Below are 1153433 nucleotides of genomic sequence, written 5' to 3'. Positions count from 1 at the left end.
AATTTAAATTGCTTATCTTCCCTGACAACTCTTTGAAGTATTAGAGGCAGTTTTGAGTCACCTCCACCCACTTTATATGCAATACAGATTGTAAGCCCTGCAAGGCCACTGAAGTTTCAGAAGTGACAGGAATTGACCACTCCATAAGTGATCTGACTGTATATTTTTTCCACTATTCAAGCATAAGAAAGAGAAATCAAATTCACTTAAGCAAATTTCTTTTTCATTTTGTTCTTGCTTCTGCCTCCCATCACTTTTGAGAACGAGTGATTTAACTGCTCCAGCACAGAAAGGAACTCGGGTGATAAAGGTAAGGACAAAAGGCTCTGACAAATGCCACCATTCCAGATTGAGAAAACACATACCAAATTAAACCAAGAAGAATAATAATAATCTGTCTTCAATAAACATCCTCAGCTTCAGAAATACTTGTTTAGAGCAAGGAATGTGAAAGGATTCTAACTAAAAAAGCATGACGTTACCAATGGCTGATATATATATACTATTTTCCGTAACCTACTAGAAGATTTTTGGTTGAGTTCATGAGGAACACCTCTGAAAAACATTTTTTTTTTTGGTCATTAGCATAGCATATGTTAACTTATTTTTTTTCGTAAAGCTTATAACTTACCTTTTTCCAGATTCACATAGTACTTACAGTTACCATAAACACAGTATGATTTCATAGTTTTGTGTAACTAGTACAAAACCGCCCCAAACAAACCGACAAAACACACCTAAAACAGTATAAATAATTTAATACTTCACACAATACATATTGAACTTTATACTTGCAAAGAACTTAATCTGTCATGACAGCAAGTGCATTTTCAGGGAATTCAGTAATTTTAATGGGAGTTCAGGGTACTTATTACACTGCAGAATAGAACCAAACTAAATGTGACTACCTAGTTTTCCCATCTTTATTTTCACTACATTAACTAATAAATGTTTATGACAATTTTCACTGGAACAAAGTCCGTCAATAATTAAAGAAGAAATTAAGAGTTACTTGTAAAATGAACGAATTCCTTCTTCCCCAGAAGAGTTTTCCTCCATCTCCCCATACAAAAGCTGGCATATCACAAAGTGACAGACAAATTTTATGAGGATTGATTCATGCCAGTCTCTGCAGAGTAATTAAATTCAATAAAGGCCTGTCAATATCATTTGGTATCAGTTGTCACTTTATATCATGTCTAAATGGTACAGGTGCACATGGATGGACACAAAACACAAGGACAAAAGGTGCTATTCAGCTAGGAGAGGGAACTGATAAGTAACCACCTCACCTTAGAAACAGTTGTGAACACTCAAATCAGCCCTAAAAGCCATTTCTCAGACGGTTGCCAAAAGCACAAATACTTCCAAAATGAGAAGCTATAACTCATTATTCTCTTTTCAAAGGACATGCATCCCACACTCACCTGCCTGCAGATCCAAACCTTATAGCTCTTCAGGCATTGGAAGATGATGAGGGAGACAGAAGACACGTAGAAGGAGTAACTGCTGTCTTTTCCCTGAACTCAGGCCTAATGTAAACATCTACATGATGGGAGCCATAGGCCTGAAGTCACACTACAGACTTTAGGCCCACTATCCAATCTCCTGGATGAAGTGTTTAAAATAAGAAGACTATAGGTGAAAAGAACCCAAATCAACAATCTCTTCAAAACTGTATTTTGAAAGCAACAAGAACATTACCTTTGCATCATATTCTCTTAGGGATCTTATAAACACTTACATCAAGAGTAATCAATGCTGCAGGCCTCTAGTAGCAGAAATCAATTTGCTTTCACCCCAGCAAGAACACCAAGCAGAAGGAGAAACTAAACCCCATCTCCAGCCTTTGCTTTGTAGCACTTCCCCATTAACTAATTTCAGGTAGCTGGAACAACAGACTTTTCTTGGGAAAGCTGCCTATGAAAGTGCTTTGCCCTTCCCCTGAAATATAATATGCACCCTGCCTGATTAATACAGCTGGACCAGAAATTGATGAGGTGCTTCTCCATTAAAACTGCATGGCCTAGTGGGAAGCATCTGCCCTTTAAACAGCTGAGAAGCATTCAGTTAAATGAGCAGAAGAAACTACAGCTGCAGGCAGGAAGGCTTATGCACGGATGTTATGAGAAGAGAGGGCTGATTAACTTAAAAAAACCCCAAAAAAGTCCTTGCATGTGAAAAGTTAGTAGGCCGTCTAGGACAAATTGACTTGATTCTTTACTAAAATAGCAAGTACCCAAGAATGATGTTGAGGTTTTTGTTACATTTGAACTTTCAGAGCAAGAAGGGTGGGTGCCGATAAAGGACAGCTGATAGCTCAGAGGCTTTGGTAAGCAGAATACAGGTCAAAAGAAAAGGTGAGACTAAGCTTCAGTGGTGGCTCTGTTAAATTTGGTGGAAGTTGAGGAGCTGAGTTTTTTTCACAAGCTGTTAAATAGCTCACTTTTACTAATTGTCAGGACAGACAGAAGCTAAAGACTCTTAAAATTCTGCTGCTGAGTGCCTAATTCTTATGTCCTTTTTTTCCTCTTTCCCACTTCAGAACAGATCTTCTGACCAAACTGTGATTGGGCCCAGATGCACAATTGGAATTGGAATTACTTTATTATGCACAATATTCATCTCATAATGAACCATTACTCACCATTTTATATTCTCATATTCCTATCAATGATCTAGAAAAGAAAGGTTTATCTACATCATGTCCATTTCATTCAGGATGTAGCTCTCAAGCTTTAATCTGCAGATCACTGGAGGCACAGAGAGAATTTCTTTGTTTTTTTAAGGAAATCATTGGTCTGTATATAGTGAAGTTTTTTTAGGAGTCATGATTCAGTAATGACTTTTAGAAGTTTTTAGGTGATTTCATGACCAATTAAACTGAAATCCCCATACAGTTTCTTTTTTCCTGTGCTTGGAATATGAGCTCCACATCTGTTGCTGGTAACTTTAGAGTATTTATTCAGCTGTGACTGCAATTTACAGACAGTAGCAAATAAAATAGCAGAGACTAAAGTCAAATGAAGAAGACAGGTTTGGACCACGAGATTTCCAGCCAATGGAGGGATTTATTATTAGTAAATACAAAGCCAGGAAAATGAAAGAACACATACAGAAAGAGGCAAGAAACAAAGCAGCATCATACTTGCTGTAAATTCAAAATTTGCAAGGGAATATTTACCTGTTTTCCTTTGTTTTATGTCAGAAAGTTTTCAAAATCCAACACAACTTTAAAAAAATAAGTAAAGATTCTTCTGCTTTTTATAAAACCTATGGGGGGCAAAATCTACCTAAAGTCTTGATGCCTTCATTATGGTATTATCTATTCTAAGAACCTTCTCAATTATCATTATGATCATCATTAGCATGTTTTATAGCATGTTCATTTGTTTTTCCTCCTTTTGGAATGTTAATCAAAGATTAAATTTACTGTAAATCAATAAAAACCCATTTTCCTCATTTTACATTTAATCACACAGTGTTGTAGTTTGTAATAAATTAAATACGAAGATACTGAGTCATTGTTGACAGTTCTTTCAAGAATAATGTGAAAAACTTTGAAGTTTATAGAGCTATTACTTTAAGCATAACCTACAGTTACTTTTAAAATTTATTAACTAGTGTCTTTTAAAAAATCTATAATTTCTGCCTCCCCAACTTAATAATACATTTGCAAACTTAAGAAGCAGTGCACTAGAAAGTTTGTTCTTGTAACCACACAAATATACTTAAAGACCTCCAAACTGAAATGTGAAAGCTAGTTCTTGAACAGCTCCATTTACTAGGGTAAAGGAAAAAAAAGCATTAAAAATCACTTTATTACCAATGTCATTTCAGTTACTCTTCTGGCTGCATTGTTAGAAATATTTCATATATTTTTCTTTAATCCATGATCCTACACTTGAAAAATTTCCTGAAACCAAAATATTGTGAACACTCCTCAAATTGGATGGAAATTCTGGGCTCTCACGCCTGCAGACATTTAGCTGGAATGTGCATAGAAACATCTTGCATCCACCTTAAATAGTATTGCCATTCTTGTCAACTGTTGTCAGCTATACTACTTCAATACTGCTGTTCTTTCCTCCTCATACTGTTTCCATGCTCCAGGATGAGGTCCCTCCCACAGGATACATTCCTTCATGAACTTCTCTGTGAGTCTTTTCCGTGGGCTGCTGTTCTTCAAGAACTGTTCTGGTGTGGATCACCTCCAAAGGGTACAGTCCTTCAGGAACAGGCTGCTCTAACGTGGTTCCTCCATGAGCCACAGTTCCTGCCAGAAAACCTGCTTCTGTGTGGGCCCCTCTCCTGCTAGGAGCATGCATGGGCTGCAGCTTCCTCCAGGGCTGGATATCTGCTCTACAGTGGTCCTCTTCAGTGGCTGCAGAAAATAACTGCTCCAGCATGGGGTCCTCCAGGGCTGTAGGGGACACCCTGCTTAGGTGCTTTCACCACCTCCTCTCCCTCCTCCTCTCACCTCAGGGTTTGAAGGGCTGTTTCTCACAGTTTTCCCCTCACTTCTCAGTGATGGGCAGTGCTTTGCCCTTTCTTACCCAGGCTTTCCCTGGGGCACAGCCATCATGGCTGAGGGACTCAGCTGTGCCCTGTGGTGGCTCTGTTGGAGCCGGCTGGAACCAGATGTGTCTGGGATGCAGAAAGCATGTAAAAGAAAAAGACATTTTAGCCAACTTCCATTCTACGGTCCTTGCATACACAAAATTCTGAGGTTCAACTTTCAGGCTTTTAATAAAATAGTTGAATGTCATCAAGGTAGATATTTTCCTGGTAGTATGAAAAATTATAAAATAACTGTACTTTTATTGCATTGCTTTTTGTCCAGTTTCATTTTTGATTACAATTACTTCCTCTTTGCTACAGTCTAACTCCAAATTACAATGCAGCTTTAGCTAAGAAATTGGAAATCAATTCCTAAAACCTTATATTGATGACAAATAAATGATAGGCAAGTCATAACAGAACAACCTGAAACACTTTTGGACAGAAAATCAATGGAAGTGTTCATGCACATACCAATGGAAAGTCAGCTATATTCTAGGCTTCCTGAATCATATGGAAATTCTTATTCCAGAGACCAGAATAATTTGTGCAGAGAATATTTATGGTATTCCTAATATGTGGATCAAATTCTATAAATACGTGTGATAACCTTGACTCAGATACCTAGCTCTTTTCTGTACTAAAAAAATCAGAAAACATAGACCTGAGAAAATCATGTGTAAATATTTGTTATCTTCTATAATTTGCATATGATAATATGTTGATAGGCAGCCCTATGGACTGTGTTAGAAGACAATTCCATTCCATTCCATTCCATTCCTATTTTCATAGAATCAGAAAGATGATGGGAAATATTTCCATCATCGATCTGCTGAAAATACCAAAGTAAATGCTACCCCCAGGTTTTACTCATTCCCAGATATCCAAGCTGCAAATGAGAAGTTAATCTACATGAGAATATAGAAGTTGGACCTTGAGAAGTGAGAGCTTTATGTAAATTCAGAACTGTAGCTGGAGTTGAGTATTTGGTAAATTTAAATCTAAAATGAGAATTATGTAGGGGAAAAAAAAAGGAAAAATGTGATTGTTATAATCCTTTTTTCTTGCCTTAGAAAGAGGTTTGGAAATATAAGAATAAAAGAATGAGATAGAAGGAAAAGCCAATGTTTCCTTTTGAAAAAACCTAATAGAGACAAAATCTTAGCCATTGTGTATAAATACCATATTTGACCAGATCTGTACAAACCCTTTTGTTTACCAGTAATGGAACAACACGTAGAAGGAAAGGTTTCCACAGCCAACCGGCTAATTTGAGTGATCTGAAGACTTCATATAATGCAGCTTGCGTTTCTTCATACTTCAGCATCTTACAATTTCTCAGTGAATGCACTAAGAAGAGTGCAAAAGACAAGACAGAAGCAGACATGACAATGTTCTCTGGCAAAGGAACAAAGGAGTACAATTAGGTAGGATTCAGAGACTGTTAGTAGAGGCAGCAAGGTAAATTAGTAGCGTGAAAAGATGATCTGTTATTCCTTAGTGAACAGTGCTGCAATTATTTTCTCTCTCTTTATGGCAGGTCTCGCCCCCACCCCCCTCTTTGTAATTTTGCCATAGTATTAACTGAGTGAAAGCTCTGTCAAGGGTAGACCTAATTGGGCTGGTGCACTTCTATCTTATATTTTGCAGACAGAAATATGCTTGCATTCACTGCGCATTACGTGTATGGTGACTCTGAGCTGTCCAGAATCTGTAGGTCTCATTAGTAGAGTAATAGTAGATGCTGCCCCACCTGGACATTGCAGTCAAATTGATTCTATAGCTCACATAAAGACGTGCTGGAGCACAGGAAGATCACATGTATTTCTCTTTTTCTATTCAGACAAAACTTGCAGGCAGAAAAAGATGATTAACCTTATTATTTCATTAGCCTTACATTTAAAATATAAGATGGAAATGTGAGGAATGCACATTGCTAGGTGATATTTTCTCTTTTTCTATGAAGTTCAGTACCTTGTGACCTTTCATGTGACAATGCAAATCACTAGGAAAATCCTTGCGTATGTTACTAGCTGCAAGTTTCAGTATAAACAGTAATAAGTATTAGGGTGTAGCAGAGGAAAGAAAAGAAAAATAAAAAGGTGGGAAGTAAATTTTTAAATATCTTTGGATGAAAAATACAAGTCACTACAAGATGCTAAAACTAATGGGTTCCATTTAACTTGAGATAGCTGAGTGAGCCTGCTGCCTGATAGCCATCAGCGAGTCTAGGCTGACAATTCCTAGTTTGAGAAAACCATCTAGTAAGCACTGTAGAAGCAAAACTGAATGCCTTGAAGCATTTGGAGCATATAGGCAGTAGCAAGTAAGAGGCAAAACTACAGTTTGGGAAATAGATAACATTTCAAACCTAATGATTTAGACTGAGTGGTTCATTTCTCTACATCCTTCAGCTTTGTAGAAATGCCATCACAGCCTTTCCTCCAGAAATTCTGAAAAAGAGTAAAGAAGTCTAAATCCTGTATCCTGTAATCATACTGAGAAATACTGTACTCAGGGAATAACTCATGGAATTAGACACTCAGTGGGAATCAGAACAGCAAATCTGACCTAAAGACAACATTGAAACTGAACACATCTCTTAACTCTATCAGAAGGAAAGTCAAAGTATCATATATTTATCAATGATTTTTAATGAGACAGAGAAGTATCTTACTTTGTGAGAAGCACTATAATCTTCAGTGAGTAACTCATGATGAGTAAGATAATAGAATATGGTTTATACGAATTATTTTTTACTGATATATTAAAGGGATGGTATAAGATCCCTCTATCAAACTGCACATACATATCTCTATTATCTATTTTCAGCATATTTGTGTTTCTTAAGAGATTATCACGTGTAATACCTCACAGTTCCAAGGATTCAAAACATAAATCCCCTGAAAATTGCAAAAAAAATACAATTTCTTATTGTTAGATGGTTTTGGGTTTTGTTTTGTTTGTTTCATTTTGTTTTGTGTTGTGGTGCTGGTTTTTTTTCTGTTTTTGTTTGTTGGTTTTTTGGGTTTTTTGTGATGAGAGCTTTGCAAGGAGAAGAGGCAATGCTTTCAAAATGATGGTAGCACCCAGGCTAAAGCTGGCAAAGAAAAATCTTTCTGAAATGGTTTAGAAATAGAAAAAAATTGCTCTCTCTATATATAAAGTTTTTGAGTTTCTCAATATATAAATTTACCTAACTAAAATTAAATTATAAAATGCTGTCAGGATTCTTTCATTAGTGATATCATACATGTTAGATGTTAAGTAAAATATATTATATGGTTTGTTGGTGGGTTTTTTGTTGGTGGGGGTTTTTGTTTGTTTGTTTGTTTTTGTTTTATTTGTGGGGGGTTTTGTTGTTTTTGTTTGTTTTGTTTTGTTTTTTGTGTGTGGATGAACTCCCTTTCATAACTTCCATACACTGCAACAAGAGTTCTCCTCAAAATCTTTTTCTGGGTAAAAAAGAAGACACCATATACAAGAAAATGACAATTTACAGTTGTTCCAAACAATATTTTCACAATCCAGTTGTCCAAATAATTAACTAGTACAGAAAAAAACCTCATCGGTAAGTCTAGTAAAATTTTCATGTAAACCTTTCTCATATTTACCCCTTTCTTCTGGTGCTAGATTAACCTTTCCCACATGCCTCAGGGTCCTAAGTTTCAGTCTTCCTCAATGAGACTGGGAAAGGGAGGGACTTAAAACAGTTTGTCATCAGCATCCTGAGGTCCTTTCTGGAAGGAATACGATCTCCATAGTGGCAGTTTCTTCAACCTTTGGTCCACTTGGATGTGTTTTAAAGTGTTTTCTGAGTGCTTCAGTACAAAGCCTACAGCCTTTTACTACTAATAGCAAAATTGTATCTATTGGGCTATACAGGCACTATAGTTATGATATTCTGAAGAAGACTGAATTAATATAAAATACAAGATGGTTTAACGTAAGTGCCATCTATAGCAGATGTTGAAGAGAAGAAGATGCTTTATAGTCCAAGACCTCCCACAGCTTTTCCCATTACTCCTCATGGGAATTAAGTTGTCCCTCGGGTTGCCCTATTAGGGCAGAGCACATCCTCATCTGTGCTTCACAGCAGGCCATCAGTGCCATTTTCCAGATTTGTCTGATGTTAAGGAGAGGAAAGAGATGAAGAAATAAAAACGTCTTGCTTGCTTGCTTGCTTGCTTTCTTGCTTGCTTTTTTGCTTTCTCTCTTTCTCGCTTTCTCTCTCACTTTCTCTCCCGCTTTCTGTCTCTCTTTCTCTCTCTCTCTCTTTCTCTCTCTCTTTTTCCATTTCTTCCTTCCTTCCCTCCTTCCCTCCTTCCTTCCTTCCTCTTTTTTCTTTGGAGACTACAGTTCAGCCATGGTACATTTATTGGATTCTGATTTAGGTGTCTCAGTAACATGATGGCCCATTCATAAAACTGGATCAAAAGGCAGACTTGTTGATTCAGTCCATCCTGATTAAAATTTACTTCCAGCTGCTTCTGATTTGCAAATTCATCTGTGCTATTTGGTCTGTCTTCCAGACCAGGGCAGAATGCATTGAATAAAATGAATTTTAATGCGTATGTTTTGAGTATCCATCTACACTTCACCCCCCATTAAAGTTCACTTTATTTATTGTCTTTCATCTAGTTTTTCCTCCATGTAATAGCAATCATATTCAAGTGAATGTGGTTCCTTTTTGTAAGTTTTTCAAAGGCATGATCGTACTTTACTGAAATGCAAATGTATCTACTGCATATCCTTCATTCACTAATTTTGTAAGTAAGTCTATCAAAAAAGCAATCAAGTTTGAGTGGCATGATGTATTTTTTTTCTTTCTTTTTTGTTTATACTCATTCTGATTTTAAAAAATTAATGGATTTCATTACAGCACCAAGATAATTCAATATAATGAAACGAGTACCCTATAATAATGAAATACAGAATAAATACAAAATGTAAGAATTGGAACTTCATCTAAAAGTTGTGGATAGCATTCAAATATTTCATTATACTAGGTACACATTTGTTTAGGAAAACAAACTAAATAATGTCATATATAAAGAAATTACTTAATAACAAAGATGTACTGAGCTGATGGTTGCATTTTATTCTCATGGTGTTGTTATTCTGTTCTCCCATTCTAAGCCTGTGAGTTATAACCCTTTTGAACGGACACTATTCTGACATTGCCATATGACAAATAAAAGGGTTGTCCAGGCAAAATGGATGTGATCTATGCATTTTGTAAAATCTTTTGATATTTGTTCTGTTACTTTTAGGTGTTTGGCACCACAAAGATTTTAAAATCAGGAGTAACCCATAATTCAGTCTTGCAATGAATAAGGCATTTGCTAAAAATCATAGATTCATAGAATCATAATCATAGAATGTCCTGAGTTGGAAGGCACCCGCAAGGATCACCAAGTCCGACTCCTGTCCCTGCATATGACAACCCCACAGTTCACACCATGTGTCTGAGGGCGTTGTCCAGTCTGTTCTTGAACACTGTCAGGTTTGGGGTGGTGACTGCCTCCCTGGGGAGCCTGTTCCAGTGCTCCACCACCCTCTGGGGGAAGAACCTATTCCTAATGTCCAACCTAAACCTCCCCTGGCACATCTTCCTGCCATTCCCTTGGGTTCTATCATTGGTCACTAAAGAGAAGAGTTTGGTGCCTGCCCCTCCTCCTCCCCTTTTGAGGAAGCTGTAGTCTGCGATGAGGTCTCCTCTTAGTCTCCTCTTCTTCAAGCTGAGCAAACCAAGTGACTTTAGCCGCTCTTCATACAGCTATATATTCTGTATAAAGCAAGCCATAGTTTTTTTTGAACAATTTCTGCAGACAAATAACTGTTCTTCTCTCCATATAACTGGAAGTTACAAAGTTCAATAACTTGCAGGTGAACTAGGGTATATATTTTCAACACATACACAATCTTAATTGTAAAACAACAGATTAATTACTCCTTTGGTAATCTGCTTCTCTGGAATATAACCTTCATTTTGTAAACCTGAAAATTATCACCAATATGATTGTTTTCAAACTTCAATTTTCAGCTATGGTTCTTCGTTTTTCACTCTGTCAATTTATATAACCTCCAGAGGTGAATATCTTATTCCATGATGCATGTTTATAATCCATGATCAACTCCTCCCTTAACTTTCTCTGCACTAAGAACGAACTACTGAAATCTTTTGGTACGAGGTAAATTTTCCAAACCTTACCTAAAGTTCTTTTGAGCATTTTCCTCTCTTTGACAGTGCTTTTTAACTCAAGGACTTCACCAATTCTCATGTATTTTCCTGGCCAGGTACTGAAGCCTGGGCTGGTTGTTTGAAACAACTGCTGGAATAGCTGGTGTTATTACATGAAGCTTTGACTGTATGAATTGCTTCAGAGGGCTGCTACTTACTGTCACATACACTGCAGCATCTGAAACACAAATGTGAATGTTCTTGGAGCATCTTTTCTCCTCATATGAGATGCTGAGCTGAAAAGCGATCTTTGGATTTATCTTTTGCTTGATTGAAGAAGACTGGTTGGAAGACAGAATTGTGTAGGAGATAAAATGGAAAAAAAGTATTAGTAATTTGCGGTTGTCATCCATAGCAACAAGATGAGCTGACAGTGCCAGGGCTGCAACTGATCTCTCCTTTCATTGATGAGTGGTAACAGCGCTGCTTAAATGTCAGGCATAATGATCATCGAACAATGCATTAACGCTGCCTTAGTATCTACTGCCTCAACTTTGCAATTTCAGGTAGGCATCTCCGTACTGGTTACACTTCATGATTCTCTACAGAAAGGAAAACAGGGAGGTAACTGTTGCATACTAGGAGTTTCTGTAGTAATTTAACATGTGGAAAAGTTTATAATAGAGTTTGAGTGTGCTTTTCTGCTTTGGATTAAAACTTGGGATCTGTTCTTGTAATAGCCCTTAGTGGATCAGGCTTTGAGGAAAGTATAGAAAGAACCATTGTTGCTCCCAGCTTGCAAAGGACATCCTATGAAAGACTGAATACTGCAGTTTAATTTTTATTTATTTATTTTCTTTACAAGGAAAGCCACTTATCTGAATTCTTGAATAGTGCATGTAATATTTATTAGGACTGCACCAGAAAAAAAGGAAATCAGACTGTAAGAACAGAAAAGCTTAGCTGCAAAATCCAGTGTAAGTACATTAACCACCTCAGCAGTCTTGAGTAAATCTTTTTTATTTGAAAATATCTAAATGAGGCTTTCACGTATACATCTTGGTTTAGATTTTTTTCTTCAACAGATTGTAGAATAGTACAGGTTTCAAATAGAGATAAACCACTCCTTTTTTGGCCTTTGAATAGAAACACTGTTCCACCATGGATGGAAGACGACTGTTGAATTGCTCCACCTAACAACAATAAACTCAAGCCTTAATCTGAGAGTTCTTCTGAGAAAAAAATGGGAGACTAGACTTCTGTAATGCAGGAGGTTGGACTCCATAACCTTGAGATCCCTTCTAGCCTAAATTATTGTATGATTCTATAAAAAAACCATAAGGCAGCATTTGTCACTAGCTAGACTAGGCGAGTGTACTCATGGACATAGGCACTGAATATTATACAGTTACTTGCTTTATATTTTGAAATACTCGTGATTCAAATTAAAACATAGAGGCTGATTTTTATTTTAAAATAAATTCTGCCTTTAGGACCCTGAATTTGCATATATAGAAAACTGGATGTACTCAAATATTATATATACAGGGTTTCATTTTCTTTTCCTGTATGAAAGTAAACACCAAAAGCTCTGTAAGGTTGAATTACACCACTGTGGAAAAGGTCTTCAAAGCAACAGTGATGGTGTTTACATTTACTTAGCCCATATGTTCCTCACATGAGATTCAGGGCCCTATTTCTTCCTTTAAACCAAAGCAAAGTAGAACGGGAATGGAAGTCTCAAAATCTCATCGATTTTTAAGACCATAGTAAAGGAGACGGTAGGGAAGCACCTTGTAATTGTTACAAGTCACTTAATCGAACAATCGAACTATGGTGTTCCTTTGTTTAAATGTGTTCATTAGCCAAGTGCCTTGGATAAGCAAAGTATATATGTAGCAGCCCTGCTGGGAATGGCAGTCTGGCCCCACTCCAGTAGGAGGGATGTCAGTGCTTTTCCAATGCCGTGAGTTCCAAAAAATATAAAACACTGGAAGCTTTCCTTAAGAGTTGGGTTTTATTAATTAACAGCAGGTGACTGTGGAAGTTTGGACTAGCAGATCTTCCTTTATAAAAGAAAACATTGATGAAGATATAATGCAGTTCACTAGACAGCAAAGGTTGTTTCTATATATCAATATAATAATTGCAAGTATAACCACTAATGTTTACGGGGCCACCAGGGAGTACCGGAGGCCACATGCAGCTATGGGAACCTGCAGCACTCACCATCCCTGCTGGACCCCAAACCCCGCCTGGCCACTGTTTATTTTTCTTGGTCACCTGCATTTGCCATGCCCAGCAGACCAAAAGCCAGTAAAGGCTAAAGGTCCTTTTGCAGTTGACTTGAACTTGGTTGGTTCGGGGCACGTCTCAGGAGTTACTGGGAACCTATCACTCCCTGGAGTACTACTGTACCACATAACAGAAAACTGTATTTCAGGCTGTGCGTACATACCTCTAGGAGCCTGCTGTATGTAACTTCAGAGCTGGGCCGCAAGTCTGCAGGTGACCCTCTGCTTGGCTTTGCCATTGCAGCTCTGCCACAGCAGCTGGATTGCATAGGCCTGTTTAAGGTAGAATCCATGCTTTTCTACCAAATTTCTCGCTTGCAATGCTGCTGAGCTCACCTACCCTCTCTGTCAGGATGCTGCACAGTTTGGGTGGGAGGAGAATCTGCTGTCAAACACAGACTCGGGATTACAGTATAGATCTTCCCATGGGGTTCAGGGTCTGCACCAAAAGGAAGCGACTTACTTCCAAAGGTAGTACAAAATCCCTGCTCTTCAGAACAGAGACAAAGGAAAAAAAGAGCAAAAAGTAAACACACACACGCACTATTCTTCACAAGCTTCGTGTAGGTCTCTTCCAACACAGGACATTCTGTGATTCTATTGTATGATAAGATTTTTTTGTGGTAAGGTAGCATCTTGCTCTGTGTCTATTTATTCTAATGTTTTCAAATGTTGCTTGTCATCAAGGAATTTGAGACGTACTGTATTTTTTTAAATTATTGTTCACTTATATTTTTGAATAACATTAAGTAAAACAGTATTGCAGGTAAACAGCAAGTACAAAACATATAAAAGAATATTGAAATATTAACTCTCTTAGCTTTTTGCATTCCTCCTTTTAACTAAAATCTGGAATTTGGTTTGGATTTGTACTATAGTTTGGTTCTTAAGACTAGACGATAAATAGTCCTTACAATCTATAAATAGAGTACTTCCTGAATACACTATACTGACAAAAGACAAAGACAGGTGCGGTGATTGAGAACAACACATACAGAGATGCAGACAGAGACGAACAGACACAGAATTCTTGTTAGCAGTGAGAGCAGAGCCACGCAGAGATGAGCCGAGCTGAGCCGAGCCGAGCTGAGCCTTCTTTAATTAGCTTTTCTCAATTTATAGCTTTACAGATAAGAACCTGGACCAAGAGGTTGAACTGGATGTTTTTTTCAAAAAATGTTATTCCAAACACACAGGCCCAGGCCCAACATTCCCACATCATACATACTGGGGCAGTGTTCCAACCCAAGATATCATTCTCACTGGCCTGGGCTATCAATCCTTACGCTCATGAAAAACATACTTCTGTACAACCCGTCCAAGGCCCTTTATGTTTTAACTAATTGCTATGATTTAATCATGTTAGTATTATTTCTTCTTTGACCATCCAGATGGTCGTGTTAGTATTGATCTTCCTTTATCATCCAAGTAGCTGGAACCACATGTCCTGATGTTCCCACAGACAGGATTTGAATTTGTGTGGGAATCTTTGTGGCAAGCAGCAAGTTCCCTACAACCACAGACAGTTAAAATAAAAAAATAATAACCCTACATTATTCTAAACTACAAAGCAATATGAAAAGCATGAAACTCAATCTCGTATTGACCTGAAGAGTTTTAAATATGTTCAAAATTTAACTCTCAGCTGGATCTTAATTAACAATTCTGTTTTTTCCTTTGCATGGAAAACAGAATTTCCGTACACTCCATCTTCAAATAAATGAACAGCCAGTACTATATATTTCTCATTTAAATATCAAATAAATGGTTTTATTTTCAAAGTACTGAGACACTACATTTTGAGACCTTTGAAAATCCTTGCTATACTGAAGGCTGCTTAGCACAGAGCTCTTGAAAAATCCATTTGTAATTTTGAGTGCTGAACCTTTGAAAAATCAATCATTGTGCAATTCTGGAAATAAAGGTCATGATAGACAATAAGTCTCAAAAAAACCCCCACTCTGTATGTTAAATATACAATCATCAGTGAGTTAAAATGCAAAAGCAACAGCTTCTCCTTTCTTATCTTAAAACTGGGAAATCTTATATTGCAAGTAAAAAAAAGGTAGTAAAATATAATGGACTGAAATAAATGCTGCAGCTATTCTAGTCACTAATTAACCTTGTCTCACTTGATAACAAGCTCAAGAACATTTCTTTCTTTCCTGTACACATACACATCAAAATTACGCAGTAGAGAGTTTGAATGAGTTTGGGCTAATTTTGCAAGTTCATTATATCCCAGATTGAAAGGTCTTTTCTTGAAAAATAAAAGGAAATAATGTCAAATTAGGGGTTATATTTCCTTCATCATGTGTTTTTTTTAACATAGCATTTTTAGAATTACTCCTTAGTGTTTCTTAAGGATGCATGCTAAGTAACCAGAGTGTCATGTGCATTAACTAGTCCAAGATGTACCTCACAAAATGCATGCCACTGGCTTGAACCTTTCATTTCAGTGTACATTTCTGCTCAGATATATGAAAAGCAAGTATGCAAAGTAAAAGCCCCTTTTCCAAGGCCGCTATTAGACTGAAATTTTGCTTTGCTCCAAATACGTCAGAAAGAGATGATGATAAGACTTGTCTTAGTACTCATGCCCATCTACCCCTAACTTTGAATATATAAGTACAGAATATAAATGTGTTGAACTAAAAATTATCTTGCTACAATCAAAATTTAGCTGCCATATATATTCTGAAGATATCGAAGGGTGTGAGGCATTGAAAAAAACTGTATAAAACCTCATTTCAAATTCTATTCTTAAACTTTTCAGGATCAAGTTATAATTTGTCAAAATTATTTTAATTAAAGAAATTCACAAATTAATTCCTGTAATTATTACTAGTTCTGTAAATTGTTTAGAAGCTTTAATTATGAACATTCAATATTCAAAATTCAAGCTGAATTGTGATTAAATATAGTTCTATTTCTGCTCCTCTGATGGATGAAAATAACACTTGGAATTAAGGATTTTAAAGTATTAAGAATACACATGCACGACAGTTAAAAATTCTCAAGTTGCCTAATTTTTACATAAAATTCACAGTTTCTCTTTGTTTAACACCCTGTTACAGCTAGGGAATACTGATGACAGAGGGCAAAACCTGAAGAAATTTGGAAAAAAAGAGAAATGAAAGTGAAGGCAAGAGGTTTTAAGACTGAAAACTAAATACATGTTTCATGTGTACATGCGAGTTTGTCTTTTTTATGTATTAGTGTTTCAGTAGATATGCACAAAGAAAGGCCTAGTTGTTGACATAAATTTGACCAGATGTTAACTATTTATTTATTTATTTATCTATCTATATATTTATTGCTATTATGTAAGCGCTTTCTGGCTATAATTTTTTTCATCATTTCCTTTACATTTCATAGAGATTTGTCCCAGGTTTGTGACATATGGCAATGGGCTGAGGTGGTGAAACTTTATACAGAACACAGAAAGAAAAGGTCTAGATACTACATTTTCTAGCACTGCAGTGGCATTGATGCAGTGTCAAGCTCGATGTGGTAACGCAGATTACCTGCTTCCCTCTGATCAGTTGCTGTAATGGAGGTTGTGGAGTGAGAAAGTACTCTCCTGGTAAAACCTATGGAGCAGCAGCCAGAAAAGTCTATGATTTACACTGACACACTCCTGCCAAACAACTTTAGAAAAGTTCAACTAGAAACCAATTGCACTATTCTCGTAAAAAAAAAAAAAAAAAAAAAAGACCCATTGAAGCTTGTAATATTCTTTAGGGAAATGAAATCCCTTTACTTCCCTACTGTGTGTATGAATCAAGACAATGCAGTTCACTAAGGAATGTCCAATTACACGGGCACCTTTGCCCTTTTTGAGTCTATATTCTAGAAAAAGACAGGGACACAGGCAGAAAAAGGAAGACTCAATACCATCTCATTCATGGTAGTTTTCTGTATTTCATTTCCCAACTAATTAACCTTTTACTGCAGAAAAAGTTCTACACTAAGAGGCACAGTGTAACAATCAAACAACTCACCATTACTGAAAGCCTGTTTACAATTTAAAGTATTTTCATTCTTTAGAAAAAACATTCCTAAGTTCCACAAAAATATTTCTGTATACTACATTCCCTCATCACCTAAACAATTCATACACGTATGCAGAATTTAAACTTAAAATTATTTTTATTTCAGTTTCTAGTTTTCAATGTAAAAAAATTTTTGTCTCTATGTTATATCAAAATATAATATTTTTCATATTAAAATTCATGAACCATATATGAAGGGAGTTTATTACGTTCAGACTTATTATACATATTTAACTATACACACATAATCTGGTAGGTTTCCTTTTAAAGAAATAGTACATAAAATGTATAGAAAGCATATGTACACATATAGGGTCTACCTCTGTATGCACCCACTCACACCAGTGCCCACACCTTGTTTATATATACATGCACATATCTGTATATTTATTACAAGTATGTATATCTCTGTGTAAAATTATATGTGAGAACACATATACATGTAAACAGATACGTAGATATGCATGGTTTTTCATTCACTGAACAAAGTGAATGAGATGAAGTAGAATGTCTATCTCAGTCACGGGCTGCCTAGAAGGCTTTGTACATGGTCATCATCTCTGCATTACCAGAACACTTGGACGGTTGACTCCAAATAAAACTTAAAGAACATATAAGAAAAGTCACTCTCAGAACTAGCTCTTTCTCAACATACTTCTGAAGTGGCCACTTGCTGAAAGAGAAATGTCTCCTTGGTGAGATGCTTTACTGTTGCTTTCATTTACCTGACAATCTATTTCGAAGACTTTCACAGGGATAGATATTCAAAAACTCCTTAACATGAATATACTTCATTTAAAATCAGTCAGCTAAAAACCTATAAAATGCATCATTTTAATAGTTAAAAAAATCATAGTCACTATTATACAAGAAGTTGGTATAAGCAGATATGATTATTACATGGATAACAAGTTATGGTTGAAAGATTCCAATAGAGTCATTATGCTGAAAACTTTTCTGGAAATAGTTCTCTTTTTTTTTTTTTTCTTCCCCCACATTTCTGCATTTTTAGAAATAATACTTCTTTTCCACATTTCACAAGTTACATCTAACAGACAAGCATATTTGTGTGCAAATTTCAAAATGATTGAAATTGCCACTTCACAGCCAAATAACCCTATTAATGGCAAGTGCTTTAACGAATTGTTCCTGATACCCTTTTTGCTACACTCACAAAGCCAAGCTCCTGGGTGCATCACAATGCCCATTTCACTGCTGCAAAGGACACAGCCTGCATGCAGCCAGTTTATATACAAAGGAAGACAGCTTGCACTCGCTGACACTGTTATTATACAATACATATATCATCATCTGTAGATACGTTTCTCAACTCATGCTAGAGTCACAAGAAGGACTTTGCTGACTTTGGGAGCTGAATCAGGTCTACAGTGCCCTTCAGGCAATAAAGACATGGGCTGAGCAGTTTTATACAGAGGGACAGCTTTAAAGACGGGCAGTTCTCTATAAAACCTCTTTCCTTATGCAAGGGTTCAGGACTATCATTAAACATTGTGAGGCAAAAACTTGGAGGTCAGAACAGGCACACAAAAGGTGCAGCAGCATTAAGGCTGTCAGGCACAGTGTGAAACTGTATTGACCATTCTCTAGCTGACAGCTACGCTATGAGGAAAACAAAAATACGAATTCTGTAGCCCTTGTGTTTTGCCAATATGGTAGGGTAACACACAATATGGTAGGGTAACATCATAACAGCACTAATTGGAGTAAGAAGATACTCTTCATCGTGTTATTTGTCCTTCTTCACCATTGACAAGATCACATATCTAGTAGAAACTCCCTGATAATTCATTCAGTTCCTTGTTACTGCCTAGGAATCTCCTCTAAATTCGCTTTATGACTCAGTAGTTTTTCACTTTATGGTTTACATTCAGAATACCAAAAGATGTGAACCCCATAGTTGGAAGATGGGGCACTTCTACTCCATCTTGCAAGCAGTGGAGCTCTTTCAGTATCTAATGAAACCAGTAGAGACTTCAGCATCTTTCAGGATCTAGCTCTGTCATTTCTTATTGAAGAAAATGAGATATAAGGCTACCGTAAGAAAATAATTGATGTTATTCCTCTAGAAATCTCTGAAAGGATACTGAGGGAATACACTGATCTTGGAATCTCAGTCTGCTACACTGAAACTTCATAAGTGCAAGAGTTTATACCAGTACAGTCAGTTGCCAGGTATTATTGGCAATCTAGGTTTTTAAATAACTGATACTTAATGAATGTTAATGAAGACAAGATGATTCTTCTTCTATTAGAGGCCTCTGAAATCTAGTTTGGAAAGACATCAGAAGGGTAAGTTTTATTTGAAAAAATACAAAATCTGTGAGATTAGCTTCTAAATTATTGTGTTCTAACTTATTTTAATTGATTCTCTTATTCAGACTTGTTTGAAGTTTGACATCAGAGCCCCAGGGGAAACAATCATGGATTTAAGTACCAGTTTGGCCTGTGTGCTGCTGCACAAAATCTTCACTTGTCTTGAAATACATATATTAGGCCCAGAATCCTGATTATAAAGTAAAAAAAAGTCTGGTTGGTGCCATGAACATATTGCATTAATTAATGAACAATTTTCAAATTATAATCTGAAATGCATGAGTGTATATATTAATAGACTAATGTTTCTCTTGAGAAGAAAGATTTGCCTGGATAAATGTGTTCTATATAGTTGGCTTTCTTGCTGCCCCTAGGAGACAACATGCTCAACAATATCAAAGGATTACAAAATAACTTTCAAAGTACAGTGGACTTGTAAATATTATACTCAGTAGTAATTACAAACTTAATCTATCTTTTGTTCATTTTTGGCAACACAGTTTGGAACACATCCAAAACGGTAAAGCAGCTGTGTACAGATAATTTCTGGAACCTTAAGCTTCAAAATTTCTACTTTGCCTCATGAGTAATGGGGGACTCTTCTGGTTTTGAGAAGCCCCAAAATCCTATTTCATGTCAGTACATAAGACAGGAAGAAAGATTTTTTTTTTTTTCAGCTCTTCAGAACATTCTGTCTGATAGAGATATCATGAATTATCTGGTTTTATGATGGACCAGAACAAACATTTTTAATATGTTGGAGTTTCTAATGGAATAGAGATTTGATTAGTTCTACTTGGATAGAGTTGTGATGATTTAAAATTGGATTACTTATGATTATGAAAGTCTATGCTGACAAAGGGACATCCCAACATCTAGTTTAAAATCTCTGCCTTCACACTAGAATAAAGTGAGAAAATACAGATTCTGGAAAATCAAATTGTACCACTGAAACAAAAACATTCTGGAAGGAAAAATATTTCTGAAAATATTTAATCTTAGCCAGGTATGCTGCAATAAAGTAGGCTTTATGACTGAGATATGTTTGAAAGGATGTTCACATGGTATCTAGGTGTTGATTAATGAATGAATTAGAAATTTCTGAATAAAACTTGTTAGGGAATTCATATACCAGGACTTCTTGGATTGAAAAACAAAAAAAAGAAACAAACAAACAAACACTTCTGGATAATACATTTATCTTCTATCTTCCCTAAATGATGGGGCACATCTCTCCTAATAGGGGAAATTTCATATTATAAAAGGCTGTGTGATCATGTGTTTTAATCACTTCAAGGGAACACAAGATCTGAGTCAGCTTTCTGCTGCATTTAGAGAAGTGAAAGGAATGTAAAAATGTAAAGAAGAAAAACCATTTCCTTCCCCTGTCCTTTTGTACCTGAAACTTACTACATCATTTTGATGTCTGCTGGAAGTTCACCGACTTAACTAGACTCAAGCCTTACCCAGTAAAGTCTGATACCAATGAGAAAAATGACCAATTATTTACAAGAACTGGATTGAACCTTTAGCTGTTCACTAGGGAAAAACACTTGTGCTATTCATGAATGATGCTTAGAAGAGCACATTTTCATAAGTCTGGCTAGTACAAGTAGAACCAGCTAGTAAAATCTCTTTGTAGTTAAAGCAGAAATGGAGAAAAGCAATGAAAACAGAAGGAAGATGAGGAAGAACATAAGGTGAAAAGGTCAGGAGCTAGTGCTTGGAAGTCAGTTTTCCGTAGAATTTCTAGATAATGTTAACATAGAAGGAAAGAGGCTGGTAAATGTAGAGGAAAAAGCAAAAATGAAATAACAGTCCTTAAACAACTTTAATAAAATATGTGTTTTGCCTACCTACAGCTTCTGGAATTGTTTGCCACCTCGAAATTCTACAGCACCTTAAACCTCAGATATGAGCATTAATGTTTAGGAAGATTATAGCTCTCTCTCAAAGGCTTGGTTATATAATTATATGAATTGCAAATATGCAGCACTCCTATGCAATGTTCCTTGTACTGTGTATTTGTGGAATTAAAATTTCGGCCTATGTTCAGATCAGACTTTCAGTCCAAGGCTCTGGAGAGAAAATTCACCCTGTGCTGCATCTATATTTGAAGATAGATAGTGGAAACAGAGTCAGATTTGAAAATATCTAACAAATGCCTGTATCCATTTCCTCTATTGCCAGCTTTGTGCATTTCCTTGGAAATTCCGTACTGTGGAGACAGCAAGGGAGGGCGGTCTGGGGACACAGAGGAAATGATGCAAAGAACAGCCACTGGGAAAGCCTGCAAGCCTATAACTCACCTGCAAAAACTACCTGTTCTATCACACCCTTGGGGTTTTGGTAGATGATTAATAACACTGGAAAAATCCTAAGCAAAGCTGACTCTATAAGACTCCATAAAAGTTGCACACTTGAAAAGTATTCACAGTTTGTGGAAGGTCAGGCCTTTCTAATTATATCTTGTCATCAAAGTTTCTCAAATTTTCTGTCAAAATGCTTGGAATTTTTTTCCTTGTTTGTGTCTAATTCTGTTTGGAGTAGAGGATCATCTAGAAAGCATTTTTCCTATTGAGCATCCTCCCAAAAAATTGCTTTGAGCCCTGGAAAGGTCACCTATAAGATCACAGAAATATAAACAGGTCAGAAAATTACTGGATTTTTTAAATTTACACTAATATTGACTTTTAACACATATTTTAAGGTTGAAAGAATTTAGTGAGTAGATATAAATTAAAATGAAATGTTCTGATAATTATTTTTAAACTGCAACATACATCTTACTGATCATCACTCTAAATTAAGTAATTCTAGACACAGTAATACCTGTCCACAGGTCTATGTGCAAATCCACCCAATATTTTAATACCTCAGTTTTTAAAGTAAATATAGGTCTTATTTCATTGGAAAGAGGAATAAAATTGACTTAAATAATTAGAAATATTTCTAACTGTCAAGTCTAGATAGAATCCAGTTTGCAACAGCTTCATCAAATAATTTAGAACCTGCTTAATAATAAAGAGACTTGGGGCAATTACAGTGTATTCAGATCTGGCCCAATGTGTGTGATTATCCTGTAGCTGCTCCCTTTTCCAAACTGATGGAGTATCTTGACATTTCCCTTTAGTAATAAGTAACTAGAATTATAAGGTCCTGTGCCCAACAGTTCTAATTTCAATCTGTTTTAAAAACAGTTTAGCAAACTTCCACTCCAACAGAGCCATGGAGAGATTTAATTATATATATATATACTAAATTAGACTTGTTCATCCATTAGGAATAGAAGAACATGTGTGTCAGATGACTGCAAATTTTCTAGTGAAGCCAGCAAATCCTGTAGGATAAAGTCATGTCAGCTTTTTAATGAGAGAAACAGCCCTGTCAAGGCTCTTTCACCTCCAGGGAAACAGAATGCTAACATAGTACCTATTCTTCTTATGAATAGTTATCAAGTTTAAATTTCTTTAACCTCAATGAAATCACATTGAGTTCATTATAATCTCATTTCCTGATCCAGAACCACTTAACTTATACTAATGCTGATACCATGCATATACTTAATCATGTCTACATTTTTCTTCTATGGGAAAACCAAAGGATGATCTGCAATTGTAAGTTGCATATCAAATACAAATCCTTTATGTTATATTGCTTTTTTTAAACTATATTTTTTCAAACCATACAATTTTAATAACTACTTAAGCAAAATTGTTTTGTTGCTGAAACCTGGTGGCTCATAATTTTTCCCATAGCTTTTCCTCCACATGCATTATGCTGTGTATATCTGAAAAAAGTTTTTCATATAGTTATGTAGGTTGCACAAAAATCTCAGCACCTAAATCCTTGATGAATGCAGCACTGAACAGATTGTAAAGGAAATGATATGGTGATGCATATGGAATTTCTTTATAGAAGATTTCTCCTACATAGTGAACCTTAATAAAAATATTGCAAGACATTAATTATTTAGGAATGTTTTTTCAAGCATAGGCATTATAAAAACAGTTTTCTGTTTTGTAGCTTTCCCAGATATGCTTTTTCATCAGTAACAAACATTCCACCCTTAATCACTGGTGTGAATTTTTTTGCATTTCTTTTTCTGTTGAATGTACTTCTGGAAAAAAAAAAAAAAAACAGGGCTGGATTCTGATCTGATTTAAGCTAGAAGTTTCTAGAGAAATCCCACTAAAATCAATGGAATTTTTCAACATGTGTCTGGAAGTCAATCTGCTTATTTCAGACCCTCCCACCTTATTTCATGTGGTTTGCTTTTCATAGAATCATAGAATCATTTCGGTTGGAAGAGACTCTCAGGATCATCGAGTCCAACTCTAACCTAACTCTAGTAATAAACCACGTCCCCAAGAACCTCATCTATACATCTTTTAAGCGCCTCTAGGAATGGTGACTCCACCACTTCCCTGGGCAGCCCGTTCCAATGCCTGACAACCCTTTCCGTAAAGAATGCTTTCCTAATATCCAATCGGAACCTCCCCTGGCACAACTTGAGGCCTTTTCCTCTTGTCCTATCACTTGCTACTTGGGAGAAGAGACCAACACCCTCCATGCTACAACCTCCTTTCAGGGAGTTGTAGACAGCAATAAGGTCTCCCCTCAGCCTCCTTTTCTCCAGGCTAAACAGCCCCAGTTCCCCCAGTCTCTCCTCATCAGACTTGTGCTCCAGGCCCTTCACCAGCTTCGTTGCCTCCTCTGCACTCTTTCTAGTACCTCAATGTCTTTTTTATGATGAGGGGCCCAAAACTGAACACAGAATTCAAAGTGGGGCTTCACCAGTGCCGAGTATTGTGGCATGATCACTTCCCTAGTCCTGCTGGCCACACTATTCCTGATACAAGCCAGGATGCTGTTGGCCTTTTTGGCCACCTGGGCACACTGCTGGCTCATATTCAGCTGGCTGTCAATCAACACCCCCAGATCCCTCTCTGCTAGGCAGCTTTCCAGCCACTCTTCCCCGAACCCGTAGCACTGCCTGGGGTTGTTATTACCCAAGCACAGGACCTGGCACTTGGCCTTGTTAAACCTCATACAATTGGTCTCAGCCCAACGATCCAGCTGGTCCAGACCTCTCTGTATGGCCTTCTTACCCTCCAGCAAATCAACACTCCCACCCAATTTGGTGTCATCTGCAGACTTACTAAGGGTGCACTCAATCCCTTCATCCACATCATTGATAAAGAGATTAAACAGAACTGGCCCCAATACTGAGCCCTGGGAAACACTACTCCTGACTGGCCACCAACTGGATTTGACTCCATTCACCACAACTCTTTGGGCCTGGCCCTCCAGCCAGTTCTTTACCCATCACAGAGTACACCCATGCAGGCCATGAGCTGCCAGCTTCTCCAGGAGAATGCTGTGGGATACAGTGTCAAAGGCTTTACTGAAGTCTAAGTACACAACATCTACAGCTTTTCCCTCATCTACTAGGTGGGTCACCTTGTCATAGAAGAAGATCAGGTGGGTCAAACAGGACCTGCCTTTCATAAACCCATGTTGACTGGCCCTGATCACTTGGTTTTCTTGTATGTGCTGTGTGAGGTCATTCAGGATGATCTGCTCCATGACCTTCCCTGGCATCAAGGCTAGACTGACAGACCTGTAGTTCCCTGGATTTTGTTTTGTTTTTGATAAATAACTTGATTATGTCTGTTGTAATAACAAACATCTGAACTAGCTTTCATAAAATTATTTGAAATACTGCTGCTGTTCATTGAGTAGCAATGTGTACCTCTGCCTTAAAATTCATGGTAAAGTACTTCACGTTAAACTTCACACTGCTCTGGCCTAAACTGTTACTTCTACCCACTGTACACAGTGTAAAGGTAGCACAGGTAGCTCTTCATTGTATTGCAGTCACTACGGTGTAGACACAACCTGTGACAGGTTTCCTGATTTTGATCTTGTCATACGAAACGGCAGAAGCTGCTTAAATCTTCTCAAGATTTCCAGAAATCTGTGTAGGATATTTCTCATACATACCATCATGTGGGTGTTTACTTAGCATGACATAGCTTCAAACCATCATTGCCTTTTATCCCCTACGCAGTCTGAAGGCGTTAAACAATGCCTTCCTGATTCAAATGTGAGAAAAGAGGGACTTATCTAACTGTATTCTCCAAGTCTTTAGCTACAGATCAATCACCCCAGTAAAGTAGCAACTACATTATTCTGATAACTATACTTTATTTTTTCCCTACAACAAAGGAAAGAAACTTCCAGCTACACATATTAATGCAAGGAGTAATTCTACAAAGACAGGTACTTTTAAGATCTGAGTCTGATCTCATGTTCATTTTATCCTGCGGTAGTCTGAATGTTTGTTTTAAATGACTTTTCCAAAATTAAATCAAAGACCAGCTAATCTGCTTCTTTTTTTTGTTATAAAATAATTATTGCAAATAAAAGTCATATTGGGTTACATGAGATTAAAGCTCTGTAACTGTTTTCTTTCTCCCTTGCTTGGGATTGGTGTCCAGTTGTGAACCTCATCATGAAGTACCCACCCTGCACCTGTACTGCTGTGGTGCCTGGGGATCTGCCCATGAGGGGAGAACAGCCTAAGGCACAGATTGCATACTCTTGCTCCTATCCCAAGAGCTTAAATTCATACACAGACTTCCTAAAATCCTTTCCATTAGCTTACAACTTAATATAAGTTGCACATTTTTTATATTTGAATACATGTACATATATGCATACCTAAATGTGTGCTTGTAAAATGTTATACTATGTGCTAGCCCTTAGAACACCTTTCTTACATACGAGTTATATCCTGCTTGAAATCTTCCTTGGAAATGCTTAGATTCATCATATTATGAAAGTGCATGGTTTTGTCAGTACGCATAGACTTCTGGCTGTATATTAATTTTGCTGCAAAATGAACTGAGATGATAAGCTTCCAGCAACTCAGTCCAACTCAATTATCTGCATCCTTCCAGGTGAAGACATCAGGACTTCATGCCATTTTTGTCATTCCACTATTTCACAGCTCAAACTTCTACTGGAGCCAAAGTAATCTGAAATTTAAAATGTTTGTTAAACTTTCCATCCATCTGCAGCCAATATGGCAGCTGCTTTACTGGATCGAGGGCAATTTGCCTTCTTGGAAATTAACTTTGGGGAAATTAACCAATTCTTGTACACCAAAACTTGTTTTAAGCATGAACAAGAAAGGCTTAAGTGTTGATTCATGCACACCTGGCCCAAGTAATGCAATGCCACGTCCCTCTCGCCTTTACTTAAAGACCACACTTCTGAAGAGATAATTTCATTCTCTGAAAAGTAGCTTTGTACTTTAGCTGTATTTCCCTTGAGGCTGCCTCCAGGAGGCAAAAATAATCTGATGAGCAGACTTTCCAACTCTAAATCAAACGACTGGAGAATGAGAGGGCATCTGTTGTGAAGTCAACTTTCTTCAAGTGTTTTTCCTCTGATGTTGGTTCTACTAGAGCTTTCTGCCTTGGGATATGCTGACAGAAGCTGACAGATGTAAGAATGGAATACTAAAATAAACTCTAATGGCCCAAATTTCAGCTTACACTCATTACTTATTCATAAAAGTTTTTCATGATTGTAAGTTTTTAACCACTGTGTTAACAATATCAAGTAAAATCTAACTTACCATGCATAATGACACATACACATTATTTTACACAGACATCTTCTTTTAGAAAAAAACAATGTTAACAAAGTGGTGCAGGCATCACCTTTTGTAATTTAAAACAACCCTATGATTTCTTAAGAGTGTGAACTTTCTAAGGGCAGTGTTTAAGGTGATCCACCCCACATTTTACATAGCTTCTGTCAAACTATACCTTTAGACACCTTGCATGTGACAAATGTAACAGGTGCATTTTCTGCTTTGTGGCTGCTTTAAAAAAAAATTGAGATGAGCCTCTATTTAGAAGTTTATTTCCCTGATGAGACAGTAATTTCCTTCATCAGTCCTCCATTCTTCCTTTTCTTTGTATATACCATTCTCTTATAGTGAAATATCCTTCCAGATCCACACAATATTTCAGTGTCAAACATAACAATTTTCACCATAATTCATTGGATACATAGCTTATTTATATCTTTGAAAGGTACATTCTATAAGAGACATAATGAGAGAAAAAAAACCACCAACAAAACAAATTAAAAAATACTTTTTGCATAAGGACAATTAAAATAATTCTGAAGGATCCATCTATTTTTGCATTCAATGCCCCACATTATCTCTACTTTAAAAGATATAAAACATCAAGTTTTATTTCCAAACACACTCTCCATTTTCTCAACTAGATAATAATCTTGTTGCTGGTATGTCTAGTTGGAGATTGAAGACTGACATTCAGGATTCACAATCAATCATCCAGTAAATCTGAGGAGATGACATAAGATAAATTTTCATCTCATTTTCACTTCTTTTTATTCATATTTTCTTGGCTTTATTGCGGTTTGTATGTATCATAGAATTCAATAATTGGAGAAATGTATTAGTACTGTTTCTATGAATTAGATACCAGAGGTCACTAGACCAAAAAAGAGTTTTTGTTTATGATAATTACTAGCTTTCATTCAAATGTGATTGTAATTTATGGAATAATATCTTAGTTATGTGATTTATTGATCAAAGATGTCTTCCTAGAAGGGCAAAATATTCAATACGCTTCAGCACCTAGGTGCTATAGTCACTACAATACATCACAAATTAATGTTTCTGGGTCTCATTTGTTCCAAACGTTAGTAATAAATAAACATTAGGCCAAGCTTACGGTGTCCCTATAATAAGCAAATGTGATTTAGGAGGATAAATTTGAACCTTTCAGCCCTTCAGCCTGTCAAAATTCGTGATCCCAACTAGTATTCATTATGTCCTAATGCTCTTTTTATTATACTTATTCCTTTGAAAGATACTGAGATTTCAGTGGTAACAGCACCCCAGTAAGCCTGTCACTGCAGCTGCTCTTGTCATAAACAGTCACAGCATTTACACATTGGTACCTTTAGGCAAGAATCTAAGTGCACTTATCAGCATTTCCTAATGCACTTATGTTTGTAAGACAAAGTAGGAACTTCAAGAATCATTGTAAAGAGTGCTTCAAAGATTACAGGAAGCTTGATTGTCACTTTAGAAAATTATGAACCCTTTAGAATATACAGGTCACGTGAGAAATTCTTTGAGCTAACAAAAGTCTTTAAGAGCCTGGTTATACTACATAATGCTAATCAATTAATTCTTAACAACCACAGACAAAACCCAGCTCAACTCTGGCAGGTGCAAAGGTGGTAGGAAAGTATGAGTTTTACTGAGGGGCCCTTCTGGCATACAGGGTCAGGCGGAAAAAGAAGAAAACATTGTAGGAAAGAGAGAAGAGGTGATGTGGGCACCTTAGGTGGGATAGAAAGCAAACAAAATGATCAGAGATGAGTGTCAGGGAACTAGTTTGGACACAAGGGAATGCTATTATAGTAGGGAAAAAAAGTGTTATGGTGGAGGAACTTAATGAGTTAGTAAGGCAGTTTATTTGGCAGCTGATTTTTGGAAGGTTAGAGGTAAAGTGATAATGACTCAAGGGAGAAGGGGAACAATGATGTTTATAATAGTCAGGAAGAAAAATAATAAAGATCCTGGAAAGATTTTCTGTGGAGTGGTCAGATATGGACAGGAAGATACAGAGATTGTCTCACATGTTACATCCAGAGTAAGACCAAAAGATGCTGAAAATGGCTTACAAAGAAGTCAGAAAGGAACAAGGCATGCAAAAGTTGAGACTTTTTTTTAATTTAAGTTTTGGCTAAACTAAATGAAAAAATCAATAATCGATGTAATAGGATTATTGTTAGTAATCAGGAACGTGAAGGGCTGGGAGTCATGCTCTTGAGCACTGCAAATGGCAAGAGACAGTGTCTGCCCTGAGAGAACATATTATTTGCGTAGAGAATGAGTGACACACAGGAGCAATAATCATCTCAATTTTGTAGACAGGGAAACTAAACCCCTATCAGCCATCTATTGGCAAATCGCATCAAACATTGAAATCTTTTTTTTGTTTCTATTAAATTCCAGTATGCATTGGTAAGCTCTGCTGAACTGCATGAAAAGAGTAGAAACTTTGATGTGCAACCTTGTCTAACAGAAGCACAGATACGGAGCTAAGGACTATCTTTCTTTCAGTGCTTGTCATTGTGGGGCAACTCTTCCAAAGATACAGAAAAAAATTAAATTGCAAGACCTTTTCAGCAACAATGACCCTGCAAGAACACTTATTTTTGAAGGCAAGTAGCTGCTAGTAGCTAAACTTAATACAGTTACAAAATTGGTAGTTACAGTAGGAAAAATTTTACTCCCATTGTAACAGTAAAAATTTCACTCCTACCTTGAAACAGGAATGTCTGCATGGAAGATGTATTATTGAATAGCTATTCCATATCGACTGCTTCCATAATCCTAGGTAGTTCAATAATTGCAGTCTATGCATGTTGTAACTAAGAGAGGGGACAGTCTTTCAGTGTTTGCAGTCAAGGAATTAAAGCAGAAAAGAACAAAATATTTCTTATGAGTTTGTATGTGAAGGTTACCCAAGTCTAAAACATATAGCTAAAAATAAATGTATTTATTCAGATATCAAGCAATTTTAGACCTCAAGTAATCATTCTTTATAATAGAATCTCCTTTAAACTGGAGTGCTGCCCTACTTCATCATTTTATGGTGTTAACATCAAAACTGACACTCTAGCTAATCTTTGTTGGAAATGTAGGAGATTTGTGAGATTTGTATTTGAAAGCAGAAGATTTTAAATGAAGCACTTAATCAAATAATTTTTAGTTAACGTTAATGATCCTTTCTGTTAATACTTTTTTAATCTGTTGTACCAAATGTAAATATATATAAGAAACTATTTAAAATTGGCATTCTGAAAGACAGAATTTCAATATTTAGTAATGAAACAATATAGCTGCAACAAATATGCATTCTCAACTTTCTGATCGTGTACCACTATATAAATATTCTGAGATTATTGTACTGCTCCATTAAATGTGCACTGAAGGACTTTGGTCAAATCCATATTCTAGCGTAATGAAGCTTTAGGCTACTGTCCAGTATCATTAAGAAATAAAATCACCAATTTATAGTGATTGTCTGTGCTCACGTATTTTAGATATATTTTCTATTCTCTGGGAAATCTCATGTTTTCTAGATAACAGATGCCACTTGAGCAATGAAATATTTAAGACAACAAATCTTTTTCTACTCAGGACAGAAATTGTTGTCATTTACAGAAGCTGTAAGCATTTGACATCAAAAGCTTTTATTAATAAGAGTGGGTTGGAATTGTGTGATTGTTCATTATTTGTGAACTTGACAACGGTGTGTTTGGAATTTGAAAAACACAGAAGCAGTTGATTTGTTTGGATTGTCTTATAATCTTAGCCTTTATATAGTCTTTAGGTCTCTAAAACTGATAAAAAAATTATACTGGTAAGACGCCAGCTTGGCATTCAGCAGACCTACATTTATTTTCTTAGTTACAATTTCCTTCTGCATCCACGGGAAAGTCATTTAGGGCAAAATCCCGATTTCACTGAAATCAATGGCAAACCTTCATTCACCTACTGAAGTCCAAACTCAATTTACATTTGTCATTTGTTTTTTGTCAGTAACATAGAAACAGAATCTTATATGCTTTCTCTTTTCTAATTAAGTTGTAAGAACTTTAGTGCATGGACTGTCTTTTGGACATAATACATACTTAAGTATTTTAAATACAATTTTTTACTTCTTTTTTGTTGTTTTTTTTTTTTAAGCTCCTTGATTTGTACATTTTTCAGAACAAAGATGAAGACTATAGATCTAACTATACAGGTATATACAGGATATACAACATTCATTTTCCACACACAGGATTTGATGTGTATATTCCCAGATGTTCATATGTATTAAGAGTATCCAGTCGTATGTATGCAGACCCTCACTTGAACTTTTAAGGCATACTGAAATATGAAGGTGCAAACAAGCCTGAACTCATCTGCCTACATTCTGACCTGGCCAGAAATGAGGTGCCTCCACTGCTCAGAACAGAGTGCTGAATAAGGCTGCAGTTCACACAGACAAATATACTGTGCATTTCATTTACAGCTCTATGTTTCCTGATTCAGCTTTGCCCTTCCTCCAGTTACATCCGCCTATCTCTAAATCCATTCTTGTAGTCATGAGCTTCAGCCGTACTGTAAATTATAATAATCACTTCTGTTTGCATACTTCAATATACCCAGACTTTAGGGATCACGTTTTTTATGTAACATTATTAAAAAATAACATCCATTTATTGCATTTTCCTGTGCAATGATAAGGAACCTTTTTGCAACAGTTTGAATTGAGAATTAGATTAAATATTACAGTGTAATTTTTGTATATACTCAATATTATTTCATTCTAGACATATTTACCATGAAATGTTTAATGACATTCATTTTAATTTTCAATATTTTTTTCATTACCAAAATTAGGGATCAGTCTTTTGTTGCCTTACCTCCTTTAAGAAAAGAGTAGATGGGTAAGGACTGCAGGACTGATTTCTTCCACAGTGAAGCAGAGAATATTTTATTTAATTATATTCACAGGTTTGAGGAAGTAAAACATAATGACCACAGAAACACTCTGTGGTTTTAATGTATGACATCTATCTAATACTCTGAAGAAAATTATACTATATTCTATATATTTAAATGTGCTTCTTCAATAAGATTGCTGTTTTGTTGTTCTAAATCTTGAAAAATCACTGGAAGTATGTTCACAAAACCCATTAACAAATAAGTTTTGTGCTCACACTTCCTGAACACTGTTTTGAAAATTGATCCCTAAGGGCCTAATTAGCTATTATGCACTTTTCCTACTGAAAAAGGAAAAGGAGCTTTTATGCTTCAAATAACTTAGCAGCCAAAATCTTCCAGAAGTTGTAATCTCTCTTATTCAGTATTTCACCTCAGAATTGGGCAAATCCCATGGGGCTCGATCCCAGCATCCGGTGAAAGGACCACACAGATTCACCCCACCAGATATCAGTATTTGCCATCTGCATAAAAAGCTGTACATTTAGCATGTCTTAATCCTGCCAGATGCTAGGTCCTTTAAACTTATGTTGAAATTAAAGATGAAAAAGAAGAACCTGGACCCTTCAAAAGAATGAAATGAAAGTGTAGATGCTTGTGTAGCACTCTAGAATAAAAGATGACAATGAATATGAGGAGTATGGAGAAAACTTGTGGTATGATAATAATGACTTTAAAGTCTCACTTTAAGACCTCCATGATGGCAGGAATGGGCATCTTAATTATTTTCATTTCTCAAGTATGCTACTAATTTGTCCACACCATTTAGCAAGTGAGTGCTCAGCTTCACATAAAACATAGAAGAACAAGGCATGTCCCTCACCAAAATGTTTCTGACTGTGGGACTTCTATTACTCAAAATGCTTGGGACAATACTTTTCTTGATCTTCAGTATCTGCTTACTCCCACCAGCTTGCACTTTCACATTGTCCTGTCAGACGATGCAGTGACATCCACGATTGCTTTCCACAAATATTAAAATTCTTACCCTTCATAACTACCATCTACACCCTTGCAGGTGAAATTTTCAAATTAAAATTTCTCGTAAATCAGTGATCTTCATAAAAGTGAATTTTACCAAGAGACACAGCCTAGGAAACCAATTATCTGTTTGACAAATGTTGGGCTTCAGGATGTTTACTCCCTGCTCAAAACAAAACAAAACAAAACACAACCAAACAAAAAAAAGGTATTAAAAAACAAGAATGAGTTTAATATAGTGCTTAATTCTGATATTATACTTTTCAGAAAACAAAGAAACAGTAAATTTTCATTGTGATTCAGACTCCTCAAAGGTTACCGGAGTATTTTAAAATTACTGTAGAATTAAAATAATTAACAAGTTGTTCTTGATGACGAAAATATAAGTTAATATGTTCCATTCTGGAAAAGATTAAATTAAATGTTTTGGCATAATGATGTTTAAAAAAAATCTGAAAACAGAATCTGCCGAAATTAATATCATTCTTAAAAATGTTTCTTTTCAACAAGTCATCATTTTGTATATAAAAAAATCTTTTGAGAAACTTTCAGTTTTTGAAGCACATCTAGTGTGATACTCAGGAAGATGATCTCCTAGATATATCTGAAGGTGAAAAGGTGTTCCCTGTTAGAAGATGGATTCAAGAAATGTTATATTACAGTTTAAAAAAACTGTATAAAACAAAGCAGACTTGTGTTTTGAAGACTAAACTTGTGTGTTGACCAAAAAGTTGACCATCAGAATTTTAGAGAAAGAGAAACATAAAAGTAACTATTCTGAGTGGTTTAACTAGAAAGTCAACAGCAGTTGAAGTAGTAGATGGATTGTAGGTTTTAGAGTGTGGCACTGTGGTTAAACAAAAGGTTTGTCAAATACACAGTCTTAATGACAGCTAAAGACATTCAATCATTAATTACTGTTAATAGTAACGTAAATGTTCAAAGAATGAATGGCACTGGGTGTTTTTTCCATAATCACACGCAATATAAGACCTAAGATTAGCATTGAAGTAGCATAACCATGTCACTACAGAATGCAAATGAGTTACACGTGATCATACAAGTATGAGTTCCTCACTTTAGCCATCTCATCACAATTTATTTTTTTTATTAAATCACGTTAAAAAGAAGAACAGCCATTCTGAGTCCGAGTATTTTTGAATTAGGTTAAAAGTCTACAGCAAAACAGCATTGAAGCATAATTCATTACCAATTCATTTCCATTATTGACTCATCCATAATAGATATAAATCTGGTATTTTGGAATACTGATTTCAAAAGGGACCCTGTGTTCATTTGTAAAACACTTAGAAAAAAAAAATCTGTGCTAAAGACATATTTTCTCTTGGTTTCCTGATAATTAATGTTTCTTCTACATATCACCCAAGCTAAATTTGTCACTTGGTATTTCCACTGATTTCAGCATAGTTCAGGCATGATGAACTTCAGCATTTTTTTCAATAATTTTATTTTAATGCCAATGCTCTATGATATTATTACTGTGGAAAGTACCAAGCAAAGCAGACTGAGAGATAACACAACCATAGTGTGGAAGCATGTGTTATAAGCATTGAAGAGGTAAAGGGCATTCTGGTTTTCCTGATAGAAATCCATTTCACATAAAATACACAGAATAGCATTTTACTAGACCTTACGTATTTTTCAATTTAATTTCAGATTCTAACTTCACATTTGATATTCTCCTAGCTAGTAAGGGTTTTAAATAACTTGCAATTATTTTGTATTTTGCAATTATAATAAGGTTGAACAATTATACAGAGAGATTATTTGCCATTTATTTCTAATTTGATACTTTCTCAAAAGCATGAAACCCAAATAAAATCTTTGCAATTCTAAAAGAATGGGAAAGGGTGCAAAAAGCTATTTATAAGTAGGTAAAAATGGTCAGTCTATTATCAACCTTCTATCAGTTTATGAAAGTGAGTGTGGATCATGGAAATCTATACTGACATAAAACAGTGAGAAGCTGAGTAAATGTCAGCAGTATATACTAATAAAAATAAATTAGAAAAAAAATTCTAAAGAATGGATCTCACGCGATATCTCAGAACTGTTGCTATTTTGAGGGATGAGAAGCAAAGATTTTAATTATGGGCTGTTTCCAGGGTGCTCCAATCTCTGAAGTAACAGAAACTGGCTCCAAATTTAGGGTCCCTTAGACTTGCAGAAAGTCAGCCTTCCACTTTCCACTCACGTCATTCAACATGAGCAGGTCTTTTCACATTTTCCTGCCACCAGCTGCCACCCATGTAAATCTCACGCTCCCTCTGCATTTGTGCAAAAAGTAGCTGCCAAATTAATGTAACTACAACTTTGCTTAAGTCCAGCTGAGAGGAGGACAGCCAGTGGCAGAGAAAGGTGTCAGTGGCTGCAAGTGGCTGCAGGGGTGGCAGCTGCTGCTTGAACTTCTCTGTTCTCCACTTCTTCCCTCGTTTCTAAAACAAAGAGGATAACTGTTTGACATAACTTATTAATAGAAGACAAAAGGGAAGTCATTTATATCTGTGATGGGACAGTACATGGGCAGTTACCAAAGGACGGGCACAGTTAGTTAGAATTCACCATAGAGTTCTCAGAGTTCGAAGCTATGGGCAGGAAAGAAGAAAAAGATCAATCTCATTTCATTCAATATTTGTAAATCCACCACTGTAAAGACCTCTACTTTTAATCAAGCATATGTGTATTGGGTGTCAGTGTCAAGGTTTTGTTGGCAGGAGTGGTGCAGAGGTGGCCTGTGTGAGAAGACGCCAGGGGCTGCCCTGTGCTGAACACAATCGGTTCCACAATAGACTGGACACATCTGACAAAACATACTTAAGAAAGGGCAAAATGCTGCCTGGTGTGTGAGGAGTGAGGAAAAGTACAAGAAACAACCCTTTGAGCAGCAAAGTGAGAGAAGGAGAGGAAGGAGATGGTCCAGATGTTGGAGCAGATGTCCCTCCAGTGGAGCAGGTAGATGTTCTCTGAAGGAACTGTGGCCCATGGAGAGCTCTCACTGGAGAAGAAATGGGAAGGACCCATGCTGGATCAGAAGAAAAGTGTGAAGAGGAAGAAGCAGCAGAGAAGAGCTGTTATGGACTGAACACAGCCCCCATTCCCCATTCAAACCGCTGCAGGAGAGTCCGTAGAGGTGTTGGGAAGGCAGGAGTGAAGTTGAACCTAGGAAAAAGGTGTGGAGGGAAAGAATTCACAGGGTTTTTTTGTCAGTGTTTCTCACCATCTAGATCTATATTGTGATTTTTTTTTTATACATACGTGCAACCATTTGTAGAGAAATTGTAGCTTAAAATATCTTTTGGACAGTATTTGCAATAGCATGAGTAACTTGAGATAAACATGGAGCAGTTATCTTTAAGATCTTAACAGTTTTGTCTACCATGACTAAACAGTATTTCCTTAGATTTACAGTATTTCAAAAATACCATATTACTACCTAAAACTTTGGATAGTTGCCCCATCTTATTGCTGTAGCAATCTGGATAAATGAATAATGAACCTGCCCCTTATTGATTAAATAAAATGTGTTTAGGAATGAAAATGAAGTACTAAGGTAGCTTTTTAAAAAAAACCATCTGTCTGTTTTCAATATATCTCAGTAGTACCAAGCTTCTAGCTGTGAAATATACCCAATAGGCTGTAACTTAGGTAAGAAAACGGCAGTCCATTCTCTTTTCTAATTTTTCCCACCATTCAAATTGCATTTTGAAAATTCTAATGGATAGAACATAAAGCCTAAAAGGCATACTGAATTATCTGGGCTTACAGGATATAGGAAACAGATTTGCAGCTTTCTAATGAAGTAATGCAGTTTACCTTCAGGAGAAACCCACCTCTAAACAAAGTAGGGCCACTATGGTGAAACAGTCAGCAAGTAAAATTTTACTAGAGAGACATCTGATATTGTGGGCTGCTGGTCTGGGGTAATGAAGGTTTTTTGGTGGGGTTTGTGGTTTTTGTCATACATTTAGCTGGGAATGTCATATGTTTAGCGTAGATTGCACATTGTGCAAAGAACTAGGGTACTGTAAAGAAAGGTAAATTCAGTAGCATATTTTATGAATATATATTTTCTTACTCCAAGTATCGTAGTTATGAGGACTCATTATTACAGATTATATGAGATCCAGAACCTAAATTATAGAGGAAAGTATACATTTGAACAAATTAGTTTTACTTCTAGAAAAATTTAATCTGTATTCAAATTATGCACTTATACAGGTATACATCATCTCCAAGGCCTCAGAAACTGATTCAGGTACTTGTTAAACAATAAGCATAATTGGTAGCTTTCACTGTTTCCTTTAGCATTTTCAAATAAACTACTTGACAAACAAACAAACAAAAAAATGCAGGGCTGTTAACATCTTGACCTGCTCAGCAATTGTTTGTGCTCCCTAAAATCAGGATGCAATATGAGCTATCAGAAGATCACACTGTTCTCCTGTTATCCTTTTACTGTTGCAAGAAAATGTGCCAAATGCTTCATTCCAGAGTTGTCATCCAAAGTGAGACAAAGTCTTTGATACATGACATCTGGCTTCCTGCCTCTTTTCCTATGCTTTCTGAATAGTAGATGGACCTCTGTGCAGAGGTATGTCTAAGGCATTAGATCAAGCAACACTTGTTTAGAAATTATGCATTGATTAGCACATGTCCTCCAAAACTGAAGCTGAAGAAGCCTCCTGTGGAGCAGAGGGGATATTATTTGTAGTTCTAGACCTGAGCATTAATCACAACAAAGACAGACACACAAGCGAACCCTATACATTTAAATGATTCAAAGCTATCAAACTGGGCTTGTAACACTATGTTTTTACTATGGCTATCCATGCTTTCCCTCATATAGTTTGTCACACTTGCAGGCTTGTTTTGTCTTTGAATACAAGTCCTTGCCAACAGTAATGGGTTTTCCCCATGTGATTGTGCAGCACCTCCCACCAGGAATTTTTAATACTGACTGTGCAGGTGGGTCGCCACATGTAAATTTGGTTTATATAGCACAACAGGATGTAGGAAATGAGAATAAAAGCAGCGAACATCATCAGTAAAGGTAATCTGAAAGCTCATAAAATAATTCCAAACAAAATTTTTGTTATAAAAATTCACATTTTGATAGAACATTTTTTTCTCACTAAATATTCCTTAAATTCAGATGAAAACAGACTATTTTTTCCCCAAAATGTCCATTAAAATAAAAATCACTGAGTGAAAGCAAGTACAAATGGAATTGTTTGAGTAGCTGCAGACAGCCATCCTTGCTTTTTAATACACATGAACAAGTATATACCTCATGCACTTGAGAATGATACAGAAAGGAAGTATCAAACACTTAATGTGGTTTGGTAACTTGGAAATATAGAATCTCACAAATGTAACTATCTATTAATAATGTACATTTTTCTTGAATACTGTGCATAGTAAATCCACTAAAGTGCCACCAGAATTAGTTCTCAGTCCCTGGGAAAACTGTCAGTTTGGATGCTGAAGGACTGAGTGATTGAGGGGATCAGTAACCACAAAAAAACAACCAAAACCAGTCTATTTGACTATTCTGAACATCAGATAAGGTGAATAAACGGTCTTAGCACAGTTCTCAAGGTGCAGGGGCCCGTGCCATAAACTGTTAGCATTAATTGATACTGTTTCTGGTAGTGCCAACAGAAAGGTCATGCTCTGGGAATACTACCAGATCAGAAGCACATCACAGAAGCCTCAGGTTTATAGGGATCCAGATTTTGCTATGTCCTGTTCGAGCAACAGATTTTATTCTCAAAGGCTGTTAATTTGGAACTTTCTTTGAGGACTAAAACTTAAAAATATTTGCTAGTGTCTTTTACCTATAAATCTAAAAATAGAAATTTGGAAGGAAAAAAAGTCATTAAAATTTATTTTTGGCTTCTTCTGTTAAAGGAAAGTATTACCAACAGAGAGTGGGAGGAGGATGAGTAATCCTGGCTCCTCTTCTATATTTCAACTCCATATGTCCCTTCTTGTTTGCCTAGCTGTCACATTAAATTTAGGAATTTACTGTTTTCACAGGTATACACCAACAGTATATGTACAGCACAGTATATCCCAACTATTGAATTGTGTGAGCAACATAAACAAAAGGTCAGGTTCTTCACTGGTGCCCTTGAATGCAACCTGTCATGCCCTTGGAAATCTGAATTCCACTCACCACCAAATTTCAAGTCACAGGAACATTGGTCGTTTACTACATTAATTTAGGACAAGATTATTTTGTTTTTCTCGGTATTTCCCCCAAAAAGGGCAGCCTGGAAGTGGTGCCTGCTGGAACTGGATATAGATTTCGGGATCCCTCCTGCTGTCCCTGGGGGAGGCTGCAGCCTGCGCACACGTGAACGTTCACGTACCCTCTGTGTGGACAGCAGCTCCGAGCCGTGGAGTAGCCCCCCTTCATAAAACAATTGACTCTGCCTCTTCATCTTTCCTCCCCAGAGCTGCCATCCTGGAGAAGGGAAGCCCACCAGACCCTGGCAAGAGAACAGACACAGCTTGATCTGGGCATAAGGAAGGAAAAGAAATGCCAGGATAAAGGATGCTCTTCTGTTTGGATTGGAAGGTAAGCGACTGCACTCACTGCTCAGCCCAGCCCAGCCCTCCCACCAGCAGTGGTGGCAGCAGCAGCGAGAAGCATGACTTGTGCCTGTGCAGCCAGGAATTTTAATGTAAAGATTGCAAAGCTTTATCAAGCCTCCTTTTCAATATGTCATAGGTTTTCCCTCTGGGCCTACTGAACATCACATCAAATCTATGCATTCACGGGAAATCATGTCCTCGAGGAGGAGGAAACTATTGCATTTGGTCCTTTCCGCTGCTGAAAAATATATGTGGCCTGCTGAGAAGGCTCCTCTGCCCTATTCCTGAGGCAAGGACAGTACCTGAAGCTGGTACCTCCAGAAATGTTTATGCGAGACACAGGTTAGACATGAGGAGCATTCAAGAAAACGCTTCTGAGAGGAGAAGGCAAACTAGATGGTAATTCTGAACAACCCATTGTTTAGGTTCTCCTGTATAAAGTAGGTATTGAACTAAAATCTGATAACAGCACTGTGACATGGATATTAAAAGATACTTTCTTGCAAAAAAGGAGCAGGTGGTAACCTATATGACATAAGGTTGTTTATTAGCTTTGAATGGCCACGTGAATTGTTCATAAATGATCTTCAGATGCTGTCATTAAAAAATTCAGAGGACAGTGCTTGGAAAAGTGAGTACTTTTGAAAAGATAATTAATATATTTTATACACTATCTGCTGATAATTATTTTCCAAACTTCAGAGGCATTAAAATGTTAATTAATCTTAGAATGGTTTTAAATGTAAATGAGCATTTTTCAGTCCATTTCTTCTGTTCTCTTAAAAAAAAAAAAAAAGTAGAAGTTGACAAATTGAAACCAGCATTTCCACCAAACAAGCAGTTCCTTCTACCTCTGCCCATAGCTAATTTATTGACAACTTTCATTCTACTTTTCCATTTTATTTTATGCTAAATTAGTTCCAGTGCATGACACAGCCATCAAATGTCTGTACTCCTGCACACAAATGGAGAAGTGACATGTATTGCACCTTAAATGGCAGTGATGCATCAACACCACGTGGCACTCAAGCATTACAATCAAATACTAACTTGATTAAAGAGACCATTATCCATGTGCCATATCTCCAGTGAGGCTAATTGACAATATCTTCCCTACTCAAAAAAAATTAAAAAAAAAAAATAAAATAAAATAAAATAAAAAAAAATTGCTTTAAGAACCAGTGAGAAAGGACAGAGCCAGAATATAAACTTTCTAGTATGGGAAGAATCAATAAGCAACAGCATGACAGAAGCACTGCTTTAGTTTAAATATGCCCAGCTTCCTTAATCCATATCATGAAGATTTCATCGTGTAGCCTTCAACAGCCAGAATCATGGAGTAATTTATCCTGCTTTTGTAGACAGCACTAAGCCTATGCTGTCAGGCTTTATCCAATGAAAAATAAGGTCTTTGACTTATGGGTTTTTTGTTGGTGTGTTTGTTCTTTTTTTTTTTTCCCTCTTTCCTTATTTTAATTTGGGATCATATAATAGTTTCCTAATATTTTAAAAGTCTGCAGCTTAATACACACCAGCATCAGTTTTTACAGGGGATATGCGTATGTCTGCATGTGAAGTTATGTCCTATACATCAATTATAGCTTCAGACTGCTTTGTTTTACGGTAATAATCATAACTGCTATAACTACAAGGACAAGAAATTTTCTACTAAAATAAATGCACTCTACTATAAATGCCAGTGTCACACTAGCAAGGTCTGCATAAAATACAAAACTGCTGACAAGAAGGGTTAAGCAACCAAAGTATATCAGTGCTAACTCTCAATATAATTGTTTAAATATCAGCTGAACCTTAGAGGACTACCTTTCCAAATCTTAAAACTAAACATGATTAATAGAAGAAAAGTTAAATATCAATCTCTAGACACAGCATAATATTTTAAAAGGCTGTGTTTAGAGATAATTAACTAAGGATCCATTTGAGAAAGGTTATAAGACTCAAGTAGCACAGTCAACATTTTGAATGTTATTAATCCTAATATTTTAAGCTATTTAAACATTTAGATCTTATTTAATACCTTCTTTTCTATGTGATTTGCCATATTAACACAGTCATTTGACAACAATTTTACACAATTGATATAAATTATGTGTCAATGGCCGATTAAACTCTTCTTTCAACTATGTGATTAAAGCCAAAAATTAACAGAAAACCTCCCCAAATACCTTAGAAACCAAAGCCTGATATTCTCAAGGTATCCCTGAACCATGTAACAGTGTTCCAGAGTCCTAACAGGTATTTGCTAATACCTGAGTGTGATTTGTAACTAAGCCTGTCAACATAAATACACAGGCATGAATGCACATATACATACCCATAACGTTAAAAGCATTATGAGCTTACAATATTAATTATTTTAAAATCACATTTGTGCAATCTGAATTTAGTCCTCATGCTTATGATACTCTCTTTAACAGTATGGTCATGAGCATTAGAAGCTAACAAGTCCCCTACCTTCTCAATCAATGCACAGCTTGGATGGAAATAATTTATAAAAAGCTTTTCAATTTTTTTTTAAATTTCTCTTTATTTTCTATGTGTAGTTCCACATAGTATTAGTGGTATGCTTTTCAAACACTGTTCTAAAAACAGAAATGTAATTCACACATTTCTACTATGTGGTGGCTTCCCCAGTACCTATTTATTTTCCCAACCTTTCACCCCTCTAAAATGATTTGGATGTATTTGTTATATACCTTTTAAAGAGGGGATGCTGGATCACAGGGAGTTTAAGGTCAAAAATATCAAGTGATTTTGCATGCCAAGTGTGAGAGGTAGCTAGTATCTGATTTTTCATCATCCCTAGCATTAGATAGCACTTTTCATGTTTAAAGCACAGCTTTATTGAGTACAATTTTAGCTCTGATTTGTAAAGAGTTCTGCACAGAAGACACCAGAAAAATGAAAAACCTTGTAAACAAGCAAAAAAAGTTGGGTTGAAGTGACTTGACAGCATGAAATAACATTCCATATCATACATAGGAATAGACTCTGGTTTCCTGAGGCAAGATCCAGCTGCGTTCATAGTCAGATCTTTCTTTACTTTCCTGCAATCTCTTGCCTCATTCAAAACTCCCCAGCAATGATGCATAAAAAGTCCCAGGATGAGTAATGGCCTTCTTGCCTTGATTAACCGAGTTCCACCCTGAGCACTGACAGGGATGGGATCCTGAGAAAAAGTCTGAATGTGATCACTGACTTTTGTGTGGATCAACATACCTAGGCACAAGAAATAAGTCAAGAATCTGTTCCACCAAAACAACTTAGCTGGCTTGCAGCCTTGACACCTCAGACATACACAAATTTCTTGCTCTTCTCATAAACCCTGCAGTCCTTCCCCTTATCCACTGTTACCAGTAGAAGATGCGACCTAGATGGGAAAAGACTAGCAAGTGTTGGGTAATTCAGATCACCAAATTGTGTAAAATAAAGTGGTTTTAAAGAGATTACTCATTGTACGTGTTATGGCTGGCACTAAGAAACAGCATTCAGAGAAAACAAAGTGTGTGGAAGTGAAACAGATGTAGCAAGGCTTTACCAGTATTTTGGGGAATATCAAGAGAAATGGTTCGAAGTTATCATACAGTTATATTAACAAGACTTAAGAAAGCAAATAGATGCCCCCTAAAATGGCCAGAATCCTCCAAAACCTGAAGGTAAAGAGAGTAAAATGAGGATAGGGGAAGAAACAGACTAGCAGTCTATATTAGAGATTTTACTATGAAAATTCTAATGTCCCTAGAACCTTACAATCAAATCAAAGTGCCAAAAAATTATGTAGAAAAGATACCACACAGTTGCACTTCTCAAAAAGTCCGTAAGACAGACCTTATCAATATGTCATAGTAAATATAGAGGAAATGTGAGGTCTGAATTAAAACTCTTAACGTGGTGCATGATGCAGAGCAAATGGTGATGAATCATGGTTAAATAAAAATAAAATGAAAATGCAAATGTAAGCTAGTAGGCATGTACTTTATAGGAAAAAAAAAAAAAAGAAAAAAGCCTTCCATGATCTCTTTTTGCAATTCACAGGAAAACAAGTGCAAAGTAGTTGAACCATGAAACTTTGCCTTGATTAATCAACAGGAGAAAGATCTTTCTTACTTAAATACACCCTGTATTCCTACAATCTGCTTAGTTAGAGCTTCTAACCAGACAATGAGCTTAATTTGAACAAACTGTAGAGTCCTCATTTTTTTTTTAATTGGATTGCAGGTAGCTATGGGAAGAGATTCTCTAGGTGAGAATCAGAAGGTTCTTGGTTTTAGGTTCAATTACTTTTCAGAAGTATAGGTCAAACCTCTCCAATTCTTTTTATTCCTTTGCTTGCCTGCCATGCAAACATAAAGTATCGAGGTAAGACAGAAAGTTTACCATTCACCTGAATACAAAGCCTAGGTGCCTTTCAAGTAAATAATCAAACCAGGATGTCTAATCTCTCTTCTGGACACCTGCAAAAGTGTGAACCTAAGGCATTTCATAACACTAAATGCACTACAATGCACCAGTTCATCTGATAGACAAAAATGCAGGCTTCTGTCAATTCTCTCTGTATATAATGCAGGAGGCAGGAAAACTAAGATTTGAAAATGGGAACAAAGAAGAATGATGTATTCAAACGCCAATGCAGTATTTTTTAAGTGCCTTAGAAGCTAAATCTGTGCAAAGCACAAGTCTTCATGGAATATGTCCCAGTATTGAGCTTGGTATTGCTTTCACGAAGTCAAAGCTATCTCTTTATTTATTAGGAGTGATGGATCTCCTCCAGAGCATAGCTTCAGAATAACAAGTGAAAAAAAATTGCTTAAAGAGTCTTCACCACTTATAACTACAACTGAGCATCTAATTCATTTAGATGATATTAGAAATTACATTGGGGCTTTTGCCTACAAAACTTTACGAATTTCACTGGTTTTGACTTCAGGAAGCCTTGAATATACAGTGTGATACATCCTCAAGGAGCAGTCATGATGAAACAAGGTTTTTGCAGTTTCAAGTAACTGGATTCTCTTGTTGTTTCTGTGTACAAAGTTGTTTCCAAAAGTCACATCATGCTGATTTGTGCCTAAATACAAAAATTCCCAAGTAGTTGTCTGAGAGAATATGCAGATTAGAAAACTATACCCAGTGTCACTGAACCAGAGGTTTTCAAGACATTCAGTTTATCTTCATTCCTTGACTCAGCAAAGGAAAAATGGGCCTTATCTGTAGCCACTTAGGGATCTCCATTTGTCTTCCAAATCTTATGTCCCTCTCTCTCCTGAGAGGCAGAATGATCCTGAAATCCCAGAGGACCAATAGGTATCTTTGATCTTTTTTCTTCTTCCTCAAATCTGAGTAACTCTTTTCTTCTAGGGATACAGCCTTAGTTTTCTTGAACATATAGGTGAATGAATTAAGAGGGAGGGAGATATCTGTAAATACTATTTAAAGCTGAAAAAAAAGTGCGAGAAATTCTCATTCTCGCCTTTCTACCTCAGGTTCACTATTCCTGGGCACTTTGCCAATATGCAGGACTACACTTACATGTGATGTAGTCTTGTGTTTCAAACAGAATCAAAGCATCTGGTGTTGGCTATCCAGAACCACTCTTCATAATTAGTTTCATTAGTTTAATATTTTATACCAGTATATATTTCATGTGTCTTAGCCTACTAATCCACCATTATGTTCCGTGATGTTACTTAGCTGTATTTGTCATTCAACCATTTACTATAAATGAAGGACCCCAGTTTAATAAAACAACAACAATAAAAAAAAAATTAAAATAGTGTCAACAGCCTTTGCCTGATGGAGACGAAGGAATGTAGACTGACCATGTGACATAATAAAACCTTAGGGATTAATGATGATGTATATCATTTTCATGCTTCTGAGAGTACTGACACTGTGGTGTTACTCATTGATAATGACCCATCTTTCCAGCATCTGCACCTCACTACCGTGGAATATTTCTCAACATCAGCTTTTCCCACTAACTGGAACAACATTTTTTTTTTTTTTCCCCAGTTTTCTCTGTTTATTTTCAAAGTTGCAAACATTTTGGAGACTGCTGAACACATCTTTCTTTGGCCAGCAGTTTCAGCATATTGACCAATATTCCTTTGGCTTCATGTCTGAATGTATCACAGCTTTCATTTTACACTTGATGTGCTACGAGTCTCCCTCTGCATATGTGACCATGTGGGGTTTGATGATAGCACTTTACCAATTACTGCTCACAGCTGCAGATCTTTCCCAATGGCATTTTCTTGATGCATAGCATTTTATGCTCTTTTTCAGGGTATGCCTCATACTGGTTATGTTGCAAACATGTTATTGGAATAACTAACTGGCATGACATCCCAATTTTGTTTAATATTTCTGCAGATTCTTGCCAGTTGCATGTCTTTTTTTATTTATAGCAATAGCAACATATGTCCTAAAGGTCAAGAAGAGAAAAACAGGCATGATATGTAAGCAATACCTGTCTGATGAACTGGAATTGCCAGTATTGCCTTTGTAGTGAAGCATCATTGAAAGGGGTAGAAGAGCCTCAGCTATCCGAATTTACCACCTGCTATTTTAACAGTCATCTGAAAGGATTCTCCAAAGCCACTAGATTAAGTGTATGGTGGAATTTCAGGAGCTGGCCTTGTCTGCTTTCTGTCAAAGAACTGAAAATATTTGAGGACCTTAAGGGCAGATCTTCAGTGCTTGTGAAGAGGTAGCACTTCTCAGCCTGTACCCAGCTTAGCTCTTTTCTCAGTCCTCCTTTGCTCCTCTTTGTGCCAGAGACATTAGTTCTTTGCCTCACATCTGGATTGCATAGAGATCTTGACGTGCTGCTTCTGAGCAGATTTATGTTAGCTGTTTCCAGCCATTTCTTTAGAGGATAGCTGGAGGTTTGACACAAGGGACATAACATATGTTGTCCCTGGCTTTCCAGCATACCTCTGAACAAGAAAGGTAAAGCTATAACCTTGTATCTGTTTATTCTCCTTCTAATAGCCAGTTATCCTTACATGTTTACACATGCAAAGCCCATGTCTTCTTCTGCCAGAAGAATAGTAATTTTGTCTATGCCTCAAAGCAGGTGTAGAGGCATTTATTGAAGAGCTCTCTGAATCTGCATGGTGAAAGAGCACAGATGAAATACATGTGAGTGATCTGAATTTTCATAATGAAGCAAAAAGAGTGCAGTTGTAATGTAAAGCATCAATTTGCAAAAAAAAAAAAAAAAGAAACCCCATTGTTAGAGAAAATATGGATATGCAAAAATAAATTTGACAAGAAGTTTTATTTTGTCAGTTACAGAAGGCCATTGACAGATTATGCTATGGGAGAAAATGCTTCACTAATGCAGTTAATGTGGCATTATCCCAGATGTATCTAAATTGCTTTCATTATTCTACACCACAAAATGCTCCTATTTTGCTGTGTTCTTGTCTGTTTGGGTTTTGCTTAACTGGCAGTCTGAAAGACCAAGAAATACAAATGAAATTCTCAAACACATGTAGATGTTATATAAGCAGGTGTCTCCATCTTCTTTTGCTAACAAATGAGAATATTTTTACATCGGCTGGATTTGAAGAACCATTTAGATAGTTATTTGCATTCCATTCAAGGTAGCTAGTAGTTCTTATTATTCATTATCTGAGTATTTCTAAGTCTAAGATGCATATTTTACAGTATCAAGGGAAATAATGAGCTTCTATGAATCCCTTTTTAAGTACATTACACAAGTTCAAATACATATAACCTATTGTGGAATAAAAATTTTCTGTCCCATTTTGTTTCAACTCTGGTGCTTCCTTTTAAATTTTCATAGCAATTCGGTTTCAGCTGAAGCTGTTGTGTTCAAATATACTGCAGGGGGTGGTACAAAAGCTTTAAGAGACATAGGGTAGAAAGAAAAAGTTATAGCTCAGAAAACAAGTATCAGCATCAGTTCTTCAGCCTCTTGATACTGAATGGCTGAGGTGTCTGTTCAAAGAGCATATTGCAAATCCTTTCTGCTTGCAAGCTCTTTTAGCCTCTAATAATAAATTTACTCTGGGTCTGGAGCAATGGAAGGACACAGATAGAATGTCAAATTTGGTCTTTACAAATGCTCATAAGCAATATTTTGCAAAATTGTGTGACTCCAGATCACTCAGTGACCTTTTCATTGCCTGGCTCCAGAGATGCACAAAATACTTCTGCAAGTAAACTGCCAGCTGAGACGGGAGTTACTGGTGGTAGAAGTGTTTCCTCTTTTCCCTGTCTGCCCAGTTGCTCTGCATGCAGCTCTGGCAGCTGGAAAGCAAAACTGAAAATGGCTCAGTGTCTGCATTGGTGAAACAGAGACGCTCTGCTAGTACCTCTTCATAGAGACAAATGGGAAAAGAGGTAGCAAGAGACATAGTCGCAGATACAATGGCAGCCCATACTGACAGCTGAAGAGTGAGGAAGAGTAACACAAACTTTTACCCTTTATGTCTCAAAACCTCATATAGGCATTTATAGATGATATAGTGGTTAGTATTCTCCCCAGATAATAAATAATCTATCATATAATTCCTTATCATCCCAGACAGCAGATTTTACTAATTTTGAAATCTTCTTTACCTGCGGAATCATTGGCTTTTCCTTTCTCCTTCAGATAATAACATTTACCAGCAAAACCCCACGGTTTCCTTTATCCCTTTGGTCTTAATCTCACAGCACATCAACTATAATTTGTGACAAAGCAAGTATTTCTCCAAGGTGTTTCTCAGTTCTCTACCCTAGAAACAAACTCAAATTCCCTAATGCTGCTGAAAGGTCTTCCCCAAGTTTTGAAAAAAAAAAAAAAAAAATCCTTCCTGATGCCAGAGCATGAAAGTCACAACATCAGCAGAAAAAAAAATAAAAAAGAGCCCATAACAATCATAAAACAGACCTGCAGGAGAAGAACTGCAAAAGAAAAAAAGCCAGGCAGCACTACTTAAATTAGACAAAGGGCAGAAAGAGGTCGCCCATTCTAACTCTTTAGCCCTATATCTCAATGCCTTATGTCATGTTTCTGACATGATCACATTCCCTGCCCACTAAAAAAGAAAAGTTGAAAGAGAGATCAATATTGTTAGTGGTGGGTGTCTTCCTATTCTAATTCAGGAAATTGAACTGGAACAATTTAAAATATCAATTCTTATGTTAAAAATTGAAATAGCTGTGAGGTATTTCGCAAGTGGCAGTAGCAATGCTGGATGGAGAGGTCTCTAAAAGCATCTGCAAGCCATGGATAAATAAAATGTTAGCACTTAAACTGTGTCCTTGATCTCAATTGCCAGGTCATTAGAGTTTTGTGGCCTCAAAGCCATTTTGCACTTTATGATTTTTTTTTTTTTTAAACTCAGTTATTTAGAAATGGCTATTGGCCCATAAATTTTCAGAATCTTAAACCAAATGGAAGGATTCTGAAAATACTAATAAAATAATATATTTAGCATTCAAGGCATATAAAGAAAGATTTCTTTGTTCCTTTCTCTTTTAGAAAACATTCTGACCTATGCAATTAATTTCTATGGTAAATCCATGTGCAACCGATGTATAATCTCTGTAGTAACAGGGATTTGTACAGTGAAACACAACTCTATCTGAAAGGGTTTATTCTTTCCAAGCTATGAGCATGTCATAGTAAAGCTCTGGTTTTTTATGACACTAGATGATAATTTAAACTTGTAGATATTGTCACTTTCACTTCCAGAAAAAAACATATTTTTTATTTTTAGATCTTTATGCCCATCTAACTAGAAAATCCCCAAATGTTTATTACGGCAGAAAGTAAATACTTTTGAAAATCATTCAGAGAATTGAAGAGCAAAAAGCTTGTAACTGAACAAAGTTATTCAAACCTACCTACCAAAATGAAATTATTATAATGTCCCAATGCTGAAAGCTGGTAAGTATATGCTTAATGAGAGATTTGTATTAGTTTGCTGGTCTGAATTTGACCCACAGTCTAATTTGATCATCCTCCACCTTTTGTTACAGGAAATTTATTAGTGTAGGATGAAGGGGTATTAAATATTGACATTTATTCCTCTGGAGGTCTGGGATCCATTTTAAAAGACCCTGACTACTGATATTATTAGTGGATTAATTGCTTCTACTGAATCTGTTCTTGGACAATTATGTAGGATTGCCTCTCTGAAGTCTGTAACGAAAGTAGTGCTGAAACTCCACTACTGCAAAAAGCATTTCACCAGTTTTGCCCCAAAAGTTTGAGTATTTTTAACTGAAGGAGAAGATTTTTAAGGATGACTTTTAAATTTAGGCAATTTTATATTGCATCTATAAAGAAATATTTTGAAACTAAACCAAGCAATTTAAAGCTTACTATCAGTGTTACTTGATTTATTTCAGGTGTTGCATACACACATACACAAGTATATATTATGGATTATATGAGATACTATGTATATTTATGAATATTATGTATATTTATTGGAAGCAATACAATAATTTTTTTCTAGTTACAAAAAAAATCTGAATTCTTATGAAATGAACCGTCTTATAATTACTTATCAAAACTCATAGAGATTATTTCTAGTAGGAGGATACCTACAGCGAACATAGCATGGCCCAGCAATATATACTCTTTATAATGTGATAGTTCACTCCATTAACATGTCAGAAGTAGATGAATCATAGGTCTATAATTACACTATTGAAGAAAACCAGAAACAGGTAGATCATACATGCCTCAAAGTCTCCATCTTTTAAAACAGAATAAAAAAAAAAAGGAAGAGAAGGGAAGGGAAATTTCAGGATATAGTAAGATCAGAGTCTGTTAGGTACAAGATAATCTTAATGTGCAAATATTCACAGCTGAAAGTAATTGAACAAAGACAAGTATTCACCATTGTTCCATCTTGGACCCCAGAATCACCATAATGCTAGGTACTGTGCTATTAAAATAAAATAAAAATATTTTTTAAACGCATCTAAGCAAATCCTTTATAAACAATTTTCATTTGAAAAAGGGCATATAAACAAACACCAAGAAAACTGCTTCTAAGCCAGAAATTATAAAACTGCAGTCTTGATTCCTAAATATCTATGTTGTGCAACCATATAGTTTAGCAGTTTAGTGCTGCTTAAGTTTGGTACTAATTACCAGAAACTCCTGAATCAGGGCCTCTTTAAGGATAATATATATGAATAAAAAAGAAACCACCATTAGATAAATAGGTATTCCTAAAAAGAAGGAAAACAAGTACAGAAATAACACTGTAAGAAGATGTAGAAAAAATGATGGAGAATTTTAAAAATATGCTAAGGACAAATTCAGCAAAAAAATCTTTATGCTATGTTTGGAATTAACCACCAACAAAATGTTTCGCAGAATTGCTCCCCTGAAGCTGAAAAATGACTTCACATTCAACAAAAAAAAAAAGTTTAAAATAAGAGAAAAATCAATACTGGATAGTACAGGAACAATAACTTGAAAATAGGACTATCTCTTATGTTAAGAAACCTCTATAGAGCTCTGGAGGAATAAAGAAGCTTTAGTTCTAGTAAGGATAAAGCTTTTTAAGAAAACTGATGGCTGAGGAAATGCAGGAAAGTTGTTCCACTCCCCCACTCCTCACCCCTCCAAACCCAACCAAACAAAATAAATCCTGATAAAGTGTAATATTTAAAAGGGGTATTTACAGACCAGAAAAGAGAACACAGCTCATATCTTACATGTGACAGATTCTCCAGCAGATATTTCTGCATTTCCTGTACATCCTCTAAATGTGGCAGCTGGGTTGGAAAAAATAGCATTAGGAAACTTTGCTGGCTTTTGTAAAACTTGGCACAAATATAAGTGACTTTGAACACAACATATGACAAATAAATTCCTCAAGCAAGCAAAACACAGGCACCAGGATTATCCACTTAAAGTTTTAGGACATCTTTACAGTTTTTATGGTTTAACCCCAGCAGGCAGCTCAGCACCACCCAGCAGCTCACTCACTCCTGGTGGGATGGAGGAGAGAATCAGAAGGGTAAAAGCGAGAAGACTCATGAGTGCAGTTCATTAGGTAAAGCAAAAGCTGCTTCATTCACTGCTTCCCATGGGCAGGCAGGTGTTGAGCCATGCCCAGGACAGCCAGGCTCCTTCACACATAATGGTTACTCGGGAAGACAAACACCATAACTCTGAATGTTCCCCTTTCTTCTTCCCCCAGCTGTAATTGCTGAGCATGATGCCACATGGTGTGAAGCATCCCTTCACTCAGTTGGGGACAACTATCCCAGCTGTGTCCCCTCCCAATTTCTTTTGCACCCCCAGGCCACTTGCTGGTGGGGCAGGGTGAGGAGCACAAAAGGCCTTGGCTCTGTGTGAGCACTGCTCAGCAGTAACTGAAACATCCCTGTGTTATCAACACTGCTTTCAGCACAAATACAGAACATAGCACCATACCAGCTACTATGAAGAAACTTATCTCTGTCCCAGAAAAAATCAGTACAATTGTACATTTCAAATTCAAGTGTCACTTCAAATTCATTTTCTTTAGATTCTCTGTTGTGCCATAATACATCTTGACAAAACAATCTGAAGTATTTCATAAATGACAGGGTATATATGACAAATCACTGGTCAGTCAGGAGAATCTAAATGCTATTTCCAGAATTATAGAAATATGTTGTTTAAAATAATTCATTTGGGTCATTCCTGTTAAAGACACTCTCCTGACTAAGAATCAGAACCAGTGAAGCACAAACCTGCATAACTAAGTTGGGTGTGTTGGCTGAATATTCAACTAGAGAAGTGACCGTTCAAAAGTGCACTAATAGAAGTAATAAATACATGACAACTCTGCAAAGAGCCACACATATAGATGGTGGTTAATAATCGTATAGCACAAAATACAGAAATATATAACATAACAAGATGACTAGTCATTTTTTTCATCACATCGATAAAACTAATTCATATTTTGCAGGCTATTCTTAGCTGAATTTTGGATGTGTGGTTAAAAGAAATCAACAAACATGAGAAGAAATAATGGAAATTGCTACAACAGAATAAATTAGTAATATGTCTTTGACAAATAGGTGTCCCCGGAAGCTTGGTCTTTTCTCATTCCCCTCCTCAGAAAGACTTCTTCTGGTAACAGTCTATGGATTTTATCATGGAGCAAAATAGAAACTCTGAAAAATTGTTCAATTTCAAAGCGAAAGAGAGCCTTTCTGAAGTTTTCCTTTTTAATCATCCTATTACGTGTTACAGAGGACACACTTTTCCTCTGTTAAACTTTATGGGATGCTGATAGATTAAAAAACTGCAGTAGAAAGAGTTGTGCAAAGAGCACTGCACTTGCTTCCCTGCACCTAGACTTTAAGGTTGCCATTTGGCTTGGCTGAAGAACCACTCCTGTAAACAGATCATATCAACACCAGCACTGGTTTTCAGCATAAGCCATGTGGGCAGCTGCTGAGAGCCCCCCCCGAGACTGGGAAGGGTGGCAAAAATCGCAATTTTAAGACCCTCTCGGTCTGATGCTGACTAGTGCCAAGTGCCCAGCTCAGTGGTGGCCACAGGATGGATCCCCAGCACTCTCTTTCCCAGCAGGTCAGGGACAAAAGAGGGAATAAAACCTTGAACTCAGTAACGCCTGACTCTAGGTCATTCTGGCAAAGAGCAGGGGCAAGAACAATGGGATCGGGTGCTTGGCAGGTATTTTAGGACACTACCTTAAAAAAAAGTGCATGGGGAAGTTATCTTGTCTACATAACAAAATTAGTTGTCTGTCCTTCTCCAAATATTTCATCTTGGTCATTGGGGCAACAAAGCCAGTTTAGCCTAAGCCACTGACAAATTCAAAGACAATCTTCACAAAAAAACAACACCTGCGTGGAGCCCCTTGAAATCCATACATGGATGGCATCCATGTTTTGCAGATTAAAAAAATCCAGTGTAACTGCCCAACTCTTTTCAGATTATGACGATTCATGTATCTACATAGGAGCTATGTATCTGTGTCTGAGAATTTGAACCTAAGCCATTCATAACACCAACAAATCTGTTGTAAACTAGGGCAAGTAAGAATTGTGCAATGCGTGGGCAAAGATTATTCTCTAATAAGTTAAATAAATATTATTGTTAATTAATATTAATACACATCCTGATCATATATGGGGTTTTTGCAAGAAATAAATGTACAGCCAGCTATCAAACAATTGAAAAATTATGTATATATATGTGAAATTTTATTTTATTTTATTTTATTTTATTTAAAAAAAGGACAATGGCAAACAAAAATAGTGAGCAGGTTACACTGCCAGCAGTCTCACATCCGGGTGATTAGAAGGTCAATATGTCTGTAACAACAAAAAAATACGTATTGTGAGAAATTATAGAAGGTATGTTGTCCTGTCAGACCCCTTCACGCAGTGAAAGGTCACTGATCCCGCTGTGGAAAAAAGCTGACAATTTCTGTATAAGGCTGACTGACAGCACATATGCTGTCGGGCGTCATGGCTAGTGTCAAAAGATCAGTGGCAAACCAAACAGCTTTAGCACTATGATTTTAGAGCCAAGAGCAAAGTCATGGGCAACTTTCATGGGAAATGGCATTGGAAACTTCTCATTATATATTAATAACTCTTAATAACCCTTGCTATTAACTGTGTTAATAACCCTTTCTGGGACAATGGACAGGGTTTGTTTCTGGTACACAGTTTAATCCTACGTCTTTCAGTGTAAAAATCTAGGGCTGTTAGAGTAGTTTACATAGGACAACTGGAAGAGAAAACAATAGATGTGAGCAACATGTAGTGTCATGAAGAACCATATCATGTTCCTTTTTACCTCACTTTTCTATGGGGTTTGGGTGGAGGGATTTGATTTCACCCATAAATCTCAGAAGAATTTGCTCTCTCAAGCACAAAAGTCCTGATTCTGTTTTGATGTACAATAAGCTACATGAGCAGCAACTCCACCGGTGTAAAATAGGTGTAAGGAGAATCAGATCCCTACCCTGCAGCTGTTCATGCCACTTGGATAAAACATGGTTCGTAATACTCTTTGTACCTGTGGAGCAGTCTCACAAGCACAGTACCTTGTTACTGTCCTTGAGAAATGTTGCAGAACTCCATCAGGCTTATTTAAACAATGCATAAGTCCTTAAGCAGAACTCAATTGCTGTTCAAGTGGAAGAATAGGTAATTGGACAACACTCATCACTTTTGGAATAAATGATATTAGGCGCCAGATCTGAAAAGCAAACCTTTGGGTTATAAAACAGAAGGGAGATTAATTTATTGAAAGACACTCGCAAAATTTCCACTAGCCGTGGTATTAGCTAGGCTGGAAATAATGAAATAAAAACTTTGCACTGTATTTCAGAAGTAAAAGAGGAAGTGCATGTACATTTTGCATTTTAAGTTATCTTGACTGCTTTCAAACTAGAAATGGAACCATGGTTAGAAGTTTCTTAAATTATTGTGTCCAAAATGTTTCATCCCTATGTAACTTTTATCAAGCTATGACCCAGAAGAAGCATTAATATGAAGTTTTATGAGTGCAGATGGGAAACTGAAAACACTATTCACTAATTTTATTCTATCTTAAATTAATCTCTAGGTACTTTCAATAGTAACTTTTTCATAAGTATGGTTAAAATGTTTCAAAGTTATTTGGACATTTGATTGTCAAAAGAAGCAATAACAAGTGAGGATTCCTAAACTGCTTGTAAATGAAAGATATAAAGTTATAAGAGAAATGTTGTCTAGATTTCTGTAGTTTAATCCATGGTTACTAAAATATAAAGAACATATTATTATTGTTTCTTGTAAATGTACTAAAACTGAAATACTCATCAAATCCCCCAAAATCTGGAATATAGTACATGAAGTAACCTGAAGATCACATCTTAAAACACAGAAGTAAAATATTTCAGAGGAATAACTCAGTTATGGTTGATGAAAAATCGTGATCTGCAGAAAGTCATAGCTAATTTTTGTGAATATAAGATTCTGTATAAAGACAATAAGAATGTTGATTCAATCAAAGCATAATTACACTGGCCCCATAATCAGGTGTATTTATACCTGCACTGTTTTTTCAGAAAGAATGCAGGTGCTGAGGGAACTAATATATTTTTTAATGAATTCATAGTCATAATGTAGCCATGTTGCAAAGATTATATTCTGTTTGTATATACATATAACTGTCAAAATTGATATATCTATATAAATGGTTGATACATATGGCTGATGTATTTTTTTATTTAAATAATAATTACACTGATTAACTAAACAAAATATAAAAGCTACATGTAATTTAAATGTATACATTTTACAACATTCAAATTACGAGCATAGAAATACAAGGCCAAATGTTTGGGGGAAAAAAAGTGTGAATTTAGCAGATTTTAATTTTGAAGTAATTTTTTTTTTTCTGTGTTGCTTAAGTTGCTATACTTTGTATGGTATAGTGAAATATTCATTGCCTGTACCGAGGACTGGATATGCCCTTGGAATCTACTTATTTGAATACTTACCTAGGATGAGGGAAAGTGGGGTTCCAACTCCTGCACTAATGAATGTTCATGTTCTATATTCAATAATAATTGTATAAAACACATAAATATTCATTGGCATTGAGACTCTCTCCCCTTGTAGATGAACATTCACATTCTCATTTGAGTATCATGCTATGTTTTCTTGTCAGTGTGTGATTTGACATGGTGGATTCTCTAGTGACTAAGTTTAAGAGGTCGCAGCTTTGGCTACTCCGTAGTTTACCACTTATATAAATCGGGCTTTGTCAAAAGAGAATATGCACACATGTACACTTTTTCTGCATACTTTTTCAGCTATTCCATCCCAGAAGGATATTGTACTATCAATATCCTGTTGATCCTACAGTACTTTGGGTAGTTAAAGTACAGATCAAATTATCATCATCATGGCCTCAAGTTGTGCCAGAGGAGGTTTAGATTGGATATTAGGAAAAAAATTCTTCACAGAAAGGATTGTCAGGCATTGGAACAGGCTGCTGATGGAAGTGGTAAAGTCACCATACTTGCAGATGTTTGAAAGTTTTTTAGATGAGGTTCTTAGGGACATGGTTTATTGCTAGAGTTAGGTTATGGTTGGACTCAACAATCCTGAGGGTCTCTTCCAATCAAAACAATTCTGTGATTCTATAAGAGAGATCCAAATAAAGAAAAAGAAGGGACATAAGAGAAAATGTGTTCCTATGAGTGAGATGAAGACCAAATCAGAGTGTTCGCAGTCACTAAATATATCTTGTCTTCAATGTATTTTCCACTGGAGGCAGCTCATTTTGTGAGCTGCAAGAAAATTAATCTCCTGAACTAACAACTGGAGGTAAAATTGAAGTTAAAATTCCCAGCTTCTTCTTTGTTTACAAAGTATTTTTCCCTAAACATGTACAAAGCAAGTTTCAACTTTGCTTTTACCCTTTTCAGAAGAGAGATTTCTGAATAGCATGTCAACTTCAGCAACAGGGTCAATAACATTGTCGTAATGATCAATCCTGGTGTCTCACTTCTTTCTATTCTTTTTTTTTTTTTTTTTTATTCAGCATTGTCACTCTCCACCCATTACATTTTCCACAAAAATAATTTGCTGACTCTAGCAAGAATCACAAAGAATAATTTTGCACAGTCTATCAGTACAGTTCCTAAGAGATGATGCAAAGCCTATGGAAAACAGTGTATTTGCCCTTCATGTTCAGTTCATTTTAGCCTATTTTCAAACCTCTTGAGGATCCTGTGTTAGAGTTACTCTCTTAACTGATATCAGCTAGGTGTGCTTCTTTTGTTTAATCTGTTCTTAATCTCTGCTACCAACTGAGAAGTGCTCTGTAGTTATTTGGGAATAGCAAGTTTGAAAGAGGGATGGAGAGGTTAATTATGACAGCATACTTAATATTGTTCCCATTGAAGTAAATGGCAGTTTTGTCATTTTATGTAATAGAAGCAGGATTACACTGATTATAATTTTATAATCTCCTCATTAGAGCAGCACAACAACAACTCCATTAAAACATATTGCTTAACATTATATCCCCTGCTGATAGAATCCATAAAATAGAACTTTAAGTGTTCAAATCATGAGATACGTAACATGATGTTACATCATGTAATAGCTGTGCTTTTTTGGAGCTATTATAATCATCCTCATTAGGTAAAATTCACTCTTTTTCATATTTCAATCTCATAAAATCACATCATACCACAAACCTTTTCTAAAATATACTGAGTGGAATGTCTAGATTGATTTTTACCCTTTCTAATGCAGAAGTTTCAGCTTAATAAGAGAAGAAAGAGCTCAGCATTAAATTTGCACACATGGGGATAAACAGACCACTGAAAAGCAGAGTCTTCTAACCCACTACTGTTTATTCTATTTTTTTTCTTTAATTCCCCACTATTTTACCCCATGATCACACATAAATAAATAAAGAAGTGCATGTATTATCATGGTGTTTGAAAAACTATCATCCTTCCAAGTCTAATCTTTGGATTGCTCATCCACGTGGAGGCCCTTAATGCCCTTCCAAAGTACTGCAGAGATGCACTTTCTGGATTACATATTTTAGGGGGTACATTTTCACCAAAGTTATTTCACCAAAGTTAACAAAGCAAACTCAGCAGAAAATTTGATGACAGATTCTAAACACCTGTGTGTCCAGATATGGAACTAGGTCAGCACTAGAACTTACATTAAGAACAAAATGAACGAGCAAAACCAAAACAAAATAAAGAGTCTGCAAACCTCATTTAATTATTTCTGCTATCAAACTGATGCCATATGTAGAACAGCCTTTTTCGCATTTTTTTAAGCCAAAAAGACACTGTAGAAGGATTATTAATAGAGGGACCAGTCTATCCACGGTAATTTCACTTCCATGCAAATTTTCCAAGATCCATATATTTGGAAGGAATCACATCTAGTGTGCTGTCCAACCACAACCATGTTAAGATTTCTCCTGTTCAGTCCTTCACAATAATTCATTAACATGGACACTTTTCTTTACACAGGTTTTTTTACCTCTTAAGAAAAGGTAGCAATAGCAACTTTTACAGTTTGCCTGCTAATTTGAACTAATCACTTTTATTCTTTCTTTTCAGAATCACAAGTTTTTACTAATGAGGCAGGGAATTTGAAAGTACAAATTGTCAGGAGTTTTGTAGACAGACACTATTTAATTATTTCTTCTAGCTTTCCTTCAAGCTGCTAACCTATGACTGATTTTTATCTTCACTGTTACTATGAAGTTGATGAAGAGGTGTATATTCACAAGCTAGCATGCCCGTGTAAAAAGATTCGGCATGTATTATATGCTCATAATTACACTTTGGCTCACAAATCCAGAAGTTTCTATGAGCTGCTTAAATGTACATATATCTTCAAGTAGATAGTGATGCACCAACGTTAGAGATGACTTTTTGGGCACCTTATTTCAGAGGTATCTCTCATGAAGAAAAAAGTTAAGCAGAACTGAGCATATTAAATAATGAGATGAAAATTTTAATGTCATATCATATCAATATTCACATTAATTTATCACCTTGAAGGATCCTTAAAAGTTTAAAAAAATTGTCAGTCTCTTCAAATATTCTTTATTTCTACACTACAGGTTTCTTTAGTATTGTCACAACCTATTGAACGGATACTCTTCTGGGCTAGATGTGGCTCAGCTTTGGCAACAGAAGACAAAATTCTAGCTAGTGAAGTGATCTGTAAATATGCTCATATACATGCATATTATATATATAAAATCGTACACTGGAGCTATATATGTTGAGGATATATCAGTCCATTAGCACACATTTTTAAGAATATCCATAGGTATTCAGACTGAAAATACTTGAACCAAATTTTCAGAGAAATCAGCCTCTTTCAGTACTTGTACAGAATAACTAATGTCCAGCTGTGTACCTTCCTGGTCACACTGGACATAGAGCAGGTTTCTGTAGAACTCTTCTTCAGCTGGGGCCCACTGCACAGGCAGGGGCAGAAACAGGAGAAAACCTGAGAAGCTTTTAAAATTACACTAGAGTAAGATATGGTTTTTTGTTGGTCAAGAAGCAATTTCATCTCTAAGTTTGCAGTTCCTAATTTTTTTTTGTTATTTAAATTTAGTTTAAAAAAGTGAAAACTACTAATAGTGATTGTAACGGGACCATATGCTAGATTAGAAAGGAAATAAAATGGATAATTCTATCACTATGCCTGAAATTCACTGACTGTTTCAAATTCACTTTTGTAACATGCAAGATGTTAAACTCATATCCTATATGTCAGTACTGCAATCTTTAAATACCATATTTTCATACTTATACATAGCACAAAGCAATGGAATAAATTTTGCAGTGCTTTATCCACAGAAACAAGCAAACTACAGTGTTGAATCAGAGATTTTTTTTTCTGTCTGTTTACTTTACAAAATGAGTACGGTTGAAGAATATTGGGTTGTGGTGAAACTTTAATGATGAAAGGGGTAGTTGGGAATTGAATGGCCATAATTTCTCCCTATAAAACTATGAATCCTACAATTAAGTACGCCTGGAAAGCTACAGTTCCTTAGGAACCTTATAACAACCCAGGAATGTGGAACAAAGTAACATCTTCCTCTGCACTGCCAAAACATGCAATTCTCAGTACTTAGAAATTAACAAATCTCTTTATTGTTAATGGCACAAAAGGAACTAAAAAGCCTGCAAGGACGTGGGCAGGAAGAACATCAACAGCCCTGCTTTCAGGTCAGTGCTTAGAAGAAGCAAATTGCTGTATTATAGAGGTTACTTTCCTTTTGGAATTAAAAGGTGAGTCAGGTTTTAGTGAAAGCTGAACATTTAGATAATGGGGAAAGCTGGTAAGGCAGCCCTGTGGCATTGCTGTTACTGGAACTCATCCATTCATCCTTTAAATCCCCACCCTAAAGAAGTTACTTACCAGTAATCTCATAAATTCTGTCATACTACAATACATTAAATTGGTGTCTTACTACAGCTCCCCAACAATCAATTTAAATACCTCTCTGAGACAAAAAAACTTCCGTGCTCAGAGTCAGGCATATGTTGAAGTCTTCTTTAATGAAGATTTCTTTAATGAAATGTTCTTAAAGTACCAGGGAAGAGTAAAAGTATGAAAAGCAAATAACATCATAGCTTGGTCACACTTTGAGAATAGAAAACAAAGTCCCAGTTCTTGTGTTGAGTCATGGAAAAAAGGTCTTGGACTTAAATCCTTGACGTTCATGGTATTATAATATTCATGTCATGATGTCATGGTGACATTAGCTGTTCCAGAACAGTTTTGAAGCTTTACTTATTTTCCTTAGCTTGGAGAAGTGAAGTCACTACTGAAAATTTTTTGTTAGTTTCATGGAATTACAGGGAGACTAAACAGACAAGTAGAGTTGTGAAAAATCCTAATAATCTGTCCTTAAAATGTTATCCATGGCGGCTATCAACATTTTACTCCTGTGAGTATTGCTCTCAGGGTATTTTCTGCCTGTCCAATTATAGTTGTGTATCTTTATTTAAGATTCATCTTGAACATCTGATGTTATTTATATGTTTTTAAAAGAAGACTACTGCAAATGGAAAAGCTCCTTTTAAATACTTCCTGTTATCCATCACTTTTCCCCATGAGTGTCAGTGTGTTCTTGTGGTGGGTTTTAAATCTAAAATGTATAAGTGTTGAAAGGCAAATTTATGTGCATTCATAATACTGAGCAGTTTATAATTAGATTTTAAAAAGGCAACTGATAAAACATGTCTACTTTCTCTGCCATTGCCGATATTTGAATCGGCACATGGAATTTAAAGTGGATCATTACTTTCTCAGGATTTTACACATTAGCTATGGCTATGGCATTACTCCAGTACTTCTTGCTTGTTCAGATGTAAAATATTTTTGAGTTGTACATATAAGAAAAATTTTGTTCGTCACATTTTTCTTACCTTAACAGAAGAGGACAAAGTCTTACATCACCAAAGCAATGTGTTAATTTGTATGTTGTACTTATCTGTCTTTCAGTGGGTTTCTAATACTAGCCATGACACATCATTTTTAGAGAGCCAACCATCTGTAGTCAGTAAACATCTGCAAACTATTCACAGATTTTAAAAAGCAGGCCATTTGTAAGTATTGCTTTATAACATTTTATGCCACCATTTATTTAAAAGCTCCTCAATGTGAATAAAAAACATTAGTGGTCTTCAGAAATCCACAACCCCAAATGACAACTCTTTAAAATATTTACAAAATAAACTATATTTCAGTATACAAAGAGTCAATGACTTTTGAGACTCTTTAAATATTTCTTTTCTTTTTTATGTCATTTCAGGCTAGAATTTTCCTCTGATTACAAGAAGTAAACCTCGTTTCAATTTAAAAAATTCAAACCCAAGAAACCAAACTTACACAAATGGTTCATTGTTTGTGAGCACTTGAATTTTAATAATAATCAATTTAGCTAAGCTAAAACAACATGCTATATTTTTAAGATCTTGTCTTTGATAAATATTATCATTTTCACTGTAATCCTTCAGAGACTTGTACCCATCTTCAAATTTTGTAAATATGAAATATACTACCGAAATAATTAGAAACAGTAACAGGATTACTAAAAGATCTCTATATATCTTTTCAAGACAAAGTATTCAAAGACATTGCTACACTCAAAAATATAGCATCTTAAAATTTAAATGTCTTTCTATGTGTTTTATTAGTACAAAGCCACATTTTCTAACCCATTGCTGGAGATGCATATAAATGCCTTAAATAACTTGTCTGAGCAACCTAGGGTTCTTCTTTCTCTGAGACTCTCTAAAAAGGGAGTCTCCATCTTGGCTGGAAGGCCACAAAATTTTGCATGAATTGTGCCATGTGGTGAAAAGTTTTATTGTTTTTTAATTATACGTAGATATTTTTTACAATATGAAAAGTGGGAGAACAGGATACAGAAATCTTTCCACCTGATACAGTCCTCAAAATAGCATATAAAAGAAAAAAAAAGAAAAAAAAATATAATAAAACCCCTGAACTCCTTCAGGTTTAATCATATATGTGCTACACGGAGGGGTTTTCTTTAATAGGTTTTCTTTTCAGTATGTGGCATTGAATAATACTTACCACTATTTAAAAGCCTAAGCAGTGTGAAAACTGTTGAAAAAAGCTAATACACAAGGCTAACCAAACTGGTAGGCTGTGATGATTTAAACTACCGTTAGGGAAGAAAAATTCTCGGCTTAAGAAGCGTACTTTATAAATACCGTACATTCTTTCCAGGCGGCTTCATTCCTTTTAACTAAGAAATGCTACAGACCTTGTGCACACCTTATGCTGAATTGGATCCACCTGTAACAGACACATTTAACTTGCACTGCATACACTACACTTGTCATTGCTAAAAATATCAAAATTGATTTTGATATTATAAACTAAGTAGTATTTGGTATGGACAGTACTGGCTGAGAGATCAGTCTGTCATGCTGAGCCAGCAAGGGTCCCAGACCAGGTGAAGCCTCTCCAGCATTTCCAGCTGCCATAGGAGCACTGCAGGTAATACTGTGAGGAACATCCAAAATAGTCACCCTGCATGATACAGAATGTATTTTGCTCTTCCTCAGAACCACTGCTCCTACCCGTGCTACAGACTGGAATCCAAAATGTCCTCGTCTTGCTCTTCTGAACTTTAGGTGAAGGCTTGAACTATTCTGAGGAATTAAAGATTACATATCACTCTTTTCTTACTCGGGATATGATTGCATGTGTCTTTACTGAAACATTATTAATACTTAATCATGCCTCCCTAAAAGCTTGTCAGTATAACCCCCATCTTAATCTGTCTTTGTGAATTCTATTGTATTTCATTGGTGGCTGAATGATCTTGTATAAAAAGGTCAAAATCATTGGTTTGAAATCTCCTGTAAAATGCCATTTAAACATCAGTGATGATTCAATTATCTTGTTGTGAATGGTGTGCCTTAAAACAAAACAAAAAAGTGCAAAGTCTTTCAATATTAGATGTTGACAACTCTACCAAGTACTGCATATATAGTAGCAATAGAAATTAAAAAGCAGATACCCTCCCACAATGAAATTCCCCCCAACTTACTTCAAAATTACATGGTTGATGAAAGTACAGCAAGTTCTAATTTCTAGAGGGAATAATGACTTGTAGTTGCAGTAATTTAAGGAATAATGTACCCCAACTGTACTTAATAAGGCTGTAATTCCATCAAAGGCTTCCAGGGACATCATAAACCATGATAGTGAAACTCAAGTGGTTTCCTCATGTCACCAGAAGGCTGAGATGGAATTATAGTCTTAATTTATATTCATTTGGAAGGAGCCTTATTTAATATTGCACATTGATCGTGATTAATGCCTTTGGAACTGCCAAAAACTATTAGCTGTGTTCATGGCCTTTTGAAGCCACCAAAAGTCAATTATGCCACTGACTAGTGATTCCCAGAAGTTATTTTTTTCTTTTTTTTTAAGAGTTATAGTTCTGCCAGCACAAACTTGTATAACTATGCTAAAGTTATCATCAATTTGATAATATATTTTTATCACTTTTCTCCTTCATACTGAGTGAAAATGGGAAGTTTCTTCTGTCTAAGTGCATAGCTCTTTATTTATAGAAGTTCATTGCAAATTAAGGGGAAAATTAATTGGAAGCATTTGGTTAACTTAATCATTGAACATCACTGAATGAATATGGTTTTATTAAAGGGATTTTTCAGTTAAATGCCAATAATTTGTCCACATCATATGTGAGTTAACTGTACAGGGAGAAGCTTTATTAAAAGAAAGGAATTCTTTCAGGTGAAAGGTAATCTGTTTTAAAAGGAAGGATTATATGGAATACCCTAGAGAGACCACAGACAAAAGGCTTTTGACATGGTGGAAAAAAAAAAATCTAGTTCTTAAATAAGTTGTGGATCAAAGTTACTCAAGGTAAAATAATGTTAAAAAAATCTCTGGTTACTCAAAGAGTTGTCTCTTCCTCTCCTACGCTACAAAGTAGGATTCAGTTATGAGCATAAGAACGTAAGAAATTCCAGCGGTCCACCTAACCCAATACTCACTCACTAACAAAGAAGAAAGCGAATGAGTGTTAGGAAGTGTTAGGGAGCCTGACCAATTTCTGTGGAAGTTAGAGGGTACATTACTCCGTATTTCCTACAGTATCCAATTATGGACATATTATCCTTTAATTTTCTAATCACTTTTTGGACTCGATGATACTGTCTGCCTTCATAGCCTCCTAGGACTGAAGTCCTAGTGTCATTGCTTAAAGGACTGCTATTGAAAAATGTGTTTTAGTGTCATGTCCTGGTGGCTTCTGAATATCCCTACATGCCTAAACATGGGCATTTAGCATCACTGGGTTGCTTTATGCTGTACCGTCTAGCCTCAGGCTTCCTCTCTTGAAGGCTCCCCATAGGTTGAGTGTGGATATTTGCCAAACTCCTGCACATTTCTTACGTATCATAGGGGATCGTAATACAGTAGGAGATGCCTGTATTTAGTTAATGGCACTAAGCCAAAATGTTTACATGTGTCAGACAGCCTGCCACAAAATATATTTCCTTCGAGATGACATTGTGTCAATTCTTGAAATTTCTAGTGCTGAGCAGCTGATTTGATTTATACTTTTGAAGAGAAAATATATCATCAGTATAATCCCATCTCCACTTTATGAAAATATATTCCAAGTAGAAGATTATAATTTGTTGAGAACAGATACAGATAGAAGTAAATCACATACAAGCCCTATTGAAAGTCTTTTGGTCCATTTCTAAGATGGTGGTAGTGCAATATGGTCTTTAAAGCCAAAAACATGATAACATAGTACTCAGTTACATGGCACTTTCGAGCAAGATAAATATATATTCTACAACAAAAACTGAAAAAACACCATCAAAATGTAATGAAAAAGAAATGCGGTGTTGTCTGCTTCGAGCATACCAATCCCATTTCGCTTTTGGAAGGAGATATTCTTGAGCCCAGGACCCGATTCAAAAGGCTACCTTTGAAGAACCACTCAATAACAACCAGAATATCCTTGCATGGACCAGCAAAAGTCAATCTAGGTGGCAGGTTTTCACATGATATGTGAAGATAATATCCCTTGGCATGTGATGTTTTGAATGCTGAGAGCTTACAAGTCTTTAAAGGGTGTTGGAACAAATCAAAGGAAGAAAAATTCAAGCAGGGTACTTAATTCTGGCTGAGAATGTCCCAGAGTCAACAACTTTTGGAGGCTGAGCAAAAATTTTCAGGTTTAATACTGTAGGGCTATCTTGCTTTCACAGTCCTCCCTAGGCATCTGGTTTTGAACAAAGTCATATGCACTTTTCATCTGAAACAACCCAGCAGAGCTGCTGCTAGTGTCCCCTCCCCACAACAAATGCTAAATCTCAGCTTTGCTTCACAAGACTGATTCAAAGTCTTTCAGTTTCTACATGTAAATATTGCAATTAATGTCAAATTTCTCATATGTGTCATCCTTCTTTGGAGTCCAGTACAACTCTTAACATTCCCGGTACTCCTTTGCTACCATTTTATAAGTAATCATCTCTGCCAGGCTTTTCTGAAAAAATAATCAAATTCATTAAAAATTCAAATCCCTCAAAACCAGTCCATGTCAAATATAAAGCTGGCCTCTGAATTTTTTTTTTATTATTAACAGCCAATGCTTTGACAGAAACACTATTTGAACTTGCTCGGGTTGCCTTCCATGATTAGAGTTTCAACACTGAAGAAGCTTTCAACTGCTCCAATCACCAGGACATTTAAAAAAAATAACCGCCTCTTTAAACTCTCGATACTATGTGGTCTTAAGCTGTACTCCATGAAAAGGGGTCCTCAGAAGTTACCTACTTCATTCTGTACTTCAGTTCCTATTGTTGTTGAATGAAAAATGCAAAAATGCATTTTTTTAAATATTTCTAAATGTTTTTTTCTCCAAAATGAAGACATGTGAGCCTAGAATTCTAGATACACAGGTACTATCACAAGCAATCCCCAAAAGCTGTATCTACTCAAAAGAAGTGTTCTCGTATATAGATAGTTTGCAAGTACAATGCTTTTATGATCGATGGGTGAAAACCAGCAATGAGTTCTGGAACTCTAAAATGTATATAACATTTTAAGATATTTATATCCAACTGGTTATAAAGAGAAACCCTTTTTTCTCCATGAGGACAACAAAGCATTGGAGCACATTGCCGTGGGACATTGTGCAGGCAGCTTCTCTGGAGGTTTTCAAGATCTGACTGGATCAAGCCCTCAGCAACTTAGATTGACCTTGAAGCTGACCTGACATGAGCACAAGGTTGGACAAGGGACTTCCTGAGGTCCTTTTATCCTGTGATATCATGTTTGTGTGTCTCAGACAGCCGTAAATAAATTTAAAAAATAATCATAAAAGAAAATATAGAACATGCAATTCCAAACGTCTATTACTCAACTGTCGTCAGATGCAATTTTTTTTCTTTGTTGAGAACAAAACAGAGAGTGGCTTTGGAAAATTATTGCAGCATTGTATTCCATTTACCTAGACATTGCCTTCGCCAACAATTGGTTTCTACTAACTTCTCTGCTGTACATCAATGTTGACAAGGTTAAATACATAGCTCTGTTTCATCTATGATATCTTGATATTTTAGGCATCATTTATCATGGATTAATAGCCAAAATATTAATGACACTATTGGTAAAAAGTTTTCCCTCCCTTTAATGTGAAATATGAATGTCTTGATATTGTCCTCGAGGCTTGAGAATCAATAAGAATAAAACAATATTTTCAGGTGGTAGCACTTTGGATTATCTTTTTCTGTGGGACAAAGGCTTCCCCCCCATTTTTTACTACCTTAAAAAATAAAATAAATAAATAAAGGAATTATTTATTGCCAACATGGACAAATTGTAGGAAAAGTGTAAAAAGTATTAAAGTATAAAATTGGCTCACAAGTTCATTTTGCACAGAAGGACTCTCCTTATAATAAGAAGACTATTTCCAGTAAACAGGAGTCTTTTCTCATTGTAGAACTAGCTGAGATTTATAGGTCAAAACAAAGGCATTTTAAATCAGTACTGATTCTTATTCCCTCCACAGAAATCCATCTATGAAATGTGTGCAATGGGAGGTACACATGAGCTAGGGAAAGAGGTTATTTGTATGTATGTGTATATATATAAATATATAAATGTGAATACATATATATATATGTATAGCTATATAAATACAGCTACACAGAGTAAGGGGCAGAAAGCATTTCTGAGTCTTCTCTAAGTTCATTTTTGTAGACTGAAGCCCTGGCAATAATCTTAGTTACAACAAAGCAGAATGCAGTGGCATTCTGTGTGATGGGAGAGACCATAGGTTTTATGGAGATACATGTTAAATCATTGGTGCAGAGGATTCACAAGAAAAATGAATAGTGGCATGGCAGAACATCTTTTTTATCACCTGTTTTAATAAAAGTTTTCAAGAGTTCTAGTTAATTGATCTCTGGAGAATACACAGTAAATTATTTTATACTTCTCGTATATTTCAACTTAATTGAGCATAAATTGAGTGAAAATGCTTTTCCTATCTCACAGTCTGCTATTTGTCTCAGAAGACCACCACCACAGATGTAGTATCTTTATATCTCCCCAACAGTTCACTGTTCTCAGGGCATTGTCAGAACCTGTTCATACAGATACAGATTTTTCTCAATTAATTAGTGAATTCAATCCACAATGGATACTGCTGGCATCTCCTGTACTTTATGTGGCTCTCTAACTCAACAGAACTCTGTGTATTACCTGTTAACAGATACGCGTCTCATACAGGTCTTTAGTCCATCTTTAAAAATATTGGTAGGACAGCTATAAGACCAACTGAGTGAACAAAACTGTCATTAACATTCCCAAAGACAGAGTTGACTGAAAGGCTTAAGGAGATGTACTGTTTCATTTAGAAATATGTGAAAATACAATTCAGTAAACTCTTCCTGCAACATATTAATAGATATGTCATTTTTTTATCAGGGTTACAGATTTGAGATGACAATTATTCAAAAGGAGTCTGAATGCCTCAGATACATACTCCCCAGCAAAATCTACAGATTATTGAGAAACAGATCTTTTTTGATTCTTTTTTTTTTAAGCCTATCCTTTTCAATTGAAACAGCTCTCTATTTTTCTGCAAGTGCTTTCTAGAGTACCTGGGAATTTCTTTTCCCTGGACTCTAAGTGTAATGAAGCCTGAGGTGTCCAAGGAGGTGTCAGTACAGAATATATAAAGCACAATTTTGGATGTAGCTCTCTATGCTGTGAAGCTTCTTTATTTGTGGTCCTACACAAGCAATTGCCTTTTTTTTTTTTTTTTTTATTCTCAATTGTGAGATAAGGAGTTCTGCAGGCTTCGTTTTACTTATATACAGTGCGATTGTCTTTCTGAATAATTTTTACACCTTAGTCTCTGTGTGTGATAAATTGTTGCCTTTTATCATGTAACTGCTCTAGGATTTAAAACCTCTTATTTTATGGCTGAAGATTTCTAGATATTATTAATTTTGTCTTTAGTTTGTTGACATTAATTTTCTGATAAGGTTTCTAGTGTTTGAAAGAATGCAGGTATCAGATTCACGAAAAAATATTTTCATCCTCTAAAACTGTTCAGTATAAGCTAGTGCCTTATGGCATAATGACCGTATGTTTGAATTCTTTCCATTTTTTTTTTTTCCTTATCTTACCTTTTCCCTCTTGCTATAGCCTAGTACTTTCAACTCAGAATATAATCCTCATATAATTTCACTCCAGATTTGAATTCAATGTGTGGACATATCTATTCGTAAAGAAAGCAAACTTGCATACCTTTCACATTGAACTTTATAAAGGCTTCTTATTGACACTGTCATTAAGCATTAGGAAATAAGTTTTATGTAAGGTTTTCTTCGTTGACGCTCCTTGAGCAAAATCTTGCCAAATGTTTATTTCTTTACCTGCTCCACAGAAGCAAGATTTCTGATAATTGGAGTCTGATTCAGAACATTCATTGAGCCCTTTTCTTTGTTGTAGTATACAGCCTCAGTTTTTAGCATTCCAAAAAAAGCTGATACATATGTGACACATACAAAAGAAAGAGAAACAACAGAATATGTCTTTTTCCTCCACCCCATCCAAACCCAATTATGTTTCATTCCAGTTTATTTGTTGTTGATTTTTTTTTTTCAGTTAAGTAACCCCTAGCCTCTATCTTTCCCCTACTGTGCAGGAAACACAGTAGTTACAAATGCGGACCCATGCTAGCCAGGAAAGAAAGTAAAAGAGAAAGGCAGATGATAAATGATCCTTCTACCAATGTCCAGACTGAGATTAAATGCAGTATCACCCATTCACAGAAAAAAATAAAATAAAGTTGATGATTTTCTACAAACCTTCCCAACTCCCACAGTTTTCAGTGAAACTGTTGCCCTTGTCAGATTCATTGTTAGGAGCACTGAATATTTGCTCAGCTGTGGAAATCTGGAGTAAAAAAATTGTAGGTTCAATGAAATGACATTTTCCAATTAAACCATGTTTTGCTGGAAGTTCCCCAAGCTCTACCAAACACTATAGTTATACATCCTATGCAAACTAGAGATTTGCATCATTTTTGCATGACAGATTTTTGAATACATAAGACTTGGGAGAACAAAGCTTTGCAAGGTGAATATTACAAAATGCCCAGTGCTTTTTCTTTCTCCCACAGGCTTTTCTGCAGGCACAGGTAATAGGGACATTAGTTATTACATTGGCACTGGGTCGATTTCTCTACTATTTTCAAACAGCTTAATTAAAGTACATTTATATACCAACTAAATTGAAAGTAACTTGAGTCAGAGAAAACTTCAGCACCCATTTTTTAATAAATGTTCCTGACCTTATGTCCTTCAATCTCTTTCAATAACTGTCTCTTGGAAGGTGCAAATATCTGCATTTTGGTTTTTTGTTTGTTTTGTTTTTCTAAAACAAAGCAAATAAATTATAAAAATCCTGTGGGTTTTTTGTTGGTGGTGTTTTGGTTTGGGGTTTTTTTGTTTGTTTGTTTAAGGTGGAACTTCATTTTCCAAAATTCTGTATTATGATTGTAAATAAGCTCAAAAGGAGAAGTTATTCTACGCAGTTATCATTCATAAAGAATGAAAAGTAAAAGAAAATACCCTCTTGAGATAAAGAACAGAATGGCTGCTTATCATGTAGTTCACAGGCTGACATGTGCAAAGGCACCAATATTGGATACCTCAATCTACTTTTTAGCTTGAATGAAATACAGGTAAACAAAGAAACCATTTTAATCCTCAGCCTCTCGCTTTCTTTTGGGGCAGATGTTCACACAATTGCAAGTGCATCTTCTATATACATTTCAACCAATGACAGAAAACCCAAGTTACTGCTGGTATGCAAAATCCTTATTAGCCACAATTACACAAAACTTTGTCATATATGTTTGTGCTGTTCAGGGCTCAAAACTGAAGTATTAGGGCTCACCCATACGGTCAAGTTACATTGCTGTCTCCTTTGTGTATGGTCTTAACCAGAAACAAAATGAGACCATATAGTGTGGCTCAATCTTTTCTCACAGTTCCATGCTTGTAAATAATGTTTTAATGTGAAGATGCATGTAGCTATTTGGAAGCTTCAGGAACGAGGGGTACACTCTAACATTCAGAAGAACATTCAATTCTACAGGTCTGGTTTTATATATTTTCTTAGGTTTGTTTTGGTTTGGTTGTCTTTTTCCCTTCAATCTGGTAAATTCCATGAAACTCTGTCACTGATAAATCATAAATATGGTGTTTCTGTGAAGCTAATATCCAGAATTGGTTTATTCTATTGTATACCAAAAGACTGTCATAGAATATTCTAGCATAAAACAAATTGGTTCATATGTTATGATTGATTTTTAGTCATAGTTCTTCATTGATTTCAGGGGGGAGTTCTCATTAAGCATCCCTGGCATGAAATGGCCGCTTGTATTAGAAGTTTGTTGTTTTTTAAAAAAAAAACACAGTTGGTAAAAATGATCAAAATAAGCATCAAGAACTTTGCTCCATATTGTGAGCAATTGCAATAACAAAGTTATCTATCCTGTAACAAAGAATAATTGCAGCATGAAAACCAACTTCTTTTGTTTTGTTTTATTATGTTTTTTTAATAAACATTACTCCTCAGGAGCTAAAACTAGACAGATTAAGCCATATGAATTGGGAATACTTTCTGTAGAACCAAAAAATAAAATCTTCACAACCTGGTGTTTCTCACTGTAGGAACCATCTTGTGGAGGGAAATTGTTTTCCCTATGTTAGCGTAAAAAGCAGATTTTCTGTCCTTGAATAGGAAAAATATTCACAGGATGTAAAAAGTACACAGGCCTAGGTATATCTGCCTTTCACAGCTCTAGCAGAAAAAATATAGACAGATGAGTCAGGGTAATGTTTGGGGCTTTTTTTTATATCCATTTTTGGATGCTCATTCACTAAAGATGTAGTGGAGGGAGAATTTTAAGCTCTGATGTCAAGAAACACACTCCTTTCTTAGAAAAAAAACAATGTGCACTCTTTAGAATTTGTATATGAGTATCCCTTATGCTGTATTACCAAAAAACACATACAACATACTTTATCACTTTTATCACTGTCCTATTTTCTGAGCAGTTTGTAATACTTAAAGGATATATTCACTCACATGCAGCAAGTTATTATCTGTCCCCACTTTCTAGATAACAAGAAGGATTAAAGTAGGGCATACAAGAAATTCGTGAAAGGGAATGGCATCAAACTTAAGAAGCCTTCCCACTTCTCATGCCATAGGTTTAAACACTGAGGAATGCTTTTTGCCCATTAGCAATTAAAATGTTTATATAATTCCTCATTCTCTTATTTCCTCTCTAACTCAACAATTTAGTCAGTAAAACACCTGATCTGGCTGGTGGTTCCAGCTGCAGGACTTTACGAGCTCCTTTTCTCTATCAGCAGGGCTTAGAGAAGCTTCTTTTCTTAGTTAGTCAAGCATCATTGATAGGGAAATCATGTCAGTTCTGGCTGCCTTTGCTCCAGTGTATATTTGATCTGAACATCTTTTCTCTTGATCCTTCACTTTTGCTACTAAGTGCCCTGCTTTTGCAGCAAGCTTGTTCTAGCCCTGGTTTCCATTAGTCATGTTGAGATCTGAGGTTGTTATTCAGTCTTCATATGCTGGAATTCACTCCTGTGAAAGAACTGGCCTCATTGTCTCACTTCTGTGCTGCAGAGTTTATTTCTTTAATGATCTGATCATCGTGCACTTTCCTTTCTGCCTTTTTGAAGACTGAACTGGAGCTTCACTGCTGGCTGTTTGAGGAGAGAAAGATGAGCCTGCTGCTTCTCAATGGAATCAGGTGAGGACGGCACCTCTGTTAGGAAAACAGGTTTCTCTTCCTGAAACATTATTCTTTAGTCCTCGCTTTTATCCTGAGTGCATTCATTCCAGCTTTCCCGCTTTGCAGAGACAAAGTTTTCATGGGAATTGTTGCAAAAGAATGATAAGGCATTGCTCTTTTAGCTAATCAGCTGCCTTTGACACCGTCTTTCTAGAAAACTCAAAAACATTAAAGTCCCTTTATCCCTAGATTTTCTTCAATATTGCTTATAGAATTAGCAATTTGAAATGTAAGAAAGAACATCAACAGTCTTAATATCCACCTGGCTTCCTATGAGACAAAGGTATGCAGCACAGGGGAATATGCCAGGCTATCTCATTCTTGAAGATTAGCAGCAAAACTAGAGTCACTGGAAAGTTTTAGAAATCTATAAAGAAATATGAAAGATGATTTAAGTAATGTTCCAAGGAACTAAGTTTTGGATTTTTCAAAGGTTTTGGCAAGTGTTTTGTGCTTGGTTCAACTTCTGTTTTCCTTTTTGTATTATACTATCAAAGAAAGTCAGTTCCACAATATCTTATTCACTCTCTTGGTCTGTCTCTGGCTTTCATACTCTCATTGTAGAGTTAGCTTTAATAACTCAGAGCTTTCCCCAAATTCAAAGTTTTATTGTTTCTTCTAGGTTTGCTGATCCAGAAAAATTCTAGAAGAGCAAGTAATATGAACAAAGCCAGCATTTAGACTACAGGAAAATGTGAAGATCCCTAAACAGAAATGCAATCAAGGACAGATGCATTAGAAAGGAATAATGAGAAAGGAATTGTTGGAAAAAAGGATATCCAAAAGAGTTAAGGCCTGCAAATACATTACAGGAAGGGATATCTTTGGAAAGGTTTCTTCCCTGCACACCCCAGCCCACGCTTTTGTTTAATGCAGCAAAATGGAGTGTATTAATCAAACACACATGAACCTTTCTTAAAAATATCTGTGAACAAGCAGAAAAGTCTTTCAATAAGGTTTATGTTCTTGTGGTATAGATATAGTATTAAAAATCTCTTCCTAAAACCCATAATTTCTGCTTCAGTGATAAGGGTGACACTGATGTCTTCAATTTTGCTGTTCACATGTTCAGGTGGTTTCAGAGCTTTCCACCCATTTGACTTCTTTCAAGTTACCTTTGATTTTGTTTAAAGAGGCAAGAAGAAAATGGGAATTTCTTACAGATTTAGTTACAGAGAATATAACCCTTCATCATCTTAAGCAGGCTACTCAGTCCGGTTAAAGAATGTTGTTGTTTTTTCAGTGTTTGTGCAACTACAGTAGATCTGACCTTAAACCAATTTAAATGAAAGACATCTATTGAATCCATGGGCTTTGGGGCATAAACCAGTCAGCCTTTCACTGACTCACTAAAATGCTGTAGTCAGATAGATGATTCATGTTTCCTTTCAATGCCCTGGACTTTAATGTAGTTATTCAAGGAGTTAGTAATCACAGGGCCAGTATTTTATAAGCTATGAATGTTATAAGAATGCAGATATATCAACTCAGTAATGTTCCTTTTGAACGGAATGACATTTTACCAGTGCAATTCAGCTTCAAAACAGAAATGAATGAAAAAAAATACAAAAAGACAACATAAAATCTGTGTTAAATTTGCAGTACGAAACTCGAACCTGCAAGTATTCAAAACTGTTGACATTAGGAAAACAAGCCAGGGAGATAAGGTGCTAGTTTGCAACCACAGATAACAAAAAATTAAAGGGACTTAAATAGAGAAGAAATCTATGGATCAGGGGGTTTATTACATTGATACCATTGACATTACCATTAGGCTTCACTAGAAGCACTAGCTAGATTTGTATGAAGTGGCAGCAGATTTGGTAAATGTGGCTGCAGATTATTTCGAATAAGGTATACAAATAAGAAAAAAACCCACCATGCACCACATCAAACACCAGGATGGAAATCCCAACTGTTTAAAAAGCTCTCATTAATTTCAAGAAAGAAAAAATGGATAATTTATCTGGTTATCATTGTATGAGGGCATGGACCAGTGAAGAAACACAGACATGTACTTGCTGAATACTGATTTGTCACTTTCCCATCAGTTTACTAGAAAGCAGAAGAGAAAAAGAAAAAGAAATTAATATATTTTTCTAGTTATTTTTCATTAATATTCTTGTATGTATTCATTAACTAAATTTAGTAAATAATGCAAAATCTAATATAAAAATAAATATTTCCTTCATTCAAGTAAGGGCAATATATTTTAGCATATGGATCCTTTTTTTCAGCCTGAATCAGTGCTTATCAGGCACCATCAATGACCACCGCTATCACAAAGTAGTTACTTAAACAGGTGGCATTCAAGAGTTTTCTGTTCCTAACTAAATCCTAACGTTGAAAATATTAGTGGAGTCACGTAACATGTGTGATAACAATTGCCCTGAGAATCATTACAGGACCCATTAAGGTCCTTCCTCTTCTGCCTGGCTTGGTAGAATTTCAGTAGAGTCCACTTACATTTTGTAGTGAGAGAAGAAAGTTGAGTTACAGCAGCAGATAAGCAAGTCTTCATGTTTCTAGACCAAACTTGCTTCCTTCCTTGCTAGACAGCTAATGTGAAGAATGATTGCCATCTATAAAGCCTCTAATCTGCCCCACCAAGATAAATAGAATGGGGACCAACCACAATTTTCAAGATACCCTTCAGACTGTATCATCCGTGGTCAAATTACCTGTTTTCACCAGATTAAACTACACTTTAGTGTATTTCTGAAAGGATGTGATAGAAACACACTGTATAGCCAGAATGCTAGTGACTGGTATTTTCAGCTTATATAAAGTAAATCTTTAACCTGACATTTTTTGTCAATCAGAGGAAGGAAAAGAACCAAGAAAAACAGGTCTGCAATATATCAGAAGGTGATCCCAAGAGTGAGAAATATTAGTAGAAAAAGACTATTTGCCTTAATTTCTTAGATATATACAAGTAGTATTGCTAGAGGAAAATTTCACGCCCCTGTGGAGAAACCCAAGTGGAAAATTCATGTCACAATTAGCAGCAGAGATACTGTGAATTGCTTTGTAACTACTGATAAAGTGCAACTGCTTGAGTTGCAGCAAAGGGAAGTACACTTGGGTATACCATTCTTACTTTGGGGAAAAAAAAAAAAGATAAAAGTTTTTTTTTTCATTCTACTTTCCTTGGAAATGTTGGAAAAAATTTTGCAACCCCACCCTGATTTTTCTGGGTTGTGTGACAGGATCAGTTCCAGGTATCTCTTGTTTCAAGGCTACTAAGGGATGACTTGGCTTCATGTATCACTGACATGCAGTTGACAATCATTCTTATTTCCTGCTTTTAAGCAAATAACATCACTGAAAACCAAATCCGTCCTTAGTGATAGGTGTGTGTGACTGTATTCCTCTCATTCCTCATCACTCACATTGGTACTATTGGAACTATGCTCTCAAGTCCCACACAGAATTTTCAGCCAAAGTTCTTTCTCAGGAAGGAAGAGGGAGAAGGAAGGGGTTGACATATTCCAAGATCTCACTTGAAGAAGGAGTCAGGGTATAGTTAGGGTATGGAGCTGGACCTGGAGGCTCAGAAACATATGGATGGCCAGTTCAGATATAGTCCCAGTCTCGAGGACAGTGACCAGAGCATTGTAAATTCCTTGATTCTTAAAATTTTTTTTTTTAATATTTTTTTTGGTGGTGAGGAATTGAAGAACAAAAAGAGGCAGTAACTAGTTAAAGTGTACACATTAAAATCAAAATATTAACCTTCCAAGTTCTAGAAGTCCAATGCCATCCTGTTGATTTCCCCTATAATATGCAAGAGCATGGCACTGTCCATGATAAATTATAACTTGGTGTTCTCCACAGGACCTCACTGGCAGATGCACTGTCTCTTCACCACCGGTCAGCGTGAGAATCACAGTGCTTCGAGAGGCCAGCTATGTGAGTCAAGTTTTGGTAGACCTCTAATGAGATCTGTATTGTCTACCTGAAACTCAAGTCAACATGGAGCACTTTCACCAACACATCCTAGCTGCATAAGTAGGAAAAATCCAAAGGGAGAACATCCTCAGTGGTAGCTCCCAACCCTTGGACTTGTTCCACTGACAACCTGCCGGAGCCCTAAAAGGCAGCAGACTGTGTCTCTGCCATGGTCAGACAGCAAGAGTCTGAAGTCACCAATCATCACAGGGAGCCATATGCCCTTGTACTGAAGGAGAAGGATCAGAGGAACTTTGTTTCAAGGAGAGAGAGTAAGGATTTTTTTTTCTTTCTTTTTTTTAATAGACAGAGACCATGCTTGCATGATTCAGTGTTTTTTTGTTACTTTGAACTAAGAAGAGTTTCTATTCAGTAAAAGTAACCTTAGACTAAAATGGCCGAAATGGTTTTATATGAGTAGATACCTGGCAGCTTTGCTTTGTAGTAGCCTATGCAAAGACTATGGAGGTCAGAGGACAGAAAGAATATTAACAGGGAATTTAATAATTTTATGAGTTTTATAGAAGGGCTTGGGCTGTAACGATAGTATGCCCTGTGCTATACAGTATCTACTGAAAGTCATAGTTAATGGTTAAGAGTAGATGATATTTAGCATTTATAGCACTCCACAGCTTCAAAGAACTAGGCAAACTTTAATTAATCCTCAGGATTTTAAGATCTCTATTTAGATAGGAAGATACCTCTTAGAAAGTTCTGTATAACACAGATGATTACATCTACTTACAAAATGGGACAAACAACAGCAATAATATCACTGCCTTCGTGAATTAGTTAAACACCATTATCCCTCTTCTGCTGATGGAAAAGCTGAGGTTTAACTATCAGAAAATTTCTGTGAGGCATGTCAATGACAGAGCTGAAATTAAATTTTAGGAATGGACCATCTTTTGACTCTTATTTTCTGCCTGCCAAGTAAAAAGACTTTAAAAGACTTAAAGACTTTAGAAAGTCTTTCCTTATTATCCATATTCTCAACTTTTCAAATACAGTGAACATATATGGCTGCAATAAAATCTGATGTGATGCGGAGATGTCCACCAGAGTCTGCAGAGATCCTGTAATAACATTGATCCCACTTCGGAGTTAACTCAGGGGCCTAACGATAATTAAAAATGTCAACATCATTAGATATTTCATTTTTCAAACATGAATGAAGAGGCTGAGTCACATATTTGCATAATTTACATAACAGCCATCTCATTTTGGTGATTGAATTGATGACACCTGGGATGTCTAAGCTTTTGAGTGTTTTCTCTCTGGTTCACAAAGAGTCAGACCCAGAGAAATTTTCAGATCCTATCAATGTATTGAAGCTCCACTATGGGTATTCAAATACAAAAATCTGAGAAAATACAAATAATTCTTATTGTGGTTATTACATCTTTTTTTTTTAAGTGTGATGGCAGCTGTTATGAATGGAACACAGAGAGCTGTTCTCATCTTATTGCTCTCACCTGACTCCTGCTAGGAAGATAAATGGCAAGGTTGTCAGTCAAAAATGTTTAAATACTAAGTTTTCTCTCTCAAGCGGGACTAAATAGTATTGCAGCATTGCATCAATTATCTTATTAAAGCCTAGCTTTTATGAACAGTAAATTGGGTTTTCAAAAATGAACTCCTGAGTTCAACAGAAACAGACTATCATTAAGAGTGCAGCGCAGTAACTTCCTGTTTTACTTTATTAAATCACTAATCTGCAGAAAAATGTTCCCTTAGTAAACCATAAATAGCCAAGTAATACAGCCAAGATGACTCTTCATGGTGCAGGTAACTCATTTAACTCTATTTTAAACCTTTTAGCATATAATTTAAAATGGTCAGTTTTAAAAGGTTTGCATTATAAACGTGTTTCTGGTGTTGGCATCTGTGGTTTTATTGGTTTTGCTGGGGTGTTTTTCACTTTTTTTCCTTTTTTTTTAATGAATATTACAATATGTAGACCTAGAATTTGTTATTAGTTGGTAAATTATTTTGCTACAGTAGCTGTAAAAAATTACAAGCCAAAATGGCCTAGGATAAAATCTTTACTCATGGGAAATGCAGCTTTCATGGGACAAGAGAGGAAGTCTTCTCATGAATTAATAAATAGCTTAAATAATAAGATTAAGTGATCAGCTTCAACAAAAGTAGAGGTTTAACAGTGAAGTCCCTCAGGGAGCTTTATTGGGATATCTACTGCTCAGTACAAATGATCTAGAAAAGGGAATAATGAAGTGACTAAGTGTTCTGATGACACAAAATTCTTCAAAATACTAACGATGAAAACTGACTGCTAAGAGGTGCAGCAGATTTCATGGTACTGATCAACTATGGGACAAGGAGAAAATTAACATTACTGTTGATAAATGTAAGGTAATGTATACAGGGGGAAAAGCTCTTTATTAGAAATACACAGTGAGAGTCACTAAACAAGCTGTTCTCATTTAGAAGAGGTATTTGTCATTATCCGTAATCCTAGGAAAGCATTACTACCCCAATACTCAGTGACAGTCAAAGGCTAAGTAGAATGATAGAAGTGCAGTCATGGCATAGTCGCGTCTGGAATTACCAACTCTTTCCAGTCTCCTCAACTGAAAAACAAGACAAGGGATGGGTAAAGAAAAGCAAAGGCATGGATTGCTTTCAATAATAAACAGATTCTGATGCATTGGCTTGGCAAAGTGAACACTTAGGTGTTTAAATTCATGAAGAGAAAAAAATGATTATTTATGTTTTTTCTTGACAGAATTAAAAAACATTAAGTTAGTGGACAGAAGCGTTAAAACAAAAGTACATATCTATTAATATCTTCTGGAGTTCATGTTGTGCAGTTCATTGCCATACACTGCTTTGGATCTGAAATGGGTTTGAAACCAGACTAGCCTGCATCATATCACTCTCTACAACTACCTGAAAGGAGGTCATAGTATGGAGGGTGTTGGTCTCTTCTCTCAAGTAGTAAGTGACAGGATGAGAGGAAATGGCCTCAAGTTGCACCAGGGAAGGTTCATATTGGATATTAGGAAAAAATTCTTCATGGAAAGGATTGCGAAGCACTGGAACAGGCTGCCCAGGAAAGTGGTGGAGTCACCATCCCTAGAGATGTTTAAAAGGCATTTAGATGAGGTTCTTAGGGACATGGTTTAGTGCTAGAGTTAGGTTATGGTTGGACTCAATGATCTTGAGGGTCTCTTCCAACCAAAATGATTCTATGGAAAAGAGGTCCTGACAGGCTACTCTTACAATGCTAAATTACAGCCTCTAGCTCAGACGCAGGGTGAGGAAAGGCAGAAGAAAAATCTGGAGAGGTGCCACTCTTTCCTTTCTCATACATCAGAAGCAGAAAGATTAGCTAGATGAAGGTTTCAGACAAAGTGTTTTTATGATCTTGGAGGGGTTATTTCTTGTTGACTTCTGCTTCTCATCTTCGAAATGAGGCTAAAAATACATACCACCCTTACTTTGGATGCATGTTATGATTTGAGATTTTCCCATAATGTCCTCAAAGACGCTTAAGGTACACAGGTTGCAGGCTCTAGTTTTGATTGCAAAAACACTCTGACGTTTGCTTACGATTAAATGATTTAAAATATCTTCTAAATAATGTGGAGGAAGTTTCATCTAGTTATAGTGACTTCTGAAGAGGAATGACATTGGGTGGAAATTGTGTTGGCATGTTCATTCTATACTTCATTATCTGTATTTATTGAATGGAGGGCTGTTAATATCCTCTTTGAGCCATCCTCTGGCTATATATGCAGAAAGCTATAAAATCGCAATTCAATCACATGATGATATAGATGGTAGCATTCTGCTATTCCAAGGAGAATTTAACTCAAGTGTTTTTCAGACTCCAAATTCCCTGTCCTTAGCAGAGATGTAATTGATCCTGAACACACAATCTCAGACACTGTTGGCTGCTGGAGCAATTGTAGCATTTTCTGCTGCCTCTTTCTGCAGCACTTGCTCAAATAGTAAGTCTGTCTTGAGTGCTCTTTTCTGACTTGCCCGCTAATGACAGAGGTGGAGAAAGATGTCATAGTGTCTATTACTTTGCATACAAGAATCACTTTCAAGTGAGTGGTGCCTTGACCTGTGAAAGTAAGATGTCCGTATTTCCTGTAAAAAGTGATTACTGCAATCTTGCTCACATGCATTCATCTCTGTTAAACATTCTGCTTGTTCTGGAATTTACTCTCTAGCAGCTTTAAGGCCATTGAACAAAGCATTTTCCTAATATATCATAACTGCACAAACACCTGTGCAGAGCAACCTTGCACTGAGATACTCAAAATTTTTTCAGGGGTTCAACGATGCCCAACACTCTTCAGCTTTGATTTGATGGTCTAATGGCTGGGTATAGGGTAGAATGAAGTACAGATGGGAATTCAAGATCAAAGGCTTTTAAAGAAAAGTGCCTGGATATACTTGCAGCAAATTATTGATTTTGATATAGTTGTACAACACGCTTTGCAACATAAAACTGCTTATCTTCACTGTAAGGGCAAAACAAGAACTATACATTGGGTCATTTGCAGCTCTTCACTTCAGAACAGGTTACATAAAAAAATCTTAATGGATTATTTGTTTGACTCAATATATAAATGCCACCTTGCACAGTACTATGTACAAAGTGTATTTTTAGAGATGTCGTTTCCTTTTGTAGATTTCTCACCTGGCTTTTGGAACTCATAGAATCCTACTTAGAGTCATACAAACTTTAAAGTCTCCAAATCTCAAAGCTATTCTTTACTAAACATCTTCTTAATAGCACACTCTTTTTGAAGTCATCTTTTCAAATCTAAATATCCAGCACTGGATTTGAAAGTTCATCACAGTGATTTTTCAGAACGTCTTTAATGATACACTCTGTCTTCAGCCACAAAATGGAGTTGATTTTTAGATAGGCAGTAACTCTTTCCCCGCCTCTGAACTTCTTTCTAAAACTTGCAAAGATTTTCAATGGCTTAACGAATTAGTACATTCTCAATTTTTCTCACATCAATCATCATCACAGACAATTTAAACACTTTAAAAGATATTAATATGGGAGATCTCTTTCCTTCACTGCAGTTTACAACATTTTTTTAGTTTGGTTCAAACTGCCTGAAAATCTAACTCTACTAATAAGTTTATACATTGGAATTATTTAAAGAGCTAGATCTTTCAATTTAGCATCTATGTCATTTTTTTTCAGAACAATGTTATTACTGGGAGACAGAACCTTTAAAATTCCTACAACATTAAAAACTAAAATCTAGTGCAATGACATATAGTTACTGACTTGGACTTGGAGTGGAATTGGAAAGATTCCACTTTCTTACAAGTGTTATGAAACACAGCCGGAGTTATATTTCTACATTCAATCATGTTAAATTTTGTGTGAGAATACGGATACATAATTATGAGAGAAATCATAGGAATGGTCAAAGAAGTCAGACCATCATGCCTTGAATTGTCTAGCCAGAGGTGGCTACAAGTGGATTCCTCCAGAATAAGAGGCCAAAAACTGAGTGGTACTTTTCCAGGTTACTCGTACAACCTCCAACACCACCAAGAATCCCTAATGCTGAGGTAGTCCCTTTGCGCTTAGCAGCTTCAATTTAATTTTTCTCCCCCAAAATTTGTCCAGTTTCTTTTTACCTCCATGTAAACATTTAGCATTCAGTTTTAGAAAAATATGTGTATTTACAAAGATTAGAGATTTGCCTTAATTTTCCATGTCTTGGTTTTTAATCTGTTTAGTAAACAATCTGCCTACTATGAAGCATGGAGATAGAGAATATTGTTACAAAAACCTGAGCTGTTAAACCATGAGTCTGACAAGGGATTAATTCCTAAAAATATTGCCTGAGGGTTGCAGAGGATTTTAACAGTTGGGAATTAAAGGATGATGGAGTGTTTGCAGCTCAGCCATGATGTACTTCACCCCAGGATGTGACTTGCACAGAATAAACAGCAGACAGTGAAGAGTGATACTAAGCTAAAACAAAAGACATTTCTTTCTTTAAAAATGTTCATAATGTTTTCTTCTAGATCTTCAGATCTCTAAGTAAGTTAACTTTCCATTGAAGTTAGCAAGATATAAGCAAAATAGTTCCTTCACATACCCAATGTATTTAATTAAGATAGATTTTGTTCATATAGATGGAGGAAATGGAGAAGGCACTTTTCTCCCATTTTCCTATGTATTTTCACAATTCCTTTCAATTTTGGTATCCTCTCATGCATTCAGTTTTACTCTTCTCTGTATACTTTACTCTGCATTAAATCATTCAGTGTCTGTTTTAGACAACTATATAGACACCACCTCCTCTATAATATCTTTCATAATTTTCAAAAACGTTTTCTGGAAACTTTAAATTTTATCAGTAGAGCTGCTTAAAAGTTATCACCATTTTTTTAGTAAAAACATTGATAAAAGGTTACTAAGGTCTAGCATTTATCCTCAGACACCACATATTTCCCACTTTTTTCAGTTGTAATTTGTTTGCACACATAGTGCATTACCCCTTTCTTCCTCTGTGTGTATATACACACACCTATTCAAAGTCTGAGATAAATAACATCAATAACAGTGGTATTCAGCAAGACCAAGTAATGCTCAATAGTGGAATTTGGTTTATATTTTTTGAATATGCAAGTATGCAGCCAAAAGACATTATGTTTTCAAATGTAGATTTGCAGAGCACAAAATTACTATGCACTAGAAATGTTATGGCATTGACCTATCAATTATATTCTTTAGAAACTAATGTAGGAGTTACTGAATTTATATGACGTTTAACTTTTCTGAAATATGTTTTGTTTACCTGTTTTTCATTTCATATTAGCTACTTAGCAGCATTAACTGATTCTCTCCAAGGCAAAATAGATTTTTCTAGATGATCATTATGAAGCATCCTCTTAGATGTGCATTCTCAGACTACCCTGTGAGTATAAATTTTAAAACACTCCTAGGCAATATTATTTACATTTCTAAATACACACATACACATTCGCATGTGTACTTGGAACTGTTGATTCACTTGAGATTTAATCAGGTTTTGTAACCATTCCATTATTAACTTTACACCAACAATTCTAGTGAGAAGTTCTTTATTTCTTGATAGTCCAAGTTCTTCTTCAAAAGCAACTGTAAAAACTAATTCAGTCACTTAGACTTGTTAGAATCCTAATTTTTTTTCATTTTTTTCAATCATTGATGGATGGATGGATGTAGCTACTATATTTTTGTAAGGGTTTGGGTTATATACAACCCTATGGTCAACTTCATATGCATACCTATATATATATATATATATACACACACATACACACATATAAATAAGCAGCTTAAATATTTTTCTTCCTACTCTTATGCTCTTGCTGGCTCTGGAAATATGTGTAAAGTTTACTTCCCAACATGTCCATGTCCAGTTCACTCAGACCTCTGAGCAATCCATCACAAAGCCAAACTGGCCATTTCTCCCAGTCATAGTATATAGTCTGGCTTAGCTGTCTTATACCAGCACATACCTAAAATGTTTGAATAAAATCATAAGATAATTACACTTGGCAGAAATCAATAGGAAATTTACATCGTCACATCTCTAGTATGTATATAACTTTTATTTCTTTTATTCTTCTTGGACACTAATATCCTAAAAAATTTTCAAGAATTGTTTAAATGAATGTACATAATTTGCATAATTTGATTCCTCACTTTATTTTTGTTCAATTTGAGTTTCCTTCATATGGAAAATACATTTTTCTTCTGGTAGAATTCTAATTTATGTGCTCTATTTCCAGTTTCACATTACCATGTAGTTAAGTTATCTACATCTAAGAACTGCTACTTGCATTAGTACATCTTTTTTCCTGTAAGTTCCAAACTTTTTTGAACATAATTCTTCTTGCAGAGTTGTTCTTCCTCTCAGGTTGCTACTAGGTGACTCTCAAACCAGATATTTGATAAAGTTCAAAGAATCTACACATGGTGTAAAAGACTTAATGAAAAGTATTTAATCTAGAATTCTGCATTCAGGACTGGAAATATACTTCAGTCATATAACTTGTGAAGTGAGATATTTTCAATACTATTAAGTCATTTTCTTTGTTTATTTGACCTGCACTGTGAATTGATCTTGTCAGTATCAGCAGTATATGCTTACATATTACACTAAGGAGGCAACACTTCTTTACAATAGTAAAACTTTCATTTTGGAGGGGGTTGGAAGGCAATTCTTGAGACAGACTTCTGCCATTTAGAGAAATAAAAAATAACTGAGAAAATAATGTGGGGAAAAAAAAATCAATCTATACAATGACATGAAGAGCTCCTGTATTCCTAAATTGTAGATCATAATCATTAAAATAAGTATTACTTTATTTTTTATTAATTAGTTAATAATTCAAGAGCAATTAACAACTATTTTAAGTAATTATCCTTAGTAATTCAATTATTAAATATTTATGTAAATGTGTTTTGTTTCTTTTCCAAACCCTCGCTAGACTGTATTGCAATGGAATAACTGCTTCCAAGGAAGCAGATGAACAAAATACAAGTTCGAAATCCAACAAGATGACTGTGAGGAAACATCAAACAGATACTGTATGTTTGCATTTCTTAATTTCTAAAAGAGTTTAGCTTTTGGGTTTTTAAAAATTATTCTGAAACAGCTAATTAATCTGCACTGTTTTTCACTCATTGATGTCAAAACTACAAGGAAAATATAATTCCCTTTCTAGAAGGAAGGAAAATGTGGGATGCTGTAGGAAGGATTTGCTGAACATCACCCTAGCTCAAGAGGAGAAACAACCCAATATGACCCTGAGTGCTAGTTCAGAATTTAGTATTTTAAACTATATTGCCTCTTCCAGTAAAGTACTATTTTCTTTTCTGTGGACAATTTGTTATTTAGGAATTACATTATATCTAACTGAACTGTGGCCATGCTTCAAATTAAACATTATTTAAAAGAGATTATGTTGTACTGAAAGGAGCTTAAAATACAATTTTTACTTTTGTCATTATTGGAGGTTTTGGGTTTGTTTTCCTTGTTGTTTTTGGGTTTTTGTTTTTTTCATCTATAGGTCTAAAAATTCATTAGAAACAAACATGGGCTTAAGTCACTAAGGTGATTTAAGTCACTACCAGGGTTCTGCAGGCATCCATCTTAGGGCCAGTACTTTTTAATATCTTCATAAATGACTTGGATGCAGGACTTGATGGAATACTAAGTTTGTTGATGACACAAAATTGGGAGGGGCTGTTAACACTCTCATAGGCAAAGAGGCCCTGCAGAGGGATCTGGACAAGCTGGAGAACTGGGAAATCACCAACTGCAAAGTTTAACAATGGCAGGTGTTGAATTTTACACCTCGGACACGGCAACCCAGGCTGTACATACAGACTAGGGAATGAGATGCTGGAGAGCTGCTCTGCAGAGAGGGATCTGGGGGTTCTGGTCAATGGTGAGTTGAACATGAGCCAACAGTGTCCCTGGCAGCCAAGAGGGCCAACCGTGTCCTGGGTGCATCCAGCACAGCATGGCCAGCCGGGCAGGGAGGGGATTGTCCCGCTCTGCTCTGCACTGGTGCGGCCTCACCTGCAGCACTGTGTGCAGTTCTGGGTGCCACAGGATAAAAAAAAGCTATAAAGCTACTAGAGAGTGTCCAGAGGAGGGCCACAAAGTTGGTGAAGTGTTTAGAGCAGGAGCCATATGAGGAATGGCTGAAGTAACTTGGTTTGTTCAGCCTGGAGGAGACTGAGGGAAGACCTCACGGCAGCCTACGTCTTCCTCATGAGGGAAGGAGGAGGGGCAGGCCCTGATCTCTTCTCTCTGATGACCAACAACAGAACCCGAGGGAATGGCAGGAAGATGTGCCAGAGGAGGTTTAGGTTGGACATTAGGAAAAGGTTCTTCACCTAGAAGGTGGTGGAGCACTGGAACAGGCTCCCCAGGGAGGCAATCACGGCCCCAAGCCTGACAGTGTTCAAAAAGCAATTGGACAACACCCTCGGGCACATGGTGTGAATTTTGAGGTTGTCATATGCAGGGACAGGAGTTGGGCTTGATGATCCTTCTGGGTCCCTTCCAACTCAGGACATTCTATGATTCTGTAAGGTATATCTGCTTACGGATATGGTAAATGGAAAGCTATACAAACTGGAAATTATGATGCATATGCTTCTAGCCAATGACATTAAAATATCTTATGAATAAATGGTATCTTTAGCAGTCACTAAGGGGTAGATCTTGGATACAGGAATCTAAGTAAAACTTAATGAGAAAAGTTATTCATGTGGCTCATACCCCTGTATTTAAGCATTAGTTAAAATAAATTTGTTTAAAATTCTTCACTAAATGACCTATACATAGCACAGTTTGGTGCACTCTGCTTCTGTGATCAAGAAGGTGAAAAATTATTAGAAACTGAATTATATAAAGCAACTAGTCCTGTCTTTCCTTTAACTGTAAGCAAAATAACAGCCATTACCTTCCTTCATTAACACATTAATATTATTTACTATTTCTATGTATCACTACACAAAAACATTGGTTGTTTTATGTTGTTTTGTTAGTGCAATGTTTATTTTCTGTATCTTGAGTTACAATATCTGAATTTATATTGGCAGTACATTGTATTTAATCTATGCAATAAAGGCACTTTATTGAAAGCATACATAAACTTTATTTCTTTTGTTGGTCATGGGTTTAGAAATAGTTGAGATAAAACTTGTAACCTGAATTTTAGTTGTGTATGCATAATCCTTCCATTACTCTCCTTTCTATTATATGTCTACATTTTCAATTGTTCAATTTACTACAAGAGACAGATGGGCTCAGACAATGCTAACGTAGAAAGAAAGGAAGAAAACTGAAATTAATTAAACAGTTCATTGTCTACTAGTTATTAAGTAACCACAAATGCACATGCTTTATTTCAAAGCAAATCTTTAGATTATTTGCAAAATGTTACAATTATTCAATAGTATGAAATTAACCCAGAAGGAATCAAGATGCAGTTTAGCCTATGAAGATTTAAACTATTCACACTGCTAAATAAATCTGTGTTTATAGTCAACACTTCTGAAATTCTCTTGCTGAAGTTCATAAGAAATCACAGGATGAAAATGTAAACCCTCAGATGTGTCAAAAATTCTCTAAGCAGTGCTGTAATGTTGGATTGCATTTTCAAACTAAGCTTGTTTGTTTAGCCCTTATAATAGCTAGATCTATGTAATTTCATAGAAGTAAAATACATGAGAATTTTTCAGTTAGGCAGTTTGATTCATACAGTAGAAGCATTTACTTCCACTGAAATACATTGACCCTCAGCATTTTAGCTTCTTTAATATTTTTGCTAATTCAGGAATCAGCTATTACACAATTTTTCAGTTTTGATTAAGATTTTCAAAGCTGCTGAGGGGATTTAGTCACATTCAGATCCCTTCCATTAAGAAGACAAATGTGTGAAGTCCCTTAAATAGCATTAAAAAAGTATATATATGCATACAGTAGTCCAAACAAAAAAAATTAGAGACAGACTATCACATTCTCATATGCATTTTTATGCATAAGTGTATGTATATTTGTACACACACATTCCTCTTCTATGCAGTTGTGTTTATTTTATGATATCAAGGATTACTTACTACCTACTATAACATAGTTATTCATTCCTGAATAGTTTGGTTATTTTTCAACTAAACTTTTAAATAGTATGCATTGACAGCAAACATAAATGGTTATTGTATTATTGAAGTAAGGTCCAGCTTCTGAATTTTGAAGTGAAAAAAAAATTGAACTCTTTCTAATAAAGACATGAACTGGAGTTTACAAAAATCAGCAGCAGTTTTACTGCTGGGTGTGTAGCTGTGAGGCCTCAGGTACTACTATTTTAACAATTGCACTTTGAAAGTACTGATGTGTGAATTACTTTGAACAGATCATTATTGTAACAAAGTGGAGTTTGACTATGGTGGATAAGTGGCATCTGTAACAAAAATCAATAAGAACACAGTGAATTTCATCTTACATGATTTATTTTTGCAGTATAGTCAGAAACGGTTTAAACACTATGGTTTCCAGAAAAGCTGCTAACAGTAAGGACAACTAGCTATGCTGCCATGAACATATAGTACGTATATTTGACTCTCCAACTCAAAAGGAATTAAGCTAATGAATTAGTCTAGGTGGGGAAAGATTAAATGAGACTAAATGAAGAGAATAAACAGAAAATTAGTGGGACTTGAAATCTGCTATGGCAGAATAAAAAAAAGACTGATGAAATATATATAATTTACATAAGTGGCATATACTCTCTATATACATAAATCATTTATGTTTACAGTTATAGCATTAAAATTTAATATAGAGTTAAAATATTTTACTTATTCTTTAAATATTTACACCGGTAAAATACAAATCTAATTCCTCACTAGGATAAAAATCAAGACATTTTCATAAAAAATTTGCAGAGAATCCCATCGTAGATTAGCTTCAAATTTAGGATATGCAAACATATAGAAAATAAACAGTGACATTCATCTCCCCCAACTTTAACCATCAAAATGAGATATTTAATCTAAGGTACTTGGCCAGATTTTCAGTCTTCAACAGAAAGATAGTGTGTTTGCACAATTCTCCCCACCCTTCAGACTGGAGAACCACCTCTGTCCCTTGATTAATAAAGGATCATAAACTTAGACATTTCACCTCTTACATAAGCTTCACTTCTTCAGGTTTCTTATTTCAATTTTTCTTTATCATGATTTGCAGAGACATTCCTCAAATATTACTGGATTTTGTAGGCCATTAAAAATACTGTCTCCAGGAAAATGGCTTCTGAACTCCTTTCAGATAAGCCAGAGAGATCAATGATTTCTACTGTAAATATGGACTGTGCTACTGGATCCTCAGTTTTATACATTCAGTTCTCATTTTCCATGTTTTCGTTGATGAGCCAAGAGTCAGCATGTTAGTCAGAATATTAAGTTACTTTACATACACGGTTTTGAAATATCTGGAAGTACAACCATAAACTGATGTTATACAGAAATTTGGATAATTTTTTGGGGGGTGGAGGGGGTTGGTTTGTTTTCCTGTTTGTTTTTAAAGCTGGCCATTAACAAAATTGTAGGGCAAATTTACTCAACCTGGAATTAGTGTGAAGGAATAGAACTTGTGTGGACTCAAAACCAGATCTTCTTATTTGCTTTTGAATATGCACTGAGTTAAACTGAAAGTAGAAGGCAGATGATAACATGTCCTTGGTATCATTCAACAACCTTATTACCGGACTGTAGTACATTAAGATAAAAAAAGGCAAACAAAACCAAGAGACATGACAGCCAGCTTTTTTTCTAATAGCGATCTTTTTTCCTCTTTGGGCCAATTGCCCTTTCTTCTACTCTCTGTCCTTCCCCAAAAGATGTACTATGAAAAAGATCACAATACTATAATTTTATTCCAAGTATGCCTTTTTTTCTTTTTTTTTTTTTTTTAGCACTTCTATGTGGTTAGCCTAAGGGATGTTTTCACACATGCCATGAAAGGCAAATCAAATCCTGCAAGGACAATAACAAAAATACTGCAAATTTTGAGGATGCCATTTCCTTCATCTTGAAAGACAAATGTCTTACTCAAATACCAGCCATGTATCCATGACTTGAATTCATGTGGGTACTTACAACACCCTGCAAAGCCCCACAAAATTCGTTTTAAAATCTGGTAATGCTGCTATGCTAAATGGTAGCACTGCAGTTCTTTGTCATATCATTTGCATCACCCAATCACTTACAAGTAGTAGAAAGAAAACAAAAGAACCTCAGAAGTCTTAGGCTGCCTACATGCTAAACCCACATATTTTTTTATAAAATGAATGCATATTTTATTACCCCATGCTACAGCAAATGTGATTTCACATGTGTAACTCTGATTCTCAGTTTTTCTTACTTAAAAATGAAGGATATATATAATTTATTTCCTCTACTGAGTAACTGTTTAAAAAAAATAGTATTTCTGTTAATCTGAGCCTTTGTCTAGCTGTCTACTTATTTATTTATGGAAGAATTCTTAGTCATGTCATTGCTTCATTCTCTAGCTGGATTTACAATTTGTTTACAAATTTGTATTTGTGGTAGAAGCAAGAAAACACTTAAAAGAAAACCAATAGCAATAGATATGTCTTCCACAACTATCAAGTTGTCAAAAATTTGTAAAGCTATGTAAATCTCAAGAAGTGTACACTTTTTACTGTCAAAGCCATTAGAATACATCCTGCTTTCAAGCAGATTTTGGGTTGTGGGTTTGGGTTGTTTGTTTGCTTGGGGTTTTGTTGGGTTTTTTTTATTTTAAGCATGACTTTTCGCCTTTGGTTGAAGATTTGAGCTCCTTTTCAAAAAATACGTGGCTAGTGTAGAAAACAGCCTCTAATCCTCTGAATTTAGGATCCTTTATGTTGGGGTCCAGTCCAGGAAGCCCTGAGTCAGAGGGATTCTTTGATATTGCCTGCAGTGAGATCAAGACACAAAGAAGGTCAGATGCCTCTTAACTCGGGAACTTTACTGAACGTTAGTAGAGAAAGTAGCGACAGGACAGGCGGGAAATGAGAAGATCAGGAAAGTAGGAAACTTGGCAAATAGTTGGGACAGGTTGGTGAGAGGAAAGTTACCACCATGGACCCAGGGGCCTATCAGCGGCTCTGCAGGGATGCAGCTTATCTGTCGCTCCTGAGGTGCCACCCCTGGCGTCCCTGGGCGGCGCGCACATGGTGCCAGTCAGCGCTGGGGGTCTCAGGGGACACGCGCACCTGTCGTGCGGCCTTCCTATACTACCTGGTTCATGCCTTTTTGCACACGCGCCCCATCTTGGTCCCCGTGCGCCGGTCCCCTGCCACACCCTGCATACTTTGGCGGGGGTAGGTGATTTGTCCTCAGCCAGGCAAGTCTGTCATTGCCTGTCACTGGGCAGGGTCCCTGCAGAACCAGCCACCTGTAGCCGGGCGAAGTTCTCACAGCTGAGAAGGTTCTCCGGCTCCTGTGACTTGTCACTGGGCAGGTTCCTGGGGAGTGTTGTCATCACTTGCGGCAGAGGAGGGAGCGAGCAAACTTCGAGACAACTTAAAATATGCTCCCTGACGCCTTGAAATGAAGGAATAAGAACTGGGTATAGAAATACCCTTGTTTTTCCTATACTTCAGCCCAAAAATTCTATAGCAGTGTGACTACATCTGTTTTTCATGACTGAATCTATTTGCAATGAGGTGCATACTGAAATACTCTCGCATTACTCCAGTGAAAAGAGAATTGACAGTTCAAGATGTGCCCGGAATTTAGAATTCTTACCCTTTTGGAAACAGAGAAGTCAATCCATTAAATGAAGAGAACAAAGCTTGGTATGATGACTAATCACATCTTATGCAACTTTGATAAATTTGATAGATGTACATGTTTCTAAAATTAAGCTTCCTGTTCATTATCCAATACACTATGGCTTTACAGTTATGGGGGAGCATGAAGAAAGAAATAATTATTGCTGGCTCTGGGTAAGCACATCGAAAAATACCACTCCATGAAGAAAGCACAATGTCAGAACACAAAACTACTTATAACTAGAAGAATAGTAGCAGATTTGTCCAGGTTAATTGCTAGCAAACTGGGTTACTTCTAGGGTTCTTTTCATGCAACGGCTTAATTCCCTGCCTCGAGCAGATACAGAAGCCTTCAGAGAGCATCACATAAATGAGTGGCTAATGCAGTAAGTAAATGCCCAAGATGGTTGAAGTTTTTAAAGCAATGAAAACTTTGCAGTAGTAAGTCACGAAGTTCAGATGATCTATGACTCATTTTAGCATCTGTATTAGGGTTGGAGGAGGCTTGTTCAATTATTAGGAACAGAAAGTTGGAGTGCATCTGTCAACTAGCAAAAGTAATGTGGGTGCTAGTCCTTGTAACCAGATATGCCCAGAATTCCTTATAGCTGAAAATATACTTTTCATTATAGAATTAAAAAAATGCTAAAACAATGAAGCTCAAAAGAGGTGGTCTTTCTCCCTAAAACTATTAGACAAATTTCACCTTCAGAAATAGTTACCAAAATAAGAGAACCCTCATGAGATTTAAAAATTATTAGAAGATTATTATTCTATCAGTGTTCAACTTTGGAATATTGAATTCTGTTTTGAATACTTGCTATGGAGAAGAAAGTGCTGTCGATACTGTAGAAGTACAAGCCTGTAGGAAATGACACAAACTACTGAACTGCATAATCTTAGATATAAACATATAAATTATAATAAGTTCTGAAAGATAAAAGCTGAGGGAATCTGTATAAAAGGAAAAAAATAGAAACAATTAAATTAACACAATAAAAAAAACTTCATATAAATGAGAAAATTTTTTGAGTTAATATTAATGCAGAAGTCTTAGGCTTAGTTGCACTACTCTTAAAAGAAGCTTATAAGAACTTTCAGGCTCAACAATGATCATAACCCATTTACAGAAACTGCTATCCTGTTCTTATGTACTAATTTTAGCTGCTGTAAAGAACCAGCTACATAGGAACACACTGGGTATAAATTCTCCATTAATTCCATACCTCAAAGCTGGAACCAGATTCATGCTACTCTTCTGCCTTTTGTTTCCATTGAGTGGAAAGGCAAACTACAGTAGCCACACTGCGAGATTCTTTTGCTGTCTGCACAAAAATCACTTAAAGTAGTAAAGTACTGAAGTGCTTTGCCGTCTCTTGCCATATACCCTAAACGACTAAAGTTCCTTTCTTAAAAGCTGCAATCATAGCTATACTCTGACCTTGGAAATCGTATGAATAAAACACCCATTAAAAACCGACCTTCCTATGTGTGGCATTCACTTCTATGGTGATCTTGCTATAATACTGGAACTGATGAAGTTGTTCTGACTTCAGATTCCCAGTCCTGTGAATAGTCCACTTCTTGTGAGCAATTATAAAAACTTTTATTATGAATGAAAATATTTGTAATGTAGACTTAATGTTGGCATTACATTTCTGTTAGGAACAGTCTTCAAAAGACATCCCTTTTTAGAAAAACTAGCATACAAAAAGCACAGAAAAAGGTTTTACTGTTTTAAGTCAAATTGCTACCAAAGTGCTGAAAGCTAGCTACTATAATGAATTCCCATCTATATCCATGCTGACATTTTTTAAATCAGATGCCACAATTTCACCTAAAAAAAACCCAACGTATTATTCATTAACCTAGGTATCAACCAGCAATAACTTCAGAAGAAAAATTAGCAGCTTCAGTAGAACTCTGTCAGCATTTGAGCTATCAGTTATCCTTGTGATAGAGGGAGGAAAAAAATTATTGATAGACATTCTGGCTAACCATGAAGCAATTTGATCTAACAGAGGAGTGCTTGGGTACAACAGAAGAACAATTCCATTCATCCTGCTAATAGAAACAGACTAGATTTTCATCCATATCTGTGGTAAGGGCATGAAATAGATGAAAAAAAAAAATCTTATAGAAGGTCAGAGTCATGAACAGAGAATGAAGCAAAAACCCTGTATTCAGAAAGTTGAGGATTTCTGTAATAATGAAAAACTGGCATCTAGACTAGGGCTATGAGAGACAAAAGGTTTTGTGTGGGCAGGAAATAAAAGTGAAATAAAAGGCCTGAAGACGAAAGTTTGCTGAATACTGATTTAAGAGAAATCAGTCACTTCCATTGTTACCTTACCTCAAGGCTGTCATCTACCTGCAAAACATATAGCATTTACCTAAGTGAGAATGTTTACCACAGAAACCATTAATTCAGAAATTCTCTTAGAAAAACAGGGATCCAGTAGTCAGCTGTTTCTAGAAACTAGTTATACTTTTCTCACATAACATAAGAGAAGCTTCTACTGCTGGCTAGGTAATTTCTTCCTAAGTTTTCAGAAAACTCCAACTGTAATATTAGTGTGACTGAGTCCTCTTGAGAAAATGTGTGGTATCTCACCGGTCAGTAAGAAAAAATGGTAACAGAACAAAATCTAAACTAATACAGGAAAAAAATCCAGAGTGAGCTTTGAATGATGGGGATTGATGGATGCTACACTGAGAGGAGAAAAAGAAAAGGACTTGGGTAAGAACAAAGTGGAATAATACAGAATTAGGTGATAGAAAAGACAGAAGTGAATAGAACATACTTATTTTGTTGAAAGGGAGCTAAAGATGTTTTATCCACAATGAGTAGACAAGATGCAGCAAAAGGGAATGAAGAGCATATGGAAGCTCTGGATAAGGAATTGAAACAAAAGTTGTGAAAAGAAAGAAATACATCTTTCGTTGCATATTTTTTCCCTCAAATACGAAGTCCTGAATTAAAGACGAACAGTATTTCAATACTAAAATTAATCACAATTGAGGTGAAGAGAAGGGAAGTACAGTAGATTTGGACTATATTTTGGTTGAGAGATAAGAAAAAGAACCTAAAACAAACAGCTCTGATTCAGCAAAGCTGGTAGGCAGGCATTTATTAAATTCCTTCTGAATCCAAGAAAACTCTTCCATATGTATTTGTAACTGCTGTATAATTTGTGTATGATATCACATACTCCATGAAGTTCAGAATGGAGTTTGAGTTCTTAATTGACATAGACACTCAAACAACCCTTTGATGTTTTTGATATTTCTGGGTTTATGATGATGCTTACTAAAATTAGAGAATTGAGAAAAATCTTAGAAGGATAGTTATGAGAAAACGGAATTTCATTTGTCCTGTACAACATGAACAGAAGGGCCAACTTTGCTTATAATGCATAACTAAACAATATTTAAATAACGACATTATATCATGTTTCCAATCCATGATTGCACTTGAACGTTTTGACCCTTGAACATGTCTTGGACCAATATTACACAATTTGAATTTTACCTGATATCTGGGGAAAAAAAAAAAAAGTATATGCAGGATAACAGAATAAGGAAAGGAGAAGAAAAGGTACAATAAGTGAACTCAAAGCTCAGTCATTGACAAAATTGACCATATTAAGTACTTGGAATAAAACTCTTAAGAAAATCTACAACTACACGTTGAGTTCCAAAAGCCTGGATTTGCAACTGGGTCTAGAGCAAGTGCTTTCAAAATGACAGCATTATCCAACAAATAACACAGAAGACTCATGGCAACTTTATTCTAAATAATGCATAGAATATGCTGTCTTGCGCAAGCTATCTGATAACTGTTAGAGTATGATCACGTGATTACTTTTTAATAGTGCCAGTATTGATTTCTGCCATTTTGTTTCACTTTTAATGAATTTGAACTGCAATAAGAAAATATATTTCTCACTGAGGTTGAGCTGAGGACAATGCTCTTTTAAATAGCCAGGTAGGAGAGGGTCAGCCTATAAACTGATATAGTCCACCTAACAGGGGGACTGGCTACTCAAACACACGTCAAAAGCAGTAATCAGAAGAACAAGTATCAGCTACTGTCAGTAAACCACCAATCCTAAATAAGTCTCCATTAAACATGCTGGGTCAAAGTTTAGACCTGGTCAAAGAGTACTAATCAGAAAAAATGGCATTCACTATTAATTTAGATTTCAATAAGTAAAGGACTTACACAGCTCAGTAACATATGAAGATTTATGAAAATTAGGATTGGGACACAAAAGATTTAATTTACTGTGTAGAACGTATGTCATATTCTTTCCAATGCATATCATCTCCAAATCTGGAAACTGGGGGAATTCATATGCATAAATAGTGGTGATTTTTTTTTTCCACTTCAATTTATAAATAAGTAAATACTTCTGCCTCAAAAGAAATAGAATAGAAAGGATTAGGTGGACTAACAGAATAGAATAAAAAAATTAAGGAGACATCTACAGTATATATCAAATGTAAAACATGCAGCTAAATCATAAAGTCAGAAACACACTCCAGCTTAATGTTATTTGACAAGTTGTCTGTCCAAGACAGCCTCAAATGAGTTTGACAGAGACTCGGGAAAAGCCTTCCTAACTGTTTTAGAACCATATCTACATCTGACAACCCAGAACCTTGTCCAGAATTGGTTCCAACAAACCCCTATGACATTCTAATGAGTATTAATTTGCTATACTGGGACATCTGTAATCAGGGACTTACCCTGTATTCACAAAAGTTGGGATAAATGCATTAAACACTCTAAGCTAATACACATAACTTCAGCATGTTAAATCCTTGGGTGGAAGCTTTCACTAGAAAATAATTTAGTTCATGATGCAAGTGTTTATTCATTTGTCTTAACTTTTCCACATATTTCAGATTCTACTTCTTATTGAAAAGAGGAAAAAAAAAAAATCTCTATTATCATAAACAGATTTTTAAGGCAGAGTAGTCTAAATATTTCCATTCATGAAGAAAAAAATTGTAAAGATTAGTGTTTGTAACTCAATTTTGTGAAATACATAAAATTATTTATGTCACACAGGTGATGTTTTCATTACCAATTATGACTGTTCTACACACTTAGTGGAGTCAGTTACTAGCAAGTATTCTAGCTCTAAACCAGAGATTTCCTTACCTGATGTTCATATTTAATTTCTTAGCTAAATTGTATAAATTAGGAAAAAAGGATAAATGAACCAAAACCATTTTATAATGGATCTTCCATAAGTTTAACAAAAAAAAAAAAAAAAGAAGCTTCTCAGCTATTAAAAACCATTGGTTAAGACTTCCCATCTGAGAGAATTATTTCACAGCTTGGTAATGCATGAAGTATGAACCCAAACTTAAACATATATACCTTGATTCACATGTACTTAAAGCAACCAAAGTAAGCATAGTAACCACTAAGCTGGAAGTTATTCCTATAACTATCTTTATTTCACCTTCTTTATTACTGTACCACAAAGCAGCCATGTCTAGTGCCTTGCATTTTTAAGCAGAGAAAATGTTCTTTCTCCAAGGCCACTAGTCCTCACGCGTTCTCATGCAACCTTTGCTATGCATATGACTAGTATCCTCTCAAACTAGTTCTTAAAAGTTGGAGTGTAATGCAGAAAGTGAAAGGGTCAATGAAAATCTTATGTCAGATTTATTAAGCCCATCTAGGGCATATAGCATTTCAAAAAATGTTTTTAACTTTCAAGCTGTAACGTGTGTTCCAGATTTTCAAAAAATATAGGAACTGTGAAACTGAAATCACTACATTTATAAATTCATTTGATATAACTACCAGAATAACGGTCTTGAAACAGTTATCTTAATTTTTTTATACAATTTCTGAACATTTTGTCCATGTAAGTCAACAAAATTTGGTTTAGGAAGATAAAATAAATATCCATACACACACTTAAAAAAAAAAAAAAAAATCAATGGAAACTTAAGCCTTGACGTTATTTTACTCAATTATTTCAGATGGAATCTGCAGATGCGTTTAAAAAAAAAATCACATCTAAGGATAAAAGGCATTAGGCAGTTTTTAGTAATACAGCTTTTTTATGCTGAACGTATGTTCTTCTCTGAAGTGAAATTCTTTCAGACTTTTACAGAAGTTCATCCATTTTCCAAACACTTTGGTAGATAAAAGCCTAGCTGTCACATGAAAACATTTGAGGGTAGCAGAGAGGAAACATCCTTTATTCTTCACACTCTATTTGTGAATGATGCTGATACATTAAATACTTGACAAAATAAACAGAAGGCAGAAGAAAAGAGGGGAAAAGAAAGAAGGAAAGTAAAATCCTATGAAGCCCTAATGTTTAAAGGCCATAAATCTCTTCCAAAAATCCATTGATTCTATACAAAACTCATCACATGCCTCTCCACCACCGCTGGACTGATTTAAGAGTTAGCTAACAGCTCAATATTTCCTCCTACCAGTGCAGATTCTTAGGTTGTAAAAATTCTTAACTTCCTTGAAGTCATTAGATACGTCATGTTTAAAACCCACTGTAAACCGAACTATTAGTCTTCCATATAACAGTTGCAATAGCTGACATAGTCACATCACTGTAATTGTAATGGCAAACGGGCCATAGGTCACTAATGCCTTTGAGTTTGTTCACCATATTAATACATTGAACAAACTTGTACTAACTAATCAAACAAAACTCTTATATTATATGAGCACAGGTCACATCTTCTATTTTCGAGTGCTAGCATTTCTGTAGTTTGAGTCTTAAGCCAATGAAGATAAGAGCAAAGAGGCAAAGTCTGATAAGTTGCAAGTCTTGCAATATGTGGGTTTTTAGTTTCAAGCCATTTTTAAGAGACCTAATTTCTTCCAGAATTCACTCTTTACTCAAAATGTCTCGCCTCTTCCATTGCACTAGCTTAAATGCGAGTTGCACTAGGTACGTAGAACCATAAAATCATTTGAGTTGGAAGGGATCTTTAAAGGTCATCTAGTCCAACGTCTCTGCAATAAGCAGGGAGATCTTCAACCAGATCAGGTTGCTCAGAGCCCCATCCAGCCTGGCCTTCAATGTTTCCAGGGAGGGGACATCTACCACCTCTCTGGGCAATGTGATTAAGAGACCAGCAGTAGTGGACCTCAGGGAAGATATCCACCCTCTCAGTTCCTGTTTAATTAAAAGTCAAACAAAAAATTATGAGGAGTCTGTGCCAATTCCTAGGTTTTCAAAACTGACATTTTCCAAGTTCTTTACAGAGTCATGAGTGTAAAATAGAGACCAACAATTACAAGTCAAATTTTTGCTGCAGTACATTAAACAGCAGTCAGACTACCAAGGAAGGCCCACAGCTACTCAAGCATGAGTGTCATGGTGTTGAATCTCTGATTAGACTAGAGGAATCAAACATTTTACATGACTAATATTTACAAGTGTTTGAAATCAGAAAGTGGGTATATGTAAAAAATTGTTGTTCTGTAATGTTGTATCCAGGATGTGCAGTAACATTAAAACAGATTCATGCTTTTCTTCTTACAAAAGGGAGCAAGGGCAATAGCGTCTAAAAATTCTAATTGTAAGACAGGTATCTTCTATAGTAAATAATCATATACTGTCTAAGAGCTACAGTAAATTAGATTTACAAAGTACTTGGTACAAGAGGTTTTTTGTACAAGCAAAAATATTTTGATAAATGGAGTGTAAAATGTAAATTACTTGTGCTCAAAATGCACAGTCTGTTCACTTGTTTAGTTTCAGATGCTTCTGAAGAGTAAATGTATATTTAGGCAAAAATTAAACGCACAAAAAATCCATTGGGAACACTGCAGAAAGAAAACAAGCTGGAGAGATTACAACACTTTGCTTTAAAAGGGTTCTGCCTTTGCATTTGGGATTCAAAATGGCCTAATTTTAGTCTTTATAGAATGATATTGACAGGGCTTACTGAAAATGATACCTTACAGAAAAATATCTATGCTAATAATATTGATGATGGGTAAGATTTCCTTAAATTATTTTGAATAATGTTAAGTACCATAGATAAGAGCAATATTTAGTTTAGGTTCCTTACATCAAGGTCCATTTTGGTCATTAGAAGAAATGTTTTGTTGTCAATTGTGTTTTAGAAGAGAAAGAAAATATTTTTTTTCTGACACAACAGTTCTGCTTTCTTCCCTGATAGTTTATATATAAAGTACCTCAACTGCTGCTGCATGCATGCTGAGTTAGACCAGGCATTTGACAGAACTTAAGGAAACTGTGTTATGGCTGACATACAGCTGCACTGGTTTTCTTCCTTTGAAGGAATGGGGGTGTGTCTCAATTTATAAAACACATCTAAGCATCACTTAAATATGATTTTATTTACAGAACTGTGAAGTCTCAGTTGTGACAGTACTGTCTCCCCTAACCCATTATTGTTCCTCAGTCCAGGTGGCCTGAGGAATTAGTTTTATCTCCAAAATCTGTTCATCTGTTTTTCCTGATATTGCCATCTCTGGTCCTGTACATCCTTTGTGCTGTTGAAAAATTTGTACACTGACATTGCCTGGAACTAAGGTTACTTTATTTTGAAGTATGAACAATAAAGCTTATGATTTCTCAAAGGTCTTGTTACTTATTATTTTGCATTTAACTGTACCTGAAGCAGTCTCAGTATGGACCATATTGTATGGACTCTGCATAGGCACACCGGTGAAAGACCACCCATTGCTGAAAACAGATTTTCCACAAATTAGACAAGTGACGCAAAGACATATATGCCATGAATATGAACTTGAAATCAAGTTCACTGAAGACATCACTGAGCTAGCAGAGGCCAAAACCACACCAGTCCATTTGTGCCATGGCATTCAACTTCTTATGGATATTGATATTTCTAGCCGTGACTACAGTAGGAGCACCACCCAAGGTCTGTCTACATGCATCCGGTTGAAGAAGTGCTAGACCTGGCACTTAAACTCAAGACTCCAAGTTTAGTTCATTAACGCAGTATTTTTTCAAGTTTCTTTTTAGGAATTGCAGGTTTAATATCACCTTCCCCTGGTATTTTAGCCAGTAGACATACCAACAAGTGTCTATAAGACAGCTCAGCATTCCAGTACAATGCTAGTTCATCTGTCATTAAATCCACCCAACTCAACCATATGGACTGAAATTTCTCATGCTAGTGTCAGCTTCAGACTGTGGATTTTTAGAAAATGTAATTAAAAGCAGTTTCACAATTTATCAGAAAAGAAACCAAGTCTTTTACTTACATCAAGTAATTCACTATCTGTTCATCTTCCCTGCAAATTCAGTGAAAGTCAAAGCATTTCCACACTGTGGAGACAGACCCTATAGTTTGGAGCAATTGAATGGAAAAACGTGATTTGCACCAAGTCCATTTACTCAAACATTTTACCAGACCAAAGAGCCTTTCTGAAGCAAATTTCCTAATCACACAAGGCACGTACTTGTGTCACTCCATGGAGAGGTCTAGGAATGAACAAACTGGATTCCTTCCAGACAAAAATAAATTTGAAGATGTGCTCCAGGAATACATTAAATATGCTCCAAAAGTTAATGGATTCTCAGTATATAATCCTGACTAGAGCCGGTTTGAAGTAAAACTCCTGAAACTGAAATAATACAGTAATTAGATACAACTCACCAACAAAAACGCCTTCATCACTCTGTGCTACTTGTGATCAAGTGTTTGCTTTTAGTACTCACAAACTTTTTTTCTAGTTTATCAACATAAACTGGCTGAGAACAGCATCTGAAGACAGCTAGAGCCAGTAAAGACTGTAGAGAAGGAAAGCAACATGTTGTGACAAATAGCATCATGGGGTTCTTCCTGCCCTTACATCCATGGCAAGTCAAAATGCAGAAATTCACAATGAGAAGAGGGAAGTACCCTCTTTCCTGTTCTCCATAATGTGCTAATGATGCTGAGAAGGTAGGAAAGAAATACCATAACTTCAGTGAGGGCCATCACAGCAAAGGAGAAACCATTTTTTGCTTTGTAATCCTACAGGAAGTTTTATGTGTCTTCAAAGAAGCTACTCCTTTCAGAGCATGGCAAAATGCAACCAAACACAGAACCAAAAAAAACCTGTTATTGCCCAAATCATGAAGTTTTGTTTTGATTTAGCCAGAGACCATTTTAACCAAAACTGTATTTTCATAGTTTCTGCTACATCAGCACCACACGCTAAACTCTGAGAAAAAAAACAAAAGGTAGGATTTAGTCAAGGTTGTCCAACCGGCTCACTAACTGAGCTGAGGATTTTGCAGGGTAAAGACGATCCCCGAAGAAGAAGGTTACCACTGAAGAACTGTATCCAAAACTAATATGAATCAGAAAAACAAATTTTGATTATGTAGGAAGACTCGATTCTGGCTTGTAATATTTCATAAGAATTTTAAATATACACTTCTTTAAATGTATCTGGCCAGTCCATGGAAAACCCCTTGCTGGCTTCTCAAAAGTCTTCCCAGACAATTGCTTTTTTCTTAGTTTGAAGAAATAAAATAACACCTTTCTCAGATACTTAGATATTTTAAACCTCTGTTGCACCTTGTTTTAAAGGGTCTTAAGGGTGTCTTTTTTTTTTTTTTTTAAATATTGCCAGATATTTCATAGGACTGCTTTTAAATTTCCACTGTTGTAAAGATCTTTACAATATTCAGCATTTCTCAGTACAGACCCTATACTGAGGCCAGCTGAAACTGTCAACCCAACATTTAGCCTTACTAAAAAGTCTTTTGTACTTTTGCATCATAGTAAAAAAATCGATGAGTTTATTAATACTTAGTTCACATTGCCAATGTCAGCAATTAGACTATTTGCATTTTTTATTTGAACACCCAAATGAAAGATACTATATATTTACACATTTCTTAATTTGCAATAGGTTTTCTTCTTCCCTTTCTCCTATCAGCTTGCTTCTTAAGGAAGAGAGAATGGATGAGTAAATTAAAAGCCCACAGGGGGAGAAAATACATCCATGTGAGGAATCAATCAGATTTTCACATCTGTCAAAGAAGTTGACAGGACTTTTAACACATTTGTTCATTATGAATACAAATCACTTTTACCACCCAAAAATAAGAAAAAGAGGGGGGAAAAAAGCCCTATAAGCTGTTTTCTGACAGTCAGGCTTTCAAAAATATGAAGCGATAACAACTTTGAGAAGTGAGAAGATGATTTGGAAACAAAAATAAACAGATCAGTTTGAGGAACTTTTACATAAAATATTCAATTCTGAAAAAAAATAAAATGTCATTTATTACTTGAACTGGAAAAAGGAAAAATATCCAGAAACTATTTTCTGATTCTCTCAGTAAACCTTGAAACAATCACAGAAATAGTCACCGAAACAAACCTATTTAAGTACAACAGATAAAACATTCCTACCTCTAATTAGAAGGAAAACATAATTGTCTTTCTTTTCATGTACTAGTAAGACATAGTCATCCGAATTAATAATCACATAACAATTCTGAACACCTACCAGTTTAAAATCAAGAAACATCCATGTTGTTTACATTTAAAAGACCTCTACTTTTTATGTTACTGCATATCTAAAAGAACAGCTGCAAGTTATCTCCTCTGTATTTGTTACAAACTGAAGCATCACATGCTCTGGATTAACCTGAATGAATTGCACACAGGTGTGAAAAATCGACCTCAGGACAAAGGGAACCTCATACTCCTAACATACAAAATGTCAAGTCTCAGCTTGCTTCTCATCTCCATGTCTTATTTTCCCTTCTTATTTTTACTAAAGACTACCGTGAACTATTTTTTTTTTACAGTTTATACATCTGAGATAAGAGATGTTTATATGAAGTTAAAATACATATTTGTATATAGTTATGTATTGTATATACATGATATATATAATATATAGTTACATGTTTGTATATTTTACACATAAATACATATATATATAAAGTATATAATATATAAAATCTGATTGATTGTGGAAAAAAAAACAGGTGGAAAAGCTCTTACAATGTCTTAACACAATTATGAAGCTTTTTCACAGCAGTGTTTTTGTAGCTCTTTTGGTCTAATATTACACAAGTCAAGGTTTATAGAGTCATGTGATTTTTTTTTTTTCGCTTGACCAATTAACATTTTTAGTAAATAAAAATAAACAGGCTTCCAGTTGCAATATTTTTACACTCTTTTCCTACATGTAACATTTAAGGAAGAAGCTTCAAAATATGAAGAAATTTCAAGCAGTTACTCTGTTATTCAAACAAAATTTTTATCCCCGTTAAGAAAAACAGACAGAACATTGACATTCAAAACAGTCAGGGCTGAGATTGCTAAAATTTGTCATGAATTTAATAAGGAGATGGTGATTTTTAATATTCAATAGAATTAGATGTCTTAGCATAGAAGAGGTTTTCTCTGTTTTTTACCAAAACAAGCTGAAGGAGGAGGAACTTAAAATAGAGTGGTTTCACATGAAGTGGGCTTTAGTTACTTTTTCAATATAATTCTTAAATAGTAAGTAAACACTATGAACCAAAGACATACAATAATAAAAAATATGTAGTTTTAAAAGCCATTAGAATTTTTATGATCTGCTCTGGTCGATTAATAACATTATGAACACAACAAAACCCCATCTCTCAGAACCCAAAATTCAGTACCCATATACAGAACATAATTTCTGGCAGAATTTATATATCCTGGTTAAAAACTGGAGTCAATAAAATATCTATATAATTGCTATCTATGCCTAAGGACAAGCAGATTCAACTAGGCACCTCAATTTATTTTAGTTCCTCAGAGACCTACCAACCTGTAGAGCCTTGACCAAACTAAACAATTCATACCCTGTTATAGGTCTCTAATTAGATTTTCTTCTATTTGGATGTATTTTAGAGGTACTGGATAAAATGAATAATGAAGTCTTGATAAAGCCACTGGAAATCATCTTTTTCACTCAAGCTTCTTTATGGTCAACACAAAGGACCTTTCTTCTTTTCTGTTCTCTGATAAAACCCCGAGTCCTGTGGTGTTTGTTTTTAAGTAAAATATTTAAAAGGTAGGAGTTCCCAAATACTTTATCACTTACTTGATGCTTTCTCTTCAGTGGAGAGTGAATCATCGTCTTCTCATCTTAAAAGAATAAATCCAGCTCTATTTGTAAATAAAAGAATTTCAGTCTTACCCTCCAGAAGGGGATTTGGACCATAAGCCTGTAGAGGAAGGAGCCTCGAGGAGGGAGAAATTTATTCATAAGTGACTTCTCTTCTTTTTTTTTTTTTCAATGTTTGTCATTGGCTAGCTCATTAACTGGCTTTCTCCACTGTAAACATAATCAGAGAGTCATAGTTTTGCATCTAACTCTTCATGCAGTCTCCATAGGAGCCAAGCTATTCAGTGTCCCTTTGTAATTCGTTGCGGAACCAGGTGAAAAATGAAATTGCCTAAATAGCTGGGTTTTGGGGATGTTTTTGTTTGGTTGGTTGGTTGGTTGGTTGCCATTTTTTTTTTTCTTTCCAGGGCTGAAATGGGTCTCTAGTTATGCACACTGCAAGAAGTTTGAAAACAAGAAAGTTCATGTAAAAACTACTTCCTCTCTTCTATCTCTATTTTCCCCTTCTAATAATGCTCCTAATACAACCGCTCTGTAGAGTTCCTTTTCCTATCACTTTTCTTGGACTGCCTGTACTGTTACAAATGGAATCCCAAACACGGAAAATGAGAAGTCAAATAATATCTTCACTGGATGGTGGTAAGTTCCTGGAAGTTGTTATTCCTGCTGCTGATGCTAGAGGGGTACTAGGAAAGGAAATGAGAAATAGCTGCTGCTGTAGTCATTACAGCTGTAGGCACCACTACTTTCTCCTCCATACATCATTTTTAGCTTATATTCCAACTCACCATTCTCAGAACAGCTGCTGTTTCTATCCAGGATTTGATCTCTTTACCAACAATATATTGTCTAAGATTCTTGTCATTTTCGCTATGTTCCTATCACACCTCATTTTACTTGGCCTACTTTTTCTTCCACTCAGTAGTCGGGCAGACTTCTTCTCTCCTTTGTAATCTTTTCTTTGAGGAACTTAATGAATTGCAGCTCTTTCAAACCTTTTCTAACATCTGAAATTTCTCTTGCAACATTTGACCTTGAAGGAGTGAATACTTTTCACTTCTACTGAAAAAAACAGACTTTCGCATGTTGCAAAGATGGTTATAACAAGATGATGTTTGATTGTTTGATTTAATCCTTTTTTCTAATAAGCAACAAAAATGGGAAGATGGTCTTTTCACACAACCTGAGCAGTCAAAGAAGAGCAATAAGCCACAGTGGAAAAGACCAGAGAAGGCACGTGACATCTAATCAAAACCAAAGCCAACTAAAACACAGGTCTCCAGTAAATTTTTAAGCAGTAAAATAAAGTTGAGTGAATCACACATTTAAATGGATACTCACAATGGTCTTAGGAAACACACATCGAGCTTTTTGTAGACAGCATGGCAAAGGAGACATTCGTGGAGTTTGCTGATGTTTATGAAGGTAGTGTGCTGCACTTGAGGGGAATCATGACAAATGTTATGAAAGCATTTGTTTGGAGGCTTATCAGGGGGGAAATGGTAACTAGCATCCTTTAGCAGTTGGGACAAAAAGGAGATTTCTCAGAACTAGAAAACAAGTTCATAAGAAGAGAAGAAACAGTCTTAAGAGTCTTGAAAGTAGAATCAAAACACAGTATCTGACATGTTAAAAAGGGGGAGCTACTGGAGAGCTGTAAAGATTGTGACAACTAATCCAGTCAAAATGACAAAGCAGGAAAGCGACCCTTGCTGCAGAATTCAGGGTGAAAGTGAGCAAGGCAAGAATGCCCTTTGCAGGGTCAAAAAGAACATAATTATTAAATACTAAGATCATTTACACTGGTTTAGTGTATACTTCTGTTACTGTGTAAGCAGTAGCTGTTAGCTGAATTGAAAATTCGCTCTTATGAGTGCTTGTAAACTGAGAGTTTAAAGTCAGTGGCAAAAAAATTATATCCCTAGCTTCTGTGTTTGGCTTCACTCCACTTGCATAACAGACACAGCTCTCTTTGCCTGTCACTGCATACTCCTCCACATACTCATGCTTTAATACAAGTGCATTAAACTCACATAGCTGATGTACTGTAAAGTTATCTTTCGTTACTCATGTATCTACCCACTCCTCAGCTTTCTGCCTTCCTGGGTGGCATGGACAAATAAGTCATTCTCTCAGCAATTAGGATCATGCAGTCTTCCATTTTCTTTGGCTGCTATTTTTCACTTATGTTCTAAAAAAAGGTATTGGCCTTTTTTCCACAAGGGTAGTTAGGTTTATGTTTATGCATGAGTCTGTACATACCCACATATGCTGAGCTAAAAAAGTTAACTCGCTAGTTGTCATTTCCTAATTGAAGTATAGCAAGTACCACTAGAATCTAACATCAGAAAACAGAATATGTCTTAAATAAATACATGTATGTAAAGAGAATAAAAAAATAGAGACAGAGAGGTAGGAAGGCAATAGCTATCCCATTCCATTAACCTACTCAAGACTTCTGATATTTTTTCTGTAACACAAGTATTTAAAACTTCTAACATTTTTTCTTAAATTACAATGGTATGGAGAGGCCCACTCTGCAAATTGCCAAGAAATATCAAATATTTATCGGTGAACTGGAAGACATTTCTTCAGTCCATTTCCTGACTCACTAGGAGTGAAATCAATGCTTAACCTTCATAAAAATATTAGCACTGAAGCTACAAAACAAAATAAAAAGTATTTGGCTTAAAGATTCCAAGCCAAAATGGTGAATTAAGAGAGGGGAAAAAGGGAAAAAAATATTCTCAGCAACATTATGCACACTATGGAATCCACCTGAAATGTATGAAATTGAGGTCCAGTTCCAGTTTTGAATCAGAATGAAGAACTTGGTGTTTGTTTTTCTTTTTTCCCCCCAAATCTTATAACAGTGCATCTAGTTAGACTTTGAAATTTGTCCAGATCAATCAATCATAGAATCATAGAATACCAGGTTGGAAGGGACCTCAAGAATCATCTGGTCCAACCTTCCTTGGCAAAAACACAATCTAGACAAGATGGCCTAGAACCATGTCCAGATGAATCTTGAAACCGTCCAGTGTTGGAGAATCCACTACTTCCCTGGGGAGATTATTCCAAGGGCTGATTGTTCTCATTTGGAAAAATTTCCCTCTTGTGTCCAATTGGAATTCCCCCCAGGAGTAACTTGTACCCATTACCCCTCATCTTTTCATGTGACTCCTTGTAGAAACGGAGTCTCCATCTTCTTTGTAGCCACTCTTCAAATACTGGAACATAGTGATGAGGTCTCCCCTAAACCTTCTCCTCTCAAGGCTGAATAAATCCAGTTCTCTCAGCATTTCCTTCTATGATAGCTTCCCAGTCCTTTGATTGCCTTTGTGGCCCTTTCTCGACCCTCTCCAGCCTGCACACATCTTTTTGTACAGCAGGGACCAAAACAGAACACAGTATTCCAGATGTGGCCTGACCAGTGCTGAGTAGAGTGGGATAATGACTTCTTTGGCTCTGCTGGTGATGCCTTTGGTGCAGCCCAACATCCTGTTGGCCACCTTTGCTGCAGCAGCAGCACATCGTTCACTCATATTGAGCTTCTGGTCCTCTAGGACCCCCAGGTCCCTTTCCATAGAGCTGCTCCCCAGCTGGGTAGATCCCAGCCGGTGCTGCAAGACAAGAAAAAGAATTCAGGTAGTTCTGTTGTAGAAAACCTCTTAACCTTGGCAGTATAATGTCCACCTGAATTTTCAAGGACCATGTTACTATTCCGAACACTTGCTCAGTTCTGCAATATGTCTGTCTCTACTTCTCTTCTGTTTTAAGCAGAAATTTTATCTTGAACGTAAGAAACCCTCGCACCTCCCATTTCATCATTACCAATATTTTTCCACAAAAAGAGTTTTGCATTCATTAAATGGCATTTTCCTATAAGAAGAAAAAAATCACTGTGAAAAAAAAAAATCAACAAGTCTTTATGAAGAATATTTCCAAGCAAACTGAGAAAATAAGAAGTGTGGTTGTAAGGTAGATCTGACTTTTGAAACTATGGTTATTTGTGTGCTTTTTGCTTACATACGATTTACAATACCCATTCTTCAGTATTTTTGATGCATAGTAGCAAATTACGTATTTCATCTATTAAGGCAACCACTAGAAATGTGAGGTATTGTGTGCACTGTGAAACAAAATGTAACTATTGTGTCATACTACAATGTTTTTTATTGGAAACTTTCTATACTGTATAAAAAACCCCACTTTATACCAAAACCTCTGGTAAAAGTATTTTAGTGAATCAAGTCTTGCATGCTTATCCACATGGAAAACATTTAGGGTCTAGATTTAGGGATTAATTTTTTTAACCAGACTTACAAAGATTAATACAAACAATTGCAATTTACAGCTGCTATCTCCACATCAGTTACCAAGATCACTGACTAACTCCTGCTTGTATACAAAGAGACATTATGTCCAATGATCCTTATAGTTTCAATTTTATAATAGCTCAAGAACTAAAAAAATGTGGTTTGGTGGCTATAGTACTCTGGAGTGTAGAGCAAAGTTCCAGCAGGATGGTGCTTTCCTGCTCCCCTCACCCAGCTGTTTTTCTCAGAGTCTGCCCCAGAAATCAGTCCCTGCTTCAAGAACAACTCTTATCTCCCCACCCCCACGCCAGTGCTCCTTACCCATTCTTTCTTTCCTTTTCTCTGTCCTTTTTTCTCTGAATCTTTAAATTATTTTCTTGAAAATGAAGGAGTTTCAAGGAAGGGCCGTGAAAGCATATTCCCATACGCAAGGTTTGTCAATAACCTGGTGAATAGCACAGTCTATGGTAAGAGATTTAAGTGGGCAAACATTCAGGAAATTGTGGAAAAGCATTCAGGCATCCCACTGGTATTAAGGATGAAGAGAAAGGGTCAGAAACAAGTATCACCTACTCTTCTAGCCATGTTTTTTAACAAACACGACAGCTGCCATGCTGTTTTGTGAGAGCTGTGCTCTTGTGATATGTTTTACATGCTCTGAGTACACCTGCAGAATTAGTTCCCTTAGGGGGAATCTCATGCAGGAAATGCAATTTTATTGATTCTCGTGATGCTTGAGTGTGAGACAGCAGTCTGCCTCAGCTGAACATTTGATTCCCTAGGCTCAGATATTTCTGAGATACTATCTTTACATCTCATGCAAAAAGAAAAGAGTAGGAGCTTGGGCCACCTTACAGGTTAAATCCCAAAACACTTAACTTCCACTTCTGAATGTATCAGTCTAGATGCACAAAAGTCCCTTAATAAGTTGAATCCAGAAACTAAGAATAGGGATTTAACACAACTAATGACTGTGTGACAGAAGGTAGATGACAGCTTGCTTGAAGACAAGAGGAACTGTAGAGCTGTGCAGGGGATGTTTGTTTAAAGCACTGCTCTGTGCTGACTCCTCCAGGGCCACATGGAAGTGGTCGAGAGGGGCAGAAGCAAGTCAGGGGCCATAATCTTCTCCAGGAGTGAACAGAAAGGTATGACTGCACCCTCTGGGAAGTGGGGGAAGAATGGGGATGGGGAAGGATACAAAAAAGAATTATGTTTTTCTTGTCTCCATTTATTCCACCTTGCTCCCTGTTTCATGGTAATGTATTTGTGCGTTGCCACCTTTGTATCATGACTGTCATCACGGAGTAATGTTTCCTGAAGGTGAAATGTATATCCAGGTCATCTTTGAAACTCCAGTGATTTCAGTAGTATGTGTTTAAATGGCACAACACACAGAAAATTATTTGCAGTCTCTTCATCCAACATATATCTGCCCTGTAAACAGAAACCACAAATGCCTGTGTGTTTTGAGAAATCAGAACAAAAAGTTCTTCTGGACTCTTCTCTTTTAAAGTACGAATCTTCCAGTAAAAATTGACTTTCATATCAGATACTCAGCCATTTCTCAGAGCTTAACTATCCTCATAAAAAAGGTAGGAATTGACTATTAGAGTAAAAAATTGTAGATGCTGGAGGACAGAGCATACAAGAGGCAAAACTTAGCTTTTATTGTGAGGGCTAGCTACACCAAGGATTTGTTATTAGGACACACTAAGAAACTTAAGAAATCTCATTCTAGGGTCAAGCATTAAACCAAAAAAGTAAAAAACTATCCCCTAGATATCCATATATTGCATCTCTCATTGAAGAAGATGAATAGAAATCATTCCCTAACTATGTCATGTTCTATTTCCTCCTTGGTCAGCTGGAGGAACAGGTGGGTTATACAGCAGACCTCAGATCGTCAGCATGAATCTTTCCCCCATTTTGATCGTATAAAGGATGAGGACTTCACATTTCTCAGTTGGCAACAAAAAGTAGAACTGCTGCTAAACAAGATAGCGTTCCTAGAAAGCCTAATCTGTTTTCTTATGTCTCAGCACAAAATGGCAGAAGCATGTGTATGAAATGTTGCTGCATAAGCTAATGTAAAATACGTGATACAAGAAAAAAGGAAAATTGTTGGGGAGGGGTGTTGTGTACTGGCTAGATGAGTTCTCTGATGAACAGGTATTACAAACATGCAATGCAGTCGTACTTTTAAGTGTTTCATTGCTTGTATATTTTTGGTTTATCATTTGAGTTGGAATATTTAAAATGTAGGAAATAAAACCCTGAGGGTCTCTATTCACTATCCACAAACAATATTTCACACAAGAATAGGAATGCCTACTGCTAAAGCTGACCTGAATGATGATACTTGAAATGCTTTATTTTTTTTTTTATTATTAACCTTAAGCCATGTAGGCCAAATAAGTAAGAAATAACAACTCATTATTTTTCTGTAAATCATGCATTCCTAACATATCAGTTAAACAACTTTCTTCATTATGCATGAAGTGAAATATCTCTTCATAAATTTTAGTATCATCATATTCTATTTTATTGTTGGCAAATTTGTACTGTACCACAATAAAATCAATAAATGCAACAATAAAATCATGCATCACCATCTGTGTGTTCCAAACAATTTTATAGTAGATTTACAGCCTGGATCCTGCTTTGAGGAATTTCTCTGAAATATCCAATCATTCTACAGGTGTGTTATAATAAATTATTATTATATGTATATATATTATGCATTAATATGTTATACATGCATATTATGCATGTATATACTATACATTATATACTATGTTATACATTAGTTAAGCATTATACATAATAGATCTATGCTTCTGTCTTTTTTAGATATAAAAACACAGAATTATTATTTTCTTTTTGACTTCTAGCCATATTTTCAAGATTTAATAAATTGCTCTATTGATGATCTAAGTTTTATCTGTCTGCTCAGTGGACAGACCTCACCCAAGGTGGATTGATGATGGCAGAGCAGTGGATGTGGTCTACCTTGACTTCAGTAAAGCATTTGACACCGTCTCCCACAGCAGTCTCACGGCTAAACTGAGGAAGTGTGGACTGGATGATCGGGTAGTGAGGTGGACTGCAAACTGGCTGAAGGAGAGAAGCCAGAGAGTCGTGATCAATGGGGCAGAGTCTAGTTGGAGGCCTGTATCTAGTGAAGTGCCTCAAGGGTCAGTTCTGGGACCAATACTATTCAATATATTCATCAATGACTTGGATGAGGGAATTGAGTGTACTATCAGCAAGTTTGCTGATGACACCAAACTGGGAGGAGTGGCTGACAAGCCAGAAGGCTGTGCTGCCATCCAGCGAGATCTGGACAGGCTGGAGAGTTGGGCAGGGAAAGATTTAATGAAATATAAGCAGGGCAAGTGTAGAGTCTTACATCTGGGCAGAAACAACCCCAGGTTCCAGTATAAGTTGGGGAATGACCTATTAGAGAGCAGTGTAGGGGAAAGGGACCTGGGGGTCCTGGTGGACAGCAGGATGACCATGAGCCAGCACTGTGTCCTTGTGGCCAAGAAGGCCAATGGCATCCTGGGGTGTTTTAGAAGAGGGGTGGTTAGTAGGTCGAGAGAGGTTCTCCTTCCCCTCTACTCTGCCCTGGTGAGACCTCATCTGGAATATTGTGTCCAGTTCTTGGCCCCTCAGTTCAAGAAGGACAGGGAACTGCTGGAGAGAGTCCAGCGCAGGGCAACAAAGATGATGAAGGGAGTGGAGCATCTCCCTTATGAGGAAAGGCTGAGGGAGCTGGGTCTCTTTAGCTTGGAGAAGTGGAGACTGAGGGGTGACCTCATTAATATTTATAAACATATAAAGGGTGAATGCCACGAGGATGGAGCCAGGCTCTTCTCAGTGGCAACCAACAGTAAGACAAGGGGTAATGGCTTCAAGTTGGAACACAGGAGGTTCCACTTAAATTTGAGAAGAAACTTCTTCTCAGTGAGGGTGACAGAACACTGGAACAGGCTGCTCAGGGGGGTTGTGGAGTCTCCTTCTCTGGAGACATTCAAAACCTGCCTGGATGCTTTCCTGTGTACCCTCACCCAGGTGTTCCTGCTCTGGCAGGGGGATTGGACTAGATGATCTTTTGAGGTCCCTTCTGATCCCTAACTTTCTGTGATTCTGTGATTCTGTGATTTAAAAAACTATACCTATTACATGAGCCATTATAAAAATGCCAGTTAACAAGGTATTTTAATATGGTAATTGAAACTGCTTTAACGATTGCAGGAAGAGATGGCTAAAAAATACATACATTAGGAGGGTAAAGTACTTATTTTCCACATTTTTGTGCATTAAATTTTGTCTTACAATGCTAAAATAAAATAGATAAGCAGCTTCAGCTTAGTGTACCTCTTAGAAAAATCTTGATGGAAATGTCTTTTCCATGGAATATAATTTCTGTCAGTGTCAGATCTCATAGAAAACAGATCTGCATAGACTAACAAATTCAGAAAATGGAGTTGGTTTTATATTGGGATGTTGTGAATTCAGCTACTTTTCCTTTCCAGATCCTGGAAGTGAACTTGCCATTCAAACATAATGTTTCAGTTCAGAGGCATTATTGTTTACTCTTTCCATGATCCAAAATGGAATATTTTTGCATTGCTTTCAAAATTGCTTTGCTAAATGCCTATTGTATTTTTATTTTGTTTTAAGTGTCCTGGGATATAATAAGTTGATTTTTAGTACAAAAATAGCCGTATGTTATGTCCTTATTATATTTGACAAAATGGAAATGCACACCTCAGCTAACATAGTGCTTGGCCTGTAAGATGCTCTCTCTTCTGTGTCATTTGCTCTGGTGTGTGGTGAATCGGAGTGTCTCCAAAAGAAAAAAGAGGAGTCATGTGCTGTCACATCATCTTTTATCTTGGCTTTGAAGATTTTATACCTGGCATGCTACACAAGAAGCATCTACCATTTGAATGCGAGCATGTTGATATAATAACTAGCATGGTACATTTCAGTCTTAATTGGAGAAACTACATAGCACATGTTTAACTCATACCTAATTAAACAGAAATTCAATTCCTGGGGTGAGAAAATTATGTAAATTTACTGGATAGGACAAATAATATAAGGATTATAACCTCTTCAGTAGCATGATCTAATATTGCAGACACATTACCAATTCACATTACATCTCCATGACTGAGCAGAGAAAACATGCAAAATTAAATGTAATTTTAATTTCCCTGGATTTATGATCAATATATCAATTATCATTATATAAATGTTATTTTCTCTTACTATACACTCCGAAGTTTATCCAGAAATTATTTTAATAACTGTCATGAATAAGCCTTAATCAGCGTTTTAGCATCAAGTTATCACAAATCTGTTTGTATTTTTACCAAGTGTTAAAGAAGTGATTGCAATCAACTTTGTATCTAAAATGGCTACTGAGGTAAAAATAGTCTTATCTATTGAGGGGGTTATTTCATTAACTGGAATCATTGAGCTAATTACAGCAACTTTTGGAACATACTTTCTTTCAACTTGGGAGTTTTCTGTCATCTCAAAGGGAAATAAACTCCCTTTGGGCATTAAACTGTATTTGCATTGGTATAAATGTGTTTACAAAGAAAATGTAAGACACTTCCTAGCCTCTATTGCAATAAAACATCATATAACACTTTATGTGCCATGTTTTGAAATACAGACATAAGTACTGATTGTATTACTTTTTATGAATATTTGACAAGCAATCTTTAAAAGAAAATGGTAAATGGTATAAATAGTAGCATGTAATCCTAAAAGCCTTTTATCAAAAGGGAGTGGGACCACTGAGATTATCTTTTGCAAAACCATAAAAAAGCCCAATTTTTTTTCTTTTATATTTATTAAGTAGCTCTATTTCAAGTAAGAGTACTTGCAAAAATTCAAGCAGGTATTACTTTGGATAATTCAGAGAAAAAAATGTATTTGGGGAATATGTTACCAGAAGCCATAAACAATCTGTAAAACCATGTTTTTTTCAGCTGTGTTTCAATTAAAAAGTTTTTACTTTAAAAGACCCATATGATTCATTATATTACAGAAAATAACTTATTTTAAAGGCACTGTAGAGCATCCATTTCTTTGTCATTAAGGGATTTTTTTAATCTTTGGAAGTTATTTTGGTTATTGCAAATTCATGTTTTCTCTTAATGGTGCAAAAATTACAAATACTTAAATATTCAAAGATAGAATAAATGTCTCAAGTGGTGCATTAGAAACATTTTGTATGTAAATTTAGATAACTAGTAATAGTATCTTAATATCAGTGCTATACAAACAATAAAATATTTTATATTCCAATATATAGGACAGTGGCCACATAACAACTGGTTATAAGTTTAAAGAAGCCATTTGACTATGAAGTGTTTATCTTAATTATGGAGTTACTTAGGTATTTAGAAATGTGTTAGTAGTTCAGCACCAAAGCAAAAAGAACAGAGGACAACAATCTAAAAATTGTGAAGGAAAAAATGGCCTTCCTGAATGACTATGAACAGTTTGTAACCTGTTTTATAAAAAAAATTCAAAAATTCTGGTTTCAGACCAGGTAAACTTTTTAAATGTATAAACAGTTTATTGAGTTCTGAAAAAAATTAAAGACTTGCCTCAGTAAATGTGCTTAACAAGGTAATAAATCAAACTGTAACTATTAAATATATTTCTACAGTTCCATCCCCAAAAGGAAAAGGAATACTAATGGTTTGCCTATTCATGAGCTAAGTATACTTGTAATAACGTATCACAGAACTACTGAGCCAATGGAAGCATCGCAGCTGCTCACACTTGAGCCTCAGATTATAGAATTAAAAAAAAAAAAATCCTCTGCAAAACTGACAAATCGGAAGAAGAATCAGAAGAAGACTCTACAGTACTGGCTCACAGCAGCTCTGCACCCTTCCTTTCAGCTCAAACTCTGCAGGCTCACATCTAAGTGGTAGCAAGACACCAGCAACGTTTCTTTCAGCATTGCTCTGCATTCGTCTTCAAAGGCATGAATGAGCAAGAGGGCTGGGTTAATCTCAGATACTTGTTATTCAGGAGCACTGATTGTTTACAATATATTACAAACAATTAAAGATGTTTCAGATATTAGAGCAAATGGTGTTTAGGTACTTTTCTTTCAGACAACAAATTCTTTAGATCATACGCCACACTTTCATTTTTTTATTGCGTTTTCCTTTTTTGTGCTTTGTTGTTGGTTTTGGTTTTTGGTTTTGTTTTGGTTTGGAGTTTTTTTGGTTGGTTGGTTGTTTTTTTTTTCTTTTTTAGTTTGCTCCTTTCAAAACTAATCTGAGACAATTTCTTAGTGGCCTTCAGGAAACATGTATTAAACAAGTTTTTTTCATAATTTTTTCATGTATTTATTTTTTCATGGTCTGCTTTGTTAAGTGAGGAGGAGCATTAGTGGTTTTCTGGACTAAAACAGTGTCATTTTATGCAAAAACAATATCCTTCCCACCTAGCAGATGAGGTTCTTAGGGACAAGGTTTAGAGGTAGACTTGGCAGTGTTAGGTGAACAGTTGGACTCAATGATCTTAAGAGTCTTTTCCAACCAAGATGATCCTATGATTCTATGAATAGCCCTAACACAGTACACACCAACAGAATCTCAAGGGCTCAATGGCAGTAAACCCCAAATCTGTTCCAAACCTTTCTAAGAATTTTCTTAAGAATCATGCCAAAGTTATACAACAATGGCAAATTATAAATACCATAGAAAAGCACATAACTTGCATAATTAATTGCATGAGGCATTAGTATCTTATAGATTCAGCATTAACTTTGTTCATAATAAAAAATTGTCAGATTTCACTTTACAACAGTAAAAAAATCACATTGTCTACAGCATCCACTGGTGAAATAAAAATTATTAAAACACAGCTAAAGAAATGGGATTTCATTTCTTCTTATAATAAATTTAATGGAAAATTGAAATTGTTATGATTAGAAATTTAAGATGAAAATTGTGTCTTAAAATACAGTGCCAAATTACAAATCTTTAAGTTACATTATCTTTGCAAGGATACATAATTAATCTTGTTAAACCATGAGAAATGGTTGAACTTAATTACATTTTAAGGCTATTTTCTATTCAATAACTGCTTGTTGCAAATATACACCTTTAATGATTTCTTTTAATTGACTGGTCTAAGTACTTTATTTGGTTAGAGCGGACCTGATAAGATTGCTCAGTAGCCCACTTATACATTTTTTAGGTTATTCATTATAAACTGAAAAGAATGCTCCAAGCATTAAACAAAGCCCTTTTGGCCATGAATAATTTGTGCTAAACTGTCTAAGGCATAAGACAAGACACATCACTTTTGGAGAATAATATTCTTTAAATTTAATTTACTTACAAAGGAGACATTTTACTCAATGTATTATTGCCTTTAAAGATCCATGGTGATAAAGAAATGTGCAGTTATGTGAAGAAACCATTTATTCCTTGTATTCCTTATTACTCTCATTTTTTCTTTTTTTTTTTTTTACAGGAAGACGTTACAGCTGTTTTGCTTATCTTCAATTAGATTGTTCCCTAAGACAAGGAACATTGATCTAATGTGAATAAAATACCAAGAGTCATCCTTTGTGTGATTAGAGAACATTATTGTTAATATTTGCCCTACCTACCTGTAATGGATTTGACAATATATCCATTACCTCTTTGCAACTTACTGTTCAGTGTTCTTATTTTTGTCTGCAGCAACACAAAACATGAGTACTGCAATATTTAATTCATATTTCAAAGAGAGGAATCCTTCAAACAGGTTCAGTGAATTTCATATAACTTGCAGGAGGTAGTATCACCATTGGAAAAGACCAATGTGTTAGCAGCTGCTGTAGTCAGCATATAAGAAGAATTTTATGAGCTCTTTCTAGGCAACAGAAGAGTCAAATCTGCATCCTGAGAAACTGGATTACATTGTGCTCTATTGCCACAGCTCACACACGAGGATCCTGTAGGAGGCAGTTTTTCACAGGGATGCTGCTTTTTTGTAATGAAATCCTATTACTGTATCTTTGTGAACATTTTGCTGATGAGAATATGTATATTGTATATTGCGATGGTTAATTTAATAGGTTTTTTTAGTGTAGTTTACTTTCAATACCTCAATAACGTACATAGCTGGAATATTACTTTAACTTATTTAATTAATTATGTCCCAATACAGGTAATGTCAAAAAAGGGTCTAGGACTTGTTTTCCTGAAAAGAATTATTTCCTCAGCTTCTTCATTAGTGTAAAACAGCAAGGTTTGCTAATTCAAATATGGTAGAATTAATTTAGAAAATGTGGAGTGCACTGGGTTTGGGTCAACCCACACCCATCTACAAGAAGGGCCAGAAAGAAGGACCTCGGTGCTGGGCAAAGTCATGGAGCAGATGATCTTGAGTAACATCACACGATATATACAAAACCATGCAATCAGGCACAGTCAACATGAAAGGCAGGTCCTGTTTGGCCAACCTGATCTCCTTCTACAACAAGGTGACCCATCTAGTAGATGAGGGAAATGCTGTGGAAGTTGTGTACTTAGACTTCAGTCAAGCCTTTGACACTGTCTCCCACAGCATTCTCCTGGAGAAGCTGGCAGCTCACGGCCTGCATGGGTGTACTCAGCGATGGGTAAAGAACTGGCTGGAGGGCTGGTCCCAAAGACTTATGGTGAACGGAGACAAATCCAGTTGGCAGCCGGTCACAAGTCGTGTTCCCCAGGGCTCAGTGTTTGGACCAGTTCTGTTTAATCTCTTTATCAATGATCTGGATGAGGGGATTGAGTGCACCCTTAGTAGTTTTACAGATGATACCAAATCGGGTGCGAGTGTTGATCTGCTGGAGGGCAGGAAGGCCATACAGAGGGATCTGGACTGGCTGGATCATTGGGATCAGGCCAATCGTATGAGGTTTAACAAGGCCAACTGTCAGGTCCTGCACCTCGGTCATAACAACCCCAGGCAAGGCTACAGGGGAAAAGTGGCTGGTAAACTGCCTGGCAGAAAAGGATCTGGGAGTCTTGATCGACAGCTCTCTGAATATGAGCCAGCAGTGTGTCCCGGTGGCCAAAAAGGCCAACAGCATCCTGGCTTGTATCAGGAATAGTGTGGCCAGCAGGACTAGAGAAGTGATTGTGCCACCATACTCAGCACTGGTGAGGTCCCACCTTGAATCCTGTGTTCAGTTTTGGGCTCCTCATCATAAGAAGGACATGGAAGTACTAGAGAGAGTGCAAAGGAGGCGACGAAGCTGGTGAGGGGTCTGGAGCACAAGTCCGATAAGGAGCAGCTGAGGGAACTGGGACTGTTTAGCCTGGAGAAAAGGAGGCTGAGGGGAGACCTTATTGCTGTCCACAACTACCTGAAAGGAGGTTGTAGCATGGAGCGTGTTGGTCTTTTCTCCCAAGTAGCAAGTGATAGTAGCAGGAGGAAATGGCCTCAAGTTGTGCCAGGGGAGGTTTAGATTGGATATTAGGAAAAAATTATTCACAGAAAGGGTTGTCAGGCATTGGAAGAGGCTGCTCAGGGAAGTAGTGGTTGGAGGTGTTTAAAAGGTGTTTAGACAAGGTTCTTAGGGACATGATCTAATGCTAGAGTTAGGTTAGGTTATGGTTGGACTCGATTATTCTGAGGGTCTCTTCCAACTGAAATGATTCTATGATTCTATGATTCTATTAGTCTATTATTCTAATCTACGATTCTATGGATCTTGTCTGAATTAACGTTATTCTCCAATTTGTCCCAATTTCTGTATTTTCTTAAATTTCTAGAGAGGTCAGACTGCACTTGCTGTACTGCAAAGTGTATATCACAAAAATACCTGAGATTATAGGAAATATAAGAATATTCCCAACAAAATATACTGATATTTCTTGTGCCAAATAATCACCTAAAGAACTTCCCGGCAAAATATGTAAAGGGATGTCAGAAAATTAGTGTCCACATCCCATTAAGATTCTCCATTTGAGAGTCCCATCTTCAAAAGTCCTATCTATGTATCATCTTAGAAGAAAAAGCAATAAACTCAACATTGACATCAAAATGAGAGGAGAAGAGCTTGAAATAATGAACTTACAAACACTCTTGATCAACCAAATGGGATCTTTGTACTGTCACCTGCAGAAACAGAATGGCAAAAAAATAGTCTAGCCAAAAATAATAGGTAAAAAATAAGAAAAGATGCTCCTACATGAAGTTGAAAAAAAAAAAACCTGTCTGAGTCAAATTTCAGGAGAGATGCTCCGAAACAACCAAGCCAAGACCTAACCTAGACAGGTACCTATATTTACTTGTCACAGCAATGTCACTGGTTTTTTATCAGAATTTTTCCAGAGCACTATATACCAGCTCAACTTAGTTAATGCCGAACCTTGATTTTTCTTCCTTGGAAATTAATAGAAAGTAATGAAAAAAATATCCATGGATTTAGAATGACAAGCAGCAGGTATTTCACTATTAGTTGATGGAAAAGCATAACCAGTACTTCCTTTGAAGGAAGTTGAATCCATAGAACAGCTGCCCAAGGTGCTAGACACTTTGCAGGGTGAGTGTCCCAAGGAGGGGGCTCATGCCAATTGCTTAGCTGGGGGGAGGTCCCTGCTTTCCATTTCTGTATGTGCAACCCAGTTCCCAATGCCTGCATGTCTGTTTTGACACTCTGTAGAAAAAGACCAAGAAATATTGATACTATTATACATGTATTGTAAAACAAGTTTAATTTACTGTCTTTAAAAGGTCACTAAATTTAGTGTTCATTACATGTAATCTGTCCTGTGCAAAAACAAATTAACTCCAAAATTCAAATCCCCCAATATTAATTGATGCTTGTGTTTACTGCAATAAATTGTTCATAATTGTAGATCACTGATAAGCAAAAGAAAAAAAAAAAAGAAAATACAGACAATTTTCAGATCAAGAATTTTCCTCATGTTTGTTCCCTTAATGCTTATATATATATATGGTGTTGTAGGCGAGTTCTTAAAATGTATCAGAATTATTTTTTCACATTTTTTTAAATGGTCTCCATGCTTGAAATGCCATATTCCAAATATTTTGCCTGAATTATGAATAAAATAAAAGAGAACAGAGCACAGCCATCTATTATAACTGCAATGTGACAAGTTAAAAATGTGTGATAACTAGTGGTGACAATCAATACCTTAAAATTTGGTTTTACTATATTTTAACAGTACAAACATGAGAATTTCACTATGTGTGAAAACTAAAATGAGTTTCAAAACCATATTTGATTCTTTTAACATTAAAATGAAGTTTATTGTTGTTCGAAGTATCTGTGTGATCTTGAACAACTGATGACAATTATTTAAAAACAAGCAAAAAAAATTGCAAGTGAGAAAAAGATGGCAAAACATTTGCAAAATATTAAGCATTGTTTAAAGACTTGAAAGTTCAAAAGCAAAACAAAATTGTACTGAAAATGGCTAAGAGTAAATAAAAAATAAAGCCAAAAGTAAATACATAAAATTGCTTAGTTTTACAGTAAAGATTAAAAAATAAAACCAGCAACAAACATAAGAATTTATGTTGGGAAAAGGTACTGAGGGAAATAAATCACTTTTAGGAAACCTTCTGTAGCCAAAGACCTACTAGAAAGCATAGTAAATAATGGACAAAATCAGCAATACTTTTAAAGTATCAAATGTTGAACTGCTTGCTTTTAATTTCATGTTGAAAGAATAAAACAATCTAGAAAAAAAATCCTTTTGAGATCCTTTTGAGAAATCCACTCATTTATGTCAATTCTTGTCTTAATCGTCCTTTTGAAGTATTCTTTTCACCTTCTGCTCACAGAGAAGTGTTATCACATTCCTAATAATCTATCCCTAAAACATCTTTATTTTTTAAGTAGAGGAACTGGAAATGAATACAACATCACGTCTACATACCATGAGTGCATGACAGAATTATAATATGAATTGCTATTTTCTATGCTATTTTTTAAAGCATTCTGATGTTCTCGTATTTATTTTGATTCATGTTGTATCATCACCATACACAACGAGAGCTTTTTACTGAACCTAATGCAATGATTCCCCTATCTTTTTCTTAGATTTTGCTTTCTCTTCAGCGGCCCCAAGCTATTTTTGTAATACAAAAAATATTTCTGCCGTTGGGTATTTCCATGCATTTATCAAAAGCAAATTGATTATTTTTCACTTAATATTTCAGCTATGTTTGTTAGATTCCTCTAAGTGCTCAAAATTTGTTCTCGTTTCACTTATTTAAAATTTTATCACATTTTCTTTGAATTACGTTCCAGATCTTGTAAAATCTATTGAATTACATAAAATTTAAAATATTGGGTCATCTTCCATCATTCTTACACCATCTTATAGAAAACCAAAACCAAAACCAAAACCAAAACCAAACAAACAAAAAGCACCAAAAAACACCTCACTTTTTTATTACTTCACTTTGTATATTACAGGAGGTTTTTTAGCTCTTAAATATACATTGTCTCTTATTTAAAGAATAAAGGCCTGATCTCACACCTACATAATTTTATGCCTATTTATGTCAAAATGACATATTCACAATACAGAACATTTAAAACAGCCTTTGAAGGATAAGAAGCTAAGTTTCCATAATAGCCTTTTGTGAAGAATTTTGCCAGAGAGTTTTTCATCCACATGAATTACTATTAATACCTTTGAATACACCAATTAACTTTCCTGTTGATACAATCACAATATTGTAGTATGTTGAGGGTACTTTTCACTTTTAGGTAGGAATATTGATTCAGTCCTATGAAATTCTTCTAGATCAATTTCAACTCATTTTTTTTTTACCAGTAAGTAATTCTATGCCTCATTTGAGGATAAATAGGCTGAAGTTGCCCGAGCACCAAGCATGGCAATAAATTGGAACTATTAATGATATAACTATTTTCTTTAGATCTTACTGAAGCATTTTATTCTGATACAAAGTATTGAAAACTCTGGCTGGAAGGGTGACCTTCTTGCAAAGACAAGATTTAGCGCACGTGGTAGGGGTAACATACACATCTGGGTGCAGAGAAGGAGTTTTCACAGTATTGAATAGGAGCTTTACAGTCTGCATTTACATTTACATAAGAGCAAGCATTTTGCTTGATTTTTGGGTTTTGTTTAGGTATTTCACCTGTTCTGAACAAATCTTATTCGCAATTACTGATGTAGACCAAGGACACAGTTTGCTAGCCAATTTAGCAGCCAGCTGCCAATGAAATAAAATGTGTCATCCAAAAAACCTACAGAAAGATATTTTGAAAAAAAACAAACCAAAACAAAACAACAACAACAACAAAACCACAAAAAAAACCCCAACCAAACAAAAACAAACAAACAAACAAAACAACAACAACAAAACCACACCATTAATTATTTTCTCCTGGTTTACTATCTTGACAGCAGGCTCTGAAGGCTGATGCTGTCAGAGCACAGGGAGAGGTACAATTGCATGGCCAGAGGTGAGGAGTGAGGAGCAGGATCACTCCTTCTGGCAGCTGTTAGCCACTAGCTTAGCTGTGACATCAAACAGCACCATAAATTAATTCCAATAATGAATCATTTTGCCTTTCAGATTGATTTTCTTTCACTTCCATCTGGAAAACCTTTTATTTTATGCAAAAAGGTGTTAAATGCTACTAAATTTAATCACACTTGTAGATTTTCCATCACTATGAAATGGTATGGAATAAGCACCTATACAGGATGTAAGGAAGTGGAGATTTAAATTCAGTCATAAGTATATGTGAACAGAATGTATCTTGCATTCGTGACTACAGCTTATGTTTACAAAACGTCCAACTTTTTCAAATATGCCAAAGTTAAATAGTTTCTTTCACTCATATGAAAAGCTCTTTTAAAATAAAGTTCTTTTTTAAAAATGCAAGCAATTCTTAAGTATTTACTGCAACATATTTTCATATTCAGGAGTCACAACTTTTTCTGCTTTTATCTGACTCTTGATATTGACTATTGCTTCAGTTCTGCCTTGCTGCAATTATTATGGATGACAACTGTGTAAGGATTGTTTAGACTGAAGGCATTGGACTAGACACGTCCGTTGTTTTGATATGTTACCTTGGAAGAAAAAGAGACATACATTGCTTTCTTACTGAAATTCTGAACTATTGCAATAAGTATTTCATTAACATTTGTGGGGGACTACGGTGGGTCCATGGATTCCCTGACGGAGGGCATGGGAACAGAGATTAGTCTTGAAGATATTAAGGTGTACCCTTGAGAAAGAAGGGAGTAGAGGGGTATCCGGAGATATTAAGGTGTACCCGTGAGAAAGAAGGGAGTAAGAGAGTAACATTGACGACAGCAAAATTAGCCAATGACATGTTACTATTGCAGCCTGTAACCAATAGCAAAAAGACACATGAGCTGGCGAAGACTATATAAAAAGTTGTATGTGGCAATAAATGGAGATTGCTGTTTGTCCTTAAGAACTTGATCTATGCCGTTTGTCCATCTCAACCACGACAAACATTACAGCTGCATTTGTCGTATTCAATTGCAGACTCTTTTGCCTCGTATTTCCTCCAATGGTTACATTCCATATCAGATAAATGAAATAAAATTGAGCCAAAAAAATAGTCGAGAAATTAAATTATAGCAAGGAATAGTTAAATGGTTGTATTTAAACTACTAAAGGCTTAGAAACATTGTTAACTTATTCTTTTCTGTTGACATTTCTGAGTAAATGTTTTTTTGGTTTCCTCTGAAACTGAATTTTTTTTCATTCACTGAGCTGACAGCTCACTGATGCAGGTCCCACTTGCACAACATGTATAACTAGTCAAGTCCCATATTTACGTTCAAAGAACTTTAGGTTCATCTGTCTTTGATGATATCAGAATTCAGTTAGGACACACTTACGACTTCCTAATTTATTTTCCAAATAATTTATTTTAATATGTTTTTATGTTGTTGTTTATTTTATTTTATTTACTTTATTTTGATATATTTGTAAACTAAGATAGCACAAATCACAAATATGCACTACTATAAAAAATTAGAAGGAAACAGTGCAGAATATGTTACAGAATGCTTTTTTCTAGCTTGTATCAGAAATCCATATCAAAGTGTTATATTCCATTCCAAACAAAATATTGTACAGGCAATGTGGCTGAATGACAATGCTAAAAAAACCTAATATTTTAAAACAAAGAAGGAAAAACCCTACAGATATTATTCAGTGCAATGTTGTGGAATTGCAAATGTATTTGCAAAAATCTCCATGATTTTGATTACCTGCAATTTGCAAATTAAATAAAATGCGGAAGTTGTGAAATAGATAACTTGTATACACTGCTATCTCAGCTCTGATTATAACTTTGCATCAAAAATAGATTAATTGATTGGTCTTCTTCTATAATGTTAGTCTTGTTTATCAGTTCCATAGAAATACACTGTGCTATATCATAAAGATCAAACATATAGTGATGAAGAGGAACATATGAACTTAGCAACAAAAAAAATGGAAATGCCAGGAATTCTACATGTGACTTGGTATCTCTCATTAGACATACAGAAAGACAGAAAACTGCTGTGTACAAGCACAAAGATCAAGGTATAGGAAATGTTTGATACTGATATGTGAGAACTATTAGCAAATTGTGTAACAGCCTTCTTCTGTCACTGCTTTACAAAAGAGGAGCCGCTCTTGCTGTGATGTACCCATCTGCACAGGCATAACCCCCAGTTCTATGCAGTCAGTCCAATCTCATTTAAACCATAGACATGACACTTGGATTTGCAAGACAGAGCTCTACCATCTAGCACATTTACTTTAAGAACACATTTAGCCTTGTTTTCAGAAAGTCCCCAAGCAACACAATGATTTTCAGTATATTTTCAAACACTGGTACAAAATTTGTTGGTTTTCATGTTCCGTGTAGCATAGAATAAAGGATGTTTCTCAAAAGGGACTTGCCTGTTGAGCTGTTATCTGTCATAACAAGGCTGAAACATGAGTCTGGATATGACACACTTTTCTCCTCCGACATTACACAGAAAACACTCAAGGTTCCACATACCCATCTGCGGTTGATTCCAGACCAGAGGCCCTGATTCTTCTTGGCTATATTGCTATAGTTTTTCCCACATACAGTTGCTCAAAAGTTCATTACATTAAGGGAAAGGAAGCAGTAGTAGTGATAGGGTCAAATTTTATTATAGTATAACCACTGAAATGTAAAATGCATTTCCCTTTCTGTAATATTGTCTAAAGACAGACACATCTGAGAATAGAATTAAACTCCAAAAAGAACTGGAGATGGAGTTAGTTCTCAGTTATCTTCTTATAAGAACTGCTAGGGTAAATGATTTTCCAGAACATTCATATGAGAAAGGTGTGAAAGAACATTATAAATTTCTAAAAACTAACAGATAGTAACATTCTACGGCAGATACATTGTACCTAGCAGCAATTATTTTAAACTCTGAATCAGTTCATATGATGAACCTAGTCACAAAACTGTTTTATTTCTTTAATTAAAACAAATAAACCAGACCATATATACAGTGTGGAATGCTATATTCTACAAACCAGGTACTTTGAAAATGTGTTAGATTTCAAAAGCGATAACCAGTTCGACACAATTTTACGACTTCAAAAATTACAACAAAAATGGTTGACAAAAAAGCGTCTAATACAATCTTTTTGTGCATAAACAGTTAAATGGTGAGTAGAATTAATCCAGCAAATTTATATTCATAAATAATGGTGAAGGTGACAATGAAAGATTATGCCCAGTTGCACCTGCCCAGATTTCAAAATGGACATTGAAAACATGGAATGTGTCACACAAATAACAAGTAAAAAAAGGCATGTATTTGAAAGCTCAGTCTCATATATTTATATGAAAGACAACAGTGACAACAGTATTGAAAGACTGGTGGTTGATCATAAATGCTTCCTGAGGAAAAAAGGTAGATAAAAATGAGGTTTTTTACTCTAGTGAAGAATCATGCCAAGTATCTGTGGTTGGATACTAGGGTTTGATGCATTTAAGTAAGGATTTACACACATACAATTGACGGTGAAGTAGTTATGCATCAGAATAAGCTACTATGCAAAATTATGGATTTTCCTTGTCATGATGATTTCCAATCAGGTCTAAAAACCCTTCCGGAAAACCTGGTTTTGTTGTGTACAATTTATTTAACCTAATATAGGAGGTATTGCATAAAAACAGATGGCTTTATCGTGCAGAATGTCACGTTAAATAACCTAATAAATCTGTGTAGTCTCCATTTGTATGAATTCAAAACAAAAAGAACAAAAGGACCAAACGCTCCTGTATCAGGGAATCCTGTCATTGACACTGAGAAAGCAGTGCTGTTTACCTTAATATTAAAATTCTTTGTTTGGCTAATTGCTTTTCATATCAGAGTAAGATAACCAGAAGTCCAGTTGCGAAGAAATAGCAGCCTTGAAGACAAAGAACATGGAGGTGGTATTTGAATTTCTTATGTGTTTTGGTGCTTTTTAAATTATTTTTTATTTTATTTTGTAGTCAGATTTCCTAAAGGAAATCTAGAACAAAAACAAATACACCAAGTCACCGAAGGAAGTCAGACAAGAAGTTCAAGATAGGCCTAGGCTGAAGCTAGAAAGCAGCGATGGGCAAGTCTTGTATACTCAAGGGGTATAAAAGGTGGTGAAAGCAATAGGTTAATATACTCTGAGCTTCCTGGTTTTTCATGGTTGAACAAGAAAAAATTAGACACATGCATGTTTACATGCTTACATTACATGCTTATGTGCTACCTTATAAACAGTTTAGCACCTATTGCCCTTACATTTATTCTTAGCTTAAGTAACACTGGGCATGTACTTTACACGTATCCTTTGAGGAGCTTTCTTCACATGTGAACACTGCAAAATAGTTAATTCTCCCACATATGATAGCTATAGTTGTCATCAGTGGCAATTAATAACACCACCAAGATAAACTGAAATAAAGAAAAAGATTTGAGGAAAAGTAGAAAACGAGACTGAGGTGGAGAGGGATTTTAGCTTAGGCAAAGACACAGAAAAAATATTATCTCATAAATATATGGATACAAGAACAAAGAAAAGAAACTGATAAGGAAAAAAGTAATTAAGTGTTTAAAATACCATGTAAGGTGGTACACTGTATACATTGTATATATTATTTCTAATAGGAAATTAGCAAAAAAATTTTGTTTAAAAAAAAAAGGATCAAGCTCCTTCTGAAATCAGTTCAAAAAGAAAAGCAAGAGGAAAAAAACCCCTTACAGACAGATGTTTTAATTAGTCTATAAAACCATTTATTTTATTGCTTTCAATATAGTCAGTAAAAGACAATATCCCACTTTATGACTTCTGGTAAAATCGTGTCACATTTTGGACCTTTTTTTTTTTATATTATGTCCTGCATTGTTCCGCTTAAAACAAAAGGTGCAACTGTTGAGTTTCATTTCCTAGTTTAAATTTATCTTCATTTGTTTGGAGAAAGATGGTAGCACAAACTTATGCAAGAAAAATAGATTAAAATTAGAACTGCCCTCTCCCTAGCTCTGTATTACATCTGAAAACATATCCTTTAGTAACTTGTGCAAACAGGTCTAATACACCTCTCTGTGGTTGTTTCAGGCAGGCTTTATATTTTTCACAGACTAAAATAACTGATGTTCTTGTGGAAACTTCTGTCTTTCAAATCAATATTTCTCTTTCTGCATTCTAACACTTTTCAAAGAATCAGATATTGCTCATGTTACTTATTTTAATAAAGAGGATATAAGAGCTATCTAAAAAAGCATACTTCAGTCCTCTGTTGGAAGTATGACTGTTATGATCTCCTCTGACAAGATGTATCATAATTCTGTTAAAACCCCATGTGATTTACATCGAGTTTCTAGCATTAAACTTGCCTTTTGCTTCATTTCCAATCCTATATCTTTTGCCAGTCACCATGATTTAAATTGATCAGTTAGATCTTTTTTTATGGGAGCAGGATAGGAAGGTTAATGACACATGGAGTTTCATTCTTTCAGGTATTACCCTAGGTACCAAACCTGAATTCTGAAAGCTCATAAGTGTATGCTTGAATCCATTCCTATGCAGAACATTAAGCAAATGCTTTAAGACTTGTTCAAAACTGGAATGTTTTCACGTATCAGTGCCTGGTCCATTTATTGTACAGGGAAGGGTGTTATATACAAGGGAAAATCTTAGACATGCCATATTGACTCAAAAATATGGTATGTCTGCAAAGAAGCCTCCCAATGCTCTGCAACCAGCAACCTAAAGATGATGAAGACTTTTAAAGAGTAAAGAATCTCAAATCAGATATTGTTTACTGTTGTTATCAGAAAGATCCTATGCTACTAAGTTATTTATTTGTGGGTAAACAGATAAACAGGGTTTTTTTAGTTGAATTATATACCTTGAGTTATAGTTGTAGTCTTCCACTTCAAGGTCTAACAAAATCCATCATCATGACCCTTCTCTCTTAACCTTTCTGTTCTGCCAAAAGTCAAAGTAAATTTCAGTAAGACTAATTAAGGTTAAAGTTGGAAACTCTCCTGATACGCAGGACACAAGTTACGACTCTGCTTATACTTTACTTTTTTGTTTTTTTCAGTTTAAAATACTACTTCTCTGTGCTCACAGCTCCTGGGAGTGGACTATCAGAATACCCCACGAAGGCCACACTGAAAGAAAGGAGTCAGTTTTCAGAAGCTATTTACTGCGGACATATCACAAAGTAATAGGCAGTATTACAGTTATGAGACTGTAGATACAGTAGCTTATTTTTGCAGAAAAGCATTTGTCACTTTTTCTTCCAATAAATATTAGAGGGCTACTAAAACAGGCTGCATTTCGACTTTACTATGTCATTCTACTATGTGCTGTGCTTTAACAGTATAGTACAGGTAGCACGAAGATATACGCAGTTTTAGAAATAGATTTTATTTTAAGCCAGCAATCTTCAACGTCTTTATACATGACTTAGACTCAGGACTTGAGGGATCACTTAGTAACTTTGCTGATGACACAGAACTGGGGGGAGCTGTCGACACTCTTGAGGGGAGAGAGGCCCTGCAGAGGGATCTGGACAAATTGGAGAACTGGACAATCACCAGCCACATGAAGTTCAACAAGGGCAAGTGCCAGATTTTGCACCTGGGACACAGCAACCCGGCTGTGCATACAGACTGGGGGACAACATGCTGGAAAGCAGCTCCATGGAGAGGAATCTGGGGGTTCTGGTTTGACAGCAAGTTGAACATAAGCCAACAGTGTCCCTGACAGGCAAGAGGGCCAACTGTGTCCTGGGGTGCATATCAAGCACAGCATCGCCAGCCGGGCGAGGGAGGTGATTGTCTCACTCCGCTCTGCACTGGTGCGGCCTCACCTGGAGCACTGTGTGCAGTTCTGGGCGCCACAGGATAAAAAGGATATAAAGCTACTGGAGAGTGTCCAGAAGAGGGCTACAAAGTTGGTGAAGGGCTTGGAGGGGAAGCCATATGAGGAGCAGCTAAAGTAACTTGGTTTGCTCAGCTTGAAGAAGAGAAGACTGAGGGGAGACCTCATTGCGGTCTACAGCTTCCTCACAAGGGGAGGAGGAAGGGCAGGCACCAAACTCTTCTCTTTAGTGACCAATGACAGAAACCGAGGGAATGTCAGGAAGATGTGCCAGGGGACGTTTAGGTTGGACATTAGGAAAAGGTTCTTCACTCAGAGGGTGGTGGAGCACTGGAACAGGCTCCCCAGGGAAGCAGTCATGGCCCCAAGCCTGGCAGTATTCAAGAAGAGACTGGACAATGCCCTCAGACACATGGTGTGAATTTTGGGGTTGTCGTATGCAGAGACAGGAGTCGGACTCGATGATCCTTGTGGGTCCCATCCAACTCAGGACATTCTATGATTCTATGATTAATATTGCTTTAAGTAGGCTAAATATTTTATAACGTGTTTACAGTCTTGTAAAGGTAATTGCAAACTGTATTTTTAAATATTTATCAAGATCTAGATTCACTGCTACTCTGAGGCTTTTCAGAGTTTTGGGGAAAGATATACAACCTGTAAAGATTTCAAAAATTTGTTCAAAATGCATGGAGTTTATCTATATCATATATATTCATCCCTAATCTTTACAGAGATTTTTATTAATATTAGTCTGAGACACTTGTTTTTCACTTCTTAATTAATTGATATTCCCTTATGTCTTCATCTTAGTAATCATAGAATAATTTTTCTCCATTTTAGATGCCAGCTATCTGGTCTTCTATAATCTCTGGAAACATGGTAGTTTCAAAATTACCCAGATATTCTAGTAGTACCTTTGTTCTTTTGATCAGCTGCATGGGAAGATTTGTGCTTTGCTCTTCCTACAACTTGCAGTACTTACGAGGAAGAAAAATCTCTCATATGACTGTATAAACACTCAATTCAGAAGAAGTCTGACATATATGCTCACATTCACCCTGTTCAGGACAGCGTTCATTTACATACTATCTGATTTCAGTGCTTTCTGAATTGATGGATGTGTAAGTGCTCTCCTGAGCAAAGATACCTGGCTGATCTGGCATAAAATGGAACTGATATGCTGTCCATATTCCAAATTCATGATATATTATCTGTCATCACTAATTTCCTGAGGGCCAGAGTTAGAACCAGGCCTTTTACGTGGTGCCATTCTTAAAAATCATGCTGTGCTACTTAAGAAAATGAAGAATAACATTAATTTTGATAGTACATAAGAACTGAAAGACTGATTCTAGTTTTCATTGTCTAAACTCATTGAATGCATGGGTGTAAATTTGTACAGCAGTATATTAGAAATGTCTGTGTAGGAATCCTGTTATTACTTAACACCCACATATCTTGTAAACTAATAATGGGATTTGTGTTGAATCTTCTGTACACTGTTCAGAAAATTTACCCTACATCTTCTGCTTTACCCTTTAAAAATTTAATCAAGCATCTGCCATTTCATATCCTTCTCAAAACCCTTTATTTTGCTGTGTAGAGTCTAGATTATGCCATGGTTATTAGGAGGAACAGGTTGCATCCCAGATTAGTTTCCCTCAGTATGAATAAACTCTCAGTTAAAGTCTGAAAATAAAATAGACACTGTGTGTGTACGTATGTGTTTAAGGGGGCACAGGAAAAGTAGGAGAGAAGGGAAGGAGATAAAAAAGGTAAACTTTTTCCTGTGACTCCTCATCTTTGTTGTTGTTGTTGTTGTTTAGTTTTGGTTTTACCTTTTTTTTTTTTTTTTTTTTTTTGCATGTGTATGTATGAGCATCATCAGAACCTGGATTAAAACTTTTTTTCCAGATAGCCAGTCTGAATATACTTAATCATATGACTAAACTTTACCCAGATGAGTAATATGAGGTGATCTCTTCAATAGTCTAGGGGCTCTTCATGTCTCCCTTCTAAAATACTCTGCACATTTTTATGTGGCAAGTGTGCCTGGGTTCACACGGCTGCAGAGACTTTCATTCCTATCATGCTGGATGTAGCCATGATGGGTCTAGCCACGATGGGTCTAGCCACAAACCTTCTCCATGTGAATTTTCAGTGTTCTCAAAACAGAAGTAATTTAAGAAAGGGCTTCCACTTTTCTACACACTATACAGAGAATGCAGGAAAATTATCTGCTGAAAACCAGGATGATAATTTAGAAGTCAACGAATGAGACTTAAGTAGAAGCAGATGTATTACTATGGTGGGTGACATGATCCAGAGAGATGAACAAACACCTGCTACCCACCTCGGAGCATATTGTTAAACTTAATTAGTCAATGTTGAAAAGCACTTTAAAATCCACTGAAAAAAGGGCAAGTATTATTAATTTTTATTCTAATTATCATAATTATCTCTATTATTGTTATGTGAGATGCACTGTGTGAGAAGGTACGAGGTTCAATGAGTGCTGTTGCTAGAAGACACAAAATATTTATTTTAGAATTCTCTAAATTATAGCCATGTCTATGTTGTCAATTTGGCTAATGTCTCTTTTTAGTCTTTGGTCCCACTTCTCTGATATTCCACATTGCATGCATGCTATTTTGGTCCTGGGCTGTCATTTGGAGAGAGCTTTTAGATCGTTCTGAGAAGAAACTTTACTAAGACCAAGGTTACCTCACGTTTTGCTCCATGCAGACAGTGTGTATATGACCATAAAAGGAAATGAATCCTACACTTTGGGACAGTCCTTCAAAAGCAGCACTGCAATTCAGTGTGATTGCAGACACCCGTTCCTCTCCCTGGGCAACACACCTTGCGTTCTTTGTACTGTGTTACAAAACCATGATCCTACTGCAACTGGCAGTCATTAGTTCAGGTCTTCTGGTTCACTGAAAAAGGGGGCAAAAAATGTCTTACCATCACAGAAGAGATCCTTGAAGCCAGAAGAGACCTGGACACTGGAGTCCATTTGTGTGGGGAAAGTGGAGGCCCCAGGAGCTTTGTGTTTGGCACAATCAAACCTCTGCTTCACAGAAAACAGCTGGACTGGCTGATGCAGCAGGGTAGGAACGTATTGCCAGCCATGTCAACTCAAACACCAAATCTCCCTGAAGACTAGCTTGTTAATGACGATTGCCAGCTAGAGGTCTAGTGCAGCTTGGCATACATGACCAGAGCAGGACCTTTGGGACCATCACAAGAAAGCAGCTGTGGCAAATGCTCAGCTTTCCTTCTGTCTGACTGAGAATAGAAAGCAAGGAGGAAAGGGGGCAGGGGTTGTAGACTGTGTTTGGGTACAGACAAAGTATGACAGGGAGTAAACTAAAACAAGCAGGACACAAGCTACACAGAGGAACAACAACTTCTGTATCTGTCAGCCTCTCACCACCAGCTCACCTGAGTATATATCCAGAGAAAAGGTTTGCATGACAAAAAGCTACATGACAGTTCAGGTTTTTGGCTGGCCAAGAACAGAAAGGAAGACTGATAAACCAGAGCTATACACATTTATGACCATCAAGACCAGACAAACATCTACAAATGGTGTATAAACATAAGCTGCCAGGTATCACCTCTACATGGGTCAGAGAAGTACTGCTTTCACAGTGGCACTCTGCTCCTCAGATGGAAAAAAAAAACCAAAAATCATTCACTTTCACTGAAAGGACTGCAGCTGTCAGAGATACTTGCTTACTAGCTTTCCAGAGCACCATTCAGGTAAAGAAGCAATCACATGCCTTATATGTCCTTCATTCTCTCTCTCTGCATTTCCTCATGATGATACATCCACTATGGGCTTATCAAGGTACCACTTTCTGGCACCTCTTCTCTGTCCACCAGCCTAGGTAGCATCTAATTGAGGTGTAGCTACTCCCCTGTGGTTATCTCGTGCTGTGTTTTTTCCCCTCAGAGTTTGGGAATGATTGATACAGCCACAGGACAAGAAACTCTGATCTGCTGGGATTGTAAAAAATAGGTTTTTGAAGGAGCCAGGGCAGCCACTTGTTCCATCCATGACTTTTCTATGGCAGTCTCTGACATCTTGCTTGATCCAATGTGAGACCTTGTAGCTAGGGTATTTGATCTGTTTATAGGGAATGCCACTCATAGATGTGAATCCCATTGACGACCACAGCTCTCAAAAGCCCTGAAAGGCATCTGGAGAAATTGCTGATAAAGACTTCTCATGGGCTAACAATCTGGTGAAGCCTTTCAGATCTCAATTGCGATCAGACCTGTGGTGGAATGATTTCACAGTAGCCAGTAAAAGCCGTGCCCAACAAGTCTCAGACGTTCAGCAGTAACCATTTTTTTAGCTAGTATTTGGGCCCAGAGATGGATACACTCCATCTTGCTTGTGATGCTAATCCTGGCAGAATGCCTTAAATGTGATTCTCTGCATTTAAAAGTTGCACAGAGAACCTCTTTTCCCCTAAGTGCTATAATCACAAAAATGTCCATGTTTCAGGGTCTTGCAAGTGGGATTTCTTCTCATTTTGTAAGGTCTCCAGAGCAGAGGAGGAAGCAGCACACCTAGTGATGTGGTCATGATAATAACCTGTCCACTTGAGCAACAGCAGGGAAAAAAAAAATGTAACATGCAAACACAGTACTCTAAACAAAACATGTTTGGGAAGGGTACAGACTTCTGTTATATATCCTGATAATATAGAGTGGGACAGTGAAGAGAATGACCAACATGGTGTGCAAGTTATCTTACACAGGATTTTCCCTAGTTAGCTGCAAGGGTTGTGAAGTAGGTGCTGAGCCAACTAGGATTAAGCAGTAGAAGTGAGTCCAACCTGTCAGAGGATTTGTCTTGAGCACTGAGAGTATAAGATGTTTCCTATCTATCACTACAGCAAGAAATATCTCTGTTGTATAAATCCCTCTGGCCTGAATCTTCTTAAATATCATTGGTTTTCTCCTCCTCCAATGTCTTTATTCTGTAAGATTTTAATAGTATTTGATAGCATCATCAAATAATCAAACTTTTCCAATTGGTTAGCAGATCATAAGTCCTGGCATTTCATGACTCATGCATATAGTTTACTATAAAATACAAATGACAGTAATTCAAAAACATTCCATATGTTTTCTTAAAATACCACAAAAATACTTCTCTGTGTTTGTTACTGGGCTAGTTAATGAACAGCAATATATATATGCACTATATATATACACACACACACATTGTGGGAACATCTACCACAGATATATCACAGGAAATGTTATGTACCCACTGTACCTAAATAGAGCGATTGTTGAAGCCTACCTGCCATTTTCTCCCCCGACTTGAATAAATAAAAATAGCAGATGCATCTGGGAAGTTCTCCAAACTCCTGTTTTTTAAAATGTGTTCTACTGGCTCTCATTATGAATGAAGTATTCCAGAGTATCAGATCAAACGAACCATTACAGTTCAACTGTTATTTAAAATGAAGTTAAAACGAATATGTCAAGATTTTTTGATTATTCTTTTAAACAACTAACTAGTCGAGCTTACTAGCCTGACTAGCAGGCTTCTTAGAAGGCTAGTCCTTACTAGCTAAGTCCTTACTAATAGGCTTTGCACATACAATCTTATTCTTCCTAGGCACTGTGGTCATCAAAATGTTAAAGTTCCAGAGTCTTACAGTAGGATTTCCTCCTATTTGATACGGGCTTGATTTTTTGCTCCAAGTCTGATATAAAATTATGAACATCTACTTAGAAGTCAAAAAATGGCATAATTTTTAGGAGTGAAATACATAGATTCAAAATTCACTGTTGGAATAAGCTGGGGAAGTACATAGAAGTGCATTACCACCATAATATAAAATCATTAATGGTTTTAGCTTTGCCAACAATGACACAAAGCACACTGGGGTTGTGTTCCAAACATGAGTTTTCAGCTGGAAAACTCAGGAGATGAAAAATGGTAGGAAATCCTTTTACAACTCAGAGACAATCTAAGCACTATTTTAAAACTGAAAATAGAAAATGTCATTTGCATCTCTAGAGTAGAAATAACGAGATACACCTTCTTTAATGAAATATCCAGGGAGTGGGAAGTACCTTGTCCTAATGGGGTGATGATCAGTGAATTGTTTCCCTATTCCAAGTTGAGACATGTAGACAGAGCTATTCAGAAATGACAACTGTGGTTGAACATGGCCATATTAAAGGTACATTTAGTCTAGGATACTGCCTCTGGAAATGACTAATAATGATGATTTGACTAATAAAGATTATTTGAATAGAGAATAAAAACAGGATAGAGTCATATATCTTATATTGGCAGTCTCTCACCACAACTACTTGAGGCACAGGGATTTTTTTGAGCTAGAAGAGCATCTTCACTATGTGTTTTCAATTTTATGGAAGTATTTTATTTCATTACTTAATGTCATCATTTTTAAAGTGCACTTTGACATAAATAACATTCTGAGGCAGAGAGTTCTATGATATAATCTTACATTATGCAAACATGTATTTCCATTCTGGTTTAATAAAATGAGACAAATAGGAAGGATTTGTCTTTTCTCAATACTTGGATTCAGGTAAGAATGTCTATTCCCAGAGTGAAGTTTATAATAGAATAGTTCAAAATTAGGTACCAGAACTTGTCCAGACCATTCAGTTACAAATACATAACAACATAATACTTCTAGTTTCTTTTTCGGTTGTGATTATGGTATCATCTTTCCAGTAAAATTAGCCCTGTCTATACTTATGCATATTCATTACTGTGATAGATGTGTTTGAAATGTAAAGTTGGTTTTTTGGCCTCCAAACAATTAAGATTCCGTAAGATTTCCCTTTCTTATTCTGTACCTATGTAATCTATCTGATTGTAGAAACAATCTTTCAACTCTGAGGTTGCAACAACTACATATTAATTTAGCAACTGATATGTATGCATAAATATTAGTGCGATGGGTCATAGCATAATGACAAGGTATAAACAGGCTGAAGTTTGATAATACATTAAGAAATTAACAGGTTAAAAATTAGGAGTTTTTGAGAAAAGAGTTTCCAAAAACTCCATGTCTGCAACTGTCGTTATTTGAAGTACTTTCTGACAAGACAAAGTCAGTATAGATGTAACTTTGTGTAGAATATTGCCATAGTTTTAAAAAATTACAAGACTGTCATAAATTGTTTTTAGCAATATTTATATCCTCCCAGAAAAGTTCTGTAAAGAGAAACAGTTAGGTTCTTCATCTTGAAATGAGGTTTTGATAGGATAGCATTTCACAGGTGCTGGTGAAAGAAGGTGAGGAAAAGTCAGTGTGTGTCCTGACACTCTGAACTCCTCATCCTACAGACCCCATATTGGGTACTCGTTCGCCAGAGCAAGCAGTGACCTCCATTCCAAAGTCTTTTCTCATTGAGTTCTGCAGCTGCTTTTCCTCCCGGATGGAAATTTGTGAAAACCAAAAACCTCTTAGTGTTTCTGCTGCAAATGCTCCTGCTTTGTCAGTCCTCCTTTCACCCGAAAGAAAAGAGAAGATTGAAACAGCATCTCTGAGGAACTGCACCACCCCACATCTGGAGAGGTGCATAAAGAGAAGCAAGTCACTTTCATCTTTAACCATTGATATCAATGCTTGACATTGAGCGTGAAAATACACACGCAGCATTTAATGGATTTATCAATTCTTTTCCTTATTATACAGTTTAACCAATCCTAGAGTATCACTACTTTATTAGAGTTTGATTTTTACCCATCTACCTTTATGTGCCCTCACAGAGGCAAGCAAGACTACTTATAACAAAATTTCTGAGGTAAAGGTAGGAAAACCTGGTGGTAGTAAGCAGATCTGTCTACATAAACATATTCCATTAAGTCCATGATTTACTTTTGCATGACTGTGTACTCCAATTTCTTTTCTGATTCTGACTCATCTAGAAATATTTATTTTGCCTTTTTAGGTACTGATGTCATAAACTGGAACTCTAAAAAATAGCCTATAGAAAGTATGAATAAAGAAAAAATACATTATATACTTATTCCTCTGGAATCTTGAGACAAAAGGGACCTTTTTATATGAAATCAAACTGTTAATGCTTCAAATGAATTATTCCAGCTGCCTGCATTAATCTAGAAAAGGCAGTCTGTAATCCAGAATGATAAAATCCAATCCATGTTCTAAACACTGAACCAAATAATTCTATAAAATGAAAAAAAATAAACAAAGCTACTTACTCAGAGCTGATGCTCATGATGAAGTAATAGCTGTTCCTGGTGTTATAAGGTTCACAGATATTAATGTTGTCATGTCTATGAACCATTTTCAGATCCAAAGCTTTGGTGATTTAATCTCACCATACTTTTAATAAATTAATATTTTTCAAAGGTTACCATTTTTATGGTTATGTGACCTGGTTACATTTGAAAGTTAAAAAACTGCTCTTCATGAAGAATTTAGAAATCTCCTTTATAAGAATCACTGGAACTCTTGGCTTTTTCCCTATTTTTATTTGCTGCAGTGGACCACAACTACCAACTAAGGCTGTATCTACATACACAACTTGCTACTGTGGAAGGGTGCTAAAAAATGTGACCATAATGTAACAGTTATGTCCTTGGAGATTGCTTTTGTTTTGAGGTTCCTTTGGTGAGTTAATTCAGGCCACCTGGAAATAAATTTTCTAGTGCTTCCATCAGTTTTTGACATTTTATGTGTGCTGTTGTATGCCAATCCCAGAAAGTAAAGGCTGTCTCTGCCATAAAACAAGAAATGGGTTTATGTTCTTACTTGACTCAATCATCTTTCTCATCCACTACACAGTGTTGTGGATAGATTTTGATATAGCTTTGATTTAGCAGCAATTTAAAATTTGTTGAGGTAGATCATAAGTTTGATATATAATTCCCAATAGCACTTAATCGACAGCTGATTAATAAAGTGATTTAAAACAATTCAATGGGATTTGTTATAATAAGAACAGCAACTTGATTACAGATTAAAAAATGACACGGGTCACATTATACTTACAAAGGGATAAATCAGATCACATGCACATAGACATACACACTGATGTATGGATAAAAACACTTAAATATAGATTTATAAATCACACACATGCACATGTACTAATCAATGGATAATTGAATATATGTAGAGGTATACCAATAAACAAAATTTCCCTCACTTGAGTTTAGCAAATAACTCATTTTAAAGCGTTGGCATGCTGATTGCATGCTCGTTAAGTCTCAAGAGATCTATCTTCACTCACAGGTTTGCGGCCTCTGTTCATTGCGAGGTGACTCTCGGTGATGTCCCACCTCAGAGGGAGATGCGAAGTGGCAGGCCTCTGCAACTCCAAATTGCTCAACAGGCCTCACCGGATCACTATTTATAGCAGGGGTGTCGAACTCATTTTCATCAGGGGTCATGTCAGCCTTGCGGTTGCCTTCAAAGGGCCGAATGTAATTTTAGGACTCTATAAATGTAGGAGCAGTTACATTTATAGAGTCCTAAAACTATATTTGGCCCTTTGAGGGCAACCGTGAGGCGGATGTGGCCCCTGGAGAAAATGAGTTCGACACCCCTGATTTATAGAGTTGCGAGATCATCTATTATAGTCAGTGTTTTTCCATTCAAGATGCAATTAGGATGAGGTAATATTCTGGTGTTTTCCACCATTTGTCTGTGTCCAGAACTTTTCAGATTGTATAGTTCCGTATCGTCCGGCTCAGACTACAATCCAGGTAGCAGATGTGCCAGGCTGTCAGGAGTGACTGATGGTCGCTGCCCTTCCAGGCAGGAGTAGAGTCTTTTCCCACATGGCAGGAGCTCCACGAGCGTGGAGAGAGTGCCTTAATTCTCCACCTCACTGCACTTGCGTAATGGGAATTGTTCTCCTCAACATGCATGGCTTGCCCTGGTATCCAGGTGGTCCAGGTAGGACTACAACCACCACATACTGTGAAAGTACACTACAGAGTTTTTCTTATCAGCCTTTTTGGCTTGAATAAGGTTGTTATTTATAGTGCATTTCCTGTTTATTCATTACTGACATTCTTAGCCATATAGTAACCTTATGTTCTTCTTTTTTATTTTTCCCCAAGTTCTAATAATATCATAAACATGCTAGTGCCTTAAACTTATGATAAAACCATGCTATGGGGCATGCTCCTTCAAGGTACTGATCAATCATTTTGCAGTGGTTCTACAAATCTTGTTTAAGGATAATTTTTCCTTTAAAAAACTTCTACTGATGTGCCACAAAGACAGGAGGAGAGGAAGAGCAAAGGAAATGGAAATTAACAGAGTTTCAGAGGTCTTCAGAAAAAAAATCAAGTTTTGGTCACTTTTAAGAACAGACCATAGAGATGTCAGCTTAGGAGGGAAATTTTTTTGCCACCAGTTTTGGACACATTGAAAATGAGCACTGTTGTGTGCAGAGACATTGGGAGGAGGGGGGGTATTATTATTATTGTTATTGTTATCATTATTACGATTATTATAAATACATACCAAAATATATTTCTCTTTCTATGATTTAGTTTCTTGGAGAACAGTCTCAAAGTTTAGATTCAAGGGAGTTTTGCTGTTTGGTTTTTGGGGTTTTTTTGGGTTTTGGGGTTTTTTTGTTTGTTTGGTTGTTTTTTAATAAGAATTCAAAGCTGTCCATTTTCATTTGCTGGCTAATCCATTTGTCTCTCCAGAAATAGAAGCTAATATCTCTGTTGTTAGAAAAAAAAAAGGCAACTAAATCATATAAAGAACTTCACACTTCAACTTCACTCTTTCTTAAACTGTTTTTTCAGTTACATAGCTTCAAATGTAATGTAAACATAGCTCCATGACAAATCTATCAACTCCTATAATGCATTATTTGGGTCAATGTCTTGTAAGTGTAAGATGTGCGGGAAAAGGTGGGTAGTAGTTATTTCCCTCTGCATACATTACAGGTATAGAGATTAAAATAAACAGATTTCTAAGAGAGGAATTTCTTCCTAATGCCCTGTGTCCACTGATAAATATCAAAATGGACTAATGACTGGTATTGTTACTTAAACAGAACAACAGTAAGTCTTAAATAAAACCTTAAACTGAAAGTTCGGTGTGTGATAGATTACTACTACCACAATAACTACATATCAAGACTGTTCCCATGAGTAAAATATTAAACGTTATGGAAATAGAACAAATATAAAAAAAACCTTACAGGTCCCATTTTTTTCAACATGCACAGTTGAAAGGACTTTGAAATCATTAAAAATTAATTGGAGTCTGTGATAATCTTTATTATGAGGCAATGCAGGGATGCAGAATTAAAACTATTTTTTCAGGATAACTGTCATCTTCAACCATGTTGCTTTGAACCTTGAATTAAATTTTAATCTATGGTGATTAAGCTTGACACTTGACTGCCATAGTACTTGGTAAGCCATGGATCTTGCAGGTGACATCTTAACATTTTAGGTATTTTATCGGATAAAAGGGAGAGTTATTTTCCCTTCTCACATCCACTAAGTAAACAGGACAAAGAGAAAATTAACAGCTTCATGCACAAGAAGTATCTAAACTTCTAGCCTCTCCTCTATGAAACTGCATCATAATAAGAGAGCTATATTTTGTGATGCTGTTTCAGTTAAAAATAAAATTTTTGAAAATATTCCAAACTACAAGCCAAGAAAATCTTATTTGAAAGAGCAGAGGAAAGTTGAAATGAACAAAAATAAACAAAATGAGATAATATGCTATGAAAAGTATAAAATGAACTTAATAAGTATCCCTCTCTTAAAAATTATAATTAGACCCCAAAATCCTTCAAACCTTATTTAATTTGCATATCATTCATTGTCCATCTGTTGTATTTCTAATTTCTTCTTTGCCATCTGGTTTTCTAATGCTGAATCTACCACACAAATTTTCCTGCATGTAAGGACTCTAAATTGTAAATGACCGATTAAAATGTATTGTAAAATAAATACACTTATGTCTTTTTGAAGACCTAGATCACTGCTTAACACTATTTATACACCCTAAATCACCCAGTGTAGCTGATATGGTGAATAACAATTGTAAAGTTGACTCCTGAGAAGAATGGAAGTAAAGAAGGAGCTAGAGCAAAAGACACAACCAGAGAAATCGAAGGAAGGGTCTCAGGTTATAAAAACAAAAGACAAATCCCAAAGCAGTCCAGCAGAATGAAGATATTGACAAGAATACACAAGAGGGAAATTTGATAGTCCCAGAATGTGTCATGCCATGTGATAGGGGAAGCAGTAGCAGTTTTGTGCATCTTAAACAGCACTTTACTCTGCAATTGGTCCTAATAATTTTAACAGGATAGATTTCTGTTCACTGGTGTCTCATAATCTGTCCTTTGCAATGTATCTAGCAATTTTGCCTCTTCATGTGCCCCAAGACTCTTAGACTCTTCTAGTTGTTCATCTCAGCTGTTCTGATTTTTGTCTATCTGTTGCATGCCTTTCCCAATAGGCACTCCAACCCGTTCAATTAAACAGCTGCTACAAACGCTTCTATATTTGGCATAGCATGCCAACCGTTTCAAGAGGTTTACTTGAAGATCAGGTGCATCAGAATTTACATTTCTGTAAACTATGATATGAATCTGATCTTACATGATCTTTATGAGTGTGGTCCAAGAGACTGTTCTGTATTCCATGGGTTCTGAAAATATATTCTGATTTTGCCCACTATATTTTCAGGTTCATCAAAGACACAATTTCTATGAATGTACTCATCCAAAGAGGGATCGGTCATTGCAGAAGTGGCATAAAATACATTACTTGGCCAGCTGGGCATGTAAATAGGTGATGGGATAGTGGAAAAAAAAAAAAGACAGCCTGCTTTCTAGGGCTTATAACAGAAAATAAAGTTCTGAATCCAGAGCAACACAACACTACACTAGCAGTCAGTTATTTATTGTAAAAATACTTTGGAGAGTAGTAAAGGAGCATTATAAAGGTTAAATTGTCCAGAGTTTTTACAAAAAAACTTTTAAGGGAGACATTCAGAAAGAACACTCAATGTAGACATCAGCAAAGTTTTATTCAGAATTGGGCCAATTAGATAATCCAATAAATTCTGAAAAATCATTTAGGACCCAAAACCAGGGACTCTTAAAAATGTGTTAAGGAAAAAAATGCCTTTGAAGTGAGGAAAATATGACATGGGGGCCTCTGACTTATGAAATCAATTTAACCAACACATTTGTAAGAGTTTATTTCAATATTATCTACCTTATCTACCTTATCTAGATGGCTTTGAATACTCTATGATAATCTACAAAGTTACACAAAATTTGCAGGCTTAATTGTGGCAAATATGCAGTCCAGTATGAGTGACTGTAAATCTACACTGCTTTCCAGGGTGTATGGGGAGATGTTTTTCCATAGCTAAGTGTAGTCCTTTAACATCTTAATATGTGTAACATGTACATTGTTTAACCTGCTTAGAATAAAATAGCTATACTGGCCAGTCAATATGTATACAAGAGCAATGGTTTTCTCTGCTTTCTCCTTTTCTCCTTCCCTACAATAACTCTCAGTCTCTGAAGGAATTGGAGTGATATATCTTAAACTGCAAGAACAGAATTTTGCACAGGATATCTGTGGTTTACATTGCAATGTAGATGTACAGCCCACACGGATTCTGATCCAAAATCTTAATTGAATACATGAACCTAGTCAAATTCTCCCCTCAGAGGACTCCAAGTCCAATGCAACTCAAGTGGACACACATCTGGAGCCTACCAAATTTCAGATTTAAGCAAAGACATGGTTTCACAAAGTCCTTAATAAAAGTACTTGCTGGTTGTTAAATTATATACGCTTCTCAGGCATATCACAACATAAAGCAAAAAGATTCGAAATGCTCTAGAAGGAACATATTCAAGTTTCTGACTTCTACCTCTGTCACTTGAAAAGTACTAAAACCCCCCAACCTTTTCATGTTCCTCATTGCAATCACTCACTAACAAATTCCACTTAACTGTCTCAAAAATGAAGTTAAAACTTCTCATTTCAAACAATTTCCACTCCTAAAGAAATCTTTTTGACAAGTAATGCTAATTATGAAGATACTGCTTTCAGCTAGTTTTTCTCATATTACTTAACACTTTGTCAGCAATCCCTTCCTGGAGCAGAAGGTTTTTCCATATCAACTAGACTATGAAGACTCTGTTTTTAAGAGCTTTTCTTCCTCCATGATTTCTCTTGGAAAAAAAAATAAAAAATATATATATATATGTATAGCTTACAGCAATGCAGAAGTCCACACAAAATACTAAAACAGATATTTTTTTTACTAAAACTTGACAATTTTTAAATATCTTCTTTTCTGCAGATTACAAACAAGAAAGGGAGATAACATTTCAAATAGCTCCAGAAAAACAACAAATATCATATGACAACTTATATACCAATCTTAAATATTTTTTCTACAGTAATCGTCCAATGCAAGGACACTGACATCAGAAGAGATACTAATTTACACTGAAAAAACAGTCCAAGGCAGATACACTAGATGCACAATAATTCCATTTTTGAATGACAAAAAGGAAGGAAATATGTTGATATTTCTGTTTAATGAGGATATTAATTTGAATCATGACACAACAGAGTTTCCTGACTAACTGAAGCTCTGTATTTCTGGTGTCAATCCATCTAGCAGGGAAATGCATGGGAGATCTTCCCATTGTAGGGGATGAAAAAGAAAGAAGGAAATTCAAATGCCTCAATGATGCTAAGTTGTATCATTCAGTCAAAATCACAGCTGGCATTAGGAGAGTTTTTCAGAAACTTAAATCATGTTGAATTATGTTTTCACTAACATATACACCCAACTGAAAGGTTCTTCTGACAAACTGCCTAAAAAAGCTCAGAAACCTCATTATATGTTTAATTTGCCTTTTAAACTCAAGTAATTTTCCTAAGTAACTTTCCATGCAGACTGACCATGACTTACATATGCCACTGATTAGTGAATTCACTTATAAATAATAGATAAAGTGCATTAAAACATATTCTGAGAGTAAATACACATTTATACAGAAAACATTAGCTGAAAAATATTAAATACTAGTGATAAAATTTTATTTCCCTTTTTTTGAAGAATATCTAGCTCAAAGAAACTATATAGCATGACCAAGGTTTTGCTTTTGAAGGTTTGGATGGTTTTGACACTAAAGGCCAATGGCACTTGGCACATTTCATAATGAAATTCAGACCTCAAGATGATAAATCAAAGTGACATCAGAAGCAATTCATAATCCCTCTCTAGTGTCTTTTGAAATAAATTGCAGTCTCTATTGGCTACATTGATTCAGCATATGCAACTGGCTCCTTCCTATCAAAATTGTCACCAATGCTGGCTGTTAATACACACAGGTGTTTGGTGTCAGGTCAAGAGGAAGACTGCTGTATGACAAAAGTACACCCGAGGGGGTGGGTGAGGAAGTTATGTTTAAATGATTTAATTTCTTCACTACTAGAAACTTTTTCACTAGTAGAGACAGTGACGACAATGTTTTCCTAGTGTGTGGGGACCTAAAACTCTCAGATATTTTTCTTCTCCTTATGATATCCATTGCTTTTTTCCCATCAAATTTTCAATGTCTATCCCATCATTATCCTATTCACACAAAAGGCTATTAAAAAAATGTTGCCTATCCTAAAATTTAGGTGAACTTTTTGATAACCATATTACTTTGGAGGAGATCAAAATTTTACTCATATCTATCATCAAAACTCAGGAAACAGTTTTCTGCTTCCCTTGCACTATCCACAATTTCACTGTTATTGATTAGTAAGAAACCCCATGGTAAAGCATCATGTCATAAGGATACAAAGACAGCAAAACTCTAACTTCATTGTCTAGACTAGAAAATAACTAAATTTTTATGGTTTTGTGTAATTGGTTCTCACTAACAGAGTTTGCTTTAACCTGGCTTTGGTATCAAAACAGAAAGAAGTAGGAAGAATGATACTATGAAAACAGAGGAGAAAAATCAAAACATCACTAAACTCAAGATAAATAGACAATGCAGTTCAGAGCAATTTCCTGGCTAGCGGTGCTGAGGGACAAATGTCTGAATTTGGCTGATTAGAATGAAGGAAATTTGTACAAAGAACAAAATATCTAAAAGTAGAACAGATCTAAACCCAGAATTCTTTCCATTAAATTCATTTTCTGTCACCCTGTTCCAGCTTACATGCTCAGTTGATATGAAGTAAGTGGTACTATTAACTTGACTAATTTATCCTGAACGTATTCCTTCTTTCGTCTCTGTTTTCGGTTTTCCTATTAAAAGCTTTACCACACTTTTCCGCTTGACATTAGGCTTCTTTTTCTTCCCTACAGAGTTATGGAAGTTCCTTTTGTGACTGTCCTGGGTCATTGGAGGGACCAACGAGAGGAGGTGGTCTGAGTCAGGTGACCACAAATTGACCAATGGGAGTATTCCATCCCATTCATGACTTCCTGGATATAAAAGGTGGACCCGAAGGACTCTCTTGCTCTTCTGTTGGGTCCCCTGCTGCTTTGTTTCGTCTCTGTGTTTTTCTGCTGTCCCTGCAAGCTGAGGCCTCGTGACAGACTGAATCTAGTTCCAGTTGACTGCAGAGTCCTGCCAGACGAGCTGCTGGGAATTGCAAGACTGGTTCTATAATATTCGTTCTGCTTTATTTTTCTCCATGTTTATTTAGTGGCATTAGTAAAACGTTTTCAAATTTTCCAGCTTTCTTCTCTCTGTTCTTCTTTTCCTTTCCTCTCAAAATCGCCTGTCCTTAGTGAAAAAGGGGGAGGAGAGGGGGGGCGGAAAACTGGGAGGAGGGAAGAGGCTTAAGGAAAATACATCTGCCGTGGTTTTTTATTGTCTCCCTGCGATCAAACCACAACAGTGATGCACAGAGATGTTGGTATACACTTTTTAACTGTGGATCACAGAATGCAATGCTCTTAGCACATGCATTCCTTGACACTTTTCTCTTGCATGTTAATCAGAAAGTTCCCAGGGGCCATTTTTGCTATAGAATACTGAAAAGGTTACTGCTACAAGGATGAAAAAATGTAAATTATTAAATAACAGACAACATAAAGCACAGTGTTGCACGTCATGGAATAATGATCACAACTGCTGAGGAGAAACTGTGAAAAAAAAAATGTAATGAACATTTCAATACAATTTAAACTAAACAGCAGTCTTCATGATATTTATTAAAAACATATATTAAAATGGAAAACATTAATTAAAAATAAAGTATACAGTTTTCACTGGATATTGACTTTCCTTGAGTTGATTTCTCTGACTTTTAGATTTTTTTTAGTATCAACTGAAATAATAATTTAAAAAAACCTTAAATATCTCTGAAATCCAATACCTAAAAATTTTAGTATACATGTACTTTCCCACATAAAAATATGTTCAAATTCTCTTGCTACCATAATTTAGTTACGTCATGTTTCAGAGAATGCTGTGATTGCTTCAATAACGTTTTCATGGCATTGAAATAGAATCCCTATTGTACAAAAATTTGGGTTGTGCTTTCATGTGGAGTATCCAATATGAAGATAGAAAATTAGAAAACTAGTGTATTAACAAATTAACCACTTTGCAGAATGAACACAACACTAGAAGACCAAGTTCCATTCAATAATTCATTATCAATTTGGTGATCAATCATAGAAATCTTTTTGTATCACATTTTGATTTCTTTCTAGCTACATACAAGAAGAAATATTATTCTTGTCACTAGAAATATGTAAGATCAGAGTTTAGATCTGCAAGTTGTATAATAATAATTTGAGACATTACTTTAATAGAGAAAAAATACATATGTTTGCAATACTGATTAGAAAAGATGTGCTCGTGTGGAAAATTCTAGCCATCTGGAATGGCGCTAAATGAACTCTTTGCTAGGTTAGTGTTTTATTTTATTGATAGCCATAGCACTTGATTTCTATGTTTGGCATTTATTGTTCTTTGGAAATTGCTTTCCTCAGCCACTATAACACTATTATAGCAACACATTTTAACCCCACTTAAAATATATTCTCACTTGTGACTGGAAAACTTTCACAACAAAACTGAATAAATTAATCATTACAAATTTCTAAAAGTCATTAGGATTGTATTTACTCTCATTTATCAGACTTCAGTTGTCAGCTAGAAATACAGCAAACAATATTTGGCATAAAGAAAACAACTTCAAATGTTTATGTTTGGCTTAAAAATTATCTTCAGTCTGGATGACAAACTGTTAAAATGGTAAGTTGGCTAAGCTAATTGAATTTACTTGATTACAAAAAAAAAAAATCACGACAAAATGAATAGAAACACTTACATATATTTAACCTGCATTTATACTCACTATCAAAAGTTTTCCGTGTACAAGAAGAAACTATTATACTAGGGTGAAAAAAATACTGTTGAGGAAAAGTTGATAAATTACATCAAAAGAGGGAAAAATATCTTTGCTCACAAGCTAGCAAAACTTATTGACAGAGCTTTAGACTTGAAGCAGGAGGGGGGTAATGCCAGGCTTGGCCATGGCAAGCTGTGGGGTGACATGCCAAGGTTAGAGGTGCTAGCAAGGGCCCTTAGCCTGTTGCTCCGCAATGCACTGGTTACACTGCAGCATACTTTCTTTACAGGGATGAGCCAGAGACTCCTGAGGTAATAGAGGTCAACAGGAAAACTCCAGTGAAATATCTCAAAGGAATTAAGGTGTGCCCATCTAAGAAGGTGACACAGCCAACAGCCCAGCTGCAGTGCCTCTACACCAATACCTGTAGCATGGGAAACAAACACGAGGAGTTGAAAGCCACCGTGCTGCTAGAAGACTATGACCCAGTGGCCATTACTGAAACTTAGTGGGACGGATCCCATGAGTGGAGTGTGGCGCTTGATGGCTACAGCCTGTTAGAAGGGACAGGCATGGAAAGAAGGGCAGAGGGATTTTCCTCTACATCAAGAGATTGATAGAGTGAAGAGCTGTCTCTGAAGAATAGCCACTAGCAGGTTGAAAACTTATGGGTAAGAATCAGAAACCAGGGCAACTGAAGGAACCTTGTGGCTGGTGTCTCCTACAGACCACCTGGTCAAGGGGAGCCCATTGACGAAGCCCTCTCACTCCAGCTACAGGAGGCATTGTGCTCACAGGCTCTTGTCCTGCTGGGGGACTTCAACCACCCTGATACCTGCTGGAAAAGTAGCACGGTGAGGTGTAAGTAATCCAGGAGACTCCTGGAGTGCATTGAGGATAACTTCCTAAGCCAGGTAATAGACAGCCCTACCAGGGGGGATGTGATGCTGGACATGACAGTCACCAACACAAGTGAGTTAATTGGTGACATCAAGAGTGGAGGCAGCCTGGGCTGCAGTGATCATGCACTCATGGAGTTCACAGTCCTGGGAGACATGGGTCATGCAAAGAGTAAAGTCACAAACCTGAATTTTAGGAAAGCCAACTTCCAGCTGTTCAGGAAGTTAGTCAATAGGACCCCCTGGGAAACTTCCCTCAGGGACAAGGGAGCAGAAGAGAGCTGGCAGATCTTTAAGGATGCTTTCCATTGAGTGCAAGAGCTCTTGATCCAAAGGTATAAGAAATTGGGAAAGGAAGGCAAGAGACCAATGGATGAGTTAAGACCTGCTGGTCAAACTAAAGGGCAAGAAGGAAATGCACAGGCAATGGCAGCAGGGACAGGTATCCTGGAATGAATACAAGTATGCTGCCCAGTTGTGCAGGGACGGGGTAAGGAAGGCCAAGGTGCAGCTGGGGCTGAACTTGGCAACGGACGTAAAAAATAATAATAAGGGCTTCTATAGGTATGTCAGTCCGAAAAGGAAGGTCAGAGAAAGCATACTCCCCCATGATGAACATGACTGGCATAGCACCTGAACAAGCTCGAGAAGTGGTGCCATGTGAACCTGATGAGGTTCAACAATGTCAAGTGCAAGGTCCTGCACTTGGCTCAGGGCAGCCTCCAGTATCAATACAGGCTTGGGGATGAAGGGATTGAGAGCAACCCTGTGGAGAAGGACTTGGGGGTACTGGTGGATGAAAACCTGTACATGAGTCACCAATGTGCACTCACAGCCCAGAAAGCCAGCTGTATCCTGGGCTGCATCAAAAAAAGCTTGACCAACAGGTCAAGGGAGGTGACTCTACCCCACTTGGAGTACTGCATTCAGGTCTGGAGTCCTCAGTACAGGAAAGACATGGACCTGTTGGAGAGGGTCCAGAGGAGGGCAACAAAAATGATCAAAGGTGTGGAACACCTATCCTATGAAGAGAGGCTGAGGGAGGTGGGGTTGTTCAGCCTGCAGAAGAGAAGGTTCCATGGAGACCTTGTTGCAGACTTTCAACACTTAAAGGGGACCTATAAGAAAGATGAGGACAAACTTTTTAGTAGTGCCTGGAGCAAAAAGACAAGGTCGCTTCCAATCCAAACTATACTATGATTCTGTGAGAACCAAATTATGATAGACAGGACGTACACCCTTTATTTAACATGGGCAGATCTATTACTCAACACTAGAGACCAAATTACAAACTCTTAGACACTAGCGTAAAACATACATATGCAGCCAACAGAATCAAGGGAGTGACTTCTAATATGTGCTCAGTGGTATGAACAGGAGATTCAGAGTCTGATCTTAACAGGAGCTGATCTTGAGATTTGTTCCATACGCTTGACTAGAGCATATGTATCGAGATGACTATCCACATGGTCTCTGAATGGAATTGTTGATCTAACAGAATCTGATAAAACACCATGTGAATTTTGGGATCTTAAGTCAAAGAACAAATGGATATATATTCACCCTTTACTTTCTGTACACAGTACACAAACTATATTGCCTTTTTTTTTTCCTTTTTCCTTCATGCATGTGCATGAATGCTTATTTTTGGTTGTTTTGCTCTTTGCTGACTGATACAACTTTATTAGCAGCACCTTACCTAAGCACTTAATGTTAAGGAAAACATTAATTTCATTGGAACCAAATTAATATCAGCACATTTCAGCTTAAAAGTTTTATTAAGTCTTTTGTGCCTAAGTAGACAGCTTCTTCAATGCAATGGGATACCAAGTAAGGAAAAACAGAAATTAACTTCCAGTTATCTCCAGATTTGGTGCAAGATGAGTTGGAAGAGTTGGGATTTTTTTCCACACCCCCTGCCTTTTTCATTCTATTATGCAATGAATTCTGATGTCTCTAATTTTACTGCATGAAAGTGTAATAAATCAAACTTGTAGTTTGATTACAATAAACAAGTAGCTTTGAACACAATAAATTGTTTCATGATTAACAGAACTAATTCAACATGGTGTGGATTTCATCTAAATTTATGTGCCTATGACACAGGCAGCCTCATTTCAGGGTTTCACTCTAGGATCATACTCATGATGTAACCCGTTTACATACAAGTCATTTATTTAACAAGTCAGATGAAAAACAGATATGCCATTTAGAGTTACAACTTCTGTAGATTCAGGATTTAGAATAGATGATGTTCACCTTCAGTAGTTTGGCCATATTTTTAGGAAGTTTACTATAGATTACTGTTATTAAGACTTGTAATTTTCATATTTTTCTCAATTTATAGGGTAATCTTATCAAAACTGAGATTAGAAAATAGGTGACAGCCCACCTATTTAGGTTAACACATTATTTCAGGGCCTTTTTTTGCAATGTAAATCATAATAGACGTTTTGGTCCCTATTTACATTACTGTATATCTATTACAATCAATAGAAAATGCAGCTACACGGAATATCTGTTTCTACCAAGTGGGGCAGTTAATGGAGATATAAACCATTGAACTAGTCCCATTTTCTGCTTTAGTTAAACTCTATAATACAACCGGACAGATAAAATCCAATGATATAATGATACTGCAGGTTTCCAGCTGAATAATGACATATGCAATGTCTGGAGTAAAATTATGTATAAATTCTACTATGTAATACAAATACATATATGTGAATATTTAAATATATATCATGTCATAATTATATTTTTAAAGTACGACAAACCTTGTTTTGTGTTATAATAAAATTGCTTCCAGACTACCTAAATTTTTACAATTCTGCAATTAAAAGGTTTTTATTACTTTATGTATTTTTTTAAATTATATTCTGAAATTATCTAGTATTTACCTTGAGAAGTACTATAATCTGCAGTGCAGCTATGGTAATTCTATTTCCGTCACTAGATTTAAGATGAACTACTCAAATCTGTCTGGAAAAAGATCCCTCTTTGCAATGTAGTCAGTCTGCTCTTCTCCTATGCGTGCTATGAAACACCTGTTGAAATACAGTAGAAAAAGATACACATCCAACCTTTCAGGTTTTAAGTTCTTGGTCACTTTGTATTCATATTATTTGTACCTTGAATTGATCAAAAATCTATACTCGTGATAAAGTTTGGGGAGATTAATAGTTCTTCTTCAAAAAAAAATCGAACTGATTTTAAACTACTTGCTAGCTTGAGTTTGAGGTGCTAAAAACAGGGTCTAGAAACAGTCTATCATTCTTCAGTAGAAAATATCTTTGAGAATACTGTGCTTTCCCCTAAAAAATTAACTTGTCCAAATGTTATTCCTATTAGCAAAATATTTTTCATATAAATAAATATTAACTGTTGAATATGGAATTAGTTGTTTGACCCAAGATAATAAACATGTATTATCCAATGCTATTTGACACACTTTATTTTTTCCATATTTAAAACATGTAAAATAATTTCCATAGTTTTCCTTGCTTCCGAGTTGAATATTGAACATGTGCAGCAACAAAACTGAAACCCTGGCCATTTAAAAATGGAGCATATTGTAGTCAACAAGAAAAATGATATGGCTGTATTTATATGAAAGGAAAAATAGCTGTAGCAGCAAGGACTGAGGAAGAGAGCAACCTGTGCATAACCGTGAGAATGGACGACATGGTTTCTAGTCACTGGCATGAATTATCTGTCTAGCAACTGAAATCCATTTCACAGAATCACACAGAATCACAGAATGTTAGGGATTGGAAGGGACCTCAAAAGATCATCTAGTCCAATCCCCCTGCCAGACCAGAAACACTTAGGTGAGGTTACACAGGAAGGCGTCCGGGCGGGTTTTGGATATCTCCAGAGAAGAAGACTCCACAACCTCCCTGGGCAGCTTGTTCCAGTGTTCCGTCACCCTCACTGAGAAGAAGTTTCTTCTCAAATTTAAGTGGAACTTCTTGTGTTCCAGCTTGAACCCATTACCCCTTGTCTTACTGTTGGTTGTCACCGAGAAGAGCCTGGCTCCATCCTCGCAACACCCACTCTTTATATATTTATAAACATTAACGAGGTCACCCCTCAGTCTCCTCTTTTCCAAGCTAAAGAGACCCAGCTCCCTCAGCCTTTCCTCATAAGGGAGACGCTCCACTCCCTTAATCATCTTTGTTGCCCTGCGCTGGACTCTCTCCAGCAGTTCCCTGTCCTTCTTGAACTGAGGGGCCCAGAACTGGACACAATATTCCAGATGAGGTCTCACCAGGGCAGAGTAGAGGGGAAGGAGAACCTCTCTCGACCTACTAACCACCCCCCTTCTAAAACACCCCAGGATGCCATTGGCCTTCTTGGCCACAAGGGCACAGTGCTGGCTCATGGTCATCCTGCTGTCCACCAGGACCCCCAGGTCCCTTTCCCCTACACTGCTCTCTAATAGGTCATTCCCCAGCCTACACTGGAACCTGGCGTTGTTTCTGCCCAGGTGTAAGACTCTACATTTTCCCTTATTATATTTCATTAAATCTTTCCCTGCCCAACTCTCCAGCCTGTCCAGATCTTGCTGGATGGCAGCACAGCCTTCCGGTGTGTCAGCCACTCCTCCCAGTTTGGTGTCATCACCAAACTTGCTGATAGTACACTCAATTCCCTCATCCAAGTCATTGATGAATATATTGAATAATACTGGTCCCAGTACTGACCCTTGAGGCACTTCACTAGATACAGGCCTCCAACCAGACTCTGCTCCATTGACCACGACTCTCTGGCTTCTTTCCTTCAGCCAGTTTGCAGTCCACCTCACTACCCGATTGTCCAGTCCACACTTCCTCAGTTTTGCCGTGAGGATGCTGTGGGAGATGGTGTCAAATGCTTTACTGAAGTCAAGGTAGACCACATCCACTGCTCTGCCATCGTCAATCCACCTTGTTATGTCTTCATAAAAGGCTATGAGGTTGGTCAAGCACAACTTCCCCTTGGTGAAGCCATGTTGACTGCCCCTGATGACCCTCTTACCCTTGATATGTCTTCAGATGGCACCAAGGATAAGGTGTTCCATCACTTTCCCAGGGATGGAGGTGAGGCTGACCGGTCTATAGTTGCCCGGGTCTTCCTTCTTGCCCTTTTTGAAGACCGGAGTGACATTTGCTTTCCTCCAGTCCTCAGGCGCCTCTCCCATTTCCCAAGACTTGGCAAAGATGATGGAGAGTGGTCCAGCAATGACTTCAGCCAGCTCCCTCAGCACCCACGGGTGCATCTCATCTGGACCCACGGATTTATGGATGTCAAGGTTGCTTAACTGGTCCCTAACCCTGTCCTCATCAACTGAGGCAAACTCCTCCATTGCCCTGCCTTCCTCTGGGGCCTCAGGGGTACGGGGCTCCTCAGGACAGCCTCCGGCAGAGTAGACAGAGACAAAGAAGGCATTCAGTAATTCTGCCTTCTCTGTATCTTCTGTCACCAGGGCACCCACCCCATTCATCAGTGGGCCTACATTGCCTTTGGTGTTAGTTTTCTCTGCCATGTATTTGAAGAAGCTCTTTCTGTTGTCCTTGACCCCTCTCGCCAGGTTTAACTCTAAGGAGGCCTTAGCTTTCCTAGTTGCCTCCCTACATTCTTTAACAACAGCCTTATATTCTTCCCAAGCGGCCAGCCCCTCCTTCCATGATTTGTAAACTCTCCTCTTCCACTTGAGTTTGCCCAGCAGTTCTCTGTTTAACCACGCATTTGATGCATCCCAAGTAAATGCACATCACCATTAGACTGTTAGTTACCTGGTTTTCTAGCATCTTTGTTTATTTTGGATCACAAATTCCAACCTGAAGTGAAGGAGTCAAAGTTTTATTTCCTTATGGAATTTCCTTACGGTTTTGATGTCATGAATTTGCATGTTTCCCATGCAAAAATACAAGAATTAATTTTTTTTGTCAAATTGTAGGGTAAGTCCATTGCAGGACAATTTCACCAACTCTTAAAAACTGGAACCATGAAGTTTAACAAAGTTAATTCAGTTTGAAAAATAGCTATGAACTCGATTAGGGAGCCAAACTCTAGCTAGATTCTCAGTAAATCAGCACTGATGCAATGGTTTCAATTTTTATATGCTAATATAAAATAGTTGAAGCTCTGTCCTGAGATTTTGTAAATTAATGGAAGTTATCATTGGAATAGGAACATACTAGAGATTCATAATACTTAACTGGTTATAGAAAATTCTCTCTCATTTAAAGCAGATACTGTCAACTTTTCATCTCCTGTTAAAAATGAATTTTTGGTCCTTAAAAATCAATGGAAAAAGTTTTATTTAAATTAGGCAGTTGAGGAATTGGTATTTGAGTATGAAGTTGATGTGCTCCTGAGCTTCTCTGTACAAAAATTTTTGGCATCTCAGAAAAGTGTCTACACAGCATTTGAAAATACTTGAGTGGTACTCACATAGTTTTATCGTAGCTCCAAAGCTGCTTATAGCCATATGTGGGACGAAGGGCTTCTATAGCAGAGAAAAGCAACCTAATCAAGCTGACTAACAAAAACAAATGAGAAAGATTTTCAGTCTCTTTATTAATCAAACTCCTTATTGCCTGTAAATGCACCTGGAAATCCCCACAACAGGCCAGACCTCTGGGCTGGTCTCTCCCAGCTGCCTTGGCTGGGGTTTGGCCACTGGTGCAGGGCCAACCCGGCCTTGGCTTGGCATCCAGCCGCAGAGCAGGGAAACCACATGCTGAGGGGTGGTGTGGTAAAGTGGTTGGTGGAAAGGGCTGTGGGAAGCCAGGAACTGCCTTTCAGCCCCAGCCATTGCCACCTGCCCAGCCCTGGTCCCTGTTGAGCCAGGCCCAAACCCAGCCACAGCCTATCCCAGATGTTGCCTTCCTAACTGGGCCTAGGGCCTGTGGCAACACCAGGGGATGGCCAGGCTATGGCTGACCCCGGTCACTGCCTCCAGCCAAGAATGTATATGGTCGTGGGAGAGGTCAGGGCCTCAGGCCTTGCTAGGCTACCCCCTGACACATCCTTTTTTATTTCTGTATCTCTCACTCTGCTGATACCACAAATTTCAGACTACAGATATGCGATAAGAAAATAATTTGTTTATGTAGTTTTGTTTTCATTCAGTTGTTTCAACTTAAATAACAGTCGGATTTACTTCCTCAGGAGTTACAATTACTTCTAATGCCACGGGTATGAACAACTCCAATCAGTCCTTCCAGTTAGCATTTCCTTATATCTGTTAGGAAAGAATTACATTACCCATCCTATTGCCTATTCATGTAACCTTATTATTTACTTCAGAATGTTTTCAGGCTTCATTATACTTGACTAGCCTCAATAATTTAGTGTCAACTATAAATTTTGTTTCCCTGAAGTCCTTTTTTTTTTTTTACATGCCATATAATTATCTGTAGAAAATTTGACATGGAAAATATCATAACAACTGTTAGCCTTTGGACAAACAAAAGATTTGATTTACACTCACATTGTCTGGCTTCTGCTTTTCATTCGTAATTTTTAATCATTACCATTAATTTATTTCTCACTCTTTGACAATCTTCCCTGAACAGTCTCATGTAAAGAATTAACTCTGAAACAGTTAGGAAAATCAAATGAATTATTTTTTTAAGAAAGCAAATTATTATATCAATAGATTTTAAAGAGTGTATCTATATCTGAAACACAAATACAAGGCACATTTGTTACACTTTAAAGAAAGGTACCTTTACCTCTTCTTGCTCAGAAGCTGCTGCCTATTCATTCATGTATATGTGCAAGTACATGTGTATACATGCACACTATTCTGCTTTATATACTTGATCAAGATCACATAGTATTTTTTGTGTGTGAGATGAGGCATACAAGTCCCATCCCCTCTGCCAACTTTTTGTTTTAAGGTGAACCAAAAATCGTAGGCACTACTCAATGGAAACTCTTGACCATCCTCAAACTAAGGTCATGTTCTACTTATCCATATTGATATGGATTAAAATATACCTGTCCAGCAATAAACAAGATAACTTTATCTATTATATCCATACAGTAGAATGAGACACAAAGTGTGGAGGGTAATGTCCACCTCTTCATCAAGAGCTCAGAATAACATTGAACAGGAAAAAGTAAGAGGCCTCTCCTGTTTCTCTCAAAATTAGGTTCTAGGCAAAAGGGAACACAGCATATCCATGGAGTTACAAATATACTGATGGTCCAGTTAGTGCTTTAACAGTTTAATAGTCTTAACATTCTAATTAATATAAAGGAGTCTCATTGATATGACAGGCAAAATTGCTGTATGAAAACTTCCCAGTACTCCCCCTTTTTCTCTGATGTTAGGCTTGCCCCCCTCATGTGCCTCTAGCTCCTAAGGTCAACAGTTTCAATAGCTTCAATCTTTCTCAGGAAGACTGTGGAGGCCTGGGGGAATGTTAAGGCAAGGCAGCAGCTACCAGAGCACTTTACCAGGAAGAGGAAGATGTGCACGGTGGCTGAGTCTTCCTTGTCAGCATTTGATATGCTGTAGTCTATTTCTCTATGCTTTCTCATCCCAGGCTGTTCCCTCATCACTGCTCCCAGTCATAGCTGAAAGCTGTCTTGTGCCCCTCTTGTGTTCATAGGCACGTTTGTCATTCAGGAACCATCTGGGGTTGCCAGGCCCTCCCCCATGGTGGCACACACACACCCAGACTCACACAGGCTGGGCAACAGTCGCTCATCCCCTAACAGCTGTTAAAATATGATAAAAACAGTGGAGGCCATAACAAGTCTGGGCAAGGCTCGAGATCCTGTGCTGTCAGGTCAGTACAAAGCCTACAGGCTTGTACTATTGACAGCAAAAGTCATATCTACCAGACTATATTCACAAACCAATTGTTGCCTTTCTTTGCAGATAATTCCTAATAGTAGAGGAGTCAGAAGGCAGTTTGCATCCATTTCCCTAATTGTAGTACACAGGATGCATTTGGCTAGAAAGAGTTCAGATCCGAAGCAGAAGTTACTGTCAGCATTCAAAGAATGATCAACACTAGAGCAAGCCTAGTTCTTGACGTTCCAATCACAAATGGCTATTCTCACATCATGAATTTGTGACTGGTTTGCAGATGTAAAATAACAGCATGGACAGTAGCTAGGTAGTCTGAAGCAATATCTGTACCTGCCACATATGAACTCTTCCACCGAGAATCATAAATATGTCTCAAAATTGCTAGCATTACCTTCACCCAAGGGAAAAGATACAACTCAGGCTGATTAATGAACTTCATTAGCAACTGGGATCTGTCCTGCAAAAGATACTTTGAGACAAGTGAAAAAATGTCAAGTGAACCTAAAATGTTCCATCTGAATCAGCTGTGACATCTGACTATTCACCTGTAGACAGAGACATTTACTAACCACCCTTAGAAATTCAGTAACCACCATGGCATTTAATCAGCTTCTTAGGGAAGGTAGGTAATCAAACTCTCCCTTTAGGTGAATTGTGACTGGTGTAAAGATTTATCTGAAGATTCTTGCTGTCTTGAGGAGCCAAATGAGAGGATCCTATATCAGAAGATCCTGAGCCAGTTCAAAATTAAAATATTTATTTTTTGAAAAATTGAAGGACAAAGCTTACTTGAAGTAAACATCTTTCAGGCTGAGATACATACGTTAAGGATGTACGGTATTTGGTTTGTTTCCTACAAGTGTTCCATTGCCAATACAGAAAAAGCTCCTCATGTTTGGGTGGAACCTCCTGTGCTTCAGTCTGTGCCCACTGCCCCTCATCCTGTCACTGGACACCACTGAAAAGTGTCTGGTCCCATCCTCTTGACATCCACCCTTGAGATATTTATAAGCATTGATAAGATCCTCTCTCAGCCTTCTCTTCTCCAGACTGAACAGACCCAGCTGTTTGAGTCTTTCCTCATAAGAAAGATGCTTCAGACCCCTGGTCATCTTTGAAGCCCACCGCTGGACTCCCTCCAGTAGTTCCTTGTCCTTCTTAAACTGGGGAGCCCAGAACTGGATGCAGTACTCCAGATGTGGCCTAACCAGAGCAGAGTAGAGGGGGAGGACAACCTGCCTCCTTCCTAGTGAGTGTAGAGGACCTACCTTTGTCCCAGGTGGATACCATAGTCAGGCTCCTTCTGCAAGGGTGATAACCACCAATTGAGCTAATCTCTTCAGCTGGCAGAGCTTCCCTGCCTTGCCTGCATGCCCTTCCGTGTGAACTGCAGTGCTAACTGCCCCCATTTGCTCACCCTGTTCCCAGTGCTCTTGGTCACCTATGCTCCCCAGGGGCCATTTAAATCTCCTATGGCTGTTCCCGGCAACACCTCCTCCATGACAGACTCTCTCACGAGATCTACTGCTTCCCAGTGCAAATGCCACAGGAGACTTTTCCTCAGGTTTACCCGGCTCCGGGAACTCTGCTTTCCACTCCAATCTAGTGCTCAGCCAGGGGAACCATCTGATTTTGTTTATACCTCATGAGCATTGGCTAAAGTGACGAAAGTCTACTTTTGTTTACAATCATCTTAGGCCCAGAAAGAGAAAAAAATGGCTATTTTGATCAATTACATAATATGGTCAAACGAGATTTGTTATTAGTATGTGAAGAGCCATGTATGCCACCTCATACTTAGACCTTGACAAGAATGACCATTTTCACAAATATAATACTAAGCTTTGATTGGTCTCTGAGATCATTCAGCAAAACACACACACAAGTACCCACAGCACTTACACTGTAGAACTTTTCATACAAATACAAGTATCTCAGAATTTTATTTTCATTACAAAAATAATTTCTTTGGACTATTTTACTATAGCTGCATTAAGGGAGTACTTCAGACCCAATTTGAAAATAGCAGGGGTCACAGTACATTAACAAAGATCAGCCCCCATGAGATTATTATATTTTTTGCACTGCAGCCTAACAAGACATACATGAAGCTTAAATACTATTTCATAATGAAATAACAAGGTTGTGTTATTGCTGCTCAGAGGGAACACTTTGAATGTGACCAAACTGCTAATTCTACTATAACTGTCCAAAGTGCCTTAAGGGCCATTTATTAAAAAAAAAAAAAATTGTTTCTGCCACTGCATAAATCCCTAAATATACAAGGTCTTGAGGGCAGCATTTTGAAGGAGAAATATTTAAATGTCAGAAGCAGAATTTGCTTAGTAGGAGACTTTGGATTTCCATTTAGTTACAACAGAGCTACATGTGTCTGTCTCAAATTATGATAATAAGCAGTTGAAGTCAAAACTGAATATCATAAAAGATAATGTCTACACTACATCAAAACACAGTATATAGATACAGTCCATTTGGAAATCACTTTATTTATTACAGCTAGTGATAATGCCAATTGCCAAAGGAGAAGACAGGGCATTCTTTATGGAAAAACTTCATCATCTTAGTTCCATATTGCATCTAAATCATCAGATAATAAGAATCATTCCTGGAAAGTTTTAACAACAAATTAAAGTTGGGTTGTTTGTTTGTTTGTTTGTTTTTAATTGAAAGCTGAATAACTATGAGACCTGCTAGCGATCATTCTACTACTGCCAGCTGACATAATTGGTTATATTTTTAACAGAAACCTTAGTGCAGAACCAGTGTGGGCCAGATTCTGCTTTGATGTAAAGTGAATAAAATTTTTAAGTACTTGACGTAATCAATTTAATATGTGCAATCTTCATGCTAAAAAAATGCAGAATTGGGCTTTTAATTTCCATCCTTCTCTGAAGCATTTATAAAGTATGTAGTATTTAAATATTAAAAAGTCAACCTGATGATAAACATCTTGCAAGTGTCTATAAAGAAAGCAGTAAATAAAAAGCACACTTTAAATGTGAAACAGTATTACTATTCTCATGAACTATGCAGATCTGACTACACAGAAATGTTTGGCCCTGCTTCTTATTAGCAGTGTCATAGTTCTTATGCAGTAGTATAACATTATAGTAGTACTTACTGTCACTTTGTGACAAAAGAGACCCATTTTACTATATGTCGTAAATACACATGTGGAGGGACAGCACCACCTCCAAAATAGTCTCATATATTAGTAGCCAAGGTTGAAAAGTTATTATCCCAAACAATAGGAAACGTGATTGATACGGAGGAAAAAGAGGGAGAGTAAAACACAGACCAAAGCAGACTGAAGTATTTTTTGCTGTAGCATTCCTAGGGTCTGTACACCTCATACTGAGGGTGTCATAAATGCAAAGAAAATGAAGAAATATCTTTTCATTTACCAAAGATTTCTATAATCAACCATATTTGACCTTCTCCCAGCTCCTTTCCTTTTACTGCTTCATCCTACAGCAAAAAACACATTATGCTGTATTTGTGACGTAATTTTCATGTCTGCAATGCCACAGGTAGAATTACGACTTAAACAAAGGATTAAGCAGAATATAAGATGCAAGGATAGGCTGGGAGCTTTGCTGCTGGATTAAAGCACAAATCTTCAACAGTAGTGAATGGAACATAAAGGACATTTCTTTTACCATGAATGTTCTCACTCAAACTTGCTTCACTATAACAGCTCATTTGACCATTGTGACAGGCAAGTACACAAAGCTACAAATACCACAGACAGCTTGACTACACCATTGGGAAATGAGGTGGGTGTTTTTTTTTTGCTACAGTTTTTTGTCTATTTAGGAGTTTTTGGCCCACTTGGTTTCAGTAAGAGTTCCCAGAACCTGCTTTATTAGTGCCTTGAGCAGAAAAGGACAGCACAGTTCCACTTCTACTGGCATAATCTTCATATGCAAATGATTGCTGTCATATTATGCCCAAGTCTGTGTACTAAGCATTTAAAAGGAGGCTTACAGTAACAAGCTGAGCTTTTTTGCCAAGTGGGATGGTAGATGCATTGGGACAGAGATAGCAGGCTGAACATGGTGACAAAAAAATAAGAGAAAAAATACACACAGAACAATTCAGGTAAAATGCAATTATAGATTTCACAATACATGCCCTGGAGGATCCACTGGGATCCTATCCCGAAACCTTTCTGTAGTATCAAGTAAGGAAATAGAGGACATTTTATTTTCATTAAATTTAAGAGGGAAGAATAAGGTTTAAGGTAGTTGCTTGGTAAATAATTAAGACACCAAACAACTCAAGTAAGGTCATCAGAATACGGCATAAAACTCTGGCTGGTTTTCATAGAAAAATGTTAAACTAGTAAAGAAGAGTAATTTAGGCAAAAGCCACCATTACTAGGCGTAGCTGAAGTACTGTAAATTAACAACCCATGCCAACAATTTCACAGTTGGATCTCATCAAACACTCTGAAATGCTGCAGGGGGAGAAGTATTTTGTACCCTTCAACGAGTATCAAAGAAAGTAAGGCATCCCCAGACAGATACACATAGTTTAATGCTGTGAAATCAGTCTCATTTACAAGGAGGAAATCCATTGTTAGACCACTGTGATCATTTTGAAAAACTCAGCCTTGAATCTCACAGCAAGTTGTAAGGGAACTACCAGCAGAAACACCAGCCTCATTTTAAGTACCATGCGGTACACAGATAAGTAGAAAGAAAAAAGGAGAAAAAATAAGTCATCAAAACTTGAAAGTTATAGTAAAATGCAGAAGTCTACTCCTTCTAAGTAAATGCATTGCTTCTAATAGGGGAAAAAATATTGAAACGATATTTCTAAACCTATACTCCTCACAATTCAAAGAAATAAAAAACCACGAAAAGTCACAAGCAAGCATGTTTCCATGAATAGGAATACATGCTTTGCAAAAGGTTTTAGCTCTGTTATGACAGAATTGTCTCACTTCCAGATGAAGAGTTCACAGCAGTTTTCATCCAGAGAGAATCTCCAGAAGCAGTCCAAGTTATTCTTGCAAACCTTGAACCACAGGAGACTCTATAACTCTAGCTGCAATTGCTCAAAACAATAGGGCAGTTCACTGTAGCCATTTGCCTGTTATATTTTCAATCTCATTGTACACAGACACAGTATCTAGATACACAGTGCACACAGGCCTTTATTGTAGCTTCATCAAGTTCTGGCTAGCTGGGCTTAGGACTAACAAGGAAAGAATATAGCTGTACACAAGCAAGGGAAGTTGATAAAAGCCTCAGCAAGAACCACATCCCTTCCCTGGGAGCTGCTTTTAAGCTGGGGCCCTCAAGATTGGCTTCAGCTGAGATACTGGAGGTACTCAAGATACTCCAGATGTGTTGCAGTCTTGCTGTGTCCCTTCATTTCCCTGTTGATCCAGACTCTTCTCCTGACCCACAGATTGGCTTGCCCTTGGATCTGCCTTATCACTGTGATCTTGCCAACCAAGTGCTAGACTGTGTTTGACTCTGTTTACCTCTGCTGACCTGATCTTGTCCCAGCTCAGGGTCTGCAGTGGCTGGACTGTGGCCAACCCCATTACAATCCCTTGCCCAGCCCAGGTCACCTCACTGGGGGCTGCGGAACAGGGCTGTTTGGGAAGGAAGGGTACCGCGTTGCCCTGATGGCCCTAGGTCCTCAGTCTTTGCACTAAAGCCCACTACTATGCACCCTAGCACAGAGGATCAAACTCTGATCATTGTTGGAGTGTCCAAAGCAATAGATAGTTACTGCAGTATGTTTTCCTAACTTTCTGTCAAGGCAAACAAGTCACATATTCCACCATTCAGCATGCTGTACATTTCCCCTGCCCTCTTCTGTTCCTCCCATCCTCACAGTAGTACCCTTCTCAGCAGAACTGGCCCTCTTCAAGCGGGATTCCCTCATGGAGTCACTGAGATAGACTCCTGATTATGTACAAATACTGTTACATATTTGGGGTTATGTATCTCAAATACAATCTTCCCTTCTCTCTGCACTTTTTCAAGCCTAATCCAATTATGGAATGGGGCATTACACTCATCTTCTATCATGTCATTGGTCTGAAACTGCGCCTAAATGGCATTCTGCAAATTAAAAATAAGAATCTTGCAAAGATTTCAGATATATCCCTTAGGATGAAGTAAGATCTAATGTCCTGAAAGAATTATCCCTGAAATCCCAATAGGTACATATCTGCCTCATTCAGCAAATGGACTCCCAGGAAACCATTTTCCCACTTTCTTCAGCACAGAGAGAACACCACTGTCATAAAACTGTGATAAATCAGGATACTGGCCCTTTTTATACTGAACCCAAACTGCAGACCTAATAAAAGCCACACAGATATACTTGACAGGATGATAGTGAGTTAGTACACCATTCTTCCATCTCCTGAAACTTCAAGGAATGGCACAGCCTTAAGCTGCAATTGAAGTGAGGGAAGTGGATTCATCCTTGTCTACTCTAACTCACAGGATGCATTTCTCCTTGTACAGCCATTTAAGCTCCTGTATCTCCATTGACTTCAATACATTTCCGCCAGAATCACAATAGAGCAAAGCTTAGCTAACCTGTATGATTTAAGAGAAATGTCAACAAAAGTAGATATTGTAGCCAGTATATTATTAAAGAGTTCCTAAAGATAGTCCTCAAAAATGGAATGAAGTTGTTGAATTCATTATGGTGTAAACTAGAGGACATTCAGCTTGCATTAGAGTTGAATTTGACTATCAGATTTAGGTACTTATTCAAAGAAGGAAGATGTGCATTTGCTGAAAGACATTGCTTATCACTCCTCAGAAGCTAATGAGCTATGCTCGTCTTACAACTATTTAGCTGAAAGAACAACTCTATCTGTAACTTTAATAGGTATTTAAGCCTTGAATGATAAGCAACACCAGTAGCCACTATACTGCAACATTTGTTTCCACCAATTCAATGCAAATTCATTATAGCAGATCAAATAATCATAATAAATAATCATATCCACAAGCTCATATTTTAAAGCTTAAACACTTAGCTTTAAGTACGTTTTCCATTTAATACATAGGAAGAAACTGTAGGCAGATTTGATGCACTAGTTTAAGGTAACTACACACAGAAGGTCTTTGAGTGCTAACACACTATTTAAAAAACATTCTATAAGATGTAGTAAGGTAGAGTTGTGAAACAGAGCATAGGCATTTTGGTTTTCTTCTAATTAACCTTTTATGTAGGTATGTGGTTGCAAAGCTCAACATGTATAAAGAAGTTTGTGTCTAGAACAGGACAAAAAAAATGGCAGCAACATATTTATATTGTTAGAAATCAATTAGGGTGAGTTCTATGTCAAATCAGTTGAGGAAAGTACTGCAGTGCTTTTGGGGCTAATAACATTGATTAAGGGTAACCGTATCTTGTGTTTCATTGTAGAATGAGTTGTTGCTCCACACTGAATCTTTGCATGTAGTGTGAGGGATGCTGACACAATCAATAGTCTGTTCCCTGCAAAAAATAGTTCAAAGATTCTATGTGAATAACATTATCCTATCTTCTCAGAATCCTTCGCAGCATCAAGTAGAATGGTGACGGAAATGGATTCAAGCTGATTTTCATAATATTTTTTAAAAATAAATAAATAAATAAGTAAAGGGTTCAGTAAACAAGCAGGAAGCAGAGAAATTATGCACTCTTTCCTGAAACTAACTTGATTAAAGTCAATGATCTCAGATAAAATTAAGACAACTAAGCCCTAATCTCTTAGACATCTTTTTTTTTTCTAAAAGACCAAATAACTGCTGTCATCACAGGTAAAATGAGGAGGAAGGTAGACCGTTTCTTATTCATGGTTTTATTGTGGGTTTTTTTCCCTGCTGATAAAATAAATATTTGAAGGATCATAGAAAAAAAAAATCTCCTTTTGTGGTTTTTTTTAAGTTTTAGTTTTATTTGGAATAGACATGTTTGGTAGGGTTTTTTGTTGGGGTTTTTTTTTGGTTGGTTGGTTTTTTAATTGTGCAGCAACTATTGACACTGGGGTAAACAGGTGCTTTCTATAATACTCGTGTGTGTGTCTGAACTTAATTCCTTTATGAATGTACATGGGCTTATATTACATGTTTAACTAGGTCAATATTTAGTCTAAGTCTAGATCCAGATGTTGCTTTTAGTGAAAACGTTTCCCATATTCATTACTAAAACATGGCATGATTTTTTCCAGTGAATTTTTAATTTGTTTCAACAAAAAGGGCATAAAGAATCATCCACTGTAAGTTTCAAAGTTATTTAAAATATAGTATAGGGGTTTTTTAGGGTAATAGAAGGAAAGAAGAAAGGAAGGGAATTTCTACATATGGAAGATTTTTTTTTCCCTTTCTTTTGAAGTGGTCTGGGTTTTTTCATATGTCTGGGTTTTTTTGGCTCCAAAATAAATTTTTTCACATTTTCAGTTCAGCAGTAACATCAAACCAGCCACAGATATTAGTTCTTACACATACATCTTTTAAATGTGCATAGTGATGACCATCAGTAACAAATGACAATTATGTATACTGCTCAAACTATCTAAATGTGCATGTGATGAATATTGTGTTTGGGAGTTTAATTTTGTTCACAGCTACTCCTCATCTATTCCTATATATTTCTAAATTGATGGCAAGACAACCCAGAGAGAGATGCTCAGTGCGAGAAGGTTTCAGAGATCAAATGGTAGAGTAAGGTCACACCAGGATGCTTCTACCAACAAGGCCTTGAATCGGACATGAAGAGATTCTTACAAATCAAAAGGAACTTGGAACAGTTTGCTGGAGCTTGAAAATCTTCAGTTTCCTGAAAGCAAGGATACATTGTACAGGCAAAATCTGTACATAATCCATTATTACTTCAGTTTTGCGTTCCCTAATAGATTAGTGTTCCCTGTTCAGAAAGTTTGAATAGTCTACTTAATTTTATATTTAAAATTTTTTTTAAAAATAGCAACCCTTTTATCATTGGTAATTCGTCTTACTAGACATTTCTTTCTCAAAGCTTTGGCCAGCTTCGATTAAGTGATAACAGGAGTTGTAAAATCACGTAAAAAATACTCATTAACAAAACCAAACTACGCTTTCTGAATGGATGAGAAGTACTAGCACTAACACACTGTTGTTGTTGGTTTGTTTGGTTTTTTTTCAAAAAAAAAAAAAAGAAGGGAAAAAACCACTAAGCAGAACTAACACTACTTCTTTTCATACTCAGGCGACAAAAGCTGTGTCACTTCACTTTCAAAAACAAAATTACACAAGACAGCTTGAGCCGATCTAACACCTTGTCACTGCTCCCTGCTGCATGCTGTCTCTGTTTACCTTGCATTAGTTGTAACATACATCAGGTCTCTCCACAAGACAATTTCAGATGGTTTTCTGCTGGGTTAGTGCAATCAATCTCTTCAGTAATAATCTTGAGTAGAGGCTAAAAAGGGGCAGAACCACACCATGTGAAAGAGGGAGGAGGAGGAGGGGCTGCTCCTGCAGCTGTATAAGAGGAAACTTGCCCATTTGGCAGTGGTCAGTTGTGGGACTCACTCAGGGTCTCATATGATTCCACCTGGAGAGAGATCAGGTGATAATCAGTTTGACAACTTTAGTGCTGAGGATTTAACAAGCTTGAGAGAGAGTTAAAGAGATTAATGTTCATTCTGATGACAAAATATGTGTCGGATATATTATTTTACTAGTTGATCATACTGTAGAGCAGGCATGTAAAATTCATTTTCACCGGGGGCCACGTCAGCCTTGTGGTTACCTTCAAAGGGCTGAACGTAATTTTAGGACTGTATAAATGTAGGAGTAGTTATATTTATACAGTCCTAAAATGTAACTAATGTAACTATGTGTGTAACTATGTATGTAAAATGTAACTACTCCTACATTTATACAGTCCTAAAATGTAAGTAATGTAACTATGTGTGTAACTATGTACGTAAAATGTAACTACTCCTACATTTATACAGTCCTAAAATTACATTCAGCCCTTTGAAGGCAACCACGAGGCTGACGTGGCCCCCGGTGAAAATGAATTTAACACACCTGCTGTAGAGAAAGACCATACAATGTTAGGTTTGGTTGTCAAAATTTCAGAAACACCTGAAGGCTGCTGTTGGTTAGAAGTAACATGGCCCTGCTGATAAAGTATGGCTTATCTACGATCCCGTAAGTATGAAAAGTTAATTGTTATGAGTGTGGGTAGAAGTGCATTGCCGCTCCATCTGCAGCTCTCCAACAGCAAAAGCTTCCTCCATTTTGTAGACATCAGCCTTTGTCTTATGTGCATAAACAGTAGCTCAAACTGCATTCTTGCAGCACCACGACATACAAATTCTGTTGTCTCAGTTCTTACACTTCTACATGGAGACCCAGTGGAGACAGAATCACAGGAGAAATTAAAGGAAAAAAACATGCTAGTAGAAGGAAAAAAAAAATTATGAAAGGAATTACTATAGGTTGTGTAATTATGTCTAGATTTGATTTTAATTGTTAAATTGCCAACATTATTTTTAAGATTATCTAGATTTTTTGGTAAGTGAAAAGAAGAATAATTTTATAAAATGTTATTGAAATATTGTGTTTATTATTAGTGAAGTCACAGTATTATTAAAATTTCGTTGGTACAGGAAAGATGATTCCGCTGAGTTCATACAACATAATTTAAAAGCTCTTAAAAGATCCATAATGTATTTCACAGGAGTTTAGCTTCAGATTTTTAAACTGTTCTTATAGTATAGGAAAGCTGCAACAAGCAAAGATTGAAGACCATACCAAAATGGCTTTAACTGAAGAGATTAAACCACAGCTTCCTATAGTAATTTATCTCATAGCAGAAAAGGTAAGGGATAAAGGTGTACCTCTTCAGACTATGTCAGATCACGCATATCTCAAGAGTAAACCTATGTCGTAGCCCAGAGGACTGATGCAAGTTAGTATTTTCAAAAATGCAAAATAAGGTCATTCAAATGTGTGGGCATAGAGTGGGATAAAGAAGGCTAGTAACTGATGATGGGAAAGCTAACTGTAACTATGCATTTTTTTTGCTTTTGTCATGACTCTCTATTAGGATGTCTGCATACTTAAAGGAAAGCAATAGAAACAAAGGTGGACACTTTGAAAGAAAATCAGCTTCACTATGTCCTGGTTTTCTGAATCTCATTTTTATTGGAAGGGACACACGCACGACATTCTAAAAAGAAAAACAACAGCCCGAAGACTTGAATTATAGAACAAATTCTCATTTTCCTGTGCATGATGCTCTTGAACTAAAAGGAATCCAAACAGCAACCCCAGGAGAATAGTGCAGAAATATCTCAGAGGGAGAGTCACCTTTTGTGTGCAACTGTTGGGGGTACACAAAAGAGAGGCATGGAGAAATCTCAAGATTTGCTGCTTAATCAACTTTTTCTCTCCTCAGGAATCATCATATTCTAAAACCACCACATCTTTTTCAATCATCAGGTGGATGTAGCAATTGCCAAAGGCAGAGTCAGTCCCTTTTCCTTCCACTGAACTCTATAACGTGCTGCACAGTTTCCTGGCATAAAGCTGAAGAACATTCTGACATAGACATGTTTGTAAAAATGAAGCAAACCCCACTCTCCAGCTGGGAAAAACAAATTCAACATTTTCAGAATTCTAAGAAGGCTTATTTTCTCGTTTAAAGCTGTAAATAGCTAAGTACACATGCATCATGGCAAGTGGAGGCTTTTGCATTTTTTTAACAACACCTGCGAAAAGAAAGAGAAGAATGACAAACTAAAGTATGTGTGGGATGATCACGTTAGAGAAATGGGTTTACATCCACTATATGATTTGTAAGAAATGAATTCATTTTGATTTAAAGTGATAAACACTTCTTTCAAAGAAAACTGTGCCAGAAAATGTATCATTTTAGTTTTCCTGTTCTAAAGCTACTTCATACTAAACTACTTCTCTGCAAAGGTACTGCAAACAGCATTATACAGCAATCTAAATTAAAATATTTATTATATGCAAGTGATAGTTTGTGACCTACTTCTATATAGGTCTTCACTGTGTTCACCTATCACCTTAAGATATACAAAGAAGTTTTTCCTTTTATCTTTCACTGAACACACTCAAATCCAAAAAAGACTTATACAAATCAAAATGATCAAGAAATATGTTTGAAGTTCAACATTTTTAGCATCTCTGGCATAGTTTGTCCATATTAATATTAAAATGTAACAATCCCAGTGAACAACAGCACAATTTATGGAATAATTTAACTCCATAAATATTTTAGCAAACACATTATTAGCTCCTGTAAGTATGTAGCTTATCTGTGTGATCAAATTAACTCTCTAACGCACTGGAAAAATCTGTATGCTTAACCAAATGATCGGTCCAGCTTAATGATATAGTGTATATTATGAAATTAAAATCACTCTACTATGTTTGTACCTTTAAAAAAAAAAGGTAAGAACTTATTGCTGATATGCAGTTGCTTTGCTGTGTCAGTAATCTAAATTTGAAACATAAATTGTTCCAGATGTTTGGCCCACAAGTTGCTCTAAATCTTGAGAACTGAGCATTAAATATTCAGATGCTAAATTTCTAATCTATTAGACTTGGAGTCAAGAGATTCAGGTTCTGCCTGTTTCTATGCCACTTAATATGCATTCATGTTTTTGCATGTTGTTTGTCTAATTTGTTCTGTATACTTACATTATTAGGTTCATGCTGTCTCATCAGAAAGGAAACATGATGTCATCTATTATTGTTGATTCCAAGATGGATTCTATACTCAGGTGTTACACAAGCATATAAGATATGGAAAAACAAACAAACAAAACCAAATCAACAACAACAAAAACTCCAAATAAAGATATTGAAAATCTAAATTGAAGCATGATATCTGTTCAGAAATCACATTTTATTTTATGTTTATCTTTCTTCCATAACCCAACAAGAAATCAGTAATTTAAAAGACATACAAATCAACATGTTCATCTAAGGGAAGCATTAATTACCCTTTTAAAAATGTTATTTTATGTACCACCATTTAGAAGACCTGCTTCTTTCACTGAGTTCAGTCTACTGTAAGTGATGTTTCATTCATTTACTGATCTGACACATGAACAAATAGTTACTCTGATAATTACTAGGATGCTCCAAAGAGAGATCATGAATTTCAGAACAAAACAGCAGGATAAGAACATTTAAGTATCTGTCCTGCTTAATGTCCTAGGCAATACAAAGGACAGAAAACAAAAGAGAAAATTTGGATGTGTGATTTGTTGGTTTTGGCATAATGCTTTTAATTTTGCTTGTGTTCTCCTCTCTTTCCCAAAAGCTATCCTCAACTATTTAACCTCTAGAAATCCTATAATCCAGTTCTAGCCTGCTTGCTGAATGCCACAGCACAAAATCTATTAAGACCTGGAAAATCTTCTGCAGTGACAACTTTCAGAAATACATCTTCTTCAGATGAAACCTCAAGGGCAGAAATAAAATAGGCAGTTACATTGCTACCATTTCTCCAATCATCGTGGAAGATTCTGCTCACCTAATTTATACAGTCATTCCAAACCTGCCTTGACTTATTTAGCTATTACCTTTATGGAGTTTTTCTCAGAGTGTGCCTAAGAAAGGACAATTTCTGCATCTGACAACCAGTTGTTCAGCAACAGAGAACAAATGAGATGGTCTTAGTTGGCTATTGAATGAATTATCCTGGAAGGCTAGAAGGGAAGAATCATGTCTCTATCTGGTGGGGATAAACACTTCTCCCCATACATCCCAAGTGGTAGAAAAGGAGGGAGGGACTGAGGGAGGGAGTGCTGGAGCCACTGCTGCACTCATAGCTTGGAAGCGGCCATCCTAGATCTGCGATAATGAGAGGTTTTCTGAGATATTCATGACTGCTGCTTTCACCGACTACTTACAAAGCAGCATAGGCTTCCGAAACTGCTCTTTTGCTTCTGATCAGCCCTAATAGCTGTTTGCTTTTTTGTACAGCAGCTGACGGCTCACTTGATCAATCCCTTGTAGTCAAATATAATTCTGTGAATGGGATATTTCCTCAAAAGTCATGAGAAAAAATCTCAAATCATAAGCTGTTCTTCTTGGCTTTAGAGTTTCTCTTGAAGGGAAGGTTTTTCTCTGCACAGTATCTGCAGCACTTGTTACACAAACAGAAAGTCACTGATTGATAAGACTTGACTTATTAATTATGCAAAGGGACCAATTACAATATACTATTAGGATGTACCCTTGTCCCTGTAGATGTTGAGACTGGAATCACAGGAAGTCAAAGATTATGACAACTATTCTTTTGGGCTTAGATGAGGAGCTTTAAAGTTATTAAAATAAAATATGAATGGGTAGACATGCTTATAATATAATGAAATGCATTAAAATAATGCAGGAGTTCCTAAAATGTGATTCATACTTTCATATTACTAACAAAAGAAAATAACTGCTGCTGCTGGAAGGAACAGTTGACAAAAAGAGTTGGTATACAAAAGGAACCCAAATACATAGAAAATCTTCTCAACCAAGAAAGCATGCAGCTGGATTTTCGTATCAGAATATGACTACAAAGTAACATAATAGGGATGTGAAGTGTGATATAGAATACTTTGGCTTCTATTTCAAAATCTTAGAAAGGATTTCAAATACTGAAGAGATGTTTCTGAGATGAAAGAAGACTGTATTCTGGATAATGCATCAGTTTTAAAAGTTCTAGATTATTATATGTCATAATTAAAAACAAAAACAGTCCTACAGATCATCTGCCACCTAGCAATTGATTAAAATTTGGCTAATATAAACTGGTTTCTCTGTATAAAAATCTCAAGTGGGCGGAACCACAAAACAATATTGTTCCAGAGGGTACGTTCAGTCTAGATCGATGCTTTGCAACACTATGATCACCTAATGCCTGGTGTATTGCAACAGACAATATATAAAGCATGATTTACAGGGCAATCTTATCTTCATGCAATGTGTGCATTTATTAGTTTTTTAATTAATTAAGTAAAAAGCTTCTCAATATTTGTGTTTCAATGGCTCAATATGCATTTTTCTTCCTTTCTGGCTGTATTACCTTTATCTCAATGACATTTTACAGGCACACAAGTCCAAAAAGCAGATATTTCTAACCAGGAGTCTGTGGTGGACAAAAAATAGTCTCTCTCTAGAGTGAAATAGAAAATGAATGCTAGAAAGATGTGAAGGTAGCCAGAATACGGCATAAGTTTATTGGACCTAGCCATGTAATTCCTCTATCATTGATTTGGTCATACATTCCAATGACATAAATCGCTTGTGAAAGGTCCAGTATCAGCATCTATTTTAAACTGTTTTGCTCAATAGGCACATAAATGCTTTTCTGCATAGAAATCTATGCAATTTTTCATATTAACTTTTTGTCATATGCAAAGACTTGGGAGAAGCAGACTGTGTTCTGAAAATAACATTTATTTAGTACATTGTAAAAATTATTTATAAAATGAGAATGAAGGGTCTGCACTGACTAGTCTTTAAGAGGATTTATGAATACTTTCTTAAGTATTTTTCTTTCGTATTTTATGCTTGCTAACTGTAAGCTTTAGTGACCATAAATTACTCATTTAAAGGCCTTAAGGTTGCACATCCCCAGTTTTATTCTGACTTATAAGTTGATCATAATTGAATTTGAGGATTTCTGAAGAAAATGCCCTGATAAATACAGCACAATCTTTTTTTAGAAAATTATAATAGACCTAGAATATTATCTCATTTATCTTGACATTATTGTACCTTTTTTCTTTTCCCATGTATATAACAATTACATTTTGTTATTGATGCTGCTGTGAATAAGACAATAGAGTTCACTGCTGATGGTGTTGAGAGTTGGCCTGAGGTTCCCTTCTTCAGAAGGCACTATCATCTGTCCTTTTCAGAAAAAAATAAATGCTGACATTTTGTAAACAAAATCAACTGGCTAAGCTGACAGCACATACAGTGTTCTGTATTCAGAGACCCTTAAAGACTGTTATCTGATGAACATTTGTGAAAAAATAAATATTACAATGTGTAGTGTTATTTTACGATTTTAGTGAGGATATTTGCATATGGCAAAGACAGGGAGGTTTGTACACAATGTGAAGCTGACATGTTGGCATCACTAAAAAGATGTGGACTAGTCTACTTTTGAAAGGTCATTCTCCAAAGGAAATTATTTTTCTCTGTTATCTAGCATACAATTGTTTAGTTTTCAAACTTTCTGAAGGCATTCAGATTTCAGTGTAATCACAATGGTGCATTCCATTATTATAAAAAAAGATTACGAATGACCTTTCATCAGGCAAAAGACGTAGCACAACTGGCAGCTTTCTGTATTTGTTTTCAATTAGATATAAATATTCAGCAATGCTCCAATTTTCAGCTACATGCTTGCACAAAGACAGGCGTTTCAGACTATGCAGATACTAAGAAAGTTTGAATAGTAAATGAAAAATAAATCTATATGAAAAAGTAATGAGTATCTAAAGAAACAGATGAAAATTGATGGTGGCATCAGTGAGAAAATATAGTGTATTAAACAAACAAAGCATGAAAGTAAACATCTGTTTATGGTCATTGCTACTATGCATGCTCTTTTTCATAAAGAATTTTGCTATATACCTATATATTTAAGCAGGAAAAGCCAAATCTGACCAACAGATACCCTTTATTAGTGTTCCATCAAAACACAGGCTTGATTACAGTCATAGTATCTTCCACAGAGTCTCTCAGCTGCTCCTAAACCAGAGATTTGGTGAGATGTAGGCTGACTGTTATCATCTTGCCAGCTTGGTCTGGATGATTTGTGCTGGCACCCCAGGGTTTCTTTCCAATAGATACCTTCTTCTGAGAGGATAGGAAGAGAGTGGGGGAAAGAAGGTAGAGAAAATGGTGTGCACCTAACTCTTGTCACACAGGCGGCCAGTCACAGCTTCCAATTTCAGTGTATATCTGCAGGACCACAGCTGTTCCTAGTCTGCTCCAAAACTTCTCTGATAACTCCAGGTACTACTCAAAACTTCATTGAGTTTTATTACATATGTGGCTATCACTGCATCAAAGAGATGCTTTAAGAGTTTCCTAATGAAATCCTTCTGGGTCCCATCAGATTCATTTAATTCAGTAAGCAGTCTTATCTCCAATTCTCAGCCTTCTCTTCTTTATTAAAGAGTTCAGTCATAAGCAGGGTAGGGAGATTTCTTGATTATAATAATTTGGGTTAGGTTGCAGCTCCAAGCTCTTCTGCAAGAGACAGTGTACTAACTCAAAGAACAGAACATTATTACTAAATAAATCTCAGTGAAGCAGTTCTCAGGTTGAATCTTGGAGCACACGAGTCTGCACAACACAAATGATCCTATACCTACAGAACTCGTTTGACCCCGTACCCACTGAAGACCACCACTGGCCATTGCATGGCACTCTACTCATTGACTTTGGCCTTGGAAAAATGCAAAAAATGCAAAAAATGATGAGTATATTTTGTGATGTGGAAGCCAGTGTCAGTTGGGTAGTACTCATCACTGCTTCCTGGATTAATCTTGCCACACACGTATATGTTCCTTATGATAGAACCATTCATCTCAAACCATCATTCCTTATCAAATTCCAAGAAATCAAATGCGATATATTTGGAGTATTTTGCATTATTACTATCACAATACCAGTCTGCGCAGAATTATATGATTACAGCTGTGTCACAAAGCAGGAAGGAATCATCTCAGCTTGAGGGATTTGTTTTACAATAACTTCCTTTCTTTTCTGACAGATACCCAACAGAGAGGAGTTCAAATACTTTTTAAAGGATCTCTGTCAAAATAAACTGATAAAAAGCAAGACTTAGTTAGCCAATTTCCTGGATGACCTAACTTTACTTCTTCCTTTGTCAACTCTGCCTGTTTATAGAGCACTGAAAAGCAATTCTGACACTGCAGTGGAGTTCGTATTGCTAGACACATGCAAAATATGTACTTTTCCTTTGCAAGAGCATCCTACCTCCAAGGACCAGAATTCAAGCAGTTTATACAAGGCAAAATTATGAAAGTAATTTGGCCACTGCAGTATTATCCCCAATGTCAATGTCTTCATTATGTTATCATCCAGCACTTACACAAATCAATTATGATTATATCAGAAGAAGGCACAGATATCTAACTCTTAAACCAGACTTTCAAAAATTTGCTTTTTGCATGTAACTGCAGTGGATAATTTCAGAATTTGTATTCTAGTAGTTTCTGCATATACAAATTTAGTCCGTAGAAAAGAATGGCACAAAAATAACACAAATGTCTATCAAAAATTCCCAGTATCACTATCCCAGCAGTAGCCAACCAGTTTTCATGTAAAAGGAACAGCTGAAACACATACCAGATTTCACAGTCTGGCCTTCCCCAATTTGAACTTGAGATCTCTACTTCAAGCAGGCTTTTGTTTGAGATATTTTTTTAATCTAGTTAATTTATTTGGTGGAGAAAGATGGCTTGAGATTTTCAGGTTTAATAGAGCGACAGTGCTTGCAGTAGCAAGACCTTTTAGAAGGCGCCTTTGTGTTTGCTCCCAAAATGAGTCAGAGTGGATTCATGTGGGGTCCTGGCAGAGTGTGTTCCCTGGCAACTTCTCTTTAACTACAAAATAAATAAAGAAAAGAAAGTGCAGTGAAAGCCTTTCTACTTTAAAATTTCAAAATCACTTAAATGTTTTTTTTTTATTTGGTGATATTAGTCTACTTTCTATCTTTGCGCTTCATCAGCAGAGGTACTTCTTAGGCAGGATAAACAAAATAGCTTATTCAGTCATTTTTACAAGATTTGTAGAAAAGTTGTTTTGTTAAAGTTGCAGGTAATAATGAATAGACTCTGAAGTCCCCTAGAGAGAAATTCCCTGCCTTGTGCCAGACCTTTTGTACTACTGGTTTGATATTTTCTCTAGTGGCACAAAGCTGGCAGGACTGGCATGCTCACTGCCTTGGACTCTGCAGTTTGGGGCACTATAGCCAGGACAGTTTATAGCTCTGTTCTGTCAAGTCAGCATTGTTAGATTACTAACGCTATTCAGTGACGATAAGAGTGTCCTAGAAACCTCAGTAATAGTAGCTATAACATGTATGCAAATGTGATAGATACGAACGTGTTGCAGCCAGCTCTCTGCACACCCACCGACCCTTCCCAGACAAGAAGTTATCTCATGACACAGTTCCCAGTCTTACTTTCCAGTCAGGCCTCCTCACTTCTTCCCTTCTCATCCAGCTTCCCTCCTCACGGCCATATCTCTAGTTGCTAAGGTCCCATATTTTGCTGTTTATATCTTCTGGTGTAAGGGTAAATATATGCATTCAAAATAAAAATATAGCTCAAATATTTTTTGGTTTATTTTTAAAAGTGTAGCGTAAAATGCTTTTACAGTAGTATCTAACTTTGTGTGTATGTGTTAAGGCACAAAAACATCTGTCCAGAAAGTCATCAATTCTTTCTTCTTTCTGTCTTCCTTTCCTTCTGTCTTCTTTTCTTCCTTTCTTAAGTTGAACCAGAGTTTAGGAATCCAAGTCCCCAGTCAGAATTTTGAACATATGGCATACTCATATCATGACATCAAAACTATTTTTGTATCCCTGAAATTATCATGTTCAGTATCACTAATAGTAGGATTCTTAGTTAATTCCATATTGTGCTGCATCAAAATGATATTGGTAATATTATAATTTCTACTTATGCAATATTATAATTTCTACTTATATACTATTTACAAACATTCTAAAAACTTTTCCTCTTCTAATCATAATTTCTTTTCTATTAAAGTGCCAAATTTCTCTCAAAATAGATATTGTATTTGTCTTATTTTCAGAGATCAATAGTTATGTTAATTATGTTCTACACATACACACAAACATACACACACAAGGGACTTAATTACCCAATCCCTTGCAGCTATTTTACTAATTTGTGCAAAATAGGTGATACATATGAATGAACAGAAATGGCATATATGTATGCTTTTCATACAAATAGTTTTACACAAATAAAAGGAGGATCAAACCCACAACTCTTATGAAAAATGCAGGAAAATATTACCAAACACCCCCCCCCCCTTATCTTCAATGATGAGAAAGGACTCATCAGAATTATCCAACAAATGCAGTTATGACAGTAATCCTAGTCTAGACAAGGTCTTATAATTTAAAATGAGATTTTCAGAATCATCTGAGAGCTATTAGTCCTCTAGGTCTCAAGATGGAATCCCAGATGCAGTAGTTTTATGTAAGAGTGAAACACAGTGAAATAGCTTAAAGAGAGCAATTACAGAACAGAAAAAGTGGATAATACACTATTAAGTTCATGAGAAAATTTGTAAAATGAGGAAAAAAATGAAGAATTTAAAATATTATTAGAAAATTGTATTTACATAAAATCTTTGATATGCATAAAAACTTGTACCTTCATTGAAGACATTAATTAACAAGAATGAACCAAAAATTCTTAAAGGAGATTTAGTTACCTAAAAGAGATTAAAGTAAAAAGTCATCCTTATAAAGCAAGTTAAGACTAAGAAAATTTTGAAAGATATAAATTACTTCCTGTAAATGAGCGGCCACTGCCTGACAGCTTTTCTATTGTTTTCTGGTTTAAAAAACTTTACAGATTGCTCAGTTCCCCTCTAGCAGTCACAGGTAGAGAGGTCTTAGTCTCAGGATGTTTGCTAGATGCTTTTTCTTTCTACACTATTTTTAAAAAAGGCAAATATATAAACGAAAGTAGTTCCTGGAAGCTGGTATTCACATATGAAAGAAAATCTACATTCTTCCTAAAGTAAAGGACTCCATCACCGACCTCTGTTCCCGACAAGACCAACAAAGATAAAAACTACTTTACTTAAAAAGAGTATAGGCACTGAACAACATTAGAAGGACATAAAAGACGATCCAATCTACCCCGTACAAATACACGCCCAGGCTCATATGATTTAAATCTTACACATGATGAAAGAGTTATTGAAAGCCATATTAACCATGAGGTTTTCTTCAGCACCTGAGCTAAAATGTTTCAGTACAAGACACTGATGAGCTTCACAAAATTTGATAATTTTAAAACAAACTCAGACAATAAGTACTACTGGGTGAAAGTGGGTACAATAGGTAGAAAGAAGGAACAGAGGTAGAATGTGGCTACGAGTCTAGCCATGAGGCTAGCATCTCATCTTTTTGCTGCACTCATGAAAAATGTGCATAGTAGACCATTTTTTTCTGTTAGAAGATTCTTGCTGCCACCTTGCTTTATAAAAGTACATTTGTTTAGTCAGGCAGCTGACCTCAGGAGAAAGAGAAAAGGCTCATATAAATCTTCAAAAGAAGCAAATATTCGTTCTCTTATATTCCATAAAACATTTTTAATGAAATATTAAGTGGATTAACTTACTCTCAAATTATATTTTGGATAACACACTAATGTCATTTTGGGTGCCCTTCACATTACACCAGTTTATCCTGTGTCAAATATTAAAGCATTACGCATTGGTCATTTATCCCAACAATCCTCATCTATGTATCAGTTGAAGAGAATGTTATTATATTTCTCTAACCATAGCAACAGAATAACACATTCCATATCCCTTTCATTTGACTATTGAATGCTTGCACTACACTGAAAGCATTAAGCATTGCATAATAATCGTAATATCAAGATAAATATTACTAAGGTAAAGTGCATTAAAGCTGCTTCAAGGCATACTTTGCAATTTAATCTTTGTATGGAGGATCAAATGCTCAGCTCCTATAAGAGCAAAGACAAAACTGGGAAAGTTTTTGGTACCCTTAATAGAAAACACAAGTGTACCATTAGCATTATTATATGCTAATGCTAGGCATGCAAGCAGCCTAAAATTGATAGCAAGTAATATTTGAAAAAAAAAAATGTTTGTGCACCTTATTTATTTTGAACATCTGATAGTACCTGACGTATTCTGTGCAAATTTTTTGATATGTGATATGTCCCTAGAAAAGCATTAGCAAGATCAGAGCCTTAGATATTCCCTAACTTTTGGACTCAAAATAACCTGCTTCACCAAACATTTTCCAATGGCTATCCTTTCCCAAAAGAGCACGCCTTTGCATTTTAGTTAAGTTCTTATTTGGACAAAAGTACTCCTGTGTCTGAGATTTTCAATAGGGTCACTATAGTGATTGTATCATTAGCATATTATCACGTTTCCTTTCCAACACCTTTATACCTAAAAATCACAATTTTCTGATGTCAGCCCAATAGCTGCATGATGCATTGTTGAAAAATTTGATTGAGATATTTCTGTGATAGACGAAAAGCTCATGGAAATACAAAACCAACAGTTAGGAACCTGTTGAATCAGCATTTTTACACCTGGATAGAAGAGACTTGATTCACATTTTTTCTAACTAAAATTGCTGGGATCTTAGCCTACTTAGTGCAGTACAAGCTTTGAACCAAAGCAAAACCCACAAATTTAAGAGTTGCAATTATCAAATTAGCATATCATTACTAAGGTAATATTAACAAAGAAGACAGCCTTGTAAAAGTCACAATTTGTGTAACCCTATTTTTTTTTCATTGCTCATAATCAAAATCCTGTATTAAAACTTTAAAAATCTGCCACTTGTGGATCACAGCGGAGGATAAATAGCAGAGATGGGAATGCTGGTCTTTTCTACTTGTTAACCATTTCATTTTATATACTACTTCATCTTGATTCTTTTTTTTTTCCTATGAAGAGGGACAATTCTTCAAGAGTTGCTGGGCTGCTTGGATATAAAATTTCCAATTTGGTATAACTGTAAGACTATAATAAAGTCTAATAGACTCCCATACTTTTGTTAGCTAGGAACTTTGAGTGTCTGATGACATTGCTAGGTCTTTGCAAAATATATTTCTAACAAATATAAAATCCCTCTTCATGTAAATTTGTAAGAAAACAGTGCTGAGTGTTTTCCCTTAAAAGATTTGTCAGTTGCTTCAAATGTAGCCACGAGTTGTTTTTTTTAGGAATTTTGCAATACCACCAACTTCCACAGTCAGTGCTACATAGTCCTCGAATATCTTTCAAGGTCAGTTTAGAAGAAAAACTTATGATAGCCTAAAGATAACCAAATCACATTTGCCAGGCAAAAATATGTGTCCAGGACCCGCTTATTTTGGATTTCCCCAAAAGCATTGGGAATGGAATGCGGGGTTAAATGAGCCACAGACAAAGTCATACAAATAAAGAACATGTAGGATGATTTTTATCTTCAAGGTTAGCAAGTCATTTAAAGGAAGACTGATAGCCTCGTGTCTGATCATTTCCCAAAAAAGAAGTCAGATTACCAGCAAACGTGCTACATGGCCTATGACTGCTCTGCTGGTGGTAAAAACACATATAAGCATGAAGTGTTGTGCATGAATTGCCTAGCTCCTTAGCTTCAGCTAGAGATCCAAACTAATAAGGGTCCTACATTTTCTCTCGTGCCACTTCTTTTCATTATTTGAGGGATATCCTTGTCTTTTGAGTTATTAATTTTTGGCCACATAAGCATATTTCACTGTACAAGTGGAAGAGTGGAAAGGCAAACAGTCTGAATGCTGTCTCTCATACAAGTATTTTAAAGCATTCTGTACTTACTTAAGAGAATTAATCACTCAGGCACAAACCACCACATTTCTTTGCTGTATCATCTTTGTAACAGAAGAAATGGCAGGAGGGAAAGGGAAAGACAAACAAACAAACAAACAACAATAACAAAAGTTATGAGCTAGACTTCAGACAGTAATTCCATTTCAGTCCTTCTCTCATAGAGGGGGACACCAAACTCCTCTCTAAGCTCTGTCATGGCACCCTACGTTGGTGTAAATAGCTTACACATTCATTCTCTAAAAGAAAAATTAATACACATATGATTCAAATCCCTCTCCTAGGTCTTGAGAAACACGCTACCTTCTTGTAATTTTTAAAGTTTATGCTCCTTTTGGTTTTGTTGTCAAAAAGCAGTAAAAAAATAAATGAGGGTGCGATGGACACTGTAATAACAAAATACACAGAATCACAGAATCACAGAATGTTAGGGATTAGAAGGGACCTCAAAAGATCATCTAGTCCAAACTCCCTGCCAGAGCAGGAACACCTAGATGAGGTTACACAGGAAGGCGTACAGGCAGGTTTTGAATGTCTCCACAGAAGGAGACTCCACAGCCTCCCTGGGCAGCCTGTTCCAGTGCTCTGGAAGTTTCTTCTGAGTTTCTTCTCAAATTTAAGTGAAACCTCCTGTGTTTCAGTTTATACCCATTGCCCCTTGTCTTATCATTGGTTGTCACCGAGAAGAGCCGGATCCATCCTCGTGACACTCACCCTTTAGATATTTATAAACATTAATGAGGTCACCCCTCAGCTTCCTCTTCTCCAAGCTAAAGAGACCCAGCTCCCTCAGCCTTTCCTCATAAGGGAGATGCTCCACTCCCTTCATCATCTTTGTGGCCCTGCACTGGACTCTCTCCAGCAGTTCCCTGTCCTTCTTGAACTGAGGGGCCAAGAACTGGACACAATATTCCAGATGAGGTCTCACCAGGGCAGAGTAGAGGGGAAGGAGAACCTCTCTCGACCTACTAACCACTCCCCTTCTAATACACCCCAGGATGCCATTGGCCTTCTTGGCCGCAAGGGCACAGTGCTGGCTCACGGTCATCCTGCTGTCCACCAGGACCCCCAGGTCCCTTTCCCCTACACTGCTCTCTAACAGGTCGTTCCCCAACTTATACTGGAACCTGGGGTTGTTTCTGCCCAAATGTAAGACTCTACACTTGCGCTTGTTATATTTTGTTACATTTTCTCACCACCCAACTCTCCAGCCTGCCCAGATCTCACTGGATGGCAGCACAGCCTTCTGGCTTGTCAACCACTCCTCTCAGTTTGGTGTCATCAGCAAACCTGCTGACAGGATACTCTATTCCCTCATCCAAGTCATTGACGAATATATTGAATAGTACTGGTCCCAGTACTGACCCTTGAGACACTCCACTAGATACAGGCCTCCAACTAGACTCTGCCCCATTGACCACAACTCTCTGGCTTCTTTCCTTCAGCCAGTTCCCCGTCCACCTCACTACCCGATCATCCAGTCCACACTTCCTCAATGTAGCAAAGAGTTTTATTTCAGGAAGTTCTTTGGGGTGATGTTAAGGTAAACCCAGTTTCAGCTGGATTCAGCCTCCATGTCACTGATTCAAAGTATCATGTACTAGAGAATGCATATGCTAATACTTTCCTAATCTGAAAGTAAGGTTCGTAGTAAAATTGCAGAAAAGAACAGGCTGGGCAAAGCAAAACTGAATCAGACCTACGCAGATACATTCTCAGTGGACTTCTACATGAGAATGTTAAGATAATTGCAAGTACTGCCATTGCTTATTGTTGCATGTAATCATATTGAACATTTCTAACAAAAGTGCTCAACTGTTCTGAGAAGCAAATAGTATAGGTAAGTAGGTAAGTACGGGAGACAGAAATACATGGATAATTATCACCTGTCTGTTCTGAAGGTCAGTACTGGCATTTAACATAAATAATATCATATTGTTTATTAAGTAGTTGATCTAAAAAACTGATTAATATAATAAGTAGGAGAAAGGTTTAGTTGTACTTTTTTTTTTTAAGAAATTGAAATTTTTTCTGAGACTCACACTGCATTGTATTTTTATCACTAATTGGGTGAGGAAGGGCATAAGTCACACAGTTTGAAAAAGTTAACTCATTCCCTAAAAGTTTCTAAAATTCTTTATAAGTACTGCATCTCAACTCTGAACATACGAAGGTACCAATTTAAAGCTGCTTTCATGATATGTAACCCCAGCACAAAGCATAGATGTAATACTTTCTATTATTGTTTTCTATCCAATATATATAATGTGATATTAATTTCAGTAACTCATAATTTTAAAAACATAGAAACTTCAATGTATTTTATGAAATAATAGAGTAATCTGTGTTTGCTTGAGTTTTTAAAATCTTACTAGAACTTGACTCGAAAATCTATACTCCATTTAAGCATGATAGTTTTGGTGAGACTGAGGTTTTTAGAAACTAGAGTTTGGAGCCAATAACACAGCATTCTATGTCTAAAATTAAGCACATATGTCTTTCTAGGGTGAAATTCTTATGTTAAATCATAAATAAACATTTCTGAGAAGAAATACTTCAGAGATTTAGCAGATTTGAACTCTGGAAAAAGAATTAAGTTATAAATTCTCTCCTGTACAAGGGTAACTACTGTGGATATGGACTATAATCGTCTTCTCAGAGTGTTTTTGTTTATCTGTTACTTCTTTTGAAGAAGTAACTGACGGTGTGAAACGTTTTAGAGTATCCTTGGTGAGCAATTGAGCCTGCTTTGAAAGAAATTTTAGGAGGTTATGGTGTGCAGGACTCAAGGGAGTCAGAGGAGTAAGCCATCACCTGATGCAGCGACTGTAGTGAGGAGCCAAACGCCAGCAGCCGGGACCCAGCAAGGACTGACCTTCAAGAAGACTCAAGAAGGCTGGGCAGAGTTTGCTACAATGCAGAAAGCAGCAGCCCTGAAGAACTAAAACCAGGGCCAGGACCCACAAGCAGATACAGTGGGTAGGAGGAAAAGTGTGTATGAGACCGTTTTACTCTGATCTGGCTGGTTTAAGATTTAAAGGACAGGCATCCTACTTCTTTATTCTAAGAAAACCTGGCTTACTGATTTTAAAAGCTCTTCAGTCTTCCTTGGGGATGTAGGGGGTTTAGTTACACTCATCTCAAAACAGGTAAATTTACCGTCTTGTCAGGCAGTATTTTTGACAACTTTAGTTGTTTTCTTTATATAATGTTTTAGCTACACTTTCCATCTTTGTCAAGGAGACTATCCTTCGTAATATAAACCCAACAAGCAAAAAACAAGCTATTTGCCAAGATTTTCAGAAAACTGTTACAATGGTGCAAGATGGCACAGGGATACTCTTCTGTTAAATTATTAACTGCAAAAGCTTTGGGAAGAGTAGGAAGAGGGAATGTACTAATATTAAACTCTATCCATCTATGAAATTCAAACACAGATGCTGAATTTGGGCAAGACCTTTATGCAGTGTAATCAGCATAATTCTTTTGACTTCCCTCAAATTCAGCTAGCATGTACAAGTTGATTAGCTGGTTCGGTTCTCCTATTCATCATTACCTTTGCCAAGGACAGAATCTGACCATAGCCTCCACACGTTCTGTGCTGGGTTATTCCCTATGACTGGAGTATCAGGCCACGTGAACTTGTATGCTTATATATCCATCAATTTTGATGAGAAGTCAAACAGGCACAAGGGTCCATCTGCCGAAATGTCTTTCTAGGGCTGGAAGATACTGTTTGTTTATTCTTTTCAAAGTAGATGCTTATCAGACTCTACAGATGAGACTATTTTGTTTTTCAGAGCAGCCCTTGTCACATTTGTCAAAGTAACTGTCTGGTTCTTCACTCATTCATTCATCTTTTTTTCTGTTTTCCAAACTTTTCTTTCCATTGTAGCAGTTGCAGTGGATCAGAGCCATATGGCTCTGACTTTTAACTGCTGCAACAAGCTGCTCTACCACCTGGCGAAGGACTGATACAGACTCTGGTGCCTTGCTCCTTATTTCCAGAAATTCAGTATCTACTTTCACAGTGCCTAGGCTTTTCACGAATCAGTGAAAGGAAAGAATGATCTAAACCCACTTAACAGACAATATACAGATTGTTGTATTGATATATGCTGAAAAAAATGTGTCTTGGAAGACTACAATACAGGAATTAATTTCTTTTTAACATCTTAACAGTGCAAAAGTCGAGGAAATACCTAATGATGACTAGAATATGCTTTGTAGATTTTTCAATTAATCCTGCATCTAAAAGTAGATCAGTAGATATATTTGATCTTGAAATACCATATATTTCGAGAGCTCAATGGCAAGCTCTTAAAACAAAACCAAACCAAACCAAACCAAACAAACAAAAAAAATTCCATCTTCAGCTTTTGTCATCTTTCCAGGGCAGTATAATAGAATCAATGTTGATCCCTTCACCTTAGTTACCTTTCCATGCAACACGCAACAGTTTTTCTATATGGTATATCTCAAAATATTCATAAAGGTTTACACTGTTTTTCCCTTTGTCTTGTAAGTGAAATATACATGTTATTAGCATTTATACTGTAACTGAGGGGCAGTATAAAGGTCTACATAAAAAAGAATTATACTTCAAAAAAATAGAAATAAAATATGCACTGAATATCCTTACTTGAGAGTGCATTTTCCTGCATATGCAGTATTGGTAGGCTTCACAAACAAGATAAAATCTGTAAAGTTTTTTCTACGTGTATTGTATTCCCAAAGCTTCATGTTCATCAACACCAGCATTTTGTGGAACTGCATTTTCACCCTTAGAAAATCTGGCTGATTCATGATTTCATATTACACAGACTACTTGGGGGTTTTATGTTTGCAATTCACTGGTCATAACCTAAAATAACTATGTAACAATCTTGTTAATTGAAATGAAAACCACATAAAGAGGAACTTTTGGTTATCAAAGATTCAACAAAACTGTCATTTCTGGCAAGTAAGAGAAGATTGGGTGAGGACAGATCAAAGAGTAGGGGTTGAAGGCTAGGATGGAAGGATTCAATAAGACACTTTTTCACAGTAGACCATAAACCACTGACTGCATATGCTTTATAACAAGACATTAAAAAAAAAAAATGAAACGTGGGAAAGACAGAAGCACTATGGAACAGAAGGAGTGTGAGGATAAATACGGAAGGCAGGAAGGAAAGATTACAGTTTCAAGAAATGGAGAAGATTGAGTCGCCTGTCGGAAACGGAGCTGTTTATATTCTGGCATCCTGGAGAATTAACAGAACAAGGACTCTGGTATGAGCAGTTTTATATAATCGCACAAAAACCACACTACAGTGACTTTTAACATCTCTGAGGAACTGGAGATGAGTAACAGAAAACCTTGTAAAATTGGAGGGGGGATGCATGGTAAGCTAAACTTCTAAGAAAATTGGGAACCCTAATGATTCTGATTTAACAGCCCATCTTTCATTACTGCCTTGTCATGTGTTACTAAAGGCCCTTTTAAATTCCAGCTCACTGGATTTCTGCCAAGTTATAACATATTTTAAAGTGAACTTTGGTGTTAGTGAAGCTTAGCAAACTTAAAATTTAAAACCTCCTCTAAGCTACAGAGGAGCTACACTACGTGCAACTGCACAGTGAACTTCATCAGCTCAGCTCCTCATGATGTGTTGTCAAAGGACACAAGAACAGCTCAGAGTCCTTTTTTCTCTGGGTTCCAAGCTAAAAACCAATGTCTTTGTGACGCTAAATAGAAATAATTCAGTAGCACTTAGGAAGTGCAGACGTTTATCCACTAGTCTGACACCTCCTGGTCATAAATAGCCTTGACTTTCAGTCCTCATTAATTTGATGGGGTTTAGATTCTGTTCGTTTCTATTCTGCCAGAAGACAAGTTCTTTAGAACTCTATTTTAGCCTTCATCAATGCAAAATGCCTATTTTAATGATCTCCCAGTGGAATGGAGTAGGCATCATAAAAATTTTGCAGAAAATCCAGCCATTAAATTATTAACAGATTTCACATGGAACAGTGTTATCAATTACCTTGTCTGGCAGTTGTCACTGATTTCACATGAGCAGCAAATTGGAGTATTGTATCATTCTTGACTCCAATGCTTTTCATTGTTAGGGAAGATGACTCACAAGACAAAGATATCCCTCTTTTCCTCCTCTTCCAACTTCTTCCTTCCTACAGTGCCTCTCCTCTCTTTCCAGAAGACTCAGATTCCTGCAGTGTACAAATGCAGACTACTGAAAGATAAGCAGAGCCCAGAAACAAAGATTGAATATCTGACTCATTTACACTCACTCATTAGCTGTTTAATTGTTAATTTAAGAACTGCTGATGTTATTTAATTATTTGTTATTTCCATTTTGAACAAATTACTGTCACGGTTACCATGCACTTGATACACTACGCACACCTCAATTTTTGTCAATTTTCTACCACATCTTGGAAAGAACATCAATATTAATGGTCTAAAATCCCTGAATACAGAAATGCTACTCTGTTGTATTGTCTTCTAAAACCTGGTAGCTACTCCACCTGGCATATTCAGTAAAAAAATTATGCATAACAGATGCTTTTTCGAAGCCATGGAATAGGTTCCTACAAGTTTATAGACCACAGAGATTTTTGAAAATAATGGGAAAACAATGCAGTATGCCCAAACAACAGAAGAGCCTATTAGTAAAGAAGTAAATAATAACAATAAAGTACTTATAGTGAGAAAATGAATGTTCTGCCATAACTGGGCAAAGGTGGGTGATGACAAATTAATGTTGTTGCAAAGTCTCAACACTTATAGAAAGAAAAAGGTGAAGTAACACAAGTTAAGGATACAGGTGAACTGATCACTGAACTTAAATTACAACATGCATTTTTTTCTCCTTTTTTACCTATTTTAGACAAACAGATAAATGCACACTGAAAAGTGAGAAAGCATTTTAGAGGATAAAAGCTACATAATGCATGTCTAAATTTGCTGATTCAGGCAAAATATTAGGTGCTTATGCACCTCTCCAGTAAAGTAAGAGTTTGGATTTTATTTTAAGAACAGATTACTATGAGTATTTTAAAGGAGATATACATGATTTACTCCATTCAGCTACAGCTTTAAATTGTAGAATGTGAAAGCCAAATGATTTTTTAACACCTCTTTGTCACTATAGTGCTGACTTATGGTACCAAACAGACAGATGAAAAATATACACACTTGTCTGAGTCAGTGAAATAAGGATATGATAAATATCAAAAACTATTCTTTAGCAGATTAGCATAGGCATGCGTATATGGGTCTTTGATCACGAAGGAAGAGAGAAAGCTAAAAAAAAATTGATTATTAGTATGATGTTCCTATAATGATATAAGTTTCCAACCTTAAAAGTAATGAAACCGTAACACTTCAGAGATTGCTTCAAAGGGAACTTTATTCTTGTGTGTTCAATAAGAGCAGATGCAATATAGTTTTAAAATACAAGCATGTGCTCTTGCATTATCATCATAAGCAGGCATATTAAGAGACTATAAGGGGGTTTGGCCATTCAAAATGAAATAACTTGGTTACTTACGTTTCTTGCCAACCAGTGTTTTTTCCTCCACTCTCAGTACCTCATATGTTTTATTTCCCTTTCCTTATTGCTTAGACCACCAATGAAAACAAGAAGCTATCCCTTTCTGAGCTGTTTTCTCTTTGATTATGAATCTCACCTTCATACTTTGGTAAAGGAAAACCTTGACCCTCAGTTTCTGGAGTTCTCTCCCTCTTTTTCTTAGTATCATTGATGAGCTGGGAAGGCAGTTAAAAAGAAAATCCTTTTGCCCTCCCTCAGAAAGTGGGAATTTACTTCAGCACAGACAGTGTCTTACTTTTCCTTCTGAATTATTCAGCATTTTCCCTAGCTTTCCTTCATACTATAATATGTCTAAACTATGTGGTTTTTGTTCGGTTGTTTTGTTTGTTTGTTTGTTTGTTTTTTCCTAGCCTGCATTCTTGTTGCAGTGGAGCTATGACCTGGAGCTCTGGGAAGGCTAATCGCCTGAGAACAGGCCTGTCTTCTCAAACAACTTCTATAGCCTTCATTCAGGTTCAAAAAGATCCTATCACTATTTTATAGCGTGGTCATATTCACAATCTTTTCTTTTCTTCACTTAAATTTTCTTAATGCTTTCAACTCTGTTCTTTCTAGGCTCCTTTCTAAACTACCTCTCAGAAAGCCTTGGGCAGGTTTTTACTAAAGCAATCACTGGGCAACTAAGTCAACAACAATGTGCTTCATCTTCCAGGCAGTCTTGCTTCGAGCCTACTGATTACTCAGGAATTGTATGTTACAAAACATCTTGACTTTTGAGAAACCAAAAAGTGATTTGTCACATACAACATGAGGCAGGCCTCTACAGTAAGATCTAGCGTATCTGACATAGCTCTGTTTTTGAAAAGAGTAGAAAGACCTGAGCAGAACATAGAGATTAATCGTGTCATTATTTTAAGGGTGAGTGAGCAAAATCTAATATGCTTTCTACTCCGGAATATAGTTTTCTGAAGAACATTAAGTTCTGCACTAAGATTTCTACAAGGAAATGTGAGAAATTCTATCACCATTGTACCAAAACAAAGGGTTTTAATCCAAGATTCTGTTTAAAATTTTCTACAGAAAATTATCTTTTGAATACGTGTTTTCTGTCCTAAAATTATTCTGCACTATCTTCTGAACTTAGGAGGTGCCAATGTTTTGTAATTTAATCAAGCATGCTTAGTTTGGCAGAATGTTTTCATAAAGTTATAGACACCAATTGCTCAAATAATGTGTCTACAAAAACTGTTAATGGAGCTGTAGGACAGAAGAGAGGATCAGAATGATTAAAACAGCATCAGCACACAGCTGATACTAAATGAATTAACAAGACAATTGTGTTTCCTTCCAGTATCAGAAATTCTACTTTCACTTTCTCTGTTTTAAATTAAAATTCCTTATCTGTTTTTGTATGTTCATATTTCCTATCTCAGTAGAACTGCATTCTCTCTTACCAGCAGTTTGTAGTACAACAGTTTGAAGAATGTTGAGTGTGTTTAAGGAAGAGGGAATTTGCCAACTTTATAACAGTGTAAGCCTGTTTTGGCAAAGGTCCACACAAGTGGGCATGAATCTACCAACTTTGCTAAAAAAAAAAAAAAAAAGTTATCAGAGGAATCTGATATGAAAAGAATAACGTTTCTTCTTCCCTTTTTTATGAACACTCTATGAAAAGACCAAGCTGCCACCTGTGCCAGGCTATCTCCCACCTAAACAATTTGCCACCTAGGGCTAGAAAGGGGACATAATTACAGCAGAGAGGAGGGTGAGATGGAAAGGAAGATACTGCTTTGGAGCCATATAATTATGTTTTTCTCACAAGGCAAAGACCTATTAAAAAGTGAAATACACAGTACAACAGCTCTAATGAGCATTGTAATAGAGCTGAGGGACAACATACAATAATTTCTGCAGTAACCTGCATTATGTGTGAATGCAGTTAACCTTGTCTTCTTCAGATTGCTCATCCTTCATTAAAGCAGCTCCTCAATAATTTGACATACAAGATGCTTCGAAAAGATGGACCCAGTTTGAAATCACTATACCTCTGCAGCCACAAACCACACATGAAAGAAACTTTTACCACCTGAAAGGGCAGGGCATAGAGTTTCAAATTATTACTGCTGGATGCCTCTCCATGCACAAATCCCCCAGCACCAGTCAATCGCAATATACTGTTTTGAAATTGGGTCCATCTTTTTTAAACACCCTGTATATTGTTATTTGAATATTATCCCTATCAATCTTGAGTACTTATAGATGTCCCTGTGATATCTAACTGCTGTGTTCTGCACGATGTAGAAGCTGAAATTTTGTTTAAACAAGCACAGGTTTGTTTTTGAAGAAGTCCTACACTAGCACTTTTCCATCTGCACTTTATTGCAAGGGCATTTACATAATAAATCATAGAATTGTGTGATCAACTCATGGCCCACATCAAGGATACCTATGAAATGCAATCAGCTAAGATCTTATTCTGCCCTGTCTGTCAAGGCTTTTCCTTTCAGAATGTAAACGCTCACTGGTGATGGAACAGTTGATTTTCTTCCTCATTTTCTTTAATTCAATGGGACCTTTTCCCAAATATATTTATTTTCCCACAGAAAAGTAATGTTTCTGCTCCCTCCTCTTCCTATCCTAAGTATGTGCAGTATGATCGATAGATGGGATAGGATTTAGTCTACATCTAGGGATGTTTTTCAGGTACATCACCTACAAATTATCATTGCTAAAAGTGGCTAAATTATACGAAACCTGCTCCATGCTGAAAGTAATAAGAAGACATCTTTTCTTCCAGTCAAGAGCGATGTCTTAGCAAGTTGATCTGTCTAGGAAACCTCATAGACCATGCTAAGCTTCCAAAACAGATAACAGCAGACACAGATCACACATGCACAAATCCTAATCTAAATTTGCTTCTTAACAATAATCATGTTAAAGAGAACTTTCTGTAAACTATCTAGTTAGTCACCCAAGTACTGCAGTCAATACTACCTGATAGAATAGTCCACTTAAGATACATGGTGAAGTAATCGTTTGTCCCAAACAAATTAATGGAAATTAGAGGACTTCAAAATCAGTAGGAATTAGTGCTCTTACCATTTCTGTTTTGTTTCTTTCAAGTGTTGTACATTCAGTAGAAAAGGGGATTTATTTGTCTGCCTATAGCATCTGGGATCCTCAGTCTGCTGAATGACTAATGGAAGATTGATTATAGTTTGATGTACAGACTCATTACAGAGTGAAGTTTGAAAAGCACTATGATGAAAAAAAGCCAGCCAGAACAAAGACTAAAGCCAGGAAAAGAAGTTAACAAAATAACCCAAGGAATGTAATTATATGGGCACAAAAACTGGAGGTTCACAAATACAGAAATTACTTTTATGTAATGACGCTCTTTTAAAATGGTCAGATTAATCCCTGATTTCCAACTAACCACGGAGCTTTTGACATAAGCTGAGCCTGTACCAGTACAGGTGTTTCTACTTTGCCCGACAGAGGTGTAAAGTCCTAATGCTGAAAGCTCCTACATGCACAGGAGGGCCTGTTTAAGCATATCAAAGAAATTCTGCAGAAAATGTGAGCTGTACCAAAAAGAATGAGTATAAAGAAGAGTACAAATAAGAAGAAACCAGCATGTTAAATAAGTTAAGTACACTAAACTTCAGGAGATGATGACCAGAAAACTATAGAAAGGAATTTTAAAAAGTCACTCAAGATTTGCACATCTTGCATGTTCTCCTGTGTCTTTACCATTGTTTAAAGACAGAAAAGTACCAAGGGCATCACACGGTTATTTTCCCTGCTTAGCACAGTTAATTATTTAGGTCTGATACCCTTTATCATATAGATTAGCACTTTATTCTGGGAGTAGCACCTTGAAATCATAAGATGTATCAGGCACAAGTTCTCTCTCAGTAAGGGTATGGATATCAAAAAATAGCCTTTAATTAACCAACATTGAATTACTAAAGCTTTATTCTGTATTGAAGCCTACCATTTCTACAATCAGGAGAATAGATAATGAAGGAAGGGAAACTTGGTGTCTCAGAACAAACTAGCATTTGTCATGACCAATTTTTCAAAATGAATAATAAGTGCAAGCTTTGGCAAGACCGTCTGTCATTAAGTTTGCATAAAACTAAAGATTTATGAACTGGAAACCCCAGTGTAAACATTTTGTACCTATACAGATAAAACATGGATCATCACTAAACAAATTCTACAATGAAGGAGTATTTGTTAATTTGTGATGTGTTGTCTTTCTTGCAAATACAGGAATTTGTGGTTTTGTAAGTAAGTTATCTGAAATAATTTGCATATTGTGGCTACCTGTATTATCCAGAGACTTAGACTTGCTAATGCAAAAGATTCCTTTCTGTCATAAATTCCTTGGTAAAATATTGTGGAATCTATGCCTCTATTGTGTCTATTATGATGGTCTGTTTAATACAACCACATCAGTGTAACTGTAACCATTTGAAGAACTGCAGGAGATAAAATTTCACTGACTGTCCTTTATTTGCATGTTCTGAGAAGCTAATTATAGTCAAACTTTATATTAAAACTACCTGACATTTCCCACGTAAGAGTAGAAGGGTTCAGAACTCTAAACCTGCTGAAATCTGTATGATCATTCATGTGTTCACATGTTTACAAAATAATAACCTTTCTCGATCTCCCTGACCCCTCATGAATTCCCTCAAATTCAGGAAGCCTTCAAACATCATGCACTGGAAAAAAAGATTTGACAATGCGAGTCAGAGGGATGATTTTTGCCTTTTTCTGAAAGATCAGTCCAATTTTTGTCAAATTCTGAAACTTAAAAATTGCAGTTGTATAAGTGTATGCACCAGAAAGGGTCAGTGAATTATTGGAGTTCCCAAGACAGACTCTTCCATCCACAACTTTCTGAGACACACTTCCTTGCATTCAGCTAAATTAAAGAGCTTTTTCTTGGATTTGATCCTCTACCCAAGTGATTCAGATTTCCCTGGCCTTGTACTATATCTTATCCCGCAGATCTTTAGTATCTCTAAGCTTCACCATCAGGGTTGTATAGCATCATCTGGATCATTGACACAAATATCACACAGCGAGCAAGCTCTGGGCTCTATGAACCCTACTAGATACGGTCCTATACATCCTTCTCAATAGCTACATCATAGGATCTGTCAAGTCTTTAATCCATCTAACCAATTCCTTATATATATATATATATGCAAATTTCTGAACCTTAATGTCATGCAGTATCAAGTGAAATGTCTGGAGAAAATCAAATATACTACATCAACACGTTTGCTTTTATCAGTCAGACCTTTAATCTTGGTGGAAAACATATCAAACTATTCTAGCTAACAATTATAATCTATCCTCTATTTATTTTTTTTACAAACCCCGTAAATTACCTTTCCATTATTTTATGCATCAGAATAACCTTTCCTGGCTGTCTACATTCTCTTTAAGTACTCTAACAGTACTTAAGAATTCCTCTGTTTTTTTCAAAAATAGTTTAAGAAGCTGTTGATTCAGATTATTCTCTAAGTGAAACTGATATGAGCCCATTTATTTGTAATTTTTAAGTTTTTGTTCAAATCTAAACAGTTATTAGGAAAAGTTTTTAGTTGGTTCAGGAGGTAAATTTTTTAAAGTTTTGCTTCCAATGATTTTTGTTCTGTTTTCCTAAACTGAAATAGAAGCAGAAAGCTTCACTTCTGGTAACAGCTAGAAATACCCTCAAGGTTTTGGACATGGCGCAATGTTAGTCTTGAAAATTCCCTTCCAGTGCAGGGAGTGGTGCCTCCATCAGTGGCTTGCAGAGTTTCTAGGGCTACCAAACCTCTGGAAAATTAAATCTGGACCAGCAATATGGCCATTCAGCTTCCAGGAGCCCTGCCAGCATGTTTGAGCAGCATTGCACTGTGCTGTGTGCACATACCCAAAGATTAGGTCCTGAGTGCCACAGTGTCAGACCGTATTTGCATGGGTCTGAAAGGAAAATGAATGCATCGTTCTCAATCAGCCCTGAAAACCTTTTACACAATAGATAGAGAAGGTTAGGTGATTCAGAATGAGATTAGCAATAACTGGAATGTTAACAGAGTATGTCCTAGAATAAACAGAAGCGGGAAAAAATTGAGGTTTTATGCTGCCATCTTCTCTCCTCACCAACCCTATCTGAGATTCAAGCATCTAATTCCAGGTTGCAAGGAGAAGCCAGCCTCCACTTTAAGTCTGTAACTCAATTGTTGCAATATGGGTTTATAAGAAATTTCTAAAAAATTAAAGTTTTACCGCTTCTTATGGCATTACATGGGAGGAGGAAGTGGTAGCATTACTTGCCCATTTTATACTGACAACTATTTAGAATATCTTCAAGATATGGAAGACATGGTAAAACAACTGAATAAATTTTAGGCCAGATGTTCACTCTTTCATCATTTCATTACCACAAAAGATCATCATAATTTTTTATTCTATATCTTCTACCTAGTAAATCTTTCCTGTTTTTCTGCTAACCAAACCAACTTAGCAGGTAAGAATAGAAAGTGTCCTCTTCCTCCCTCCCAGGCACACAGAGAACAATATACAAACCAGTATTAAACTACTGTCTGGAAGGGAAAAATGTGAGTCTGGACACATTATTGGACACTACATCTTCCAGTGAGATTAATCTTTTACACACGTGATATTTATTCTGAGTATATCTGTCCTCTTGCAAGACACATGGAGGCAAACATCTCCTTTCAGGAGCAGGTTTAACTACTATCTAGACCATCACTAAAAAGACTGAATTCCTTTTAGAGCTGAAATTAAACTTTGCCTAAATCCCATTTTAGGTAAATAAATTGACCATGCTCTTTTGCCTCTGCAGTTTTAGTCAGTCTTCAGATTAAGCTGTGGCTTTACTTGCTTTAAAGTCAGTCCTGAAATATACAGGCTGTACTATTAACTTGTTTAAACTGGACTAGGCCAATAAGAAACAGCAGTTTACATCTGATTTCCTGATCCTATATTATCAAGAGTTCCCACATTATTAAAAATGTTATTTTATCTAAGTATAAAGTCTATTTATAGAAATAATTTACCTTGTATTCTGAAGTCCAAAGAAAGACATTACTTATGAAGCTTCAAGAATAAAGATCAGATTCATCTCAGTTGTAAATTCGTTCACAAATACATTTAGCCTGATGTGATCTGTCTCAATGGTTAGAACTTTTTAAAGAACTGCTCTGCTGTCTTCCATGTTCCCAAAGAAAAGCATTGTTTTGTGAGCAGGGGGTAGATTGCTTCCACATGGAAAAACTGGTGAAGCCTTTTTAAATTACTGTTTCACAAACTGTAGCAATTTAAAGCTAATCTCAATTATAGTACTAAGGTGTATTGCTGCACAGTGTGATAATGGTATTTTCCGTCTTAAGTGGACTTTGATTCAAACAACAGGCTCAAACGAAGAAAAGAGAAAAGGGAACCACCCATTTACTATATGCTCATTGTAAAACTCATGGAGTTTTATGATGGGGGTTGGGGTTTTGGTTGGTTAATTGGGTTTTGTTTGTTTGTGGGGGTTTTGTTTGGTTTTGTTTTAAGTAACCTAACAGGTACAAGAATGCCTGTACAGAGAGCAGGAACTTTTTTTCTTTTTTTTCAAGTTATTTACCTCTTTTCTTACCACCAATATCTTGGAGAAGAACATTTAAGATTTGAGAAAGAGATAACAGAATTTGATTGTTTTCACTAATATAGTGGTGTTGCCATACTAATTTGCAACTAGTTCATAGTCATATAAAAGCTATGAATCAGTTTATTATTTGAATAAACATTAGAAGAAATCTATTGACATCGTGACTATTGCTTCAGGGGGAGAGGTGTGTAGGCAAGTAAGAGTAAAAACAAGCCCTTGTCCTAAGCCAAATGTAGTTTCTAACTCTAACAGGTAAAGTTTTAAAATGCAGAATCCTCAAGACGACTTCAGCAGCATTTCCTCGCAAAATAAATTTTAAAATAAACAAATAAATGTTGAAAAAGCACATCTTGGAAAAAGTGCTGAAGTCCCAGATGTACTATCTGTTTACTAGAACAGAAAATGTAGGGAATATTGCTTCATTCCAGATACAGTACCCAATCCACAAATCCCTGGAGTAAGTGTCTAAATCATCTACGATGAAGAACAAGCATTCACCTATTCCTGGCCTTCTTCCTGAATGCTTTCTTTTGCAGTCACTGTCAGAGAAAGAACACTGTTCTTGACATGTCTTTGGTTTGAAAAAATTATTTCACAGAAATGTTTTAAACTGAGCATGAATCAAGGGTAAATTGGCTTTTTGACATTCAGTCATTAGAGTACTTTATACTATTCCTCCTAAGCGTTGCCAGCAAAACTTCCTTCTGTCTTTCAAAGCACCCCTGTCTTTTCACTTTAAGACAGAGCTTTTCCTACTCACAAACAGATATTTGGTGCCACCTTTTAAATCCAGTCCCAAGCAATGACGAGATAGTTTGCTTAGATCCACAGCGTCTATCTGCAACAATACCGTCATCATCAATGCTCTAATGCATTCGTAGGCTTTAAATGAGGATCATACTGTAAATGAATTAGTCAAAATTTTAAGATATTGATTTGGTTTCAGATGAGCAGCTAGCATACAAAACACACTCTTGTATCTCTATGAATGTGAGTTAAGAAAGAGAATGGAAAAAGAACATTTTCAACCAGATTAATTCTCTTGGAAACTGAAGTAGCTTCCAGCAGTCCATCAAAGGAGGTTTCTTTTTACCATGTGAGGATCCATCCCCATGAATAACACATTGAAGCTAACTAAAATGTTACAACAAGGAGAATAAATTTGCACAGAAGGGCAAATTACAGTCTGAAGAGAGAAGTAAGCCTGGTGTTCAAATTCCTCCAAAGGACCCCTATTATCTGCAATAAGAAGCTGGTCTTAAGTGACAGCACTCATTAACTTAGAAAGTCTCTGACTAAGAAACTCTTCAGAAGAACTGAAATGTATCTGGAGAGCTAGATGCAATTTCAAACAGAACTATCTATTTGGAAAAAAATATATATATTGTTTATAGGAATTGAAAGTGCTAGAAAGTCTAGCCCTAATGTGCTTTTTGGTCTGTTTTGGTGGATTGGTTGGTTTTTTTTAATACCATTGCTCTGTTTTGGGGGAAAAGCAAATGAAATATAAAGCCTCCCAACTGCATTACCCTTAATAGAGAGGCGTATAAAACTGGTATTCCTCTCTGAACTGTACATATACCTGTTGACTAGCACTGCTGGGCTGAAACTTGCATAACCATTAGATGTGGTATATGTCACCTCACCAGCTTCCCAAATATTGCAGTTAAAAAAAATCCTGTTTTACAAATTATTTAAATAACAAAAAATAAGATCTAAGACAGATGATCTAGCAAATATTGGAATTATGCATAGCGACACAGTCTCCAGAATCCTGCTTCTCTTTCTGGCTTTGCCGTGGATAACTTCATCAAGTTTTCACTTTAATTATCAGTAAAATAGGGCAGCAGGAGGCTGCATCTTCCTAATTCCTGAATTATGAGATTAGCATAGTCCATTTTCTTAACCAAAAGGATATTTGTGTAAGAGCTGGAGGGGCAGTATGCCCTTTCTGAATATTTAGCTGTGCACAGGCTATTTAGGAAGCCTGGTGGAGATTGGCAGTGTTTTCTCTGAATCTGGCATGTACCAAAGCCTTTGGTACTAGAGCAGCTCCAGTGGTGACACAAGGCTCAAACAGATCTTATCAGGCCCCTCACTATGCTCTACTGAGTGCATGTCAATGATTATTTTCAGAGGTTTATGGCTCAGCCAAATTCAGAGAAATTTTCTTAGAGACGGCAAAAGTCTCTGACCAAATGACTATTTTCCTGCCAATTTCTGGATTCCTACTGCAAAGCCAAAGAACCACACTTCAAATAAATGGTTTTACAAAAATCTGATACAGGCAAAATGGTCTGAATTGCTTAAGCTCCCTTTTTCCCTTTTTCCTTATTTTTCCTGTTTTTTAGACATAGCTGATGTGCTCTGTTCTGCAAATGAGGAAACAAATAAACGGCTTTAAGACAAAAACACATATATTAAATTTATCACAGAAACACATGCAGCTGCCTGGTGCATGATACAATTTTAAACTATAATGACACAAGATGGGCACATATTATTACATCCATTAATGAATTCCCTGAAAAAGGAAAGTGTTAAGGAGCCAAACTATTTGCAATTTTGTGTTCAGATCTGCAGAAAAAGAAAAAAAGAGTGGGAGAATTAAATTTCAGTAATTTTGGAATATTTCCTTTTCTCTTTTAAGTAGTAGCTTTCCAATTTCATTTCAAAAATTTTGAATATTTATTTTGTATTTGACCTGAAACTTTTAAAAAGGTCAAAGAATATTCAAAAATAGTGAATTATAAAAAAATAATTAATTCTTAGTTAAATTTAAGATCAAATCAAGCAAAGACAAATTTTTAACTTAAAATTTAAAAAAGCTTCAATACAGCTTCTAGTGTTTTTTTCTTAATTATTCAGATCAGCAACCAAGCTCACAATCCACTTTTCTGACACCAGTACTAATGCCTTGGGTCAGAGCCTTGGTACATATTTTCATCAGTAAAATATTATAATGTCTCAAACCTACTGAAAAGTTGGGATCCTTTCCCTGTTTCTAGACACACACATTCTCATCATTTACCTTATGCTGGTTCTGGAGTTTACCAGATGATTGTTCCACTATTCCATTCAATTCACTAAAATGGCATAAAACAAAGATAGGAGTTGGAGGGGAGGAAAAAAAAAAGTGTTTTTTTCTAGTCATTTAGTAAATCAAATCAGCTGGGGGAAAGGACCAGGCATGCTGGACCCAGTACAAGGAAAGAAAAAGGAGAATGTCAGCTTCTCCTTTGGGTAACAGTGAACTATTATTCTGGTACAAATGCATGTGAAATTGTATTCTTATAATAAAAATAATAAGGCAAAATGCTACTTCAGAAAAAATACACTAGATCAACCCAGCTCCTAGTTGCTTCATACAGATAGCTGCTATGAAAGGCAGCTGAACAACGTATATAAAGTATACCATCACAACTGCTGAGCATCCAAGTTTACTTTCTTACCAGTTTTTCTGACCTAATTCAATTATATACATTCACTTGCAGATAAGAGAGTTTATATGATAAATTATGAAATTCCAGGTGAAAACAGAATTACCTTTTGTTAAAATAAATGGTTTTCTAAAAGTATTTAGGAAAACAGTAAGCAAGTATTTATTTCTATGCTTTGCCAGAAAATACTTTCATATCTACCTAAAACATACAGGTTAGACATTATTCTAAATCATAGCTCCTAAAAAAAGTTATTATTTCTCACATTCCTATTACTGAATTTTCCCAAACTGTTATGTGGCAGGCTTCTTTACTTCAGTAGGACTTAATTTCAGAAGCTTTATTTGAAGTGGTGAATCTGAAGAATTTGAATTTGACATGAATATCAGGCCTGAAACTAGATCCAAACTATCATATGTTTATCGACCTGAACCAATAATAACAAGCATTGTGTTATGAATTTACCAGCCTCTGCAGCTTCAAATGAAAGATCATTGTGCTGAAGCTTAGATTACATATGGTAAGAACCACTATGGATGATGGATGCTTAAGTGATCACTTGCTGTTGGCCTTAGACTGTGAAGCTGCAAGAAACACTGATATGAACAAAGCTAATGTAATTTTTGCTATTTTAAGATCATTCATCTCTCTGTTGATGTGAGCAGAGATTTGATGGACACAAAAATCTCTGGCTATTTGCTCCCAAGAGGTAGATAAACTTTACTTGCAGTTCTTTATTGTCCTAAATTTTTAATCTGAGAGTAGTGGAACAGTCTGAGAATTCCTTGGAGAATAGTGATTGAAAATGAAAAAAGTGGAGCAAGTTTATTAATTGTTCAGCTGAGCTGGAATAGTTTTTGCTGTGACTGTTTTCTTACATCAAGAGTTTCCAATGAGTAGAAAAGTGACAAATGTTTAAAAGAGCTGGTTAACACTTCTTGTAATAGTTTGAAACGAAGGAATTCATCACAAAGTTTTACCCTCTTGAATTATAGCAGCATGCATTACATGTCTACTTATTGTTCATAATCCTGGCAGCTAGAGGTTCAAGGGCTGGAGGATTATCCCACTGCCCAAGTCTCAAGAGAGTTTGTTCCTTTCAGCAGCATCAGAGAACCTATGTCCAAATCCTAACTGCATTTAGGACCACAGCACGGTTATCTTCTTTCTGAGGAAAGTACAATTCTCTTACGCTCCCACAGGTGAGACACTAAGAATAGTCCCACAGCTAGTACACATCAGGCTGCAGAAGATAATCCATTTTGCAAAACACCTAAACACAGAAACTACTCAGGCTATCCCTTCTGGAAGGCAACTATGAGGAGTCCTCTGCACTTGTCAGGAAGGAGGTAGCAACCCAGACAAAGCTGCCATGGAAACATGCAGCCATCCAGACCCCAGGCTGCAGGGAATGCCAGAGTCTTTCCCTGGTATGAGATGGCAGTAGAGATAACAGCTGTGTGAAGTATGACCAGGTGGGTGACCTGCTCAGCCTGGTGGTAGAGCTGAGAGAGAAGGTAGAAAGGTTAAGAAGCATCAAAGAGTCAGAGAAATAGACAGACTGGTGGGATCATGCTCTGGCCTCCCTGAGACAGGAAAGACTACCAGTAAAAATACAAGATCAAAGGAGTCCTGTATCCTCTTCCCATCAGACTGAAGACAGTAGGTCAAGGGAAAGGAGTCAATGGAAGCAAGTCCACATGTGGGGTGGCAGGTGAAACCCCCCCTTGCCCACCTCATCCTCCCAGGTGCCTTTGTACAGAAGTTATGAGGCTCTGGAGGTAAAAGGCCAGACAATGGATGAGGAAAATTAAGATCTATGTACACCACAGGTGTTGACAGAATCAGAAAGACCTACAACCTATACCTAATACAAAGGTATTATAACCACCTCCACAAGGAAGAAAAGAAGGGGTATAATTGTAGGTGACCCCTATCTGAGGAGTACATAGGGTCCAATATGTCAGATAGACCATCCCCTTAGGGAGGTCTGCTGCCTTCCTGGGGCCTATCTTCCAAGTGGGTGGCAATAAAATTGCGACCTGTAGTCCAAGGGTGGTCAAAAGAGACTTCAGAGCCTTGGGATGGTTGGTAAGGGAATTGGCAGCACAGGCTGTTTTCTCTTCCCTCCGTCCATTTGTGGGCAGTGACATTAGAAGAAACAGACAGGTGCACTCTATGAATACATGGCTCCATGGCTGGTGTCATCACCACAGTTTTGGGTTTTTGATAATGGGATGGCCTACATGGCATCAGTTTCACTGACGTCAGATGGAGTTCACCTTTCCCAAAGGGGAAAGAGTGTCTTTGCATAAGAGCTAGCAGGGCTTGTAGACAGAGCTTTAAACTAGACATGATGGGGGAGGGGAATGATATCAGGCTTGCCCATGACAAGCTGTGGGATGAGACACTATGGGAAGAGGGGTGGAGTGCTAGTGAGAACCCTCAGCTGGTGACTCTGAGGCATGTTGGCCTCATTAGAGCACATTTGAAGTCTTATGGAGATGAGTCAGGGACTCCTGAGGTAATAGAGAACAACAGGAAAACTCTAGTGAAATACTTCAAAGAAATCAAGGTGTGTTCCTCTAATAAGGTGACGCAGCCAACAGCCCAGCTGCAGTGCCTCTACACCAATACCTATAGCATGGGAAACAAACACGAGGAGTTGAAAGCCACCATGCTGCTAGAAGACTATGACCCAGTGGCCATTACTGAAACTTGGTGGGACGGATCCCATGAGTAGAGTGCGGTGATTGATGGCTACAGGCAATTCAGAAGGGACAGGCAAGGAAGGAAGGGCAGAAGGGTTGTCCTCTACATCAAGAAATGGATAGAGTGTCTCTGAAGAATAGCCATGAGCATGTTGAAATCAGAGACCGAGGCAACAAAGGAAACCTTGTGGTTGGTGTCTCCTACAGGATGACCAATCAGGTGGAGACTATTGATGAAGCCTTCTTACTCCAGCTACAGGAGGCATTGCACTCACAGGCTCTTGTCCTGCTGGGGGACTTCAACCACCCTGATACCTGCTGGAAAAGTAGCACGGTGAGGTGTAAGTAATCCAGGAGACTCCTGGAGTGCATTGAGGATAACTTCTTAAGCCAGGTAATAGACACCCCTACGAGGGGGGATGTGATACTGGACATGACAGTCACCAACACAAGCGAGTTAATTGGTGACATCAAGATTAGAGGCAGCCTGGGCTGCAGTGATCATGCACTCATGGAGTTCACAGTCCTGGGAGACATGGGTCATGCAAAGAGTAAAGTCACAAACCTGAATTTTAGGAAAGCCAACTTCCAGCTGTTCAGGGAGTTAGTCAATAGGACCCCCTGGGAAACTTCCCTCAGGGACAAGGGAGCAGAAGAGACCTGGCAGATCTTTAAGGATGCTTTCCATTGAGTGCAAGAGCTCTTGATCCCCAGGTATAAGAAATGAGGAAAGGAAGGCAAGAGACCAATGGATGAGTCAAGACCTGCTGGTCAAACCGAAGGGCAAGAAGGAAATGCACAGGCAGTGGCGGCAGGGACAAGTATCCTGGGAAGAGTATAGGGACACTGCCTGGTTGTGTAGGGATTGGGTAAGGAAGGCTAAGGTGCAGCTGAAGCTGAACTTGGCAAAGAATGCAAAAAATAGTAATAAGGGCTTCTATAGGTATGTCAGCCAGAAAAGGAAGGTCAAAGGAAGCGTACCCGCCTGCTGAGCAAGACTGGTAAACTGGTAACGATGGATGAGGAGAAGGCTGAAGTACTCAGCAACTTCTTTGCCTCAGTCTTCACTGGCAAGCTCTCTTCCCGCACTTCTGGAGTGGAAAATGAACTGCAAGAGAGGGACTGGGTGAGCAAAGTTGTTCCCACTGTAAGTGAGGATCAGGTTCATGACCACTTAAGGAACCTGAACAAACATAAGTCCATGAGACCTGATGAGATGCATCCCAGAGGGAACGGGCTGATATAGTTACCAAACACTCTCCATGATATTTGAGAAGTCATGGCAGTGAGGTGAAGTTTATGGTGACTTGCAAAAGGGAACCACCACACCCATTTTTAAAAATATTAGAAAGGAGGACCCTGGGAACCACCAATCTGTCAGCCTCACATCTGTGCCTTGGAAGATCATGGAACAGATCCTCCTAGAAGCTATGCTAAGGCACATGGAGGACAGGGAGGTGATTCAAGACAGCCAGCATAGCTTCACCAAGGGCAAGTCTTGCCTGACCAACCTAGTGGCCTTCCATGATGGAGTAACTACATCAGTGGATAGAGGAAGGGCTACGGATGTCATCTATCTGGACTTCACTCCAAATTGAAGAGATATGGATTTGGTGGGTAGACTGTTTGGTGGATGAGGAACTGGCTGGATGGTTGCACCCAGAGAGTAGTGGTCAATGGCGCAATGTCTGGATGGACACCGGTGACAAGTGGTGTCCCTGTGAAGTCCATACTTGGACCAGTACTTGTTAGTATCTTCATCCATTACATAGACAGTGGTATCGAGTGCAACCTCAGAAAGTGCGTGGATGACACCAAGCTGAGTGGTGCAATTGACATTCCTGAGGGATGGGCTGCCACCCAGAGGTACCTCGACAAGTTTGAGAAGTGGGCCCATGGAAATCTGATGAGGTTCAACAAGGCCAAGTGCAAGGCCCTGCACCTGGGTCAGGGCAACCCCCAGTATCAATACAGGCTGGGGGATGAAGGAACTGAGAGCAGCCCTGCCAAGAAGGACTTGAGGGTACTGGTGGATGAAAACCTGGACATGAGCTGGCAATGTGCACTTGCACCCCAGAAGGCCAATCTAAGGCTGTACCAGAAGAAACGTGGCCAGCAGGTCGAGGGAGGTGATTCTGCCCCTCTATTCTGCTCTGGTGAGACCCTACCTGGAGTTCTGCATCCAGCTCTGGAGCCCTCAGTACAGGAAAGACATGGACCTGTTGGAGAGGGTCCAGAGAAGGGCCACAAAGATTATCAGAGAGCTGTAACACCTCTCCTGTGAGGACACGCTGAGAGAGTTGGAGTTGTTCAGCCTGGAGAAAAGGTAGCTCTGAGGAGACCTTATTGTGATCTTATTGTGTACTGTAAAGGAGCCTATGAGAAAGATGGGGACAGACCTTTTAGTAGGGCATGATTCTAAGGTTTTCACAGTCCTACTACAAGCAGAGGCTGTCTTTTCCCTTTTATATTCTCCAAGCAGTCTTCATTTATTATACAAATGGTTACTGAAAGTGATTTGAATGCAGAAATTTATTAACCTACATATGACTGAAAACGATACATGCGTCACTAGAAACATTCAAAAAATGTCAAAACATGTTCAGTTGCTGTTTCATAGGTGCATAAGTGTGTTTTTGATGTATATGAAATGTGAGTGATCAACCGATAATTATACGATTTGGTTTCAACATTTTTCCCTATAGAAAGTCTGTCTGTCTCGGAATGCATTAAGTTTTAATTATTGCATATAGCCTGGTGGGTTTTTTTGTACATGGTTTAATTATTTTTCATAAATTATAGGTATGATCCATGGACCAATACACTCAGAATATGAAGATACCTTTTGATGAAAGAGGAGATGTATTCGTGCTCAGTGGCAGTTCAAGTAGCTATATCAGAGTCCAGTTATTTTTGGGATTTCAAAAGCAGGTTTTGTGTGTTGGTTTAGGGAATTTTATTCAACCAAATTCTGAACACTGAGCTCTTCCATTTATCCTGTGTTTTTACCTTTTTTTTCCTATTTCTTTCTTTCTTAATCACATGGATGACATTGAAGCTGGAAGGACAGAAGACACATATAAAAACACAATAGATTACAAAGTGACTTAAACAGCTTGGAAAAAGAGCATCTGCAAGCAATGAAAAATTTGGTCCTAATAAGTGTAAAACAAACTGAGAAAAAATAGCAGAGATACTGAATGAGAGCATAGGAACAGGCTGCAGGACAAAATGGATTTTTCTTGACTTTATTTTCTTAATTCTGTTTTAGTAATGCTTTTTCATGTCATCAAACACTACATGTTCGAGGTAAAAATGGTTGGTGTTCACAGGAATTTTTGTTCTTTATTTTCTGCAAGAAGCTGCCATCAATACGGAAATAATTTAAGAGTTCACAGATTTTAATAGTGGTTGAGAACTGGAAATGAATTCTTAATGCTGAGATATCACTTGTAAGAAAACAAAAGTGCACAGTTAGGCCACTTCTATCAATGTGTTATTTATTTAAATATATATAACATTCATGACTACACTGGATTTATGCAAACGTTCAGAAGATACACATAAGAGGAGGATAGGCATTTCCAGTTTTATTCCATCTGTATATCCTAGGTCAGCAGGAGGAGTATTCAGTCCCCAAGGTCATTAATTTTGTGTCTATTATAAATCCTTGGCAGTGTTTCTGAGATTTCTGTGGTGTTACAACAAAATAAATATACTTCCAGTAGGAAATGTATTTATGCCAAATTTATTTACTTCATGTAGGTTGGTGAAAAGCCTTCTGAAGTTAGCAATGTTTTTTTCAATATTGAACTTGTGAAAGAGGTTAACGTCTTCTAGATAGTTCAATGGCATTACTCCAGTTGATCTTATATAGCAGCTGTTTAGAAGTGATTTTAATAAATTTAAACTAGTACTTTTTCCTGGCCTTTCTAACATGTACTTTATGCCACAAACACTTTTCTTAGATGTGCTCGCTTACACTCCCTCAGTCATTTAGGCTCTGAATTGTAATCCCTGGGAGTCTGGAAGTAAAGACTCTAAGGGGCCTGATAGTGGTTTCTCTTAATGCCACTTTACACCATTCTAATAGCAACAGAGTCCTAAAAATAATGTAAATATAAATTACTCCCATTTTAATGCCTTTTTATATTACCAGAGTGATGTGAAGTGCCCTTCTTATGAATGAGAATGAGACCTCAGGAGCCCGAATTGATGTAATTCACATGCTGATGGACAAAATGATAGGAACAAAGCAAGCAAAATGTAAATCTATGAGTTTACTTCAGAGCTTATTTAGTGCATCTCTTCTACTTTCCTTTGGTTCCTCGCCAAGCCACTCGCATGTCTTAGATGCCCTTATGCTTATGCACACATCAGTTTTGGAAGAAGATGAGGCCTGTGGTTGTCTGGACCTGTGGCAGTTGCACATCCTCCTGAGCCTTCAATAGGGCAGTTAATGGTTCTTTAGCACCTTTTGTGCCCCATTGTACCTGTCCCTATGTACACATCCAGGGTGGGACCAAGGTGTTGACAGTCACATCCTCCCCTGCCCTGGGCAGGGTGACTTCACCTCCACCCAGCTAGGAGGGCAGGATGGGTGGGACCCTCAGTCAATTGACAGGGTCCTCAACAAAGGAGGTGCCTAGAGAAGCCAAGAAGCTTCTGGACCATGTTGTAATGACCACAGATAGATCTGACCAGGCTAAAAAATGGGGTCCCCGCCTAAGACCCCCTTTGAGTGGTCTTCTCGGAACAGCGGGTCTATGAACTGGAGCCCTCCCCTTAGAATGGGATGCCATCTAAGGAGACTTCCCGGGACTGAGAGTGCCTCACCTTTTCCTGTGATGAGTGGTTATTTACTGGATATATCCTTGAATAAGTCCTCACGCAACCCAGGTTAGGTACCCTTGAGTGAGAGGCCTCTGGTTTTGTTTCTTGTGAGTGCGTGCACGTTGTGGATCCTCATTATTCTTATGTTGTCGTACCCCAATAATCTCCTCAACTGATATCCGAACCTGTATTTTATGTTGTCGGAGTGCTAAATAATTGTATAAACCCTATTACTAGTCAGTTTATTGGTTACACTTTTCCAGCTAGAACAAAGTCTGTTATGGAACTTACTGTCCATCTAAAACTGACTTCAGAGTGCCTCTGTGACAGGGCCTAGGGCCTTCATGCAGCTTCACTGCTTAAAAATTTCAGTGATTAAAGACCGGGCTCATCCTCCCCTGCCAGAGTCCATTATCCCAGGGGAAAAGCTGGAAAATGAGAAAATGCATTTTCTTCTGCTGCTGGAGAGTCCCAGCCCAGGCCTGCCTCCCCCACTGCGAGCCTGGGTGGTAGGTGCAGAGGTGCTGGCCTGGTGGAGGCACAAGCCTTCCCTCCGCCATTTTGCCATGGAGACAGAAGTTAAACGCAAAGCAAATAAATGTCTGGGACAGGTGTCTTCCTAAACGCAGCACAATAACAGACACCACAGCAGTAACTACCGCAGCATCAGGCATCATTTATTTCCCAAAACGCTAGAGTTCTGCATAAATGAAATAAAAATTACCTTTGAATTTGTATTTGTTGACACTTAACTCGGCAGTGACTGGTGATGGCTGTGGCCCAGCCTGGTCACCATCCCTGGCCCAGCCTGGCTCATGTTGCTGGGGGCTGCGGGATGGGGCTGCTCTGGGAGGGAGGGCAGGGCGTCCCTGTGCTCTCCTAATGGCTGCCACCTGCTCCTGGCCTGTCCTTCCTGGGACACCTTACAAGGAGAATGCCAGGACGTGAATCTTTAATTCATCTCAGCATTTTACCGCCTCAGCAACAGGGCAGCTCCTCCTAATATGCACACCACTTTGTGGGGCAGGAGTACAGCCTTACAAAATGTACTTGTTCCCCCATGGTAAAATGAAACAAGAAGAGCTTCTCGTACATAAATGAGCAGGGTCTGCTTTATCACAGCTATGATTTATCCCCTGAGGGAGAGTCACTGTTACCCCGTTTTTAACCTACTCTATTACTTTCATTGAGAGAAAAAAATTTTTTTTTGCACTATTAACAATAATACTGTGAATATTTATGTTATGATATACATTTTGCCCGTATTTTCTCGTTGTGTTTGCTTCTTCCTTAAATTTTTTAAACAGATTAGATACAAAACCTTTGGTCAAAAGTGCACGATAACAATATCAAAGGGTGCCTAATAAACTAATAAACTATAAATAAACTAATATATAATATAAATAAACTAATAAACTAACTAATAAACTATAAATGGAGAAGACAATCCAAGTATTTTAAATAATTAAGCAATTTTTCATGTAAAAGTTTCTAATATAAATAAAAGTTGCTATTAAATGTTTATTAAAGTCAAGCAGGAACTCCTGGGAAAACAGCAAATTTTGACATTTCAACAAGTAATTGAACATTTTATTTCAAATTTGAAAAACATGATACTTTTAAGTGTTGGTGAAATATCAACATGTATTTTGATTATCAAATCCACTTGTGTGGTGTAACTATACATAATTTATTATATATTAATATTAGCCATCATAATAATCCCATAAGAGATAAAAACCCAGATAAATCAATTCTGGCAAAGTAATGAACAGATACCATCACTGTTCTAATAGAATAAATAATAATATCTATTCAGTATAATTCTAGAGGAACATTGCTACTGCTGAAATAGCTTTTCACAATAATTCTGAAGCAATTATTTCAGTGCCAAAAAAACGAACCAAACAAACAAACAAACAAAACCAGTGAAAATGGCTTTAACCAACTTGGTTTCTCTTTCAGAATATATCTAAACAACAACATTGCATTGGAAACTTGAGTTCAGCTGATTATTTATCTGAATCTTTTGCAGAGTTACCATTTTTCAAGTGTGGCTGCATACTCCCAGAGCTGGCACAGCTCTGTCCCCACCCCAGCTTTCTCACCTTCCTCTGGCAGGGGTGGTCTGTGCTCCAGGTGCCATCCTGCAGTTGTGGCAGGATGGTCGGAGGAGGGGGGAAAGCAGAGTTGATGGATCCAGCTGTGGTCATCTGAGTCATGGATTACAGCTGGGGAATGCTGGTACCAGGAGAGAAAGCAGGAGCCAGGGTTGGGTGGAAGGAGATGGCTCTTTTGCTGTTCATTCTCCAGGTATCCTCTTGCAGGATGGGCCATAGCATCACGCCTGGAGAAGAGAAGGCTCCAGGGAGACCTTACTGCAGCCTTTCAGTATTATAAAGGAACCTACAAGAAAGATGGGTACAGATTTTTTAGCAGTGCCTTTTACAACAGGACAAGCACTAATGGTTTTAAATGAAAAGAGGGAGATTCAGGCTGGACATGAAGAAATTTTTTACAGTGAGGGTGGTAAACACTGGCACAGGTTGCCCAGAGAGGTGGTAGATGCCCCATCCCTGGAGACATTCAAGGCCGGGCTGAACGAAGCTCTGAGCAACCTGATCTAGGTGAAGATGTCCCTGCTTATGGCAGGGGCGGTTGGACTAGATGACGTTTTAAGGTCCCTTCCAACCCAAACTAGTATGTGATTCTATGATTCTGTGACATGATTTTACACTCAGTCATGCTAAAAAGCATATTGCTTAGTTGCAGCCATTTTACTAACAATAAAACACTTGTTCTTTTACTGCATGCTAGTTCTCTAATCCTTGTGCCATCCGTAGGTGTTATCAGTGGTGATATTTTCTTCTAATTAGTTGCTAAAACATTAGAAAGTGTAAAGCAATGAACAAATGCTTCTAGATCTTCAGTAGAAACATGCCCAACAAATTAAAATAATATTAGAAAACCTGGGGTGTAACTGAGGTCTTTTGAATACCTCATAGGCCTTGGAAAGAGCTGTCTATCTCCTTGTGACAGAAACTATTCACTGAAGATGGAAAAGTTTTAAAATTATGTGTAAAGTCTCTCGGTCTTCAGTTTCTACATCTTGAAGCAACAGCATTGATATCAGCTAGAAGGCACTCTGAAGAAATTGTGGGTTATACCTTACATAGTTAGAAAGGAGAAAGTTCAAGCTTCTAGTCTACCTAATTTCTATATGCAGAATAAAAGAAGGACATTTTTCAGATTACTTTCAAACAGGAAAAACATAAAATCAATGCTGAAATCTGGTCCTTTTTTTAATAGCATCTTGCTAATAAAATTAAGTGCTGGAGTTATTTCTATGAGATATTCTGAAAAATAAATTCTTGTTAGATATTTTCCGTAAATTGCAATGCAAAACTAAGAAAACCATGGGGTTTGTACGTGTAAGGGCTATAATTTCACTCTACATGCCATAATGGCTGCTCCATAGGAGAAGGCGAGCCAGGAGGCTGGCATGACAGCAAGGCAGGCACAGGACAGGGATCTGACCAGCAAGGGTACAGTCGAGTAACACATGAGAAAGAGGAGCAGAGGAGGTTTAGTGCCAGCACCCAGGGTTAGCCAACAGCTCAGTGCTCACCAGGCAAGACCAGGGTGATGAGGAAGGTCCCAGGTCAAGACAGGAACTTCAGCCAGTAGAACAGGGGCTATGGCCACCGCTGCTGGGTACATGGCCAGGCACGGCTGCAGTGTAGCTCAGGCAAAACCGCGGCCAAGGGCCTGAACTTCAGTGCAGCCCCCAAGGGAAATGGGACACAGCTCTCTTCCAATACTCTGAACCAGGGTTGTACAGCTACATACCAGCTCTGACCCTGGGCATAGGCAGCTAATCCCTAGGGGTATACTCAGGGTCTTGATAGGCAGTATAGATAAGACAATCCTATTTTAGGAGGGTAAAGAGCTATAGAGATGCAAACTGTGTCATATCACTTGCCTTCAAGGACAGCAACTGGTCAGTTTACCTGCTGGTACAGAATATAGATGTATTCTCCAGTAGTGGTTTGCTGAAAGACACACATACTGCAGAGCTCATGATTTGTCTGTATCACAAGCAATGCAATCTACTAATTAAAACAAGACTGTTCTAAGATTTTTGCTGCAAGTTCACTTTCACCAGTATACAGATAACCTGCCTAATCCATTGAGCAAATTTAATTTTAGCAAAAAAAAAAGGCCAAAACCTGCAAAAGAAAAAAAAAGGGGGGGAGGGGAGAATTATTTGATGGACTTCTTGCACTTTGTTGTTCATTTGTTTTTTTAAAAAAGAGATGCCTCCTAAACTGGGTGCCTTGCCATCCAGATGGACATCACTGCACTTCGCATACACTTGGCAGCTTACTTAAGGTCGCAGCTTACTTAAGGTGAAAATAGATATCTCAAGATCTCACGCACCTCAGGAGATGGATGTGTTGACAACAAGGAGATGCTGAAAGGTACAATACCTTTCCATACTTCCACAATCTGTGATTTGTGTGGTTTTTTCCTCTTTTTTTGATCTTCATTGTCACGTACCATATTGAGCAAGTTCTGCAAAAAGCAAGTGCTCATGGCTTTCAACAGCACATATCTACAATTTGTCAACATTAGCATTTCATGACTAATCTTTCCTCTGGGTTAATCTGATTAAACGGCATGTCACAGCTTCCTGTAAGTCAGCTTGCTGGTAATAGAGTCCAGCCAAGGAAGACTTCATTCCTGCAAAGCGTTCTGCATTCTGCTTCTCTTTCAGCTGAATTTGCATCATGTCATCATTGTCATCAAATCAGTTTTCTTGTCCTCTAGATAAAAGTAAACAATTTGCATAAATAATCACATAAAACTTGCTATTTTCCTCATTACTGGTGTCATAAAAGACAGTTTCAGCTTCACACAAAACATGGACTGGTTTTGAGAACAAAATTCCTTGTAATTTTCCCTGCTTTATATTTTTGTTTATTCACTGCCATATTAAAATTGCAGCTGTTCTGATGAATTTTGAGCAAATCAAGTGACCTATGTGGCAGGCAGAGTCACAGCAGTGTAGGTGATGATAATGCAGTTAATATAGGCCTTTCCAATCCACCTTTTTCTTGTTCAGTTGTTGGAATGTGGTAATGGTGATTGACTGGTCACAGCCCGTATGTGAGGTTATGAAGCAGATATCACTACTATCAGCACAATCTGTTCTCTCTCTGTTCAGCACATGCAGAAGACAGGAGGCCTCATTCCCCATATGTCCACTGAAGTCTACCAGAAGAAGAAACTTCACAGATCGAAGACATCCAGCTCCTGTTATAGAGACTTTCTCTTCTATTTTCCAGGCCTAACACAGTGCCTAAATTATGCTCAGATTTATGAAGCACCTTGCAAAATAAAAAATCACATGCATTCAATGATTATTCGTATCTTATCACATTTTTTGCAGTTTAGTATTGCTTCCAGCAATTAATTTTATGCCTTATTGCAAAGCTAAACACAGGAAGACTCTGTTCTTTAAAAGTAATTACCTCTGCAACAATTGCATGCTTCTTCAGCAAGTGAATTTTCAATTGGTACAGCAATGTTTATTGCATTAGAACCTCACTGTTTACCAGGGAGATACAGAGATATAGCTGGCTTTGGACTATTCATTACTACTCAGGCATTTCAAGTGACAACATTGACTTCCTCTGGTCACCTTTGCAATATCTGACACTTGGTTAAGACAATGTCCTTATGTGTATAGTGCATTATCCCTTTACTCCAAGTACAGTATCATTTTTTTTTAATGAGGCTTGTAATTCCTTAATTTTTAACTCTTAATGTGATTCATTAGACCCTTAAAGTACATAAATGAGAAATAGAACTTTGTAAAATTATTTTATTTCATGAAAAAAAGAATGATAATATGTTATACATATAGACAAACTAAGAAATCTCTTTAAAATGTAAGATAGAATAGAATTCTAGGAAAAAAGTTACCTCACTAATTGTTAGTGATTAATTGCTAAATTTATACCAGATTATCAGGCAAGGAACTAATTTCTTTCCTGCATTAACTATTATATAAATATATGTGTCATTTTTCCCAGTATGGGGCTGATCTCATTCTAATTCAGATCAATACTAATTTTTCAATTTAGCTCAACACGCATTAGATAAGCTTCTCTGGGAAAAGTATCTTCCCCAAGCCGATTAAAAACAGAGAGTTTCCATATAAAAAGACCTCTACATGATTTTTCCCCGTTAAAGTAACGATGCAATTGATATTTGCATGTTATGCTACAGGTCACAGTTTTAAGAGCTTGCATCCAAAGTAGCACCATCCTCCTGAGATCTATTCTGTACTTTTGCCAGGATGTTTTCTTACATTCTCTTGGTCTGAAAATACACAAAACTTCTCCAAATATGGAAATTTAGCAGCAGGAGTCCTTGTCCTAGAAGTGTCATGAAAAGGTTGTAGGGTTTTTTTATGGTAAAGTACAGTTCTGCGTCTCACTAAAGAAGACACTTCGGTATATTTCTTTATTAATTTTTAAATTATTTTAAATCAGGATGTCTTCTCTGAAGGACTCTTAGTTGAAGCTATAAATTGGGGGCTGGTTACATCTGTTAAAAAAATATCACATCACTTTCATCACCTGCATCTTTTGTAAAGCGTATTTTTAGACATTAAGAAAGAAAAGAAGTTGTCTCTATGTATCAGTCATCCCTCAACAAAATATCTTATATGTGAAATTGTATGAGAAACAGTTATAGAATCATAGAATCATAGAATGGTTTATGCAGGAAGGGACCTTTAAAGATTATCTAGTTCCAGCTTGCCTGCCATGGGCAGGGACACCTTCCACTAGACCAGGTTGCTCAAAGCCCCATCCAACCTGGCCTTGAACATGTCCAGTGATGGGGCATCCACAGCTTCTCTGGGTAACCTGTTCCAGTGCCTCACCACACTCATCATAAAAAATGCGTTCCTTATGTCTAATCTAAACCTACCCTTTCCAGTTTAAAACTGTTGCTCCTTGTCCTGTCACTACAGGTCCTGGTAAAAAGTCTCCCTCCATCTTTCTTATAAGTCCCCTTTTAGTGTTGAAATGTTACAGTAAAGTCTCCCTGGAGCCTTCTATTCTCCAGGCTAAACCACCTCAACTCCCTCAGCCTTTCCTCATAGGAGAGGTGTCCCAGCCCTATGAGCAATTACTTGTGCTTTTTCCTAAGCTTGTTAAAACGTAAATCAAAATTTAAATTGCTGTTCATCCACTCCATAGCATAGAAAATTCTGCACAAAAGAAAGGTTTGCTGTCTCTTTGGCTTGCTATGGGATCTTAATTGTAGAAACAAAACCAAAACAAAACAAAACAAATGAAAACAACTAAAATTTAAATTGTACTTTATCTCTAAAGTAAAGCTGTGCAGTTTGCTGGTTGATCTGCTGAGGTATAACTAACACTATAAATTAAGATAAACACTTTCTAAAGTTATTTTCCTCTGCCTCATTTGTATTGTTTGAAATAAATGTTAGCTACAGGAGTATCAGCGTATTTTGTGCTGCTGAACTGATCTTTAGTATATCACTTCATAAGTAACAACACATTGCTCAACAGATAGCTGGTTACATCAGCTGCTTCTAGGTTGTCAGATTTACCTAAAGGTTCTGAGATACCTGAGTTTTTTCCATCCACCTTGGTGGCATGCTAATATGCAACTATAGACCCACTCTCAGGTTACTAGCTGAGTATCACTAGCTTGTTGGTTTTGAACACAAAAGTCTAGTAAAATCACTAACCTAAAAAGAAGATGTAAGATAAATGTCAAGAGTGATAGGTGCTTCGTGACACTCGTAAAACAACATTTATAGTTGGACTGAAACAAAACATAATCTCACTCTCTCAAGCTTTAGCCTCTGAAAGCTATTTTTATCCAATACCATATTGGTAATCTGCTATTGTTTCTTGTGATTTAAAAACTAAAATGCTTCAGTATTGGAGTTCCGCTTTTTTCTGATCAGTTTCAATATAAGACTATATTGTGCTTTACTAATATACTTCTGTGTGATGTTTGCATTGTATTATATTTATTTTACTTATCGTCTTTAATATAAAGCCTTTGAAAGATGTAAACATCTTTAAATTTTCTCCTTTAAAATTTCTCCTTTAACATTGGAAGGATTTTTGGGCAGTCTGTCCAAACTCATCTAGGTCCCCAACACAGAGTCGTAGAATCATAGAATCATAGAATCATAGAATCATTTCAGTTGGAAGACATCTTCAGGATCATTGAGTCCAACCATAACCTAACTCTGTCACTAAACCATGTCCCTAAGAACCTCGTCTAAATGCCTTTTAAAAGCCTCCAGGTATGCTGACTCCACCACTTCCCTGGGCAGCCTGTTCCAATGCCTGACAACCCTTTCTGTGAAGATTTTTTTCCTAACATCCAATCTAAACCTCCCCTGGCACAATTTGAGGCCGTTTCCTCTTGTCCTATCACTTGCTACTTGAGAGAAGAGGCCAACACCCTACATGCTACAGCCTCCTTTCAGGTAGCTGTAGACAGCAATAAGGTCTCCCCTCAGCCTCCTTTTCTCCAGACTAAACAGCCCCAGCTCCCTCAACCACTCCTCATCAGGCTTGTGCTCCAGACCCCTCACCAGCCTTGTCACCCTTCTCTACGGTCTCTCTAGTACCTCAATGTCCTTCTTATGACGAGGGGCCCAAAACTGAACACAGGATTCAAGGTGGGACCTCACCAGTGCCGAGTACAGTGGTACAATCACTTCCCTGGTCCTGCTGGCCACACTATTCCTGATACAAGCCAGGATGCTGTTGGCCTTTTTGGCCACCTGGGCACACTGCTGGCTCATATTCAGCTGGCTGTCAATCAACAGTCCTTTTCCACCAGGCAGCTTTCCAGCCACCCTTCCCCGAGCCTGTAGCGCTGCCTGGGGATGTTGTGACCCAAGTGCAGGACCTGACAGTTGTCCTTGTTAAACCTCATACAATTGGCCTCAGCGCACTGACCCAGCCAGTCCAGATCCCTCTGTACGGCCTTCCTACCCTCCAGCAGATCAAGACTCCCACCCAAGTTGGTGTCATCTGCAAACTTACTGAGGGTGCAATCAATGCCCTCATCCACATCATTGATAAAGAAATTTAACAGAACTGGCCCCAATACTGACCCCTGGCGAACACCACTCATGATTGGCTGCCAACTGGATTTAGCTCCATTCACCACAAGTCTTTGGGCCCAGTCATCCTGCCAGTTTTATTCATTGCAGAGTACACCCATGCAGGCCGTGAGCTGCCAGCTTCTCCAGGAGAATGCTGTGAGATACGGTGCCAAAGGCGTTGCTGAAGTCTAAGTACAAAACATCCACAGCCTTTCCCTCACCTACTAGGTGGGTCACCTTGTTGTAGAAGGAGATCAGATTGGTCAAACAGGACCTGCCTTTCATAAACCCATGTTGACTGGGCCTGATCACATGGTCTTCTTGTATGTGCTGTGTGATGCTACTCAGGATGATCTGCTCCATGACCTTCCCCAGCACTGAGGTTAGACTGATAGGTCTGTAGTTCCCCAGATCCTCCTTCTCGCCCTTCTTGTAGATGGGCGTCACATTTGCCAACTTCCAGTCAACTGAGACCTCCCAGTTAGCCAAGATTGCTGATAGATAATGGAAAGTTGCTTAGTGATCACCTCCACCAGCTCACTCAGCATCCTTGGGTGTGTCCCATCTGGCCTCCAATAGACTTGTGGTGTCTAAGTGGTATAGCAGGTTGGTAACCATTTCCCCTTGGATTATTTGGGCTTCATTCTGTTCCATATCCCTGTCTTCTGGCTCAGGGGGCTGGGTACCTGCATCACAGCCGATCGGACTATTAAAGACTGAGGCAAAGAAGGCATTTAGTACCTCAGTCTTTCCCTCATCTTCTGTCACTATGTTTCACCCACATTGATCAGGGGATGGAGATTCTCCTTGGTCCTCCTCTTGTTGTTAATATATTTGTAGAAACATTTCTTACTGCCTTTAACAGCAGTCACCAGGCTCAGCTCTAGTTAGGCTTTGGCTTTTCTAATTTTCTCCCTGCATAACCTCACAGAATTCTTATATTCCTCTTGAGTGGCCTTCCCCTCCTTCCAAAGGTTATAGATTCTCTTCTTATTCCTAAATTCCAGCCACAGCTCTCTATTCAGCCAGGCCAACCTTCTTCCCCGCTGGCTCACCTTCTAGCACATGGAGACATGTGCTAGACCTGCTCCTCTAAAATTACCTTCGTGAAGAGAGACCAGCCTTCCTGAACTCCTTTGTCCTTCAGAACTGTCTCCCAAGAGACTCTGCCAGCCAAGTACGAAGTAGCAGTTCTGCTGACCACCTTTCTAACTTCTCCAAGAGTAGAAATCATTTCATGATCACTATACCAAAGGCAACCTCCAACCAACACGTTGTCCATGAGCCCTTCTCTATTTACAAACAACAGACCAATGGGACTCCTTCCCTAGTAGGCTCACTAACCAGCTGTGTTAGGAAGTTGTCTTCCGTGCACTGCAGAAGACTCCTAGACTGCTTCCTCTCTGCTGTGTTGTATTCCCAGCAGACATCTGGTAGATTGAAGTCACCCATAAGAACAAGGGCTAGTGATCAGGAGACTTCTCCCAGCTGCCTGCAAAATATTTCGTCTGCCTCTTCATCCTGTTTGAGTGGTCTGTAACAGACGCCCACCAGGATGTCCACCTTGTTGCCCTTCCCCTTGGTTCTCACCCATAGACACTCAACCCTATCATCACCCTCCTCAAGTTCCAGACATACCTCGAGCCCACCCTACTTTGAGTCACGAGCCTGAGCAAAGTTATTCTTGGCATATTGTACCAGTTTCTATCTGAAATAAGGGAGAAGCAAAGTTTTCTCTGAGTGATTGAAATACCATTTTCAACCTGATTCAGTAATACTGAAGCTTCTGTTCGATTTTCTCATTAGCACCCTGACTCACTGGAGTAGGTTCAGTCATTAGTTCAGGAAATAGTGAAACCAAGGATTATGGTTTTGTTTATGGATTAAGTACTCCTGTATTTTGGGTGACATGAAAAAGGCCTTTGTGAAGTTAATGATTCATCCAGTGATTTCTGAATCACAGAATACCCTAGATAAGCACCTAAGCAATGACAGTTCCAAACGATGAGAGGATATTCATTGTGTGATATACAGAACAGTAAAGAGCAGTTCAGGGGTTTATGTAGTGAGATTTCTGTTGATACTGCATCTTCAGTGCAGAAATTCAGCTTCGTAGTCTATGGCTCCTTGAAGAAGCGTATTTTATTTGGCATTCCATTTCTGCATTCAATTAACAGGCTGTTTCATCTGAAAGCCAGACAAAGCTAAGCGTTCTCTCTGGAACCTACAGGTTTGATGTGATGTATTTGATCTGACCTCCATTCCCCATGCAGCATCATCCTTCTGAGACAAAACAATCCAAAACCACATGCATGACAGAGAGACATTTCCCTTTTATAATAAAGTGCACATCTGAAATCTTGCTGAGATGCTATTTTGGCAGTGTGAAAAAAAAACCTCCACCACAACACAGTAGGCATCTCAAAGAGAATAGGGATATTGAAGGGAAGAGGAAACTGTTTGCAAAATCAATGAGACAAAAAGATAAACACTGTACTGAAGCACTGAATGTTCACTGTGTCTTATACAATTCTTTTCATATAGAAACAGAAGCTGACTTTTGATTTAACTGCTAAATTAAATAGTTCTGACTTCAAAGGAGGAGATTGAACAAACAGATGAAATCAGGTACAAAAGCATGCTCTTCACCCATAAGTAGAAAAGGAACAGAAGATTGAGGTCCCTGCCAGAGATCACGATGACCAGAACAACCCAGTTTATTAAGAACATTCTGAATTTGTAAGTACCCTAGTGTAATAGTTAATCTCATTTAAAAAGTTATTTTCTTCTTTTTTTTTAATTTTTCATAAATTAGGACAGACTCTCCCACAGCTATGAGTTCTTGTCTACTTTCAGCACAATATCTCTGTTCACTTCTCTAATTTTCCAGAAAGCATTCAACACCTAGCAGGTTATCCTCCACAAGGCTGAATGAAGAGAGTCTTGAGATGCACTCGGTGAGCTGTTACATTATCAGAATAATTACAAGAAAGTTAGCGTAAGAATCAAGTTTCTTCTATGCATGGCAGAAATAAGGGAAATTTAAATTGCCTGAGGCATTTTAGTTGCTGCAGCTGCAATGATTCTTTGATAGGAAAAAAAAAAAATATATATATAATATTTGGTAACTACTTATAAAACAATATCACACCTTCAAATTATTTTTTTATTATTATTGGACTTTTAAGGCAGGTAACAGAAAGAACTGTGGGAAAAAACAGATAAGAACTTTTTGTTTATTCTGACTTGTGGGTATATTGATTTTACTTTTATCTAAACACACGCACTTTCTTTTGAGACTAGAAAATCTTAACTTCCACATAATCTTATAAACCAAGGCAGTGATTCAAAAAGTGCTACATTTTAACACAAAATACCTTAATTCTGGGGAATGTTGGTTAGTTGGCTTTTATCTTCTAGCATCATAGCAAGCACAGAAGAATTTTTTCTCCGAAGTTTCACTGGCATCTCCATTGTATGTGTCACATCTATGCATCTTCGCGATGTGTCATCTTTCTTCTCCTTGTCACAGGTGAATAAAGGGCCTGGCCATAAACTCAACTTTAATAGTAAATATTTGTGCCAAGAATCCATGCTCTATTTTCTGAGTGCTGGAGTTACTAGTCAAAATACAGGTCTCCTGAAGAGTGATGTTGATTCTTCCTTAGCTGCATAGTATCAGTGTTGTTTGCCTGCTTGACAATATTAAGTTTTGCTCTACTTTTGTTAAAAATGAGTGAGATCAGAGGGACATTAAAAACTTTGTTGTTCTAAATTACTTCTAAAGTATTTTCAGGGAATGCTATGTGCAAGAGCCTTTGAGCAACAGAAATATATGTCATTTTAGAGTATAGAGCTCCTATGCTGAACCCGTGTTCCTTAGGTGGTAATGACATTTTACAGAAGGCAGAAAATGTTTGAGGAGATCTGTTCTAATGAGATAAGAGAAAATATGCACAAATCATTGGGAGATAATTTGTCCAGGAAAAGGAATGAGACAGAGGAGAGAACAATTCAAACCAGATACAAAATAACACAAGTAATGCATTGCCTCCAAAAGCCTTCAGAAATTAGAATTTGAGATCTTGTATCATCTCTGGGATGCAGGAGGCTGCCTGCAGCTTTTTCTCAACAGAGAACAGTTGGAGGGGATTTGATATCTCTTCTTATAAAGAAGGGATTACTACTTGGGATGGAGTTTGGCCACTAGAGAGGAAGAATGCAGTGCTTAAGTCGTCTGATCAGAAAGAGATTTATCAGTTACACTAAGAATTATTTTCAGCTGCCTTTACAAAAGTATCCAACTAAGAAGCTAGCTGACAGATTTGAGATGCATGTGTTCTGTAATAAAAACAACACATATAAGAATAATTCAGGCTTCTTTAACTCTTAATTTCTCACTAAATAGATGCAAGCATTTTTATCTTTGAGCAGTTGTTACCAACAGTAGCAATACAAACTGCTTTGAATTTGTTTTGTGTTGACCTTCTGTCAAGTCAAAACAACTCCAGTGCATCACCAGGCCTAACGTGTCCAGTGGAATTAACATACAATACCTACTCACAGCAGGTCTGAATTTGGTATATTAATTTTAATTAGAAAATAAAATGTGAAGACAGATTCTTTCTGATGTAAAGTAAACTGACCGCAGTAATTAAGAAAATTGACATCTGATGTCCCCTGTACAAGTCACAGAGGATCACAAAGATAATTCCTCCTAAAAAATAAAACAGAAGATGGTGTAATAGAATATTAGAAAGATGTAGGAAACAATAAAAGAGCACTGTGCATCCTTCCCAACAGGAAGAAGATGATTCCTGCAGATCTTCAATTATATCTCAAAACATAATTCTTCAAGAAGAAACACACTGAAAATTCCACAGAGGATGTTTCTGGCAGAAGGGATATCCAAGATCAAAGTTTTGTCATCATAACTGAGCCTAAGGACACAGATAAGAATCTGCAGGCAGCACATACTGTTAGAAACAAACCTGAAGGTACAGCAAGCCACTGTGTTTTGTTACAGGTGTTGCTTTGGTCTTTCATGTCTGGCAAAAGGAACTGGGATGCTGAGTAAATATTTGTAGATGAGAGCCATGTTTAACTATGCTGTTACTGGTCATCCTGAAAGTCCGACTGTGTTGAAAATATTTAAAATGTCTGGATGCATGTAATAGAATACATACTCCTGGAAACCAAAAATAAAAACCAGATCTAGATAGATGGCTGTTAAAATTAGCAATAGCTAGACATCTACTTTGATGATAATTAAATGTTAGATCATGAAAAAATGGTATTAGTCCCATAATTAGTTTCAACATTATACTACCAGAACAAGCAGCATTATTTAGTCAGTTATACAAACCCAAGGTTTAGTTGCAACAACACTGACCACTACTGAGATTTCCAGACATTATATAAGAGCATTATTTCTATGCTTAAGACTAAAAATGCAACTTTTTGCCTGGTTGATGACTTATGTTTTGCCTCTACCCAAATGTGAGCATTTTCACCATGTATAGTTTTGGTTTTTTCTCTGTATGGCATGTGTTTGGAATTCAGAAAAAGAAATAACAGTTTTAAAAAGAAGACAAGGCTAAGTTTGTTAATTTATGTTAGTAGCTGAGTCATGGTAAAAAGTTATGGTATCAGGGGAACTGTTGTCTTTTTTTTTTTTCAAAATTAAATTCTCACAGTAAAATGTTTTTTAATTAACATTCAAATTTTCCATCGGAGAAAGCAAGCTTAGATCTCTTCTTTTTTCGTCTTTTCCAAAGACTACAAGATTATATCCCCCTTGATACATCACAATGAAATTTTTTAAATGTCATTGGATTTTTAAAGTGTATAATTTTGTTTCTTGTGGAATTTTTTTTTTTTTTTTAAGATTTTAACTTTGGACCCTGAAGGAACCAAGACAAAGGCAGCTACGTGGAAAGTATTCATTAAGTCAAAGATTTGCAGAGGAATTTAAAGGGGCTATGCAAGTAGCTCCAAATGAAGTTAGGATTTGGAAGCGTTGGAGCTGACACCTTCCAAAGAGCCTGGGTCCAAAAGGCAATCAGGCAACATGAAGTTCCTTTCTTAAATTGTATTAATTCAAATGCAGGACAATCTCCGGAGAAGAGCAAATACTTTAAACTAATTGAATAGAGATATATCAAGGAAGGCTATTTTCAGATAGATTAATTTAGCAATATAATATCACCAGAAACACATTGGTAAATCAGTGATAATGGCAAGGCTTGCTTGGCTGTTTTCACAGTTCACTACCTTTTGTACATCTGCAATATGTCAGTCTCCTCACCAGGACAACTTTTGCCTTTCTGTACATCACTGACCAGAATTGTACCGCATATGGGATGAAAACAGTGTCTAGGAGGTGGTAAAACAAGATACTATCAAGAAACTCCAAAATGTGTTGTTACAGCTCTGCTACTAAACAAACGACATTAGCATCCAGAGTAAGAACATTATAATAGCTCTCGTGGAATCTTAAGCTACATGAAGGTTTGTTACTGTGCTGATATTATGCATCTACAGGATTTAAGCCAAATGCGGCCTTGCAGAATTTTCAGTAAAATTGCTTTAGTTTCATGCTTTCATTGTGGGATGTGAAACATTGTCTACTCAGTTGAGTAAATGTATCTTACATACCAAATAAGATCTCAACATGGGTATAAGATGGTCTTCCTGACTGGTTTTTTTTGTAAGTTTCTTTATTTCAATATTAAGACTTGTATTTCAACTACATGTAACATGTTAAAACCAATGAAATAAATGTTTGCAATAGCAGCCACAATTATAGCAATGTATTAAAAGGAGTATGCTGTTTCAGAGCAAAATCCACTGACTCTTAACAGTGTCTGGTTGACTATGCCAATTGCTGGATCAAGCTTTTACTGATACATCCTTGAATCTATCTCTCTGTAGTGCTGGATTTGTGAATCTGTGAAAATGACAATAAAATATCCAAGAACATAGTTTAGCCATTAATGACATAAATACTAACTGTCCAGAAGGGACTTTCCAGGTTGCTAGTTTATTCCAAACTAAGAGCTGGCATGAATAGCTGAAGACATGATATCTGCCATGCTGTTTCACAGATCTGATGCGTGTAAAGAGAATAATATACACTGTATGTGCCACGGTTGCATCATGAGAGTTGCAATCTTCTATACCACACCTGACAGCCTACATTCTCCTAGAATAAGGAATATATGGTCCAAAACTTATGAAAATGGCATACGTCTACACAACAGATTATAGTTGAGTGGAAAGGTACTCAAAGATCTAGAGGTAAATGTGACATTCCAACACTGTAAGCAGCCTAGCTGCAGCATTCAGTAGATCACTGTAAGTGAAGTTACCCTTTTTTTGTCATTAGACCTTTCCTCTGAAAGCCTGCAGCAAATTAAAGTGTCTTAGAGACATTTTGTTCAAAACAAAGCATTATCTCGTCACATAAAGATCCATATAATGTGAAGGCAAGAATAAAAACGTGTTTATAGGTACATAAGCTTTAATACGTATTTCTTCCTTAACTGTATTTAATGCATTCATGCTGACTTCTGAAATCAGGTTGCCTTCATTATTGGTTTGGGACTAAAGCCTAACCATTGCCATTTTTTGTGCTTCTAGGTGACAAAACTCTCTCTAGACTGCATGCATCTGGAGACTTTGCTTGAAACATCATTCAGAAATATTTTTCTAGTTTATAGGTATTTCACAGAAATGTGAATACTATTTCAAAATATTTTTTAAAATTTTGAATGATTACTGTTTTATTTATTACAACTTTTTAATAGTCTAAAGTCTTTCTACCTTTCTTATAGTCAAAAAGGCCTAATAACATTTGAGGTTTTCCATATTAACTAATAAATTCAACACATTGGCCCTGGATAACAAGCTTGGAATAAGGTAATGGTGATTATTGCCTAGCAGATGAAAATGTCACAAGCTGCCTTCAGCTAGAATAGTAAATGGCTGAACAGCCCAAGGCTCCGTTAAACAAATGACCAGCAAAATCTATCAGCACAAGTAGGTTAACTTTTATTTTCAAATACACAAGCATAGCAAAATCAAGATCAGTTGACAGGTATGCGACATTGTTTTCTTGATATCTCCAAAAGATACTATTAAAATATATTAAAAGACAGGAATACTGAAGAAGACACAAATGATTAATGTATACTCTTCAGCAACATTCAGTACCAAAAGTAAAAATTTGGAAAAAATGAAAGGGGGAATGAAATGCATTTTTGTCCAAATATCAGTCACATGCTAAGAGAAAATAAAATAACAGCTGTGCAAAGTACAGTTTATTTTTAACTTCAAGTTTGTGAAGCGGGGAGAAGATCCTACTGTGTGATAAAACTGTCTGCTAGGAAAAAGTTAACAATCGATCTGCAATAATAGTTTTCACAGTCTACAACCGAGAAACTGCCATCTCATTTGCAGGATGTGTTAAAAAATCTCATTATGTCCTTCAGACTGAAGTATAGAACTTAAAAACCAAGACTGAAATCTTTGAGCATATCAGCAAAAGGGCAGAAGGGAGAATAACATATGGACGGATGCATGGATGCATGGATTGATGGACAGATATATATATCTTTCCTTTTGGTCTTTCATATATATCCTCCTATGTCAAGTATATACTTTCAGAACAAATGGTATTTCAGTCTTCAGTCTTTGTATCCAGTTTGGAGTTCATCAGCAACTGGCTTTCACTTTAAGGGAGAGTGAAAAAATGTACAGCCACAGAGGAGAATTATGAATTTTAATTCACTGAGGGTAGTGGTCATTTTAAGATAAGCAATTTTGCATGAGCATGTATCTTGAGTTGCTCTGTGCATCTTAGTGTGCTGAAACTCTGAAACATTAGAAGGCATATGTAGTATTGCTTCTTTCATGTTGAATTACCTACCTGGATGACGACGAGCCAATTATTACTGATTTTGTTTCTTTATGTGGAAACCATAGTGTTTTTTTAAGAGAACCGCTAAATACTTAATGAGGCCAGCATATAATGTATATCGTAATATTAAGAATAGAGAAACAGAAAAATAAACTAGAAATTAAAAAAAAACCCACAACAAAAAATTTTTTTTTTAACTGGCATTGTTTGATTGAAAGACTACAACGATATTTGTAGATTATGTTTCTTCATGTGTTATTAAGGAAAATCTTTTAAACATCTCATAGAAAAATATAATGTCATGCTTCTTTCAACACCACACTAGCTCTTATACTGACTTCTTTTCTGGCCATCTACATTTCAGTTTATGCCTCTCAAGGGTGCTGCCTCAAGGTCAAAGTAGTGCAAATTCATACTCACTTCACTGCCAGTTTTGCTCTTCCAAGCAGTTTCAGAGTAAGCTCCAATTCTATTTACAATTTGTCTCTTGTGGGAAGGATGTTGGTTGTCATTTTTTTTCAGTACTGTGATGTGCTATAGATATGTGCTGTCAAGCTTCTGAGAGATTTGACGAATGAAAGCAACTGATTTCCAAACCAGACTTGGGCATTTATTACATATCAACATGAAAGTCACAGGAAAAATAAAGAAAAAAATATTTGGAAATTACAAGATGTCCCATATTTTGAATACCATCCTTCAAAAGTGCTGGAAATTCAACAGTCTTTCTGGAAAACACCGAGGTTTCACAGTGTTAGCATTAAAAATTGTGTATTTGTTTTATTTAATAGTTATTTTGGGCAGGTACTGTTTTCCTTATTGGAGGGTGGAATTTTGGGTTGGCTTTTTTCTTTGTTTGTTGTGGTTGGGTTTTTTTTAAATAAATTTTCTCAGAGCACTATTCATTTATTAGATACTTTAAACTTTTGAGCTAAAAACAGCCATAAGCATGGGGTGGTCAGTCTTTGTTTTCTACTTATGACTCCCTATCTTTCTTCCAATACAGATTCTTTCAGGCATTTTGCTCTTAAATGACCTCTCCCTGTCTTATCCCAGGAGATAGCATGAACAGAATTTCCTAATAAATGCAAAACTCACAGAAATTATGTGAATGTGGCCCAACTATTTATTCAGTCTAACAGGTAGGAAAATTGTCATTCTTTAGGATAATAAAAGCTATCTTTTTTCTTCTCTATTAGATAATGAAATGAATCCAGAAAAATCAGTATCAGGAAGGAAGCTCATGTGATATAGAGGAATACTGAGCTCAACATTACTTTTCTGCTGATTCTTTTTCATAGTGCAGCCTCGTGCTCCTTATCTCTTCTGGACAGAATTTACTCCAAATCATGTCACCTACAAACATAACAAAGGATAAGAAAAAGGACTTTTAGGTCTTGGTAGGCAGCAAGTTCAACACGAGGCAATAGCATGCCCTGGCAGGAAAAAAACCCTACAGCGCCCTAAGCTGCATTAACAGGTGCATAGCCAGTAGAGTGTTGCGTGGAAAAAAAATCCAAGCCTTTATTATGTTTAGGGAAAGAGAAAGGTTGTCAATAGCACAAAACAGTGAGTTTTACCAGCAATGTGTTTCCTCAAAAAACTTACTGAAAGTTAATCTCTCCTGTCATGTAAAGGACACATCCTATGTATCATGTCCTGCCTGGTACACTATTTTGCTTCTTTTATATGGTGCAACTTCTGTAGTAGTTGATTACATTTTGGTTCAACAGTTAAATGACAAGTCACATTTACAAGGCAATTCTCATACCTGTCCTTTACCAACTGACCAATAACAAGATCCATTATGATAAAAATGCCATCATTTCTACTCTTAGAATATGATAGACAACAAGAAGGTTCGGAGTATTGGATATTAATGATTTTTTATTTAACTAGATCAACTTGGATATAACTAGAAAATAAATTTTGAATAGGCAGAAGGTACAATAATCTGAATTTGCATAGCTATTTTTCAAAAAGCCTATAATTTATTTATTTTTCATCAATATAATACTACATAAAAATAACCTTAACTGATAACAGAAAGAAAATCTTTACTATAAGATAAAATATTCAAATAGCAATATTGTCTTCCTCTGTTTTTCAGGACTGGGTATTTCAGACAGGAAGCATGACACAGGCAGAAGGGCCTTGTCTATGAATAGCCTAATGGTGAGCTCAAGATCCATAGCTTAATCTCTTGATGAAATGTTTAGATGCGCTATGAAGTGTTCCTACCTAAAAGCTATTTTAGATCTTAAGTTAAATTCAGCCTATGAACTCCAAGTAATAAACAGGGACAACCCTTCAATCCCTAGTGGTAGCCATTTCTGGTCACCAGGGTAGTCATGACGATAGCACAGCAAACTCCCACCTCTTTAATCAAGTATAAAACTCTTAGTACTTTACAGATATAGTTTTTTGAAAAGTAAAAGTAGAGTCAGCAGTGACTGCCATTGAAATTAAGGGTGAAATATGGCAGAAAATAATCTGGCCATTATGAAACATCATAGAATCATAGAATCATTTCAGTTGGAAGAGACCCTTAAGATCATCGAGTCCAACCATAACCTAAGTCTGGCACTAAACCACATTCCTAAGAACCTCATCTATATATCTATTAAACACCTCCAGGGATGGTGAGTCCACCATTTCCCTCGGTAGCCTATCCCAGTGCTTCACAACCCTCTCTGTGAAGAAATTTTTCCTAATATCCAATCTGAACCTTCCCTGACAGCAAAGATATCTGAAAGATTGTTATGAATCAAGGCATAGTATTAAATATATATTTGGGATAAACACAGTGAAAAAAATAATTTCCATTTTAGAAATGCTAACATAAATTATTTTTCTTTTCTCTGTTGCCAATGTACAAAGCTCATTTTCTCAACCCACTATTTCCTAGTCTTGTTTTGAAGTCAGAATCTAGTCACAGTGACAATCTCACCATACATCTTTTAAAAATCCATTTTAGTAAAGGATGCTAAGCAAATACTTAGCTTGAGAAATTATTAGTACTTGTCTTCCTGAAGAAAAAGTCATATATTGGGAAATGGTTGTAAGGATTACATTCAAGAACTTCAAGACTGGCTTGTGCCTTGCAAAAAATGGTGTGTACATATGGAATTATTTAATATACAAACACCAGATTTGTATGCACAGATGCAGTTGTGTGCATATCTGCAAGCTCAGATCAGCCTTCTCTTTATGAAAAATCATCATTGTAATCTAAGCACCTGATTGAACCTTTCTCATATATATTTTTTTTAATATATATATATTTATAGTTATAGTTATATGTATAAAGTGCCTATCACCATTTCTGCCATGCAGTACTTCATTCCAGAAGTAGTTTTTATAGACTGGTGTATAGGTGTATATTGAACAGGTGTAGTGGTGCCATAAGTGCCTCTTTGTTCAGTTAGATTTCTTTCTTAGCAGTAGAGATCATTTTATGGATGCAATGTGTATTTTGCCCGCTTGAATAACTGGTAGCCTGACCTATCCTCTTATCCTAAGGAAGTGTGGAATAGAATGTTACTCCTGAAATCAGCTGTCAAGAACTCATGGCCCAGAGGACTCAAAGAAGGCTCTGCAAAGACTATCCACAAGCTATCATTTTATAGCAGTATAAGAAGATTCCTTCCAGTCCACACCATTGTATATCCTGATGCTTCTTTACCTCTCTCTTCCTTGTCAACTCAGCTATTCTGACCAATATGTGTCAGTGGGTAAAGAGAGTTGGTTTGTCCATGTGCCTAAAGGTGGGAGAAAGAAGAACTGCATGACATGTACTTATTCCTGCATGATGGGGCCCAGTGTTAAGGTAGTCTGTGCACAGCCAGGTAAAGAAGTTTCTTATTCTCCCATATCCCTTTGTGTAGACAATCAAGCCAAATCAGGAGCTAAGTCCATTTTATTTCACTTCCTAGAAAGGGAAATTTATTAGAAAACTTGGCTTGAAATATCTTTTTTTTTTCCTGTTATATTCAATTCTACAGGTTTCCCTTTTTGCTTTACCCTTGCACTTCCTTTATTTTTCAGTCTCCTAAATACTAAACGCTACACCATAACACAAAGTAAGCTATAAATGTTCCTACAGACATGCTCAGCTATTATCTCTCTAAGCTAAAAACAGATTATGCTACTAAATAAAAATAGGAAGTTGTAACAGTTTTGGGCAAGTAAAGACATGGGGCATTAAGGAAACATGATGGACAGGGATTGAACCTTGCAGCTGAATGAGCAGGATAAATGATAACAAGCTTTAGCGATAGCAAGACTAAACAACAGACTTCACTGAGTAAAAAACCCTCTGAACATTTTATGTCAGCAATGCACAAAGCCACAGAACAGATTATCCAGGAGTATAACAAAGATGAAATTAGCATTAGTATCTCCAGAGCTTACAAACAACATTAAAAAAAAAAAAATCACAGATAAGGTATTTCTGCCTGCTTATAACAAGCAATGTTAAACCATCCTTTTCTTAATTTAGAAGTTAAGATTTATTTGTAAAAGCTGTGTGGATTAAATAGAGAATCCATATCCATGGAAGTGGAAAGACTACTATGCATATGCAATTTAAAATGAGAAAGAATTTAGTTAATGAAATGGTGAGAAGAAACATCAAAGCTTATACTTGTAAGAAAGAAATATACATCAATAACTACACAGTATACCACATACGTTCAAACCATCTGAATCATATGGAATAGCCTTTGGTGGTCAACCTGTCCTTCTTTCTGGTAAGATATTTTTCAATAATAGATCCTGTTGATTCTTCTTATAACGGTATTTCAAATAAACTAACTCAAAATTAAATGAGAGCTTTAACCAGAATAGTCTTCTAATGCCTGTTTTGTGGCCCATGTTAAATCTATCTCTAAAAAAAATGTATACGAAGGCAAAACCTGTGACCAACTTGCCTCTTCCATCAACGAAGCCAAAAACTGAAGGGCAGTTTCTCTTTAGAAGTGTTCAATACTTTGGCTTCACAAGCAAAGTGCAAGTTGATTAAAACTTGACAGTTTTATATAGATAGACCATAATTCTTGGGATATAGATGGTTACTCCAGAGCAGAGCTGAAACTCACTAGTAGAACAGTGTACAAAAAAACCACAAAAAAAATCATTACTTCAGTTCTGCATACTAATTAAATAAAGAATTATGCTTTCCACAGCTGTTAGTTCAGTGTCTTTCAACAGAACAGTCAGCTCACTTCTTGTAGAGAGAAATAGCTACCTCCACAAAATACAGCATCTATTTTCAGGGAAAAATGATTCAACTATATAGAGAAATGTAACTATTTGTATTATTATTACCATAGCCCCTCAATGACAATAAACCAAGATTATTTGCAAAAGCTTGACTTTGGCTATGATTAAAAAAAACAACCAACGAACCAACCAAAAAAACCCCACCAGCTCACACACACATAAAAAATCCAGGAATCAGATAAAATTTCAGGTTGCTGTGTCTTTTAAATTAAAAACAGATTTCTTAGGTATGAGGCGCATTTAAAGTTTCGCTTTTCACTTGAGTTATTAATAAGTAAATAATATTTAAAAATAAAAGAATGATTGACACCGGAAAATGCTTCTTGCTTCATCATTCTTATTTGCTAGACTATCTCAAAATGATATGATCAAATCTTCTCTTCAGAATTTTCAGCTGACATGAGATCATGTTTGGAAATGCTTTCCATTTCAACCTTGTAAATCCAAATCAGAGAAAATATAAGGATAAAGAACATGTGAAAGTATAATAACCCTCTCAAGGCACTAAACGACAGCAGGATAAGAGGTCTCGGAACATTAACTATTTTTCTCAATTCCAACAGGTGTTTGTTGTGGGTTGGTTTTTTTTGTTTCGTTGGTTTTTAAGGAGCTTCTAAAAAGATACATATTGAGAACTTTTCTGATTGAATTTCTAGTCTTTCTTCCCCACAAAGGTCTTAACAAAGAGGAGTATTTTCTGAGATACATAAGAGGTTCAAGGGCTATACACGGAGCTATCTGTTTGGCCCTGAAGAAGTCTTACATTACTTTTCCAGAAAACCTGCTTTGTAACAGGTTTTAGCTTACCACATATTATACCTAGTCTGGAAAGACATATCTTTGTGTTAAATTTCATCCTCATTTTAGAACATAGTTCTGAACTTTCTAGTAATATACCCTCTCTATATGAAATCAACAAGCCATAGTTATCATTACTTGTAGGAGCTCCCCAGTTGTTTGTCTAAAATAAAAATTTGAAAATTATTACAGTGAGGTCATAGCTGAAGGTATGTCCACAGCAGCCAGAAAAAAAAAAAAAAAAAAAAGAAAGAAAGAAGGAGATCAAATTTAAGTGGAGTCAGCAAGTCACAGTCACAGTCTTACAGATTTAGACTGAAAAATAAGTATTAATATTAACATAGATGCTGATGGAGACTTGCACGCAATTTTGTTGTTCTTCACAGCAAAGTGGAGATTAGAACAATTCAGAGAAAGGAAAGATATAGTCACAAAATAAGGTGTATAGTTACCACTGGTTTCCTCTCATAGGTCAAATAAATCATTAGATCCTAAAATATTGTGGTGAAAAGTGATGAAGTTCAAGTGTAATGGAAAAGAAAATATAATCTCCCAAGAACCTTGCAACACAAGTTCTGAAAATCTTAACAGTGCTTAGATGCTTCGGCACTGGTTTTCATTCCCAGTACTACGAAATTATATCTAGAAACATTCTTCATATCTTTAAGATACACAGCACTATTATGTAAAGTACACCTCATTGTACTTTCTTTTACAAAATCACCAAAAAGAAATACCTTGTTAGTTGAGAAAATAAAGTCATTAGGTTTTTAAGATTTGATATCTATCAAAAAGTAAATAACTGTATTGCTGGATGGCTCCCTAAAACTATATCTGTATTGTCAGAATGGATTTAGCACAGCACCTTAACTTGGCAGCCCAAAAGAGAAGTGGCATGATAGTGAACACCTGAAAGATGCCCTAATGCAAGGTAATAGCTTGCTTTCATTCAGACCAGTTTCAGCAAAATAATAGCTGTTTCAACGTCATAAGTCATCAGGGCATGACAGTATAGGAAAAACATTTTTCTCAAAAGTTATTCATTAAAATAGATCAATATGTCTGGTTTAAAAAATTCAGGAGGTTGAATCTGAATACAAAATTCATATAAACAAGCAAGCAATCATGCACAACTGTCACGATCTACAGGGTTACCCTGTCTGTGGCTGTATAGAGATCACCACCATCCGTTCATAAGATTCTGTGATACACAAGGACACAGAAGCTTTATCCTCTAAATTTTTCTACTTTATTACAGATTACAACAAAACTATACAAATCACCAGTAGCAAGTGCACCACAAAATCACCACTAGCAAATATGATATATATATATATGCCAAGCTATTACAAATTACTATCAGCAATAACATAATATCCATAAAAGCTAAAAGGAACAACCAATACTAGAAGTAATCAATTGTATAGAAACAATCAATAATAGCAACAGTAAAATAGGTATATACCATTACAGTTTGATATAAACTTATTTTTAGCGAAACAACTTATCAACAACATAACAGCAGATATAATAGATTGCTTATATGGAGAGATATATATATATCAATATATATAAAAGATACAGCACAAATATTGCATGTATAAGATAAAGTGATATCAAGTGAATTTCAGAAGGGACCAAACCATTCCAAAGGGAACTATAAACTGGTCCCAGAGGAGAACTGAAATGTCCCAGAAGTGGGATGATAAGCTGAACTGACCCTGAAAGGAGTCCCAAAAAGGGGATCAGTAAGATAACAGAAAGAGCCTCCCGTCAGTGTGATCTGTGCCACAGAGTCTGGAGTCAGCTGGGCATCCTCAGGGAGAACCCAAGCTCTTGTAGAAAGCCCCTGCAAAGAATTCAGCCCGTTTAAGAAAAAGAAAAATACATGCAGCACAGGATGTTCTCAGAGAGAGAGGTTCCATTTATGATAAAAATTAAGTCATCTTTATAACATAAAATGTCACAGGACATACTACTTCTAGCAGACAGTAGATGTTGTTAGTTTCGATTTTTCACCTGTGACAGCCAACAGGTGATGATGTTTTCTTTCAGAGCACTTTTTTTTCTTTTTTTCCCAGACTGTTTTCCACCTTCTCAGATGATAAGTTTTTGTTTCACTTCCTTGTTTTTGCATCTTTTGGTGGTATCTCAGGGTGTCTCTGGCTTATAGGTCCACCAGTTGTACTTTGAAGATGCCATCTGCATTTTTCAAGGATGTTTCTGGTTCACAAGGTTAGTTCCTAGGCTCTAACTTCCAGGCTGGTGGGCCTTTCTCTGGCAGTACTTTTCAGCAGAAATTTCTTTTTCCCAACCGTTTTCTCCTTTTAACCAGGCCACCTTTATTGCTGCTCGTATCAACAACATATTCTTACGGGCTTAAGGGTTATTTTTGGAGTATTTTCTGCTGCCATCACTATGCAGCCCTAGCAAGGTCTGATCACCTAAGACAATCCAGAAAGACTGAGAAAGGGGACAAGGGGGTAACCAGAAAATTTTTAAAATTCAAGGTGCACAGATTAAGTAAAAGAAAGCCATTCACACACCAATGAAGCCTTTATAAGAGTTACAACGTTTTCCTTTCAGTAAGGACCTAAACCCTCAGCACCTGATTTGTACTGGATTTTCATAAAATTGGAGATCCCTCTGAATCAGGGAACAGCCTATCAGATAAAACTTGTGCCCACAGGTTTGAAGAACAAAACTTTTTTCTTTCTATAGTCAACTAAGAGTGAACAGATGTACTTTTGATGATTTGCAGACAGAATAAAAGACTAAGAAAATGGAGGAAAAATTGGTCTAACCATGCAGTCATTTACGCAAGCAAGCTATTTCCATTTAAATCAAAAAATATTGCTGACTTGAGCAAGTACTTCCTATCTACATAACAACTTGCAAAAATGGAACTGAAGTCATCCCAGTAAAGTATTACTTAAGAGTAAGGGGACAACAGATAAATAATCTTTCAATGAGATAAGCAAATTTTTAACAGAATTTTATATCTGACAATATATTAAAAGTATCACATAGAAATCCTCCTGAGGAATCCACGTTTGAAATACTCTCCAGGTGACAGGGCACTTTCTCCCTGCTTGATTTATTGTAATGTCTTGTTTTTGAATTGCAGTGTGCCTCTTTTGCCAATTTAATTACAGAACTACATTTGAAACAAACTTTTTTCTATCATGCATTCTATCTAGGATAGAATTCTATCTAGTTTTCTTGCCTTGAAAATTCTGTTTAGGAACATAGTTGGAACAAACATTTATATACATTTATAAGTTTATCTTGGCATTTGTAAGTTCACTTACTACAGAGTCTCTTATCCTACATAAAAGCCATTTGTGTTCAAACAGTTTACTGTTTAGGTGAAAATGAATGTAATTGTGGATTTTGGAAAGGATGGTGTTTCTTATTTAATAGATGGCCCACAATATTCACCTAATTAAGAGCTAGCTTTAAACAAAATAAAATTATGTTGAAACTATAGGACCTTAGGAGTTTCAGGTAGTCACATTACAATACACTAGCATCAAGCAGAGAAAGTATATTCTTGTCCCTATCTTATTTTCAGGAGGCTCAGGAAACCTGAGGGCTGCTTCTGGCAATTCACCTGGATGCCCTTTTTCCCTTTTATCAGTTCCACCATGTTTTACAAAATGTACAATGGCCTGTGGTGGCAGAAGATCACCCACAGAGTCTAAATCTGAGTCCAGCAGAATACACGTATGCAAGGCATAAATCTCAGGTGAGACAGAAAGTAACTTCAGAATCAAAAGCAGATGTGCCACATTGTGGCACTGGCATACGCTGGAGGTGTTATGGAATGATATTTGCTTGTGGGAAAACACACTGAGCCTTCCTGATTCCTGTAGCAGTTTCCAGTGCTCTTTAGATGGTAGGCTTATACTATCTCACCCTGGTAATTTAAGAAGCTCTTCCCTATATGTCAAATCAACCACAACTTCAAAGGGTAACAAGAATAAAGAACAGCCTGAAGTGGTGTCATGCACATAGGTAGCAACAGATCCGTTTTCACCTTCTTCGTTCCTGTGGGTATTCATCAGGACCAGAAACAATCTGTTTCTCAGGTTCAGCTACACATTTTTTTAAAAAACTACCTACTTAGAAATAAACCATAGCAAACTAAGTCACCATGAACTTTTTACGTCTGTTCAATAAATAATAATGAAGTGCAGGCTCATGGAATCCCCTTATTTTGCCAAGTCATTAGTTACACTGGCAAAGTCAATTCCAGGAAAAGGCAATGGTATTGGACTGAAAATTATATTTACTTTCGAGTTCTGTTACATCATTTTATTATTACAAAAGTAAGTTCTATGCTTCAGATTTCTGATGCCAAAAAGTACACATAGACAAGTGGGACAGTGAAGTGTATGTTTTTCCTTGGGAAAAGCAGGGTCTTGCTTACAATGCAGAATGAAAGCATTGAGGCGGAAATAAGACAAATATATAACACCATGAAACTTCATATTAATAAATTCAGGAGGCTTAAAAGTAAGCTAGTAAAATGTAGACACCCTAGACAATGGTGCTTTGTTAGTGAAAGTACTTGACTTAACTAACGGTGCTTCTCACATAGCAAGTCAGAGTCGTTCGTTTTGTGGTAAAACAGTCATGCATTTTTACTTGAATTTAAAAGACACAAAAAATGGATAAACAACAAACAAGTAAGAAAGCATACACAAAGCAAAGTGCAGAAAAAGAAACCAGTTAGTTGTAGCTGCTGCCACCTTATTCCAAAAATTAGTAGGTGGAATCCCATGGAAGACAGCTCTGAAGGGCTCATAAAAACTGGCAGATCTCTAAAGATTACATCTTCCAAGGACAATAGCCCATCTCAATTCTTAAGAAAACAAGTAGAGATATCAGAAAACTCAGCTAAGCATGAAGCTTAAGGCAGAGCTCCAGTGGAAAAAGGCACTATACATGAGGTGGAAACATGAACAGACTACAAACAATGGTGTTAGGAAATCCAAACCTCAGTCAGAGGTGAGAGTTGCCAATGGATATTAAGGGCAATAAGATCTTCTGCTGCTACATTCGTAGTAAAATGGTCAACAATAAAAATGAGGGAATATTTGTTAGCCTTCATTGCACTAATAAATCTTGACAGCCTTGACCATCTTCATCTGAGGTCTCTACTACACTCCACACTGCTCCAGGAGCTGCATTTCAGCTCACGTCTAGACCTTCAGTCCATGTCTGAGCTGCATCATATATATCTTATTGTCTTCACCTTTGTCTCTGGTCCTGTTTTCTGGCTGAACTTCTACATTGTAGATAGCTTGTCTCTCTGACTCCTGTCTCTTGTTCCATATCCTGCTGCTAGATGGACCCTCGACCCTGTTTGTTACGTCACCTTGTCTGGAGGCACTCAGGGTGGCCTAGCAGCAGGCTAGGAGTACCTAGGAGTGGTTACCAAGAAGATGGAGCCGGGCCCTTCAATGGCACGTGATGGAAGTACAAAAGACAACAGGAGGAAGTTGAATTTCTGGTAATATATAATTTAATGGATATTGTTAATAATTTTATTTTGTAAAAAGGTTTTTATTAACGTATTAAATAGGCATAAGAGAAAAAAACTACTTATATGACAGGAATTAGGCTATTAGTAATAAAATGCACTTTCCTTTTTCCCGTAATATGTGCTATGTATAATAAAAAATATATATAAATGTATTTTATATATTTTGATTTAATATATAATATATATCTAGATAATATATATATTATATTGACGTAGTTTCAGAATTAAAATGAGGAAATTCACTCTAAAGGAATTTATCAGTCAAAATGAGAAGCCAGCCACAACAGAACTGATACATTATTTAGGGCTATTATCTTTAGATAACAGTAACTAATATGGATTGAGATTTAGAGTTTGATTTTTAACAAAAAGAATATTGGATTACACTATTTGAACTATTCAAGGTATAGTTTCATACCACAGAAATCAACAGAAAATGTAGCACAGAAATTTTGTAAGACAGTTTATACTGGGGAAGGGGGAGGTGGGGCTAAGAAGTTAGAGACAGAAGGATTACCTATTGTGATTCCTAGATCTCTTCCTCCGAAACCCATATGTTTGACTCATTCAGTTCCCTTTTTTCCACAGAGATGACAATGGTTCCATACTATGCAAGCATATGAGACTACTAATAGCAACCATTGTTGTAACCATGCTATCAAGGCAGATGATGAGAGCCGGAGTAGGAAGAGAATAGCATTGTACATAAATCACACAAGCCTAACAGAGAAACAAAAAATGTATAGAGGAACTCGTTGCAAATCCTGTGCACTGACTTCTCCTAGAGTCTCAGCAAGGAAAGGACCAAAGCCAGGATCTTGGAACTGGTACTGATATCAGTAGAAAAGGCAAACAAGAAAGTTACAGGACAAGAAACAAGGTGCTGCAGAAGTTCCATCAATGGGGGAACAAGCTCCAAGGAGTAGCAAGAGACAAAAAAGCCACAGGAAGAAATTAAATTGTTCTATCTATAGCATGATAGCTAGAGAGTTTGACAAAGTGTTGGAAAAATAAATGTTTTCCCTAGAGCAGAAATGTCAGTGTATCCTCAACAGACCTAGCTGTGTGCCAAAAGCTTCAACAGTTCCAAGGTGTACAACAGCATCCAGTCTATCATTTCAAATATAAGAAGTGATTTTGTGTCATTGAGGCCCAGTATTATAATACAAAGGTCAAAAGATTCAAAAGAAAAGAACAACATACACTGGTGCAGGTAAGAGAGGTCTGAAAAGAAAACAATAGGAGTGAAAAGAGAAAGAAATAGCACTATATTGACTGTTATTAATTTTAAGTATGAATATGAATCATAAAGAAATGGCAAGTTAAAATTGGCAAATTCTCAATGGCAAAAGTACTCTCTAAGGCAGTAAATAGAAAGAAGGTGTATTTGTTGTGAAAGAAGTTCAGAGCCTAAATGTTAACACTGTATTGTGTCAAAAGTCAAACATCTACTTCTCAGCATGCCTTCCCTACAAGTTGAAAAGGGGAAAAGGGGAGTGCCTCAAAAAACCAGACAGCTAGGCTTGAGCCGTAGGTAGCTAACCCAGACACAAGATGTCAAGCAGCACAGGGAAGGGAAAAAAAAAAAAAGGGAAAGTAGTTTCACTTTATAAGTTTTATAGCAATGCTGCAGCTCATAAAGAAATTGACACAGAACGAATTAAAAATATACAGGTAAACAATTTCAAATTATGAATTTGTTTTAGAGAAAAACAGTGTACAAGTTATGTGAGACCACAGATAATTAATCTACTCCAGATATTAATAAAAGACTAAATATTCATGTATGCAAATGATTAATATTTAAAGGCATGTTATGATCTGCTTAATTATCATTGATTAATCAATGATAATTTGCAAGTGATTAATCAATGGATCTCTATAGAATTGAAAGAAAACATGTTCCTACCTGAAAATAAGAAGGTACATACACAAACATTCCAGAAACAACTGGCTATAAGGAAACACTGTTTGGCAAGAAATATAATTCGGTCCCAATAATCAGACAATTATGAAGACTGACATCCTTCCAGAGACCTGTACAGTTGAGAGGCTTTGGCAGAGTTGCTGCCAGAAAACGAGTCAGGGCAGAAGTTGTACAGAATTATAATATACCAATGAGCAGGTAAGAGCAGAAGAGGGGTGACGCTCACATCAGCTGAAGCTTAGTGCAGGTAAAATCTGAATCTCAAACTACATCACCCAATTAGCTGTCAACTGTATACTTGATGATACAGTACAGTAGTGTGAGTATGGCTCATTTCTCAAAAAAGACAAAAAGTGAACCATTTCCAGAATTATTTCTATTAAAAAATAAAATAAAAATAAAAGGATTTGGTTTATGCCATAATATTCACTGGAGCAGCAAACCAGTTTCAGACATTCAGAATAGGCATAGGTGCACAATTCAACAGCTTTCCGAGGCAATACAGATGGAGCTTGGCAAGAATTCTGGCACGAGGGGCCACAGGTCAGGCAAGACCAGCTGTGCACGCACAGCAGCCACAGGATGTGGGGGAGAAATGCATAATGCAAACACCATCACTGGAGGGAAAACACTGAGTATCAGAAAGGTACAGAATTTGACAAAAATTGTAGTTGCTCCGGGGAAAATACACAACCATTAGGGTGCTATACCAAACAAACTATCAGGGGAGATGGAGGTGTGGAGTGCCTTAGGGATCACTGTGGAATAAACAGCTGCCAGCTTATATTGCATCACCTCTTTCTGACCAAAAGGACCACAGAAGAAATGTTTCCTGTGCAAAGCGCAAATAAGAAGAACAGAAAGCTGAATGGGTCCAAATTGATCATCTCAGTGCTACCCATAGCAAAGAAAAATACAAGAAAGAAAACCAAATTTTTGTATATCCAAATGTCTTAATAATCTACTATTGTAGGAATACTACAGCTGCCACTAAAGGCTGGGTGATGTGACATTTAGGTTACTATACTCACTGTGTAAAGTGATCAAGTGATGCACTGGTAAATGAAAATGGATTAGAGAAGCAGCTGCCAATCTGCAACTTGTCATTTGGCAGTTGCTGATTTTAGTAAATGCCCTTTGCACCTCATCTGCAGAAGAAGGAAATTTTTTTTTTTTTATTTTACTTTTCCAGAAGAAAGCACACAAGGCGCTAGAAGTACTGCACAGCGTGGATGTCATAGATAATAAAATTCCAAAGTATAAATTTACAAGTCACCAGTATAAGAAAAAATTCATAGCACCGCCTAAAAAAAAGTTGTATTTGCAATATACAGCTGAATTTGAACCCATAAAAAAGCAAGCAGGAATCACACACTTCAAAAACACTTTAGGAAAGAGGTAGCAGGCATGAAGCAAAATCAAAGGAAAAATAATAGGTTTTCCAGTATATCCACAAATTGTTAAATATTTTGGGAGAGAGTAAAAATGACTACTGACATCAATTTGTACTTCAAGGGTAGACATTTGCCACAGCATCAATATTCATTTAAGGAAAATGCCTAGAACTTAAGCAGTTTGTGTATCCTGTGGTTTGGTAAACCTCAGTCTCTCTCCATGCATGTCCTCCTTGCCTTTTGTTACTGTTATCCCGTATGTTGTATAAAAATTAAGCATTAAATGCAGAATTAATACTTTCATCTATGCAATGCCATATCATAGACTTCAAAAAAACCAGTATACATTGGAGTAAACAAAGGAAATCCCAGAACAAGTTAGTTTTGTTAGGATCCTCCTGCATAACAGACTATTACAAACCTGTTTCCTAGGAGCTTAAAATATTGTGAAAGTCAGGAAATTTGCAGAATTAGAATTCAGATGTTATATAATTACTTTTCAGAGTTTTCGTCTCTACTGTATTTTAAATTTAACCCCTCTTCTTCTTACATATAAACAAATAGATTAATATGACAGCCTTAAAGATTTTCTAGCTTTTAAAATCCCATTAAATTAAACAATCATTTCTAATGTATATCACAGTATTAGTAACTACAGAAAAGAAATATCTGTCATTGCACAATAGATTTAAAATAATTTTGGTTGCTACAGAGATTAGTATATGCTTTCACTACTGAGCAAATCTGCCATTGAGACTAGGCTTAGAAATACATAGTTGGGAATAACAACTAAAAAAATAGTGGTTGTTAAATCCAGAAGAGAAGATTTGGAGGAAGACTTGCTTTCAAATAAAGGAATGGCACTATAGCTGGGTTCATAATCAGTCATTTTCAGGGAAACTGGGGAAGATCAATTGGAAATAATTTTCATTTACAGTAAAGATTTATATTGGATATGAGGAGGAATGTTTTCTAATATTAAATGTTGAAATACCAGAACAAGTTCATAACTTGGAAAAGAAAGGAAAAAACAAAACAAAACTCAAAACCCACAACTAACCAAAACCAAAACAAAACAAAGACACAGGGAAAGGTTAGATACATCTAATTTTTTGTCACTGAATAGACTAAGATAATCTCTTGAAGTACTTTTGGTTCCTATACTACTATGATAACTCCCAGAAGCAATTCAGGGTTGTTATATTTCCTTTTCATTTAATAATTAATATTTTCACAAGGCTTTTATTTTAATATATTTAGGCATTTGTCTCTACTACTGATGAATTTATCACTTTTTTTAGCTATATGTTCAAATAGAGATTATACTTGAGTTAAAGATACATACTTCGGTCTTTTCAGATTTTTTTATATCAGGTCACTAATGAGTGAGTAAAGCTTCTTTTAGGTTTGTGACACTTCTTTCTGGATAGCGTTTATATTTCTGAACAATTTTTTGAATTGATCCACTTCCTAGGACCTTTTGCCTCCTAACACAGTATTTGTGACTTCTTAAATGTATTTTGCATAAATCAGTAACTCACATCTCCGGGGTTTTTTTTCAGTTTTTGACACTCTAAGTTATCACTTGTCTGCTGGAACAGAGATTAAAGCTGATTTCATTGTCAGTCAAATCTTAATCTACTACTGCACTGTTGTTAACCTATGTTATAGTCTGTGTACAGATTATATCTACTCATCTTTCAGTGTTTTTATCATTCACTCAAAGTTTGAATTTATTCTAATAGTACAAACCTATATCTGGTCATAAATTCTTGATATTGCTGATCTTTGTTGTTGGCATGCCATAGTACTTTGCAGTGAATTGCGACAGAAGAGAAACTTACCAAGACAATTTTGTTTTCTCCTTTTTTTCCCTTTCATAATGCAAAACTAGTACAGACAGAGCAATTTCACTTGTATGAAGATTCTAGAGAGCAGGATGCATCCACAAAATGAAAACTTTTTAGAGTGTAATGAGTAAGACCTTAGAATATTCTCTAGAATATGATGGCCATGCAGCTGAGTGAAGGATTATCTTATTTACATATTAAGTTGAAAGTCAAAGTTAATGTTCTATGAATGCATACAATTCTTACCAATAGACCATATAGCATGCCTAGAGCAAGTACAACTGGTACACATGCAACATAAAAAGAAACATTTCATGTAATACCTAAAATTATGATAACTTCAAACAATATGTTATGGAATGAAACTACTTCAAGATTTAAGCCTAATGAAATCAAAGATACATAGGCTTAAAACTACCATTCAAGTTCTGTCAGCCATACTATTATCTTAGTTGGGTATTTTTCATGTTGAATAGATTCTACTCATAAATGTCACCACAGGGATATTTGTTCACCAGAATGTGTGTTAGTAATTTCAAACCTTTGAACAAAGGTCCCCCGTTGTGACACTTTTGCTGCCATCAGGATGTCAGTGTGTTTGGGGATTTCAGCTGCCATGGCAGCTAAAATCCTGAGCAGAAGTTAAGATTCATTTACTAGTTTTTAATAACTCTAAATTAAAAGAAAAAGAAGGCAGGGAGGGAGGGAGGGAGGAAGGGAGGAAGGAATGAGTGAGCAAAGAACTAGTTTTCGGATCCAGCAATAATTTTTTCCTTAAATTAACAGCCGTTTATCAGCAGCATATCCTGAACTCCCTTACCTCAAGTATCTTTCATTTCGAATCCAAATTACCTGGGTATCCCACCATAAACAGGAATTGTCATTCAATTAATAATAGGTGTAAAGAAGCGTAACACTGTAAAACAGTTACCACAATGCTTGATTTGTCTGATTTATTCTTGTTGTTTTCTAGTCAGTTTGGAACAATGAATGCTTTCTTTTCATTATTCTCTATTTGGAGCTATGCTTCTCATTTTCTCTCTCACATTGAGTTAGCAAAAGGTGAGAATTCACATTTGAGACAATTGAATTATCAAAAAAAATGAAACATGATTTTCAACTATAGATGAATATATTATTCCTCTTTATTCCTACCCTCCTTCCTCCTATGAATCCTTGCCAGCCCTTCTCACACAGTGACAGAACTTTCTTTTCATGATCAAAATACAACACAATGTATTATAGTATTTTTTATTTAGTGGTATTTCTAGTTACAGAAATATTTAAAATTAATAAATTAATTAATAAAACACAGAAATTCCTAATGATTTTAGACTCAGGTTTTTCACCTATTGTGAGTTTTACATTTAAAGAATTTTAACACATAAAAGTGTGATACTGGGTTTTCTGGACTTTCTTTTATTGATGGTTTCATTGGACTTACAAATTCTCTCAAAAAGATGACATTTTTGATGCAAGCGGCCCTGTAATCTGAAAATTGTCTAGTCTTACAAGTAACTTTAGTCCCTGCCTATGTGCAGTTTCACAGGGCAGGCTTCATACAAATTGGGCCCCTTCAGAATCAGTTTCCAAATTCTCAAGTCAGCCTAACTAATGATTTTAGTCTTGATCCTTTGCTGAGCTTCATGCAATTAATTCTGTGCATGTACAAATCCACAGTGGTATTAACACAGTGTTTGGGGCTGCACTTATTTTTCAACGCATTGGGTGCTACTTCCAATTAAATTCACTGGATTGAAATTAAGATGGCATTTAGGGAAGTGGTCATGGTTTTCTGTGCTTCAGTAACTAAGCTGGAAATCCTGAAAATAAAATATGGAAGGAAAACAGATGAGTGGAATGCAATGTGAGCAGCAACAGTACTCATGATCTCCTTCTTCAGTTTTTCTCTTGGTTCTACAGTGTTTTTGAACTCCCACATAATCCCTCTTTGGCTTTATTTTTTCTGCCAGCTTTCACTGACCATGACATTTTTTATCTCTTCAGTTCAGTCTCCAATTTTTGAAACAGAATATGATACTGAAAATCTAGTTTCAGTTTTAAAGGAAACAATGGAAAATGATTACTGTCTTCCCAAGACAATCTCAGTTACACCTTTAAAAGACAGCAGAGTTCCGAATTCTCTGCAAAATGTCAGAGTAGCTTTGGTTCCACTGAAAACTGTTCACAGAAGAGGTAACATTCTGTGACAGTGCCTCTCAGCACAGCTGCCAGCTTTGCAGGAAGGATTGCCAGGACTGGCTTGCTGTAAAGCTGGAGTAAAGAAACACCTAGACATCAAAAATCTAGGGGATATTTCCACTAAAATTTCTTGAAAGGGAGCCCTTCAGGTTTATCTTTGATTCTCCTGCTTTGGTTTTAGAAGTTTGAACTGTCCTCTTCAATCCTCCAGAGAGGAGCTGGAGGTCCCCTGTGCATTTCCTGAGCTTCCCCATACACAAATACACTGAAAACTCCACGTACCTAATCGTGTTGTCTGAGTCAAACACATACAATTAAAAAGTAGAAAAATGCATATTTATTACTAACTAAAAAAATACATAATAAGAATGCAGTGTGTATTTCTTAACTCCGTATCCATCACATTTGTCTTTCTGTTATCTATGTCCCCCACAATTTTTCTTAGTCTTATTTGCTCAGTCCTACATACAGGATTACAACATGAGTTGCTCTTCCTTTCTGCTTATAGGACAGGGGGACAGCTATTGCCTTTTGATCTACTTTCACCTACTGCCTCTAGTTCCCTTATTTGAAAACACAACAGAAATTAAAGCTTCCACCTGTGAGAAGCTCTAAACCTCTGTGACCAGTGTGATTGCAGTAACACGTACATAACTGCCCGTGTTATTCCCTAACTGTTGTACAGGACTATCACCTCTCCTCCACCGAATGACCACAAAACACATGCTGTTGACAACAGGCCTGTATTTAAGCATTTATGTATGAAACTACACATCTTGCAGGAGGCAAAAATACAAACAGCATTATAGCTAGTAAAAAGAGGAGTTCTTCAAGAATTTTTTTCCCCTGTTCTTTCTCTGAAACAAGTCTGTCTTGGGATATAATGGCCAGGGGCGTGAAGGCTTGTGCATGGTTGAGAAACCGAAAGCAGTTACATGAATGGATAACAGGAATCTTGCTAGCATCTTAACAAGACACGCTAGCATTTAATACCAAGAGAGCTATGATGTTATCACAAGAAATGTCAATGCTGACTTTTCATATGATGTATCTTCCAGGCAGGTAACATGTTTATATACATACTCCCACATAGTGAATACACCATGTATTTAATGCAATACTGGAATTTAACTGCACTGAGATTATATGCCAGCTTTTTAGTGATGCACAGTAACACTATGAAAGCCATCTGTTAAAGCTGTGGTAAGATTATAGGCAGTAAAACTGCTAAATGTTATTCGCCTGTCTTTTTTAGCTCTCCATTCTGTTCACTGAGACTCACTGGAGCATGTGTAGTATTCTGTAACTGATTGAAACAGGAGGTACAGTATTCAGACTAGTCTACTATCAGAGCAACCGTATTATTTTGTGATTTTTCCTGAAGTCTCAGAGCAATTGAGAATTATACTACCTGGAGGTCACTGTTACTGCTTGAATCTCCAGTGATGTCCAGCTCAGAACTTAGGAATTTACATGGTGTTACTCATTCCAAAAAAATGCTTGCTCTTGTGGTACGAAGAAAGTGGTTAGCCAGAAAAGGGGTACTGGTTAAGGTCAAGTCTTAGTTGTTTATAATATGAATTCCACTCACCTCATCAACATTTTTTTTGTAAAGGAATTCTTCTCCAGAAAGACTGATGTCACCTTCTTCAAGCAACTGCGTGCCCGTATGCTAACTCAAGCTAGCTCAATAAAATGAATCCACGTTGGAGGGAAAGCTACAACATTGTAAGAGGAAGGGCATGCACTCAAAAGCAGCATATTGTTTAGAATTTGTTCTTTTTTTTTTTCTATTTTGAAGTAGTCTAAAAGCTAGAGAATAAAAAATAGTGCAGATAAGTGGTAGATTTAAGAGTACACTGAGTGATATCCCTAAAAATCAAGGACGATTATGGAAACTGCTGAACTCTTCTCATCGAAGAAAGTTTAAAGTTGTTGGTTTTTTTTCACCAAATAAATTACAGCTGAAAAAAATTCTACCATTAAATACCCATGTTTCTGCTTGAATTCTTCTACCAGTTGTGTGAAACATTCCAGAAAAGCTAAAACCTCATTCTATTTCAAGATATCAACCAATGAAAATATGAGGTCTAATGCAGAACCCATAGTTTGTAAGTAAGATATCAAATGTTATGTTACCGGGACAAGTTGTGAAGTATAAAACCCCACACTTTGTATGTTATAATTAGAGTAAGCTATTATACACTAATGGTAAGCTTTTTTAAAAGCCTTAGTTTTCATGACTGCTAGAGCTTAAATTTAATGCAAGTCCACACAAAATGCAATGAAAGCCCCCTTTTTAATACAAATTCAAAGAAAAGGTTATTTGTATTCATCTTCCTTTTACCTATGGAAAATAACAGCACTAATACAGAATAAGAACATGGCTTCATAAACTAATTTCACGTTAGTCTAGTTACCTCTTCAGACACTGCACATCCTACCTCTGCTTCAAAAACAGCCTGCAGACATTTTGAAAAATAATATGTACTACTTTTTGCAATTAGGCCTTTGAATGGTTTTGAGACACCTTCACTGAAAAAAAAAAAAGAGCTATTTATATTTTCTGTCTATTAGAGCCCAGTAAAGGGACACCTACAAATGTGAGTCATCAAAAGAAAATATAATTTTCCAGCAAGGTCACAGGATTTTATCACAGACCTTGCCAGTCTACTGAAAATCAAAGGCCCTAATCCTTCAAATTTTAACACGTATTCTCAACTTCATTGCTGTGCATCCTATCAAAGTTAGTAACACTTCTTACAGTGGAAAGTATATATATGAACATTTACAGGATAGTTGCCTAACTATGCAGAGGGATAGCTTGTTAGATAAGGAGAGAAGGAAACAAACGCCCTTGTACTCGTACCTGGGTATCAAAAGTGGTGACATATTTTAGCAAATTCCTTGGAGAAGAGAAGTAGTTTATATATGAAGTGACAGATCTAATTTTTATAGGCTCCTTAATAAACCACCAGATCTGTATTCTGACAGCAAAAATAATAGGCTTAATACTTGCTTGAAAAGCACTTGTGTGAAATCTTGAAGTAAACACTAGCATTGAACACATTGCATATGTAACCAGAGTGGTAGGGTCTGTTTGTTCACTAAACTCCGTGGCAGATATAGCAGTGGAGATGACAGCCTTCCTGACTTTGTACAATGACATTTCTTTATGTAAGATGAATCAGATGAATTCTGAATGTTTCAATGTGAAATTAAATTCTTATATATCTTATAATTTTTGGATAAGAAAGTAGTTTAGGAATGCTGGACAACTTTAATGATTAATGGTTGCGATGCCTATATATGTACCTCTCAAGGGTAAATTTTCTGCATGGTTCATTATTAATGGAAATTGCCTGCCTAACTCCCCGTACACCATGCAGAAAATATGTTCCTTTACATCTATCATGATAGAAAATGTAGGAAAATATTTATTTCCACATTTTAAAATTATATTCAAAGTATCACTGATAAGAAGCTAATAAATATGCAAAAGAGCTGAAGAGAAAAAGAAATAAAAGTGGAAAGAGGTTCTTGTAAGATTTTATTCTTGACACAATAAGGTGATTTGCAAAAACTTAACAAAAATAGAAGCATTCTTTAAGGTTATATATTCTTATACTTTCAAAACACAGAGTGTATTTTCTTTGTTTCTCCAGTAGTAATTATATAAGGTTATATAATGCATACTATGTATTTAAAACTACTATTAGCCAAGCAAATAAAAAGTATCACAGATTACCCTTTCCCTACATTATTGAAACACATTGAGAAAACATTTCTAGAGAAAGGATGGCATAGAACCAGAGCAGTTTTTTAAAATGGGGAACTCTTTCATATTAAGGTTTAATGATGTTGACTCTTGATCAGACAGGTATCCCTTCAAGATACTGGTAAGTAACTTCACTGTTTAGTTTCTGAATAGTGCTGTTGAAGTCTAGACAAAACCTTCTCATTGCCTTACATGTGAAACTTCAGTCAAATAAAACACAGAATCATAGAACATCTCAAGTTGAAAGCGACTTATGAGGATAATCAAGTCCAAATCCCTGCTCCTCACAGAACCACCTAGAACTAAACCATGTGACTAAGAGCATCATCCAGATGCTCCTTGAACTCTGACAGGCTTTGTGCTGTGACCATTTCCCTGGGGAACCTGTAGTAAAATAAAATAAGTGTGCTCTAATTTGGAACTCAGCACTACAAATCTTTACTTCTGTGGAAAACAAAATAAATTCAAATTCCTTGTATTGGATAAACACATATACTCACTTTTCATCAGCTTTTTCTGCTCTTTTTTTTTCCCTACAGAATGAAAAATACTGTTTGAGACAACCAATATGACAGCACTAAGCAGTATGAAATTAAACAGCAGCTGCAATGCTTGTGCAAAATTTAATCTACAAAAAGTTGAAGCATTTAATCTTCCCATTTCAATTTATACCCCCAAATCTAAGCAAGGTGATTGAATGATGAGGTCTTCTTATTTTTGTGATTTTATATGGTTTTAAATGTAAAATTTTTTTCCCCCTTTCTCTTGGCTATTCCATATTACTAGTTGGGAAGTAGGAAAAGGATTAATTAAATCGGAGTTTATTGTTTTATCTAATTTTTCTATCTAGTACCACTTGACAGAACTTTGTTTGAAGGAGTTAAGAGTATGGTCTTACTGTTACAGTAATTTATTTTTCTAAATGAGAAGAGTTGGTTGACTGAGAGGCACTGTAAATATTTATGTCAGATTCTCTGCACAACCAGTCCAAACACCGAAGGCATATAGCAGCTAGCTAGAGCCTCTATTCAAACTAAAACAGTCTACATGCTGGGTTTCTGGCTGTAAGGAGCTTAACATATCAATATTTAAAACAGTCCGCAGCTAGCACACACCTGTAGCATTTTCCTTTTCTGTGAATAGATTGCAAGATTCAATACAAATAGACAAAAAATCTAAACCTATCATTTTTGTACACTGAATAGCAAATATTAGTCTCTTGCATTTTGTTTTCTGTTATTCAGTAGCTTAATAATAAAGCATATATTTCAGCAAGTTAGAGCTAAAGAATAAATTTGCATAGCTCCTAATCCATCATATTATCCCATATGGACCAGAACATCCACTCACATGGAAAAATGAAGGGGCATATCTCCACCTCAGTGGAACAGTTCATGTAAAGGCCACAGGAGTTAATGGGACCATTAAAATATTCACATCTGAACACATGCTACATCTTTTACTCATTTAGTACCTTTGAAAGATGTACTCTCCAGGAGTTGTTGCATCATGCTGAAGAGATATGAAAAGGGCACCAGGACAATGGACTTCCACAGACATCAGTAAAGCATCCTTGGCATTTCTCCAAGGCTTTTGTGCTGGTTTTGGCTCTGATAGAGTTAATTTTCTTCATAGTAGCTAGTATGAGGTTATGTTTTAGATTTGTACTGGAAACAGTGTTGATAATACAGGGAAGTTTTAGTTATCGCTGAGCAATGCTTGCATAGAGTCAAGGTCTTTTTGGCTCCTCACGTTGTCCCTCCAGTGAGTGGACTGGGGGTGCACAAGAAGTTGAGAGGGGACATGGCTGGGACAGTTGACCCTAGCTGACCAAAGGGATATTCCATACCATATGATGCCATGCTCAGCATATAAAGCTGGGGGAAGAAGAAGGAAGGGGGGGACATTTGGGGTGATGACATTTGTCTTCCCAAGTCACCATTATGCACGATGGAGCCTTGCTGTCCTGGAGATGGCTGAACACCTTCCTGCTGGGGAGAAGTCATAAAGGAATTATTTAGTTTGCTTTGCTTGTGCACACAGCTTTTGATTTACTTATTAAACTATCTGTATCTCAACCCATGAGTTTTCTCAGTTTTATAATTCTGGTTCTCTCTTCCATCCTGCTAGGGGGAATGAGCAAGCAGCTGCATGGTGCTTAGTTGCCGGCTTGGGTAAAACCACAGCAGCTTTGAATCATTAGGAAGAGAATTATTATGAAGCTAGTTCTACTGTTGTTATATTAACTGTAAACTTAATAAGCATGAAATACAAAAAAAAAGAAGCTATATTGAAAATGCTTACCTGTAGACGAGAGGTACTGGCTGTAGCACATATGGACATGGAAAGAAAAAGTAAAATATTTCAGCAAACTTTCAGTGTGAGTACATTTTCCCCTAATATAAAACATGTTTTTTGATTTTGTTAGCTTCAAGAGATCAATATAGTTAATGATACACAGCAGCTAAATTAATATCTATCGGGAAAACAGTTTGAGTTGGAAAGAAGTTACTAAAGGAGTGCCACAAGAGCATCGTAGCCTATTTTCTTCAATTGATGTAAGAATGAGATGTAAGTTGCTAAAACATAGAATCATAGAATCATAGAATCATTTCAGTTGCAAGAGAGCAAAATCTAGCACTAAACCATGTCCCTAAGAACCTCGTATAAATGCCTTTTAAAAACCTCCAGGGATGGTGACTCTAACACTTCCCTGGGCAGCCTGTTCCAATGCCTGACAACCCTTTCCATTTTCTTCCTAATATCCAATCTGAACCTTCCTGGCACAACTTGAGGCCATTTCCTCTCGTCCTATCACTTGTTACTTGGGAGAAAAGACCAACACTCTCCATGCTACAACCTCCTTTCAGGTAGCTGTAGACAGCAATAAGGTCTCCCCTCAACCTCCTTTTCTCCAGGCTAAACAGCCCCAGCTCCCTCATCTGCTCCTCAATAGACTCATGTTCCAGGCCCCTCACCAGCTTCATCACCTCATGTGCATTCCCTCTAGTACCTCAAGGTCTTTCTTGTGATGAGGGGCCCAGTTCCATCGAAGATATTTGTTAATAACAAAGCACAGAATGAAGAAAGATCAACCAACATGAAAAAATACAATATAATTCAGAAAGATTTGGGAAACCTAAAAGTAATGACTTATGTGATTCAGTGTAGAGAAGTGTAATACAACAAGCCCAGGGGAAAAAAAAAAAAAATAAAGCTAATGTGCACTCTCTAGAGTAATATGTTCCACAATAGCAAACAAGCAGAAGTTTTCATGAAGAAGTGAATAACGTTTTAAACCTTTCAGAATACTATTCCATGTGACTGAAAAAACCAAAAAACATACTGAATTGTGGAGTCCATAAATGGATGCATCAAATACAAGACAGAAGAAATTCCTCCGCAGTATTATTACAGCAAAACTGTATGTGGATATTTTGTATAGTGGTTGTCCCTTTCATCAGAACTAAGAACTTGTGAAGGAAACCACAATGATGCAGGGAATCAAAAGTATTTTCCATTTAAATAGGTGATAAAATTTAAGTCTTACTTAGGAAAAAAAAAAAAAAAAAAGAAAGCAAGAAGAGAAACACTGAAGTTCTTTGAGCCAGCTACCCTGAGGGACCTAAGTGGCATGGGGATGTTGGATTTCTACGAATTTTCTGATCTCCTATGAGATCTCCCCAAAGATACGAAGCCATTCACACTGCTACACAACAGTATTCTTGATTACATAACCTTCATGCAGAGGTCTGGTATGTTAATTGACATTTTTAAGTACCATTCTACCTTCTCCCTTTTTCTTCTTCATATGGATATACCTAAACAATTGTAACTTGAAGTTTTATGAGTCATTCCTAATAGCAATTAGTTCTGTGACTGCTAATGGCTGTTCGTAATGTTATGTCCACAAGTACTACCAGAGTAGAAGTATTCCCACTCATTTCAGATTACCTGAAACATTTTTCTCCCAAAGCATGAAACATAAACAGCTCTAGGTTACTTCATGTCCCACTTTTTGGTTAGTCTAAATCAACAGGCAGGAAATATAAACTCTTCCTTTTCTGCTTGTTCACATTTTAGGTTGCTAAGGCGCATTTCTGAAAAATTTCTTGAATTTCAAGTATCAACTAGTATAGTAGCAAAATAGATGTTTTTGCTTTTAATATTCCTCTTTCTGACACGTGACATAACATGACACTGGCTCTGATTTTTAGGCAATGCTTACTATTTGAGGAGCCCACTTCATAATCGCAGGACTCCTAAAGTTGGAAACATGCCATACCTGTTTTAGAAATGCATAATTTGCTACAGTTCATTATTCTATTTTTTTGGAAAATAGTATCTATATGAAAATCAACAGCAACTTTTATCATTAAGCACTATAAAGATTAGTTTCCTGACATGGGATTTTTAGACTACCAGAGGTCTGCTGTATCAGAATTTGAGCACAACACATTCTCTCCACATGCTGATCTCCTCAAATGGAAAGCAGAAAAATTCTCAACAAATGTAAGAGAGCAACACCATAGGAAAAAGTAATTAAATACTCAAAAGTATCACCAGATGGGAGAGAAGTTGGTAAATCCAAATGACAGCTTCATGAACAAATTCATACCAAAGCAAGAAAAGCTCGGCAATTTCAGAGAAATTTCAGGTTGTTTAAGCATGAACTTTAATGAAGTCATGTGGAAGGTGGATAAGGCATCTGTGCATTGCTGACTATATATTGCCAAGCCTTTTACAAGCGGGACAGATACTAAATGTCAGTTGTATTATACAACTGACATATTCAGGACATGCTTTAACAACACTCTTCCATAATAAAAGGTCACACAGGCATCACTTAGAAAGGGAAATTCTTCTTAAAAAAATGTAGAGAAATATCTAGTCTGTCAATACAATAGTCAAAAGACTGAATTGTACATTCCAATGTTGAAATAATGAACAGTGATAGATGCCTTATGCACCTAAGAATGCAAATGCTAAACTATTAAAACCAGAAATTTATTTCCTATAAAAATTATTTCCTTCACAAAAAGATATCATGTGCTTAAACTGATTCTTCTTGTGCATAAACTTACATGAACTGGCAGTGACACCAGTGAAATACGTGGCAATTCAATTGCTCAGATGTGTACTACCTATTTTTTGCTATTAACTACGTGTTCATTAATACTATTTGATACTGAATTTATAAATTAAAATATCTCAAGTATAATGTTATTACTTTAATGTAAGGAACATTTGTCAATCTTAACTGATATCAGTAGAAATTACATAGTAGACTCAGCTCAATATGTTTCAAGACAATGAATTTACTTCATACAGTGTATAAGCATTTTTATGTCAAAATTTATGCTTCTGGCAATTTGAAAAGTAGAAAGGAGGAGAGATAGCTATATGTACATTTAAAGGCTAGATTTTCTTAAAGAAAACTCTGTACTTTCTGAAGTAAAAGGAAAAGAAGCATTATTCGAATTATAAAAAATATTCTTAAAATTACAATCCAAGTAGATTTTGTTATATTTTTAATTTAACAAACCTTGTTTGGATTTGATAGAAAAGACACACTGGATTTGAGAAAAAAGGCTATATCATACATATCCTTATAAATGCCTGACTACTACTGAGTGTGTCTAGTTTTGTGAATGAAGTTTTAGGCAGGAAAGAGCTGTATTTACAATAAAACCAAGCTATAAATGGAACTCTCTCATTATTCATATCCCTATTATCTTCTAATAATTTTTCTTCTTATAAATACAAATTTATCTTTGCTTGTTGAGATTATCACAGAGGTTTCTTCATTAAATATAAAGGACAACAACACAAATAACTCACAGGCTTGTTAAGCTGTCCACTACAAGTTAAGTGGATGTGAATAGCTTGAGTATATGAGAATGGGGACTCGATTCAAAAGCAGGAAAGGAATATGTACCCTGTCAAGTTCTTGGCAAATTCCTAGGTCAGTGGAGTGGCAGTCTTAAACTCTGCTGTGAGGATTGCCGCAATTTCTGCAGCAATGAGAGAAAGAGGGATGAGAGACACACAAAGTGAGAAGGAGACACAATCACCACCTGAGCTACAGATCCAGTCTGATACCGTTTTCAGGAAATAAATGAGATTCCAAAGTAAAGGAACACAAAATTCTCACTGTAACTGAAAGAGGGCTTTTCTCCATTCAAAGGTAAACTGAATAAAAAGTGTTTTGTTTAAACTGCTCAGTGCCACAGTGTCAAAACTTCTGTCCCACAATGTTCAACCAGGGTTGTACCATTCTCTTCAGGAAGATGCTAAAGACAAAGACAGTACCAAGACACGTGTGTTTTTATTATAAACATTTAATACTTACGTGCTATACGTCTATCATTTGTTTGCTCTAAATTGTATTTATTGCGATTATTTTATGCTGTTCTTAGTGTTCCTGCATACTAGTCTTAATACTCCTTGCCAATTTGCAGAATTTTAACCAACTTTCCAAGATGCTCTTCTTCTGATCAAGTGACAGTTTTCTCCAAACATGATCCCAAGCAGAACTTAGTCACAACTGGGTTGTGGCAACAGAATATGTCTTTCCAAGTCACAACACAAGCAACACACTGAGAAAAGGGAACAAGCTTAGGCTACTTTCACTGAGAGAAGCAGCTAAATACTTGTTTTCCTACTGAGACTGAAATGAATTTGAACTGCTACTTGGAAAAATACAAGATTTGACAGTTTTTTTTATTTTCCTGTGTTGAAAATAGAGGGAATTTAACTCATTTACAAAGTCCCATACTCTGCAAAAAAAATCAAACATATAGAAAACAGAGATTTTTTTAAAGCAATTTTATTTAGTATAATTAACTTGGTAATCAAATGTTATAATGACTAAAAGGTTGGAAAAACAACATTAATGTTGTTCTGAGGGTCACCCAAGCAAGCCAATATTTTCTGTTTCTACAAAGCCTATGGAAGAATTATCTCACTCTTGTATGACATGCCAAACACTGTTAAAGACACAAAACATTAATACATAGGAATTTCAGGGAACTCAGGGAATGAGAGAAGTTTTTTTTTATCATCCATAAGCTAGTACGGGTTAGCATGGACCACAGCGAGTATTATCAAGTAATTCATCCTATAGAAGCACTTTTTAAATGGTAACATCCTTGTGGTGACTGTCTGTAAGCACAGAATACACATCTACAACTTTGCTACACCATATTACCAATCCATGTAGCCAGACTATGAGACTACGAAAACACTACAAAATGAAGACGAAGACTGAGAAAGAGCCATTTCATGATCACATTTGGAAGTGCAACTTACGGTCTATGATGACAAACAAAACACTTGTATTGGCACAATTCAGAGTGTCAGACACTTGATTTCTGTATCATATGCCATAATAAAAACCGTAAAACTTCAGCCTTACTCATGACTGTAACCAACAGTGAATGACTAAAGATAACAACCAGAATTTCAGCTAAGCTGACTTTATATGTTAGTTTATGTAATACAGATAAATGTGTTAGCTAAATATAAATCAATTGTTGCACAGTATCAGTCACTCGAACTTCCAATGTGTTGACTGGGACCCTTATCAGACTACTGTCAAAACGGTCATCATGAAGTCTCACATATTTTAATCTAATTAGACTGTCTAACCTCTCAAAGGAGTGATTGAGTCCAACAGTCACAGGTTAGAAAGGTTAAACAATATGAACTGCAAAACCACACACAGCAAACATTTCCCTAAAATCTCTGCAGTAAACCAGGCCAAAACATTCTAGCAAGCATAGATCTCATAAGGTCAAGTTCAAAATGCTGGAAACTCCTCTGCTTTTCTAATTTTGGTACTGTTCCAAGTGTAAAAGATTAACAAATGATGTATTCATATTAAACTATTTAAAACTGCTGGATGTGAAAACCTCCATAAAAACGTGAGATCAAAAGTTATACTTTAGTAAATATACTGCAGTGGCAGCCAGAAAATTCATGAACGTGCCTAAGCTTGCAAAGAAAACTGGACTTAGCAGCCACAGGAAAATATAGTTGTTTAGCAGTTGTTGCAGATTATTCTAGTGCCTTTAATTGCAGTGACTTTAGGGTCGTCTTGAAACAACCGAGATTTTGGTCTTGATCTGCTACTGTATTATGTCAGGCAGTTATAAGGGAAATTAAAGACAGTGGCTATACTTACTGACCTCTTGATGGGTATGGAGGAAAGGTTCATTGTTCAATTGCCATTACATTGTTCAAATTGCCATTACTATAGCTATCTTACATTGAAAAGTTTGAAATGCTCAGCAATAGTCATCTGCATGATTACTTTGGCTTCCCGACTACTTGCATAAGAATTTTTGGTAATGAAATCCCTCTGAATTCTGTGTTTGTATTAAATAACACACCACTCGCTTCCTTCTGCAAACATACGCGCATAAATCACATCACAATTAGGCTCATCTACTTCAAGCTGCGGGGACAGAAACCAAGTACTTGAACAATCAAGAAGCTGTAAAATTTCTTCTGCAGATCTGGAGTACACTCAACTACACCTGAACAAGACATAAGAAAAGTACATAATATTTTATATACAGGTAGAGTCAATAATGCCACATACTCTAACTACTGCAAACTTCAAATTGTCTCGCATACACACATAGCTAACAGCCTTGAGGTACGCTTGTACATGGGAGGCACAAAAGGAATGAATCACATCTTCCCATATTCTGTCAAATCTGGTAGTAAACTTGGTGCTCCTTTGCAATCCGTCACTACTTTTGGAAATGTTGTATGTGAAACAAATATGAAGAACAAAGAGAATCCCTACTTCTTAATTTTAATCTTCTTGAATTATCTGAAATAAAAATCAAGATTTTATTTAAGAAAGATAGGCATGTATTTCAGGATGCTATAATGATTATTAGTTTTTATATGCGGAAGCACTTTCATATATCAAGACATACTTTGGAGTATGAATATTGGAAAAGTATCCGTTCATACCTTCCGTATCCGTTCATACCTTCCGTATTACTCACGTAGCAAGTGCCCAAACAGAATGCATGAACTGAACATGAACAATGTTTCATATTTTTTCTCATCAACTTACTTTCTATATAATAAATAGATATTGTATACTGTTGAAGTGAAATATTGTAATTATTTAATTAGCCTGTTTTGCCCTCTGTAAAATGCAAAAGCTATAAATACAGAAGCAAATCAAATTGAGTTCTGCTGTAGGCAGGAAGCCCGTCTCTAGTGGATAGCCTGCTGCTCAGATATCATTTGTTAACTTCAGTCTTTATACTTTTACAGGAAAAACTAAGGGTACACATGCAGTATAGTTGTACTCAGTGATTTTCCACAGCTTGGTACTAAAACAGCATTCTGATCTTAAAAAATGACACATGGCTTAATCTAATTAGTTCAGCAAGAGAAAAATCATCTCTGTTGTAAGAGAAATATTGCATACAACTGAAAACAAGAAAAACAATTTTAAAAATGACATTGCGTATGTGTACCTACTTAACACTCTTTCCATACACAGCCTCTAGCAATGGCTGATTTTCAGTCTAACTCATTTTACTCTTATTGTCTGTCACTTAAAAAATTACTGACAATAAGTTACAACACAGTCTTGATATTGCTAAAACTCAGGAAATAACTTAGACCCATAACAAGCAAAAATCTTGCTTTTCATATCCCTATTTTAAAGTGCTGTTACTACCATCATCTAACAACTGAAGTATTAATGGCAACCAAATGCACTTGCCATGAGCCACTTTTGTGATTGTCAGAGAATGTAGATTTGCTTTAACAAGCACAAGCACCTTGAAAACCTCTTTATAGTTTCTTGTACTCCTCTCTCACAAATATTTTCCTTTATAACTTTTGTTCTCACTGCATTAGAAACTTGAGTTATGGATGCTAACACATTAAATGTCCTACATTATAATTTTACTATGGGAAAACAAATAATGCACCTCCTAATGGCTACAGATACTGCAACATATATTTTCTTTTATTCTTAACCCTATTTTCCACTTAGCAGCAAACTGTCTAACTTGATTGTCCTATACCATAATGGCAAGTGATATAATGAAACACTTTCTTTCATCATTATGTAGAACAGCATTTAAAAACATGCCACTTTCACTTCTTTGCTTGTTCATTAAATAACTTATTAACAGGGCTTGTTACACTGCAGGTCTAAACCAGAATTTCACTTCTCTGATAGACTTCATGAAAATAAGTTTAGCAAACTTATAAATTTCTGTGACACACATACATTTCAATTTGATCGCAAATAACAATGTTATGCTCAAAAACAATTATAAGTTTTACTTACAAAATAATGTAAACATTACCGTAACAATCACCTCTCACCCACTCTGAAACAAAAAGTATAGTTCAACAGAGACTGACAAATTGCTGTATTTTGCATAATTCCTTCAGGTTTTTTTCTTTCAAAATATAGTTCCACTATTTTTGTTCCAAAGACTGATGAGGTCAGTTCCATATTTTGGGCCAGTTACAAGTAGCAACGTAAGTCATTATTTACCTTAGTAATCATAATGTCTGTTTTCATTTGTGATTTATTGGCTTAACATAAGAGATTGAAACTCTTCAGGGGAAAAAAATCCTGAAACTTTCACTGACTCCATTTGTGATGATTACACTTCTGAGATTTAACAGATTTAAAAACGTTAGGCAAATATTTCAAAAGAGGAACTAAATCAAAGCTAATAAGCTAATACCAAAAGAAAGAAAAGCAAATAACTGAATTCTAATAAATGACCAAATTGATATACAAAACTGCATTAACATCACTAAAACTGAAAAATCAAAGACTCAAGAAATGCCAGAATTCAGAATTGCCTCTGCAACCTTAATTTGTCCTTGTTCTGCAGATACATTATAATGAAGTATTTAATTAAGATTAATGTCAAAGGTAACCACTAATTCCAAGTGGCCAATTTTCATTACACAGCTCTGCATGTTCCTAGTCCAGTTCACAGTGGCTTTAGGATGTCTGCAGTACTTCACATTTCTGCAGATTTGACTCTTTGGTATGAAGTTGGAAACTGAGAAAATGAGCATTAATATCAATTTATTACCATGGTAAAAACATTTGGTTTAAGTGACTTACCTAATATCACAGAGGAACTCTGTGGAATAGTAAAACATAATCTAATTCTCAAAGGTATCATTCAATTAATCGATCTTTTCCTCTTCTTTCAGTCCTCTGCCATATTGATTACACATTTTCCAATTTTTTTCGGCTAATGAGTTAGAGATTTGATCTATCAATGTCTTCCTTCTCCCCAAAACCATGAATCATCCCTAGAGCTACTCCTTCAGCTGAATGAGATGAAGGCTCTCTGTTCTGCAGAGGAGGGGTGGAACAGGACGACAGATGGACAAGGCACAGAGGACGACAAAAGATCTATCACGTAGTTCTAGTTCACCATATAAAAATAAAAAAGCAATACAAAAATTGTATAACCAACAAGTTCATTTATTTTATTATAAACATCTCATAACTGTAAGATGTTTACATACAGTATATGCATGTACTTCCCTCAAATTTATTAAAGTGAATGAAGAAAAAATATGTTATCACATTGATATCCATACAGAAGGCTTAGAGTCTTTAAATCCACCTTACAACTTTTGTTTGAGCTCATCAGTTAGCGAGTAGTACAGTAAATTACTATTACCTAGTGGAGAAAGTAATCTCATATATATTTTCCATGACTTACATATTTACTAAAAGCAGATGCATTATGGAAGTGAGATACATTGAATTTCAAGCCCTATCACACAATTTGGGTACAGACATTTCTTCTTTTGTCTTGGAACCTGAAGTTTTGTTACTCTCCTAGTCCTGCCTCACCCACCAGTAGCTACTTTCGTCATTCCTCTTTCCATTCCTCTGTCTTCTCAGAGCTCATGCTGTGCCAGTTGTACCACTTAAGCCTTGATTTTCTTTTTCCCTGCTTTATGGTTTTGTTGGGTTTTTTGTTTGTTTGTGTTTGGGGGTTTTTTGTTGTTTTTTGGTTGGTTTTTTGGTGGTTTTGTTGTTGTTGTTTTTTGTTTGTCTGTTTGGAGTTTTGTGGGGTTTTTTGTTGTTTCGTTGTTGGTTGGTTTGTTTGTTGGGGGGTTTTGTGTGGTTTTGTTTTGCTTTGTTTTTTTTCCTGTTCTCATCAGGTTTTATTGCCAGACTTCCTTTAATTGTTCTTCATCATCACTCAGTTTTCCTTTTTTACCTCTTATCTAGTCTTGTCTCACACTCCTCATCCAGTGGCTCCTTGGTCCAGTTTCTGTGCTCAAGGATTCTCAGTTCCTCTTTGAAGCTCTACTCTGTTTTCAGATTTATCTTACACTTCTTATTTCCCAAATCATCTTCTGCTGGTCCTAAACTCCTTGACTAGATTATTACACACTTCTTTCATCCTGGGGTCTCAAAAACATGTTTCCATTGCTTTGCTTTTCCTTGAAAACAATTTACCTTGCCCCAGATTTCAGCCTCAGCTTTATCCCAGCCTTTTTCATCCATTCAACATCTAGGCCTATTTTTACCCTGACCTTCCAACACACCTGTGCTTTTTCTAGAGCTAGTCTCCAAAAACATTTATCTGAATACATTTTTCCTTCCTCTCTTATCTTTTTCTCCTCCTTTTATTTTGGGCCAGGTGACATCCTTTTGATTCTACCTAGTGTCAGCAGATTAAAAGACAACACTAATCTCTGCAACGAATGACCTGGATCTATTTCCCACTTGTTAGGTACTGTGTTCTCCCAGACCACATCTGTTAGGGAAAACAAGAGTGAGGCTGCTCCCTGATAAAACTGAGCCAAGAACACAGAGATGCCCAGCCCATCAGGGCAGAGACCTCACCAGCCGCAGCCTAGTCCCATAGTACTCAAGCAAGGACAAACCTAGAGGTTATAGTAAAGTCCAGATCATAAGGCAATATAATAGTAATGAAGCAGGTCAATGATCACACTGTGAAGTCAATCTGCAGGTCAAGGTTAGGATCAGATCTAGTGATCACTAGGCAGGTTCATAAAATGAGACATGCTAAAATCAAAACACTGACTGAAATCTGAATTAAACTATTCCATGACCAGGTAAGGACTAAACTAGAAACCTACACCCTTCTAACACAACTTGGCTTAAATAGAACTTCTGGGCCCATGGCTGTGGGTGGAGACCCCAGATGAGACTGGTCAGGACCATTAAGGCTTATTAATGCCCTCAGCATCCCAGCTGGATGTCAGGGCAAAAATTGGAGTACACAATTTCTCACATTCCCTCATTTCTTGTTAAGGAGAGTTTTGGTGTGCGTGCCATGACACAATCAAGTAGGTCTTCAGTGAGGACAATCGTGGCATTAGAACTGTTTATACACAAGCTACATAGAGTCTACTCTTTCTGCTTCTAATTGTGGTAATGTTACACTGCCTGACAAGATTGCAATCTCATTCTCCTGGCTAGAAAGAGCAATAGCAATCCAGTCTGGCTGGATGGCTGTATTTCACTGATAGATCATCTAACTCTTAGGAGCATGTTGAGTAAAGATAGAATGTGTAGAAATTTTAAAGGCTATGATCTATTAAGTCAGTTGTGAGCATTTTTTAATTTCCCTGTGACTTACGCCTTGGGTTGATTTTCACAGAGACAGCAAAAGAAATACTCTCGACAGAAAGGCCCTATCAAGTCTTAAACCCCTTTTTTAAAGTATGTATTTGCTAGAATATTGTAGGAGTCTTTAGTACAGGCAAAACAATGTATTTGTTCAATTGTTTGAGTCTTACTCTGGATCAGCTAAAATACTTTGACTTGTATTTGAAAACATTTTTAATTAAGGATGCACTAATGTGAAAACCTTAGTATTAAAAAAAAAAAAAAGAAAAAAAAAAAAAAGTTGAGTCTAAATGTTTAGAGCCTCCTTTTAAATCACCAAAATGTGTGAGAAAATCATTGTTAATGTACTGGTGTCAGTAATCCAAGATGCTTTAAGAAAGTAAAATGCGTGACATTATGTTCTACAGAATGAACAGCTTCCTTCTTACTGAGTTTTTTAATATGTCTTTGACTCCTCAGCTGGATGCAGGAGAGGTTTTGTTTCAACACATCACATAATCTGTGCATAAGGAATAAAACACAAAACAATTACAAATTACAAAGCATCAGAAATAACAAAACAATAAATAATTGGATGAATACATATTTCAGATATGTTAGCTACGATGTATTCTAAACTGTATGTAAACCTGGTCATCCAAGTGTATTTAAAACACAATTAGTCTCTAATTCCATGCAATATGTTTTCATGGCAAACTGTAATGTACATTACATGTACTTATATCATAAGTAAATAGAGGTCCAAAAGGTGGTTTGGGGTAAGTAATTTCAAAATTTCTTCAAGTGGTTGCTTCTTAGTTGATGGTTAGAAAATATAGGGAAGCACACACTTTTGCTAATTATCAAACACTTAGGAGTAGGAAGAACTGACTAGTATGTACGGACCAGCATCATTTTTTTCTGTGTCTTCCTTCCACAAATTATATGGATGAGGGATCAGGTTATGAATGAGATAATTCTGCTTCCACTCACCATTGGTAATTCTCTGTTATAATTAGTTTCACAAACTTGAAGTCCACATTAGAGACTATTCAATAAGAATGGTACCAATTTAGTTTGACCTTGGTTCACTTTGCATTGGCATTGCATTGACAGTGTTTCTCCTCCAAAAGCCAGCAAAATATCTCATTTATAATTGTTTTATAAATGGGATTTCATCCCACACATATTTTGTATGTAGTAATTGCAGCATGCAATTCCTTTTACTTGGTTCATCTTACTAACAGAACAAAGTTTCACTGAATTCATAATATTGCTCTGAAACGGATACATACTGTATATTTACACACCAATATGTTTTATGGAAATGAACACGTTTCTTCTTGGAAGCACATTTTCAAACTTTAGTTGCTCTTTACTGAAGCCAATTTTTTTCAAGCAAAAAAAAGCAATGTGTTTCATGTCTATATATTTTTATTCATGACAATATATTTTCACAGTTGGATAGATTTAACTAAATTAGTAGTTACAGTATTTGTTCAAACCAATGCATTTTTGCTGGCATCTGGTAAGTAAATGTTATCCAAGTTTTTTTTTTTTTTTTAGGAATCGGCTTCAACCAAACCCACATTATTTCGAACAACAGCAACTCACCTCTACCACACAAAATTTCTAAAAGCAAACAAAACCCCAAATCTTCTGTATGGTATGTATGGTAGCTTTACCAGCTGCTGTATGGTAAAGCGGTGATATAAAACACAAGTACACAGACGTCAGTCAAGGAACCTCTGATCTTCCGGCCCCACATGGGCCCACAATGGTGCACTGGGCAGGGAAATGCATTTTCTGTGACCATATGTGTCACCTTCTGGCAAGAGACCCTACACCTCAGGAAAGCCATTCTGCCACTTGCAGGTAGGAGGGGGCAAATGAAAGAATTAAAGACTTGCTACTGCAAGAGATGGCTGTTATCCAATCAGATATTTCTTCAAGGCTAGGTGGCAGCTGCATGGGCGTTTTGTCACAACATTTTTGTATTGAGCCATGTAAATAAGTCTCACTTTCCAAATTACTGTTTTAAATGTGATCATGAGCGTTTAGCAGCATTGCAAGTTGGGAGAGAAGCTGTCTCTAACTTCTGTCACTACTAGCTTGCCTTCTCCATACCTTTCTTCCTGTGAGGCTTTTTTTGTTGTTGTTGGAACACTGCAATTTTATTTTGTCCACTTCTTCACTACTCTCTATATTATAAAAAATTTACTTAAAAATATGTATTGTAGAACATAACACAGAGTAAGTGTTTCTAGAGCTATGTTTTACAGCTTGTAATACTGGAAGTTTCTCCTTAAATCCTCTCTATATCTTCCACTGAATTCAACAGAACTACAATGTTTTGTCAACTAAATAAGCCTTCCTTGGGTATCATTTCCTCTCCCTAGTCACTGACCACTGATGCTATCAAGGAGCATCATTAAAATTATGATTATCCCTTTATATTTTGCTTGTCTTTCAAAGCTAACTCTAGAGGTAGACTGACCCAATACAACACAGACAACTCCTTACAGAGGAGCTGGAGTTTAGCTTTTCAGAGAGAAGCCCTAAGTCTTGTAAACCAGGAGAAAAAAAGTGTGCTAGCAAATTAACAGGGCGTGTAGTGGACCAGGTCATGAAACAGTAAGTGATCTGAGTGGTCTATCAGGCTGCCTGTAATTTCATCGACTATTCACTGACACCCATGAAATCTATGTTGTCTAAAAAAGGATCAACAGGAAACAACAGAGAGGAAACAACTAAGAAAGCTGGCTGCTCTGCTAGAGGAAGGGTTTGTCTTTCAGCTTCTGAGTAAACACAATCAAGAAAAAAAAATTGTGAGGTAGGTCAACGCAAGGTAGGATCCATACTGAAAGTGTAGGGGAAGCTGGACAACTTGCAATTTACCAATTCAGCAAGAAGAAAAACTTGCTGACACTTTCTAAATCCTGCTTGGAGATTAAATTATATTGCTTTGTTTAACATTAGGAATATTGGTAAGTATCACCTTGATCGATACCAGAATAACACAGAGAACTTTTTTCTGGTTCTGATAAAACATTTACCTTCTCCATCTGTTTGTCAGCATTGATCTACTGTTGATATTTTAGGGTATTACTTTTTACTCTGTTCTGCAGTGAATTTCCTGAAGACTCCCTGTTGCCCTTTTGGTCTGGAAGTAATGAGGCTTCTGGCCATCAAGTGCATGAGCTCCATTAATCAGAAGAAAATAAGTATGACATCATATCTAGCAGTTCTAATTATTTCAATAATAAATTTGTCAGATACATAGTCAGTCAAACAAATCAGGGGCTTCTGGCTGGGATTTTTTTCTGTTTTGAAAAATGGACAGAAAGCTTGCTTCAGCATATGCAGCATAAAGACCTCTTGACACTCCTCTCTACTACAAAGGTTTATTGGTGGGGTTTAAACCCTGAGTTTAATTTTCTAACACTTCGTAAAAAATTCTGCTGTGTGATGAAGAGAATAACGCTAACCCCCGCTGTGAACCTGTTTCTTATTAACATGTTTCTAGGTCATTTCAGGACCACTTGAGCCAGAAGAGAATGGTGAGAACCAGCAGTTCTGGTTGTGCTTCTGACGTGGGGTGTGATGTAATGTCCGTGTTACTGGGTTCTGGGAGGAAAATGTGAACTGCTGTTTCTAAACATGCAGATCAGCTTTTCCAAAAGTACTAATGCAGCAAAGATGTGGAAAACCTGTGATGCACAGACAGACGCTTCATTCTTACACCTTCCAGGGGACCTCTTTTCACAGTTTCTAATTGCTAAGCTGTATCTTTCCTATAATGCTTCCTGGAACAAGACTACAATCAAAAGTGTGTTTTGTCAAAAGTACTGAGCTGTTAGTTATCATAATTAATGCAAAAACACCTCAGGTTGGACTACAGCCCTAGTTTAGTGGAGGAATTAAATTATTTATCTTGTCAGGACTGCTCTTTCAATTTCTTCCCCCCACCAAAAAAATGTAAGTTTTGAGCATTTGTTGATATTTTTTGTGCTGCCTTAAAAATCACAACTCATTCCTTTTTGCAAGACTTAAAAAATATTTTGAGAAACATTTTCCATTCATTACTGCTTTATGTGTACTGGACCCTACGAACAGTGGTAAAACCTTTGCCTATTGTGTAGCAATAACAAAAATTTTTAGTAGCAATAACAAAAAAAAAAAAAGTAAAGCAAGTATCTACTCATCCACCAGAGACAGACTTCAAATGCTTCCCTGTCCTAGGGGACATTCCAGTGCAACACCTTTGATATTGTTCAAGTCATGTACATGATGTTCATTTGATACAAAATCATACAAATGATAGAACTTTAAAATGTAACTCTGTAATTTGATTCTGTGCTGTACTTGGACATCTTTTGGATATGGGGGAACTCAATATAAATTCTGATGCAGCCTCAACTGTTGCCAGGCGTAATCATTCCTTGCTAAGGAACAAAGTGGAAGATATGAGTACAGAATACATGACTTCCCAGATACCAGTCTAGTGCAAGTTCTTTAAGTTAAAGCTGACAACTGTTAGCACTTTCTTAATGATCTGAGACCATACACTCTTCAGAGAAATAAGCTTTTAAAGACCTTCCCTCTCCTATAGGTATGCAAGACCTGTGCATCACTTGTTTATCTCAGTAAAGCTCTTTGGTGTTAAATAGGACATCAAGGTGGAAATTCGGGGAGGTACTGTGCAAAACATACTACATCATGTTGGAAAGCAAATCTCAATTGGAAAAGGGTGGAACCAGAACCCGTTCACTACAAGCGTTTGGGTGCAGGGGAATATTGCTTTCTCTGAGATAAGGCAACACAATTCCTTCAAACTTAAAAATAAAGCATTCTGATTTCACTAAGAGGTTTTGGCAAAATGTGAATGATACTGTGCTAAACACCAAATATGCAAACATGAAAAAGTAGTCTGACATCTTGGATATCTTACATTCAGTGTCTTACCTTTTAGACCATAAGCAATTTGGTACTCCTAGCTGAATGCTACAAACCTTCCCAAAGAAAGCCTTCAGATAGAAAACTTTCTCCAAGCCATTCAGAGTCCAGGCAACACTACGAAATGTCCAGGAAGTTCCTTATTGCCACTGTCTGAGCACCTCACAAGAGGAGCTGGTCTTGTTGCTACTGTGGTGAAGGTGCCTATGAGTGTTTAATCCTGAAGATACAGGCGACTCAGCCGGTCTTTCTTAAAGCTGCTGCTTTCAGGGACACGGGAGGAAAAGCAGAGGCAGGAGAAGGTGCTTTACGCCTCCCTTACAGGGACCGAAGCGAACCGGCTGGGTCCCTTCCACAGCCTCTGTCCCTGGCCACACCTCGCGGGTACTTCTCCCCGGCTTTCCCTCCGGCGATGCGGAGGTGCTGGCCGGTGGCGGCCTGCGCTCACGGGGGCGGGCGGGGCGCCGGCCATGGCGCTGCGGGCCGAGCACCCCTTCTCCGTCACCCGCGAGTTACTCGCGCCACCGGGGCAGCCGCCGGGGACGCTGGGCTCATCCCAATCCCACGGCCCCGCTGCCGGTGCGCCTCGTCCTCACCCTCGCTCCTTCCCCAGCCGCGGCAGGACGAGGGGCGCCGGGCGGCGGGTAGCGCCCGTCCCTCCCGCCGCGCTTCTCTCCCTCCCGCCGCACCGCCGATCTGGCCGCGGGAGGCGGATGTCCGCGGGATGCCCCGCCTCGCTTGGAGGCCGCCCAGCGCCCCGCCGCCCTCGGAGGTTTCCCACCCCGCCATCGGAGCGCTATCTGGCGTTAACGGTCGCGCTGCAGCCGGCGCCCGGGGCGCTGAGGGCCGGGGCGCGCGGTGAGGGGACACCTGCCGCTCCTCCCCCGGGCGGGGAGCGAGGGGCCTCCCGGCGGCTGGGTCCCTGCTGCCCCGCGCCGCCAGTGTGGCAGCCGAGAGAGCCGCTCCGCCCCGCCGCCGCCGCCGCCTGCCGCGCTCTGCCCCAGGGCGGCGCCGCCTCTCCTGCGGCGCCCGCTACCGCCGCCGGCCAGCCCCGCACCTCGCCGCGTGCGCTGCCGGCCGCCACTTCAGGACTGGGTCTGGACAGCGCCCCGCCGCCCGCCCCCTCCCCCCCCCCGTCGCTCACCGCCCATTGGTTGGAGAGCCGCAGCGGAGCCGGGTCTCCCCGCGATTGGCCCGAGCCGGCTGCCACTCAGTGGCGCAGGAGGTAGGGTCTGTCACATCCCTCGCGGCTGAAGACTCGGAGAAACGCCCGTTTGTTTTGTAACCTGTCGTCTCGCGCCTCCTCTGTCACCGCCTCATTGGCAATCCGGCCGAACCCGGGGACTTTCTATTGGAGAGCCACCGATGCCAGTCACACACCCACCTGAGGGGCGTGCCGTGCCGGTGGGGGTGTGGCCAACGAGGTGGCAGGGGCGTGCCCACGGCACGGGGAGGGGCGGGGTGTGGCCGTGGGGGGCGGGGAGAGGGGCGTGTCTCCGGGCAGAAGGGGCGGGGCGAGCGGCAGGGGCGGGGCGAGGCCAGGGGAGCCTCGCAAGCGGAGATTGCCCTTGTGTCTCGAGCCGGGAAGCGGCTGGGAGCGGAGCGGAGCAGCGCAGCCTCCCCGCGCGCCGCGGCGCCAGCGCAGCCCCCCCCGCCGCCTCCGCCCGCTAGCGGGACGGGACGGGACGGGACGGGACGGGAGAGGCGAGCGAGCGAGCGAGCGAACGGACGGACACGCCGGCAGGGGCAAGGGGAGCCAGCGGGGGCACCCGGCACCGCTCCGCGGGGGAACCTGAACCTGCCCAGCAGCGGCGGTGCCAGAAGAGAGAGCCGTTCCCCCCCCCCTTCTCCTCCCTCCCCAATCCACCCCCGCGACCCTGGTCCTCCTCCTCCTCCTCCTCCTCACCCCACTGGATACAGCGAGGGAGACACTGCGGCGGAGGCGGCGGCGGCGGCGGCGGCTCCTGCGGGGGGAAGGAAGCGCCCGGAGAGCGGAGCGGCGGGAGGCTGCGGATCTGCGTGCCTGGCGCCCACCCAGCCCGAGGGGAGACCCCAGGATGCGGCTGAAGCCCGGCGCGCTCCTGCGCTTCTACAGCCTCTGCGGGATCCTCGTACAAGGTACCGCCTCCTCCCCCCCCCTGCCCCGCGCGCACGGAGGGAGGGACCCCCGGGGGGGCACCGCTGCGGCCCGGGGCATCCCCGGCCCCGCTGCCCACCCCCGCCCCTCCCCCCCCGCCGCTCGGCCTCCCCGCCACCCCGCTCCTGACCCGCTCTCCCCCTCGCCGCTCCACCGGCTCCCCCCGCCTCCGCCGCCCGCTCTTCGCCGGGTGCCCCCAGCCTCCCGTGCGGGTAGCGCTATCCAGCGCTAAAGCGCCGCACGGTTGTTAACCCTTCCTGGCCTTCCCCCCGTCAGCCTCTTCCCACCCTCGTTCGCCCTCCGCGCATCTCCCCCCCAACCCCGCCCGCCGCCGCCAGTCGCTTGCCAACCCCTGCAGCCACCCCTTCAACTCCCCGTCACCTCCCCGCTCGCCCGCCGCCAGCGTGCCCCCGAAAGTGCGAGTGCAGCCGCAGCGTGTGCGCGGCTACAACATCCCGGGGAAACGTGCGGGCTCCAGCCGTGCCTCCCCGGAGGGGAGACGGGGGGTGGACGGGAGCGGGGGGAGGGGGGCTCCATGCCTCGCTCGCGCCGCTGCCGGGAACGCGTGTCTGTAGGTGCGGTGTGAAATATAGACGTAGGGTAATCGCATGAGCCGGGAGTTCGGAAGCGGATCCCGGCACCATCCTGCTCCAGGCGGCTCATCCTGCAGCGAGTTTCCAGACTGGATGTGTTCCTGCCTCCCTCTCCCCAACCGCCGCCTTCACGCCCGCCGCACCGCCGCTCCCCTTAATTAACGTTATCCGTCCAAGTCAGATGGAGCGGCCGCCGCGGAGGGAAAACCCGCCGCACGCTGCTACCATGCCGGTGACCGCCGCGTCTGCCTGCGGGAGATCTTCCTCCAGACCTGTCGCGCTCGGGGGGAAGGAGAGCCGGCAGCCGAGCCCGCGGCGCTGCGCTGCCGCCGGGAGTTTGCCCTCTCCGCGGCGGCGGGATGGCGGCGCAGCCCCCCCAGTCCCCGCCGCTCTGCGGGGCCCGCGCGGGGTGGGGCGGGGACGGGGGGAGGTATCAGTCGGGCGCAAGGGTCAGGGAAGGCGGTCACGGCAGCGGCGGCCCCGGCGGGCGGTGTTGGGTGTAAATGGGGTCAGGGAGCCACTGCGCAGCAACTTGCTGGCGAGCGACCGGTCCTCAGGGCGGCTGCGGGGGGACGGCGGGGCGTCTCTCTCCCCTCCGCTCGTTCGACGTGCGGGGTACGCCACTTTGGGAGGGAGAAGAGACGATTAAACTAAGTGACCTTGTGAGATTATTATTTTGTCTTTTTTTTTTTTTTTTTCCGCCTCTCGCCTCCGTCGTGCCGTTTCACGTCAAGTTTAATATATCTCGCGTTTCCCCCGCCCGCGTCAAGTGTCGGGCGATCTCCGGGGGGAGTACCGCCTGGCAGCCCGTAGCGAGAGCAGAGGCAGCCGCCCGGCTGCCCGAAACACACGAGTCTCATCCGTCCGCCCCCTCAGTCCTCCATCGGCCCCAAACCTCCGAGTGCCCCCGCTCCACCTCCCGAGCGAGTTACCGGTCGCGGAGGGGAGAATGAACAGGAGGGGGAGTGCGCTTGGCAAATGCAAAGGGCAGTTTCATCGGGCAGATTATTTGTATTCTTTACCAATGTTTGAGTTGCCCTGTACGTCACTGCACAAGGAGCTGCTGTGTTGGTGCTATACAAGATTATTTATTGGGGCACGTGTGGCGGGCTGCACCTGGGGGTTGGTTTCTCTCTGCCTTTTACATTTCCCTGTGAATTGTCAATTCATTGCCCTGCAAAGGAGGTGGGGGGGGTGGGGGGGAGCGTCTGGACTGACTTTCTGTCACCAATAAAATCGGGGCTGCTGCTGGAGGGGGAGGATTTGATCTTTCCTAAGATGCAATCAGCTGCCTTCAGTGTATCGCAGTTTTGAGAGTAAACCAGTGATTAAAAGCAGTGATGCCTTTCACAGCAGTTTAGGGAGTGTGCCAGGCAAAATGTAACTCTGTGAACTGCATCAGGTAAAAAATATGTTGCAAGAAAAGGGGTGTAATACAAATCTGACTGCGACTGTGTGAAAATAACCAGATTGGGCCTGTCCTTGCAGATGGGGAAAAGCGATGCTTAACACGCTACACAGCTTGCCCTCTGTGTGTATAAAACATGTCCCTCTTTTCAGTTCCTCACACAATTATTTTTTCAGCTCCCAATTAAAACTGCAGTCAAAAATACTTGGGCTCTCTCTATACTGCACTTGAACAAAGTACTGTTCCAAGGAGGCACTTTTTTTGGGCACTTAAAAAAAAAAAAAGGAGGAGCGGGATATAAAGAACCTCTAACCCTTGGACAGGAGTGAGAGGAAATAATTTCTACTAACCTTTTGTCCTAAGGTAAAGGAGAATAGAGAAGATGAGTAAATATTTTCTAGGAGAAGATTGTCCTGAATAGTCTAACAGAATACCGCATTATTTTAGTCCACCTTATAGTGCTACTTCATAAATGTTGTTTAGTCAATTTCTGCCATTTATTTTGGCACAATTAGAAGAAACCGTTACCATATTAGACAAATTTCTTGTTGGCAGCTTTATACCTGCATTTAAAAGTAGTTTTTCCTGTTGGCTTGCTTTGCTTCCCCAAACTGTGTTGTCAAGTGGCCCAATGGATTTATTAGATTCCCCTGATTTTTCTGCTTATGGGCCATGGGATACACAGGTTTTTCGTCAGCTCTGTACATGAGTAAGATCTTTGTTCTGAGGATATGAAGCACTTCTGGGTTTTAACTGAGGATGGTTCCTTTTTGTGAAATTGAAGCTAGTTAAGTTTAAAGACAAGGTGACAAAGAGTCAAGCTGATGTGTATTTTGTATGGAAGTGTGCTTTTCTGGCATGATCTGTGGAGAGACTTGCTTAAGGAGTCTGTCCTGAGTATTGATGAAGCTGATGCATCAGCTTCATCAGGGAAGAGGACGTAGAATAATGCTTCTCAGCTTGTGCGTGGAATAGCATTAACAGCAAGCAGTCCCTTCGTAAAGAAGGCAAATAAGAAGTAAAAGAGCCCAGTGTCAACTGCATGCTGTGAAAGGGGAGCGATGGAGGTGGAAGAGGGAGTAATAACACATTGAGCTGAAAAGCGGTTTGTCAGCTGAGTTCAGGTATGATATTAGTCTGCTCTGCTCTCTCTAGCGTTTGCTGTGAAAATAGTAGGATCCCTGGTTGCTGTTGTTCTTAGCTTGTGCACTATAATGATTCTGGAGTACTTACGTGATGTCCCAAGTGGTTAAATGGTTACGTATGTTTACAGTCACTCTTACATTTTTATTTCATTCTGGTCGATTCTTTTCTGCTTCATGAATTTAGCCTTCCTTAGACAAAATTTAACAGTTGGAGGACAGCATATATATAGAATAACTTAAGTACATCATCTGAGCTGGCTTTATGCAACCTGAAAAGTGAGTTCTTTATTGCAAAGGGTTATCACGTGAGAAACTGTAATAGTAAAAATAGTTTTGTTGGATTTGTAGGATACAGATAGGGGTTAAGATTATCCTGGAATTGTAGCTGCTGTAGCCCCCTGCTGTGTGATAATGCAAATGGCACTTCATGCCTTAATGTGCTCTGCTTCTGAGAAGGCACTGGATAGTGCTGGATGTGGGAGCGAATGATCTCCTTCCAGTTCTCTGTCAACACCAAGCAAATCTTCTCAATATGGTTTCTTCAGACACTTCAAATGCTCACAACCTGTCTACTAATGAAAATAACATAGAGACACACTAATTTGTCTAAATCTGTGATCAGTGATGCAACAAATCAGTGAAGACAGATAATTGCTTATGGGTGAGACTTTTTTTTTCCCATAATCCCAGACCTATTACAAGCAGAATTAAAAAAAATAAAAAAGGGCAGATGTCTGCTTCTCAGATCATCTAAGCTGACTTAAGACGAAGTTGTCATATATGACTCAATATCTTGTGTGTCTAGATTCTGTTTTGAATTTTCAGTGGGATTTCTGTTAGCAAAAACTTGGCAGCCCAATGCTGTATGCGTAGGGATTGTCTTGACTGCTCAATGTTGTTATGCTAATACGGTGTACAGCAAGTTGAAAGCATGTTGTAATTTTGCAAGTTCTTTGTGGGTATAGGTAATTACAGAATAGAAGACAGCAGTTTTGATACAGTCTTTATCTGGAATATTTTACACACAAGTTGCAACATAAAATGTATCACTCTGCTTGATGGTGACTGTCTTTAAATGACTTCAGTCAATCTAACCAAGGTTTGGTAGGCTTATTAGCTGCTTAGTTCTCAGGTTAGTCCATATTTCATTAATTCCTTTGCTTGATTTATTTATGTATTTTTATTGATAGTCATCATATAACAGTTCATGTTCAGTTTTAGAACATGAAGTATCTAAACAATCCAAATTCTCATTGATGATCTCGCATGACTTTCCCAAGGAATACATGAATCTGGATCAGTTACTCTCATAATATTTATCACTCTTACACTCAAAATATTTATCAAGTTTCTATAATCAACAGTAAACAGTTTTGGCATTTCTCACTGAAGAAGTAACTCCATGGAAATGTTGATCAAGAGGAGCACCTCCGTTGAAAGAAATACATTTCTCTTGTCTACTTTCTTGTTAATTCTTATTTCTTAAAAAAAAAAAAAAGAAATGTAAACCTGTGAATCTCACTCTGCTTTTAAATTTACTTAATTGTCAGTTACAGTTCCATTATATGGTACTATAAATATCTTTAAGCCATATTTTTTATTATAGAAGACTTAGTTCTGATAATTAGCTTTCACATCACTCAGGCTTGATCCTACTATTGACAAAATGTGTTGAATGTGATTAGCCTTTCCACCAAAGAATTAATCTTCTAATATTGCTATGTAAATTCAAGATTGGACTTTGAGTGGTGTATTTTTGGTTTTGTTTTTTTAAAATGCATAATAAATAGTAATTAACTAACTGGTAACACCTGCATGTGTGGTGAAGACATCGATATGGACATCAGGTAGTTGTCAAGAGAATAGCAGTAAAACCAGAGTGTGGCTGTGTTAGAACAATGATTACCTCTTCATTTCATATTTAAAACTAGAAATAGAAGATGCTGTCATTGTCTTCTTAATGCCTTCTCCAAGATAAAGAAGGAATAGTTCAATTTTGGTTTAAAACATTAATCTGACGACAGGCTAATTCTGTTACACACTGTCAAAACAATGGAGGGTCTTCTCTAGAGAGAATGCCACTGATATGCTTTTTAAAATTCATGTTCCAAACAAATGTAGAATGGTAAACCTATTAGACATAGTTTAGTAGGTGTCTCCTCTGGGTTTGCATCAATATTAAGTATGATCTTAATGAGTATCTCTCTTCTTCCCAAGGAGTTTTTGAGGTGTGTTTGAAAGGAAGAAAGGCAAATACCAAATTCCAGTGACAAGGAGTAACTCGTAAAATAATGATTTCTATCAGGAAACTGCCCTTGAACACCTTCTGTTTCTATGAAATGGAAACATTTTGAAAATAATTGAGTATTTTGAAAAATGAAAATGGGTGTTTTTGCAAGGGTTCTTAATGTTGCTTTTTATTTTTTTTAATGAACTTATTTCAAGATTGCCTTTAATTTTCATTTAGGAAATGAAGGGAAACAAAGTCCAAATGTTTACAATTTCTTTTATGTTAATGCACAATAAGCTCAGGACGTGTGCTTTAAATGTCAATACATAGGACAATATCATTATAGCATTTCAAGGGGGAAAGAGGAAGAAGCAGAAAACGTTTATTTCAATGACAAAACACAGTTCTAACACTGGAGGCTGTGTATTGCATCTTCCAGTGCTCTCTTTTAATACTAACGTTTTGTGTGTAGGACTTTCTAACACGGAGAACTTAGAATAGGCAAAAAGGATTCAGTGAAGAATGTAAGTAGTTATTTTAATTGTAGATGGACTGGGAGACTCCCTGTTTCTTCCTTTAGCAATGTCTGCCTACATCCTATATCCTTCCCCTAATACCTGTAAATGTGAAAAATAAAATCATACTTGCATCCTTTGCCATCCTTTCATTTGCAAAATGGAGATCTTGGGATCTGCCTAAGCCTTTCAGGAGTGTTTTTGCTGTCTGACAGGTTTGGGATTTTTGAGGGAAAGATCATTTCTTCTTAACTATGAGTTGTGTTGTATTTACTGCTTGCCAGTATAATCAAGTGGCTCTTGGAGACTATGAATACTTTCATAGCTCTCACATTTTAAGTAGCAGCGAATCACTGTTAATATAGTTTTACATTACTATAAATTCATAAATTTAACTCCTTTCCATTTTGTAATACTCAATTTAGGATTCTCCTTTTTTTTTGTACAGAGCTGTTAAAGAATATTAACTGTCCATGGGCAGCTGCTCTTCAGTTTTAGGAAAATAATTAGTATATAGTCTGTGTTTCTCAATTTGAATGCCTAAAGCTCTTTCAGAGCTGAAGGTTTCTCTCTCTGTGTGTATATACTTATATATTAAGTTTTGTTGTCATAGAGATGTATTACTGAACTGCTCTCCAGCTTATTTTTTGGTCTGTGAATGGAGTTGGCAAGGTTTAGATTATTTGTAAAAGAGTGCATATTGTCATATATACAGTTTAGTGGTTATCTGCATAGCTTTAATATTCTCTCTATTGTCATCTTTCTGTAAACAGTTTGTTGACTACCGGTCTTTGTTGGATGGGAAAGAGTGCGAGAGAGACAGTTTTCTTATGTTAGAGGTGAAAATATTCTGGTTATATTTTAAACTTCTTATATACCACAATATTAATCAAACAATGATTCAAATAATGGCAATTCAATTGCCAAATGCTAGCTAAGTAACCTGAGTATGCTATTACATGCAAACATCATTTGTGACCATGTATGAAAATACAGTTATGCCTTTCTGGATGTCATCAATATATAATGCATTGTATTATTGCCACTTCTTCTGGCAGAAGCTGTGTAGGCCATCACAGCTATACTGACCCATCTGTCTGCATCTTAAAAACTCTGCCTTTTCAAAGTTCAACACTGGGAACTCCACAACTGCAACTGACTGACAGCTCTGAAGAGAATAAGGGCAACTTACTTCACAAGAGCAGTTGTAGTAGGCACTTTGGTATTTTCCATTTGTTGCGATATTTATCCCAAACTGACCTACATCTGCTGGATTATCAGTGTAACTTGACCTGCTTTTATTCCTGCTATGGTATAAGGCATGTGAAATGTCCTGTTCATTGGAGTAAGCGTTGCAGTTTCCTCTTAACTTTACTGTTTTTTAACTTACCTGTTGCACTTGCAGATTTCTAATAATGTTATTGATGCCTCCAGGCTTCTATAGTGTAGCCTTTTAATACTAAGAAAAATAGGTGAGATTTGGACTAATATGGAGAAAGCTATAAGTACCATCTTGTTTAATGATAATTTTCATTAATGAAACGTGATGTTTCTACCATCTAAAGGGAATCCTCTCAATTTTAAATTAAAACCAATTGTAGCAACGTTAGCAACACCCAACATGGAGGAGCTTTTCAGAACTTAAATATCTAGTCAGACAATTACTAGGACCTTACATACTAAAAGAGAGCGCATCTCATCTTTTATTCTAAAAAACAAATTAACAGTGCATTAGCTTTATAGTCTGTGCTTTCTCTAAAAGCTGGAGTCCTGAATCTGACATGTTACAGTTCTAGAACATATCTTGACTGTTGCTTACGCAAATAAAATCAAGATGATGTGTATTTGAACACAAGTAGTATATAAATAAGTATGGGCTAGCACCTTGACTATTTGCTCAGCTTCCTCAGAAGATTCTCTTTACATTATTTCGTTGTTGGTTTTTTTTTTTTTTTTTTTTTTTTTTCCTTTTTGGTCAAGTATTCGGTATATCTCTCCTCACTAAATGTAAAATATATGGATTACAAACTGCTGGTTAATGCTTCTTTTTGAAATATAAAATGCAATATGGATGCCATTCTTAGAGCAAAAAGCCTCCTTCGCTCCTTAAAGAAAGGTCCAGAGCTCACATAATGTCAGTATTTTCCCCTTAAAATAAGTTTGAATTTTAGCGTTGGATTAGACTAAAACGAAACTGTTTTCTCTTTCTTCAGTCATCTTTGTTTTGCCAATTATAACTCATTATTGCTTTGCTGTGTTCTGAATGATGAACTTTGGAGGTGGGGAAGGCATGTAGTTGATAGAAATATGTAGACCATTTGTTTTTTATTTATGGTAGATAAAAATCTCAGTGGCTTATAGACTTACTTATGGCATATTCACATATGTTTAACACACAAGACTAATGTAATTTTGAAATAGCTTGGAACATTAGATAAAAGTCTATTCACTTAAAATAATCTTTTTTGTGTAAATAATACTTGAGGGATGTGTCATTTAAAATAAGGTGATTGCAGAATTTCCCAAACTGTTTTGGGATTTTGAGAAAAATAATTATATCCGATTTTGTACAGATTTGCTTGTGTGTGTTAGAAAAGCAAGTGATACTTCTGTTCCACAAAACCACATTTTTGTCCTAATCTGATACGAAATGGAGTAACAGGAAATCTGGATAAAGAAGGCAGTAAGCATGTTCTGTAAGGGGTATTTTTAATTTACTGTGACATCTGTATTGCAGGATTTGGAAGTGCAGATGCTTTTAATGTTCATTAGATTATGCCTATTGCAAAATGAAATACATGTAATTCTCAACAGGAAAACAGAATCCAGTAGTCTATATCATTTAAAGTGAACAAATGAAAATTTGCTGTTTAATGAATTGTTAATATCATAGGCTTTTTGTCTTGTAACTGATCATTAAAAATGCTTGTCATTTGAACAACTTCTAGAAAGGAAATAACTTCAGAAAGAAATTTCAAAATTGATGACTAGCTGGTCATGGAAAAATGCAGAGTGATCTCCCTGCAGGTCTTGTCTGCCTGGAATACCTGTCAAGAAAACGAAACTGTGTTTCTTCTATTTGTCACTGCAAGGCTTGAAGTGGGGAAACAGCAACAGCCCTGCTTTGTATGCGTGAAGGGATTCCCCTTCTTAAGACAGTCAGGATAAAGGCCTCAAATTTGGATCCTTTATAATCTGTTTACATTGATGTATCAACTTTGCAACAAGTGAGCTGTGGCACGCCAACACCTTAGTGGCTTTCATGGATGATGCCTGGGTAGGTAGGTAGATGGGGGACAGGGAATGGGGCAACTGATTTTCTCTATGACTAAAACATCCCCTCCAGAGTTATCACAAAAGCCTGTGCTGTGAAAGACCCAGACACAAAGGGAGGTTAGGCTGGAACAAAACGCTCAATGACTTCAGGCTTGCAGGATCCAGCATACCTTTTCATCTTTCTCCTGCTATGACTCTCCACCTCTTCCTTCCCCCAGGAAGTGAAATGCAACAGGTGGAGGTTTTAGGGCAAGTGCGTTCTGTGGAAGCTATGAGAGGACATCTTCCTCTCTACCTTGCAGGAGAAGATACCTGGGAGGGATGTGATAGGAAGTGTAGATTTATTTATTTGCTTATTAGTTATTATTGTTTTCTTTTATTCCACCTATTTCTCTCTACCTTCCTCAAGTGTGCACTAACAGAAGTGAGGAGGGGAGCCTGTGGGCGTCAGTTCCTGGCACCAGGACCTGACTCCTGCCAAGGGCACCGAATTACAGAAGCTTTCTGGTGAGGTAGTAGTCATAAGGCTCTACTCTATTTTGTCTGTTAAGAGCCTAATTTTTTGCATTGGTACAGCATAGAAGGCTTACGGACATAGGTAAGAAGGGTCAAATATGAGAACTGAAAATACTTCAATAGCTACCATATGAAAACCAGCAATTTAGGTGAACTTCACCTTATTGATGCAAATGTGCTACATGGTATCATTTTAGTGTAGCCGCATTTTATTTCCTTGTCCTAAGTTAGATAAATCAATTATTTGATTGGAACATTTTGCCCAAATGCAGATAAAGCGCTTCGTAGGTTCAGTTAACTCCCATTTTCTCTATAATGTTACAAGTCATGCCATCGCAATGTGAAATGCAGTACTATCCAGATTAGTCACAGTATCCGTGTCACTTGTGCTTTATTTCAATTAAGAGACTTACAGAAAATATCTGGTGCCATGTATATTAGTGTAAGAAATTAGAGTTGGCTGATGGATATCAATGTCAAAACAGAAGATGTCTTTAGAAAAAAAAAGTTCCACTGCTATTACGGCCTGTTGCTGTGAACGAGATCTTAGAAAATCCAGCATGTCTAGAAAAATAGATCAATGATTCTGCATGTGTACCTGTGTGCTTATCAAACTGAGACACAGGCAGCTATGCTTGTAAAACTTAAGATGTTAAGATGTCTGTGTGGCAGGAGTAGGGGGCTTCTTAGGTGCTGCTGTGTCAAGGTAAAATTCCAGACTGTTCAAATATACATCTCTCATTCTCTATCAGGGAAATTCTTTACAGGAAAACTTCCAGTTGAACTAGCAGCTATAATATCTACCTTGTTTCTGAAAGGCTTCTACTGTTTGCAGAGTAGAAAAATAAGCTTGCATGAACTGTAATTTTTAAACCTGTTACTGAGGCTCTTGTGATGTCTGTATCATGAATATATTTTTTGCATCTGGAACATATACACATACTTTAACGTGTCAGGGGAATCAATACAAATAGAATGTTTTGTTAAATTAGAGAAATGGTCTGGCAAGTGATATTAGGGATGGATGAGCAATCCATTCAGTTTTTTCATGGTGCTTTAGAACAGTATTTGTATTATTACAAGTCTCTAGCATTCTTGCTAATGCATTTTTTTCTTCACAGAATACACTTGCAAAGTATCTACATCAGTTGCTTTAATAACTTATGACAAACTTGTTAGTATTGTTTCCTATGGAAATGTGACAGATTTCTCTGCAGAATACACAAGCATATGTGAATATAGATTACAAAAATAAATCAATGGATGATAATATTTGAAAACTTTTAAATAGAGAACTAGGTGGTGCTGTTCTTTCATCTTTGTAGTTTAGCTGAGTTCTTAAGTGTGGACTGAGAACACCAGACTACTACTTTTCAAGACAGAATTTATCGCTCTTAAATGTTTGAAGAAGTTATAGCTTCTGATTTCATTGAGAATGCTACTTTAAAAATTAATGACTGTACAACACTTTCTATTTTATGTAGAAGAACTTTGACATCCAACAAATGGTTTAGTTTTATTCAGCATGGTGAATAATTTTTTTTTTTTTAATTTCAGTTTTAATTTTTAATTTCAGTTTGAATTACTTCAGATTGAATTCTAATATTTTTTTGACTCTTTTCTTGGCTATATGTTCAGGATCATTTGGTCAGATCAGTTTAGCATGATTAGATGCATGAACCTTTGAATCCTTTTCCATTGTTGGTTTAATCATCGATAATAGCTGGAAGAAATTTTTGTAACTGTGCAGTAGCAGTATATAAACCACAGTTAATTAAGCAAGAAAATCAATTTATTAAATTTTCTTCCATTTACAAAAATACTAAGTTTTAATCACTGTCTTGTCTCAATGACATTAATGCTGTAATAAGAAATAGTGAAACTATGCTATAATGAAGTGCCTGGGATCTAGATAGATTTGTTATATCGGTGTTCAGTGTTGCAACAGAAGAATACATGTCTAAGTAGAATCCAACTTCAGTCTGTAACACTTTGGTAGAGAATGCCTCTCATTGACCACTGGTTAAACATAAATTTTGAAAGAACAGATGGAAGATAAAGAAATAAGGGGAAAATGTACTTCTGTACTGAAAGTGATGAAAATTGCTCTAGCTAGGTCAAACTTATGTCTTTAATCTAAGTAAATAATTACTTATTAAAAAAAGAATCTGTAGCTGCTAATAGTCACAAATGGGAGAGTGCAAAACCACTTCTTGCAGTTGCTCTTCCCTGTTGCTTCGAAAGTGCTGTAATATAGAGACTAATCTGAAGCAGAAAGTTCAGTTTGTACTTTTTGATTGTTCATGAATAAGCATAGAATGCTTTTACTTGACTCAGAGATTTTCTAAAATATACAAACAATACCCATAATATTGCAAATTAATATCTACCAAGTTAAAAGCAATAATTCCTTTAATGTTGATTTTTTGTGAGATTTTGGTGTCATAATGTAGTTATTGTTCCAGTGTTTGAAAAATATCAAAGCAGGTTTTGATTTATTTTTGGAAGCTGGAAAGAAATCCAAAACAACTCTACTTGACAAAGAAATCATTTTAAAAAATCCCTTTCCATTCCTGACAATCAAGTATTTTGGGCATTCAAACAAAAGGCACATTGGACTAGTATACTGCATGTGTTAATCGTCTTTGTAGAAAGTTTTTGGTGTGTACCATTAAAAACTACTAATAAAAACTCACTGCCATAGTTATTTCAGTGCTTAGCACTTACTGATTCCAGAATTGTATATCAGAGATAGAGGTTCCATTTGCGTGGGTAAGCAGACTATCTTTAAAAGAGGTATGTTAATAGTTTGCACATTTCTAACTGTAATTTGGTACAAGTGTGTAGAAGATTTCTGAATGCATCTTATAAATGGAATATTATTAAACTAGTTATCTTAAGAAGTTTCTGCTTTCTCCTACAACCTGCAGTTTTGCTTATGGATTAACGCATACTCATGAATATTTGAAGTACTGCATTTTTGCGGTATTTTGCTTGTTTCCAGGAAAGTGTGGGATCCCTGAATGAAGTGCTGCTATATGCAAGTGTCTTCCTGAATAAGTATTTGGCTGGACAGAGAGAATTTATTTTAAATGGTTACTTATTTGCAATTCTTCTGATTCAAAACAAATAAAATAAACAGTTTGTATACTGTATTCTGGAGGGGTTTGCATTGTCAATAAATAAATGAAGAACCACTTACAAGTCTTTCTGTACCAGCCCACTCCTGTCTAAATGGCTAAGTACGAACATGTGAAGGAGTGAAGTGTTAGAGTCAGAGCTACTGGTGTTTTACTGAGAGGTTTTTTTAAGTTACAGACACTATTGAAAAACCTAACTTAAGGCGGTTGCCCTGGAGGTGCCTTGTGATTTCTAACCCATTCCAGAATAATTTTTTAGAAAATGTATGTTAGTTGATCCTCAAATCTGAGGGAGAGAGAGGGTTATTATTATTTCAAACCAGAGCAAAGAAGAAATAAAGCTGATTTTCTTTATCATCTGTTCTGTGTAGATTCTGCAAAACACAACGATTCCACAAGCATCCGTAAAGCTCAGATTTTCTTTCTAAGTACATTACAGCAACACCTTTTTTTTTTTTTTTTCCCCTTCTGACTATTACCAGTATGAGGAGAGGTCTGAACTAGGTACTGAGTTTTAGGTAACTTTTCTATTTGAAATTATTGAGATTAGTACTGTAGGTGTGGGGTTATTTAGTTTCTTTTTTTCCCCTTAGCTTATATTTCGATGAATAATTTATGCATGAAGTGCAAGATAATACCACATATAAGGTTACTTTTCTAATCTAAGAAGATACTACAATGTAAAGAGTCCATACAATGTTTTGCATTTTTATTTGTGAGAAAATGGTATTTTTTTTTTCTTCATCCTTTTTTGATTGCCAAGTTCTCTTATGCTTCATATTGCATTTTCAGCTTTTATTTCCTTTTAATCTGCTCTTTCATCTCTTCTTCCTGCATTGTCTAGGTTTTAAGGTTTTTGTTCCTCTGTCAGTGTGCTGACACAAGATTTTATATTTTCAATGTATTAAATCAGTTGAAGAAGAGGAAGTCTGAATAAACAGGAAATTATCATCAGTCTCAAGCCAAAACATAAGGATTTCATCTGAAACTTCATCCCAGATTGTTCTTATGTCAGACATAAGACGAAGTAAAGGTGCATGGGATTTTTTTTTTTTTAGCTTGTTTGGATTTGGGAAGGGAGATAACACTAAACATTAATGTCTAATTGAGTAAAAAAGACAACCAAGAACATCTTAACTTCAATTGTACCTGTGGAAGGGATACAGATTGTGAGAAGGGTCCAGTAGAGAATTACCTTGTTTTTCAAAACAATATATCCCTTTTGTTGTGGCTGTACCACTTTAAGTTCTTAGATACTTTCTTTTGATGTTTGCAGAGATTTTCATTTTGTTTTCATAATTTTTCAGTTTCCACAGTTACAGTAACTGTTTACTCTCAGATGTCGTTAAAGCAAAAGTTCAGTATAACTTCAGTAGAGAATTTGACTTCAGTTTGTTTCTTCAGTACACCCTTAGACAACTCATACTTCAGAGTTCAGATTAAAATTAAACAGATATGTATAGAGAATTTAAACTCAAGGGGAAAAAAACCTGAAATCTTTATTCCAAACATGTGATTTAAAAGAAATATTTTGTATTTAGAGTAACCTGGGTACTTTCTCCTTCTTTTCCCTGATAATGGGATCTCAGAACCTTTGGGTTTCACTTTTTCAACCATGGTCCATCAATTCTAATTAAATTGAGCTCTAAGGCTGTACAGGCTTATGATAATGATACAAATGTTTTTCTGAGAGTTGTTTCATAGTGTTTGTCATGATTAATTCCTCATGAAAGCCTCTACCTGTGCATAACACTGCCAACATAAGGGAATTAAATGGAAATTACAAGATAGACACAGAATTGTGTTTGTGTACATCTGTCTATATCAAAACTGAAAGAAAAATGATCAAGATGATAGGGCAATTATTGCATGTTATCTGATGAACCTAATTCAGTTACTTAGTTGACTGTATGTAAATATTCCCAATATCTAGGACACAAGTTGTTCGGGGTTTTTTCCCAGCCACCCCTACCCTCTCCCCACCACTGAAGAGTTCTAAGTGTGTATAAAACTTTGCAGGAAACACTTAAAAAATAAATAAAATTCTGAAGTCCAACTCTTCTGCCATGAATCTAGTTATCTAAAGTAAGTCAAAGATGATTGTATCTTTTCGTCTGTGGGGGACTGTATTATTTGCAATTCTGTTCATTTTCCTTGTGAAACACATAAGCATTGGTATCAGTGCTCAGATAAAATCAAGATTTTGTTACTGCAATGGAATTACTTGTGTGTTGTCTATAATTTTTTGCAATTGCAGTTTGAATTGTAGGTATCATCTGTGTGCATGCTGTATACCTGTTTCTGAAAATTCAAAGATGCTGTCACAGTATGTGATAAATCCTTCAGTCACACAAGAATGTTGGTCTTTTTTTTTCAACTTGCCAAGTGCATAAACTATATATCTTAAGTAATTGTTGTATAGAAATGTCATACCTGTAACAGGATCATTTTATCTATGCTTATTTGTCAGCACCTGCGTCCCAGAATGGATATGTTAAATAAGTACTAGTATTTTGTGGTTTGCATTTCTGCATGCTTTTAAATTTTCTAATGACCCCAGCAAATCAAAACCTCTTCCTCCACCCCCCCAAAAAAGTCTGTTGAGATTGTGCAAGTACTAAAATATGTTGAGTAAAATGATATAATACATGAGGCTTTTAGCCACCTAAAATGTTGGCTAAACAGTGACTATTCGTCCTTTAAATGTTTTGTCTTATTGCTGGGTCTGCTGGCAAACATCTTTTAACATTTTCATTTTTGGAGCTTTCTCATCACATAATATGAGAAAAAGTTATTAAGCAAAGTAAAGTTCTTTATTCTTCAGTGACTCTTGTATTGAGCCTGTCTTATTCTACATTAAGTGTATCTGCTGAGTAGTTAAAGTTCACCAGCTTATAGCATATCTAGGTTATGAGGCTGAAAGTAGAGATCTCCAAACAAGTCTGGGAACTAGAAATATCATGGGGCTGTGGCTGAGCTGATTAGCCTTGTGTAGTTCATTTCAATACACTTTTTTTTCCTTACTCTTGGGGTTGCAAACACACACATTTAACTTTCTATTAGTACATGTCCCTCCTCAGCAAAATTTTTTAGTATCAAATCATACTATCACTGTACTAAACCAGATCTAGACATTAGTCTTGGTTTTTATTTATAATATTTGTCATAATATAAAGTGATGTATCAGAATGTTAAAAACACATGTTGAAATTCAGAGTTTTGAGTGAGATGTAGGCCAGCTTCCAAAAGTGCAGTACCCATTGTGGTCAGTGGAAGTTAATATGCAGAAGTTTGAAGAATCGGGTTGTTTTTCTAGTTTTTAACAAAGATATGTGGTGTATAGTCTGCATGTATTGAATATGCATGCATGCTTTAATAAACTTTGTATTTTTCATCATTTGATTTGCACTGCATTCAAAGTTAATTTATTAAGAGTCCATGCATGAGTTATCTTCTGATGAGAGTGGGCAAAACTAAAGATAACTTAAGTGCAACAACTGAAGTGGTCTGGAAGTGAAAAGTAAAAACCTCTCCTGAAAATGTTTATTTTTGCTCTCTGTAAATAAAAGTAATGTCCAAAATATGTACTGTTTGTTTTTAAGTGTTGATGCCATTACAACTGAATTATGGAAGACCTATTATCAGTTAGTTGAATACAAAGTTATGTTGTTCCAGGTCATCGTGGGTCACCTGGTTGATGCTGGATGTGGAAGGCTGTGTGACATTATAGCCTTTGTCCTTCTTTCATGAAACAGATGTTCTCATTGAAGAGACATAATCAATTACTATGAAATGTGTGGATGTCGGCTTGCCATTCTTCAAATGCAATCATTTTAGTTAATTTCTGTTAAATTATTGTTTGTAGCTGCAGGAGTTCATATGTTAAAGTTATGTTGAAGTTGTTCAGATAAGCTGAACAAATGGACACAAAAGTGTCTAGTATAAATATTTTCAGTACTTTTAAGCTTTAGATTTGTTTTGCAAGCATTACTAACTCTAAAAAGGGTGGTTTGAAATGGTAGCAAACATAACTGTTAGTGTGACCTCTTTTCACACAAACAACTTAAAGTTTACAACACCAGGAGGTCACTTGGAATGCCTCTAGTTTTGCACTGCATTTGGCTTAATAATTGTTTTCTCTCTTTGAGATTTTTGTTGTTAAGCAGGCAGTAATTCTCCTATAAAAGATTAGGCTATTTACTAGCAAGGTTAAAAGGCAATACTTCTAATAAAATATGATAGAATGAACTTTATGATATGTTTGAAGTACGTCCACTAAATTTTCAGCGGCAGACGTGTCGCTTTTATTATCGTCTTCCTTAGACTCACATGAGGAGAGCTGCCAAACCAGATCTTCTGAATGTACCTTGCTAATACTGAAGCTTAAAGACTAATCTTACTAATCTAAAGACCTGAGTGTGCACATATGCGTGCAGTAAGCATCTGGGGAGAAGGATAAGATTTGTAAGGCCAGAAGACACCAGTGTTGTCATGTGGAAGAGGCTTCAGATTAAATCCAAACTTGGATCCTTTTCTTTCTCCTAAACAGTACTGGTCTCAGCAGCTAGCAACAAACTATAGTTAGTTGAGCTTAATGTGAGTATCCCATTTGAACACTGCTTCCCCGATCCTTGTGAGATAAGCGCATTTTTCCTCTTTAAAATGGAAGTAAGAATCTCCTGTTCTAATGTTGACTCACTGTGATCTGACCCTCAAAACTATCAGATTCTTCTTAAACAGGATTCAAAGAATTAGGGAACTGCTGAAGGGAGACCATATCACTCTCTACAACTCCCTGAAAGGAGGTTTGTAGCATGGAGGGTGTTGGTCTCTTCTCCGGAGTAGCAAGTGATAGGACAAGAGGAAATGGCCTCAAATTGTGCCAGGGGAGGTTTAGATTGGATATTAGGAAAAAATTTTTCACAGAAAGGGTTGTCAGGCATTGGAACAGGCTGCCCTGTTCCCCACCCTGGGAAGTGGTGGAGTCAGCATCCCTGGAGGTTTTTAAAAGGCATTTATACGAGGTTCTTAGGGACATGGTTTAGTGCTAGATTTAGGTTATGGTTAGGCTCTATGATCCTGATGCTCCCTTCCAACTGAAATGATTCTATGACAAATATTCTTTCTGAACATCTGTTCAGAAGTCTGCTTCATTTCTGATAGTTAACTGGAAAAATCTAGAAATAAGCAAAAAAAGGAGTGAAAAACAATTCAGAATGATGAAATTAATGGAGTTAAGATTCATGAGAGTAATGCTGCTGTCCATGCTCTGCAAACTTCTCCTGAACTTTTCATGTTTCCTTTTTTTAAGAAGGTTGAACTTAGGACCAAGTTTCCTCAGATGATATCATGTTATCTGTAATATCTATGTAATTGTTCTCAAATTTTCCCAACTTTTGTATGAAAAAAAGTTTTTAAGGATTGGGTGCGATGAGAAAAAGTATCATAAACTCAGTTTTGCTTAGTCTTCATAAACAAAAAACCTCATGTTACTCTCCTGTCTCTCTCCTTAACCACTGTCCACCATGAACAATGAAAGTCTGTAAAGAAGACTTTGGACTGTCTTCTGCAGTGTTTTGCTAAAAACATAACCAAATGAAAACAGGCAGTTTTCATAGCTGCAGCATCTTTACTTGAAAAATAAACAACAACATATGCTGGATCAGTTACCTGAAATCCATGTGCATGTAGAAGACCAACTGAAATGGGTGTTGGCTTGAATTCATAATGACATCCTGGAAGCATTTGTAAGATCTTACGAGAGAAAAAATATTTTTGTTCATATTTTCTCTTTTCATGTAGCTGGAAATTTGGCAATGGAGTGTCTTACGCCATCTGAGGTATAAGTGTGGCTTTCATCTGAGGTCCAGCAATGCCCTGTCGCAAAACTGTTAAAGTCTTACTCTTGTAACTTTGGTTCAACTACTCTAATTTTGACATAGAACGTGAATATTTCCTGCACCTTATATTGTTGCTTCACTTGTCTTGGACAGCGCCTTGTCTTGTAAGACCTTTTTTTGTTTTATCGCAAAATACCTGATGGGTTCTGCTTTTTGGAAGAATGGCTTTGTATGTGTGTCGCAGTTCTCATTGACCACCTAGCCAAAGCACCTCCTATCCCCACCTTCCTAAGTAGTGCTAGGTATAAGGAGTGGATGTGGGTTCTTTCAGAGGTGGTTTGTTTGTTTGTTTGTTTTGTCTGTGGATTCCCTTACCAAAGTCTTTACTATATTGCCTTTTTAGTCAGGAAATGGTAAATTTGGAGAGGTAGTACTTAAGGTAACTAAGCTGCTGATTGTGCTTGCACACCTTAGAACTTTAGGAACTTTAGAAATTTTAGAATATGGCAGAAGATTTATTCATTCCCAACTCTTACACCTTCCTAACAATGCTCAACTAAACAAAACATGTTGCTGTTTCTTATGACTACTTCTCTGTCAGCTGAGGAGAGATTTGGGAGAAATACTGAGGTAGCAGGCAGGTGAACAAGAAGATGAGACTAAATATCTGTCCCTCTGCTGATCACTGCAAATGCTGGCAAATAATTGAAAATTTGAGGATAGTTAGCTAAAAAAAGGGGATGGGGGAAAAAAATAAAAAAAGGAGTAGTAGATCTGGTCAATGTCTCATAGCTTTGGTTTGATTGAATGGCATTTTTGTCTATGCCAACAAATTCCAAATCTCCAGGAAATTGTCTAGGTAGAGATAGGCACAACTGAATTGACTTTGGAAATGAAGCTTGAGCATGGAAAAAGCCCAAGTAGAGTACTATAAAAGAAGAATATTGGATCCGTAGCATATTTATTTAGTACTGCAAATGTAAATATATTTTTGGTACTTGCTGTTGTTTCTTGGCTAGATCATAGACCAAGGCCTGAAACAAGTGAACATATCCTGATGCTCAGCGTGCTCCTATTCCTTGGTAGGTGCATTCATATGATAATGTAAGATATTATGGTGAGTTAAGAAACAGGAAAATGCAGAGTTCTGAAATGGTGTGTGGAAAGAAGGAAAGAAGTAATGTACAACAATATGGCAGAAGGGAGATACGTGGAACATGATTCAAGGCATGAGGTGGGGAGTGCCTGCTGTAAGGTATAGGAAAATAACATAAGCAGTTTCCGATGGAAAAGAAATGCAAAGATCTCTGCTATGTGTATCTACTTTGGCCTCAATACACAGTTTGGTTGTAACCAAATTGAAACTTAAAAATGTTTTTGAAGTTCTTAATTAGAATTAAGAAATTATGTGTTTTGCACAAGTTTCTGCTTCATATAATTTCTGTAATAAAAGAACAAAATATTATTTCAGGTGAAACATTAAATATCAATGTATGGTTATCAACTGATTTTTTTTTTAATTTGTGCAAGTTTATGTTATCTTTTTTTTGTTTTGTTTTTTTTTGTATGAGACCTCTCAAATAATCATGATTTACTTGTTTCTGTGATTGGTTCTTCCTACATCTGATTTCAAAAGAGCAACTTGAGTGACTTCCTCAGTGCAGTTCTTATATAGTGACAAGTATCTCATACTTCTATTCCAAATGCTGGGTGCTTGACTAGCCTCAATCCAGAGAGTGAATATCCCTCTACGAACAGAGCCTCTGCTAATAGTTTTCAGAATATACATCAGCACTAATCTGCTCTTCTAAGCTGCCACATAATATAGTCCCTTTTATGAACTAAGAATTCATTTATAAATAAGATTAGGACTTTTTTGTTACTAATCCTTCCTTATTTTTAATGTCCACTGCTGCTGGATTAGTACATTTGTCATTTACAGACACTGTCACATTTGGAGCTCACACTTGTGATTTTAAATTTTTTTTTTTTTACTTTGCTTCCAAGTCTTAAGCTGTAAGCTTAAAACAGGAAACCCTATAGCATGCAAAAGGAATGATTAGCTACGATTTCTAATTTCAGACTGTTTTATTGCTCCACTGCTTTAAGTCATGAAGTTTTTTCTAGATATTAAATTGTGCTTTTTCCCTGTACTGATAGTTCTTCCAAAGGTTATCATCAGTAAACATTCTTACCTATGTGGAAATTTTACATATGAGAATGTTAAATGAAATTTGTCTAAAGATCAGTCTGAGGCTCTCCAGAAATAAGCAGAAGCTAGTAGAATTTATTTTCCATATGATATATGCAATATTTTATTTCTTGGGACAATCTGATGCTATTTGATTCCTGCTTTGTATTTGTGGTAAAAAAAGATAGTGTGTTTTGTTGTTGTTGTTTTTTTTTTTAATGTATCCAATATAGCAATTATCACATTTAAAATATTCTACAGCTTATGATGCAGAATTTGAAATTTGCTTTAGTTTTTAATCAAAATTCCATTCACATTGCATAAAAAAAATTATACAGATGGAAATATTTTTCCTTCTTCAATCTTCTTTATATATTATTTGCAAGACTTTACTTGTTGGTAGTTCTTTTTATCCTCCTTCTAAGCATGAATTTACTCTTGCCTTGATTTGTTTTTATGATTATGTTGTGGGTGTGGTTTTTTTTTTTTTTAAGCGTCCTTGTTTTCAGCAGGATTAGGTGAAAATTGATCAGAGTAGTCTCTTGATGTAGCTATCTATTCAGAAGCTTCTCCAATAGGTTTTTGGGTCTTTTTCTCTTTGATTAAGATGCTCTTTCCCAACAGACTCATGTGAAAGTGCTGAATCTAAGTATCTGCACATTTCAGTGGACTTAGTGCAGATGCTTTACTTCTTAATTTTGTCCTTCTGAGATGAAAATGCTTGATTTCAGGCTTGGTTTTGTTTATCCTCTAGTTTAACCTGAAATACGTTCTAGTCGTTCGGTCCAAGGTTATATTCTGCACTCTGATTCAGCTACTTAACACAACAATGTATAATATAACATAATCTTTTATTCTGTGATAATGGCTAGTTGATATTTTGTGGCAAAAAGTCAGAAATCCCATCTCGATCAGATTCCTTTATTCCCAATACTGGTACTGTGTGTTCTTGAATGTACATGTGGAAAGCTGAAAACTCCAGAAATGAATTAACTTCTCTAGTATCTGTCTATGGACGAAAACCACCAAGTTGTCAGTAGAGATTAAACTTAAAAAAGGAAATTCTTCTACAGGACTTCCAAAATTCTTCTGTGGGTTAAAATCACAAAAGAGAGAAAACAGATGGGATTTTATTTTTACTATTCAACTGCTTATAAACATTTACTTCTGCATTTGACTGGCGTTTTTAAATATGGGTTTTGCAGACTTGCAGGGTTTTTTTAGTGACTTTGGAATAGCACATAAAGTTACTTGACAGTAATATAAAGAAATTATTGGTTAAGATAATGTTAATATTTTTAGTAATCTGAAGCTGTTTTTCATATGGGAACATTATATTGGCATTACATTAATTCAGCAAGACTTGATTGATTAGTAGTGCGTATAGTTTTCAAATTGATTCTTGACCATTTATAGTTTATGTAAACAAAAATTTTCTAAATTTATAAAAACTCATGACAGAAATTGCATAAATGTGTGCACACATATGCATGTGCATGTGTATGTATAATTTTAAAAAAAAGTTAGGAATGTCTGGTGTATTGAATTATGCTTGAATTTTATCTTTTTCTCAGTAAGAAGGAAAATACGTCTCACCATCTTTTTTACTCATGACACTTCATGTAAAGCGACTGAGGTTGATTTTTTTTTATCTTATTCTTTTTCTCCTAAAAAGTTTACAACTGTAAAGTTTAGGGTTCATCAAGAGGTAACTTTTAGAAAACAGGTAGTGGACTTAAATAACTATACTCACATTTCTTCTATAGCTATAGATATATCATATAAGTAAGTAGGTGGGCATTAATTATGCTAATACTTTGTGCATATATATATGTAAACTCTCCTAAAATACTTTATGAACATGTTACTGAACATTTAATCTAATAGGTGTTCAGGAACAAGCTTCAGTTTCTCCTTTGCTTAGTCAAACTTCTAAAATGCTGCCTTTCCAGAGCATATTAGAGCAAATCTTTTGAAGAGTGTAGTCATAAACTACAGCATGCTTAAGGCAAGTGAGATACTAGAATGGCTGCCTTAGGAAATCTACTCATTATATAGTGTTCAGACAGATTCATATTTATCTACAAGTCAATTTAAAATTATGTTCTTTCAATAAGCACCGAGACAACGGTTAGAGAAGATTCCTCTCCATCAATAGTTTCTGAAGGAAGAAGAAAACAATAGGATCAGGTAACTGATCCATTTCCACCAGAACATTTTCCAAGATTCACTTAATTTTGGAGCAGACTAGAAAGTAATTTAAAAAGTTCAAAACTGTGATCACTTGCTGTGTTTACCACAAAGGACATCCATTCAAATCTTGCTAAATCCAGGTGTACATTTAAAAAGTTATTTAAATTATTGGACTTGGGCTGACAAATTAAAAGACTGAATCATTGTTTATTGTAAGTGTCAGTCACCAGAAAGATTACTAGCCTCCCACATTGTTTCTAAACATTTTTGCTCGGGAAAATGACAAAATTTTGCATCATTTCTGACTTTGCCAGGATGCATTTTTCTGCAACTTAAAGCTGTTAGATATGCTCCAAATACTCTGAAAATTATAGATCAATTGGATGACAGTGTTAGTCAGCATCTTAGGCTGCTGTGTCTTCCGGGAGGCTTTTTAAAGGTGATAGGCAGAGTGTGCAATGTTGCTCAGCTTTTGCATTTGGCTGTGTGCCTCAAATAAGGTTTTCATTGCAGGGTCCCTTGTATGTCAGGCAGCTCTGAGAAACGTGGAGTGACTCCGGAGGCAGCTGGATTGCTCCATCACTGAGTCCCTTTGCTTCTGCACTTGCCCATATAGATAGGGTGGAGGTGGGGAGCAGGTGGCACAGTGACCTCTGGAGAGTGGTGAAGGTTGGCAGAGGAGCCGTAAGGAAGAGAAACTGATGAGGAAACACTGTGGGGCCTGCAGGAGAGAAATGCAGAAGCCATGGTGAAGAGGGTGTGCCATCAAGACTGGATCAGAGCAATTGGGAAGAGAGGCTGCAGAAATGTGTGGTGAGGAGACAAGGGCCTGTGGAATGTGGACAAGGAGGAGAAAGCAATGGCCATGGGCCTATTTAGAGATGATGGAAGAAGCCAATCAAACCGTGTGCTCAGAACCACTTACCCTATTTGCTTTTAAGACATTTTAAGTTGTTTCTTGTGCTGCCTAGAACAGTTTTACAGCTGCCAACATTTGCAGGTTTGACAGTGTCATCAAATTCTTTTTACATATGCATCAACTTTCAAAATATTTCGTAACTACAAATGTCTGTATATACTTGTTCATTATTTCAAATTGCATTGCTTTGACTGTACCACATGTACTACAAAGAAAACCCCAACAAACTAGATGTATGGTTGAGTTTAGCCTCTTGGTTTATTAACACTCTGCTTTGACAGCATTATGGTTAACTTTGGTACCCATTACCAATACCTTAACTGATTAAGGCGTGTGCCAAATATGTATGAGTAAAAAAAGAACCAAACACCTTTCAAATGTAGATATTATTTTGAAAGACTTTAATATATTAAAGAAAACAATATTATTATTTTTATAAATATAGGTATATAAAATGTAGTAAAATAATAGTATAAATATATTTATATAAGAATCTGAGACTTTATGTTGTTCTAAATTGTGCAATAAACCTTGATTTTGTAATAGTCATCCAGCAAAGATCAGGAAGAACTGACTGAAGTCATGGCCTTCTTCCTAGGTTAAAGTCAGTCATACAGCCTGCCTATAATTTTTTTTTCCTCCTGTCTTCTGCTAAAACCATAAAATAAGAATTTTAACATTCTGTTCTTTGTTTAATCTTGGTATATTACTGATTTTGTTTTGAATATAAAACCGAATTACATTTTTCTTGCTTTTTCCTCGATTGCCCAGCATGCTAAAAGAAAGGGAAACAAGCTCTGACTTTCCCACTCATGTCTCCTTGAATCTTGTGAAGTCTCTGTGTTTATTCAATGTTTGTCTACCCATAAGCGTTCAAAAGACTCCTGTCACAGCAAGCTTTCAAGATAATAATCTAAAGGACATATTCCATTCCGGTAACACACATCAGGAATTCTCAGCTCACTCGCAGATTCTGTAATCCAGGATACCCTTAACAAATTTAGTCAGTAAAATAAGACCCCTGATCTTCACTCCTATGTCGTTATGACTTTCTTAAAAGGCAGATGCTCTGTTTGTCATGTTGGTATGTTGGCTTTTCTGTTATTGGGCTGGTATTCTTACGTGGTTATAAGATACCAGCTTTCATGACGTTACCTTTTATTTACATTTGTGCTGTGTGATTGCTTATATTTGATTCTGTTAATGATAACAGTTGATCTTAACAAGCTTTGGAACTTTTTGGACTGAGTGTATGCCTCCAGCTTCTCAGAAAAAAAGTTGAATATAAAATAAATAGCATATTTACCCTTTTAAGCATTTCTGCACTTTCTAAAAATATTTCAGTTCAATTCTGCTTCATCAGACCTTAACTAAGTCTTTTTAAGTGTTGGGGCTTAGAGGAGGTTTGCTTTTTCTTTTTTTTAATTTACTCCATCCTGGCTATGATATGTAAGATTTATGTTAGCTCATATTAACTGTGTACATAGAGCTATAATTTACAGTAGGTTAGCTTTGCTGCCTAGGCTTTCTCTGAACTCGGTGGGGAAGGAGGCTACTAACTCACAATTTCTGGATTTCAAGTGCATAAGAAAAAAGCTGTTAATTAACTTGTTTTTACATCGGAGGTATCTATGCAATCAAGAAGCTATGTCATTACTTCTCCTCACCTTGGCCGCAAGTTCATTAAGCTTGGTTCTTACATAACTTCATGTCCACAGGAATAAATTTGCATATTTCAAAAGTATTTTTGAAAAGATTGTTCTTCACAACCTGCCCAGAGATGAGTTTTCATTTTCTGACTGTGGGAGAAGAAGGAATTAATGGAGAGACAATGTAGTCACACTGGAAATGGAGAAAATGGTCATTTTCCTTCAAGTCTTTAGGGAGTTCAGAGAACTGAAAGGTGGCTGGATGTGATCAGCTGGTGAGAAGGCAACTGTATATGAGATCTGCGTTTGCTGCATAGCTGCCCATCTTGTGTAGGAGAGGCTGACTTCTTCCTCTTCCTCTGGAAATCTGAATGGTAATCAGTAGTAAGAAAATACTATGTTTTTCATATTATCCTATCTTTTAGAAAAAAATTTAAGTTCAGAAAAGGGAATAATTTATAACTTGAGTGCATGCAAGTAAAAATGAGGAAGTTGGATAATTTCAATTTTTAGAGTGGAAATAGTTTTCTGCTTCTGTTTATCTCTTTTCTCAACTTCATGTCTGGCTTACATGAGCTAAGAATGGTCTTTTGTTATCCATCCTTAGAGTTTGTCTGAAATTATTTCTCAAATTTAGAAGTTTTAAAAAAAGCCCATCCCAAAACTTAAAGCTAACCCTTCCCTCTCCCTCTTCCTTTTTGGATGTGTTAGATCTTTCAGGTGAAAGTGAAAAATAAAACCATAGGACATAGGGACATGCTTTTCTACATGTCAGAGTAAGTTAAAGCAAATTTTTTGTTTTGTTTTTGTTTTTCCCTTTGGCCAAATCATTCAAAATGGCTGGTTTCTCCCTTATCCACCAGTGGGGTATTTGGGAGGGCAGTTTAGTGGATCCTTTTGTGAATACAGGTTCTGCCTGGCTTATCAGAACTATTTTACCAGTTTTATATCTTCTTTTAGCTGCCTCAAAGTTTATGGCACACCTGTTGGACATAAACAAGCTAGCAGGTTCTCTTGGGTTATAAGAGTTGCCTGTCTGATTCAATGGCAGTTGGAAGCAGAGCCTCTTAATGCAGAGCAGGGATGTTGTGTGCAAGGAACAGATGTGGACAGCATTGTTGATACTTTTGTAATGCAATGGATATTGGGGAGTAGGGAATTTGAGTGACTTGTGACAGAGAAAAGGAAGGAGTAACAGATTCCACTTAAAGCTTGTTCTTTCAGAGTACTTGTCAAAGTCTACTGCAGGGCGACAACAAACCGTGGCAGATGCTCTCTGTTAACCCCCCACTCTGCATGCTAAGGAAAGGTGATAAGGAGGCAAAGGTAGAGAGACTTGTAAGTTGGAAAAATTTTAAATGCTTTACTAATGCTACTAACAAATAGAAGAAATATACAAAATATACAAAACCAATCTTGAATTTCCCAGGGTACCACAGAGTTGCCTGCAGGAACTGAGTTGGCGTGGCTCCAGTGGCTACAGGGCAGGCACCTGGAAGTCCTGGGTGGGACTTCACAGCAAACGGGAACTGGATTCAGGGATGCAGGGTCTGGAACCAGGCCTCAGATCACAGGCATGACAGGCAGGGTCCTCTTCAGATGCTGGCCATGGTCGAAGAAAGCGAGAACCCCATGATCTCCCACTTTTATAGGGCATATGACGTGAATGGGATGGAATACTCAGTTGGTCAGTTTTAGTCACCTGTTCTGTTCGCTTCTCCTAGTAAATACGCCCCTCTCACTTATGGGACATGCAAAATTTTATCAGTTAACCTTGGTTGCTATAGCAATAAAGATAAACATGGGCTGCTTCTGCATTCCATTGGTCTTCTTATCAATTCTGGAGCACAGCATCTCAAAAAAACATGCAGCTAAATTCAAAAACATGCAGTTACTTAGGAGGTACTTAGAAGAACTTAGCTGAAAGGAAAATTCACTAAAAGACAACTGGTCTTGTTTTTAACAAAACCAGGACAGTACTGCACCTTAAACAGCAAAAAGTATCTTCCCAAGTTCTGTTGTCAAAATCTCTAAATCAGCCATTTGCATGCATACTTGCAGATGATTACTTTTTCAGAGATCCTGTACAGAAAAAAATGAAAATATTTTATTCAGTTTCAGGGCATTAGGATTCAGCAAGTCTGTAACTTTCATGAAGCTGAAAAGCTTTTGCTATTGCTCACCAACGTAATGAACTGCACAGATTATCTTGCTGAAATTTAGCTGCAGGTTGCTGGAAATCTGAAGCCCAGCATGCCTCTTCTTCCCCATGCTGGGTCTTGCATATAGGTGTTTTGACACTGCAAGTGTCAGTGCTCCCTCTGCTACATCTGTTGTCAACTCCATGTGCCAGCATATTATTGGACTGTAGTGCAAGGCCTGGAGAGTTCTGTTTATGAAACAGCCTGATTTTGATGTTGGTGTTTGTACTTAGTTTGGAAACTCTCAAATTAATTGTTTTTGGAGAACAATATATTTTTGCACAGTGAAATTGCTACAGCAGAATAGTTTTATGTAGGGAGATACTCCATATTTATAAAGGTTAATGTGATTATACAGGGAGAATATTGTGGTTACATATTAATAGGTACAGCCAAAAGTGATAGAAACACAGAACTGTTATTAATATCTACCAATAGAATTACCATGCTTGGGGAACATGTCAGAAGTTAAGAATACGAATTCAATATTCAAGATGTGGTTATGACCACTCTGTTTTAGAGCTTAAAATTGCAAGTAAGACTTAAGCTATTTTTATCACTTCTTTGCCTATGCCTGTATCTGTATTGGTATGTTCTTTGTCAGCTTTCTCTGTTTAGAAGTAGAAAAATGATTATTTTGTTTTCTAACTGTATACAGCATATGTTTGCTGTGTAATGTGGTGGGGGACAGCAAGCTTGCCTGTGGCTTTTAGGAGCTGCAAAGCTAATTAATTTAGCTGCTCATTCTGCTCTGGCATCTCTAAGTAAACCACTTAATTTTCTGTACTTCTAGATTCTATTCATAGGTGTCAATTCACTGATGTGGTTAAAACGCGTTAACATTTGAAGTCTCGTTATTTTTTAATACAGCTACTGATTTGGAGAATCTATATGACTTAAAACGAAGTTGGTCATAAAGTTTTTCTTCGTTCTTGTCATTATTTTCAACCCATTGGAAGCATGTTAATAGTTTTACTGCAAAGGTACAGTTAGCATACATTTTCAAGGACAGTGTTGAATTGAAAAATATTCTGACAACCCTTATCCATATGTTCCTCTTTGTTCTCCTTTTAGATGTGTGCACATAGAAAGTATTTGCTGAGTTGCCTTATGTTGTAGTTTAACCCCAGCTGGCAACTAAGCCTCACCCAGCCACTCTCTCACTCCCCCAGTGAGATGGGGGAGAGAATCATAAGGGTAAACATGAGAAAACTTGTGAGTTGAGATAAAAGCAGTTTAATAAGTAAAGCAAAAGCCACATGCACGAGCAAAGCAAAACATGGAATTCACTACTTCTCACCGGCAGGAAGGTGTTCAGCCATCTCCGGGATAGCTGGGCTCTATCATGCATAACGGTTACTTGGCAAGATCACTGCCATCACTCCAAATGTCCCCCCCTTCATTCTTCTTCCCCCAGCTTTTATACTGAGCATTATGTCATATGGTATGGAATATCTCTTTGGTCAGCTGGGCTCAGCTGTCCCACCTGTCTCATCTCCTAACCTTTTATGCACTCCCCACTTTCTTGCTGGCAGGCCAGGACGAGAAGCTGAAAAATCCTTGACTGCTCAGCAATAACTAAAACATCAGTATGTTACCAACATTATTCTCATACTAAATCCAAAACGCAGCACTGTACCAGCCAAAAGGGGTAAGTGATGCATGAGGATGATGGCCGTCACATGCTTTCACTAGTGAAGTTTGGACAGTTGTGTATAACACAATGGTTTAATTCCCAAAATTTAGTAGCATAAAAATTACTTAAAAGAGTCAAGGCAGGAAGTTCTATTCTGAACTTAAAACTTGTAGCAGTTCTTCAATATATTACCTATACATTCAGTATATTGACAATGAACACTATTAGCTTTGTTATTGGGCCACTGCAGTTGTAGATGATATCATTGGACATCTAGATTCTGTATTTAAGGTTTTCAGTTGAAGCTTTCAAGATTTTCTGAGTCTTACCACCCTTAAGAAGTACTTCAATGTGCTATATGTGTGGTCATATAAAATACAAAATACAGATAAGTAAATTCAGTTAATCTAATGAAAATGTGTAACTTGTACACCTAGGATGGCTGAGATGCAGAAGTCAACATTTCAATAATGTAAAGAAATCACAGATGCCTAAAGAAATATGTCAATAATTTATTGTTGCATACTAGTAGATACACGGGTATCTTGTATTTGTGGCTGAATTTGTAAATCTTGATTCAATGAAAATGTGGCAAGAATAATTTGTGTATTCATACAAATGCAAATCTGATGCTACCAGAGTCTAGAAAATTCACTGCTTTAAGCTGGTGTGCTTGTTTCATGTACAAGCTGAAGCAAATTCTGTATTTCAGTATTTCCATTACTTTTACTGATTTTGTTTCTTTTTTTTTTTTTTTTTTTGGTGATTTAATTAGTTTCACTCTTTTGAGCAATCTCTTGTCACACAGATATAGTATTTAAGCAGATAAAAGCTAACTGAAAGGGACACTTTGCAGAATCTTACTTGAGGTTGTGTATACAAACCAGTTTCTTTGATCCACTTCACAAAAAGTTAGATCTCTCACTTCCAGTGTGTAGGCCGAGATACAAGTGGAGAAAAATAAAACTAGAAAACTGAAGTGAAACAAATAAACCTTGCATCTGAGGACTTGCCAAGTTCGAAAATATTATTTTTTTTTTCCAGACAAAACAGAAATCATGTCTTAAGGTATATTCTGAGGATGATTGATTGAGATTGTGAAATATGTCGAAAATAAAAAGTATTCCATAAAATAGTGAATCTGTTGATACTTTGGTAATTTGCTGAGAGTTCTCATAGTTGTTATATACCTCATAAAGCTGTTTCCAAATTAATTGCTGAGTGAACATTAGTTTGCTACTGTTAAAGAAGGAGAGTTCAGGTACTCTTACATACCCTACTAAAATGGAGGCAGATCTGAGTACTGATTTAGAGATCTAAACTGAGTTTAGTTTAGAAAATAAAAGGGGATTAAAACTCTGAAGAAGCAGGTACTAAATTTATTTCACCCTATAACAGAATTCTTCTGGTGGCCTATTTTGTTATTATCCATACAGCTCTACTGGAAGAATTCTACAGTAATTTTACATGTAGATACTAGATGGGTTTTGTTTTGTTGTTTTCATATTTTTATGGTGTCAGGTTTTTTGTTTGTTTCTTTAAGCACTTGGCTTTTACTGTTCTGTGCTACCCGTAGCTTGTCAGAAACATTGAGAAAACTTTTAAATTCCAACTTTTCAAAACAGAAGATCACGTTGGTGGTGTAAGTAAAGATACAGGCTCTAATCTGTACATGCTACTATCAAATTGATATCTGTCTTTGTAATCGTGTATCAATTGACCTTTCAAACTTTCAATACCATATTGACTACATAGTATTTTGAACTGCTTTCTTTCATTTACTTCTGTTTTCAATATTCCATTTAATTACTTACTCAGACTAATAAATGGTTTTGTTCTTACATGCTGAAAGTATAGTTTTACTTTAATTGCTATATCTGATTTCATATTAGTCCTCAGTATCCTAGCAACTTAATTCCTTGGTAATTTTTCTCACTCATCGTTATTACTTCTGCAGTTTGACCAACCTTTTTATTTTTTTTTTTCTTGTCTGTTGCAATGCAAATCTAAACATAGTTCTGTCTAATTTTCCAGTTACTTGTTCAATAAAATGGTGAATATCCAGTTATAGAAATGGAGTCTAGATTAGTCAAGTCTACTGAAAACAAATGCAATGTGGATCTTTTTTCTGTGTTAATGGATTTCTATTCTTATCATTTATTCAGATGAAGTAAATGTAGTTTTTTGCCCTAAAATCTCTCTTGACCCTGAAAAACTGTTCTATAATCTTTAGTGCATACAGAGTTACATTTAGCAAAATTGGCATTCACACTGGGGAGATCATCCTGACAAGTGTGTGTTTTCTTCTCCAAGGCTGTTCATTTTGGAAACTAATGGAAAGAATGCTATTATTTCTGCATATATCTGTTGTAGCAAATAGATTTCGTATATTGGATATCTAAATAGGTCTGTTGTTGGGCTACTTTTTTTTGAAGGCTTGTAATGGTTGGATGTATTTATTGTTAAAGTGAAATATAAATTTTACTTTATTTAGTATCATTTTTCTTCTGGTTAGTTCCTTTATCAAAGAGAACATTTTTGGAAGAAATTTGTTTACATTTTGAGGCCCTGAAATAGAAAACAAACATCATCCTGGATTTGAGATTAACATCAAGCTTGGAGAAAATAGAATTGGAGTGCTGTGCAGCTGGAATTATTTGAAAGTGTGCTGGGGGTGGGGAATTTAAGGACAGATGGTTTTCCATGTGAACTAGTAGGAGGATGTTAAATATGAGAGTAGTGCTGACATGTTTATGTGTATTTTTATACTGAGAAGAATTTTAAATATTTTCTGACATTACAAACTTAAACATCAAAGTAAATAAAATTAGAAAAACCAATGTATAATGCTTGGTTACTAAAGTGCTCACTAACATGTGGATCAACTTCAAGACTATAGCTTGATATACTGAATTTCACCCTTGGGATGTAAAGAACCTATTTGGAAATTACAAAGTTGACAAAGCTATTTCTGGGAATAGAGAGTGCCTACGAGTCTTGAGAATATTTTCTAAATGAAAACCAGAATGTCTTTGTGAAAAAAGTACCTTGTTAGAAAAAGAATGGGTCTAAATATCTGTTCCCACAGTGTTACCTGTCTAAGAGGCCATGAAGTCAGAAGACCTGAGAAGACTGGAGTTCTTGAGAATCCCTGTTGTCAGAAGGAGATGTGCAAAGAATCCCAACTGCACCTTCTGGCTGCTGCCGGGCGCTGGGAGTCCTTTGGGAAAACAGTAAAGCGGGTTTAAATCTGATCTCCCAAATCTGCTGTGGAAAGGATAAGCCATCATATCAGCTTGAACTCCACAATTCTGTGCTCTGCGAACTTAGAAATATGACTATAGTTTTCCTTACCTCTCTCCCCATTTTCCTGAGGTTCTGGATTTTTACCTTTGTGTGTAGTATTTTTTCATTACTTCATCTTTTCAGTTGATGGATTGAACGCTTATGCCATTTAGTGAGCAAAGTTAAATTTTTTTGAGTCTTCTCAATGGAAAACTCCTTACTAGTCCCTTATCCTTATGCTTTCAGTACAAAGAGTATTAAGAAAATGTGTAGTTATTATTAGAATTCCTAGGTAAAAAAAAAAAAAAGTTGTTTTTCATCTTAGATTAAAAATACAAGATAGTCAAAGAAAAAATAATAGTCATCAGGACATTTAATACATCCTAAATTGTTCCTTTTACTAATGAGATTTAATGTAATGCATCAATGTATTTTCCAGGCATAAATGAAGAAAAATAGAGATCAAGTTTGTTTTAATCAATTTTTATTAATTCTGCCCTGAAGCTCATCATGATTTTCAGCATGGAACACAAACATGCAGAGCAGCAGACAGAGAGGAAATCTGTCTCATTAATCTCTTTTGGATAGAGCATAGTGGAGAGTCATTTAGGATGCAGACAGGTTTTATGGATAACATGCTGTCTATATTTCCACCCAGGCCAGAAAGGCTTCCATGTCCTGGTGAAAAAGGTACCAAGCTATTAGTGCAGAGAATGCAGTCAGAGAAGGGGTGAGCAAAGTTTCCTGTCACCAGCCTGGGAGGTGGGGGAAAATGCAAAGATCTCTGGATTTTTCCTCTATGAAAATAATTATTGATAATAAACTGCTTAAATGTGTCTCATGAGAGGTGCTGGGTGCTAGTTTCAGGTTAACATCTTTAATTCACAGGAAATATGTGAAAACTGCAAGTAGTTGATTTTAAAAGGTTTTATGTTTTGGTTTTGTTTTTCCAATTTAGGATGAAACAATTTTTCCCATATTTAGTTTTAGGATTAAAAACCCTAAAATAATTGAAAAAATATTATGGAAAACACATCAATACTTGAAAAATCCAAACCAACCAACCAAAAACCACACAAAACCCCCAACCTGTAGGAGATGAAAAACTACTGATGGAATTTAATGCTGTTACATGTTTCGCATTGCTAACAGCAATCAGTATTTTAATGACTAGCAGTTGTGCGGCAGATGAGATGAATGTGATATGCTGAAGAGTGTGTAGATTTTTTTTTTTAAGGCAGTTTTCTCATAACTATCTACACTCTAGAAAGCTCCCAGTTCTTCAGCCAGGAGTTGGAATCATTCATAGACCTGACTCCAGCTCAGAGCTTCCATGTGCTCTTAGGCAGAGGCACCCAGATTTCTCTGTGGAGCCTGTGCTCCAAAGTGCATTCAGGCTCCTTATTCAAGACAAAGGACACAGGGAAACCTGGGCACAGAAATGCTGTACCCTGACCATTCACGTAGTTATAGTTGCTGACGTGATGGCAGTCTGCCCTGAAGTTGCAGACACTGGGAGTTAACCTCCTCAGGTAGTGTGCTCTGAAATATCTGATTTCGTGAAAGGTTAATCACCTCTGAGAAACTTTGATAGTATTTAGCATTTTTCAGAATTTAATTAGAAAATAACTAGCTCTATTTAAGAATCAGTTTTCAAAATGCGGCATATTACAGCCGTATAAAATGACATACTGATCTGTCTCTCCAAAGTGGAATATAATTTATGTTATATTTTTGCATGATTGTCTGAGAGAAACTAACATATGCTATAACTACAAAAAGTGTATGTTTTGTAATGGATCACAAAGATGTTTCTTGTTATTACAGAAAAGAACTGAAGTTTTTTTGTACTAGTATCCATATGATCTGTATTCCTAATGTCATTTAAAAAAAAAAAAAGTCCAAAGCCTTACTTCATTGAGTGTTAAGGTTTCTTATTTATTAACTTCAATGGTCATTCACTTTTTCTAATGATCCATATTTTAGAAGCTGGAAGAACTAAGGAGCTTTCCAAGAGAAAATGGTGTGTGGGGGGATGGGAGACCCAGCTGGACTACTCACTTGTAGTTTGGCTTGATAGATAAATAAAGTCGCTCTTAAGTATCTCTCCTCCCGGCACCTCCCTGCCTCCCCATTCTCCATTCCTTTTTTCCCCTTCCCTCTGTTTTCAGTTTATTGCTGAATTGACATGAGGGAGAAAAGAACTGAGGCCCAGTAGCAGAATAACTAGTTTGATAGAGGGCAACTGAATTCTAAAAGTAAAACTTCAGGGATCTTCATAGGGCAAAAAAGAAACTGGCATTTTTTTACTATATCTTCTGCATTACACTTGCATTTTGGCTTTTGAGACTGATCTTTTGTTCTTGTCAAGTGTATGAATTCTACGTCACTATTGTAAATGGTATTTACTGCTACCTTTACAAAAAGTTAACGTAAAAGGGAAGATGATAACCAACATCTTTTGATGTCTCACTATGTGATATTATAGAAATTCTCTACTGCCTGGGTTAGTTAAATGTCTTTCTTGGCAGATGAAAGCCACTAGGAAATTATGAGTATCCTTTTGGTTTAGCCCGCTGTGTTCTTTTTCTGGGCAAGAAACTGAAACCCAGATTCATAGAACACTGGTGTAGGAAGTAAGATATCTGAAGGATGATCTTAGTTACTTGTCTAGGAGTCTAGATATGAATGAAAATCAGTGCGTACTACATAAACTTCCAAGAGATCTCTCATCATACATGAAAAAGGACCACCACTTGAATATCTCAGCATCTCTTTCATGTCAACTCAGAAAACAGACTCCCACCTAAGTCTTCAGCGGCTGATCAATAGATAGATGTCACCTGTCTCAGCTAAGTGCTCTAACCAGAGGGCTTGGAGAATAACCGCTTCATGAATTCCCTCTCTAGTCCATCTGGTTATGAAGTGTTTGCTGCACAATATTGCAATTCTGATGGGAAAATTGTGAAGTAAAATAACTTATTTCACTTGCTAAAGAAGTTTAATATTCCCTTGATGAGACAAGATGGATTAAAACTCTTCTAGCTGGGTAGTGAGTCTGTACTTCACAATTTTTGAGTCATTATTCAAACTGCTGTGGTTCTGTGCCTCCTACTTAAATGGCAGTGGATTGGCAATATCCTGTTTCCTTCTGCTTTCCCTGATGGTTTTCTGAAAGATAAGAAAGTTCTTTCTTTTACATTTTCATTTCTAGTGATGACAGATTTCAGACCTCTTTATTTGATAATGTTAGATTCTTAAGCTACATGCTTAAACTCATATGTGTGGAATTAAATGTTCATTGTCATCCAACTTGCATGTTTTCCTGCTCAGTGTATTTAAATGGCATCCTCTGCTCTTAAATTGCTCTTTTCTGTGAATGCTCCGTACAAATTGGATCCTTACTGTTGACTTGGACTCCACACTGTTAAATAATTGCAGTGGAAATGCTGAGTGCCATTGCTTTGAAGTACCACAGTTTATCTGACTCTATTAAAGATGGCTTTTGCAAGTTTTAACGGGTTTTTTTTGGTTGTTTATTTGTTTGTTTGAAATTAAGAAGTTCTTCATAATTTCTGAAGTTTTTTGGCCTGTCTTCATAGTTTTCTCAAAATCATACAGTCTCCAGTTTTTTTTTTCTCTCCTGAAAAAGCTAATACCTGCCAAGTAAAATGGTATGATTTCTCATCGTTGCTAGAATAATGAATTGGCTCAGATTAATGCAAACCTCATGTAATGCTAGTACAATGAGAGAAAAAACAGGAGAAATGAGGAATTATAATATTAGCAGCTCTGAACGGCATTTGAAAATTCAGTCCACAGCTGGGATATGTTGTGAAAAACAAATGAATTCCTCATGTAGCCTGCCTTAATACTACAATCTTTTTCTTCTGACCACCAAAATGAATATTCCAGGCTAATGTTGCTGCATGATTAACTAATTCGAATAGAATAGTTTTGATAAATTTGCTTGTGGAGGTATTTTTAATAGGTACTAGCAGCCTAAACATAACAAAACAGTTCTAAGTGATATTTATTATCTGTGAAATTTTTCATGGTTCTATAGAATACAGGTTAGCTATCCACACTGGCTGAGCACAGTGGAAAAATGTTGAGCTGAAATTGCCTAAATGAGGGAGAAAGAGGAGTTTGCATGAACTTCCTTTGAGAGGAAGAAATTCACAGAATCATAGAATGGTTGGGGTTGGAAGGGACCTCTGGAGATCATCTAGTCCCACCCACCTGCTAAAGCAGGTTCACCTAAAGCAGATCACACAGGACTATGTCCAGGCAGGTCTTGAATGTCTCCAGAGAAGGAGACTCCACAACCTCTCTGGGCAGCCTGTTCCAGTGCTCTGGCACCCTCAAAGTAACGAAGTTTCTCCTCATATTTAGGTGGAACCTCCTATGCTTGTCTGTGCCCGTTGCCCCTCATCCTATCGTTGGGCACCATTGAAAGAAGTCTGGTCCTGTCCCCTTGACACCCGACATTGAGATATTTATGAGCATTTATAAGATTGCCTCTCAGCCTTCTCTTCTTCAGGCTGAACAGACCCAGCTCTCTCAGCCTTTCCTCATAAGAAAGACCCTCCAGAGCCCTAATCATCTTTGTAGCCTGACACTGGACTCCCTCTAGTAATTCCTTGTCCTTCTTAAACTGGGGAGCCCAGAACTGGACGCAGTACTCCAGATGTGGCCTCACCAGGGCAGAGTAGAGGGGGAGGATAACCTCCCTCCACCTGCTGGTCACACTTTTCTTAATGCACCCCAGGATACCGTTGGCTTTCTTGGCCACAAGGGCGCATTGTTGACTCATGGTCAACCTGTTGTCAAACAGAACTCCCAGGTCTTTCTCTGCAATGCTGCTTTCCAGCACGTCTGCCCCTAACCTGTACTGGTGCCTGGGATTGTTCCTCCCCAGATGCAGGACCCTACACTTGCCCTTACTGAATTTCATTAGGTTCTTCTCATCTGTGGTTATTATTTGTCCTGTTCTTACCATATCGAGTCTTTTTTAACTGACGAATACAAAAAACCCCTCTCTAGCCAAGCTATTTAGACAAAGGGAGCATTCAGTGGGTTTCTGAACTAAATCCAGAGGGCTGATTCAAGGATATTTTCATTATTTTTCTGTTTCTTATGTTTTTAGTGAAGAATATTTAATTGTCAGTACGTATTTATGTTTCAATTCAGATAATTTAACTGAATCTTGACTCTAGTCTTGTTAGGTGTTCATACTGGTGATTTTCAATAATTTGCTGAAATGGCTTTAGAATTATATTTACTTTTATCATTTTTGTTATGTAATTCCATTAGATCTTGATATATTCAGAAACCTCATAAACAATAGCTTTGTATCCCAGTTGGTTTATTAAAAATAAGTATGAATGAATATTCTGTCACCGTTCTCACATCCTTAATTCATACAACATTCTAAAACCATTCACTTTTAAAATATTTTTTAATTAGTTGGAACTTGCAAAATGTGTGTTAAGTTTATGCAGTGAAGTCTTTTATATTAGAAATGCTCTATAATTACATTTTTCCAGTCATGAAAAATGAATTAGTGCTGCATTTTATGTGATGACAAATTTTCCTGTTTGTTCTAATTTTACTGAATAGCATACTGTAGCTTCTTGGCACAGCCTAGAATAACTCTATTTAGCTATGAAAGTAGGAACTGTGCTTAATACCAGAAAAGGCCAATATTGTATGTTAACAATTAATTTACACAAAAACAAAGTAAAACAACTATGAGAAGAATGACATGGGGGAATTGGCTATGAGACACCAGTACACCAGTTTGTCTAGACAGTTGGGATCAATGAAGGTGCTTGCAATGGAGCTTTAGAGGGATTGCTAGGCAAGCGGTACAGATAATTTCTATTGTGGGAGTACTAGTATATTCCTGTCTAACTTTCTTTTGACAGTGGTGAAGTGGGAGACAGGAGACATCAGATATATTTTCTTTTTCTTCATTGCTGAGTAATCTGATTAGAGATTTAACCAAAGCTTACTTTTTTTTCTTTTCAACCTATGGGAAAGTGTTGTTTTTATTTTTTCCATTCCAGATGAAAATGGAAAATGCCTGAGAGACAAATTCTCAAAAGAAAACATACTTCAGGTCTATCAAAATACTTTCTTTTGATAAATATGCCTCCTGATATAGTGTTTTTAACCTTTATTAAAGATTGGTAATCAGGGTGCTTACAATTTGGTGTAGTTGGCTTTGTAGCCATAATTCATAGTGACGCTTCCTTGGTTCATATAAATTGTCAGATGGAATCAACCAACCATGTTCTTGCTTAACTCCAGAGAATTAGGAAACACTTCAAACAAACGAACAAACAAAAACCCTATCAAATGGGTTCACTGAATTACCGCCATTTCATGAAGCTTTCCTAAGCAGATCCTGCTAATAAATGAAAAGAAGGATTTTAGACAGGAGAGAGAGAAAGAAATAATAATGACTATTAATCTAATTCCTGAATTAGTTTACTGTTCTGGAGCTGCCTTTTAGTGCTCAAGTTAGTATCTAGTTATTTCTCTTTCTTTCTGCCATTTGTATGCAATTTGCCATCGAGCCACTGTGCTTCTTTATAGCATATATTTAAAGTTTAGAATGTTTTTATGTTGTATGTAATGTAATAAATGCATTGTTCAAACAGTACAGAATGCTTTCCATGCCTCTGTGCTTTATTTATCATGCCAGAGGAATCTCTTGTGAGTCACTTAATTCAGTGTTATTACTCATCCACTGGAAGGCTTCCTCACCTTTCAAGTCTGAATGCTGTGTGAGATGGTCAAAAGCTTTCTGAAAGTAAATGTATATTGCATTCACCACACTTCCCTTATCTGCATAGACAGTCATTTTGTCACAGAAGGAAATTAGGTTGCCTAAGCATGATTTGTTTTGTGTAAATCCACGTTGACTGCTCCTGATGGACCTTTTTTACATTTTGAATTGAATTGCAAGGATTTACAATCTATGGCTTACGACTTTCTTGTTATCTCAGGTGGTTGCCTGATTTCTTTTCAAAACAAAACAACCCCCAAACCCATAGTGATTGATTTTGGCTTTGTTTGAAAGCCTTTTGGAAATCTTTGTAAATTCCTGAGATGGAACATCATTAACCGTGTGCTTGTTGTTCCTCACAGAACTGCAATATGTTTCCATGCTTTTCTTCAAAGAAGCCATGTTGACTGTTGACTCTTCCAATATAAATCGTATTTATCCACACATTCTACTAACTCTACTCTCCATTTATGATCCCTGCTATTTTGCCCCATGCAGAGTTTAGGCATATGGACCTGCAGCTCCCTCAACAAACAATGGAACCTTTTTTTTTTTTTAAAGAAAACAACTGTTGTTTCCACTTCATAGATAGGAAGGTAAATTTAGATCCAAGTTTAAAGTGCTAGCTGTGGAGTGTTGCACAGCAAGGATTATATTGTGTTGGAGGGACAGATTCCAACCAATGTAAGGTGTGGTGGTTTTTTGTTGGTTGGTTGGTTTTTAAACTGAAAAATGTGCTCGAGGCTGCCTTGAGAGTCCATTATTAATTGTTGGTGCTGATCAGAACATTCATATATTCTTGGCTAAATATGACTCTTAAAAAGTAGTCTGCTACCTAATTTAGTAGCTTTAGGCTATTCCAACAGGCTTAAAATATAAGACAGCAAAATGGTTGCTGCAATTACCTAATCTTAGTGAACAATGGAGAAAAAAAAATCTGCTTTAAAAGGCAAAGTTCATGATCTGCTGACTATGTAGAGATCAGAAGAAGGTGGCTATGACAGACAATTCAAGCAACACAGAACACACTCATCTTCGCAGTGTAAAGCTTGTCAAAAATAATACAGCAGAAACAGTTTTGTAAATGCACTAGCTATAACAGCTGTCTCCATTATTCTAATGTGACCTCTGTGCTATTATATACCGTTTAAACTGAGTCTAAATGAATTGGATAAATAGCCAAATGATGTGAGTAATTTGAAGTTCTGTATGAGTTGCAAAAGCAGAGTCTCAGTGCAGTTAGGTGCCTGCCTCACCTAATATGAGTTTTTTTTTCCCCCCCTTTTTAAATGTATGTTTTGTTAAAAAAAATGCGTGTTTCTAGCTGAGCTTAATGGTTAGTCACTTGGGAATTCGGGCTGCTCTAGCTAATGCGAGTTCCTAGTAATAATCTGCAGGTGTTTTTTCTGCAGAATGTTAGACTAGTTGTGCCCACAACAGTAGTCAAAAAAAGATGCCAAAATAAAGTAGGAACAAGGTGAAGATCTCTGGTGAAACTTCCCTGGAATAATATCCCAATCTCTGATAAATTATGATTGAGATACTTCCTGTGTTACAGGTGATGTTTCCTCTATAATTAGGTGTTTGGTCTTGTTCAACCATCTTTATCATCTTCAACAGCGAAATATTATCAGCAAACTTGGTTACTTTCCTATTCAACTATTCTTTGAGGTAGTTTAATAATAGACCATTTAGTTCATATCTAGAGCACTTAATTGAACATCTCTGATTTCAGTGCCAATCCTTGCAGAGTTCCAACAGTGTAACTCTGCTGTAAACTATGACGATGTGCTACTGCCCCATGCCTTAGCCAGTTATTTCCTCATGCTGCATCTCGTGCCTTGCGCAGCTTTGTTTCCTGAAGCACCTTTGGAAAGGGCGTTGTTGAAAGCCTTTTACATTTCAAAGCCGACCTCGCCCCCATCCAATGCTTTTTCACACCTTGACTAGACTCCAATAACTTTGTGGGTATCAGTCCCCATTAGAAAAGTCATTTTGGTTCTTGTGCAGAATGTCAAAATATAATCCTCAAGCCTGCTAACCTGTTCTTAGTTACAGTTTCTACTTATTTGCTTAATAAATACATCAAGTTTACAGAGCTGTAAGTTTTCATAGAGTATTCAAAAAAGCTTTTAGAACTGGATGTAGCTCTATTTTGTCCTTTAACGTCATGCTGTAATTAGTAGTTCATCTATCTTATCCTTGAGTTCATTTAGAGCTCTTGGGTGAAAACCATCTGGTCCTGCTCATTTGTTAATATTCACTTTGTGTATTTGTTTCACAGCCTTCTCTGTGAAGGTTTGAGTCCAGCCCTCTGAGTTCCTTCTGCAGTGGAACATCATCATGGGAAGCTCCCTTCTCTAATGACAGTTAATGACTTATCTTCTGCGTCTGCTCTTGTACATTACTCCTCAGAAGGTGCTACATACTTCCTGGCATGTTTCATTGTGCTTGGAAAAAGATTTACTATTAATTTTGATAGCTTTTTCCATAAATGTTCTTTGATCTATCTTATGGAGTTCTTACCTTTAACCTGCCAAATTTTATGATGCTTCCTTCTTCTCATACGTGTTATACTGGAGAATGACTTGTTTCTGCTGTTGTAGTTTACCTTACTGCCTAGCATGTTTTTGTGCATTCTCAAATAAACTTTGGTAAATTATCTTAATTTGTTTTGGTCCTTTTTTTTTTTTTTTTTTTTCCCTTGTCTAGACTGTCTGCAAAGATAAACTCTTTTGGGCTTCTTTCCATCTTCTTTTTGGACAAGTATCCTTATTTTTATGGAGTACTCTTCGAAAATAAGCACAAGAGTCATAAACCCCAGGAATATTGCTAATATATGACTATGAAAGATGTATGTAAAACTTTTTTTTTTCAGTGCTAAGCATTGTAGTTCAGCTGCCTAAAGCTTGTTCAGGTATTTAAATGGCATTTTATTCCAAAATGAATTAAATCCTGTGGGATAGAAAAGTATCCATTTTAACAAATTTTGTAAAAACCGTCTTTGAATGTGTAGGTGAGTGGAATAAAAAAAACCAACCATGTGCTGAGTGTCAAGGCCCCAAAGGCACTAATAGGCCTTAATTGCCTTGATCATTGTGACCTGGGGTCCCAGTCCAGACCATCTGCCCATGAGCCCTGGAGCTCCATTTAAGCTCAGTCCAGGCACCTGTGCCTACGACTGAGCGTATCTAGCTCTGTTCCTGTTTCTGGCTGATCCTGAATTGTCAGGAGGATTCCTCAGATCAACCTTGGGTCATTCTCTTCCCTTCCCTACTGCTCACTGGGACCTGTTACTGTCACCTGTGACTCTGCTCAACCTGCTCAGATACTTCAGGGCTGTCCTCTGCTGAGGAGGCACTACTTGTGCTGGTGGTGTCCACGGCTTATTGCTTGTGGAGTAGCCCTTTTCTTGCTTTTCCCTGACAGTGAGGTTGGTGAATTTTATAGATTTAAGGGTCAAGATTCAAAGTAACTAAACCAGTATTAAAGATGCTTTTTTCTAGTTATCAAGGAAGGTGCACTGAATGGCACGTGTGGGTTGTTGTTTTTGTTTGTTGGGTTTTTTAGGTAATGATTTGGTGCATATTGCAAATATGCAGCCATGGCGTAGTGTTCTGTGTCCTGTGATCTGATTAGTCTCTCTTAGTTTCTCACCTGTAAGCTGCAGATACTGAAGCTTAGCATGCTTTTAATTCTCACTATGGAAGCTTGGTATGCAGATCTATTAGCTGTAGTATTGTTACAAATTAACTTACTATTTTTAGAAAGAAATTTAACTGAAAAGGTATCATGTATCCATTCTTTCAAGAAACACTATCAATGAGCTAATTAATTTTGGTCTCTTATTTTTCTCCCTTTTACTAACTGTTTTTACATCTTCTGGTTATTCCAGAAATGAAAAGGCTCTTCAGATAATTTGGTGAAGAATTATCTGAAGAATTTGGTGAAGATTTAGGTTTTTTGAACATCGCATTGATACCTGTGAATAGATTAGTAGTCACAGAAAAGGTTCTAGGCATTAGTGAGACATGCCCACCTGATGTGAGAAAAGCAGAAACGTGATTTGCTGAGTAGTGAGAGTAACAGGTTCAATAATGTCCACTATGGAGAAAAGGTGAGCACAGGCTCCAATACAGCCTACCTAATACCTCTGGTCATACCTAGGTGCGTTCTGACAGTGCAGTGCAAGGATGGTTTTCCTTTTTATAGAGTCACTGGCAAGGGTTTCAGTAGCTTGAAACTCAGCACTAGTATTTGTAACGGATAGTATCCGTTACGTAACTTTTTTCCCCTTGCTCAAGCAACACTGCTTTAATTATTCTGTTCTGTATATGATACTGTATTGTATAATATAGTTACATGATATATGACGGGTAGACATGAGACAGATGCTCTCTGGTTTTAAACTCAGCTGCAAGCAATGCACATTAAGCTAATGCCTCCTGTCTTTCAGCAAGAATTAAAGCTTCGGGTTCAGCGGGCAGAGCTAATGCTGTCAGCAAATAGGTTGTTCACATCTGCCCACAAAAATCCATTGCAGGCTTGACTCTTAAATTTGTTGTAAAAGTCAACAATGCGTAGTTAGTAAAAGATAATAACTTGCTGTATTGTGCAGTAATTTTAAAAAAGCGTGGGTTCTGCATTATGATCAGTGCATGCTCAGAAAATGCTAGAGTGTACAGGTGCAAAGAAAAAGTTGCTGCTGCTTAAAACATGCAAGTGTGCTGCTTTAAGCAGCTGAGATGCACAAACATATCTGTAATTGAATTAATGTAGATTTAAATAAAGACATGGAAGATAAACTGAAAGACGATGTTACTTTTGATCTGTTTCCTATATTTTTAGTGTTTAAATTGATAAAACTTTTGCCTGGATTCTCTAAGGCATAATTAGGTCTACTTCATTTCAGGAAGCATCTGCTACTTCATCTTGGTACCAAGGTTCTGTGATGCTGCTCTAGCTGCTGGCTAAATGCTCTGTCTGTGTAAACAGCATTTTACGTCTGTTACCAGTTGGGTGTGAGCATTGCTGGCGTGCCTCTTGAGCTGTGTTTGAAGAAGTTCACTCTAGAGTGAGGTTTCACAGGCAGCAGCAGGGAAGTAGTTTCTCTGGAAGAACTTTTTACAGGTTTAAGTTTGTGGGATTGGAAGCTAAAAATAACTTAATCTTTGCCTGTAAACTGAACAAGCTCCTTATGCTGTTCTTAGAGGTAATAAATCAGTTTAGGTTAGTACAGCCCTATAGAAGTACCATTTTTTTTATGGTAAATGTTGAGTTTTGAGTTTAGTTCATTGTTGATCTTTTCGAAAAGAACGAGGTTTGGAAGGATGTCAGAAAACTGCCATAAGAATTAACTATCACAGTAAAAAGAAGTTCACTTTTTTTTTTCAAAATTTTTTTCATGAGAGACAGTATTTTGCGTGAAATAGAGGAAATGAATAAATAATAAACTGGAAATAAACATACATATTCTGAAAAAAAAAATTTTAAAGCAAATATACAATAGCATTAAAACTCATTGCAACTTTAAGGAAGGTCTGTTTCTACTTGTAAAAACTCGTCTCTACAAAACCAGTTCTGCTTTTGAGTGCTTGTCTATTGCAATTCACATCCCTTACTCGCTAGGTCTTTGTCCGACCTTAAGTTGGATTACTTAAAATGGATTAGTTAGAATAGCAGACTACTTTTTTTTTTCTGTTGTTGTTTTTAAACATTTAGTCATTGGAGCTTCTCTTTGCATTGCTGTCTCTGCTGCTCAAAGTTAATCTGTACCAATTATTAAGGATTCTGTTGCCAGCTAGTGTTGCTACCAGTCATTTACCAAACTAAATTTTGATGTTCTGATAAAAGGCCAATGGAAGATTCGGAAAACTTTAGTGGAAAATGAAAGAATGACTTATTTTATTATGCACTAAGATGCAAATAACTCTCTTAATTTATATCATCAGCTCTGTTTTACTATGACTTACCCTTATTTCTTCCTCCTCACAGTTGTAGAGAAATCCTATCTCAAGGAAATCTACTTTTTTAATAATCAGAGACAAGGATTCTGAAAATATTGTATTATATTGCCAAATATTTTCACTCTACAAACTCTGTAGGTTTAAAGCAATGGTAAGTAAACTCTAGGTACAGTCTGTGCTCAATGAAGCTGTATTTGTTGTTTATATAGTTACATATGTATGTATTATTTCATATATGATTTTCTTGTGTTTCTCTAAGTTTATCAAACTTACCTCTTTAATGGTGGGTGTTTCAGTACATGTGTAATGAAACCTCGTGCAGTTTGAAACATGCAGGTGGAGGCATGCAGTAATACAGACTGCTTCATTTCTGTGGTGAGAGATATAGATCATATTTATCTCGGACCTTCAAGTGTACTAATAGTATAACTATGCAATTATGACTTACATATGTCTCTTGTTGCTCCTGAGCCTTATTTAGACACATATTTGACTTTGGTACAGGGCTGAGGTTTTTCTTATACTTAACTTTGGAATCTGGCAGCCATGAAGAAGAGTCATATGAAATAATTTCATAATTATTTGTCTCTTTTCTGTCACTGTAGTGTTGCGATATAAGTCACTGTCTTTAAAGATTATGTCTGTCTGTGTTGAGTTTAACCGAATGGTTAGTTCTTGCCTTTGGCTTGAATATTTCTCTGGAGGTCTTTAAACCTATCATTGCTTTTTGTTTCAGTAGTTTCTTGTCTTTCAAGATACTTGTTTTAGACTTGTTAGACTGTATAAGCATGATGACTGCAGTATTTGAGCATCAAATGTTGGATGAGAAAATTGACTACTTTGTATATATGCTTTAGGTTTTATATGTATTAAAATTGTCTAATTTTTGTGTTCTCGTATTCATTGGAAGACCAAATGCCATTTGAATATATACTGAATTCAAATATAACATGAAATATTGAAAAATATTTTCTATAAGGCTGCTTATTTTTTTAATTACACTCAAAAATATTTTTTTAAATCAAAATGTAGGGGTTTTTTTCCCCCTCTGAAAAATTTTTGGGTACGGCTCTGACAATGAGGCCAGAAAAAGTGTGTATGTGGTGACATGGGGTTTAGGAACTTGTAGATTAAAACTAATCATTCTGCTAGGTGGTTTTGTGTTTGGATCCCTTCCACAGTCCAGAGGCCAGCAGTAAGAGTTTAGGTGGCACAGCAGCAGGAATAAGCAATATGGGAACGTAGGGAGAGGGGTTACTTCATTCAGTTCCTTCCAGTGTTTAAGTCAATGTGAAATTACAAGGTAATGGGGATGGAGGAGTCCATCTGAAAAGGAATTATCTGCCGTCTCGATACTTTTGAAATATGATAATGGCTTACATTGCACCTTATAACTTTATTTCTCTGCTTTTGGAGATTTTTAAGAAGTACTTAATTTTTCTCTGGAAATGGCAGTTGGCAGTTTTCAACTTCAAACATCAGCTGAAGATGTTATTTCAACAGCTTATACCTTCTTGCAGTTACATTAGTTTTTCATTTGCTCAGGCATAAGTAAAGACTTGGCCATGTTCTCTTCTGATTACTGTTTTGGGCCTTTTTATTATTTCTACTTTTTTTTTTTTTTTAAACAATGCAGCCAAATTTAAATTGTAAATACTTTGGAAAACATCCAGTCGAAGCAGATGTTTCAACTGTAATCTGTTTAATTACAAAAAATACTTCAATTGATTTTAACGTTTGGGAAATCTGAAGTTTAAGTTGGCCTGATTATATTTATTTGTAAATACTTTTAAATTTAGAAAATATAAAAAGGAGACAAGTAAATAATTCTTGTTCATGGTCTATTTTGAAGAAATGCTATCATTTTTCATCACTTCAGTGAGACTAACTTGGAGGGAATGTCACATCCTTCAGTTAGTAGTTTCAGTTTATTTAATAAGAAATTACTGTATTTATACTTAAAATGTCCTGCTTCACAGGTATTGCAAGAGACTTAACTGCAAGTTAATGGGTAGATGATATACAATTGAGAAAAAGATTTTATACATGCCATTTCTAAAATTCCAGGATAAGGGTAGGATTATTCCAGTTGGAAGGGACCTTCAGAGGTTTTTAATCTATCCTGCTGCTCTTGAAGCAGGATCAACTGCAAGGTCAGACCAGGTTGCTCAGGTCTCGATCCAGTTGGGTCTTGAACACCTCCAAGGACTGAGATTACACAGGCTTTCTGGGCAATCTGCATTGCTGCCTGCCTGCCCTCATTCAAAGGCAGTTTCTCCTTACAGCCAGTCTGAACCTCCCTTCAGTTTGCACCCGTTGTCCCTTGTGCTCCCTGCACGCACCACTGAGGACCCTGTCTCCATCTCCTCGATGACCTCCCCATAGGTACTGGGAGGCTGCCGGGTCCCACGCCGTACTCTAAGCCATCTCTTCATAAGGCAGAGCAAATCCTTGTCCCTCAGCCTCCCCTTGGTGACCAAACGCTCTTGTGAACTTGCTCTAGTTGCTCAACATCTTGTTTTTAGTCCACCAATACAAGAATGCAGTTTTCTGTGTTATTTAATGACTGCTGAGGAGGATAGTCCCTTCTGTTGATCTACCACCTTGATCCAGACAAGGATACTGCTGGTCCTCTCTGCTGCCAGGGCAGGCTGCTGGCTCAGTTCATCCCACAGCCCAACGGCCTTTCCAGAGGAGTTTCTCCCCAGCCTGCACTGATATGGGGGTTAGTCTATCCCAGAGGCTGGATTTGGTAATTTGCATTGCTGAGCTCTCTGAGGTTCCTGTTGGCACATTCTTCCAGCATTTATAGGTGTCTCAGAATGGCAGCCCTGTCCTCGAGTGCACCAGTGGTACCATTGCAGTTTGGGGGTGTCATGAAACCTGACGAAAGTGCACTCCTTAACCCCCTCCAAGCCATGGATAAAGTTGTTAAACCGGCTGTATCTGATTCCTGTCCAGTAGGTATAACGAGTTTATGCAATCTGAAGAGAACTTGGAGATCACATGATGCGTAGTTTATAATGTTTTAGTTCATAGCATCAAATCAGTTGTGAAGTCTCTTCTCTTGCTAGTACAGAGTGGATTTTGTGTGTCGTTCCTCAGTATTAATGAAAGTACCCTCTTTAGGGTAAGATAAAGTATTGTCAAGGTGGTGATTCTACAAAAAGTAGTCTTAATTACTGCATTTTAAAGCCTGAAGGTTCATTATGTCATGTAAAATGAAAGAAAATCGAAAATTTTTATAAACATAGTTCATTTTGTTTTAGCGGGCTGACAATATTTCACACTTTTACTCTCTAGTTGGCAATACTTTTTTCTTGAACAGGTTAAAATTAAGCATAGACCAATTTAAATGGAAAGACCAGTATAATTTCAGTTGCTAGACTCAGGAAATAGAAGTACAGAAAATAAAACCTGAGATTCCATGTTAATGTAAAATCCAAAGAAGGTTGTCAGACCTAAATTTAACTAGTAATTCTGTTTGAAAGACTTGTTTTCATATGTAGTAACTATAAGGGTTTTTTACTAATGATTTATGCCACAGACTTTGCATGGACATTATGACCATCTCTTCTGCTTCCTGCACCCTCATCCTGTGAATGAATAGTTTTTATGCAGCCTTGTCTCATAAGTAACAAAAATCCTTGGTCATTTGGTAGTTGTAATTATCTAGATTGCTAAACAAAAGGAGAGTCTCTGGCAGTCTGTGCATGTAGATATCACCCATCCTGCCTGGGTAAGATGAAAAATCGCTTCTGTCTCTTCCCACAATTAATAGATGGAGAGGGAGGAGTGAATTTTTCTAGGAGAAGATCTAGCAAATGTGCAACAGGAAGAAAGTTATAATTAGTGCTCCAGTACGATATGCTTTAGCATCTACCAAGTCTGAAGCAGAAAAGATTAATTGCTGTAAAACTTTAGTTTCATTTATTCTACTGAGTATCCCTACCATGGTATTCAGAATGCTACAAACTGTTTTGTCTGCCACTCTGTGAAACTGGCCCATTTCAACTTAGCCATCCATGCCATTTAGGTGACAGCTGTGTAGCTGCATAGAGCTTCTGACTGGAAGGGAACACTAATGACCCAGTTTGAGCTCCCTGGTGTCACAACCCATTACAGGTTAATAATCGTATTTTAAATTCAGTGACTTGGGTTAGTCTGTATAATTCCAGTCCTTAAGTCTGTGATGTAGGCACCATCCAAAACTAGTCTTACTTTGATTTGCATCTTTTCCCTAGACCATCACAGTGTTATTTTCTGTCCAAATCTATCAGTTTGTTCAGATTATAAATCTATTAAGAGCATTTGCTTTTTTGGGCATCAGACTCATCAGTATACATTAACAAAGACAGTGCAGCAGCAGGTGCGGCCGTAGCCTGAAGAATGAACCGATGTAGATGCAAGGATGAGATGATCTCTCCTGAAGTAGGGCTGCATATGCTGCACTATGCGTTGATGATGGGGTGTTATTTCCCCAAGTCAGTCTGTGTGTTCCTTGTGCATTTTTAAATAGCTCTCCTGAGAAAAGCTTTGCCTTTTACTCTTCAGTCTATTAGTGATGATAATATTGCCTGAGTTTGGACTAAAAGCAGGACTGGAGAGCTAGAATCTGCAGGTTTTATACAACCCAAAAAGCTGTTCAGTTACTCGAAAGCAGTGTTAAATGGGGGTAGCAGCTAGGATTTTGTATTGTGTCTTACTGAACAATGGAAGGAACTGGAACATCTGGACACTTCCACGTTGTACTAATGGAGAGATAACATGCAAACTTAGGGCTGTGTTGGTGGTTTTGTTGATTTTTTTTTTTTTTTTTTAATTATTATTATTAAAAGGGATTTCAGGCTTTTCTGAAGTTATATGCTTCTATCATGGAGTCCTTGGAAAACCTAAGTTTACACATCAGACTGACGAGAACAACAGTAGCGGCTGGTTTGTGTTCTCAAAGCCAGGTGGAAAACTGATGTCCTGCTTGCTAGCAGAGTTAATGTTCTTCAAATTTTAATTAACTCATAGCTTAGAAGCCTAGGACCAACAAATACATACATCATTTAAGATGAGGTTCACATTCAGGCATCCTTAGTATTGAACTTGTGTCTATTGCTCCTTTTGCTGAAAGTCTTACTATTTTAAGTTTGTCAGATAGTCTCCTACCGTTTTTTTTCTCTAGCTGGCTGTGCTTGAAAACATCAGCCTCCCTACGTTTTTCATTCCGTTCCCTGTTTAGACTTGTGTCTTGACTGCCCTTGAAGATTTGCTGGTGAAGATACTTTTCCAGGCACAGCTGTACCCATCTTCTTGGAAATAAGCTTATGCCAGATAAAGAGTATATGTTTTGCCACTAAAACTGATTATAATAAACTGTTGACAATTTGTCTTCTAGTATCGTCTACATTGCCACTTTTGCCAACTAGTTGTATTGCATAGAGGTGTTCCTGCACTCCTATCTGTACTTGAAAAAGTCTTTAATGTTGATCTGGACTCGTGTTCCCCATGTTTCTTTCTGGCTTTCTGGCCATCTGTATTACTAACCAGAACCTTCACATGTACAGTTGATGGGAAGATTAGTATTTGTACACAAAATACTAAATAGAGCTGTAATCTTAATCAAAAGTTCAGATAGGATCTGTGGTTTGAAAAACATTTAGAGGCAGAAAATTCCTTTTGAAGATGGGAAGTGAGACTGCTGATGATTGGTTTTGAACAGGCTTAATTCAGCGGGTACACTGAAGCAATATAATCTTAATATAATGTAAGTTATAGCCCTGGTGCTGTATACTTGACCTGTGGCTGTGTTTCAGAGACTGTTTTGTAAGCACTTAGGAAAAGACAAGAGTTTTGGTTAAGTTGTTCTCTGTTCCCTACTAGAAAGTTTCACAAGCATTTCCACAAATTCTAGGTTCAAAACATACCACAGTTGCTAATGTCATGTGTGGTGGCTGTTTGCTCAGTTGTGACCAGTTGTTTTCTAAAACGTAGTAGATTGATAAAACTGCTGGAAGAAATTGTATTGGTAGAGCTGCTAGGTCTGAACATACATCAAGAAATAAGATATGTTATTTTTCTTAGCCTCTTGGTAGCTTCTGTGATTCTGTGTAGGCGAGTTCCGTGAGGGTAAGAATGATAAAGATCTGCTGTGACTATAATAATGGGGGAAGGTCTTTAAAAACAAAACGAAGTGGGGGTGGAGGAGCAGGAAGGTGTTTCCCTCCCAAAAAAACCTCAACCAACCAACCAAAAAAACCAACCAAAAAAGAAAAACCCCACAAACCCTAAAACAAACCAACAGACACTTTTGTCTGTATAAAAGGTGCTCGCAGACTCTGAACCAAAGGTGTACCTACTGTGAAAGTATGCGGTGCACACTACCTATTAGAAAATAGAATCATTATATTGGAACTCCAGATGTGAATACTTGAAGCTGTAACATGAAGGAAGATCACAAGTAGGCTCACTGTTTCCACAGTTGCTGCTTGGAAGATAAGGTGACAATATGAAGGTGGATTAATGAGGATGTGGTGTTGGTCCTCTTCTCCATTCCATCTGCCTAGTAAAACAGCTGTGTAATAGGTCACCTGACTCCATAGCAGCACTGTAGCCCCTGGTCTGCATCATGGTCATGTCTTTTCTGTATTTGTCAGCATTTCGGGAAACATCTGCTGTTCCTAAGACACTATGAAAAGTGATTTGAGTATAGCTTTGTGTAAGAAGCTGTATTGCTCATTCAAAAAAAAAAAAAGAGTAGAAATAGTGACAAATACTATGTCTGGATTTTACATACAAATTGTTGAGGTCTCTCTTTTGTATTAGCTTTTCTGAAAAGCAAAAGTCTAACCTAAAATGCAAGAAGTTGAATTATAGTTATATTTCATATTGCTTCACTTTGAAACTCAATGGAAACTGTTATAACTAGTTCTCTTTATAGGGAACCAAATAAATTCAGTGTGGTATGTGGTGCTTTTCTTTTTTCTTCCATTCATGCTGGTTTCTGCTGCTTCTGCTCTTTTTGGCAATGCCTTTTTTTACCACTCCCCCTCCTCTCCCATATAAGCAAGATTGCATTGGCTTCATCATTCTATGCAGGTGCTCTCAATGGAAGTGATGTCTGAGAAGTTGGTAAGGCAAAGGATGTCAGGGGCTTTAACTTAGCATTGCCAACGTTAGTTGCGGAACAAGTGCATTCATTGAAGCTTCAGATCTTGCTTTATAGTTTCCTTGCCTTTTCAGTTGAGTATTATTGGACAGCATGGGGGCAAAGCATATTTTAGTCCTCAGAGATACATTTTACGTAAGTTATTGATTGATATTGGGCAGTTGTTTTTGATCATGGTGAGGTCACTTGCTTCCTTTGATATAAATCCAAGAAAACCTCTTTGTCCCTTCCCTCAGTTGCTTCCCAGTGGGGAGGTTTTCATTCTTTTTATTCTTCATTGCACAACATGCAATTGGATGCATGGTTTGAGGGTTTGATTTTTTTTGCTTCTGCCAGTTCTTAAAGTGGCTTATTTCTCAGCGATTTTTGGTATGTTGAAAAAATAACATTTCCAAGGAAATTAAAAGAGCAAAAGACAGCCATGAAATGAGAATCCTGCCTCATTTGAATGCTTGTCCAGACCTAGGAGCAGTACTTGGCTGTGTGTTCATAAAAGCTCTACCTCTGCTTTTGTTGCCAGCATCTACAGAGTATGGCACTTGCATCTGTCAGCCTGCCTTGTCAGGTCTTAAGATCGCTGTCAGCAGGAGAAGGGAAAAGGCTACATGGAGTTAAAAGCTCAGTTACTAGAGTATTTAGTTCAAACAAGCCTGTGCACGTTAGAGCCACCTGCAATCCCTTTGCCTGCTTACCTTCTCGAGTCATTTGGAGAACTGAAGCTGACAGGCTGGGCACTCACTGCCATGCACGGCGGTCCTGTCTCTCTGGAAGAGTGGAGGCAGGCTGCTGTGCTTGCCTTATAAATAGCACAATCGTAGAACCTTTTAGGTTAGAAAAGGCCTTTAAGATCATAGAGTCCAACAGTGTTGCATTATATGCTTCCTCCATTGTGCTTCAGATTTAGAGGTGGCATCACCACAAAAATGTTTTCCTCATTGTGAAACAACCTAGTAATTGTTAACTACTACAGAAGCTTGGGGAGAAATAAAAAGAAGGAAAAGGGAAACAACTACCATTTTCATTATAATTTCATTGTTGTTGAGATGAGTTTTAAAACTTAGAGACAAAAGAAGAAAAATGAAGTCTAGAATGAGCTGGTGACATCAGATGTCCGACTCTTAACTGGATGTACCGGGTGCGGGTGCCCAGGTGTGGGGGCTGCTGGGCGGCCTCTGGGAGGAGAGGCCAGGGCTGCCCTGTTCCAGCCAGCTCCAACCCACCCACTGCAGGGCACAGCTGAGCCCTGTGGCCATGATGGCAGCACCTTGGGGAGTCTGTGTAAGGAGGAGCAAAACACTGCTCATAGGTGAGGGGAAAAGTGTGAGAAACAGCCCTGGGAGCCCTGAGGGGAGAAGGGGAGAAGTGGGAAGAGATGGTCCAGGCACCTGGGAAGGGATCTCCTGTGGCTCCTAGAGGCACTGTGGTGGGGCAGGTATTCCCTGGCAGCCTGTGGAGAGGACAATACTAGAGCAAATATCCACACTGTAGCCTGTGAAGAGCCCATCTTGGAGCAGATTTATCCCAAAGGACTGCAGCCCATGGGAACGACCCACACTGGAGCAGGGGAAGTGTGTGAGGAGGAGGGAGCAGCAAAGAAGAGCTAAGGACTGACCGTAAACTAATGCCATGCTACTCAGGGAGGAAGGAGATAGAGAAGCCAGGAATGAAAGAGTGAAGGTGCACAGTAGCAGAGAAGGTGTTTTAGGTTTTGTCTTTTGTTTCTTACTGTTCAACTCTATTTTAATTGGCAAGAAACTACATTAATTTTTCCCAAGTCAAGTCTGTTTTGCCTGTGATGATGATTGATAAGTGATCTCCCTGTCTTTTTCTTGATCCACAAGCTTTTCCATCTTCTCTCCCCTTTCTTCCACTGATGAGAAGTGTGAGAGCAGCTGGGCAGGTGTCTGGCAGCTGGCCAAAGTCAGCTCGTCATGTCTAGGAAGCTGAAATCCATGCGTGGTGTTGAGAATTTTCTGCACAATTGTTTAACTGACTTTCAATTATTTTTCTGCTGAAGCATTTTCAGCATTTGTGCATTCAAATGTAGCCTGCCTCTGAGGTCAGCAGAGTTTTTTGAACTTCAAATTCCTAGCTTTTGAACTATATTACTGTGATAGGTGAGTCCGAAACAGTCCTTCCATGCACATATGTAATATACATATTTTGATGTGCATTTATTTTAATTCTGAAAAAACTCTTGAGTAATACCTACTTCTTAACTAAGGCATGCAAAAGGCTATTCAGTGTTAGGGTGCTATGCCAGCTAAAGTTTGTTAAATAGAAGTGACTTGTGTGGTTTCTTAGTGAATTCAAATTAGGAAAATTAATGTTTGCCAAATGAGAGAACTTGATGGGGTAAATAGCAAGCTTCTGGAAAGATTTGAAATAAATATTATCATAAAAATATGTTGGGAATTGTCCTAGAGTGTCTCCATTTACAGAGAACAGATGGTATGGAGATTATTAATGGCACACAAAGCTTTTTTCCTCTTGGTCACGAGTTTGAACTGCTATGAGACTGGACGTGATTGAAAGTTGTGACCATCTGTCCAATGGCCTACATGAAATGAGCTAGTTGTCTAAATCCAGTTACTAAAGAGCATCACCTGCATCATCATGTAAATATCACAATTAATACCCATTTTTGTCTTTTATCAGTTGGTCTTTTGGAAAAGAAACAGCTTTTCAATAATAGGCAAAACTCCTACAGATTACATATACACTTTTGCTATAATATGAATTTGCTTCATTTTTCTCCAGATGTAATGTGACTGAAAACATTAATTCACTTAAAATATTCTAGTTTACAGGAGCTACACTGATGTCCTGGCTTATTATGTTGAAAGAGGCATTTTATTTTGATTGCCAAGAGTCTTAATCTGACTTTGATCCCATGGTTATGCCATTGCAGTACCCTTGCTGTGCTCTGTCTCCACACTCATCAAACCTTCCAAAGGCTTTAAGGCCAATTTTCTTAATTTTAAACTTATCTTTGTCTCTCATAATGATGTTACCAAACTCTTTACCCTGTTCACCTTGCAAAGCAAATGTTACTGTCTTCTTTTGAAAACTTGAATCATGTCGAACAACTAGAACCTTTTTTTGAAGCAGATGTTCATAATAAGGTCTGATTTTAAAACCTGAGGCTTTAGATTCTTTAGCTTTTAGATCACAGGCTTAATTTGCAAAGAGAGGAAAAAATGTTCATAAAAGGAAAAAAAATACTGGTTTGATAAGAAAACAAACAAACAAAAAACCTTTGCAACTCTTTTGTCTTTGTTCTACTTACTGTGTGCACTGTTGAGGAAAAATTTTCATACAGAGCTGAAAGATTTGTTAAAATACTTGACACATTTGGTTATAAACTGAGCATTTGGAAAGACATGAAATGGTGACTGCTTTCCTTTACAGGATTATAAAAACAGAACAGCTATGCTGAGGATTCCTATGCTCTGTTTGGAATGCTAATACGCATGTGAAAGGAATCATCTGCATCAGTCCTTATGTGTTATTGCTATTCATTTAGTGACCACATTTTCCTAATAGCTTACCATATAGTGAGGGAAGGAGAAGCTGCAAGGGACAGGAGGATAATCTGAATCCAGTTTATTGTAGCCAGATCCTTTTATTTCACTGAAAATATTTTCAAATGTCTGTTTTATTGCTGTTATTTATGTTAATGTGTGAAAAATACAACTGAAAGCACTAGAACTTGTCCTCAGTAACTTACTCTTCTACATTTTGATCCTGCGTAATTTGCACTTTTTTACTCTCATTTGTATTATTCTGTAAATTATGCATAGCATATTGGTTGTGACTAGATAATTTGCATGCACTTGCTTTGCATAGGTAGAAGGAATTCCAACGTAACTAGACTTCAGTCTCTGCACCCTCAATGTTTTCCCTTATTGTGAGATTAATTTGTACCACGTCCAATAAAACGTAGGTTTTTCTGTTGTGCTGAATAACACTTTAGATGATATTGTGCATTCATTGCTCACTCTGCATTATGAAGAATTGGGAGAGGTGGGGATGAACTTCCTTATGTCATTGAAACTGAAATAGTTACAGAACAAGATGTGTTTATGGTAGAAGCAAGAGATTGTTGCATGTTTCTCACTGAAAAGGTGAAATGCCTGTTTCAGACTTAACATTACTCCCCTTAAATAAGTGGGAAAAAACATCCATTGCAATCTAATGAGAGTGATAGCTTCTACAGTCTGAAAGGAAGCCCTTTTCTTTGTTTTCTCTCTGGGTCGTTAAGTCAGTTAAAAAAAAAAAAAAAAAATCCATGAAAAAGGAGTTGGCTCAAGTTACAAAGACATCCTGCTAAAACGCTGTTAGTTATATCCATCCACCAGTTCTTCTGAAAGCATTCATAATATCCAAAGTTATGGAAAGGCAAAATACCATTTATTTCACTTTAAGTAATAGCCTTTATAGCCTCAACACCATAGAAAGGAAATTAAGGAGATTAGTGGTTTTGTGGTTTGTTTTTTTTTTTTTTCTTTCCTGTGAGATTACTCATGGTCAGAGAGATGATAGCAGCTGGCATGTACTTTCCTGATGATTAATTTATTTTAGGTTTTATTCTGTCATTAAATTAACAGTGAGATTCCTTGGTAGGCATCCCTCTCTTGACTCTGGCAATACCAGTGAACTTGCCAGGAACAGGACACCTCTGCGTCCAGCCCATAGCAGCATAAACTCCGTGCTATCTGCCTAGATCTAATCTTGTTAGTACATCTAGTTTTAATCAAAGAACACCCATTCACAGATCAAGTTGAGATTCTTTTCAAAGTAATGTGTATGTTTGTTTGTTTGTAGTGCTTATTGATGAAGTTTCTGGCTCTATTAGGATAAAACTATATGTTATACTCTATAGAATACCCTTGTTATTGAAATGTTGTCACGTTATACAAATGTGAGATACTCTCTTTGAAGAAATGTAAATCTTAAAGGCCTGGTTTGTGGAAGGTAAACACAGATGCATGTGTCAGTTTTTATTTGTTTACTCCTTCTGACTAGAATGATGAAAGCAGAGGTTTCCTGTGACTATGTGTTGGAGTTCTTTAACCTGACACTGGCAAAGCTGTGTACTGGTGAGAACCAGCAGTTTGAATTTGCAGAAAGAAAATATATGTCTTTATCTAGGAATGTTTTATGAGCTTCTGAAGCAATCTTCAGCAGTGCCAGTCAGAATGCTGTTTTGGCATGCTCCGTAGTGTCTGCAGTGTTTGTGCAGTTCTGCAGCTGCTAAAATTGTCAGGCTTTAAACATAGTATATCTTTATCTACCATTGGGATTGAAATAACATGGTTTCATTTCTGCACATAGAATATTGGTCATTAATATGCAAACAGATACCCAATTATTATTTGTCCTGCTGTTTTCAATTCTGGCAGATTGTCAGTGCTGGGATTTGAAACAAGCTCCTTGGTGTGAAAGGTCTCTCTTGTTTGTGAATAGTTCTGGAGAGCTGACATGCACACTGACTTTCTAAGGCTTACTGAGTCATTAGGGAATGTTAAATGTATTGCATTTTTGTAATTTTCAGGGTGTTTAAAATGAATTTTGCTAGAGCATTTGAAATAATGGAGCTAATATCTTTCAAGATACTTGACACATTGCTATTTTTGTCAGGTAACTTATACAACTCTGCTGATACAGTTAATATAAACTAGCAGTTGTATAACTTTCACAGATAGTTGAGAAATAAGCATTTCTTTTTGGCTGGGTCTAAAAGCTACTTAACTAGCAGTAATACAAATAAATCTTTTACCATTTGTTGTGAACTGTATTTTTGGAATGACTAATATTTTAGGAGAAAAGGAATGTACAGATATTTTAATCATGCATGTTTTATATCAGCATTTGTAAAAATAACTAGGTGATGCAGGAAATACAGATGAGTAGATTAGTAAGTACTAGTGGGGAAAAAAACCCAAACCAGAAATCCAGAAATGGTCAGACTTCTGGTAAATTGCACTTCTGAAAGGTTTCTATGTATTCTGCCTCATTTCCAGCCTTGAGCAAAAATGGCTGCATATATCTTACGTCTAATACTTCATTCATTGGTTTCACTGATGTTAAAACTTCCTTTGTGCCAGCAACAGTCTTCCTGGGTCTTGGAACTAGCCTTGTACTTGTGTAAATATAGAACTAACGCTGTCCACGTTAGAGGACTTATTTAGACAAATAGAATTTTTTATTTTAAGTTCTTCAAACAACTGGTTTTTTAATATTCCTAAATTGACTTAAAACATGTGTTTGATCTTTTGGTCAAGTATAAGATCTGTAGTTAATATGAATGTATTTGTCACTTTTCTGTCATATCTCCTTCTGGAGAGAAATACAGACTTGAGAGGATTTTTAGGTTTTGGAGTGTTCTTTGCATAAATGTACAGTAAGATATGGACTTTAGTTCCTGAAGAAAATGTCACTAAAATGTATTTTATTTGGAGCAGAAGCAGATTATGGTACTGGTAGTCATTGTAAGTCTGACTTCTTTCATAAACAGAAATCCTAGAAAGATTCTTCTGAGACTAATTATTTTTGTCCTAAAATATTAGTTTCGTGGCAAAAGTTTGTCATGATTTATTACTACATTTGCACAGAAGCTCTGGAAGACATTTTATATGTTTTGAGTCCATCCTGGATCATGGCTGAGGCATCTGTCCTTGTGGTCAAGTTTGACAGAGCTTCACACTGAGATATGGAGTTGAGTGTCTTTGTACTAGCTTGCATTACTGAGGAGATGTACTTGTTGGAATTTCCCAAGTTTTTCTAAATTTGAGATCAAATACATACATAAATTTGGGGCTGAGATTTTGCTGGGTTATCTGTAGTCCTTACTGAATTAATGGGAACTTTGTTAATTTTGAACTCCATGAAAGCAGGTATTTGAGAAGGAACCATGCTGTTCAGGAAGTACTGCCAAATGTTTCTAATGTTTAATGTTAAGTAGTGTGGAGCATCAGCTGCTGTAAGAATGTATTAAGGTTACAGGCTTTCACAATTCATGATGCTGTTTATGGTCCCTAGGTAGCTCCCTGAGGAACTGTATTTTAAAGAAAAATTAAATAACGTAATTTTCTTTTCTCTTGATGACTTTGGTGGTTCTTGTTAGAGCTGTGAAATGTAACCCTCTTTTAAGAGCTGTGTGTTTGATGTTAATCTGCACAGTCTTGCTAATGGTATTTACAGCATTCCTGAAGTATAAATAGTAAGTAGATCTATTTAGCATGTTCTAGCATGTTTTTTTCCTTCTTGAAGAGACACATTTGCTAAGGTTTTCTTGGACTTCTAGTTTTGCGGTATTTTTAAAAAAGTCTACAAGAGACCATTAAAAGAGAGTACAAACAATGAGACTGTTGTATTTTAGTTCATTGACCTGAGGTGGTATTTTTTCCTCTTTTTTTTGTACTCTCTGATACTGCTGTTGTCTGAATGAGTTGAAAAATTATCTTGAAACTTGTGTGCTGCATTTGTAGGCTGAGGCAGAGGGGATTGAGTAATTTTAGGATCTATTGCTAATTTACGAACATAAAAAAGAATGTGTTGTGCTATTGCGTATAGCAGAAGCTTGAGAACTGAGGCTCAGTGCAGCAGACATCCATATTTGATGGAAGAGAATGATGGAGGTAGAAGAAATTCAGACAAAAACTGGGTAGCTGATGAAGTTTCTGTCATTCTTCACTCACAAAAACTAATTTGGCTGAATTTCAATGCGTGCGTGTTTGTGTTTTTTGGGTCTTTTTTGTGTTTTCGTTTGTTTTTTTTGTGAGTTGTTTTGGTTTTTTATTTTTTAAACAGCTGTTACTTCATAGGAGCACATCTTTGTGCTTGGATTCTCTCAAGTCAGTTTAAACCAGAGTGTTTCAGTTTAGCTCAGTCAAGAAACATATCAGCAAATTTAACCAAAAAGAAGTTTGCGCTCACTGAAACAGATTTGCGTACACTTGCATGAAAGTGATTTTTATCCTGATAAAACTCTTAAACTTCCCCACTTTTGTGATATGATGGAGAAATATTGTTCTGTAAAGCTTACAGACATGTCTATATAAGAAAAGACAAAGTGATTCTATCTTCTCTTTAAACCAGCCAAAGAACATATATTTGAGACCTCTAACAAAGAATGCCTACTTGTGTTTCTTTCTTGAAAAATTTTGATGCAAGCGATTTAAAATGGTGAATTTTTTGTGCCCTAAGCTTGTCACTATTATGCAAAAATGGTCAAATTTCATGTAATGAATTCCTTGATGGCTGGGGTGGTGAAGCTCCCATATGAGGGCTGCTTCTGAGCTTGAGGAGCAGGTGTAAGAGAGGGCTTCAGGTGCTGAGGCTCAGGTAGGAACTGCTCAAACTGGCACTGGAAACAGGAGTCTGTCTTGAAGGACACAGCTACCAAGGGAAGGACTTTATACAGACCTTGCACTTTTAATCTGACTGGCCCAGTTGCTGTGACTGCTTTGGTTAATGTGTTGTGGTTTGTTTCTTTATTGCTCTGTGTCGGGACGTGTGCCCTCCCTATGCATTCCCCGACTTTCTGAATTGTTTTAGCTGTGTACAGTTGTGGTACAGCCTTATTCAGAGGCAGCTGGGTTACTGAGATGCTTGCAACTGTATTTGCCATATAATTTCGAGATATGTATCCTTTCCAATAGTTTATCTTGCAGTAGATTATACATTAGATAAAATAAAAGGGAAGAGAATAAAGTCAAATCAAGTCTCTAGCAGAAAAGTTAGAGCCTCAGACAGGTTTTGCTAATTATCACATCTGTTCCAGAACTTCAAACATTTCTCTGTCCTGAGAGGTAACAATATTCATATACATGCCAGAAAACTGAATGATACATGATTAAAATGTGGTTTTATTGCAGCCTCCTGAAGACTGCACAAACATTTCAAGCAAGAACTAAAGTAACATAAATGAATCTGAATCTTGCTGTATCTCCAAATTTAGGGCAATGATGTCCCAGTAGTGTGGCAGACGTTTCAAAGGCACATATTCACATGCTTGCTGTCAGTTGTGACCCAGGTGGATCTGAATTTTTCTCTCTAGCTCATCAAGACATAAAGGAACTTTTCAAAAACACATCTTCCTAATTCTTGAATAAGTCGTTGCAGTAATATGAATAAAGGAAGAGGAACACTTCTTTCATTCCAGGTGTTTGGGTGTTTTATTTGTTTATTTATTTTTAGGTAACAGTATCTGGACAAATTGACTTTTCCAAATGTTAATCATGTATCTTTACATAGAATATGGTTACGTGGTTGTGATCAATGGTCCAAAAATTTTAAAAATATGTTTTCAATACTAGCGTTGGACCAAGTATAAGTATTAAGGAGGAGGAAGGGAATGAGCAAGGAAAAAATAGGAAAAATGTAAATAAATTTTTGTAATTTATCAGAAATATTTTGAAACAGCAATGAAGTGATATGAAAGAGAAGGATTGAGCAATATAGCAGTACTGTGAGTTGGGGAAGAAAATAAAGCATTCAGCATGTGATGAGTTACATTGGCTGTTTCAGAAGTACAATGTTCAAATGCCCAAGTTGCTGCTTTAATTGTTGGAAATAAGTTTTTACATGCAAAAAAACCAAATGATGCAAACTGAAATAACAAGGATCAGTACAGGAAATGTCAGGAGTTTAAAGCTATAAAGAATTTTCAAAATACAACTTTGGCATGAACTTTTCTGCAAAGAGAATATTGTTGAAGACAACAGTATGCTGAATGAGAGATTATTTTCATGAAGCAGTGGGACAGAAAATGCTCGCTGAGATCTAGACTTGTGAAAGTAAGTATCATGAATAGCATCCACCAAGACAGAGCACGTCAATTAGTAATGTAACCACTCTGAACATTAAGACTTAACAGTAGCCGTCAGTGTGGGTGCTGAAATTCTGATGGATAACTAACAGTATTTCAGCTATAGTTGTTGCCTGTACTTCTTCAGGCTCAGGGACACATTGTTTTGGTTGTTTGGGTTTTTTTACTGTAACACTGCAACAGTAGTTACAAAGCAACTGGAAATACTCAGGATAGTTGAGAAATATGGAGAAACTTCGTTTACTCCTCAGTGGTACAGATAACATCCTCTGTGTAATCTGTACATCTGTGCTGCAGGGAAAATTAGCTCAGTTGTACTGGTACGAGTGTGTCAGGCAGGTACAGTGAATACTGACAGAACTGATTCTTGGAGGCAGCCGGTGACTTGCTGCTTCATCTGAAATTTAAGTGAGTCACGCCAAGGGGAATGATGAGCATGTAGTTCTGTATAACAGAGTCTCTGATGATGGGATACAGGATACTGGAGGGCAGCTTCATGATAGCATGTGCAGTAGTGTTTTACTGAACTAAAAATGGTGAAAGAAATAAATCAGTACAGTTCCATAAAGTCAGCTTTCACAGCAAGTATTTTTTTCTTAAAATTTATCTATAGGATTTTAGACTATACTATTTAGATGATAGTTACAGACTTAATTGGTAGAAGATACAAGAAAACAGAAGACTTCTAATTTGACTATGTTTTGTCTGATCAGGCTTGTTCCCAGTATTTGGGGATGGGGAGTTCCAGGTAGTTTTTGGTAATTCGGTGAATAATGCTTCAAATGCCTCCATTATGGAATGTATCTTTCATTGACTAGAAATCTAACTTAGTTTGCAAGAATTTTTAAGATACTTTACATACAAGAAAACCTATGTAACATTTTCTGATGATTGTCGTGTGGCAAAAGTGATGGCATGTGTTAGGTTTAAAGCCAGACTCTGAGTAACAAACTAATTTGTCTCGGTTGAAAAAGGCAGGGAAGAGGTCACGCTCTTCCTTTTTTCACTTTTAAAGAAAGAAGTCATCTGTCATTAGATAATATTGGAAATGCCATAATTGGGCTACCGGGGGGCACCCTTCACGAATTAACCATATTGCTTGATATTGGATATTGAATGAGTTCAAGAAATTCCAATCAGAAAGGAAAACTTTCTTGAATTAATTAGATATTATTAGAAAATACCCACCAAAAAAAATTACTATAGTATTATACCTACACAAAATAGCTGGAACAATTGTAAGGATTGCAGAGGCTTTGCTATGAAGGAAACTAGTTTAATGTAGAGACTTTCAGCTGACTATGGAATAAAGAAAACCGGCTAGAAGATTTTACACTTGAGGCAAGTCACAGGGTTAAAATGTGAGAAGCATGCGGTAAGGTTTTCTGAGTGAAGTGAACCATTACAGCCTATTTCTGGTTTTTCTGTTTTCAAATTTTAGGGTATGATGTATCTTTTTTTGCTCATCTGCTACAAGTAGTAATGCTGATATGGATACAGTGAAGCATTAACTACTGAAAGTAGTTTTTTATCTTTAAAGTATGTGCAATTCTTACATACCCCATTTTTATGGAATCTGTGTGATCACAATACCAGCTCAAGTATGATTACTGAATTAGACATGTACTGTTACAGGTTTGTCTGAGAAATGATGACTGATCTCTCCCACTTGTGTTTTGAGGTGTCCATAAGTTTCTTTTTCTTTTATACTGAGATAATAGTGGGAACCTTTAACAGAGGCTATTTTCTGATTCTTTTTTTCCTATATTTATATATAACCTGGCAATGCAACTGGAACTAAAGGGCAGAGATGCAGTTCATCCTGTAGTCCTCCTTCAGCAACTCATTCCAGAACTTTATCAAACCAACATTGTCCTTCTATATTGACCTAGAGAAGAAGAATTCAATGATATTGCTAATATCTATGTTTGCAGCCAATTTCAAGCAATTACGATGGAGATCCACAATTAGAAAAAAGTGAACAGGCAACACAGGGGCTGTAGGAAACTTTGATTTTTCTGTTTGTTTTTTCAGTTGGCCACACTTTCTGTCTACCCACATGGATCTTTCTGAGAAGTCTTTTCTTCAGGGTAACTTCAACAGGTTGAAAAAGAATTTCCCACTTAGGAATCACTGGTTGACAGGAAACCAGTTAACATATCTTCTGTACATAAAGTATGTATAATAACAATTACATTTATTTGAATGTGTCCAAAGTAAATTGTACAGTGCAATGCTCATCAAAGCAATAAATTTGGAGTAATTTTTCTCCTGATACTAAGATGAGCTGCCTTAATTTGGAAGATGGGGAAGCAGGAACTGTTAAATAAAGCTTTCAATTTAGAGACACATTATTGTCACAGAAATCTTCCATTTTTTCCAGAGAACCTACACAATATTTCTGAAGTAGTCAGGATGACAAAAGTCTTTAGACGTATACTTCAATGTGTAAAAAGTATAGGTTTGAACTTTTGCATATTGTCAGTTGCCTAAATAATATGACATAAGGTTCCACCTGGTTGTTTGTGATTTACATCCTTGGTTCTATCTGTGATAACTTGGCAGAGGCCATACAGATAGGAAGCATGGAAGAACACGCAGTCACAAAATTAGGGCTTGTTGGGCTTTTCTTTCAGCAAACACCACATTTTAGAGTAGCCCTGTACTAATTTGAAAGGAAAGATTCTAATAGAGAAAGGAAGCAACTGACAAACCATACTTTCTTATAGGTCAGGTAGAACTATATTTTGTCTTAGATGTGTCAGACAAAACTTCTTGAGCTGAAAATTCCTTTTCTTTTTCAGATTAGGACAAGTTGTTCTGTTTGACAAGGACTTTAAGAAGCCAGCTGTTTGGTGCACAAAATGCTGGTGTTTGATTTGTAAACACTACAAAAATTGAAAATGGTTTTTGTTTGGTTGGTTTTTTTATCTTTTCATTTCTAGCTTGTGTAGAGCAGTTTGGGTTTGGAGTGGCAATTCGGTCAACATTTCACTTGAGACAGGAGCTGGTGCTGATATGCAACTTAAACTTTAGATCCTGCTTTGGATTCCTAACAGCCAAACTATAAAAGACTTGTTTGTAGGCCAGGTTTGTAAGAACATGTGACTGCATTGAATCAAGCTAGAGGACCATATAGCATTCTTCTGTCTCCAGCAGTGAACAGAGTCGTACAAGGATTTATGACACAACCCCTAAAATCTGTGTCTCTTAATTTCGTGAGCTTTTGGAGCCAGATGTGGGGTTTTACATACTTAGTTACTCTCATTGGGTAGTTATTCCATGAACTTGCCCAGTCTCCAGTGTAATTTTTACCTTTCAGTTATCTTTTTGGCAAGGAGTATGGGTTTATCACCTCTTGCCAGCAAACCACTTATTTTGTTTTAAACCTGTCTCCTACTAATTCATTTTGATAACTACTAGCTCACACATTAGAGTATACAGTGATATTTAACTGCTCTCTCTGTGCCACTGATGACTATGTAGACTTTGTAGTTGTGGCTTTTAAATGCCTAAGTTAATGCATGATTTTGTTATTGCTGTTGCTCTTTGAATTCCCCCCCCAGGCTCCTCCCTCTTTTTTTTTTTTTTTTTTTTTTTCCTCAGTATCCTTTTAGATGAGGTGGTCAGAACCTAGCACAGTATTCAAGATGCAGACAAACTGAGTTTATACTGTGGTCTAATGGTGACCTTTGTTTTGTTCTGTTGTTTTCCTAATAATCATTAGCATTCCATTAGCTTCATGCAAAAAACCCAGAGAGTAGTGGCTGGATTTTCATAGCATTATCTAGCATTACTCCAGAGCCTAACTCCTGAATGGTGATAGTCAACTTAGCCTCCACAAATGTAAAATGAAGTTAGGATTTTTGACATGTGTATTGCATAAGTTGTACTGAATTTCATATACCACTTTATTGCAAGTCATAAAGTCTCATTAAGATCATCTGAAATTCTTCACATTTGCTCACTGTACTTCCTATTAAAATTTTTTTTTTCTTTTGGTAGGTACTTTTAATACGCATCATAGTAGGAGCCTGAGCTGTATTTTATGAACTTTACTAACACAGATAAATGAAGTATCTTATACAGCAAGGAGCTGTTGCTGCTAAATGTTGCAGAAGCCCTCCTATAATCATGTGCATTGATAAGAACGCTTTCTGTAGTCTGCAAACTGAGATTCTAATTTTATCTCTGTTATGCCTTTAGGTTTTTGGATAAAGTTAAAAAAATTAAGAATTTATCTTCATTTTTTAATTTCATAATATGTTGTGATATGAATTGTGAAAGGTAAACATGGAAGGACTTTGTGTTTTATTTTCCTGCGCCTGCTTCTTTGTGGGGCTGGCTTTTTACCTGATCTGAGTGTTTAAACAGTAGTAGGATTCCTGAGAGATGCCACATTGCTTTACTGTAAAGAAACCCAACTGTATTTGAGCTGTATGTTCAAGAGAGAAAGCAATTGGACTGAAGCAGGGTTGTGTAACATATGCTTTAATATTTGAAATCAAGTTAGGTGATAGCAAAGTAGCTTAGCACAATTAATTGCCTGGACATGGGTGAAAGATGGGCCTGTTATTCCCTGGTGAAGTGGCAAATGGGGAACATAATATAGAAGGGAGCAAACTACTAGGGTTGAACCAAGAAGATTAATTGGGAGTGATAAGCTTTACGAGGAGAGGCAGGTGCAAAAGAGGTCTTAAACTGCTTGAAGAGTCTGGAAGGGAATCCAGAATTCCTGAGCCTCAGACTTCATTAGATGTTGGCAAGTAGCCATGAAATCCACTAACAGGAAATGTGTGCTCCGTTTCTCTCTCTTGCTGGTTCACACAGCTGTTGTAGGTTACAATCTTGTACCAGTTAGGAATGCCAGAATCCATGCTACTTCTTCAATTTTAATTTGCCCTGCATTCTCCCTGTGAGTGTGTATTGCCTTTAATTACATGTTCACACACTGTCTGTCACTGGATTCTTACTCAATGCATAGGATGGATGTTGTTTGGTGAATGAATGAGAGTTGTACAGATAATGAAACTGTTGTCTCTATGGTTTCTGCTGTAACTTGATGAAGAAATTGAAAGTCAGGTAGTGAGGGAAGCAGATAAATGAAAAAGAAAAATTATGGTCTTCCAATGGAAGCCATTCTAGAGTACTGAAGAATACTGTTCTCATGGCTTCTAACTTTGAAGTTGTTTAAACCACTTTTTCTATGTTTCCCCAAAGCATTGTTCATAAAAATGGCTATAAAAACTAGCCACTGTCATGACAGGTGTCTTGGAGTAGATATTCAGACACCAGCACAATAAGGGGGAAGGATGGCTTAAGTTAGCTTGCTGGAAATCTGAAGGAAAGAAAATTCTTAGAATTCGTAGCTACAGACAGCGCTGTGTTGTGCCAGGGATCACAGTCTTAAACTGTGTGACACTGAAGAATCAATATCCTATTTCACAAAGGAAGAAGGCTTAAGAAATTTCAAAACCAGACTTGTGTTACTACTTTTTTTTTCTCTCCCATAAATTTGGAGGAAGTCTAAATTTTCTCCATTTCTCTGGAAAGCGCTCAGGAAAGTGTTGTTCTAGGCTGATCTGTCTCACTCTCCTTGAGCTTGTTTTCTGTATAAATCCAGTGGAAGGAAATGGAAAACAAACTTATATCACCATCTGGTTAAGGCCATATTCACTGGGTAATTTATTTAATAGTAGAGGCTTTTTCATGGTTGTGTAGTATTTGACAGGAAATAAGCATGTCTACCAGAGAAGGGCATGAAAGGAGGATGGATGATAGAATTGACTAGTCTTGTCAGTGTTAGCAGGCTTAGGTCTGAACAGCTCAGCATTTGCATGATATAAGCAGTTATACTCATGTAAAGAAAGTAGATGCCTTAAAATCCCTTTCATGTTTAGCAGTAGTTGTGCTTTTCTGGCAAAATACTGGGTTTAGAAACCCAAAAGGCTAGGTTGCACCATTCCTTGGCTCTGCCTCTGGAGCCAAAACACTGAAGAGCCCAGGTTCATGGATTCAATTACACTGGAGCTTTCCAGCTATAAGACAAAGGTGGTCCTGACATAAAGTAATGCCTGTGCTAAATGAGGACAAAACCTCGTTCCTTATAATCCATATCTGGTAGCAGCTGAATTGAATCTAGCTGTGACTTGACTGATAGCCTAGTTCGAGAAGAAATGAAAAGAGTGGACAGTAAACTTCACATTTTGTGAAGTGGTGTGTGCTTAAACCAGTTAGTGTGTGCTGTGTTGGTGGTTGGTGTGTGTGTGTTTTGGTTTTTTTTAATGTTTTGGTTTTTTAATCAGTGTGTGGTAAAGTATCATGTTAACTAACCAGGTTGTTAGGTCTCTCTGAACTCACCTTCACAAAGGATTTTGTCTAGTTACTTCTTTTTTGATCACCAGATGTGTTTAGAGATGCTAGCATATTTGCACTCAAACACAACAACAAACATTCGGAATTCATAACTAAAAAAAAAAAAATGCAATTCAAAAAGAGATTTGCCATGAACACACAAAATAATGTTATCTCAAGTGTACGTGCCGGGGATAATTGGTCATTGTGAGGTTATAGAAATCTTAGTGGGTAACTGAAAATATCCTTTAATATTAACTGTGGTGTTTATTTTCCCCATTTCTAAAGAGATATAACAATATTTACCTAATAAATTTTTTTTTATAAAAATAAATTAGTGTTTCTAGAATGCTGAGATGCTACATTCATGAAGAAGGTGGGGAAACACGTAAGTGTTCAATTCAGAGACAGATACAGCAGTTTTTCAATAAATAATGCATAAGAAACATATTTAAGGATGAGGATAATTCAAAAGTACTAGTGAATCTTTTTTACAAAATAAACTTTAAAGATTTTTCAGTATAGTAGTGTTCTGTTTTTAATGTCATATGTAACAAATGTGAGTGTAAGCATTTTTAAGACCTGTTTCTGAAAACTGGGGCTTAAAAAGTAGAATTTGGCTATGGGTAGTTAGTTCTGGTTATATGCTATTATTAGAAAAGGAACAGTAGCAGAATGTTTTACATTCTTTTAGTGTTACTGTATTCTTTTCCTTTTTGACATAATTAAGAGCAAAAGTAACTAATACCCGTTTTCCCCTCTCCCTTGTGAAAGAAACAAACTCTGGTTGTTGTTTTGGTCTTTTTTTTTGTTTGATGTTTGGGTTTTTTTGTTTTGGTTTTTTTTTGCTTACACATCTTCATTTAAATTATTTTCTTTATATAAAATTCTCAACTATTTTTTACAGAGCTGTGGGACACAATCTTTTTCTGAATCACCATGTTCTTGATCATTGACTTCCATTTTTTCCTGCTTCTTACTGCACTCATGTTTTTCTAGAAACTCAGCTTCTGAAAAAATCTCAGGTTTCCTGAAAGATTTTATTACCAGGTAGACAATAGCAGATTAATAACAAAGGAAATAAACATTTTAAAATCCATATTCCTTTTTACACTAACTTTTATCGCTCAATTATTAAGGGTTTTAGAATTATTGAGAATGACCTTTAGCTGAGTTGCTAACCAGTTCCTATTCAGTTTTCTTCCAATTAGCTATGGGGTACTTATAACCTGATATTTTGGAGTGTGAAAATCAAACATAACCTTTCACCTTTTCTTTAAGATTTTTTTTTTTAATCATTAATGATTTCTGTCTCTTTTGAGTTGCCTTCTGAATTCAAAGTGCTAATACTGTTGTGTAGAGATGAATGAATTTCAAGAAAGTTAGTGTTAACCTGATCTTCATTAAAAGTTTGGGGAAAACGAAGAGAGTAAAAGGAGAGACTATGGTGTTTTGCTAAATGGAGTGGATTCTTGTGAAAGAGCTGTAGTTTTGCTTAGGATTCCACCCCCTTTTTTTTTTCTTCACCAAACAATAGTATGTTTACATGCTCTGTCAAATATGTGCACAGCAGATATGACTGTCCTCAGACTTTCTGTGCCTTTGCTAAAGAAGTTGTCTATGTCTGTATAAGAGTGACTTCTCGAGGATTTCTTGTATTTTACCTTTTTTTTAGCACAGTTAGTCCAGCTATGTTCAAGTAACTAGAAGATCTGGACAAAATAACGACATCATGTATGTGCAGATCACCAGTGATGCCTTTGAAGCTGGTGTCAGACATCTGCATCCTCATTAACACAACAGTCTCTGATGCAGTTCCTGGGGAGGTAGAAAGGAATGTATGTAGCTTTCCTCAGTGACATATATATTGTAGGCTCTGCTTTTCATTTAAATTTTTCTGCAGAGCTCTCCCAGAGGAAAAATACTTTGCATTTTATAGCTGTCAAAGGACTCTTCATTTAAAGATGTACTGATTTTGCACACCTTAGCTTTTTATGGGGTTTATTATTCATTCTTTATGTTAAGCTCAAAATCTAGCAATGTCCTCCCTTGGCCCATCACATCTTTTCCACAGTGAAGGGTCAGAGTCTATTTTGTTATTTCTTCTGCAGAAATAATTTGGAACCTTGTTCTTGTTATTTTGAAAGTGCTCAGCTACTGGAAGAACAAACATGGAAGATGGATATTTGGCTTGTTCAGCTGTAGAGTATGAGTAGGGGAAAAAAAGAAATTTAAAACTTTCCAAGGCCTTTTTGATCCAGCTGAAATCAAGCATTATAATAATACATTTGCCATTCTTTTTACTGCCAGACATCTAATTCAAGATATAACTGTGGCTTCTAATCTAAACTTTATCTGCTGTGAGCCACAAATCTTAATGTAATAGTAAGATCAGATCTTGATGAGGTTTTGATTTGATCACAGTAAAAGGCTGTAACTATCCATGGAAATAAACCTGTAATTTTTGACCTGAAACTTAGTTTTAACCTTTTTGCAGTACCTTCTGTGAAAGACTGAGAGTCCCACTCAGTACATTTGCCTTCCTTTGCCAAAGGCTTCTGAGACCAGGAAGTGTTGTGGAGAGCACTACACAGGAGAAAACATCTACCAACCAGTCAAGTCCAGAACTATTGGTATTCCACCTAAGAAAAAGGCTACTGTACTTAAATGCATGATAACATTTTCATTTGTGGTATCTTAAGAGCAATTAGAGCACAAAAATTGGAACTGAAGTGCTTTGTGGTTCTGAAAGAAAGATAAACATTGAGACTACATTGCTTTTTCTCTTGAATAGCAAGTAAACAGAAGGGAGGTCAAGGCAGCAAAGATGTTATCACATTTTGCACTTTAAAAGATCAGTGTAGTTACCAAGGTTTGTGGGGTTTTTTGTTTGTTTGTTTTTCTTTTTAAAATGCTAAGATTAGATTTAAGGAACAGATTTCTAAAACACTTCTTAATCTCTGCACCACAGTAGTTGTCATATCACTTTCAATTTCATAGTTTGTATTAGGACCAACAAACAATAAAACCAAATCAATTCCAATTTCAAGGTTTGGAAGACTTCTGAACTGTTAAAAACATGGATAAATGTTTCAGGCTAGCAAGAAAGAAATAACTTACAAGTTTCCATACATACTTCAAGTTTCTCAGTGTCCTATGTTGTATTAATATCTTAGTGTCTAAAAGTAAGTATTTGAGAGGAAGGTTAAATGTTCAGCAGATCCTCATATCCATGCAGCGTGTATAGAACTATCTGTATATCTTTCCTCAGCTACTTTTTTCCTTTTAATCATCAGTGTAAAGATTGATTCTGGGAAGATTTATGTACAAGACAAAATCCATAGAGCATTAAACAAAACTTTGAGGCAGACTGGTAATTTTCAGTAATCAATCTGCTTTTAAAAATAAAACTGTAACATTTCTTCTATTAACATTCTTTGTTTTGTTAGATTTTTGTCATGACCTTTATGTTTGAAAATAATTTTAATGTTCAAAATTATTTTAGTGAATCTGCAATTGAGCAAGTCAAATTTATCTCTTGTCCTGCAAATCAATTATAATGAATTACAGTCATTCAGAACCTAAAGACTGTAATAACTCTGACAGAATTATGGGCAAACTAATGGGTCATTCATTATCTGATAACTTTGCTTTCATTGAAAATGAATGTATACTCAGCTATTTTTTCTTTCTCACGCAAGAATGGCTGTTAAACTAAAAAACTTGAAAGATAGCCTGATATATTAGTCTAATACAGTTCTACCTCATACCATGTTAACAAAGATGTGTATTAGATTGGAATAATATTTTACCAGTAACAGAGCTGACCAAGTTAACTTTTATCTCAGTGGAGCACTTGTTAACACTTTATAGTTTTCTGTTCAGACAAGCTTACATAATATGGATAATATTACCTGGAGGTAAAAATCATCCAGTATTACTGTTGCCAAAGAGAGTACCTGTATCAAACAAGATTGTCACCATTTGAAGTTGTCTTCCTTACCAGAAAGCAGAATGTGTTTTTGTTTAGTAATTTCTTTGTAGGGTATATATGTGGAGGTAATAACACGTCAACAATAAAGCAGGCATCATAGAGATATTAGATGAATGGTTATTCTCCTAAGATTTGGCAAATGAAACTATCATTGTGTATGCAGACTCTCAGAAGTCCTCTTAGAACTGTAGCATGTGTTAATGTGAATATACATTTTTGAAGCACTCCGACTTCTGGTATTTTTTTTCCTTCTCTTATTTTTGTGTGATAAGCAAAACAACCTATAGCAGAGTGTCACATGGATACAAAGCTTGTATATCAGTCTGCATTTTTTATCACTTTTTTTTTTTTAAATTAGGACCATTAGCTGTTAATGATGTTTTTGGAGAAAATATATCAGGAGAATTAGAAATAAGAGGTTAGTTGCTGCTAATACTGAATAATTATTAGTTTGTCTTTCATTAAGGCATCATAAATACAATGTGTTACAGATCACTTTTTGAAATAAGGCCTTCCTTATGAAGGAGAAAAAAATCAAATGGACTAATAGTTTCAAATTTGGAAAACTCAGTCTCTAAATGAATATGAAACACCAGAATTATCTACGGTTTAATTATTTTTTGCTGATGAATAGATACTTGCAATGGTTTGCTGGTTAAATTTTACACTGGAAATTATTTTGACTGCAACATTTAGATAACTCTTCCTGCAACTGATCTGTTACAATGATGAAGCACTACTTTAGTCATCATTTAGTCATTTCAGTAATTATGGAGGATATAAAAGAACAGAAATTTAAGGCATAACACTTTTTTTTTCTTCTTTTTTTATCTCATTTAAACCCAATTAAAACTTTGGTCTTTCTGTAATGGGCCTCTTCATTTACCCTGTTTTCCGTTATTTAGGTGTTAGTTATTTGTGGGAAGGATGTTTGATTTTAAGACATTATCTTTTGTAGGTGTTTTTGTGTAGCTATGTGCCCTAGATGTGTGTTTTGTTTTAATTTAAAACTTTATGATTTAAATGGAATTTAAAAATATTGGATATGCAAAGGTATTTTTCTTAGTTTTTCTCCTAGTCCTACAATTTTCTTTTCTAACTGTAATCTCAAGAGTATAATTTTTTCCAGCCCTAACCTTTTCTTGTAGACTTAGTTTTAAAAGATGTTATTCATTAGTTAGTTGATCATAGAGACACTATAATTTTTCTTTCTTTTGTTGTTGTGGTTTTTTGTTTTGTTTTGATACTTGTTTTATCTTAGAATCATAGAATGATGTGGGTTGGAAGGGACTTTTAGAGACCATCTAGTCCAACCACCGCTGCAATAAGCAGGGATGTCTTCAATTAGATCAGGTTGCTTTTCAGTCTCTTGATTATCATTTACTTAAAGAAGCTTTGCAAAAACAAAGGAGAAAATGGTAGACCTTCAATAGTTTGATGGCTTCCCAGTCCTGTAGTTGGCTTCGAAGCACAAAGATTTTGTGAATATTATTGAGTATACTTTTGGCAGTGCTACTTCTCCAGAATTTAAATGGCTGTTTTCTTCTAAAGCTGGTGTAGTTGATTTAGCCAGCTGCTGAATGAATCCTCATCTAGTTTTCAATAGCTGTGGAAGAATCTGACTATAGTAGACAAACAACAGTAACTCATCCCTGAATGCAGAGAGGAAGATGGAGTAAAACTGCACATAATCCTTGACTGTGGAATGACATCTTCATTTTTAAGTAACTGGAGATGAAAGAAAACGTTCTTGAAATTGCTGACTGTGTAGATTAAAACTGCTTTTGGGCAAAATGGTGTCCTCGCTCTTTATAGAATCTCTTTTCACATATTGACTTGACCAAGGTGAAAGAGTGTAAATGTAGTCCATGCAGTCTTGTGGTACTCTGATGGAATGTTTCATGTCTTTCCTTCTTAAAATTCTTTGAGTATTTCTATAAACCACTGAAAATGACTGAGGGTCATTTTCTATTTAGAACCATTAACATCTTGAATCTGATCTGATCACAGAATCACAGAATGTTAGGGATTGGAAGGGACCTCGAAAGATCATCTAGTCCAATCCCCCTGCCAGAGCAGGAACACCTGGGTGAGGTTACACAGGAAGGTGTCCAGGTGGGTTTTGAATGTCTCCAGAGAAGGAGAATCCACAACCCCCCTGGGCCGCCTGTTCCAGTGTTCCATCACCCTCACTGAGAAGAAGTTTCTTCTCAAATTTAAGTGGAACCTCTTGTGTTTCAGCTTGAACCCATTACCCCTTGTCTTACTGTTGGTTGTCACCGAGAAGAGCCTGGCTCCCTTTCTATATTTATGAACATTGATGAGGTCACCCCTCTGTCCCCTCTTCTCCAGGCTAAAGAGACCCAGCTCCCTCAGCCTTTCCTCATAAGGGAGATGCTCCACTCCCTTAATCATCTTTGTGGCCCTGCGCTGGACTCTCTCCAGCAGTTCCCTGTCCTTCTTGAACTGAGGGGCCCAGAACTGGACACAATATTCCAGATGAGGTCTCACCAGGGCAGAGTAGAGGGGAGGGAGAACCTCTCTCGACCTACTAACCACCCCCCTTCTAATACACCCCAGGATGCCATTGGCCTTCTTGGCCACAAGGGCACAGTGCTGGCTCATGGCCATCCTGCTGTCCACCAGGACCCCCAGGTCCCTTTCCCCTACACTGCTCTCTAATAGGTCATTCCCCAACCTATACTGGAACCTGGGGTTGTTCCTGCCCAGATGTAAGACTCCACACTTGCCCTTGTTATATTTCATTAAATTTTTCCCTGCCCAACTCTCCAGCATGTCCAGATCTCGCTGGATGGCAGCACAGCCTTCTGGCTTGTCAGCCACTCCTCCCAGTTTGGTGTCATCAGCAAACTTGCTGATAGTACACTCAATTCCCTCATCCAAGTCATTGATGAATATATTGAATAGTATTGGTCCCAGAACTGACCCTTGAGGCACTTCACTAGATACAGGCCTCCAACTAGACTCTGCCCCATTGATCACGACTCTCTGGCTTCTCTCCTTCAGCCAGTTTGCAGTCCACCTCACTACCCGATCATCCAGTCCACACTTCCTCAGTTTTGCCGTGAGACTGCTGTGGGAGACGGTGTCAAATGCTTTACTGAAGTCAAGGTAGACTACATCCACCACTCTGCCATCGTCAATCCACCTTGTTACGTCTTCATAAAAGGCTATGAGGTTGGTTAAGCACAACTTCCCCTTGGTGAAGCCATGTTGACTGCCCCTGATGACCCTCTTATCCTTGATATGTCTTCAGATGGCACCAAGGATAAGGTGTTCCATCACTTTCCCAGGGATGGAGGTGAGGCTGACCGGTCTATAGTTGCCCGGGTCTTCCTTCTTGCCCATTTTGAAGACCGGAGTGACATTTGCTTTCCTCCAGTCCTCAGGCACCTCTCCTGTTTCCCAAGACTTGGCAAAGATGATGGAGATCGGTCCAGCAACGACTTCAGCCAGCTCCCTCAGCACCCGCGGGTGCATCCCATCTGGACCCATGGATTTACGGATGTCCGGATTGCTTAACTGGTCCCTAACCCAGTCCTCATCAACCAAGGCAAACTCCTCCATTGCCCTGCCTTCCTCTGGGGCCTCAGGGCTCCTCAGGACAGTCTCTGGCAGAGTAGACAGAGACAAAGAAGGCATTCAGTAATTCTGCCTTCTCTGTATCTTCTGTCACCAGGGCACCCACCCCATTCGTCAGTGGGCCTACGTTGCCTCTGGTGTTAGTTTTATCTGCCATGTATTTGAAGAAGCTCTTTCTGTTGTCCTTGACCACTCTTGCCAGGTTTAACTCTAAGGAGGCCTTAGCTTTCCTAGTTGCCTCCCTACATCCTTTAACAACAGCCTTATATTCTTCCCAAGTGGCCTGATGTGTGCTTTTTTCCAACCTTAGTATCAATATTTGAAAAAGATTGTTATTCAATGGTCTCTAATGCTCAGGTGATTCACAGATTAGTTTATAATGAGGAAACTAGGATCTGTGGTGTGGTTTTTTTTTTTCTGTTTGGGGTTTTTTGTTTGTTTTTTTTCTTTGTTTCCATTCTTGAGCAGTTCTTTTAATTTGCTGAGTAAAATACTTTAATGTAGGATTTCTGGTTACCGATACTTATTGTTAATGATATTTGAGATTAATTTTAGATTTCCAGTACAATAGAAACTATATACCAAGCTCAATTGCAAAATGAGTCTTCTTAAGTATCATTGGCAAATCTTTAATGTTCAAACTCAAAGACAATAAAGCATCGGCAAAAATAAGTCCTCAAATGTTATAGCAATGTGAGCCATAAGAGAAGGGAAGCTTTGTTTTCTTTTCCATCCTTCATCCACAGGAAGAATCTAATGCTGAAGACAGGTTTTTAAAAATGATGAGTAGATAAAACGAGAACAATTCTGCTACCATAGGGACAAAGAACGAGACCAAAAATCTAACAATGTATTAAAAAGGTCATGTCAGGTGTGGAAAAAATTAGGCTTGTAAAGGAAAGAAATGGCTCTTGCCAATGTGGAATCTTAGATTTTGCTGTTTAGGATTGTGCAGACTTGCCTTATCTAGTGGAAATGTTGATGAAGATGCTGCATATTTGAAAGACAGTTGAGGAATATGAAGAGATAAGTTGGCTGGGAAGAAGCAAAATTATTACTAAATGTTATGGAAGGCTCTGAAAGGAGAGAAAAATAAGGTAAAGAAGGTGCAGCAAGGTAAGAAGCCTTTATTTTGAGGGCATTTTAAGCAGAGCCAAGGATTTCTATGGATGTTACAATTGCAGATCGTGCAGGGAATAAGAGAAATAGAATAGCAGATTTAAATATTAAGGAATAGGACATAAAGTAACATAATGGTTTTGGTTTTTTTTTTTTTACTTTGATTGAAAATCTACATGGAAAGTGAAATATAAGAACATATTTGAGGGTAAGTGAAGTGCCACCAAAGATGAATTGGTTTCTACCAAAAAAAACATGTCTCTGTTGTTGAGATGTTGGGGTGGTTGAGTTTTTGTTTTCCAGTGAGTAAAGTGAGCCAATATAGGTTAAGAATAACATTGACCAGTTTTAAAGTAGAATTCAATAGTTCTCAACCATGACTTTCTGTATTAGATAAAGCTTGCTGCGCTGTAATTTCTTTTTGGTGTATCTACCTGTAAGTGATGGCAGCCGCATGGTAGTGACTATTCCAGAGGAAAAAAAACACAGGGTGGCATTGAAATTGTAGCAATCTCTTAGATTGAGTGCAAGTATCCTTAAGCCGTCAAACTATGTTGGTGAAGCAAAGCTGAAATTATTTGGAAAAAAATGTAGTCAATGTAATGGGATGTTGATAGAATTAAAGTCTAAAACCAAATAACATTAAATACTGTATTGTTTATACATGAATTCCCAGAAGGTGGATACTTTGAATATAAAATTATTTTTTTCTTTTTTAAGATTGTCATATACTACCTACTTAGTGCATCCTTGGATTTCATAAGGTTTGTTCCTGTGCGGTTACTCAGCCTTGTCCTTTGTAAATTTCTCCCTTATCCAACAAAAGGTGTAAAAGGGCTTACTTGTTCCTAAAAAAAATCTCCCTCCTCACCCCCCTTAGAAGTTGTCAGCATTCCTGTTTATAAACTGGACACTAATAAATGTGTTTTCAAATAGAACTCAATTGGATAAGGGGGTAGTAGCCTCAAAGATGTAAGCAGTGGGTGCTCAGTCAATGCCTCTACTGAAGGAGTGGCTTCAGTATGAATCCACACCTTCATACAAATCAGACAATCTAGATTAAGCAAATGCCCTAATTGTGCATCTCATTAGATGCCAGAGACTGTATTAAAAGGTAAGCAACTATAGGAATGCCCTAACTGTGTGGAAAAAAGCTTCAGCTGAAGTTCAGGATAAATTGCGACATTACTAAATAGTAATGTAACTGGATATAGGAACTGTGTGCATTTTTTAATATTTTGTTATATGTATTGATTTAAGTTCTCTGATATCTAGTAATAGAAGTGCCAGGGTGAACCCTTTGGAAAACTTCAGGCTCCAGTTTCAAATACAGAGCTTTAAGTGGAAATACCAAATTATGTGGCCTACACATTTTTATCCAACACAAGCGAATTGTAAAAAGAAAAAAGACTGACTAAAGTTCGTACACTTGGAAAAAAAAATGTTACGATATAGAAGTATCTAAAATCTGCCATAGAATGAATACGTCTTTGTTCTAAGTGACAGTAAATTTAAAAAAAGTCTATAATTTAAAAAGCCTGTTTTTATGACCTTGAGTTACAGTTTCACATATGTAAAACTGTTTCTTTGTTACTCTTTCCTTTACTCTTCCAACTTTAAAAGAAAGTTGGGTTCCTCTGAAGGATAAATGCATGGCAACGTTTGTAACAGTTTAAGTCCATTTCCCAAGTTAGAATGAAGTTGGCCCAAAATGATATAAAATAGATTACATTAGAAGTTCTTGCTATCAGTGTCTAAAGTTGACGTTGGGGCGCTCTGGGGTACAGTGGCTCAACCAGTCCTCATCCTGGCATGTTCCTGCAGGCCATATCCTGATCGCATCTTCTGACAGAGCGTGGTTGGCATCATGGTGCTCTGGTCCTTGTCTAGGGTGACAGGAAGAAAGAGGAAACACGCTTCTGCAGGGCCAGGGTCAGAACACACAGAGCAGTGTGACCCTTGGCTGTGGAAACAGAGCCAATACAAAGAACAGTTATGTGCAGACCAAAAAATGTTAGGATTTCCAGTTATTTTCATGCTTATCTTTGGTTTCACCTCTGCCTTGGTGAGACCTCATCTGGAATATTGTGTCCAGTTCTGGGCCCCTCAGTTCAAGAAGGACAGGGAACTGCTGGAGAGAGTCCAGCGCAGGGCCACAAAGATGATTAAGGGAGTGGAGCATCTCCCTTATGAGGAAAGGCTGAGGGAGCTGGGTCTCTTTAGCTTGGAGAAGAGGAGACTGAGGGGTGACCTCATAAATGTTTATAAATATATAAAGGGTGAGTGTCACAAGGATGGAGCCAGGCTCTTCTTGGTGACAACCAACAGTAAGACAAGGGGTAATGGGTTCAAGCTGGAACACAAGAGGTTCCACTTAAATTTGAGAAGAAACTTCTTCTCAGTGAGGGTGACGGAACACTGGAACAGGCTGCCCAGGGGGGTTGTGGATTCTCCTTCTCTGGAGACATTCAAAACCCGCCTGGACACCTTCCTGTGTAACCTCACCTAGGTATTCCTGCTCTGGCAGGGGGATTGGACTAGATGATCTTTTGAGGTCCCTTCCAACCCCTAACATTCTGTGATTCTGTGAAATGGCCAACGGGAAATTTAATTTCTCAGCTCCCTATGCTTTTTACAATTGCGATTTAGAGCTCTATGCTCTGTATCTCGCCTTTCCATATTACCAAACAGGAACTGATTGGCAGTAATCTAGAGTTAGAGCTGGTCATTCTGACTTCAAATTATGAAGTTCAGAGGGCTCCTTGTTGGCAGCACATGAATTTCAATGTCTGACTTGGTGAAACAGGTCAGTGGAAATGCAGCTCGAGTGCAGTGACTCTCATAAATATGGCTTCAAATACATCTTTCTGTGATGCCAAGGAAGTGAAGCTAAATGGAAATTATTTCAAATTTTTGAGAAGAACAAGAATATAAATGACCACATGGGTATAAGTATTATACATGTGCATGTGTTTATTTAATTGCTAAATTCATCCTGAGTCCTTTATTTCAAGTTTTTGGAGGAACTGGATAAAGGATCCTACATATGTGTGTGGTTGTTTCTCTACTTCTTATTATCTTTAATTTATATCCTGCTATCTATCTATAGACATAATTAGCTAGATAAACATTAAGTTAACCATATTCTCTATGGGGAGAGAAGCTAAAGTATTCCAAGCTTGAAGTATGAGGTCACTTGGTCAAATGCTGGAAGACACTCCCTAGTGGTGGTCAATGCCCTAAGACTGTCAGTGTTTAAGAGACACTTGGACAATGCCCTTATTAACAAGCTTTAACTTTTGGTCAGGCAGTTGGATTAGATGACTATTGGTAGGTCTCCTCCTACTGGAATATTCTATTCTAATTAACTTGTTATTGTCTAACTAATAGCTTGAGAATGACAATATCATGAGCTGTGAATTATGGATTACTTTTAAAAATAGAAGAGGCTGCAGAAAACAAGCTGAAATGCCTCAAAAAGTCTCAGGCTTGGTTATTTTCCTTTGTTATCTCATCTACCATATATTGATCAGATTGTAGTAGGCCACTGTAGTTGACTAAAAATGACAAACATGATGTCTTTAATGAATTGTTTTTCACTCAGAACTACTCACAGAGTGTTAATGTGACTTATGGTCACTTTTTCTTCAAGCTGTCTTTTTGCTGGAATCTAAAAATCCTTAATATCAGGTTTTCTGGGTAACAAAAGAGAAAATGAAACAGCAAATGGTAGACAATCATGATAGCAGATAGCAATTAAAAATTTTGCTTTCTACAAAGTGGAAAATAGAAAATAAGTCCAAGAACACTATAAACAAAACTGATTTTAGGGAAGAAGTACAGAACTCAATAGTAATTTTAATTATATGTATTTATCTAGTGTGCCTATTAAGTCCCACTACAAACTACAAGTATTTTAGTAATGTCTTCTGTTTAACTGTAAGCTGGTTTTACTTTTTGAGGTGGCTGTTGTTCAGTAAATCCCTTTTCATAGCATGGGCCTAATGACATTTTTTCAGACTTCTTGCAGTGTTGTTTGTTTTTCAGAAGTTTCATTTCCTCCATTTTTGGGGAGCAAAGGAGTAAAAAAATGTTGCATTTAAGATATTTTTTTATGGCTGAAAATAGCGTGACATAGTCAAACAGTGTCTTTTAAAAATTGCTTTGCTATTCTGAAGTTATTGAAAACAATATGCAGCATATCAATACTTGGTATTTCTTGTCACATGTTGAAATAAGTGTTCTTTTTGTGGATTGCAATAAAAATATGAGTTGGGGCATTCTGTAAAGATAAGAAGGAAATGTTTTTGAGCAATGATACTGCTAAGGCTTTTTTTTTTCTTTGTATAATTTCTCTGAGGTTGGGTAAAACGTCTTCATTGCAAGTTCCCCATCATTGTTATTTCATTTGGTAGGTACTGTTGTATAGAAATATTGTGTAGAGCTTGCTGTGTGGATGAATCTTTACATAAAATGTTTTAAGTTTATCATGTGGTGTTAAGAACTTCAAACTAATACTGTTTGGTCAGATCTGCTGTGAAGCAGAAACACTGATGCACCTCAGATGTGCACTTCCATGAGAATTTGGAACAATTATGCAAGCCATTGAGATCGAGATTATGCCAAAATGCTGATCATTGTAGTAAGATTGTCTTCCGATTGCTACAACATAAGCAGCTATTGTTAGTCATCCACAAAATGTGTTTAGAGAACAGAAACATGCACATTAAAACATAGCCAGCAGAGTTTATGGGTGAATGAAAACATGAAATAGGAATATTTTCACACTGTGTTATAGTGCACATTGTGGGGGTGATAACTCGCCTTTCTTCTTGACCTCTGGTTTAGGATCTGTTTGTCATGCCTAAAGTAACTCTCTTTGTTACACAGTCTATATATACATTTGGGTTAGCTTTTAAATTGCATGGTTAGTATACCAAGATCGCAAGAGTTTTCTTCGTGTCCCCTTTAAGAACTTTTCTGGTGCTCTTGCAGATTCTTCTCCTCATGAGAGCTTTAATCTGCTTGATTGTTTTGTATTACAGTAGTGCCCATATACATCTTGGTGATTTCCTCTCTTCAGATTCATTACTTAAGCGGAATTGATTTGACTGAAAGCTGATAGCCTTGTTCCTCCTCCTTTTTACTCCTTTCATGGGAGTCCAATGCTTGTAAAACCAACTATGTGTTCTGTAAATTCTGTTTTGAAAGTTCTTGATGTGAAGAATTCAAACGGAACAGTTGATAATTGTGCTGGGCTTGATGTATATAAATGGAAAGTCCATTATTTTCTTAACCAAATTTAAGTTGCCTCATAATGACAGCTTCATACAAGGCCATATTCTGTAGTGCATATCGAAAAGAGGTCTTTTCCCTCAAGAATAGTGGATGTGATATATTGGAATGGAGAGGAACATTAATGTTTTAATACTTTTCATAGTTGAAATACTATAGTCATAAATAATTTGTAGAAAATTAATGTGGTGACTGCTTTTTTTTTGTACACTAAACTTGTTTAAGAGTTGGAACATCATCCTGTGAATACAAGGAATATTGCATTCACTTTTTTTCCCCTCATCTAAATGACTTATTTAAAAAGAAAAAAAAAAAAGTCACCTACCCAAACAGCTTTTTTTTTTTTTCCTGTAGAAAGTAGAAAAAGATTCAAGGACTCATGTTGAAGAAGGGTTGCTGCTGTAGTTGGCTACATTAAACAATTTAACTGAAAGATTTTTATGTAAAAAAGCTGATGGCTTCCCCTGTGAACATTTGGTTACCTGGATGAATGCCCATTCTTTGTGCTAAAGGCTGCAAAAACTGCAAATATATTTAATTATCCATTGACAGCATCTAATGACTATGTTAATATGATTAGTTAGAATTTGGAGTTTTCAGTGAGATATTACTATTTTTTGGCAAGGTCTTTGGAACACAGTGACTTGCATGCTGTAGCTACATTTCTTTTATTTGGTTTCTTTGTGTCATTTCCTTGAAAGGTCTCTGGCATACACAAATTCAGTACTATTTGATTTTTGGCAGACTCCTTTTTCACATGCATTTTTTTTTCCTAGTTAACAGTGTGATGTGACCTTTGCTGGTTTTTCCTGCACATGGTTTTGCTGACATTGTTTGGATTTCTCATAGGTTGATTTTTTGAATCTCAAGGGTTTTGCGTAGGTAGTGATTCTCCCTGAAGTATTAGGAGAGATGTGTATTATTAGCCAACAAAGCATGTTCATCTGCAAAGTTGTGACATTTTTGCAAAGTCAGCTGCTGCAATTTTTTTTTCTTCTGACCTGTCTCTTGATCATGCTTTAAAAGAGGTTAGTCTGGTTTAACCACTGGGTAGTACTGCCTTTGTGAAACTCCCATTCTAGGTTCATATTTCAAATCGTTTAGTTGGATTTCATACAGACTTGCTTTTAAATTAACATGGAAGGACCTAGACCATTGCTTGTAGACTACAAACCATCCACATGGAGCATAAGTCCAGTGCAGAAGCTGTGCAGGCAAGGTCAGCATAACATCAGGCTGCATTTGCTGTTCCAGAGAAGCAGGCGATTAGCAGGGGCATGATCTTTCTGTCATGTGGTTCCCAGACAAGAATTCTCTTGTAGAAACGTGGTTTGGATTGTGTGATAACCAGCTACACAATGTGCCTGAAAATACATCCTTAAGAAAGAAAATCCCTGTTTCAGAAGTGACTTAGACATTTTGGTACTTCTGTGCGTACACTCATGTGTTACAGGATATTCATAATGGAGACCTTGAGCCCAGACATTATATTTCCTTTACTTCAAATGCTTGCTGCAGCTTTTACACTCTGTCCTGAATTTCTGGTTGGTTTTATGTGCAAGAGTTAAAATATTATAGGGAAAACTTGCTCGAAATAAGGGTGTCCGAGTCTGATGCATAGCGTCCCTCCTAAATTATTGTTTTTAGCTCCAAAACAACTCTTATCATCTTATCTTACAAAATACTGTTATCTCTTATTCAGAGACTTATTTCTTACACACATATCACCATTGGAAACAACTCTATGTGGCCTGTCATTAAACTACGAGGCTTGTTGTGCTCTGAACAACAACAGGTAAAGCAAGTACCAGCCATGTAGGCTGTATTTTGGTAGGGCTGTCAGCTGCTGTTGTGCTTCAAAACAGATCCCATTTCAGCAGGCAGCCCTTCTGAGAGAAATGTCATTAAAAATGAAAGTAAAATCAAGAAATCAAGTGCTTGAAGAGAAAAAAAAAATTGAAACTCTAAGCTCAATACAGTTTGTGATGAGGTTGCCCTAGAGCAGTGGAAGCAAGCCAAGCATAAAAAATTAAATGCTTATCTGCTTTTTGTCTTAGAGAAATATCTTAAAAGCTGGTGTGGCAGAAATGGGCTGCAAAATGATCCAGTCTCGCTGCTTTCTTCATAGGGTAAAGCTGCTTTCCTGAAGCTCTGTTAAATCACTTGTACCTACTACCATGTCTCATTTGACGTTTTCAATGAGTCAAGTGTATGCAGCTTCCTCGGTTATCAATCTCCCACAAATATTCACTGTGTTCGAAAGAACAATGTCTTCTGTAGAAAAAAAAAAAAAAAAGACTTTGTAGGTGGCACCATACAGACCTTAGGCTGATACTATTTAGTTACAGATAGATAGTTCTAACTAGACAAAGAACTTATGATATTTCTAGGAACTTTAGGAACATCTATCAAGCCATTTTTAATAAGTGTTAATTTATTTTTGTGGATTTTAAAAATTAATTACAACAACCAAAAGCCATAACAATCATCTAACAGTTTTGTTAAGTAGAATTAGAATATATTAATTTTATGCCCAGGTGAAAAGACTTTAAATTTCCTCTTGGTCTGAGCAAATGTAAACAAGTTTCAGATCCTTGTGACTATGACAATCTTTTCCATAAAGAAAGAATTTGAATTCTTCTGTAGTTCTGTGCCTCTGTATGTGGTAACTTTTAATGACTATTTTCTGTAATGCAGTCTTCAGACAGTATATATAAAAGATAAACAATATAGTTAAGTCATTTCTACCACTAAGCTGAATGTGTCAACTCAAATTTTGTTTTGGTGTCTTTTTTTTTTTTTTTTTTTAAGGGCACAGTTAGAAGTTTATTCTTGTTTCTGTAATGAGCTGTAGTTCATGAGAAGGAAATTAGTGCAAGAGTAATTTCCCCAGCAGATAGTCCTCCTCATGCATACAAGCTGAATGAACCTTTACGGTGCATACTTTTGCATGGTTAGCTACATGTTCCAATGTGTTTTATGCATGCTGTACTCTCATTTTAATCTGTGTCATTTGCTCAAAGAGGCATAGAGAAAACAAAGTGTAAATAAGAATACTTTTCATTGTTGAACATATTCTAAGACGTTTATTATAACACACTGCTTTAACATGTTGATATTTATCTGAGAAGCATCACATTCTTTGAAGACAAAATCGAAGGATGTTGTGGTGCTGTATTGTTCACAGAAGCATGTAAATGGTCAAAGAAAATCATAAAGATGCGTCTGTGTTGGTCTGTTGTGAGATGTAGAGGGTGCCTATAGGTTGATACTTTAAAAACCTGGGAGCAAGGAGGGAAGAAGGAAGCAGGAGTGGTGGAGAGAGAATTTTCACTGACTTGCAATGTATACAGTACTAAACCAGCAGAATATGATTTGTGGTGATCTAATTATGTCTGAAAACTCCTAGGGAGCTGAGGAGGAAGGTGCACAAAACTGTAGTGAAAAGCAGCTTTAAATGGAGATTAAAGCTGGTAAATGGAAATTCTTTGTCTCCAGTTTAGAAACTTCTGTGAATATTGGATTTTAAAATCCCATGAGAATTTGTAATAAAAATTAATTGGAAGAAGACGTCAGCTACTTCTTTTGGTAATAGTTGACTATAATCTCTACATGAACAAATGGATGTATATTGCTTCAAGCAGAGAGTACTTAGTATTGTAAAATGCCAACAACGGTGAAAATATGTAAGAATATTCCTACCTCAGTTCAGTGACTAGTGAAGAAAAAAATTATTACTGTATGAAATGTATAATAGTAGCTACTAAGATACATGCAATGCTCAGCATGAATACCAAATTGGTCACTTGCACCATAAAATTTTCTGTGCTAATCAGATTTGGACATTTTTATTTCATAAACTGGGAAAACAATCAAACAAACCCATGTCATTTCCTATTTCTAGGTAGAAACCTAATGGATATCCTTCTCTCTCTTTTTTTTTTTTTTTTTTTTTTTTTCTTAACCAGATAGGCAAGGTAACCTTTTTACTTTTGTGTGTGGGTGATTTTTTTTTTTCTTTTGGTTTTGTTTTTTAGTTTAAAATATCATACTTGCATTTTCCCAATTCCATCTATGCAGTCTGTTAGCTCCAGATTGTCTCTTGTGGCCATTCTGACACAGCTACTACAAATGACAATGAACGAGGAGAAATAACACTTCATGTCCCCTTTTTTTTTTTCATCCTGATGAAAAGTGGGCCAGGCAGTTTTAAAGTTATTTCCTAGCTGAGTTAGACTGCCCTTCTCTCACCTGCTCCCAGCCTTCGATTTTTTTTTTTTTTTTTTAAATGAACGAATAGCCTTGACATTTGTTATGTTTAAGAACTCAGTATGTTTTCTATTTGAATTTTTGTCTCTTTGAATAATGGAGTCATTCAGTGAGTTCTTTGACTTAAATATTATAGATATTGACTAAAATTAGTAGTTATTGAAAACTATTGCTTTTTAAAATTAACAGGTACTAGTATACTTCTTTTAATTTTTAAGTACCATCAATTAATGACAAACAATTTCTTGCTTGAAGAGGACTTAGAGTCTTTTAGTATTCAGATTTTGAGAAGCTGTAAAAGACCCCAGAAGCATTGTAGCAAATGTGTGAATAAACATGTGAAGTTTGAATATATGCAAGCATGGTAATGCATTTTAAATTAGCTTAATTAAATTCTGTTGTTTTATGTTCATGGGAAGGATTTGTGAACATTAATTAGTTCATTTGGAAGACAGTCATATTAGCAAATTGTTTCTTTCTTTTTAAAGGGTTAGATACAAAAGTAAAAATAGGTGAGGGAAACATAAGACTGTAGCAGTACTTTAGCAGAGCTGGTGCCAAGTACCAATTTACTGTTAGACCATATCCCTATATCTTCCCTACGCTGTGTATTGTTTTGATAATGACCTCATGACTGAAAGATTTTCATTTCTTTGTATAAGAAGTTGAAAATATAGGGTAGTTCCAATGGAGTGGAAAACATGAGCAGCATAATTCCCTCATCTGACACACATGTTATGGAACAGGTATACTGAATTCATTAAATCAGATTAATAAACAACAGGTATAAGTTTAGAAAAAAAAATAGAAGGAGGTTGTTTCTTAGCTCAGAGTTGTAGGACATTCACAGGCTGATGGAAAGAAAGGACCGCGCCTCTTGATTTCTTTCTTTCATCCTATTCTATGATCTCTTACAAGTGGGTGAGAGTTCTAGGAAAAATGAAACAGGTTACCTCATCCATTTTTGAAGGCTTATCAAAGGGTTTTAAAGGAAATATTAATATTTGTAAACATGTCTGCTATACACTTGGCAGTGTGACTTACCTAACTGCTTATGTAGTCTTTTATTGAGCCAGCATGAAGTGTTTGATTCATAAGATGCAGACTTAAGCTTGCCTTGAGCTCCAGTCAATGTATAGGTCCAGTCTAATAACCTGAGCCTTTTCAAAACCAGCTCTCATACATTCCTGCTTTGGGAGAGTTGGCGGTGACCGAGTTTTTGGATTTTGGGCAGCAGACACAGAGGCTAGGAAAATTCCCTTCATTTCTCATCATCTTTATTCCTTTTTCTTTCTTTCTGGAAAGCTGTGCTCTCAAATAGATCTCCTCCTTCCCCCCATAAATACAATATTAAGTGAATAGCACAAGTATATGCAAAAGGAATGTTGTGTTGCCCCTGTTTCTCTTACTCTTTGGCTTCTTTGATGTGGTTATTTCAGTCCAGAAAAATCAAGATTAGTCAAACAATACTATGCTTTCATATCAGATCTGTTTTAATTTTGAATATGATGTTCATCTTTCAACATTTCTTTAATAGTAATGCCAAATTGTATTTTTCTTTAAGCCTGCTGAGAGTCTCAAATTGTTTATAAACACTAGTCAAATCATTCTCCACTGTTATTAACGTTTTCCAGGTGGGGATTTTGAAACAAAGGAGAGATTAAGTGACTTGCCCAAAGTGTCAAGCTAAGTACCTACTAAGAACAAGCTCCTGTTTTAGTCACTATGTGTCCTTTCTTCATTTAATGCATATAAATACGCATTTATCACTAGAGATGAGCTAAGAAAAGTGGGAAAAAATCCTTCATACAGAAAATGGAAGGCACACATGCATTTAGCTGCTGTCAGTGCCTTAAAGAAAGGAAAGGAAGGATGAAGAGAGACAATATATGTTGAGATAGAACTAATAGCGGGTAGCATTGTTAAGCTTTTGTTTAGCTGGATTAAGAACAGCTCACATGTACAGACAGAAAGAAGGTGAATCAGCTTTCTTTCCTATGTGTTGAAGTGTCAGTGATAGGCTTGCTTTTTGGAGCTCAAACCTGCAAGTGGTGTATAGAGCCAGGGATTTCCACTGCAGCCCTGGAGAGGATTGAGGTGCTCAGACACAGGAGCAGAGCAAGGCCGCAGCCTGCGTGGTCACCTCACAGCCGTGGGCTGCTGCGGCCTGCAAGGCCGGCTCTGCAGCAGGACACGGGAGGTATCACCTGGAGACCATGTCTGGAGTTAGCATGAAAATCTCTTTAGTCTCAGTGAAGTGTCAGGCCCAAGTGTCAGATGCTAAGTTACTAAACTCGTATGTCCTCAGGACAGTGAAGTAGTGTCTGTTAATGTCTGCATATAGATGCAAGGCTGTGTGACAACTAGGGCAACCGATGGACTTTTAATTCTGCTTCACAAGGAGGAGTGTTGTACAAGATATCTGAGCTTGTGTGCTGCCTGGAGCAATCTGTCCCCTCAAGCCCCTCGGCCACTAGTGGCTCTGATGGCAGCTGGCAACAAGACTGCAATGCACTAGTTTTTTACTTTTACATGAGAAGAATTCTGTGGTAGAAGGGAGCAAAACTCAGTAATAGCTTGCAAACACACAGTGCACTGTTGTTTCACAAGCAGTCTGCACCAGTCTGTAAACTGTTCAGGCTTGGGAAGATTTTTTTTTTTCCTGGAGTCCCCGGGTGAATCAAAGTGGTGTTAACTAGTTAAGTATTAATATAAAGTATCAAGTTTTCTGTCTACTGCACAGGCAGAAAATGGAAACGGCTGGTAGCAGGTTACACGGCATCAGCAAAACAATGCTAGTGGCCAGTTAAAAGTGAATTTGACCTGGGAGTAAGGGTGGGAAAAGAGAAGGAACAGAAGTGGGAAAGGGAGAAGATAGACGGGCTGCCATGTGGTCACAGGATTCTCAGACTGAGAGGACAGGCACGTGATGGCGCCTTGCTCTGCTCTATGACCTGGCTGTGATGAAGGTGGTATTTGCCAAGTACTGAAATTTTTTTTTTCATTCTGTCATTTTGGCCTTGATAAACACCATGATGCTCTGTGGTCTGCAGGAATTTAGAGTGACAGACTTGGTGGTCCTTTCCTAGACTTTTCCTGGACTTTTAAAAATAAAAATGTCTTACATTAAATGTAAGTGTACATAAAGTTAATTAAGGGCTATAAGTGAGATTGAAGAAAAGTGCACTGCTCATCATATACAAGATTAAGTCTTAAATGTGTATGCTTTATTTGGGTAGCTGTCTGAAACAAGGTCTATTGTGGGTTTAGTGTTGCCATCTTCAACGTATGCGATAGTTCTGGATTCTTCAGAGTCACACAAGCATTCTTAAAATAGTTATCACGAAGACATAAAAACATTCTGATATTCATATGCTTTTGGGGAGACTCAACCCTTTCCTGTCGTAGCCTACTAGAAAATTCAGTAAATTTGCATCTAAAGGTTATGCATAGTACTCTCAGCTCTTCCACAGACTGTTGTTAACAATTCTTATTATAAACCAGGTTTTCCTACCTTGGGATGTATCATTCACCCAAGCTGACTGACAGCTTGCACAAGGTAGTTTCAGGTAGAATTGGGAAAAAAGCCAGGTTTCAACTTCACCATGCAGTTTTTTTGTAAAGTATGTCTATACCACACAAGGAGTGTGGTGCTCTACTACTCTTCAGCAACTACACTGCATATCAACATGTAACAGTGCTGCTGTTTTTGCGCTTACATGTAACTAGAATGACATGTTCGGTAAGCATCAGTGTCAACTTCCATTTTATAGCTTTAATATATACTATATTCTATCACGTGGTGGTTTGTTTTGTGTGGTGTTTTTTTTCTTTTTCCTTAGGTTAAAAGAACAGTTGATATTTTACTTTCTTGGGTCCTTTAGCATGAAATCCTTCAGCTATAGCCAAAATCAATTCACAGAACTTTGTAAGATGGCAAAATTGTTGTTTCACGTACTTAATTAAGGATGGGAAAACAAAAGAAGATAATAGAGCATTTAGCCACAGAGATCTAAGCAGGTTGCTACAGATCAAAGAACAGATTGTAAAATGTGGATGCTGCTGAGAGAGAGGTTCAGATAATCTAGAGAATGTAGTCAAAGGTGGCATGCAGATGACAGAATGAATGACTGAGAGGCAGATTTAGGATGGCACAAACGGAATTTGCTATTTCTCCTGGTTTGTTTCTGGCACAATGACTTGGAAAGAAATTACTGTTCCATAGGAAATTCTGCAGTTTACTTTTCACTCAACTTCAGGACAAAAGCTCTGTTTAACATAGAAATAACACCCTAGTAACTTGATTTTTGTTTTTGATGCCTTGAAGGCTTCTTGCCTAACTGATGTTTAATCATTTGTATTTGATTTTGAAAAATCAAAACATTATAGATTGAAATACAGCAAAAGTCAAATAGAAAAATATGAAAGTAAAGTTTTAGCAAAATGGAAAAATCCTAGTGAAGTGTTTCAAAACTGAGCAAGACAGAAAAGGTTTTTGAACTGTTCTGTACAAAATCAATTTTGATAAAAATACAGTTTTGATGAAAAACTGCATGTATTTTTTTACCCTTTTGAAGTCCTGCAGGCTATATCACACAGAGATGAAAATAAGGTAGTTGAAACTATTACTAGGCAAGATTAGCTAGAAAATAGTTGTAAAGGTGGTAGACTGAGGTGGCATTCTGTTTCTGCTACATTTCTATGTTGCTGCTGAGCAGCATACTACCTACTTCAAAGGGTACAGCAGTTCCTGTATGGCTCATAATACAAATTGGCTCTACATTTTTAAGGACCTGATTTACAGCGTTTAACTGGAATATTCTTATCGCAGCGAGAGATTCAATGGGTGACAATCAGGCTGCTCGTGTAGAAGTCCACAAACTTATAGTTTGTATTTATATTTGTCTAAAATTACTCAAGGTGAGTGTTGTTTGGGTTTTTGTTGTTTTTTGGTTTTGTGGTTGTTTGTTGTTTTGGTGTGTGGTTTGTTTGTTTGTTTGTTTGTTTTTTTGTTGGTGTTTTGTTTTTTTTTTTTCCTAAGCAGCTTTTTAAGGGATTAATATAAGGAGATCTCCTGCAAAGCCAACTAGAGAAATAACACAGAAAGAGTCAATTCTATGTTTGTGTACTTGCTTTTGCATAAAGTTGTACTGTCAACAAAAGCAGTAAAACAGATTTTCCAAATCTGTATAATCTCAGAGAAATGCACAAAAATCATACAATGCTGGTTATAAACTTAATGAAATAGGTGTAATATGCAAACAGGAGAAGGAATTTTTGTATACTTGCTGTGATGCTCTACAAAGTCCAGGCCAGACCAAAAGGCCCTACCTCTCATTTAAAAAACAAAAAAAACAACAAAAAAAAGTAGAAGATATCATTAGATGGCATTGAAGAAAAATGCTTCAGATTTTTTCATAAAATGCATAACTTTAAGTAGAGTTTTAGAATAGATTTTATTTTCTTGTACACATCTTTCTGTTATTATTTGCCGAGGTAACCGATGTAATACATTGAAGTGAAATAAGCCATCAGGTAACACTCTGAATGAGTACTATGTTCATCTCTCCATTCCTGTGAGGTTTCATTAGTGTTTCTGTGCTTGAATTTTTAATTATAAATTGGCTGTCATTATAACTTGTAATTTAAGAATGTCTGCTTATATATAATCAGTAATGATGTCAGATAACCTGCGTAACAGGAATCAAATACAAATGCATGACAATGGAAGTGCCCACAAATACTGGTTTCCCTGTGTCTTTGTTCTAGGTATAGGTATTCTTGTGTAGTCGAATGAACAATAGCTTCAGAGGATGTTAACTAACTGCTGGTGTAACAGTATGCCTCTTACTCTTACCCGATGAGGAAAAAATAGGTTAAGACAGAGGCTTTTTTCCTCTAATTTGAGAGTATATGTCAGTCGTTCTAAGTAATTACCATACACTTATGAAGTAGTTAATCTCCTAAGTAAGCATCAAAACACAGGAAAGGCTAATTTTATAGCCAACATTCAAATCTGCCTTAAAATAATACAAAATAGTTAATACGATACAATTCCATATCAGGTATTTAGTGGGTTTTGTTTGTTTTTTATTTTGTTTGGGTGTGTGTTGTGGATTTCTAGAGATTGTACTATTTCGCTTGGGAGGGGAGCAAAATGTATTAAGGTAATTAATCCTACGTATTTGTATTCTTCTCTGAAATTCAGTCTCTGAGTTTTTCCCACATTTCCACCCACTTAAAATAATTAACGAATTAATACATTGGCCAAAAAAAAAAAAAAAGACAGTCCCAAACCTTTACCCAGAATACATCAATGCAGTATTTCGAGTGATCTCAGAGATATCTATTTCAGGTCAAAAATAATGTCTTGCACTGGAAAGTATTTTTGTATGTTAAGAAAAAGTGTGGTAGACAACATCACAATGTGGATATTCTCTTTCAAGAAACTGTCTTTGATTTTAGTAGAGATCATACTTATTTCAGGAAGAAAATATGCATTTGAATATATATGTTAGAAGAAGTGGTGCTGTACTGTGTTTTCTCAATAATTAACCAATTTTCTCACTCTGAAGCAGAATGTGTGTTGTTCAGTGAGTAGTTATTAAATCCTTCCCAGAACACTGCTTTAAAACACTTACACTCAGTGTAGCATTCATTTGTATAGCTCTTGTTTGGTCATGGACAGTCTCTTAAAACTTAATTGCTATCAATTGATAAGAAACATTTTTGATCAGTTGTTTGATTTGTGAGAAGAAGAGACAGTGTTTATTCCTGAGTTTATTTAGATTGTATTAGGCAAATTAGGAATCTTTTCAATAGTCAGCAGTAATTTTATCTTTTAAAGTTACGGCCCATGGTTGTAGCTCCTCTGAAGAATACAGTGTATTAATCTCACTCTTTTCAACTCCTTTATTCTTCTGTGTTCAGAAATTCACTTTCTGAAACATTCAGCTAATTCTGGAGAGATATTTACTGATAATCCAAGTTGTCTTCTTAGCTGTTTCTTTTCCAATGTGGAAACCTCGGTTCTGAGCAGAAGTTTAACCTTCCATCATGGGAAATGTTAAGTGGATCAGCCACGATCTGACTTTTTTATTTTCTCAAGTAAAACCCTTAAGTAAATAACAGGAATAGTAATAATATATTGGAAAGCCCACTAATGCTTTGGATTTTCTGAACCTTAGTATTTTGAATCGCCTGGCCTTCAAAGGGTTTTTGTACTCTGTCTAGCCATTATGAAATTGAAGAGCATTTATTCTGTGTATATAATTTTGCATAGAAATACCTACCATTTTTCAGTGTGATCTTCCACACTTCTTAAGTAAATTGGGCCTGTAATTGAAGTTCTTGTTCACTTTCAATGCTGTTCTCTGTAATAGGTGAGTGGATATAAGAGGAGAAAGTATGCACTGTAAAATCTTTCACTCACTTGGTTAGGTTGTATCAAAAGGATAGTTTCTCCAATGTATCTTGAAAGTAAATAATTTTCATTTCTTAGGGTTCATTTATATTGTTTGATCCACAGCCGTGCTTGATTACCACGATGACATTAGTGTTTCCTACATGTTGCTCAATATTTTGTGTATTTTGTCTTCCATCCATTTAGCTGTTTTCTTACTAAATCCTAGAGAAAGATCAAGAAGGGAAATTAAATCATAGTTAGGGTGTGACACGTTTGTGGCCTTGTTGATGATGCTAATAAGGACGTTACGCTGTCTGAGAGTCAGACTAGTGTGTTGTGATTCTGTTGAGGTAACCCATCAGGAACGGAGGTGGTTGTACTATGAGAAGTCAGAAATAACTGCACTGTTTCCAGTTTCTACATCTGAAAGTGGCAAATACATTGTAGCTGGATCCTCATCAGGTGGGAAAGGACAATATCTCTCCTTCTGGAAAATGTGATCTTTGGAGACTCTTTGGAAGGAAGATTGGACTTTTAGAGTGTTCTTTTTGTTACATTAGCAACTGGTTTTTGTGTTAGCTACAGAAACCTTTAGTTATTTTCTCTTACTCTACTAGTATGTACTTGTCTGCCTGGAGGTTGAGGTTAACTTGATTTCTCACTTGAACTGAAAATCAATTCAACTACCCCTTAGTCATAGTGCTATAAACTACATTTGAGAAGCTGATCTACTGTTGAATTATATGTGAGTTTGTTCTGGGAATTAAGTTCTAGCTTTCTGAAATTGAGGTTTTCATAACATGATATGCTTTTGTTTGATGTGGTGTGGTTTTTTTTTCTTTTCCCCCCCCCTCCTTTCTTTTAATAGCATCTGCTTTAATGAGAAGCAGTTATAAATTACATTTTCCCCAAATGTAGGTAGGATTTTGCTTAGTTTACTGTTCTGTGTTGTGTGTTTTGGTGTGTGCGTTTCTGTATGCCCAGAATTGATCCAGATAGCTCAATGACACATTGAAGAAAATACAGAATTTGCTGGTTTTAGCCACTTTTGTGTATTTTCCTGTCTGTGATGGTGTTGTTAATGACCAAAATATCCCATTTAAATTGTGATGTCTAAATTTAAGGAAGATAAATCTAGTGATGGACCTTGTAGGTCTGTGAAGAATTAAAAAAAAAAAAAAACACCAAAAAACCAAAACACCAATGAAATGAGTGCCCAGTACCACTTTTCTGATTGCAACCACTATAGAAATCAAACTTTTTATAGTAGTCATAAGAGTGAGAACAAAACAGATTTATAATATTTGCTGCATATACTTAATTTTAAAGCAGCAAGTAGTTCCAATTATTTAAATGGGTTTACAATATTAACTAACATAAACTATCTACCATCCACCTACCATTCCAAGTAAACATTTGTAGAGACACTTTGGTATAGATACATCAAATACCACTATTAAGGACAATTATTTCTTTTTATACTTTCATGTTTTATTTTTCATTTTAATGAAAACCATAACCGTATCTCATTATGTATTTCTTTTTCAAGATAAGAGAAAGCCTCGATGAAGTAGTGTTATATGTTTTTGGCGGTGCTTTATCAGGACTTTTTGCTTGCTTTTTCATTGCCTTAGTTGAATAATCTTCAATGCAGCTGTGAAGTTCTATAAGCCTTAACAATTTTTGTGTACAAAGGTATGATTGGAAAAAAAAAACAACCCTATGAAGTAAGAATAAAAAACAAGCCAACCAACCAATATATAACTGCATATACCTGTCTGGTAGATAGATATTTTATTGACATACAACCTGTATATAGTGACTATCTGCTTTATTACATGTTGTGGATCAATAATGTTGATTGTATCCAAATACAATCTACTTAATTATCTTTTTAAGGCATACAATAAACATAGCCATTTGCTACAGAATTTTACAGTAAGTCTTCCTTTAAAAAGTTAGTTGTATGTAATACCACTTCAAACTCTCTGTACTTCATAAAGCATAAGATTTATCTTTTCAAATCTTGTAGTAAATAGAAAACAGATGTCAGTGATTACAAAGCTGCGTCTTCATTATATGTCAGGAAATGACAAAGTCCAAAAAGGCCAAATTTTAGGGGTTTATTGCACAGGAGATGTTCTGTAATTTTAATGAAGTATGTACGTGACATCTTGGTTTGAGCCTTATTGGTAGGACTGAAATAACTCAGATGGTAGGATTTTCTGAAGTCTATATGCTCTAGAGCAGTGATGTTAAATTTATTCTTTAAATTTTTGTCATGAAAAAAATAATCTCTCTTTTTTATTTTAAATAAGAACAGTATTCCCCCTTCTTCCAAATCTTAGAGCTTACTGGGACTCGGAAGCAAGAATGCCATCTAGTTAAAGCAACCTCTCTTCTGTTGAATGGTTCATATGAAGTCTGATTCTTTTGTCCCCAGTTATGAATGACAGTGACAATAGTAGTCAAGTTATGTTACCTTTTTAAAGTTTTTTTGGTTTGTTTTGGGTTTTTTTGTGTTGGTTGGTTAGTTTGTGTTGGTTTTTGTTTTTGTTTTGTTTTAAAGAATACTCAGGGCATTGTTTTATGGTTATATTAAACATTTCCTGCAGCATCCTCTTGAGCACAATGTGCAGTTCTTTTGTCTTAATTTAAAGAAAGATTTGATGACATTAGAGAAGATGGAGAGGAAATCTGGTAATATTATCAAGGGTGTGGAGCAGCTGCCAATGAAGAGAGATCAGAGGAGGCTCAGCAGTTCAGTCTGAAGAGGAGAGTGTGAGGTACTAGGGACATCTGATGAAATGAGTAGAACTGTACAAAACAGATGGAAGAAAAATAATTCTGTAGACTGGATAGCGAGCTTCTTCTGCATGTCATTACAGTCACAAGAATTTGGGCCCATTTTCAACATTTTAGTATGAATTCACAATCATATGAGAAGTGCTCTACTGGATCAAGCCAAGGGCTTACCTAACTCAGTTCTGTCAGCAGAGTGGGACACTTGAGGGAAAACACACCAACTTTGTCTCTTTCCAGAGTTCATTTCTCTTAACTGCTTAATTAAGGGTGCTAGAAGATGTACTAGAAGGTAACTCCCTGCCTACTCCTTTTGGTATCTTTCTGTACCCATTGTCCACAAATTAATCTAATCCTTTTTTGAATATACTGATACCATGTCCCACAAACATAGTGTGGCAGGATTTTCAGAATGGAGCTCAGTGTTCCTTCATTTTGAATGTTAAGCCCCATCTCAGGGTTTTAAGGAAAAATACTAGCATTTGGGACAGAGGCCTTTAAAACCAAACCAAACCTGCTGTTCATTCAGTAGGAGTCCTTCTACACGCCTTTCCCGCCTATCTTGCATAGTAAGAGTGGGTGACACCATATCTTTTGGGTTTTGCAGCGGGCATTTTTGATTTGTGTTGAGAGGTGAAATCACTTCCCCCCTCCTCTGTTCCTTCTCATAAGATGAAGCTTTGATGTGTGTGAAAGTTGGAACCCTGCGAGCTTTACTTACAAGTGTTTTACCAGTGAGGTAAACTAACCAGTGGGGAGGACTGGTCTTCATAATCCCAAACTGGAGTCTCCTTGCAGCATGATGACACTTTCCATTTGAATACCATTTGGCTAGTTTGTTTTTTGCTGAAGCCACACCTTTCATGGATAGTATTAAAACAGCAGCCCCTTTTTGCTTTCCCTTGACTGTCAATTTGATTCTAGAGGACTACAAAATCAGTACTAATTTTGGATGGATTAGTGTTGACCTGTTTTTAGTCCCTCTATCAAAGCAGAACAGAGGAGTTGCAGAAAAGGATAGAAAGAATTCTTGCTGCGATGGATTAGCAGTAGGCTATTTATTGATTGCTGTTTCCATGTGGTACCTTATTTAAGCTAAACTGCATCTATACTATTCTGTCTGTGTGTGGTGTTCACGACAATGACTGAATTGAACCATTTGCAGATACGTGGTTTGAGTTTATTAACAGTATTTTACTGAATATAAAAGGATTCCTGACACAAATGGGCTTGTTTGAGAGACTGTGTAGCTGTTTTGTTCATAGAGTACAGTACATCTTATTTGACTTTATTTCCTTTCAGTATCATTTAAAAACCTTTTCACATGTACAATAGGAACACAGCCAAATCCACACCAGATGGGAACAGTAGTTAAGTGCACTTATACTTGTTGCTGCATGCAGTACATCAAATATAACGGGAATGTAACAATATACTGTTGTACATAGTGATTTTTTTCAAGTCAACCTCTTTGATAATAATTTTTAGTGTTGTAGTTTTCATAACTTATAGTTTGCTGTACTATTCTTTTTATAAGAATATATGAAGTGTAATACTTGGTTTCCCTGAAGTTTCAGGAAATTGAAATTGTGTTGTGGGGGGGGTGTGTGTGTTGTTTTTTTGTGGGTTTTTTTGTTTGTTTTAACTTGGGCTTCTTGAATGAATGGCTTTTCCATACCTCATATTTCCAAGTGTAAGTGATAAAGAAAAAAGATTCTTTTTGAAAGATAAAAAGGAATCGTCATTACTGTGCCTTTATGAAAACTCCTGTCTCAGAAGAAAATGTGTAATTCTGAATCTGTATATATTCAAGAATTACAGAGAACTTACATATTTAATAAAATAATTTCATGGTACATCTTGTATTTCCAGAACAGGAGGCACAATACTGAAATTTTCTGGCTCGTCAATTCAGATCACTTTTAAGTTCAATTTTAAAAATGTGTCCACGTCTGAACTTCACATAGTAGGCAGATTCATCTCTTACTATTGCAGTTTAAATGTGTCACTAGGTATTTAAATAGGTTTGGCCATACCTAGTTTACAACTTAGATCAATCTTCTGTGCTCAGGTAACAGGAGTGATAGGGATTCATAATGCCAAACATGGTCTCCATCATTCTGTCAGAGCCATTGGGGAGCAGAATGGGCATAAGTATTACTTGGCAGGCATCTGCTTGCATAGATGTCACTGCAAAAGTGGAGCCATAATATTAACTGAATATTCAGCTTTTCTTTTGTTACATGGGCTTATTATTTATTTTAAGGCAAATGTGGTTCTTGGTCTGTTCTGTGTCAGGCACAGTCAATCTATTGTATGTTAGCTTAACATTTTATTCACTTAAAAACAACTCATTTGGGGGACTAGATTTTTTTTTTTTAATTAAACCATTCTAGAACAGTATCATTACAACACTAATGAGAACATTTACTTTGCATGGTTTTTTTATTTAATCTTCCTTGAATTGATTTTGAATGACTTTTCCTTGCTGCTTCATAATTAATGTTTTCTTTATGTGTTTCAGATTAAATTTTCCTTGTTTTCAGATTCTTAATTTCCTAGGAATTGGCTTCATAAAAGAGGCATTCAAGAGTGCTTCTAATTTCTTTCTTCAGATTTACCACAGGGACTCTTAATTTTGAAGGCAACTCATAAATACAAAGCAATTTATTTAAGCCTGGGTTTTAGGCCTGACTTGACGAAAAAGAGGGCTCCGCAGAAAATTAAGATTCCTTATGTCCATTCCGCCATTATGCATCCCCCTGATAGTTAACTCAAATAAAAGCCCAAGGCGTGTGTTTGAGTGTGTTAACCAGCAGGGCGGAATTCAGGCAATGTGGGTGGAAGGTAACATGCATGTGCCAGAGATCCCTGCATGGGACTCCATCCGTGGTCCTCGGAAGGGATTTTCTGCCTCTTACTGTGTCTAATCCAGGGGCATCTCTTTTCAAAGTGTATTTAAATTGTAATCTTCAAGGGAAGTGGTCAATTACAGGCAGAACTGCTCTGCTCTTTTTAACTGGAGACTGTCTCTCTGAATGCCACAGTTTTGAAGCCTAAGGGAAAAACTGTTTCATTCTAAGATAAATACTGCCAGTGTTGAGACCTTGGGTATACAATAAAGCCTTAAGGCTGGATAAGGGAAAAAAATGCACATGACAGTTAGAACCTAAAAAAATGAAAACATTGTTTGGTATTTTATCATTTTTAGTCTAATATGAAGTTAAAATACTATGAAAGCAACAAAATTACTAGACTAGGAGTATCTTAAAATATTTTATTACTAATGCAGAAACAATGCACACATGCTCAATAGGTTGTTTTGTTTTGTTTTTCTAACCCATGCAGATCTTAAGGCTAATTTTAGAGCATCCAGCTGCTAATTCTCCAGCTGATCGTATAGAGTATAATTGCACTTAAGCAGAACTTTAATAAATGCAAGGATGCTACATACAAATAAAGGAAATTCAAGTACGGCCTGCACATGTGAGAAAGTGGTTCAATCCTCATGCTGCTTTACCCCCAGGCCTTGCTATAGGAAGGACCAACAGAGGCTGCTAGTAGCCAAGTTGGTACTACTTTCCTGCCCGCCCTGTGTATTGGGTTTACATGGCAAGGTTTTGGTAGCAGGGGAGCTACAGGGGTGACTTCTTTGAGAAGATGTCAGAAGCTTCCCCCATGTCCAATAGAGTCAGTGCTAGACAGCTCTAAGACAGACCCACCGCTGGCCAAGGCCAAGCCTATCAATGACAGTGGTAGCACCTCTGTGATAATATACTTAAGAAGAGGAAAATGTTGCTATGCAACAGCAACTGCAGTGGAATAAAAGAGTGAGAATATGTGAGAGAAACAGCTCTGCAGACACCAAGGTCAGAAGGAGGGGCAGGAGGTTCTTCAGGTGCCAGAGCAGAAGTTCCCCTGCAGCCTGTGGTGCAGCCCATGATGAGGCTGGCTGTCCCCTGCAGCCCATGGAGGTCCAAGGTGGAGCACAGATCCGCCTGCAGCCAATGGAGGACCACACGCCAGAGCAGGTGGATGCCTCAAGGAGTCAGTGACCACATGGAGAGCCCATGCTGGAGCAGTCTTCTGGCAGGATCTGGGGCCCTGTGGAAAGAGCTGGAACAGGTTTGCTGGCAGGACTTGTGACCCCATGGGGGACCCATGCTGGAGCAGTTCATGAAGAAATGCAGCCCATGGGAAGGACTCAAGTCAGATAAATTTGTGGAGACCTGTCTCCTGTGGGAAGGACCCCGCGTTACAGCAGGGGAAGATTGTGAGGAAAACCCCCTGAGGAGGAAGGAGCAGCAGAAACAATGTGTGATGAACTGACCACAACCCCAATTCCCCATCCCTCTGTAGAGAAAATTGGGAAGAAGGGAGGGGTGGGGGGAAGGTGTTTTAAGATTTAGTTTTTATTTCTCATTACCCGACTCTGATTTTGATAAGTAATAAATTAAACTAATTTATCCAAGTCGAGTCTGTTTTTCCCATGATGGTAATTAGTGAGTGATCTTCCTTGACCTTATCTTGAACCGTGAACCTTTTGTTGTATTTTTCTCCCCCTGTCCATTTGAGGAGGTGGAGTGACAGAGTGGCTTGGTGGGCACCTGGCATCCAGCCAGGGTCAACCCACCACACCCCATGATGTGGACATGTGCTTCCTAGGAATTTATTTACTTTATGGTAACTACCAAATAGGTCTCAGGAATGATTTTTTAGACTCTGAGAGGCTGACAATTGTACCTATCATTTTTGTTTTCTATGGTCTCTACTTACAAGGGTTCCAGAGAATCAAGTTTAAAAAGTAATACTGATGTCAAATGTAAGCTTGATAATGCATCACTGTAGTAATGACAGTCTCTAAATTAGCCACTATTATTACTTGTGGCGGGGGGAACCCTCTTAGAGACATTATGGGTAGTCATCTGAAAAAGTTTAGCTACTATTACTGAATTTTAGAAGGAAAATGGAATCAAGAACAAGAGTGAAAATATCAGGATGTAGTTTGAAATTAATGAGACACACTATCTCAAAGTCATAAATTGAAAATAAGGAAATTACACAGCAGGCCCCTCAGTTCAAGAAGGACAGGGAACTGCTGGAGAGAGTCCAGTGCAGAGCCACGAAGATGATTAAGGGAGTGGAGCATCTCCCTTATGAGGAAAGGCTGAGGGAGCTGGGTCTCTTTAGCTTGGAGAAGAGGAGACTGAGGGGTGACCTCGTTAATGTTTATAAGTATATAAAGGGTGGGTGTCGCGAGGATGGAGCCAGGCTCTTCTAGGTGACAACCAATGATAAGAAAAGAGGCAATGGGTACGAACTGGAACACAGGAGGTTCCATTTAAATTTGAGAAGAAACTTCTTCACAGTGAGGGTGACAGAGCACTGGAACAGGCTGCCCAGGGAGGTTGTGGAGTCTCCTTCTCTGGAGACATTCAAAACCCGCCTGGACGCCTTTCTGTGTAACCTCACCTAGGTGTTCCTGCTCCAGCAGCAAGATTGGACTAGGTGATCTTCGAGGTCCCTTCCAACCCCTAACATTCTGTGATAATGAAGATGATAATTGTAGAGAGGTTTCCTTTTGAGGTAAGATTAAATATACTGTAGTGCACTGTGACCTGGAAGAGAGACAACCAAGAAGGGTGTAACATGATGTTACTGTTTAAAGCAGGGTGACAATAAAAGGAGTAATAGGTGTTCTCTATTAGCCCCTGCCCTATCCACCAATGAGAGGGAAAAGGAGAAGAAGGAAGAGAAACTTATGAGTTGGAAAATTAAAACAGCTTTACTAATAATAAGAAAAATAATGCAAAATATACAAAACCAATATGCAATCTCCCAAATGATTATGGAACCAGGTGCTGCTGGGACTGGGGTGCCAGAGGCTGCAGGGCAGACACCAGGAAGTCCTGGACTGGAGTTGACAGTAGACAGGAACTGGATTCAGAAACACACAAAGTGGACAGCAACAGGAAGAGTCCTTTTCAGATGCTGGCCATTAGCAAAGTGAATGAGACCCTTGTGACCAGTCAGCTTTAAACTGAATATGATGTGTATGGCATGGAATAACTTGTTGGTCAATTTGGGTCACCTGTTTTGTCTGTCCCTCCCTGCAAGTATGACCATTTTATGACCCCTCACTCATGGAACATCAGTGATCTATCATTGACCTTGGCTGCTATAGAAATAAGTATAAATGTGGGCCTTCTCTTCAGACTGTTTCTACTGTTAGCTCAGTAAAACTGTGAGCATCAGACGCTATCAGTTCTGGAAGCAGACACTGTCAGAAGAACAGGGAGCCAACTTCAGAAAAGTGCATTTACTTAGAAGAAACTTAAATGAAAGTAAAATTCATTAAAAGATAATTGGTTTCATGTTAACCAAAACCAGGACATGCAGTAGTATGTAACTATGAAGAACACAGAAAAGAGGAACAAATAAATGTTATTCAAAAACCAGTAACTTGGTTATAACAAAGTCTTGGGAAACTGGATTAAAGTTAAAAGGAAGTGTCCATTCACAAGCCAGATAATTGCTGTGAACTGCATGGATTCTGGATACTAGAGTTGCCCAAACATGAACTCGGAAAACTATTACACAGATTAACAGATACATCTACTGAATGACCTTTCATACCCATTACATATGTGTAACTCAAAGTAATTAAATTGCACATTGTTGGAAGTGGGGATAATGCAGAGCCCCCTGTCATTAAAATAAATAAAACCAAATGAAAACAAAACCAAAACCCCAAAAAACCCAAAACAAAACACCACGCCCCAAACCAACCAAACAACGAAACAAAAAACAAGAACAAACAAAAAACAAACCCCTATGCTTTTAGTTTATTTTTTGGCCATCAGTGGAGGCATCGCTGGGTATGTGAAGATTTGTTTTCAGCTGGTTGTATGTTCCTTGAAGAGGAAGATGAGCTTCCTAAGAAGAATAACTGTTTCTCTAAATTCCCACTTCACCTGTACTTTGACCACTCAGTATAGATTGGAAGCTGTTTAAGAGTAAAATATGTCCATTATTATATATTTGCAGATTTTGTAGAACGGTGGTGCTTGAATTTTCTGTGTAGGAAAATCAAGAAAGCCAAAGAAAACTTACTTGTTGAATTCCCAAGTCAAAAGCTCAATCTTCAGGCTTCTCTCTAGGCTGTAGTAGCATAGCTGTTCAATTTGTACTGAAGCTTTCTGTCTTCTTATCCTACTTGAACAGAACTTTTTTTTTATAGTTTCATTGCGAAGTGAATGACTTCCCATCTTTGCAGATAACTCAAAAGCCTTCTTGATATGCATTTTTACTGAAAACAAATACAAATGCTAAAAAGCCTGAAGAAGTCAGAACTTTGAGCTGCCCTGGAAAGGCATGTTGTGTTGGGAAGAGAAAAGGACAAGAAGAACCTGTGATGAAACTTTCTGCTTCCTTCCTATATTCAAGAAATCTGTGTTTAGGAGTGTCCATGTAAATAAAAGAAAGTAAACCAAATTCTATTACTAGCTAGTAATAAATGCATTAGAAAATAGACTATTTGCATCATTTGATTTTCAAATAAAAGGTATTTTCTGAAATAGAAAGACTGCTTACAAGTGCAGTGTGTGGTGGTTTGTTTGTTGTGTGGTGGTGGTGGTTGTTTTGTTTTTTCTTTTTGTTTTCTGACTCCCCATCTCTGGCCCACTGTTTGACCATTTTTCTATTGGAGATATTTTGGTCTTATCTTGAATGAAAAGAAATCATTAAATGAAGCATCTGCTGGATACATAGATTTATATTTTAGTCTTTATTAACTGTATACCAGGGAACAAATATTTCATTGTGTCCATTATTTTCCTTATGTTTTATGGAATCATTTGTATGGGAGCCTTTTATTGTTAATTTATTAGTTTAGTAATATCTTTTTATTCCGTGATTATATTAGGATGCCTCATAAAGATAACTGAAAGGTATCCCAGTGTGTTTCAAAGCAAACAAACAGAAAATTCTGTATTGGGCAACATGACTCATTTGTTTTTGAAAGCTGACCCAGAAAAATTAGTTGCTGTCAGATAGGAGTTTGCTTTTTTTTCCTGATTTGGTATAAATTTTGGTATAAAAACCTGGGGCAATCAGAAATATCAGAACACTTGAAGTTTAAATTCTACTGTTAATGTTTACAAATACTTCTGGTTTAGATAGAGAAACTCTAGTTTGGGTCTTCTAAATAATTACGTTCAAATGAGATAGAACATTGTCTTAGAATAAATAACATCTCTCTTTTTTGGGAAAAAAAAATGAAAACTATTTTAGAAAATCTATGATAGCAAACTAGAACTCTGCCAGGATGAGAAATGGGTAACTACATTGTAATTGACAGGTCAGAAAAGTACAGATCCTTAAACTGAAGTTCATAATCTTTCCTCAAAAGTAAGATTTCTATCAATATACAGATTTTGTCAGTAAAAAACTGAATAGATTAGTACTTAAAACAACACTGCTTGTAAATGTAAGTAGTTTTATGAACAAATTGTATGTCTTTTTTAAAGACATCTGAAGTAAAAAAAAATAAATTGGTAGAAATTAACATAAACAGCGTTATTCAGGTAACCTTCTGAACAGGACTGTCAGTCTTCGAAATAGTACTTAATGAGCCTTAAAAGCATTAGCTTTTCTTGTATTAGATCAATCTCCAGTACGTTTTACAGTACTTACATATCCTGAAGTTAAAAAAAAAAACAAAAAAAAAGGGCAAAATTAATTTTGTAAGGAGAGAAAACCATCATTGAAAATAAGTTTGCCTCAGAATATAAGTTTGCCATATGAAAAGAGGTGGTTGGTTTGTATACCCATGTAGTCAATAGATTTACAGTTGAAGGTTTGTATAACAAGCAGAGTAAGACTAACTGCTCTATGAAGATCACTTTTTCATAATTGTCTCTGCATCTTTCTATTCATGAAATCAGATCTTCAAAATATTTTCCTAACTGAAAGGTAAGCATGTTGTTGAAGCCCCGAGTTACCTACCGCAAGCGCTAAAAAAAAAAAAAAAAAATCGAGAGCCCTTCTGTGAAGAGACAATGTTGTTTTTCTGTGCTGGTGGGGAACACAGCTCACAGCAGAAAGAAGCTCCATTCCTGAGGGGAAACTTCCGGAATTGGCAGAAAAGAATAATCTGTAATCACTCATTTTTGAGTTATATTTTTAGATAGCTTCTAGAGAATACTGAGAAGCATTTTCCTTAATATTTAAAAATAGCTTTTCTTTTTTTCTTTAAAAATGTGCATGTTCTTTACAAGGACTTTTTTTTTTTTAAGTCAGGACATGTTTGTGAAGCTTAAAATATGAATATGAAAATATGAATGACATTTGCCCTTAGTGATAAAAGGGAGCTTAATAAAATACAGGATCATTCTAAGGCTCTTTAGCTAGCAGTATTAAAAAGAAGTAGGTGAGTGCTTTTTTAGTGTTGTATCATCTCTGGTGTTACCTTCGGTTACTCTAATAATGGTAAGAAGAAAGGAATAGAAGCATGACTTTTTGCATTATTGCCTTCGTAAGACACTCGAACTCTATTTTCTTTCTGAAAAGAAAATAAAATACCAGATGTTTTTCACTACAAATGCTTAAAAAAAATCTTGCCTTATTGTAGAAGGAAACTTGTGCAATTTAGTAAAATTGACAAGAGTGAAATAAACCTTACAGTTGAGTTCTTTTTAGAATGGAGGAAGGAATAAATTAAAAGATTTGAATATTTAACTGATTTTCAATGTTTTCAAAGTGGTAAATGCTATACCCAGTTTCAGAGAGCTTAAGGTTTCCTCGTCAGTCCTTATGACAGAACCTATATTCTAATAGGACAAATAAATCTGTATTTATAATGATTCTATTTTGGTTTTCCAATATAATAAAAATCCTATTGCTTGCATACCTACTATCTATAGCAGATGTGATGTGGTAGACTAGAGACAAATATTTTATTGCTGTTCTTTCCTGACTTTTAAGTTGATAGTTGGAAAGTAGGGAAAAAAATACATTGGCATGAGAAATTTATGTGACTGCATTTTTGTATGCCTGCAAATTCCCACATATCACTGATAAGACTGTGTTGGTATTTTTAATATTTATGCATTCCTGAAGATAGGTTAATTTTTTTTTTTTTTAGCTGATAATTTGAAAGTATTATGCATTCCTGGGTAAAAATATAATATTAATTCAGCTGAATTATATAAACTAGTATTTTGAATACATGGATACATGGTTTCAGATTTGTTATAAATTTTTAACATGATGCAATTTGCAGAAGGTAATCTGTAAAGCTTTTCTTCCAGATGATGTAAACAAAAATTATTCTTTCAAATTTAAATATTTAGCTTAACAGAAATTGCATCATTGATAGTGACAGAGGATTAAAACATTAGAGGTCAAAATCTGTCAGATCTGGTTAATCAACAGACTAATCTATTGAACCATGAACACATTTTTATTTTCCATGACAGAATCACTCATTAAAATAAACATTGCACATAAGTAGCCATGCCACTCGCATGGAAAACTGTAAAACATTTGTTCAGTATGTGGGGTTTTGTTCGTAATTGTAGTATTCAGTCAAATATCACATCAAAATATGATTCCAAAAGAAGCACTGCTCTAAAATATCTTTGATCCCATGAACATTCCCAATTGTTCACAAAAAAGCTGTAAGCTGAGGTAGCTTTCATTATATACACATATACATATAGTTATGTGTAATTTTCAAGAAAATACAGGATGCTAGACAGTAAATTAATATTAAATTTTCAATCAGTATATTTTGAAATTATAATAACCATGTTTTTATGTCCAAGATTAATGGGTATGTACAAATGCCAGTGGAAATGAGTATATTTAATTTGGCAATAAACAAGCTAAAAATTAAAGATCATATTCCCTAGTTTGCCAAGGGTAATTAAGACAATTCAGATAACACTGACTTCTTAAAAAAAAAGAAAATCACAAAACAAAAAATCCCCACAAAAACCAGAAATCAAACTCCAGAAGATATCTTATTTTGCACTGTTTAGTATATTTTTTTACTGTTAACCAAGTTGACCTAAATAAACTGGTTTGGTAAAACTACTACTCATTTAATACATTATGAAAAGTAGATTTAAAGAAAGGAATAAAAAAAGAGATCCTGGAAACAGTGTTTGTTTTTTTCTTGGTCTCTCTCACAGTCTTTGCCATTACAACATTCCAGGGCGGTTCTGAAAACAACTCCTTGTATCTCATCTTCCTCAGAAAGAACATGTGTTTGGTAGTGGAGACTCCTGAGCTACCAAGCTCTGCTTTTCTTACCTAAGCAGTTCACCCCTTTCTTTGTTGGTATTTCTGATTTTATTTCTGAAGGTCAGCTGTCCTTGTGTAGGATGTCCCAGGTCAGCTTTGGATGCTCTCTCAAAATATGTGTTTTCACTTAGTTGCTGGACAAACTGAAGCAGTGAAGCGGCCTTCAGTTTGGATGGTCTATGTGCTTCTCCTTTTTTCTTTAGAGAGAGGTGAAATTCCAGAGAATTCAGAAGTAACATGAGTGAGAGGTTTGCTTGGGAAATTGGAGAGATGTATGGAGAGGGACTTAAAAAAGTGTGAGGCCCCAGTGGAAGTAGGTGAGGAAGGCACTTTGAGGGGTAGACACTTGTGTAGGAGCAGACTTTTGGGAATGGTGAAGGGATTAATGAGGAAAAGATAAATAACTTTCAGTATGAGATATTTGGTAGTGTGGGGAACAAACATGCTTCTTTTTAGTAATTTCTAATTTGAACTCTGTTTTGGCATTCACAAGGCTGTCTTCTGTAGTCTTCCTCTCTATAAAAATGCATCCAGACAAGTAATGGTACACTTTAATGCTTTTTCAGACAAATTATTGTCTCAGAGAAGAAAGTTTCTACATCCATGAGAACAATGATTCCAAAATATGCAGAGCTATTGCTGTAGGGGAGCTTCAATTATTCTCATTTACTTTTACACATTGTTTCACTGTTGTTGGGATTCCAGGTGTCAAACTTTAACCTTCATTCAAGTCAAGGCTTTTGCAGAATCATGGCATACAGTTAGAATTGTTAAATAGAAAAGTTTTCCATAATGTACGACTACTTTTGTATTGAAAATTTTTCTTCATGGAAGGTGGGAAAAGAGCATATTTTTCAAGAGTAAACACTGTGGAATTTTTGAGATTCATTCATCATTATTATTGTTAATGTTACAGGTAGGAACCATGGTAACGATATTAAAACAGCTTTTGTAATTCTTTTGTTAAAAAATATTATTTTTTCCAATCTCAGAAGTTTGTAAGCTTTTATTTTTAAAAAGGAAAATTGTCTCTTAAGGCAAATATTAGGTGAAACCGATATGGATTTGCTTTACTACTATTTTTAATATTCCATTAGTCAAACTACTACAATGAGTCTGAGAGTATCCATTGTAATTCAGTGCTACTAGACTGTCATCTTAACAGTGGTGTATATCTGTGCACTTCTTGTTCAACTGCTTGGAGTTGTATGTTAGTCTTCTAGGATATCAGGTACATATTAAAAAAATATATATACTAAAAGAATGCTTTGGAAATTTGAAGAAACTGAAGGTATAAATAATATTGTTTAGAGAGGGTAAGAGCTTACAGAATCCCATCAAAACAAAACAAACCCAAACAACCTTTACATACAGGATCTTGTGGATCTCTTTAAAATCGGTACTGGTGAAACAAAAAGAATCCAAATGCAGAACTTGATATATCTTTAGTAATTCAACTAAAACTACAAATACAAAATGTGTTATTGGTTAAAAGATTAATCAATAGAAATATTTCAGTATCACTTACAATGTGTACTATTCCAGTGACAATGAATAAATGATTTTCTGTTATCAACAAATGTAAAAGAAATTTGCACATGGGAGTAATTAACTGTGAACGTGCTATATGATTTTAAAACAGTAAAAGTATGGTTGGCCTTGACTACTCAATGGTATAATATGATTCTGCTCAATCTGTTAATGGATTTTGCTTTTTTAACATTTTGAGTCAACCATCAAATGAATCACACATAATGAGTGTTTCCAAACCTATCAACATCAATGTTTTTAAAATAAACTGGAAAAAAAAAAGCAAGGAAACGTTCCTCTAAAACTTACTTCAAAAATCATGCTGAAGGTTTTAATTTAATGGAGAAACGTGTAACTTAAAAGAAGTTTTCAGCTTCAAATTTTTGCCCTGACACTGATGTCTCATTAGTCTGTCAGACAGAAGAATATATATTTTAGACAGCTGGGGAAAAGGTGAGAAGATCCTACTAAATCCTTTTAAGAATTTGAATTATTTTACAGGATTTTGTGTTCTGTTTTGAAAAATCAACAAATATGAGATCTGACTAGTTTAAATTTTCTCTTAGGTAAAAAATAAATAATATTTGAGTTCAAAATTATAAACTACATTTTGGGAGTAGTTTGCATTTTTTTATGAAGTGGCTTCTGTGTCACTTAGTTACTGCTATATGTAGTGATTAAATAAATCTTATCCATATCTTTAGATAAGATCTAGCTCTTGTCATTCCTGTGCAGGAATCAAAGTAATTTTATTAGTAAATTTAAAAAGCAACAAAAAAAAAACCCTCAACCAAACCAGGAGAATATTATAAAAGGAAGTGGGATTTTTTTTTTTTTTTCCAGCAGCATGAATAGGAAAGAAGTAGCAAGAAAAAGGTTGAAATGACATAATTTTAAGTTAAAAAAAAAAAATTTAAAAAAACCCCTCCAAAAACCCCATACATTTAAAAGTGCTTCAAGAGGTGGTCTTTCATATGATCGTTTTTGAGATTCATTACAGAATTATTAAAAATGTTGTCCTTGTATTAAGATAGAAGCCTTTGTGTAATTTAGTAGGAAAACAACAGGGAAGTTACTTAAGAAAATTCCATTTGAGCTTTTTTCCTTAATTGTCCTAAGGAAGTAGTTTACAGGATGTCATGATTTAAATTTAAATCTATTGTCAGATTTCATTTACAAACTTTCAGATATTAGCTTGCATGTTAAAATTGCATACTATATCTCTTTATTTTTATGCTTTTAGTAACACTGGCATATACTTGTGTTTGAAAGATCCTCTATAAGAATCTAAAGCTTACAGTATGTCAGTAATATTTTTTCCCTTTCTGTGTGAAACACACTATATGTAGTAGATTAAATGATTCATCACAGAACTTTTTTTATTTAATATTGAGAGTATGAATTTTGTTTTTAGGCATAATAATCCTTTCAATTATCTTTATCAAATCAGTATATTAATGTAGTTAAACTTCTAATTTAAAAGCAAACCGATGTGTCAACTGAACCTTGTTCTCTCGTGTTGTAGTTACCAAACTGCAAATGTATTAAATGACTGCCTACAAAATGGCATAAAGACTTTGTGATGATGATATTCATAGAGTTTAGCTTTTAAGCATGTGAAGTGCTTTGTCTGAAAAGCATAAATGCATAAAATATGTGTGCAGCATTAGCTGAAGTTTGTCATAATTCCTACGTGCTGTCTTTAACATAAAATATAACAGCAATTTCAGTAATTTATGGAGCTGTAGACAAGACCAGACATCTATATCTGGAATGTTTTGAAGAAAACAAAAGCTCTGCTCTTGTCTTTGGATGGGGAAAATTACTTTCCAATTCGAAAGTGTAGAGGAAACATTTTAAGGACATGGCATTTCTACAGTTCTTACCTTTCTGTAAATAGTAGAGAAGGAACGTATCAGTTCATACCATTAGACATGTAACTCTAAATGCACAAAACCCTCTGAAGAAGTAGAACAAACCTGTTGCACTGTAAGTCCAATTTAAAGAAAAACAGGAAAATGTGTTTAGGAAAACTAAAGCAGAAATGTAGAATTCATGAAATAGATGGGAAAATAACTTTCTGAATATCTTTGCTTCAATTTTTTCCATTTTTCTTTAATATCACTGAATTAAAAACCCAGAATATGTGTACGCCTTAATTTCAACAGTTTTCTGTGTAAAATATTGACTTCTTTTAGCACAGATTTCATCAGTCTTAGAAATAAAATTAGGTGTTTGATTATTAGCTTTAGGAGTCACAGAGTATCTTAATAGCTTAGAGAAATATTAAACGGAAAAAAAATCAAAACTGGGAATAAAAAATATTTTTAAAATCCATGTTATTGTACGTATCCTAAAATAGCTTGACCATTAAAAGGCAACAAATTCCTGTTGGTCAACTTCTATTAATTTTTTGGTATTCAGTGATTCAGATCCATTCAGTCTAAAGTTGGCCGTTCCCCTATGGCATCTATTTCTGAGACTTCTCTTTTCATATGGTGGAAAGAAATGAAAATTGGAAAGGTGGTGATTAAATTATTTTTGTACTTCATGGTTGTGGTGTTTGGGATTATTGAAAGTTGGCAGCAATGCTAGTTTTCCTAAAACTCTGGGCACTTATTAATCCAATTGATTCTTTACATTTTCTGTGTCTGTGCATTTATGCATGTATTGTGTCAGGGAATTTTCAATTCAAATTTTCAAATTTGTTGGAATTTTCAATGAATTTAGCACAGAATGAGTGTCGCTCTTACAGTAGTAGTACTTCATACGGTTCCACTAGCATGATTCAACTCTGATTTAGAGACATCTCTCCTGTATTGAGAAAATTACTGTCGTTCTGATTTTTGAAAACATTGTTTTTCTCTCTGTGTCTTTGAAATCTACATAGGCTTTTCAGAATGGAAACTTGTCACTCTTGGTTTGTATATATTTATATATGTACACACACACATATCAGCAGTCTTAAGATAGTTTTAAAGATTACTCTGTATTTCTCAAAATTATAGATTCTCAGTTCTTGAGAGATACTTTTTAGAGAGGGCAATATTATAAATTATTTTAGGGGAAATGCAGGTAACCATTACAAGTCCAAACACAAAATTAGCTAAACGGCTTTTCTTTAATATAAAACCTCATATCCTGACATCTGAAGACACAAAAGCAGTGATCATATCACATATAGAGGATCATGAACTGAAGAATTGTGGCCATGATCACGTGTACTACTGGAAAAAGTAGTACTAAAATAAAGTATTTTACTTTGTAAAAAGTATACTTTCATGTGGTGAGATTATATTGAAATATTCAAATCTATATATGACATCTCTTTGTGCTACCTTAGAGTGTTCCTTAGCACGTGATTTGCATGCAGTTCATGACATGAAAATGATATTTGAATATTCTATTTGGAGAGTGATTGCTTTTAAATTGCTAATCTAATTGTATTCTGAACAATGTCTCATAACTGCCACAGGAGTGAAATACACTTCACCACTGGCTCTCTGGTTTGTGTAAGTCATGCCTTTTTAGGTCTTAATTTTTGAGGTCTTACCTGCCTACGCATGGGAGCATGTTGTTCTCTCACACATAGGGTGGGACCCTGGGCCAGTTTCTGATGTGATAGTTCTGACGGCCTGACTTAGCTGCTGATGCTGAAGTTTTTCTTCTGTCTTGATAAAGATGTTGATATTGGAATGGTCAGTCACATCAAAGTATAATCATTTGAACAAAAACCACATGTAAGGCAATACATCAAAACTAATAGAACAAATATGCTTGTGCTGTTTTCTTGGACTTTACAATCACAGGTGCTGTGAATGTCTAGGCTTTCTCCGTGTCTACTTGCTTCTTGTCAGAGCACCACAGTGATGATGTGCTGGCCAGCTGCGCACAGTTTGTTCCTTTTTGTTGGGTTCAGAGTGCTTTTTTTGATGACTTCAGGTTTGTGCTTTGTTAGGTCTTTAGTGTAATCTTTCAGGCATGTGCTTACATATCCTTGTCTTTAGCCCTTACTTAGACTGGGGGGAAAAAGAGAGACCTCCTTTTATCAATAAACAATTTTCTCCTTGTTGGCTAGGTATTCATAAAATGGATTTATAAATCCAGGACTTTTAGAAGTTTTCCACTGATAGCAATTGAGGGAATTAGAGACCTGTTCTAATATATTTAATATTTCAGTTTTTTAGGAACTCACTCCAAAGACCTAGATTCACATTTCCCATTCTGTTTTTTCCTTGCATAGGGAAAAATGCCTGTCTAGGCACTTTTCCATCAAGGTTCTGGTCACCTTTAAGTCCCATTATGGTTCCTTAGAAACAACCAACCAACAACAACAAACCAAACCAACCAACCAAAACTAAAAAAAACCAAAACCCAAACAAAACTAAGAAAAAACCCCAAACTCACCTGAACAGAATTTATCTGCATGTTTAGAACTATTGAAATATCTTAGACAAGTTGTTAACTTTAATGAAATTCCAATGTGCCTGAAATTCTTATGACTGTTTATCAAATCATCATATTTGTGCAATAACATTAAAATAGAAGAGAATGCTAATAAACATTTACTTCACTGGGAAACCTAATGAATGTAGTAGTTCACTAGGCAGCATGTCAATTAATGGACACATTGAAGATCTGCATACCCAGCAGCAGCTTCAGAATATGAGATGAGCTGTGCTATTCTTATGCTTGCAGAGTCATGGCGCTTGGCTGTTGTGAGTTCAGCTACTGACTGAATGCACTTGAAGTCTGAGTAGTATGTCCAGAGTAATTGTTTTAAATTAATCTTATATTTTATTGACTGTATTTTGCCATTTAGTGAGGCAGCCGTCCTGCAAAGTAGCCTTTCCACATGGATATTTTAGTGATACCCTTAATCAGTTTGATGTGAAAATGCCTGAGGTTCTTGGGCCTAGAAAATCTGCTTACTGTTTTGTTCTTTTTCGATACCTTTCACAATGAGTTTTTTTCTATTCCAAAACTAAGTTTGCAAAACTGACTTCAGTCTTTTTCTTTTTTTCACTTTAACATGGCAGCAACTTGAATGTTATGTCAAGTCACATTTTATCTGTAACATATAAGCTCTTATAAGCTTTATCTCATCAGATTTAGTACAGAAGACTTTCCAAATGGATGCATGGATGTTGCAGTATAGTTTTTGAGCAGCATTTGTCAGACTTGTCATGAGGATAAAGCTTAGACTTCCATCCCTACCCTGTGTGTGCACTACTGAAAAACAAAGAAGAAAAAGAAACATTAATGGATCTAAAAGTCTCTGGTCTGAAGTCTACCAGCCCCAACCCCACAACATCTTCTCCCGCCTGAAGGAAAGTTATCAGCAGAGTAAATAAACCATGAGTAAAGGTATCCGTGAAAGAAGCAGGAAACAGTAGCAGGTTCATGCTTTTCATTGACTTTCATCTCAGGCTTCCAAGTCTTTGGTAATGCAGTCTGTGTACAAAAGATCTTGTGTGACTCCTGAAACTTTGCAGTTATTAGTCTACTAATTTTTTCTACAATAATGGCTTTTAACAGTTTATTAAAAAGTCTGGAAAAGGCACTGTACTGTTTCGATCCAGCTCAAGAAAATTGTCCCATTTTCAAAGGGAAAGTGATGTGGCAGAAATAAAATAAAACGAACCATGTATCAGACAGGATGTTTTTGTGAGAAGAGAGGAAAAAAAAAAATAGACATTTATTTAGTCCAAATACTCACTGCAGTTACTGTGGAAAAAAGAAAACTGATAGTTCTTACAGTAACTATAAGAGATAGTGTGGATAATTTTGGTGATTGTGTCAAACAAGGTTGAAACAATGACATTTACAGAAGAAAATATTAGGTTTTAGATGGTATTTAAATTTACATGGAAAGGAAGAGGAGGAAATAGAAAATGAATACTGGTTTTAAGTTATGTGTTTCAGCTGTGACAGGCAGTGGGGAGACACAAGCTCTTTCCTGAGTAGACTATTTCTCAATTCTCTTCCTCTAGTAGCTTTAGTTTATTTTCCTGGACATTCTTATTTTGTGCTTGTTTTTTCTTTTTTTTTTTTTTTTTTTATGGAGATTTTATTTCAGCCCGTGCTCTTCTTTAATGGAGTATTCATTCCTTTTGATTCAAAATATATTCAATTTGCGAATCTTTCTGCTGTTTCTGAGATGGTTGCATCTGTCTGCACTAGTGCAATTTATATGTTGTGACAAATTTGTTTTGAAAAATTCACAGGAGATGCAAGATTTATTGCTAACAACCATCATGTACAATCTGTGGTGGCTCTTAATGAAGACTCGATTTGATTTATATTTACGTTTCACTCATTAAGATCTTCAGTTGAACAACATTTTAAAAAATTATCCTGGCCAGTGATTTGGAACCAAATTTTAACAACAAGAGCATGGAGGCCTGGGGGCAAGGAGAGAAAGACGTATCCATAGGGGCTGTATCAGACATGTCAATAAGTTGGACACTAGAAAGGTACAGCAGTGCTTTAAATTGCAGAATAAGGAATGAAAGGTAAAGTGAAAGACATGAAGTGAAAACTACCTTTTTTATTAGCTTGCTTGCTAAAATATATAGAGAGTAGAAAATTAATTCCACAGAAAAGCAGGAGGGTTTTTTCTTTCCCCCCTCCCTCTCCTTTTTTCATCTTTAAATCTTGAGTGGACCCATTTAGTCATGTGTTTGCAAGACTATATAGATACCTGAAATGGTTATATGTGAAACTTCGTGAAAGCAGGGACCTTGAAATTTGACTTATGGATAGTTGGCCCATTAATGGGATAAAATCAAAACTTTGTCCAAGCTAGTCATCAATACAAGACATTTATGTAGCTAGTTTTTTTAATAACTATTATGGTCTTCCATTAAAATATTTTAATAGGTGGGAACCTTATAAAATGTTTGAAAAACAAACACAACTAGAAAAACAGCTAGCATGTCTGGGCCTGCCATGCTGTGGAAACAATCAACAAGGGAAATGAGACTGATGTACGCAAAAAGGCATCAAACCAACAGCAGTGAAAAAAACCAGGATTGGCAGCAGAATGACATGAGCAAAACAGGAACAGTGTGATGTCTGTGAAGACTTTGCTAGATTAATAATAAATAGGTATACATAAATAATTAGAGTTTTTGACAGTTTTAATGACAAGTCATCCAAGGAAAAAAAAATCTGCATATTTGGAATTGAAAAATGTCAAGTTTGAGATGACAGAGGGAAAGAGATGGTTTGGAACAGAGACTGGCAGCTTGTCCAAATATGTGTAATACTAAATACAGGTGATTATATTATTTGAAATTAAAAATAAGCTGTGATTTGGTTATTTTTAAATTGTTAGGCCTTCTCAGCTGCAAGTTTCACCAGGTGCTCGGAGCAGTTGTAACAACAAGCACGTCATGTGTTACTTAAAAATAACATTCCTAGGCATTGCTTGATATCTTTCCACCAAAGGAAAGCTGTTTTCCATGGTTAGAAGCAAATTCCTCTTTTCCCCGTGTAATTTAAGGTAGATTCTAAAACTGCGTAATTCATAAGGAACAGCTAAGATTTTAAAAGGTTGCTTTTTTGAAATTAATATATGGATGAATTAGGCAACAGCTGTATATACTGTGAATATTTTTCTTGTTGGTTGCATCTAAAGCTGGTTGAAGACATACCTCTTTTGACTTATAAACCATCTTTTTAAATACAATCTTGTTTCCCTTCATTGCACCTCATCGATCTCACTTGTCTCACTGTAGCTCAAAATACTGTGGAAATCAAGGGCAAAAATAGACACCTGTTTTTGTGTTTGTTTTTGGTTTTTTTTACAGCAATGTGTCAACACTGAATATGTATAGAAGACTTCATATATATAAAACCCCTTTGTTTTTCTCTTTTGGCCTGTACCAGTAGGATAAATTGGTCATCATTTAACACCTAATTTGAGAGAAGCCCCAGAAATCTGACAGTAAATGAAGTTATGCTGCCCTACTGGTCCAGTGTCCATGCTGTCCTAAGCCAGAAAAGACTGGTGTTGGAGCAGTGGTGGTGTTTGGAACTGAATCTGCATCTCATGACATGCAGTATTAATGCAGATCTACCATAGGGAAGTCTGCAAGTTGTGCCAGTCTTTACTGAGGCCAGCATGAGTCCAACAAACAAGAAAGAAGACATTGTTGGTGTCTGGAAGATTATCATACAGCCTAACTCGCTCTGTGTTCAGTTTTGAGCCCCTCATCATAAGAAGGACATGGAAGTACTAGAGAGAGTGCAGAGGAGGGTGATGAAGCTGGTGAGGGGCCTGGAGCACAAGTCTGATGAGGAGCGGCTGAGGGAGCTGGGGATGTTCAGCCTGGAGAAAAGGAGGCTGAGGGGAGACCTGATCGCTGGCTACAACTGCCCGAAAGGAGGTTGTAGCATGGAGGGTGTTGGTCTCTTCTCCCACGTAGCAAGTGATAGGACAAAAGGAAATGGCCTCAAGTTGTGCCAGGGGAGGTTTAGGTTGGATATTAGGAAAAAATTCTTCATGGAAATGGTTGTAAGGCATTGGAACAGGCTGCCCAGGGAAGTGGTGGAGTCACCATCCCTGGGGATGTTTGAAAGGCGTTTAGACGAGGTTCTTAGGGACATGGTTAAGTGCTAGAGTTAGGTTAGGTTATGGTTGGACTCAGTGATTTTGAAGGCCTCTTCCAACCAAAATGATTCTATGATCTCTTGTTTCAGAAGACAGTAGTAAGAGAATCTCCTTCCAAATTTATTATTAAAGTGAATATACTTTCAGGCTGTTGGCACTGAAAAGATCGAGAGGGCTTGTTAAGTTTATATTAGGATAAATAGTGAATATCTTATAAATAGTCACAAACTTCAAAAAAGTAGCTTTTAAATAAAGATAGGTCAATTCATTATCACAGTACAATGTGGTATCTCAGGATCTCATTATTTTAAGAGGCTAGTCTCAGATTTGACTGGTAGTAAGTATTAAATAAAGGTCTAATACACCATTTGCAAGCTATTTATTGGTTGTGATTTTTAGTAATGGCTTGCTGAAGCTCAGCTCAGACAAGCTTATTTAGTTGTCATACCTGTCAGGCCTCCAGTTAGCACAGGATTTGCTAAAGAAGTATGTTGCTTTAGTTATACATGTGTCAAAAAATAAACCTGTTAAAATGATACTTAAACAACCAAAACCCATATATTTTAGTGTGGTTTATTTTCATGTCTTGATTTGAATTTCTATGTGATAAATGCTAAACTTAGGAAGAAAATCTGAGCTCCCTTTTTAATCATTGTGAATTTAAATGCTGGTAACTTTCAAAAACCAGAAACCGATTAATCTGTGTGGGCATTTCGGTGTGATACTGATGTTATTGTGATTGTCACTAGGTTGAGAAAGTCTGTACAGTGATACAAATATGTTAGAAACAAATGTAGACTTTGAAGTATTAGATCTAGTACATTTTCAAGATCGCCTCTGTAGCATTGTGTGTGTGTTTTTATCTGGTTGTGTCTGAATATACATGAGCAGTTTTATACTCTTAAATTGTGCAGTATTTCTCCAAATGTATTTGACAAAAATGTGAAAGCTTTGATCCAATGCTTCAATTTTATCATACATTTGATCTTTTGATAATTGCAATTACTTTCATCTATACTCATATCCATATTGTGTATAGATGAAAGAAGCACATTGTGTTTGGAAAAGAATAACAGCACAAAAGTAGCTTTGTATCTCTGAAGAAGATTATGCAAAATGTAAGGAGCTAATGATTCACAAAATTGTATTTCTAAATAATTATGATAGCTATTAAGCAATTGCTGGAGGGAATTTTTTTATGTTTAGAAAGTGAATTACATGTAGCTCAAATACAAACCTTTCAACTTTCCGTTCATTTCAACTAGAGTTAAGTTACAGAGTTTCCGTTTTATATCTGTGTTGATTGGTCCCACCACCTTGTAAAAACTAGGTGAATAGTCCAGAGATTGTGTTAACTAAATAACGAGTTCACATTTCTTGCTCTGTCATTACACAGACACTAGGTTCTTGTTTCCTAATGTCACTGAGATGAAGATTGTCATGGCCCACAGCAGTCTCTGTCTTTTCGAATCCAATCATACATAACTCAGCCCTGCTTGAAGGGGTTTCCTCTTTTTCAGAGCAGTGGCCCATCATCTCTAGCGATGCTGTATTTCATGGATTTTGAATATCATACGAAATATGACAGTTCTTATGTTGTATGTCTTTACTGGTATTTTACTAGGTTTCTTGCATGAACGAATGAGTTAATACATCTATAATAGCAAATACCTGGTATTTACTCAGAAAAAAAAATGCAGTGTTTAATGTTTGAGAGAAAGTACTCAGTAGTTAATGAAAAAACTACATCCTTGGTACTTGTTACCATAAAATGAGTACTACAAGCAAATAAAATTAATGGTTAAGTTATGCTTGACCCAGGATGAGATGCTAAGAGATGTCATCCATTTTGGAAGAGCATTGGTGTGTGGAAAGTTGTGTGAAGAATGTCACTGCTCAGACTTTTGTGAAGGATATATGTTATCTAAACTAACCAAAATGATGTTCATTTATCTTTAAATCACTAAAGTTTTCATTAAGTTTAATTGCGCTGGAAGTTTGAAGAGTCTGTACAATGATAATTAGAAAATAAATAAATCTCTTAACAATTTTTTGCACTCATAAAGAATTCACTTCAATTAGTTAAATTATTTCTCAAATACTTAATTGACTAGAAAGTTTTCAGGAATCAACCTCTGCCATGAAAATGCAATTTTCCTGTCATTTTTCATATATAGGCAGCTGAATTCTGGATTTAGGTGTACACCCCAACCTTAATTCTAGATTTTCTATGATTGAAGCCCACATAACAGAATATTTTCTCTTTAAACTTTCACATAGATTGCCTCATCTGTTGAGTGTTTAACTTTTTTGTCTTTTTTCACTGAACAGATGTTTACAAAAAGTACCCCAGTGTTTTCATGACTGCTTGAACTGCCACTTTGCTTTATGTGATATTTAGGTTTACAGATTGCTACCTGCAAAAAACCAAACCAAAAAAAAAAAAAACCCCAACCAAACAAAACAAACCAAACTGTCTAGTTTTGACCTAAGTTACAGCAGAGAGGGAGAACTACATACCTTGCTGTGACATGTTTATGCATTGTTTTTGCTGCAAAGCTTATACCTTTCTGCTATAATTTTACTAATATTAAGACTCCTTGTCTTATCCAGCCTGGACATTAACCATTATTTTAAGACAGTGTAGTTAGCAGATGGTTAGAAGCAATAAAACCTGAAAATCATAACCTTTAAGATTATGGGATTTTTTTTAATTATTATTTTTTGCTATTAAAGCCTGAAATGTTAGTCTTTAACAACATACATATATTTACTTTTAGATGAAAGTATTCATGTAGAACTCAAAGGACCTGTATCTGTAGAATTAAATATATACATCTCCACTATTCCCTTGAAATGCTCAATAATTACTAATACTGGCCTTTTAAAATGGTTTTCATTTTCTTTTAAGAAAATAGGCATATTTGGTTTAAGCTGCTTCATGTGTCCTTTCATTTGAAAGCTAATTGCCTATCTTTGGAAGTAGAATTTATCATGATGGCAATAATAAGATTAACTCTAGAAGTCCAATTGATTGCTACTAAAATTGGAAATGAAGCTATTTAATTCCTAGGCATGTATTCCCAAGCAGACCTTGCTATTTAATGTGCATGTATCTTCCTTCAGTGAAATTAGACAAGCTAATTATAGTATTTACTTAGTAATTTACATGTAGCACACACAGGGAAGTACTAGATAGCCAAAAATACAAAGCAATTATAAATTCATTGTCATCAAGAGAAAGAGTTTGGAAATGCCAGAAGAGTGTGAAATCTCTGAGGATAACCCCAAAAGTAGGGTGTTGAGTGTCTGGAAGAAAGAGGACCAAGGGGTTTGTACAGTGAGATGAGCGTATGACAGGGAATGAGAAAACTGGAAAATGGAATGAGGTAAAAAGAACAGAGAAAAAACAGGAACAGGAAAAAGGAAACATTAGAAGAAAAACAGTTATTTTTCAGCATTTTTTGTCTTACCTGTATGTTAGTAGTACTGCATACACAGTACTGCAATACACAGAGCAGTGTGTTTGCTGAGTTTACACAGAACAACTCTATGCATAATTATAGTCTTTGAGTTAGCAGTAGCTATTGATGCTCATGTCACTTTTGAATAGTTTTCAGAGAAGTCCTAAAATGCACCTCTCCTCTCTCAAAAGTAACACTGACACACTTTTGTATTGCCAAAAAATATTTTATTGTTGGCTACTTTGTCTATTTTTCACTTCTCCAAAGAAAGAAAAAAGTAAAATCGGTGATTTGTGGCCCTTTCCCCTGCCAAAACCAAACAAACAACAACTAAAACCAACAACAACAGCAAAAGAACAAACCAAAACCAACCAACCAACACAACAAACTGAGGCACACAGAAAGATAAAAATCTAGTTTAAGAAGACTGAAGTTTACCCAACACTGTGGGACTTCCATTTCTGATCAGGGCCTTTGGAATTACAAGGTCTCTTTGCAATATGCCAATTAATAATTGTGTGGACAATTCTTTATTTCTCAGGAATTTTAATGTATAGTTATCCTATTCTACACCAATGTAATTACTGTGCCAGTATGCCAATAGCATAGTAAATTTGATTGATAATCTTTACGTTTTATGTATCTTTCGAACTGGTGGCTACACTTACTTATGTTAAGTTTTCCTGTATGACCACATATATATTTGAAAGTAACAACCTGGTGCACAATTTTTTTTTTTTAATGAGATTTAGTTCAGTTTTTCAATTCAAGTACAATTTCATTTAGTCAGGAGCAATCATGAAACAGCAATTGTTTTGGCTATCAATATTTTACAAGGCAGTCTCAAGGTCACTTTAAGCATGTAAACCATTTTACTCACTATTTTTGACTAATGACTACAATTTGCTGTCACATTAATAGTCTGACACTGGGAAGTCATAAAAACATCTCATTGGAAAATGCAGTTGCTTAGAAGGTTTTTCACTGCCACGCTGAAATAATTTGAAGCACTTGCTGAAAGAAGTTGCAGTTCTGTTGGTCTCTAAATCACACTTCTGTATAATAGCTGTTTTTAAAACAGTGATTCTTATTTAAAACAACAGAAAAAATAGTTCCTGTTAATAATATTGCAGCAACAAAACCAATATAGCATGCATTGGAACCTTGCAAACCTTCTCCTTGCTTGTGCATGGTTTTGCCACCTGCCCTTATGGAAACTGGATCTAGAGAGATGTGCTTTATGGTTTGGTTTCATAGTAGAAATTTGTTGTGTTTTGTTAAACTATACAATAATGGTAAATAAATATTTTAAATACTATTGGTATTGATTTTCAACTGCTTGCCTAGGAAAGAGCTTTGTCTGACTAGACAGTGTTTTATACAGCTGCCATGAGTTTTGTGTTTTTTAAAGTTAAGTAAGCCTTACTGGCTTAGTTTCAAAATATTACTACTTTGGAATGTAAACTGAGGGAGAAGGTGATTGTACTGGTACTGACCATATTTGAAGGACTTCTTACGTATAGTATTAAACAAGTTCTAAAAACAAAACAGGTAGTCTATGGGTATAGAGTTGCTCACATGTTATATTGGGAAAGTTTCACAGCCAGCAGCCATTGGGGGAAATAAATCCTCTCTCAGTGTGAACAGGGACAAGCTTTGTGTTTAAGTGGGTAACCTGTTAAAGTGAGATGTTCAGATCTTTCTTCCCATAAGTATTTTATTTGCTTAATGAGTCTCTCTTGGACTTTCAGCCATACATTTCTTTTACAGTCTTTTCTTAAACAATGAGACAGGGGGCACCTGATCTCAGTCTAGAACTTGCAGTCATGTACTTAGGTCCTAGAACATGAGATGTATCATATTGAACCTCAGTAGTGTAAAGATGGGCTATTACCCTGCAGGAATATTTAAAATTCTGTTATGAAGAATCTCATGTTCTTTTTAGATTGTTACAGCGCTGTTACATACTCTCAGAAAAGGGTAAAGCCTGTTCATATAAGCAGTTGTGCTCTAGAAAAAAAAAAGCATAAAAAAAGGAAACTGCTTCATCTAAAGCTTGGATGCATGTAAGAGGCTACAATGACATCTAAGAGATGCTGCAATATAAAATTTTATTGTGTTATCTACAGTAAACCTGTCTAACCTTCTAGGCGTTATAATATTTTAATTTTTTTGCTGTAGGACCTCTGTAAGAAAACTGAGGTTTTGTATGTGTACAATTAAGAATGGCATGGGTGTAACAGAAGTGGTTTTAATAGTTCTCTGCACACCACTAGAAGTGACCTTAGTTCTTGTGGATTATACAAAGCGCCCAGGTATCCTAATTAGTCATTCTGTCTGGCTTGGCACCTCACTGAGGGTTAAGCAGTCTGGGTGCAGCCCTCAGGGTACTAGAGTGAGATTGTGATTGCATCAGTGGCTGTCCATACACCAAAGTGTAGAAGTGCTTCACTGGGATCACCCTTGAGACAACAGCTGGGATGCTTTGAAGTTTTGTGAGGTATATTTCTAAGGACTGTATTTTAGATTGCTCGTGGTTATGACTGTACATATTGGTGGGGTAATGAAAGATACACAAAAATCTTAACAGAAGATGACGACTATTAGCAACATTCAAGAACCTGAGTAATTCGAAGTTCTTTCTATATGAACATTAAAAAACAAAGTCATGTCAAAAACATTATTTACATAGGCATTTTTACTATTTTAAAGCTACTATGGAAAAATCATGTTTGTAAACTTTCTTCACTCATATAGAGGACTAGCTAGTAGTTAGGTTTTTTTTCATTTATGCTCAGTTTTTAGCAACTTCCATTTTATTACATCCTTTGTAGTTTAATTCATTGGCGAAATCTCCTAAATTTAAAAAGGGCATATGCTTTCCTAAAGCTAATGCAATTTGTGTTTAATATATTACAGGAAAATATTAGCTTCCTTGGTAAAGGTGCCATTTCATTTTCTTTTTTCTTTTTCTTTTATTTTTTTTTTGTTTCCTATTAAATATTTGAGATACAAGATTTTTTTTCTTTAACAAATGTGGTTTATGCATATACATTGATGAAGAAACCATTTATTCTGAGATTCATAATTGTTTTCCATTCATACTACCCAGTAATAAATGCTGAATTCATTAAACCTTTAGGAGAGCATAACATTGTTGAAACTGATTTGGCATCACCTAAAGCGCCGTATGTTCACTATGCTATTAGAGAGAGAAAAAGACAAAAATATAAAAATATGCCAGTTCAGAAAAGTTGTCTAATTTTATCAGGAAAAATGCTGGATCTCCCACCAGGCTTCACAAGAAACCTTGAAAGTGATTACGGTAGTCACAAAAGTTAATTAGTTTTGTAACTATGTTTTGTTAAAATGTTGCTTTAGGCAGAACACAGAATCTTTATCCATTTTGGGTTTAGAAGATTTTGAGGCTCCTCTTGTGGTAGCAGAACAGTATTGTACCTGCGCTACACATGAACAAATTGGTTGAATTTTACACAAATGGAACTTTTACCTAACTGTTTTGCGATCCACCTCACTATGTGAAATATTTCTAGCTCCTTCCTTTTAACTTGGATTTAAAGATAAAATATGTTATTTCAAAAGGTTCAAGAATATAGAAGCTAATTGCCTACATTACAAATTAATACTTCCTTCTTCCTCCTCATACAAAGACTGCTTATGCATTTTCTTCTTTTTCCTAGGTGAGTAACTGAAGGTTAACAGAATTCCTGGTTGTCAAGTATGCTTAATGCTTTTCTATAGTATGCTGGGGGTAAGTAAGAAAACTATTACATATTTTTTCTTTTTTTTTTTTTTAAATGAGTGCAAAATTAAAAAAAAAAGAAAAATGGTAATAACTTCTGCAATGATGCTTTAATCAGTGTCATAATTGGCTATTCTATAAACGCTGTGCAAAAACTTGCAACAGATTTGAAAATGCATTTTATATGGAGAAGATTGGATGGTAGGTGTTATTCTGTTTTGTAGAATTTTCTGACTGTTCCGTCCTTTTGTCATTTAAATTATATATTTAGGGCAGAGTTGCAAACTTTGAGAAGTTCGTAGATGTGAAAATGCTTTGGTTTCTGAAAGAACAAGTGTACATGAAATTAGACTAAAATTCAAAGTTGTACAAATAATATTAGGAAAATACTGCACAGATTTAGAAAACTTTTGTGCTTGTGGCTACTACATTTATGAATAAATGTGTTCTATTTTGAATTTTGTTAATGGTCAACATTATGCTTTGGATTTACGTTGGTTCTACAGAAGTTGTTAAAAATTTTTTGGTGGTATAATTGTCCCTAGTTATTATTTATTCCTTAGTTGTAATTTCCATCTTTCATATGTTTGTTATAACTGGAACGAAAGACAAATATATGGGTTTTTTTTTCTGAAGAAAATGGTTCACTTATACTGCATTTACTTTTTATCAGCCACTGGGTGTATGATCAGAAAAACAAGAAGTAAAGGCTTCTGTTGTAGTCCCAACCCTACTGAAATGCAACAGTGAACACAGTTGCTTCCATTAGAAATGTCTTTCATATCAGTCAGAAATTAAAATTAGTAGAAACACAGCTGTACATAAATATATTAAAATACTTTAAACCTGTAAAAATCTCAGTTCTGACTTCACAGAAATTGGCATTTATTTAGATGCTAATTAAAATACTTTGTTAGATTAATGTTTAAAGCCTGTGGTGTTAACTTAGTCATTCTTTCTTCCTAAAGTAACGGTGTGGTGTGAACATGGATGCCTGGATTGTCAAATGCCCAGTTGGTTTAAATATCTTTAGAAGGAAGGAAATGTTGAAAATATGCCTTTAGACATTGTTCTCTCAGCTTTTCTTGGAAGCCTGATATGTGCTCTACTAGTAATGCTTTTCTGTTTTGTGTGGTTAAACTAAAAAGCATGGCTTCATTCAATGATATTTGTACAGTAATATTCACACAATGTGAAAATAGCATACTCCTAGGAAATTCAAATTTTGAGGGTTTTCTTTTTAAACCTGGAAAATTTTTTAAAAGTTCATATAAAGAATGCAGAATAGTTCCGTATGATGCACAGCATGTGCAAATAAGAATACATGAGTACAGAAATAATAATCATGCATTCAAAGCCTCAAGGTAGAAAATGTATATTAAAGATGTAGTGGACAATGCCAGCTTAGGATGTCTGCCAGTCATTTTGTTATGGTGTCCTTATTTTGGCTATACCATCGTTTGTCAAAACCTTGACTGTTACTCTGCAGTTAATTTGTTATACTTTTTCTTTAGATGTTAAAAAACCACAACCAACCAAACAAAAACCAACAACAATAACAAAACCCAACAACAACAATTAAAAAAAGCAAGACAAAACAAAACCAAAACCCTCTACAAAGACGAGGGGAAGGTTAGAAAGATATTTTGTGTATTCAAGTATGTCTCGTTCAATGTTCTGAGGTACCAAGTTAACTTTTCAAGAACTAATAAAACACACTTCAAGTTCAGATGTCTTGTGAAAACAATAACAGTTTTTCTCTCATTTGAAAACCTTGCTTTTACAAAACTTGTCCTATCAAATCTCGGACTATTTACTTCAGTTGAAAGACAGAGAATAAAGTGTTAAGCCTCAGGGAAGTGAATGGCAATCTTGCTTTTCTGGGTCAGTAACTCACCCCATATGAAATTATTCAGTGTTGTGTTATTTTCATTCAGCGACTCCTTAGATAATAGCTACAATGTGTAGACTACTGATTGAACCAAACAATTCAAATGTGACTGTAGTTTGCAGACTTCAGAGGTATTTCATATTCATTTTCAACTACCTGGATATGTAAATCTACCAAATGAAGTAAGCAAACTTCAGTTTATTATCTCTTCTCTGTAGAAGTTCTATTGTTGGCAACTATGCACAGTTTTGTCTGTCTTTATGTACAATTAAACTTAAAGCAGATTCACAAGAAGAAATATTGAGATCATGCATTTAAATACTAGGTTGGATTCTATCTAGAAACTTAGATTTGAAAAAAAGGTAGTCCAGGCAAAAAAAAAAATTATTATGGAAATCAAAACCAGTTCCTTCCTCTAGCAGTAATTTCTAACATAAAACCAGCATTTCCAAAAAACTGACATATTTATGGCAGCATTAATTAGCTATTGGAGAAGCCTCTGACAGTTTTAGAATAGTCCCACAGTATTGGAGACATGCATCTCGAGTGTAGAATAGATTGCATTCTTCTTACATGTTCTGTAGAAATAACCTGAACTGCATTTAATTAAGCTCAAAAGCAAAGAAAAAGGAAGTGAAATTTTAACTTAGAGATGTTAATAAACAGTATTAGGAACAAATCAATTTGAAAATACCCATCGTGTTTTCATTGCTACCCAATTAAGTAACTCTACTAATGTCTGAAGGGATACAGTGTGTTTTCTAAATATAGAATTCTGTACATAAGGTGAGCTATACTTTAAAATTAGAGCTGCCTTAAAAAGTTTTTACAGGAGTGATGTCTTTTGACATCTTGATTAATTACATCGGTTTTGTTTACATGCTATCTTTCTTTGACTAGGCTTGTGTTACTAACTACAGCAGCAATGGAAAAGACTTGAATTTGTAAATAGAGGAGGCATTTTATTGCACTGGTTTTTTGTTTGTTTGGTTGGGGTTTTTTTTAAAGTAAACTGTAACTTCCGTTTTTGTAGCCAGGTTGGTATTTCATTTTGGTTCACATAAAACTCGATATGAACTCTTGATTAGTTTATAGTTAAAACTGATTAGATTTTAGTCTATAAGAACAGATCAGAGTGTATCTGTCCTTCCATCCCGCTGTTCCTCCTCTCCCCCTCCTGCAGCCCATTGCAAGTGTTTCCTAGTGTTAACTGAACCATAAACTGCCTGAATCTAAAAATAACTGCTGAAAACAGGAGTATCTTCCCGAATATTTTCATAAACAGTTTTAAAATTCTGCTGACACAAAAGCAGGCATTGCACTGCCCATCAAAAAATAGAGACAATGCATTCATACTGTCTCTCCTGCAGGTACAAAATCAAGGTACAGTACAGTCTCTGAAGTGCCTCAACAATTTGAGTAGTCAGGACCACATCTAATGAAAACAGTGTGTTTAAAATATAGCTTGATAAAGCATTTTCTTTCGTCTTCAGGTAACTTTAATACTTCATTTTTTGCCCTAGTTTGAGATGAAATCTGAATTTAGTAGGCTTTTGAGCACTATGATTGTGCTTTGGTTTATTCTGGTTGAAGGCAGAATAAGCTGAAGAAACAAGTAGTCTAGTGTTTTGATAACCTGTTACTTATCCTTTTCCTCTTGGAGCTGGTGTTTTTTGTTTGTTTGTTTGTTTTTCTTCTTCCAGACAAACATGCATTCCTCATTTAAAACAAAGTCTGGTTTTTTCTGTTTAATTCCTTCACCAAATAAATATTTTAGAAATATCTGCATTGTACTTCAGAGTGAGACAGTAAAATAGAAAGTTTAACACTTTAGACTTGGTAGATTAAAGTTTCTTGTATATGGAAGTACTACTTGTGAAGCATTTTTGAGATCTCAGCAGTTACAAATAAAAACATTTTTTCAGTAATATCTGCAAATCTTGTGAAACTAAGATCAATCTGAAACTCGTCTATTTATACACTTTGTAGGGGACAGTTCATGGCACCAGTTATGGAAATATCTTTAGTGTCACTGAACAAAATCTAGCTTTTCTTCTGTAGTTTCTTTAAATGCCTTTTTTTGGGAATGTTTACATACTCAAAAGAAGGTCTGTGTAATGTGCTTAAAATCACAGATTTCGTTCCTATCAGCTGCTAGTTTATCAGCTATGGTTTTCTTTGAATTCTATATTATTACCTTGATAAATTTTCTGTATAGAATAGATAGAATCTGATATCAATGGTAATTCGTGGTGTGGATTAACACAACTCTAATTTCAGGGGCTTTTTTACAGCATTCCACTGCAAGGTGATGAGTTAGCCTCTACAATGGTATGTGGTATGGAGACCGTATTTAAATAAAGCATCCTGCCTGTTAGCATGTATGTGAAAATGACTCTGTTGGGGTTTCCTGTGCCTGTTACCTGCTGAGTAGATGACTTGAGGGCAGCCCAGGGAGGAATGGAAAACATAGAGTAGAATAGCTAAGTGTGGCAGATCAGTGTGAATAAAAAATTAGGAAGAATCATTTAGTCAAGCTGAAGATCTGAAGTGGATGCAATAGCAACTGAAAATGCATATGCATCTCCTGGCAGGCAAGGCTCAAGCCTGGAAAGCTGGGAAATCCATAATAGCAGCATCAGGAATGGGAGCAAGTGAGGCTGGAAGAGCATCAGCAGCTGGGTTAAGAACAGGAATGGGCACTGGGGCTGGATGGGGAAGGGCTGAGGGTAAAAGTGCAGAGGAAGGGTGAAGGGAGAGGATTAAGCCAAGTGGTGAGTTGTCCCATGTAAACAGAGGGTGAGGCAGTTTTATGTACCTGGTGGGCTGGAAATGCAAGCTAGCATCCTCCAGAGTGGTCTTTACCTTCCGCTGCCCTGGAAGGTTGAATCTGGCTAGCAGCATGGGATGAGCTGCAGCTTGTTGGCCAGGAAGAGGCAAAGAACTTGCACCGTTCAAGTTTAAAGAGGAACATAGTGTGGGGCTTATGATCGCTCTGCTCAAAGAGTTCATGTTTATTGCTAGCAGCTTTGCGTGTAGGTATATGACACTAAGTATTTTTCCATATCAAAGCTACAACGTAATGACAGGCTGCATTAAGCAGAGTAATTACTAAGAGAAACTTCACAAAGATTTGTTGTGTGTACAGCATATTTCTATGCAGTGAATGGAAGCTGTTGCTAGGGGCACGATGTACTTTGTCTATGATCCACAATTTAATTGAACATCTTGTTATGTTTTTGTTTTATTGCTTGCAGCACAGAAAATATGCTATGTGGCTTCCAATATAAATAAAATATATTATCCTTCATTCAGCTTGCAAGATACAGTGCTGTGCAGAAGTAAGGTGATAATAAGGAGAAAGCAGGGAGGACACAAAAGCTCACTGAGATGGTATTCACCGGGAGGTAAAACAGTGTGTTGCTGTAAAGACTCCTGACTTCATGTTAAAGGAATAAAGTAAGTAAAAATCTTTGCAGTTTTTTGACTTCAGAAGATATGCATCTTCCAGAAGACAGAAGGTAACCTGAGCTACGCCAGGAAAGGCACCTGAACAACTGAGCTGCCACAGAATATCTTGAAATGAAGTTGCTTGTTGTTCTTGGAGATAAACTCTAGTGCAGCTTGTACTATGCAGGAATCAGGATAGAATGAAAACTACTAATTTACGAAGTTACCAGTTTGGACAGCCTTTCTGGCTACCTGGGTACTCTTTTCCATGATATTCAAACATTTTTTCAGTGGAGACAAGTACAAAGCAAAATTGACTGATTTACAGAACTGTGCTAGTTAGGTACCCAGTTCAGTGATGGTGACTTGTGTGAATAAGCTAATGTTTCGTCCCACATTCCTCACTCTAGGCTCTTTCTCTTCTGCTCCGTTTTAGCTTTCATCTAGGGAAGCCCATTTTCTTCCTTCTCAACTGCTCCAACTGGACTATCTAGTTTGTTTGGTTTTTGTTTGGTTTTTGGTTTTTTTTGTTTTTGTTTTTGTTTTTTTTTTAAAGAAAGAAAGCACAAATTAATCTCTTCTGCAAGGAATGAGAGAAGATTTGTTATGGTTATTTCTCTCCAGGAATTTCTGCATCAGTCTCCTCTTTTTTGTATAAATAGTTAAAAATGTGTGAGGCCACACAGAAAGATGGATCAGATAAATAATTTAGTCATTTCTTTATTTGCACTGTATGTGGAAACTTTGAAAGAAATATTGTTTTAGGAAGTGCCAAATGCTTCAACACGAAGCAAAGAGGCTTTCTTGAGAATAGTCAGTAGTAGCAGGCAATTTGTGTATATATAGAGACCTGAGATTCAAGTGCTCCTTCTATGTTAAACAGAAAAGGAGTCAATATATGGTTCTTCTAAATGCAAGATAAGGATCATAAGCAATGTGCATGTTAATATTGGTGTGGTATAGTGTTCTCAGTGCTTTTGGCCAGAGATCGGCCAAATCTAGTTTGGATTAGAGAAATATTTTCTGAACTGTTACGTTTTCCAAAATAATATTAACAGAAGTAAATATTATTAGATTATTAGACTTTGATAAATGGTATTTCCTGTTCTTAGAGGGGTTTTTTTTCCTTTTTTTTTTTTTCTTCCTAGAAAATTCATGATTGATTCTACTTTTGTGTTTCAAAAAACTGTAGTAGAATTCTACATGGAGCTTTATCTTACTTCATAACCTACTATGCTATAGATACAGTATGTCCAGTATTGTATATCTCTTAGCTTTTTGACAGTAGAACAGTTCTCAAATATTTTTGATCATAAAAATATTTTAGATTTTTCCGTAACATTTGCAGTCACCTTTGCTGGATTTCAAAGTAAAAAACTATAAACAACTTAATTTTGTTGGGTCAATGTCATCCAAGTCTGTGATTTCTCATTCATGGTATCTTCTAACAGGCAGTTAGATAGTATCTTATCCTAAGTACCCAGTTAAAATCTGTCTAGTAAGCATGTCTGTAAAACAGTAGTCAATGAGATGAGCTTTAATTTATCATCAAATCAATGATATATTTGTATTGTAATGTAAATTACTGTTTAGATCTCAGATATAAGCTTCCAGGAAAGGAGAAAAATGAAAACCAGTATCCAATATTAAGAAAAATGAGAGGCTTACACTTTTTATTTATGTGTAACAAACCTGGTTAAGTTTCAGAGGTTGTCTCTGATACAGATATGCTTGTTCTTTGTTTTATATTTTTTTTCTTTTATTGTGCCAGGTGGTTTTACTGTCTTTTTTTTTTTTTTCCCTGTCCTACTAAACATGCTGGATGAATGGGATCGTTTCACTTATTGCTGTTTTAGGGAAGTAATAACAGGTTTCAGACATGAATGTGGTTTCTGTAATATAGTCCATTAAACAGAATGAAAACCAATGCCCTTTTTGATGATATTGTGTATGGTTTATTAGTAAAATGTTACCTTCTGATTGTGAATATATCCAGGCAAATTGTTTTGAACTCAGTCTGGTTGAATAAAAGCACTGACATGCAGTTGGATGCATTACTGAACTGAGTTCAGCTTAAGGAACTCCTGAGATTTTTATGGGAGATACATGGAAAAAGCTAAGTAAGTGACCCCATGTAGGCCTAGTCTGTTATTTTTTATGATTCTACTTTGTGTACTTAGAACTCTTACTGGTCGGAGAGGGTACATTTCTAAGTGGACTAGTATTACCCCTCCTTGTAAGGTAAATTATGCTAGTTATAGAATATTTCATTGCTCTTCATTAGACATTTACTATTTCTTTTTTTGTCCTTAAAATGAAATGATTGCCCTTGATGCAGTATTATACATTTATATAATGCAATTACACTTTCTTGTCACATGCTGTAGCTTCTTCATCCAGGGCCCATAATCTATCAATAGGGACCCTTAATGGGAAAATTATATTTGAATGAACATCTTTTTTGCTTTTGCTGTCTTTTCTTTGTGGCATGTTCTTTTCTAGCTTTCTGCTTTGCTACTTTGTACTTCATCATCTTTTAGGCTTTGTAACAATTCTCTTTCTACTATTTATTCCTCATTGTTCTTTCTGCAAATTTTAATTTTCCTTTTTCCTTTTCTCTTTTCTATACAAGTTAGCTTTATTTTCTTGACTGCTTTGTAGCTTCACTGGAGAGCAGGAAGAAGTAATTAAGACTTTGATCCTACAGTAAGCAGTTCTCTAATTCTTTGAGGGTAGAAGTGACTCAGTTCAGAATAAAGCTGTATAAAATTACACTTATTGCATGGATTAAGTAGTGCTAAAGTGTTAACCATGTTAACACTAAAAAATTAAGAAGTTAAAAGTGGTCTTAACTTGCTTAGACCAATGGCAACAGACATACATTTTAAAATTTATTTTAAATATATTTAAGCTGCAACAAAAATATTAGGACACTTGACAAGCCAAGGAAAGGTCTAATTTGAAAAGTTTGTCTTATTTCTTTTGGATGTAGCAGTCGTCATTTTCTGGTTTCGATTTTCTTTAAGATAAGAGAAGTCTTGTTTGATGGTCTTTTGGGTACAAAAAGTCAAAATGAGCTAAAAACTTTTATTACTACTGCCTCTGGTGAATAATTTTGATTTCTTGAAGGTAAAATGAGACAAATTAAGAAAAAGTAGAAAAGTAAAACTAGAAAATGTACCTCTTATTTATGCACTGACCTACTTGCAGATGTTGTTCTAGAGCAGCAAAAGCCAAGCATGTGGATTTTACTCCCTGCTAAAAGCCAAGGCACACACTTGCCAAGATCAAGCCATTTTAGGGTACAGACTCATTTTTCTCTAGCAGTAAATGTAGCTGTTTAAAATGGTTGTTACCTTACTAGTGATTACCACCTTTGCAGCTGAATTAATGGTTGTGTGAATGCTGTTCTTCAAATCACAGTATGGCTCCTCGCAAATCCAAATAACTTTGTGCTGAAATGACCAAACAGAGTCAGTAATGAGCATCGGGTGCAGTAAGTTTTCAGTCATTCCAATTAGCTGTGCCAGAATTCGTCTTTCTATGCTCTTAGTCACAATTGTGCTGGGCTTTTAGGTCATTGACTCATGACAATAATAAAAAAGATAGACAAAAATAAATAGATCAAGGAAAATCTGAGAATGGGCAGAAATGCTGGTGTCAAACTCCAGATCGTTTTCAGAACGCAGCAGAACTAAATAGAACCTTTAAGTGGTTTTACAACCTCTGTATCCCTTTCTATGGTTTGTTTGATCTGGACGAGGGCAGAAGTGCCAAAAACAAAACAATTGTTCCTTAGATCTCAAAAGCTGGGTGAATGGCAAGAAGGGTCATACTCCTCCCTAATTTTAATTCTGTTTTCATAAATGCCAGCGTGGAGTATTTTTTTCTATTTGCATCTAGTATAAAATGCCAAATTCACTGTCTGCAAAACAGCCTACCCTTTCACCCTGATTCACTATTTAGGGCACATTTTTTGCACACTTGGATCTTGGATTTCTGCTAGTATGCTGTTTTTATTGCCATCACTATTTTGTCATCTTGGACTCAGTGGTTTCAACAGATAATTTGATATATCATTATTTTTCTGATTGTTATGGAGAATTTTGAGTAATACCAGACTGAATAGTGCAGGCTAACAGTAGTACTGCCAGATCTCTGGCTCTGGAAAATGAACATCACTCTACCAGCTTTGACGACACGTGATCATACTGTGCATTTGTTTCACATGACATCCCAGTGAGAATTGATACCTTTCTCTTGCCTTCCTTTTCTTTTAAGTTAAGATTTATTCTCCAAATAAAAAAAGTCAAAGGAGACTAATGCTTTCCATGCTATAGTGAACTCTTCAAGAAGATTATTGTCTTATGCTGCAGTAATCTGCAGCACTAATCTGTTTTGAATTAGACATTCAGTAAATATTCCCTAAACCAACATCTAGTAGTTGGTAATGTCGAGATTTTTCAGCTGTGGGTGTTGTGGGGGTTTTTTTGTGTTTTGTTTGTTTGTTTTTTAAACATGTATTGAGATGTTTTTATAATAAAAGTGGACTAGTTGTAAGACATTGAATATTCTTTATATAATCAAGACATGATTCTTTCTTAAATTTTGTATGAATGTTTCCTATATATTTGCATGCTCCTATATTCTGTTCTGAATGTATAACTACCGAATCTCGCTAGCAGATACCAAACAACTTTCTGGTACCTTTTTACTTAGCAATTGCGTTAGATTTGTAAATATGAGGGAAACTGATATTCTTGATCCAGGTAATTGTCAAGTTTAAGCCTGTCCATCACTGGCAGAAAGACCTTTGGGTGTTTTTTTTTGTTTGTTTTGTTTTGACTTTTGAACACATATACATGGTACATATATATACATAATGGATTATATGAAGCATATATTTGAAGGATGCTTTTTTAGTCTCTTCTTTTACACTCCTAATTTGGTGTTCTAAACTTACACTGACAGCTACCAAAACAGCTGTCCTTCTTTTTTTTTTTTTTTTTTTTAAATAAGGGAGGAAGAGAAGGAAATTGTGTTGTTTTGCAAATTCTATATTGTAGAGATCGAAGGATTGTTTTAAATTTCTTTTGTAACTTAAACATCACGAAACTCAGCCATTGTATTTCCACTCCATCTCATTGAAGAATTGCTGTCCATTGCATGAATGGGCTTCTCAGTTTCTTAAGAAGCTGAGAATACAATTACTGACTGGCTTCAGGGAGGCTGCTTAGCAAACAGGGATTTCTGCAGTTGCTTGCAGACCTCTTTGTTTAAAATGCAGGGACAGACAAGCATGCAGTTTGACATGTCCATCTGTAATTAAAATTTTATATATGAATATATGTCATAGACCTCTTAATGAATTCAGAATAGTTTTGAATTAATCAGTGCTATTTTATACTAAAAGATGTTGCATTATTTGTAGTGCTCACAAAAGGACTTGTATGCTGGTGGCTGAAAATATGCTTCACCACTTTTTCCCTAATCATCTGAAAGAAAGTTACTTCAAAGACAGGAGATCCCTCTGATTTATAGATTCTAGATGCTTGAGGTGTCCTTTAGTATCAAGGTCCTTATAACTCAGTGGTCTGTGGTTCACTTTATCAAAAGAAAGGGGATATTAGGACCGCCTGAGGTCTGCTGACTCTGTTTTCCGAATAGGCTTTGTTACAGCATTTGGGAGATAAAATCGTTCAGAAAAACACCTCGTAAAGTGTCAGAGACACGACAAAAGGATTAATCTGAAAATTGATAGTCTGCCCCCAAGACTGATGCTTTCCCTCCCAAGATGGGAGAACAAACCAAATTAATGTTATTCTTCTGGAATAATTTATTAAAGAATAGCAAAGCTTGGGTACATAGGGAAATTAATTTTCAAGTGAGAAACTTCTCAAGTATTTGCCTCTGCTGGTTACTGAATGGTAGTTTTAAGCTCCTAAGATGTACTGTATTGTAAATAATTGTTCATAAAGAAAAGGTTATAAGAGTATAAGTAAGAATTTCCAGTAAAACCTAATAAAATGACTGACAGCATTATTTCTAAAGAATAATTAATTTTTTAGCTGAATAATTATGCCTCTACACAGATAGTATACAGGACTCTACCTGCTCTTTCACTGTTTCTTTAAGACCCATGTATCGGTGGTCTTTCTTAGTAGTTCACATTTTCATCAATACAAAAGACAAAGGAAAACTTCCAATCACCATGAGTCTATAGGAGGTGGCAAAACTTTTACGAGCAGTAGAAGTTTTGGCTGAGGGCTAGGACCTGAAGGAATTAAGGGCTCCTCCAGGGCAGGTTGACAGCTTGCAGCAGAGAGAAGTAGGCTGAGATGCAGGGGAAGGTAACTTGGAGATCAGCACCACTGGCTGACTCCCGTGTTTAGTTAAAGCATTTCTGTACCTGTACCAGGTGAAGAAGTTTTATTCCGAAAAGTCCCTGGAATACTTACAATTCCTGAATCATCTAACATTGACTTCACTCTGGTAGCCCCTTGGGGAATCTAATTGCTAGCAGCTTCTTAGAGGTCAATATTATAGATTGCTTTTTACAGAAAGATCAAGGAAAAGATCAAGCTGTACTTCTTATTTGAAGATGGGAGGGAGGAAGGACAGGTAGGAAAGGGCAGGAAGCTCAATAAGAGAATGTGATCTGCACACTGGGGCACTAAAACAACTTTTAATCATAACCTGGTATTTGATGATGGTGTTCCAGAAATAAAGCCCAAGGATGAAAACAAAGCTGAATAACTAAACAAACACTAACACCTCTAGGCGCACCAGCCCTGTTAAACAATTTCCCATGGAGGAAAAAAGTTTTGTTATAAAGAAACATTGTTATTTTTGTTTATTTTCTGAGTCCAACCTGTATTTTGAAGCTTAGTTATATATAATTTTAATTAAAATCCATTTAGATCCTGTTAGTTTTTGAGGAAGTAACTCTACTAATAAGTCCTGTGTTTGATGCGACAAATATAAGGCATATGTAGATGTACTGGCCACTTATATTGAAAATAACGATGATAGCAAAAATGAACTTAAACTTAACCTCTTTATTTATAAAATTATGAGAAATACCTTATTCTATAAATCAGACATTGAATATGTGTCTTATTTTCTTGTATTTCTTCTTTTATCTCTTTTGGATTTTTCAGGCCAGTTACTGTGTTGAGTGTTAAATAACCAATATTAGTTGAATACTTAGAGTATTAGTCAGTACTGGTAAACAGACAAAGAGAGTATGCAGCATATAGGGCCACAGAATAGTGGTTTTTGGAGATATGTTGTTCATGAGTGCCTTCGCTTCCTATTGTCTGAGGCTGTATTAAAGGGAAACAAAGTAGAAAACTGAAGCTATGAGAGAAAGCCGTTGCTCTGCAGAATCTATTGGCTGATTAGCAGATTAAGGATTTCAATTTATATAATCAAAGATCCAGAATAATCTTTTATTCATTAAAAAAAAAAAATCATTATGATACCTAAAGCCTAAGTTCTTTGAGTTATTCTTCATGACCGGGCAAGCTTTCAGTTGGATTTCTGCAGAAAATGTCTGCAGAGTACTGGAAAAATTGAGTGTCTGAACCCTGTTTTCTGTCTGAAAACTTGTAGAATGGCTTGATAGAACATAGGACAAGAGGAAGAGGCTTGCGCTACATTTTTTATAGCTTTTATAATGAGATAACGGAAGTTGATATAAATTTAGTTCACATTTAGGGAGATAATTTAATATAAAGAGATCTGTTTTATTGACCATTTAAGAAAGCACTTGGGCAACACAGCAATAAGACTGTAGAATCATAATTCTAAAAGTGTATTTTATTATCACCTAATAATTTTTATTGTCACTGCAGTTTTGAGGCAACTGCAGTGCAAATCCTGGGCCTAAATTGCCCCTGTCTGGCAGCATCTAGTCTTTTATGCCTTGTTCCTTTTTTCTGCAATCCAACCTGGAGTAATTACTGCAGCAGTTTCTCATTTGCAGAAATGAGGGGGGTAAGGGAGGCTGGAGATGGATACCAGGCTCTCACACCATTGCCTGCCTGTGGCGGCTGTTGCAATGTCTTTTCCACAGTGCCATGTCTCAATAAAACTGTCATGTATTTATAGGACCGGCAGCTCCCAAGGCGGGAAAGGAGAGGGAGGTGGGTTGGAATAGGGCATGTGGTGGTGAAGGAGAGGTAAGTGGTAGGAAAGATCCCCAGTTCTACTTTTCAGCACAGTGTTTGGTGACACCCTCGCCTTCATATTTCCTCTTCTGCTGCCCAGTGAGACCTGAAGGGGGATTAGAGCCATATCCCATGATCCCCTAGAACTTCTCCAGAAGATTTCTTGGTCATATCAAGATGCACGATTCATATTTGTGAACTACTATGAGGAAAAAAATGTAAAGTAGTATAATTTTTCAGTTTGCACAGACTTTGATTTGAGAAACTTAAATCCTCGAAGGACTCATAACGAGCAAACATGTTAAAGGTGATGAGTTTGAAAGGGTGAACAGGACGTGTAACAGGACAATACCACAGCTCATCAGGACTATTTAAAGAACTTTGTCTCCATTCAAGCCTGAATGCCAGGGGTGTAATGGGACAGTAAGGACAAAACAAGACTAAGAAAAGACCATCATTGGTACCTTGGGTCTGTGCAGAAACAGGATCCTTGCTAGGTAAATCAGAGATCACCATAGGAAGGACCAAACACCTCACTGCAGGGGAGGATCAGTTCTGCCAGAACCACCTGGGTGAAGGCAGGGAACTCCCTTTTTAATGCTGTTTTCAGTTGCTTTCCTGGATGTTTGGCAAACTTTTCTGACACAATTAGCAGTGTGTTGTTCTACTGTCTGAGGCTTGATAAAATCCTGTTTAATCGAATTAACATTTTTCTATTTGCCATTTTGTTCCAATTATCTTTGAGCAATGTGTCTTAACGCTTCTCTGTAAGACAAATATTTTGCAGGTACAGTGATCTGTCAAAAAACACTAGGATGTTATAGTATAAATTTTGTCACAGGTGCCTTACATACTGACTTAACTAGATTAGCATTTGTTGTACTGTAGTGATTTCTTTTTCTGCTTGTCCAAATAGGCTTTTATATTTTATGCATATATATTTTAACTGACACTGGATATTTACTCTGATATACATTTTAATAAAATATAGAACAATTAAAAGAAAAGGAAGTTGACACAAGGCAAAACAAGAAGTTTTAACTAGATTTTATCATTTATCATTTTTCTTTTTTATTAGAAAAAGATAGAAAACTGTATATAGTTCTAGAGTGAAGGCAGTGGAGTGTAGAACTGCATGCCCCTGTCAAATTGATAGAGTGAAGATGTTGAGGGATATAATGGAAACTTTTTATTCAGTGAAGAGTGGAATGAAAAAACTATTTCTAGTCATTCATCAGCATTGATTGCCTTCATGCTTTAGGCTTAGAACAGAACTCACACATAATATAGAGAAAGTTGAACATATATGGAGATCCACTTTCGAAAATGTAGTTAGATGAAGCTTAACCTTCGATGCAGAGAAATCATGAAAATATTTAACATGGAAATTAACTGTGGGTGATAGCTACAGTGGTGATATACAAAGGAATAAATGACAGATAGTAGCTCTGATGAAAAGCAAAAAATTTAGTGTGTAGTGGAACAAATGATCCCATGCACTACATAACATTCTACATTTCTCATTTGGCATTATTGAAAGGAAACAAAAGTAATAAAATAAACCTACACATCAGTGCAGTAGTTCGTACCCTTCTTTCTTTGGGACGCATTGGCATTCACTTAAATTTTTTTCACGCCTGACTATGTCAGTCAGAAGACACATATTCTACACCTGTTAGTACCTTGCCTCTGCAATCATCATTGCAACTATTATTATATTAAATCAATCATTTAGGAATTTTATTATGCAACCTTCTGAAGTTTTAATGTACTGTAATTTTTAAGTAGTGCCATTATGGTTGCCTGCTGGGAATTTTATGTTTAATTTTCATGATGCTTTGGTATTCGTTATTTAGAGTTTAGAGTTGTCCAGAAGACTGGCTTTTTCAAGGCTTTGTACAAGAACATAGGAACACTGAGATTAAGAGTCACAACAACTGAAAGGAAATTACATGCAAGAAAGCAGTCAGAACAGCTGCTGTTGTTACTTATACAAGAATTAGTTGTTCCTGCATCAAAAACTGCAATAAAAATAATGTAAATGCTGAGCATTTTTCTGTCTGCTTCCATTATTTTCATAATATTTAGTTGTTATTAATTGACAGTTTTTTTTATTAGCCTGGGGTCACAAATGTTCATTATAATAAAAGCAGCAGTCATCGCTATAGCTGAGAATAAATTACAATTTCTGGGAGTCACAAGTTTAGATATTCATCAGTTTCAGATTTTTTTTTCTGGAAGAAGAATGAACAAGTTAGTTGATGTGAAAGCTACCTCAGGATTATGAAAAAGAAACAAAAAAATCAAAACCACCACCACCAAAAAAGCCTGAAAACTCCACTTCATTTACCTTTTCTTACTAAGGAGTGGAGGGTAGAGGCAGGATTAGAAGACAAGATTGCAGGTAGTGGGAAGAGAGAGACAATTTTACATGAAAACTGGTTTTAAATTGAGGAGGTTGTAAACCATAAAAGAAAAAAAGCGAGACATGGGATATTTTCATCCGCTGTATTACTCTGAGGGTGAAATATCCATTGAAATAATACAGATTTCCCGATTTATTCTAGACTATTATATTTATCTTAGTGGAAAGAGTTCAGGTGGTTTCTTATGGTTTTTCTTTTCCTTTTCTCTCCGTGTTCTCTTCTTATAGGTGAAAATATTTTTTTAAAAATGTAGAAGATAAAAACATTTTCTGTAATTCGGTTTGTTAGTATGTTCATTAGTAAATCTATTTGTATGCCGTTTGCTTCAATCTGGCATTGGAAGAAGTAATCTAGAGAAGTGGATGGTCAGAGGAGTTTCATGACTGTCTTCTCTGCTTTAACCAACTACTTAATGGGAAAACATACGTTATTTGAGTCAATCAGATTTTGACAGAGTGCTCCAAAACATTGTTGCCCATCTAAAGATGAAATTGTGAGTATCCTTTTGCCTAATTTTAGGTACAGTTGCTTTTAATCCCAGCTTCAAGTCAGACAGACCTGGGCTCTGTCTCCTTTGTATACCGGTCTTTTCTGTCTTAACTGTCAATATTTATTCTTCAGCTTTGCAGCATTTGTTTTCCTGTTTTCGTGTTTTGACTTCTAGGGTTCCTTCTCTTAATTTTAATTGAAAATTATAAAGTTTCTGATAAGGTTCAGGCTAAAGCAAACAAGCACTATTTACAGTATAGCTTGTAAATGCAAATGTCATAAGGAAGAAATTTGCTGTTAAATTTTTTACAGAACTAGTTGTATTGTATTATATTATGGTAAAAAACTGTTTCCCAACATTCTTTTCATCATCTCAAAACTGAAGACAATATTTAAAGGTTGTTCTTTATACCTAAACAGAGCCAGATTTAAGCAAACAAACAAAGCCAAACCTGGTGATTTTCTTTCTATATCTTTAGGGAGTCCCAGAAAATAGAATTATTACAGTGATAGTTAAGATGATGCTGAATGCATAGATGATATGTTCTCAGGAGTTAAACTGTGGAATTTAGTGCAAGGTAATACATGCTTTGTATCATAGTGGCTAACCTGACTGGTTGTAATTCACACTAATAGGAATAAACAATTTACTATTACATTTCTTTTGTGTGAATAGAATTTGTGTATGTCCTTACATGTTTGTTTAAATTTTTCAGATCTCTTAAATCATTGCGTAGATATAACCATCGCATATAAAAAAATGTTCACTATATAGTTCCATTAGTTAGCATTTTGTTGTAGGCTAGCGTATCTGTGTATATATGTTTGTGGCTGTGTGTGGAATTAAAGAAATTAGTAGCTTAAATCTAATTAGTTACTGTTTCTAACATCTACTTGAGAAGAAATTATTGAATTATTGAAAGTGTAAAACAAGCACTGAGAAGCAGAAGCCTTTTTAGCATTGTAATGAATCATGGCTATGAGACAAAATATTTGTTGAAGATGTGATATGAATGCTAAACAAGTGTCAATGTAGTAATGGTAGCTAGTGTATTAGCCAGGAGTGTCCACTATCATTTTTTTTGTTTGTTTTTTTGTTTTGTTTAATAGCTTCTTACACACCAGATAGTTTAAATTTCAGGTGTTTTTATTGAATAGCTCCACTGAAATGTTTCGTAAAATTTCCAGCAATGATGGCAGTTATTTTGTTGAAGTACTAAGATACATTGAACGGAAGTAAAACACAATACGAAAATAATGTGAATGAGATACTTCACCTAATGTTGGCCAACTTGAAATGCAAAGAGTTAACTAACTGGAATTTGTCAGTGTGCAAGCAACAACTGAGGTGACTTGCCATTTTCAATAGCCATTCAAGAATTATTTCAGTTGCTCACAGAAACAGCTGTTTACTTTTCTGTTCTTGCTCCATACTTTCTGTTGTTAATTTTAAACACTAGATAAATCTGGAGAATATTAGAACGAAAAGCTACTGTTAGGTAAGTAAACACAAGTTAAATGAAAATGGTACATTAATCCATTTTGTGATATTGTGCTACTGGATTTGTGAAACAGGTTTGTCTTATTTTCAAGGACGATCACAAAATTGCAAGCTTGTAACATTGTTCAGAAAAGGCATCCACGTAATGAAATGAGTTTCATATTGTGAAGAAGTAAAGTGACAAAGGTTATGCAAAATCATAAAAATTCATGACTTCCAAATATTTAAATGTAAACAGCTATTCATATTAAATACTGAATCTTCTTTCCAAATCATTTCTCCCTTCTTGATTTCTTGAAAGTACTTAATTACCTGACCGAGGGGAGAGGGAGGAGAAGACTAGCTTTGGTCTTGTAGCAATAATAATAATTAGCAATGATTTTCATCATTTTAGTGACTTTCGTTGACAGACATACTGTGTTGTGATAGAGTCTGAATACAACGTATCTGTTATTTGTAATGACCAGAACAAGTATCACAGTCTTAAAGTAAACCTGAATTGGGAACCTAAATGAAATATCCTTTGCCTAGGTTTAAAAATCATTGTTGATTGAGATGGTGTGGGAGTTTTTTTGTTTTGGTTTTTGTTGGTTTTGGGTTGTGGTTTGGGTTTTTTTGTTTGTTTTGTTTTGCTGCTCACTTCATTCTTCAAAATTTGTGAACTTTGCCTGTTTGTAAGGCACGAATTGGGTGAAAAGTATATTTGTTGCCTTAGCAAATGACCTCCACTAACCAACATCTCACTTGTTTTTTTTTTACTTTGTGATTACTTGACTTATTTTGATGTTTTTTTTAAATAGGAGGTTTTTTTTCTTAGACTATCTTTTTCTACTAGGCAATCTGCTTTTATTAGACTTTAATTAATTTAGTTTTCTTTATTAGATTATCTGATTTATAGCCTGAATGTTTCACTCTCGCTAGTGAAGCTTGGGAGACAGCATGGGAAACAGCATTTTCAGCAGGCCGAAGAGATCTGTCTCTGTCTTTATCTGTCGGACTCTCCTAGGGCAGTAGATCAAAAGAAAACTGTTCATGTGAGCTTAGGGTTTGAAGAGAGCTGTCTACCTGCTAGCTAGTAAAAAACAGCAGATATAATAATTTCCTGACAAATGATGAGAAGATGGTAAGAGGAAATTATTGAAGTTCGACTCCCTGATGTTCCACGGAGTATGTTGTCAGGTCTCGTGCTACTTGTGACTTGCACAAGTCACAAGTGCAACTTACCACCATGTCTTGCTGTGCATTGAGGTACTCTTTTTGGGAGAACACCTTGTCAGCATGGTTCATATACTTGTTATTTGGAGATTAGACTAGCAGAATACCCTCTTCATAGAGCTTTAACCGTTTAACTAAATAATTGTTCTTTTTTTAAATCAATTTACATAAAGACTGATCTCCTGAAAAATTGCTGTTTTACTTATCGTGTATTTCTGGACCTCATATTATCAGAGGTGACTGAGGTACAGCCCTCTTAAAATAACTAGAAGGAGGCTGATAGCAGGATGCAATTGTGAGGGACGTCTTACTTAGAGCTTTTTCCTGTCATTACTCCATCAGCATCCACATTGGTGTTTTTTTTTTTTTTTTTAGTGTTCCGACAGCTTAACCACTCTCTCCCTTTACTTTCCCCATTGTCTTCTCCCCAGCAGATGGACATACTCTCACTACTGGTGAACAAGTGGGCTGAGAACATTCATAGTTGTAGACAAGTTGCTTTGTGTTTCCACTTGTTTAATATAGTATAGATATATTTTATGGCCTCTTTTTTTTTTTAATGGATTTGGGTAACAATATAAACTTCTGAAGAAGAGAAGGACTGGCTCCTTTCAATGGAAGGAATAGAGACTTTGGATTCATGAGGAGGGAAAACAGTGACTTTCATCTCTGCACTGTCAATCTGATTACATTTTCAGTAGGTGATGAGTGACAGTTCTTACCAGCCGATGGCTGCACGGTGACCTGTGTGAAAGCAATTGCAATCTTGTTCCATTTCATGGTCTACAGGTGTCTACACTGCAGAATAAACCAACAGAACTGACAGTAATTGGCACTGGTTTCAGAAATCTCTGCAAGAGGTCAAGGACAATCCAGCATTCTAGGACATTGCTGAGGCATTTTGGAGTCATTGTCTAAAGAAACTTTTGCTGTTTCCCCAGTTCAAGCTGCTCTGGGGATTAAAAGAGGGGTTTGGTTTCCAGGAATGTTGGTTCATAGTCTTCAGCAAGACTCTTTTCAGAAAGAAAACAGTGAATGGCAGAGGGTTGAGGGTGATCAAGATAACTGCCCTTTCCCAAGTAACAAGTGACAGGGTGAGAGAAAATGGCCTCAAGTTGCACCAGCGGAGTTTTAGATTGGATATTGGGAAAAAATTCTTCATGGAAAGGGTTGTCAGGCATTGGAACAGGCTGCCCAGGGAAGTGGTGGCGTCACCATCCCTGGAGGTGTTTAAAAGATGCGTAGATGAGGTTTAGACGTGGACTTGGCAGTGTTAGGCTAACGGTTGGACTTGATGATCTTAAAGATCTTTTCCAACCAGAACAGTTCTATGATTCGATCTAGTTATTAAAGTATTAATTCCTTTATCAAAATACCTAATGGGAATAATATCTTCCAAGTTTCTTTAAATAAAATTGGAAATTACCTTTTAATATTTGTTTTGATTTCAGTTTTAATTAAGACTAGTAAGGGGGAACAGTAGTGTATATACAAACACACATGGATTTTATGTAAACCTATTAAGCATAGCATATTGTGTGTAGTTTGTGATTTATGATAGAACGTGGTGATTAATAATTAAATGCCAATAGATCCTTAATTGCACCTTATGCTCTATAGAGCTGTGCAGTCATTTCTTTCTGTATTTACCGAAGATTCAACTATCAAAAGAACTTGTAGGTTCTGCATGAATCTGTGTATTTTGTGGGTATAAATGATTTTGGGGGTTTCATTTTTTTTTTTTGGGTGGAGGGGCTCTTGCTTTGAGTTTTAGTTCTGAAAGAAGATTTATTGTTTCTGTTTTGATTAGAGATTTTTTTATCGTTTTTCCCTCACCCTATTATCTTGCTCAGTGATAGTAAAAGAGGTGATAGCAGAAGTTTACCAGTTTCCAACTGATATTTAAATATAGCTACCTTGGAGTTCTGGCAAGGACAGCTGGAAGAGACTCAACAGGTGTCTAATGTATTGTTCTGGTATCAAATTCTTCTCTTCGGAGTTAAAGCTATTGGAGAGAAGAGTAAGGAATTTCCTCCCCTCCAGTATAAATCAAGGAGAACTAGTGAATGACTGTATGGGGGTATACAGTGGGTGGTATATACTAGCTAGCCTCTTGGAAGATAAAGGCTGGGATCATTTAGGCTGAGAACAGTCTTCTTTTTGCCACTTTTTGGGTTAGGTTTGATCCTAATGGTGACATATCTCTCTGTTCGCACAAGATGGTTAAATTCAAACCATGCAGTTGTGTGCCCATTCCTTCCTTATAGAATTTTACCCAACAAAATTCATATAGACATTTTAATAGCATCAACAAAATAAATTTATTAATTCATTTTTCACTTGTATTTTCCTTTTTAGTACCACAAATATTTAATTAGCTAGCTGTAGGTACTTTTGAAATCAAAATTTGTGCCATCTCTTAGAAATCAGAACATGCTTCTAGAAAAGAAAAAAATAATGATTATCTTTTTTGGTTTATCTTGTCTCAACAATTGTTGATCCCACAGGTTACTGTAAACTCAGCAAATGTTTTTAATACTTCCATGTTTAAGAAGTGGATTCATGTCTTTCTGCTACAGTTAGATATATTTTGTGCATTTTTCTCATTACAGAAGTATTAATTTTAATGTTTAGCAGTATAATTATGTACTTGTAAATAAAAAGATCAATACATAGTGCTAAAACATTAAGGTGTTCTCAACCAACATCTAACTCTGAAGAGAGTTTGGTGTTTAACTCCTTCACGTCCCTTGGATAAGCCTTAGTGTAACCGTGTATTAATTTGGAAGCAGAAGCTTAAAGCTTAAATTTTCTTCCTATTTCTTCCTTCTCCCAGACCTTTTCCTTCTTTTCCTTTCCACCATGTGTATATATGTGTATATATGTGTATATATATATATATTTTTTTTTTACTGGAACAGAGAAACAACACATTTTATTGGCATGCTTTTGTCACAAAATAGTCTCATAATGTGGGCTTTTACTCATTTTTAATCCCATGGCATAGGAATCTGATATTTCTTTACTAGGCTGCAGTTGAGCCAATAAAGTAATTTTAGTGCAGCTCGCGTGCTTACTTAAAATTCATGGTAAGTCAAGGAAGATATTTGTTGTTACTTTGTGCTATTTAGGATGAAAACATAATGCAAATCCTTTTCTGCATTATAGTATTCACTGAAGAATTATAAGTAGTTGTCAATGTTGTTAAATTATTGATGCATCTGACCTAAGTGATTCACATCAATGTTATATTTCATTCTGTACTTCTGTGCAGAGGAACATCTTTTTTTCATTAATGCACATCAACATGAAACCCGTAAGTGCTTTTTAAAACTATATTAATGCTGTGGTTTTGGAAGATACTTGAAGTAATGGCAGTATTTGCTCCATCCTGTCACAAACAGCTTATAAGCAAAACAAAAGAGGTGTGTGATAGAGGTAATAATGACAAGAGGAAATATTTCTCTAAGAGATCTATTTTAAGAGAGCTGAGACTCACCCTAGGGGGCAAGCAGGAAAGGAGGAATGAGTTGATGAATGGGAACGGAGATATTTCTAGAAACATAGAACAACGCTCCTAAGGCAAAATAGGTTAAGAAAATGAAACATTTGGGAAATGCGTTAGGAAAGCATGGAAAGAAATTTATTTGAGATGAAAGTCCAGAACAGTCCACGTGCAGACCATAGGTGACAATATAACATTTTAAGGACAAAGAAGAGGTTTGGGAAGCTAGGGACCAATTCCAAAGTGGATTGCATGATTTGGATCGTGGAACGCAAGATGCATTAAATAACAACATTTTAAAAAGGGAATGAATAAGATTTGGTAAAAATGTTTTACTTTAAAATAGTATATTCAGAAGTCTGTTCCAAGCCTGAATAGCTCATCCAACAAAAGAGCTTAAGTCATGTTAATTTTCTATAGGGGCTATCAAAGAAGAAAGTGATATGATCATCCTTTGATTTCTACAGTTCCAATGACCAGGGTCTCATTTGTATCTGGGTTAAAACAACGGCTTTTCACATAGGTTCAGAGCAAGGCTGATGCATGATGGACTTTGTGGTGAGATGCATTAACCTGCATGATAATGATATAAAAATAAGTTTAAGGGTAAAACAAATTTATTGCAATCCAATTCTAATTGAATCGTATTTGCAGAAATTTCAGTCACTAAATGAGAAGCACTCTTCTGAGTATAAAGTGATAAAGTGGCATAAATATTATAGATCAATAAAAAGTAATACACAATATAATGTCTAAATATGTGCTGAATGCATTGTTACCTTAAAGTGTATTAAAAGAGGGCATCGTTCTTTGTTTAAATGTTTGCCTTTTATTTCTATATTGAAAATTAAAAAGTATTTGTTTTATATTGTGGAAGCTCTTTACTCTGATACTTATTTACTCTATTTTTATTTTATTTTATTTTATTTTTTAATTTGTTGAGTGTTCCTGTATTAGGAGCTTAATTTGAGTCTTTACCAGGTTTTCCCAATCATTTTTCTGTTTCTGACCATCTTATTTGCTTCATAGTTTGTATTTCTACATATATCACCTGGAGTAAATCTAAGTGAACCCCATTTTGCTGCTTGCATGGTAGACACCTTTTGATTCTTGTTGTGTTCCTTGAATGAATTGTATGTTTTTCTCTGTTTGAATTTGGTCCTCTTTTTACTGTATCATTTATAGATGATTTGAGAAATCTTTGATCAGCATCAATTTTGTTCACTTGAGTAGGGAGCCAAAAAAGTACATAATATTTAAATGTATGTGGGATTTTTATTGATCTGTTATATATAAACTTGCTTGGCATTGTTCAGCATAGTGTACTGTGTTTTTAAGTACATGACTGTCATTGAGTGCTATGAGTCATACAGGTAGAATCCTATGTGGCGAGTTAAAACTGTATAATTTAGATGTTACATGTGGCATTTACATTTGCAGTGTTTATCCTATTGCTGGTTTAGGATAAGATGGTGAGTCTTATCAATTGTGATGCTCTTTGAGATTCTTGAGTGAAAGGTGGCTGGAGTACAAAATACTGCAAACATTCATCTTCTGTAAGACAATAGTATATGATAATCTATAAGTATGCATGAGACAAATGTGAGTTTCAGAAGCTGGAAATAATTGTTCAATTATGAATGTCTCAGTAGATAATTTAAAGGAAAACAGGTGAAATCTTTCTCCTGACACACAACTCATTTGTGATTTTAGGTAAACTACTGAGGGCCAGATTTTACAAAAGCATCAAACTCTCTTTTGGTTTTTACTTTAAAAACTTGCTTGATTTTTGTGTGTCAGTTTGCCTCTTGTGCTAGGAGCACAAAGTCATTCAAAATGTAAACACAGGGTGACTTGCCCTAGGAGTAGGGTACTTGCATATGTGTGAAAGCTCCTAATACAGGTTGAGAATACACTGATAATGTCTAGTGGAAGTTTTTGGTATTGTACTTAAGTCCATGTATGGAAGATATGAGTGGCATCCTTTCTACCCAAAGCATTAATTTTATTATAAATTATAGGAAAATAAATAGCTTGTCACATGTTGGGAAGCTGGAAATGAAGTGCTTTGAAATAAATGTCATAACACCAAGGAACAATAAATAAGAATCCAGACCTTGATCAGAGCAGAGTGGGCAAGAAAGAGGAGCAGGAACCTGTTAACTACACATCGACACACATCTGCTTAACTACGCAAGCAGAAGATTGTAGCAGACCAAGAAAGAGGCTTTTGCAATATTTATAGTTAAGAAACTAATGTTGAAATTTGGTATATTTTGAAAGTTTGAGAAAAATCCTGTTGTTACTTCCCTGAATTGCAAGGCTTTAAACAGAGTGGATTCCACCTTCTCTGAATGTACAACAAAGTCAATTATTTAGTTATTTTTTTCTACATTTTATACTGAGGGAAAATGGACTTAAGTTTTGAATGTCATCAGGTCTCTGTCTCCATTGTGACAATGGAGGACATTTTTCCTTGCTTTATTCATGTGGAAAAAAATAGTTATTGTGGAATAAGCAGGATCGAAGATTAAGACTAACGATTTTTTAACTTGGATGGTTTAATTTCCTGACAAAACATTCAATCAAGCAACTAGAAGCATTTCTTGTTAAATCTGTCTCTCATATTATGGTAGAAATTAAGTAATCAAAGTTGCAGTAGTAAATAAACAGATTTTGTTGGGTCAATTAGAGTAATCTAGCCTCTGGGTCCAGTCACCCACTGTTTCATGGTCTCTGGAGGGGGTGGGAAGGAAGGTATCCATCATTCACTTTTAGGGTTGGAGACAATACCTGTCATTTCTTGCCAAGTTTTTGCAGTTATACTGGCCTTCATTAAATGTAGCATACCTAAGGCAGGATCCTTAGGAGAAAAGCCAGATTTCTGGAATCCGTTGGCTTCTTCTCCAAGGTTTTCCTTTTAATATGATAAACCTATATGTTTGACTGTTATTTAGAATGAAATCTCACGTGAAAACTTTATGACGTCCCTCTTTTTTTTTTTATTACAGTGTGAAAGATTTCAAATTGATTTACAGCAAGAAAATAGATCTAAGCTACAGGGTTTTATTAAGTTTCTTCATACAATATTTGAAGAAAGAAGGAAAGAAAAAAATAGCCTGGAAATAATTTTGAATCGTTTGATTTTGATGCTGTTTATAAAGTTATTTTCTGCATGTGCATGGACATGTGCCTGAGTGTATATACATGCATACATATACATATTGTTTCCTGCTGCCCAAATATTAATAGCTGGCAGGCTATAGAATAAAGTATTTTTTTAAATCTCAAATAAAATGTGTCTTCAGAACATATGGAGGTGATCCTAGAGCTATTCCTTATGTAGTTTGTGCATTTATGCTGTTGACTATAGTCTCTTATGTGTAAGATAGTTACAATCTTCAGTGATGTAAGATATGTTAAAGGTTTGGGAACTAACTCTCCAAATGCAGTGGCAGTTAAACATGACATATCCTGCAGATACATTGTTCATTAGTCATTATTATTGTCAGATGTTACCATCTTTTAACTGTAGTGACACTCAACAGTCTGAAAAATGTTTTCTCTTTCTTGTTAAATTACTCAAATCAATATTTCATTATTAGTCATGCAGTGTTTTCTGGATTTCTGGACGATCGGATTTCAAGGCAGATATTGGGGTTGCGCATATATCTTTTTTTGCGTGTTTTGTTTTGCTTTTGTTTTTGGAAAGACAATCTTCTATTATTTCAGATGTTAGTATTAGCAAGATATTAAACTTCAAACTTGTATGTTCAAATATCTGCGATTTAAAGCTTTTGCGTGCGAAAATGCATGGTTGGCTTTGCTTAGCTGCGACCACCTTATTCTTCAAGAAATTTAGCATTTACTGCTTGAAACAGTATCAGAAATAAAATGTTAGAATGTTTTAAGTCTTCATCCTTATAATGATTAATTTTTATCCCTAATTTTAGTATATTTTGATGCAGAGATAAAATGTGAGCCAATGCACTGAATATGTGTGTTGAGTCAGATACATACTGGGTTTTGGTAACTTCTGTAAAAATAAACACAATTTTTAAATATGTTTTTAAAAGAGCATTGTACTATTAAATCTTAAATACTATTGCAGAAAAATCTGAGGTTATATAGATAAATGAAACTGGTTTTTCCTCAAATTCTAGTTTTCACACTATAGTCATATTTTTTTTTTTATCACTCTCTTTCGTTAAAGTTTGTTGTGATATATTTACTAGAGTGTCTTAGTGCTGACCGGTTTCATGCCCTACTTGTGAGATGATACATTTTATTGCTCTGATTGAATGTTATCAAATGTTAGCTTATGTTGAAGTGTTTCTTCTTTTAATTTCCATTTTTAATGTCAGTGTGTGATACTCTGATGGTTACAAATGGCTGTCTGTAGGAAGGAACAATGCACTTCGGTTTATTTCAAAACACGGCCCTCTAACTTCCCAATATGACTACAGTCACCCCTGCTGTGAACCACGGGTTTGGACCAGGTGACTTCTGACGGTCACTTTCAACTCAGTTCCTCTAGGATTCTAAACCTTTCCATGGTCAGATGGTTGCCAAAATTCTTAGGAAACTGAAGGTTGTTGGCACTCCTGTCAGTAAAAGCAAGGCAAATAGCTTACACTTGCAGAAGTGTTTCATCTGTTCCATGTAAGAGCTTGATTACTTTGAGCTCTAGATTTTTTCTAAACTCTATGGAATATCATACTGTTATGTGTAAAATGTTTGCACACTAGTTGCCGCAGCCTTCTTTAGATGTCTAACATTTTGACTTCCATTCTCTGATGTATTTGTCAGGACACCTCAAATATGAGGAGGGGGAATGTAGGGGCTGTTGTTTCATTGCTGTGATTTTTGTTTCATTTCTGCTTGTTTGTTGTTTAATTGCTGCGACCGTGTGTGTACTCTGAGGATAAGCCTGAAAACATGAGCTAATACATATCTTTGTGCATGTGTACGCATGCAACTCTTTTCCTCTCTGCTAATAATTCGTGAAACTTGAAACAAAATTTTCCTGGTTGAAATTTTCAGATTATTTTATGAGCTTGATATTGTAAATTTTTTCTCGTTATCTTTACTTACAGAGAGTGGTTAGTATAGCTGCTGCAATATCCTAGGCTACCTCTTAACTGATATATAAGATTTGAAATGAATGATATTCTTCATGTACTGTTTTCAAATAAAGTCCGTTGGAAGGATGATGGTCACTGGAATGTCTTTTCGATAAATAAAACTTATTGTAATGGGCGTAGAGGTCATAATGTGTGAGGTACAGTGCTATATAAATGTCTACTATTATTTTTTATTACCGCGTAATTTATAATTCCCTTGTCAGTCAGTGACCCATGTATGAACACTTCTGTATACCAGTCAAAGCAGATCTTTTCTTTCACAGAAAAAAATCAAGTCCTCATTGCATTACAATATTCTCTTACAAAAGACATTATCATGAGATAATTGATTGTGCTGGAGAGTTACAAATGTCGCAGCATGACCAAGGTCGTCTAACCCTCACCAGTGTCGGTTACCCTATGATAAGAGTGCTTTGTTTGGAAATATTGCTATTGCAAAATGGTTTAATAGTAACACAAAGAGGATGTTCAGAATTTGAAAAGGCCATATTTTGAGAGAGAAATACTTCCCAGAAGCAAAACCCATCCTGGCAGTGTAGTGGTACACTGTGGATGATAAAAATGCTAAGGGTTACAAGTCAAAGTACTCTTTACCAGGTTCATACAGTTTTCAGTATGATCTTTACTTTTAGAAACAACTTGGATTTATTAAGAACAGAAACTGTATGTCAAGGTATTTTAGATGCAGAACACAAACTTTCTAAATCTCAAATATTGAAATCCACGGTGTCGATGATTCCAATAATACTCTGATGACACTTAAGAGGTCAAAATAATTTTGTATAATTGGCAGGATTTCTGTCATCCCTGAGTAGATAATTTACTCTAAGTGTATTGTAACAGCAATTCAAGCTGCGGCAGATTCATCTCCCTCTTTATGGCAACAGAGAGCCTGATGATTGATTTTAGTTGTGGCATTAGGGTAGAGATAAAGATAAAAAGGTACATGCTTTTTCACACAAGGTTTGTCCTAGTTATGTCACAGAAAACCAGAGGAGAGGTGCTCCAATTCATTTGCTGCTTCATTCAGGAGACAATCTGTCCGCATTCCATATACTTACACTCCCAAATTAGATTATATTGAAAAGAATATCCTTCTATGTAACTAGTACTGCTGCTGCAATGAATATGTCTTTAGTAGACTCCTGATTAATGTAAAAACACATTAGCATCAAGAAGTTACTGTAGTATAGATACTGATAGATGGTACTTTTATTCCATACTTTGTGCAGTGAGTGCTTCAGCAGTTTTGAAGTTAAGTATTTATACATAATATTTGTTAGGGCACTCATTTATGCACTTAATGCTCCTACATTGATCTTACGTGTCTAGCAATTACTCATTCTCATAGACCAATGTTGAAGTTGAGTTCTGAATGCTTTTTTAGAGCATGTATTTTTCAAGTTTGAAGATCTGAAAATGGCTTCTTATGAGTACGTAATCTGCAGAAAGATCTGTGCTATTCTTGACTAACAAAACAATACAACTTTGTAGTTGTCATAAAAGAAAATGCGTAAGATTTCTGATGATCCTTTGTACATTCAGCATTAGATGTTGCAGATGGGATTGACCTCTTGGCCCATCCTGTGGAGGCCTTTCTGATTTAGTTGGTATCTCAGTGGGTGTGAGAGGGATGATGCACAAGAGGTGAATGGAACTTCCTTAAAATGATGCATGGAATTCTAGCTTGATTGTACTCATCTCAAAACTGTAGTTATAAGAGCAGGTCTCCTTGGCAATGTCTGAATAGTTGCAGATTTTTTGTCATGTATATAGCACCTTGGAAAGCTTTTTTCTCATTGTGAAAAATATGAATAATTAGATCAAGCCATGATACCAAGAAAATTATCAGACTGTGAAGCTAAGGTGTTAACCAAACACTTCTTTGCTCTTTCTCTGGTATGAAGTATTCCGTTTTCTTTATAAAGACTATTTAAGGAGTGGGGTCTCTTTGTAAGCACTACTAGAACTATTTTTTAAGAAAGTCCTTACCAGCATGCAACTTGAATTTCTATTATGAGAGATTTGGCAAAAATACTGGTTTTAAGTGGCAAAAGTGGTCTCAGAGTTAAGACCTCTTCTCTGCTGTGGGATGATTTCTGACAGGAGTGATGTTCATCATGCACGGCCAGTTAACAATGGTGGATGAGTGGTCATACAGAACCTCAGGATTACAGCAGTTATACTTACCAGGGCCTGAGACCATTAATTTTTGTGTTTGTGTTACCATCCATTCTCATTGTATCAGCCTTCATTCCTCCTCTTTTTCTAGCTTGTTTGCTGTAGTTTGAAATGATTAAGTACAATATTTTGATTAGTGAAATATTGGGAACCGGGATTAATAATGTAGGTTCTGAGCACTTGGTTCTGGAGCATGACTAGCTCGTTGGATCTCTAGTAAATTTTTTTTAAACTACTGCTTGCTAAAATACTGGGGCATATATACCTACATTGAACAATTTCTAGAGGTTTTACAGGTACTTACTTATTTTAACAATTCAAATTCTGGTCTGGAGGGGGATTATACAGCTTTATGAATACCAAAAATTGAAGCAAAGAAAGATGAAAAGACTCTAGTGTGGTTAAGGAGAAATGTAGGCTTATGCTTGAATACCGGACTGTCTTCATGCCTGAGAGAATACGGCAAGGACCATTTTGTTTTCCTCACAAGAACTGTTCACTAATTGATATTAATATTATTTCCAGATAACTGCTACATACTGTTCTGCCAACCTCACTATGACATTTTTCTGGCTTACTTTTAAGTCATTGTTAGTTGGTCATTGCAATAAACAAGATTTAATTTTATCTGAATATTTGGCACCATGAAGGGTAGCCACAGAGAAATCAAAGTTGTGTGATCATGGATAGTGGTGGTTTGTTTGTTTGTTTGTTTTTAAATACATATAGAGAGTGAATACCAATTCAAAGACTATTTTAAATCAGTTAGATTTGGAATGTGAAAGGGTCATTGTCATATGCTGATACCCACAATAGTTAAAGAAGTTACGTATAATGATAATTGGATGTCAAATGACAAGTTTGTAATGGATGTGACGGGAATTTAGAAATCACTTCACTAACAGGAGCTGTTTAGTGTTCGAAGGACTAATTGGCTTTTTTTTGTTTCTTGTAGTCTTTAATTTACTTTTGAATGCTATTTTTCCTCCTGTATCATTCTTACATAGTTATAGAGCTGTACTAATCAAATTGAATTGCCTCTTCTTATTTCTCAAATTTTAATCACAACAGAAAACTGGGATTTTTAGGTAGCTAATTATAGTAAACCCTCTTGATATTACTTGAAGTTTATTTCTTTTCATTCTCTTGTCAGGTTCAGTTCTGTTCTTTTGGCTGTTCATCCTCCTCTAAATAACTACTAGCGTGGTTGCACCAAAAGTGGTTATTTTATCCAACTTCTTGAATATGTGTTCACCTTTACTTTGACATAGTTTCAATGAGCTTTTTATTAGTTCGGGGTGAGGGTTCAGAGTCGAAGTCAAGGGCAGGGGGATGGTCTGCTGTATTGCCTCAGAACTAATACAGGGGTGATTTTTAGCTTAATGGTGGAGAATCAGACTCTCTTTACCACTTACTCTGATACAGTGAGGTGCACTTCTGTCAGATCTCTATCTAGTGAATGCAAGAGTGGTTTTTGGTTAACTCACCCTATGGCTAGTGATGCATCCCCTCACCTTTAAAGGAAGAACATGGGAGATCTAGGAATTCAGTTTACTCATCTGAGATGCTGCCTGCAAAACTGATCCTGATGCCGGCTTTACTGGTCAGGCCACAGTTTTCATTTAATGCTGGCATTTATGACCTGTTTTTCAATATTAGATCACTTAATCATGTTGAGCCTCTCTTTTCTGTTTTGCAGATAAACTTCTGGCAGTCTCATATCCGTATTAGTTACTTGTTTCCAATTTTCTACAAAACCTTTATTTGGAAAGTCTTACTCTTAGATGTTAGCTTTCCTGATGTTTTTCTTTGTAGTCAGTATAGATTTATGTCTTTAAAAACTTTAACCACGTTGGTTGAACCTTCGTTATTTTAACTTTGTCATGTTAATTTGATTTGATTATCCTAAATAATGATTCCTCTGTAAGACATTTCCTAGTCTTTTCTTGTTCTCCCGACCTACCAACATTACTAGAAGATATATCTTTACAGATTGTTCTGTTTAGTTACCATGCATGTTGACTGAGGGTTGGGGTTTTTTTAATTATTCATGGAAGTGCTTGTCTCTAGTTACTGCAAACAATGAGGGATGTAAATAAGTCTTCTGAAAGATTACCCAAGAAAACATCCGTCTTCATATGTCCACTGAAGGGGAATTTCGGTCTGTAATATTTTATGGTTCCACAGCGCTTTTCATTTCAGAGCGTTTTGCACTTTTTATCTGGAGAGTTCAATGAGAGTGCAACCATTCTTATTGCCCTCATGCTAGGAAAGCTTTAAAGTAAAGAAGGCTTTTCACAGGAACTAACAGAAAGCAATATTGCTTTTGCCCTCAGTATTGCTAAACCTTTGGCAACGAATCAACGTTTCTGAGAAGAGCTGGTAGATGTGCTTCATCTTCTGCCAGAAGACAAAGGGAAAGGGTAGAAAGTAGTCCAACAAATGAAGCTTCCTATAAAGGATGTCCACATCAAGAAGACTGGGAAGTCTCACTCCAGATGGCAGGTGGGGAGATGTCTGTGCCAAGCCATCCAGATGACTGCACGGACCCACCTTTACTGACGCCAAGTCAGTATTAGTTTTGTGGAATCAAACATGAGTTTACTCTGCAGTTCTTAAGGGACATCAGCCTTTTCCCATCAAACTTACTGGTAAACAGAGGCAACATTACTAAAATTGAGATCAAAAGTGTGAACCAGTTTCACACTGGGACCACCTCATTAAACAGTTTTCTGTAAAATATTATATCGTGATTATTTTTCATTATTTCTTCCTCCCTCAAACAGTCCTTAGTTTTGCCTTTGGCGTGCAAGTGTGTTTAAAATACATGTGACTCTGTCCATTAAGCGGCAATTAACATGCTACTTAGTCCTGTGATTCTCCTCCAAAAGATTGATACTCCCCAAAAGTTCTTTTTCCCCCATCTACTTCACTTTTGCCTATCCTAGATCTCTTCCATTCCAGTTTGAAGAGCAGCTATACTAGTGTCTTTTCTCCTTGTCATGCTGGTTTTTGATAAATCACTGTGAGCTCTGCAATTTTTTTCATGTACCTACACATTAAGATTTCAACATTATTGCTGAGTCAGAGTTGCAATTTCCAAATGGCAGGGGTCACAAAGGCTGTTAATCAAGTTTGTATCAACATCCGTGGATTTCTGCAGTCCTGTACTCTGACTCCTTGATCCATCATGCCTGACTAAAGGTGTTCTTTATGGAGAAAAATACCTCTGAATCCACTTCCTTAGCCAGTGTTTCTGCTTTCAAACACATTGGGACTACAAATGAATGTTTTTTCAGTAACTGAATTCTGCTGCTATCGTACAAGGCTTAAGGTGGAGTAAACTAGATCAGTTTACTCACCACTGTACTTCATCTACTGAAAGGCCACCATCCTTCACTGCTTTGTGGAGAAACAGAAGCTCCCATTGCAAACCTGTCACTTGGCCATTCACTTGCCATGTTTTACTAAGCTCTTGGTAAAAGGAGGAGTTACCTAAACACAGCATAGTTCATAGCCTTGAGATGATTCTTTTGCCCACGAAGTGTTTTGGAGCACGAAAAGTCTCTCAAACCCTCTTTTCTTCTTACAGTAATCTTACCCTTCCTTTTTTTCAGAGACCAAGTGAGATGGTGAAACGTTTAAAATGTTTGTAGAATGTGTCATGAGAAGCAACATTAGAAATGTTTCTCAAAACTTGAAAAAAAACTTACAACAAAATATTGTCATTCAGTAATATAAAGCAGAGGATTACAATTCTTACAGGCAGATTTTCCAGCAGTAGTAGTGTATTTGTTTTTCACATTCTTTGTTAAATTAGTGTCAGAACTATCAACTTTCTTAAATTCTTCTTTTCCAAAAATACAAGTGAGAAAATAGTCACAAAAAGCATTGCTAAATTCATATTCATTTTTATCCTAGCCGGATAACAGAAAAGGAAGGTGCTTTTTATAAAGTGATTACTCAGTAATTGATACTGTATTTTAAGAGACCAAAAACCTAACAAATATTGGAAACAAAAACACAGAATACAGGATTTTTTATATACTTCAGTGTTTATACCACAAAATTATCGTCATTTTGGCAACAAATATAATTTCAGTGAATGCTGGAAAATGTGTGTAAGATCCATTGAAACAATAGATTTTGTATTATATACATTCAAAAATACTAATCAATTTAAGCAAAGATTAGTTTCTCAAGTGAAGTTCACATTATATGGAATGAATAACCTTCAACCAAAGCAAATCCAGTCAGGCTTTAACCTGCCTCTGAGTTGTCTAGTGAGGAGGACAAGAATATAAGACAAAATCTGAGATGCAGACAAAAAGGTTCATGCAAAGTAATTGTTGTTTTGGACTGTAAATTTGAAATCATTATAACTAGGCTCAAACATATCTTATTAATCAAAATAAGAACCATTACAATCAATACATTTTTGCCGACCAGAAATAAGTTTCTTAATTTCTGTAGCATAAAAATCCATGTATTGGGATTTGACGAACGCTTGGAAAGTGTTTTCTGCATCCTGCTGGTTGTGGAAGCATTTTCCCTGCAAAAAGTTGTTGAGGTCCTTGAAGAGGTGGTAGTTGGTTGGTGAGAGGTCAGTTGAATACGGCAGATGAGGCAGTTTTCAGTGCATCTCATCGATTTGCTGAGCATATTTCTCAGATGTAATGGTTTGGCCAGGATTCAAAAAGCCCAAGTGGATCAGACTGGCAGCAGACCACCAAACAGTGACCATCACCTTTTTTTGGTGCGAGTTTGGCTCTGGGAAGTGCTTCAGAGGTTCTTCTCCATCCAGCCACTGAGCTGGTCATCGTTGGTTGTCATATAAAATCTACTTTTCATCACATGTCACAATTCGAGAAATGGTTCATTGTTGTTGAGTAGAATAAGAGAAGATGACACTTCAGAATGACAATATTTTTGATTTTTGGTCAGCTCATGAGGTACCCACTTAATGAACTTTTTCACCTTTCCAATTTGATTCAAATGCCAAATGACCATAGAATGGTTGACATCAAGTTCTTTGGCAAATTCTTGTGTAGTTGTAAGAGGATGAGCTTCAATCATTGCTCTCCATTGCTTGTTGTCACCTTCCACTGGCCAGCCACTATGCTCTTCATCTTCAAGGTTCCCATCTCCTTTGCAAAACTTCTTGACTCACCACCACACTGTATGTTCGTTAGCAGCTCCAGGGCCAAATGTGTTGTCGATGTTGCAAGTTGTCTCCGCTGCTTTACTACCCATTTTGAACTCAAATAAGAAAATCACTCGAATTTGCTCTTTGTCTAAAATCATTTCCATAGTCTAAAATAAATATAAAATAACATCAAGTAATAAATCAGTATCAAAACCAAACAAAAACCACAAACAAAAAACCCAAACACAAATAAAACCCCATAAAGGGAGGAAAGAATATTAAAATTAAGGATAATACAACCATATTTATTTAAGAAAGTGTTCCAATATCAAAGAGCAAATTTCAACAATGCAAAAACCGCAATTCGTTTTCCACCGAACTAATAACATTTAGACCATTTTAGCTGATTGAGAGAATATGGGAACCTGTTTCCTGGATTGAAATCTGCCATCAGTGAAATAAAACCCCTGCACCTACAGGAACATCCCCAGAACTGTTGGGTCACATATAACAGATATTTCTTCTGGTTCTCAAGGAACAGGGAAGTATTTTTCCACCTCAGTAGGACAGAGGTGAGCATAGCTCTTCCTTCAACTGAGACGACAATAATGAAAACTTACTGATTCAGGGATGAATAAGACTAGCAGGAAAATTAAGCATTTTCCTTTCTCCTGTGTGGGAGATTTAAAGGATTTTCTTGAAAAGAATGGACATTGTACTGAACTGAACTGAACTGCACAGGCCTGTGAGGCCTATGTGAGCAAGAAGAGAGCAAAACAGCCTACGTGCCTTACGTGACTTCAAGCAGCCTTGAGCGAGAACAAGAGGAAGAAAAAATTAGGAGTCAGCAAGTCAGCAATTTTGTAGTGAAGTAATGCTGAATGTTAGAGCTCGTGCTAACGGTTAATGTCCAATCCCTTGTTAGTTTGCGGCGCGTGAACAGTAGCTATTAACCAATGGCATGCAGCCTGTAAGCGCGTAGGCAGAGAAAAAAGATATTTAAGGAGTATTGTAACAAGTAATAAATGGCTTCAGCTGAATTCATATTGGATTGTGTGGAGTCCGTCGAAAACGTCCTCGCACTCCTGCACAAATTTCACTCTAGACAGGTTTGGTTCTCAAGGTCATGAAAAATGAATCTCAGTTTCCTTTGTCTCCCTTCTGTCCTCTGTTTGCATTTTTGTGCTTATATAACAAAAAAGAATCTGAACTTACCAGTCTTTGTGCCTGTTTTTGTTGCTTCATGTTATCTTCTAAATATTTTTTTTTTTCCCCCAGAATATTTGTAGTTTACACAAGGGGACAATTTTGTCCTTTCTCAGTGTACTGGCAAATTAAGCGTATGAGTATTCATGACTCACTGTAAGGGCCTTTAGGTTCTGAAACAAATTTGCTTTCATGTTCAATTGATTTTAGATCCTGCTGCACCCAAGGAGTAACATGGGACCTTCTAGAAAATTCTTAATATCCAATGTAAATATGAAAATAAATAACAATTGTTATTCATCTGCAATGTAGTCCAGTTAATGGTGTCAGTTCTTCAGCCTGTTTGGGACCTTTTGTTCTATAAAAGGCCTCCTGAATCAGTCTGAAAACAACAGGAGTCACTGTTGGGAGATACTCCTCCAGATTAATGCTTGTTTGTGGAAAGCAAAATTTCCACAAATTATTCTTGCTTTGACCATCCCTCACTGCTGCTGAAAAGTTGTATGCAAAGTATTTCGCAACTGTTGAAAGTAACGTGGAACAAGTCTACCTGGATTGAAGTTCATCCATAATTTAAAATTTCTTATGTCATTTCAATCATAAAGTCAAAATCAAAAAGAAACAGACTTTGGGTTTGGCTTAGGGAGCTTAAAAAGGAACAGAAAGGAATTGGGAAGTAATATCAAGATAACATTAAAGCTTTCCTTTTTTTTTTTTTTTTTTTTTACAGGAGTTGTAAGCATAGCTATAACTTTTTCACATTAATTTGAAACGTAGCTGGATTCTTTATGATTCAGATGCAGAATTTTAATTCTCATAGCTTCCAAATGGTAACATGTAGGAGTTTGGTTACCTGTATTATAATTTGCCATGGACAGCTTTTAAGAAAAAAATGTAATGAATATACATGGTTTCCTATGCAACATGTATCAATTAATGAAAATATTCTTGTGTACAGAAGCCTCACATGACCCACATGAAGGACTAACTTATCTTTTTTCTCTAATCCTGTAAATGACATATACTGGAAAAATAATATTGAGGGCTTCAGATGTCAGATTTTTTTTTTAATTTACTTTTTTTTTTTTTTTTTAAGAAAAACCCTAAAATTTACCCCATTGTATGAAACATTTTAAATCTGGAAATAATGCTGATCTTTGAGGGAAGAAAAAGTATTTTTTCACATATCTTAATTATTGAATGTTTTGATCAATATATTATCAAATGATTAAATTCTATGAATAATAACTTATAACAGCAAAGTGTTACGCGTTATGTTGGCATTCATATGCCTGCATGTAATTGACACCTAATTTCCACTCTTTTCCTTTATGCATCTCAGTTCAGAGTTTCACATATTTTCTATCAGGATAAATTGTCCAAAATAGTGATCTACAGGCTTTACTAGCTATAATTAATTTCTTATAAATTTCATGTCACTAGAATTAAATGTGGCATTTAGCATTATCTTAAAGATCTGTGTTCTTTGGATTCAAGAAATAGCATTTCCCAAATATGAACTTTTTTTTTCTTTCACAGTAGCTTAAGTGTTAAAGCCTGAAAGGATTTTAGAAAGCTGCGGTGAATGTGTTAAGACTGTTAATGAAGCCTCTGAATCTAAGGACAAAATTAGCTCTCACACCCACACTGCGAAAAGTACAGCAACTGTCTGATAGAATTGCATCATGACTTTTACCTGGGGACGCTAGTTTTATATTCACTTGAAATAATGAAATTGGAAAGACAGGTGTCCCCAAAGGACACTTTAAGGAGCTTGTACCTACCTAAATTGCTCGACAAAAATCCCTGAAATTTGAATATGAGAGCTATATAAAAATGCTTATTGAGTGTGAGCAACAGATAATACATTCTATCATGTAATATTTGCTTTTAAGTGTACAAGAATATACTGACACAGAATAACCTGAGAAAGAAAGAGTGAAAGGAACTTTTGAATACAAGGACTTTGAACTACTTAATTTCATTAAAGAGAAAGATAGGTCTGCGTATGAGCTTATGATTCATCAAAATCAAATGCTGGAGTACAAAATGGGGGCAGCTACTTGTTTCCTCCATTTCAGTGAGTGGGAAAGACGCCCGTGGCTGTAGTCATGGAGAAGAACAATCTCCAAGATCCAGAATATCCTGTTCTTCTCACTTCTCAGCCCACACAAGTTCCTTCTTTGAGGTGCAGCACAGCATCAGGCCCAGCAGATCTGTAAAGAACAAGACCAGGAGGATTGTCATTCCCTTGGCACCATGTCGCTAGTCCCCTGCTGCTGACTTCACCTATTCCTTCCCGATTTTATCTGTCTGTTTAAACTGCCTGTATCTGTGCAAGATCATGCGGACTGAATAGCACTTGGCACTATCTAGCAATGTAGGCCTGGAGTTGGCTATCAGAAAGCACTGCAGGAGGATGAAGGAGTAGGAAAGGAAGAATAAAATTCAATTCTTGTAGAGTAGTCTAATAAAAATGTTCTAGATAAGGGTACATAATGGGAAATGTACATACAAATGTGAATGGATACAACTGACAGTATAAAAGCACTAAGAACAAAGAAATACATTTGCAAATGTATTTGTACTGTACATTTTTGCAATAATGTAAACATTTTTTCTTTATCCACTTCACACAGAAATAAAGGAAGCGATCTGCAGGTCAGATGTTTAACAGCAATACAGTGATGCTCTTTGTCCAGCAGAAGCTCACAAATAAGCAGAAGTTATAAAACTATTTCTTTCACTTTTTTTAACAGAAAACTTACAAGAACGAGAATCTTAAACTGGCAGTAATTAAGAAGAACCTTAGTAGAGATTAAAAAAAGGATATTTGTAATAAGTGGCATCCCTGTTTAAGAATGTTTATGCCTCTTCAAAAAAGAATCCAGCAAAGGCACCTTATGAAAGTAAGGATTGACATTGAAATCTCCAGCCTCCGAGAGAAGCTTCGCAAGACAAAATAGAATTTCTTCATAGTGGGCTACTGAGTGTGCTGATGACTACAAGGAAGCACATCATACAGACAGGTTTAGTTAGTTCTCCATAATGTTCTCAATACTGAGTATGCTGACTCCAGTAGCAAAGAACTAAACATTTCCTTATTACGTGTACTCATCTCTCTAGCTTCCACACTATCATGCAGCAGTAAAAAACCCACTGGCTACCTCCTCCTAGAGGACGAAAACGTGGCTTTTAATAAAAAGGAGGAGAATGATTTCATGTCCATCATTCCAAGATTCTTAGGCATATCAAGATAACATTTGCCCTTTATTAAGGTCAATGTTATTAAAACTATATCACCTGTGATAGTGAAATGGAATTTTTAGGCTTGATTCTTGTAGCTCTTCTCAGAACCCTTTATAAAATTTAAATGGAAGAGTTTGGAACTACTGAATGCCATCTATTTGCATTCATCAAAATGTAGGGTGATTTTGCATCATATGATGATATAAGGACACCAAAATTTAGGAATTTATTTTGGATGAATTTTAGAAATAAGAAATCTAGTACACATGAGAATATTAAATTCTTATTCTTATGTTCTTGAAGAAGTTCCTAAATTCTGATACTGTGTTATCATCACTATTTTTTAGATGAAGAGGAGTGTTTTATAAATATGACAATATGGTGAAGTAAACTAAAAATCTTTGTAGATTCATTTTAAAGCTATGGGTTAAGACATACACAAAATCCTAGGCCTGTTACCAAATATGAATGATCAGTTTCCTGGGTTACTGAAAACAAATTTATTAATACGTAGGAGTCTTTAATGAGAAAAAATGAGAAAATGCATTTATAATCTGGCAATAAGTTAAAATACTGTAAAATAATTATTGATAAAAAGCAAAAAATTGAATAATTTGAAAATGCCTTTAAGTATGCATACAGTTCACACAGGAAGATGCATATATTAATTCCTTATTTACTATTTACTCAAAAACTGATACGGATTATAACATTTTATATTTACCTTTGAGATTTCTCTGATGAATGTTGGATCTCATTTATGTTGGAAATTGATTTGGTCTTAACCACTTTTTCATAAACTGCAGTATCCTAGAACTTAGAACATAAACTGTAATCTTACCAATTGACATACAGATTCATTTACTGATAAACTTATTTTTACTTTATGCATATAGCATAAGGCTATATTCCTTACTATTTGTTAGTTATCAGATCAATACTTAGAAAGGCGGCTTCTACTACAAAATTGCCTATTGCTTTCAAAATGCTGCAAGCTATTAAGGAAATCTAAAATACTGAGAAGAATGCAGATGTAGTGTAAAAGAAATGTATAAAACATCTAAAGGATATGATACAAGAAATACATAGGATATAGTTGTCAATGAATTTGGTAAATAATGCTTACTGCTTTAATTGATTCAAAAACCTACAAAATTTGGGGGAGGGAGTCGGTATTGGGGAAAGCATTGATGTAGTAATTTTGGATTTGTGCAAAAGGTTGGCTGTTGCCTTGCTAAGCCTTGCTTGCAAAATTAATTCAAATTGGCTTGGAGAAGAGCAGTGTCATGTAGATTAAAAGCTGGCTGAAAGACTACAAACAAAGGGTGTCTTGAGGGTACCACAGGGATCACTACTAGAACCAGTCATTTTTAACATCTTTATTAATGATCTGGGAGACAGTGTTAACAACAGGCTAATAAAATTAGCATGTGATACTGAATTGTAAGGGCATAGAAACACTTGAAAATTAAAAAAAAAAAAAAAAAAGATACAAGGTCTACAGAGAGATTAGAAACACCGGCAGAAGTACCACAGCGAGCTGCAGCTTTGAGAAGATGCAGCCCAATTAGATGTCGTGAGGAGAATTTGGAAGATGGCTGACATACTTAAAGAAACTTGGAAGTGATTATGTAGAAAAAAAGCTGAAAGTAGGAGTGATAATCCTAACAGCAAACCAAACGCGCATTGGCTGCGTAAGATGCTGGCAAAGGAGGGACAGTAGCAATGGGAGCAGACCAGGATTCCCAAGGGCTGTGGTTGGGCTTTCAACAGCTAAGTTGGAAAATGTTAAGTTCCTTAGAGCAAGTACCTGGTAAATGCTGCAGTGGCGAACAGTCATTAAATGGCAGATTAGTTGTTTATGGGTTTTATTCCTTCTCCCTAATTTCTTTGTATCTAACATGATATTCCTAAGGCCACATTGCAGCTATTAAATACAGCCATATAAGCTAATACTGAATAGGTGCATGTTACTAAATTATTATTCCTAAAGTTACCGATGGAAAATATCTGGTAGAATCTTCAATAGTGAATCAAACCACAAATAAATAATGGAAAATACAGTAGTATTGAGTACCTCTGGGAGTGAAACCAATTTAGTGCACATAAAGCAGTAAATAAACATATCCAGCTCTCAAAAATTGGATATTTCTCTAAGTGAAATATAAACACTTTCTGTATCAGAATAAAAAATGTTGACTGAGTCATGGTTACATGATATACTTACTACTAAACTCTTAAATAAATACATTATTTTTCATTAAAAATTTATTCTGATCACTTCAAAAACTAATGAACTGCTTTTGAAAATCTCAGTATGCAGTGTACAAAAATACAAGTATTTTAAATTGTATTTAAAACAATATCTCCTCCACTTGAACTGTTTTAGTGTTGAGAGGTAACTTTCTTCCTCTGGATTGCATGTGTCTAAAATTTGTATTTAGACTTTGGAAATACAACCTAATGTTTTGGAGGTTCAAGTATTATATAAGAGCATAAATTATTGTAGTTAACTAATTTATATAAACTAATCTATATATATAAACTAATTTATATATTTTAATTTACCTAATAATTTCTTCCATTTGAGAGCTTAATTTTGATTTAAATAAAGCTCTACTTTGTTTTCAGCTGGAATAGATGTAAGTAAATGCCAGCTGTTTTTATATGAAGTAAATCAGAAAGGCTTACTAACTTAAAAAAAAAAAAAATCCTTCCTTTTTAAGAGTAGATTACAGATAGAATGTAAAGCTACATGCAAGCCATGACATTTACATCTGGTTGCAGGTGTTTCTCCATTCTAACTTAAAAAAAAATATATTTATGTATGTATGTATCTCTAAAAATAGGGGTTTTTTCTAGAGGAAGAGGTCTGTAGACAGTTCCAGCATACAACAAACCTGAGTCATTAAAGCTGTGGTCTTTTCATTTTTTTTTGTAAATATACAAAATATGCTATTCTGTCTGTTTTGCTGCTGACAGGGTGGCAAATTGAATCTTTTGTCCTCTGGATGTATATTGTCATAATTGCTTACACACGCACGTTGACAACATGATTTGCTTGATGGAAGTGGCGATTCTCACTCTTCTTTTAGTTTCGTTAAAGGGTGTTTTCCAGACTGGCTATATTCTCTAAAAGAACTCCACAAAAGTATCGCTTATTTTCAGGATTCTGGAATAAATCAACACATTTTTGTTAGGAATCTATCACATAAATATTTTAGAAACTACTGATTTTTTTCTGCTATGCGAAAGAATTTTTCTGCCCAGTTGAAGTTAAAACAGAGTTGCAGCAGCAAGAATCTGTAAACTAAAGCATTATTTCTCTAGTAGTTCTCAGTGTGGTTTTCCAGCTTTATCAGCTGAAGAGAAGTAAGATTTGTTGTGGAAATATGTGAAACTTGGACAGCAGATCTTCTTTGCCAGCTGTTTATTCTTACCTATATGTTTCCAGTTGACCCACACTACTTGTTCTGGACATAGCCAAGCAGCTCACGTTGCTGGAAAAAACATTTGCATTGATTTTGAAGCCGTGCATTCAGTGAGCAAGTTTGAAGAGGCAGTGATAACTCGGGCAACATTTGCTGCATTAATTGTTTGTGAAACTAAAAGTGAATTATATTGGAAAATTGATCTGGCTGCACAGTAACCATTATTTTTTCTTAAAGCAGTTTATGTAGCAATGTTACATATGAAAAGCAGCCTCTAAGAGGAGCATCTCCTATTGTATCTCTGTTGCTTAAATGAGAAGGAACTGAAAGTCCCTCCGTCATCATGTAGCATCCCTCGAAGGTTTTTGGGAGTGTGGGGATGTAATTGAAAGGACTTTTTCTTACATGTACATTTCTGCAGAATAGACAACAGAACCTAGTGAAGAAAATGCCAGGGAAAAAGCCTTAGCGATAACTTGTTTATGAGCTACACCTCTTTGAAAATTAATAGAAGTTTCCATTTTCTATAAAATCCTGAAAATTAAATGAACACCAATTGTGAGTTTTGTTGGTTGTTGTTCCAGTTATCTGTCAGTATGCCACTGAAACCTGGCTCTGTCTGAGTGCTCTCTTTCAATAACAAAGGTTTAGGCGTTTTTGTTTAGTTTTTTCTTTTGCTTATTGATTTGCTCCAGCTGTAATCAGCACACTGAAATCTACATTTTGAGTGCTTTTTTGAAACATTTGTCAAATAGATTTTTGGCATCTGTTAATGATAAAGGTAACATTGTACAGTCCCAGACTGCAATAAAATACCTTGAGTTTTATTTGTGATTAAATAAATACAAATCTGTGTAGATATTTTTTTCCGTTTATCTTCAAACTGTAGGGCTGCTTAGTCTATGGACATATTTATTCCATTATAGTACCAGTATAAACAAATAAAAATCTGGGTATGAAATTAGATTTTGATCGGAAAACAAAGTTCTATTTAAGTATTTTTTATGTGTGTAGTATTAATAGTAGTATAAATTTACTATATTTGAGGGGACAAATGTAATAAGCATCTTAATTTCTGAAGGGTGAAATATATCTTTGTCACACCTGTAAATATAAACAAATCGAGTTCATTAAGTGAGGTTTGTAAGCCACTAGAACTCACGAGGTGACCTTGCAGGTCTTTTGCAACTTTTTAATCTTTTAAAGGTTTTAAAATATTAACTACCTAATCCTTTCAAAAGCTCACTGAGAAAAGCAATACGTACATTCACACCACTCGACTCCAGGCAGATAGAGTGAGGCTTCATTCCAGCACCCAGAAACTTTTGCCTGACTCTGGATTTAAGCGTGTACCCTCACTCCAGATTGGGCTCAGACCTGCACACACTTCAGTCCTCCTCTTTCTTCTTCTCCCGCTTTTGCTTGCTGTGGTTTTCATGAGGATCAGCCAGCCCTGAGGATGGCAAGGACCATGGAGCAGGCTCCAGAGATCAGATAAGGGAGTAGCAGTGAAATTAGGTGGTTGTTTCCTGTTTCAGCGGCGAAGAGTTTTATCAAAATATTTAAGCAAACGTGATCATTTGAGCAATCTGCTTGTCAGAAGCAGTGATTGCTCTTTCTTGAAGGCTGTATATTGCATATACTTGTTGACATACTATGGAAGTATGGCCTGTTATTAATGAAAAGACACTTGGCAGAATCAATTAACATAGACGTTTGTTTGATTCATTATTGCTGCTCTTTGTTGTTCTATCAGTTATTTGCTGAACTTGGTTGATTAGCCCATTTCCAGTGGTAAAATCTTCTGAAGACTTTCTTTAAAGCTTTCACTTTGACGTGTAAGGTTAAATTAATAAGATACACTGCTCAAATGCTCTTCAGAAAACTCCCAGCAGTGATGTAGTACATAGTTACACAAGACACATTAAACCATCTGGTTTTGCATTTAATTCACAGAGAAGTAAGCTGAACATGAGTGATGAATTGTCTCGAGAACTGATGGTAAAAATAGGATGATATCTCAGCTAAGGTGCCAGATAAAAGAAAACATGGTAAGTACAAGGCTAGCATCTCTAGAAGAGAATACCGATTGCCTAGCTTATTGCTAGAACATGCACTATCTCTTTTCTTTTTGCCCTGCAGAGAAGCAGAGACACTTCAGTTGTGGGTTGGATTTTTTGAGTTTTATATATGTGGATATTTTTTTGTTGTTATTTTTACCTGAGGTAAAATTAACTCTCAAAAGGGGAACAGAAAAAGCTGTTTTAGCTGAAATTGGTAAGAGTGTACTGCTTTAATCTTTGTTCTAATGTAAAGACTTGTCCTACAATTACACAAGTGCCAGAATGGTTTTGTATGACTTATCAATTGTGCATGAGATATGTTGATACTTTTAAAAAGTCTTTTTTACAGGTTTTGTTGTTTTATAGCATTTGGTTTAGTTGACAATAATTAGCGATTTACCACACATTGTTTGAAAGAGACTGAATAATCTTGGCTAAGAATATTGCTTATAGGATGAAGCTCCTGTGCAAATTGCTTTCTCAAACAAAAAAATGTAATCAGTTTTAAATATCTAAAACAAATTTTGTGAAATTATGTGGTGATGTGCTCACTGTATTATAAGGAAGAAAACAGAACCTTATTTGAACAAGTGGGGTATTTGAATGTTAAGAACACCTGGTGGTGAATTTTGTTATGGAGTAGCTGAGAACTTGAAGTATAATATCAGTGTTTCAAAATACAATTAACACACTGACAAGAACAGAAGGCTACATTTTAGAAAGAAACTAAGTTCTCTGAATTAAGCTCATGTTATCCACAGGCTACTCAGGCACTGATGTACAGGGGGAGGACTCGAAATTTTCTTTCATAGTCTTCAGCCTGTAGTTTGTTTGTTCCCTCCTGGATGCTGCCCCATGGGGAAACAAGTCCTGTCCCACCTTTCCCCCAGGTTCAGGAGGGGAGAGAGATGCTGCGTGAGAGGTGGCTGCTCCCAAGGGTGAGAAAAGCAAAACAGGAACAAGACACGTAAGATACTCCCAGGCTTCAAATAATGAAATGCAACACGATTTAACTTGGTGGAGAGCCAGGGCGAGACGAATACATTGTTGCTTCATTTGCACCCTGTTTGATGATGGCGGGGCTCTCACTCTCAAGGGTCACTACAGGCATAATTTTATAAGCAGTGTACAGTAAATAAGGATTAAGAGATTTTTTTTTTCCCCTGAGACTTTGTTTCATTGATTCCTTTGGTCCTATCATGCCAAACTAAAAGGTAGTTCCATAAATTTATGTCTGCTCCTCTCACATCTGTCCTGGAATAAGGCAGATATTACTCTAAATCCTAGACAAGAAACTATTCATAGCTCATTCTGACCTCCAGCAGCCTTTGAAAGAAGTATCATATTGCCCTCTCCATCCACCATGTCACTCCTTGGTGCTGCGTTTAATAACAGTAGATTCATTAGTGTCATTTTTCCCCCGTAATATTCATCAGTGAAACAATTAACACTGACTTTAAAATTGTTATAATTTTTAGGTTTTCATTAGCACCTGCTTTGACAAATAGGATCAGTTCACACCTCTGAATAGCTATGGCAGCCTGTCTGCAGCCCTCCGCAGGTGTCACTGTAAACTTAGCCAAACCTTTGAAGGTTATTGTCTCTGGCATAAGGACTAGAGAATCTGGGGTTAGTGAAGCTAAGATCTGAGAGTACAATTATGAAGGAACCTAAACTAGAAAGGATAATTATGCAGACATTTTTTGCAGCTGTGTAATTGCTTTATACAGCAGGACATGATTGTACTGCAGTAATAAATTGTAATGTTGTCCATGCCTTTTAAAATGTTATCTTTGCTTTTGCATGCAAAGAAATAACAAATAAGATGTATTCCAATTTGCAGGTAATCCAGTTAATTTAATTCTAGTTTGCATACATCACATTTGAGTTGAATTTATCACCACTACCAAAATCACCTTTTAGAAAACAAAGTCTGAATACTTTTGAATAATCCTGACAGTGGTGCAAGTGTTGCTTTTATTTGCATTTGGTCTTGTTGCCACATCTAACTTTTCCATTTTTAAAAATATTTATCCAAGAAATATTTTTTTCATCTGCAAATATTTTCCTTTTATTCCAGCAGTTTATAGAATCAATCACCAATTCACAACAAACCCTGTTTTCTTTGAGCAGTTGCTTTTAACATATTCAGAAGCAGTTCACTAACAATGTGTTAAAAGCAAAACCCCTGGAAGGTTCCATGCCACCTATGACTGCATACTTCTAGCTTTAAAAAATCACTATAATTTTAATCATTTTACTACATATTTTAGAATATTCACACAGAATACTTGTGTCATATATTCCTTTCCAAAAAATTGAAATTATTCCTTTCATTTTAATAGAGATTTCAGTATTTAACAAATGCTTTTTCAGATCAAATTACTGAATGTTAGATTCAAAGATTTTGTGCTATTCTCAAAGCTAATAAAGTTTGGAAAGAATTGAATTTAAATGTGAAAGGAAATTTCCTACTACACAAATACTGAGCTTTTACTTAAAAACTTGCTACTGGAAAAGTAAAATATGCTGAATTATCATCTGTAATTAAAAAAAAAAATCTTCCCATAATGTTTTCTTGTGTAGATTAATTAGCAAAGCAAATGTATCTCTACATTTCCCATGGCAAACTCTATCATAGAAACTAACAGGGACTTCAGTCCAAGCATTCCAGTTTCTGCTGTGAGGGGTAGATTTTTTTTTTTTATTAACATGTACAAGTCAGCACTCTTTTCTGTCCCATCAGGAGTTTCAAATAGTTAGCTAAAATTTTTCTGTTGCTGGGGTTAGAATGACCTTTTCCTTTCCTGTGGCAAGTGGTTACAATCAAACCTTTATCAGAATTAAGCAAAGGCTATGTATATTTGTTTTGCCAAATAAATAAATAAATAAATAGAAAGGGGGAAAAAAATAAAAAAAGAAAGTCTTTCCAAACAGATAAATTATTGCCTTGAGGTAAATGCAAGTTTGCTTGCTTAAATACTTAGCGTCGTATGGTAACAAATAATTACCATATCTGCAGTTGGATTGCACACAGGTTTATCATTACTTAGCTGTGAACGTGTCACTGTTTTATCTTTTTTCCTCTACCTGTGCTAAGTCTTATCTCACTCTTAAAAAACAAATTAGGCAATAATCCAACTTACATTCTGGACTTCAAAGAGGTTCTGACCTCATCTCCTTTGTATCTAATGTTCAAATGTTTTAAGCTTGCATGTTTTCACTATGCAAGTGAAAATCAAATTTCATATAAAATCATAAGACTTTGAGCCCATTCATAAAGTACTTAATGGATTTAGCAACTCAGCTCCAAAGTGACTGCCTGATACATCAACTTCCCCCTTCCTCCCTTGGTGAAGACTGAAATGCTTAGATTCAAGCCGTGGTGTGTTTTTTGTTGTTGTTGTTGTTGTTGTTGGTTTTCTTTGCTTGTTTTGTGTGCGGGGTTTTTTGTGTGGTTTTTTTTTGTTTTTTTTTTTTTTAGCAGAGTTTTAATGAAGGTAATGTCTCTTTGAGGTCTCCTGGCCTTCAGCTTCTGTCAAGGGTTAGCAGACCTTTTGTAGTCCCTCCTCTTAGCAAAGATACACTCATTTCCGAAATTGTCTGTGAATTTGTTTGCACTGCCCCAGTTGTTTTAGGAAATGTCTCATTTTTAAGAATTTTGTCTTCTCTATGGGTGAGGATCAAATCAAATTGCTACTCCACAGGTAAAATTGCCACATTCATCTACTGCTTAAACTTTGTTCAACTTTAATGCCAGGAACTCAGAACCATGAAAGAAAACAACCTCTTTGACTGTCCTCCTGTTGCCCCTAAAACCTCCTATTTATATCTCTACTTCCTACACTCTTTGAGATGCTGAATATAGAGGACTATCTTATGTAATGCTAAGAAATAAATGGTTAATTTTTTTTTTCAGTTTGTATAGTGCCTCTGTCACTGAGTAATTGAATCTGTGAATTATTCATACACTCACTAGTGACATGATGTGTGTTAGAAGTTTTCCAAGTATATGTATAAATGTTTTTTCTAGCTGTTCTGTATTCTATTAACTTCTGGTGTAGGTGATGAAATATATTTGCCTCACCGAGAAAGCAAACCAGAAAGCTAATTCTGTTTTCAGTTAACATGTGAAAGCAACACAATAATGAAACATAGAAAGGAGAAGTAAATCTAAAAACTTGATTCAAGACCAGAGAAAGTACATGAGGGAGCACAACCTCAGGTTGTAATGGGGGAAAATAAAAAGTGAGAGGATCTTGCACAAGTCACTTCATGTTCGTGGTGTTGGGGTTGCAGGATGTCGTGCAGGTCACACGTGTCGTGCAGACCACAGCCCAGCCTGGCCAGGCTCCTTGGCTCTGCGTGACTGTGGAGCCACTCCTGCTGAAGCAGTGGTTCACAATCCTGAAGTCATAGAACCACAGAATAGTCTGGGTTGCAAGGAACCTTTAAAAGTCATCGAGTCCAACCTCCCTGCAATGAGCAGGGACATCTTGAACTAGATCAGAAATGCTGATTTGGGTTCTACTTCTGTAGATAACTGTTATTTGAAAGATTGGAGATCAACTCCATTGCAGGTGCTCAGAAAGCCTCTTTTTCTCCATAATAAGACTTTATACTGGGTTTTAAAGAATCTTCTGTTTCACAGAGGAAAGAATACAGCTTTTTTGATATTAAGATTTTTGTCATCTTATATAGTTTTTTGGACAAAGTGAAAGAAAGGGACAGTTAGTAATGTGCAAGAGCAAAATGGCCTTTCTGAATTAGCAGAATTGATACTGAATACTGGAAAATGTGGAAATCTTGGTCAGAACCAGTGAAAGGCTGTCAAAGAACTGATGAGTATGCAAACTACTCGAGGGACAAAATGAATCTGGATATAGGGATTAATTCTTTAGACTAAAGAAGAGGACACGTTTTTCCAGCTCCCACTGACAGGGATCTGGATACAAATCTGTTTTGAAAAGCCTGTAAGACCAGCCCTAAGAACCAAATTATAATTTATCTTCAAGCTGTTTCACCTTCAGATTTTGCACTTGAAAGAAACTGGAAATTAAGTTATGCTAGGATTTCTTTGACAATGATTAAATAAGAGAAATACCCAGAGTAAAAACCTCTGGTCAAAAGTTATAGCTTTAGGTGAGATGTTGCACTTATATCTAAGGAAATGATGTTTGTTCTTGATAAATGTATCTGACTGCCAGCAGGCATATTTATTTATTAAGCAGTAAGTCGGAAACATTCTAAAATGGAAAAAATTATTGATTTTATCATCAATGAAATCTAAGATGTAGATGGTTGCAAAAACTGCTTTTAAACAATATTCTTGTTACTCAATGTGAAACCGAAACTTTACCAATTTTGCCATTTTCATGTATTTTTAGCCAAATAGATATTTAACAGAAGTAAGAAATTAAACAAAGAAAACTCATCCAATACCGTATTGAACACTGTTTTGCCTGTCTCCTCTGCAGCAGCTGAAGTAAAACAAATAAAGTGTTTCTGGTCACACTCAGCTTACCAAGCATAACAAACTTGAAATACAAATAAAAAAATCCTGGCGCCAGAATACCATAAACTGGGATGGTGCTTTTCTTGAGTTCTGTGACATTAATTCTAGTCCAGAAACATTGTCAGTTCACAGGTCCTTAAAATAATCTATCCACTTCCATATGGTTGTGTCTTTGACTAGATCAAACTGCATCTGCTTATGAGTTTCAGCACAGCAAAATGAATAAAAGCCCCACAAGAATTTGTTTTGGTCTTCAGCTGTGAAATATTTAAATTGTATTCTGACTTGCACCATGAGAACTGCTGGGAGCTCGGGCACTTTGATTGCAAAACTCTTGAGAGGATATCAAAGGTCAAGTAGACTGGCACCAAATTTCAAGATAATATTATAATTTAAGAGGTACTAATTTATGTAACTGTACAGACAACTTTTTTTTTTAATCAGTGGCTGTAAGAAGTGTATCAGATATTTAAAACAGAATGTGATTGACTTGACCTTATTCTGCACCTGTGGTTAAAGTAGAACTTTGTTACGTACCTTGACAGCCAGCGACTAATGGTACACACAGACTTGTCTAAATACAAGCAATCTGCCCATAATACTCAAGGCAAAGAAATTGGCACTTCACTCTCTCTGCACGTTCTTGTGACTGCTGTGCCCAAAGATCCATCAGCACTAACGCAATTATGTGGATGCCTGGAATGCTTTATGCTCAAAGTGCTTTTAATCAGCATACAAATAATGTAAATAATGCAAATGTGAACCACTTAAGAGAAGTAAGAAGCCTCACCTCATATTTTTTTCTATTCTGTGATTGTTATGCCTGAATTGATGCTGTTATATATCCATATCATACCATACCTTTTTTCTTTTCTTTTTTGAATGTTGTAAATTTGACAAGGCAACTTTGTGCACAAATTGCAAAAACAGTATGACCTCAGATAATTCATTTTCCATGAGCTGGGCTCAGTTTCTCATTTAGCCGTAAGAAATCTACTCAAAATGTGCCTTTTTTAATGTGTGTTGTACTAAATGCAAGTCTTTGATCAGACAGTACATGAATAAGGAATGTTGTTTTTCTGAATTAGGTGGAAATGAGACCTAAGGCAGCCTGCTGTCAGGATCCTAAGTACTAAATAAAATATAAACTAGTTAAACTTTGCAACCTCCAAGGACAGGCATAATTTCATATATCAAAAAAAGTCTTATATCCTGAATTAGGAGTGATTTGGTCTCTTTTCCCAAGTAACAAGTGATGAGACGAGAGCAAATGGCCTCAAGTTGCGCCAGGGGAGATTTAGATTGGATATTAGGAAAAAATTCTTCATGGAAGGGGTTGTCAGGATTTGGAACAGGCTGCCCAGGGAAGTAGTCAAGTCATCATCCCTGGAGGTGTTTAAAAGACATGTAGATGAGGTGCTTAGGGACATGGCTTAGAAGTGGACTTGACAGTGTTAGGCTAATGGTTGGACCTGATGATCTTGAAGGTCTTTTCCAACCAAAATGATTCTATAATTCTACAGTATATATTGTTAGAGCTTTAAATAAAATATTGAACTTTAAAAGTACTTAAGCCTTAGAATATAGGAAAAAATATCATTTTCTCTACTTCTCTATTAACATTTGTTCTTCAGTTATCACAATAATGTATTTTACCCTTGTATTTTGCTGACCTTCTTAAAAAAAAAATCTGGAGTTCTGCTTGTTTTCCTTCTTGGTGATGTAAAGGCATAATAAAAGAAAGTTCATTTTTTAAATTCAGTATTATTTATCTTTTATGTTCCTTTTTTCTTTTATTTCCCATAGCTTGCTACTCCAGCAAACTGTCAGAGTGGAACAGAGATGAGTCTTGAAGATGTGTTGTCCTTTCGGTCATTTGTTCACATTCTTGGGATAATTCTGACACTATTACCCTTCTCAGCTTTCTCTGGGTGTTGAGGAATCATTCATAGACTCTTCTTTGAACACATTATTTTTTCATTCTTGGCTTCTTTTATGGTCATCTGCTAACATTTTTCTTCCTTTTGTTTAATGGTCCTTATATTTCAGTTTTCTTATTTTCCAATATATCAAGTATATTTCGTGCAGCTAAATTTTGGTCATAAATACTAAGATTTTTACACTTTGTGATGTAAGTTATTCCTCAACAGTAACAAGAATAGAGCAAGACCTTTGCAACTCCCCTTGCAGTCCCTCCCTTTCCCTCCCCATATGACCACAGGCAATGACAGCATTTGTGCCAGGACATGAACCATTTTAAAAAGGCTTATGTATCCACAGTGGTGCATATGCTGTGGTTTAGAAACTCACACTCTATATCATTTTCATACTCTGCAGAGCTCTATGGGATGTTGTTTGCAAGTCACTGGCATTTACATTTTGTACAAGCCTTGTAAGCTTGGACTACACAACAGCAAAATCTAAATGAGTCCTTTTATTTTTCTCAGAGTGCTCCAGATCAGCCCTCTTTTTTTGTCTCCCACTCACTTCAGACTTACCTGCATACAGGTCTTTGGTGTCTGGATAGGCATATTGCTTAGAAAAAATAGGATGTCACTAAAATCACTCAAGAGAAATGCTCCCCTGCTTGCGTGGCACTCAGGTACCTATGCAGTGTCCTGCTGGCTGGAAACATTCTGATCTGCTCTTCACTGCTTTGTTTGTCTGGTGTAGCCTCACTGTATCTTATCTCATCATTTTTTTTACTTTAATGTGTTTTAAGTGTAGTGTATAATCTTTTTTACTGGCATTCTAGTTGTGTTCATTAAATTCTTCTTTATTAGAAATATTTCATTCTTAGTAAAAACCTTTCAAGCTGTCTCAGAACTTGGGATAAGCGTCTACAACATTTTTAGGTCCTAATTTTATTCTGTGCACTGTTTAGATAGATTATTATGCATTATACATATTTAAAATGTTGGTAAAGATATGTAATATTTGCTTGTGTTGCATTTAGATTGGATATTGGAAAAAATTTCATCATGGAAGTGGTTGTCTGGCATTGGAACAGGCTGCCCAGGGAAGTGGTTGAATCACCACCTTTGGAGGTGTTTAAAAGGCACATAGTTGAGGTTCTTAGGGACATGGTTTAGTGCAGGAGTTAGGCTAACGGTTGGACTCGATGATCTTGAGGGTCTCTTCCAACCAAAATGATTCTATTTTCAATGGTATTTCACTGAAGCCTTTTCTCATTTCAGACTGAGGCTTTTAATTGACTTTCAGCCTCCTATGAATACATTACCCATAATATTGCAACAAATGTCAACTTTAGTATTTTTATAATGACAAAGATGTTAAAAGGTTTAATCTTCACAGAAGCTTTGCTTTCTTTAATCTCGTCTTTATAAAATGTAAAAACACTTGATACAGGGCTTCATCACTTAAAGGAAAAGAAGATACCTTTGATATTAATTCATTTTCTTGTGTGGTTGTCAATAATGTCACAAAATGAATACAAATTATCTTACTATTTTTAGGGGCAACAACTTGTTATTATATTGTCTGAAACTGCTATCACAGAAATTGTATTTTATGTCAAATTGTATTACATTTGTTAAACTCTGGTAGCTTTTCCATGTATAGTGAATAAAAAATGGGTGGTTGGCAAAATGGTGACAACAGGGTTGATTGACCTTTCTGCCCATGTCTGGACTTACCTCTACTACTACTGCTTTTCTTCTTTGGAGTCCACATAGCATAGTGACAAAAGAGCATGATACAGAAGATTAAGAGACCAGAACCTCCATAGATTTTAATTAAAAACTAAAATACTGGCTTTACTCATGATTTTGAGGAAGCTAGTAAGCCTGATGTCTTTTTTCAGCACTAAAATATAAAATATTTATACTCCTCAGTCGCTGAGCAGCACTTGGAGGAGATAGTTGTTAGATAATGATTGCTAGAAGCAGCTATACAAGAAAGACCAATAAAAAATATGTGATAGAAGAAAGGGATTTGAAGCAGGAAATCAGGAAGGCTAATTATTGATAACTCTTCAAACAGACAATTTATGCAGGTATTTAAACAAACAATGTATCAGCAATTATTTATTTTTTCAAATTAGGATATGATTTTGAATAGACAATTCACTTTCATTTCTGTTTTAATTCTTTCCTAGTGTTTTAATCACAATTTCTTGTCTGTATTTTTAGTCATTTGTATGTATTGTATAGAAGTGCAAACCAAATATCTCTACATGTGTATTTAATATACGTTCATTGTTCATATCTAGTATTCATTGTGGCTAAAGTTTCACTTTTACAGTGTAGAGCAAATTTTTTTGAAACTATGAATAATCATATTCAGTACTTTGTAAATACCACAGATTTTTTCCTAGTGTTAGGGGAAAGCATTAAGAAAGTTGTCAAATAAACCTTTCCAATATTTTAAGCACTTAAATCTCACAGTCTGATCTTACAGTCATCTCAGTAGGTCAACACTGTTATTATGTAATTTTCCAAGTTCTTTTATGTGGTGCATAACTAAGCTTTCAATCTTGTAATTTTGTTAGCTTGATTATGCAAGTTATGTTTGAGAAAATGATAATGAAGAGCAAGAATGCTTGCTGTCTTTTTGCATCAACTTCTAGTTGTGAATTATTTCCTGAGAGAAAAAACATGAGGAAGAAGGGATTACTTGTGAAGTTTTCATGCTCGACTTTGGTTTTGGACCCTGGACGTATAAAAATAAGAATAGGCTGCTAGACTTTCATATATCTAGTCTTTCTTTCCATTATCATTCTTTGGGAAACTGATGTAGAAACCTCAAAGCATTAATGGTGTCTTAAGGAGGACTTTAGATCAGGAGACAAGGAAAACAATCTGGCAGAGATACTTGACATGTAGTATGAAATACCAACAAAACATCCCAGGTAGCATTGCTAACCGTTTCTTCATATTGTATTGAGACCTGGTAAAACTGCAAAAAACGATGTAGGTTTAGAGCTACATCACAGCTGTTTAGAATTTCTATTAAATTTTCAGTTGATTTGTACCTTTTTACACTTACTTAAATTGATAATACAGTGAAAGCCAAAGCAGAAGCATTGAACTCTTTTTAACACAGTGTAAAACAATAGTTTGAAGATATACAGCCTTTGCTTCTTCCTTTTAAATGGTTGCTTAAGGATGATTTTAGTCAGTACTATTTCTTTTTTTATTACTGATTGTATCAGGAAAGGAGAGATGCAATTCCTAATCGCCGTTACTAATGTCCGTATCATAAGGAAGATGTTCTGGAGAACTGCCAGCAGCTTTTTTCTTCCCATTTGTCAAAAGGATAAAGATGAGAATTAGGCAGCAGGGCAAATTTATCTAGTCTCAAGCCACAGCTCTGCATCTGAATTTTAACAGTCAGTCCTTAAGGGCAGGGTCCATATCCAACACCCCGTGTATTTCATGTGGCCTAAAGAAACACACTGTGTATGCAAAACTAAGAATTTGTTCTTAATCTTGTTAAAATCTTAAGTCTACTCAAGGAATTATTAATACTTTTAGACTGAATTATGCAACTGTTACAGCTCGTTCCCAATAATGATACAGTTAGAACTGATATAAACAAACTTCTTCTATGTTCCCCTTTCTCTGGTGTTACTTTTCTCAAAACCTTTTAAGGGCTAAGACTCATAGTAGTAGTCTTATTTAATAAAAAAGCAGGGTGGAGTTATGGTGAGCCAACAGCATTTCAAGTTCTTCACCAGAAATTGTTCATGTTAATGTTGCTCTTTTCTTTCTTTTCTTTGGTGGGAAGAGTATGATGTTGACCTAACGTGTCTCTTCCTCCACAGACAGAGTCTGCTTTGGTTCATTTTTATTGTTTTGCTAACACTGTCTATTAACCTGATCTTCGTTCACTGATAAAACCATTTATTTTCCCCAGCTCACAAGGTTACAATCCCGTAGTGGCTAGTGATTGACAGTTTCTGATTTGTGTTTGTAGCCCTGGCAGCTTTGCCATTGTCCTGTGCTCCCACTGTCAAGGGTTTTGCTATCATCTGGTGGTCGTACTTCCTGGGGACCTGTGTTTAAATCTCCTCTTTTTCTTCAAGATGTGGTTTTCTGATAGCCTAAGTAATGTCTCATTACCACAAACTAATCACACATACATCTTTGTTCTAAGACTATTAATGATTCACTTGACAAAACTAATGATCCATTAGAAGACATGCATGCATCAATTAACATGTAGACATAGTGCTCTGGTAACCATTTGCAACCCATATCTTCTAGTTACAGCAGCTGCACTGGTATGTTATCAAAAGTACTTTGAAATAACAGCTACTTAGACCTTTCCCTGTGCAGCAACATCAAATTAAGCAGCTCTTACATTTAGGAGTTAGTGCTTTTCTTCTGTCTACTTTTTCTCAGTGTAAATGCCAGCTCAGATCCATTTTCTCATCTGGTTCATTTTGCAGCCTCAATAACCAAGCCAACTTAACCAAGCGGGGGAAGGAATGATGAATTGTAGGGGTAGGAAAAAGGGACAACAGCCATTGCTCAGACCATACTGTGGTTAAAGGGAGCACACAGGCAACTACACCTTCCAACGTCCCATCTGATCTCTCAAACATGTTCTCTGGTGTTTATCAGAGCAGAGAATGAAGATGCAAGGACAGAGAAGGCAGGCACAGGAATGCAGGAAAGCCTTCTGACAGTCACAGGAAACTGTCAGCAAGAGAAAAGCAGCGAGTGACGGATGCTAAGAAAAGTTACAAGCTCTGTGAGAGGTTGGAGATGTATTGATTCAAAAGCCATGGGAAAGTTGTTTGTTTTTTTTTTTTCTTTTGGGGGTGAGGGTTGTGTTTTCTGTTGGTTTTTTTTGTTTGTTTGGTTGGTTGGTTTTTGTCTAAGTCCATGTGCGTCCTTGTACTACTAGGTAAAGCTGTACCATGTTCTATATGTATCACGTTGTCTTTCACAGTGAACCTAAAGAAAATGTGGAACAGAAATTCTTGTGTTTTATCAGAAATAAGGTCAGCACTGGTCTTGGAGGCCTGAAATAGTTCGGCTTTTGGTTTGCTTTCCTGTCAAATTTTAATAGGCAGATGCCACAGCCAGGAAATAAGCCAAGAGGCTCAGGGATTGAACAGTGGGACAGCTTAATTTAGTAATCTTGCTCACTGAAAAACAGCTTTGGAGGCATTATAGCTTCAGACTAAATTATCGGTGTACAACCTGAGCTAAGTAGCCTCTCTGGCAGCAAGGCTTACTAACCTCTCTCAGCGGCATGCGAAGATGCCGTCACACTGTGGCCTGACAGTGTCGCAGAGCTCATGTGGGACTTGATCTCGCATTGGCAGTAAGGCAAATGGACAACGCCTGCCATTCACAGAAACTTCAGCAGCTACGTGGATTAAGGCCATGCACAGCAAGGATGAGCATTGCACGGTAACAGCTCATCCCGCTTTCAGAGCTAACTGCAAAACTCCAACCAGAAGGTCTAGCTCTTTGTGTTAGGAGGCAGGAGGAAAAGAAAAATACAAAAATAGGCTTTGTTTGGTTCTGCTCTGTACTTTTCTTCCAGCTTGTGCAGGCTCAGGCCAGCACGGCTTCAATAGTTACAACTGAACTGTGTTTTCTACAAGCTTTTTACTTGTGACCAAGTGACATTTAAACGTGTGTGTCGTTTCCTCTCTTTTCTTTTCCCCCCCCAAATGAAAGTATTTTTAGCATTTTTCAATACCTGTGTAATCTGAAAACTTTTTAAAAATCTGCCTCTACATCAAAATTTTAGCTGTATGTGAGATGACTTGTTTTTAACAGACTGACTTGTGGACAGAACTGACAGCTGTGGACAGAATCACTTCTTCCCGCTCTCTGCTTTGAACCATACTTGCGCTAGTCTTTTTTTTATTTTTATTCTTTTTTCAGAAATTTTGATTAGCAGATATGAAATGGAACGTGGTATATTTTTTGTGCTCGCTCAGTATCTTTCAAGCAAGGGATTTAAAGTGCATCACACATTTGTGGCAGGACCCGTAACTGAAACTCAAATTTCCTGGCACATTTGGGGTCTAATTAGTGGCTTGGGTTTCAAGTGAATACATGTGGGTAGATCAATACACGTTTATTAATCTTTATAGAGCAAAAGAGAACTGAGCTGAGTTACATTTGCACTTGCAGAAACAGTTTCTAAATTAACTTTTATTTTTCTCAACTATCATACAACAGCCACTGAGAACAAGAGAAGCAATTGAATATGATTACCTTGTCATTGTGTTGATTATATATGATGTAAGGTTGGGATGGTAACACCACCTCATCGGTTTTGTTTTATACACAAGACTTTCAGAGAAATGAGGATTTAGTACATTTTAATTCCATCACACATGCTGAGGTTAAGCTCAGCTGGAAGAACTTTATCTCTGAAATTTCTAGTCAAGGTTTGATCACTCCATTAACTTTCAGAAACTAGAAGATTGACCTCAAATCCTCAACCTCAATACGAATTTTGCAGTGGTTAAGATTCAGTAGCAAACACTTCTCTATCTCCAGAAAAGTCTTTCTTTACATTCTTTAACGAAACTGGAAGGATGCAGTTAGCCTTGCATTACCAAATCAAACTTCACTAAAATTTAAACTTCATGACTCAGACCATCAAAATTACAGTCTTCTTGTTTTTTGACTTTACAGCATTCCTACTTTTTCTCAGTGTAAAAAAAAAATATAATTACTTGTTTACCAGTTAATGCTGCCTACCTCGATTCAGTTAATGGGAGGTAGCATCCACACTGCTATTAGTCATTAGTTTCTTGTTGAGACTGATATGCTGCTTTAAAATTTCTTCTGGCGTCTTACGATGTTCATCCTGATTAAAGATTGGGATGTTTTTGGTGAAAAAAAAAAGATCAACACAATAAATCATCCACATTAAAAAAATGTCAAAATAGATTTCTGCACATACTTTGTACTGGTATTTCTGAGCTGAACTGATTGTCAGGGGTCAGAGAAGACTATATTCAACTAGAGCTTTTTCAGACATGATAGCATGCCTCAGGATACCCATTGAGATTGAGATTTGCAGAGCGGACAGTTGGAGTTCATTTAACACTTTGGCAAATTGTTGTTACTTCAACATTGCTCCTTACAGAAAAGAAAAATTGTAGCTTGACTGAGTTGCCGGTATTTTGTAGTATTTGTTATGTAGATTTTCCCTATCCCTTAAACCTTGTTTTGCATTTTTTTCAGAATATTCCTGCTATTGCCTATTTTACCCAAAACCAAAACTTATTCTTAAAAATAGTTAGCTTACCATTGATTTTAAATGTATTTATTTTCTCTTAGTTTATCTTCTCCCTCCTTGTACAAAGCTTTTACTGAATTTTTTGGAATTGATGATCTATTACTGCTGAAAAGAAGTAGTGGTTAGCAAGATTTCTCTCCTTTATTTACTTATTGTTCTTTGGAGTAACACTGGCAGCTCTTTCATGTCATCCTCAGCAACATGCTGTAACATTTGGGATTATCAGAAATCTCTAGCTGTTAGGTAGGTGGATTCCACTTAATTACAGTGACATTTGTATTCTTAAATCACTTAGTACAGATTGCCATATTCCTGGGTGTTAACCCAAAGCAATCAGCATACCTGAAGATCATCTACTGGGCAAGAAACTGGACCTTTTCCAGCCAATTACCAAATGCTAATTAGAAGATGAAGTAGGTCAAATGAGAACGAATAACTTCTCTTGCTTGTCTTTGCTCAAATTCTTTGGGTGGGCTCCCAGGCAAGGCTTGGGAGAGATCACAGCTTCCACAGGCAGATGTTTTATGTACCCTGGCTCATTTCACTATGGCTCTTTTACACCATGTGTTTCCTCTCACTAGGGCTCCTCTAATTTTGTGTGATTGATAATGCTTCCTGAGGTCCCTTAACTCACACCTCCTTTTTATGTAGTACTGGTAATTCTGTTGGTCAGAGTGTTCCTAAATACCCCCCAAAAATATAGCAAGACTGAAAATGGTGTGGGAAGCCAAATTCAGAGCCAGTATAAAAGATTATATAAATGTTTGTGGTAGTAAATTAGAAAAGGAATATGCTTCCACAGCTAGTGGGCCATGGACATATTTTGTGAAAGCTTCTGAGCAAATCCAGTGAATAATATTCAACAGTAAAATTTGGAGCATTTAATATGAAGGTTGATAAAGAATTTGTAATAAACCTCAAAACATCTTGATGTTTACCTGTGGTCCACTGGTACAAAAAAACTTAGCTATATTTGAGGAGTGGAAGAGTGCAGAAGATGCTGAATTTCTGTAAACAAAAGAGTTTTTAAAGATCTTGTCTGAAAAGTACGATGAAAGAATTAGAGTACATTTTTAAGCTTTAGATTTCAGTTTGTGTGATTTTTATTTTCAGTACTACTAAGGTGGTTGTTATTTGCTAATTGCTACTTCCATACTGCCCATCCAATAAATAACACAATTTCTACAGCATTTTTTCTCTTTTATTTATGAAAACTATTTATAGTCCATGGAGAGGCCAAGACCTCTGCCTTCCAGAAGGAGCACACAAATGTAGAATTTTTCTTTGCTCTTCTACTGTCCTTAAACACTGATCTTATGGATTCTTTTGGGGTTTGTGCTTTAGTTTCTTTTCTTCATTTTAAATCCAGCAGTTCTAAGTAATAGAATTTAAACTTGATGAAGTTTACAGAAATATTCAAAAAGGATGGTTTTGAAGAGAAAATGGAACACCAAGAACATATTAGATAGGTTTCAAAAATTAGATTATTTGGCTTTGATTTGCTTTGAAGAGAAAGAATGACATCTGTTAACTGCCTGGAGTTAGGAGGAGATTTCCCCTTGAGGCTCTCTTATGTCTTCTGAAACACCTCTTACTGTCAATGACACAGATGGAGCATCCTATTAGAATACTTATGCTGTAATTTTTATATTTTATCTATAAAGTACAACTGTAAAGGAATCATGGCAGGGGAAACAAAGCACATCTTGAAATACAATGAGCTCATCAGTGAGTAAGCCTTTAATGAGATTAGAAACATGCATAAATATCTTCCTGAAATAAGGTCCACGGTATGAAGAGTCATGTAAAAATACATATTATTCAAATCCTTCCAGTGTGGACAGAATAAAAAATATGTTTTCATTTAGTGCTTGACATTTTATTCCTTTGCTTTTAACACTGTTGAAATCTCTCTTTATGCTTTTAAATTTGAACACTTTTTAAAGGGTGATATTTTGGAGCTATTTCAAGTCTCTGTAAAGTGGATGGGGAAATTGTTCTTCCTAGAAGTTCTGTCAAAATGTTATAGCTTTTACATCTGGAAGTCTAAATCCAAGCTTTCTGCTTTTATGATGAAAGGCAAATGAGTCATTATTCTAATTATACATTTAAAATATCAATAGAAGTACCCAGTAAGTAGCAGTAAACATCTCCATATAAATTTCCTGTTATATTGATTGTATCTCATATAATAGCACATTACCTGATTGCTGTTGATCAGCAAAATGGAATGAGATTTTATTTATTACTTTTCACTGTTGGGTCTCATCATAAATTATTATGGTGAACGTGAGAGGCAGAAAAGTGACTGCTGCGGCAGTTATGTTAATTGTTCGCAATTTTTAATATCAAAATTCTTTAAATATATATATATGGAATAACTTTAATCACCAGTTTATTATTGTACGCTCAAATGCAATAATGTTTTGATTGTTTTAGGCTTTAAAAAGAACAGTTAGTTTTGTAATTTTAACATCCTACAGCTCTACAGCTCTTTTAAATTACTGTACAGTTTAATTTTTCCTGTGCCAGGAAACAGAGATTAAGAATGAGAGCGCAGCTGCTGTGCATATGTGTTATCATTGACCCTGGTGGCACCCTACTTTTGCACCGAGGATCCCAGAGTGAAGGCCAGCGTGCTAATTTCCTACATGGACAGAGCATAAACTTACTGTGAGCTTTCTCTACTTTATTAGCAGGTTGGCTTGTGAAAGAGTTTTTGCTCCCTTGATGGGTCAATTTCTCTATTTTGCTGAACCACTTTTATGTGCCAGCTCTGTCTTTATAGTCTGCAGAGATTCTTATATTACCCTCACCTCTGTCACCCGAATGTCAACAGTCAAATTGCCAGAGTAGTCAGTCTTCCACCAATGCAAACTCAAAATATTAAGATATTTTGTCAACCTTTTGTATTTAGGTCAGATTGAAATGTCCTTTGACTGGCAAAAGGAAAATACATGACCAGGCGATGGTGAATTTGACTTGTGATTTCAGCGTTATGCACTCATCCTTGTTTGTTGTATCAAAAATCCTTCTGTGTACTGTGAATTGTCATATTAATAAAATCTCTCAGAACAGAAATCAGTGGAAAGTTCTGCACTGTCTTTTGAGCTGGTTCTTGAGGCTTCACCCTGACAGTGTGCACTAAAACTGTTACTTATGTCTCTATTGTGAGCTCTTAGGGTTTCTGCAGGCTGCTCCTCCAGCAGGCCATGCACCATTTGTTCTACTGCTGACTTACTCTTGTCCTTCACATCTTAGACATTGTTGCCAGAATCCAAAGGGACATCGTGCCCCAGCTGGGACAGGATTGTTGCTCAGATAAGTTTTCATCTCATGTCCCCATGTGGGGCGGTGTTAATGATCACCTGTCTAGTTTATCTGCAAGCATTAAAGATCTCTTAGTAGCACAGGTGTCAAACACATGGCCCTCCACCCTTTTTTATCCAACCCGGCACTTTGTTTCTAAGTGGCGCCAGTGCCAAGCTCTTTGTCCCCAGGCTCCTGTCAGCGTGCTGGTCACATGTGCAGTGTATGTGACATACATTATGCTGCAGGAGCTGCAGCTGTAGCTACAGGAGAGCGGTGAGCCTGTGTAAGAAGAGTAATATGTGACACTGATGGGGGACATGCCTTGGGGCATTGAAAGACAAGACAGACAAGAATTACGAGGTAGGGGGGTAGCAGGGGTGGGGAGGTGCTTAAAGGAGTAGTCTCAACTGGGCAACCATTTCATTTAATTTTTTAATAAATTAGCCAGATACATGAACTTTAGCAATTACATATTATTTTTAAAAAAATACCTGTAAAAAGATATTTTGTAACCAGAAGCCAGGGTCCCATTCATTAATTCAAAAATGTCCAGTAAGATGCAGAAAGAAGGCAATTTAATGATAGATGTGAAAGAGAATACATGTTTGTGTTTCGAGGAGAAAAAACAGTATGTCTTTTGTGTTGTGAGACAGTGTCGGTGCTAAAGGAGTACAAATGCACATGACCGAGTGGTAAACACAAGACCAGCAGGCCAAATCCTAAAGTTACATTTGGCCCTTTGAAGGCAGCCGCAAGGCTGATGTGGCCCCCGGTGAAAATGAGTGACTATCTTAGTATCATCTATGAGATGAGCTTGACGCCACGATGGACAATGCTGTCAAACCATAGTGTGTTGCTGTGTGCTTCACAACATATTAGAGGAGGATAAAGAACCTTTCCTCTCATGAGAGGATGGGTATTGTGGAGGACCCTCATCCAGTGACAACATTGGGCACTACATTGATGGTATGGCTCCCTGCAGGAAAGAATAGCATGGTTTCTTTGGTAACAAGATTTGTGTCTCTGCCTCACACTGAGACTTTGAAATTCCCATTGCAACCTTGAAAACTCCACTCTCAAAAAGGATGTCTCATGATTTTTCTTCGCCATCCCATTTACTCCCTGTAGATATCAGAATTCTTCTGTTGTTTAACAGTGAGCAGAAGGTTGATTGTGTTGGCAAGGTCATCTCATATTTCTCAGGATTGCTTCATAAATTCCACCTTAAGTGAAAAAAAAATTCATTCTTCTGTGCTTCGACCAGGTAACTACAATGGAAATACAGTTTTGCTGCACTTAAGGTGCTAGCTGTTATTTCTTCCATTTCCTTATCACCCTGCTTCGCTGTTCCAAAAACGTAGTCTTCAACATGCCATCCATGTGCCTATCTGTGACACTTGCCTGTAGCCTTTTTGGGACTCCCTTCATAAAGACACTATGTCAGGTCAAAGATGCTGTCTTATAGCTCCCAATACAAACCCTGCCTCCCTCTCCTGATATTTTCCATTCACTGTGTTTCAGTCTTGGCTCTTGGTCTCTGAAAGGCATCGTGAAAGCTGGTTCCCTTTAGCCTTGCCCTGATTTACGAGTTGTGGTGATCATGGTGACCCAGAGCATTCTTCAAGAAACAGATGATTTAGGTGATCAGAAGCTTTGTACTTAGTGATGTTTCCAAAGGGACTACAAAATGATATCCCAGTATTTTCTACCTGTGTTGTGCAAAGTGCTCTTGTTATTTGGATTATAGATTTGTGAAGTCAGTAAATGATAATTAGTTATGCATATATTTATAGGTAAAAATGGCATTGATAGGAGGTATTTTAACTTATTTCTAAAATGCAATAGTATATTGTAAATCCAAGATACATTTAGAGGTATTATACCATTGCCCATCTATCATTATTGTATCTGGGTGCCTCTCATGTAAAATTGATAATAATAGCAGCATCTATAGTGGATTCTGTTGTAGTTCTTTTGTTTAGAGGGAAATGTTCAGTGCAGGATTTTTGATTCATTGTAATTCATTCCTTTACACTTGCAGGAGGAGGTTGCTTTAGTGTTTTAGATTCAAGGGAATGTCAGTTTTCTTCGTACATTTTTTATAATGGAAGAAGACAACTTTACGATGTTTTCACTGAAGTTTGTCAGGCTATTTTTGCCTGGAGTCCTTCAAAAGCTTGAGGAAAGAGCTGCAGTATGTGATGCTATTATATAAACTAAACAATCAATTTCATGTCCAAAAAGGATGAGAAAGCATTAAATTCTAGACACCATATTTGTTGTGGAGTATACTATAGTCGCTAGGACTGAAGAACAAGTTTGCTAGAGAAATAGTCATTCATTGTTAGTGTATCACTTGCTTGATTGGATGGTGAAAACAAAGCAGTTCAGAGAAAGACAGATTAGCAAGACTTAATTTTTTTCCATATTACAGGAAGTGTATGCTCTAAAAATATGAGGAGGCCAGGCAAAATAAATTAATAGGAAAAAAAAATCAAGTCTTAAAGCTTCAGCAGCCAGTCCTGCATGTTTGTTTCGATCTTGGACTCTTATTCCCATCGACATTAGCATTTTGCCCTTCAGTGCAAGGCTACAGATAACATGGAAAAAATGAATGAAATTAAAATCTCTGGGAGAAAATGTTAGTTTCTGTGCAGTACAGTCAGTTGTAGCTTTGTTCAATGCCTCTCTCTGCAAACCTTCTTCTAACTATGGTGCATACATAAATGCTTTTTATTATGGTTCATATGTAGCAAATCTTATCCTTCAGACCCTAGCGTTTTGGATTCAGAAGGCAGTGGTTGAGCTCCATATATCCAGGCTTCCTTTATCTGACGCAAGAGGAAAGTGTGATTTCGTGTAAGTGCACTGAGCTGGTGGAAATGTTTGGCAGCTACTCTTCAACCCTGAGGTCGTTTGAATAAATTGTAGTTGATGGTTATGGTAAGGATTGCAAATAAGAAAATGCCGATAACAAAATGCATCAGTCAGTTGCACATTCTTTCCTCTGTGCTTGTGTTTTTTATTTGTTTTTACTTAAAATAGCTGTGACCTTCTGTTGTGTGTAATAGTGAAGCATAATTCCTATATTTTACAATGTAAGTAATATGCCTGTACCTTTCATCCAAACTAAACAAACAAACAATCACTTACGTTGAATTAGCACTTACCCTGGTGGCAGCCAAAGGTAAAGTGTAGTTTTATGTCAACTCTCTGAAATCCCTCTCTGCGTGAACAGCAGTACAAAATGGGCTGTAATGGGAATTTCTTATAAATCCCTCCCTGCAGGGATTTACATTGTCAGTAGTCTCCCACATATAATATGCCATAATTGAAAGGCAACCTCAGTCAGTTTTTTCCTCCTAATTATACAATAATATTGTTTTATGTGTCACGTAAGGTATTTTCTTGTTTTGTGTGTGTATATGTACTTCCAGCAAATCAGAAAGTGAAGGTAATTTTTTTCATCTTTTTTCTTCAAGGCTGAGTGTATTTTGTTACTTCTTAATCACTGGCTTTCATACCACTATGTTGTTTCCTGGAGTTCAGTGGGATTCTGGTGTAGTCAGAGACAGGTATAACATTAAAAACAAAGGTTGACTTAGAGGAAAATAGTCAACCATCACATAGGTAATTTTGAGTGAACTATAAGTCAAGATCTTTTATCATGCATTTATTTGTGGCGTATATTCACAGATGATAAAAGTGTCTAGAAAACTGGGTAAACCAAAATTAAAATTAAAACTATAAGAAAAGACTACGAAAGTTGGAAACCTTGGTACACTGAGGTTGTTTGTGGCAGTCACAAAGATTAAAGTCTTGGATTGGTCTATATAGGCAAAGTAATTTTGCAACTTCATTAACATGCACTGAAAATCAAATCACTGATAGGTCATGTGGCCCATGTGGTTTGTCGGCAGTCATTTCCGTAACAGATTTTTTTTTTTGTTGCTTAACCACAGGATAATGTGAAATTCAGTGAGCCTCTAAGGAGGAAGTGAATCTGAATAAAGCAATCTATATTTGTACTTCTGAGGATGAAAAACTGAGACTCACGCAGTGGGAAGCCATCCCTAACAAGCTACAGTGTCTGCAAGTGCTCAGGTTTGGGGGACAGATGTTCTACCTGTCTCACAGGAGCATGAGGTAGGGAGATGCTCCACAGCTCTAGGCAAACCCTGAGGTGCCATATGTGGCTTTACAGTTTGGCTTCGGCTGAGTAAATCCTTGCACAACAGCTGTGTTAGGAGAGGCAATGTAGACACAATTGCCATTTTAGTGCGAGTCTAATGTAGAGCAACTGAAAGAGATGGGGTAGGAGAAGAGACACAGAAGACCGAGCAGAGATCTAAAGTTTTGAGTTCATTGTTTTAAAATAACAATTACTGAGAACAAAAGGCCAGAGCTTCCATTTTCCCGTGGCTGGTCAATAAAGGGTATAGATAACAATAAAGATAATATACTTCTCAGATGTCGAGTAGTCTTTCTCTTCCTTTCTGAGATACTCATCGCCTTAGAGTTCAGTCAAGAATGTCATCTGATGAGGCAGATTGTTAGCTTTCTGCTGGATAACTCAGTGTGATCCTCTGACACAGCTGTGATTATATGATGTACAAACTGAAGGATGGTAGATGGAAACTAGGAAGGTAATACTGATTTTGTAGTTAATTTTGCTAAAACAGTCACTATCATAATATATCTAATTTTAGTATCTGCTCTTAAAAACAACAAACCAAAAACCTTAAGAAATTGGACAGGTGGCAGAAAAGAGTTACAGGATATTTCAGGAATGGAAATTTATTCGACTGTGCAGGCTAAAGAAACTCCATGCATACAGTTTATCAAGTGAGGGGATGTAACATCCCTTTTGTACCAATTGTGCTGTGTATTCTGTGACACTGTCCATATAGACTGCAGTTTTCTCCTCTGGCTCTAAGATTTTCTGAGTTTTTACTTTACTCAAAAAGACCTCATGGCAGAAAAAAGAGTTTGTATATAAATACCTAAGAGTGTACCTTGACTTCTAGGGTGAGCTTTGCCCTGTGGATGGAAATTGCCTGTTGAAGACTGAATGGAGGTGGCTGTAATTGTATTGGTGAGATAACTTAGGAGTAAGAAACATGCTTATGATTTCTGCTTTGCAGACAACATGTCAGACAGCATTCTAAATATACAGTATATATTGTATTAAAAAAAATGAACTACTTATTTTGACTTATGTCAAGACATATAAATCAACAATCAGGAAGTCAGATGTTTTCTCTTCCCAGGATAAGTAGACAGAGCTTAAAAGTGTATTGCCCATTTTCTTTTTATTTCACAATTAGTAGATTGAAGGATTGAGACTAGCAAGTTAAATAATAATAATCAGAATAAATAATAATAATCAGAAACAAACATTAAATATGAAAGTAATGTAATACAGACCAGAAGAAAGTGATATACGTGGTATATTTATGACAACATTCAAGATCTTCAGAATAATAATTCTAGGAGAAATGGAAGGCTAACAGGGGACTGGAAGTTGCAATGTTTACTCTGTCATTCCTCATCTACTTGTCTTCTGTTGAACTGTGTTGTTTACCCTTAATAGTGAAATATTTCATCTTCTGCACTTAAATGGATAGATTTTCTTAGTTTTTTTTCTTTTTTTTTCCTTAGGTTGATATTGCTCGTTTGTTGTCTTTGCATATTATATTGATTTTAATGCAACAGTCAAGAGAAATGAAATATGACTGGTTTTTTTTAACCTTTAAAAGTTCAGTTTTCTTGTCTCTTTAGATGATTCATGTTCATACCTTTCAAAAAGTCTTCCATCAGTATGGATATTACATATGCTATAATACTCTATTTAAATCCATATGCTCCTCTTCCCAACAGGAGATTATCCTAGCCTTCAGATTGCATTATTCCCCTGTCAAATATAACTACTGTTCATTACCAGAGCATCACCCCATGATGAAAATATGAGCATTGAGCAGTGAAGCATGCAGTACATTAATTCTATATTGGGAAAAACTGTAAATTTGTACTCAGTTGCATATTAGTTACAGAAATAATATATTGGTTCTAAAAGGTATTCTAAAAGTAATTGGATTTCCAGGCATTAATTAAAACAAACTTCAACACAAAACAAAAAAGTTTATAGCTCAGATAGAAACTTGTAAGGTTTAAAAGATGAGTTGGCATATCTTATGTAATTACCTCAAGATCTGTACTCCAGTGAAGGAAAACAACTTTATTTTTTCCCCCAAAGAATAAAGAAAACAGAAGTTATGGCAAGTTTTACACAGTATTTTATAATTGAGAAATAGGAGGATCTTGGTACATTTTCTACAAAATCTATCTTTTCCTTACAGATCTGTACCTGCAGCACAAGTTTTAATTCACCAGAGCATATTTCATATAAATTCATTGATCACGGGGATTACTTTAAGCACAACTTATAATGAAAATGTCATTCATAGTTTTCAAACATTGGAGTATTACATATTTTATTTTTACAATGTTATTAAACACATGCTGCAGGCAGCAACATCTTTTAAAATTCTAAAATACGCAATCACAAGGAAAAATGGGGTTTTTTAATGTCCAAATCCTTTTTTCTTAATGCCAGGAACCACCAAATCATATATGCAGGAGACCTTTCTTCCATTTCCTCCCCTCCTCGATTGCTGTTTTAGGGCCAGACCAATGTGGTGGCACGCCAGGCAGTCAGCAAGAACACAGTGGATGATGGAAAAAACCTTGAACATACCCATACCGTTGGGATGTGCAACACAGCCCAGCAGGAAAGCCATCATATGGACCCAGCTTATTAGTGCTGGCTCCCTTCCATGTCAGCAAGACCCAGGCTGGCTCCCGCTGGCTCAGCCCCCTATTCCTCAATGTTTTGGATGCAGAAGAGGCTTATTAGCTGAGGTGCCTTGCCTCACAGGGCCAGGTTTTGCCTGGGATTAAACGGAGGCTAATAGGAACCTGGGGCTCCCTGGAGTCAGCTGAAATGTTGCCATAAGCAGCTGCACTGCTGACCTGGCTCAGAAATCTTGACGTGGCTCTGCTAAAGCATCCTGCTGGACCAAAGATGCCTCTGCAAACTGCCAGGTCTAATAGCTCAGCATCTGTGGTGCAGTTAATCTACAACCCAGATAAACTATACATGGATATTTCAGAGCTGGATGTGTTTCTAAAGGAGAACTGAATGATCTCTGACTCTTTTGTGCTGTACCCTTTCTCCCTATTTGCAGTTAGCTGGTTGACTGCAAGGGCAGTGAAGGCTGAGCGGAGAGCAAGCACGCAGTGATGAGCAGGCTAGTTAACCAATTAGTTCAGAATTTCTCCAGGCCTGTCTCTAGTTGTGCGTGCTGCATGTTGCTTAGTCGTGTTTGAGGCATTTTGGAGGCCGTCTGAAATTCCTGTCTGAGCTAGATATTGTCATGGGCTGTCAGCAGAGCTCTCTGCTCCAAACTATTTGCAAATTAATAAATTAAAACTGTATTCATGTGGAATTTGCTTTCTGATACACTTTAATAATTTAATTACTTCAGTAAACCTATGACCGAGAAATTCAGCTTATCATAGATATATTAATAATCTAGCTTGTCATTTTTGCAAATTGATCAACTGTCAACTTAGGTTCTAAAATCAGGCTAAAGGAGAGTGTCAACAGAGAAAAGAGCAAATAAGAATGTTACATTACTTCAATAATGAAGAGATGGGGACATTGGACGTATTCTATTCCTTTAATAATTCGATATCTTCCTGTCATAAGGCATAATAATATAACAATATTATATATTATTATAGGCTAATAATAATAATAACTTAAAATAAGATATGTTGGAGAAGAATAAAAATGCTTATAATTATCTTTAAAAAATGGCTTCCTTTTTCAAGCACCATGAAAATCAGCTGGAACTTATTAATTAGTAAGTACAAACAATTGTTTGTACTCTCTCTCTCCTACTTCCCTTCCAGATATACTTTTCTTCTTGCCGTAGGGAACATAATCTTTAAGAGTAATTTGCTCATCTTTCTCTATCCTTTCTGTACTTGTGAGGGTTCCATGATACATGGAACATAGCCTTGATCACAGCAGATAACATTTATATTGGTGGTTTCTACTGTCTTGCTGAATCCACTGGTGGCCTGCTCTTTCAGGTTTGGACAATTTTTATTTTTTTCTGAAATTAGATATTTTATACTAAATAATACATAAAAGTAAATGGAATTAGACTTATTTTGTGAGTTAATATAAGCATTCTTCTAAGTATTGCAGTACAGTCTATATTTCTATTTCCTTGAAAGATACTTAAATTTTCAAAAGTATACCTAAAAATAGTGCCTACAAGGTATATTGAGGGAAACAAAACCATTATTTTACTTTACTGATAACCAGACTTGCTCTGTACAAAGTATTTTCTGTTTCTGGACATAGCCATGGGATTCTTACTACTGAAATTATCAATTTCAGAGAAGATGGCCAAAAAAGCAATTCAAGATTTGAGGTGTGTCTTTTTTTTTTTTTTTTAAATTAAATTTTATGATCATAGACTCCATTACAATTCTCATTAGCATATTTGCTTGTCTTTTTCTTGTGGATCCTGTAACTTCTGTCTGTCATTGCCCATGTTTTTGGAAAGAGCCCTTTGAAAAGGAGGAAGGAAAAAGTAATTTTATTTTAAAATGTCTCCTATCTTAGTAGTACTTTTTAAAAAAAAAAAAAAAAACAACTTTTTTGTTAATATCTTCTCATGTTATACATTTAATATAATGTGCAACTGCCCATTGCTACTTCACTCTCTCTTCCACTTTTTATGATCTAGTCTACTTTTGTGATGGTATATTTCTCTTCCTGCAGAACTTGTCGTGTTAAAATGCTTTCTACCAGTCACTTATCTATAGTGGGATTCTATTACAATCCAAGGGATTGCTCTTTCAAGAACCTCATTAAAGTCTGAACAAACAATATGCAATGAAAAATCCTTCCCCAAGGCACAAAGACTATATACAATACTGCATTGTAAAGCTAGCTAGGTGGGATAATATTAGACAGGTGGTAATGAAAATATCAGAAAGACTTAATAACTAAAATGTATAACAGTTAAGGTCAAGAAAGCAGCCTGTTTTCTGATTTCTAAACAGAGAACATAAACATATAAAAACTTTAATCGTAAGGCATTGATCAACGCGGGGTTTCTCATGGACTTTTCACAGATTTACTGAAAAATCTTACAATAAAGACAGTACTTTAAAGATCCCCACAAAAAATATATCAAAAGTTGATTTTTAATAGCTCGTTATTAAAGAAAAGCAGTTAAAACAAACAAATTAAAGCATGTTTATGTACCAAAGCTCGTATGTTCTAAATATATTCAAGAAATTTGCTAGTACTAATTTTACTGCCTGAGACTTGGACATAATGTGATAAGATCTTGCCAGTCGTTAATATGTGGGTAACTTCTGTTAGTTTTAAAAATATTTCTATTTAAACACATGCAGATCTTGAAATAGAGTGGTCTATAATTCAGTGTTTCATAAAATTTTGTCTGTAGCCAGGGCTTGCCTCTTTTTTCTAAATTTTTATTTTTGAACAGCTTGTCTTATGGTGGCTCAGGAGTTTGTTACTGGAGTTCTCTCGTGAGAAGGAAAGAAGTGCTTGAAAGCTCTTATTTCTGAAAGAGCGATAGGATTAGAGGGATGCTTCAGAGACAGTTAAAAAAAAAAAAAAGTGTTCTTTAAAAGAGCCTCTCTGAAAATTGTTGTATTCTCTTGGTACTGAAACTTTTAGTTGTGGGGCTCTTGACAGTTCTTTACTCTTCCGGGTGGCCAAAGTTTGGACCTGTTCAGAGCAGATAGACTTGTGAGTTGTGCAGTTTTTGCTGTTTATATTTTGGATGAAAGGCTGAGCATTTTTATTTTTGATACAGACCTCATTACAAGTATTCATTGCCTCTATCACCTCCATTTAGAATCTGCTCTTTTTTCTGTAGCTGCGTATTTCCCATAAAGACCCCAAGGGAAAGTAATCTAATTTAATAGAAACTGTCCCTGAATTAAAGCTTTAAGAAAGAGGTAATTAATGTTAGCCAAATCCATAGCTTCTAAATAAAAATATAAAGTAACTTGCTTTTGTGTGCTTTGGACAATTAGGATTTTTATTTTGGGGTATAGAGCTGTTTGTCGTCTTATCCCACTAATGTGTAATTTCTGGTTTTACTGTAAGACATTAGCAAAGGGTTCATCAATTGAGTTAATTTATCAAAACAGGAAGGTTTAGCTATTTGAGGAGTACAGAGGAGTACACACTGTCAATTAAGACAAATAGTTATTGGCTGTTGGGAAGCTCATGAACAAGTAATTATAAGAGATGTTCCCTGTTGAACTACCACACATTATTCATCAGATTTCAAGTGATGTGGATTAGGCTGATAAATTGATTTTGCATCATTTGTACCTTTCTCCACTAAGGTCACTTGGTTTTTAATTTTGTTTGGTTTAAGGGGAGGTGGCAGGGGTAGGGGGGGCAGGGGAGAGGGAAGAAGAAAAGCTTTCTTTGAAATTCATTTAAGCCATTAGTAACTGAGCTAAGAAAGTAACATACAATCAAAGTTCCTACTTAACCCTGGCTAAACGCAATTCCCTTTGCAGTGAGTGTGTACCTCAGTCACTCCAGAAGAGGTAAAAGCCCAGCAATTTTCCACGGGCTTTCAAGGGTAATCCAGTTCTTGTGAAGTTAACGCAACTGACAAGTAAAAATTTTTAGAGTGACTCAGATCTCAGAAATGTGGGCTGTTTTCCCATGTGCACAAGATTAAAAGCTGTGGGTACCCAGAGAGGCAGGAGCAGTGGGTGGAAGACTGGGCTGCCCCTGCACGACTGGGAAACACTATTTGGTTTTGGCTGCATTTTTCTCCATCTTCTGTAGACCAGAGCAAGGACTGCAGAATAATCAATAAGTAGTAGTTACACATTTCCCATTCATTACTGACCAGGTAGCTCCAGGCAGGCAGTCTAGTGAAGGCAATTCCACTGAGACAGGGACCACAAGTAGGGTACAAAGTAGGTAGTGAGTCACTTGAAATCTCTGCAGAAGAGGTTTGTTTTTGTCCACCTGCTGGTATTCGCAGATAAAAAGTGCAAATATAACTTTAAAAGTACACTATGGAGATACAAGTTCTCATACCATACTTACCAGTGTAAAAAGTCCACATTTCTACAACACTAAAATTATTTTATATCTTTAAAAAAAAGGGAGAGAGCAAAAGATTTGTATTTGGAAATACTGAAGACATACTGGTCAGAAAAATCATTAAAGGTACAAAATTGTAAAATTACTCTTCCTGTCCTCTGACACAAATAATTCATTCTATTTAGACAAAATTTGCTGGCCATATAGGGGTTGGATCCCCTTAGGATAAGAATGTCAATAAACAAGATCAATCCCTTAGAAAAGAGACTATATGATCTCATTACATGCTTTTGCTCTGGAGATGATGTCTATGTTTGTTTAGTGTTCATTTTTGTAGGTATAATTGGAAGTAAAAAACGAACTTGTGTACATTTGTGTTGTGGAATAAATATACTGAATATTAAAAATTAGAGTTTTAAAAAACAGGGGTAAAAAAAAATCAGGTAAAAGTAAATAGATACATCTGGGCCCTAATGGGTTAAAAGTAATTTCCTTTTTGTTTGCAGTTGCTTGCATGTGTTACTAAATTAAAAATTAGACACCACCACGCACTTTTTCCTTTGACTGTTCCTGTGTGCTATTTCATACCATGTCTGAACACAGCATACAGGAAAAAGAGATGTATAATTATATACTTAGGAGACAGAGAACTCTTAGGCCAGACTGGAGGCTTTTTTTCTTTATCAGTGGTTAGAGCTTTGTGGGGAAACCCAGACAGCAGATACTTCTAGTACATCTTCTGGCTTCAAAGGGCCGTATTGCAAATATATATTGGATTTTGCTTTAGTGAAGACATAGTTGTCTGTGTGAGCTGCACCATGAAGCTGAGCTCAAATTTCCCTGTCCCCTTTCTCTGCTGGTGCAGAGTGATATGAATAGTAAATGTGAGCATGGTTCAGGGGATATACGGCCAAACTGCTGGGCCTCGTTTATCTTAAACAGCCTAACAGTAATGTTAGAATTGTTACTGACTACTAACTGCTTCTCTCAATGTTATTTTCTTTAGGGTAAGTTGGTTTGTACCTGGGCAATTATGATGCCAGGTTAAACCATAGTGTCGTATTAGATGTAGATTTTGTTTCAAATGCCTGATTAGGAACACATGAGTAAGAACAAACACAAAATTCTCCTTATTCTCTTAAGTAGATAGTTTTTGTCATAAAGCTGTTTCAGGAACATTTCTCTGAACTCTATGGGCCGTATAAAACTGGATTATTTGCATGGAATACAAAATGTCTGGATTTTTCTCAATGAGGCAGAAATCCTGTAGACTGTATTGACGTGTCACCTTTGATTTAAAAGAGTGATTTTATAAAAGAAAACTTGTAGAATAATCTGTCTCTGTAGGCATATTCTTGTGTGTAATAATGCGGTACAGTATCAATATATCTGATTTCCTGGGAGGATGAGATGTGCTTTGTGTTTTGACCAATCTATAAACATACATATCTTTTCCATCTAAACTGTATTGTTTACTGTGGGAAGTTGGGTTGCATAAATTAAATATACAGTGGCTCCAACAGCATTCCAAACTGAAGCAATTTGTGGCATCTGGTTTCCTTTTGCATTTTTCTCAAAGTTGTGTTCTGATATTGCTTAGATAAACTGGTATAATTTGGTTGAGCTGTAGAAACACCTTAAACTGAAAGGTACCACACATAGGATAACTGAGAAATGAAGTGGACTGATGAGTGAGATTTGTGAGGCTAATATGTTACGTTTTCTTCACAACTTTTCAAGGACTTTTCCTATGGTTTCAGAGCCTGGACTGATCTGAGTAATGGAGAAGCTGAAATTTGAGCCTTGTTACAGAATCGTCTTTCACACTGATAATCAAGTGTAGCCGGCACCCTGACTATCCAAGAACACTGAGCCACCCTAGCCCTTTCCCTCTCCTTGTTTTGTTGAGTATATTAAAAGACAATCAAAGATTCTCAAGGTGTTATAGCAATAACTGGCCTCTGTTAACTGTAGGTATTTTCAGCTTTTGAATGGTATTAGGTATCAGGCTGCCTTTTTTTTTTTTTTTCCTCCTAAAAATGGTACCATATTGTAAAGTTAATTTGTGTGTAACTTCAGTACAACATCAGTCATCTGTTTGTTGTCTTTTTTTTTTTAATTAAAACCTAAGTCAGACAAATCTCATTAAGCGTCTTCCGTATCATTAATTTATAAAGAAAATACTGCATGTATTAAAATGTAGTTTCGGTTAATGTATAACATGACTAAAATTATTAATGACTTTTCTGATAGTCATTACTCTTCGAACTTCTTCCTTCTTTGGAAATCTACAGCAGCTGAAATGACAGAACGCTGTATAAAGATCCGATATTAAATATTACTGAGGATGCTAGACAACAATGCCAAAAACATTTGTGGAAAAAAAAAAAGTCTCTGTTTCTGCTCCAGCAAAGCAGGCAAATATCTGTACACTGCTTTCAGTGTAGTTATTTAGATGTGCATGAGAGCAGAGTGCTTTGCACTCTGGTTAAATAGGAATGCACTTACTATTTAGGAAAAACAGATGAAACTTGGACTGCAATTTATTAGAAAATATTCTGATTGAAAAGTATGCAGATGGGGGGTAAAATGATCCTTTTCTACAATATTGTCTGAACAGTTCACTCTGCAAAGCATAAATTCAGTTCAGAATGAAGCTAAAAGACACATAGTAAACCCAGGTTCTTACAGGCTGCAGTTCATTAGTAACATGTAATATCCTGTACTTTTTATGTAACCTCTTGGATTGTTCCAAATTTTTCAGTGTTACTTTTACGAGACTCAGTTCTGTAAATCTTTGTCAAGATGTTCTTATTGTTGACAGACTCCCACAGTCCAGTGGCGTCTTCTGTCTCCTGTTTGGAGATAAAACATTGCTCCAGTCGCTTGCTTGGAACAAGGAGATTGCTTGCTGCAAAACCAGGCTATCAGCATTTATTTGTATGGCATTTGTCACAGGTTTAAGACAAATGAAACACTTGAGAGGAATGAAGCTGGTTTGGTTGTTTTTTTTCATTTCTCCTAAGAGATAGGAGAATGCTTTTCTCTTTGACTCATACATATATACGCATACACACAGGCGTGTATGTGCACAATGACCATGTCAGACTTAATATTTACAAATTGACTTCCGTCTTTGGGTTTTATTGTTGGTGGATTTTACTAACTCAGAAATATTAGGCATGATGCTTTGAAGTTGGCCATGGTTTTGAAATTAATAACACATAATTTTTGGACAGGAAGTGAAGAGAGTTTATTGCTTTAATTACAGTGCAATGTTCATATTAAATATATTTATATTTTAAAATTCCAGTTTTAAGGAGATTTTAATAGAAGCTGGAGCTGATGAGGCAAAGCAATGCAAAAAGGCTGTTCCAGATGGCATATATCCAGAGGGAGACATTTGCATATTGACAACAGTGGAAATATATGAAAAGAGAAATAAGTAACGAGTATGAGACTAGTGAAGAGAATCCGAGTGAGAATAGTTCAGGACTCAATCTGTTGTTGTAAGGAAAGGAGTAGCAGTGTTCTCTACAGGCTATAATCTGATCCCAGGGAAAGATACTGAAATTGTAAGTGCTTCAGTCAAGCGATAGAGGAAGGCAAGAATGAGTCAGCAGGGCAGTTACAGATTAAATTGTATAGTGGGAGAACAAAAATTTTGCAAATACAGGAGGAAAGGGAGAAGATGATGAATTTATAATGAAGGTTAGTCTTGAGGTGGTGGCAGAAATATAAAGGTCATTTTTTATGGATTAGAAACAGAAAAGACTACATTATGTGAGGTTTTAGTTACTGTCATGGGTAATTTGGTGGACCACTGATCTAATCTGGCATAATGGTGCTGCTTCTTTGTGTCGGAGGGTATTTTTCTTCTCCAGGGAAAGCAGACTCTGTGAAGAAAAATGTTTACATTTGACTAACGGCATTTTGAATTAATTGAAAGAAATATGAAAAATACTATTTAATGTTAAAACCCTTTCCCTTTCCTTTTCAATGTTGTTTACAGTGGCAACACCAATTTTATTAATGCCTTATATACTAGCTCATGCAAAGTTTAGAACTACACATTGTGTCAAGGAAAGTAGGCTCTTTAGTTAAAAGCAAGCAGCAGCTGTTACCTTTGATTTTGGAAGGTGAATTTTCTTGCTAAATGCCTAATTATAGTGCTGTGTGTCTGCTCACCTTCAGTGCAATGCAACTTTTTTCAAACTCCTTACTTTGAAGTTTCCTTTAAATATGTTATTTAATCTTTAGCCCAGTGCTATCTGGATATTTTGGCATAGGTATTCATTGCTTCCCCATGGGCTTTTTTTTCCCTAGCTTATAGAGAGTCTGCAGTGTCATGCCGTAGGCACAGTGCACCAAGGGAGGCATTTTTTACCTCTTCAGCTATGAGCCAGCAAAGGCTCCCTGGGAGTACTCCTGAGAGCATGAAGAGTTTCATAAATTGCAGATTAATTAAAAATTACCCTGCCTGGAAATATAGATGCACTACTGTGCACTTTATAACTTCATCTGCCATCTACTACCCAACATGGCAGCATCCTTACTCCGATTGTGCAGACCAGAATATTCGCTGCTGCCTGGCTGATGGATTCTCCTTCACAATTCAAAATAAAGAGTAACCTGGAGTTTCTGTAGCCACCTTCTGGAATTAACAGAGGTTGCTGTCATTAAGCAGGAGAAGGTAGGTTTACTTCGTAACACTGCAAATTTAAAAGAATATATATACTGAATTAAAACATGCTTAGTATAACTTCAAGCTTAAAAGATAGGGGAGTTCCTTTTTATTCTGCCAGAAAGACTAACAGTTATACCTCTCATGAAGTTAAAGCAAGTCTGTTTTTATAATGAAAAGGATTATGAGATGGTAGAGGCATGGTTCAGTGGCTGTATCATTGCCATCTTATCAACTTTCTGACAGTGGTATCTATAGATCAACTGCTGATTCATTTTCCCTTATTAAAATCACATATGATGCAAAAAAGACACTGATATATACTTAAACAGTTTTTAAAATTCTGCGACTGCTCTGTCTTTGAAGTTAGAAAATGCTTTCTTTGTTTTATCCTAATTTATGGTGTAGTATATATTGTACAGTATTTCTGAATATTTTAGCACATTTTCTTCAAGGTAGTATGATAGATACGAAATGCAACATGAAGTTTAGTTGCTATAGTTTCTGCAGAGAATAAGCCATTTGAAAAACCCTTCCGAGCAGTAAGGCAATGTGCTAACTTAATATGTTGGGATTTTGAAGGGGAAAATTTTCAAGGGCGTGAAGGGAAGGGACGTGCCCAAGTGGCTCTGCAAGGGAGGGATTCTGGCTGCCCTGGGGGTGGCTGAGCTGCAGGGAACATGCTGCCCACTGCCCCTCCAGCTGAGCTCCCCAAGTCCCTCCTGGGTAGCGAGGGTGACTCAGCTCTGCTTGGGAACGCTGGGGCCACTGCTGGAGCAGACATGGTGAGCAGACAGGGAAAGAAAAAGTAAGATAAAAAACAGGAACACTACTGAAAAGAAAAAAAAAAAAAGTAGAAAAGAGAGAAAATCTCTATTTTGTGGACATTCCCTTAAATAGAGCTGTTTTCTAGAGGATGTCTTCGCTATCAAGACGTGTTGGATATGGCTTTCAGTTCACACCAATGTAAACTGAGGGGTTTAATTAAATCATTACACTTAGACCCTGCCATCTTACAGTGATGTGGGCGGGTTGGAGAAGGTCCAGACAAGGGCCGCAAAGATGTTCAAAGGACTGGGAAGCCACGGTATGAGGAAAGGCTGAGAGAATTGGGCTTGTTCAGCCTTGAGAAAAGAAAGCTTAGGGCAGACCTTATCACCATGTTCCAGTATTTAAAGGATGGCTAGAAAGAAGATGGAAACTCCCTGTTTACAAAGAGTAACATGGAACAGATATGGGGCAATGGGTACAAGTTACTCCTGGGGTGATTCCAATTGGGCACAAGAGGGAAATTTTTCACGATGAGAACAATCAACCATTGGAATAATCTCCCCAGGGAAGTGGTGGATTCCCCAACACTGGACAGTTTTAAGATTCAGCTGGACACAGTGCTGGCCCATCTTTTCTAGACTGTGATTTTGCTAAGAAAGGTTGGACCAGATGATCCTTGTGGCCCCTCCCAGCCTGGTATTCTATGTTTATACTTGATTGTACAACAAAGATGAAGCTACACTCTGAAAAGATCATGCTAATACAGGCTTGTAATTTTAATTTCTCACACGTTTTTCACTTTGTATTTCAGTAAAAATCTAATCTACCCAATCATTGCTTTAGGCTAACAGCCTGTAATACAGAATAGTGTCAAAAATGTCAAACTTAATGAAAAAAAGGGGGTCAAACATTAGTGTTCACTGAAACAATTTATTTGAATGTTTTTTTCCACCAGATCTGTGCATTCTCATTGGTGGGTTTTGTGGAATGCATATTAATCAAAGCTGAAATAAAAAGGGAAAGCTGTACCACCGTGAAACTCTTCCATGTCTGATATATGTATTAAAGCTATAAATCAATTAAATTTATTTTTAAGAAATCATCGACATATAACATAAAAGAAGAAAAGAGGTTTATGCTCTGGAGGTCAGGTATATCTTATTGGAACTTGTTGACTCTTGTACTTCAGCTTTTTAAAATGAAAAACTGAAAATTTTTGCAATCTGTTAGGCAAGGTGGTGAAATTATTTAAAATAGTTTAAAATTTCTGTCATAAAGTTAAAAGGAGATAAGGAATAGATTCTACAATATTCATGCTATTTAATTGCAACAAATAGTTTAATTACCTGACTCACTCATGTATGACAAACTCCTGAAATCTCATAGGTAATTTGATAGTACATACAAGATGAAACCACCTGCACGTCAATACTGTGGTCCATTTGCATAACTCCCTTAAACACGGAGGCATTGGAAAATCTGGGAAAATGATTTAACAAGTCTTTGTGTTCATTGCTGTCCTTCCATCTCTTCCATTAATATTTGTTTTGTTTTTCTCCTTCATGCTACAGCAGTAATGCTGATGATGCAACCCCAGACAGTCATTTCTGTGTAATAGCTTTGAGCATGAAATGCTTGATTTGCACTCCTGAGCAGCTATCACGGGCTTCATTCCCCAGGTCTCTGTGTGTGTGGAGTCATGAAAATTAGGAGTTTTCTTAAACTTTAGGGATGTGGGTAATGCACAGACTAAAAAAGGAAGAGAGTGAATGAGTAAGTCAGCCATAGAATAATTGAAGGCAGGAGTAAAAAAACTTTTTGATCAAAACAACAGGTTCATTTGATTCAGTTCTTGGGTGTGTGCTTTTATAGAAGAGAAAAATGAGCAAGAGCATAAGACAAGACAAAAACCAGATTATCCTTAGTCTATTCTACTGTATATAAGGCTGAAACAAAAATAGTACATGTTTTACACATAACACAGAAAAACTTTTGTTCCTCTGGACAAAGACTATCTGGACTCAGGACAGCTTTCTTCTTAGTTGTTTAGGTCATAAATGCAGAAGCAATGATGATTATTTGCCAATATATTGAATATACTTCTTTTGAAGACTCTTAGAAAGGTCAAGAATTATAGCATTGACTGTTCTGGTTTTGATTCCATTTAGAATTTCACAAACCTCCCCCCCCCTCCCCCCCCCCCCAATATGTGCACAACTTTAAATCCTCTTGAATGGTCTTAGCTAATATGATCAAGGTCAAGTATCTTTGAAAAAGTTCTGAAAAACTAGTATCACAAAATTAGTTTGAGGCTGAGCAATCTGAATCTTTTTGTCCCTGTAATCAAAACTACAAAGGAAAAATCCAGAAATTAAAAAAAAATATTTTGCTGTTGAAATATATAAGATTGTTTGACCTAGGTGAAAATTAATTTATCTGTGGAGAAACAAGCACCTGTTAATGTAGTGATTTTTGCTTCTGGATCAGAGACGAAGAAATAAGGCTAGATAACTAAGAGTATACTATTAAAATATATTATACTATATGCTTTTTTTCTGCTTTACTCCTATATACTGAGATATTACAAAGTACGCTATATCCCAAAAATACCCAAAACAGCATTCAACAAAAAAAATTGATTTGACCTGTTATTTTCAAATTATGTTGCCAAAAAGTTAAGGGCAGTATTCTGAAAAGCTGAAATAACTGAAAATGTACAGGATATAAATTCAACCTATGTTAGTAACTAGTGTTCTATACAAATATCAAGAATGTCAGTATCCTCTGTTTGCTGATGGCATTTCCAAATACACTTTTTTTTAATTTAACAATGACTGAAAGTTAAGTGAATTTATTCTTACTTGACTTAGAAGCAATATTCACACTTTAGTCTTGACCTTTGATTTCTGAGCTTATCGCCAGCCCCCACCCCCGTCATCTGTTCATCCCTAATTGGGAGAGTCATATAAAAGTCAATGATAAGGTTAGTCTTAACCATCTGCTGAAAGTCTCTTTTTCTGGAAATTCACACGTGCGTGCACAGAAACACACACTACAGGGTCACTGTCCTTGTATAACAAGCTACTTCGGCATATCTTAATGAACAGTATTAACTGCTTTTCCCTACAGAGATTTACTCGTGCTTAAAGTTAGATGCAAACTCAATTCATCTCTTTATGAATTCGATTCAGTAATACTGGATGTCTGCAATGAAGAGGGTTTTTTTGTTTTAAAATATGGTTACCTGCATTTTCTATATAGTTCAAAATGTTTTTATTCTGTTAAAGGGCAGACGTTTTGGCATCTAGTTGTTAAATAAATAAGTTTATGAACAGCGATGTACCAAATCAATAGACTGGTTTTCTGTTCTGGTTTGATAGATTTATTTCTACATCTTTCAGTATAGTAAATTGTTAGAGATATTACTCAGATACCACTATCTACAGTGTTGCTTATGGGAGTAACAAAATGTTGTATTCATTACAGGGGTGTCAAACTCATTTTCACTGGGGGCCACATCAGCCTCGTGGTTGCCTTCAAAGGGCCAAATGTAATTTTAGGACTATATCCCCAGTGAAAATGAGTTTGACACCCCTGCATTAGAAGTACTTAATAAATTCCTAGGTTTTCATTTGACTGCAGGGAAAACTAGTGTGACTCAGCATCTGTAGACTAGCTTTCAAACATGTGTATGTCTGTGTACCTATACATGTGAAGTCAGAAGCCTATTCCATGCAAATCTTTGAATAATTTGATTACAATATTTTAACCTATTTTCTATTACACAGTAGATAAGATCTTCTACATGAAATGCATCTTTTAAGTGAAATCGCTACACTAGACTCTATTATAGAATGTTAAAGAAAAAACGACTTAATTATTGTTGCTATATCCTGCAGCCTGTATTTTAGCTACCCTTAATCCGCTGTCATGATTTCAACATTTTTCAATTTATTTTCTTCCCCGTGTTTGTTTGTTTGTTTTTTAATCAAATGTGATCTGAAATGAAGACTCTCTTTTCCATTCAGTACTTTATAACAGTGACAAGAAAACAAAATGGGAAGGGTGAGGATGAGGTAGATGTTTTGGCTGAGCCAAAAACTGTAACAAAAAAAAGAAAAAAAAAAGAAATAAATTGCTTGAGTAAAAAATGTCATTTGATTACTCCTAAATTAAATTTTTCATTTTATATTTTGAAGAAGTATCTTCTAAAATATAAATTTAAGAAGGTTTGAAAAGGAAATTTTATTTTCCAAAAGATCTACCATTTCTACTCCGCCCCCCCCCCAATTTAAAAAACTGATTCAAAAATTTCAAAACAAAGAGTAACCTTCTGTTCATTAAGGATAACTTATCAGATTTGCTTGGAATTCTCATCAGCACTATCTTGGTCTCAGGAGCCATGCATAGTTATGACTGGATTCCTGCCTGTACAGTTTTTGAAGAGTGTTGACACTCTTCAGTTTATTCATAATCCTCTCTAGTTCTTCACTGAATTTCTTTCTGATATTGCAATGTACGTGTGATAAAACCATAGAAAAAAAACTGTTCCACTGTAGGAAAATGACGACAAAGATAAAATTCATTTGTTAAGTCTTTCACAACTGTGATCTGTGATAGCAGAACATTTAAACTGTGACATCAATAGTGTATCCAACAAAAGAACTAAACTTTCAGGAAAGGATGATCAGCAGGAATATGTTTGTAGATATTGCAATGATTCAATTGAAAAATGAAACTTAAAGAAATATATGTCCTTACACTAGGATAGCATATTTGTGCTATAACTACATTATTGTTGGGAAGAACATCTAAAATTAAGTTGACAGTTATGCAAATATTCAAAACCTGAGCTAAGAAACTAATTTTCCTCCTTAATATAAAAAAACCCAACCAAACAAAAAAAACCCCAACCCACTAAACAAAAAGAATCAAGAAAATTGGTCTTACAATTGTGTGAAGTACTAAATAAGTTTCCTTTTAAATATGAAATCAAATGAAGTTTGAGAATCTCTTCAATCATACTCGTGAAATCCCTGTTTGAAAGGCATAGATGTTTAGTATTGATGATACTGTTGAAAAATATTTTTATGAGTTAGTTTCTTGCAGAGGGCTGGGATTTATTCTTAGATTTGAAGTATGGGTTTTGGATGAAGAAGAGGGAATGTATTTTACTTTCTAAAGTATAAAACAGATATTGAAGCAGAATGTAGGCTGAGTTTTTTACATTATATGAAATAGTTTGACTTTATATATAGTCATGTCTACAAGATGCCATTTATAGCTATTTAGAAGTCACTTTATGAATACTAAAATATTGCACATAACTGCATAATTTCAAGCACAATGGCTCATAAGTGCCATGGTGTGTTCTTTTCATTATGCACGGCACATAAAATTTTGAATTATAAAATTATAATGAATACAGCCTAAGTATTAAATATACTGTTTTGGCATATTAATATTATGCTGTGGATCTATTCTGGAGGATAGCAGTTATATATTTGAATTTCTAATTCGGTTCAATGGTGATCACTGAGTGGGAGATTTTTTGAGGTGAGTATAAAATACTGCGATGCCTTTGTGTGTTCTGTGATATTGGAGACTTGGTCAAGGTTTTCTGGCACACCAGCAGGTCTGATCAGCTGAGTGATCCTCCTGCAAATGCAGAGGACTTTAGAACAGCGATGGCAGAAGATGCCTTTAAAGACAGGCTGGCTGAGAGTTGTTGTATGAAATTGCAAGCAATTTTACCACTAATTAAATCAATAATTAAATCCAGTGTTTTTGAAGTTATTTTCGCCTATTGATTTCAGGGACATTGCTCAGATAGTAAGTTCAAAAAATGCCATACTCAGGTGCCTTTCACTTCTAAAGATAAAGCACTTTTTAACTTGCAGGATTAGGGCGGAAATACCTTTCTTTTTCTCAGGTCTTCACTTGTCTTATCTAAAAGAGAAAGTGTTATGAATTATTATAACTGTGAAGAGACATAAAATTACCAGTAATTTCTCTTTTCCATTACAACCACTTTATTTACTTCCTTCAGCTGTGTTTAAAACTGAAATTTGATTTTTTGAATAATTAAAAAAACCCTAGTTCTTAAAAACTTGTATATTTTAAGTGCTTTTGGGTTTTATGCAGTATGATTCAAGATATTTTGGAAGTGGGTTTTTTTGTTGTTGTTTTTTGTTTGTTTGTTTTTACCAGAGTGCTTTCAAAAAATACATATCACACATCTAAATGCACATAATAAGTGAATGAGAAATATTTTACCTTTTTAGGGAGAATGGGCTGTGAAATATTTACAGTTAAGGTTATTATACCAGACATGCACCTTTTTTTTTTTTTTTTCAGTGTTAGCAAATATGTAATTCACTAAATAGTGCACTAAATTTTTGATGTCAGGTACTCTAAAAGGCCATACATCATTAGATTAGGTAAAATTGGCAAACTACAGGCTTCAGGCAATCTTCAGTTTGGGAAAAAAAGTTAAAATTATGAGATCTTTTCTTATCTTTCATTTGGCGGGCTTAAGGTTAGTTTGTGCCAGTATAGTTTACCTTAGTTTGGCTTTGGTGCAGACTGCAACAATGGTCATATTTATTTGAACTGTATGGTTTAACATTTTCTTCTGTGAAATTTTAACACTGAGGAGAATGATGTCCTTTACAAAGAACTAGAATGTTTCCTGAGCAGAATTATATTTTTTTTTCCTCTTTAAAGCTATCACTCTCCTGACTTAAGCAATTAGAGTAGGTATTTATAGTGTTAAAATTAGGCAAAGACATTGTCTTATAATAACATTAGAAAACCAGTTGATTTGAGTGGGAGGGGAAAAGGTCTTAGATGAAGTGAAGAAACAGGATTTTTGCCACATTCTCAATTGTATTTTTTCAGCGTCCCAAGTTTGGTATGTCATTGCTTCTTAGGTGCTACTATTTATTTATATATTATTTTATAAACATAAGGACTATAGAAAAGTTACTTAAGAAAAAAGATAAGACTTAACACATAGAAAAAACGTAACTGGACTGCAGCATGAATAAACATTTTAAGTATTCGAGCATTTTTCTGCTAGAATTATATATATATAAAGTCTGTGATTCTGTAAGACACCTATGAATGCCAGTAGACAGAACTTCATTGAATCATTCAGAGGCTGAATTTTTTTTCTTGGTAGCACCACCATGTTTTGTATGAATTCTCTTTCTCTCTGTGACCAATGCATACTGTTAACAAAGATTTTGCTAAGATAGAAAGAATAAAATGTCTTAGAAAAATACGTACAAGGTAAGGGTTATAGAGGAGCTTCAAACTCTGGGAATATTAAGGTTGAAGAAGAAATAAAAATCCTAATGAGGTTCCATCCTAATATTACCTGTCTATGAGACCTTGGTAGAACTACTGAGAAGAACTTCAAAATGAAGTTTCGGTCATATGGCTACCCTCTAATGTCCTCATTAATGAACCATTAACATTTGTGGCTTTTGCTAATTAAAGTATTGGTGCTATTTTTTTGACAAAGAAACAGTCTAGCCATTTTCTTCTGGTTTTGGATAGTTTAGAAATAGCATGTTCTAGCTCTGCTTTTCCTGTCTCTTAAGTCTACTTATCAGAAAAAAATGCAGAGCAATTTTAAATTACAAATTCTTAAAACATGTTGGGTATATTTTTTTACTCTGTTTTCTCTACTACCTGTTTCCTTTTGTTTGTTTGCTTATTCTTTTCCTCTTTCAAATCCTACAGGTCAAGCTACATTAGAATGTCTGATGTTGACTTGCTAAGAAACATCACTGAGAAAATCCTGGATGCTTGTTTGAGTCAGATTAAAGATTGTTTCAGTAGCGCTACAGTAGCCTCAGGGCAGCTCCTCCGCATGAGATATATAGGATAGCTCTTCTGAGTGCACTGCGTACTCTCATTAAACCTGCTGTGCTGACACGGTGTCATGGACAGAATCTAAATGTGGATGTGTGAGAGCCACCACAGCTGGTTTTCTGTCTGAACATTCACAATTGAGCTAACCCCCGGGTTTCTCTCCTACGCTCATGAAGAGTCTCGGTTGCATTGGCAGAGCGCTGCACAGGAGGTGTTAGGCAGTGGATTTATTAGGCAAATAGTCACTTGCTCGGGCTCCCATATGGAACAGCTTCACGTTGCGTGTTCTCTGGTTTTAGCTTACAACTTTCTTTGCCCATACATGATCAGCGTAATTGATCAGGTACCTGCTTCAGAGTTTCAAGTATCTGTTACGTGAGTTAGATATTTTAAAAACTCAGAACTAGCAGACGAACAAAATACCAAAGAAAAGTAGTCTGCTCTCTTGGTGTGAGTGCCACATCAGTAGTCATCATCATCTGGAAATGTATGGTTTCCAGATTTTGTGAAAGCATTTTTGTGTAGGGTACTAAAGTCAATACCATATGAACTGCAATAAGAGAGAAGTCTAACAGAAGGGTATACAATAATATATCTAGCTACATCAATAATACTATTTGTAAGAGAACTCATCTTAAATCTTGTTATCGATGGACTTTTGCTATGTAAAGGTTATTTCTAAAATGAAATCTCTTCGTTTTAGACAGGAATAGCCATTTTGTAGAACTAGAAGGGTATACAAAGAGTACAGTTACTTCAAAGAATAAAAAAGAGGTCCCTTTTTAGTAGCTATCCTTGTAAAATCAAACTCAGTACTTGAATGATTCTAGTTTCAAACTACACCCACCTGCCTCATCCCCTCCAATTAATAATTTTCTGGGGTGTGGGGTTTGTGGTTGGTTGGTTGTTTTTTTTTTTGGTGTGGGTATGATTATGTTTGGTTGGGTTTTGGGGAGATATTTGGGTTTCTTGAGGGGGAGGCTGTTTTTCAAACTTTAAAAATATGTCTTAGAGAGAAGTCTTGAATCAGCTTTTCATAGCAAGGAAATGTTAACCCTCTGAAAACTGGGATACATGGTAACCCCAAGTCTTTGTATAATTAAGCCAACTCTCTGATTGACATTCATATTGATGATTAATGTTTCTATTCACTAAAAAATAATTGTTACTTGTAGGAAATGGAATTTTGCCACCCACATCTCAAAATGAAGTACAATAGATATCGTAGTGGAAAGCTACATTTATTTTGCATTCCCAAATTTAACATGAAAAGTATTTATAATAGTTAAGCATCAAAATGATTACTGAAGCTGCACATTCAAATTTTGTCTTTTCTCAGTAGACTGGTATTGATGGAAAATCCCATAGATATCCATCAAAATGAAACTTTCAAGGACATAACTCATTATCAGCTAAGAGTGTTTATAGCCTTTGGATATTTTACAGTCATTTGGATCTGCAGTATTAATTCTGCATTACCCAACATCATACATATATTATTTAATATATACTAAACAGTCAGCTCTCGAAGTGAATTCTTTGTTCTCCCCAGCTCCTCATTTTCTCTGAAAACAAAGCATTGTAGAGAAAGTCTTTGAGATAAAAGAAAATAATTATTTCAGAAAACTGATGCCAGGTAGGGCCAAAAGTGTCTTCCAGCTAACAATTATTGATTAGCATTTTTCAAGTTTGATAGCTAATAGTTTAACATTATTTTTTGCCTTAATGATTTCAGTTTTTTGCACAAATCCTTTGATTTAACATGACAGCCACATTATTAATTAACAGAAATTGGAAAGAGTGACTTCAACTTACTGCTAGCTGCATAATTTATTCATTTGTATACAGTATAAATAATTCTGGGTGTATGCCAAAGAAATTAATAATCATAGGAATAATATCACTGAACTTTCATATCAAGGAGACACAGCTATACTTTATTACAACATTTGAATTAATGTGCAAATTTAACATCCTTATTCTGTGCTATGCTTATTACAAGTCAGAGAGAAACTGATTGAATTACAGAACTTGAAGCAGGAGGGTACAACTCTGAAAAAACATAAACACAACCGACCTGTTAAGGTCACATTTATTTTGTAATTTTGGAATCTGAGTAGTGGAAGGAAACCTAATATTATCATCTTTAGTTAGATGCCTGATGATTAAAAAAGAAAAACAAACAAATGTGCCAAAACACCAAACCTTCTGTGAATGGCCAATGTTTGTAGCTTATTGAGCTCCTACATCTCTCATATTTTTCTGTGTAATAGAGAAGGAAATTAATATTTTACCACATGTGCTTAGCTGATAATGATGCTAATACATTTTTCTTGTTGTTGTTATTTAACAGGGGGGAAATTAGCATCATTTTTGTGATGTTTTGCATTCTCTAATACCTGAATCTATAACACTTGGATATTCTCATGAATTCTGCTTTTTCATTTCTTCTGTCCAGATTTGAATAACTCACTTCTGAAGTACTTTGTCCATCTATCAATTAGTTCTCCAAGCAGATTATATGTAGATACAGGACATACTGAATGCAGATATCACTGAGGATTCTACTATGTACTTTATGTTAAATCATTATGTTGTGCTCATTTAGTAGGACACAGCAACTTTCCACATTCAAATTTTGTACGTTGTGCCTCTAGGCTTTCAAATACAAACACACCACAGTCCACACGATACAGTTGTAGCTCTATATTATTCATTGGAGTGGTGTTTTCTCAGCCTCAAGAAGAATGGTGACTAACAACTACCAGAGCATTCCTGTGAGTGCTATGAGTTGTTAGCAAAGAATTCAGTATATGATGCTATGTTGAAAATCTCTTTTTCAAAATTCATATGCTTATTATCTTTCCAGGTGTTATCTAATGGATAGATGGAGTTTGTATCAGGACTTCAGTTTCTATATTGAGTTTCTTAAATTCCCATTGCAAGCTATCTGTATACCGCTTTTCCTCTGAAAAAAAAAAAAAGAAAAATTTTCCCTATGTCTTCCTACTAGGTGGTTTTTCATTATTAAATGTTCTTTCTTCCATATAGTATGGCTTTTACTGGTTGGTGGGTTTTTTTGTTTGTGTTGGTTTTTTTTTTCTTTCTGTTATACCATGATTTTACTGTGTTTTTTATATGCTGTAGTTTCTCTTTATGGACTCAATACTTTTATTTCATCCATATTTAGTATTGTATTTTGACTGTGCTATTTTTCTAGTGTTAATGAAGTCCTTGCATGGAGTGTAATTGCAACAGTTTTATGTGAAGTATGTGGGTCTCCAGGAATAGCAAATACAATTACTTTGTTACTTGTCTGTCTCTTAATTTCCATCAGGCTGCCAATATAATAACTCATGCAGAGCACCAAAGCTCCAAAATGTTAAAGAAAATTTAAAAATATGAGATTGCTAATAAAGAATAGCTGTGGCTTTCTCTCTCTCTCTTTTTTTTTTTTTTTGTTAATAATTGTCATTGGAAGATACTGTGTTTAATTGTATTGGACTCTTAAAGCTATTGATACCTTTACAGGTTGAAGGAAAAAAACCAAAAGACACAAGAACACTTTAAGGTAAATTTCATTCTTGACACAGAGTCAATAAGGCTATGTAACATGTCATGTTACTGAAAGAAATGATTTAAACATTTTTATAATACTCAGACTGTTGTAGAGTCATGTCCTTATAAAGTACACAGGTGGAGGAAAAAACTGATTATAGGCATAAGGATTTAATAAATGCAATTTGGCGGGTGTTTTTGTGTTTGGTTTTGAGTTTTTGTTTGCTTTGTTTGTGTTTTTTGTTGGGGTTTTTTTTTTGGTTTTTTTCTCCTGTTCTGTGCTTATGAAAAAAAAAAATCTGACTCCCAAACAAAACAACAAAAACCACAGCCATAACAATCGGCATGAATCATACCTAACTAGGTAACTTATAAGGCTCAAAATTCAGGAACTCTGACTTCTGCTTATATCTGACAATCTGCTTGTTTCACCTCCCCCTCAAGTTCAAAGGTGTGATACAAAGGCAGATAGAAAGCCAAGAGGCATTCCAATGGCAGCAATCCATCACAGTCAGCCAAGTCAGGAGCCAGTCCAGTGCACAGGATGATGCTGTTCTGCATGACTCACTCAAACCTAACTCCTGTAAATCATGAAACAGCTATGGGACTAAAAAGACATCTAATAGACCTTTTTCTGAGTTAACCCTCATCTAGTAAGGATGACGCTTAACACTGGATGATACTTCAACTCTTACAACCTCCCTCTTATGGTAGATCTGTTTGGCTCATTCCTTCTACTAACATTATTTTATTATGATCAAGAGGATGATTTTATTTTTGGTTTGGATGAATGGCTTTGACCGAGTCTTCAGCAAAAAGGGCATAAACCTTTTCCATTGGTTTATGTTGTATTAGAATTACCCATTTTGTTCTGATTAATATTTTGAAGCTGTGACTATCAAGCCAGCAGTGTGCCCAGGTGGCCAAAAAGGCCAACAGCATCCTGGCTTGTATCAGGAATAGTGTGGCCAGCAGGACTAGGGAAGTGATTGTGCCACTGTACTCAGTGCTGGTGATGCCCCACCTTGAATCCTGTGTTCAGTTTTGGGCCCCTCATTACAATGAAGAGATTGAGGTGCTGGAGAGAGTGCAGAGGAGGGTGATGAAGCTGGTGAGGGGTCTGGAGCACAAGTTTGATGAGGAGCAGCTGAGGGAACTGGGGCTGTTCAGCCTGGAGAAAAGGAGGCTGAGGGGAGACCTTGTCACTCTCTGCAAGTACCTGAAAGGAGGGTGTAGCCTGGAGGGGGTTGGTCTCTTCTCCCAAGTAACAAGTGATAGGATGAGAGGAAATGGCCTCAGGTTGCACCAGTGGAGGTTCAGATAGGATATTAGGAAAAAATTCTTCATGGAAAGGGTTGTCAGGCATTGGAACAGGCTGCCCGGGGAAGTGGTGGTGTCACCGTCCCTGAAGATGTTTAAAAGGTGTTTAAATTAGGTTCTTAGAGACATGATTTAGTGATAGAGTTAGGTTATGGTGGGACTTGATGATCTTGAGGGTCTCTTCCTACTGAAATAATTCTGTGATTCTAAGTTTATAACTGAACATTGAAATACAGTACAGATTTTCTATCCAAGGGGAAATGGAAAGGAAATTATTTTTATTTGCTGCCTACAATATTACTTCAATCTTCTTTTAAAACCAAAATATTTAGTGTCTTACTTTAAGAGACTGTGCTTTTGAGGAACAAATGAGTTGAAATTTCACACTAAATGCTAAATGTCAAGAAAAATACCACTTGGGTAGGGAGCAAAAAATTCTTGAAGTGCTTATGAAAGCAAGTATATTGAATATAAGTAAATGCACTTTATAAGAAAAACAAAAGAATGCCCCCTCAATATACACACACAAAAACCCCACAAACAAATGTATCTCCACTTCTTAATAGAGAGATATAATAATAAAACAGGATTTTGAAATTTCTATAATGCCCAAGACAGAGGGGCTTTTTATTTTAATTTTTAGAATTTTTTATTAATTTGAGGTTTAGCTTTAATTCTCTTTTCATTTGTAAAGGACTTGAAATTATGGTGAACTTTAACTCTTCTTCAATAAGTTCTGTGATAGTTTTAGACAGGTAATCACCAGAGCAATTAGGGATGTTGTCCTGAGGCTTCTTTACTGCAGGTGCACCTATCTGATTGCTGTTTTGTAATTAGTGTATAATTCTAACCACCCATATGCATCAGATAAGTTCTATAGTGCTTCAAATAAGTGAAAACCCCTTTCGAGTTTAAATAAGTACTTAATAATTTAGGTTGCTCTGTTATTTGGTCTCAGATCTTGTTGTTGTTGTGTTATTTTGTTTGTGAAACTCAAAGCTAATGGATAATTTGTCATGCAATTGGTTAAATTGTTAGATAAAATTATTGAATAACAGCACTGATTAAAACATTGAAACTAGAATTCCTTGAAATATGCAAAAAACTTTAAATTATTACAGAGGCAATGCCAACTTTAGGATTTTTGTTTTTGAAGTCTTTGAAGTCTGACTTTGCAGAACAGATTGTGAATCCCTGGCCCATTACACACCTGCAGAGATTTTGGTGTTTTATTTCTCTTGGGTGAAACAGCAGAAGCCCAAACCATGTTAATCACTGTCAGAACCAGTTGTATAAAATGCCAAAATGCAATGAACCGGGAATTTTATAATAAATATGACAATACAGTTTAAAGTGTTGTTTTGTTAGGCTTGCAATTTGTTGTAATTTATCACTTATGATAGTACTGGAGGGGAAGAATATCTGGGACCTCCAAATGATCCTTTCACTTGGAAGAAATGAGCCTGTATTTGTATGCTGATTTAAACATGAGGGAAGAAAAAAAAAAATGAAGTGCAGCTATGAGATGTGTACCATTTGTTTTTTAAGTATGTGCAATTAAAATGCATGACAATTCTCTGTTAATATCTACTTAATACATGTATTCTGTTGGAGATAATTTAGAAGAAGTTATATCTTGTTCATAGAAAGAGGCCTACATTCTATTATCCTTCTAAATAATAGTCAGTTTTAACATATGAGAGTATTAGACTTGTATAACTGACAATATTAAAAGCTGAAAAGAGAAACAGCTCTCAGCTGAACAAAATCTACTATCATACTGCCTCGTGTGGGTGAATTATTGTATCAAGAGTTACTTCTGAATGTGGTTTTTAAGCAACTTTGCTTATTTCCAGAAGTTTTTTCAGGAAAGTAAACTTCTCTGTTTTGGCTGCTTGCAATCACTCCGCACAGGGAGTGATAGTGCTATTCTAAAACAGAATTATTTCCTATTATATTGCCATACATACAAGTACTGTTCTTATCCTCTAGACTAGTGAATTTGTAAGTTATTGCATCAATTATCCGGTGGTGACTGTTTCCTCTGAAATAGTTTTAATTGAAAATACAAAGAAATTATGGCCTGTTCTAACAGAATTTACAGATTTGGTTTCTGATCTTTTAACCTTCACGTGTTTATGCAGATGATTAACTTAAAGCACAAGAGTTAAGCTGGTTTACTCCACTGGAACCATATCTGAAATTAAACTTCTTCCCATGTCTTTGCTGTTGTCTGTTGGGTACAGATTTCCAAGGTACCTTGTAGGCAACTGTTGAAGATTCTTGCTGTGTTCCCACAGGAAATTTTCGCTGCTTCTGGTATAGTGGTAGTGGAACTGCTGACCACAGAAAAAAATGCTTCTGACTACATCTCTGTTTGTTGTTCCTCCTGTTGTGACAGCTTCTTCGATCACCTAGCTATGTTACATTCTGGCTGAATCCCTCTCATAGCTCTCGACATGATTGTAGTACCTGTGTGACAGTCACTGAACCAGGTCATTGGAAATTTAAACCCTAGGGTATGACACAATTTCAAAAGTAGTTGAAGCTCCTGCTCTTAAATAAGTAAGCATTTATGTGTTTTCTAAAGTCATTTTTAGTTGGGAATATTGAAACAATTAGAATAGGGTAAATAATGTTTTGAGGAAGAGTACATAGGATGTCTTTGGGATGGGAGCAGAAGAAGAAAAATTACCAAAAACTCAGTCCTGAAAGATGTTATCAAATTGCACAATTGTCTTGTTTGTGGTTTGTTTTGTTGTGTGTTTTTTTTTTTTTCCTAATATGATCTTCCCAATTGGTAGTAAACCAGCTGATACATTTCTCTGAAAGGCAAATAAAAAGAGGTTTTGTAAGTGTTAAAATTAACTGCTATTTTTCACGCTGGTCATTTCCACACACTGTATCCCGAATATAGCTTTGAAATGGATATAAATGACTTCTTGTATCCTGAGATGCCTAAGAAGGATATGGTCCCTTGGTAGGGTGGTGAAATAAGTGCCCATATCTATCATAATGCCCAGCGGATCTGTATTAGTAATATAGTAGGATCCATCACTGTTCAAAAACTCAGACAAGTCTTTCATATGGAGCCATAATATTATTTATGGTACTTAACTATATTTCTTGTAAGAACTCACCTGAAATCAGTGGTGCTTCATGACCATATGGATAAGAGTTTGCACTGTGAGCATTCCTGCCAAGTCCAAACTCAGAATTTTACATCAAAATCAGTGTAGGTTGAACTCTGGAGTGTGTTTTTGGCCTCACTGTATTGGATATATACAGTTTTTTCAAGTATTTCTTTGTATTAAGATAATCCCTTTGGATTACTAACAACCCTATTTTTTAATGTAACAGAATGATAAGAAATTTGTCACACTCTGTTCTTAAGAAAATTTCTCTTCATGAGAAGCTAATGTTCCTGGGCTTTGGTTTCCCAAACTTGTTTTCTTGATTTTTGCATTTTGCTAACTTCTAAGCTTCCTCAAGGGAAAGAAAAGGGTTCTTCTAGAGGAATAATTAGATTAAGTGCTTAATTTCTCTATCTTACACCCTAGAAGAACCACTCTCTCTTCACGAAGGAAAAAGCCAAGAAAGTCGCACATTAAGTAATCTTTTGCTAATGATCTACCTCTCACTTTCAAATAGAGGCACAAAAAGTTCATCCAGTTGACCCTTTTAGTCTCACTTATTATTAATATTATGGCTTTTAATAGTTTCCTTCCTTGACAGACAAGTGTTTTCTAAGCCTATAATTTATGACCAATAATATCTGAATTTGCTCAAAACGGGAGAAGGTGAATTTAGGAAGTTTTAGCGTGCACAATTCTTTACTTATTTTTCCTCCAACAGTGAGACCTACTCTTCATTCATGATCAGAGTAGTGAAAGTAAATTGCTTCACTGTTGCTTCACTGAAAGTCTTATGTCCTAACAGAATAATACGGTAGGGTAGTCAGTTACTACATGACCGTATGTTTCTGTATGACAGCTTTTTTGGTGATTTCTTCTTTAAGCCTGAGGAGATTTTGCTGTGAAGTAGGTCTCTGCTAAATGGATCAGAACTGAAACAAGTTCTCAAGATAGTGATTTTAATCTAGGTCCCTGTGTTGTTCCTGTTATCTACTTTTATCTTCCATTTTGTCAAAGATGTGGTAGTTGTTTTTTGTTGGTGTTTTTTTTTTTTTTAGTTTTGTTTTGTGTGGTTTTTTGGTGGGTTTTTTTTTTCCCCCTTTTCTGTCATATCTGTTGTTCCTGTGTGATAAGGTCTCTTATCTTTGTTTATCATTTGATGAATGAGTTCTAAAAGTCTTTTGCTTGAAAGTCAAACAACAGTCTTGTTTGAAAGTGTCTTGTCTGAAATATCATTTTGGGATCCTGCCGTTTTATTTGAATTTGGCTTTAAATGATCTCAGGAAAGAATCAGGTGTCTGTGAATACCTGACTTTAATGTCTTTCTCTGAACACTTCACCATTCATATCCATCACTTTAGTGGAGTGGAGGGGGGAGCTGTGTGTGATATGTTCATGAAGTATGCATGCAGTCTAGGAAGTACATGTTTAGACAGTATAGATGTACTCTAGAAATTATAAGCATATTAGACCCTATAACCTCTAAAAAGAAAGGGGGGATGTCCATAAGATAATGGAGTACCTAACTCAGGCCTCCTCCTCAAGAGTCTTCCTCCACTTTCCAGACGGGTCTCTCCTGACTATGGGCTACAGAAGGGGAACTGAGAGTTTCGACTCTGCAAAAGAAATCTTTCTTTAAACTGATACACCACTGGACTGTGGAACTCCTTGCCATAGAATGTTGTAGATGCCAAAAAGCTTACACAAGCTAAAAAAGAAACAGCTGGGTTAGAGATTAAAAAAATAATTTAGAGCAATTAGATGGAAAGATACCAACTCTAGCACAGGAAATCCTTCAATGACACCTTTCTGCAGGATATCAGAAAATTCTGAGAAAGCTTAATACTTGGTTTTCCTTAAGCTTCTTCTGTTTGGTATTGATACCTGGCTTTATACCTTGATCTAGCTGTTTCTACATCCTCTTATGAAAGAAATGTTACTGGCTGGTACTCTTTGTGTCTTTTGGACACTGAAGGATAAAATATTTTATACTATATTTTATTAAAAAAAGGTTAAACTCATTTTTTTGGTGGTGTTTAAACTGATATATTAATACTTTTATACTTTTTGCATATTTTGAGGATAGATCTAAATAAGTCTACTGAATGCATGGTGTTCATTCCTGCATCACATTCCGTTATATAGATTATAATTTATTAAAACACTTTTTCAATTCATTAAAACATTTTGCATACAAGGAAATGTTTCCTCTTTTTTTTTTTAAAGCTACTAGTAGGACTAGACTTCTGAAAGGAATTCAATCAGGTATAGGTAAAATAAATGTGAAACTCATGCACTGAACATGTTTTCAGCTTCTTCTGTAGATGGTTTGGTCTCATAATAATAAATTCTAGCTATTTCTTCTCTTAACACCTCTGAAGACTTCCTGTTGCAAGTTTACAATTTTAATTTCTGGTTCACATAGAAAATATTTTTTGTAATCTCAGTTGTGTATCCCTGAAATTTTGCCTATCACGAGTGTTCTGTAATGTTGATGGGACTGGGCATGCTTTATTTCCAATGATTAGGTGTGGCCAATTCATACCACTATAAAGGTTGGCTTGCATTCCCTACTTGCCAATAACAGATCAATAACAAATAATTCAAAAGTGTAAGTATTCTTTTAAAATCAATTAAGCCTTTAGGTATAAGAAGATTGCTTCTTTAAAATTCAATATATAAAATAGTTTATTTAATTTATTCTGAGTGAAGTAATACATATTAAAGAATCATCCAGCTGAAGATCAATTTGAATATATCCCTAAATATACTTGCATCTTAAGAATTCTGGCTTTTTAGTATATTAAAGTGATTATTAAAATACCATTTTTCATTTTAACCACATCTTGAATACTTTTAATGTTCAGGTTTCTCACATGCACTTGAATCTGGGGTTATATATCTAAGGGTATACTTCAGCCATGACAGAAGGACTCTAGTGCCCTTCACAGGCCACTAGCTTCTGATAATCTCATTTTATCTTCAGTGCTTGTGTACAAGAAACATCAAATAAATGTGGTGCTGTTGAGTAATGCTTTGGCTGTTGTGAAGAACTTTTTGGGCCCAGGTTGGTACCACAGCAGAAGGGAGGGGAAGGTTCCTGCATAAGGAGGGCTGAGATGTGGAGCTCTCCCGTTGCTTTTTCCGAGGTGATTTTTTAACTCAGGCGTTCTTCCTGCACTCCCAAAAGGCTTTACATACTTCACAACCCACTTTTGGAAACAGCCTGCGCAACTCTTCTGCCATAATAATGGTGGAGTGTCTGGTCACATTAATCTTACATTATTTCTCTTATTTTTCAAGAGAGCACATGAGGAGAGTGCACAAGGAGTTGTAGGCCAGGGTTGTGGTACAGACTGCCTTTTCATTGCTGTCAGCTGAAGGGAGGGTGGAAACAGATTGCCAAGGTACAGGCAGAGGCTCAGGGGAACTAAAGGGAAAAAATGTCAGTATAAAGACTTTGGACTAATTAGGTATAAGCAATGTATTTGGGTTAGGTATAGCATTATACAAGGGAGAACAGAGTTTGCGTGTGCTCACTTCTTTTTGTTCCTGCTGGTCCTTCACCATGCATTTCTGTAAGAAAAATATTATTGATGTAGTTGAATTGCAAGAACTAAGCGTATGTCCACATAGACACAGGTCACTGGTGGCAGCTCAAGTCTACCTGTTTTTTTAAAGGAGTATTAGACAGTGTACGGTACAGATAATTTCACCTAGTTCTTAGGGGAAAAATTGAAACTATCACTGTAGCTCTGTGATCAAAAAGAAATAGGAAAGTATCCAGATATGCCCTCAACACTCTTTCAAAGTAAGAAAAAAAAAAAAACAAAAACCCCACAACTTTGGGGAGAAAAAAATAATTGGAAAATGTAGACCAAAACCAAACTCTACCCATCAGTTTCTGGGTAACACAAAAGCTGAACAACATATATGGGCTATGAAATAGATGATATAAGCATCTTACAACCTTGAACTAAAAGTAGAACAAGTGAAAATCCCTACTCTGTAAATATTGAATCTTGAGTAGATAATATATTAAAGCTCTCAATCAGGGATTTTCTTTAAATGTATTTTCTCCCTTACGCCCCCTCGACACGCTATAATAATGAACGAGTTACTTAGTTAATGAAGAAAGCATCTTGTATTTAAAGATCTACATATTAATATGACCTTCCTTTGTTCATAGCTGTTAATATTTATTGCCTTTTCTTGTTGAGATTTTATTTGGTGTTCTGTGACAAACAAGAGTATGATTAGTGAAGCTGTAAAGTTTTCATGGTGGCTGCCTGTGTTCCCAAGATAGCAGCATTAGCGTCTGCAGAAGCAGTTAATGCTGTTTATCATTAGTGACAGAGGCTGGGAAGGACCTTCTGTGGCTTTTATCTTTCACCTTGCCAACAGAAGTTGATGAGCTTTGTGATTTAAATGCATAGGTGATATTGTAATATTTGTATATATTTCACATGGACAAGTGCACAAGTAAACTCATCTTGTTGATTGAGATTAATTAAAACCGTGTTAGTGTAGGACTGGACAGGCTATGAATGGACATACTAGGAAGAAAATATCGATCAGTACTTTATTTGCCTTTCTTTATGATTAAGTTAAAACTTGCAGAATTTGTACAACAGAAGTGTAGGTTAATATTTTATAACTTTTTCCACTTGACTTTTTTTAATCTGTAATTAAAGTTAATTTTAATATTTCTTTAGGAAATTTTGAATTGAGAATCTTGAACTCTACATTTTACATCTGCTATTTAGAATAAAAATGTACATGTTCATGTACATTGCATCTGCTTCATTTCCATCTTTATATAAAATGTTTCAACATTCAGTTTGTCCATTATTTAACTGTTTTAATGTGTGTATTTGGAAAACAGATGATAAACACTGTAGTTGTGCCAAAGGCTTATTGCACAACTCTACTTATGGAAAAAGTTGAAATTTTGTGTCATCTTTTACTTCTGAAACTCCATTTCAGCCTAAAGTAAACTGACTGTCTACATTTCATAAAACCTCATTTTTAAAGGAAAAGTTCTAGTGAAAATACAGCACTGTGACTAAGAAAAATGGTTGTACATTTGTATGTAAGTTAATGCAGAAGTCTTACAAATCCTTTAGCTGTTTAAAAAAAAATACTTATTTTGAGAGTAAAATCCAAAATGAGTAGTCTTTCATGACTACTGTCCAAAGGAGGTCCAGACTGCTATATTTCCTATTATCCTTACTTATATTCTGGGAAAAGTATGAGATTTTATTGTATATTTTCACTATAGAATGTCAAAAGAGAAAATATATGAAAAGCTAAGAGCCGGTGCCACAAAACCTTTCTGCACTTAATGTTATATAGAGGCAATAGTCCTATGATATCAGAATTTAATCAGCAACGTGGATATGAAGTATATGGGCCTTTCCTGTAAGCTCAGAGAATAAAAGGCCCAGGTATGAGATCCCATTTGTATGGAGTACCTTTTTTCTCATAATGGTTATCCTTTTTTTTCCAGTTGAAACTGTTTTAAAGCATTGATGATTAAGTAGTAGTTATAATTTTGTGATTATAATATTCCAGAAAATGTTCTGTGTTCTTTTTCCATAATATTTTAGACCAATAACAGATGTATTATTTAACCACATAAATAATGCATAGTTATCTACACAGTTTTGGTCTCTAGCTAGCTGTAAATGCTTTGATGGTCAAGCGGAAGGGAATAGAAGGGATGCATGAGTGTGGAGGATTTTGTGGTATATGAAGTGGCACCTATGTAACAGTGAAGATTAATTGTAAGATTTCTTGCCTGTTTGCATTATTACAATACATCTAACAGGGGTTGGGGGGAAAAAAAATAAAAAAGAAGACTTTAATTTGTTTCTTAAAATAGAAAATTTTAGGATTTATTTCTTAACTTGCTTTAATGCTGTATGCGTTTTGAGTTGGATTTGTTCCACTGAGTGATCTCTGATATTTTTTTCATCTGAATTTTTTTCAAAGGGCAAACTTTAAAGACTGAGAATTACATTTTCTTGTTGCAGCTCAGTTTTAACTAGGTGACGTATAACAAAACAATACTGCAAAAGAGAGGAGAGGATAAAATACACATATAAATACACTTGCTTATGTGATATATTATTACAGTTTTTAAAATATATATTCACTTGTTCTTATGAATACGAGAATGCTGCTTCAGTTTTAAAGGGTTAAGATTTAACATTTTAACAGCCTGTTTTATGATGATTTTCATACAACAGAAATAAGACTGAGTTGTCTTCTGGTACTGAGGTGTTTTCTTACATCAAATACCAACAGCAGAAGCAATGTAAGCCTTTCTCCTTGACATCTGTAAACCATAATCTAATCTTTACTTAGACAATATGATTCTGATGTCTTGGAACAAAAAATGTTCTCTACTTTCCTCCTTTTACTGTCAAACATCTTTGAATCTACATATTCTTCCAAGATTTACAGTATTTGTAAAACTAGCTTTTACAAGAAGCAAGAATATGTATGCAGAGGCTCATTTCCTCCAAGAATGCCACTTTGTACACTCTTTTCAGCCAGTGGGGAGATGGAAGCTTCTCCTTTTAGTTACTCAGAACATCTGAGGCCATCACCTTGATATTGTCTGGATTTTTTTTCTCTTTGAGGAAGATCATACAGGAAACCTGTCACTGTATACAAGTATGGCTGTCACAACAAAGAAGAAGAGAATCACATTTAGTATCTTAAATAGCTTAATACAGTGCATAAAGACTTATAAAATACAAGTAGAACATAAAGAATGCACTTGCAGTGTGTGCAATCTATCACTACAAATGCAATCAGAAAGAATACAAACTTTAAACCAAAGTTTCAGATGTTACCTGGAAGATTATCATCAGATGACCATTCTGTTAGGAGGGAGGTGATACAAAGCTGATTTGAACTGATAGACTAAATTGCGAAGCAGATCGTAAAGTATTTGCAAATGGGAACCTTTGCTTTAATCTACCTGTGATGCAGGAGGAACAGAATATCAAAGGAAAGCCTATTTTTATTGTCCTGTCACTAATATAAAATTGGCTTATATACAAGGCAACCAAATGTTACTAACAGTAACTTTTACTATTAGCTATTTACATCAGTTTGGGTCAGTCAGCTTTGCCTGTAGAAAGTTTGGTTTCAGTTTGGTTTTCATTTTGATTCTTTTTATTTCTGAGATTTTTTTCAGTATTTTTTGCCTAGCTGTCTTCTGCATTTCTTTTTAATCTCTTTCCAGTGTTATTTAATGCTATCTAGTAAACCAAGTAGGAATAGATTAAGAAAGTTCTATGCTACTCTATAGTTAAGACTTTTACCCTGAATCTTCTAGACAGAAGGTGAATGGGAAATCTCAGGAAGCTGCAGTTATCCTTGGTTGAGTACCTCCACTTGCAGACATGTACTGACATGGATCTAATACCTACAGCAGAAGTAATTTCTTTCCAAGTGGTAGAAGACCTTTGATCATCAAGACCACTTTGTTCAGCTTGCATAAAAAGGACGGTATTCACTGAGGATGTTTTGTTCTTTGTTGATGTAAAGAGGACTGAGGATTCCTAATGGCTAAGGATTAAAAGACTTACATTTACTTCTTGAGCTTTGCTGCCTGGAAATGAATGATTGGAGTTTGCAATTTTAGAAAAAAAAAATAGTTGAAGTGACTGAGGAAAATCGAATGTAATAAATTTGCTGCTTAACTAATGTATCTGTTTACTAACTCCATGAAAAAGTTTTCCCTGATGACTAGATCATGTGTCCATTTTCCCTAATAAGCATTGCAAACAGGATGAGATTATCACATTAACCCAGAATATAATGGCTATTATATGTTTTCCAAAAATAAAATCATTTGGGTATTAACAAGTCTTTCAGTCCATGTAGAATTTAATCATAAAGCTCCTCACAGAAGTCCTAGTCTGCAAGAATGGGCAACCTCAGGTGCTCCAATAGGAGGGGAAAGCTGGTTTTCTGGACAATAGTGAGAACTGATAAAATTCTCATTCACAAGAAAAAACCAGCATTTTCTTAGTATGATTTCTCACAAATCTTTTTAATTTAGCAGAAGATAAGAGATTCGAACCCATTTGTCGCTACATTTATCCACCAAAGATTCCAGGTACTCTACCATCCAGAGCACAGACAAAACAAAATGGGCATTACTCTCAAGCCTCAGAACTATTTTGCCTGTTGTAGCTTGGAAACACTTGATTCTGTCACTGCCAATGAACTAGATGATAATTATTTAATAAAGCATTTCCATAATTGGTTTTGTATTTCACATCCGCAACAACCTTTGTTTCTTTCACTGCTGCAGTATAAGAAACCACACGAATTGCTACTGATGAAGCACAAAAGAGGCCTTCTAAACTTTGCTTACTCATATGACTGAAGGGTTTATGGAAAAAGTTAGTAATTTGGTTTTCATTTAGAACTCTTAAATTTTTTATGTTCCATTGTTATAATATGGATTCAAGCTGTTTAATTATACAAGCCTTTTTGAATAAGTAACCTCTGCTATAATCTAACTTAATAGACTTTATGTAGTAGCTGGGAGATTCTTAGATAACAATTAGTATAGGCAATGTCAAACTTAATGGTAAGAGGAATTCATTAAGGTCAATGCTAATACTACATTAGTTATACCTGAAACTGAAGCATATGAGGAAAACATTGAGTTAGATGAAATTTTGATCTCAGTTACCACCAGTAATAAATTGATTTGAGGTAGCCACCGCAGTTTCACCAGGGGCAAGTCCTGCCTGACCAACCTAGTGGCCTTCTACAATGGAGTAACTGCATCAATGGACAAAGGAAGGGCTATGGATGTCATCTATCTGGACTTCTGTAAAGCCTTTGACATGGTCCTCCATAACATCCTTCTCTCTAAATTGGAGAAATACTAATTTGATGGATGGAATGTTTGGTGGACAAGAAACTCACTGGATGGTTGCATCCAGAGAGTAGTGGTCAATGGCACAATGTCTGGATGGACACCAGTGATGAGTCGTGTCCCTCAGGGTTCCATATTGGGACCAGTACTGTTTAATATCTTCATCAATGACATAGACAGTGGGATCAAGTGCACCCTCAGCAAGTTCGTGGATGACGCAAAGCTGAGTGGTGCAGTTGACATGCCTGAGGGCTGGGCTGCTATCCAAAGGGGTCTGGACAAGGGGGTCCATGTGAACCTCACAAGGGTCCACAAGGCCAAGTGCAAGGTCCTGCACCTGGGTCAAGGCAACCCGCAGTACCAATATAGACTGGGGGATGAAGAGATTGAGAGCAGCCCTGGGAAGAAGAACTTGGCAGTACTGGTGGATGAAAGATTGGACGTGAGCCGGCAATGTGTGCTTGCAGCCCAGAAGGCCAAACATATCTTGGGCTGCATCAAAAGGAGTGTGGCCAGCAGATCGAGGGAGGTGATTCTGTCCCTCTATTCTGCTCTGGTGAGACCCCACCTGGAGTTCTGCATCTAGATCTGGAACCCTCAGTACAGGAAAGACATGGAACTGTTGGAGAGGATCCAGAGGAGGCCATTAAAATGGTCAGAGGGGTGGAGTACCTTCCTATGAGGACAGGCTGAGAGAGTTGGGGTTGTTCAGCCTGGAGAAGAGAAGACTCAGGGAAGACCTTAATGTGGTGATGTGATGAGCATAGAGTCTTTAGCAGGGCCTGTTATGACAGGGCAGAGGGTAATGGTTTTAAACTAAAAGAGGGGAGATTCAGGCTAGACATGAGGAAGAAATTTTTTACAAGGAGGGTGGTAGAACAGTGGAACAGGTTGCCCAGAGAGGTGGTGGATACACCATCCCTGGAGACATTTCAGGCCAGACTGGATGGGGCTCTGAGCACCCTGATCTAGATGAAGATATCCCTGCTCAGTGCAGGGGGGTTGGACTAGATGACTTTGGGAGATCCCTTCCATCCCAAACTATTACATGATTGTTATTGTATGCTCAGTGCAAGCAAAATGAACAACATAAGAGTGTGGATTAAAATTAATGCAAATTAATATTTTAGCAGGCTGTAAGTTTTAATGACATTTATAGAGACCATCTTAAAAACCTAAAAATATAACCAAATCTTAATTCAACTAGGAGAAGAGCGGGAGATGATCCGTAGGCTGTTTGAAACTGATACATTCATTTAACCATTTTTAATGCAATTATGATTATAAATAGTGCTTCAAAGAGAAACTTCTAGATGGCATAAAAAAATTCTTTAAGGAGAAGGAAGTACTTGTATTTTACTTACGTAAGAGTTTTCTCTCTTTCTCCATAAATAAACCAAAGTATAGGTTATGAGGTTTTGTTTGCAATGATGTCATGTCTTCAGTGGTAAAGGCTTTGGCAGTGAATTGTAGGATGAATGTTGTTTTTCCTTTCTCATTCATTTCTCTCTGTTTTGTGAGCTCACCTGTCCTTTCTTTTCCTTTTTCAACAGGATCTAAGGCCATGCTTGAGACCTTATTGTCTTTCTTTTGAATAAACATACATGGTGCTTTTAGTGCATTTTTCTGCTGTATGAGGTGTTATAAATTACAGAGTGCTCTTCTTTAGCTTTATTAAAGAAGCCTGCTGCCATTTAAGCTAGAAGAGCTTGTACTCACTTTCCTCATTTGTTTGGATAGGTCATTGACCTGGTGTGGAACAGATGGGAAGTCAGTCAATCCCAATAAGCTAGTGTTAGTATAAATTATTTCCTACATAAAAAGCAAAAATATCCTAGTGAACAGAGAGGCAGGGAGAAGTTTATACAAACCATTTTTGGGCTAGAGTCTAAGAAACTTATTTCTTTGACAATTTTATCATGTTTTGGTTTTTATTCATGTTTTCATGGGAGCTGAATCAAGCATGTTTTTAATGGAATTGATGAGAAGGAAGGAACAGAATTGTGAGTTTGCAGATACAAATATCTTTTCCAAACTTTTTCAATGCAGGTGGGAGTGGAAAATAATGTCTCAATGAAAAAATACATCATATATGTCAGGGGTGTCAAAGTCATTTTCACTGGGGACCACATCAGCCTCGCGGTTGCCTTCAAAGGGCCAAATGTAACTTTAGGACTGTACGAATGTAACTGCTCCTAGATTTATACAGTCCTAAAATTCCTGGTATATGTGAATAAACCAAATAGTTATCAAATGTTGCTGTTTATGTTGCCTTTCTTTAAGAGGAAGCATTCTTCAGAGTGAAATAGTGTCTTATGTTTTGCTGGTTATTCTCTGCAAGATACTCTTGGAACAGTGCTGAACTTTACTTTTCTATTAAATATTTTAAACATTCTCCTTTGTGCATGGGATGAGCAGAATGCCAATTAGAAAGAGTTCTTCAGTGGGAATTTTCTTTTTTTTTTTCTCTGTCTCTTTTTGAACCTACCATTGCCTAAACTCAGCTGTTTTTTGATAAAAATACCTTTCATTAAAAAATGATTGTATAAAACTGCCAATCAACAACATTCTGATTCTGATTAAAGAATAAACCTGCTCCGTAGGTTTTTTTTCCTGTCATCTGTTTGAATGGCAGAGAATAGTAATGATGATCAATTGTAGATGCTGATTTTAGTTTTTGAAAAATTTGCTTTCAAACCAAATACCTTTTCATTTGCTAAATGTTACAATTTAAATAAAGCATTGTGTTATCAATGATTAAATTAAGTAACACAGTTTATGCTCATATTTCAGTTATATCACTTATTTGCCTTTGTCACATTAAGAAGCAAAAACTTTTCAGAACCAAATGAACCACTCGAGGATAAGAGTCCACAGAACTGGATGTAAGATGAAGACTTCTAAATGACTGAAACACTCTGGTCTATATTTAGTATGACTCTTTTTAGGCATAAGGCTGTTTTGGGAGTGGCTATAATAGGTACATTATCAAAACTAATTCTTCAATTTGTATTTTGAAAGTGAAAGAAATCTTTACTAACACACAGTTCTTCAGAAGCTGATACCAATACTTTGTTTTGATGTTTCATACAAGGAATGAATTTACCATAGAATCATAGGACAATATCAGTTGGAGGAGACCTCAAGAGGTTTCCAGTTCAACCCACTGCTCATGCAGGGTCAGCTACAGGGTCAGACTGCTCAGGGTTTTCTCCAGGTGGGACTTGAAAATTTCCCAAGCTGAAGATTGTGCAACCTCTCTGAGCAACCTGCTTCACTGCCTGGCTGTCCTCATGGGAATTTTTTTTTTTTCTTACTATCAGATGGAATTTATCAATTAAAATTGTGCTGGTGAAAACAAAACCAGGAGCTTAGGCATCTTTTTAAAAACTCATATTGGTCATGTTTCTATGTAATGTAGAAGTGAAGAATGCAGGGGTCAGTTCTGGAGGATGTATGGGTACTGTTTTAGGGGTTTTTTGCAGGTTTTTGTTTTGCTTTGTTTTTGGTTTTTAGCTGGTTATGTGTTTATATGCAAAGGCTTTATTGTACTATGCTCTTCTATCATTTGTTAAGGTTGTATAGAAAACTTATCAGGTTCAACTGTATTGACACAGACTTCCATCTGCTTAATGGGATAACATCTTGGAGTGGCTTCCACAAGTTTCTCGATGACACAAAAAGTAACTTAAATGACTCAGAAATATCTTTCAATGTATCTTATTTGAAATTATTACAGCTTAGAGCTTAAATGACTCATTAGATTTCTTAGACATTGGTCACTGCCACAGTAGAAAACTTTGATATACCCTGTGCTATGTATCAGAAACAATTATTTTAAAGACAGTAATCAGTTCAGAAATCTCAGTACATCTTAGGAAATGAGATGAAGAGGGATTACAAGGACAAAGCTCTCTAAAAGTATCTTAAAATGCATTAACGAAACTGTTTATTTGCTAAATGAGAGGGGAAGAATTTATCATGATCACATTAGACACATGAAAATTCCTTTTAATTGTTTGTGCCAATTTTTATTGACTTTGTTCATATTTTATTGTTTGTTAACACTTTGTTGTGATTTAATATTTGAAGCAGAAGACACCTCTTATCATTATAATTCGGATTTTTACTGTAGGGTATGGAGAGGCTGAAACAAAGACGGACTGTTGCAGGGTTTTTTTCTCTCCTAATAAAGGGTCATGATTTATATTTGTTGAAACCAACAGCTATAATTCTTTGAGATCAGTTCATTCATTTAAAGTCTAAACACTGTCCTAGTTTTCATGGTGATCAATTAGTTGTCCATATTGTATTTCATTTCAGTGTGCATTTTTTCTCAACTAGATTCAGATTATTTATCTTTAAAAATATTTATGCGTTTATAGCGCCTGTTGCCATGGATTTTCTGGAATGCCTATCTAAAAGCTAACCAAAATAATTTAAAACAAAATTAGGTACTAATAGTCCTTTTGAATTTGAATGTAACTGTTGAAGGGAAACTCATATTTGAAAGAGCTGTATTCAGGAGAAAAAAAATCACTTGCTGCTAAGTGAAAATAAGTGCATGGAGGTATTATATATTGCCATCAAAAAAGTCTGCTAAACTGTCCAGTAGCCCCCAAATGTGCAGGATCCTAAATATACTTGCTTTGGTAAAACCTCTAGCCAAATGTAAAAGATGCTTAGGAAAAGAGCAAAGAACCAGGGGGAAAAACCAGTCAGATTTGCATCTGTGTGTATTCTCAGATTGCTAGGACACTGCAGTTTAGGATCTTCCTGAGCTAGAGGACATTTTTCTGCTCCAAAGTCTTGGAGATATTTTTCTGCCATGAAATAAAGCTCATTCTCTTATGGAATGTTTGTATGTTGTTTTATCATCAAGAGCTGTCTATGGTAATGACTTGCAGAGTTTGGCTACGCATCGTGTAGAAAAAGGACTAGCTCTCACCCCCCATTATTTAATGATTTCATGTTATGTTTTCTCGTTTTGCATTGTGAGCAATACTGAATTGCTTACTTATTCAATAATAAAGATGATATACTCTCCCATATTTAGCACTAAAAATAATTTTTAAAAATGGAATAAAAAAGCTATGTTAAGCATACAAAGCTTTGAAATGAAAAGGCCATTATCAAATGAAGATAAGTGTAATGGAAGTAAGTTTGATGGTTTTCGAAAAACCAATTTATCTAGTTTAATATTATTATGCATTTTTTGGGACAGAAGTGATTTCAGCAAAAAAAAAATCTGCTCGACTCCAACCTGACAACTGTTATTTATATCAAAATCATACTTGTATTGAAGTGGTACAATCTCTCATTGCTCCTGGGAGAAGTGCTGCTTCAGCAGGACTAGGCAAATTAGAATTTCCATAATTTTGCAAATCACTGACTGTCCACTGTAGTGATTGTGCTTTTGTTTCTGCTTGCTCTAACTGTTGAATTAAATGCATTTTATTTTTGAGACAGGATGAGATCTTGTACCCTGTCAGTTACAGAGCTCCAGGTGACTGGTGGTAATTTCTGAAGGAATAGTAACTCGTTTGCCTTTGATCCATAACCTTTATTTCCCCAACTGCTGCAATCCTCCTAATTTCAGATCTGTATCGACCACCCGTCTCTCACAATAAAATCACAGTTTGCCTTTCCCCTGTCCAGCTACATCTGAAGTATAGGTCCTTATGTACTGTGTGAAAAATGTTCAGCAGATCTAATTTTTTTTCAGGACTTACATGGTTTTCTCTGAATGAATGCATTAGATGAAAAAGCCCTTTGAAAGACAGTGCCGTGTATTAGGAAGGAAATATATTTTTGAGAAAACATATCTTAAAAAGCAACTCCCAGAAAACAAGGAAACCCAGACCAGTCTGTATAGATACCAGCACCTTAGATGGTCACCTTCTTCTACATAAAGACTCTAGAGAAAGTGAAATCCAGGGCTGCGGGGTTGTCAGATACCTGGTATAGGCAGAATTAATACATCTCTCGTCTCATAAAGTCTTACTTTTTACAAGCTTTTCTTTAATGTTCTTCTAGGTCAGCTTGTGTCTTTTCTCAAAACTCACGAAAGTGCCCTTGAAAAGGTAACACTTCACAATGGTTTGTGTACTTGAAGCTTTTTGGATCCTTATGCTTTCACTCTCATAAAACAGTTATCAGTTTAACATATAACTTAGGAAAACAATGTTGTCTTTCAAACCCATGCTTGTCAGTTGTTTTCTGGAAAGAGGTGGTGGTGTCTTCCCAAGCAGATTGCATTCATTTTAAGAATTATAGGTATATGGTGAGCATCCCATGAGCTTTAGCAGCAGAACATATTTACACCAAAGATGTTGGTGCCTCATCATAGTCCCATTGTTATTTCACAAACTGCATCATTAAATAGTTAAATTTCAATGTTCATAATGTTATTACATACAATTTTCATATCATTTATGTTGCTGTGTAACATAACTTACAAGAATCCTATTCTCGGCATCAGTGGATATGCTTTTAACATTTCTCATAGAAGTATAAAAGTAAAATAAAAATTTAGAGACTTAGCTTCATGAAATTGTATAATGTGGTTGAAAAACCCAACAAGTACAGGAAGAAAACAGCTGCTTTTTTTTTTTTTTTTTTCTCTTTTAGTGGGTGGGAAGTTCCCAGGCATCATCTACAAATGCCGTTTGGAGAAAGAGACAGTAATGACAAAAAAACTATACTTAATATATATGTATGGTTATTACAACCTACATTTCTTAGGGTGGTATTTGTTGCTTAAACATACGTCTACCAGTTTTAAATGCAGTAGCACTTGGACTCTAGCTGCTCCTCTGGAAGGGTGAGAGCTTCCCACAGTCTCCTGTCATTGGCAGTAGAGGCCTATCACAGGCTGCTATGGGTATATCAAAGGGTAGTAGATACCTGCAGTTTAGGCAACTGAACTCCAGCTCTAGTACCACTTCAGAGCGTTCATCAGGACCAATCTCAAGAACCTGTAAAGATTTTTTTCATGTCTACGGTTACAACACAGCAAATCCCCTCCCATCCTCATTCTGTGTAGGAAACAGAATATTCCAGGAAGTTTTTCAGTTGTAACAGCTGTATCAGGTTACTTGTGTTGTACAAATTTTCATAGAGCAGAAAGAGGTTGTCATGTTTATACAGTCACTGGACCTTCTAAATTACTTGTAAATGCATGGGTTCAATTTTAGAAATGTATATAAATTTTAAATATTTCGTTCTTTATAGAATTACCTGTGTATTTATCCACTGGTTTCTATGTTAACAATTTACGAAGTACCAACCATTAGGATTAAAAACAAGGGGTAAAGGCTTAGGTATGTCTAGCTTTTATGAAGACATGTGTAGACTTTGGTATAGTCAAAATTCTGAGCTACAGTATTTGGAATTCTTTAGCAATAGGGACCACATCTGACTGACTGGGTGATTTAAAGGAATCAGTTAAGAACCGGAATTCAGCAGGTAGAACAAATTGCAATAATCTAGTGGTGGAGCAACCGTGAAAACTTGTAGTGTCAAGATTTGCTGTTGGAACAAATGTCAAAAGCAGTAATGAGAAGCTTTGTTTCATGACAACTGTTTAGCACAGAACATCAAATTTTTCGAAGCATGTCTCATTGTATAAGCTGTGATTGTCGAGTACACTTTTAGGACTTCTAAAAAAAATAACAGCTGTTGCTAGGTATGCATCCAGAAGAGGATCATAAGAACATTGAACCTGAAAAGCAGGTAGCCTTTGTTTCAAGTCTCCTTGAAAAGAAAAACAGTGCATAATTCTTGGGCGCGTTGAATCTTACATTGCTCTCCATCCGCCCTTCTCCTGAAGTCTGGTTTGTGTGAACTGCAGAAGTTCAGAAAGACCCTGCAGCTTTATGAGTTCAGAAATTTGTAAAAGCACTGCAGAATGCTTTCTCTTTCACTCACCCAGAACTTCGCAATAGTAATGCAAAGATTCTTTGAACCTCAGTACGTCAGAATTGAATTACAGTTTTGAATCAGACAGGGTTTTCTTTCCCTCTTTCCACTGTGTCACCTCACCAGTGGTTGAGGACAGAAATTACCAGCATCCTTCTGTAATTATAGCAGTGCTGTTAAGCAGGGTACTCTGAAACCCAGAGGTCTCCATTAGTCTCTAGGGACAGTGTTTATGGGAAGTTTTCACTGGCAGTATTGTCTGCATACATTAATATTCTATTCCTTTAACTTCTTCAGAAGATATGAGACTAAAACACTGAACTTCATTCATTAGTGAGAGGGGCCATGAAGCTAAATAGAAGAAATGAGTCAAAAACTGTCCCAAATTATGTCTAAACATGAAAGAATTTAGAAACAGAAAAATAGTATTAAACCAGAACTGTCTGCAATGATGTGAATTAATACGTGCTTAATTAAGATGATCATAAACAGGCAAATTCTAGTTGAATTTTCTCTTCCTTAGATTCCCCATCACTGTGACATTTCATAACATTGGGAAAGTTAAATAAAGTTTATAATCAAAGTTTGTGTAAGTGTATAAAGCTAGATCCTACAAGATTATGTGAAAGCATAGAGTTCTTGCTGTCTGGAATCCTGTTGCTCTCACTGTGACTCCATGTGACAGTAGCATATTCCCCTTTCAGGAGATGAGAGGAAATGTCTTCCGTTGTATCAAAAGAAAACATGATAATTAGCGTGATTGCTGCCACAATTTACTTTGACCCTCTAGTTGATGGCGATGAAGGCTTGTTCTCTTACAAGAGGGGATTTTGAAAGCAAGACAGGATTATTAACCTACTCGCTGCTGCTGGCTGCGTGAAGTGTGCCACCCTCCCCTGACACAACAGCTTTGAGTCCTTCTCTCATTTGGGATTCATCATCTTCAACTTTCTCCATTGCTGTACAAGGGTCCTTCCACCCTACATGAGGGTCTTGAGTATGCCGTGGAAGCTCTGCCATGGAAAACTTGTAATCCAGTAAGTTTCTCTCCTCTCAGTTGCTGTAGCGCTGGAAGGTGGCTGGGACCCTGAGCTACCACCAGGCTCTGCGCAGGCTACGCTTCCAGCATTTCTGCCGTGCTGCCAGCCTTGGCACACATCGTGCCTGTGCCTCTCGGAAACAAATCATTTTATAGATACGTTTTTGCTATCTTCAAGGGTAGCAGTCTAATTCTGTGCAACAATTGCACTCTTTACGGATTTTGCTTGCTTTGCTTTTACAGTAGGTTAGCAGAGGACATTTTGAGTTGGTTATTCTTCATGTTGCGCTGAACCAGGAAGAATTCAAAGGAAGGTAACAGTTTGCTTATGGATTTTGATTATTTCTGCAAAGCATTTGAGATGCTTCTGTTCAGAAGTTCCACTTAGCTGACCAAAAATTCTTCCACTGTGTCAGTTTTAAGGAAATAGCTTTAATATTCTGCTTATAATTGGTAATCTCTTCTGGACTTTCTTGGAAGTCTCCTCCTAACAGCTCATTTGAAGAGACCCTTACATTATGCAGGTGGTGCTTTGAAACTGAGAATAGGAAAACATTCAAATATGCTAGTTAGTGTGATAGGAATTCATTTCAATATGTCAGAAAAATAAAACTTTGAAAAGAATATATTACAAGAGGAACACTTATTAATTCACAAATTGATGAATTATTGATTATGCCTATCAGTGCAAAAAATCAAACTAAAGTTAAGGGAAAATATTATTTGAATAGCTGTGTTCATTCAAAATGAATAATAATCATGATATAAATACTTATAGAAAAGCTAAAATATTTTAAGGTAAGACAATAACACTGGTTCTGATTTGTTTTTTCTGGCAGTTGTTAAGACAGCTGTTATACATGAAAATGCGTGTTTCTCTTGAAACGGTGTGTGGATATTTGACAGGAAAAGAAGGCTTAACGTTAAGTCATGAAATACAAGAAGATGGGTGTATAAAATTAATTAAAATTGGTTCTTTCTAAACAGGCATGCATGAGAACAAAATGTGTTTGAAGCATTCAGTCCCCAAAGAATTTGGTTATGGAAAGAGGCAAGCTATGAACATTTGAAAAGTGCAATCTGAAAGTGCTTCAGCTATCCAACACAGTGTGATGATGCCTACTCAGAAGTAAAATAATTGCAGGAGGGAAACTGCACCAGTCCGAAGAAAAAAATCATAGCCTATTCTCACCTGTTATTTGAAAAAACTTCCTGAAGTTCCATCTTTTTATTTTAAACAAAGATTTTTTTTTTTTTTTTTTAGTATATCTGACACAACTACATTTTAGTTCTATATGCTAACTAGAAATGTCATTTATAATTAACATACCTAGAATAAATCCTTTTTTGGAAATCTTTAAATGCTTTTAAACATGTCAATTTGCCTTCAATGCCTTTCTAAGCAATCTCAAGTAAATTGATGTGAAAGCTTGTGAAAAAGAAAAGGCTTTATTTATTTTATCCTGTATTTATTGAATTTAATTCTATTTAAGCAGAGGCTGCTAGAGCATATGACAGTTTTAAGGGTGTGGATGTTATAACTCTCTACTCATCTGTCTGGCATAGACACACATCAAGTTATTATGCATAAAATCCATCTCTTAACTAATTAGCAGTCTCAACATGCCTTCAAAGTATAAATGAATTATTAAATGTTGGCCCAGGACTGATGAGGAATGATTGAAAAGAAAAAATTAATTCTTTAGGCATTAAGGATGAGGATCAGAAAAAAAAGGAAGATATTACTACGTTAAAAAAAAAGTATAGTTTTTTTTTTATTTGCTTGATTTCTGGCTGAAGTCTCCAAAAGCAGCAAATTACATCCATTCCTTTGACAATTCTGTCAAAAGAAAGGTAGGATTTGCCACAGAAATTAAGTTTCAGGATTCTGGGCTAATCCGGTAGCAATCAAACTCATTTTTGTATATTACATCTTTAAAAAATGAATTGGTAATTGGTGAATTTTTCAGGTACAAAAAGTCATAATGTGACCTTTATTACTTTACTTGTTCATTTATCAGGAGAAAAAAAAAAAGTAGAAAAAAACCCCCATAGCTTTGGATTTTGTCTTTGTGCTGTGCAAGGTTTTGTCCTCCGTATTTTATGTGTGTTTGGTCACAGAAGCATATTTTTCTCGATAAAATGCTGAACTCTCTAATATAAAATGCCTATTACCTTTTTATTAAATATATGGAATGAAGAACCAGGCTACGGCAATGAAACAATGTCAGAATAAATCGCGACTTCACACTGGAAGCCTGGCGGCTCACCAGAGGTCATCATTAGGACCCAATTCATCTTAAAATGCGCACCATCTTTGAAGTAATACCGCCCGACACCTGCACTTGTTCTGGTAGCTCTGATCAAAAACTGTAAATCTTTTTGTCACCATATATTGTGTGAAGCAATCAATCTCAATCCCTGGAGATGTCGACTTTGTGAAGAAACTGTGTTTTGCCAACAGTAAAGGGAGTTGTAAATCAGTTTCAAATGAATGTTTGTCTAGGGTAAAGAAAAGAGTTCACCCTATAAAATGTATCCATGCTGAAAAATGCATTGCGTAATATAATGATGTCTTAAGAGGCATAAACTTCAGCATTGTTACAATTTCAGATATTTTAAGATAAGTATACCTTAAAGTATAAGTGGCACTGCGTGTTTAGTACAGTAACTTTTTTCTTATTAGACTTGTTTGATACTTCATATTGTTTTAATCATTTTTAATACCGTCTTTAGTCTGCATCCTTGTCCTGTTTCTCAGTACTGCTGTAACATATTGTTGGCCTTAAGAGGATGCACTAGAAAAAGCACAGTTCCTCTAAAGTGAGTATTAATTTGTTATACATCTTAAGAAACACAGAACCATCAGGTTTTTTTCAACTCTTACGTATATAATCTCATAGAATAACCCAGAATGTTACAGATATTTGAATGAAAATAATTTAGAAATATTGTTATTTCCATTCTAAATATATATTTTAACAACTTTTTAAAGGTATATGAGGCTTCTAAAGAATAATGTAGTAGATGTAAGTCACTCTTATTTCTGATCAGTCCTATCAGAACCTATGTTAATCAGTAATAGTCATCAAATACCACCTAACTAGCAGAACTGTTACTTAAGAACATTTTCTTAAATAAAAATGCGGTATAACTGTCAAAACAATCTTGCTGCTGAATTTAGCTTTGAAAAATATAATTTTTTTGATTGGTTAATATTTTTTGGTCCTTTTTCCCATTTTGCTTTCTAATAAATCTAAATAATAGGTTTGTTAAGTTAAAGACTTCCAGTGCAATCTTTTTTTCAAGGTCATATATTCTGGCAAATGTTTACCTTTCTTTTATATAACTGTGAATGATAATTATTAAGCATACTGTCACATTGTGTTAGTTATGTATTTAAGACATCAAACATTTATCCAAATTTCAGGATTTTAAAAAAATAATTATATTAATTTTTTACTTTGTACTTTCTTATCCTATCAACACAGGTTTGATTACCTGGATACTATTATTTCCAGCTGGCAGAAGATTATAATTTTATCTTAATTTGACAGAAAATAGTAAACATTATCAGCTAGAAACCCTTATGTATTTTCTACCAGCAATTTAAATGAATTGCTGTCAGGAGATTTTTCTGCCCTTAAGTGAATAACTGAATACTCTGACATTCAGGAGCTTTAACCAATATTGATATCCCACTAGCCTGTTTTGTCATCCTCTGACCTAATGTCTGGAAAGAAGATACAGGAGCATAGCAATGGAGTTTTTTCCCCAATACAACAGCATAGTTGCTTGTACAGTGGAGTAGAGTATTTGGTCAGTCCTGGGCAAGTTTATAGGCAGTTATTGAATCCAGCAGCACCATATTGACACTGATCCCATTCGGTGTATAGGGTTGTGTTATCCACAATTTAACAAAATAGAACAGAGTATCTACTTTGGCCTATGGAAGTCCTTAATGTACAAACCGTAAAATCTGTACAAATGATACTGCAGAAAAGAAAGTGATGCTGTGTGTAGTTATGCCATTCACATAAACTACATATTAGAAGAAAGTAATCAACATCGGGAAAAAATGGCATAGGTAGTCCCATTTCCATAGAAAGGGTATGTTTTCACATTTTTCTTCAAAGGAATTGAATTGAGTGCTTTATATTAGTGAGCTGAGGTGTAGTGTTTGTAGGGAGGCTGGGGACAGTCACAAAATCACCCCTGTTCAAGCAGGAAAGAAGAAATGCGCATCATTTTTTATTATACAGTTCATTCAAAAATAATTTGGCTTTGGACCATTTTAGTTGTATGGGTTTTAATTTACCCTCTAAAAATAGATTCTCTAAATTGAGGGGGTTTGTTGGTTGGTTGGTTGGGGTTTTTTTTAAGGCAGAAGGTAAGCTGATCACAGAGAAGTCATATCTTGCTCTTCCACGACCAGATCAACATTACCATATTTGGGATCTTCAGGACAAAATGTAATTTCATTGTAAGTTTTAAGGTCTGAATAATTTTTCTGTAGGTAGCATAAACACCAGAAGGCAGAAAAAATTCTTTTTGAATTCTCTTAGTTTTTAATGACCAAAGGCTTGTGAAATATAAATAAAACCTCTATTTAAATTGTAGACTTTATGAGTTAGGATCAGCAATAATAATCTATTAACAGGACTAGATTATACTTACTGTTTAAGGTTTTTTGTTTGTTTTGGTTTTAATTTCATATTAGGAAGCAAAGTTCTGTAAAATCTAGAGTAGAATCTTATATTTTTATACATTTTTATTTCTGAATGTTAAACACTTTCTATTTAGGAGAATTAATTATATTACTTTCTGGCAGTTGGCTACTTTATTCCACTTTAGAGTCTTTGTCAATGGAAAGAATGCATAAATGAGACAGATAAAAACTTTATTTCAAATCCTAAACTGAATTTACATTGGATTACATTGAATTGAATTGTGCACTATATTGGAAATTAGAGAAAACATATTTTGTGTGTGAATTAAACAAACAAACAAAACAAAGGGAAAAAACCCACAAAACAGCACCAAAACCAAAACCCCAAACTCCTGTGTTAAAAACAAAGACATGATGCACATGGAACACTAAGGATACCAAGCCTTCAAATAGATTTCAGGATTCGTGTTTGTATTTTTTGATGCTGCTTCTCCTTTCTTCATGCATTTTAGGTTTTATATAATAACAAAGTACGTGAGTTTTCTTATTTGTACAGCCATGACCTGCCATGGCTGTGCAAAGAAAGGAGGACAAGGAAAGTAACCAGTAACCTGGTTTAACTGTAGACTTTGAAAGTTAGATTTTATTTAACCCATTCCTTACTCTAGCCATGGCGACCAATCATGGTAATCTTGCAGGGCTCAGCTTTGCCATGGTGGCAAACCATGGGCGCCCAGCACAGTCACAGACTACTAGGTTCATTGGGCTGAAAATATGAATGCACCTAAAGTATATCAGATTTTTAGGAGATATTGTAATAAAAACACACAGGTTAGTTTAAAAATGGAAGAGTTCGAACTTCATTAAAAGGAAAGGAAAAAAGAAAAACAAACAAAAAGAAAGCCCAAACAAACACAAACCAAAACAACCACAACAACCTTTTTAACAGGAAAACAGTAAATGATTAGGAATAAAACTCCTAATTTTTCTCTTCATCTTTCTTAGCCACAACAAAAATGATAAGGTTCAAATAAAATCTCTTGAAGGCACACAAAGACTGCTTGTTTTCCCCCACCAGCCCACACAACAAAAGTGCTACATCCTCTATGGACCAGTGATCTGCTAACCTGCGTTTACTTTCAGCAGGGAAATAAACCAACCACTTCCCCGGAACAATTTAATCATTTAACTTATTGATCTCTGTGTTCAGGCCAGGAGTAAACTAGACCCTCAGCAACTCATGATCATGTGGGAAAGGGGAGAAAAAACCAACCAAACAAAACAGACAAACCCAGCTTAAGGAAATCCTTCTTTTGCTTTGCTTAATAGTTTATCTTCGGCTTTCCTCTGTAGACTCTACCTCTGTCTACAGCCACTGCTGAATTGGTGAGGCTGGTATCAGTTTAGATCATTCAGCTGAAAGTGTGCTTCCCTAAGAAACTGTGAATTACACCAGGAAAGAGAAAGCTGCAGTAAAAGAAAAGAAAAAGAAAGATATCTGAAACAGTAAAAACAACAACAAACAACAACCCAAAACCATAACAACAGCAACAAAAACCCCTGTATGTATTTTCAGAACTTATTATATGATAATTTGTACAACAGTCACACTAAAAATGGTTAGAATCATTTCATGGCTCGTGGATATTTCACACTGGAAATAATGTAGTGTATAGGAATAGGTTTATGTGCCATAGCAGTACAACTTCTATCTTCAGTGGGAATTTATGATACAGCTGTTAAGCCTCAGACTCCTAGCAAATTTCCCTGTGAAAAAAGGATTATTTTATGCGATGGAAGTTATTTCATCCCAACACAAGCAACACTTGAGTTGGTAATTTAGTCTGTGTAGCCCGGCACAAAAGATTAAAAAATGTTTACAGTGCAATCTTATTGGAGAATTTCCATGTCTTCTCAACCAGCTGTAAAGTTTCTGGAAGCAGAGTAATGACTGGAGAGGTATCAACCCAAAGCAAAAGAAGTTTTCTGATTAATTGGTTTGTCTCAGTGTAACCATTTCAGTATAGCGGGACAAATCAAACTTGCTGCAAGAAAGAAGTTCCTCGTTTGAACCGATGCTTAATGTGATCCTACATTCAGACCATCTGTCTTATGAGTAAGATCTCCAGTGGAGCAGATTTTAAATGTACTAAGTATTTTTTTTTTATTTTTTCCAGGGATAAAAATCTGTTAAATTTCAATCTCTTAAGGCCTAATCCTCAGATGCTGTGAAATCTGTCTATTCTTTTGACTTTGGTGGAGCTATAAGGATGTACATCAGTTCAGGATCATGTTCTCTTCCCAGTCTGTATTTCTGCTAACTCAAGTGAGAAATAAATCCTCACTGAAGAGGCAAGCTATTCCCTTTTACTCCTCTCTTGATTTGGATAAGATCTGGCACTTTGAAAAATTTATTAGATTTGCAATGTTCTCTTTTTCTGTATGGCAAACAAGGCTTCATTTCACCTCTGATCTTTTTTTTTTTTTTTTTTTGTTATAAAGAATTTGTGCAAATATTACTAGATTAAATTTAACCTAAGATGAATATTTTCCAGCCAGTGTTGTCTGTTGTTAGACAACTGTTTGAAAACAGAAAAATCCTCATTCAACCTCCAATTTAGGAAATAGGAAATTGCGCGTAAAGAACTGGATCAAGCAGAAAGCCTCCTTTGACAAAAAATTATTCCTGATTGCAAGAGTCTTAGAAAAAGGTTTTCCACACTGCAAAATACATTGGCAATGAGGAATATTGTTGGTCAAAATCAAACAACAAAGTAACCTTTATAGTTCAGGAGGTAAAATTGCAGACAGTATGGTTAAATACAAAATAATCTGCTGTTTAAAGGGAGTAAGTGGTAAATGTTGATACAGTCCCCAAGAAAATAAATTTAAAAAAAAAAAAGCTTACAGAACTTTGTTTTGCAACATTTCTGTAAACTTCATTCAGTTGCTTAAAAGTAGGTATCTAATTCAATTTAAGATGCCTTAATATAGCCAAGAGATCTACTCAGGGTTGACGAACATGGCACAAGGCCTGTGGAAGGCCCAAGACTGTCTGGGTTAACAGCTGGACAGCAGGCAGGATACCCCCAAGTCTCTGCTACAGCACTAGACTTCTGTGTCTGGGCATGGGACACCTCTGCTTAGGCAACAGAACCACTCCCAGAATAACTCAACAACTGTGTCTTGGTTCCCTTTTTCCATTATTATTATTATTATTATTATTATTATTATTATTATTATTATTATTATTATTATTATTATTATTATTATTATTATTCATTACTATTATTTTCATTATAAACTTTTAAGTTGTAAATCATCACGTGAGGAGAGATCCTTTATTTAATTCTCGACAATTTAATTCCCAGAATGTTAATTTTGTGTGGTTTTCATGAGTACTGCTTTTAATATGTTATTCTAACAGTCACTTCTGTGTACTCCTAGAGTTAATTTACAAAAAGTTTTTAATGTCTTTGTGTTTCTCAGAAAACAGGGCTATAAACTCAGCTATTTTGATAAAGGAAAACACACGATGGAAAACAGTACTATCAGGACAGAAAAGCATACCAAACAGTATATCAAAATTGAATGAGCACATAATATTGCTCCCTGTGATGGGGATGTCTTATTCATTTACAAAAGCGGGATCAGTCCCTAAGTTGTGTTTTTCTGCTATCAGACAGCAGTTCAAGAATCTGTCCATGAAGATACAGCTTTTCAAGCAGTCATAATGCACTTTACAAATTCCAGTTTTGCAGGCAATTTTCAATTTGTCTTAATGACATTCATTCATTAATAGACATTGTAAAAGCTAAACTGTTGTTTTTTGTAAGTGATAGATTGAATAATATTTTCATATTACCAAATACTTTCAGTGTCTTAGAAAGCATTTCAAATGTACCTGGTAGTTAAGACATAAGAAAAGTATATATTTACATAAGAAGTGACATGCCATCTAAATTAGCTGTAGTGAAGCAAGAGCAATAAACAAAAGTAGATATTTGACTGTCAAAGCAGATGTTCAACACATGAAAACAGGGCTATTGCAAAGGGAGGTACATGAATTATAGCTGCTTGGTGACCTCTACTTGGGTTTGGACAAATATTTTGAAGGCAGTCATAATTTACATATTGAGAACTATCTGCTCCCTATAAGAGGGGTTCTGCTACTATCTAGCTATTCTTTTCTCAAAGCTTTCTAACGTATTACCCCTCTTTACAGGTAATATATTGATTACTACTCTAAATATGTTTTTCAGTTCCAGAAAGCATAATTCATATAGAAGTCTGGGCTTTTTTTTCCCCTAAAACTCCTTCACTCTGAGGCATTGCTCTCCTCCTTCTTACAACTGTCATTTGTTTCTCATGCAAAATTAAAATTTTCTTCAACTTTTCCCGTTATATTTTATTAAAATATTGATTAAATAGCCTTCACAGAAAGGCTGGTATTTCGTCTTGTAATAATTTTAAGTTTTCATGTCAAATAAGAACTTACTGCGTCCTTCCCTAGAATTTTATTATTTTCAGAAGAGAGAAACAAGATTTAAGTCTGTTTTGAAGCAACATTATGCAGTACATGCATTATGAATTTTCTATTTAAAAAAAGATAAGCCAAGTAACTAAAAAATTCCTTCTGCTTCCTTGGGTGTAAAGGAATGTGTGCATTTGTTTGTCTAGGTGCAAATATGTGTCTCCATATGAGCGACAGCATGTATGTGCCTCATTTTGGGTACTTTGTCCTGATATCCTCTGACAGTTTTACATGATGGATGCATCATGTCCAGTCGAATAACAAGTGAAGTTAATTAACCAGCTAACTATGGAGAGTAATTATAACAGTGAATAGGAAAAAAAAATAGAAGGCTATATTTTTTATTCTTTAATTACTGCTTTGCATCATTTACCATTCATCTAATACACATTTTTATTTTATATTTTAATTTCAGATGTAATGTTCCTGCAGAAAGTGTTTTCAGAGTGCCTTATGTGTAGCCATTAACGTCTCCCTGTATTTCTCTCCTTCCTGCCTGAGGAGGGAGATTCCAGGAAAATGTTTCGCTCTTAAGTTTTTCCTTACAAAAACCTTCACTCTCCTTAGTAACCAAGTGGGGAGCTTCAATTTTCAAGTCTTTCTTGCAGGTATTTTATTTTACTTTGGTTTGGTTTTATTTTATTATTTGCTGTAATATTTTCTAGATTACTTTAGAATAAATTCTCTGATAAATGAACAGTTCTCCTTATCGAAACAGAAAACATTTGAGTAGAAAAGATAATACATATAGAGAATGGAAAAAATGGGGAGAATAAACTATTGTCTCTGACACCTTCAAACACATTTAGAAAGTTCATACACAAGTCTGGAGAAGTATAGAAGAGCAGTGGGTTTTCTGAGCGTCAGTTGCAGGAAGCCACGGAGGCACACAATCAAAAAAGAATATAAACCCAAGGGAATGCCAGAGACTATCCATTCCTTGGTTATTTGTATTTCAAAAATAAATATTCCATCTGTGCTTGGCATCTTTAGTCAATTTCGTGCAAATAGCCCATGAGCAAGGGTATGCAAAAGCCTATATGTATATAAAGGCTTAGGAAAATGTGCCTCCCTCTTTTTTTTTTTTTTTTAAAATTATGTGTATTATGCATTCTGCAGAGACAAAAAATATTTGTATTTCTTTAAAATTACTTCCATTTTATTCTTGTGATACTAACAAAAACTAATTGCATTTCTTTCTACAGAAATAATAGAGAAATTTATGCAAAGCTTTCTGCCTGATGGTTCTCATAGCTCTCTTGTGATCTAGTTTTTGGATTGATAAGCAGGGCCATTCCTTAGCCTTGATTTTTTTTTTTTTTTTGATAAACTGTTACTTTCCTCTTGAGTCTTATTTTATTTTAAAAGAACATAGCCTTATCATCATCAACATACATATCAATACTCGCTCTGTCACTTTAGCCTTAGAAGCACCAGTGCCAAGGCCATGTAGTCACAAACTGAACAAATTTCTTCTGGCTTCAATTTGCATCGGAACCTTAGCTCCCCACAGAATGGAGTTACAACTGTGGTTCAAAAAATTATCTGGAAAACCAAATAAAAATGATTTTGTAGGGTTTTTCATGCTCAAAGTAGGTCTATCCAAGCTTTACTGTTGTTTACAAGTAGATTGTGTTTGTAGCTGAGGAGTCATCCTGAGCAGAAATGTTATTTGGGCATGAGGGGCAGAGGTTTCTCTCATCTATTCTGCCTGTCTGGCGAAGGGTGTAAATATGTGTCTTGTAAAGCCCCTGTTGATTACGTTTCTTTTCCTCCAGACCAAGGTGGTTGTTAGCCTTGATAACAGTTTTGTGATCTGATTTTTAGAGTTTATGTCTTCCCTTCATAACACCAACCTTTCTGTCTTTACCTTCACACACATGCATGCCCCCCCAACCTCTGGGGCTGACACAAGAAAATCCTCTTGTCACTCAAGAAATACAGTTTTCAAAAAAAGACCATCTCAGACTGTGAGGCCAGTAAAGGCCATCTGCTTCCTCAGCCAACAGAAAGGCTGTGGCAGTGATAGTGAGGAAACTTTGTTTCATGGCTGTGTCAGCCGTGACAAGGGAGGGCTTGTTGATGGTTTGACAGGTCTTGGAGTAGCTGATGTATTTGATGCAGGTCAGTTCCCAGCTTGGGCTTTGGTTTTCTCCAGAAACAGCCACTGCTTGATGGAGGAGCCTGAATGTATTCAGCTTGAGAAGAAGTCAGCCCGAACGACTTTTCAACCTAAGGGGGAAAAAAAAAAGATAGTGTTGCGAGTACTCCCAGAAGTATTCTCAATTATTTCAGAAATATCACGGAATGATAGCACTAAATGAGCTTCTGCTTTTTAAAGGCACATCAGAATTATGCTGCTACTTAAGGTATTTGGAGAATGGTTTTATTAGGTAAATTGAAAAGTAAACATAATGCTATGTGTAAACAGGGGGAAGGCTTTATCAGCTCCTTCAAGACTGAGGCAATACGTATAATAAGTTTTACCTGGGTAATTAATGCACATCATTTTTAACCATTATGGAAAATGAATTTAAGTGAGTGAATAAAGTGAATTTAAAATTATGTTTCAACAAGGTAAATGAATCAGTCTTTGTAGCCTAATGTTAGGCTTCAGATTGTTCGAGTGGTAAACAAAGTTTCCAGCTGTGGGAAGGTTTCAGTAAATACATTTTCTTTAAAGTGTAGTTCTATATGAGCTCCCAGTAAACTGTAATGAGAGCAGATTCAGTTATCAATTATAAGGACAAATTATGACCTTTATCTGTTGTCTAAATAGCAGGGGTTTTTTTAAAGTGAGCAGACCTGAAGGAAATGGGGTCAGTTTGGTGCCAGCATTCCAGTAGTGTTGCAGTCTGTCTTGCTGTGTGTAGTAGTGAGCTGAAGAGGTTAACATGAAAAACAAATTACTGTGCTTTTCTGTAGTCTTCATTAATGATGTACTTCACCAGAAAAAGGAAAAGACAACCAATGGGAATGGAACCAGCTTTGCAGGCTGAATTGGTATTCTGCTGTGCACAGTATGTTTTACTCCCTGGCAGCAAGATGACTTGTTTTTTCCAATTTTTGATGGTAAAGGGTCAGGAAATAGTATTAACTAAGGCAAGTGATTAAAAAGAATTAAATTGAAAACCTTTCTCTGCCTAGCAGAAGTCAGCTTTGAAACTAACTTATATTGCTTAAGAGTCATTTATCATTTCACTCTTAAGTGATTTCCTTCTCTCCTCCACCCCCCGATGATAAACTCCAAGTACCACACACACAAAGGATATTATTTGATCCTCAAAGTTGTGGTAGGAAGATATATTTCTTAAAGCACATTTGGGGATGTTTCAGGTACTTATTTCATATGTGCAATAAGCCTTGCTCCAGCCCTTCTAATTTTTAAAGAATGGATTTAGATATGTAAGGAATGATTTTTCTTTTCTTTTTTTCTTTTTTTCCTGAGCTCCATGTTATCGAACAAATCACTGCTCTGAAGAGTGTTTTGGGAATTCAGTATTGGCAAGTGGATACAGCAAAACAGAAGCATTGGCATTCTCGTTACTATACTGTTTCTTTTCTGACCTTAGAAAATCTACCTGACATTACTTGGTATCAGTTCTAAGTTTCCAGTGTCCCAGATCCTCCTTCATGGTGATCTTTTTAGAAATATTGTAGAAAGTTTTATCATTTAATTTTTCAGTAAATACCACTTTTTTGTTTGTCTGGTTATGGTGCAAAATCAAGTGATTTATGCTAGCTTTTTCAAACATTTCTGTTCTTGGGTAATGAACAGCAAGATTATTAAGTATTTAATTAATTTTAATGGGGCCTTTTTGAATTCTTTATTAAAGGCTGTACTTGTGTATTAATTTCACCTTTAGAAATAACAATATTCTAACTTCTCTATTTTCTAGGAAGATATTATTATAGAAATTACTTTTTTTCATTTATTTGCCATGTTTACATTCTTTGGGTCATGGAGGGAAGAAGAATGTTTTTTACCTATTCCTCGTGTTAGAATTTAGTTTTAGTATATACTGAGGTGGACAAATAATTTCCCTATCAACTCTTCTAAGTTACAATATTGAAACACCTAATTTTTTTTTTTTAAATTAAGTACTCTGTGTACCTGTGTTAATGATTTTATTTACACAAACCTCCCTCATGAACACACATTTTTGAAACAATAAAGCATGAAAGTAAGGCAAAAGGTCCCTAAAAATATGTTTAAAGAGTAAATCCTATCAGTCTTACACTTTCAAGAAGATAAAACTATAAAAAAGCACTCGTGCTATCAAATGTCGTTTTTTCTGTAACCATGGGAACTTGAAATGTGTAGTATTCTCCTTTATGCATTTGTGGAGTGTTCATTATGGACAAAGAATATATAATTAATAATGTACATTTGTTGTTATTTTAGACTAAAACATATTGTCAATGTTTTGTTCAGAACAGTCCTCAAAACATCTGCTTCCCTAGTGACTTTGTAAATCAAAATTTCTATTTATGTGGCCTAAAATGTTTTATTTTTTTAGAAGCCTGTCCACTTATTGTCGATTATAAAGATACTTTCCATTTATAAAGCATATTACCATAAAAAGTGTGAACTGTCTTACTTGCTCATCTATTTATCAATATGTTGCTGTTAAAAATTGAAAACAACTTGCAGTACATATCAAAATGCTGGTATTGTAGTTATAATATGTAGGAAAATGACTGCAAATTTTGTCCTGTATTCATGTGGAAAAGGTTAATTCCCCCTTTCCTCAAGATTTCTTTTCTTTCTGGACAGGTAATATATACCACTCTTCATCTATTTAACGTAAATACGCAATGATCATCATATTACTTTTCACTTCTTAAAGCCATTTATTTAGTATTTCCTATTTTGATTATATTTTGATACACTGTAATATCTGGAAATATTTAAATATCTTATTGCTTTTTAGCCTAATGGTTTAAAGTTAAACAGAGTTTTGAATTCAGGAAAATATAAAGTATTCTTCTCAAGTAGCAGCAGTTTATTTGTCTTTAATTTTATACACTCTCGAGTGATTGTAGCAACAAAGCAAATTTTCCTTCATAGATATCTTTCATTGTACACGCATGCGTATATGTGTGGTATGGAAACATAAAATAAATCTCCATATGATTTTTTCTTTTTTTTCCCTTCTGTTTTGTCATATGAAAACATAACTTTGTTTCACTGTCTACTCTTCGTACCTGCTACTCTCCCTTCCTCGGTGATGACATTTTATATTTCAAGAATATTGATTAAGCTCTATTCCTTTAATTCTAAGTTAAATCAAAAGTATTTGTTTATCTTAGTTATTACACAGAATTAGCTCACAGGATGGGTTAAGAGTAAATTTATTGTTTTATTCATGAAATATTTTTATATGCTTATTAAGGGAAAGGGACCTGGGGGTCCTGGTGGACAGCAGGATGACCATGAGCCAGCACTGTGCCCTTGCGGCCAAGAAGGCCAAGGCATCCTGGGGTGTATTAGAAGGGAGGTGGTTAGTAGGTCGAGAGAGGTTCTCCTTCCCCTCTACTCTGCCCTGGTGAGACCACATCTGGAATATTGTGTCCAGTTCTGGGCCCCTCAGTTCAAGAAGGACAGGGAACTGCTGGAGGGAGTCCAGCGCAGGGCCACAAAGATGATTAAGAGAGTGGAGCATCTCCCTTATGAGGAAAGGCTGAGGGAGCTGGGTCTCTTTAGCTTGGAGAAGAGGAGACTGAGGGGTGACCTCATTAATGTTTATAAATATATAAAGGGTGGGTGTCACGAGGATGGAGCCAGGCTCTTCTCGGTGACAACCAACAGTAAGACAAGGGGTAATGGGTTCAAGCTGGAACACAAGAGGTTCCACTTAAATTTGAGAAGAAACTTCTCACTGAGGATGACGGAACACTGGAACAGGCTGCCCAGGGAGGTTGTGGAGTCTCCTTCTCTGGAGACATTCAAAACCCGCCTGGACGCCTTCCTGTGTAACCTCACCTAGGTGTTCCTGCTCTGGCAGGGGGATTGGACTGGATGATCTTTTGAGGTCCCTTCCAATCCCTAACATTCTGTGATTCTGTGATTCGGTGATAAGAGGACCTGCAAAATTCAAAATCAATGACTTAAGATGCTTATTAATAGTTTCTTACTTTGCAATTTCTTTGTGGATTTTTCAAAGATAACACCTCTTTAACTAAATACTAAATTCTAATATAGCTACCATGGTAGTACAAAAAAACTTTTCAGATCTTCATCAGACTTTGTATCTCTTTTATGTTTTCTTTAAGAGATGTGATTATTTTTAGGGCCATTTTTAAATAGTAGGATTATACAATGAATTAATTTAAAAAGTCTTGTGAGTGAATGAAAGGACAGTCTACTGAAAATTAGTCAATTTTTGTGGGAGATAAGAGTAAACAGATTTTTGCTTTAACGACAATAGATCTCTCTTGGAAAAAAAGAAACAACTAGCTTTTACTGTAAGTCTGCACATTTTGTTTTCATTTATGTTTTCTTCCTAGAATGCTGTTAAGGCAGTTTTTGGCTTTTGAGGTTTATATTGTGGCTTTTGTTTTAAAACAAAAACAAACAAACCACCCAACCAGCCAACCAAACAAAAACAACAACAAGATCAACAAAGAAAACACCAAGAAAAACAGTATTAGAGAATTCTAATTTTTTGGGTTGAGTATCTTACAATGGCTAGTAGAGAAGTTTCTATGTTTAAATGTAGAAAAATTAATTTCTTCTCCCACCTGTCACTGACACAAACACAGACATTTGGCTTTCTTTGAGAAAAAGTTTTGAACTTGGAAATTATTATGATATCTTCTAACTTCTGTTTTATTACAAAATATAACATATAATTGATTCTCTATGAATACAGCATTGCAAGTAGCCCATGTCACTTTATGGGTAAGGTTCAGTGCCTCAACTCACAGACCTTAGTGATACCAATGGAAGCGTGACTCACTTTACTCAGTATTTGTACTTTGTATTCACATTCAGTGTTACTTACTAAAGAGTTCATAAGCACCTTACAGGCACAAATATATAAAGATAAAGAGATAGAGGAATTACACTTAGTTAACACTAAATTCCATTTGAATGGTTTCCATCTGTTAAAATTAGAACCAAATGGTAACATAAATTCAACAGAGTCCTTCTAGAGTATTACATCTTGCAATTTAACTATGAGATTTGTTACAACTTGCAAATGTAATTGATTTTATTTTAGTATCATGTATTAAGAGATTTCCTATTCCATTGCATTTATTAATAAGCCATTTGACAAATTTCTATTGAGAAGCTGCATCCTTTAGCCAGATGTTAGCCTCACTGTGCATGCTTAAACAAATTACGTCTAAGTAAGAAAAGCAATATAAGATTCAAAAGAGAATGCTGGACTCAAATATGCTAGATTTCCCTGTCTGTCTCTCAAGACCCTTAATGACTGTTCTCAGATGGTTAAGCCATTTCTTCTTTTTCTGTGTCACCCTGTTTAGAAAAAACAAACAAACAAACAAACAAATCACCTTGCACAGTTTATGCAGACATGCAATTTAAAATTAGGATGATATTTTCCTTATCCAACATTTTAGAATTTAATAGAATTATCTGCTGAGTGCTTTCCTGAAAAAAATTAAATTCTGGGAAGGCTTCCAGTTCTCATCACCTTTTACTTGTGGTGGCTACCTCTATTGGGAAGAAGATAACATTTCTAATTTTGCACCAGCCTTGGCAAGCTTCCATTAGTTTTAAAGTAATCATGAGATTCTTGTGGATACACAATGTAGTTTCCACTTCTCTTTGTAGTGTTTTTCTCTCTTCCTGCTTCCTTCCTTCCTTCCTTCCTTCCTTCCTTCCCTCCCTCCCTCCTTCCTTCCTTCCTTCCTTCCTGTATATGAAACAGTTTCAGTCAAAACTGCTACATAAAAATCCTCACACATTAAAATTTTCCCAGTTTCAAGAAACACATTTCCTCATTATGGAAATAAATTATTCCCTGATTATCTAAAGATAAATCTAGAGATTCCACATGTTTTCTTTGGCCATCTAACTGTATGATGAACATTTTCATCCATGAGGCACTGAGACAGATAAAATTGAAAAAAACTAAGGGTTTTTTTCAGCATATTCTTATTTATTCACTACAAACAATGCTTTCTTCTTGTGGTCAGGGATTCTTATTTTCCAGAATTTGTAATACATGTGAGTTTAGTTTCATTCATACTGCCTGTATTCTTCACCAATATTTGTTATTAATGAAAAAAAGTTACAGTAATGCCTTTCTAATGTGTACTAACTTTGTCATCAAAATTGTGATTTATACCAGACAGTGTTGAAGATACAGGAGTAGAGAAATTGTTTTTGTAATGAACTCATAGAATTTCTGTGATAAACTTGAATTTTGAATTCATGTTTTTCATTTGAAAACATTGTAATTAGAAAGTAAAAGAATGAATATTGAAGGTAACATTTGATTTTTAGTCTGTCTCTTCTCAAGCATGATCTGCATGACTTTCATACCTTCTAAGTCAGGCTGAGTTATAAAAAGGGACATGAAATAATTTCTTAGCTAATAAAATATCTTTTTTGTTGTTCTCATAACTTAAAAATTTATTGTCATTAGAGACAGAAAGGAAATTATTCCTAATCTTGAACATACTTTGACTTGAGAGCTCACAGAGACAGCCTGCATCATTTCAACATATATATATACCTACTTTCAGAGAAGCTGTTTGCTTACTTAAAAAAATATAAAATAAAATTAAAAAGTATTTATTTCAGAAGGAAGCTGGTAAATTTTGGAAAGCATCTCCATGATATCTACTTCAGACAAGATAATGTATAATGTTATTTTAGATAATTTGGGCAATTTTATTTAAATTTTATGATTCACAAATAATCACAGTTTGACACAATGTTTTTGCTGCTCCATTCTTTTCTCTTTTTAAAATTAGTTTGATGACATGGAAAGAAACGTATTCTGTTACTTTGGTGCAGAAATTGTAGCTTCAGGAAACTTCTCAAAGAAGTAGTCTGTGGCTGGAGGTGGAGGTTTTCTTCCAAAACCAGACCTGGGGCATTAAGGTGATAAAGCAGTTGAAACACAAAAGATTAAAATTACCTTAAAATTAAAGTAAACATTCAGTGTACGAAAGTTATTTTATTTAGTGTCCTGAGGGGAAAAAAAAAAAAAATATATATGCTTCTGGATGAATGTGATTGCACTTTATCACCTGCTGTTTACAAAGACAGAGTTCAACAGATAATTAACATGTAGCAGGAATATAAAATGAAGTTTTGGAGCCACATTTGAGGGGATAGGAGACTAGTTAACACAGAAGTGACAAACAAGTGGATTGTAGTTAGTTTGAAACTCTGAATGCAAACGAATTTAAGTCTCTCTAAATTTTATCAAATGAGATTCACCCACTTAATAATAGTAATAATATTTATAGTATTAGTCTCATAAAAATAATAAGGTATATTAAACTATTTTTTTTCAAGACATATCCCTCTCTGTTCCAAGTAGCTTTATTTTTACACAGTGGTGGCTGTATACTTGCACTGAGTAAAGAAAGCTCTGTCTCCTTAGAGTTGTCAGCTACTCACCTGATCTTACCAAAGAGCTTCTGTTTCATTCTTGAAACTTTTCATCATATTGAGCGCTCTTTTAATATTTAATATTGTCTTCACTTCATAAATGACCAAAACTTTTTACCTCAGTGTAGCATGGGGTCTATAAGGCAATATGGAGGTGACAAAACAAAACCACTCCCCGCCTCCCCCAAAACAAACAAAAATCCCACATAGTTAAACACTGCATTTTTATGTTACTCTTTTAGTCAGGTGGAATGCAGATCTAGTAAAATGAAATATAAGTGATTTTCTAAACTTACAGTATACAAAGAACTTCCTGCAGATAATCTCACAAATAAAGGTGATTCATGTATATTTTTGTTACACCCTTAAGAAAAAAGCATTGCACAGGCATCCTTCTTGAAGGAAAAGTGCAACACTGCTTAATGAGACTTTCAAACACAGACACAACTTTAAAATAAAATAGCCTGTTAGCATTCCCTATTTTACTTCAGAGGCAGAATAATGTTACCCGTGAAGCCATCACCAAATGCTCCTCTTCTGTTTGACAGCTGGAGATACCAGATTGTGTAGAGTTGGTGAGGTGCATTTGGGAAGGATTTGTCTGAAGGTAGTAGCCAAATTCATCATTACCAAGGGAGGCTTATACCTGGAGAAGGGAGGGAACTGGGGACAGCCCCGGCAACCTGGCAAGCGGCAGATGGGGGGAGATGGAGGGGTTGCTCAACAGCACATTGCCAGAGTGACTGCAGGAGAGGACGAAAGCAAAGGACGCACTGGGGCTGGCAGAGAATTATAGCTCAGAAAGTCACAGGAAGAAGAAACAAATACCAGTGATGGTAAAATTCCATACCCCATCAAAAGCTGGTGCAAAAAGAGCAGGTTGGCTGCTATCACTGGAAGTTCTAAATTATTCAAATGACAAAAAATTCCTCAGAAATTTGTAGTAACAAATGAAATGTTTTAACATTCCGGAATCAAATTACAGTACTTGTTTGTGGAACTGAATTACATCATATAATTTTGGTTTGGTTCAGTGTTTACATTTTTGAAGAGTTAAGTGTGTAGAAAAGACCTTTAGTCTTGCCCAGCAGACTATATAAAACCATTTTTATCTATCATTTAATGGTTTCTCTTGAAACCTAACTTATTTTCTCCTTCAAAGTCAGCTGGCGTTTTCAGTAACTCCTATTTGTAATTTTTTTCCTCTTTGAGTGATATATAAAAACTTTTTTTGAGGAGAGTTACAGGAAATTGTTTCCAATTCAGCATCCTCAGTCACATGCATGCAGTTACCTGAAATAATGTTCAGCCTCTGGCCTATTCCAGTGATTTTGTCTGCAATGGCAAATTACCTGTCATTATAGATGTCTCTCTTTTAAAATTGTCATATGAATAATTTTATTTGTGGCATTACAGAAGGACAGGTTTTAATGTGTAAGTTAAAACATAGTTTTGTCACAGATTAAAGTTTGTCACTGACATTATGCCAGATTTGATTTGTGGCTGTTTGTCTACATAATGTTCCACACTACATTATGCAGTTACTCACTTTGCAAATGGTATAAGATAAAGATAGAGCATAGCTCCTTTTGCTTCTACAAAACTTGAATATTTGCACCAAATGCAAATTGTCAACAGCTCAGCAAAAATCATTTAATGTATAATTAATTAACTGTAATTAACTGGCTACTAACCAATGATGAAAGCAAGATATCAGCTTACAATGTTCCATTTTTATTTAATACTTTAATGAACAAGCATTGTGGGTTTAGGACTCAAAATCCTTCCCTTACTTTTGGTAGCTGACAACCTAATAAGGGATTAATACTGTTGCTTCCTTTGTGCAAGAAAACAGCAGTTCCACTGGCATTTCTTTCCATGCACTTCCAATATCTGGAGCTTTTCAGATCTTGTGTGTAATGGTTTTGATGTAATTATATTCCTTTGCTCCCTGGACATGTACTCCCTTGAGAGCTAACTTCATGCAGGACTCCAACTGGCAATAGTGGAGCTGAATTAGTTAAATGGTCAAGTGAATCATCACATACTCTTGATATTCTCTGTTGACTGGCACCAAAAACTGGCACTGGCAAACAAGCTCCTGATGACAAAACATGAAATAAGAAAGTATGGAAATGTAATTATCCATTCGTGACCCTGAACTGGCTGTTCTTGTCTCTGAAGCAAGAGATCATTGCATATACATTTTCATTTGTATTGGGGTGTTTTCTGGAAGCTGCATTCATGAAATTGCAAAAAGTGCTTCAATGATCAAAGCTTTCATAGCAGCAAAAATTAGATTTGTTTACTGTGAGACAGAATGGAGACCTGTCCTTATCAGCTGAGAAACTGTGATATTTCTGAGCTCCATCTAGCAGTGGGTGGCACGGGATGAGGATATGCCTTGCAACTACGCGTCATCTCCTATAGCAGCTATTATCTCTCTGTCCTTTGCTTAAGTAGATAATTCAGCAGCAGTGATTTCTGATCTGCCAGCTATTCCTTGTAGCACTTTCTACAGCTACAGCAAGAATAAGCGGTATTGAATTGTTCCTTTGTTCTTCCTCCTGTCATACCCTCTATATCAAATGTCCAGGATGATGCCTTCTTTCCTTCCTTTGCTACTAAAGAATCTCTCCTGTGGGAGATCTTGTTTTGATTATACAGTACCTTCTTAAAGCAAGCAGCATACAAACTAAACCCCCTCCTACTATTGTTTAAAACCTGAAAGTTGTTAACAAGGTATTGCTCAGCAAGTCATCTCATCCATAAATGTTACTGGAGGACAAAATATTCTCTAGAGTCTTCTTTCCATCAGTTTGCCTTTCTACAAAATTTCATAAAAGGAAAATGAGACTTCAATAGTAGGCAAAAAAACCCCAAACAAACAAACAAACAAACAAAAAACCTTAAATGCAGCAATGTCTAGAAGTGTTTGTTTTAATTATGTGTTATCATGGAAAAATGAATAGTCCTAATGAAATTCAGGCATCCAAAATACAAAATCAGTCCCACATTGAATTTCAATTATGCCAATTCTGTTTTCAGTACCTCTGTCAAAACCCTGTAATAGAGTTTTAGGAAATCCCAGCTCTAGCAGGCTCCAGAAAGCATACACACAATTATGACAAAATTTTTGCGACCTCCTCTGACAAACCCTTTGCAGAGTGCCTGTAAAGAAGTCCCATAGTACCCTAACAGGTCATGGTGATCTAATATTGAGAGCACAAGCCACAGGCTGCACGTATCAGTTCCAGTATCAAGTGATGGGTTTCCCAACAAGATTTTAATAGTCCAAAATTCTGTCTGTTCTATCTAAGTTAAAATAGATGAAATTCCTTAAGTATCCAAATAATCAGATTACAAAAGTACTCTGGAAGTCTGAGCTTTTGCTTTACCTTCAGATCAATAGAGGAGTGACCTTGAAAGGAAATAAATCTGCTTAATCTGTCCTCAGTATTCCAGAAATACATGAAGGAATAAAATGGCTGTCAGAGTTACAAGATTCTACCAATGGCATTAAATGCATATAGAAATCTGGAAAGAAAGTTTTGCTGTTTTGCTTTACCCTGCCTCCTTCTCATTTTGAGAGAATGAGGGAGCCAGTTTTAACTTTGTTTCACTCTGCGGCATGGTTCAGAGTTGAGTTTTATTGATCATTTCAATTCCTTTACTCTGATAGTCTTGCACAATGCCTATATAATTTTTTTTAATCGGTAGTAGAAACAGTAGTATTTACAAGATTTAAATTTTAAATTTTACTCTCATGTAAATGTGAAATTATTAATATTACTTTCTCATATGTCTTTGCATAATGGGATGAATACAGAATAAGTTACGATGTGAATTTAAAGTGCAACACCTATGCTGCATTTGCAAAGTAGATTAACCCAAACCAGACAAGACACTTCTGGGTCAGAGTAAGAGCTCTGAGTCATGAGTTCTGTCAATTCCTGCTGGGCAGATGCAGAGGATCCGGATGGCATCCATGCTCTCTGTCCCTCTGCTGAAAGCTTCTGCTCCAGGAGAGCGATGATGAAATGGTGTCATTTCTACTCCAGAGCCACAATAGTATTAACAGAAACCAAACGATATTTCAGTTTATTTTAATATGTGAGACTACAAGCCACGGTGCCCAAGAGGTCTGATTCGCAATCCCTGCAGGAGATTTAGCTGCAGAGATTGAAGAAATTAAGTCCCACAAACTGTTGGTTTATTTTAGCTACCGAACTGAGGCTGGGGGGTGGGGAGCTGTGGGCAATAACTTCTTCAGCTGCAGAAAATTAATCAGGAAAGGAACATGAATCAGAGCCATAGAGCTGCTGACCTGGGAGTAAGCAAAGTGGGATTAATTTCTATCCTGGTTTATTCTGCCCTGACTTCCCATTTTACACAGTTCTCCTAACAGTCGTGACACCATTGGGCTGAATTGCCCCAGCTCCACAGCACAGAGCCACTGACTCAGGAGGCAGTAGCTTCCTCATGAAGAAAAACTTGTTTGCCTTTCACCTCTGCCACATCCCACTCGCGCAGGAGGCGGGGGACACAGCTCCTGTCAGCTTCAGTGGAAGCAGGGCAGGTGTGTAGTGAGGGAGGGACGGTATCTCTGTCCCATGGCTTGGAATGCTCTGGGCCCTCATGGAGGGACTGTGGATTTGCATGAGATTTGTAAAGGATGACTATGTTATTAACGGACTAAAGAGCTGGTTTATGCCCATTGGGTTGCGTGAGACATGCTTCTGAGAAGGACTTCAACAGAGAATCGCTAAAGAATGATCTATCGTAGAACTCTTTAAGCCTACAAAGCAATTCACTTTTATTCTGTGTGTGCATACTAAATTGTTTGTCTCAAATGTATTTATATAGGGAGAAAGTTTTGTTTTCTCACAAGAGTTTTAGAAATTAAGAGGGGTTTTTCAATTATTATTTTTCTTTCATCGTATAAAGAAAATATGAAGACAGGCAGAGTAAACCACACATCATATGGTTCTGAAGCTGAGTTTCTTATCCATATCATACAATTTTTTTTTCCATTTTTTGTTTGCATGTAATTGACTGGATCCTTGACATGGTATTAGGGAAATGTCAAAGTAGACATCTATTCTTAGTCTTTAAGTCATTATCTAACAACTTCAAAGGTTTGACAACTGCAAAGAAATGAAGCACAAACACCTAGGTATTGTTTTTGTCTTTTGATTTGTATCTACTCCATTAAATTCTATAGGCATTGACAACTGCTGAACTCGTCTTCAAAATTCTGTGAGCTTTCAGTCTTTAAGGACAGATTTATTTCATTTTCTACACTTTTTTTGTTCTGAAATCTCTTTGTCATGAAACTGTTACTGCAGTCTTAAGAATAACTATTTAAAATTAAATCTGTTGAAGGTTATTCTTCCCCTGTGTCTGTGCTGAAAGATAATGCTATGGTAACATGTCATTGATGAATTTATCGGCACTTGCTATCAATGGATTTCCAATATTAGATTTAGTTACCCAATGTGAGTACTAATAATCAGTCACAAATGGCTGGTATCATATGAAATTGATGATATAAAGAATTGATCCTGAAAACGATTTTTTTTCAACTGTATTCCAAAATGCACATAATTATACTAGCTGGGGGGGGAAAAAAAAAAAAAGTTACACTTTAATTAAAAAACATTAGAGCAGTTTCTAGACTGCTAACTGGGAATACCTTAAATTTTAAAGTGAAGAATTAATAGATATCAGTAAGCACTTCCAGAAATATCACTTACTTACCTCTCAGTGGAAGATGACTATCTGAATCTAGAAACAGGACAAAACTGCTATATTGCTGTAGCCGGTGCTGGAAGTGTGACTACTTAGTGCAAAAGTCAGTGGCTTTTTCACTCAATTTATTTGCAAAAATAGCTAAGCCAAGCTTGATACTAATGTGGTGTTCTCATGGATATGCATGTGTACATGCTGTGTGGTGTCTTCCATGATGACAAATTCATATATAAAATTGGTTTTGTTTCATACATGAAATCTAGGAGAACTTTTCCCTTTCCTTGACTTCACTGGCAGTGTGTGACCAAGCCCTCTTATACCCTAGTCTTTGTGGGGAGGGCACTAGGTAAGTGGTCTAGGAAAAAAAAAAAAAAAATATATATATATATATATTCCAGTCAAGTAATTTGGGTGGATAACATAATTGCCTGATCCCATCAGCTGAGGATACTCCATGGAAAAGAACTCCTCAGCTGATGAACAGTTAGCAGAGCTGGCAGAGAGTTTTAGGCTGAACCTTGGGGTAAGCCAGCATTCACGGAGTGGCTTAGTTTGAGTACTTTGCTTCAACTAGTGTCTGCTCTCAGGTTACCCTTCAAGGAAGGTCTGCACTGCAACACAAAAAAGACAAGGAACAACCCTAGGTCCTGGAGCCAATGGTACAAACAGGGCTACATTTATAATGGTTCAAAGTAGTTCTCTCTTAGGGCACACTGGCCATGCCCATGTTACAAGTCACTTTGCTCTGGGTCTCTTCAGCCTTTTATGGTGTCTGAGTCCACAGACATAGCTGGTTTTTTCTTGTTTAAGTTCAAACTGTGTAAAACATCAGGGCTCTTTTGCACCGACCACCTTGCTATTTTGTAATATGAATGTGAAAAGTATGTGCTGCTCTGTGCTGTAGCTGGGGTATGTCTGAGGAAGCAAAATATTCCAAGACAGTGTCGAGAGACTGTTTTGGGTGATGAGAGGCAGCTGAGTGTAATGTACTATGTCTTGAGAGCAGACCTGGGAGTATATTATGTCCAAAAATGAACCGAGGCCTTACTTTGGGAAGAGCTAGTTTGTTCACTCCAAAAGACAGTCTAGGATCAAAGTAACAAGCAATGTGGATAATCGGATGATTCAGTGCTCAGTGTTACTTCTAGACATCTTTTATGTTCAGTGTAGATGTACCTTCAGGGACATTTACAAAAACCTTAATTTAGAGGAACCCAAGGATTGCTGAAAACTGTTGATAAAACAAGCTAAAACTAGTTTGCAAGCCAAGAAACTGTGGTTGTCTTTTATTTCTTCCTATTTTAAGGGAAACTAGAGGTGGTTTGTCACTAAACAAGTATGTCGTATAATACGTGTTATTTCACAAACTTTGACCTTTATAAGCAGGCAACCACACAGCTTTCTCACTGAGTCATTCTTACAACATCCATTTCTGGAGTGAGGAATATGGTGCAGAGCAAGTAGTAAAACCAGAGACTTCTTATTCTGAAAGGGAGATGTGTGAGATGCATGTTAAGATGAGCTAAAGTAATATTTTTTTCTAGGCGATGAGAAGAAAAAAATAGCAGGAGGTGGTGTTCGCAGATGATATTTTAACTGCAAGTTCAAGAACTGTCTCTGATTTAATTTCTCCAGTTTAATTTCTCCAGCCCTGGAGATACTGTAAATCATCTTTCTCTAGTTTTGTGAATCTAGACCCTCACTGCCTTTGTCATTTTTCACATTTAATTTCATATCAACTGGAACATATTAGGAAGAGCTAAGCCTTTATTTTGGAAAGGCAGGTTAGGACGAGCAAAGAAAAAAACTGGAACTTTTAAAACTCAGTTTGATCTGGTCAGAAATTTTAATCAAACTTTTTGGTTCAATTGCAGATGAAACATCAGTAAGCAGAGACCTGCTTAAAGCTATAGTTTCAAACTGACTTGAAAGTTTCTTTTGATTTGAGACTTAGCTGTTCCTTATGAATTTGATCTGTCTGGCTTTCTAGGAGGCAGAATTGGAGCCCCTGAGGAAACACTGTAGGATGAGGTAGTAAAGTACATGATGAGTGACTGAATAATTTGTAAGTTTTGTTTGTTTGTTTGTAATAGTAATATATAAGTAAATAAAGAACAACTGAATTTCAGTGAAGCACTAACTGTATTTCAGCAGACTATCCAGCCGTAACCAGTGTAAGCATTATTGCTGATTTTTTAGGTAAAGTTTCAATGGCAGTAGATAAAAAAAGTGATGTATTTTTTTTGACCACACTTTATCTGTGATCCAGCCAAAGTGAAACAAAAGGAATGAAAAGAAAACTGTGATGTCTCTTTTTGTAAGTACTTGCATAATGAAAACACTACAAAAGAAAGAAAGACCTTTGGATTTGTCTATTTGTAAGGAAATGATCGTAATTATCCAGTTCCTTGATCTTATTCAGAATAATCTGTAAGGGCTTATTAGATTTCATGGGAGACCTTTCTGACAGTAAACTTGTATTGGATATTGAAGTGTCAACAGATCTTTGAAATGCTTCCAGTAATTTTAGACATAGATATTTCTGTGTGCATTTTATTTGATCAATTTGGGGAGGACATAATTCAAATGCAACTGAAGTGATTAGCATCTCTTTTTTTATTTTTTTGGGTGTTTTCTTTAAGCAGATATGAAATTGTAACAGTAGCTAGCTAACAGAATGAAGTCACTGGTATTTTGAGGTATAAGGAAAGTTACATAAAATATTTTAATGGTATCTTTAATTTTAGAGGAGAATCTGAGAGCTGTAAATGTACCAATCAAGCAAGAAACAGATTTAAGGATGCAAAAGTTTCTTGGAGATATAATTACATTGTTTTGCTTATTGCTTTAATTATTTTTCAATTTAATCTTTTTTAAGGTGACAAATATAGTTTGGATAATGTCATGAAATTGTAAGCAGTTACATTACTATGCCCACTTATCATGGCCTTTAAGAAGGTACCATTGTTCAGCTTTCCAGAGAGGAATTGTAAGCTGACAAGTAGAAGATCTTTCATCTGTCAAATTGAAACCTGCACCTAAAATCACTTCGATTAGAATCATAAAATCATTAGAATTAGATTGGAAAATACCTTTAAGATGATCAAGTCCAACTGTCCAATCTAACACATCCAAGTCCACCACTAAACCATGTCCCTAAAAACATAACTTGAGAAACATGAGTGTGAATAGACAAAGGTAGACCATCATGAAAGAAGTAGTAAAGCTTAAAATGACAAATATTTGAGGAGCATTCTTAACATTTTTTTTTTCAGGTAGTTAATTTGCAACTAGCCTTGCTGTCTCATCCCAAGATAAGAGATACTGTCAGATTGATTGACAGATTAAGGGCTGGTTGTTTCCAGAAGAAGAGAGAAAGAACATAGCAGTAACTTTTTAGGGGGGGACAGGTTTAGCTTAGCTGCCAGTAGCTTGGCTAGAAGGACAGACATTTCTGTGTTCATCTGGCTTGAGTTACTGCTTTCTACTTACACTTTTACCTCCCGCTTGTGTCTCAGTGCTGGGGAGATGCAGAATTTACAGGCAAGTAATAAGCAACATGCAATTGGCTCTTTAAGCAATTTTCTTCTGGCCTTTACTTTTTAGGGACCTGGGGGTCAGATACTAATACATGTCTCAGCATGTAGAAAGTACTTTGCCAATTCACACATCACTTAACAGACTATCTCTTCAATGTGAACTTTTGCTGCTGTTTCCATACTCACTTCATCTCAGACCCAAAATCCAAACTTGAAACAGGACTTATTTCAGTTCCTTTAAAACACGTAGCTTTGGACTTGTCTCTCTATCATAACAAGTTCTCAATCAAAGAATTATTTTTTCACCTTAAACAATTTTAATTTTAATTGTATATAAATATTTTCTTCTTATGGAGACTGAAAGAATAACATTAAAATTTACTGTGCTTTATTTTGGTGTTACAGGGATTCATTATAATGGACTCAACTGCCTGTAAGAATCATGAAGCAAGAGTCTTCATTAAACTGTTCAAAATATCAGCACCTATTTTAATGTTCAAAGGCCTTCTTCAGTTTTCTAGTAGAGAAGGCAACCCAATATCATTACAGGAGAGTCTAATAAATCCAGACTGGGAAGCTAAAGGGGCATCCAATTTCAGAGTCAAGGGGCTTTGACAGTGAATGCCCTTCTAGGAGGTCCCGCTTTACTAAATTGATAGAGCTCTAGCACAAATTCCTCTGCAGCACAATCACACAACAGAGAAAACGTCTCACAAGTACCCTTTTTCCAGTCATTTAAAGGTCAAAACTAACTCCTTTGATTCCATTTGAAAGCCCACAGGTGTGGTAAGTAGCTTAGGTTACAAAGTTAATGACTGATAAAGTTGATTCTGCATGACAGAAGGAATACAGAGATTTCTCAAACAAGATTTAGTTTGTTATCTCTATTCCTAGCCCTGCTGTTTTAACCTCTAGTAATTATGTGACAGCTATCTAGATTTGCTAAAAGATGTGTGGAAGTAAAACGACTTCATGCACTTAGGACTTAGGTATTGAAATGAGGCAAATGGGAGGATTAGGGAAAGAGATACCACTTTCTTTCTAGCTGTAAGTAGGTGTCATATAAAGCTGTGCAATGTAGGAAGTTTTCCTCTCCTCCATCTGGGTTTCTCTGTTCTCTCTCATTGATGGATTGCCACAGGGCCACTCAGCAGGGTTTTGTTTTAAAATTTTATTTTAAAGAAAAAAGCCATGAATCCTTGTGATTTTGTATCTGGGAAGAAAGGGGAAAGTAAAACAGAGAAGAATAAATCCTTTCATAAAAATGAAGTGATTGCCTGCTCCTGACTGTCCCAGTGACGTTGCTGGCAGACCTGGGAAGTTGACCTCTGCTGTGGTACAATGTTTGGAGCTTGGGAGCTGACAACTTCCACTCTCACTGTCGTCTGAATTGGGGGATTTTTACGATACTGGGAAATGAAATTCCTCAAAGTCTGGATAGCCATAACATCAAAGGACCAGAGAGGAAAACTGTCAGAAATGGCCCACCATTGTATTTCATTTTGACAGCTGAAATGCTTTGGCTCAGTTGTGACTGCCCTGCATGGTCTGGTGAGGAAATCATCTGGTGGAAAATTCATGACCAGTTCCAGCAGGGAGACAAACAGTTGGGGGGAGTTCCCCACTTGCAAGTAGAAGTGGTAAATCTGCAAAGTCCTTCAGCTCTCTGTGCTTAATGTAGCGCCATAGAGTCAGTCAAGAAATTTAAGGCCTCATTAAAATGCTCCCAGCTACTGATAGGCAGGAAGGGTAGAACAACTTTTCACCAAATAAGGAAGAATATCAGTTTGTTTTTTAATCTGGGTTTATGATTGAAGAGATTTGTTAAAAGCAGCCAAAAACAAAGGCAAAAAGGGGCAGAAGTTGCCTAGTGAATGAATGAAAAAAAATGAATGAAAACAGAGGAGGGGAAAAGGACTGATTGCAGGGGAAAAAAAAAAAAAAAAACAAAACGAAAGATTCAGTGAGCATAAAGGAAAGCCTAGCTGCGGTCAAGCAGGGAATCCAAGTCATGCCCTCTGGTCTGTTTGTGTTCTCCTATAAAATCCTTCTTTGGCCTTTAGAAGTGGTTAGCTTTGTATTTTCCAAAGTACTACTGCCACTAAACTGGGAACCCACACACTGAATACAGAAATTCATCCTTCTAGTAATTTTCCATTTCATTAATACTGTTTTTACGGATTCACAGACTTTCGTGTTTTCCCAAGATTATATTTTAAACTGAATTTATTTGTATTTGAACATGGCTGATTTTTTTCATCATACTCCCTTTTGTTGTTGATGATTGGACATTTGAGATTAGTAAATGGCAGTAACAGTCTCATTTTTTTTGTGTTACTGTCTTTGTTTTTTTCTTGCAATGCAATTTCATTGAGGGCACTTGCTTAGAATTGTGATCATCTTGGATGATCAATAACCAGAAGTGGTAACTGACCAAATTAACATTTAGAAAATCAAAAGACTATAAATACGCTGAAGTTTTCTTACCATGGGAAATCTTTAAACATCGTAAAATGACTCACAAAGCAACAGCCAAAGCCATCATAGTAAATTAAAATGTACCATTAACGAGAAAGTATACCCCAGAGCTGTCTGTATGGAAAATCAAGACTCTCCCAGAGTAATACTAACTACTTATATTACACTTCACATATTTCAAGCATTCAGATGTGACAACTGAGATGTTTTCACCACATTGTTTCTGAGTGTATAGATGGTGTTATCCTTATTTGAGATGCATGAGAGCTGAGAGGGAATCTGAATTTTTACAACTACCTGTTACCAGGTGTGAAGGCTTGAGAGCAATAATTCTAGTCTTTAATATATGTGATTTCCACTTTTTAAAAGAAAGTATATGTTTTGGTTTTTTTTTTTTTTTTACATTCTAAGAATCCTTCTTTGCTTCTGGAAGAGAAGTTTGAGAAATACTACAGAATAATGTATTTTCTTATATATTTCTTTCAAATAGAGATAGACGATTGAAAATATTCTGATGATGGGAACATTAGAAATGCCTTCAAGTGATGGCTAGGAATCACCTATGAAACAGAACACAGTGACCTAGCATTCTTATGTTTACACATAAATTTCTGTTGGAGATTTCAGTATAAGTAGAATAATGTGAAAGGTAAGGAGGAATTTCAATTGAAGGTAACAAAATTAGTAACTATTGGTCAAGACCACAGAGTAATGTAATTCTTCATATAGTACTCTATAGTATATGTGTGTGTATGTATGCATAATATGTTTGTGTATGCAGTATTTTATTACTGTATATAGGAAATGGATTAAAGGCTACTGCTTAGGAAAGCAAAAGTTTGGTTTTTAAAGTGATGTGAACAGTAACACGGAAGAGGGATCACTCAGCCTTTAAACAGATTTGTGCCTCTAGATTGAGCTGGAATATTCTTTCTGTTCCATTTCTGAACTAAGACAGTGGGAATGTTTCAGCTTTTTAAAATTTTCTCTCCTCCCTCCCTTATCTCTGAGTTTTTGCATTGTATGTTACAGCATCTCTAGTTAGGAAAACACTTATGTCGTCTCTATGGTCATGACAATTTTGTTTACTTGATGATTCATTGTTGCCTTTTCTTGAAGAATATCTTCAAATCTCTTATGTACCTGTGCTGGCCATTCCACATTGTCTTTTCTAAAAAATTCTGAGGTAAGAATTGAGATTTGTAAATGCTGACCTCCCATTTTCAGTTTCAAGGACTGGGATGCTATCTAAAGGCACGGTGATTAATTGAGTCAGAGGAGATTATTCTTATCTGAATATATATTTTCAAGGGAACATAAGTTTGCTTGATAGTAAAGCGTGGGAATTAAAATCAACTATTGAACCACGGAACAAGTACAGCATGAGCAAACCTCATCAACATGCTACACATCAGAGGGCACAGAGATGGCCGCTCAGTTCTTGGCTTATGCCAAGACTGCCAACAAAGGCGATAATTGTGATGGACTCCTTGATGTGAAGAACTGTCCACCAAAACCAATCAACAAGCAGCTGCCACATAGGAAGGCATTTAGATAACCAACACCTGTGGCCTTATTTAAAATTACAATTAGCTTTTTTGTCGAAGAGTGCTTACCAATTCCAAGACAGATTCACTTTCCTTTTTTTCTACAATTGCTGACAGATAGTTATATATCATGTAATTTTTCTGAAATTTGTTTTTGTTTATCAGTGCATGATATCCATTTACTAAGTCTGCTTTTGAAGGATTAAGAATCTTTTTTTCTGAATGCTGCATGTGGGTTTGATATTTCAGCAGCATCTGTGCATAATGTTAATTGACATGTACTTATACTGTTAGCTTGTTTGAATCCTTTATTTTCTCTGATCATGAAACATTCCCCCTTGTGACAGAATAGTTTCATCTCAGAGGGTTACTACACTTAAAACACAATAAATAAAATAATGAACTATAAACAGGCTATATGCTTTCTATTTTTCTCACTGCAACATCTATAAAAGCAAGAAAGATGGAAAGAGGAAAGTGGTGTTTTCTGCCCTGTGAAGTGTACCCTTTAAATAAGGGCTGAAAATGGAGGTATAGAAGCTTAAATGTCCACAATTATGACACTGAATGGGAAACAGGTGAGCTTGAGAAACTGTAATGAGGGAGTTTCACAATTAGACCAATAGACTTAGCAATATGTTTGTTTGGTTTTGAGCTGTTGTTGGGTTTGCCGTTTAATATTTAGTCCTTTATCAAGGTCCAGAGGTTTTTCTAGCAAGCAAGCATCTCTCCACATGGTAAAATTTTCTCTTAGCAGAGGAAAAACTGGAGGGGCTGTAGAAGAGCTGCATTGTCTGCTTGAATTGTTACCTGAAAGCAATAGCTAGTTTGAGGTGGAGTCTGATTTCATATTTTTTCGTGCAAGGAAGATTAATTTTAAAATACTTAAAGCAAAAACTTGGTGAGATTGCAGACACTTGAATTTTCTCAGGATTTTAAAGGCCACTTCTGTCTTCCTTTCGTTTCTATTCTCTACATTTTCTTGATTTTTTTTATCTTTCTGATTTTTCAAAACAAGTTAGAAGTTACCATTAGGGCTACCTCGGTTTGGGCAATACATAGAATTATTAGTCCTCTAGTTATATGTAATAATTGTAGGGAAAAAAAACCAAAACAACAAAAACCTGGTATATTGTTTTGCTATATCAAAGATGCTGCATTAATGGATTTTTTTAAAGACAAGCCATTGAATAAAATGGAGGGAAACTCTTCACTCTGAAATTTCTTGAGTTTCCAAAAAGTTATTTTTTTCTCATTGGATCAAATGAAGCCTCTTCAAAATCATGTGTGTGGGTGTATGTGTGGGGGATGTTGTTTCTATTTTTGGTTTGGTTTGGTACGAAGAAAGAAAAATCACCTGAAACCACCTTTCTAGAATTGGGCATTCTTACAGCAATGAGATAGCAACAAATACTCACCGAGGTTCCTGTACTAACAACGGTTTGCTGACTAGAGTGTGGGTCACTGCTTATAAATTTGAACTTTCCAATCATTTGGAGATAGTGACGTAATAGGGAAACTCTTTAGACAATTGAAGATAACAAAAAATAGAACAATTTCTATAATAAAAGTCCTGTGTAAAAAATGTGGTATTAAAACAATTCCATTAATCCAAACCTAGTAACGATATGATGCATGAAAACTTCTTTTAAAAAAGAAACTCTTATATTTTTGGAAGAAATACAAAAGAGTTTTAATGTTGTTTTTTTCTCTGTGCTCTGTCTTTGGGGAAAGACAGTAGAAAACAAACATGACAGTACATTAATTCATTGTTTCAGTAAAAGATCAGATACATTCAAAATGCACATTCGTTTTCTTTCTTTGACTTTATTGAGTGCAATAGGGGGAAAGACCAGCTTTCTGGTAATAGATGAATGTTGCAAGTACATAATAAACCCAGATCTCCAAACACATCAGTCATGTGTCATCTGAAATATGCATTGTGTCTCACATTGCAGTTTCTTCCCCAATATTCATGAAACATTCATGCTGGATATATGCAGTACGTGCCACATGGATAGATGTGACATGAAACAAAAACAATAATCAAGACTTCAGTATAAGGAGGCCAAAACAGAGGCAGAATAGCCTCCATTTCACCTTTACATATGCAATTAGAAAATAAATTGATTACAAATAAAGTATGTGAAGCTTTTCTATTTACACACTTGCAGTGCACGCACATACATACAAATACAGGCGCACAGAGTTACAGATGCACACCAGTGCTCTCTCTTCCTTCTGTTCAATCAGTCAAGTCAATGAAGGGTTGAGTGTCTAGCAACTATTTTTTTTTTTCCTACTGTAAGGGGATGACATGGCCTTCTAATCTTGGAGGAATCTTGGTTGTTAATGGTGAGTTTAGCTTCTTAAGGTCATGAAGCAGTTGGATGTAAAAGAATATCCACATGTTATTCTCACTGCTTGAATTACAACTCTCTTTTTCCTGTTCAGTTAGTCAGTCCTGTTTATTTTCCTTGGAAGCTAAAAAGAGAAATGGCTCTGTGCTATGTTTTGTCATCTCCCATAAATCCTCAGGAGGATGGAGTAATAAATTTCATTTCATAGGTAGACTGTGGAGTTTGTTGTTATTTAAAGTATTTTTATATAGCTTCATGTGTAGATGTCTGCACATCTGCAAGACCTGAAAGAATTTCCAGACTTCAAGGTCTGGTCAGGTTCCATAGATGTAGCCCAGGGGGACCTGACTCAAGCCAGAGGGATTGAAATCTTTGCAGGTGTTTTCAGTTATAAATTTCTTGGTTTGTTTTACAAAACCAGAAAATAAATCCTAACTGTGAAAAAGGGCTCTGAGTCATGGCATTTTATTATCCATAGTCATGTTGCCTTCCTTGAGTGTTCAAATATTTTTTTCTAGTCTTATCAAGTAATCCAACAACTAGAGCTCTGAGCTACTTCTGAGGTACTTGAAATGATTACATCCCATTTTAATCCTTTTTGCAGGTAAAATAGTGAAATGTGTCTGTTACAGTGATAGCTGATAGGCACAAAGCATGTCTGTCTTAAAAGAGACTTTGAAACAACCACCTAGTGACCTTACAGAAGAGAAATGCAACACATACTAAATCAAGCTTTTCTTGGTGGCATACCTCCTCTGCCACTGTACAACTTGGTTTCATTTCACCGTCATTAAGTTCACGTGCAAGAGGTCTTTTTCAATGCTCCTTTCAACAAAAACTCTTAGCTGTTGCATAAGACAAGTTTAGGAGGAGTTTGGGCCAATAGAGATCCAGTCCAGCCCTCATTAGAACCTGCCAGCCATTGATTTCTGATCCTAGGCAATGCCAGCAGCATTTGAAATAGGTGTCAGAGGAGAGGAAAGAAGGAAAGAGAAGAGGCACATGGTGATATCAGCTGGTCAGTTCACTCATGGAGGTGGTGAAATCTCCGTGGAGTAGGATGGGCTCCTGCACTTAGTTGATGTTGCTGTAAAGGATTCAGACAGGACGTTGTGCTGGGGGTGGCGATGCTCAGCCAGTCCAACACAGAGGAATCTAAAGAGGCTGGGTTGACATGGTGATGGACAGCAGAGTCCAGCAGTCAAGAAGCTGCAGCAGGTTTTTTCTCCTTGATTTGGATGTGGGTGTGGAGAGAAGAATACCTGAAACCAGCTGGTATGCTGGGACTCCCACAGTGGCTAGAGATTAGCAGGATTTTTTTTTCCCTTGTAAACTATGTATGGACTTTAGGATACCATAAGATACAGAGGGCGACCTGAGATTCTAGCTGGTTAGTTACCTGCATCATGCAGTCCTCATCCTCATAGTACCATCCTCATAGTACATGGAATAAAAAGTGTAGGCTTTAAGCACAGTATATAGTCTGATCCCCAAATGCATGTTTAATAAAAATTATGATATATTTTTCTCTACAGTGATGAATAATAAAATAACAAATAATAAAATACTTGCAAAGTGTTATTGTATCAAAATAATATTTTTCAAAGAGAAAGGTGTTATGTATGACATTTTTATATCTATTTATTTATTTAACCCAGCTACCCAAGTTTTATCCCACAGTAGACCAGCAGAAGGGATATTTGCTCATTCGTACCAGTGAATTCATAGTAAGGTACTTCCTTCTATGTCAAGAATAGTTTTCTAAATCGTGGGTGCTTGTCAGTCTTTAACTGACTTAGAGAAGGCGTTATTTTTTAAATTGCCATGTCAATTTAACTGTGACAGTAACAGAGGCAGGTACCAGCAGTTTTCTTCTGATTATGTTAAAATCTCATCTATTATTTAGTTTAAAACTGACAGCATATATTAAGGCTTAATGAAGGCTTTCAGTAATTTCAAAGACCAGATTTATCTTTGCAGATTTTGGGACGTTTCTGTCATTTATGAGTGCTATGATTTGAACAAAGGTTAATCTTGGGAGGAGTTTCTTCCAAATTATTTTAACTTTGAAATAAGGAACTTTGAATTTACAAAAAAAAAAATGTTCTTTGGAAATCAGTTACATGTAGTCTGATCTTAAAAGCAACCAGAATGATGGTTTGAGTTTGGATTTTTTTTCTTAAAGATCATATATTGAAATAACTACATACGTGAAAAGTAATAGACATTATGAAAATTAATCTTGTTCATAGTCTTTTTATAGCGCTCGTTAAAATTGACTGAATTTAAATGAATCTGTCTCCTGGAGCAAGGAGAATTTTTGAAATTCATATTTCTGAAACAGAGCTCAGAGATGAGACAGTTTCCATTTTATTTGTTGAGGTAACACTAGTTTTGTTTGCTTGGTTGGTTTCTTGTTTTTAGTGGTTTTTGGGGGGGGTTGTTTTTTAAAGGAAGAGTTGAATGATTATTCGCTCTTTATGACTTTGTATAACTTTTTCTCTGAAAACATGTGAAGCTGTTGGCTGATTTCAATCAAATTTGACAGAAAGCTAGAGGTCTCCAAGGTAATTACATTTCTTCCAATTTCATAAAGAAAGAGAGTCAGGAAAAAAGAAAGAGCTGGCTTTGAACTATCATAAATTTGCCTCAGGAACTTTTGTTTTTGTTTTGGAATGGCAATTTTAAGGAAATCAGAAGTAATTCTGTTGCAAAAAGGATGGAAATGTATACGCACATGCAAAAAAACATGGAAAATTTTATACAGTCAAGTTAAAAAAAATCAACCAATAGCCACAAAGTTTTAGGAAAGCAAGGGTTTTTTTTCATTCCACTGCATTTTCTTGTTTTAGCAGGGGCAAGGGAAAAGTTCATGGAGTTGCCATAAAACATAATTATCTCATTTTATGAGGCAGTACTTGACAGAAGAATAATTTCCATTTTTTAATAGTGGTATATTTTTTCAAATGCTCACAATTCCATATTTTTCTAATTGCCTACTTTGTACGATGACAAACATATGGATTAATCTTTAAAATTGAGCAAGAATTATGTTTCATATTTAATTTTTGCTGTCAGCTAGGGAAATGAGGAGAAACAAGTGGTTATGAATCTTTGAATAATTTTAATACATAAGCAATTCTGAGATTAATATCTCTGAAGAAGTGGAGACTCCATTCATGCTGTTCTGCCACCTCTGTTCCTGACATTAACTCTTCTTCTTTTGGAGAACAACACACAGCTTAATTTCAATCTTACAGACAGTGGAATATCACCAGAACTGACATTATATGCACAGGTTAAGTGTTGTGATTAATGTGCAGCAAGTGTGCTCCCCAAGCTTTTTTTTTTTTTTACCTTTTTTATTTTTGGTAAGCAAAGCTGAAATTCCTTGTGAGGATATATGCATTTTGTCTCTATTAATGGAAAAGCACAGTACTGTTAATAAATTGATTTTTTTCCTATATTTCCTTGCTTTTTAAGATAATTGTTATTGAAACTTTATTTTTTCTTGAGACTACAGGAAACTTACGTATCTTTTTTCTTCTCGTCGCGATTTCATTTCATTTTTGCTATTAACTAATGAAAGAATTGACCATAAAATACTTCAAATATTTGAGGTTTGAAACAGAAATAGCAGCAACCAAGAGGAGCTGAGGCTTGTGGTGTGGATCAGAACATCCACCCTGGTAAAGTAAGGTCATTTGCTATCCTGCTGGTAGCAGGTGTGTGGGACAGCAGATTGTCTGGTCTAAATGTGCTGAAATTTCTGTAAAATGCATGCAGAAACAAGGAATTTCATTCACGTAGTAAGAAAGTATCTAGGGCAGATATCGCATTTATCTATTTAATGTTATTTACAGTACATAATAAAACTCTGAAGTTATTTCATTTATTTTGTGACATGAAAGAAGCATTTAATAACTGACCTCTGCAATGGAACTTCTTCATGAAGTGCTAGCCATCTTCCAGAGCAGTCTGGCTCCAAGAAATGGGAACATCAGCTCTTCTTGCTCACAGATAGCATACACATCATACCAAGCTTCAATGAAATGGTGGCTATCTTACCCAAAGGCTTTCTTTGTTTTCTGAGCTATTAGTAGAAATGTACAGGATGTCATCTTCTGGTAGAGTCTAGTCACATCCTGATGAAATTGTCCGTAGGCAAGCTATTGCCTTGCTGGACTGTGGACAGGAGTGGAATAACTATTATTTGTAAGAAAGACAAAATTCTGACTATAATGGGGAAAGAATGTTTTTACTTACAACTTAATTTTCTGATGTGTGTTAATTATTTCAAAGTAAGTCCAGATTATGCGGAGAGCACAAACAATGGAAAACTAGCAATTTGTTAGTGAAAGGAATCAGACAGAAGTGAGCAGGTGCAGAAGTACAATTCTTACGAGACCCTATCTTTAATTATTTTTAATTCCTAATCTAAGTGACAGATTTAGTTAAAATCCTGAGAAAATTCACTCTTTAATTAGATACGTCCTTTGAGCGGGGAAGGTGATATAATGTATCCTTCAAATAAAACAAAGTGGATAATTCCTTTTTTGAATACAAATATCTGAAGTCAACCTTAATACAAGGATCGTTTATATAATATAACGTTAAAAGGAATGAAAATTAACATATGCCAAGGCTACTCCAAGGTTACAAGGCAAGCACTGGCAGCCTAGGAAACGCTGTGATCAAGATTGCCTGTGCAACACTGATTTGTCCCCTTCAGGCAGATGCACTAATACAGTCTTTAATTACCTACTCACGGACTAGTATTTCTGCACAACCTTTCACTTCTGCTGAGTACCAAATGAGGTGCTATTCAGTACTTTTTTCTAACTTCACCGTTCCTATCAGCTTGTGACTACATCTTATATTTACAGCACACAGGCCAGTCCTCACACTGAACACAGACAGAATTATTAATTTTCTCATGTGCTTTTTCCAGGTCTTTCAGCAGTTATATCTTACAATTAGATCCACAAAGGGGCTCAGGTATTTTTCTATTTAGCATTGTAATGCCTAATTTGTACCTGTCTGGCTCTCAGCTTAGATTGCACAACCCTGAGTTAAATTCCCTTTTCAGTGTGTGGATGCCTTGGGGTATTGCTGCTACAGGCTTTTGTGCAGAACGGGAAATCCTGGGCTCTGTTTAGATGTCATGAATACTTGCAGCAGTCAAAGTATGTCAGCATGAGTCTAATTTGCCCTGCCGTCATTAGATATAACTTCTGGTGCCCGACGTGGCAGTCAGGAGGCAGTCCACCACTGCACATGTTGACCATGGATGCTTGTATATACAAGGAATGCTTATACATGTCTGAACCCAAGTGCCTTCTGCTGCTCCTTGCTCATTGACAGAAAACACATCCAAGGGCAATTACCTGAAGTATTTCTTTTTCCAGGAAAGAAGGATGATTCTGTCTTCTGTTGGAGTGATAAACCCACCATCCTCTTGCTCACCTCTTACCTGCTACCTCCTAGTTAGATACTCAGACTACAGGACATGTAGGTTTACATATCACCATTTTTTGGATAAGCTTTTATATCCTCAGGTACGGTATTTTGGGGATGATCTCATAACTACCAACCAGATAATGTAAAAGTGGAGACCCTGCCAATACCTCCTCCCCGAGGCCACTGCTAAACCTGGACTGGACTGACAGTCCCTTGTAGCCTGGAGTGGAGTAGGTACAGTTGTGGGGGACGGTGATAGAGCTGTGAATGGTCATGGGGTTGTGGGCTGGGGAGTAGGGTCTGGGGGAGTCTTGGGATCAGGCCCCATGGTGCTAGGTTTGGGGGCAACCACTGGTTCCCAGCTGCAGAGCTGATCAGCTGGCAGGGCAGTGCCCTCAGCCAGCACAGCCCTGTCCCATGGCAGCCAGCGAGGTGAGTCAGGCAGGACTGGTGATGGCACCCATGTTCAGCCAAGGGTCCTGATCATCTGCTGTGGCTGCAGGGACCAGGAAAGCTGGGTTGTGTTGATGTCCAGCTCAGTAGGACTCATGGCCAGGCACCAGCAGGACTGTGGTGCAACAGCAGCATAGCTCAGGCAGGGATCCTGGGACTGATGTGATACCCGGTGTAAAAGCAGCTCCCATGGGAAGTGGGGGCAGCCCCAGCTGTGGTTTCTTCTCGCTTTATTCACAGTGGCTGTCTTCAAGGTCGCCGTCTGTGCTCTGACCTGGCCCAGAGCCTGACTGGCCAAAGCCCCAGGAGGCAGGGTGCACTCCAGGTCCTGACAGCCTGCTCCCTTCCCATTGTAAAACTTCAAAGTGCCAGAAAGAGGGAAAGGAGAGAGCATGAACACCTCAAAGCTTGTGTGGAAGCAGACCTGAGCTTTCCTGTTGCAAGAGGATTTTGTTGTAAAATAGCCGTCTGTTTATCTATCTAAGCCTTAACGATTGATAAATCACTGACAAATTCAACTTTAAAACACCATTGTGATTGCAAGCCATTTTACTATTATTCTTAAGTTGTATAGGGCAAATTCGGGCGTGATAATGTAAGTTCAACAATTTAAATCTATCGGTTGGGTCTTCGGTTTGACACACCTAGGGCATGGTTGTGTAGGGGTTTATGTGCTGGTAACAGCATTCCCTCTGTTTCTATTGCTGTTGTGTATGCTCTGTGTCTGCAGGTTGTGACCCAGATGTCTCCAATTAATTGTCCCCAAATAAGGAACAAGCAATTAGTAGCCATGAGGAGGAATTTGATTTAACATTTTTTGATTACCGAGTGTAAGTAGAATAGACTCTGCTGGTTTCTTCTGTAAGATTATTTTCCTATGGTGTCGTCTTTTTCCTCCTCACTAGACAGCTATGAGCTCCCATACCAGATGCCTTGTGGATGGTACAGAACAGTTTCTCTCAGGTGGCCGTCCTTCTATAAATGGGCCAGCATCCCACAGAGGGAATGGATGACATGAACAGAGACTGTTCATCTCTCAAGAGAGCTGAACCATGTTTGTACAAATGAACTTAATGCTAATGTTTAAACTAGCAACCTCATGTTCTTTAAAAATAGTTGTTTTACATAACAGTAAGTGATGTCTTCGGTGTATATCATTGTTAATCTGTAACTGTTTCAATATTTATATCCTTTTGGGGTACAGTGGTATAAATAGATATATATACATAGAGAGAGACATAAAGGAACAAAAAAGTTTCAAAGGTGCAGATGGTGGATTTGGCCTGCACATTCACTCATTGCCAGGATTTACACACGTAACCTGCATTCTACAGGCCAAAAACTTAACTGCTGGGACCTACAGCTCTGTCGAGCACTGTCTGTAAAAGTCTGTGATGATGTGAAAACAAGGGTTTTCAGAGGGGTTAAGATGTTAATTATATTACAATGAGAAGGGAGAATGAGAGAATTGGAAGTGTCCTAGGTATGTGTAATGACTAAGTAATGGGAAAGACTGAGATGCATTAATATTAAACCTTCACTACATAACTCATCCATATTGGACACAGCTGTCGATAAAATATGCCCTTACTCTTGACAAGTAGCTCCTGTGTTTTGCTTGTAGATTAGCTTGCAGCCCTGCTCTGTATTCTTTATCTTCATCACTGCACCAGTCCTTTAATTAGGCAGTGAAATCTTCTGCATAGTGATTAGGAAATCACAGTTAAGAAGGTGTTACAAAGAGGCTCTGGAAGCTGCTCAAAATAGCTTTCAGCTTTGGAAATTCCTCCATCTACTGTGGGAAGAAAATTTGTGTAGGATTCAGAAGAGCATGAAAACTAACCTTTGCTCACTTGATGTAGAAAATTGTTAGCCTTTAGTGTAAGAATACTGTGCTTAATAAAAATTAGTCTGCAAGTGAGTAGCTAGCAGCTGTTCCCTCTTGTCACCTGGCATGCAGAATTTATACTGAGATCACCTACAGAAATTAAAAGACATGTTCAACAGCTTCATGTTGATGAAGATTTTTGATTTCAAGAGAAATTATGTGACATTCAATCCAAATGTATTCAGAACTTCAGCTACTGACAATTGAATAAAGTCTAGATTTGTTCTTCATAGCACTGCTTTTTGTAATGCACTCTATCCCACTGTTGGTTTGTTTTGTTTTTTCGCCTTTGGAAACATAGGTACTTCACTTCCTGGCAATCAGCTAGTATTAACTTTTTAATTTCCCAGCCTCAGTCATTGACTGTTGCACGTGGAAGTATACTCATGTACAGTGAAGCAGAGTAGAACATAACATTAGTATTGTCAAAAAAAAAAGAAAAAAGGCCTTTTTCCTTGAGCTTCATGCTTCCAATATTTATACAGAAGTCACATTTAGTGCTTGTACTGAAATACAGCTAACTGAATCTGGAAACTGTTGTGCCTGTTACCTGCAAAAAAGGGGCAAAATCTGGGTTTTTTTATATGCTACATTATTACTGTACTACCTAGATACAGACCGAATTATAAACAGAGAGAACAAGGAGGTTTTGGGCTAGAGAAACTGGCTCAGGACAGCCCAGTGGGCTCATTCATTTCATCCTTCCTGCTGACTGCAATGTGCTTTGTAGCCATGTGAGAAGTAAAGGCTTCCTAACCTTACTGTGTGGAGGCAGAAGAAGATGGAGATCATCTGCTGAGGAGGACATTGATGTTCTTGCTATAGATATATGTGGAGAAAAGGAGGAAGCCACCATTCTTCAAAGCATCTCCTATCTTGTTTTGCTACATGTTTGTATATCTATAGGTTTCTTACCTTTGTCAGAAGTGTCTACTTCTCAAAGCAAGGTGGCTTTTTTTGTGAAAAAAAAGACCTACAAAACTTAATCTTGGTGTAAAATTTTGAGTTGATTGTGTAAATCAAACAAAAGATATTGAACAAAGAGAGTCCTTTGTGCCTGTGTGCTTTTTTTGTCAGTAATGTTTATCCCCCGTAATTCTAGCCTACTAATTTTTTAAAGAATGAGATATCCAGAATCACTTGAGTCAAACTTCCTTTTTTTTTTTCCCTTTTCACAAGTAACTAAATGAAATGTTTGAAATTATCAACATTAAACTATAGGTTTATTTCAGTGAGTGAGCAGTATGCTGGAGAATCTTTATTCACAGCATGCACAGGATTAGTCCTCGTGAATACAGGTTGTCTTCTTCCGTTAATGTGGTTGCATAAGTGATCTAGTGACTATGGCTCTTTTTTTTTCTTACGTGTATGAATATTTTATGTATCTGAATTATCTGCTGTTATTATTTAGATGAAACAATTTGGAGATTTCTTCATAGTGTCTAGATAGTAGAAGAGGTCAGAAGGGTCTTTACGGCTGGATGAATGAATAGAACCTTTACTGCTGCATGCAGAGTTCATCCTGTTGTGAGTTGGGTTGGGGAGACTTGGGCTGGATTTCTTTTTTTAATTTTTTCTTCTTTTTAAATTTTTCCTTTCTACTTTCTTTTGATATAATGCTATGAAATGCAGAGGGATATAGTTTAAAAATATTAGGGATGTAGGCAATTTAAATCGTAACTTCTTTCTTACTGCAGTGGTAAAGAGTTCTCTTTATTGCAGAGAACATATGTGATCTGCATTACTTGTTTATTACTGGAAAAAACTTAGAGTGTTTTTAAATGAATAACTGTACAGAGAGTTATAAATATTGTGTGTGCAGGATTGACTCTCTACTCATGTCTATTCTTTCTGTGTTTTCCAGAATGTGGTATGTGTTATTAGGGCAGGATTTAGATGTGAAAATTCTTAGTCTTTCAGCAATAGTATTTTTATGTAGCCACAGACCTCTCTTTTTAATGTACTGTATCTGCTGCAAAATGTATTTGTCCTGGAGACTGTGAATAAAGTACAAAAGAAATCACTGGAATGGGTGATGAGAAGGGTCTCAGGCTGGCTTGAGATTATTGGAACACTAGTCTTTTTACTTGCTCATAATCTGTGTTAGTGTACCTTAAATCAGAAAATAACATATTTCCACGCTAAAGTGCATGTATAGGATTAGAGAATTCTGGGATTAAATGTACTTGTCACTTAAAAATGTTTTAAGTTCCTTACACATTAAACGGGGAAGTTGGACAATACAGAGTTGGACAAAGTTGGACAAAGCAAGCAACATGCCATACGATAAAATATACCTCAGTCAGTGAGTAACACTGAAATTTCTGTGTGTTGAAGAGAAGAACATGAGAAAGAGGTGAGGGGAATAGGAAAAAAGGACGATGAAGAAGATTCTGATATTTTTCTTCCTTCTCGGCATAAGTGTCAACTTGTAGATTTGCAGTTCATCGTTAAAGGCTGCTGTTTGACTCAGATATCTTGGTAATGCACTTGAGCAGAAGGAGTGGACTTTTCTTGCAAGGCAGCAGAAGTATTAGTAACCTTTTCTGAGTGGGACTAGGGCACAGTTTAACTTGCTTGGGGGCATCTGCACAGAGCTCCCAGGCTCAGGGTTTTTAGGGGTCTAGGTTGGGTTTCACACCATTGCTGCTGGAGTCAGCTGTTGAGCAGTCAGGAGAGAGCTGCCTGGGGCCGGGCTGACAAGGAGAGGAGAGGAAAGAAGAGAAGAAATCATATTAAGGTGCTGCTACAAAATGACTGGTATTTTCCTATGTATACTGCTCAATTGCAGACTGCAGTTCTGTTCCTCCTCCGACTCCTTGCTTTTGAATCCTCTCTCTCATTTCAGAGGATGAATGGACATTTTTGCATTAAGTATTTCACAACATGAGTATTTGCAAGCAGGTTATAGATTCAAATGAGTAGCCTAACCTCAACCTGCAGGCTAGGTAGCTAAGCGAGCCTGGGATTGGGTGTTTCTGCTACTGAATCTGGACCACTCTGCAGCAAGTTTTATCGGGTGAGAGGGAGAACAGGGAGCATTCGCTTCTGGAATCTGCTGTGAATTAGGCGCCTTTGGGAGTGACAGGAATCCTAATGTATGTTTATGTTTATTTTGCATCAAGGTGTTTTCGAGTAACAACACTGACAAGCAGGATCCAGACCATAGGACACTTTTCACTTCTCACTGAGCAACACAGGCACATGTCTACATGATACGCAGATTTTTTGGTGTAACTTTCAAGTCATTAAGCTATAGCTGAAATGAAAAAGAAGTTAACCTATAATAGCCTTTCACTGGATCCAGCATAGCATGATCTTGATTTTAGTTTGCTCATCAGTGCATTGTTGCCATTTTAAAGTAACTAACTTTGACAACTTTTTAATTCTCATTTACTACCTGCTAGATAAAACAAACATGGAGGAAATGAACAAATGTCCAATTTTTCCAATCCATTTTTTTTCTCTCTCTCCTTTCCTTTCTTTCTTACTTTTTTTTTTCTTAAATATAAGTTTGTGTGATGCCAGTAGAGGGAATTGGGAAGGTTGCCATTCTTTCATTTCTTGCCGTTTTATATAATTTTGATTATTCATTCCCTGCATTGTTAGGTAAGCTGCATTTCATAAGAAGTACTCATCACTATCATTTTCTGGAGAACATGTCATTTTTTGGTTCAGAAATGCTACTTGTAAAATATATAACAATAAATAGATCCCAAGAGTTAGAAGGTAAACATTTATAGTTAGGCTTCTAAATAATAGTGATTTTAAGGTAACAAACTGCATCCTCCAGAAAATTTTGATTTCTGATATTAACGGCATTTATTTAACATAGTGCGCATTGTACAAAACTTCAAAAACTCTTAACAAAATAAAAAAAATCTGAGTTTTCAGTCTAGAACTCATAGCAGTTCCTTTGACTTTTTCTCCCAGGTTATCTAGAACGTGTGACAAGTCTACCTTTCTCTTTTTTTTTTTTTTTTTAACCTCTTCACCAGGAATGTTAAACACCTGAAAAAAATTTGAGTGTGCACATAGAGACACAAAGAAAGTTCTATCCATTCTTTTACAACTTGAAAACATAAAATGTTGAAATGTAATGGCTTGGCCAAGAACTGGTTTCTCATGCTTACATTTTGAGATGGTAGTTTCTTTGTGAAAAGGGGACACTCGGTGCCAAACTTTCTCAAAGCATGGTTGTGTCTATGTGATATGCTGCAGGCAGTTTAAGGCAAACAAGGCATGCTAATTCTGCGTGCACTTTATGAGAATGCTTAGAAGTATTTCCATTGGAATTATACATTGCTTGGATAACCTGGGAGTAACTTTTTCCGTGCCTGCTTTACTTTAGGGGAACATTAGAAAACAAACAAGGGAGTAATTAATTGCATTTCTTTGCTTCATTAATTTCACTTTGTGTCCTACATTGAAAATGGTAGTGGTGGCGTACCCTTGTACCAGTTAGACATATGTATTAACATAAATAAAACTGTGAAAAGTTCAGTATTCCTGAAGAATCTTCCCCACACTCTCACTGAATGAATATACTGGATTTTCTTAGACACAAATTTCACACTGACATAATCACAAAAGTGCTCTAGGGCTGTGCTTTTTCCACTTTTCCCTTCAACATTGTTCCATTTGAAGCATCTCCCACATGCCGTTTGCCTTAGTAGGTATGTGTGGTGGGGGGTATATTCTCATCTTCCTTTTAAGACACACACTCTGCCTTGATGACACTAGTCCAGTTGATCACAGTTCTAAGACAGCTTAATAAAATCATTTTTTGATGACTCATTCAACTTGTTAAGACTCAGTCCTTCTTATATAATAAAATCACATTGTATACAATCAATCTTTCATGAAAAAGATTCAGCAATGTTGTTGTTCTTATCTGCAGCAGTATTTTGTTTTAAAATTTAAGCATCTTTTTGAACATGCTATATGAAACTCTAAAATAATTAATACATCTTAAATAATTAGGCTTTGGCAAAGCTGAAATTCTCACAATGACAGACAAATAACTTCATTTACACTATTTAAATTTATTTAATTATAACATTGTCAGCTGCACTGCCAAGTTATAAAACAGTGTGTGAAAATGTTTTTTGGCTGTATGGCCTCTAGCATGTAACACTGGAAAATTGATTTGGAACTCGATGAGTTAAGACTTTTTGCCTGAAGGCACAACTATTAGTTTTTCCTTTCATGTGCCTCTAGGGGTATGTACACCATACCTGTCAAGTAATCTGCTGCTCCTTTCTTTACTAATGGCTGTAGTACACAACTGAGTTTGCTCTTTTTTGTTTCCAATAGTTATTAATTATCCAGCTTTTTTTATTTAGTTTTAATCTTCCAGTTATTCAAGTAAAGTAATTATAAATCTTTCATCTCTGCATGTCCTGATGAAGTACACCCACTAGAAAAAAACTGCTGTATTTCTTCAGAAAAAGAAGAAAACTAATTAAAAATATATATATATTTAATGTGATGTGACAGTCACTGCTTTTTTCCATAGCTATATAGCTCTTCTAGATAACAAATCTACATGGTCTACTCATTCATTGGGCCACAGTACACGGAGTTTCTAACACTGCAGGATGCATTGAATGGCTTAATAGCTTCTGGAGAATGCTTAGGGGCACTTTCAGTAGTTCCATTGAAAAAAAAAAAAAAAAGAAGTTTAAAGCAAACTACACTCCACACTTCAGTTTGAACCCTCAGTTATTCCTTCACTTTGAATGTAAGCATATTTTGAAAGCCTGAAGTTGGACAGCAGAGATTTTTCTGGATCAACTAAAAAGCATTGGTGATAAAGCCAAGTGATTGTGGTGGAATTATTTTCGACAGATCATGAGAAAGCTGTGTAAATTAAGGTAAAAAGAGAGGGTGGAGGAGGAGAATGGATGATATCACAACTGTGCTTAGTCCTAGTTTTTAGAGCACGGTTAAATGAACTGGCAGAACAAGCCACTAAAATAGCATCCTTTTAACTCCTTGTCCTAAATCTGGAGGTGAAGATGTTACATAAATGAGTAGAATAGATAATTTCTTTACATATTCTTAGCAAAGTGCTCTTGACAATTAAGACTGGAACTAAGTACAGCTGAAATTTTAAATATTCATGTACATTCAATGGCTTGGTCATTATTCTTATAGCAATGATTTAACCCTTGGAACTTCAGATACCTTTGGCATTTCCATTCCCAGCAAACAACAGCACAGTCGACTTCCACTGCAAAATACTTGCGTGCCAGAGACAGAATTTATTAGGATGAAGACATAAGTACCTGGAGGTCACTTTCTAGGCTTTTTAGGCAGGTGAAAACTTCTCTGCCCACTGAGATATAAAAACACAAGCCTAAGTTCTTTTGCTCCCCCAGCTCTTCTCCTTCCCTGCACCCCCCAAGTACTGTTTTCCCATTAAGCACTGCAGAAGGAATTAGGATATTTTTCTGAAAACTAATATGAACAGCAAAAAATGGGTGAAAAAAAAAACCCAAACCAAACAACAAAACAACTTTCAAGAACGGTTTAGTTCCTTTGAGCTTCTTTCAAGGCTGTACAGAAATACCCAAGTAACTTCTGGTACTGGGAAAGGCATAGCTCCAACTAAATCAGACCAGAAACTTTTATGGTTTGTGAGGGAAAATAACACTCAGCTATTAGGTGGTAGTTCTGTCTATGGCATGCTGGAGGCTTTGTGCTGCCAGTTATTATTTCTGAAACCTGGCAACTGTTGTCATAACCTCAACTATTACCACCACCAGCAGTTTCCCATTATCAAGAAGGCTAGAACAGAGATAAACAAGAACTGAAACAAATATTTGCTCTCAGTAGTCACTACAGTTGTTATCAATTTTGCTCTGCCAGCACATAAATCCAAATCAAAGTACTTAGTTATGCAGATGTACTTACAGAAGTGATATTTAAAGTGTGTGCCTTAAGAACAAATTTTTAATACTGGAGAGAGGAGAAGAGAGGAGAATAAATTCACTGTGCTGTAATTTTATCCCCAAAATAATTATACTTCTTTAAAGGACTGTTATGGTATACCATGGTGGCATTACGTGTGCATTCCAAAGATGTGGAGATGCAGTGTTTAAACAGAAAATTAATATTGATAACTGTAAAATACAAAAATCGCATCCTATGTTCACAAGAACACAACTCTGCAATCTGGAGGAGAAAAAAAAGAGAGGAGAGACAAGATTTTTAAGTCTGGTCCAGTGAAAATGAAAATTCAGCTGCTAAACTTGGAAAAAAGGGAAGTTGTTAGCAAAGGCTATATATCTAAAACTAGGACTGGTAGAGAAGTGGTAGAGTAAATGAGAACATAATCTTTAACCAGCAGCTGGGAAAGACAGTCCTGGAAGAGTTTTAACATATTATGAGAAAAACGAATCCTGATGATTCTTATTATAAATAGCAGTCTTTTAAGAAGGATGCGGAAGAGATACAAAGACTAGATAATCTCTTCATTTTTGGTGAAGGAAGAAAGGCAGACAAGTAATGCAGTTTCATTATGTAATGCTGAAATATTTTGTATTCCAAAAGGAAAAGGATGCTAGTGACTGTGTAAGTAAAACTATACAGGGTATTTTCTTAAAGCTGTCTTGAGATAGAGATTGGTCACGCAGTTGTGGAGCCAATGTTTCTCTCTCACCTTTGTTACTGTGCTGGTGATGCTTTGCTCTGTGAATTCAGTCTAAGAAGATCTTGTGGTCTCTTGTCTGGAAACAGACAGAGATCTTGCTCTCTCTTCTGCACACTCGTTTGATCCACCTCCGTATGAGTTCGTCCAGCTTCTCGACTCACCGCCTGTGTCTGAAAGAACTCCCCCTAATTGGCGATTAGCTTGCATCTATCAATCTTATTGTTAGGAGGACTGACAGTTGAGACAGATGTCCGAGCTTATTCAATTAAACCTCCAGTTGCATCCATTGCCAACCTTATGTCAGGTCAGTCCCTTCAAATGCAATTTGCAAAGCTTCAAGCACGAGCTTTTTCCATACATTTTCAAACCCATTCTCTGCAAATATTTCCCACAATTTTCTGTTATTTTTTCTGAGTGCGGTTGGAATCTAATTTTAACTTTGTCTTCCTTTTGTTATGTGCTTGTCTAGAGCATAGACTCATTATATTTTTATAGTGTGAACTCTTTTAAATGTGCCAGACTGATGTTTTGTGATTCAGTAGTCAATACCCATAGATGGCATTTCCAAAGGTATTATTAGCTATGTGCAGGTAAACAATTCCTTTTATTTATTTTTAAATTCAAATCCTTTATGTGAATCCCACAAAAGAGATTAGTTTCTCATTCAAATAAATGAGTCTCTAGCCAGATAAAATCTACTTGCAATGTGACTATTAAGGTGGTGAATAAATGCCTTTTGTACATCAGAAGGATTTCATTAACAAGTCAGAAAGGGCATTTTGACTTGTTTCCAACTTGGTACAAGCCCTTTTCATTCTCACTGATCAACACAAAGACAAGCAAGAGATTTTCCTTTATAATGTTTCAGAAAGCCACAACAAAAAGGTGCGCGCGCGCGCGCGCGCGCGTGTGTGTGTGTGTGTGTGTGTGTGTGTATCTTTTTTCAATTGGAGGGGGGGTGGGGATGAAGCTAGTTTAGTCTTGTCTTCTGAAAAATACTGAATTTTTTCAAAAACACTGGAATTCTTGTGCAAAGATTTCATTACAAGTGCCCTCATGAGCAATTTATTGATGTTATTAGCTTTCTTTGTGAGCTGGAAGGAAGTTGTACCTCAAAAGAAGCTGGAAAGGATTAAAAATGCTGAAAAAAAAATAAGTAGAGATTAGAACATCAATGCTGCTCTGTCTTTGTAGCATGCTGCAGTGCTACCACTGATGAAAGTAAGAGGAGCAGCATAACATTTCATAACTGAGGGAAGTGATCTAACTGGTAGCTGAACTAAGAACAGATATTCAGACAAAAATCAGTCTATAGTCTTGGATCACCATTTCTTTTTTTTTTTTTTTCTTTTGTTCACTGTAGGACCATGCCATTGTTGTATTTTCTAAAACAAGTAAAGCGTATTTGGATTCAGTCTTGTTGTCTCTCTTTTCTACAGTCCCTTTTTCATTCAAAGGGATTGCATATAAGAAGGTGGACAGTCTGTATAGGTAAATTATTTGAATATTTTTGAGTCCCTAAGGAGTGGGGAAAGGAATTACAAGAGAGGTTTAATTCATTTTTATACCAGTACTAGAGAGTTCAGTTGTATTTTGTGCAGTGTATCGTCTGTATATTAGTTGCTGGCATGCCTATGTTGGATAATTGAAATGTGGAGCTCAGCGTAAAATCCTCTGCAAAATATAGTTGGAGGCATTTCATTTGGCTATGTCATATTTCCTTTAAAATCCAGTTTCATTTTTGTGTTGATGTTCTCGTTTGGGTTTATGGGCATCCTTGTTTTTTCTTTTCTGTGATACAAGTACTCTGTTTATGGAGGCTCATTTTTCCTCAGACTGAACTGGTACTCTAATTGGTTCCATAGCTCATATCTAGCAATATCTTTCAAAACCGCAAGAGAAGTTATGGCTATATCTTAAAATATTGCATGCTGGACTTTAATCAAACTGAATTTTAAATACATTAAAAAAATACGATACACATAATGCCTTAGGCTATTTAACTTTTTAAGTTGTATGGGTAATAATGTCTGGAGGAGTTCCAAAAGAAAGAATTCCTTCCTTGTTGCTATGAAGGAGTTTTTTCTCATGAGGAGCAATTCTTTTGTTCTTCACTTTCCAAATAACCTTGAAAATTTATAGGCTGATCAAGTGGGACATACTTAGTGAGAGTGTTCAGGGTCAGAAATTGAAAACTCACTTTTTTATAGTATCCCAAGTGTTTATGTGGAAGTTTTATGTCTTACTTTATTCCAAGTTACACAAAGCCTTCTGGGTTTCTTTTAACAGAATAACAGTACCAGAGTTTTATCATTTTTGTCCTTATGTATAACCAAAGCTTCAAAACCAAAAGAGATTTTTTTGAAATTAGTTTTATGAAATACCATGACTTGCTTTACTTGTGTGTATGCGTAAGTGTGTGTGGCTTCTTACCAAATATCCAACGGTTGACCTTTTACTAGTGTTATTCTCCATTTCCATGGACATTGTTTATGACAGGCAATAACTGGTTAGGGCCAGTGAAAAAATTAAAAGAGCTCATTGGCATTTGAATAGGTCCACTTGGGCAGTATAGTGGATATACTAAAGAAGCTGGCCAAGCTAGACAACAGCTTTGCCAAATAGGCCGGTGACCAGCTGAAGGATCATCTAGCATTTTGACAAAAGGCATTTTGACAAAACTGATTGCCAGGTTATTTGACAGTAGCTGGATACAGACAATTTGGGGAGGGCAGAATGCTGGATGCAGGTACAGGTGATAAGAGAGCCTCCTGTCTTAGAAGAGAAGCCATGTTCTGTGCAAAGAGGAGGAAAGTGAACATGGCAATTTTGACCACATATTGCTCTGCAATCAAGAGTAATGAGTGACAGCAAGGAAGCACTTACAGATGTGATATGATTTGACCACATCTGCATATTAGGGCTATGCTAACTACAATTGAGATAAGAAATTCTGAAAATTACTCTCTTTTGCTTCAGCTGAGGCTTAGAAAATATAAACTACAAACCTAGAGCTGTGATTTATGGTGCTCAGGTAGCTGCAGTATGTGAGTAAACACACGAAGTCCAGAAAAGCGATTACTTTTTTTTTTTCCCACTGATGCAGTGAGGAAGTAAAAACTCAAATCTTTGTGGAATCCTTTCCTAAGAGAATTTATTCCTAAAATTTTTCCTAGGAAATCTAAAGTCAGAGACTGCATCTGATATCTTTCCATACTGAGAAAGCTTAGCAACAAATGGAGCCTGTCTGGGATATAGGCATAGCAGTGCAACCTGATTTGATCACAGAAAAGCTTTACTAGAACTAATGTCAGGCAGAAGCAGAATTAAGCTGCTTGTTTCAACCCTGGAACAGAGTGTTCAGAAATGCAAGATTTAAGGCTTGTCGATTCCCGACCCGAGCTGAGTCACTTATTATCCAGTTACACTCAGGGCAGTCCAGCCTCAGAAGGTTTATTGGTGTAGCCCAGCGGCGTGTTAATGCGGCTAGACTGCTTCCAGAACAGGACGAATAATTTCCCCCAGCACTGTATAGACCTGCTATTCTGGGACCTCTCTCTTGATCTTCCTTCCGTGCTCTAATTACATAGCTGCTAATTCTTCTACATCCTTCGTTCTGAGGAGGACTGTGTCATGCTACTAATTTAATAATGCACACTGCCTCTTTATAACATTAAAATTGCTTTGGTCAGCGCTTGAAAATTTCAGTAGCTGAAATTAGTCACTGTAACTAGAGACCTGGTGATTTTAAGTGGTTTGGGGTTTGTTCAGGTTGGGGCTGGGGTAGAGGGTATGAGGTGCCACTCAGGTTGCATTTTACCAAACTAGAATTGCAGGTAGTCAGTCTATTGATAGGAAGTTGAAAATATAAGGATTTAGGATTTTAGCTGTAGAGTCCTGTATTTTTTATTTCTCTGTCTCACTTTTTTGTCAATTACAAATGTGAATATAATGATGTAATTCACTGGAGTATCGATGCTAAATGTAGTGATGCTCTTCAGTGACAGTGACAAGTGGCAAGGACACCGAAGTGTCTAAATAAATATATATATATATATATATCTTGAGCACTTTCTGCTCTTGTAGAACTGGAGAGCACTTCCGTTATGTGAACTTGTGTTACAGTTGACACTATGTACAGCTAAAGTTCAAGAGGGTTCTGGTTACTGTTGACTGAGTGGTTAATGGCCACATGCTAAAGATAACATTCACATCTCTTAAAAGAAGTCATCGGCGTATACCTCAAGTACATTTTTAGTTCAAGATGGGGGATAATGCATATATATGAACTAAGGCTTAATATTTTTTGTAAGAAAACTGAGGTTTTCTTCCTTTTTCTTAAGGCTGCTTTAGAGTGCCTGTAACATGTTACCAGCAATGAAATCTTTCATTAAAAACCACCTGAATGGAAGAGTGGAATTCTAAATGATGGTGTCAACATTATTTTGTCTCCTATTATTGATATGTTTTGTGCACTGCACATATAGTAGTGTTCAGAACTGAAAAGTGAAGCAAAAGGAAACATTTCACCTGTATTGAAAATCTGATAAGCTTGGACTGGAAGCTTCTGGGTTTCTGTGACGTAGCTGGGCAAGAGCCAAGGAAGGATCTTGTTTTGCATTTGTTTTTTCTACTGTTTGTAATGCAAAGGTCTTATGAGTAAAACTGTGTAAATGGTACAATGTTAATGGTAGAGTGGTAAACGAGACCTGTGTGTTTGAAAATTGCTCACATCTTTTATAGTGGAGATTGCCTGACATATAAGATCACACAAGTTTGAACCAAGGATTTATGGCTGCAATGTATTTAAAAGGACAGTATTTTAAGGGGGAAATGTAATTTTCCCTGCTAAACCTGGTAGCTCTTGCTGTGTGAAAGTTCTCATTTACTTTTGGTCCATGAACTACACACAGAGAGGTATAAAAAAAAAAAATTGGAGAGCTTCCTCTGGAGGTGATTGTAGATGGGTCCTTAAACCAAAACCAGGAGAAGGACTCTCGTGATGGTAATTTCCTAGTTAATAGACAATTTTCAGCAAGCCTGTGTTGTGAATAACATTGAGTAGCAATAACAATTGTTGAATCTCTGTGGTCACTTATGTTTCAATCCTGAAGGAGACACAGTCTATGCCTGGCTTTATTGGACAGCAAAAGACACTTGACTCCTTCAGATTTTTTTGGCTCTTCTTCAAGTTATCGCACACCCTCTTGTTCACTGTATACATGCCCTGTGGATATTGGTTGCTGTCTCAGGCACCTACACCCCTGCATTGCAGCTTGCTTGAGTTAGAGTGAGTATTTACACGACAAGATTGTGGACTGAATGCAGATGTTGCTTTTCACCTGAATTAGTTCCCTTATATTTGATGTGCAGCAATCACACTAAAAATAGTTGTTATTATAGTAATTAGTCTATTGTTAGCATTCCCTTTTTCTCTCCTCTTAAAAGAGCTCTGAAAATGTTCGTGTCCTGCCATCTGGCAGTCTGGTACCAGTGGTTATCCATAAGTCCTTATTGTCTGCTGTCCAAACCACCATCACATCTTTCTAAGATGTTTGGCTACTGTCTAATTACTCAACAACTCTAGTTATCTTCAGTACATCCATGAACCCAGATTCTTATTGTAAGTTCCTGTTTTATCTTAATATGTCCAGACCCTCTCAAAGAGACAAATTGCCTTTCTGTCCTGTTTTCAGCTGGAGTAGATGTGGTTTTCTTCCTAGGAGCGGGTACATGGTGTGTTTTAGATTTGGTGTGAGATGAACTTTAATAACACACTGATGTTTTAGTTGTTGCTGAGCAGTCAAGGACTTTTCAGCTCCTCATACTGGCCTGCCAGTGAGAAGGTGAGGAGTGCACAAAAGGCTGGCAGGAGGCACAGTCAGGACAGCTGAGCCCAGCTGACCAAAGGGGCATTCCATACCATATGACGGAATGCTTAGTGTATAAAGCCGGGGGAAGAAGAAGGAAGTAGGTGATGTTCAGAATCACAGTGTTTGTCTTCCCAGGTAACCATTATGTCTGATGGACCCCAGCTTTGCTTGTGTGCGTGGCTTTTGCTTCACCTATTAAACTGTCTTTATCTCAACCAATGAGTTTTCTCACTTTTACTCTTCTGATTCTCTCCCCCATCCTACTGGAGAGGAACAAGTGAGTGGTGGTGGTTAGTTGCTGCCTGGGGTTAAATCATGATACTTTGCTTCTGGTCGTTTCCCTCATCCGCCTCCTGTATGTTTCAGCCTTCCTTGAAACCCAGCTCCTCATTATTCAAGTTCACAGTGTTTATTGCCTCAGCCCTTTCCCTCAGCTAACAAGCTGGCATCCATTTACTCCTTAGACACCTTCCACTTCCATTTGCCACATCCAGCACAGCTTGAAGCAGTTTGTTTTGCTATAAATTGGAGTTTATGGTAACATACAATGTATTTGGAAATGTCACAATATTTAAATAACAAACTTCAATACCCATGAATAACAAAAAAAAAAAGCCATAAATAGTGGTAACAAGATGACTCTCTTTCTGTAGTCTTAATGCCTTATATAGGTCTGTAACTGAAGTCTCTTTAGGTAAACATAAACCTTTCCTAACTTCAGTGGGTCTTAGATCAAGCCATATGTTTTCAGACAGGCTGCCAGACCACCCACCATCATCCATCTTCATCCTCTATTTATTTTTATTGTGACAACTTCAAATTACATTTTTTCCTATTTTATTCTCAGAACTTGTTTTGCTTTTACAACAATCTCTTCAAATAAAGTCTTTGCAAAGAAACAGATGGTGATCTTATTTTCTGTGCTGTGAATGGACAGCACTTTGCAGTTTAGTAAGCAAAGCGAGACCCTTGTGGTATTCAGTGCATTTAGAAGGATAAATCAAGCATCAGAACACAGAGATAGTTCCCTTTTCCATTAATCACTAGAAGAGCAACTATATGCTATTTCTACAAAATGGCTGAATTACATCTTGACAGTCAATGCAATGAAAGAGTTGGTAATGACATGCCTTTTCCACTGACCACAAATCCATTTTTCAGTAAAACTAAGTCTTTAATGAGAAAATCTGTTTCAAGAACCACTATTAATCTTCTATTTTCTATGTTGGGAGCACAGATCATAAAATAACTTTACCATTGGATAAAACAACTTGTGGAGTAGAGTATCTTTAGACATGAATAATTTCTGGTATTTGCTTTATCTCAAATTGCAATTAGGAGAGTAAAGATCCTTCTGATCTTGAAAAATAGTTCAATGATAATACTCCTTCTGAAAGTCTGTTCTATAAGAAAAAGGTCTAGAGAATGGAGATACTTGATTTTTTTTTTCTAACTAAATCACTTATTATAGCATGTTCATTCATACAAAATAAACTATGTTGCAGGGTTTCTTTCTATTCTTGTTAACTACCATTACACATCTTAAAGTTATATACTTTGTAATAATTAGGGCATACTCTTTTTTTCTATTCCTATCTGTTTTAGAAGTCACATCAAAGGCAGCTTAGAAAGTAAAATGGAGATCTCAAAGGTCTGAATTTTTTAAAAGAAAAATTAAGAGAAGAGTGTTTTTTAAAGTAAGTGTTTAAAGCCAGTTTAAAGTTAGGTGCTAGCTTCCATGGTGGTGAATGTTAAGTTCAATAACTGCAGATGATAAAAATACTAATTGTCGTGCACACATAAATGTGATGAGAAAAGTTGTAATAAATATCCCATGCCACCAAGAGCTTATTCAACAACAGCAATACCTGTTAGTCTTGAAATAACTGCTTCTTCTTTCAAAGTGAGATTTAAGAGCTGTATAAATATGAGGTTAGTGCAACAAAGAATTATGCTTGCTAACCCGGAAGGTGGGATCCTGTCATTGTGAAGTAAAATTTTGCATTTAGTTTCAGTAAATGTCTCAAAAAGGAAATATTGCAAAATCAGGGCTTATGACTGCACCAATTCAGACTACTGTAACAATATCTGATGAGCACTGTAACAATTACTAGACATGATATTAAAATCTCATATGTTCTCAATTGCTTTTTTCCTTCCTGTTTGCAGATCTTTTGGTTTTATATATGTGGCTTTTTAGTTGTTTCTCAAGACTCCTGGAAGGAAACAAATGCATTTTAGTGTAAACTTCAGATTTCTGTGCTTATATGTCCATCCCTTATTACTGAGTTTGGCTCTTCTGCTGAAGTTGGCTGACAAAAATATATAGTGGTTTTTTTTTTTCACAGTCAGAAATTTTTATAAAGACTTGAGCCTTTTGTGCATTTCTAGCTTGACAGTAAAATTACTCTGCAGTGCTCTGCTGGCCCTCTAGCTGAGAATTTGCAGAATAATTCCTCTGATTTAGTTTTTAATTTTGTTTAATTTGTTTTTATTTCCATAATTATGGACTTTATAGATTGCTATAAGCAGCTTCCAGAGTTGGCTAAGTGATTATTCAACTTCTAAATATTTAGGTCAAGTGACTGCTGACAAGTTAGGTGAATAAGAGAACAGATAGGAAGATACAAAAAATCATGGTGTTCTATTTTGTATTTGTCTATATCACATTAATTTCTCATCCAAATTTGCTCACAAGTTGTCTTTGAGGTGTGAAAACTGAAATAAAATTTATGTCAAAAATGTATATACTACAGTATGAGGTACCAATATGAGAACTGCAGTCACAATTAGCATGTGAAGTCACCACTGTGCTACTGTCTGTATTTTAGTGTCTGTTATTTTAATCCATTTTAACAAACACTTATGAAAGCATATCTCAAATAATATTTAATTTTAATACAAAATCTGGCAAATACAAAGTGGCAACATAATCAACCCTTTATAATATATGGCATAACTGGTAGTCCCAGGAGAAATATAACAATTTAACATGCTTAGTATTTTATTCTGACACGAAGATCCACAGGAGTACCACTTAAACTTATGAATGGTAAAAGATGGTAAAAGAGCATGAAGAATGAACGCAGCACTCTTTGGGTTCTGAGCTTTTGTTGTCTAGAAGTACAGTGATACTTACTATAACATTTTATTTCTTGTCCATCTTTTATCATGTCTGGGACAAGAATGATGTAATCACACTCACTGATTAAGACTGATACAATCAACTCAATTTGAAATAAGTAGAACTGCTCAAAGGGTTACATTTAGGTATGTGTTTACGCGCTTTTACTAAGTCCTTAGAAAAGAGGTTCATAAAGTAGAAATTTGAGTACATATTTGCTTATTTTATACTACCATGTATATATAGACAGCTGGGTACACCCACAGCATAACTTAGGAACTGCATTATGTGTAGAAATAGGGAGAAAATAGACTATTTTAATGTATCAGTGTTTTCGTATGAAACGTATTGATATGTTAATGTTTCATGAAACAGTATTTCCAAGAGGAAAAGTATTTTAAATTATTTTTGCATTCTTCTGCCTCTACACACTGAGTTATAGTTTTGAATATAATAACAAATTATCTTGTACTTATTTTGCTGAATATGAAAATATAATTTATAATCTTCTGCCAATTAGCTTTTCTCCTTAGTAGTATTTCTGAAGCATTCATTGCTGTTGTAAAATTCTATTAAGATAAGAAAACACAGAGTGTTAGACTTCTTTGCTTATTTTTTTCTTGAGACTATCACACAGTGTTTCTCCCAGTAAGCTTGGAAGAGAGAGAATGTAATTTGTACTTTCCAAAGCTTTTGATTTGAACTGATTGGTATTTTCTTTCAAAAAGCTGAGTAAGTTTTATTAAAGTACAAACATGACCTTCAGGAAAAGGTTCAAGATAACTTTAACAAACTACTTTCCCAACCACTCGAAAAGAAACAGTTAGGAAATGACTGGGCTCAGCTCCTCAGGTACGTAGCCGTCATTAAGTGTCTGTTATTGACATACTAATTATTATCAGACAATTGACAATTGCTGATATTAAATCTGGAATAAGCATACACAATCAACTAATGAAATTGAAATGCCAGAATTAAGATGCTGCTATTTGGCTTTTATAGCTAATGAGGAGATTTCTGTAGTCACACAGGTAGTTGCTAGTGGTTTAATGGGGTCCTTTATGGGGTTTATAGTTAGTAAGATCATGTGGTTTAATTATTTCTGGCATCTTAATACGATCTTCGTTCTTTTCACCTTTCACATGAGGAGACTCATTACTTTTCTCCAAGGATCCAGTATGATAGACAAAATGTCAGAAATAATTAAAACTAATGATGGCCACACACAGAGAAATGTTGAGTAGGAATTCAGTCTATTTGGTATTGAGAATTCCCTCTGGAAATCCGAAATTAAATGCTTCCCACTCGTATTTGGACTCATTCTCATCAGCCTCTTCTTTTCATCAGTTTTATAGTGTTGTGCTTCTTTGGCACTCTGATTTATTGGTTTGCGGGAAAGAGGTCAAACATTTTATGGCCTCGCATTGTTTAGGCTGTCTTTATAACTCCCTGGGTAGAATGATTGTTTTGAGATAGGAGTGCCTCCCATTTAAAATCCAGCATCCTGAAATTTGTTGTCATGGCCCCCAGGTCCCTTTGGCAATAAGAACTATGCTTGGCTGTGCTGTGACGTTGATATGGCTTTTAACCAGAAATTAACATTATTCAACAACATGAATTGGGATTCTTCACAATTCTGACTCCAGTATGTACTCCAGCAATTTTGCCTTCATTAGAGTCTTGGCAAATTTTCATAACAGCCATATGAGTAATAAGGTTTTTCCTAATACTAAATAGTTACAACATAGCAGACACTAGGTTTTCTATTCAGAATAGGAAGAAATTAGAATAAGATATTGTCTTCAAGTGGAATATGAACACTCAGCTCCTCTTTGAATTTCTTTGATTTCTTTTGAAATCTTTCCCTGAAATTACTGATTATGTTTCTTAGTGCTGTCTGTAGCTCAGGCTAGTTGTGACTGGTAAGAACAACTAGATTATTAGAAAACTAGCAAAAAAATCCCAATGAATTGAAAATGCTGGTTTTAGATGTATATGCTGGGCTAAGGCCATTTACACTCAGCCAAGGGCTGCTTTCATTTGCACCTCTGAACTTTTTCCTTTCCTGGTGAGTGGCCCCACAGAGGGAAGTATGTCGCTGTGTTTGGTCATGCAATAGGGAAGAGCCGAAACCAAAGGGTTTGTGATTTAAGCCAAGGTTTTCAGAACATCTACTTGTCTGGCAAATGTTTGCTTCAAGCCTGCAACCACAGAGCAAACAAGCAGTGATAGAGCTATGGAGCTTGTGGTGGGAGAACATGGGCAGTGGAAGCGGAAAACTTAGCATGAGAGTTGGACAGTCAGACAGTCACAGTACTGTTCTTAAGCAATCTGTAAGGGGTATATATATCAGCAGCTCTTTTTTTCACACTTGCTGTGTGGGCAAAGGAGAGGGGTGGTGCGGATAATTATGAAGAGCACCTAAGCGCACTGACTGATGGTGCAAATCTGTCTCAATTGAGTTCTTCTCAACCAGATAAATTCTAACCAACATAGTTCTCACCTTTTAGCTTTGCTTTAGGAAAAGGGAACTAAACAAGGCAAAATATATGCCCCAAAATACTAAGTTCTGCTGATACTCTGAGGTAAAAAGGTTATCCCTCAAACTGTAAGTGCCGGATGGTGTAGTTATAGTGATTTGGAATTAATATTAGCAATATGAGCTGCATTCTTCAATGTATAATTGCTTCAGGATCTTCACTATAAATCTTGTTTCTGTAACTCTTTAGACACAATTAGAAGTGACCCTGTGTGTGATTTATGTAAAAAGACTAGGAACAAGGAATAAGCATGACACTACTTAAATATTGGATTTGAAAATAATGTTTACTTTAACCCCTGAATCTCCCTTTCCTCAAATCTTCTCAGTGACGAAACTTTAGAAACTCTAAATACAAGTGAAATAGTTAAAAATGTTCTTAATTCCAAACACATGAGAATACCTGAGTGTATGAGTCTATTTCTGTATTTTTATAATTCATTTTATCTCTTCCATATGAGATAATACAAACAATGCTTGGAAGGCAGGGTATGCAGACTGAAATATTACTGACTTGTCTTCTTCCTTACTGAGACTTCTTGGTTATAATAAATGTCATTTTCATCCAAGACCTACAACAGACCTATTAATACAAGTCAAGTAAGCATTAAAAATGCACCTTCCTTCACGTAGAGCTATCACAGCTCCTTCCCTTTTCCACAGTATTAGGAATAGGGCTCATTTATCTTCTGATGCTGAGTCCCTGTCTTTCACACTTGATGAAGCCTTGCTTCAGGATAAATTTTATGGCATTCTGCTTTGTCTTTCATAAATGAAATGCTGTTAATAAACTAATTACAAATGCATGGCATTGCTAGCAATCTACCATATCTACTTGTAGGTTTAACTGATGGTACTTTTAATTTTGCTTATCAGATCTAATTTCTTTACCTGCCTTTTTGACAGCTATGACTGAAGTGGAAATTGATTCTAGCTTTTTAAGATCACTTTGTCATTAGGCTTGCGTTGCTATATTGAAAAGCCACTGATAAAAGGTGCTGATGAATGAGGTGCAAGGATTAAAACTATGTCCTGTTTGTGTTTGTATGTGAGGCAATAGATCTGCAAGATTGAGTTCATTTTCTCCTTGCTATTGTTAATGCTGTTCTAGAAGATGAAAATAAAACCTACTTCTTTCCCAGTATTTTTTTCCATCGGTGTATTTCCATTTGTGAGATTGTTCACCAGTGCTAAAACTGCATGCCCTATTTTTTTGTGAGCAAAAAAGGAGATTTTTTTTAAAAGGGAATATTTATATCCACAGAGTACTCTAAGAAAAATTTGACAGAAAAGACAGGAAGAGGACATGAAATTTTGCACCCAACATGCTGGTGAAGTGACTAGCTTGTACAAAAAAAAAAAAAAACAAACCAAAAAAACCAACAAAGTTCACCTTTCACTGGAGAATATACAAAAAAGTTAAGCATTACTGACAGCCCAAATAACAACTCCTGTCTTCACCTATGCACAACTCTGAGCTAGTGTTGGTTTATTCTTCTTCTGTTTGGACATCTAAAATCTAGCTTGCTTTGCCTTCAAGTAACTCTTTTGCCTTTGTGGTGCTGAAGAATGGGTTGCGAGATGTGGTTGAGTTCAGACCTTGAAAAGAAAATTGCTCAATTAGACTCTCCAGGAGAGCTTCATTTGTTGTAGTCAATTATATTGGTCACTGGCTATCATTAAGAAAGGAAAAGGGAATGAAAAGGGAAGGAACAAGGGATCACACATTCTTAACAGGTCAGATTAAACCAGCCAGAAAGGTTCATGGTGTCATAAACATTGCAGAGAGTGAAAAAAGACTTTGATAGCTGATAACTTAATTATCTGCCACTATCAGTTTGGAAGGGCTTTTAAACATGTCCAAAGTGTCTACCAAAATTTTCAGCGGGAGTGACAGCAGATTTTTAAGTAAGGATAAAAATCCAACAGTCTCCCTGGAATAAGACTCTGACAGACTATGATGAATTACCTTATTATAGTTGTTCGCATGACAAATGTACTTGATCAGTGTTTCTTCTTGGGAATAGTTGAGCTTATCCAGAGGCAAAAGTTGAAAGGAAATGAAAGCTAACTAGTAATCCGAAGTGGAATACATCAGAATTTCTAGTAACAGAAGCAGAGAAACCTAATCAATTATTGTGTATATCAATAAAATAACACTTCTCGTGTCCCCCGTAGTATGACTTCTTCCTTTATCTGTTTAATATTATTGGTAGGAGTTTCAAATACACATACGCTTTTAATCAACTCAGTTGACATGAAGAGGTCTACTTGAAGTATAATGCTTTATAAATAGCAAGATTTAGCCTTTTGCCATGTTGCAGGACCACTCATGGCATTAACTTAGAGTACCTACCTCGAGCATAGAGACTGACAGAGAAATTGCCATGGGCCACACCTACCTGTAAATCACAACTGACTTTGCTGCCCAGCTTTCCAAATGAACTTTGCAGCCATGACAGTGCTGGTTACAAAGCCAGTTTGTGGCGGTGTACTGGGTTCAGGTGCCCAGGGGCTGTCAGGGGCTGCAGGGGCCTCTGTGAGGAGCGGCCGGAGCTGCCTCGCACTGGGCACAGCTGGTTCCAGCAGCTCCAACCCACCCACTGCAGGGCACGGCTGAGCCCCACAGCCACCATGGTGGCGCCTTGGGGACAGTCTGTGTAAGGAAGGGCAAAATATTATGAGGAAAATTGTGAGCTCCAAAGGGAGAGTAGGTGACCCAGGCACTGGAGCAGGGGTTCCCCTGCAGCCCCTGGAGAGGTCATGGTGGAGCAGGTGTCCACACTGCACCCATGGAGGACCCCACGCTGGTGCAGGGGAAAAGTGCGCGGAGGATGGAGCGGCAGAGAGGAGCTGGTGTGGACTGAGCACTATCTCCATTCCACCCTTGCTCCACCACTTAGTTGCTGAGGGAGGTAGAGGAGTTGGGAATAAAGAAGTGAACGTCTTTCAGCTTTTGTCTTTGTTTCTCACCATCCAACTCTGTTTTAATTGGCAATAAATTAATTTTCACCTGTGGCAACAAAAAAATGAGCATTCTCGTCTTATTTCCCTGCCCCTTTCCTGTTGAGGAAGGGGACTGAGAGCAGCTGGGTGAGGATCTGGCAGCCAGCTAAAGTCAACCCACCACAGGTACTCTGTGTTCTTTTTTTTTTCTTGATATAGCATCTCAAGCCAAGCCTGTATCTAGAACACCCATATTTCCTCTTTTTTTTTTTTTTTTAAGTATTTGCAATTACAGTAAACTTAAGTTATAAATGTCAAATAACATTCAGACTTTTTAGCTACCATTTATCAATCACTTACTTCAGTTTTGTGAAATACTAGAAGTGAGACAATAATTATAACTATTTTAATTTCTACATTATTTCAAAAGAAACTCAGGACATGATATCTAATACACAAGGTGTTTCAAAAAGATGGAACCAATTTCAAAACACTAGTGATTTCAAATTGGGTCCATCTTTTTTAAACACCCTGTATAATTATTTAGCCAGCGTATCAGAGCTATCCTAACCTGTAATTCTCTGATCTGCCACCTTACAATTTCAGCAGAAAAATAATGGAAATCTCACTCCAGAGTTCAGAGTTAACAAATGAGCTTTTGATTACTGATATCTCTAAACACATAACTTAGGTTGTTACCCCAAATTGAAATTGAGAGTCTACATCTGCCCCTTCTGGCTTTGAGAGGCAAGGCTACAAGCCTGTCTGTCAGGACACAAAATCCGTATAACAGAACAAGCGTGAAATTGGAACAGAGAAAAATCTCAATAGTTTTGGACAAATTAGATGTTTTGATTCAACCTAGCACTTAAAAAAACCCAAACAAACAAACCCCAGACAACAACAACTTGATATATCATTTTAAAATACTCTCAACTATTTTGTGTGTGTGTTTAGTCCTTAAGCAATATACATATTGTTCTGATTTCTACTAAGACTTCTTACAAGACTGTGGCATAGTATGTTGATTAGTACACTTGTGAAGTATTGTTCTAAGTAACGGAAATTAGGCTGAAGTCAAACTTTAGGTACAAACCATTTTTTTATGATTCATATATCAAAATTATTTGGGTTTTTTAAATGTATTTTTACATTTCTTCTGATTTAGTCATTAGCAATGGTTTTCCAGTCAGTAGTGTGACTTAGGGACATTTTCTATGTTTCTAGTTACATATAATTATTATTTTGTTTAAAGGCATGATTTGAAAATCAACTACACATGCAAAAAACTTGTGCTGTTGTTTATATTGGCTTTAGAGGACAAATAAGTACATCTGCATCTGAGCTTTCAAAACTTGTCAGAAAATAATTTTCTAAAGAAGAATTGCTTCTCTCACTGCTTAAATTTAAATTGTGGAAAATAAGATTTTGTTATTGCGTGTGCTTTGTTATACTGTGTTCATGAAGTACTCAGCATAGTTTAATCATCTTGATCACATTAAAATGAAAACAGTTTACAGAATATGTAGTCAGCTATTTTGGGAGTAACATTAGCAATATAACACATTTTTTCTCATTGTTTTCTTTGAATTTTTCTGGTGTTTCTATGATTTAGAGAACAGGAGTAGAACTGTATTTTCATCAAAAACATATTTTATTGTCCCCATAAGTATCTCTCCAGACCTAGTACAAGTATAATGTATCTGAAAAAAAATTAGCACCTGGATGGGTTTGTTGGTAATTCTTTAGCTCAAACTCTTTAGGTTTTGTGTTTGAAGACCAGTGTACCTAGTCATATCAAGTTAGCAGGCAGCAAAGCCTGAGAAGTTGTGCTAGATGCAGCAACACGGCTAACATGCTGCAGCTATTTTTTTCACAAAATTGTAAGCTATATTTTTTACTAAGTTAGCTTGATTACTAGAAAAGCCTCTACACAACAATAAGGAACTCTGTGGGGACTTAAGTAGAGCACGTTTACTAAAGGAGATGCACAAAGAAGACACAAACCACACTTGTTTTTTGTCTTCATCATAGGGAGATGCAAGCCAGATATGTGGAGTAGATTCAGTCTGCCAATGGTAACAGAGCTGCAGAAGTAGGGTCGTATGCTCCTTGTCCCCTATGTACATTTACAATGCACCCAATATAGATATTGTGCTTTATATTTCTGGAGAATTAAAAAAAAAAAAAGTATATTTGTCTTTGCAGGACTCAAGCCTGATTTTCCTGTTCCAAATAAACACACTCCTAAAGACCTATTGATCAGTTTCCTTAAACTTACCCAACGTATTTCGTCTTACTGCTTTTGCTCTTAATATAGCCAGCTTTGAGAAGCAAGAAGTGATTTTCACATTCTTCTGTTAGAAATGCACAGTTATATCTCTACTGATAACTTACATAATCATAATAATTAAAAAATCTATCTGAAAATAAAAGTGTTCTGTAGTCTTTATACCAATCCTTGGTTAGTGTTCGTATTTGACCAATGTACATGTGAACAAGTGAAAAATTGAACTGAAGTCAAATGGGGGTTGTTTGAAGTAATTGAGGATGAAGGTGCTGGACCTGACTGAGACAGCACTTTATCCTGTTTGGGACTGATTTAATGTCTTAATTGTTTTCACATGTTATTTGGGTTGAATCCTATCGATATTATAATGAGACTAAATAATTGTCAGTATCCTGTGAGTCTCCTATGCCTTTTTTTTTTCTTGAAGGGTTTTCTAATTTATACATTTTGTTCCTTATTTTAGTTCTTGAATATTTTGCTGCCTCTTTTTGAGTCTTAATTTAATTTATTTCTTTATAAAATAACAAAATGTAAAATATCCAGTAAAGACCAAATGCATAGATTGAAAAGTAAACTAAAATGGTAAGAGTTTGAGTGGAATTTGATTTTTTTACTGTGTCTTGTTGTGCAGAATTATCTATTTTGTATTTTTTTCGGATAGCTTATTGTGCATAGCAGAGATTCAGTCAAATGGTACTTCTGTCAAAATTTTGACAAAGCAGTTAAACAGAAGAGTGAATAAAATGGCAAATTAATTGAATGGATAGACTTGGGTTTAATGCTTTTTTATCTGTCATTTGCTTGTTTTGTTCTGCTTAATTTAGCTGCTTTTCAGCTCATAAACTTCAAAGTCAACCCAAAGTCGAGCTCAAGGAGGATTCATATGATACAAGCAGGCCTGATTAGCCTGAGAACTGTGAGCAAGTGTGGTATATATGCAGTCTGCGCAACTGTGGTGAAGATGTAAATATTTATTTTTTGTCTTCTTGGTTTGAACTCAAAGGATTAATCTATAGTAAGAAATTTAGAAGCAGGTTGCTAACATTCAATATATAAAATCACCAGTTTTCAGATCTTAAATAAGGCATCTGTCTGAAGGGAAGGTAATTTAGAGTAGCTTGTGATTTATAGTAGTTTGACTCATCACTAGTGATCATAACTAAAAATGATGTTTTGTTTCATTACTGTGGAATATTTTATAATGTTTTTTCCCAAATGGGTTTTAAGAATAACAGATTGACTTATTCAAGACTACTAATTTATACTGTTCCATGCCATAAGCACTGGTCTTGATTGATAACTGGTCAGATATTTATTGAACTCAGCTTATTCCTGGATGGTAGATCATAAAACCTTTATCTCCCAATTTATATCTGAGTTGTAAAACTCTGATCTCTTTAAATCATATTGAAATAAACTCTAAACCTTTATAGGCATCTGCAGTGATGCTCTTTCCTCATGCCATTTGCTGCATCTTCAGTCTACATTCCACAGAATTCTTCCTCAGTCTAGTTTTGTTTGCTTCCTTTGACTGTGTCAAATCAGAGAATGTCAGTGCCATTTTGCTATCCCACACTAAAGCACTTTCCTTACTAGTTATTACATCTAAATTGCTTGTTGGTCAGCAACATCTGCTGCTCACTTTCTCGTCCGAAAATACAGGGTATAATACTCTATTCGATGCCTTATTTATTTTTTTCTTTCTATAAAATGTATTCTGGCTACTAAGAACCGCAGGTGTTTTTGTATCTCAGATCTAAGCATTATATCCCCGTATGCACTCTTAGAATCTGTTTCTTTTTTGCAAACACCATTTTAAAATTTCTCTCATGCAACATGAAAGGGACGGTCCTGATGGTTGCAGTTGTGACAGTCATTAATTAAACCAGAATAATACACATAAATCCCAAGACAAACACATTTTTGATTCTGCAGTTTGATAGGAAGAGTAGAAAAGGAAGGGTAGAAGGATGCAACAGAAACGGTATTTATCTGGAGCTCCTGTATTTTGTGTCTTAGACGAACGGTATGACTGCTGTTTGAATAGGGAAGATGTGCGGAACTGTAATGACACTTGTAGTAGCAGGACTTTCAGGCGACTAAGTCTTCCTTTCTCAGAACCTGCTTTGCACATCCCAATGGGAGCCCAGCATGGAAGTTCCCTTTGCTGTTCCGTGTAAGAAGGGCTCACTGACAGCACCATCCAGAGACTCATCAGCACGGGCAGCTCTGGCTCAGAAAGATACTGGCCCAGTGTTGACGTGCCAATACTGGGGCTATTGCCATGGAGATTTTGATGCTGTTGGAAGGGTGCTGGTGTGCTGAAAAGCTTGGTGGAGCATGAATATTTCTGTTAATTATATTCTAGAAGGACTGAATAGGATACGAATAGCATTTTTCTTTGTATCTTGTAGATTAACTGCTAATAAAGTCAAGCAGTTTGAAAAGATCTACTATGCCAGGATTTTTTTTTTTAATATAGGGATATTTATTTGGAAAGAACAAAGAAACCTTTGCTTCTTGATCATTATGAGCATTAGTGGACTTGACATGATGGATTTAAAGAGTTTCTAGTAGTTGAGGGTACCAAAATATGATGACAGAAGATTACATCCATATATTCCGGCAATGACTGTTTTGCACAATCATTGTCATTTTTCTGAGTTTTTTTCAGTCATGAAAGAAAAGTAAGTATTTTAGATTTTTTTATCTTGAAATACTTTTAGATTATGGCACTTTTTAATCCCTCTTCATAGTATTTAGCAACCTCAAAATAAACCACATTGACATTTAAAAATCTAACTACTTGCTTGTTTTAAAAAAAAATAGTTGATATTCTTGACAGAATATTCTATAAGTCTTCTAGCGTAATAACACCCTTATTGAAAGTTATATGGATGAAGCCAAACAGCTTTCCTCTAGAATAAAATCACAGAATCAAATAGCTAGAAAACATTTACCATTGGGAAAATTTCCTTTTTTTTCTCCTTCATTTTTTTCCCCAAATACCATCTCTCGTCCCTGATATCCTAGTCACATTTTTCAAGGAAAATCTCCAAAAAATAGCCTTAGACAAGAAATATTCCTAGATTTAGTTCCTAAGTATCCTGGGAGCTAAATACTTAGTCCTTTAGTGGTTACTAAAAAATTACAAACTTGACAGAGGGAGCAGGAAAATAAATGTTTTTAAAGAATGCTCAGTTCCACAGGTTTTCATAACAGGAGAGCAGAAAAGTTAGCTTTCCTGTCCCCTGTCCCACAGCTGTTCACTGAGAAAATCAGTTAGATCACCTAATGGATAAACAGAATTAGGTTAAAGGGAAGGTTGTGTTGCTCTGGCAGCAAAGCTAGTTTCCTTTCCCCACTGAGAGTTATCACACTCTCTGTTGTGCCGTTTCAAGCATTTCTATTACCAGAAATTAACCCAGATCTGTCTAAATGATCCAGTTTAAAAAGAAAACAGTAAATGGTTTTTAAGTGGTTGAAGTCTAGAGTGGGAAATGTCACCAAGTAGTTTTGGGTCAGTGCATGGCCACTTAAACAGAACGTGAAGAAACTACAGCTTTTGTGGGGAGAAAGAAATAAGCAGATACACGATTGCTGGCGTTGGAAGAAATTGTCGCCAGCCTGTGCTGGCTGGTTATGTTGGTGATTCTGGGCCAGGACCACAGAAGCACCGGAGTGACCGACAGCCTGGGTGCTCTCGCCCATCCTCCCTGCTGATCTGAAACCAGCATTACTGCCTGAATCCTTCACTGAGGCTGAGCCTCAAATCCTTGTTCAGTTTTGGGCTCCTCACTATGGGAAAGACACTGAGGTGCTGGAGAGAGCTCAGAGAAGGGCAATGAGGCTGCTGATGGGTCAGGAGCACAAGTCTGATGAGGAGCGGCTGAGGGAACTGGGGCTGTTTAGCCTGGAGAAAAGGAGGCTGAGGGGAGACCTTATTGCTGTCTACAACTGCCTGAAAGAAGGTTGCAGCATGGAGAGCTTTGGTATCTTGTCCCAAGTAGCAATTGACAGGATGAGAGGAAATGGCCTCAAGTTGCACCAGCGGAGGTTTAGATTGGATATTAGGAAAAAATTATTCGCAGGCATTGGAACAGGCTGCCCAGGGAAGTGGTTGAGTCACCATCCCTGGAGGTGTTTAAAAGACTCATAGATAAGGTTCTTAGGGACTTGGTTTAGTTACAGTGTTAGGTTAATGGTTGGACTCAATGATCTTGTGGGTGTTTTCCAACCCAAGTGAATCTATGATTTTGAAATTCCATGGCACTGTTCAGGTCCAATGGTGAGGAGAACAGTGAACCCTCCACTCCCCTCTGTTGGATTGTTGGTTTTCTATGTAAAATCTCTAATCACTACATTTTGACTTGGAACAAGGGCCAATTGATATAGGAGCCCTTTTTCCCAGCCCAGGATGATGGGGCAGGAGGAGACTGAAGCACCCCTCTCCTCAGCCATATGGCGGCGGTGGGACAGGTGGGCATTAGGCCCCAGGGTTGGAGCTGCAGTGGGGCTACACACGCAGCAGCCATTGCCCCAGGCCTTGGTGGTTCTCAGGGTGAGCCCAAGCCAGTCAGTGAGGCCAGGGCCTCAGAGAACAGATGGATCCCTCTTAGGGATTGCGAGTGAGGGAGCGGGACAGGGTGGTTAGGCCTGCTTAGGCACCTTCCCCTGCTTCCTACACACACACCATGCCAGGAGGATGCAATCTGAGAAAGGTGTGCAAATGGCGAACAGGGGAAAAGGAGCAGTCGTGAGGTCGGTGTGGTGGTGCAGCTGGCAGAGTCAGAGGGGTGGTGCTGGACATGCTCCAGCTGCAGCGCAAACTGGAAAGAAAATGGTATTGGATTGTGGATGATGTAGAAGAACATAGATGGAGATGAGGTCAACCCATCTGTCACGGTCCGTTTGGTGATGGACTCATGATGGTTCATTTACCTTGATCTCGAAGCGCAAAGTTAAGGCAACCAAAATGCCAAGGGGTTATAATTCAATCAAACAGTGTTACTTTATTATTTTGTCCATAAAGCGACACATGATAGAGAGAGTGGAGAAAAAGGAAAGAAAAGAAAAGGGGGAAAAAAGGGTGGGCTACCACCACGAGTTCCAAAGGCATCCCTATGGTCTCAGGTCCCGAAGGAGCGTCCTGCCAGTCCTCCATCACGATCTGTGATCCTTTGGTGGGGAGATCTCAACAATGTCCAGTCAGGAATTGTCTTTTATGCTTCTTCACCCTGCCTCGCTCCCATGGATTGAGGCCAATTTCCGCCTTTGTTTCACAATCCAGGCTTAACTGCGCAGGCCTGAGAGTCCCCGCTTCGCTTGCCAGAACCCGTCTGCGCCTGCGTCGCCTCGCGTTCAGGGGTCTCTTACTGGTCCGCTGGGTGACCTCAAGACCTTCGGCAAGCCTCTGCACATGCTCTTCTTCGTTGGCCTTAGTAGCAGGGAGGAGATGGGGGCAAGTCTGGCTAAGGCAGCAGGTGCAAATCCATCTTCTGGACAGCAGCTATTGTCCCCAGGTCAGAGAGACCTGTACAACACAATTCCTTTTAGGAGGTGAGGGGCAAGTTTGCCTGAGGCAGCAGTTGGAATCCATACAGCAGCCATTGTTGCCTGTAGCCCCCGGGTCGGAGAGACCTGTACAACACAATTCTTTTCCTCAGGCCTCTCTCCAAGTCATTGTCCAATTCTTTCTATCAGGGCATCTGTTCTCCAAGTCCCTGATGGCAATGCTCAGGCAAATACTGTTCTTCGGACCGATTCTTACACCATCTAGGCAGCTCATCCAATGCAACAAAAACCTGTGTTAGTTTGTCAGGTGAGCGAATTGCTAACATGTGCTGATCATGTCAGCAATGATACCTAATCAGGCCCTCAGGGGCAAGAGGTGCAGTTTGTAATAGCTAGTAGTTCAGACTGTGATCATGTTATCCTCTGTAGTCTTGTGCACATTGCACATTGTTACTCACTGTTATCTAGTCCCAGGGACAAGGGCAGAGTTTATTAAATGTATATTAAGATTTTGATTATGTCAAAAGTAGAGTTTATAAAGGATATATGTTCAAACAGTTCTTAAAACGTATTTCACAGAGGTGAGGGATGCAATGTGTTGGACGTAAATGACAGAATGGGTGACAGGACTTGTATTGGCGGCCTGTGCAGGAGGAGGCAGTGAGCTGCCCTGTACCTGTCCCAGCTGGCTCTGAAACCGGAGTAAACACCCCATTGCTTGCCAAAACTTCAGCCAGTCAGGGAGTCTGTAATGCACCTGCTCAGACATGCTGAAGAAAAAGCAGCAGCCACTAGTGGAGAGGCTCCTGGTGAGCCATGCCAAGTAGACACCCTGGAAGATGCACTTGGAGGCACAAGGGAGATATTTCAGGGTTATATGAGATACTCCCAGGTTATATGAGGGAGAACCCAAAAGTTTCAAGAAGAAACTGAAGGAGCCATCGAGGGGACCAGCAGTCCTACTGCTGGGCTGCACAAATCAAGCACAGCCAGAGCCTCTATGCTAACCCACTTGCCTTTCCTCCCAGACTATGCTGTCTCTCCTGTAGGAAATGGTGGTCATCTAATTTATAAAACTGCACACATATCCGTGATTAAAGTGTTTTTGTATCTGAGTTCATTTAGTCTCCACACTGTCAGTGTGGTCTTACATCATGACAGTGCATGTTTGAATAAGAGGTAGTAATAATTTGTCGTGGTAGTTAAGGACACTTCTGTCATATGCTTTTGGATGGGAAAGTATTAAAAGCCTTCAGATTAAGCAACTGGTCAACATTAGGTACCTTCTGTGATAAATGGTAGCTTCTTAAAACATAGTGGATACCTTTAAGTAGGCAGAGATGCTACATAATGGGGAAGAAGAGAGGTGAACAGAACTGAAAATTACCAGCAGCAAGGCAGTCATAGGTGAACAGGATTTCATAGGATCAGCAAAGTGAGTTTAAATGAGGGGTAATGACAATGGGAATGAAAAGAAAAATGTTGAAGTAGCTTTCCTAACAGACGACGATAGACTCAAAGGAAGAAAGATTGTAGTGGTAGATTTCAAATTATCTATAAGCATTTGCGTCTTGAAGATATACTTAAGGTGACTGTTTATGTGTTAATTCTTGCTGTGTTGCTCATGAGATGTTGAACTAAATTCAAATCTTGGTAGGATTGCATGCAAGTTGCTGCAAAATAATAGATGTAACGGCAAGTAATAATTCGTTGATGTTTTCCAATCCCCCTCACCCTCAAATGTAGATTCTAGTACAGTGAGTCCTCGTGGTTTATGCTTACAGCTCTAAATTAAAGGGTACTTTGTGTTATCTTTCCATAAGGTGAACTCTGGTAAAAAGTGAACAATTTTGTAGTTTTGTTTGGGGCCCAGTAATCCACACAAGCATTGAACAGTTTGTAGCAACAAAGTTTCAGTTGTCCAAGGAATCCATATATTCCACAGTTCAAGCAGTTAAAAGGACTTTAGTTGCTTTGTTGCTGCCATCATTAAAGTTATTTGACTTAAAAGAATGTGTACCATTTAAAGGGTATATGGTTGGTGAACATTCATATTTCCTAGTTTATACACTTTATAAACAGAAGATGCCATTGCTTCTTCAGACAATTTTTGAGCTTCAAGACACTTTATACTGCTTACAAAATGTCGTGGTACATTTTTCATTGTTGGCTGGCTATTGGAAAAGAAAGTAGAAGACAAAATAGACACCAAAGCATTTTTTAGTAACACTAGACAAAAAAAACACCACAAAAAATCAGTGTAGAGGAGTATAAAAACTGCCTTTGAGTTTATACCTTCCAAGAAAAATTGTATACACTTGTTCATTTGTACAAGTGGTGTTACATGCACACTGATAAAGTTAGAAAGAGAATAACATGAATCATACTAAGATATATACAAACATGGATGTTGGATTTTCTTGCCAGATTTGGCTTTTGACCTTACTTGACTGAAAAGATTCACTTTATAGTCATCCAAGGAGAGGAAATGACAAGGCTGTCAAATCTCTTGGATTGTATTAATACTAATTTTATAACTAAATAGTTTACCTATCTTTTGGTTGTATGTGGTTCTTTTTTCTTTAATTTGCAAAATGTATTATTTGAATAATGCTATGTATTAATCTTAATTTCTTTTTTTGTGTTCTAGGTAAGAGAATATCAGGTTTCTCACTATAATCAGACAACATCAAGGTAACAGATTTCAGGTATCTGAAGCCTATGATGAGACTATAATTGCGTGTGCATGTGTGTGGATTCTCTTGTGTATGCAAATGTTTGAATCAGTAATAGATTTTATTTCCAACAGAAAAGTAGCCATCTTTAGCAAATCTTTAGCAAACCTTCAAAATCTAATAGAAAGAATTATGTTCTGTGCTACAGTCTTGTTACATTATGTTCTACTTTTCTTCTGTGAAAATTACTTAATTCTTTTGTTAGGATACTGGATGTATTTTGTATGTCTATATGTTTGCAAAGTAAGACTAAGACAACAATATGATCACTTTGTGAAGTGACTAAAACGTGTAATGCAAATAGTAAAAAAAAAAAGGAGATGCATATGTAATCTACAATATTAAAGATTAAAGTGGAAAGATTCTGAAATACCAGTGTGCCAGGAGGACACATCATACTCACTTCTGCTTGTAAATAGCATATGTAGGCCAACATTTTGCTAAAAAAATGATATTGGTGAAGCTTGCAATGCTGTGTGGACTAATGTGCTGAAGCATCCAAAATATTTACATTACAAATCCACAAACAAGCAAACAGTTAAAAAAAAAAGAAATTACCAGATTCTTTCTTATATTTTCTTTCTTGTATCGCCTTTTACATCTTTGGTGTCAGTCAAGATTTATGGATATGACTCCTGTAAGGGTCTTGTATTTTGAAGAGACAACGGAGCCTTATTTATCAACCTGATTATTGAAATAAAATACAATGTGTACCCTGTGATGAAGATGTCAGCAGTAGTTTCAGCTAAGATTCAGTACTAGAATGTCTGCAACCTGCAGCTTTCTAAGATTCTTCTGGAAAAAAATAATTAAAATTGATACCTATTTTTCGCCTCACAAATAGTTTTGCAGTCCTTGATATGGCACTTTTCCAGCAAGAGTCGTGTGTAACATCTTGAAAACAGTCAGAACATTTATAGAAGCCTTTCCTTCATTGATTGCATCCTGTCTTTAAAATACAATTTTAAAAAAATGGTAGTGCTGGTGTATCCTTTATAAGGTTGTATTCACATTTCAGCAACTCAGATTTTTGTTGCCAGTATCTGGGTTGTTGGATACTGGGTTACATGAAATCTTGCAGCTATACAAAGGCAAGTAAACAGCATAAATCCTTTACTGCCAGACAGAGTGTTGTAATGGATCTAAATGGCTTTTTAGAGGTAGAGTTTGGAGAAATGTCCAGATATTTCAAGATTATTTAGCTAAAGTAGAAATCACACAGAGTTCTTTCATGAAAAACATTGGGATGGGTGTGTCTTTCACTGTCCAGCTGCATTTTGAATGCCTTGTCAGTGCCATTAGATCACAATAAGATTGATAGTTATTTGATATAACAACATCTGTTCTGCAGTGTACTTCCAGCAGATGCTCCTACTTTAAATGTAATATGCTATTTGTTTTAATCTTGGAGCAAATGAATGGTAGTGAAGTTGCAGTGCAGGCTTTGAAACGATGTATTGTGTATCTTGGGTCAAACTGATATCTGCAGATTGTTTAGAACGTCATTAACTTTAATAAGGATGGCAGTTGGAACAGTTTCTGATTTGTTTCACAAATTGGCATACGGAATTCTTGTGACTGTAGGGCAATTTGTGTTTTGTTTTGGGTTTTTTTTTCCACTCTTCCCCCACCACCACCTTTTCTCCCTTCCATCATTCCCTGCCCCAGTAGCCATTCTTTTTTGTTCCTGGTGAATTGTTAAAACTGCATGGACATGTGTCTTATCAGAACTTGGAAGACTGTTTCTAAAGTTCGTCACTGTGTTTTTTACCTGTCACACCATATGAAGAGTTGTAATGAGAAATATGTCCAACAATGAAATCTGTAACTTAATTGACTTCGCATGCACAACATGCTGGCAAATGGTCTAGACAAAGAAAATTTTAGACAATCGTATTTTCCTGCTTTATGGAAGTTTAAGATAAACAAAATGGTGATATCATCCAGTATTTCTGTAGTCAAAGAAAAGTTTTTGGTAAAAAATGCTCCTTTTCTAGCATGAATATCAAAACCATAATATTGTAAAATGCAGTGCTCTTAAATACGTCTACACAGCACACATTCCATATATCTTGGTGTTAATAAGTCCACCTGTAAGTACCATTTCCTTCTTTCAAGGAGTGGCATGCTATTACTGAACTTGTATGCAAATTCCAGTTTCTCTTACAAAGTTACAGCAATCAAGACAATCTCATGTGACAGCATCTGCTGAGTGCTGTTAAAATTCTTCATACAAACACAGACAAAAAAATGCAGGTAGCTGTAGATGTTTGCTTGCACATTGATGGCCATTTAAGCAGTATACAATGTGAAGTTACTTTTCTTTTTTTTTTTCTTTTAATAACTGAAAGAATATTTAGCATTAATAACTCTGCATGTTTATGTTTTACCCAGAGAAAACACAGGAAGTTATATAAAGCAGTGTAACAGTTTGTTTTCCTGTCTCTGTCTTCTCCCTGAAGTCTCAAGTCAGTATGTTTGCAATGCCTGATTTGAGAATTTTATCTTTCTTAGGGTTCTGTGGAGAAGTAGAAATTTCTAGAATTTCTTTGACTGTGGGAGAGCTCAGTCCAGGCTTCATGTGGAGATTTCTTTGACATACATTGACTCTGATTCCCTGTCAAGTAGCTATGCATTTTAAGTAATAAAGTCTAGCTTCTTGAGCTAAATAGTTGTGGTTTAACCCCAGCCAGCAACTAAGCACCACACAGCTGCTCATTCACTCACTCCTAGTGGGATGGGGGGAGAGAATTGGAAGAGTTAAAATGAGAAAACTTGTGGGTTGAGATAAAAACGGTTTAATAATTGAAATAAAATACTTCTACTACTAATAGTAATAATAATAATGATATGACAGTGCAAAAGAAAATTAGAAAGAGAGAGAAATAAAACCCAAGAAAGACAAGTGATGCAAATGAAAACAATTACTCACCACCAAGCTATTGATGCTTAACCAGTCCCTGAGCAGCAGCCCTCCCTCCAACGCCCCCCAGTTTTATTGCTGAGCCATATGCTTTATATGCTGAGCCACATCCATATGATGTGGAATATCCATTTGGTCAGCTGGGGTCAGCTGTCCTGGCTATGCCCCCTCCCAGCTTCTTGTGCTCCCCCTGTGCATTTGCTGGCAGGGCAGTGTTGAGGAGCATAAAAGGCCTTGGCTCTGTGCAAGCACTGCTCAGCAGTATCTGAAACATCTCTGTGTTATCAGCACTGTTTCCAGCACAAATTCAAAACATAGCACCATAAGAGCTACTGTGAAGAAAATTAACTCTATCCCAGCCAAAACCAGCACACCTATATTGAAAGTGACATTATTAAAGTTCTTAAGAGATATATGTGTTTGGGTTCATTAAGATTAATAGATATTTCTGAGCAGTTTGATGAAATAGCTAATCATAACCATATTAATGAAGTATAACATTATATAAAGCTACACAATGCTTAACCAAAACTACTCTGCATAATTTGTGACAAAGGGTATTATAATCCATTAGCCATGATTTCCAAGGCAATTTTCAGTCAATTTTAAGTTGTGACAACAGTGTGAGCTGTAAATTATTAAATAAATTGCAGAGATTCTTGGTGTTTAATATTGTTTTCACATACAACTACAATGTTTTAAGCAGCCTTTTTATATGTGAGGTTACTTTAGGGCAAATTGGATTTTTGTCTCTGTACCTATTGTGAATGGAAGTATGGTGTCTTTGTGATAAAAACAGGTACGGATAATGGATAATCCTTCCTTTTACCTCTGCATCCCTAGCCTAGGAAAAAGTAATGGAACAGAAGATTTGTCTTTACCAGTAAAATAAAATGCCTTCAGTCTATGAGTTTTCTTGCCAGTGCAGATACTAAACAAAATTTAGGACTATAAGTAGATTTATCAGGTTAAAAGTATACTGATCCATGCCTCACCCCCATAAACTGTCTAATGCCATGAATGAGGAGAAAGTTGTGCAGAAACACCAATATAAAATTAAGCTGTTAAAGCACGCACTTGTATTAAGTATGAACGGGGAATAAAATTTAAAGTTGTGTGGAAAATGTTTTGGTTTTTTGTTGTTTGTTGGGTTTTTTCCAAATTTGCTTTTTGTACTTTATTTTGCAGGTTTTAACATTCTTGTATGATAGTTTATATGCTTATTTCTTAAATTTATATGCTTATTTCATAAATTTAATACTTTCCTACAACAGATGAACAATTAGAAAGGGAAGAACAAAGTTCCAAATTGTCTATGATATCATGTATAATAAGAAAAAAAATATCCTTCAAAAGTGTATTTAGTAATTATTATGTGTCTCTAATAAATAATTATTCTTTCCCTTATGCAATATAGGATCTTTACCATTCTCATGCAAATTATCTTATTAGGATATGAAAGTGAAAATATATTTTTCACGTAATTTTTTATGTTGTAGAGTTACTTATGCTGTGGCAAGTGGCAGTCTGCAGTGATTTACTTACTCCTAGGATTGTTGGCAAAATAACTCAAAATCCTTCTTCAAGTCACATTGTCCTTGACATGGGGCACATTACTATCTCGTGTTTTAGCTTATAATGACAGACCATAAAATCTTAACACGTGTACACACAAATCAATAGCAAGCTGAAGCATAGCTTGTTTCTGTAGTAATCAAATTATTCAGTAGTAAAGGCAGTAAAATTACTCTACTGTTGTGATAATAATTAAAAAAATACATTACTTTGAAAATCATACAGTTTTAGTAGAAATAAAGCCAGAAAGCTAAATCAAAACTGTTTTCATATCAATCAAATATCAGTTAATTAACTAGATTATTTAACAAGAAACCTTCAAAATTAAGCTGCTGTTAATGCATTCAAAGGTAAATGCAAATATATTGTTGTCCAGATCATAGGGTTTCAAACCAAAAAGCAAGGTCTGGTGGAACACAGTCAAGTAACTTTTCCTCATCTGAGTCATTCACCTTTTCATCGGTGTTCTTTTTGTTCCCCTTGATTTGATTATTCAAAAATTCCATTGCTCTCACCCAGTCATAAAAGAACTTTTTTTTTCATACTTAGTTTGACAAAGCTCAATGTAGAAAAGAACAGTACTGTAGTGTGTTCTAGTGCTCTTGCTGTGTTGAACAGCAGGTTGTTGTTAATACAGTCCTGCATTGGTGACACTAGTAATGAAGACTCAGACTTCAGATGAAACAGTTCAAGCCAAACATGCAGTCTGGATACCTGTAACGGTGGTTGCTTGCCCGTGGTAAAGTTTGTGCCTGCACATTTTGTTGCTAGTTAAAGATCATTTGAGAAGGCATAATCACATTAACACCACACATCTATTTAACTGTTTCTATGTTCCCTTAAAGTCAACCACGTTGACTCCCTCCACATAAGTCAATAATATGATTTATTTATTCCCATGCATATTTATTGCAGTCTAAAAATCATGATGCCAAAGTTCCCTATGCATTAGTAATGAGAAATTCTTTCTGTGGGATGCTTTCTTTCCTTCTATGAAAGTACTTTTGAAGTAGTGAAAGAGAAAGTCTAGATTTGGTTTGACTGCTTATAGATTTATTAAAAACCAAAAAGGCTTCAGTAGGCACTGACATTTATTGTCTCTTTTCTGACCTGTTACTAAGTCGTTGCCAAATACCTAGCACTGAATAGAAGTACAGATGTTAGAACTTTGGTAGGAATCCAAAAATGAGTATTTCCCATGTATCTGTGGGTCAAAAGAAAACTCCTTAGTTAAAAGAATTTTTTTTTTATTTTTGATGTTGTAGTTGTTCTGTATTCAATTAATGCTAACCCATCATTGTCCTAGGCTTCTTCATCTTACCACATCTTTTCATTCTCTCACTTCTAAGCATGTTTGCACAGGCACTTAAGGAATCCAAGTAGCAATAATCTGTGTACAGAAAGTACACTAAAATACCTCAGGTGCTCTATTCAGATAGAATATGCATCTAAATGGATTTATATGTAATATGCACTTTGGCAAAGTGCCATGACTTTCAGAGTTAACTGGAGGAAGACTCAGCAATGAAAAATAACTGCAGTTGGATAAGGCAAAGAAATACAGATTATCTTTTTGTGCATGCTGAATTTGGAAGTACGTTTCTGTATAATATGTGGTTTTATTTGAAATGCAGAATGCTGCAAACCAGCATGTTCTGTTAAACATTATCATTACTAAGACAGGCTCGTTATGTGATATCTTCTGCCTTCTTTATCTGATTCAGTGGTGGCTAGTTTATGTAAATAGATGCCAGGAAGTCTGCTTGGGAATCTCCCACCCAGACTACTGGTCACCCACCACAACGCACCTTGCACTTCTGCCCTCAACAATCACATAATTTCCTATTAGAAACTAAGGATGGTGCCAAATCCACAGTCACCTTAGGAGAACAGCTCTGCAGCAGGATTTGCCCCTGTGCCACACCGACTTCTAAACTAGTGTCTCTGACATCCCAATCTTGCAAGAGTATTCAACTTCCCATGGCATAGGCTACTCTCTACTTTTCCTCAGAGACCCCAAAATTCCCATTTTTTTCTTTCCTCCTTATCTTCCTTAGTGTAGAAAATGAAACTCTGCCAAAACATGGAGCGTTTGCCACATCTGCAGCTGCGTTAAAAGGGGAATTGAGCCTTTGGGAACAGTAGGAAACCCGAGTATGCAAGTCTGTCAAAAGATTTTTTTTTTTTTTTAAGAGCTATATATATATGACAATATGATATTTTGCTCTGTCATACACTTATTTGTATGTGTGTGTCATATGTGTCATGCACACTTAAATTAGCTGTTGTCCATTAGGGTGCTGCTTAAAATCTTAATTATCCTTTTCATTTAAAAGCTTTTGAGAGAAAAATCAGAGTTTAAGTAGTATATTTAATTAAATGAAAATTTTGTTACCTTTGCGAGGTCTTGTAATTCAATATAAAATCATAAACGCTACTTGTTGTCCAGTTTTTACACTTGCATATTTGTACAAAAAATCCTGGTTGATTTTTGAATGTTATTGCTTCTACCTAAAGTGCCTATCATAAACAGTGCAGAAGGCCAAATCCCATTTAGTTTTAATTGACACAGCTTAAATGAAGCTAGAGAACAAGTGGAAGCACCAGGTATGGCCAAACCACGCTAACGAAACAACTTGTTTTCAAGTGATCTGCATAAAGAATGGATGCATTGCTTGTTTTACTACATACTCGGTATTGCTGTTGCTTTAAACTTTTCATTTAAATTTAAGTTGGGTATTATGAACTTCAGGTCATGGATCAGTAGACAAAAATATAGCTCCTTAATTTATTGCCCTGAAAATGAAGTATACACAGGATTCTTCTGATGCTCCTTTATTGTACCTTATTTAATAAACAGTGAGAGAGATATTTACATGCAATGAATCTATAAAACTGCAGTGTTCACTGGGAAGCTATATGCATCTTGTAGTGTTTCTCAGTTGAGATTATTACTTCGTGATTTATTAAAAAAGTGGACAACTACAGCATAAGCATTATATTAAGATGAAAACTGGGCTATGTTTTCTGAGATATTTTAAGGTTTTAGGTAATTCTTGTTTGCAGATATGCAATTCTGAAGAAATGAACTTAGAGATCCTAACTTACCGGGACTTGCCATTGAGTACCTGGTGGCTAAGTGCCAGTGGCAAAGCATTTCTTTTTTTTGTCTAAAGATAAAGCCTAATAAAAAATGGAGTTAAGTTCATTAAACTCCCTTAATGCATTGCTTCTCTGAAAATAATAGAAAATATGATGTATCCGGAATACGATTACAGAAATACCTTACATTTATAGAAACAGACTTTGCCTGAATCAGAGGTTTCACTAGAGTCATTTTTGCATTGTTCAAATTGGTGAAGGCTTCAAGATTTAGCTGATAATGTGTGGTGGTTTTGTTTGTTTGTTTCTTTTTTACTTTGTTTTTGTTTGTTTGTTTACTAAGTACTTTTCTTTGGCTTTAACAGACATCAGGTCTCTTGTTCTGGTTTACCGACTTGCTTGTTGTTGATGTTGCTTTGCATCTGTGACCTAAGGAAAACTCTTCACTTTTTGGAAATACTGAAGAAATCAATTACTCATATGCAGAGCATTTAATGCATTGGATGTCCTAGCTTTGGCAATAGACCTTTTAGTGGTTTACAAAGCAAATATGTTTTATACCAGTTTTCACAATGCTCCTTTACTTCCAGTTTCTTTCTTTGGTTATGAAGTATCCATGTGCATATGCAGAAGTAAGCAGACATTTGCTAATCTGTGTTTTTGTTGGTCAGATTCTGTCTGCTCTTTTGACAAATATTGACCTAAATCTGAAAAAGTGGCATTGTGCAAGAACTAGATACTCTGTCCTGCTCTGAAATGTGCCTCTATATTCGAGAACTCCTTTTGACACGACCAAATACTTTGCCTTTTTTATAACATTCAGCTCTCGTCTATTAAGTCATCTATTTCTGTGTTAAGGCTGGCACCAGGTGTTAATGATGAAAGCAAACTGAAGGTGTGCAATCAAAGCGACAGAGGTTTATGTAGCTTAAGCAGCAACTTTGTTCTCTGGAAAAATGATGTGGCTTTGTAACACTAGATTTAGCGTGTCTGTTCAATAAAACAAAGTGACTCCTGTAGTGAAAAGTCCTCTAATGGAAATGAATGTTGTTTGTTCTTGAGGGCTCTTTGTTTTTCATTGTTGCTCTAAACTACTTCTTGAATTATCCAGGATAGGTGGTGCCTATGAGCACCCTCTGTGTGCAGGTCTGTTACGGTGGGGAAGTAGGGGAGGAAGGAAACATGAGTTTGCTTAATAGGGATGTTTACTTCATTTTCTGAGTGAGTTTTTTCTTTTGAAAAAGTGTTGGAGGTTAAGCTGTTCAGACTTTGACAGGTTATATATCCCCTCGGCTCCCATTCAATTAATGGCAAAGAACAGTTAATATTTTGGTTTGAGAATCCTCAAAAGAAGAGGTGACAGAAGATGAGCCTATTATCCACGTTATCCTGTCTGTAATCTTTTATCTCGTCTGCCTATCGAGCACAGATTCAGTGCCTTCCCATTCCCCTTGCTGCATGGTACTGACCCACAGGGTCTGCTTCAGTCCTGATACAGGTCAATCAGTCATGGGATGGATTGCTGACTACACCACAGGAGGTGAAAACGTTTCCCAGGGTTCATCAGTAGGTTGAGAGAGAGGAGGCAGGGGAAGTGTAAGGTAACATACTTTAGAGCAGAATTTCACTCAAAGGGGTATTTTAATTTAAATACCTCTATTAAGAGTTTAATAAAGTTGTAGCTTCTGTCCCCACTGTGCTGACATGTAACTATTTTTCTCTTCCTGTCCTTGCTGTTTACACTCCTTCCCATCAACTGCCTTTTTCCTTGGGATTAATAGAGATATACTTGAGTTGCTGCATGTCTCTTGTAGGAATTAAAATCATAATAGGAAATATTTTTGCTTTTAGAAGAAAGTGTGTGGAATAGTGATGGTTTAAAATGTAAGAGGAATTTGAATGCTTTGAGAAGATCTCTGTGAGAGTAAGCGGTATGCAAAGTTGTGAATACTTGTAGAAATAGGAGGAAAGTAACAAAGACACAAAGACTGAGCATTCCTCATACCGCTTTGAAGATAGAGCCAGTCATCCTTCATTGAAAAGAAACCTGAAATGTTATTGAGCTTCACTGTGGAACAGAGAGCTGAAATAAGAGGCACTGCAGAAAATGTAACTTGGAGATAGTAGTGAGATTATATGAAAATGTAGAGGCAGATGTTGACAGAGGCATAGAAATTCCACTAAAGGAGCATTGGCTTTGCAGCTGATACCGCAGTATCTCTGTAGGTCCCATACAGAATATTGCAGTGTGGTATCTTACATATTGTGAGCCATAGAGGGGGTAAGGTTTATCACTTCCTCAGTCCAAACTGATGTGTAAATTAGACAGGGTTTCAGGGTTTTAAAAGCTGTCTCTGTAATGGGTATATATATATATATATACACACACAGACGTTATAAAATGTAAGAAATGCGCTTCATTATGTCCTCTGTTATTTGGAGTTCATTCTGTATTTACAGACTCTTGCATTTTATATGCAAATGACTCATTATAATTTAGAAAAGGAATATATTAATTTAGATCTTATGAAATGTCACCTGCCATTCGTCTACACACCAGTTACAACAAAGCAGCAAACATTACAAAGAGGTGAAGCATTAAATTTCTCCTAATCACAAGGCAGATATGACAGGTCTCAGTTTATGCACACAGACATTGCTGAGTGTGCTGAAGATATGGAGATACTTTTCTCCCTTCACAAAACTAATTAGAATAAAGCTTTTGGTTTTAAATATGTAGCTGGAAACGTTTGTTCCTTTGTCACTGAAAACAAGCACAAAGTTCTATAAATTTTCTGGTGAGACTGTGAAATAGATTTTGTTTTTTTTTTTATAGATAGAAGCAAAATATAAAGGAGGTACAGAAAATCTTGAAAGTTTGTATGGTTTTCTTTGTTTTGTTGTTGTTTTTTGTTTGTTTGTTTTGCTTTCAAGGGTATGCTTTTTCTATGGGCTTTTAGATTTTTTTTTTTTAGAAAAGTATTGTATCCTCATGTGTTCCATGGGGCACCTAGTGGGTAGCCTGTCAGTTCCACTACTACAAGAAGGCTTCCTCCAGCTGTCATTAGCCATCCCTCATACTCTGCTGCAGAATGTCAGTTTGAAACTTGTTGAATTTAGCTGCTTTTCTGTGAAAGAAAGGTATTTTTATGTCTTAGTCCAGTATTTAGGGCTTGCAGATCTAGTCTCAGTTTACCGTACCTGTTTGAGATTGGGTAGAGAAACTATTCTATATCAAAGCTTTACTTACTATGACAGAAGCGATTACATACTTCTTAGGAATTTTGTGAAATATAATGATTTTTAATGTTTTCAAATGAGCTTGCTTTCTCCTAGTGCAAGTAATGTAAAATTCTAGTATGATATTATTATTGTGATTGGTTCTTTACTCCATTAGACGCTTGCAAATGGATTTTGTCTGGTGTTAGTCCTCACTGCTGTCTCCTGTTGAAGACATTTGCATCTTCAAATGTTTCCTGAGACTGGCAAAACACAACGTGAATTAGCAGTTAAGCTTCATACGTACATATATAGATTTTTGACCACATATAAAACATAGGCGCTGACAGAAATATTCTCCACTTTTTTTGAGAAAGTGATTCTAGGTTTATGAGTGCTCTGTGCATTATTTTTTTTCTGGAACAATTTATTTACTCATTTCACAGAAACTATAAGACAGGTTAGAATGACCTTGAGTAGAAAAAAAAATAGTTAAATATGCATTTGAAAAAGTATATCTCAAAAACTATCCCATATGAGAGTAATGTCTACCTGGATTAATAGCTTTATTATTAATGGTTTAGACTATATTATATCATTTAATTGATGTTTATAAATAGCTTCCTTCCCTGTGGTTATGAAATATAACATTTACCAAACTTCTTCTTTGATGGAATTTACATATGGCACATCATGATGATTAAAAGCCAGCCGTCTTTTCACAGCATGGCAAGAAATAGGATTTGATTTATCTTCGTTGCTTGCCTACCACTTGCTGTGACTGTACTTTTGAAATTTTAATATTCTCATTTCTCAAAAGGAGCTTGTTAAGTATTATGTAAATATCTTTTATGCTTTGTTTTTTGGCTTTCTATATTTATAACAGTAATTTTAGTGTGATAAGCAAATAAAACAGGAAGGTGGGAATGAAAAGTCTTCTTAGCCAAATGGATTTTTGTCAAAAGAAGCAGGTTTCTACTTCAGAATCTGAAACAATTTAAGTACAGTGTGATGTGAACTGTGTGTATTGAGTCCCTTTCATATGAGCTGTTTAGCAATTGATGAATGAATGGCTGAAAATGTGTCATTCCTGGATTTCTGTTCCTAACCTATTAGACTATAGTGCAAGCACAGTGTGGTTTCCTATGACAGAGAGCAGAGCACAGGCCTGTTGCGTGTGGGCAGACAGATTTCTTCTGCCCTTTTTCTCACACTCCCCTCTCGCAACTGCGTCCCTAATAGCAAATACGGCGCCAGGTCCAGGCCTTGGACTATTCAGGCTGTGATGTGATAATCTTGTTGGAACGGAGATGCAACAGCATGTCTCTGCTACAACAAACTACATTTCGAAAGAGTAGGGACTGTGTATTCCTCTTGCATCTGCTCAGAATTTAACACTCTCCCTTTTAATGCTGGCCTTCCCAACACAAGAGGTTTGATCAAGGTGTTCTTCAAAATTCTGTGCCGTGCTGGGAAAGTCTAGTATAAACCTGTTGTCTGTCACCTTCTAATTCTTTTTAAGCAATTAAGCACCTGCTGATTTGCTGAGGTTACACTAGGATTTTTACTTTGGTTTTTCTCCATAATTTAGCTTAGGGTTTTTTTTCTGTTGTTTGATTCAACAAGGGAGATAAACCTAATTTGACTGTCCTCCTTTCTGCTCCTTGTGAGACAGCCTGTGCCCACTAAACACCTGTTTCTTAGTAGAATGAAAATAAAGACAAATTAAATATACTCAGTGCTATGGTTTAGAAAACTGTGTACAAAACTAAGTAGCAAATTCATATAGAATATTGTCTAAAACTACACACAACAGAGATAATTAACTAATGCCTGTACCAATGGTTTGAAACAGGATGTGCGCAGTAGGTGGTTCATATCAAATACAGCAAACCCACAAATAGATTGAGAATTTTTTTTTTTTATTAGGTGGTGGGTTTTTTTTAAAGGCACCATTTCCCTTGCTGGTGTGTCTATCTCCTAAAAAAACCTGCAAGGCATTTAACATGCAGAGAAGGAAGGAATGATTATATCAAAGCCAATAAGGCATATATAGCTCTGCCAGTTTGAACTGGTGAATATGAAGAAATTGTGTCCTCTGTAGAAAACAATCCTGCTTTATTACACTATTAGAAAATAGGAGAAAACAATCGTATCCCTCTCCTAAGTTTTATCATAATATTTCATAACTTGTCAGTTTTCTTTGCCAGTTTTTTAGAAATAAGTATGTGAAAATGAGTAATTATCAGTTCTAAAAATAACAGATACAATCATTCCAGAAGTGGAGCCCTGCTGGGGCTGTAAAGCTGGTTAAGATAGGGTTTTTCTTGGAATGCTCTCAGGTCCTGTCCCATGGGATGATGTGCGTTGGATCTGAATGGTAAAAAGGATTAAATATTCTGCAAGGCAGAGTAAATGACTTCCTGTCTCAGCAAGAATAAACATATAAAACTAGTACAAAATGTATTTTTCTTGCTCTGTGCATTGTTATAAATGCTATTTGTTGTGATAAACAATATAAACAAATAGATTGTAACCGTATTACCACGACTGAAACTTGTCTTGCTAGCTATAGGAGAAAAAAAATGGGGATTATGTAGGACTTCTTGGGATTTAGTTGGTAAACTGTAAACTGTGGCAAATCTCCATTTAAATAATTCTAGAAGGAAGCATGACACTTCTGAGTTTCAAACTCAGAAGTTTCTCACTTGCTAGCTGGGTCTGCAATAGTGAACTTGTGCTGTTTCCCAAAAGCTATTAAGCAACAGGCTGCTCTGTCTTGAGTACAAAAGGCTTCCAATTTCCAACATGGCAATTTCAGTCATTCTGGATATTTTTTTCCTTAACATTTCAATTGTACAGCAATTAACCAAGAAAATGTGATGTGAACTATTCGAATAACTAAGCTAGTAAATAGAGTACAATGTATTACTTTTCTTAAAAACACACTTTCAAATCACAGTGAAGACCTCATCAAGGTATTGTTTGTGTAATGGGAAATTATATCAGAGAGGTGTCATTTAAATATTTTTCTGTATCCAAAGGATGCACTGTAAGGAAAACAAAACAGTATAAATGATTTATGGCTCGTCTTTCATAGACCAGAAAGAGTACTGTAACAAAGAGAAAAAGCTTTTTTTTTGTCTCCACTGTAGTTTTCTACAATGATTGTTAGGAAGCTGAGCTGAAGAACATTCCTTTTCTGTGGAGGTATTTTAAAAGATATTATATACTGCTAATATTTAAGCTGGGATAAATATCTTTTTATTCCAATCGTACATTCATTTTTGTTGAAACGTAAAAACCAGCTTATCTTTTCTTGCAGAAGTATAATTTGTATTTACCATTACTGAGGAATGCTGTAATTGTACGTGTGAAGATTAAGACATTGATGAAAAATGAGGGGCCTTTTCATTGCATGTGCCAGGTAGGGCACAGACTACACAACTGTGCTCATGTTGCTCCACTGCTGATCCCAGACATGCCCTGTTCTAATAGAGAATTTCTGTGCCTGCTTCCCTGATCTTCTACTAAGCAGAGAGCGGTGCTGCAGTGTGTCTGATAACTTTGTGCTTTTGTACATCAGAAACAATAAAGTATGTATGTGGTCTCACGATGGCAGGAATAGTAACAAACAGATGGCTTCAGTTTATCCTTACAGTGGGTACCCAATGAGCAGAAGTGAGTTATATTTTGCAGTGTTCTCATAAATCTGTTTCATTGCACTTATTCAAGATGTGACTAGATTCAGAATAACAGTAGAAAAGTCTGTATAAACAAAGCTAAAAAAAAAATGTTTTTGTGTCTATTTTCTCTAGCTTCTTAAATGATTATTAGATATTGGCAGTGTTTCTCAGAACATCTGTATAATGCTATTAAAATTAGAATATCGCCTAGCTTAGTCATAGTATGGATTCATGGTAGCTGACAGCTATCATGACACTTGAATGTATCCCTCGCGTGTAACAAAATGCTTTTTATTTCATCGCTTTATCATTGAGATTGAAGTATCGAGTGTTTTGACCTTACAGATACTTGGTCAATCTGAGATGTATAGCTAAAATGAAACTGGTTTAGCCTGTGGCTCAGCTTCAAGTCAAATGCATGCCAAAGAGACCAGTGCTCTAAGAAAATTTGTAGCAGAGAACCTTGTACAGACTAATTAAGCATTTAGTAGCTGAGCTGTGGGTCAAAACTCCTACAGCTGTAATTTGTTTAATATACTTGTAAGACATCCAGTATTATTAAAAAGGTAGAAAGGAAAGAGAAAACTTACTCTGCTTTTGGAAGTGTGTGAGATATTGTTACAGTTGCTAGCAGTTGTTGCATCTGAATCAAGGTTACCTCTACCAATTTGTTCTAAGACTTTTGCATTGCAGTTTTTGCAGTTTACATGGACCAAAACCCCACACCTTATGTTCAAAGCAAGGAGTTTATTATTATTCTAACTGAAATCTTAGCAGTCTAACCAAATAGTTACTATTATTTGAGCTCTGTTACATACAAATAAAGTAGAAGAGTGATATTACAGAGAAAGTCACAATAATAATAATACATTTTAAATTGTTACATACACTTCCTAATATTTATCTCTTTGCTCTGATGTTATACATACCTTCCAATTTCTCTCCGGGCCTCAACAGCTTCAGTCATGCTCAAGCAGGAATGGAGGTAAGAGTGGGTTGCAATGAGTCATCAGCATGCTAAGTCTTTACGAGGATGAGTATGTTATAAATGCTCTGTTTTCTCCTCACTCCAGGGTTCCTTTGATGCTGATTTAACATCTTGTTGTAACGTGCTGTACACCTTATTCTTTCTTCAGTGGTTTACAGTCCACTTTAGAGCCTAGATGGTATGTTTTACAAAGATTGGATATTTGTTCTTTTTTCTCTCATGATCCAGCTCCCAAGATTGCATCTTTCAGCGACCAGTAATTGACTACCAAAGATTTTCTACAGTCCTGGGTCTTCTCTCTGTACTTTGAAGGCCTCTGCTATCCTTTCATGCTAGCACTCCTCTATACTGCATTTTTATGCTAAATACAGAGACAGCTTGCTATATGCAGAATAACAACTCACTCCTAATTTCCATTAGTTATAAAAATATATCAAAATTCTAATAACAGTGGGTTTTACACCACACCATTGTACAAAACTAATGCAAATCAGGTCAGGTAAAAGTTACCTAATTAGACAGTTGCTGTTACAGCTTGTTGTGCTGAAATAATGCTCTAGGCAAGCCTAAAACAAACCTAGACAAAAGTTGATAAGTCCCTGTCTTGAAGCCTCGCAGAGTTAGTACAAAGCTTGTGATCTGTTAGTAGCACTAGTGATGACTTTACTGGGTTACAGAGCTGCACAGCAACTTAGTGATTTGAAGCCAGTGTTACCATTCAGTATTCATAATGAAATCACATAATTAGGTTTTTTTCTTTGTCTCTGTTTGCAACTCATTTATTTATTATTCGTCTATTATTATATTATTTATTTATTTCTACAGTTGGAATTCCAGATTGTATTAGGATTGTTCCCATCCCATTCTGAAAACATTAGATAGGAAGACAACCTAGGAATATGTCTGCTGTGTTTTAAATATTTTATGGGTAGCTTTGGTTTTGTTTTACCTTAAATTAATGGATTACCAGCTAAATCATAGTAGTGATACCTTGAAAAGTAGTCCCTCTGTGGAGCCTGAAAGAAATACTTGGATATCTGAGATAGCCTTCACGGTGGTTTCTGTTGCCTCAAGCTGACAGTTGGTCTAGAACCCTCTCCCTTCCCTGAAGAAACAGCCCAAAATCTCCCGCTGTGGTAATTCTCTAACATGCTTGGCAAAAATATCCACATGGAGTCCTAAAACAAGCTTTCACTAACACAGAACTTAAGTTGCCCAATGATATCATATGCCTTTTTAGGATGTGTAGTTCAAGAAAAGTCAACATGAGGAGGAAATAAAAAGGCAAAGGCAATAGGTGCTTACAACTTTAATTCTATACCTCTCGAAGTTAATAGAAAATATCTGAGAGCATTTCAACCACTTCTGGGTGAGGCATTCCTCTACAGCATGGTGGGGGGAGTTACAACAGCTTGGCGAAACATAATGTTAAATAAAATATGTGAGAGGGCTATGTCCTCAGGCTTATTACCTTGTATATGATCAGTATGAAAAGGTATATGCCCCCTTAAGAGAGGTTCATGAGCTTCTTTTCCCGGCTGCTTTGCATATGTTGGGCCAAGGTCTGAGCCAGTTGTCATCTTAAGGGATTCCTTGCAATTAATCTGGATGTTCTGGAGGTTAATGCTTGGTAAGTGAAATTATAGATTTAGATGGATTGTGTGCTTATGGGTAAGGAAACTGTAGAACTGGAAAATACTTGGAAAATATATTTTCTGTGGAGTAGGCTGGAAATGAAAGGTGACTTGGGAGGAATTTAACATAGAGAACTGCAAACACAGAGGGATATTAGAATAATGAGTCCTAAAGAAAAAGTAATAGTGTTAAAATTAAATTTTACATCACAGATATATAGATGCTGAATGATGATTTGTTGGTAATTTAGGAAATTTGTAAATTAGAAAAAAACAAAAGAGAGTACTTTTTCAGATTATTCAAAGTGAAACTATTACAACTTGTTGCTATATAGTACTGTGGATGGACAAAATCTGGATGCATTGAAAAAATATAAAGCGAATAGTGGAAATGAAAACTATCAAGGTTTTCTCAACAACAACAAGTGCCCTTTGTTCTGGGTAATCCTTAGACTTCAGACTACATGAAAGCTACTGGAAGTTACGCTATTCTTGCAACGCTCTCCTCTCTATCTGCTTGCTACTTGTTGGTATAAGACACTGGCAGCTCCTTGTTCACAAGGAGGAAAAATTGATATGCAACCAGCTGTTCTGAAAGGGACCTAAGTATCTGCCCACCAAGAAGAGGAAAATATAGACATGAAGTTTTCCAGTCTTTATTTCTTAACCCATATTTATACTGTCTTACAAGCTTTAGTCTTTATTTATTTGCCCTTATTCCTTCTCCGCAGAAGCCTTGTTTACCTTATAGTACTGTATCTAGTTTCCATTTTATAAAATGTGGGTATAGAGCTCCGTTCCTTTTTTGCATGCCTGGGCGCAAATGTTAGTTTCACTCATAACTAGGGAAAAAAACAAAAACAAAAACAAAACAACAACAAAAAATGTCTCCACAAAACATTTGTGAGGCCAGTGTTCCCCAAAGAACTAGAAGGAATTTTTCTTCTAGGCTATTAGACTATTTTATCAGGGGCTGAAAACTGTATTAGCTAGGTTTTAATCTTTGGTACCTGTTGCAACATTAATTAAGTGGGTTTACTTTTTGTTTTAGAAATGACTGCCAAAGGTAAGTCTTGGATAGAAACTTTTTTCTTTTTCTTAAGTAAGCTGGGATGCATCAATATGTGTGTGTTGCAGCAATGTATACCACTAAAGTTCTATGCACCAACAATGAAAGAAGAATTTTGAGGCAGGTATTTTATTTCCTGTCCTGCCATGGGCCTCCTTCTTTTGGTAATTAGCTGAATCTATGTACTGCAATCAATAAACTTGTTAAAAAATAATTATCCACGTCTGTGTTTTTAATGTACTTTGAGTTAATGTGTGTTGGTTATAGGTGCGCATTATTGATATTTGTACTATATTAAACACAGGAAATTTAAAAACATGAATGGATCTTTATTAATAGTCTTTTAGCTGTATTGGACAGGGATTTTGATGTCACCAGGAGAGCAGAGAAAAAACACCAGCAGAGTGGTTAGGTAACAAGGCATCATTATTCTGTGTTTCAGTACTGGCAATTACAATTTAGAGAATTATTATGACAGGAATAAGTGATATACTGTAGAAGTTAACTTCTCAGTTGCATGTGCAGCATATTACTTATGCTTATTACTTATGCCAAAAATAAAGCAAGAAGGAGCAATAGATATCAAGTTAAGAATTTTGTTGAAAATGTAAATTGGTGTGTATCTAGAGATGTATGCAGAGATCTTGTGTGCTCAGCTTAGGCACAAAGCTAGTCTAACTAACCCCCTTCTTCAGATGATGTGTGTGAACTACCAAATGATTAGCTGTAAATGAAAATACTAATCCATCAAATACAAGGCTTAATTTTCTAGACAATGAACTTTTTTCCTCCTTTGCTAGCTGTCATTCACAGCATGCACAGAGAGGCATGGCTGCCAGTGCTGACAAAGCCTATGTCTGAGTGGAAAAACTGAGAAGAGGGGTGAGATTGGCTGTATGGTTTTTCAAAGTGATTATTAAGTTTTTTTACTTCATGCAAAGCTTGTAACAAGCTAAGGTTTATAAATCTTGAAATGTTTTAACTGTTGAAAAGTTTATATCAACCCTGACAAATAACTAACTGTCACAAACAATTGGTGAAATTATGTGATGTTAATTAAAGTGGCTGTTTTAAGGTATCTGTAAATAAAGGAAAGCACCTTTTCAATGTCAAGACTATGCACAAATCTTGCAGTACATACTTGAATATACTTGATTACCAATCTAACAAGTTTGAGCGTGGATTTGAAGCTGAGTGGAATTACTTGTGTTAACTTGTGATGTTTCTGTTCCCCACTACAAAGATCTAGGGGCTTGTAGAATCTGTTCTGTCATGCTGAAGTGGGGAAGGTCACAAAAAGCAATTTCTTTGGGTATCTGGGGTAGCTGGAATATCTTTTTTTTTTTTTTTTGTTCTCTCTTTTTGAGAAGACAGAGCTCTAAGAGCTCAACATCTACTACTATTGGGCAAAGTCACTGCTGGAGGTGCTAAGGATGTTTTTGCTGATCTTCATTCTTAAGCACAATCTTTAATGCTGGGTTTAGTATGTTGTTATGTCTTTTTCTCATAGCTTACATTTATTTCTCAATGACTTAAAAAAAACCCAAACAAAACAAACAAAGAAAAAAACCCAACCAAACAAAAAACCTAATGTCTAATGACAAAAATGGCTTCGACTAATGACCATAACATTCCTTACGTGGGGGGCTTACGTATTGTTCAAGGATGGACTGGCAGAATCAAGGTATCTGCACCTGCTGGCTTATGCTGTCCACAAAACTCTTCAGGGAGATCCAACACTAACCCTAAAAGGGTCTGGTCTTGATGAGTGAGATAATTTGTGAATGCAACTGAAACTTTGCTGAAAATAGGTGTTTCTCCATAGCCTGACAAATAGTAAAATTTTGGGCATGGTGTTCAAAGCCCTGCTTCAATCTGCATACACCTCCTCATTTTCTGGTTCCCAACAGCTCTCTCTCTGCTTCTCTCCTTAGCACCTAAGTTTTTAATCGAGTCCTTTTGCCTCATTTCTGCAGGGTCTCCCTCCAGACTTTTCTGGCCTGATTGCCCACTTACACATCTCATCAGACATACAGTACTGCTGACATGACTTTTTGTAGCATTTTCTTCTGACTGTCACACCCCTCTCTACCCCCTATTCTAGGTTTTCTTTTTGACCTGGTCTAATTTCACATGTGAACGAGTCATCACAGCTTCTATACCTTCCTTTCTTTTCTCTCTCCTCCCTACTTAAGGTCTGTGGCAATCTTAAGTGAAACTTAAGTAGATAATTGCTACTTCCATGAGGCAGTTGCTCATGCATATTAGTGGCCAGTATCTTCTAATCATAACAGACTATAGGGAAAATGACCTTGTTTCATTTATGCAAGTATAAGTGGTTACTGCTTGTCCTTTCTTGTACTTGGTCACCTCTCTTTACTTCTGCATTCCCTGTGATTGTTTATGACCACTTGCTGTATCTGGCTATGATGACAGTTTATAGGCTATTCAGTGTATAAACCTGTGTTTTTCCATCTCTTAGCAGAATAAGAATATAGACCTGTCCCGTCTCAACAGATGGGATGAGGGATGCATTAACTCTGAACGCGACATGTGCCCTGACTCAGCAGATGAGATCAGGTGTGAGTTAACTCTGGGTTAATTCTGTGCGGTTATGTGAAGTGAATGACAGACAATCGCTCCAGGGGTCCAATTCAATTATGAGTTTTACTAAAAGTACACGTTGGAATACTAGTTACAGTGAATAGTGGTTTGGCAAAAGTATAGCAGCAAAAGTCCTCCTACAAGCAATGTATTGGCAACCATTAGTAGCTATAATACAAAACTTAACAAGAATTCAACAGCAGAGTTTAAGATAATGTTACTGTTATATGTTCAAAAGGAAAAGAGAGAAAGAGAGTGGTAGAGAGGGAAGGAGAACTAAGGTATAAGAGATAGAGAAAGATATAAATAAATAGGGGTATAGAAAAAAGAGAGAAAGGAAGAAAGAAAAGGGTGAGGGATCTAGCCACTCTTATGGCTCCACAGTGTGGGTGACTTGTATGATGATGTGTGGCCTCCGGTGTCCCGCGGCGAGGATGCTGCGGTTTGTAGTTTGGGAGCGCAGCCTCCTCCTGTGTCTGGTCCAGTTCCGGCAGTGAGACTGGTGGGCGGAGAGTCCTCAGGGTGGTGGGTTCCCGACCAGTGCTGTTTTATGTGAGCTTTTTTATAGCTCTCCGGGTAGAGGAAAGTCTGGGCGGACGGGGTGATTGCGAAAGATCGACAGGTCTCCACAAGTCCCGGGCCACGTTGAAGGGTCTCAGTCTTTCCCCTTTGTGTGCCAAGCTGGGCATATCAGAAGATGTGCCCTCTGGCACATCCCCACCTCTGGTATCAGCCAGCCGGCCTGGGCTGTAGCTCGTTAGCTTGTCGTTGATATGTAAATAGCAGTTCACTCTAAACTGGATGTGTCACCTGTGGCTGGATGAACTAGTTTCACCACAACGTTTTGACCATGATCCTTCTCAATACACAACAAGACCTGATCAGAACTGTGTGTACTTAAAGAATGTAATCTGGTAGGTAATCCTTTTAGGCCATTTTTCTCAGCAAGATATTCAGTGAATAAGTAAGTAAATTATTTTTGTTTCCCTCCATGTATTTTTCAGCTGCTATAATCTTTACCTGTATAAAGGAAAAAAGCAAAGAAAAAAAAAGAAAAGCCGTGCAGAAATTGAATATGTTTTAGAATTGCACTTCAAGATTTCGATAGTTGCAGCAGACAGAAGAGTACTTGAATTAAGCAGACCTCAGTTGGCTTGTGTAGTGGGAGGAAAAAACCCAAACCAAACAAAAACAAAACAACAAAAAACCCCCACAAACCTGCTTGTTATACTAAAGAATTGGCAGATATATTCAAACAGAGGTTAGCATTTATATTTTATTGCACAACAACTGAAAATGAATAGTGTTAAATATTATTAAAAATACTTTTTTCAGAAACTTTTCAAAGTTATTTTTTATTAAAAACCCAATGCCTGGTCTCATTGAAACATTGCTGATGGATTGACCAGTTGTTCATATAAGTTCAGTAAATATTTTTACTCGCCGACTATCTCAAGGTATTTGCTACACTCCAGTGCCCAGCAGCATACTAGTACAGCTCCAGATATGACTGATAGGAGCTGAAAATTGGTTACAATGAGTTTCGTCAATTTAAAGAAACTGGTATTATGTCCAACAATGCAGGAACGTAAACTGACAGCTATCATTTCAGCTATAGGCTATTCGGCTGCTGAACAACTAGCTCATGGAGAAATTAATTTTTCTTTCAGCTGGCTGGCTTGCAGTTTTACATATTATAAGAGTGGAATACATTTCTCCAACTCTAATTTACCAGAAGCACAGCATAAAATAAGTCTCTGTTAGACTGACAAGTAAAGTTACCAAATAAAACCATTATGTGGAAAACTGGAGACCTGTGCAAGTCTAAGAGGCAAGGATCATGCGCTTAAATGGCTTTGGGTGTCCGTCTTTTTTTTAATTATTATTAGTTTTTTAAGATGAGGCTGTAAAATCTGGCACTGAATTTAGGATTACATTACCCACTGTGTCTTTCACTAGGTTCCTACCCAAGCCCATGTTGCCTGTGAAACTGTCCAATGTTGTTTGTAACCAAAGGGACCATCTGAGGCTTCACAGTGGTGGTGGCTTCAGGAGGAAGAATCAAGCTCTGATGTTGTGTATTACGTCCTTCTTATTCAACGTTGTCCTTTAGAACAATGAGAGTTTAGGACCACCATGATACTGCATGTGTGATATTTCTACTTTCTCTTTGCTTATTTATTGGAAGACTTGTAAGGAGATATGGCACATTCTGCTGAGAGGTCTTTACTTTGTAATAAAATCAATATAAAATATGACACTACCTTTATTGTAACAATGCAACATTTAGTGCCTTTGTCTATTCCCATGGTTGTTGTGGGGTGTGTGTGGTGGTGGGGGGGGGGGATTATTGTTTGTTTGTTAGGGGGTTTTTAAGTCACTTGTTTTATGCTAAGGCATTGTCTGTAATGAGTGGGTAGCTCTGTGCAGCTTCACAGAATATACTTGCTATTGAATATAAATATGAATCTTGCATTGTAGATATGACCAGAATGCAATCGACAGTTAATGCAGTGAACATAAATCATGCTGATATAGTCCTTCATATTTTATTAAAATCGTAGATAAATGGACTTAATGAGTACTTGTTTTAAAATTTATCAAAGTGTGCACTATTAAAAGCAGGAAGTTCTTTTAGAGAAAATTCAATACTAAATCAGCTTTCATCAGAATGTTGAGGAAAAAAATCAATTACAGCAATCATATTATCTTTCAAGTATGTCCAATGAAGTCAGCTAATGGATATAATTTATTCTTTATGGAATTACGGTTTAAGTGTACTGGAGTACACTTAAACACTGGAAATACTAAAGCCATTATCATTTCACTTTGTATGAAAATTCTCAGTTTATGAATGCATTGGCAGCCTAAACTGGAATTAGAGTTCTACAGCAGAATGTGTGGATTATGTGTAGCTTCCACTTTCTTTGCTTGATTGAAATGTCCTTAATTATTATATTCTGCCTGACGTAATAGATTTTTTTTTTTTTTTTTTTAGCTTGCACACTTCTCAGTCTTCCTAACCTTTCTGTGAAATAATGCAATGGACTTGTGTACTTATCAAAATATTTCAGCCAGTAAATGACTCAAACATTTCGGAGTTGTATCTGCTTGCTCCACCCCATGTCTGTTTTTTCCAGGTGAATAGTAAGGTGAAATTAGGAAACCTCTGCTTGTACCAATTATCTTTGTACTGGAAGCTTATAATGACAAATCTGACCTACTTCTCTGTTGTTTAGGAGGGTGTTCAAACTGATTGTTTACCTTCTATTTGACAGATTTTCTAGAAAGAAAACCAGTTTTAGTATGAAGTGCTTAAAGTTAAGGTGTAATATGAAGTGATTGCTACCCAAACACTCTTGGAATCTGATATCCTATTGTAGGAAAAAGAAGGACAGGGAGTAGAAATGTGAAGCAACAGCAGAGGAAAATAACAGTTTGCAGGGTAGGCAGTATTGAAAAATAATAGGGAAGAACCTGGGAGATGAGACAAGCTCATTAGTCTGTAAGCAGGAGTACAATGATGCAATTTCCCTTTTCACTCCCTATGTGTATGTGTTCATATTAATGAACATTTATATTTATACTTACAAATAAAGTATAATAGATGTCTTTCCTCTCAAGCAGTGAAGCCCAAAACTAATGAAAACATTAGTTTTTATTATTATTTTTGTACTCTGATGACAACATACATATCCTATTGTCATGCGTAAGTCAAAATGGCGATTACACGTAACTGAAATGTATTAGCTTAACTTTTTTATTCTTCCACTGGAATATATCCCTGCTGCCATTGTATTCGTGAGAGCTCTGCAGTTCACACAGTGGCCTTGATACCTGTTTATGCACAGAAGTTTGCCTGGAGATTTACAAATCAAGATAGACATTGAAATTTCCAGTCTTAGAAAATTGCTGCTGTGTGTCAATGTGAATAGATTTTGACCTAGTTTATAAGAACATATCATGAATACACTTCATCACTGTTCAAGAAATATGCATGGGCTATTTGGTGTTGATACTACTGGCTTTCTTAGCCCCATGTGGTTTTATAAGATGCTGCTGACTGTATGAATCTCATGAATCTCAGGGAGCAAAGGGGAAACGAAACTGCAAGATGAGTGTCTTTTTTTATTTTTTTTTTCAAAAGACTTTTTGTTTTCTCTATCCATGTCCTGCAGCATAGATTACTTGTCAGATAAATTTATAGTACCTTTCCAAGCTGTAAAGCAACAAAAGTGTAATGCAACAAGGCATTGGAGAGAAGTTTGTATTCTATCCCACAGTTTTTCCTTTTGCTTCACAGTACTGTATTACTAGCAATAAAAGTAATGATAATCATTAAAAAAAAAAAAAAACAAAACTAAAAATAGTCAAGGTCAGATAAGGGAAAACCAGGACTGTGAATGTCCCTGTGGTTTAATGTGTCCCACCCTTCAGCCCTTGGAATGGTAATATCAACAGGCAGGAAACTTATGTACACAGCTGTTCTATGGGGATGTGGTTTTGTGTTATTGGAGATACTTTTCTCCACTCAGGCTTCTCAGTATAGACTGTTCCTCTGACAATGAACTCTTATGTTATTGCTGCCAATGTTTTGAAGGTTTTGTTGGATGTGTGCTTTTCTTAAACACAAAAGAGAAGGTCTTTACTTCTCTTTCTATTGCAATTTTCTGATAGTTGGTGAGGTAAAACATCCACGATTCAAGCCTTAAACAGATGTTATAGGTAATAATGGAGCCACTTAAATGGCTTCTCTAAATTCAAGGGTCATTGGGTTAGAGTGGAGGAACAAAAAAAGATTGTAATGGTCACTCCTTGAACTATGCAACCAGAGTGGTGAGAACTTGCATTTCTGTTGCTGCTCTAAGGTCTAGATATCTGATTTATGTTGAGTATTCTAACAGCTGGACAAACTGGCCATAGCAGTGTTTGAATAGAAGTGAACAGCTGTCACAGCTTGTAGAGCAGAACCTGTTGATGTTGCTCTGTAAAAAGTATATTTAATTTGCAGACTGAATCTTCAAAAGGGATGGAGGAAGTCCAAAGGAGGCCACAAAGGTGATCAGGGGGCTGGAACACCTCTCCTACAAAGACAGGATGAGAGAGTTGGGGTTTTTCAGTCTGGAGACAAGAAGGCTCTGGGGAGACCTTATTGCAGCCTTCCAGTACCTAAAGGGTACCTACAGGAAAGCTGGAGAGGAACATTTTACAAGGGCCTGTAGTGATAGGACAAGGGGCAATGGCTTTAAACTGAATGAGGGTAGATTTAGATTAGATATATGGAAGAAATTCTTCATCATGAGGGTGGTGAGACACTGGAACAGGCTGCCCAGAGAAGCTGTTAATGCCCTATCCCTGGAAGTGTTCAAGGCCAGGCTGGACAGGCATTGAGCAACCTGGTCTAGTGAAGTGTCCCTGCCCATGGCAAGGAGGTTGGAAGTAGATGATCTTTAAGGTCCCTTCCAACCCAGACCATTCTATGATTCTATGATGGGCAGGACACGCCAAGTTCATTAATCTCAGTAAGGTCTTCCTGTGAGCTAGATGCTATATTATTGAAAGCCTTAGGATGTGTGCAGTGCTCCTGGGCTTTGAGTCACCAAACTTCTGTGAAGTATGTGGAAGGGTGGAAGATGGGTCACTTCTAACTAGCTTTCTTACCAGTGATCTTGTCTCTTGTGATTCACTGCTCAGTGTTCCTTTTGTGTTTATGCATCTGCTGTCCAAACACTATGGAAAGGCAAAAGTGGAAGTCTGACCTGACCTGATATCTTTGCACAAGTTCGATGAAATGAATTTAGTCATAATTTCAAACAGGATATTTAGTCTCTGATAAAGCTGGTTTTGTTTTGTTTGTTTGTTTCTTTTTCTTTTTTTTTTCTTTTTTGGGTGGGTTGTTGTTGTTTGTTTTGTTTAATATTGTCAACTTTTACTGCAGGGTGACAATAAACCATGGCAGATGCCCTCTGTTAACTCCCCCCACCCCCCCACTAAGGAAAAGTAGGAGGAGGAAAAAGGAGAGAGACTTGCAAGTTGGAAAATGTTAAAAATGCTTTACTAACACTACTAATAAACTAAGAAAATAATACAAAATATACAAAACCGATCTTGAATTTCCCCGGGCAGTGTAGCTGCGGCTGCAGCAGAGCCGGCTCCAGTGGCTGCAGAGCAGGCACCCGGAAGTCCTGGGCTGGACTCCACAGCAAACCGGAACTGGCTTGAGGGATGTAGGGTCTGGAACCAGGCCTAGGGCCGCAGGGACGACAGGCAGGGTCCTCTTCAGATGCTGACCATAGTCAAAGAGAGCAAAACCGTCGTGATCTCCCACTTTTATAGGGTGTATGGCGTGTATGGGATGGAATACTTAGTTGGTCAATTTTAGTCACCTGTTCTGTTCACCCCCCTTGCAAATACGCCCCTCTCATTTATGGGACATGTGAAATTTATCAGCAACCTTGGCTGCCATAGCAATAAATCTAAACCTGGGGCTCTTCTGCATGCCATTGCTCACCTTATCAGCTCCTATCTGCAAAAACATGCAGCCAAATTCAGAAAAGTGCAGTTACTTAGAAGAACTTAGCTGACAGGAAAATTCAGTAAAAGAGAAATTGCTCTTGTTTTTAACAAAACCAGGACAAATATATTTTTGTTAGCTTTTGGGGGAGTATAGAGCATTTCTGGAGAAAGCAAAACAAAATATGTAAGATATATTATGGTATAAAATGGAATTGTTCTTCTGTTTCAGTAGGCTTAGTACTCTGTAAAATATCTTTTTAGTATCTACAGTAAAATATATGATTAAACTGAAAGATGTTTACGATGTCTCATGTAGTGTACAGATGGTATCTTTACCCGTATCTGTATGCCTTGTCCTTTCAAGGACATCCGTTAAGGTCTGTTGCCTCCATAGGAAATAAATCATTTTTGGAAAGAGGTGGTCTTTAAAATTTAATTTTATCAAAATAAACTAGATCTCATGAGTATAAAATGTCTGCCAGAAACTAATTTTCTTCATTTTTCATTCAAATAATTTTTCTGCATTTTCTAGCCAGAGCTGTTTGTAAAGGACAAAGAAGTGATTGCTAACTGTGTGTGATATATAAGAGTTGGATAGAATTAGCATCCCTGTCTTTGCTTTGGAGTCTTTTGTCCCTAGTCTTTCAATAAGTTCCAAATAGACGGACAACTATTTCTCCACAGCAGAAAAAGAACCTCAGGGAAAGTGAGGTCGAGTTACTTACAGTTCATTACTGCATCATGGCTTTTGTGCATGTGTGGCTTAGTGAAGTTGGTTTTGCTTTTCTTTCTCTTTTATTATCCTGTGATAATGTGGCAATAAATTCTAATGGCTTGAGCCTCCAATGTCCTAAGGCTACTCTCAGCTGTTTTTAGGAGAACACAGGTCTTGTAAATTGGCTTCAGTTAAGTAAGGAAACATAGGATGCAACAGGAGGAACAGGCAATCTGTCTATTTAATAGACAAATATTTAGTAGCTAAAGTTCTGTAACCCACAGAAGAAAGTTTTGAACTGTGTTCTGGTCCGCCACTGTTCAAAGTGACAGAGAAGACCAAAAATTCATTACTTTCCAAAAGGGGTTAAATCTTGTCCATAGTATTTTGAGTTCACATCTGCACGAGGTGCAAAGACACAACAGCAAAAGGCCATGAGTATCATGGAAGACTTGCTGGGCCTGTGAGAAGTTTTTATTGTTTTGACCAGTGATAAAACAACAAAGAACATAAATATTTGCCAAGGAAGAATCAGCAGACCTATAATGTTGGGTGGCAGGGGAAGAAGGAATCAAAATTTTACATTCTCTGAATCTTATACCGTCCAAATGTATCAGATGCCTGCTGGCTCCAGTGAAAGACCAAACACCATGCATGGAAGAAAGCTCTAAGGGCAGAATTGTCGAAGCCAGCAACATAAGGAAGTAGGTTCAAATAAGTGCTGAAATTATGTGTATTTATATATATTTAAAAGTCATCTTAATTTGTGCCACAAACTCGCCCCAGTGATTCTGCTTTATTTATTAACTGTCTCTCCATTTCTGACAATGTCACTGGTGAAGGAAACATAGTACTGTCAGGCACTTTACTAATAATAAATACATCTGTAATAATCAGTGTACTCTCAGTAAATGGTGTAGCACATGGCTTCTGTTTTCTGGAACAGTGTTCTCTGACCTTGTTGGAGGTAGGAACAGACCCTGTGCACTTTATATTATTTTGCCCTTCTGAATAATTTAATTTTTGATTAAGCAGAGTTTGTTAAATCAGCTTAGCTTGTTATGTGAATGACAATGAAATCTTATTTGAAGAAAATTAGCCTCTTTATGCTGAAAGAAATTACAGTACCAGGAGAAGAAATAATAAATCCACCAGCTCCACCTGAATGCTTATGTTTGTGCATAGCCATAGCACTGCAAAACTATTGAAAATATAGCTTTGCTGAAGAACAGATTTCTCCCACTATGATTTTATGCATGCTTTAGGAATATAGTTATTGAGGTGTAAAAGCACAAAAACCCTCACCCAAACCAGCCAAGCAGCACTAACAAATCTATTCAGCTTTCCTCTTATGGAACTGTTCTGCTATCAGTTCTTCAAGAGAAAGAGCTTCAAATTTAAAGGAAACTTAGCACCGTAAGCTGTGGTCTGGTCAGGAACTCTTAAGGTTAATGTCCTTCATGGCTGGAGTAAGTGGAAGACATACTGTTGGCTTGGTGTTTTTCTCTGCCTAGAGAGTTAACACTAAAAGCATATTGCCCATGCCACAAAATACAGAAAACCTGGGGATGAACTTTAGTTAAACTTTCATGTCTGCATTTATTTCTTTGCTTAATGCTGCTCTGAACTGACCCATAACCTTGGCATAGATGTTTGCCCTTGTTGCTGTTCTGTGTTTCACATACTAGAATTGTATTATGGGGTTGAGGTGGTTTGTTTTTTTTTTTTTCCAACCACAATATCAAATTATAGGATATGGCTTAGCTTTAGTAGTCAGAATCTGCACCAAAAAGCTTTTTGTAATATACATCTGTACCCATTTAGTGTTTGTACCATGTGTGTACCATGGGGGTGGTATTACATTAAACAGATCATTTTTCAAATATTACTGAAAATTTGTTTTGGACAAAAAATAACAGACGTTACTGGAATGAACACTACATAGACAGACACATCAAAGGAGGGCTGGAGTTTCAGGCACTGTGCAGAACATGTCAATTCAATATGCATTTGTATATTTTTAATACGTTTGTGTTTTCAGGATGGGTTATTGTAGTTGATTCTTTTACACATTGATGTCAAAATGTTATTGTGACACTGGTGACTTCAGGCAGTGTTTTCTGTGCATTGCAGCAAAGGCCAATGATGTCTCTCTTCTCAGGCTGTCCCCAGGCAGTCTTAGTTCTGGGATGAGTACCTGATGCACTCTAGTACAAATAGGGGTTCAGACATGCTGCTGCTTCCCTTCCTTGATGTCTGTGGTGTAACAATTAGTTTATCCCAACAAAATTCCCTCCTGAGAACCATAAACCAAAACTAATCTTATGCTCAAGCTAGCTCTATTTTGCCTAAGACAGGAAAGAGCAGAAGCCCCAGAAAGGATGATGGAGGGAAAGATGAAATGTGGTTCATCGCCAGCTTCACTGTTTTCAGCTGGAAAAATGGAGAGGCAACGTAGGTGCAGTGAAACATCAAGTGCCTATTCCCTGACAGGGTCTTACTTACTGGTCTAAGGAATTACTGTAAAGTACATTACATTTAGTAAAGTAACATGTGCAGCTGGGGAAGCCTGAGGTAAATAACTTTATTCTGTGTACATTTGTGGCTTCTCATCTACCAGGATATCTAATAGACCCTCTAACGGGAATATGAAGTACAAGAAAAACAAAAATTGCTTAGCACAATGTTAGTTACTGTAGATCTTATGCGAACTATTTTTTGACTTCTTGTGGACTTGTTTCAATTTTGATTAGTCTATGTTTCCATTATTCAAAAGGTTCTTAGGAGCTGAGAGTTGGTCTAGGGTTTTGGTTTGGTTTTGGTTTTTTTTTCATAGTCACGCTTTACCAGGCAATCTGGATGGAGAGTGTTATTTTTTCACAGACAATTGCGAATTAACAAATGTATAATTTTACCTGACAGGAGGAAGAAATACTGTTACCGCTGTAACTTTTTGTAAAGTTTTTCAAATGTTTACCACCTTTACACTCAAATACAGTGGCCAGATGATGTACACACCATATGGCTATTAGCTTGCTGTATCATTCTGGCTGATTGTTAGAGGCGTTCCTAAAGGGTGTTATTTAAGCAGTGTGTAAATTGAAGCAGTTGATGGATAATGTTTCTGGACATGAGGGATTGGATGTTGGTATCAGTAAGGCAAATCTAAGAAAAATAAACAATGTAGAATAGAGTTATTACTTTTTTATATATATATATATATATATATATATAAAATTCTTAGACTCTGCAAGAAATATCTAAACCTACTCAGCATCTAGATTTTCTTTTTTCCGTGGTAAGTGTGAAAAAGCAGATAATGAATGCTTCTTTATTTAGCTGTACTTTCCAAAGAGATCAGATGGGATCTATGACTGGAAGCCAGGGCTTGTAATTTCTGGCTGCATTTTCAAGGTGGTGCCTGAAACCTAGAATCATAGGATTGCTGACTGAGCGACACTGACTTGTTTGGATTTTTTTGTTTTATTTCTTGACAATGCTTCACTCCCTTTGTTGTCTCAGTGAGCTTGAGAAATTAATGTTTGAGCACTTGCACTGCTGCCCAGGTCAGGTAGGTTGACTTTCTTAGTAAACTACTAATGGAATGTGTGTTAGTAGTACAACTGGTTCAAGAAATTATCAATTTCAGCATAATTATTTTAGCATAATTATGGGCATGATCTCAAGTACAGAATGTCAGCTGTGGACTCCAGGCAACAGGAGTTGGAACATTTTTTTAATATGAATTATTTCAGGAGCAGGAACGTTGTCACTGGGCAACAATTGGTAATGGATTTTCCTGGAGGAAAAGGGGGAAATTTTCTTAGGTTTTATCTGGCATAAGTAGTTAAAAACAGTCACTTAGACGAAATTGGAGGGGCTGCCAGAATTTAAGATTTTCCACCATTTCCTAAACCTTCATCCAGATGGATTTAAATAATTTATTTTATATTCATGTGTTTTGATGTAAATTAGTTGGTACAGCCTTTTCATAGCTTGTCCTATGTCCTGTTTAGCAATTAAATCGTCTTGAATGAGAGAAATGCCTGAATAGAATATTTTTAAAATATGATCCAAGATGAATTAATTTTATTAGGAAATTCCTTTTGAATAAGGTCCTGGTTTAGTTTGGGGAGATGGGTCTTCCTTTGGTGATCACAAACCCTATGTCTCCATTTTTCCAGTACTTTGTATTTTAATAACTCTAATGTACAGGCCATGTGTTTTAAATGAGGAGGTGGAAATCGTAAAGCTTCTTTCTAATGCCATGGAGGAAAGACCAAGCTAAAAATACATGCACATTATTGCTGTCAAATCAAAAGGCATTTATGCATGAACAAGTAATGTGGTATTAGAGGAAGGGAACTGTAGATGGGAACAGCTGGTGCTGGGGACCCAACAGCCATGCTGTGTGCCTTTTTGAAAGCTTGGCTTTGCATTGGCTTTAGTATTGTGGACTTGAGTATCTGACAGAGGTTGGAGAGCACTAGAGGTGTTCTTGGAGTACAGTGAATTTAGTTTCACTTTAAAGGAGTCTATTTGTGCTTTTCAAGACTGCTGTAAGATGTGAACTAAAGCATTATAAGTGGGAATGATCAGATTTGTTGTAAGAAGGTGCTGCTCATCTAAACTATCAGAGCTGCATAGGACTCACTCAGAGACAGGTATGTATGAAATTTGATTCTAATCAAATTCTCTGTTCTAATAATGAGCAAGTTGTTATAATCAGGTAGATATCAGAGCGTGAATTTATGCATCAAATATATTCTGGGAAAACATGCCTGAAGGAAGTAACTTGCTATCTGGAGCATTTTCTCAGCTCATCTAGACAAACATATCACTTCTATAAGAATTTCACTGATCTTTTTTTCAGGCTTTTAGCGAGCAGTCAGGAGGGAAAGCTCAGACCAAAGGGTGCAATCCTGGCTTTGTCCAAATCACCTATGAACCCTTCTTGACTTAAGAGGCTTGTCTTGAGTTTTGAAAGATGTTGCGGTTTCCCCATCTGCTGCTGTTTCAACTGCCAGAAAACTGTCTTGGTGGTTGGTTGGACCTATTTCAGATGTTCTGAGGGTTTTACTTTCAGCCCTGATGGAATTATGGAACCGCTCCTCCTGTCAACTATTATAAAATCTAAGATTTGCCCTTGCATTTCTAAACTTTTAATAATTTGAATTTATGTACTCATTCTTTCTCCCATTTTCCATTTTGAGTCTTGGCTTTCCCCTCTCTCTTCCCTCTCCTCTCCCTCTTAAAATAATCAAAATATTTTGTTGTGGGGCATGTGTACCCTGGTTTTTGGCTTGTTCATCTGGGAGGTTTTTGTTTGTTTGTTTCTCTCCCCTCCCCTCCCCTGAATAAGTAACAAATCTCAAAGTCAGAGTAAGCAGATAAAGCCAAAGTGCAGCCACTGCACTCTGTGTTAGCTTGCATAGTACAGGCACAGATGGAGAGAAGGGGAGACTTTTGGCTGCTTTGCCACTTCCTATATTCTGCATCTACTTTGGGCCACAGGAAGACTTGTGGGCCATGGGAAGCAGAGAATGTGTGAGAACAGAGGACTCTGCTCCCAGTTTCCCTGTCCCAGGGGCAGAAGGTGGGCTCAAGCAGGGTTGCTCCAAATATCGTATGACACAGAGATCAACTTGGAAAGGCATGTTCCCTAGGACCTTAGTTCCTCCAGGCCTCAATATGATGGGGAACTGTTTCCTCCGATTCTAGGGCTCAGTCTTTGACATGGGACATGACAGTAGCATTGGGGCAGGCTCCTCTTTGCGAGGAGATAATCTCGAGGAAGGTTTAAAATCAATCTTCTTTAGTGCATCACCCATAAGTGTTTAGGAAGAGTGGGACTTCTTCCAGTTAGGTCTTCGAATATGAGAATTTCTGTAAGAAAAGTATAAAACTTGCATCTTTGAATGACTACAGTATGCAGGCAGTCTTTCAGCCTGAGCATGTTTCAGGTAGGCATAATATTCGCATTTTTGTTCTACAGGCTGAAAGAACCTGTAAGAAGTCAGTCTCACTGGATAATATTAAACAGTGAAGCATACAAGCACACTGATCCCCAGAGACGGCTTGAAATCTAGAGGGAATACACCCATGTTAGCTGCATGACAGTGCCAGCAGGATCCCTATCAGGAGAAAACTGGAAGTTGCCAGATGTTTGTATTTGAAATACAACTCAAGCCAGTAAGACATCAGAACGATCAGTGTGTCAGAGCAAAGGCCTTCTCAGTACATAAACCCCACATTTACCATACATGTAGAGGTATATTTCAAGAAAGAGTAACTAATTAAAATGAGGAAAGTTACATCTTCCCATTTTGTAATGAGGATTTCAGTGAAAACCTATGTCCTGTAGAAATAATGTGACTAATACTAAAAGATAAACTCCCATGTATTTCAGACTGTATGATGTTGTTGTGGGTTAAGACCACACTGTTAACGTGAAGACCAGATGGAGGTGAATGCCAAAACACTTCAATCACATATGCTCACTTACAAGTCAAAGGATTTCTGTGCCTTACAGTAGAGATGGTGGTCTGGGAGAGAAGTTGGGTGCTTCAGCATAAGGATTTCTGCCGTAATGTGCTCAGCCTGGAGTGGGGCTGCAGGGTCCCTGGGCATCTCCCTTTGCTTTCTCTCTTCTGGAGTCTCTCTTGTTCTCTCCTGCATACCCTGGCAATATCTTAGATATCCTCAAGTGTCTCCTTTTTCTGAAGTTTTTCCCTCTGTGTGTTTCCTGGAGCATCTTTCAGAGTGTCTTCTCAGTTTTTCTCCCCAAGAACCTCTCCCTGTGTGTCTTCTTCCCCTGTGGTGGTTGCTGCTGGGGTGCCGTGGGCAGCAGTTCTGGCCATGTTGTGAATTCTGATGGCTTTAGCAGGGATGATGTAAAATGCCAGCATCCATTGCTAGCAGCTAGCTGTTTTCTGGGAGTTACTGCTGCAGGGGAACATGCTAATGCAGTTTAACATACCAAAGAATGGTGCTTTGAGAAGAAGATTCACATCCACTTGTGCTGCCATCCCAGTTGTGACAGTCTTGTCCTTCCGAGTTTTCTGCAAGACAGCTGGGAGCAATAACGCTTTCAATCACACAAGTGAAATTCCTCTGAATCTATATAAAAACTAGGGGCATTGTGGGGAAGAGGTAAGCTAATGGAAGATGAGAATATCTTTCAGTAAGTTCACTGTGCATTGAAAAATAATACTATTTGGTTTATTTGTTTTCATTTGTTTTAAACATCTCTGAATCCATAACACTATCAGTGGACAGTAAATTGCTATCAATACCCGCAAATCCAGTTACCTAATCCCTTTTATGGAATTTACCTCCATTTAGTTTAGATTGTTGGCTACTTCCCAGCAGTAACTGATTTGTTGCAATGTACCCATATATGTGCATTTTTCTTCATGACATAAAAGCAAGAATGAAAATAAAAGCTGTTTATTTAACACACTGTAATATCAGTTTCACATGTTAGGCCTTTTGTTAGAAATTATTAATAAAATGGTAGAAAAATCAGTAAACAAACTGAAGTACAGGCAGTAGGTGGTACTGTCTGTTTGGTATTGGTGTGTTGTCAATGTAGCAACAGCTACATGGCAAATGGAAGTATGACTGAAGCAAAGTCAAGTGTTAAAGTAGTATTGATTGCAATGCTCTGGTGTAGTGGAAACTGATGGCATCTGTTTATGCTTCTTTAGTCTTTGGTTAAAAGGGTGGCATACTGTCTCTCTAGGCACGTCTTGAAGAGTGATTCAGTAAAACTTAAAAATATTTCAAAATCTTTGGAAAGGGAGTGCTTTGAATTTATAGGAATGTAGTGTTATCTTTTATGATTGATACCATGCTTTTCACTATCTGGAATATGACTTCAAGAGAGCTCTGCAGTAAGACTTATTTTTGAATGCTCTCTATTTGAAATTGTTTTGTTTTCTGGTATTTGATTTAAAACAAAACCAAATCATCCATGACATTGCAATTAAATAATGAGACACTGAATGAATGAAGGCAAAATGAGATAATCAACATATATAAGCAGTTAATCATGCAAGCGTCTTTTAAGTACCAACAGGGAAGATTTCTATTTTTGATGGCCATGGCTCATGAAGGAGGCTTTCAGTACTGAATAGATCTAGACTTGAGAGTGTTGGGATAAGTTGAAATTCCCTGCGGCTGCTCCACCTGCTTGTCAGACACTGCGACTTTGAACACAACTGTAACACAGCTTCAAGAATAATATTTAATTCCATAAAGGGAGTTTGAAAATGAATTTGTGATGTTTGTGAAGTCCTTAAATACATCAGTGGAATGTGATAGAAATGTTAACAGGAAAAAAAAAAATAATTTTATGTACCAGAGACTCATTCAGTACTGGTTTGTGTTTTTAAGTATAGGGCTGTACAGCAAACATAACAATGAAAACAGGTTTGCAGTGAACCCTTTCACTGCAATATGCAGGAGTCCTGATCGTGAAAGGTAATATTTTATTGTTTAATTAGGAATTGTATCATGATATACAAGAACTGGATTTTACAGGCTGTCTTGAGTCATTTCCTCCCTTTGAATATTTTGCTTAGCAACCACCTCTTTATATGATTTTGTGGATGCTATTTAATATTTATATAATGGTAGTGCCCATGGGCTTGATCACGATCAAAGACCTGTTTTACTAACATGCATATAAGTACAGTTTCTTTGCTGTTAACCATTTCTCAACTGGAACTTCTAATACAGTGTCATCAAATTAAAGCTCCAGGGGAAATGTGTCGTGTTACAGCTGCTTCAAGATTAACAAAACTGCATTATGATTTTTAAAAGAATAATATTCACAATCTTTGGAAGAGACCTGGGATGCAGAAACTTCCTTGAAGATGATATAAAGCTGTAAGGAATGTTGAAAATGAAGGTCCCCATACGAATTTTTTTTTTCCCCCAGGGTGGTTAAGGGACAATTATGCTGAATATGCCTTTTTAAACTTTTATTTCTTATGAGATAGTTAACTGAGAGGTAATGGGCTGCAGCAGTTTTGAAGAAAATGACAGTGTATTTTCTCTCTGTCTGCCTGGTACATTACAAAATCAATATAAAGAACATAGCACTGTGAGCGGGAAAAAAAATGCTCTTGAGCATTATCCACACTCAAAAGATACAATTCTTAATTTGTTGGAAGCACTGTTGAGACCAAATCCCAAGCTGAAGTTTTCAGTACTGATTCTTAGATAATTTTTCTTCAGTGGTCAAAGAGAAGAAACAACAGTAATACCAGGCTTCAAAGATCTAATTTATGAAGAAAGATTAAGAGGCTTATTTTGACTGAAATAGAAGAATATATTTTATGGTGATTTTAGCGATGTTTATATATTTAAGGGGAGGGTGGTTAGTGTTAAATGGACTCTTTATTCTTACAGGAAGAAAAAGAGGGAGGAAAATCAAAATGGATTAGGAAAGGTTGAGAATAAGACAGTGCGAGTGAGACATTTTTACAGAGAGTCATAAACGTATGGAAAAAATACTGGAAAAGTTATTGAAACACAAAACATTAATGGATTCTAAAGGTATCTATTTTAGTTTCTGAGAATAGTAAGATATGTAAATGAAATAGTTGAATAGAAGTGAGGAAAGCATAGATAAGTTTTCAAGTTTTGGTTTCATTATTTTTTTTCTTTTCTAGATATTTAAGTACTCAATAAGTGTAAAAGAAATGTATTTTAAAGCAAATTAGTCTATTTTTCTTTCCCAAAATCATCTTTTAAAGATGAAAGCAAGACTTGAATCTCTACTGAGATGTGCTCTAACCTCACATGTTCACCATGCTTTAATGACTCTTCGGTTTCACTGGCTATGCATGTAGAAAAATCAGATGGTACTGCTTAATACTTACAGCTTTTTTCATTTTCAGGGAGAGTTTTTGTTATATTTTCCTTTGTTAGGGTTGTCAGTAACTTGAATGTAGCCAACATAACAAATGTATTGTTACTGGAAAATGCATGTGGGCTCCCTCATGAAACATGCCCAGAATGTCTTGATTTTGGCAGTAAGCATATGCTAGCATATTCACTGTTTTCCATGGAAAACAAGACAAATACCGCTGGAAGAGGACCCCATCCAATATTCAGATTTTCTCTAGGAAAATGATCTTGAATATTTTATTAAATATGTTTCCTTTTGGTTCTAAAAAAAGAAAATAATCCGAATTTTAATATGTTGCCCGTTTGCTGAAATGCATGCAGATTTGTGAGGGGTAGCTTTGCTGTTTCATATCAGAACTGTAACTGAGGAAACATTTACCAATAAAGTTATGGTGTGTTAGGTGCTTCATGGTATGTGCAGAAGCATATGCTCTTTAACTACCTCATATTTACTGTAACTTAAACCAGCTGATTCCTGACAGGGGCAGGGGAGGGGAGATGGGGTGGCGTGAGTTCCCTGGTATTCTACCATTAACAGCTCTGTGCCATCTATCAGGTCTGTGTCTCTTGCCTGGCTGGGGGGCAAAGGAAGCGGAATGAGAGGGAGGGAAAGAGGAACCTAGAGAGACAATTTTACCTGGACCTTTCTGTTGTCCCCTATCGACAGATCTTGCTCTGCCTGTCTGCCGAGCGGCTGGAGTAAGCAAGCCTCCACAGCACAATCCTGACAATCCTGCACAGTGGCAGGCTGCCCTGCCACAGTTGGATGTGATACTCAGACTGAGTTGGTTTCAGTAAAAGACTTTGAACACTTCAGTGAAAGAGAGGAAAAAAGTGGAAGTGCATTTCAACTGACTTACTGAAATTTGATTTTCTATTGTTTGTGAAGCTGTTACTTCTAGTGTTACAGATGAAGATGAGCAGTAGAAATTGTCTGACCTGAGATAAAATAAAAACATTTACTGTCTGGTAGCTTGGAGTTACAGCATATAATGCATAGAAAAGCAGGCTTCATTAGGCTTGCTGCTTACAAAATCACTTGTTATGAATACTGAGTTTAAGTGATGTTTGGATTTAAAAATCCTAATAGATGGGTAAATACTTCCATGGACTCAGTTATGTCATTTCTTAGTAGTACTTTCCTCATTACCCTTTTTCCTTTTTGAGAAAGATTTGTTAAAAAGTCCATTCGTTTTTGACTTATTACCTGTTTTCAACCTCTTGCTTAATGGGACATAGGTTGCTTAGTTATGTTTAAGCTTTTCCAGAGCATGTTTCCATACCTGGGTGTATTTCATGAGACTTCAGTAGCCCGGGGCTATCATAACCTACCACAGGAGTATGCAAGATAGTAGATAATTTTTAAGTATTAACCCTTCTATCCAGAGTTTTCAAAATGCTGAAAATGTTTTAGTAGCATACCAGATATAGTAGACTGCTGTTTTTACCTGGTAGCTCTTCTGAATTTGAGATGGAATAGAAGATACAAGTAAACACCAGGTTGTTCCATCCATTTTCTGTGGAGGCATCTGGATCAGAATAGGTTTTATAACGTGCTTAAGTCAGTAAATTATAGTATCATAAGAATTTATTTACAGCAACTTGAGGAATACTCCAATTTGCAGTCTGTGTGGTAAGGCTAGGTGCTATTGTAGAAGACACTGAAGAAGTATTTGTTATGCTTTTTTAATAAATGTTCTCCAATGAAACTCCCATTAAAAAAGTTTTTTCTAGACTGTGCACAATTCAGCCATATTTTGGTTTTTATTCCTCCAATGTAGTTGGATGCTGAACCAAAAAAATCATGAAAGTGGTCAAGTACTGCGAGGTAGGTACTATGATAACTAATCTTACGTAACAGTGGAGAAAGCAAGTCAGTCTTCAGTACTATTCTTTATTTCCTCCTGTATGTCGTGCATATGCCAGCTAATACAATTGTGTAGACTATCCACCCCTTAATATTCATTGGCATTTTTCAAGTCTAAGTCATCCCAACATTGAGTAGGTGCCTAAAAGAAGTGAGATGGATGAAAGTAAAGTACTGTGTTTTTTTTCTCCATGGACTCTGCAAAGGAGAGGTCTTTAGCAGTGTGAGCAAGACACCTAAAATTAGGTGAGCTGGATTGCATGTTTCTTTTCTTTGCTATATCGCCTCTGCAAAATTTGCCTATCTTTATTAAACCATATAGTAGGAGGATTATAATGCTTTTATGATTTGTGCTTCATAGATTAGTGCTACCTGGCCTGCAGCTCATCAGCAATGTGTTGCCTTTTAGACATGGAGATGGCTCCTGGCTGCAGGAAGCTGCTGCTGCTGTCTTGTCCTTGCTGGGAGGAAGATGTTTCCAGCACAGTGTTAGTACCTTAGTGTGGTTGTTCAGCATTCAGTGAAGTTTGGGACCCAATGACTATTAAAGTCATCTTACTTCTGAAGTTTTACAAACTGCTCAGGTGCTTTGTGCATGCCAAAATGTTCCTCAGTAGAAGGGCACATTAAATTATTATTCAAATTCCTCTAGTTCCATATTCACGCACCTGTGTATAGAGAACTCTGTTAATGAAATTGGGAATTAATGCTAGGAAAGCATCACCTGAAGCTGCAACCCAGCTAAGACAAAACAATCCTCTCCACCTCAGCCCCTGCCAAGTTAAACTGTCAATAGGACATAATTTTAGGCCCTATATTTTCAGCTGCTTTGTATAAACAAAAACTTTAAAAGTAATTACAATTAAAGGTTTTCAATTTAGGCTTTTATTAAAATATAGGCATACATCTGCTCTATATAGAAAGGTAAATTTGTTTAACTGAGTACAGTTGAGGATTTAAATAAAATCTGTTTATTTCAAACCCTTTTAATTTATGTTGCTATGTTCCCTGCTCTTTGAACCTTACCAAAAAATGTAATGATCTTGATAACTGCTATAAAATGTTATAACAAATTACAACACAAAATATGATGCAATACAATTTAGAGAGATGTAAAATTAACTAGTTGTGTTTAATGACTTGCAAGTTCTACATGAATAGAGTCCAGTCAAAGTTTTCTGTATTGCTACAACTCATGTAGGTCCATTGCACCAAGAAACCCAAAATGTAAAGAAAGCCAAAATGCTTCAAAATATGCCACAGGCAAAATTCTTTTTGAGTTCAAGGACCATACTGTAGTAGTAGTATTATACGTGAAACACTAGTGTTCACCAAGATTTTTGGCACACAGAGTCACAGAATGTTAGGGATTGGAAGGAACCTTGAAAGATCACCTAGTCCAATCCCCCCGCTGGAGCAGGAACACTCTAGATGAGGTTACACAGGAAGGCATCCAGGTGGGTTTTGAATGTCTCCAGAGAAGGAGACGCCACAACCTCCCTGGGCAGCCTGTTCCAATGCTCTGTCACCCTCACTGTGAAGAAGTTTCTTCTCAAATTTAACTGGAACCTCTTGTGTTCCAGCTTGAACCCATTACCCCTTGTCTTATCATTGGTTGTCACCAAGAAGAGCCTGGCTCCATCCTCATGACACTCACCCTTTACATATTTATAAACATTAATGAGGTCACCCCTCAGTTTCCTCTTCTCCAAGCTAAAGAGACCCAGCTCCCTCAGCCTCTCCTCATAAGGGAGATGCTCCACTCCCTTAATCATCTTTGTGGCCCTGCGCTGGACTCTCTCCAGCAGTTCCCTGTCCTTCTTGAACTGAGGGGCCCAGAACTGGACACAATATTCCAGATGCGGTCTCACCAGGGCAGAGTAGAGGGGAAGGAGAACCTCTTTCAACCTACTAACCACCCCCCTTCTAATACAGCCCAGGATGCCATTGGCCTTCTTGGCCGCAAGGGCACAGTGCTGGCTCATGGTCATCCTGCTGTCCACCAGGACCCCCAGGTCCCTTTCCCCTACACTGCTCTCTAATAGGTCATTTCCCAACCTATACTGGAACCTGGGGTTGTTCCTGCCCAGATGCAAGACTCTACACTTGCCCTTGTTATATGTCATTAAACTTTTCCCTGCCCAACTCTCCAGCCTGATCCATGTCTCACTGGATGGCAGCACAGCCTTCTGGCTTGTCAGCCACTCCTCCCAGCTTGGTGTCATCAGCAAACTTGCTGACAGTGCACTCTGTTCCCTCATCCAAGTCGTTGATGAATATATTAAATAGTACTGGTTCCAGTACTGGACCTTGAGGCACTCCACTAGATACAGGCCTCCAACTAGACTCTGCCCCATTGACCACGACTCTCTGGCTTCTTTCCTTCGGCCAGTTCCCAGTCTGCCTCACTACCTGATCATCCAGACCACACTTCCTCAGTTTAGCAGCGAGGATGCTGTGGGAGACTGTGTCGAATGCTTTACTGAAATCAAGATAGACCACATCCACTGCTTTGCCATCATCTATCCACCTCTCTTTGTCCTCGTAAAAGGTTGGTTAAGCATGACTTCCCCTTGGTGAAGCCATGTTGACTGCCCCTAAAGACCCTCTTATCCTTGATATGTCTTGTGATGGCACCAAGGGTAAGTTGTTCCATCACCTTCCCAGGGATGGAGGTGAGGCTGACCGGTCTGTAGTTACCTGGGTCCTCCTTCTTGCCCTTTTTGAAGACTGGAGTGACATTTGCTTTCCTCCAGTCCTTCAGGCACCTCTCCCGTTTCCCACGACTTAGCAAAGATGATGGAGAGTGGCATCATTTGGCAAAAGGAGTAATTTCAGTGCAAGATTTAAATCATGGGTGTTTTCTTGTTTGCTTCTCTTTTAGTCTGTAGTGACACTGATTTAACACCTTTGATTTGATACTTTTTTTTTTTTTATTATTTTTTAACCTAATAGACTAGCAGGATAATTTAGATCTCAGTTTATAGTGTGGTGTTTCACTAGTTGGAACATGCTGTTTATATGAAGTGATGGAAATTGTGTGTTTCTGGACAGTAGAGCATGTTTGAGTTCAGACCTTGTGAACAAACTCATTGAGTTTCTGAACATGCTGCCTGATGTGTGTCTTCCAGGTGCTTGTGTAGTAAGGGTCTTTATCTCTATGGAGAATTACCAGATTATAATCTCACGATTTAGACTTTTTGAAAGTTCTTTAAAATGTTTCACAAGCTATTCAGATCTGCCAGAAATCACAATTTAGGCCAGCATCTTTTACTCATGTTGTTAATTTTGGACCAGACTTTACCTTTCTTGCACATACTGCTGAGGTAATCCATCATCATGCTAAAACCAGGGAAATTCAATCCATCACTGTTGGATTCTGATACAGGGCTGTAGGGGGATGCAAGTCATCTTCTCGGTAGTAATCAAACAGCTGTGATACATGCCACTTTAAGCTTGTATCATCCTATAATAGATGGTTTTCTGCTACATGGGAGCCTGCTACAAAATCTTCTGACAGATGGACTGTCTTGCAGAGGTTTCTTTTTGTGGAGTTTAAGGCTATGAACTAGTTATTGACAAATACTACATCATCAGTTCCAGCTGAAGACACAGACTAATAAGTGGAACATTGGCACTAATCCTTATTTAATCAGCCTTAAAATGGCAATTTTGAATTGATGAGGGCATAGGGAATAGATTTTATACTTCTAAAGTGCTACTAAAAATACCAGGAATGTATGTATACAACCCAAGGATGAAATTAAAGTGCATTCTGAATGTATGGCAAGCAAAGCATGCTGCAGAAAGCTGAGGTTGGAGTCATACTTGGATTGAAGAACTCCTTCTTTTAAAAACAATGCACTCCGTCTCTGAGTTTCATAGAGAATTTGTGGGAGCACTACTGCTTTTTTTTTCTTTTTGTTGTGTTTCTCGAGTCACTTCAAAAGCTGATAAAACATTCTAAAGCATTAAGAAACTTAACATTAAAAAACAACAACAAAAAGCAAGCAAACAAACAAAAAACCCACAAAAAACACTGTAGCACGCTAAAGATTCAGAACTCATGAAACTGAATTTGATTGCCTACCTAATGTAGCCTCAGTGTTTACAATAATTTCCCAATCTACCTTACTGTATATTTAGAGAACCTAAAATGGTGTGTACAGTGTAACTCACTAATTTATCTAATGCATCTACTTGGAAGGCTGTTTAAAAATGTATTGATTATGATCATATTCATATAAGTATTATATAAATATTCAGATTATATTCATATAAGTATTCATATAAAAGTAGGAATACTTTCTAACCATTTTCAATGTTTCAGCACAAAGAAACACAGTGCAGCAGGGGAAGATTGCTTGTCTGTTCAGATGGAGTAATACAAATATTGTAGAAGCCTTACTGAGTACATTAGTCTGCAAACATCAATCTCAATCTATTTTGAAACTAATTTGTGTGAGCCACGGAACATGTTACAAGCATACAAGTGCTTTAGTTGGTTTTTTTTGAAGTTTCCTGACTTGAATATTTTGAGATTTGATGTTTATTTAAATACAGTTAGTCATCTAAAGCTGGAAAGTAGCTTCATTGAAAGCCAAGTTCAGAAATGTGAATGGGCACCAAGTAAAAGAATTCCCATAAGATATTTAAAGTATGATGGCCGCATCATCATACAGTCCTGAGGTATGGAATAGGGATAGTCTTCTAGCTGTAGCAGAAAACATTCAGTCTGGACTGACTTATGCTGGCAAGAACTGGGTTGAATTCATCCAGAGCTGAAGTCTGTGCCACTTAAAGGAGACTGCTATTGACACTTGAGTTATTTAAATTAATCTAGGCTAGCATAGCTTCTTAGTCTGCTGCATACACTCATTCTGAGGCAAGAATGAAGAAAGTAGTATGTAAAAATGATATCAATAATGTTATGTAGATATAGTTATATGGATAACAGGAAGCTCATACTACTATGGGCAATTTTTTGCTTGTTCTGCAATAAGAAGTATCAGACTGAATCAAGAGTAACTTGCAACATTTACAGCAACAGTTCAAGACAAACAATTAAGCCAAATGATTTGAAACAGTAGCAAAAATGTCAATGTGTTAATGACTTAACTTTCTATTTTCCTCTTTCAGATCTTGCTCCAAAACAGCAAGCAGAGTTACAGAATGTTTATAAAGCTTCTGATAGGTGGTACATTAAATTTGCTAGAGATCATTTTGCATTCTTTAAATACGTTTAAAGTGAATTTTCTTACTTCAGTGAAATAGCCAGTTGATTTACTTGCATGTACATTTTCAGCTGTTCAAAAAAATTCTCACTGACTAGTGCAGCAGTTCTGGAGTTTACTAATAGACACACAAAAATGAAGAAGAAGTGCATCTAAACCTTATTTTCAAAAAAGCTATACCAGGAATACTGGGACATATAAAGCCTAAAACAATTGATATGACACCTGGGCTACTGAAGATAAGTGAAGTAGATACAGAGAAGTGGGTTATGCCATTTTGTAAATAGTAGAATTTTGAAGGCGTGTTATAAGCTTATGATGTACCTTTCTCCCTTTCTCTTTTTAAAACACCTCAAACATAATAAGCACCCTTGCGTGCATGCAAACACACAAACAAGGAGGTTTTACTATAAAAAACTCTTGGGATATGTCTGATGTCACCGCCTTCTTTGTTAATGTCCTGTTGTGAGTAAAAATAGCTAAATGCTGGCAACAAACCATTATAGGACCCTCTTGTTATTGAGTGTATCTTTTGGAAGTCTTTTACAAGTACAGTCTTGATATAGTCATTTTGACCATCAACAGCTATTTCACTCTTTTGAGGATCTCTGTCTACCCTCTGCCTCTAGTGTCCTCTCATTAGAGGTAACTCTGGGCATTAGGTAGTGGACCCTACTTCGACTAGGAATGGAAAGCTATACTGTGTAATTGTCCTCTAATCTTTGAATTGAAAGTGACTGTATCTCATATCCAAATATTAAATTTAGATCAATTAGGTTACAGAAGTAGAGGGAGAGGAAAAAGGAGTGAGAATATGATAGATCAACCTTGTGTTTTATAAAACATTACTCTTTTTCAACAGTGACTGTCGTAAAGCATCAGAAAAAACAGGATGACATAAACAGAAGTTCAGTGCCATTGATGGCTGTAAACTGCAGGCTTGTCTGTCCAGGCCAGAAAGGACAGATGACATTGACAGTATTCTGCTTGTATTTTTGCTAGAACCAGTTTCATTACTCGAACAGAAAATGCACAAAACAATACAGGGGAAATTCTTTCATCAAAGTTGGGTACATGACACTAGTAAGCTCTTCCCTTTATTTCTTCCCCATTGCTCTTGGGCAAATGGCAAAACCCTGTCTTATTTCTATGACTAGTTCATCACAGGGTCTTTCATTTGGTTTTGTGATTACTGTGTAGACCATAGTTGGTCAGCCACTGAACTGGCTTATGTCAGTTTAGTCACCGTCTGCCAAGATGTGCTTAAATAAAGAAAGATCTCTCAGATAACCAAACAGTGACAAATAATTTCCTAAATTGCTTTCAAAAATATGTTTTAGCACCTAGTACACAAAAGGATAGGGAAAAAGTGGAAGATGATATGCAAGAGCAGATTCAGCATTGGAAATAAGAAATTTGGGCAAAATATGTGTGATGTGGTATAGAGTAAGCCACCAACACTAACAAATGGAAACTATGAAATAGTCATAGTACAGGTAGGTAGAAGATACTCAATATTTCATGTACATAGGTTGGAGGGGTTTTTTTGTTTTGTTTTGTTTTGTTTTTTAAGCCAGAGGACCAGAATGTTAGTTAATTGGTTAGTTATTGGGAAGTGTGGCAAGCTGCTTGAATTTGATGTTATAGGTCATGGGTTTATATAAGCACTGTAGAGGTAGGTATTTGTCCATCTTCTGTCCAAAAAGCCTTAAGTCACATCATGTTGAACACAAGACAAATAGACTTTGTTACCTCAACACCACACCTCAAGGATATTATGATGGTAATTGATTGATTCCTTCCAGTTTACAGTTCCAACTACTTGTATACTAAAATGTTGATTCGAACTTAGAAAAGGGCAGTTTAGCTTTTTATCAAACGAACTATGCCAGCAGCTGTAATAATTTGCTCACAGAAATGCAGACGTAGGCTTGTCCTTGGCCGTGCTTTACTATTTTTTTTTCTTGTCGATGATGTGCAAGTAAAAACTGTTTGCCAAAGGTCAGTGGTCCTCAGAGTACACCGTTTAATTCAATGACAGTTTTAATATGAAGTGTTGAGTTCTGCTTTTTTGAGGGTATCTTTGTGGTAAGAACTCAACTACAGTGGCAAAAAATATTTGGGATTTGTGTTTAAAAGAAAAGTGTGAGACTTTTGTCCTGTGCTATAAACCCTTTTCATAACCATTCCAGATTGTGAAGTGATCACTTTTTTTGTAGCCAGACACTGAAAAGCTACTGTGTCTCTAACAAAAAGACAGGAAAGCTTCTTCCAGAGGCTTTGAGTTACTCAGACATGTCGTTTATAAACATTAAGCCTTATTTAGTGGGTCTACAAGTTCAAGCTTTTGAGAAAGCTTCTAAATTGCTATCCTGCCTAACTCATGAAAAGGCTTCTTATAATCTGGAATAGATAAGACAGCTGCAAGAAGTGTAGCACGGTGCCTGCTGGCAAGGGAAAGGGTTTTATTCCAGGTAATGTACTGTGCAGAGACTGTCAGAGATTGGCTCACCCTCAGTCAGGAAGCATCTCGATCAAGATAAGATCTTGATAGTCACTCTCTCAGCCTTCAAGAGGAAAGCTGCTAGCTGCCTACTGTTGCCATCACACATCTTTACAAGGAGTAGCTTCCAAGAATGGCAAATATTTCAGATTAGCTATCAGGGAGCAATAGTATGACTATTATTTGCTGCTATTTTCCTGTCATCACTGTGAAAGGAATCGAATTCATTTTAAATTTCCATGTCTTTGTAATGTGTTATAAGGATATGCAGAGAGAAAAGAGAGGCTGGAGAGGTTTCTTACTAGGAGAAACCAATTCTTTTTGGTGTTGTGTTTACAACCTTAATTTAAAATTCAGGGAAGTTAATAATATATTTTTCTTCAGTGGGAAACCTTTAATATTAACTGAATTTGTTCTCTCTCTACTCTTTTATTGTTTGGCTCAACTGTGAGTTTTTTGATTTTTTGGAGAACTCTCCTTTGATAGAGATAGACATAAAGTTTTAAAAATACTAATGAGTCCTGCTTATCCATACAAAAGTTAGTTCAAATTTAGATGAAAATACCAGTAGAAGGGTTGAGTGGTAAATAAATCAGCATCTCCTAAGTGCACTCATTTTTGTCTCCTGTCTGGTGGAGTAAAGTTTAGATAACAAATGAAATCTATGTGCAAAGATGGCTCGTTAGAGGTAGCATTCATTTCAGGTGTCAGTGTAACTAATATTCTAAAGCCTTCACTTTCATGTGAGGCATTAATGTCTGCAGCTGATATGCTAGCTCTAAAGGCATAAAAAGAACTGTCAGTAATTAGAGGAAGTGAAACTTGAGTGTTCTGAAAAATGAATTTGATTTATAAAACTCTTGCCTCATACTGAAGAGTTGGTTTCAATTCTGATTCATTAAGCATGTGTTCCTGTTGCAAAAGCTGAAGATAGTAAGTTGATGGTGAGAAAACGATTGGTTAATTTGTTTTACTGATCTTAAAAGTATAGGCCATCTTTTTCAGGAGCACCAGCATAGTATCAATATAATCATACAAGTTGCAAAAGCCTGGCTGTCAATGGTCTATTATTAAATCGATAAATGAAATACTACTTCAGGGGTTTTTAAACCAAGTTTCTCAGCATATTGGGAAATACCTAGGTGTGCTCTCAAATAGGCAATATGGTTTCTGCACTATTTCCATTGCAGTTTCTAATGCTCTTTGGCAAGTCTGGACCAAAATCTCCTCAAACCCTCTGATTCTTGAGCTGTTTATACCACTGCAACAGGATCATGATTATGGAGGAAGTGCTAATAGTTGCACTGTAATTAAAACTGCATATAAAGTAAAAAAAGGTTGGAGAGGGGCACAGAAATTTTAGATGATAACTGGAATGGTCATAAAGTTATTTTTAGTATTTTTGTTTCACTTAATGCTTTATACATTCTGTGAAACAGAGCAGGAAGCGAGAATCAACTTCCACAGTACATTATTTGAGGAGCTGGTGTTTCAGGGTTGGAATACCTTTCTGGACCTTTCCACTGGTCACACAACAGATCTCTAATTCCTATATGTTCTTTCAGACTTGTGCACCCAATTGGTGGTGACATTTCTCCAAATGATGAAAGTCAGGGAAAAAAAGTCATACAAAAACTGACGATTGTGTTTGACACACAGCCATTGACCTTCCTTTTTTTCCCTCAAAGCCATTAAGCTGGACTCTCTATGCTTCTGAATTAGAGCAGCTTTCTGAGCTGCAGGGCAGGAGACTGGGATGAGATGCCAGATATTGGGCAGCTCATGAGGGAGAAAATGAGAACTGCAACAGAGGAGGAGAAAGATACAATTTTGCATGATCTATAATGCCTCTGGAAAAATAAGTTTCAAATGTGGTATTTTGACTCCATACTGACTAATACTCAGTTTAGATTTCAGGAAATGAATATCCTTATTGTAAGATAACTTATCAACATATGGGAGAAAGTGGGTATCTTGTTAGCAGCAACCGATCAGTAGCTTGATGCTGAATTGCTTCTAACTGGCTGTTGGTGTTGCTATTACAGGATGTGGGAAATGCACCTGATGGAAATTATAATCAAAAGAGGAATAGCAACTTATAAATTGTCTGTTTCAAATAATTTTATGCCTGTTCCTTTCTTCTTTTAACTGAATGTAAAATCATATAGTCATATTACTCCTTGGCATTCATATTAAAAATTTTGAAAAAGTCACTGCTTTGAAGATCTGAAGAGCTATCACTTCTGTTTTCTTCATTTGTAGTTTTTGATCTGTGGCAGTATTAGCAATGTTGGCTACAGAGATATATATATTGTGTGTATATAATTGTGTATGTATATATGTTTTAAAAACTTTGAATTATAATGCTTAAATGGAGAAAATAATATCTAGGGAAAACAAAACAAAAACCAAACCAAACAAACAAAACACAAACAAAACCTTATAAACCAACCAGACCCTTCATGTTCAGAGAGTTCTTACAACATTCTCTCTAAGACGGATCTTACTGTATTAAGTTTTTAGGGCCTGTAGACTTTTTTCTGACTTCCCTTGAGAGACAAGTTCGGGGGGGGGTCACTGTGTTTGTCCTCATGGGAGTACAGTCTTTTACGAAATCAGAAGTTTGAAGGATGAGCTTCATAACAGAACAGTAAAAAGAAGAGAAAATGATACGTAGTTAACCAGAAGTACAATAATAAAATCTTGTTCTGATTGCTACAGCCAAGAATATATTTCAGCCACAATGGGTTCCCTCTCCCTTCTCCTCCCATGGAGCCCCTTTTTCATCTGATCTCTGCCTCATAGCTCCTATTCTACTCCTTAAGCTTCAGCAGGAAAATCATAAAAAGCTAGGAAGCTGTGGCTGTAGAAGCTTGAAAGAAATATAGGAGAATGAAACTTATTCAGTCACAGGGACAGAAAGAAATTACATCTTGGGGGGTGAGGCTTGCTGCCACCTTTGTTCTTGATTTTTACAGGATGCAATTACTTACTGGTGATTTGATAACATTTTTATTAGCTGAAACTTAAAACTGGCTATTTATAGCTTTCCATATTGTTATATTGGAGACTGTGGTTGTTTTAATGAGGCATGAATTTCCTTTTCCGCAAATAAAAAAAACAAAGCAGATTTTTTTTTTTTTTTTTTTTCCCCCGAGTAGCAAGATAAAAATAAAAGCAAAACTCTGGGTTCAGACTGACTTTCTGAGTCTTATCCATCAACAAATTCTTAAGGTTGGTTTCAGAACCCTGCAAATGAGTTCTGTAATTGTAATGCATTAATAAAATAGCATAACATTTTATATGTGCAGATCATCACTGCTGACCTTAGATATCCTCCCGCAATACAGCAGAAGCAAATGAAACAATATGTGCTGTTTTCAAATGACGTAAATGTGCATTTTAACATCATGGATTACAAAGATTACCAAAAAAATTGCTTAGGAAGAACTGAATTACCAAGTAAAAAATTGTTTCAATTTTAGTTTAGAATTTTGCTTGATACTGTTTTTCCTGTAAATTCTAACATGATCATTGCTTTTAGAGAATGCATGTTCTAAATTAATAAAAATACAATAACTAGAAACAGAGATACGCTGTATGAATAGATATTTACTTTTAGATTCATTTAATAAGTAATAGTTAAAAAAAAATAATCTGGTGGTTTGGGGTTTTTTTTAAGTGCTATTTAATATAAGTAGCTTGTGACAATTTGTTGAGTGGCGAGATGACTCTTCCATAAGATATTATAGGAAAAGCCTTAACTTATTTTTTCTGTCTATGTACTTAAACTTGAGGGCAAGAGAGATTGGCTGGTTGTGCTAAAGGATAAACTCCTGTAGTCTGAATAGAAAAGTTTATAAGTATTCTGTGTGTTACATGCATTTATAATATGTAGAGTTCTGCATACAAATACAATAATGATAACAAAAAGGAGAATGTCAAGAGTGCTTCAAATAGCTCTCAAAAAAAAATTTCAAGCAATTAGAACTTGAAACAAACATTTAGTAAAGTCTCATTCTATTTGAAATTGCTTAATAGTGAATGGTGAATTGTACTATTCCATTAACTGCAAAACAAGCGTAATTTAGACAATTGTTCCAGTAGATGAATTAGTATTTTATGTTGCATGATGTAGAGGCACTCAACAGAATAGCATCACTTTGAATTTTCTCTACCTTGAATCACCTTCACCAGGCAACCCTACCTTGGCATTACTTATTTATTCATTTTGCTGACAGAGTATTCGGGATGGCAGTGGAATGAGAAGGATAGTAAAGAGCTGATATCTACAGGTGTAGAGATAAAAAAATATGGAAGTTTTATTGTAGTGGACAGATCTCTATCAATAGATGAATGACAGACTATATTTTAACAGCAAAAAAATTCAAATGATTTTTAAATAAAAATGTATTAGAAGATCCTGACAGTTCTCCAGGCTTTTAGAAAATTTGAAAAGCAAAAACTCAACATTAAAAGTACATTTGATACAAAAAGCAATCTGGCAAGAGAAATAAAGCCTTGTATACAAATTTTGAGCTAGCTCTGAAAGTATGATCTCAGGAAATAACCCATAATATAGTTGCTTTTCAACAAGATCAATGAAATAAGGCTGTCAAGTTATTAGAAAGCACATACTGGGGGTATAAGACAGGTACAATAACCAATATTAATGTGCTGGCTTATGTTAAAACAAAAATATGTCAAATATAGAAGTTTTTAATTTTGACACATCAAAGCCTTTTCATCCTCCAGTAAGTATTGTTTCCTGTTTTTCACTAATCGTTTCACTTCTACAGCATTTTAAAATTTATTATTTCCTCTTTTGAATGGAACTAAAAAAAAATAGCCAGCAGATATTAATGTAATTGCAAGTGTCAGTTGTCTCATCATGTGTATCAAATGCATTTTCAGCCCAGAAAACAGTTTTGAAGTTTAAGTTTTAATTCTCTTTTGTCTTTTTTTCTGCTATAGTAATGCTGTCTGTAACCAAATACCATATACAGAGTTCAGAATTTGTTTAATGTTGGATTCACAACTTGCTTAAACTCAACAAAACAGTTGCAGGTAAAAACTGTTATTGGACAAGTAATACATTTTGACAGATTACTAGTATATCAGAAATGTGCCAAATATTAATTACCAGCCTGGCTTACTTCTGGAAAATGGAAAGGAAGCTTGTAAGGGAAAATAATAACAATAACAATAACTATAACTATAACTATAACAATAACAACAATAATAACAATAATAATAATAACAAAAACTACAAATACAAAACCAAAAAAACAACACCTAGTCTATTTTCTGTAGTTGCTTTCAACTTTCTTTTTGGAAAGTCTCAGTTGCTCAAGTGTAAGTGGTTCTCCTGATGGGTATTGAGAAATCTTGGTTGTGTTTTAATAAGATTCATCTGCTTGCTTGCTCTCTTGAACGAACTGTGTGCATATGTGAAAAGTAGTCAGAGCTGCAGGTTGGAAGGGAGGATGGTGGGACTAGGAAACAAGCATAGACAAACTCGTGAGTAGAAGTAAGTACAGGTTAAATAATACAGTAAGTATAATAAGTAAATACAAACAAATGTGCGCAGCTAAAAAGATTAATTGTGGAGTCATCACACAAACTTTTAACAAGTATTGATTTTCCTGACAGAATATTTGAAGTGTATGTATACATATATATATATATATATATATATATATTTTTTTTTTTTTTTTCAAATATGATGCACATACTTTTGGTGGTTCTGTATTATTTCTTTTTTCTTCTGCAGTTGGTTTTGGTTATATTAAGACTTTTATTAAGTAAAGTGATATTAGACAGTGGTTATTCCTGAAGTAGCAATTTTATTTATAATTGGAAAGTTAAATATATTTATTTAGCCTGATGATAAAATGTCTGTACAGCATACTGCCAACAGCGAGACCAGCTGCCAGATGAATTATCTTTGTCTCTTTGCCTCTTCTACGGAAAGCAAAGCAAAACTGTTGTATGACCAGTGGAGAAATCTGAAAACATTTAATCTACAGTTCAATGAGCAATTCTCAGTCTTGAAATGGCAGTCTCAAATTTAAGTGATGATCTTGTGAAGTTTGGGGTTTTTACATTGATTTAACTTAATAAATTACTGTCTTCAAGTTTGGAATCTAGAGAAATGTACCAACAGTACAGGAGAGAGTAGGGAAGCAAGACCAGGATTAAAAGCAAAAATGATATTTTGTGTCTCTCTCTGAAAGTATCCCTATTTCCTGATGGAGATTAATATATATGAAACATGGTTTTATGCAGTTTCAAAATGCAGAAGCTATAAATTGCTGTCCAGCTAGTGCCTGTCATGTAACAATACCACGTATACATGCAAAATCTAAAAATGTAACTAGAAATAGGAAATAGCATGAGTGTGCTAGAGGAAGATCACAGAATTTCCTCCATGCCCACACATTTTGATCTGCAGTAGGCTGATTCACTTATATTTGTTCAACCCTATGGTAACCCTAGAGACTTTCACTGCCTGCACTATGGGAAAATTACTTGGTTGAAGTCAGTGATTTAACATGATCTGGTTTGAATGGCTGTTTGTTTTTAAAGCAATATTGGTAATACTGTCTTCGTGATTCCTGACCTATTATAACTGGATTTTGAAAGACAAATCTTGATGCCTAAGGATTCGTTTGTAGCCTTTGACAGGAGCAAAAGAAAGAGTAAGGAAATAACTTATTCTTGCACATCTCACTCTTTCGTGTATAGAAATACAAAAGCTACTTCTGAGATGCTAAATCCAAGCTAAAACTAGATGTCAGAAAGTACAAGGAGTAAGTGGAACCATCGTTCAAGATGTTTGCCCTGTGTATTAGTCAGTAGTGATTCTGAAACTGGTGTCCTATAGGATTATATGCACTGCCTGTCTTTTCACCATTGCTGGGAATTTGTGAAGCAATCGCTTCAAAAGCATCTGTCAGAAGGTTAGAGGTCTTCAAGATATTCAGTGTCCAGAATTCCATGAAAGCAGCACTGGCAAGATAATTTTAATAACTGTCTATGGGGGGCAGGGAGGAGGGGAGGGAGTTTGTATTCTATTTGAAAGCAGCCAGCTCACTGGGTCAGTCCAAATATACCATCTAGAAAATCAGCTCCTGTATAACTACGGTGTGTGTTGTATCTCTTGTCCAGTGGGTGTTTCATGGAAAGGATATGGGAATTTTTTATGCTGGAGGGAAGAAATATAGTGAGTAAGGAAGACAAACTTAATTAGTTTTGCTGTCCAAAGAAAACTCATTTAAATCCTTACTGATTTGGAGCACTCTGGAAAATTGTATTTGGATGTTTCTGTAGTAGAACGTAGAGTCATAATTTTAGTTGGAAGGAACCTCCAGTAGTTCTCTAGTGCCTGCTCCAAATATGTCCAATGAGGTCCAGTTGCTCAGGGTCACGTTCAGTCAGGTCTTGAACACCTCCAAGGGCAGAGATCCCACAATCTCTCTGGGTAACCTGTTCCAGTATTTAACCACCCTCACAGTTTAAACAAACAAAGAAACAAAAAGCCCCAAGCCCTTTTTTCCTTATGTATAATTGGAATTTCTCACATTTCAACTTATCCATTGCCTCTTGTCCTGTCACTGCACATCCCTGTGGAGAGTCTAGCTCCATCTTCTCTGTATCCTCTGACCATCACTTTTCCAGGCTGAAGAGGCCCAGGCCTCTGAGCCTCTCCTTGTCTGTTGTGTTCTCCAGCCCCCTAACCAAATCTATGGCCCACCACTGGATTTAGTCCAGTATGTCCAGGTCCTTCTTGTACTGGGGAGCCTGAAACAGTGTCCGGATGTGGCCTGGTAGAGGCTGAAGTGAGGAGAGCAGACTCACTTCCCTCATCCAGCATTCTGCACTGTTTGTATTTCTTCTTTTTAATTTTACACATTTGACTTGTTTTAATTAGATTTCTGATAAAATTCCTCCTATTAATTTATTGGTAGAACATACTTTGTATTCTAGAAGCATCACCTGTAGGCATGTGAAAGAGATTTGTTGTTTGGGGGTTTTTTTATGTTCCTCCACTCCCAATCCAGTGTGGATTTAAGAGTATTACTATATGTTCTGCCTTGGATCACAGAAGCAGTAAATTACTTTTAAGTTCATGCTGGACACTAGTTTGTTCTTTAACCTTAAAAATACATGCTTTATTTGCTTAGGAAAATCAGAAAATACTTCCAATGGAATCATGGTCTGTGTCTGATTATTCTTTCTCATTATTCTTACTCATTCATTAAAATCAACAGCTGAGTAGCTTCCTTAATTTGCTTCTGAATCTCTTTGGAAACCTCTTTTAACAGTAATACTTTATCTCATGCATATATAAAAACAGATGCTGACCAGAGCTGACAGAGTGTCAACTGCATGTGCAACACCTACCTCGCCTTTTTCATATGCTGTAAACAAGGTGAGAAATAAGCACACTATGGAGAAATTAAAACATGAAAGGAATCCCAATGTAGTTGCAATATGGATAATTTGGTTTGGAAAAAAAATGAAGCTGCAAAATGTGTAAAACCAACAAAAGGAACGTTTTGTGTATTCTCCAGCTGCATTTTGCATGGTAATAACAAAGTTATTTTTCATCCTGATATATACAGGTAGAAGGCTAATTATATTTCCTTTTTCTTATCACAAAGATTATTGGTATTTAGGTGTAAGTCTGTTGGTATTACTTGAGGTTTTTTACAAACATTGAAACGCTTCTTGAATCACAAAAATAAAGGGTTGGATCAGGCTTAAGTGTTTACTTATCTAAGGTCCCTGCATAGATGCAGAACCTGTATAGTGGTTTTCAAGAACATTCAGTAAGAGAGATTGTGCGGTGGGTTCTGATCATTCCTTCCATTGCTTTAGGTCTTTGGTAATGGATTTTCTTTTCTGTACCTTCCTAATAGTCAATATGAATCTTTCCCTGCAAACTGAGTTATTGTCTTCATGTCCTCTAGCAGATATAGGGAGAAGAATTAACCAACTGTTCTCACAACTCTTTGTATATTGGAAATGTATTATCAATCTAGAAAGCAAGCATTTTATGAGATATAAAAAACAAACAAAGAGGCCAACAACAAAAAGAAACAACCAACCAACAACAGATTTCATTTAACCTTTCACTCTAAGTCATGCATTTTGACCTACACGAACTTCTGAAAGCTTCTTCCTATGTGGGTTTACATCTATGTGTCATGTGTTCTTCAAGGAATATCACATACATCACATAGCAAGAATAAATGTTCGCTCTGTATTGGTCAAAAGCTGTAAAAATTGTAAGGTTTTGTATATATTTTGCTGCACATCATAGTAGACATGCAGCAGATGAACAGAGAATACTTAAAGTTGATTTAATCCTCGTTCCCCTACTTTGAGAATCCAGATCACTTCAGTAATTCTGTCTTGACTGGTGCCAAGTGTCAGCATATTGAATTTGAAATTTCTTGTTTGAACAAATGCTAGTTTCTGTTTCAGTATGCTTAATTCCAAACTTTAACTGCCTGATTAAAAAGTTCACTGCTTGTGTAGCATGGACATGTACCAACAAGTATCTTACCTATTTTTTCTAACCTGCAAGTTGTAAAGTTACTTTTGCCATTTTTAAAACTTTTGGTTGTTTTGTTCTATTAGTCTTGGTGGTAGTGGCTTCAAAATGCTCTTTCATTCTCTTCTTGGAAGAAAATGCTTTCTCAAACAGTGGAAGACCCATCTTGGCACTATTTTTGTGCCAACAATACATGCTCTGTTATAGCCACTTGTGGGAAACTTTTACAAATGTTGACACAAAGAGAATAATTTCTGCAAAAAGTCTCAGCATCTAGTATTTCAGGCTATGAATAACAGGCACATTTAAGGAAGTCAAATTCATTTGCCTCCATGGTACCACTCTCTTCAGAGAAGATACCCATAAACATCTGTTTTACAATACTCTGCGCCACAGGCTGGCTGTGCCTCAATCCTATGCTTTTCAGACTCTTTTCAAAATATGAATTTTGATAGATTTTGACCCCATTAACTTGTCACATATGCATATTAGTCTTTATAGGAAACTTTCTGGTTTTGTAGGAGTCTTTCTTACTCCCTGCAAAGTGAATATGTACGTATTTTAATCATGATAATTTATCGGGAAAATAGAAAAAAAAAAAATTTAATGTGTGTGTCAGAAAAACAGAACTGTTACAGCCAATTACAGCAGCATGTAATCCCCCAAAGTTTTTTGTTCCTTCAGTTTGTCGGGGGGTTTTTTTGTTGTTGGTGGTTTTTTTCCTGGCTTGGCGGGGTGGGGGGGTTAATGTACAGGTGACAATTTTGTGTAAAATTAGTTATAGAAAAATTCCTGATTCTAGTTCTTCGTTAAACATATATATACATATATATATATTGCTATGAGCTTGTTCCTTATACATATATACATCTCATGTACAATTGGTCCAGATTTCTGGTTTGGATTCAATTATATATCAGAATCATCATTTGGGTTTCTAGTATAATAGGGGCAACAGCAGAATTAGTAGTGTGTTGCTAGTCAAAAGAATAGTATACCAAATTGACCTATCCAGAAGCCAAAGTCTGAGTGTGATTGGCCACAACCTACCTTGGTGTTCATGTTGTAGATGACATAAATATACTGCATCCAACAGTACATTCTTTGCAATGGATAATTGCTGCAATTACATTGCATCAAAGAAGATTACAGAATTATCATTTTGTGTGATATCTCACAGTGTCCTTACTGTCTAGAACTACTGTGCTCTCTAAGTATTCTTTAAGCTATGTAGTTTAAAACTGCAAGCATCAAATTTCTGTTAGATCCTATTTGGATTTTTAAAGCCTGTCAGAATAACTAGATTTATTGTCAAAGTCTAGCTTATATTTAGACTCTTTAATCTAAATTAGCTATTCCCTCTTTATGCTTTCAGATTCTTAGTAAATAAGCATATGTACAGTTACAACTAGACAGCCTTAAGTTTACACACAATTTATGACCTCGAATTGGAAAAGGAGCTATTTTTTGGTGTTTTCCTATCTTTGTACCTCTTTGTAAAATCTTTCCTGTTAATAAATTTAGCATACCTTTTTTTTCCGCCAGGCGCTGAAATTTTGCTAGCAATGTGGTGGCTCATCAGATTAGAGAGATATTGATAGTAACTTTACCGTGAATACAGAAGGACTATACGTTAAATATTGTTCACATTTAGAAAGCGAAAAACCTCAAATCCTTCTATATGAGATTCTCTAGTTACTGTAAGCTGTAGTCTGCAGCAAGGGCTGTCACAGGAGAAAGGTAGATGCTTAGGAGAGATTTCTTCTGTGCCAAACTCTAGACAAGGCCTTGGAGACTGGCAGTGGTCACCTCTCCTCTATCCATTTCTTCTAGAAGACAGTGGTTCTGTTCCACTAAAATTCCTAAGATGTTTTAGGGCTAAGCTGCCAGGAAGTGTAAAGTCAGAGAAGACCAAGGTTTATCTACAAGTTATTTGAAGGAAATCAAAAATACATCTTTGTGACCATATCTGTAATTGTGTGATTTTGTAGCTTATTCTCAATTCTGCAAACACAAATGATGTTTCATATCTAAACAATTAAAATTAGCTTCTGTCTAGGCACCTGACCAGGTATATGTAAGTAATAAAGCTGGTTCAAACTCATTCTGGGTCTCCATTGGATCTTCCCATCCTGTGGCTGGTTTTCTAGCACCTGCGTACTACAGACTATCACTACTGTTTACATTTCTGTCTGTATCGCTGGAGATACCACATTAAGGAGTAGAGATTCTTAACTTGAGAAAGCATTTATTTACATGCAGTCTGTTGGCTGTCATTTCCTACTGAAACATCTGCAATTTGAATAAAAATGATTGGAGAGGTATTTAAAAGGTGATTTAAGAATTCCAAGTACCTCTGCCCAAATATAAAAATTATTGCTTCGATATAAAAATTCTCCCAGGAACATAACTTTTATCTGTTGATGGATAAAGATGAGGTGACCACATGAAGGCTTTTGTTTATACTGGTGACTCAGGTGCAGCTGTTAGACTGATGCGTGTAACCCCTGAAGCAATGGATGGGGTCACTGAGGGTTTGCTGCTTTATTTCCAAGAGACTCAAACCAGTATTTTTAACATATGCCTATGTGAAGAGGGTACTCTCTTCAGCTGTTAAAAAGCAGGATGCAGTACACGCGTTGTCCAAGCTTTTCTCACTGCAGCATAGAAAATGCTTAGCGTAACAATCGTATGATATTCCATGGCTGGAATGTACCAGCTTTATATGCTGCACTGATTGTTGGCAGCAGCTGAGTTCCAAGCAAATTTTGGCACGTCAATTTTGACCTACATCAGCCAGATTCTCTTTTCTGGAAAGACTGTTTCTCTCTCTATAATGTTATTTTCCCAATAACTTTTTAGAATATTGGAATTGCAATGAAAAAAGTTGTTAATGAAGTCCAGCAGCTTATTTCTCATAAAAATCAAGTATTTCACACTTAGTAGTGTTATTGTTACTGTTATATAATTTTCCCACTGAAATATTTTGTGATAGCACCAGCTTGTGTGTTTCTAGGACACAAAAATACATGAAAAACTTGAGAAGCATATGGCTTTCAGAACTTTCGCTGTTTCTACTTGTGTTTTTCTTGTTATTATTGTTATCCCTAGATATTTACTAATAGAAGTTTCCAAATATTTTGGGAGGACCTGATAGGCTCTAAGGATTTCTCTGTGTGGCAATAATTGTTGCAAGGATAAGAAATATACAATGGCAAAAAATAGCACAAACCAAAGCAGAATTATGCCTTTTCCTTTCAATATAGAGTAGTTCGAACATTCTGTATGCTGCTTCATATTTTAACAAAAGACTTTATTATATTTCTTTTATAAAACATATAATATTAAATCAGTCTGACTACTTTTAACTCCAAATCTCACAGGTTTTTAGCCTACATTTCCCTGAAGTGTTTCTAAAAACTTTATTCTGACACCTATTTTTTATTTCTGTTACAGTGCGTTTTTTGCAAAGTTTAGGTAACCCTTCAAATGTTCACATGTTCACTGAGGATTTCCTTGGCTCTGAGTGACAAAGCAACTCTTTGACTGCCTCAAAATCCATGTTGATTCTCAAGCTGTTTTTACTTTCTTTATAGGGATTTGTTGTTTAGGGGGACACTGTAATGAGGTAACATTTATATTTTAAGTGTAAAGGGTGTATTATAGAATCAAAGTGCATACACCCTGTGCAAAATAAATTGCTGTTTAAATTTTGCTATGCACTTAAAAGTAGTTTGCAATATGTAGAAGCAGCAGTATTGAAAAATGAGTAGACCAACATCCACAGCATTGAATTTCTTCCTTTGGTAAATTTAAATGAAAACTTCACAGAGATTTTGCATTTTTTTAATTTAATCTATTCATCAGTTTTATTGAAAGTAATATAAAGTGACACTTAATTCTATCATATTTGGCTAATATGTAACTCAGCTGTCATGCACCCAAAGAGATTCTTCAGGGTGTTCAGCTGTCATGTGTAATTTATAACACAGTTCTCTTGCATGAGAAAGGAAAATTTAAAGCTGAGTATATTTGTTTTGCTTCCTCTGTGATGAGAACTGATACCAGTCTTTTTAAGACTCAGTTTCCATGTATTTGCTTTGATAATATTGACCTTGGACTTCTGTAACAAAAACAAAGATTCAAAAACTCAACAAAGAAAGATTCTTGCAAAAACATTCTCTCAGAAATTGTATACCTGTAACATGCCTACTGTTAGGAAGAAGAGATCAGAAACAGTAGAAGATGTCAGACGATATCAAAGTAACAACTCACCCAATACAAATAATTATAAACATAGTATTTAATTTGTGTAATTTACTGAAAGTTCTGTCTGTCTCCTTGGCAACTCTCTTACTAGGTCTTCCCAGGTGTTCCCTCCAATACTAGATACTCAAAATATTGAACTAAAACAGTATAATTTACAATGAAATGAAATGAATCTCAGTAGAATGAATCAAATATGTCACCCATGAAGGGTAATTATGTTTCATTTTCTCAAGAAAGAAATCTAGGATGGAGCAATAGTTCTCATACCTGTGAAGTAATAGATGCTACTTCTAAATATGACAGAATAAACTTTTTGATACTTTTAAAACATTTTAAAATGTTGTTCGATAAGTAGAACTGGTAGGAGAGCTTTTAAAACTACTTACATTATTTTAATGAGCCAGCTGGTATTAGTTTTAACCTTTTATTTCTTTTTAAGTGTTTAGACAAACTCTCAGCACAAATATATCATCACGATAGCCTGGTTCATTTGAAGTTTTCTCAGTGCATCATTTCTCTGTCATGAATTTAACAATTTATCCAACCTCAAAACTGATGCAGAAGTAGCTTGAGTAGCAAACCCTTTATTTGGATGTTGTGGTTCAGCAACTGACTTGCTGCTTTTTGCAGAAGTGCTGCCTAAAGCACAAGTGAGGTTAAAAAAAATAAAGTCTTGCAGCGTATAACGCTAGTAAACATTTTGTTGCTAAACAAGCAAGTCAAGTATTTATTACCAAACTTTTATTTATTAACAGCTTAAGTAATCTGTGGCTGCCTCGTTCTTTAAGAAATTATTTTTCTGTCCTCCAAAAAATCTTTTAGATATATGACTCTCTCTGAAACTTGCAGATACATGGCAGAGAAACTTGCTTTTCACTAACAATGTTTGTAGTTTTTCTGGCTTCTTGTCTTTAAGTAAATGCTGTACATCTGGTTTTTTATTGCCTTCCCAATGATTTTTTTGTTTTGTTTTGTTTTTCATATCCATTTCATAGCACTTTCATTATTGCCTGGCTATTTGGAGATGAGCGTAGTCTTAAAATGGTATCATTTTCTCATAAAACCTCAAAGCTTTAACAGCTCTTGCAGTTAATTTATCTAAAATGTATGAATACCAGAGTCATGGCGTTGGTGTAGAGGAACATTTTCGTCTGAGGCCTGCACTGTTTTCTGAGACACTTGGTAGAAGAAAAGCAACTTTGACTTTAGGCTGCTATATTATGGCCTGTCAAGCCAGCAGGATAGTTCTAGGTTGTATAATTTCTCACAGCTAGTAAAGTTAGGAGAAAAAAAAAAAGAGAGAGAGGGAAATTGAATTATGAACTAAGAAACTGCATTTTACCTGTCTTTCAAAACATTCCTGTTAAGCAAGACTGGTTTCACTGAGATCACATTGCATGCTGTATTCCTGGAATGACAGTCAGTGCTAGCATCTGAGTGACAAATGCTCACCTGATGCTCCATACACTGCTCTAAAAGATGCTTGCATCTTAACCAAGAAAAAAACAAAACTGAGAAAAATTAATGGTAGTATCTCATTTCTAGAGAAGGGCAAATAAAATATAGGATGGCTATGTGGTTTATCATTTTTTTCGTTGAAAGTCTGTAAAAGAACTTCTATGTAATTTTAGTTAGATTTTTAAAGGTTGTATTTGCATCATTATCCAGTGAAAATGCTTCACTTTTTAAACCATTAATTGAACATGGCAGTTTGTTTTCAGTTGCTGATCCCAAATGTAACAGGAAAAAATGTGTGGTTTGTTTTTATAGCACTGCATTATTGAGTTGTGGTATTTATGGTAAATTTTATAAAGGCACTTAAATTCCTTCCTATAGGAAGCATAGACTTCTGTGGGATTTCCAGTATATATTGTGATAGAAATTTTTACTCATGTTCAATGTTAAAGGAAGATTCCAGTTTGCATCTTTGTTAAGTAGAGTGTTGGTTTTTTGTTTGTTTGTTTCTTTCTTTTTGTCCATTTAGAACCTATTTGTAAGCCCTTTCTGTGAACGCTTAAGTCCTTCTGAGTACTGGGAGAAGTACAATTTGAAATAAGCAAGATCATTTTTCAGCCTCCTACTGAGTTACTCTTTACCTTATTTGGTCAAATTATATTTTATCATAATAAAAGAAATAGATGCCTAAGAATGGTTTGTAAACTTCAAAAATATAAACAACTAAAAAATGCAGAAAATGTACATATCAGTTATTCCAAAATTACATACAGTCACTGTTTAGACATAACCTTTGTGTGTCTGTCAATGTAAAAATAATACATATTGACTCAATAACCTTTACATTCTACAGATACATCCAGAAGTCTCCACTATTATTTTTCCATGTTACTTCTTGTGCTCCTGGCTGATTCTAGGAATGTCTGAAAAATCTCCGTGTAGTCATTTTAGCATGACAAGTACCACAAAAGTTGAGCACAAAAAATATCAGCATAGTGTGTCTTCCAGGCAACTCATCACTTCCAACAAATACCTGTGTACACCTTTCCTTTGTCACTGCAGCTTCTTAACCCACAGTAGTGATCCTTCCTTCTCTTCTCAAATTTTCAGCTCTACCAAATGTTTTTTTGTTTTGTTTTGTGTTTTCAGACTCCTTTCCTTATAGTGTCTCTTCCTTCAGTACCTTGTGATATGTAGGAGGAAGGAAAAGCATGCTAGAGGATGGGAGAGGGCAGAGTTGAGGCAGGGGAGTTCTGAAGGAGGCAGTGGTCCTGAAGGGCGCTCCATAATTCAGAAGTCATTAATCTTGTCATGCTTGCTTCCTCTTGATTGTAAGATAGTTCCCACCAGTTCTGGTGCATGAGAAAACAGCAAGGTATTTTTTTTTCTACCATGTTTGTCTTGCTCAACTACATTTAATTTCTGTGAGTTGATACGCTTGCAAGAGACAAAAGGAGAGGCAGGGGAAGTTAGAACACATTCAAAATGATAACCAGCATGTCTCAGTGAAGGGATAGATTGAAATCAATGTTCTAAATAGGCTTGATTAATTTGGCATGAACAATTGTACAAAATCAGTTGCTGGAATTTATATGATCATTGTCTACCTCTGTTTCTTAGATCAGTGGGATGTTTTAAGAGAAGAAAATTTTGATCATAAGTGAGGAACTGCTACAGCACTCAGAGTGTTTTGTTTGCAGTTTTAGATGATAATGTAGAAAACATAGCCATTCATTGTATTTATGTCTGCAGGCTTTCTAATAGCCCTATTCATCTTATTATTGGATCCTTACTGAATCAGAATGGGGAAGAAAAAGACCATGTAATTAGGTGCTACTACTACTGTACTGGATGATATGGGACAACTACCTCTTCTATTTTGCTGTGTGGGAGAATACTACTGTTTTTAGAGACTCTGATAAAATAGCTTTATTTTGGAGCATCATATTTGGTTTGACAACAAAACAAAAATATATAGTTTTTTATATATTTTTTAAAACTGTCTGAAATTTCCTGATTTTTTTTTTTCCAAGACATAGTCCAGTGCTGGAGTTCGGTGTTTCATTTCTGTGGTTTGATAGCTATGGCCAAGAGAAAATAGGGGATAGGGAGTTGGACATAGTCAAAATGTCAGTGAGTATAAGGATAATATAAGCTGCAATGCATTTAAATTTTCATTTTTTAAATTGTTCTGCTATTTAGAGATTGTACTCCACAGAAAATGCTAGGCTATTGTAAAGAAGCAAAAGACAGTAGTTGAATAAATCCGTTAGAACTCTTCTTACAACTCATTTGACATGCCTAGAAACAGAACACAGGGTTCTCTTAAAGAAAAGGAAACCGAATCTCAGCTTTGCTTTAAAGCGGTAATAATTGTGACAATGAATTAATAAGAAATAAAGCATATCCATGCTTGGGAAAGAAAGTAGTCACAGGTACTGAGCCAAAATTAGACCCTAGACAATTCAGTAATGCAGCCCATATTTAAGATGATCAGTATACAAATATATGCTTGGAAAATAATGTTCCTTATAATTCTTTCTGTAATGCAAGAACAGTTTCCTGCTCTATTAAGTCTTATTTTTCTGTCTTGGAGTGGCTGGACACCACAAACTAGATTGTCTAGAAGTTTTCTATAATCCAAGCCATGTATATGGGAACAAAAGAGGAAGGACCAAGACATAGGTATTGTACTTATTTTTAATTCTGCAAGAAGTCTCCTCTTACAATTGGTATTTGTGTCTTATCTTAAAAATATACGACATTTTCAAAGAGTTATGGCTGGGAAAACTTTGAGAATTGAAAGATATGTTTTCTCAAATTGACCTCACAATTTAAAACAAAATTTCAGGTTTCCTTTTTCTAAAGCTCTTCAGAATTCTCAATGTGTGCTCTCTTAGGACAGTGCCCTAGTTATCATGTTTTCAAGTATGCTGAGCTTGGGTAAAGTATCTATCCATCTACCTTCTCTTAAAATTTTTACTTTCTTGTAGATATAATTCAAGGAAGCATAAATTGTTATAACTTCTAGTTTAGAGTCACTATGTTATTTTCTTGATATATGTCTCAGTGACTGTTTGTATATTTCGTATACAGAGGAATAATTAGAGTAGATTTAAACTCACAATATCTTATCACCTGTTAATTAGGACAGTTATTTTACTGTAGCAAGATTATATGGATCTTCTTGTGTTGGTTAAATGGAAAATAAAGACATGATATATTTGTCAAGTTGAAATATTCGTAGTATTTTTCAGTAATATTTTTGATTAGGAATTGTGTGATCAAATTGTTTTGACATAAGACATCTTGCTAGACAGTTGAAATATTAACATGAATGTGAGCAACCAATTTATGCAGCTACCGAGAATCACATGACTTATTTTGTTAACAAATGTGGTGAAAAATTAATTTGTAAAGGAGGTAAAGATCTGTTTAAGGCGGAGATCCTTAGCTTGCTTTCAATATCACAGCAACATGGTCTGCCACACTATATAACAGGTAAACAAGAAGAAGATAAAGTCTTATTGGAAAATACTTCAGTTGAAGTAGAAGAATTTAAACTTTTCTTCCTAATTTCCTCCCACAATGAATCTGTGATTTCTTGTTAAAATTGTCATGCGTAGGGAAAAAAAAACCACTTACTAGAAGCAAGAGTGTTAATTTACCTCTATCCAAATCTTGTTCTAATTTGATAACTTAATCTTTGCAAATTTTATTTGTATTGGATAAAATAATTATTTGTGTCTTCCTAAGTTTTCTTATAATGCCTTGCCATGGTTTTTCCTTTAAGTGCCCAAAGTGAAATATTCCAGGGCAAATGTAAAGGTCTACCAGTTTCCTGTATGTTCTGTACTTCTGTTGGCTATATATTACCAATATACAATGTGTCCTGAAGAAGAAGTCTTCAATTTTGGGGGATTAAGGCTATGAACACTAAATTGGCTTTCAACCAGCTGTGGATTTGGCAAAGGTTCATTGGGAAGCAAGGATTTCAATTTGCAAAATCGAAAAGGTCTCTTTGCCTCAAAGGATGTGCAAGTGCTCAGTGGGAGAGTAAAGTGAAAAAGTACAGGATGCACTAAAGAATTTGATTTTTTTTTTTTTTTGAAACGCAGGTGAATTATCAGAATCACTAGAAATAGCCATCCAGCAAATGTATAAAAAATAAATTGCAAACATCCTCATAGTTAAGTCAGAAAAATGTGCAGGAAGATTAGTAGCCATTACACCATCATCTTTAAGACCACTGATGCATAAAAGTTAAATCTCTAACAAACTTTTATTTACTACAGTTTGATTACTAATTAATGGAGTATTCATTTGAAGGTCAGGGAATGATAGTAGCCTTTATATTTTCTAATTTTCCTCTTAAATCTTATGTATGATTCATGATAAAGAGTCTGAAGTACGTATCTTGCCTTAGCATAATTTCCTTGTTCTTCACAAAGTAAGCTTCACAAAGTAAGAAACATCCTGGTTCATGAGTTCCTTTAAGTTATGAATTTTATATTAAATTATAGATATAAATCATTCCAGTGGTTTGTTAGGCAAACCGACTGAGGCAATTATTGGAGAAATGGCTAGAACAAAGATTTAGGAATAACTGTTTTCCTCAACAAGTAAATGGAATTTGCTAGGAAAATTAGTTTTCCCAAGAAATGCAACCTCTGTTTTTCAGTAGTATTCTGGCTTTCTACAAGAAAAAAGCTTAAACCCTGTCTATTACTGGTCTGCTGGTTTGTCTTCAGCTTTTCTTTTTATTTCTTCTTCCCCACCCCAACCCACCCTTGTGTGTGTTTAAGTCTTTGGTTTTCATAACATCTTCATTTTTGGAAAGGAGGAATAAAGTTTCAGAGATCAAATAGCTGGACTGATTTGAACGACTAGTGTTTAAAAGACTTGGGTTGAGTGTTTGGCACACAATCACTTATTATTCAAACTGAATTGTGGAGCTCTTTTCCTCTTTGATGAAAAGAGTTTTAGTGTTATAATTTCCTACAGAAATAATCATTAGTTTTATTGATGTTGAAAAATGGCTGGTTAAATAGATATTGTCTCAACTGTATGTTTCAAAGGCTTTGAGAACTCTGTAAGTGTGACTTTCTATGGTAATGTGTTTCAGACTAAATTTTTACTGCAGTCAACATTGTTTTTAAGCTATAGTTTTAAATATAAATAAAATGTGAAATGTCACATTTTGTTGGTTGTAGATTGAGACCTGGAAGTTAGGTTGAATGCAGGTTTCATCAATAGAATCATAAAAAATGAGTTTATAAGCAAAACATTTTTTGAATAATATTTCTGGCAAAAATAAGTGGTGCTCTCTCATGTGGTTTCCATTAAAACAGCTAAGTAATTTTCTAAGTGTGCTGTTACACTGCCAAAATCACAAATAGCCAAGTTTAATTTTGCTGTTATCGTAGGCAGAGTCTAAAGTTTTCTGTGGGGTTACGGTATTGGTTGCAAAATCATTTTATCTTGTGTTTTTGAGGATATTTTGGAAAGCATTTGGTATTTGTGTTCTGAATTTAAGATGGGAAACACATACTAGATTATGTAGTATAAAAATTAAATATGATTTTTTTTTTTAAATGGGCAACACCTAGAACATTATATTCTCAATCTAATTCGTTTCACAACTAGGTTGAAGGGTGATTGCACTCTTCAGCAGGGCAATAGCTGGTGTTTTGCTGTAAAGTATAATATGGGATGTGTCAAATGTCACGAAGTCTGCTTTTCCGTGTTTTAGAAGGTTTCGTAGTTACCTTTCTTAGTTTCTTGTCCCAAATTGAGTTTGAAGATAATTAAGAATAACTCTTACACGTAATTATTTTACAGGGGGACAGTGAAGAACAGACAAGTAGAGATGGGCTTGCTATGATTTCATAGCATGCGGTAAAGAGAATGGAGAGTTCCTTAATTTTTACGTTCTGATTAATGTTAAAATATAATAAATGCTATGTTACTGAACCTACATTTGCAAATCTGTAATTGTTTTCTAAAATTAATACACTGATGAATTTGTAACACCTTTGACTGTAATATCAGGTATGAGTAATCAGTCATTTTTGTAGTGAGAGACTCTAAAGCAATGATGGTACTCAAAACTTGAAATCTGTCACAGCAGAAAATTTGTGACACTGTTAAACAGTGTCTTTAGTATTCACTCTCCTCAGTCGAGACACCTCCTCTTCTAATGTTCTAGTGTTCAACTAGAAAGCAGAATGGCAGCCTTCTCTGGAGAAAAAATTGTTAATAGTAATTCAATGAAAGTAGCAACTTTGAGAAAAAATATTATAGACACAGATTATAGACAGTAGAGAAAATGTTTGCATTTTTTTTAAATATAGGTTATTTTCGATTGCTGGATAATTTATTTTGAGGAACATTTACAAAAATGATTCAAGTTCTTAATATAGCCTCACCATTTGAATTTCATCATTAAATGAGTTATAACTGAAATACTTACAATTTCTTTTGAATCATAATAGGTACTTTGTTTTATTCTTATTTTTCAAAAGCCTAAAATAAAAGATGTTTTGAAATGTTAAATGAGAAGTAATGGTAAAAGTGAAAACAAACAAACAAACAACAAAACAAACAAACAAAACCAAAAAAAACCCCCACAGAAGTATTTTGTAGGAAAAACTCGAAGTAACGTGTTTTTGATGGGCTCTGAATGCCTTTTTTCTTAAAAATATGTTTTCTCTAAAATTAACCCATTTTATGTGGTTTCTTTGTGTATGTGTGGTTTTGTTGTTTTGGTTTTTTTTTTAATTACTAATATCTTTTAAATTAAGCTGCACTTTAAGACAGCTCTTCAATTGTTTCTATTCCTTTTTTGCCTGTATCTTCAATAAAGCAGGTAGACAAGACTGGTTTTTAGTAAATTAGGTATAAATGACTGTTCACGTGTGCCATTCCCTGTTAGTTTGAGTTGAAGAAGTGTCATCTCACACCACTTTGTCCTTTCCTGATTTCACCACAGCAGTGATTATGCTTCAGTGGGTCTCTGTCATGATGCAGATCTGCAGGTCTTGAAGTGTGAAACCAGAAAGGAAGGAGGCAAGCCATACTCAGAATTTCACTTCACTTAGCGTATCTCTTCTCATCTCTGCGATGCCTCTCAAATGTTTTGAAGCAATCCTCAGAGCCTGTTTATTCCTCTCGGCTGCTGTTTCCCTGCTCACGCTCTCCAAAGGCATCGGGGCGGTGGTGGAATTGAAGGCAGTCTGGGTAACACAAGGAACTGGATATACCGTGTGGCCAGTGGAGATAGGGATCTGGAGTGATAAACTTTGAGGATGGTGGGTGGTTTGACTAATGGCAGTCTGGTGGCTGCAGTACTCAATTTAAGCATCAAATGTAAGCCCAAAGGAATATAAGTAAGAAAGCAGGGACTATTATGTATAAGAGCCAAAGTATATACCAAAGCATATTCAGGCTTTACTCTGGTCAGGAACTGCTATCATGATCTCTGTAACAATGCAGTTTTCAGAGCATTAACTTTCCATCTGTCCCATAGTGGAACTAATGCAGAAAGACACTATGGCAGCCAGGCAGTGAGGAACAGCAGAGAATTAGTGGTTTTAGAAGGCTGCTTGTCCTCAACTCTGAGGCAAAATATAGGCGGATACTCCATGCCAATAACTCTTCACAGAAACAAAACTGAGCAGGAGTCCATTCTCTTTCCCATTTCACTGTTGATTCAGAACAAAATGGAACCATATAGTCCAATTTCTTGATTTTCTGCTGAACTTGTTTATTCTACGTCATGTAATTTTTGTATGTTTGTTTTAGGGTTTTGTTGTTGTTGTTATTATTTTCTGCATATGGGGGTATTACTTCTACAAGTTTATTCTAAAAATGTTGGTTGTTGAAATTCTCTGTTGGTCTGTTCCTCCTTTTCAGATACCTTTTTTCCCTATGTGAACTACACTCCTGAATTGCATTGTATTTGTTTAATGTAGCGTGTGTACCTCTTGAGCTTTGATGTTAGTAATACCACAACTCCTATCAATGGCTCACTCTCATGGCCACATATAATTCTACAGAGTTTGTATTCAGAGTAATGCCACAATAATAAAAATAATATTATTGTTAAAATTCTTGAAATATTAAAAAATGAGGGTGTAATGCACAATATCCTAGTTTCTTTACACTAAAATCCTGATTTGCAAATGTGAGTGAAAGATTGACTTTTTATTTCCAGAGATGATTAGCTGCCAGCTCTAATCAAATTGAGAAGTAATTAGCAAATCAAAACTTGATTAGCTCTTTGCTTGATTTACTAAAATTACAGTTTATGCAGTTTAAATGATGGGGGAGGGGAAATGTCTCTTCTCTACCTATAGCCCACTACTTTTCTGTATTAGGGGAGCAAGGGAAGAGAATCCTTGCCTACAGTACTTAGCTACTTCAATCCTGTAGCACTGTTACTTCAGTGAAAGTGATGCTGGATAAGCAAAGACTTTGTATCTTTTTTGTCTTTGAAGTAAATGTGTTGTGAGTAGCTGTTGCGAAGCTTGTTTAGGATACATGTACCAGTATTCTTCTTCCTCCACAAAGTGCTTCAGTCTTGTTACAGAATTGTTAAAATGTGAAGGTTATGCATGTGTCTCTGAAAGAAAGTAAGTTATCTAATTGATTTATGTGCTGCAACAGTACAGGCAAGGCTGAAAGGGGAGAGTGATCTTGACAGTGCTGGGCTTCGACTTCCATCTGTGCCACCTACTGGCTGTGGGATATTTGCCTTTGCTTAATTTCTGCAAGACTATTTTTCCTTTCTGTGGAACGGGTGTCAGTTTATCTTGCTCTTTCATCTTATTGAACTTTGAGTTCCTGTGGAAAAAACCAAATATAGCTGGAGTCTAAAATGCTGTAATAGATGGCCCCTTCAGCTATGTAAATCAAATGCAAATGTTAGGTATTTATCTGTATGGGGCCAAAAATAAACATATAAGTTTTTCCAGTGTGCAATTTGTGACAATCTTCCTTGTCTGTCTTCTCCTTGAGATTAGATGGCTGTAATGCTCTCTGCATTTACATTGTGATCAGGACACGTTTTAATGCATCTTTTATACTGGAGTCTTACTTGTTACAGAAGTAACTGCAGTGGAGAGCTTCTCTGAATTAATTTAATGGCAGAATTAGCAGGCCAGCTGTAATCCCATTGAAGTACCTTAAAAGCTGCACTTTTTGGAGGTAGCTTTATTAGAAAAGCAAGAAGTTTGAAACAAATTCAAAACAGATTGTGAGATGCTTAATTTTTTGGGAACTGCCGTGACAGTACCTTAAAAATAAAAACCACAGTTTAATTAAACAGGAGACTAGAGACATAAGCCTTGTGATACTGCAGTATAAAGTATTGCAGAAATGCTGATATTTTGGGAGTCCAGTTCTGTTCTTAAATGCTAAGTGTGAAGCACTAATTAAAGAAAATTGAATTGTCATTTTGTTTATATATCTGAAAGCCAAATGGATCCTTCGCACTATTATTTCAGAGTATATTCCAGCAATCTTCAGAAAAAAATGGATGCTCTATTCAATTGATGATTTGGTGTTTTTTTTCCCCCTTTAATTTTCAGGGCACTTTTTTCTCAGACATTGGTTGTTTATATAACAATTTGATATATTGAGTATTTCTGCCTCAGGCTGCCAGGTTGTGGTATGGCAGCTGATCTATTTCTTTTTCGGATAAAGTATTTAATCCATAAAATTTTCCTTCCTCTAGGGGACATCAGTAGCCTTAAACATTACTCTTAGGCTTTCAAACTTGTATAGACTATTCAATGAACTGTTGTACTTTTTTTTTTAACAAAAGCTTTATTTACTTTTTTTCTCAAGCTCTCAAGAACTGTACCATGCTTAGTTTCCCTGATGCCTTTCCTCCTGCAGATTCAGCTTTCTGTTAGGCACCTGTCTCCTTTTCCTACATTTACTGATAAGGAAGCCTTTCTCTCCTAGGACTGAAGAGTGGTCCCACCATCAGTTCACAAGAACGGCCATGTCGTCCCAGGATGTCTCCTCTAGTGCAGCCACACCACACAATGTAGCACAATTTATTTGAAAGAAGGTCTGTTTACCTTACACTAAGAAGGTGCTATTGAAGGAGGTAGATCTCAAAACAAATGGCAATGGCAGGAAACCTTGACAAGCAAAGATGATGGCTGATAGCTCTATGAATGGTATTATATGATGTGTTCTGAGATATGAGAGGGCTTAAGTTGATCTGTCTGATGTCCCATCCAATGCTTAATTCCAATGTCTGTTAACTGGAACTTCAAGCTGATAGAATTCACACATTTAGAAGGGGAAAAATTAGATTTTTTCATTTTCAGCTGAGCTCCTTACAGGAGTAAGCAGGACAAAATTATCCATCTTTTCTATGTAAAGGCAAGAGATCTGTACTAACTGTGTTGGTGTCAAGGCTGATTTTAGTTACAAAGAACTGCATTTTCATTTAAGGGGTCCAGATTTCAGTTTTTAGCTTGGAAGTGTCGAAGGACGGCAGGCAACATTTGATGGAAACATGCATTTGTCAAATAAGAAAATATATAATTTTGACAGTGAGGATGAGGAATACATAACTAAAAATTTTTAAAACTGTTTGTTATTTAGAGTGTTTTCTTTTGATCATGATTTCTATATCTTTGTTTTCCAATAAATTAGTACTGAGTCTGGATGGGACAGAGTTAATTTTCTTCCTAGCAGCCAATATGATGCTGTGCTTTGCATTTGTGGGTAAAGCAGTGTTGATAACCCCTCAGTGTTCTGCCCGTTGTTAAAGAGTGTTTTCAGAGCCCCAAAGCTTTCTCTTTCTACCCCTGCGAATGCTGGGGGTGGGCAAGAGGATGGGAGAGGACACAGCCAGGACAGCTGCCCCCAGGTAACCAACGAGATATCCCACACCATATGGTGGTGTGCTCAGCCGTGAAAGCTCAGGGAAAGGAGGAGGACGAGGGGGTTATGTTTTTTGTTTTCCCAAGCAGCTGTTAACATCTACTGAGGCCCTACTTGTCTGAAAGGTGGCTGGACATCTGCCTGCTGATGGGAAGTAGTGAATTTTGCTTTTCTTGAACACGCAGCTTTTGCTTTCCCTATTAAACTGTCATCTCAATCTATGAGTCTTCTTGCCTCCTTTTGGTTTTCTCCCATCCCACAGAAGAGAGGAGTGAGCAAGAGGTAGGGTGGGTGTTTGGCTGCTGGCCAGGGTTGACCTCCTGCAAAATGATAGAGGTAAAAGAAGTTGCTTTAATTTAGAATCATGGAATACTTTTGGTTGGAAGGGACCTTCAAAGGTCATCTAGTCCACCTTCCCTGGAATGAGCTGAGACATCTTCGACTATTAGTGGTTTAAAGGAGGTAGCCTTTAACAAGCATCAAGGATAAGGGTGTTGATGGGAAGCTGCTCCTCTTTTATTTATAATGTTAGGAAACAAAACTGTAGGTACTGTCAGGAGTTGAATTTGGAAGGAAAATAATTGGTTTGTACCTTGAGATCTTTTCCTCAATATTGGGCTGCAGTTCTTGTGCCCCATTTCTAAGTTACATCTGCAAAGCCTCTGAAATGGGGGCAGAGGTTATGTGGACGGGCTGTTCCAGGTTCCTTTCCTAAGTTTCCAACTTTTTTTGTTTCTAGTATGTTTTCAGTATGTACTCCACAGCGTAAACTGAGTCCTCCTTAAGCAAATTAACCATTGCTAGCACCAGCTGTAGTTGTGCCCGTGAAGTTGTACTTGCAAAAACGTCTCATCTGTTCTTGCTGACCCTCAGGCAGGCAGCTACTGCTACAGTGGTGCCATGATAAATCTCTTGTACCTTTTCCCTTCCTGTTTCATTGTTTCAGTGGGAGTTCTTTGTGAAATAAGATTACTCTTAGGTCACCAACCCAGCGTTTGGGGAATACCAAACTCCCATTTATAAGTATTGCATTAAAATACTAATTATTAATGGCATCCCATTCTTTTCAATATTTACACCATTTAAGTAGGTAGGTGAAGTTTAAACGGTTTTAACCTTAAAATCATTGTATCTCAATACGTAATGCTGCTTCATGCTACGGGTTGCCATAATTAAGAAGCATTCAGAAGTTGTTTTTCTTTTAGTGATTTCAGACATGCTCTTGCAATTCAAATTTTAGTGAAGATCATGGCCTGTACTCCACTAGTACAATTAAGGTAATTGACAAAGGCAAAACTGGTGTGCAAAGTTAATTAGATTTTTCCATCTCCTCACATTCAATTAAGCATGTTGGTCTGACACGTGTCTTCCTGTTTAATTGCCTTTATTTTTACACAGTATACAGGTTTTACTAGTATAGTAGTCTGTCAGATAAGTAGTGGTTATTGAAATAATCATGGAGCTGAACAATTTGTTTGCAAGTTTTGATTGTCCTCTTCTGTTTGAACAGCTGAGTCTTGTAATTAATATTTACTTCATTTATGTAGCAGTTTTGATTTGCACATTAGAGTACATTATTTTGGTTTTGTTTTTTGTTTGTTTTGTTTTTGACGTTGTGGTTTGTGTTTGGTTTGTTTGTTTGTTTTTTTCTGGAGAACAAGAACCCTACTGTGTAGCAGAAACAGACATAATAACAACTGTAATTACAGCAGATGAAATATTAAGAGACTGGAAATTCTTTAAACTGTTTATGGATTAGGGCAGAAATTATAGCAATACTGAATGTTAAACCTGACACTGTCAGAGAAATATTTATGTCTTTGGTAACAGAACAGTATTAAAAGTTGGATTGCTGCCCTGGGGATCATACAATTCTATCAAACACTGTTCATGGGCAACTATGTTATGACTCAAGCTAAATAATTCACCCCTTCAAAAATACGTATTGGTTTGCAATACCATTGGCAAATTTATTCTTTTCGTTGTCATCTAGGTGAAAGGAGGACAAATGCAGCTAAAGTAAGATTAGATGCAAGATCACAGCTAGTGTTCATAAAGTATGTATAAATACACATTTGGAAAACAAAATGCTTGTTCAACGTGTGGATACAAGCATCTGTCCAGTCCCTGCAATCATGTGATACCAAAATTACTTGATTCATGTAAGTACCTTGGAGAATGAGAAGTAAAAATTTGTGGTGCTCTTGAATATGATGGCATTTGTACATTTTGGTGAAAATCCATGATCTGCCAAATTTGAGGACTGAAACAGCAACTCATATCCTCCATTATACTCACACCTCCAATATCCCACAGCTCATGAGCCTGGATTTGGCTTCCCTACATGTCATGCACCTTTCATTTGCTCTATCTCCCCTCCGTGGTGCTTACCCTTCCATAGCTGCCCTTAACATCCACATCTTGATCAGAAAGGATCATTAGGAAATAATGTTCTGGCTGTGGTTTTCCTGGAAGTATCACAGGCCAAGTGAACCGGCCATTAGGCTATTTCTGCAAAATGTTGTCCTTTATTTCACAAAAGACTGTTAATTGTGATTCTTGTCATCCCACGGGATGTGAGGTGGCTCTGTACTGAGTTCTCACAAGTAGTGTGAACTGGACCCGGATAAAGAAACTCCTGCCATAGCACTGTATGGCTTAAGATCCTAACGGAAAGCAGAGCTGTATTTCTCCTGGATTGTCACTGTTTTATGAGCCTTGTACATAACTGAATGGTTGCACAGGCTCACTGCAGATTGACAGCCTTTGGAGAGAATGAATTATTTGGGCATTGTAACGGGAGTGCTTTAAGTGGCCAAAAAGAATTCAAAGAGCAGCAAGGTTGCTGGTACTTCCTTGACCAAACTATCTTGGCAGTGGAAGTAGCTGTACAATATCTTATGCATTTTGGCTGAAATCCTAGTTTGATCTTCTCAACATTCGAGCACAATGATACCATGTTAAAATGCACCTCTGCCCATGCACAGTGAGGGGTGCTAGCTGGCACCTCAGCAATCACAGAATTTCTGTGCGTCTGGATGTGGTATCAGCTCTGTTCATGGAGGTCTCAGCACTGAGACAAGACTGGCCCACTGAAGAACATTTTGACGCATTTGTGGAAAGCCTCTCTTTGTTGCCATTAAAATTGGACTTCTGGTGCTGCTGCCAACGATACATCTGGTGATGCTGGTGAAAGTAAATTTCTGGCCGTGACTGTCTTTCAAATAATGCAGAAATTCCGTATGAAGCATCTGTGAAGCACCAACTAAACTGGAATGAGTGGGAATGTTTCTGATTTTTTTTTTTTTTCAATTGGTCTCTTATGCCTCTGGCTTTCTGTTGTTGCACTTGTAAACACTTCCACTCCAGCTCCCTAACAATTTACAAATTAATATCATGCATGTTGGTCCAGGAGTTTGGACATGTAGAACTTAAAGATCTTATGGATAAAAGTCTCTTGGCTTTGAAGTAATATGCCCATTTTAGTTTCAGGATCCTAACGATTTCCATGCCCAGTCTTGTATAACGCAAAATTATTTGTTTCAAATGATGTCTCCAGTTTCTTTGAGACCAATCCTGTATTCCTCCAAGAAGTGATGTAAGAACATGCAAGGGCACAAGGTTTTGGTCTTCATGGGCATTTGCAATGAAACATACTCGTTTAAAATGTGTGAGGGTTGGCTAGGCAATTAGACTTGTATTGCAGCTGTCGTTCACTTAAATCTAGGGGTCTTGTTTGCTTGTTTACCCAGTAGAGAATGAAAGAGGCTGCAAAAGATGGTAGGAGGGCTGATTGTTTTTCCAGCCATATTTCCCTAGAAAATAGATGAAAACAGAAAGCTTGGTATTTCCCCTGCTGATGTATGCAGAGATTTTTCTGAGTGACAATGTTAAAATTTATGGCAATTTATTAGCCAATTGTCTTGCTTAATGATATGTTTCAAATATATCTTGACACATCAAAAATAGTTAGCTTTTGTCTTGTATTCAACTTTCTGAAGGACTATGATCTTCCCATCACAAGAATGTGCTGTTTAAATTAAAAAGACTAAGGACAGTGATTTTGGAAAGCAATGGGGAAAATATCTAGTTAGGGGGGTGGGGGGAGGGGATGAGGTATTTTTTTGTCTCCAACAAAAGTGTTTGGCCTTCGATATGAGAAGACTAGCAGAGCCAGGTCCCACAGAAATTCAGGTACAAATAGGAGGAGTTTTGGAATCCTTGAAGTCTTTGCAGGCTTTCAAATCCTTCTTAGACAGCAAGGATCACTCAAAAGCAAGTTATCTATGGCATGCAGGATTCCTTAAATTGAAGGCTTTGTGGAATAAGACCCTAATCTGTTTTATTGTGTGTACATGAAGGAGAGAGGGTCTCTCACTGCACCGATGTGAATAAGTGTCTATTCTCTTCTGCAGATGTATTAGTTATATCTATTTCAGAAGGCTATCTTTTTTAAAAACTGAATCACGTCACGTAACTGTGCTATCTGGATGGTTGGTTTTGTTTTATTTTTGATTGATTTCTATTGATTAGATGATAAGTTGGGAATTCGTAAAGATCAACAAATAGAAGACCACTGTTTCTGAACATAAACATTCCCATAAACATGGGAATGCAGGGACTTGGAGTTCTAAGCCTGGGTGCTCAAACTGTGAGACGGGTAATACACTGGCAGAATAGACTTTTTTATTTTGAAAAGCGATGTTACATTATAATAAATTAGTGAATATGTATTTAGGATGGTTCTGGGTCCTGGAAAAGGGACCGCTCAAAATAGTTCAAACAGAATAGTTTCTTTCTATTGCAAGATGAGTATATAAGTCCATTTATCTACCTTAAAAATGCTTATCAGTGTGCGATCCATTAAATACTTTTCCTCAGAGTTCACCTGGCAGACACTGCTGCTTTTTTTTATGAGTTGAGAGAAGGAACACCAACTTCTACACATTCCTCTAGTGGTTTAGTTTATTAGGGAAATGATGCATTTAACACTCCTACAAACAAATCAGTTGTGTCATGGGATATTAACTTTCTCTTGCCTGAATTAATGAAATCTGTTTGAGGATGATTTTTTCTCAACCTCAAGTGCCTTAAATAGAAGGCTATTTTCTGGCAGAAGGGCAGAAGCAAATGCAGTTCACAGACGCAATAAACTGCAAGGTCTAGTGACTGAACCACGAAATGTTAAAGCTAAAATGATGTTACGTGTTAATTCAGAATTCTCCTCTGTGGAGTAATTCCATGGCAATCAGACAGCCATGTCAATATTTTGTTTCTCTGTGCAGTACTTTTAGAAAAACATAACTTCAAAAGACAAGGCCTGGCAGGGAGGGAGAAATAAGGCAGAAGAGGATAAATCTGTCAATTTTTAGGAAGAACAAATGCAAATATCCAGAAAGCAAAGCCTTTTTTTTTTTTTTTTACCACTGCCTTGTATGGCAGCCACTGTTTGGGCAATCTCTGTAGCAGAGAGTTTGCTACTTGCACTTCTCATTGGTATTCTCTAGTGATACTGATGCTTGTAGGTCAAGTAAAAGGTCATTCAACCAAAACAGAGGAGAAGATGCTTGCCAGCCTGAGGTTAGTACTGCCTCTGGAGGTTTATGTATCAGCCACTTGGATTTCATTGCATACCTTTATTAAATGCTAGAGCTGCTGTGTAGTCACTCAGGAATTAATGAGAACTGTGTAAACTCTTCTTAATTAAAATACTTAGAGTATATTATAGTTCTGATTTATGTGATGGAGAGAGTATCTGTATTTTGAACTGTATGAATTCTATGCACCTTTGTCCCTTTCTCAAGAGCTGAAACAGAGATATTGTTTAATTATCAGTCTGAAACTTGTTAACCAAATTTCCTTGGAAAAAATCATCATTTCCAAACTGAATATAAAGTATGAGATGTCAGCAAAGCCACAATTTAGGGTTTTTGTTTTGTTGCTGCCATATTGTACTCTTAACAGTAGTGGGAAATAGATCGAGCAGTCAGCTGCCAGCAGAAATCTCCAAAGGATATCTCATGTTTTCTTCCTCAGTTGCTGCCAGTGGGGTATGTCTGAATTTGCCTCTACAGGCGAAGGTTCAGAAAGGGTGTTTGAAAAAGAGCTGGTGTTAACAATAACCATTTTGAGTTCTGTTCACTGTAAAATCAAGCCTCCATCTTTTAGATTTAAAAAAATCTTCTTTAAAAACCCAGAAAACATACCAGCAAAAAGAGCAAGCTTTTAAGCACTTAAGAGAGATTTAAGAATAGCCTCATCCTTTTAGACCATTTGACAATACTATGAATTTTTAAGTAATGTTTTCATGATTATCATTATTTTCAAGTACTTTATAACAAACCAGGAAATAAATTGGAAAATCTCCAGTAGTGTTGTGATTATGGGTGAATTCAAAGTGTTGGGTTTTTTGTTTGTTTGTGTTGGGGTGGGGGTTTTTTGTTTGGTTTTTTTGTGGATTTTTTTGTTGGTTGGTTGGGCTGGTTTTTGGGGGGTTTTTTTAGTACCTTTAAGGACTTTAACTATTGAGTGAATGGGGACAACAGAGGAACAGCAAAATAATCAAAACAGAGGAAATGTAAAGTCTGTATGTGTTCTAACATACTATTGTAAAGTTCAGGTTTTGATACTTCCGGTACAGAATGAAAACTTCAGTGTGGAGAGATTTCCCCCCAAGTATTCCTGTAATGATATTTGCTATCTTTTGGAGATGCAGACTTTTACAGGACATAGGAAAAAGAATTACAGCTGTGATGACAGAACTGCTTTGATGATGAATAGAAGTAACTTTGCCTCTGTTTCTTTTTCAGTACTCTAAGTCTTTTAGGGAATTGTCTGGAGGGCTGGGGTCAAAGGGTTCTAGTAAATGGGGTTTTGTTGGGCTGGCAACCAGTCACTAGCGGGTTCCGCAGAGGTCCATCTTAGGGCCAGCACTCTTCAACATCTTCATAAATGACTTGGACACAGGACTTGAGGGAATACTTAGTAAGTTTGCTGATGACACAAAATTGGGAGGAGCTGTCGACACTCTTGAGGGGAGAGAGGCCCTGCAGAGGGATCCGGACAAATTGGAGACCTGGGCAATCACCAACCACATGAAGTTCAACAAGGGCAAGTGCCAGATTTTTCACCTGGGACACAGCAACCCTGGCTGTACATACAGACTGGGGGACAAGGTGCTGGAAAGCAGCTCCGCAGAGGTGGGATCTGGATGACGGCAAGTTGAACGTGAGCCAACAGTGTCCCTGACAGCCAAGAGGGCCACCTGTGTCCTGGGTGCATCAAGCACAGCATCGCCAGCCAGGCAGCGAGGAGATTGTCTCGCTCTGCTCTGTGCTGGTGCGGCCTCACCTGGAGCACTGTGTGCAGTTCTGGGCGCCACAGGATAAAAAGGATATAAACCTACTAGAGAGTGTCCAGTAGAGGGCTACGAAGTTGGTGAAGGGTTTGGAGAGGAAGCCGCGTGAATAGTGGCTAAAGTCACTTGGTTTGTTCAGCCTGGAGAAGAGGAGACTGAGAGGAGATTTCATGGCAGCTACAGCTTCCTCACAAGGGGAGGAGGAGGAGCAGGCGCTGATCTCTTCTCTTTAGTGACCAATGACAGAACCTAAGGGAATGGCAGGAAGATGTGCCTGGAGAGGTTTAGGTTGGACATTAGGAAAAGGTTCTTCCCAAAGAGCATGGTGGAGCACTGGAACAGGCTCCCCAGGGAGGCAGTCATGGCCCCAAGCCTGGCAGTGTTCAAGAAGAGACTGGACAAGGCCCTCAGACACATGGGGTGAACTGTGGGGTTGTGCTATGCAGGGACAGGTGTTGGACTTGATGATCCTTGTGGGTCCCTTCCAACTCAGGACGTTCTCTGATTCTATGATTTTCTCTTCCTTATTCTGGTTCAACATAGGAAAAAAAATCCCAGCTTAGCTGATAATTACTGATATCACATTAAAAGGAGAAGCAGGAAGTAAAGAAGTATACAATTCTGGGGCATGTACAGAGGCCACCACCTCTACCCCTCAGCCTTCCGAAAATCCACCTTCAGTTTGATTTGTGAAAGAATGTTTCAAGCATCTGTTTCTTCTGTTCTCTTGGTTACACGTAAGTGGGAAATGATCTGAAATGTCTTCGCCTCTGTTAAAAAAATCTTTCAGCCTGCCATTTGAGATGCACAGATCTTTGAAAAACAATTTGATTATTGTCTCTGTTAATGAATAATACCATTTAAGTATAGGTGGACATTATATGTGTTAGAAACTTCTTGCTGTAACATATCAAATTATACTCATTACAGTAAAAATAAGATCTATTTATGTTTCAGCAAAGAAGTAGATATAGATTCCATAGAAAATAGACTTCCCTCAGTTTTTCAAGTACTTAGGTTTGTTTCTGTTTTATCCTTTTAATAGCAATGCTTGTTTTCTGTGGTCTAAGTGTGAGCTTAATCATAGCTTTGCTATCGTGTTCATTAAATAATAGGTTTTTTTAATTGTTGTTCATCATGTTGTTCATCTTATCACGCTTAATACCAAGAGTGTAGTGTTATATTTTGACCTATTAGTATTCTTACCATATTAAATAAAAAAGTCTTTCTTCAATAATTGGTAAGATAAAGAAATGTAATGTTCTGCAACTATCTCATTTTTCCTCATTTGGGTCCTTTATAAAGATGCTGTGCAGCCGCCTTCCTAAGCAGAGAGCACATTCCTTGCCTAAGGCCAAAACAATTATCTGCCATCATAAAGAAGTTAAACCAGTGCGGATGAGGGGGAGAAAAGGCTTGAAGTGCTAGTTATAAATTCTAGGAGCAAATCCATGGAAAAGTGAAAAGAATCAGTAAGGGTACCTTTTGAAAGCAAAGCCATGTCCTATTTGCTATAGAAAACACTGGGCTGCAGAGTTAGGACAAGTTGAAAGGGTGAGCGTGCTGCAAGGTCTTTTCATGTTTGCTGTTTTAAATGACTGTGATTGAGAAGTAGTTTGGCTAAAGATAGCCAGGTACTTATATCTTTCTACATATATTTAGATGTATAAAAGGGTAGTGTTGCCAGCTGAAAACTGTGGCTTGATAAATTATGAAGGAGTATTTTGGCAATGGCTTATGAAACTATGTGTAATTTTCCATTTTAAGATTCTGCATGATTTTTGTTTCTTTTCAGTTACTGCATTTGAAAGAATGTGTTTGTCACTCATGTTAGACATAAGCTTGTATCTTAATGAGCAATACTTCATGAAGCAGCAAAGTTACCGAGAATATACATGTTGCTTTTATCCCTATGACTGCAGAATCTGAGGCCTTAAGAGCCATTTGTGTTCTTGCACAAACTGTGTGCTTTCCATTAAGCCAGGTATAAGCATACTAATCAATTTTCTTATTTTTAATTATTTTTTGTGAAAGGTATTTCTTGGAGGTCCATTATTTTTGGGATCACATAACTGATCTCTCAGATAAACCACTTATTTATGGATGATGAATGTCTAAATAAACAAGAGACCAGAATTTAAAATACATTATGAAGAAAATCACTTCTTGGGATAGAAAGTTCTCATATGAGCCGAAATATTGACTGTTGATTGCATTATCAGCTAGACACAGCTTTTAAACAAAAACATTTAAGAATAATCTTGCTACAGAATAGTGTTGATTTTAAAAAAATCTTCCCTCTATGCCCCTGTCTGCCCTCCATTTGACCATTTGTGGTACAGATGTATCTAAGATTTTGACATAGTGTTTTGGTTTTTTTTTTTTAATGTGGTTCTAAAATATAAACCATGCTCTAGTTCTTTCCCATATTAGCTGTATCTTTTACTGAGATTAAAAAAATATGTAGTCACAGTAAGGTTTTTAATTAGAATTAATTTACATTAGTATTTTTCATTCATTCACTGCATGAGTGTTAAGGCTGTGCTGTTACATTTGCTCTATAAACACAGAGGTAAAAGAAGGTCCATATCTTGCAAGAACAGAAAAGCTAACTGTAAAGCAAAACATCAGAATCATACAGAGAAATAGAACTCAGTAAGATGGTGTCACAATCATGGCTGGCACCATGGGCTGTAGTTTGTGTTGTAATGGCCTTTTTCATTCTGGCAGCATGAGGAAGGTGAATTTTAAGGGCCATTTCAGGAAGACTAATGTTTTATGTTTGCCAGCTTGTAGAATTGTCTTCTCCATTAAATGGGCTTTGGAGGCTTCCTGCCTGGGTTGAGAAGTAGAAATTGGCATCTTAATGTTGAGGTAGAGAATGAGATAGGACAAGAGGGCTGTGGAAATGAAGAAAACTTATGTTTATGCAATAAAGAAAATTACTCAAGTGGCTTTACAAAAGTGCTGATTGATAGAGTGTGGATGAGCTTCCTTGGGACTTTACATAGTTGTGTTGGGGTTCAGAGCGAAAAGGATGCAAATATTTTTAAGTTGTGCAACAGTGTGCTGCTCCCTTGAGATGATCTAGAGGATGCATGTTGTAGCAGCCATTGCTAGTGGGGCACTACAGTATGCTTATCTGGGCTGATAAACCTTTTCTTGGTGGTAGCACATTTGGAATGGATTTGAGCACTGCAAAACTGCACTTGTCTAGGCCAAAACAAGGAATGGTACCATGTGGAAGCCAAGATGAAGTTTTTTTTTTCTGTATTAAAAGATGAGAATACCTATATTTTAGAGCTGCTGTACAGAGGGCATCTGTGGACCAGCAAGGTGAAGGATTTAGCAAAGGGTATCATCAATATAGTGATTTAAGTCAAGTTTAGAAGGCTCTGGTAAAGGTGGTTATTGCTATAGGCAGTAGTCATGAGAGAGATTAAAAAAAAAAATGGGCAAGGGGAAGAAGAGTGCAGAATGAAGAGCTTCAGTTGAGCCATAATACATCTGAGATGCATGCAAGACATCCATAAGAAAAAGCCATAGGAAGAAGCCAATGAGATTTTAATTTGGACACAGTAGAACAGAAGTAGAATAAAGAGGTAGATTTGTGAGATAGGAGCTCAGAGATGCTATATGAAAACGTTATTTGAGTTTGTGATTGTGATTATTCAGTTTTGAGACCTATGTCAAGTACAGTGGTCTTGAGGAATTTGCAGAGAACTGGGGTGAAATAAAAAGACTCTTCTGAAGGTCACAGAAAGAAGCCATTAAAAAACAAGGGAGGCATAAAGTTTAACAAAAATTTGGAACTTAAATTAGCTAGACTTCAAAAACTTGGAGTGAAGGGGCACAGCTGGAATTGAAACAACATGGTTAGTTGGGAATGTTTTGAATTTGTTCTTTAAAAAGTTTGAAAGGACCAACAAAAGTTTGAGAGGAGAGAGCTAATGGAGAAAGACGGAGTAGTTACCTCAGAGTTTTTTCTGTGAAGACTGCAGATGCAAAATACGCTTTTCCAGAGATAGAAATTAGAGCTCTTTGGTGGCCTTCTGCATTCTTCAAAATAAGAGCAAGATAAATGTGTAAGGAATGAAGGTTCTGTCAGGAAAGTAATTAAATTTTCTGTGGAATAAGGAAGGGTTTTCATGTTTGTTCATTTGTTTGGTTTTAGATATAGGTTTTAAATGTATTGCAGAATGTACCCACAAAGCTGCCTTTTTTTTTTTTTTTTTTTTTTAATTCAGGAAGAAAAAGGATTATTCTGAGTTTAATATGTGTATTCCTTTAAAAATATTCCATAATTATTTTTATTAGCAGCATATTTTATACATAGCACTTCTAACTGCTGAAAAAAAAATTCTTGCTTATGTAATAAAAACATGTCTCTAAATAGGTTGTCTATGACTAATAAGAAATTTGCTTGTTTGCCTGTTCTGGTGTTTTAAATAACCTTTTAAAACTAAATTTCAGAAAACTTTGCCAGTGTATGTGTTAAGTTTATATAATATCTAATATATATCGAATAAAATTTGAACAAACGTAAAAAAAGAAGTTTCCATCTGTTGTTTTCTGTTCATTTTTTAATGGACTTTGTTCAGATTAAAAACCTCAATAATAATGAATTCTAGAATTTGTTTTACAAAGTATTCTGTGAGGTTCCAGCTATCTTCTCATACAAATTAATTTACCACCCACTATTCTGAAAGTTCTTAAAATCTAGTAACTCCCAGCCTTTACATTAGGGCAACATATATATATATGTAGCATACTGGATATGTAAAAAGTCTGTCATGTTCAAAAGACAAAAAAGACTGTACAGAAAAATAACCACTTTTCAGGTCTAAGATTTTCCTCATAAATGTGACTATTTCGTCATTCTCACCTGGAATACCTCAGATATTAAAACGTGATAATTTTAGAAGACAAAGCTGAAATAATGAGTAAATGTAAAATGTCTGTAATTTTTATCTGTCAGCAAAAAGTACTCTGAAGTATGACAGTGATTGAATTTTTAATATACACTTACTTGAATAACCTCTGGTAATGTGCACAAAACACTTGTCTGAAAAGGCAACAGGTATGACTTTATCAAACTTGATTGTTATAAATAATTCCTCTGCACTCCAATACAACTGGTATTATATAAGATCGGTTCTTCCAAATCTCCCACTTTTAGAACTGAGAAAGCCTTTTCACATAACTGCATCTAGGGTTGTTTCCCTGAGATTTTGACAGCAGACAATTTTGCGTCAGAGTTGCTGTGGCAGATTTGCTGGTGTTATAGTAGTTGCTTTTCTTAATACGTTATAGTAAACATTTGTGGGTTTTCACTTATTTCTATAAAATGGTCAAAACCTGTTTCTGAGACACTAATCCTGCTAAGAAACTTGCCTTTCTTAACTGTGGTGCTTTGATTTCCAACTCTTTCAGCAATTTAGGGTCATCATTATCATATTGTCAGGTCACTAAGGTTCCTGGTTTTATAGCTGTTTTGTAAATTTGTCCATCCACTTGCAAAGTACGTTTGATTTGTGAGCATGAAAATTACTACATAATCTAATGCTGTCTTGGGTCAAGTCATGATTTTATGGTGATGTCCAGTTGTTTCTTACTGGAGCTGGAAATGTCAGAGTTTTTTATTCCATTGGTGAAAAACCTATTTTTTTCTTAATAAGCACAGTGTGATTAAGGTATCTCATGAAATTACTGTAAATGCCTTTTCCAGTTTTGTTCATTTAACACAGGGAGAGCAATCTCAGACACAGGCCATTGCTGAATGCCAGTGGTTCCAAGCCTGAGCAGGTCAGTGCTGTTCCATTGGTAGGGGTTGGGGACCTGAACCACTGCTGTAACTGCAGGAATTTGCTGTTTCACTGCACTGAAGAAGAGGGTGGCTGAATATATGCCTTATTTCTTTGCCCATAGTTACATTTTCCTCTGCCATAGGGCAAAAGAGATCTGCTCCAAGAAAGTTATTTTCTCCAACTTAGAGAAAAACCAAGAGAAGAGCTACGATTCGTGCCTCTAGGGGTTCATTAAAATGTATTCCTGTTCTGGTTAGTGAAAGTTCATACTGGCTAAGAAAACTTTCAGATAATAAAAAAGTTTACGCTGAAAGTCCATGCTTAGTTCTGAGTGTGAATTTCAAAGGATTTTATTATAAACATGACACCTCTGAGATGCACTTGTTGGATTTCAGAACAAGGCCACTGAAGAATACAAAACACTCTGTTTAGTGGGCAAGCAGCAGGTGGTGATCGTGTGTGTTCCCTCAGCCCAAGCCTGGCCAGGACCCCATATGCTGGTTACCATAGAGCAGGCAGAAAAGAAATATCCTACCTATTATTTTATACTTGCTATGAGGAGTTGGTTTTCAGAACAAAACAGGAAATTAATACCCAAACCAGGTTTTATAGCTTCCCTTTAGGTTCTGAAGTGTTTGTGTGTAGATGAGAGTGTGGTATACGTTTTTAGCAGTCAACTTCCTCTCACTCTTTTCTTTTTTTTTTTTTTTTAATTTTAATTTGTTAATCGAATACTTATTTAGATCATTATGATAATGATATTCTCAGGAATGTGTTACAGAATGAACTATTAAGTAACTTGACCTCTTACATCAGTAGTCAGTTTACTGAGGAAAAATTCTGACAATTCATAGCACACTGTAATACTACAATCTTTGTCAAATCCTGTGGTTATCCTGTGCAAATAGTTTTCAAATATTTTATACTATTCTTAAAATCTGCTTTGAATCTAAGGTCTCCTTCAGGGAAAAAAAATAATCAATTACATACTATACATAAGTATCCCTTGCCAGAAGACTTTAATATCACATTTTGATTAACTGTGAACCTCTAATATATCTTATACACGGTGAAATTCTATGTGGGTTGTTGCAACTGCTGGGTTGTTGCTGCTGTTGATGTAAGAGAAGTACATGTGGAGATAAGTCTCTCTTTCTTGTCTGACCTGATATGAGAAGAATCAATAGCAACAAAAATTTTTGATGACAAGGAAGATGCAAGATATTGGTTGTTGAAAGAGACAATATGTAATTCTTTGGCAGGTCGCATAGAAATTTGGTTTAATGAAAAATTTAAAGGGCTGTGGAGCTGGGTGGTGCCAAGGGTTAGGAGTACTGGTGTCCTGATGTGGACAGTGTCAAAGAAAATGTAGAAGAAAATAGTGGCATCTCTTAGGCAGAAGATACTGGGAAGAGTTGAGTAAGGAGCTGCAATCAGAAGCAAAGTTGTGTGACACTCTGACTATGAGATTAAGATTAGATTTTATTAAGATTAGAACTGATTTCATACACCTGTAAGGATGCATTGCCTTGAAGGGAAAGAGAAGTTTCTGTATTAAGGTATGTTGCAAGTAGAGCGTAGATATTGCCATTGAAAAAGGTCATTCTTTCTGGTTTTCTCTTGTCATTGGGTGGCAAAGCAAACAGTAGAATTTGTATTCTGAGCCCAACAGTGTTTGTGGAGCAGACTGGTATCACCTTTCTTTCCATTGATCAGATGACTTTTCACTTAGCGCAGTGCACCGATGTTGAAACGTGACAAATTGATTTTTGGACTCCTGTGTATCTTCAATCTCTTACATCATGGAAATCATATTCAAACTTCAAATATGAAGAGAAATATTATGCAATTATGGCATCACCATCTCATCTTTCTTACTAATATGGGATTTATACAATAGTCACTAACATGTATTAAACTACTGCTGCTTTAAACTGCTATTAGATTCTCATCTTCCTTCGCTTTGTATGAGCAAGAGCAAAGTCAACAAGTAATTTTATTTGTTACTTTCAGTTTGTGTACTATTATCTTTCATCTCATTTGCAGTAATAATAGAGTTTGGGTTTTCTCCTAATTTTACTGTAGTAAACATTCCAGAAAATACACACTGTGGTTTCCCCTTTCAGAATTTTTGGGGTGGAACTGTGAGAGATTACTTATTATCTGTTCTACAAAAGAGAGATCCTCCTATCATGGCCTATTCCCTTCATAAATTTTATCCAATGAAATATATTTTCCAGCTGTTAATTTACTTGCTGTCATTTTATTATTAGAGAAGTCCCACTGGTGCCTAGCCTATCAGGGTCTGATATTTTATCAGTTTCAGGTGTTCATAGTTCATTTCACTTTTTTCCTGACAAATGATTTATAGTTTGAAGATGGATAGGGTCTTTAACCTCATGTACTGGGTCTGGTTGTGGTAGAGTTAATTTTCTTCACAGCAGCCTGTACGGTGCTTTGATATGTGTCAGATTTGTGACCAAAACAGTGTTGATAACACATCAATATGTTGGCTACTGCTGAGTGGTGCTTGCGCAGTGCCAAGGCCTTCTCTGTTTCTCACTCTGCTCCCCGCCACGAACAGCTGACCTGAGTTGACCAAAGAGATATTCCATACCATATAGTGTCATGCTCAGCAATAAAACTATGTCTGGGAGGGAGTTTTTCCAAGGTAGCCATTGCTTCATGAGTGCCTGGGCATCAATCTGTTGGTGGGAGGTGGTCAGTGACCGCCCTTTGCATCACTCTTTTTAGCTTGTTTTTGGGTTTGTATTTTTTTTTCTCAATACTTTTCCATTCACTTGGAGATTTTATTGTTGTTGGGGTTTGTTTGTTTGTTTGTTTTTTCTCCCTACTTTATACATTATCTCAACTCACAGTTTTTTCACGCTTTTGCCCTTCCTTTTGTCTCCTCCCACCCCTGACCGAGTGAGCAACCGGATGGAGCGGGCTTAGGTGCTTAGGTGCTCATTGGGGTCAACCCACCACACCCTCTCTTCAGATACTGAATAAAGCTGTTCGTAGTGTCAGAATCTGGAAAATCTGTTCATTTGTCTTTTCCTTTAAGAACAGTTCATTCTGCAATCATATTTAAGAACAAAGCATATATTTGGTTGGTCAGTGGTGTCCTTCATCTTACTTGTTAGGGTGGCTAATACATTTGCCTTGTATTATGGTCATTTGTTTGAATAAATGTCATCATTATAGTGATTAATATCATGCCTTTCATAAGACCCATAAGATTTCCTGTGTAAATTCTCAGTGTCCTATTTTCAGTGATGCGGAGCAACTATTTTTTCATATTTAATACACTGAAAATAAGTTTGGAACAAGAGACTAAAGGAATGGGACAAACTTTTTAAAAATTATTTTCTTCTTTCTCAGGAGATATTGAAATAAGGCCAAAATGTCATGTAAGAATCCAGACAGCTGCTTAAATCTGAGCAACAAATGTTTCCACCTTATAGTGTGGTGGAATCATTGTTGGACATCCACAAACTCCCTAGAGGTGGAAACACCAAGTGTAGCTGAGCACAGATTTCGGCAGACCTGAGCTAGACTGAAGATTTGGGCAGAGAATGATTGATGTGAGCTTGGTACATAGTTGCTCATGCCCTGTTTTGCTGTCTGTGATATGATGTTCTCTGCTGAGCACTTCTGGCAAGGCTTAATGTGAGAGCCATAAAGTCTAATGTGTCTTTTTGATCAAACTCTAGTCATTCTGCACAGCAGCCAGCTCTGGAATTCAGAATCAGTAGGGCTGAGACTTCAATAATCTAGCAAGAGGTGTGGGGAGGAACAAGTCCAAACTTGTCTTTGAAAGGCTTATAAGAAATGGGCTAAACTGTTTACATTTTTTTCATATAAATGTGAATTGTCAGATCATCTGTATGGCATGATAGCTTATAGCAGTTTCAGAGAAGAAAATTTTCCTTGATCAGTTTGTTATTTTTGTAGAGGATAAGCCTTTAATATTTTGTCTCATCTCAATGCCTTCCTCTGCTAAGGACTCAGCCCTGAGTCCTTTGTATCTCATGCCCCACTATCTAGTGTGCAAACAAATGAATGGAGAGCTTTACATGGTATCTACAGTGTTTTAGCTTTGGTGGGTCCTTACCAGTCTCAAGTTGTCTGTGATTCCTTGTTCTCGGCCAGTCCTTTGGTCTTTAGTTTGCTTTTGTGGCACAATGGGACAATTGGGTTCGATGCCTTGCAGATGACAGCAGCAAATGGCTTCCCCACTTCTGTGAATTGCTGCTGACTGTTTCCCCTGTGTCAGCTGTTACATCTGATACCTCAGGCACAGGCTGCCTTCACCACCTTTTCCTTACTGGGCTCAGCTCCAGTTGTGTTTAGCTCCTTCTGCCGGTGCTTTTTCAGCACAGACCAGACATTGTTTTGCTAAGGTGTCAGTCAGATTTTGCATGGCAGCTCTTGCTCCTCTTCTTCTCTTCTGGCTCAGTGCGTGGGTGGAGGTGGTGTCAGCACTGTTTAAACTCCTGTTTCTGAAGCTCCCAGCTAAAGCTGCATGGGCTCCTCTGTCCATCAGACAGACGAGGGACATGCATTCACTTCCCCTCTGGAGCCCTTTTGTGCTGTTATCTTTGAAAGATTATTCTCTCAGTCTCCATCTGGCTGTGGGCTACAGCCTCGCTGACTAACATTGTGCTTTGCTGATGTTCCTGCTACGGTTTTAAGGTTGATGGCTCTTGCACTCCAGTGTTTTTTATTTATTTCCTCACATTGCTTCTCTATAACGAGCCTCTTTTATAATGTGTTTCTACATTTTTCTGCTGAAATTGGAATTCTGTGCTCTTTTGGAGAAGGACATATAAAGCAATGATGGAATTTGGTACTTACTATGATGATAGCTACTCAATTAATTCTTCTTTTTTTCTTTCATGAAAAGCCCTTGGTATTCTCTCCAGCCCAAAAGATGGTTTCATAAATATTGCTGACTATAGTTATTCTGAGGATAATATTTTTTCCTATATTTATTGAAATAGAAATGCGTCCTTGTTTGATCCCTTAAGGGTAGTAGACATGTATTCTACATCATACAGTTTCAAAGAAGTGAAAATTACTTGTAATTTTCAGACTCTGGAATTTCTAGTCCCATGATTGATTAATTTTTCTCTGTAGCTAACCTCTTAGTACCTTTGTGACTGGCCCTTAATTTATGCCACTTACTTTTACCTGTCAGTTGTTTTGTAGATATTTGTCAATTGGAGTGTGTGTGAATATGTGCTGTTTTCCTCAGATTAAAACCAGCTTTGAATATGTTTTTTTTTTGTGTGTGTCTGTGTTAACTAATATCTTTGTTATCGTAGTTAACAGAATAGTTAACAGAGTAGTTAACAAATTTAACATGTCTTGTTTTGCACTTTGCATTGAGTATTATCTTATAAAAGTTAGCTGGCTAAATGCAGATATTAAATAATTCTTCATAATATCATAAATAATTACCACTGATATGGGAATCATTTAGAGCCGTTCATACATGAAATAGTGTTTTTCATAAAAGTATATCATTAATAAAAGACTGCTCTAATAGCAAGTGTGCATGAAGAAATGTTAATCATGGTCAGTGTCATTACAATGTTGTGTTCATGGAGTTCAGGAGTGCATTACAAATGCTGATTAATCTAGGAAATAAACTAATGGAAGAGCACAAAGCTGAATGCCGCTGCAGGCATATTTATGTAAGCTTTTGATTTAATCTGGCCAGCTGAGTGCTGCAGGTGAAGTGAGAGAAGCTGCCACCTGTAAAGTTCTAGTGATATTTAATGAATAGTTTGGAGTTTTAGTCACTGGAGATTCAATGGATTTCACCAAGTGTGGTAATCAGCTCTTCTTTATAAATAAGAGATTTCAGGTGTCTCCATCCTTTATGCATTGCAGAACAGTCATTGAAGAGGATGTTCTTTAACCAGATGCAAAATATTAAAGGTTTTTGTTTGTTCGTTTGTTTGGTTTTTGCGGGGGAGATATTTTTAATTTCATAGACTTCCTTTTTTTTTTTCTATGCATACAATATTTTTTCCTCCTTCTGGACAATTAAAACATCAGTATCTGCAAATTATGTTTTTCGAAGTGCAACAGCTTATTTTAAAGACCACCCGCTTAGAGAGATCTGTCATGCAATGTCTGTCCCTCTATGCTACACATAATATTTGTAAACAGAAAGCATTCTTCAACCTGCTGCTACTGTAAGAGGTATAGCTGGCTTCAGCTTCTATTGAATCCTATTTTTTCAGGCAGGAGTAAAGGAATAGCCCTTTGTCTCCTGTTCTAACCATTTTATTCCCTATGCATATCTGATGGACATCTACAGACAGGCTGACAACAGATTTGTTATCTACAGGCCAGCAGAAAAATTAAATAATATGAGTAGGAGTCTAAAGAGGAATGAGTACACAATAACAAACTGACAAACTGTTACAAAGCAGCTGAAGGAAAAGGAGAGCTATTTGATAATCCAAGGCTTTGTTGGTTTATTTTTTGGGGATAGAACAAATGTTTAAATTAAAAATCCATATGAAGTGCTGTGTATTTCTAGAATGAGTGTGCATTTTTTTTTTTTCTGTTACATTATGTACTACTTGGAAAAAGTCTTAAGGTTTATTCATGCATGTATTGATTTTTAACCTCTGGGCTATCTGTGCAGCAAAGGAAAGTAAGGCCACCAAAATGGAGGTGTACTTAGATTTATGTCTTATTCCTGGGACTAGTGACTTCTATCTAGTCCAAGGGTGCATCTGTGTAGACCTTTGCAAGCAGGTGCTACTTGCTCCCTCTGCCTCCTCACATGGCAGGAGGTTGCACGAATGCACTTGAGTACAAGTTGCAGTGCCATCAGTAAGCGAACATTGTTCTCGTCAACACTATTAATTCTGACTCCATAATATTCCATAATAGTCTGTTCACATGATTTCCGATCATTGTGTGGGTATTCTTTAAAGCCTACAAGTGATGTAAACATTTTTCGTACAGCAAAACAGCTGTAATGGTTTGTCTCAGAAAAAATCCCATTAGTTTTAGTTGAACTGGAACAATACCCTTCCCTCCTCCTCTTGCTTATAAACCTTTCTGGAAATAAGTTTTGCTCTACATTAAGAATAAAAATCACATTAGAAAAAGCAGCTTACACGGGATGAAAACCGTTCTCACTTTGCCCAAAACTGTAATTTTGAGCAATCAAAAAGTTTTATTTTTCACACAGAATGATGTAGCTTTTTTTTTTTTTAATATGATGTGGAGGTATAAAAATGAGTTGCACATTGAGTAACATTATGAAAACTAAATGCAACTTATTGAAGCAAAACACTTCAACTTTTCTTAAATACAATATTTTTTAATGAGCAGAAAAAGTGTGTATTTTTCCTGAGTCGTTTTTTTTTTCCTGCTGATGAGCACACCCTGGTCATGTTGATGCAGTTGTGTTTCCAGTGGAAGACTATACTGGCCTCTCTTCTTTCCTCTCCCAAAGAGGTTGACAGTGGTCAGTCATTTCATTGTTCCCCAGTAAACCTAGATATTGTTCTTGCTAGTCTCTCCTTATAGTGTGCTACTTAATTATGGTGTTTATTTCATTGTTTTATTGTGTTATTTCCTAGACAATATAATACTATGTTTGAAAAAATAGCTGATTAAATCACCCCTACAGGAAACAACTTGTTATATTACAGAGTATCTACAGAGGTAGAATATACACTTATTTCCTGAAATTTCCCCAGTTACTACTTAATATTCCTCTTTCAGGGGGGAAAAAAAAATAGTGAAGAGCTGCCTAAAAATTTCAATAAAGCAATGGCAGATTAGTATCAGAGCTCAACTACTGTCTGTTGCTTTTGATAATTTTGTAGTAGCAGCCTAACTTATCAAATGCACGCTAGCTATGGTTGTTTTTAGATTGCATCACACTGGTCAGGTGAAAAGTGATCTAGAAAATACGAAAATCACTGTCACTTATGCTTGTATTCATTACTTTTACACAATCTTTTAGAAGCTTCAAAAATGTCATGACCCCTCTTCTGTAAGTTAATTTGTACAATATGTCCAAACCACTGCAAAAAGACACAGCAAAAGGTCATATTTGAACAGAGTATTTGTATTTTCATACTTTGATATTACCCTCACTTCCTCTCATAAGGGTTGAAGACATTGTCAGGAAGCTAAGGAAAAACTGTGTGGGAATTTATTTAATGTTATTCTGACCTCTGTTTTCCACCCTCCTCACCCTTGTCTCTCAAAAAGAATACAGAAAAGACTTTAAGTCTCTCTTGGAGTCAGTCACACACTTCTTGTAATCAAAGGTACAGGGGTAGCTGTTTCAGTGTCAAGGGATTGTTTGCTCTAACCTTAGTTAAGGATTTCATGGAGTTTGTTTGGTTTTTTGTTTGCTAGTTTGTTTGTTTTTTCTATAATTTGTTTTGACACTATTGAATCTGAATACTATAGATTTTTATTATGATCCTTTTACCAGAATAGTCTCAGTCTAATTTATCCTGCTTATTTTATGCTTCCTTTTGTTCTTCTTCCTTCTGCCTTTGTTCTTACCATACTTTGCTTTGTAGCTTTCATCTGCTGTTATCCACTCCTCCTTTCCTCAGAAATACCTTTCTCACTATCCCAGGCACACATTCTGCTCCTTTCTTGTAAAGCCATACAACACGTGCTAAGGGCCTACACAACTTTCTTGCTGACTTGGTTCTCCTGTCCAGCAGGTTAACAGTTATCAGGACAAGGAGTGTGTGTTCCAGTGTTTGTATGATGCTCAATGCAATAAGGACTATAACCATAGTAAGACTCTTGCTGTCTACTCTTCTGCTCATGGAAGTGATCATCCAAATTCCAATGTACAGTCCAGCCATTTGTTGCTGCTCTAAAGATAATTAAAAAGTTGCAGCCTAGCTTAATCATTTAATCTACATGCATGCATGTTTTGGACAGTCAGATTTTCAGGAGTAGTACTGATAATAAGAAACAGACTTGTTTGTAAGTTCTCTCTTCTTTACTATAAATTGTTATCTAATGTTAGAATCCTCAGAGTCTTAAAACAAATCTGTAATTCAACACCAAAAGTATGTGCAGGGAAATATCTGTGTCATCTACCCATAAGCACCAGCTTTAAGAGATTCCATAATAAATGGAGAGAGTGACAGGCTCTTCTACAGACCAAGTCAGAGAGGAAGTGTAACCTAAATGCTCTGGACTTCTGCTTTTCCTCTGCCTAAGACACCGATTTTTTGGAAGTTGGACATCTCAGTGAGGTGACTATGTTTGAGTAGCATAATTGCATGACACTCCTCTTTCACCGTCTTTCTGTACTGCTGACCTAAAAGGCCCAAAGCCAGCACCTCACTCCACACCAGCCAGAGCTGTGGTACATGGGAATGCATAAGAAGTGGGAGAAGCAAAAAGCAGAACCGTGAAGACAGGTCAGAGTGCCCTTGACAGCTGCTTCCAATGCACACAGTAGCGCTCCCTCCCCAGCGCAGAGCTGAGAGCCTCTCCTCACATCTAATGGTGCAGTTCCTCCATCTGCAAAGTCTAAGCATATTCTTCCCACATTGACTTCAAGGGTCAGGAGGCTTTTCTGCCAAGTTCCGATATAGTCAAGTTGCTTAATCAATACCAGCATTAAACTGCCACCCATCACCATTTACAGGGGTGTTTTACTTAGATTTTTCATACTTACTCGAATAATGTCATGTGTGTCTTAAGAGATTAAAAATGGGAAGAATAAATGTATAGATGTTTTTGATGAATAGGATCTTTAGTAGAAATTTAATAACTCAAATGTAAAATTATTGATTTCGTTGTACTTGCTCTCATAAATTCCTTTAAAACTGTAACTTTTTTCAGTTGCAATTACACGGAAAGACAAACACAGTCTTAGCACCTGTAATCTAACATGTGACATGATGCAATATACAGTTTGCAGCCCTGAAGGTCAGGAGCTTGACTGTTATTTATTAGAGAGAGAGAACATGGATTGACATTATGGTGGAAGGGTCTATTTTTAGACAGAAGCGGAGCAAAAGGAGGAGAATTCATGACATGTTGGATACCATACACCTTGTAAGTGGCTGTGGAAATCAAGTGCATTGATGAATTTTAGCAAACGTATTGACAGCAACAGTAAAAAAAAAAAGAAAAAAGTGTTCTGTATTACATATATATTAATATTACAGAAGCATTTGATGAGCATAATAATAAAAGGCACTGTTAACCAAAGCTGTGCTCTGGAATTTACTGCTAGTCTTGGTCTGGAACGAGAAGGCTGTTCTCTGTGCGTATCAGAGGTATTGTGGCTGGATTAAGACAGTGTTTGAAACAGTGGGGAGTACTTTCTGTGGTGAAAGTATGATAGAATTTTCACCATTAAAGTAAGGGAAGTAGGTAAACTGTAGTTTTCTCTTTTGTTTACTACATCATAGATTGTAACTATTTCAGGCCTCTGTGTACTGTAGAGCTTTCCCGGCTAAGTTTGACCATCTTTCTAGAATACTCTTCCATTACAAAAATCCAAGCTGTCTCATTAACACTCTTTCAAACTTTGGTACTCCGAGGAAAAGTTTGTTGGTGAGGACACTGCAAGACTATACTAGTTTCTTGGGTTTTAAGATTGCCAAACTCTTTGGTTTCAGATGCCTTATTGTTTGCTTGGTATCTGTAAATCACCCTTAAAATAAACTAGTTTACAGTATCATGTAAAATTAAGTAGTAATTTCAAAATTCTAGCTGCAGAGAATACATTTACAGCTTTAGGGAGCTAATACCATTCTTATCTCTTTTTAATCTACTCGAAGTGCCTGCTACGGTACATCATCCATCTAATAACCTGTTTGTAATGCAAGATTAAAAGTCTTGTTCTTATAAAAATTCTTAATTTACAACCAGAGGGAAACAAAAAAGATTCATTTTTTACCCAGCCCCACTTGAGGTTCCATGCCAATTCAAATCTCAATTCCAGAAAGAATAATATCTTATATTCCTAATTTAACTCAGCGATGGCTTTATCTTTTTTTCCTTTAGGTAATTCAAGAATCAGGGCAATCAGTAAATATTAGAATAACTGTAATTGTATAACGAGTTAAAGCATTCTTTTTCTATGGTGATCAAAAGTCCTTTTAGTCATTCGATGTACCCAACATATCATTTCTTATAAAACACCTAAGATAAAACTGAAGGTTAGGAGTGCAGACTTGAAGATGAGATTATTTCATGTAGCATTAGGGATTCTTGATGCAGCTAATGTTTGAGTAACTTAGGCTGGAAGGGTCCTCTGGAGGTCATGTGGTCAACCCCTTGAGCAAAGCAATCACAATTCTGAAGTTAAATGGGGTTACTGTGGGCCTTGATTGAACAAGATTTGAGCATCTCCAAAAAACTGAGATTCCTCAGTCTCTCTGGAACTGTTTCAGTTTTTCACTACCCTCATAGAGAAAGTTTTTTCTACAAGAGCAGACCATGATAATGACATTTCTGAGATGATGATTGCCTGGAGTGGCTAGCTCCTCACTCTTCAAAGGATTCCATGATAGCATATAGGAATGGTTTATTAAAGGAAACCAGACTGTAGCTGCCAGCAATGATGGCTCTAATGCCCTTAGCTGGTGAGCAGCTTCCTTGCCTTGTGTGTTATGTTTCCAGGCTTGAAGCTGGTGTATCTGCCCTCCCACTTAGTGCAAGAGAGAAATAATGCTCAGATTTTAACAAGGATTATAAAGCTGAGATGGAGATGGATGGATGCCAGTGTTTTCTGCTGAGCCATGGAGCAGGCTGGATATTCTACCACACTGTGCTGATTACACACTGGTAATTTATTTTACAGCCCTCTCAACCCTTGGAACAGCAGGAGTGGAAACTCTGAACTACCTCCAGTTTACTAATCCACTTTTATTTCCTAGTCTTTGTTTTATGGTAAATTCATGTTACTTTTCCCATACCTACCAGCTGATTTAATAAAAGATTTTACCTCTACCTACACATTGTCTTGCATTTTAACAGGAGCTTGATCAGAGTCATAGAATAGTTTAGGTTGGGATAGACCTCTGGACATCATCTGGTCTAAACCCCTGGCCAAGACATGTTCAGTTGTGAAACTGTTACATGTATAGTAAACATAAATACTACAAATAAATGTCTGTATGTTTTTCTTCTTAATTAAAAAAAAATCCTAGAATAAAATGTGATGATCAGCTGGTATAACTGAAAATGCTTTCACCCAACTCATTAATTGAAGAGTTGGTAAATGAAGTGAATGAAGCTGTGAATCAGTTATCTGTTGAAAACTGTCTTCTCTAATCATGCTCCTGTTAGTAATTCTGAAGGTCTCTCTTCAACAGAAATAGATCTATTTTAACTAAGTCTATCATTAATAACATAAAGCTATTAACAATAAGAGTGCTGGAACAGGCTGCCCAGAGAGGTTGTGGAGTCTCCTTCTCTGGAGACATTCAAGACCCACCTGGACACATTCCTGTGTGATCTGCTCTGGGTGAACCTGCTTTAGCAAGTGAGTTAGACTAGACGATCTCCAGAGGTCCCTTCCAACCCCAAACATTCTGTGATTCTGCGATAAGAGAGAGGTGGGGTTTTTTGTCGTGTTTTTGGGGTTTTGTTTGTTTTTGCAGAAAACTAGTTTTAATTCCTGAGTGAAAAAATAGAGGGAACTCTTTCAGAAAACGTCTCAACAGTTTAATTTTTTTTTTTTACTTTTCTCTTGTTTATGTAGCTGAGTTGAAAATAGTTGCAGGAAGAAGCTGTTTATTTTGGTTTTACTATGTAAACTCTGAATATAGGTATAACTTGTATTCATTGAGCACAGAGACTGTGGACAAAGTAACTCAGAAAGGCATATAATACTGATGCAGCTGCAGATGGCAACTCCTGAAAGCCTGCGGGCATGGGAGCCATATTGAATCTATCTTGAAATGCATTTACTCAGATCCTTGTTGTAGAGATTCTGCAACCTGTTTCGAGTCAGTGTTGCTCCTGTCGCTTGTTGGTGAGAGCAGAGAAGCACGAGAGGCCGAGGGAGCATGTCCCCTCACACTGGAAATGAGCAGGGCCAGCAGGCAGCGCTGCCCAGGTGTAGGCCAGCTGTCTTATGGTTACTGTTCTTTGCGGCCTGTCCTCTGAGTTACTGTACTGCAAAACGTGAAAAAGTTTTCACTGGGAAATATGACATGATCCAGCACTTTACCTGTTTCATTTGCTTAATGTTTACTCGCCATTTCCTTTTGTAGTGGTGTTTGCCATTTGTAGAAAGGTATATTTATAGGCCTTAGTGATTTCAAGCAACATTGGTAAATTGCTTCTACCAAAAAGGTGTTAATATATTTTGCTATCTTATTCTTTTTGGTGTATATATATGAAAATAGGTGCTAAAAAGTGATCAGAATGTAAATCTATTTGACATCATATTTCTTTGATAAAACTCTGAAGTTCTCCTTCAGTTGTGTATAACTGAGTGCTTACTAAAAAACTATACTTTTGTGGGCTTTTCTTGTCTTCATAAAAAACTTACTGTGAAGTATACTCAAATGTGTGTCTAGATCTGTAAGTTCTCTGTGAAATATCTGAATAATGAAAGGACAATCGAATTTCATGCAATTTTTTATGGCTTTCCACACACCTGTTCTTCCTTCCACTTTTGCTCCCTTTTATTGTTTTTGTTGCATCGATGGTGTAGTCTTCCAGAGTTAGACTAGATGAAGGGTATTTTGCAGTAAATAGTTGGAGGGAGACTTAGTACTATGTTTACTTTTTTGATGGCATTGTAGCACTTCATATGGAAATACAGGCACTCCCAGACCGAGTCAACTATCGGATTTCTCTAGTCTCATAGGCTGCCCTTGGCAGTGGCAAACAGGTTAAGAGGCGGGCCAGATAACATAATTCACCTAGGAGTTTACATTTATGGGATGAAGAAAATGTTATTAATAATAGTTCATGTTGTAATTTCAGAAGAGGGATTCTACTTATACCCTGAAGCATGAGATTTAATTGCTCTTACATCATTGTCTTTGCTTACAAAGCTGCCAGTGTTGTTTATCATCAGAAAATTATCCAACCCTTTCAGAAAGCAGTTTTAATATTTATCTCAATGAACTTTCACAGCAGTAACTCCATAAATTAATTAAACACTGCCTTGGAAAAGTGGCTACTTTTTGCAGTTGAAATTTTAGTATCATTTCATAGAACCATATTTTTCACACTCAGGGACTAAGGTTCAAAATAAATTGGATAGTTTTCATAATGCCCTTCATTATTTTATAATACTTTTTTCCCAGTCAATAAATTAATTGGTTGATTGCATATATTAAATGGGCTTCCTTCTCCCTTGCCCCCCAGCCCATTACCTTCTTTTGGATTACTCCAGTCCAAAATTAAATATGTAATAAGCCTATAAATGTTAGTAATCTTATGACCTATCTAAAGTAGCTGTATTACTGATAGAGTATTTATTATGTGTCTATGGTATGTTCTTCTAAAGCTAAAACTTTAAAGTTAAACTTCAGTCAAATTTAGCAAATTCACTGAGTTAATTAACTTTATCTTAAATATCTCCTGTTTGCAGATGCTGAAAGTCTCAAGCTGTGTGCTATTTGTATTTTTTTTCCTATGTTAGTATTCATTTCTATTTATGAGACAAGGTGTAGATCGTGTAATAGCTATTCAGTGTTCCTGATATTAACCGCAGTGTATGTTATATAATATTTTCAGATTAATGATGTGAATGAAGTATGAAACACTTATAGTTACATACAATGAAGGAATGTAGGTTGTAAGTAGATCCACAAAGAGAACTGAGCCAACTACACAGCTGAATCCAAAACAGCAGCGCAAAGAACTTATTTTCAACTGCATCAGTTCCTTCATCTGACTCTCCACTTAGTTAAAAATCTACTGATCATGGCATAAAAGTGAGTGAAGGGGAAAGAAGTTGTTGGGGGATGGACAGAGGGCGGAACATTCACTCTAAATTTATGGTCATTTAATTCAAAATGTGATTATGATCTAAATATATGCCTTTCTAAATTTTTATCATTCCAGTATAAAATGGCTTAGTGTTAAAAAATGTATCATGTCAAGATGATTATCTTCTGGCATTTAATTCTCTTAATTACTATTGTACTTTTATGCCCTTAATGTCTTCTTCAGTGCTCTGAATTTCATGTTTTTCAATTACCTAGGATTATTGTTAATATAGTTTTTCATGGACTTTTGATGACTGTGCACTCAACCTGGCATTAAACTTGAAGAGGAACTGCATCCTTCTGCCTTACATATAATTTTATATTTATAAAAGACCCCATATTCCTCTGTGGCAGACAGTTTACTCCTTTCAAAAATCTAGAATAACACATAGTTTTCTGTATTGAATGAACCATGCAGCTTTTAGAAACATCATTATCTGATAAAGCTACATGCTGCTGCTTCTCAATACCCCACTGAATTTTAAGGGTGAAAGTGTGAAATGGCATGTGGCAGTTTGAGGACTAAAATCATGACTTTGACAGCCAGTGATCACCTTCTGGGAAGTTCCCTTTTAGTTTAACTGATTCTCAAAATTTTGATGTGAACAACAGATCGACGCATAATACCTGTCAAGAGCCAGACCATCTTATGTCTGCTTGCTCTACTTAAGATACGTGATGTTATTTTTTTTCTTATTGGATTTACTTCATGAGGTAGCTGTTTGCTATGGCAATATTGGTTGCATATTGATTCCTGGATCTTATTGTATGAGTCATCACTTTGTCTGGTAGCAAGTCTTTGAAGAAATTGTTTTTATTTATTGTGAATATTCTCTCCGATAAAATTTCTTGGTTAATTTATTTTGTCAATAATTTACATTGTACAATAGTCATACATCTTAGCTGACAAGTATATAATACTTTCACGTGACTACAAATATTTGCTGCGTTAGAGGATGCTGAAAAATGCAATTTCATCTAGCCAATGTTGTTCTAGGGCTGTTTCCTTTTTTTTTTTCCTGTGTATTTTTCCTAAATCACTATTATTTTCTTTCAGTAATCTAATGGTATAATTATTGCTTGATTCATAGCCTACTAAAGTCAGTAGAAATATCCCTGTCATATTTGGTGGGTGTTAGATTACTTTTTCAATTGCAAGCTAAATACTGTTCCTTCTGCACAGACCAAAGCCTTTTCCTTCTTCTCCCTCTGTGAATATCAGATTACAGTTCTGATTGAAAGATTGTGCTGGTTTGACTCAAAATGGGTTAGTTTTCTTCGTGCAGTTAGAAACCTTTCTTTTTCATAGCTAGCGTGTTCATTATTTGGACTTAGTTTGAGAACAAGCAGATAACTCAGCACAGAGTTAACATTTTTAATTGCTCTGGTCTGAGAGCCAAGGTCACTCTGAGCGCTCTGTCCACAGGTGTGAGGCACTGAGGAAGTGGGGCATGGATGAGACAGAGCTTGACTGACATCCAGACTGATCAATGAGAGTATTCCATCCCATTAGCGTTATGCTCCAGATTTAAGAGTGGAGCTTTCCAGTTTCTCATCCCCTTTTCTCCTTTTCTGCTTTCTCTCTCTCTCTCTCTGGGGGTAGCCGGGGAAGTTTCGGTTGGGATGTTTAGCCTGGTCTTTTGCAATTTTGCAGAGGCCTCTGAGCCTTTCTGCTTTTTCCTCTCTTTTTCTCTCTCTGGGATCAGCTGTGGGACCAAATGTGGCTTGCTGGGACTGGCTGTTCAGTTGTGGACAGAGCTGGTAAGGAATTGCCTTGAGTATCTTTGATTTCTATTATATCTATATATGTATAAAATATATATATATATACTTGCTAGTAGTGTATTAGTATTTTGTTATTTTATTAAACTGTGTTTATCTCAATCCATGTTTCTCCCTTCCCTTTTGATTCTGTCCCCTCTTGAGGGGATGGGAGAGGGGGTGAGCAAGCAGCTATTGTGGTTGGGGTTAAACCACGACAAAGACCTATACAATCAATGGAGAAACCGATGCAGTGTAGACCAGACTTCATAGTGAAATGAGGGGAGAACCAAACCCTTTCTTTATACTCGTCAGCACAATGCCATGAACATCTCAATGGCTGTAGAAGTGACAATACGCAGTAGGATAACTTCTTCTGTAAGCTTTTGCAGAACACATCTTATTTTCTGATTTTTCATTAACCTGTTCTGTTATGCAGACCTGATACATGTATTCAGCACACTAATGTTTGTTGTTCGCTATTGCCAATTTATAGAACATCATTTACCAATTCAACCAAGATGATATTGAAAGCTAAACTCAATGCACAGGAAAACATGTCTTTAAAATTTAATTATAGCTGGAAAGATTACTGGTTAGATGGTTAACTGGAAAGATATAAGGTTGCTGAGATTTCCCCAGACAACACAGCCTTATTTGCCTCTCTTAATAAAACAAAACAATTTTAAAATGTTAATTTCTGTTGTATGCAGAACAAGATAATTGCACTACAGTGTTTGCTTTGCATATTTACTTTTATATGTAAAATTTTGCTGTGTGTTGTACAAAGTTCAACTTTATAATTCTGTTAATAATATATCCTATAATTCTAACTAAACTTACAGTCAACCGCTTTTTTTTGCTTTTCCAATGGTACTGGCTTTAATCATTTGACAGTCTGATTGTGCTGTTCCCATGCTTTCCCAAATGTAATGGAATGTAAGCATTATATGCCATGTGAATTATAAAAACAATGAGAGAGTTTGCAGAAGATTATGAATAGAAGTATCAGAAAGTAGTACTGTGGAATTAAAACCTTTTTAAAAATTAAAGCATTTTTTCATTCAAATTACATTTTGGTCTTGTGTCAAGACAGTGTTTATTTTATTTTAAAATTAATGAAGAAATGGGGAAGTTACCTCTTGCCATGGTAAATGCATAACCAAACATCTCAGAAACACAATAAGACAAAATAATGCTGTAAAAGCTCATTTTTTATGCTCTTGCAGCTCATCAATCCAAATTATTGTTTTTCTTTATTTAAATAATTCCAACATACAGGTTCTTTGCCATTGTTTAGTTGTAAATCTAATAATATGATTGGAATTGCTCAATAATCTTCTGTCTCAAGCTTTTCTTCATTTCTGATTCATTGTGTCTGTTATTAAACCCAGCTGTTGATGGTTTTGAACAAACTGATTTCTGAATTATCTCTGCATTGTGTTCTATAATAACACCACTTCTGAATTATCATGGGCTGCTCCCAATTTACTTTTAGATAATTAAAGGCTGTCTTTATTTCTATCCAAGTTGTCTGTTTTATTTCCCAGAACACGAGGATGTGATTTCATTCGCGCTGCTCTAGGGGTCTGAAGTTGATAATCATTTTTCTACATCTGCCCTCATCAGTGTCATCTTCTGATACATGATGCTCCAGCGTTATTCCTTGGCTTTACTCATTAGCATTCACAGTGTTGGGGCTGTGTTGTGTGAGTCGGCCACAAGCCATTCCCTCTTGTTTTCCTCAGAAGTCTGTACCTTCATGCTTTGGAGTAGCCTTATATTCTAGAGTACATTCCTCTTCAACTTTTATTCATGAAACTCTTTGCATGTAAAAATCAGTGATACCTTCAAATCATGTAGTCTCTAAATATTTTAATACATTGCATGTTAATGAATGTCAACATTGTTGGGATTGCCATAGTTTATCTCATGTATGGTGCATATGCTAATTACTCAACTTTAAGGACTTTAAAATTAAGACATCAATAGAATATATTTTGGATAACTAACTCATGGGGTTCTGTTTTCTGCAAAGTAAAGTGATATTTTTTATTACAAAAGAAAAAAACAAACAAAAAACCCCACAAAAAAACCCCAAAACAAAAAACAAACCAAAACCAAAAAAACCCAAACCAAAACACAAAACCTCTGCATGTACTTCAAATGGAAGATCGACCTATGACATGTTTCAGTATGGGGTCACACATAATATCTAATTTCCTTGTTTCACTACCTCATGTCATTGCTAAATACAATAGGAAGACTACCTAAAAAAGAAAAAAAGAGAAAAAGTAAGGGATTTACAGTAAACCCCTGAACAATTAAAACTATTTTTTTATCCCCGCTAAGGTTCATAAGGAAAGGACATTTTAGGCTCTTAATAGGCTCTTTAAAATTAGTGTTAACCTTAAATTATGCGAGTTATATTCATTTCCCCTTGGCAAGAACAAGAATTTTAATATGATCCTACTGCTTTTACTCTTGCCAAGGTAAAATTCTTCTGACTTCTTCTGCATTTAATAATTGAGATCTTTATGGACTGGTTTCTTCCCTTTGCTATTTTTTGAGGGACTGCCTGTGGTACTTTTAAGTATAGTACTAGAGTTGAGCAGTGAACATGGCAAAGAATGATCCTCACCTTACTAATAAAACAAGGTATTTGATGTACAAGACACTTACCTATTTGCTTAAAAATGCAGTAGCACATTCTTCCAGGTTAATGCTGCCTTCACAGAGCCACTACTTTTATCTACTTGCTTTCGTGTAAATGTGTACGAGTAAGTGAAATCTTTGAACTCGGGGCAGTGTGGTAAGTTTCTGTTTACTTCATTACTTTAAATCCAGGACTTTCTCCATTATTCCTCAAGAGGCAGCACTGTTAAGATGCTGTGTAAAATTTTCAGACAAGTGCTGAGGTACTCTAACAAAAAAATGTGTCTTATTTATGATGTGTCAAATTACCGTTCTGAGAGTAGACCTTTTAGGTTGCATTCAGCCTTTAATTTGACTGAATTTAAATAGCATAAAACGCCTTTTAGTTGGAACTTGGCTTGCATATTATATCCCTCATTTCAATGAAAAACATTCAGATGCAAATACGGTTTGTTTGGACTGAGTACAAATGCCACTATCATGACTGATGAAGGCTTTTGATCACACATCTACAAACTGAAACCTTAAAAAGGAAGAGGCTATTTGGACTGGCATCTGCAGTGCCATGAATTATTTAGTTCCCATTATTCATAAATCTCTTTGAAGAGAAGGCTTATGAGGTGTTTAAGGAGGAGTAGTCATAGTTGTGTTGCCAGTTTCTATTTATGCTGTGACTGCATGTGCAAACTTCTTCTAAACTGCAAGCAGTGTACTGAATATGAAAGAGGTGCGTGTACAAACTTCTCAGGGATGGCCCTGAAAGGTTTCTTTGGCTTCCTAGGGTAAGAATGGGGATGCCTCTGTTGTTACCATCTGCTTTTGTGTGCTCCAGGAGGTGGGCAAGGCGGGGGCATGTTAGGATAATTTGGTAAACTACCCAGTTAGCTGCTACAGACCTGTTTGAATCTTGCAGGGCACATGTTCACAGCTGGAGTTTGTTCTGCCACTTATTCACTGAACTACAAATCTCTTTTGGCTGTGCTCTGACAGCAAAACAAAAATAGGAATGCCACCCTCCTTTTTCCATTCTTTTGCTCAGAATCCTTTGTTGTATGATGGTTTTTGCCACGAAAGAGTGACATTTCAAAATGTTTCCTCTATTTCCACCAATGATTAAAGCTAAACACTATGTATAAACACTATTCTGCTATAAAAGGAGTTTGCATGCTTGTTTAGCTCAACGTAATTGTGTAATAATGTTGTCTAGATGATGTACGTTGGCAGAAATGTTAAGGAATGGGTTAGAAATACCCAATAGTAACTTGTTTGTCTGCCTTGCAGGCTAGTTTAGTGGATTCGTTTGTTTGTTTTCTTTTTCCTCTTTTTTTTTTTTCTTTTTTTTTTTCCAGTAGGATTTCAGTTTGTGTTACTGAGGAATACTATGGGAAATTATTTGTCTGGTATATGTTCTTCCAGTCTGTTATAAAACTCACATTATGAATCAAAATACTGTGAAGTTGTTGTGCAGCTCAGAAATGTACAGGATTCAAAAATCATTTCTTTAGTATAACACCTTTTTCATTGTAGGAGTACTAGGACTATTTTACTTCAGAAGTCATAATTAGGATGATTCCCCAACAATAATTTCCTAAAATAAAATTATTCAAAAGTATTCCATGAAAGTGTTGTCATTTTTCATTTTTCAATTGACTGTGCACATTACTCTAACTTGATTTCACGTGTTATTCAAGTGTACCAAAATGCATTATACTTTATAGACAGTAATGCATGTGTATATGTATACTTTTATATATTATATAGTACATCATTCATATAGATATATCACACATATATTGTTTTATTTTTTATAGAATATAATAATGGATGTTATATGTTATATATAGCTATGTATATTGAATGAATAAGTTTCTGTAACATAGAATATAGTTTTATTTCATAAAAGAGTATACCGAAATAACATATACACAACATACACAATATCTAGTATATATAATATGAAATATATAATATGCACATATATTGAGTGTAATAGGTATATATTCATATTCTTTTAAATTCTGGGAGTAGTTTCATTGATGTGAAAATAAAAAGAAATATGAGAAATGAGAAGTGCAAGAAACATATGCTTATTTGATATATATATAAGAAAGGTTTTTTGTTTGTTTGTTTTTTAATGTGAGTAATGCAACAACTTTGTGGCAATATTAGAAAGAAGGAGCACAGACAGAGACCATCATAACGATAGTAAGGAAGTAGTTAATAATATATGAAAACTTTCCTGTCGTGTCATTAAGTATTGATTTACAGTTGTTCTAGAGTCTTAGTCTCTCTCCTTTTACACTATATCTCTTACCACTTTAGAAACACTTTCTCAATATTGAAATGCTGAAAGCACACACGACTGGAGTTCAGCATTTTGAGATTTCTATAACAGTTAGTATGTCTCATACACATTTGATTCTCTGAGCTTTCTGATCTGGATCTTTCAATATGATCATCTCCCCTTATTTTCACTTAATGTTGGCTTTTTTTCCTCTTCTCTCTGGTTTCATCTTTTTTACCTCCCTGTTTTTTATTTTTTCTTGTTGACCTTGAAGAACTCTTTCATCATCTATCATTTTTAATTCATTTTATGTATTAACTTGCTACATCTCCTAGACTCAGTTGGTAAAGATTCTGTGCTACCTGCAAGCCATGATGCTTCAGTCTTTTAATTTTCATTCTGCCAAAGTGGCAGAACTTAAAGAACATTGTTTTTTCTCACTTCAGTTATTGCGAGCAGTCACTCAGGAGCTCTTATTTGGCGCTATATCTGCAGTGGACTGTGTACCATCATTAGTGTGTTTGCTTGCTGGGTGCATATGCTGACCATACTTTGTGTGCACACACCCCGGTAAAGATGTTCACTAATAAGTCCTTATTTTGATAGCTCATAGACAGAACCGGGCAGTTTATAAAATGTGTCTGCTCTGTTTTGGAGGTATGGCAAACATGTACATTTCAAGGCCAAGAGTGAAGGGCACATGATGAAAGGCCCCAGTACAGACCAAAGCTGTGAAAACCACATCAGCAGCTCATGTCAGCGGTCTGGGGATGTTCTTGTTAGACTGGCAAGCTGTGAGCCACCCCTTTTGAAACTGACTCAGATGAAATGCAAGCTGACGAGAGTGTAGTTTTCTAATGTTAATTGCTGACCACCTAAGCAGAACTTTTCAACTCATCAGCTTAGTGCTCAGTGTAAAAAAAGATAGATTTTTTTTTTTTTCTTGTTGCAAAAAGCTTCCAGATTACATCTTCCCTCACAGATGGTGCTTCCAGCTTTTTACTTACTATAATAACACTTTAGGCATATTATTACATACAGTAACCTGAGAGTGATATGGACAGCCAGGAATACTGATAGATGCTGTAAACATAGACCAACTCTTAAATGAATCCTGCCTACAAACAATTTCAGTAGAGTGGCAATATACTTAAGTAGGAATAGAAATGTTTTTAATGCTCAGATCAAAATAATTAGGGTTCAGGTCAATATTAGTAGTATCATATTTGGAACAATTATACTTTCTCCAAAACTATTTTTATTTTTTAAGCTTCTTTAACAATGCTCTAAATTCTGAATTTAATATTACTGTATTTTCTGCCTGAAAAACCTAATGGCTGTTTTATGAGTTTTCGAATTCTGCATATTCATTCACACATATGCTTGTAGATTCTACATATTCATTCCTCTCTCTAATACAGAACTATGGACTTGTATTTCTTTATACAAGAAGAGGATGGGGATGGGTGTAAAATCGTAAGTCTGGAATTGTGAATTCTTGAATTCGTGAATTTTCAGCTGTAGTTCTCATATCTGTAGGAAAGCTGTAGAAGAGCTGACAACTTTTACTGCATTAGCTTGCATATTCAACACATATATACATTTAAAATAATAGCAGGAAATTAGAATCATATACAGGAAATGACTTCCATTAATTTAATTTTTGTGAATTGAATTGTGAATTTAATGCATATAGTCAGATAAAATGTCAAACATTCAATGAAAGACGGTCTGAGGTCAAAATGATTTATAGTGAGGATGAAATTTATCTCTTCATATTGCATCTTTATAAAAATAATTTTTCATTTACATATCTCACACAAGCTACAAAAATAAGTCCTGCTCAGTAAGGCTTGGCAAGGCAACTTTTCGCCTTAACAACACTGTTAGGCATCACATTGGATATTGGTTGGCAAAATCGAGTGGCAATTAGTCTTTTCTGTTTCCAACACTGAAGTGGAGTCCTTTTTTGTAAAGCCATAAATAAAGAAAAGATAGTAATTAGCCTTATTTTTGGTATAATTATGAATAGCAGATGATAAATTACGGTCAAATATTTCAACTTCAGGTATCGTACACATTCACAGTTGGCTTTTTTCTTACACTTCTGTTTCTCAAACTGTCAGAAAAACATAGAAAAAATGGCAGTAAATCACATGAAAAAAGTGCAAGAATTATTTTTTAATATTACTTTGCTAATAACAATATGATCAAGTTGAAAGATTCACCTTATCATCATCCAAAATGGGTAGAGACGCAATAAATCGTACATATGGAAAGCAGTGTGTCTTCCTTCCTTGTTTCTGAGAGTAAATTACTAAGTATCTGTTTGAAACTGAGTCATTTGAGTTTGGCTAGTACTACTTTGGTATAAGTTGGTGGTTTGGTTTTTGTTTGTTTAGGGGTCTTAACAAAATACCATGGTTGATTTGCTATTACATCTTCACCACTTTTATTGTAAAGAGCTAAATTATATTTTTGTATTTTGATTACTGTATAGATAAGTTTTAATATTTTTAATTTGCTTTGATAAATGAAAAAATGTGGAGAAAAAGGTTTCATTACTCTTCAGAAATGAATGTATACTTTTAATACGTATAACACTACAATCCATTTTTAGTTAAAATAAATTTCACTCATTATCATACATGCAAATAGCTATTTTCAGGAGCATGATATATAGTCTGTCAATTATGAAGGTATTTTGATGTCTCTAAATCATCCTGTAAGCCTCACTAATTCCAAAGGAGTCATTATGTTCTATAATATCGAAACTAACTCTCTGGAAGGTCTCAAGCGGAATGGCTATAATGTATCAGGTCAAGACAAGAAGTAAAGCTTTCCAGTATTTTTCTTGACATGAGAATTGCAGTGATTGCCAAGTGGTGATGAAGAAAATCCTGTGTAGAATTTTTAGTGGCTGAATAAAATCATCACTGAAAAGTCACCTCTGAAATTCCCATTCTCTAACTGAAGAAGAGCTTTGATTTAGAAAATATTTACTGTCAACCATTTAAACATATGAAAATCCTGTCTCTGCACTTAATTTATTATGGTATTTTTTTCATCAGTCTTGTCAGTTACCCAAGCTTGTCTTCTAATATATAGAAAAGCCTTAATTGATAATAATTGAGGAATAAAAAATTTTTTTAAATTGTGTTCACAGTTTTAATTCTCTGGTCTTTAAGATATGTGCTTGTTTCCACATGCTTCAATTGCTATCCCATTGACCCTTAATATTTACTTCAACCTTATTAAGAAAGCATTTCACACGGGTGTTCTATTATGGATGTGTTTTAACACATGTTCCCATGGGCTGCGATGTTAAAAAAAAAAAAAAAAAAAAAAAAAAAAAAGAAGTAACCATGCCATGAAAGGCAATTGCCTTCCCAAAACCTCTGTAGGGTTTACAGTAGATGAATTAGTTGTACATAGAAGTGAAGTAAGGAGAACCCTAGCTGTTTGTCTGCCTACCTAGCTCCTTGATCTTGATTATAACATTTCTGATTTCCTGCTGGTTGTATAAGGGCTTATTTTCAAATACAAGAACTATTAAAGCTTTATGGGTTATCAGAGCTGTGGACTGTGAGTAGAAAATAATGTATATAAGCACAGTAGACTCAGAAAAGGTCTAGTTGTAATAATGTAGGACAGCAAATACAGTTAAAAAAAAATCTGATATGAGATGTATGCCACAGGTTGCTCTTGGGTTCAGCAAAATGAAGAAGGTGTAGTTTGAGGTGTTTTGCCTGCGTTGATATGCAGACATGAGAAGAAACATGAGCTCACTTCTTCCAGCTGCTTGTGCCCAATCACAGTTACGTAATGACAGCCAATTTTTTCCTAAGTAGTTTGCTAAGTGTATCCAAGTGGAGTCTTTTCCTTTCTTCTCTTTCTAGAGACCTGACATAAACACAGAAGCAAAAGCTTTTCAAATATTTGGTTTAAGTTTTATAATAACTGTAAAAGAGATCTGAGAAAAGAAGTGAGTACTTGTATCTCTGTCTGACATAATGACACAGCCTTGTGGAGTTCTTCATTGTACTACTTTGGAATTGTTTTTATAAGTAAATCTTAAAACACTCTGTTACCTTGATAAAACAAAATATAAAAGTCGTATTTACTCTTGTTCACAAACTATATTATTTATTTGCAAGTGAAATTTCTGTGAAGCTTTGTGGAAATCCGGCTTATGATGAAATTGATTACTTATTGTTCGTAGAAGTTGCATGTCCAGCTGTATTATAACATACATAAAGTTGGCATTCTGGGATAGGCAAATCATGTTATCTGGATGCCTTTAAGAGGAGCCTTTAGGGCATGATTTTAATCATCTTCTAGTTTCACTATACCGTAATATACTGTGTTATGTGTTTCCAGCTGCTGATTTGAATCAGCTACAGCTGGAATGCTGAACTCTAGTGATGTTTAGATTATAAGATGCTTCTGCTGATCTCCATCATGCCAGTTATAATGAGTGTTGAGAACAAAATTACTATATTTATAGACTATTTTTCAGAAAGAAAATGGAGCTGCATGTTCTTCAATATTTTGTGATTAGTATTGCATAATAAAAGTCATTGCATGTGATAAACTAGTTGCAGTTTTAAAATATTTAATGTGTTTAGCAGCGTATTAGGAAGTTTGTAAGATGCTTACAACCATTTTAGCTTTTGCATTCCAGTATACCAATTGCTTCTCATTATCTGGGTTCAGTAATTATTACTTTATGAATCTATATTCTATTGAGTTGGAAAGGAAAGATTCTAAACACAGGAAAATATTCTGTCATTACCTGACACTGAATTCTAGAGTGATAGCGTGGGGGGAAAACCAAAATGCTGGAATCTGTGCTCTTTCATCACATTGCCTTTCAAAGTTTCACCAAGTAAAATATAATTTTATAGAATTTCTAGAGTTGCTGCTTCCTATACAGAAAAGTGCGCTTTAAAAGCAACATCGCTTTTTCTCACAGGGCACAGTAAACATATAGCAGCTGCTGTTTTGATTTTCTGTTTGTCATTTAGTAACAGAGCAGTTGATTATTATTGCCCAGGATGTACAGTCAGTTCATGGGTTTGCTAGATGCAGTAATATGTAGTAGTGTGTTGTCACAGTAGCTTATGTAGTTTATGTCTGGCTTGCCTATAGGTTTTATAGTGTATATGTAGGAAAGACATTAAGTAAGATGAGTTAGTTTTGTTTTGTTTAAGAACAAGTTGCTTATTTCTGGTTTGGGTTTTGGTTTTGTTTTTTTTTTTTTTACTAATTATGGGCTGAATGTAGACCCACTGAACACAATTGAAGACCTTTATGACCTTGTTAGTCTTGGATTTGAACATCTGCTACTGCTGTCAAGAATTATTACATTGTTCAATAGAGTAGCAGATATACAAAAATAATGTGGTACAGTATGTATCTCTGAGATAGGTTTGTACTTTATAGATTAACAGTCAAGTTAGTATTTATTCATGGAATTGGAAGGATGTGTTAGTATTTAAGCTGTCCTTAAGAAACAGAGGAAATAACTTTAAAGCAACAGAATGTTCTAAAGACAAGGGTGAGGTCCTATATTCAGAAAGGATAAAATAAATATGTAAAACCAAAATGGTCAATAGGTAGATGTACAACGATATGGAGGGAAGGACTAAAGGTTCATGTGGGCTTGAACACAATGTGATGTTGTCTTGTTAGACCCAAGTGCTATTTTGGAGTGTGCAGCCAAAGAGCTAGATGGAAGGCATTGTAAGTAATTTTTCCACTTTGCACTTGCCACTTCATCTGGATATCTTGCCTGATTTTAGTTCAGTGTTGAAAATCCAGGAGAGAAGAGGAAAAAACCAACCAACCAAACAAAATAAACGAAAGTCAATAAAGAAGAAGTTGGAAAACGTTAAAAAAGTGGAAGAATGTGACTGTTTAGGCACAGAAGATAGATAAGTCATCTTCAGATTTGCAAGGGGTTACATGGAAGGTATGAGAAGGACTAAGTAATTGAGCTAGTCTCCTACATATAATAGTAAGGTTATATATGAGAGAAACAATTCGCCATTGAGAGGACAACTGTGCACTAAAACAGATTACCTGAAGAGCTTTTGGAGTCTCTGTCACCAAAGGTTTTAATAATATTTTAGGCAATCTGTTAGGAGAGGTCCAAACATAATTCATGCTGCTTCAAACCCAGAGGTTTCAGTAGGTGACCTCTTCATAACCCTTCCAAATTTTCATTTTTGTCCCCTTTTCAATTGCATCTTCAAGAACATGTTTTATGTTCTAAGAAGAAACATTAGGACAAAACACCTTGTAGATGCGTAATCCCTAATATATAGCATCTATTCAATACATATTATATTTTATACACATTTAATGTTGTAGTGGCAATAAAATAAATTAATCAATTCTTCGTCATTACAAAATCACGTACTTTTTTTTTTTTTGCATCTCAGTTCATTCATAGTTTTTCTCTTAAACTCTGGGAGGAAAAATAGGTTAAATTCTCATAATCAAAAAGGTTCTTATTTTTCCAAAGATCAGTCAATGAATAAGTGAAATGTGTCTCTTTCTAGAGGGAAATTACCTGATGTAATCTTGGGAACTTGTGGATAGAATGACGCAAAGATAGAATACATAAGAGAAGGTCCCATGTTTAAATTCCATATAATTACATATGCATGACTGCACAGATCTTTAATGGTTATACAAATAGAGAGATGAAGATTTATTTGGGAATATTTGCATTCTGAATATATCAGCAAATGCCACTAACTGATAATTTAGAAATCTCTCTGAGAAGAGTTTGCGGAACTTATGTGTAAAAAACAATGTTCACTATAAAACACAAAGGCATATCAATAAAGGCAATCAAATGAGCGGTCAGAAAATCAGAAGTAAATAAATTTGGTCATGAGGATATATCTAGGTTGTTGAAACTGTATCCTAATCTAAAAGAACTCACAAGGTCTCATGTTTCTCTGCCATCTTTTGGCCACACACTTCAAGACTAGACGGAAGTGTCTTCTTGAATGCAGGAGGCTCAAAATCCCACTAAGAAATTCAGGTGACTATGGTGGTTTCTTTCTCCTTCAGTGGCTTTTGGAAAATGCTATTGTTGAAAAGGAAGTGGTGAAGCATGCTACATTAGAGCACATGCTGGTATCTTTGCTTTGAATGAGTCTCCTAGTCTGTGAAAGCCTAATAATCTGCATTATTCTCCAGATAAAATGATCCTCCTAAGCCTTCTGTCACACAGAGGAGCTTTTCCACTCAGAGAATCTAGAGTGAGCATTTAGGTGACCTAAATGACCAGCGATAATCCATCAGTTTATCCAAAGGAAAAAAAAAAAAGTAATTGTCATCATCAAATTATAAAGAAAATTCTAAATTTAGGTAGTTTTAAAATAACTCTTTTGGAAAACTGGAAATCTGCATCATATGTTGGGGGTATTGGGAAATAGAGTTGGGGTTTTTTGTTGGTGGTTGGTGTATGTGGTTGTGTGGTGTTTATTGTGTTTTGTTCTGTGTTATTTTTTGTTTTGTTTTATGCTACATCTCTGATAGTTTTTGGTATTCCAGCATTGCAAAAGGCTTTAAGACTAGAATAAAAATATGGACGAATAAATATGTTGAAACTGTAGACTGTTGATGCCTTATTTTTTTTAATTGAAGATGAGAGGACCTCCAGATTTGCTGGAACTGTAGGTTACTGTATTCAGGAGAAAATCGATGCAATGTGCTTTATGAGTGTGACTTTGATCTTGTTTCTTTTAGTGAAAAGAGCTATTTAGTAATTATAACATTTGGATATTTTACTGGTTCTTCCTCTAGCTGCATTCTTAGTACATGTAATAGGTGAAATGAGAACAAGGCACTGACCTTCAACTTTTCACTTTTTCTTTTTTCTTTCTCCATATTTTCTGAAATAAAAGGTTAGGTAAGCTGGACATCTGGGGGAAATACTTCTCCCCTTTTTTATTTTTATTGAGCTGTTGAAGTAATTGGAAGGATGTGGTGTTTTTTTTCCAAAGACAAAAGAAAAAAAATCCAAATCGAATAATAAATCACCTATAAGAGAAAAATAAAATAAACACTATATCAAGTCTGTCTGAAAATGTCCACAAAATTGAACAGCATAGAGACAGTTGAGTGTGGAGAAAATATTGAACAACTTGTAGCCACCATTTATCAAAGAATGTAATTTAACAATTGTTGGCATACAAAAAGCAAGAAGTCAGAAAGATATATCACAGAAAAATAAAGCAAAATATATTATTGATATTTGAGAGCAAGGGTATATATTAGGGTTTTTGAAATTTGAATCCAAATTTTACGTTCAGGCAACGATTTTTAAAAACATTGATTCAGCAGCATGGTTACAGCAGAAATACTTTTCTGATTTAAAAATTCCCTAAAAACCTTAGTTCTGTGAAAATTAACTGCCATGGTTCAGGACTTGGCACACTTTTCCTCCCCTTTCCTGATCTCTCAGAGTGGACTCCCCTGAGGTCTCTGACCTTGACTTCTTGCTGCTCTGTGATCCCCTCACTCCCAGACCTTCCCCTAGTAGCCAACCCTTTTGTTTTGCACACACTATGGTTAGAAGGGCCTTCAGAAAATAAAGTAATGATTGATTTTGATAGAACTAAGGATTAATAGAAGAGTTTGGGCTTTTTTGTTTTGTCTCCTTTTTTTTTTTTTTTTTCCTCAGTCTTACCTAGAAACATAGCAGCTCTGTTGTGCCTTTCAGCCTGACTTTTGAGAATATGGTCTTTCTTCTCTCTTTGTCTTTCTTTCTTCTCCTTAAATTCCAACAAACGTCACTGTTCACACTTTTCTGTAGTATGCTTCCCTATCCAAAATCAATTTCCTAAGAAAGACACAGCAGAGTAACTAAAGAAAAATGTCCCTGTTAAAGTGTTCTGTTTTTTTTAAAGAAATCTCCGAACATGGGGAAATACCAGAAGTCATTGTCTTTCCTTTTTATCCATTTCCTGATTGGCTTGTTAATTCAGCCAAAGAAAGTGCCAGCGAAATACAGTAAATTCCACTTTTCACGTTACATCGTACCCATAAATTATTCCTGGCCCATCCTAATCCATTTTAGTTGTATTACAGAAGTCTCAAATCAGTGCACTATAAGTATACTACTTTGAGAAATGGGTGAGTCACTGCCTTGAAGGCGTCTCTTTGAGTCAGCAAGCAAGGGAGTCTAGGTGGGGAAAAAGAGAATGTGTTATGTGAAATGCAGAGAAATCATCTGACTTGCTGAAGACATAAAGTAAGTGTAGATCCTTTGACTGTAATGTTGTTTGCAGAAACCCATGGGTCTGTTGTCACTGACTTCAGTGGCACAAAAAGCTGAGTTATCCCATTTCTGGTGCTCTAACCAAGAGATCAGCCTCCCTCTGCTAAATTTCAGTCCTGATGATGCTCATTTGAAACATTTATGTATGCTTGTCTCCTCCTATGACTTTTCACGTAGTAATAAGAAGAAAAGGTGGATAAAAATTTTCAAACGTTGGACATAGATTGAAAATTGTCTTCTCTTCTACACAGAGTGGCAAGGAGACTAAAGAGGGAAAAGCAAAAAATTCTTTCATGTTTGGAAAAAGAAATACTGACCTCAATGATAAAAATGAAAGAGAAATTTTCCCTCATGTTAGGTATTAAAAAGATGGGTTGTTGATGGAAACAGGTCCCACTAGTTCCTTTACATAGGTAGAGTTATATTTCGAAAGACCGTTTACAGCTACTTTGGCTGTTGTGCAGTTCAGACTTTACGAATTGATTTGTAATTGGACCGTGCTGTCAATGGAAAAACTTAGTATTGAACATGACATTTTTAAGAAGGTCACTGTCAGCTAGTCCTCTATTAGTGGATTTACAGAGAGTTATAATTGGCCTAACAAGCTTATTAACCTGTCCTACTTCCAATTATAATGTACAACCTCATTTATATATTTTCTTTATTTACTGGTATGTGATAGATAATAATTGTCTAGTGCTCATGCTTCAAAATAAAGTTATCTAATCATGGAATGGTTGGATTATTTTAATATCCGTGTATATATGTACCCATACATATAGATTATCTATAATTTACATATGCATATATGTGTGTATATATATTTATTCTGAACTATTAAAGTACATATATATTTTTTCATATAGATATGTCTATATATATATTTTTTTTTTTTTTTTAAATTCTGAAATATGAATGTGAGTATAAAGTCTCCTGTTGCTTTTGAATTACCTCAGGGGGAGGTGTGTTTCCTTCAGACTTTTGTTGAGTTTAAATGATTGCTCTGGCTTGAAGTGAAAAAGTGTTCATGTAGATGTAATTCACAGGACAAGGAAAGAAGGGGAAACATAAGAAAATGAACAGGTTGATGAACCTGATGCATTCATTATCAGCTTATATGTGAACAAAGGGGAAGCTGGTCACTTATTATAAAATTAGAATGGCACCATTAATTTTGTTTCCTATGCAAGCAATTTTTAGTACATGTAGGATTTACTAGATGCTTTGCAGGTGAGTATTTCTTGTTAAACAGCCTTGTGGAAACAGCTCTACAGAAGCATTTGCATGTGTTGTACCAACCCAAAGCAGAGTTGTTCTGTGGAGTAATGCTGATTTCGGACACCATGGGACTGCTTTTTTAGTTTTGTTTTCACCACCAGGAGAATGGTAGCCATGCAGAATGGTGCATCTGGAAGTGGAGGAGGGATCAGTGAAGAAATTAAAAACAAAAGAAACAAAACAAAGCAACAACAACAAAAAAAGAAGCAGCTAGAGAATCAACATTACATTTTTGGGTGCATTCACAAAGTTAAATTTTTTAATTTTTCAACAATTTCTTCATATATGGCAACTTGGCTGTCACTGCCATGCTCTCCTTACTTGTCCTAGTAAAGACTGATTGGTGAGACACCAGACCAGACCAAAAAAAAAGTCAAAACAACAACAAGAAACAAACAAAAGCACCTAATACTTTAATGTTTGAACAAGAGAAGCCAAGAGAGCAGAAAGAGACTGTGGTCTTTCTCCTTTTTTTTTTTTTTTGTTTGTTTTTTTTTGTTTGTTTTTGTTTTTTGTGTGTGTGTGTCTGTTGGTCACAAGTTTAGCTGCCTTTCAATTGTGAACGTAGTTCTGCCTTAGAAGAGAGGCCAGCCAGAGAGGAATTATGTGGGGTTTTTTGTTTTCTTTTTCTGAGGTACCATGCTTATCATGAATATGCTCTTGAATGAATGCCTTTCAGAGTGCACTTGAGACTTTAAAGTGTTGTGGGTAGTGTCTTTTGTGTAATTTACAAGCTAGCAGTGATTCCATTTTCACTTTGGATTCTGATTAATATTGTATATTAGCAACATTATCCATGAGAGTCAGAAAACAGAAAATAATTATTCTGTTGATTTTGGTGGTAGGGTAGATGTTAGAGGAACACTTTAACCTCCTGTTTTTTTGTGGGTTTTTTTGGTCACCCTGCTGTACCTTTGGAACTAATAGTGTGAAACTGTGTTTCTTCAGGAGACTCAAGGAAGGCTGTAATGTCTGCACCTTGTCTACCCATTTTTTTTCTAAGTTTTCTAAGTTCGTTAAAATACTGTCTGCTCTTTTGCTTTGCATGCTCTGTTAGGTTGCATGAACAACCTGAATATATGGGCTTCAATGAAGAAAAACAATGATCATGTAACTCAGATTATAAATAATTGGAGTACCTGCAGTTTAAATTATGTTTGTTTGCGTCAGTTTCACAGGAGAATGATGTTTCAAGAAATAGGAGCAAGGGAACAATTTCAGGTACTTCAGAAGGTACTTTGGGCAAAGCAAATTGTGCTGTAAGTTTTAGAATTCACAAATGTGCGGACACATGCTCTCACCTACTTGCAATTGATAGTTCATGATTTTTCTGTGCTCCTTGCCATGCTTTTTGAGTGTGTTTTGTGATATATTTTCTAAGTTCTCAACGTATCTTCTGACAGAATCATAGATCTGATCTATCTCATAGTACTGCAGTCTCTCAAACAAATTGGTCAAATAATCCTAGAAACTGTATTTCTTAGCTTTGAATCAATAGTGATAAAGTTTCTCTGTATTCTTACTTGCTCAAACTTCTGTCTAATCTATCTTTGTTCTCTTCTTCTGCAATCTTTTCCTTGCTTCCAGTGGCTGCTACAAAGAACAAAGGTAGAGGTGAGTGTCTGCCTGCACTCTTCAATTTGCATTGCATGGTTCTGCAGCCCATGTATTTTCTCACAAGGTTTTAGGTTTTTTTCTGCTTCTCAAAAATGAGAGAGATATTTTTAGATTTTATGGTATAATAGATTAGTTTTTTATAGTTTTGTAATTTCCCCTAAGTGCAGACTATTTTCATTGTTTATCAAACATCACTATTCATACTATATTTTGTTAATTGTTTTAATTTAGGAAGTTTTTAGGAAAAATATAAACCCAAATGCATTGTAGTTAGATTTCTGACTTGCATTGTAGTAATGCAGGGTTATTGTTGGCATTTTAATCAAAATGGGGATATTACATGAAAATGCTCATAAATATGTAAATGTAATTTATATTTTTACATCTAGACATAGTCATAAATACCTGAACAGAGAACAATGAACATAAGTGTCTCCTAAGCATTTCCCTTCTTCCTCCACTATTATAAAATGATCATCACTGTTTCTGATAGCATACCAATATATAGAGGCATACTATGATCTCTACAGAGCAGCAAGGTGATTGTCACAAATCAGTGTGACAAAGAAGTAAACCTTTCAGAATTAATCATGTAAGGTCACTTGCACCTTAAACCATTCCCTGAATTTCAACAAAGCAGTGATGTAGCAAATGTAAATCGAGTAGTGCATTTTTACTTGCACGTACACATAAATGTATGCATACACGTGTATATATATATACACACATGTGTATGTTTAATTATGAATATATTTTTTCCATAGAAAATCCTGAAAATTTATATTTTACTAGAATTTATCAAACACTTCTGGTAGATGAGTTGTTTGATAATTAAACATCAGATTTTAAGGCAAATATTTATGCTTGGTTACATGCAGTTTGGAAGTTAAGAACTCTCATTCTCACGGTGTTTGTTAAGTTCATTTATATACAGTGTCTAGGTTGAAGCTGTTGAACAACAATAATAGTAATAAAGAAAACACAGCCGACTGATGGTGTTTATGTATTAGAATTAATCAAATCAATACATAAAATACAGCACAGCTTTTTTTTTTTTTTAAAGGCTTGCATGGCTTTTTGTAAAACTCTTCTCTCAGAAAGTTTGCATGCATTGGATGCTATGAGTGAGGGGAGTGGATAAAGTCAAATTTGCATATTTGTCAATGCATGCCATGAAATTTGCTTTACTCTTTTCTGTACTGTCATATACTCACTCAGCTGTGCTGTGTAACAGTGGTCAAGAGTTCAAGACCTTCATCATCAATGAAAGCAAAGCAAAACAAAAACCAAAAAAAGCACACATCCACAGAAGCAAAATTTCAGCACATATAAGAATAATCTCATCAGTATTCAGCAGTTACTTCATGTACCCATATATTGCCATTTAAACAGGAACTGCCCTGGAGGCACAGGAATTATAAAATGAGTCAGAATTACTCATGGGCTCAAATCATCTGTGAATATTAACACACCCTTATTTCAGAAGTGCACATGCGTATTGAATAAACAGCTGAAACTATATATAGTAAACTGGGTTTGACACTGTGATAAGAGCAAATCCCATAGTCTGTAGCTGTGCATTATCTTTGGAGTTCTCTTGCTCAGTTGCACAGTGCCTTCAAGACATCATCAGCTTTTCCTTTGGTGCTGAACAGCCCTGTGAAGAAGGTACCAAATACCCACAAGGAATTCAATCCTATGATAGTTCTGTCTTTTAACAAAAGCATGGGACCCATCTTCTAGTCTCGCGTGGTGAAGGACATAAAGTAGCTGATGTATTACTGCTTTTCGCATTGCTCTGTCTAAGCAGTAAAGAGGATCTGTTCCTTCTTTTGAAGTATAACACTTAAGTGGCAAGCATTTATCTAATACAGCATTGGAAACAGCAACTCCCAACTTGAGGGAGGGCTTTGCTGCAGGACAAGTTCCTCTTTTGGCATTTATTTCCTTGAGATCTAGCACTCTTACATCTATGCTTCTATTTATGGATCTTCATCTTTCCTTTCTGAAAGTTTGGAATTTTTGCTGCCGTTTTCAGCAAGGCGAAGTTGACACTCAGGTCTGCCCTGAGATCTGAGGGTTCCAGAGCATGTTAGTAGGTGACATTCTATGGGTTCACCTGTCATGGAATCATAGAATCATTTCAGTTGGAAGAGACCCTCAGGATCATCAGGTCCAACCATAACCTAACCTAACTCTAGCACTAAACCATGTCCCTAAGAGCCTCATCTAAACACCTTTTCAACACCTCCAGGGATGGTGACTCCACCACTTCCCTGGGCAGCCTGTTCCAATGCCTGACAACCCCTTCCGTGACGACTTTTTTCCTAATATCCATTCTAAACTGCCCCTGGGGCAACTTGAGGCCATTTCCTCTCGTCCTATCACTTGCTACTTGGGAGAAGAGACCAACATCCTCCATGCTACAACCTCCTTTCAGGTAGTTGTAGACAGCAATAAGGTTGCCCCTCAGCCTCCTTTTCTCCAGGCTAAACAACTCCAGCTCCTTCAGCCACTCCTCATCAGACTTGTGCTCCAGGGCCCTCACCAGCTTCATCACCCTCCTCTGCACTCTCTCCAGCACCTCAATCTCTTCATTGTAATGAGGGGCCCAAACCTGAACACAGGATTCAAGGTGGGGCCTCACCAGCACTGAGTACAGTGACACGATCACTTCTCTAGTCCTGTTGGCTACACTATTCCTGATACAAGCCAGGATGCTGTTGGCCTTTTTGGCCACCTGGGCACACTGCTGGCTCATATTCAGACAGCTGTCAATCAACACCCCCAGATCCCTCTCTGCCAGGCAGCTTTCCAGCCACTCTTCCCGAGCCTGTAGCGCTGCCTGAGGTTGTTGCAACCTAAGTGCAAGACTCAGCACTTGGCCTTGTTAAACCTCATACAATTGGCCTCAGTCCTTTGATCCAGCCGGTCCAGATCCCTCTGTGTGGCCTTCCTACCCTCCAGCAGATCAACACTCCCACTCAATTTGGTGTCATCTGCAAACTTACTAAGGGTGCACTCGATCCCTTCATCCAGATAGTTGAAATGTTGTTTATGCTTTGTTAACATGAGAAACTCCTGCTATCTCCAGCTTCCATCCCTCTCCTTGTGGGATTATCTATAGGCAGAACATTAGAGCCCTTGTTCTCAAACATCGTGTTCAATGTTCTTTCCTGAAGTATTTTCTCAGACTTTTTTGAAGGCTGTTTGCATTCAGCGTGTCAAGCTGCTGTTGAACTCTCTAGTTTACTCTTACTTTGGTGGCACTTAGAATCAGTTTAGGCTGGAAGGTCATCCGATCTACAGATCATCTGGACTGTGTAAGTAAAGACTACTAAGATCTGGTTGCTCAGAGCCTTACAGGCAAATTGAAGTATCTCGAGGATTGGAGATACCACAGTTCCAGGTTAGATTTACACTATCAGTGCTGTCTTTTACACTGGTTTTCTTATTTCTGTTTTATACTTTCCGTTAGCTAGAAGAAACTGCGTGAATTTTTTTGGTGGTCTCCAGAAAGGGTAAATACTTGGATTTTGCATAGAAGGAAGGATCTTGCTTTGGACTACCTTGGGCAGATACTGCCACAGGATAGTCATGTTCTGGAGAGAACACTTTTGACATTTTCAAGAAGTCTAATTCAGAGGACTTGAAAGAGTAAAAGGTAAAATTAGACATGAAAATAGTTGTTCAGTGACTTTGATGAAGTAGAAACCAAAGATGCTACATGAAAGTCTCAGACTATCTGATTGGAGTTGTTTCAGTGCATGAATATTTTAAGGAGTGTTTCTTAATGCACCAGATGAGGTTTGTTCAACTTGAGCTCTGTAAATGAGCATTTTCTCTATCAAAGCACCAGTTTGAAGACCTCTTGACCTCCTAAGAAGGGCTGTTGTGACATTTTGGTGACAATGTTGTTGCAGATATCTTCTGACAGCAGTGAACAATGGTTTTCAGTCTCAGTGGTCTTATCAGAGCTGCTAATGACATGTCAATTTTCAGTCAGCAGGTGAAAGAGAGAAGCCAAGTGTCTTCATTCAAATGTAATTAATTGAGGAATGGAATTCTGTGCTCCACATTTTTACTTCTCTGATACACTTTGTGCCAGCTGCTCTTAAAAAGTTATTTCCGGAGCTGCCCCACTAACCTCATGCAGTTAGACACTTGAATTTATCACCCTTCAAAATCTAAATTGGAATTTCTGATAGTTTTTTTGGTATTGGGAATGGTGTGGAAGAATATGACAACTTCCTATTGAAGAAAGGAGATTATAAAGGCAGCTGCTGTTGCAGGAGGAGAAAGCAAGTCCTCAGAAAAGATCTGTCATCTGTCTGTTGAGAATTGCAACATTCCTTCCTGTTCCTAAGATTTCTGAGGCCCTAGATTAGAAATAGTGAAATTCCCAGAAAGAGTCCCAAGAAGAGACTTTTTGCAGAGGGGAAAATGTAACTGCCATAACATTGCAAGATTCATAGTATCCAATCTAAATTAAAATGTGGTGGATTGGTAGCTTATTTCTGCCATGCTCATTTCCTCCATTTTAGCTATGTATGAAGTTCTATTTTTAACTTTCTGAGGTAGAAATAACATTCATATAATAGTTCCACTGCTTCTCATAGCAATGTACTACTGTACTACCCGCTCAATCTGTATATAGACAACGCTATATTCTCTCTTCAAAACTGTTGTAAAAGCTGTACCTCTGTGGGTTCTAGAGGTCCTATTGATGGGGGACACCTTTAAACTTTTTTCTGACTTAATACTACACTTCCAAGTACTGTAAATGCCTTTAACTCTATTTCACTTGCCTCAAAAGTTTGATATTAACAGTACGACGTTTTGTAGCTCATTGGCTACCCAGGAGATTTTTTTAGATGTTGACTTATGTTGCATCTGTGTCCCAAAGAAATTGCCCTTATTTTGCAGCTCCATGGGAAAGAACTTCTTTCTTTCTGTCATATCTTCTACAAATGCAGAGGTATGTTGTTTCGGCTTCACTTTCAAAAGAGAAGACCGATTTTCTTTCAGAAACATAAGATTTAAATTTAGATTTAAGAATGCTACTGCAAGCAAACATCTCAATCGCTAATATCAATCATCATAGCGTATGATACGCTATCTAAATGTATCTTATGCAAGAAGCAAAGATCACTCTGGACTTTATTCACTTGATTTATTTTGTTCTCATTATGTCAATGAAATTGGTATCAGCTTATTTGAAGTTTAAGTCTGGAGGGATTGTGTGAAGGATGTTGTACAAATATACATGCCTGGATAGTTGTGCAATGACTCATGTTATCTTTCAGTTAGGAATAAGTTTTCTTCTCGAAACTTCACTAGATTTTCATCAATGGTCATGTTCAACCCAACCATCTCTTTTATTTTCATACAGCATATGAAAAACTTTATTGTATGCTCTATCTAAGTACTTGTCATCTTGGTAAATAATAGCTCTAATTCATCCCATTGTTTTGACTGAAAACCAGACAAACCAGGATAAATTGTTTTCATCAGAATTCCCTGTATGGAAGACCTACAGTTTAGATCCTTTCTTCAGTACATGCAATTAGCCGAGCATATTTCTCATTCAAGGTAAAATTGTCCTGAAAACAAGCATGTAACACTGCAGCTGTCCATGTAAAGAATAGAATGAAATAAAAGTACACAAAGGAGACTCAAATATTGCTATTTGTCTTATTTGCATTGTCCTCACAAAGTTTTGAGCTATTGCATTATTAACATCAGTCAGGCATTAACTCTGCTGTCACAGAGTTTTTTTCGTTGAGGGATAGATAATTCAGGGTATCATCTGCATAAAAATGACACACTGCAACATTATGGCAAAAAATACAAACTGGTGGAAGTGTATAGATGTTGAAAGTGTGAATCCAATACAGTGTCTAGGGAAACTCCATAACTCACAGTAGCCTGAAAGTGCATTTATTTATGGTTGCAAGCTTTCACCACTGAGACATGTAGAAATGAAAACCTGTCAGATTCCACCTTTAATACAAGGTCATTACAAAATACTTGCCAAGGCTGTTGTAGTAGCATAACATGATCTGAAGCCTGATTGAATTTTTTCACACATTATAGCGCTATTGAAATAAGAAGTTCTTCATTGTAAAATCTTCTCCTGATATTTTTATTCAAAATAGAGTTTCAGCTTCTAAAGGTAGAATTTTCATATGCCACTTCAAGGTAGTAAAAGCACTTTTGGTATTTGTAAATGATTGTACTTTTGGAGGAAAACAACAAAGCTAATGAAGCCTTAATAACCATTCCTTTAATGTCTCTACAGTTTTCCTTCCCTTGTAGTTTAGTCGCTGCTTCCAGTACATGATCTCTGCGGTCCAGTGCTTTTCTCTGCTGGTTAAGTCATGTCCAGTGGCTAAACCTGTGAATCTGAAAGGTCTGGATTTCATTCCTATATCTGCCACAGTTTTCCTCTGTGATTTTTCATGGCATTTAAGTCCAGAGTTCACTCATATTCAGCAGTTCTGATGGGGAGGAAAGTGATGATGAAGAACAAAATGTGATTCTTGTCTGTGAAGAGTGCACAGAAAAAGAAAAGAAAAAAAAAGGTTTGAAAATGACCATATTAAGAGCGCAGAGGACTGTGAAAGCATACATGCAGCATATTGCTCCTCCTTGCATGCTTTTTGCTGCTGGTACTTATACAGTAGCAGGTATTTGAGAAATGAATTTAGTAGGCAAATGGAGTAAGAGAATGTTTATTTTCTTTCTTGTGAAGTGCAACACAGTTACAGGAGAGGGAGTCTAGGGAGGATGTTCCCTTTTGAAAAAGATGGACCCAGTTTTCATCTACTAAAGCATTCTGTCAGTTCTTACTCTCCAACTTTCAGATAGGTGACTCTTCCCTCCACAATGGTTAATGCAAATTCTGATTGCTTTTATTCAATTTGTCTGCCCTCATTTGGTTGTTAAGTATTTGAGACCAGACTGTCAAAAGCAGCGTATTAGGAGGGCTTGCCATACTTAAATAGAAATCTACTGGAAACTGAGTTGCTTTATTTGCTATCTGAATGGATGTGCTGTTGTAAATCTGGTTGTGGTATTGAGCATTGAGCCCTTATGGCTACCTGAAAAGAATTTTTGTAGGCATTGCATTGCATTTCAGATATGAAAGTATTGTGAACACGTGAGACACAGACATAATGCTCTGTGCTGGCCCAATGAAGTCAGGTTTCAGATTCCAGCCAAACAAAACACTTTGCTTCAGAGTCCAGACTTTTAACTTAAACACAATCAGAAAGATATAGTGAGTATCCAAGATATGTTCACCATATTTATACATACTATGGAATTGCTGGGCAGGATTTCCAAATACCTGGTAGTTGGCTGGAGTTGCCTCTCTGAAGCAGGCTGTTGACTTCTCTTAGGCCCAAATATCAAAATTCCTCAACTTCTATTGAGACAAAATATCTGATAGAGAAAGGTAGTTTGATAATAACACCTAAAGACTGAAGAAAATATACAGTTGGTGTATGGGTTATGGCAAACCCATGATCACTGATTTTTACTTCTTTGTTGATAGTTACAGATGCTTTTTAAATCATAGACTTTTCTTTCAAGCTTAGTTTTGTTTCCCGTATGGTTTTATAACCAAAGGAAGTAGAGAGACTGCTTTAATATAAAAGGATTTTTTTTTCTCAAATGTTCTTTTGAAAACCATAAGACTTTCATTGATTCTCCACATTAGCTCAGTTTTCGAGATTTGCTTCTTAAATCTCTGTGTGAGATCAGATCTTCAGAGAATTTGTTTTACTTGAGTAGACAGTGGTCAGTGAAACACATGGTGTTTAAATGGCTGAGGATTCACTATCGTAGCTAACATTTGGTGCTTTATATTAACACTAGCTTGGTTTCTTGGTTCAGGCATAGGAACAGAAGAAAGGAAGTTAAGACTTTTCTCTGTGTGTTGCCATTGTTCTGTAGAGGATCTCTGGAAGTTCTTTGTAAGTAAGCGTTATACCCTACATTACTCTGGGATTCTTTCAAGGACTTCCTTACATTTTTTTTTAGATTATGAACTGCATATAACGGAAAGGTAGTGGAAAACACTTGAGCAGAGTACTGTGTAGGGATTTTTGTTCCACAAAACCTGGTGGATCATTAGAGATGAAGGGGAAAACTATGCAGGGTTCACTTACCATATGCTTTAGGTTCTTGATTCTGAATTAACATCCTCACTACTCACCTGGTTGCAGAACATGCAAGTCCTTTTCCATTAAGATGGTAAAGTGAACTTCATCTCTTACAAATTAGCTAGAACCATCCTATTGCTTTTATGCAGTTTCTCAGCTCAAGTAAAAGAACCAGAACTTTATTTGATCTATTTCCAATAACTGTAAATTTCAGTAGGAACTTATTATCATTTATGTTTTAGAAACTGGTGCTGGCTCTCAGAAAGCTAAACAGATGAACTGGTGTGTTCCTGTTCTTCAGAGACTACTGTAGCTGAAAGTGTGTCAGTAGCAGTATCCCAGGAAATAGAAAATCTTAAGATTTCTGTTTTCTAGGAGCCTGATTCTATGAAGTCAGGTCCAGAAGCTAAATACTGCAATGATAATAAATACATGTTTTATGGTTTTGTTTGTTTGTTTCTTGTTTGGTTGGTTTTCTTGGGGGGTTTGTTTGTTTGGGTTTTTTGTTGTGATTTTTTGTTTGCTTGTTTTGGTTTTGTTGGGAGTTTTTGTGATTTTTTTTTTTTTTTTTGAGGGGGGGTGAGCACTTTTAATGGCAGTGTTTCCAAAAATGAGAAAAGATTTAGTAATAAAGAAAAAACACTGTATATGTTGGATCTTTCATCTGGTATATCAGCATTCTGTTCATGGGCTCCCTGAAGAGCTAATCACAAACTAGCAGTCCTGATTCCAACCTAACCACCTTTTGCATTTATTATGTGGTTTACAAAAAATGATAAAAATCTTTAAAATATTGTAACTTGACAAAAATCCTTCAAAGGGAAATGAGCAAGATAGTTAAGGAGTTCAAAATTAAGTGAAGCTGTCAGAAGGGAGGGAAACACTGGAAAGAGAGCAATGGAAAGGAATCATGCACGATGGTTCCAAATGCAGTGGGCCTTTGCAGCAGCCAACAGTAGAGGTTCTACCTGGACTTGGCAGGTCCCCACATGTCTTAGAAGTCACTGCCAGTTTGCCAAATTCTGGCTTTCCTAACCATGCTGGTTTAGATTGTGTAAGTAAAGACAAAACTATAGAATCCTGATTTATAGCAGTCCTTGTGCATTATACAATACATCCAATTGGTCTCACTTTTCATTTGTTAACTGTTGCTGAGAGTACTGCAAGCCTTTTGTATTGTGAGGGGTGGCTTTTCCATTCATGTGGTTTTTTTGAATAGTTATTGTTATTTTTATATACATAATACATGTTGCGTGTGGTGCATCAGGAAAAGTACTTAAAGGATTTATTGTAGTTGGATTTAGAAACAATTGTTCATGACCTTAAATTTCTCAAAGTAGAAATTTTGTGCTTTCGTGCCATACTTAGTAGATTCAAGATGTCTGTCATCTGCGATCCCTTTGTTTCATAGTTTCCTTCAGAAGTATTTATTTTCATTTGTTTTGGGGAATAGTACTTACTGTATTCTTTCTCTCTGATTTCTGGAACTGAAGTGTGTCAGCTAATGCTTCCCAAGTAGCAGCTCAAAAATGAAGGGAGAATATCAATCCCCGCATTGATGTCCATTTACATTTTAGGAATTTACAAGTGTATAAAACTAATGAGCTAATAATTCAACATTCTTTTTAGATAATGTTATGTACAGAAATGAATAGGATGAAAAGGCTTTCTTCCCATGATTTGGCTTCTCTTACAGAATTTAATTTTTGTAACGATTATCATAATGGACTGCCCATCCCACTCCAACAATAAATGATCCCCAGGAGGCAGACTAGTAAAATAAATGCTTCTCCAGAGCAGACATAATAAAATTGCTCTATTTGTCATATTTTTCTCTCTCCAGAAGCTCAGGAGAAAAAGTGGGCTATGTAGCACTATTGAGAGGTTACAAATTTCTGGTTTCAGTGGTACCAGCTAGGAAGCAAGTTCCAGTGTCAGGAAAAGACATTCCATTTACTTTCAGACAGCTTCTAGCCCTGCTGATCCCGGTGTTTGCAAGGTGATGTGCCGTACAGTTGTATCCACCTCATCTGCAAACAAATATAGCATGTTTTCCTGGTCCTTCCCTCCTGCTTTTTTGTTGGTTTTTGTTTGTTTTTTTTCTTCCTCACTTTTTTCTTCTGATATGTACTGGTAACACAAGAAACAGTTTTGTAATCTTTTATTATTCCTTCTGTATTCAGCTACCATCTTGATTTGATCTAAATATCTTTCAAAATATATTCAGTCATTTGTGTAGATTAGTGACAACTATTTTAATAACTTTACCTTTTTAAGGATAAATTTTACTTTCTTCAATGCTTCTCTGAAGAGCAAAGCATTATTTCCCATGACAATTCCTTAAAATAAGATGTCATATTAGAGATTTTGGCTGTAAACTTGTCAGTCTTACCTGAAGAATGTTACGTGTTTTCCAGAGGACATGGATTTGATTGACTTTTTGAGTTACAGCGTTCAAGCCCTTTGGCTGCTTTTTAAAAGCAAATCGTGCATGGTATTCAGGAACACAGACAGCTATAAGAGATACCCTTGATCATCAAGTCCAGTCTCTTTTCACAGGCATCACATATTACCTCTTCCATATATGCATTCTTCTGTAAATCTATTTTGGGGGGTTGTTTGGTTGTTTTTTGGGTTTCGTTTGGTTTGGTATTGTTTTTTCTTTCTCAGCTAGTTTTCTGATGAGGGAAACTGTGAACCCTTCTCTTGTAATTGTCGGGCACACTCTTCTAATTTCCAGAAGTAGCTTATTCACATAACTTTTTCTTATTTCGATTTTATCTTTAGCTGTAAACTGATCTTTCTCCTTGTTTTCTATCTCTGTGAGTAATACACAGATAACTATCATGTCTTCTCTCAGTCTTTGTTTTGATAGACAGACAGATATTTTTCAGTCTCTTCTCTTTCCGGGCTAGTCTTGGCTACATTATACTTTTCCAGTGTCTTGTGATGTGAACTGGCTGCTGTTGATTGAAGTGAGCAGAATGGTCTGCAGTGTTTTACCTGGGGTTCACCCCGTCTTTTCCATCAAGCCTTCCTACATCTACCAAAAATATTTTTACCCAGCTTGTCGTATGACTGCTTTCTTTGAAGCTGCTTCGTATTGGTCATTCATAGTCATCCACTGATAAATTAGAAAATGTGTCTTCTTCCTGCTCATTTGTTCTCAGCTGATGAGATCCACCATGTAGGTGAAGTTTCAATTATTAATCACCAAGTACAAGACTTTTTTCTCATTTCTATTACCTAAAGGTTGTCCAGCACTTTCTGCGAGATGTACCAGTCCTCTTCTGTATGAATGATACCTTTAAAGATTTTCTCATTAATTTGCTCATTCTGTCTGTTAATAAAGTTATTATTAATATAAAAAATAAAGAGTGAAGAGGAGTCCTTGAAAAAAGTCCAGGCATTAATGACTTCCCTCAAGTCTGTTCTTCTTTTCAGCTCCAGCCTGAGACCATCTCCCATAAGCAAGTTCGTCATTTCCCACATTTCCTGTGCCGGTGTCTGCCTCATTTACAAATTGTGTTTATGGGATCTTATTCTGATGCACTTAAGTAAAGATTAATCTACTAAATTCCTGTTACATACTGCCAGAAATCAGATTAGACTCAAATGGTCTATGTTTGTTAACTTTGTATTAATTTGTTGATCTCAGTTGACTATACCAGTGTTTCTGATCCCTTCTTTCACCTCTCCATGGTCATTTCCAGGGAACAAATTCACTTATCCTTCCTGATCTGCACAAGATGCCTTGATGGTGGTTTTATTAGCTGGGTTTTTTTAGTCAGGGCAACTGACATTTAGCAAGTGTAATGCTGTATAATGGTGATAAAAAAGCAAGCAGTGGGATTCAAAAAGTACAAATTATGTCTAACCTAATTTACAGCTATACTTTATATATAATAATTTCCTGATATGCGTTTTTTTTTCATCTTTGTTATTAGTATATTTTTCTGTTGGCTGTTTTCCATTCACTTTGTAGCTGGCTTATTACTTTATCTGTATACTAAGTACATATGGACATTTCCTGTTTCTTGTACCTTTTTACATATAATTCAACAAGTGCCTTATGTGTATCTTTCAACTTGCTACATATGTTGTAATTCCTATTTCATTATTTTTCACCTGTATGCTTTTTAGTCACACTCTCTATTTCATCAGTGTATCAGTGATGGCCTTTAAAATATGTGTATATTTATTTATTTATTTATTTATTTACAATTTTTTTTTTTCTCCGAGGCATCTTGCTTTAGGAGAATCCTGATCAACACCACTACTGCTTTTAGTGGGTCCCTTGAGCATCCTGTTACTAATATGTCTTTCTGATTGTTAGCACCATATACTTTTTGACAATTATCTCATTGCAGAAAAATTTGTAGTCAGATTGGTTTCTTCAGCATTGTCAACATGTCTGTTTACTTCACAACAAATCTAGTTCTAAGGAACTAGAATAATTCCAATAAAATCCCATTTACCAGCTTCTTCAAAATGAATTTGGCTCAAACAAAAATCTTTTCTGCCATCTCTTCGTGCAGTTGCTATTAGGACCCAGCTGCCTTCATCATTATTTTTATCTTTCATGAAAAGCTCATGCTCTTGTGGTATTCTAAGCATGATTGCTATTCCATGTTACTTCTCTTCATCCTGTAACAGAAGGCATTTGTCTACAATTCCTGCATTTTGCTGTCCATATTCCTTGCATTAACATGCAAATATTTGGCTTGTTTCTTATCTCTTCACTAATTGAATTAGGCTCATCTTTTCAGCAGCATGTCTTATGCATGTGAATAGTCTTCATATCCAGATTTAGGGGTATTTTTCTCAACTTTATAGACTGCTACAGTGATAAATCTAAATTTACTGTTGATGTCCTTCCTGCCCTCATCCTCCTATGTACTAAACCGACATCTGGAGATTACACAAAATGCCCCAATCCTCTGTCTTAATTTCTTAGAATAAGATGCTTCCTGTTGCACAGTTCAACCTAAATAATAGAAAACTGTTTTGAGGCAGTCTGTTTGAGAGTTGTGTTTCCAGTGAAAGCATTCAAAATTTTATTTTAATTTTTTCTAGTCCTGGAGGCATTTATTGCTGTTGGTTGTCTTTGTTATATTCCTTGCTTCTTCCCTGTATTTCCATAGAAAGAACAGAGAGTTATGACCTAGATTTCTTCATCTTTGCGTGTCTTTTTGGTTTTGTTTTCAAGGTGCTTTTTTGGGGATTTTTTGTTTGGTTGGTTTTGCTTTAGTTTTGTTGGGGTTTTTTTGTTTTTGTTTTTGTTGTTGGTTTGGTTTGGTGTTTTCCTCCTTTTGCTTTCATTGTGATTGTTTTAACTGTGTGTTAATTTCTACCAACAGTATGTAAATATAAAAGTGCTCAAAAAGTAAGCACAGTAAAAACAAGAAAATTATCTGATTATCTGGAGACATACCACTGGATTCTTCTGAAGTAATATAAGAATACTGTCCTGTTAGAAAGAAGACCATAGAGTTCATGTGCTTTTGACATAATTCTCCAGATTTTACAAGCTCTTTTATTGACCAAAAATGGATAGGTCAGCTTTCTGAATTGCTTCTTTGTAAGTGCATGCATTTATGAATTGCCAGGACTTTGCTTTCCCCGTGAATAGGATTTAATCTCTCAGATGAAATGAGAATTAAACAGGAGATTAATCTGTTCCACAAAGGATCATACTATTGCCAGTCTTCATTGTCTGTGAGGTCTCCAAATCTTGTCATATATTAGTCATGTTAATGTGTTAATAATAGTAAGGCCATGACTTTTTTTTTCCTTAGTTGAGTTGTACATGTCCCTTGATTTATGTAGATTCCTAAACAGAAAATAATTTTGTTGATGAATAGGTGTCCAAACAGGAGTTTGAGCTATAGGTGACTTCCTAGCACCCTGGATGACATTCAGTGACCTCTGCAGCCTTATGCCTTGTCTCATTTTATCCAATATTAACAAGAGGCAAAGCCACATAACTGAAGCAGGGAACAGAGTGTTAAGTGACATAGTAGGAAGGAAGTAGCCTGTAGTGGTGTTGGGCAAAACCTTCTAGGGAAAGCTTTTTGAGTCCTGTCTCCAGCACAGCAAAACAGCCTTTCTTCTGCCTCAAGCCCCTGATGCTGAGCATATCCAGCCAGCAGATCCTGCCTCATATGTTACGTGGAGAGTGAAGTCCCAAAAAAATGTCCTTGCTCTAAGTCTTTATAGGAAGCTACACAAGGCAGGAGGCAGGGCATGTAGACGAACAACAGGTTCTGGAGGTGAAGGCTGTGCATTCCAAGGAAGATTTGGAGCACAGGGCTGGGTGCTGGTTGCATGACAGTGATGCGGGAATAGGGCAGACTTAGAAAAAAGGTATGTGTCAGTGTAAGACGTGACAGACTGGTTTTATCACAGCATGAGGGCTGAGTTGGTTGATCAGGGTAAGAAAGTGGAGATGAAGGCAGCAGTACTGTAAGAGATTTGTAAGGGAACTGATAGGTGGCAGAAAAAGACTTAGGATTTGGGTTTTTGGGAGGCCTGAGGTTTCATGGGCAGGGGTGCAGAAGGGTATAACTGTTAGCTATAATAAAATTTTGAAAAGTAGCTTTTGTAGTGTGGAATGTTGACTACTACATGTTAAAATATATTTTATAAACTTAGGAGAGCTATGTCTTTTTCCTTATTGTTTAGTACTGTCAGGAGGGAAATTGAATAACTTTTCAAATACTTTGTTATTACTCAGTAGAAAGTGTTATAAATTGGAAAAGTTGTTTATCTCTGGTATAAGTATTATTACATTACAGCAACATAAACCAAGTTCTATATGAAAAGACAGGAGTTTGATTTTAACTATGACAGACTGCATTTAATATGAGTTTGTCAGTGTTTATGTCCACGATATGTATTTCCCATTCTCATCTTCAAACTTCATCTAATTCCTTCTGTAATGTACTGCAGTTCTCTACACTGCGCGGAGAATTTCATTCAAATGAAGTTTTACAGCTTTCTTATGTAGAGAAGTGAAGCATCAGGCTTGTACGGATTATATATTTGAAACCTGATCCTGTAAATATTTGCTTATGTGCTTAAAGTTAAGCCTGTAATTTTCATGAAGTCAGTGAGTCTACCTGTGTATTTAAAGTTGGGGGTAAAGTAAATGTAAATATCTCAAATATCTTAGTTATTGTACCACATCCCTAAGAAATAAATAGCTGCTTTGATTATCAGCCAACTTTGATACTAGTACATCTGGCAGTGTGTTTGAGTCATAGGGTTTTTTTGCACGTTGCTTCCAGTGTTTCAGCAAATGCCTGTGAATTTATCTGCTCAAAAAAAAAAAAAAGGTGAGAAGCTGGGAAGCCTGAGGGGGATTGATTGTTTCTTTTTTAAATAAAGCCAGCCTGATTTGGGGACAATACAGGATGATTTTGAAACACCTCATCATAATTAGCTTATTGACTTAGTGTTGGATTACTGACAGAGACTCAAAAGGAGTTTGAGTGCCTTCGAATTAGCATCAGAATTCACACAAGATTACCTGAATTTACTTGGTAGTTGGGGTAAAAAAGCCTCATGGTCAGAAAATTTGCTTTCCAAATAGCCATGCAATGAAAGAGCTTATTGCAAAGTTTGTTTAAGTTAGGGATTTTTTGCTTGTTTGTATGTTTGTTTGTTTTTCTTAGCTCACCAAAGAAAATAATTTCATACATTTGGGTGTGTCTCAGTACTTGATCAGACAGCAGTAGCAGAATTCATCAAAGTCCTTTCCTCCCTCCAATGACCCTCAAACATTTTCCCTTGTTAGCCCAAGGTTGTGACATCTATTTATTGCAGCAAACACATCTGCCTTATAAAATTACATATTATTGCAGTTTCTTCTCAAAATTGGTTTTGTTAGTGAAAATTGCACTCCCTGTCACCTAGCAGGCAGCTTTATAGCCTGGTTGTAAGATAAGCACAGTATGCTCTTCCTGAGAAGTCTGCACTTGAATTAAGTACGCAGCTGCTCACTCACTCCCCTCCCACAAGTGGAATGGGGGAGCAAATCAAAAGGGGAGAAACTCATGGGTTAAGAACAGTTTAATAGGACAGCAAAGGAAGATAAAATAATATCTATATCTGTATCTATATCAATATACAAAATAGGTGATGCACAATGCAATTGCTCATGAACACTAGTCGTGTACAGCTGATCCCAGAAGAGTGGAGATCAGGACAGCAGGTCATTCTCAAACATGATTGTGCTGAACATCTGATCATGGGAAAAAAGAGCGCCCTGGTCTCGAACAGCTGATCCTGGAAGAAGAGAGGCAAGAGCAAGCCAGAAAAGTCCGCTCCAGCTATATAATGACTATGATGCGTATGGTAGGGGATTTCTCCTTGGCCAGCCTGGATATCAATCTAGGTGTTGTCCTATCATGCTCCCTCCCAGCTTCTAAGTGCACCTGCAGCTGGCAAGTTGAAAAAGTGCTTGGTCTCCTTGGCAACAGCCAAAACATAAGTGAGTCCTCATGTTCTTTTCATACCAACTCTAAAACACAGCCTAGCTACTGGGAAGAAAAGATCAACTCTGTCCCAAGGAAAAGTGTAGGAAGTCCAGTGTGTTATCACATTATTCTCATGCTAAACCCAAAACAAAAGACTGTACTAGCTACTAAAAAGAAAATATTCTAACTACTATGGAGAAAAGTAACTCTATCCCAGCAAAACCAGCACACTGAGTCAGCTGAAACCCTTGAACTGCTTGGCCAAGGGAGTACTGAAGTCTGACATCTCCTTGACCAAAGAGCTTCCTGCTGCTTTGGAGTGCTTTTCTCTTGAATCTTATTTTCTCCTTGAAAGGTGAAATAAGAGCTGGGCTTGCTGCAATCAAAGCTGGAAAGAGGTTTTGTTTTTAGCAAAGCAGAGCACTTGAGCACTTCCACAGTACCATGCTTGACGTGGGTAATTGAAATTCCATTGTGATCTTTGTGTGTGCCAGGCTAATGTCAAAGCATATTTCTTTGAGAGGCTACTGGCTTAATTTCTCTGGCTTCTTGGGTTGAAGTGAAGGTATGGGTTTCTAGAAAGTTAGTAGCTCAGCACTGGAACGTAGAATAGATCAATAGAAGAGAAAACTTACAAGAAGAGGTGTTTTAAGGACTTCTCTGCGTTTTCATTAGCAGGATCATAGTTATACAGAAAAACAGTGCATGTGACTCTGTGGATCGTGTTCACTTGTTCATAAGTGCACCATTCTGTGCTGCTGGAAGTCAAGAGGAGGTTGTCTGAGCCCCTGACCTGGATTCTGGTCAAAGCCTGTGTCCCAGTGTTTCACTTCTCTACACTGGGGTTGAGGGTTGAAAGCTGTTACAGGAAACAAGGCAAAACAACTGGGCGATGAGAGCAAGGAACTCAAGATAATCCCAAAATAAGTGGGAGAGGATTTTGAACTAAATGCTAACACAGGTTTTACAAATCAATTAAACTAAACCATATTTCTAGTACTCAGATCTCCCAGCTTCTGTACTGATTTGAATTTCAGTATTTTCCTGGTTCCCATCCCCTGGCCTCCCATCAGGCCCTGGGGTGCTTTGTGGGTTTTTTTGTGGGTTTGTTTGGGGTTTTTTTGGTGGTTTTTGTTTTGTTTTGTTTTTTTCTTTTTCATTTTCAGTCTTGTTCTGTCACTTCTGTCATTCAAGTATTAAGGCCTTACGGCTATAGAGGTCTCTGTAATGGTACTTGCTGGATTGTTCATGGCAAATTGTCTTACAACACATTGTTTCCCTGGTTCTCTCTGTTTTGTTCCATTGAGTGTGTGATGTGAGCTTTTATTAGACATAAATTGTGTATCCTGGGGGAGCATAATAGAAAAACACAAAACACCAGTCAATCTGTAAAATTTAAAGCCATGCTTAAAATGTGTGGGAGAGAGGTGGGGATTCTTAGAAGAGGAACACTGTGCTGGAGGAGTGAGAGGTCTGGGCTGGTATCAGGAGGATGCCAATGAAAGGATAGACAAGGCTTTCTCAGCTAGTGTCACTTATTATTGGAATAAGCCATTTAATCTTAAAACCCATTGAGCTTTGTGTTTCACCCATTGCTATTCACTTATCTACAGTATGGTAATGTATTCATTATGCTTTGTGTTGCTGTTGAATGCATTATAATGTGAAGTCAGATTGTAGTATGAAAGTTCAGTGAAATGCTAGGTTTCTTTTTTTTCAAAAATCAGTGTGAAGTGAAGCATTTTTTTTTCTGATCCTGAACTCCATGAGACGGCCTCTAAAATACAGAGATGTTGCCTTGTATACCTGTAGATTCATTCTAATCAGAAGAAGAGACTGCCCAGCTGAGAGAGGCTTGGGCAGCTCAAGAAGCCTAGAAAATTGATCTGAAATAGAAGCTGGAGAGAAGCAACACCTCAAATGTATTTTATTTTCCACTGATTTAAATTTCCAATCAAAAGGTAATGATCGCAGTGTTTTCTAGTGGGGATTGACATCTATTTTTCTAAGAATAAAGGGCAAAATGACATTTGTATTCCAGAAGAGATGTCATTTAGCTATGTCAAAGAAAGTATTGGGGACTCTAATGACCTAGTTTCCTGTTAAATCTCTAGACCATTGCTGAAGTTAGGAGCATAGGGAAAATACATTTCATCTTCAAAGACTTCAAGATGAGGTTTATAACTTTCTTAAAGAGGAAAAATTGAAACCTCTCTGCTGAAATGAGGCAGATAAAGTCTCAGCCCAAGATGGATATTTTTCCCTGAAGATTTGAAAATTAAACCACCTGCTTTAAATGAGAAGTTTGAAAAAATGCAGTGTGCTAAACCACTGTCTTCGATGTGAAAAGACAAAGGAAGAAAATTATATATTTTTACTTCTGTATAGTCTAAATATATAAATAAATAAATTAATTAAAACATTTGGATTCTGCAAATAGCACAAGGACACTTTCAGATTTTAGTTGAAATCAGACCACTTTAAGTATTAGGGGGGCAGGGAATTGCATTGTTTAGTAGCGCTTTGTCTTTTCCTGCCATACTATATTAAGATAAGGTGCATATGAAGTATATTTCACTATATTTTTAGTTGAATCTGATAGCTTGCCTACAGAGTTTTATCATACTGTTTTAGGAAATGATAAACCGCACACAGCCATGTGTGGCCTGTCCACACATGTACCAGGTAAACAGGCAGGCTCATAATGATTGTATGGGTGGGAGGTTTAGGCTAATCTTTTGTTCCCAGTCTTCTGGAACAAATCCAACGACAGCTTCTTTGTCCTTCACATATTTCTCCAGAGCAGACTGCTGTCCCCTTATGTGCTCCAGATTTGGATGGGAAAACCTGCACTTGTTCTTCTGCTTTGGTTTCGATTCTGCCTATTAAAAATCCCGCACACACACCAAATCATGGAGTTCAGTGAGGCTACCAGAAAGAAATACTGACTTAGGTCTTCAATCAGAAATAGTACAGCTAAGGCATAGCTATGCATCAAAGCAATCTAGGCATATTGATAGAAGAGTAACAAATAGCTTCTGGATGTCATTACCACAGAGGAGGGAAGAGGTGATGTGTTGTGCCTCATTGGGCCATATAGACATTCCACACATTTCACTAGTACTTAAAATTCATCTGAGTCTTGAATATAAATGAACCTGTTCTGAAAACATTCTTGTTTTGGAAGAAGCAAAATCTTTTTTTTTGAAAATTAACCATTCGTGATGGAGGAAATACTTTAATTGATGTACATTCTGATTGTTATATTCTCAACTGCGATTTCTGTTCATGGAATTTGGTACATCTCTCCAATCAGTACTTCGAATTTTTATGCAGCTGCATCACTTGAAGAAGGGAAACATGATGAGGAAGTGGAGGAGGAAAGAAGAGAAAAAAAAAAAAGGAAAGGGGATGGAGAAGATAATAATGTTTTCTGTCATTTTTCAATATATCCATTTTTGTGTTAGTGACAATTACTCTTCAAAAAACATTGGACCTGAGCAAAAGGAAAAAGGTAATATTTTTGCCTTCTGCTTATAGAATGACTCACAAACACTCATGTACATGAACCCTAGCACCTTAGAATCGTCGTGGTATTGGAGCTTTCTGCATAATTTACCATAAAAGAACATGAGACATTCAGCAGTCAGTGCTCATTCAGAGATGTTCTGCATTACTAGCAGCACTAGTAAATATGCCTGCTCCATACATAATTTATGGTCTTCAGCAGAGGTAGTTTTATGCTTCGTAATAGGCTAGCTTTGATCCCTTAAAATTTGTTTGTTAAACTTAAAGGTTGGGTACAAAACAAAGATTTTAAAATTGTTCCTGCATTGCTTGTTTCAACAGTCTTCATTTTCACATCCTGTTAACAAGGTCAAAATTGATTCTGACCCAGTTTTCGGGAAATGAGCCTTCCTGTAATGGATTTTGTGTGTAAGACTTTTTATTAGCCAATTCCCTCCACACCCAACTTGATGTAGAATGAAAATTGCTTTAGAAACCTTAGTATAGTCTATTCTATACTTCTGCTTAAAGAATTTATTGTTCTTTCTTGTGACCTGTAGGAGGAAAATGTAGATAGACTGTGTTCTGTGAATCCCTCTTTTAATGCTGTGATGCAGCTAGAGACCATGTATAAATGTAAATGAATGTGTTGGAACTCATTGAAATGTGCTGATTTTGTTTTGTGAGAGAGCTCCACATTAAAATAATCCATATTACACAGAAATACATTCCGTCTTTCAAGTTCAGTAAGGTGTCAGGGTAAAAAAAATGTCACTTTAAAATGTTTCCGTGTGCTGAAACTGAAATGTTTTCATTTATACCTTGTCTTTAGTTTCTGTAGCATTCTATAGACAATATGTGAATTTAAACATTATCAAATGTAAAAAGCAATATTTTTAAACAATATAAGGATCTAAAATGCATCTCTAAATGAAAATACACAGTGTTCCTCTCTGGTGTTTCAAAGACTGTAAAGTTATTTTTTTTTTCTACAGAGAATGTCATCAGAATTGATGCATTTCTCTGAAATGTTTCAGTGCTGACATACCAGCACTTTCTGATGGAGTTTGTTTGTTCACCTTTCTCCCTGTTGCTCCTGTTTTCTCTGTTCTATTTCCTTTCTTTTTTTTTTTCATTTCCATTTATCACTGTACTTCAACCTAGTATCATTCTTTGTTTTTAAATGTCTGGTTCACACCCAAGCTATCAGCAAGAAATTTTAGAATTGACTAGTGGTTTACAGTTTTTCAGCAAATACTAAGACCTTCCCTTTGGAAACGAGGTCTCTTTTTATACATGTCAAGTTAGGCATATTAAAGGCCAATTAAAAATTGCTCGTTGCTGTTCAGACATCTTGTCATAATTTTTTCTCTCCAGCTTCTCAGTGTTCAGTCATCTGCAGGTAGTTTGCCCAAAGCAATGATTTAAATATTCTCTCTGTCTGCAGTCCAATTCAGTTGCTCCTTTTTTCTTCCCACTGTACCAGCCTTCTGACTTTCGGTGCATCAGATTCAATTTCTGTAGTGTCATCTGCAAGGTGTCATATATCATTTTAGTTCCTCCTTTTTTTTTCTGCTCTTATGCTTTATTGTTCTAATATTGGGGGGGTCTTATGTAATGTTGGTCTCTTGGTGTTGTGGTTTAACCCCAGCCAGCAACAAAGGCCCACGCAGCTGCTCACTCAGTCATCCCTGGTAGGACGGGGAGAGAATCAGAAAAGTAAAAGTGAGAAAACTCGTGGTTTGAGATAAAGACAGTTCAATAGGTGAAGAGAAAGCCGCACTTGCAAGCAAAGCAAAACAAGTGATTCGTTCACCACTTCCCATGGGCAGGCAGGTGTTCAACCATCCCCAGGAAAAACAGACTCCATCATGCAGAATGGTTACTTGGGAAGACAAACACCGTAACTCTGAATAGCCCCCCTTCCTTCTCTTTCCCGCAGCTTTATGTAGTCATCATGACATCATATGCTACGGAATATCCCTTTGGTCAGCTGGGCTCAGCTGTCCCAGCTGTGTCCCCTCCCAACCTTTTGTGCACTCCCTACCTTGTTGCTGGCAGGCCAGTATGAGGAGCTGAAAAGTCCTTGACTGCTTAGCAGTAACTGAACCATCAGTGTGTTATCAACATTATTTTCATACTCTTATACTAAATCTACAATGCAGCACTGTACCAGCCACTAGGAAGAAAATAAATGCAAGATAGAGAATGGGGAAGAACTATCGCTTTTGTCATCTCTTTGACTTCTGTAGTCATTAATCTGTGGATGATCACATACCAGCAAAGCTTTTTCAGGCTTATTAAATGTGTGCTTGCTTAGAGGATCGATACAGCTTTTGTGTCTCATCTTTTATAGCTCAGCCACACCAGGCAGCTCTATGAGTGCCTGAAAAAATACCTACTACTTTTTACCTCCGTTTGGTATTTTAATATTTTTGGTACAAATGAGTCATCTGTAAGCATATGAGGGAGAAAAAATATGAAGTTTACTTTCCTGGATAACCTTCTTGTCTGCCAGAGCTAGCAAATACTGCTTAGAGTAATGAGGAGAGGGGAAGAGTCTTAGCTTCTCATTGTAACTGTTTCACCACAGCTCTTAAGATGTTCTGATATCTTTCATTAGATGTCTATGGGGTTTGTAATTTGGGAGCAAACATTTGATTTAATCTATCTTTTGCACTAATAAGTGTATTGCCATTTATTCATATTGGACAATTTTTCCTACTGTGTCCTAGACAGCAAAAAAAGAAATGCCCTACCCCCACACACCTCCAAGTAAGACAGTGCAGATCAATGTTTTTGGAAGGCCAGGCCACACATCTCACTTCAGAGCCAGGAGGAGGCCCAAACAGACACAATAAGCATGTGCAGGACCTGTTCACAGGCAGCATATTGAGCATTTTCCAGAAGCCTTGTGTCGGCTGCATGTCAACAGAGTGGCTACACTGCATGGGCTCAGAGGCGTTTCTGCAGGCACTGGGTTTGCTGTACATTCTGTTCCAGTCTTTCGAACAGAACTTCCCAGATACAAACAAATGTGATATTGCTTTGGGGGGCGAGAGGGGTTGCTGGTTTTGTTGATTTTTATTTTTTTCCTTTCTTTCTTCCCTGGGATGTTGTCCTTCTGTATATGAAGCCTGAAGCAACAGTATCTGTAGCAGCAGTAGTTAGAGCAGTCAACAGCAAGTGAGTTTTCTGTATCACTGTACCAGTTCTGAAATATAGACTGGCATTGAGCTTTCATGTTTTGCCTGCTCTTTTAGCAGCAGTTTAATGTCTTCAGTGTGGCTTTTGGAACAAAAGAATCATAGTGCAGCAGTGGTACAACACACAATTGTTTCTTTCACATTTTCATTTGTATACGAAGAAGAGTTGTTATCTCCTGCTGTCCCGTGACAAGTCTCATGTTGTTTGCTGTTGTGTTTTTCTTTTTTATTGAAGCTCCAGCTCTTGGAATCACTGGGTTATAGAAATTTTTCCATATGGCATTGCATAAAAAAATGGAAATATTTATGCAAATCCCAAATCATAATTTCAATTGCTTGTTTTCTCATTTTCATCCTCTCTTAGGGCAGGTTCATTTATTCTAAACAATTTTTTCTTGATGGTATATTTGGATGGAGCTGTTCTGCCTATTGTAAAGATTAGATGAATAAAAAGCAAGTTCTCTTTATGGGCCAATGCAGGTCTACAACAGCTGTATGTAAGCAGTTCTTGCTGAAAACATAAGCAGGGTCTGGTTTTGTTTTGTTGGTGGTAGTTTTTTTGTGGGTTTTGTTTGTTTATTACTTTTTGGTTGTTTGGTTTTGTTTTTGTTTTTTTCCCTGCTGCCCCAAAGCAAAGCCATTAAAAGCTGGTTTTACAGAGAGCATCTTCTGAGGACCTATATATACTCCTAGAAAGCAAAGTTTCCATGTATGGGGAATGAGATGCGCTAGCTAGCGAATTTATTATTTCAAAATAATTGCCCAGAAGCAGCATAAATAACATTAGAGTCTTTCAGTGGAACAGACACTGGAACAATGTCTTGGTTGGAGACTGTAACAGTTGCCTTGTTTTGTTCTACTCAAAACATGGGGTAGAATTATGTTTAAGTAAAAGCCAAGCAATTATTCTTGGTCTTTTAAAGTTGTAAACTTCCACTGTGAAACCTTATTTTAAGCTGTTTCTGTAAGTAAGTTTAGTGTAATATTAAGTAAGAGAACTCTCTGTCTGGGTTTTCAGCTAGCCTTTATAATCGTATTGCATTGTTATTCAGTGCATATTTGCTATGTGTATCTGCATAGAAGTTTCTCTTTCATACAGGAAATCACAGGAATGTGATTTGATACCAATTTTCTCTCCCACAAGTTGATATTGGAGAAGTTCTTCCCAGCCCTCAGGACCTCAGTTGCAGTGATTCAGCTGTTTGCCAGCCAGTCCAGGGCTGTTGAAACCAAATCATTTCATAGATCCAGTTCAAGGCCTGGTCAGTCTGACAGTGGAAGTGGTAAAGCAGCACACAGGGCAAAGTAAACCTAACTTAACATGGGAGATAGGTATCTAGAGAAAAGCAGGAGAGATCTTCTAGAACAGGGGTGTCAAACTCATTTTCCCTGGGGCTACATGAGCCTCGTGATTGCCTTCAAAGGGCCAAATGTAATTTTAGACCGGTATAAATGTAACTACTCCTAGATTTATACCGGCCTAAAATTACATTTGGCCCTTTGAAGGCAACCACGAGGCTGTTATGGCCCCAGTGAAAATGAGTTTGACACCCCTGTTCCAGAGTCTGCTGTCGATGAAAGATTAAAGGAGACTTTCTGATCCAAGTCTGTCATACATGGCAAGCATGCTTGACAAAAGGCTTCAGGGCTTTTGATGGCAGAAGGTACAAATTGTAAATGGAAGAATATCTAAATTGGACATTGTTTAATTATAGGTCAAATTAATTGAGAAGATCAAATCCTCTTTTACCCACTTGATATTTTTAGAAGTGGATTATTTTACAGTGGGCTACATCTCTCCTGACTTTAGACTCATATTGTCAGTACTGTGTTGATAAATCAGTTTTCATCAGTGGATATTATTCTAGGAGAACTGAAGAATGGAAAGCTCAACGAATGATTTATAAGTGCATGTCATAGACTGTAATTCTGTGGTGCTCAGGAGATCTCAGGCTTTTTATACAATGTATGAGGCTAAAAGGTGTCTTCATTACTATCATTCTTACTGTTCCTTTGATTCTCAGAGTCGAGCACGAGGAGCAACATCCAAAAGTGAGTAAAACAACTCTCGTAATATGAAGAGGTAGAAGCCTATAAGAGGTAGCTTTTCACTAAGGGCTTAGAAAGATATTGTTATGAATTTTACTGTATCTTCTTGAAATGGGGATACATAACTATGGAGCTTAAGGTAGTTTTTAAAAAGCAATATAACAATGTTGAAAAGGACAGTGATCTCTACCCCACAACTGCCTGGCCCAAAGGGTACACTGGGGAAAGAATTTAGTTTACCTGAATCATTTAGTTGATATGATTTTGTGTTTATGGTTCTGTGAAAGAAGCTCAGGAAGATCAGTAAAACTGATGGTTAAAGTGCAAACTGGAGTATAGTGTAGAGATAGCTATGCTTGCTCCAGGTCAGAAGCAGAGAAACAGCATAAATGAGTCATTGTAGGACTTGGTACTGTAGCAGTTAGCTACTTCCCACAGCTTGTTCTGAAGAGAAAGCACTGATCACTGAACTGCAGACTGAAAAAAAAGTATATCTAAGTGTGAAGTGTGACAGATGCCTTGAGGCTGAGTATTGACTGAAAAAAGATTTGAATCACGGCTAAAGTCACCTTTTCTGTTGTTTCATGTGCTCTGTGCTCAGAGATATAAAAGTTTGTTTACTCTTTTTAAACTGGTATGACTTGATCACAGGACATCCCCACACCATCATCAGCTTCCCTTCCCAAATGAAACAATTTTCAAATCTTATTTTTATAATTAGCTTATATTCTTAGCTAACTACTTTCAAACAAAACCAGATACTCTATAATGGCTACGGTCAAAGTCTGTGCCAGCAAACACTTGGGCACCTGCTTGTTAGCTTAGTTTGTGTACGTAAACAAGCACACAGTCTTGAGAATATAAAAGTCTTGATACTTAAAGGCACTTGGTATTGGAGATCAGTTCTCCTCTTACCTTCCTCTCAAATAGAGTCTTTCAGGCAGGGATTCTGATTGCTGAGTGCATGAATGCCAAAAAAGAGGTGTTTTGTGCTCTTTCATTTCTTCACCTGAGAAACGCACTCTGCTGTCCAGAAAAAGTCGACTTGTCTCAATCTGTGCAACAGATGTTAGTCATTGTGTCTCCTCCTCCCCTCTCCTGCCATCCCCTGATATGCAAATGTGGTCTTTGGCATTTATATTTCCCTTGTGGAGAAATATATTTCCCTGATTAGGCTAGTTGTGGTAACTGCTGAGAATAAAACAAACAAACAAACAAAAACTCTAATGAAGCTGATAAATCAGTTTTGTTAATTTTATCAGATATCCTCCTCTGCCATGTAATGAATTCCTTAGTAAGTGGGAGAATTTTCTTTTTCCAGAGTGTAGGCAAGTCCCTACATTTTCAAAAATTAATTTGTAGTATATTTTAAGGCATTTTAATTCACGTTTGTTCTGCTTCCCTTTTCTTCTTATGACTAAAACCCATCAACACTCAATACTAATGTAATTACAAACACTTCGTAGAACCCACTGCAAGAAGAACCACTTAAGCGTTGTGTGTGATTGTGCAGCTCACAACCTGCCAAGCTGCCAACCGGACAGCTATACAGTAATAAATGCAATTCAGAATTTTTTCTTGCCTTTGCATTTCCTCATTGCACAACAGCATTTTTGTTAGTTTTTCAAATGTTTCATCCTTTAGGGTGATTAAGGAAACAGCACACCTGTGGTTGCCTTGTATGTTCCTTTCGTGAATGTCTCTGCTTCTTTCTCCATGGGCCACAAAGAGGAGGCTGCTGATCCTCACTTGCTGGATAGTTTTTCTTCTTCCTGACTCTCCTTGCAACACGCCTTAGTGAGCTCCAAGTTTCATTTTTGCATGGGCATGTGAGTATGGTGCTGACTGAGGTAATAACTGTATGTGGATATGTCATCTGGGCTACCGACACCCATGCTAGCAAGATTAAAGCTCGTTCCAAAGACACTTGTCATTCAGCAAGGAAACCTTCAACTGCACTGCCCTTTTTTTCCCCAATATATGGTCACTCTACAGCCACATTCCTTGGTGGGCTATAAAGATAAGTATGTTTTGGTCATAAGAAAATAATGTTGTGATTTAATCCTAAAAGAAAAACATATTTATATCAACTAATTATGTAAAATGCAAGAAATAAGGTAACGTTAATGTGACCAGTAAGAGAATTTTTGGCTATCCTGTGAATTTGACACAAGCACGTATTTTCTCAACAATGTGCAGAATGAATGTTGTTCTCCCTTTTCTAGAAGAAAATTATTCAAGTCAACATTTTGTTAGATACCAAATAACCTTTAGAATAATTCAGTAAATTATAAAATAAATGACTTCAACTAAAATATTCTTACAGCCAAGTAGGAAATCTAGTCAGCCATTACTGACATGGATTCACTGATCTAGAAAATTACTTTAATGCACATATCAATATACTTGCTGATTTTTTTCAGTGGATTTTAAAAACAATGTTATTGCAGAGACCCCTTGTGCTTTGTATGTTATAAAATTCACTAAAGTTTTTATACACTTAAGCAATAATACAGGTAGTGCAGCTCCTAGGTTTACCTTTTCAATAAAAATTAATAAAATTTTAAGTCAAACTTAGCTGTAAAAATATGAATGTTTATATGGAGCTGATAAATTAACTGTGTTCAAAAGGCAAAAAATCACATTAAACTGTGACTCTCATTCCAGATCCATAAGGAATTCTTTGTGCAAGAGGACATACCAAAATATTATTCTAAGGAAGACAGAAAATTTGCATTGTTGCATTCACATCCCCATTGATGTGGAGCTGGAATTACTTCCTATTAAATATGCAATTTTTCTAACTGAAAAGAATCAATTAATAAAGTTCTTCTGTTGGCCTATTGACATATAATAGGCTTTTTTGGGTAAAAAGAGACAAAGATTTCAGTCCAGGTGACAATGAAGCTAATGTTAACCTTTTACTGCATCTTGCAGAAATTCAGAAGTCCCTTCTGAGTTCTTAGTTCTGCCATTGGCTTCACACAAGTACACCCATCCTGTCCCTCTTTGTGCTTTTTGAGGAGTAAGAATTGAAATTGGCTCATGAGAGAAGATTAACGAATGCCTATATATAAAAGTACATCTTACGAATGCATAAAGTGAAGAAATTTGGCAACTGTTTTTCTGCTGATTCCTTTTGTCATACCAACTCATTAACTTTAAGAACAGTAAGGACAAGAATTTCAGACAAATATGATATTTGGGGTGAAGCTTTTTAGTCATAGACCACTGGAAAAGACAGATCTCATGTTAAATCCTAACAAAAAGAAGGGATCCAAAGGTCAAAACAACAACAACAAGAACAAAACCACCAACAAACAAATAAAAGACTCTAGAACAAAAGCTTGGAGTTTTTGAATAAGAGACTTCCTTCCATCTGTTGTGAAAGCAAGGTCAAGTGATAAAAAACCACTTTTCTATATGTCTATTTTTGAGTGCAGCTGGAGAATTCAAGCATTCAGTTCCTTTTAATTAATCTATTTTAAATTACATTTTAAAAAATTTAACTTGTTCTTATACCTAAATACCCTTAACAGTTTCCTTGACACAGTCTGTACAATCTCTTAGGGACACAATGCTAAATGCAACTTGCATTTAGGCATTTTTAAGTTTGTATTGTCAGGGAAAAGAAGTTTAACACATAAATGTATATTTCTAATTTACATCTGTGTATTAATGTAAGGTTCGATAGCACAACAGGGGAAGTTTAGGGACATGTTTGAAAAAAAACAGATTTAATGTTTGGCTTCATAAGAAGATTGTGGCATTTGGAAATAACCCTCTTAGAGAGGAATGGAAAAAAAAAATACAATCAGTATACAGCACCATGCTTAATGAAGCCACAGCAGCTTTTTCCTGTCTCTGTTGCTACATGGCACACATCCAGATATCTGCTGCACTAACATTTGCTCCTGGGAGGAGATGAAGAAAAAAGGGTCCATGAGGTTTCCATTGGCCTAGACAACCGAAACATCTGCTAGATTCATGAGCAGCTTGCTGGCCTAAGTCAGCAGGGAGAACTGCTGCAGATCAGCACTGCAATATCAATAGATATCTCGCAGACCATAGGGAGGAAAAAAAGAAAATCAGCAGAGTAAGCGATTTATTTCAAAGTACACCAAAGTCTTGTGTAGTTTTATATAAAGCGATATCTAAATTGCACAAAATTAGAGCCACATCTACAACTGATGTGTGTGCAAGACTCATTAGGGAACAGGTACGTGAAAGAAGAGCAGGATGCCATCCTCATCTTCTAATATCTACTAATAGGAGCAAATCACCTAAGCTCTTAGATGAAATTTGACAAAAAGCAGTCACCTGAGGAAATATTTCCCTTATGCAGAAGCTTGCACCAGAAGAAGCCTCCTCCATTTTTCTGAAATACAAATAATGTGAAGATGGTTGTTGGAAGGGAATTGGCTGTTCTGTGTCAGAACACACGACAGAGAAAAAGAGCAAGTGTTGAAGCAACAAGAGTAGAGGACAGAGGAGAATATGTATCCTCATTTGGTGTAAACTGCCTTTCATATCCTTAGTTCAAGTCTGGGTTCTGGAGCCTGAATGTGTAGTCTGGCCTAAGTAATTTTGTTTAGAGTTTGGTGCCACTTAGGCTCAAAAGGGCTACAGAAACTGTATCCATTCATCATTCTCCAAACCAAATTCCTGGTGTTATCTTATTGTGTAAACCAAAAGATGGAGAAAAAAAAATCAAGTACTAAGTCGGTTTTAAAACTGTTATTTCATATTGGAACTTTCACTAAGCAGAGCTGTTTTTCAGAGATCTCCTCTGTACTAGAAAAAGAGTCAAACATCAAAGAAGGTAAATATTGACATGGTGGGTGGCAACACCAGTAATGAAAACTTTGTGAATATAAAGATGATCACAAGTAGACAACCTTCTATTAATCAGTCAGGCTTTTGGTCTGTGAGAATCAGAACTTCTTTCTTCAGGGAATGTTCCCAGTTGGTGCGGGTGCGTCTGTATATTGATCAACACAAAAGTCATTAAGAGAGTGCCTGTTCAGATCAAAACCATCTGCAGGCATGATATTTCTCACCTTTAAGACAGTACTGCCTTTTAACAGATTCCCGCCCTGCCCCCAATAGTTTTCACAGCTAAGAAGTTTGCTATCAAAGGGATTTTATTTGAAACTGTTTAATTTGTCCATATTGTGTTACATTGACAGAACTCAAGAATCTAACTCCTTGATATCGATCCCTATTTACCACTATATTTTAATTGGGACTGTTTACGACTGCAGAGTATTTCACTGGAAAACGCTGGTAATCTGGTAATCAGAACAGATAAGTGTGTAACATCACAAATAGCGTCTCTGGTCAAAATCTGTTTTTTTCTATTTTTGCTTTTTCTTAATTTGCCTTTGAGATTTTCATATCATAAGAAGCAAACCGAACTGTGAAAGTGTTAGAAGACCGGGTAGCAAGTATTTATTTAATCTGCTAGTGCAATGACAGGTGATTGTCACTCAGACTTGTTTCCAAAACAGAAGTAGTAAGATCAGTGTTTAGATACGCTGTTCTGTTCTCATTAAAATATGCAGTCTGAAGTAAAAAGAAATTAAATTAGCAGAAAAAGTGGGGTTTTGTTGATAATTATATCACTGTTCTTTGTCCCCACTCCTGTTCGTGTATATATGTGTAAACATATAAAAAGATACGCATTTACTTTTGTATCTTAACAAGAATAAAAGCTATTGTGTGGGCACATACTAAGACAAACCTAGAAAAATTTTCATTTTCAGTTTTGCTCATCTGTTTGGTACAGTGAAAAATTCCAGCTTTCATTTAAACACAGAAGGCTTGAAGTGGTGAGCAAGCTATTTCCAGGAGTATTTGTAAATAAGGGTAAGCAGTTCAATGATGGTGCATTTTGGGGATTCCTAAATACTCTTTGAGGTTACAAACATTCAAAGAACAGCAGTACTTGGAGCTGACTTGTATAGCGGTTTCTTCTTCTGCCTTTTAACAACTCTTTTGGACGAAATTTCAGAAGGTGGTGAAACAAAGCTAAAAGTGGAAGAATTTTAAACCTTGACTGTGTTCTGCTCAGATGAAAAGAGTGATTGAACAGAGAACATAAATAGATAGACAAAAATTATGTCCTTGCCAAATGGGTTACCTACATGTTGTACTTCAAACTCCATTGTCTATTTTAAGGACGAAGGAAGAAGGAAAACTGTGTTTCTGGAGAGATGCAAGAATATTTTCTTTTATAATGACTAAATAGCTGGAAAGCCTGAGAGAACATTTTTTTTTCAAATAGATTTGAAATTTTTCAGAGATGGGAACAAACAAATGTTGAAAATTATAGTAGCAAAATGATGAGAAAAAAATATGAATAGATGTACTGATTTAGTAGCATTTTTTGTTGGTTGTGTAATTCTCTTTCAGTGGAATGTTTAATTTAGAAAAATTAAAACCAAAGTATTTTGGCTTTTCTGAACAAAAATGGTTTGCTTTCAACACTTAGGGAAAAATGTATATTTCTAATGTTTTCAGTCCATGTCTACTTTTCCTCTAGCCAAAATTATTTTCTCAATTATTTCTGAATTTCTAGTAATTAAAAATCTTCCTTAAACATTACTTTTTTCCAACATTTACTATTTTCCAAAATATCTTCTCCTAATACTGAGCTTATAAGCTTTCATATGTCCTCAAATTATTTCAAGCCAAGATTTAAATAGGGTAGAGTTGTGGGAAAGGCTGTGATTAGGCTACTGAAGTATCTGTGAGGTCAGCACAGGTTCTGCAAACAAATCAGTTGAGCATCTGGCCTGAATGAGGAGATAATACACACAGCCTGTGGAGAGACACTGACCTGAGACAATGCTAAGCACTACCAAGTTGTAAGGAAACATAAGTAACGTGAGTTTAGCATGTAGAATCCAGCAACGGTTGCAAATGTCTGGTGCATAGTTTCACTATGCAGTGACAGCTGTTAACAATTAATAGCTTACACAAATTCATAATTCACAGAAACAGTGAAACATACAGGATAAAAGAGAAAGCCTGTGGATCTGACTTAGGAAGTCTATGGAAAGGATTCATTTACTCATTTGGTACATTAGCTGTTGGTTGTCCTGTGCTCCATATTGAAGCTCTGTATATGAATATTTGTAATTCTCAGTTTGGGAAGAACAACTTATACAAAATGATGTGGCAACCCAGTTTTCCTGCCTTCCTATTAAAAAAAAAATAGAGTAATGAAATAGCACCCAAAAGAAACAAATGAAAAAACAACCCCAAAGCCTGCATTATCCTGGATGGTCTGAATCTTCACACTAATCCTAAAGAGTCCAAGTACCAGTGCAGCATTTTTCACAACACTTGCTCCAGACTGATACCTCAGTCTAGGTCTGAGTGATTTTATCTTCTGAACATCTCTGAATATGATTGTAGTTTTCTTATTTCTTAGCTGTTTGTCTTTCAACTGTTCTTGTTCCAAGTGGAGAGACAGACATCTGCTTGTCTTGGTTATCAATCTTTCAAATGGCATCCCAGAAAGATAAAGTGGTTTTGTGACCTTTTTATAATTAACTTTCTGGACATTCTTGAGATTATGTGCCTGTCGTCTTTCTAGGAATACCTCTCTCAAGAAGGATTAGATCCTCCCATATATAATTGTTCAGAACTGTGGTTGATAATTTCATATTCTTCCCTAGCCCACTTATTTAACTGTGACACTGCTTTCTGGATGGAGTGTGCTTGAAAGAGGATTATCAACGTATGGCCATGAACTCTGAGCATTGCTTCAGGATACCTTTCATAGTATTTACTTTCTAGACACTAGAAAGCTTTTGTTAAAAGTGTTAAAATGTATAGCTACAGACCCAAATTGAACTCATTTTAAGTAATTTTTTTTTAAATAAAAAAAATTTACATTAATTATGTGCACTTAAAAGACTAGGTATGATTTGCTTTAAGTTCAGATAAACATGTAAGCTTTTGGATGCTTATCATTATTTTGTGGATATTTTGAGTGTACAGAACTAGAATGAAAATTTCTCACACAAAATATTCCTCAGGCCTTGAGACCATTTCCCCAAAGCAGAACTGTGCTGTACCAGGCTGAACATCAAAACACTTGTGGATTTTTTAATTTTTTTTATTTTTTTTTATTGATTGGTTTGGGTTTTTTCTTCTTATTCAAGTGCAGTGGGCTCAAAGAGTGTAAATGGCTGGGTCATTCCATCAGACTACCAAACATCTGTGGCTTGCAATGAGTTATCACATGGAGACGGGATGGAAAATGTATGAAAATTGTTTGCTTTAGATCATATTTCATTGCAGTCAGTTTTATAACTGTTATAAGTACTTGCTGATGGATCATTTATATTAATGCATTGTGTGTTATACTGACAGTAAATTTTAAATTGAATTTTCTCATTGCTAAATATCTGTGTGATAGTTTGATACAAAGAACTCATAATGTAAGTCAGATAGGATCTGTAGCTGCATGCCTTACTTTTAGGTCTTCCCATGATGTTTAGGCTCAGATAGTTTTCCTATTGTCCTGTTTCACATCACAATGATGTTAGTGTCAAAAAAATTTTGGCACAAATACTACAGCTGGCTTACTGATGAGATACTGGGTGTGGACAGCCCTGGTTCTGTTACAGTCATCTTAGAAAAATCAGCAACGTTACGTTCATGTCTTCCTTTTGTAGCCATTTCTGTAAATTATTTAGATTCATGTGCATGTAACTAGAGTTGGATCTTTTATTGGAAATGATGATTATTCCTTTTACCTGACTCTTATTCCACGGAGAACTTCCACAGTGAAAGAGAGGAGTATCCAAACCAGAGTATTTTATACTTTTAACTGATTGTTTCTTCTGGGTAAGCAATTAATCAGAAGACAGAAAGTAATGTTCAGGCAGACTGCTGCCTCTAGATTGTATGTTGCAGTGTGGTGGTTTAATTTTTGAGGCCTCCAAATCACAGTATTACAATAACAATCTGGAAAACTGTATTAACCACTGCTGATGCTGAACTAAAACACAAAACTGTGACATAGCAAATAGGACACGGGGATGATTTGAGACACACAGCATGGCTTCACCAAGGGCAAGTCCTGCCTGACCAACCTGGTGGGCTTCTAAGATGTAGTAACTACATGAGTGGACAAGGGAAGAGCTACGAATGTCGTCTATCTGGACTTCTATAAGGCCTTTGACACAGTCCCCCACAACATCCTTCTTCCTAAATTGGAGAGATATGGATTTGTTGTGTGGATAAGGAATTGGCTGGATGGTTGCATCCAGAGGGTAGTGGTCACAGCTTAATGTCCAGATGGAGGTTGGTGACAAATGGTGTCCCTCAGGGAATGCTATTGAGACCAGTACTGTTTAATATCTTCATCAGTGGCATAGACGGTGGGATTGAGTGCACCCTCAGCAAATTTGCAGAGTGGTGCAGTTGACATGCCCAAGGGACAGGATGCCACCAAGAGGAACCTGGGCAAACTCAAGAAGTGGCCCATGCAAACCTCATGAGGTTCAACAAGCCAAGAGCAAGGTCCTGCAACTGGGTCAGGGCAACCCCCAGTATCAATACAGGCTGTGGGATGAAGGGATTGAGAGCAGCCCCGAGGAGAAGGACTTGGGGATGCTAGTGGATAAAAAGCTGGACATGAACCAGCAATGTGTGCTTGCATCCCAGAAGTCCAATTGTATCTTGGGCTACATTAAAAGAAGCATGGCCAGCAGGTGGAGGGAGGTGATTCTGCCCCTCTACTTTGCTCTGGTGAGACCCCACCTGGAGTTCTGCATCCAGCTCTGGGACCCTCATTACAGGAAAGACATGGACCTGTTGCAGAGACTCCAGAGGAGACCACAAAAATGATCAGAGGGCTGGAACACCTCTCCTATCTGGACAGGTTGAGAGAGTTGGGGTTGTTCAGCCTGGAGAAGAGAAGGCTCCAGGGAGACCTTATTGTGGTCTTTCAGTAGTTAAAGAGAGCCTATAAGAAAAATAGGGACAGACTCTTTAGCAGGGCCTGTTGCAATAGGACAAGGGGTAATGACTTTGAACTGAAAGAGGGGAGATTTAGACTAGATATAAGGAAGACTTTTTTTTTACAATGCAGGCAGTAAAACACTGGAGCAAGTTGCCCAGAGAGGCAGTAGATGCCTCCTCCCTGGAAACACTTAAGGCCAGGCTGGACAGGGCTCTGAGCAACCTGATGTAGTTGAAGTTGTCCCTGCTCATGGCAGAGAGGTTGGACTAGGTGACCTTTGAAGGTCCCTTCCAACCCAAACTGTTCTATGATTCTGTGAGATACAAGCAGTACAGGCCGATTGGCTACTGTTTTGCCTGTATGATGGGTTTTTTTTGGGAGAAGGCCTACACTGGGAGAGATAGGACCTTTCCTCTATTCTCTGTAAAAGTCACTTTTTTGAGATGGGCTAATATTGCTTAAGTGTCATATCTATTTCTGTTGGAAATATATTTTATAAGTTAAATTTCTTATATATATTTATTTTTTTGCTTACTGTAGAAACATCAACATTAGCTTATGATCTTTCCTTGTTTATGTTGGCATGCTTTACGTTTCCAAACACGAATTTCACTGTGTCTTTAAACCCCCTAAATATTCTTCAGTTTCTGGAAAACTCAGAGCCCTATCTTCAGTTCTGTCACTAAGTCACCTTTGTCCTGAACGTGCTTCTAAACAGTAGCAAACATTCAAGCAAAGACAAAGGCCTGAGCTATACTACCTGCTTGTGCACCTCCCCAGAACCCTGTGTGGTGTGGTTTACAGTCAGTCCTAAAAAGTCTGGTAACTCATGTGTTTACAGCTCTTTAATTTTCTTTTGAGATGACATGTCCAGAACTCCATTTCATGTGTTGCTTAGATGAGAAGATTGAACAGAGAAGTAGTAATTATAACAGAGAGTACTTTCAGTAGCATGAATGGCCAAGTACATAACTGCTGTGAAGTTGGTAGTTGTCTCACACTTTTTCTTGTTTATCGTTACCGAATAATTGTACTTCATTATGCAATTTTCTCAAATTTATATCTACAATCTCTTTCACTGAAATATAGTCTGAATCAATTATATCTTTAATTTGCAGCTGTTGTAGAAACATACATCTGAAACACAGGGAGTGAAGGAACAAGTACCTCTTCCTTCTCTATTGTTGCTGTTTAACATTAATTCTATAGTCTGAAATCAGAGGCCCTGCTGTCATGCTCTTGTCCTTCAGGTTATTTTAGTAATTGCTTAAACATTTAAAAAAGCCCAATGACCTTGAATGCACAGTTTGATGGTAATAAATGAATGTATTCTTCCTATAGATGAAAGCTGCTGTTTGAAGCAGTAAGTTGCTTGCCTCCTCACCCAAATATTTACTCTGGATTTTTTTTTCTTTTAGGGTCTGGTCCTTTTGAAGTCAATATTAAAAAAAAATCTGACTGATTTGAAAAATAATTTGCTTAAGACTTATTTTCTTTATTTCATCTCAAAGGGTTTTGCATTTTTAATGGGCTCTGGTTTTGGCTGACATCATTCAAAAAAGGTGTCAAATAAAAGGCCAAAGACTGAAAAGGCTAAATCTCTGCTACAAGCTTCCTGTGTGAGAATGAACAGAACTGTAGACTCTACTCTTTCCCTTTTGTATACTGATAAACTTCGTTTACCTCAGAGGGATGCTGGACAGCCAGGCTTGCAGGAGAAGATAGAGCCGATCTGCCAAAAGATTGTTGAGTACTGTCACCTCTTTTCCAGTCCCTCCTCTCTTTCCACACCCATTTCTTTTTATGGCTTTCTGATGTACAGTGACATGAGTAGGCAAAGCTTGCTGCACTGGTACCGTGAAACTCACTTAAAATGTAACTGTTTCCTATGAAAACAGATCTCTCCAGAAAGGAAGGAGAGTATTATGTTTCCTCGGTGCTTACAGCCACCAAGCCACATGTATGATTAGCCTGGTAAACTGATTACAATAGATAACCTAAGCATCAAATGGAAGTGTTGAACTCATGCAAGAACTTTCATTTTAATTGAAAAAAAATAAAAAAACAAAAAAAACCAAAAAAAAACCCCAAAACCAACAAAGAAACAAAAACATAAACAAATCAACACGAGATGAACTCACAAGATGAATGTTTCCAAACTGGACCAAATAATGATAATTATTCTGCATAGTCTTGTCACATACTGAGATAAAAATCAGTTTTAAAATCTGTAAAAGCAATTGAGCCATGATTTCTGGGTGAAAAAAACCCAAACAAACAAAAAAGCCTTTCTTGACTGAAAACAGCTTGTGGCTAATGAGATATGAGCCTGTCGGTTCTACTGGAAAACAGTATTGGTCCTCTACAAAGCACTGCAAAAACAGCTTGGGATAGAATATACTTAACTATAGCTCCATCTAGTCAAAATAGTTGAAATAATTTTGCTAATAAAGCTTCCTAAAATGAGCAGAGGGACCGTGATAGAGCATGGTCACAGTGATATCTAGATGCTGCCTAGTTTTCGCAATGGCTTCATTGCTTATTGTAATTAATCTTTGTGTAACCTTGTAGTGTTTTCCAATTAAGCTTTTTGCCTCATCTTCAGATGCAATGCAATTGTAATGTAGGACATTGGTGCTTTTTATTTTTCATTGTTTATTAGTATAGTCCAGACAGACAGGAAAATTGTTTGACTTGCCTCAAAGTTTGATTATAGAATAGAACATAATTGTATATGCTGTAGTGGATAGATATGTGACTGATTGACCTGACCTGCCAGTGAAGGGTAGAAGTGTCATTGCCAACCATTTCTTGTGAAGAAAGCAAGCAAGCTGCATGGGTAGCCCTGTCTGTAGAATGGTGATCATCTGCACCACATTCATTTTCTCAAGCATACTTGTCAATCACCTCAGTTAATAGTAAAGTAGGAAGTAAATTGCACAGAACTTGCCTAAAAAGCTCTGTTCAGAACAGCACATATTATTTACATATTCTGCAATTTCTAGATGTTTATAAAAATAAAATGTCTCTTTTAATACTTACTAAGTAGCATTTGAGGGGAGGGGATTTCTCTTTGATCCAAATTAAAACTCCTATGAAAGATACAACTTTCACTCCCCTCCTCTGTTTCATCTTACCTTCTTACTCCCTGTCCCCCCTTAGCTTATACTCCCACTGGGTGCATATTTTCAAGAGAGCCCTGGCCTTTGCAACCCCTGTGTCCCATCACCGTCATGTAATCCCATATGATAGTTTTTCTCCAGGTGAAACTCTAAAGCAAGTATCAGTATCTGCCCTTGGTACAAGTACCAAATTTGGGCGTCTTTTCCTTACCTGCAACCTGAAATAAGGAATTACTAGTGCTATTGTATAATGTACTGCTAAGGTTTCTGGAGTGGCGTGTGGTGTCCTGGCTGCCCGTGTTCAAGGAAGAGAAGGGCTGCTGAGTTGTTCCAGGAATTGAGGGGCCATCCTGTGAGAGGCAAATAAAGCATCTTGATTTGTTCAGCTAGCACAACGCGGACTAAAAGATGATGTATCTGGGAAACGCTTAATGCACTGTTAAGCAGTGTGGTAAGTGCTTAGAGGTTTTCCACTGGATGTTGAAATTTAACATATAATTAATTATTATTAAGTCATATGCTATGGTTTTTATTCTTTTCTGCTCAAGCATACCGACCATGTAGGAGCTTTACTGGAATAAAGAACAATTTAGTTCGGTATTGTTTGCTATTGCTATGAGTGCAGTTTTGTTACTGCCATCATCATTTTTGGGTTTCAACAAAATAAGTACGATGCCAGAATTTTTGTATTTGTGACAATGGGAAGTCCAATTCAGAAATTAAAGAGAATAAGTTAGACCTGGATTAATTCCTAAAATCTGGAAGGTGTCTTAAAATTCTTGGGAATCCGCTGTCTTTTTGATTATACTTCTTTATGGTGTCTAAAATTGGCACATCCAACATAAAAAAAAATCCACAAATAGACATTTGTAAATTTTTAAAATTAACTTGGTTAGAAGAGAGCTATGCTTAGATAGGGAGAATAGAAAGGATCTTAAATCATTTGGAGTACAGAAGTGTTCTTTAGTAATATACATATGCACAAACCAGGAGATAGATGTGGTTTGAACAATATATGCAATGAAGTAATAAAATTTTTCATACATAAACTCAAATAAAAGCATTTATTTTATCACTGTTTCAAGCCTCTGTTCCCCACAAGTACATTTCGCTGTCCTGTACCCACAGCAGTATGGGCTGAAATCAGATGAGAAAAAGTGGAAACACATATATAAAAAATGAAAAAAGATATATTTTTTTTTCTTTTTAATCCAAATGTTTTTACGAGTTGAATAAACATTTTTATTAATTTTGTGTAGATTGATTAGCAAAGCATATATTAAATGGATTGCCTGAGGTCATGTGGGAAGTCAATGGTAGATTTAGGAATGTTTTTCAAATATTTGCAAAATCTCAGACTTTGAAATCTGATATTTCACTTAATTTCATGGGATTATATCTGACTGCCATCACCACCATTGAAGGAAATATGGACATTAGTTTGTAGCTAAATTTTCTGCCTTCACAGAAAGTTTTATCATGCCCTGGTTTAACACAAAGCTTCATTACGAATTAATTTATTTTCAATGTTTTTAAAAATGCATTTATAAAGGAATATGTGATGAATTTTGTATTTTCATGACTTCTTAAATTACACTTATATCTGGGAAAAGGTAACCCTAATCTTTAAAATCTTTTTGACTGCTCCAAGGCCTTTGATTGAATTAGCATGATGTCTTGAGTAATAACCAAAACTTATTCAAAACCAACCATACAAGCTTCAAGTGGATCAGGACTGTTTGAAAAAATAGGCTGAAAGTATAACAATAAATAATAACTCACCTTTGAACAGCCATTTTTCTGTGCATTTCTCTGCATAGGGAAAAGCAGTTGGTGCTGCACTGTTTAGATGGTTTTCAAAGTTGTTTTTTAGAAACACCCTGGGAAACACAATTGTTACCAGCAGCGTTTGCACATGCCACAAAGACCGTGGATATATGAAATGATGAAGAGCTCAGGTCACTGGACTCAGGGAAAGATATATTTCAGTACAGTGAAACATAGGGACGTACGTCTAAGGGCTACAGCAAGAGAACTGGAATGGGGGGTTGTCTTTGGAGCGGTGTCTGAGAAAAAACACTGTCATCATGGTGGACTGTCAGTCAAACTTGAGTCCTTGTCTGACCTTGTGGCCAAGGGGACTCATTTAGATCTGCAATCAACCATATGAAGTGCTGGTAGAAAAGTGGCCTCACTGTTGTATTTTCTCCTTCTGTGACTGCTACAGTGGAGTTCCCAGGTCTGGGCTTCACACTTCAGAAAAAAGATGACAAATTGAAGAGGGCACAGAGAAGAGCCACAGACTAATTAAAGGATTAGAAAAATATGATATCTACAGAAAGCTGTAGGAGCTCAATTTATTTAGATTATCAAAGAGAAGGTTAATGGGTGATATGATCGCAGCCTCTAAGTGTCTATAAAAAAAAGAGAAAATTGATAATAGAGGGCTCTTCAGAGCAGGGAAAAAGGTATGACAAGAGCCAGTGGATGCTAGGTGCTGCAGTGAGACAAATTCAGACTAGAAGTAAAATCCTGTCTTTTAAACAACGATGACCATTGCTCTCTGAAATAAGTTACTGAAGGTGCCACTAGCTTTTCCATTACTAGAATTCTAAAGTCTAGGCAGAATGCTTTTGTTAGATGACATGGTCTTATTCAATCTCTGCTCACAGAGTTAAGCAAGAAATTAAGAAATGGGAGTTTAATAATTATATTAAGAACCATTCATAATAGAGAACCACAGTGGTAGCATCCAGTTCTTCCCTTCTTATTCAAGGATCATCACTAAGCATTTTTGATTTAGTAGCACTGCTCATATGGATCAGAACCAACTGGGAGCATGAATGGGTTTTTTTGCAGTGGAAATAAATTTTCCCAGGCATAAGGGTTTTTTCCAAAGCAAGTCCCTTGGGGAACGATGTTGTGATTCCACTTGGTGGCCTCCAGCCATGGGTCACTGTGCTGCAGCGGGAGCTTGCTGCCCTGTCAGCTCAAGGGTGGTACCTAGAAGTGACTGAGAACACCTTGTCTGCACCGCTGGTGGCCTGGGCTCTTCATCCCACTGAGTACTTGCATGGGCTGGCAGCTTCTCTGGCATGCTTCCTGGGCACATGCTACCGATCTATTTAAAAGGAAAAAAAATCTGATCTATAGTGGCATAAAACCACTTATTTGACACTTACAGTGCTGTGTTAAATGGCATGATGCTGATGCTTTCTATAACGTTCATCTGTCTGGTATAGGCTTCTACAGCCTTCTCTAGTCCTTTCAGCCCCGAAGCTCCTACTTCAATAACCTAAGTTAGATGCTGATACAAACAATGAAGTAAATCTCATAAATGTTTCTTTGTCTTGGTTTTCTCATCACTTACTAATAATTTTGGTCTTCATTAACAGATGTGCAGTGTCCATTCTTTTGGTCTTGCTTTGTCTATTTTTCTCTGTTCCACACAGGCTCTCTTCTTTCCACTTGGGCTGGTTTCCAGATTAAATGGCTCCTTTTCTCCATACCTCTTTCTCCACTCCAGGCTTCCTGTGAAGCCCTGTGCATCTTCTCCAGATCCACACAGCTTCTCTATTGATAAGGGATAGGATGAATATTTTGATTTCTCATTTATATGCTAGATTAATTCTTGCTTCCAAAACATCAGGATGCAGTAGAGTGGCCAGAGAAAAGAAAGTTTTTCTGACCTCTTTCAGATCATGGCATCTACAGTTTCCATTTAAATGGCTGATCGGAAAAGTTTACCTACTAACCACTCTTCTGGTCAAACAAGTCTGAGACTTGTCAATCATTAGCAAATGATAGGCTGCATATACAATGACACCTTCATGATAAGAACTTTAGTATCAAAAAGAGAATGTAGGATAATTCTGGGGAGATCTCCCAAGTTGCATTAATAGGGTCCTAAAACATTACAGCAGTTCTATATTAAACTATCTCCCACTCCTAGTCTTTAATGTAAATGACAGCTTTCACTGTGCTAATCTCTGATGCTAGGTTCTGTCTAATGCTTCTTGTATGTGAAATATATTTTAGCCCACATAGCCTCTTATGCACAACTCATGCTTTAGAAGGTTATTTCTTTGGTAAGATGCCTGTAATTTAGTGGAAGTAATAACAGGCTGTGTGCATTTTTGCTGGATTTTTAAAATTCTAATTTAAGCAATAAGCAATTTATGCAATATCTTGAGGTTCCTTGACACATTGGAATTGAAAGAGGAGAAATGGAAGGAAATGACAAATCTTTCTGTTTTCCTTTTTTTTTTCTCCGTCCTTGTTTATGATTTTTCACTCATCAAGTATTTCTCAACATGTGGTTTTCAAGAAGCAGGGTTTGATTAATGAAGTGTCAGATACAGAGGATGTCATGAGAATTCTGGCATTTATTGTTTGCAGCATTTAAATTAGCCATGGTGTTTTCAATATTCCTTATTTATTTACTATATCTGTTATCCTGTTGATAGTAAATAACCTCTTACAGTAAATATCAGTACATAGTCATTTTGATCTTTAGACATCTACAGAAAGTTGATATTTATACAAAAATTATGCCAGTCATTCAGATTTGCATTTTGATGGAAATCCTTTATTTATTTATTTATTTTAAAGCAAGACAGTCGAGAGTGTTAGGCTACCTAAACACTAAGGCTTTCAGTGACATAGATGCTTATGTACCAGGCCTAAGGCCATCAAAATTATTTTACATGGAGAAATGGACAGTTATCAAAATCTGGCTAGAATTAGATTTTTGGCAATATCAGCAGGTCAAATAGAAGTTCAGCTGCTAGTCTTTTATTTAGTAATTGCTTACTCTGGTGATCTGAAAACCTGTATACTAGATAATAGACTTCTATATTATCATGCCTTCCATATAGAAGGTATGCCTCCATTTAACTTAGCTGGGAACAACTCTGATGAGAGCCACTAAAATAGGATGTTTCTGTGAAGGTGTTATGCCAGTTGTGCCATTCAGTATTGGTATGATTACTGGATATTCTATATATAATTTCCTTGATGTACTTCTGACATGTCTATGAGCTTGTACACTCCTGTAGGACTGTAGAGAGATTTTCCAGTTCTGGCACATCCCACTTGCATGTCATAGCATTATGCTTCTTATGGTAGCAGTTCTACCTGCCCTTGAGTCCTTTTTGTATTAATAGAACCTATGTAAAAGGAAAGGAAGAAAGAAGCATATGCTTGATTTAGACTATTTGATTGTCTTTCTTTTGCACTGTATTCTTGAATAAATTGATATATCTCCCAGATAATGATGTATCTTGCTTATTATTGAAGAACTTTTCTTTTCCCACCCATGTTAAAAATGACTTCCATGTTTTTACTGTGCTTCCCTGTAGTGATACTTCTTTGTCAGAATGTGTTGTGCTGTTTGACAAGGAGTGTGCTATTCTCACAATACATAAACACTTTAGTCTAACTATGCCATTGAAAATGCGTGTGATTCAAGAACCTGGGTGATACTGCTCCTGTATTGTGTAGAGGTATTTGGAAGTCTTCCCAGTGACTTTTCAGCAAGCACTTAATGTGATTCATAATGCTCTGGGATAGAATCACAAATGTGAAAGAGACCTACTACATCATCAATTCCACTTTCATATGAGACCAGGTTATATTCCCTCAACAGAGGATGCGTCAAGTATTAGATTCACACTACATTTGCTCTCCAACAACTTTCCAAACCTGGCAGGAAAACATTGTCCTGAGAATTCTTTAAAAAGCATAAAAAGAAACAGGGAGACAAGGCGGCCACGTCCCTCTATTTTAAAAGTCCTACGTGGATTTTTATGTTACACTTTCGGTGATGTTTTCAACAGCCATTTAATTATATTATCTGTACTGAGACATCTCTATACGTATGTAGCACGTGAGCCCTATGCAGAGGCATATCCAGGATGTATGGGTATGTCTGAGGAGATTAAATTGCAAAGTATTTCTTTGGAACTAATTAGTATGACTTACAGGGTGGGGGAGGGGGAAGGGAAAGAGGGAGAAAATGCCCGCTTCTTAATTAATCTATGTGTTTCTTGGATACAGAGAATATATTGCGAATATATATTTCTTTCAATTTATTGTATTACCTTTCTTTGGTCAGAATAGCTCACACTGAATTCAGGCTCTGTCGTCTGTGGGAAGCTGCTGCAATAAATTCAGTTCTACAACTTAAATTCTCTCTTTTTTTCTCTTACTCTCTTCCCTTCTCCATCCCTCCCCTCCCTCCTCAGGCAGCCAAGGGCAGTTTCCACTTACACAGAACGTCACGGTTGTTGAAGGGGGAACAGCAAATTTGACCTGCAGGGTCGATCAAAATGATAACACCTCCCTCCAGTGGTCAAATCCAGCTCAACAAACACTGTACTTCGATGACAAGAAAGGTAAATCGTTTCCTGAACTCATGGTTCTGCATAATTTTTTTCTAAAAAATAAATGTTTATAAACATTTCCCTTTAATATTTTCATGTGAAAATATTTGCTAGGAATATATGTTTTCAGCTATGATTACTATATAACCTTTTTTGAAGGGGATTCACTGAAGTATTTAAAATGTTGCATATAAAATTGTATGTTGTTATTAAAGGAAAGTAATAATATTTGAAATTCTTATGGGAAGATAATTTGGAAAACATTATTGCAAAATATCTTGGAAAAGCATTTATGAGTGGTGAGAGGATGAGAGAGGAACAATCAGTCCATAAACCTTGTGACTGGCTTTTGTTACTATGTGTGTATACATATAAACATATATATATGTATATAATTCCACTATTTGCTTCAGGTGTTCTGCAGTTTTGTTGTTAGTGCAATACACAGTTGCTGTGGTAGGTGTTCTTAACAGCTAATAAAAATGATTGGTTTTAGTGTCCTGATTTTTCCAATTATATCATGCACAGATTTTTTCATTTTAGTTAAAAAATACAAGAAAATACAAGAAAATGTCCACCCCTTACAAAAAGAAGGGCTTTATCACTGCAGTAGGATAGATTTCTAATAAATTTATCTTGATCTGAAATGAAAAAGCATTACATTTTACGTAATAGAATGTTAACATAAAGATTATATTAATTCTTTTAAAGAAATTAAAGCTAAATTTATGAGAAATAAAATCAACACTTGTCTTCAAAAATGCAAAAGTTTTGGTGTTGATTTCAGTGATACAGAGGTCCAACAGTATTTTATACTTAATTTTACTGCTGAATTTATTCTGAAAGGTGCTACATACTCTAGAACGTATTTTAACAAATGCAGTTATTCCTCTGCTTAAAATTAAAGAAGTGCTGTCAAAATGCTTTGCTGAATGATTACGAGACTTTAAAACACCTTTTAGGACTGAAAGTGCTTTGTGGATCTATGCACTTCAATAAAAGTAGAGTCTAAAAGCTGTCATTTTATACCTGCAGAAGCTGCAATCAAAATATAGCTTTTTTTGCTATTAATATAATAGCTGAATAGAATCTCTTTATGGTGTTGAAGTGGTTCCTTCTCTTTTATCTAATTTACTGTAGCGTGTAATCATTCGATTTGTGATTTCTTTGAAATCATAAGTACCTTTTCAATGTAGGACGGAAGATGAGAGGTTTATAAGGTGCAAACTTTTGAGCTGTAGGTCTGGTCCTGTAACTATTACTCATATGGACCCCTTTATTTTAGTTGTAATTGATAGTGGTTTGGGATGGGTAAATAATGTCTGCAAAACTAAAAGCAGAGAAAGCTTGTCTGTTGATAGAGCACATCAGTATTCACAAAATCTGTATCTTATATAAAATAAATGACATTTTAAAGGATGCTGAGAAGGACGTGGGAGGACTGCAAATAGATTAATTTGAACTTTGTAGCCATTTTGGTGTGAATTGAATTTCCTGTGTACTTTAGCTAAATCTGTACTTTTCCAACGAATAATTGAAGTTTGTATTACTTTTTAATATAATGAATTGAAGCAACAGAATTTAAATGGCATGCAGCATAGTAAGTACTTAGAAGCAATTTATATTCCCCACAGGAAATATGAGGAGCTGAAGTGTGTAAGTTTAAAGGACCACACTCTTTATTGAACTTTTAGCTTGTCCCAAGACTTTGAGGGATGCTTGATGATTCATATTACGGAGGGATTGCTATGCATCTATTAGATGGGAAAATGTCTTAATGTTGTTAAGAAAAACTTTAGGTCCTTCACTCTTTCTTACATTGGCAAAGATTTACATTCTGTGTGACATTTCCAGACTTGAGTATACTGAGGGGAGCAAGCAGTGCATAGAAGACCTACATGGAAAATATTCTGCTGTTTCTGAAAATGAAGTTACAGCTTTCATTGGCAGTTTTTCTTTGCATGTATATGTATGTGTTCTTATAAGTAAGAAAGAGATTTTCTTTGCATGCTTTCGATGCTTGCATTATTGAGCAAAAATGGAGAAAGGTATTTATTGCTCTGATATCCTGGCGGTTTTCTCAGTTAATGATGGCAAACACAGTTGTAAAGGCTTCCTCTTTTCTTTTTTTTTTCGGATTTGGTTTTTTTGTGTGTGTGTGGTTTTTTTGTTCGGTTTGGGGTGGTTTGTTGGTTTGTTTGTTTTTGTTTTTGTTTTTGTTTTTTTTCCTTTCCGTTTGCACTTCTTTCAGCCAGGCATACAATTTGGCTATAACAAGCAGCTTTCTACTAGATCCAGTCATTACATTTAATTTATTGAGAGCAGTGCCTCAGCCAGAGTCTTTTCAAACCTCTCTCTTAACGTTAACCAAAACCAACCTTCAGATCTTACTCATCCCTTCAACACAATGAAAATGGGTTTTTAATAGCTCAAACCCTGAAAATTCATGAAAACTGTAAATGTTTGATCTTGTGGATTTGGTCTCACTGACGACCTGTCTCCTTCAGCATGCTGTCTCCCTGTTGTCCCTTCTGGTACTTCTTTTTTTTTCTGGTCCTCTACCTTGTAGGTTCAAGGGCATTGTGTATCAATTTGATTTTTAACTCTGCCTGTTTCATTTGAAGCATACAATCTTTACCTGACAGTAAAAAAAAAAGATAGTCTAGTTGCATAAATGTATAAATGGTCTCAAATTTTAATAGGTTTAACAACCTCACCAAGACACTCCTCAGTTTCCTACCCCCCAGACAGAATTTTAAAGATTGCATCTTCCTGGGAAATATGAATTCATAGCTTACCCTGAGCAAGCTCAGGCTCTTTGGAAACAAACGCAAATTGCATGCTGCACATGAAATGAGTTTTTTCCTACACAATTTTCAATTAAAATGAATAATTACCATAGAAACCTCTGTATCACTTTATGCACACAAGTTCCTATAATTATATAGCTGCCTTTGGAAGAAGCACAACATGCAACAATGTAGAACTGGCAGATATGATTTTAAATTAATGTAGGTTATTTTATTTTATCTTCACTAGTGGTACTTCTTAAGGATTTTGAATGGGCAATTAATACAGACAGACATAAATATGAATGCAGGTGTATAACAAAAAGGGTGTATCATGGAAAGAGAGATGGTTGATAATGAGAAGAGTGAAAAGAACCTTCATTCAACTTGCTATAGCAGCCATCTTCTCATACTACCTTTTGGTAGGGAATATAGATACACATGGAGCAGGATATTGAGTTATAAAGGAGATGTGTGCAACTGAATGATGACTGTTGATGTGTGCAACTGAATGATGGCTGTTGATGTCAAAGGTCTTTAATCTCATTAATACAAAAATGTGCAATCAGACTATGAAAAGGAACAGAAATGGTACCTGGTGTATAGGTACCTAACAGTTTTGCTCAATCAGGCAAGTGCAAGTGTAAAACACCTGCTCTTCACCTTAACAGGGAAGTTTGCAGGTCTGTTGACAGTAAAACAAGTGCTGTGTTGACATTGATCATGACATTTGCCAAAGACACACCAGATTTTGAGAAGACATGCCTGATGCTAATCATAGACAGGTACATGTCCCTTGTGCTTTCATCAAGTAGAAATATTTTCATGTCTTCCTAAAAAATTAGAAAGCATATTCCAACCTCAGCAGCAGATGACCTTTGATTTTTCACATGTAAGAGTACTCAGGATTTGTCTAACTATCATCTTGAAATCTTTCAAAGATACTGGTGTACTAGGCAAGGGCTACAAGAGAGCACGGTACTTGCAAAGCTCTTGAGAGCTTCCCTGATAGGCACGATGCATCAGGTGAGCTTGTGGAAACATGTTTGGGTATAACACCTGCCCAGTTTCTGCATTTTCTCCCTCTCAGGGGTGGCACTATTACATTAGAACTTGTGGGTAAGTTTAGAGACAGGTTGCATCTCTAACAAAAATGTTGTGCCTTTTGGTATACCGAACTGTACTACCAACTCAATGAAAACAACTCCAAGCCTTTTTCTTTCTCAATACAAAGATATTTAGAGGGAGACTCTGAAATTCACAGTACACAAGAAATAGGATTTTAATTACAGTGTCACATATGCCAGTTTAGGAGGAGTCATTAGTGCAGAGAACTTTAATTCTTACTGTAAGGCTCTCAAAACTAAATAGTGATAGAATTGACATACAAAAGTTTGGGCCTTTCAGGCATGAAAATCCTGTGTCTTGGATGATATAGACATACAACTCCTTCCTAGTTAGCTCTATTTACCCTTTTATTTGTTTTGTTGAAGCCAGACTCTGGATATTGAATTTAAGTATAAACCCAGCTTACACCTTTCTGTGGTGATTCAGCCTCAGATTCTAATCTACGTGAACAAGCAGAGGTAATTGTGAGTTACAAAAGTCATTTGAGAATGTTTCTGACTGGGGGGAAATGATGAACTTCCTTCCTGTAGGACATTTAATGATTCCAGTAAGCAATTGAAATTAAGAGATAGGTATACATGTAGACAAACAAGCCTCAGACAGAAGGAATATGCTTGTACAAAATGAAAGTCAGAGAAGCAAATAGTGTTTCTTTTTGCAATAGAAAGTAGGAAATACATTATTTGGATTAGTTATGCAGACAGGGAGGCAGACAGGATGTATTGTTGGTAGGACTGAGAGCATTAGCATTTAAGTAATGTGAAATCGAGTAGCAATGACGAATGGACTTAGTCTCCACCTTCACACACTCTGTTTCATGTTACATAATTGAGAGGAAATGGTATCAGACAATAGATGATGACCAAGCTTAACTTCATCCTAGGGTACACATATAAATTAGAGATTCACCGTTATTTACAGTTTAATAAACTCTTTCAATGTGATAATACCTTGTCATAAACCTATGGCATAACATGGAAAGAAATGGCAAAAATTCAAGAAAACTATACAGACAAGTATTGAAGCATGGCTTTACAGCTGGAAAAGTTGGGGTATACAAGCGATAGTTTTATTTTTTTCCCTGAGCTGAATAGCAATTGCTTGTAAATGCCTTATAACATTTGAGAGGTTTTAAGCATTTAAAGAAAAAATGTAGGAGGTAGAAATCTGGTTTTCACAGAGAGCTCTCCACGAAGATCTTTTAGAATAGCTCTTCCAAGAACTGCATTTAACCTTAATCTTTTATGCCAGTCAGATCTGTTGATTTCACAACTATGCTACGTGACTATCAGTAGCTGTCTGGCCAGGTCTTATCTTTCCTTGAGGCCCATGGTATGACATAATAGGGATAGATAACCTGAGTTAAGTCTTTCAGCTGCGATTTTGTTTCTTACTTATAGGTTCTTATAGTCAGTCACTCCCATGCAGTGGAGTGGAGGAAAAAAATGGAAGGGCAAAACCAAAAAAACCTCATGGATCAAGGCTAAGACAGTTCAATAAGTGAAGGAAAAACAACAATAACAAAAACTCAACCAACAAACAAACCAAAACAACAACAACAACCAACCAAACAAACAAAAACAAGTGATGCAAAGGAAATCACTCTCCCCCTCCCACCAGCAGACTAATGCCCAGCCAGTCCCTGAGCAATCCCTACTTTGGGAGAACAACCCCCAGGTGTTATGGCTGAGCACAGTTTCATACGGTATGGAATACCCCTTTGGTCAGTTGGAGTCAGTTGTCCCGAATGTCTCCCCTTGCCAGCCCCCGGCCTATTTGCTAGGGGTGCAAGTCAGAAACAGAGAAGGCCTTGGCAATGTGCAAAGCACCACTCAGCAATAGCCAATGCATTGGCATGTTATCCACACTGTTTTGGTCATGAATCCAAAACACAGCACCATACGGGCTGCTATGAAGAAAATTAATTCCATCCCAACCAGACCCAGTGCATCCTACTTCTGAGCCATGGGTAGGAAACGAGCTGAAGTGATTTTGGATAGTAGTTCCTTAGTGCTTGGACGATAAAAAGAAGGTGTCTTAGAGCTTTTGAGATCAAGAAATGTCTCACTTGATCCTTAAAAAAGAAGGTTTGAAAAACAGGTTGCCACTTTTGAAAGCCAGAATGCTTGTGTTCATGCATCTTAAAAGAGATAACGTGATAAAAGAGAGCAGGAGTCTGTTAAAATATCTTGACAGTTATTGCCTGTATGAATACGAAAATTACATTTAAAAAATGCATTACAATGCATTAGAATATTATTTCATTGCAATAAATTAGTAGAACTACTCCCACTTACAGCGTTTATTTTTCATTTCTTAGCAGTATTAAGGGAGTAAATGAGCATATTGTAGATATGGTTAGAAAGTGTAGGAGTTTGCATTATATTGTGCTGAAGTGTGGGTATGTGCAGAAATTAAGTTTGCCAGCACTCCAGCTAAATGGAGAATGAAGCTGATACATTGGAATATGATGAAGTGGAACAGTAGTTGTGATGACACTGCTAAGATTACTCTGTTATGAAGTTTCATGCTACTCAGGCTGATGGCTATTTTTGTTTTAAATGGCAAAGAATCTTCTAAGGAGTGAGAAATATTTGAGGGGTGATTGGAAGGAGGTTAAAAAGAAAAGTGGAAAAAGAAATTTCATATACCTGACCTCTCTGTGCTCGTTGTTTCTGTGGATGAGCAAAACTTCCTGGAGTTTCAGAAGAAAATGGACCTATTACATTTAATTCTGAACCCGTTGTTTTCTTTGAGAGAACTCTTAGAGCAAATGATAGCAAGGAACAATTCGAGTGCAGAGAAGGGCAATTGGAAGAATATGCTCACGATGATAGGCAGTAGATCCAGCAGCTGTAGAGCTCAACATTGTACATCACAAGGAACATAAAGGTAGGCAGAAAAAGGCATTTTGTTTTTAATCAGGAACACAGTGAACTTCGTTGCTTAGGGAAAGTGAAGGTTGTCTTTTTGAACAAACTGAGTTACAGGCAAGAGAACTGATTGTTATATCGCATATCACAAGATACTCAGTACAGTAGAGTCATAGGGATAAGAGAATTACCAGACAGACCAGAACCTGAATGCTTTGCCATACAAGTGGTTGTTAGATCCAAGAAAATGTAAGTTTGCAAAAAATAGCTGATATTTGCAGGGCTAGTGAAAATTATGCTTCAAAAGGAAAACAACAGCAGTGGAAAAAGCTGAAGTGCAAATATTTAGAAATGACATACCAGATTATAAAGAAATAGACCATGCTTTAGACTAAAAGCATATTTTTTCATAATTAAAAGGGAAAAACAATCCCGGAATATTCAGATATTCCTAGGACAGAAAGATGTGATATACTGCACACAAAAATAAGAAAAAATCCACAAGTGTAGTCATGGCTGTGCATCTGGATGACAAAACTCTGACATGAAACCATGACAATATCTGCGTGGCACAGTGCAGTGTCATGAAGAGACATCTGAGATGGCACTTAAGCTAGCTAAGATGTTGCTGGCATGTCTGTCCACCTTCCACACAGTTTCTTCAAGCAAATTAGGTCATCTGAAAAGAAGAACTTTTTTTAGTGTGGCTTATAAACATGCATGTAGCTTAACACATTTAAAATCTAAGTTTCTACAACACACTGACTAATGATACTGAAAACAATCAGTCAACAGCTGACTTGGAAACAGAAACTGAAATGGAATGCAATATAATCACAGCAGCCCTAGACTAACAGCAGGTGGTACAGTCACTGCCATTCCAGCTGCTTTTAGAAGGGTTAATGTAGAGTTTAACTATCAGTCAGCAAATGATGAAGGAATAAAAACACAGCAGATCAAGGAGAAATGTAGTCCAGAAGAGTGATTCAACAACATATTTTTAGGGAATTATGAAACTGGATGGAAAACAACTCCAAAGGATATGACTAAAGGACAGTGACTATTCTGTAAGAAAATGGGAAATGCATAGAAAAAGCCTCTTCTATGAGCATGATACAGAATTCCTAGTCTGGATCAACTAGACCTGAGCAAATCAATTCCAAGCCTGGCCCAGAAGCTGGTTTGATAACAGTTGTACCTGTGGACTTCAGCCCTCTACCTTCTGAAATAAGAGCTACTCTGAGAAGATGGAGTCTTGCCAGGTTGTGTGGGCACTTCCACATTGCTCAGTCAAATACGGCACAGAAGTCCCAAAGCTACCTGTGATCCAAGATGGGAAGTCCCCACAATGTTGCGTTAGCAGGGCTGAAGAGTTTTTTGGCCAGGCGAGATAAATTCTCTCTGAGTTAGCGCTAACTGGCATCCAGTGAGTGTGAATGTCTCTGCAGCATGCTTCCCTTTGCTTCTATTTTCACGCTTAGCAAGGGTGAAGATAGCTTGGGTCTTTTTTTCACTGGTAGCACGGATTTGCTTTTCTTTAATCTAAAAATGGAGAAGATGCTACTAAAGACTCACTTTCAGCTGCACTGTATACCACAGAAAGACTTAATAGCAAAAGACTGTACTTCTTAATGTTTAAAGACTGTAGTAATGCAGAATACCGTTTTTCTTTTGAATGGTCATCCTAAAAATATAAGCCCCAGTTGACTGACACTATGTGATGTAAAGGAATGAAATGGGAAATCCTAATTTTGTTTAGGATCAAGAGCTACTTGCAAAAAATACATATATATTATACTACTGAAAAAAAATGTAAAAGATGCATACTAAATCTACCTGGTTTTTTTAATACCTCCTGTACAATAGTCAGACCTTATCATGTGTACATAAATCCCATTACATCACAAAAACTACTATACCATATTTAAATTTCCATTGGCAGTGGGAAACAAATTAAGGAGAAATTTTACCAGATCTAACATCAGATGTTATGAAGCCAATCCAAAACCTAGATGATTAATTTATAGCAGAATTTTAGTATATTTGTAGACTTAAATAAAGTCAGTAAATATACACTTTCCTGTGCCTGGACCTAAACATATTATTATTATTATTTTCTATTTTTGAGGTGGAAGTGAAGGATCTACCATTATTAGAAGTGGTCATCACTCCCTTTCTGGTAAAAAAATTGTTTAAGCAGCTTCCTTTCATGATTGTTTCAGCACAGAAAGTGTAACAAATCATCATGTCCTGGATCTTTAAGGTTCTGTGTGCAGAAAAGTAATTGCTGATGAGCAGCTGATATGGGGTGAAAATCCTCAATAACTCAGTGAGAGACTGTGTGATGTTCTGCTGTGAGCCAAAGAAAATAACTTTAAATTGAACAGAAACAAGGACTGAATCAACCTGAATGAGATTACTTTCACAGGTATGTACTCTGGGTAAAAGGAGCTTGAGGAAATAAAAAAAACCAAAGGGCAATTGTGTAAATGGAGAAAGGAAAAAGCAAACAACCAAGCAAACAAAACCACAAATGAGTAGTGCACAGAGAGTTCAAGGCATGTTAACAGCTGTTTAAAAAAAATTAAAAAATTTAAAAACCACACCTGTAACAGCTAATCTACGGTAACTGATAATTGTTGTGACATATACATTGATTTTCTAATATTAATAAGTTTTCAGAATGCTGCTTAAAGAATACGAAATAATTACATGACTGGGAAGAAGAATAAAGCTTCTGAAATTTAAAGTAAAACTAAAATGTAAGTAAAGTGTATAGACTCTAATAGAAATATTTTTGAAAAGAAAAAGGCACATGTGAATTTCCATCATGGAGTCTGAAAAGCAAACAAGCTATTTTTTTTCTTTTTTTTTCAGTCTGGCAGCTGTAGTAAGACTGGGGCTGCGTCCCAAATGCCTTCCAGTTCAGTGAGATATGTACAAACTGTTGGACCAAACATCGTCTTTTCCTTGCTTGAACCTCAGCTTTTGAAGCAAAGACCCATTGATCAGTCAGATCAAACATTTAAAATGCAGCCTTTCACAAACAGTTATTATTTAATTTCTTTTTGTAGCTTTACTGTCTGGTAGCAGCCTGAGAATAATACCATGCAACTACACTGACAACTCAATGTATGCTAAATGAGAGCAAAATCAACTTAAATAGAATTTCTTGTTATCTAAAATAATGTTTAGAGGAAAAAAATAATACCATCTTACTAGGTCAATCTTCCCATCCAGAGTATCTGGTCATGGTTCAGTTTCCACCGGTGAACAAAAGCTTGGTTTATAAAATGTACATCACAGTGTACAATCTTAGCATGTTTGTAATTATTTTACTTCATACAGGGCACAATTTCCGTTCTGACATTCTTCAGATCTTTTAGTCAATTTTGCAGCCTAAATATGAAGTGTGTTTCATCTGTATTTTTCCCATCTTGAATGAAATTATCATGTGTCTTAGTGCAAATCCCATCATTTCCCTTTTAATACCATGGTTATGCTGTTTACTAACACGGGAAAAAAAAAGAAAAAGCACTTGTCTGAATTGAACTGTGTTGAATGAATATGCCAAACTTGATTGGACTTGCATGAATCTATATGTAATATGGGCAAGTATTATGTAGAACTAATGCTTAGAATACTTGTAAATAATGCAAATAAGTGCAGACAAGACTTAAAATCTGTCTTATTCAAATGAAGAAAAAATTCCAATGACTTGCAAGGCAATTCATACCATGTGAATGTGGAGATAGGATAGTAAAATCATTTTTACCTTAATTACAGATAGAACAAGTTGTATTAGCCACTCAAACACTAAAAAATGAACAATTGCACTGTTTGTACTGAAATCAAACAGGTTGTTTTTTGCTCGCTGTTTGAGCAATTGCATGTCTCACAAACTTAAAAATTGGTATTATATTAAAATATATATGAATAATTCAATCTCTTAATTGTCTGAGGTTGCTAAGGAGAATCACAGAACAGTCACATTCCATTTCTTTTAACAGCATGATAGAAAGTTTTTGTACACAATTAATGCAATGTTAATCTGAAAATGAAGGATAGGGTCTGAGCTGTAAAGAGTTGCCTCTGTTGAGTTGAACCATGGGGAATTTCTTCAAGATTTACAGTTGTATTGGCTCATTGCTTAATCAGAGGGCAGAAAGATGTTCTCAGTATGTATTCCTTTCTTTAGTGAAAGAGGTGATTAACCCATGCCAAACGCTATCTTTAAAGACTTCTTTCTCCTGTTACCTAGCAAAATTTTATTTCATCCCTATTTTGGTACTCTACAGTTGCACTGTATGTTATGGTAATGTACTTGATAAAAGACATTTTTGATCATTTTTAATTTTTTAAGAATAAATGTTTACCATGGTCACATCTTGCGGGGAAAACAGAAGAAGCATGAAGACAGTGTAAGGACTGAAGGCTGAGCTCTTGGCAAGTCTAGTAGCAACACTTTAAACGTTCCTGACTCCAGTTGTCTATCCTGCCCCACTGGCAGATGTTAGTTAAAGGCATTGTGAGAGCAACAGCAGAAGGGAATTTGCTCTTTGCCTGTATAGGAAAATTTGCAGCTGGTTTCCTTGTGATTCTGTTCCTTTATTCTGACTCTGTTATGGGAGTGGTAATTGCTAGTGCTGGGAACAGAGTTCAAGGCTGTTTCTTAAACCACCACTGCTAATTCCATCAAAGCTCTTATGCCAAACTCTTAGACTGCTACAGAATAACTCTCCTCTGCAATCCTCTGGTCTGCCTAGGGAACTCTCCTGACAGTTCTGATCCACTGGAAAAGTAGAAATGTCAACTTAAAAAGTCAGACTTGTATCTGCATTAGTCAGAGCTTTCTTAGCAACTGACTCACACATATGGAATTTTCTCCCTGTGCAGATAAGCCAGGATTGTGAATAGGTATTTTTTCAGATCTGTTGAAGGTTTCAGTTTCCCCTTACTAACATTAAAAAATAAAAAAGTGCCTATAATTTTCTTTCTTGCAATGCATGGTGCTTTGATGCTGCCTGGTCAACTTTTTTGCATTTCGTATCACTGTCTTCCTGCAGATTAACTTCTGTTATCGTGAGGCTGGGCGTGAGCCATGGAAGAGAGGGCTTATTCCTTCTTTCTTTGTCACAGGGTCCAATTTCATACCGAAATTCTTCTTGCACTCAACTGGAAGGATCATCTTAGAGCAGAGCCAAGTAGAAGCCTTGAAATTGTGCAGCCTACTGTTCCTCTGAGTCAAGAGGCTGAGCACAGTCTGTGGTGTTCTCCTTGGCATAACTATGTCAGCCTCTATTCACTAGTTCTTAGTAAAGCATTTGGGAAACTTCATGGGTTTCAGCTCTTTGTATTTGCCAAGGATCCTCCCTTTGTGTTTTGCAAGTATATTTGTTGTTCACCAGTTGTAGTACAAATCATGTTACGGAAAAAATATCAAGGCTTTATGTGAATGATACATGCCTAATCTTTCACCCTGGGGAGGAAAAATATCAGAATTGATATCTGTAAAAGGCCGTGAAAAGGAAACATCTTTAACAGTGAAGAACAAAAAGTGTTTGGAAAAATGTACCAGACTATCATACCCTCACCTTCTGTAACAGGCAGCCTTAGTCAGCAAGACATCTTGCCTTTGTTTGTCTTTCAAGCATAGCTGTGTATTCATGATCTGCAAGCTTCTTTACTGAAGCTGTTGAGCATTAATAAGGAAATCTCCATTTTTTTATTAAAGGTATCCTACTTCAGGACTTAACTGGACTGAGATCTGAACTTACTATTTTGAAGGAAATATTACCATTTGATATTCTTCTTTTCAAAATGCAACATCAAGTATCAAACTTGAATTTTTAATATTTTTTAAGTTGCCTGACATAAACAAAAAACCTTTTAAAAAAAATTCCTTTTAAATAAAACATTTATTTTTGTTCAGCTTTCTATATATGAAACTTCTTCCAAAGTGAAAATAATCTACATCCATCATATCATTAAATTTATGTTTTCTTTTAAAACACAAGGTTGAAAATAAGGAATTACTACATCAATTAATTAGCTTATTTTTCGATGCATAATATGCTTTTGTCAACATTGTTTTTTATTTGTTTTGTTTAGAATGCAGCAGCCCATCTGCACAGATTACCGATGAAGCATCATTCATTTTTCAGCTCTATTCACTGGCTTTGAATTAAAACCAAAATTTAATATAGGTTTTAGTTTTATCCCTTCACACACTCATGACAGGTGTGGTCCATTGGAGCAGTGGAAAGGTCTGCTTCAAGAATCAGGTTCATAAGTTTAAGAGCTGGGCTAAAGGTCTGGATCTCTGTGCCTTGGGAAATAGGAGCGAGGCATGAACCATGGCACCACAGAGCAAAATGCCACCAGAACAACCCCTTTCCTAGAACAGCTCTTCCTTGTGAGTATTACTTTACTGCCAGAGCAACATCCAGTTCTGGCAGAAGGGAGACAAAGCCGCTGGGTTTGAGTGCTGGGAGCCAAGTTCCCTGGTCCAGCACAGGTCCTGGGAGGACGTGGGCACACCTGTGCATCCCCATCTGTAGATAGTGAAGGGACAGCATTGCAAGGTGATGCGTTGCTAAATAGCATTACTTTGCATTGTGCAAAGATCTGACAGTACTGTAGCTGGATCATTTCAGATTTGTTTTGTGTCATTTTCTTGTGGGATTCATTCCTGTTAGAAACAGAAGCAGAAAAGATGGCTGCTGCCTCTTGACTGGGGCATCTTAAGGTTTTTCTGCTTATTTTTAGAAAGAAAGCAGCACCAATAGGGACAAAGTTACAGTTAAGAAGTCCTTTAGCTTTTTCTTTCCTTGCTAATTAAAAATTAGAACCTTGGTCACATCTGTGCTCTAAAATAGGAGGGAAGAAAGTTGTTTTGATGCCCTGCTCTTTTACTGAACTCTTTTACTCCTAACCTCTGAGGAAATTAAAATGATATATGATATCATATTTATATGATATAAAAGGTGTTGTGGCTTTGTGTAAAATAGCTCACTTTTGTAGTGTTAGACTTTCAAAATCCAGATTGGCTTGAGTATTGAAGTTACCAAGAAGGCACATACTTTCAGACATTTATAGATTGAAGTGTGCTAGGCAGAAAGACATATTTTACGCAGTGTTGCAAACTGCATCCTTGCTTCATTACTCATATTATTCTCCATCTGACTGTATTGTAGTTAAGGTGATGTAAGAAGAGTTCATTCTAAGCATATTTCTTTCTGTTCTGTCTCTGCTACTCGAGCTGGAGTTCATCACCACAAAATGATGCAGTGCCACATCAACACACAATGCCAAAGCTCCCAATGACAGTCATAAATGCTTTCCTATCATGTTATGTTCAAACCACTTCTTTTGAGAGCCTACAGAGGAATTCAGAAAAGCTAATGCAACTCAGGTCAGCTCGTGCTATTTCCCAGATTTTTAAGCCTGGATGAGCTTGGACTCATCCTCCAGATCAATGTGTCCTAAAGTGTATATCATTTCTTTTTCAAAAATGAGAGGATTTACTGTCCAAAAAATGTCAGCCTTGCTGCCGAAGAATTTAAAAGGTGCAGTTCATCTGTGCTTAACAAAATGCACTGGCAATGATGTTGTCAATTTGTAATGAAGTAAGTTAAGGAGTCCATGTACAATCTATCAGTGTATTACAGCTTCCTGAGAGGATGGTTTTCACAGTGGTCAGTAATAAACCCATTTTGCTGAAAAAAATTGCACCCCTATTAACAAGGATTATCTCTTTCAGATTATGACAATCTTCCTCTTTCTCCTAAGACAGTCAAATAGGCTACATCTATGTTTATGTTCTCAAACACTGGAGAGACTAACAAAGGAAAAGAGAAAATGGCAGTGATATGAAAATGTCCTTATTCATTTTATGTGCTTGATAACAATTTTGAAGAAAGATATTCAGGCAGTCATATTTTGTAGCAAGTTCCTATTTCTTCTTCTATCTTTTAACTACCAACAACAAACAGATGTTTTTTTATGTCAAGCTGATCAAGGCACAATAGATCAGAATCATCTTTCAAGATGTATTAGAGGTGATAAGGATTAATTTCTTATTTTAAAACGTGGAAATTACTCTCCTTGTCCGAGAGCAGTATGTCACCCAAACACCCCCCCATTACCACCATTTGCCTTCAGATAAAAAGGGCCTTGCATCTCACTATACGTGCATGACATGGAGGAGACCTGTTAGTAAAGATTTAATAGGCCTAGAATAGAGGGTAATAAGAATTGAATTAGTGTAATTTATGTCGCACTGGCAACAATACGATCTGAGAATCTTCAAAGGTTTTCCCTTCTGCGGTGGTTCTAAATGAGCAGGTATTTTCAAGTCATGTTCCTGCAATGTGTGTATGTCAGTGTGTTTTGTTCAGACTTGTTCTGGAATTTTGTGAGTGTGTGTATTTGATTTGAAACGTTGGAAAAAAGTCATTTTAAGTTAGTATTCCTAGTGAATGGTAGCATATATGATTGCACTGTCAGTTAACTTGAATTCTTTTCTTCCAAATAGTCCCTTATTAATACTTGAATCTGTTGTCCAGTTCCAGCCTATTTGAAAGAATGTATGAGTATCAAATATATATAAAAATATATATATAAATTCATGGCTATTAGGAGTAGAAGAAAAGTGATCTAAATTTATTCTGCTACTGCAAGAAAGGCAGGTAGAATTTTGTTCTTCTCCACTCAAAGAGGCAGAGCCCTAGCAGGCAGCTGAGATAGGAGAATGAGACAGTTAGTCAACTCATGGAGAGCTCCAGACTGGGAGGGTAAGTCTCATTTCTTTCTTACTCAGCAGAGAAAGATGGAGAAGGAAGCTGAGAATTTTTGTAGAAGGAACAAATTAATTACTGTTGTATAAATAGGATGGATATAACTTCTTGGGGCCTCAGGTTTCAGTAGCTCTTTGCTGAACAACGAACTAAAAAAATCATGAATAGCTAGCACTTTAAAAGCTTTCTGGGTGTTCAAGAAATAAAATTATAACAGATTGAACTCCAGGCTCAGTCCTAAGGGTAAATACATGCCAACAGTTGCCTAATAGGAAGATTTTGTCCACAACAGGCCAAATCATGACCTGGCATAGCAGATGTAACTCTTTCCATGTCAGTAACATTAAGTTGCTTAGGTAAGGAGGTGATTTGCCCCCGCGATTCTAGGTGTAATGAAGTTCCACACCACTCTGCAGAAGTCTATAATACACAAACAGGAAAATGCTGTCTTTACTGGAGTTTGACTGGAACTTTATTGATCTGCTGTTGAAGTGAACACAAGCAAGTGCTTACTGCAAGCCAGTGTTTATTCCCAAGGTAAAAAGGAGTTTAAAGTCTTGACTCACTATAAAGAAGACAAAATGAAGAAGAAGAAAAATTTCCTTCAGAAATTGTAAGCAATTTCTCAACAGACTAGGACAAAATGATCCATTAAATATCCATGTTAATGATGCAAATTGTCTCTTCAAGTAAAATGGGTATTTTGACCATGTAAAGGTGAACCTTTTTATTTAAAAAAAAAAAGTAGAGCTGAAAGATTGTGTGAATGATGAGGATCTCTCCCACTGGTAATAATTCCTTGGGGGTAAGAATGCAGCAAAGAAGAAAATCAACACCATTAAACAGACTAACTTTCTATTTTATGCTTAAAACCAATGCCAGGTTTATGAAAAACTGGAGTACTGTGCATGGAAATCTTCTTTAGGCATGTGAGTAATATCATATTGCAGCTTTTTGGAACTGAATGGTGGGCTTCAGCAATACTATACACCAGAGACAGGTAGTTGTTGGAGTTTGTTTGTTGTGGGTTTTTTTTTGTTTGTTTGCTTGGGTTTTTCATTATTAGAATAGGAAGTGGAACTTAAAAGAATTGAAATGAATTATGAAAAACTTTACTTCCGAGCTGAGCAGATTGTCTTTGTGAAATTAAAATAACAAAAAAAATCTGATAGTTTGCTTGGAGTCTGTGCTACCTTTGACTGTGGTATCATGTTTTATAAGATAGACTTTTATTTGTTCAGTGCATGAAGGGAAGCCTTCCGATAATGATTTAGTAGGACAATGGTAATGCTGGAGATTGACTGGGGAGAATTCCCTGAATTGATTTTAAACCATGATTCCAGAATAAAGGTACTGAAAGTTGAGTATTTAGGATGAGATTCACTTAACTGGGACCCTGACTGTCACCATTCCTACAGGAGTTACAAGATGGATTTTTAGTTAAACAGTAAGCTTTTGACGTACTTTAGAATCTTTTGGCAAAAAGTACTTATATGTTTGTTTTCATTATACCCCTTGTGAATATCTGGTTTTGTCTGAATTATTTTTATAAATCTGAGACCATGATATAAAAGATGTACAACTGCATAGGGGAAACTGCAGATAGACCCATTTCGCTGTTTATCGCCAAGACTTTCTATAAGAAAATAAATTTTGGTAGTTGGCCATACTTTAAATGGTTCTTGAAATCAAGAATTGAGTTTTGCATTCTAATCCTAAAACAAATGGACTTCTAGATGCTAATTACTTGCCCAAGGCATCGAGACAATGAGTTTCAAAGCTAGGATGGAAACACCAGGAATCTTTGCCTTGTAAGTACCCTGTTAGGCAAGGTATTCTCCTAAATGTCAAATATTAGTTTATAAGAGTAACTGATATAACAATAACAGTGCGTGGGGTTTGATTGATGAGTCATATTTGTTTATATGCAAGACCTAGGAATTACTTATAAAGTTTCTGTATTAAGAGCATTTTTTTCACAGGCAGTTTAACACAGCATGTCAGTCCTTTTGTCTTTTGAGGTAATGACTTGAATCTTCCTCTGTAAGTGTCATCCAGAGAATAATTACCTTTGCATTACTATTCAAAAACAGAGTTTGGTTGATTTCTTTTAACTTGACAGCCATGTTTCTTTGGTTCAATAAATGTTATCAGGCATTCTTTGGCTGCTCCTGTTGCATCAACTTTAATTAGTTTTTGATTGCTGTTAATTTCACAGCCCTTTCTCCTTAATAAATTGCATCAAAAATGCTTTGGTTTTTTGTTGCATCAAGTTTAATTAGTTTTGTGTTTTGCTTACTCTATTTTGCTTTCTCTTTTTAAAGATACTCCCCCACAATTTCTTCCTCTGAATATACCTCTGAGTCACCGATTCTGACGCTGATGATTAAAGGAGATTATAGAACCTCTGATCATTGAACCTGTCTCTCTCCAGAACTGTGAGAGTGCTCTTGTCTCACCAGGGTACATGAGTGAATATGGCACATGATAGAGAGGTCACAATGGGCTTTGCATAATGGTGCAATTTACAGTGTGGTTTTTACACTACATAAGGAACAGAATTCTTCATTTCTGATCTAAATAAAGACATGCTGCAAACATTAAATGCAACAGTTCTTCTAAGCAACTCAGAACAAAAGCAGTCATCAAAATGAAAGTCTGTTTCCTTGGTAGGGCAATGTGAATGGCTTAGCTACCTCGTGAAAGTGAGAGGCCCACATTATTATTCTTTAAGTATAATCAGGTGCTTTTGGAAGGCCACGGTTTGTGGAGAGAGTGATAGGACACTTCATGAGAACCACCAATTCCTATCCTTATGATCTAGAATTAAGTAGCTTAAGTTTAAATGCCCAGACTTGGAATTAGACCCTTGGCATTCTCTAGCTTTCCTGACTCACTACTTTATAGGTAAAGTTCGGTTCTTTCCAAACTCCGTTTAACTCATCGTATGGTGGAAAGATGTCTTTTTAATCTCACCTCTGGCATCATCTGGAAGTCTCTGTACTCCTTGTTACTCTTCACTTTTGCATGGTTTCACTGAAGATTTCTCTAGGACTCAAGATTTTGAGTAATGAGTGTCAGAGAAAGGTCCTCGAATAACATCAAGAGATAAGATTTCAGTACACTGCTTCTCTGTGTAGAAGAAGCTGGGGATTTCAAAGAGACAAAGGAAGCAGAAGCTGCATCTGGGAAAAGAACCAAGAAATGAAGAAGAAACATAGATGGCTTCAAAGGAGCTCAGAAGAACATCTAAAATAACACAACAGGACAGGAAAAAAAGATTGTCTGAATTCAGTTTTTACTACTTTAGGTTTCAGTAGCAGAATGACTTCTCAGAGAGATCCCTTGGGGGTAGAAACTGGGTTGGGGGAATCTGGTAAATACAGAAAAATAATTTTATGCTTAAGCCACTGGATTAGGATTCTTCAAATGTGGTTTTAATTTAACTTTCAGTCAAAGACTTCTTATGTAACATTTGGTAAATAAGGTGGAGTGTCATTTTCAAAAATACCTGGGTACTGAGAGAGGAGAAACGCATAAGCAAGTTAAATGTTTAAGAGACACATAAGCAAGACCATAACATAGCATTTAGTGAATTCTAATGTCTAGAATTGGATAGGGGCACACCTTTTTTACTGAAAAGCTCACAGGCTCGGTAGATTTCTACTTCTGTTCAAGTCCTGAGATACCTCAACTAGAGCATATAAGCCCTATCAGTACCCAAAGCTGGCTTTAAGTTTTCTGAGTAACTCTTTTATCCCTCTCTCATAAAAGAGCAAGATCCTTGCAAGAGGTATTAATGTCTCACCCGTTTGGGATTTTTTTGTTTGTTTTAATGGAAGCAATGGTAGTGTTTAGTCATATTTCTGTAACATTTTCCTTGTTCAGACATGAATTCAGTATTAAAAAAAAGAAAATCCTGCCTGGATGACTTCATATTCAATGCCATCTTAAGTCTAAAAGACTCCAAATGTACTTCTTTAATTTATTGGATAAGATCCTTGACCATCAGGTAGAAGTTTGTGAGGGCTTTGAGCACTTCTTTAAGGAGAAGTATATTGTCTGTTTTCAGTAAAAACTGCTCTTATGTTTGTCCCACATAAAATTGTTGTCCAAAGAGAATGACTGTTCAAGGTTTTTCATAAGCTTGTATGTATTTTCAGCATGGGAGTGGGGATTAAATAGACGTTTAGGAACCCTTACCTCTCTGGATGTCTAGGGAGACAGTCCTCAGGTGTGGTTTATGCCGGCAAATAAGTAATTTTGGAAAAATGTCCATTAATCTTTCTCAGTTTCTGTGTGTTGCCTGTGACTTGGAGGATCTCAGTTTTCCTTTATCCTGTCCCTTCTTTGCCTTTTATACTTATGAGACCTGTGAGGGCAGGGTCTCTTCCTCTTTGTTAACGTACAGTGAGTTGAAATTAAACATGTTGTTTTAGGTATTTTATAACACCCACGCCAAGTAGTAGGTGTTATTTTCCTAGAAGAGGGCTTTGAGGATGCTTTGCTTTATTCAAGTGGAAACTGGTTAGTATATTGGATAACCTGTTGCAAATTTAATGATACTGTTCTGCTTCCCTGTCAAGGTTTTTTTCAGAGTTTCTGTAGAGTCAGAAAAGATACATTCTTTATTCCACATACCAGACTTTACAAGTAACCTTTTCTCTTGTGAATCTGTGAGTTTCCATCATAGTCTTTCCCTTAGCAACACCACATACAAAAATATTGCCGATGTTTCAGATTGCTGACTAATTCTGAACAATACCTGCATTTTACTTAGACCCAATATTTAAAGTGTAGAACCACTATTCTGGAAGTCATACTATTCCCATAAAATTTAGTTAGCTTCCTGTAGCTTCCAGACTCTGAGAGCATTTTGTGTCGGGCATCTGTCTTAGAAATGAATGGATTCTTCAGGGTAGCTTTCAGTATATGTCTAGCAACACTCCTATGAATCAAGTAAGAATGTAATCAGATATGTGGGAGTGACCTCCATGGTGCTTTGTAACAGTATATGTTCTTCCTGAGTTTACTCACGAGTAGCTGGAGGAAAAAATTGACAATAAATCTGTAAATAGCAAAGAAAAAAGAAAGAAAAAAAATAAAAGAGCATGGTGTGTTTAAAGTTCCTTCTCAGAATTTTAATTCCAGCTTTGTAGCTCCTGATGCTACATAGGCACTGCTTAATAACCGTTTCTCTGTCATAGCCTTTTTGAAATGTGATCACTTTCCATCAGTATGATTTCCAGGCTCAGTCACGGCACTTTTCACTTTCTACTTTTTTCCCTTCTTTGTTAAATGGCCTCATTTGGCTCTGTGACCAGACACAACATGCTTTTTCTCAGAGGTGCTTTGGCTGTATGTTGCACAAATTCTTTTTTGTTAATGAAATTGAGTAATTAATTTGTAGTGATCTTAATGCAGTGGTTTGATAAAGTTATTAATTGCAATGCTTTGTGAGAATTTGCAAGGTATGTTAAAAGTCACAGCTGCTTGCATATCAAGGATTTTTCTTCTTTATACGCCTATTGAACTAGTGTTTTCCGAAGGTGCTATAGATGTTACTATAAGAACATATTTTCCCAAGTCAAAAATAAATTTGCAAGTCACATGCAGGAAAACTAGTTATAGGATAAACTGCCATTTGATGGAAACAAAGGAAGTTGAATGCTCAAGGTGTATAAATTGTAACTGGGGATTGGATTATTATTTGTGATATTAAAAACCAAAACAACAAGAAAACAACAACAACATAAATGGGTGAAAAGTGGAAAGGCAATGGACTAGGGAGTTTGGGGATTTTTTTACTTGAAAGTTGTACATTCAGACACATAATTATTTGATCTAGTGTTCTACTTTAAGAAAAAATATTTAGGGTCTTAGGAGTACTTGGTTCAAGAGTACAACTAGTTGTCTTGACCTTCAACTTACATCAAAGCAGCTCAGTGCAGTACAGACGAGATAGCAGATGTAATCTCATGTGTTCCTCGTATTTGGTAGCCAGCACTAGGGAATGTCTGGATTGTGGTGCATCCCCCCGAGTCCTCAGTCAGTGTCCTTATTAGCATCCCCCACTAGTTAAGATGTGGGAGCATTCCTAAAATCTAAGGCAAGCCCAAATCCCACGTGCCTATCCTCTTACAGCCATATTCCTGTATGGAATGAGTAGTCCATGTGCTATGGGACAGAATGACAGCAAGCTGCTGCTTCCTTCCTTCTCTAGGATTCATCCAAAGCTTTGTCCTTGGGGACAGGTATGTTGTTAAGGTTAAATAAATCTGGATTGCAGTGCAAACTCAGGCCTGCAGTCAGATTGTAGTACATATGCATGCTGTAGTCATTAATAATTGCAATGAGTACAATTGTAAAAAAAAGAGAAGGTAGGTAGCACCTGAAGCATAGCATGACAATTGGTATCAGAAGACCATTCTCTACAGGGTCAGGGCCATTCTCTGCAGTGTCCATGCAATTGTGGTCACTCTTCCATTGGCAACAGCAGTTGGTGGATAAGCTTGTTTATAGTTAGCCCTGTTTGACATGTCTTTCATCCCACTCTTGTTAACTGATTAATATTGTAGAATCCAGCAACATATTAGATCTAGAAGGAATCAGACTGCTATATTGTCTGACAAATAACGTAGGACTATAGTGAGTGGTACACAAATATATCTAGCAATCTAAGCATTGCTCTAAAATATTGTCTGGAGACATCTTTTTGTTTCCCCAGTATCCAGAACAATTAAAAGAGTGCTCAGATAAAAATAAAAAAAAAAATAAAATTCTTCACAAACATTTAAAATTGTGATCCCTGAAATACAAAACCATAACTTAAAACCCTAGCTTTATGGTACTTTTAATTCTAAAATTTTCATTTCATCTGGCTAACACCAAGTTTAAAGTCTTTTACATGAAGCTTTTCAGCAAGCACTCAATTCCAACAACTCATCATTAACTAATAATAAAAGGCAGGAGGAGAGTGAGTAATGCTTATTATGTAATTTCAACTATGCTTTTGAAAGAGCTCTTTAGTAGTTGGTTTTCTAGATTTTTTTTTTTGAGCATGCTTTTGAGATGTTGAATAACTTGAGATAAGAAATACTCAAAAAACTGTAAATCCGGTGGCAAAAATATTTACAGAATCAAAGATGTGCTTGTTTTCCTGGAGGCTGTTTCTGGGGGTTAGGTTGGCATCTTTTATTGCTTTGACCAGTGATAATGTGTGGTGTTTATTTTCCCCCCTCCACTTCTAAGCCTTGGCATTACACATATTTCTTGTACAAACAGGATCAGAAAGGTTTTCTTGGTTTTTATTGGTAATGGAAAGTTTAGCCTTTTTTATTACTTTCAGTATTGACTCTTGATGTGTTCTTGTCTCTACAAATACTGCTGAAATAGCTGTTGTCAGCCATTCTTTGATATGTTTTGGCTGGGCAGGTGCTTTAGGGTCAAATGATAGCTCATTCAGCCAATACTGTGGTAGCAACAATTGCCAGCCTCAGGCCAGTTTTTGCAGTTTAGATTTTCAGGGCTGCAATCTATGATTGCTTCTAGTTCTTGAACTTTCACCAAATATAGATGCTACAGTGCTGCTCCTTGTTAAAAAAAAGAATATATATATTTTAAAAAGCTCTAGTAGTACCCTTCTTCTAAATCAGTACATGTTACCTGTGTGCTCAGGGATGCAGACTGTAAAGTAAATGAGTAAATGCTCATACTCCATGGTGTTTCATGGATGAGTTTGTTATGGTGTAAAGTAGCTATGTCAGGAACTGATTAAACCTCTGTGACTTCCAAGATGTCAGGGTTCTGTGCTGGCACAAACAACTCATAGTTTCTGGGATTCGTTCATGGGATCTCTAGAAAGTTAGCCCATAGGAGATGACAGTTCAGTAAACTGCAGCATGTCTTATGTATTTCCTTCTTATATTCACAGATTCTCTTTTTCATCTCATAAGAAATTTTGCAGATTTGAATTTTAAGAAGACTTCGGATAAGATATGGGAAATGAGAGGATTTGGATATATAGGGCATCAGGAAGGGGTAGCACTCATTGTTAGTTAAGTTTGCTGCATCAGCATGGATGACAATAGCAATATCTGTCACTGAAAGAGAAATTAATTAGAGCAGGCTTTTTTTAAAAAGTTCTCTTTTTCAAAAAAAAAATCAATATTTGGTCCTCCTACTAAGAATTAGCAGGACCTAGAAGAATTGCTTCTACTACTGTTATTTCAAATGAATCAAGTCTTTCAAGGGGATTGTGGTCTTGGTTTTGCATGAAGATTAATTTGATGGGTTGGAAGTGCTAGAATGCAGTATGCATAAAATAATCCCCAACATTTTCTACTACAAAAATGTTTATTAAACTTTCAGTATATTTCATTCCTTTTGAGTATAAGTTTGTCGTTTTTTTTTTTTTCATTTCTTTTTAATTGTATGTTATTTTATATGCTGCCACAATGCAAAGTACCATCTCTGATAACAATAATAATTAAATCAGAAACTGTTAAAAGGAAGAATGTCCTACCAGCTGCTGCTCTAAGTAGATTGTGACCTTGTTAAACTCCCTGAGTAAAAGATGGAAGTGACAAGGGTTTCTGTCTCTAGAAGTGTTAATCATGGGAAGGCATTCTTTCCTAAGTGTTTTAGAGAGGCTTACCTGTCTTTTTAACTCAACTTTACAATATTCTTAAACTGATTGACAGTAACATTTCATTAACTTTAAATACATGATAATGAAAACTTCATGTAGGTTTATGCCTTGGGCTACGTTTTAAATATCCAGTTTATTGTCATATTTGCAGTCTACTCTGATGCACAGTAGCAGTGTTCAGAATTTCTTTACTGATGTTCTTTCTGCTATTTTTCATTCTATCATCCCTTCATGAAAACGAAAGAGTACCTATACAGTAGTTTGTTCTTTCACCTGTCCAAGGCTGGTAGATGGCAAACTGTCTCAAATTTGGAAGTTGATTGGAATTGAAAATTCAGAGTATTGCTTAAGTTTTACACCACAGTTCCAATTTGATTCAGTTCCAATCTTTTCCTGAGCTCACAAACTGTTTCATCTCAATCTTTTCCATTTGTGCCATGGAAAACAAATAACATGAATGTGAAAACCCTTATTGCCTTATGTTTCATTGCCATGTTAAAGTCCCTGTGATTGATAATACCAACTATTAAGTGAACCAGACAGGTCATATTAGATATTATCTTTAAATAATTCAATTTAGAAACATATACTATTTATTCATTTATTGTATGGTGTAATCATTTTAATAATTTAAATAATGTTAATATTTTTAATGCATTTTACACAATTGAGAATTGATTTTTATAGAAAATTAAGAGCCCTAGAAGATAGAGTAGGTACTTAAAAAAATTATGGTTAAATTCTCACTTTAAAATAATTCTTTGGACAGGCTCATCAGGTAATTACAAGGCAAGCTGTATACACCAAACTCAATAGGCTTACATGTTTATACCCTAGTTCTGAGAACTTAGCTTATAAAATCCTGGCCCATTTTCATGTATAGTTTTTGAATTCTGAATTTCCCTCTATTGTCAGCCCAAGTAAGGACACAATATACTTAAATTTATGCACTGTTCCCTCTAAACTAATTTTCTTATTTATTAGAATAAGTATCAAAATAAACTACATCTTTGCCTCTTATCTGTTTTCCCTTACAGAACACTAACTCGCATTTTGTACCAATGGTTTAGAGATAATGGGGCTTTTCTTCTCTAGTGAATGAGTCACTGTTGTAATTTTCCAATAAGTCATATAAACAGAATAATATTTTTTGCATTCATTAATATTTTAAGTGAATAAAAGCTTCATAATTAAATGGACAGTTTTATTTTCTTATGGTATGTGTTTCTTTAAGATTTGCTACTAAAGTAGTCATATAACTCACAAGGGATATTTGAGAAGTTTACTATTCTAATTTGTATTTGTTGTTATAGTATTGCTTCGCTTTACTGAGCATTGTTTATAGTTCATTCCACTTTTATTAAATTATTTTGTCATAACAGTGGAGAATGTTGTCACTTTCAAGATTAATATGCACTAAAAGTAGTCAAAGCTATGCAACAGTGACATAAGATGTCCTAGGACTGTGAAGAATATTGTGACTCAGTTATCATCTTTGGGTAGGGTTTTTTTTCCTAGAACTTTAATATTTCAGGTTTATGTGCCCATTTTCCTTTTCTTACAGTGATAATGAGATATTATCCATATAAGTAAATGTTTGCATGATATGCATAGAAAAAACTGACATAGCTGGCTTGGATCTTATCCTCTACCATTTAATAGCTGCCAAAACATCTGCATCCCACCTGAGTGGGATTATGAATGATGACTATCGCACATGCTTTTCCAAAGCTTCCTTCTTTCCACTGTATTGAGTGGCAGTAATGTACCTCAGTTGAAAATACTGACCCTTGAGTCACTTAGGAACAATGGCTTTATTTTTTGTAAGGACTTTAAAAATTTTCATGCTATGTGTCAGTAGAGCCTATGTCACTCATTACGACTTTAAAAAGCAGAAGCCATTGTATTAATGGAAAATTCTGCTTATAAATACAGATAAGATAGGAGTATTTTATGTTTGTCCCTCATCTTATTTTAGTACTCTGCAACCTCATTTAGCCTCTGTGCAGAAATTAAGTGTGCCTCTAACATCTGAGTATCCAAAACTTAAATAGTTACAGTATTACAGAAATAATTTCCAGTTGGCCTTTTTATAGATTCAAGTATTCTACTTTCTTAATAAATACTCAAACAGTCCAGTATTAATTTCAAATGCAAAAAGAGCTGTCCCTTCTCCTTTTCAAAAGTAGCTCTGCAAATATCTTAACCCTTTTGTCTACTTGTGAAAAAGTCCCCACTATGCTGATTAACAGGAGCGGAAAAAAAAAAAAAGAAGTAAAAGAGCATTGCTAAAATGAAGATACCAGCTCGTGTAGCACCATATCCTGTGCAAACAAGGGTTGTTGCAGCACATTCCGAAAGTCAGCAATTTTGGTCAAAGGCGAGGACAACTGCAGAATTAAAAGCCAGGCATGGAAATCATTTTCGCTTTATTTTTGTCTGTTCTGCACTGAGCAGTTTCCAGCTCAAGCATTTCTGCTTATCCCAACCTTGCGTGGAAAGATACGCTATATCGGCTGTCTGCATCCCCAGCAACCTAGAGCTGTGTGGCTCAGAAGGACATTTTATCTCCTGTCTGGAGATTAGCAAACAGCCGAGGAGCTCCCTCAGGGTATGAGGCAGCGTAGTATATATTGTAGTAATCTGGATTAGGATTTTGCAAGTAACCAACTGCAAATTTATTCTAAATCAGCTTGATACTGGTGCCTCTTTAAACTACTACTAAAATGTATGTCTCAAATCTTTGAAGCATGATTTTAGGATAGCTGGCACCAGTAAGAAAAATTGGCAAACTCTATGCTGCACGAGAATAAGTAAAAAATATGCCTTTATATTGTTTCTCCACAATCTTTTTGACCGTAATGTTCAAGAACAGAAGGCTGCTACCTCCCTCCATTCAATGAGGAGGTGCAATGCTTGTGGCATTATCCAGGTGCTCCTGGGAGGGTACAGCAGTTACCTCCGTTCTGCCTTCCTGGAGCTACAAAGACAAGAGCTCTACCTTCTGGCCCTGTTCCAAAGAACAGGTGAGGCACTTCGCAGCAGTAGTTAAGCTAAGCAAGATATTAAGGGTTTACTGAATGTCGCGCATGTAAAATGCCACTGCCCTCACTTCTCACTCACCTTCCGTAGGGAAATATAGATATATTGATTGATAGGTATGGTGAATGAGAACAGGGCTCTGTATGAGAGAGCACCTGAGGTAGAAGGTATTTGTGTAAAATTGCCTTCTCATTGCCTCAGAGAAATAAGCCATTAAATGGTAGCCAGCTGAAATTGTAATTGATAAACAGCTTAGCTGGCGAGCTCTCCTAATCTGTGCAAAACAAAGCAGTATAAAAGAGCACATGCCTTTTATTTATTTTAGAAGCCTATCTGCAGAGGTAATTTTAATTTTTATAAAGGCTATGGAGAAAATGGTGAGGACATAGGCTCACATTTATATTTGTCACAGTTGTTAATAGCAGAAAATAGAGGCCGAGGTATTTATAAATACATGAAAGTTGCATGTTCATACTTTGTAATTCTCAGTGCAGTAAAACTGTGTGGTTTTACAGCTTGTGGGAGACAGCAGTAGCAAGTCTTCCAAAGATTTTGCATCGATGGTGTGTTATAAGACCCTAGGCCTTGGGCCATACCTAGGTAAAAGTTTTGAGATAAGGACCAAACATCCCAATTACTTGCTAATGGGAAGCTATGAAACTGACTGTGATCTTCTTCATCCCAACCATCATGGTCTTCTGCAACAAATTAGCTTTTCATTTAGAGTACTTGCATGAAAGGGGATTTCTCACATAGAACTTACATTTAGGGAAAACAAAAAGAATTCTTTCTCTTCCCACCTTGCAGAGAACTTCGTACAAGAGAATGAGGAGATGCTAACATATGCATGAAATGTCACCTCTATTTCAGTTCTCCCATCTGCTTGATACATAATACTTATCATTATATAAACCATTAGGGACAGAGTTGAATGTATCGAGATGGACCTTTTCATCTTCTTCCTTCATTTGGCAATGTGAAGCATGAATGCTCGATGCCCAAGTGTGTCATTCATTTGACAGTTTTTGCTGACATAGAATGAATCAAGGCTGTTTCTTCACAAAAGGTTTTTAGAGGACAGCAGTTCATTCAGTGTTCCGCGATTCCAGTGTTTTCTTTAATCATGTCTGAGGCTTCCCCTCATTCCTGCATTTATTTAATAGATTATTGTAAAAGCACATCCTGGAGACTGATGCAGTTTGCTGTGACCATATTCTGTATGACCTGATGCAGCTGTGTGTTTTGTCTGAGAGAATGGCTAAGTATTGATTCTCAGCCCCACCTTAATCTCATGGATTATACCATTAGTTTGGTGATGTCTTTCTTTAAGAGCCTTTGGCACAAGGAAAAGGTATAGTATATTGAAAAATTTTCTTTGATCTTCGACAAACTGTGGCATAAGCTGAGGCTAGAACAAGGCAAAAACATACACTGTTACCAGATAGGTTTTGTGAGACTGAAGACTTTGCCTACACAGATTTAACTTTTTGATATTCAGATGAAAGATAATGAATCTTTTTCTTCACTGAAGGTTACGTCCTTTCTGGTTCAAGATTTTTCTTATTTGGATATAGTTTCCTAGTGTAGGATGTTTCAAAAAGATGGACGCAATCATGAAATATAATGCTTTGAAATTGGGTCCATCTTTTTGAAACACCTTATATTTTATTCAGTTTATTTTTGAAAGCTACTCACAAATCATCATCTGCCATTTTTGTATGGAGACTATTCTGTTGTCAAACTGACATTTTTTTTTTAGGAAAACTTCTATTCTTACTTAGGCTAAAGATATAGTTCATCCAAGAAAATGGTCCTCATTTTAGCTACAGTTAGCTAAAACAAAGAACTGCCATGTAGATACAGATATAGTTACAGTGAGAGAGATGTAATCAGATGGTCATTTCATACTGTCTCAGTGTCATCAGCCACAAAGGCACTCATCATCACATGCAATGTCCTGTTATGTTGTGGACTTGGGAATACAGACCAAAGGATCAGACGAAAATACATCACTTCACCAGAGGGCCTGCTGAGCCCCTTAATCCTTAGACGATTGCAGTTACAAGCAAATATTTAAAGTGAATGAATATGAATCCAGTATTTATTTTTACTGTATTAGAGGAAGTCTGATTTATTTCTGATTAAATTATGCCTGATTGAGTCAACGAGAATAATCTGATATGATTGGTGCAGAAATTTTCAAAGATAGCGTGTTATGATGCAAGATTTTATTTTCATGTACTCAATATGTTCCAGTAAATTGAAGGTCTCATTAGTTTATATATATAAAAAGAAATTGCTGGGAGTTATTTATGGCTTTGTTACAGGCAATCCTTTTTGTCTTGTTTTTAATGTACTAAAACTTCATGAAGAAACAAAAAGAACAATTTGACAGAACGTACTGTTTTCATGCCATAATATAATTGCATAACAATCTCAGAACAGGAAGAACTAATTAGTTTACTAGAATAAGTGTAATCAGAAATAGGAAACTTGTCAATTCTCATAACATTTTGAGAGTAACTTAAAATAATAGACCGAAAAAAGTTAGGTATAAGAGAGAACTGGGACTTTATCTCCCACAGTTATTTTGCACTCTAATGCAACTATAGATTCATAGCATTAACAAAATTATTATAATTAGAAAAACAGGCAATAGTTGAGAACCTGTAGTCAAAAAATGAGCACATTGTTCTGTAAACTGGTTAATCAACCAATTTTTCTAATTATTTGCTAGAATAAATATGGATTGTACCTCTGGGATGGTGTTATTTAAAAAAAAAAAAAAAAAGAGAGACCAAAACTCCTGCTACTTTATATATAATCATGAAATCAAAGCCAGACATAACTGAATTATTTACTACTTAATCTTCTTTTCATGTCTAGCTGAGGTCAGTTCCATGTACACAAATTTTGTATGTGTACAAAATGGACAGCTTAGAACAGAAATGTATTTGGAGGGGTAAGGAAAGGCAGGAGAAAAACAGGAGGGAGAAAATCAGGAGCAAGGAAAAGTTCATTAAAATACCTGCCTCGCAATGACTTACTCCTGTTCTAGTTGCCAAATAGGTAATTGTTGGCTTTTGCAAATTCTGAAAATGAAGTAGGTTTAAGAAACAAGGTTTTTTTTAAGTAATAGTATCTAAAGCTCCTTAAAGAGGAAATTTGGCGTTAGCACTTACATGTTCTTACATGGAGAAGGGGACTGGCCATCTTCCCCTGCTGTGCTGCCACTATGTCCACATCTTGTGCAGACAGCATGGCTCTGAATCCATTGCTCCATAACATTCCTATGTCATGCAAGAAGTAATTTGATTAACATCTGAAAGCATGCACTTTCCAGTGCATGGTTGGTTGTTGAATAGTATTTCCATTAATTTGTATTTTCAATGTAAGTACTGAAATAAAAGGGAAAAGAGCATATGAAAGTATGAGGAGAAGATATAGGGGAGCTGAGATATGACAGATTATGTGTCCTTCAAATGTGATTAACATTTGATGCAAGTCTCTCAGAAAGCATATGGAATAACTTGCTGTTTAGCTCCCTTACTGTTTTCTTATCTCTTAATGTGCCTGTCACTCTAGTGTGTTCAAACAGAGCATGTAAGCCATGGTCATCAAGTTGGGTACAACTGTACAAAAGAGTTTAAAAACCTTATAATGATTAGTAAAAAGAAAAGGCTAATGAAATAATTCTCAATATAATTAGATACTGGAAGTTCAATTGATTGATTACCTTACTACCACAGAAAAAAAAAAAAAGAGGAACTGAACCCAGATTAGGACTGATTCCTTCCTCCCCTAAATTCAAACATTCTCCCTAGAATCCATGGTAGCTTTGCTTCTACTGTGTACTTCACTATAAAAATACAGAGGCATGAAAGAAGATAAAGGGAAAACAGAACAAAACAAAAATAAAAGAAGTAGTATATAATAAAGACATAGCATAAAAAACAGGCTAATAAAACTCTGTGAAATAAAGTGCATTTCTGAAGTACGGTGATGTGTAAGAAAGGAAAAGAGAATGAAAATATAAGACAGGAAAAATAGGTATGTGGAAAGGAATCTTGAAACAACAGAAATAATCATAAAATTTTTAGGTCTTGATTTATCAAATGTGAAGTGGTGTGCAAGACACAAAGAGCAAAGTAAAAGAAGCAGCATCATTATTCAAGGAGAAAGTAGGTCGAAAGCTTTTGAGCAGCATAAATTGGATTGGAATAGAACAGGACTACGCTAAGATTACTGATGAAGGATTTTATGTCACTGACTTCCTATTCAGTGAAAGTAACACAGTCTAGTATATCTTCGAGATGTGTTTTGAAGAATATTTTTGCAAAATCAGTGCTACCAATACTTAGTGTGAACTATGGAAATTGTGATCTTAACTTCAAGAAAACAAGTTGTTTAAGTACCCCTACAAGTATTTGAGGGCTATTTTTAGTGTGTTTATATACCCATTTGAGAGACTGCATGTCTACCATGCCTTACAGTTTGGAAGACATCACGTTTACTATCAGTTTTCTCTCATAAACATGCACTGTCTTCCTCAGTAGCCTTGCAAAATTGCATCACAAAGCTCTCCATCTTAGATAAAAACTAGGTAGAACTTGCGAATTCTCTTTATCCATTAGTTAATCTAATTTCAACTCAGTAATTCAGTGCCCTTATCCTAACCTCACTAAAAATGACGCAATGTCATCAGTATGTTTTTCACTTTCTTTTGGCTCAGAAAGAAGAACATAATCTCAGCAGTTAAATGAAGAGCTATATAGGTTCCCATAACTATAATTTCTAAGTAAACGGCTACGTGGGCTATCTCTGCTTCTCTATGAGCTGGCCTACCTTAGGATAAGAAAGGAAAAATAGTGGACGAGGCTCCCTGCCATGGTGCTGATACAATCAGGGACCCACCACAAGTCCTTGAGAATATGTTTGCTGAAATACCACTATCTCCTGTTTGGAGCAGGAGGTGAGTGAAGATGTCCCTCTGAGTCATATTGCCACACACTTGGACCAAAGGCTACCACAGGCAGGAATTGCCTCATAATTGGTTGCAGTGAGGCTTTCTGATGATTAAGATGCTTCTCAGTGTGAATAACAGTGACAGATGCTGTCTTAACTGAAAAAGTGTTTCACTGTAAATCTCTAATGTCAGTTTTAGAGGGCTCTCACTGATCCTACTCTTTCACCAGATCTAATAGTGCAGAGTAAAAAGACATCTGTGAAAACAACACTAATTCTAGAATTGTTACAGAACTTGTCTGTGCCTGGCAGAAGTTTTGTGAAATACAACCTTGTCTGAGCTTCAGTATAGTAGCAATCAGCTCTGTCTGCTCATGTCAGGTCAATATGAGAGGTGTCTGCAGTTTCACGGAACAGTTTTCTTTCTCCTTTGAAAAGTAATTAAGTGTATCTGTGATGTATATTCTCCGTGCCAAACAATCTTTTATGGTGCATTGCTTCTAGTACTCTGATTAGTGAAAACTTCACCTTGCAATGAAAAATAGAAAATAATTTCTGTTTTATTTTTCTGCTTATAGACCTAAGAGGCACTTTTTATTCTACATGATAAAAACTCATTTGAAGAACTACATCTCCCAATATGATTTGCAGAGATAATGAGCATAGGAAAACTACTTAAATCTAGAATAAATATTGCAATAGATGAATGGTACAGACTGATCAAATATTTAGGCAATCAATGGTCCTGTAAATCGTTACTATGAATTCTGATACACTCTTGCTAGTCCTGCTGGACATATTATTATTATCCACTTTGTAATGGCATAGTACAGTATCACAAGGATAAAAGGTTTCCTTAACATGAAGGTTACATCTTATTAATTGCAATAGTAAAACAATTCTTTGTTTTGTGGGGGATTTTTTCGGCAATCAATATGCCACTAAAATCAGGTCCAACGCAGTGGATAGAAAAAACTCGAAAATTTCCCACAGTCAGTTTCAGCATTGCTGTGTTAGGGAAACAAAAACTTAGCAAGAAGACTTGAAAGATATCTGTATCTCAGTCAGTAGTAAGAGATACTGACTTGAGACATGCAGCCAAGCAAATTACTGTGCAGAAATACCAGCACAGGTCCCTGGAGTGGTATAGCCACATCACTGTGCTCAAATTGCAGCTGCTGAGCCCTGCTAATGCAGCTGGACTGGTTTCAGATACCTCTGCACTGTGCCATTAGTTGCATGCTAGGTCTGATATTCCTGTTGCAGTACTACATCATCCACTGCAGAATCACCTTTTGTGGTGACTATACTACTATTCTGTATTATAATGTGTGCTTCATGGTGCTTTCCTTTGAGACTGACCAAAATGTCATTAATTTGAGCAGTGACTACCAAGAAGTACCTTTACACATAGAAGCATGTGTTCATTGTGTATTGTATCCTGTGTCCACTTAGGTTCTGGATACAGCTTGGCCTATCTTGCTTTTTAGTCCAGCCTCATACAATGCCATTCGACTATGTTCAGTGACATTCCACATTTGCAGCGAGTGTTCTCCATGCATATCCATAGGGGATTATGAGATGGTACATGCTTTGGCCAGATAACAAAGAAAGTCTACAGTAATAAACTGCTTCTCAGGTGATGTGCCTTCAGAGTCACCACCCTCTTATCATATTGGGGATTTCACATGCCAAGTATGCCCAAACGAAGAAGTAAACTCTTCTCTGGGACTGTGCATATATGAGAGGTTGTTGCTATGGCTGGGGAGCAGAGATTGGCTGTTCCACAGAGTATAGATGGGTTGCTCGAGTTTGACAACACCATGCAAATCTGTGGCAGTTGCAGTATATACCTATATTCAGGCATGGACTATTGAAAAATGGAATTTGAGTGTCTAGATTTTCCCCAAGGAAGTCCAGGCAGTGGAAAGTACTCCAAATTCTTATTAGAAAAAGTACATGTTTGCTCACCTTTAAAATACACTAAATTGTATTTTGTCTTCCATCTTTGTGTTTTGACCTGTGAGAAAATAAAATGGTAGAGCTCTGAGATGGTTGTGATGATTTGATTTTTTTTTTTGCTTCAAGTCTGGTTTTGCCAGCTTACTTGATTTATAATGTATGATGTTATTAATGATACTGTAGTTTTAAGAATTGAATTGAGAATGTCACTTATTTTCCTAAATATAACAGCAAGTTATGTTCTTTATTTTTTTTTTCCTCTGAATGCTTTATGTATTAATGAACTCAGTGTCTCTTGTGCTGCTAGCAACTATAATCTGCATTTCTGAAATAGGAGTAGAAGGTGAAAAGTTTATCTGGTTCACCAAAAACTAAGCAAAGACTACTTTAAATTCTGAGATAAGCATTTGCAATTCCTGCCTCTTAGGCATTTTATTCATGTCTAATTTTTCTCATAGTCTTTTAGTTCAGTTAAAAGCTATTCTCTTCCCTGTATCTGTGTTTGTTTCAGGGTGTCATGTGGCTGTGTGAGTATAACTTCCATTTACTATCGTAAAGATGAGGATGTTACTTTAGCAAAGCACTTAAAATTTTGAGGTAGAAACTTCGCTGATCAAATGTTATCTGAGAATCCATTTATGATGAGGAATGTGTTAGAACAGGAATTACATCTGAGCAGTTCTGAAGTGCTTCCCTTCATTGTTATTTCAGTCAAGATCACATTCTCTTGTAGTCAAAATAAAGCTACTTTGACAGGAGGCTGACATCAGGGTGTAAAGAACATAGTGCTTTCAGACTATCTTGTAATATTTTTAGGCTCTCCTTGAAACCGCAAATTTGTTTAAATGCTTTCACTTAATTGTTGCTGAGTTTCTCTACAGAGTGTGGCACAGAGAGAGGTGGGATCGTGGCTGTATATTTAAATGGCAGTCAATGTATCATGTTACTGCTTTAAATATATCAGACTGAAATGATCCAGTGTTATCAGATGTTTTTTATTATGCTGTTAACAATAGCAAGAAGTTCCTATTTTCTGAACAAAAAGTGCAGACAAAATAAGGATAGATCTTCTTATTAAAATGCAATGGTTTCTGTATAAAATTTCTAGGGATGTGCTTGTAAGAGGTATTGATCTCTTTAAGAAGGCTAACAGCTACACTGCAATAGGAAGAAGCAGTTCAGCTAATGCACACTTCAGCAAACAATAATAAAAAAACCCCCTCTATTCCAGTAATGTATTTCATTCACATATTTTATCCTGCCCCAAGGAAGACAAGATGGCTGAAAAATTGGCAGATTCCTGCACCTGAAATAACAATAAAATACTCTGTTATCACCAGAAACTTGTGAGTGGAGTGCAGGGCAAGGTGATAGAGGAAGAGTTACATGCTGCTAAGTTCACTGAGTAGACAGGTTTTCTATATTACTGAAGTAATAAGACATGATATGGTGTGCATTTCTGAGCTTGGGGGGGGATTCGGGTACTAGAATGTGATGCCAAAGAGAAATAACGTCAACAGCTGGAATAATGTGCCTGTAGCACAATGGTGCACACTGACACATGTCTCATTATGATCTATATAACTGCATTGTAAGGCAGTTGTAGTACAGGAAAGAGAGGGAAATTTTCTGATTATCCTTCACATTATGAATTGTTGTGCCTGCATTGGCTAGTATTAAATCTACTGCCAAAGCAGAACCTTAAAGCAAAATGATTTGTTAAATCTAAAAAAACGTATTTGTCATCAGTCAAAATCACTGAAATATGGGAGAGGAGAATAAACTGGTTTGTAGTCAGTGAGGAGATCAGAACTGAAACTTCTGTCTCAGATGCCAGGGTTGCAAACACGTGGACATATAGCAATAGAACTTATTAATAAAAGCCTAGTGAAGTGCCTGTTCAGTTCAGCTGTTCCAGCTAAGTACTTTCTTTCCGTCCTTGCTGCTGCCTCGACACTCAGCAACTGGGAGATGAATAGAGCTGTTAAAACTCAGCTAATTTGTATTTCTGTGTCAATAGAGGAATGTTTTCCGGTCCACTCTGGCATGAGAACTGAATCTCCACCTTTCTCAGGCACCTTGCTTTTCTCCTATTAACACTTTAAAGCAAGTGTTAGATGGAAGGAGAAGTCACTGTCACTGTGTGAGGTTAAAATCCATAGGCTCGGTGAGCTAAGGGGGCTCTAGACAAGGTCAAACAACAAACCAGGATCCAAAGCAGAAGCAAATCATGTGTTTCGCAGGAATATGTGCCGTGCTTTGCAGGGAGTCAGGCCAGCATCAGTAGGAAACACACATATTGCCCCTAAGTATTGTGCCTCTCGACGTCAGCTTCTGTATGAGAGGAAGAGTGAATCAGGAACAAAATGCCTTTCTTATTATCATGTGTATTTGGTTTTAGAAGAGAAGATATCTCTTGGAAGTCTTAAAGATGTACCTTGCTAGCACAGGCCTGTACAACCCCTCCAGTGAAAGGGATGAATTGCAAGACAGTGTGGCTCTATCGGGTTCCTTCTTCAATTGTGTGAGGTTCTTGAGTAGTAAAACAGAATAATTTGAGATTTATTGGCATTGCATCCTCACAGGCACACAGACACATTTATTTAGGGGAGAATGCTGTCTCCTGTGTTTTTAATAACACAGACTTCTCCAATGAATTATTCTGCAGAATTCTGAAAGATACTTGTTTCATTTCAGAGTATTTTCTACCAGCTGTGTTCAACAGAGTGATTGGGGCAATAACCAAATAAGTCACTTGTTTTCAGCAACACTTCACTATGTAAACCGTTCCTTGTTCTCTCTCTTTGTAGTTTTACCTGCCTTATAAGATTTATGTGCTAAAATTAAATGGTGCTGCATCAGTGTTGTGCTCTATAGAGACCTGTGTCATTTTCCATTTTTAGCGGTTAGGAGCTGATGTAGCAGAATGCATTTGGGCTTTGTTTTCTGAGATAGCTAAAAATAGAAATATTCGATAATCCATTATTCACCATGATCGAACCTAAGGTGTTGTGCAAAACTTAGCATTGTTTTCAACTAAGTTGGACACTTATCCAGAAGCTGATACTGTTAATAAATTACTAGGGTACTGCAATATCAATAATTATAACTACTAATCTTGAATTTGAAAAAGCAATTATAACTTTTAAAAAAGTTATATCAAAAGTTTGTGAAAGATCACAACAGTAATACAGAAAAAGGCAATAACGAATAAGCCACCCCTAAAACCATCAATACATCTTTCGAACAGCGTGCAAACTGTATGTCTTGGACTATGCCCATGTCTGTTCTGTCGATCACCAACCTCCTTTTATTAGTCTTAGATAGAAGATAAACAACAAGACTGACAGCTTTGTGTCCTTTGGCATTTTTGTGTCACCATCACAGAGTAGGAGGGTATTATGTCATCACTCAAGCTTGTCAGATTTAGTTTAGTCTGCTGTTTGTCTTAACGATTGTTTTCCTCATTTTTTCCTCTAACTTGATACACGTACCCTGTATGGATTGTATATTGTTGATGTTACCAGAATCCATTTTTTAGACAAAAGGCGTCTTTAACTTCAGCCATGGAAATGTTACCCTTTTTCCCTGTACGCCCAAACAGAAATTAGAAAAATAAGCATCTTCATCACTCAATCAGTTCTGGTCTTTTCATACCTCATACATTCAAACATCAATTGCATTAATATTACAAGCAGCAAGAACTTTGAGATGTTTTTTAAAAAAGCTTTGTTTAGGTAAGTGTTTGGCTTTTTAAAACAGTGTGGTGAGAGTTTAAAGAGTCAACACTTGGCTTTTGTTAGTGGCTTCATAACACATGATAGTTTAATGAAAACTACAGTTTTTCCTCACTAGGGAGGCAATAGCCTGGTTCCACAGAAAGGCATATGTACCTATAGGAAATGTCTGCTTCAAATTACATATTTCAGATCTCTGGGAAATGTCTGGAAAGAGCAAGACAAATTAAAAGTGAGGTTCTCCAAAGACAGCAAGCTGAAGCAGAAGATATGTAAGCTAAACATTAGAAATCCTAATGAGGGGGAATAGAGCCTGTGCAAGCAACTTCAGCCTACAGGGAGGTATTTAGTGATTTTTGGGATTCTCCGTTTATCTTTAAAAGATGGCATTTAAACCAGGTCAGATCTTTAAACTGAAACAAAGAAACAAATGGAAGAACAGAGAAGAGTCTGCTTGGTCTAGGCAGTAGCCAGGTAGGTAGAGCATTCACTGCTAGTGGATGGGTAAGGAAGGGAGAAGTTTTTTAACTGCCACAGTCTCCAATACAAACCAGGAATAAGACCTTTGATCTACCAGCCTTCTCAGAGAATGTCCTAGCCATCTGGACACTGTACTTTCTTGCTTGAGCCTTCCTGAAGCTATTCCACTGTAAATATTCACAGTAGGAAGCAAAAAAAAGATGAGCTAGTGGGTAAGAAACACAGGAAAATAATGTTCAAGTCTTTGCTTCCATGAATATATATTTTTATATATATTTTTTTATATATATATTTTTATATATATATATTTTTATATATATATATTTTTATATATATATATTCATACGAAGTAGGGCAGTTTCAAAGGAGACTTCTAATAGCAAATGCCCAGAAGTCCAGTGCTGATGACATGCAGATGGTCAATGATTTGGAAATCCTGGGGTCTGCCCCTTCTGAGCAGGGATCTCTAACCAGAACTTCGGGGGTGACAGTAACTAGGCAGGTTTTGGAGAATCAGTTAGTCTGCACCTCTTTTGCAAGAGGAGACCTAGCAGCTAACTCTGAGAATGTCTAGTGAGTGAGCTCGTGGGTAAAATAGGTGGAGGAGCACTTTGTTTGTGAATTACCATGATGCAGACATAGGATCCACCCTCCCCATCCCCTCAACTGTGCAGTTAAGTGACCCAGGAGAATTCAGACAATTGCCCTTAAGTATTTGTTCATCCTGAGAGACCTGAGCTCAGCAACTCAGCTAGGTACCTGTCATTGCATAATTGAAGGATTTCAGCAGCACCCAAGGGTTTTCCTTAGGCACAGGAGTTCGTATTTCTGATGTTTACTATAGTTTTATGTGGTAGGTTAACGCACAACTTGAGCTAGATACTGTTCCTTAATAAATTGACAGAAATATCAGAGACCAAGTAACAGTGCAGAGTGCTAGAGAGCTTCCTGGATATGGTTGTAGCGGCTTTTTGACATGGCTGTCTCAGCTACCAAATTTATTCCAGTAGAAATCACCTTACAAGATGACACTTGATTTACATTATCTGATTTGTTCCATAATGGGAGAGATCAAAGTTGAGTCTTTGATTTCATTTTCACAGGGAACAATATATATTTAATTTTAAAATGGATGATCAGTGACTACATTCACAGGATAATTCAGGACATCACTTTGGCTACTGCAATTCACATTGCAGAGCAGTGTAATCATCATTTCCATCCTACTTTGACTGTTTCAGTCAGTAATGTTTCATCTAGGCTCATCTGTAGCTGCCTGTCTTGGATCTAGATAGGCAGGCTGGAGCCAGATTTTCAACTAGTTCCACAGTCTTTACCCCTCCTTCCTCTTTCTCTGAATTTAAGCAGTCTCCAAGGAACTTTAGCATCTAGAGTGCTATTGAGGGAGACAAAGGCTTTTTTGCCCCTTTTTGGATTTAATCCACATAGTGATTTATGTCTGTTGGTAGAATTAGGAAGACAGATTTGCATATGAAGATTTCATTTTGGTTTTGTCCCCTGGAGATCAACATGGTTGCAGACTCTGCTAATTATTGATGTAAAAGTTCATGGTCTAGATTTTACAGTAGAACTTTCCCTATGGTCTCCTACAAAACTTTACAGTGCCTTTGAGTTAGTGTTAATCCATGTAGCTCTGATTACCCTTCTCCACCTCGCTGTAAACTGAAATCTTATGGTATTCTTAAATTGATAGGATTGTAGTTTTCCATGCTGGGACTGTCTGATCTTTTTTTTTTTTTTTTTTTTCCTGGTGACAGTGGTGAGGTATTGTTTTATTTTGTTGTAATTTATCACTGTTCAGTGATACAGGATTCAACTACAGAAAATTAAGTCTCCAAAGAAAGTTTCAAATTTAGGAAACACTGGAGAAAGTATCAGCTCTGAGAATTTTTCTACAAAATTATTTGTTGGGTTTTTGGTTGGTTGTTTTTTAATTCAGATTTTTAATCGAGGTTTAATAAGTGCTATATGATTTGATTTTTTTTCCTGCTCTCAGAATGAACCTTTTCAAAATAAAGTAATCCAGTATGGTTCTTGTCTATCAAGCATAGAGGGTTTGAAATCATATTCAGTAAGTCAGCATTTGCAGGTACTTCATGACTGCACCTTTAATAACTGGATTATAGAACTCATTTTTTGTGTGTCTACTAGGGATTTTCTTAAATAGATTTCTTCAGCTCCAACCAAATCCTGATAACACCATGGGATTGCTGGTCTGAGGAGGAAATATTTTAGACTTCTAGCTAGCAGTAACATCCCTTCTCAATGAGGAAATTTACCCTGGGTACAGAGGTAATTTATTGGGCTTTTCAATAACCCTGAAGATCAAAGTTGCTAGAGCTCCCAAAACTCTGTTGTTGTTGTTGTTGTTATTTCTGACAGTGATGCTGTAATTCAGTGTTGGTGCAAAAGTTTTCTTTGAGGGCCCAAGCTTTTGCTATCCTACAAGTAGCAAAAGCAACTGAGAACAAATCACAACCACCTCGAACATGATCCTGGAGCAGGTGAGAGCTCATCCACATGTATTCACCAGTCTGGCAGGCTCCCTTCTCTCCAGCTCTTCCCTTTCTGTTGTTCTATCTGGAAACATTTTCATTGATGCAATCAAAAGTTTTTAAATTGTTTGTTGTTCTGGGAAAAGACATGTTCATGGGAGGACCTACTCAGAACAGCACTCTCTTCCAGAGGATATCACGTTTATCTGTCAACATATTAACAGTATCGGGTAAGACTTATCTCTATGGATGGATAGTCCTCAGACAGTTGTCTTCAGTACAGTTCAGCAGAGTGCTATTTGGGATATCAATTATTAAGTATAACAAAACAATTGAAAATCGAAAAAGAAGGAGAGGAGGAATGTTTGAAAACTTTTTTTTTTTTTTTTCCCCCTGTAGTAGTACGGTACAAGTAAAAGTTGTGTGAATCAGAGAACCATAGAATAGCTGAGATTGGAAGGGACCTCTCGAGATTATGTAGTCCAACTACCCTGCTCAAGCTGGGTCAGCCAGAGCAGGAGGTTGTCCCAGACTGTATTCAGTCAGGTTTTGAATATCTCCAAGGGTGGAGACTCTACAACCTCTCTAGGTAACCTGTGCAGGTGTCTGAGCAGTGTCACATTAAGATAGTTTTTTCTATGCTTGAGTTTCCTGCATTTCATTTTCTGCCTACTGCTTTGTGTCCCATCAGTGTACACTAATGAGAAGTGCCTGGCTTCATGTTCTGTACTCCCCTCATCAGGTATTTATAAGCATTTATGAGATCCCTTTCTCTTCTCCAGAGTGAACAGTCCCCGCAGTGTCAACCTCACCTAATATGATAGTTCTATTCCAGTCCCTTAATTGCCTTTATAGCCCTTTGTTGTACTCACTCCAGTATGTCCCTGTCTCTCCTTTACTGGGTGGGCCCAGAACAGAAAACAGTAATTCAAGAGTGGCCTCACCAGCGCTGACCAGAGGGGAGGATCATCTTCTTGGACCTGCTGGCAAAGTTCTTTCTAATACAGCTCAGGATGCTGATAAGTGTAAAGTAATTTAAATTTGCAATTGTTACATTTTTGCACTTCTGTTACAGAAAAGATAGAGTATGCTTTAGAGTTTATATTTGGAAATATAAAGAAATTAATTAATTTTATGTACTCTTCCCTTTTAAAGAGTTGCTAATCAGTATTCCCGATGTATGTTTCATATGCAATTGGTTTAGCCCATTCTTATTTTCTAATTTCTTTCAGTGGCCTCACTCTTATATAGAAGTTATCTATCACACAGAGGAAACAAAATTATTTAGTACAGAAAATGGGAAAAGTGTTGCTAAGAGGGATGCCAACAGTTTTTTTTTATCAATTAAAGACTGATGGGGAGAAGAGGAAGAGACTAGATGGAGGAATAATTGGAGTCAAAGACAGCTTATTCCAAGGATTGGCAACACCCATGTACATGTGAAGTCAGGAAGGGTTTCAAATAAAAAGAAGGAAGAAAGATGAAGAGTAAGAGCAATAAAAAACTGAGGAAAGGATGGGATCAGTGAGGCAGGTCAAATATTGTCTGTTGGAAGATGAACGTATATTGAGTATACTAAAGAATGTTACAGTAGAAAGAAATTAAATATAAAATTTAATTTAGTAAGGTTTGGTTGAAGAATTTGGGAACACCTTGATTAAAGAAGGGCAAGAGGAGGATCTGAGGAAAGCATCAAACTTTGCAAACAGAGTTTGCAAGTGAAATGGAAAACAGAAGAAAAAACACTGCTTTTATTGAAAGTGGTACTGTTAAAATATCATTGTGTGCCAGAGGAAGTGGATTTGATCTCTGCATTTTTTCCAAAACAGTTGAGTCTACCAGGAGTTGTGTAAGATGGGAAAGGAGATTTGGGTGTATAGATAACAGGTTTATTTTTCTAAATACTTTTTAAAATTGAGGTCTTAACTTTTGTGCCTGGAGAAGAAGAAAGACTAGTTGAGTTCTAAGGTAAAAAGGAGTTAAGTGAATCAGCTCTGAAGTGAAGAGAGATAAGGTGGGATCAAGGACACAGTATAATTAAAAATGGGATATTATAACTTAGACACCAAAAACATTCATGTATCCAGTGTTGCAGATTGTAACTACAGCACTCTTTATTATATCTGATGCTGTGAACATATTATCATCCAAATGTGCAATTAATGTCCTTTGACGGGCACTTTGTCGAGAAGCCCAAGAAAGAGTACAGTAACATTCACTGCCCTGAAGGCCAAATACCTCCTCGGCTTGCGCCGTGTCTCAGACAGCTTGTGAAGCAGAACTAGAAGTCACTCTTGATCCGTTATATACAATTCTGTAGTACGCAGTAGATTCGGAAATTCTTAGACTGTTTCTCCAATACTTAAGTGATTTACAGTATATTAACAATACCCACAAAAAGCAGTCAACACTGGAAAAAATCTTTGCAGTTTTTAAATATTCAATGCTTCCTTTCATATGACGATCATGATATACAAAACTATCCTTCAAAAGTAATAAACTGAGGGCAGGTTAGTTATGATGGTTTCTTAGTGAGTCTTCAGATTATACCAGTTAAGAAAAGCTCTGTATGAGAACCAATATGATTAATCATCTGTTGCAAGTGTGAAGGGTAAGTGGCATTCTCTAGCTATGTAGCTGTAAATTGTACTCTATATATTTGCTCTTCATATTAATGTCTTAAATACTTTTACTACTACTACAATTTGAACTGCAGAAAGAAACCAGAAGAATATTTGTCTTCAACTATTAAAAAAGAAAATGCCTGCATAAATCTCTAAATGAAAAAGCCAGAATACATTCAGCTGATTTTTGTCTAGGCATATATGTTAAGAATGGACAAGTTTCTTCTGGTATGCTCAAATATATCTGGCATAAGTGGATGGCCATGAAAATGCCAGATGTTGGGGATAAATGCTACCAATGGTAACATGATTCTAATAATCTATTGCTGTCAGTATCTACTGTTTGTTAAATAATGCTTTTATTCATAGCATAGAGTTTTTATTCAGTGCAGCTATCAGTACTTAGTATGCCATTCTCTGACAAATATTTGTTTTATTTTTCCAAATGATGTTCAGTAGTACTTGGTGAAAATGTCTGGCCACCACTCTGGACTCTAAATATTATATTGCTGCACTTGTGAAGTCACCACATTCTTGGAATATAGCTGCACAAGAAGCGTATTCGCACAAACTAGGTGGAGGAAAAGCTAAAGAAGATAAATCTTTGTGAATATTCACCAAAGGTGGGGGTTTTTGTTGGTGTTTCAGGATTGGTCACACTTCTGAATTTTGTGATACACAGATTATTTACCCCCCAAACATCTAGAATAGCAAGATCACAGAATGTTTCATATTGGAAAGGACCTCTGGAGGTCACCTGGTCCAACTTTCTACTCCAAATATGTCCGGTTAGGTCAAGTTCCTCACAGTATTTGACATCTGCTGCCAAATTTTCTTTTGCATTTGGATTAAGTTCATAATTTGCTGCCTCTTCCTGCTAAACAATCCCAAGTCTCTCAGCCTCTCCTTGTAGGAGAGATGCTCCAATTCCTTAATTATCTGTTTCCATCACCATTTGTCACTGTTTCCTTCACAGCACACCTGCATCAGGAAAACTAAGACAAATCCTGCAAAACAGTAAACCTCTGTGTACTTGTGGTTAAGAGGCAGATTGTCTGCTGATAGGCCGGATGAGAGACATCATAAAATTTTAAAGTACTTCATCATAAAAAAATGCTGAAACCACCAAAGAGCTTTCTGAGAATCCTCTCTGGAATTGCACTAGACTCATCTCAGATGTCTCCTCACACTTTGTTCCATATTTCAATTCCCTCAATAGTGAGATCTGAAAGTCATCACTAACACCACTAATATCTTCAGTATTGACATATATATTAGTATTTAACTCTACATTGGTACTGGAAGCAGTTGCTAGATTGATCGCAGATATAGTCATCAATCGTTGATGGTTTCTTCACTGTTTTGTTCAGGTTCTCTAATATTTTCAAGACAGTGACCTGCTCTTTCTTGGCCTCTGGAGGAAGCTATCTTGCTCCACTGACTGCAGCAGGACTTTAGGGAGTCTAACTCCTTAATGTAGTTAGGATGAACGAGTATTCTTACTGCATGTCCAGTCAGTGTATCCATCTGCTAGAGGAAGAACCATGTTAATTTATGCATCTACATGAGTGATCAAGAAGTGCAGAAAGAATAGGAGCATCTTGTAGCTGTTCTCACTTAGAGAGAGATCTCAGATCATTAGTAAGTGAGAAGGTCTCTCCAAATTCTGCTGAGACAGTATGTTTGAAGAGGACCACGTTCTTGAGAGCTAGAGGGCAGTGGTTTTCCAAGAAATATGAAGCAATACCATAAACAGGACTGTACCACGAGTATTACTCATTCATGCCACTAAAAACATTTTCATTATGATGGGGTCATCCAGTTCAGCTAGTGAATGAGCAGAACTGTAATGTCACCATCTACAAGGTTAGAGAAATACAGTTCTGCATCTTCCTTAGACATGGTCACCTACAGACGCATATGAAAAACATCTTGCACATGGGCAGGTTTGCGGAGAAACTGGATTTCCAGCAGTGTTAAGAGTGTAAAATTTGGCCAACTTGTTTTATGTTCCCTACCCCCTAGGATTCCTTGCATCCAAAGCTGACTAAAGCCAGTTCATGAATGTCACCAGCATTGACTGTAAAGGGCAGTCTCTTGAAGAGGAAAAAGTGACCATACTGTATAATTGATGTTCTTCAAAATATGTAGACTTTCTTGGTAGACCACTGTGCTGTTTGGCTAGACAGTTTTTAATACCTAAACAAACTTAACTCTGCCTTGCTCAGCAATCATTTAAGTACTGTTAACACAGTGATTAGTATCAACATCAGTAGCACGAGGAGAAATTGCCTAGTCTGGTCTTCACAGATGAACAAACTGGATAATCTGTGTACTTTTGTTTCAGTTTGCAAGAGGCTTAGTATTTATTTATCCCTTCTACTTCAGTGATGTCATTATCTAATATTTCTCACTTACAATGAACTCTAATTTAGCCTGAAATGTACTATTTCGTGTTTTCAGTATTGCCCTCAAAATTATAGAAAAAAATTATTTTTCTAACTTCTATTAAAATTTCCTTACGTAGGTGTGGGCTGCTATTACAGCTCTCCATTGTATTATTTTCATAGTATTACTTATGCAGTAGCATTCCATCAGTAGACCTTCAGAAATTACCTTTCCAACTGAGAGCCTGTTTCTATCCGTAATTTACCATATATGACACAGTATGATATATATATATAGTTTTGGAATATTGTAGCATTGTTTTTTCCTTTTACCATAATTGCCAGGATCAGTACAACCCAGAATAGGATTCGTCTTTTTAGAGTGGTGCTGCATTTGAAAATACAGTTAAATAATTTCCTCTGTAATCCTCAGGGCTTCTTTCCTGCCATACTGCTTTCAAAATATCAGTCTCCAACCTGGTATATAGGATTACCAATTACTTTTATCTATTAAATATAATTTATTTTAATTCTGTCCATCTCTTACCTTGCCAGATCATTTTGCAATTTTAATTTTTGCAGCTGCATGTTTGAGAAGTATGATTGTTAAATATTTTCTAGGGTACTGTGCTATGGCACATGTCCAGTTGCATTAGTATAGCAGCAAATCTTGTAAATCCTCATTGCAGAAGAAACTAGATTAGCAGACCTTGTAAGACAACTTTTCATCCTGACTAATGTGATTTTTGCTTTATTTTTTGAGGTATAGTTAAACATTGTTCCAACACAATAAAACAACATAGCATCTTCATAGTTCAAAACCTGTATGTTTTGGAAGGATTTGAAACTTAAATTTCTTACATGAAAATGTGAGGCAGCCCTGAGATCTTAATAACTGTCATCCTTAAGATTCTCAAAAGACAAGGAGCACATAAGTGCCGTTCCTCTTTAATTCCAGAAACAGGCATTATGAACACTCTAGAAAATAAGTTATTCTCTTTTTGCATATTGCCGTGTTTCTTGAACACTCTGAAAAGGAGAGAAACTGAAGAGAATACAGAAAGTCATTGTGAGAGAAGATGTAGCTCAGTGCAGAAACTCTGTCATGCAGGAAAGTTTTACTGTATTTTTTCCACTCATGAAGAGCATATATTCATCCTGGCCTCCTTTTGTCCACTGGTAACAGTTAGAGAAACCTCACTGAGCGAATGTGTTCAAGATCATAAGTCGTTGGAAGTCATCCTAAACTATTTCCATTTTATCCAGATTGCAGAAAACAGAGAATTGTTGTCATTTCGCTGAAGAAATTACCTTGCTGTTTGGATTTTCCTCCTAAGTATCTAAGGTTGTTCTTTAAATACGGCCCACCCTCATAAATAATAGATAATGTCGTACGGACAGGTGTCTGGGTTTCCAGTGCTTTGGTCTTTTCAAAGCAGCAGGTGAGAAGATGCCTCTGTTAGTGAGACTGTCATCATCTCTTCCAATGATGGGATTTTGCTGTGTGCCTAGACATATGCATCATCCAATGTGCAAAAAATCTGAAAAAATATAAAAAAGAGAAAGCAACTTGCTCTTGAACATTGTTCTCTAAATAACCTAATCAAATATCCTAGAAGTATTTCTCAGCTGAAAACAATCTAGTTATTTCTTGTTAGATTGCAGGCTAGAGCATAAAGTACAAGATGACCAGATGATTAGAGATACAAGTAGTATATTCCTATTGACCCTGTTTCTTCGTTTTGATAACCAAGTACTTCAGAAGAGTTCAAAGAGAAATATAAATCCACTGGAATGAAAATAAAACTAATCTCCAAGGATTATTATGTTGTTCTTCCATTTCAAAAACCTCACTTAGCACCTTCTGCAAAACTCAGTGATGCCCTGAATTTATTAAGTACATGAAGGGGTTCAAAAAATCAGTGAAGTATCCACAACACCTGAGTGACACGAAACTGTGAAAGATGCTGTTTGGAATGCCTGTTTGAACTCATCTGTGTTACTAATCACTTTCCTAATGGGGAAAAAATCATCATGTATCTGAAAATTTCACAGCCAATTATCCAAAGATCTGTCCACAGTATTGTGACCTTCAATTCTTTATTATTTCTGCTAATTTTACTTAGAAATTACGTCACCTTTAAAGGACTGCAATGGTACATACATTAGCCAGTCTAACAGGTTGCATAGAAACTTCTGACATATTACCAAGTGCTTTTCCCTCTACATTAGCATTACCTCTGAAAGTAGACTCATTTTCAATGTTTCTGTCCCAGTACTGAAATCTGTCATGACCCTAGACTGATTAAGAGATCATCTATCTTTCTAACCTTTGGGCTTCGTTGGAGTCATGACCACCTAGTAATAAAAGCAAAAGTGATAGTTTTACAGACACAATGCTATGGAGTTGATTTCCAGTGAGAGTTAAAAATGGCCTCACCATGTGTGAAAATAGAAAACATGTGATTACTAAATATCCACACTGCTACAGCCTTGTATTCCTCCTTGTATGAAAGTAATCAAATTGCATGACGGGAAATGAAAGAGGAAGGAAAAATAATTTCTTTCCATGTACAAATAATTGAGAAGTTTTAAAATATTAGGGGTCCAGATACCATGCAAGTTCCTACCAGGTGGGTTAGGCATTACCAGTTTAACTGTGTATCACTTGGAAATGTGCAAACTGTTCATACTACCACAGACTAAAGAGTACATGATTTTTTTTTTAAAGGAAGTTGAAATGTTTTGAAAAGAAGTATGAAGCCTTGGAAGACTGAACACAGAATAACAATAATAGGTTTTTTTCTTCCATTTACTCCCCTTCTGTCTCTGTTTTTTCTTTCCTTGGTGGCACTGGTGGTCTATGGCCTGATAGATTTTGATGCACAACTATATGCGAGTGTGTAGGTCATCTCTATAGGCACCTTGATGTATTGAATACATCAGGAACAAGGCAAAAGGCCTTCTGAAGTATATCCAAGTATATCTGGAAACACAATATAAATCCCTTGAAATCTGTTTCAGATTTGGCAATGGTGTTGCATTCAGAAAGCTGGAATCTGAAAATTGGAAGGATTGTTTCAGTTTCATAAGTATTAAATTTTTAGGAGTTTAGCACAACCTGTAGACTATCAGAAATCTTTCTGGTTCCAACTAATGGTTACATTATTCCCATGACAGTGGGAACAGCTCTAACATGAGGAAGAAAATTTTGTTGAGTGAATCCCAGGATGGCAGCATATGTCAAGTTAGTATTGTCAAAACATCTGTGAATCACTCTGGAGGATTTGGGATTTTAGTTGTTTGGTTGCTTTTTTTTGTTTGTTTTTTTGTTTGTTTTTTTCCTCATTCTTCAACTATATGACTCAAAATACTAATGAGATATAGTAGTTTTAGAGAAATAAGATTAGAGATGCTGCTTTCTGGCCACTATATCTAACAGGTCCAACTCCCTTTTCCACCCAGTATGAAATGTGGATATTTTTTTTTTCTATGACAGTGTGAATTTCTAAGGTTTTTTTATCTCTTTGATATAATTCCTCCTGTAAGATTTCACCACATATGATCGTAATATTATTTTTTCAAAACATAAAGTGCAGCTTTTTGTATTTGTGAACAAAGAGACCAGTTCATTGCAGTGGCTATGAATCTCAAGAATTGCTAATTAATGCAGCTGAGATACATGAGTGTATATTTTATTCATAATAACCTAAACTATGCAAATTATCAAGGTTGCTTGTTTCTGTGTCAGAAAACATTCTGAAAGAAAATCTTTTCCACAGAAAAAGAGAATGACAGGTAAAATAAAGGAAGTGTATCTGCTTAGCAACAAGTATTTTGTGCATAATTATTTCATACCTTTCAAATTAAGTATGTCATATGTGCCTGGGAATTACAGAAAAATGAAATAATGTACTTAGAGCATACTGGAATTTACTATGCAATTATATTTCTTGTTGCATTTTATATTTTTTGTGAGTGCTTGCAACTTAAGAATCCAGGAAGGAGGCACCTGTGATGGTATTCCTTGTTATAGTTTTGGCAAAGGTGTATTTCCCAGAAATCAAATATATATTCAGCTTACTTACCCTTTTCTAACATCTCTGTATCATGCAAAAATGTAGATATGCAAATTATTGATAAGGTAGTGATTCTGGAGTGTAGGTCAAAATCCCCAGGAAAAGGGGGTTGGCTTCTGACAAAGTGAAATGGAAAAAAGAAAAAGATTCCAGAGGAGGTTATGAACGAGCAGGCATAGGTAGGAGAGAGGTTGGGAAACCATGCACGTCAAGTGAGGATGGAGCTTGTAGAGCCTATAAGGACAAAACTTTCTCTTCTGTGCTCACCTGGTCTGTCTAGTCACTACCACAATACAACTAATAAAGAGTATTCAGAAACCACCTTGTGAAATACAAAATGAAGCTAGTTGTATAACCTTCTTGAAAGGTGGAGGAATAAATACTGTCACTTGAGTACAGTACAGAAGCTGTATTTTAGTATGTTTTCTATTTTTTTGGGGGAGAGCTAGAAATATTTACTGGTTTGTATTGAACAATGCATGGACATTTCAGTATATAGGAAATCTGTTTATTGGTGTATACCAAACTCCAAATTCATGCAGAATGTCCCCATACGTGTTCTGCTTTTTGTTTTCAGCTATTAATTAAATAAGAGACAACATTCTGTATTTTACAGTATGGTACTTTATTTAAACTACTGTGGTAGAGCCTCAAGCTGGCTTGAACCTTGTAGTAAAATTGCTCTGTTTGGGACAATTCTCACTCCAAAGGAAGAGCAATCAAAAAGCTTATCAAAAGCTTTTGAAGCTCATATCCTTTAAATAGAGAATGGTGAGCTAGATGAGATCGCTCTTTAAATAAGTAGAACTCAGATCTGCTGAAAAGGATGGAATACAGAGTATTGTAAATAAATCTGCTTCCCATCCACTAGCTCCTTGAGGAGAATGTCTTCTCCTTCCAGCTTTTACTTTCCATTTGATACCTTTCAGTAGCTGGCTTCTGTTCAGGCTCCACGGGCTTCTTTGCACCATCAAACAGGCTCATCGAGAGTGTATTCTCTGCCACGAGCAAGACCCCCGTGCTACTCAATGTCCATGCCTGGAGATGTCTGTCTGGCTAGAAGTGCTCCTGGCTTGTGCAATGTCACCAACTGTTCATTTGCTGTCCGAGGGAGCAGTCACCCTCTCCTAGAGGGTTCTCTCTGCCCCAGGGTGCAGGAGCCAGGACTAGACAGGTAGGCAGCCACTTTTTCTCTGATCCAACTTCAACCTTTTAGCAAAATGTACGTCACACAGAAAATGGAAACAAACCGGTTCTGGCATCTACCATAGCAACCAGTTTCTTAAGAGGAATTGGTGTCTTTCTAAACCAATATAGATAGGGATACAGACATAGATGTAGGAATAAGGTTTGAAAATAAGGTTCTAAAAAGACTCCATGTAAGCGGTAGCCTTGTCTAAGCAATAGCAGTAGAGTTTTCTGATTGGTTTGGTCTCAAGTCTGCCTAGACAGAAAAGCTTACAGATGTTTAGGTTTGAAACTGGTGGCACAGATAATTAATTGCATTTAGACTTAGCACTTATAAAAATGCTTCTGACAAACAGCTTTCCTGCAAAGGAGTATTATCATTATGCTATTTGTGGCATTTTTTTGCAAAGGCTCTGTGTTGGTATTTCCATTATAAAATTCTTTCTGTTCTTTCAATAAAAGTTAACTCCAGGCTGAAACATGGAACATGTATATCAGCTCTTGATCAGTGGTTGTTTTTACCAGTTTTCCAGAAAATTGGCTGAGCTGCGGTTTCTCTGTTCTACACAGGCTAAAAAAGGTGTGGAGGAGAGGAAATGAGAGAGGGGAGCAGTGGGAACATAGTTGATGGAGGTGGTTTGTATTTCAATTTTTTTTGGTGTTTTTTTTTTCACTGCCAGTAAGATCAAAAATGGTGTGCTATTGGCAACACCTATAGACCATTTGTGCTCTAGTGTAATTCATTATAGTTCTTTTTAGTGCATGAAATTCTTCACATCGCCTGATCTATAGGAAAGTATTTCAACAGCTACATAAATCTTTATCACAAGGCAGTAGCAATTGAAAATTTTAACGAAATAAAATACAATATTAGATTATATACTGCATTAATTTTTAAACAATTTCTGATTAAGGAGAGGCAAAACTCACCACTTTCAAATTATGGGATACAGAAGGCTTGTTTTTTTTTTTTAAATTTCGTATGCTTTTCTCCAAATTGTATATATGGGCATGGTAGTAATCAAACCATTTGGAAGCACTGGGTCATTTTGAAAATAATTATTTTTGAAGGGTCGGTAATGTGAAATAAACTAGCATTCTTCTTTATGCTCAGTTTGCATCTGAGTAGAATTGAAAAGCTGAGAAATGAATTCTGAGTCCCCATCTACTTCCTCAAAGATATCAACAGCTTCCCTGTTGTGAGGGCTTTTGGTTACTAAAGACAGAGTCATCAGCTTTGTCTGCTGTTCTGGGTTGGTAGAAGCTTGCTTCTATGGACTTGTATTTTCTTGAGCTTGTTTTTCTTGGCTGTTGTGTCAGCCTATTGGTGTTTTCCATGCTGTGGCTTTTGTTATGCTTGATTGTTTACTTTAATGTTGTCCCTATTTTCCATCATTATATGTATTTTATATACTACATAATTATTTATTTCTTGCTGTGGTTGGTCAGTTATGTTTGGAATGTGTCCATTACACACAATCTCAGTCACTTTGAACTGCCTTGGAGCAGTTCATGACATGCTTGTATGTTAGGTCTGCTTAAGCTGTCACCTTTCAGTTTTCAGGCTCTGCAGAAAATAAGTCAAGCTTTAGCTGTCCTACCCTGAAATAACCAGTAAATTCAGCTTGAGATCACTGTAAAGAAACCTGAATGCTAGCATTAGAAGACAATAAATTCAAGTGACGTTTTTGCTGAATTTTCATTGTAGCTGCTTATGTTGGTAGAAATCATCTTGAACTGACACCACTTGGAGAGCCTTGCAATGGAGCAGAAACATCTAGATTTAGTAGCAAAAGAACCACGGTAAAGCTTTGTTTTTATCTTTGGAAGATTTAAATGTTAGGAGAATGATATTTAAGAGCATTTAGGGACTTTAGAAAGAGGTGAGTGAGAACAGCATTAGGGACTTTTAACAACACAGTTCTTCTCACAAATCAAAACATAGCTCTCCCAGTAATTATAACAGTCTTGTTTTACTTTGTCTTTCAGAGGCTGACTATAAAGATAGACTCAAATGCTGTCAGGTCAAAAATTTGAATCTAGAGGTATATGCAACACTTTCTGAGTTACAGAGGCTTTTTTATTGTTCGCTTAGGAGGATTATGGTGTTAACTTACTTGTTAACTAGTATTTCTATTCTGCTGAAAGACTTAATATATGTAGATTCCCCAAACAACTTCACTACAGAGAAATGGAATGTTTAGGAATGTTTTCATTGTTTGTTTGTGTTTTTGTTGTCATTGTTTTCAATAGAAAATGTGTGTTAATCTAAATATAGGCTTTAAAATATTTAAAATTTCGAAACATTAGCTAAAGTGACATTTTGAATTTAAGTAAATCTACCTGCTCCTCTTCCCTCAGTGGTTTCATGGAAACAAAATTTTGTTAGGAAGGATTTTCAGATAGATCAGATGTTTGGTCATAATCAAAAAAGTAAAGCTGCTATACTCAATTACCTCAAATCTTCAAATGTATTATATATGCACGTAGAAGTGGAACTTTCAATATATTCGTAATAAGAAATATCCTTTGAGCATTTGAGAAATCTGGTATTCCAATTCAATATGAGTAGTAATGGATGTGAGAAAAATCTGTAGGCAAGCTGTGCAATTCTAGACTTCTGAGTTGAAAATACAGTTTGTTAGTAGATGAAACAGGATTCTTAATATTCACCTACATTTATAAATATGTGAAAAAGGAAAAGGTTTTAGGAAGGAGTTATTTTAGGCACTGAGCAAAGCTGTTAAGGGGCAGAAATCAAAGTTTTTTTCAGAGGAAGACCAAAGGCAACTAAAGTCCCTTAATTTCTAGGCTTACATACATTACAAGTCAGCACGCTATTCAAAAACTCACTGAACTCTTGCACTTTATTCCACAGAGAAAACGAACTGCTCTGCAGAAAGACAACTGTGGCCATATCCCTGTATTCTAGGCCATGATTTCTCTAGGCTACATCATAAATCCTCTTGTACAACATACCACACTTGGTTAATGTGCTGTTTCCTACCCTATAACATGAATTTTTGTTTTTCAGCTCTGAGGGACAACAGAATTGAGCTGGTCCGAGCTTCATGGCATGAACTGAGTATCAGTGTCAGTGACGTGTCTCTGTCAGATGAAGGGCAGTACACCTGCTCTTTATTTACAATGCCTGTCAAAACTTCCAAGGCTTTTCTTACCGTTCTTGGTAAGTATAAATAGCTGAGCATAAAGAAGCAAGTGTTAAACTTCTCAGGCTTTGACAAATTATGATAAGAATGAACTTTTCTAAAGCTTGTCAGAAGATACATGTAAATGTCTGATCTTGTTTCCCTGAAATTTATTGTTTCATATTGCTGTGCTGAAAAATAACATGCCTCTTACTATTTGTGTTGTGGCAGGATAATGAATTAGGGAGCACACAAATACCACAGTATGAGTGCTCTATAAAATGGACATAACCTCTACATCCCAAGCACCAGAAGTGCGAAGAAGGTGCATGTATTCATCTCCTAACAATATATTGTATAGGGCAGAGAGGAGAAAATCAGAAAGCATAAAATCAAAACGGGTTTTAGTGCTTTATCATTTTTCCTTAGCTATGCATTTTCTTGGCTTGTTCTGCTTTCTTTTCTTTTTTTTGTCTATAAAGTGCATATTTTCACTAGGTTTGCTGCTTCTTTTATGCTTTATCCTCTAAATGCTCTGCTGTTTTCCCCAAAGGTTATAGATACACATAGAAAAGCAATAGATTTTGAGAGATGTCCAGGAAATAAAGTTTCTGCTTGAAGCTTTATATGATTCTATGAATGTCAGTAGCCCAATTGGCCAAAATTGCTACAGTTTATTGAAACACACCTGTGTACCTAAGAGCTTATATGATTTTAGAGATTGATTTTTATTCTTTTATCTTTTTTCTGCCCCTGAACTTGACTATTTATTTTTTAAATTTTATTTTTATTTATTTCATTTTTATATATACAGGCAGACAATTGAATTTAATAGGACTGATGTAAGATGTCCTCTGCGCCAGTAATATTCACATTAATCCAGCCAGGGAATTGGTTTTGTGCATAGGATGTGAGATACATCTCTCTTTCAGTCCCTGTGAGACTATTTTACAAAAATCTTCAAAAGTTTGCTATTAAGGAGAAAAAATACCCACTCAGAGTAGAATAATCTGGAGCAACAACTGCCTACAGTTAATCTTCTTTTCTGTAGAGAGGCATCTCATGATCTAAACAATAGATAAGTAGACCAGTTCAACATTTTAAGTGGCAGAAAGACATAGAAAGGTGTGGCAAAGACACACAAAAAAATCTAGCCAATATTTATTAACCGAAGTAACTTAGTCTTTCACAGTTGTTCTCGTTTTACCTTCAGTTTGAGAGAGGGTTTAATGAAATATTCGCAACATCAGCTACTTCTAAGAAAGAAAGCTTCAATGTTTAAGATGCCTATCTGTTTTCATTTTGTATTTTTAATTTTCTATTTCAAAGTAACATTTTAAACTCTTGGACCACCTTCTACCTGAAAAGGAGATATTTTCCATTGAAATGTGTTACATATTTTAATCAGATAAACTATCCTTTTATGAACTAATAATCTCTTTATTGACTGCTCTGTTATAGATTAGAAGATTTAAGTGTCAAGGTATTATAGTAGACACCATTTTCTGTCTTGAAAGAGAGGAGTAGATTTATTACAGAAATGTACTATGCAATAGGTACTGCTGCTTGGTTTTTATGTACATAATCTGTCATTGTGGAAAAGAGATGTAAACAAACTAAATTGTGAAATACAGAGCACAGGATCAATTACCGTGACTGATTCCTTTATCTAGCCACAAATATGAATGTGTCAAAATGCTGCAGATGCATGTTATAATAATGACATTTTCCGAGATTTAAAATTATAGTCATCAGTATCACTTAAAAATAAGTTATTCTTGTGTTTTTGGAAGTCAGATGGATTTATACATGTAGTGATCAATTTTTTCCCAATTCTCTTCATTATTTTAAAAAAATTTTCCATGGTTCATTGAAAAACAACTATTTCCAAATTTAATATTCTGTATATAGTATGTCATGATTATATAACCTTCTCAGAAGAACTCGGATTCAACTGAAAAATGCTCCCTAGCAAATTGAATTGTGATTATACCTATAGTTTTTTGGTTATGTGTTCTCTGAAGATAAAGTAGCTCCTGTATTTATTTTCACCCTCCCTTTTCCCTGGATTTTGTATTAAAATCTTCATAATTCATGCTTAAACATCTGTTCTGAACTTAGACCAGTTCGGCTTTTTGTCGCCAGTTATATTTTATTTTCACAGCTGTATTTCTAATGTACTTTGTCATCCTGCTTGCTTTGTAGACCAGTTTAAACCTTATAATAGCAAGTCAGACTAGAACTGCATGCTGAAATACATAGATAACACAGTTTTTAAAATACAATCTGTTTCCCTTAGAAACCTAGATAATTTGTTTTCTTTAATTCTTTAGAATCAACTATGGTTCAGATTGACAGTTTATTTGCAATAGGAAGCAGGATTAACTGACATTTCAATTTTGATAGCAGACAAGGAACTAATTATTCTGCTCCCAAAATTTAGAGCATATGAAGCAAACTTTAAGTTGGTCATATATTCATGGCAGCAGCTGACACTATCAGAGATATTTTGCTTGTTTCGTTTTTAGGTGTTCCTGAGAAGCCACAAATTACTGGATTTACCTCACCAGTTATGGAGGGAGAGAGGATGCAGCTAACTTGCAAGACGTCTGGTAGTAAACCAGCAGCTGATATCAGATGGTTCAAGAACGACAAAGAAGTTAAAGGTACTTAAAAGGACTTCAACGTAATTTTATCCAATTGTCAAAACTATGCCGTATTTAAAATTATATTTTTAAATTCACGTTTGTAAAGTTTCTCATGTTTAATCATTGAATGAATCGGTAATCATAGAATCATAGAACTATGTACATTGGAAAAGACCTTTAAGATCATCAAGTCCAACCATTAACCTAGCACTGCAGAGTCCACAACTAAACTGTGTCCCTAAGCGCCATATCTGTACGTCTTTTAAACTGCTCCAGGGATGGTGACTTCACCACTTCCCTGGGCAGCCTGTTCCAATGCCTGACAACCCTTTCTGTAGAAGAATTTTTTCCTAATATCCAATCTGAACCTTCCCTGGCACAGCTTGAGGCCATTTCCTCTTGTCCTGCCATTTGCTACTTGGGAGAAGAGACCAACACCCCTCATGCTACAACCTCCTTTCAGGTAGTTGTAGACAGCGATAAAGCCTCCCCTCAGCCTCCTTTTCTCCAGGCTGAACAGCCCCAGTTCCCTCAGCCGCTCCTCATGAGACTTGTGCTCCAGGCCCTTTAACAGCTTTGTTGCCCTTCTTTGGACATGCTCCAGTACCTCAATGTTTTTCTTGTAGTGAGGGGCCCAAAACTGAACACAGAATTCAAGATGTATCCTCACCTTTGTCGAGTACAGAAGGACAATCACTTCCCTAGTCCTGCTGGCCACACTATTCCTGATACAAGCCAGGATGCTGTTGGCCTTCTTAGCCACCTGGGCACTCTGCTGGCTCATGTTCAGCTGCCTGTTGACCAAAACCCCCAGGTCCTCTTCCACCAGGCAGTTTTCCAGCCACTCTTCCTCAAGCTTGGAGCATTGTATGGAGTTGCTGTGACTCAAATGCAGGACCCGGCACTTGGTCTTTTTGTACGTCATATCATTGTCCTCAGGCCATTGATCTAGCCAGTCCAGATCCCTCTGTATGGCCCTTCCTACCCTCCAGCAGATCAACACTCTCACCCAACTTGGTGTCATCTGCAAACTTACTGAGGGTGCACTCAATCCCCTCACCCAAATCATTGATAAAGAGATTAAACAGAACTGACTGCAAAACTGTGCCTTGTGGAACACCACTGGTGACCGGCCACCAACTGGCTTTCGTTCCGTTCCCCACAACTCTTTGGGCCCAGCCATCCAACCAGTTCTTTACCCAGTGAAGAGTACACACATCCAGGCCATGACCTGCCAGCTTCTCCAGGAGAATGCTGTATGATACAGTGTCAAAGGCTTTAGTAAAGTCTCAGTACACAACATCCACAGCCTTTCCCTCATCCACTAAGTGGATCACCTTGCCCTAGAAGGAGAAGCAGGACCTGCCCTTCGTAAACCCATGCTGACTCAGCCTGATCACTTGTTTTTCTTGTATGTGCTTTGTGTAGGAACTCAGGATGATCTGTTCCATGACCTTCCCTGGCACTGAGGTCAGACTGACAGGCCTGTAATTCCCCAGATTCTCCTTCCAGCCCTTTTTATAAATCGATGTCACATTTGCCATCTTCCAGTCAACTGGGACATCTCTGGTTTTCCAGGACAGCTGATAAATAATGGGAAGTGGCTTGGCGAGCACGCCCACCAGCTCCCTCGGTACCCTTGGATGCATCCCATCTGGCCCTATAGACTTGTGTTTTTCTAAGTGGTGCAGCAGGTCACTTAGTATTTCCCCTTGGATTATGGGGGCTTCATTCTGCTCCCTGTCCATATCTTCCAGCCCAGGGGGCTGATTATTGGAGAACAACTGGTCTTACTATTGAGGACTGAGACAAAGAAGACATTAAATACCTCAGTCTTTTCTTCATCCTTTGTCACATATCCAATAAAGGATGGAGGTTCTCCTTAGCCCTTCTTTTGTTGCTCATGTATTTATAGAAACATTTTTGGTTGTCTTTTATGGTAGTAGCCAGATTAAGTTCTAGTTGTTCTTGGGCCCTTCTGTTTTTCTCCCTGCATAATCTCATGACATCTTTGTAGTCCTCCTGAGTTACCTTCCCTTTCTTTCAAAGGTTATAAATTCTCCTTTAATTCCCAAGTTCCAGCTGAAGCAGTCTATTCAGACAGGCCAGTCTTCTTCCCTGCCAGCTCATCTTTCAGCACATGGGGACAGCCTGCTCCTGCGCCTCTCAGATTTCCTTCTTGAAGACAGACCAATCTGCCTGGACTCCTTTGTCCTTCAGGACTGTCTCCCAAGGGACTCTCTCAACCAGCCTCCTAAACAGGTCGAAGTCTGCCGTTCAGAAGTCCAAGCTGGCAGTTCTGCTGACCCTTCTCCTTCTCCAAGAATCAAAAACTCGATCATTTCATGATCACTATGCCCAAGGTGACCTCCAACCGTCACATGATCCACAAGCCCTTCTCTGTTCGCAAACAAGATGTCCAGTGGGGCACCTTCCCTAGTTGGCTCACTGATAGCTGTGTCAGGAATTTGTCTTCCATACACTCCAGGAACCTCCTAGACTGTTTCCTCTCTGCTGTGTTATATTTCCAGCAGAGACCTAGTAAGTTGAAGTCCTCCATGAGAACAAGGGCTAGTGATCGTGAGACTTCTCCCAGCTGCCTACAGAATACTGCATCTTCCTCCTGGTTGGGTGGTCTGTAACAGACTCCTGTGAGGTTATCTGGTTTGTTGGCCTTTCTCCTGATTCTTACCTGTAAACACTTGACCCTATTTTCACCATCACTAAGCTCTAAAACAGGGGTGTCAAACTCATTTTCACTGGGGGCCACATTGGCCTCACAGTTGCCCTCAAGGGGCAGAATGCAATTTTAGGACTGTATTAATGTAACTACTGCTACGTTAATACAGTCCTAAAATTGCATTCCGCCCTTTGAAGGCAACCACGTGGTTGATGTGGCCCCCGGTGAAAATGAGTTTGACACCCCTGGTCTAAACAGTCAAAACACTCCCTAACATACAGGGCTACCTCACCTCCTCTTCTTCCTTGCCTGTCCCTTCTGAAGAGTTGATAGCCATCCATTGCAGCACTCCAATTGTGCGAGTCTTCTCACCCTGTTTCCATGATGGGAACTACGTCATAGTTTTCATGTTGCACAGAGGCTTCCAGCTGCCCCTGTTTGTTTCCCATGCTGCGTGATAGTACACAGATAAGGAATTTTTTGTAAATTACTGGAGTGGTCACATAACCACTTTTTATTTTTTCTTCAAATGGTAAAACCTGATTTTTTGAATTGCTCTGAATTCTGTTCAGCATAATAAACTCAACTGTGATGCTTCATACAGAAACGTTTTATGGATTACTGTTATCACAGCCATACCACTCATCCCAGATATTTTACATTTCTTTTTGCCTTTCTAATATGAGATATGTCTGATTTGCTCAATTGCCAGTTTTGTGTTACACTCTTCTAAGGAAACTGACCAGATGAGGCAGAACAGTCTGAAGGACACAGGAGATTGCAGTTCCCATAAGGGAGCTACAGAGCCTGCTCTGGTGAGGAGGAGCGAGAATGTAGCAACAGAGGGAATCTCAGCTGGGAAACTAGGTACCTGCAGCTGAGGAAAGGATGCTGAATGTCTTTGGTGAGGAGCAGGGAGAAGACAGACTTTAAAAGGGATGGGAAGAACTTCACAGGGACTGGGGGGAGTTGGAAAAAGTCTGTTGTAACTGGAAAGTCATTGGGTTACTAAAGCTGAAGCTGAAAGCAAGGATTTGCTTTTGATGATTCCATGAGATAGGAAGCAGCTGCATGTAAAAGCTATTTATTTCTTTTCTGTCTTCTCTTTCACTTTGTATGTTGTTTCCTTAGAACTTAGTTTTCTAGTCCATGTTATCATAAATGCTGGGCTAGTTTAAAATCCTTTTTGGTGAATGGGTGGAGTGAGCTTCCTGTAACAGAAGGATTAGTCACATCTACCCCAGCCAGCTGCAGTGCCCATTATAGAGTACATAAATAAAAATATAAGATATTGGTATTTATTCATGTCACCTCTACTAATTCTGCTATAAGATCAGATCAATAAATGATTCAAAATCCGCCTTTTCTTTCTAGCTTAAAAAAACCCATAAACAAACAAAACAAAACAAAAACACCCCACAACTTTATCTGCTTTCTCTTGTATTTGTCTCACATAGTGGACTTTGTTAGCACAATAAAGTGCCTCAAGCAAAATTACAGCATTAATTACAGAACCCATCAATCTTCCTTTACTATTCTCTACCACAGTTCAATGTACACAACCAGAGCTGTGATATAAAATTGGTAAATAAAGGATATTGTGGTTGATTATCCAAGGAACCTAGTCCATTCTAGAAGAGTCTTTAGATTTGTGATCAAAATCAGAATACTGTTAAAGGAGACCAGAATTTTAGGCTGGAATAATTTGAAATATATTTGACCACTTTTAACAAGAATAGAAAATGAGCAAACAAAGAACCATTCTTTCCAGTCACTGGGAAATTTGAGAAAATTGCTGAAAGAAAAGGTGTGCCTCATCAAACATAATTAAAAAGAAAAATTTAAGCACAGCTAACACATGGCATGGCATAGATTCTGTCATCCAGAAAAGATGACAAGATGAATATACATATTCAAGATATGTAAAGATTGAAAATCACTCTGATCAATGTCAATACTTTAAGAGGACCACTGAAACAGTTGGCATGACAGCAAGGCAACACATCTAAAAAGACGTTATTTTAAAAATTATATTTTAAGATCTTGTGTATTAACTTTGCCTTTCAGCTGACATATAATTGAAGCCAAGCAAGCAATTAGGTGATTTGACTCTTTAACTAATTTGCTCTTCTCAACATTTCCTAAAAAAAGAAAAAAAAAAAAAAAAAGAAATGAGGGGAAGGGACTGAGCACATTCATTTCAGTTTGGTCTTATAGGTCTTCTGAAGAGCACATTGCCATTTCACAAAGGTTAGGAATAAAATAACCTAACCAGTTTGCAGTGGCATCAGCAGAAGTTACATTAGCTTTGTGCACTGTAAAAGGTGAAATGATAAATCTGAGAAAATAGATATGAAATTATATGCTAATGCAGCTGACATTAAAGGTTAGGAGTTCATCTGTCTAGCACCAGTAAATCCAATTGTGTTACAGTGTATTATACATGGTGCGAAAGAATATAAATGATGCATTGAGTTCAGAGTTGCACCGAAGGGGAAAAAGCCATTCTAAAATTGTAGCTCCATTGCTATTACTCAAAAAAAGGAATCATCATCTGGTAAAGGAATACTGTTTGATAGAGTAAGTGTTAGTAATGAGAGAGACTGAATGTGAAACACTGAGTACCATACCTTTTACTTTAGTTTTCCATCTCTCATATATGCACCAAATTAACAAAGCGATCTGCAACTTAGCATTCTGATGACACTTCTGGAAGATCATTAAAAGCAATAATATTGGAGAAGCTAAATGCATAATCTTCATTTTAAATCAACAACATTTGTTATAAGGTTTTTCATAGAATCATAGAATAGCTTGGGTTGGAAGGCACCTTCAAAGGTCATCTAGTCCAACCCCTCTGCCATGACCAGGGATGCCTTCAACTAGAGCCCTGTCCAGCCTGGCCTTGAATGTTTCCAGGGATGGGGCATCTGCCACCTCTCTGGGCAACCTGTTCCAGTGTTTTACCACCCTCATTGTAAAAAAATTCTTCCTCATGTCTAGCCTCAATCTCCTCTCCTTTAGTTTAAAACCATTATCCCTTGTCCTGTCACAACAGGCCCTGCTAAAGAGTCCCCATCTTTCTTATAGGACCCCTTTAAGTACTGAAAGGCTGCAATAAGGTCTCCCTGGAGCCTTCTCTCCTCCAGGCTGAACAACGCCGACTCTCTCAGCCCGTCCTCATAGCAGAGCTGTTCCAACCCTCTGATCATTTTTGTGGCCTCCTCTGGACCCTCTCCAACGGGTCCGTGTCTTTCCTGTACTGAGGGCTCCAGAGCTGGATGCAGAACTCCAGGTGGGGTCTTATCAGAGCAGAATAGAGGGGCAGAATCTCCTCCCTCAACCTGCTGGCCACACTCCTTTTGATGCAGCCCAAGATATGATTTGTCTTCTGGGCTGCAAGTGCACATTGCCGGCTCATGTCCAATCTTTCATCCATCAGTACCCTCAAGTCCTTCTTGGCAGGACTGCTCTCAATCCCTTCATCCCCCAGCCTGTATTGATACAGGCAGTTACCCTGACCCACGTGCAGGGCTTGCATTTGGCCTTGCTGAACCTCATCAGGTTCCCATGGGCCCACTTCTTGAGCTTGTCCAGATCCCTCTGGATGGCAGCCCATCCCTCAGGAATGTCAACTGCATGCCTCCGCTTGGTGTCATCCACAAATTTGCTGAGGGTGCACTCAATCTCACTCTCTATGTCATTGATGAAGATGTTAAACAGTACTGGTCCTAGTACAGACCCCTGAAGGACTCCACTTGTCACTGCTCTCTATCCAGACATTGTGCCATTGACCACTGCTCTCTGGGTATGACCGTGCAGCCAGCTCCTCATCCTTTGAACAGTGCACCCATCATATCCATGTCTCCCGAATTTAGAGAGAAGGATCTTGTGGGGGACTGTGTCAAAGGCTTTACAGAACTCCTGATAGACGGCTTTTGTCGCCCTTCCTTTGTCCACTGATATAGTTACTCCATCATAGGAGGCCACTAGGTTGGTCAGGCAGGACTTGCTCTTGGTGAAACCAATTTAAACAATATTATGTAAAAAAAAAATTCTAGAATTCAGAAATATTTTTAATGGATTTTCTTTTTTTCCCTAGCAAAATTTGACTTCAAAAATAAATAAGATCATATTAGTCATTTTGTTGCAACAGATTAGCACAGTTCGAAGGACTTTATGTATTTTTGGTATACGCAAAGAATTCAGGGAGGCAATGAACGTTTTGTCTTTCTAAACCTCTAAAATGAATATGATTTTTTTTTAGTTAAGAAGGCCATTTCATGTCACAATTTGATTTTAAATGTGAACAAAAATTATATTTGCCTTACAAAAACAGCAAAACTGTATTTTTAAAAGATTAGTGTTTCTATATGGATGTTACAAGTATGTGCTTTTGTAAATAGTTGACAATGAACAATGAATGATAGACATTCTACCATTTCTATTTGTTATTTTCACTATCAAACAGCTATACTTATGAGAGATAAACTAGTACTAGTTAATAAAAGCATATCTGTATGTGTACCTATCTGATAGTCATAGAAGTAGGCCCATAGTTGACCCTCAGATTTCATATGTCCAAACCTCTGTTGAAAGGTTTGATCGGGTTGCTAAAGGTCTTTTCCAATTCAGTTTTGCAAAATCTCCAAGCATGGAGATTCCATAGTCTGTCTGGGCTAGATGTTTCAGTATTTGAAAGCCCTTATTGTGGAGCATTTTCATTTTATGTAGATATTTGAAGATACAGAATCGGAATTTGCCTTGGTGTAACTTGTGTTCATTGCCCCTTAACTTTTGCTGCATACTTCTGAGAGGACTTTGGCTTTTTCTTTTCTGCGACCATGTATAAGGTACTTGAAGGCAGCAGTTCATCTGGTTTTAGTCATGTCTTCCTCAGACTGAGCAAACCAAACTGCCTTAAGCTGTCCTTGTACATTTTATGCTTCTGCCACTGAGCATATCTGTGGCTTTCGTCTCAACCTACTTGGGTTTTTCAACACCTTTCTTGTACCGGAAAGCCTAAAATGAAGCCTAGTACTTTAAATGCAGGCAAGCAAGTACTGAATAGAGAAGAATCACTTCCTTTGGCTTGTTGGCTGTGCTATTATTGATGCGAGGCAGTAATTTTTTAGCTTTCAACACTGTAAAGGCACATGGTTAACTAATGTTCAACCTGTCCTCAAGAACCCCAGTTTCCTCTCTATAAAGCTACTTCCTAGTTAGTCATACCCCAACCTGTTTCATTATAATAATTTCCAGAGAAAGTGCCTCTGTAATGGATCTTTTTTTTTAACCTTTTTTCAAGAAGGTTTTTAGGAGAGAGAGAAGTAGCAAGAAAAGTAATAAAATAATGGACTACAGTAGGCCTATTCAAAAATTTTTAAAAACTCCAGGTAAATATTCTGAATGGTAGCATATGGTGAGATACCCAGTACTTGATGCACTCCTCTTGCATCCAGGTGGGCTTACATTCAGTTAGCATATATTTCAATCACACCTTCATTTTGCTATGAAGAAACATCTGATTAAGTGGACAAGCTAAGTATAATATATCCAATGATGAAGATGTCAACAGTTTATAGAATACTATCACCATTCTTTTTACAGAGGTAATTAAATCTAAGGGTTGAAGTCTTCCAAACAGTGGATGTTTAGAGAAAGGCTTCTAAACATCCATTTAGGAAATTAACTGGGGTTTTGTTTGGTTTTGTTGTTTGTTTTGGTTTTTGTGTGTTTTTGTTGTTGTTATTGTTGTTTGGTTGGTTTGTTTTGGTTTTGTTTGGGTTTGGATTTGGTTTGTTTTTTGTTGGTTGGTTGGTTTTTGTTTGTTTGTTTTTTAATTTTTAATCTAAAGGATTAAGCATCCACAACCTCTCACTGAAATTAAAGTTGTTGATGTTTGCAGGAGCTGTCTATTCTCCACTTGAAGTCAGTAAGCAAAGGGATGTGTACATTACTTATAAGCAGAAGGCTATCTATACAGGTCCTTATTATTAAATTTGGAAACCTAACTCCGGGAAAAAAATCTCATGTGTTTGCTTTAAATATTAGTGAAGACATTTGTTCTTTTGTTCTAATAACTATGATTTAGCCCTGGCCAATATTCCTCTCACCTACTGATCCCTAAATATTAATAGTCACCATGGCAGAAATTGAAATCTCTTAAACCAACAGATAGAAAAATGCTTGTATGCAAGTAATAATTATTTATTAGGAAAGAATGGAAATTGTATAACTATGTGGCATCTTCTTCTACCTAGAGACAATGAAAAAGACCACCTTTCTGATTCAGAGGTATTTTTAGTCTTAAAAGGTGTATCTTAGGCCATTTAAGATTTGCTTTCCAAAATTTATATTTTATGGAAATTTTATTTAGGTCATCTTCTCTAATGGGATTTAGTATAATTTATAAAACTGAAACCTCTCACTTTTTTTTTTCTTTTTTTTAGGGCACAGAGGACATGTAATCTCAATGTAATTTAATATATACGTGTATGAATCTACATATGACTTTTAAAGCTTTCATTGTGACAAATTGATATAACGAACTTACTATTTTGCTGAAATAAATTAAAATCAGTACTATAGGTATTTTGGAACCAAGTAAAATCATGCTAAAGTATGAGTAAGATCTCATGTTGCAGTTAATACATTAAAACATTAAAAAAACTGCTCAGGTTTTCGGATCTTCAGTTCTGATCTAAGATTTGTGTCCTACAACAAAACTTTCTGAATTTGAATTTTAACCTTGACCTGAGTTGAATACTTCTTAAGCATGGCTCTAGGCTTCCTGCACTCCAGGATCTGGGCTGAAAACTGTCAAAGAGATTTTTAACTGAATCTGCACAAAATAAGTACACCAATTTAGCATGATATAAAGTAGTGAGTAGAAGGTCTCTCTGAAGTAATTTCATTTCTAGTCTTCTTTGGACTTGTCTGTAGATTAGAGTAAATACTATGACATGCTCTATTTACAGTTGTTCGACACCATTGATATCTCTGGCATAATTCTAGCCAAACAACAGAATAAGCAATGAATAAAGTAAGCACAAGACTAATGAGATTACATGTATGTAACTCTTAGTTCATGTGGCTCCAGTAATATCCATGTATTACTATGAAAGATTATAAGCATGGACTTAGAAAGTTTAGTAATTAGTGACACTATGACTGCTTAAGGGAAGTGAGGGTGGGAAGAGATCACATTTTTCTAATGAACTGCAGAGAAAGTTGACATCAAATTTGGACCTAAACATATAAGAGAGAATGGTGAGAAGAATTTCATTAGAGTGTAGTATCATGTTACCAATTTTGAAATTTTCTTTCTCAATATGTATCTCCTGCCCCAACAATTGGAGCAAATTGAGGAATTATTACAGTCTAACTACTTTTGCTTTAAGGAGATTAATAAAGGTATGAAAGATGTGGGGTTTCTTTCAATGAGTGTGATAGATAATTTAGCTGTCTAATGCTTGACTACTTTTCCTAAAAATATTGGAGAGAAAATTGTTTTTTTATTTTTTCTTTCAGATGTTAAATATTTAAAAGAAGAAGACGCAAATCGCAAAACATTCACAGTCAGCAGCACACTGGATTTCCTAGCAGATCGCAATGATGATGGTGCAGTTGTAAGTTGCAGAGTAGATCACGAGTCCCTAAACTCTACACCTCAGATAGCAATGCAGGTTCTAGAAATACACTGTAAGTAATACACATTATATATGCTTGCTTGTCTAGGTTTGTTTTGTTTCATAGTTTCTATTGTGGGAAATTATAGGAGTCTCTGGTATTGTGCAGATAGATAACATCTTTCTTCCAGCCAGCTTCTCTGGTTTGTATTTGATCGGTTGTTTGGGATTTTTTTGTTTTATTTTTACAAGGGTAACTCTAAAAAGTTTAATGAGAGCATTACCAGTGAAAACACTGTGGGACTACGTTCCTGCTTTGCTTTGAGAAACAGTAGAGAGGAAATGCATTTGTCTTTTTTAGTTATCATGTAGCAATGGGAAAGAGTTCTTAAAAATCAAGATCATACTGGTTCACAATTTTCCTTGAAAGTTTCTAGAAACTTGAAACAAGGGTATGTAGAAGCAAAGTTTGCAGCAAACTGCCTCAATATCTTTGGATTCTGCTAATGAAACTCTGTGTAATAATGCTAATAAAACAAGTCTAGAAGGAAAAACCCTTTAAATTTTATTTTTAGGCTTTATCTATACAGCATGTTAACAAGATAATCCAAACTTCAGTTGTCCTCTATACATTGACTTATTTTTTCAAATAGGGTTTCTGGAAACTTGATCTTTTCTGCAGTACATTATTTCGAAGTTTTTTTTTCTCTTACAAACTGTGAGACACTCAGGAGGATACCATTTCACCATCTGATGATGTTTTCATTTTCACTTGCATTATACTCACCATTCTTCAGGGTCCAGCTATTTGGATTTCTGCAGAACGTCTGTACTTTTGATTTCCAGCTAGCAAAAAGAGGCATCTGGAACATATTGTCAGACCAAATGAAGGGGAGAGACCTTTCATGCTTCTGCTTCTGGTTAGGTGTAATTAAAGAACATGCCCCAGATTCTATTATAAAGCAGACAAAGTTGTCTATAAAGCAGACTAGTTCTGGAGATACTATGTCAAGGACTGCTGGCATAAATAACTTGTTTCTAAAGAGGGATATTTCAATACAACCAAGCGATCAGGCCCAGTCAGCATGGGTTTATGAAAGGAAGGTCCTGCTTCACCAACATGATCTCCTTCTAGGGCAAGGTGATCCACTTAGTGGATGAGGGAAAGGCTGTGGATGTTGTGTACTGAGACTTTACTAAAGCCTTTGACATTGTTTCCCACAGCATTCTCCTGGAGAAGCTGGCAGGTCATGGCCTGGATGTATGTACTCTTCACTGGGTAAAGAACTGGTTGGATGGCTGGGCCCAAAGAGTTGCGGGGAACGGAACGAAAGCCAGTTGGTGGCCAGTCACCAGTGGTGTTCCACAAGGCGCAGTTTTGCGGCCAGTTCTGTTTAATGTCTTTATCAATGATTTGGGTGAGGGGATTGAGTGCACCCTCAGTAAGTTTGCAGATGACACCAAGTTGGGTGAGAGTGTTGATCTGCTGGAGGGTAGGAAGGGCCACACAGAGGGATCTGGACCAGCTGGATCGATGGGCTGAGGCCAGTTGTGTGATGCTTAACAAGGCAAATTCCTGGGTCCTGCACTTGGGTCACAACAACCCCAGGGAATGCTACAGGCTCTGGGGAGAGTGGCTGGAAAGCTGCCTGGCAGAAAAGGACCTGCAGGTGTTGGTCAACAGGCAGCTGAACATGAGCCAGCAGAGTGCCCAGGTGGCTAAGAAGGCCAACAGCATCCTGGCTTGTATCAAAAATAGTGTGACCAGCAGGACTTGAGAGCTGATTGTTCCACAGTACTCGACATTGATGAGGCCCCACCTTGAATCCTGTGTTCAGTTTTGTGCCCCTCATCATTAGAAGGACATTGAAGTACTAGAGAGAGTGTAGAGGGGGACAATGAAGCTTGTGAAGGGCCTGGAGCACAAGTCTTATAAGGAGAGGTTGAGGGAGCTGGGGCTGTTTAGCCTTGAGAAAAGGAGGCTGAGGGGAGACCTTATCTCTGTCTACAACTACCTGAAAGGAGATTGTAGCTTGGAGGGTGTTGGTCTCTTCTCCCAGGTAGGAAGTGATGGGACGAGAGAAAATGGCCTTAAGTTGCACCAGGGAAAGTTCAGATCAGATATTAGAAAAGAATTCTTCATGGAGAAGGTTGTAAAGCCCTGGAACAGGCTGCCCAGGGAAGTGGTGGAGTCACCATCACTGGAGGTGTTTAGAAGTCATATAGATGAGGTTCTTAGGGACGTGGTTTAGTGCCAGAGTTAGGTTAATGGTTGGACTCAATGATCTTAAGGATCCCTTTCCCCAAGATGACTGCATGATTGCATAAGCGTTTATGACTCATAATACACATAAAATGCAGTAATGGCAAAAGCACTCCATGCATAGAAGCTGACAGCATTGCTAAAAATCCCCTGTGAAAAAAGTCTGCAAATTAGGAGAATGTCATTTATTATCCACAAGTACTAATAATAGGTACTGAGAACAACTATATTCTGAAACTTTCTACACATCTTCTTCACCAAATGGCTGTTGAACACCTGCCTCCCCTAACATGTTGAAATGGTATCTGGACTAGAGACATGAATCTTTAACAGGTGTATTTCCATGATTTCTAAATCCCACAACTCTCAGCCACTGAGCTGGCCCATGCCTTCACTTTCAAATTGCTTGCTTTTCCTTCCATGCCCTCCTCAAGATGTTAGGACTACAGGAGATGAACCAAACTAAATGGAACAGTACATACAGAAACAGGACAGCTACACAAGGTTTAAGCTGAGTCACAGTGGCTGCAATGTAATGTGATTCAGGCTAAAGGCAAGTTTCTGGTTTGTGTGAGCATCAGAAATCATAAGGCAAAGAAGCCTTTCTGTGGCCTTTCATACATAAAGCTTCTTGAATATTTGTTGTTTCCTTCCCGTTTGCACACTAGGTAGCAAGTCATAACCTTGCTAAATAGCAGCAGGGTGTATCTTCCTCTAGGCCTGTTGCTTCATGTTTTGAACAAGACTCTTCTCTCTCTTCTGGGAGTTCACTGAAGTTGTCTAACAAGAACAAGCTGAACAGAGTGTTTACAATTACTAATGTGCTTTATGTTGCTGCCCTCCCAACTCCCCCAGACTGCCAACTTATCAAAAGCCACAATGCACAAGTAATTATTCTCTATCGTGACTGCTTGCTCCATTAATTTTCCACCAATCAATTTAATACTCTCCATCAAAAATATAGAGCCATTGTACATGGAAAGATAAGTAAAAAATGTATCAAAAGCTCAAGTTTAGAAGAGAGGGTAGAAATACCATTTAAAACCATGGAGAAATTAATATTTATTACTGGTGACAAGGAGATTAAGTACAGGCTGTTATTGTCCTTCTCCTTACCACCTACATCTCCATTGTCAACGTACTCAGAAATCTTACACTGAGCAAGTTTCTAAAGGAAACTTCATAAAAGAGAAGGAGATTCAGGGAACTAATGATGTGGTTCAGCAAAGAGCCTTGAAGGAAAAAGATGAGAAGGATCATATACCAGAGCAATCTTGAAGACTCTGAATGGAGTATATTGCACTGGAACTGAGGCCCTTGATTTTATTCTTCTGATATTGCTCACCATCATTGTGGGCATTACTTCAGTCAGTGGAAGCTGCTGGCTTTCTTCCATCAATCCATAAGACTTCAAATGTCTAACAGACATCCTATTTGTATCAATGAGAGGCATGCTCACAGGACCCAATGTGAGTTGACCCAATATCTCCTCAGTGCCAGCTGACAGCGCTTCAAAAATAGTGCTGACAAAACAGATGGATTATGGGACCCCATGAGAAAAGTCAGGACAATGTGTTAATCTGACATCCTGTAGGCTCCAAAATCACGACCAAATAGTGTATCATTTCTCCACAGGACACTTGTTCTGAATGTCCCAGGGGTTTTTCAGATAAACAGATAAGCAAGTACCTTAAAATGGTCAAACAGAATGGGACAGGTAAGCATCAGCTTGGGAGAGAACAGATGCACAATGATTGGGTATCACCCACTAGAATTGCACTCTGGTTTTAAACACCTTCCCAAAGGTGGTTCCCCATCTGTGGTACATGGATGCTCCTTATGAATTATCATTACAGGTTAGAAAAAAAAAATTTAAAAAATTGTCTAGCCATTTATGTCCTATGTAATTATGCTTGAATGTAGTAAAGTCTTCATTGTTTCAAACAACTAGCCCATGACTATGGACAAAACATTTGTGGCTTCATCAAAACAAACAAAAAAAAAAGCAAAGAAAAGGAAACTAACAGAACAGTAGGGATTACAGTATTATGTTTGCATCCAGTGGCTGATAGACAAAAAGGAAAGCAACGCAATGGCTGGAATTACAGGTTTTTATTTATGCCTAGTGAAAGACAGATTAAAATTAAATCTGTCCGAGGTGATGAGACTATATGAAACAGATATTTGTAAAGAGTCCATGGAGAGATGTAGATATAAGTGTTTATGAGTCCACACAGCTGCTTTTATGATCAGCTTTAATAGGAAGTAAACTTAACAAATGAAAGCCAGTAATGCCATCAGCAACGATGATATATACTTTATTCCATCTTCTTCCCCTTACACAAATCTTTGCTCTTATTAGTGAGACAGAGAAATCAAATCAGATTTCCACTGTAGTACTACCATACATAAAATTAGGCTGAGGACTAAACTTGTGTGATAAAAATTGTCTGTTTTCTTTTAATATATATATGTGTATGTAATAGAAATAATGTCCAAGTCCTTCTGCTATGCTTTTTTTTTCCAATGGTTAGGTCCAGAAGTAGACATTACCTATATTATTTATAGCTTGACAAAAAGATGGTTATCTTGAAGGAGACCATGATCAGTCCTTGTTTCCACAGGGCTTTCCAGATTAATTTTGCAGGCTTCAAATATTAAAATAATTGGGATGCTGTTGGGGTAAGCATACTGTACCCCACCCCAGACTGTGGTATAATTGGCTCCTGCAGTCTTTTGAGCTTTATTTATCACTAATTGATGTTATGCTCACTTGTGCTTGATCCCGTTCACCTGTATGTCATGCTCTGTGCACTGCAGAGCAGTCCAATTGCCCAAGTCTTTCTGTCGTGCTGAAAGGCTTGGCTGTAATTTAGTTTCTGCTTGGCCAGCAGAGGTTTGTGGCAGCATGACACTGCTTGCTGAGTTTATTTTTCCTTTGACCCTTACTGTCAACAGTAAACCTAAAATAGACTTGTATCCCCTGTGGCTTTGCTCTGAAGTTTGCTTGTCAGCCTAGCTGCCACTGATTATTAGGAAGTGCTTCTTGTAAGTGATAAATACAAATCTCAAAGGGATATTTCATGTCATTGTTTACTTCTGCATTCAAACTAAACTGAGGATGCATTCTTTGGTTTTGTATAGAAGAATCACAGGTGCAGAACTTCAATTTTGAAAATGTCTCAGTACGATATTTATGAGTTTGTATAGTGTAAGTCCTCATGCACACTCCTAAAAAGACATTTTGAGGGAAAGTGCAACTTCTGGTCGACACCTGGGAAGTGAGTGAATTCTGTTCATCTCTCCTCAATGTCTCAGACACGTGTTGTTTCCCAGAAGCAGCGTATTCACTTTCCTCCATGTCCTATCTGAGCAGAACCCAGCCAACACATTGCTTCCCACTGAACAGAGTGCCATAAAATTACCCAGTGGTAATTACCTTACCTTAGTGAAGATTCTCTGACTACAGTAAATTACCCAGCAGACCTCAGTAAAACTTAATTGTGTAAGTCTGCCCCAGAGGCTGCTTTTGAAGCTTTAAAGTGAAATCATATCATTTGAACTTCAAACGTCATCATTGTGATTCTGGCAGCTGTGATGTGATCTGTGCTAAAGGACTCGGTGTGATTTTGCTCAGAAGCTGACCACACTCCCAAATGACAGCACTAATAAGCTAAATATGTGTTATGTAAAGAAGTGTCTAAAGAGGCAATTTTGAGTAAATTCTAGATTGGCAGACACAGATGTGCAGTGAATTATCAGTCTGACAAGCCTATAGCCGTCAGCTAACTTGCTTTTACAATGTTTGTGTAATAGGCTGTTTCTTCATTTGTGGGTTGTTATTAGATTCTTTTGCAATGAACGTCCAAACTTGAATTTAAAATTAGGCAGCTATTCCAAGAGGTTGTTGGCTATTGTCCAGGAAATAAACTTATTGATTTTGAATTAAGTAAACAAAATGCCTCGAGTGCAGCAGACTACAGATAAGCAAATCAGCAATGCACTTGTGCAGCCATGTAGAAAATAGCGTGTGCGTCTGTGTGTGTGTGTGTGTCTAATAACAGTGTACTACTGTGATTTCTGATGTATAAACAAATGAAGGCTACTCTGACAACAGCATGGGGTTAGAATTTCTACTGGTATAAAGCAGAGTAATTTTGTGAAAGAACTACATTACCTGATGCTCACTAGGAGAGTTTAGCCCAATATTTTACTTGGCTGGTTTCAAGTTTTTGTTGGAACACAGTTTCTACAATTATGCATTCTGAACAAAAATAAGTTAAAATATATGAAATATGATATATAGGGGTGTGTGTGAATATGTGAAAATATAAGATGTGAAATATATATAATATACATTCATATAGTACTATGTAAAATAAGGCATTATAAAAAAGGGCAAGAAAAGGGTCGTGCATGTTGAATTTTACACCCTTGGTCTATGGGTAACATCTAAAACATAGTGGCGCATCAAAACAGTATTTAGAGAAAAAAAAATCTTCATTAAAAGTTAATGTTTAATTATAATAAATTAGTTACACTTTAAATATCTTCGAGAGCTGTTCAGGGTGACTATCTCAACCATGGACACACTGTTTTTTTTGTAGCTCAGAAGGGGCAGATGTGTGCCCATGAAGAGGCATATAGAATTGCACAGCTCTTAGATGTGATAAAGTATGAGGGGAGAGGGACAGTTTTCCTTGTTGCCTACTTATGGTCCTTCTGTACTGTAAATGGGTAAAATATGTCGCAACTTCTCTTTTTTTTGACTGTGTGGCTGCGGCAGACCATTTCTCTTTCTGAGGCCGTTCAACTAAGACATAAGATTTGAATTTTCTTTTAGTGTGCTGCTTTCTTTTTAATTACTTCAGTTTTCTTCTCCAATTTTATGCTTAAAGCTCTTTTTTGCTCTTGCACTTTGGCACGACTTATCTCCTTTTTACATTGGCCTCAGGATTATTTATTTTTTAAATTTTTTTTTTTTTTTTTTTTTTTACTTCAGGTATGTCTCACAGAATTACTCAGGGGTTAAGCAGCACCTATGCTTTAGGGACAAAGGCACATTCCTCATTTTAGGAAGCAGCTTGTACTGTCTAGGCAGAGAACATGTTGTTTCGAAGTGAAGAAAATATGAGAGTTAAAAGAAAATTCCTTCTTTTTTTTTGGTTTCTGATCATTCAACAGCCCTATTGGTCATTCTCATTTGCTTATGACCATCTCTTCATTATGCTGTGTGACATCCTTAAAGACACACTGGCTAAAGTAAAATGTGGGAATATTTGGCATGATTACAGACTGCCTTAATCTTTGTGTGCACAGCCTGGCAAGACATCCATCCCAAATGTCAGGAAATGGTTTACTAACTACGATAATGAGGTGTCACAGCCTTCCAATTTTTCATTTATTTTTTAACAAGACCCCAAAATATTGAGCCAGCTCAAATAAATGCAGATAGACTGTATGTTGAGTCAGGAGGGAAGACAGCTGGAGTGTAAGAACAGGAACTTGTTTTGGCTTTGCCATGAGAGAAAGTGTTTATCTAACTATGTCTTTAGTCAAACACACAATTCTCCTATAACTTCTGATACAGTGAAAAGAGATGGATTTTCCAAGGGCATAATTCTCAAGGGCTGTAAAAGAAAGAACTCCCTCAAGATTTGCACATGGAGGGCTTTGCAGTTCTCTATTCCAAATTAGCATGATTTGCTCTCTTGCTATAACCATTTTGTCTTACAACAATTTGAGTGTTTGGAACTGTGACACTTCAGAGTCCTCTGGAACTTGTGGAAGGTGGCCAATATCTCAAGCTTGAACCGTCTTTTAAGAGTAACATGATGGCACAGATGCAGCAGCACGTTCTCTGGCACAGCTCATCCTGTTGCATCCTGTACAGAAGAAAAGGCAAGGAAAATTTCCCCTTGAGGAAAGAGAATTGCTTTGTTCCAAATGGATATACTTCTAATGATTTTTTTGGCTTTAATGCTTTATTCTTCAGGGTTCTTAGACTCAGGTCTGGAAATGAGACACATTTCGGCTATGCGTTCTGTTCTTTTTATTAAGGAAACAGTCTGATGTCATCATTGTACAGCTACCTAGACCCAACCTTTTGGAAGTCACTAAGTCATTAGCAGACTGTCATCTCTTATCAGTCCTTCTGCTACACATACCTGACAAAGCCAGATGTGAATAACAGGCCACAAGAGGGAAACCCAGAACAATTTTTTTGAATTATTCGACAGGACTCTGGGTGCTGTAAGAACAATCTTTTTGCTTCAGACACCAAAGAGTTCTGGGTTTTACTCCAGCACTGGCCTGTCCCAGGGATCTTTTATACATATGCCCTTTATCCTTAATAATGAAGTATACTTCCCATCCTGAGTTAATGGAGGGTAGTAGCTGGCTAGTGTAAGAGATCACCCGGCATCTTAATCACTTGGGCTTGGCTACACCAATTTTTTTTTTCAGAATGTACTTCATCTCTACAGAATAGTAGGCCTGGACCTCGAGTTCTTAGATCTCAGCTTTTCAAGTGGGTTTCTCTATCTGACCTTTATTTCAAAATTAGATGGTCTTACTGGTTAAAGCCATGTTTCCTTCCTACTTAAAGAGCAAGAGGGCTATGTTTTCACTATGATGTGCAGACAGGACCTGGCTCTCTCACAAAACCTGCCTCTCTGATAACAGACAATCTCTGTAAGCCTGAGCAAGCAGGGATTTCCATACTTCAGTGAAAATCTGCGAACTATTTAAATCCTTTAGAAGTTTATGAGGACAAGCTAGATGTTTTCTTAAATGGCTACCTCAGTCTAATGAAGAGGTACCGTCTCTGATGACTGATGCTCCCATCCTTCAGAGATCAAGTATCTGAGTGGTGTTCTTGCTTTTCTCTTTCAATGAGGATGCTCTGCTGGACTGCTGTGACCTTGAGAATGAGACAATTTCAAGATCTTTCAGTTGTCTCCCTGTTAGACAAGTTTACCCTTTGTAGACACTCAGGTTTCCACCCCAAGACTCATCTGTGTTGAGATATTCTTCTGGCATTTTCCCCAAACAGGATTTTTTTTATCCCTGAGTCACAGTGTGAATTTTATTATGGACAATATATCTCAATGTTATTTGAGTACTTCGGTGACCAGTTTTCCATTCTGCCTCCCTTAAAGGAGGGATATTTCCACATTTAGTGATGTAAGATGCAGTTGAAATTAGTAGTAATAAGAATGCAAATTAAAAGATACAGCCGTCAGTACATGTAGACCTCTTCATATTGAATGAAAAGTAAATAAGTTATTATTTTTAATTGTTTCACTCAAAAATTATGTAAACATTGTGTTAATAAGTAAAATTATCTTGTTTAGGCTTTTCATATTAGTGAATGCTTAAAATGAATGAAACATCAAGGATAGCTACTGTAAACAGTAAAGAATGATATGAACATGAAAGTTCCGTGCCACAATTTGCATGTTTAAATGAGATCAATTAGGTTAATGATGGATGAAAATACAAAATCCATGATTTAAATGTAAAATTATTCTAAAACTTGTGGGTCCATTTACTGTCAAACTTTCATCTTTCAAAGGGGATATCTAATTCAAAGGGTTAATGTACAATTCTGACCTTTCCCATCTGGAGGCTTATGTTCAAATATGGTTCACAAGTGAAATATAATTTAATATAATTTATTTCTCTGTAAAATCTTTTGTAGGCAAATCCACAGAGTGGCTTGTCTATTCTGCTTAGAAACTTTAAAATATGGTGTGAACAGGTTATTCCATTTGCTTGTTGTGTGCTTAAGAGAGAGTTCAAGAAGGTTTCAAAGGAATTTTGGGAGGGAACATTTAATAATATTAAAAGTAGGATGTTCAGGAAATAAACACAAAATGAATATGATTTAATTTCAAAGGAGTAAGACTTTAGGCATAGGAAAGAGACAACCTGTGGTAAAATGACTGATAAGACAGAGGGCATGGATATGCTGGGAAATGGAGCACAGTGATGTCATCCCTGACCCTGTTCCAAATATATGTTTGAAGCACATAGTGTTCAGCCATGTGGAGATGCTAGCTTTGGTCAGTGTGGTGACATTTCTGAATTAATAAGCACTAGTCGGCTAACAACTGTTTTCTCTCTGGAGGGAAGGCTGGGGATAGAACCTTATAGAGCTCACTGTAGGCTTTTGAGGTCACATAGTTAATTTGGTCATGACTGGGCACTGGCCATTGTCATCAGTAGAAATCCCCACAGAGTCAATCAAGTCACCAGAGGATATTCTTAGGTGGACATAATAAAGAGAACAAGTTAGTCCATCTACCTGAACACACCAGAAAACTAGTGTCATTGTGTAAAATAAGCAGTGCAGCTGATTCCTGTAATGATAAACCTTTCTCCATGTAAGGAGATAGGTTCCGGAAATAATGGTCTGTTGCAGACAGCCCAGCAGCAGTATCCCCAAGGCTGACTGATTTTTGAAGCTCGTAATCTAAGTAACAATCAGCTAGTGTAAAAGTGATTTAAAAAAATAATTTCTCTACGTTGTATTTGATAAGACAGATAAGACAGTGAGCCGCAGCAGCAGTGGCTTGGGTAAGTTACGTGCTTGAACACTATAATATTATGGACTGGGGTGGACAGCGGGGTTCCTGAAGCCAGGGAAACCTGAGGAAGAGTCTGCTGTGGCATTCACGCCCAGAAGTGGCATCTCTCACAAGAGAAGCTGATGAGGCTTGGGCATTGCAAGGAGCAACTGTGGGAGATTTAAATGGTCCTGAGCAGCGCAGGTGATGAGGAGCACTGGGAACAGGATGGGCAAGCAGGTCCATGGCAGTTTGTGCAGGTGGGGCGTGCAAGCAGGGCGGTGCATGCCACTCGTAGGTCCACAGCCCAGGGTAGTGCTCCAGGTCTCTGCCATAATGGTGAGCACTTGCCTCAGAGTTAAAAACAGTGCTCCTGCAGGGAAAGCCCCTGAAATGTCTCATGCTTCCACCCAGACAGAACCAGTAAGGAAAGAGACTTCAGTAGAGGTGGTAGATCACAACGAGTGCCCAGACCCTACTCCAGGAGAAAAGCTAAATACCTGCACAAGGTGTGCACAGGTTGATAATCTGATATATCAGGTGGCTGAGTTACAGGAAACAGTTAAAAGGCTGCACAGTATTAGAAGAGCTAAGATGGAAATAGGTGGTTTCAGAACTGTGCTCCTGTGGCAGACACCACTGAAAATGTAGTGGACACCAATGAGAACGAGACAGCTTGGACCCTAGTGACCCACAAAAGAAGGGCTTCACCTCAGTCTCCACACTCCAGCATCACAACTGAAAACAGATATGAAGCTTTAACAGCTATAGACGCCAATGAGTAAGGTCTGCAAGGAGAAACTGTATCAGCAGCACACAGTGGATACTGTAAAAAGAAACAAAGGGTGCTTGTAGTGGGTGACTCTTTGTTAAAGGGCACTGAAGCGCCCGTCTGCTGTCTTGACAGGGAGTCAGGAGAGGTATGCCCCCTTGTGGGAGCTATGATCCGAGATGTTACTGAGAGGGCTCCACAACTTGTCAAGAGCACAGACTACTATCCACTGCTGCTCTTTCACATGGGCACAAATGACACTGCAAGATGGAACCTAGGGGTGAAAGTGAAAAATGTTGGTGCCCAGGTCATCTTTTCCTCTATTCTACCAGTTGGAGGAAAGGGGGCTGCCAGAAATAAATGCATAAAGCACATCAACTCCTGGCTTCGAGGCTGGTGCCATTGTGAGGGTTTTGGCTTTTGTGACAATGGGACATTCTTTTATGATTATAACCTGTTAGGGAGGGATGTAATCTACCTGTCCAGAAAAGGCGAGGGAATCTTTGGCAGTAGACTGGCTAGCTTGATAAGGTGGGCTTTAAACTGAAGAGCTTGGGGAGTGGGGTCTAAATTGGCAATGCTCATGCCGTCACATCCAACTGGGGAATAAGCCAGACCAACCAGAGCAGTGACAAATATTCCTTAGCTGCCTCCCAAGGTGAAAACCAGAAGGCCAACTACCTCAAGGGTATGTACAGCTATGGTGGATACTTCTGCACCCTTCAAGGGAAACCTGCAGTCTCAATTACTCCTCTGAAGTGTCTGTACACCAACGCACATAGCATGGGCAACAAACAGGAAGAATGAGAGATCTGTGTGTCGTCCCTGGGCCATGATCTCCTTGCTGTTACAGAGACATGGTGAGACAGCTCACGTGACTGGAAAGTTGCCATGGAAGGCTATGCACTTTTTAGGAAAGACAGACCAGCAAGGTGAGGTGGGGGAGCTCCACTTTATGTGAAAGAGCAACTCGAATGTATTGAACTCTGCTTAGGAGAGAGATGAAGAATGAGTTGAGTCCTTATGGGTAAAAATTAAGGAATAAGGGGGACACTGTCGTAGCTGTTTATTACAGGCCACCTGATCAGGAAGAAGAAATCAATGAGGCTTTCTACAGACAGCTGGAAGTAGCCTCACAATCACATGCCCTGGTTCTCATGGGGGACTCCAATCACCCTGACATCTGCTGAGTAGGCAACACAGCTAAGCACGCACAGTCCAGGAGGTTCTTACAGATCATTGATGACAACTTCTTGACACAGGTGGTGGAGGAGCCAAAAAGGAGAGGTGTGCTGCTGGACCTTGTCCTAACAAACCAAGAAGGACTGGTTGGAGATGTGAAGGCTGGGGACAGCCTTGGCTGCAGTCACTATGCGATGGTGGAGTTCAAGATCCTGTGTGGAGGAAGCAGGAAAATAAGTAGGATTACAACCATCGACTTCAGCAGGGTGATCTTTGGCCTCTTCAAGGTCCTATTTGAAAGAATCCTGTGGATTAGGGCTCTAGAAGGTAGGGGGGTCCAAGAGAGCTGGCTAATATTCAAAAATCACTTCATCCAAGCTCAAGACCATTGCATCCATATGAGCAAGAAATCAAGTAACGGGAGTAGGAGGCCTGCATGAATAAGTAAGTATCTCCTGTCAAAACTCAGGTGGAAGAAGGATGTTTGTGTAACTAACCACTTGGGAGAAATACCAGGAGGCTGTTAGAGTATGCAGAGATGGGGTGAGGAAGGCCAAACTCTACTTAGAGTTAAATCTGGGCAGGGATATCAAGGGCAACCAGAAGGGCTTCTTCAAGTACATCAGCAGCAAAAGTAAGATGAGGGAAAATGTAGGTCCGCTGCTGAATGAGGTGGGTGCCCTGGTGATGGAGGAGACAGAGAATGCAGAGTTACTGAATGCCTTCTTTCCTTCTGTCTTTACTGCTAAGACCAGTCCTTAGGAATCCCAAACTCTGAAGGTAAGAGAGAAAGAGAAAAGACTTCCCCTTTGAGGAGCATCGGGTTAGAGATCGTTTAGGCAAACTGGACAGCCACAAACCCATGGGCCCTGATGGGATGCACCCATGAGTGTGGAGAGAGCTGGCAGATGTTATTGCTAAGCTGCTCTCCATCATCTTTGAAGGGTCATGGAGAACAGGAAAGGTACCTGAGGACTGGAAGAAAGCCAGTGTCACTCCAGTCTTCAGAAAAGGCAAGAAAGATGACCTAGGAAACTACAGGCCAGCCAGCCTCACCTCCATCCCTGGAAAGGTGACGGAACAACTCATTCTGGATGTCATTTCCAAGCACGTGGAGCAAAAGAAGGTTATTAGGAGTAGTCAACATGGATTCACCAAGGGGAAATCATGTTTCACCAACCTGATAGCCTTCTATAATGGCATGACTGGCTGGGAAGACATGGGGAGAGCAGTGGGTGTTGTCTACCTTGACTTCAGCAAGGCTTTTGACACTGTGTCCCACAAAATCCTCATAGGTAAGCTCAGGAAGCGTGGGTTGGATGAGTGGACAGTGGGATGGATTGAGAATAGGTGGATGGCAGAGCTCAGATTGTTATGATCAATGATACAGAGTCTAGTTGGAGGCCTCTAGTTAGTGGTGTCCCCCAGGAGTCAGCACTGGGTGCAGTTCTGTTCAACCTGTTCATCAGTGACCTGGATGAAGAGACTGAGTGCACCCTCAAAATGTTTGCTGATGATACCAAACTGGAAGGAAGGGCTGACACACCAGAAGTCTGTGCTGCCATTCAGTGAGACCTGGACAGGCTGGAGGACTGGGCAGAGAAGAACCTGATGAAATTCAACAGGGGCAAATGTAGAGTCCTGCACTTGGGGAGGAACAACTCCAGTACAGATTAGGGGCAGACCTGCTGGAAAGCAGCACTGCAGAGAAGGACTTGGGAGTTCTGATGGACAGCAGGTTCACCATGAGTCAGCAATGTGCCCTTGTGGCCAAGAAGGGTCTGAAGCATCTTTCTTATGAGGAGAGACTGAGAGGGCTGGGTCTGTTCAGCCTGGAGAAGAGAAGGCTGAGAGGGGATCTCATCAATGCTTATAAATATCTCAAGGGTGGGTGTCAAGAAGATGGGACCAGACTCCTTTCAGTGGTGCCCAACAATAGGATGAGGGGCAACAGGCACAGACTGAAACATAAGAGGTTCCATCTGAATATGAGGAAAAACTGCTTTACTTTGAGGGTGTCAGAACACTGGAACAGGCTGCCCAGAGAGGTTGTGGAGTCTCCTTCTCTGGAAACATTCAAAACCTGCCTGGACACATTCCTGTGCAATCTGCTTTAGTGAACCTGCTTTAGAAGGTGGGTTGGAGTAGATGATCTCAAGAGGTCCCTTCCAACCCCAACCATTCTGTGATTCTGTGATACATGGATATAATGTGAATAGATTAGATTAACATTTTTAGAGATATATAGTGGAAGGTTGATTTACAGAAGAACTAGAAAGCAAGTTTTTAAATATATTTGTTAGAACTACTTAAGATGGGTAGCACTAACAGGACAATAAAGACTGTGTGGCTGAATGACAGTCCAGTGTCTGAAAAGTTTGACATCAGGTCCCAACTGGAGCAAGAATTTTTCAAGTATGTGACTAAGATCTATGAAGCTCCATGCTGCTTTCAAAAATAGGCTTCAAATGTCTTTTTCATTTTTTCCTAGTGTAGATTTGGTGTTATTTCAAATGGGATTAACTTGGAAGATGACTGAAAATTACAGAATATGTATAGCTCACGCCCCAGTTTACAACTCTGGTCACCTTCAGCCAGTGAACCTAATGACAGAAGGATAGAGCTTCCCTATGGAACAGTTTTGGGGGATGTTTATTTCAAAAACTAAAGACTAGAAAACAGGTGAGATATTTTGGAGGAAAACATATATAGAAATTGTTAGTAAAACCTCCCAAGGAATAGAGGTTTGTCCTTGATGAGGGTGTAGTGTATATTTATAAGAAATGAGTAAAATTTTCATGTCCCTGTACTATTGCTTAGATATTTTTACATAGATTAAACTTCTATAGTGCCCAATATGTGATAAGAATGTCAGAGAAAGTCTTGAAGGGGTATTTGGGTCTGCTGAGCTTACAGAACTCTTATTTACTCCTTCTGCAGTTTTGGATGTGTTGCAATTCTGAAGCCATATTCAAGATAATTTAAGTCAGACATAACAGAACACCGAAGGTCTTAAGCAAAAGAAACTGAGGATGCATAAGATGAAGTTACATTGAAAGGTCACATGCTGACTCAGAATTAGGTATTTCTTGATAACATGTGATTTAGGCAGAAAGGTGTTTTTTCTCTTGCTTTTTTTTCAACACTCCTCCCAGGTGACATGGCAAAAATTAGATAAAATATAAATAAGTTGGAAAGAGCACAGTGTAAGGCAATGGAGATGTTAAATGGAACAGAGAGGTTTACGTATCTACAGAGACTGGCAAAATGGAGATTGTTTTGTTTGAAACAGTAGCAGGGTAGAAATAATTAAACAAGAGGAAGGCTGTATAACAAAGCTTCATCACTTGCTTCTACTGAAGAAAACAGAATTGAGTTGCCAAAGAAAATATTATTTCCACCATACCATTCATTTATATATGGGGCCTAATGGTTAACTAAGACACCAGTGACCCATTCTGCAAAAGCATGTAAAGAGGAATGGCTTTATTTACACAGGCAGTGCTACTGGAGCTTTCTATTACATCTTCATGAAGTGGCACACATCTCAAACTGTGGTGACAGTGCCACTGTCTACCAGTTAATTCAGCGGGGTCTACCAATATATCTAAAGCTATGCTCACGTTTATGTCTCACAGTCTTAAGACCAAGCACAAAGTAGGTAAGAATGATCAACATACACATTACACGACAAAGGAAGGGTAAGGTTTTAACACATTTTAAGTGGAGTAGAGAAGAACTGTGGAGCTTTGGTAGTGTACCTCCATCTTCCCTTTCACCTTCCCAAAACCCCAAGCCAGACATTATGTACTATCACATTTTAATTACTTTTATTCTTTTTAGCTATTGTGGTGAAGGAGTCTGATATGACTGCCAGGTGAGATGGTGAAACAGGTACTATGAATATTTTTTAACAAAGTACCAGATAATAAGTGTTCACAGAATTAGTAACTTAAAGGGTTTCCTGCAAGGTTGGTGCTTGAATTCAGGCACTAATGAATTATGAGCATCAGGAGGGAGTATTTCACTGATCAAGCTTTCTTTTCCCCCACATTGGCATTTGGCTTGTTGTTTTGCTTCCAGGAGAGTGTTTTTACGCTGTTCTGGTACAAACTGTTATCACTTTGTTCTTCAACAAACATAATTTTAAACTAAATTAAAAGAGATGAGATAAAGGATGACATAATAGTCATCAAAGAATCTCAGAAGACAAAGGGACCATATGCTGTTTCTTGTCCTGCTTGACTATAAAGTAGCTTTTAAATGAATGTAAAAAGAAGGTATAGGAATACCCATGTGGATATGGTACCAAGTATTTACTTGTATCAAAGCTAAATATTTAAAAATATTATAAAGCTTAATTTTACAGTATCGTTGAATATATTTATTGAAATGAAATACCATTGCCATGACACAATCATTTGATCTAGATTGTCTCACCCACAAATACTACTAATAAAATAATTTGTCAGATACATAATACTGAGCTTTTTATCTCATGTGTTTAAAAAGTGAGTCATTTGTTATACTCTGAAGCAGATCATCAAACTTACTGTATCTCTCAGGCTTATTTGATGAAGTTTACCGATACAGACTTGCTTTGCAATTGCTTATTCAAAGCAATAGGGTACAGGCAGAAGCCATGCTACTTGTCATTTACAAAAGAAGCCCAATTTGGGGGAATGCTGATTCACAGCTGTAGAATGCATGCAGCTGGTAAGTGTAAAAGCTATTAAAAATGGTGAGCACTTTCACAGAGCTGATTAGAGTACTCCTCTAGACTTTTTTCCTAAGCTTAATTACTGTATTTTTTTTTAAGAAATAGGTATAAAATTCTGTGGGAATATAGAAATTTTGAGGAGTTTTGTAATTGCTATCCATATATGAAACTTATGATTTTCTCGTGGCTTCTGGAAAAAAAAAAACCACAAACCTTAAACTGTCCTATGCTTACTCCAGTGCTAATTAATCTGGAAAGTAGATACATCATCATTTTCAGAGGTATCTGCTTATTTTATCTGTGCATCTGGAAGTGATGGAAAGGTTCCAAGGAAATAAGACAGAAAAAGCATGATGAAAAATGTAGAAGGCTGTGACATAAATAGATTTCACAAACGTGCTTTTTGAAAAAGCATACAAAAACAGGTAGAAAATAAATGAATTAGTCTCTCAGGAAATACTTTAAAAATCTTATCATCTGGCAGTCATTTATTACCAGGTAGCAATAATCTTTTATTATCGGACTGTTAGATTTTTATAACATTTTTTAAAATGATAGCACCAGAAATGTTGCTGTTAGCTTCCACAATAAAATATCAGAGAAATTTATGGAAGCTTTTCAATATTCAGAAGGTTTGTGGTCGTAAAATATAACTACGAAGTAGATGTGCTATTGGTAGCTCATAATTTAGCTAAACCTGTAAGAACAAAAGTGTGTTGTAATGAATAGATCAGACTAATTTGAACTCTGGTACAAAGTGGAGAGGGTGGTCAGTGTGCAAAAAGTTAAACATTAAGGTAAATAAATCAATTCTAAATGGCAGAGTAGACTTGAGTATTGTAGATCCAGGCAGGAGATGCTGCTGCACACGAGCACGTGATTGTGTGAGAACTTAGAGTAATTTGGGAACAGTCAGCGGGCAACAGCAGGAACCGGGGGGCTAATACACTTCTATAACTTTGGGGGACAAAGGAAAATCTGCGAGTTTTCCTGGGCAGTGGCAATTGCTGGCTATGCAGACAGCTTGAAATGACAACCCTCCGTGAGAGATATCTACCTGTTTAGCTGGGGAAGATATTAACATTATGATCCCTTGCTCTTGAGAATCTTGTAGAAATGATGCAGCGGGTTATGGCAATAAAAGAGTGCAGTGAGCCTCATCAACCAACCAAAGCAGGATTTTGTATATTGCAACAAGGCACAACCTGCTTGCTGAGAAGATGACAATCCTTCTGTTATTCCAAGAAATCCCAACAAAATTTCCTCTAGAGAAGGAGAGAGACCTCATTCCAGTGCTTCTGCCAAATCATCTGGCAGCCATGACATGGATGTTGTACCTTAGGTAGGGTCTATGTATTTTGTTCTGTGGGCTGCCTGGAGCTCGAGTAAGTGTTTTCCAAACTGATAAGTAGTTAATAAGGCACAAGCATAGCTCTCTTCCTTATTGGATCCAATGGCGTATTTCATATTACTAGATCCAATGCAGAATTACATTGTTAAACAAAGTCTTTTCTTACTAGTTGTACTTTTAAGGCTTTTTAAATCATTGTGTATAGAAGAAAACAAAAGGTAATTAAAAACATCTGGTCATCATCCTAAAAGATGAAATAAGAAGGCCGCACCCATGTTTTTAGAAGGAGAGATTTGAATAACACTTGTAGCGTACCCTGATGTATTATGAGCACTTGCTTCCTCTGGCAAACCCAGCAAATGTTGTATTCAGCCCTGCCTTTACTGGTGTCTTTCCTATTAGTGTTAGCATAATTTGCACTCAAACAGTAGGTCCAACAAGGATCACAGGCTTCGTTACAACAAATTCAGCTTCTTACTGCAAGTGAAGAGATGTTCATGACATGAACTAGCGAGAGAGAATCACCTTCAAAGAAAACATGCATCAAAGTATTCCAGAGGAGGCCTAGGGTCAAATGATGTTAATGAGTTGTTTTCAATTATTTAGAACATGATGAGGGACAAGATTGTATTGGCCCTGATTTTGAAATAGACACCTGACAGTTTGGTTGGATGGAAATCTATCAGATGAGAGGGCGTTTTTTTGAAGGTTTAATAATATTTATTGTCATATTGTAAAGAGGTATACATTTTTTTTTTCATAACAGGCAAACATTTGGGCAGCTGTGCCTGCATTTCTACTGTTTTCACTAAGTATAGCTCTTTTGGTTCTAGTTCGAAGATGGAAGACTGAACAGGACATCGTGAAAAAATAAAAAACCACAGAATCCCTCATGTTTTAAGAAAAAGAGATTTAGACAGTATATATCACACTGATGTGTGCCACGCATAGAGGAAAGAACCTCACCAATGGATTTTTCTTTTTGAATCCCAAAGATTCGTAAACTAAGGAATTAAAGAGATTAATCTTTCGCTATATACTTTCTATATATTGAAGCTTATTGTCACCAAATGTGAAAATTTTTCTGTGCCAGATCTTTTAATATCCTACAGACTAGAAAGCATACATTCTATGATGATGGGACAACAGTGGAAAACAACAGAAATGTGATTTCTTCTCGCCACTGTCACTCATTTCCTTAGACTGATGTGAACTAACCTTCGTAAAACTATAAGTTGAGATTAATCGTTACTTAAACAGCAAATAACTTGTTTTATATGTATTAATGGACTGTTTTGCTTATGACAAAAACATGGTACGCAGGTACAAAGAGAACATCCGAACATTTTGCACCCTCTCAAAGGGCATTGAAAACATTTCAGTAATTTTTTTACGTGTAAAGCCCAAGAATGGGTGTATCAAAGGCACTCAATGCTAAGTGTTGACAGAACTTTCAATTAAACATCCTAGGAAATGTGTAGGGAATATTAAAGTTTTATGGGTTTTTTCTTTTTATAAATATCCTAATCTGGCTTTAGAAACCTTTTTTAAATGTAGATAAGATGAACAATATACTGTATGTTATGTTGTCACTGAATGTAAATAGGGACAATTTGCACAGTACTGAGTTACTTGTGGGATTCTAATTCCTAATGTGGAATGGGTTAAGGATTTTCTATAATAATACCTGTTGGTTTTAGTATTCAGAAAATCCTGATTTATCCAAACTAGGACATAGATAGGAAAAAAAAACTCTTTCAGATTTAAAGTGAAATTTTATTTCAAAACCTGAGTGGGAGACCTTAAAATACCTGGTAGACCTCTACTATTTTATGGAAGGTCAGCACATAAGTTCTCGCACTCTTTGAATCAGACCAAACCCTTAATCCCCAGATTCCAAGGGTCTGAATGTTCTAATCACTGCATTACTGTCAAATAAGTATTTTGCTGGATCTGATCTACTTAGTGTGAATATTTCAGTACTCAGTAAAGGAACCTCTTTTACTCATAAATCGCTTTATGGGCTCTAATAACTTGTCTGAAGAACTAGTGTTGGTGGGCTGATTACTAGTTCTCATAAAAATCAAATTACCTGTAAGTAAGGAAGCATAGAAATGTCTTCCTAAGACTCGGGGGTTTAGCCGGCCTCTAGAATGTAGAATGCTGTATTACAGGACCCTTCTTCAGGGCTTAATAACGCTATTCCTGTAAGTGAGAAGAAGGAGGTGTTCTTGTTCCATTCTGCTTCCTGAATCTTTAGCCAGATTCAAAGATATTTGGGGGCTGAGTTTAAATTTCCTAGTAAGTTATTGCAGTTATTTTTAAAAAAATATCTATAATTCAGCAGAGAACTTGAAAATTAGGAGCCCTGACTTGGATCTCTACATCTGATGTAATATTCCTTTCTAAGATTCTGCAGGGGAGAACCAATAAGACTTTTTCTGTTAATCCTCCTTTCACTGGAAGCCCAATGAAGGCTAAGATTCGAGCAACATAGAGATTTACTTTAAACAAATTGTGCAGAGAAATCTAGTGGCAACTAGTGTTTATTTTACAGATAAACATATATATATCAGTTATCTGCAGTAAAGACTGATGCATGGATCTTTGAATAGGTGCATTTCCACCACTGTTTGAAATCACTAATCTTTCTACTCTTGAATAATATACTACTGGCAATAGTAATATTTTAAAAGTCTCAATGTATGTACTCCACTCACCCAAATATCTGCCCAAGAAAAGACGTAATCTTATTTTCTGTTTCTAGGATTGTAGTTACATTAACTGAAGACGATTACATTAAGGAGAGATTATTTGACAAAATAACATGGTGCTGTCATAACATCATCATAATTTTATCCTTTTATCTCACTTTTTTTTTCCCCATGATTCTGGTTATTCCCACACACCTTTTGCTGATTAATGTTATAGGATACATAGGGGTCATACTTTGATTTAATTGCTCAACCAGCAGCTTGGGGTAATCCAGCATGCTAAGGAGCTAAGGGGTGGAGGACTTCTGAAGTTACATAGGAAAAAGAGGCCAAGTTACTTTTTAAGATCTTGTCACTGAGAAGCAGCTAACAGTGATTAATTTTCTTATTCTGTTGGTGACCTGCTTTATGATCTTAAGCTAATTTGTTACTTTTATTAATTCAGTTTCTGCTTTTACACTGTCGTTGTCAGGGGTTTATACATATAGTTTAACATATCATATGGGAATCTTGCAGCAGCTTCCTTATGACTACTTTATATGAGGAAATTTATGTGAAGAAATTTATATGAAGAAATTTAATGCTGCATGTAACCTTATAAGGGCTTGGAGATAATATAAATACATAATGAAATCCTCCTTACTTCATGCAATGTAAAAACAGTAAGTTCATTTTGAAAAAAAAAAAAAAGCAAAGAAAACCCCAATCCTTTTAGCATTGAGGATCTGATTAACGGCGATGATCTGGTGACTGATAAGAACCATGTTTATTTTGAAATAGCTTCAAAGAGATTAAATCAATCAGTAAAGCAGTTCCACAAGGTATTAATGTTGTCATTAGTTATTGCTAAGAGTACAACAAAAATCATGTGCTGAAGTGTTTAATTACTTCTTATATCAGATAACATTCATTACCAGTGTCAACTAAAATCAATTTTCCACACGCATTCACTGATTTTGTGTGTCGCTGAATAAAGATGATATTGCCTGATCAAAAATAGAGAAATCATCCCAAAGCTTTGAAATGGCTTCCCTGGTCTTGTGCAATGACGTGTACCCAAATCCTAGAAAGCTGGATGAAACAGAATTACTCAGTGGAACTTTTGCCTTTGCTTTGCTGAAACTGGAAAGGATATATGAAAAAAACAAATCAAACCAAATCATGCCGTAGTTTTTTTCTGTAACTACTGCTAAGTTGTTATTTCCGGCAAAAAAGGCAGATTCCTGGCACGTGGGGGTTAAAGATGTCTTGCTATGTGTCTGAAGACGTGTTTGAATCTCAGTTCAGATTGCCGCTATCTGCAATCAGTTGCAGCTCATAACTACCTCACTACTCCAGCTGAAGAGTGTAGGGCCAAACATTTCTCACGCTCTTAGAGATGCATGGAAATACATAAGTCACTGGGTATTGAAACCAGTGTGTTTTACTATGTTACTGTGAAGGCTTGCTCTATTACCTATGCTTACATAAGCCACTGACGTCTTGGTTTTTGTTGGTTTGTTGGGTTTGTTTTGTTTTGTTTTTAAATTCAATTTTCCCAATGCTCGTTCCTTTTGGAATATTTATCTCCTCCATAATGTTCTTAGAGCTAAAGATAAGGGCATATTTGTAGATATTGTGAAGAAATTTTAGTCACCAGGACTTTGTTCATAAGAATTCTGCTTGAAATACTGATCTACAATATTTTATTACCATGAAAGTACTGGGCCAAATCCTGTAACAGATGCAAATAATTTAAGTTCTGTTAGGTTTAACTGATGTAAATTGGCATACTTCTACTGACTTTAGAGGAGAATTACCAGAACATCTGACACACAATAAACCCCCTGATCGTACTCAGTTCATTTGTTTTAGTTGTAAAAGTAGAGATTTTTTTGACATATCTGCATTACTTATAACAAGCTGATGAGCATATCTGAAAATAAATCAATCTCTCTAACTGTATTACTATTCTTGATATGTTTTTCTTTCTTTAGACTTTGTTTTCTAGTGGTGGTGTTGCTTGCTGAAGATAAGGTGATGTTCCAGTTGTTAGGATTTGTACTTCTGAATGCGACAGGTTAAAGCTCACAGTATTGATAGAGTACATTTATACTTGTCAAATTCTTCTAAAATGAATGGTCCTAGCAGGAGGTAGTATTTTGTAACAGCATTTTTGTGTTCTGGAAAAGCCTCCATCAACAGGGTTTTATTATCTTTGTTAAAATAACATATTTAGGTTAGTTTTGATGGAATTATTCCAAAACTGTCTTCTCATTTTAAATATTGATGTCAATGTGAAAGCAAAGGACAAGTTTGTCTTAATATTTTTCCCCTTATAAGTGCACACTTTAATTCTGGACAGAAATCAAGCACAGCAAGAAAATAAAGTAGAAGCAATAACACTGAGAGTGAAGCATCCAAAATACAATATCAACTAGTTTTTTTAAAAAAGGACTGATAATGAAATACAAAAATAGTCAATTGTAAGCTTCACTAAAAACTATATATTCAATTAATCCCTGTGTTTCCTGTTTTAAAGAAACAAGTAGTTACTGTACAAGTCGATTAGTACGGAAAACCACATGGATGTATTTCCTACACTGCTTTATTGTGCATTAGAGAGTGAAACACAAACATAAAACCTTTCTTATTCTGTGTAAATAAGCTCTGCTTAGAAGTGCATAGAGAACAGAGAGCTGTCTGGGGCATTAAATAAAGTAGGAATGGGAACTTCACATTGGGGGCAACAGCACTGCACTGATCCATGCAAATGAAAGGTTAATTGTCTGAAGTCCCCTCTTCTATTTTATGTGGGTCATTTACAGTAATGCATAAAATGCTGATAATTTCTTAAATATTTAAGCCAGTAATGCTAGCTAGATGGGCCTTTAATTTCTTTCTTCACCTGTGGCTATCAAGATTACTTCCACCAAAGTTTAGCTCTTTTTCGTATTTCTCTGGAAACCTCTTGATCTCATTGCATTAGTTGTTTCCCTCCCTCAGTTAAATTCTTCATGTGGTCCTAACTGATACTAATTTGTTCCTCTGGTTCAGTGTATAGTCAAGAGAGTAATTTATTCATCTTCAATAGCACCACTGAAATCACAGAAGTACTTGATGCCTTGATTTATTAAGGCACTTTAGGTCAGTGCCTTAAGCATGTGCTAAAAATGAAGCAAATGCCAGCACGACCTCCAAAGGATTAGTCACCTGCATAATGGTTTGCAGGGTCCTTAAAAATATGAACTTGTGGAACAGATTTGCTACTGGTGTAAGGTTAGTGCAGCTGTACTGAAAGCTAAATGATGCTGACGATGTTTTCGGTGGAATTATGACAAGTCTACACTAAGCTTTCCCTTTTTCTTGTCTTGTGCCATGCTGTTACATTATGATATGCCAAAAATAAAAATCGAAGTTAGGAAAATGCTTCTGACATTTTTAATTGCCATTTAGTGTTCAACAGGACTATTAGCATCTCAATAAGAAATTATATCATTACAGCGTATCATTTTTTTCCATTTGATTTTGTAGGGACATACTGTCATGCTCTTTCACATTTGCTTGATAAGAGGATATCAGTGGTGTCACTGCTACCTCACTGCTAATGAAAACAGGAATTGCAAATTGGGTGACACAAAACTTAGATACCCTAGGTTTGCAGGTTAAAGTATTTCTTGTGCCATAGATGAAGATGTGTGTTTTGTATTAGGAAACTGTGGAGGAAACAAGAATTTATATTTTCCTATTGAGTCTGAAATACCCTTGCAAGCCAGCTGGCAATTTTTTTTTTAAAGTTAAAGATCTACTGTGATTTTTTTTTATTCTGCATGAATTCACAGTAGCTATATTGCGTATGTTTTTGCAATCAAAGCTATAAAGTTAATTCCGATGTGTAGGAAAAATATTTTAAAAATTTTTAGGACAGATTAGGGACATTTATATAGTATTTTTTTGCAGATATTTAAAACATTCTCTTCGTAACTTTGGTTTAAAAAAAGAGTGTTCTGTTTTAGGGGCAGCATTATTGCATTTCAGCAATAAAATCCTGTAAAAATGCCTGTAACAACATGTTTTATCTGAAAGCCCATTGCAGACTTCTTATTATGAGTTTCAAGCTTCTGCAACAATAAAAGTGTTCTTATTGAAATGTATGTTATTGCATTAATTCCTCTAATAGCAGCATTCCATCATATCAACCTATAAATAGACAAAGAAACAATTGCACAGAATACTTGTTATTCATCCTCAATATTTTTAATTTTCTTGTTAGATGTCAGAGCTTGGAAGAGTCATATGGAGTATTTGCATTGAATACAGAAAGAAAAGTTATTTCCTGTGTATATACATGTGCTTTATATCTGTGTTTTCTTGGGATATAAAAAAATTACTGATTTAGTTCCATTGGTCATTTTTATTGCCTTCCTGAAGACAATGGAAATCACACAAGGCTCCACATAAAAGCATCTCTAAGTGTAAATGAAATCTATGTTACAGTGTTTTGCAAATAGAGAGGAATGCACTCATAGATAACAAATTTTTTTGTGTATATCAACAAGATGTCTATTTTTTTTCTTCCTAGATACACCTTTAGTTAAAATCATTTCTTCCAATTCATGGCCTGAAGAAGGACAATCTATAATTTTGACTTGTGAATCCAAAGGAAAACCAGTGTAAGTGATTTAACAAGTAATATGTTTTTGTTATTTTCCTTATTCTGCTGTGATTGCAATCTTCAGCTGCAGAAATCTGCTGTTTTTGTCTTGTCCTGGGGTGTAAAGTAATCTCTGGAATAGAAAACCCCTTGAAGCCTGTCTTCATTAAGTGTCTGTAGAGGATTGGTCTTTTACTTTGTCATCTATTTTAGTTTTCAGGAAGAATTCCAGCTGTGAGATTTTTTTTTTTTTCAGTCAGGTATATCAACCTGAAAGGAGTGCAGGCTTAATCAGTCACTGTTTACATCATTGAACTGATAGAAGAAGAGAAAATGTCTCATGAAAATCTTCCTACATCAACTAGCCTCAGAGAAAATATATTGAACTTTCTGGAGGCTTTGGCTGTCATTTACAGGGGAATTTGAAGTTTAATGATATGTGCAAGTTGGCTGCCCGTTTCTACCAGAATTTGAAAAGATGCAGCCTGCTTTAAGAATACAAATTGTTTTACTCGGAAATTAACATCTCTGCCATCAATATTTTAAAAGCAGATCTGCAGAGATTAACTCTTCTACAGAAACTACTATTTAAATAGACTTTGCTCTCTAAACCAGTATATTCTCAGATGAGCTGTTATATATGTATCCATAAAAATACATAAATAATCCAGTTGCTTAATATTAAGTTGATATGAATCAAGTTTATTAAATACTGACCTTCTGCTCAAAAGATTAATACAAACTGTTATATGGAGTGGTGATATACAGCTTTAGATTGGTCTTGAAAATAATAGTGCAATAATATTTTGGTTCTAGAAAAGGTGCAAATTACATGCCACTTAGGGCTGAATTTCTCCCTAGTAAAACTTCAGTGACTTTACGGAATTGCTTCATATAGGAAGCTGAAGTCAGATTTAGGTGAAGTCAGGAATTTAATTCCAAAATTTATTAATTGAAAAGCTCTTCTGAGTTTAGTCTGGTATCATTTAAACTCCATAAGTATTTTCTTTGTTATATTATATGTCTGTAGAATTTTAAAGCAACTCTTCCATCCAAATCTTGACTGGTCTGAGCAACTCAGCATCTAGATCCTGCTTCTACTCTGCTTGAGACCAGAACACGGGGATCCATCCAACTAGTCTTGCATGGTGCTCAGTGCAATCGGTCCTCTGTGTACCTATGTACTTCTGAACTAATATGTGTTTCTGGGATAGATACTTGGGATAGATAGATGGGGTAGGTAACACAAAAATCTCTTGCAAGCCATCTCTTGTTTTTATAATATACTTGAAGAAGAAGGAATTATCCATTTACCTAATAGCATTCAAACATTCCCCTAGGTATCAAAATTCAGCAGAAGATATTCAAGATGATATTCAAGTGCTTAATTTTAGGAAAGAGGTCAGCCCTGATTGCCCTGAGTGCACTGTTGGCTAGGTGATAATTAGGATTTTTCCTATCTCAGTGTTTTCTTCATGACTTGACAGGTGACAGCTATATGCCAAGTGCTCTGCTTGGCATATAGACTTCAGGACTTCAGGTGTCCTAGCCCCAGGTGCTTGATTTTCACTGCTCATCTAACATTCACTGTAGGGATAAAGGTTAGAAGTAAGGCAGTCATTATGTACCTTTGTATTTTTAATTACCTGTTGTTTGTTGGAGGGGGCGTATGGCCCTTCACATTTGGAGTCTTTAAATAATAAGAAAATTTGGAGGTTGTGCATTGATTTCCTCTTTTTGTTCTTCTTAGTTTTGTGAGACAGACATCTGGATGATTTGACAGACAGATGTAATCGGCATGTGAGGAGGAAGGAGGAATAGGTGTATAATACCAACTAGGTGTTCTAGTCCTCCAATGATTTCACCTGTCTCTGAGCATTACAACAAGGAGGCATGATGCTTTTCTGCTTTTCAGTTTCTGAATGTATGAGAATCATTTCAACTGTCTTTAAACATTTGCACAGTAGATATTTACATCTAAGCTGCTCACTTGGGCTTCCCTTTGCATTCAGTGGAGAGATTTAGGCACTATTATGACATCACTCGTCTGTTCTACCTTAGACAATTATAGAAGAAACAGCCAGACTAAATAGCCAGACTCTGCTACTTTCTCCCAACTAACTACTACTAGTTCAGACAGTTAATTCAGTCAGATATCTACTTCTGTATTTTGTGATACCAAATATAGATGTCTAAATATAGACATTTATATTGAATTTTCTATCTATGTTGAATTTTGGTTACATGCATCTTGCTCTTTGTCTAGAGCTTGTAACTACATTTGTATAACCTTCATTGAAAATGGGCTAACACTTTTTTTTCACATGCCAAAGCTGTTAGACTCTGTTAAAAGAAGAGGCTATTAATCCTCTCAGATATTATCTTTTCCTCTAGACCCTCATATTTGTTAGCCATTTCTGAAGGCTGTAAAAAACCATAAAAGTGGTACACCATGTTTTCTATTTGGTACATGTAATATTATAGGTATAATTTATATGTTACCATTAGAAAACGCTAATTAAAACATAATAATTAAAATAGAGTTTCAGTTGAGAGTTTCAGTTACTGTTTTATTTTGGTTTGGTTTTTGTTTTCAAATAAAACTCAGTTGCACCCTTAATGGATGCAAATGCAAACTTTACATGTGGTTTTGAAAGGGCAGCCAAATAAAAACTCCACACCGCAGAATTATCAAGGCAGGGCAGCTGTTTGTGGTAGTCTTTTGGGCACAAATATTTTGCCAATAAATACACCTCTAATTGTCCATGCCAGAAGAAACACCAACATCAGCTGCTTCGTATTGCCCCATTAGGTCAGTCTTTCATGGCGCAAAGCCAGTAATAAATAGGCATCCTCCTGGGAGCAGTTTGCAGTTGCTTAGCATGAGAAAGAGTAATGTCATGCTCCCAACCTACATTACAATTACCTTCTGGCTTGTAGAGAGAGAGGAATTGGAGAGGTCCACAAAGACCAAATATGTCAGTATCACAAGAGAAGCGATGAAGTGTGGGCTTCATGGAGAGCTCAGAGCCAGCCATGGTCCTTCATAGCCATTTAAACACCATGGGTTAATTTCCATACACTGTCAACTTTATGCCACAGTTAAAACAGTCTTCTGTTTCCTGTAGGCAGCAGTGAATCATACCAGTAAATGAACACTTACTTATAGGTACATTTCTCTTGTATCCCAGAAGCAATTTTCACGAGCTTCAAAATGACATTAGAGATGAAAATGGAGGAAGAAAGAAGCCAGGCTGCGGCTGTGATGACATTCATGATACTGATAGCTGCTTGTCGAGGTTTGATTGTGGGGTGAAAATAAAACCGTGGCAGATGTATTGTTAACTCCCTCTCCCCCCACTTCCCCCTTCAGCCCCTCCCTCTCCCCCCTTCCCACTAAGGACAGGTGATTGGGAAGGAAAGAAGGACAGAGAGAAGGGAGTTGGAAAAATTAAAAATGTTTTACTAATGCTACTAATAGAAATAGAGGAAATAATACAAAATATACAAAACCAATCTTGAAAGTCCCGGCAGCTGCTCCGGCAGATGTAGGGCCGGCACCCGAAGTCCTGGACTGGACTCTGCGGCCAACCGGAACTGGATTCAGTCTGTCACTAGGCCTCAGTTCGCAGGGACAACTCGCAAGGTTCTCTCCCAATGTCGGCCATAAGGAAAAGGGACGAGATCCTCGTGATCTCCCACTTTTATATGAAGTATCAGGTGAATGGGATGGAATACTTACTTGGTCAATTTTCAGTTCACCTCCTGCTTGCACATCTCGTGAGATGCATCATTATCAATGACCTTGCATTCCATTGCTGTGTCCACCAAAACATGCATCCAACTTTCAGGAAAACTGCAGTTAGTAAGAAGACTTTAGCTGACAGGGAAATTCACCAAAAGAGAAACTTGTTTTTAACAAAACCAGGACACTGCTGCAGAGTAATTCTTTCCCAAAAGGGAAAAGCAGAATGAGGCTAACGCTAGAATGTACTTACTCCATCTTACATTGCATCATCAAGCCCCTCTTTGCAGGGATTCTGTCCTTCAAACCATGTGCATCACAGATACCCAGATACTGTGTTCCAAATCTACAACACAGTCGTATGGAAAATCCCTACCTAACTTACTGTCCTGCAGCAGGAAATGGGAGAGAAGCCTTGCTCAGACTGACACCTCTAGGAAATCGACTGCCCTGTGCATCTCCTGCTGAAACAACATTCTCCACAGATATAGCAGAGACAGGAGGAACAACTGTTTACTGGGTGTTAAAACTGGAGAACTAAGGCCCTGCTAAGGTTTCGTAGTTTAGAGTATAAGATTTGGCTTGACCAGTCAATGACCATGACTTTGGACAAGAGAAAACATGGCCTCAGACACCTGCATGTGTGCAGCGTCGATATTGTAATAATGTGTGAGGTGGGATGGAATTATCCCAGGCTCTGAGGCTGCTATTGCTGTGAATGGGTTCATGTAACCTCACATTTGTGGTCTTGGTGCACAGATGGCAATGTTGGAACAGGAGTCCTGCAAGTGGGCCAAGAGGAAGAAGAGAAGTTGGGGGGAGTGGGAGAGAGGGTGGAGAGGGAGATGGAAATGTGGCTGAGCCGTATAGTTTCAAACCAAATTGAAGCTAATCTCTTGTATTTTCAGTCCTTAGAGCTATTTTGTCTTTTCCAATATTTTTTGATGAATCCCTAAACAGTTGTCAGGCTATGATATTTTGGTAAATGAACTTGCCTAATATATCTGTAAGGTGTCAGTGGCTCTTTTAAATTCATTAGCATAATATACCTTTACCTAGTCTTTGTTTATTTTCCAAAGATGGAAATATAATTAAGCTTCAGAAATCATAGACATCCTTTTTATGAACTCATATGCAATGTCTAGACTTTTCTGAAGTCATATTACCTGACAATATTTTGAATATTTTAAAATGAACAGAAGACAGCTGAAAAAAATGAAAACTCTAGAACAAAATTATCATTTACAGTCATCTGTGCTTACAAAAGATTTTACAAGTTGATATTTTCTTATTGCAAGTTGCAGCTTCTACACACTGTTGTGTCATAATGGTAGTCTAGTGACTCAAAACTGACTCAAAAGTGAACTAAAAAACTGCCCCATAACAAAAAAATGGTTCAATATTTAATATTCTAAGTCAACACTCTTAGCAAAGCGTGCATGAAATACGGGGTTTTTTAAGTCAGTGTCATTTCAGCAGAAAGGATGTCAAAATATAATGGAATAATTAGGGCACAGGAAACAAAGAGAGAGTTGGCTGTCTCCTGTGTGCTTTAGAGAAATGTCTTTCCATTCCATGCAGCTCAGGGGAATCAGTATAGTTGGCTGACTAATGTAAAGTGAATATTTGGCCTTATTTGAAAAAAATATGAAAGATTTTTATTTCAGAAGAACACTTTATATGTATCCTTCATCAGAATAACACTATTTGTAATGTCATGAAAAAGTTCTAGAGAAAAGCACAACCAGTAATAAACACTAGTATTATATGTGCCCAGTAATATATAGACAAATAAATATTTTGATAACAGAAAAATTGGTCACTTTCAATAATGAGGGCATGCTAAATGATCAAGCTTGTGCTATAAAGCTACTGTAAACTATGTGTATAGTATTGCCACCAAAAGTTGACTTTTCTCCTATCTATTTTAAGAAGACACCCTTGAGTGAGACAAACATTTTGCAAAGGCAAACACTGGAAACAAACGCTAATGATAACAGAGGAGTATACAACACGTTTCTGTCAGTGACCTCAGCGAGTGGCTGTTTCATTTGAGAAGGACCTGACAGGGCTCTAGGTGAAAAGAGAAAACTTAGTGAAGAGAGTTAACTGGGACTTAGTCACCTGAAAGCAGCGGAGCCTGGACTCACACTGGCTCACATTTAGCCTACTGTCAGCCAGGACCCCCAGGTCCTTCTCAGCTTAGGTGCTGGATTTTGTATCTGTCCTTGCTGAATTTCCCTGCCTCCCATGAGGGACCTGTTGGCCCGTTCCTCCAGCCTGCAGAGGCCCCTCTACATAGTGGCCTTCCCCGCAAGTATACTCAATACAGCCAAAGCTTGGTGTAAACAACCAACTTAATGAGAGCACATTCCACCACCTCAGCCAGGTCTTTGATATTAAAAAATCAAACAGAACAGGAGCCAGGACAGAATCCTGAAGAAGTCTGCTTGTAACCAACCACCAGGTAGAGTGTCCCTTCAACCAAATCAATGGGCCAACCACTTTTTCACCCATTGAGTAGTACACACATCCAAGACAACAGTAACATCCCAGCCTAGATACAAAGAATGTCATTGGAGGCAGTAACTGAAGCCTTGCTAAAATCAAGGTAGACAACATACACTGTCGTCTTCTCCTACGGATCCTGTCATTTCTTCAGAGTTTTCATGTGTTTAGTAGTTAGAAAATTATGGATACACTTATTTCATTAATTATTTTGTCACAAGCTCAAGGATAAAATGTATTAGAAATAAAAGAGTAGAAATTCTCTTCCTTCCTCTGAATAGCTATCTTGGTTCAAACTAGTTCAAAGTGGAAAATCCCCTGAACCTCGGGAAGGTGTTTTGAGAAATGCTAAAAGGGGTGCATTTGGATTTCCCAATTTTCATCATACAATGAGAAACATCATAATATTTTGCTTCCTGAAAACTGTGGCATTATGGGCAGGATTTAGCCTTAGAAGAAGATTCCTGACTCCTTCAGTAGAATAGGAATTATGAATGGTAGCTATGAATGATCTGTATTACTCAGGTCTTATTTGATGCATTCTCTCAGAACACAGGATGAAAATAATTACTTCATAGGTGTTTTTATGTTTCTTCCACATAGAATCTGAGAACTTGGCAAATATTTAAATATTTATTTTTATCACACTTCTGTACAACTAGGGTAATCAATTGCCTCAAATTTACAGCTGGGAACAGAAGCAGAAAAAAGTCCTAAGATCAAAACTGACAAATAGAACACATATTTTATGTCTAATATTGAACACAGTCCTCATTTTCCCAAAAGTATTTGATGTGACATAGCATCACACTCAGAAGATAGCTCATCATTGGTTTGAATTGTAACAATGAGTTCTTAGCACATCTACAAATCTATGCTCAAGAGTCTGAAATCAGAAACTAGCAGAGAAAATTGTGGAAACTCACTTGACATTCAGCTGTTAACATTTTGGTGTAAGTAGTTTGCCAATATTGCTTTGAAACTACATCAAATTGGCAGGTTTAGATTCTGAATCATTACTCTAACAGCCAGCTTTTTGCCCATGTCCACTTCTTTCTTTCCTGCTTTGACATGATACACTTCCCAGCTTCTCTAGGAGGTGAGATGGAGGTTCTGTAAGAAATTGTTTCATTTTCTGCATAAATTTTATTCACTGTAGATTACTATATAGATTGTGCCATGAATACCTAGCAGCCTAGAAAGGAATTCTAGTTAATGCTAGGCTAAAGTTAATCACCCTGTGTCCCATGGTTATTGTAAACCACATAGAAAGTTCTGGCATGCTGAACTCAAACAGACTTGTAAGTTAAGCATCTAGATCCTCCACCCATATAGGCAGCAGTGTCTAAATAAAAATACCTTTATCAGTATTAAACACTACATTTCAAGCTCTTTCAGTCAGGAAGATAAAGAGAAACTATCATATGCAACACAGACTTATCACATAGCATGTGAGAGAATTTTTGTAGATTGGAATATATATAACTGTTAATAATGGTGAACCTTTTCAGTACCCAAATTTTATGCCCAGTTTATTTTTAAAACAATTCTATTTAATAGCCACTGATGCCAGCCTAAATTTCTATTGAAGCCAAACTTGGCAACACTTGCCAGTGCAAACTTTGACACTGTTACTGTAATTACCTTCTTTAGACAGTTGACCAATTTTTAAATTATTGTCATTTTGAAGGAGTTCATCCTAATGGTATCTCCTGCCTTGATTTAGTAGGCATCTGTTATACGCTGTGTTAAATGAGTGCTCATTTTCAGTAAAATGTTCTAGAATCTTATAAGGAATATCATATGAAGCGTAGAAAAAAAACTGCCTAGTGAAACTTTCCAGATAGGTAGTTTGTCTTTGCAAGAAAAAGCCAATTATTTTTAAAGGATTATGTAAATATGTAGCTTGTAACCTTCAACACCAATATTTCATTGACATTACACCTTCCCTGTGGAATTATGCTGTGATGTAGCAGATAACACACTAAGAAGCAGGTAACATTTTTGCTGAGATACAGCATGTATATTTAATAGATTAAATTTCAGTTTGTGTTAAACATCCTGGCCATCTGGGAGGTTGTATCTTCTATTCACAGCTGGGACCTTCTATGCCTTTTTCTTTTCCAGTATTTTGCAGGGAGCAGGGAAATTGGTGTTATAAAAAGTGTGACACAAAAAGAAACAGGTGGGAGCATTAGTGCCTGTCTGAAAATTACACTTTACAATAAAGCCTCCTGCAGTGCTTAAGAACTTCCTTTAGTGTTCTGTAAAATGATCACATTGCCTAATAGGCTCAATTCAATAATTGCTTTTCCTCTTTTTTAAGTGTCCCTTTTCTGCAGTGTTTACACATAAAATGGTGCAGAAAGTACAGTGTGAAAAAGAACTAAATGCAGCATTTTTATTGCTTATTAAATTCATTTTGCATGTGTATGCCTTTCAAAATAATTCTTTTCCTTGCTCTCAGTTGGGAACACATTCTAAAACAAAAAAAGACCCATGAAATATAATAATAGATAAAATTGAAATACAGCATGGATAATTCTAGATGAGTACTGGACTGGAAGATAAAACATGAGAAAGAAAAGTTTTGGGAGAGGATATGATGCTCAGTCTTTTAGATACTTCAGTTTCTATAGATAAAGGATTAGCTACACTTACAGGTAAAATTACAGCAGTCTTCAGTCAACCATTAGCAGTAGAATACAAGAAGACACATTACTATGTTTAAATCATGCTCATGGTATTTTCTCTGTTACACAATTACAAAACCAAAATGTGTTCCCTGTGTAGCACATGTGATCTGGAACACCCAGTGTTACAGTGGACACTAGTTCATTGCATATCTGCATTTTTACCCCACATTTATAGCAGCATAGTGCCCTGAGAACACATACAAGCTGTAAGGTAGCAGGGTAAAACACCATCTTTCTAAAGGAAAATAAGCGTGCATTTATAAAACAGTGTAAGGAGGGCACCTTAAAATCAAAACAGATTTTTTTTTTACAATTTCTTCTTTGTATTCAGTGTCCTTTCATTCAAAAGTCTTTTTTTTTTTCTTTTTTTTTTTTTCTTTTTTTTTTTTCTCTGAAGACATAACCTCTCTATGAAGTTAGACACTGGTTTTGGAATCACTACTTTTTCCCCTATTGACTATAGTTTGTATTGTTCCTTTCTCCACTGTCACTTTACCTTCTTTGGTTCCTTAGTTTCAATACAAAAATGACTTTTCTTTTTCACCATTCTCTAGCTTTGTGAGGCTGTGTTAGATATATTTTTTCTTAAATTACAATTATCTACTTTTTTCCTATTTCACCCAAAACAGGCAGAAGCAGGTTTCTGTGACTTGGTCTATTTTACATCAATTCTGTACATTTGCTGTGATCTCAAGCTCTTGGCATGCTGAACTCAAGCTCAGAGTGTACCCTTTTTTGAAATCACTGAATCCCTATGGAGATGTTGGTATTGGCTTGCTCATCAGTCATTGCAAAATTGGGGCTCACGTATGATTAATGTGCAAATGAGGTGCAGAAAATGGACACTGGAAGAAACAGTTTAATTGACAAACTCAAATGCAACCTTCTGCCTGATCATCCTTCTCCAGAATTATAAATTCTCAGTCAGTGTTCAAATTTTAAAAAGAGGTATGAATGGATTGAGTATGGGAGTATAACAATAAAGTCAGGTCTGTTGGCATACTTTTGGAATGGCTGTCTTACATGTGAAAGGCAAAGCCACAAGCGAGTTGAGGGTTTGGTTTTTGGGGTTTTTGGGGGGTTTTTGTTTTTTGTTTTGTGTTTTAAGTGAGCACTGATGCCTATCCCTGCCCTGTTCCTACTTAATACTGCACTAGTCCTCATACTGCACTTGCATCAGCGACACCTGTTCAGTAAATCCAGTGCTTGCTTACATAATTTTCCAAAACTGCATTGGCGATTTTAGTTTCCTCACAAAACTGAGGGTCATAGTGCCTATTGGCAGCAGTTCTCTTTGCTACAGGAAAACCCAAGAGAACTGTCTTGAAAGGTGGTGAAATCGCTCCACTGCACAGCAAAGAGATTTTGCCCCATCATGGGAAAGGCAGTGAGACCTGTTCACATAGCCATTGAATTTGCCAGTGTTATGTGCATATATTACTGGTCTTTTTTCATGGTGTTTTTTTTTTTTTTTTTTAAGAAGCCTTTGCTCTCCATTCCCTAGAGTTATTGCTGGGGAAAATCACTTGATACAGTTGTTCTCAGTTGCTCTGAGAGAGTACTATTCTGACATATATTTTGACAAATATGCCAAATGGGTGACATATTTACAAAATGTATGGCATTTGTATGGATGGAAGGAAGTGCACATCTCTCCATGCAAAGAACATTGTGGTGTTGACCCAGACAGTTAAGCCCCCTGCTAAGGCCTGGAAAACAAAGGCTGGAAAAATATTCAAACAACCTTTTTAGGTGTGAAAACGTAAGCTTAACAATACTCTTTGGTATGTGAGCCTAGCCCTGGAACAAATGGATATGACAAAGTAAGTAGGATTGTTTTTCTGACAGGTAAGGGAAACAGGTAAGAGAATGAATAAATTAACACCATTTATTGTTAGTGTACATTACAAATTAGTCATTGTTCATTTTAGATAGTCTTTGCCTTTCTATTGTGAGGAAAATCTCAGAGATTTCTCAGACCTAAGTTTGGCTAGCTAAAATGAAATTTCCAGATTCAAGGCTTAGTATTTAAAGTACTGCTGTAAACTGTTTCCAAAATGTATATTATAAGACCTAAAGAAAACGGAGTCTGTGATTTGTAGTCTTGCACAGGAGAGCAAAAGCAGTGGGCTGGAAGAATGCAGAACTGCAAGGAGAACTACCAAGAAACTGCTACAGCTAGTTGTCTTGGTTGTTCCTCATTTAAGAACCTGCTGTAAGCAGCTGAGGGGCTGAGCAGCCATGCCAGAGCTCTTAATGGTAGATAACCCAGTCAGGGAATGATCTAACTGGAAGACAGAGGTGAGTCTACTGGGTTTTGGCTGGTGGGGCTCTGAAGTTAAAATTTCATCACAGATGTTTGTGTTGAGCTGTGTGCATACCTGTTTCTGTGCATTATGCAGCAGAGGCTTGAGGGAATAGTCTTGTAGAGAGGAAGAACAGCAAAGGTTATTCATTACCAAAATAATACAAACAACTTGAGAGTATTTAGTGTTTATACGTTGGAAAACAGAAAAGATGGCTACAACTTAGTGGAGGATCCTGTAACTTTCTCTTGTGTATCTCCTTCCATGCTTAACGGCAATTGCCACATACCTGTCCGTGGTGGGTTGACCATGGCTGGCCGCCAGACACCCACCCAGACATTCTCACACTCACCCCACTCAGCAGGACGTGGATCGAGATAAGGGCAGGGAGATTGCTTGCCAGTTACTGTCACGGGCAAAGCAGACTCAGCTCAGGGAAAATTAATTTAATTTATTGCCAGTCCCTCTATCTACCCTTGCCAGGGGATAGGGAACAGGGGCTGTGGTCAGTCCATACCAGCTCCTCTCTGCCATTCCTTCCTCCTCACACTGCTCCAGAGTGGTCTTCTCCAGGGGCTGCAGAGCAATCTCTGCTCCGCTGCCTGCAGCACCTCCTCTCCTTCCTCTTCCCCTCACCTCAGTGCTCAAAGGGCTGTTTCTCACATTTTTTTTCCTCACCCCTCACTGCTGGGCAGTGTTTTGCCCTTTCTTACACAGGCTTTCCCTGAGGCACCACCATCGTGACTAGGATTAAGAAGTGGTAGTGGGGTGGACTGTGATGTCCCCACAGGAGGAGCAAGAGATCCAGCCACACCTGCTCAGAGCTGGGTGAGCTGACAGGGTACAGGGGAGTGTGGATCCTTGGGGAATTGTAGGATTTAAGTGGGAGATGGGTCAGTGTTTCTACTTATAATTGCTACGTAACTGTGATTTTCTTTCTTTTCTTATTTTCTACTGCTCTCAAATATCCTTAGTCTATCTTCTTACCTCACACACACAATTTCTGGAATGCTCCAAATGGAGCCGGTTTGTCCCAGGGAGCGACAGACCGAGGGAGCTCTCAGCACCGTCTACCTTCAGCTTGTTCTTTAAAATGTGTTTACTTGCAGTTTGCACCTAGGGCAATAAGTGAAGTCTAGACAATTATATGGTAATCAACATCAAAAATGAGAACTACATAAAAACGAAGAATCTTGTTAAAAAGAAGCTAAAAGGAGCAGCTAAGAGAATTAAATCTTTCCAGGCAGCCTGAGGACTATGTTTGAAAAATAAAAAAAAAAAATAAAAAAAATAAAAAAACAAAGAGTTTAGAAACACAGGGTCAAGGCATGTCACCTAGGAGAAACACTTGAAAAGGAGAAATTGGTGAGGCTAAACAAAAGAGAAAGTGAAGTAATAAAAATGATGAAGCTGCAATTTGAAAAGCTGAAGTTGTTTTCTAAAAGAAGGAAATCCTTAGATTTTGGCAGATTAAATATGAAAATGCAGTAAGCCAAACTGCTAATATATATATATATATATAGGTTTAATCAGCAACTAGCAAAGGGAATTGAAAGTAACAGTCTTTCTTGATATATACCAGGAAGTATGCCAGTACATTTGTAGGATCAACGGAGGATCAGGCTGTAAGGGGAAGCCAGATGAATGTGCTATATCCATATTTACTGTGGAAGAAACTGGGTATATTACAGACTGGATCCTTCTGGATCCTTTTTTTTTTTTTTGAGATGCTCACCATCAAGGATTTTCTTAAATGGACTGTGGAGGACATTGTGGAACATACATACAAAATAAGCGGTAGCAAGCCAGCAAGACCAGATGGTTTCACGCTGGTGTTCAAAGGGAATTCAAGGATGAGATTGTTGAATTATGGACAGTGACAGGAAACCTCATGCTTAAAACCACCTTACTAACTCGGGACAACAGGACTTCAGGAGAGATCCCAGGATGTGCAAGTCTATATGGCTGACACCTGGGCTTCACCAATAGTAAAGAGTATAAAAAGGACTAGAATTAGAAGACATATGAATAAAAACAAACTTTCTACAGGGAGGATCCCTTTTTCCAGAGCGAAAATCCAATCTTATAAACATATTGGAGTTCTTTGAAGGGCACAGAAAATGTGCCCTTTGCTGGCCCAGTTGATATAGAATGGAAATATTACAGATATTTACAAAATTGTAAATGTCAAACAGGTAGCTGTTAGGGATTGTTGGCTCATTCTTTCTTCAAATATAAATGTTTAAGGGTGAATTAAGCTAGTAAGAATCAGTTCTGTTGCAAAGCAAGGAGGTCATTTTTCATCCAATGACTGGTAAACTTTGGGAATTTGTTGTCAATGTATATGGCAGATAGTAAAAGTTTGTGGTAGTTCAAGGGAAAACTGTGTAAGTTAATGGAAAAGGAAAATCCTTAAGGTTTACAGATTATTTTTAAACTGTGCTTGGTTTCAGAAGTGCCTGAGACAGTTGCAGGTTGGAGAAGTGCTTGGAAGGCAACATCTCTGCTTGGCCTGTTCCCCAGACATCTGCTTGTCCCTGGTGTTGGAGATAAGGCACTGGGTACCTGAACTTTTAGTCTGATCCAGTACAGCTGTTTCTGTGCTGTTAAGCGTTGAACATAGGCTGTTGTGTCTTGCTAGGACTAGATGTTAATGAAGCTGGATCCCTTTGAGAGCTTGAAGGTATCTCCTTTACAGTGCTAAAAGTTATTGCTATGAAGTATTAATGAATAATTTTCTATGTGAGAGAAGTTTGAGTGAACTAAAGCACTCCCCTCTATCTGGAGATAATGATACATTTGGGAGAAGAAAAGCAAACTCCTCTAAGTAAATAATGTTTGTCTCTTTTTTTCTCCTTTATTGTATTACTATTTCATAAGTTATTTTTCAATGTAGAAGAAATTGACAGAGACCACGGTATGGGACTTAGCTCTGAAATATAAATAATCATAAGTTCCCAGTGTATTGTTCTTAAGATTTCATTTTATTACCTTGAAAGTATGAAGCATTTTATTATTTATTATTATCTAATACAGTGTGCTTCAACATCAGCATTTTTTGACACTGGTGAAAAAATATAACCGAGGTACAAAAATGTTATGGTGTATTTCTCTTCCTTTGATGCTCCTATAACTGTGATAAATATCAACATTTGGTTACTTGTTGAGAAGAACCCATGATTCAGCTAAAGATGTTAGAAATGTCATTGTTCTACCTAGTTATTTAAGGGAATCTTGTCTGGTGAAAAGAGGATATTCTACTACATCTCCCAAACTTCGTGATGTTCTTACATGCATTGAAAGTCAAGAAGAGCATACCTTGGTTGATGAGGGTTGGTACTGAAGACTTTGTATAGTCTTTGCGTGTCATTCAGGTTGCAGCACTGGTACTTTTATCAGGTTTCTGGGTGTCGTCACTGCACCTGAAGCACATGAATGAATTTTAGTTTCATGAGGCTTCTCCTTGACTGTGCCTTACATCAACGACAAATGGTTTTAAACAAGTAGTATTTGGACAAGCAAGTAACTGTGAATGAGATTTTCTACTGTTTACTTAATGGAAAAAGGGGAAGTGAATCAGCCACTCTTCATTTTCCTCTTTGATTCTTGTGCCAGGTAGCATTTGACCTTAGCTCAGAAAATGCAGCTGGTGTTTCTTAGATGGGATTTCTCAGCTTATTGTAATAACAGAGGCAGTTTCTCATGAGTGCTGAGACACAGCTCTTACTGAAAACAGTGAAAGTTAGGCATCTGAATATCTATCAGTGTCTCAGCCTGAAATATTTAAGCAATCTAAAATCCTGACTCATCAAAGGGAAAAAAAAGGCTCATAATAATCTTTGTTCATTAATACCTTGATATACCATTCGGGCCTCAACTGGCAGTAGTGCTATCATCAGCAGACATAATGTTGATTAAGAAAAAAGAGAAAATGGAACTGAAAATCTGGTGTTACAGTAGTTACCTCCTCTCTCCTCTTTCTTGCAGTCTCCACCATTCTCTTTATGCGGCACTTCAGCACAGCCTATGTAAGCCAAGTTAGTTTTCTGAAAGTGTACATTTTTTAATCCTATAATATGAAAATGTAAAACATTTAAAATAAGTGGTGGTGAAGCTCTTTCTGCTATTTTTCTGTTATTTCTGATAAATCAGTATTTTCCCCAGTTCTTGTTGCCCTGGCTGGGGATGCAGTATGCTTCTAAACTTCTATGAAGACACACAATGTTATAAACGGACCTGAAGACATGCTGATTGAGAAGATATTATTTTCCTCTGTTCTATTAAATGCGTAGTAACTAAGGTGTGCACATCCTATCATTATGTTTTACTGCTGCTTCCTATTCCCAGCAGTACTTCATTAACATTAGGAGCATAGTTCCTGGTTAATCCCAGTAATTTTCAGCAGCCATTCTGATGCATCCACTTGAGCACCATATTATCTTAATACTGCTGACATTTGCATGTCTTTGAAATACATTTTTTTCAGACATTGTCCATTTAATCCGCTGCAGTTTCTATTGTCCTTTATTCTTATAGTCATGCTTTGCTTACAGCTGATGAAAAAGAAAAATCTACTAATTTCTCAATAGCTCTTAAAGGTTAAGAAGGAATCAACAAGGTGTAGACAGCAGTATAAGAAGCCCAAAGATTTAGCTGTTTGAACACAGACTACATAATTAGAAGCCTATAGAACTAGAATTATAGTGAAACCTGGCCATTAAGATTTCTGTGTTTAATCGATGATTTTTCATGAGAATGAAATTCTTGCATGCCATTTATCATCTTAGCTGTACTCTGATAGAAAAGAAAAAGCCCCTAGGAACAGCAATAAAATATTTAAGCAAGGTGTGACAATTATTCTTTATATTCACTTATCTGTATATAGTTTCTCCTCTACTTTTGCCTCACAACCCTGCTCTTTTCTGAGAGTGTAGGTCTTAGCTTATGAGGCTGAAAGGCTCAATTTGCACATCAATATACGGCACTCATCCCAGGAAGAACAGAGGAAGGGCATATATTCGTGGTGTGCTCCAGTACTTATCCAGAATACTTCCAGCTCCAGAATTTAAAAGGAGCTTTCAGGGCATCACTGTTTCTCTGCTTCATGTTTTACCCATTCCTCTGACTGGAATAACGTTGCTGTGGCCCTGAATGGACCTCACTTCTTTCCCTGCGTGGGATTACCTGGCCGTCAGCCTGAACTTGGGGCTCTGCGGAGTTTCCATTCTCGAGAGGAGGTGGCGGCTTCACCGAGTCTGCTTTGCTCCTCCGCCTGCAGCAGTGAGGGAGATGCATCTTACGGAGAAGCTCTCTCCCTTCACTTTCTGGCACAATTTTCTGAAAGCAAGGCTGTCACTTGCCCTTAATTATTGATCTGTCGTTAGGGATATCTTATCCGTTGCATGTGAGGGCTGCTAAATGATTGCATGGCAGATAATACATTGTGCATCCACCTGAACAGCTTGTTGTTGTGCAATCTGTCGATATCAGGCCTTCAATACAAGACTTCTGATATAAAAGCAGCATCTTCGTTACTTTATAGAAACTGGAAAACACCTATCTAATCTGTGGTCAAGTCCAGGCCAACCTGCAGATATTCCCTGCAAAGAATTACCTAATACTTTGTCCTTGAGCCAGTGTCAGCTAGCTGACAGTGGCTGTCACTTCTCCAAGGGCCTCCATTTCCCAGACAGTAAGGCAGAATTTATGACATAAGATTTTTTTAATTTCTTTTTTTTTTCTTTTCTTTTTTTTCCTGCAGCTGTACTGGCTTACAGCTCTCCTTCTGCCTTTTTAGCCTCAGGAGTCTTTCTGAGAGAGATGTTACCCTTCTGTGGAGGACTTTTTTTTTTTTGTTTCCTGGTTAAAATTTAAAGGAAATATAAATTATTTATAAACTGGCAACACAAAATGAACTGTATAGCCATACATACCATTGTTTTCTACAGACAGAAGATTTCAAAGTGCACTTTTTATGAAACCTGTTCATAAGCTGTTGAGATCATGGTGTTTTCTCTGAACTTAAAAATTTTGAGCCTCAGACTTTAAAATACATATAAAAAAGTGTGGTTAATAGCTGGCTACTAAAAATGTTCTAAAATACTAGGCATTTTGATTTGAAATACTAAAAATGCATTAAAATATCCAGGTCTCTTTCAGAATAAATCTGGGGGGAAAAAAAAAAAAAAGTCAGTGCCTATTTCCTGACTTTCTAATAATGTATTTAAAAGAGGTTTACTTTTTTGTTTATTGTATGCATCAGTGTACCTGTATTCTTCAGTTCCCTGTTTGCTCCTAAGTGGTGGTCTGGCCTTGAAAGTTTGGAAATATGGCAAACTCTTTATCCCTCCTCCATTTTGTGGTTCTACATTCATAACTGATGGAAGGCAGAAATAAAGCAGTTCAGCAAATTTTGCCTTTCATGGGAGTAATTGCCTGCCCAGTGCAGAAACATCTGAAGACTTGAGAAAGTATAAAGGAGTAGAAATGTCCAACCTGTTTTTTTGGAAGTTGGTCAGATTCAGAGAAAGCAAAAAATTGGAGGGGGGATGAAATGAGACACCAGAACTTTGAAAGTAGATGGGATATATGACAAATGTGGAAGAGACTTGGGCAGCATGGAAAACCAGAATGTGAGGTTACAGAATGGGCACTACATAGAACAGATAGCTGATGGCTCTTACTGTTCTCTGCTATGAAAGCCCATTGAAATTAGCATACCTGCAGTGCTTTCACTTTCTGACTGAGGAAGTTACAGAGGCAAACGCCCAAGAAAAAGGGTGGAGAAAACCAACAGCCCTTTAGAAAGCATGCAGTGTTTTTAATCTTAATTTGTATCAAGAAGTTGGAGGGTATAAGCACAACATGCTTGTCCTTTTTTTTTTTTTTTTTTCTTTTTAAGACTGTCCTGAAATGGGTACTGGTAGTATCCCATCAGTGTGTGGAAAAAAAAGGTGCTGTAGAATGGAAACTGGCAGCCTCCTCCTAAAAATTAGGTACATATGGAGCATATACATCATACACACATCTAAAGTAAAGTGCAACCATTTCTGCAGTATTGGTCCGACTGTTCAGAAACAATGCAATTTTGCAATTAAAAGCTCAACCCATAAGTACAGCCATATCAAAATACTGGCAGGGCCTATTAGGTGTAAGGAAAATTGCGGTTAGTTTTAAATATAAAAGGAAAAAAAAAGGAAGAAAAAAAATGTGTTAGTGAAGACAATGAGATCTGTATTTCTTGAAGAAAATTAGCCACAAGATCTACCACTTAATCTGATGAAGAAATTGTTTCACTTCAAAAATTAGCAAATTGGTTGGATACCAATAAAAATAACAGCAATAAAACACTTAAAGACTGCAGGAAATTTTACAAGTCATCTGAAGAGTTCAGATCTCAAAAGAAAATAAAATCTTGAAAATAATTTTGGATTAAAAAACCCAAAAGCATGCCTATAAAGAAAGTGTCAGGCTTGGAAGAGTACTGGCTGGATATATAATAGGGGAAATATTCAGTACCACAATAAACTGGAACCAGAATGAAGAATGAAGAAATGAAGGATGTCTGAGGTCTTATGATGAAACTCAAACATAAGAGTATTGCTCTTCAGAAGAATAAAAATAGAAGCATTTTTAAATTCTTTTTTATATACAAGTAGTAAAACTATAGTGTCTTAGAAGAGTATTATTTGGATTTATTTTGTCACTTTAAAGCACAAACTTGAAATGAAGTCTGAAATCATTTAGAGATTTCACTGCACCAAAATAAGATTGGCAATCAGTAAGCAATTAAACATTCTTAAAACAGCTATAAAAACTGAAATAGATTTTGCACTTCCATGAGAGTTAAAAATATTTTGCTACAGCTTATCCCGAAACACAGATGTCTGAATGTACACTAGGTTAAAAAGATTGTTTATTTAGAATACTTCATAGATTTGCCTTCTCTAGAACTTGCTATTAGAAAATATGTTTTATGTATTGGAATTATATAATTTTTTTTTTTTGCATTACTACAAAAATGATAGCTGAAGCAGGCAACTATCATATAAACCAAAGGCTTACTGTTCTTAGTGATATTTATCCTTAAAGTGGGTTTAAATATAATTCTGAGTGTAACAATTTAAGAGCAGAAAGTATTCTACATGTGGTTTGTTGTTTAGTACTAACAAAAAGTATGTTGAGTGAAAACTTTAACATTACTTTTTTAAGAATTTTTATATGGCCACACTCAGTGTTTACTCATTTCGGTAGTCTCAACTCATTACGGTAGTGCTGGATTAATTCTTGATTCAGACATGGTCAGAGTAATTCAGTGATCAATGGACAAAATATCATTGTTCATGTGAATCAGAAAGTGGCTCCACTGCAGAATATATACTAGATTTGGATGACAAGGATTTTAATGCACATTAATGTTTTAATGTATAGTTGGAGCTGTTGTGACACAGAAGTTCTAGGCTCAGGAAATAATGCATGGTAGATAGTGCAATACCTTTTGGAACAGTTTCTCAGTACGGCATATTCTAAGGAAAAAGTTTTGCGGAAATGATAATTGCCAAAAGATAGAAAAATGTAGAAAATAGAAAGATTACTTAAAAACACAGGCTGAATAATTTAAATAGGCAGCACGAACTGTAAGCCTTAAACATTAGCAGATGCCTGTCAATCCTTGTCTATCTTTACACACTGGCACACAGTTAAAACCTTTTGTCAATAGTTCAGGAGTTTATAGCTAATTTTCATTTAAGAGTAATCAAGCTCTTTAAGACATAAAATCTGAATTTGTTCACTCCACAGGAGATCCATGTGATTTGGAGAGGCTATGAACTTTGCAAAAAGGTTTCTAGTTCTTGTGTAAATTGAAGATAATAAGGTTTCTCTTGTTAATCAGAAAAAAAATATAAGCTTTTCAACTTGTAGGGTACAATTCAGCAAATAAATTGATATATGGGTTTGAAGTTATTAATGTCGATTAGAAAAGCTGACTTTCTGAGTGTCTGTGCAAACCTTCCATTATCAGAACAAGATTTAGCTGTCTGTCACAGTGGAAAGCTAGATCAGGGTTTGCTGGTGCCTCTGCTAATGGTGTTGGCCTAAGTAACAGGGCTCTGTAAGGGAAGTAGGAACTCTGCAGCCAGAACTGTCTCCTCCCTTGCACATTTGGCAGTCAAACCTAACCTAACACTGAGTAGCTACTAATAGGAGAGGAGGGAGGCCAGGCTGAGAGGAAACGATCAATAAAGTTGATAAATATGAAATAGACCATATTTCTCTTCCAGATCAAGAGAACAGTCTTGCTTAGAATGACTTCTATATTTTCTAGTTTATTATGAGCACGTAGAAGAATTTTTAACAGAAGTCTCCTTCAGAATTTACTAAAAAATGTACGGTGAAACAGTTTGTCTCAATTTTTTAAAGGCAGGTGACGTTTGTAGGGGTTAGCATGTTATTTTTATGGTATGCAATAGTAATTTCACTGCAAGGTGAGTTTAATAACTCTAAGACAAAAAAGAGACTTCTTCTGATAGAGGAGATCGGATAATATGTTCAGATAAAGCCTTAAAAGAAATGAATAGCACTAGAAGCAGCACTGCTGAAACTGGCAAAATAAAACATGTAACCTGAATGATTATGGTATTTTCTCAGAAATCTTTGTAACAAGAACAGTTTTTAAGAGGATGCATTTTTTTTAGATAAGTGTTTTCCTGACTCTGAATAGTTAGAGGTACTTGGGGCGATAAATGGCCTTAGCAACCAACTGTGCACAGTTTGATTTCATGTCTCACTGATTTATTCTGAGTTGGCCAATTGGATGTTCCAGTGTTGGGGGCCTAAGAAATCACTTAAATAAGTAACTGTGTTATCACATATTACAGTGATGGTTTTGTATGTATTCCACTATTGAGACAATCTGCTGACTTGACCTCAGTTTTGATGTATTGCACAATATCACAACAAAGCTTTTTCTGACATTGACCCATCAGCCATATTGCACATTTGTGAGCTCTCTGATTTTGCATTTCCTTCAAAGCTGAAGGGCTTGCAGTGGCACAATGGGCTTGCTCTGGCACAATGAAACTATCCCTGACAAAACACTGCTTCTCCAACACAGACACAGTGAATATTCATAATGAATTATAATGGTCTGAATTATTTTTTTCACTTCTAATGTGGATCACGGAAAGGCAGTGGATCACCCAAAGCATTGAGCACACCGATTTTGTATCCTTTTTTTCCCTCTCACATCAAACTTACTTTAGAGAGCATGGTACTTCGTAAACAAGCTTAGGGGTCTCCCTAAGCTTTCATGTGGCAATGGATTTTGTGGCAAATGTGGCAATGGATTTTGAGTTTATTCAAATTAAATTCTGGACTACATTCCTATGGCATCTCCCTCACAAAGTTGTGGGGGTTTATGTTGGGTTTTTTTGAGACAATCTTTCTGTCCATCTCTAGCCTCCCTGCTGCTTACAATAGTAGAATACAGGGATATTTCTATGCAATTCACTGATAAGTTACCTTTTGATTTCACATAAGATCTTTTGTTGATCTGTCTCATGACTATGAGAAAGCCAGTCTCCAAAATGTTACTCACAGCAGGTTTCTTTGGGAAGATTGTGAATAATACTGGAATTAGGTAAGAAACTTCATATATACTTTTATATATACATATCTGTGTCTTATGCACTTTTCAGGATATTCCTTTGATATTGCCTTGCCTTCTTGAAAATGACTAACATAAAGAAAAGATTTAAGGGGAGAGGGTACAAGAAATGCACAAAGGGCAAAGCAAAAAACTACAGGTAAATAGTTTTAAAGAAGTTAACATTATAATAGGTTGGTGATCAATTGGGGAAAAAAATCTATCCAGAGACCAGCAGCATTACACAGCTGTGTTAAGGGCTGAAAGCTTTAGGTCAAAGGGTGTCCTAGACTCTAAAGATACTAAAGGATAAAGGGAAATGGGTTATCAGCCTGATGAGAGAGAAATACAGAAGGAAAGAGAATTATGGCAGAAAGAGAACAGTCAGGTTCTTATAGGCAAAGGTGGGTATTAACTGACCTGAAAGAAACCTTGAAATTGGTTACAAGGAAAGATTAGAGTGTAGATAGGGGGAAGTATGAATATGAAAAATTACTCTTTTATCCCTTAGCAATCTATACTTTGTATCTTTGGGTTAAAGAATAACTACCTTGGCTTTGAAAATAATCTCTTGAGTCACTTTAATGAGTTGGTCTCACAGGCTACTGAGGGATGAGGACTTTGGGCCGCAAATTTAGTCTGTCATATCAACATGGTTAGCAATTGTAATCCATTGAGCCAGTTTGAAGGTGAGACGACTGCCCGTTTTATCCAAAACAAGCTAGAGGCAGGGAGGCCTGTTACCCCAGTACATTTGTGATGGACAAAAGAAAGGCTTTGATGTGAATCCAGGACAGAAAGTGAGGGATGAAGGGGGTTTGGTGTGGTGTGAGGTTTTGGTTGTTGTTTGTTTGTTTGTTTGTTTTGTTGTTACTGTTTTTGTTTTGGGGTTTTGTTATTGGTGTGTGTGTTTGTGGGTTTTTTGTTTCGTTTGGGGGTTTTTTTTGGTTGGTTGTTTTTTGTTGTTTTGGGGGTTTTTTTAATTCCCTTTTCTGCTAACTCTTTTTTTTCCTATTTTTTGGCGTTGTTTTTCTGTAAAGAATGAATACTAACAGTTTGAGATTCCTGTCGCCTCTTTAAGTTTATCATTTAAGTAAATTTTTAAAAGGCATAATACACTGCAACTGTCTTCAATGTTTCTTGTTTCTCCTGTTGTCTTTATAGCTCTGATTTCCTGGCAAATGTTGTCACCTCATTTTTAACATATGTTGGTATTAATAATTTTATTCTTAACTATTTTAAAAACACTGGTATAGGGCATCGTAAATATTCTTAGGCTACGTCATGTCTGCTGAGCTGCTTAAAAGACAAAAAGTGGAGGCAAATGTAATAGTCAATTGTGATGTTTAAAGCTCTTTAAAACCAGAACTTCATTAAAAGTACTTGGGACATTCTTGACTATTTCATCTGGGGAGAAAAACTCTATGAAGGTTACTCAGGGCTTTGCAGAACTACAAAATCACAGAGAGTTCTTATCTCGTAAAATAATAACCATCTATCCAAGCCTTTTATGAAAGTCTAGTGACTGTGGATATTGATGTTTTTGATAGATGAAATGCTCCCAGACCAGCTCATCCCAATATGACTCATCAGACTGAAACTTTACATAAACAAGAGGTTCCCTCAGGATTTAAACTTTCAACTGGTTGATTAACTGACAAACCTAAAAATCCAGATTCTCAATACAGAGAAACTGTAAGTTTCAAATTAATGAAGCAATTGTTCCATTGGGTGACTTTTAACATTGCACCAGGATTTCAACAAAAAATGTTCTGATAAATGCAGTGATACCTTTTCCATTACTCATTTGAGCATAACTACTAGATTACGTTTTTATGGACTTCAGTGTGCCCTATTTGAAGAAGTAAAAGGCATTGTTCAAGAGAGGCCATACTAAAAATAATGAATTTACTTGTCCTGTTAGTATTCCACAAATCCATCTTCCATCTTTATGATTTTTACCCTTATTGGCTACAAAATTTTGATAGGATGCTGAGATACCCAGATGGATGATAATATATCCTCAGTGAAACTGAGAATGTAAAAAAAGGCAACTCTGTTTTGTTGTTGTTGTTGTGAGAGTTTTTTGAGTGCGATCTTATGGAAATTAAAAGGTTATCCTGTGCAAGTATTATGGGTCAGCAAGTGATCTGAGTGTTGTTCACTAAGGTCTCAGTGAAGAACACTTTGTACATGAACTTTCTCTACACAAAAATCAGAAAAGGGCAACAAAAATGAGGAAAGCCAAGAACTTTCAATTGGGGATGGATTGCATCATTTAAATTCACTTTGTGTGGAAAGAAGAGGTAATAGATCTATGGATCATTTTTAAATGAAGACTAAGTTAAGTATAATAGTTAGATATAAAGACATTGCTAGAAAGCAGGATTATAGGAAAGCACTGAAACATCACAGTTCTTTGATTAAAGATGGAGAAAGGCATGTAAAATTGACAAACTTGTTTTAAAATACTACTGTGTAACTTTAAAGGCCTGGATTATAAAAAAATATTAACGTGGACTTATTTAACTGTTAACTTTCAAGTTAGTTACATAAACATTTGTCGAAAAAGTAAGTCTGTGCCTCAGTGTTCTTCTTTAATCAAATCTGACTGTCATTTTAAAACATTTTTTTTCCAACACATTCCACTTTGCCCTTAGCTTTCTCTCTGACTTATTTTGGCAGAAAATTTTTCTTAGCCTCAGGATTAGAAAAAAAAAATTGCTTTATTTACCAATGCTTTGCTAAGGTATGTGCAAGAAAACTCCTGTTCCACAATAAAAAACCACGAATCATCCAGGAACATGATACCAGTTTTTTGATATCATCATTGCAATCCCATTTCAGTTTGACTAGGAAAGAATACTAAATTCTGTTACTTTTTATGTCAAGTTTTAAGGCTAACATGAAGACAGCTCACAAAATCATTTATTTATACCAAATACTAGTTACCCTCTTGCAAGTCAGTTACTGAAAGCTTCTGGGCCTTTCTACTAGGATTAAACACAAATTATACCAAAATCTAAGCCCACTTAGCCATTCTTCAGAGGGAGTATAGAGTTCAAATTTCTTTTGGGGGGCTAGCAGAGAAGTCATTAGTCATACTTAAGGATTTTTAGTATGCTTGTGATTAGTATCTCTGGCTTTTTTCAGTTTGACATAGTCCTGATAACACGACTGCAGGCAGCTGCATATGAATCCAAATCAGTAAAAGGAACACGTACAAGCCAAAGAAATAGCATGGGCTATCACAGTTGAGCTGTGTCTTTGGAAGAATTTCTTCAGTACAGCATGCTTAATGTTTTTATTTTTTGTTTTAAAAGGTGTCACATTGGGAGCAAATTAGAATAGATAAGCCAGAAGCAGAGCTATGTTTTGGGAAAGAAAACAACATCTTGGTGTTTCAGCTCTGCTGAAACCCAGCCCAATGGAGATGTATTAATAGCACAGCTCATTTCCATGTAACCACGTCCACGTGGGAGGCATCAAACCAGGGATATAGAAAAGCACCTCTCATCCACGATGAGAAAGGAAAAAAAAAAGGGGGGGGAGGACAGGCCTATTCTTTAGGTGACTGCATTGGTACCAGCAGGCTGCACACTCCTATTAGGACAAAGTAGGTCAGTAAGCTTGTTTATGTCAAGAAATATGTGAAGGTAGTAACATGCAATTGCATTAGTGGCCACAGTGCTTGTTCCAACTTTATAGCTATTGTGCTCCAGGACAGATGTTTTCCGGATTGTCTGAGAAAAATGGGGATTAAACTGGAAAGAGTGATCCAGCTTGAAGTAAGCACAAATGCAAGGTGCAGGGATATCCTCTTTGTTCCAGTCCACACAGTAATACATAACATTATGACAACTCTTTAGTGCGTGAAGAAAAGCCGAAGTTCTGCAATGTTGGAGATGTATGCATTGAAGAATAATGTGCAGTATTAGGAGTGTATATATTTGTTTAGTGGTTTAGAATGTCGAACCTAAATATTCTGCAGGTGAGCGAGAACCCCATCAAAGTGTTGGGTAAGAGAAAGGACCTCTGTTTGGATCTGCACCCATGAACATGTTTCAAAAGGATAAGCTATGGGCAATTCATACTTCTCTGTGCCTTGTGCCACAGAAGGAAAGCTTCCCCATCACTGTTTCAGTTGCATTTGTGCTTTGGACAATGAAGGTACTAAAGTAATCATCAAGAAATAGCCAATATGCTCTAAATTTACAGTTCCTTTAACCTTTTTTGTTGTTATTTTTTTCCCCCTGCCAATAATGTTAGAAGATATCAAGTGCAAACAAACACAGAAAAAAAGAGAGGGGCCTACTCAGTTCAAGGCTATCGTAACTTATGCAAGGTTATAATATGCAGAAGCGTTATTTACCATATCCTGCAATATTCATTGCTACTGCTAGGAGATCAGTGTAAGACAGATAAAAGTAAATACGTTTTTTGCACAGCGGGTAGGAACTTCCAGAATTCATTGCCACAGGAGGCTGGGTTGACATACAATATAAGCAGATTCAAAAAGATATTACAGACATTCATAGGCAACAGGTAAATACTAAGTAGATCTAAAAAAAAAAAAAAAGAACAGGAGATGTGCCCTCCAACATCCCTGACAGAATGACTGTGGATGCTGGCGGAGTGGCAGAATACAGGAGGAATGAACCACAGAAAATGGACAAACACACGTGCTTTTCGTAAATGCTGGCCACGGCCACATATGCCGGTCTGGGTGCATGAGCATGTCTTGCATTCTTGGCTCACTTCTACCTAACTAAGGAATTATTTAGACCAGAATGTCTCAAAGCTTCCCAGCAGTGCAGGCGAAATACAGTTTTGTGACTGTGACAGAAGTGCTGCTTTAGGCACCATTCCTCCCTGAGAGCGGTGAGAGCTGTGTCCAGCCACCACGATGTATTGACCATGGGTCAGCTGCCCAGGAATTCTGCTGCTACTAAGACAGCACAGGATGGCTTGATATTAACGGTTAATCAGCAACTTCCCTGACACCCAGAGTATGTAGATCTGCCCCTCTCTAGGCTGTGATTTTTCTGCCACCATCACTTTGCAACCATAGCTAAGCACTCTCTGTAAGACTAGAGTTGGTATGTTACAATGTGACAGAGCTCCCTGAATAATTTATATCTAAGGCTCCATTTCATACTTATTTGTTATCCTGTGGGTTTTCCCCTAGGATATGCCATCTAATTTCAATTTAAAATGTAAGTTCCATAAATTACCACTGTGCAGAAGTTGCTTTAACATGCCATTTATGAAGGTAATGGTGCACATTGTAGCAGAAGTGTTTCAGAATTTCCACTCCTGGGATTATAGATTCACAGTAAGCTGGTAAGTGGGGAACAATGAAGAGTTTGCTAGAAAACTGAACAAATCCACCTTAAAATACCAAAGCAAGTCACATCTTAATGTTGTGAACTCTGTGGGGGTAGGTTTCTGCAACAGCATGGACATCTAGATTCCCTTCTCACATTAAGCAGAAAAGAAGTGTGTATATTGTGTATATCATGTATATTTAGACACCAGTTCCTGAAAGTGCACTTAGGAAGAGTATTAAGACATATTTATGGTAAGATATAAATAAGGCACACTACACATTAATCCTTGGTTTAAAATTATGTGAATCTTGTTATATTCCCTGAGTATATGATTTTCTAAAATAGCATAACTTTAAATAATAGCCAGTCTAGGTAAAAAGTTCACCAATTATTTAACAAGGTATCATCCAAATATTATTTAAATGTGTATAAAAGTCTGCTATTTTTTGAGATAAACATAAGTTATGGTATTTTTACTTTGGAAAAAAGTAATATAAATTATATAGCAGTAAGTGCATTTCAGAAAAATTCACTTTGTTTACATGTCATGCCTAACTTAAAAGAAAATATGTCATTGCAGCCATTAGGACTATTTTTCTGTGCATAAAGCCACTTTTTGACAAAAGTCTCTCCTTAGGTATCTAGGTTTCATTCTTATGCTTAACACTCACTATATTTAATAAGCTTTAAACACCTGCTTGAATTAATGAAATTAAGTATTTCTTGGGTAAGACTTGCAACTAAATTATCTTCTGCTGATTTTATAACAGCGTTTTATATTTTGCTTTATTACTTAGTCATACAACTGCATACTTCAATAGGGAAATATAATGTAACATTCTCCTACCAAATAAATGTGCAAATCTAGAACTGCTTCTGACTGAAATTACTTAAGTAGCATACCCAAAAGAAAAGGATCGATGTTTGAGTTATAACGTACAAAGCTACCAAATACAAGTAATGTAGCAGTGAATTCCCAGGCTATATATACATCTTGCTTTAACGCCTAGTATCTAAGGACCTGAGATGTTCTGTTTGTTTGTGACATATTCAGTAAGACAGTTTTTTATTCCCAGTTATGGATCTGTCTTTTTTGGTGATTTTCCTCATGTAAATTTGAAAGTAGATCTTGTTACATGTAAGCTAAGACTGCATATCAGCAATAAATGCATCCCACTGTCTGTTAAGCAAATCTTGTGAACTGTGGACCTTCTTGAAGGTCTTTAGGAAAGAGTTAGGTATCACTTGCCAGTGGGAAGGTATATGTGAATCTGCAATATTGTAAGTTCCCTTCTCTGCAGTGCCCTTAACTTGCCAGGGGGTTATCACTGTTAGTGCTTTGCCTTTGGCTTGTTGGATTTGAGTTGATGAGGCACAGGAGGAAAGGTTCCACAAAAGAAGGAAATCCAGGATTTAAAGTCAAATCTTATATTGCTTGTGATAACATGCATAACAAGCAATTATTTGAGGGAAGAATGCAGAAAGGGTGGAGAAAGGGATGGGCTGTGACACAATGCAGCTACAGAAACAAATTTAGATTGTATGTAAGATGTGCCACTTTGAGACTGATACGCCTGGTTCAGGAAAAACACTCAGCATATGCAAGTGCACTTGGGAATGTGAATAGCCTAAATAATTTTAGAATCCATTTATAAACCACTTACATTTACTTCAGCCTGCTTGCATGATTTCTGATGCCTGTCAGCCACACACAAGACCATATTGCTAATCACACAAATGGAAAGCTGTTTTCACTTAGCTTGCCAAGCATCTTGCCAAACTCTGAAACCTTACAAGCACCTGGTTTTGATTTAGGGAAGATCTTGGCCTGTTCCAGTTCCATTTGGTTTCCTTTCTTGTTTCTCTTTTTTTCCTTGCTTGTTCTTTCACTTTCTTTAGTAGTTCCCATCCAGGATGGTGAAGTTGTAATCGTGACAGTTCATTATATCCAGTAACTCAAATGATAATTGAATACTCTGTGATGGCAGGATACTATTAATAATTTTCTGATGTATATGTTGCATATACATGCTTTGTGTATCTGACTAAATGCATTGCTTTGGATCCAACAGGCCAGAACCAGTACTGTGGACAAAAGATGGTGGAGAACTACCAGATCCAGAGAGAATGGTTGTCAACGGCAGGGTCCTAAGCATCAGTTTCTTAAACAAAACAGATAATGGTACATACCGATGTGAAGCAAAAAATCCTATTGGCCGAAACAGCACAGAATATGTCCTGATAGTACATGGTGAGTGCATGCTCATTAGTTTTTTGGTGCATGTTATGCATATGTAGCATTTCAAGAAAATGCAGTCCGTTTCTTATGATCATTACCAAAAGAACAGCAAGAAAAAGCTGGAAGTATAATTGCACTTTTATTGATGCTATCATCTAGTTGTGGGGTGCATGTTTACTTCCTTTTATTGGCATGCCTCTCTTCATACAGTTTAAACAAAATATATTTGCTTATGCTGTGAACTTTTTTGCGAAGTAAGCACCTGTAAAAATGTTTTGCAGTATGTTGGTACTGTTTTATAAATACTTGCCTCAGGCACACACTGTTCAGATAAAGCTTGTTACAAAAGCATATGTGAAGGGAAATAGGGAAATACTAGACAGAAGGGTATTTGAGATTTTTGTTTTGTTTTTATAGACCACCGAAGAAAGGACAATCAGATATTTTCTTTACTCAAGTTACAGTCTGCTGCTGAGAAAATTCAGCTTATACAAGTTAACTGATCATCATCTGGCTTGTCATTACAGTCGGTCCTCAAAAATTTGTCCTGTCCTAAATTCATGTGACTATTTCTAATAAAATTGAAAAATGGGAAGGTTCACATTAAATTACAAGTGATTTGTTTTCCTTAATTAATTAGGCAACGATATGTGTCACATGAAAAGAATAGCAGGCTTTTACATTAATCATGAAAGAGAGATTGGTATGACTCAGGTATAGGAGAAACTATAACACAAAGTTAGCATTTACCTTTAATACAGCTTTGCAAAAAGGATCTACTGTCCCAAAACATAAAGATCTCTTATCACAGATATGTATGTGATAATTCCTGGAAAACTGCGAGTTCTGTAATTTGAATTTTAACAAAAGTGAACATAGAGGCGAAAGTTCCACTGTAGCTTATGACAGTATTTTGCTTTTCCTCTAGTTTTGTAAAAAATGCAACTTCTTATAAAAATGGCAAAATAAAATGAAACAATCCAATACAAATTATACTCTGTAAATAGGCATGGGAATTGTATAGATTTTATTTGCTCATGATGAATTCAGGTATAACAAATACATGTTTTCTTGTTGTTTGCAAGCTCTAAATAACATTTTTCACTAAAGGTTTAACCTGCCTTTAGGTATTTGGCAGAAAACTTTTAATAAGTGTTACTTTCAGTTTTCAGTAATGAGATATTTTTTGACGCTGTTGATGAAATGTCATTTATCAAAAGAACCCCTTAGATTACCTTTCATTTTTCTTAAAGTTCACTGTTAGTTTATGTAGGATTAGTGGCACAAGTAAGGAGGAAGTCTTTGCATGAGGAACTCAGAGCCTGTACTGCTGCGTGAGTATTTCTGTATTAAAAAAAAAAAAGAAAAACTAAACCCTCTAACCTCTACTTACATTGATTACTACAAGAAAAGAAAAAGAAAACCTATCCTTTACATTGTGGAGGTAGTATTGTATTGGTTCTTGGCTGCAGGCATGAAGTACACTGCCTTTGATGAGATAATGTCTTCTGGCTTACCAAATGTTGAAACTTCTGTCATTTATGTCTCCTGCCCAAATTATTTATCTGATTATTTCTGAAAACATGGCCTTTTATAATGGTAGATTTTTTCCATCAGTGGTGACTTTGTAATATACCTCTATTAAAGAATATTTCACGATCTCCTATGTGTCTTTTGCATAGTGGCATGCCCCCTGTTGATCTGATTTTCTTGCAACAACTTTATGGCAGTGTGTAAAATCATTCATTATCAGGAAGGCATTCTGTTATGTTTGGCAGCACATTAGGCATGTTATCAGATTTAGCTTGCACATTGCTGACCTTTTCTGTTATGAGTACCAGAGTTTTCCTAATTATGTTTCTGCAATTCCAATGTTAGAGCTAGAGAAGGTAAATGTCAGGTGCTTCCAAGGTTTCTGAAACAATGAGAGTAGTGTGACAGAGTATGTGATGATGTTTAATGCTCACCTTACTGCGTTTTAGAGTTGTTAAGTTTATTTTGAGTAGAGAAGAGACTGACACAATTATTTTATCAAGTGTAGCACAATCAATTGTATAGATCAATTTAGTCAGTGTCTTACCCCTTCTTTAGCTCATTACATTCACAAATGTCCCTAGTGAAATACAATCCTCCCAAAACTATACAATATTCTCTCTCTCTCTCCCTCTCTCTCTGAGGGCTAGCAAACCTACATTTTATCATTTCCTGAGATGCATTCTTCCATTTAATAGGGGATGTATTTTTTTCTAGATCTTCCTAAATATATCTGGGAGCATCCTTTGATTTTGCATCGCTTCTCCTGTGCCTAATGTGTGGCTATAATTTTTTTTTTTTGGTCCTACTCCTTTGTTAGAGGTGATTTATCATATCAGTATGCCTTCTTTACTTGACCGTTAGGTTCCTAATACAAGTATAGTCCAGATTTAACATAAGGGGAGCATTCGTTCATAATGGTGTGGGAGAGGAGAGTGCACGAGAATCTCTTCATAAGAGATTATTTTAAATTACAGGTCAAGTAAGTAAGGTCTAGGAAAAGTGACCTACCAGAACTTTATGAAGTGAGGATTAAGTGCCCTGAATGCTAGTGGCCACTGCCTTAATGGAGCCTCTGGAAGTTCAGCTCCGTAGTTTTTAAACAACAAATAATTTTTCTAGGAAACTCTGAAGCCCAGAGGAGTTAGGGTGAGAGAGAAAGAATGATAATCATATGTCCAAGTTTAGAGAGGTACTAAGGCAGTTTCAGTTTTTCCAGGCTAGATTGTGTGAGAAGACAGAGGACATCGATGGAAGGTATCCTCTGCAGAAGCAGGGGAGTGTAACCTGATTCAGAGCTTTTCTTTTCTTATCCATACTGTGATTTCCTCTGCATTCTTTCTTTTTTTTCACTTCCACTTGCAAGTTTTTCTCTCTTTCTGTTTATTAAGGTTGTAAAAGTTTCATCAGGCTTCTATTCCTTTTTTCCCTTATGAAATGCCCCTCTGAGTGGGACTCAATCTACTAATTCTCTCCATTTCTGAAGTTATCTTCCTAACTCAGTAGAGATTTAGACCTCCTTAGCACAGAGAGAAGTTTGCCTAAAATTAGAAGGTATAGAATAGTAGAATCATAGAATCATTTTGATTGGAAGAGACCCTAGTTTAAGAGTAAGCAAAGTATTTATACATATTAATTATACAAACCAAGCAAAGAGTGTCTCATGCCTTTAACTGGACTAACCTAGACACAAAATTATACAGAAAAGTAGTATTTTTTCCACTGTAAGTGATGATGTGGTAATACTGTTTTGATGTTAAGTGATGGCAGTGGAAACAAATATTGCTATAACCAGATGAATGGCAATCTGTCTGATATAATTAGTATCTGATAACACAAAAAGTCTTTTTAGATTTGTAGTGTAATTAAAGAAATTGGACTTCAGAGAAATTGAATATAATTGAATCAGGTAAAAGGCACAGGCTATTAAATATTCTCATGCTGCTTTGCTGAATCAATATGGCTGTTACTTTCATTTTTCTTACGTTTTATTATTAATAATAAACGTCATGAAGCAAGAAGCTGGGCACAAAGTCAGAGTTTATAGGCAGCAGTACAAAGGCAAGATATGTAGTTTGCTCAAACATTTGCTTATGCAGTAACAAAGCAACAAGTTTTAATGCGTGTAGCTGTTGTCATTTCTGTATTCTCATTGGCGAGCTTAGTGCGTTAGAAGTGCACATTCTGGCTAGATATATTGCACCCTTTCTTTGGTAATGGGCCCCAGGCAATTTTCACTTTCTTCCAATTTATTAATAATTTTGTTTACCTTTGTCCAAATACTAGTCATTAATCATCAGTAAACAGAGCTAACTGTCAAACTCATAATGCTCAACCCAAAACCATAGATTCTACTTGCAAGGCTTAGATAGTAACTGTATTGATTCAGCTGGAGTTGAGAAAGGAAGTGGTCCATCATCATCAAACTGAAGACACAGCTGTTATGTGGGTAGCAGTAGTTCATACCCTCTGGATGTCACTAGAAGACCTGAAGACTTAGTTCAACATCATATTGAGTGAGTGACAGAAGTCCGCATCATTAGGAAGTCTTAATGGAAACAGCAGCATTTGATAATTTGCAAATCTATTTGAAATAAAGTACCTTGGTGAAATATCCTGATTTGCCAATCTAAAGACACATATTCAATTAATTTAAATATTCAGAGCTATCATGTGTCGTGTATATATTATGTATCAAAGCAATATGGAAATTAACATGAATCGGCAGCTGTGGATGGTCAAAGCAGTTCTTACAATTAGACATACAGTAGAAAGTGTTTAAGCCAGTAACGTAGTATCTCTAGAGAATAAAAAGTGGCATGACATATTCCCTTCAGTCTCTCAATTATTTTGTATTTTTTTCTTGAACAAGCTATTTTATTGCAAATAAAGGTAATTAAAAGACTGAGTTACATCCTCGTACTTTCGAACAGAAGATCTCCTACAATGCGTAAGACCAAAGGTCCCACTGCACCTTTCCTTTGGATTAAAATGTATTTATCCTCAACTGCTTGTCCAGTCCCATTTCAAAACATTTATCATCTTCGCTTTCACAATAACCTGTGGCAACAAGTTTCTGAATTGAATTATGTGCTTTGAGGGAAAAGTATTCTCTTTTGTTTGTTTAAGCCTGCTGCCTGATCTCTTCACTTTCGAACTTTACAATCTATTTGGCCTCTTTTGCTGTTTGTGCTATAAGAATGGAAAATCTCATTATGATGGGTGTTCGCATTTGCATTCTGATGGCATAGTCTCATTCCTCTTACCACTGCTGACAGTTTCTTTCAAATCCCAGTACATCTTCTGTTATAAATTCTCCCACTTAGGTGTTTGGCTTGTATCCTCTTCTAAGTCCCACAGCTGTTATTACCTTGATAATGTTCTCATTTCCACCTTCATTTTACCATTTTCCAGTCTGATTGCTGCATTGCAGCTAAAATCGCTGCTGCTTCCCTTCAATAGATTCTCAAGTATTTCCACCTTGCTCTCAGTTTCTCACTAATTATGATCTTAGACTCTGCATTTTCTGGATTCCTGTCCCTTATATCCACTCTCCCTCTTTCATGACCTCGTTTCTACATTTTTCTTCATTTTTGGTCTAGTAGTAAATCTCTATGATTGACTGTTCTCCATATCTGGAACAGCACTATGCCAAGCATAGTGCTATGCCAAGAGCACCAGACAACTTAGTATATTAACTTCTGCCTCCAAATACATTTATAGAAGTTTGTCTCCTGTAGCCACCCATAATACCAGCACCATGCACTTTTACTTCTATACATGTTTCATTTTAATTTAGTAGAAACTCTGTGGCATGCAAAGCACATCTGAAATGAAAGAAACTCCATTACTTCTGTCTGTTCTAGATTCTTTTATCTTTGTCTGTTCATTTGCCCACTATCACATTTTTATTAAATCTCATTTCTCTTGTGACGTTTTCATAGGGGGCCCTCTCCTTTATTTCTGTAACTCAGTTGTGCACATCACTCACTCTATGAAGGTGAAAACTGAGTAGAACAGTAATTTGAGTTAAAACTGAGGAGGTGCAATCTCTTTTCTTCTGTTTTCTGTGAAAACTGAGCTTATTGGATAGGCAATAGATCTCCTGGTTTCAAATATTTTCACTACAGGCCTCTGATAGATCTTATGCACTGCTTCTGGACATGTTATCCTCATAAACATATCTCAAAACCACGTAAAAAATATTCACTAAAGGGGTGGGAGGAGGTGGGAAGGAAAGGAAGCAGCATCCATGTGAAAGAGCACGCTCATCAGTAACCTATTTGCTCTCTGTTTTGGTGATAACACCCTAGATGTTGAGGTAGCTGGACAATTTCTAAAGTTTCCTCCTTTATAGTTCCTGACTTGACATGTCTCATTTACAGACAAATCTCCGAGAAAAGACTTTCCTTGCCTATGGGAAAATCCTACCCTTTGACTGAACAAAGCTTGGGCTTTGGGAAAAGAGAATTGAGCAGAGCATTGTGTAATGGAAAAACAATAACATGTACAGATACAATAGTGCATGTTTTTAGTAAAAAAGCAACCTTGCCCTTACAGCAATCAAGGCATATCAAGAATATGAGTCTCAGAAGACAGCTTAGGACTTAATTTGAAATTCTGTACATGTGAATACCTGTGCTATTTAGTTTTGTGTTTTGTTTTGGTTTTATATCTCTGTTTGAATTAAAAGAAAGAGGGTGTCTCAGTTTTGAAGCCTGTGTTGGTTTGGCTGAACCAAAGTAATTTTCCATGGCTTTAGCTAATTTTCTTGTTGGTAGCTAGCATTGTCCTTTGTTTTGAATGTAGTTCAAGAATAATAAGACAGCACCTTGGGACAGAGTAAATGTTTTCTTCCAGTAACTTTCCAGTGTTTGAGATTTAGCATGAAAGGATGTAAGAACTCACTGATGTTGATATTTATTTATAGAGAAGCCAAGGTCATCCCTCAATTTCTCAAGTTTTGCAAGTAAGCAGGTATATAATGCGTGGAGGAGCGGATCCAGGACAGCTGACTTAAGCTGGCCAACAGAAGTATTCTATACTGTGAACGTCATGTTCTATATTTAAGTGGGAAGTTTCTGGAGGTAGCCCTCTTTCTTCAATGGCTGCTGTCCCTGAGGGGTTTCTGCTCCTGTTCTTCTTCCAGAACCTCGTTCCAGTATCTTCCCTGTGCCTGGCTGTTCATCTCCGCATCTCCACTAAACTCACTGTGCTCACAGTCTCTGCCTTCTGGCATTCATTGCTGCAAGCGCGATTTCTAGTGGCTATTTGCTTTGTATTGTTTTCCTTTTACCATTATTTAAGAAATCTGCTTCTATTTCAACCCATAAGTCTTTCCTCCTCTTTCCCTTCCCTCCAGAGAAGGAAAGGTGAGTGAGCAACTGTTTTGCTATTTAGCTGCTGGCCCACCGCTAAACAGCGACAAGGCATATTCCCATCTTTTAAAAAGCAAAAATAACATTAAAAAGTACAGAAGACAACTCGCAGACAGATAAGCCTGAGCTTTCAGCTGAAAAATAAATAAATTAAAGAATGCTCTTGAAGACTTTTTCCTTCTCAAATGTTTCCATCCTCCCAAACCATCTTTTTTCTTTTTCTCTCTCCCCCTTCCCTGCTATGCATGTCTGCATACACACACGCTCAACACGCACACACATGCAAACAAACAGAATAACTTATTATTAATAACTTATTAGTAGTAACTTATTCAGGAAGAGATTTTTTTTCTATTTTTTTCATCTTCATATATTTGAAATCCACAGCAGAGGATGGTTTTCTTGCAAAAGTTGAGGTGTGGAGGAGTGAAGTTTCTGCAAGGCATAGCCCTTCTAATTGTGTTGAAATATTTTGATTTTGCATCAACGTTCTGAAGTGACATTAAGGTATTCAATCATTGTCATGACATTAAAGTTGACTTCTCCAGATGAGTTGGTTACGCTAAAAGAGGTGGCCCAGACCTTAAAGCACAATGCAGATGGATGCTGCACAATCAGATGAATTAAGTAATCATTGTACTGGACTAAAGAATAATATTTAGTTGACATTTTTTAGGTACAAGAAGTCTGTCAAGAAACTTATGGTGGAATTGTTGACTTAATTTTATGGATGAATTGTCCAGCCATCATCCCTGAATGCTTGCACAGCAGATGCTTTGAAATTGTTTTTTGTTGATAAATACATGAATAGTGGGGTCTGTGGTTGAGCTGTATGAACTGATATTTCTTCATTTATGGTAACTTTGGAAAAATAATACACAATTTTTTTTTCAGATAAGCTCAAAATTATTTTGGGAAGGTCAAGAAAACAACATTCCAAACCACAGTAACACTTTTGGGGAATCTGTTTGACACTTCTACATTTTTACATTAAAATACTACTTTTGATGAAAGAAAACTTCTAAAGTAATTTTGTTAGATAACATATAGAAGGTTTTAATTAATTTATTTTCCATAGTGGAGTACTCATTGGAATTATTTAATTCAGAGTATTTCAGTTGAATTAAATCTGAATTTATCCTGGGTTGTTGTGTTGGTGTTTTGTTTTGTTTTGTTGTGGGGGGGGGTTGTGTGTTTTGTTGTTGTTTTGGTTTTGGGTTCAGTTTGGTTTGGTTTGGTTTTGTCGTCTTCTCCTGGTGGATGCAGCGAAAGCTCTCTCTGGGTTCCATCTTTAACAACATATTCTAGCATGTATAGCTCATTCCTATTTGACTAAATGTCATACTTTTTTAAAAAAAATGTAGACTTGGATAGTGTCATTAATAGCACACAACACTTAAAATATTTAATTTTCTATGTACATATATAATTGGCTAATGTGATAGTTCTTGATTTGGATTCTGTATGTTATTTCTGAAAAGGAAAAGATTGCATGTTAGTTTTGAATTATAACAAGTTCTTGTTTCCACATGCAATAATTGCATAAAGTTAATATTTTGGGTACTTGCATATAGGTAAAGCATCTGCAATAAAGTACTTCTTGAACTAGATATACTGTATAAATTGCTGTTGCTTTTTCGAAAAGAACTTTTAACTGATCGTTAGTGATGTATATTTCTGAAATAATGCTGTTGAATTCATTATCGCTGATTTGCTGTAGTAGCAGAGCTTGCTCTCAGATTTTTCTGGACTTCAAGCTTTGCTATTGCTTATGCTTCTAACATTCTTGAACTTTACATTGATTGAGCTTTTTTGGCTGAGGGGTCAGACTTAAAAATTACTGTGTCTATGAATATCATATGCAATCTTAATGAAGAAAATATAACTGATAACAGAAAAATTTCACTTCAAACTGATGACAAAGTTACAGTCTAACAGTTGCTAGTGATCTTCTTTTTGCATATAGATAATTTATTATTCACAAAACCCAAACAATAAATAAATTGTTAAATTGATTTAGTAATTTTCTAAATTGAAATATTTCTTGACCATTAGGTGCTACATGGAATGCAGATAAGGGTGTCCTTTATCTTTCTCATACAATGCTTTTATAACTTACCTCTCTTTTGAGGATAGGTTGCTCAGTTTTTCACTCAATTCAAGAAAGGAAAATGATACGCTATATAGTGATACTGCTTAAAATGTCAGCTAGTGATGCTAGCCTCGTGATACATCAGTATCATGTTTTGTTCCAACTGAGATTACAAACCTTGGGAAAGTAACAAAAATCATTGGTTCTGAGCAATTGGAGATAGATATAAATGCTTTGAGATTACAAACAGTGTGGAAAGGGGTAGGGAAAGGTTCTGTAAAAATTCTTAGAGCAGTCTGAGAAGTTCTGTATCTAAGGTTTCTGATCACACGTTAAGATGAACATAGAGGCTCAAAGAAACATAGACACATCGAAATTTTATCCTCTCAAACCATTAACATTTCTAATATCAATAATTGGATGTTAATATTTATTAGTTCTGAGTATTCTGGTTCTGCTATTTGTAATTTTAATAATTAATGGCTTGTGAACTTTTTCTGGAGTTTATCTTAGTCTGCGTGTCTATATTGCATGAAGGAAAAAATATTCAACAAAATACTTCTTACAGCATTCTATTAGTATTTTACTTACAGTAAATAAGGTTTCCCTCTCCCTTGTTTTCCATATTCTTCTAACTAAAAAACAGATAAAAATTACAAAAATTTGAAATTTCCCTGAACAAAATTAAAAAATCTCCATAACATCTTTCTTCACAGCATAGATTCAGTCTACATTTGAGGTGAGACCCAAAGCATCTTTAGCCCCTCCTCCAAAATGGAAACCTCTAAGCTGCAGTAACACACTGTTTTTTCTGTCTTTTACTGCTTGAATTCTTGACCCAATATGATAAAATTCTCTTTGATTTGTAATTAAAGTCACATTTTTTATTGCTAAATCATATAATAATCTTTCTATATTAGATCTTCCTCTGTCTTGCTATGCCTTAATGTGAATTACTTTGACTTTGTCATTAGGATTCAGAACTGTTTTGACAGCTTTGAAGAACGCTCATTGCATCAATCTTTCTGTATGATTGCCATGGGAAGGGGAAGAGACAGCAAAAACTAGCCAGGAGGACAACAAGCGTATATCTCAAAATCATTCCCAGGTTGCAGGGAGGCAAAAAAAACCCCAAACTAAACAAACAAACAAAAAACCAAACTAACAAACAAAACCAAAAAACCCAAACAAACGACAACAACAACAAAAAAACCCCCACACAAACCCCAAAACCAAACAAACAAAACAAACAAAAAACCCCAAACAAACAAACAAAAAACAACAAACACTGATGCTAGCAAGTATGACTATGGATCTACCAAAGTGGTGGTAAAGTTGATGGGAACAGCCAGTGCTATACGGGGAAGTCCCACAACACCCTGACTTCTTTCACAGGGCTGTGGTTCCTCCACTAGCACAAATAAAGCTATAAACCCTTTTGAAGAAACCCACCTGGCAGGTGCCTGTGAAGAGGTCTCCAGGCATCTGCTGCAACTGATGGAGTTCATTTTGTGGTGTAAGGTGATGTGTCATTTGTAAGAAGAGTGGTCCAAACAATTTTCAGTCAGGATTACTTTTCTTAGAAGCCGTGGAGAGAGAATAATTAAAGTTTTTATTTCTTTATTCTTTATCTACTTTACACTCTGACATGCATTTACTTTTACTTCACTGGTATCCACACAGCTTGTTTACTCACTAAATATGCCCTTGAAGAAAAAAATTGCTTTTGCTTGGAAACTTCGTGACTGTCAGTTGAAACTACCCATGTTAATCCTCATGGCAAGTGAAGAAAGAAAGAAAACAAAGGAGAGGAGGAAGGAAAGAAAAAAAGTTTGACAGGGTAAAACTGTAGGAGTGGGTAAACCTGAGGTATTACTGTGGGTCATTGCACTACTGGATTTCTTTTTCCTTCTGTTGTTTCTGTTTTTTGTATTTTCTGTGGGTTTCCTAATGCTTGATGAGTAGGAGGCAGGGAGTAGTCGTAGGAGGTTGACGTGTTGAAGTGCTAGTTTGCTGCTTGATTGAGGAGAGCTCTGGATGGCTTTCATCATTCACAGGCAGGAACTGAAATGTCTTTGCACAGCTTTGTATATCATTTTGTTTAAAATAATTTAGGAGATATGACCAAACATTCTTTATAACAGATACTGTGATAATCCTTTGGTGAACCGTCCTACTGGATGGCTTGGTAGTTAATGTACCAAACGTGTGCCTGACTGAAGGGAAGCTGGATAATTTTAATAAAGTTAAGTCTTGACTATATTGCATGTGTCCTGCCATCCATAGTAGTGTGTTATACAAAGCCAAAAAGTCATGAGGGGAATTCAACTACATGTATAGAACTCTCTCGACCAAAGAAAGACAGAGCATAAAAGATTGACAGCTAGAAAGATAGGGCCTTTGTTTCTCAGGTAATGTAGTATGGTGATAAGAAAATGAGAATTAAGTGTATTAGTCATAGACAGTGCAAAGAAGTGCAATAGACTATGTTTTAGGTTGCAAAGATGCCATTAACTTGCCTGAGGTGATTTTCAATGGGATACAGCTATCCCACTGTGATAAAGCATTTCATATTAGTGTTGGACCTCTTTGATTTTAGTTTGAAACAAAGTAATTTAAAATAAGTAATATTCTCTATCTCTTTTTACTAACCTTAAAATTATTGCAGTGAGTTTTGAGTTGTGTAAGCAATTTCAGTGATTTCTGCTGAATTTCTCAGAGAAATGAAAGTAGCTACCATAATAAAAAAGAAATCGGCAATCTGCTTACCTCCATTTAGTTTCAACATTTGTGTCCCTAATCGGGAAATTTTAGAAAAATCTCCTTGGCCTTTTTCCTCTTCCTAGTGCAGTGCTGGCTGAGCTTTTTGAATTTTTTTGCACAGAAAGAGTCAAGTGTCATTCTGAGAAAGCTGTCATATTTGTTCAAGGCTGCTGGTGTCTGAATTTGTATTGTATGTAGGTTTTCAAGGGCCAGCTGCTGGTACTTTATTTCATTTAATTTTGAGTGCTCCTATTTTATGGCTTGGAGAAACAAGGAAATATGACTTGTCTGTTAACTTAAAAAGAATAAAAATTAACATCACAGCCTTAACATGATTTTTAAGCAGTGGCAATGAGCCTATAGCACCATATCAATAGTGATAGAATGCTGTGTTTCTGGGGCAAATCATGCTGGCTTTACTCATACAAGACATTTGGCGCCTTTTGTGGTAACATTTTGTCTTGAATGCAGTGAAATTGGCACTTCAGCTATAAGGACAACTGCTTTTTAAATATCATTTTAAGAGGCTTTGTTTTCTTTTATGTTTCTGATTGTTTTGGTTTTTTAGTAGAGGGTTAAAACAGGACTCGGGAGTTCTGTTCTGAACAATCCTTTCAGGCTCATGTATCTGTAAAAATCAGACATTTCACTTAATACTTCTTTGTTCATTTCCCCAGCTGTGAAATGGGAATAATGCTAGCTCCTCTTCCTTAATATTTGGTCTGCACTGTCTAAATAATGATCTTACAGAAACTCAGGGCAGAGATCCATTCTCTACTGCACATGTATTTGTTAATGTCGAATTGTGAACACGATCGACATGTATAGGTGCCTTTTTAAAAGTAAAGCTATTTCATTTGACACTGAAGTCTCAAACAGTGCTCTAAAATGTTACCTTTTTCTTTAAAATGTTGAATTACTAAATTCTCTTTCTTAGCCTTTTGCATGCTCTGCAAATTTTACTTAATTTCTTTCAGGCAAGTTGCATAAGCTTCAGTGATTTGTTCAGTGCAGTATTTGTAACTACATTAATTAGAAAGATGAGCTTTTGTACAGGATAGAATGAGTCCCTTAAATAAAATAATAGGCGTTATTAGTATTACTACTATTAAATGGGAAAAGGCTTTTTCACCTACTAGCAAAACTTATAGTAGCTTTGGGAAAAATAGGTCTTACACCATATTTTTTAGTAATCTGAAGTATATATTGTATTCATATAACTCTAGAACATGGAATATCAATCTTTCTCTTGAATATTTGTTTTGATTTGTCCTTGGAGGTACATTGTACACTAATAACAATTAATAAAGTAAAACTTAGAGCACCTGAAAACAGATTTCAGTATTAAAAAATTTGCCTTCTTGATAATTTAGGTTTTCTGTGTCCTAAGATAATCTTCAATATCTAATCATCAGGACAAGTTATTATCGTATGAATTTTATCCTTTTCTGATCTCTGTATGTCACTTGGTTTTAGCACAATTAGAAATTAAGAAATATCGCATTACAACCTATTTGTTTTCTCCAGTACAAATGTTGCAATTCATAGAATGTGCCCCCCAAAACTGAACAGCAATAGGCAAGTATATTGTGAGATACCACATTATGTCACCTTTTATTCTTCTGCTTCACTGAGAGCAAGAATGGTGAGCTTCATTATTGGCTAGACTGGTGACAAACAATGAGTCTGATGGACAGTGAAATGGGAGTGTGCTCCAGCATCTCGGGGCCTTCATTGCAAACTACTCTTTCTGTTTCAAGGGAGCTGCCGTGAGAGTGCTTTTGCTGATCACAAATTCAGTGGAGTAGTGTGGGGAGCAAAATGATCCCTAAAGGAAGCACCGAGGGCTTCAAAGGTCAAACCCTGCATTTTGAAAGTTATCAGCCACTAGTGCAATGCTTAAATGTTCGTGTTAGTTGCTTTCCTGTGAAGACCTTGATTCAGATTTCCTGTGGTCCCCATGTGCAACTCCAACTGTGTGTGCAACAGACTGGTCTCCAGGTGACAAAGCTGTATTTGTGGCAAGATCTGTGTTGTGGAGAAAGGTCATGTTTTTCTACCCAGGGGAAAAAAAAAAAAAAAAAGCCCTTCCTTTTTTTGTGTGTTTACTGCTAGTCTTTGAATTTTAGCAAGTACTCACGAGCCTTATAAAATGCACGTACATAGACCCAGCGCCCACTAAATCTCAAATTCTGTTCTGTGTAAGGGGAGAGGTTCAAGAGGAAGGGTGGGAGCTGCCCCTGCTGAGCATGCTCTGCTTGTCATTCCCCACAGAATGTGGTAGAGCTGGATTTTATCTAAATACCCCTTGCTGCCTGTCTGACCCAGGGCTCCACAGCGCCATGGGAGAGCTGTCCTGAGCCCGGGCAGCCACACCTGGGTGTGGAGGGGAGTCACTGCTCTCAGCCCTGAGAACTTGTCCTCCCTTACCATGTCCTTCCTACTGCATTGAGACACTTCCTTCCCACCACTTCTTTTTTGTCACACCTGCATGAGAGCCACAGCTCCTTGTTTCCTGACAGCTCACACAGTTCTTCTGAGCCTGACCTGGCTTTACTGGTGGAAAATCAGCCTTTCACATACCTGTGGTCTTTGTGAGTCCTGCTGTTGCTCTGGTGCACTAAAGGAACGAGATATTCAGTAGAGGAGTTGTTTCAAGACAGTTAAGGGCAGTTAACCTTTTCTTCACATTTCAATGTCAAATGAGTTGGCATAATCAGAAATAACTTGCTAGTACACCTTGTTTTTTTCATATTCATCACATTTTTTATTTTTCCATGAGTAATTCTGGTCAGAGCATGTGTTGTAAAATGTGCCACGGTGTGATATCAGGTCATCATTTTAAAGGAAGAACTTTTAAGTGATTTGGGATGACATCATGCTGCCAATACGAAGTACTAATAATGGTATGGGCTTTTTTCTTTCAAGTTATATTCTTAAGTTTCTAAGCACAGAATTTGGGCCGGGAATGTGGAGATACCATTTTTTTGCTTGGCTCTTTGAAAACAGGAGACATTGTCTCTTTTTGCTGTAATTTTGTACTACTTCATCCTTGCTACTGAAACCTATTCAGTTCGAAATAGGACAAAAAACCCCCACCAAACTACCAAACTTTCTATAAGAAGAGAGAACCAGTGTTCTTCCCAGGTTCTAACTTAGATTAAAAGAGCAGTGAGATCAAAATTCTAATATCTCTTGATTTTTTTTCCTTTATCCTGGCTGTGCAACCAAACTATGTTTAATCAAACTTTAATGAGCTCTCCCACATCTTCTAATATTTAATATTAGACCCATGAAACATCTTGGAATCATGGGACTATGTGAATTTATTTTCTTTTCTTTCTAAGTTGCCTAGCTATTTTAGCCCATCTTTATATCTCGCATTATGAACTCATCCACTGGAAGACTCCAATGGTTTTAATTACAGATCTAGGTCTACATGAAGCTTTTGTTAAAAGAGTTTCGATATTTTTTAATGACATCTGATTTTCTAGACAAAACGTCAAGCACATAATTGCCATTTCAGAGTTTCATAAATCTGAATCAATTAGTAAAAAGAACCCCTTGACCTCATGTCCGTGAGCCTTCATGATCATTCAAAGTGGTAAGGAGCTATTGGCACATGATATTCAAGCTGAATGATCCTTTTGTTCCATCCCGTTTTCACGGAGTAAGGCTAAATGTAGCTCCCTTTGAATTTAAAACCTTGCTAAATTATTTAGTACTACATGCCATGGACTGATTAAATTTTGTACAGAGTAGTGAGATTGTTTCCCAGGTAGGTCATCACTCAGTTCAGTTTACCACTTAAAATTTATTTCATTCTCCATCAAAATACAGCAAGGGCCATCCATCATTATCACTTTGTCCTTTAATTTTTCTGTCAGCCTTTGTCAAGCTTGAAACAAAAGCCTTTACATTTTTATCAACTGCAGCTATTGTTGTCGGAATTGTGCTCAGTCATTTCAGAATATCGGTTGTGTTTTTACCAAACAAGTCAAATATTTTCAATAGGTCAGATCTATCTTTCACATAAGCCCGCTAAACCAAACAGAACCATTTCTCATTTCTTTGGAAATGGAAAGTAAAAATGCTTAGGGCCAAATTGGCAGTGAGAGTAAATTGGATTAATGTCTTTTGCTTTAGCAAGAAGAATGCGTCATCAATTCAAGAAAGAAGGAGAAGCGAGCAGGAAATTTTGATCAGGCAGGGCTTGACGGTGTTTTGAGCCGATCTTGTACAACACTATTCTGCCACTCATAAACAGACTACATCTGTGCCTCTGCTAAAGAGCAGTCTCCAGACCAAGCCAAGTGTTGAATGCTCCTCCTTTTTCCACTGTCTGCTCGCAGTCAGCCGTCAGATTACCTGCTGTCTGCCTTCACCTTGCCAGTGCTCCTGTAGCTTGATGGCTTGCTAATAGGCAGCAGCGGCCATGAACACCTTTCTAAAAGCTTCCCCATACTTTCCTCTGCATCCACTAAACCGTGACATTACGTTAGGTCCTTACTGAAAAGAGACTTCTTGGCTGAGCATTTGTGGCTCTGCTCAAACCCCCTCGTGCCACTGAGAGAGGTTAGGAGCCTGTCTCTTTCACTGAATATCCAGTTCAGGTCCTACCTGTATAATCTGTGGGAACGTATGTGAAAAAGAGTTGGAACTGGAGTCAGTAACTGCCGTTGGCATGAAGTCTAACCGCTTTTCTATTTCCAACAACTTTTATGGAAACTATTAGTTCCCTGGGAATTGATTGTATTTCAGAGATAGCAAGGGGATGAATATCAGCTTAAATACATAATTCAACTTTTGACTGTCTGTCAACACATATTCATTTTAGGAGTAAGGTTTCAAAATTAATGGTGACAATTATTGCTTGACTTCTAGATCTGTGAGCATGGCTTTTCTATCTTTTTTGGTTCCCTATTGGCAAAATATAGCTATTTTCTGCTCCATTAGAGGCTAAGGATTAATACCTTAGTATTATTGAAATAGCAATCTGGTGCATTGATTTGGGTATGGATACTTGAATTAAAAAGTTCCACTCTACAAGGTCTTTCGGTCATAATGATCCCTGGTATTTAGTGGCATGAGACTCATGAACAAAAAAATTGTTTTCAGCTGAATGTTGTGTACAACTAGATTCAGAAAATGCAAGGCCAGAAAAATGGAATTAAGTCTCAATCCAACACAGGTTTCTTGGGCAGAAATCTGAAAATCCATTCTTTTAAGATCCTTCTAGGCAGAGAGCTCAAGTGGGCAAGTTTACAGAGTCCCTTTGATAGCAGGTTTCTGAGCAGCTGCCAATAGGGAGCTCTGGGTAACATAATGTGTGCCTTGCCATTAGTATAAGATAGGTGTGCCCTGCAGTAAAAGCAATGACCAAAAAGTCCTACAGGACGAGAAACAGTCAAATTGTAATTCCCTTTTCTGGCATACAAATGAAACAGCACAACCTCATTAAAACACAGTGGTTCATATGCCTTAAATAGAAGCCTCTGCTGTTGTGTATCAGTTTATACTTGTAGTCTGTCCAATTTTGGGAACTACCAAACCCACTTACCTCCTGCACTTACAATACATGATGAGAGAATGAGGGGCACTGCATATTACTTCGCTTTTTTTCCAAAGTGCATATTCTGCATTCTCTGATGCAAAAGCTATTTCAAGGCAAGGTCAAGCAGTTTTCAAGAGAGTCCATAAATCTTCTTGGAAGAACTGATAAGGAGCCTTTCTGTCACAGACACTCAGTAGGAGTGGGAGGCCCCGTACACATAAGTCTTTCAAATGTGGGGCTGGGGTGCTTTCAGAGTTCTAATCTACGCCTGGATTTGGGATGTCCAAAATAGAGTTTAAGGATGGGTTATGGTCCAAAAATTCCAAAATGTGTTGACCAGAGAGCTGTGAGCTATTCTGTTTCTTTACACATACCTTCCTATTGCACACTCATGTCATTGAAGACATGATTCTACTGGGCAGAGCCTTGAACCTAGGCAGGTATGCACCAGACATTTCTTGAGTCCGGGGCCGACTTAGATTTCATTGCGTGGGCAAGTATTGCTCTTCAGGCTGATGATTCCTGGTTGCTATCTTGTATTGCAGTGTTTGAGAGCAAGTAATTGTAATGCTATGAGCAAAGCAGACTGACTGCAGTTATTTGCATGGTGAATTTCACCTTACTTTGCTAAGAAAGAAACAAAGCCAATGTCGTTGCTTGTACGTACCTTTCTTTTGAGAACATATGTTTTTCTTTGAGCCTTCTGACAAGCTGCCATTTTGATGTTTGACATCAGACTTTGTGAGTTTGATCAGGATACTAATTTCCACACAAGTTTTCATTATTCTTCGTTTGATTAGAAAAGGTGAATCTATCACATCTGTCTTAAAACTCTGATACACCCTAGTTCTTTTTAACTAGTATGTTTCCTAAGCAGCCTTTCTTTTAAAATAAGAAATCTTGTTGGAAATTCTTCAATCAGAAGAGAAACCAGAAAGCAATGAACTTCTAAATTCACCAATGTCTCATTTAAGCTATTACGTGGTAGAATAGGTAGACAGTGTGTTCACAGAATGGAAAGCACTGACATAAAACCATAACTGTATTTGCCAGTAACAGTTAACTTGCCATTGCAACAGTCTTAAGTAAATGGCATGTTTAAGAATGATAATTAATGGAACGGTGAGTCACACTAATTAGGTTTTATGTACAAGACTGGTTCGTGAAGCTTCCCAATAAACAAGGCTTTGCTCTCCTTATGGTGTGGTTTTTTTCTGTTTGATTTCATTTTTAGCAGATACTTATCAGGGAAGGAGTTTCCCTTTATGAGAAGCAATTGCAAAGATCAGTATATGTGACATGTATCTTTTTAACATGTTAATTTATTTCTAATGCTTATTATACTCAGTTCTGTTTAATTATCATGGTACTCACACTCCAGGTAATGTTGCCATTTTTCTTGATGATTAATGTGGCTACACTGTGGGGTTTTTTAAAAGCCTGTTTTAATTTTTCTGACTTGGGAATATTTTGTACTGAGAAACAGATTAAATACCAGTGTACAACAGATGAAAGCAGGTTCTCATACTGTTTTCTGATGGCTTCGAAAGCGGAAAATCCCAAAGGTATAGATTCCAGAGAGAATACTGCTGGTATTTATCAAAACCAGAGGAATACAGAAAACTGTAGGTGACTCATAGATGTTAACTGACAAGGAGACTTTTAAAGTGGCAAAATAATCTGTCATCCAATATGAAAATAAAGTAAGCATGCTAATTTGAAATCTTAAGAGAGTAATTATGCAATGCTGAACTCAAGGACCCTGTGTCTGAATTGTGTTCTGTAGGGCCCAATACTGTAAAGCTCTGAGCTACTTCAGCTCCCATTGATTTCAGTCAGAATTGATGGTGCTCACAGACCAATTGCATTTTGTTCCATAGCAAGGGAAGACAGATCGTGGGTCAGATTTTTACTCTTTTATTGCATTGAATAGCACTCTTCAGAAATATTTTCACTGAAATCAGTGTGGAATGGCTTACTAACCATCAGCTGCTGAGAAATTGGTCCTTTCCTTTTAAACCTGCATTATAAATAATCTGAAAAATGTCAGATGTTTTTACGTCCTCATGGAAGTGCTTTTCTCTAGTTCTCTTCAAGGCTTTGTTTTTTCTTTAAAACCTGCAATCACCTTATAAGCAAAGTGATACTAGTCTTTATTGCTTTTGGCAGTGTAATCAAAGTATTTTCTATCTGTACATCTGGTAATGTTCTGCTCTGTACTGGAGCATTTTGCAACAGACATTGTTGATTCCTCTGCAACAAAGCAGCAGCATACCTAAGTCTGGCATACCTGCACTTGCTTGATCAAAAGCTGAAAGGTTTTGTAGGATGCTGTCATAAGGACTGTGCTTTTTTTCTGACTTGTATACACGTTTTTAATAGTAATATTATTAGTATTTCCGATTTTTTTAGTCCTAAACTGTTTTAGAGAAATACCGATGCATGTAGTAAAGGTAAATTTTGAGCGTTAAGGATAACTGAAAGATGGCTGTGACTGCTAATTAGGGTAAAGTTTTTGAAATATACTCTGCTCTGGATCTTAGCTGACAACTGTGTCTTAAACAAATGTGTGGGAAGAAGAAAAGCAACACGGAAAAAGCAGCTCATATAGTTAGTAGCATTTTCTCCCCTTTTTCCTTCCATTGAGTCTGTCTGAAAATGGGTGTTTTAACATAAAGCCATTTCTCGTTAACATGTGTGTGTTTATTTTAGCATGATGGTGTTGTTTTTTTCATTTCTGACTCTGACACAGCATGTTTCATCTGTGTATGGTTTCTACTATATGAGACATTTAAAATGGCTCAGTGAAGAAATAGATTCTTGTCACTTAAACAGTCACTCTCCAGATCTGTGGAAATGTGGTCATTTTAACAGTGTTTTAAATTCTGTATGCTAGAAGACTGACTATAAAAACTGAGAGTGATATAATGTCAAGAATTTAAAGGTACTTCATTGTACCTGTAATAATTTATGTTAATCATGTTTTAATTTAGTCATTTTCAACATACATGTATTTACAAATTAAACCACTTTTATGGTTCTCCTTTGTTTGCATGATATGATTTTATTTTATATTTTTTTTCCACTCACCAGATGTTTTCAACACTTTGCTTCCCACTACTGTCATCCCCTCCCTTACCACTGCAACAGTCACAACCACTGTAGCCTTAACAACCAGCACAACCACATCGGCAACAGCCATCAGCACCAGAGGTACAGTATGCTTCTTTGTTATGGCCTGAAAAACACATTATAAATAGGAAATTATAGGTTTGATTTTTAAGAAAAATAGAAATTGCTAAAGAGAGGATTCAAACACTTTAGTTCAGTATATAAATTTAATAGAATAATCCACAAGAGAGTACATGGTTAAGAAAGATTTCTTATGACCTTGAATATTTTTATTGCTCGAGCAGTGTGTATGTGAACTTTGACAGGATGCTTAAATTATTTGTATACATTTGCATTTAATTTTTTTTAAGGTTAGTAAATTAACTTTAATGTAAAATGCAAGCAAGCTATTTTTAAGTAAACATGACCTTTCAAGACTGGTTATTTTGGGTGCTAATGTTTAAAACAAGATAGGTGTCTCGGCATTGGAATTACTGTTGATGCAATCTTGCTTGATAACAAAGAGGCATCATATTACATCACCCTTGTTAGTCTTTTACAATGTTAGCTATTCCTGTTTTAGGGTTGTCTTTGTCCTACCAGAACTAGAGTAAATAAGCCGAAATTTCTCTCTCCCCTCCCTGCCTGCCATCTTGTTGGGCTTTTGTCTGTCATAACTTTCTAAATGTTTCTAGTAATGCTTTGCTTTGTTATGAGCAAACTATAAAGCTTAATTTTACTGTTGTATTCGGTGACATCAGATAACTGTTCAATAGCGAAGATGTGTGTGTAAGGTTTCGTGGATTATCATCTTCTGGGTAGCTAGTAATCTCTCATAGCGAGTGAAATGGCAGAAGGTTCCTATGTGATCTGTGGAAAACCTTCATTGTGCAAGGAGAGAGGAAATCATATTCACTTATCATACTTGAAATATTCACATGATGAGGTATAATTATGCCAGGGAAGCTAAGACAGAGTTATGAAATCTTTTATTTCTGGAAGCATTGTTATGAATCAGTTGTAGTAACTTGCCTAACTTGCAAGAATAAGTTAAGCTAAATGCAAGTCCATTGTATAAAGATTGCGATGGTATCAGATCGCCCAACTTTTTCCTCCATAGGGTACAGGTATTTTAATATTGTGGCTTTCATGTAATAAACTGCATCAGAAATGAGATTACATTTTTAAGCTTTAATGTTACTTATGGTGTGAAAAAAATATTGTTGTTTTAGTGAAAAAGAAAAAGAGCGTTGTAGTAGTCCTTTCCCTCCAGAAAAAAACGACAGACCATGGAGAACACTCCAGTGCTCATGGGTCTGAGTAGCTGCCAGAGGAACATTTATTGAAAATGAACAGAATGACAGGAATTATCGTGTCTATATGAAAGAGCGTTTTGCATCAAACAGCGGAAACATCCCAGCTTTCTGAGGGCTTGGATACTGGAAGGACAAAGTGCTTGGTGTGACATGTTGGTATTTGCTGTCCCAAAGGAATTGTTTTCTTCTTCTTGTTATGTGGTCTTAGCTAAACTATGTCACTGATGTAATTGTATATTTAGTCTACCAATGTTATTAAGGCAGTCTGTTACCTCCTAAGTGTGGTTTAGGACCTCAATTTTCTTTACTCTGTGTAGCCGGCATCAAGAGAAATATCTGGAAAAGGAGAACGCTCTTCCAAGCTTCAGCTCTAACACATATGAGAACACATGCAATTTGATGCTATAGTAACAAAGAGATACTGCTTATAGCAAAATTAAAAGAAGGAAATCTGTGTGAAGGCGATCACTAAAACATGAGCACTTACTTTTCCCAGAAGAAGAAGTGAATGCAGAAGATGGCTGAGAAGAGGAGACCACTTCATCCTCAAGGAACTGGTATACATGGTCTCTTAGGCAGATAATCTAAGAGACAAAGGAGCGTAGAAAGGCTATTTCTTGAAAAGCTTGTATTGAAAGGAAAATGACGGTCTATCCCAATGCAATGGAAAAATAGGACACATAATAGACTAATGAAGTTGTCTGTCTAACAAGCTAAGAAATCAAAACCCCAAAATGTTAAAACAAGAGAAGATTACTAGAAGTTTAAGTCATATCATTGCGGAAGAAATGAGAAACCAGGCATAATATCAGAAACAACCAGGTGCAAATGTAATTGCAACTAGCAAGATGTGAGAAATTTAACCAAACAAAATATTTTAGAAATACATTAGATGAAAGACAAAAATAAAGAAATGTAATGATCCTATTCATGAACAATTAGGACAAGGCTGAAGTAATTGATGTTTTATCCAGCAATGGATGATAACTAGAGTGCTGTTTCTAGCACGGGTGTCACACTGAAAGATGACCACAAACAGAGACAGATCACAGAACAAGAACAGGAAACTGAGAGATGTGCTCTGTGGGGAAACTGAAGGCACCAGTTTGTTTGGTTTTGCTTTCAAAAAAGAAAAGTCAGTATAAAACTGATGGAGAGTTATTTCCCAAGTTTGATGAGGAAAATGAATCCACTGAATCAGTGTCAAAGGCTTTTAGTGGCGAAACTTCCTGCACGGGAGGCAGGGAGGCAGTGTAACTGTTGGAAGTTCTATGACTTCCTTCATCCTTTCTCTCCTTAAAAATGCTTGATTCCCATGGCAGAGGAAAATGGACAAGATGCTCTCCTTAGGCCTCTTCCTCCCCTATCTTTCTTGGACCCACAAACAAATAATGTTCACAAACTTACAGTGAATGTTGTGAAGGCAGAGTTCCACCGTCCTGAAATACTAGAATGAACCTTATCTAGATTAGAGCACCTACACACCAGAGGTACAAGCTGCATAAGAGCTGTTTTGGAAAGGACCACATTTTCAGTAGTGTCTTTTTCTAGCTGAGTAAAAAGAACCATATAAACATACTTTCCTTTGACACTTCTGCTTCTTATTCCAGTAAGAATTTTGACCTGAAGGAGTATATAAGGACATAAAGTTGAGAAGCTATTAATATATTTTCAATACTCAAAACAATTTTTTTTGTATTTTGCCTTCCAGGTACATTGGGAGCAGCATTTCTCTTTATCTTACTTTATCAGATTTTGTTTGATCATGCCTTAAAGAAACAGAAGTTTGCCACAGATCATAGGGTAGTATATACTAATTAATAATATGTTTGAACTGGATTTCCAATAGCTGACATAGTCTTGCTGGATGGATTTCACTAATTCCATTCAAAAATTATGACTTCGTACTTATGAATCACCTCAGGTAAATTTTATAAGACATTCCTCTATTCTGCATGACTTTTACATAGTTCACCTTGAGGATATGTTACTTCACATCCAGTCACAAGAGATGTCTTTACAGGAATATGATACAGGATATAAAGAGCCCAGAAAGTCTGTATGGCATTTTACATTATGATGATTGTACCTCATTATTACCAAAATGCATTAATGGGGAAAAAAACCCCACACCTCCAAACTATCACCAGTTAATTCTGGAACTGTATGACCCATCTCTATCGTAATTTGCATGGCATTTAGTAAACAACATGAAAAAAAGCTACCGATCCAGTTGGATGACAGCATGATAATTCATAAACATTCTGTTTAGTCAAACTTTTCACTTTCTCAGACAAATGTATGCTTGCTTTTGTGCTCGGTCCTTCAGGAATTAATTATTCTTTTACGGGTACATTACCTACTAACTCAAAAAATCTAAATACAGTTTGATGCCAGTGAAGAGTATTGCCCTTTATATATTTGTCAAGGGTATCTTAAAGCCTAATAACCATGATGAGGAATGTATGACAAAATGAGAATAAAATGTGTGAGAAGAAACAATTCTAGAGGACTATGGAAAGAATAATTACACACTGTATGAGTAGTTTCCTTTCTATCAGATTTATGTAACGTTATTTATGAAAGCTGTGCATGGATCCATGCTGGTGTTCCCTTTCATACTGGGAAGAGGCACAAAGGGATTGTGGATTTGCCCCCAGTAGTGAAAGAAGGGGTGCCTTCCTTGGAGAAATTCTTTGTTAGCGTAACGTTAATTTAGATCGTTCTGTGCCACTCTTTCAAAGTCTTGTAGGTAGAGAGGGAGTGTGATTAACAGTCTAGGAGAAGCCACCTCAAGCCAGAACAGCTCTGTGTTTCTGCATTTACCGAGTGGAAAACTTTGTGCACACGTAAACCCCTCTCAGAGGCTGGCATTATGTTAATCACAACTCCACATACCACCCCACCCTGCTAGTTTTTTAACATAAATCATTTTTCCATCAAGAAAAAAAAAAACTTGGTAAATTTTACTTGTTGAAGATTGAAATCTCACCACCACCGTCCCCCAAACAGGTACAAAAGTAACATTGCAAGAACATCCCAAACTGAGAAGATAGATCCATTCAGTTCAATTGCGTGTATCAGAATGATTCAGTCTCATCTGACTCACTTGCCTAATGACTGTGCCAGAATGTTCAAAGCTTTATATAGCAACGCCTAAAAACATCTCCAAAAGTCATTGTGTATAGCAGAGATATGATGCTGCTTCCAGGCAGCTGCAGAGAGAAGTTCAAGAGTTTATTTAGTAGTCAGGGTGACCACAAAGGCAATGAATGTACACATTTATATATGAATGAAATCCCTGCTTTATTATAATCCACTTTACTTTTATTGGTTTTGGCTCTGATATAAAAGGAAGATTTCTTAAAGGAGATCTGTGGAGCTAAATTTAAAAGAAGAATTTGCAGTGGATTAAGGAGGGGTTTGAGGATGTGATCATTCTGAAAACTATTGTGAATTTAATTTAAGTGTGAATATTTCTATTTAATAGCATAAATTTCAACCATCTAACCACCTTAGCTAAAAAATTACATTATTTTCCTCGCATTTTTACCTTGGACTCTGAATGAGGGGAAAAACAAAACAAAACAAAACAAAACTGGAATACCCATTTAATTATAGGCTTATAGACAGCTTACATGCAGAAAGTACTTGGACAATACTTGTAGTCCACAGATATTTTAGTATCAAAAAAATGTTAAGAATTACAATTTATTTCCTTGTGATTTCATGTTTCTTACACATAATATGATTAATGTAACTTGGCACTTTTGCGATATTGACAGAGAAAGAAACAACAAAGCAAGGAAAAGGTATAGAATATGTGAGGAATACGGGAGATTAGGGTAGACATATTTCAAATATAGTTACTTGCATTCAACTCTGAACATGAATAAAATGTGTTTTGTCTAAAACATTTGTGGATGTGGTCTATCTTGATTTCAGTAGAGCATTTGACATGGTCTCCCACAGCATCCTAGCTGCTAAATTGAAGAAGTGTGGACTGGATGATTGGGTAGTGAGGTGGACTGTGAACTGGCTGAAGGAAAGAAGCCAGAGAGTTGTGGTCAATGGGGCAGAGTCTAATGGGAGGCCTGTACCTAGTGGAGTGCCTCAAGGGTCAGTACTGGGACCAGTACTATTCAATATATTCATCAGTGACTTGGACGAGGGAACAGAGTGCACTGTCAGCAAGTTTGCTGATGACACCAAGCTGGGAGGAGTGGCTGACTGGCCAGAAGGCTGTGCTGCCATCCAGCAAGACCTAGACATGCTGGGGAGTTGGGCAGGGAAAAATTTAATGAAATATAACAAGGGCAAGTGTGGAGTCTTGCATCTGGGCAGGAACAACCCCAGGTTCCAGTATAGGTTGCGGAATGACTTATTAGAGAGCAGTGTAGGGGAAAGGGACCTGGGGGTCCTGGTGGACAGCAGGATGACCATGAGCCAGCACTGTGCCCTTGCGGCCAAGAAGGCCAATGGCATCCTGGGGTGGATTAGAAGCGGGGTGGTTAGTAGGTTGAGAGAGGTTCTCCTTCCCCTCTACTCTGCCCTGGTGAGACCTCATCTGGAATATTGTGTCCAGTTCTGGGCCCCTCAGTTCAAGAAGGACAGGGAACTGCTGGAGAGAGTCCAGCGCAGGGCCACGAAGACGATTAAGGGAGTGGAGCATCTCCCTTATGAGGAAAGGCTGAGGGAGCTGGGTCTCTTTAGCTTGAAGAAGAGGAGACTGAGGGGTGACCTCATTAATGTTCATAAATATGTAAAGAGTGAGTGTCATGAGGATGGAGCCAGGCTCTTCTCGGTGACAACCAATGATAAGACAAGGGGCAATGGGTATAAACTGGAACACAGGAGGTTCCATTTAAATTTGACAAGAAACTTCTTCACAGTGAGGATGACGGAACACTGGAACAGGCTGCCCAGGGGGGTTGTGGATTCTCCTTCTCTGGAGACATTCAAAATCCGCCTGGACACCTTCCTGTGTAACCTCATCTAGGTGTTCCTGCTCTGGCAGGGGGATTGGACTAGATGATCTTTTGAGGTCCCTTCCAATCCCTAACATTCTGTGTTTCTGTGAAAAGCAGTTTTGTATGACAGCAGGCTAAAAGCTTGTTGTTTTACACACTACTTTATAGCCGTAGCAGTTACATAAAACCTAATTTGTCTGTGGTTTTACTCAAACCAAGTAAGAAAATTAAAAATTTCCAGTTTTTATTTCTTCTTTCTCATCTTCCCTTCTCTTACAACAATCTCCTGCTGGCTTATCCACTTCTAGATTTCCCAGGAGGCCAAACTGAGGTTCAGAGCAACACTTCTTTAGATTATTTTTTTCCCACCAGACATTCAAGTAAGCCTTTAGCACCTATCTTGCAAGAACTGTCACCTCTTGATTTTATGACTTCTTTTGTTACATTTATTTTTCATTCTTCTTGTTTCCCAGCTGTTTAGAAGGTGTGCTAATAAATCATGGTAAACCTAGGTTAGACCATGATGAAATCCCAAACCTATTTTACAAGCCTCTTTCCCTAAGCCTTGAAACCTCCAGAGTTGTCTCTGGTCAGAGTCATCTGTTACACAGCTGAAACATCCACAAGCTACAGCTGAGTAGTAGCTGGGAAACCTTCCCTGGCCAGCATCTGCAACCAGCTGATAGGGAGGCCAGGAATAGAAAGCTCATTTGAATTCCTTGACACTTTTGTGGGCTAAATAGAGGAGACCAGGAAGAAAAATGGTGCCCAATTTCCCAAGGTCCACTATTTGCTAACAGGTGCAGAGGGGAGATGCAGGAGTGTAAGGTTATCTGCCTTCTTTCCTGCGTGCCCTGTGCTGCCAAGGGCTCCAACATTGAAAGAAAAACTCCCCAGCTGTGTTTGTGTATGGCCTCAGCTCATCAGCAGGCATGTGGCTCCTTGGGGCAAATCCTAGGCTTCTGTGCAACAGGGAGGACAAACTCAAAGCAGAGATCCAATGTACTCAGAGAGCAAGATGGCAAGATTTGAGATTTATTTTTTTAGGATCAAACAGTTGACTATTTTAATAACTAAATATACCTGTTGTGGTGAGATTCAAATGTGTTGTTTATGGAAACAGGAGGAAATTAGAACCCAGAGTTTAAAAAAAACCAAAAAAACAAGAGAGAGAGAGATTAGGCTGTCCTGTGCTTCTCTCTTCTCCTATGGTACTTGAAGGATGCACAAGAACTATGCCATGCATAGGGGAATACAGAACAGCTTTGCCCAACGTGAGCAAGGAAGGTGAATTCTTATTAGTTCTGTTTCTTTGTAGATTCCTCAATGTTTCTCCTGACTCTTCCAGAATATACAATTCATTTGGTTTCACTTGCTGTTTAAGTTTCATGACTCTTGCTAATTTCTGGAGTTTCTGGAAAGAGAGAAAAACAACAGGATTAAAACAGATATATTAAAAAAAATAAAATAAAAAAAGCACCCAATGCAAAATGAACCCTCTATAATGTTTGTGCTTAAATCTATTCTGCCAGCTTTTTCTCAAGAAATTATTCGTCTAATGTGTACCTACCCAATCCTCATGTGCTCGTGTCTTCTGTGGCTCCTCATGTTTTGAACAGGACTTAGAGTTTCTAAAGGTCTACAAGTATATTTTGTAGAGACTTAGTAGTTCACAGTTCCCATTTTAGGGGAAACAGTATTTTTTCCTTTGCTTAAGCAACATTTAATTAGGGTTTCATCCCAGAAGTCAGGCTTTGTGGTACAATTAATGCTGCAAATTCTCAAAGCGCACAAAATTAAGATCAACAGAGTATAGCTCAAAGACTCTAACTGAAAGAACTCTTTGGTTTTTAGATCTGATAGATACACAGCCAGGAAAAGCCTTCTTATAATATCATGAAAGTGGCTTTTAAGAATGTTAGTGCAGCAGATCATGTACATAGATTTGATAAATGCAAAAAAAATTATAATTAGGAGTCCTCAGGTGTTCTTATGCTTTAGCCTAATGGTATAAGGTATCTCCCAGTACCAACCAAACAAAGATAAAACAAAACCAACTAAACAAACCCAAACCAAACAAACACCCAAACTCAAGAAATTTCTTACTTTACTGGCTAGATTCCTACTGATTTCTAAGTATGTCCACAGAGAATCAGACTCATGACAAACAGTACACATTCACATGCATGACGATCATAGACCAAAAATATGCTAGCTTCAAGCAAGAGGCTGTTCAAACATAGTGTGAAAATAGTATACATTTTCTGAAACTAAGGCTAGGAATTTTGGATATTTTAGCATCTAGAGAAGATATCCTTTTGTGGCTCAGAGGAAATAGGACAATAGGGCAGTATGAAGCATCAGATGGTGGCTATGAAAGAAAGTAGTTTTTCATGTAGTGTGAAACTAAATGTGAAACTCCATTATCACAACATGCTAAAACATTTGAAATATCCTGATGTTTATATTGTGAGCTGACCAAAATCAAGTGTTTCTGTGTGGAATTCCTAGTTCTTAAATGCTTTTAAAAAGTGCTTTATATTTGTAATATCAATCCAAGAGTTATCCTCGAGTCAACGTGCACAGCACCAAAGCGGTCTAGCCACAAACAAAAATTCTGGCAATGTGATCCATATCACGCTATTTACCTTGATTGCCATGAAATGTACTTGGGCTTTTCAATTTTTATCTTTTACAACCTAAAGCAGAGAAATATGCAATTTAGAAAATTGCAGTTTTCTCTGTTTATCAGCTATTATGATGTAAGATGAAGACTGTCGTCATTATTATATGTTATTTGTTCATATTATTCATGAAATGAGACTGTTGCATTCTGGAACAAATAAAGATAGATTTCATACTCTGAATAGGTTGCCGTGTAAATGAGCATCAGAAATGAGACATAGATTACAACACAGGCACTCTGAATACATGAAAAGAAAGGAAATACCATAATATCATATATTAGGAACCTGCTTTTTCTGTCTGGAACAAATATTTCTAGTGCTAACAAATCCATCCAGCTGTCAGCTTGCAGTAATGAAGTATGCAACTTAAAAAGTACACAATGATTTCCAGCCTTGATGGATTATTACTTAACCCAAAATGCAACGCTGTACAGATAAATATCACAATTGGTTGATGGTCTGATAAAGATTCCATTATATAGCTGAGCTCCGGAGAGGCTTCAGCAATGCATCAGGAATTCAAACGTTCCTAACCTGAGCTCTGATCACGCTGGGTTTTTTTTCTCCTGCATATGAATTATGCAGTCGAACAGTCTCTCTTGCAAGCCAGCAGTACCAGAGATTTTCCAAATTAAGAGTCCCTTCTGCTGGAAGCACGTTTGCTGCCGGCAAGGAAAGTCCTGTGCTCTGAATTAATCCTGAGACTGTCCCTCGGGTGCCAGTGCTGTAGGGTCTTAGCACTCCTCCTGCCCAGCCTCCACATGTAACTAGCAAGGAAAAACAGGTCTTTCAAAAAGTACACAGGAAGGACAGAACTCATCAGTATCACCACCTCTACGTAAAGTGTAACATCAAAGTCAGTGTAGACTGAAGACCGTAACCATACTGACCATTTGCATTTGTCCTCTAGCTGTGTGGTGCCCTCGGTCATAATGTTTCCTACAATTTAATAAATTGTATGATGTGTGATCATTTTCAAAATTCAGTTGTAAATGAGACATGAAACCTATATTAATCATACTAACTTCACACTCCAGTCACGCTTAATAATCTTATGACTTTCAAAATGATTTAAAAAAAATAATAGTATCCATACCTGCTACTGTAAAAGCCAGAATTCTACCAATTTAAAGAGACTTTGGGGATCAAGTATTTACACTCTACAAGTGGTTTGGCTTGCCAATTGGTTAAACTAATTTATCCCATCTAGCTGACAGGCAGTTTTGAGGTTTAGAAGAATCTGGATTTTCCGGTCCAAAGGGAGACAGACTATTTTTAGTGTATTTTCAGTGTTGCCTGAAGTGCCCCATAAGCTTGAGAAAGACCTGCAGATATGTGAAGAATTTCCTCTACAGGAGAACAGGCTGTAACATCCTGTCGTCCGTGTAATACCTTATATATACATGAGCTCATTAATTTTCAGTGAGACTATATGTAGTTTGGTGTGTTATTCATAGATTAAAATCTGTGATCTAAGTCCAGAGGGACCCATTGCGTCAGTCAGCCTAAATTCTTGTATGGATTCCACTCTCATAGGTCCTGAATGAGGACCAGAAAACTTAATTTAATTGAAGAGCATCCACCAGAACATGTGTAGACTTAATTTAGGGCCTAAAGAAAGGGAGAACCCACAACTTCCCTTGGTGTTTCTCTTCAGCAAACTATCCTCATTGTTACAAATTTGAGCCTTGCTTCTCAGTTAAATTTCTCTGAGGTTAACAACCATACATAAGTTCTCGTTAAATCTTTCTCCAGTAAAAAGGCTTCTCATTCCATATGTATTTTCTTCTCAAATGTTAATATTTATTGTAAAAGATTCTGTAAATATGCTTTGAAATTTATTGTTAGACTTCATTTGAAAGAACTGAATCTATGATCTTTAGGATCTTGTTAAGACTTTTGGTTAATTTGGTTTGCTTTAAAGGTGTTGTCAAGTGTATCTTCAGTGATGAGTTTTAAGGGAAATACATGTTTTATAACAAGAAGAGATATTAGGCAAATACTTTCTGTTGAGTATGTTTCATTGTTGCTGTATTTATATCAAACCAGAAGGCTAACATAGTTTTATTTTATTTAGAGAAATATTCACGGTATTTAAAGATCGCACCAGCAAAATGCAAGATCTTTTCTTCTGATGTTACTATGGAAGGCAGATTTTGGCAAGTTCTGTGCTGTCAGAATACTGATGAAGTGCTTCACTGTTAAAAGCAAAAGTATACAACTAAGAATGGTCACAGTTAACAACAAGGACAACTAAAGCAACTGTTCCAGTGTTATGCGGGATGTTAAAAAAGTCTGCAATGGTGCCAAGAAGGTCTAAAAATGAGGAGAGAAAAGAAAAAGAGGGAAAAATGCTTGTAGTTTCAAATGTATTGCTAACACCTTTAATAAAAAATGCACGTCTTTCTCACTAACCAGTGAACTAAAGTCATCAACTGTGCCTTTGAAGCTGAAAAGATTACTCTCTCTGCCCTTGGTTTCTCTGACACTCCACTTGAAACACAGTTAATAACTTCCAATGTGAGCCTCACAAAATACAGAACTGGTACTAATTATATTAAGTTTTTTGGATGAAAGATGACCTTTGTAAAACTCAAAGCTACAGCATTCCCCAGAACAACAAAATAAAAGCAAAATCTACAAAGAGTGACTTTGGAGATGATTTAATCTGACCTTTTAATTTTTGGATGTGAGGTTATCCGAATACTGAATTCAAAAAAGGGTATTCTTAAGGTAACATTTTAACATTTTTCAGAGCATTGAAATGAATTGCTTAGCCATCCCCATTTTTGCTGCATTATCTATTTGGGGCATCTGTTCTGTGTTCACTTTGGAGATGGCACCATGGAGAAACCTGAATGCCATGCAGCTTGGGGAAGCTGGCTCATATCTGCACTTCATAGGACCATCTCCTTCCGGATCCAACAGAAGCATCAGTACAAATTAGTACTTGGCCTGGGTCTCCTCTCAGACCCTTCTGGGATCCATATATGAGGCATCATACTTTATGTGGGTTGTTTTCAATGTGCAGTGTACACAGTGATGAATGACACAGGAGTATTTCCAGAACAGAATGCTGAGCATGTGCCTCGTGCATCAAAATGCTGAAGGTTCAGGTCCTGCTGTGGTGGTGGTACCTGTACTGTGCATCTGACAATAGAGTTAAAATGTATTTCCTTGTTATGACTAAGAGGGGTAGAGAGACTAGAAATACAAAGGGAGCATTGCTGTAGTTCTGTTACTTTAAGACTCTAAACCAAAAATCTTTAAAGGCTAATATTTTGCTGCAGTGTGGCGGTCACATTGGGTGCAGAAAAGCAGAGTCAACAAAGCTGAAGTGAAAAAAAGATGACAAAAAATGAATGCCAATGTTTTAAAAGATTAGCTTAAAACACGCCTTAGAGGAAAGAAGCAGAAGTCCGGTTTGAAGCATACGGTATCGTAAATGGCTGTACCTAATCACAGCCGAGTTCATTTTTTTTGTCATATAAATTGAGAGAGAATTACAAGCTCATCTACTCTGGGAAATACAGGGTGGAAAACCTTATTCAATAGCACTTGACTCACTGTTTGGCTGAGTATAAAAGACTGAATGGGAAAGCACAAATGGAAGTGACTGAAAAAATGAAATTCAGAACCAACACAAGGAAGTACTTTTCACTCAAAGAGAAATACAATTTTTCAATAGCCTACTGAGCCAAGTTTGGAATTGGAGGCACTGGGGTCATTAAAGAAGAAGAGAGATACTATTCTGGAGGAACTGTGTTAACCAAGATGACTTGCAATGGTCTGAATGGCCTTTTCCTTTTCCCAAAATTTATGTTCTTTTTGAAAAACTTTGATTACAAGTCATCCTGCTGTGATTTAGATAGCATGAATTTGAAAAGAATGTATCAAATCCTTTCAATCAAGATGCTTGGGTTTCTTTCCAGCCTGAATTCTTGCGAGCCTGTAATAGAAAAGCATCAGTCAAGGGAAAGAAGTATCAGCAATTTACGTTAATATACAATTTCCTTTTCCAGCATAAAGAGTAAGAGACAAGGATCCTGGGCAACAAAGGCCAGAATATAAGTCTTTATGGGAATAAATTATGGATAGTCACCAAAAAAAAAAAAAAAAGGAAAAATCCCCAAGACTGACAAATCCCGAAGACTGACAATTTAAGGAAGCCATTCTATTTATTTTATATACTTCTTTTCCTGTGGCTGACAAATCTCTACTGTATACACATCAGGTCATGAACTGCATTCAGCACCCTATAGAGAAGAGACAGCTTTCATTTTAATGGATTCAAAGTGCCCTATCAATCTTTAGCATTGACTTTGGACCAGGTCCTTGGACACTCTTGATAGAAGCTAGCTTTTATGACTATATTAATTTGTTAGAGAATGGGAACATTGTAGAAGGTGAATATATAAAGCCTTTCCACTTTTTCACTTTTTTTTTTGGTGGGGTGTAACTTTCAATACAGACCTAAGAGGAACATTTTGAATGTTTAGGTTTGTGTTTGACTCAATCATTGTCTCCAGTGCAGGAATTCACCTGGGCTGAATTGCATACTTGGGCACACTTTGAGATTCTTTGGCACAATTACTGCCATCGATCCTGAACTTGTTTATCTTCTACAATGCAGTTTTGTTAGTGTGAGTGCTGCATTGCTATTGTGCTTGGACATCCTAATGTCAGATTGTCTTTTTTTTTTCACATAAGTTGTGTGGTTTACAAAACAATAGCAGCCCTGGGTTATTTAAGGTTTTAAAGGTTGCTTAACCCCAGAGCCCTATCTCTCCAGTTCAACTCTGAAGCATCTGTTGCCAGTATTTCTGGAGTTAGTAACGCTAAAAAGAAATTAGTCTTTTATTAGAGTCAGGTTGTCTCTCCTCCACCACGAGACCTTCTGCCAAGTCCCTACGAGACTTTTTTGTTGTTATTGTCTTAAGGCCCTGTATTATAGCATGTCTGTGGGGAAGTGTCCTAATTGTTTTTGTGTGACTGAAATGTCCACTTTTTTACTTCCTGGTGCTTTCGACTAGTATCCTTTAATTCTTACCAAATCATTTCTGTGGAAAAAAATTGCTGCAAATTGCTACTATGACACTCAGAGTTTTTAGTTTCTATTTTCTGTGCAGAATGTGCTTCTCTATATTCATTATGAACTATGAGGGAACTGTAGGATTTTTACATAATTCTAAATCCTTCTCAACCAAATAAACAGTCAGGGGAATAATTCATACACCAGAGAAATTAATAGTGTGTGGTTGCCTTCAGCACCATAATAAAATTGTATGCAGTGTGAAATATCTTGCTCTTGGTATATTTGTGGTGTTATAGGAAACCTAAGAACATCAGGGAAGTTCAAGGGCAGGAAAATTTTTCTTCTGTTTTTATAGGCAATGCTTGCATGAACTCGTGTATAATAACAAAATAAATAATGTTCATAATAAGAACAACGTATGAGTCAGTCTGAACCACATTTTTAAATGTGTCTGTTTTATTAAAAAAAATATGAACTGTTAAGCTGTCTGAAGACAGAACGCAATGAGCAGATTCTAGGGCTTTGAATGTTAATGCTGCTCAAATACTTTCAGGATTTTGGTTTTAAACTTTTTTTAACTGTTGAAAATATATCTGAGTTGTCTTATGTTACAGTCTACTAACCCTGTTTATACTGTCCCAGTTTCTAGTCTGTCTGAACAACTTCCAAAATCCTAACATGTTAACTATTTTGTGAAAAAGTCTCTCAATCTATGGTGAATGAATGGCAGCATTTGAGCTTACATTCTGTATTCAAGCACAAGCCTAAATCACATTTTTAATCTCAACTTAAATGAAAATGAAACAAGCTCGGCAGCTAGCATGTGCTTTAAACAGAGATCATATACAATACTATCTTCATTTCCGTAGGGATCATCTGATTAGGGTTTTGTAGGACTGGACATATCTTAAACCCCTATCTTTCTTTCGACTTCTCTTTTGACTTGATGGCTACAGAACAGTGCTGCTAATTCTTCATGGTTTCACAACTTTAGTGGAGACCCCAGAGTAAACTTTTATTCGGGGTTTCATATCACAGGTGTCTAAAATTGAACAGGTCTGTCATCAGCCAAACAGATGGTTGAGGAAGGCAATAGGAGAAACAAAGCTGGAGAAATGAGAGAAAATGAGTGGCTTCATATTCATAAAAATCTTCTGTGCATAGTAACCACTCCCACTTCCCTACTGATTATTTACAGTTGTCCATTTTAGCCTTACATTTCTTTATCACACTTTTTGTTATCATCACATACTTTTTATTTATATTACTTTTATTATTGATTACCTGTTATTAAAAAAGGAAGTAATTTACTTGGCTAAGGTTTTTTATATGTCCACATTTAAATTGCTGTATTCATTCAGAATCTTGGAATTGGCATTAATTCATCAGACTGAGGAGTGCTAAGGACTTTGGATTTGTCATCTTTGGAAAACAAGCAGCTGAGGGGCAACCTCGTAGCTCTCTGCAGCTTCCTGAGGAGGGGCTGTAGGGAGGGAGGTGCTGAGCTCTTCTCCCTGGCAGCCACTGCCAGGACGTGTGTGAATGGTTCTAAGCTGCACTAAGGGCAGTTCATGCTGGACATCAGGAAGCATTTGTTTCCCGAGAGGGTGGTCAAACACTGAAACAGGCTCCCTAGAGAGGTGGTTGGTGCTCCAAGCCTGTCGGTGTTTAAGAGGCATTTGGACAATGCCCTTAATAACATGCTTTAACTGTTTCTCAGCCCTGAAGTGGTCAGGCAGTTGGAATAGATGATCATTGTAGGTCCCTTCCACCTCAACTATTCTGTTTGGTTCTGTTCTGTACTGTTTTATTCTGTTCTAGTCATCCTTATGATTTATATCATGGTAGCCACAGCAGATAACTAATGTTGCACTAGAACTCACAAACCTTCAGTTGAGACAGGTTCCTGAAAATATATAAATTTTACATTTAATATCACATATGAAAATCCAGGTCATCTTTCATTCCAAATAAATTATAATAAAAAGATTCAAGTTTTTAAAAAGACACACAAATGTTAAGTGTTACAGTCATAGATTTCCCCATCTGTTGCTGGATACCTTCAATATATGGCTATTTAATGCTTCAAAAAGCTATTTTAATTCTTTTTGTAAGGGCTGGAAGATTATCATTTATACGGTGTTCAAATACTAATGTTGGAAAAGTGCAGTTATTTTAGCCATATTGCTACACTAATAGTATGCTGAAAGGAAGTCTTCTGGAAAGGGGAGAAATGAAAATGGCAGTCAAATGTTCTTGGAGTTAGTCTTGGTCAGTTGAGAGTTCCAAAAATCAGCTTTGTTAGTCCTGAACATCAACTTAAACCTGACTTCTAACTTCAGATCTTGGTCAAAAAATAGCTGTGGATGATTTATTTATTAGTGAATGTAGTAAATGTGTTGGAATTTTCCAATGTGATTATCAGGAGAATGGACGCTTTTTCTTTTCTGTCAAAAAAGCCTGTTCTTTATTTCATTTTAAATTAATTGACTTTTGTCAATAAATTTATTCTTTCCAAGAACATCTTGTATTTTAAGATCTCAGTTTTATCCTGATATTTCATTACCACTAATTACTGTCTGCATTGCCAGTATCTTAATGAAAGATAAAAAACATAGAAATAAAAGTATGTAGCACTGAAAAAAAGTCATTTTTTTTAAGATTGTGGGAATAAGTGTGATAGAATACATGATGACCACTAACTGCTGCAGGAATGTGAACTAATCTAGACTGCATTCCACAGTTATTCTTTCAGCAATCAAAACCAAAATGATGCATCAGCAGCAGAGCTGAGCTGCACTGGAAGCACTCCTTACATACATAGTAGTGCAAAAGCATTAGAAAGAATGAGGCCTGCAATCTAGCAGTGTGTTATTCAGTCTAAATTGTGTAGATGGTATATTTTTGTCAAACCTGTACTGAAATCTTAAGAACTTCCCATCAGTTTTACATTACATTAAACATACATTATATATACATGTTAATTGAATTAGTTTGTGACTATGTAATTGTGCAGTATGTTGTTAACATTAGCACTTTGAGAGGTGCCTTCCTATAATCTGCGATTGTATTCTTGTATTCTGGACAAATGTCATTAATCAGGCTGTGGATGCCAGCCTGATCCTGCAAAAGCTTACCTGCACATTTCATGCATTATGAGCAATCCCATGGAAATCAAAGAAGCTACATCTGTTGTTTAAGTCAAATGCATGTGTGGTTTTGGGAGATTAGGACCATGTTTATCATGAAGGCTAAACCCCATTCTTTGAGCCCATTTAAGAAAGTTTACTTGGAAGGTTGTGTAACAGGAACTGCAACATAATCATGCCCAAATATTCCATTAATTTGATTTCTCTTTTTCATTTATTCATTGCATACTGAGAGAAGCAGAACAAAAATGGGGTTTTTGGTTTGTTCTTTTTTCTTGGCACTCAGTCTGTGTTATTATAGATAAATAATGTTCATGATAAGGTTAAAGCATTTATATTGTTGTGCACTTATCAAGCATTTACTCTATTTGCTGATTTTATGAACCACTTCACAACTTTGATAAGGAATGAATATTAAGATAAGACCCAATTTCTGTCTGAAGTGTCCACAGAACCTGCTTCAAAGAAAGAAAAAGTAATGGGACTTCAGATTTAAATCCTGACTTGTTTTCAAATTATATATCTGAACATCTGCAGTACCATAGTAGATAATGCTAAATATTACTGCTACAAACAGCAATAGTACAACTGTAATTTTATGACAAAAATTTTAAATAAATTAAAACTACGTACTTTTATGCTGAAGAATCCCCATTCCTATTAGATGGTTCTTTTATGTAGTGAGTGTATTTAACAAAAATACATGATTACCTGGCAATTCATGTAACCTTTGAAATCACTTTTATGATAAAATTATGAACATTTCATAATTTTCAATGTCAGAGTATTTATAGAAGTCTACCAAAGATTATGCATATTTTTCCTTCACATACAATGAGGATAATTCCCCCACCCGTCCTGCCCAGCAGTGCTATTTTCACAAGCCACTTATAAAATAACCTGAGCTATTTCAATACTGTGAATAGTCCAAAAGTATTTCATTTGTTATCTGAAGTGGTATTAATTATTTCACTGCCAAGAAACAAGTTATAGGTCCCTACTATGTCATTGACACAGTCATGTTGGCCCCACAGTGCTCTCGCACTTTGCTGGGGAGAGAAAGGACAACTGCCAAGCAGAGAGAGGAGGAGGAAGAGCTGGAGTACACTGTGCAGGGAGAGGCCGCTAAACAAAATGATGTGACCATTATGGGCTTGTGATATTTAACTAACTTAGAAATTTTGTAGAATCATGATGCACAGTTGCAGAAGCATTCTAATGAAAATATGGAAAGTAATAAATGCAAGTGATGCATTGGTTCTATAAAACCAATTCACCTGTACACGCTTGAACAATGAATGTCTGAATGAGCTGCAGATAGTACTTTTTAGCAGAGGTTGGATCATTGCAGCTAGTTCTTTGAAAACAAGTCAGGATTCAGTGATGATACAGAAAGGTAGGTAAAATGGTGGCACCAGCAGGAGTGGAGTAGAAACCTGAATGGAAATAATGGGCATGTCATTGTGTAAATCTATGGTGCACCTTAAATAGTTCACCTTATGGTGTGCCTTACATGCTTAATACTGCACCTCTGCATCAGAAATACCACACAAAGTTCTGGTTATCTGGCATTAAAAGATATGATAGAAAAAAGTGAGGATGGCTGTTGTTTCAAAATGGTATCTGTGCTGAGAGAGCTTAAACAGACTAGAACTTTTCAGCTTGGAAAAGAAATAGCTGGAAAGAGGGGTAGTAGCAGTTAAATTAAATTAGAAATTACATGAAAAAATTGATTGACGTGAATACAGTCACCAAGGCAGAAAGTTTCTAGACTCTGCAGTCAGAAAATGGTTGAGTGAACAAGGGGAACTTATGTATTCCATTTTTCATCTGGTTGTAAACAAGACTTTACTAGGTAGTGGTGGTTTCCAATCTAGTACAGTCTAGTACAGTCATTCCTATGTTCTAAGATTTTTCTGCACAGGAAAAAATTGCAAATTTCATATTGATCATCATTTAAATGAATGAAAACATACCAACCTCAAATCATAGCTGTAATTAAAATTGTTTAATTAAAATGGATCTTTATAACTGTTAGGTTATTGACTAAGATAACTTATACTACAAGGCTATTTTTGTTTCAATGTTAAGAAAACTAAATTTGACTCTATTCATTTAATAACCACAGATAAAATCAGTAAAAATTGCAAGATTTCTAAATCACAAATGTAATATCCCTCTACCAATTTAATTAAACTAAGACTTCTAACAATATAATTTACTGTTAAAACCTTATTGATGTACAAATCATGTAAATATACTGCTATCACATACCACAGAAACCATAGATAAAAATAATTTGATACAAATCTTAATGAAATCAAGCTAAGTCAGTGATCATTACATGAATCAACATTTTCAAGAACTACTGTGTCCCTGTTTTTCTCATGAGCTGACCATTCAGAAATTGTTTTAACTTGTGATAGTTTTGAAGAGGCTTCCTATCATTTTCTGGCAAAACGAGGTTTGGAAGGGAAAAACAAAACCTGCTGGAGAAACATCTACATGCAGGATAAGAATATTTTTGTCATCCTACCCACTGTGGCTCTAGCTGTACCTGGAAAATGTATCTGTGATCTGGTACATAGTCTGTTTAGAACTCTGAACCAAAATCAGTGGTTTGTTATTGTCTGGAAAAAAAAGAAAGCAAGCAGTTACTGTTTCAATTGGAGTCTGTCTTGCTATAAACTAGTAAATCTAGATTGTTTAAGTAGTCTATAATGTTTTGAAAGATTATTTTTACATGGTTACATTTGTCTACCTGTGTAGGATTTAAAGACTAGGACAGGGATGAGTCTGAAAGCTTGGGAAAAACAGCAAATACTGGAGTTTTTGTCACTAAAAATCATTTTTAAAGGTGCCACAGTGTATTTTAATTAGGCCTCAACCACGAAAACATAAAAGTAAATGAGCAACTTATTATGCATGTGCTCATAACAGTAAAGTATTTCGTGTTTCCAGAAGGATGCTTCTGCATACAATGTGTTTTCTTTTACTGTTACAGAATTTGCAAGTTTCCCCCCTAAATTTAAGATTTTATTTGTAAGCAAGCCCAATAAAAGTCTAATGGTTATGAAAGAGAAAGAGTTGCTTGAGCGTGCAGCTTAATTCCACTGTTATTGCCATAAATAATAGTGATGTAATACAACTTAACAAAATTAATTACAAATTTAGACTCTTTATTGCCAAGTCCCGCCATTTCAGTGAAATTATAAAATCATAAAAAACAAGTTAAGAGTTTTCCTCTTTCCTGGTAATTCAAATACAAGTTACAAATGAAACAGACATATACTCATCCTACTATATAATTTATTTTATCAGAAAGGAAAAAGATACTGTAACAGACTATCTTTTGCTCATCCAATGTGACTTTTACTGCTTTAAGGGAAAAATAAAGTTTCTCTATGGCCACCTACTATGTGATTTCAGTGGCAAAATGACCATCAAACTAATTGGCAATCACACTGCTATAAACCTACAAGTCCCAAATACCATGTATGTGTAAAGAAATATTGTATGGGTGGCTCAAGGTTGTAATAGCAGTCATGGTTCCACAATTAACAAAAGTAATAGGAGAAACCTAAACATCCTATGTTATAATAATGGTAGGAATATGGAACATAAAGCATTTAGAGAGGTAATACAAATTCAAATGTTACACCCACAGATAACAATCCTAAAAAAATGTGGGACAATTAAATCACAACTGTAATATCTCTCTACCTTAATCCAATGTAGTTAAATTAAATCTTCCAACAGTATAATTTACTGTTAAAACTTTACTGATGTACATATCATGTAAATATGCTGCCATCCATATCAATTTACCACAGCAAACATAGGTAAATCATTTGGTACAATTCTTACGAAATCAGAGTAAGCTGGTGCTGATTACACAAATCTAAATTTGAGTGTAGTACCAATGAGGGCAAATTTATATGAACATGAAGTACATTGTAATATATACATATGCATTGTCTTCTGCGCCAAAAAAACCCACATTTCTATATTCAGAAGTAACAGAATTGATGAATGAAGCCATAAAATTAGGGATCTTATGTAGTGGATTAAAGAAAATAATTAATATGGTGGGGTTTTGTGGTTTGGTTTTGGTTGGGGTTTTGTTTGTTTGTTTGTTTTGGTGAGTTTGTTTTGTTTTGGCTTTGGTTTTTGTTTGTTTTGGTTTTGGTCTTTGTTTTGTTTTGGGAAAAAGAGCTATGTAGTTACAGACTTTTCATTGGTCTTTTTCCTTCTGGTGATAAGCATAAAATTCAGGCTGGTTTGCATGTCAAGGACCACTCCTAGCAAGATCACGCAGTACAGGTGTTGCTCTTCAGACCTGAGGTTCATCAGCAGAGCTCTTACAGCTTACTGTCTAGAAAGAGTAAGCACTGGTAATTGGCACCCAGCTGAAGCTGGATTCTGCTTCTTTCCATGGAGAGCAAGGAGAGGCATACTCCTCTCTAGATACCAAGCTGTACCCCCACTGTAGACCAGCAATAAAGCTGCTGCAGTTCTTGCCGCTATCTAACACACCATTTTCAATTTCTGCTTTTACTGAAATGCTGGGTGTGAAACTCTAGCAGCTAAGAGGATACAGATCCTGGTCAGTCCACCCTGTTCCCTCTCATACAAAGGCAGGAGAAAGTGCAGTTAATTTGCATCCAGTCATAAATCAGAAGCAGTGATTTTTAGCCCTGAATATTTAAAAGTGTCTGGATTTTACTCTTCTTTGTCAATACTTGTCTGTTTCTGAGTGAGAAAAGAATCACTGGAAACAACTAGAGAGGCATCAACAGGTAGAAGTTAATGATCTGTGTTGACATTTTCATCCAATGATCTGGGTTTACTTTCCCTGAGCAGGCTCTTTGGTAGTACACATCAGTGAAGTCTGTTGAATAGCAGTTGCTTATAGTGCCCAAGCCATGTGAGTCTAACATAGCAATTGTATGAAATACTGTGCATGTTATGTTGAATATGTGATGGAATATTCAGGGTTAGATTGTTTGGGGGAGTTACGATGAGTGGGTGAGGAAGGTATAGAGTTGATTCCTGGCCAGTCCATTAAATATGTCCTAAATATATCTTCTTTCGCTAAAGAAAACAAACAAACAAACAAACAATAATGCGGCTTAATACAGTGCTACAACTGGTGCAATACATAAGATGCTTGAAGTATGTGAAAGAATATATAGCCAATGTATAACAGCACTTCTATTCCACTAGATGATGCAGAGGAGACTTTGCCCCTGTGTATATATTCAGGCAATTGAACTGAGCGTACACTCTCAAGGCATACTTTTGTTTGCAATAGAGTTGTTAAAGTTTCATTTCAGCAGCCTCTTGCCTGCTTCAGGCAAAAATTGGAATCCTGGCTTGGTCCCAGCAACTTGAAAAGAATCTGATGCCTATGGAAATACAGAGTCTTAATCATTAGGAATTATGTTATTTTTCTGTTTCTCCAGTAATGTTTCATAATGAATCCAAATGAGCTGCATGTTTCGCTAGTAGTTTGAATACTAATTACATGGAGACCTTCAGCAGTTTGTGACCACTTCTAATGCTTCTAAATTTTGTTTGTTTATATTTCTGTTTATCAGTGAGGTTTATGTTGTAGGAAACTCCAGCATAACAGAGGAATCTTAATTTCTTGCTCTTTCTTTCCTTTTTTTAACAAATCGAGCTTCCAAATCCACAGTAACTTCTTCCTGCTCAGACATCAGTGCAACTTAGACTGTGCCAGCAGGGTTTTCATCTCCCTGAAGCAGGAATTCAGAATATTAAGCAGTTCAGAGCAGATTTTACCTGCTTAGTTGCCCCGTGATTTTCTCGTTTCTCTTCTTCAGTTTTGCTTCAATGGGCAGAAAATGAGATTCTTCGAAAACAAAGGGAATTTAGCAACAACAAAGCAACCAACTAATTGGGGAAAGAAAAGGAAAAAAAGAGAGAAACATCCTAAAGTATGTATTGTTTGCCCATCTGATTTTTGCTAATCGTACAACCGTGAATAGAGCATTGGCTAGTATTCTGGCTTGAAATCTGATTTTACTAGTTGAACTTTCCTGCTGGATTAACAGAGGCTGGGTTTCATCATTGTAGCTATTCACATCTATACTCTTCCCAAAGAGGATGTCATTTAATGTCTCTGCATCTCCTCTTTGATAATGTTAAATACTTAGGAACACATGCAAAATACGTAGCAGAACCCTTGAGCTCAGTTGTGCCTTTGTGGTTTTAACTGTTGTAACTGATGAACAGGTGAAGTTCAGAGCTGGTTCCTTCCCTACTAGGAGGAGCAGCTCTTGAAGTGTGGGGATGAGACCTGGCAGTTTTGTGCACCAGTGGACTGTGTTTTGCACACCAAGGAAACAGGAGCATTTTCTAAAGCTTAGTCTCTCCTGTAGTGGTGTTCACATAGAAAATCAAAGATGGGGACAGACAAGCATGTATTTTATTTATTTGTTGGTACACATCTAGTTTTCAATGCCAAAAGAATAGAAATAGGCAATAGTGGAATCCAGGGAAAGATGGATCATATTTCCTGTCACTATCTAAAGAATCCCTAATAGTTTCTTTTAAACAGTGTGTACAGAGGCATCATTTGGAGTAAGCAAGCACGAGACCAGTTTATACCACTAATTCTAATTTCCCTGAATGATAGAGAGAAATATATTTGTAAAATAAAACTGGCACTCCTATTCCTGCCACTAATAGAAACAGCAATAAATAAAAGAAGGGTATGCTCATTTAAATTAATTATTCTTTTAAGGAACCCCTGAAAATCTGTCTTTCCTTTCCCATCCCTACCACACAGAGAGAATAAATGTATCCATGGCTCCATCTCTATGATTCAACATTGTTTATAAGCAAAAGTGAATGGAACGGGAAAAATGGAAGGAAAGAGGTTTGTGTTCATAGGGCAGATCCTTTTCTGCCTTTCCCAGTCTTTCCAGTCTCTTCTGTTTTTTAAACAATCTTGAAATATTTTGTTTATGTTACTATATCAAAGATGTTAATAAGTCCATAATGCTGTAAAGAAAAGCATGGCTTAGCTTTTTCCAAAATTTGCACAACCAGTGTAACATCTCTTTCATTATAATTGATTTTCAAATTCATTTAAAATGTTTTACAAGGCATAACCTATTGAAATGAGTCATCTAGTTTTCAGAGTGTCTGGACATAAAAGCTTCCTGTACAATTTAGGTGTAAAAACACTATTTAAATGTTAGCACTAGAATAACTCTCACTAAACATGTTGAAAATGAAGTTTGATTTTTTTATTTGAAAGAACAGTTCAGCTTGCCATCAATTACACTCAGAGCTCATTATGTTTATGCTGTAATAATTATCTGTCCTTTTATGTCTTGGGTCTTTCTTGTAGCTCTTTGGAAGATAATTTTGGTTTTGATGCACAGCTGCTTGTTTCACACAGGTTCTACCTCAAAAAGGAAGATCTGATATAAAAATGCTGTTGTCAGCTGTGAAAAGCAATCACAGACACCATTTTTTATGTTTCCTCAGAAGGCACATATGAGACATTTCAAAGTGTTGTGTTCAAGTGTTTCACAACATTCATTTTGTTCTCTTTAAGCCATCCCATGAACTTGTACTTTCAATGTGTCATGGATCTCATACACATGGTTGCTTCTTTAAAGGACAATACTCTGAAATTCTTGCACTGTGTGGTATTTTACTCCTCAAGTAATCCCATCCATATTTCTTCTGGCATGTGAAGAGGTAGAATAATTTCAAATCATATTCTGAGTACTGGCAATTAAAAGGAGAGACTTTCTCTAGCACTTCTCTCAGTATTCATTTCTGTGTGAGAGTCTATGAACTAAACAGATTTTTTAGGTATATATTTTCCTTTACAAATCAGCATTTTAAACAAGGATTTCTATAGTAGCTGATTATAAAGATTGTCTGGTCTCTGAAAATATGACCAGATCATAAAAAAGCATTGCGTCAAAATATGCAATTTGAAATGATAAATACTATCCTTTCTGAAATGCTACTGCACCAGCACAAGAGTTGTTCTTTGTGGCCAGGCTGCACATGCTTCCTCGAGATTGTTCTCTGTTCCAAGATAATGTGACAGACTGCCATTAAAGAGTATTAATCTATTTCAATAAATCCTCCTGATGATACTGTGTTTAAATACATGCCAGGCCACAGCATAGGTATGTGCATGAGATAAATGCCTGTTCTGTGCTTTCCAGAATGGTTTCTGTATTCTTAGTATTAAGAAGAAACACATCGTCAACCATGCTGCACATAAAAGGGTCCCAGAAGTAGTGTGTATTGGCTGAGAAACATCTCTGTCAGCCAACAACCCTTAGTAGTAGTTTTCAGCTGTTTAAAATATTTAAAAGCTTGAAATGTGCATTGAGTCAGACGGGAGAAAGACTGCATCCTTAGATACTGAAGTCAAGCAAGCGTGAATCATACACAGTGTTAAACTGTTCATGGTTAAGCCTCTGACGAGGGGCTCACTCATGATTGTATGTATTTAAAAGGTTGGCTGGCGTAGTTCTTCATGGACACAATGGAAAACCAAAGCATTTGTTTTCTTTGAGCAAGTTTTGTTTCCAGCATATTTCAGGAAAAGGCAAGTCAACTTCTTTTCTTTGCATCTGTTCTGTGAAATGACAGACATCTCTTCTGGCAAAAAAAAAGTCTTGCAGTAATTTGTCTGACTGTCACCAGACAGGTAAATAAATCTTGAAAGCAGATGTTTCAAAGAACAAAGTTAAGCAACACTAGACAATGTGATATATGTTTAACTGTGCTTCTTGGCTTCTACAGATTTTCTTTTAATAACTAGAAAATAAATTATTTAAACAAAAGCAGTGTTTAAAAGAAAACTTTCCAAGAAGATTTGACATATGCTGTTTTCTTCTATGTTCCCATAAAAACGTTAACAGTATAGAAAATTAGTCAATGAAGTATAAATTCCCATCATAAGATGCTAAAATAGATGGTTTTTTTAAACTGGATAGTCCTGAACCTGAATGAGTAATATACCTTATCAACTAAATGTAAATGTGCTTTAAAATATTATGTTCTAATCAACTGCTGTGTCAGAACTACACATCTCTGAAGAGATGCAAGATGGAGAGAGATGTAGACATTGAGTGTCTGTGTTCTGTTGAACACAGAGCCAGGAATCAAACCAATCATTACAGAAAGTACCAGATTGTGTTAGTGATATCACGTCCTTAATATATAATGTATCAAAATACAGCATTCCAGTTCATTCATAGATGAAGTGTTGTTGAGGAACTACCCAGCTAAAAATAGTTTATATCTCGTTAGGAATGCTGGGACATTTTGATCATGGCCAAGGCCAAACCATGCCATTGCGTGAAAGGGAGATATGACAGGAGATATGTCACTGCATCCATCTCCTGAGTTATTTTCCAGGATGAATTTGCCTTTCTAGGGACACCTAGTCAACAGAGAATGAAGCCAAAGAAGAGGCAATCTACTACTCAGTGCATGATGTCAGGTGGTCAGCTATAGAAGAGGAGGTCAATGCTGAATTAGGCATTTCAAGCTGTTCTTTGGGTACATTAACTTATATGTTCACTCTTATCTATGCTTCAAGCCAGTTCCATTCAAAAGTGGTGGTTTCTTAAATTAAGGTCACAAAACACTGCGTCTCAGATAACATAACTATCGGTTTCTGGGGACTTGACTTAATTTCTTTCTCATAGTGCGAAGGTGGACATGGTCAGGGCACGTGATCTTGTTGTGGTGATGTCTTTATGATTTTCAGGGGGTTTCACCCTCTTTCATGTATGCCAGAACTGTATTTATTTAATATTCCCTATTAATCTCCACAGCCCTAGTGAGACAATGATTCCGCTCCTCTTCATGTTGCATCTTGAATAGGACTGTCTGTGGCTAGTACATTTTGGTTTAGATTCAGTGTTTTCAAGTGTATATTTAACATTCTTGAAGTAAGACAAATCAATTGGGCCCTCAGGCAACTTAGGACTAGAGACACCTACTTTGTGAATTTAAAACAACTTTACAGGGCAGGCAGGTACGCACATGATCAGCTCAGCCAAAACAGCGCTGCCTCTAGGCATGGACAGTATAGCACGTTAGTAATCCAAAGATGCATTCAGCAGGGACACATTTGTCTCCTTGTGCTTTAAATGGCTTAAGCTGTGGTTTTGTGAATACACTTCATGATGTTGTTGCTCAAATTTGACGTAAGATATATTAAAGATACTACAATGTGCATTTAGTTCTCATCCTGAGTGCGCCTGAGATTGAATAGAACAAAAATGCAAAAGGTCTTATGGAACCTACTTTTGGGACAAGAAAAACTTCTTAATTTCTAAAGTAATAGCAGGAAGTAACAATGCAATAGCAAGGCAATAACAGGATCTATGCAGATGCTTGTGGCACTGAGGAAGTTGTTTTAAATCACAGTTTTGCTGAAGGTATATGAGCATCTTTCATGAAAAAGTAATGGAGCAGAAGGATGGTGCTAGAGCTGTGGAAGGCCAGAGACCCAGAAAACTGTGTGGAAGCACACTTCTAAATGTAGGTGGGATACTACACAATTAGCAGATTTTATGAGAATTTTTCCCCTCCTTGAAGTCAAATTACCAAAGAGATCGAGAAGACCAGGAGGAAAAGAGAGGTGGCTGATGCACTCCAGAATGTTTTCCCATAGAATTTTGAGGAGGAGAGAAATTTCAGATCAGAATTTTTGCAGCAGGATTTTATCTCCCCAGGTTTGTGGAGAAGATTCAGACCATAAATTTAGTTGTCAGATTTTTACATGAGGTCTTCTATGTGGTAGTTCCATCAGAGCCCCTGCAGTGTTTGGGGCCTACAGTGTACTTTGAAAGATGCCTGCTCACTGTTATTACATGGAGATAAGCTGCAGTATATTTTTATCTGTGAAATGTTTTGTGCATTGAATATCAAGTCTGACAGGCAGAGAAGCAATTTTTGTGGTTGCTGGTTCTTACTCGCTGCTATTACAGAGAAACAACACCATCCAGACTTTTACTTGCATGACAATTTCTCTAGTGAGTAAAAAGATGAAAGAGATTTCAAATGAGTTGACCTTGCTTTAAATAAACCTACCTATACCTGAGAAAAACAGAATTACACTGGTTTTGTCAAGCTGGCCATAAAACTGAAATCCTCAAACTGAAAATACTGCAATTGCCAGAGAATGTGGAAATGTCAGCTCATTTATTTGCAAATCTAACCTCTCAGTAATTGTAAACATAATTTGATGGAAAGTCCATTGGAATGATTTGCTGATCTTTGACATTCTTATTATGTACAATGCTTTGTAAAACATTATCTGAAATAATCTGGTATGGAATTTTTTTTCAGAATGCCTACTGTGACCCTGGTTTTGAGATAAAGAAAAAATATTTCAAGAAAAGATAAATTATTAGAGGAAGACAACAAAATTCTATCACATAGAATTTTCCTCTGCCAACACAGAGCTGCTTTCTGCGGTATATTTTCTAAAGTTTTATGTGAACTCCTGCTCCCCAATTCAAGTGTGTCCATTAATAGAAGGCAGGAGAAAAGTAATCGGAGAGCCTGTTGCATTTTTGACAGTATGGATATAACAGTGATGGCAACAATGTAAGACAACACAAAAAGAACAGTAAATCTTAAAGCAATAGTAGGATCTTAGTATCCATCTGCTGGATGCTGGTTTATTATTAACTCTGTTCACATTTAGATGCAGAAACCTGGAAAACCTCTTTATTTTTATTTCCTTGTATTCTTTGTTTTGATGGCTTGTGACCCATTTCCTAGAACTGTAGAATAATATAAGTCTTAAGGGACCTCTGGAGATCATCTGGTCCAAGCCTAGCTTAGAGCTGGGCCACCGTGCATCAGGTTGCTCAGGGCCTCATTCAGGTGTGTTTGACATATGTCCAAGGATGGAGAACTCACAGCATCTCTGGGTAACTTGTTCCAGTGTTTGACCATCCTCGTGGTGAAAAATAAATTATTAATATCTATTTTTAATTTCTGATGTTCCAGATTGTGTGCATTGCCTCTCATCTCTGTGCACTTCTAATAAGAGTCTGGCTCGATCATCTCTTCTTCCCATGTGGTAGCTGAAGATAGCAATAATATTTCTTTCCTTAACTCTCTCTTCTTAGGACTGAAAAAATGTAATTCTCTCAGCATGTCCTCCTACATTACGTGCTCCAGCCCCCAAGCACCTTGTTGACCTTTACTGTCTATGAGTCTGGGCAGCTGCTAACTAGCTGACCTCTGCAGGGTATGAATTTGCTGCTGTCTTTTATTTTTGCATATAATTCACCAGGATTGTCATGCTCGACATGTGTGAAGTATGTTATGGCTCATATTTGCAGAGCCATGGCATCTTTTGGAACAATACCAGTTTATAGTACTATGAAGATTTAACCACTTGCATGCTATGGCAGCAATGAAAGGCACAAATGTCCATTGAAATATCTAACACGTTCATGTTCTTTACCAGTTTCTAAAGTTATTAAGAGATATCATTGTACCTGTTCATATTATTTTAAACCAGTAACATTTTATGGATCTTCTATTGTGATTGTTGTGATTGCTTTTGTTGTTCAGTTGTCACAAAAATGGTAGCAGAACCTCGTAATACTGTTCACTGAAACTTTGGCAGCTGGATGCAGGTTTAGTTGCTTCATGTAATTTTAAAGTTCCAAACTGTTATTGTTGCATTAGATTAACATATAGATAAAGGAACTAACCTTTTAATGGTCCCCTGAGATTTTAGGAAGTTAGTGTAACTAAATATAAAGGAGTTTTAATCATAATTTCTAAGTTTAACTGTAATGCATAAATTATTAACACACAAGAAAGCAGACATTACTGGGATGAAAAAGAAAACTGAAGCCAGGAGAATATAGCTGTTCATTTTTCTAACATTAATTCTCTGCTACCTTCTTGTATCACAGAATCACAGAGTCACAGAATGGTTGGGGTTGGAAGGGACCTCTGGAGATCATCTAGTCCAACCCACCGGCTAAAGCAGGTTCACCCAGAGCAGATCGCACGGGAATGTGTCCAGGCGGGTCTTGAATGTCTCCAGAGAAGGAGACTCCACAACCTCTCTGGGCAGCCTGTTCCAGTGCTCTGGCACCCTCAAAGAAAGAAGTTTCTCCTCATGTTTAGGTGGAACCTCCTGTGCTTCAGTCTGTGCCTGTTGCCCCTCATCCTGTTGTTGGGCACCACTGAAAGGAGTCTGGTCCCAGCCTCTTGACACCCACCCTTGAGATATTTTTAAGCATTGATAAGATCCCATCTCAGCCTTCTCTCCTCCAGGCTGCCAGCTAACATACATCTTCAATGATTCTGTTATTAAAATGAAACAACTTTGCCTGATAAATTCAAGGTTATTTATGAACCCAAGGGTTCATGTTGACCTGTTTAACAACATCTCTAATACTCCTTTGTTTATTTCCATAATCTGGAAGTAGATTCATCCTATTTCTGGCTTATTCATGTATTCTGGGTTTTTTTTTATCTTCATCAGTGATCCGGTGTGATTTACTTTCAGTAATGTAGCTGTGTAAGGTTATCTTGTTCAGTCTCATCTCTCAGAAATAAAGGCATCCAGCTATTAATTTCTTCATTATGCAAACACATAACAATAAATGCTCAGTTTCCTTTTATCCAAAGAACAAAAATTATATCCAACAAAAGTTTAGCAAAAATTAAACACACAGAAGTCCATTTCAAATGTTTTTAAAATACTATTGTGTAGAATATTGTTTGTAAGGACAGATGAAGTACCTACCTTACCCCTACTACCACGGTATATCAAAACCACTCATTGTTCCATCACTCATTCTATGAGTAAAGATCATTCACTCTTCATGAGTCTCAATTTATTTCAAGGGAACCGAGACACAGGTAAAGAAAACACTTTGCCAAAGCATGCACACAGGTATTTGTTGCATGGCAAGGATTTAAACTTGATTTTCCGTGCTTATGTCTCGAAAAATTAACCTTTTTTTCAAGGAATGTCACCAGTATGGTGTCCTGGAGAGACACCTCATCAGCCTCCACGCCTTAAGCATTGTTGTGAGCAGACTAAGTCATCACTAGGCAGAGCAAGCATACGTTTTCAGGATTTTGCTAGGCTGCAAGATATAAAAAAACCCCTTCTACCTTAAGTACCGAAATAGATTTTACAGGAACAGGGCACATGCTGCCTCCTTGGCCCAGGTGACAAGAGCAGTGCTTTGATGAGAGGCTGCTACCAGCGCGGGGGACTCTCTGATTATGTACTGCCCAGCACCGCAGGCTTGCTGCTGCGTCTGGCGCCAGACCCAGACACTCCGGTGTCAGAGAGAAGCTGTCGCAATGGGCTCTGAATTCATGAATCTCACCTCCACAAGAGGAGGAGCAGCCTGCTAAAGCTTTCCAGAGGGCAAGGCAGGCTAAAAATGCTGCTTCTCACAGCTAATGGAATCGTAGCTCCTTCTTTAGTTTATCTGCATCTCCTTTGGTAGCCAGCGTCTTGTAAATTGCAACGGGGATCTAAGACTCCAGTTCTAAAGCAAGAAAAGCACTTAATCTTGGTTTACGCTCCATTTGTTGTATACTTGTTTTACTGAATTAAGGGCTGTAACACTAGAAAGCTTGAAATATCCATATTTGGCTACATATTCCTAACCTTCCAGTAAAAATCTCTGGTTTTCAGCTGAGTATAGTATTTACTCACTTCATATTGGGAATTATATTGTTATAGTGGGATAGTCATAACTAAAATTTTGCTGACTAACAAAAGCTTCTGCATCCAACAAAATGTCATAATGATCATAATCACATTTTTGAAGTGCATCTTTATTTTTAGTCAGTTTAAGCACACAGAATACTTCAGAGAGAAACATAATGTACCTTACATGTCTATAATGTAAAGGGGATAGACTTACTAGGAAGGAAGAAGGAAAGAGATAAAGTTGCTCTGCAGTGGCATTTGGAAGAGTCGCGTTAATTCCAGCTTCATTGAGAGTGCTGTTTTTTGCTTCTGCATTTGATGTTCATGCTTTCCTAAAGAGAGAACTAAGTTTTAGGAGGCCTTTTAAGAGGAAATGTGATTTAATGAACCACTTCAGTTAAGTTAAGAGTGGATGCCAAGTGATGTAATCTAATGAGACAATTTAGGGTAAAGGGATTATATGGAAATTTTCTTGCAGTTTAAAGAGAATAAGAACTGAATAGGAAAAGGAAGGGAAAGTTACTTGATGAAGTGGTCAAATAGGAAATGAGCAGAATATTTCTAGAGCAAAAAAATGCCATGAGATGTTTCCTAGGCTCACGAATCCTTCCAAGAACTTTTTCCAGACCAATAGCTAGAAGGAAAACAATTTTAACTACTGCAGTACAAAGATGCTGACCTCTTAGGACCTGTAGAGCAAAAAGGGCTTTCTGCTGGGCTTTACAACATGAATTTAAAGGGCCAAAGATCTCCTTGCTGAGCAGCACCTTGATTTACAGAGTGTCCTGGTACAGTTTCTGGTCAGAATGAATTTTTAAGAAGAAGTACAAATGTGATACTGTAAACCAGGAATATCCAGAGTTTGGCTAAGGTAAGAGATTTGTCTCTTGAAAAAAAAAAAAAAGCACTGGTATTTTCAATTTTGAGTTAATTTCGTTGTAGTTTTGTGAGTTGTAAACCTCAAGGAACTGTAAATCGTAAGAAAGAGCAGCCCTTCTAACCACAATTAGTTGCTCTGTGAATAACCTCCATATATTTTTCGCCAGCTTTTTTTTCTTACCATAAGTTTTTTAAAAGACCTTCAGTAATGTAGTAAATTTTGACTCTCCACAAATTGCAAGCACCACTGCAAGGAGGGGTGTAAAGTAAATGGAGACATGGCAGCAATATTTTCTATTTTTCCCGTGAAATTTTTGTTGGTTTTTTTTTGGGTTGCAGGTTGGTATTTTTCTTTAATGAGAGGCCATGAATTTCTGTTCTGAGAGAGACCTGCATTTTTTTATCAGAGTATAATTTGAAGCTATTGACATATTGTGCAAGCCTTTTCTGATTTTTAAAGTTCTCCTCAAGAACTGTTCCAGTACACCACTTACACTCATTTCCCCAGCGTTAGACCTTTTACAGCTTCCCAGTATCAGGAACAGGCTCAGGCTGCTATTAAATTGGGTTTGCCATCTTCAAATAGTGTGAGCACAATCAGCATTTAGTAAAATAAACATAGCCCCATTATTTCTTAATGCCTTGCTTAACAACTTTAAGATTAGACCACATCTCCCATACTCCCAGTAGGCAGTCCTTAAACAGTGAGTAATATTTCTGTCTGCCATAGTCAAGTAATCCCAAATGTAAGTAATTTACAGGATGACATTAGGGACTGTTACAAGAGACATATTGTAATGTCACTGAAAATCAGCCTGCTTCTGCACGTTTGATCAACAGCCAGATGGAGGCTTTTATCACATTTATTTAATCTGAAATATACATAGTAATTACAGTGGACCTCTGATTTGTTCAGTCCTCATTGCTGTCTCAAGAGAAGGTAGGAAATTAATCTGTCAGTTGCAAACTGGTGTGGATGTGACCCCCTTGTTAGAATCCAGATGTATTGCAGCCAGCGGTGCAGACAACAGAGATCATGAGTGCTGCTGGAAATGAATGCATGCTGCCAAGTTGAAAAAAAAAAAAATAGGCCCATTAACCAAAAACTATGTAGCTTTATTTTTTTTATGAATACAAAAAGCCTTTAGGAAAGTAAAGATCAACCTTATTCTTAGCAAATCCATTACCAATCAATGACATTAAGAGCAGTCTCTCACTAATAGCTGGATGGTATTTAACTTTAAGGCATTTGAAAACAACGAAGTCTTAATGTTCCCAGAGGAGTATTTGGTTAAGATATTGAATTCCATCAAGCATGTCATTATTAAATGGGGAAAATATTGTTGTTTCCACTAGTACAAAGTTGTCATAAAGAATGGATAGTATTCATTTAAACCACAGGCAAAAATTCAAATAAATTGAAGGTAGTTTTATTGCTTGGACAGAAACTTCACTAATGGATGTTACCATTGTCCCAAAGAATTTACGTAAGATTTTATGCCCTAATTAAAACAGCTATAAAAGATTTCTCACATATTAACAGGGGTGCTCACCTTCCTATCAATAATTTACTCTTCTGTTACTCTGTGCATTACAACAGACTGTCTCTGCCAATGTATCTCACATCTCTGTTTCTGAGATGAGCTGGGTCAGTCAACATCCTCTTTTGGCTCAGTTACCCTAACCGCAAGTATGCCTGGCTAATCTTGTGGAGATATATTGACAGATAAAATATGCTATTAACTGCCAAAGAGGAAATTCTGTTACAATTACTCATACTGAGTAGTCCCACGACAGATTAAATTGCTTTTCAGCATGAATAAGGTGTCAGATTCTGGCTGTAAGTGGCTGGTTTACTGGTTTGGGGGTTTTTTGTCATTATAGGCTTATAATTATTTTAATCTGATTTGGTAAGAAAAAATTAGTATGACAAGCATACAGAATTCATTTGAACAATAGGTTTTCTTCCACCACAGAGTAAGTGTTAATTAGAACTGTTCTTCAATTAAATTAAAGCTGCCCATCTTGGTTTTAAAACTCTCATGAACATGTTCAGTACAATATATCTTGTGCAACTGTGAATCTGCTCATGCCTCTCTGATCCTCATAGGACCATACATGTTCTTGGTTAACTTTATGTCTGTGTGTCTGCTTTACTGGTGAGAAAGCTTTCTCTTCCCTACCTTATGCCATTGGGACCAACTTTGTCTCTATGTTTCACTGAACCTCTCCATTTATTTCATACCTTTTCTCAGCTGAAAGCATGTCTTTCTTGCATTGCTTACTTGAAGTAGTATCTATTATTAGAGGTCTGCAGCGGTAATGTTTATCTCTGAGAAGCAATTTGTGAGGGAGTTTGTATAACAGCATAAAAACAAAGCAGCAAAAAAGTCACAGTGAAAACATTTATTCTACTTTCTAGCAGGCTTAAACTATTGGGACTTCCTTAAAGTTAACACAATTAACTTTCTTAGAAGCTTTGAGCAATGATTCTTTGAGCAATTACTCTCTTGACAACCATAGTTCATGATGTGTAGTTGTGATCACGTGTTGCTTTCTCATGGTATTGGAAAGATAAGATTGCCAGAGACCACCTGAGTACTCGGCCCCAGCCCCTGTGATGGAGGGCAGCAATAGATGACCACGCTCACAAAACTCTGCTGAGCACGTGCTCCATGCTCCCTTCCCACACAATCACGTTCATATTCTCACTGGAAAACCAAAGCCTGTGGGAAGTGACCAAAAGCCACAAATACAAGTACTACAAGGAAGGGAGCAGAAAAGTACATTGGCATCTCCAATCTCTGTCTTAATTAGCAAATCATTCATTATTTGTATAGATAATTAACTTCTGATGACAGGGAAAGTAGTTGTGTGCACACACACACCTGCTCCAGCTGGTGCCTGTCCTTTTTTTGATGAAGAAAACCAAGAAGAGCAGAGATCCTCTTATATTTATTGATGGAAAGTCATCAGAAGAAAAATGATGCTTATGAAATGTGTTTTTTCTCACAAAGTCATGCATCTTGATTTTGTGGGTAGGGATGTGTTCATCCTTTTATTTATTTATATATTTTTAAACGTATCTAATTGGCTGAAGTTTCCAAACTTCAATCTGCTCTCTTTTGATTTCTCCAATGGAGGCACTGAACATTCTGGAACTTCACAAGAAGACAAAAATTCAAATGCTGGAAGCAGAGTTAAGGCATCAACTGCCTGTTGCTGCAGCCCACAGTCAACTTGTTCAGGGAGAGAAATTTACCGGGGAAATTCTACAGTCATCTGTGCCAGTTGTCTCTTTCCCTACAGCCTCCTGTTTCAGTAGCTAGAAGTTACAGTTGAGACTGCAAGTATTTCTTCAAGCCCTGAATTGACTAAACTATCCTCTACAGAAAATAGGATGAAGACAAAATTTGTGGATTTTAGTTCTTTTTTCCTAAGACAAAGTCTGAAGCAATTGATGGACAAAAATATAACATTGTCAATAAGAAAAGTCCTTTATGTGCTCTCTAATGAGAACAACTGTTGCCTTCAGGAAAGTGGAGCTTTTAAAGCAGCGTTAAGGAGAAAACAAACAAAGAACACTTAAAAAAAACCCCACTATGTTAATGACACAAGGCACAAAATCTGCAACAAGGCTCCAAGGACCCCGAAAAATATTGTTAATCTTTTTGTTTAACATTGTAGGTATACAGCTCTCCTATTAGCACTGCAAATAATACATTTACAGAATAAATAGGTACGGGTAATGCTTTTATTTACCTTTGACAAGGGCCATCTACTTACAAATACACATCAGAAGACATTTGGATTTTTCTCTTGACTGAAAGAAATCTTAGAATCATGAGAACAACATGAACTCTTCAAAAGGAGCTGTAGGTTCAGCTGCTGAAACATTACTGTGAGACTTTTGTTCTTCTGGGATGTGGGCTCTTCTTAATAGAAATGTATATATAATTCAGTACTGTGAAAAAAAAAAATCACTTTGAGGCAAAATGGGCCAAACGTGCTACTGCAGTAACTCGAGAAGAAAGGGCTATCAATTCCTTTGAAGATTTACAAGTAAAGTTTTTTCTGCCTGTCTAGTCTATGGTTGATGATGTTCCACTATAAAAATAGCAGTTTACATATGCAGTATATTAGTACACTGTTTTGTTCTTCTTTGCTCCAGGCACTGAAGGAAAAAGAAGCTTGTCACATATTTTAGGTTCAGAACTGGTTAATAACAAAACACATTTTCAATGAATTTCACAACCAACCCCTTTGGGCAGCTACTCTTTGCAATTTAAATGAAGGTGCAGAAACTTTCTTTTCCCCCTTAACAATACTTTCACAAGTTTCACGTACGTGTATTTTAGTGCTTAGCAGTATATTACAAAATGAGATTAAAAGTACCTCTTTCAGCACTCCAGGCCAGGCAAAGGGAAATTGAACTCTGAGATGACCAAATTAAGATGCTAAAATGGGTAAATTCTACTTACTGGCATTTATCACAGACAGCACTACTGCCTCTTTTCCTAAAGGAAATACCTTGTCAGCTATCACTTCAGTCCTACCTCCTATCCATATTTTAAGTAAATTCCTGTTTTAGTCTTTTTTTTCCTACTGCTGTTAGACAAATAATTGTGGGTTTGGTTTTGTTTGTGGGTGTCACGGAGGCACCCCAAAACTAAGTTTAGGCGGATTAGAACTCCGATAACATAAGATAAAGGTTCGGATATTAGGTTAGAAAATTATTTGGGGTGCAGCGAAATAAGAATGAGGCTCCACAGCGTGCATATACACACTCACAAGAAAACAAACCAGAGCCCTCTCTGCCCTGTTTTGCCCATAAGAGATAAACACTGGCCTACTGTGGCCAGGACTTACGCTTGCCTGCCCCAGGCAAGGACTTTACACTCGTCTGCCCCAGACGAGGAAGGTACACTTGCCTACCAGGCAAAGACTTATTAAAGCATATATCTAGTAATTTATCACTCACGCACATGCGGAGATGAGGCGCTCCCCATCCCAGGAGGTCACCTTAGACAGCTTCTCCGTCTAAGCGGAGGGACTCCGGCAGCACAGCACACCCGCGGCTCCGAGGAGACCACACAGAGGGTCGCCGGCGGGAACCCCATTTATAGTCTGCTCAGATCCGGCTGTGGGCATTCGAGAAGCTTCTCGACTTCTCTGGGCTGTGGGCGCTCTGGGCCCCTCCTCTGCTGACGACCCTGCCCAGCGACTCTGGGTCTCACAAAGAGCCGTTAACTGCCCCATTGGAGGCCCCAGTTCTGAGAGGGGGATGGGCAGCTACCAGTGCAACTGCCGCACCCGTTCTCAGGGCATGTGAGGGGGGAAAGCGCAGCTGACACACAGTGGGGTTTTTGTTTTGTTTTGGGTTTTAATGCTTGGTTTGGTTTTATTTTTTTTTTCCAAAGCTTACATTTTTGAAACAGTTAAAAATTATATAGACCCTATGGCTAAAGCTGGTGAGTGGTATTAACCTAAATACATTTTTAAAACCAAGCTTGTTCCGTAAGCTGCAGAAAGAAATCTTCTCTGGTTCCCAATGAGATTGTGCCTCATAGTTGACTGCCTTTTTTAACTGAATTATACAAATGCTGCAATGTGACCTGACCATTATGAGACAAGAAGGAAGAGAAGCTGGAAGTGGGTATGGGGAGGAAGGGGGAAAAGATGAGTTGGGAAGGGCTCAGATGTTACAAATGCCATCTAACCAGGTGAAAAGCTTCTAACAGGATCTGTGCAGTATTGGACACCAAAGTACTCCCAATGGAGGGAAACATCTCATGAAGAATTGATTCCCGGGCACAGATTTTGACTGAAACGTTTGTCTCTGTTAGGGTTTTTCTGAACATGTCCTTCCTGTAGGTTCTCTGATACCTAATAAGTTCCTGCAGCAACCTGTCCCCTCAGATTATAGGAAAACTGTAATCTTGAGATCTTTACTGTTTCTTAAAATTCGTCATAATGCATCCATGCTTCTTAAGTAATTTGGACAGAGTGAAAGAGCATGATTACACAAGCTATCTCTGCTTAGGAAATTAACCTGAAATGCAGAGAAATTCCTGCGGATAATATTTCTAATTTAACTTACATTCATTGGTGGACTTCACAAACCCAAAGCTACTTGCTTTCCGTAGTTTTTGCAGTTTGCTCTCCTCTGGCTAAGACGCTTAGAAGTAGTGCAGGTTTAGATGTCTCATGATTTGTGGTTCCTTGCTAGATTTTCTCCAGAAATGTTCACTGGTTTCCACCACTCATTTTTACCCTGCCCTCATCTGCAGCAGTTCAACAGCCCGTCAAATATGACAGAGCTGTTTATTTAATTTTTGTGCTTTTTGGATTTCCTCACCCTAAAATGTACTTTGCTTTACTGATCTGATTTTGAGCTAGGCCCTTCAAACAATTGCTTTTACAGAAGTATGAACCATTGGCAAGGTATACTGGGAATGATAACAAGTCCCTGAATATGGGGAAAGAAGCAGAAGTCACTTGAAGAGATTTTTCTGCCACATAAATTGTAACATGGAGCCATGCCCCAGGATCCCTTGCTGGAGCCCTTCTACTTTGCCTCAGCGATTCATTATTCATGAAATCAGTAAAAGTGACTGTAGGTTGATGGTTTCAGTACTTGCCTGAGAAATGGGACATCCCTGTTCTTTTTCCAGCCTTAAGGAACAGTAATTTATGAATAATACATCTGCTTAATATGTCTTCATTTTGTGAATGCTATTTAAGCTCCACAGCAAATTAGGACCTTTAATTCCAATTTTTCTTTTAGTAGAAATGGTCAAAACAAATTATTATTTTGCATGCCTCCAACACAGGTGCATCTCACACTCAGAGTGATTTTTTAAAACTTCAGCATCTGAGACAAAACCACACATTAATAAAGTTCTTCAATAAATGGAGCTGTTTGAGCATATGTTCCCCGAAATATGTCACTTCAGCATTCACAAATGTGTTTGTTCTCCCTTTGCTTAGGGAAGGGTTATCTGACCCTTTCCTGCAGCATGCTCAGTCAAGTTAGCTATGCATAGATAAGAAGGAAACTTATGCAGGAAGAAAATGAAATTAGATGGATAATTAACATATATTTTATACAAAAGCATGAAAAACTGTTCCAAAATTTATCTGCCTAACTAACGTGTGAATTCATATAAAAATATTCTACACTGAAACTTTGTCAGCAGGTCATAAAAAGCACATATCTCCTTATTTAATAGGTCTAAGATTTATCTGATGTATTTCATTTCTTAACGACTGATACATTTTTTTCTTAGTCATTTTAAGTGTGTAATTTCTGGAGGTTTGTGAATAAACACTAACAGGCAAATCCCAGAAATTAAAAATGGGTGCAACTTCACAGCATCAGCAATCAGTATTTTGAGGAGGCTTCCTAAATTTAGGACAAAAAACAAACAAAGAAGAATCATGACATTTTGTGTCATTGTCTTGCTGTAAGATTTTAAGGTTTCCTTAGTCTCATCAAAGGATGAAATAAACAGAAAAACAACTGATATTTGAAGAAGATGTAGTATTTATTGCATAGTTGCATACTTAAGATTCCATTTACTGAAGTTATGTGTGTGGCAGGGTAGGATTTACTGGTAAAGCCCATGAAGCTTATGATGGGAATCTAAAAATAATCTGAATATTGTTCTATTTTTTGGAAAGCAAAATGTGGAGTGGTCAGCTCCTAAATACATGTTTAGCACTGTCAGGAACTTCAATGGGAGTTGCTAGTACAAGTGCCCAGAATGCTTGAGTAATTATACATGTTCACTGCATAAATACCTAAACCACAAAATGGCATAGTTTCCAATCCCCTGTATTTCTATCATTCAGATACTGTCCAGGCAGACTTTGACCCAGTAATTATTTATACGATGATAGATAGCCCCAGATCTATAATTCACTCACGGGGCTTAGGTCATTTCATGAAAGGCAAAAGTATAGTACATTACTCTGTATGCATAATGTAGAGCATATTTAATGCTAACATTATTTTCCTATGAGGAGAATATTTCTATGAGGTGCACTTCCTGTTCAGAATATTGTTTATGTTGTACAGATTTTCATTTTGAGATAAAAGAATTCTTGTTTTGCAGTAAAATGTTGGACATTTTTGAGGATCTCTTTATTTCCTTCCCTTCTATCTCTTCCTTCCTCTCCTTCCTTTCCTTTTTTCTTTTTAACATATAAGTTATTCAGTGGTAATATAATGGTAATAGGTCATGGACAAGTTTGTTCATGGGCAAACTTGTCTAGCAATACCACTATAATTTGACTTTGATATCAAGGTTAAGAGATTATAGCAGAAATACGATACTAACTTTTCATTCCAATGAATACCTAAATTAATTTTAAAGTTGAAAACTTCAACCTATAGCAGGCATAGAATCTCTTTAATCCACATTAATAAGTGAGATCTTTATATATATGTTGGCTTTAAGTCATTTCATGTAGTCATATCAGGTATGCCAGAAGAGAAGTGAGTAGCCATATATAGGAAACCACCTGAGGATAAAAACACAGTATATTGTGAGGATTTTTATCCGTAATGTTTATTAAAGCTCACATAGGAGATACATTGTAAATCTGGGTATTGAGCTAAGGCTGTAGACTGCAATCAGTTTTTCAAAAAGTGCCTCTATAAAGTGCTGTGCCAGCCTTCTCTGGATTATACTCTGCATCAGGATGTATATTATCCCTTAAAATATCTCTTTTCATTCTTTAATTTTACTCCTCGTATACTAGCAGGAATTAGCTTTTAGCAGGAAAACATGATCGTGCTGCTCCTGGACCAGTGTTGGGGAAGAGCCTCTCCTGCAGGTCACATGCAGCATCCGGGGACATTGCCGCTCCTCCGTGCCTGAACGGGTGCTGCCTTTTTGCTGCAGAGAGGAGGTTTATCACAACATTGCTACAGGCACCACAGCAGGAGGAATTTGTTAGATGGCTCAAGCAGGCTGACAATCCTGCAGCAAACTGTCACCTTCCATTTTCTCAAGTGAACAGTCACCTCCTCCTTACTCCCTGCGGAAGACAGAGCCCCCGCAAGGCGTGGGAAAGGATGGCTGCACACTCCAAGGTCTTGCTTCAAAAAGGCAAGATTTCAGCTGTCTTGCTTTTCCGTGCAAGGCTGCTGGCACATAGAACTCAGGGTCATTTTTAATCACCAAAACGGAGGCAATGGCCCCTTGGACTGAATCTCTGTACTCAGTGTTGTGCCACCAACAGTAGCACCATGCCAGGAGGTTCATGGAGATGAAGGAAGAGGCGGGCACAGCTGACTTTATAAGCTGTTTCTAGCTTTTTTGAGTCAAATAACTACTCTTTGCCATCACATCCACAGAAGTGCTATGGTCAACTTCCCCAAAGTCCTCTTAGCAGCCAGAAGAGAAAGACGTGGGAGCTCAGCAAGCCAGCAATGAGTGACAAAGCCATGCCTGATGGGTTCAGTGACTGTTAAAAGCAGAACTGTATCTGTAACAGTGGCCGTAGCGCCCTGTACTCCAGCAAACATGAAAGTGTAGTTTTGGTATGCTCAACAATTTACAAAAGGAGGAGAAAGCACGATTCTTTTCTTTCATCTATATAATATTGTATTTGTGTACACTTGTGTAGATGTAGGTATATTTATATATCTTACGGTTATACAATGATCCTGGTCAGCAGAATGTAATTATGATATGGAATCATACCTCCTCAGCATTATCAGAGCACCTTCTTGTCATGTTTACAGACTTGCCTTTTTTTCAGTGTAAATATTTTTCCTGCCTTTCCCTTATGCAAGGCAAAGAAGTTGTTTGCAAACTATTTGTAGATTATAAACAGCTCCTACGAGGGAAATGCCCTTGAACCAGTAAGAGTACACTGATTGCAACACACAGTACATGCTAATAGCACCTTGAGGGAATTACTATTACTTTGTAGCAGAGGCATTTTCATAAAAATAGAAATCTTACTGTGATTCTTAGTTTGAATTTTTACCTTCTTTTCCATATTTCAGATGATTCAACAGTCACAGGTTGCTGGTTCATTGTTCAAAAGCTCCAAAGAATTATTCACCCCATAGAAGTGCCATTTTCCTTCATTGCCTCTTTGTTACTTTTGTGAAACAGCAGGCAACAGAACAGAAAAATGACCAGCACAGAAAGCTTGAATCTAGCATTATTCCTAGTGCTCTGCACAGAGTTAGTAAAATGAACCTGCTAATACATTGTTATATCTATTACAGCTTGCTCATGTTGGGCATTAATCGAGTATTCATGGTAAATTCACAAAATGATGCTTGAGACTGAATGATGATCTTTCAGCTTGCCCGATACCTTTATCTGACCAAATTCATGCAGACTCAGCCATGTGCAGAGGAACTCGGCACGGCTGCACTTTATCTCCCTTTTTACTTCTGGTGCAATAGGATAGGAGTGAGAGGAAGAGAATATATAAGGGATCCCCACTGAGAATCAGTTCTATAAATTATGTATTACGCAGACACTATTCTGCTGATACTATCTGATCCCCAATTCTCAGTTCCTTGTTTTTCCTTCTATAAATAGCTATGGCCAGGTTTTCAGTTGTAAAATGACGAGGACAAAATGAGAAACCTTTCCCATTTAATAACCTCGGCCAAAGAAGAATAAGGTAATAATTTTCATAACTGCGATGTCTTCAGGGCTTTAACAATCTGGGAATACAGGCAGCACTATGTTGTTGATAAGATACTGGTAGTAAAAGTGGGAATAACCATGCTGAATATTAAAGAGGGAAATGCCCTATTTTCAGGATGATCGGTATAAAACTTGGTATTGTGAATTTTCCTGTCAATTTTTTGCCTGTGTAGGACCACTTTTGCTTTTTGTTTCTCCCTTTAGATCCAAATGCTTTGGCTGGACAGACCGGACCTGACCATGCTCTTATAGGAGGAATAGTGGCTGTAGTTGTCTTTGTAACGCTATGTTCTATAATTCTCCTTGGTCGATACCTGGCAAGACATAAAGGTAGGACAGATTTAGTGGAAGTTCAGTCCCTTTTGAAAGCAAGGCATGATTTCACCTGGGAGGGCTGTTCCCTTTCACCTTTCCCCATCTGCTAAATGATTTTGACTACAAAACTCAGTTCACAGTCCAGTTGCAAGTCAAGTCCCTGTAAATTTTACCCAGTTTTCCAGTGGACTGGCTAAGGCACAGGACACCTCGTTACATGCCCAAGGTCCTATCATAAGTCAGTGATGTGGAGAGACTAAGAGGCAAGATTCCCCCTTGATTTTGGCCCTTGGCTGTAGACACTTGGTTACATGATCTCATAGTTTTAACTAGTACATCAGTTCAGCAGAATATATATACACAGAGAGAGAACAAGATTTTTCATTTTAATAAATTGTGCTAATACCTTAAGTATGTATTGAAAAGATAATATCAGAAGCTGGTGGTGAGTTTTCAGGTCAGTGAGTCTTTTGCTAATGATCCCACTGGAATAAGGTGTTAATTGCTGGGCCAAGCTTTACTTTATTCAGAGATTTCACCTTCACAATTCTACTCCCATTATTTTCAGCCCCTCCTGCCATTAGACATAACAGGGATGAAGTGACACTGGCTTCTGACTAAGCTTCTCTATGATCCTATTTTGACCTAGTTAATTCCAAAATAATTTCTTGAGATTCAACTTCTGAATGACTTGTAGAACTATTGTTAAAACACTCCCTCCCCCCTCCTAAAATAAAAGTGAAGAGAGGATTAGTGTTGGTATTAACTCATTAAATCTCTCTGTAGATAGGATAACCATATTGCCAGCAGACATAAGCTGATAAAAACATATTTTTAATTTGATTGGACTCTGAGGGGAAAACCAAGATTTTTTTAAATGAACCAGTGAAAGTGTGTCTCTTTTGTTTTATTTTCCTGAGTGAACAGTTACACATCTCAGGCCAACATAAATAATGCTTTTCACAAGTAGAAAGTTGACTATTGTACCCAATTCTTTTTATTCATTTCCCAAGCATAAAGGTATCTGTTATAGTACAATGTGAGTGCGTTCAGTTAATAAAACTACCTGAATTTTGTAATTCTTGGAAATGACTATGATACAATTCTGTAAAATTAAAGTGTAGATACTATCAAGAGCAAATAGAAATACAAAAATAATCAGTGGCCTTTTCTTATAAAAAATAAGCATTTATGAATATCTAAGTCTTCAAAGTTAGTTTGTTTTTTATGGAGAGTTGTTCCATGAAATAATCAAGATTTTATCACTTGTTCTATAATTGCAAAATGTATTGCATATTAATGCGGTTCGATAAAGTGGATTTTTGTTAAAATATTTCCTTATTTTATTGGAGATATATTTGAATTTGTGTATGTGCATTGTCAGTATTAATACTATAAGTATTTCTTAGACAAAGTAGAAAGTTGGGCATACCTCTATCACGTAGACTAAAATTGTGTAAAAATATTTGTCCATTCATGAAACAATGCAGTGTAAAGCCAAAAAACTAATATTTTTTCTTTTTTTTTTTTTTTCTGTTTTACTGCTTCCTATAGGAACATATTTAACAAATGAAGCAAAAGGAGCCGAAGATGCACCTGATGCCGACACAGCCATTATCAATGCAGAAGGCAGCCAAGTCAATGCAGAGGAAAAAAAGGAGTATTTCATTTAGATGCAGAGCTAGAATCTTGGAGTTTTACTTATCAGGCTGACTGCTGGGGAAAACTGGCTATAATTTCTCAGAATTCATTTCTGCCATCTTCTGCTATCTTTATTAACTCTCATACCTGCTATAAGTAGCCAGTTTATGCCAACAATCAGCTGTTGACATCATCATTCTATAATTACAGTATCATGCGTAAAGCAGGACATTTCTTATTGCCTAAAATTCATATCCACTGCTCTCTTAACATACAGTGCTTGAATATACAGCCTTAACAATGTTAATCATCATCTTAATCCAAGTTTTCTACATTTTTAAATGTTATGCAGCTTTCTTCTTTTTCAGTTTTCTTTTATCATATCCCTACTAGTGTGTCATAAAACAAAATTCATAACAAATACTATTAGGTAAGGACCTAGTTTACTTACATAAAATGTTAAGTCTATGATTAGAGGTTTACAAAGAATGTTTTATACATGTCTATCTATAATTCAAAAAAAGCAACTTGTTTTTGAAACATATGCCCTAGGAAACACAAACTAAAATCTTTTTGGTATAGTTTCTTGCATGCTTGGATTTGATGGAAAAAAAATATCAGTCCACTGAATTTTTTGTTCTATTTTGCTTGGTTTTGTTATGTTTAAAATGGTACCTTGACAACAGTGCCATGTTTCAGTGGTAAAAATATGCTGAATAGCTATACAGATTCTGCAAAGTTAGATAATAGTACTTCATTTGAAACAAATTTGACCTGCCCTTTTACTGCTTTTTGGGATGACTGAGATTAGAGAACTTTCTGTGTAACTTCTGTTTTTTATAATTTATTTGCTTCACATGACCTCACCTGCCTACTCAAATTTGAAGTGTTCATGGGGCACAACTGCAAGGCATTTTAGTATCTGTATATAGTGCATATAATAAATTCAATTAAACATTATTTGATACATATTTAACTTTTTTGGCAGTAGCTAAGTCAGTCACAAGTAAGCATTTTCTAATGTCCATTATATCCCTTTAGATATGACTCAAATCAGTATTCTGAGTAGATAACATGTATTAGTGGTTTTTTGTCTGTATGTCCTAGCACTGTTCAGCAGCAAACTTTTCTAGTTCTTGTTAATTTTTTCTTTGTTATACAATGGAAGCACAATGTTATATGGAAAGATAGTTTTAAGCTAACAACCAGTGCACAGCCTCAGGTTTTAAATTACAACCACATTTGATTACTATCCTTAAAAAATACTATTGAGTTGCTAAAATTCTCAGTTTTTAATTTGGCAGTTCCAGAGCTGCTTCTCTATGTTGGTTTGCCAAAAAAAAAAAAAAAAAAAAAAAAAAAGACCAAAAAAAAGAAAAAAAAAAGAAAAAAGAAGAAAAAAAAAATAGAAGTGTTAAAACAAAAGATATATGTTTTGTGTATACAGTAAATGGACTAATTCTTTATATTAAATTCCTGTCTATGCATTTTGTGAGGTACAAACTTATGTCACCGTGAATGATAGAGAATTCCTGCCATGCTTTTAGCTCCACAGTGAAAGTCTCTGTTTGGATTATTTCTGAAATTTTTTGTGTAATTGACAGCTGAAAAATCACATGCTCTTAAATATGACAACAAAACACTCTAAGCCCATTGGCTTACTTCCTCTTCCAATGAAACAGAAAGGTTATTGTAATAGCTCTTGGAAATGATTCTACACTGGAGAACGCAAGTCTAGATGGAGCTTGTCTTGCTCCTAAGTTTTGCACCTTTGACAAAAGAGTATTTCTCTCTGGTAGCTGTACTTGTGAAGCCTAAAAGCATGATGGTCTGCTGTAAAGGACTTTCTCCTGGGATTTTATTTTTGTGTGGGGAAGGGAGAGTTTGGAAAATGCCATCATGTAGTACGGTAAAATGGAGGATAAAAGGTGCTCTGTCAGATTATTTATCAGAAGAGTATAAACCTTTTAAGGATGATATTAGAGTATTTTAATTGTTTTTGTTGAAACATTTATCTTGTTCATTTCTAAGAAAAAAGGGTGTCGTCAATCAAAGCAGCACTTTTTTTCAAAGTATACAGGCATAAATAATATGATGTGGTTGAGTGTTAACATAATAAATCATATACAGTATGACATTTTAAAGGAATAAGTCTGCATTGATGTGATTGCATGCTTGTTTTTACAGTTCTCTCCATACCCATCTGTGGAAAAATGCAATAATATGTTAATATAATATGGTAGTTTGAGAGAACCAGGTAGGTGCTACTAGACACATTGAAAACTAGTATAGGTTTACAAGATATTCATGTCTTTCAAAACATACACATGTAAAAGGCTGGCAAAGGAAGTCATTCAGTTTAATACCAAAAATATGGGTTCATGTCACAACAGTAAGTTACATTACCTACAGTACAGTATCACATACCACACGGTTTTATTTCAGGACCTGGGGCCCAGTTCAACTAAGCATTTAAGCACATGCTGAGCTTTAGGCGTCAGAGAAGTTCCATTGGACTGTAAGGCACTATTCATATGCTTAAAAATAAGTGCTTCCCTGGATGAGAGCCTTATTTGCTCAAGTGGAATTCCTCACCAGTATGGCGTTTATGCCTTTTTTCATTCTTCTTAACTCAAGCTTGCTTGAATAGTAGGGTTGTTACTTGAACCATTACCCAACCAAGGTCAGATAGGGCCTTTAAAAGTGAGATTGCCCTTGAGGTAACCATTTCAAACCATTTTCTCCAGTGGCAAAGAAAGAGCATTTAAACTTTGTAAAAAGAGAAAAAAAAAAAAAAGTACTGTTAAAATAGGGTATTTCATTGGTTTTCAATTAAAATGTCTCACATGTGCTTGCTCTTAATGCAGTTGATCTTCCATTATCTTGCACCTGGTGATGTCCCTTGCATCTGTGCAAAGCAGGTGTGAAAAACCCCACAACAAGTATTCTACCTGGATAGCACTTTGCAAACCTGTCTGGTCTTCACTGGTTGAAATTACTACACTAGGTGTAAAGAGGCATCCCTCTTCTTTGTATGCAGAACCATGTCTCAACACTAACGACATTCAGTAGGCTCAAAGCCAGTCATCTGTTCCCTTTGTCCAAGATCCCATTCTGAAATACCACTTTTATTAAGGTGTGAGGTATCCAGCGAATGTGAAAAGCGGAGGCTCTGAATGGGAACCACACTCTCTAAAATGTATGTGACATCCTTTCCTACACACACTTGCAGAGTAGTTTTCTTGAGACCAGGTAGCTAGTTTTCTGCCAGTGTACTGTTTACAGTGTCGATTGCTGATTATTTTTAAACTTTTTGATGTAGATTTTTTTTAATGCTTCGAGAACATTCTCATGATTTGAACAAGAAAGTGGTGCATCAGAACACAAGAGGTGCATCCTCCCACTCTTTTAGTGTCATCTGACAAACCGAGAAACAGTTTAAGGAACCTATGTTTAACTTGAGGCTCAGAATTTAATCTAGAACACTTTAAAAAGTTTCCACATTACTTAAGGATGGTTTGTCTTGCACTGAGACTGCCTCTATAAAGGAAAACATGAGGAAGACCATTTTTTTCTAAATAAGACGTGAAAGTTAACATCTTGTGTGTTCTCATTGCAGTATGATATATATATAACTATTTCAATGAAAAGAAAGGACAGAATCATCTGTAATTATGTAATTCATGATTGTAACAGCACTGAAGTTACCATGTACGCACATGTACAGTAGCTATTTCAACAGTTACAGTGTAGTTACATGTAATTCCCTGTAACATAACAGTTATAGTGTAATTTAGTGCCACTTATTGTAAAGTGTTACCAAAAGGAAAATGGAGTTCTTACCTTTACAATTCCGTTCAAATTAAAGGTAAGTTTATTAAATTAGCACCATAAATCTGATATTGCATTTCTTAATTAAGGAGGTGATTTAAAACTTCATGTTCACACTGCAGCTTCCCCCACCACTTACCCAGACTCCTCCAAGTGTCTAATCGCTACACTCCTAGGAACTGGTAATATGTGATGAACATACCAAAAATCCAGCTACTTCAACTTTAATTGAATAAGCTGTCTAATAGAGAAAAACAACAACAACAAAAATAAGAAGTAATGCTTTTTATTAAGTGGCACAAAGTACACACTAAAAACTATGCAAAAATATAGGTAAATACAGTGTACTTACATGTAAGTATCTTGTACTTGCTGTGTATGGATATTGGAAAACCGTGTAATTACAATATGCATTTTGATTATTTCAAGCAGGGGGGTGACCCCTAACAGTCACAAGGAAAACTGGAAGGTACATATACAAACAGTGGATAACCTAATGCAATATGTGTAATTCCTCTGCTTACAATGACTAATTTATAGAAATGCTTATACCACTCCTCATTCTCACTAGCTGTGCTTTCCATTTCTTTGAGGCCCATTAAAGATCACTGAAACACCTTTAGGCAAAGTAAGACACTGACTGTGCTAATGGCTTTGCTGCCAGCACTCTGTATGTCTGGCAACACTGTTCTATAATCTATTTCTGGCTCAACAGAACAAGTTTCCTCTTTTTTTCCATCCTCAAGGGAACCTAGTATGTCAAGATGCTGAAATATGCTGCCATATGCCCTGGTATTTTTAGCATGAAGAAGAGAGAAAGAAAGAGAGAGAGCTGAATTTTTCTGACCCCTATTTTGCTGAATCACTTCACTTGGAATTTCCACTACTTGCTCAATAATGCCAGGTAATCTTAAATTGTAAGTACAAAATGCTTCCATCAAAGTACAGAGGATGCCTTTAATGATAAATGATAATGATAAAGCTAACATTTTGTAAACGTGAAGTTTTGTATTACTGATCTTTTTACTTCTCGCCACTTTTGCATCATACCCTTCCAGATGGAATGCCCTGAAAGACAGATAACAGAATATCAAAAGAAGAAAAGAATATTGTAAACCTTCTTGTGGTTACCATTGCTATAACCGTCCTTTGTGTCCTATGTAACAGGCAAATAGATGTATTTAGCAACTGCCATTAGTATCATTCCACATTATACTCTTCCTAGAATATGACATCTACCTCTTAGTCTAAAGACGAGCTATGAGATATTTGTATACATTTTTAATACTATTGAAACTTTGATGTAGTCTTGAAATAAAATCACTGTATTATTTTTTTTTTCTGTTAGAAAAAAAAAAATCCTGGGTCCATAATTCTGGCCCTGTTCTTTACTCATTTTGAGACAGTTTGAGCTTTTAACAGGGCACAAAGACAGCCTCAGCTGGTATAAATCAGCTTCACTCTGTTGCCTTAAATGTAGGCCAATTTACACTGGCTGGGAATTCATCCCAAACAGCTTAAAAATAAACTTCTATAACACATCAATGTTTAGTCAGCACTAGATGTGCAATCCAACTGCAACACAGTTCTTTCCAGTAAGGCATGCAGGTCTGAAGAGAAACTTTTAAAGCACATGCAAGCTTTTGAATTAAATATGCAATACCAATATTGTTGAGATATTCTCACATGTCTCTTATGTGTTTAAACATAATATTGCCTGGGCATGTTTACATTAAAAACAGTCATTGCATGGGGGACAGGGAAGGACTATTGCAAACAATACAAGAAAATTAAATTGATAGAGCAGCCTTTGATGTCAACAGAGCACAGCAGAAACTCTTATTGAGAGTAGGACTTCCTACATGGTTTTTCAGAGTGGACCTAGTACCTCTAAAGCAAATGGGAGTTGTCTACTTGGCGTTAAGAGAAGCTAGCACAGTTCCTTCTCGCTGTTGATGAATCTAATCCAGCACTCTGCACTTGTTTTAACTCAGGAGGAAATAAAGGTACAAACATGGTTTAACAGCACACTTCTGTATCACTCCACATCCTCAGGATGCTCCAAGCATTGTGCGCTTCCAGCAGCCGTTAAGAGAATTCTTCCAGCATCTAGGAATCACCTTGCTGCCGTGTTCATTTTCTTCAGCAGTGTTTACTGTACTCACAGCCAGACAGAAGACAGTGTAGAGCCAATATGATGACTCTACAGTACTAGGGGCTTCCAGAGTCTCTCAGTAGATAGAAAAAAAAAATAAATCATGGCTTATGTGTTTACTAGACATCTGCCCTCCATGTTCTGTGTCTTAAGTCATTTATTCTCTGCTGGGCTAAAAGCAGCAGTCTGATTGGAAAGGAGGTAGGAAAAAAAGGTCTCTCCTCTAAAAAGAGCAGTGTGTGTTACTGTTAAAGAAAAGTTTGAGGATTTTTATTTCTCTTTTTTTTTTTTTTTTTTGAGATTTCAGGTGCAAAGCCAAGCCTGTTGGGGTCAGCACTTATAGCACTTTCCCTGTGTTCAGGGTCAAGCCAGCAGTGTTTCATGTGTGAGCTCTGATCTCACATTTCAGCACAAACTACAGACAGCCTTACCCTGCCCTTATGCATGGCGCTGAAAATCACTTCTAAACACATTCATTTTCCTAGTCTTATTCTACAATGAAATCATTGAAGGGTTTTCATAATAGGTTCAAAAGGAGGGTTTTTAAAGTAATAACTTGTAAAGAAAATAATAATGATGATCATCAACTGTTTATGTTGATTATGAAGAAGAGGAAAATCTTTAATTGCTGGACTGAATTCTTTATCACTTCCTCTTTCTCTCCTCTCTATGCATATTGATTACTGTTAGTAAATATGCAGTTGCACATGTTGTCCTTTTTCAGTGAAAACAGATTTGCTTATACCCCTATATAGCTTCCATAGAAATATGCAAATATGACCTACAATCATCTGTGTCTGCCTAAACAGTGAGCCAAGAGAGTGAATTCATAGATTACTGGATTCATATAAGTCCTGCTTGCATAAAAGTTGGGTACAATATGCCTATTGATTTGAAAAGGACAAAGCTCAAGTCCTTAATGCACATGTTCAAGTTCCTATTTAGCTCTTTACCGATAGAATTATAAAGCAATCATTGTGCATCCTTTACTTTTAGCCTGGTTATTTTATAACTACAAAAAACCTTCAGTTCCCCAGGAAGTTTCCTAGAATAAATAATAAGGCATAATTTGTGAACGGACTGTAATAACAACTTCATCTATTCATAGCCACTGTAAGTGTATTCTCCTAGGAACTCAAGTGTACTCTGCTCTTACACTGGCAATTTATGGCCTTGGGAAGGATATATTTGAACGGTTCAGAAACACTAACCAGTAAACAAAATCCATGGGAATTAAACATATTGCACTGCTGATGAGACACATTTATTTCATTTAATTTCCTCATTAATAACTTTGAGCATACAAAATGCATATTGTAATGTTAGGTACATGACACTTGCATGTTGCTATGCCTATATACTTACAAAGTATTCAATGTGTACTTAGTGGCGCTTAAAAAATGTCATGTACAATTCTTCTAAACATTCTTACAGGGTTCCCATTTGCACTTCATCTTTCAGAAAAGTCTTGTCAGAAAATTGTCTGATGAATATTATTGAAAAAAATAAAATTGCAATTTTAGTTATCTGTTGGACATTTCTGAATTGTCTATTCATTTAATATATTTCCTGGTGCCAGTTTGGCGGTAGAGTTGATTTAGAAAAGTGGCTGTACACACAAACTGTTCACTGAGCAGATTTTGCTGTTTCTAATAGAACTGCTACAATCATATACTTCCTTAAATATTAATTGTGAGATTTTAAACAGTTATCCAAGAAAATTATCTGTGAGACTCTGGTATTTCACAGATAATTTCAAATTCTGTTATTTTATTTGATGTTTATGTACTATTTGTTATGTATTGCTTTACAGTTTCTTCTGACTCACAAAGTAACAACTTTTGGATGCTGTCCTCACTATAAGAGAAATTCATCCTTATGAAGAGGTCAAGTGCTGAAAAAGCAGTTAAGCCTGTGTGACTTAAATGGTGGCTTCGCCTTCTTGAAGGAGCTAGAGAATTCATGCAAGGTTTTCTACACCACTTATCATGCTTGAGTTGATATTATAAAGGGCAAGAAGGCCACTGGTCTCAAAGGGAGAGAGGCAAATGTCACAGGGAAGAGGAAATTCTGAGAGGGCCTGTGTATATGACAAAGAAACAAGTCCCAGATACAGAGGGAGACACTAGCAGAGTTTGGTGCAGAGGATATCCCAGTGCTGTTGCACATGTCTCATGGCAGAGCTTTCCTATGACCTAAACTAAGCACACATCTGACAAATGTACAGCCCCATTGGATTCAGCAGATTTGTTCTTATCTTTATTGCTTCTTTTCACTAAACCAAAAAATGTCCCCTTAACCCACTTTTAATGTGGAATAACATACTTTCTAAACACCACAACAATGCAGATTCCCACATGATCATCAAAGTCATATGCCCATGATTTAGGACAAAGCATGCTGTAAATCTACAGTGTGCCCAAGGAAAATGACACAGTCCAGAAAATGACACAATCCACCACTGGATTTTTAGTTTTCTTCATTCAAGCTGTAATTCTTGTAGTACTGTCCTGTTCTCCTTTATCAGCCAAAAGCTTCCCTAAAGGTAAACTGTACTTTGTGTCTTTCCTTGACCAAGAGTAGATTCTTACAGTGATCACATTAACCTGGTATGTCCCTCACATGATTCCTTTTAAAGAAGAGAGTCCTAAATCTATAAATGCCAGTAAGAGATCTCTTTCATCAAGAGCCAACAAAATATGTTCCCCCCTCCCCACCTTCTATAGTAATAAAAGACAAAAGTCCCTTTTTGTCTGGGCTTTTGGTTTGATTTGTTTTGGGGTTGGTTGGTTGGTTTGCGGGGGGGGGGGGGGTGTTTGCTTTGGTTTGGTTTGGTTTGAGGTTGGTTGGTTGGTTTTTTTGGTTTGGTTTAGGGTTTGGTTTATTCGTTTGTTTTCCCAATAGGAGTACTGTCAAGGGAAAAAAAACATGATTTCTTTTAAACTATAAAGTCTGCTTGAAATTTCGTTAAATACTGAGAATAATTTTGTTGAATACAGGATGTCATTACCAGACTGTCATGACATTATACACTGATGTGAAAGAGAGGCTACTTACCCCTTTTAATAGTCATCAGGCACCTACATGAAGTTATACACACTTTTTCAGAAGTGTTATAGAGCAACACTTGTCCAAGCTCTGTTGGTAAGTGTAAGGTAAAGGTAAGTGCAATTAGTGAAATTTGGAGATAATCAAGAAGGGGTAATGAAGATGATTCCTTGCTTGACAAAAGTGCTGTAGTACATTGCCTTCTGGTTCTGCTTCAAGCACTTGGCAACATCCTGAGCCATGGGAGGGCACTTTTTATTAGCTCCGGGCTACTTACGTGCCCCAGCTCTTGCTCCTGCTGAGTTTGTAGCAATAGATTCTTTGCTGCTCAAGGCTAAGAGGCTGGGGCCTTATTGATTCTGCAAGATGCATTCAGGAAGAAAAGAAGACAGAGAGTGTTTTTAAGCAAGCCAGAAAGATCTTTTTGAAAGAAGCCTCTTCTTTATCCTGTGGCAGCTTACAGGAAATTAGCACTAATGTCAGCTGGTGAGGATAGTAACCATCCCTGCTTGGTTTACTGTGGGGGAGGACATCCTCCGGGTTGTGCCAGCTGGCTGGATGAAAGAGGAAGGGAGCGGTGAGAAGAGGCAAAGCTGTGCAGATATCAGGGACATGGGAGACAGGTTTGTCCTTCTCTAGGTGTAGGAGCAAAGGGGAGCCTGTTATTCCTATTTTCAGTCTGTATTCACTTCTAGAGCTTCAGCTAAAAAGGATGCAAAAATAAACTGGTCCAACCAGCAGAATTACAGAGCTACTGAACAGTGAGAACCATTCTCCAAAACACTGATGACAACACATGGCAAACAGGCAGTGCTTCCCATTTCCAGCGCTTTGAGTTGCTTGAACTTAGAGAGAGGTGGGAGTTTATAAAATACAAAGAAAGGAAGAAGAATGCAGCAAATCATAATTTAGACCTTGACAGATGAAGTTGGATAGAAAGTACCAGTAATTGAAATGGAAAAAATACATCTTGCAAGGGCTTTCAGTTCTGTATCAGAGCATTAGCTAGCTCTGTCTCAGGACAAAGAAAATATTTCATATAATTCTGTAATTTTTCCAGTGCATTTTCATTCTTTCTGAAGCTTCTAATGTTAACCTCAGAAAAAAAAGTGCATATACCATAATGTGATCCAGTTCAAGTACATCATTATATTGCACTCACTAACGTAGTATGAGATTACCCTCCAGAACAGCAGTAAGCAACATGACTAAGAGCTGTCATATTTATTTTCTCATCCACTCCCCATGAAGGAGTCTGTGTGCAATGAAGCATTGTGGTTTATTTATTTATTTATTTTAATATTTCCCCTATGTTTATGTAAGATGTTTAGATTAAAAAAGCACTTTGTACTTAGAGAAGAAACCTATACAGTTTGTGATGGTCCCTTTTTCCTGTGAGTTTCGATGTTCCTGTTTTAGAAAATTCTCCCTGTAAAACCTTCAGTCTGACAGAGGAATAAAGTTACTGATGTTGGTCTACATTTATTAGCTCTAGGGAGCCTTTCAGCTACACTGTATCTGGCCCTTGAAATAAAGTCCAAGACCTTGGACTAAATTCCAAACATTATAAGAAGCCAATGTAGGCTGTGGGGCAGCAAGTTGAGCTTGCTTTTTACTAAGAAGATGTATCCAAGTTTTGCACACCTTTGAGGGTGTATGAAGACATACTACATGGTCAGCTGTATTGCATGGCTGTAGCCCACCTGCGAGGTCACATAGCAGAGTTGCTGCCATGACCTTCAAATTCATCTATTGCCTAAAGGTGATAAAAAGCCATGGTCACAACTGCTGCCATAGAGAAGGGTAAGCAGTACTCCTGTTGGGAGGGTAGCAATGCCTCTGTGTCACTTTGGGGCCTGCTTTTGGCACTCCCCAGAGGCAGACTGACCCCTAAATGTTATTTACCTGGACACAATTGAGATTGGCGCTCTCTTCATAGAGCTAGCACATGACTGCGGTTCATCTGACCAACCAGCCTTCTGTCTGCATGGAGAAGACGAAGCTGATGTAGGAGAGAATTAATCCTATGAGACTGGACAGAACCAAGGTGTCAGTAGGGTTTCCCATAACTACTTCTTGGGTACCTCGTGCCAGAAAAGCCAGTGTCATTACCTTCCCCTTTTACAGCAATATGTGTGCAGCACATGAAAACCTCTTTGAGACCTATGTCTTTTCACTAGTAGAAGGGAAGAGGGTCACTAGGTCATTACAGAGACTCTCATTTACACATCATAAGCTTATCCTCTGATGGGTGATTTAGAGACTGTAAGAAGTCTGTTCACATTTAATATCACAAGTTACTGAAACATAAATGCAGGATCTTATTCTGGTTCTTTTTGAAATTAGCAGTGGGTTTTCATTTTTTTGGGGTTGTATGAGCTGATAAACAGACAGGCACAAATGGACAGAAGCATACACACACAAGCACAGCACTAATTTCAGGTATTTATTTATGTCTTCTTCTTACCCCCATTGGTATCTTCCACTTGCTCTGCTACTCCAACCTCATGATTTTATATCTACCATAATCTGTCAGGACACAGCTTTCTCTTTTTCATGTTTGTTTTATACCTGTATAGCTTCCACCCATGCTTTCTGTGGCACAGGTAAACTAACTTTAGGTTTACTCATTGATCAGCAACTTTGGTTGAAAATTTTTCACTAGGAGGCCTATTCCAGCTTTCTAAAGGAGGCTCTAATATACAAAAACATGTGTGGGGGAAAACATTTTCGATTTTCCCACTGTACTCAGTACAGCTAAGCCACATTCACTGAAGTGGAGGAGAAATTCAGCATTGGTCCCTGAAGATGCCGACTGCTGCACCCAGGATAGGAAGGAACCTGTTGGTCGTGTTGCTGCTCTTTGGCTCTCCTGCAGCTTGGCAGAGTGTCTGTGACAGCAGGAGCACCAGATCAGGGCATTATTTGATCACCGAATCACATACTTTTCTCTGCCAACATCACTCTCTATTTCTTTCAGAGTGGGAGGGAAATAGTGTGGCTTGTTTCAATGTCCCTGGGACTGTGAATCTACCATTTCATTCAGGAAATGAATCATGATCATCCTGCCTTGCTGTAGGGCAAAGCCAGACAATATGGTATTTACCTTTAATGCACAAAGCTAACAAATAACTGTTCCTGTAAGGAACTGAGAATAGGGAACAGAGAATCGTATAGGCTGGGTGGGATCTAGAAGAGCAAGAAATACAACAAAAGTGAGAAAAAGAAAAGTGTTGGCAGAAGGAAATGCTGCAATACCTTTCCTAGCACTGTGAGTCTCGTGGGGTTTGCAATTAAAGTAGGGGAATGTAGCTAAAGAAACAGATAAGACTACAAAGACTGTTAGGGGCTCAGGGAGGGAAAGGCCTCTGAAAGAGGATGATGGCGGACTGACAGAGTGTCACTCAGTGCAGCTGATATGCCTGAAAGTCCCCAGAGCTGGGACTGAGGAGGCATCACATCAAGTTGCCGACAGAAAGGACTTCCACTGTCACTCACAGGCAGCCTTCAAACTGATCAAAGGGTACTGCTAAAAACTCTCACTGAAGCCAGGAGTCCAAGAGAGAGCAGGCTGCCTACAGGCAACACCTTCAGCATAAAATATGTAGTAGACAGTAGAGCAGAAAGCAATTGCTTGAGATTCCTGTAGCCGCAAGAAATCCCCTCCCCATAGAATCACAGAATCACAGAATAGTTTGGGTTGGAAGGCACCTTCAAAGGTCATCTACTCCGACCCCCCTGCAATGAGCACAGACATCTTCAACTAGAACAGGAAAAATGATGACACTGTCTAAAGATTTCCCTATTTTGAGGGGGTATAAGTATACTAGCAGCTTCAATTGGAATGAGCATATTTGATATCAATATTTACATTTGCATGACTCCCCTCTCTAGCCCTACTGGAGACATAAGGAACTCAGCAGCAACTGCTTCAGGCCGATGCTCTGCTTCAGCTATCACAAGAAAATGGCAAGTGCGGTCATAAACTTTGTCACCAGCTGCCACCCACTTACTCGGGTGGTTGCCAAAAAGAAAGACAGAATGCCTTTGACAATGGCAGAGGCATTCTCTTTTCTTTATAGTTAAAAGGAACTCTAAACCCCCTCTGTTAAATTCATACTTAAATAGGCTAAACATTGGCGCACTATTAATATGCTCAAGAGACAAAACTTGGACATCTCTCAGCTTCTTATATACCTTGGGCAGGAATTTCCTTCTCAGAAATCATCTCTTTTATAACAAGGAAATGAAATTTATTACAATTAACCAAAAGAAAGGAGTGAAGACCACTGTCAGAGTTTCATGAGCCACGGAGTTCTTTGTACAAGTCATGAAATTCTCTTGGAAATGGAAATGAAGTATTCTGTAGAAACTGGGATCATTATACACAAAGATAAAGGAAAGCCCTTGCTCCCTCATGTCCTGAATGATAGAGCTAATTTATGGTTTGATTTAGTTTTTCTAATAAAGAACCAACAATGATTTGGCATACATCACATATGTATGAAACAAGGTGAAAGGGAGAATCACAGAAATAAGACTGAATTATACCAAAGTTAGCTCAGTTTAAAATCAGCCTAACTCCCTCGACTTCTGCGAAATTACTCCTGATTCATCTGGATGTAAGTAAGCATAGAAACCAATTACTGCTTCTGTGAAGGGCTGAATGTAGTGTCATCCTAAGGCAAGGAATGAAGAAAGGTTTAGTTCAGGCTTTTTTTGTCTTTTTCATTTTATTTATTTTTTTTTTTCCTGTTTGAATGGCCTCTTATGTCAAAGTTCTCATTAGGCAGTATCAGAGACATCAAAAAAAAAAGCATAAAATGTTACAGTCCTGCTGACTCTGCCCCACACCTCATCTAGCCTCAGAAAACATCAGTAGCATGTTAATGCACTGACCTCTTCCAAGAAGTAGAGACAGCTGTACAGCTTGTTTCTAAGCTAATGCATAGAAACTGGGAGTGGGAGGATATTGGGAAGGATGAGTGTCTGGCACAGTCATATACTGGTAGCAAATTGTCCATGTTTTAAGTTAGAAAATGTGCAATTACAGCTGGACAGGGGAAAACAAAACAAAAACCACTGAAAATAATGGAGAGACTGGGTATTTGCTTTCTTGCTTGTTTTCTCTGGCCTACATATTTACTGAAAGCGCTACGAAAGCAGGCTTTTTTTGTGTGATAGACTACAGGAGGATTTGGCAAATATGACAGAGGAAAACCATGAGCAGATATTCCTAAATTGTTCTGTGAGAGAATTGTGGGGCTGCAGGGAAAGGTCTAGGAATTAAATGTCCTCATAATATTCACTGGGCAAAGCTGCTTTCAGTAGCTGTGCTAAGCTCCAAGAAATGCAAATGACTGATCTCCAAAGAACGCAGAGCCGGGTACAGTGTGACTAACCCGCATCTCCTCGCTCCTTGCTGGCCAAATAGCCACTCTAATGCTCAGTTTGCCGTGAAAAACTAATTCCTTTGCTGGTACAGAGCTGGCACCAAGAACCAGCTAAATCTTGTATGATGGGACTGATCTAACAGCTTCATCTGGCTGGTACAGGATTACAGCAGCATTTTCTGCATGGAGAACCAGACTTCAATCTGAAATCAAAAGTGTCTCTGTTAAGACTTCTGTGTGAAAGGTCCCTTTGCAAATCATCTCTCATCAGGAAACTTTCCCTTTCCCATGAACTGGTAAAAAAAATACTAATAAAATGATTAAAAAACCTCGAGGTCTAGCATCTTATTCTTTCCTAAATTTATTTGTACCAGGTAACATTCTTTAGGAAAGATATGATATTTAAAAAAACAAGAAAACTCTTTAGAAAGAAGGGTTTAAATTGCATGCGAAGTTTTACTTTTTGTTTGTTTGTTTGTTTTGGATTTGTTTGGGGTTTGGTTTGGGTTTGGGTTTTGGTTGGTTTGGTTTTGTTTGTTTGTTTGTTTAAAAACAAATGCTATCTGAAAATATCTGATTTTCTTATCACTCCCTACTGTAATGAAAGTCCATTCACAAAGACAAAACACATACTCCAAAACAACATCTCAGATGGGACTTGAGCTGTGATGAATGAGGCTAAGAATTGCCTCACTAATGTGCCTGTGCCTCTTGTTAACCAAAAGTGCTACAGCAGCATGGCTAGAGAATACAGATCTTTATCTGATGTGATCTCGGAATGTATTTGAGATCTATGTAGTGGTATCTCTAAATGTATTTAGTCAAATTCCTAGGCATCTTTGGAAAACCCTTTTGCCTGAGTCTCTGTGTTTGCAAATACATTTTGTTACGAACATACTTGGGGGGCAGGAGTTACTTTAAGGGGTGTTTTCTTCTCAAAGCCCTTCAACTGACAGGAGCAAAACCAGTATTAGGATATATAGGTTTTTACATTTTTGGGGGTTTTTTTGAGCAAGTCTGGTATCCATCCCATGTTTTCCATCTGTGAAATGGAGGCAATACTTAAGGCACTTTTTAAAAGTACTTTAAAGTTTGCCATGTTAAAAATTAGCTGTTGCCTGTTACTAATATGTTAGTTTAACACCTATTATAAATCTTGTTAGATTTGCACTTGTGTTAGGTGGTATCAGAGAAGTAAATGCCTGTGATAACCACTGGTATAGAAAGAAACTGTGTTCAGCAAGATCTACTGAACTTGCTCATAATCCAAATTCAGCTGACAGAGCTGGAACTGCAGTAGCTAGGCTGGAAATAAGCAGGTATCTCTGAATCCTGACACTAGATAAAAGTATGTCCTCCGTAGGACAACTCGTCTCCCTTTGTAATGTTTACTGCATCTTCAGCAACGTAAAGTAAAACAACTTTGGAAACAGATGGGCTGTGTGACGATCAGATGTGTCAATATCTTGACTCAAGAGAATAGGAGGTCGTAATTAAGGTTTTTCTTTAAAGCAGGAGTTTTAATAGTGTATATATTGTTCCTGGTAGTTGTTTCAAATAGAAATCAATAACTTACAGGAACTGACAGTAGTGACAGGTATTAAAGTGGCAAAAAACTACTGGAGACTTTCATCTAACTTTTGATGCTTTTAGAAATGTTTTGGATAGCCTGGGTATAGTATAATGCAACCATCTTTATCCATCACAGAACGATACATTAATATGTGAATTAACAATAATGTTATTATTTCAAAATATTGCCTGATATTAATGCACAACCTGGTTGCACAGAGTCTGAGTTCCTGTAAAGACCAATTTCTTTTTTTTTCCACTTCATCTGTTCCTTGCTTTATTTAGAAAGAGTCAAATTATTTTTTCCTACTCTGTCTGTGTCTCTGTTATGGACTAAACGTATTATATTACAAGAAGTCACAGGAGTATAGTAACACATCTTTATTGGAGCTACTGCCAAGTTAGAGGCCTTGCATCGACACTTCTATCAGTCTTTTAGACTTTAAAACTAGTGCTTCAGCTTGTATGGTTAGTTCAAAACATTGCAAATGCAAAGTTTACAGAAGTGTATGACAGTGATATATTTGCCAGTAGCAAATTAGTCCAAGTGAGTTGTAAAGCTTTCACTGACATACATAATTCTTAACAGGTTTCAAACTGTCTCCTTCACGCTATGATTAATTTCATTAGATATTCTTAAAGTGAAGAAAAAAAGGAAGAGTTATAAGGTAGTCTGTCAATCACAAGTTCTAGAACACAAAAAAATCTGAGATTAAGTCATCTTCCCATACTGTGGACTTTGTTCTCATCTTGCAGGAGAGTGGTTCTACTGTACTTGTAACCCACACATTTAAGCAGATCAAGATAGAAGTTTAGTACCAAGCACCAAAATTACAGTCTCATGTATTTTCTCAAAAGACTCTTTCTCAAAATAGAGATTATGTAACAATGTGTTTTAAACTTACCTGTTCCCAAATAATATGAAATACCTTATAAACGGTGAAATTATGTGCCCATAGTAAAATGCCACTGCATAGCTAATATGCAAAACTATACATATTAAGCAATAAAGACTATTTATGCCATAAGTGAAGTATTAAACCAGTAATTTACAGTCAGAATTCTGCTTTTTTTGGTCAATTTATGAAGTAAATGGATACATTCATCACAAAGACAGGTCTTATGTGGGAAGGTAACTTCCAGCTTAAGTACCTAATAATGGAAAACATCATAAAGAAGGCCCCATTGGCTAATGACAATGTGACTTTTGTTAATCCTTGAAGATTAACAATATATTTTTTTTCCTGATGATTCTATCACAGATTTGAATTCCCAAAAGAAACTTGACCTACTGATAGCAGTGATAGTTTTTTAAAGGGTGGGCAATTCACAGTTTGGGCATCATTTCTCTTCTCTGGTAACGCTCAGTTCTGTCTTCCTTCCACAAAGGCTTTGCCCATCACTTGTTCATCTGACTGGCTTCTCTGATGCGGATGGGTGGCTTTACCTTTCCCATGGTGCTGTCTGGTACCTGACTGTCATTGACCCCAGCTGTTGCCCTTTTCATTGATTCTTTAGCAGGTGTGGGAGGGGAAGCAGTTGTTTCTTACCTCTGCAGGCAGCATCCTCCTTTTCAATTGCTGTTTGTTGTAGCTTTCTACAACGTGTAAAGCCTGATCTCTCTCCTGTGTTTCTTCTGCTTTTCTGTCAGTACTGGAATTTGGGTGGATTTTTTTTTCCCTTTCAGTTTCTTTTTACTCTGTCTGTTCTTGACAAATGGGTTTTTGCCCCAATTCCAGCTCTCTGGGATAGCACATCTGAAGACAGACAACAGCAGCTGAACAACATGGCAGTGAGAATAAATAACCTGCATTCAGTGCAGCATCCAACTTTTCTCAGGGATTACTGCTTTTATTTTCACAAGAGGCCTGTGATAAAGGGCGGGTAGTGGATTCACATCACAGAGAGTAGAGAGGTGGACTGGTAAACGGGTTTAAGGATTAAAGTTATGTGTTTTGATATCTAACCTTTAGTGCCTACCTGCCGGAGAAGAGACTAGAGCTCTGTGTTAAATCTACGTGGACAGATCTGGGTTTCCAGGACATGGATCCTCAGCCCTCTGAAAACAAAGGCATTTTAAGTCAATATGGAGTGTTAGACAGCAGGAGATGCTTACAAAAGGGATATGTCTGAAATTCCACCCTTCTTTGGAGCTTTGCCGAATTAGCTGAGCCTATAATAAATTAGCTATTCATTTGGGCCCAGTACTGGAACCTCTTACCTGAACTTCTTCCAGAAATCAGGTCAAACAGCAGATTTACCAGGAAGGGTAATGGGGCTGTGTGGTCCCTAATGTCAGTGTTTTCAGTTCTGGCATGAGTGCTTTCCTTTAAAGTGATATGGCTGCAGAAACACCTATGTTTGCTTCAGGATTTGTTTGTCACCACTGCCAGCTCTTGGAAGGATAAGATTACAACTTTACTGGGTCTATGATGATGAGAATAACTCTTGTGGTTAACTGCTAGGAACCTAACCCATTATTCTTTAAAGTCAAATCACATGAAAAAGGAGAAGAAAAACACAATGCTCCTTCTCCTACCCAGCACTGCTTTCAGTTTAGTTATGTGGTAGCTGCACAGGTGCTAAAAGATGTGGACTTGAATTACCTCAGGTAGAGCAGCCTTCTCCCACATCTGAAGCAAAATGCGATCTCCTCCACAGCAGGTGATTTCTTTACCCATTTAGACCTGTGATGTGAAAGTGTCGTTACTGCAATTTTCTGCCTGATTTTTGAGACAAAATGAGATCTGTCACTTGTTCTCCACCTCAGCATTCTTTCTTGGCATTGGATGGCCATCTCAGTGGTGAATAGTTTAAGGGTGACCAGGGCACTTATCACATGGGAAACACACCAGCCTGATGAGAAGCAAGTTTTATATGCCCAGCTCACGCAGCTGCAAATTTCTACTTGGTGCTGCTCACTTGGGGGTTACTGCCAGCATAAGCTTAGGGCCTGGCTCAGAAAAGAGACTATACTTTATACAACAATTTTCACCCCTATTCAAACCTTTCTCGTCACAGTACATCCTCTTCAGTTGTCCATGGATATTGTCACATGGTTAACAACATAAACTAATACATGTAGTCATTCTTCTAATTTCTGCGTAGGATTATAATGCAGTGGACAAACAAGAGCTAATAGAAATGCTCGAGCAGGCGAAGGGGAGTTGGGCTTTCTGCCGCTTTCTTGCTATATCTCCTCTGATGCCCCTCACTTCTGCTTTGAAATAACCCGTTACTCTCATCATGCAAATCTTGATCAGTCTCTGTCAGTCACGGTTTCGATGTGCCAGATGTGATGTTATGTCATGCCAAATGTGGCCTGAACTGAGGGCAAGTGTGACTCACTATCAAACTGTTTTATCCTGTGAGCCAAACAAGATTTAATAAAGGAAAAAAAAAATGGGGGGGTTTGATGACTGTTATCTATGTTGGTTGAGTCTGTTGGCTTATCTTCCTACATATATTAAAAAGCAGTATATTTACCAGCCTTTGTTTTTACACAAGTGAACAGTGAGTGGCCTCAAACTATATGGGTGGAAAATAGCTTGAAAAGAGGATTTTTTTTTTTTTTGTAAGAGTGCATGGATTTTTGGAGTTGTCTGGAGCAATTTCACAGAAACAAGAGCAGATTAAAGGAGGTAATGACATGTTTGTAATTTCATTCCTAAGGCTCATGGTGTCCTTGCCTCTGTCTAGTTTTCAGCCTGGAGATAAATCAAGGGCTTCAATTTCCAAATCTGTCACAGAAGCTTCACAAATATAAATGCTGACAAAAAATATCTGCTTTTAAATGGCGACTTGCAAGCCCTGACAACTAGCAGTCTATACATCTTTCACCTCACAGGGAAGAGAAGCAGTGTGTGTTGCCAGGAAAAATAAGCAGGAAAAAGACAGTGCTCCTAAAGTTAAAGTAATCTAAAAGTATGACAACAATAAACCATTTACAGTCATGTTTTGAATGCTAGATGAAAATAGATTTCATGTGGTGTATTAGCAAAGCCTCACAGCTGCCTGGCAAAGAAAAAAAATGGATGTGGAGTTAGAATATGAAGTAGAGAGACTGTGTAGACAAGCAAAATTCCTTCCCACCCCCAGCTGCCCTTGCAGCTGCTGTGGCTGCTCCACTGTGCCCACAGAGAGAGCTTGTGCATGACTGGGGAGGAGTGGGAAACAGGCACCATTAAAACCAGCTCAAATTATGCTGGTTAAAGCTGAAAAATTTGCTGTATCTCTTAGCTGCAGGCTCCAGCTTTTGCAGGATATGAGTTCCAATCAAGAGGCAGAGCTGGAGCAGTCTATAGTGATAGGTGAACTAGACCAGTTACTCTGCCATAACCAGGAGTGACAGAGCTGCAATGGCAGCTAGGAGTGCTTCAGCTAGCAGCATGGCAGAGCTCCTGAAGTCCCACAGACACTGGCCAGGGCACCATGCAGTGTCCCACCACAGGGATTCGTGTCTCATAGTTATATAGTCTCATACATATAGTCTCCTTGGTCTGTGGGATTGAATTTTGTATGAAAATTGTAGAGCCATATTACCATAGCAGCCTAGAGTGGTTTGGGTTGGAAGGTACCTTAAAGATCATCTAGTTCCAACCTGCCGCCATGGACAGGGACACCTTCCCCTAGACTAGACCAAGTTGCTCAAACCCCTGTCCAGCCTGGCCTTGAACACTTCCAGGGATGAGAAATCCACAACTCTGGGCAACATCTTCCAGTGCCTCATCACCCTCATAGTAAAGAATTTCTTCCTCATATCTAATCTAAATCTACCCTCTTTTAGTTTAAAGCCATTACCCCTTGTCCTATCACTACATGCCCTTGTAAAAAATTCCTCTCCAGCTTTCTTGTAGGTCCCTTTTAGGTACCGGAAGGCTCCTGTAAAGTTTCCCTGGAGTCTTCTCTTCATCAGGCTGAAAAACCACAACTCTCAGCCTGTCTTCATAGGAGAGGTGCTCCAGCCTTCTGATCATCTTCATGGCCCTCCTCTGAAATCAATCTAGCAGATCCACATCCTTCTTATGTTAGGTGGCCTCAGAGCTGAACACAGAACTCCAGGTGGGGTATCATGAGAGCAGAGGGGGAGAATCACCTCCCTTGAACTGCTGGCCATGCTCCTTTTGGTGCAGCCCAGGATACGGTTGGTTTTCTGGGCTATAAGTGCACGTTGCTGGGTCATGTTGAGGTTCTCATCAATCAATGCCCACAAGTCTTTCTCCTCAGGGATGCTCTCAATCCATTCTCTGCCCAGCCTGTATTTCTGCTTGGAATTGCCCCAAACCGTGTGCAGGACCTTGCACTTGGCCTTGTTAAACTTCATGATGTTTGCACAGGCCCATTTCTCAAGCCTGTGAAAATCCCTCTGGATGGCATCCCTTCCCTCCAGCATGTTGACTGCACCACACAGCTTGGTGTCATCTGCAAACTTGCTGAAGGTGCGTTCAATCCTTCTGTCCATGTTGCTGACAAAGATGTTAAACGATGCCAGTCCCAATACAACCCTTGAGGAACACCACTCAATGCTAGTCAGCACTTGAACATTGAGCCATTGACTACAACTCTTTACATGTGACCATCTAGCTAATTCCTTATCCACAAAGTGGTCCATCTGTGGATGTTGTGTAGGTCAGTGTCAAATGCTTTGCACAAGTTCAGGTATATGACATTAGTTGCTCTTCCCTTATCCACCAATGCTGTAACCCCATTGTGGAAGGCCACTAGTCTTGTCAGGCATGATTTACCCTTAGTGAAGCCATGTTGGCTGCCACCAATGGCCTGCTTATTTTCCATGTACCTTAGCATAGTTTCCAGGAGGATCTGCTCCATGATCTTGCCAGGCACATTGTCTTCTTGAATCTCCCCCTACAGCCTAGCTGCCATTAGAGGCAGAATAGTGTGAATCAGGCCCCTCATGACATGCTCAGGTTACTTGCCTTCATGAAAGGTTAGGCCTGTTTCAGCCCAAAGCCAGAGGATAACTCAGCATGCAGACTATGCAGTGCTCTGGGGCTCTAGTCCGAGTGCAAGATCAGAATGAATATGTCAGAATAAATGCACTCACCCACCCACTTTTCCCAGAAGAGCTCTTATTCTTTATTCCTTGCTAACATGTGCACTTAACGCCTTCCAATCAGCTTGTGTCCTTAAGGCTTCCGCCTGGGAAATCCTGAAGGGAGACATCTAGCAGTTGTCAGATCCAGGGAATGAGCAGTACATGCTCTAGGCAGTTGAAGAGCCCTAGGTAAATTTATTTCTTACAAAAACTTGTCATCCTAATGTCATATAGCCCCTAGGATTTGCCTATGTACATGTCGTGGGCAGGATCTGAGATGGCTCCAATCCCTGGTCCAGTGGGAACCACGCTCGTGTCCTACACAGCGGACAAATGGCCACAGTCTGCCTGGATCTAATTTTTAAGGCAGAAAAAGAGAATGTGTCAAGGGAAACTTTTATCTGTTGTAGCCCTACATACGAGAAAGAACAGGGTATAAAAGATAAAGGACCATGTTGTCTAACTAAATTAAGGATTATTTAAAATGCATGAAAACTCTATGTGGCACATAATAGCTTTCTAGAGCAGGGAACTAGCATAGCTCTGCCTTCTATCAATGAAGATATAAAACTCGCTCAACGCTCTTATTATCTTCATCTCTGCAGTCTTTGTCAGATGGTTGGGTTCAAACCCAACCTGTAGAAGGCTCTCATTTTGCTTTTCACAACTTAGGCTTCACGGTCAAGCAAGCCCTGCAAACCTCAGTAGTCTAATTTTGCTTTTAGTATTATCACAATTGTAAAATGGTTAGGAAAATTTTTTACTTCAAATGGAGGACTTGCTACCTTGGAGCCACTGAGAGACAGGGCTCAGTAACTAGCTATCACTGAGGTTTTATTTCAGGGAAAGTTTTAGAAAAATAATGCTTTAATCTGTAGATCTGGAAAGTAATCTGTGAATAAGGGCAAAAAGGGTTAGTATTTTTAGGACATATTATATGTTCAAAGGGCTGTGCAAAGTGCTAATGCACATCCATTAACAAATTGATCTCCAGCCCCTGTGAGCAGTTAAGCAGGAAAGTTTTACAGACAGGAAGACTGGCACAAAACATCTTGCTTGAGGCTGCCTGGTGAAAGAGCCAGCTTCAGAAGTCAGCATCTCCCATCTCCCTGTGTTGTTCCTCCAGACAGCACTGCTGAGCAGCAAAAAAATCCAAATCAGAGACACCTTTCTGCAAGGCTTAAAAAGAATGGCCATGAAATAAACATAACAGTAAAAGCAAAAGGCAGTCTGAACAGCCCTGCCGCATTTTGAGTGTCGGGGTCTACCGAGCACAACCGCTGATGTTTTGGTAAAACTAACACCAGAGACATTAAGTTTTATTATCGATATCAGATGATTGGCTATCTCGATAGTCACTGGACTGTGTGTTTGATAAAAGAACATTTGAGAACTGCTAGGCTGTTATTATATATAATTGCTCTTTACAATGACTGGATATCTCTAGTGAAAATGAATCAGTGATCTCCACTGTAGCAGAATCTATTCAATAATTGGAGAGCATGGCTAAGATCTTTGATGTTGAAAGGAAGAAATTCAATAAGCAGTCCCATCAGGTTTTCTAACACAGCAGAAAAAAAGGGCTGCAGGCAGGAACACACTGACACTACAGGTCAGCGAAGGTTTATGGATTTGTGCGCCTTAGAAAGGAGGCAGAACCTGGCTGTACAGGACTGTTGAACCATTAGATACCTCAGGGGGTGTCAGAGTATTGTTGTGTAGCCTTCTAAAAATATAAACGGCAGGGCCAGACATCAAATGTTTCTCCTCTGCCCGGATTTTATGGGAATATTGTGTGTCCTGAGGAGATGTCAGAACTGTGCTTTGGCTGTTTTGCTACTTGACACTGGTACATTATCCTTAGAAGATTAATTTTCACATTTATTAACCCATTTCTAGCTTGCAGACTCACATCTTTCCATCAAAGAAGTGCCCGTTTGTCTTTGAATTAATAGCTTAGATGTATATAGTGGCCTTCATTACAAAAAAGCATTCAGCTCCCTCTGCTAGATGGAAGACAGCTGGCAGGTACTTAGTACATTGCCCTGGGAGGAGAGCTCTTGGCTGAAGAAAGCACAAAAAAAATCCCTATTCTCTTCTAACAAGAGGCACCCTGGGACCTTTAATGTGACCATGGGACTGGCTTTTACTGACTTCTCTGAAAAAACTGCAGACAATACTCCTTGTGATACACTCTTGATCAGAAAGGCTGAAGGAGGAAAAGGGATCGTGGGGCTTTGGGGATCAAATTATACATCCCTAATGTTCATACTAACATTTGTGCTGGCATTAGGCTGTAGAAAGGATATTTGAAGAAACAGTTGAGCAGTTCAGGTTAGTGATTTCCTCTGTAAAGACGTACAGTAAAAGAGAGCAAAGCACGCCAGCTGCAGAGTTATTGTGTCTGCAAAGTGCTGGGGGCAGTTGGTACGTGATGACGGGACAGTGTCAGGGTGGACAGTGCAGTGGACATTTCCTGTACTACATGGAATTTATCCCACCCGCCTTGAGGAACAAGTTAGCCGAATTGAAGGAAACTGGTCAGGAGAAAACACGAACACCCAGCCCATGGTGACTTCTCAAGGTCTTTTGGGCAGAAAACCAACCTTGCTTGCGGTCCTGACCAGCACTTGGGGAGAGTGGTGAAGCAGTGAGAAACATGGTTGTTGCCAGGGTCTGTGTGTGAGAATGGCATGCTGGAGAAGCCGGGAGGACCTTGGTCTCGAGCCCAAATCCCTCTGTTCTTTGCAGAGGCTTGGGTGAAAGAAATAAAACGGGGTCACCTCAGTGCTTTCGTTGACAGATATCCAACTCCTTCTGACCCATGGGCTATTTGTGAAGCTACAGTGTGCTCTTTTGCTCAATACAACACTGAAAATACTCTGTACAGTGTTATGTGCTATCCATATCTATTATGCAATGTTTGCAGTATGTCTCAAGGAGTCCACATTACTGTTTTTCCATATCAGCCCATCTCACATCCATTATATGTTTGTTTCAAAAGTCATAAATGCAGAGCTAATTTTAAGTGTAAATTTTGCAGTTGCAAAGTTTTAATTAGTAATTTTATTCAAAGGGTTCTCACCTTTAGTGAGATGCATTTACTGTATAACATGATGATCTAAGCAGTTCAAGGGCTATATGAATATAAAATATCTTTTTTCACTTTTGTTAAACTGTAAGAGGAAAAAGCCTAAAAGAGAGACAGATTTATAGTATATAAGTTAATGCTTTTTCAGAAGTCTCGAGTGAAGTTGGATTGCTGTGAAACCATTTCTCCCATAAAACCTTCTCTTCCTTGTCCACGTTTTTCAAGCTTAAGCAAATTAAATGGTGAAGTCATACACAGATCAAAGAGAATGTTAAACCGTAACTTGCTTTACTCGTTTTCTCTTTTAGGATCAGTAACTTTTCATCTCAGATGTAGTGTCATGATTAGCTTTTTTCCTTCCCTCTATGCGACAGTACAGTATTTCTATTAAAATTGCCTTGCAGATTCATAACTCTTCAATACAGCAAGGACCTGAAGCCTCCATGTTGAAGAAATGAAGCTTTGCTTAGAGTACACGATTAAAAAGGGTAGACGAGTACAAGAAAGCAAGCTAATCCCAAGGGCATACTGATCTTCAAATACTGATGCATGTTTTAGACACTTCTTACAGTGTCCCTTACAGGTATTGGGATCTGCGGGAAAATTATAATGAGTTTGTATTCTTTGGACTAGCTTCCAAGGTATCCCAGTATTTTTGCACTTGAGGTTTGCCAGTGTGTGCTCAGCCACCACAGGGCAGATAATCTATGTTAGAGCATGGCTGTGAATAGATTTGGGATTCAGAGCTTGCAGTTTTGGAGGGCTGAGACTTTAAAATCTCCTCTTCTGTGAGGCAGAGTATGAGCTGAGCACAGAGCTGGAAATTGGGGTGTACATGTTCTGCTTGTGTGGCAATGGGCTGCTGCTGCATTGAGCTGCCCAGTTACTTGGAGACAGCCACCCTCGCTGCTATGCATAGTGTTCCAGCTACTCCAAACAGCATGTCCCAATTATCTCTTATTTTCTTTTTTTTTCTTTTTTTTTCTTGTTGCCCCTGCTGTGCTTTTTAATTGAAAGAAATGATGGCCTTTAGCTTCTAATTTGTGCTTTGGTGTGTGTTTTTCCTTTGATGCCAAACAATAGATTCTTCCAAATTCCAATTTATGAGAACTGTAAACCAGATTTTGGTTCCCATTTTACCTGTGCCACCTCAGTGTCATACAATGCTCATAACTTTCTCGTCTGGGGTGCTCCCAGCAGTGATGAGAGTGCTCCTGTCCCCCTTCCTTGCAAGTCCCTGCAGGAGACACCTGGTTAAGAGCACAGAAAAGGGAATGGATTCTCACTCGTGCACCACAGAGCTCTGTGGATTTTCCACCAGGATACGTTAAGAGCAACGTGGCTATTGCTGCTTACAACAAGCCTGAACATCTCCATGTTGCAATGACAAGAACACTGCAGCGTGATTAAAGGATGCTTTTGCTTGCTCCCGTGCCTCAGCTGATTGTAGCTATTTTGTTACAAAAGCAGACCAAGGCCTTTGTTATACCCCGGCTTATGGAAACAATAAGCCATTGTGAAATGGCTTTTCCATCCTTGAAATAGAAAATCACTAAGCAAAAATGATTTGAGTAGTTTCTTAGAGGTACTGTCTCTAAAAACCTATGCTTTCTGTGTTTGAGATATGCTTTTTATCTCATCAGCACTTCAGTGCAAAGACCATCAAAGTTCTAAATTGGCTCATTTTATGTTTATGAAGACTTTCTATATTTAAAAAAAAAGTCAATTATAAAGCTTACTGGTATATACTGATACTTCAAAAGCAGTAGAAAAAGATGTATGTTTCAAATAGTCAGGACTCCTGGGGTGAGTTAGGTTTAATATTTTGACAGGGAGAAGTTCCATTAACTTCATATAATTAGTACGAGAGAAAGCTTTTCTTTATTTATTGAAAAGTTTAACATTTATTGTATTAAACATCAAGACTGAATTTTGTCTTTTTTTTTGTCTGAAGTAGTCCATTTTATATTTAGTCTTGAATATGTAGTGTTTGCTATACTCTGCTATTGTAAAGTTAACATGCACTCCCCATTTATCACAGGGCATCTTGTTTTCCACAGTTCACTTGTCATGCTTAGATCCTTTGCTGTTGGGACTTCATGATTACAATTTCTACTTTTCACTTTACTGTATAAGTTTAAGGGTATTATCATATATGTGAGATTCATAATTAAAAGTCACTGGATTTTTTTTTTTTAGTGTTAGCTTACAAAAGTTGAAGTAAAGCAGATTCACAAATCTGTCAAGATAGCTTTCTGAACACAAGCTGACCTTGGTCTGCTTTGCAAATGCCATATAACCAGTTCTATGCCAGTGATATAGTCCACTGGCATGGAAAACATGGAGCTGGAATATTATGTGCTCAGCTGATTCCTAGTTCATGGGTAACAGTAACCTCAGCTGTTCTAGCTGCCTTAAAGTGGTCCCACAGGTCCTACAAATTAACTAGTTGGGATAGGAAATGCTTGGCTCTTTGAATGACTCAAGATAAAGGAAAGTAGAGAGGCAACTTTAAGCCTCAAGCAATTTAGAATCTGATTTTAGAAGAATATGATAGACAGGATAAGAATAAAATTGTAAGATAGGGTGTGATACTGACAGCATTTAGAGCACTACTGTCAGTCTTAAAGAAATGTAGGTTATATGGAGGGATTTGAAGGAAGAGAATGAGAGTGCTTTGCTGACAAGAGAAGGTTATTTTTTTTTTTTAAGTATGAGAACTTTGCTTTGAAGAAGATGGCAAGTTTAGAGGAGGAATAGACAAGAAAAAAGGAAGATGTATGAATGGTGGTATCATGCTGATGCTAATATCTGTAGTGTTTAAGAAATAATGAGCCCAATGACATATGTGAAAATTCTTTTGGAAAGTATCACAGGGACACGTAACAATGTATTTTTCATGATTACTGGTTTCCAAACTCTACTCTCTGCCCCAGAGTTTCCTTTAATTGGTTACAGAATTAGCTGTTGCTCTGAATGTATTTGGAGTTTAAATAGTATTAGTTCATTATTTTATCTGCTTAAAAATGAAAGGAATAAGGAAAAAAGGCATTTTGGAAATCATTTGAGATTTCTGTTTTCAAACTAGTTAAACACAGAACTGCATGAAAGTGACACTCTCTTACTCATCCACTTTATCTAATTACCATATTTGCTTGTTTTACTGATTAAACTTAATTTACAGGCCCATCCTGAGAGAATTTAAGTAACCAGATAGAGAGAAAACTACATTTTTATCATTCTTGTATCAGAAAACTGAGCAGTTCTTTACTAGCTTCTTTAAATAAAAAGTCTCTTCCTCAGCTGCACTTACTTGTGTTTATGATTATCCTCAGCCACATTACCCACAATGAGGCAGAAAATAGAAGTGGCAGAAGTGGCTCAGAAATACTTCTAACCTGGTCGAGCTGGACAGGAAATCCTTATGAGAGAAGGGTGCAGCTCTGGAAAGTCAGCTTTACAAACCATGGTCAGTCATAGGCAGCTGCACAGACACTTTGTCTCATTTGTAGTACATAATGCGTAGCCCTGCTTCCGTTTGTTCAGGGAAGAACTTATTCTTGCTGCTGTCTTGTCTCCTCCAGCCCAAGTTATACATTTGGGTACTGATTCATGTTATAAAACCTTAATGAAATATTTTCAGTTCCTAATAGTCTCTGAAAGCCAGGAGCAAGCTAAAAGGGAGTAATGACCGCATGTAAACTGCGAGAGTTTAGGACTCAGTGTCCTGTTGAGGATTTCTGTCTATCAGAGCTCACTCTGCAAACCCACTTGGCTGTTTCTGGTAGACTGGTATAATGAAGAGTGAGGTCAAAGCTTTGCTGCTCAAGTTAAATGTGTTCTGCTGTTCTATGCTCTTAAGATAATCATTGTATCTTAATGGCATATAACAACTATTTTCAGTTGCTCAGCTGTTCCTGATCAGGGTTAGAGGACTGCAGAGTGAGCCCAGGCAATAGTAAACCTCTAAGGAATACAAATAACTTAATCAAGGCTGTTTCTTGTCTGTTGAGTGCAGTGGCTAGTGTGGGACAAAGGGATGGTAGGAAAACCCTGGATTCCTACCAGACAGTTGCTCCTTTAGAGAAAAGTGGGATGCAAATTTGGGACAATGAGACCATCCTATTAATTTTGCAGGGGTACAAAAGTTCATCTCAAAAAAACCCAACCCAAAACAAAATAACAACAAAAAAATCCCCAAACCACAAACAAACAAAAAACCCAAAACCAACCCCAAAAAATGCTAAAAAAAAAAATCCAGTCAAAAAATGGGAGTCCAGCTTGTTTTGAAGTCCCAAATTTCATAGAGTTGAAAGCCACAGACATTTTGCAGTTTCTTACAGTGGTTTCTGTTAACATGTTTTACTGATTACTCTGATATAATCGCTACTGTTACTTGGTACTTCAGTCCATCTGTGCACAGGCATGCAAGTACTAAGTTTTTACTACGTCTTCAGCTGTTACACCTTATTAATTTCACCTTATGACTTTATACTGAAAAGATCAGTTTACTTTCATTAATTTCTATGTTTCAGAAGATTATTTTTGAGCTGAGACACATTATTTTTAAGTGACATCTTTTGAAGTGGATTGATGTTCTTTCCTAGTACTATATAAAATATGGGTGACCTTTAAACCAGAGAAATGTTGGCTTTAAGAATTTATTTTTGTTTAAATTTATCAGTTACTCCTTTGTATTAAGAGTGCATAATGTCATTCTGTATCTGGCCTTTCTAATCTGTAAATTTTCCTCTTTTTCTTCTTCTGCCTCAAATTCGTTTCATTCTTCCAAGACTAAGTTCTCTTCTTGACAATGTTGACTGAGCTTGCAGTTTACTCCTAATAAATTGGTCTAGCTACCTAATGAATGTTCAGTTTTTCTGCAAGGGGTACTATCTACAAGCAATGACTTGAATTTCCAAATTTTTGTTTCTTCACAAAGAAACCGAGGGCTAAATCAAATAAGTAACTAATATACCTGAAAATTAAGCATATTCACTTCTCAGCTCTGAATTTATAGTCTAGAGCCCTGTGGTGGGTGCCCAGATAGGTGAATGGACAGTATTTTCTTCTTTCAAGTGGGGTGCACAGAACCAATGGTGCATCTTAGAGACACTTAGAATTAGCACGCTGGACATACGGCTGCCTTTTACTAGCAAATTGAAACCTCAGGAGTTGTGATCAGCCCTTATGTCTCAGCCCTTCTGTGCTACATACACACCTGAGGGAGCAAGTGTCATGATTTGTATGCAAACTACCAAGTCCCACTTCCTAAAACCGTTAGTTTAGAGTGCTCTTACTTTTACAGGTATCTACTGAGAGATGCGGAGAAGGTAGATGATATCACCCCTGCTATCTAGTAATTGGTATGTATTGTCATCCTCTGTCTGTGGGAATGAAAACGGATGCCTACTCTTTACCTGGATGCTGCTTTAGTAGCAACTCGTCCTCTCTAATTCTTTTCTGCATATCTCCAAACCCATTGGGACAGGAAAAAAAAGTCCTGTCACTCTGTGAGAAAGTGTTTCCTGGAAGTGGAAAGACCTAGGTTAGCTGCTCTTTGCCATTTGATGTATATTGCATGACATACAGAACTCTTTTGAGAAAATATTGAAACACAAATTACTTGTTGTCTTCCTTTTCCTCCTCTACAGAGTACAGATGGGGTTACCCATATATGCACATACATGTAAGCTCATGCCTTAAGAGCATTACAGGACAGAGTACTGTTTATTTGCAATTTTTTTCCCCCTTGACTCCAAGTATTGTATTCCAATTGGTGTCTCAGGTTTAGCAAACTCCTAGCCAAGAGCCTAGTGATTAGGACACGTCTAAGGAAGCAGCAGGATTGGGGTTTTGTTTGTTTGTTTGTTTTTATTAAAGAAAGGTGTGGAAGCATTTATTTTGTGAGTGTTGTTAGCTACTTGTCTAATGCATCTCTGCCTCTTCCTCCTATCCCCTCTTTTTTTTTAGTAAAGAAAATAGAGGGTACTTTTTTTTTTTTTTTACAAAAAGCATTTTAAGCGTTGATTGTAAAAACCAGATCTATAGTAAAAGTCTTAATAAAAGGTATTCCCTTTTTAACTTCTTTTTGATGTTTAGCTAGTTTCATTTTATAGGAGTGAAACGAAGAGCAGGGATTTATTGAGTAAATATGCTGTTAAGCTCTTACAGCTTAAGAATATATCTGATGTTTACTGTGTTGACCAATTTGTTCTGGCAGCTCTAATACCCAGGTTGTAAGGCATTTTTGCTTTACCCTTTGGAGAAAAAGCTAGAGCGTAAAGGCTTACTTCTTCTGTATGGTCGGTAAATATCAATTAAAATTATTCTTGAAGATTTTTGACATTTGTTGTACAACCTTCACAACCAGATTGACATGAAAGACTACAATAGCTCTTGAGCAGCTGTTAAATTCCATTGTATCAATGATCTGTGAACTAAACAGAAGTTGACTGATAGACTGTAGCTTGCTTTGAAGAAGCCATTATGGGTCATTGGGTCAAAAATGGTCTTTCAAGAAGCAGCCTTAGTATAAATTCACTACACCTTGAAAGGAAAATTAAATAGCCTCAGGGCTATTTGGATTCTATTTCAAAACTTCAAATGTTTTCCAGAGTATAAACCTTTAGAGATGGAGCTCAGGCTTAATATGTGCATATCTACAGGTGAGTAATCATTATCCATCCTGATGGCATATGAGTGTACATGCCAAATCTACAGATCTGAATAAGAGGGACTAGTTCCTCACCCCAAGGCCGTATGGTATCCAACAGTTCATGTCCAGATTTACCAAATCTGCAATGAAGTGGTCCCTGAACCTTAGGATTCCTCTGGGTCCCCAAGACTGCTTTATTATGAAATAACTTGTGTGATTTTTCTCATATCATGTCAAAGATTATGTAGAATCCTGGAAGAATCGTTTTCCTTTGTCATTAACCTTCTGGGTTAATAACAAATAACTGCGTAGGGAAAAGAATCCAGATTCTGTGAAGTCCCATCTGTATCACCTCTGGAGTGAGCTATATCTCTAGATGGACTTGGGCACAGTGATGAAGAGGTATAGTTGAAATAGTTAAAATGGTTAGGAAACAGTCAATCTGGATGATCAGGGTCCAGTGCCAAAACTTATTTCCCGGTCCTTTTTTGATGAATGATAGAGCCACAGCTACATGTCTCTTTGTGACACCCCTCCTACCCATATAGTAGTAGCAATAAACTTCTCTTCATAAGTCTGAATTAGCACAGATTTTTTTTTATTTGTTTATTTGTTATTCTAAATTACTGAGTGTCTGCTGTCATATTCTCTCCACACCTGGCCTATTGCATTTTGAGCCAGCTAATAAAATCCCCACTCAGGGCTCTCCTGGGAAGGCGTAGGAAGGAAACAGCTGGCTGTGACAGATAGTGCTTTGTGTGTTTCTGAAAGGTGGTAAGCATTGCAGAGGTACAAGGCTTGTGGGGGGGTGGGGATCAAAAATCAGAAGCAAAATTTTTGCTAAATGCAGATGGCAAAAAGATTTTTGCTTTTGGGTATTGCAGTAGTCCTTCAGATCTACACAACAAGCCAGTGGTGGGCTCCTTGGAAAACTGGCAGCAGGGCTCTGTGGCAATCATTCTCATCATACCAGGAACGTCATGCCAATACAGCAGTTCAAGACCTAAGGTGTAGTATTGTGTATTTGTGCATCGGATTCCTCCTCACCGTGACAAAATTAGGGAATTCCTCTTTCTGCCTTGTTACCTGTCATTTTTGTCTGTCCTGGGATCAGCTGAGAGAACAAGTGTGTGTGAGAGGCCAGTGAAGAGGTTCCTACTGACTTGCGCAGGTGCAGTTTAAACTACTTCAATTGTCTTTGATTCAGATACCTGAATTCAGCTTTGTTTCCCTCTGCTACTTGTGGTTTGTACTGGCTATAGAGCATGCACTTTCCATGCTTAACTGTTTTTCTGAAAAGGAACTTCTTGTTCAAGGCTGGAAGAAGAACTGTCCGAAAGATCATAGTTATTTATTCCCAAGTAAATTGCCATGAATTAGTAGAAAAGAGTCGGTAAGATTAATAATATTAAATACTCACTTTAATCAATAACCACAGAGAAGTTTTCCCTAGCTACTTGCACAAATTGTATTTTCAAAGTATAGAAGATCTCCCCGTAATGCTAATTGGTTATGAGTTTATGCATCTAGAGTTGTTCATCCTTGGACCTATAATGAGGTTGCATCTGTGTGTTGATGAAAAGTGGAGCAAGCACTTCCTTTTTTTAGGAGATCCACATAAAGCTGCTGAATGGTGAGTGATTTGCTTATGAAAAATATCCTGAAGTATGACAACTGCCAAGCAGAACTTTCTCAAGTGCTATGGAGAAATCTGAGGAGGAACGAATACATGCTTTTGTTTATGACAATGTATTAAAAAAGGAAGCTGCTGAATATGTAGAACAATTTTCTTCTGAAGATATACACAGAAAGATGACGAATGCCAAATGGATTTTTCTGTAATAATGAGATGAGGAAAAAGCTAACAGCTACAGCATAGATGGTTTGCCCTATGCTTATTAAAATCTATAGAGGAGAAACTAATTGTTCACTTGTGGAAACTCAGTCAATGGGCCAAACATATTTGCATGATTATGAATACTCTTGAGCATGTGGTGTTAGTATATGTTGCTTGGTTAGTCTAAGTATCTCGCGTAGCTGATCATTTGCTAAAAGAAGGGATTCAACTGTTTTTGTTCTTTGTTATGCAGAGATATTCTATGACCACCTCACAAAAAAGCCATTTTATTAGAGGATGCTACTTGCTGCTTGGCTGAGTTAGAGCAGGCTGAAAGCACAATAATGTTAAAAGAGTTCTAAGCTGAATTACAGCAAAACAGCTGATTTATATTGGATTTATGCAGCTTTGTTTAACTGACACTGTTAAGAGAGTTTGGGAGGGGTGGTGGAGTGGGATAGGACAAGATTTCCCAGAAATGGCTAGAACTCTTTGTTGCTGTGGGTTTGACACTGAAAAATCCTGCACGAATCTCTGGTATTAAAGGTACTGAAGTCTATAGCAGAAATGTGTCAGACGAGAAACAAGGATTGTTAGAGATGAAAGGGCACAATAGGAAGTTGAGTCCTGCCTGTATTACGCCTCCTTGCCTTCATCCCTTGGAACAAACTAGATTTGACTTCCTCGGTACATGGTAGATCTGTGACTTCAGGGAAGGCATTAAGTGATTTGAGAGCTGAGGTTTATTCCTTTGTGGGTAACATTTACTTCTTGATACTGAGTGTTCTGCTAGAAGTCTTATCTTTTGGTTGCTCACAACCTATTTGGGACAATGAAGGGGGATATTGTTTTTATTTGCTCACTCTTCACTTTCCATGTTAGGAAGAAGCTAGAGTGGGAGGCAAAAGCCTGGTGCTAGCTCTGGACTAGTTGCAGTGCCTTGTGTTGCCAGGATGTTTTTTGGAGGGAGGGTGGGAGGCTGTTTCACCCCAATGAGCAGCAGGGCTGCCTGGAGGGAGATGCACTGCGTAGGGGGCAGAGCAAGAGGTGGCCAGAGGAAGAAAGTAGAATAAGGCACGGAGATTGTTTAGGGAAACAGAAGCACAGTTGTGTTAACAGCCCAGCCTAAGAGGGTGCAGTGTTCAGGAGAAGTCAAGAATAAAATGATTTGCCAACCAGTCTCTCACTGGCAGATCTGAGCTATTAGAGCTAGTGTTTGCTCTGATAAAACATTGTGTTATTGTTTGCTTTTAAGAAAAGGGGCGTGCATACATCAAAACTCTGGTTAACTGAGAGTAGCAGTACAGAATCATTTAAACTTTCAGGCATAGAAAAACGCTTTTTTAAATTTACCTTTTGTTGCATTTGCGACACTCAATTTTTGATTCAGTTAAATGGAGAGCACATGGATTCCTCCGTAGTTCAGCAACTCCTTCCAGTCCCCTTTTTTTTTTTCCTAAGCAGTTTTCCAAATTATTTCAGCCATGTACAGGACTTTAAGAGAGAAAATGAGAGTGGGAAATGCAATAAAATTATCTTCTAAGAGCAAAGGAGAAGCTTGTCTCTTGGCTCCCATGAGAGCTGTGCATGCTAACTCAGGATGACTTTGTTCGAGAGCAAAAGATCCCTGCAACCCACTTTAACCCAGGACTTGTATCCTCTTTATTTCAGATAGCTTGATCATGCTGTGCAGCCAGCAAAGGGATATGTCTTGTGTTGTGGCTCAGCTGTTTGATGATACAGCAGTGTCTACCATTCACATGTAAAATCTGCAAGAACGATGGTTATAATAATGTTTGATCACAATTTGGTCATAAAATATGGATTGTATAACTAAAACAAATAGATCACAGCTCTGCTTTTCAGACCAAGACTCAGCTGCTCTTAAATGTGCATTGGCTTGACATATATATCTGTGTTTCTTTTTTGTCTTATTGAAAACTAGATCATTTGTATAAGGCACAGCCCAACCTTCCCTCTGCCATCATAATGCAGATTTTCAAAGCTTCCCTGATACGTATTCCAGGAAGGCTGTACATTGTTACTGTCATTTTATCCAGTCACCAGTCTGCCCTCATAAGGACATGCTTTGGCTATGCCATAGACTAATTCATGAAGAGGGCCTGTAATCAGAACCAGCTTTCTCTGAAGCCCTGATTAATTGAGGAGAGGGATCTGTGTCCTTCACTGGGAGAAGACAGTGCTTGTGGCGTGTCTGGCGGGGGGGTGATGCCCTGATGTCACTGCACTGTCCAGACCTATTTAGAACATCCTCTACTATAGTCTTTGGAGTCTCCAAGATTGTGCTTCCAGTGTGCAAGAGCTATAGTTCAAACAGACATTTCTCCTAGCATGTTCCAGACTGTACTTTTAGCCTCTTCTGTCCTACCACCTTCCTGCTGCAGCATGACAGCCCTGAGTTAATATCTAAGAACGTATACTAGGGTGACTTCTTTTAGGAAGAAAATCAGTGTGCAGCTTCCCATCCTGCAAATCCGTTTGCCACCTCACAGTCCTCAGGGGCAGAATCCTTCCCTATAAGCACACATTTTACTTGTTGGTTCCCTTTTGTATACACTGAAAAGGACATTTCTGTGTAGAGTTCTTATGTGTAATTCAGTTTCCATTTTTGGTTTAGAAGTTGCCTTAAAATCTGAAGACAAAAGAGTTTCTTTTGCTTTGCCCCACCTGTGAGGAGAATTTGAATTTCTTCTGGAAGAAACTGCATCCACTGGGTTGGGGTCACTCCTACATTATTATTCTCCCACCCATGCCTGTGCAAAAGCACGTAAAGAGAACTGCATTAGGAGGAGCCTGTAATCCAAGCCCCCATCACAGAAATCCTCAGCGAGTCAATCTCATTCTAGGCAGCTCTTGGTATTTGACCATTTATTTCTTTTCTACTTCCTCTTGAAATAACACATAATGGATGCACCTTTCCAGTCACGCAGAGAAAATGAAGGCACTGCCTGTAAGTTAAGTAATGACTTTCTAGCCCTAAATGTTTCCCCCATCACTTTGCTCCCCAGCATGTAGTGGTACACATTTTTTGTCTCCCTCTTTTGAAGCAAGACTCAATTTAATTCTCTCCAAAGTGTCAACTGCTGTGATTGCTTTATTACACAGTCTTATGCCAATCATAGCTTATCAGATTTTAAATTACCATATAAATCTACGGAGTTAGACAATATAAGAAACATCATTTTAAATGTATCTAATATCATTTTCAAAGTTAGATAAGAAACATTCAACACTTTAGAATGAAAGTGATATCCCTAAGCTAGAAAATGGGAACCTAATGAAATTATCTACACTAATCATCATTAACTATAATACTTGCAAAACAAAAAAAAACCGTGGTGTAATTAATTGTAACACCTAGAGGGTTAAAAGAACCAGACAAAAAAATATTCTCAGATTAGCCATTGTTTGCTAATTCTACAACATGGTAATATGAGGGATTGCTAATTATATGTGCTAATATTGCTTAAGTTTTAGCAGAATAATTGCAGTGTAACGCGTGTATTATAATGTGGTAGGTATGGCTTAACCACTGTGAATTTGAACTCTCTAAGTGGAGAAAACAAAAAATTAAGCTAGCAACAGTGCTTGGCTGGAAATCTGTATACAATTACCTTGCGGTCAGCAAAAGGAAAGCCTGCTGTAAGTACAGACCTGGGAGTAATGCTTTATTAATATATGGAAGGAAGATAGTTTGGAAGAAACTTTTGCCTACCTGGGGAAGGGAGCTTTGGCAGGAGTTGAAGTGGGAATGCTGCACCAAAGAAACAAATCAGGAAGACTTGTTTTGAATTTTATTAGTTGTTTGAAAGCAAGCTCTCAGAAGTCCCATTACTGGGAAGACATTCAGTACGATTCCTTGGGCAAGAAGGGAAAACAAAGATAAACAGGCCTGAGGCAAGAGTGGTCAAGATGTTATGCAGTAAACATGACTTGGGCTGTGTAGACGTCACTCTTAGAAGTTGAGTCTCTGAGGACTAGGAGGTACATTGACCAAAGACATGGTTCCCTAGTGAGAGCTTGACCTCCTGTGATCTGAGCAGCATGTTTCATAGGTGGAGCTGCCGCGGCAGAAGCTATCCGGTGGCATTGGCATTCTGCTGCCTTATGCGCTTGCTCATAACTGTGGTGCTCGGGAAGCATTTCTAGCTGCTTTTCTATTAACTCCTGTTCCGAACACACAGTGAGGAGATCGTGGTGCTTCCTCAACTGTTTTCATGCTTTTACTCAGGTTCATTCTTGTTGTTAAATATTCAGTGTGTGTCTTGGACTGCAAGCGTTCCTTTTGTTAAAAGGACTGTTCGACTATGTGAATAAGAATTGACATGAGTAATTGAAGCTGCAAATAATGTGACTTGGCCGAATACATAGGAAATGAAATATAAGTAGACTGAAAGGAGTGGGACTTTGGCAGTGACCTAGTAGTGCTGCCCATCAACTGGATGGACGACTTTGTGCTAGAAAAGCCTGTCTTCACTTGCATATAACTTCTGACTTTAGGAGTTATACTGAAGGTATCTGAGACCTGCATCTGCTTTAGAGTGATTAATGTGTGTGTTTGCATTTAAAAGTTTCAGATGATATATGTTGTTCCTAAAAGGAAAAACACAGAATTTTCCTCTGGGTAAGTTAAATGCGAGCATTTCACTGAGAAGCTACAGAGCCCCTATGATGAAGGGAAAAATCTGCTGGGTTTACTCAGGGATAATATCCAAATTCTGTGACTGATGCTCCAGAAAAAGTCAGCTTGTGGTCAGTTGGCTGCCTTCTGAGCCCCAGGAGCCGAAGCTGCAGGAGGCAGTGCCTGGGCTGTTTGCTCCTGGGTGACCACTGCCCTCACCAAGCCCAGCTGGGCAGCTGGCGTGCAGAGCCTCAGGCCTCAGAGCAAAGGTCTTTCAGTGGCCCTTCAGTGTTGGCAGGGAGACAGCAATCTTCCCGCATGGGAGAGGAGCTGCAAATGGGAACATCCAGATTGCAGTCCCATTTGAGGCTCCCCTCAGGGGTTTGCTTCAGGTTCAGGTGACCAGAGGGGCTGCACTGGGCAAAAGCAGCTTGTACTTCCTCTCTTCTCCCACCTCTGCCTTCTGTAGCTGCACCACTGTATCACAGCGTGCCCCTGCCATACAGAGGAAGTGAGGGAAAATGCCACACAGCCGACACCTGGAGAATGGGGAGGGAGCAAAGGGGTTGGCCACTCAGGCCTGACAGAAGCGGGCAGCCCTTGCCTCTCTGCTCTCCTCCACGGGCATCTGCAAAACCTGTGGGCAAACCTCACTCTCTGCCCGGCTGGCTGCTGTTGGGAAGGTAGGCGAGATCTCTGCTGCCATACCTGCTGGCCAATGCCCATGCGTGGCTGGGGCTGTCAAGAGGCTTCAACACAGTGTAGTCTCTGCTTGAGCAAATGATATTACCAAACAGTTCTGAAAAAGTACTTGTAAGGTTGGCATGGTCAAGCCTCCAAAGATAACTAAGAAAAAAATCACCTTTTTCTGATTGTCTCAGTGTGAGACAAAGTCCCCAGTGGCTCTAAACTCATTTGGCTCTATTGCTTTATTGGAATTGTAATGGTTTATCTGGTCAGATGAACTCATTCAAACGTAGATAGTGTCCAAGATTCAAGTCACTAGGCTTGTAAACAATTGGAAAGCACAAATACTTACAATGAGGAGCTCTTAAATTCTTTTTAATTGCAAGAACTGATTACCTATGCTTTGCATTTTGACCATTTGTTTTGTTTGTGGTTTACCAGTCAAGTCTCTTTATCTGTTCTCTTTTCATGTTAAGATGCATTTAATAAAGAAAACCATAGATATCTTAAAATATTAGAGCTGAATTCTCAGAAGTTCTATACTATACTTTTTTTCCAAAATAAGGAGAGCCTGTTTTGTTTTGTTTTTCTCTCCTTACCTTGCCTCCCCCCTGCCCTCCATAGTGGAAATTCTCTGTATAATTTACTGTTTTCAAAAAATAATTCTGACTGATTCAATCCATTTTTCCACTTACGATTATGCACTGTGTTTGAAAATGCAAACCTACTATGAAGTGAACAGAAAGCTGGGCACTTTTTACTTTGGTGCTAGTTCTGCTTTTTGGAAAACTTATTTTTAGGCTGGGAAATGGAATAAAAAGTTGAAGCTGGTGTATGAAGTAGGCCTGCTTTATTGATAGCAGATGGAAGAGGCATTTGCTACTCTGTAAATAATGTAAGTCACCTCTACTCCAAAGCCACTTTCTAGCCTGTCAGTCCCCAGCCTGTACTGTTGCCTGGGGTTATTCTGTCCCAGATGCAGAAGTTTCCTTTTGTCCTTGTTGAACCTCCTGAGTTTTTCTGTTGGCCAGTTCTCCCACATAGTCACGGTGACAGCCTTGCCCTTTGTTGCCACTTGGTGCCACCCACAAACTGCCTGAGGCATCAGTTCCCCCTGTCATCCAGCTCACAGATTATATTTAACACTATAAGCTCCATTGTCAAAGCCTAAGATATTCTAATCATTTAAAAAAATTAAAAAGTTATGATTAGGCTTCAAACTGTTTACCCTGAAAGTCCAGCCAGTCTAGCCATCTCATAGACCACCCATTCAGTTCCAGTCACTGTGTCTTATCTGCCAGGTGACACTAGTGAAAGTCATTAGAAAGTGAAAATAAGTGACGTTCTCTGCTGTCCCACATTCACAGAGCCAGTCGTTTCATTGTGGTAGGTAATCATGCTGATCAAGTGCAATTTTGTAAATCTGTGCTGACTGTTCCAAATCACCTTCCTGTCATCTTTTGCATGCATAGAAGTATCTTTCATGAGGACTTGCCAAGTAACTTTCCCAGGGACTGAAGAGTGCCTTAGTGGTTTGTAGCTCCTTGGATTCTAGATTCTAGTCCTATAGTCCCACTGTTCTGTTTTGTTTTTTTCTTTTTTAGATGGTGGTAACACTTCCCTTTTTCTAGTCACTGGGGACCATGCAAGTCAGGAGAGCTTTTTGAAGAAGATAGAGTGGCCTCATGGAGATATTGGCCAGCATGCTTTGGTATGCTTTGTCCTGCTCCATGAATGGGTATACACTTGACTTACTGAAGCATCCCATAATTTGATTCTCCTCTGCCTGGTAGTTCCTGTTTACCCCAGGTAACATTGGGACCAGACCTCCTCAGTAAAGACTGATGCAAACAAGACATTAAGCACTCTGGTCTTCTCCATGCTTTTCTTATAGAGCCCAACTTCCCATTCAGCAGCAAGCTCACACTTTTCTACATCTTGATTTTGCTACCAAGGTACCTGTAGACTCTCTCCTTCTTGCTCTGATCAACTCTCAGCTGTTTCAGCTCCAGCCAAGCTTTGCTCACCCTGAATCCAACCTTGCACATGAGTGACCTCTCTTTTGTAACCTTTACCTGCTCACACCTTCCCTGTGCTTGGTTGCCACATCTGAACTCCCTCAGAATTTCCCAATTAAGCCAGGATGTACCTGGCCCACTTTGCTGGGGGCATCTTGCCAGTCTGCAGTAGTTACTCGCTCTTCAAAGAGGATCCTGTTGTCACAGAAAACCAAATCCCATTGCAAATACCAGCAGCAGAGCCAGCCCTTGTGTGCAGGGGATTTTGCACCTGGGACACGGCAACCGTGGCTGTACATACAGACTAGGGGACTAGAGGCTGGAAAGGAGCTCTGTGGAGAGGGATCTGGGGGTTCTGGTCAACAGCAAGTTGAACATGAGCCAACAGTGTCCCTGGCAGCCAAGAGGGCCACCCGTGTCCTGGGGTGCATCAAGCACAGCATTGCCAGCCAGGCAAGGGAGATGATTGTCCCGCTCTACTCCAGACCTCACCTGGACCACTATGTGCAGTTCTGGGTGCCACAGTATAAAAAATTTATTAAGCTACTAAAGAGTGTCCAGAAGAGGGCTGCGAAGTTGTTGAAAGGTTTGGAGAGGAAGCTGTATGAGGAGCGGCTAAAGTCACTTGGTTTGTTCAGCTTGGAGGAGACTGAGAGGAGACCTCATCGTGCTCTACAGCTTTCTCTCTAAGGGGAGGAGGGAGGGTAGGCGCCAAACTCTTCTCTTTAGTGACCAATGACAGAAACCGAGGGAATGGCAGGAAGATGTGCCAGGGGAGGTTTAGGTTGGACATCAGGAAAAGGTTCTTCACCCAGAGGGTGGTGGAGCACTGGAACAGGCTCCCCAGGGAGGTGTCACGGCCCCAAGCCTGGCAGTATTCAAGAAGAGACCGGACAATGCCCTCAGACACATGGTGTGAACTGTGGGGTTGTGCTATGCAGGGACAGGAGTTGGACTCGATGATCCTTGTGGGTCCCTTCCAACTCAGGACATTCTATGATTATATGATTCTATAAATCAGTGCAGCAGCCTTAATATTGTCAAGAAGTCAGCAAAGATCTGAGGATGGCAGAAGTGTCCTTGCAAACTGACTCTGAAAACAAGGCTACGGAGATAATTTCTGGGGAAATCTGTTCAAAGACTGCTAATATCTGAGCAAAGAAATTCTGTCCCATTGCTTGTGTCTATTATATTGGTTAGGCAGGGAATGTTTTGTGCCTTGTATGAAATGCACATGACTTAAAAAACCCACAGCAATTAAACCTCAACTGCGGCAAGCTTTTTCTCCTCAAGTCTCCTCTTGACCTTCATGGGTCTGGATGACTAATACTTTAATTTTCTTTCCCTGATGTTCCTGATGCATCTCTCTCCTTTTTTTTATTTTTTTTTAATTTTATTTTTTAAGCTGGTGTTAGCTCTTTGCTCTTTCAAAACTATAGAAATATATAGCAACAGTATTAGGAGCTCAGGAAGGAGAAAAGTGAGATCACTCCATAGTATTGTTACTCTGTGCTGCTCAGGTGAAGTGGGACTAAAGCAGTTTTATATCAGCATTCATCAGCATCCCCAGCAGGGAAGATGACTGGGTTGCTTTGTCAATGTACTCTTGCTGTCCTCAGTTGCTAAAACATCTATTAGGGGTCATTGACATTTGGGCACACAAAAGGTTGTTCCCAACAATTCTCAACAAGGAGACCAAATGAAAGTAATATTATCTCAGGTCAGGTTGATAAATAGATACTCATAACCCTGCTGTATTTTTCACCTTATTTCTTCATTCTATTTCCAAAAATCTTATGCAGCTAGTGTGACATTATTTTTAAGAGGCAAAAATGAAAATAACTGTGATATAATTCTTACACAGCTTGGGCAATAACAAAAAAAAGCATTCAGTGTATTAGTTTTCCCTAGGGGTTTGTTTGTGGTGGTTTGGTTTTTTTGGTTTTTTTTGGGTTTGTCTTGTGTTTTTTTGTGTATGTGGTATTTTGGTTTGTTTTTTCATTTCTTCAAGGCTGTATGATTTAATTTCATATCTTTTAAACCTAAATGTGTGACTTTTGGAATCATAACAATACACTTAATTACACAGATTTTTTTTTTTATACAAACTGGGACTACCAACCTCAACTGTAATTACAAGAGTAATGAACCTCCAAAATATCTGCTTAATCAAGAATGGATTTTAAACTACAGAGGACTTTTCCCACCTTGTCTCAGTTATTTGGAGTTGAGTTTGTGTTTTTTCATAATAATGTGTAACATAATATATAGCATGGAAAAACATATTTTGATAAGTTTATTTTTGTGGAATTATGGGTTAAAGAACTCCTGTTTCTAGGGTTTTAATTCAGGTACAATTATTACTAAGTACAAATTTGCCATTTTTCCTACAGTGTATATTGTTTTAGCTATAATTAAGTTCTGGATTGACTTTTATTGAACAGTTTTCTAACTGTGCAGAGTCTTTTCAGATTAGTGTGTGTATGCTTGTGTTACACAAAATTAGGCCATCTCCATTATGGCTGATGTGTGTGTGATTTTGCTTGTGGAATTCTGTGCCTGACCACATTAAAAGTTTTGCAGAAAACAATGCAAACAACCCTGCTACTATTGTTACATGTCCCCCTCCTTTTTTTTTTCCTGTTTCAGAAAGAATATTCTGATTATTTATATTTACACTGTTAAAAGCCAAAGAATTTGATTTTTGATGTTTAGCATTATGAAAAAAAAAAAGTTGTTCCCTTTTTCCTTTATAGTCAGTTTATCTTATTTTTTTATCAACCATGTTTCTAACTGTTTGTCTTTGAGCATATCCATTGTCTCACTGACTTCAAGGAAAGTGCCAGCAATGGGGGTCTCACATTGACTCCAGCCAACCGTGACATACAGATTGTTTTTAAAGATTATATGCCAAGGCTGTGTGAAAAGAAAAAAATAGTTTTATGCTTTTACCCTAACATCTGCTCCCAGAGGTTGATGGAAAAATCCTTGCTATCATTAGTTTGACTACATGGTTGGGTTTTGCTTGTTATTATGAAGACAGACTTGCTGAGAAAAGGACCAAAAGAGTCACTTCCATGGAAATGGGGAAGTGGTGTCTTTCGTCATACAGTATTGTACACCAATAGACTTTAAACTGTTACGAGGTCCAGGACTCAATGCTGATAAGCTGGCAAACTGTTTCCCTCCATCACATCTCATTTTCTGTGTAGAAGATCACTGAGAAGGTTCTGCCTGGACAAAGATGGCATCTTTTGGATTACTTTAATTTCCCTGCCCCTATAAATGCATGGAAAGACCTGGTGGAGAATGACATTATTTTGTTAACTTTTCAGTTATGGGACAAGACTAAAATGTTTTGCTATTTGCTTTATATTTCTGGCTATTTTGTGGATGATTTTTTTTCTTTTTATGCTGTTTGTGTGTGTATAAGTGCTAGTGCAGATCTTGCCTTAGCTGAGTTGGAACAATGCTTTTCTGATAACTCTTACTTTGTATCTTCCTGGGAGACTACAAAAGCAGCTGTGAGCAGGGTTTACTATTCACCCTCTCTCCCAAAATCCCCTTTCAAGGTGTTACAGTAGAATACATATCTTGCTAGAGATGTGTATGCTATAGGAGCATTCAGGAGTAGACTTAGAATGAGAGCATGCAAGTTGTTGTCATAGTTAGGCTAGCAGAATGTATTAAATAGTGTCTAGATGAGGGTTTGGGTAAAAGGAAATTAATTAGACAGAAGTTAATTTGTGAGAACTGTGGTAGTACTTTGGGCAACTCCTGAGGCTTGCAGACAGAGGAGACAATTCCTGGAATTGAGCCAAAGCATGCTGGCCTTCATTTGCACTTGTCTACCCTAAGTCTCATGGTTGTTTAGAAAAGCAAAGAGTAGCAACAAAAAGTGCAAAAGACAGAAAGCCAGAATGATTTGACATTAAGATGGTGTTTGCAGTGTTCCAAATTTGGTTTAATTATTCTGATCTTGCATTTCTCTGTGTTACCGGATACAATGTTCACAAGGTCTTCCAGGTATATCAATAAACCATTGTGTTTAGATGAATACAGTCCTCTTGGCTTCAAATTTAATAGCCTAACATTTCCTTTCCAAAGGAAAATGCCACGCTAGTACTTTTACAGCAGGTAGGTCTTCCAGGTGAGGCACTACTAGTCTTTCATGTTTCTTGTCAGCATTAATGTGATTGGAGTGCTCTTTCCTAACACGGAAAGGTGGATGGAAATTAAAGCACGTATTTTTACTGATTAAGAATGGGAGATGCTGCATGCTAAATGTGTCATTTTTTTTCTACTTTTGCCTTGCAAGATGACAACTGCCATGTCTGCTTTCCAAGAGTATTTTGAATAAAAGGCTGCCTTGCCTTTGTTACGTGCAAGTTAAATGTTAATGTACTCTATATGCAACTGCACCTTGAAGTCATTTAGAAGCTAAATACAAGATTCAAACCTGTTGCTTATTATTCATTTCCCTGCCCACATCTAAAGATTTATCAAGAATTATGTCAACTATTTTGATTTTAAGGTTTAAGCTAAGCCTCTAAGATTTGATTTAATGGAATTTTATGTCTCCCTTTGTATTAAAAGTTGCAGAAAAGAGGAAAATCTCAATGGACCCATGACATGACGTACAATATCAGTTTTTTAGGAGCCATTATCATTTCTCATGTCATTGCAAACAAATAAGGAACCTTTAATCCAAGGGAAAACATCATGTAACACTTTTATCTGTCATCTCAATATACATTTTTATATTTGAAAGTATCATGCAGTATTAACAAGCCATTGCACTGCATGCTAAGTATATTTTGAAAAAGTTATTACAGCATACATTAACTGGCTGTGAAGGCTCATTACTTTGGTTCTAGTTAGTATTTCTAATTGCAGTTGATTGTTGATTTGAAGGATTTTTTTCTAAGAAATCTGTCTGTTTACTCACTAAACCACCATAAATATATATTTAAAATCTAGTATGACCAGTTAACATATTAACAGTGAATGTTCTGTTAAAATAGCTGATAATAAATTTATTCCAGAATTTCATCCAGAAAAAAAATATAAATTTGAGACAGAAGTCTTAATCACAGATCGAACAAATAAGGAAAAAAGAGTGAATATTCCTTTTAGCAGAGAGATGAGACTTATTACAGCATTTCACATTTGCTTTCACTTACTGTGCAAATAAGTATAACATAATTGCTTACAGTTTTCAAAATAAGGCAAAGATACATGCCCACTCAATAATCTCTTTAGTTACCTCTGGCATCTCAGTAATGACCTCAGACTCATTGCTTGTTGAGAGTTATATAGAGTTTCTTTATATGAAATTGTAGCCTGATGCAAGAAGTTGAAGAACATATCTGTCTATATCAGTTCAAGAAAGTATCAATGGAATTGATCTAAATGTGCAGAAAAAAAAGCTGCATTTTAGGGATAGCTTGAAACACTGTATGACTAAGAAGGTCTGGTAATTACTGTGATCTTAGTTCTCCGAATCACCATTCATCCTTCTTATTTGGAGGGGGGAAGAATTTGCTGCTCTCTATTGTAGTAAATTGCTAACTTTTTTCCAACTCCTGTTTGCTCACTGCTTTCATCAGTGAGTTGGAGAGGGGGAAGCGAAGGGGACAGTCAGCAAATACTCTGTTCTCTTCTTAAAGATGCTGATATGCCAAGTAGCTTGAGGATGATTTCCCTTGTGTGACTGTACAACCTCAGACAGAATTGAGTCTGACTAAAAGCTGTTCCAAAGAACAGAAATTAGCTACTGTGTTTTATTACCTCTTTATTCACAAAAAAGAAAAAAAAAAAAAAAAAGTGCAGTGAGTTATTTTTTTTTTCTACAGATTTTACATGTTTGGTTTTTTCCCAGTTGGAAAGAAAATTCCCTTCTGCAACTATATGCAACTGCTTAGCCTGTAAGAAAAGAAGTATAAAGATGTCCATCATAATACTTTCAGCATTTTCAAGTCACTGCTTCAACCATGTAAATTCCTATCCATTGCATGATTGCAGCTGGCTAGCTAGTGTTAAAGCATTGTCAGACCTTAGTACAGATAACATTTACTATCACACAAACCACTTTGCATCAGTGGAGTTATTTTGGCCAAAATACTTATAGGTAGTAAGTAGGATGTATCATACACAGTCAGTTGGAAAAAAGATCCCCGGACCACTGGTGCACTTCACAAGTTTTTCACTATCTTCTTTAAGAAAGTGATGTTTTGGCCATTCCTACTTATTTTTCCTTTTTTTTTTTTTTTTTTTTTTAAGGTCATAGCCTTTAGTTTGTTCCTACACAGTCTCCCAAGTGTTGTCTTTTTCCTCCTATAATAACTTCTTAAGCCAGGGGTGTCAAACTCATTTTCACCAGGGGCCACATCAGCCTCTCAGTTGCCTTCAAAGGGCCGAATGTAATTTTAGGACTGTAATATGCATTCGGCCCTTTCAATGCAACCTTGAGGGTGATGTGGCCCCCAGTGAAAACTAGTTTGACACCCCTGGCTTAAAAAAATAAAAAAGGGTGGGGGGAGGGGAGTAGAGTGAGAGGAAAGGTCTTCAACTCTGAACATGTTCATGATCTGTTTGTGTGCCTTGTCTCAGTGTCTTCTTCCAAACTTCACCGTTTGTCTTGTCCTCCTATTCTCTTTATCTTGAAAGTTTTGATGGTCTTTCCATTTATTGTCCTTCCCCTGCCCTCAATCTCTTTTTCACCTTTTCTTTCCCTCAGGATTCCCCCTTGCTCCTTGCAGATTTGCTGGCTCCATTCCCACATGCATGATGACCTGATGTGGGTGTCTGTAGGCACTAGCTCCCACATGGGGTGCGTGAGTGCTCAGGGGGAGATGGAGAACAGACACCTGCTGCAAAGGGCTCTCTCTGCAGCTCCCACCCAACTTTTGCATTTAGCAGCCCCTCTGTAGCTCAGATGGGAAGAAAGAGTAGCTCAGTTCATCCCACAGTCTGTTTCCCTCCTATATTCCTTCTTTTCTCTTCACAGCCAGCAGGAGATGGGAGTAGGTTTTCTTGCCCCTGAAGCAGAAAAAGATGTGTGGGCAGAGGAGGGAGCATTGTTCCTCAACTCGACTACCCCCTGTAATGTTTAGCTCTTAATATATTTTTCTATAATAACTAATGTGAAATTTTTGGGGAGAGGGAGAAGAACTGTGAAAGCATTTTTTAACTTTCCTGGGGCAGGGTTTGTCTTCTATTGTTTCTATAAAGCAATGTGAATATGTGATGCAACATGGGAAATAATAACATTACAAATAAACACAAAAATTATTTATTTTTGTTAGATTCTTGGCTGAGAACTGCCTGGCTGAGGAGAATGAACCAGGCATTCACTTATACGTGGATGCCCCCAGCTGCATGGGAAAGCAACCTGTGCCATACTAATTCTGTAGAAAGATAAAGAGCCTCACTCTTCAAGAGCTTTTATGATTACTTAAAAGAGGTTTTACAACAGGGATGGGGGGGTGGGCGCGAGGAGGGGAAAAAACAAAACACCACCCAAAACAACAAAAGATTAAATAAATCTGAAGGGAATGCAAACTGAAGGAAATTAGGAGTTTACCTTGTTGCCAAACTGTACAATATGTAGGTAGCGTAAGCATCCGTAATGTGAGATTCTTCTGTTTCCTGTCCTTACCCCTGAAAAAGTAGGGAGTACTCTCTATTAAAAGTAAAGTTAAACTAAATGCTTATTCTAATTAGCCATGGAGAGTTTTGCTGTTGACTTTCATAGTACCAGAATGTCACTCTATGTGCTTCAGCACAGGAACAGATCTTCCAGAGCTCTCGGGAGGAAGCAGAGGGAAAAGATGCTATAAATTTAGAGGAAAACAGAAGACAGAAAAGGACCACATAGTTTCTAGATGAGGGCAGGAACTATACCTATGAGGCACCCATATGTTCCCAGCTCCATCATCTTGAGTAATTCCTTGCTGGAGGGCTGGATCAGAAGGATTTAGTCTCTTCCAGGCAGCATTTTTCAGCATTTGGAGCCAAGAACAACATCCCTGTGCTGGGCAATGTGGACTCTGAGTTCTAACAAAAACCAGGGTTTCCTTGGTGATGTTTTGTTAAGGAAAGTGTCTTGTAGAAACACTGAGTTGGGACATGAAGGTAGGGGTCAGGCATCTCACCTAGGACCATGAGCCCCAGCATACGGCAGCATGACTTGCCCTGGTGGGGTGGGACTCTCTGCCCCCACAGAGGTGGTGGCTCTGGATCTGCTGTGATTGCAGAGACTTGTTGGGTACCAAGGTTCCTTCTGAATTCTGAGTGGGGTTGCTTTACATTGAAAAGCCATGAAACAAAAAGTATAATTTGCTATAGCTTGTATGGCGCTACTTCAAGCACTTTGCACAGCCAGAGCCAACAGCAGAGCCAAGTTCCATATCTGCTAAAAGCCAGGCTGCTGTAGAAATCTGTGCCCCGTGCTTGTCTCAGACTGCACTTGGATAGATCAAATCTGTCACTCTTTTGTAAGAACCGAATTTTGCTCTGGGAAAGAAAAGGTTTTTATCTCTGTTTTAAAACCTCTCATAGCATGTGATCCTTCGGGGGAAGAAGGAGGAAGAGGAGGAGGAAGAGTCAGGGCATCATACAGATCTCAGTCCTGAAGCAGAAAGTGATGACACTGAATAAATCCTAGATTCCTTGAAACAATAAATGGATTGTGAGAATGCCTAGTCTGAAATTACAGGCCTAAATGTATGATACCACCTCCATGAAAATGGAGGTAGCCAGCTGAATAAAATGTTCTGTCTTTTACCATTTAATTTTCCCGGCCAAATAATATATTAAAAGAGAAGAACCACACAGGTGGTGTTCATACATTTATTTCTGTGAGAAAAGACCTGATGAAATACAGACAGAAATAAGATGAAGGAAAGGTGAGCACAGTCTTTGCCTTTCTCAAAATGCATCTCTCTTGCATCTTTTTCTGTTCAATATCTGTACCTAAAACCCCACAGTTTTCTGTATTTGAGCAGTTTCAGTATTTTTAGAATCACGCTCACTAACACAAATCTGAAACAGAAACCCACTGAAGGCTGAGTAAGCCAAACTCCCTCCCTTCTTCACATCATCTTGAAAAACAGAAGGACTCAACAAGGCTTTTCTTGACCACTGTGGAGCAAACTCCATCTGCAGCTCTGTGAATTTTCTATTTGTGTTTTCAGAGTTTCCATGTTGGAGTTTTATGAAATTGTCCTAGGAAAGGTTTGCCCTCATAGCAACTTAGCATAGGATACTACTAAACACTGGAAAGAAATGCTTTCATAAGCACCCCATTGCCTTTTATTTTAAGTTCTTCCTTTGGGTTTTATGGACATGGGTCACAACACTAGTTCAAAGTAAAAGTGCTGCAGTTTGAATAGTTCCCTCTAGCACCTGTAAAGCTTCTTAAGAAAGCTCTGAATTAAATCTTCTGGCTGGTAGCTCCTGACACGTCAACAATTGCTGAAGAGAGAAACAGAGAGAGAGACAATAACATTTGCATTTTCTTGCTAATTTATTAAGAAAAGACAGGAAGAGAGAAGGGTTGGTTAATTTTCCATTCAGCGTTGACTTCAATGCTTTTACAAGGGCAGGCTAAGAAAGGCAAGGAGCTGTACAGTGTAATAAATCTTGAGTTGCTTGGGTAGCTGTAAGAGAATGCTGTAGTGCTGAGTTCTGGGGCCATAATCCTGTAATTCAGTGGTTCCAGCCCAGCAATTGCCATGCTACTTTCCACTGAGCTCATTTATGATCCCAAGCAGCTCCTTGCTTTCACTTCCTATGTGCATCTTCTCCTTCTCTATTTTTTTTTCCTTTCTCTGAAATCTTCCGTCATATTTCATCTTAATTCTGATTTCTCGTCATCCTTCCTTCAGCTGTTTCAGCTTAGGTTTTTTTCTGCTATCATCCACTATTTCCATCATTGAGGGATTAAAGATGTAAACCACCTCTAGCACCAGCATAGTCTCAAGCTTCAAGCTTTTCTCTTGTTTCCTCTGTCAAAGCAAGTACAGGTTCTTTATACCTTTGCTATCTCTGATAAGCCTAAGTTTTGTAGCTAAACCAGCACCCTTTCTGCTTTCTTGAATTAAACCTCCAACAGAAGAGCCTGACTGATAGACTCTTTATAAGGCAGTAAGAGTCCGTGGAGCACCATAGTCAGTGTATGCTGACATTGGCAGAACTAATAGTGGTTCATACCAAAGATGGATGTAGGCTATTTCGGTTGCAGTCTGATATTTCTTGTTCTCCATTTTCTCTTTAACACTTTTACATTCTTAAAGCAGCCAGATTAATCTTCATCTCTTTCTTTTTGTCTACAGTTTCTTGAGACTAGAAACTCATTGCAAATTGATTTTAATCTGAGTACCTCTGGGTTATTATATGGCTTCATCTTTTGTATAAACAAGTAATAAATTGTTGGTTGATATTTTTCTGAGCCTGCAACTTGAACAGGTGTGTGCCATTGCTGTCTTCCCTAATTTCCTGCTAGTTTAACACTGTTCCTCTTGAGCAAATTCCATTCCTATCTCAGCATTAGTCATGCGTAATCTCATAGCCATGAAACTTTTCTGTTGTTTGGTCAGTGACCCAGCCATCTAATTCTCCTTGGCAATCCTGTCACTCACTGTTTCAGCAAGCATATCCTTTCAGCAAATATATTCTTCTGTCACCATTTGCCAGTGTTGTTGCACCACATCTCACTGGTTTCACAAATTTTCACATTATCTCATCCCAGTCCACTTGTCAGCACCATTGCTGTCCTGCTCATTTTTCCTGTCTTTGCATTCCAGAAACCTTCATGTGCCGTAAGATGCAGTGAGGTATAGTAATATCAAAAAAAGCTGAATTGATGTTCCAATAAAGACACCCTCAGTGCAGTACTGCTGTGGGAGTTGAGGGTCAGTGAGTGTAGTCTCTGGATCCTGATGGTCCTTTCGCACTGGACCGAATGACCAGCTGAACAGCTGCTTAGTTAATGAGTAGGAGTGGAAACTCTTCTTAGCATAGGAGTGCACCATTTTCAAGACCTCTTCCCCAAATACCTGTGTTTCTATGATGGGTGGGGTAAGAAGTATTCCAATAGCCAGCACAATCCTGGAATCATCTTATATGGCTCAAGATACCTACTATACTTGCCTGAGAGCTGCTTGACACTTGTAGGTTTGCCAAATTTGCAGTCTACTACATTTGGAGCTGTGAATATGAAGAGTGCATACAGTTTTCAGTACTTTTGCAAGTACTCCAGCTTTAAACCAAAACTTTTAAATAACTGATAGTTTATCACAGTACATTTCTTTTGGATTGAGTGAAACAACTTTCTACAAATAAACTGATTTTTTTTGGTTGTTCAAGTGGTTTTGAATATTTTTAGAATTATATAGTTTAAAGTAATCTTTGCACATATATAAGTAAAATACGTTTTTAAGAATGGAGTATATTCATAGGTAAACCATGGTAAAAGAGATCATCTTGTTAGAACATTGGGGGCAGAAGGGAATTGGAAGAAGTTTCATGTTGATGTTATTGATTATAAGTTATCTTCACCTTCTAAGAAAGCATTGTATGTGAGAAATTTGTCCAGAGCATTTAAATTCAGGACCCATTTAAAAGCATGTGTATACAGTGTCTGCTCTTGTATGAAAGACAATCATTCTTGTGCAGAGCGCTAACTCTCCTCTTCTTCTCCTCCTTTTTTGTTTTTTTTTCTTTCACATGAGAAATATTTTGGATAAACTTTCCTGAGATATTTACCAATGTGCATTAAGACAACGATCATCTAGTCCCACCCACCTGCTAAAGCAGGTTCATCTAGAGTAGATTGCACAGAAATATGTCCAGGCAAGTTTTGAATGTCTCCAGAGGAGACTCCACAACCTCTCTGGGCAGCCTGTTCCAGTGCTCTGGCACCTCAAAGTAAAGAAGTTTCTCCTCATATGCAGATGGAACCTCCCATGCTTCAGTCTGTGCCTATTGCCCCTCATCCTATTCTTGGGCACCACTGAAAGGAGTCTGGTCCCATCCTCTTGACATCCACCCTTCAGATATTTATAAGCATTTATAAGATCCCTTCTCAGCCTTCTCTTCTCCAGGCTGAACAGACCCAGCTCTCTCAGTCTCTCTTCATCAGAAAGGTGCTCTAGGCTCCTAATTGTCTTTGTAGCCCACTGCTGGACTCCCTCCAGTAATTCCTTATCCTTCTTAAACTGGGGAGCCCAGAACTGGACACAGTACTCCAGATGTGGCTTCACCAGGGCAGACTAGAGGTGGAGGATAACCTCCCTTGACCTGCTGGTCAAGATACCCCAAGATACCATTGGCCTTCTTGGCCACAAGGGCACATTGTTGACTCACGGTCAACCTGTTGTCAACCAGAACTCCCAAGTCCTTCTCTGCAACGCTGCTTTCCAGCAGGTTTGCCCCTAACCTGTACTGGTGCCTGGGGTTATTCCTCCCCAGTTGCAGGACCCTACACTTGCCCTTGTTGAATTTCATGAGGTTCTTCTCTGCCCAGTCCCCCAGCCTGTCCAGGTCTCGCTCAATGGCAGCACAGCCTTCTGGTGTGTCATCTCTTCCTCCCGGTCTGGTATCATTAGCAAACTTGCTGAGGGTGCAGTCAGTCTCTACATCCAGGTAGTTTTCTCCATTCCTTGTAAATTTGACTTTGTTTTGTTTACCAGATCTCTCCTCTACATAGCCAGTAGTGATATGTTCAGGGTGGGCCTGTCTTAACTTTCTGCATATGAATAACTTAAAAAAAAATAGTGAATAGTTAAGTATTGCTTCGAACTAAGTGATAGGAAAAAGAGAAAGAGAAAACATGCTCCCATTTAGACAATGTCTCTGTGACTACATGAAATATTCAGGATTTTGTGGGGTGATTACCATAGGATGGAACACAAGATAATTTATTTAAATAATAAGAAAAATAATAAATTCTCTTTGTTATAAACAATTTCCTGCAAGAGAGAACAGATATTTGGCTACAGGAGTTTGAAAGGGCCAATGCTTTTACCTTTGTAAAGAGCAAAAAGCATTCTGAGGTCAATGAGGTCTATGTTTGAAATATGCTGCTTTTTTTTTAATTTTCCTTTTTATGAAGTGTGTTGATCCTCAACTAAAAAACATCAACAACAGGAAGAGACCACAGACCCAAGTCATGTTTTCAGCATATACTGTCTTATTTATATCTGGCAATCATAGTAATTAGTTACCAAAAAGTATTACCTTTTAAAAATATTTCCACATTTTTTGGGGGTAGAAAAAGGAAATGCATTGACTTAGTAAATGTTTTGAATTGACAGACAACTGACTAAAAATTGTAGTTTGTAGTGTTTAAAGGGATTTCAGGATGCCCTGAGAGAAGACACTGCAGAAAATGACAAGACAAACTTTGTCTGCATTTGCTGAAAAATGTCTGTCTTGATGGTTCTTGAAAAACTCTGGTGATGGAAAGGGGATCTCCCTGGCTGCAGTTTCAGCCTATTATTTCTTGTTCTTTCCTTCATGGACATAGAGGATAAATTATTCTTTCTCTCCCTCTGCAAAAGCCTTTAATATACCTCAAGACTTTTGCAGTTAGCAACCCCAATTTGTTCAGCCTTCCTTTGTAGGTTGTGTATCTTAGATCTCTGATCCTCAGGGATCTCTACAAGCAACTCACGTGTTTTTGGCAGGCAATATCCAAAACTGAACCCATTACTACAGCAAAATGGAAGGAAGCTAGAAATAACACTGTTGATTCATGTTCTTTCTGTGATCGACATATTTGTTTGTTTTATCCAGATTGCTCTCCAGTCTATATTTCTGCAACTTTTTTTTTCCCTAACTGTACATGGCTGTGTAGAATGTCATTCTAAAAAAAAAAAAAAAAAATAGAGACCCTTCAATGTGCAATATAATTTTAAACCACAGTCTCTTGTATTGTGCTTGCTGCCTCTCTCCTGTTGGTGTCACCTTTACATTTAACAAATAGACCAGTTCTGTTCCATCACTCAAACCACTAATGAAAGTATTGAATCAAAACTGGTACCCATTGGACAAACCCTGATGCTTTTTTTTTTTTTTTATTTTTGAGAGTTAACACCTGAAGACAGCCCAGAAAATGTTACATGTGTTGTTGATCTAGACTTTGGCTCCCTTCATGGTTGCCTGTTACGTTGTCATAAGCAGCACAGAGTCACTGCCTGATGTTTACCCTTCTCCCTCCTACAGAAGGGTTAAGGTCAGAACACCATAAAAAGATACTGGATAGATTTGATAAAACTCATTCTTCACAATTACTCACGTCCTTATTTTCTTGCTAGTTCTTAAAAGTTGTTTGATTGTGCTGACAGTTGTGGGTTTGGTGGGTTTTTTTAGGTACTAGATTAAGGAGACTGATATATAATTTCTACCTCTTCCTTTTTTTGTCTCAGAAACACATGCTATATTTGATCTCTTCCAATTCTCTGGAGTTTTACCCATTTCCCAGAGATTCTCAAAACCAGCCATTAATGTGAAAGAAGTTTCAGATGTTTTAAATTCTATCAGGCTCATGGAGTCTGAAAACAAATCCTAGGTGTCTCTGAGCTCTTTATTCCCTGCTCTAGCCTTTTCCTTGACATCAATTGTGCATCATTTTTCTAGTGAAAATTGACAGCAAAAAAAGGCATGGAGTACTTCAACTTTGTGGGCATCCTCTTTCTAAAGAGGAGGTTAAAATTTAAAATTTTTTTTAGCCTTACATTAGTGTACTTCTAGGATGACTTCTTGCTTATCTTTTACATTGTTTGTTAGTAACCTATTTTTTACACTACTTCTAGATACTAATGCTATTATTTTATTCCTATCCTTAGTAATCTTGTGTGGCTTCCTCTAAAATGAGGTCAAGGAAGAGCTTGTGATTTAGCCAGTGGGGGTCTAATTAATTTTTCCATCCCTCCTTTACACTGGGTTAGTTGGCTTTTGTGCCTTTGTTATAATTTCTTTAAGGAATTGTTAGTGCTCCAGAATTTCTTTAGGCTTATCTCTTCCCTGTGAGGCTATGGTCTACCAGTTCCCTGAATATATTAGCCTTCTTCATGAAATGCCCTATTTTTATTTTGTTGTTCTTCTCAATCCTTCCATTTCTAAAAAGAGGTAATCCTGCCATTTTATGCTGTCCAAATTACTATTTACCTATTTTTCCTTTCTGGATAGAGTTGTATTTAGAAAAATTACCATTTTAGTTTTTTTGTCCATATTCTGTAAAGAAAATAAAAAATTCACAAAAGTAACTTTACTGATCTCCCTTAATACTCAGCAGCTCACAGGGTTCAGTGTCAAGCTGCATATGCAGTTTCTGCAGGCTTTGATAAATTCCTTGTGTCTGGAAGAATACCGAAGACCTCAAGCAAAGCATAGTCCGTGGCCTCAATGGTTTGACATCATATTACCAAGCAGAGATCCTATGAGATACTTTAAACACTGTTGGGGATTTTTTGTTTTTTCTCATTCTAACATAGCTATCTTATATGGTATTCTTATTTTTCTTCTGTATATTCTTTCATTTGGAAAACGATACTAAATTTCCCTAGTTACTTTAAAAATTAATAAGTTATACAGTGATATGCCTGAATCTAAACAGTTCCAAATGATAATTTTCAAATGTGTTTTATATGTACACTTATTTAAGATATTTTTTCTTGCTTGTTTTTCTTGTGTATACACATGTACCATCATATCCAGTCTTCGATAGAATCGGGTCCGTGGTGAGGAGAGAAACAATAAATCTCTTTATTTCTGGCTTTCACGGAAGTAACACCTCCTAAAATATTTTTTTCTCTTGACTTCTTTCATGCTAGGTTGCTGGCTGATGGAGGCAATGGAGCACTGTGGTCAATTGAATCCCACAGAATCTAATATTAAAAGACAAAAGGGAAGGACCTTTGGGTGAGCAGAATAAACTGAGGAGCATTTAGGAAGCACCAGTAACTGTCTCTCAGGAAAACAGAAAAATGCATTTATATTTTACTACTTCCTGTCTACACTCATTACCAACTTCCCTTTCTTAAATGTTACAGCACTTTTTTTATTACAAAGATGATGCCTAGTTTCTTCTAGATACTTTTAATTTTGATGGTAAAGGTGTTGAAGAGCCACCTCTATTTCTTTTTTTTTTAAATGAAGATTCCTACTTAAGAATATTTTGCCTCATGGAGAAAGATAACGTAATGTTTCTTAAGTGAAAATAAATTTATCAGACACATGAATGAAAATAACAAACACCCTGTAGCAAACTACAGAACACTTGTTTTTAGTTTATTTGTTGAGTTGCAGATATAGTTTCAACTTATTACTGAAGTTTTCCTGTCTTCCTCACAGTGCCTCCTCTCTAGGATGTGCCCATAGTGCAATGCAGTTAAGGGTCTGTTCACGTTTGGTATGCCTCCCATATTTTGTAGATGGAATTGTCAAAGTTAGACTTTCAGATGCATATGATCCAGCTAGCACACAGATTAGAACATACGTGCCAGTCTTGTTTGATATTGAATTTTGGCATTGTGAAAGCTTCTTATTTTTATATTGATACTTCTAAAGGTGCTTCTATGCAGACAAAACAAATCCAAGCAACTCAGCACGAAAGCCTCTGTTTTCTCTGATTAGCATTGCATCAAAAACAGTGTTTAATCTCTATTTATCCGTTTCAGGCTGAAGAGTCTTTCTTATACATCTCTAGTACCATTGTGCATGAATACGTGAAGTGTCTGTGTTTCCTGTTTTACTGTAAAGATGTCAGAACAGCTCACTGCACTTTTGCATTTCCATAGGACTTGCTCACAGAACTGCTGCAAAGCCATTCTGTAACAATTTTTTCTTTTTCACATGTTGGCCTGATTGTTTTCAGGGCTAATCACATTAGCACATAAATTGTCATTGTGGAATTAATGGCTTCATTTGTCCCTTACTTTCTTGCAAAGCAAGGTGTGGGTTTGGTCCCTGTTATAGATTTACTTTAATGTTGATTCTTAAAATGCGATAATATTTTAAAATTATAGCAATGATTACTACAAGTGTTTCCTCTTTGATGAAAAGAGAGATGTAACAGGATAGGATATATATTTCCTGCAGGCACTAAAGCACATCTTTTTCTGACACATCAGGGTTTCACCATAAAGAAGCTTCACACTAACAAAAAGTTTCCAGCAGATAATATCTCCCTGTGACCCTGCTGCAGAACACATGCACCTTCTGTGTCACTTTTTCAAGTCTATGCACATCAGCTGGGAATGAGGGGAACATTTGATGACTTTCCTTGAAACTCCATTCGGATAGAGTTTATCATCCAGTTTATAAGCCTGATATATTGGATGAGTTTTTAAACAGGCCGTTCCAAGTCCTTGAAGACAGAGCACCATGTTGGAAGGACATTGTCTGAATCCCTCCAGTTCTAAAAAGCAATAAAGCATAATATTTGGTGTATGAGTACTCTTGGCCCCTACAGTCAGTAACTGCTGACTCAAAGCATGAATGAGGAGTAGCCCTTTCCAAATGTATATAAACAGAAGTTTTATTTTAATTGTTAATGTCCTGTTTTTCTACACCAGTGCTTTCTTGGAACAAAGATATCCTACTTATACACAGCTGTGCAGTGGCAGTGTGGAAGCACTGGAAAGCTGTGCCTGGCCATGGGAATTCTTGGGAAGGTTGTGTCTTGGTGGTAACTAAGTCTCAGACATAACCTCTCTAAGACCTCCCACAGTGGGACAAAACTTTCACAGTGTCTTGTGAACAATCAATTCTGTGTCACCCTGAGCCATGAAAGGAAGATGCCTATCTGTATGCTCTTTGAATACCACCGTCCTTCCATTTTAGGTTGTTGACCTTGCTCTGGGACCAGATAGATGGCAGTTTCAACGGCTTTGCTCCTGTGTTTCTCTGAGTGCAGAGCCTGCAGTTGCAATACCTTTGCACGAAGGGAGTGCATGAGGGATTGGTGCCTTTCCATGCTCTTCTGCCTCCCTTCATCTGGGACGAGACTCACTTGAGGGCCACTAACACTCTGGTTCATAGGATTTGCTTAGAGAGCTATGCTCTGAGCATCTAGGTGCTGTATTTGTGAATGCCAAGGAATTATAGTTATGCATTACAGCAGATGTTTTATGGTAGTTCTGTAATTAGCACTCTGCATTATTATGCCAGAGGCACAGATTTGATCTCTTGCTCTCTGAGCTGGCAGGGAATGGGAGCACTGCCTAGGCAGTGTGCAAAACCCCAGATGGGCAGGGAAAAGGAATATTTTCTATTGCTCTGCAGTGGCCCTTATAGCTAATGATAATGGTATTTTGTGCTCTTATGCCTTTCATTTAAGGATCTCCAAGTGATTTACAAGCATTAAGTAAGACATTCTATACCCAAGTGAAATAGCCAGTGGCAGGTACAGAGGAATTACTTCGTCACTTACCTCTGGGCCATAACACAGCAGCTGTCCAGCAAAGCAGGGCAGAATTAGTCAACATGTTAGGATGGGCAGCAAGCAATATAGCTTTCAATTAAAACAACAGGGAAAATTGAGGCAGGCAGAATGCAATGGTACTTCCGCTTAGCCAGAGTGTTTGGGCCATTGTATCTATTTTGAGGGGAAATTGTTGGGTTTCTTAATACAAACACACATGCCTTCCATCAGCACCAGCCCCTCCCTGCCCCTGACACAATGACAGGTCATTGGCTTAATGATTCAGTGGGAAAAGTGCCATTCTCTGACTGATCAGAGGCCCACAGCCTGGCACTGCAAATTTCAAAAGAGCCAGACAAATGGTCTGAGCCTCTACCTATCAGAATTTAAGACTTGCATCAATAAATGTGGATTAAGGCCTTTGTGTTGCTGCCATCAGATCAAGCTTCCAGCTCCATTTAGCAGCTCCTAGCAGGACTCCGTGCACATTTTGGTGAATTTTTCTTGGCTTTCTCTACTGTTTCCTTCAGACTATTTAGTCCTATTATATACTTCCCATGCTCAAATTAGCAGTCTTTTCATCTCAAATATTCAGCAGTATTTCCTTGGTAAATACAGAAAACCTAAAGAATATTTACTGAATTTGCGAAGCTAAAAGATCTGTGTGCAGGTTTTTGATTTGCCCTTTCATTTATCACCTTCTTGTCTCATCTCTTATGTGTCTATCTTAATTTCTTTCCTTAGTTCTATTTCTTTTTCTTGTATAGATTACTTCATTGCCATTTGTTATTCCTCTCTTTAGCCATAGGGCCAAAATAAGTGGCTTATTCTCTTTGCTGTAATCAGGGATCAATGCAGAGACCTACATTTTATATCTATCTTTTTTTTTCTATGTAAAAGATTTTGTGGATGTGTTTACGTAACTGTGCATGTTGAACTATCTAATAATTCAGGCTTTTTAGGCTATTTTGTATTTCTGCAACAAATGTGGTTTGGTTTTTTGTTTGTTTGGTTTTGGTTTTTGTCTGTTTTTTTTTTTTTTTTTTATATGACACTTGGGTGTACATCTTCAGTTTTCTGTTGTTACTATGTGGTTACAAGTGACAGTGTTAATTCTTTGTTGATCTGTGTGGTTCAAGTGCAACAGCTGCAAGCACGTTGGTATTTCCATCCCAAATGTTTGAAATCCAATACAAGCTGTTGCTTGAAAATCTCCCAGATTATCATCTCTTTATTTAGCTATGTTGTTGACTACTTCTACAGAAACAATCGACAATCACAGGACGTTGCAGAATTTAAGCCTGGGAACTCTGAATACTAAACGAAGAATGTAGCCATTCTGCACAGCACATCAGAATCACATTATCGCTGGCTACCACCAAATTTGCCTCTGGTGTGTATAAAGCCCAGTTAGGTGATCTAAATTGTCCATGCTTGATTTGTTTTGATTATAATATGAGCTAATATCAGGCTTGCTGTCTTCTGAAATAACCTTGTTGTCTTCAGTGCAACATGATGATGCTAAAGCTTTTCCTTTCTTTGATGGCTAGCTTACCAGCACTGTGGTCTGGTGAAAACAGAACACAGATGCTTTCTTTGCACATGGATGATTTGGGAATAACTCCGCTGGAACCTCATGTCAGTTTTTCCAGATCACATCAGCAATTGTACCAAAAGCAAAAGTTCCTCTGCCAGGTTCCTCCGCAGAAAAAAAAATGCCACTGTGACATTTTAACCTTTCCTTTCTGTAGGTTTCCAATCATCTGGTGCAATCGGAGGTATTACTGTCTCTTTTATTTCCACCTCTCCTGCATGTTGTCATGAATGCATTGCTCAGTCAGGGGACATGACATTGTAAAATGGCAATACTGATATATTTGTACTTCATAGCTCTGTCCTTTCTTAGCAATATTGGTACAATTACCTCACAAAATTTTCCTGGCATATCTTCACAAAAACACCACTCTGAAAGCAGCCATCTTTCATTTTCTTGCCTATGTTTTCATGTTATCTTTTCTGTAAAGCAGCTAAAACACAGCAAAATCTGAAACTGCACCTTAGGATATTGCAATACAAAATATGCAGATGACCACAGATATCCCATTAATTCTTTCTGCTATCTCCAATTGAATAGTACTAATCCAATAAATACAATCTTTTTTTACATGTCTATCCATTGATCCTACCATGTAGAACAAATTCTACTCTGGATTGGCAGTATTTTCTCTTCTGTCTTACACATCAGTTCATTTACATTCAAAAGAGAATATAACGAAGTTAGTGTATTTGTCAGAACTTTTTACCTCCTTCATTGCAACATATCGTGGTTGATTGTTTGTTTTGGTGGTTGTTGCTGTGTTGAAATGGATAAGAACCTCAACTCTTGGGAGGAAGATGTATCCCAGTTGTGATGCGTTACAAGGGTCTGATTCAACTTTGCAGGGTCCAGTCAGTGAGGCAGAGTATTTGCAGAGGTCACTGGGCTGGGGCTGGTGAGCAGAAGCTCATCGGCTACCAGCAGAGACCTCTCCTGCAGGTGGCTGTTGCCTTGCTCTCATTCTTGTTCTAGTGATCAAGGAGACATTTTGGGTTTCTGGATGCTGTAACTTGATATTGAAGACTGCAGTGCTACCTGGTAAGATTCCTTGTCAGTGCTTACAGAAGTTCAATATGTTGACCTATATTAATTGAGGGTCTTATGGGCTCCACGGTGTAGAAGTAGGCCATGCTCTATGGGGAAAAAAACTGAGCTATTACGTTACAGAGTGTGATTGCTATGTAAGTATATATGTATTTAATGTTCCATTGGTGCTATCTTTGAAGTTCTCTAAAGAAGGCTATTGCAAGTATTGCTGAGTTGTGAAAAAATTTCTTTTTTTTCTAAGGCAGCATAAAGACCTAGACAAGTAGGAGTTAAACGGCATAAATACAATTTTCTTTCTTCTTTCAGGTTACCCATCTATTTGATTTCTCTCATGTTATTCTTTCACTTCCTTCCATGTTTATTTATATCTGGCTTAGAAGCCAGAGCTTCAGTGTTCTGGGCATTGCACAAATACAGAACAAAAGCAGAGCCCTTGTGACAGAGGCTTTGCTTTTTTCCAGCTATTTATTGTAGCCTGTTATGGAAAGGCTGCCTTTTGACAACTAAAGACAAAATGTGTGTGTACCTGGAAATTAAATGGAAACTTGGTTTCCCCCACCCCCTCTTCAGCCCTCACCAAAATAATTTGCTTTAACTTTGGCTGTAAGGAGAACAAACTTTCTTGGCATTTTTCAAATTCAATTATACAAGACATTTCATTCTCTTGTTTGCTTTTAGAAGGAAATAATTAGCAGACATTTCTGTTTTCCACATGGATCTTAGTATTCTGCAAAGAAGATGACATTATACCTGGGTAAACAGGAAAGTAATTATCAAAACAAAGTCAAATAAAACAAAGGAGACTTTCCTTTTCTTTCGGAAACTCCTGGTACTCTGAAGCATTTCATGTGTAACTGAATCTTTTCTTCTCAAATTAATTTCTGTTATTGTACACGTGGCTAAATATAGACTGATCGAAGTAGTTTTAAGACTGGCAATTTATTTACGATAATTTTATTGGTCTTAATTCCTTTGTGATAGCACTGGGTATAATTTGTACTGCAACAGCCTGCATGTAGAAAAATAGCTTTTAATGATTTTTTGTTATGGAGCTTTGTTTTTCAGCATACTTTGTTCTTTAGTATTTGGCAACAACTGTACCTCCCCCTCTTAAGGTCAGAACGATTTGAGCTTCAGCTACTTATTTGAAGAGATCTAACAAAGAAATTTCATCTCCGTGGGTGCTGGCCAGTGATGAAGAGAACCCTAGGTTTCAATAGAGACTAATCTTAACTCAGGAGGGAAAATTCAGGAGGGGAAAAGCAATCTGCTCTTCAGTGACAGACTGCTGACAATTTACTTCCACTAGCCACCTCTCTCTTCCTGCCTGAACTGTCAAAGTGCCATGGAAGAAAAAGCCCTTTGTGCCTGTGTGCAGAAAGTGACTGTCATCACCATTATGAATGGTATTTTACATAGGGCTTATAAAGATCAGCAATTACTTCATCCTTCCTGCCTCTTCTTTGTGCCTGTTTCTCTTCATGCTGCAACCAGCTGAGGTTTGGCCCATAGGACATCTGATTCCCTGCTGTGAGAGTACCTCTAATAGGTCACCTCATACCCTGGCTCCTTCATTCTAGTTATCTTCCCAAATCTGGGGGAGGGAACAGCTTTCCCTTCTCTCCCAGAAGGCTGGGACTGAGATTTGTAACTCTGGTTTTGACTCTAGCCCCTGACTCAGGCTAAGGGACAGCTGCAGTTGCTGACCATGCCCCATACCCCTGCTGGGATGAATGAGAAGGTGGGTGAGAGAAGTGAATGCATGGATTTTGGGAGGGCAAAAGAGGCAGAAAAGGATGGGTGTGCGAAGGAGCATTGTGAATGGCAGTAGGGGCAAGTTGGATAGTAACCAAAACAGTATGAAAGAGTTTGAAAATCTGTGATTTCAACATTTCACTTTTCCCTGGATTAAGAGTTAAAAAAAAAAAAAAAAAGGTATATTTCTTAGAATGGAAAATTCTAATAAACCTTGAACTTTTGAAAGTTTTTAGGCTGGATGTTATAGTGTCCATGCCTGAGTGGGACTAGTGCCTTACGAAAACTGACATTCAGCTCTTTGTCTCCTTTCGCTCAGATTTGGGCTCAAACTTTTATACATCCTCCATCAGGCACTGTAGTCTTGTGACTCAGATGGTGTGTTTAACAGTTTAATTGGAGGGGATGCTGTGGTGTGTAAATGTAACTGCAGCTCAGCAAAGGTGCCTACAGAGAAAAAGTGAGCTCTGGAAGGAGCAAACTACTGTTCCTGTGAGGTGCTGTGGCAGATCCAGAAAACAGAGGAAAGGTGGATCCAGCCCAAAATGAAAAGGCATGGTTTGTTTTAAAAAGATAACACTGTTTTGTTTCAGAAAAAGTGGTCACCAAAGTAAATTTTCCTTCATTCAATCCTGAAAAAGAAAAAGTAATTGACATTTTCATACATAAAGCATGCAGGTTAGGTAAGACACTTTGATTTCCACTGAATATGCTTGTCACAGTAAAATTCCCAGTCCCTGCTAGTCAGTGAGTCAGACAAGTGAGATGAATAGGGGTGAGTCAGGGTTTTTATGACAAAGCAGTGAGTGAAGATTGATATGAGGAAGGTATCTCTAGTGTGGGTGAAATAGGTGTGAAATGACTTTGTGTGGACAAAGTTAGTTGTGAGAAGTATATGCACCTGAATGACACCAGGAATGTTCGGTGATTTTTTTGTATAAGAAAGGAGAGTCCTTGTGCACAACCAGAAAAGATTATGATTGCTCAGATTTTTAAGTAGCTCATTTCCACATTTCTTTTAAACCTGATGAGTTTTAAGTTAATGAGCTTGTCTGGATGCAGCAGCCAGATCTCTATTAATAGTTTAGAACAGAAGCCTGTGTATAGTTTATGCTTTCCTTGTTTTCGAGAAATCATTTCATTTGTGGGTGTGGGTTTTTCTTTCTTTAAAATATATATATAGAGAGAGAGTTAGCAGATTCAGAGCCTCTTAGTTACCGAGGTTTATAACATGAAAAATTATTTACAAGGGTAGAAGCAGGAGGTATTAAGCAACTCAGATTATCATATGAATGTAATAAGAATCACACAGATTAGAAGGCAGCACATTATAAAGCCAAAGGATAAGAATTCCTTTAATTACACCTCTGGGTGCAATTGCCACAGATCAGAATTGTGGGATCTTAACATCGCAGTCAGGTTGTTTACCTACAAGAATCAGGTTGGAAAATGAGATTTCACTGCGTTTTCTTCATGTTTTTCTGCTATTACAGTGAGTGTTTTCTGTACTATTGTTTGCTTTCCCTCATTTGCCTTTCATGTCTTTATTCTCTGTATATATTGTATCTAGTCTATGATATTTATCTCATTTCCTTTTTAGTCATTTTAACAATTCTCCTTCTAATTTTTTTTTGTTGTTTTAATTTCTTTGGAAATGTTTAATGTTGGTGTCCGTGTTCTTTCCTGGTTGTTTCCAAGGAGATATTTGGTTTCAGTCTCCTACAAATTTTCTGAATGTTTCTTGCTAATATGTAATACAGATATCATTCTTTTTAAAGTATTTCAGCAACAAATTTTGAGCAAAGCACTAAGCTCTCTATCATAAGATTTTAGTCTATAAAACTTAGAAGACTAATAACCTGCTTCCTGAAGCTTGGGGGATTCTTCTTTTCGAGAAAAGTATGCCTATTTTATGTTATATCACACAGTCTTATAAGTTCTTACTGTTTATTGTGGTAACAGCAGGTCTCATGATATTTCGTATTTCTTTTTCTTGTAACATCCCAGCTCTTGCAGACACACGGCTGTATAAAACTTTCAATTTTAACTGAAATAAGTTTCTAGCACTTGCGCTTGTAAAGAAAGAAAACCTTGATAAAGTCACTCCCTGAAGACTAAAAGAAAAACAGGACAGAAATGGAGAGGACCCAAACTGTGTTACTTCTTAAAATGAATAATATCTTGGAGTCTAAGCCATGGTGTGTGAACATCAGGTTTAGCAGCATTGCATACATGAAGAGCAAGGTAGGACTGTAAATGTTGAGTATGTGCAACCAGGTTGATAAGTAGAGAGTTGTCAACCATTTGTCTTCAATTCAGAAGAAACATTTCTTGATCAGAGTGAAACTGAACAAAGTTCCAGGCAAGGGAAGCAAATATTCAGGATGCTTTATTTCTTCTTCTCCCTCTTCTTCTCCCCTTGGCATATTGCATCAGAGTGGTTAGCTGCAGTTTCTTCCCCTTTTTATTGCAACCTTTCCCTGTTACTAGTGATTAGAAATCAATAGTCTTAGTTTACCTTCAGTATTTAACTTTTTTATATGCAGGAGCATTATTTTAAAACTGCATTTATGTAAACAAGGTGATCTTGGTAACTTCACAAATAGAAAAACAGTGCATCCTCATGGTAGGTACCGAAGAAGTAGCAATAGTAATGCTGGTTTCATGGCATTGCTACATTTTGCTTTCCTTTTTTCCCCAACCTTTTGTCTACATCTCACATGTTTTAGGTCATAACTCGTAAAACTGCCTCTACCTGTTCCACACTTTTATGTCCACTAGTGTTTTCATCATCAGCCCTGCATACTGTCAGCATGACTATGAACAAAATGGAGCAAATAAGATCCTGATATTTAATAAATGAAGGATTGAAAAAAAAACCAACAACAAACGAACAAAAAACAAAACAAAAACCAACCAAACAAAACCAAACCAAAACAAAAAACCCACGAACTCCTGCATACATCATTAAAAATAAATGTAGGATAAATACTTTTGCAACATTGCCTTTTAGCATTTTAAATTAAAGGGACAAAGTCCTGTGTGGCATTAATTTAGCATATACCCATTGAAATCAATGGAGCTACACAGATTTAAAGCAATTTGGTATCTGGCCCTATACCGAAATGATAGATTAAGTTGAAAAGATATGTACTTGAGATCAGTTCATTTCAAAGCATGCCTTTCACTGAGCAATCTATAATGACCCTAAAAAAATCTGAAATACTCCCCAAATTGTGATTTGTGCAAAGGAAAAAAAAAATGCTACTTTATATCTTTATACTGCTTTTTACGTGGGAAGATATACTTGAAGTAGTTTTCAAAACGATTGAAGCAAATCTGACAATTTATCATCATTGAAAGTGTCTCAGGAAAATGTCTTGGGGGCTCAATTTCCTGCTGAGAAAGGGAATGTCAGTGTTGTCACTGACCTGTGGCTGTAAGAGGCACATGATCAAGACTTATTAATTACAACATTAAATGCCAAATATATGAGATACCACAGACATTTTATTGGATGTGGGAACTAATCAACTTGCTACTGAAGTAATTCAGTTCTGTGCAGGTTTATTATTCAAGCACTTTAAAGCTCAAGGAATGACAGCTGATATATATGAGGGAAAACTAAGAGAGACAGCAATAGTTCCTTTTAATTGTATTTATTATATTGGATAAAAGTGATATACAGCTTTCTCTCTTGGTTTTGAAGTGATTTGTCTCATGCTTAATTATCATTTAAGTATCAATGACCAGAATAGAAAAATAACTTTCATCCTGAAAAACACAGCTGTCTCCAGAGAACTTCTCTGCGGGCACCAAGTAAGTGGGCTGCAAGGCAAAAGTGCCACCAGTAGCTCTAAGCTGGCCAGCTCCAGTGCGTACAATCTTCCAGAGCACAGCTTGGGCTAACTTGCCTTGCCAAGCAAGGAAGCTGTTGAGGTGAAGCATGTCCCCTCAGTGCCATCATAGGCGGCAGCTGCCCAGGTTGTGTCCCCCCTGATGGAGACACCCCCAGACTGGGGTCTCAAGGCAGGAGCTGAGCAGTAAAGTGTTGTCTCGCTGTGCTTCAGAAAAAGTGGGTTCGTGCTTTTGCCTCCTTGAACATGAAAAAACCTCTTTAGCTAGATTTACATTTGACTGCCCAGGGAACAGTGCTGTCTGCTGTTTGAACCAGGCAAGCTGGAGCACCCTTGTCAGCTGAAACCATGTTTTCCACAGTCTTTGTGGTGAAGCACTTGGGAATGCATTAGTTACCAATGAGAAAAACCTACTAAATTATATTCCTCTGCAAGTACAAAGATAACTTTTTAGTGGAGAACATATGACCATTTCAGTAGGACAGGATTCTTAATGGTAGATTTTTCTTTCACAGAAATGCATTACATGGCACATGTGAGAAACTGTGCAACTTAGTGAAAATGAAAGGACGCTCATGTTCCTAAATGATGAACTAGATGGGGCTAGACAGTCTCTTCACAGATGATGCATCTCCTTTGAATAGGAATATTATGGCTTTAGAATAGACTAAACAAGACAAATTGATGCTTCCTCAGTTCTCAGGGATTGGATGGTTATGATTTGAATTCATTAGAACATATTTTGTTTCCACTTTAAGTTTGAAAAGAAGATATATCCTTGGCTTGGGAATGAAACTTAATAGGAGAATATGCATCTACTTAGCCTTTAAGACTGAAACTTTATGCAAAATTTTTGTGAGTTTTTCTTTTGAATTTGAAATGCAGACTTCATTTCTGTTTACCCTCAGTTCAGTCATTCTTAAACATATTGCTAAAAGTATTAAAGCTATTGTAATAAAGTCAGTCTGGGGTTTTTAAAGTAACTTGAAAATATCCTGTTGTTATTTCTCCAGCATGGTAGTAGAAGGACTGAAGTTCATTTGTTTGTTTTAATGTAGTAGTGGTTTTTGTTTGGTTGGTTTTGTTGTTTGTTTTGTTTCGGGTTTTTTTGTTTTTTTGGGGGTTGGGTTTTTTTGTTTGTTTGGTTTTGGTTTTGTTTGTTTGGGTTTTCTGTGTTTGTTGTGTTTGGTTTGGTTTTCTTTTGTGTGGGGGGTTTTGTTTGTTTATTTGTTTGTTTTTCCCCATATTACTGCTGCTCAGCTCTATTCAAATAGAATGTCCATTTTTCTGTTGCCCAGAGATTTTTCTAAAACAAAATTTGTAATATTTATAGATCTATTTTCACTGTTTTCCAACTGGTTTGGATACTAACACCTCTTCGGAACATTGCACTCCTTCCTGTGCTTAAAATGGGTAACCAAGTCATTCCTTGTGTTAGTACCTAAACCCTTAACTGTAAATCGGATAGGAGTTTGAAAAGAAGACAAGTATGCCCAGCAGCATTTAAGGTTGCATAAAATCCTTGTGACAGTTAAGTCATATGCTTGCACAGATTAGCAGTGTTAGAGGGAAAACTAGAGAATGATTAGCAAATTATTTTTTAACTTCTTTTTATAGGTGGTTTAACCAGAGGAAATAAGGAAGAAGTGCTTGCATAATTAGATAAGCGTTTCACTTGTAGTTAATGTGATAAACATAGTGATATCAGCTAAATTTTGAGTTGGAATTTTAGGCAGCATGCTAGCAAGGGGAAGTGTGCCTACAGGGATATTTCTGTTACTCATTCCTAATGGAGCTTCACTTAGATAAGGCAATGGATGTCATCTTCATACGGTGCCTTCTGGCCAGAGCTAGCAATAAAAATACACAATAGATTTAATGTGGCTTGGCTGTCCTCTGACCAGCAAGTTGTTCTGCCAGTTTGCTATGGGCAGGGGCAGAGAGTACACTAAGATTCTTCAGCCGTGCTCTTAGGTCTTTTATTACCATAGTGTTAGGCAGTGGGCATGAGTTGGGCTGTAAATGACCCACTGAACCTATGAAAATGCAGAACAGAATAATAATGGTGAAAGCATGGATACTACTAGAAATGTAAGCCAGCTTACACTACATCAGAATTAAAAAATGTATTCATAAACACATTTTTGGCAGAGATAATTTAATGCGTTAATCTTAAGGATATGATCATCTATTCTCCAAGATTTTTCTATTTGATGGTGTCACATTTAAATAATTTTTAGACAAGGGCCTTACTAGTAGGCTGATGATAGTCATATGGAAATCCTATTCTTATCAAGTAAAAGTTTGGTTTGTGGTTTACTATAGCAATTTAGTATGTAAGATAAGTTCTTTTTAGATGTGAAACTTCATTGAAATCTACAGCTGACTGTTATACAGTACCCTATGCATACCCTGGTGCATATAAAATATTTTTCCCTTTTGTTGAAATGAAGGTGGAGGGAATGTGAAGGACTCTGATGCCAATGGGAGCACAAGATACCACGCTATAGTGTGAGCTGCACCAGGACCAATGTCCTCCAGTCAGGAGGTGCACTTTCCAAATAGGTACACAGGTATACTATTCTGGAAATATATACAACTTCCTGTCTTTCATCAAGAGAGCTGAAAAAGATCAAGAAGGTGACAAGTTCTAGCACCACTTGCAGATTTTTAACCAAGGCAGAAATATTGATGATATTAGCATGCAGCAGTATTGCTGTAGTCATGTATGGGTGAAGCAGATTACTGGAGAATTTAATCTCTAAAAATATTTAGCAAGAAATTTTTTAGATTCTGTTCATCAGCAAATAATAGGTAAATCACAAACGAATTCGAATGAAGAAAATAGACGGGGGTCGCTCATTTAAGGAGTGCAATCCAAAATCCTTCTGTAAGACCAGAATCAGAACAAATGTATACAGATTTCTGTTTCATACAGTGTTAATTTCCTTTTAAATTGAAATGAAATTATTTCTGATTTATGCTGGTGGTGTCTTGAGCAGGTTTGTGCATATTTGCATACCTGGTTTACAAGAAGTGTATTTTTCCTCTGGGCCAAATGTTGTACTCCCTGTAAAACAAAGGTTATGGCACTAACACAAACTACTTCCTTGAGGCCAAATTCTACCCACAGTTTCTTGAATGCAAATTACTGGCATTACACATGGGTAACTGAAAGCTGAATTTACCCTTGAGTGCTCAGTTCAGTTAAAATTATTTTGCAGCTTCCCTGCTGATGGCTAAGAAATCATCCAACCACAGTAGTATAGCTACCTTTTATTCAGTATTCCCTTAACAAATGTAACATAAGGGTTGCTTATAAATATACATGCTTTAGTTTAAAATTGCTGATGAAATTCACTGCTTTACATACTACAGGTATAGTGAAAGCAATATCTGAAAGCTCATAATTAACTATTTCTTTTGTTCCGACATTGCAAAGTGGACTAATTTTTCAGACAGATAGATATTGTATCCAAGTTGTTTGCAGAAATTTTTCACACAATTGTGACTGGTTTATGGCAGGGCTGTACTAATTAGTATTCTTGATCATCATCATTATTTCTGATGCATCGCCATGTGCTTCAGATCCAATCCTGCCTTGCTCTGAGCACAAATAATTGAACACCCCACTGTAAATCCTTTCTAATTAGGTTATTCTTGTCTTTTAATCTCTTACTCTGAGAGCCATTAACGATTTTGAACTGAGACATGTATAATTTGTAATAATTTAGTTTATCTGACTTTAAAAGACTATTTGTTTTCCTTTTAATCTTTATCAACCCTGTTTGGATTTAAGACTGTGCACTAAATGCCAAAGGTAAAGACAATTTTCATTACATTATGCAATTCTTAACCTGATACTGAAGCCTTCATCTGCAAAGGTTATGATGCCTCCCATAAATGAATGAAAAAAAGACCAAAAACAAAATAAAAAACCAAACCAAAACCAAAACAAAAAACAAAATACCAAACCAAAACAACAAAAAACCCCCCACAAATCTGGAGGGCTTAGATGTCAATGGTAATAGTATGTTCATATGTTCACTAATTGCAATACTATTGTACCAAATACCATACTTCGTGTTATTCTCTTGCCTGTTTGAACTGGTAGATTCAGCCTAATTTTCCATGATGAAATGTTGCAGATTATTGGAAACTTCTTGAATCTAAGCTTTCAGAGATCATTATGGACTGCAGGTTAAATCAAATCAAGCTGCTTTGAATGTACCTAGTTTGATTAATTATGCAGAAATTTGTTTTAGCGGACAACAATAGTGAATTCCTTCAGTTATGTATCAGGACATGATCAGGTTGTTAGATGCTCCTCTACAATGCGAAATATATATATAACAGTCAAGTAGAGTTTCAAATCCTTGTACATTTGTCATATGTTCTAAAAAGCCTTATAGAATTATTATTATTAGTAGTAGTTGTTGTTGTTGTTGCTATTGTTGTTGTTGTCAACCCATAGGTTTAAACGGAAAACTACACACGCTTTGAAAATTTCTGGAAGACAGTTGTCAACAAAGAAGAAATATCATTCTTTATTGAAGTACATTATTTTACTCCCTAAGCTCTATAGAAACCCTGGGGAAGTCACTATATTTCATGTCACTTCTTCCTCTACATCTAAAAACTTTTCACTTCCAACACTTGCTATTTTTTCTGTCCCCTGGAAACAGCCATTAACACTGCTACAGGGTCCTGCAGTGCATTATGTATTGCCTTATCTCTAGTGCGTGTAGGGGATGTTGCTGTGTTTCAAACTGAGTTTCAGCTGATCAACCATTTATGGTAAGATAGGGATGTTCAGCAAAGTTGGTTAAATACTCTGAATATGGATGGTCCGCTACTAAAATGAATTGCAGAGGGATCTTCGTGGAAGTGATAGAATCAGCCAATTAGTGATTGTTTATGAACGTCTTGGTTACATCTAAGTGCAGTTTGTTGTTGTTGCAGTTAAATGCAACAAAGGAAAAGAAGTTTCAGATGGTTTATTTAGTCTTCTGCTCTGCACAGCCAGACAAATACATGCCCACAAAACTTTGAGAGCTACCAAGGGTGTGAGTTCACATAAACCAGCACTTAAACATGTGTTCAGTCCCACTAGATTTCAAGCACGTACTGAGAGCTCATTGTTTTGGGAAGGATGAGCAGTTTCCTGTTGCAGTTAAACATCACTTCTTGGAAAGGCTAATTTTACATGGCAGTCAAGTAGATTGGATGAATCTGGAGCAACTTGAGAAAAATAGCATCAAAACTAACTAGAAGATATGACATAATAACTTCCTTATGTCCATCTGTTGATTGATTTGTGACCAATGCAGTAGTCTTCGAAAATCTCAATTAAGTAGAAAATAAATGCCTTGTAAACTGGTATGTGCTGGTTTAGATATTTACACTATGTGCAAAGCCAAATGTAACTCTAAAGGGAAACAGCTTTTTCTAGCAAATGTAAATTTTTTCTTTTGCCATAGCAAGTCTGTCAAGACTTGTCCTGGACTAAATTCCCAATGTTGGTGATTTCACAACCGGCTTTGAACTAATGTGAGTTTGAATAGTGCACAGAGTTGTGACTATGCCAAGGGCACCGCTGGTGGGGCCCTGGGTCTGAGGTGGTGCAGTGCCCTCCCTCCCTGACCAGCCCTGTCCCACATCCCCCAGCAAGGCGAGCAAGCTGTACAGTGCAGGGGACAGTGGCAGGGTCAGTCACAGCCCAGCCACCCCCAGCTGCTGTCCCAGGCCTGGTTGGTGTTCAGCCAGGGGGAGCAGTGTCACTTCAGTGAGGGACTGACTGGACCCAAGTTAAAATGCAGCTCTAGACCCAAGGGGCATCAAGTGCGTGGGGGACCTGGGTGAGGTTTATCCTTGGGCTTAGCTATTTTTCACAAAGCTTTCTCCAAGGCTACACTGGTATGCCATGCCAGAGAACAGCCTGATCGCTCCAGTTTTTTCCTCTTGGACAAAAGAATATTGGGTACCAGGTGCCCTCCTGCTGGCTTTGTGAACCTGCACAGTGTGACGATCCATCTCTGACCACAAACCCTCTTCACTGCAGGAAGTGCCACTCACTAGGGAGTAGAAAACTATATTCAAATGGCTTTCCATGCTGGGAAAGGCTGGGGAAAATGTGCTTGTGGGAGAATAAATGGATCTGTCCATTACTCTGCTGCTTTGTTCTCAATGATAACCACAAACCAGAAACTGTCGCTCACCCCAAATCCATGTTATTGCAGGCTTTCACTGGATCTGTTCCTTCAAATTCCAAATCTCGTTGGAGCTGGACAGTGAGAAAAGTCGAAACAAAACTCAAAATGGCTTTTTCTTATCAACAAGGGAGCCTGATAATAATTCTGGTTCATTGGGGTGAGGAGATGGACCGCATATCGACATAACCCCAACCGAATACCCCAGTACTGGAGAACTGCCATGAACTTTGAGGAAGATAGGATGTGTTCTTCATGCTTGACCACCTAGAGAAATCGAGAAGTGCTTGTGACATCAACTTATTTTCAGCCTTTCCAGCACATCTGCATGCACCAGCAGGGCACGATGCTTCCACTGTCACCACATTGATTATACTTTCTCTTTCCCTCTCCATCCAGTCTTATTTGCCATGTGCCATTGCTCTGCTATGTGGCAGAGACTTTACTGAGGACAGAAGTCCTCTTATAAAAGGCAGTTTTTACCCTACTTGAAATCTAGGAAGAGGCTTAACTGCTAGCCTCTGTGCTCAGTCTCTTAAGAAAGAAAACAAGTCACGTTCTGAAAATACTTTTTTTTTTCTTTTTTTTTTTTTTTTTTCTCCCTGGGAGGTTCACTCATGTTAAAACCCTCTGGTTTAATGATTGTCTTTAGTCAGAGCTTAGTGTCTAAATTTTCTGGAAATAAGCAGAAAGACCATTCTTTAAAATGGGAAGAAAGGTGGCTTAAAAAGTATACCTTAATATTCTAGAGTCCTTTTTTTATTAACTTCATATTTGATGAAAAAATATCTTATGACTTATGTCAGGATCTTTTGTTCACTTAATGAATTTTTCAAGGTATTAAAATAATTTGTGCAATGTGATGCCTATTAAGCTAGCAGGTGAGGATGGAAGTAGAATATAATTTCAATTAATATCCCATCTGAAACAAAAAGAACATTCTCAAAGATTAAAAAAAAATCTTCACTGATTCAGGAAAGAACCTCATCTTTGCTGGAAAATAAACCATATGACATGGTAACAACAGCTCCATAGAAGAGAGAGTGGGAAGTACGTTGGAGATCAGTCTTTACATTTAACGCTTCAAAAAATGAACCTCAGCCATGCTTCTTTTGTAGACTCACACTTACAATACACATGTGAGGATATATGTGCATGTATATATAACTATACCTCTACTCCTCATTTTACTAATTTCTATGGGTGCTATGATTACAGACCAGGAGGAGATTAAGCCTCAGAGCACAGCCACATGGTGACTTTAAGCAAGTTTACTTTGGAAGTGTTAAATGTGTGAAGTGATCTTCAATATATGCAAATTAAAAGCTTCTGGGAGTACTGTGCATGCAATGAAAAGAAAATATAGCCTTCTGCAGATAGAAAAAGCAAGCTTATTAGGAATTAATAACTGTCTGAGTCCTAGGGAAATAAGAGAAAATGGTGCATCTAATTCTTACTATAGCAAAATGTAATTAACAGGAAGGTCAGAGGGCAAGGACACAGTATGCAATTAAGTCTTCCTCAATCTTGTGCTACACAGGTAAACACAATACAAGTTTAATAATGAACTAATCCTCTGGTACCTAGCACACATTGCACATTTTTAGAACTCTCATTTACATGAAGTCTGTGGGAATCTTATTTCTTGCTACACCACATTTTGCAGTTCTATAAAGAAAATTTAGGAACACTCTAAAGATGTTTTCTTCACTCCTATCTTCAGGTTTTCTCTGATCGCCCTGCCACCGAAGAATTACTATGGTTCATTTTTCTGCATGGTACTTGAGATTTAGTGCTAACGCAGATAAGGCAAAGCTGTAACAAGGCTGCTGCTAACATGTGAAAGCTGTGCTTTGAAGTGATAGTGTAATGAATACCTATGTTAGTTACTGCTGGACACATTCTTTACCTTTCAGATGTCTATTTTAGGAGGTGATGCTAATTCTTTTTTTTTTTGAGAAAGTGTCCAGGACACTTGGTTGAGAGTATAGTATTCATTACATGCTTGTTCACAAATGTATAGTGGGGATAGATTAAATGCTGATCATGCTCTGAGCAGGAGGTTGGAATATATGACTTCACAATGTCTCTTCCAACCTGAATTAATCTATAAATTTAAGATTTGCATGCAGATCTCTGCGTTAGTTTTTTACAGTTCTTTTTCAGAAACAAAACATTTCAGCTAAATATTGGATTTCACCTGTGGTATATTCAAGTTCTCATAAGTGCTCTGTTTATTATTTGTGCCCCTCTGCCACAGCTTTACTTTCTCTTGTCTCATTTTCTGTCAAGAGCTTCCAGACTTGCCCTTGATTTCTGCCTCATAGCGAATCTGACTAAGACCCACTTCCCTGTCTGCTTTTGTTTTCCAAACTCTCTTTCGTCTATGGCTCTGAGCCCAGGGAGCAATGCATAAAAAGCTGGAAAGAATAACACAGATCGTGGCACGTAGCAGTCACTGAAATGGGATGAAGTTTTACACAAATAACACCAGCAGAAGTGACTATGTTGCAAACTTACCTTTCTAGGCAGCATGAGTTAAGATTTATGCAAAAGGGCTCTCTAGACTTGGAAACGTCAAGAAACATATCAAAAGGGCAAATTCATACACTAAATCATCCTCTAATCCCTCATGTCAGATCTCCCAACCTTATACTGTGGATAACTGTGAATGACAAGATAGCACCTAATCTGAAAACTGTGTAGTCAGATTAAGGATGAGTGCAAAATTGATCTGGTTCATCTTTTTTGTCATCACTATAGAAGGCCCTTGCCATAAATGTTACAGGATTTTTTTTTTTTTTTTGTGGGCAGGATTCTTTGTGATCAAAAAGAAAACTGAAGTAAAGGATCAATGCCCTTGTCCCAAACAATTTCTGAAATTCTAAACTGTGATACCTTAAAAAAAAGAAAAAAAATGTAGGGAGACAAGTATATTATCTAATTAGAAAATTAGAGCAGATATTTTGATTTTGCCAAAATATATTTGTTTCTTGGGGTTTTGACCTGTAACTTTTGAGTAACAGGAAGCAATTAATTTGAAAACTAGTGGAATTCCTGTTCGGTCTAAATCCTCCTGGGACGGGCATAATAAAAAGCCTTTGCAGAAAACAATTTTGGTCTCGATTAAGATAGAAACAAGGACTGAAGAAGAAAGCTATTATTGTCTCCTTTGGAAAACATGAGTCTGAAACACAGGTAGTAGATCCTTTTTGTCCAGATGTGTGAGATGAAGGTACCAGAAGAATGTGAGATATTAGCTTGCTCTGCCCCCGCCCTGACCCCCTTTTTCCAAAGGCTGGGATGTGGGCTGAAGAAATGAACAGCCGACGCACTGACCAGTGAGGGACAGTGCAGAGGGTGAATTGGGGTTATCCTTTGAGAAAAGGGCACAACGACTGTGTGCGACAGTGACTGCTGCCATGGCCATCACCCTCGCAGCCTCACACCTGTCTGTGCTGCCTCGACTTTGGTGGGCGCTCTCAGCCTCTGCTTTCCCCAATACTGAACAGGGCCGGTGCGGGAGGCTGCTACCCTCCCATGCTGGTGAGGCTGCGGGGGCTGCAGGGATACGCATGGCAGCCTGAAGAATACGGTCCTAATTAGGCAACAGCTCTGTAAAATGTTCCTTTCTTCTTCAGCTTTAAAACTCATTTACCCTTTCCGTACGTGTCAAAACATGTCAGATATTATGGGCGTGATCTCTTGAGATCATGCTAATTCGTGACTCTCTTAATCTTACAGCTCTTTTTATTGAATGATTGTGGTATGTTTTATACTCATTTTTTTGCTCACTTGCTTTCTTTGGTATAAGTTGAGGTTATGTTTGTTTTCAGGGATATGACTATATTTTGTCTGACAGAAAATAAATGGTTAGTCTGAAATATCTGTTATTCTGTGCTTCCCTCCTTTCTCCTAGAGAAAAATAGGGAGGTAGAAGATGATTGTACTGCAATGCTTGTATTGACAGGGGAAAGAGTACAGATATTTTTTGTTTACTAAATACTGCATGCCAAAAAGATAAAAAAATCCCAAATGAATCAGAAGTAATTTACAAACATAATTATAGTAAAATTATTATGAGCTTGAACAATCCTACAGAACATAGTACAGACATATTCAGTATTTTCAAATCAATATGAGAAAATATTTTCTTGAACTGTGGATTTGATGGGGAGAATGAGTTTCGTTAATATTAATAACCTCCACATAGCTGCATAAAACAAATGGTGATAGGGGAAGTAGCCTTACCTGTACTTGGTAGTGCATGTATTGAGACTGATGTTTACAGTTCTTTAGACCTATATTACTTTTACAGAGGAAATCTTGTCTCTTTTTTTTTTTTTCTTTCCCCTTTATGTTGGTATTTGCAATTTAACATCATCACTAAGAGCAAACTGAAGCTCCTGCACTTAGGTTTTTTCTTCAAAACTCATAGCTAAAGAATGATGGTGATAACCTGACCAAGTTTTTAATTTCTGCACACAAGCAAAGCTCAGTTTTGGCCATCTTACTTACAAAATGAACACTGACATTAGGGAATGTATTGTCTTCATTATGGTTCAGACATCATTCTGAGATATTTCTACAGAAGTGTACTGTACTTCTCATCTGAATACAGTAACTCAATAAATACATTAATACTAACTGATAATTTTTCTTCCTGTAGTGACCAAGGGTCTTGTGCCTGCTTATTATATCAGAAAACAAACAAACAAACAAACAAACCCAAAACAAAACAACAGACAAACCCACAAACCAACAAACAAAAACAAAACCACAAACAAACAAAACCCCACAAACCTCCACAGCTGACTTTGGTAGGAATTTTGCCCAAACAAAGACTACAAGCTGCAGTCTCAATGAGATTTCTTTCAGTGCATTATCTGTTTCATTTTCTGAAGTTTCTATATTTTGACAGTACATATGGGTGTGACTTATGTTTCAGCTTAAAATTGCTGCTTTTAGAGACCAAGCTGCTGCAGTGATGTTGGGCTGTTATGCACATGTTAAGGCTCTGCTTTGTTTCCTACCTGAATGCTTGGAATTTGCTAGTGTTTACCTGAAGTCCAGATGAGTAGCTGTGAGAATTTTGTGGAATGGAAAGGAGGAAGAAAAATAGCTGTATTCATAGAAACTTCTTCTTTAACGTAAGTGCATTCATCCACAACAGCCATCCTCCACCCTGACACGGGACAAAGGTCTTGGTAATGCTGCTCCTATCCAGTGTACTGAAGGCTCTGGGCATGCTACACAACTGCAGGTTGGCAAGGGCATGACACTATTAACCAAAGCTGTCTCTCAAATCTCAACTGACCTCAATACCAAAGTGGAACTTGCCAGCGAGTCCTTACTCCCTTCAGGGGTTGATCAGTTCTTTTTAAGTGGTTGGGAATCTAGGGTTTCGGGCTTCGAGCACAATTTGCAAACTACATATTACCCAATATGAAGAAATTGAAGAAAACTGCATCAAATATTAGATTTAAGATAGAGAAGTGCTTCATTGCTCAGGTATTAAGTATGTTCTTTTAATCTATATGTTTTAAAGTGTGTGCATGTAAGAAATATATATGTATAGATGTTTCTGACATATATCCAACTGGTTTATGCAAATCTCAGCAAAAGATATTAAAAATGGCAGTTTATAAATATAAATAGCTGCACCAGATATTTGCTTTACCATTACTCCACCTACTGGTATTGTGTTAAACTGACTGAGATATCAGAGCTTTCTCAAAAAAAATAAATAAAATAAAAGGAAATAAAACTATCCCCGGAGCACAGGCACTGTGTGATTAATTAGGCAACAATTGTGGGGAACAGTAGATTTAAGGAGTAAATAATGGTTTACTTCAGATGAGTGGAGGCTGAACTATATCTTTCGTTCCATAATTACTCATTAGTGATATTCTTACCATTAAAATTATCTAAAAATTAATTTGAGAGGAGTCAATAATATAACAGATGTGTCTGACTATACATTTACAACAAAGCCATGTGCACACACATTATTTGAATAATAGTATAGAATTACCTTAGAACGGTAAAATATCAATTATAATTAAGTCTTCCAAAAGCTATGGCAATTTGAGTAAATAGAGTATGACACTGTCTGAAAAATTACAGTGGGGAAAACAAACACTGTCACAAATGGACTATGCTCAGCTTCTTGGGGCTGAAGTTTATAAGATATGATTTCTTATCACATTGTAATCGCTGGAAGAGCCTATGATCCAAGAAGGGCTTCAGACACCCCCATGGAAGCTGTCAGTTCTGCATGTGATCTGACCCTCATGCAAAGGCAGGGGATGCTTGTGATATCTACATGAAATTCGGGTAAATCAAACACTGTAGAACCACCATAGGCTCTGCTGCAGGTTTAAAAAAAAAAAAAAAAAAGGTATTTTGCTTTTGGAGGGTCTGTAGCCCCAAGACAGCTTTGTGGTTACCTGTTTCTTCATTCTTTCCACCTTCACTGTTCTAATATAACACATCCTTTTGCTGGGGCTATCATAGGCTTTCATAAAGAGCCCAGCACACTGTAAAATTTGTAAGAAGACCCTTCATCAGTGAATTCCCTAGAAAAGGCTATATGTTGGCTTTTTAATACTTAAAAAGCAAAAGGAGACAGTGATGAACTGAGTCCACTGTTGTTTGGTAATCTGGCCTGTATTATATATCTATGTCATAACATATATGTCACACATGTGCTTACAGCCAGGTCCCTCATTTCCTTCTTTTTGGTCATCTTATTTTAAATTAGTCACATTTCCTTAATAGATAGATGCTAAGAAAGCATACAGTTATATAGCAAATTTTACAACAGTGTAACTATGCAAAAAAAAAAAAAAAAAAAAATCTGTGGCATGGTTCCTTGCAAAGGCCTGGTAATGCACTTTTCCTCTGCTTTTGTAATTGAAAGGGTGATGAGGGCACAATCACCTTTTACTCTGTCATACCTGATGACAACAACCAGAAAAGAATCCTTTTATCAGTGGTTTAAACACTACTGGTTTTCCTTCAGGGGACTGCATTCATGAAAGAGCAAAGTGCTGGGTGTCACCAGGTAGTCCATTTAATCCAGATTCCTCATCTAAGCCTAAATCAAGGGTGAAGGGGAGGGACATTTTCATCACCATGCATCTGTGTGTCTGTGGTCTTTGGTCTTTTGAATCCTAATTAACAGAGAAATATGGGTATCTGGACTGAATAATTGGCAGACACTGTGCTGTGCTCAGCTCCTTACTGGTGTGACAAATCACCAGGACAGTGGAGCGTGCCATGGTGCATAGCTGCCGCCCAGCCCTGCTGTGCTCCGTGTTTCTGCAGTAGGTACCAAGCCCCTTTTGGCTGAAGCCCTTCCCACTAGTCTGTGTAGTACTACTGGCGTTTTATCCTCCCTTTCTTCCCAGCTGCTCATGCCCTTCCTTTAGATGACTTGACTGAAGCCTTGGGACAGGAACCATTGCTCCTTTATGCTGGAAAAGCCACCCATGGGTTTAGAAAAAGATAAACCTGAGAAGAGGAGTGTGCAATGATTCCTTTGGACCAGCAAAAGGTACCTCTCCTTTACCCTGGGGAGGTAGGAGGGAGCAGTTGGTAGGAAGACCACAGGCTGAGCACCAAAGGGGAAGCAGTGCATTGGAAGATGTCATTATAGGAGGAAGCATGGAGGGGTAATTAGGTGAACTTGCTCCTGGTTTGTGCTGTAGTGCTGAACACGGTGCTTATTCTCAGCAGTGCAGAGGTTAAGAGACACAGGTCTAAATGGTCATCCAAGGGGTATGCAATTAGCTTTCATGCGGAGCAAAGCCAAAGCCAGAGAGCTTGCACCTGTAGATTCCTGATGGAAAAACACTCTTGACTGAGCATAGTCTAAAGTGAGATCTTTTTTCCGTGGAGCACAGAAAGGCTGTGTGCTGAATACAAGAGGATCAACACAGCTGGTTGCTAGCATCTTGATTAGGGATGGATGAACTGGCTTGGATTAAAAAAACCAACTAGTCTGACTGTGCACAGTCCTCAAGCTAAGCCTGAATTTGGAAGGGGCAAAACAATACAAAACTTGTATTATTATTTTTACTCTTACACATTTACATTTGTCTGTAGTTCCTGGTTGCAGCAAAACAGTCGAAAGGCAGTGCAAGAATGGCACATTTCCTGGCTAACTGGAAAGACAGGAGGTCACTTGGTCTCTCTTCCTATCATCAGACCTGTTTCTAGACAACAGACATTTTTCTCTGAACTCAGCCACATATCCAAATATCAGAACGTTTGTTTGTCTCTTGAGAGAATTCAACCTGTAGCAGTTAAGAGAAAACTGCCAGTAGCATCACTATCCCTGAAAGGCTTTTTGAAGGGTCTGTGAAGTTTCTCTCATGGAGGTTGGTCTGTGAGCACTGAAAATTGCCATCTGTGCCATTGCTAGTGTTTTCTCGTCATGTTTAGATGTCTGCATAAGCTTGGTGGTGTGACCACATTACACATCACAAAGGGAGGTGATACTTCTTGCTCAGTCATACAAATGACATCTTGGCGATTCTCAGTGTTGCAGCTCTGTGGGAATATTGTGGAAATATTTGGATTCTGATTTAAAGTGAGCATCCACCTGGCATTTGTGCCGGAACATATGTTTTTTGAATGTGCATCCCAGTATTTTACACAATAAAATACTAGCTTTGTCCAAAAGATCTCTTAATGTACTGTTACAAATAGATTACAGTTCAGTATTCTTTTTGAAAATACTCACATAGGCCTTTTTTCAGAGTTGTCTTTAATTTCGTGAGGACAGAACATAGGAAATCATGTTGTGTGGCCATTCATTTAAACCATAGCTAATTATTGGAGAGCTATATTTAACAGTGAAAGCTGCTATTTAACATAAATAATAGTTGGGGATTTTTCTCTTTAATTGCACAGAAGGGTTTGTTTCCAGTAAATTAAAATTTCTTTGACACCAATTATTTGACCATATGAAGATGTAGAATTTTACCTTTAATTCATTTCCTCTAAATTAATCCGATGATTATTAGATTTAAATAATAAAAATAATGAGCTATGTTTCTTTCTCTAAATTGCTTCTTTGTCATGTGTACTTCCCTTTGTATTGAACTTGGTGACTTATTTGCTTCTAGTAGTTCTGAAATTTTCTGACACTAATTACATTTTGAAATACAACCTTCCAACTATGTTGCTTCTGTTTTTTACTCATTTCAGATTGGTTTAGAAGTATTAGTTTATTATTTTATTGCCGAATGTCCAAGCTGAGAGCCATATTACATATATGAATGTGCTTTCTTTTCCATCCTTAGTTTTGTTAATTAAATTCTGTATCGCCTATATTGTTCTTGATTTGTAAGGTTTGTTGCCAAATTCCAGGCTCTGCAGTGTGAAATTTATTCAATATAAGTATTTTATTTGTCCAACTGTTTTTGAAAACTAGTTCAGCCATATCTCTAGCATTTTCTTTCTCTGCAGTGTATTAACTGGCCATTGCACTACATAACAAAAACAAAGGAAAATGTTCTGACATACTCCATGCAAAAATAACAGATTAAACATATATTTTTCCTGCTGCTAATAAAAACTAAAAAGATCTGTTGCTAAGGTTGCTGAACTATACGTTACAGAAAGATAGCACATTAGCAACTACAGCAGATGAGCCCATTACTACTTCTGGTTGAGCACTGGTTATGGGATAGACACCGGTACCAAGAGTGTAAGAGGAAGTTAAAAATAACTTTGCATTCTTCAGTTGTAATATATTAATCCACAGGGGAAAAGATTAGTATGTTGCAGGTGGCACTTGCCTTATACCTGAAAGCTATAAACACATGAAAACAATCACAGTGCGTCAGACCAAAGGTCCATCTCATGCTGTATTCTGACTCTGTAGGAGTCTATAGTTGAGTGCTTAGGAAAGAGTAAAAGCAGAGTAAGGATGTAGGATGCTTCCCTTCAGTATTTTACTGGTCTCCAATTGTTTTCAGTCAGAGCTGTTCCAGACAGGGAACAGCTTTCAGGCAGGGAACTCTGTATGCCAAGTCTGGTCTCCTTCTCTTTGCTAACTGTCTCACCTACGTTCTGTCTCCCCTTCAATGCAGATTTTGTAGCCTGTGCCATCATGAGAGTTCCAGATGCTGCATCGAGAATTGGTTCCTTTTTATTGTGTGTGCAGCCTGGCTCCTGCTATCTTATTTTGATGTGCCCTAGTTCTGACACTATAGAAGATAAATTATACAGTTCATCCCTATCACCCTCTTCACACCAGTCATGATTTTGTAAATTTTTCTCATATCCTACCTCAGTCAATTCATTTCCACTCCAGAGACTGTTAGCTTAGTTGTTCCCTGTACAAAAGTTATCCTACACATTTGATTTTCCGCTGGTTTGGGGTTTTTTGTTGCTTGTGTGGGGTTTGTTTGTTTGTTCAAGATTGTTTCCTGCACATATTTTACGCTCCTGTATCCCTCCTTGAATTAAGGCATACACACCATTCAAGATATGGGTGTACCTTGGCTTTATACAATGGCATAATGAAATTCTCCATTTTATTCTCTCTTCATTTTGCAATAGTTTCTAACATACAATTTGTCTTTTTTGACTACTATTGAGTACTAGGCAGGCATTCTCATGGAATTGTTGATCCCAATCCAAAGCTCACGCTCTGAAGCTGTAACACTTAGCTCAACAGCCGTCACTTTAAATGCGGAGATAAGATTATTTTTCTTCCATTTGACCAACCACACTTTTACTTATATTGAACAGCATCTGACATTTTATTGCTCAGCCTCTTAGTCTCATAAGATCCTTCTGCAATTTTTCATGAGTCTCGTCCTTCCTACTTTAATAACTCCGTATCGTCAGCAAACTTTGTCTTTTCACCACTCATCCCCTTTGGGAGGTTATATCTATGACCATATAGAACAGCAGGGGTCCCAGGCGAAACTCCATTGATGGTTTTCTTTCACTGCTTGAGACCCAGTCATATTACATCTTCTTTATCCCATCGTTAAGCCAATTATCTAGCCAGAATTTTTTTTTCCTTGCATACGGCCATGTAGTTCTTCAAGAGCCTTTAGTGAAAGAATTTATTGAAAACTTTTTGGAAGACTAAATAGGTTATACCAACTTGATGATCTGTATCTAGATTCCTTTTGAAATCCAACACTGAGAACCCAAAAAGGATTTTAAAACATTGCTTCCTCTTTGAAAAGACATGTTGGCATTTTCCAAGTAGAACAATTTTTTCCAAGTTTCTGTTCATCCTGTATTCTATTAAGGTTTTTTTACTAACTGGCCCTGTGCATGTTAGGCTTACATCTTGTTCCTTTGGCATATTTTTCCTGCCTTTATTTTATTTTATTTTTTAATGGCATCATATTTTTTATCTTCAGACACCAGAACAGTTTTAAGCAGAAACCCACTATTTGTCTGCTTCATCCTCAAGCTCCCTTGATACTCCTGAGTGGACGCCATCTGGTCCTAGTGTGCTCCTACTGTCCATTTTGTCCATTTGAGTCATGACTTTTTCTGCAATGATTTCAATTTCATATAGATCCTCTGACAAGTCTCCCAGGCAAAAGGATTACAGCATGGGAGTCCATAGTACTTTCCATAGTGAATGGTGGTGTAAAAAATTAATTTGTCTTCTGTATATTTGCACCTTCTGTGAGTGCACTTTTTGCAACCTTATCATTTATTGATCATACAGGTTTTTTGTTGGTTTCTTGTCCCTCTTGGAGGAAGAATTTATTATTACGTTTTGTTGCATGTTTATATATAGTCTGCCAGTTTGGTTATCGTGTGTGTCTCTTTGTGTTTTCATTAGTAGGGCTCAGCCTATTTGAAGGGTGTTTTATAATATCCAAAACCCTACTGTTTAAATATTGTGGCTTATTCCTGCTCTTTTAGAGATGTTTCTTAAGAAGGTTTATAAATTTTTCAGAAAACAATATGTATTTACTTTGCCATTAGCTCTTGATATTTGGGGTGTTCACTTTGTTTGGAATCCAGTTGCCATGACTGTTCCAGTAATCCATTGACAAATTCTGAACAAACGGTTAATTCTTTCATCAGATATATAGAGTAGCCTATAATGAATGTTTATGTATTTTTTCAAATTAATCCATTTGTAGTAGAGCTAGTGAAAAGTATCTAGAATTCTAATCAGCTGATTTCTTGTTAATTTAAATCTGTATATAAACAAGCTTTAAGTGAAAAGGGATATGGAAATTATTCATCAAGGGAGAGCCACAGAGACTTCTATGATTGCTATAAACATGAGGGATTCCAGACGGGATCCCCCACAGGAGCTAATGTATGGAAACATGAACATTGTACAGATTCTGTAAAAATCAGTAGAGCGAAGAAGCCAGTTGTTTTTGTTTTTTTTTTTCTCTCTGTTGCTTCTCCATCGAACATTTAAAAAAAAAAAAAAAAAAGAAGATAAAAAGAGAGTAGATATTGTCAAGGCTTAATTCCTGTCATTATCGAACGCCTCTAACAGCTCCACACAATATCTCTTTTGCTGAGATATGCGAGGTCATACTAAGACTAACAGTCTTTCCCACTGTTTTGGGGGGCTGTTGTAAATTTCATTATGTTGTCAATTATAGAAATTATTCAAGATTTCTCAGGAGTGCAAATGAAATTCTGTTTTGTGATTTTGATTCCAGGAGAAGGAATGGGGAAGGAAGATGGGAAGAAGTCTTGCAGTCCAGACATGAGGTGAGGTTGTTTGAGCAAAAGGTCTGGAAAGGCTCTTGGATTAGGGGATGGGCTAAGAGAAAGTAAATTGTCTTAACCTTTCTGGGAAAAGAGAGACAGAGTCTGGGCCAAGAGTCCAGTATTACCTATGAAGAGGAGGATGAGAGTGGACGTAGCAATAGCACCCACTCATGTTTTCTACAGCCATCTCTCAGAAAAGCACATCATACAGGACCTGGTTGTTAGACTCCTTTGACTTCAAATCAAAATCATAAGTCTTACCTAATCTGAATGGCGAAGTCTGAAATCCAGACATTTTCTTCAATCCAGATGTGGATGTTTCCACAATCACAGCCTGAGGTTGGCTTAGTTTGTTCATTTACTTGAATTGTTCTCTTAAACAGAATAGAGGAAAGATACTTTACAAGCCTGTGCATACGGAATTTACTCAATGAGAAGTGAATTCCTAAATTTTTACTAAGTAAAAAATGGCATTGATTACTCATTTTGGATATGTTGATTATCGAGCACCCAAGTATGTAAAAATCCTGGCTTTGGGATAAAGATGAGCACTCACAGGTCTGTCCTGTTAAGCACAGAAGAAAATTCCACCTTGAAAACTAGACCTATTTATCTTTCTGGCATGCAGTAGGTTAGATGTTCTGTATTGGAGATTCTCAGTGGTTATCATGCTCACTGTGCAACATGGAAAAAGGGTAAAGCTTGTCTACACATCTCCATTTTGTCCCTGTTCTGTGTGTGTGGTGGCTACCACAAGCATTATGAGTTTTGTAAATGGAGCTATAGAGGCTTTAATTAGCCCTAGCTGCCACATAATAAATTCCTACTAGGACATCTTTTCCCTGCTCTCTCAAGAAAAACTAAGCAGTATTAGTATCAAGCTTAGAAATTAGCATTGAAAAAGTCCTAAAAAGCACAGGTATTTGTTGGCTGAGGTCACAAGGTCATGAATTTTCTGCTCTCTTAAGTATCTGTGGCCAATATAATTCCCAGATTTCTCCATTTGCAATGCTATTATTTAGAAGCCTAAGAAGCAGCCCAGAGTTGTCAGTAAAAAAAAAAAAGTGGAAGAAAACTAAAGATACCAGAGCAAAACAGTTTATAGACATCTCTTCGTGCACACACTGGCGCAAATAATAGAAGAGGATTACATATAATCTGCTTAGAAAGAGAAGAAAAATTTAAATGAGATAAGACACAGAAGGAAGCAAGAGAAGCAGAGACAAGCAAAATCGCTCTCAAGGCAGTTAGTTAGCGAAGTGCCTGTTAGTTCACTGCTAACATGTCACAAGATAACAGCATTTTATTGATTTTATTTTATTTTGTTAGTAAACAGAAGCCTTGTGTATGTGTGTAAACTAAATTTCTGCAGGTTAATCTTAGGGACATGTATTTTTAAGACATATAATTAATGGCACTGTCTGTGAATCATATAAAATCAGAAGAAATATAGATATTTCATGGCTAGTAATTCTACCCCACTCCTCTGTTATTCAAGAGATAAGAGCTGAAATGCAGCTTGGAGAGAGACCCAGGGGAGTAACGTGCATTGGAACTTTATGTACAGGAGCAAGAACAAGCCCCATTTCAAGGGAAAGTCCTTTTGCAAGGTTATGTTAAAGAATGAGGTCATTTCACACTTGTTCACATTAACACAGCACTCCAAAAGCTCCTGAAGAATATGAAGTATAAGAATTAATTAAAATACTAGGGAAAGGTGCTTCTGTCTGGAAGACAAATAGTGCATCTGGTGATGCTTATGCAAGGGCAGCAGCAGGCAGGCCATCACTTTATACTTGGAAAAATAGTTTTCTCTGGATTTCTAACTTTTTTGTAAGTAACAGAGGTAACTGTGAAAGTAGAACAGCACACTAGCATTAAAAAAAATGCTTGCCTGTAATGCCTTGTTTGTATACGTTCAATATACCTACTTACCCTGTTGCTAGTAATTGTTGATTTGTAGTTTAAGCTGGCATTAGGCACACATTGGATTTCATGAGTAGATAATGAGGAATTCAGAGAAGTGGCAGCTCACAGAGATAATACTACAGTTTGTCTGAAAAGGACTGTCTGTTGGCACTGCATCTTGACAAACAGCACTGATTTGGTGGAGAAGGGGTGCCCAGGAGAAGCATGGCCTCAGGCCTCTTGCTCCCATGCCTGGCAGAATGCACATGCTTTTGGGAGGACCTGCAGCTATGAAAAATCAAGTTCTGAGGTTTCACTGGCAGTGGTGGCTCAGTGCTCAAAAGTGGTCTCCTGCCCAGTCCCTTGATAGGCTTCAGAGGAAGCTGCTTACTGACTTGTCCAGCAAAGAAGGCAAATTTCATGTTCATACTAATCTAAAATTTTGGAAATATGGCAAAGAAAGAAGGATGAGAGAGAAAGTTCTCATGTCACCTTCAAACAGATTGTTGATAAGGATAGGCCAAAAGGCCGGTCATGCCCAAGAAGCCCCTCTGGCCAGTCCTAGAGGATGAGTTGATGAAAACCTTGTGTATTTATATTTCACCACACATTTTCTTTCTCCTTTTTTTGTTTTATTTATTTTTTTAAATTTATCTTCAGTTGTGAATTAGAGTGAGAAAGTCCTCTTTTTCATATGGGATCAAAACACCCACTTGTCTTGTTTTGACCTTACTTGCACAAAATCTTACTAGGTTTAGTGTACCTGGTGTATTGATTCTGTGACTGTGACTACAGCTCCACATAAAACACTAGAATCTTATTTTATGAAATCTGAAGCCAACTAAGGAGTGATTCACTTGCTTCCAAATATTCGTTTTCCATTGCATAATGGACTAAAACATGCTCTGTAGGTATTTTGTTTTTTTGTGGTTTGTTTGTTTGTTTGTTTGGGGGGGAGTTGTTTGGGTTTTTGTTTGTTTGTGTTTGTTTTGTTTTGTTTTTTAAAGTTGTTTTTATGTGCACCTTTAAGAGGACTTTAACTTAATTTGCCCTCTTTGCTTCTGTATGTCAGATTATTTACCTGCTGTCCTCCTTCTTCTTTAAAATGGCAAAGTATCATTGCACAAGGTTGGATTATCCCCAACATGTTGCCATTTCTTTTCTTGTGGAGATTATACATACAATCATTAAATAATAATCTTCTAAACCTCCTCTAACTGAGGTGTGGATGGAAGTCACAAAGGTGATTAGAATATGATTAGATAACACTGTGATTCTTTATTAGTTGCAAATAAAAGGATAAAAGGTTGGAGTGTCTAGACTTCAGTTGAAAACATTATATTTCTACAAGTTCAGAAAAAAGACTTCAGCCTAGAAGATCTAAAAAAAATAGATTGGGGCTTAGCAGTACTTGTGCTCAGCACCATTTTCAATTTGCTTCTCAGATGTTTGGCTGGAAAATGAAGCCAAGAAACGAGTTTTGCTAATCCTAAAAACAGTAATTTCAACACACTACTATAATCTCAGAAACCAGGACATACATATTTATGACAAAAAGTAGCACTGTCAGACTAATGGCATGCCAAATGTTGAAGGGCACTTTTCCATGACTTTGTGTGGACTCCTCCCTCTTAAAAAGCCCCTTCTCTCCACTAACAAATAAGTAAACCCCAGTCTGTATAAGCTATATTTTAAGGCAATTAATAGTGTTTTACCACTGAGGTCATTCATCAGCCTATTAGCTTCTTAAAGATTTAACATATCGATCCTTCATTGTTTCATTTTCCCCTACAGTTGTTAATTATTTATTTTAGTAAAACCACAAATGCTACAATGATCATTGCCAACAATTCAGCACTAATGAGCAGCTCTCTTGTAACTAACCATTGTGTGCATTCGATATGAGAAAGCAAATTGGTAAGAAAAAATCTTGAAGCAATGTTATGTTGTTATAGATTATAGTGAAGAGTAAAAAAAAATATCTTTGCAATTATGAAAAAGTTTGACTGTCATCTTGAGAACTGAATCTTTTTGGACTATAATTATCACTACTGCTATTACTATTGTTATTGAGGCAGCAGTGTTTTGTTCATGATGAAATAACAAAGGCAGTGGAGAACAACTAAGACTGTTTGCAGCAGTTACATTCTATCTGAACAGAGAACAAGGAGAGCTTTTATTTTATCCTAAAAGGCAGTTCAAGGTAGCCTATAAATCCAATACATTTTTATCTCTGTCAGATATGTCAGTCATGTCTGAACTCTGTAGAAAATCTTTGAGATATAAGTAAAAATTTGTAATATTTCAAAAAGTTAGTTAACTTAGCAGACTGTAGTGGACAGGTTCTGTTATCAAATGGTTTATTACACTTCACTAGAACTCTCTTCTTCAGGGTCTACACTAGAAGTCAAGACCTCTATATAATACCATCTGCCCTGACCACCTGCCTATCCCTTGACTTTAACATTTCACCAAATTATGAAACAAGGGGGTCCTGTGACATGTATTCTTGGAAGCCTGCTGTGGCTTGAACCCACACTGCAGCCTTTCAGCAGGAACTTCAGTATGCTTACTTTCCTTATTTTCTTGTATTCATAGAAGTTTTAAGAACTGAGTATTTTTGAAAATAAGTTAGCCAATGAATGGGAAAGATTGTCACACATTACACACATCTTCCTTTCCATATCTCTAGCATTTCTACACCTGCCATGATATGTGCACTGGAACCAGGTGCATAAATTCCAATAGCTGTCTTATTTTGAGACCAGTCATCTCTTCCTGTCTCCAAGGACTTCACTAGGCTGTTTAACAGTAATGGTTTTTTTTATAGTTCATGAAGAGGCAATCTCTGACTTCATCTTCACCCGACTCATTGTTTTCAAGGCTGACTGTCCCAATGTCTAAGATATATCCTGCAATCCAGATGTCCAGGTATTACTATGAATTTTTGGCTGTCTGAAAATATATATAGGTGGACCACTATTGTTTAACTAAGAGCATAATCTCACTCTTTAATAATCTACTACCTCTTGTTGCTACCCATTAAGCCTTCTGCGCTCTGCAGAGTTGAATATCTTTATGCCCTTGCCCAAGTTATGGATAGATGCTAATTAATATTGTTGTAAAAGCATGGCCATCAAATTTCTCATTGTAATGTAGGAACCATGTACCCTGTAGAGCATGTAAATTCTTCAAAGTGTTCAAAGTTGGATGTAACAGAGAACTTCAAAATACAGATCTGAGAGAGAGGTGAGCTCTCTCCCTGGAAGACTCTCTGTGCTTATTATTAGTTCAAATATTCCCTGTATTTGTGCTTTACAAGTATGTGGCTGTTGAAATTCCCCTTCAGCCCAGTGTATTGATGGAAATCACATGTGAATCATTCTTCAAATCTTAGCGAAAACAGAAATTGAGATATCTTTTTTTTTTTTTTTTTTTTTTTTTTGAGAACTGCATAGTTCATTTAGTACTGAGATTCTGTCTGGGTGAATTTTTATCTAATTTACATTTAAAAATATTTCTCTTATTGTATTTTCAGTTCTTTGTTTTGCATTAGTTTCTCCTTAATTAATTGTTATTTTCAGTTAAATAAGACTGTTTCCTTTTCTCAGTACTAGACATTTCATCAGTACAGAATTCTATAACATCATAGCTTTATTCAGGAAGATATCTTATTTCATTCAATTGTGATGAATACTAATTCTAAAAGTAGTCCCACTTTTATATGAATGTCCTGCTGTGAAAATCTTTTTCTTGTTATGGTCTTTTCTGCAGCTTAAATTCCACTGGATATATCTTGCACTGATTTCTGATGCTATAGTTGCTCTGTAGATAGCTTGTTTCTTGCCTGCTGGCTCATAAGTGCCAGAAGCCACTTGTAGCCAGTAGAAAGATTGCCTTGGATTCAGATAAGCAATGTATCAGCCCCTTTGGACACAGTAGCTGTTGTACTCAGAATCCCCTTGCTGTCATTTTATTTATTAGCTGTGGTGTAACATACATGTTCCATAGGGTTGACTCAGACCATTACCTGGTTACAAATTTACAGTAGTAACAGCTGCCTGTTCAGAGTAGAGTGTGAATGTACTGCTGAAGGTAGTAGTGGAGAAAAGGCAATGAAAAGCAGAAAGTGTTGAAGATTTAAATTGTACAGTGACTGTTTGTATGAAACAGCTTTGCAGATTTGTGCTGACAATACCCAGTTTTTTTCTTCTTTGTTGCAAAAGACATTTCCAGAAATGATGTAGACAGGCCTTTTAAATGAGCGGATTTATCTCTTTTTTTATGAAGACACCATCTCTCACCAGCAAAAAACCTCAAACCAAAACAACAACAAAACCAAATCAAACCAAAACCCAAAAAATCAAACAAAAAAAAAAACACCAAAAGATGCCCACCTCCCCCTTATTTCTGTGAAAACTCTGGGCATACAGGCCGTAAGATAAAGAGATATTTTCTTATTCTACTGAATTACTGTGTGGCAGAAATGACTCTCAGCATGATCCAACCCATTTCTGTATATAATCACAGCTGCAGTACATGCTTTACCCACATAATCTCCCTGGGTCTTGGGCGTGGTTCAGCTGGTACTCAGAGTGAAGGCAGAGAAATCAGACTGTTTGATCAAACAAATGAATTATAATATTTTGTGGTGGGTGCTGACATTGTGATTTCTCTCTGCTGTCACGAATGTCAAGGTGAGGAAATACATTTACACAATACTGAGTAGATGTCATAATTCGGGTAAAGCAAAATTTTATGATTTAAGAAAGGAGAGTTGATGCTTATCCCATTCACACCCATACACCTAAGGGAGGTCATTAGGACAGTGCTAACATAAAGGAGATCACAGATTTGGATTCATTTGGCAAGTCCTACAATGTCAGATAACATAAACAATGTGTTCTAGGCATACCAAGTAATTTTTGTGATCCAAGCAACCTTTCTTCCATGTTGTCTTTGCACAACTTACTGAATTTTTTAAGAATACTTATTAGACTCTATTAGATTTTGTTAAATTAATATTTAATTAATTTAAATTAATTATAGCTTGATATCAGCTTGTTGAATCTGTTGCTCTGCGGTGATTCATAATGAAGAGGATTCCATGTTTACCTTAGGCAAGGAGAGGAACATAGGTTTTGGTCCCGGCTCAAACCCATCATCTTTTAATAGCTCAGACATAGACATTGATATCTAAAATGGATATTGAAGTAGAAAAGCAGACTTAGAAGGTTTTAGACCAAGTAAGAAGACAGAAGTCTTGCAGGTCCTTTGTCATGCTTTTAGTCCACTAAGGCTTTTTAACCAAAACAGCTCCTATATTCTGTTAAGCTTCAGATTAAAATAACCCTGAAGCGAAAGTATTGTAAGGAAATGACGTCCTTTTGTTGAAGACAGTTCATGCTGAGGAACAGTCTGGCTTCCTTCCTCCAGTAACTTCTGTAGATGTGTATTAATGGAAACATTCCCTCAGGTATGAAAGGAAGAAAGCTCAGCAGGGAAGACAGCAGCATCCACCTTCCCACCCTCCTCAGCCTCTCAGTCTCTCTGTGCTCATCCACCCCCACAGACAGAAGAGCTCTCAGGGCCCATTTTACTTGGTAGATAAGAGGGCCATTTTTCAGTGATGAAGCCAAAACCCAGTTTTTGTAGATTTTTCATTCTCGGCCTCCCACCTGTTATTTTAACGTTTTCTGTCTTTTCTAAGTTGCAGATATTATTGAGAAGTTTCTTTTTGTCTGGCTGGGTTAGGGACTGTGGAAGCATCTGCCTGGGTGAAGAGACTTCCCTCATGACTCAGAAAGAGCCCCATCACACAAGTCCATCATGCAGTTTCTCAACTGTGTTATGGAGTGAAGGCTGCCACAGGGAGCAGCTATACCCCAGTGGCAGCTCACTCTGGTCTGCTCGTCGGGTCGGCTGCTGCTGTGGGCTGCACTAGCACCTCACTCTGTGGCTTCTCCCATGGTGGGTACAGGGATCTCCCTTAGGAGGATGGTATCAGGTTGAGCTACAGGAGGTAGAATGAGCTTGGGGACCCAGTTGGAGGTGTAAAGAGAGAGAGAGAGGTTATCCTGGCAGGAATTGTAAAGAAGCAAGGCAGGAAGGAGATAGTAGAGAAAAAAAAAAAAAAAAAAAGGAAAAGCCACCTCTTGTGCCTTTTTACAGATCTACACAGAGGTGGGAGCAAACACTGCCAATGGTGGTGATACTTGCTGCATCTAGTGACACCCAGGCAAAGAAAGTCGGGAAATCCCTGTCCTAGCTTTTGAACCAGATATGGAAGAATTTCATTTTCTTTTTAGCCTGAACAAATTCAATTCCATATTTCCCATCTCCTTGAGGAGAGCCAATCATGGGTTGCTCTGGAAAGAAAGCATACTACGCTATTCATGGTGAAGATGTTCCAGTTTTCAGAAAAGATTGTAAGATTTGTTGGGTCATAGTGAAAAAGAGAATGACAGGAATGTCACTATACAACCTACTGGTTAGGCATTCCCATGACAGAAAAGAGATAGAGGTTTTGGTCCCTGCTTCACGGAATACTACTGCATTTCCCAATACTGTAAAATAGAGTTAAAAACCAAAACAACAACAAAAAAGCCAAAACAAACAAACAAACACAAACAAACAAAAAAAAACCCACAAAATTTTGGCAATAAATCAGTTTCTTCCAGTCAAAATAATTGACCTTGAAAAGTCTGAATCTAGTAATGTATGGGATTAATTGTTGATGTGGCAAGAATTGCTGAGATTTCTTTTCATGTTAATATTTTAGGCTTGTCTTTTAAGTCAGCAACACTTAAAGAGATATGGAGCTACAGCAAAGGCATGAGTCTGCTTTGAAAAATGTTTCCTGAGGAACTTCCTAAGTCTTGGCACCGTGCTCTGTTAGTTTTGCAGTATTTCTGTCTGTAATACTCCTTTCTTTTTTCCTTCAAAAAAGATTATTTTCACTGTTCCTCTGGCTTAGATTATTTCCTTCCATAGAAATATTTACCTGTGCTTGGCAGTGTGTGAGCCTAACTTAGAGACTCTTTTAAGGTGCTTAACTCTCCACTGACTGTGTAGGAAGCTGGGGAAGATTAGAGTTTCACATCACCTAATTTCAGAATTCTACAATATCTAGATCTGTGCTAGTTTTCTAGATTCCATTTATCATCAAGGGAGAGAAATGTCAGTATAAGAAATGATTTGATTCATTCTAAGTGACAGAAACTGGAGCTACTGCCTAGAAGTAAATACTTCTGTAACACTCACTGTGAATATTGCATCTCCATGTAGACCTGTACCGAGGTATAGTTCATTGCCAAGCAGCTGTGTTTGTACATATGCATATCAGGCTTAGTTGCATGCCTGCTGTTGCACTAAGTCATTTCAAGGATCTTCTAACATGTAAAACACAGTGAAACAACTTAAATGGTAAGCAGTTAATGAGATATCACTGTATGCTTAATACAGCGCATGATGTTACTGATCAGCCAATCAGTTAGTAGTTATTGACTCTAAAGACTAACGTAATATCCGGTGGTAGAATGGTTGCACAATGGTTGCATTGACTCTCATCTTTGACTTTCTAAATAGTCACTGCTCATGCCATACATCCGCTTATTTGGATTGCTAAAAATACACAGGATGTCTCCTTTTAACTCTTGATGATCAACATGTATTGTATCTTCCTTTGCAAGACACTGGGAGGACATCAGTGTTTCCAATACTGTATGAAAGGAGTGTGAGGTGTGTGTAAAACTAGAAGCTTTACGACTGATGCCTCCCTGGCACCTTTTGTTTTCCCATTTGATTGGTAAGTATCTGGCCAGCCAGCAATGCTTCCAGTCAGGGAGAAGGGGAGAGGATTTAGTTACCAGTTTAATGAGAACCACAGCCTTGCACAGGAGCACATGCCAGCTTTTGTTAGGAAAGGCAACAGCTCCCCAGGTACAGGAACTCATCAGAAACTGGGAGCCAGGAAGAGCTGCCTCTCGCAGAGTAAAATGCTGTTAATCAGCAGTTCTCTGGGCATCCTGCTTCGCCGTGCCCAGAGGAGCTTGAGAGGCCTCTAACTCTTATCTGACTGTCTCTGTGCAAGACAACAATTCTCTCTGAGTTTCTGCAGATGTTTCTCTCCACTTCAAAATGTGGTAGTCTTGGAAAGGTTTAAAACTTTTTTTTTAAGTAGTGGTATTGAATGCTGTTCTACTTTGTATGTGTTGAACAAAGTGAGGCCTGCGAGAGTTGAAGCTACAGACATTTTATGTCCTGATCTCACTTTTAAAGTCCTACTGCGCTCTCAGTGCAGACCAGCATTTGGTTGCAAATGGTTGGTTCCCTTCCATGTCTAGCCTGCAGGCTAAAGACATGTGCAGTGTGTACATTTGTTATGCTTTGAGGTTCTTTGGGCAGCTCAGCAGTGTTGCATTGCGTGTCATGAGCTAGCTTTAAGAAACCAACATGTGACATGATACTATGCAAAGATGCTAATAAGGCTCCCAAAAACCAAGCAGCTGTGATAGGCGCTTTGAGTAATAGACCTTTCCTCTTCATAGGATTAGCTTTTCTGTTAACCGTGCTGTGCTGCCAGGATTGCAATGTTTCCAATTGCAGACCTTGCAGCAGTTAGCGCAAACACAGCTATCTGTGCACCATGCTCCACTGTGTGCTACGTGTGGCCTTTTCACAGTTAGTGGCAAAAGGAAATTAAGCAGAATAACTGCCCTGACCATCCAAATATTGCTTTGAAGCTTCAGAAAACACAGAAGATTTTATAAACAGTCATGGGTTTTTTTGGTAAATTTTCCAGATTGAAGTATCTTCACCAAAATGCTGGTTGTGAAAATGATTTTAGAAAATTCCAAACAGGAAAGAAAGGCATACCAGAGTCTAAACGCTTTTTGTATTGAGATAGAGTGAATGATAGAGTAGCCCAAGCATCTGCATTCATACAAGGAAAGAGAGAAACAGAATCTCACTGAGTGCCAAATTTAAATGTACATCAAGAGGAGAGAGAAAAAAAACCCCCTAAAGCCTCCCTAGAGACAGATGCTGTAAACCATAGAGTTCCTTTGATAACATCAGTTCAATAACTACAACAACAAAAAAAGATTATTTTTTAATAACTTGGTATCCAACTAGCCCAGTACCTTGTAAAATCAAGAGAATGACTGACAGACGCAAATATATTTCAAAAGAGACAGAGTCCCTTTTTAATAATGCAAGTTTAACTAAATTATAAATCATTTCATGGTCTTTGCCCAGAGAAATCCCATGTCACTGGCTTCACTGATACTAGCCTGTAGCTTAACACCTATGATGCCAAAACAGCTGCTCATATACAAGCTTTCTCTTTTTTTGTGTGTGTGTACAATTCCCCCATCATTTTTCCCCTCTGTCAGTTTAATTGCTTGGAGACCAGATTCCAGGTCAGATAGCCCACCTGGGCAGATATAGAAAAGTGATGCTACTGCTGCAGGAATGGAAGTCATGGGAGCTTCTCACAAGGATTATTCCTCTTATTTAGGATCACTTTAAAAGCTAGCCAGATTGCCTTTGGGCCTTGTGTATGTTTTTTAGGGAAAGCATATACACGTGAAAGGAATGTTAACCTGACACATTGTTTAAGTCAGAGTAGTCACAACCTCTGTGCTCGATTAAAGAGCAGGAATTCTTCCATCCACACGGCATCTCGTTGCCAAAGGACGTGGGAACCCTTTGTGTCTTTCATTACGATTTCCATGGTCACTGGGGACAGCATAAGCAGGATTTCTCCTCAGCACACTGTCTCTCTATGGCTTTTCTGCACTCATTTACTGGCTATGATAAGACTAAGACCACCTGTCCAGCAGCCTACTACATCCTTTCTTGTTTCTGAAAACCAGCTTCAGAGGAGCTAGCATTCACTTTCCTTCCTTGTGGTTCAAAGTAAGTATGGTTCTTTTTGGACACATGACTACCAGATTAAGGCTTGATAGGAAAACAGTTGACAGCAGGGCAGATAATAAACGAGCAGTTTTACAAACCCCAAATATTCAGAAATCTTGAGAATACATTAAAACACATGAGCAATTAAAAAAAAAATGTATATATACTGAGGTTTGTTGTTTTTTTGATACCTTTGTTCTCTATTTCTATGTTGCTAGTTTGCATGATGGTCATTTTTTATTCTGGTTCTCAAAGATGCATAGGCTGGAAATTTGTTTCAAAGAAAAAACAAAATAGCTGATATATTCATACATTCTTATAATTCTGGCACCAGTGACTACTTGGAGGAATAAAAAGCAAACCCACCAACCAACCAGACAGCCAATGAACCAAAATAAACCAGGATTCCTTGAGACAACCAAGGTGCTAAGATTGGCAATCTTGACTGAGCTCCCTCATCTTACATTTCTGGAACCTTTTGCTAATTTAATGGAAGTCTTGCCCAGCAGTAAAAGAAGAATAGCAGGATTTTAGCCAGCAAGCATTTGATTGAAATACTATGTCACTAATAAAATCTATCTTACTGCTCTCAGCCAGTCATTTTTTCTCCAGTATGTGTATGAGCTTGTGACTTACATATCTACATAGTCAGTTCCCTTTCATAATATGTGGATGCCATGTTGAGTAGAAGCATGTTTTCTGCAGTGACAAACTTTGATCCTATTTTTGTTGTACAGCCCAGATTAAATTCTCTGTTTTCTGTCCTTAATTGAGGACTGCAATAGTATGAGACTTACTCAACTGAGTTTGTTTATTCAGCAATATTTAAACTCCCTTTATGTGTGTCTGTGTGAGACTGAGATATTATGTTTTATACAGCTGTTTACAAGTGCTTAAAGAATTTTTTTTTTAAAGAAAGATATTAAAGATGTCAAAAGGATGTTTTGTTCTCCTGAGGATTTCTGTAGTGTTTCTTCTTTTGTAAAATATGTTCTTAAAAACAAAGGGAAAAAAAAAAAAAGACTGTAGAAATTCAGCGCTGTTGCCTGAGTTGTATAAGAAAAAGATAAAGTGAGGTGTTATATTCCCCCAGCCAGCACATGTTTCTGAGATGTTTCTAGTGGGTAATAGTTTGTTAGTAGGATGATGTATGTTACCTCGTGGAGGTGAGTGTACTGTCATTTCTGCAGTTTGTCCAAAGAATTTTTGCCAACCATACTATTTTTCTGAACAGAGCACAGCTACACATTCTGCTCTGACAGGGCAGGATATGCTGATATAAATCACACTGTGGTTCCTGAGCTCCGATGCATCTCATAAAATGAGAGGATAGTCGGCTGTAATTAAATTGTGGAGCAATCCCTACAGAAAAACAGACTTCCCTTAAGGTATAATATGTTTTTAATAAAAAGGATAGATCTCAACGCAATGTATTCCATCCCAGCTGCCTGGCAGTGCTTAGGTATGCAGGATGTTAAATCAAACCCTTGCAATAATAAAATTTAAATTCTGAGATGCTGTATTTCTTTTGATGAGGAACTAATTGTACCATATCACTGACATGCTGAAGAAATGTTGCTTAAAGATCAAGCTCCAACATCAGTAAGCACTTTTGAAGTTGAAGCCATATACTTTCAACTATGAGAAGAGGACTTGTTTGCAATTTATCAATTATGTTTGGTAGTGATTTTCAAAACCACAGACAAAAGAAGTCCATTGAAGTAGCAATTGGAAATATGTTGGTCTTTTTAGTTCTGATTATTTTACCTAATTTTTAATTTTAATATACAGTATACAGGATTATTGAAGATGACTGATATAAATTAGTTCTCATAAAGCAACTCAGCTAATTAAAAGATGTAAAAATTCTACATTCGAACAGCCTAGACAATATCTATCACCATCAGAGGCCTTCATTTCATGAAAAAGAATCCCTCCAGTGAAATTCCAGTAGTAGTTCTCTAAGTGGACTGTTTAATTTGATTGTCTCCTTTGGGGGTTCTTAAATTTTAAAAATGAAATCTACTCCACCACCTGGAAATGTGCATGTGCACATGCACCCGTAACCACACACCTGAGAAAGCCTCATATAAGGAAGGACCTGGCCTTTGCCACCTGGAAAAAAAACATGGAATTACACACTTAAACATGATTCTCATTTCTTGCATAGAGGCCAAAATAATTGGCATCTTTGCAGCTGGATGGAATTTTCCATTTTGGCAGTTTGGTAGACACTTTTTCTCTTTTTCACAGCAGGTCTGAGTAAAAGGCTGAATCATTCTTATCTAGCTTTTCTGAAATGTGAACTGTATCAGGATACTTCACTCTGGCTTTGTACGAGGGCATGTTGAAGAGACAATACTGACTCATCGGTTCTTTGGTTGGCTGACCAGACTGCAAATTTATTACATAATTGCAGACCCAAGGGCAGGATGAGGCTGCCTGTTTCCAGCCTGACCAGCCACTTTCTCTGCCTTTCTCACAGATTATACTTCCTGAGCATTTCCAGTTGGAATAGGAATGTGGACAGTCAGGAAGAATGACCAGCCCTGTATTCCTCCCTTATGATCCTATATGATCCCCCCATTACTATGGTGTCTGAGGAATTCCTATTTTCTACTACAGTTACCTTCACAAAACTTTAGTAGCATGGAATATCCCTGTTATCCGCATTTTGCTGATGGGAGCTGAGAACTAAGCTATGTGTGCATTTCTGCTAGGACTGCCCTTTTTAAGTGTTGTGGGTGAATGGGAAATTCAGCCTGCAGAGGCTGAATTTTCACCATCTAGTTCCTCTGGGAGTACCACAAAGGCAAGACTGTTGGGTAGCTGGACTAAGACAGAAGTGTGGACTTTGTCTCTGCTGGGGGAGGTGGCATAGGGTGCACCACAGAACGACAGATTCAGGAGGCTAAGAAAAGATATTAAGAAAAGGATGACCTGACATTATGACCCAATGAAAACCGATCTCCCTCAGAAGTATGTCCGACGGTGTGCTGCATGCTTCAGGGCATGCACAGAAATTTTTCAGTTTGAGCATCATCGAGTGAAATCTAGAAACTGATCAGATTGCAGTGCTGAGAAGTGGGGACAGCTCTGCATGAATCTTTTTGAAAGAGGTAAAAATAGGCTGACTAGAATCAGAACTGAATTGGAGGTGCATTATGAAGGACTGCCTTCCACTTAGTTTCCCGTCAGTCTTCCTTGAGGCAAGGCTTGAAGAAGTGGGTGCTTTTACTTCATCATTGCTGCTGGGATCTATGTAGTCTTAAAGACAGAGTATAGTGCCATTCAGTGAAGATCAAAACCACCTCAAACAGCAAAAGGTCAAACCAAATTAGATACTGAACCAAGTCCAGTGGAATGCAGCAAAACTGCTCTTAGCAGTGATTTGTGAATATTCATCCCTGCTTTGCCCTTTCTGTCTCTGCTTTTTCAGCTGACTGTAAGGACTGTACTCAAGCACTTCAGAGCTATGGGTGTCAGTGAGCAATGACAGTGTTTATGCACCAATATCTTAGAGATGTTGTTCCATCAGGACTCATAATCTAAAGGGTTTTTTTGGATATGAATAAATGGGTCGGAGGCCATCACGGAAAATAAAAGTGCTGTTGATGACTTGATAAACATCATTGTTTTGGGGGATTATTATTGACTTTACGCCATGACCAGAACCACAGAATATGTCTGTTTCCAAGATGCCGTCTCTCAGCTGAGACAAAAAACTGTATGTCGATAATGAAATATTGAGCTCAGACTCATCCTGCTTTTGGAAACATTGTCATAGGCTAACCACAGTATTCTGCCTATTTGATTAGTTGCTTTCGATCTGCTCAATTTATTATGGGTTATATTTTCTTTAATTGCATGGGGACCTAAAGTTGCAGACATGCCAGTATGAGTTCGTAAACCTTGAGGATTAAATCCCCATTGATAATGAGTCTCTGAAGCTGCAGCATTCTTTATTCTTTTCCTATGCTGTTGTGCAGTGATCCTCTGCACTGCTAAAGCACTTCCAAAACTCATTGCAGCCATGCCTGTGTTTTAATGATAGGTCAAATTATCCTTGCCTGCAGTTTGTTAAACACTTTGCCATCATTTTGAATTAAAGGTGTTATAGAAATGTAAGATCATGATGTGGTTTTAGATTCTCAAACATCTCCTACATGTATTTGAATATTGATAAACTCGTGGCTTAAAAATGCTGTGATTGCAACTTCAGAAATTTCTTCTGTTCCAGTTTGTTTAACCAAACAAAGCTTGTTTAACATTAAATATTCAGCAAATTTCTTCAGATCAGCATACTCATTAATAACTTAAAATATAAACTATCACACATTAAACATGCAAATCAGACATTTTATTCAAACTGGGTCCTTAGTCTCCTACACATAGTTATGATAAATAGCACCTTCTGCAGTGAGTCACAACACTGTTTCTGTCAAAATTATTCCCTGAGCAACGAGCCGGGCAGAGAGAAGCAGCAGAGTCTGGCTGTGTCAGTGGCTAGTGCTGATGGCCTGTGACAACACGCCTTCCAGCTTTTGGCCTCTGTTTTCCTGTTCATAGAATCATAGAATCATTTCAGTTGGAAAAGACCCTCAAGATCATCGAGTCCAATCATAACCTAAGTCTAGCACTAAACCATGTCCCTAAGAACCTTGTCTATATGCTTTTTAAACACCTCCAGGGATGGTGACTCCACCACTTCCCCGGGAAGCCTGTTCCAATGCCTGTGAAGAATTTTTACCTAATATCCAATCTGAACCTCCCCTGGCACAACTTGAGGCCATTTCCTCTCATCCTGTCAATTGCTACTTGGGAGAAGAGACCAACACCCTCCATGCTACAACCTCCTTTCAGGTAGTTGTGGACAGTGATAAGGTCTCCCCTCAGCCTCCTTTTCTCAAGGCTAACAATGTTACTACGGTCTGCAACGTGTTATATTAAACTCACTACACGGTGTCTTTACATGGGGTCAGTGGCATATCTTTTGTTAATGTGGTGGTTTTGATAGCTTGATCTGTGACATATTTATCAAATTATTGCTACAAAACAGCTTGCCCATTTTAGGAATAGTGGGATTTGAGGACCAACCAGTCTGGTTCAAGCTGTAGTTTTGTGAGAGGAAGTGAGTCTGGAATATGTAGATATCTGGGGGAACAGGATCTTTCATGATGCTGCCAGACTACATATAGGTACATAAGACAAGCTTATATCATATTTTAGTCATTGGCACAATGAGACCCTGGAGCATTCATAGAAAGAAGATACGAACCTCATGTGGAACTTGGAAAGGCCACAGTGAAATATGAACAAAAAAACCCAACAATGACACTACACAGATTTTTTTCTCTGAGTGGAGCGTTTGTAATGGGTTTTTGAGAAGGGTTCCCAAGGGAATTGTGAAGGACTGGTAAAGACTACAATTGAAACCTTGATGGAACTTGGACACTGATGAAAATAGGAATATATATATATATGCTGAATGGTGTTGACCTTGAAATAAGCAACTATTTTGTATAAACAAAGTAGATCCTGGAAATAGTAAGTAATGCCATGCAAGCTTAAATACTTAAGTAAGAAGTAATTAGTCTTTATAGGGAGAAAGTAAGTTGAAAGAGCCAGTTCATACTGCCTGCCAACTCAGCTTCTTTTGCAAGGAGGGAGACTGAGGCAATGCATCACCCAGCCTTAAAATGGGCAAACTCTTGTAGTCAAACTGAGATCATTTGTTCTTTATCATACTAAGCCCTATCATAATGCAGAGTTTTCAGATCACGTCAGGATTTAACAGCCTCTCTGCTTGTGTGCACTGCCAGCATGTCAATGGTGAGCATACAACAATTTCTTACATTATATGACTTCCAAAAAAATAATGAAGTCTTTTCATACATACTGTTTTTTACCTAAGAACAGACAATAATTTATAAGGATTTTTAAGCAAGAATTGCCTTAAAAGGCTAGGGTGGTTTGATTATGTGAGGATTTCATTCTGAAAAAAAACCATACTTTTAATATTCTTTTTGGTTGAGGCTCTGCTATTTGATAAAATCCTTATTTGCAGAAAAATTCCAGCAGCTTCAGCCAATACTCCCTCATACCTCCCATTTCAAATTACGTTTAAGCTTGTAAGGCCCAGGCTGTAAGACAGTGAGACAAAAAAAGACTCGTCCAGTGAAGTAAAATATTAGCAGGACATGGATTGTACTAGATTCTACCCAGGATTTTAATTCAGATCTATGTTCTGCAAATCAGTATTCTTATTTTGACTTTGGTGTGATACTGGTAAACAGCAACCTCTAAATTCTGAAAACTCTGCAGTCTGTAATATGGTGGCTTAGTTTATATCTCAGCTCTGTGTTTTAAGCATATATAGGTCTCGCCAGGTTATCCTATTTTTCCTAGGTTTCATACCAGTGATATTTATTAAAACAGAAAGGATCTGAACATTGCCCTTCAGCTTTCGGAGCATTTGGCTAAATGGCTATTAGACTGCAGGTTGCCTTTTCTTTTAAAGTATTTGTATTGCATCTGAGTATAGAAGTTGTTTAGTGCACTGCAGCTGTGTGAAAACTGTTGTTTTCCTTAATTCTTTATTTTCCTTTCATCCTAACTGATTACCACCTCAGTCAGAATTTATCAGCACTGCTCTGTGCACTGGACTGTGTGACCTAAATTGTATGACCTTGCATCCAAAATCTAATTCTCTGGTACAAACTCATATTTCTTTGTTGATCTTTTAAAGACATTTTCCTCATTAGCATAGCAGGAAAGCATGTGGAAGCCAAGTGAAGAAATATGCAATTTTATATTGCACTCAAATTCCTTGCTGCAGTGCACTCAACTAAACTTCTATTAAAATTGTATTTTCTTCCCATATCCTTGTTTTCTATTTTGCAAACAAATAATCTATCAGTGCTAAGGAGCTATTTATTTTGTCCATCTTTGACTATTCCTGTCAGTTACCAGCCTTCAATTTGGCCATTTTTCTGCGGCTGCTCAGGTAACCACAGTGCTATCAAAGCCTTTCCAGTATATTAAAAATCCCCAGCAGCTATGTTTCCACTGCAAGGATATCTTAATCTAGAATTGTAATATTAACAGGAAATTATAGACAATAAGAAAATAAATCAAACTCTCAACATAATGCCAACTTCTGAACAGTAAATTCTTATTATGGAAAAGGAAAGTCAAATGCTTTTAGCATCTATGATAATGGGAGAGCATGGAAGAGAAATAGGAGGTATGGACAGTTAAAAGGCAAGCCCCTAATACCACCAAGAATTTTGTGCAGAAATCAGAAAAGTGACTGTGAGTAGAAGCTTTATTATTTTTTTTTCCCTGCAAGACTTCTAAAAGAATTTAGATTATTTTAATAAAAGTGAAACTAAGGACCTCTCCCACACATTTATATAGCCATTCTTAGGCAAAGAAAGGGATTTGTAGGTAGCTGTCAATGCAATTTTATTTGATCATCACCTCCTAATAGACACATTCTTATGGTTCACTTGCAAAGTTGTGTAACAAATTTACCTACAGAAATAGCTAGGATCATCAGCTGAAAAAATTTAGATACAATTTTAAAGTGTTCTTTACAATCATAATATTTTCTAAGCAACATCCATGATGAAAAATAGGTTTTGTAATCCATGTATGTAGAAAAATCACCACAGTAAAAGTTGGAAATAAAACAAAAAAGAACGAAGATCATCTAAAGGATTCCACTGTGACACATAGCATAAGCTCAGGCTGCTACATTTTCCTTTTCACTTGTTGGTGAATTTAGTGGTTGTTTTTAAAGCTGATGCAGATGACATAACACCTTAAAAAACACTGAACTGTGACAAAGGTGTTGCTTGTTAGTCTCATGTTTACCTCTAAGATATTGTCTGAACCTGGAATATAACACCTAAACTGGACGCAAGTTGTGTTCCTGCTCAATATGCCACAGTTAACAAGAACAAAACATAGGTGAGGTTTTTGCTCTCAGTGACATAAAGAGTCCTCTCTACTTGTTTTGTGGTACGTAATACACTGTATATTAAGTGAGTACTGAAGACATTGTTAGTATTAGAGCTATTTGGGGGAAGGGAGGGGAACACACTGGTGATGAAAATGACTGATGTTTACACATTTCCATGCTTTTTGTTACAAAGAATTGGCAGGTCTTGAGGCTCTGTACAAGGTAATATGGTCTTTTTCTAGTCAGTACAAGAGAGAAGTAATTTTATGGAGTTAGGAAATCCTAAAGCACAAACTCTTTTTCCTTTGTTTGCTGCTATTAAAATGTGCAGCTTTACTAGCTTCAGAAAAACTGTTCACTGTTCACAGTTTATTCAGCACATGATAATGCACTTGATTAGGTACTTAACTTCCTGTTAAATTCATTGAATCTTGCTGAGTTAAGGAGGGTTGACTTGTATGCATGCTGAACTGGATACCTTTGTTGTGTGGGTTTTTTTCAAGTAGCTGAAAAGTTAGCATCCCAAGGTTTCCTGCTGTCTCTCGTAAGCGGCAAAAAATCCTGCCATGTTCTTTGTCAAAAGTGGCTTGGGAGGCTCCAGTTCCCCTGTCTCTCTCCCCTAGGAATGACCTTCAAGTATCTTGCCAACAGAAGCATCCCTGCCAGCAGTATATACCCCCACAGTGGTAAAATGCAAAAACTGGTTTAGCTGAAACATGCTGAGATCATAATTCAAAGATCCACAGCATCATTTCAGTCTCAAGAATGCAAATACCTTAGTTTTTAAATAATTGCATACGAAAGCATTCAAAGCACAAATAATAGCAAGACAACACGCAATGTTTGCTAAGGCAACATGAGTTCTAAAGCCAGCAATACAGTTATGATGCCTCTGAAGAGAAAAATATGGAGTTGTTCTGGAAGGCAGATTGGACACAGCTGGTAAATCCCACAGTAAAAAGAGTGCAAACCCATATACACAGCTCTTCTAATGCTGGTGTGAGGTAAACTGAAATCATCATGTGACCACATTACAGAATCTACTGCTGTGTTTGGTTATATTTGCATTACTACAGTCTCCATCCCAGAAAATAATTCTGGCTCTAGACAAAATGATGAAGAATGGCTTACATCCACACTATCTAAAGGTGTCTCAGCACTGCTTTGCACTCCCTGGGGCCATTGCACCTTAAACAAGGATATTTGTATGTGTGTGGCTTATTGCCTAACTCAGAGTATCTGAAATAATATTAAAGCAGGCTATAAGATAAGTATATTTTTTCTAGCATGAGAGTCAAGGGTCTGCATTGCATGCTTTGGAATAAAGCAGGAGAGTGCATAAAGAGATTTCAGGATGCAGAAGATAGTGAGGAGAACCAAAGCAGTGCAGTGTTATCCACAATGCAATATAGGCAACTGTCCCTGGAGTAAAGTGTTTAGAACAACTCAGTTTTGTTTTGGTGGAAACTGATTGGTTGACTTCAAAAAAGAAACTAGAATAGAATTGAATTGTATACCATTTGGACAAGCAGGGTATTAGCACTTAGTTGATAATAACTAAGTTGATAACAACGAAGTTGATAACAACGAAGTTGATAACGAAGAAGACTTTATCGTGTTTGCTTATGTGTTCAGTGGTTGAAAGAAAGCAGTTGGACGCTTATATATAAAATTCAGTGTTTCATTCCCAGGAGGAATTATTTGCAAATGTTTTTATAAGCCTGTGTAGAAATCAAAGGCCAAAGTACTTCTGATGTATCTTTTATAACCTCTAGGGTCACGGTATCTTGAGTAACAATAACAAAATATTTCACAAACAGCTAACACGAGATCAAGACTTTGTGTTGCAAAAAAGATAGTTGAACGAGTCAGATCTTTCTCATAGCTGAATGATCACAACCTCACTCAAGTGTTGACTAGTGTTGCATTTTGCTAAGACTGCAGAATGTATTGTCAGACCCCACCCCCTACCAGAGATAATATGGTTAACATGTTGACTGCAATTAAAGCAGCACTGTCGTCTCATATTAGACACTTTACATACTCTCAGTTCAGTCACTGAAAAGGGCCTAAATGTGCACCAGGTGAACAGTGTTTGTATCATTTTTTGAAGGCATCCACATAACAAGTATTGTGCTGGAAAAAAAGTAGCTCCTGCTGGCTGTTTCCCAATGTAAATTAATAACAGATGTTCCAACAATGTTATGACATGTTTTCTAGATAGTTAGAGCAACAATCATCTATTAGTGCCACACTGTTGTCAAAACAGGTCTGGAGAAATGGTTAAGACCTCTTGACTTCTTTGAAAATGATCAGACAAAGTTGAAAGTATAATCAAGATCCTGGAGCCCGTGCAAACTGTCATTATAGTTCTTTGTGACAAAGGCACACCTACAGTTTCAGTGATTCACGATCCACCCATATTATAAAATGATGTGTCTGTCACTGAAAGTTACCAAGCCTGGATTGGCAGCTCATTGGTGAAATGTGAAAACTTCAGTGGCTAAACATGTAGGTTTAGCCACCAAGCTATCACAAGATATTATGAAGTTTATTGTTTTATTTCTTTGGGGACATAGACACACTCACAGACAGGGTGGTGATGGGGAGGAAAATATTTTCAGTTTTTTGCAGGGAGCTGCATATTGTATTCTAGATGCAAGATTTGTTCCCATGAGTACACCCAGAAAATTAAGATTTGTGATAGATCCTTGTTGTGGTTTAACCCCAGATGACAACTAAGCTTCACACAGCTGCTTGCTCACTCCCCCCCGGGGAATGGAGGAGAGAATCAGAACAGTAAAAGTGAAGAAACACATGTGTTGAGATAAATACAGTTAAATAAGTAAAGTAAAATCTGCAGATGCGAGCAAAGCAAAACAAGGATTTCCTTCACTGCTTCCCGTGGGCAGTCAGGTGTTCAGCCATCTCCAAGACAGCAGGGCTCCATCATGCGTAATGATTACTTGGGAAGATAAACCTCATAACTCTGAATGTCGTCCCCTTTATTCCTCTTCTGCCAGCTTTTATACTGAGCATGACATTATACGGCATGGAATATTTATTTGGTCAGTTGGAGTCAGCTGTCCTGGCTGTGTCTCCTCCCAACGTTTTGTGCACTCCCAGCCTCATTGTTGGCAGGACAGCATGAGAAGCTGAGGAGTCTTTTAGCAGCAACTAAAACATCAGTGTGTTACCAACATTATTCTCATACTAAATCCAAAACACAGCACTGTACCAGCTACAAGGAAGAAAATTAACTCTGTCCCAGCTGAAACCAGGACAATCCTGTAATTCTAGGTCTATAATTTACATCATGAAGGAGAAGAAAAGGCTGATGATTACCAAAAGGAAGAAATGAGAATATGTGATGTACACAAGTGTATGTGCTTTTCTTGATAAAATTTCAAGACGAGCTATAAAACTCCAAGATTAGGATACTTTTAAATGTGATAGCTGAGATGAAAGAGAAAATCACAATGTTAAATATATAAAAGTGCTCATATCTCTAGAATACATTACTCATAGTAAGAAACCCACTTTAGATTTCATGATTACTTGAAAAACACTTTCTGGCTTACACTCTGCAGACATAGCACTTAAGATATGCTGTCATTCATGTATTGTAGGAAACAAGCTAGGAATCACATAAAAATCTTACATCTATTGCATAGGAAGTCAGCTAGGAAGCTTAACAGCAAAGATTGCATTAAGATGTCAAAGGTAGCTATGTTCAAGGATCCTTTTATTTTTTTCAGCTTCACAAAATAAACATATGATGGTCATCAGCCTTAATCTTTCAATAACTCACTTTTAGGGGACAGAAATTGTGTTAAATAAGTAAGAAAGAGGAAAATTTGTATGAGCACAGCTCTTCCAATTCTGAGGCACAGAAGATAATGTGTGTTCTGCTAGGTTAATAACCTTGGTCAGGGACATGAAGCATTATAAAGGCTTTTAATTAACATCCCCAGAGCACTTTTTACAACACCGGGTAGGTACACAGAGAGTTCCTATTTGAATCTTTCACCGTATGAAGGAACACTTTGAGAAATAAAAGTAATAAGTATGAAAACAACAAAAAATCTCTTTCCTAGTGGCAAGAATTGTAATTGTGAGTGTTCAGTGACTTAAACACACTAAATTGATGTTTCATAAGAGATGGTGATTGATCCCCTTGAAGAGTAAGTCTAGATAATTACCTGTCCAAGAGAAGAGAGTGAGAGAAAAAAACACTTTCTTTTCTACGGTCAGTGTTTAGACAGAACTATGCACTGATGGAGAAAGAAGTAGTGTCATAGGGAGAGCAACCAGTCATCTATTCTTGGCATTTACATAGCACTTTACAAGTTTAAGCATTAAAGACTGAACAATCTATATTTATAAATGTGTTTTTAACTTCCCATGGGCTTTCTGGATAGTGTTGATACATGCTTTTTTTGTTGTTCATATATTTTGTTTTGTTTACTGTTTTGGTATCCCTCTCCCCCTGCAGAATTACAACTTCTTCAACAGGCAACCATGTGTAATTTTCTTGATCCGTTTTACCAGTACTATTTTTTGATGATCTCGTCTGTGAGTAGTCATCTATAAAGACATGTCAACAAATTCTTGCTGATGGAAAGTGCAGTCTGTCATTCTTTTGTTTCTGTCTTCTGGGGTCTACCATCGGACTTCTCTCCCTGTTCCAGATTTCAGTAGTAACTTGGATTTGGAGCTGCTTAGTAAGAGTGATGTGATTGACAGATTTGGAGCTATTCAGAAGTAATTTATTATTTCAGCCAGGAGACTAGTAACTTTTCTGCTTGATAAGAAAGTGTACCTTCAGCTTTTCCTCATAGCAGGCACTGTAATGGTCCATGACACAGAAAATCTTTTCTGTATAGAACTGGCATGTCCATTTTCGGTCAGGTGTTTTCTTGTCTTCAGCATTGAGAGTTTTTCTCAGTGAAGCATGTAAATCAGTCTACTTTTTTACTACATATCCCATCTCTTACTACTATGTTATTTAAAAAATTATGAGCATTCACTACTATTTTTAAGACCACAATCCATTTGAATAATTCTTTATGTTTGCATTGTGTGTTGATTTTAACCCCAGAGTAGCAAAATGTATGCTGGTGTTCTATTCATCTCCACTGGTGACAGGCTGCCCATAGTCATGCTAATTTAAATACAGCAATCCTTTGTTTATATTCATTATTTTATTTCTTTAATCTTTGTTACTGTTGTCTCTTTCTCCATTCGCTGGAACTAGATTTGTTTCTCTTTGCGTTTTTCTTCCCTCTCATCTTCCATCTTCTCATCCTAATTATCATACATGATAAATTCTTTTCCTCCTATATTAGCTCTTCTTGTTCAGTATTGCCTTGCTAACATTCTTTCACACTCCTGTCTAAAAGTATGCCCTCTGTGTCTTGGCTAAGAGTTAATCAGTGAATCATACCCAGCATCTCCTCCACTACTTATTCAGTGTATTTGAGTATCAGTTTAATCTCCAGACTTGGGAAATTGTCTTCCATGAAGTCCATTAATGGAAAGTTCACAGAGGAGCAGAATATTTCTGGTTGTGTATGCTATCATGCTCCAGCTGATTGTGTTTCTTTGCTGAAATGTGGCCTTAAGAGCAAGGAACTCTTTCTAGACCTTATCAGAAGGTCAAGACATCTAAGGCAAATGCCTATGTAAAATTTCCTCTTCACGTAAGTTTCAGCTGAATTGTTGATGCTGCACAACATGTAATATGAGGCCTGAGACCTTACAATTCTGTGTCTAAGAAGTGGATCTGTGGATAGCTATGCTGTAATTTCTATAGAGGGATTTTTTGTTATAGTTTAAGGCTCTATTTCTGAAAGGTGGCAATTCTTCTGGTTTAAATCCCTTGAAAACTACAAAGTAAACTACGTTAACTCGAAAGAGTCCATTCCTGTGAAACGGTTTCTTTTTAGATTAAAAGCAACCTTATGTTTTTGCAGCTGGAAAACAAAATCCTGGAGAAAGTGTTTTGCCCAAGAGGGAGTGGGTGTTGGGGCTTTAAAGCTATTTTCACTTATTGCAATCCGAAGCCAAATATTGTGCTTCAAACCATGACCATATACCTTCATTTTGGTTTGAGGAACAGCATGCTCCTTCAGTTTTGCTGTTGCCCCTCTTTCCAGTGGTGAGATTGCACAGGCTGCATGTGTTTGAAATAGTTTTGTGTTTATGTGGCTAACTTGAGACAAAAAGGATTCGTTGATGGGTGTCTCTCATTAAAAACATCAGTGCTGCACCAATACCGAAAACGCAGAACTTTGGATAGTGGAAGTGCATGTAATCATTCAGTATTTTGCAAGTTCGAAAACTGCTGGGGTTTGCAAGCTACAGAGAGAGTTTTTCAAAGGTGTTGAGCACTGAACTAGCTCAGCTCCTTCAGCTGCTGAGAGCTCTTTTCCGTTCATTTGAAGCAGTGCTCAATCAATATAAAGTGCCTTTGAAAGTATCATCCATTCCACATTCACTACCAATCTCATAGCTCCAGAATTTCTTGTTTTTCCATTTATGTTTTCTAGTACATTGTAGTATGCATTTCTCTTCTTCAGTGCCTTACTTAATAAAGATGTTGTTCAGAGTTAAAACCTGATCTGACGATGGCTGGAGCCAATTTTTCCACATCTGTGGAATTTTTGGACTGATGTGGTTTACTTCACTGTCTGTTATGCATTTGCTGGTTTGGGATTTTGAGCTTTTCTTGGTCTTGTGTGGAGGATGTTCAACATTAATATCTTGTCGCTACTCTGTTTTATGTTTGTTTCTGACTTGCTGTTTTCTATTGAAGAGATATCTATAAAGATATAGTCTCTTGTAAGATGTGTCTGAAAACTCAGATATCCAAGAGTTTAAGATTAGGGGAATTATTTCCATATACTATTATATAATTTTTGCACACACAAACACACAAAAGGTACAAAACTTTTTGTATTCAATAATAGGTTGAAGACAACAAGCCCTCACATAAGTGCCTGCATGTAATATAGCAGCAAGCTACTTTGATTTATTGTACTCTAATTGTATAGAAAGCCCATGAATTGATATGTCATAAGCTCAAAGTGATATAATTTAACTAGAACAATTATGTAGCTAAGTAGAATTAGAACTTGATTGCTAATCTATAATAACTTCTTACAGAAAAAAAAATCTTATTTATCCTTTTTTTAGCAATAATGAAAATTAAGATGGTGCCTTCACACTTCAGGAAGGGAATGCAGAAGAAGTAAAGATGAAAGCAAGATGGAGATTGGAACTGAATCAATCTATTTTTATTCAGTGCTGTTTCTTTTTTTTTCCTGTATATGTGGACAAATAACCAAAAAACCACCACCAACAACAAAAAAACCCAAACAAACCTGCCTCCCCCCGCAAAAGTACAGAAAAAAAAAGTGTGGTTTTTTTTTTTTTCCCCAGTATTCTATCCAAGATCAACATGGAACCAAACCCTAACCTTGTCCTTCCAAAAACATCTGCTGTAACCCAAATGGATAATTCACCTCATGACATTTTAATGCAAGGCTATACTTAATAGCTACTGACAGCTGCACTAACTAATGCTAAAGAATCAAGTGTATGGTGGCGTGAAAAATTTATTAAGCAAAATTTGTTACCATTTTGCTTAAAACTGCAGGTCATGTTGTACTTTTCATCAGAGTCAAAAAGGCAAGACAATGCCTTATACCAGTGGCACACCTTTACAAGTTGTGTTGTAAAGTTTCACCAGCAATCATGCTGGATCTTGATTGGTAAGTCTGTGTTTTATGTACCAACATTTAAAGGAAGTGAACCTCAGGAAAATAAACAGGACTAAACCAGGAGACTGATGGACAGGAATCCTTAAGGTCCTTTACCTTACTGTGACATTAACTTCTGTGACTTCTGTGACTACACATCTGAGGCTAATTTCTGATTTGTGGTGTGCTGCTGTGTTGAGGGAAAGCAGGTTGCAAATATTCACAGCTACTTCACAGAATATTCATTTAACAGTTTTTGAAAGGTGTAGGGTCCCTACTGAGGAGTTAGATACATCCTACAGCATCAATTGTTAGGCTGTTGTTGTGAACTATGTAGTCCCTCAGCAGGCCTTGGTACTGCTGCCAGGGGAGAAGGGGCTCAGTGTGATGCAGTCTGAAATGCAACGTCCTTGATTACAGGTCTTATGTTGCAAAGGAATGTGTTTCACCCTCTACTTAAGGTAGGATGTCAGGGAGCAAATTTTTTTCTTCAGTCAGTGAAACAGGAAGGCATAAGGTTTTGCATCCATTCATCCACAAGTGCAAAGTCCAGCATCTTTCTCAATATCATAGAAATGAACATGAAGAGATGCTTTCTGCCAATACACTCCCACTGAGTCAGAAAAGTAGGGAGGAAACAATTAACTGACATACTGCCAATAATAGCTGCTCTAGGCAGCACATTAAGCAGTGCATTAATTGATGTATTAATTGATTCATAAACGTCAGCTTCCTGATTAGCTTCACTATTGCCATCGTGCCGGGATGAGGGGAAATGGGGAGCTGAATAAACTTTAGCGACAATATAATTAAACATTTGTTTTGTTGTACAATGTGGCATTCACTAAGACAGTACCGATATGATGCATTCTTTTCTGCTTGATTAATGAGTTGGATTAATTTCAGCAAACATTGTAATGCTCAGAGTTGCATAAAGGTTTTCTGAACTACAACTTATCTAGAAAAAGGTGGTCCAGTGAAATGAATAATGAAAAGATACAGAGGTCTGGAAGGCAGAGAAGGGTTAAGAACCAGACGTTTAACTGTAATAAAGGGTGTAGGAAAGTTATTCTCCTCACTGCCGCATCTGGACCTTAGAAGACAGTCTGCCTGATGAGGGGCTTTCCAGATCCTTTTTCTGACATGAACTTCAAGCTTCAGATAGTCACAAGGAGCTAAATTGTGTCTTCATGTTACTCAGCCAAGCAGATAGATTAATGGCACAGCTCTCCTCCCGTGCTGACTCTGCTTTTGCCTACAGGGCAGGTGCTGCCCCTCCATGCTCTGAGTATTTCCACTGTCAATGGGCAAAGGGAAAGCCAAGAGAATCAGGGAGGCTGTGCATTCCTGATCAGTCCTTCTCTGATGCTGGGCGCAGGGGGGACTGAAAGAATATAAATTGCACCCTTGAAGGGCCACAAGAGAGGGTATGCATAAGACAGCTCAACTACGTATTTCTTCTCAACAGGGGTTGAACCTAAAGGTTGGTACTAAACCAGGCTTCCTCTCTTTCTCTGCAGCTTCATTTGCTCCCTTCCCTCTGCGGCCTCTTCCTCTCTATCTGTCTCTGCAGCCTGCTCCTCTCTTCCCAGTGGATCAGCTGGAGCTCTGACTCATTCCACATTTCATACTGAAACTCAGAACAATATTTAATCCCTTGACATCCCCCTCAAGTTGTTAATGGACTCTCTTTCTTCTCCTTTTGCCCTCTCATCACAGTGGGGGCAGAGAAGCATCTCTAGGGTCTGTCAACACTTTGCTCAGTCAGTTGATTGGGCATTGCCTCCGTGTCAGCAGCAGGCACTAGTGGAGAATTGGGAGTGTAGGGAGCAAATCTATTCTAGCTTTGAAGTGGTGCAATATTGCAGTTTAAAATACAGATGCTGCCCAGTGTGTAGATAGGGTGTCGTGTAATCATTGCTAAGTGGGTGCCATGGTATATCAGAAAAAAAATTATATACCTGCATCCCCCTCCCCCACATACCATTTCAAACATCTCATTGATTGTTTTTAAGGTGAAAGGGTTTGTCATTGCCCGAAGCATAATGATGGAAAAAATGAGAAGCTGCAGTGGAAACACAGAATAATAATATTCCTGTACAAATACCTTATTCCAAGATTTTTCTTTGCTTATCTTTTCAGCTAGTTATCTTACACTAATCTCTAGTGGTTCAAGACATGCGTGAACTTCACAGACATGAAGTTCTAGTGATCATGTTATGAGCCAAATGTATTGCCCATACCAGTGAGGTTTCATTCTCACAGATATTGACATATTGTCTCCCTGTGTATGAATGCTTGAGGGCAGCTTAGTAGTCAGGACATGAAACTAGTGCAGCTGAACTTAATCTTTCCAAGTTGCTAGATTGTATTAATATTTAGGCAGTGAAGGAAGCTACTACATCTAATTGTACCTTGGGAAATCCTGCAGATATTTGTAATCTAGGTACAAATCTGGTGAAAAGAATGCCTTAGACTTAATGAGGAGAGTGAAAAGCAACTAGGAGCAGAAGTCCCATTTGTTTCAATGGCATTTATGTTGCTGAAATCTCTTAGACATTCTTGAAAATCCCTTTCTATCTTGGCTAGAAATGTTAGAAGATGAAACTTGACATATGTTTCTATGCTAAATAACTCTCCAGAGTTCCCCTGTTGATTGCAACTGACAATGAGCAGTCTTTTGTTGTTGGTCATTGGCACTGTCTGAATAATTTGGGGTGAGAAACAGAACAACTTCAGTAGAGTTTATCTTTTATTCTTTTATAGAATCTGTCTCAAAAGGACTGCAGCTGATGCAAGAGTCTGTTTCTTTAACAGCAACGCCATTAGCAGCCTGCTGGTGGAAGAAGGGATCTGGATATGAGGCAACCAGGTTGGGAATTGAGGTTCACAGGCTTACCCCACGGTTCAGCTTGAAATGGAACCACAGGTATGGTTCTGTGCTCTGTTTGCCATTTGCTCACCTTCAAATCTAGGCTATTTTTCCTACATGCTCTGTATTTCTGTTTTCACATTAGTAAAAAAGCAATAGCTCACAAGCAATACAACCACCTGGGCTCTTAGTAAATGCACCATGACCCCCTTATATTACAAATGAATAAAACACGGAACACATTTCATGTAGCTCAATACCTTACATGAGAGCATCTCATCTCTAGACAGTTCATTTCTCTCTCTGTTGTCATTCAGACAGCTCTTCTGGCTAGTCCTTTTCTGCAAGAGTCCTTTCCTGTAATAAGTAGTAACTCTGTTCTTTAACTGCATACAGAGTTTGTGGATGAAAACAAGTTCATTCTTTATAAATGCCCAGAAGCAAATATTAAGTTTAATCCTTTCATATTTTACCACATACTGTTTTTGTCCTAGATGCTCCAGAAGTTCTGAATTCAGGCCTTTCAATACAACTTTATTGGATAAAGTTTGCAAATAAACTTTTTAATTACTATTTTTATTGAATAAGTTTGCAAATATACATGGGTATATCAGTGTTGCTGAGTATTGTTCATCTATGTTTCTCAAATGGAATAATTAATATGTGTTACTGCTACCTTCTACAAAAACCAAGACAGCAGCAACAGGCACTGTGCATGCTTTATAGAGAGTAATATGGCTAAACTGGTGCTTTTTAGTATGTTAGTTGCTTGTGTATTGCTGCTACTCTGCACTTGCCATACAGGGAGCCAGATCTATCCACTCTGGAGAAGTGTTTGAATAATTCAGGGTCTCTTGAATTTGATGCTATAGTAATCACAAACCCTGTTTTAACCTACTCAGAAAATGACCCCATATGATGCAAAATGTTATTCCTGAAGATGTGGATTGTGGCTGTTCCTTACCTTCGGTGGAGTGAGAATGAGCAGGTTAAAGATTGTCAGGTACTCAGAGATGATGGGAATGGGGTGTCTCAGACATTTCTGGAAAAGTGTCACTTATTTCTCCTGTGCTACTGGGGGTTAGCATCAATGGCATGCATTGGCTTCCGGTCTGTAAATCAGTTTGAGCCACAAAACAGTTACTGTGATTCTGGTGGGCTGAAGGTCAGGAAAGGGTTTGTGGTTGGGGTCCAGCTTCCACCAACAGCTCTGCTACCGATGATGATCCTCTTGGGTTTGTTGGCATTCTGCAACTTCTTTTTGCATAGTAGAATAGTTCCTTACCTGAGCTGTTCTGTACTCTTAATAAACAGCAACGCTGTTGATATTTCAGGGGAATAAAAGATAATGGTGACTCTTCACCCCACCAGACATATTAAGATGTTTTCTGATTACTGTTCAGGTTGCAGAAATACCTGAAGTCTCCACTTGTGAATCAGGTGCCGTGAAAGTCAGTCCTCCTGCCAAATACTATGTGCTGAAAATGTTTGCCCTGCAGCCATCAGAGCAGGATTGTCACAGAGGGTGGTTTCCATGGCCATTAGTGACAAGGGGCATAAGATCAACATGAGGAGAGGGACTGTTGTAACAGCAATTAGAGGAAAAAACTCTTAACTGTAATTACAACTGAAATTGTAAATTAGCTTCTCTAGACTAAATGGGCATTACATCAGGTACTCTTTGAAAGGTAAACAGGAAAGACTGAAGAACCCAACTGATGTCATACATGGTTTTGTCTCATTTTGCTTCCTCTGAATCATCACCATTTTTCTGCTCAGATTTTCCCAGTCATGGGAAGATTTGAAAGCAGGAAGGTTCTTGAGGGTTCATTGGTATGATGGGAAGTGCAGGAGCTTATGCTGACAGGTTAAGTTTTCACTCTTTTGGCTAGTGATACAGCATTGGAGAATGAAAAAATGCCAGTGTAGCACATACAGCTCCAAATACTCACTCTTCTGTACGGCTGGATAAAGCAATGTAATGAAATTCCTGTGGAGGATTTTCTGAAAGAAAAGGGACATGATTTGCTTGTCAAAGCTATGGACAAGCTGCAACTTGACTAGGGGGTAGGAATACAAGCCTTAGGCTGTACAAAGGTCGTGAGTTATCACAGGACAGTAAAGAGCTTACTAGAAGTAAACAAGAACTGGCAAGAATGGCGTTATCAGCAGAAGAAGAGCATTATCAGCACAGTCGGGGTGGGATGTATAACTATTGTAAAGTAACCAATTAACATGTAAACTTTCTATAAGCATTGTCTAAAAGGGTATAAATAGACTGCTTAAACTAACAGTAAATGACTTCACCATTATACTCATATTGAGCCTGTGTCTTTGTCCGCCTCGGTTCGTCGCTGGACTCAAAGAGACTCACCGTGCACTTTACCCTTCGTTCTCCACAAATTCCTGCTGATACAATGAAATATGGTTTAGCTTAGTATTCACAGACAATGTCTGTTGATTTTTTTTTCTTTGTGAGCAAGGCATTTTGATTTCAGATTTAATAATCTCTAATAGCCTCTTTTTTTAAGGTCTGCTAAACTAACGGTATGGCATAACTACCATTGATCTTAACTTGATTTATGGTCTACAGATGATCAAACAAAGACTTGCAAAACTACTTTGCACTAAAGATTAGTTACAAACCTCTCTTTCCCATCAGAATGAATTTTCTTAGTCTGAAGGTTCTGGTAGAAAAAAACCTTGGTATCATGCTCACCAGATAATAAATTATCTGTAACCTTTCCCAGTCTGCAATCAATATGTTATTCGCTATTTATTTCCCAATTTTAATCAAATCCGAAGACAGAAAACTCAGAAAAGCCAACCCAGGACAAAACTGATGATAACAATGACATTTATTGACATTTCTGAGGCACAAGGTGATTTAAATGAAGTTAAAATACCTTTCAGCAAATGACAAGGGGTGTAATGAAAACCCAGTGAACACAATAAAATATGCACTGCCAACTGCATACAGGTCAAAGATGGAATTTACATAAAAGTAAGATAACTTTGCTTCTGTATCAGTTATCCTGGTGCTACACAGCTGCCTGGTTGTTGCAAGCCACAGCGATAACATCACACTACCTGGCCATGTATCCTTACTTCTGATTATATGAAAGAGGAAGAAACTAAGGAAGGGATGAGAGGCAGAGACAAACCAGCAGCTAAAAATCAAAAATCTTTAGATACTCTTTTAGTCATTTATGACATATATATATTTAACTGGATTTCTATTTGCCAACAGATTTCTTTATTTACATCTCTGGTTCTGGTGGATACATGCATTTTCACATCCCACACGTTTGGCCTTTGCATTCCTGATACATTTTGGCGTGTTCTACCAGGTTTTTTGCATGTTATCAAGCCCATTTCTACTATGGAGTCTTATTTTTTCCAGTCTCATCAGGAACAATGCTATTTGACATTATTCTGCTCAGTATGACCCCCAAAATGTCTGAAAGGCTCCCTCATAGCTGTCACCTACCATTTTTCTGATCACTTTGTCTCTAACTTGCAGCAACAGATGGAGCTGAATGAAAAACAAACAAACAAACAAACAAACAAACTTTGAGGTAAATTTCCGTAGCAGATGACTGTAGGTCTTGCAATACCTTTAAGCTGATTCTTTGTAAGGCTGAGTAAATAAAAGCCTTGCTAAAATCTACTTGAACTACCATATTCAGCCCCTCCAAAAAAATCCAGATCTTACTCATTTCTGTAAGCCACAGCTCTTGAAGACAAAATCAGGCAGTATGAGGAGACAATGGTGAATGGTTTTCACTAGTGTAGCTGAAAGCAGACAAGGTAACAGTCGACTCCTGGAGCTTGCTGGCATGAACTCATGGAAGAGGGATACAAATGAAATGTTGGCTATGTATATTTATCTATCTATCTATCTGTCTGTCTGTCTGTCTACCTAGCTACCTATCTACCTGCCTATCCAGGTAGAGAGCATCAATGAGACCCTGCAGACCATGTGAAACACCTGACATATTTAGCACAGCAGTGGCTGCTTCCGTAGAAGCTGTCTCTGCAGCAGCTGTGAGGACAGAAAATATGTGGGAGAGTAACCTTGCAGCACTTTCAGCTGCTTGAGTGGCCATTCTCAGAGGAGATGGTTGTGCACGGACTAGGTATACTAGAAGATGGCAAAACTTAGGTTCCAATTTATAGACTCTTCAGAGCAGGTACTGTTGTTTTTTCTTCTGGCAACTAAAGGTCTTAATCTTAGAAGACAAATAGTAATTTAGCAGTGTGAAGAGGTGGAGAATTATACTTGACCACAGCTTGTATGAGGTCCTGCTATACGAGCTGGGGAGATGTTTAAGGGAAATGGTTTTTGGAAGCAGCAAGAGAGTCCAAAATTCAAAGCACCATTTAAATGGAACCAGGTAGGACTGATTTTGCAAGGATGTTCATATACCTGCAGATTCTACATCATAAGACTGTTAAAAATTCCAATGTTATTGAAGCACTGCACAATAATTATTCTGTTACGATCCCTCCAAACTGCTTTTTAATGGCTCTGAAATAGAACTGCAAGTCCAATTAGAAGTTTTTTTAAAAATTTGGGAGTAAATTCAATTTTCATGATCCTATCGCAGATGATAAGAGAGATTCAGGTTTTATTTAGAAGTGCATTGGTGTTTAGAACTGAGGCACTGTAATTGCAGACCTGGATTTCACACTGCTACATACTATACAACAACTAAAATAAAAGCAAGTCCTTGTCTGAACTTTCATTTCAAAATCACACCAAAAATAGAGGCAATACTATGAGAATATATTGGTAGTTGATGCAAAAAGGCAAGCAGTGGGCTTTCTGAACATTGGATCAGGCCCTTGGTAAATACATACAGCCATTTTATATAGTTTATCAGTCTTTGCACTGTAAATAACTGGGATACTGAGTCTTTTTCTGTTAGTATTCATTTTGTATGAATATATAAAATGACATATCTATAATTACTTAATTGCAATATCACAAAGCAGAAAAAAAAAAAGTAAAGCAAAATTCTTATTTTACCTTTTTTCCTAGGCTGGCAGAAAGTGTGTGATATAGTCATTTAAAAAGTATGTTTTTAATATTCTTCCCCACAGACAAATGAAACAAACTGATGTCATATAAATGACAGCTTCTGAAGGGGTACTTCCATTTACTTAATTCTGCCTTTTTACTCTTCCCTGTTGTATAGCTGACAATTTGCTTTTAAAGCTGTTACTTTGTATGAATTGTGTAAATACCTTTAAAGTTCTGGGCATCTGCTGAAACATTTTTACAGTTAGGCAGCTGAAAGTGTTAGCTTGTCTTTTATTATAGGCTGTTTTTTTGCATTTGTCTTCACTACTTCATGTTCTCTTGTGATGTCTTTCTGTCCTGATAAGGTGGAAATCACAATCAAATAAAATTTAGATTGATTTTATATTTATGCTTATCATCCTACATCACACAATTTGTTGAGAGAGGAGCTGTAGTAAAGCTGCTGTGGTACCTACTAAAGTCATTATACCATAGCTCCAATGTGCTGTTTTATGAGACCATAATCTGCTTCCTTATGAGGCAACTAGATTAGTGCATCATAAAAATGGCAAAAGCACCACTATTACTGTTCTACAAGTTTTTATGCCTTGCTGAATTTTATCATTATTATTATTGTTGTTTTACCGTTAGTGTGGCCTAGTGAAGCTGTGGTTTGAAATGAGAATTCTTTGTCTGAAAAAAAACCCAAAAAAGCCAAACAGTAGTTTGACAGAAGTGTAACCCCCTTTGACAGAAGTAATTTTGTCTGTGGCTCTTGGAGAGGGTACATGCCCAGGCTACCTATGTGTCCATGATGCTGTTGATGGGGATATGTGATGTGTGAGGCTAAATAAATTTGCAAGTCTGACTTTTTAAGTGGAGTGAAATAGTTGACATCAAAACTGTTGAAGTAAGTGATAAAAGGGAGATATACATCTGCACATTTAGTTATTCAGACACCTGTAGCAATATTTGAATGCTAAACCTCTATAGCTCTTCCAGAGCCCCTTACTTGACAGTTTTGACACACAAATTTATTGGCACGTACCAGCACTTTCAAAACGAAATCCATTTTTTAACATCGCAGTTTGTGGATAACACTTGCAATAACAGGTCTTAGCATGCTGAACTTGTGACTAAACGAGGGTATTTTGCTTCTAATTGGGGGCAAGCAAGCAGAATTATAACCATCTAGTCTATGAGGAAGTTCCCTAAGGAAACTGAGGGAGCCTTGTCTGTTTACTTACATATATATTTATCACTATGGGAAAGCTATGAACAGTCTTTATTATATACTAAGTGTGCCCTCAATTTTAGAAAAGCAGGTTAATCATAGGGACAGTGGTCCACAAGTTTTAATGAGCACTTCTGTAGCTGCAGAATGATACGAATTCTCTCTCTTGTACCAGGGAAAGGAAGGGAAATCCTTGGAGTGAGAGGGCAGGCAATTTGTCTCCCACTGCAGCATTTGAGGCAGAAAGGACCTCTTTTAGGTGGAGTGAGTTGTAGTTTCTGGTGGGCAGCTAGCTGAAGAGCTGAAACCAAAGCATTTTTGGGCAGGTGGTGATGTCACTGGCCATTGCTCTGGGCACTTTGCCTCTGCAAGGACACATAGCTCAGGGCTGACTTCAGCAAAGGCTTTTAGATGCAAGGACCTGTGATAAGCCCACAGTAAATCATTATGCCACCCGGTTTGGTCAAACCCAAAAAATTAATTTATTTCTTTGTAGCTATTTGCTAACTGACTTTAACATTTTAGTTATATTTTGGTGGTTCGGTTTCCGAATATTCTCCCTTTTGAAGTTCATTTTTCCTCTGTTGTAGCTGGTGCTTTATGTTGAGTATAAATCATAATTGCAGACACAAATAAGGACATTTGTTTTGACATCACTTTTAATATATTTTAGCAGAGTGACTCCTGAGTGTCCATTCAGCAAAATGCATCCTTTCAGATAGGATCATTTGCTTTTCCTTAACTTGTCAGACAGAAGACTAGTTCCACTTTAGTCTCAATATCTTAGGGGGTCCCTTGCTTTAAATTTATTAGAAGCCAAGGAAGTTTCCCAGCTGCAGTGTAACCTTGAATGTCTTACAGGTTTCTCGGTTGCAGTATAAGGGCAATGCCCTGAGTAGATACAAATTTAACTAGACATGAGAAATTGCAAAATCCCTTTTTTTAATCAGCAGTTGCAAGTTCCTTGATTCGACTATGAGAATAAATTTCCTATGATCTCATAACTTCAAAAGCTCTCTTCACTCCCTTCTTCCCCCATCTGTTTAACCAATAACCTATTCTCACAAACACTGAAAATCACATTATGAACAAAGTTGGGTTGTTAGGCCTGGAATGTACTGTGGATCAGGCTGAATTAAGTTATAAGTGTGCTGAGACTATGCAGTCTAGAGTAAAAGTTTCTGCTTCTTTTTCTTTTCTTAAAGGTAGATTTTCTGAAAAATACCTTTTATTTTTCAGGGAAAATAGTAATGAATCTGGGGGAAATTTAGAAAAATAGGGATGGTTTCTACAGCTGAAATTGAGCTTTTTATTAAAAAAATGTTATAAATCATCAGAGACTATAGACATTTTTTTCCCACCATTTTCTAATATTACTGCCAAGTCAGAATCATAACTTGGTGACTTGTTTATTTTCTTCCCCTAAATAATTCAAGTAAATGTTGCCAATAGTCTCTCTCTTAGTAAATACGTATTGAATATCCAAGATCTGAATCCAGTTATAGGAACTGAGGTCAGTGTGGGGTTGTCAGAGATGGTGGCTATCATGAAGCATGCCAAGAAGTCTGTCTTTAACAACTGAAGGAGCCACTGAAGTATGGTTATATTGAGTAATCAAAATTTTTAGAAATATGTTAGACCAAAGCTCTCCCAACCATTCTAAGCACTTGGAAGGAAACAGTTGTGCCAAACCAACCTACTTCTGTTTTACAGCACGCCAGAGAAGCAGCACTGAATCCTTTGTGTCTTGACGTTGGGAAGTCTCCTGACCCTGTTAATCCTGACATCCTCAAAAGTAAACATGGTCTACAAAAGTCTGTGACAATGTGTGTGCAAAATTGTTTGAAACTTCTACGCAGGATGCAGTTACCACATTCTCTATTAAAACAGAGTGATAAATGGACCTGTGCTGTACTAGTCGTTGTTCATTAGTGATCACCATCCTTAAGGCATTAGCAAGTTGAGAAGGAGGAAGCTAGATGCACCAGACAACGAGCAGAATTAAAAATTATTTTGACAACCTAGGGAAGATGAGCTGAAATGGAATAGGTGGGAAGTGCATGTTACTTCACGTGGGCAAGCTGAGTCAACCGCATAAATAAAGAATGAGGAGCAGCTGGCTATGAAGCTGTTACACAGGAAAGGGTCAGAGGTTGTACTGAACCAGAAGCTAATATATGAGTCATGAGTTAAAATGTCATACTGCTGTGGTGAATCCAAATACCATACTGGGAGGCAGCAGGGCACTTGAGATAATATTTTTATTCTGCTCAACTTTGATAAAGATTCAAGGGCCTCAAGGCTAAAGGCCTATATTGAATTTAGGGCCTTCGCTTAAAGAAAGATCTGGGCTAGAACTGTAACAGGGTAAATATAATTTATTGGAAGATGCAAGAATAGAGGAAGGGCTTTGGGAAGCGGAAAAGTTCAGAATTTTCTTGACTAACTGTGTAAATGAGGATTAGGAATTGTTTGAATTATCAGGCCAAAGGTGGCATAATGTCACAGGCAGGCAAGTAAGAATGTGGGATGGTTAATCTTGTCTTTCCCAGGTGCCTAAAAGTTACAGATATAGCTCTGATGATGTGTAGAAAATGGGTCCTGGCAATTTGGAGTGTGATAGGAAGGAAAATGTGACAAGGAACAACCTGCCACGTCAAACTGACCTGGAAAACAAGAAGAATACAGGTCTAACTATTTATTGAGGAAGAAGAAGAAGAAACTCTGCTAAGGAAGGAATATTACTATATTGCATACACCAAAGGTTTACATGCAAACTTTCTTTGTATTTCTCCCTGCTTTAAAAGACAAGGAATTAAAGTGCTTCTTTTGAAGCTTTAGGAGATTGAAGATAGGACTAGACCAGTCTCTGACAGCCCTTACTCTACTGAAAAAGGCAGTCAATGTTCAAAGGTATGTGCTTGTAAATGCTCCAGAAACCTTCTATACCTTCTTTGGCTGCTGCGGCATGGTGAAATGCACATCATCACTGCTGCATAACTATCACTGTATTAGCCAGATACATTTAGTAAGGAATGTATTGACACTTAATTACATCTTTGTCCTGCTTTGTGGTGCAGAAGTCTTATAGAACGCTCATGGGCTTTGCAGGATGAGGCCAGTTCTGGTGGGCAGAAATGGAGGACCAGTGAAATGTCATCTTTACTTTAGATCTCACCTGAAAACCATCATCATCTGTGTCTTGGCTGGTATTAAAGCAAATACATAAGTCACGAGGTGAATTTAAAACCTCAGGTTACATTGTCAAAACAAAATAGCAGATTTCTATCCTTCGGGGCTAAAGGAGAAAACGAAAAAACTCCAAAGCAAAACTGGATCTGACTGATGCAACAAAACATATTTGGCTCTTTGCCTGACTGGACAGAAGAGAGCTGAAATAGGCGGGCCAGGAGGGGAGATGGAAGAGGGAGCAGGAGATAGACTTTCTCTGTCCATTGTGGGCTTTGGCTATGTAAGAGAACTTGGACTGCAGCTGCAGAAAGGGACTGTTTCACTGCAGCCAGCATGCTCACTTGTGAGTGGTCTTCACTACTGCCTTTCTTCTGTGAGGGGAAAGATGTCTCTTTATTATTCAGTTATCGATAATCCAACCACTAATGTGGCAATCCACCACTGTTCTGTGTCCCGTGCTGTTATCTCTGTGGCTCAGAGCAAAAACAAATAAATCAGGCCAGGTAAGGATCAGTAGAAAAAAAAAAAAAATGGAACCATCAGCATGTGATTTTTATGGAGTCCTGAGTTAAACAGGTCTGGCCTAACCAGAGTCCTCAGTCCTGAGCAAATTTTAGTTCAGCCCTGTAGGTTTTGGGAGTCTGTTCTTTCTTTACTTAGATTTTTTAAAGTGTGTTACTTTAAAGTGCCTGATGTTGCACATATCTGTAAAAATGACATTCTCAGTGAGATCAAGAAAGCTTTACAGTCTCCTAAAATACTGTCTGAATTCTAAGAAAGAAAAACAGAGGAAAGAAAAAGAATAAAAGAAACCCTCACTTCCTTTAGATCAAGAGGCCGTATATCATTCTATCATTAATCTTCTCATAGTGGGGAAAGATTATTGGAAAAGTGGTAGCTCTTCAGTTACTTCATTATCTCTTTAGCCATGTGTCTTCTGAGAAACTTCAATGTTTTTCTGACCCAAACATACCAATGAGATAACCTCACTTCTTATTAGCGTTGACAGAGGTACCTTGTCTCAACAGACTCCACAGATCTCTCTTCCTTTGGCATTGTACATCACAGAGTCCTTGTATGAACATCTCAAGGATAGGCAGTAGCTGGCTTTGCAGCTGTGTCCTTTAAGGCTTTTCAATCTTTCATGTAACTCCCCCCAACCTTTGGTGGAAATGATATGTTATCCAATTCTTCACATTAAGAATTTACCATTCCTTGGGATGCCATGCTGGCATCCATCCCCTGTGGTGCTTAAAAAGACAGCAGTGTTTCATAGCTGTAGTCACTGTAAGAGTAACCTAGTTTTACATACACTTTTAAATAGGATTGCTCTTACAACTTTGGGATGAACTATAAAAATTATTTTAACTCACTCCATGACCTGAATTCTTGTTGCACCCATTCATTTGGATCTAATGACGTCACAACAGATTTGGGGAAGGCTTAGGTAAGTGGCTTTTCAGTTTAAGTAATTCTGGAGAATCCTTTCTTCATAATAGCTAGAGCACGTTAAATACCATAGTGCAGAAGCCAGGCAATGTAGCTCTGTGTGCTTAAAACAGACATCTAGCACTGAAAAGAGCAGAGGAGAGCAGCTTTGGAAACTGTTTATACAGCTGAAGCCAGGAAAGAGATATTCAGGACTCTATCATTTAGTGATAAAATCCAGATTATTTATCCCATCTCTTTACTGTAAATTCTAAGAAATAAAACATATACCAGGGAGGTGCAGGAGTTGCAGTGAAACAATGGAGTACAAATAAATGATAAATATTATAACCTAATCTCAACTTTTTTTTTAACCTATATCCTACCATTTGTTTATGCAGTGTCTGTTTTCTTCACTGTCATACTAGTAATTTTGTTTCTTTTTTGGATATTGTATTTTTTGTGGCTTATTGCAGACTGCATTCTGCCATCCACCTCACAACTGTATAGCTCACATTCTGCCCTCCCAGTTACAGCAGGAGTATAAAGGGAGTAGGAGACTAATCAGAGTGAGCACAAAAGGAGACGGAATGTGTCTCTGAATGCTTAAACTCATCAAGAGAAGGCCTGCTGCCTTTTCTATTTTGAATGCACAGCTGGTTCTCAATATCAAATACTTTTCTTTTGGTAGTGAGGTCTATGGTTGCTTGCACTGAAAGCATTACGATCCAAGCACTAATTTCTATTCCCTTCTCTGTTCTACAAAAAATTGTCAGTTTATCTTTCTAGGTTTGCATGTACCCATGTGCAAATTTGAAGTAGTTAAATCCTACTGCCTTTCTGACACCTGAATAAAACCCTACTCCCTGCATGGTTTAGGAGACTGAGCAGATGTTTCCGTGAGGCAGAAATGAAAACAGAGATATTCAGGTCGACAGCATTGCAGAAACAGTAGTCAAGGGCCAAAAAAGGCACGAGGTGTAGCAACAAGTTAAGGTGAAATATCTCTGTCAGGCCTACCAGAAGATAGAGAAGACCAAGACAGCATGTATTAGCTCCCCACTGGTCGCCTTCTACCAAAATATATGTTTGAAGGAAGAGGTGAACATAGGCGTTTGTGTATGTACAGCAAGTTACATATATCTGTACATATATGCATGCATACTTTCATTTGGATGTAGCTGTGAATACACTAATGTACCATAAAAAGATAACTTCATCAGAGGCCAGGAAGCAGAGATACATAGGATGCAATCCAGTCCCTGTTAGGCATTTGTAGTGCTCTGAAATTTAGCAGGATCAGACGCAGGAAAGCCAGAAAAAGCCCAATAAAGGAGGAAGTTAAGGTAGAGACAGTACATATAATTATTTTTCTAATCAAAAAAAGATTAGAAACACTCTTCAAAAAATAGTATTCATTTAATGACTAAAAGACATAAGAATAGATTTTGAAAATAACTTCTTTAAATAAAGACCTAGCAATAAAACAAGAGAATATTAGAGCCATTAGTTAACCACATCTTAATATCAGTGGTAGAATTTCATCCGTCATAAAGGAACAACATCAGAACATGCAGATCATAGCAACAAAGAAAAATCTACCAACCTAGGGATGTGACTAAAATAAAACAGACTGCATCAAGACATGCTTCACAAACAGCAGGGCTGATTCAATCCGAGGTTCCAGCTTTCATGAATAAATTCTCATAAACCTCTAGTACACAGGAAATGTAAAGACTGCAGAAGGCTGTAGTCACATTTAGTATGATTGTATGAATCAGTTTTGCCAGTTTCATGTGTCTCACACCTGCACTGTACTTTCACAAGGGTAAAGGAGCAATTACAATAGCAATGTACTTGATTGTACTTCTGCTTTCTTTTGTCTTGAAGTGTTATGTGCCAAGGACGACTCATCTTTCCTTGTGAGACAGCTGTGTTGATCTGTACAGAGATGTCCTTTTTATGCTTCATGTTAAACAACAGCATTTTCCAGGGATAGCTCAAAAACATTTTCCTGAGGTTTCTAGGTATAAAAGTTTTATTTCTTCCATGCTGATCAAATATCTACCTGTATCCTTCCCTTAGCTCTTACAGGCCTTCATGCAAACAACCAAGCAGCAGTGAGGCCCTCATGTCATTAGCTGCTTGTAGCTTCTGCCTTAACTGAGCCCTTTTCAACCTCCAGAGCAATACATTAGCCATAATCATGTGTGGAGTAATTTAGTGGCATCCACTCTTCTGTTCCCACCCTGATAACCTGAGACCCCTTGAAAAAGTTTCTTTTTCTCTGCAGATTGGGCTTTCCTGTGGGCTCACTGTGATGTAAGAGGGCTCCTGGAGTACATTCACTGATGCATATTCTATTCTTCAATTAATTTCTTGGAAAAGACTTTAGGAAGTTAAAGACTGGCTTTTATTTTTCTTTCCACAGTTATCTAAAAAATTGTGTTTTCTCTAGCAGATTTGGCTGTCAGGAGAGTAATTTTCCTATTTACTGGAAGACTCACCAAGAGGACCTGTACTACGAACAGGTTGCTTATGAAAAAGTGTTTTGCAGAACTAAGATAGAAGGATGGAAATGTACCAAAACACTGACTCTAATATTGGATAGTAGTACTGCAGGTTATGGCTTAGAATCAGCAAAATATATTATCTCACCACTTTGGAGATCATGTACTACTCCTACTACGACAGACATACATGACCAACATCCTTCTCAAATGGATGCCAGCGACAAATCAGGAAGATCTGGGACATTCCCTACATCTCTAAATCATGCTATACAAGCACTATGTTCTCCTCAGTGATGTTATGAAAGTGTATCTGCAGAATGTATTGCTCTTTTCCTGTTTGTTGTGAAGTGTTTACACTGCTTCCTTTCCTGATGCCGGTATTCAATGCAATGTGTACATTTATTATGAAATGTATTAGAAGATCATAGATGCCCAAACAGCACTCTTCTGTCCAAAACTGTTCATATCATTTGTTTACAAGGCACTTAATTGCAATATTCTAGCCAACACACAGCAAAAACATTAGGCAATTCAGTACTCAGACATATTGTTAAGATCTTGTAGGTCTTCTCTAATCTGAGCAGAGTCTTGGTAGATACTCAGAATTGACTTTGTATCTGGATGTTGAAAATTAGCAAGCAAATTTTCTAATTTTAATGTGCTTTTAACTTCTGCTGCTCATAGTCACTTTAGCTTACAAAGATGATTCAGTAGTACACTGTACATAGCAATAATAACAGAAACATTAAATTTGCTAATAGCAGTCTGACTCATGATACATTTTCATACCCTTTCAGGAAACTAAAATTATATTAAATTTAATCTGTGTGTGTTCTCAAATGTTAGCTGAATCTTTGTGGTATTGGTCAGACGTCTCTTTTTGTGGCCCTAAGATGAGGGAAGCAAAGGATAAAGTTACCCTTGATATTGCAATTCCAGAAAAGTGGAGGGTTTGGTCAAGAAAAAAGATCCCAGTTTGCATCTTCTGGAAATGATATATGTTTCTAACAAGGTAAATGTCATGCTACATACTGCCTCTGACTAGCCAGCACAGATATCCAGTGAAATGTTCCCACTTGAGACAGGTGCTTACATAACTGAAGAAAATTAACAGCTTTACTGTTTATGTAGTCATAGGAAAAAAGAAATCTCATTAGGATATATGTCCTATGTCTGACTGCACTGCTCTTCAGGAAGCTGTTTCCTTCTGACTTTGTACAGAAAAGTGCAAGTAGTGGCCTTGCATTCTTGAACGGCAGCCCTTCTTTCTGTGTATTTCCGGACCTGCTATTGATTTCCCAGTGGCTGGCATCTGCCTGGCACAAGCTAGACTTGCAGTCTTTTGGTGACGTTCACTACTCTCTTTTCCATTGCCAAAGTTCACTTGCTTTCTGTTTCTGAGCTGTTGCCATCTAGATGGAACCCTTCCTGGCCAAAAGTTTGGCAGCCATTCCCAATAGTCCCAGATTTGCGTGAAAGTGTGGTCCTATCAGTTACTGCTTGTTTCTTAGACCCTGAAGTATTCTTCTTCCTTGCGTAGCTGATAGATGCCTGCACTAGCCAGTATTGTTTGCTTGTTCACTTCAGTAAACTCTATATCCTCTTCCTGGGATCTTCAAATGCTATTTGAGCTATACTTGTTGAATTTCTGCATATGTACAAGAGTTGCCTAGAGTGTCTGTAGATCAGACAGAAGAAGACTGCAGATCTGTTCAGCATCCATGCAGGTGGAGGAAAGACTAAAAGCAGGGAGGAATGCTAGGATGTTTTCATAAGAGTGAATATTTTAGAAAAAAAAGAAGTATCTGACATTCAGCTGGCATCCCAATATACACTGCAGCTGTATCCCTGTGCATCTTGGGGCACGGAATCGCCCAAGAGATGGGGAACACAGAGGTGCTAGCCATGGGGCACTTAGTCTTTGTTATGCTTATTAGCTGGCAGTAATGATACAGGGCTATCAGTGTGAGCACCCAAAGTGCACAGGCACAATTAAAAATGCAGAACTGTTGGCTAATAAGGCTTCTGGAAGTTTTTTTACACAGAAGAGTGCTAGCTTATGTTTTAGTACCCTGTAAAAGAGCATCAATCAAACTTACCTTCCTTGTTATTAAAGAGTAGTATATAAGAAAATAAAAAAACCACAAAAGACAACCAGCAAAGAAAACAAACAAAAGAAACACACACACTGATGGGAAGTCTTTTATTTCTTTTTTTTTTTTTTTTCCAGTAAAGGCAAGTTACTAAATGTGCATAAGAGCGAAAGAACATCAGCCTACCCTGCAATCCTGACTCGCAGGGACACCAAGGTGACACACTGAGGCTCTTCGCTGGCTCATGATCAAAGGACTGAAAGGAGCATTTCACAGGAGAATGCTGTAATAAAGGTGTCGTAAAGCATTAGTGGTTTGCAGCTGAAGGAAAAGAAAACAAATATAAATACTTCTTAACTGTCTGGTCAATGTGAATTTCATTGAACTTTTTAAAAGCAGAAAGAACATGAATGATGTTCCAGGCATTTTTTTTTTAATTTTCTTTTTTAAAAAATATCTTTCTTGAAAGGACAGCATATACCAATTATAATCCTTTAAGATAGCAAAATTCTTTACAATAAGTTGTCAGGAGAGATCAAAGACTGAATCAGGAATGTAGGAAATGCTATGTCATATCCAATAAATAAAGAGTGTTTCTTTACCATGTTGCTGAAGGTAGTCTGGATCTAGTCTTTTGGATAAAGCACAAGAAGCCTTGAGGTAGGTGCTGGGTTAATATGCTTGAAGAAAAGAGGAGAAAAAAGTAAAATGGAGGAAGTTTTTAGCATCTTCTCTTGGATGTAGGTTATTTTTCACAATCTGTTGTTTGATCATTGTTGGGACTGGTCAGACTAGCAGATCTGGCAAGGATGAAAGAAATGTCATAGACAGGGAAGGAAGGGACTGGGAACAGTGGCAGCACAAAGATGACTCATCTATAAACAAGATATGAGTAGCAGAGAAATCTGGTTGACTGTACAACTCAATTAAAAAAAAATCAGGAGCAATCTTACTGCAGACCTCTCACGTTTTCTTCTATCTCAGAATTTTCTGGAGTGTTGCAGTTGCTTTTCTTCTTGCTTGTTACTTTCAGGTATCATATCTTTAGCACATCAGCTGCTTTTCTGTAGTAACTATGAGCATGTAGTGCTCACAGTTGTCCTGAGTAAAAGTGAGTGACCTGTTCTCTGCCTCTTCCAAAACTGAAACATGGTCTGAAATACAGGATTTTTAAACCCCTCTGAAAGGCCTCATTAAGTGGCAGCCCTGGAAGAACTTAGTGTAGACTGAGAGCAGACCTTGCATCCTTGCACATTTTCCTCTTTCCCCACACAGACCTCAACTTGTGTCTAGTGTAGTCGCCAGACACGCTGACAAATCTATTTGGAGGCTGTAGGTGGGCTACAGCATCACCACTGTACATTGCACAGCCAAAAGTCAGTAGGCATTGCTGATAGTCATGTCCCCGAAAAGCAAAACTTGCTGTCACTGGCAGGGTACCCTTCTGACTTTGAAGATATGACTGCTTATGTTAAGCTCAGCTTAAGCAGACCAATGCAAGGGGTCTATACCACAAAACATTTAGTTCTGAAAGATAAGTATGGCTAAATGCTCTGCTAAATGCAGCTGTATGTCAGAACCAAGCCATTATGTGTTGGGTAGCTTACCCTTCAATGTTCCTGTATAGTTACATGTCACAGAGGTAGAGCTGTCCTGGGATGGGTACCAGAAGAGTTTCTGTGGTGGGCATATTTCAGAAGTGTAGTAGGTCGTTATAGCACAGAATGTGTCGGAAAATGTGATACACATTTTTGCAGCAGGCTGCACAGCTAGCAGTCCAATGGGTGGGTAGGCGAATAGCCTTGTGAATACGAATCATGTGGTGGGAGTGAATGTTCCCATCTGATGATAGACACTTATCTAAATGGGGACATTACTGAACTTTAATTAGCTAAAAATAGCAGTTCTTTTAGAATAATAAACCAGTACATGAGCTGGTGAAAGACAGAAGAGGAGGGTTAACAGAATACATTCTTATGAGTCAGTGACAATATCCAGCTAGTTACAGGGGGTAGGTTTTTGCACTTTTTTTCTTGATGAGTTGTTGGGAAGTCCCTCCTCATCTGCATTTTCTTGTCAGAAGCAGTCCTTCCCAGGGTAAGAAACAGACCATATATGTTATTTGTAAGTTAGAAAAATAGAAAAAAATAATGAAGAAAACAATGCATTTCTATTTAGATAAATAATTCTATATCAGAATATTTATTTTGCTTGAAGTCTAATGAGTTAGGTCTGATTTTCCAGGCAAGCAAGAGTATATGATCCTATCGTGTCTCAGTCCTGCTTCTACTTCTGAAACTGTTCCCCAATTCCGCCAAGACTTATATGGATTAGGAGATCTCAAATATGAAAGTCCTATTTTGTGAAAACTCATTCAGGAGAAAAACTGGAGTCCTTGCTTCTACAAAGGAAAATTCACAGTAACAGATCAGCAGCTGATTATCTCTGGCTTCTTCTCTAAGGAAATCCAGACCTTAGGAGAAGTTCTAAGGCAGGCTTTCTAAAGAAGAAAATGATAAGACCCTGTTGGCACAGGGAATAGGAGTTCAAGTCACATGCAGAATTAGTGCTACACTGGTAACAGATGGGTAGTGAAACCTGTCTCCTCAAAGATCTGCTCATCGTGGAAATAATTGGGTCCTCCCTTTTCCTTTCAGCCCAGCTGGTGAAGGCAGTTCTCACTTGGAGATAAAATTATATTAACATTTGGGTTTTGTTTGTTTCTTTTTCAATTAGGTTATCCCTACCACACCATGGATTCCGTGGAGGTGAATTGAGCTCTGTCTTCCAAAATAATTCCTTGAATCCTCTGTGAAATGATTTCCATCTCTAGTGTTTGTGCACCACACTGTGGTAGTGCTGTACAAACAATGCAACAATACGCATGTGAAGGAGATTCAGTAGAATATGATTAATTTATAAGCATGATAACTTTCATGTATTAAACTGTCTTATTTTCCAGTTACCAACAACAAGTTCTCCTTCCAATATCCCCTCTTAATTCTCTATGTCAATTTTCCGTTATCTGATATTAACTCCAAGGTCTTTCCTTGGTTGCTTTCTTGAGTGGACAGGGGGATGTTTTGTTGCGTCTCATTCCTCTTTTGACTGCTTGGAAGCAAAGGAAGTGAGAAAATTGAAGGCAGGTGAGTGCAAAGTGGTGGCAGGTTCTGTTTTGTCTCACCTGAATTGCTCCATGAGCAGCTCTTGTAGCTCTGTACTTGCTACTTGGCTGCTGAGCCCTGGCCCAAGGAAGGAGCTGATCTGCCAGAGACTGGCAGTGACAGCTTGGTGAGGTGCTTCTTCAGCCATTGTGTGTAGGGAGAAACAGGTGAGAAGATTTAAAAACCAACCAAACAAACCAAGACCAGGGTTGGCTGCACCTGTCTACAAAACAAGACCATAGGAATTGCCATACTCTATTAGAGCACTGGTCCATTGAGTCTTGTGTCATAAATCAAATGCTGGCCAACACCAGATGCTTCAAACCATGAAACAAGGCACTATGCAGCAGGCAGCCATAGTAGCAGGACGTGTGTCTATTAATAAACACTTGTTTGGGGTTTTTGGTTTGTTTTTTGGTTTTTGTTTTTTTATTTCCAGCTTGCTTTTGCCTTGGAAGGTTAACTCATTAAATGAATTTCAGCACGTTCCTTTCTCCTAATCTTTCCTCTGCTTCACAGCGAGTTTGTTCCTCCTACTGCAATAGCAGTTTCCCAGTCGTCTTTGCTAAGCAGTTGAAAGATTCACTCGCAGGGAGAAATATGTGTTCTCTTAATAGTACTTTATTTCTGTAGGGATTGAAAGCTGAGGGAATTAGTCTCTGGTTATATCTGCTCTTTGGCTGTGTGTAGTAACTTCTCAGGCAGGTCATGTGCTCCATTCCACTGCTATCTGCTGTTTCTCTGTATATTTTCCTGCATTTTGCATTATCATTTGTTAAATATATTCCAACCCGCCATTTATCTTAGTCAGCAGATTTAGGACCTTTGTGTCTCTCTGCACACCCAGGGAATTCAGAAATAAATTACTACACCTAGGGGTTGTTTTTAATGCAACAAATGTTTTAGAGAAAGTCAAGACGGGCTTGGTCAATATCGTCTGGACTCCTCTGTGCAATAAAACATTTTCCACATCCTTTCCCAGGTGGCAGAAGAATCCTGATTCCATTCAATTTTCTACACTTGCTTTTTTTAATTTTTAAGATGTATTTTTTTCATTGAATTCAAGCTCATCTGGTTAAATTTCATGTGTTGGAGATAATGCAGGCAGTAGTCAAAATTATTTTTCTACTGCTTATGCATCGATTTTTATTGGCAGCTTTTACACAAAAATTCTCTTTCTGAAATGTTTTGTAGGTTAGACAATGCAGAATAAGAAAACAAGAAGCCACATACAGCTTAAGTTTGTTAGGCAGGGTTTCTTAGACACTCAAAAACAGAACCTGTTTTTAATAAGATGTTTCCTAAACTACATTGATTGACTGAGGTGGAAACTGCATTAATATAAGACAAACATGCCTTCTGCTTAACACTTGTCAAAAATAGGGTTCTTTGAAGTAAGGGGAAGTATTTGCATAAAGATCTAGGTCTCCCTCCTGCAACCATTTAAACAAATGAAAATATTTATGTATTCGAGTCTGATCTTTTGCATGCGTGGAGGTGGAGATCCTGTTCCCAGCGAGATGACTTATACTTGGTAGGCTTGCCCGTCTTACCTAACCATTTGTCTGTCAGATGCCAATCTAAATGGGCTACTTTGGTATGCAATGTAAATACTTGTGCCTCTGCACTTCTCTGGATCAAAACCAGAGTACTTGTCCCTGGCAGGGCTGTACTATCACCCTTGGCCTTGATGTCCCCCTTGAGTGCTGGGTGGGTGGGTGGTGGACCTCCTGCTGTCACCACACACAGCATGTTTTGGACCCTTGACAGCAAATGCTTTGGAGCAAGGGCTGTTCACCCATCAACTTGTATATTGCTCTCAGCAGGACAAGTCCTCCACAGCGATGGGAGTCACTGAGCACTCAGGTAATAATGCCTAATAAATAATCACAGAGTAAAAAATTGTTGCAAGGCTTGTGTAAAATTGATTCAAATGGGAGGCAATTGTCACAACTTAGTTCAAAAACAAACCCAATGTTTTTTAACAGAGCTGTAGCTATAATGTTTCATTATTGCAATCAAGTTTCTGTCAAGAGCTAAGAAAGGCTGGGAGCTCACAGGGACCCCTCTTGATAAAGAAGTAACATTCACTTTTTGTTTGTGAAATTAGTCTACAGGTTTAACAAATTATAAATAATTGCTGAAATGAAAAATGATTCAATAATGTATTCATGGGACAGTTTTCATATTAGTGAACTGATCTGGTGTACATTCAGAGGAATTCTCTGCCATGTTATTTAGCAGCAGGGATCAGAAATATTCATTTTCTCACAGTAAGATGCATGTAACACTTTTCTTAATTTAGAGACAATTAAGACTGGAATGTGGAGGGACTATTGCAGTGAAGTGACTCATGCCATACTTATTGGGGAACAATAAGATTACTTTGATTTCTGAAGCAAAGCTAAATCTCCAGACTACTTATTTTTAAATAACTGCAGACCATATACAAATTGGGATAATCGGATTCAAGAGATTTTTCTCTGTTACTGAACCAACAAAAAGCTGACACATCTATTTGCTGTGCCTAAACAAATTGAGAAAAACAAAACAAAACAAAAAACGAAAAAACCCCATCAGCCTAGAAAAAATGACTTAAGTTTACAAGTACAATTGATGTGTGCACGTATGTGTTATTATTCTCAGTGTGGTTTTCTGAGGTGTTCCCAAAAGTGCTAAGTGAAATTATTTTCAGCTGAGGTAGTGAGCAGATATTTTCATCTTGTGCTTCCTTATCTCTTCATCAGAAGTACAGTCCTAATATATACAGACAAACTGTGGAAGAAGAAAGATATTATTTTTCCAATGTGCCTACCCTTACCTATTCATTATATTGCAAGACTGCTATGTGTTGTAAATGTAGATTTAAAACATGTGGCATGCCTCTGCCTTCAACTGTATGGACATACCTCTCCTCTTCAGATAGGCTCAAGATTTTCAGACAGTCATCTTTTTGCCTTATTGGTCTAAAAGTCACCATCTTATTAATGTGTGTCACAGCAGATTTGGAGTAGAATTAGAGAGACATTGAAATAGGTGACACTAACAAAAATGAACATGAACGTTGAAAATTGGAGTGGGAATCTCCTGTGCAGCCTTTGTAGCTTTCTGAACTTGTCTGGGTTTTTTTGAGATATTTGTCCTTCACTGAGATTAGAAGTAAAGAAGAGGTCAGTTCTGGTCAGAGAAAGAGTTTTATAGAGATATGAGGACAGAGTAAATGAACTGAATGGGGTGAGAGGGAAAACATGAAAAAAGGAGTATGACCTTGCTGTAATTGCAGCAAGAAAGGAAGATGAACTTGGCCTGGAGGCCAGGAGAAAAGAGAAGCAGGTAAAGTGGGATGAGGAATTTTAGCTATTGCAAAGGAAAGAATGGGCTTAACTGTAGGAATAATGAGGAATGATCAGCTAGACAACACAGAGACAAAGGTAGCTGTCAGGGAAAGGAGGATGGAGAGAGAATTACGTAGAAGTAAATAACAAAGCAATGTGTCTTTATAAAGAATTTAAGAAGAAATTCAGTAAACAATAAGATTTAAAAAATATTTTCAGCTTGATTTCAGCTCAAATAGATTTAACTTAGATATCCGCTTTTTTAGGGATCAGTGAGGAAGTACTTTGCCACATACTTCTGAAGAAGGTGTTTGTGACATTTGCTAGGAGGTACAAGGATTTTCAGAAAATAGTATTGGCTGTTTGCAGAGTCAAGATTGCAAGGGAAACTAAAGCATTTTAAAGCATCAGTAAAGTAGCCAGTGGCATGCTGTTTGAATTCTCCAAAGATCTAGACATTATTTTTGCAGAAGCAATGGCTGGACACTGAACACTTTTTGAAAGTGTGTCATGCCGCAGTAACAAGCATTTAAAAATCAGCTTCTCGGTAAAAAACTCCTTCTTGTCTACTGAGATTTCTTTCTCTCTATTTTTGGATTTTATTTAGATTTATTAAAATAAAAGAATCTAAGAACATAGCGTTAATTTTTTTCTAGTCACTTTTGACAATGGCACTGTCATTAGGGACTAATACTTACATACTTGATCCCACATGCTGCCAGCAATAGAATATCTGGTGAAAAATTAATTTAGTGTGATCTCAGAAAAGGGGTCTCAACTGATAAACTCTTAACACTTCAAGTTGATTTAGTGGAATTTGGGATGCTTTGAAATCACAGGAGAGTCATTCAGTCCTCTTAAAGATCATATCAGCAAAAGAGATTGATAGAACAACAAAAAAACCTATAAGTTGCAGCAGCATTGGGTTAACTTCACTTAATAAGATTCCTTTTTATTTGTTTTACTGTGCTGATCATTGTGATCCTAAACATAGAGGAGCTAAGGTAAAGCAATTTACTTATCCAATTTCTCAGGGGGAAAAAAAAAAAAAGGGCAGAAGAAAACTACTAAAATTCAAAAACTAAAAATGTAGGGAGCTCATGACTCTGCATCCAGCTGCGAGCCATTACTCACATGAGTAGTCACACTGATTGTGGTGGATCTATTTATGGAAGCTGGAGCTTATGCCTGGAGCAGAGCCAGCAAATGGCATAGGAAACATAGGTACCAGTTTAAGAGGCAGGCTGTAGCTGGGAAAGACTGTTCTGCCTGTGTTGGAGAACTTGTAGGTCAGTATGGACCTACTCCTACAGTCTCACTCTCTGGTGGCACTAGCATGCATAAGGTATGGGGGCAGCTGTTGCTTTATTTTCCTGAACCTTCTGCTCTGCACTGCCTCCCTGGCCCAGGGGAACAGAAGCAGTAAGCATGGGGTTATTTGGATCACAAGCAAAGAAGAGCAACAGAAGATGAAAGCGAAATTTCCAAGCTGGGCTTTCTTCTCCTCTTACTTATCATGTTATTTCAGCAATGCCCTGCTATCCTTTTATCACTCTGGGCCCCTTCCTCCATGCAGAGCCCCTGCTCTACCTTCCTTCCCAATCTGCTATGGGCCCCAAATCTCTCTCATTTACCCAATAATGCTGCAACTCCATCTCACTCATCTGTAGTCCTTCCTGCCACATGGAGAGCCTCAAAATTTTACTATATTCCCACACAAATCATAGAATATTTCAAGTTGAAAGACACACATACAAACCATTGAGTCCAACTCCCAAGTACTGGTTTGCTACTGCTTGTGTCCTTCCTGACCCTTCAGCAATCCTCATCACCAAGTCGTTCTCACCTGCCAGAAGGTGACTCTTTAAAATCTGACCTGTTGCTGACACTGCTAAATTGAATTTGCTTGAAGGATCTTTGGAAGGACAAAACTGAATTTGCAGCTGAGAAGACTTGAGCCTTGTTTTCTATAAAAAAAGGTGGGGGAAGAGTCAAATTCAAAATCCAACATTTAGTGATTCACATGTGAAATGAGTTTACAGAAATGTCTTAAATGTGCTGCGGCATAAAACTTGAAGATCTCAGCCAAAAGCTCAAAACAAAAATAAGGTGTGACATATTAAATTCCCTTCCTAAAAACTTATTACCTATTCTGATTGCAGAGATGTTTCATCAGGGGGTTGAAATATGATCTAGAACTTAGTCTTCAAACTGTTTCCATGGTGGCAGATATTTATGGTCAGTTCAGAGAAGCAGTGTGACAGAAAAAAAAAAAAGACTAAAAATGCTCTTTATCCTTGTTATAGTTTCCTCTTTTGATTTAGGACTTGGGTGTCTCTGTTTTTGCTAAATGCACCGAGTATACTAGACAGATATATGCATTTCAACTTTCACATGACTGTAGAAATTGTGAGGATAATTGGGCCGAACTGTTTTTCTTTGGTTTTCCTTTTTTCCCATTTTATTCTTTAAACAGTAATTTGTTTCCAGTGTAGGATTCAACTGAAAAGATTTAAAAGTGACATACAACCAAATACAGTTGAAAGTTTTGGCCAGCTTCAAAATGGCCCTGGAAGCCAACATCTTATTCTAGGAGAATATCTTCATTCAATATAATATTTAGACAAATACTTATCTTTATTGTAAAATAAATATGGATTGGAACAGGTATTTCAGTGTTTTCATGTATCAGAGGTTAACATAATAATAAGTACTGAAGTCAAATTTCTTTTACTTTGTCTTTAAATGCTCAAAGTATATCTGCAGGGAATCCAGAGAGTTATCCAATTCAGTTAATATGTAATTTAATAAGATATAAGCCACTTGACATAAATTTTGTGATTTTATTATATTCTTTTTACACCATCTGAATTGTTCTTCTTTATTGCTTAGGTTTTTTATCTCTGCCTACAAAGTTGAAGATGTATCCATGGTTCAATTCTGATGTTTAAGGGCCAGTTTGGCATTCAAGACACCTAAGCTCAGTGCTCTGCTCTATCTGCAGAAATCAATGCTTTCTGATGAGTGGCTAGAGCCACCAGGATATGTGCATCCCTTATTCACATTTATTTTTGTAAGAGTTACGTGACTGGACAGCTCCTCAAAAGCCACTGCTTAGCTCATTGGAGGTCTATATTTTTATGATGAAAAATTATCAAACAAGATCTATTTGTGAATGTGCCTCACAACATTTAAATCTGATTAAAAACAAAACAAAAACAAAAACAAACAAGCAAACAAAGGTTCTCTCCCCTGTCTTGCCTGTGTGGCCAAATTTACTATGTGTCAAAGCAGATCTACCAAGCATTTTCTTATACAAAAGATGGCAGATCAGGTGGACATACTGTTCGGTGTTTATTTTCCTTTACTACCAGGCTAAATAGTAACATCCCCTCCGGCTTCTTCCCTCCCTTTTTCTGGCCCAGCTACACAGTTACACTATCTCTAGCATTGAAAGTGAGGGCCTCTGATCACTCCTGAATACCTCTCATTCATTGCTGGAACACCTTCCTTAGAAGATAGGGGATACAAATTCAAATAATCTCAGATGACATTCTTCCTATTTCTGACTATAAACTTTAAAATGTCTGCAGACCTGTCAGGCTGTGCATCTGCTGAGCCCAGCAATCCCAGAATGAGTCAGATTTAATCTGTGCAGTATCCAGCACATCCAAGACAGGCTGGGCTCTGAGCACATTTGGTCTAAGTTGATCCCAAATCTACAGTGGCATTTGTCTGGCACTTTGGGTCATCCAGCTTTCCCGCTCAGATGGTCAAAATCCTCAGGTTCTGCAGGGTGGAAAAATAATTTGTCTGAAGAAAACCTGGATAGTGCGACTCAAAGGGAAAGGAATTCCGGGCATGTCAAAAACCTGACTTTGTATATGCAAGGAGTTAAGTATGCAGAAGACTCTGAAAGCCTGCACGGTAGACTTTGGCAGCTAACCACAGAGTGATTAAATACAGGACAGCCATTACTGCAGCCTCTACCTTATAACAAACAGTAGATCTGGACACCTAAATCCCAAAATGATGGAGAGAATGTTAATCCTGAATGGAGATCAAACAGGAGTACCTCTCTGCAGCTCATCATAAAACACCTGCAGATTTTGGAGAAGAGTAACTCTGTGTCTCGAGTTACTTAGGCTAGGTGACTCCTTCGACAAGATTAAGTTGGTGAAAACATATGCACAGGCACCAGTCTCTTCTAATACACTGCATGCATTCCTCACCATGAACAAGGGACTGCAGTAGGTATTAAAGAATCTAAAGGTTGAGAACAGCATGGAGTTGGAAGCTGCGGGTTTATGGGTGGTCAAGCCAATCTTGTGCCTTTCAGCCAAAAGGAAGCGAGTTCACTTTTTCTTCCTTGATACACAACTTCGGTACTCATCAGATGCTTCTGGAAGCTGTGCTCGGCCTTTTGTCTTTTGGTAGGAGAGGATTTTCAGAACAGCTCACAAAATGTCTTGTGTAGCTCTGTTCTGAAGTTCACTGTCTATAAACTGCAAGCAAAAATGACTTTTCTTAATGGATGCCCACATTGAGAGACAATGAAGAACTCAAGTGTTCCAGTAATGGAGACGATATAAGTATTGTAGACAAATTAGCTAGATAATTTTATCTAAACTAGATAAAATATTTCAGGGAAAATGGTGTGTTAGGATTCTGGAGTGCAGTATCATTACATTTTGCATTATATATTGATCACAGTTGGAGAGCTCAATGATGGTAAAGGTATGTATCGGCTGAACTGGATACCCTCAGAAAAGCTGAATATTTTTAGGCAATTATTGCATGCAGTCATGTACATCATGTAAATATATGTGCTCCTATGTGTACTCTTGATTTCCACATACCAAACAAGGCTTTCTCCATCTAAACATAGTTGTGCTGAAGTCAGATGTAAACAAGACTGGGTAGTCTCGTTAGTCATTTTAGACTGATATGCATTTTTAAATTCATTAAAATTTGTCTAAATGTATACCTATTATTACAAATTCTAAAGAGTTCCATTTTTATTTTTCAAGCAAATTAGAAATTATTTTTACAATTTTATGCATCATGATACAGTATTTTAATGCAAAAATACCTTTTTTTTTTTACTGATAGTTTTCTGGTTTTTGTTGATCTAACCATTGCTACATTCTAGAAACCATTTTCTCACCCTATTCTCCAATACGAGGCTGTTGAACCCCATTTTACCACCTCCGGCTCCTCGCTGAATTTGCTAAGTTTAAAGCAGGTAAATATTCTAATTTCCATTCTGTTTTCCCTGATTGCTTTTTCACATTTCTGATGAGATATCAAATTTTTGAATTCATGAAATGTTTTAAATGTTATTTTAAATGCTTTTTAAATGTTGTCAAGGTTAGGGCAGAGATGACACAAGTCAAAAAGTTTTCCATAAAAGGAAAAAGGATTTATCTCCTGCTGCTTTAGTCCATATGAATTAAAGATAATGTGACTTTCTCAAAACAACAAGAGAGAGTACAGTCTAAAATAATGTGTTTTGAAACAAAATATTGAAATAACAGCTTCTCATTTTGGCCCCAGCTTTGCCCACTTATGCATATACGTCACATTCAGTGTATGCATATTAAGTAACATTAGGTATGTATGCATGTATGTGTACACATAAATATGCATGTACACATAAATATGCATGTACACATATATAATATATACATATTTGGGAGCAATGCTCATACATTTAGATTTTAAGAACTACCTTATGAAACCAGCATTTCCCAAAATTCTAATATAACACTTATTCTAAAATATTTATGTGGTTAATAAACTTTCTTTTTTATGGATTAGGCATATACGAAACATTTTTTCTATAACTTTAGATTCCCTAGTCTTATTTAAAATAATGAATGTGGTATTGGATATCATGCATTAAAATTTGTTATTTAAAATATGATACATGATATACCCATGAAACATATTCTCCTGATGAGAGAAAAAATAACCAAGAGAAAATAAAAATTGTAAGTCATACATGCATTAGCTGGAGAATGAAATTTCCTTCCATTGTATAATAACTTTTATAAAGATGGTGGTCCCACTGAAGATTTCGTATTGCTAGCACTAAAATACAGCTACTTACATGAACTTATGACAGCACAAAAATGGTATAAGGGGAGAGAATTCACTCCTCCATAATGGTAAAATTATTGACCTATGTCAACCATTTCTGTGGAATATACATTGACTGAGGGAAAAAATGTGCTCTGGATGGTAAGCCATTGGGCTGAGAGGGGATCTGGGTTTAGTCATTCTGGCTGTTCTCCCAGAAGGAGATGGTTGATCCAGAAGACACTCAAATCCATGGTGTTTGGTTACGAGCCCATTTTAGGCTGTAGACCTCGTTGGTGTCTTAGAGCTTAGTGAGGGGGAAGCGTTGACCAGTTGCCTAAAGCATGCCACCTCCTGCAGTGCAGATGGGCTGTCTGGCTGAATGGAGGTAGATCTACCTCCATTCAGCCTGTAATGCCACAGAGCTGACTGACAGAGCAGGCAAGACTCTAGCAAGAGTGGCACAACACTTATGCAGCACATTAGTACTGCAGTCTGGGTCAGGAGTGTGCTTTTGAATCAAATTCCCAGTTCTCCTCACTCACTTATGTGATGAGGTTTGGTGTGTACCATGAAGCAGGCTCTGAGCACACAATCTGGATTACTTGACATGGAATTAAGCAGAAAGATGCCCTCTGTCATGCTATCAAGAACTCAACCCACAGGACTAGTTCTCTTAAAGTAAAACCCAATTAAATGCTTATAATGCGAACTCCCCATATTTGCCACCAACTGGAGTACTCGGTAAATCTACTGAGTTCCTCTACGCAGCCATGGTGTGCAGTCATATTGTAGGAGATGGATAAGCAGTGAATTGGCGTTATGTCTTCCTGACAGTGTGATATATGGGGCATAGGGGGTACAACATGCCCAAGTCCACTCTCAGACTAATGCAAGGCAGAACAGATGTGTCCTGTTTGACTTAGAGCTAGTTTTCCAATTCTCACCATTTTCCTTTTTTCATTCATTGTATTTCATTGGTATTTATGTGAGAGTGAGTACAAGGGCACTTGTAAAATGCCTACAGTGGTAGAGATTTGATCTCATCTGCGTCTTCTAGGCACCGCTCTTATACAGGTAAGATAGTAATGAGGTTAATAGCCTCAGAGAACTTGTGACAAGGCACTGCAAATTTGTAGCCAAAATATCTAATCCAAGGCATCTTCTTGATTGCAGTTTAGTTTATCACAGTAACGTGAAACCACCAAGTTTTTAAACATACTCCAGTTTGAAGCCTCTCTTCATCCAAAATATAATTAAAGTCAAAGTTATGACCATTCTACATAGTTTAAAAGCTCCTTTTGCTCTCAATGTTCTGTTAAAATTACCTTTGAGACAATGTGCTGGTTTGACTGAAAATGGGTTAATATTCTTCATGCAATTAGAAACCTTTCTTTTTCATAGCTAGCATGCTCATTATTTGGACTTTATTTGTATGTGTTTATCTATTTATATATTTATTTATATATGTTCGAGAACAAGCGGATAACACCCCAGCACAGAGCTAATGTTTTTAATTGCTCTGCTCTGAGAGCCAAGGACATTCTGAGTGCTCTGCCTACAGGTGTGAGACAGCGAGGCAGAGATGGGGCAGAGCTTGACTGACATCCAGACTGATCAATGAGAGTATTCCATCCCATTAGTGTCATGCTTCAGATTCAAGGAGAGTTGCTCTTCTGGGTTGCTCCCCTTTTCTCTTGCTCTTCTGCTGTCTCTTGCTCTCTCAGGGGCGCAGCCCGGGGAGGTCTTTGTGGGACGTTTAGTTTGGCTTTTGCTGTTTAGCAGAGGCCTCTGGTCTTTTTGCCTTTTTCCTCTCTTCTCTCTCTCTGGAATCAAGTGTTCGGGACCAGGTGTGGCCTGCTGGGACTGGCTGCTCAGTTGTGGACAGAGTTTGTGAGTAATTGCCTTGAGTATCCTGTATTTCTATTTTATATATATATTTACTAGTAGTGTATTAGTATTTTGTTATTTTATTAAACTGTGTTTATCTCAAACCAAGTTTCTCACTTCCCTTTTGAGTCTCTCCCCTGTTGTGGGGGTGAGGTAGGGGGTGAGCGAGTGGCTATCATGGTTGTATTGCTACCTTGGTTTAAATCATGACAGACAAAATTTCCCCCTCACCCCAAATAAATGGTGATGCAATATAGCAAGAGCTGTTCCTTGATTGGAACGAAGTCTGTGGTATTTTAAGGATCCTGAGTCTAAGCTTTTTTTTTCATTAGTAAACATTTGGGGTCCTTCATTTTCCATTGTGGTGTGGGTTGTTTGGTTTGGTTTTTTTGTTTTGTTTTGGGGTTTTTGTTGTTGTTTTTTTGGGGGGTTGCTTTGTTTTTTGTTTATTTTGTTTTGTTTCTTTTGTTAGACATGCTACACATGTGGACTCTGGCAAGTTGAGAGCCATGAGAATAATTCTGATCTGAAACAGCCTTTTTTCTAAACACAAAAATGAGTCTATACCAATTTCAGAACCTCTCTATCTAGAATTACCAAAACAAACAGCTTTGAAATTGGAAATGTGTTTACCCTAGCCCTTCAGCCTGACAGAGCAATCTGGCCCCATGGAATGGAAGCTATGCATTTGAAACATCATAGGCACTATAAAGGTTTGAAGACCAAATATGGAAAAGGCTGTGACCATTCTGGCTTGAAATACATAAGGAAGAGAGGAAGGAGCTAGCTGGATTCACAAGATAATGTTAGACCCTTCAGTTGTACAGGGTTAGTCACAAAGCTTCTTAATTTTTCAACGCAAGCAACTAATGTGACTTTAGGAGTCTGGAATTCTATGAATGCTGAAATAACATTAATTATTTTTCAGTGACATTGCAAACATTGTAGTGGGAATTGTAGTATGCTTTTGTCAGTACTATCTATCTACTGAAAATAAAATAAGAGGCAGGAAATTATTCTTTTTTAACTCCAGGGTTATCAGTCTTGGAACTTTTTAGCAAAAATATTATATCTTCTTCTATTCTCTATAACTTCCATGATTAAAATACTAGTTAAATTTAAAAAATTTACAAATTAAAATATATATAGGAAAAAAATATTTTTATGATCCCAAATTTTAATGATTAAGTGGTTTTATTAGGTCTTCTGAAAAGGTTATAGAAAACAATAATAAGCTGAAATACGTCATATTAAGAAACCTTGAGCTTCGTTAAAATACATGCTGCTTGGCAAAGGCTTTTAATGTAGTGTGATTGTCAGAGCTGACCACTATTTTACACACATAATGAGAGCGAGCTGACTGAAAATAGTTTATCTTAATAGTATCTATTGACTAACTAAGGGCTTAAGCATTTTGTTGCTCTATTCACCGTATTTATAGGTATCCTAAGAAACAGGTAATTAGTGCATTGCAATTCTATTTCCAACATTCACTAGCGATGTAAGTCTGTGAGTCAAGTTCACAGATGGCATAGTCAGCTTTAACTCCACTGACTTCTATTGTGCTGTCCTTATTTAATCCACCAATTATTTCAGAATTAAACATTATTTCAGAATTAAATTTATAATTTCATCTTTTCTTTGGTAATCCTGAAGTATTCTAGCCAGTGCTGTCTAACTTATTTGTAATTATAGACTGGATTGCATTCAAGTTATAACTGTGAGCTGATTACATTTCTCTCCAGATATATTAAGGCACAGTGGAAAACGACAGGCATTCCCAAAGTTGTGTATACTTTAGCAAGATATGCTACACAACGGAAAGGCTCTGTGCAGAAAAGGAGATGGTGCTGAGGATCAAACAGACACATTGTGGGCATTCCTGTATTTTCCTTTGGACTGGCTCTGGACTGATGCCATGGACTGAACACCCAGTCATGGCTGAAGCAAGTAGGGTGAGATCACAAAGTGCATCCTTCAGTTTAGCTTGATCTTGATCAGAAAGGAAACGGTTTGTGCACTCTGAGACTGCTTTGTGGTGCAGACCAAGGCACGGTGAATAGGAACAACAAAAATTTCATTTGGAAGCACATTGTTGCTCCGAACAAAAATGCTAATACAGAGGCATTCTGTAAAAGATACTCAAAGCAATTCAGGGCCTGGATAACTGTTTAGATTATCTCATCTCTCAGTAGTCTTGTTTCAAGTCAGAATCACACAACCTAACTTCTACGTATCGGTGAAAGCTCTGGAATTCCTTCCAAAATACTCTTGTTATGTTCCCTCTTTTTTATTTTATGAGGTCCAGGCATCTCTCACCTTAGAGAAGGAAAGGCAACCAAGGCATGAAAGAAATTTGCTCCAAAAATCCAGTGCAGTGAAGGAAAGAAAAGCAATGATTTTTCTAAAGACATAGTAATGCCTTGGAAGATCACTTACCCAATTTGATAGAAGAGAAAGTAAAAACTATTTAGGACTTCTTCATCTAAAGACTTTGGAGTACAGACAAAGCAATAGAGTATAGGATTTTCATAAGTGTTTGTGGCAATGCCTAAACTGCAGTAATTGTGTAAAACTGTATAGATTAAGTATGAGTTTATAAGTAAAGCTTGATGACTTAATCGGTCTTTGTCTTGTCTTTGAATGGATTGCAGTCTTAATGAACAAGTCGTCACATATCTCTTACAAACATTTTAGCCTGACAGTTTCCAAACCCCTGAAAGGCGTTACCTTTTGGCAGCCAATAAGCACTTCAACAAAATATTTTCTCATTCTTCACTGAACAAGTCATGAATACTTTGGTGATTTAATAAGCATATACCCAGCTGATGCAACAAAGAGCAGAATTTTCAATATGAACAAATGATGTAAAGTCTTTGACTCAGATGGGGCTTTTAGGTGAATGGCATGATAGTATCTAAAAAATTTACACTGACAGCACAAACCTTGCTTCTTGCATGTTCTAGCGAGACAGCACAACTGTTCTCACCAGTCAAGGTACGTACCTCATTAGAGCATACTCTGTCTAATCAAGCCTACCTTTTCCAATAGCTGTCACACTTTTAGGACATTATTTTGATTCTTTGAACAAAAATTGGGCAGTATTGGTAGGAGAAAGTGAGAAAAGGCAGTTCTTCAATTATAGCAAAGTTTGCATGCATACACTGAGCAAAAACACTTAGGTGTACAGTGAAAGGAGGATCACAACTCTCATGACTTGCAAGTGAAAATTATTTATATGCAGTTCTATAAAATGTAATTTGTGTTGATATATAATTGGACACCTCCTCAAATCCTTTTCATCATTATATTATGTGAAAGTACAGTGCCATCAATTGTTATCTGCTTTTTCTGGGTTATTGCTATGCACATCAGTTCCAGCTGATTCTTTCACTTCTTTACTGCTTCCAGTAAAATGGAATTAAGGATATTTCATGTCATCATTATAGATTACATTTGATTTTATTATAAATTCAATATATGGGTATGTCATTTTGTGCATTTATCCTATGCCACTGTATATCTACATCCATATATACGTGTGCGTGCAAAAGTACATATATACATATATGTCTCTGTGTGTCTGTGCACATGTGTAGAGAATGAACGAACTTCAAATAAATGTTTTCCTGTGTGGTGGTTGTTCTTTCTGGTATGAGAGATGATCACATAACACATTTGCCAATATACTGTGGAGTAATTTCTTTGTGGTTTCCCTGAAACGCTACCCTGTATTGAACTTCTTTGTGGGTGTACTCTCACAAAACAAACAGGCTGAAAATCAGTCTGTAAATAAGACATAGCTTTTCAGTATTGTATTAATTTTCCTCCTTGCTGTGTCATCATCCTTTTTTTCCTCTTTTTTTTTTTTTTTTTTTTTGGTGAAGTTTTGGTCTTCCTGTTCATGATAACGATAACTTCGTAGAATCATGTAGTTATAGAATCAGAGAATAGTTTAGGTTGGAAGGGACCTTCAAAGCTCATCTAGTCCAACCCCACTGCAATGAGTAGGGACATCTTCAACTAGATCAGGTTGCTCAGAGCCCCGTCCAGCCTGGCATTGAATATCTCTGGGGATGGGGCATCCACTGCCTCTCTGGGCAACCTGTTCCAGTGTTTTACCACCCTCATGGTAAAAATTTATTCCTCATGCCTAGCTTGAATCTCCCCTTCTTTAGTTTAAAACCATTCTCCCCTGCCTTGTTGTAAAAGGCTCTGCTCAAAAGTCTGTCCCCATCTTTCTTATGGGCTCCTTTGAAGTACTGAAAGGTTGCAATAAGGTCTACCCGGAGCCTTTTCTTCTCCAGGCTGAACAACTCCAACTCTCTCAGCCTGTCCTCATAGGAAAGGTGTTCCATCCATCTGATCATCTTGATGGCCCTCCTCTGGACCCTCTCCAACAGGTCCATGTCTTTCCTGTACTGAGGGCTCCAGAGCTGGACGCAGTAGTCCAGGTAGGGTCTCATCAGAGCACAGTAGTGGGGTAGAATCACATCCCTTGACCTGCTGGCCATGCTCCTTTTGATGCAACCCAAGATATGACTGGCCTTCTGGGCTGCAAGCACACATTGCCGGCTCATCCAATCTTTCATTTATCAGTACCCACAAGTCCTCTGCAGGGCTGCTCTCAATCCCTTCATCCCCCAGCCTGTATTGGTACTGGGGGTTTCCCTGAGCCAGGTGAACAACCTTGCACTTGCCCTTGTTGAGCCTCATGAAGTTCACATTGGCCCACTTCTCAAGCTTGTTCAAGTCCCACTGGATGGCATCCCGTCCCTCAGGCGTGTCAACTGTGCCACTAAGCTTGGTGTCATCTGCAAACTTGCTGAGAGTGCACTTGATCCCACTGTCTATGTCATTGATGAAGAGGTTAAACAGTACCTGCTGGTGCTGACCTGCTGGTCAAACTAAAGGGTAAGAAAGAAATGCACAGGCAGTGGTAGCAGAGACAGGTATCCTCAGAAGAGTATAGGGATACTGCCCAGTTGCGCAGAGATGGGGTCAGGAAGGCCAAGGCACAGCTGGAGCTGAACTTGGCAAGAGGTGCAAAGAGTAACAAGAGGGGCTTCTACAGGTATGTCAACCGGAAATGGAACTGTACCCCCCTGATGAGCAAGACTGGTAAACTGGTAACAAGGGATGAGGAGAAGGCTGAAGTACTCAGCAACTTCTTTGCCTCCGTCTTCACAGGCAAGCTCTCTTTCCCCACTTCTCGAGTGGAAAATGGACTGCAAGACAGGGACTGCAGGAGCAAAGCCCTTCTCACTGTAAGTGAGGATCAGGTTCCTCACCACTTAAGGGACCTGAACAAACATAAGTCCATGTGACCTGATGAGTTGCATTCCAGAGCCCTGAGGGATATAGTTGCCAAGACACTCTCCATGATATTTGGGAAGTCATGGCAGTCAGGTGAAGACCCCAGTGACTGGAAAAAGGGTAGAAAGGAGGTACTCAGCCATGCCGCCTTCTTGCCCTCCTTACCTGCTTTCTTACATCTGGGGATCGAGAGCTCGTGTGCTCAAAGGAAAGCATCCTTAAAGATCTGCCAGCTCTGTTCTGCTCCTTTGTCCCTGAGGGCAGTTTCCCAGGGGGTCCTGTTGACTAACTCCTTGAAGAGCTGGAAGTTGGCTTTCCTAAAATTCAGGGCCCTGACTTTACATCTCTCAGGACTGCAAACTCCATGAGCATGCGATCACTGAAGCCCAGGCAGCCTTCAATCTCGGTGTCACCAATTAGCACACTTGCCTTGGTGACCATCAGGTCCAGTATTGCCCCTGATTGGGCAGCCTGTAGGAGACACCAAACACAAGGTTTCCTTTGCTGCCTCAGTCTCTGATTCTTACCCATAAACTTCCAACCTGCTCGTGGCTATTCTTCAGAGACAACCCTTCACACTCTATCCATCTCTTGATGGACAATCCCTCCACCCTTCCTTCCTTGCCTGTCCCTTCTGAATAGCCTGTAGCCATCAAGTGCCACACTCCAGTCGTGGGATATGTCCCACCAAGTTTCAGTTATGGCCACTAGGTCACAGCCTTCTAGCAGCATGGTGGCTTCCAGCTCCTCCTGTTTGTGGCCTATGCTGTGTGCATCAGTGTAGAGGCACTTCAGCTAGGCTGTTGGATGCGCCACCTTAGAGGAATACCTCTTAATGCTTTTGAAGTTTTTCACTGGTGTTTTCCTGTTGACCTCTATTACTTCAGGAGCCCCTGCCTCATCTCCATAAGACTTCAGGTGTGCTCAACTTATAAACTTAAAACTTACAAACTTCTAAAAATAAATGAAGTAACTTTTGAAGTTATTTCATAAAATGAAGCAGGTGAGACCCTGGCTGCATTCTCTGAGGGCTTTTTGCCCTTTATAATTTTATTTTTCTGAAGTGTCATCAGTCACAGATGAGGCAAACCTTGTACTGTGCAATGCCAGGCCTGCAGGCAGCTGTTAAGGATTTGTGCTGCTGTGACTACATGCAGAACTTTTCACCACTGGGTGTCTTCCCGACTGCAAATTGTTCGCTTTGGTTATTTGCTACCTGAATTTTGTTGCTTTACAGGTCTGTTTTCTGGGAGTGCCACACTGGCTTATAATTCTTTCTCTTTTCGAGCTATGAGTTCTGTCACATCTGAGAGTGTATAGCATCCCTCATGGCATGTGAGCCATAGTGTGGTCACTCTTGCTTTAAACTTAGAGAACTAAAATAAATTCAGTGGCTCTTTGTGCCTCCCTTTGGGTTCTTTGCAGAGAAACAGCATTTGGAAGAAATCTGCAGACCATGACTGCAAATTACCACGAACCTTGTAATAAAGCAAAATGAACTTAAATACTTTAAGCTTCCATATGACCAAGCCGTAGAAGTCCTAGTCTATTATCTTTATAATTGCACCTGCTAATAAGTTCTGTGACTCACAGCTGAATCAAAACGCAGCTTATCAATGTTAGGGAACCTATTTTGCTTTTCCCTTAAAAAGCTGATGTTCTGAGCCTCTGGGCTTGAGAAGTGTTGCTAAGACAGATGCTTTATAAAAGAGCAATTAGTCTTGTGCAGCCTAAGATTTGACAGCCTGGGAGGTTACTGAGACCATTTGCCAGTATCATTTCACATTCCTTAGGCATCTTCTTCAGCAGCCAAAGAAACATATGATGCCTACGGTAGTTTTCTTACAAACCTGTAAGACATTATGGAAGAATACTTATTTTATTACAGGTTGAAACAAGACATTTCATCTAAATGTTTCTTAAAAGTTATTTTTATACCGGTACAATTCAAGGTTGGCAAATATGTCCATATACAAACATGAATGGTAGTTGACATAAAAACATCTGCATTTTTTTTCTTAGACAAGGGACTTGATCAGTTTAAGGAGTTATTTATTCAAACACTTATTCCGAAGCTGGAAAAATTTAAACTTGGAGATGCATTATTCTATGAATTCAATTTAAAACTGTAGCTGACTTCACAGTGAGGTATAGGTCCCTGGTTTAAAGAGTGAGAGGCAGACTATACTTTTTCTGGACATTTTTGATTGGATTAACATTGGGTACAAATAAAACTACTCTGTATCTCTGAACACGGACATTTTTCAAAAGGACAAAAATGCATGCTGTTTAAATATTTGATATCCATGTACAATATTCCTTTTGTACATATTTGTTCAGTATATTGGTATTACCTAGGTTTAATTTACCACATTTCTACTTGGAGAATTTAAAAATTATTATTTTCTGGATTCATTTTTGGGGGATTTTTTGTTTTGTTTTTGTTTGTTTGTTTTGGTTTGGGTTTTTTGTTGTTTTTTTTTAACATTGATAGTTTTGTCACATCATTCATTTCAACATTTTGCTTCTCTTCAGGAAGCACTACTTTACTGGAAAGTAACATTAGGATTTCATGGCAACAGTGCATTATTCAAGACAGTCGATTACAATTGTGATTTCTCACATATGTTTTAACCTGGTGGGTTTAAATTGCTGTCCAAGTAAGCTTTAAGAGCCTTCACAGAATGGATGTGTATTGCCACTCTACATATGATTATCTTCGTGACAGTACAACATATTATCTCTAAGGAAACAGCATATGGCTTTAACCCAGATGAGACAGCACCACTGTGTAGTAGATGGGTTTCTTTAAAGCTGCACAGCAAAACTTTAATGCACCATGCTAAAATGCATATGTGAAGAAACCAAGAGTGTTATAAACACAGGTGGCAGCCTGGCAGGCTTTTCTGGAAGCATCACCTGTCCTATCAAGATATCACATGATGAATAGATATTGGCTGTAAGCCTTCTTCTTCCTCACTTAGTGCCTGGTGATGTTTATATTGCTTATACAGTTGGGTTCTTTGGTAGTATAATTAAAAATATTGTCAGTTTTGACCTCTAAAGACCTATGCAGTAAATTACATTTTCCAGTGCTTTATATTAGTAATTTAACTCTAAATCCTGGGGAAATGCATGTATTATAGAGAAGGTTTCTTAAAAGTTACATCTCCCACTGGACTGCCATAGCAGTTGACACATGGCCTCATGTTATATGTATAAGTTAGCACTGTACAAAACCCACTGTAACTCTCAAAAAATAGATTAAGAATTGGCTTAAATGAGAAATCTCAAAAAGAAATTAGAGTAGGGATGTTTTTTTCCTAGAGTCATTGGGAGATTTATTTTTTACCAATGTTATTCAATAAGTTGTGTGTGCCTTGGCTTTTGCAAACTGATGCCTTGCCACTTTTCACCAAAATATTTTGGTGTTTGATATTTTGCTGAAATATCTGTAATTTGTAGGTATTTTTTATCAAAATGGGTTTTGTTGAAATGCTTCCACTAGGTAAACACAGTTTAAAGAAAGGAAGAAATGAGTTTCTTATCGCACACATTTCATTTTTAAAATGCAAATACCAAAGTCACCAGAGGTGAGTTTAGCACTTATTTCTTCTGAGTCTAGCTGGTGACACTTTATAAATGGGATAGATGTTCAGGTGAGACATCCTTGCCTTTGCCAAAAATAAGATTCCCTCAAGATAATATTGAGAAATGCTATTTCTCTAACCCACCCTCACTGTTGGTTGACTACTAATGTCTTTCTTCCCCCCTTGTTTTTGTACATACTCAGGAATTGCATGGGTGTTTGGTTGGTTGGTTTGGGGTTGTTTGTTTGGTTGTGGGGTTTGTTGGTTTGGTTTGTTTTTTCCCCTATCTCAGCTGTGATTTCCCTACTGTTAGGTTAACGTTTTCTGGTAGACTGGTTTTAGAACTACGACTCCAGATGAAATCTGCTCTGGTACCCAGGTTCTCTCTCAGCTACTCCATCCCAACACAACACAGTGTCAAACAACTCTAATTTCTGAAACCATTGTCAGGTTTACTGGGAAACAGCATAGGAAGAATATTGCTCTGCCACATCTGTTACCATCATTCTTCATTGCTGATACCACTTGGTAAAACAGTGCAGAACTTCATTGCTCCCACCCTCTGCACAGAACTAATGGAAATTCTCTTTGTGGAACAGAGGGAGATGGAGAAAAATCTCACAACAGTGAGCCTGGGTGCTTTCCCATTCCTTTCTGGAGTCTTTTTTGAGAGCACAGTGTAGTTATCTAGCATGATGTAATTGTGAAGGCAGAAGTACAATTTGAAGATGTCAAGAATAAGAAGACACTGAAAACTAGGAAATTGAAAATGCGCCCTTGACAAGTATGAAATGGTTGAGGAAGAACTCCTACAGATCTTGCCAAGTTGCTCTGTTCTCTGCTGACCATCCTAATGTTGTCAAGAACTTTTTTAAGCCTTCTCGTGCCCCTGTAGCCACTGAGAAAAAACAGAACAAGTAAGATGGAAAAGAATTATTTAATGCTGGAATGAATGCTGACTATTTACCTCAAACAGTATAGTTTTCATGCTACCTGTTCAAAAATGGGTATAGAAAAAAACAAGTTAATTGGGGAGTAAACAAGCATCATATACAGCAAAGCAGAAGCAGAAGACATCCTAAATTTACACGGGTGGGTTTTTTTTGTTGTTAATCATAGTGCTAAACTAACTTTCGCTTTCATTGCCACACGATGAATAAAGAGAGAGATATTGATGTAGAATTAAGTATAAAAAGAAACAGGCAGTTCTCCATTTACATAGCACATGGTTGTTTTCTACTTACAGTAACATAAATATATATGAAGAGTTTTTGGCTTCGTGCTTCAAGAGAGGCAAAAGCTTTATGCCTTTATTCCAAATACTTGGTATATAGAAAAGAAAAACAGAGATATCATTGACTTGGTCCATTATATTATTATCACCGAATCATAGAATATCAGGGATTGGAAGGGACCTCAAAAGATCATCCAGTCCAATCCCCCTGCCAGAGCAGGAACACCGAGGTGAGGTTACACAGGAAGGTGTCCAGGCGGGTTTTGAATGTCTCCAGAGAAGGAGACTCCACAACCTCCCTGGGCAGCCTGTAACTAGGTATTACTGTACTGATTATTCTAAAGTCTTTGAAATGTCTCATTCAGGGTAGATGTATTTTGTTCTAATTGCACAGAATAATCTTCATAAAGATGTCTTAATAATTTTCTGCATTTCAAAAATGAAGTAAAATAATAATGACTGCATGTATAGCAATGAAGTCCTGTCATCCTTAGGCTGTATATTCTCTTCTTACTCTGTGTTAGTTGGAGGTCAAAGTTTAAACTGTCAGTTTTCTTCCTCAAGATTTGAAATTGTGTCCCCAGTCCTGAAGAAATGTTGAAACAATATTTTTCTTTTCATAAAAGAACACTAATTCAGCAGCACTGTCTGCCACCGTAGTGACAAGCAAAGAGCAGAAGTGTCTGTCATAATAATTCCCACACAAAAAAGTGAAGAGCCAGAACACTTCCTATAACTATATCCTTCTGAGCACATTTTTATGGCCTTTAGTTGTGAAATGTTTCATACTCCAAGATGATAGATCTAGTAACCACGGTGAGTAGTAGCTGCACTTTTTTTTTGACATTTGGGGGATTATTTTGTCTCATTTCAGAAGTTGTTATACGGTGCTCAATTTAAATATTTTGAATTTTCATTACAAGTATGGCTTTTGCTTATCTGTTTATTCTAAAGTGATCAGCTCTCCTCAGTGTCAATGGATTGATTGCCACAATAATTGCAGAAAACTATCAAGAGGCCTATAAACTATCCAGTCCTTGTAGACAAAGGAGAATGAGACATGGTATTCATGATACTTCCTTTAGTTTTTAGACTTGTGAAGATGAACAAATTTCTTCACTGAGTTCCAAATGGCAATCTTCCTGTGTTCTTGAGAGGTAATAGTCTTAGCAAGTAGCAGCGGTCATGTAGGAGTTCACCTGGACTTCCAAATTGGCAGAATTTTCTGCCTGACATTTGGTCATCCATTCACTGATGAGTGAACACAATATCTTTTAAATTATGCAATTTTCTTAAGTACTAAAGATGCTTAGATATCTCTGATACATTTGCAACCAACACTCTGATAGATTTATAACCAGCTCTGTAATGAGTCCCATTATGCCAAATGTTGCTTAATTAAACTCCCGAACTTCCACCTATCACTGTGAACAAAGTGGAATAATTTGAAGAGAGCTTAGATGGACTGACCAAATAAACTATATAAAATAATAAATTGCATGTATTTCCTTAATCTCTTTTCCCTTCCTGTTGATGCTTTCCTTCCAGTTCCTTGAGGTTCTTTCTGTATCATTGCTGATGTTCTTTTTCCTTACATTTTTTTGTCCCCTTCTCCATAGGTCTTTTTCCCCTTCGCATTTTGCAGGTTTACTCCAAAGACATCCTCCCTGTTTTTAGTCAACCCCCTTTCAAGGCACACAATCTCAACACATGCATTGGGAAACAGTAAAGCATAATTTACTCTCGTTATCTCTGCAGGCAATATGAATTCTTTTTTCACCTTGTCATTTATATTTTAAAAACCCTCAGATTCTTCTGCATTCAGATCTCTTCCTTTTGGGATCTCTGGTACAGTAGAAGGATGCGATTATTCAAGAAACTACAATACAGGTTAAAAGTGGAGATGAATACAAGAGATTTCTGTTGAGAGCCAAGAAAGTATGGAGTAGAGAAATTCCAGGCAGGGAGTAAGGCTAAGGAGGAATACACCAAGAATCAACCACAGACCCTAAAATGGTCTGTCTGAGAGTTCCCTGCAACATGTCCATAGCTGCCTCCTGCCCCATATAGTACCACTATCTGTATTTCTTCTTTGTACTCCTCTTCTTTGCATTCCTCTCCCTTCTATAGGTTTCCAGTCTTATTCAAGGCGGAAGACACTCCTAACTGAGAACCTGATACGAACAGCCATAGAGGTGATATGATGATAAAGGGTAAAAGAGTAATTCATAGCAGGTAGGAATAAATACTCTAATATTATCATGGTGAAAATACATTTTGTTCTGAGTTCCCACACAGTTTGAAGCACAGTGAAATCAGTTTAATATGACAACTTTATAGACAAATTAGTTATATCATTATATTTTACAGTGCATTTCAGAATTTTTGTTTGCTTTTGGTGTGGGGGGAGAGGAGATGACATGGGGAATTGCAGTATTCATCTGACTATAGAAATAGTTTTCCGTTCTGGTCTTGTTTGCTCTAAATACATTTCACTGTGCAGGCCTTTCAATAGCTCAGTAAAACTTTTCTGATCTGAACTCTATCATTCCATTGACTGAACTTTGCCATTTAAAACTAATGTGCTGTTCCACTGTCTAAAGGCACTCCTAATGGGCAACGTTAACATTGTTTAGATGCCAAGTAATTTGTTACAGCCAGTATTTCCTCTCCTATTTAATGGTGGGAAGTTAAATGTTTGCCATCAAAAACCAGTGATCTGTTGAGCAGTGATCCATGTGAGAACAGTGAACCTATGTCTCTGCAAATTTGTTAGTCATCTATGAGGTAAAGCAAAGCTGACCTCATAATGTCAAATCCCATTTAGAGCTGGTGAATAGGTTGGAAAGAAGATACTTGATACCTTTTGAGCAGTATTAAAAATACATTGCTGTGCAGAAAGATGAAAGCCTCAGTAAATTAATGTGGAGATTCCGGCCTTTCCAAATAACTGATAGTTGAATTCTGTCTTTTAGAGGAATGGAAGGCAGTTAATAAAGATTGTGACTTCAGTAAACAGTTTCAGAGCAGGGTTACTTCCATATACATGTTCGGAGCTGTAGGTTTGCCCTTCTGTGTGCACCATTTCTACTTTGAGTTGACTTTTCTTAAGCCTCATTAGTAGTTGCACTTTTCTAACTTCACTCAAAACCAGTCACTCGCATCACTTTGCTAAAACACCAAGTTGAAATTGAAACGTCATATACCTAACTCCATCTTACTAAAAGATGCAAGTTTCTTCTAGTCTACATTTTACTTAAATTCTTTTCATTCACTGGCTATAGGCTGCAGGAGCACCTAGGCACAGAGAGTCATGAAGCTGAGCCTCGTGCCCACAGTGGCAGAGCTTGTATTAACACTACTAGTCTTTTCATTTGCCTGACAGGTGACTGTGTTGTCCTCACTCAATCAATTCACTCCCCCCAAATGTCAGCTATGAAACTTTAAGGGCTTCCAGGCTTTTATCTTTAAGATCTGCCTCTCAAAGCTTGCCAATTGATGAATAATTTACAGGATTGGTATCCACTTAATTTGGCTAAACTAGTAGGCATTGTTGCTGTTTTCGCATTAGTTTTTGTGTATTGGAAATTAAGTTTTAAGGACTTTAAAAAAAATCTAAATAACCAATTGTGAACTGAAAATACTTAGGTAATCCAGCTTTCACTTGTAGGTTTTGCACAGGCTCTGAGCAAATACAAGATCTCTATCCACTCTCCTGCCAGAGTGTCATTGCATCTTTTTAGACATAAATCTACTGGAAAAGCCCAAGGTAGGATTTGAAAACAAAATAAAAAATTCTTTTGAAGGGCAGCAAAAATTGATCAGAATTGTCAGAGACCAGTGAAGAGGACGGTTGCTAGGTATAAAAATAGGATGTGACTGAGACGGTTGTGTGTGTTAATATATTTATGAATTTGGGCAGAAAGATGACCAGACACTTCATCTGTGCCTAATGCAATTTCATGCAGATTCTCACCAGTCGTGACCTCTTTGCGTTGCTCCAGAATGTTATGCCTGAAATAGCTTGCCCTCTTCATCCCAGTATTTTTATTAGGCTTCTCCTGTAGCCAAAACCTACAAAATCTAAGTATGCAGACTGTGAAGTGCAATGTTTTCTGAGGAATTTAAGAGGAGCCAAAACCCAGGCTCCAATTAGACAGCTTGCTACATTCTCACCATGGAGAGAAGACAGCATGTAAATTACTCATATGCATTAATTATAATCTCCTCCCCTACCTTCCATTTTTCAGCTTGCCAAGCTTCTCTCCTAACCGAATTGTCCTGCTCTTCTTGTGTGGAAAAGGAGCAGTCATCTGATGGTTTTTTGTGGCTAGGTCTAAGGTTTTTTTTCCCCATGAAATTAAAAATTGATGATCATAACCCAAAAAGGCTGGTCTGCGGTGACCCGATCAAGCTGGTGTATGCTTTTTGATTTTTGTGTTTCTTTTTCTCTCAGCGGTTAAGAATGAGAGTGGGGAGCAATTAGTGTTTTCATAAAACTTAGACCTAGGGCTGAGGAGAAAGCAGGAAGCAATTTATCTGTGGTGAGCAAGCCTCAAGAGTCATAATTTCCTTGTTTGTGTTTCAGTTCAGATGAGTGCCATCCTGTTGTTTGTTTCATAAACTGTTTAATAAACTGTAATGTTTATTAACAGTAATCCATTAAGATTGTCTCCTGTGAGACCTTTTCTGTAGAGTCAGTGTTCTGTGCTTCAACTAGGAACACATTTTTTATTTTCCTCTTGTTTCTTGCTTTCACTCCCATTCAGAAACTTTAATGATTTTATCTGAACTTTCATACTGTTCTGCACAGAGAAAGAGTTCTTAAAGGTGTTTAGATACAAACTGTGCCAGCTCCAGACTTGCCAAACAGAAAAATAATGAAGTCTAAAATATGTGTATGTTAGCCACAAAGTCTAAAATTGTAGCAGCTCAATTTCCTTGCTAGGAAGTGGGAAAATTAGTTGTGCTATGTCACATGGTGGATAAGGATGGGAGGTAGCACAGGTGGTCATAACAACTGCAAAGGGTTTATTATATAAGGCTCTGCTCATTTTTAATAAAATTGTCCTTGAAACTCAGCTAGACCAGATATTAATAGGAAGCTTGCAATGATTTTTCTCAGCAAAGCACTCTGAAATTTCACATGGTGAAAATCACTTATCAGTACATCTAAACTGAGTTTTATTTTAAAATACAGTTTTTAATTAAAGTCTGCAATTCTGAGCCTGCCGCTAGTGCCTGATATCTTGCTAAAAGGTTGCAGCACTGGTGGAATTAATGGTATGAGATAGAGATAGAGGAGATTATGAAGGTTTGTGTTTCAGTGCTGGTTTATCCTTAGGAGGGGCTGCAGCTGTTCCTTGCTAAAGGCAGAGTTCGCGATGAAAGTGAGGGTCTTGTTCCTTGGTTTAGTTGTCATCACAGGCAAACCAGGCAGGTTCCTAGGCTGGGTGTGTGCAGGGAAGGAGCAAATGGTTGTCTGTGGTCTCAGCTGCCTCCTTTGAGGATGGTGGGGCTCCAGCAGACCCTAGTATAGCTGCCGCTGTGGTATGGTGGGGCAGCACAGGGCAGGGTGATGGCAGGCCAGGCACACTCCCATCTCTGGAGATGACAGGGACAAAAACTCTGGCACCATGTTCAAGCTCAATGCCTTCTTATAAGTTGTCCCTACTGAGGACAGGAACTGCTTTATGTGTGTTGTAACCCTTATTCTTCAAGAGACAAAAGTGACTTTGCCTGTGCTTCTGGAAAGCCTTGAACTGGCTTCATGCCAGTTGTATCTTGAAATGTAAATCAGAAGATTTTATAGCTGCTCTGCTGCAGCTGATACGATATGGGGGGACAGTGGAGCAGTGGACATTTGCTAGAGGAGAGATGAGCTGCAGCAGTTCTGGGAATGATATTGCAGAGAGCTGAAATGGAGAAGATTTCATCTGGTAGCTTCAAAAGGACCTCGCAAGAGAGAGCTAGAAATAACCGTTGTATTGCATGGGGCTGGCATTATTCCCTTCTGAGCTCCTGAACCAGAACAGTGTCACACCTCTTGGCTCTGGAGGATATCTAAAGAAGTACAACAGAATGATGAACTTTGCACAGCAACTTGTGTGACTGTGGCGTTGCCTGAGCCAGGAACCCAAAGTTGCTGCTGTGCAGGAGAAAGCAAACGACAAGAAATGCAAATCCTCTGGTATGGCACAGAGGTAGATCCTAAGGAGGCCTCCGAGCCGACGTTCTACAGCAGTAAACACAAGACTAAGCTGTCCACAAACAACCCTGAAGACAGGTTTGGTACAGCAGTATTACCACACTGGTCAAAACTCAAAATTACCATCACTTTAAAATTATGTTGGGCTAGTGAAGGCTGAAACTAAGTGGAGCATATTGCAATTGCCCAGAGGGATCTGGCATACTTCTACCACTGAAAGCAGGAATGATCATTTTCAAATGGAACAGAAACCATAGCTCAAATAGTCAGAGGCACACTCTTCAGAACATCTGCCAGATGAGCTACAGTATAAACTCCAGTGTTAGATTATACATGTTGGGCTGTTGAGTTTTGTTGTTATTTTCTTTTAAAATTGCTGCTTCGTCTCAGATGAAATGAAGCCTCTTAGCCAAAGCTACTGCTGAGAGTGAGACTCCAAAGAAAGGGATTTGGACTAGCACAGGGCACCTGAGAGAACATATTTCTAAACTTGTGTTATCAATATGAAAGTGAGTTATCAATAGAAGATAAGCATTTCTTAAATGTATTGAGATGTTCAGACTGCTTCAGAAAATAAACAAATAAATAAAAGGGCAACTTTAGAAAGTTTTCATTTAGGAATGGAAAATCTAAGCTGCAGTCTTAGCCATACTAAGGAAACTACTATGCCAAAATGCTACCTGCAACAACTGAAAATGCCTATACGATGAAATTAGAAAATAGGTTTCTTTTACATTTCCTATATATGAAAGAAACTGTGCTTGTTCTAAACTGTTATTGTTGTTTTATTATTGTTTTTACAAAAAGTATCCTTTTTGTAAAAAGGCAAACCAAACAAACTTTATCATTTGGAGCCTTGGCAGCTAAGATACTTTCAAAAGAATAAGTCTACAGAAATTGGTGGTGAGAAACAGAGGTTTTAGGTCACAGTGATATCAAAAAGGACTTTTGTCAGTGCAGAGAAATACATGCTCTGGCAGAACAGGTTACAAATAGTGTGCTACCAAAATGGGAGGGAAGTAAAGGTCTTTCTGCCCAAGACAGCTTTAGATAGGCAATAGCCACTCCAGGATAAGCTGGCTGAACGTGGGGACATGATTCACCTGGCACTAATGAGCTTTTTGCTGCCTCTGAACAGGTGAGACAACACAGGGTATCTCAGAGATTAGCTGACTACAGTTAGGAAGTTGCTTTTATATGTCAGAGATTTTTTACTATGCTGACTTCTATTAGGGTTGTGTTTGGCTGAGGAAGAAGTGGAAAACTGTTAGTCTAAGAAGATCTTTTGCAGAGGTTCATGTTAGAGGTTCAAGGCCAAGCAATAGATCTTAGAAATTGAATGAGTTTCTCAACACAGCTTTTGTGTTGCTCAGCACCCAGAAAACTGACCCAAAGATAATGACTTCTGAGAAAGGTAAAGACTAAACGTCTTCCGATTTCCTCATTAAAATCTTCTGGTTATTTAAAAATATGTTCACCTAAGACAGCAAGTTGCTGTTTTGTATTTTAGCCATCCTCTGAGCCCAGAGCCTCTGAAAAGTTTATACCCTCCAGCAGACAGAAAGAGCAAAAAATGGTTGGACCCGATTGCCCAAGGTAACGAAGCAAATCCAGGAATTAAATCCAGGCTGCCTTATTCTCCCACCCTGCATATAGCCTGAGGATGCTGTTTTGGCCAGTAGCAGGCTACTTTGTACTAGTGAGTGACACATAATCTAACACGTATTTCTCATGCTTATGAAAAAAAATCATAATCCCTGATAAGAGTCTCCATATGCCTTGTCCTTTTAAAAACAAAGTTAACCACTGGAAAAGGCTTTGCATGTAAATTAAGTTTTATCAGGTTTCAAATCTAATAAAAATGGATGCAACTTTCTTCTAAAGAATATGCAAGCTACTTGGTCAAACATCCTTCAGCCTCTAAGTTATCACCAGCCTGACGTCAGTCTGGAAATCCCAATTTTCTTAAGAGATGATAAATGTTATCTGCCAATCTTTTCCACTGAATAAACTCTGTTTGATCTGCATTAATCACACTTGGCAGAAGCTGTTCAAGCCTGCTAGCAGCAATCCTGGTGAACAGCTTGGCATCATTGCTTAATAATGAAGTGGAACAGTATGAAAAACAACATGAAGGAGCTTTCTTTTCATACCCAACCCAAAGTTAATGAAACGCACATTAAAGTGAATGGTTTGAAATATTTGATAGTTCTGAAACTGTCTTGTAATCATATTATTACTCTCAAGGGCAAAACATACCTTTTTTTTTTTTTACTTTTCTGCTATAATACTATATGTCAGAAGTGCACAGAAATGAGAAACAGCAGGTACTTCTATAATTTTCCATACTTTTCATAATTTCAATAAATAAGCATTCAGTTTTTTGAATTAGTCTTCACAAATTTTGCCCAAGGATGTTTGAGTCATTCTCACTTTTCATTCCAACATGGCTGAGTGCAGTTCAGAGCTCAGTTCTTCCTATTATTTTTCTGTCAAGATAGAGGGCTAGAGACAGGTCTGTGCATCTTTGCAGTCCGGCAAACCCTGTTGTGAGGGCTGTCCTGGTATTTAAGCAGTGAGTGTAACACATACTGAGTATTTCTACAAAAATGCTAGATCTGCTTGCAGGTTCTTATCCAGCAAATACTTCAAAATCTTTTTTCAATAACTTCACTTGAGTGTATAGATGCACTAAACTCAGTGGGACTATTGACATAGGAAAAGTTTAGCAGAGAAATAAGGCATTGGTGGAAACAGCTATTAGAGAACTCAGGGAGGGTGAGAAATGTATTTCCATAGGGTTACACAGCACCTGCCTTAGTTTTGAATAAATGAGGGAGCAACAAAGAAAGAGCAGGAAGGGAAGTGCAGAAAGCGGAGCTGCATCCCTGAAAAATGAGGAAAAGAAAACAAAACTGAGGAGACAAGGAAAGACTAAGTGAAGATACATAGGTTAGTTGTGGCTAGATGGACAAAATAATATTTTGAAAAGGGAAAGATCTTACTAAAAAAATTATGTGACCTCCCATACAATTTCTGGGAATTCCTGATGTGCAGGACCCACTCAGAAATAGCTTGAAATGTTTTACTGAGGAATCTCTCTTGTAAAAAAGAACATTGGTAAAAACATGATTAACAAAGGAAAAAACCACTGATGAACTTTCTCCCCTAAAAAAAGGATACTAGACTTGTCTACAGACATTTAAAAATATTTCCATGTTAGGAGAGTGTTAGGATGTAAGGATAACACAGCTGAACTTCTTTATAAATGTGCACTCATTTCAGCTTAAGCCTCAGCCCTTTGAGACTAAAAGGCAACTTATACACAGGTTTTTGGAAGCTTCATCATTTTGTGATCCTCTTGTCCCCTCTGGGTCATCTTGGAAACTTTCATTTCTGGGTAGCTGAAGTTGCTTTAAATAAACCACTTTAATACGTAAAGAAAACATATTTCTTCCTAGGACTCCAAAAGATTCAGTGAATCCATTCTGTTTAGATACAAACTTCCTCCTCTAGCCCATAATATGAACTACTATTTTTTGTTTTCTAAATAAAAACTGTGTGATCTTAATTCCAAGAGACACGCCCCATGAAATAATTTAACATTGCAGCTAGAGTAACAATTAGCCTTCCTATTTTTCTCAGGAATTTATTGCATTGCACGAAAAATCTATTAGAGATGGGAAATGCTTAGAATAACTAAAGACAGAAATGAGGGCATAAAAATATCTCGGATAAGACATTAGCACGATGTACGACATTGTTTCTGAAGTTTGTGGATTCAGACAACAAGGAAATCCAGAAGGAATAAAATAAATGAACATGTTTTGGAAGATGTGTCCAAATACCTCAGCTTTGTGCTGGCTGCAGATGCTGCTCTGGTTCTTAAAGAAAAAATAAAAATAGAAATAGAAAAATAAAAAATTGTCATAACATAACTCTTCAGACAAAGAAGTAAGTCCTCCTCTTCTGTGCTTATTCTGGTTTTGGTGATTTACCACACATTCATGACTAGCTTGAAGAAATCTGCATTGAGAAGCTTTGTGTAAAATAAACATACCTACCATTTCACTAGTCAGAAGAAATAAATTAAATCACTGCAATTCTGAGGTTTTTAGAGCATATAATTGTGCTGTCATGATGGAGGTAATCAATGAAATTTCAGAAAGAATCTATGCATTAGACACTTGGAAGTCTATGAAAATATTTAATTAATTACTAGTGTACCAAAAGATTTCCTATTACTCGTGACACATGTTTTGTTTCTTGCATGCACACATACACACACACGTGTCATTAATTTAAAGGGATTCGCTACATAGTAATTTCTCTTGAGATGCATTTTTGGCTATACTCACAAATAACCTATGCTTTTAATTTTAGTTCATTAAGAATTACAGTAACTAAATGGTAAAATATATATAATGCATAATACATTCATTCATGTGGCTCTCTCTTGTCTAAGAAGCTGTCAGTTTAATGAGATGTCACAAATAATGTGTTATCTGAAAAAAATCTCTCAGCTATAATTGCTCAAAGCATGAATGCTATCTCTAAGCTGCATTTTCACTGCATGTGTAACATTTTTAAAGTGACATTGACTGTAATGCCTCTTACTCTGAACACTCTTCACTTACTGGCTCAAAATTCATTCTTTATATGAGGAGGAAAAGTAGAAATTGGTTCTAGACACCTAGGGAAGCCACTAGAATACAGATTAAATTCTTTACAAGTTTGTGATATGTCAGGAGTCCATCTCTGAGAAGCAGTTAAGCTAGTCAATAATGAGGTAATGTTAATTACCTTGTGAGATTGTGCTGGGGCATCATTTTACATATACATAAGAACTGGCAAAGGCCACATTCTCTGTGTACCATTCTCTGGTACACAAAGGGGCTCTTCCTAAACTCTCTACTGAAAACTGAAGCTAACCACACAAAACAGGAGGAATATATATATATATATATATAAAAGAAAAAGAAGAAAAGAAATAATATAAAGAATGAAAGAATATGAAGAAAAAAGTACACAAGAAGAATCTAACAAAAAACTATGGATACAAATGCATGGAAAGTATAGAAAAAAATTGCATGGATAAAATTTTCAAAAGCATCTTATTCCCAGGCTCAGAAATGCCAGACTACACTGAACTGAAGTTTACACCAATCTCCTGGAATATCTGCGCTCAGCGACTTTTTAAACCGAGGACTCTAAAAGCAGCTGATGCCTAACAGCATTTTTTTTAGGAACTTTTGTTCAGACAGAGTCATTTATAACAGGATGATATATATACATGCTGGTAACCATAGTATCTCAATTTCACTTTTGATTTTTTTTTTCTTTTCTGTAAATGGCAAGATTTCTGTCATTTCAGTTCTCTCAACACAGCTGTTTTGGTGGAAAAGGATAATTTATGAGGAGTGACACCATTTTGGAAATATGCAGCTTTAGTATCAATCCGAATTTTCCAGGTAAAGGATAAGAGTAAAAATTCTCTTGAATAAAATAGAACATAGAAGACCTTTTGAAAGGTTAATGTAAGTAGCAGACAACCATTTAGATTTTTTTCCTAAATTTTGTTTATGAAGATTAAAGGACTTACTGCTGTTCTGCAGTGAAACTTCAGTGCCTTGGGGGAAGGAAAAAAAAAAAAGAAGTCTGCTTAGAAATTAAGGTACTGCTTACAGATACAGAGTTGGGGTGAAATATCTGAGAAAACTGCTCCCTAGCACACTTGAAAACTTGGAATATTATTAGCAAGACTGAAATCTTTCCTTGCTTCAACATGAGGTATGTTTTAATAGAGAAAAGGGTTATTATTTATCATTGAATTCACTTAGCAAATCAACATGAAAACAGTAAGTACTCCACTGCCTATCTTGTCATTGCATTGCCATATTGTCATTGCAAAATAGTCAGGACTGTGAAGTACTTGGAGATTAAAAGGTGATCTCAGGATAATGAACAATGAATCTATGTGCATGCTGAATAGATGAATTTGATTGAGATGCTACCAACGCTACTGTTATGGAGATGTAAAAATGATAGAAATATACTTCCTAAGATGCTGACTGGGATTCCTGGTGAGCATCTTTTTGGCCTTCTTTTTAGTCTGCATACTTTGGTATTGACAACCTAATCACTTCCCAAGTTTAACTTGGGAACTACAGGGAGCTGGGATCTCGAGGTAAATGTACTTATCTTTTCGAGGGAAGAAATCAGTCATTCTTCTGGACAACTCAAGGGCTTCAAGCCCAGATTTTCTTCCTATATGGATTTGACTCTCTGGGTAAACTGCCAAGTCTCTTTTCTCACTTTTTTTTTTTTTCTCAAGTCATGGACATGTTTGCTGTTGGTGTTCCCTAATGTTAGCTGTGTTCGTCAACACACTTTGGTTTCTGGTGACCATGGTAGCGTTTGTGCAGTAAATTTATCTAGAACTACCGACAGAAATTGAAGTGCAAACAAATAAACAGGTCTGGTTAGAGTCACATCGGATTCGTACTTGTCTTTCAGGTAGCTGACAGTGACTTAATTCTTTCTAAGTAAATGTCATCTTTCTTTATGGGAAATGGCCATTAGAGTATCTGAGACGACATGACAACCTTTAAAATGGCAAGGCACAGCACAATAAAGCATACAGTAATTTTGTCAAAAACAAAAATCCAGATTCAAAATTAAAGACAAAGACATAATATAGTTGAAGTAATTTTTCAAATCAGATCGCCTATGATGCAGGTAAAACTAAACAAAGTATTATCTGACTTGAGGAACAGAAAAAAACTTTTTGAACATAAAGTAACGAATCTGATAGGCTTATTTTTCAGCTGTTGTTAGAAAAGCAGAAATGCAGAGAGATTACTACAACAAATCTATTCAGAAGCAATGGCTACCAATGTTAATATTGATAATTAGAAACAACTGCAAATTTTTTTCAAGATTGAGGTAGAGTGAAAAGCACTCAGGAGTAATATTTGGGGTTTTTTTTGACATAGGGGAAATTTTGAACTTTTATTTATAGTGGAAGTTATACTATTGAATCTAGAATTTGGAAGAACATGAGTTTAAATATGTGTACAGTTTCAGTTTTCATATTTCTTTTAATACATGCAGCCAAGATTCATTTATCTCTTGGTTTACCATTAGTGCATTGCCATGGGTCTTCCTTGGAAGTATTTTGTACCTTTATTACTTAAATAAAGGCACAAAATGTGTTAAGGTTCTGATGGTGAGTACTGGGACCTGCCTTGCCAGTGTTATAACCTTTGTAAAAATGTAAAAATGCTTGCCAAAAGATGTGATAGTACTGCCAGGTCATGTATCTCAGGGAACGCAGATTCCCTTCAAGGACCTTGGTTACTATTTCTTCAAAGAGTTGATTTGCTTGTTTATAAGTCTAGGGTCTCACACAATAGATCTTCCTCTGTTTCTGCTTATGGGATTTTCAAACACTCCACAGTTTTCTGGAGATAAACTAGACATCTATATGTAAGTTAATTTGATTATTTACTACAGCATAGACATTGAGATCCAGCTCTGGCATCATTTACCTTACCAGGCAATATTTTTCTAGGATTTTTAGAAGTGGGACAAGTCCAGAGAAGAAAAACTTTTTGCAGTGTCAGGGTTAACTCCACTTTTGACAGCCTGCAGGGTTTACTCCAAGCCATCTCACTTATGCATTTGACCACCAGCCATCACCACTATCTCTGTGGCCTGCATCACTTGCTGTGAAGATGGGTTTATGGATTAAGCCCCTTGCCATAATCAGCTTAACAACTCTGATTTTAGCTTACTATTTGCAGTTTCTGTTGTCTCTCAGAGCACCGACAGAGTTAATGGAAGCCTTCAAGGAAAATAAATTAAGCTATGAATTAAATGATTAAACAAACTTCTTTAAACAACACATGCTACACACTAGGTAATAACTATGAAAGAATTAAGACCTTGTTTCATAAAAACACATTCCTGCTTTGTCCTCAGGTATGTGACCAAACCTGAGCTCATGGCTAATCATTTAAAACCATTTCCTCAAAAAAACCTCAAAACCAAACCAAACAAAAAATATTACTTGCAGTTTGACTATGGAAGGAGACAGGAAAGAAAGCAGAAGGACAAGATTAGAAGCTTTTAATGCTGTTGTTTCAGAAAATTTGCAACAATTACTCTTTGTTCACTATGTAACAGACACATTGTGGACTGTATGAGAGTAACAGGCATTCTCTTTTTGAGCCTTCCATGTTCAAGACCTCACATGACCCATAATACCTGCTGCTGCACCCTGGTACAAGCAGTCAGGTCTGAACAAGCTGACACAGGCTGAACAGGCCGATACATCCCTTATAGCATTACAGTCCTTGTCCTGCTACCAATGGACACAGAAAAATTTCATCTTTAAGTGAATATGTGAAAAAGAGAATAAAATTTTCTCTAACATAATTGCACCTGAGCTTTTTAATAGAGAAAATAAAAGGAGAATACATTTGTTATTGACCGAGGAAATAAAGGTAAATGCTCTGACATCTAGGGATTTTATTGAGCAGCAGTTTGAAATATTCTCAAAATGAAAGTGAGCAAACTAATCCATGTGTTGCCAAAGCAGAGAATGATTTAAACTAAATTTGATACTGTTGGTTCTAAGAGAGTGTTGGCTGTCATAATCTTGGAGGTAAGAAAGGTGTAATTGCCTTCCTGCAATGGCAGGTGGAGTTCATATAGGAACACTTCCTGAAAAGGCAAGGGAAGTATCTGCCAAAGGCCTACTAATGCAAGCCAAATTATCTGCTCATAGAAACAGATATGACCCCATTGACATTAGAGGAGTTTTATCCATTTACAATAGCAGGGATCTGCCTTCTTACTGAGGTTTATTGTTGTACACACTCTGCCCTAGGGTCATTGTGTAATTAGTATAGAAAATAGTGTATTCACTTGATAACTTCTTCTAGCAGAAAAGCAATTAGCCTGCCAAGTGACTTGATGTTCCTAAGAAGGTACTGAAGTTTTGGAGGGTGGAAGTTTTAGTAGAAAGAAAAAGAAGTGAAAAAGGGAAAATGTCAGACTGGCAGACAGCGTACGAAGGAGAGGCCCAGGTGGGGAGATAGAGATGGCCATTTTAGGAAGTACAATTTACAATAAAAATCTCAAGCTTCAATGGGATACCAACAACCAGAAAAACACTTCACTAGTCCACTATCTCCTTAACTCTTCGCAATACTGAGAAAGGCACCTGGACTTTCTATCTGAACAAATTGCTTAGGATGTTCATGGATAGGTGGGCAGTAGCCAGTCTACAAGATCAGTTGTCATTTCTTTCTGATATAAAATATTATTGATGCAAGAAGGAAATAAGTCCTTCTATACAGAAGATTTATTAGCATATGAATAGCATTGTTAATATGTAAAATACTGTTTGACCAGTGCTTCAGTCCTAGTATACTGGATTAGGATGGTGCTGATGAAATCTCAGTTTACTGGACATAAAGGTAGAGATGGAAATGCTAGTGGATATCTGAGATTGTTGCAGTATCATTATCACAATAGCACAAAGTGTTATTATTTTGTTATGGAAATCAAGACAGTTTCTCTCATACAGAAAATGGGTGCAGCAAATGATGGATTGTGCAACGTTTGAAAAAACTGCTTAGGCAGTTAGGGAATGGAAGAATAAATTAGATAAACTGCAGCAACCTTAAAGCATAATGACCATTTTTGACTCTATTAGAGGGTAAAATTATTTTGCAAACTGTGATTTACCTGGTTCCGTAGAGCAGACTGTATTGCACGCCTCTGTTGAATTTTCTTTTCTTTTTATAATGATTCAAACAACAATTTAGAATCAATAGGTTGTGGAATATTGGAATGTCAGTATTTATTGAAAATGGACTGTTTTATGGTGATCAGATATAATTACAATCAAAGAAGAGAAAAATATGAAAAATCTGGGGGGTTTTGTTAGTGAAGCCATATAGGGATATTGGGTAAATAAAATGCCCCCAATTGTGTGCTTTTATAGAGAAAGTCTCGATGTGAATTCAGTCTCTATTGTTAGCTTATTTTCTTTTTTATTTCATTCAAACTAGATTAAAAAAAAGACTTATTCACATAAAAATGTATCCTAAGTGATAGGGCTACATGTGTGTAAATAAACATTATTCCCAGCAAATACATTATTAATGTATAGTTGGAACAAATAGAATGTTAAATCCACATATAACTGAAGGATTCATATTTTCAGATGCAGGAGAAATCCTTAGCATGTATTTCCCCATCTACTTTTTAAAAATGCAAATAAAACACCAGCCATTTAAAAAACCCTCATCTGAAAATCTCAATCAAGTTCGTAGAAGCCTTCTACCTGCCTTATTTCGGTTTTGTAAATTATTATCAAGTCAGAAGGAAATGAATCTGTGCTTTTGCTATACAATGCTTCTGAGGAGACAAGGGACACAAACTAGATCCAAGATTTTTTTTTTCATTTTTTTTGCTTCTGACAAAAATGCATACAAATTCATCTAAGATCATCAGTTCTTCTTGAGACATACACTTTTTTAAGCTGAAAAAAATAGCATGGGTCAGAAAGTGTTGGAAGTTGGTATTTGTTAAGTGAAACTTTTAAAATTCTATTTCACTTCAAGTTTAAAAGGAGAAATAAACTTTCTGTATCCAAGAAAATAAAGTTTGGTCAAATTTAAGTAGGCATCCAGCTCTGAGGTGACAGTAACACCAGTTGCAAGAGAGAATTCATTTCAAGCATCTCTCAGAAAATGTACAACAGCAGGAGTTCCACTACTGGTCAGAGACTGCAGCTAGTGGGAGACTTCCTGAGGAAGCAAGAGGAACAAGAAGGCAGCCATGCAGAAGGTCTCACAAGCACTGCTGGGCTTATCCTTCTTCATTTTCTGAGTTTTGCAGGGACAGAATCCAGCAGACTTATGTACAGGGATCCTACAGATCCCTGGTCTCACTTAAAGGAGAGAAATTACAGGTAAAGTTTCATTTGCAGGCACATTGTTTTGAGTGTATTGTTTTTCAGGGATATTAGATGTAATGAACAAACCCTGGAAGTGCAACAGGTCACACCAGTGCAATCATCAGGTTTTTTATCTTGCTTCAGACAGGAGAGTTGCATCCAACTCTCCAATTTGATTCATAGGTTTAAAAACCAGCACTTCTTGCGCTAAGCAGTTACCAGGGACTGTTGTACTAAAAACGAATCTAGAATTTCATTAGACCAGCTGTAACAACCTTAACTAAAAATGCACTTAGGTTCCTTTCTCCCACACATGTATATAATTCTAGCATTTTATGTGTTCTATCACTGGACATGTAGAGAACACCACTTTCAACTTCAAAGCATACGTTCTACTTTTGAGGAGCTACATGTTCAAATGCAGAAAAACACGTACTTTAAAATAAAATTTACATGCACTTTCTTAAAGATGCCATAGTGTTATTTCTGCATGCAGGGTCTACACATATAAAGGTATGATTAAACTACATCTATAGTTAGGAAAGTATTCAAGTGTAAGCCCACCATATCTGCAAACTGTGAGTCATAGTCATATGCAATTGTTAGGAAATAGATTGCCTTAGCTTATTGAATTATTTGGTATACTGCTTCTCATAGAACTTGTTCAGAAATTGCTTATAGAGAACTTCTTAGCATAAGTAATTGTTTGCTGTGAACTCTTGAACTGTCTGCCTTGTTGAACAAGAAGAGGCCCCAGAGACTGTTCAAGCAAGAAGAAAAAAGGAGCTTTTGATCAACAGGATCTACACCCCTAGAGATAAGGAACAGAACAGCACACCTAAAAGAGGATGAGAAAAAAAATGTTTTGGTTATTGCCGAGGACTTATTTTCTCCCTAGCTGCAGCTGCAAAATAACAACTGAAGGTCAGGACTTTGACTGACATCTAGTCTGGTCAGAAAAAGACAAACAACTACCCACAGAGGTAAGACACAGCCTGTCTGATGAAAATGAAGAGACCCAATGAAGAACTGGGAGAACCCAGACTCTAATTTTATAATTGGCCCAGACTGACATGCATGGGGTGGGAAACTTAGATTCTAAGGGTATAATTGCCCAAGGTTTTCTTATTCGAGGTCTCTTACCAGGGGTAACCAGCTCAAGCTGCTATATACTGTGCCTTATATATAAATAATTTATTTAATAAGAATTTCTGAAATCTATGGCTAGGTCTCTGTCTCAGGAAACCTAGGGAAAAGAAGCATCCTCAGCACAATACTGTTCAATCTGCAAGTATTTGACATCCATATGCAATGTCAAATAATCTTCTAAGGCCAGATAGTCATGAATAAAAGTTCATAAATTAATTCACCACTTTTTTCTGCTACACTTTTTAATGAGATCTCCAGCTTAAATACAGATTTCCAGAAGGCAGCCTGTTAAAAATGAAATTGAGATGCTTTCACCATCAAGCTGAGCTTGCTATAATATCACAACTCTGCAAGGGCAAAGTAAAATTTAAGATATCTTTTTTTAGCATCAATTTTAGTTTTCATTGGTTTTGGAGGACAATTTAATTACAAGGTTTTGATCTTATTAAGCTATTTATGTATCTTGAAGAAATCATTGCTTTCAATCTACACTCTATTGTATTGATTTGTATATACATCTGTCTCACATATTGCTCTCAGCCCCTTCACTCCAGCATATAACATTTTTTGGCAAAATTTGTACAAGGTATGCTGTGTCCGGTCACAGGTAAAAACAGTTTTACACAATTAAGTCGGATAATTCCAAGAGCACAGCTTGAAGTAATGTTTGTCCTGTCACTATAGAAAACGCTACACAAGGGGAAAAAGTGATTAAATTATTAGATGTGACTCGTGATACAAGGTGTCTTACTTAATCTTGTCATTTACAGATGTGGAAGTTCCAGAAACTCTGTCATAAACTCACCCTCTCATGAATCAAATGTAGAATAATAGAATGGTTTGAGTTGGAAGGGACCTTAAAGATCAGCTAGTTCCAACCTCCCTGCCATGGGCAGGGACACCTTCCACTAGACCAGGTTGCTCTAAAGCCCACTCAACCTGGCCTTGAACACTTCCAGGGATGAGGTATCCACAACTTCGCTGGGAAACCTGTTCCAGTGACTCACCACCCTCATGGTGGATAATTTCTTCCTTACATATAATCAAAATCTACCTTCTTTCAGTTTAAAGCCATTACCGCTCAACCTGTCTCTACATGCCCTTGTAAAAAGTTCCTCTCCAGCTTTCTTATAGGTTCCCTTTAGGTACTGGAATGCTGCAATAAGGTGTCTGTGGACTCTTCTTTTCTGCAGGCTGAACAACCTCAAATTTCCCGCCTATCTTCGCAGGAGAGGTGCTCCAGCCCTCTGATCATCTTCATGGCCCTCGTCTGGACTCATTCCAACAGGTCCATGTCCTTCTTATGCTGGGGGCCCCACAACTGAATGCAGAACTCCAGGTGGGGTCTCACAAGAGTCGAGTAGAGGAGGAGAATCACCTCCCTTGACCTGTTGGTCTTGCTTCTTTTGATTCAGCCCAGGATACGGTGGGCTTTCTGGAATGCAAGCATCACTTAAGCTAAGTTCTTGCTTTGACACTTCTTCTTTTGACTGCATTTACAGCAGCTTTTTCCCCCTTCATTCCACATGCACTTCCAAATCACCCCTGCTGGCAGCTGTTTGCAGTGAGCTAGCATCACAATTTTAACAAGCTGGTTTGTGGAATTTTTTTTCTCTGAAGGCATATCAAGCATTGCAGGCCTCTAATTAGTGGCAGTTATGGTTGAAGTCAGGTCTTTTGAAGCATTAAGAGATTATATCCTTTAATAGCTCTGAAAAGAATGGAAAACATCCTTATTTGCTTCTCATTTATCAGGCTTACCAATTTCAGGACATAGTTTGGTACCATGGAATTACATGTGATCAAGAGGCTGTGCTGGTGCACAGACATGTCACCAGAACAGGGAGAAAGCTGTTGTCTTTAAAAGAACAATAAATCCTGAAAAATCAGCTGCATCAAAATTAATTTGTTTCTGTCAGTGAGATAACTTCTATTTCTTCATCCTTGGCTATGAGTTTGCAATAGATCAAATTGCCCCTTCTCTTTCATTTGACTGACAGCAGAGCCAACACTTGCTGAAACTTTTTTTGGTTCATTGTGTTTCTTGTCCTCTTTTTTTTTTTTTTTAAGTCCATTTTTCTCTTTTCCTCTCCAGAAATCCATCAGAGCAACATACAGCTCCCAAGTGTTATCTTTGATTTGTTTGGCAGTGTATGTCTAAATCAAAGAAAAGGGGCAGAAAGTATCCTGTGCAACCTGATGTGCAACCTCAAAATGATTTTCTTCCGTAGTCCCTCACAGAGCGCCATTCAAGCAAAAGCTAAATAATTACTTTTAAAATAAGACCTAAGGGCTCCACGACCATGTTCTGCACATCAAAAGCTCATTCTGTATCTCAAGTGTATGAAATAGTCTATCTTGTCAATCAGTCAATTAAAAAAAAAATCCCAAACACAAAGGAACCAAACCCTTGAAATATACCCTAACAAACCAGCTAGTTAGACTAGTCATCAGGCTTGATCCCAGATACGCAAAATATTCCCTTCTATGATTACTATGACTAGTTTGTTACAGGTAGTCTATGAAGGCTGCCTTGAGTATACCAAATTACGGGTATTGAGTTTTCAACATACTGTCCTGGGTCATTGAGGGGAGCAACGAGAGGAAGTGGTCTGAGTCAGGTGACCACGAACTGACCAATTGGAGTATTCCATCCCATTCATGACATCCTGGATATAAAAGGTGGAGACCAGAAGGACTCGCTCTCACTCTCTCGCTTTCGCGCTCTCGCTATCTCTCTTCTGCTGGGTCTTCTGCTGTTTCACTTCACTTCTTCCTCATCTCTGCTTCTTTTCTGCTGTCCCTGCAAGCTGAGGCATCGTCACAGACTGAATCTAGTTCCAGTTGGCTGCATGGGCCTGCTGGAGCAGCTGCTGGGAATTGCAAGACTGGTTCTATAATATTTGTTCTGTGTTATTTTTCTCTATGTTTATTTAGTAGCATTAGTAAAACGTTTTCAAATTTTCCAACTCTCTTCTCTCTGTCCTTCTTTTCCTTTTCTCTCAAAATCCCCTGTCCTTAGTGAAAAGGGGGAGGGAGGGGGAGGGAAGGAGGAAGGGGGAAGAGGGTTAAGGAAAATACATCTGCCGTGGGTTTTGATTGTCTCCCCGCGATCAAACCAATACCTCAAGCTTTATAGATCATAACATATGCAGCTGGAATTTGCAATGTAAGACCATTCTTTTTTTTTTTTCTACTGTGATGTTCAGTTGAAGAGCCATTTCAATTGTTTGTTGTCAACATCAGAAACATTCTACAAATTACACTCACATCTCATTTCAAAGATAGCTTAGCAGGAATTAAGCTCTTTTTCTGTAGTGTTGCTTATATTTTGTAATTATGGAAGACATTTATCTGTGAGGTCTGCAATTCTACTGCCAGCACATCTGTTTACTAGATATACCGATTTGCCTGCCATATTTCAGTTTTACCTGTGTGTCAGTACGTATATACACATATTTATAAGTATAGTAAAGCACAAACAAGCACATATACATAACCCAAATACTTGTTAAAATATACCCTGCTTCATTGCTGTGCATATTTTAACACATTTAAAGGATGCTTGGTGCTTGAGTGCAACTCTCTTCCAGTTGAAGCAAGTGTAGAGGAAACATCCCCAGGTATCTGCATGAGCTACACTCCTGTGATAAAGTTATGGCAGAAGAAAAGGTGTCAACATGTGCATTTATTCAAAGTTGAACTCTTTTTTTTTTTGTCTTTTAAATTCATCACGTTTTTTTTATAATACATTTGGCTTTGTGACCTGTGCCCTGCTGGACACCCTCAAGTGCAATGTAAGAAGAACACTTGCAAGCTACAGTCTGGACCATAAATCCCCAAATGTCCGTTTCAGTCTGTGAGATCCCCTTGACACCTAAACTTTTACCTACTAAGCTGTTCAAGTTCTGCTAATGTATATATACCCAGTAGCATAGCCATCATGCCTGAGCTAATGGCAACAATTTCACGCCTTAAGACCATTTTCTATGCTTTGAGAAGTCTATTCTGCTGGGCAAATTCAATGTATTGCTTTTGCAATTACAGAAGTCATGAGCCCTTCCATCAAAACTGCAGTCAGAGGAGATGATGTCATTCTCTAATTTCTGAACAAGTTAATAACACAGGCTCCTACCTGGGAAATGGAAGATCAGAAAATTCAAACCTATATCACTTTCCTACCAGACGAGCATCCTTATTAATTATTAGAATCACAGTTTTCTTCATTTCCCTCTATTGTCTGCTTGGCCCTCTGAGTCCTGGTTTTATTTATTTATTTATTTATTTACTTCCAGTATGGTGGCAATGAAGTGTTTCTCTGTTTCAGTCTAGTGGATAACCGTCTGCTTAGGACATCACACTGGAAAAAAACTACTTTTGGCAAAGGAAGGTTGAGAACTGTACTTCTAATCTCAGGTAAATTTTTCTTGACCTAACTGTAGGGGAGTTATATAACAATATGCCTTATTCTTGTCCTACTATCCTAAACCCCAGTCATCCTTCTCAAAAACTCACTTTGTGCCTAAATGCAGGGATGCATTTCCTGGATTTATATCCCAGTCCTATACAGATTATAGCTCTGAGTCAAAGATAACATTTCAAATGCACATTTCTTTTGGGAACATTTGGACTGCTTGGGTCGTTCTGAATCTCACTCTTAATTGGAAGTCTTGTTGTTTCTGTTCACTTAGGAGAGAATTTTGGACCTAATCTGGATTTATGAATACAAAATTTGGCATGAGGTTGCTCTGGCCTTTTATTTGTACACATTCACTGGAAACTCAATGAGAAGCCCAGATTGCAGAACTATGGCCATGACCATCATTTCTTCCTGACTTGCTTGTGTTGTAAAATTGCCACAGAGACAATAGTGAAAGACTTTGATGTACCAAAGGAATGCTAACTAATTTCATTATCTTTTCCACTAAAATATTCAGAAATACACTATGAGTGGAAATCCATAGTGCCAGAATACTTTATGCAATAACTAAAATACATTCCTATTTTATGTCCATATAGCATTTGAAGTTACATAATAACGTAATTATCTCTTACTTTAAAACTTTTTTTTCATGTTCTGCCTATGTGAGTTACACTTTACTGTTGTTAGCAATTCAGCTGGTGTGGAAAATGATACAAAACAGCAGAAAAGTAGAATCTGACTTAATGCAATGCTTTTTATATTCAAGGCACCCCAAAATACTTTCTAGAATGTGTTGTTGTTAGATATTATTACAGGCCTCCCATTAACTGGGAAAAGGTGCTTGATGGTTTCAAAGGTGATTTGGAAGGTGTTTCTTAATGTAAGACTAAAAAGAAAGCGCATTCTCAAACAAACATGCTACAGAGAACAAGCTGGGGAGACAACTGACATTTGTCCTCTCTTGGTCAATAGATTGTTATTAAATCTCTAAAATCATATTAAACAATATTTTAAGGAACTGACTTAAATCCACGAGGGGAATAAAAGAAAACGAAAGTAGATATTTATTCTGAAATTTCATACTATTGTGACTATATTTCAGAGTCTGATGACATACTATGCACATGTTATTATTAAGCTTTGGTCAGAGAGCTTGGGTTAAGATAGGAATGTCATCCCAGGCGTTAGCCATTAATCTGGGTATCTCATTGCTTTACTGACATTTAGGTTATATGGATAATAACTTTGGGCCATATTTTGAAACCTTTATTCATGCCGAATGGCATCTTATGCAGCATCAAGTCCCACTAAAATCAGGTTATTTCCAGAGAAATGCATTAGTTGATGTAGTGGAATATTGGCCTTTGGCAACATCTGTAGATGAAATCGTACTGTAAAATGGTATCAAAATGGCTTTGTATACAAATTTGAAACAGATTCTGAGACAGTGGATCCTGACAATGCCATTTCACACTTTCTTTCAACATGTGATTCCTTGCCACAGAGCAGTAATGACAATACAGCACTAACATTTTATCAAAAAATGACAGTCAAACCATGGATATGAGTTATTCAAAGTTATGACATGGAGACATGTTTGATACTCAAAGTCAGGTAGAAATTTAGTGTGATGATCTTAAAAATTGCCTTGCTACATTGTAGACCATTCTAGTCTACAGAGACTCAACCCTCTTGTGTAATAATTTAAAGAACTTCAAAGATCTCGGTTTCACACATAAATCACATTAAATAATGCCACTTTAATGTTATTTTTTTTTCCTTTTTTTTTATGGTATGTTTTTAATGCTATCTTCTACAAACAAAATCACAGATAATTATTTTAAAACGTACTTTAAAATGCTTTTGGTAGCCAATCAGGCTCCTTCAGAGCCATTTCAGTCTACTTCAGTCTGTGTGACAGCCATAATACTAGAAAATATTATTGTAAAAGACCTGCAACTTTAATATTGATAATGGTGAGTCCCACTCCAATAACCTCAAAGAACTATATTTTTGAAGAACGTAAAAGAAACTGTCTTTTGGGGAAATTACCATAACAGAGAAATAGCAAAAATTAGCAATGGAAAATTTCTAGTTCAAGAGAGAATAGAGAGAACATTTTATTTTATTTATTCAGATATCCAGTTTTAACATGATCTTAGTAGTTTATACAATCAAAAACTCCTCACATCAACAACTGATGGAAAATAACAAAATGTTTTTGTGTAATCCAACATGATACAATAATGAATGCACACCAAGTACTCTTGGCAACAGACTACCAGTTTTGACTTCAAGAACAGGCATTATAGGAGAACCTTTGATCTCACCTGGCTACACCTGTGTGTTTAGCAAGCTTTCTTAGAGACACACAGGTGTCTGTGCATGTGAGAACATCCTCGGATATCTTCCGGGTTACTGGGGGAATTGTAGTAGAAAAAGTATTGCATTGCTGCCTGTGTCTTCCAGAGGCTTGGTTTCCAGTGGAACAAACAGCTTGGAGATAAATTGGTCAGATGTTAATAGGAGCTGTTCCATTCTCCCAGGCAATAGTTAGTTCTCCACTGCTGTACAGCATGTCAGCAAGCTGCCAAGGCTGGCCCCTGCATCATGATTTTCATTTACATAGGACCAAGAGCTTGTGGTGCTTGTAGAAGTTGCAAAAATCTTTTCAGAGTCTCTTTCCAATATTTTTGACACAAGAGCTCAGAGCTCTTTCCCAAGAATGTCCAACCCAGGTAAGATGTGTGGGCTCCTGATGAGAGCTCACTGGACAGAAGTTCACAGCCCAGAAAGAAAGGCATTTGAGCTGGTCCCCAGTTCCTTTTCAGGAGCTCACAGTCTCTCTGTGTCTGGAGTAAAGAAGGGTTCAAGCTTTGAGGAGATACATTGGTAGACATCAAGTGTGACGAGGACAGTCATCAGGTACTCAAGCACCACTCAGACAAGTCAGCTTGTTTTTTTCTAAGAAGTTGTGCGATGTTTTAGGGCCACTACTATTGCCATGCTGAGAGCTTCTGCAGGACTTACTTTATCAGTCAAGGAAAAAATTATTTTGGTAATAAAACATGATCTCATTTTGCCTCCCTCCATCATAGTTCACCCAGCAGATCCTTTCATTTCTTGCCTCTCCAGTTTCCTCATTCTCACTATCTCTGAAGGAGATTTTAAGGGAAATTACTCATACTCAATATGCTTATGTGGGTCTTTGTTGTGTTAGAGTATCACGCTGTTAGCTTTCTCCAGTATCTTCCACTGTCCACTTCCACTTTCTGTGCTTTGTATCTCTGCTGGTGTCTTCTCTTCCTTGCCCACTTCTACTCCTTGTCTTCCCTTAAAAACTGCTCATTGTACATGTAAAACTGAGATTTTTTTCAAATATTAAAACTCGTCTGGTTATGAGTCCTTTCTATGGGAACAACATGGAAATGTCCATGACATGAAGGTGACTGTCTCTCTTGTCCTACTCTGTACCATCTGTTACTACTGCCACTTTGCCAAATGTTTTCTGCAGAGCAAATGAAAGTTAGACCTTCTCAACCCAAAAGTAAACAAACCTTATCCTGCCCTCAGAAATAGCTGAAATAATTTGTCTGAAATTCTTCTCCTGCTTACCTCAAAGACCCCCAAGCACTCCAGAAATTGGTCCAAAGGAGACATGAGCAACCTTAAGTAACAAAAGCCTGGGAGCTTTAAAGTAAATGAGTATGAAAACAACATCCTAAACGACAAGTGGTGTGCAGCTTTAAGATTGGCTGAAACTGAAGGCAGAACTTGTCATTAGGATTTAGATAGTGAAAACAACACAGCTACTGATACCGGGGCTAAACTCTGCCCTTGGATATGTATATTTTAAGAAGTGCCTATCAACTTCCATCAGAAACATTTGCACAGATCCAACTGCAGTCTTCAGCCTGAGTTTGCAAGGAGATATGTTTGATTTTGTAATTGCATCATTATGAGTTACGATTGCTATCAGTTCTGTCATTATATACGCCTTGTTATGGAGAGAATAGATAGCAGCAGTATGTTAGGTTGGTAAGAAAGAGGAAAAGTTTTAAGTATAATTACTTTACAATATAACCAAATTACACTGTTGAGTATTATAATGTTTCCATGACATGCACAGTGTCACAGATGGAAATTTTAATTTTTACTATTGATAAGATTATTACTTTACTGCTTCTTAGAAATTTTCATTCTCCTTATGATAGAGTTGCAGGGGAAACAAATGTGAAGTAAACGGAGCTGAAATGTGCAGTATGGGTGATGAAACTGCCAAGTGAAATTATATTGTTCTGGGTTTTGTGGTTGTAGACAATTCTCCTTGATTTATTAAAAGTTAAGAATGTACATTAAAATAATTGAGACCCCAGTGAAGTACAAGGAACAAAAGACACGACATCCTTTGGTAGATACAGATGAACAAATACAATACTAATGTGTAGCATAGATAGTGTAACAAATTGTCCACTAAACAAATTTCAATACAATGGGGAATCTGAGGCTTTCCAGGAATTGATACTGATGTCAAATGCATTAATATTCTACATGCAATATGAGTAATAGTAGAGAAAAGCAAAGTGAACACTTAAATTGTGTTGTGGCTTAGTAATTAAATTGTGGCTCTTAAAACATTGTCCCCCCACAAAAGTCCTTACAAGTGAATGAGTTGCCTGCAAGTGCAGTTTTAATAAAATTGACTTAGATACATTCCAGCCTCCTTCCACATCCTTGTGCTTTTTAAATTTAATACAGTATTTCTAGTTAATCCTTTTTAATACAATCAAAATTTCTCAAACATTTGCTCTGAGATTCTGCATTAAAGTTTAATCATTGAACTTTTGTCTAGCAATCAAAGAACCACTACCTCATATTGATGGATACTGCCAAGTGTCTCTCTGTCCTTAGGACTCTGGGCAATTTTCTTGGGGCACTGGAGCTAACTAGGGCCAATAGCAACTCACCTCTATCTCATTCTCTGACTTTTTGTAGAAGAAAGTTATTTTCCAATAGCTTGAAGTCTTTTATCTGCAGACCACTCCTCCCAGCAACCAGTAATTTCATGGTTAATCTCCTTTATCTATTGCCTCTGTTCAAGACAGTCACCAAATTTCAGCTCACAGATTTAGTCTAAGACTTCTTTGACTGCAAAGCTATTGCATGATCTTAATCTTATTTTGCATCCTTTATTCTTCCACAGACCTACAGTGATTTGGTTTTATTACTTTTTAATAGGACCATCTCCTTCCTGGGTGTAGTCCTACATGCTACAACTTTGTACATATCTGTGGTCTTGGTCTAAAAATATGAGAAGTGTCCGCTATCATCAGAGCAGAAGAAGACCTTGTGTGCTTCAAAACCTTTTCACTTTTCAGCCAGGGCAGTTTGCCGAATATAACACGTTCCCTCTCGGATAAGATCCTGCCATGTTAAATGCATTTGTATTCTGGGAAAAATAACTTGCTATCGTAGGACGTACTCCTCTGATCATTGATGTGAGAGAGAGCAAACAGTGTAGTTAGCAATGAGAAGTTATACTCTGGACACTGCAGAGGCCTATTTAATCAGAAACAGAAAGAGACAGTAGCTGGAATACTCTCCATTCCCCTTTAAGGGCAGTCACTTGGATCCATTAGCTACTGACACCAACCTTCCTGTTTGAAAGCAACGTCTAAGATTACAGGTAACATTACAAATGATGTTATGTGTTCCTTCTCATAAAACCGTCTGCCTTTGTACTCTCTGCCTGCATAGCCAGAAATAACCCAGAATAAAGCAAATGCTCCCCAAATCACCCACCGGTCTCCAGTGATAAGGTGAAATAGGCATTAGTTCCTTTCATACATATCACCCTCACCATATTTGGTTCTGAGAAGGAAATTTCTCCTTACAGTTTATCAGTCACATTTTGAAGTGCTTTTTTTTCCCCATTTTCCTTGGTGAATATAAGGGAGGCCTGCCATCAAAGCTGTAGATAGCTGCACCGCATCTCATTGAGCTTACAGCTATCTAGTAGATGTAGAACACAACTGATGTGAGGAACACTGTCACTTCTCCATTTGACTATTTTGGCCTACATGGACAGTTTAAAACACCTTCAAACTTTCAAAACCTGTCCTCTGAGCTTCAGTCTCCTGAGAACAGGGATGAGGAGCTCAGCATCAGCTGTGCAGCTCTCAATGGCTGACAGCGCTGCCTTTCCTGCTGACTTTTGTATCTCCTCTCCAAGGGAAAGACCTTTTCAGAGGGTCCCTGGTGCTGCTGGAGGCTGCTTTCTGGCTGAGCTGGTGGGATCACTGCAGCTAAACCCGGGCTGCAGCCACAGCAGCTAGGGTGGCAGGAGTACACTGCATGCAAGTGCTTCTTCTGCTGGGTCCAAGCTGGAAGATGGAGAAGGGAGAAGAGGGCAAGGTCTGGGGAGCATTCTCTCTATTGCTTTTATTTGTTGGTTTCGTTAACATTTAATTTTCCATTTATCAAAGGTAGAGAGTTCACAGAGGCATGATTTCTTGTGCTCCTTTGGGGCCATGTCTTGTAACTCACAGGGTAGAAGCATTTGCAAACCGAACAGGGTCACCTCAACTGAATCCCTGTTCTTTAGCAGTGCTGTAAACACTTTTTTTTTTCCTGATGTCTTGTTATTTTTAAAAATCTTATATGTGGTTGATCTCTCCCACTTTTAAATAAACACCAGTGACACTTGCCAGATGACTTCTGAAAAGTCAAAAGGGGGAACAGACAAAGTTTGTTAGCACTAAAGTCTGTTTTGTCATCCTGTCAGCTTTACTACATGACAAAGGATAAGGCTTAGATGAAACAGCAGGACTGATCCTACATCAAAATAAGGAATGAACTCTTTTGCTTAAAACTGTGCTCATCTGAATGCAACCAGTAAATGGTAAGTGGATCTTTGAAGCTGAATGCTTTCAAATAAGATTTTATCCATTTAAAAATATATACACACGCACACGAGTCTTTCTGAGAATATGACACTTCTTGTTCATACTGCACTGTTGGTGACAACTCCATGACCAATCAAGCGATCCAAGCACAAATATCCAAATCAGCAAATCCACAAATAACCATGCCAAATGGTGCAGAGAGGACTTGGAGTTCTCTTATCTGCAGACATCCCTACTAGTTTAAAAACAAAGAAAAAAGACATAATCTGCCTGCTATTGAGAAGAAAAGTTAAAAGAATACACAATGCAGCGAAAACTCATTGCAAATATCTGAGTGAAACTTCGCAAAAACATTTTGGCCACAGTTGCTGGTTATTCAGTGCTTTGACTTCCATTAGAAGCTTCTCAATACATTTGACTCGTTTATGTATTTATTACAACATATTTTCATGTAAAACTTTTTTTTGAGCAGCTACCCCAATTCTTTTCTCAAAGACTATAGAATAGCAGTGAAGCAATAGATATGGTGGCTTGTAATAAGCTTTTACAATGAGGCAAATACAAATGTTTTGATCAAAGTCATCGCTGAACTGAGAAGAAGCCATTGTTCCTATAATTTCCAGTTATACTTAGGATTTAATGCCTTTGCATCTGTTCTTAATCTCTGACCACAGAGACAAAGAGGAACTAGGTGAACAACTGCGTGTGGTTCAACATCACAGAAAAGAGCCTATTATATCTGTGTCAAGTCTGCAAGGTTTATTACTGTCATCCCAAATGACAACATATCTGCTCTGTGATTCTTGGGTCATACACTGTCCTTGCCACAGTGCTGCAGGAAAGTTGAAACTGAATTGGTTTGGGACTGTACAGCCAGGAAACATGCATTGGATGGAGGAGGCAACACGAGTAAAAAAGCTATCTTGTATTTCAGGCAAAAATGCTCAGGATGAGAAAAAGCCATGCAAGCACACACAAAATACCCACAAAAGTACAGAGGCTAGAAAGAAGAGAGCCAGGTGAAAGTTGGATTAATTAAAAGGATCCATACAATTATAAGACATTGTGCCATTGCTAAAATTTCCATTCTCATCTCTGATTTTCTTCTGTTGCACTAGACTGGTTAATGCCTGACAACCTGATTAGGTTTTTTGGTTTTTTGGATTCAAAGAAGAAAATGCAAAGCTATTTCTGTGCTTCTTATTTCCCATCTCTCTCACTTTCTATCTTTAGAAGTTTAGGACTTTTTTCTTCCTTCCCACCAGAATACTCTTTATCATATCTTTCTCAATGAAATTTTTTTTGCATACTGCAATTCTGTAGCGATGTGTAACCTGCAATAATATACAATTAGGTGATATTTTTCTCCATTTTTCATAGTAAGAAAGACATCTGTCTTGTGAATATCTTTGTCTGCCACCAGTGCAAGTGTCAGTGTTTGTCAAGATATCTCTTATGTAACAATAAGAAGAAATGATTACTGAAATCAGATTAAAAACAAGGACATGCTGGATACAACTGGTGTTTTTATATCCCTTATGAATTTTATTCATCTTTACTGTGTTGCAAGAGATTTTGTTTCACAGGTACGCAATTCTGCAAATAAAAATTATTTAAACTCCAAGTTAGAAAAAGAAATAAAGAAGGAAGAAATAATGATTTTTCCCTTTTTCAAAAAGATTATTCGTATATCCAACCCTCAGTGATTTGTTGGTGTGTCACATTCCACTTTCATGTCTTTATAAGATTATTACTCAACAGGTTTTATTGAAATTTTTGATACAGCATGAAGACAAGAGAAGACTGAGGGACAAAACATTTGATTTATGTGTGCTTTTCTTGTGTGCGATAGCAAACAAACGAAAAAACAAATAAAATTTTCCACCAGATATATAAAAACAAACCCATAGGAAGAAGTTTCAAAGGAGAACAGCATTAATGAAAATTTTAACGTAACCAAATAATTAAAGGAATCTCTGGTGCAATATTACAATAACAAGAACAGTAGTGAAGAATTTGCTGAAAGGAAAAAAACACCAAAAAAACCCCCCAACTTCTTTTCACAGTGAAATGATGACAAGGCCTGCAGAGCATGCTAAAAAGAGCAAGCTGTCTGCAAAAGCTAAGATGATGGCTGAATATTACTGAAATGTGTTTTGAAGTTTTTTGTGGGTTTGTTTGTTTGTGTTTTGTTGCTGTCGGTTTTGGGTTTGGTTTTGGTTTTTCTGTCTTCTTGTTACGTCAGCCCAGACTGTTTATCCCTGCACCCTGCCGTCATTGCCAGTATTTTGAGACAATCCGGCTTTGTAAAGAGGTGATAGTGTGGCTAGCTCTCGAAGACCAACACGCACAGGCACAGTTCTCTCTGCTCAGGACCGCCGTGTGGAAAACACAGCATCACAGAATATCAGGGATTGGAAGGGACCTCAAAAGATCATCTAGTCCAATCCTGCTGCTGGAGCAGGAACACCTAGATTAGGTTACACAGGAAGGTGTCCAGGCAGGTTTTGAATGTTTCCAGAGAAGGAGACTCCACAACCTCCCTGGGCAGCCTGTTCCAGTGTTCTGTCACCTTCACTGTGAAGAAGTTTCTTCTCATATTTAAGTGGAACCTCCTGCGTTCCAGTTTGTACCCATTGCCCCTTTTCTTATCATTGGTTGTCACTGAGAAGAGCCTGGCTCCATCCTTGTGACACTCACCCTTTACATATTTATGAACATTAATGAGGTCACCCCTCAGTCTCCTCTTCTCCAAGCTAAAGAGACCCAGCTCCCTCAGCCTTTCCTCATAAGGGAGATGCTCCACTCCCTTCATCATCTTTGTGGCCCTGCACTGGACTCTCTCCAGCAGTTCCCTGTCCTTCTTGAACTGAGGGGCCCAGAACTGGACACAATATTCCAGATGAGGTCTCACCAGGGCAGAGTAGAGGCGGAGGAGAACCTCTCTTGACCTACTAACCACCCCCCTTCTAAAACACCCCAGGATGCCATTGGCCTTCTTGGCCGCAAGGGCACAGTGCTGGCTCATGGTCATCCTGCTGTCCACCAGGACCCCCAGGTCCCTTTCCCCTACACTGCTCTCTAATAGGTCATTCCCCAACCTATACTGGAACCTGGGGTTGTTCCTGCCCAGATGCAAGACTCTACATTTTCCCTTGTTATATTTCATTAAATTTTTCCCCGCCGAACTCTCCAGCCTGCAAATAACGTAATGTTACTGCTGCTTCAAACTGAGTTCTACTAGCAGCAATAGCAAACAGCTGATTGTATCAAAATGCTACGTAAAGTGTGATGCCCACAATAACAGTACTGTATTTTACTACCATAAAGCTGGTGACCTGAAGCATTGCCCATCTCTGTGTTTCACTGCAATTATTTCCTGTGGCAGAGAAGTCTTTGATACAAGATTATATTACTGTAAAGTTTTGTGCTGCTACTCTATTTTTTTGGCAATCCAGAGGAATTGGGTCAGAAAGATTACACTAACTTTCTCAGTTATATTGTCAGTTTAATGATCAAATCAAAGAGAAATTGTAATTTGCAAATACATATCTAAACTGGATCTTGAAAGTTCATTTATTCTGAGAGTCATTTCCCACTTTCTTGGCCATGGTGATTATTGGGCTCTATGGAGGCAGCCGACTTCTATTTGGAAAGTGAACCTTAAGGTGTGCTGTGCCAGCATTGATATACATGCTGGGTGATACACAGGTGCCCTTTTTATAGAGCCCCTCAATTTTTGGAATAAATCCTGGTAGAAGTCATCTGTACCATAAATTACAAGAATGCTGGAAATGTCTCCTCATTTTGCAAGGCTCCTTGCTGCCAAGGAGTTTTCTTATGTCAAGGGCTGATTCTCCACTCCGGCACATCAATGTCAGGCTGGTGTTTCTACAGCAACCTCACAGCTATCACAGTGACTTCTGTTGTGCTGAAACCTTTGGGCCTAAGGGCTGTAGCTGTAGAGGGGTACTGGCACTCCTGTAAATTTTTGGAGAATTTGGGTTATCAAGAAAATTTTAAGCAGGCTTCTTCCTGTATCATCCCTAACATCCTTGCTCCCTGGGATCTATAAATAATTGGGCTTTTGTCCCATTGAGGCGACCTTTTTCTCAGTACTCTTCTGTGACGTCCCACAGTATCGGCAGCTTTTTATCATTTCACCATCAACAACCATTGCAGCTGCCTTAATTGGAAGTCCCTCTACAGTTGCAGCCCTACAGCAGCAGCCCCTCCCCCTTGCCCTTTGTGTCAAGCCTGCTCAAGCTTCACAGCCATCCTCATTGCTTTGGATAGCAGAAATTGAGGGGAATCAAAGTTATGTAGGAACAAATTTGCCCAACGTTCCCTTTCATGAGGTCTTTTTATTCCTTCATACATATGCCTCTCTTCTGACTCTTCACCCTACCACTTCACTTCTTCTTTTCTATTCCCTTCTGTAGCTGTAACACCCCATGGTGCCTTTCTTTCTCCATATATTTTTGTTTCACATGTGTGTGTCAGTTTGTCTAATTCCCCTAGGTAATATCAACCTATGAAAATGGCTATTCCCTCTCCGTCTCTCAGGCAGTACAAGTTTCTACCAGAGAGACCTAAAGAACTTCCTTCCTTGACTTTAAGTTGATTTTGTACATCTTGTTTACAGTGAAGAACTTGGAGAAATAGATGAAAATAAGCGCTAACATAAAGAGACTTTACTACTGTGAAGCTGGTCATGGAAATACTGAGATTAGTTCTGAGACTACAGATTGCAAATCAGTATTTTACTTTTTAGAAAATGAAAGAAAAGTATGAATAATGATTCATTAAAGCTAAGTATAAACTAAAGGCCAGAATTATAGCAGAGTGAATTGTTTTTCTATCTCTTCGCATCAGTCACATTTAAGTAGTTCATGAATTCTGCAACAGTCTTCTCATTTAAAATAGAATTAATATCTCCTATACTGAGAAACAATTTTTAAGGAGAGAGCTTACATGGAAGTTGCTGTACATTGTCTAAGAAAAAAATCATGAATTTTAAAAGAATGACTTTCAGAGTGAACCAAATCTGAAAAATTAAATAGAAAGCATTTCTACAAGATCAAGTTATGTGGTCATGTCCTCACTTGCTTTTCCTGGGGAAAACTGTAATACACTAGTCAGGTCTGTTTCTACAAATTTGCAACTGCTGCTTCTGATTTGTTCCACCTTGATATAATCAATCTGAATTCATGGTATCACCCTGTGCTGCCACAGAAGCGACTCATGTGGGAAACAGAGCAAAATGCAACAGATCCTGCCCTAGTGCAAATGAGTGTGACACAATGTCTTTACTACAAGGTCAGTTAAGAGTAGATTGCCTATGACCTTCTTCTTGCCCGTAAATTGAATTGCTTTGGTTGTTAGCTAATATCCTGGGGGGAAAAAAATAAAATAATAACAAAAAAAAGAATGCAACAGGCTGATTTATATTTATGTATTCTATATTTGAAAGTTTTACCTATTAAGAAAGTAATTGCCTGAAATTGTGAGTGTTGCCTGAACATGAATATTTGCAGTGATGACATTCCAGACTAGTTTGCTGTATTGCATTTTCAGATGATGTTTTATGCATGTACTTAGTCAAGAATACACTAAACATTACTATTCTGACTACATTTGTATTTGGATGTCATGTGTGTTTACATTCAAGTAAGCTGCCCTGTGATGGGATCTGTCCCTGAAAACCTCCCTTATAGACACTCCACTCACAAAGCAGAGGTGGAGATGCAATACAATTTAAATTGTGGGATTCACATGGATTCAGTTGCGCTAGTGTGAAACTGTGCGATTATGCAAAAGAGTAAGGTACTTTCTCTGCCGTGTATGCAGATGGACAGGAGGGCAAGAGAATCACTGAGACAGTGATTTATAAACAGTTAGATTTCATCTTTGAGGATTATTTATCTCACTTCTTTTAAAGTAAAAAAAAAAAAGTGTAGTGTGTGCTTCCCCCTCCCCACTCAGTCACTTGCAGTGAAGGCAAGTACTAAGATAGGTTTGGCCTGAAAATTGAACAATAAGAAAATTAAAATGCAATGGGGGAAGTGGGGGATGGTCCAGAGCTCTGTGTGAGTTTTGCTTACAAAATTTTTCAGTTATGCTCTTCACTTTGCTGAATAATCTTGTACCTAACCAGGAATTTTACTGACTTGACCATCACTGAGGCTAAGGCCCCAGAAGCATCTTCCAGACACTTTGGCAAGTCTGACTAAATGAAAATATCGGTCACTGACACTGTCAGAAAAAAAATCACTCTTGAGACACCCCAGTAGATAGAAACTTTGTTAATTAGCAGTGGGAAATGGGAGTAAGAACAATTTTCACAGGGAAGGCATTAGGTTTTTGGTTTTTACTTGGGTATTAAAGCAATAAAGCCTTGATATGTTAATTTGTTAGATCTGAATGTGCTTAGAATTTGTGATGAAGGTGTTTTGACATCAGATGATGGGGATGTTTTGATAGTGTGTTTCTGAGGTTAGGCTGTTTTGACACAAAAGGCTTTGACAAGATGTTTGTAAGGTCACTGTGACCTACCGCTGCTGTTAATGTGGAAGTGATGGAAATGGAAATGTACTGATGTCTAATCAATGGAATAAAGTACTGTGGGATATATGTAAATTGAGATGTAAATTAACTAGTTTGGGTTATAAATGGGCATGTTTAAAAAAATGCTTCATGGGTGCTTTCTTGGCCATTTTCCTTTTCCAGTCCTGGGGGGACAGGAGTGTTTAACTATGAAAACCTTGTGAGACCTTATGGTGGCCTTCCAGTACTTAAAGGTGACCTGTAGGAAAGATGGGAAAGGATGTTTTATTAAGGACTGTAGTGATAGGAAGAGGGGTAATGGTTTTAAACTGAAAGAGGGTAGATTTATATTACATACAAGGAAGAAATTCTTCACCATGAAGGTACTGAGACACTGAAACAGGCTGTTCAGAGAAGCTGTGGATGCCCCATCCCTGGTAGTGTTCAAAGCCAGGCTGGATGGGGCCTTAAGCAACCTGGTCTAGTGGAAGGTGTCCCTGTCCATGGCAGGGGAATTGGAACTAGATGATTTTTAAAGACGCTTCCTGACCAAACCATTTTGTGGTCCTATGAAAACAGTGTTTGACTTCACAGACGTGCTTCTTTCCACTTACTAAGACAGCAAATAATGCACCTTTTGATTTCTGGTTAAGCAAACTTATGACTTTCTGTAATAACCTTACAAATTTAAATTTAGCAAAAACAACCACCTTTAACTGGGCCTTAGATTATATAAGCCTAATCTTCTGGTCAACCCTCAAAGGAGAGCTGCTAGTTTTGTGGTTGTTGTAGAATCCATGTCACAAAATTCATTTTCCCTCTAACAGAAAAGAGGCTGCTGTCATTTCTGCTCCTGTGCTAATGCCTGAATAAAGCAGCCAGACCCAACAATGCAAACTGCAGGGCTGCCAAAGCAGAGGGAGGTGGTGAGGCAATAATCCAGTGAAATGATGCTGCCCTGGACTGTGGGATGCTTGTGGCTGTCTTTTTTTTACTGTTTTGTGCCAGGCCAGTCAACTATTAAGAATTAACAGGGGGCTGCTTCATGAATAGAGCAGCCTGTTGTATTGGTGTGTTATGCAATTTAATGCTCTCACAGGAGGTGGATCAATATCACAGTGGGAGAGGTAAGGATCCCAAGTAGGTTAGTCACAGACTGAAGAGTGAAGAGAGATAAGAGACTAGAAGAGAAAGGAAGAAAATTTCCTCCTCTCCTTCAGAATTAATATTGTTTTTCTTTTTTTCTTTTCTTTTAGATTTGGTCTGCCTGCCTGTATATGTTTGGGGGTTGCCAGAAGGCTTTTCCCAGGCTCCTTTTTTTTTTTTTTCATTTTATTTTTGTGATCATATGTCTCTTTTGTTGCTCTAAAACCTGCCAGAGCTTGATGTCAGTGAGTTGCTGCCTGAAGAGCTTGTACTGGCCCATATTTGCAGTCCTATACAATCTCAGTTTAATCACTATGGCAGTCAGCTCAGAAGTGCCTATAGTTGGAAAACATCACTGTAACACGGTGCAGTTGATTTTACTTCAGCATGGCCTCAAGACAAGCCATATTGGCACATGGAGAGTGTGTAGGAACTCCTCTTTCTCTGTGCCACTTCACACACTTGCAGATATGAATTTGTCCTTTCTGAAATCAATTTCAGAAAATGTATGATAAGCCACCATTATTCTTTATGAGGTAAGAGCAAGTATTAAACAGATTGCAAACAAGGCAGCCTGACAGAGAAACTTAAGATATCCTATTAAGTAAATGCATCATTCCTTGCTCCCTTCAGTACCCTTTCACCCATCTTATCACTTCCATAAATCTTCAATCACTCTAATCATCTCCTTCCAGCCTCTGCAGCCTACAAAGAGGACAAAAAGCCCTGCACTGGCTTTGTGGTTTCATTTCTCTTCTCTTCGCTCCCAGCAAGACAAATGAGTTATTTCACAACCGTTGGGAAGGGAGAGCAGAGGGAAAAAAGATTTAACCTACCTCATCTAATCAGAAGCTCCTAACAGATGGAGGGAAACTGTTCCCTGTGCCCAACAGGGAACTTAGCCAGGGCTCTTCCCTCACCACCAACTGCTGCCAGCTAAACATCTGAATTTTCTCTCTTCTGGAAGCTTACAAAAACTCTAATCCAAGAAACGGCACCTTATTCTCTCCTCTTCTCTCCCTCATGCCATTCCCTTCTCCCGAAGCGAAGGGCAGAGCACGTCGTCCAGCCTGATGAGTTTCAACATTGTGACAATGTCCAAGTCACCAGTTTCCACCCACTCCCAAATCCACTGTTTAAAAAAATAAAGAAGAAAAATATCAAAAAGTGATAATGCTTTCCCCGTCTAACATGTCCTGTCAATGTTCGGTGGTTTTTTTGGTTGGTTGGTTAGTTGTGGGGGTTTTTTTGGTTGGTTTGTTTGTTTGTTTAAAAAAAAAAAAAAAAGACGATTCAGAGCCCAACTGTGCAGGAAAAAGGTTTTTTGCATCCTGGACCATAGTTTCTGACATATCATGAAGAATCCTGTTCTGTATCAGGAGGGTAAAGGGTATAAACTGAGGCAGAAATAGGGACAAACACAGCTACAAACAGCCAAGTCAAGAAAGTTATCTGTGATTTGAGAGACCTAAAATTCAAGTCTCTTTCTGGCAAAAGGTATCATATTTTAGCTAGCCACTTGCATCTTTGTGGGTGTGCTTTTCATGTTTGGAAGAGAAATTTTATCCTGCACCTGACAAACCTCCAAACTGAAGATGATACCTTGGTCACTGTCAGAGCACCAACTTTATTTGCCAAAATTAAATTGTCCATTACACCAATTATTCAGCTATTTGCCAGGTTTGGGCTGAGTAACAGGTATAGATGATAGTACATTTCAAAGTCCAGCTCCTGCCCTGTCATCTAGATAGGGGAACACAGCCAGTATTTTGGTTCTCTTCCTAAAAAGTATTGCTGTGTAGAGGATGGGGCTGTTTGATTGCCCAAGTACAGGGCTATGACTAGTCATACCCAAGGGCTAGAAAGACTGCAGTGCTCCCCAGCTCAGACATAGCTTTACAAGACTTAGCAAGGACAATTTTGTAGGCAATGAAAGTGAATATCATTAGTATTCAGTCCAAGGGAGGCCGGTGAGTTGTTAGCTCATGTGGACATTAAAGAGAAAAACAACTCCACCTAGTACTGACCAGGTAGGATTTCTGGGCATTTATTGCAAAACATCTGCCCAATGCAATCCACCTGCAGAATGACCCTTGCCAAAAATTCAGGTTCAATTCACTTCATCAGACAGATGGTCAATATCTCAAATTTCATCTCCCTTAAAGAAAGAAGAATCCCCCTTTATAAAAATCAGTTTGAATACAAGTTATATATGTGACCACCTGAGCACTAAGGGCTTTCTAAGGAAAGGACCAGAAGCAATGGCTGTGACAGCACTGAAGTTAACGAAGTTTTAGTTTTGCAGTTGTTTGATTGTCACCAAGAAAATATGTTTGAATGTCACCCAGCTTGTATTTTTGATAGTCACCATGGTGCTCTTGCTCAAATTCTGTACCATAGGCTCCTGATAGATTCTCCAACATGCAGTTTTGAGATTCAAACACAAAATTAATCTAAGTTTGTATTTATTGTTTTCTTCAGGGACCTAATGTGCATGCAACTATTCACATGCACATTCACATACATACCCTAAAACGGACTCTAATAGTAACAACCAAACAAGGTAATTATCCTATAGATTTAGAAGAAGGGACAAGAACAATACTATCATTTCTGGCTTAATACCTACTGCTGTTACTATGATAAAAATTATTCTTTGGCTTCTATTCCAGCATTCACTGGAAAATAATTCCTTTTGTGTATAGCTAGTGTATTAGTGAATAATATATTACTTTTGTTTCATAAGGACTTTGATATGTTTAGTAGCACAAATATCTAGGTTGGTATTACAATTGCACTTTGACAACTTCTGCAGAAAAATAGACGCACATTTGTAGCTGTTTTATTTTTCCTGCAGAAAATACCCTGGCAAGAAACCTGTTTTGTTGGTGTAATGAGGTGTGACTTTCAAAAGCAGTAAATGGGCACAAATGGAAATATAAAAAATTATTTTTAAAGAAAAGGAACAAAACAAAACCTTTTTTTTTTTTTTTTTTTTAACTGTGAGAATGATTAAACACCGTCACAGGTTGCCCAGGGAGGTTGTCAAGCCTCCATCATTGGAGATGTTCAAATCCTGACTGGGCATGGCCCTAAGCAACCTGCTCTAGGTGACACTGCTTTGAGGAGAGGAGTTGGACTAGACGTTTTCCAGAGATGCCTTCCAGCCTCAGCTACTCTGTGATTCTAAATAGTCATATTTTCTGTGCAGTCACAAAAGGGTTGTTTCCTTTTAGATAGTTCCATGAATTGCTCCTGTTGTCAGTTTCAATAGCATCAGTCATCTCTCTGTTTTTGTTATATCTGAAGCTTATCAGAAATAAGAGAGACAATTCAGAGGTGATTTCTAGCTTTCCAGAAGAGAGGGCTGAAACAAAGGAGACCTTTAAAGCAAATTGTGGATGCTGAGTTAGATATAACAGAGTACACCTTCTTTAAGTAGGAATTATTTAGAGTCTTTCATTTCAGTAGTTCCTTTTCTTAATGTTTAAAGAACGTATCCTTTGAGTGCAAAAATCTTTCAGGAGAAGAGTTAATGCACTAAGTGACTGAGACAAAATAGTCAAATTGAAGACTTCTTATATTCCTGAAACTGCACCTTAATCTGATATTGTACAAAGAGATGAAACTAAAAAGAAAGATAAAATGTGGTTGGTCCAACTGTATAACTTGTGTGTCAAATGTGTTTATTAAACCAGTGAAAGAGAATGTGATAAACTGTGAAGGTTAATTACTAATGAAAAATAAACACAAAAAAAAGAGGGGGGGAGGAGGAAAGAAAAGAGAAGTCCAGAGTTTGTGATGATTGAATGCAGCATGCTTAGGGGACTATTGCCACACATCTGCTTTGTGACAAGTATGGTAAAATTAGTTATGGATCATCAAAGAGATTCCCAGCATTTAACAAAATGAGACCAAAAGTGCTTTTTTTCTCTAGGTTCAGACATCTGGGAAAACATTAATCAAACATACAGATTCAGTGGGAGGAAAAATTTGGAAAACAGAAATGCTGAAAGAGACTGAGTGGATAATATTGACAGAAAAATAGATGTGAATGTGCAATGAGGTATCACAGTAAAAGAGCCATTTTGAATTTTATTTTATTTTTATTTTTTCAGTCTGCAGACGAAGAATCACCATACCTTTATTCAGGAAGGAACAATAATCTTGTTCTGGTTTAGAATGGTGAAGTGGAAAATCTTGGTTTATCCTGCAAGATGCTTAATGTTTCCTACTGAATGCCCTGAAGTTCCCCTGATGTGGAAGGGAGCTGGCCCTTAGAAGACAGTGTACAGGGTTGATAACCTCTTACCAATGTTGCAGAGCAGTTGGAAGGGAATTCAAAGAAATGCAATGCTAGTCATTGCTGACAGGACTGGCTTACAAAAAAAATTAAAACTTCCCTGATTACATCTGTGCCTGATGGGATGTGGTGAGGATCTTCTTAACAAATAGATAGAAAAAGAAAATTTGTGATATCGGCCACTACATAAGAGCTGATTCCTTATTTGGAGAAGCAAGTCAGGTTTCCTTTCTCTAGTGTGTAGAGGCAATCTCTCAGGCAGAGCTTGGGTTTCATCTAATTTGCTTTTAGCTTATCTTGAACACTTCTTCCTAAACTAATTTAAATTGGCAGGTTTAAGAGTCTTGAATTCTTCTTATCTATCTATTCTATTTATTGTTATTTCTAGTGAGTAGGTGATGATATCAAACAACAAACAATTACAAGTACAGAATGCAGGAAGAAGAGTCACTGTGCAAATGAGTATGAGGAAGAGCAAGGCGATGACTCGCTGTAAGGGACAGTTGGTTTGAGTATCAGCAGAAATAGCTTCTCCCAGACCTGCCTACGTGACCTGTTTGGTTTGCATAAAAACATGACCCCTTTAGCAGTTATATATTCAGTACTGCACTATATCCATCTCAGTGAGCTTGCTTCCTCCTCCCTACCCACTCTGTTCTATTTTTTGTGTGTGTAGGCGATAAGCATTGTGAATATTTTTTTCTTATTGTGTGCTGTGAACCTTACCTCTCTGCAACTGCAGTTCTGAGACCAAATTCACACACATCCATTCCTAGATCTGCCCCTTTTTATAGTCTGGTACCTTTTCAAACTGCTCTGAAAAAATAGTGCTCAGTGTTGCATTGCTGGTCTTCACCAATATGAATCGGGTTGGAGGAAAGGGATGGATTTGACATCTTGCCATCTGCTGGCCTCAGCTCTGCAGGCCAGAGCTCGGAGTTAGACCAGCTTCTCTAACTGTTTTGGCCTTGTAAGTTATTGCGGTAACTTTGTCAAAATCATTGTGGCATGATTAGCAAAAGCACAAGATGCACTGCATGCCACTAAGCCAGACCTATTTTCTTTAGTGAAACAGGTAACACTGTTCCCACTACCTTGATCACATTAATAGAGATGACAGAACTTTTATCCTGGGAGACTCTGCTAACTCTGCCTTGTGTTTTTCTAAATAATAAAAATCACAAGAAAGCAATGAAACTATCATCTAAGTGACTGGAGGATGATAGAAGGTTTTGGAAACTGAGGGCAGATGACACTGCGCTGTAAGAAGGCTACCAGCTGCTGGTCAGTACCTGCTGTTTTCACATAATTGGACACTACAATTTGTACAGCTAAGAGAGCAGAGAAATTAAGAGAAATTAAGAGAAATACCCTCCACAAAATTCATTTACCCTGCATGCTTAATCAGAGGGCACTTTTGTGTTCTGTACAAAGGATAAACAGTGATGGTTTAAGTTTCAGAGTTTATGGGCTATATGATTTTCCCTTCCTTTTTTTTTTTGTGTGTGTGTGTGTTTGTGTGTAGCACTTTCTTGTGTATTTCATGAACATTTAGTAGATTATTTCTAAAGGAGTTCACAGACTATTTTGTGACTGTGCATTGAACAAAAATCTTTTTAAGTGGGGAAACACTGCTTCTGTTGTGTGCATGGTTTAGTTATTTTCCCACTGTTATTTCATTTTATTTTAAACTTAGTCTATTGAACCACGAAAAAATCTTAAGTATGAGAAATGTACTTTTCTTTTATGTAGCTACTATTATAAGCCTCATAAAAAACATCTCAGATGAATAAAGCAAATCTTTATTTTTACAAAATACATGTAAGGAGATATAACTATTTAACTACTGCTTCGAGTTGCTTCATGTTGTTCCATATCCATGGGTAGAAATAAAACTAGGTTTCCCACAGATCCATGCCCCACATCCCTTCCCCTCGCAGCCCCCACATCTACAATAAACCCATACTTGCTCCTACAATTACCCCTCCCACACACACCACATCACAACAATATCCCTTTGTCTTCCTTAGATCCCTCAAATACCATATTCTTATTTCCCCTCTGTGCCTCTGATATTCCTGACTGCAATGAGCCCTCTCCTCTACGTATGTGTGGATTGCAAGAAGCACCATATGCCGTCATCAGTTTGGAGCTGTGCAAGAGAAGCCTGCCCAGCCAGCCATGGCCCCTGGCTGCTGGGAGAGCCAAGCAGAAAGGTTGTGGGCTGATCCATCCCCACCTGCCCTTCAGGTATTTCGGTCTTCCACCCAGCCCTGCATTTTCCCAAAGTTTCTTGGAGAACCTGAAATATTTGAAACCTGATGTTCTTCACCAAACGTGGCTGAAATGCTCCTGTCAGTTCAAAAGTTATTGAAAGTGAAGGAGGGAAGACAGACATAGAGATACACGAAAGCTTTGTTGTACAAGCCTCATTTCTAAAGTAAACCAGCCAGGCTGAAGATAAGAAAGAGATAGTGAGAGCCATAAGGGTACAACAGTTTGAAACTATTAGTTTACAAAAAGACAGAGGGGAAAAAGCTTGCAGCCTTTAAGCCTCATGTTGCTATAAATTCTTTTCCTGCTGCTTCCTACCTTGGTTTTTCTGTACCATAAAGTGCTTATCACACCTTTTGAGAACAGGCACAAAATACATAGATGCAGCAACAGTGTTTGGAAACAACTGTCCAGAACATTGGGGGTTAATCACATCCACAGCCTCCTGCCTCACTGCTCACTACGTCTATGCATTTCTTATGCAGAGCTGATTTACAGCTGCACTGTTAAGTTTTATCCTGCGAAAAAGCCTCAAAAATGTGTTTCTGCTGCAGAAATTCTGCCTTTTGTATTCAGGGAAGAAAATGTCTATAAAATAAGCTATAGAGCTCTATGATACAGCACTTCAAAATGTACTTCATTACATATCAGAAAAGCTGGAACTATAAAACCCATTGATTAAAATGAGAACATTACTGTACCCTGTTAATTAGGATATAGTACTTAACACTATTCTTAGTTTGTACTGGGCACAGTAAGTACACGTCTATTAATATGTTTTCTAGGGGGGTTGGGGGCCAGTGTTTCTTTTTTTGCACCGAAAGGCAGGAGCCGACAGTCACCATTTTCAGAGTGCTACGGGAAGAGGAGCTTTCCTGCTGGGAGAAGCCAAAGAAACAGTGGAAAGAAAAAATGTATGTGTCAGATGGCACAGGGGAAAGGGGGAACAGTTAGGAATGGCTAGCTGAGATGCAGTGAACGATTACATTCTCACAACTTTCCTAGGGTTGAACTGGAAAAACAAGTTACCATTCTGAACATTTAGAGGAAAGCGGTTTCAGCATGCCAGAAAAAGAACGGTGTGCAAATACATACAAATACCCATTTGACAGTCAGACTGGAAGCAGGGAGTTTCAAATGTATACAACAAGAAGTGAATCTGAGTAGCTTTTTTGCTGCCACAGTCACTGCATTCAGCACATGAAGAAAGCTTAAAAATCCAAACAGCTACAAGTCTCAAGCAGATACTTGGAAAAAACAGCTCCTGGCGGTGTATCAAAATATATAATATTGGTTACATCTAATGGAAGCAAAAGAAAAGGTAAAAATCAGAAAAGTCAAGGAAAAAAATAAACACAAGCCCAGATCACTTTCTTGGTACTAACAAGCTGCCTATATGCGAAGTGCTGATACGGTTTACACCAGCAGCATTAAAAGGTTCATACTGGCCCCTCTTTTCGGTCCAGAACAGCAGAAAAACCCAGCTCTGACCTGACCAAATCAGCCACCCGAAGAGATATCGCTGTTGCCCCTGCCACATGTCATCATCGCACAGCAGCCTGAACCTTCACCTTTCCCCTTGTAGGATACCTGGCCCACTCTAGGTGCACAAAGCTCTTATGCCAGAACGTGGTTTCATTAATTAAGTTGTATTGCCAGTGCAACCTTCAGGTTGTGTTTGCCATGAGGAAAGGGCTCTCCCCAGCTGGATGCCAGTGTTTAACTGGGTAGCAACACCTGATGGGGAGCAGCAAGGGCAGGAGCGGGCACGCAGTGCTGCCCTCTGGGAGAGCATTTGGCAGCTCTCCAGGGGCCTGTGTGGTCCAGCTGCATTCGATGAATATCCGTACGCTTTCAGTTCATGCACTCTGAATCTACTACGGTTTCAAAAGGAGCATGGAATATATTTTATCTCAGCAGCTAATGCATGGTAAGATTTGTGCTGTGTGAATGCAGGTCATCTGAACACACAGAAATCAAGCTCAGAGTGAATGTGAAGGGAACCCCTGCTCCCTCATGTAAACAAGTTCTTAATCTTTCTAGGCTCTACCTGAGAAAGGAATTAGGATGCTGATCCTCAGTTTTGCCAGTCTCCTCTCTATCATCTGTGGGCGTTTATTGAAGCACTGGGCTGGTTACATAATTTTTCACACTATTCTCTCAGGCTGTCCAATGTATGAAGTCGTTCTTTAATTGAAGTTTCTATTTGCATGCTTCACAACCCTTAAAATATTCTGCTTGGAATGTCAGACAAGGTTAATTGAGGGCTCACTTGATGATGGTATTATTGAAACTTGAATTTGGATAAATCCAATATTAATTCTGGGAGGATTCTGTAAGATTTGTTTTTTCTCTTTAGGTTTTATGTTTGTATTGAGAATTAGTTTGCAGTTGAAATTAAAACTGATTTTCTATATATTGAAATTCATAGCATTCTAATGAATTACAGAAACTATCTTTTCCTATAAATGGGATGATTGCATTGTATTTAAATATAATTCTTTGCATTCTACAACATAGGAGACTGTGTTATATAATTTTTGGCTGATATGATTTGGGGGATTTTTATTTCCTCTTGGCTATGTGCAGGAAATTATTTCTCAGGTTTTGCTGAGATCAGGTGTACTTACTGTTCTAGGCTGTTGCCTTACTGTGACTGGAGTTGTGTATTTAACTTTGGAAAAAATGGCTGTAAGAGTACTTTCTCACCTATTGATAATGTTGTTTAGGAATCTCCTCCTTTCTATTTTGCCCTCAATTTTTCAGCAGACAAGTCATCTCCATGAGGAAGAGCATTTGTCCCTGTTTAAAATATAGAAGAGTAATATAACAACCTAAGTGTAAGGCATCTCTGTTAAAGGACCGAAGCATCCATTCAGATCTTTGTGAAGATCTGCAAATGAAAACTTTATCACTGAAAATTTTGGAAACATTTTTTTTCTCCTAAGCTTATTTTGGCATCCACCACTGCATGTTACTAAGCTCTTTTGAAGCATCAGATTTTACCTAGCATTGGCAATGTTTAACATGTTCACATTTACACAGATTCTGTAACACAGGTATCTAGTGACATAGTAAGAAAGTTAAATTCCTTATCCACTACCCAACTTATTTTAACTGACAAATAAAATTATTTCAAAGAATATGTGTAAGCCCAATACAAATAATTGTTTAACAAATGCTTTTAAAAAGTCAAAACACTAACTTAATATCTAGAAATTCCCTGCACAGTCTATAACTTCCGTGACATAATCCTCCATCAATTGATTTACATTAGAAATTAAAGGAAAGTGGATGTTTGTTTCCTAGCACATGATATTCTGCTCCCACAAAACTGAAAGGGAGTTTGGCTACATCTGTGATATGCTTGCACTGAATCATTAGGCAGATTTTAAAAATCTGTATTTCAGGCAAAAATCTACATCAATTTGTTATTTCAAGTTTTTTGTCTGATTCTTCAGAAACAAAAAGAGGCAGACCTTTACCTCCATATGTAGTCAATGGCTATATTCTAAGGGTCACCTGCAGGGGATTGTTTGAAAACACAAATTTCATGCTCATGTTCACATCAATTTTATACAACATGGCTTTGGTTTGCTCTGCTGGACTGTTCAACAAAGTATCTTTCCTTTTTTTGTAGCTTAATATTTTGGCCTTTCAGTTTTACTCCTCTGCACACCTGTATTTGAGTCATGCACTAAGATGTGAGACAACGTTTTATTGTAGAACGATCAAGCAACTGTTCTCCTGCCTCACAGCCATTACTGTTGTTTCTGTGCAGAGGATATTCATTATCCAGTATGTGAAATTACAATGGGAGAAAATTGTGAACATCTCAAACAGAGAAGTAATTACCATGTACCATAAATTATATGGTTTGTTTGTCTTTTAAAAAAGTTGTGGGAAATTTTTCTTTTTTTTTCTTTCCTTTTTATACTTCAGACACTTTAAAGTGCTGTGGATTTAAATACCAACACCCTTTTCTGTCTTAAATATCATAGCTTCATACCATCCTGGGTTATCACTATTGCAGCAACAAATGTGACAAATTACATCATGTAACTAAATACCCAGCTCCTATATGTTCATGGGACAATTAGAGAAAAGAAAATTGTGCATAAAAAAGCATTTCTGTTTCTTTACAAAATAGTAGATGAATTTAACCTCCGGAGAAAAGCTCAGATGCTATTCTGAATAGTACTGAACACTAGAGTGGCTCAGCCATAAAGGAGGAACATACTGTTCATAGGTAAGGATGCTGTAAATGTCAAATATTTAATGGATAACTTATTTTTGTATTTTTCTTAAGCAAGGGCTAAAGGTCAGAATCTTATGATACACCATGTACAGACTTATAGCAAAGAAATGAAAGACTTTATCTTTTTCATTCTTCATCTTTTACAAAGTAGCCAACTAAACTGCCCAATAAAATGGGCCAGTCACTATGGGCCAGAAATAAGAATTTGAGGTCCCCTGACAACATTGGCATTTTTCCCCTTAACAGTTAAGAATTTAGTCCAAATACATCAGGCTGTAAAGGGGAAAGGGTCCTTACCATAGATTTATTTTCATTTATGCATGGAAGTGTGCATGTGCATGGAAGCCAAGTTGTTTTCAGAAAGGATGCGTAATCATGGAAGGGATTCTTAGTCTCCCTTGACCTCCATAGAAGGCTGTTTTTTCTCCTAAAAGCTCTGCTTTCATATGTGTTTTCACTGCACTAGGAAGAGCAAGCTTGGAGTGCTCAGATCTCCATGTGACACAATCCTGTTCATATTAACCGCAGATCACTCTGTCTAGCCAGGAGCAAGAGGACTTGTTGTGAGGGGCAGGTGTCCATACAGATCATTCTGCTCTTTATGCATATGCAGAGTCTCTCCCTGCAGATTTTCAATCTGCTGCTTATCCTCTTCCCTTTAGACGTGAACTTGCAGTTCTCCTTCTCTGCTGGCCCTCTCCCCGAGGTGTTATAGCAAGGGGAGGTGATTTGTCCATGGGTTATTAGAGAAGACACCAAATACACTAGGAATTCCCAGTGTATAAATAATGTCCTCGCTAATTAATTTATTTGTGTTTGAGTCTCTCCTCCCATCCTGTTACTGACACTTGTGATTATTAGAACAGAAAGCCCAAGTCCTTTCCCAGTCTTTGTCAGATGACCACCTCTTGTGTTAACTATTAGGCTGCTCTGTACAATATCCCTGGAATGAAAATTAGCTGCTCTACAAAAAGCAACAGCAGAGGGAGAATAGAAATTATGCAGTTTGAAACTGCACAAGCATATGTGATTTTGTGAAAGTGTATTGCTGTCAAGTCTGAAGAGTAACAAAGAAGTTGTGCAAAACACCAGACTGACTGCCAGGTGAGTGAAATGAGATGCCTCCTTTCTTACAAAAGGAGAAGAGTTAAACTGGTTATGCCAAAAGCACATCCATTCATGTCAAATGAGTATTTCACTAGAGAGTAAACAGTTTTACTCTTCCATTGCCTGTGCATTGCCCAAATGGTGCTGTATGGATATGAATTTGTTGCAAATGCCAGGCTCGGAACTTCCCCCTTGCAAGGTGAGCTTCTTTCTGAGACAAAACTGATAGAGATGATAGAGCCAGCTCATTCAGTGTACCAGAGGAGAGGGATTAACGTAGGGCAAGTAAGCTGAAATTTCAGCTAGCTACCACCATTATTTCACAGAGATCAGAAAGTCATGGAGAATAGGAATTGCTCTGACACGCGCAGGCGTCTGCTGCAGCACGAGCACAGCTCTTGGTTGAATTGCAGTGTGTCCCCTTGTCCTTCATCAGCCCCTCCTCAGCTATGCCTGAGTGGTAAGGACACAATATCTTCACTGTGAGATGGGATATAGTAAACAGGATACTCTAAAAATGGTGTTGCTTGTCTGACCACTGTTATCACTGCTAGCAACTATCACTAGATAGATTTGCAGCAGCTGCAAGAAATACAGCTAGATCCAGCCCAGTAGATATTCCAAACACTGTGGCAGAGCCTTGTCTAGGTGAAGAAGACAAAAATAAATGTTTATCAAAGAGGTCTGATTGCCGGAGAATAGTCACCCTGGCTCCTAATGGAAAGTTACATTTTGCAGAACAATCTATAGATGCTATCTCACAGCTGTCACAGCAAAATTACCTTTACTGAAGTCAGCCAGGAGCTCTGCTAGGAGTTGTAGAGTGTGGAAATGTCCTGAATCCAAGAACACTTCAGTGATGCAAAGCTGTTTCTCATTTTCATTAAAAAAATGCAGTGAGGAAAGATTTGACGTTATTGTTTAAGATAATATGAAAACCACATCAATTCTGGACTGTAACATTCTTATTCTACCCAAAAGTAATTTGCTTTCTATGCATGAGTAAACTGCTACTTTGTTCCATGCATCTCCAGAAGTATGTGTTTCCTGTTCAACAGAAACTCTGTGTAAAAGGAAATATATAAATTACTTCTAGTTCTGTATGGTAACTATGCAGAGTGCCTGGCTTACAGTTCAGAAGCCTGATAAAGAAGCCTGTTCATTTTATATTAGTATTTTTCCTGAACAGTACCTATGCTGAGGGCCATGGAAATAATCGATAAACTGAAGAAACAAACAACAATAGTCACCAGAGAAAGGTTCGGAAAAATCTAACTGATGAAAAAATTAAGCAAACACCCTACAGAAAATACAAGGAAACTGTTAATTCCTTTTCTCTTTGTTTTCTGTGAGTGATAAGCAGAATGGTATGAAAATATATGTTTTCAGTATTTTGTTTTGTTTTGTTCTGTTTTATTTTCCTAGGGGCTGGGCACGTGCAAGAAGCAACTGTGGCCTAAAATTAAGGTGGTAAAAATGTGAACTACGTAGTAGACGGCATTTTGTAACAGTGAAGACTGCTAAGGAAGTAAAAAATACCTACCTATCTAAGGCAAAAACCCATACAAAACTAGGATGGATTCTATACAAAACCCTGAACAACACATTCAGAAGCCACAAGCCTTGTTTGATGCATTTTAATCTATAAATGTAAGATCTCTAATCACTTCCTAGACTTGTACCCATTTCAGGAGACATTTTGGAGTATATGTTGGCAGAAGCAGGCATGTGCAACAAAATGAGGGAGTTTGCCAACATAAAGTAGAGGAAACTTGCTATCCAGCAGCTGTGATACTTGTTGGGAGCTTGGGCAACTACCACACAAAACACCTGTTTGCATTTAATGAATGGTGCTGTGGCACAGGGTAAAGCGGTGACATGAAGCTCTTCGTGTAGACATGATCTAGGTTCAAAGCTCAGTAAGCAGCTCTTAGTTGGCAATACCATGTCATATTTTTTTTTCTTTGTTGCATGCAGTTCATCCTCACAGTAAGAACAACCTCTGTGCTCATCTGGACTGTGGAATAGCAAATCACTTGAACACAGGAGGCGTTCAACCTGAGGCTGACCAGGTTCAGGCATTGAGCCACGCAGCCTTAAGTATGCATGCTTGCCTTGCATTATGAGTCACTACTAAGGGCAGATAGCTGTTGTTTGAAAATAAGAGAAAATGCATTAACAGAAATTCAATTTAATTTTTTGGTTTGGTTTGGTTTTGGTTTTGTTTATTTGTTTGTTTTTTAAAAAAGACCTACCTAGTTGATTTTAGGAGAACTCATGAGTTAAAATACAAGACTTTAGTTAGGAAATAATTGCACACTTCTGACCTGAGGCAACAGTCAGAATTTGATCAAAAAAAAAAATGGTACATGTCATTAAATTTAATAATACTTAATCATAGAATCATAAATATTTGAGATTGGAAAGGCCGAGCAAGTCATTTAAGTCCCCCTTCTTATCAATGCAGGACTGTTCCCTATTGCACATATGCTGGTATGTTTTCCACAGACTATTAGAATTCATTGTCAAGAGGATTTACCTTAAATTCTGCCTCAATTTTCCATTTCTTAATTTCATCCCATTACTCCCTGATACACCTGCTTGTTTCATGCTAAGTAATTCCTTTCCCTCCCTAGTGTGTATGCCAGTCAAATATTTGTAGATGGTTAGCATGCCTCTCCTTAGTTATCACTTAGCCAAACTACACATATTTATTTAGTTCTTTTAATCTTCCTCATAGGCAAATCCCTCCAGCCCCTTAATTATTTTGTTGCTCTTTTCTGAACCCTCTCTGTTTTCAAATCTTTCCTGTGGCCATATTGAATGCAGTATCCCAGTTCGTGCCATCCAGAGACACAGAAAATCAGGGGTGCTATTGCATCTCTGCTGCAATGCGATGTGTCTTTGTATCTGACCCAGTATATTTTTTTTTCCCTGCTCTGTCATGCTGAGCACCATGCAAGGCTGGAGAGAGGTCAAGACAGCCTCTGTTTTTAAAATTCCGCCCTGAAGCTATCCCTCACGGTGCTGTCAGCAGGGAAGACATTTCTTCTTCTAAAACCTTACTTCTGATAGTTTTTCCATCTAAAGATGTTGCAACTTGAGCTTTCTTCTGCATTGGGCAATAACTTCACTTATATTTCTCCCCTTTTTCTATGCTTCTTTACTGTCATCAGCCCTGTGTGTTTCAGAGGAGATCAGTAAGAATGGGAGAACAGAGTGAGAACAACAACAACAACAAGTAGCTGACTGCAACAGCAGGAAAAAGCTTTGTCTCTGGGGTTTATCATCCCACAGATTAGTAGCCCAGGATGAGGAAAAGGCTCTAGAGAGGCACTGTGATGAAAAACACAAGAATGAAGACTAAAGTGAGGAGACGAAGTAGTACAGAAATAACTTAGTGGGGCAAGCTGACAGGGGAGATGAAAACAGGGAAGACAGCACAGGTATTTTCTTCCTGGCCAGCACCTAGCAACAGATTCTGTTCTTGAATAATTGGTACTACGTTGATTGCTGTGGATGGCTTTGTTTTGACTTTTCCTTGTCAGTTTTGACGTCTCCATTTACACTAAAACACTTTCTTTTTCCTCAGCCCTTGGTTCAACTGAACCGAAAGGTGGACTTTCCATGCAGACTCTGCTTTCCTGGCAGGGCCACTGCACTGACCACAAGGTCCCCTAAAGAGGATGGCTTAAACGTCTTGGGCACTTAACACGAAGTGGTTTCTAACAGCACACTGCAGAAAAGCTAGGGGATTCAGGATAACCTGATTGATGCCCAGAGCTAGAAAGAGACTAGTCAGCAATTGTTCTTTCTCTTGACACCTTACCTGATTAAATGGAATACAAATATTTCCAAGGAGTACTATATTCAAATAATATGTATCAGTTATATCGGTGTCCAAGCTAAGGGATTTTGTAGTGTTTGCTTTATCCTTGGCTTTTAAAATTTTTGTTTCATCTTGGAAATCATGTCAATTGACAGAGCTGTGCGTGAGTGCAAAAAGTAAATGTAAAAATCTGCAAACATAAAATTATATATGTAAATATTTCGGTGCAGGTATTAGTGTTTACATAAAGGGCAACCTATTTCTTTTTCCTTTCTCAAAGTCCTTAGGTGGTGTTTTTTATGTGTGTGTTTTCCCTGAAAATAAAGGGTAACTTCAAGAGGTAGGGCCAGCTGTAGCACTATAGTGTTCCAGATTTGTAAGGGAATTTATGCACCTAATTGCCAACTTGGCAGAGAATAGGTTGTGTCTCTGTGTATTTTTCACATTTATTTACTTAAGTGAGAATTATCATTATATTTGTTAAAAATAATAGAAAACACATATTTTAAAAATTTTAATTTAACTGCCAAGTATCTTTCTTGCATAAATATATCTGATAAGTCTTATTATCAGAGAAACTGTCTGAAATCATTCTATGGGAACAAACTGACCCTTATATGAAACCTATTTCAAACAATAAGAGGATGAACATAACCAGGGAATGTTTCCATCTTTAATACAAGCCAGTATTTTCCAGCTTAGCCATCAATTTTGTGTACATCCAGCCATAGACAAAAGAGTGCCTATCTGCATGTTTGGATGAATAATCAGTACCTGAAGCTGACAGGAGTCAGAGAAGCCATCACCTGCATGTGAGAGTCATGGTGTTTAAACAAGGGATCCTGAAGATCTCTCATCATTGAAAGAACCTTTTACGGTTGCACATGCACATGAAGCTGCAAAGCTGCAATGGTGAGGAAAGCAGAGGACTGGGAGACCACACTCTCACAGCATGGGCTTGGCTCTGGTTGTCTGTAGTCCCAGAAGTATTCCCCTCATATTCTTTTTGGGTGCTACAGAAACCTAAATAAAGTTGAAAACTGAAGTCTTGATGTAAATTCAGATGACAGATACTGAAAGCTTTTGCCTTTCATTGACTTATCTAATGTGTCAGGCAGCCAGCACAATACAGAAATAAAGGTGTTTATGCAGCATTTTTCCCAATTTACAGTATTTTTTCAGCCTGTCTGAAATGCTATGACACTCTCAGTTGTTTCTTCATCCTTTAAAAAGGTTTTGAGTCATTTTTTTGGAAAAAAAAATATGCAAAATATACAGAGATTAAACTCTAGCCTCTAAATCTCTTTGTGTCTTTGTTTTGCTGGCTCAGAAAATGAAGGCTATCGGCTCTTGGATTATGTAAACTGACATGGTACATTTAGTTTCATCTTCTTCAGAGTGCATGCATCAACTTATCCATGAAGTATTGATTGCAGGGGACTGAAGCTGTGTGCACAGTGCTGGCTGATTTTATGAGATTTTATTCACAATTCTGCCACAAAAGCAACGTGTTGCTATTGTTTATAATGGAAAGTATGCAATGCTAAAGACATGCAGGTGTCTGTGGGAGAGTGGCTTGCACTCTAATGCCCAAGTTTATGTCTTTCAGCACAGTATATGTGAAAACAGGAGGAAGTCACTGCTCTTGAGTCATTCCTCTGTGGCAAATAGCCTTCAAAGCCTTCTTTTCCCTGCTACATCCAAACCACTGCTTACTCTCTCTTTTCCATACATCTATATCTACAAGAGATGTCCCAGGTGGAAGCATGTACCTATCTGCCAAACACTTGTTCTGTGCACAAGCAGTAAGAATAATGTTTCAGGGATGTATCATACACAGAGCTCATTCTCAGCAGATCTGGTGAAGACATCCTGGAAGCATCAACCTCATTGAGCAGAGCTATGCGGCACAGCTACAGAAACCCTGAGCGCCTCACTGCATGCCTGGACCACAGCCAAAGCAGAGACATAATGTGTCTGAGAGGACCAGGCATGTGGTAGAGCCTTCACACAGCTAAACCTCTCAGAGGTCCGGGAAAACTTGCAAAGCCTTCAACACAAGCTGGACAAAACTTCCTCAGACGAAAGGCAGTTTCAAGGAGACCCACAACTGCTATCTGGATTTTGACACAGGAGATGCCGAAGGGGTTGCACAAGCTCCCAGGGTAGTGCTGCAGCTGCATCTTCTCCCTTCCCCTTTCTACTCATTTCTTCAAGGACAGGGCAGGCACTGCTGCCTCCAGCTCTTGGTTTAAAATCATAGGCAGTGTGTGCTTTGTGTGTGTATGTAGGTACATACTTTTATCTCTGGGCTGAATGGCCCCACTGCCTGACCCCAGGCCCCAGAGCACGGCAGGAGCTGACCCCATACCTGCAGCCCTGCCTAGTGGGGAGGGAGGTGGCAGAGCTGGTCACTGCTCCTGGCTCCCACGCATAGTCTCCTGTTTGAAAGGCTTGCTTGGTCTGCTAGCCCTTGCTTCCTTCCTTGTCATCTCCTTGGCTTTCAGCTCTGAGAGGCAGTAGCATGGTGCTTTTCTGATAACTCATTAATGCTGAGGGTGCAGCTGAGGTCGGGGTCCTGTGTTCCAGCCAGGTAAGGGTGCTGGTCTCCCACCGCTCCCTGCCTGCATGGGACTGCTCTAAGGGGTGCTCACACTACAGCTTGCAAATAGCTTGCCCATGTTTCAAATATTTTTTTTTAAACCTTCTCTGAACACCATAATAATTTCCTACCTGCATTCAGGATAAGTCAGACATTTTACTACTGAGAAGTCATAAATACAGTCTTGCTTGACTTCCAGAGGTGTTAAGCATTTCTGAAGTTTCATAATGCTCAAAAAGATTGTGTTATAAACAAAATGGGCAACACTGCCAGTTGGATTTTATTTTTTTAGACAGCGGTTTGCTGCCTTCTGGCTCCTCGGAGTGGTTGATGTTGGCAAGGCTTCCCTTACCAGGCAAATGCTGGGGCTCTAGCAGGCAGCTGGGGGGGAGTTTTTTGGCTGACCCAGATTTTGAAGCACTGTGGAATAAAAATGTGTAGCTCCTATTAGTCCTGACTGATGACTGGATTAGTAAACTGATTATGTAGTGAGGTATCTATGGTTTCTGCTGTGTCTCTGCAGTGTGTTTCTGTACTTTATGTCTTGCACTTTCTTTACACCGAGCATACAATTTTTTTTCTGTATCTTGTCACCCCCATGTCACACTTTTTTATAAGGATTTCTCATACCAGAGGGGTCTAGTTGATTAATAAAACTCAGGTCT

General features: G+C 37.1%; 1 protein-coding gene across 3 annotated transcripts; it reads left to right on the top strand.

Moving 5' to 3' along the window:
- Positions 1-270327: 270327 nt before the first annotated feature.
- On the top strand, positions 270328-941157 carry CADM2 (cell adhesion molecule 2). 3 transcript variants are annotated; one of them, XM_065635787.1, is made up of 11 exons: positions 270328-270855; positions 706150-706176; positions 750939-751088; positions 805329-805481; positions 807972-808109; positions 818305-818475; positions 844536-844626; positions 873910-874088; positions 894490-894609; positions 938158-938283; positions 939823-941157. In XM_065635787.1, exons 1-11 carry the CDS (start codon positions 270795-270797, stop codon positions 939939-939941), a joined length of 1335 nt encoding a protein of 444 aa, XP_065491859.1. In that variant the 5' UTR covers positions 270328-270794; the 3' UTR covers positions 939942-941157. The 3 variants fall into 3 exon arrangements, with proteins under 3 accessions (XP_065491859.1, XP_065491868.1, XP_065491876.1); XM_065635796.1 differs by lacking the exon at positions 706150-706176; XM_065635804.1 differs by lacking the exon at positions 894490-894609.
- The last annotated feature ends 212276 nt before the right edge of the window (positions 941158-1153433 follow it).

Source organism: Caloenas nicobarica, chromosome 1 (genome assembly GCF_036013445.1).
Source record: "Caloenas nicobarica isolate bCalNic1 chromosome 1, bCalNic1.hap1, whole genome shotgun sequence".
Classification (NCBI taxonomy): Eukaryota; Metazoa; Chordata; class Aves; order Columbiformes; family Columbidae; genus Caloenas; species Caloenas nicobarica.
The sequence above is the reverse complement of the archived record's forward strand: the minus strand, read 5'-3'. Positions and strand labels throughout refer to the sequence as shown.

Excerpts from the sequence above, each read along its gene's own strand:
- CADM2 (XM_065635787.1), top strand. The coding sequence starts at position 270,795 with ATGCGGCTGAAGCCCGGCGCGCTCCTGCGCTTCTACAGCCTCTGCGGG. Across the intron at positions 706,177-750,938 it reads TACAAAGAACAAAGGTAGAG|GCAGCCAAGGGCAGTTTCCA; the intron begins GTGAGTGTCTGC and ends CTCCCTCCTCAG. Across the intron at positions 938,284-939,822 it reads ATACCTGGCAAGACATAAAG|GAACATATTTAACAAATGAA; the intron begins GTAGGACAGATT and ends TGCTTCCTATAG.